The sequence below is a fragment of the Bombus vancouverensis genome, chromosome 3, assembly GCF_051014615.1.
Source record: "Bombus vancouverensis nearcticus chromosome 3, iyBomVanc1_principal, whole genome shotgun sequence".
Taxonomy (NCBI): Eukaryota; Metazoa; Arthropoda; class Insecta; order Hymenoptera; family Apidae; genus Bombus; species Bombus vancouverensis.
The window spans coordinates 17,930,913-19,023,575 of NC_134913.1; the positions used below are offsets into that span (position 1 = coordinate 17,930,913).

A 1,092,663-nucleotide genomic window follows, 5' to 3' on the forward strand; every position below is an offset into this window, starting at 1 on the left:
GTCGATTGCGTTCCTGAGGGACTTCCTGGCGACGGGGAGGCCTGCGGCGGCTCGGCTGTACTGGCGGGCCGGGGCGCATGGCCGCCGCCGCCACCGGTCAGCACCGCCTCCCTCCCGCTCACCTACAACCACAATTTGTCATTTTCACGTTATATTTACTTTCTTCGTATGGTATTATATAAACTGAAATATATTCGGCGTATCTACGCTCTTTTGGGATCCGATCGTGCTATCGGTACGTTAGAACACGGGTACTTGGCCTGATTAAATTTTAATGCCGTAACTACGAAAGTTTCTGGCGAAGAAACAACCCAGTTGACAGGTTAAATGATAAGTTTCAACGTTTCTGTGTTCTTATCTTGCAGATCGTTCGATATTTTACGATACGGCGATAAAAAGCGAAGGGTACAATTTAGCTAAAAATATGTCTCCTCTCTTCGAATTGGAATTTTACGAAAAAGCTACACGAACACGAAGATCGTCAAGGTCGTGGTAGAACTCGAATACGTTCCTCTTTTAGCAATACCAAATTGCACGTACTTTCTACGAGCACACTGCTGTATTAGCACACTGGTGTGAAATGTGACAGGATAGGCTTCACACACGGATTACTTGTACATTTATTGTAACGGATAAATAAAAATCTCGATTAGTTGAATCATCGAACAAGAAAATATATGTACGATGGAGAAAAAATACTCCATCTACACGTTCTATCTTTATCATCTTACTTCTCGATGAACAAATACACGTTGTAAACACGCGATCGGTGAATTGTGCAGCACTCGTGTATTTTTAGCTTATCTCCATAGTATTTTGAAAAATTAACCTAAGCCGCGCAATTAGATACAAGTGCTCGACTTAGAAGTGTCATTTCGACGCTATCTTCCTGACTGAACTGCCACTTATCATCGGTCGCCACTTTATTCGTCTGAGTCATTGCGTGTGCCATCTGCGCGAGGCTAATAATAACTGATATCCCTAAAACGATAGAAACGTTCCTTGATTCCAACGCGTTCACGCCTTCCAATTCGCTCCGATCCTCGTCATATTCCGCCACCGATCGTAGAATTTTCCCAACCGATCGCGAGATCAATCGCTATTAATACCGTTTGTCTTCCTTCGATAACCTCGCTCTTAAATTCTTTGCTAAAAATGAGTCACATCTAACATCAAAGTGTCTGCTGTTTTGCGCATTAAGTTATTATGTCGGAGATCGGATATCAATGATCTCCCGGAAATCTTACGTCAGAAACGCGCAGCACTGCGACTAAAACGTGGCAATTTGCGGTTGACGAAGAGCATCCATGAATGATTCCGCTTTATCGTCAAACGCATCGATCCAACTCATTCGCAATGGTCATACGTCAGCGGACAAGATCTCTGGGCACGCGGAATCGCGTCTGTCCTATTGTTTCACGGGTGTATTCCGAGAGAATGATCTCAAAGAAGTAGCTCGCCAATGTCGTTTTGTTCTTTCTTTTTTCAAACCCTTGTCATACGATTTTTCTTTAGTATAACCATGTTTTTCCCGTGCGACTCTCGTATCTTAAGAAGCTAAACGAAGATACGCGTCTTTCTTATAGACTTCGTCATAAATCACAGGTAACTCGAATACGCAAACATATCGAAGCAACGAAATCCAGAGGAAATTTCTACCAACGTCTCGTTAAAAGAAGATAAACCTCGTGACGAACCTTCAAAATCTATTCACTCGGAGCGACCAGGTCGGAACAGAAGATCTACGTCTCATCGAATGAAACGCTCGACGATCGAAATACGTACACTCGTCAGAATCTATGTACGTGTAGATATATTCGATTATTCCGATACTTGTCAAAACGATAGTTCGTCAGAACATACGTCCACATTGTAACCATAACTTAAGAACCGCTGCGCCGCGAAACGTAACGAGCGTGACAACGACCACGTAACAGGCACGAAGACGTTTAAAAATATTCTCGACGACGAGTGCAATTTTGCAGCTTAATCAATTCCCGGTGAACAATAACGCAGTCGTCTGATGGCGCGGGCCGATTCCGCGTTCGAGCGGTCGAGAAACGCGCGGCGCGGTGCGGCGCGGCGGGGAAAAACACGTGGCCGGGGTCGACAGGGACACACCTGTTGCAATTACGTAACGAGCCACGGACTCTCGTAGGCGAGAGTGTGCCGGCTACACAACGGCCTACAACGAAGCCTCCGTGCGACAACAATAAAGACGTCTTCCCCTGGCGTGATGCATGGTGTCATTCACCAAGCGTACCGTGTAACTTTCGACTCGTTCCACGTTTCTAACTCGGATTTAATTATAGCCGCCGGTGAAAGTACATCGGTGTGTGGATTTATTTAACGGGACGGCAAAGAGAGGCGTCAAAAGGGACGCCTTCGCGGGACGACGTTACCCTGACGGATCGCGGCTGACGAACCCTCTCACACGATGTATCATTATCTGTCACACTGACTGTCGGACAGGATCGCTCTTCTTGTCGCGACAAATCTCGTTTCGCGCTATAGAGCCTCGAAGATATAAAAAATATGATATGAAAAAAGATAGTTTTAGTAGGATAACGAAGACAGATTAGACAGATCTGACGATACGTAATTTTGTCTTTGACGTTTAATCAGTGGTGAAAATCTTCGGGTGAAAATATCGGCGACCTCGCGGAAAATACTTCGGCGACACCCTTTCGCAATAACCGAATCACCCGCTACTTTGCTGCGTCTCTGCATCGAAATCTTCGATAAGTATTTTAGAATATAATTCTAACTTGATATCTAGCGCTAAACATCGTCGATAATAATAAAGATAACCACGTTGGCGACTGTGCAGAAAATACTTCGCAATTCCTCCTGCAGCTCCGTGCCTCGTTCTATACTTTGGCTGGAAATTTTCGACCTCGTTGAATAATCGCTTACACGCATCTCCGAAAGGATACAGCCGGAACGTTGGCTTTCGTCGATGTATCATCCGTTCAAGAGACATACACGCTTTCTCTCTGATGATTTTTATCGTGTATAATGGTTGAAAAGTGCGGATAGGATCGTGACCCCGTCGAGGTTTTTTCAATTAACGATAGGGGACACGGTACGGACGATGAATGTCGTAAAAACGAAGACGATAGTTGGATAGGTACTGGTAGGTACGTGGTTGTGGATAGTTTTCACGAACGACGCGTCAGCATGGTGCTATTTATTTTCAGGTGTTGTTGGAGCATCTCGTTAGCGTGTTTAACACGTACGGATAGGATTCATGGTAATACGCGTTCTCGACGTGCCTCGTGAAATTTTCCAAATTTTCAATCGCTAATTACTGGTATGTTTTTGTCTCCTTCTAAGGTTAAATCTATTCCTAAGAGTTTAAGAAAGAGAAAAAATCATCTACCACTATAGTAGTTTAGCTGATAACGAGCTTTAAGCGAGGATCGTAAAAGATCAACTACAATGTTGCTTTAAATTGTGAAAAACCCTTATGCAGTGATCTATACAGAGATGGAAAGGAAAATTCCAAGAGGAAGCGCGAGTAAATTCTTAGAGATTTTTACTTCGATTGTTTTTATTACAGAAATTTGATTGCTCGATAACCAGAATATGATACAACGTGTACACGGTTCAATGTCCCGAAATAATTGAGGCACCATGATTTCATAAACGACGTCACGCCCATATTTGCTGGCAAAGATCGTATTTCTCTAATTGAGTTGCTCGTCGTATCGTAAAGCGACGATAGGAGAAATCCCACCTAGCTATTAAACTGTCTCGATACATTCAAACCATCGCAAATTTCACACTAAAACCTACAAAACTATCCTTCTTCGTGAACGAACTTCCTTGTTAAACGATAAAATTACGATCGTGTGTGTCTAAAAGTAGATGAAAAAAGCCGTCGTCACGCGAATAGTACGATCGTTCCAGCCAAATTTATTTTCACCTCGAGACCGTTACGTTCCCATAAGCGACCGAAAAAGCAAACACGTTCTTTTTAACGCGGACTTGATACGTAAAGTAAATTCAGTCCGATAAAACTCTAAGAATAGCAACCGGTGGAACCGCATACTTACGTTATTTGTCAATGACGTCGCTTTTCGATTACCTAAGATAACTCGATACGTCTTTCAAACGCTTACTGACACTATCTTTAAATTTGGCCTGATTTTATTGCGCAATATCGTTATCGTTTACTCTCAAATCAACGAGTCTTTCTACAAATAACAATTACCGTGATCCAATTCTAGATATCTAGTTGGCGTTTTTAAACTCGCCGCGTTCTTTCAAATACAGTACGCAAAATCGAAAAGGATCTATTCCAAGTCTTACCGTACATAGCACGAAACGAATAAATCATAACGTCGTCAAGATTTTTATACCGATTCGTCGAGTCTTCGGGTTTTACTCGAGCTTCGAATTTACTTTCCACCCACGAACGAGTTCTTTTTCGAGCGACGATTATATACGATCCATGTGTAAAAAACTAGTTGACATCTTTAAGCCCGACATCCTTCGATAGACATCACGCAAAGCCAAGTATGTAAGATCTATTCTATTTCCATCGTGACACTTCTTCGTCTCTATGTCGCGTCTCGTTAATGGAATCTTGGAATCGCACGGACTGGTCCTCTTTCTAACGCGTTTCCACTACCTTTTGCGCAAAGTTGATCGTAGCTGAAGCGGATCGCGAACGGCCGGAATCGAGGCAGGAAGTCAAATCGGCGTGCTATGGCCGGTGGTATGCGTCAGGCATGCGTTTACGCAACCCAGGGTCAACACTCGCGGTGCATATCGTTTAGATAAACAGTGATAACTCTTCTCTCCGAGCCTGCAGCTCGCTTTTCTGGCCTACACGAACGCGCTATTGATCTTCCACCGTCGGCTAACAGCGTCGATGTTTGATCATGCCGCGTAGGAATCGATTACCAGGTCAAAGATCGAACTTTCCGAAAAAGACTTGGATCGTACGAGCGTTTAATGCGATGATCATCGTGATCGCAAATTACAGTCATATACATATATGCAAATTAATCGTTCGCGACTTTACGTGGAATTGGAATGGTTGCACTCTTTGTAGTAATTCTGTCCACTTTAATTTTGTCAACGTTCGATATAGTCTATCTATACCGACGATAGTATTTAGCGTTAATAAAATGGAAACTGAAATATCATTGTGTTACGGAGGAAATTAATAAAGCAATTTTCTCGTTTAAACCGGTATAGTTCCTATATTTCCTTGTGAATGAGACTCGATCGTTATTCCTTATGACTCACGGTTTAATGCAAGTTCAGCGTCGAGTCCATTGCTAGACGATTTTAAGCGAAGAAACGAAAAAAGAAAGTACTAGAAACGCATCGCGAATCGCAGTAAACGATACGACGTTCGACGCGTGTATATCGAGATATCCTGTGGTGACCAACAAGAGCCACACCCCTGAACAGTTTACAGTAGTAATGTGATATATTATATCGACACGAAACACTCTAATGTATGTACTGTGTGGCTGCGATAATGACAATGCCCACGCGTGCACATCTCGTACAACGTATATGCATATCGTTCTTCAATTACCCCTTGTAACACGATATACTGTAGAGACGAGGCGCGTTAGAACCCGTATTACACGTATCACGTGTGGAAAACAAACTGTTATACAGGCGAGCGTGTTTTGATCGAATCGAGAGCCTCCTCGCTCTTTCGGATTCCCTCAGGCTGCGTATAAAACTGCTCGTGCGTCGTTCTCGCAAGTTCCGACGGATAATCGTTGTAACATCTTGTGGTATTTGTTGCGTTATAAACTTCGATCCGCCATAACACGAATATGCATGTGCAGTACTGTGTGCAGCAACTTTGCGGTGTTGTCTCGTGTACGACGTAGCTTTGACATTCGAAGTGAGTGCGCATAAATAGAATGAACGCCGATACGTAGGCGTAGGATAAATGCGCTTTCCACAGGTATACGTAACGAATTACCGTCACACGTGTTAAATTAATTCTTTCGGCATTGGAAATTTTTGAATTAATTCTCTCCAAAAGAAAAGAGAGAAGAGCGACCATGGTAAAAGCGATAAAACAAATAAGAAAACTTGAGAAGAAATAACGAGACATACCGAAGTAAAAATCGAAGCGAATATCGTTCGTAAAACCGCCGATACAGAACGAAGTAATTTTCAAACGTTGCTAAGTCTATCTTTTTCGAAACAATTCTTCTATTCAATATCGTGTCTAAAAAAAGCTAAAGATGGGAGCACGTGGCTGGCATTCCGAGCACTTAAATAAGCGTATACCTATTATCTCGGCGGCAGCAGGTGTAAATTACGGGAATCTCACGACTTAACTTGGACGCTAGTTTAATTAGTACTTCATAGCGGAATATTAAATACCGGCGCGCGTTAAGATCTTTTCGTCGCTGACACTAATTGACGAGTCTTTCCGTTTCGTGTTAACGCGTCTAGTTCGCGAGCCGATCTCGCCTGCGATCTGCGATAAAGTGTCTCGCGTTAACTTGCGATTTCTGTGCCAATTCGACGCGGATCGAATTCCGCGGATGGTGGCTTTCTGCCTGTAAACGAAAAAACGAACGTTGAAAAGAGAAGGTCGATTATCGTGCGGGCTCGATCGAGGCATCGACGTCCGCGAACTTGATAAACGAGCGATACGCGTCTGTTCGATTAAATACGAACATTAATAGTCAGCCATTTACGCGAGACGAGCCTGTATAAATCAAAAACGACGAGCACACGCGTACGAAAAACATAGATCCGGGGGAAATAAGAAGACCTCTAATTGCTAGGTCTTACCGACTGGCTCTGTTAATTTACTCGCTTCTTCGATTAATTATGCAATCGTGGATGCGATGAAAAACACTGGATTCTCTTCTCTAGGGAGGATGTAACGAATTACACGTGAATCGTGAAATAAATTAATCGACGGAGTATGTTGGAGAGATAAGTCTTGCTAAATGTTACGAGCATCCAGTTTCGCGCGATCTCAGGCCCGCATCCATTTACATACATATTTTCAAGACGCTACTTCTTGTCTCCTAATACCGAATCTATACTCGTTATAGGATAAGACCGACGTTTTCAGAAACTAGATTTACTCTGTAAATCCTCTGTAAAAAAAGAAATACTCTGTAAATCAAAGATTCTTAATCAGTTTATTTATTGCGTCTATAGAATTACAATTTGCTCATTTGTTTCTTGTTAATCCACGCGATGTCAGACCCGCATCCACTTAACGTAGTTTCGAAATGTAATTTCTTGCCTTATAACGCTTATCCTGGTAAGTATACTATATGCTGAAATTAACAAAAATTATTCTTTTTTTTCTTTTTGTTAAAAATCATTGTGTTCTATTTAACGCGTAATAATTTCGCATCTTCAGTCGATAGCGTATAGCCAGTTTTCGTTCCAATTTTACCTACTCGTATTTCGTTTCCAATTTATAAAATCGATCGAATATAATATATTTGCGATTGTTGTATCAGCCGTGAAACTTCGACAGAAACACGTGTATTCTTAAAATAAATCACAAAGGCGAAGAGTCAAGTATATTCAAGACACAGAGAATTATAATCGTGTGGCGCCGAAACAACGACAAAATAATTAACATCGATTTCCGTTCTCGATCGACGGTACGTCGATTACCCGGCCAGCCTGGAAAACTATCGAGCGAAGAATGCGGAAAAGCGATTGGACTACAATCGTTTCAGCAAACACGTAGCGAGCTTGTCGAAGTAAAGGAAACGATATTATGCATTCGCGTTCTTATAAAAGCGAACGTCACCGCAAATAAATTGCCCGGAAAGTCCGACAACCGACTCGATAACGACGGAAATGTTACGTGAGCTTAAAATAGACAGGTTATTTTTAAACGCAAGGTGATTGCGACAAAAAGTCGTCGTATCACATCAGTCGATACGACGTTGAATTAATAATGTTACTTTTTTCCAGACGTTTATACGTGCCACGACCGAGGATCTCGTGGAAGAGGATTCCGTAATCGGGAAACGGCGGATTATACGCGTTAATGAGTTTGCAACTTCGACGATACGGCCCTGTGCACACACGAATAGCAGAAACACGAGGAGCACGGCTACGTAGAAATTTATGTTTCGTTGCTGCTACGTTGCTCCAATAAACCGGCCGATCGTTCTACGAGCTTGTTAAGAAACGACCGCGTCGACTGCAAAATTCTTTGCAACACTTCTTATATCGCGCTTCTTAACGACCTTATTAACTTTTTATCTGGAACAATCAGGTTTATGCTAAGAGATTCTAGAATCTGGAAAATCGCTAGGTGTGAGAGAAGTCGGCGAATATCTTCGTCAGAGTTGTCAACGCGAATGAATTTCAACGAGGATTAACGAGTGTCGCCGCTTCCGCCACGTGAACTTTGTTCCGTGGAAAGTAAGTAAGCACCGCGGATATCTATGGCACGTGGCGATCATGCGGATATCAACGTGTAACCGATGCAGAAACGCCGAGGATCGTTTTAGTCGATGCAAAGAGTTCTTTTTTCTTGCGATCGTATCACGTGCGTTTCAGGAATTTATTAAATTATATGAGAATGTATACACAATCGGATAAACAGTTTTTTATTGTTGTTATTATTATTATTATTATTGTTACCGGCAAAGCAAAAAACGAATTCTTCACGTATTCGCGATTAGGTAAGCACAGAATCACGAAAGTATTCGAACAGCATGTAGACACGTCTTGTGAATATGTATATTATTTGTATTATACAAAACATATTGAAGTTTCATTAGCACTGTTACGAGGTCTGACTATCATCATTATTGATAGAGTATAAAAAATATCTGAAACATTGCATAGAGATTATAACGATATTTAAACGATTAATTATTCATTAAGTTAACGAGCATCGATATTCAATGGGACTATCTTTAACATTTATTATACGTTTAACATGGCTATTAAGTATACAGGGTGGTTGGTAACCGGCGGCACAAGAAGTCGAAAATATAGAATAAAAATTTTTTTTAAATTTTTTTTAAAATCTACAGTGAGATCCGTTATAACGAGACGTGATAAAATGCACGCGTACCGAGCGAAAATTCAAAGTCGATTTTCTCGAAAACAAAGCCTCAAACGAAAAACTTTTATTCTATATTTTCGACTTCTTTTTTCGCGTAGAATCACCCCCTTTCCGCTTGTATCACCAATTACCAACCACCCTGTATATTTGCAGGAAATATCTTTTCATTTTCAATACACATTGTTAGTCCGGTTTCGCATTTCATCGATATAATCACGACAGTCGCGCCTTGTTACGATGCTAATAGAATTGCAAAATCTTTCATTTAACAACAATAACGTATACCTGCACGATTCATGCATATCCGATGAAGAACGTTATCGTATTATTATATCTGCATCTTTATCTGTTTATTTCTATCCGTATGTGCGTGAGAACGATACGTGTCCATTGCAACATGACAAAGTTTGTTCATCTACGAGTCATAAAACTCGGACTATCTTCAAAGAAAGATCGTAAACGATGTCCGCGTGTAATTTTGGAGACAAAGAAGCGATTTGCCGTGGACGATACGTATCCGTGCATCGAAAAGCTGGCACTTGCCCAAACATGCAGCAACGGTCGGAAACAGTCTGCGTTAAAGTCTGTCCCTAACATAATTGAATAGCTGTACACTGTACGCTCAACGATCTATTTACCCTACGAGGAGACACTGCGTAAGAGACTGTGTCTTTGCAGTGTACAAGACTAAACATTAAACTTCTTCCGCACGAAGAACGCGACTATGAATAGCCATCGAGTAACTGGACTCTGTTTATCGCATTCGCGATTACGATTATCTTGACGTTACGGTGACTCACTTTTTATACGATTCCTTCTTGTTTCTGGGAAACGTACTCGAAGTTTGATCGGCTAACTAATACGAATCATCGAACGATTAATTACTACAAATTTTTGCTCTACTTGAAACCGGACGGAAGACTTTACCGAGAAGTCATTTATTTTCCTAATCGACCCTTTTACGCTCGATACTGCGGATATGCAACTTTAATTTTTTCCTACTTTAGTACGTTATTAATTGATAACAGTATTTTTCAAAGGTGTTTATCATTTAAATGTATTTTTATATTCTTCTCCTATTCTTCTAGTAACGCACTTGTATTGGCATATTTCTGCGAAATTTTAACGCAAAAGTATACGTTTCATACATCAAAGCCAAAGCACATGAAATGAAATACAGCGGTCATGGGTTTACGGAGGATTAACAGCTAGTAAAAAAAGATCATTTCTGCGAAAAATATTCGTCCAAACAGCAAGGTTCGAAACGTTTAATGGAGCGCATGGCCGTAAAAAAGAAAAAAAACAGCAGATTCTTGCGAATAACATACGCCACGTGAGAGCTTCGCGCAAGTAGCAGCAGCCAAATAGGACAAATTTATCATCCAATCCTCCTCGTTCTGACGCTAAACGAATCTCGCTATACTCACGAAGCATCCCAAACGTCGATGTAATAACTTTCTTTAGTCGACATAGTCGCATCAACAAATCCACAATTTACAGATTATAAATCGCCACGATTTTACGTCCTCCTTATCGGATGCACGCGCGCTATAAAATAGACGATGGTTCAAAGTAAAATTCAGTTTACATAAAGAGACGAGAATCGAGGAAATCTAGATGGAAATCAAACGGGAAGCAGTCGTAAACATTCACGTGCCGACGAAATAGTTGGCAGACAGCCGCTTGATGGTCTCCTGCTACGCGTATTTTCTTAATTTCACTCGGTCTTCGCGATTTGCCTCTAACGACCCACTCGCGCGGATATTGCGCGGATCGCACGCACGCGGGCGTTTTCGTTTTGGCAAACACTGGCAAACATCCAAAATTACACGCCCGTAATTCCCTCGGTTTAACACGACCCGGAATTACTCGCGTCGTCCACATACTACTTAATGACGTTTATGTACGCGTAATAACCAGAATGTAGATTTTTATAACATTCGTGGAACATTTCAAGACGAAGAAGATGCATAGTGTACAAACGATACGCGAAAATATATTGGTAAGATGTGGTCATTTGGGTCAGCCGAGCTTCGATGTCTTGAGATTCGATCTCGAGCTCATTACGGAAAAATCTGTCGATACCACCTATTGACAAAATCAATCAAAATCAATACCACCTATTGACAAAATCCGCAATCACTTAGTTGCCAACACAATACAACAAATTTTTGTATTGAGCTCGAGATCGAATCTCAAGATATCGAGGCTCGGCTGACCCAAATGACCACATCTTGCCAATATATTTTCGCGTATCGTGTGTACACTATGCATCTTCTTCATCTTGAAATGTTCCACGAATGTTATACAAATCTACATCCTGGTTATTACGCGTACCGATATTACTATTATAATAAGTCAATACCACCTATTGACAAAATCCGCAATCACTTAGTTGCCAACCCAATATATTAGGCGCTACTAAGTTTGTAATATAATAGAGATATAACGAGAAAATCACGTATATAGCTACTTTAAATGCAGTAAAAGAAGGAAAGAAATATTAGCAACGAGAAAATAATTCGATTAACCCTACGGTAGGGTTATTGATTCGTTTAGTTTTCTTGTGATTGAGATTTGCAGCGGTTTCCGGAGGTCGGAGCTAGATGGAACCAATCTAGAGTGAGTTATGTTGTTTAATATCGGCTAATAAAATGTGACTCATCGATAGGCATAAATTAAAACGATGATGTATTGTGTCGAGCTATCAATAGAATTCTTAGTAAGCTGACTTCTTTTTATCTGATATTTAATTGACTGTCTTTAATTAAATTATGAGCGGACAAAATGGTGTAAAAATACATATCTTTAAAAGTAAAACACGTATTTTCAATATTTATACGATACTCGTAGCTGTACAAACAGTGACGTACATACGTAAAGAACGAAAAGCAAGGCGCGCGTGAATTCCAAATACGAAGGGAACTACGATGTAAATATGTCACTTTCTCATACGGCTCAGATAACAGCGGCAGCATGTAACAGTGTCTTGTAATTGGATTAAAACACGTGTACGCGTAAGTCACTGAGAGTCAGATTGACGAATATGATTAAGCACGGACAGCGGTAGTAAGTACATATAATGACGTGGTCGTCATTCCGAATACTTTTTCCCTGATTAATTGCCAGCTGATTTCATCGGACGACGAATAGAATGAAAATGGCTGATGGACAGATCAAGAGCTGAAACGTCTAGCTGATTGACAGTTTGACCGATAATAGAGTACTTGGAATTGACTCTGGTGATAGCTGGAAAAATTGGTGCGAAGTCTATTAATAGACTTCAAATGTTTCAAGCTCTAATAAAAAGACGATAAAAGTGAAATCTGCGAGAATTTTATTTTACATTTAAGAAAAGTTTAAAGAGATCTTAACTGAGAATTTGAATTCCTAATCGTAAGCTTGGAATTTTTATATTTTGCAAAAATTCGTCATAGGTATATCGTACGAAATATAGAATATATCGATAATTAAAAAACTACGAACTTTCCGAACAACCTAATATTTAATTATTTCTACTTAACTGGAAAAGGTACGTGTCTACGGGTTAAAGGATAAGTGAAAGTTGATATTTCGCGAAAAGTCTGCTCAAAGTGAAATTCATGCTCCGGCTATATGTATGTACATAAACATATGTATGTATCGACATACAGTGGAACGAATCGCGAGAAATTTTCATTCATCCGCGATTGTTCGTAAGGTACGTGAGACACGTTCACGGTCTCCTTTGTTATATTATTATAATTTATGGGGATTACAAGGATTTTCCAGGCAACAGTGCTACGAACAAGCACATGTGCTGGGAAATATGATATAGCACCGCAAGCATCGTATCTCAATCTTATCGAGCAGGATGAATTTCACTGCGAAATTAGAGAACCGAACTCTCCTAGTAAAAATAAAAAAAAAAAAAATAAAAAAAAAACAGAAAAAGAAAAGGAAAAATCACCTTGAGTCTGAAATATGGGCAGTTCCGCTTATCTTTCTCGTTCTCCACAAATATATTAAAACTCGTGTTTAAAATCATCGATTGGTCGTTATCAGTGGAATGCAAACGCAAGCTGAGCAAATTCGCGTGTATCGCGTACCGCACGCATCTAAAAATAATTCGCCGTATCAAAAATCCGCGAGATCAAAGAACGGAAAAAGAGCAAAATGAACGAAAACTGAAAAACACAAAATACGAAAACGAAACGCGAAAACTGGCGAAAGCGGCGGCCTTACAGAGGATAATGGTGAACGATCGTGCGCCGGGCATCTTAAATGGAAAGAATGAAACAGCGATGTTATAAAATGGATCGAGCTTGACAGTGTCGTGGCTTTTAATCGTCCAAATAAAAATTCGACAAATCAAAACAGAGATATCGACTTAAAACTCGTTGCTTCTTTGCAGCTGGCTTTTTTACAGGTTAACTTTAACCAATACATTAATTGAGCACTACGGAGAAAAAACAAGATGGTTCACATTTTTTTATTTTTCATACGAGAGCAGTTCTAAAGTCCAATGCCTTGTCAACCAATCACAAATTGCTAAAACTGTTTTTATACGAAATAAATGACTCGTGCAACGAGCAACACGTATTTAAATCATCCTCTCTTATATAAAGCAGCGGATACAGTGACTGTGCCGTGCCAGAATATTAAAATGTAACTACTATGTACTGTAACGTATACCCTTGTATGCCATCAAATGCTAACAAAATTAGGAAGTGAACGCAAATAAACTTATCATATCTTCTCCATGCAGTTTGCATTTATAATCTCTATATCTTATATTCTTTCCAGCAAGAATACGATGCAATTTTATGATCAGCGGAGGCGAAGGAGGCGATCCAATGCCGTTTTCACCGTCACCACACGCTGTTCTTTTTTCTTCTTTTTTTTTTTTTCTTTATTCCTCTTGCCGCCTTAGTAAGATCTCTAACTACTGTTCCTCGTACCGATGCAATGTATCGCGTTACAGCGATCGGCATGTAACTTTATAACACGGTCCGCGAGAGACTATTTCCTTCTTCCAGTCATAGACCGCAATGTTATTACTACCGAGCCCGAGCAAATACACACGATTTCGCAGTTTCCTCGCGGGCCTAACAGAGACGCGATATTTCATCGGGATAGGTAATAGGAAATCGTCGGCTTGTACTCGCGGGGGAAATCGCGTACACGAGCAACGTTTCACTAAATAATTATTCAACAACGTTGTAAATCAGTCGGGACGCGGACACGTATCGTTATGCAGGCGCGAGGAGAGCGCGCGTGCCACCGGTATAAATTGCTATAATTCTGTAAATTCCACCGAGAACCCCTTCCTCTCGCCCTTTCTCTCTCTCTCTCTCCCTCTCTCTCTCTCTTTCTCACTCTCTCTCTCTCGCTTTCCGATTGGCGCGCTTACCTGTCCGTAATTACAAGCTGACGTTTCTACATATAAATTCGTATTCGCTCCGGAATTGGTATCGTTACGATTCCATAGGGTTAACGCCTTCTGCGTGGCTGCAATTACGCGTCTGGAAACCTACCAATCTTCTAACAGGCTTATAGCATCCGTGAAATGGAGCTATCTAATCTACGAGCGAGGCGGTTCGAAGCGAAAGAGAATTTATCGAAGCATGGAGGAGTACGGCAGATCAGAGGAATCTCGTATCGCGATCTACGGACGACTCGTTCGATTATTCCGGGAGCTTGTCGTTTGAATAAGCCTGTAGAATCCGAGCGGGCGGGTGATTCAACCGCTTCTTCTTTTACCATGAATGGCACCGCATTGTTCCGTGCTTCCGTGTAATGCACGCACACGAGTACACACACGCGTACCATACAACCGCGTACGACAGAATTCTGCAGAAGTAGCTATCGTATGTTTTCCCCGCGTACAATGTTCGTGACTGGTTTTATCGCCGCCAGGCCCTTCGTACCTCGTCGCACGAACCTACACGACGCGCGCTAGTTGCGACGATCGCGCGAAAACACGCGTTCCTCGCACGATTTCGCGATTCCATGCCGCGCTTTTCGTTTGTCAACGTCGACCTTAAGAAAGAAAGATTATTTCGGCAACTGGCCAAGTTCGATCACCTTAAATCTCCTGTTGACCGTAACCTTTCGTCTAGAATGGCGCAATTGCCACGCTTACAGTTGCGTTTAACGATTGCCGTAACGACATAACGAGCCTAACATTCGGATTTTTTATCACGTTGCCGGCCACGTGAGTTTCAGCGGTGACCCGCGATATTTGCCCGCGGAAAAACTTGGAAGGGAAAAATGAGTAATGGCTTCGCAAAACTCGAGTCGCAGATATGTAACTTTAATACGATTATTGTAAATAGGGAGATGTAACCGCGGTTGTTCAACGATTTAATCGTTGTTCCGAGAAGCACGTTGCAATACAGGGTGACGCAAAAGTACTATAAAGTAATATGTATAATCGGCAATTTAAAAATTGTATTTTAAGAGGAACTAATAAATCCACAACGCGAAGAGAATCGAATAAGAAATAATTCTACCATAGGCAAATTTCCATAATTCCAAATAATTCTTACGATTAGCTATAATTTTCATAATTTAACTTCTTACTCAAACCTCGAAACTTGCGATCGTTTAATCTCTCTGTTATTTCGTACCATGACCAGAGATTCCACATCAAAGATCAACTCTTACGTTCAAATTAAACGAAATTCACGGCGATTAATTCTAATGAAAGCGACATTTAACGTTGCTTCGGTCTCGTGTCTCCTGCCCTGTTTGCATCTGAATATCAATCGCACTCGTTCCGAGCGAATTAAGCGTGTGTTTGTCGCATTCGCGTACCAATACAGCAGTGCTGGCGGAACTCGCGCGTCGCGGGTTCAAGCGTACTTGGCTGAAAGCTGCACGCGGAGAGAGCGAACGGGTGTGTTTGCGGTTCCATGGCGGACGTGGACCAAGATAACACGTTAAAATAGTACGCCAACAAACGATAACACGCATTTAGAATATCTGTCGCAGTGTCGTTCCTCGCGATATTGAATCGCGCGACTCTCTATAATTGCAACGATTCAAATGGCTAACACCCTTCTTCATCATCGTCTTCGTTCACGTTGAGATACGAGGCGGAAAGTGTAGCGCAGGAAAGAAAAATGTAGAGTACATAGGCGCGCTTGTCTCGGTTACCACGATAATGATAAACTACAACTTTTCATCGACGTTTCAGACGAGGTCGTTTACACGTGTTGCTCGACGTGTTGTTCAGGGAAAAATCACTTCGTTAATCTTACCTAAGCAACATGGCAGAGTAACTTCAGGGAGAAGATCGTCGATACTCGAACGCTATATTGAGAGCATGCTGCTGCCAATCGATACTCTTCGCGCTTTCAGCCTGAACTTCTGACAGCCACCTGCAAGACAATGATAAGACGATCCTTGTTTTATTTGATTTTTTTTTTTTATCTTCATATTGGATTTTCATGGAGTAATCGTTAAATAAGGAGAAAAAAAGAAAAAAATCTGTCGATGAGACCACGATGATTTGGAGTCGATTTTTCGATCGATAACGAGTTACTTCGACAAATTCCTTCTTCCTAAAGTTAATAATATTTGTTACAACAGTCGAGGAATTAGTACGTATTTCATTCGCATAAGATAAATAAGTTATAAAAGATACATATTTAACAGCATTATAAAACGAAGGATTGCATAAATATACATGCACTGAATAACTTATATAGGTAACGATCGGGAAACTCATCACAAGGAAATTATCACAAGAGCCACTATTCAAGTATAACACGCGACGACATACCAACGGGACGACAGATATGTTAATTTCTCAATTATCATTCAATATCGTTCTTAAATTAACCGCAACGTTCTCTACGGCCGCAAAGACTACACGTTACTAAATAGACTTTTGTCGAACCTAATTCCTCGAGTCCCTCGAGTCTCTCGAATGATAAACAAATGGATCTAACATAGAAGTGCCTCACAAAAAGCGAATTCCAATCGAATTCCTCGTCGCATCCTTATCTCCGGCGTGGCTATAAAAAGAAACGTTCAACTTCGACTAAGAGCATTAGTTGTTCATCCATAACTACTACACAACCTACAAATTCCCCTAACTACATATTCTCCGAATGGTCGATCAACAAAGCGCAAAAAGCACGTAGCCAATCGTTCCGGAACTCTCTGTCGGTCGAACGTGGAACGCGTAATTCTGCTTGCGTTCTCGAGTTGGAAAACACACACCTGGCTGGCGCGTGTCACGTTCATTTAAGAGCGGTCATGTTGACGCGGGGCTCGTAAATGTAATCGCGTCAATTAAGGCGACACTTACGGATTTCTAATCGGCTGACCCATACGTGCCGGATTATGTCAGCTGTTGGCACGTCGACGATTTTAATCGATTGATTCACGCAAAAGCGCGCTCACGGCGACACGTTCCTCTCTCCTTTTCATGCCATACTTCTTTCTGCTCTCACCTTTTTTTCTCTCTTTCTCGTCCTTTTTATTCGCTCTTCCTGCCTTTCATATTCCCGTGTTCGTGCGCGATTTATATAACACCGCGAATGAGGATCATGTATTAATTAGAGCGGTAGTAGGCAGCTACGTCGTCACGCGGCCCTCGGAAAAAGCTGCGCTCAATTGCATCTTCGATTTACACGCGGATCAAAGAGGTAATCTGGGAATAAGAACCGTGTCGATAGACTGTGTGTATCGAAGCTGCGCGATAAGCGGGCTCGTCGATATCAGAATTACAAGAACATAGATATGATAATACACGGAGCTTCGATTTAGAGTAGAATTGGAACAGGTTGAGGCGACGGCTAGTTCCACCTTCTACGAGCAGTCAAGCTTCGACAAAAACTGGATCCAGCATCGAACAGTCTCGGAGATGTCTAGAGCTAACAGATCAAGGCCCAACTATGCTTAACGCGGGTCTCCATTGTTCGGGGCCAGGAAGTTGCCTCCTTTGGACCTTTGCCTGCATTCAGACGCACTCATGCTTATTTTCTCAAACAATACCGATCCCTTATTTTAGACAGCTCAACCGGAGCCAGCTCATTGTTGGAATCTATTTCTAGATTCTTTCTTCCTAAGTCCTTAATTCATGATAGAGAAATTAGAACTTAATCGTTCTGTAAGAGAAGAACGAGGATCGTAGTGGCCATGCTTCGATCTCAAAAGGAATCGAGTTTCGACTGAATGAGCATCGCGATGAGTACGGAACACCCACATGGTCTCGTGAAAGGTATAGAACGTAGGTGATTTCACTATTCTGGCACACGATGCGATGCATCGGATAAGGGAGACGAGGCAGAGTCCAGATATAGACCTGCTGTAGGTAATAGTTCGGTAGGTGGTAGTGGTAGCGCGAGCGGTAGGACCGGTAGGTTTGGTTTACTTCAAGTTCGTTGCGGCCAGCCGGTTCGCCACTTTTCTTCTTCGTCTCTTCCTCTTCCTTTTTCCCTCCCGGGCATTTTTCTCCTTTTTTGCCCTCTCCTTCCCTTCTTCTGCTATTTCCTCCTCGTTCATGATCTCCCACCGCTTGGTCGTTGATCTCCCCCTTTCCCTCCTCCTTTTGCTTACTCCAGCATCCCTCTGTCTCCAACTTTCTCGCTCTATTCCATTGGAAGATATTTATTTTAATGCGAAGCTGAGGTGTAACAAAAAGGTATCGGTTAAAATCGGCTCCTTCGGCATCGCGAACGCGATAACATCGACAAACCGCGTAGTTGGCTTCCGTGAAATATTAGAGGTGCCCCAGCCCTGGCTGCTACTACTGCTACTGATAGCCTGTCCTCTTCGTTTCACGAACGCAGAGTGGAACGAAGGGGAGGGACAAGGGGGAGAATTGCTCGTCAGCCGCAGAATGGTGGGAACGGAAAGAAAATCTCGAAGAGCCTCTTTGTAGATACCGACGACTTTGATAGAGGCGTGTCCACGTCGACAACCTACCATTAGGATGAATAAGCATATCTTTATGAGATCTCAACAAACTGCGATCTTCTTCTTCTATTGATTACCTTTTTACTTCTTAAATAACCCACGAATCTTAAGAACAGTTCGCTCTTCCAAAGGGCACGCCATTTTGTCTAATTGACTTCTGACATTATAGTAACTCTGTAGTAGGTCTAATTATAATTTTTACAACATCTTCGAAATATACGCGAACGAAATTTTAAAGTCGTGTTAAAGTGGCTTGAAATAAACACGAGATGAGCCGAGTTTGGAATTGCAGACGATATTCAGGACGATGTCCCGTCAGCTAGAATTAACCAGAAGCACAAGGTTGCATAATGCGTAATAAAAATACACGTTACTGTTACCTTACTTTAATTGCTGCATTATCCTACTACCTTGTAGCGCCAATTTCCATTTTTACTACGCTCACTTTTGTTACCCAATTATTACCAAACATAACCATCAGCGGTTTCATTATACGCCGGCAAAAAGTAAATTGGTTCCACCATGTATCTCCCACGAATAGGAGCACGCGCGCATGCGCCCGCGCAGCCAGAAAAAAGAGCGCAGAAATCAAAGTATATGTAGCATGACTGACATACGTCTCCGGCCGAGTATCAATTGTGAGCGTGTTTCACCGAAGCAATAAGAAACTCTATCTGTCGGAATCTCCATTGCCGAGACAATATCCATTATTATATTACATCATTGCGTAATCGACGTTTACGGTTTTATAGGACTGGCCTCGCGCGCACGCCGCGCGCGTCCAGCAAACTCGAGGAATCGGGGCCGTTCGGAATGTTCCGTGAAAGCTCGGATTCCACCGATCGCACTGGCAGACATACTGGCAGCACCAGAATTTCCCGGTATTCGTGGAAGTTAAATGGTACATACGTACGTGAAAGAGAGAAAAAAGAAGTATGTTTGACGCGCGCACAGCCGATCATTGCGAATTATCCGTCATGATGCAAGACCCGCGTCGTGAAGTTCGAACCATATGCGAAATATCGTTTCTAAAAGCGATTCGCGTCTCGATCTAGTTCTTTCGAACTTCGCGCTCAATTTCGTATCCGCTAATTAGTTAGAGGATCTTCGATTTTTCGCATTCGTTTTTATTAAGAAAGAGAAAGAATGAAGAGGACGATTTCTTCCATAAATTTCTCGTTTGATAGGAAAACCCCTGGGGACGAGGGAATCACGGATTGGGGGTTTTAAGACCGTTTCGCATGGAACTGGTTCTAACGGAGTTTTATGCGGCTCGCAGTGGACCAGTTTTGCGGCCGTCAATGAAGTGCACTGTACACGAGTCGCGAGCGCACTCGAGGCGGCGAAGAGGGGCGGCTGGTGCTGCTGCTGCTGCACGCAGTGCACACAGTCCAGTGTCCAGTGCCGAGAGAACCAGTCATTGGCCGATCGGCCAATCGCGTCACGGACCAAAAGAAGACGACCGCCGGTCGCTCGTTTCGAATGGTTCGCCATGAGTCGATTCGTGCGACGATCTATCTTCTCTCCTCTCTCGCTCTCGTCACTCTTCCTCGTCTTTCCTTATCACGTATGCACCACACACATACACATATACGCACACGCGATTCTCCGTTCTCTCTGTCTCCACTCTCCCCCTCCCCTTCTATCATCCCCTCCTTCTTTTTCTTCTTTTTCTCCGGTCTTGTATCTCGTTCTTTCTTTCATCCGTGTTCCTCTCCTCGTCCGCCTAACTTGCTTCTTTGTCTTTCTTCCTTGCTCGTACGTTGCGTGGCCGCTCTTCTCTTTTCATTGGTCTCTCCTCATTGCAAAGTGCCGTAATATTCTCCTGCCGGAGTTATTTTCGTCGCGCTCACCCAACCAGCTCTCCCGAGGCGGCATTGCACGGGTTGCTCTCTGCGCATTGTCTCGAGGCCCCTGCTGGAGTAACTGGATTTCCAGGCTAGCAAGGCGATCGCTGCCGATACCGCCGATCTTCCCACTTTGCTTTTGTCTCTCCCCTTCTGCTTCTTCTTCCCTAAGCTCAACCTCCACCTTCACGGCGAGTTTTTCTACCCAAGCAAAGAGAAGCGTTCGACGGTACACGTTTGGACGTTTGCCAAACTTATCGAATAATCACTACGATTAATCTCAATTCCTATCACGTTTCGTTTCATTTCAACGATGGAAATTCGTTTTGTTTCAACGACCTTTTAATTTTAATAAATGCGATTCGGTGCGTCATGCGCGTAAACGCAATACCGTAAGCATTTGCATTAATTTAGCATTCGTGATAAATTGTAAATTAAGAAAAAGAATAGGATTTGCATTGTTGTGGCCATTTCAGGAAATCATCTTCACTCGATCAACGAAAAGAGACGCTCAAGGGGTCGAAGCGGTCGAGAGCGGCTCGGTAAACCACAGTGCCGCTTTTAGACTCGTTAAATACATCTGCAGATCGTTAATCGGGACCTGAATGAAAGGAACATCATGATCAGCCGAGACAACCGTGCTCGTAATCTCTCGTGTACACACTGCGGACCCGTACACCGTCCTCGGTAGTGTGTGCTGACCACGCGCGCACGTGTGAGTGCCACTCGTTACTTAATGCTTACTTATGTCGGCGCATTACTCGTTAGTCATTACTCAACCACCCTTATGCCGTACAACACACAGCAGCGCTTTTGATATTCCTCGGATCACGCAAGCCGCTGAACCGAAAATTAAAGACACCGCGCGTCGTTGTAACATTGAAAAGTAACCGTGCTGGCGGAATCGAGAGTATTTATTAATCTCAGCCCATGAATTTTTAGCGTTACGTTTCCAACAATATCGCGGCATTCCATCGGCTGTTTTGCATGACGACTTAATTAGAGAGAACGGTATCAATGGAATTTTCACTCGTAGAAAATCATCGAACGAGCAATTATGGAATTTTTCTCGTATTTTTCCTTTTTTGTTTTGATACGACATTCTAAATATTTTACACAAATCTTAAATCAAGGACTTTTTGCTTAAATTGGATATACATAGACTTACGAAAGTATTCGAACACGCGTAGATATCTTTTACGAATATATATTATTTTGAAATTTCACTAACACTTTGCGATAAATATTTTGTAATTCCTATACGTTTCTTTAGATTGGTTTCAAGCTTGACCAATATAACCTTGGTTTATTAAAAATTCCAAAACGTTTTACATAACACGTATAATGTTTATATAAATATGAAATCTGTCTATGATAAAATGTCCAAATATTTTCGACAGCTTGTGTATTATTTCGTGTAATGCATTGGAAGGATAGCGTCGTATTACGTTATGGATTTCATTCGTGTTTTACATACCTGCGTTACACACAGTGTAAACAAAACGTGCGAACATTAAGTGACTTTAGTGTTGCATAACCAGCCACGACTTCGACTGTGATAACGATAAAATTCCATTTTCATAAAGCTTTCGGTTCACGGGCTACTTTTGCCATCGATAAACTCTTCAAATGAGATACAACGTATCGTCGTGTTCTACAGTGAATAATTAAGTTATACATAGAACGAGATAAGTAGCAACCGATTACATGTAACTTGGAAAGAACATCGAATCCCTCTTATCCCGTCGAATCGGCCAAGGGTTAAAAGTCAAAGAAAAAACGCTGGTATCGCGTAGGAACTGGCTACTCCGAAAGATTCGTAAAAACTGTGCAATCATGACTGCTTAGCTCATTCTACGTTTTATTAATTTCTCCCGAACGGACTGGCACAGGTCAATCGCGTAATTTCAGTGCTCGCGCGAAGCATATAGCGCTAATTACGGCCATTAAGCACGGCGAATACTTAGCTTAACTGATTAATTAGAAAGCACGTTTTTTTTCCACGCTCGAATCGTGGCCGTGCGCACTCGTACGCGCGCTCGACTCGCATACAATAAGATTTCAGTTCAACTAGAAACACGGAATCGGTTCTTTTTTTCATTCTATATGAGATAGAATTATCTATGTCAATCTGTCAGGTTAATCAATATCTCACCGTAGCGATTTCGTTTCGTTCTTTCTTCGTTATAGATCGAGATCTGTTATATGATTGGCGATTACGAGCCAGTTAGAAATTAAACTAATCAACTATAATTTTTAGAAATTTTCAATTCTGCTGTCACGTTAGATATGATTAGGTCGTTATATATATTTGGAATTATGTATAATTCTCGCTAGAAGCTAATCATAGAATTATAGATAAGTTTTATCCCATTTGTAAACAACTCTTATAAATAACGAAATGTTCTTACGAATATCTTGTACTTTCTGTATACACTTTCAGATTTGTTTCAAACTTTACCAATACAGCCAGGATAACCGAGTCTCGCTACAACTTGTTAATTTAAACTTAAATTTAAATTAAAATTAAAAAATGTATAACACTCGTCATATATTCGTACAAAGTTTCTGTAAGTGTTTGAATATTTTCATGAACTACTTATGCCCGTGAGTACAGAGAATAGCAGGATGGAACGAATATCTCCGGTGGATACAAATGCGGTGCGATGATATTAAACTGCTCGCATTAATTGCCATTAGATATATCGGACATCATACATCTGCATCGCGCCACTATCTCGTCTATCGAGATATAAAGGGAGACCAGAAGCTAACGAGAAAGAGAGAGAGAAAGAGAGAGAGAGAGAGAGAGAGAAAGAGAAGGCACGAGTCTGAAGCGTAGCGGTTTCTCTCAAGATTTATTGCCCGTGCTCGCAATTTACGCGCGTGTATCCTGAACTGAAATTATGCAAAACAGTCGCGGCCTGACAAGTGGCATTTTTATCGGAAGACCCATTATAAAATATCGAGTAGGCACGCGGAGCGCACACCAGAGAGCGCAGCGTAACGCACGCAGCGACGAGTTGTTGCTCGCGCTGTTACGCGCCACATGTTGTTTCACGTTTTCGCGTGAACCGTGTCGTTACTTCGTATCACGATGAAGTCGAACGAGTAAAGTTAACCGAGATGGTGAGCTACTTGAATAGAGTTGTAGATAGGATTTTTACAGGTGTCTCGCCGGTTTTAATCCTCCTTCGTTAAGCGCAACTGTTTCTCTTCTGGACTCATTCCCGTCTCCAGTCTCCAGCTACACGTGTCCTATTTTCCTTTCTTCCTTCTCTCTTTAAAGCTCTTCTCTTATTCAATTTGCTTCGCAACATGACCATACACTCATGTACGGACATTGTTATGCAAAAAGTAAAAAGTAATTCGGCGGTAAAAGCGATTTTGCATTAAATGAAATGTAAATGCACGGAACATTAATCAAGCGTAACGACGTTGGAGAACCGAGCGCGGAAAATACTGAACATTTTCAAGGCCCGGTTTCTTTTCGCATAACCGAGTAATTTTATTAAAAAGAAAATAAAGAAGTAAGATTTGTTCGATGTGGAAACGCGTGTAGCAATAAGTTGAGGTTGAGCTAGCAGGGCCACCTGTTTGAGAGGTCTAACAATGTTGCTGCTTAACAGTGGTATAGCGGTCAACAAAGAGGTTAAGCATCGACATTCGGAATAATTAAGTTCATTAAACGTCTCTGCTGGTACGGTCGTTCCACCGAGTCGCTTTTGAACGGCGTACGATGAAAAGCTATTGTTTGGTTGCCGACAACGGCGAGCATCTCTCCTGGACAATATTTATCGTTGCAACCTTTGCTCCGTAGCTTCCAAGCGAATTTTATTTTCTCGAATTACCAGCGTCCACGAAGCTGATCGAACGGGAGAAAACATGACACCGAGATTCTCTCATTTTCGTATTCGTATCATGAATTTATTCCATTTGTTAAAATCGTTTTTTATCCACGCCTAGTAGAACACACACGATCGAACGAGAAAATACGCGCGAATTTACCGACGCAGAAAAGTCGGTAATCGACCTACATATTTTTCGATTCCATATTTCACGGTCCCATTACGGGAACGAGATCGCGTCGATATACATTGTACGTAAGTTGAAGATTTATTGGGGCACAAATTACGTTTCGAGACGCTCGCGATATCGTTTAGGATCGTGTAACATGCACTGTTTACATTTTCATTAACTCCTATAAAATTGTCGTCTAAAACCATGCGCAAACAGCGATAACCAACCGAATGAAATTTTTTGACGTCCGAAAGTACCGACTATGACTCAGCTCGGTCGTAGCGACGCCACGTGTGAATTCGAAAAAATATTAATCTTCCTCGAATCCTCTTCGACGAACGAGAAACAGTCAACAAACCGATGACACCTGCGTTACATACTAAACCAGAACTGATTCAAGAGTAGAAATATATATATGATACACCGCGCACGAAGAAGCGAGCGGGTTGAAACGCGGAAAGCCTCGATGGAAATTTTCCTCTACGTTCTCTCTTATCTGCTCGTTAAGTAAACTGTTAACGGTTAGAATACGGTGGACCCTGGGACGCGATACATCAGACGTTGTCGCTCTAGTATATTTCTCAAGTTCCGTGGCGTCGTCGCAGCCGCAACTTGATTTCGTTTGCTCTTATACGTCAGAGATTCGTGTATCAGAGCCAAGCGACGAAAATACGTTGTTTCGATACGCTGATTACGAGAGAGAAAGAGAGAGAGAGAGGGGAGGGGAAGAGAGAGAGAGAGAGAGAGAGAGAGCAAATACTACATCGAACCCTTCCAATACGAGCACGCGTATACATATATATGTATTCTAAAATTTTTTTTCTGCTGAAGCTTTTTACCGCTATGCGATTAATCAGCATTCCTAAACGTACATATATGTGGTAAATATACACGTATTTGTACACAACAGAACGAAAATACTAGTAGTCAGACTGTACAACGTAATCACGAATCGTTTGCTAGCTCATTTCCTGAACGAACGTTTGACGTAGAAGAGACGCGTCAACACGATGTATACACGTTCCGGAAATACATGACGGGCCCGGGAGCACAAAGAAATTTTAGATTTCCATCACAAGGCGCGTGTCAGCCTTCCATAAAAATTTGTTGTCGCGTTATACACGTCGTCGCAGCAGCCGCGATGCACTTTACCCGCGTCAGGGGGCCTCGCACGCGCTATCACTTCCTCTATGTAGTATTATTCATGAACATATAATACGTATATAATGCTCATGAATAAGAGATTTGACACGCGCCCTTCTTATTGTTAAGTATTCGACCTTTCCGCTGAAGTACAGAGGACTACTAGAAAATGAATCTATTTTATATATATATATATATATACACACACACACACACATATATATATGTATGTACATATCATAATATAATCATCGTTGAACCATCGGTATTGTCATTAAACCATAGTGCTGCCACACGCGCGCGTATAGATCGAGTGACACTCGAGAAATTTTGTCAAAGGAATTTCCTTTGAGCAGCTGGCGCTCATCCAATCGTTTACTCTAGCGAATGCCTGCTAGAAACCGTCCTATTCGCTCGTGTGTACCGCGTATCGCACCACTATTCCCGCCGGTTCCCTCTCGCGATCACGAGAGAGAGAGAAAGCAACGTGTGTACCACATGAGAAAGAGAGGAGACAGGAGTGAGAAGCGAAGAAAGTAAGGAAAGAAGAGGATAAGAGAAAGAAGCTGCGAGTGGGGAGTCTTCACACGGGGCGCACACGGTTCTCTGTTACCTGCGACTCGTGGCCGTGTCCAGCATGGTAATCCAATCCTGCGGATGGGGGGCTACCTCGTCATCCCTGCTGGTCTTTCGTTGACCGATCGCGAAAAGTCGAGGAACTTCACTTAACAGTTATTTCCGTCCTTCGTCAGGCACTACTCGTTGGAAAATAAAATCACTCCACTCGCACGATTGGCCGCGCGGCTCGTCTACGTACGAGAGAACGCGGAAGGACGCCTTTACTGGCGCGAAGACGACGCACTTCTATCCGCCAAGTTTTTCTTTTTCGTCTTTTTTCCTTGCCCTTTTCCCACGGAACGTGGTGTAAATACGTGCACTGCCCGCGGCCAACGAAACGTCGAACACCACACGCTATATCGGTATACGCGCGATCCACGATCCACAACGAAATCACAGATTCGTTTTACGAAGACGAAACGCGCCACCGAGACAGCCAATCGTTATACTCTTACAAACAACCGTACGCAAGCAGAGGCCGCAATATACTGAACGAACACATGATTCCGAAGGGGTCTAGTGTCGCCGTACGGCGTGCAGGTGGCAGCACCGGAGCGGCGCTCCGATCGAGATCGGCAGTACGCCGAATCTTCGAAAAACTCGCCGACAATTTTCGCTTTTCTCATAAAAATTACCGCGAAATCGACGCGAATGTGGGTGAATGAGTGTGATACGTGTCTTGGAATTTTATAGCCTTCGAACGGAAGTCAATGGTACTCGCTCGAGCCACCGGTGTCAAACAACTATCAAGGCCGAGCATGATCCGACTGAACGCGAATTAATGTAAGTGCATGTTTACTATAGCCGATAATTTGTACGTATTTGGAAATCACAACGACCTACTAAATATTAATATCGTTTTCATCGAATTCGTGGGATTCGAATGTGTTCACGTTGTTAGATCTTGGCTACGTTATCGGAACACTTTTTAGGCTAATCAAAGCTCGCTGATTATGGCGGGAGAAAATATTCCCCCTAAATAGATGTCTCTATCGAAAGTGTACTTTTTTGTGCATGTAGAAGGCGCTGTAACTGTCTTAAAATTCTTCGTTTCCATTAATCGAATCTAATCCTTAAAGTTTGAATTATCACTTGTCTTATGATATCATAATTTTTTATTAACGAAAATTGAAATTTCCTCAAAATTTCCATATAAAATTTTTACAACTGTATTTCAATAAAATTATACGTGTATGATCCGTAAGAAACAAGATACGTACTTTATAACTCTAGCGTTGGCAAAAATCGAGCGCCGAGTTTCATCAACGATATCTAGTTAGCAAATAAAATGCCACACCGGGTCAAATGAATTATATCACAGGCGAGTTTAGGTGACGACACGAGGTACAGAGGAGTAGATGTTTCGTCATTAGTTTACAATGAGCTAAGGATATTTTTAGAAAGCCAAAAGTTTGCCGTTATCGCGACCACGCGGTTATCACATTCGTCTTGCTATTCTGCACTTTTATGTATTTATGTGTCTTTCTTTCCTTCCAGTCGTAAAATGCTTTCGAATGAAATAAAACTGATAAATCAAAGATCGCACAAGGAGGGGACTATAATTTACGCACAGCTTTACGACTCGCACAGTTCTTAACCATCTCGAAAATATAATTTCTTTGTTCGAACAAATGCTACGTTTCGAATTAGCATTTCTTTGCTTATGACCATCAGTTTTTTAATAAAATAGCCGTATAAAATTTCGAGGCTCGTGGCGTGCAACAGGTTGCGAGAAATAACGCATCGAAGATGTAGTTTACACTCTAATTGTTTGCAAATCTGTAGTCGGCTGGAAGTAATCTTGTTTATAAGACGAAGTTAAGAGGCCTAGTGGTATTTACTTATTTCCTCCGACACTTTGGTTTCTGGTTACGTACTGTAACCGCGATTGATAGTGAAAGCTGCGCGTTTTATCAGCACGGAATGCATACCTACCATATTTTCTCGCTACTGTAATCGTTCTACCATACGAATTTCCTTTCTTTCCTCTCTTTTCCTTTTTTTTTCTACCAGACAAGGAATGTCAACGTTTTTCAACAGCTAATTGACTGGTCGCAAGTTAATTGCCATAATTTTCTAGTACTTATTATTATGTATCAGTATGCAAAATTTCCAACGAGCGCAAGTGCATACCGTGAACATGCTAACTTACGATTGTTCGTACATTAACGTAGGATGTAATAGCGTAGCGCACGAATGCCTTTATTACGCGCGTACACTGTTAATGCACGTGCTCTGCTGTATGCGCGTAAATACGAACGATAATGCAATGCGTTACGTTGCAGAGAAAGTAGCGTCCGATAAACGAGATATCAAAACATAAAAGTTTCGATAGATAGCTTCTTGTCTCCAATTTAACTAGATTTTCTATCTTTCCCTTTTCCCACTAAATTTATACCAATTGAAAATTCTCTCGTAGAGTTCTCCTGTGTTTATCTAATTTATGGTAATAAATGTTTCTCTGTACGACTTAGTTTGTGTTCGAAGTCGGACTATAGTGGTCAAAGTAAAAGATTCTCGCGCGAAAGATGGTCATGCCTCCTTCTTGAAGCAACAGACCGTCCCCCTATCTCGTTCAATTAATTTCTCGGCCGAGTTCGTTTGTACCTCTCTTCCTCCCGCTATCTTCCTATAAATTTTCCAATGTTGCAGCGTCACTTTCTGCACTCGCGATAAAATTCTTTCCGCCCTGTGCCGCGAGGTAACACGATTTTGGATTTCACCGTTCGGGCCGATCGTTTATGGTCGGTCGGTGGAATTCTTCTTTCAACGAGTGTTTGTCCGATGCGCCTTGTTTTCGCGACGTTTTCAGCCGGAGATCGCACTATTCGGAAAGCAGAAATCTCAATTGAATACAGACCTGTGTACTTGTGTACACAACCACAGTTAGCAACAGTGACGTAGACGACGACGCACAGAAGCGGCGATTGGCTGGTAAAACAGTTGCTATCTTATCTTTTTCCCCGTGAGTGTCAACACTCGCCGCTCGGCGCGTACAATCTAGCGTGCACAGGGAGCGTGTAACTTTTGCGGCCTCCGTCGCCAGCAGCAACATTTTTTTCTCCCACGTTGTCTCAGGCTTATTTCCTGACATTTCATCGCTCTTGTACTTTTAAGTCGCGTTCGAACTGTTCAAGTTAGTCGAGTTCAAGTCGATTAAGTTCAAACAACCTGATTTCAGAAGGATTCTTTTCATGGATAGTAAAAAGGATGCTGTTATGGTCGTTATGAATGTATGTAAAATGTTTATACTAATTATATATACATATATATATATATATATATATTCAAATACATAATTTACGAGCATCTGAATGTGCTTAACTCAGAAATCCATCCGAACATTCACTCTGTTTGGGTTTTTATCGAAAATAGTTAGTTGATCGATGACGTGTGTGAGTCAGTAAGGGAACACGGCTGCCTAATTACAAGTACATTATCAAGGTAAGAACCTGCCCACTATCTGCTCCGCGTTACTTTTCGCGGATTCGTCTCCGTTGTTCCGTTAAACGCGATTCTCGTTTGGGATTAATTCGACGATAATTAAAAAGCAAATTGACGAAAGGTCGTACGTTTTACACGATTATAGACGTTGTCGTGTTTTGATTAAAATATCGAACAATTTGTTAGCGGGAGATGTTCGTCGAGTATACTTTGAAGTATATTAGAAAAGATCGGATATGATTTCTTTTCCCTGTTGTTGAAACGTGAGTTTGTTTTGATCTCGTTGTACCAGTTTCGTTGACTTGTCGGATAATTTCGCGATCATAGGGAAGAGATTTATCGCGGAAAAGGCACGCGAGGCATTCGAGCTGGCTTGGTCGGCGAGTCGCGAATCGTGCCGATGGAAATCAGGTTAAATGACAACGAACGTAGCCTCACGATCGAACGTGTCGAATCGCGACGAGTTTATTTTCAGCTCGGTCTAAGCTTGCGCATATCTTATGTAAAGTAACCGCGTGTGCGTGGACAACAGGTCGTTTGAGCCACAGGTGCGGTACCTTGTAGAAAGATGCAACACGCTACATCGATTGTGAGTAACCCGTTGGCAGGAGAACTTCCATCAAGAAAATGCGATAGATTTCATTCAATAAAATAGTCCGTCCTTCTTCCGCTATAACGAAATTTTATTTAGTGCAAAGTTGTGAAAAGATACGACAACGACGATGGGATAAGTGCCAATCTATAGAAACAAAAGAACGTGGTACAGTAAGGATGCGTATAATGAGAGTTCATTGATTTACCCCATTAGCTATTTTTCGTTTGTGTAATAAATGACGTTGTATAAGAGAAGAGTTGTAGCGGGAGATTCGATCAACGAATATTAATCGGACAGTAAAGTCAAAAATTGTGCTCGAGTAAACGAAGTTCCTACGAACGAAGTTGTTATTTTCCTTCTGACTTCTTCGTTTCGCACCAAAATGGAATTTTATTCTATCGCAAATCTCTCCTCCCCTTCTGTGTCGTTTCTAATCGCGTATGTCTGTACGCGCAACAACGATGATCTAATTGCTGGTAATCGAGCCGCTCCTTTTCATTCGAGAACGACAACGATGAACCGCGTAGATTAGCATTCTCCTATCAAAATTTTTTACCACTCTGAACGTATTGTTCTACGGCGGATGAAGATAATTCCGTGTCTATAAATAGAAACACAGGCTGGCAGAAGGAGAACCTAATAAAAGTACGCTCTACGGAGAGACCGTTCGCGTTCGACCGAGCGTGAAGTCGAAATAATACAGCGTCGCCGACGCGATTAATATTTAAGCGAATGAATACGAGGTTACAGAATAATTTGGAATTATACGTGCGTGGGATTTGCATGAATTTGTACGACGAGCATGGTTCATCGATGTACAAAGGGGCGAAGAGACGAGCTGAAGAGAGGAGGGGGAGGGTACGAGGCAATGAATTCTTTTTCTCTTCTTCGGTTTGCTCGCCTATTAGCAGTAAATGGTTGAAGAGTAATTGTACTCGTCACTTGTGTCCGCCGCTAATGACGGATCATTTTGCAACATCGCTCCGTCCGACAACGTTCAACAACATCTCGTTCTCAGGAGGCAGATACACCATTTGAAAATTGCGGCGCCGCTTGCAACCTGTATAAACAATCGGCCATTACGCACCGTTATACGATAATCGTGCTTGACGTCAAATATTAAATGATTTCGCTGCGTGAATCAGGCTGTTTAAATTGTCCGGCTTGATTGAATGATGGCCGCTCCTCTAAGTTGGCCGACAACCACTTCACCGTAAATAAGATAGTACCCTATTCTGTGTATAAGAGTCGCCTCGTTATACAGGGTGTTCGATTCCTACGTCGTATGTATTATACCAAACGTTCGTCCTTTGGTCTCTTTGGTAAGCTTTGTAAGTATAAGGATCGGCTTGGAGCTCGTTACCGGTAAACGAGAATAGAAATAGCGTTTTGAGGAATACGAAGGTTGAAACGTTGTCGTTTACACGTTTGCCTTCAAGGGGAACACGGGGAAACGACTGGAAGAATTTTCTCCACGAGCTTACTATTCATTTGCTCTATCGGGTTTGCGAAAGACGCCGAATAGTAAATGGCGCAATAAATTCAGAAGTCATTCTAGTATTTGCACGAGCGTTTCACACTTAAGCAGAGAGTGAGAACCGTGGCGTATCGCGATCACGTGTTACGAAGACGCACGTAACGAGACGTGCAAATTAAAGTAACGAAGAGTTTAGTTAGCTGACGAGCCACTAACGGCATTAGTTATAGTTTTCGCGATCGGGAGGCACGACTGATCCTCGAGTTCGACTTGCTCGATATATAAATAAACGTAACAGTACCCATTAGATTATTAAAAAGGAATGGAACGTCGCTGGTATGCATATTCAAACGTACTGGCCTCCCCTATCGTTGTCCCATTCGAGCGGAACTTTCTAACATCAACCTGTTAACTGTAAATCGAAACGAATCTCTATCGACGATGTTCTCCGCGTAAATGAATCACGCGCATGTACGCGAGCGATTAATGTCCCTGAAAGACCGCAACTGGACTTTCATCGGCGCGATCGTTACCGCGCGACTACGAACTTTTCCCTCGCGGTGAAACGCTTCACTGATGCAATTGGTAAACCGCGTGTCGTCGGTTAATTTTATAATCGCGGATGTTACTTGGTTCATTCGTTGTAGTCACAGACGTGGTCGACTTTGATCGATATTTTCCAATTTTTCACGACAAATCCGCGAGCCGCGCAGCGGCAGATAAAACAGCAGCAGATGCAAGAGAACGCGTGCAATCACCGTTTTGCCTTCAATTAATTTCTTCGATGCTAATAATTTAATGGATCTTGGTGCGTTATCGGCGCCGTTTCATCACGCATCGTGCTCGTGCGCCCGCTCGCTCGTACACGCTTCATGCCATTGCACTTACGTGCAACAACCAGATCTCAGTCAATACCGCGAAATTATCTCGAATCACTGTGTGTTTGCTCGATATCCATTGTGTTTATAAGGAAATTCGTGTACTTCGGCTTTGACAACAATCTAAGTACTATCGTCAGACAAACGATTTATTCATGATTTCTTTATTTCAAGAAGAATAATAAACTTACACATGTTGTTCGTACCGTGCTTACGATAGATCGATTCCTTAATTACACGATACGCATTATCGAAAGAACTTGAAGCAGCGAGTCTCTTCGGTCGTTTATGATATATATGTATATATATTATGTATGTATATATTACTCCATAAATAATCGTCTTAAGTACTACGTGCCGGCAGTAAAGAACATAGCTCGCGTTGTTATCGTACGATTTCATCGAATTTCCACTGTCTCGTGGATAACTTCGTGTAGAAACGTTTTTTTTTTTTATTGCAAACGCCGCATGAATATTCGATTGGTCGCGTCGTAAGAACTGAACGGTGCGTAAAATTAAAATAAATTGACTAGAGGACACTTATATAGAATAAAAAGCACGAGCCTTCTTGATTGTCTAAGCTAATGCGTGGAATATACCGTTATGGCGCGTTGATTTCCGTGCACGAGTTACGTATGCTATAAATAATGTATAAATACATCTGTTGGGTATCTCGTTTGTACGTACGGTGTGCTTTGGTACATCGTGTACTGCGAGCCAGGGGGAAATCATATTGGAAAACGAATGGTCGCTCGACGAGTGAACTCGTTAATCGACCAATTGCAGTCTGTGTGTAATCGTTAGGTTAAAATTATCGATTAATAACAACGGAACGTGATTGTCGAATCGTTAGAACCAGAACTTGGCCTAGTTATCGAATACTATGATAAATCGAAGAAAATTCCAATCAATTCCTACCTCCTTATCCTTCGAGTTTCCGCAATTATCGAAGCATCGCGCTGTTCAGCCATTCGAGCTTCGCACGACGACTTTCATTCATCGAAAACAACCATGGTTCCCCATTAAATTAATCGCACCAATCAAACTTTACTCTCACTTGAACTCTTCACCTTAACTCTTCGATCTTTCATCGCTCCCGTCTCTCAACACGAACAATCAAAACTTCGATATACATATAATCGAGCACTGATTCGATCCTCGACGACTAAATCACCTCGATGTTGCGTTGACATCGCGCGCTCCAAACCGACTCGAGATAGGAGCTGCACTCGTGGCCAGGCAGGCAGCTCCTTAATCCAATCGTCCTCCCGGATAATAAATCAGTGGCGTGGTAGCGTCCCATCCGTCTATCTCCTCGTTCGACTGCGCCGCTCGTTTCTGACAATTTAAGATCAGAGTACTGTGCCTCGGGCTGCTGGGCGCGGATCTGCAGGTTGTCTGCGCGATCCCGACCGGCCCAAGCCGAAAGTTCTTGACCCCTGCACGCGGGAAATAAGGCTCGTTACCGATCGTCCAGTTCGATCGTAGCGACGAATTGTTCGCGTCAGATCGATGCCGCGTTAGATCTTTCACGTCGATTTGCGTTTCTTGTTCGCACAATTTCTCCACGCACGGACACGAGTTGCTGGAGGATCTCCAGTTATCCACGCACGAAGGCCTCGTCGAGCAAGACCTTTTCGGCTTGCACGGACTGTTGTCGACGATAGACTCTAGCTGACTGTTCGCTCCAGAACACTTCTGGTTCAGTTGATCCGAGCTGGCAAAGCGTAATCGTTTCGGTGATTCGCTCGAGCACCTCATGAAGGTTGATCTTACGAGAGATTTGTTTTTAAGAGAGCTTCGTGGTATCAGAGGGTTGGAATTGTTTCTGGCGTAACCGTTTCTTCGATTCTCCCGTTCCCTGCTTCGTTCTTCTCGCAGGTTCGGGTCTTCGCCGATCAGCCAGTAGGTTAAACGCTCGCCCTTGCCCTTCATGGAGACCAACCCTCTTTCTACTATTTTGAAACCTCCAACTTGGTCCAGAAGTTCCTTCGTTTCTCTGCTGCAGTGGATTTTTAAAGCTGAAAAGCAGAGGATATCGAACGTGTGATGCAATGATACCAATATTCAGCAATGTGAAGCGTCAAAGTTTACATATATCACAGAAAATTCACGAGATACTAATGTAAGGGTGTCGGGCGAATTATAAACAAGCGGTTGCGGATCATGTGCGTGGTGGGGCTAAGACAAAAGACACGAGGCTAAGACAAAAAGCAAGGGGTTGCCAAGGGACGAAAACGAATTAACTGTCTATCTAATATCTAGTTGTCTTAATTATAATATTGTGATTTGTTAATAATTGTGATTAGTTCACGTTAAACAACCCTCGTTTCCTGTTTAATTAACATCTGTTTGATCCATTTATTGTAAATAAACGTAATAAAGATCCTACATTAATATAACATATTCACTGCAAACCTCGAAGTTGTATTTCTTTTTTCATAAGAATGCGATCGACGTAACAGTAGGGAATATGTAAAATGGAAGAATCATTTCGAAGTCCTAATATCGAGCAGACGCATCAGGAAATTATATCCAAAGCTACGACCTTCTTTCTTTCTCTCTCGATGCAAATTAATAATTACTTACCAGATCCAGTGGATTCCATGCGGCTAGCAGTGTTCACGGTATCACCAAATAGACAATAACGTGGCATTTTTAGGCCGACCACACCGGCGCACACGGGACCTGGGTGAGAAATAAAAGTGGATTAGTTGTATTTGACACGATCTAAAATCGTACATCGATGTTTTCTCACTGAACTAACCGGAATGTATGCCAATTCGTAGTTGCAGCTTATCCAGCGGCCTGTGTCGAATTGTAAATTGTTTTACGGCTTCTAGGAGGCACAAGGACATACTAGCTATTTCTCCTGCGTGTTGAATACCGTTTCGAATTGGTAAACCGCTTACCTGTCGAAAGGAGTATAATTCAGGATCCTGTATCACGTTTAGATACTTTGTTTACTTACCACCATGTAAGCATCACCGATAGTTTCCACTTTGTAGACGTCGTAATTTTCTATCGTCGAATCGAAACAGGTGTACAAATCGTTCAGAAAATCTACCACCTGCGAGTGAAATAAATTCGTTTGAAATTGATATGCTAATATTTACGTTGATATTGATATTTAACGTTGCAAATGTTCCTCAGTACCGGTATAATTATTTTAATATCGATATCATACGATACAAAAATGCAAGTAGTTCGTAAATTTCGAAATATTCCGGTAGAAATTACCTGCAATGGTGTGCTTTCGGCAGACATGGCGGTGAAGCCGACAATGTCGCTGAAGTAAATTGTAACGCTATCGAAGCTTTCAGCTTCAACTTTGTGTCCCCGTTTCAATTGCTCTGCCACGTAACGCGGTAGCATTTCGTACAGCAACGCGTCTGAAAGATAAAATTTCGTGTAATATAATTTGAAGGAAACGTGATAGCGTTTTAATTGAGTGGCATTTTATGGAACGTCGAGCAACCTGTCTTTTTCTTCTCCTCCGTTAATTGGTCCGTTCGTTCGTCGACCAGCGCTTCCAGATTATTCGCGTATTTCTCCATCATGGCCATCATGTTGTCAAATATGTTTGGCTTCCTGAGAAAAGCATATCTTTAAGTTATTCCAACTTTTACTCTCTTTCATTTATTTATCTTGCTTTATTTTAACAATTGGAATTAAATAAAAATACATTTATTTTATCAAGTGAAATTAAAATGGCAAACGCTGGGTATATTCTCACTCGTGCAGATATTTCGCCTTTGTTGCTTTCTAATTTACGCTTATTAATCCTCGCTTATCGATATTAACTTCAAATACTTATATTTCTAGGATCTTTCAGCGATTTAACAAGGATATCGGCGAATTTAAATTTCAGAGAATTTATATTCTCAAGTCACTTAAGTAAATGTAATTATCACGTAGAATCGACTCTTCGCTTTATCGCTATAAAATAAGGGTTAAGATATTCAAACTTACATGCCCTTTCTCAAAGGTCTCAGTTTGTTTCTAACGATCTTGAAGTCTGGTCGAGTCTCAGGATCCTCGGCCCAGCACTCCATCAGACAAGCGCGCACGAAATGGAAACAGTTCTCCAACTGGTTCAACGGTGGTCTGAGATAATTCAAGGAAAACAGAGTAGCTGACAGGGTGAAAACAAAAGCACATAAAATTTAAGTATCTTCTGCCGTCGACAGACCGCGACTATAACGATAATACCTGAACGGTTCTGTATCCGGTTCTCTCGCGATTACTTTCTTCAATATCTCCGAAGGGGTTAATTCCGTGATTCCGAAAGGGCCGTGTCTCCCTTGAAGTTCGTACAACACTATAGCGAAAGAATAAACGTCTCCTCTTTGATAATCTCGCACGACTGGCTCTTGGCTTTTCGTCGATCGTAATAGTTCGGGTGCTCGATATAGCAAACCTGCGGAATTTGAACTTTAATTGTATCGTTATCCAAGACAAATGCGATTCATAAATGAAAGAACTTTGTAAAGAAAGGCCCACGACATAAAATTCATTGAGCAAATTGCAGAAGTTTTACATAGTTCTAGTTGAAGTCAATCTTTTCGAAAATTTGTCCATGTTACCGTAGATATATGTTTGTCCTTGTCATAGATACATCGCGTCTTTTTTCAAAAAATTCATAAATTATCTGTTCGACGAATTACCGTGATACTTCTTCATGACGTCACACGGCTCACACTCGGCGTCCTTCTTGAATTCGTGCAATCCAAAGTCCGCCAGCTTTACAACCCATCGAGAATCCACCAAGCAGTTCGACGTACTCAGCGAACCGTGAAATTTTATGACGGACTCGTGCAGATAGATCATCCCCTGGAAAGCGTACAAGCAGTAGCAAACTTGTGGACGGTGAATTCTATCAAAGGCGACGATTCTGGGATCAATTGCACTCGTCTGGTTGAATACGCGAAATTCTCAGAAGATATAACCCGAAACTCTCGATAACATCGTACGAGTACGAAGTTTCAACGGGTTTTCGCGAGGATAGGGAAAGTTTCAACGATCGATTGGGATTTCGATATGAAAAATTATATTCCACTGTCTCGACTACTTCTCTGTGCGAACCGTCGTAACACAAAACGTTATTCGAAGGTTTCTCGCGACAAAATTTCCTTTCTCGTTGATCCTTTTTGGACAAAAGAGTTTGTCGATTCTCGAACGATACGTACCCTGATTATATCTCCGACTAAGGACGCCATGAACATATTATCCAGCTTCATGTCCTCGTTCTCCAAGATATCCTGTGAGAAAAAAAAAAAGACGAGAAAATTATACCGAGGAATTGCGAACGTTTCGTCTACTTAATTATAAACTGTCCAAGTAATTACCTTGAGACTGCCACGAGCACAATACTCCACGACGATACATATGTTCGGTGGATCGGTACAGGCTCCGATGAAAGCGTTCAAATTATCGTGTCGCAAGTCTCGCATCTAGAGAAACGATCATTAATTTGTACATGGATCGGCATATTGGGTTTCGATGTTCTCGAGGCCACAGGTTAAATAACTTTTGGTCGACTGAATCGTAGTATGTATCCTGTTTATGATCTAATTGAATATATTTAAGATATATATCTGGCATTATAGATTCGTGCACGCGAGACTAATTTTCCAGTATTGACACGAACTATAGTTAAAACCACAAGCTTCTACCGCAGCTCTAACAATATTAGCTCAGTTATTCGAGAAGGTCCTCATCCGCCTAATAAACTAACATTGTTAGCGAAAGTTTACGAGTTACAAGTTTCCAATATTAGGTTGTCCGAAAAGTTTCTTTCGCTTTACAAGAAAGCAATAGATGCACAACATATTTTGTTTTATATTATTTTATTGAATCACGTCTGATCCATTTTGTTCTATTAAGACATTTGACAGATTAGGTTTTAAAGACACTTTTGGGACAACCTGATGTAATCGGTAATGAAACAAGGAGAATTTTGCAAATTAATTTTATAAATTGTAACTAAGAAACGATAAACTTATACGCGATCTACAACTTATAATTTGTCGATTTACCAATCGTTGTTACTGTTGGTTGCTAAATTATCGCACGAGGGCTCGATAACAGACGAACGGACAATTTCTTATCGAACGATCAGAAATCGTTCGATCGAAAGACAGAGTTTGATTGATGTTACGTATACGCTGGATGTCGATCGACCCAGTCAGCCGACCAATAGTTGGCTAATGTAAACGCGATTTAAGCGATCCATTCGAGCTCGTCCTATACTTACCACTTTCAGCTCTTTCTTCATCTCCCGTGTAATTTCGATCGATTTCTTCCGAACTTTCTTTACGGCGAATATCCGCCCCTTATAAACACCAATTTGCGTGTAAATCATCGAGTAACGAAAATCAGCATCTGGGTTCGAGCTGAGAGAAACTTGGCTGGTTCTCACAATAGGCTGCGTCGTTGTCTATCCGGGAAAATTATTTCTCTCGTTAAAAAAAGACGTTGCTAGGTATTGTTTAAACGTTTATTAAAAAAAAAAAACAGAAACTTCACTACATTGTAAGGTATTATAGTTATCTAATCTTACCACGTATGTAATTTTTAATTTATAATAGAATAAGCAGATTGCTAAGATCTCACAGTCGGTCTCATTGTATAAGAAGCGCAAGAGTATTATGCGGGATTTGATAGCGGAATAACGTGGAGCTTCGAAAGTCCCAGGATCAATTGGATCGAGGGAAATGACGGGAATAACAGAGAATTGGTATAAGACGACACAGAGAACGAAGCCAGGCATTTACCTTGGAATTGCATTTGGTAGGCGCCTCATTGGCTCCCGACGACTCGTCTTTCTTCTCTTTGATCTGAATGTCTTTGTAGTTCACCTTCCAGAGTAGGGAATCCAGTTCCTGCTCGTACTTCCAGTTTCTGTATAGCACCAGTAGCACCGCCATGATAATCAACAGAAATCCGCCGGCTATACCGCCCATGATTTCTCCCGTGTGAGCTAAACGATTTGATCGTAAGTGGCCAATCTGTTCCAGATATTTTTCCATTGTTATCGTAACCGATTGTTCTATGCAATATCTCTGTACTTTCAAAGTTCTGCAATTTATAGTTCTATACATAGCTCTACGGTTCCACGTTTCTACAGTTCTATAGTTTTATAGTGTCCACGATATTCTAGTCTATAGTCACGATATTCTGGTCTACGGCGATCTTATCCGTGGCTTCCTTTTCATTATTATTATTGATTCTTTTTTAAATAAACGAACCATCGATTCGATCGTTTCGAATATTCGGGTCAGAGATGCTCGCTCCATTCGATTCTTTTTTAATTGTACTCCCTCGTTCAACGTCTCGTGTTCAGCAGCGTTTAAATCGGTCACGACCGTGCCGACTGTGTTTCGTTGCATAATCCGTAATCGCAGTTACGTGGTCGAGATATGTATTCGATCTCAATTAAAGGAAACGAAAAAGATATCGGCGGGTAGGAAGGGCAAAAGCTGCCCTCCCCCTCCTTCTTCCCTCTCGGACAGATTTACATATGTAAATTTGAAGATCGGACCGGCGAACTTTATGATGTATTTTCGAACGATCGGCCTTAAAGGTACCGGAGAAAGCTGACGAATGGTAATTCGAAGGAGAACCAAGACCCTCTAGCCTGATCGCATTTTCACGAGCTCAAAAGTTTCGATTATCGAAGGGAAACATTATGTCTTACCGCTTGAAACCGAACACGTTGTTCGTTACCTCTTTGCTTTCACTTTATTTCCCTCTTTTTTCTCGATCAAATGTCACGAAAAATTGATTTATCGCTACCGTTGACGAAACCAGAAACGATAAAAAAGATGGTCGTATACGTACAAGTGCATTTTTCACCGTGGTAACCGCAATGAGGCTCGGCGATGGGCGGCCCGTCACCGATCCACGAAATATCCCTTGTCAATCGAAGTTTCTGTAAGTGAAACGTGAATCGATAAACGAAACCAATGGAACGTGGCCGGTAAGAAAAAGGCATGGTTAAAAAATCAGTTAACGTCTTACTGGCAGATTCGTGCCGTTCTCTTTTCCCACAAAGTAAGCTATAGGGTATAAACCGTGTCCCTTTGTCGGTCGATTGTCCAGAGCAATCAGAGTGTAATTGCCTTCAGCGTCTCCGTTTTCGTCCATGTAGACCATGTATCTGTACAGACGATATATCATGCAACAGGCAGGCGTCGTAACGCGCGCTTTACGCGCGCTAAAAGTCCTCGTAAATTGCGCAAAGAAACCCGTGAAGCGTTATTTCCCGTCAATTTTTATATCGTCGTTTCTCTTTCGCTCGTTATTAATTTTGCAGTTCGTTACTCGTCAAACGGTATAACGAAATATTATGCAAGCAATTATTCCACGATATTGGATAGCGGAGATACGAGCATCGATTATTTTAAGAGAGGAGGAAAATTACGAGAATCCGAGAGCAAGGATAGCCGCGTGAAAGCCTTAATTATTTCGTAGTGTCAATTATCATTCTAGACGCTTGCGTCATCGTAATAACCGCCGTCTCTGCTTTATTTGCCTCGTGTACTTTAAACCGTCTTACGCACAGACGTAAATATTTCCACGGTGATTCAGGTGATCTCGTATCCCCTTCTCGAATTCCACGATTAATATCACCACGATCTGTCGGATAAATCGCCGTTACAAATAACAGCTGCTCTAACTTTCCAACTTTATCGAACTCGATTAAATTTTATAGAACGCGCAACGATCAAAATTTTAGTAGAAAATCGATAGAACGTTTTTACTAGGAAGGATCGTAAAATATTTCTGTAAGTTTCGAAAACAATTGGTAACTTTGTTACAAGTAGCGTTCACGAGAATATCGTAGAATCGTCGTAAAATATTTCTTATGGGCGCTATTTACGGCTATGTTTATCGACGCATTCGTATTTCTGCATAACAAATAAATTACTTTACGTCATCTAGAAACAAGATAAACGTCGTTCTAATCTCTAGTTTTATCCTCAAAAGTCGCAGAATCTGCATAATTATTTCTTTGATCGTTAAACGGCTAGGTTTTCGTCGAAACGTGCAAAGAACGACGAATTGCCTCGTTTTCATCTTCGCCCACCCGATTACGATATGCAAACGGTAATCACTTCGTCGAAGATACATCGTCCAAGTACGAGTCGGCCATTTTCGGCGTACTTTTCGCGCCGCGAGATCGTCCCGCCACGAAACTGATTTACATATCGTAAACCGGCGCGATAAACAGCCGATTCCTGATCCACCTCGTCTTTTCTCTTTTTCTTGTACGTACCCCATGGCGCTTCGATAGTGAACGCCGTAAAGAGTCGCCACCATTTCACGGCCGTTTCGAGGGTCTCGATTCTCGTCCAGAGCTTTTAGCAGCGATCTTTCGTACAGATGCACCGCGTCGTACAGATACGCCGTTTCTGGCACGATCTGCCTTATAACACAAACAAACGATTACGTTTAAGAGTGGAAGATGCTTTTCCATTTGCGTCGAATGGCGAAGAAATTGTATAAATGTCATGGATCGATGGGAATTATTTTTATCCGTGGCTTATTGCGTTATGAAAATTATAATACGAGAAAGATGAGGCAGAATTTCATATGTTTCAAGAAGAAAGATAGGAATGTGATATCTTCGGACATAGAAACTAAATAATCGACGTCATGGATTTCATAGTGTTCGACGTCGAATAATAGATCGTGGGTCTTTATGTCTTTATGGAAATTTCAACATATTAGGTTGTCCGAAAATAGACGCACGACGTTTTTTATTTTATATTGTTTTGTCGAATTACGTACCATCCATTTTGTTCTGTTCAGATAAACACCGCGACATTTCACTCACTTGGTTTCACGTTTGTACGAAGGTGCACTGTTGTAAAAAACACGTTTACGAAAGAAAGATACTTTTCGGACAACCTAATAAAACATCGCGGAGAACACGCACGATATGCAACAAATATATAAAATATCGAAAGTATAATGTTCCTTGCAATCCTCGGAGAACGAAACTTTCTATTATCTCAGTTTTATTTGGTTAGTTGCGTCCGTAAAAATTCGAATCTCCATAAATATCCACAATTAGTAACGTCGAGGCGTTTCCATTATCGAAATGACAATTTCTCGAGGTATGTGATTATGATAGTCACCTGAATAATTCCACCCATGTTCGCCAGTGGATTGGTGAAATAAAATGGATGCTTTTGCCTGTACTGATTCACCATTCGTGTAAAATTCTTCGAGTAAATTGGAGCGCTAGCTACCACGCTGAAGTAGCTGCGATACGCTTTCAGGATCGACGAGTTGGTCTTCTTCTGCCATAAACCACGGAAGTACTTGTCCGGTCGTTTCTCGTCGTATTGCTCGATATCGACACCGACCACCCAGTACTCGCCTGCGGCACGAATTCACGCGATATGCTTTTTTTCTCCGCGGACGAGCATTTAATGAGAAATCTATACAGGATCGTTAGAATGACTCGCGTGGAAAATACGGATAGAAAAGAAAAACGTATGAATTCTTTTTCCTCGAAGGTCTGAATCGCTTGCGCGACAAATAAGAATAATTGTATTTTTGAGATGATCAAGCAGGATGGTTTTAGTAAAGCTTCGAAGACGAATATTAGACTACGATCTAATGACACTGCTCTCTAGTATATGTACCTGATTATGTTACAGCGGATTTATACCTTTTTCCAAGAGCTTCCTTTCGTCCAGAGCCATCAGCAGTCCCATGTGTTCATAGTAATTCCCTAGAATCACGTAAACTGGAACAAAAGCGTCGTACTGTCTCAACGATCGAATTTCAGGGATTATTTTCCTTCCTTTACTTGAAATTTTAATGATCCAAGAATTACTTTTTGCCTTCGAGTAATCAACTTTCTCCGTAGCTGCTTTTAATAGCCAAAGCAGGTCAATTTACGACTATTTTTAATAGAAAATTAAATGTATATCGAGTTATCAGGCAATTTACGCGCCGTATCTATTCACCGCGCGAAATTTCTGCAATCGTAACATGCGGGCTACCGTTCGTGTTCCAAATGTGCTCTTACACAAACTCGATGAAAAATCAAACTGCGGGTACTATATTTTAGACGGTACGCCGTTTGTGATTTGAAAAAAAAAGGGAACGTTAAAGATCATTTCACCGTTACGACGATCGTCGCAAAGTAAAAAAGCAGATTTTGTCGAACTTGGATAGGCAACACCATTTTTACGTCCTTTCTTCTCTTACGAATTACTAAGTCGTTTTATACTCACTTCGCGTTTCCCGATATGTTTCACTGACGTGTTTGTGGAACGGATTAGTCATATGCGTGACGTGATATGGTTCTTCCCAACAACGAAGAAAGTTCACTGTCACACCTGCAGAGTCGAACGACGATAGAATCGTCTCCGCGATCGTTGACATCTTGTTAAATTCGAACAGGGTCGAGTTCATGTACATGAACGTCACCTAAACGTTACAAACGAAGCTACAGGGATGTTGCCAATTTATAATTTTCGAGCGTTCCACGTTACTAGCAACAGTATTTCAAGACATAGGAATTCCAAGCCAATATTCTTCGAAATTCTTATGTTCCGTGAAACGCGTAGCGACGATTCCAAACTTTGCTCGATATTCGGACGAATTAAAAAAAGGAAAAAAGAAAAATCGTAACCTATGGTAACTTGGAAGCAAACCTATAGAATCGAGTATAGACTCTAAAATGAAATCTGTTAAAATTTACGGATCGGTCTGACGACTCCTTGCGTCGCGGCTTATTCTACTTACTTTCGTCCAGTTAAATGCCATCAGCACGGAAACGACGGACTTGGAGATTTGCGTATCGGGTGGTCTGGTTCTCGCGAACGTGGGGAATTCCTTTTTGTCGGACGATTCGCGATGAGTACAAAACTGAAACAAAGTTTGCAAATTGATGAACGTAATCGTCGTGATACACCTAATATCGTCTAATATTTCAAACGGAACCACGCGGAAAGATAAATTGCGTGGCTAGTTCCACGTGCGGCAAGCCAGTTTCGAATCTGCATTGAGTTTCTAGGTTGGTCTATTACTAGGTTGGAAAGCGAGGGACACGTAATGCGAGTGATTAGTGTGTCAGCTGGACTCGCAATATAACGGACCAGCGGAAAATCGAACAACAGAGCGAACGAAATCGTATACGTACGATGATTCACGGTTGTCTCGTTTGATACCTGAACTGGATTAATTAATGCTATAGGATATTAAATTTGATAATAACGATAAGGATCGCGAGATCCGATCCAGCTGAAAACGTACGACAAATACAGCACTGTTCAAAGGTAGTTGGATATTTTGTTCTTTATAATCGCTATAGTTACGTGTAATTATTTCTATTCTTAATAAAACTTTTTTCAAACATTTAAAAGCTAGAACTGACACTCACGAAAACTCGCCAATTGTCGAACCTTGACAAACGATAACATTTATAAATGGGATAGTAAAATATAATATTTCTATTTCGTTTAATAGGAAATTAAAATTTATATTCCTTCAGATCCCATAAAAAGGTAGTAAATGTTGCCTCTAGTTAGTAATTCACCATTATTCGATAATTATACTTAACGTTATTACAAATTGACAAAAGTGTTCATATACTTATGAACGTTAATGTACGTTAAACATGTAAAATTGATCGGGATAGATAAAGTCGATTAGTTTCTTTCGTTCGACAATGGGGCGAATTATTAAACGCATTTTTATCGTCGGGTCGATTAATTTCGCGCGAGTTCAATCGAAGGCAGTAGCTCGCGTTAAACGATTCGTGAAACAGCGTTCGTATATTTTTCGACACCGCGTCGCAGCCTCGAGGAGGAAAGTAAGTATTCAATGATCTGGATAATTTGCAGGGAAGACGAATGGTTTCTTTTCTCGATTTCCTCGCCCTGCCAGGACAGTCGCGAGACTAAAAAGAATTTAACGAATCGCCGCCAGAAATAGTTTCATCTTTCTTCCCCTTGGCGCGCTTTATCGTCTCTATCTTCCATCCTCTGTTTTTCTTTTCTGCAAAACTTCATTTCTCCAATCGCAGCTTGGCTATAAAACCCATTAGTCATAGTACGCAAAATATACAAACCCGTAATATACAAAAATACATATGACATTTCTAATATAAATTTCTCGTCGCGTGATATTTAGAGAGTGAGACAAATCTCTATTTACTTTATTCATAGAAGCATGAATTCGCATAAATGGATCGGTACGATGACATTTCGAATGTGAAACTTCTAGTACGATATTCGTATATTATATATCGTATTTTGTCAGCGTAACCTAAACATTTTGCCAAAGACAGTATACGTCCAGAATAAACAAGAATAGTATTATATAGCGTTATATGCTTCTCGTTTTCTCCTTCGAAACCTATCCTTTTTTATCGTCAAGAGGCTGGAGAATATTTCTGGAATAAAATCACTACCCTTCCACAAGAATAACAATGCGAACTCTTGATTTACTGCGATTTAAGCAACCATTACTGTATCTCGTACGATTCGTAATTCTTCCACGTATCGTTCATCGCTTACCTCGTACGAAACGTCAAACAAGTCGATTAAATTCGAATATCGTGCAAAATGTTTGGGGCTAACGAGCCTGGAACCCCGGCAGAAGCAACTGGCGAAATATAGAGATAGATAAAAAAACCGAGCTGACCATTCCGTGGCGCTGAATGGGTTAAACGTGTCGTAATCTCAGCTTCGCACATTCGTATTCCTCGGTGGTCGACGAATAATTTATTTCCTCGGTCGGCCCGCCAGCTGCTGGAAGCTTAAACCGCGCATTGCACCGCCAGATCACGTCGATACAAACGAAAAAACGATCGAACGAAACACTTCGGAGACCGTTCGTGCCATTACATAGGGTCACGGTTCTCGATTTAAATGGAACGCAACGTTCGATAAGCTACAGTCGAAACATATACGGTGGAGTTTCGATTAACCAGATAATAGATCTTGATTAATCGGCATACTGCTTTTACCCGGCATAGAAATCATATCGCACGGTAGATACAATTTTTTTAGTTAGTTCTCGATTTAGTTGGGCTACTACTTGGGGCCAAATTAGAAGATTAATCAACGTCCAACCGTACTTTCGGTATTACAAGCCGTGCAACGTTTGTTTTCGGTCGCGTGCTGCGGTCCTTACGATTGTATCTTTCCACGCGAGTAACTTACGATATTGCGAGAAATATAAGAGATCCGAACGAACCAGAAAGGTTTAATGGAAAGGAAAGACGTTAGGAGTGTCCAAGACTCTCAGTGGTACTTGATCTTGTCGATATACGAAGAAACCGCGATAAAAGTAGCATCGAGCTGAAAGCATGCACACAGCAAACTTGCTACTCGACCAAAGTGCTCCTAAAGCTTAGGGCACGCGTTCCGTTAAAAGAAGAGGAGCCTCGTGTCGAGGGAAGCTTTTCCTAGATTTCTGTTCGACTGCATTCGTACTACGAACTTTTCGTGGCGATACATTCGTCGTTACGCAACCGAGAAAGCATTTCGTACTAAAGAGCACGCGAGCGAGAGCATTCTTCAACGTTTCCATATTCGTTTCCCCTCTTTCTCCAGCTTTTAATTCGTCGCGTTACCAGTTTTGCGGACGATAAGCATATCGAAGAAAGAGGTTGATTCTCTATAGTTTCTCTTATAACAGGGCTTCTCTTTCGTATAAGTAGATTCAGTCGGTAGAGTTCATTTAATCAAACGCGAACTAATATTTCGTTACGAAATTCTATCCTACTTTTTCCATTTGTTAGAAATAATACGAGAAATTTTATCGACGAAAGGAATAACTATTTTTTATTCAATTAGTAAAGTAAATAGAACTATTTAATCAGAAATTAAATAGTTCGTTATTGAATTCTTCATCGTCGGATTACATCGCCGAAGGGTTAATAGAGAACAAAGTGGAAACGTTTCAGTTGACTCACGAACACACAGATTCGCGAGATAGACACGCGCATACACGCACCGGAATTCTTTGTCAAGGCTAAGAAAGAAAGAAAAAGCTACTTACGTAAGATATCATTGGAAGGTTGAACGCCGCCGCCATTCTGCCCTCGTGGATGCAAGTTTCCTGGGGTCCTATGTAAACGCTGATATTCTTCGTCCAGAGATCGGCGGTCATCAGGATGCTGGTCTCCTCTTCGCCATAAGTTTCCGCGACCAGGAAGTCGAGCTTGTGTCCGCGTCGACCGAGCTCACCTGCGTTTACCTACCAACCCAAGCAATATATATATATCCTACATTCTTCTCGTGGAATTAATTAAATTCAATCCCATCCTCGCGGCTCTACTTCTCCGTGTCGTTCAAAGTGAATTCTACTTTCGCGCTAGCTATCTCAGAATTTCCTTCCAGCTAAAAACGAGAAGATTATTCCAAGCTAATTTTCTCGATAAGGCATTCAGGCGTTCGCGACGAAACTTTTTTCTCGAGAAGAGAGATTTGTCTGGATTTTACCAAGAATATGTTGCGATAAGTGGAACAGAGGGATTCCAAAGTTGTATCGTTGTTAATTAGGTACTTCCGTGCTAATTGTGGTCAGTCTGGAAGCATTCGGGGAAAAATATGCGGTTCGGTTACCTCTTCCACGGCGAGCGATATGGCGCCGGATATCCGGTAACCAGGACGCTGATACTCCAAGTCGCCTGGACGTCTTTTCGAACCGGTGATGTAGCCGAGGGTGAATGTCTCGGCGTAGGCGCCCTTATCGAGTAAAATGTGGATCGCCGTTAGTAACAGACAAGCCCTCTCCACGTTTGCCAGTAGCATGCCCAGTTGCCGAACCTTTGCAAATTGATTTCATTTATTTGTCATTACAGTCTTGTACTAATCTGATCCGTTATAATTTCCATCCTGCAACCTTCCTTATGTCTTTGTATAAAATATATAAAGACAAAATTACAGCTCGTTTCGAATTTAATTTATCATAATTTTCGTTCTATTCAATTTTCATGTCTTTTTTTTTCTCTTTAAAGGATGTTGTACGCAATAATCAAAAAACTCTGCCTTTAAAGTGTACCGTTTGCACTTAACGGAAGCGAATCTTTCGTACATGCACTACAAGCGATCGACTGCATCGAGCTTCTGTTTGCAAGTGGTATCCGATAAAAGCACAAGCTCGCCGGCGAAAGATATAGAGAAGGTAATGAACGAATCCAGTAAGCTCGACGGGGTTGCAATAAACACCATCGATCTCCAACGGTGTGCCATACTTCCTCTTCCTACTATTTCGCTTTTCGTTCACCGCTAACTACCTGCTACCAATGTCCTTCTTCCGCCTAAACTATTGTGTTACCGAGCGGTGGACCTCGACACCTTACAAAAGAGATACGTTTCTCGTGATCGATCGAACCGCGTTTCATCGACGTACGAAGGTTTCAAATCGAATTTGACTTCGCCTTTCCGATATTGCAGCATCGAGCACGCCTTTACGATGTTCCCTCGCTCGCCCAATTTTCTTACATTTCCTTCGTTCGACGATCGAAACGCATCAAGCCGTTCTTTGTACAAATATTTCACAAATGAAAACTGCGGAGTATTTCCTATTTCTTATAGGAGAATAAAAAATACTATTCGCCGTATATATATATATAAAACGCTAACGTTAAAACGCTATTTTTTAAGCATAAAATTAGAAAATTAATAAAATTAATTTCTCCTGTGATCTTCAAACGTAATGGAAACGACGTTCTCACGAACAGGAAAACGATGCCTCGCTTGTGATTCAGATGGAGGCAAAGCCGACGTTGTTAATCAATGGCGGTGACTCAACGCATCGCTGTCATTCCTTTCTTTTTCTACACTGTCGTATCGTCGCGACGTACGATCGCGAAATCCTTTCGTCTTCTTCTAAGTACCGACAATCTACTGTCTTACGTAACTGCAACTTGCGAACACATTTAAAATTCTGTCCAACGACCTCGTCGGTTTTTGACGCGTTATTAAAATAGAGCACTCATAATAGATCGAAGCGAGGACCGATGTTCATCGACGCAATTCCTACGTCCACGATGGACATTGAAACGCGACTAAGAGAATGGTAACAAAATTAGAACGCGACTTGTGCACGTCAGCCACACACGGATTTCCTATTAATCCTCATGCCGTTCGACCAGAAAACTTTCGACGAAATTTCAAGTTGAAACACTCGAGAAACAAAATACACCAACGTAGGATTATTTGAGTCATCCGAGCTTCAACGTCTTGGGATTTAATCTCCAACCTGGAAATAGACAGCGAAATAGCCTATAGAAATAAAATAGTGTAGACGAGCTACTGGATTACGATAGTTACAAATTGAGAATATTAACATCGATCGAGGAAACGTAAAAAAGCTATCGAGTTGTCGATGTTTCGCAGCTTACCACGCCATTAATAACGAGTCAACAGCTTGTTTTCGAACGTAGATCGCTTAAAAATCGTTCATAACCGAATTCGGCAAATTGATTAGCTTCGCTCGAATAATCTTGTTTCACCCTGCAAGAAATTGCGAACGAAAATCGATGGCGTTGTACTCTTTCTCCTTCGGGTTCGACTTCGACATGGTGATAAATGCGCCGTAACTTTCAGCTGCCCCAATGGTAATTAACGAGGTGTGCGGGGTTATTAAGCGCACGCGAAAACGGGGGCGGCTAAGAAATTAATTTTCCGCGGGTGGACTGTCACAGTCGGATCGATAATTTCGTACGTGGCAAGGAATAAATCGGTTAAGCGTTTCCATCGGTCGAATATACCTTTTAATGGCTGCCGACAATTAAACAGATAAAAATCTTGACAGGGTATCTCGTTTGGACTCTGGCTATGAAGACTTCGTTCTCTTATCGAGAGATTTATCTCCCAGTCTGGTTGTATTGTTCGTGATTTTTTCTTTTTTTTTTTTTTTTTTTTTAGTCAGCTTAAAAGCAATCGGGCCGCGAAATCGACTTTGACTACCGTTTTTCATTCGATATTTTATATTTCGTTTCATCTGCATGATAAGCGAGAATCAATTAATCACGCGATATCGTTCCATTGAATTCACAGGCTAGTTTTATTAAATTTACTCCGATTGTTTCGGTTCGAATAATTTACGAAATGGTAGATTCAACGGTGTGAAATTTCCAACCAGCGACCCTATTCGCGGCGACGCGAAACGACGAAACACGAGCCGCAAATCTTCCATCGTGTTACATTGACGGAACGTTTACTTACCACCGAGACTCTAATTAACTTTGAAACTGATTCGTACAAATTTCCGTTTGACGCGTTGCAAGGCACGTGGCTCAATTAAGTCGGATACATGACGTCTTACTAAGAATATCTCGGTACTCGTTTACCGCTACCCACGTTCATTTATGCGTCGCGATGCTCCAACGTTACGTGTCCTTAATTAGTAAAGAATTATCGCCCGGTTGCAACTATCGCCAAGGCGAAATCGAATCTGCTGTTGCGACGAATCGTAATCTCTTCATTATATTCCCTTGGTGGCTGGAACAAACGACGGGCATTAAATTCGAGGTAGAAGACGTATCGAGCGTGCCTATACGTTACGCTTGTGTCGTGAGAGACTGGCGTGAATCTTGCGTAGCTGGCTGACTTTTGCGCCTTCTTTTACTCGGTGAATGCTTGTACTTTTTATTTTTCCTCTTCGCTTTATTTCACTCCCTTTTCTTTTTTCTTCTCTTCTTCTTCGTTTTCTTTTTTGTCCTTTCCCTGTTTTCATAATAGCGTTTAAATACACATGTTCTCTTTCTCTCACCGCGCGAAAGAAATCGTGAGAGCCGTATCGAGATGGAGGTCGTAAACAGACGCGATATTAAAAGGCCGCAGAAACAGATTTATGGCGTCGTGAACAATCGTCGATATAGTTACGCTCATGGTGGCGAGCTTCACAGCCAACGCTAAGAGCCGGATCTTTAACACATTCTTAACGAAGCTCGCGTTTTACTCCACCGGCAACAGGTTAATCGTTCCTTTTAACGCGTTTCAAGCCTATCGAACGAGGGTGTGGAAAGAAGCTTCTTTCTTTCAAAATATTTTTCCGCCCTCTACTTCTTCTCCTCTGTTATTTTATTTTTTAACTCTGTTTCCCTCGCTTCCTCTTTAGACCGCTTCTTTTTTTTTTTTTTCTTGGAATATTTCATTCGTAAAATGTATGGAACACGTGAAAATATAATGCAAGAAATGGTAGATTTTTAGAGGCGAGATCAAGGAATTTTGGTGGACGATTGTTCTTTCGAATGCAATTGCGCGAAATGATAGAGGTCGTTTTAACAAGCGACAGGTGCTGGTTCGAAGCGACGGACATGGAAACCTGTACGGGAACTTCGTAATGTGGTATTCACCGCGCGTATTTCCGCTTGTCCCGGATAAATTTCCCGCCCTTATCTCGCGCCGTGCTAAATAAATATTCCACCTAACGCGTGCTTTATCGCGGAAGATCGCGAGTCGTAACGTACGTGCCGTGCAATATCGTCAGAATTATATTCCTTCCGTTCCGTTTCTTTTTCATCGTCTCTGTTCGAACAGCGGATAATAGGCAAATTTTCCGGAAACAGCGGCAACTTCCGTCATTTTCGATAAACTTCGAGGAACGATAACGTACGGATCGAACGAGTATGAGAAACTTTGTGATTCGTGAGCGAAATACCGCGCAAGAATAAGGACGATATTCAATAAAAACATATACGGGCTATGCCGTGTATAAAAATCCATGTGACTGAAAAAAATACTTAGTAGCCAGTTCTTATATTAGGTTGGTGCATATGAAATTTCGTTTCTTTGAAGTTTAAATTTGACGAAAATATCGCGCGTTAAATTCCGTCCTATCTTCAATCACCAACCACATTAAAGTAAACTCGATGTCACGTATAACGTAATTCGAAATCACATAAATTCGATGTTGAGAAGATTTACAGATAATAAAGATATCAAAACCTCATTATCGATGCTAAAAGTGTCGTGAAAGTCGCAGGAAACATAAATTTTCGGCAGGGTGAAGGAGTCCCCTGTTCTACATAAATAATTTTTTAATCGAAAGAAACCGCGATACTTTCTTTTTAAGAATTTTCGGATTCTCCAATCGACTTTACAAATTCGCACCATTGTTCTTCGATCTTCGTTCTCGTTTCTTAATTTTTATTTTAGAACAAATCGTTCGAAATTGTTCAGCTCTGGACGGTTCGAACGATCCAAATTTCCTGCGACTCCGTAACAAATTTTCAGCCTCGAGACCATCGTCATTTTCCTTCGTCAAAGCCAACAGGAAGAGTCACCGTTTTCACATTTGGCATTCGTTTTCATTCGCGATCGCCGGTGAAAAGTTAGAGGAAAGGCGTTTTCGAAATCCGCGGCCGACTCGCCAGCTGACGAAGGTCAGCGAGAGAAAGTAAATGTACCTGGTTGTAGCACGTTTTTATTACTATTTCCTTGAGGAGTCGCGGTATCGAGCGCCTCGGGTATTCTTCGAGCACGTTACAATTCGCCATGGTCTCGCGCCAATGTGCCTTCTACGCGTCTACACGCGTGTGTCCGCTTAAGCTATTACATATGTGGAACACGTTTGTTCATACTGCTGACTATATTTAGAAGTTTCTCGAAAGCGAACGTTACACGGTGAACCGTGCATAAGGAAAAGCCCCGCGAAATCTGGAGTAACGCTCTGGGTGTGTATACGCAAACTGTAAACGTTCGTTCGCGCGTTTATGACGGCGACGCGCGTCGTCGTTTTGTTGACTAGATCAATATTGAGATTTAACGCGTAACAAATACATATTTTGCTCCGACTGTTGCAAAAGATTGCAACGTACCTACGCGATGACATTTCATTTGTAATGAAATATCGCGCGAAATATTACGTCGGTGATTTTTTACTTCTTGAGATTTATCCTATTTTAATGATTCTAAGAGATTAGGTAAAAAGAAATTTAACGAGTCAGCGATGCCAGTGAACGCGTTAAAACGGATATCATGCGATTTCCGTGTGGAATGGAAATTATTTAACGCAGTAGCGAACGCATTGATCGATTAAATCTCGATTATCAACCTCGAAAGGTATGGTCCGATCAAAAGAAATAAACGATACGGGATAGAGGGATCGTAGAAAGAAGAAAAGGAGAAAAATATACGACGAAGGTTAAATCGTAAGGTTCGCGGAGCATGTTGCGTGTCAGGGACCTTGTCATGCTGCAACTCGATGGAATCTGATAAAGTCCATCGAGCGGGATAGGACACTCTCTTTTGTCGGCTCCTTTTTTATAACAATTTTTTACGAGAACAAGCAGCCCAGCTTCTGCGAATGCTATTGGATAGGGACTCGCATGACCCACGGTTGGCCGTGGTTTCATACAACTACGAATGACAAAAGAACGGTCTCATAACCCGTAAAATACGAGAGCAGCCGCGTCCTTTCTCCGCCAATTTGCAAACGATGTATCCTTGAATTCTCCGAATTAATTTCTTCGAATTACCGGAGCAGCGCAAGAAATAGAAACCAAGCGTCGAGAAATACGACTCGGCGGTTGATCGCGTTCGATTCGAAGGTAAAAGTAATCACGAAGAATGATTTGCGACGGGGAATCTCGACTACAGACCGGCAGAAAGTGACTCGATGCGATCATGGGGGCCGACTTTCGAAAAAGGTGATCTCGGTATCTGTGTCACATGGTGTTACATAGAGAATTTTAGGCACGCCTCGATTCGGTTGCGTCAACGGGTTATACGAAGCCACGAGTCTCGAGCTGCCCGATTCAATTTCTATTCGTTCACTGTTCGACGATCATTTTCTAATTAGACGAGCTCGTCAAGTAGGAATGGCGGATGATCGACGCGCGCATAATCGTTGGATAAACTCGACAACCGTCTGACGAATAATTTATGAGACTACATTAATCATACCGTGAGTTACAAGTGTCATCGACGAGTTAAAGATAGCTTTGAAGAGTGTCGCGAGACCATCCTTGCTGCCAGACAACAATAAATCCTGCCGCAGTAAGATCGGCCGTGATGGCGAGATCTAGAGCAAACAGCGAAGGCGTTGCTCGATTGTGTGCAAATCGAAATAGCGGTCGCCGATACGCGAGATACACGCTCTATTTTCGTGTTATTGGACCTTCCGTTTATTTTCGTAGACAGGCTAGGGCAAATCACCGAAACGCTGTTTGTTTCTATTCCGCGTCGAAAAGTCACGCCGAGTGCCACCTCGTGTATTTTCCGAACTTCTTCACGCCCGCTGCTCGCAACTTTCAAAAAACTGCAATCTCTTTTCATCACCTTGGCTGAGTGTATTCCTCTGTACGCGAAATTTTTTATCTCGCGCTATTTGTCTTCCTGCGTTGGTCGTTGACTCGTTGTCGTCCTTTCGTTTACCTTCTCCTCGTTTCGACGATGAACCGACCGATCAGAGACGAGAACGAGGTATCGCCGGTAACTAGACTGAAACTTCTCCGATTTCTGTCCTATGTTTACGCGCGGTATTGCCAAGCACCCACGCGGATACCGTGGATTTAACGCTCGACTTCTCTTTGTTAGATGTTTCCTCGTTTCAATTCTAAAACAATTTATTACTCTGTCAGAGATATGATATGTAATATCTACTCTTGCGCTGTTGCACTTAAACGACGATTTTCAAATTGCCATCGTAACTTCTTCGCGTTGAAACTCGTTTCTATTGTATATTCATAAATCCTAAATTCCGCGTATCGCATAAATTCCAGAATTTGTTCCTATCGAAACTTGTTTCTAGCGTGCCTACTCGTAACAGACCTATCGCACGGCAATGCGATCGTTCTAGCTAGTCGCGAATTTCTTTGCGCGTTCGATACATAGGACAAACGTTTCACAGCACAATTTCACATTTAGCCCGCGTATCGGCACGGGATCTCGGCAAACGAATAATAAGAAAACATCACGAACGTATTTCTCGATATATCCAATGAAAGCAAATTAAAGCGAGTATCACGGTATGTAATTTCCATTAAAATTCGATGTGTCCGAAAATTCGATATCATTCGGACGGATCGAAAGAATTTCGCTCATTAACGATAAAGACGAAAGTATCTCAATTAAAGAGCGAAAACGTTGCGGAATCAAAGCAGGTAGAGCCTTTACTTTGAGAGCACCGCTTCGCACCGGCTCCGGCTAAGCGCCTCGGTTTCTCGGAACGCTTACATCCTCGTAAATATCTGCACGTCGAAGTTGGTTAATACACTTTCGAACGAGTCGGCGGAAAGGGACGCAGGTGACGGTAAGTGGTTTCCTCCGACTTCTGACACCGTTCGCGTTAAAAGGTTCAATCGTTCGCGGTTGTCGACGTTCGATTTTCGAAATTTCGACCGCCCCGTCAGAAACAAGATTGGCTACACACTCACGAGACCCTATTCATGATTTATCGGGCCAAGTTTTCGTCGGCACGTGGCAACACTTGCCCGCCGCCAGTCATTCAGAACTGGCTAGAGTCCTTTCCACGTTGTCCCGATCACCTTTCCCCCCTTTCGATCACCTACCACCGTCCCATTCCAATCGCCTTCTTTTCTATTCTTCTTTTTTCGCCAGCCTACGCTCCTCCGAACATCGCGGACCTTGCCTCTCTATTTTCTCTAACCTGTCTCTGGTATCGTGTTTGTGCGCGTTGTTTTTTGGCCTACTTCAAACGGTACGTAGAAGCTCGACATGGAATTTTAGGGAGTCGCAATGCAAACGAACGTTCGTACGCAGACACGTGTATGCTGATATTTGATAGAGATAGAAATGCGTGAATTAAAAATCGTGGAGACAGATTTTGTAACAATGCGTATACTGATAGAAACGAACGCGTTCTTTATAGACGAACGCGTGCGTTTTAGTATCCAATGCAGATTAAAGTACGCGGATTAACCATTTTCCGAGTACATGTTCTATTAGCGTATTGTTCGAGTGGGTGTTGCGATTTGTCACGCGTTAGAAAAACAGAGGCAATTTCAAGGAGTTGCAGTAGAAACGGACGTCAATTCACAGACACGTATGTATTTCAATATTATGCGAAGATAGTAGCGCGTTGATGAAAAATTGTATCTGCGCACGTTGTATTAGCTCATATATTACAGTTATGACTTTCGAGCGAAAGAAAAAGAAACACTTTGCTACGAAGAAAATCGAACGATACGCCTGTTAGCTTATTTTACATTGATCGAAATGTTTCATTAAAATCTTCGTTATAATCTTCTTCTTTCTCAATGAATTATCACGCTTACCTGTGTCGTCGTATTCCCGTGTAATTATACTTTGTCAGAGACAGACGATTCTCAGCGGAACACCAGAAGTCGTACGGACACGCGAAATTGCATTCCTGGAAAAGAAAGAGCGCGCAATGGACACCAGTGGCACCACGTCGATCGCGATACCGACACCGTGGAAGATAATTAAAGCATTCCAAGCGATGGCGAACTAGAATCTCCGTAATTTAAATTCGTGACTGTCGCGTGGTCCACGTGAGACAGCGTGCAAGAACGCAGCCCGTAATCGTTACGGTGTATCAAAGAAATAAAAAGCACCGGTTACGGCTATTTTCCTATCTATTTCACAGATTCGTTCGCTATATCCCATTGAAGAAGCTTCATGGGAAGAATAACAAACAAACAGACAGGAGGAAAAAAACCAGAAGTTAGGAAAGTAGAGAATGATTTTTCTAAATTACCAAAGATAAGAAACAGCGCAAGGAATGATGTAACGCGCGATGAAATCGTGATGGAAAAAGACACTCGACGGAACGATCGAGAACTATATTTGTCGAAGACGGTAGAGAATTTAAATTAAAACGACCGTCCCGCCGGTACGAAGAGAACGACGTGAGACCGGCGGTCGACAGTGATCGTAGGCGCGCGCGGCCAGACTGACTTCTCTCTGCTCGTCCTCTTTCCCTCGTAGCTCGTACGTCGAGCGTCGTCGCCGTCGGCGTCGTCGTCCCATTCACAGTCCCCGACGCTACTTCGACGCGGTGATATGTTGCCCAGGCGCATGAGCACTAGCCGCGAAAACGATTCGAAAAAGGGGGAGGCGCGCGGAACTCGACCGACTGGACTGTTCCTTTCGATTGCCGGCAATCGTCGTCTTTTTAAGGATCTTTCGCGTTACGTTCGATATCCATTCCCTCGCGATCTCGTCGTTAGGACATCGATCCGGCATTGATATATTTGGATACTGTTTATAGTTATAGTTAATATTCAAGGCTAGAACTTTTTAGAAGTAATCGAAACGAAAAGCATAGAGAAAAACGTGTAACGCAACGAGAGATACAAACTTTAATCAAAAGCTTTTAAAAATCTGACCTATCCGCAGTTGTTCGTTCTAACAACTCTGGTAGTTGTAACTCGAACATACGCGACAAACAACGTTTGCAACTGAAAATTAAATTAAATTCTCTTGGCCCATTGCACAACGCAAAGTCGAGAATCCTAACGCGCCCGAAAGGAGATGAAGATTTAAGACGTTCCATTCGTGCCGATTTTCTGGGAGCGAGCTACCAACCGGATGGAAATAAAAATTCATGTTCCGTCGCGACGATCCGCGAGAGCTCGCTTCTCCGAAATTTTCCCCTCAAATTTCCCCGATCCTCGAAGCCTCGTGGATGACACCGTAGCACCAGGATTTTGTCAACCGCAAATAAAACCATGCCTTATCCGATGGTAGAGGGATTACGGAAGAAAGTCGGCCCATTTTTGGCCACCGTCCGACGTTTGAGAGAACGAGGCAGCATAGAGCGAAAGAGCTGCTCCCTGGTGAAACAGCGCATCGTGTTCCCTTCGAGTATCTAATCCAGCGTCGACGAGTATTCAACCTCGCGTTTGCATCGACGAGGCTGAAACTTTCGACTCTCGTTTCATGCTACGTCCGAAAGTCAACGAGCGCGTACATACGATCTCGTTTTCTGTGTCTGCGTCTATACAAGTTGATCTTCACGCATGTACGTGTCAGTGGATCTATGCATGACAAGAGATTATTAACATCAAGTTATACCGGTGCAAGTGATATTGTCCCGGTTTGACGTCGAACGATATCGACATTCCTGTCGGAATGAATTTATACTCGATGGAGTCTGTTTCTGGTATTATTCCATGCCACGATTATGCGTTTTGTACGAAACGTTTTGAAATTTCATCCGCACTGGAATAGGATCGGACTATCGCGATTATGTCGGTAAAATTTGAAGCCGATTTAAAAATGTATATAGAAGTTGGAAGATCGTAACAATAGGGCGTATCGTTACAAAGCTAACGAAATTTCAAAATGCTTCCTACGATATATACGAGATGCTCCGTGATAAGCGCACAAATATTTCCATGACCCACTGTATCTTCTTGATACGTTCCAGATTCTAGTCTATTCTTTCGTTCTTCTCTAATGCTCTTGAGAAAACGTGGGAACCCAACGCTCCTACCAGGCACAAACAAATCTTCGCGCGCTCAGATTACAGATGAAATATTTGCCAGGCAGCTGTCGTATATTTTAAAACTACAAGAAGTCTAGAGCACCAAAGGCGTGCAAAATATGAAATTATGGTTCATCCGGCTTTACCGTCTTCTTCGCTGCTCCATTAAACATCGCCGATCTTGGGAAAGAAGGGCAAAAAAGTTCGCTGACAGCAACGGCCGAAACTTCGAATTTTTACGCTCCGCAGATAAATCTTGCCGGCCATATTTTTCCACGCGAGAGCGTTCTCCTTTTTGAAAGCGAAGCCGAAAAAGCGCGATTGATCGATGGTGTTCGGTGGATCGGCTCGTGAAATTTTTCAGGTCCTGGTCGATCGAATTCGCCCACGAAATACTCGCTGTCACGTTGATCTCACGCGAAGTTTCGTCGCGATAGATCGACGAGGAAGGGGAGAAAGGAGGCGGAGTACGGTACTGCAGGCGGATAACCCTCTTTTTTCGCATCGTCCACCGATTATGCATTACGCAAGTGCGTAAGAACGCGCGGAACTCGCGCGTGACTTGCTTTGGAGAAAGGTGCTTCTACGTACTCGCGGGGACAAACCGTGCCCCTCGCCGCGAAACACATCGTGAATCCACTTCTTTTTCCAACTGTATTTCTGTCTACTTTCACGTAACACACGGCCCTTGTCCTATCGTAACTAAAATCCGAAATTTCCTGAAAACTCGTAGCTCGTGCGTAGTTCGACCCGAAATCGGACCGGCACCGCGAGTCGAAATTTATCGCCGGTTGAAATTTATCGCGAATGTCTTTCGAAGGCTCGTGGTTCTTTGGCTCCGAGCTCTTTTAAACGCCCGACCGGTGAAATTTACTGTAAGGACCCGTCTCGTTCGTTGCCCCAAGACAAATAATACCTTCTTTCGTAATTAACTTAACAAAGCATCTTTATTTCGCTTGGCCTCGTTCGTTTCTAATTTTTCAACGGTAATGGCCGAAGGAACGGAAGAATGGCAAATGAAAGAGGAAAGGGAGAAAACGATTTCGAATTCAGCCCAGTGACGCGATTAAAATATCGCCAAGCCCAACGGTGAAACGAAGAAAAAGTCAATCATCCGGCGGGCGTGAAAGTTCTTCTCGAGATTAGCCATACGCCCTTTCACGCTCGATCGAGGTAAATCACGCAGTTAGCATGGTAATCGCGTCTCCATCGTCGAGGAACGCGTCGTGAGTAAGACCTCGTGCGCACAACCTCATCCGCGATTTTTCTACCGAGCCAAGCGAGAAGAGGAGCGGCTCGTCCTCGGGATCATTGTCGCGCGACCTAGTTTTCCACACGGTTAATTAAATCTTTTTTTTACCCGGACGGCTCCAATCGAAATCGGGCCACATGGGGTGGGACCGGCCATTAAACGCTCGTTACGCCTCGTTTTCATGCCGATAGCACCGTCGAAAGTGTATAAAAAAGAGCAAATTCCGTGTAATTGCCATCCCCATCTCAGGCAATCGTCGATCTTGTTACACGAACGACAAAGCGACACGACCACCACGACGATCTTTCATCTCCTTCTGCGCTGCTTGTTTGTTTTTCCATCTCATTAAATTGCTTTTTCTTTTCCTCTCGTTTACCCTTTTTCATCGTTCATTTTTATTTTCTTTTTCGATCGAGGTTGCACCTAGTCTACTCACGAACGTCGAGAGGCTTTGAGAGGTTCTATTTGTTTCGATTTTACGATTTTCGTTTCTTTTTGTCTGCTTCATAGGTGTTTCTCTAATGTGTTCGTTTTATTTGTCGAGTTTACAAGATCGTATCGGCAGCGATACAGAATTTAGTTATTTTTACGTTTGCCGAGTTATATAGGTCAAGATACGCCATAAATTTCGTGTATTCTTTTTCTTTTCTTTTTCTTATGGGACGATCACCGTATCGTATTTTAAAATCAATTTATCGATACTCGTTGCACTAAAACTACACGCGACGAATTATCGGGAAAAAAATCTGCGAAATAACCTAGTTATATTTAACGACGAAAGAGAGCAGCAGGTGGAGCGGAGCAAAGTAGCCAGTTAAGAGTGGCAAATTAAAAGACAAGTGAGCCTTCGGGACAAAATTCAACTTTGTGACAAGTATAACGACACAAAGATTCATCGATCATCATACGTGATCGGCTTGTTAAACAAAGCTGCTATCGTAGTCATCGATCTGGTTTCCGTATGTAGAATGAAGTTGTTGTTGATCGAACGAGACGAAGAAGACGACGAAGAAGGAGAGGAAGAAGCAAGAAAGGAACGATCAGCGGTTCAGAAGCGTTCTCACGTAAAAATACTCGCGTTAATTTCATTGCACGCGTTAATACATGCTCCGAAATGGTTCGCTTTCCGATCCTTCGTAATTACACCGATTATCCGTGGTGAGCGTGCATGTCCAGCCATTTTGAACATAAATTACTCGCGATCACCGATACGTCCCTGCATCGGTAGAGAAATAAAAGAAATCGCGATGGAGTACGTGACCATCGAAAGGTTCTGCCCTTTTTACCGATACTTTCTCGACGTTTGCAACTGTTCCCGAGTTGGCTCGGGGCCAACAATCATTTTATTATCGCAGTTTGCACCGCACGGGACTGGCTAACCACGTTGGTCGTTAGTATTTTGTTAGAGGTTTTCCCGGCTTAATAAATTGGATAGCATGGGACAAGTTCGAATTCACGATGTCGTTTCGCCTATTCGTTAGAAAAATGGAGCAACGAGATGGTCGCGACCGAAAATTCCACCGGTCTCGTTGCTCTTCCCTTTGTAACTCGTATAAAACTGGCCGCAATTTAAAAACTACTTTACGAAACAACGTTTTAATTTCGGAATAATAGTTTCCGCTTAACGGTATCAATTTTTATCGCCGCATTAACCCGATAAGAAATTTCTGGCGAAGCGTAATTCTTGCGGTCGTAGCTTTACGACCGTGAAACCACAGACCCATTCAGGTTCTCAGAACCTACGCAATTATGTCTAATTCGCGATACATTCGTCTTATTTTTTCCTTCTTCGAGGATTTATCGGGATACACTGGGAAGTTTGGCGTTGAGCGTTCTTCACGGCAAAGTGGCTCGACTTTGTATGAAATTATCGATGTGGTTAAAGCTGTGAAAGACTATTAAAGGTGCTCGAACGACACCTGTTGCTCCACACCGAGTCTCCAACAGAAATTTCGTCGGGTCCGCTTTTCCATGGATTTCGATGTCGCTGCCAATATTTCACCTGGATAATTGTAACCTGCCCGCGGTCCTCGTAAACGTCGTTTCGTGAGAATTACGCTTGCACGTATATTGATAATAACACCGCTGCCACGTAATAACTTGGCAATACGTTTAATTTTCGCGATACTTGCCCCACCATCTCTTTACCCCGTGTACGTTTTACCTTACGTTTGGATTCTCGTTGTACGTCAAGACACGGATTCCACGAATAAAACGCCTGGAGCTTCGTCGCGATCCTGTATCTTTCGTATCCGTGCTTCGCGTAGTTTCAAAAGTTATTTAATAAGGACCGTTCGACGGCTGATGGCTAGGCGAAACTTCTGCCCGTTTTGCTGTCGACCTTCGCTCACGAACGTCTCTTCTTTATGTTTTCTCACGATGAAAATGCTTCCCCGGGAACGGAAGTCACGGACGAGCTTGATTAAAACTCCTTCCATAGCCTCCTTTTTTTTTCCTTCTAGAAAACGTCTTTTCCTGTTTTTTCATTAGACTCGGACGATATCGAAGCGGTGCGCAATAAGAAATTGAATTCCAGATGGAAACATCGCGATAGATGAGTTTTTCTAGAGCTTCTGGCAATTTGAATTTCTGCTTCTTAAAAAAAAAAAAGAAAAAAATTGAACGAGGATCGAATATTCATATCACTGTAGAGCTTCATTTGTTGGAACGAAACTTCAGAGTCTGACGAAATGAACTCCTGGTGACTGAATCTACTTATATGGACGCGAACTCATTGCGCACGAAGCACCGTGCTAGATGCGTTTTTCCGAACTTTCTACTAATTTAAACTTCTCCTTCTCGACCAAATTTAGACTTATCGTAGATCAATAAGGAAGAATCTCAGATTTCTTAAACTTATTCTCTAATATAATTAGTATCGAGACCGAATAATTTTATGAAATCGACGATGCTACTACTACTACTATGTTACCATGCTACTAATGCTACTATCGCGACATAAAATCCAAGATTCCAATTGTCGTTAATAATTACTCGATGTCAATTAACGGCAAAAACGATCAAAGAGCCACAATGAAAGGATCGAGACGCTTTCTGAGCACAATAGCAAAGTCGACGGCATATTTAATTTCCTGTCGCCGGAAACTCGGCAAAGCAAACAAGGATCGTTTCAGGCTAACTGAACGTCCCACTAATTCAAGCCAAGCGAACGGATAGATTTTGTCCACAAGGGATAGATCGACGCGGAATCGATGAATTCGACGCTGCAATTTAGCCACAGCCCTACCGACTACTGGTAATGCTATTTGCAAACGATGTTTAATTACTGACGAATAAGGATCGATTAGTCTCGACGATATTCAATTCACGAACCGACCAAAACTGTTCGATTAGTCAAAGAACGCGCAGATTAATTAGCTTCTCGCGAGTATCTTGTTTGAAATTGTTAATCCTACGATATTAACGTCTTGTTATTGGTATAATAAACGTTCGTTCGATTGCTGGGAGTTGATACAGACAGCGGAGATTCATTAGAAAAGTTTATATGCCTCTGAGTGAGTACTAATAATATTGGAAATATTTCGAAACTTATTATTAACGTGGATATTCTTGGAACTGTTGGCTATCTATCTATATGCGGTTATTCGTACCTTAGATAGGTACGAGTGGAGCATGTTAGGTGAAAATTAAATAAAAATGAGATACGCAGCGATATTTCTGAAAAATAATGAAATATTGGGCGCTCGTTAGAAAAAAGAAACAACGAAAAAAAGAAGATCGATGTAACAAGGTCTGTTTGATAAATTGATAATAGAAGGACGTTTAAGAGGCGAGAGAAAGATGGCGCCACTAGTTCAACGCCGAGCCACCGAGTTCGCAACGCTTTCCTCATTTTTCTTTATCTATAACGGATTCTAATAAAGAGAAATTTGAAAAATTGCGCTAATTGCAGTATCGTTTATTGCCACAAAGTGTAATACACGATCACGTAGTAAAATTAAAATGCAACGTAAAAGTATCAATTAATTGCAATGATACTTTGTTATCACATCCTCTTCTGTTGGTCGGCTTTTAATTCTCTCGACGACTCGTTCGCGAATCGATCGACAAAGCTCCGGGATTTCATGTCGAATCAGATATGAATAATTAAAACGTATCGCTGTTTCGATCTGGACGAAAAACTTTGTAACACTGGCGACTTAATTTCCTCGGAATTACGTATGGTTCGTTAGCGGCATGCGTTATCTAGCAATTCGAACGATAAATAATCGTCGATCTACGTGTAAACGCGAGATGCCCGCCTCTTTCCTTATCTCGATTCGATCGTTTATCGTTTAATGCACGAACAGAATCGAAATGGGTGCAGTGTGGTGAAAGAGGAGCGCTGGCTGCCGCGGAAAACACGATAAGAGTTAATTTGCATAACGCGATGCACGCTCTTGCGTTATTGGCCAGCGCGACTGTAGAAAATCGATCGAATTCCTTTTCGCGAAACCAGTCAGCGATCGAAAAAGTCGCAACTACTTCGTGCAAGCTATCGGTACATATGTATATTTGTATTCGTTTCAACTGTGCTATTTCAACACGGCAGATATTTGAAAACAGAGGGAAGATAAGCGAAGAAAAGCAAGCGAACGTGTTTGAACGATAAATAACGTTTTCAGGAAATTAGTATTACAGAGACGGTTATTCGGTACGTCTGGTGTAATGAAAAATCATCATTACCCTGTTCTGCCCTACTTCCCTCATCGTGCCATTTCTTCCGTTTCTCTCTGTTCTTTTCAACGTTCGCCGTAACTTCGAAAACTATTCGACAATCGCAAACACGCGGAAATCTAATCTGTCGCGCTCAACGTCTAAATAAAATCGTGTTATTCCAATGGTTAGTCAATTTGTCGCGTAAATCGCAATTCGGTAAAATTGCGAGGAAGCGAATTCTTTAAATTTAAATGGATCAAGATATCGCGAAACGACGATACCATCATCGAGGAGCCTTCTTCTCCATATCGCATGGAAAAGAACGTTAACGTATCGCCGAAGCTTAAACGAAACGCGCGATTAAGAATAAGGGTTGGCGGCTGTGGCAAATTACCAGCACCGAGACGAGACTGGTTAATTAATTATGCATACCTTCTTTTCTTTTGCGACTTGCCGCTCGCATCTCTCGCCGTTCCATCCGTTAACTCACCCCATGACGCCTCCGCGTCCTGGAACAGAGCGGTGCGGCGGGTAATTGGAAATCAATACTCGTATCCAACCCTCGAAACATTCTTGCCTTGACGAAAAAGCGATCGTGACCCCTCTTCAACCACGAAAGAAGCTGCCTCTTGCTCCGACCAGCTGAGTCTCGCCTTACGTACGAGCCCTCATTATCACTTTTTGCAACCGCGATATCCGATTTGGCCTGTTTCGCGCCACCCCCAACCGCGTTTCGCTTCCTCCTGCCGGTTTCTTCCGGGAAATACCAACGGGCTTTTAGGAAGATTCCAAGGAGATAGATGATACCGCGTATAAGTAAGGAAATATAATCTTTTCTTATCGACCTGGTTCTTTAGAGGGGCTTTTGACGATTCGTTCGCCATGAAGATAGGAAGCCATACGATTTCTTCCGAAAGGAATAAAAACTGTTGAAACTCTACATAAAAATGCAGGATTCATTTTTACCCTTCATGATGGAGGTTAACGTTTTCGTAGAAAGGTTACGTTCGATTTTTACGCGATTCGATTTCCTGGATGCGGCCAATATCGTTCGTTTAGTGGCCGTTTTCCTTTCGGGGAGAAAGTTGAATCGGGCCACAGGAAACTTGGCCCCTCGACGGTATCGCCGTGACGGGTTCCCTATTTCTTTACGATCTTCCGTTCTTATTGTGCCCGAAAAGAATTTACGCCGTAAAAAATTAATATGAATAAGTTCCACAGATTTTTAAAAGCTTGAGATCTTTATGGTCCATTACTTTGCCGCTTTTACGAGCTACCTACCCCCTTCACCGTCAATAATGTACCTTTATCGTTCCGGTTTAGGGGACCATTGTACCGTTTCTATACGAGGACCCTTTATCGTAATACTTTTTCAAAATTAATAATCACATTCGCAACGCGATCCATGCCAAGGGATATCGAATTTAAAAGATGATCTTTTTCAATTTTGAATGTAAAATTTCGACCTTCGTTATTCGTTCGGTCCTTTACGAACCATTTATCTTCTTCAACGCGAATCGCGTACTTTTATCGTTCGAGTTTAATGGATCGTTTCTACAGTCTTTGTAGGAAAAAGATCTCTATCTTGATATCTTTCTAAAATTGTCTCGTAATCGTCAATCTAATTCGTAACTCGATTCGCGAGAAGAGAGTGCAAAATTTAAAAGGTTATCTTTTTGAAATTTGCAGCGTCGAATTATAAATTCCATTACCCGTTCGTAACGAAACGACGAAACGCGTGATTTTAAAACGTGAGCGATAAAAAGCCGTGGGTATTCGTCGATACATTCAGTGGAGGAGAAATTCGACGTGGTTCGAATGCACGGCGTGTCGCGTCGCGTCGCGACGTCCTCGATCGAAAGTCGATCCAACTGTCAGAGGCCGGCTTTCCTCTCGTCTAATAGAATGAAAATTATGGCTCGAGGAGTGTCGTCACGTCGCCACGAATCTCCTCTACCTAACGACGCTAGATTACGCAGCAATATGCGTGCACGAAGATGCATTATCGCCGATAGAAACCGCTCGACGCGTTAATCCGTACGTGAATCGCATTCACACCGTTTGCCATATTTGACGCGTATCAATTTGCGTCGTTGCATTGAATTACGAACGACGTAATTTGCGTGCATCATAAGAGGTACATCGACCGATTATCTCGATAATAATGTTACCAAAATATTTGAAATTCCCAGTCTGTATACGTATTATTATCGCTTTTACAGCGCGAACGATTAAGAAAGTTTCTTCGCTTTTTCTGACTTTTATAGTCGAGAAAAAGCTTACGGAGATTGAATGGAAAAGTTTCATGAATTATGGAATATTCCGAATGAATTCCATCCAACGTGTTAAACTAATTTACAGGAATCACACTTTCAATTAGATTATTAATGTGGCAGGAAACTGTTATCGATTATTCCATGGTAATTTATTCAGCGTCAAATAAATTTCATAGCTTTTCAAAGAGGAAAAGCAACATCCTCTTCGCTGCCACGCTTTAAGCACTCAAATACGTGTGAGTTTCGTATATTCGTGTGGGTTTTATCGTTACAGTGCTAGCACGACCACGGTTCTTCGATATTGTCCCTCATCGAATTATGCGCATAAGCTTGAAACTTACCAACCTTCGCCGAACTCGCCGCTCGTTTAATTGCGTTCGAGGCAGCTTGGATTCCCAGTTATTTCATCGAATTACGCGGCGCTGTTCACGCAAACATAAGTTTCACGCGACGCATGCTGCCAGCTTTTCCCAAGCAAAATCCTGTCTTAACGATAATTGGATGGATAACGATGTTAAGTTACTTAGTGTTAATAACGTTTTTCTTTTCCGCGCGAACGAGAAGATACCATTAACAGGTAATTAGAAAATTGCTTTGTGGTTGAAGTTGAGAAGGTTTGTAGGGAAAAGGGTGGATGGTATAGACACCGAGCTCAGATTGAATATATATTTCCTGTTAATCGAAAGCGAAACGACGTTACAACTTTCTCACTCGCAGTATTTAACCCCTTGATTCGCACGAATCTTTTCCTGGTTTATCAACGGAGATATAGCATTAGTTTTACATCAGTTATCAATTTTTATTGTTAGAATCGTTAACGGAAATGCGAGCTAATGAAAATGCAAATTATCGTTAACTGAAGGAAAAATTTTTTTGTCACGACGAAGTTTAATCGAACGAATGTATAATATATTCTTTATGAGGTACGAACTATAAATTTCTTCGTAATTTTCACTTTAACAACGGGTCTCTTTAGTCGTTCGACTCGAAGACCAAGTTCCACGATTTAATAACGAAGCGCGAGGATACTGGCGCGAACTTTCATAGTACCCAGTGACGAAATTTGATGGCCGTCAGTTAGGTGGCTTCGTAATTAAAGTTATTAAAGACTGGAGGTACACACAGAAGCAGGGGTGTGTCATTGGCGCCGGTGGATTTGGAAAGGCGTAATGAGAAACGAGGTCGTCGAACGCGTCGCCCGACGACGAATTTAATTATCAGCGCGAAAATATTTTAATTCGTCTTTCCTGACCGTTACGATATATCGAAATTTTTCAGCCGTGGAAAGAGAATGGATTGAAAATCGTTGCGATTCTACAATGCGATTTCACCACGCACACGCTCGTAATTAAGTTTAAAAGCGTGCTTCGGCTGATTACGCTGCCGATGCTTCGCATGTGATACACACACGACGACAAGCCAATTAATTATAGGTGTCGAAAAAGCGACTCATTTCTGTTGACATTGCCAGACCCTGTTTTTTCGTGTTACTATACGGTACTGATTGAGCGCAAAAATTGGATATTCGCTTCTGAAATATTTCGCTATCACTTTGAGAAAGTATCGCCGATATTAACTGTACAGAGAAGAAAAAATTTTACGTCGGATAGGGTAATCGGATACGACTTGTAATTTGTAGAATTTCGTTCTACGATAGCTTTACAGTATCGAAAATTGTTTAGTTAAATATACGAACGTTTAGCCAGTTATCGACGCAAATAAAGACGCGACAGTGACGAAATCATGACCGTAGGTCAGGTATTTCTTAAAAGCAAGGCGTGGCGAATTTTCATCTTGGAAAGTATTGTACGTTGTCCTCTTGCTCTCTCACCGTCGTTATTCACTGCCCTGGGAATTTTCTCGTCTACTCGGTTGCCTGGCAAATGGACTGGCAAATAGGCTTAAAAGCGAGCGACGCAGTGGGAACAAAGGGATCAACTTCGATATTTCCGCCATTCTCGGCTCATCTGAAGATTCATATCGAGAAACATACTGACTCGCGAAAGTATTCGACACTTACCATAGGAACCTTTCGTGTTCGTGTTATACGAAACATTTTGCAATTTCATTGGCATCCTAACGAGACACGACTGAATCGTGAGATTTAAAAATGTTTCGTACAATACACCTAATATATTTGTTTGTAAAAGGTGACGTCGATTGTTCGAATACCTCGACGTGCCTTCGTTTTTAGCTTCCCTCTTCGGTTGTTGTTTAGCGAAAAAGCTGTTTGAAATTCAACAAATTGAATAAAGCAGGAAGAGAATCGAAAGAATGGCGTCGGACGAAGAAGTTGCTGGTAGTCTCGAATTCAATTATGTCCTTGGTAATCCCAAGAGAAGAAAAGGAAACGTTGCTATCTTCCTTCCGCCGCTAATTGACACTAATTCAATGAAAAAAAATTTCCTTTCGAAGGTTAACCATGCGACACTAAGGGCAGCTAAAAGGGGTGGATCGCTTGGTCGTGTTTTGTCCCTGCTCCATCGATCTTTCTTCGTATCGGCTTCCTGGTTCTAACGTTATTTGAATATCGTAGCTACAGGACAATTGTATTTGCTTCTCAAGGAAACCGAGAATCCTATTGCGTAAAACCGGTGAACTGTATTGGCTTTTACATAAATATAAGTAGCCAAGAAACTGCCAGAGGAATATTGCATCGTTGCGGAAATGCTGCGTCATTCTTTATACCAAAGAGGGAAAAGAGAAGCGAGGCAGGAGAGAAAAAAAAAGGAAGTTCAATGAAAGTGATCAATATTTCTCACCCTATCAGCTCCCGAGGAAGACCTTCGCTGACTCTTCGTCTCTACCCGACGAGATTCTGTTCGCTTCACTGGCTGTGATATTTTGTTTCGCAATTTTTATGTACTTTTTGTTATTTGCTGGTTGTGTATGTAATTTCACAATGTCGTTCCTGCTATCTATCTTTCCAATTTGTTCGTAAAAAAAAATAAAACTGAAGTTGAACGAGGCAAACGTTTATTTTTCTTGTTCGGGATCGAATTAATTCGAGCCAGATATTATGTAACAAGTATTTCATCGTGTCGAAGCAGAGTTGCAGATAATTAAAGTTACCGTTATATGAATCTTCATTCACTGGAAAGCCAATGGTCTTGAGAAGAAAACTTGCCTCGTTTACGCTCAGCCTCTTCCATTCTGTTTCGCTCTATTCAATTTTATTGAGATGCACGTGACTTTTTCGATGATGTTATCTTTCATTCTAAACACGTCTTTGTCATCTCGTTGGAAAGCAAAAGTATCCATCGAAACCGTCGAATTATCCTATTAACATATACGCAGCATTGTATCTTAGTAAGTTACTTTATGATTAATTAAACGATAAGTATCCTTGTTCTCGATCAGATACACTGAAATTTTAGTTTCTATTATGCAGAATGTTTGAAAAATAATTTCTCTGGTCAAAGTAAAGAAGAAACGAATTTTCCAATGAATCGACGAATAAAATGCATCGTGAGTGAGGGAACAAGTAGAACAGATTAAGTCAGGATAAACTTTGTAATTTACATATGGAAGTAAGATTTATCTCACACAGGGAACACACACACATCGAGATATATTTACAATCGTTTATATTAGGTCATTTCCCATTGCTAACCATCGCAGTTACACATTCATTCTTTCATTTTCTTTCTTCGATTTTCCTTTTGAAATATCGAGTCTTATCTTGGTTCTGTGTTTCCATCGATGTAATTAAACACGTATGATCCATTGCTAGATGCTGTACAAGGTACGATTAAATTTATATTAAACTCAACTTAAACTTCGACTCACATAGTTTGGTTATTACGCTTATACGATTAATCGGTCTATGATTCATACAGCGATGTATGTATCTTAATGTACACTTGCGCTGATTCTGATTTTACAAGTACAACATACTTTCGAGTAAATCGAGAAAAGCGACGAAGGTGACATTGAGTGTTATACAATAGAGATTTATCGAGAGTCACGTTCAGAATAAACGTTATAGATTCAGTGAGTCACTCTTTAATTTAAATCAGACGTAATAATCGCTCGCTCCTTCGCACACAATTTACATAGTCGTGACATTCGTTCGATGCGCTATGAAGGTTACACGGTCGTCGATACGAACGGAAGCCGATACAATCTTTCAACGATTTTATCAAAGTTATTAAAAAAGAGTCGCATAACAAAACTAGTCTCTTTTAGGTCGCTAGGTAATTGAAAAATACCAAAATTGGCGTATTTCGTATAAATATCTACGTTAGAGTAACTTCTGTTTGGTATAAAAATGATAAAAATACGCGTGAACCTGTGAATTTTTGAAAGAAGTATCGTGATCTTTCTTTAAAAAAAAAAAAAAAAAAACGAGAAAAAATGTGTTTTAGAAAAAGAACAGAAGAAATTTCAGACATTTACCTTACGCTTACTTTAATCAGTTATACTATACTTTCTGCACCTGACATTAAATGATACGAGAAACCTTGACGGTAAATAAATACTTATTCTCTAAGTTTGTTGCGATTTTTTGTTCGTTGCGCACAACACTGACAGATAACAAGTGACGACGAATAGAATGGAAACATTCCAGACGACTATACGCGTCTAAACATAGATCGTTGAATGGAGCAACCTGACTCGTCTGATGCGAAAAGCACGTTTCAAACGAATCGATCGTTTCAAGAAATCTCGACTCGTCGCGTGTCTGCGGTTCTCCGCAAAAGCTCGCGTTTGTGAACCGACTGCGGTTCACGCCACGGAATTTCGAGCATCCGTGGCACAGCTTCGCCGTGGTGCATTCACATTCCTTCTAGAAAATTCCGAGAGTCGGTCATGGCAGAAACGTGGCTAGAATCCGGGCGAACCGCGAGAACTGGAAAATACCACGGGTTGTACTGTTTCCGCTACCAACCGCGATTCACTGGACCGTGCGATCTGATCGTTCGCGCGTTCGACCGCGAATTAATTATACCCTGGGCCGCATTACGATTAATTGTTTAATTGGCGTGCCCGAAGCGATCGAGTTAGCCCTGGACAAAATTATTCGCGCGGAAGGATCGCGTTTTGTCATGAATTGGTCACGTTTCGCTGCGGTGCAAGTTGTTGTCGCAGTGCGAAAATTGAAGGCCGGAAGTGATAATTAAATTGCGGTCGAGTTAGAGCAAGTTCTCCTCGAATTTCTAACCTGCCTTCGGGTACACAGTTTGTCACGGAATTTTTCTTATTGTTACCGAACATGTTCTATTTCATCGACGATTCACAAAAGACGAGATATTCCGTCGTTTGTGTATTTGCAATAAGTACAAATGGATGCTGCAAAGATGGATGGATTGCAAAGTTAAATCTAAATATCTATTAATCGCGTATATTACGAGGAAAATTGGTATTCGATAGCGAAGCAACTTGGTATCGAAGATCTTTAGACAATTAACCTCCTTATTTTTCCATTTCTTTATGAAAGATATAGAAACACTCGTACGAAGAGGGATTTATCTGCCGTCAATGTTACGAACGAGGATCTTTACTGCCACATAGAATATTTATTTCTGTTTGGTCGGTGGCATCGTAAAATTCGTTCTCGTATCATCGACGAACCAGTATTCCCGATATGGAGCGTGTTTTCTCGGCTGTCGAATAGACTGTATCCGGCTCTGAAGGGTACTTTGTCATACAAAGTAGCTGCGGTTTACTCGTGACCTATAAAAATCGCTGGGAAGAGGAAGAAAGAAAGAGCGGACACGTTCTCGAGCCCGCAAATCCTCAGCTTCTTACGTAAAGCTCGCATTCGAAAATTCAGGTGAAACTGCTCTCCGCCTGCCTCTCGAAGGAAATTCTCATTTGCATTGGCACAGCCCGGTGAGAATATCACAGCGAGGAACTCACCATGCCGAAAACAAATAACGCTCTCGTCGGTTTACCAACTACCCACACCATGGGATAAATAATTTCGAACGCGACAACTTCTTCAATTAGTTGCAGAAGCCGTCTTATCTCTCGCTCGACGATCCGTGCTGCAATTGTTTCGCTTAATAGTTTCCATGAATGCATTCTCCAATTTGGGTTAATTATTCGTGCAAAAAGAGCCACTTATTGTTTCACATGACTCCATTGTTCCTCTTAAACGCAAATACTTTTGGTAAAACCTTCTGTGTGTATAGATATATATATGTTGTTCTATTTCCACAAATAGGTCGAAGACGTAGAATAAAATCTAATCGTCGGAAGCTTCGTTTTCTAGAATCTTCGTTGCGATTTCTGAAACTTTAGAAAATTGTCAATTTCATACGACTAGAAAAATTTGTCAGCGTGGAAATGCTTCGTTGGAAAGTTAGCTAAAGTTCTGTGTCGCTGCTCAAGTTCGAAGAGAATATCGAAACGATCGTAACGAAAATTAATTAAATTCCACGATTATTCAACGCTTTAAACTCGAACAACTATCGCGTATAAATCGTTTGACTCGTTCAAGGTTGCCAATTAATATCAGAAGCAACCTTGTGACACATTTCTTCGTTCGCGTCAGCCAGGTGCTGTTCTCTCGATGCAACCTTGTTCCAAGTTTTATCAGGAACTCGCTTCTTGACGGATGTTCATCGAAGATCGATCGTTCGTCGTGAGAACGAAGCTGGTGTTTTGTAATTCATTAAAACAGTTGTGGATTGATAGCTTCACTCGGCCATTTGCCATCGAGCTTGTACACACCGACACGGATGGAACGAATTCCACGCAGGAAGGTATCTGTTATTCACAGATCGTTACTTCCGTCATTCAAGTGGCACTCGATGCACCGTTACGAGCGCTCAAGCTTCCTTGAAATTTGTTTTCCATCGATTTACTCGAAGAAAAAGCAACTTTTAAAAGGGACCGATAACGAGGCGAGCACATTGTTTCACGGTAAACGAAGTAGAAACAGAACATAGCGTAACCTACTCTTGAAATATTCTTAGCGGATTTTTACGTAAATTCATGTTCTTACGGGTGCGACTATGTACAAAAATTTGCTTCATCCGTCAAATATTATATCGTAATCGAAGATGTTCCATTTAAGGTCACAGGTAGTTCCATTTAAGCTCGGACGAACGTTCTATCGATAGAAGCTTCGATGTTCTAATAAAGATAAATGAAGGGGAAAGATCGCTGCTAAGTGGAAGTTAGGAGCGTGCAGCGCACAATGTTACAACAACATGATCTCGTTACACCAGTAAATCTGACGAGTTTAACAGATCAACGTCACGGTTGATCATTGAATACGCAATGAGCTCGATAATTACCGCGTGTACAACTATCTCGCGACCGTGCGATTAAATTTTCGATTAAACGGTGACGATAGATTTCTGCGAATTGCTCGATCGTTTAAACATTGTTTCAACGCTGTTTCGACATTAACGTTGGCTCAACGTTAGCTCAACTTCGACGTTCCGTCGTCGCCTCTGTTTTATTTCTTGCATCTATCTCGTGGAATGAATTCGATCGAGCGTGGATAAAGTTCGATATATCGTAATAGGCATTATCGTTAACCGATAACAGGTAAAATTCGATTTTCAATTTCCCTTAATTTTCCAACTTGTTTGCGCGGCCACGAAGCCGTCATCGATCCATTCACTCGTCGTTCAAATGCGTGCGATCGAGAATTACAAGGTCGTCGTTGGAAAATTGTCGGAATACCTCGTTGTCGAGTAATAATTGCGCGAAAATTCGCGCCAAAAGATCGTCAACGAACAGAAATTAAAGGGTAGGTCGTCGAACGAAGTCGAATAGGGCGGTTAACGACCCATTAGCGGGTCTTGAGTGCATTTCACGTTAATTAGTTTCTGAATTGGGAAAATGCTGACAAGGAAAGTACGATCGAGTTGCTAGCGCTTGACGCGTTTTTAGAAAATGGCTACATACTTTCGTGGAGAAACGAATGGTCAAAGAAACGAGTCGAGTCGAGTGAACTCGAGATTGCGAATATTTATACGTTTATGAGAAATTTGACGACAAAAATTGAACATTATATGTGAAAATGTAGATAACAAATTTGTGGAAAGCGATCGTCCACGATTTACATCGTTGTTTATCGTGGCACGATCTGTAATTTAAAGTAGATCTTTGTTCGAGGCAGACACTGGCGTTATCGCGCAGTAAAATCGATTTTCACGAGGAATTTTTGGTGAAAACGCGACAGGAACGTACCAGCTCGACCGTTAGAGGTTCGAAGGTAATGTAATATCCGTTGTTTAAAGATTCTCGTTTTCATGGCACGGTGGACGTGTTAACGACATTCCATTTAGAAACTTCCGATGGAACGGAATAACAAGTGGCAAGCAAATTCACGCGAGTGATAACCGGAAGACGAGTCTGATTACCGTAATCAGCATATGTATGTATGATCCGAATCCCATTTACTCGATAATCGAGTTTCGAAAAAAAAAGTCAATAACACTGGATTAATCAAGCGAATCGTTGACATTTTTGTCCTTGTATCTGTGTAACGTTCCTCCTCTCTGTTCTGATTTCAACTTAGTCGTCGAATCGATTTTCGAAACCGGAGAATTCGCTTCTATACGCTGGACAAACTTGGGCTGAAATTTTCTGGCGAATAACTTGGATCTTGAATTTTACGACAAACAGAGACTTTGCGATCCATGGGATCTCTATGTGTTTTCGCATGTAGCTTCTGCTATAACGTTTCCCTCGTTTCACAAGTTAGCGACAGTCCGTACAGTTTGCTGAACACTCGAGCTCACGAAGCGGTCACACGATCTGGTTGCGTAACATAGCCACGACTTCGTATCCTTCCGGTCTCGCTATGTCAACCATTGTTACGAGAAAACCGTAAGCAGAGTACGCTATTTCCATAGGTTTGTCATCGACGATTCGATTTTACGTTCGATTAAATAAATCGACTTCGATTAAAATAAGTCGAAGGAGACTCAGAGCCAAAATAGAATCAAAACAAAGATTATACGATCGAAGTGGTTAGAAATCAATGAAATGGTAATTTGATTCTGAAAGTTCTTCTTTCGAAAGAGAAAAAGAAACACTGTTTTATGTTCGAATCTCTCGCGTTCCTCGTTTGCCATTATCTTCCGACGGAATTTCAGCCAATCGTTGATCAAAGAAGCGAAAACGCGCGGTGAACCGTATGCGAAACAGTGTAGGTGGCGAATTAATCGTCGACGAACCGTATCTATTTGCTCGTCTTCCCATTCGTTGCTCCTTGAACCGTACGAATCGAGACGCGCCACGTGTTTTCCGAATGCGAACGTCGAAGTAAATACGGACCAAAAACAACCACGTGATCTCTTTTCTCTTTATCGTGCCCTCTTTTCGTATCCCTGGAGAATTCTCGGCTAATTTCTCAGAGTTTTCCCAAAGTACGTAGCTTGTAGCCGAAAACGTGATCGAAAAGGAAGATAAATGAAAAAAGTTTAACGGGACAAAACTGAAAAATTCAAACTTATTTATTTGTCTGAGAACTGTTACGAATCGTAAGGGAAAATAATTATTTAAAAATCTACAGTCGCGTGCGCGTTCCTCACTTTTGATCTACGTGACTTTTGAATTTTATGCACCATCAAATTCTCAAATAGCGAAATATAGATGAAACAGTGAAAAGGAGCCATACGGATTTCACGATAAGCATCGTATCTCGAAAATCATCTCGAATCCATCTTGTCGATTCCCATACGAGCATTTATTACTTTTCCGGAAATTTACGAGGCAATTTCATATCGATGAGATATCTAATCGGAAGCGGTGATGATTCTTTGTGATTGATTCACGCGAGAGCAACGGTTCTCTGATCTGGACCAAGTCCTTGATTTCTCAGAAATCGTGTAAGAATATTCCGGAAACGTTTCCTCGCACTTGCTGTTAATCAACGTCGAGAACCTTGGAATATTCCGTTTGACTTCCTTGATTTTCCCTACGACTTTCCTATTTCTGTGGAAAAATTTTGGTTCATAAACAAAGATATCGTCATCAGCCGATATTATCGCGTCATTTGCTCCTGCGTTTCGATTCTACCTGCCAGGAATCAACCGCGTCTTCATTAACCGATGTTCTGATAATCAACGTTCCCCTACATAGAATCGCTTCGAATCCATTGTTTGTTTCAAAATCTCGAATAAGAGGATCGCGGTGAATGAGCATCCTTGTATTCGCGTTACGACCGTCCTCGAGTCTCTGTGAAAGCAATGGTGATCGTAACATCGCGTTTCATTGGTAATGCCGTGGCGTTAAATCCGACGCGTAAAGCTGGAGGATTTTAATTATCGTCGAGAAGGCGAGGATCGTCAACGCCTACGTTCATCTGCCATTCTACAATTTCTGCATTTCAACGCCAACGAATTTCAATCTCGCTGCGATGTACGATAAAACAATTTCAAAAATAAAAAAGAAGAATAACATCCACTCAACCTTCTTCATTTTTAGAAACTAATTAAACGATTTAAAAGCATCGGCGTTAATACGTCCTTAATGCGAAAAGTTTACGATAGAAAGAGCGCGATAATGAGAATAAATAGAAGGAAACTATTCTTTCGCGTTTTCTGACTATTAGCGTTCAGCGTGAACGAGACTTTGTTTTAATCTGTAGTACCGTTCGACTAGCAAATTACGGTCGTTTTCCGTCTCGCTTTTAACCGTATAAAAGCATCGCGATTAAACGTTCCGCCCTCGTAGTATACCGTGTAACGCCGGACATTAAAATTTAAATGTGATTGCAGTTTCGTTTAACGATATTAAATAGGAATTCCGCGGGCCAGCCACCGCTTAACGACCGTAACGACCGACCGGCACCAAAGTTACGCCTCCTTTCGCGTTATTTTAGCGTTCGTAACGTGATAGCGCCGCGACGGAAGCGAACCCATTGGCCGTACTTCTCTTCTCCCTGGTAAGAGGGTTCCTTGTAATGTAATTACCCGTGACCGCTACATACCTTCGATAGCTCCGATGCACGTCATCTCGACGACATGATTCTGGAAAACGCACACTGCCTGGAAATGGTACAACACGGTACAACATTTGTACATTCAAGTTTTTCAAGTCTGTTTATCCGTTATACCAATCTATGAATTTTTCTCTCGTTGTCGCCTTTCCGTGAATCAGCGAAGGGACTTTGGAGTTTTTAAGAAAATTTTCCTACACGAGGGGTGATTCTTTCGCAAATTTCTTTTTTCTCGAGTTCGAGGAACACGTTAAGAGTAGAAAAACACAATTCGATAGCCGCGAATTGAAACTTTGACGATCCTTCGATTTTTCTAATCTCTAGAAAAATCTCTGGTAAGATGACTATTTGCGTCTCCGATTCACGCGATGTAAACTTCTGCCTGTTTCTAATTTCACGAGTAGACTACGTTTAATTATTACGATATATCGCAAATTCTCGTACGGAAAGAGCGAATTCGCGACAACGAGTATTTTACGTAATTTTACGATAAAAACTGCATGCGCCAAAACGATTATTTCGTTTGCCTCCTTCGAAAAATTTAACGAAAACACCTTTTTTTTTTACAATGGTTCTTATTTTTCGAAACTTCCTTGTACTTTCGAGCGATGTACTCGTGTTCCATAGAATTCATTTGTTTGTTCGTAACGAAAGAAATTCCACTTGTCTTACGATGATCGACTTCGTCGTTTAAATTTCAGGAGCAGGGTAAACTCTTTCAGTCGGCGTGCTTAAGTTTCATAAGAAGTTTCTTCGCCCTTCGTTTTGGAGATCCGAAAAGAGACATCGCTCGCGTACACAGAACTATAAATTTAGACGCCCGAGTACTTCGAAAGTGGCGCGTTATTGCTTGCGAACCGAAGTAGCGGTATTTTCCAACCGGATGTCTCCAAAGGACGAACATCTAGAATTCTCTCGAAGAAACAACCTCCGCTATGGTGCATCGTGCCACGAAATCGTTGAAAATTACAAGCATCTCTTGCATTCTGTAAAGAAATTGCTCTAAACATTTACAGCCATTAGTTTTCTTTTTAACGTTATTACTTTTTCTATCTTCGGCAAACTATCATATTCACCTTGCCTTAGTTTATAACAGCGTAACGCAATCATTTTAGAAAAAATGAAATTTCTGTTATTAGAATTCTTTTGCACGATAATTTAACAGATAGTAATTAGACTGCGAATATTCGTGCAAATTTAAGATTTTACAGGTAGAGTTAAAAGAACGAATTTCGAATAAAGATTTGTACCTCTGCGCATCTAAATTTCCACCCGTAAACATCTATATTCTATCGATTAATATCGTTCGTTCGTTCGAAATTCATTCGTTCGTGAGAACCCAGGAAATACGTTCGGTGATACAGTTACGCGTTTCATCTGGAAATCTGTCGAACGACGGTGATACTTGGCGTGGAGAAGTTATAAAAATCAACAGCGGGTAACACGTTCCCTTGAAAAATCGTGTAATACGTGTCGTGTACTGCTTTAGAGGGCTATTAGAAACATTATCGAGCTGATATACGAAGGTATTATCGGGCTTATCGAGCAAGTTATGAGATCAGGATACGGTATTACCACGCCTCGTGTGGAAGGAACCCTGTCGAAGCCACGGCGGCAATAATAAATAAACAGCGTAAAAGAAATGGGAAACTGCGGACATACGTTCGACCGAGGATACTCTCGAAGGATACTAAAGCGAATTCTTCGTGAAAGCGTTTCGTTGTTTTTCTCGCCGTTCTTCCCTACCTAATTTCTAACCCCTGCGACATTAAGCTTGTTATTTTACGACTGACCATTTTGTCATTCGAATACGGTTAGGTAATTCGTAAAGAGTTATCCGTTTTACGCGGCAGAAATGATAAAACGAAACGCGGATGGTACAATCGGCAGAAAGTGTAGCATTTCGGAGAAAATCACCGTGGTTCGCTTGTGATTTATGGGTGGTTCTCGACGGGCAAAGAAACACCGTTGACGTGTCGGTTTCCAGTGGCAGCTATGTTCGTGAAAATAAAAGGCCATAGAGAATCGTACGATAGGACGATATTTACATTCGTACGAGATGTCATGAAATACATTTTTCGGTACGATGAAATTTTCCTCTTTTATTGCCCGATTCACACTCCTTTAGCGTACGCTAATTGCTCATACGCGATTAACGTTAATTCGTCGGCGAGCTTCTCATCTCATTTTCCGAACCGTCCGTTTTCCGAGTAGAACCTAATCGTTCGTCTCTTGCGAAACTGTACTTCATCATATCGAACGTTCCGTGTCTTAGCGATAATAGTAAAAAGCAACGTGGAATAATTCGATTATTTTCTTAAGGAAGTATAGCACCCTGAGACGTCTAAAAACATAAAGTTTAGCGATTTTTCGCATAAATAGTTATGGAACGAAAGACTCAGATTTTTTAGGAATAATATCGATTATAAAGATACGAATATTCCGCTATTTTTTAAATCGTTAGGCTCGCGAAACAGATCCTTTTTTTTATTATTCTATCATAAGGACAAACTGTGCGGCGTCGGACAAACAGAAGTTAGCTAATCTCTCAAAGATTTCGCGTAATGATTTAAGCAGGGAACTTCATCTCGTTATGGACGACGGATTCTAATTGTTACAGATAGGTATTCAACTACTGTAATCCGTTAAGCGCGGCTGTATTTACCTGGATTCTGCAACCTGAATTACCGTTTTGCGTTTACCTGTTGTTTGCTGTACGCTGGAAATTCCGATGATCGCGCGGGAATATTCAGAGGGAGTTGGTAAAATGAGATTATCTTCCGCGGCGTATTGTATGTCCTTTGCAACGGATCGTGTCAAATATTTAGATTTTACTTTGGCGGAAATTAAGATATTTGGTAATTGATCAAGTTAACCTACAGTGTTTAACGAATATCCCGTGCAGTTGACTGTTCGATCAGAGTTCGTATTCCTATCGCAAAATCGATTATGGAACCCGTAGGCAGAAGCGATAGCTTTTTAAGCAAATCTTCGAAAATTCCCAGCTCGTGTTTCCAGTGCTTCCGATATTTAACTTACGCTCTTCGAAGATCCTCGCAGTATCGCGCCGGCTTATATCGTCAAATAAAGACCATCCGTAGTATAAAGTTGCCAATGTTGACTGCAAGAAATTACTATCAGTTGGCGAACTCATGAGAATCGACTACACACTTTTCAATAAGTTCGCCACGGTATATCGTTTAACCTGTTCGTATCGACGATCCGATAATCGACGTTTGTTTGACATTTAATTAAGAAACGGAAATTTCTCACCGCTAGATCGCAATCTCGTTCATCCAACTGTTCTCGCTGGACGAGAACGCCGCGATGTTCTCGTTCGTTCTCGCAATTTCGAGTAAGTATTTTTACAACGACGTTTACGTTGCTCCTATTCATTTTTTAAATGCATCCCCGCTGGGACTATCTAGGAGTAGGTCACATAATGATCCGCACTCGTGCTCGTTTCTTGGCTTTTACGAGCACGTGTGTAGACTGAAATTAACGAGCTGAAACGAACTGTGCTCGCATGTGATACGTTGAAGCTTGTTTCACGACTGGCCCCGTTCGAAACTGTGTGCGTATCTTCGATGTGGCTGTTGTAGCTACTATGCTTTCTAAACAGAATGAGTTTCGTTGTTAGCTTGATCAGATCTTATACTCGAGCTGGTTTCGACGACGAATCTATTCTCTTTTAATAGTTGAACTACGATAGCGTTTCGGTAATTTATTGTTAATTTAAGCGGGAACATGAGGATAATTGGAATAAAGTAAAATTCGATATTGGCTGTAAAATTTAAAAAATTGTAAAATTTCTGAATCGCGAGAAGCGACGAATCGATTCTGTTTCGTCGAGTATACTGGAAATTAGAATACATTGAAATTCAAATTTCAGTGTGATTTTATGAATCTCCCAGTCGGCGAAATTTAGTTTTTCTTGGGTAAAATTTCATCCCTCGCGAGGTAGATACATTCAGAAGAAGAATAACTCGAGGTTCAAAAGCATCGTACTTTTAAATTTGCGAAACAGAATAATTGCGTGCCATAGAACGACGCGTAGTAATGAAAACCTCTTCGCAGTTCAAAAGATATGCTGATTGAAAGGCAAACGTAGGACAATCAGCGCGACTATTCGCTACTTATATCGCTAGTTTATTGAAGACCAACGTTCCTTAAACAGGATTCCATCCTTTCATCGCCATCTCGATTCTTCAACGTGTTACTTGCGAAGGCAGCTTTTGATCTTTATGATCAGCTCTCGAAACTTTATACATTCACGCGTTAACTTTTACTTTACTTTACACAACTTGATAAGTAGAGAAAATTGATAGCGACTGACAATTTTCTTCCTCTTCCCGTCTTTTCTTTTTTATACGACAATTGACGGTCATAACGTCGATTTATTTGTTGCTCGACTTCATTGAACATTTTTCGAATTACTATCGAGTATATAGTGTTGTTGAAATACACGTTTTTGTCTCGAAGGTTCGATCAAGTCGAGCAAAAATCGTGATCCACGAACACAGTGTCCATCATCGGATGACGAAACGATGTTCTCTTCGTATTCTCCTCATCGTGCGCGTATACAAGAATTTTTCAAACTCGAACTACAACGACAGTTTTTTTTTCTTTTTAGTTTTAAGACTAATGAAAGCGGTAAATTCCCATAACTACGCAACACGCTGTCAAACGTTCGCTATTAGTCTCCGTCCACGATGTATTTTTCAATTTGAACGTTCTGAAAGAACGTTTAACTTTCTAAATGATCGACACGTTGTTTTCACAAAGTAAACCGATCCGAAATACAGCGATAAATCACGAAAGTACTCGACGACTTCTTGCGATAGTCCTTGGAACAATTTTATCCCGATCTTCGCCACGATTTCTCTTCCACACAATGTGCGCCTTGTCACGAGTAAGAAAAGAGGGTGAATAAAAATCGAAATAATGGAACGAGGCATCGAGGAAGCAAGAAAACACGAAAGAAAGCTGTTCCAACCGCGAGTCTCCGGGGCAACTTGTTGTTCTTTTCTTCGAGACATGCTGTATCGATCTTTCTCAGCCATAGATCGAATAGACTCGTTCGTAGAGACGTTGAAGCACTATCGTCGTGCTTCTTACCAGGCAGAAACGTGTCGCTGAAATACTCTGTCTTTGGCACGGAAACCATTCGCTTTTTCCTTTCGTTGAACCATTCACGTTAATCGATAAATACATCGATCGACTACGGTATATGTATATAATATGTACAAATTTGACTTGCTTTTCTTCTCGTTTAATTTATTTACCAATGGAATTTCATTAAATTTTATACGATCTCTCGAGCGATGGTATTCTGTAGAGAAATAAGACTCGCCTCTTCAACAGCGATTTTATCAAAGGGTTTCTGTTCTTTGATAGCGCTTCTGTTCCCGCGCTTGGCAAACTCATCGACGATTCGTTTATTCTCCCGGTTGCTGTGCGTGCGTGTAGAGTTAACTAAACGGAATGACCGCGCTCTTGACCCGTTCTCCAAGAGGAGTAATGGCGGCACGTGCGTCACGGGTCAAGCAATGCTCGGCCTCCTTCCTCGGCCGATTTCCAGTAATATTCCAGCCTTTTTGCGGCTATTGTTCGAAACCAGCTACTACAACGAAGGAATTGAACGAGACGACTGTACAGAAATGGGCGTTTACATTCGGTTGACACACGAACGTGATTTTGGAGCAAATCCATCGGTACCAGGATCGCGAGGGAAAGTAGCAAAAATTCGATGAACGATCTTATCGAGTCGCTGTTTCGACGATTCTAACGTCATCTGAAAATTCGTTCCACGACATCGATCTTCTTCGTTCCTTAAAATCAGTTCTCTTCTTGCACGATGATCCTAGGCTCATCTGGTCATCGTGACAAGGAAAAGAAAAAAATAAGAGGCCGTCGTTAGCCCGTCGTTCGCATTTCGTTGAATCGTTATCTTCGTTTTCTTCGTTTATTCTTTACACCTGCGTCAATAATGTCAATTGCGTTCCATTTTTCATCGCGTCTTTCTCTCTCTGCGTTTGATCTCTCGGCTCGTTGCCTATGGTAATATTCGATCGTGACGTCATGGTCACCGTCGTCGTGGAAGTTTTGCTGATCAGTAATCCTCTCTCGGCGTCTTCGTCTTCCAGCTCCATCCTCGATTGACCGGATGTAGCTTGTCGATTCGACTGAAGCCTTTCAGCGTTCGCCTTGTTCCTCCGTGGAAATACACTGTTCTCGATATGCAACGTGGCATTCACGTCCTTCCCAGCGGCGCAAGTGCACGCTTTCAAGAAACTTTTCTTGAAATTGTCGCTGAGGAAAGCGTATAAGATAGGATTCATCGCGCTGTTGCTATAACTGAGGAAGCCAGCCAGTAAGAAACTGGTAATCGTGATCTTGCTCTGACACTGTTTGGGTGGAGTGTAGATCAACGCCACTTGCATGAGCCAGTAGGGCAGCCAGCACAAAACGTACACCGTGATCACCGTCAGCACTAACTTGGTCACTTTACGATGCGATCGTTTCTTCTCCTTGGACTTGTTCTTTGGTCCGACCGTTTGAAGCTTCCTGATTACGAGGAAATAAAAGATCAGAATGAGAATCAGTGGAATGGCGAAGCCTAGGATGAACGTGTACAAAGTAAAGGTAGTGTGGCCTCCGCGATCGTTCGGCCAGTAGATGTTACAGTTGATTCCTTTCTCAGACTCCATCGCGTTGGCGTACAGAAATATAGGGATCATAAAGAGAGCGCTCGTGGCCCAGGCTGTTAGAGAGACCACTTTGGAGATGAATGGCGTACGAATCTTCGGCGAAGATATCGGATGACACACGGCGATGTAACGATCGGCGCTCATGATGAAAAGGAAGATGCTGCTGGTAAACTGATTGATGCTGGTTGTAGTCATATACGCTTTGCACATGATCTTCCCGAAGATCCAGCTACGTAGGCTCATCGTGGTCACCAAGAAAGGTATTCCTATCAAGAAACACTCGTCCGCTATAGCCAGGTTCACGATGTACATGTTGGTCACTGTTTGCATCTTCGAGAACCGTAACACCACGTAAATCACCAGAGTATTTCCGAGAAGACCAACGATGCAGACGATAGAGTAGAGAATCTGATTGACCAGCGAGACGATCGGCAGATCAGCCTCGCAATTCTGGATCATCGACTCCTCCTGATTCATCTTGCGAGCGTAGTCGATCATGCTCGGCGTCGTCTCGTAGCTTATTATCGTGGCGTTCATTTTGCTCCAGCCGTCTTAGATTCTTCGTCCAACGAACGATCCTCGTCCCCTTCGTAAATTTACTTTTTTCTCCAACGATCTTCTCCCGGAGATTATTCACACGACGGCTTTCGATCGATGGTTCAAGAGATCTAACTGCGATTACTCGGCACGAAGAAAGATTACCGAGACAGTCTTTACTTTCTCTTTTTCACGGGATTTGTTCGTCTTTAGGGGAGATACGAATGTATGAACCGCCTTTTAGGAATTAAACGTGTGTTCGTCGTATTCCGTCGAGGATCAGAGGGTAGACGAAGGATCGCTGCGCCGACAACGACGATACGAGAGATGGATCCGACGTCATTCCGTCAGCTGTGAAACGATTGCGCTTCCGGACACCCGATCGCTCGGAAGTCAACGCTGCACGCTCGCCTTCTCCCGTTTCCTCCCGAGCACGCGAGTCTGAAACAAAAGAAAGCACCGTTTTTCAAATTTGATTTCACCATGTTCAGGCGTAAATTAACGCCTCTTCGGATGAATCCGACATTTTTTCTTTATACATGTGGTAACTTATATGGGTCTTAGAGTAAGGACAAGTAATGATGTTTTATTTAGAGTTTAGTTTAGTTTAATAAGCGATGCTCAATACAAAGGAACCGATTACAATTTCGTCGTACGTCTTATTATCATACTCTCCGGCTTCTCTGTTTACATTCTCTGACTTCTCGATTCACACTGCCCATTCTCAAACTGACACACTGCGTCCTCTCAACTAACATTCTGGCCGTTCTAGCATCCCTTTGTCTTTTCCTAGGCCCACCACACGCGTGTTCCGCAGTCGCTCGTTGCCAGGGTCACGTAGGCTTTTTCTACAAAACTATACACTTGAAAAGACCGACGACACATTGATGGACCCGACGGCGCCTCGGCTCTCGCGACGTTGTTCATGGTTAACTCGATGTTTCTTAGGCCCTTTTCCCCGATACTACATACAGATCAAATTGAAATTTGTCTTTAAGCGGTTTCGATACGGACAGCGAGTGAGCTAAGCTATTGAAAACTTTCTGATTGAATTCCTGAGGATTTTTTAGATCTGCAGTACAAAGATTTCGTTGGCAAGGGTTCGACGAGCAGTTTCAACCCCATTATTGGCAACAATAGACTCAATTTGTGTGGTGTATAGCACCAGTTGCTTTCATCAGATGAATCGATGGAGGGTGTATCTCAAAGAGAAGGTGATCGAGAAGTTTGAACCATCTGAAATTCTTATTGCTTTTGTAATACGAGTTTGATCTTACGATTATAAGTTCTAAGTGTTTTCAATAGTTATACCTGATAAAATAATTATAGTCTCTTATATTGTTTATGAACGAGTATAATTTTTTATTTCGGTTGTGAAATTACAGTTGAATTATCGTTGTAGTTGAATTAATCTTCGATAGCTCGCGATATCAAATTCTTCATATTTCATCAATTAAATATGCAATATTATGCACGCTTGCAAACATTAATCGTTTGAATGTTCTACATAATTAATAATAGATAATTAATTAAACATACATCTAAATGTAAATATGTATGAATTTGTAAATAATTATCACTTTTTGTTGCCCTATATTATATATATATATATAACGATCCTTTTACGGTCAAAGCTTCGAAAGCATTCGCAACACGTTTGTTATACAATTGGCACGAAACGTTAAATTAAACAAATGTGCGCAAGTAAACTGCAACACCCAAAACACCGCCGTATTCCATTCTAATTAAATTCCACTCCAATTAAACGGAAACAGACTGCTATATCATATTATACTTAACTCTAGTTCTCCAAGACAGTTCTCTATCCAAACAACCCTAACAGCGCAACTGTTGATTTAGATACTAGAACTTGGTGGAATTTACTTAAACCTCTTGCAACGTTTGAAACACTTAAAACGTCGCTCTGTGTCACTTTAATTAAACAAACTATGACTACACTACGATTGTTGTCGTTCCGCAAACTCTTTGATAGTAGTCGATTCGAAATATTTCACACAGCTCTCGTTCGGATTCTATTTTTGAGTTTGCTTTTCTTCTACTGACCTTGTTTCACAATTTCGTTAATAATTAATTAATTTCGTTGTATTATATGGTAAATCATTCATCGACGTCATAAATTAAGTACTAACCTCTCCAAGATCATTCTCTTTCCAAAATAAACCTAGCAACGCGATTGTTGATCAAATGAAACGTAAATCTTTGGGAACAGGGTAGCTCCGAAAACCGAGAATCCTGTTGACAACTCTGCAACAAGCAGGGAAGGTTAGATTGCGAGGAACATTACGGTGATCCGAGTTGACTCGTGACTTGAGAGTTCAACGTTTCGGGCAACCACAGCTTGTGGCTTTCGCCACGCTGGTAAGCCGAACAAGCGGCTCGAGAAACTCGAGAACTCGACGCGAAACTGTACCGGATGTTCTTCGTTGCCCCAATGTTTAAGGATGATTTTCAATGCAGCGAAAGCGACTACGCACGATCCGTTGGTAAAAGCGTTGAAACACTGGCGTTGATCGCTCTGCACGATCGTTTCGCCAATCCTTCGCTGCTTCCCGAGACTCTGATGCTTTTAGAAGTCGCGAGATTCAGATTTGCAAATTTTTTAGAACGAGGCAGCGACGCAATCAATTTTGACAGATTTCTGCTGGAGAACTCGGAGAACATGTAAGAGCTCATGGTGAAAAATTGCGAAGACTCAGGGTAAGGTGAAGTTCGTTTGATTCAGAAGTTGTTTTTCGATAAAGGTACGAGTGGCTGAGAATCGTAATGGTAAAATTCAATAAAATAACAAGACCGTAGCAAGTCTAACATGCAAAAAACTAACGTTACTTTTCCAGTTGATACTTTCGAATGCTTTACAAGGTTGGCGCGCCTCGATTATCCATCGATTTTATCTGAAATAATTCAATGAAACTGTTAGGGAAGTGATACATTTACACTGTACATGAGAGTGTGTGTGTAAGGGTTAGAGGGCGTCAAGGTCTTAGTGGAGACAAAAGACTGTTGCCAGATGTTAGAAGAATCTAGGATAGTCGGTTGGCGACAAGCGTGCGTGCAAGACGTTCTTCAGAGAGTAATATAGATGTATAACTGTTGTGTGGGAAATATAGTCAATTATTTGTATTCCCAAATCCTCGAATTTCCTTAATAGAAACGATGATCGTCGATGTTTCACATCGGTAGCACGAATTCCTTGCTTTGATTACTCTCGCAAATTAGATCGCACGTCTCGTTTGAAAATCACGATGGTTCGTTCATGAAAGATCGTCATTATCGTTTCGGGCGCGAGTATTATTAGCAGGAAAGTTCGCGTTGTTCATGGAAAAGAGAGAACCTCGTTCTCGTTTAACTCGCTTCGCGTTTTCTCCAGTTTCATTAAACGCGAGTCATTATCGGTATCCAATGGAAAGAGTTATCTGTGTTTTCATCGGGTCGCTGCGTTGAAATATTATTCGTTGGTGGCCTCTTGGACGTAAAGTTCGCCGAAATCCTCGTTAAAGCGTCGAACTACGAGATAATCGGCAGCCAAAAAAGGATCTCCTTCTCGTCCGACTCGATCGTGAAAATGTTCAAGGAGCATTCAGGACGATCGTTCGATTCGTTTTCTATTAAACTCCGTTGAAGTGGAATTAAGTCGACGCGCGATCGCAGCACGGGAAACATATTGTTTTAGAAGCACTCATTAGTCTCTGGTATTAGACGATGCGAAATGAATGGCGATATGACGAACGCTTAAACCGTGAGAAAATTCGCGGTGCGTCGTGTTGCTCCGCAAGCTAATGAGCGCCGATCGATCGCCATTATCGGGCCATCCTTCCTATAGCCTTGCAATTACCCGTAAAACGATCGTCTTAACGTTTCAGCAATTTACTTTCCGCCCCTTTTTACCCTGGCAAATTTATTTCCGCATTGTTTGAACAACGAGTAGAGCAAACGAAGATTAACCGTACGAGTGATCGCTTCACTGATCGAACGTTTTAATTAAACATTCACGACTATCTTTATTATAAAAACATTAAGCGCCATTAAATACAAATACCGTTGTTTAAATTGTAGAAGAAGAAGAAATTGTTGCACACTAAATAGTTTAGTTAGTAATTTTTTATTTCGAGCTAATTCTCTGAAAGATGTATTTTCCTCGGTTGTATGGATCTTCTATTTCTCCAAGTCATTTATCACGAACGATCACGAGCAGACTCTCCAGCGAATAATGACGCTTGTTCTGGCCAGGAAACAAAGTAGCAGTTGCGACAAGATATTATTAGAATATTTGCTTGCAACGTTCCGAATAACCGCGGTACATCAATTTTGGCAGAAATCCAGATCTCAACAGCAACACGTGGAATTTTCGTATTAAACGTCGAATTTCATTCGAACTGCTTTCCAAATGAAACCTCCCTCTTATTGCGATTTTTTCTTCCTCCGTGTTATTCTTCCTCCGTGTTATTCTTCCTTCGTGCTAGAAAATATATCCTCGAGAAAAACACGACGAAACGTCTCATTACGTATACATCGTTTTCGTATTATTACATAGCCTCCTTCTGTCCCTGGGTAATATCGCATAAAAGATGAATAGCATAAGTCCAAGGAGAAACTAATATTCTACATTGTATTCGCTTGCCCCATTCTTTATCAACGTTCTTTATTTTCGCCGAGAAAAAAGAACCACAATTCTGTCCAGTATACAATTAACCATTGTGCACTTGCTACAAAAAGAAGAAAAAAAAAACAAAAAAGAAAAAAAAAAGAATATCACGGTAATAACCTTCTTCCGTGCAGTTGCCGAGTACTTTTAATGAAGTGCATACAGTTGTAGAAACGTATCAACATTTTATCCAATAAACTCGTGGTCCTCGTATTAATTTGATATATTCATCTAGCTACAAAAGACGAAGAAAAAAAGAACAATTAAGCGCAGATTTCCTAACAAACTTTCAACAGACTTACGATAAAACAAACGCTTAACAACACGCCAGCCTATTTGCAAGGTCAGATCTTATTCTGATAAATTTGTCACCGTATTACTGCTCGTCTGGCTTATGAACGACTCATATCACTGATATAGTCTGTGTTTATTCTTGTATAAAATTGAGAGTCGTGCAGCTTACGAATTTAAATATACGTCGATCTACATACAAAAGTGGAACTTCCACTTGACAACGAGCTTCCAAGGTTAAGCTAATTTTTCACTCAAGTTCTCTCTCTCTCTCTCTCTCAAAAAAAAAAAAAAAAAAAAAGAAACGAGAAAAGAGACAAAAAGAAGGAAACGACAGATTTCAAGAGTTTATCTTGAAATATACGTAAGATAGTATAAGATTACATTAACGATGTAAAATGTGCAAAAATATCAAAGACGATATTCGAAACTTTTTCGTTTGGATATTGTTTATATTAAAAGAATTCTCTATACATAATAGAATTACACAGCAGTACGTTAGTCGCGTTAATATCGACTTAAATGATAAATAACTCGCTATCCATAAATATTAAGCTCGTGGCTTGTTATCCGGCAATGTTTGCGAACGGAACAGAGAGTAGAGCGAAAGCATAGATACGATCTCTAATATATGAAGAAACCAGGGGAATTCGTATTTCATGAATTCAGCACGATACAGTGGTATCGATACTTGTTGAGCAAAAGTCGTCCGTTTCGCCACAGAGGCCATTTATTTCAATATCGTTGTCGTAGAACATAGTCCACCGAGTTCGATAATTCTCGTGTGCCAGTGGTTGCAATATCGTAAAGCTTAGTTAGTCTTCGCGTGCAGTTTTGGAAGTGAAAAAAGAAAAACAGTCGGGTCAAATCGACGATGGTTCGTTAATAAACTCGACCTGATTCGTCGGATAAACCATCGATTAAAGGCGGAACAATTTTCGAGTGGAAACGATCGCGCTTGATACTTCAGCGAGGGGAACACGTAGCGAAACTCCATCTATGGACCGTGTAACATCGGTTTACGACCACCGGAGAAGATGTGCTGGTTACATCGGCAGTCGGTTCACACACAGCGTCGATCAATACCTATAGCTTGGAATTAAATTCAGAAATTCACGTAATTTACGTGGAACCAATAATATAGGGTTTCGCTACGTCGAACTGGTATTCTTGGAATTTTGAATTATGTGACAGCTATTGCTAGTTGCTCGACCCTATTTTACATCACAACTACCGACGAATGATGTATGAAACTGGTACCAAGAAATCAAAATGAAATGTGTGTGAGAAAATACATAATGTTACGTAATACAAGAGGAAAACAAGCTTGCACGTGTTTGCACGTTTAACGAGGAATTGTTCAAATTTCTAAATATTCACCCTGGTACTAATCTATAAAATTTCTATCCAAATTTTTCAACTGATCGTTTTCTATTTTTAAGAATAAACACTCCAACCGATCGATTTTCTACTTTTATCAGTGTGATTAGTTAGCTTGAATTTTGTATTTAACTTTAAAAATAGCGGTAGAATCAGGTCTATATTCCGACGTAACCTTAGTAATTCTTAATACGCTGGTTTCTCATTTCGACGATGCTTCTTATGCGAATTTTCATTAATAATCGGATGAACTGACTTTTGAATGTTCAATTATTTAGTCGACACGAACAGAAATGTGGCTGATAAATTATTAAATTTAATTCATATTCCTAGCGTGCTAATCTTTCCCTCCACAGGCAGATGAAATATTACGCCAGATTTCATTCCTACAAAGGATAGATCCGCAAAATTTAGGTACAGTTCTTTCATTCCGATCGTCAAAGGAATTTTCGGATCCGAGTGTAGGTGGGTTTCACGTAGAATATTTAACGAAGCAACCCAAGATCCGTGTGATAAGAGAATTCAAAAAGAGCTCGGCAGACTACGACCTCAAAGTTAAAATGTTGACGACCAACGTCACGAACGCACGTATTAAAGAACCTAAAAAATGTAGGCTCCCCATAAAGTGTTCCAGCACGTACAAAGAACTCCCCCGGTGTTTTACTTATGGTAATCACACTCGCTGGAAATTCTTCGCCATATAATTTATTCCTGCAACTTGTTTCAATTGTTCCAGTCTAAACAATTGAAAATTGTAAACGCAACCTAGAGTTTCTATTCACCTCTATTCGTCCTGATTAATGCGCACTTTTAATTTCTCTCGTTCTATTAATTCTATTACCTCGTGTGATGTACAGCCGTGACCCAAACAAAGACGTATTATTACTCCACCATAATAGCAAGGCCGCGAGTGCTCAGTTGTTACCGTCGTCTACGACGAAACAATGCCTGCATTTCCGTATATGAGGTGAACAGAACCCGTGAATAACGAGGCGACGTAGCACGCGTAAATAAACCATCGCGTCGCCGGTTAAACCGGAAGTAATGACCATTCCCTCTGCAGTCGAACGAGGTAGCGGCGAGTCTCGTAACCGATACAAATGAATCGATTACGCGACCAGCAACGCGAATGCACAAGCTCTGCGAACAAATCGAAGAAGAAATCAAACGAAGATATACGCCAACGTGAAAGATCTGCTTTCCCGCTGGCTTTCAGATTCATTGTTCTCCCTCATCCTCTATTCTGTCTAGCAACTTGGCTTCTCATATAGAAGGCTGTTCTGCGCGCTTTGATCTTCCACTTTGCTTTATTTAAAGTTGGAAACACGGTATTAAACGGGAAATCCTAGGATTCTAATTTAGTCGTATTCTTGGAAGTGGTCGATCGAGTGCAAACGTATTAACTCGTCCTTTGTAAAAGATACGTTTTACGCATGGTCAAAAGTACGCGAACATTCGCTTATTTTTGGTGAAATTCAATGAAATTATGGATAAACTGGAAGTGGAGGAGAATATGGAACATTTGAATATAATTGTAGAATAAAGCGCAAGTTTCACGGGGAAAAGGGTCTCGATGTTAAATTTATCAAGAGAGGATTACGTGTATCAACGTTAAGAGAGGATTTAGATCATACGATGTCATATACATATTTTAATAACGTATACTGTTAATAGGAATCGACTAAAATAGCCAGTTGATACTTGCAAACGTGACATTGCACGCGATAAAAAGAGATATTGTGCAAATTATTTCGGACAGCACGTTGAAAATTCGTGACTTTATGAAAAAAAAAAACCGAGACTCCCGCTACCTAATATAACTCGATGTTTCGCGTGGAAGCAAAAGTGGGAGAGGGTGTTGTGTACGTGAAATCGATAACTCGGCAAGATGGGTGGACGCGTTAAATCGGATGCCCGCGAAAAGAACGAAACTGTAGCAGCGATCGTCGGGAAAAGCAGGCTGCAATGAAATTCGAAATTCGTAACAGTCTACCAGGAAAATTAAATTCCAGCGCGAAGACGCAACATATTGAATGTGCTCGCGTTTAGGATGCTTTAATCGTTACGTTGTAAATCGTAAACCATGAACAACTGTCGCGCCCATTTAACGCTGCGACTCTCTCGATTTTTAATCACACGCTGAACACCGAAGTATAAGAGGTCAATGAATCATTTTTTATCACATTCATCTTCATAATATCGCTCGTAGTATCGTTTTATTTTATGGTATCAAATTTTTGTAGCCATATGGAAGTATTAGGTTACTATGTACGTAACTTCTTCGAGATATAATATTTTCGTTATTGGAGGAACGCGAAATAGGAATCTGGAAAGTTCAACGAATCTCAGAGTCGTAAATCTCACCCACTGGCACAGATTTCTTTGGAGCGGGATTATCGGTTGGCGACGTCGATAATAATCATGTCGAACTCGCGATTACCGTTTCCCATTCACCAAGCCCTTCTCTTATAGTGGCAACTCTCCAAAATGGAAACGTTGTTTTCGTTTCTCGCCCGATATTTGGCCAAGAATCAAATCCAACGATTTCGGTTATCGCTTATTGTTCCTGCTAATTCTTTTTGTTTTCAATAGGCACGCCATTGTCTAGAATTTACATTTACATATTTCGAATCGTTCTCCTCAACCTATAATTCTCATCGATCAATCCTTCCTTCGACGGTTTAGCCCAATTATCACGTTTTATATTACGCCAGGTGTTCCAATATTCACGAACGTGAGAGTATGTGTTGTTAAAAACGGTAGACCTCGAGGAAGAACGAAATTCGAAAAGGCCAATGACTGGAAAACCATTTTCGTTCGGATATTCCTGGCTGGAATAACAGCACCCTCACGGATCGCTTGCTCAATCGGATTATTCGAAATAACCTGGGATATTCTGGCAATTATGTAAAAGTCGATTTCGTCTGCAACGAAGAGCCAGATCCTTGAAATTTGTTAGATTTCTAGAGTACATCGGGAACTCGTGTCGTTTCGTGTTTGATTCTCATCGACGGTCTTCCCGCCAGTCCAGTTCGTGCCACTTTCTTTGGAAATTGTTTTAAATGGTACTATACAAACAGCCGTGATAGTTGGCGGATTAAACGAGAGGTTCTATTAAACGGTTTAATTAATTTTTGCGAGGAGGTTCCATCGTAAAGAATTGGAAAAACGGTTGCGACTTTGAGAGAATCCTTGGTAAATTGAAGAAGGTATGCTGATAGCGCCGAAAAGATGGCGAATGGCAGAGGAAATTGTGAATTTCCGTGTCCGGGTTTTCCATAAGCCGGCCATTTCAAACGATAAGTAGATCAAAGGTCCGCTTTTTCGTAAAATTTCGGATCTACCCCTTTAAGTAGGTTAATCTATTCGGTGAAAAAGTTCAAAAGAAAAGCTCCTTGTGGCCAAAAGAGTTTTACAGCCGATCTGAGATCTTTGAATGTCAGTATACTCGTACGTAACCGTGTTATTAAACTGACTAGATTCAAGGCTTTTATACGATTATGCGAAGTTTAAAGATGCAAACATGCACAGAACGCACGTAATATGCAAAGTGGGTATATGAAGAAATAGCAAATATATGGCGATGCATCTTCTTTTCTAAGAATATACGTCGATCAAGCTGCAAACATTTACGGTGTTTTTCATCGATCGCATTCCTTCCACCTTGGAACGTGACGTCCCTAAAGGGTTAATATCCGTTGGTGACTGATACGATGAAAAGTTGACACTGCAATTCATCATGTACTCGCTCGACGCTTGCGGAACCGAGAATAACATTTTATCAACTTGTGGCAATAAGCCGTGTATTTCAGTAGACCGAGAACCTTGGCTCTAACATACACGCAATTTTCGGTAAAATTACCTACATCTGTCGACTTGTATCTTAGGCGACGAACCACGTTATGCTTCTTTTGGCACAAAAACCTATATGTACTTAGCTACTCCATCATCGTCAACGAGACGGGTTACAGCGGTGTAATGCAAAAGTTTACGATGTTCGTTAATGCACGCAAGAAGCTGCCTCTTTGACACGGCTCGGACGATCGATGGAAAATGCCACAGACGCGATGATTAATGGAACGATGTACATTCGGTTTTATCTGTATGTTCCTAAAGGTCGAACCAAGCTTTTTCGACATCTGTCGAACTTTAATTAAATTAATTCGCGGCCCAGATTCTTCTCGCCTTTTTTACGATAACGTTTTATAAATATCAAACTAAAGAGCCACGATGTTCAAACGGGTAATTTACTTTTTACCTCCCGATGTAAAGTGGAAACTACGTAGTTTATCCGCGTTTCATCGGCAGATACAAAGTTTTTAAACCACTCGTACGAGTTTACAGGCTGGCTTCGTGAAAAACAGGCTTCGTACAGTTTACGACTCCAACTCGCTTTAACAGGCCAGCTCGCGGCACACCGCTCCTGATACTTCCTCATTTTCTTTCATATTTATTTTTGCTTGGAATTAGAGCGCTCGTGGGAAGGAAACGAGGAGAGGGTTTTGGAAAAAATAAAGGTTTTGGTTTGATTTAAGTACCTTAAAGAGTACCACAGTATGTTATTATACTATTATTACAGTTACACAAAGTACAAGATATTTTTGATTTTCTCTTCGGTTCCCTCAATCAAGAAATTCAACATTTCTACATATGTATATATACAATACCTATCTAGAATTCATCGTTTGAAGACGGTCAATAGAAGTTTTTATATTCATCCGAAGATCGCCCTCTGCCAAAGTGGCTCTTTGATACGAACGCATAACCCCAGGTATAAAATCGGTTTCCGACAAAGTTTCCAACAAACTTAGACACTGAATTTATCCAAGCACATACATCAAAGGCATTATAAAGTGGGAGAAAAATGGGGGATCGTTTTGCGAGTGTCTCGAAAGAAACCCGTGCCCTTTTCATTCAACGTTTCCCAATTCCCTTATATATCGAGCTATCTACGACGATCCCTTTACGAAACTACGTTCTCGACGTTTTTATAGACTCGAAGAAATATTCGAAGCCGTAAAGATGACCGACTTGGAATTGGCCAACTTCTTTTCCCGCGGGGTTGACAAACTTTCCGGCCGTGTCTCGAAAATTACCCGCGAGTATCGAACACGCGTTTACATCGAGCGCGCCTGTAGAAACAGCGAAACAATCGTTTCGCGAATGTTGCATCCGCGGGTGTGTCGTGTTTCGTAGAGGTTTCCTTGAAATGGAGAAAATTTGTCAGCAAGCGAAGCATCTCGAAATATTCGTCGGAGTCGTCGCTAAGTTCCATTCGTACCACGACTCTGTATATCTCGCGTATTGTTCGTAACAAGATGATCGTTTCGATATCACTGTGCGACGCGGAGAGTTTCAACGTCACGTACTTGTTCAACTTCGATCGATTCCATCGGGACGATAGCGACTCTTTTCCAGCTGTTTCGAGAATCGCAACGAGAGTTGACGTACGTGTCGCACGGAGATCGACCCACGCGAATATCAACGTGATAACGCTATAATACCGCATTGTGCTTGCAGTCAACTGATTTAAAAGTTCTCCGACGATATCCCGTGAGACGGACCAATTACCGAAACTAGCAGCTTCTGATGGAACTGCTGCTACGTGGACGACAATCTCCTCTGGAGATCTGGACTGCGTCTCATTTGGCCTAACTTCGACTCGTTCCGTGGTAGCAGAGTTGGACGATTTGGTGTTTGAGCGACGATTACTTGGTGGAAGTTCCTCGTAGATCTTTAATGGAACAAACTTTAAGAAAAGAGTGACGAGTATAGGAAAAAAAAAAGAATGGAACTGGGACTGTAAGATAATATTTTGACATCGTGTTCGTATATAAAAATATTATTCAGAAAGAATAATAGAGAGAAACTAACGTAAAAATATACGATCCACGTATATACGACTATCGAGCCATTCAAAGCTTCAAATTCAATATTTACAGAACTGTATTTTTGCGAAATATTTATTTCAATATCTTTTTTAACACGTTAGCTGCCACGCGAATTCTCTATAATTTGTTTAGGAGCTACGTCGAAATATACTACAGCGTAACATTTAATTCTTGCAAAATATTATATTTTATTTGCACACTTCTTTCTCGCAACATTATCTGAATCATTAACATTGTTGACAATTTGGTGGTTCATAAAATGTATCGTATTTAGAAGAAGAATTAGTAACACGAGTCACCCACGACTATCGATGATAATCAACGTGTTAATAACATCGACAAACGTACGTATCGCAAAGAGATAGTATAAATAATCACCAGTCTCGAGATAAATTTTCACATATAATGTCTGTGATTCTAACTTTTCTTTTCGTTTTAATCCATTCATTTTTCACGTATACAGGGTGGTTGGTAACTGGTGGTACAAGCGGAAAGCGGGTGATTCTACGCGAAAAAAGAAGTCGAAAATATGGAATAAAAATTTTTCGTTCGAGGCTTTGTTTTCGAGAAAATCGACTTGAATTTTCGCTCGGTACGCGTGCGGTACGTTATGACGGATCTCACAGTAGATCGTTGTCTCGATGGAAAAATTAAAAAAAGTAAAAATAAAAAAAGTTTTTATTCCATATTTTCGACTTCTTTTTTCGCGTAGAATCACCCCCTTTCCGTTTGTACCACCAGTTACCAACCACCCTGTATATCGTAGATTCGTGGTCACAGACTATGCCACGAAACGTTTAGCAATTAGTACGTGAATGGGTTAATCATTCAGTTTCTAACGTAACGCCAATCAGAGAGATGGAGACGCGGTTTCATCCGACGCTTGGTCGGACAACGTTCGTTCTGAATTTCCTGGAAGCTTTGATGGACATATCGGCGCCCGATTCCATCGATTCGAAATTTCTCACGGGCGCGCCGCCGGCTGTCGCGCGAGCAGTCTTCCTTTGCGGAATTTATGCGACACAGCTTTAGGGCCGTCGTAAACTCGCGACGAAACGACGAATCTCGGTCGAGGGACGATTTGCCGACGCTGAAACGGGGCCGCGATGAAACAACTTCTGGAAACGCGACACGATTCTAGCGTACAATGCCGAGGAGATGATACGAAACGCGATAGAAGAATTTACGAGGAATTGTTCGAGAAGAATGCGTGCATCGACGATGATCGCGGTCTAACGATATCACCGAGACGTTTTATGTTTCCAGACGAAATAACGTTAATTAAAGAAATCGCATGAATCGAATAGTTGGAAAAATATCTTATTCGTGGAATTTAATCGAAACTTCGTAGGATGAAATGGCAGATGAAAGTGGAATATTTTTATTCCAGCAAGAGCCAGGCTAATTCGAGATGACAGTAAGTTTGAAAGTAAGTCTTGCTTCTTTTACTGCGTCTCGTACAATGATATTAATTTGCAGTGTATAACGTTTGTCGACATACACGTGCTCCATTTATAATTTTGTGTATCGATAACACGAAGAGATGTGCATTCACTGCGAATGCAATACGCAAAATGAACAATTGAATAAATGATGAGCAGCAATAATATTAAATTACGATTTGAAGCATAATTCAATAACAAATTAGTCAGTTATAAATTAATTTCCGCGTTATATTGGGAAATAATAATAAAAAAAAAACGTGAGTTAATTCGGCACACGGATAAAGTTTTGTAAAAATTATCTCGTATTGTAAAATTTCTATCTAAATTGATACGGACCCGCTCGTATTTTCTTCGACCCATGAATTTCCTAGTATAACGTTGCTCGAAGAAACATTGATCCCGATATTCGCCACAGACTAGATTTCTTCTAAAATTCTGAACCATTTCGCGCAAGTACTTGTCATTTTTCTCGTGCATAAAGTCGATGTATCCTTAACGGATTTCCTCTGTTAAGAGGATCGTTGGGGAAGTAGAAATTTCACAAAGGACCCTCCGAACAGACGTACGAATTTACGCTTCGCTTGGAAGCATTCCGCTGAGAAGTCACGTTCTAAGAAAGAAAAAGTGCCTGCTCAAAATGCGATGTTTAAAGACGTGTATCGCGTGCTGCGCGGCATTCTCGTTCTAACTTCGCGCCGTTACGTCGGTGGAACTCCTGTGAAATTTTCATGAATCGTTAATGTATTTCACTGTCGCGGCGATAAAGGGGCGATTCGAAACACGAGCCAGATCCCCCCGTTGGAAGACCGAAACACGAGGAATTGCAGTGGTCGCGCGATGCCTTGACACCCTGCGAAGAAACGCGAGCTTTCCGAATGTATAATTCGCACATCGCACGATTTCTCGGGAGAAATTTTCATGTACGAAAAAATGTCTCGAGCTAATTCTTCCAATCTATCAGAAGCATTTGAGATTTAACAGATTTAACGATTTCCCAGAGCCATAATATCTAAGGAACGTTTTTACCAAGTTTTCTTCCTTCGTTTCGTTCTACGAATTCGATCGTTCCATTTTCCGCGATTAACTTCGCTGGAAGAAATACAGCGAGCATCATACGGCAAAAACAGAAAGAGAAATATCGAGACAACGGTAGATCGTTGGTATTTACTCTCTGTCGGAGCGCGTCTAAAATAACAAGTAACATCAGCGACGAATCGTGCAGGCAACATGCGTTTCGTCGCGATACCGTTTGTTCAAACATCGAAATTGGAAATCGCCGACAAGCAAAGTCAGATAAACTCGTGCATTGAAAAACGGTTGCTCGCGAGGCAGCGAATGATTATTTCGAAAAGCGAGCCTCGCGAACGGCAATATCAGCAATGAAACACGAACGATCGAAAGAGCAACGATCGATGGAAAATAGTAACCAAAAAGTTTACTACGCGCCAATAAAAGATCCTCGCGATTGTTCAAGCGGATTCAGCTCGAATTAACCGGTTCTGTGTTGCTGTACTGATAACCAACCAAACGTTTCGCTGCTTCCTGACAGTTTGTATGCTCGTTCACGCGATTTCATGTGATTTTGAGATTATAGGACGAAATACGATTTACGAATTTCAAATAAGTATAGTAGAATTTATATTTATAGACACTTCGTTTATACGAGCAAGATAATTTTCAATTTTAGGTGTGTGTGTGTGTGTGTGTCTATACCTGTGATTTGAAAGCCGAGCTTTTATTATCCGAACTATCTTTTATCGCGCAATAAAATGGAATCTTAGCTATATACGAGAGTGTTTTTATAATTACAATGTGGATTTATTTACGCATATTCGAGCTTTTACGAAGCTATGGAAATGGAATTTTAAAGCAGAGATTTGTTTCGCTTATTAAATATTACGACGAGTATCGGACTTTGGATATTTTGCATTTGTATATTTTTGTATATTACGTGCAATCTGTGCACAACTAAAGTTTCCATAAATCCATATATGTATGTTATATGCATAATCTACTTACGACATTTACATGTACGCAAGCATTTGTTTGTGTAGAATAATTTACCTGTATCGCCTGCTAATTCTATTATTGCCAAAATAATATAGAGATTAATAAGATATCTAAAATTAATGCTACAAATATCAATAATAATGTTCTCAACTTGCACCAAATTTTGTTACTAAACAGTTTGCTAAGACACCGCGATTCAAACCGAATTTTCTCTTAAATTCATGCTTTGTATAAAATATATCGCGTTGTATAAAATACGTGGCTCTAACTTTTGACTAGTATTATATGTGAACACGACACAAAAATAGTTTAACAAAACACACTTTGGTATTCCGAACGCCAGTTGTACGTGGTAGTTAGCAACTCCTACTATGGCAATTATTCGTTCATCGAATCTTGTCCATTGACATGTTCGAGTAAATATTATTGAGATTTGTATAATTTTGTGTGCTAGACTAGATTAGACGCGTAGTAGTGACACACGTATGTGAATACGTGTCTGAATACGTGAGTACGTGAATACGAGTGTATGGAAGTATGTGTGTGCACAGCGTCTCGAAAGACAGATGAATGTGACTGTTTCGTTGGCAGTGTGGTACGGAAGACGGTGAGACAAAGTGCTGAGACGCGTGCAAATGTAAATCGACGAAGATCCTGGAAATCGTTAATTAAATAAATCTAAAACAATTTTAATATGAATTCTAAGAGTAACCTTAGTGTTGCTTTAATTTTATTTCGACAATTAAGATCCACAATTCTCAACAAATATAAAAGAGGATTATAATTGCACAGACAGAATTGATATTCGCACAATTGATCGTAAGATTCGAAGATCGACTGTTGCTCTAATTATTATGAATCTTCTACCAGGTAAATGTTACGTGCTGCTTTTCGAAGAGCGACGGTTTATAACGCTATTACGTAACGAAGGGATTCCTAGCTGGCGTAATCCTCATTTCGTTTGGTTAATTTGCCAGCTAGCTTGGGACGAGTACAATGTTCCGTATCAGACGAATCGGATTAATAATATAGAAGTTTCCATGGTGGCACCTGCATGATTCCAAAATTTTCATACGATCAGTTTCTAAAAATGGTTTTGCAAGAAATTCCTTTTGTTAAAAAGATTGGTGGACTATAAACGTGTTCGATAATCCTTCGCGTTCTTTAAATCGTTTCGTGAAGCGTTTTTCAAAGCAGTGCTTGTCTTCGATAAACCTTGCTAAAAGTGAGATTACATTGAACGAGCTTTTATTCTCTCATTTCCAAATTTTCCCTTTCCATCCGAGTGCATTTCATAAATTAATTATTCCGTTGAATCGTTTAACCAGTTCACCGAGGGCTACCCCTTCTCTCTCTCTCTCTCTCTCTCTCTCTCTCTGTATGCTTCCATCGATCGATAAATCCTGGCCAAGCAAATTATGGATGAATAATTCACACATACATAGGTACGCGCTGATGCCGGTGGCTGTTCGCAAATTACACGACTATTTTTATTTGTCTCGAGTTTTACGGTGCATGGGCAATGGGCATTCTGCGTTATTTAGCAACGCGTTTCGCCCGGGGAATAGAAGAGTTCAATCTCAACGTGCACGATGTATCCAATTGCCGAGATTAAATAACCCGTTAAACAAATTATCGAGAACGTGCGTTTATCTGCAAGGTGTATAAAATACGTACAAAATATATGGAGGATTTTACAAACAAGTATCTTTCCATAAAAGGTGAGGAACGTTTGATTGTATTTTTTACTTATAATCATTTATATATTTCAAAATAGAAATTTCGTCACACCATAGCATAAATAATTGTGAATTTCAAAGAAAATTTAGAAAAGCGATATTCGTAGTCCTACGCTCTTCCATGTATTTTAATTTATGTAGTTGATCAGCATGGCTTCTGAACGACGCCCTGTAGATAGTCGTAGGTATGGAATAATTGCGTGGATTAATCTGACACGATAAAAATTTTGTACTATTTTTCGGCGAGCTTCCACATGCAAATGTTTTGCTTTGGTTCGGGTCGATAATAGATAAAAGTTTCTGTGAGGTGTACGCAGTGCGCACGCGTCCGCCAGGTAATCTGCAACTTAAACAAAACGACAAATGGAAAGTTGACGAGATTGAAAACATACTTTCGTGCCTTTTAGTGTCCGGCAACGTAGGAAAACGCGACGTTTTAGCATTGTAATTAAGCGAGGAAGTCGTCGTATCCGACACATTAATTAAATCGGGAAAAAGCTGTAGCACGGGCAAAAGCTGTTGTGTTAATCACGCCAAGCGAGCGTCGGAACGGAGCGTCGCACGGAAATAAATCTTATTGCGAATCGATACGTCTGTAGAGACATTGGAATTTCTCATTGCGCGTGATTTTTCCTTTGTTACCAACCCGTTTAATCTTTTAATTCGAAACGCTTTAATCGTAGATACGATGAAATCTATTCGGAACCTTTCAATTTGTTTGCTAATCTATTGCGTTGCGAATACTCGCGCGAGTATCTCTCGATAACCTTCAAAATAAAAAAAAAGAGGATGGATCGTGTAATTACGACGATCAGAAAGTAAACTGCGATCGATAAAGTCGATGGATGTTATATTTTCACGAATATGGAGAACAATTTTCGAGAGCGAATACGTCGCGTTTTCCTTATCACCGGAGAGTGGCGAATATTTGAACAGATTTGAACGATCGTGACAAACTATCCGCGAAGCTCTTTAGCTGCGATTTCTCACGAATCATCTCATAATTCATATCGAGATCCTTAGAATGATCGACAGTCGCGAGCGTGGAATAGAAATACATTAGACGCGCATTTCCATTAGGTTACTCGCGAACGAATTTCTTGAGTGTTTTGACGAGATAATCGCTGGTTGGAACAAATCTGCTCGTTTCTTCGAACAAAGTTGTTGAAATTCCTGGTCGAACGTTGAACAACGAAAATGATAAAACGACGCATATTTCGAGAAATTTGTTTTCAGCAGAATAAATACATTTCTAAAGCGAGCAGCTTGTGGAATTTTCAATTTATTAAATTAACAATCTTATTTTTTAATTCCTGAAAATTGTAACATTTACTTTTAACTTTTTACAATTTTCAATCGAATTCCGGTCGAATTTGGCCATATTCGTCAATAAAATTTTCTTTAACCCCTGAATGCCTGAATATTATAAGCCAATAGGTTAAAGATATTTCATAACGTTTGCATCGCAAAGTTTCCAAATGCTATCAATTCTGTAATTCCGTTGGTCGTGTAAGATGGACACCACGTGAAATTCAGATGGTGTGATATATAGATATCCGGTTAAACCTAGCTTGCCTAGTCCAATACAACAAAGCTTGTTACAGCAGGCTTATGTGCGCAACGTTTGGACTGTCTCGAGCTTAGATATCCTGCTAAATTTGTACCTACTGGTCTCTGATTACCTCGCGTGGCTGGGTCTTGGAAAATGATCGTTACTTCCATTCTGATCCTTTTCAATCTCCGCAGCCAAGTCTCCGAGTTTTCGCGAATAAGCTCGAAACCGGCTACCCATTCCGTTAAAGCGAATCGTTGCTTGTTTTCCACGTTACGTGACAAACTGTGAATGAATCATTCGAATGATTCTCGAGCGTTCCTATTGTGTCGCAGCAATTGTGCTGCCATGCAGAGGCGTTGCTCCTTCTGCCGTGTAACGAGCTCTTTGCACGATAAATTTTCCGCTACAGAGTTTACAGACTCGCTTCTTCGCCAATGCGTTGGCCGGATTACGTGGCACTGACAGATAAACCACGCGGGAGCTCGCCGTGCTTCAAGCAAGTTCGATGTTTTCATCGTACGGACATTGGCAAAAGTAATTTCATTTCCCTTGAAAAATGATCCTTCTAAAAATTAATCCAAAAAAAAGGTAAGATCTATTTTTTGTCGTTTTATACGTAACAAACGTTATAAAGTATCAAGTTTATTAACACGTGTCTCCATTCTCGGACCTCGTCCTATTTTATCACTGAACAGATTGCTCATTAAGACATTGCGTTCTCTACGTCGCGCTTCGTAATACGTTTCTCTCCGAAACGCTCTCCCTTCACCAAATACGATACTAGTCCATTCACGTATGTGGTAAGCTTTTCGTATTACCCTGTTTTTTTCTTTTTTTTTTTTTACCCACCTAATAACCCGGATCGCAAAGATAGACAGGTTGGCGGAACGACGTATAACGAGATGATTGATAATCGACGAGACTGACCGATTACTTTGATATTGGCAACAACGTCCAACGATGCGGAGTAGGATTGACGTTAATGCCATGGTTTGTTAGCCGACAAAGCGTCCCTTTAACCGAATCGTCTATCTGAAGCTTCGTGATTGTTCAAATCCTTTGTATCCAACACCGATTGACGACCATCGGTCGCGAATCAACTGCGTCTCAACTAACGCAAATTTAATTTTAATTAGAAACATTACGCAATTCGCAGGAAAGCGTCGATAAAGTTGCAATTACAAACAATTTCGATCGGGGACAAAATCCGCGACTATCGATCGCGTCTATGATTTTATTGAGAAGCGATTACTATTTTTACGATGTTTGTTGCTTTCGTTATTACCTTTCATTCCCACTGTCCACGTAGATTTTTTTTATTATTATTTAATTTTCTACTTTACAATTTGTTCAGCTGCACATTCGGTAGTTTTCGGTTCTCCAGCTTAATCGCTAAATAACATGTGGATGATTAGCTCCAGCGAGATATCATCGTCCACGCAGATGTTCGAAGAAAATGGAAAGTACGAAGCAATTGAATTTTTGTTAATCGATCTTCCTGAATGACGCGTTCAATTTAATCTGGACGCGATTGTTATCGAACTGCTTCGCTTAATTAATTCGAACAAGTCGATTTATAGTATTCCTGAGTTTTTACTCTTGCTCGATTAACCGTGCTCTCGTTACAGACTAATTAACATTTCTGTCCCACGATAGCGAACCTTGCAAAATTGACGGAAAATCCATCATCGAGCATTCACTTCCAATTCTATCTTCAGTGGTTCGTTACTGCACGTTAAACGTTTCCAATAAGCTCTTACAATATCAATATTACTTCTACAATTCCATTAACGACCCTTCACGTACCATTGGTACTACAAATACATATTTCAAACTAAAACTTTTCAACGTATTTAAATTTCCACAACATTCATCGAATTCATCTACCTTTCACTCGTTCTGTTTTCGACTATATGAAATTCGAATTCTACCAATAAAAGAACGGAGATTCGCGTGAAACGAATTCTCGATTCTTCTCGAGATTCGATAAGGTTTTCGTTTCTTTCGTCCTCCAACTGTCATCATTTTTAAACGAATTGAAAGCAGAACTTTCAGTATCCATGAAATCACGGATTTGAAGTCAGAGGATTTTCATTTCTTTTGCTTCGAATCGTTGCAACTTTAAATTCCAGGAACGTGAGACATAGAGCTTTCGGCATTCAGTGAAACCTAGACTCGAGAACTTGTACAACTTTTAGTCCCTTTTCCTTTTAACTGTTGCAATATTCAGTTTTAAGGGACGTTAGGAGCTAAATTTTCGATAAATAACGTATCTCTGTGATCGTGCTCGCAGGTGTTTCCTAGCTTTTATTTCCAACAGTTTCACATTTGAACATTGAAGCCATTGAAAACCGAGCTTGCGGAATTCAATGAATTGTATACCGGAACTCGCAAACTTTTATTCTTTTTTTCCTTTCGCGTCGCCGCATTCAAATTCTGCAGCCTTTAAAACCAGTTTCTCGCAGGATTCGATCATTTTCAAACTCGATGTTACTGCTTTCTACGATATTCCTGAATTTGTGGATTCGCTGCCGAGCAAATAATTCTCATATATATCTTCCGTAGGTTTTATGGGTTTTCGTGATTTATAGAAGTCGATCATATTAGGTCGTCCGGAAAGTTTCCTTCGTTTTATAAGAAAGTAACGGATGCGCAACATTTTTCGTTTTATATTATTTTATCGAATCACGTATGATTCATTTTGTTTTATCGAGATAAAAATCACAACGTTCGACAGATTAGGTTTCATGTTTGTATAAAAATGCGTTGTTGCAAAAGACGTGTTCGAAAGAAAGATACTTTTCGGAAAACTTAATATATTCTTCCTCGTTTTCCACTGTATCTTTCTATTTACCGTTCTTTCGTCGCTTTATCGATATTCTTAAAACGTATTAAATATTAAATACTGACTAAAACGATAGGCGAACTAAAATATAGGATTTTTATCGAAAATCGAAAATGAAAAATGAGAGGCCTTGTACGTATTAGGTTGTCCGAAAAGTTTATTTCGTTTTATAAAGAAATAATAGACGCGCGATGTTTTCTGTTTTATATTAGTTTATTGAATTATGCACGAACATAATAATAGAGATACAACAAAATAGATCATACTTAATTCAATAAAATAATATAAAATAGAAATTGTCCATCTAAGATCACCTTACGAAACGAAAGAAACTTTTCGGACAACCTAATACATTTTTACATTTTCCAGTAGCTTTGAGACATTTTTAATAAACCCTCGATGTTTGATACAGATTGCATTTTAATCAAATTCCTTATGAAAACCAGATTGAAGTCTCGTCAGTAGTCGATTGTATCAAAAATGAAACTCGCATTCGGCTCACGAAAATATCATTCACTTGGACGAAATGCGTCGATGTAGAGCATCGTAGAACTGTTGTAAGAAATCGTCGCTGAGGCTGACGACAATCCGGAATGACAAGAACGAGTGGCGAAGCTCGAGGAATTCTAACTGCTTCGAATCGAGTGGACTAAACTTTCCAAACTAAATTACACGATCGTCGCTCCTTTTTCTGCAGCGCGTGTTACTCGCGAATGCCCCGAGCGAAACGGGTCTTTGAATAAAATCGACGAGAAAATTCGCGTCGCGTATGACGGAGTATAATTGAAGCAAACGTTCGCGACAGAACTGAAATAGAAATTTGATCGTTTCCGTGCAACTCGATTAATCGAATCACTGAAACGAAGTTGACTTGCCAGCGTTGATTTTCAATTCCTGGCCATATTTAGCCGTGGCGTATTTAGAAACGAATACGACATAGACACAATCTCCTTCGAAGCGGTGCTGTTTTTTAAAGAACCGATCAAAAGCTGCACTAATTTACTGTGAAATTTAGGCATAGAGAAATGTGACAATCGTTCAAACTTTACTTCCAGCTTTGTTATTATTTGTGCTACTTTTGTTTGCAAAAATTTATTTGTGAAAAGCGACTGTACACGATTTTTTAAAATATGCGACAAAGGAAGAAATAATTCTGGATATGCGTAATTTTCAACTAATTCTTTGGCTGCTTATATTTCGTCGTGTGCCGCGAATTACACGAAACACGTAAACTTTAACCTTTTGTAGCGCCATACGCATTCCATCAATAATAAATCATTCATTCTTCCAGTATTGAACATTAATCCCTTTAATTGATATTAAAATCGAAGTTATCAGATTAGTCGAATCATCACATTAGTTCGTAGAATGCTCGCATAGATTGATTTGTTCATTCGTGCACGAACGTTGACATTCATTAAATTCCAAATGCCAGAAATCCGACAAAGATAACAAAGCGCATTTTAATCGTCAATGGCATGTAAGCTGTGCGCATCGACCAAATGGTCCAAGTTTTGCGAATATTCACTCGCATACGCGTGTACCAAGTTACGAATAAACTGTCAAATTTTTGCATCACCAACTCGATCCTCCCATCGAGGAAATAGTTGGGCGAGATCGCTAATCGCAACATCGAGAGCCATCCAGATCTATCATCGAAAGCAAAATCACTTGTTTTTACGCAATATCGCAAGTCCGATAGGAGGAAAATTCGAGCTATTTCCTTCGCTCGGAAACAAAAACCAAAAATCGCTGAATCGCTCGATAGTCTGGTGGTTCAGTTACAAAAGTGAAGCTCGTTGCACGGCAATCGCGTTTCCAACTGGAAATTCCGTTCGTCGTAAATCTTGTTATATTTAATCGCGTCACTGCCACTGTATCGATCGAAATCTGCGCAACTTTCAAACGATTACCGCTACGATGGATTAATTTTTCGATCACTGTTTTCAAGGTTGCCCTCCTGCACACGATTCAATTAATATCGTTAGTGAAATTTTACAAGCCACGAGTCAAATTACTAATGCTAATAAATTTCTTCCTATAATAGCAACAGACAAAATGAAACTTTTTCTACCGTAAAAGAAAGAATAATAAATACCAATGAACTTTTCGCCCTGTTCTCTTGGAATCTTGCAGAGAAATCGACGAAACTTTCAACGTTAACACTTCACCCTACGGGGGAATTCGGCAGGACTACAACGATTCAAACTTTCTTTACCTCGTACCTTGTATTTGCAACGAAATTCGAGCGCAACAGCTCCCACCTTGCGTTGATCGACGAATAGGAGAAAAGAAACCGAGGCCAGGAGTTTCCACTTTCGAACTATTCTTCTTCTGGAAAAAACAACGACTCTTCGAATGCTACAACGAGGGAGCTGCGATTATTTTCGGTGAAATTTTTGAAAGCTCGATCGCAGGATATCCGCGTCTCAGCTCCTCGTTTGACAATAGACCGCGATACGCTCCAACTGTGAAATCTTCCAGTTCCGTCAAAGGAGTTGACTATTAGAAGGCAATTCGTACGATACTGGTTGCATGCGATATATACGTTTCCGGGGAGCTTTAATTACGGTACTGCAGGTCGTACAATGTGTGATATTCGAAAGTGGACTTGGAATAATCAGTGTGGAACAGTCTGAGACACGGTTTGCAGGCTTCGAGCGTTCTATTCTGTGTGCTCTAGGTGACCTGACACACTTGTGAATTTTATTTCGCCAACTGTTTGTTCTCCAGGGATACGGTCGATAATAGAGGAAAAAAGGGAAGCTCATGTAATATTTGCGTAGCTGTTTTAAGGTTCAGCCGTGGCTCGATATTTGCTAACGTTTAGCTTGTCTCTTTCTATTCTTGTATTCCATCCTGGATATACTGCGAGTTATCAGGTTTACTCCGTTCATTATTTTCAAAACTGAATTTCTTCTTAACCTGTGAGAAAATATGCTTATTAAAATACTGAAAGAAGAAGGGTCGATCATCACTCACAACCGTTCGTTATTTGTCTACAGAGAAGATTCAGAAAATTGACCTGCAGAAGCACGGAAGATAACTAGGATTATATTAAGAAGAATGGTTGCTGCAACCTCGCTACAGGATTAGATACGAGTTAGTTTGTTAAAATACCGTGGTGCTGAGAATTCGTGTGAGTTTGCCCCGTGAAAGGATCAATCTTTTAAAGCGAACGATAAAAAGACAAGCTTGCTATCCAAAATATCACCGATTTCGCGACATCCGTTATATTTCTCAGACTTTCGTACGTCTCGACGTTACGTTGCTTCCTACGATAAAGATAGCAGCAGTTATCTAAAGAACAGGCGAGGGAATGGAATGAAACTATTAATCAAAGGTAATTTCGTAGACGATCGGCGATGCCGGACGATAATAATCGACGCTGTCGCAAATTCCAGCAGGAAACACGTGAATCTCCGTGGCAGGGCTTGCTTCGTCGTTTCGTACCGATAGAACCGACCTTCGACCTCATTACAACTACATCCGACCGTATTATCTTCACTGGAGCATAAATGAAGTGTACATTAAGGTGAACGAGCAGGCATCGAGCAGGTGTTTGAGATCGCTCTGGTTTGATCTTTCACAAAGGAATTGAATAGATGCGCGAGTTAAGCGACGTATCGATCGATACGCGATCTATTCATACGCGTTCAACCGATTCGTTTCTTTGGCTCGCGTTTCTTTCCATTCGACGTATCTAACCCATTCGTGTGGAATAACGAGCTAGATCGTCGTACATAACCGAGAATGCGACCAAAACTCGTTTACGAGTCGCAATTCTTATTCTTATCAGTAAATCACGGACGTTTATTCGTTTGTGGGAAATGTATTGTGATATTTATCCAAACGAAGTAATTCGAAATGAAATCAAAATAAAAATAGACAGGGTACGATTATAATAGAGAAAAATAATAGACAGGGTACGATTATCCTTTTCAAAGTGTAAATAAATATGTTTGAAGTAATTTTAGCAGCGTTTGAATCGATAGCTACGGTGATTCTCAAAGAATCTTCCACTTTTTATATTAGTAGAATAAATAAAAACTTCGTAATGATTGAATTACACTTCTCGTCAAAGAGACGCGTGTAAAGTTTTTCGTCTGCAACGTATAATATCACAATATTATGAGCTCAGGATATGCGGTTCGTTGAAAATAATTAAAAATATTATGAGGTTTAGTGTGTGGCAAAAAAATTGTTTTATTTTAAGAACAAAATGATAGCACACTCTGTTAATACGTTTAGAAATTGCTGATTTATCAACGAGTAAAGATTACAGTACAATATTATATAAATTTGTAAGTATGTAGGACGCGGAAAAAGATTAAACGAGTCTGAAAAGAAGCAAATTCTTGAACTGAATCAGCAACAGCAAAAATATCGAAAGTAATAAGATGAAGTCGTAAAGACACAATTTCTTCAAAAATGTTGAAGATTATGGCAAAAAGAAACGTACTGGTCGGCCGTCATCGTTATCCGATGGTGATAAGCGAGCAATTTTGAGTGTAACTTCCAACTCGCAGTTAACAACGAAACCAATAATGGAAAAATCTAGCGTTATTGCCAATGTGTCAAATGTTCGTCGAGTTCTACTTGATTGGAAAGTATATTCGATACATGTATGTTTATCGTAGATCTATAGACTATTTTCTTTTTTTCACGAAGTTTCTCAATTAAGTATCATTAAATCTCTTGAAGTTGGAGACGCGGGATACAAAGGGAAGGAGACGAGATAAACGTATTTATATCCCGCAGCGAATGTGAGATAAAATGGCGAAAAGAAAGGTAGATACCTCACTGATAACTCGATTTTCTAGGTTTTTCTCTTTTGGTATGGCTCGACCTCTTGCCTTTTCTCGTCCCCGAAAATGCATCCTGTCACCTACCAAGCGATAATGTATTTTATGATAGGGCTACAGGGAACGTTTTAAATCTGATTGAAACGACAACGCTTTCGTTTAATGCATGCTGGAAACCGAGCTTGCCTGCTGGCATCCTGTGTTCTGAACCTTTTAACTTTATCTTATATCGCAATTCCACATAATCTTGTAAATTTTTGCCTATGTCCTTTCCCGCTTTATCAGAATCTTCTATAAGACGTTCGCGGAAATTTTCTGAAAAATCGTTGTCCCGGAAAATTAGGTTGCATTCGGTGATTCGGTTCTCTCGCGCATTTTACCAAATATTATTTCAACAGTGGCTATTCATTGGAGTATCAGCAGGATTTACGATATCCTAACTTGTCCGGGAAGGGTTGTCCGGAAAAGGAAAGGAAGAATTTCTTTCGAGGGTTGCGCGTGACAGCGGGTTCCGGTTCTTGCGAGGCAGTTCCGTCGGGACAAAAAGCCCATTACTCGTGGACGAATATTTTTGACGCAATAACTTGCTTTCCGCCATCGTGGGCTATTTAGTAAAACTTCACCGTTGGTTACCTTCTTCCGTATAAATTCCACGAAGAAAAATCGATGTTGAACGGTTCTTAGAATTCTGCATGTTCAGTACTTCTGCAAGTTTTTTTTTTTTTTTTTAAGGCGAAATCGAGATTTAACGAATTATTCGAAGAACAGAATTATTATTATTTTCGACGAAATATAATTTTCTCGTTTCGACGTAATTTAGCATACTTTTGCTCGCATGCAACGGAGTGTGAGAATCGAACTCCGAAGTACTTTGATTTTACTCGACCACGTTTAACGAATTGCTCAACCTATCGAAGAGCGCATTTCATTGCCAGGTTAGATCGTCCCTGTCTCAATTAAGCAGCAGTAAATGGTAGAAACTAATTTATAGGCTGACTTGGCGAGAATTGCAGACTTTGATTATCTCGCGGAACGATCGAATCTCCTTTTTCGCCTTAAATTTTACCACGGCATCGGCTACGATCGATTCTAGGATTCGCTCGATAAGATCGCAACACGTTCCTCTAGACAACTGATCAATTTCTCCAAGAGTGGTCCGTTATTGCTGATAAATTTCGTTGTTGTAACGTCATCGAGAATGAGCTCGTCATTCGATATATTTGGAAAATTTCTTCGCTAAATATCTCACGCGTACAACTCATTGCCGACATATGCAACTAAATTTCCATGCTCGTTTCTACGAATCGCTAAATTTCTACGAATCGCTCTACATTCTGCAACGATAATTTAGCACGAACGTTCGTTCGATTCTCAATCTTTCGTCGTCGCGCGAAATCTCACTGCCGCGATATCTCAAAAAATAACTTTTATCTAATCCTGTAGCCAGTTTGCTGCAGACGAGGAATTCTCGTAATCCCGTAGAATCTCAATCGTTCTGCGCCACTCTTCAAATAAAGTTTTCATAAGTTTTCTTCTAGCCAAACGGTGAAAGAATCGCAGGAAATCTTTTGCCATTGGAAGTAACGAATCACGCTTTTTCTAACTTTTCAATCGCGTAGTAAGATAACATCGGTGTTGCGCAAGCTGCCATTGCGAGAAGAAGACAAAGAGTGTTAGAAGAAAAGAAGAGCGTAGCGACGATGACAGCGCTGATAACGATGCAGTGACAAACACGGTACGAAGGATTTTTCGTTTGCCTATGTATCGCTCATCCGTACCGATAACATCTTATTAATATTGCACGACGAGGTTTCCACGATGATTCGTCGACGATGCGTCCTTTTTGAATACGTTATCGATTCGAACTTTCTTCATATTCTAGCGATACACTATGGATATTATAACGGTAATCGGAGGAACTTATAATAAATAATAATAAAAATAATAAAAGGACTTGTAATAATCTCTGATGAATTAAGTACGTGTACTTTCATTCGTAATCTTCTTTCAACCAAATTAACAGCATTTTGTAACTAATTGTAATTCTAATTAGTGTCGATATTCTATGATTGCCATTACTTTCAGGAAGCGAACTTCTGCGATAAAAGGGACGCAAGAAGTATCAGAAATATGGAAGAAATAAAATGAAGGAGAAAGCTTAATAATTAAAGCGTCCTCTCGCAACACGATTTTACTTTTTCGTTTGATTAAATGAGACAACCTGTTCCCGGTTCGATACACGTCGTACGTTGCACATGCACAATGTATTATATCAATAACTACCGTGAAGCGTCGGCAAAGTTGATTACAACAGCTTAACGAAAGCCGTTGATGAGTTTTCCATTTCACGATGGCCTCGACTGCAACGTATCTCTCGGCAAGAATTTTTTAATCCGATATCCGTACACCGTCGAGTATTTTTGTAATTTTCCTTCGTAACGCATCTGTTCTTCTTTCGCGTCTTTGAATAGACGTGTGCTTGTTCGAATGGCATGACGAATTCCGACTGTTTTTCGTGTTCAAGATTGATTATACTCGAACGACGCGTTAGGGAGACAATGTGAAAAATGTCAGGCTGTTAGATATGTACATCAACATGGATGGATGGATGGTTGAACCTAACGGTTGAATTTATTATCGTCAAACTCGAATTTCGAAATCTTCTCCGACGAGAAAATTGTAATAACTCCGTTTTTAAAAATCATCCCTGTTCGTCTGAAAGGAAAAAGTATTTCCGCAATTTTGAAATATGAATATCAAACGCAATTACGACAACCATGATACCTGATGAACTTCGGTGGAGATAACTGCGTCTTTGCGTTCGTTTGTTACGGTATAATGTCCGACAGCTTCGTTCCCTTTCTACTTTCGGAAGCGACATGGTGAATATGCTATGCGATGGAGTATGTCACCATGTCGAGTGTTTCAGAAGCCAACATCGATTCCGCTTTGTGTATAGTTGTCACTTTTGTTATCCAGTTACGAGATTAATATTCAATTCTTAAAAAAATGATCTACCTGCATAAGTTCATTGTTGGAATACAACGATATCAATCGCATGCAGATAAGGTGATTGATCGTACGGATTCTTCCGTTCGTTGCCCAGCGCCATCCCCACTAGCGTGCGTTCGTGAGATGCACCACGGCAGTTAGCACGTGCATGCTTTTTTAAAAAACGCCGGAAGAAACGTGAGGATATGGATGGAACATTCTAGATGGGCACGTCGAGAAGCTACTAGAAGGTTCTGTGCCACATGTGACGCCACACAGACACCCACACAGGTCACACTCATTACTGCATAGAGAGTGGGGCTCTAAACCTTTTCAAGGGCCATGGGTCACTAAGCCAGTTAGTCTGTGAATAACTAGCCAACTGTCTACATTCCAGAACGCACATTTATAATTCGTGTAACAATTGTTTAATAAATATCACATTATATTATTTCAAACACAAACATTGTGTTTTCCACAGATTATTAATCTTAATCCCAAGATTAAATTCTAACATTCATACATCAGAAAACGCGATACAAATAACAATGAGTACGATTCTTCTTTACTCTGATGTAGTACACGTAACTGTATAATATGTCGTCCGATTAATCCTAAAATCATGCTGAATGTGATGAAATGTGCGTTTAATTACAGAGAAAATTTCATATATTACTTGAAATTAAATCCAAAGTATACACTTTCGTTGAATCAAATCGCGATAAACGTTATAAGCGACGCAAGCGATACGGAAGCGATATCTGTGAATGAAAATGCGATCGGTCGAAGTTCGAGCGGATAGACGCAAGCTTAATATAAATAAATGTAAAATATATTCGGAAAATTTCATTGATTTATAAAACAGAGCTAGCGAATAATTCCATTTCGATGCGCTTCGGTGGTTTTAACAGAGGAGAAACGTCGATATTTTATTTAAATAATGCAGGTGAAATCAACCGGTACATATTGTGCAAGGCTTTAGAGTGCAAAAATGAAACTCGATTACGTGGAATTTTCGGGCGAAACAGCGCCAATTCCGAAATTCATCCGCTATCTCGTTAACCAACTGATACGCATACACAAACACACCGACCATATGTTAAAAATATAACGATCTACAGCGGATCAAAAAGTTGGGCGAAAGAAATTCCAACTTAATGAACGTGATCGTCACGCGCGTTTAATAGCAGTCGGTTCGATACGGAATAACAACTGGACCGAGGTCGATTTCTCGCCACATCGGAAATAAACGTGATTCGGTTTTAGGTGGATGAGGAATATTCGTTAACTCGACGATACGCTGTATTACAGATTGCGGTTGTTCTGTGTACTTTTATAATTACCAAGCGAATAATGTCTTCCAATAAACGCTGTTTGATTGGAACTGATCCGTAAAAATGATGTATTACGTTTTACCGTGTTGCGAACGATATGTCGAACAACTCGGTCGAAGGTTTTCTAAAAGCTGAATCTGAATAATGCTTGCAAAATTAACCTTGCTGCGATCCTCGTATTTCCGCGTTTCAAGCTTACTCTCGTTTTAACGAACAAACAGGATTTTCCATGTTTTAAGGAATTGCTAACGTAAAATCGAAACGAAAAATTACTCGTATCGATAACGATAAACGTGGAATTCTACTACGTTTACGTTGTATCGCAAATTTTACGGTAAGATGTAAAATTTAGTAACATTGATATTTGCAGTAAAATAAGATTCAGTCGTGTAACTACCGTGTGGCCATTTTTTCGCTACCGGTGAAGTTATTTTAGGAGCGAGATACTCACGACTGTGTTGCTGTTCGATACGGTGGTCTTGGAAGTAACCGTGTCTCCCCAAGAATACACCGAAACACGCGAGAACCATTTATCTTTCGCGAACACTCGTTGCTGGACGGCTTCTAGAGAACAGGAACAACTGTTGTATGTAATTATTTCGACAGATATGTACGGCTCGGGTATTTGCCCGCATCTACGAAACACGGAGTTACATAATACACGCTAACGTTGAGGAATTTATTAAAGGAAGGATGAAGCGAAAGGTGGAATAAAAAGCGCGAGCGGAAGTTTCGAAGGTTTTCGTCTTCGCGAGGAGCGAATGCGCGAAGCAGGTGCACGATTATCCTGGCTATTCTTCATTTTGAAAATTCGTTGCGATTTCCGGATGAACGCGAGCTTTCGGAAAGTTTCAAGAGCGGAAAGCTGTCTTGAGCGAGTCTTGAAAAACGAGAGAATCTTTAAAATATGAGCGAGATGTTTGAAACGGCGAGATTTTAGGATAAATTGAACGCTCTTAAAATCGCGGAGGGAATTGGATTTATCGGAACGTCCGATTCAAGCACCTCTTTTCTAGTTCTGAAATTCGAACGCGGAATCGGAAGCACGTGAATCTCGCCAGGATTTCAAGGACCAAGAGGCTAAAAGAACCTCTTTAATTATCTTGCTGCTTTTTCGACTTTCGCGTAATCCCCAGAACTACATGGCGATCGAGAGAGAAGAAAAGAAGAAAAAGAACGAAGATCATGCTGGAAGTAGGGCGCTCGTCAGTTTAAAACCTCAATTTAGGTGTCCCCGTTCAAACTGTAATTTCTCCGGTTGAGTAACGCAAAATACTGTTACACGAATGAATTTAGCGTCTCGGTGCGAGCCGATCGTTTGTAATTCGATTTCCACGAATCGACGAATTAAAAGAAGTACGTTGGTTCGTTTTCTGTTTCGTTTCACGGCAGGTAACGTTGAGTTTTCAGGTCAACGGATGGGCTTTTATGACGTTTTACAACCGTGCATAATTTCCACCGTATCGTATATAGAGTCTTGCGATGTTCTTATTTACGAATTAGTCAACGAGCCACGAGCCTGCAGTGGTTTTTATGACGAACGATAAAAGTGACATCGACCGATTCTTGAAACAAGCCGTCTTTCATCACACCACCTTCGCCGAATAATTGACAATAAACCCACTTTTACAGAAGCTTCTTATATCGAGCTCGATAGCTTCGCGTTGGTAACGTTCGTGGCCGGTCACGTGTTCTCTTCTGTGATTAGTCTTCTTTTAACTCGCTCCTCTATTGGAAATTTCCGCCGGAAGTTATACGAAGAAGGAAGGAGTGGGATAATTTTTGTTAATCTCCTTATGAAAGTGATCGATCTTGCAAGTTGGTCGAATATTTACTACCTGCAACGCCTTGTACGATAATTTACTAATTAACAACGTTGGTCGAAATTCTAAAATTTAATTACCAAGAGTAGCAACGAAAAGGCATGAATTCTTGGAAAGGCGGATTCTTAGAACGACTTTTCATAGTCGTCACGTGAAAAGATAGAATTCGATAATGTAAATTGGCCAAAAAAAAAAAAAAAAAATTGCAAATGAAATTTTGTATTAACGCAACGTTGGTCGTAAAGAGTTAAGAGATAAAAGCGTAGAGTTCATAAATATTTCAAGATAGCAATCATGACACTGGTAAAAATTCTTATTCAGTTAAAATATCGCCTGGCTTTTTCTTTTTTAATCGCCAGGATAATGGAAGAATAGAAGGGTTAAATTTCGGGGAACCTCTTCCCTGTTGTAACGAAGCCAGTGTTAAATTGATCGCTTTGTCTTTGCCTGGCGTGAAGACAGCAGGCTAAGAAAAGTCGCTGTTTTTGTTTATCGAAATGGTTACACTTGAAATCTCGCTAATCCATTACGCTTCTCCATTAGTAGCATACCCGATATAACAAAGACTCGCTTCTTTTTAGCCTCTTTCTTGTCAGCCCTCATAAAGGGGATCTCTTTTTACCAACTTCGAGGAAGTTCGAATTCTCTGATGGGCGTTTCGTTCCCAGCAGCCCGATTGAGTTTCATGAAAATGGAAACGTTGTTTATGAAACGTGGTTCTCCATAGGTGTATTTGTTGAGTTGTCAACGGACGCGACAGCCTGTGACGTAATAAGAGGCATCGGTGTTGGTAATTTGACTACCTTCGGTTTAAACGACTCGACGTATCAAAGTTCAAGATAATTCTGCATGTCGATTCTGATCGATATCGTAGAATAATCCTAATTTCTTTGATGCAGCGGTACATTGTCAATTTGTTGGTATCGTTAATCGATAAATCGTTGTAAGGAAAAAAAAGATCTATTCGTAAAAGATCAGTCACGTTGCAGAAGATCGCGAATTCACCCTTTCGTTAAATTCCTTCAGGACATTGTTTCCACTGTGTTCTTACACAATTAACAACGCGCCACTCTTGGAAAGGCACGAAGACGAGATAATTACCAGATTAAATGTACCGTAGCAAGGAGAAAAGTCAGCGAGGCGTGTTGATAAATCGCAGTGATAAATCGCTATTCGCGCAATAGCGCGAGTTCGACTACGATCGCTCGATCGATCGTCTACATCGAGCGTTTCGGCATCCCAGTCGAGGCGTTTCTCGTTTCTTCCGGGAACTCGCGCCGTTTCTCTTTTTCTTTCTCTTCGCGAAACGTTTACCTCGCGAACGCCTACGTCGGATCCACGAGCATTCGAGCGCCAATGATCACGGAAAATCAATTAGAACGTCGGACGTGCAACACCATGACGGATCTAGCTATAATTATTCACAGTCTCGTACATCATCCGATCGATCCGTCAACTTTTTTACGGATGTTCTTTCGACACGGCTGAACCTCGATCGCCCTACCCGATATGCAAATGCGCAGAAATTTAATGGCCGGCGGATGTTTCGTAACTAAATACGAGATTATGAAGCGCTGCTTTTTCGCCAGGCGACTAAGGGAACATTACTCTATGGCGAAGTTTAAATCGCTTAAACAGGAAGCTTAACGAAGAAAGCACGCTCTTTTAAAGCGCGATGCTTCTCTCGCTGAAATTTTTCTCGTTGACAGTGAAAATAGAATATTCTGCAGACTCGTCTAAGATATTCGCCCTAAATACGTGACGTTTCGGAAAGTTTGCGCCAGAAGAAAGGTTCTGCAAGCAGTTGACGAGAATTCCGAATAAACTGTCGAAACAAACGTTAGCCGTGTTATCGTGCGAGAATTGCGCATGACCAATCGTTTCTTTACCATGTAACATCTGCAAGTAGGAAATGCTTCGTTGAATGTCTCGTAACTCTGAAATGAATAACGATATTTAGACCCAGCTTTATTAAGACTTTTTCCGTTTGTTTCGATGAGTACTACGTGTTGTTGAAGTTCGACGCCAACTTGCCAAAACGTCCTTTACAATAGAAGTTGCAACTGAATTCAGAGTTGCCTTCGAGCGACGCAATAATGTGGACCGTTAAAAAGTTCTCAACTTGAAGAGGTCTTGCAGCCAACTTGGAGAGGATCTTCGAGGCATTTACGGTTCCCCGAACTTGTTTGTAATAAATCGCGAATTTTATAGCTTCAATAAGACATCTCTCTGTTCGAGGACGCTTTACATCGGCAATTTCGCGTCCCGTTGTCTCCACAGCTATGATTTCCGGGGTGGCGAGCGGCAGCTTTATATTCCATCAACGTGTCCGCGTGAAAGCAGATTGATATGATTTTTAATCCGTCATTCTCCAGTCGATGTTTGGCGGTAACAAATAAAATGCCAGGAAATTTATAGGAAACACGCGAAACTGTACCGGTTCCATGGGAAAATTCATCGTTATTCGGCGAATTTGGAACGTGTCGCGTTCATAAGTCGGTTAATAAAATTATCGTCACTCGAATCCCTCCGCTCTTCCCGTTGTTCATGTTGTCGCTCAATTATTCTCAATGAAATATTCGCGAGTATCGTTACGTTCCATTAATAATATTTATTTGTTTGCCTGGTCACGGTGTTTGCATGAAAAATGCAATGAATCAGAATTATCGTGTCACGATGTTTAGCGGTCTGTATTTTATATTATACTTCTAATTTAGTGGTTTCGATACACCAGCGTAGAAACAAAGAATACATAGAATATTTTTAGTCCGTTGAATTTCTCTTATTCTTCCTAATGGAAGAATCTCTCGAAAAGAAATAACGCAGAGATCGTATAATGGTTATTTCGTCCTAAGATTCGATAAACTACAACATACCGTAGAAATCCATTTATCCGAACTTGTCGAAGGATAAACGACTTATAACGACTGAAGGAGGGCGGCAACACAAAGTAAGAAACGTACGTTTTTCCGGAAACCAGGTTGAAATAGAGCGCTAATAAATAGATCGAAACCTCGCCGATTCTCTCTACCTATTTTCTGATTCGATCTCTGATTCGAATAAAAATATCCGTGAAAACAGGCGGATTCATGGAGAAAACTTCAGTTAATCAAGCACTAATTAAAAGTTCGTTCCAATGGAAAATTCCACTGTACATTTAATCTCCGTTTTTAATCACCCTGCTCTCTCCTCGCATAGCTCGCTATTCATTTTCCTACTATATTTACGAAAATCCTCTTTACAGGCACGGTTATCAGCATCGAAACTTTCCGTGCAAAATATACAAAGGCTCTAGTTACGTTCTTTTCATCGTGCGATTCACGTTCAGGCTGGATGGGAGCAGATGGCGGTCGCGTAATTGCCATACGCTGATCCAACGTTTTAGACGCGGCACGGTGAACCAATTAGACCTACTCGACACCGATGAAACGCGACACCAGCCAAATAGGGGACTAACGATTGGACAAAGGACGAAAATCGAATAGAACGAACGATAAGTAGGTCGATATCGCTAAGGCGATTAAGGTTCCAATGAAATTTCCATAATATCTTATCGCGTTTCGTCGCTCGTTAAAGCGTTTAATGCGCGTCAATTACATGGCAAGCTTGTTAAACGATTACGCTTTTGTCGGCGCTGGCTTGTCCGATTAAAAGCAACGTGGTTCCGTAAAATTTCGAAAACAGCCGCGAAATGGTTCCAACCCTCGTTGACCCGTATGCTCGTCGAACGGGATAATGAACAATCGCGCGTTCTGTCGTCCACGTCGTTTCACGATCGACTCGTGAAATTTTCGATGTTCTTTCTGTTGAGGTTATTCGATGTGTGAACAGAGAAAAATCGTGGATAAATTGTAAGGCAGAAAATATATTTAAATAGAAGTGTAATTATAAGTAAGAATACAATTTGAGCTGGTGCAGATCCGCACGCTAGCTGTGTTACCCAATAACTGAAAACCCCGAAGCCAACGTCGCCTGTCTACCGTTTATGGTCTGACTTCGTCGCAGTCTCTCGTCTACGCGCTGTCGATGGCTTCAGTGTTTGAGAAAACTAAAAAGACCAGATGTAGAGTTTTCTTAGAAGCGGTGACCACTTCGACACTTTCGATTAGAAAATGGAACGGTTAAGTCGACCTTTGATTTCCGAAAATCGAACGAGAAACGCCCGAGGTCTTTCCCGCGATGGGATCAAGTGATCGAAGAAATACGTGTTGTTCGAGATGAATAAAACATCATCTATCGTTTCGCTTCGTCCAATTTCGTACGAATATTCCGTATAAAAGTTTGCCAATTCGCGAAGAAACGTCTGATAGTGGATCGATCAAGTATTACGGGAAGATATACGAAGGAACGAAGGATATAGCTGTGGAGAAGAAAATTCACGTTAAGAGATGCATTTAGATTTGAAATTAGAAGAATAAAAGATCGAGATTCAACGTCAGAAACATCTGCGACGAAGTTCGATCATCGAGCGTAAAAGTGAGTCGCGCTGGCGTGGAACGTCATCGGTAAATGTACATAGAGGAAAGAGACGACCGATAACGCCACTCGATTGGGAATATTTCACGTGACGAATGATAAGCAGACGGTGGGTATTACGCCAGACAACTATTTCCTCGCGCTGGCATATCGTTTGGAATGATGACCATGTGGCGTGTCAACGCGTTACCGTATAATAAGAGTAATAATTTAACGCCAACGTTCGTGGCCATGTTGGCGTTAAATTATTATTACCGTTGTATATAACAACCATCGTTGCTTCGTTATTTACCGATCGTGAGAATGAAAATCTGTGATCGACGTCGTTTCGATATAATCGACGGATGATCGTTACTTTTAACGTTAACGTATGTGCACACACACGCATTAATAGATCCATATTTAATCCCTACATGTTCGCATTTCTTCGATTTAATTACAGATTTAGCAATATTTTATTTCTTTCTACGAGGGTTTAATCGCTAGAGTGGCAATCAGAGCTACGAACAATAAAGATCATCAAAGTGGTGGAATGTACCAATATATTTATATCAGAAATTCTAAAGTACCTTTGATCATCAAAATTCATTATGAGAGTAAATAAATTTAGTAAATATATATAAATTGCTATCCATATAGGACACGAACTTGGGGGTTAAGGGGTTAAACGACATCAACGCCCGATAATTCCAATTTTACGACTCCATTTTTACACGTTTCTTTCTTTTATTACTCGTTTTATTGCTCTACTCCTTAAACGACTGTCATTGACCCGTTAACTCGCTATGTAGGTTTCTGTGACTTCAATCCCCCTTCCCCTTCCAGCTTTTAGGCTCCGTAATTTGAACTCAGTACGGTTGGACCCTTCTTCAACTTGTCATTATCATACCACAGAATCGTACCAACGTTTGTACACGACCGAAATTTCCATGACGGTTCTCCCAACTTCATTTCCATCCTCGCAAAATGGTCACGCGGATCGCTTTCCACCATCGAACAAATGCCCGATCCGTGACACGCTTTCAACGTACGTTCCAAAGTTTCCCTGTTCGAAAATCACGCGCAAGAAATACGATTTATAGCGTGTAACTCGTCGCTTTCGTCGATTCGCTGATAATTATCAATCGGTAATTTATCGCGAATATTCCAAAATCGATCGTCCATCGGTGTTTATATTGGGTTGGCAACTAAGTGATTGCGAATTTTGTCATTGCCACTTAATGACACAATCCAATAGTACATGGAAATGCTACTGGAATTGGAAGCTCCTAAACAATAAAGAAATAAATGGCACGAACTTATTAGAGCTGGTAGAAGCTTGAAGAGAAATCAGGCCACGAAAATGATAAATAGTATTAGCAGGTAACAGCGTGAGCGCGAACAAAGGGTGGGAAATAACGCGAAATAAATATTGTTCCGTGTCCCAGGGCAAATATAGGCAACCGGAGTGGCAGTCATCGGTTGGTTGTCGGTAATCTAGTCGTGCATGTGTCGCTTGGATCGCTGATATTTGGCGTCTCTGTTGGCGGTCACGGCCACTTGGCCGTGTGCACGTCTCCTCTAACCAGGGATTTAACCTTTGCGGCGTGATACGAATTGCGAAGGGTGGTCGCGCGGAGAAGGGTGGCTCACAGCTGGAAAACTGCCGCCATTCGTGCTCCGTTGAATGCAAATATCAAACTGGCGCGCGCGCGTGATCTCGCTTTCCATCCTTTCCTCTTTCCTCTCTGGTTCTTCCCTTTCTATTTTTTACTCCCCTGCCGGGCATCGTCGAAGCAACAAACATTTTCGCACGTACTTCAGCCAATTAACGGGATCTTTAATTAATCGACGTACACAACGAACGTGTATGCACAGGTTGCACGAAACAGGTAATCGAGTGGTGTGCGATGTTTTTTTTACGTTTTTTTCTCGTGTAATTCTTTTTCACCCTCTTTGGCGTTGTCATCGTTCGTTTTTCAACGCTCCGCTTTGCCGTCAGCCTCGTCACGAAAGTGTCGGACGAAATAATTGAATATAACAGGGTACAGCCATGGTATTAGCCGACGTAAACGAGAATACGCGCGAGCAAAAGCTCGCATAAACAGCGAGAGGTTGTTTCAAAAGGATACAAAGGATCGGGGACACGGGTTTCGAAGGTTGTACGTTTCTATGTTAAGTTTCTAAGTCTACGCCACGGGGCTAGTGAAATTCGATTGAAACGTGGTAATGAAACTAATAGTCGAACACCAGGCACCACCTTTCTACGTGGCCGTCACTCTGACGGCCGCGGTGAAACGTGGCGTAAAGTCGGTCAGCGCCGCATCAAAGTGCGAACACGCCTGGCTTTATCGGCTGACCGTCGACTAATTCCACCTACGACTTTGGCCTTCGGTCTTGCGTTTCCATTGGCCACACCCAGAAAGGACCTGTTGATGTCGATATGCCTGGCCACGCAGTTAGCAGTGGCCGCCTTGTGACTGTCATCGTCACCCGTGAAAATCTTCCATTTGCTCGGTGATTTGCTGCCTTGAACGCGTTCCTCGAGGCGAAAGGTTTCGGTGCTGTTTGCCTGCGTTTGACGTCTCTTGACAGATATTAAATGCGATGTATCTCCGATTGCACCCTCTTTCGCGCGTATATTTATCACGATCGACGATGGCTTTTACTCGTATGTTTTGTATTCGCGGAGGAAGTAGACAAAATTCTATGGAAAACTTTCCTCGAAATCCCTTGCCAATCTATCGACACCTACACGAATTGGTCAGAGTATTCGGTAGAATTTCTGTGAAGAGAATCGACAGAGATATAGAACGATACCACACGTTCTAAATCCGATGTCACGTTTTTTGTCGATAACAAATTCGTTAACTTTCTGCAACGTGCATTGAATAATTGTTGTACGTTTCGCTTTGCACTCCTGTACTTTTACCGTCGAACGTATCAATCTAAACTGCAGGAATCGTTTGCACGAAACGAATATCGATGTCTCACGCCAATCCTCCAGGAAATGTCGCTCGAGATTAAACTGTTCTTCGGCATCTTTCGAAACCTATGGGATTACAGAGGGGCAGAAGAGAGACTCGATTTGTATTCCGGTTGTCGCTTCACCAACTGACGGAATTAATTTCGCCAGGTGTCAATCCCTGCGTGCACATCTGTCCGCAGATCTCTTAAAATCACGTTAGTCGTGCGTGGAAAAGATGCAAAATCTACGAAGATAAAAAGTACGAAAAGAAAAAGTGTAGTACTCGTTTAATTGCGAACTGAAATGTTGAAGCGAGATGCAGAATCTTTTACAAACCGTCTACGAACTCTACAATGCTCCTCGTGGATCGCAAGCTTGTCCCTACTGCCAGACTTTCGGACAAAGAGCTGATGAAAAGTCGATTTGATGAATATTCGAACGAGCTACGTACACGGATACCAAATGGAAACGAAGAATAAATTATTTCCAGGCTGCAGTAGTATTGGTCGTCGTTAGTTCGGCCAGATTTTACGTAAGTAGAGCATCCTACTTCCTTGTTGCTTTATAGCTTCCGCTATGGTACTTCTCCTTCTCGTTCTTCCCACCATATTTGTCTCCAATCGGACATAAAGAAGCGAGAAATGAAACGTGGGGGTTGGAAAAAGGGTCGGACAAACGATAGCGGCAGGAAAGCAAATATGGGCAGCAAAGCACATTTGAAATGACCTTCGTCCGAGTATACTCAAACTTGATTTCTCCATTCTTTCTTTCTCTATTAATCGCGAATTTCATCTCTCAAACGATTTGTGTCACACAGTACTCGTTATTTCCTTTGTTCCAAGATAAACTTCTCTTATAATCGTCTTCGCGCTGGAAAAATATCTGTTGCCTCGTTCAATTTATCGTTTATACGCATTCTTCTAGTTCACGAAAATATTTTTTCTATACGAATATGATCCTGTGATTTTACGAACTAGTAATAAGCGAAACGAAATATCAATTATGCCTTTGTCAAAGTTTTCCCTGACGGAGTGGAACTGACAAATTTGTAGAAACAGGATAGAGGCAGGCATGTTTAATCGTTCCAACACGATTCCACGAGACATCGTTGCCTCCACTCAAAGGACCAGACGTTCTCTGTTCTTCCGGCGGATACATAATTTTCTGTGTCGTGGATTCACGACAAGCCAGCCGCTCTGGGTCACCACCGTTCCGTTTCTCCAGCACGGGTAGCGTTATTTTCGTACATGGACGAGCAAAGTACTTTTCTTACAATGGTGGTACGGCTACGTGACGCCGCCGGCAACGACCTCCTGGAAACTCTGTTATCTGAAAGTGCTGCTGTACCGGCGCATGCTGACAATAAAGCCAGCGTGCGCATTTTCTACCATGGTGTACTGATCGTGACTCCAGGGAGAAATGGAAGACGGGGATCCTACCGCGAGATAATCGACGACAACGCCAGAAAATTACCTCGATTAGCGATTGAACCTCCGCGTAAATGGTATATAGTAATGGTAATAGTTAATTGCGTCGTTGACTAAAGAAATTTCTAAGTGAAAAGGGTCCTCGAGATTCTAGTTTGTTCGATGCTCGTGGGTTGGGATGCGTCGATACTATCGTCGAGGAAGAATGTCAAAGTGTGGTCTATCGATATGAAAGCAGCATGGAGAAATTACACGTAGGAGAGTTCCTGGCACGTGCACTTGTAACTCACTGCATTTTTATTAGCCAATACGCCGAGTATGAAAAGACCTGGAAATCGATTGCACTTATTACCAGGATTGCGAATAAAGAATTATGCTCGACGGTTTGTATCGAATTTCGCGTTGATTTGGTCGCGTGGAAAATGTCACTCGATGTAAAAGAAACAATGACGCGCAGCAGACGCTTGGGAAAATTTGCCGGACACGAGAGGGACGCTTGACGAAGGTTAGCTCGCTCGTCTCTGACGTGAAGTAGAGCCTAGGCTTTTCGAACAGGCCTAAGCGGCCCTTTCTCATCCTCCAGCCCTACAAATTTCGGGTTTTGTCCGAGACGAGAGTAAAGCGACTGAAACAAAGGACGGTCTGATAAGATAGATATCCCGAGGGTATGAGGACAAAGCGTTGCGAGATAAACCGACAGAAGTGTCTTGCTCGTCTCGCGAGGTTAAAGGTACCGTGGCGCGCCACGCTGCCAGAGAAAATTACAAAAATAATTGCTTTATGTACCCGAGACTATGTATCTCGCGCAAATTTTCTTTTCTACCACGTAATTTAATTCTTGCATTCGTCGTCACATTTTTAATCGGGGTGAAGTGATATTTGCACGAGTTTCAATTTCTTCGCCGTGCTTCTCCCGAGTAAACTTATCTCGAAAGCTACGAGCAGTCTTCGAGGACTACTGCACGCTGCCTCGTCATTAAAACAAACTAGTATTCTTTGTGCAACTGGCGGGTTAAAGCTCGCCTGGTTTCGCAATAAAACGGTAAATTAAAATCTCTTTGCGGAATTTCTCCTTTGCAGTTTGTTTCGGCGGCAAAGTTTCGACAAAATTTGCTCCAACGAGTCCCTAGCAGGCACTCGCCTCAGGTACAGGATATTCAAAGGTGTAATGTTGTTCGTTTTACGTAGCGTTGTCCTCTGGTTACTGCGTTTGCGTTTCCATGATTTTAGCGTATTCGTCTGAACGATGACTATAAAAATTCCTAACAGAGAAATATTATACGATTGTCTTGCTCGGTTCGCTCGAAACCAATTTTCAAGAACGATTTCGAAGTTCCGATGTGGGTTCCGGTCGTGAATTGTTCATCAAATTGATTCTTCCTTTATATAGGAACATATAATACTTTGTAATAATATAACGTAATGTTTTCTGCCATACTTTTACGCTATTTTATTTTCCTGATTGATAACGATAACGCGAATTTCTTGACCTAACGTCTATGGCATGGATGAGAAACGATATGAACGTATACGATAGGTCATCGATTCCGAACGAGTCGAACGATCTCCATCTTCTTCAAATTACTCGCTATAAAAGATTTACAAACCATAACGATTCTATTCAAGAGCTTCGGCTCTTTACTGAAAAATTACATATCAAATAGAAAATTTACAAATCACAGTCGTTTCTATACATTAACTTCCAAGGAGAATATCGTACAAATAAATTTATCAGCATGATTCATCGAAGCAATCATCCATCAACCCCGTTTGCATCCTGAAGAATAAAATATTCAAGATTCTTTGCCTGGAAGGCGAACACGTCGAAATTACATCTCATGTTGCATCTTTGCAGTATATTGCCAGTGGCGAGGGACAAGATAGAACGTCTGCTTGGGAGGTAACAAACTTTGAGGAGTTCCTTCTAGATAAAGAAACGTCGGCAGTGGGTGTGTTTGAAAGCGGACGCCGTCATCGATCAAGGGAAACCAGACGACGCGACGAGTAGAAAACGAAGTCCAAGCGCATCTCATTCAGCTCGCGATATTTCTTCCTTTATTTTCCTCCCTTCGATCGTAACAGTCGGCTCGATATCGTAACGGAGAATAATGTCGGATACCGTTATTGCGTTCCCCGTCCACAGAAAAAACTTGGAAATTTTTTAATAATCGCTCCGCAATGCCGACATTTTCATCAAGCCATTTTATCTTCTTTTTCTTTTTTTATCTCTCGACGAAATGTGTTTCCACCTTTCTGCAACCTTTGTATTATTTTGCTCTTCTTAGACCAGGTTTTCGTTCGTACCTCCTCGGCGGTTCGTTATTTTGCTATTTTGAGAGAATAATTTTCTTCTATCTAACACGAACGGAAGAAGTCACGTACGATAAAGATGTGGGAAATTTATGTAGAAATGTGTTGCATGTTATTTTATGGTAATGGTTCATGAAGGTTCAAGGAACGTGCAGTATGAGAAGAGTTTTTAAAAGGATTCTTATGTTGGATCCTCTGTCGCGTGTTGACGTGGCTGAGTGATGGTCGCGAGTATACTTTTATTTGCGTGAGGCAAACCAAAGCGTAAAAAGATGAAAGGGTTAAAAAACGAGCCAAGCTTGTACGAAGAGTTTTGACGTATATTTATCACCATTAACTCGTTATAAGCTGACGCCGCGTTAATGCGATATCTCGTTTGCAATCTTCTCCGATCGATCGATCGACATTATCAAGTTCGATGAACATTTCTTCTTCCTTGTTATTTCTTCCCACAATTTTATGAAATTTCAAAAACTTGATGTACCGTTAACGGATAATAAACGAACGCTCTGTGCTTAACATTATACGTAAAATTAATAAACTTCGTCTGGTAAAAAACCCACTTTCTTAGATTCTTCTTTGCAAGTTCGGCCTTTGTATACAACGAAAGACCCTTCTTAAGGAAACGGGCGAAGAACGGTCTTAAATATCGTTTTATTATTCACCGCGTACTTTTAACTTTCCATCCCTCTCGATGTTGCTCATATTTATTCGGAAAATATCGTTGCCAGCCTCGGCTCACCGCACCCGTGTCCCTTCGCGCCATTAATAAATCATCGTGCATCGTAGAGGGTCACCCTGTCGCTTCCGTATTCTTCTCGACAAGCTGCCTTGGCCTCGTGAACTTGCTGTTAACTGGAAAAAATATCGGTGACTACTCGTCGAACTGATCGCGACACCGAATAAAGCGATGGATCGGGCTTTGGGACGAAAGATAACGCGGTTGGTTTATCATCCGAGAACTCCGTTTCCGTGAGTAGGTCGTGAATTTAGAGATTTGAGCGAGTCGAAGAAAAATGCGAGGTCCAATGAGACGCGATGTTGAGGGATTACTCGGCGATCTCGCCGGTTTCGCAGAAGATTGACTGACCTAGAACGAAGTACGAGGATAACTGTATTATCCGCTAGCGCATCTTGTTTGTCAGTCGACGAAATAATATTTCGTCGTATGTTTCCAAGTTTTTGATGTCGAATTTGCGCTGCGGTAAAGAGCAGATTCTTGAAAAGAACGGAAAACCTGGAGCTTTCAAAGGATAGCGAAGTCTGTGAATTTTTATATCTGTTACGACCGTTCGCGGAGAGACGCGGTCGCGAGGAAAACGCGTCAGCGAGAGGCGTAAATTCTCGCTACGATTCGGTGAATCGACGCCGCGAAGTAGTCGTTCCCCTGTTTCGGTTAAGATAACAGAGGTGGTTGAATGAATATGACACAGTAGTAAGTTATATTTCACCGTTTATTCCAACAACTTACAACGAAGGCAGTTACGCTGGTGCGTATGTACGAGATGAATGAGTGACTGATCTGCGGGTGTGTATCCCCGGTTAAAGGATGTTGACCGTTCGAAGGATGTAAAATCAGTACTCTCTTGGGAGACGATGCTGTCTCGGAGGAAAGCTAAGGATGGGTGTGTCTAGCGCACGGGACCATCGGATTTGTTGGTGACGATTTTAGTCAGGAGAGTGAGGGAATAGGCTTCGTTGTTAATTGGTTAAACGAAGGGTCTTAACCGCCCTCGAGAGAAAGTGGTTAGTGGGAGGAAAGTTGCATCATACGTGAGAAAAACTAACTTTCCCTTGTCCAGTCGTGGTAGACAATAGTCTTTAGAAATTCTTCGGAAATAGACGTTTGTTTGGTTTGAAGGACCTTTACTAGGAAATCTATGAGATTTATGGAAGGTACTTGAGGCTATTGAGGGTACGCAGTGAGTATCCGAAGACATCTGGTTGCCATCTTGCCCGCGGTGTGTGGCCTGGGCTAGGTAGAGTGTTAGGCGACGTAACAATATCCGAGTATCGTTTGTGTTAGTAGCTGGTCAAAACATAAATATGAATGAAGCATAAAGTACTCTACTGTCGTTAACATATTAATGATCTTATTTTAGCTTCGCTTTAGGTCTCGCACATTTAATCTCGAATATATTACCCGACGCTCAATTATTCGCAATATTGAACAAGCGAATACAAACAACGCATAATGTTCCGTAGAAATCATCATGAATGTACCATAAAAGTATTGAAACAACTAACAACGGTCTAGGGTACTTATCAGAAGCATACTTATCCTTATTCAACGACTCTCTTCTCCTTTAAAACACTCGAAAAGGTAATTCACCTCACCCACTGTCCCCGAATAACACACGTTACACCTACGCGCTGGCTGCCCACGTTCTAACTTCTAATTTTCCACAGTCGATAGGCGAGATACAAGGGATTTCGCGGCAAGTTTCGTAAGCGTGAAGGTCTCGGCTCACTCGCGATCCGCTGGAATCTCTCTTAAGTTGTTCTCCGTCACGTAGACGCTCGTATAAACAGGGAGAGATTAAGGGAAACCAGTAACGTTCTGAGATAGACAGAAGAGATTGAGGATAGCGTGGAGGAATTAAGCCAGTACGCTTTAATTTTCAAAGCGAAATTTACGAGACGACCTTATGATCATCGTCGCCATCTTCAGCATCGTTGAGTCATCAGTCGTACTCGCTATTCTCGGCCGCTCATGCTTTTCGGATGATTACATCCGTGACATTAGACGACGCCATTACCATATTGCTGTTCGTTTTTCCGTTCTTGTCGCTCTTGGCTGAATGAAAAGCCGAGTCGAATGTTTTTGCTGTAGAGTTCTAGGAGATCAGACCGAGCAACTTCTTAACTAGAGAAGATTGAAAAATAGTGGCAGACTAAGAGAAGTCACGAAGCGGAAATACGATGGAAATTAGAGAAATTTTTTTTAGGAATCAACGAGTAGTTTACTAAGAATAAGATCTCGATCTTAGCTTGATTTGCCTTAATGAATAAAAAGTAATATCGCGCCACAATGGCAACTGTGCTTCGAGTTTAATAGAAGCTGTAGCTCAGTAGAAAATAAAAGACGATGTCAGTCCAGAGAGAGAGAGAGAGAGATATGTACTTCGTTCTCCGCAGAGACAAAAAATAAAACAGTATTTCTTATTAGATGCCCTAATAGTTTCACTTTGCAGAGTGGTAGATTCTTCTTTTCACCTTTTCTTCATTGACTTTTCACGCTATCTGTGTCAGTTCGCACGCGACAAGCGGGACAAAAGAGGCGAAAAAAAAAAATACTACGCCTGTTTCCATTCGACTCGGGTAGAGTGAATTCCCGAAATAGCATCGCCGTTAAAAATAATTACCCGACGTCGACTCCGTTTTTACGTTCGCGACGTTAAGGATCCTCGAGAAGGTTCAGCCGAGAAAAACCAGCCTCCCTTTCTTTATCGTTCAGAACTGTTGCTCCGAAGAACGAGGGGGCGGATTTATGACACGGGAGAAGCGTAAGAAAATCTAACAGCAAGTGGTGGATCGTTGAAAGTTTAGTGTTTGGAAAAATGGATTTTACAACAAATGCAGTTGAAGACTACACAGGAAGAACATGACAAGTAACGCGATAAATTCCTTACTTTTGCGAGGAAACCGATTCGTTTGACTACCACGAAACTTTGTCCCTTCATCGGCAACTTTTTATAAAACTTACTATCTTTTTTATCTTTGAATCTAACAGCGAATTACGCCATATTAAAATCCATCTGTCATCAAATCCTTTGATCACAGAATATCGCTGATATCGGGAAGTCGAGAAAAGTATATGTACTTACGCTGTATTCTTCCGCGGTCTTCAATTTTAATTTAAACCCGTGGTAAAGATTACTTGTTTGCATCTAGATTGAATCGAACGATTCTACCGACAACGGTGGAAACGAATCGTGTTTGCGATTCTTGGGAAAGTGGGTGGAATCACATAACAGCGAACGACAATTTTTATCATTAATATGCTAGCTGTCAGCGACAAGCTTTCTGTCAAGGTAGTTATCCGGCATGCGTAATCAGCGTGCAAAAAGTTCGATGGTTTCGAGTTTAAGGGTATTCAAATAAAGCACCCACGAGGGGCTTAAAAATTCTTGTATTCGCTCAGGATTTTGCTGCATAATGGATTAGCCTGTAATTTCTGAAGTTGGCTCTTTCTAATTACTTTTAATCTATTTATTTTTAATTACACGTCTAAATGAAAATTTAGATTTGAATGCAATTTACATTCATCGAGATCGATCCTTTCAAATCATCGTGTCTGATTTTATTCAAGTTCCAAACGTTACCAGAATATTTTAGATATTACGAAGCTTTTAGAAATTCGGAATTTGTGCTGTTTGCTAGATTTCGGGACAAAATAAACATTCCACCGAGGATGAAGACAAACGACGCGCAGTTGTTCTGGAAACTGGAGAAGGAGAACCGGATTGTATAATGAGTTTTCCCTGTGCTGATCACTTTTTTCGTTTTTTCAGGAAGTTCGCTTTCCAGTTTTAATCGCGTTACCGAGAAATCCAAATTGCATTGTCTTTGCCACGGAGTAGATAACACAGGCGGAACACGATTTTACTTTTTTCCCTCGCAGAAGTTCTACGGGACGTTGAATACGAAACAGTCTTCTGTAGAAGAACACGTTGTGGAATTACAATGTAACGCTTGAAAGGGAATTCACGTCACTTCCAACTGACTTGGAAAGTAGCTACAATAAAATCGAACGATTATATTTCTCTTTTTATAACTGGAACAGAGAGAAGGTCCCAAGGCAGCGACTAAGAGCAAAACTGTAATTTCGGGAAATATGTAGTTCTATTGATTTTCAGAAGTGACCAAAGACACGATTAATACGCCAAATATTTCATTGTAGTGCAAGAAATATATGCAACGTAAATACTTCTCTTATGCTTACATAGATCAACGAATCTGCTATTTACTCGAAATACTTTCCTCTATGTTGCAAACATCGACTTTGTATTCTTGCGGTGCAGAGGCTTCGATCGAAAAATGAAACTTCGAACATCGATAGGATAATAACAGATGCTTGACGCGTTCAGTGAAAACACAATGGCCCTTGGATTGTAGTGCTTCTCGCGCGATTCGATATCCGTATTTATCGCCTGACGAAAAGCTGACAGTACGAACAAATAGCAGGCAAGCTTTGAAAAATTCGGTTATTCCTTCGATCGAGAGAAAGGCCAATATCTGCCGACGATCGAACGTACGCGACAAAGGATAACATTCGGTCGACCGATTTTCCGGATGTCTATTCTTTATGGCTCGCTAAAAGTTGCGTAAACTGTCAGAGCCATAGCAGTTCGTGTCTGTTGTCGATATGCACGCTATTCTTTACACGTTTCTTTCTCACAAAGTCTAGTTGATGCTGCGTAAATAAAATTATAAAATCTATATTAAGTAATAAAAAATAATTAAAAGTTCGAGAAAGAAAATTCTCTCTATGAACTACGAACTTCAATTTTCTCTCGACTCTTTAAACTTACTCGATATTATAGAAAATTTCATTATCACGGTATCGTAGAAGACTATACATCGCGTTTCAAGAAACTTTACGACGATAAAAAAAGTCCTTGAATCCGTAGAACGTAAATCCTCCATAACGATCTGTGTTTGCAAACTTCGAATTAAATTGCCAAGCAATTATTATCATAAAAAACTTTAAATCGCCTGACATTTTCACTCGCCAGGACCAAAGGATGACAAGTAGTTATGAGATAGGTCATCGAAAAGCATCCAGCGATGCCTATCGATTGTTGTTTCGTGAGACGCCAGTCGATATCCTGATCGTAACCATCGACGAATAGCCGCTTCTCCTTGGCCGTTCTATCCGTCTTGTAATTCATCGAATGTCGTCCGTTTCGCCATTCTGTTTACAGCGGCTGTTTTATTACACGGTTGCGTAACGCTGATAAGTCGAGTAAGTAGCGAACGAGGATCATTCACGGAACGAGCCAAGTCCATATAGTTACACGGCTCGTAAAATACATCGTTGAAATAACGATTTGATTGTTAGAATGGGCAGGCCATGGCGAAGGCTGCTTTCACGCGCTACGTCCTCGTACAGTCTTATACCTGTTCGATCCGATGCATTATCCTCGGATCCGTACTTAAACCACGGCTATCGCCTTTGCACAGATCTACCGATCAAATTACGTAATTTGTATTGCGGGCCACGCAGGTTTGGACATTATTCATTGTGTCCACCTACGCACGCTGTTGGAGGGGTACACAGCGAAGAACACGTCCTCGAAAGCATTCGTTCTACTAATCTGACGTCTACTATCTCGGCGTTTAATACCGGAAACGACCAGAATAGTCAGAAGGATTAATTCGTTATTTTTCATAAAAAATTTTATAACTTTACGAAGATGCGTTATTGCGAACTCGAATGATTTTTGGGAAAGCGTAAGTGCCTGTTGTTTCTGTAGCGGTACATGAGTCATAGGACGATTCGAATCGAGAGTGACTCATGTTGTTGTTTTGCCTCGGAGGATTAACACCGTTTCGATGTACAAGATTTAAAAGTAAACAAACTCCAGACAAAATAATATCGCCGCTACGTGCAACCGTCAACCGGAGTCGAGTTCAAACTTTCCGGTACTCCCCTGATCGGTATAAATAAACGAACACGCTCTCTAGGACAGTTAGTATCGAGCATTCAGTAAGCATTACCTAGTAATACGAGCAGCATTGAGCAAACGACGGTTTACTCTGTACTCTGTACTTGGAACAATTTTAAATTTATTGGACCATCACAAGTATTCACCCGCATCGTCGTTTAAAGTAACACATTGAATCATCCACCATATTCCCTTGTGCTACGAGTAAATATACTTCTTCATGAACTTCACAGTCGGATTCAGCAGTACAGACTTTATATTTTAGTTGTCAGTGGATATAACGTTTAATCATAGACCTGATGAGCGCGCTTTAACAAACTTCGGGCAGAGCTCTTCTCTTTTTTCTTTTTCGAACTATTTTCGAACTATTTCGAATACTACTATTGGTTCGTTCGGGTACGTCTCGTATGTTTGTCTTGGCCAGCATCGATCAGGAGCAGAATTACGAATAGTTGGCGCACTGTTTGCGAGCAAAAGTAGCATTGTGTCCACACACACTGAAACTCGCGAACAGAAACTTACGTTTCCGGTGAATTTTGCACGTTGCTCCAGTTACTCCACTTACTCCAATTTCGTACGTACCCTTAGGAAGATTATTAATTATTAATTTCGGTTTTCTTCGTTCTATCGAGTTAAAACTCAGCACGATCTACGATGCATCGGTTTCTGAAAGAACAGCGCTCGCCATTCTCTGGAAAATTCGCTGCTTGTGAAAATATCTGTACTACGAACAGTTTCGTTTCGCTTCTTATTCGCAAATTTCAGTGTGAACGCGGCATTACGATGTTCGAGTAACTTTCACGGCGGAGCAAGATGAAACACACAGGTTTACAACAGGATCATTGTCGCGCAACTGATTCTTCGAGGGACGATGGAGCGGCTAAAACGCTCGTGAAAACGTAGCGAACACCGCGATCCAATATTTTCCGTCTCATTGTTTTCGACCTCGTCGGATCGCAGAATGTTGATCCAAAGTGGCTGTTCGCTTGATATTTCTTCGGGCGCAATCGAGATCAACCTCGGTGGATCATCGAACAGCTCAGGTATCTCGAGTGGCTCCGAGTGGCCGAATAATAGAGACAGAAGCAGCGGTATGGACTATTCTACTTGAAATCCAGGGAATCGAACAGGAGAGGCAGCTGCAACTACGGCGCGCCGCTAGGAATCGTACTCGAGAGTACGCTGGTTTGACGCTGGAATCACCCAGATTACTCTCTATTGAACTTTGACCTCGTCTACGCGATTCACTCGTAGCTTGGATGAACTACTTCGCGTTCAACTCTGCTCATTAGAAAGGCGTGGTCGACTAACGAGCGAGTATGCGACGATTCAATGAGGAAATTGCGGGAAGCGATTCTTGTTAAACGAAAGTTCGTATTTAAGGGTATCATATTGATAACTTTCGTATTGTAGTTCAACTACGTCTCGGATCTTAGACACATGTCCAGCAGAATTTTACTTAGGACATCTCAGGGACTTAAAAGTCGTTCTGGTTCGATGACATATCCATTGTATTTTCACTTGTAGAAGTTTACTTTTCTTTCTTTCTTTTGAATTTTGTTTTTTCTCTTTTTTGCTTCGTTGCAATTTCTTTTTTGATACCTGTCCAAATGGTGCTTGTTTTATCGTTGCAGCTCTCTTTTCAGTATCCCGACGATTCTTTCTTAAATTCTGGAATTTTTTTCGATATTCTTATATTACTTTTTATTACTCCGGAATTGCTCCTTGCCAAGTTTGATTTCTCCCGTTGCCAGAGGATTCCCCCTAGAAATGAGGAAATTTTTCGAACTTCCAATTTCATTTCGTTATAGAATGCACTCCACGAAGATACCGTTGGATGGAAGTCCCTGGTGTAGTGAATTATTTTCAACTATTATTCAGACAGGATATTGTCCGCGGAAGTGATCGGAATCGGAAGTGAATGTTTAGGAACAACATTGCGGTAATCGGTACCGGAAGAATTTTGGACAAAATGACCGTTAGAGACCACTGATCGGCCACGAAATGGCTGTTATTCGTGACAGATACTCGGTCAGGAGATAATTTGTAACGCGAAGCAATTATTGATAATGTGGACGCTCGTGGAAATGGAAGAAATAGGAATGGAATTAAAATCGTCTACTGAAAATACGCGGTCACCCAACTTTCTGTGAAGGATGCTTAACCTGGAATTGCACCTACCTGTAGACAAGTACTTGCAATAACTTTGCACTTGAGTTGATTATGCTTTAACGAAGCAGATGAAAATACATAACGATGCAACTTGATTGTGTCGTATCTCGCGACGAATTATCATTATTTTATCGTAATTTTTAGTATTAGAAACGTTAAATAGGGGTGTTACATACATAGACTAACATTCGAAGTAAATTTTCTCAAAAATAATGCCTCGTAGTGTTGGAATACAACGATATTAATAGCATACAGATGAGGTGATTGATCGAAAGGATTCTTCCCTTCGTTGCCCAGCGATATCCTCACTAGCGTGCGTTCGTGAGATGTACCACGGCGGATAGCAGGTGAATGCTCTTTCGAGAATTCGGCGGAAGAAGCGTAAGTGTTACGACCGTTCGCGGAGAGACGCGGTCGCGAGGAAAACGCGTCAGCGAGAGGCGTAAATTCTCGCTACGATTCGGTGAATCGACGCCGCGAAGTAGTCGTTCCCCTGTTTCGGTTAAGATAACAGAGGTGGTTAAATGAATATGACACAGTATAGTAAGTTATATTTCACCGTTTATTCCAACAACTTATAACGAAGGCAGTTACGCTGGTGCGTATATACGAGATGAATGAGTGACTGATCTGCGGGTGTGTATCCCCGGTTAAAGGATGTTGACCGTTCGAAGGATGTAAAATCAGTACTCTCTTGGGAGACGATGCTGTCTCGGAGGAAAGCTAAGGATGGGTGTGTCTAGCGCACGGAACCATCGGATTTGTTGGTGACGATTTTAGTCAGGAGAGTGAGGGAATAGGCTTCGTTGTTAATTGGTTAAACGAAGGGTCTTAACCGCCCTCGAGAGAAAGTGGTTAGTGGGAGGAAAGTTGCATCATACGTGAGAAAAACTAACTTTCCCTTGTCCAGCCGTGGTAGACAATAGTCTTTAGAAATTCTTCGGAAATAGACGTTTGTTTGGTTTGAAGGACCTTTACTAGGAAATCTATGAGATTTATGGAAGGTACTTGAGGCTATTGAGGGTACGCAGTGAGTATCCGAAGACATCTAGTTGCCATCTTGCCCGCGGTGTGTGGCCTGGGCTAGGTAGAGTATTACGCGACGTAACAGTAAGGATAGGGATGGAACATTGGGCACGTCGAGAAGCTACTAGAAGGTTCCGTGGCACATGTGACGCCACACAGACATCTACTCGGGTCACACTCATTACTCCATAGAGAGTGGGGGTTCAAAACTTTCTCAAGGGCCATGGGTCACTAAGTCAGTCAGTCTGAGAATAATTAGCCAACTGTCTACATTCCACAACACACTTGCATTTCCTGTAATAATTGTTTAATAAATATCACATAATATTATTTCAACACAAACATTGTGTCTTCCACAGATTATTAATCTTAATTGCGAGATTAAATTCTAACACGTAGAAACAAACTTAGAATTTTTCTTTTTTTCATATAGGATTACCCCTATGTTGATCGTATCACACGGTGTACAAATATACGTCAACGAATAACGATATCTTTAGCATTTCATTCGTGTACAAAGTTCCATTAAATTTTATTTACTACGTGTCTGACCATAAACGGACATTATCTACTTCGCGTAACCGCAGCCAGTCAGTCTGTATTTGGGTTTGCGCGCTATAAATTTATTCTACGCGAAACTTAGTCGTCCATAGAGAAATGAAATTTACTTTATACGAAATTCTAGCATCCGTGCGCAAAGCTAACGTAAGGGTCTGGTTCGAGCGCGGCTGACAATATCGCGACCGTAACTACGTGAAACCGCGTTCGAACGCACGCAAAGTCGCGATGAATTTAAACTCAACTAAGCCTGCTGTCCAATGCGCCGAGATTAAATCATACTCTTGTGATAGATAATGCAATCACGACTAATATGCATCGAATTTGTACGCACACATTTGGCAAACAGTCACGTATGTCTCGAATTAAACGCGACCCTGGGCTGTTCAACCATCGACCGAAATTACTCCGTTTCAAAGCTGCTACAACTGTTTCAGCCACCATTAATTTATGCCGAATTTCAATGCGATCATCAAACACTACTGAAATTACTTTACCCTGATACCATCGAACGAGAAACAACTAAAGCCTCTTTGCTCTAAACTCCGATCTAGTTACTAGTATTTGAACTTCGACTGACATCCGCGCGTGTATGTGAATTTCCACAGTTGAAATAGTAAGACACGCTATTTTCATGCTCTTAGGAAATAACGATAATGTCTTACACAGTACGTACTTTTATGGCGTTTCTATGGAAAATCTTTCGAAATCTACGTTCACGCAACGCATCAAATTTGATCTGTAGATTTTTTCGGGACAGATATTTTTCAAGCTTCTGTCAGGAATTTTGAATTTTTCGATAGAGGATAATGGATGCTTTATAGTCGCCGAACGTACGTAGCATTCATTGGATCTTCGAATACGTAGACGTTGTAAAAGGGGCTGATTCGAACGTCGATGGGATGTTTGCGATAGATGGAAGGAAGTTTTGAAGCGAAATGGATTTGAACGCGTTAACAAGAAGAATGCGCGTTAATATCTAGCTTCGAAAGAACTCATCCGTGTGTGAATCAGTTCGATCGATAGGGACGCTTCTAGACTGTTAACCTTTTTGAACGCGCGTTGAATCGTCAAAATACATATCGGGTTCTACTAATCGATCGCATTGTCTCGAACGTTCAGCGAGATGTCGCTTTTTTCTATTGCTGTGTTCGGTGTGGTTAAGCGGAAAATTTAACGGAAGGGTCCGTGTAACAAGCCATCCCACGTGGGCTATCGCTCTCTTTTTCTTTTCGTTATGCCGTTTTTTTTATTTTCGCGCGAATGCTCGAGAGAAGACCGTAGTCGATTCTTTCTTTGTGCTTCGTTCAATCGTATCATTATTTTTGCTCGTTTTGTCGCCAAACGGACGGACATATGTCGCGTTTTACGAGATACGAAGGAAACGTAGGAGTCTGTGGGGAATAAAAGTCTATATTTTTTCATTTACCTAAAGCACGATATCATAACGCATAAAATGTTTCAATTCCTCCTAGAACGTGGCATATCGGTCTCTTTGTGTAAAGAAACAAACACCAATGGGAATAAAACGGGAAACATAAATATATCTATCGCAGAAAGGTTTTTTTCTCGCGAAAACAACGTCGAAACTATTCATCAGAATTCCAATAAACTTTTATTTTCGTCCCACCGGCGGACATTTACTTCTTCCCTTTGAATTTCCTCCTGTAAGGTTGTACAACCGATGGCAACGATGCGGCTCGACCCTAATTTTTCACATTTTCCTTCGTTAAAGACCGTACAGATTGAGCCGGCCGAGTAATTCGTTCGTTGCTTCATACAGCCCATGAGAACAGATAGGATGATTCTATTGGCCTCGTCGTTGCGAGAAAATTCGAAATTACCATTATACTCGCCGACACGCCTGTAATCTTTTTATTGCGTGTTACACCTCCGAGCACGAACACGATTCTCGACAATTACGGGCGTGAATCGCGAAGATGAAAAGGGAGAAATAGAGCGATCGAACGATTCGCCGGAACCGTTCGTTTTTGCCGTAATGGCGAATGGTTTCGTTCGATGCTACCGCGAATAACGGTGTAATTACATTCAAATGTAACATTAAACATTAACAATTTTCAAACTGTGAATGTTCAGAAGAAACTGTAAAAGATAGATGTATTCGTATTCTTGCACTATTTATTTTTTAAAAAATTCATATACTCTCGTTTCTGTGCGCCACGCTTTTTAGTTAGGACAGTAAATATTTATATTTATATTTTGGAACGCGCTTTCGCCAGATTATTCGAAAAGTTATTCCAAGCGGTGACAGAAGTAATCTGCATTTTCTGTTCCATAAATGAACCGAGGTACTTTGAAGTTGCCTCTGTAACTCGAGAAACAAGCGACGGTAACAAATTAAAATTCACGACGCAAGACCACCTTGTTTTATTCGACGAGCAAGATGAGAAATCGTGACTGCAGCGAAATAATTAATCGTCGCGTCTTACTCTTCTTCGTCTGATCGGTGGATAACTGGTCGCTTTGGGACCGATGTTTCCAGCCGTCGAGAATAATTTAATACGTCAATTTATATAAACTTAATGATCGCCGTCGATGGATGACAAATAAATCCAGGAAGCCAGCTAGGGAACATTTTTGTTCGGGGACGAGGTTATTATCAGCTCTGTCAAGCTGTAACGTGACAGCTGGATTATGCCAGCGAAGACGCGGACAATCGCACGAAATTCTCGTGACCTGTCATGATTATTCCTGTGGCAAGCTATTCGGATAATAGAAGCACAGTTGTACTAAACGTAGTTTAGAAACGTAGTACTAAACGTAGTGTTTAGAAAAGTTTAGAGAAACAGCAAGCGGACAAACTACGTTGGAAATAATCTCGCTAGAAAGACAAAGTCGCGGAGTAAAAAAGACAAAGGGCCATTTGATGGAAGAACTCCGAAATTCGAGACTAAATACAGTTTCAATAATTCCACTCTGCGATAATCTAGTTATGATAGAAGTTTCCAACGTACTATATCCAAGTTTCCTGCATTTACACCTCTAATTCGATAACGAAACACGCAACGCGATTCACGAAAGGAATATTCGTGGCAGAGTTCGGAGAGAAGCTTTACAGATTTGAAAGCGGTCCCCACGGCGTTGCTGGAAACGGAAAATAACCGGGTAATATTCCATCGATGTAGCACGGCGTGCTCGCGCGCTCTTCCTTTCCACCCTTTCTTTCTCTCTCTTTTTTCTCTTTTTTTTTACATTTCCCACGCTTGAAACTATCGGCGAGGATAAAGGCGAATGAAATCCGGCGTTCTATCTGAAAAAGGAAAGGGGAAATATGATTCGTAAGAAGGCGAGATGTTATCTGCCAAGCAGACCGCGTTAACCCTTTTATCGATCGGTCAGCCAACGTCTGCTAACAATGTTTGCTTAACGCCAATTCAACGGCAACGCAGTTCGTTAAGGACATTTGCTCTCCTTTCAATCGTGCGAGCAAATATCTTTTGAACGCAAGCTGCCTGCGTGCACTCTGTTCAAAGAACAGCGCACTGCAAACGTATTTTATCGTTTTCTCTTCTCCTTTTTTATGATTTCACGGCGACACTGCTGCTTTGAACGCGCGCGTTCGTTATACCATGCCGGAATCGCACGCGTTTTATTTGAAACACGAAGCTTTGAGGTTGGGCTACTTGTCTGGAAAATAAATCACGAAACGCGATTCGTTTTACCCTCCGCTAAATGCATTTTCAACCCTTTCATCCATTCGCTTGTACGTAATTTTGTAAACGAACCTGTTTTCAGTAAAATCAGTTTGAAATTTTAATGTTTTGTGTATTTTAATGTAATGTAATGTATTGTGTGTAATGTATCCTTTGCAGAAGCATCAGGCAATATGTACGCATTTCTATTATTTATAACCGACAAGGACGACATTTTCTTAAAGTCTAGAGGAGTATTGGTCGTAGAAGGTTTAATCGCGACCCTTGCAATTCGTTTAACTGCGTCTTTGTTCAATTTGACTGTGTCCAAGAATTTAATCGATTACGTTCATGCTCGAAATTGTTTGTCGAAGAAATGAAATACACTGTAACATTTTTCAGACGATACTCCGTATCGTTCTCGTGATAGAGACCACTATATTCTTCCTGAAGTAACATTTAGTAGAACAGTAAAGTAAACTCGTATATTTCTAGCCAAATTTTCTACCGGACATTAATTTGTCGTAAGATAAGCAACAAGTTCGCCTAATCGGTATAAATTCTACTTCTTTCTTCCATTTTATTTTTCGTACCAGGCAGTATTCAATTAACTGGTTTTTATTACTTAAGCAATTAACCTCGTTTAGCGATGAACGCGAGGGTTGGTTCTCGCAAAAGCGTACGTGAGTAGTTATAGACTATATTTCGTTCTAACACCTTTTTCGTAAGCTGGCGAGTAGAGAACTCGGAGAGAAGCTAATTTTCGCTGTGGGATTTTTCGTTTCCGAAGTGTATTTGGCTACGACTCTAGGAAAACTCTGAGAGCGCGATTAGAAAAAGGGAAAAAAATAATTTCTCTTACATGATATTTTTTCTACTAATTTTTGCGTATATTATACCTTCCTTTCTGAAGTTTCAAATAAAACATACAAAAATCGATATCATATAATTTTGTGGCGCATAAAATGATAATTCGAAAGTGACTTTAATGTTTTGTGAAAGTGTTAACGCTTTGACTGCCGTGCCGAAATCACATGTTTCGCTCAGGACGCCACGGCAGTATTTTTATTATTCAAAGCATATAACGGCAAAATAATAATAAATCGATGATGTAAGACATTCTTTCCCGATGGACCGTTTATCTTATTGGTGACCACCGTGGCTCCTTGGTAACAGTCGAAAGCGACATATTATAACAAGGCTTTGTTTATTTCAACAAACCATTCGCGTTCGTTGTTTCGTCGTAAGCAAAACGTGCAGAGTATATCGTTGAAACGCGTAGAAGATATCAGTAAACGGTATTTGCTGATTCTATATATAATAGTTAGGTATGTTCACACTTCTAACTTCAATTATATGATCATAAAGCAGCATTTACGATTATTTCCTAAGCTGTGTTTATAATAATATTCGTAGATTACTCCACAAAGATATGGATACAAAACACAGTGCACCTTTAGATGCAAGATTTGTTCTCATTTTTTTTTTTTTTATCGATGTTCTAATAAAAATGTTTAATCGTTCAATGGGGCACTTTTTATTTCAAAGTATCTTCTATTTATCGGTTATATTCAAAATGCCCTAACTGTCAATTTTCATTCAATTTTTACAATTGTAAGAAGTTCGACCACTTCGGTCACCAATGACCATTGTGACGTCACAGGAGAAACCGTGACCAACGTGGCAGTCAAAGTGTTAATATACATATGAAAATGACGTTCCTAAGATTCGATTCTTTGTCAGTTCTCCAATATTACCTTTGATCCTGCTACTTTGCAAGTTATTGTAATTTCTTAATATTATCTCCGATATCGCCGACTTAACAATTAAACGTAACACAATTTAAAAATTCTCTATCAAGCGTCGAAGATTCCATCGTTCAGACAAATGACAGAAAATTGCAACTAACAAGCTGTCTAAAACGCCGCAGCAGAATCTCCAGCAGCGTTCGGCCTAGTGGTCGATTAAGTTGGTCGATGAATTCACGGAGTTTCGTCGGTGTTTGTTGCGTAATATGTTCTACGAGCGAGTAACACGCGTACTGAACGCGATCCGAATTTCGCTGTAGGGGGTGGTGCCGTGTAACGCACGGTGAAATCGCGTGAGAGTCAGAAATTCGCATCGTCCATTGCTTTCGGCCTCCAGGCGAATTTGCCCGGCAATTTTACGATCGTGAAAAAGGACTTTAACCATCGCCGGCAATATTACCGTAAAGTAGACCCATTCAATTTACCGGCGGCATCGTGTTAATGCCGGTTGGTTTGTAAATTTCTGGGCAACCACGTTTATTAGCCCCTCGATGCCATGCAACGTCTTGTTTCAACCAGCCGAGGTTAAGGGAATTTCGTTCTAACAGTGAAAACTGGAAACTGATGCACGAAATGGAAATTCGAAGCTGAAAACGTATTTCAAAGTCGAATGAAAATTCGTTTCGAATTGATTTCTGATAATTTGCTATTTTCTTGGATTATGGCTAATGGAAACGTATCTTTCCGGATATTTTTTTTCAAAACTGGTATAACATACTAAAATTTGTAGGCGATCAGTTTTATAAAAAAAAAATGTACTTATAGTTGTTAATTAACAACTGATTAAAGCAAATTGTAGCAGCGTATACCGATGAAAAATTTCGTTAAAATGAATTTGAAATATCAATAATAATTATAATTGTAATCGTGTCCATAAAATCAAGCTCCCGTTAAGGTCTTCAGTTTTTACAACCCTCCTTGGAAAATCGTTCTCAACAGGTTGTCAAGTTATATGGCGACCTATGAATTTTAGAATTACTATCGTGTATATCCAGATGAGAGGCATCAGCAGACAAACGTGAACGAAGGTTGTAGGGCTGGCTCGAATCGAATGCGCGAGTGTGTTTGAAACGTACCCACCCGTCTGATGGCTTTTGTTGGACGAGTTCTATACAATGCCGCGGTAAGTGCATAAGTGAGATAATTTCGATTGTCCGCGTCAGCCGTTGGACACGCTGTAAAAGTCGACTCCTTTCATTCTTCGTTATTCGTCTCCTCGTTTTCTATTTTCCACTGTACCTTCAATCCCTCTACCAACTGCGCGCTCTTTGTGTAATATTCGTTTTTCTCTTTGCTCCTCTCTAGCGTACGCGTTCTCTTTTTCCTGTAATCCTTTCGCGTCCACCCTTTTTCCCCCTTTTTTTCTACATCTATTCACCCTGCTTCTCTTTTTGCTCATCCTTTATCCACTTTGCATACTCGACTCCTCTTTTTCCAACGATTCCAGATTATACGGAATCGTATTTGAAAGGCGAGAAAAGAAGCGACGAGTTTCTGGCCCCGATTCGACCCTAAATGACGACAAGAGTGGAAAAAAGTGATCCAAATTCGATAAATCTGTCTGGCGAGTGGTACGATTTGCACAAGTATATTCTTGGACGTTCTGACAAGCGGTAGGAGGCGAAAAATCGATCCGACCGCGTTCGATTTACATCACAAAAGGGTGTGACCTCCGGTTTCCAGGAGATAAAGAACTGTGCGTGTCAAGTCGTTTAATCCCAGGCTGCGATATTTACCAGAAAAATGCGTTCTTCGATTTTTATAAATATTCCCCGAACCCGGACTACTTTTAATCCTTGGGTTTTCCTTTCCATTTACGTTGAAATAGAACGTTCGTCTCGCAACGTAAATTGCGTGTCTAGAAAGCTCGAATCGGAAACGCGTTGCGTGAATTTAGACAGATTGAGAAGAAGTAGAACGATTGAAAACACGTGTTATCATCGCGAAGAAAGAAGAAGAGCGAGGTCTATTTTTATTTCCATAAATCAACGTAGGCGACGTTCTATCTTGAAGTGTTAGACAGAAGATTAAATACCTCGGGAGAATGAAATGTTATAATCAACCTCATTGTCGCAGACCGATTGCATTCTACTCTTCGACCTTCTCAGAATTGAATTTTCCTTTTGCCTATGGGAAAAATTTTTTTTTCAGCGTACAGTTAATGCTACAAACTTTTTGCTATGTTACGTTCAATTAACGATTCGTTAAAGCACAATATTGCGTTTACCACGTATGCAATACGAAACGTGAAATGGTGAAAACTTTGTCCCAAACGTATCGAATCCAGAAAGACCCAAACACGTATCTTTCCTACGACAACTCAATAGCAAACGCGTTATCAAAAACACATGTCGCCTGCAACATCTCACACTCTATTCCGGTATTACAATTCTCGTCGCGGCAATATACAGACCAGGAAACCAGACGCCATAGGAAATCGATCCGAAATCGATCTTGGATACAAAAGGCGCGAGCGTCACGTCGTTCGTTTGTGACGCTGCGCCATGGCAAAATTTAATATACCTGCTGGAGAGCGAGGCTCGTCCACACTCGAGCGACCTGTTCTTTTCATCAACAAATTCCAAGTAGATTTATCGTGGCTGGAAAGGGTTGGGTAGCGCGAGCAATGGATCCTGACTGGCCCATCCCTTGTGCTACCGACGGTAACCGGTGGCTAATAAGAGAGGGGAGGTTAGAAGATGACGCTGTTGGTATCTTCCGCGTGTGTCCGCGTGGACGCGCGTCCGTTCTGTCGACGAAACGAGAGGAGAGGGAGAACGAAAGCAAGCGGAGAGACGTCGGAGAGCTACCTATGGATACCTATATGCGGGTCATGGCGCATGTCAGGCCCGAGAGGGTGCGGCAGAGAGTGGTACACCTCGAGGACCAAACCGCGCCAGGGCGGATCCGTCTTTTTCTATGCTCGATCGTGTTTTCGCTTGTACTCGACCGCCGCAAATCCTCTGGACGCGAACGTTCTCTTCAGCGGTGGCCGCGTCTCGCTTCAACGTGTACCAGCTCGGCTAAATCTCGCTGTGCTCTCGTTTCCACGCTCGACACACTTTCTTTGTTGCCGGCCGCCGATCCCTGGCAATTCGGCCATCGACGATTTTCCACCTCTCGTTTCCACGCGACTCTAGTTTTTTTCTCTTCTCTTCTCTTCCGCTGCTTTCGCTCTGCAATTTCTACATACACGCGTCCAACTCTCAAACGCTTTGGCCCTTTGCAAAACAGAGAAATTTCCCTCTGTTTCGCCGATCGACTTGCCTTTTTTCTGCAACATCGTATTCCGCTTGCTTCGATCTTCTCGTCTTCGTATCGTTACGCTGAATCGCAGAGAAATCGACGACTTCTATCGAGTGTCCATCGACTTATCGAGTTTAACGTGCTACGTTTTATCTCCGACGTATGGTTCCTCGCTCAATTTCTTCAATTTCCGCTGGATTCTATAGTCATAGTCTTTTTCGGGTGAGAATGGATACGGTTAAGATACAACGTTCTGATAAGGACCGGTTCCTGGTGCATTTTCTAGCAGAAATCCTGGTGTCACAGGTACCCTCATCGGCTTATCCTTCGATTTCATCGACTACGTGGAATCGCTTAGGAAACCAGTATCGCAGGTTTCCTTCTCTTCGGTTCTTCCCCTGTTTTAATTGGCACTTCGCTTTAATTTCTTCTTTAGAGATACGTGTTATTCCTTGCTGAGTTTCTAATCGAGCTCTTCCGCCAATTGCTTTTAATTCCATCCAAGTATTCCTATAGTCAGTTCTTTTAGTTTGGATTTTGATTTTAGAACGGACAGTGAATTCCCTCCGAGTTCCGACCGAAGCTTTTGTGACTCGAATTTCGATTAGTGGCTGCTCGATTTACCACTTACAGTCCTGAGAGAAACAAAGCATCAAATCCCGGTTTATCCGCGATTCGTTGCCAGGGTCACGCGGGAAGCCGACTTGTCGAAGACGCACGGATCCGACCACCCTAATCTCGAAACGCGAGCGAAATTTTTACGTAACGTTCGCGACAAAGTTTTTAAACTTCTCTTATTTAGAGCGATTGGTTTCTTGCTTCAGCAAGACGTTGACAGTAGGAAGTTGTCTTTTACGTCATTCGCGTGATTAAAGCTGCCAAAGTTTTGCCATTATTTGCCAATCTAACAAGGAAAACATCTTTTACATTTCCATTGTCATCTACTGAAACAAACGACGAAATTTACAAAGTGCGATCGACTGTAAGGAGGGAAATGTAACGCCTGAGGGCGCCGTATCGTCAACCTCGCAAGTTCAGCTAAGAAATGTGCAATCAAAGAGCACCTCGCTTGGATATTTCTCCGAAGATCGAACAGAGTTGTATAATAGTTAATGTGGCGAATTCGCAAATGATCTTCCTCGATGAACGAACAGATCGAACAGATGAATTAATATGGTTTCTTTAAGCAGCCGGATCTCTGTGAAATCAAAGGTAAAGGAAGTTTCATTAATGTTAGAAGTTTGACCTCGTTTCCTGCTTGCAGTCGATCTTTTGTTTGATCGAAGCAATCTTCCTGACCGATGCAAATCTACAGGTATATAATCGTAGAACCTTGACTGTTTTAGAGCGAGGCAATTTGCTGGCAATTGTAGATAGAACGACGGTTGATAGCATTCAAATATTCCAGCAATATGTCAATTTCGATGGGCTGCATTATTGGGCGTGTGCAGAACTACAGCGAGACGAAAGATGGCCATTTTGTGCGATTGTTGAAATAATATACGCGTTCGAAGCGAAGACAAATAGAGGCAGCTATACGACAAAGGAATTTCTCGTAAACGAAAAATACGAGGATAAGAATTAGAAGATAAAAGTTCGAAGGATGTAACAACTGTGTTTTTGGTATCGCGAAATCAATCGAGAACGTAACAAAAAACGCTTTTTTTATTTGTACTGTATCGCGAAATAGTGGCGGGTGATGATATTTTCGAATCAATCCGAGTGACGAGAATATTAAATGGCGTTATTCGAATAAAAACGGGCTTCTGTCTATCCGATATATCCAATTTAATATTTGGACAATTCTTTTTGTTCCGCATAAAGCGCGAATATTCTGTCGGTGTTCCATCTATGGCCAGCGGAAAAAAATTTCGACTATTCAATAAAGAAACGACGTACATGAAACCGCGATATCCCCCGAATGAATCTCCAGCTTTTCAAGCGCGAAGGAAACGATTTTACGAACGAAAAGACCACTGGTGATATTAATTCGAACGAAATGCTACCGTTCGGGAAAGTATTACGCTTGTGTGTTCGAGCTTCTGGGTTAATTGCAGTTTCAAATTATCCGAAGCATTTAAGTGACTATTAAAATCTCTGAATCTAAATTTGCCGCTTAACTGTCGTTTAATCATTCGTCGAGTCCGGCAGTAAAAATAATATCCATTTCTGGAATATCGAAGCCAATGAAATTCCAGTGTCAGTTTACTCGCTAGCTTCCTTTCTATAACACAGACCAGCAGTTCAAAAACGTCATTTCCCTAAACAAATCTATGAATAATCCTAAACCTTTAGATTTCTTGCGTTTAAATCAACTCATCCTACCAAAAGAGTTTGATAATTATTTATTTATTTTTATCGCATTTTATTTATTCTAATTATTTATTTTTATTGTTTCTCTCATTCAATGAAATTTATAACAGATCTGCCAACTAGGAACTGTAACTAATTAACCTGTAATTTAATACAGCTCTCAAATATCATTTTAATTGGTCTCTGCCACGCGTATATACATATTCTATATTATAGAATTTCAGTACTTGCATTGTACACTGGAATATATTAATAATCACAAAAGAGAAATATTGAAATTAACGATAGCCATAAAGATAGCATTGATATCTCTCCATATAGCGAAAGTTATTGGTAATAATCAACATGGCTCCATTTCTAGTCGAGCCCCTTGACCCATGACACAGTAGTATCAAGGGCCAAATTTATGGCACCCTCAAGAATTTATCGCCTTTTCTTCCTAAGTTCCATGATAACAGAAAACCGAACGACTATTGCAAAAGCTCGAAGCTTCACGTTCCCTAACGATACTTTGACAACCTATTTTCCTAATGAACAGTTTGCTCGGGAGAAGAAACCTCGTTACGATCGTCTCTTTAATCATAGATCAAGCAAACCTTCACATTCTCTGACAATTCCACAAACAACCTATCTTCCTTATGAAAAAATCGCCAGAGAGAAGAAACTATCTACTTTTTCTATTAGTTTTTTCTACGGACGCAACCAAGCGAACAAACTTTAATTCTCAGACGCGTAACGACATTTATAGGTATAATTATGATATTTCGAACGCGACAGGATCGATCGAAAGTTACGCAACATATGTCGGATCGTTCGACGCATATTTATCTAAGCGTATTCGAGTTCATAGGCGGATCAGAGCTGTTGCTCGAACGAACACGTATCCTGGTCTGTGATCTCGATTTTCACGCGTTATCGTTCGCGTGAGAATGAGAGCAAAGAAACGAAGAGGATGGAAAGTTGTAACGCGAAGGTTCGATGCTTGCCTGGAAAATAGTTAGGAACCTGCTGCCGTTGACGTGAGGTTATTAAACATTGAGCGAGTTATGTAAGACGCGTGACAGCATCCTGACAGCGGACGTACTTCTCACGAGTTTCCGCATATGCATAGTAGTACTCCTGAGGTTTAGTGGAAAGTAACTAACTAGATAAAGTTTTTATACTATTTTTTCGTATTTCTGTTCCTGTGCTGCGAAACCACACACGATGCGATCAAATTGAACCTTACTTGACAATTTGAATATCTCACGACTCTAATTATCACGTTCTGGGATCAATTTTATCTCTCTGGAATTTAGCTTAGTAACTTCAACACGTGACAAATTCGTAATTATTATATGCTAAAATCAATTCTATTTCCGCAATGATACGACCAAAACAGTAGAAAAATAAATAGAAATTTATTTTTGTCGCTCATTAATTAAGTAATTAATTACAACGATTTCATTACTTTGATTATTTTTTGCCACACTTTCGTTATTTCATACTTTTAAGGGTTTCCCGGAGGTTAATTTTCCGGAGATGCGTAAATCCCTGCAATCTGCTTATACGTATAGCAAAAGAGAAGTTAATGAAAGTTCGTAGAATTGAAGTGTAAACTAAGTTTCTAATTTAATCGTTTCCAAGTATTGTAGCAATTAGTCTCATCATCGATTCGTCCCGTTATAACACCATAGATAGAGCTTGATATAGTGTTACGTAATTTATAGATTCTTTTTCCAATCGATCCAAGTCCCGTACATACGCATCACTCTTGGCTAATTGGAAGCAACTATACGTTAAATTTGATGGATATTTACTTAATCGTGACGAAGCATCGACGAAGGGACACGTCCATTCGCCCCTCGGGTTATTCGTCGTCGTATATGCCATGATGTTGAAAATTTCATACATTGTGTTAAGGATGCTTTTATCTGAAAAAACGACGTCCATTTTCGATCGTCCAATTTCGAAACAACGCACTCTCTACGACTATCTCGAACAACGGTATATTTTAATCTCTCTATTCTTAAGATTTATTCTTTCATCTACTCTTCTCTGCTCTACTCAACTTCTCATGAAGTTGAACTATTCGCCCTGGAACAATCGCAGGAATAAGATTATCTGTGCAGTAGAGTTCTAGAGAATAGTGAAACGGTATCTCTGAAATGAATATCTTACAATCGTTTAAGTTGTTTCAGGTATGTCTCACTTGGATAATAATTTCTCGATTTTCAATGCAAACAGCCTAATTAATATCAAAATTAATAGCATACTCGACATTGCAAATTAGCAATAGTTATAAATAGTATCTGAAAATTCCTTCAATTATCAGAATTTCATCTAAAATTCCATTATAATATCCTCTATCCTTTCATTTTCTATTCCCACCGAAAAAAAACTGCTTTAATCAACCTACACGTGAAACATGAAACATATTCTGCGAGCATCGTACTAGCGATAAGAAAAACGAGCGAACAAGCTAATTTTTTCAAGCTAAGGGCAAACACATCTATCATAATGTAACCTGTTTATGCAGTGTTCTCGCGGCAAGCCAGCATCCAGCGACAACGTTGAATCGTGCGGCATTTTACAGAGGTTGATCTACTTCGCAGCGGTGACACGAACCGAACGTGGCCAGTGCATATTTCCCATGGCTTGGGGAAGTTTGTGCCAGTACGCGACAAATATTGGGAGAAAAAATGAAGGAAAAATGGCAACACAGTGGTACTCGAAGCTAGAGTACAATAAAAAATGACCCAGAAAACGATAGGAAAGAAGGGTTAAGCGGAATGACTGAGCATCGTGATGTGAACAACGAACATGCACAAAGTGTATGATGAAAAAACGTATCGAGGTATGGAACAAGGTCAGTCAATTATTTTCCATCTCCGCGTACATTTGTGTCTCGAACGAGGCGTGAAATGTCGCTTTGATAATTTTTCACCCTGTATCGTGCATTCAAAAATGTTTCAACCGTTCGAAAAAATGTCAAACACAACGAAATGTTAACGTGGATTTGTTTCACAAATAGTTTGCTTTGATATTTATTGTAATGTTGAAATTATAACTGTTGGAAAAGTTTAAAGTAGAGCGTAGAGCAAATTGTTTACGTCGAATATGATCAATCTCGTAAACAGTACGCCCTGACATTTTTCATAATGGAATTCTTCGTCATATATCATGCATTTACAAACAATTTATCTACTCGAATAAATGCTAAATGGAGTGAAACGTGTACGTCATATTCATTCAGCCTTGTAAACAATTTGTCTTCATATTTTTACATCACAAGTATATTCGTTATAGACTAAAAATGTAACGTGAACGTTATTTATCGTGGTTGATCTATCCCTCCAATCTGATGCTCTGATATTTCGTAGTAAATGCTAAACTTTCTCGAAAAACGCGCTCGAGCTTTGTAGCGCTGCGCGTTCGAACGATAACACTTTATCGGGTCACGTCAAAAGGAAACGTCGATGGAAGTTTCCAGTGTTGTCTCGGCTTTCCACCTCGGTGGACAGCCCGTCGAAATTTCAGTTTTCGCCGAGTAAATAGAAGTGGAAAACACCGACGTGGCCACGGTACACGTGGAGCCTCAGTCAATACACCCCCTATGGAATGGTCGAGGCTAATAAGAACGGACTGTCTTTTACAAGCTTCTTCCGACGATCAGTTTACGGAAAATGGCAACGTTTTCGCGGTTAATTTTTTAATTTCCTTATCGATCGTCCGATGTTAAAAGAATTCTGAGTTTTCTCGCAAATAAATTCCGGACGACGAAGCAGCGACGTCCAGCGGAATCATCGTGCATGCAACATTTATGTCACGAATGCTCCGAAACGTTCGTTCATAACCATATGAATTATTCAGCTCCGTGTTTCTTTCCTGCCACTGAAGTACAATTTCCGCGCGACGCTGAGCGTCGCATAAATAAACGTGTCACCTCACCGCGTGTCTTCCAGTCTTCGTGCTTCACGATATTATTTTTGAACCGCGGATGGCCGACCAGGCAAAAAAGAATCGATGTCACGGCTCGCGTGAAGCGTCCGTACTCGTGTTCCGTCCCTTCACGCGTTTTACGAGACGGCGGCGTCTGTCAACGACCTGTTGAAGCGGGAACGTTAACTAGCTCGCGAAAAATTATTGGCCCGTCGGGATTCTTCAAAATATACGATTCAACCTCGATCCTTCGAAACGTGATAGCCTCGTGGTCCATCCCCGCGCTCCGAAGTTGCCCGCTAAATTTAAGTTTCCTGACCCGTTCTTAACGTCTTCGACCTTAACATTCGGTCCATTTAACTTCGACGTCGCGTGACTATTAACGATACCGCTATTATCGTCGTTTCTCTTACCTTCTCTGTTCCCTTAAATCCTGTGCGGCAAGATGGATCGAACCATTTGCCACATCGCGTCCTTCGTCGTTGAATCGAAACGGAATGCTTTATGGGGAGCAGAATCACGAAGAGTAGGCGAAGAAAATAGTCCCGGAACTGCCCGAATCTCGTGCTGACAACAGAGTCACGTGCACAAAGGGTAGTTAGGATGGCGTACGACAGCAGCCGAAATTCGTGAGCACTGGAGAATTGGAGCGACGAGTAGAGAGGAGCCGTGTCGTCGCGACGTGTGGACGCGCACTGCTCGAGAGACGCGGACGGCACGGTGTCTGGGCGTCGCGACGACGGCAACGAACACCACCACGACAACCACGACGTCGACGTCGGCGGGTGCTACTAGCGGTCGGTGGTCCAGGGACGTACGGCGGCTGCGCAGGCGCACCAACAATTCTTCAACTCTGCCTGTCCGATTAAATTAAAGCTAGACTTTTCTTTTCTCTTTCTTCTCCTCTGTTCTTTCCTTTTCCCTTCGTTTTCTTCCTCGGCTTGCTCTTCCATAGTTCCTTCTTTCCTGCTCGCCTGGACTTTTCTTCTTCTCTTCCTTCTCCTTCGCCTACCCTCGGTGATTTCCAAAGGTTGCTACCTTCAAACACCTCTTCTCGTCACGCGATGGAGATTACCGGTTTTGGGGTTGCTTCCGGTGACGCCGGGACAATAATCTCAGGGGAACAGTGCTTTCGACGGGGAGTAGTTACCTCGCCTCTTTCCCCGTGATCCCATTGCTTGATCTCTCGGATTTGTCCCCGCGTTAATGATAACGCGTTAATTGTAACGCGCTTTTGGCACGAGAAGAGAGAATAACGGCGAAGTAAATAAATTAGAAGGGCAATGACGAGTTGTAGAGAATATGAGGAAAGTTTCTTTTATTTACACAGATAGCCACGCATCCCGGATCAATTCCCTCGTGTTAAATCAAGAAACATCGCGTCCTGCGTCATATAGATCTGGAAATACTGTGGTAGTTGTCCAGAGAACCTTCTCAAGTATCGAATAACGTGTTGTAAATCTGTTGAACGAGTCAGTGACGTGCTATTAATTTTGAGTAACAGATTTTACTGACTAAGAAGAATGGTTCTCGTTTATTGAAAAACACTGTTGTTTTGAATTACAAGCGAATGTAAGTAGCGGAATATTGACAGTGAGGAAATTCAGAAAATTGCCTATCATTGTGTATTAAATTAAGACGATAATCTTACCTTAAATCTTATCTTAAAATGATTATCAACCTGAAAAGTATCTCTACTCCTATGCACTACACCTGAAGAAAACCAAACTTCTGCAACAACATATCTGTCCTCCATAACACCTATCCGCAATGCCTATCTTGCCAAACGCAGCGCATAAGAGAGCTTCAACGACGATATCCAATGTATCGTTCCTCGCACACTGTTCCAGCTGAAATTCACGAAGCGAAGATTTTTGCAGACGCGAAAGTCGTGCGACACATACCGGACGCTTTTGTCATAAAAATTCGACTCGGTGAACTTGGACGTCTCGACAAGCAGCTTTATCTTCGACCGCCGTTTTACCGACGTCGTTCAGGACGACTTATCGATCCCCTCCGGCAGTGATCGTGAAGAGAGTCAACTTGCAAGAGTGGTATCGCGCGATCACGTGGCCGCAGATAAAGACCATGGATGTGCCGTTGCACGTTGCATTATTCTTATGATTTCCATAAAATCCAGTCAGCACACACACACACACACACACGTGCGATGTTCAAGAAGCAATCGTGGGTTATGAAGAATTGAACCTGAATTATAGAGTACTTTTTCAAAGTAACCCATTGAGAAAATACGCCGTGTTAGACGCAGAAAGAGACACTTTGCATTCGTGAAATTTTTAGTGTTCAGCGAAGTTACGCGAATACCTCGGGAATGCACTTTGCCAAAGTGACGCAGTTTATTGCTAGCTTGAACGTGTTTTGCTTAAAAATACCATATAACGATGTATTGAGGAAATTCTCAGTTACGTGAATAAATAGTTACGTTCGGAAAGTTCTCGGTGACAAAGATTTGCAGTAGATAGTTGAAGAGGAATTCCATTTGAATATGTACTCTTTGGGAAAATCAGAAAAAGTCTTTCGTTTTTATGGCTGTTTATTCAACCCTATGAAGGGGTTGGTTTTAAAAATTTTATATGAAAGGATTAGGATAATTTGCTTCTCGGAGTAATTGTAGGAAATCGACGTAATATTTTACCGATTATTCTTGGCATTAGTTTTAATCCTTCGCTTGCCTGCGAGCGTTTTAACATGCGAAAACATCGGAGGGCAATTCTTTAATGGGAAGTTCAGCAGCTCTTTCAGAGGGAACATCTCGATCAAACTTTTTCAAGATTATCATTCAAGCCTTTTATCATGGAGAAACTTGCAGGATCGCAATTCGTCTTTGTAAACTAAATTTTCTTTAAAATGTAAGACCATTAAAGCGTCGGAATTGAGTTATGAGATCGTTAACTGACTACTTCCTTGGGGGACGTGTGCGGTAGATGTCAATTTCCTGTAAATCTCGGAGAAATATTGCCTGAAGCAACGTCGATACGAGCAACAGTGCTTTTTTAGCACGCATTTTTGTCGGTGAAGCAGCTCGTCGCGTCCAATATCGAGCTGGACTACTGTAAATCTCGTTGCAAAGTCTCGTTGTATTCTTTTCGAGTTTCATCCAGTTACTGAATTCGCGAGTCATAAACGCCGTTTCTTTTTACTTTTCTTAATAAACGTGTTTCCTAAACGAACTTTGTGCGAGAATACCAATCGAGCGTTGATCGTGATATCTCTTTAATAAACTGACACGAAACGAGAGAACCCTGCTAATATCTAGATGTGTAAATATGATTTCCAAGCTCTCCAATCGCTAGGATACGTTCCATTTGTTAATTAGATTTTTACGGTCAAAGTCGCGGACTATTTTTAACGATGACTCCGCGGCTTCGCTATCGATTTATTCGACTTTTTGCGCGTCGAATGTCGAATGTCTCTCCAGGAATAAGGTCATCCCTAAAAGAAGCTTTCGCCGGACGAGAAAAAGAACACGAGGAGGGACTGTCGAAGCGTCAAAACGTTCTGAACTCGCTTCAATGTCGTGTTTTTCTCGCCGTTTATCGAAATAGGGGGAGGACTTATGGATAAGCATCATTCGTGAACATAAGTACGACACGAGTCGTATCGAAAACATTTTACAGTAATATTCGCTTCAATTTACAACGTGCTCAGCAGCGTCTTTATCCCGCTTTTCAGCGTGAACTTTCGCTTACCTCCCATCCATAAGCGCAAACATTCGTCGTTAAAATTTATAATGGCCAATCTCCGGTATCAGTGCTTCTCGAGTAACAGAGATATTAAGATCTGGATCACAATCCTAACGAGTGGTGTGGAGAGACACTAGTTTATTCAAAATTTAGTCCACCCTGCTGAGGTAGGTACAGACGCACGATATCGTGGCGTTGTGATTTCGCAACCGGTGACGCAGGATTATATTTTTAATAATGCGATGCATGCAGACGTAAGATTATACTACTAGCAATATTATATATTACACGAAGGTGCATAATCGCGCAATATTATTATCATACAATCATAAGGATGAATTTTATAAGAGATAGTGCGTACTTAAATTTTGTAAAAGAAAAATTAGAAAAATAGATGTACTCAGTAATAACTAATTTTTAAATGTACGTAATTTGTGTTCTTTTTTTTTATTTTGAAACTATACGGTACAGATTGGTCAAAATTTCATCGCTATCTCGTCGTAGCGTTTATTTTTACAAAAATCAAGTGTTACCTTTGTAACTCTTCTTACAATTTAATTTAGGGGATTGCGAGATCTTTATAGACTGTTTCAATAACTACGTTATATTTTATCTGTTAGTACGCACTCTTGTGCCATATCGATCGTTCGCACCTGGTTTCTAACACCAAGAAATAATCTCTTCTCCAAAAGCTTTTTCAAAAACTCCGATAAATTACCATCTCTCCCCGTAAGAATCCTGGAACACCGTTCAGTTACGTGCGTAGAGGTACTCGCGTGAGAATATGCGGTTGCTTCAGCCAGGGTAATGGGATGAAATTTCCACGAAAGGTTACCCGGACAAGCTGGAAGCCTCCAATCTGGTTGGCTTCCTGCTCGCGCGACGTGCTCTCGTATCAACTCACGGATATGGATGCAATCATCTCGCTCACCACTGTCGAACAATTGGCTGTTTTATCGGGAATCAGGCGAATTTACACGAGAGATCCTTATTGCGTTGTAATTCGTAGAAAGCGATCGAATCGTCTCGGTACTTACGGAAAGCTGCTTACTCGTAAAATCCTCGTTGTGTGGCACGTGGTTTCGCGAAAGGAGGATTAAACTTAAAGGAACGCGGTCTCTAGCAAGGTAAGCGTTTAGATCTTCTCTGTGTGTAACGACGAAGGGAAGCTTTCAACTTGGGACTAACAATTTAGGGAAAGTTCCTTCCACTTTCTAATGCGGAGGCACGTGATATTAACAGGAAGAAGATCGTTAAGGAGCCGGGATCGTCCGAACTTTATGAGCTACATTCTTCATGAGCGACGAGTCCCTGTCAGAATGTTCTTTAGCCGTAAACTTAGTCAATACTCTCCCTAGTTGCTCGTCTCCGGTGCTCGTAATTTTCTTCGCGTGTTCTTGGGGAAATCGAACACCTCGTTACAGGTGACACGGAAAGTTTGCTCGTAAAACGTTTGACACTCCCGAAAGCAACGTGAACAAGTTCTTGGCTGGCTGACTTTGCGGAATTAACTTTGAACACCGCCACAGAAAGTCGCTTTTCGTAAGAGTATTCTCTCTGTTCGTGATTTATCGTTCAAACGGAAGACAACGCTTGCTTGTTACGAGAAAATCGCGAAGTACGTAAAACGTAATCGGGTTGAATTTAAACTTTGATCGAAACGTTTATACGATTCTACTTATCACAATGGTGAAGATCGATGCTAATTGGTTTGCTGCACGGAAACATTCAGCCTTTTGAATTTTCAAATTTACCTTGAGCAGAATCTAGTGAGTGATTCGTGCGATTAAAACGAGTTTAAAATAGAAAATCACATTACGCGTGAATCTTCTAAAATATCCTCTGTTTCGAGAACGACCGCGGAAAAAAGGTAAGCAAGAAATTCGAGGTTACGTAACCGCGACGCACCCTCCCAGCTGCAATTTAGCTATGAATAATTCACCCTCGGAGAATAGAAATAAATCCATCCCCTTACACGGATGGATCCGCGAAGTTAGATCTGCGTCTGAATTTACTCTTGTGTTTTTATCTCGTGGATTATTCACATCCCGAATTACCAAGTTATACGATCAACGCAAATATTTGTACAGTACAGTACTTTCACGGTTAAAATTCCGTGATCATTATTTTTGTTCATTTGTCACTCTTCAACAAGAGAAAGGGGAGAAATATAGAAGGAAAGGTGAAATTTGAACGAGAAGTATGTCCTAGATCGTCTGCCGAAAGATTAATTGAGTAACGAATTAGATTTCATCTATAGACGTTTGTTATTTGCTAGCTTTCTACTTATATCTATGAAATACCGCTTCGATACGCGGAGATTGGGTCCACATTCAAGATTAATAGCCATAGATTGTGGTATCACCGTTTATAAGCGAAAAGGATGGCACCGAAAACATACTCGAGGTCACGAAACACTATAACGTCGAGATTCTTTGAAACAAATTAATTTTCATCGTTTTATTCGGTATAGGACTAATGAATCATTGGGATTAAATTACTACTAGGTGAAACAAAGGGTACAACGTGGTGAGATGAATCGCCAGCTATTCGAGAAAACTAAGGAATAAGAGAAGAAGGGAGAGGAAGACAGAGATAGAAATAAGATGAAAGCTCTACAGCTAATTGTGAACATTCAGTTCGCTAGGTCTTTAATCGTTTTGTTACGAAGAACAAAGAGTATCGGTTAAGAGATATTAAGTCTACAATTTCGTGCAATGGCGCAATTTTCTTTGTATGCGGGTTATTAATAGCGCAACGGTTATGCGTATACATGGCCGTTCGCGGGAGCAAACCGCACGTTCACGCTGCTTTCTATTAACTGGTATTAATCCCAGGTATCTCGTTTGCGTTCAGATTTGTTGTCAAAGGCTGAACAACTAGGCGACGACGCGACGTGCTAAACTGGAAATGCTAAAACGAATTTAATTTCGAACTACGGCATCGTATAGAATCGTACGAGTATACATCAGTTAGCTATCAATTAAATTGAAATTTCAAAGAATATCTGCATTTGTTTTCTAACGAAATATACGCTTAGTACTGTGTAGTTTTATTTAATATAAAAACTGTTTTTTAATGAGCGAACATTTTCTGTTATTACTTGTACAAACCGTGGGATGGAATATGTAAAATTTTGCATATTATAAATATATATACTTTAGAGATGATCAATGTGAAAGGAAAAGAAAGGAGTTGAAAGTTGAAAGAAACGTTTAATTCTACGATTACAAGCTCCAAAGCTTCTCCTTATCTTTTATGATTTTTTTCCTTGTTTCACTCTGAATTTATTGTGTTGGCAATATAGGAACAACGGTCAAGCTCGCACGCAGAAAAATGATTCGTCCATTAACATTTTTAGGTTGATTTTTATTAAAAAATCTGTTAATTAAAGATTATTAATAAAAGATAATCTTTTAATACAAAATAATGTTCTAAAGAAATATACATATTTCTATAAAGACTAATAAGAACAAACGAATTACGCGCGGAATTGTAAACTTGCGCAGTATTCCCTACTGAAATCTCATTGGTGGAATAAATTTGTATCAGCCAATCAGAGTGAAACCGCCAGAAATGTTTCTACCAACCGTCTTCTGCGTGTGCAATTGTTTCAGTTTTTCGAATGTGATGGACGCGATTGCGAAAGTGAATTAAATATAACAATAAAACAGGAAATGAAAGAAAAATATAGAAATATTCTGTTTTGTGATAGTGTTAGAGTGTTCAGTAATAAATTCTGTGAAATGGTATTAAAGATTTAGTCAAAAACGAATAGACATCGCACGTATGTGTCGTCACACATGCATCGTAGTAAAATTGTATGCATCGTACAAATTGTCACGTATCATTTACGAGCTTTTAAGTTGTTAATTCAATGCTACTTATTATGTTTAAGTGAAATTAATTAAATTTATCCTGCGCTGTTCTAGTGTAAAGTGAAATTGAAGTGAATTATTCAACAATAGCAACATAATCTACAATTAACGTTCACGTCAGAAACGCTGTGTTTATGCATTGCAAGAAAAAGGTAATTTTTATAAATCCCGCTCTTTATTTCAAGAGATGTTTAATATATTCACATATTTAACATATTTAATTTTATTTAACATATTTAATTTTATTTGACATATTTACTTTTACTCACAAAAATATTTAATTTAAAATATATAAAAAAGTGTATGAAATTAACTAAGTGATCAGGAAGTCAACGAAAACGAATGTTTAGTGCTTGATACAGATACTAGTCTAGGTTTCATTATTTGTGCATAATTTAATTTAATTGTATTGTTCATCACATGTTCCTCTGACTCATCCATACAGTTAAGTTTTCCAATTGGCACTTGCACTTCTGACAAGCCTTCTGCACAGAGGAATGGTAGATCGTAATTAATAAAAAATATATAGATATATCTTCGAGATACATTAATGATACAAAATCACATACGTAATACTTTAAAGATGTATAGTGATTTTTCTGGACTACAAGAAACAACTTCTGCAACAATAAAGTTTGATACTTGTGGTGTAAAATCTGAGCCAATCTTGAGCATCTAAAAATGAATTTCATGTAAAATTGTGATTAAAAATATAATTACTATTTAAAAAAAATTACCTTAAATGCTATAATATCATTAATTTTTGGTTTTGTTGTCATGACTGGATATGTTTCAAGATCTGTATTCACAAACTCTTTTGATTCTCCCAATGCCATAATTGAAGCTATACTTGCGCTAACATTTGCATTGACTCCATTTACTTCATTGCTTTGATGCTTTGCATTCACCGTGTTCTTTACCCTGTTGTTCTCAAAGGTAGGTGGAGTAGAATTATTAACCATTGATAATAAATTTGTAAGTTCATGAACAGGTGATACAGTAGTATGGACTCCTCTTATCTTTTCTGGACATGTAACTGGATTTTCTAGACAAATTTCGTCATCTATGTTATCAAAACGAATATGTTTACCAAGAGGGACAACTTTAGCATTTATAACATAGGCTTTACTAGATCTGTCTCCTTCGTTTAACAGTAGCTGTTCAGGTTTCGAGCTTTTCCGTCTTCGTGCACGTTTTCTCCTTGCACATGCATAAGGAATTTCTGCATCTGTACCTGTAATACAACATAAACAAATAGAATCTTAATACCGTAAATAAGTAATACTACACTTTTGATTCAACCAAGGTGCTTACATCATTTTACTTACTTTCTTTAGAATTTTGCAATTTGTCTGTTATATCAGTCGGAAATTCCTGTTGCATAGGGCTTGACTTTGCAGCAGGAGAATTTATCGCTGTTGGTCCAATTCGTTTTGAATCTGCAGGACTACTTTCTGGATCTTGTTTACCTGTGTCTATTGGTGAAACTGGGTTGCTGACGGCTAAATGAAGCTGATTTATCAGTTGAGTACTGCTTAGTTGAATATTGCTTAATCGAGTCTTAGGTAAAACCCTGCAACACTTTGACTGAAATGATACATTATTGCAATATCACATACCTTTATTGCAAGAATTCTTACAAAACCGTTTCATTCTCCTTCAAAATCCGTACGTCCTCGTTAGGTGGTAAATATTCAACTTCGTTTAGAAACAAATCAAATGGCTCATTAATGCGGAACAGTACATTAATATGTGTTTTTACATCCTTTATATTTATCATTTTAGTCGAGTCAATAAAAATCCAACAAAAGCGATGCATATCTTTATGGTATTTACACAAATCGAGTTTAATACGGAAATTTGTCCGGTTCATATTTTTTTTAGGTTATGCTTTCACTGTTTAGGTTATGCTTTCACTGTGAAGGTTGCGTATATCATGTACGCATAAATATGTACTCATGTGTATTCAAACGCGTACCGAAAATTATTAAAAAATAAATCAGATGTATATGCACAGTAATAAATTTAGGTTTTTTTATTGCATTTAAGAATATTGCAGAGGTAAAGTAATAATTTAACCGTTATATAAAAATATTGACTATCTATCGATAATTACTCTTACTGTAACGAGTCTTTGAAATTCGTAAAGTCGGTATTTCAGTTCCCATGGAACAAAATTTCAACACAAAATTTCATAAAAAATTTAATTTATCCTGTACTTTATCTATGGTGCAATCAGAAAGATTCTGTAGTACCTAAAATCGTTTAGTACTTTGCTCGTAGCTAGTAAATGTAAATAAAAAATCTTACCAGAAAACTAAGCTTTTATTGTATACGTAAAATACGTAGAAAAGTATATTATATATTATGAAAATTTTAGGGGATAAAATGAACAAAACAAGATTATGTGGAAGTTAAATATGACATCCATCTTTTATTTAATTTCTGTTAACACAATGATATAAAGTCAAGGGCTTAGACTACTTAATAATTTGTTACCACATATTTTTTTCACAACTACGCTAAAAATAGTTACAGTCGTGTTAAGTGCAGTTTGCTCAGAAACTCCATATAACGTAGATTTATTGTACGAGTCGTAAAATTCTTTAGATTTCCGTAGTGTGATGATAAGATTTCATTTATTAAACCGATTGGTCTAACATTAATCTAAGTAACACGAAATAATGCGATTGCACAGGTCAGGCAAATACATGATTTCAGCAAAAGATTTCGTCTATAATAGATAATCTTGGAGCGATTAAATAGCTTTGATCTCGAACTGTTTTGCATTCAAATAAATTATCCTCTTATCGTGATGTGCGATATTTCATAATCGTTGAACGCGTTAAATTACGTGCTGACCCGCGGCTACTTAATTACAATATACCTATGTAAAATTATACCCAATGTGGGTTTCGATTCAACGAGATATCCACATCACAATGCTCTGTTATTTACATAGACTTTCTACATTTACACTAACCTATATGTATTAGTTTTGTATCTGAATAATAGTTCCGAAAACGTGACATTTTTTCACAAACGATAAATTTATGTATCATGCGATAACGCGAAGTAATAAACTTTTGCATCTAATCTTAAAATCAATGATCGTTGCATAGTATTTCCTTTAAAATTTATAGACACCTCTATCTCTGTTACCTAATTACGTAAACAGAAATCGTACACGCTACTTTCTCGTTATTAGCAAGTTTACCAAGTACAACGATACTACTTAAAAAGCTATCTGCAATCGATCAGAATTTGTACGTGGTTGTTCGTTTCACCTGAACATTATTGTACTCACGGTAACTCAGATTCTAGGCAAGGCAATCGTGTACAATAAGTTCACGCTCATCGTAATTGACAAATAAGTCGATATTCCGTTTTTCCAATACGTCTCGTTAGAAGTATCTACATGTCGTAAATAACGAATAGAACGTTTCTTCTAACGCGATATATTCGCAAACTTTTTAATCTATAGATCAAATATGTGTAATATATATATATATATATGTATATGGAAATGGAAATTATATGTATATATATGTATATGGAAATTAACCTCTTTAATTAAACGATATATATGGTATAAAGAACAGCGTAGGCAAGTGCTTGATGTAAGATTAATCGACTAGCCAATAATGCTTTATAAAATATTGTTTGGCCGTTGTACGTGTCCGTAAGTGGGTAATAAGATAGTGAGTGGGCAGTGGGAAACAACCCTGAAATAGGATACCTTTGTAAGATACTTTGATATATTTGTAAAAATGGAATTCTACGGTTTGATAATTCGGAATAATTATGTTAACAACAGCATATATGCCGTTTGGATCAGTTTACATTTCATCGATCAGCAACGTCGAATAAAATCTTTAAAATCATTTTGCATCGAGAAAGAAGAATAAGGATTTTTTTTCTCGATTGCGAATGAGAACCGGGTGTCACAAAGAATAATTATCGCTGTCAGCTCAATCGCAGAGCGTTCCATTGATCTCTTCCTGGTGTTTTCTTCTACCTTGGAACAAGAGCTTCAAATTTTTCGGGACATATCTTCTAATCGGAGGCGAAATAGAGACACATCAAGTACGTTGACTCGCGCTACGCACATCGAATTGTTGAACGATAAACACGGAATAATTGAAACTCGTTTCTTTAAGAAAATTTGCTACCTAAATTTTTCAAGGTCGGACTACGAAAACTATGAACGGTACGATAACCGTACGAGAATTATAAAGCTTCCAATCGAATAGAGGCCATTTCTAAGGAAAGTGTTCTCCATTTTCAACTTGAAATTGTAGGCGGAATCTTCAATTCGGAAACTATGTTATTTTGTTTTAGCTTTCGATAATCTTAACGATATCGAATCCTCAGCCAATGAAAAAGAAGAAATTACCGCTAATGTTGAATTCCCTTGGCCAAACGTTGGCCTTTATCTTCTCGTCTACGACATCTTTAGCCGTGTAATTCTTTCGATCGGCCATTCGACGATCGATCCGAAGCGTGTCGAACGTGCCGTACGGAGACGTCGGAACGTCGAACGGGAAACATCGATCGATCACAGCGAACGGAATCGCTAATAGAATCGTCGCGGCATAGCTTTGCCCTCGCCCTTTCGATTCCCTCACCCTTTCTCTTTTAGATCAGCTTTTGGATCAGTAGCGACGAGAGGCTCTTTACGATAGAATACAGGAATTCCTCTTGGACTCGGAACGTTCACGAATCTGCTGCAAATGCTGTAGCTGCGCCGGCGATGGAACGTGAGCGCTGCTGCTACGGGAATTCAAATGCTGCGGTGGCGGCAATGATTGCCGGCGACGACGTCTCAACGCTGGGCTCAAGTTGTATTTTAGTTTCGCTTGTATCAGTAGTTCCTTAAACACCTGCGAAATGTTCAGGTTCTCCTTGGCGGACACTTCTACGAAGCCGTTCTCCCATTTCATGATCACAAGTTCTCTCGTGCTGTCTGTATCCACCTGGAACAAGCGTGTAAAATAGTTCGAATACAAATTTAATGTTTCATATTCGTATTTTCAAATTCAGATTTCCAAATGCGAATTTTTCAAAATCAGATACAGAAATTGAAATCGTCGAAATCAAATACAGAAATTGAATGTCATAGACGAAAGAACTCTGTCGAATTCTGCTACGATAAAAGTTACCTCTTGTGCCGAGTCGGTCACGTCGACTTTATTGCCAACGACAACAATGGGCACGGCGCCTTTGGTGTTTAGGATCTGTGTTCTCAGAGTCTTCACCTCAAGGAACGTGTTAGCATCGTGAATATCGTAGACGAGAATAAACGCGTCCGCAGACTTGATGGATAGGTCTCTCATAGCCGGAAACTCGTACGAGCCTGAGGTGTCCAGGATGTCGAGCGTCAAATGTATCCCGGAAACATTGAAATCACCGTGATGCATCTCTTCTACCGTTCGCTTGTACTTTGGCGTGAATGTGTTGTAGAGGAACTGGTTAATTATCGCGGATTTGCCAACTTTCGCGGCGCCCATCACCACGATCTTGTGTCGTATGGAACTCTCCACTTGTTTTCCACCGCCGCTGTCTGACTCTGACAGTCTCTCATTTCTGAAATATATTTAGAAATATCCTCGATAGAGTCTAGCAAATTATAAGAAACGTCGAAAAGATTGACACGTAACGTTCTAATGAATTTATTTGTTTTTTCTTCTTTTTTCGCGTAACAGCTATGGTTTGAAAAACAGTTAATAACAGGCCTGTACCTTAGAACGAAACACAGGGGACAAATAAGAGAGCCAACTGCCTCGTCCTTAAGGGGATAACGTCCTGACGAAGAGAATAGTGCTAATGAACATTGAAGATCCTCTTCGCTGTCTCCACGCGTTATTCAATATACGTTTTGTATAGGAGCTGTCTTGAATTTGAGTCGCTATTAGTCCCCGGAATATCTGCTGTGTATAGAGCATGCAAGTGGAGGTGGTGCACCAGTGCTTTTGCATGCACCAGATAACAACTGTTCCTAAGTATCTCCGTAATCATCCACGCTTATTACGAGTAGAAGTCAGACGCGGTTATTACCGAGCGTACAAAGGAGAAGAGCGCGAGCTTCTCTTTTTGCGAAGACTAGCCACAAAATTAAAGCTCGACCTAGCTTAAGAGCGAGTCAAGAGGAGGTCAGGGGATCGAAGAGGAAGTAAGGGAAGCGAAAAGAAGAGGAAAAAGAGCAGAGAAGAATGGTTGATGCTTGGAATTCGTTTCGAGAACGATGGAAAATGCACTTTCACCCGTAAATCGTTTTGTTCTTTCCCATGGGTTCGTGTAATTCTTTCGTTTGTTTCGTATTAGCGGCGATAGTATATTCCGCGAATGCAGGAAGGAAATCAGTCGACGCTTGTAAAAGCAGCGTAGCTTCGTTCTCTGTGAAACAAGAGGAAACAGAGGAGCACGAAGAATACGGATAGAAGTACCTTAGGGGCAAGAAAAGGAAGATTCTCCTTTTCTTGTCGAGGCGAAGGATTTTCGAGCGCGAATAAGACAGATTTCGAGACGCTTGAAAAGTATAAATCTCCTTACCTAATGTTTTTCGTCGTTCCATCTTCTTGGCCCTCTTTCAACGATGACGGTTGTAGACTGAAGCGACGACGAAATTGATGCCGACCTTTCATCATTTGTGCAGAGGTATGCCTATAAAACAGACATCATGAAAACGTTCGATGTACGAAGAAGAAAAGATTTGATAAAGGCTAATTCTCGTAGGCTAACGTTTTAACGATAAAGTATCACTTGCTTATGATTTCGAGGAATTACAAACAAAATATTGCGCCGATCGATAGGAAAGTCACGCGGCGTTCAAAGAAGTCCAAGGTCTGTCGCGTCCAGCGTCGTATCATTCACGCAAAATTATAGTTCTCTCATGGAACGACGAACGCGAAAGTCGCAAGAGTCGTTCGTTATTACGTTACAGATCATCTCTTTTGCATTGTGTATCAACGGAGTTGCTCTCCAAGAAATCTCTTTAAACGCCTCCGACGCGTATAACGGCGTTAAATTTAATTCCATAATTTGCCTTTATCTTTCGTCGGTGACTTTCAAAATTAGTTTACATAATTTATGAGCGCTGGAGACAGTTAACGTTGGGCGACACTCTCTCTACGTTCCACGGCGTATGCATGTGGTTAAAAGTTTCGAACAGCTGGCACAAAGCTAGTCTATAGGAGCAACCGCGACCGATTGATCCACCTACGATAGGCAGATAGATGTTCGCGTCTCTTCTGATAAAGTGGGGCGAGTCACACGTATCAAATATCGTATCGATCGAGCTGGCGACTTTAATCGTGCTACGACAATCCCGATTGAGGAAACCCGCACGAACCAATTCATTATTGGAAATCCGCTAACTTCTTTCGATTTCCATAACCATAATTTCCAGGAGAACCTTCCCAGGAAATTAAAGAAGGACGAGTCACGTTGGTTTAAATGAGAAATTTAAGGAAAGGAACGAATTTTAAGCGGCTCGAAGGAAGCCTTCACGCCTTTATTGGGCAAGGGTGCTCGTCTGTTAACAGGTTTCGAGAGATAGCGTTGGATCTGAACGTCGATTCCGCTAGGATAATTTCCGTCCGAGTGGATCGGTAACTAAATACGATTAGTTTCAGCTGATTCACCCTTTATGCGCGTGATAAGCCGGCATTAAGACACGAAGATCCTTTTAGGACATAGGTTTATGGTGGGCTTATTAATTCGCAACCAGCCAAGAAAATTATTCGCCTTGATTCTCCCGCAGCTTATACGTAACGTTCGTTCAAGGCACTTTCTAATGGAAATTATGAATACGCGGAATTTATACCCGTAGATGTCGTCTTAAGTTGTTCGCCGCATTCGACGCTACTTTCTTACCCCATGGTACTTTATTTAACAACTTTCTCGCGAATCTTTCTTCTTTTTTCTCGATTGTTTTTGCATTGAGAATTCTCCTCCCCAGAAGGAAGCGCGTAATTTGAAATTCTTTCGGAAACTTTCTTATTTCCATATTTAACGAACTACGAAGTTCGGTGGGAACGGATATCGTGAAATGAAAGAACATTCGTTAGCGGTTGTCCAATTTTTCCACTTATATCGCGATTGGTTCCAATCCGAAACGTAGATTGTAAATTTTCTTAACTCTGCTGTGACCTGTTAATCTCTATTTATTTTACAAGCGAAAAGACTTTTAATCTTTTAAAAAGTCGTTTAACGTAAAATTGGAACAAGAGATTACGCATGCCAGTAACAATTCTTGTATATTTTGCTCGAACTGGAGATATTTCTTTACCGTTGGAAGGATGCAATTGGGTTGAAAGAACGTAACTGCGTTAAATGCGCGTTTAACTTTGGATTTCATTCGCGTGAAATCGTTCCATTATTTAAAAAAAAAAAGTCTGAAAGGCATCCATAAGTGACCTTTTGTTCCTCGGCGTAGGTGACATTTTCTGATCTTGTCCAACCGATTCTTTATTCCCTGTGAATAAACACGTGAACTTGCCACTATTTACGTTCACAGTCGCGTAACGCAATTTCCCATCTGGATAAATGATACGCGTGTTTCACGACATAACGTGCCTGTTGTGTATGTATTTGCACGGGGACAAGACTTCGTAGATCGATAGACTGTTACGATAATTGCCAGGCAACCACGTGAAAACCTCGCTGATATCGTCTCCAATTGTTTTGATTGTACTTTTCGAGTTCGGTGCAACACCAGGCGTATTATCAGCGTGATATTGTATTAGGTCGTAATATATCAAATGTTCGTATTATTCTATTATGATGAATATGTTTTTCATCGGAACGAGTTTACCAATGAAAATACTGTGTTGCTGTAATTGACACATATGTGCCATCGAGATGTGTATAATGTTTTTAATACTATGTTTTTAATACTATCGTAGAAAAATATTATTGTGTTAGATATTGTAAAATCTATATATCTGTTTATTGTGAAAATTAATATTGCTAAGGGGAAATAAAAAACTATGTTGGAAATTTAGGACTCAGCGTCTGGAAAACGAACGGTATGTTCGTTAGTAGTAATTCCTTCAAATACAATATTAATATTATCTACGACTTTGGCCACGAAGTAATTAAATTTATATTCGTAAAGGAAAATGAATTAAATTTTGTACGTATCCATTATGTTATTGCAGAGAGAATATCATAAAGCTTCTGGCAGTATTTCGAGTAAAAATACGCAAGAGTATAAATTAACGCTTAATTTTATTCGGTAGATTATATCGCAGACAAATTATCACCGTCTATCGTATAAATACATAAATGTATAAATGATATACAATGATATTCTTAACGTAATCTAGATAAAGAAGACATTTCATATGTTTCCAGTTAATGTATTAAAGACATGAAAACATAGGGATTTTGGCTACCACGAAGAAAATAATATTTTTATCGGGCATTTTACGGCGAGAAAGTATTTTAACATCCCTCTAACGTGCCACGTTGTTTCATACAGGGAATGGCTTTGTTGTTTCGTTAAAAATTGTAATGGGCTATTGCCGTGGTGTGGCTATAGATAAAGATGAGTAATGAACCCGACGTGTTTTAAAGAAAAGTCAAGCTCGAGAAAAACGGACGGTGGAGGGATTTCACGGCGCACTACAGGATCACACTGCTTTGTTTGCAAATGCCGTGCATCCTGTTTTCCTGCAGCCATTATAAATTACGCTTAAAAGTAGCCACTTGTTAAAATTCTTGGCGCGTTAATTTCTGACAGCTCTTTTCTAAATACTATCGCAATCTATCTTGCGGAGCGTATACTTCAGTTTTTATAAACTCGTAAAATATAACAAAAAGGTAATTGAAACTTTTATCGAGAATCTACTTTTAACGTCAATTACTTCGAAAGTGAAAAAGAATAGAATTGATAAGAGTTAAAGGAGATTCGGCCAGTGCTCCGCGCACGTTTTAATCTTCGCGCTTATTGCTTCATAAAGCTTCGACCAGCCGATATCGACGCTTAGTATTGATCAACAATTTCCAGCGATATTACCCTCGTAAACCATCGATCCGCCGGTTTAACTTTTAATCTGGTTGCACGAGAATTTATTTCCATCGATACGAAACATTTCCAAATCTGGCATATCGCAGTGCGTTCGAAGTCGATCGGTATAGTTTCGTTTTGTAGGAAGCGACCTGTCGCGTCAAAATCTGTTTAATTAATTAAGAACCGCGGCTATCGGTAACGCAAATATACGCGTTGCGATTTGTTGTTTAACTGTAGAGAAACGATATCCCTCTCGAGGGAAGGTAGCAGTTATGGTTCTACGAATCTTTAGAACGTTAGCACGAAACGCGCATGATAAACGATACTTAAAACCGTTTCATTTCCGTTTGGCCGAATATTTCACCCCTCGACATTCTTACTCGAATCCAACGTCCTCGTCGTGGAATTAAAATACTGTTTTTCGATAGGATTGTAACTGTCCTTCCGGAGACGAACGAATCCTTTCGTACAGCTGGGAAATTGAACGAACAGAAAGTAGAAATAAGTCACGCGAACGTGAAGTATCCGGACTGATAGCGTTACGTCGTTGTTCGCGTAATCAAATGCATCTCGAAATCCCCGGCTTTTCGAAATAATCCGAGCTAAGTAGATTCAGGCTCTCGTATCTCTTAGACTTCTGTTTTCTTCCATTTGCAACCATAATCCTCGCCTTAGATGCACGGAAAGAGCATGGTAGGAGTCCCGAGCCAGTTTGCACGAGACCCGATTTTAATTTATCGATGAAATACAGTGACGATCGAAACGACGACGCAATTCGGTGCGGGTATCGTTCGAAAATCTATAATTATGCGGAAGCGGGTAATACGTTTCGGATCGATATTCAGATTAACTAGAAAAATGATGCGGGTAGATGTGTCGGTTTATCAAGTGGCATACCACGTCGCGATAAAGTCCTCAACGATTTATTTCCAATTTGACGGACGCATTTCTCCTTTTATCTGACACTCTAACTCCGTGTTTTTTTCGACAAACACGTCCGAGCAAATATATTTGTCCAACGAGTCGATGATGGCGGATAAGCGGAACAGACCTTAAACGCCGTTGTTTCGTCGACCTTCGCGATACATTTTAGTACAGAATCGAGTAAAAGAGGGGAGAGGGCCACAGCTAGGAACAAAAAGCGGAGGATTTGGGCGGCGTGCAACGATCAAATTGACATGCGTCGTCATGGCACGACGCGTCGCTGCTGTGACATTAATTAAATTCAATGACTGCGTTAATGCCAGCGTTAACGGGTCGCTGAAAAAGTCACTTGACTGTTTTCCGATAAAAAACGTCGTGTCGATTTAACGTTGACTTTACGTTGAATCCGACTTGCAACGCGGATAACCCCTCGACTACATGTGTATCTCTGCGTCGGATTGACTTTCCTCGTTAGAACACGGATTTTCTCCCTATATGGGTAGATTTAGTTTCAAACATTATATACGACAGTGAGATAAATGAGCTGAGAATTTTAAAGATAGATAGACAGATAGATTTATCAAACGGAGGAAGAAAATTCATAACGCATATTAATTAAAAAGTTAATATTTTCAAAGTTACGAAGAATGTTTCGTTTCTCGAATTCTTTCAGAAATTTCTGCCGGTGTTCTAACGATATTTTACTTATATTTTCTCTTGAACCTTCTACTAAAATCTTCCAAATGATAATCTTCCAACTTGTATTTTTTTAAGGACTTTTTCCTACGCGTAGCGAATACTATTTTTCTCTGGACTTGAAGAGTTTTTTTTTTATCATACTCTCGTTTTTGTAACTACAAGATGAAAAAGTTTGCCTTTACGCTCGGAGAAAACTCGAGAATATTTTCGCGTGACGCGTCAAATGAATTCTCGAATTTTTCCAGATTCGAATTTGGTATATCAAATCGTCCGAAACGTAGGGAAGAATAAAGTGCTGGAAGTCGTTGAAATTGTATTTCAAGAAGAGTAAATGGCGGGTCGAGCGTTAAGATAGTTCGAAGACGGCTGTACTTTAGAAAGAAGTTTCGAAAGGGAACGTTCCATGGAACGGTTCGACAAACATCCATTCTTCCACGTGGATTCTATTCTATGGTTTTTCCTCTCGCTGCGTGTGATTTACGACGTAGGATCCCCGCGTCGGTTCATGAGAGCAACCAAGGGCTTTCCGTTGTCGAATCATACGAGTAATTTCAATTCCGCTTCAGGGTTCGTACCGATCTGTACAGGTTAATTCCCAGGACCGATTTATCTTTCATTTAGCACACGTTCCTGGAAAGTATTTCCCCAAGTGAACTAAACTTTCAGACCTTTTAAACTTTTTCTCGAGAAGGTTAACTTCCATCAAACAGTAAGAGTAATTAAAGGAGGAAAAAGAAGAACGATCTTTCTGGAAATTTCTCACGACTACATATTTCGTGTTTTATTGTCGAGATTACATCGAATTCTGACGATTATAATTACAGTCAGCTGTAATTATCGTTCGAATCTCATTTGTTTTCGTTCAGTCCGAACGACGTTGAAGTCGGTGACTTCCTTTTCTCGGCGATGGTTCTAATTACGAACTCTTTAACATTTTCGCTGCGACCACAAAGGTCTTAAGAAATTCCTGATGATCCAAGGTTTCTAAGAAGTAAGGCCTCATTACCAACTTTTTGTCAAGAAATGAAAATGCTCCCCATTATACCAAATTGCTTCTCAGTCGAGCGAGTGACCTTTTAATTAAGAAAATTGCGACGCTCCGCATGCATATTCATAATATATTCGTAGCATAAGAATAAGCATTCTGATTGTAACTATATCGATGACTACTTCTCGCGAGAAGATTCTCTCGAACCTCGTACTTCGCGTTTATTATCCGAGTTAAAACGATTCCATCACGACGAGGCGACGTTTTATCCAATGAATATTAACGAGGGAAAGCGTAAACTGCAAATCAAACGCGTTTCCTCTTACAATGATCGAGATATGAAGCGAAGAGAGTACGACGCCTATAGAATCCCTTGTTTAGAGTGTGTTAACGCTTGAGTGGAAATTTGTATGTAACGTAAAAAGGTTTGGCCGTTCACAGGACCGTCTAAAAATCCCACGCCATTTACCGTCATAAAGGTATTTACTGATCGCAGACACACGTAAACACGGTATAAATGGCCCGGCAGCTCTGGCGGAAAATATCTTCACCAACCTTGCTCGACCTCGTGAATTAGACACTACGGAATAATGGCAACAAATTTGCGACAACTTATCGGCTAGCTAAGACTCTTCCCGTGAAGCTACACGATAATCGATACTCGAACGATCGTCTTCGAGCAGTTTTGCACACTCAGGAATGTTAGTCTGTGGTTGCAGTGGATACGTGTTTTGACAAACTATCGTTGACCATACGAAACCAATTGAGTATTTGATTAAGAAAACTGATGAAAATATTCGAAATGGCTGTTATCTGGAATCCCATTATTGCGCAACGTGCATCTAGAGAAATGTAGAAGAGTATGATTTTTGAAAGTTTATTATCATTCATAACGTTATATAACAAGGCTATAAATTATTCTGTGCGAAGGACTGGAAACGAATATTCACGAGGATACGGAGAGGTCGGTTCGATTAATCACAGCGTGTGCGAGGAAAAACACAGAGAGGAAGAGCAAGGGCGGTGAAATTACAAGTTGAACCACGTGGGGTCGAAGAATAACAAGATCCGTCAAGGCATCGGGTGCGCGTTTCCTCGAACGATATTTTCCTCGTGCTGACTTGGCTAGCTTATTCCACGTCCGACGGCGTTCAATTCAAGCATTCGTTCGAAAGTAACTCGTGGAGGAAGCGAGACGATCCTTACGGTGACATATTCTTATATTGGTAACGCGATGTCGAAGAGTGAAGAGAGAATGAGCTCGTCGAGGGCCGAAATAAGGAAAGACGGTAAAGGAGAAACAGAGCGAGAAATAGAGCGAGCAAAGGAGAGGAGAAAGAGAAAGAAATAAAGAAAGAAGGGGGCGTGTGCCTAGAGTTTCTGACTCGACGGGACGCCAAAGTCCTGTCTATGGGGAAAAAGCTAGCAAAACCGAAAGGGAATCGCGCCCCTCTTGCTCGTCGACATTGGCGACGTCGTACTCACCGCCCTTACTCCAACTCGTCTGAACTGGATCGGTGCAATACGACGAAACCCGACAGCATGGAGCCGGCTAGTTCCGACTGACTTCCCGGTCGTTGCTCCACTTTCCTCGTGCACGCATTCACCGCCTCACAACCATTCTACATCCACACACATAGTCGGCTGATTATCGTCCAATACTAGATTCCACCGCGCGCGTACACACACCCTCTTTCTCTCTCCCTCTCTACGTACTACGTATCCGTATGACGCGATGATATGGCGGTATTCGAGTACACGTAACGACGCATCGAAACCTGACCGATTGCTCGTGTTTCATTCTACGCGATCCAGTCAACTTCGGTAACAAAATTCACTCGTCATTCGCCGTCAGTGATCATCCAGAACACTTGCCGTGCGCGTACGAAGGGTGGACGTTTCGAGAGAAACCGGCCAGATCGTGTATGAGTTATGCGCGTTCGTTGCCAACCGTTGGCCAGCTTCCGAAAGCCACGACACGTTGCTTTTCGTTGACCTTAATGTACCGGACAACCGCGATATTAATGGAGCATTCTCCGCGAAGACAACGAGGTTGTTGACTACGGGTCGTACGTACGATGGCTACTATTTTAGTCAACGTCGTCTTCCGGAATACGCGTCAAGGAAAGTTGTTGCGTTTATCGTTCCCATTTCTCAACGAGGTTCAGCTTTATAGATACCATTACAGTCCCTTAACAAAAGTAACTCCTCTCTTCGAGAAAGCCTCTTCGTCCTTTCCTGTGGCCTTGTTTCGTGCGATGTTGAATAAAATACACGCACGACTTATATAAACGTGGCCAGAGCGATACGCGTGTGTCGACCACACCTTTACAAATGTGCGGTCGCGTCGCGTCATTGCTCGCACAATTTTCTCAACAGCGATCGGTGTATGCTCGTAAGTAAACAAACGTGAATGTGAGTCACGCTGTTGACTACACGAATGTATGTATGTGTGCGTTTGTTCGATAGCGGAGACATTTTGGGAGCACTAAACATACTTGGTACGCCTTCCTTCTCTCTTTCTCTCTCTAGACGTCTTCCTCTACAATCTTGACACGCAAGAAATTTACTATTGCCTTTGACTGAACTCGGTCCAACTGGGACGTTCAGGACGTTACTCTGGTTTTGGTCGATGTTTTGGTGTCGCTGACGCCGCCGCCGTCCCTCGTCCCCGCGTCGTCGAACTCAACATTAATGGTACGAACGGTACTTCCTCTTCGCCATTGAGGAGACGCTTCTTCGACAGCGAGGATATTCGCGATGAATTACGAGGCTTTCTCGGTACGAGCATCATCGTCCCGTTGCGTTTATTGGTGATCGTTGCGTTTACGAGCGGCGACGGCAATTTACAACGCGACGTTTGTCATGAGATTCGGGCTGTGGATTGTATCGATGGATCGTAGCCAGATCTGCGCGTGCTTCTTACATATTCTGGAAGTATTCTAACGAGATGGAAAGCAATTGCTCTAGTTTCGTTGGCCTGTTTAGTTAGTCGATGCTGCAGCAAGCCATCTCAGTTCGATGCTAATGACGTCGACGATGGTTTAAAACTACTTTTTGGACGAGTGACATATGTTTCGAGGGAGATTGATAAATATGTTACTTCTGATTGATGGATGAGTCGCTTCTTCTTCTTCTCGAGCATCGATACACTGCCCTCTTATTCCTTTTTGCTAACTTCTTTATCGTTTCAAAACAGAGTTTAATGTTTCAAAAAGACATTCTCGTACGTCATCAAGATCGATTTCTTATCAGGAATTATCTCCAAAACGAAATCTCTGCTCGCACCATTGTGCAGGAACGTTCCTTTCAGAACATTGCGATTTATAAGCGTTAACCCGATGGATAAATCGAACCACCAAAAATTCATCTCCCGCTTGGCACTGACAAATAGCAGAAACGACATGTTTTCTCGATTCTAGGAGAAACGTAGATTCTGTCACGAGATTCGACGCGATGGTAAATACTGTTCTTTCCCATCAACGCCCATAGAAAGGGTTTCTCCTCGAGTGATTCGACGTTCCCTCCAGTCCCGTAAGACAGTTTCGAAGAAACGAAAGATTGTTAGAACAAGTAGGGACATAAAGAAGAAATTCGTTTTCTCTTCGTAACCCTTGAAGATGAGCTTTTGATAGGTTCTCGTACTGTGTTGATTCGTGGTATTGAAATACACAAACTTACGAATACGTGAGATTGGCGAAATTGGTTCAAATTGATGTTTTCCTCGCTTCCTATCGCCAGACATCGCAATTAACTCTTTGTATACTAAGGTGGAAGTCTTCTTGGTATAATATTTTTATCGCACGAATGTTCCTGCCGAGTCTAATGGAAATTCTACCAGAAATCTTCGACCTTATTCGTCACGTTATGAGTCCTACAGTTTCTATTTTTATCTCTTGACATTTAATGGTATACGCATAGTCTCTGGAAAGGAAAATAACAAACGGTAACTGACAATGTACCTAGCCCTTTGGTCTATCTTTAAATATAGATATTGTCTAAATAGTTTTATTAATCTATTACGATACGATGTAAATTTATTATCTAATCATTGAAAACAGTTGTGCATAGAAACGTATCGCTCGGAGGTGATGCGGAACTTCTCTACTTGTTTGCAAACATTTTTATAACTGATCTTTCTCTACGTTCGTTCTCATAGGTTAGAACTATTTAATAACAAGATGCATAGAAAAATTGCTAAAAATATATATCTGACATTTACTCTGTCATTTGCTATTATTTTATTCTGTCGTTTACATATAGCACCTTAAAATACACTAAAGGTTAACGTATAAATATAACATGAATATTGGTTCTTTGATTACCGATTAATTTGGTAAAATCCTAGAAGTGCATCGGCACAGATAAGCAGAGGATTTGTAAAGCAGGCACTTGGATATAAACTAATCCCGATCTTCGAGAGTTTCAAAGAGGTCAGTAGTTCTCATTCTAATCGCGAAGATTCTCTTAATACCACTGTCGCTCCATCGGTATACCTAGACTAGACTATTGGCCTCGTAATACGCTTGAACGCCCGCTTGAATCGCTCTCTCGTGAGCTTGCATCGCCTAGTTTTGCCAAATCTTCCATTTGTATCTTCCGCAACGATCTCGAGGAACTTTTATATTCATGTTAAGTGAAATAGAAAAGTGTCTCTTATCTCGAGTTCGTGATTTATCTCGAGATTCTTGCGCTCATGTGTAATCTTCTTTGAACTGAATTTAAAAGCATCGATTATTCCGCACAAAGTTTTCTTTCTTTTATACAACTTTCTGTCTTAAAAAGGAACTTTTGTCTGTATTGTTTAATCCCGCTGTCTTCTTTCCATCATTTTCGGCCCGATTTAAGTTTGAGTAAAATAAGAAAGAACTGCTTGTTCTCGTTTTAATCCGATACTAAGCATTTCCTTTGAAACGTTTCAGAGCATAAAACGAGAATTCGAGAATTCCTCGACTCGATTTTATTCCAGCTGATCTTTCGTTCAGATACAAGAATCGAAATCCGACCGACTGATGTCGACCACTCGAAATTCTAGGTCTGCCAATAACATTGATTAAATTACAGAGGGAAAAAAGCAGGCTAGAATCCCAGCCATTTCTCCTCTGCCTAGATCCTTTCGATTCCCTCGAGTTTGTCCACGTAATTCCAAAAGTCTCCATCCCATGACGTTCGATACTTACATCAGGAAAATTGTTTCACGAGGTAGAAACACGTGGCTCGCGGTAGAGACGAACGTTTGTTAAACAATATGTCGCATCTGTGTTCCAATGTAGACACAGGAGAACGCACGTGACACTTGTTACCGCGTATTTGGGTTAAGCCGCGATAACGCAGGCGACGCGATGCTCGATAAGTGGTGAAGCAGCTCGCAACGACGCATAAATTTCAAATATCATTACGGGGTTAGTCGAGCGTCTCTTTACATCGACTATGGCCTCTTTCCTTGTGATAAGTCGGGGAAAAAATCGTATCTCATTAAAAAAACACGGCGCCAACCGCTCGTTAAAGGGTATCGACCTGTGAAACTACGAAACAGCATCGTAATATACGCGTCGCTTCCACGAAGGGTTACAATTATAACGATGACGAGCTGTCCACTCACGAGGACAATTACACGTAGTCGAGCGGAATTCGTGATATTTTTCTCGACATTAACCGTAACGTTTATTACAAAATACGTGCTTGTTTCAATTTTGATTCTGAATTTTACTCTTCTATTTTTACAGCTCGTATTCGAAAAGGCTTCGTCGAAGAATAATCGATTTCATTTACGAGTTTCATCGTGAGAAAGTCTACAGATTTGATAAAATTATTTTCTCTTTATCAGATAGCGTTGGCGACATTATTAGGTAATTTAATAATACAGTAAAAAAAGTAATTTCGCAAAGACGCGTCTCAGATTCTATTCAATTTTTCTTCCCACGACTTTTAATATCCGCTTGCTTCGATTAACAATGAAGCAAACTTTAATTCCCTTGTGCAGCTTGAGTACAAGTTCTCGCGATAACATGAATCTTAATGTCTACTTTCCATAATTCATTTCTCCACGGCGCCAGTGCCGGGTTCTGATCGGTCCCGTGCGTTCGACTCTCGCACACAAATCCGATCGATTTCAATTTCCACGTTCGTTTGGTTCGCGGAGACCGTGTCTTGGTCTTGATGCGCAGAGGCGTTACGTCGAATACGAAGAATCGGGGTCAACGAAAGAAGTACGGAAATGCAAACCGAATCGTGAGTTGGGACAGCAATATTCCAGTGGGATAGAGGCGGGATGCGACCAGGGCAAACGATTTCTCGCGACAAAATCCGCTTTCGAGAGTAAACAATGAAGAGATCGTGAGTCGAATGTGAAGTTCGACCGTGACACGAAAATCCTCGGAACTCACGTTTACGAATTTGTATCGTTTACACTTTAAACATTGTTCTGTAGGTTTAACGATTTCATCGAGTCAAGAACTTTGCAATGAAATTAGTTGTCGGAAGCCAACGATATTACTTTATAACTTTTTCGAATATCGTTCGCCAGTTTTCTGATATCGACTCAAAACATGGCAAAGTAGCTTCGAAAATAGGATGACGAAGGAACCGGAAAAAAATTGCCCCCTTATAGTCGGTATTTTGTGGCGAAACAATGTCAGAGAGGAAATAAACCACGATCGAAGATAGAGAGTGGGCTACAAATACAAATGAGGCGGTGAAAGCACCGTGGCGAGAATATCTTTTTAAAGTTCGATGAAGATCGACCGGTGGGTTCGTTTGGGTGGACAGAATGTACGGAGGAAGATAAACCGTGCAATTTTCTGCGACACGCGAAATCCATTGTACGAGAGAGATCGTCGAACGTTCTATTCTTCGCTTAGCGTCTGTAAATTCCTTGCCCGTAGGATGTCTTTTTCTCTTGCCACGCGGAATTTATTCAACGACGTATTCTCTCGAAAAGTCTGACGAATAAGCAGAAAAATTTCGTTCACTGTTACGTCACGATAAACATCCCTCATCGATATTCCAGACAAACGATCGCAGTTCGCGAGAACAAGATTCATCAGCCGTGAATAATATTTCATACAAAAATCGACCGAGTTGAAAGTTTGTTAAAAAATAATTTGCACGAGTTATCGCGCGATCATTCATACGGGTTATAATTGAAAAGTTTTCATAAAAAAATTGATTTTTTAGTCATGTGGAAACAATCCGTTTAACGCACTTGTTCCGTGGGATTAATTCCTAAACGGGCATTAAACTGAACGTAGATCGCTTTCTCTTTTTTTTTTTTTTTTTAATTCGTATTGATAGTCGATTGTGGAGTGTAGCGCTACGAGTTGACGGAGAATTTGGCGGAAATAATATCGGTTTCGATTAAAGATTTCAGTGGATTTCGACGTGCATTTGCGCGATCGGAGATTGAAGCGTTTACTGATCGGGATGAGATTGCGTACAACGAACGCAATTTGTATAGTACAGTTTGTCATCTTCTGCGGGGATGTCTGATCGATTTTGTATTAAACGATGATGTCCCCGTGTAATTTCGTTTATGTGTTCAAATTGTGGCGCGTTTGGCGAATTATGTTTAGTTAGGCCAGTAATGTTATTATCGATTAAACATTCGAGAGGCAAATAATAACTCGTAAGATTGGCAAAAATCGGAGAGATATTTTCAAATATAATAACGTGTTAAAGTGATTACTGAATCGTGCAATTATTTATCGCATTAATGTAATATTCATCGAGTGAAAATAAAGCGAACATAATCAACAACGTATTAAATACGTGTCGCGTTAATTTGCAAATTGCCAGAGTAATAAATTGCTAGGATAAGTAATTCAAACTTCGGCATGTGGAACGGTGGGAAATTCACGGAGCTTCGTTTTAGTGGTTTACTTCCAGCCAAGTACTTCGTGTACCAAATTTTCCTATTAAGACCCGCCGTTTAATATGATTTTATTTTTTCAGAAGGAGAGAAATCTCCGTTACAGTTTCTTCGAATCGCGGACGTTCTTCTCATTTAGAGAGTCTTCTTAGAGGTTTAACGATTTACATGTAGGAGAGTTTACCTTCTAGCGCACCATCGTGGCATTGTACTTTCCGCTACATTATCGCTCGTTTAAATCGGATGGAATCTTGGGAAACTATATAAATTGATTCTGCCGCTGAAGCTTACGCGCTATCGAGTCGAAAGTAATTCAAATTCCAATGTTCATTCGCCAGAAACACGTGTACTTGGTTGTTTAAAACTTAAAGCAGGCTTACAACGAGAATGTAAATACGACGGGGCACCATATCCATTCAAATTTTCGCGGTTTAATACCGCGAAATTGTAAATTGTACTTTGCTCAATGAATATACGCGTTGAAAGCATGAACCAGAACAACGTTATTTATCTGGGCAGCATATTACAGTACGCGCTATCGATTCTTATACATTCGATACAATCTGTTAACCTTTCCCTGCCCCATTCGCGGGTGAAAATGAAATTTTAATCCGACTATCAACCCATCTTCACCAGATATTAAACGTTTCTTTGGAAGCCGGGTAAAATCGAATTTTCCCTACTTATCGATATCTGTGTATCCAGTTACACGTCATCAAAGAGTTATTAATCCCAGCCGATAGACGCCCGATTTATCACGATGCAGCCATTCATCGCGCGAAACAGTAAGCCTCGGATACGAGAACCGTAAAAAAGAGACGAATACCTAGCAAACGTCCAGCCAGTTATTTCACGATACTAAGAAACATTTAATCCTAACGTAGTGTGGCGTGAAATATTTCCCGCTAACAAGATCTTGTAACGCTCTATGACACTACGTTACAGTTTATATGAGCAGGCAGAAATATGTACTTTTGATCCCAAACTTCGCCTACAGCTAAAACGAGCAGATAATTGCCATGCTAGGAAAAACAACAGTTGTACTAAAAAATAGTATTACTTGTATAGTACGTATGCTTCACGCTAGTAAAATACTAGTATCTGTATGTGTATACCTCGGAACGGTAAAAAAGATAGCATTTACACAAAAAGTTAAACAAACACAAATCTCTCCTATCGAATAAAAACGATTACAAGATTCTAAATCCTGTTTCTTCGTTGGATCTTTTGAATTAGTTGTATCGCGAAAAGCCTATTCACAAGGTTAACGTGATTGGTCCCAAAATGGCAACGAAAATTTGACCAATGTGTCTTCTCTACGTCTGAAGTTGGATCGAAGAATAATTGGAAGGTGCGTCAAAAGTATTTTCCCGATTATCGTTCGTTATATCGTTCCATTGGCCGAATAATTCGCGATGCTAAGAGAAGAAGGCGTCGCAAAGCCCGTCGTAAATTCAAAAATCGACGTATTCACGGACGAGTTCCTCGAGCAATCGACGTAAGAGCTTCTCGCGGGACGCAAACCGCTGCCTGATGTTTCCGAAACTTCGCAACGTCGTGGAACTTGCGCTATGTTTTTGCGCCTCGTGGTCGTATTTTACCGATTGTAAAGCTACGATAGAGAAGCTTTCCAGGTTAATTACCTGTTGATTAGCCGTTTCTTCAGGCGGTTTTCTTAGAAAAACTGCGTAATCAAAAACGAATCTAAAAATGTTTCGATGTTTGGCACTCGATTCTTTAAATCGACGTGACCATTTCCATGACCATTTCCATGACCATTTCCACGAATGCTTATAAAACTACGTTTAAAGAGTCTTCATCTCGTTGTTATTCTGTGTGGAAAGATTAAACGGCTAGGAAATGAAAAAAGGCGAGAATCCGTATAACGCGATCATTCTTCACTGACAAAGTTTCAACAGCTGCCGCACGACAAATCGTTCGCTGTCGCGTTGATTCAAAAGCGATTTCTCATTGAGCGAATTTCCGGCTTGAATTTCGTCGTAGCGTTATGGAACGTCGCTAACGTCGCGTGAAAACAGTCGGGCATTTTACGCCGTATCTTTCTACGTGGAAATAGAATCTATTGTTCCATTATGCCGAATGATTTTTTGCACATTTATTTTTTTCCTCGATGTTCGTGCACGAATGATTTATCAGCTCGCGCGTTAATTAAACACAAACTGTCTGGTAATTAAATCGTTGAATCGTTAATTCGTCATATCGTTGTGGAATTTTTTCCTCCTGCCTATAACGTATGACGCGATTAACCGGATATTTTGAGAGATTTAACCGCACGGATTAAGAATGTTATAAAAAAAAAAGAGAAAGAAAAAATGGCATCCTCGGTTTAATCATCGTCCCTATTCGAAGAACGTAGTTACTTAATTGCTTGGACCCGTATTTATGAACCTCCGAGAATGAAGATCATACACCCAGAAAAGAAAGAAGTTGGAAAATTGCGTTGCCATTTCGTGTCACCCAGTGAATTGTAAGGTAGAGATACGATTGATTTATACTTCTAACAAGTTGCGTACTCTCGGGATAGATCGACGCAAGTTTCAATTAAAAAAATTGTTACCGATGAACCTCGCTTATAAGTTGTTACAAAGTCTGCGGCGCGAAAGTGGATCACGCAACACTCGCTGTAATAATAGAAGGTGCGCGGCGCGAAATTAATCTTGTGTCTCCGGCGGTGCTATAATTAAACTAGAGATACATGGTTGGAAAAAGTGGCGCGATTATCGAGCAATTATTATCGCGTCGCACGAAACACCAGCTTCCTGTCTCAACCAGAGTTCATCTCAGTTGGTTTTCTTGCCTTCCCGTTCTATCAAATTGCCTCGTTTAGAGCAACGCTGTCCTCAAGTACAAGTTCTTACGCGATTTCTTTCGATTCACGGCTCGCGTCGTTACGAAGTTACTCAGAGCGGAATCACGCGAGTAGAAGATAGTTGGAGCGGGTATACGCGAGCTCTAGCGGATCAAAGCGGATTGTAGGAGCAAGTCGGGGCGAACTGCAGCTGGCTAGAGGAGGATAATGCGAATCGAATAGCTGAACCAGATAAATGCAAGAGCTACGGGGAACGAAGCCGCGAACCTTATAACGTATTCCTGATGAATCTGCAATCTTGAAACAGCGAAATTTCCGATGCGGAGCACGCTATCTATCCGGTTGAAGTTGTAGAGAAGCAGGCAAACCGGGCGAATCGATGTTCAAAGGAGACAGAATCGAGAACCGCGAGACAGATCAATCTTTTTCGAAGCGGCTCGAAAGCAACGATGCAAGAGTGCGAAGCGAGGATATGAAAACTGAAAGGTGGGAGAATTATCCGACAAACGCGATTTCAATTTCCGAATATCCGACGGCAAGTTTTCAATGCGATTCTACTGAAAATCCATATTTTTACTTCTTTCAAAATATTTGACTCTCTATTCTTCCTACGCTGCAAAAAAATTTCGAACTTCGTCGTTTGTAAAAATACGTGATATTTTCGTGGAAATTGAAAATATTCGACATCGAAATTCGTTCCTCTATATGTATTAGGCTACACGAATAGGTGGTATATCTACTGCTTAGTTGGCGAAATACTAGTCACATCCGTGGCTAACCGCAGGAGAAATTAGATATCTGCCGCAACCATCGTACCATAATTATTTCTCTAACGCGACGGTATCGCTCTAACATGCGACGAGCAAAGGGAGAAAGACATTATTCTTCTTAACGCGAAACCCCTTACTTAGTTCGTATATTTTATGCATTCGCTGAATCGCCGCGCCCGTCCTAAGTAAATTTCTGCGAGTATTCACCGACCAAAATGTTATCCACTCAACGAAAATCTAATTTCTCAGTCGGCCAAAATTCGTTGGTTTTGGTGGCGAACCATCCTTCTCAACTACTTTTCTTTCGTAAAGTACACAGGAATCGATTGATAAACCGTATACCGATCCTAAGTAAATTTTCTCGAGCGGTATCTAATCCGCGATCCAAAGTAAAATTCGATCCGCTATACCGAGGCAACATTCTAATTCTCAATTTGTAATTCGGTCTTTTAAACCGGTTCCAGGTGAATTAACATCGTTTCTTCTTTCAAAAAATTCATAGAGACAAAGGAATTTCGATTAAATCCGTTTTCCAGTCTTTGCAAACGTAAATGTGATATAGAGAATTTATTTTTAATAGAAATGAAAGAACATCTGAAAAAAAAGAAGAAGAAATCGCTGAACAAAGAAATCATTATTTTCAAAAGATTTACAACATAAATGACCAGCTATGTAACTCCTTTCCCCCGTTTAGTGGCTTAATAGAATCATATGCAACGAAACATTCTGAATTATAATGAAATGGGACGACCGGTCGTATGATTTTAACAACTTACGAGTGCATAAATGTTAACTAACTGTAATAGTCGTGGGTGATTATACCAAATAAAGAAACCACATTTCGTATTTCAATAAGTCTCATAAGATCATGAAACTCTTTTCACGCCCACAGAGATCAGAGGTAAATCGATCTGTATGGCCTTCTATCTCCTCCCAAGTCCTATCTTTTCGTCGTCATGTTGCTCCGTGCAATCGATAGCAGTGTCCGCGCGCAGAGTGCACGAAGTTAAACATTATTATCGATAGTGGTCCCCTCATCCCTCGTTTCGTTGCGTCTAGCGTGCAACGTTAATTGGTCGTGCACGTACATCCTGTGGGTTTATGGTTAGAAAGGCGTCCGCTCGCTGTCCTTGCCGAGTCGCTCTCACAACTGTTTCCCGACGACAGCGTCCTCAACGAACCGTGTTTCACGGACTTATTGTTCCCGATTGATGCGACCGAATCGCAATTAATCGTTACTGTTGCGAACAATATTCCACGAATTCGAATTGCATACTGTTGTTATTGTTTAACCACGTTTCGGGTCGCAGTCGAGTAGAATGCGGTTTGCCTGGCGCGAAACTAATTACCTCTCTTTTCATAGTACCTTAGAAATAGTAAGAGAATGTGTACGGAGTTTAAAGTGCTAGAAGTCGTAAGTTAGTGAAAAAGATGTTCGGTTTTTTCTGTTCAGATCTTAAGATCTTGAGGTGTTCTTATTTAAATCCACGGTAGTTCTTTTCACGAAGTTATATAAAAGAAGTTGCTGCGATAAATAATTTAACAGATTCCCTGGTGATAAATGAAGGGTGCAAACTTATCCGAGACCTTTGGGAAGGTATAGAACTCTTGCTAAATATAAAGATATACAGACGTTAATAGAGTTGCTCGTTCTTAATGGCGCACGAGCATGCAAAGGGTGAATGCAATTAGATCCTTCGCAGTGCTCAAATCGAAATATTCGTAGATTTATGTTTATGGGTTTTTGAACGTAAAAATATTACATGATCATAAATCAAAATCATACCATATACAGGGTGGTTGGTAACTGGTGGTACAAGCGAAAAGGGGGTGATTTTTAATTTTCTTTTTTTTTTTTAATTTTTCTATCGAGACAACGATCTACAGTGAGATCCGTTATAACGAGACGCGATAAAGTGCACGCGTACCGAGCGAAAATTCAAAGTCGGTTTTCTCGGAAACAAAGCCTCAAACGAAAAATTTTTATCCTATATTTTCCACTTCTTTTTTCGCGTAGAATCATCCCCTTTCCGCTTGTACCACCAGCTACCAACCACCCTGTACAATATGCTGACATTGTGTGTTATAATAAAGAATATTATATAATCGTATAAATGAGATATTCGCGTGCGTTGTCGTTGCTTACGCGTTTAATTTACACGGCCAGTTATTGACCAATGCTCGAACCTTTATCGTTTGTCACCTTGCCTTGCAGCAAATGCAATTTGCCGAAACGATCATTGTGTAATATCAGCTGGAATGAGCTATGTACCAGAATGATGTTACCTGAACCAAAATCTAACCTCGTTACAATTTGCCGCGATCATTATAGGACATCGTCGCTTCACTCGGATGCAACAGATGTCTCGCGAAAAGCTATGAATATATCACCGGTTAGCTCGATCCAATTAATGCGCTTATCCTGAAAGATTACGTATCGCGTAATTCCTATACCTACGTTGAATAATTGAATATCAAAGTAGTGACACCGAAATGCACAATGACGCACCATGGTGTCATAATCAAAGCTTCAATCTGTCGCACGAATCACATGTAATCTCCTTTGAACATATAATTTACAATTTAGATCTCTGACAATAAGACCAACACGTATGTCTAAATTAAATACTTTATTTCGGGAAATTTATATTACACTCGCGAAGTAATTTCGAGTTCTAAATTTACAATGTATACATGCTCAATATTCAATGAAATGCAAAAATATTCAACAACTTTGGACATCCTCCATAAATGTATTGTGTGTATTATCCGAAACATTCCGAAATTTCATTAATATTGTTACCAAGCCTGGCCATCATGATTATATTGGCAAAGTTTGAAACAAGTCTAACAATGTATATAAAACTCGCAAGACGTTCAGTATAACGACTATGTACAAGTATAACAAGTATAACAATTTTATAAAATATATATTTGCAGTAAATATCAGATTAGTTTCAAACACCGATGTAATCAAGGCAGTCTTGTCTTATTACGCTAATGTAATTTCAAAATGTTTTATACGACACTTAGGACGTGGACAGAAAAGCTTTCTACGGTATCTTCCACGGTGCGTATCTTCAAATTAAATCACTTAATTTGGACACTCTGTATGAACTATGAAGTCGCAGTTAAATATGATGCAGGTCAACTGTCGACACGGTTGCACAGCAATGGTGAATTACACTTGCGAAGGATGCAGTTGGGAGCGAGGAAAGCGTATTCGACACGTTCTCGCGCGTGCTCTTTCGCGGTTTGCGGCTCGTGACACGAGACCTCTTGCCTCTAGCTAGGCCTTGGGACCTATAGCCTGGAGTTATTCAGTCCAGGCGTCGTTACGGGAAACAGAGAATGGGGTAAAATCTACTCGAAACCACCACCGCGGACAAAGAGAGACACCGAGTAGTTGAGCGCATAAGTAGGAACACAATGCGTAGACGAACGTTAAACCGCCAACTAATTAATTTGCGGCGAATAAAAACGAACAACGTTATTCCAGTCACACACTGAATATATCGCGAGAGATGCTGGAAATAGAACAAAATTAGGACGAGCTTTTATAAAACAATGGGAGCGAAATTTTCGTTATTTAACACTGTGCGATCTTTAATTCTATTCGCTGTGGATCCGAGCTGGCATTTTTAGCTTATGTTTATGGTAATGACATGGGTCAAAGCGAATCTGAAAGTTCCAAAGTATTTCATATCGAACACATATCCTGCTGGTCAAATACGTTTGCCATTTCTTGATATTCGGTACAAATTGAATAGTTTCTACTGCTTTTGTCTTCCGACTGTTTTACTATAAATTTGTCAATTCACTCATCCCTGTTGTTCAAATCCGTAGATTCTAAATGAGGTAAAGTTTTTTCAGAATTTCCCATTAAATGCAACTAGCGAATGTGGCAATACCTGTGACCGGCGGAGTATGTGATCAAATATGATAAATGAAAGTTACTTGATGAAAGTCGCAGATCAGCGAATACGTTAATTTTGGTGGAAAGAACGTTAACCATAGACACCGTGAAATCGTGTTGCTACCATTCGCAGGAAAGCTTCAAAGTGTCGTAGAAAAAACATAATTAGAACAAGAAACCCGTGAAACGTATTATCTCGTATCCACCGTGTTCGTCGTCCTCGAGAAACTTGTTTCGAGTTCCGGCCAGGCGATAATAGTCGTCACGATGATTGTACGAAAACTTTCCATGGATTTTTCGGTCGTGTTTTCAGACATGGAACGAATGGACAGTTTCGATATTCTGCCAAACTTCCTGACAGTTAATTATCACGTTCTATCGCGATCACGAGCCACACTTTGGGAAACAAAACAAACAAAATACGACGCTCTCGATCGTCGAGTTCGCTGAAAACAACTACCCAGATTCTAAATTTAATCTTATTTATAGCTCTTACAGCTATTTTCCGCGGGCAATTCTTTTTTTGCAAACGTGAGTTTGGAATTATCCAGCGAATTTGCATGTTAGGCGACTGCTCTCGGGCGCAGAGTTTATATTGTTACGCCGTGCAATTTTATCCGGGAAGAAATGTACATTGTCCAGGAACAACAGGTAGAAATTCCTAAACATTTTCTGCTTATTTGGACGTACGTAATTTATAATCAAAATAGCTTTCTTGGATGTCTAAGAAAATTTTGTAAAACCTTTTTCGAGAACAATATGATTTCATGAGACGTTGTAAGATGGAGCGGTCGTAAAAGAAGCTAAGTAATGGATTTAATAAAGAAAAGTACGTTTCTACCTTGTGTCAATGTTTTCACGCGAAAGTTTATAGCAACACGTGACATGTTTCCCGCATGTTCCACTTTTTGACAAAATCACATTTCGAGATCGCCATTCTTTTGCGATCATAGTTCAATGCCATGTTTATGGAACAACGAAATCAGTCTGAAACCCAAAACGTTGGTAAAAAACGACAATTGATCTTGCCATGGTAAAATGGAAATTGCTTTTAAAGAACCCGTAAATGTGAATCATTTTTCTAGAGACCTTCGATTGATATGAAACCTGACCTAAAATACGGTTCTCGCCCATAAATATTCCCGTTGCTTGCACATCTATCATTCAAAACGAAACGAGGATGCTCGTGAATCTATTGTATGAGATCGAACAACGATGGGCGAAATACGTGTCGTTAAAAGTGGCACGCGTGCGTTCGCGGGGATTCTGCTGGAGTCGCGGTCTGAAAGGACTTTGGTAAATGGCGCAATCTACCGCGCCATTTCCGACACCTGACGGAACAGTTGCACAGATAAAGCCGAAGGGGAACAAGGAAACATCGACGTGGGATATGCCGATAACCTGCTACGTTGTATCGAGATTCGTATGTGTTTCTCCGTGTCGTTTCAGGAGAAGGGGAATGCAAAGTACGAACTACAAACTCACGTTTAATAGGCAAATTACTTTCGGAAAGCTGAGATTTTAATCAAGACTACGATCAAGAGAAAACTCAAAGGAGTTCTTCAGGCAGACTACGTGTGCAATGGGTTTAATAACGATGAAATTTACAGCCGCTTTGTAGGCAATAAATGGAAGTCGGATCGTTATTAAAGCAACTAGAAAGCATAGTGTCTCGCGCTCGCACCTTATCGCGATGGAAGCTGTATCTGTAAATAGAGTTTTCGAGGGACCAATGGGATGTTTACCGACTTTCCCGTCTTACATTAATTTCGTTCCTTGATACACAGAAGCGACAAGCTCTCCTTTATCGTTGTCGTTATTTCGGGAGAATGAATCGAGAGCGTTGCAATGAAAAGAACGAACCGAAATTGAAGCGCTGATGAGATAACCAACCGTTGATGGAAATCCGCCTTCGAGCGGAAAGATATGTACTTCGATACGGGAAACTTTCATTAGGTTTTAATCGAAATTCAGGTTGTCTCAACCACGTCGTTTCAATACGCAGGTGTATCTGTGAAAATCTGCGTAGGAAGATTAGAGGTTACATCGCGTCAAGTGACGTAACGAGAATGCATGATCCACAATATCGGATGCGACAGCGTTAATATCGCATCAGATACACGTAGCTGTTCTCCAACTTGTCTAGCAGTTGCTCCTAATACGAAAGTAATCGAATCAACGAGCCACTGTTTTATGAAAATGTTTCGCGAATAACAGTTTTATAGGAGAATTTTCGTTTCCCTGTTGCCAGAACCTGACGTTGCCAGGTCTATGGAAGTTTCATTAAGATTCGTTAGAGTTTCTGGGCAAACACAATGGTTGCGATTTAATATTCCACGAGGCTTAGGTAATTCACATGTTGCCCAGAGGAGTTTGAGAATGTTCCCAGCACAGACCAGCCGGTCAAAGCACCGGCTGTTTTCACTGACGCCTATGCGGGTACATTGATGTACGTAGTTTGTCGAGCGATGCGATGAATCGGAGAACCTCGTTTCAGCGGAAAGACTATTAAAGGAGCTCGTAGAGCGATGCTATTGAAATCATGACGAAACTTTCGAATGTTTGCAACCTTTTTTCGATCCAACGCTGATACTTCGCAAAACAAATATTTTTTAAGTACTTGAACGATATATTTGAACTAATATTTTAATCTATAGGTATTTTGATGTAAAATCGCGTTTAAAATTCCGACGATAAGCAATCCGAAACATAGGTATGTACCTTACGAATCTTCCGCGTGTCAGGTCACGCACCCTCCCCCATTTCCAACCCCTTTGAAAATTCGTTTCAAACCTTAATCGAACACGATCCGCGTGTTATTCCTTATCTTCCACGAACGCGACAATCACCTTCGAAAATCTCTATGAAAATTCACCGTACGAAGAACTTACCTGGACGCAAGCTTCTGAGAAAAGAAGAAGAGCGCGATGGCTCGGTTAACAGGTGAAAACCGAGTGTAGATACGGAGCGCGGGAAAGCGGCCCCTTTCGGTTGATCCACCGGTAACTCGTGTTCGACGGTGCAGTGATTTGATTCGGCCGGGTGGATGGGTTGCTCGCAACGAGTTCAGGAAGAACGTTCGAGCGGGCGATGATGCGTTCGATAGGTTCGGTCGAAGGAAGCAGGTGAACGTGGATCGTGTCCTAGGTGGACCGACTCGTTGCTAGACGAACACAGCGTTGCGGACGAGCTAGCTCTGTCCGGTACTTCGGCACCGTGCCGGGTACTATCCTCGATGCTTTCAGTCGGCGTCTGCGCTCTTGTAACCTTCCGACCTTCTCTTCCACCTGCACACCCCCACCGAATACCCAGCGTATTTTAGACTGCAGCCGTGCTAGCTGCTTGTGTCGCTTCGTAGCCATCCGCTTCTACTCGTCTCTCTCTCTCTCTCTCTCTCTCTCTTGCTCCCTCTCTCTACCTTTTCCCTCCCCGTGTACCTGACTCCCTACCAAGCGCTAGAGCACCTGATGCTGCACCTGAGGTAGTAGGGTCAATGCTTCCGCTCTCTTATTCGGAAGGGCACCAGTCGGAATAACCTGTGGACCAATCTACGAGCGAGGAGTTGACGTTTCTCCGTGCTGACGGTAATTACCACCGTTCATTCTGTGTTCGGAGAATATTTACTGGAAACTTAACGGTCACACTTGCGGTCGTTGCGTGGATTACATATTTGGCAAAGATTATACCGTGTGTGGAGACGCGCGAATCAAAGGTGAACTATGGGAATATTTGACGAAATACGTGTGTTTAAGTCGTTGAATAATTTGTAAGGTACGTAACGGAGCTACGTTTGTTACTCTTGATATTTCCGACGAAGACCTTTATCCTGATATTTGATAAATGATAATTCTGGGTGTTTCATTATTTCATCTTTCTGGTTGTTTCATTAATCTTTACTTTGTCAACAATTCGCTAATTATTTAGATTATTATTACGGTCGCTTTTAACTTTTCTGTACACACGTAGCACACGGTTTTCAACTGTTAGTTAACGTAATACTACAACGTTGTATCATTTGCTTTAAAACATAAACATGCCCTGGTTTCTCTTCTCTTCTTTTTCCCCTTTGACGATATATGCGTATGTATATCCAGTGACACCCATGCATCCATGAAAACCTTTTCATATTTCGCTATCAAATAACATCATTCAATAAAAATACGCGTTCCGAATTTTTAAATTACGATTCGATCTTTGGAACGTAACGTCTCGAAAGAAATCCTGATCGTCGGAGGTACGGTGTTTATCCTGAATTTAAGGCCAAACCAAATATTACCGTCATTTGCAAATAAACGGTATCGTTTATCGAAAAATCGAGATACCAAAACGTATCGACTTTCTAGCTTTCTTCGAGATATTCCATACCCCGGGGAATTCGTCTAATCTACGTTGCTCGACATGAACTCGTCTCTCATGTCCAGCCTCTAAATAATAAATTCAAAGATTATCTATAAACCGATAGATTTTTTTGTCGTTTATACACCGATGGAAGTTAAGGTGAGCGCCTGCAGTCGCGGCACGAATGAAATTCAACTCGTGTTTCGCTCGTTCGCACGCAGCCGCTACTCCATTTACGTAGACGAACTAATCAAACTTCGGTGGCGAGCGTAAAACGTGTCCATCCTCTTTGCTAAAAGACTCGTAAAACCGAACGATTCTCGCGGATAATTACACGTTCGATTTTTAAAACTTCCGTTTCGTCAAGTTTCTCTTGTTACGGCTGAATTCGAGTTATCGCCAGGTATCCATCGCGTTCTACGTCCGTAGACGAGTTTAGTTACCGTTCCACCCCCATTCTCCGAGCTGACTGGCATCGATGCACCTGAGACAGGGTCAATGTTTGTGCGCGCAACTTCGATGAGATTGGAGTTACTTCGCCGGTATTAGATGAATTCAACAACTAGGCGCAGCTCCAGCGTACGACGTCACGATGGTCATTCAATTTTACCAACTCGTCGAAAGTTTTCCAATTTTACGTTTGCGGATGGTCGGGATCAACGGGCGTCGTACGGTATTTATACCGAGTAAGCTATGCGTAACTCCATTCTCTTTTTCTGCCTGTTTGTTTTCGAAACTAATGCAGAAAAGGATATATTTTTTCGCCGGCGTATCTCATTTTCTTTCGTCTCTTGTCACTGCCTCTTTCGTGTTTTCCTTTCGACGAGATCGAGCTTCGCGAGTTTATCTTGCAACCCGTGGCTCGGTAGCAGAAAACATGGAAACTCGCGAGAGGGTCGAAAGCTCTCCGGATGTTTCTGACGGATGGATCGTTTGAACAAGCGACGACTGAAATCGAGCTGTCTTGTTTTCTTGAATTGTCCAATGAAAAAGTCGACGTTGACAAGTATCAGAGATCCACTCTGCGGAGGGAGAATGAATTTCTTTCGCGTTTTTAGCCCGTTTCTTACGTGGTCATCCTGACACGCCCGACCGCGTACGCACCTATACTACTTGAATTCACATCTGACAATCTGGCAACAGCGAATCACAATAGTTCTGATTTAAAGAACGACTGTTTACTTTAACGCGATCGAAATGGGCCGATGAATGCTTCAAAGAGCGAAACAATAAATTAAATAAGTTACGACAGTTGATTCTCGATAAAATCTCCGAAATTTTTAACTACATTTTACACCAAATAAATTAATTAAATATCCTAATTATCGATGATAGAATTGTCGTTGTGGACAGATAGGACTAATATTTCTCTTCTCTCGTGAAATATTATCAGAATACACTTCTGTCTGATAAACAGTTAATTATAATGAAATTTCAATTAAACCGTATGCATGATTGGCTTTAGAGGTTACCGCGATACGGAGATATTAATTACGAAATTTATGATACCGTGTCATTTCCAATAGCTCCAAATATTTCCTGCAACATGGTCTTCTCGTTGGCCAGTTAATGGAGAAATAATGTCGATTTCTTTATTAAACATCGCACTTCTTCAAAGCTATTCTCATTGCCATCGCGAATATTTTTACCAATGAAATATTTATTTTGTACTATTCGAAATTTTCTACTATAAATTTTATTCTAGTTAGAAATTCACAACCGGAAAGACATAACAAAATTGCCTGCGGCCGTCAACTTTAGAATTTTCAAATACGAGTAAACATTTACGAACTATGACGAATGAACACATTCGACGAATCCGTTAAAACTTCGTGGCGAGAGTAGAAGCTCGGTTTTTCCAAGCGCAACTTGTAAATAAAAGCCGTGCTATTTCATAGAAAACATCATCCAATATTTGAGACGTTCCGCTACATTTATCTTCCATAGATCTAAAAACACCCACGCGCTTTCTCGCATCGTGTTCACTCTGAAAAACAGGGTCGCGCCGTGTACTTACCACGAAGAGGCTCGCAATGGTGGAGAACAATCGGCTCGCTTCGTTGGAATTAGGACGAAATAAAATTTTGAGCGCGTTCGCCGATCATTCGACCGTCTGTCCAGCTGCACGAAATTCCAGGAAGACGAGAAATTCCTGAATACCTGACCCGACGCAATCTCCACTGAATTTCTCGAAGGCGACGAGAATCGCGCGTCCTTAAAATAATTCAGAGTATTTGGTCGTTCGTCGCGTTGGATCCTTTCGTTTGCGGAAAGGAAACGTGAATAATTCATTTCGTTAGAATTTCGACTAGTTTCTCTTGTTTCTTGGTTCCTGTCGACTAGTCGAGTATCGGCCGCACCCGACCCAAGACGAATCGAAGGAACTTTATTTCCTGCCGCCTAGGGCTTTTATCCTGTGTCGTAATTTCATCATGATTGAGCGGAAAATGTCAAGGTCTACGATATCTGGGAAGAGGAGGGCTAAATGATACGCGGCTAATTTTATGATCGAGGCTTAGGCGATCTATGTTTCATTTAAGGATTATAAGCGGCTTCGAAACGAAGGTCGATCGCGTAGTTTCAGAGTATTAACGTGTAATAGTTATTGGCCTTTTAAGGTGTGTATATATAACCTATCGTTGAGCTTTTGCGAGTACCCATCGGATCTTCGACTTATGATTCCATGAGCTACGAGAGCAGAGGATTTAAAAGCGGGACGGTTTCGAGTGCGTTCGAATGATAGTCGTTAGCTTTAAAAAGCGGGCGTAAAAATGCACGCGAATGCTCGACTTGCTTGTTTTTCGTACATAATCGGGAAAACTGTAAATGACCTTTTGCTCTGGACGAGTGCTTTCTCGTTTCATCTATTTTGCCTCTAACCGCGTGCCAATTTTTAAGTAATCATTCCTTTATTTCTGACTATGCGCGGTAAACGTGTATGGGACACAATGTATCGCACACAGGCTGTATGAATAGTGGATACGTGCTTTTTGTAAGACGTGATCAATGGACCTTGAACTTTTTCCACCGTAACCTGTAGAAGCGTGCTGCACTTTAAGGCACTCGTTATTCATCTGTTCAGCGTGCGTGATGTTTTAGCTCAAAAAAATGTCGTCTTAAACATCCGTGTTGCTTTAGGATACTAGCGGAAATTGACGAGATGTCTATAAGAGTCAGTAAATCTGAAAAATTAACAAATTCGTTATATGCATCAGATTGATCAGGTAATTCCGTAGTAACATTTTATTTCTATTTATATTTATACAATTTCATTTGGAATTTTTCGTAAATTGTAGATTATTGATACGCGTATTTTAGCTGAATATTTATCATATATCAGAGTTTTAATTAAAACAACGAAACATGCCGATCAAGCCACAGTAAAATTCAATTTTTGACGAACATCGAGTCTCGAGCATTCATCTTCGATTTTTATTTTCATCGAATCCCTTTCGTTCGGAGGGTCAAGCTTGAAAATGTTATTCGAGCGATTAATTTCCAAATTTTGTCCAATCTCGTAATGCGGAAGGAACTCGTTGCAGTTTGTTCGTCAGCATGTAGCATAATGCAACTCAACGTTCGGTATGCCTTTCGTCCGGCGGATACGCCGGTGAAATCGACACGCGACAGAATGGAATTTCCAATCTCCTTTCATCTTCGAATGAAATTAAGTCTCAAAAGCGGCGCTTTCGTGCGTTGATCTTGCAAGCTTGTCGATCGAGTCACGTGTACCCATCGTTCTCGAACCTCAACTACTCGCCTCATTCTCGCTAAATATTTCCCATCGACCTGTTAACCGATGCTCGATCAAGTTAAAAGACTAATTTTCACCGCACAAGAGCGACAAAACAGGCTCACGAAAATATTCCAACACTTGTAGACTTTTATGAATAAATTACGCATGTTGTACGACACAGACTGAAATATTATTAGTACCATAATGAGACTCGACTATTATTATTATAATGGCAAAGTTTGAAACAAATCTGAAATTATTCGCATATGTATATAAGAATTACTATAGGATTTTTTTATTTATTTGGAAATATTAGAAATTAGGGTTTTCAATGATTTCGATTCTATATGATAAGTTTATTGATCGATAGATCTATTTACATTGGATTAAACAGGAAACGATTGTTATTTAACGTGAACTAAATACAGTAATGTGCTATAAATAGTGTAAATAGTTAATTCACAGATCACAACTAATAGTTTACAACTCATAACAACTCGGCAACTCGACTCTCGACTCCTCATCACTCGACTGTCAATTCACGATTACTCCACTCGACTTGACTCCTCACAAGTTGACTCTCAACTCACGACTATTTCAACTCCACTCTCACCACTCCACTCTCTACTCACAACTACTCCACTCGACTCTCACCACTCGACTCTCAACTCACGACTACTTCACTCGACTCTCACCACTCGACTCTTCAGATAAAAAAGCTGCCGGTAAAAACTGTCAGGTAAAGACCACCCGTTAAAACTGCCCCTTTTGGCCTAACGGCACTCAAACCTTCTCGCAACATTGTTTATGGTTCACCCGATATTACTTAGATTATTTGTCCACGATACTGCAATACGAAGTATTTTTATCCAATATCTTCTACCGGTTGTACCTGCAAAATGGATTTGAAAGAGGTTTTCGAAGATAAAAGTGATACAATTTTCGTCTGACACACACATTTTTCGATGGTATGGCGAAGTTGCCTGAAAGAAGCACAAGATAGTACAAAATAACGTACAATACATTGTATAATGTAGTTTTAGTTAGAAACATAAAATTTGCCTTTGAATTTCCTTTAGAAAAGCTTTTGGCCAGCCCGATACTTTCGTCTCTTACGCCAGTGTACGATCGGTGGCACGAGCCTACGCTATAATCTTGTCCGCCACATTTTTATACGATTCAAAGACTACAAAGAGAAACGTTCGCTGCGATACAAATTGAACGCAAAATGAACTTAATGCGAGGCCAAGTTGGCCCCACGAGGACACACTTTGATTTCCACCATTCAGCGACTAAATTCTCCGTGAAACAAGCCACGTGGACTCGATTGCCCCGTGTTATTGCCGGTTACGACGACCCCATTCTTTTCTATCGTTATCTAGGAATAGAGATTCTCTTTTACGAAATTGGTCCTTGCCCTACTCGAACGGACAAAAACGAAAGAGGGTGCGTTTATTATACTTATCGTGAAAAATCAGGAAGCTAGACCAGTATTTTCGCCCACTTTATACTTTGCTCAACAGCTGCAGGATATTTATGAGAATTTTTCTCGAAATTCGTTCTCTGTACGCTTTAGATACTTTCGGCAAATCGAGTTAAAATATCAGAGGAAACAAACGGAATGAAAATAACGACAAAGGGCCATCCGAAAAACGTTTCCTGCGACCGGAACGCGATGCACGCTGAATCGGAAAACATGAATAGAGAAAATGTTACCAGCCATTTACACGATTCCACGAACAAAAAGTTGAACGTTCTAACGAGTGATTCGGAATTACCATTCTACCGAAAATACTTGAAGTTTCTACGGAAATTTCTGTTGTCTGACACGCGAGCGCCCGTGAAACGTACGACGCTGAGCTTCGTGTCAAGATCAAAGGCTATACACGAGAACCACGCCACGCGTCGGAATTCCACCCTTATTTTAATCTTTAAAATTTTAGAAATTTTCTAAGCGCAAGAAATTTTAATCTTCAAAAACATCTACCTATATATGGCCAGATGTGAAAAATTTATCGACAAATATGGACTACTTCTGTTACCACAAATCGTTTCTAAATCGCTATGTGATGGTTATACGAAGGATTATTTAACGCTCATGGGACTACTGGTGATAATAAAAAACGAAATCGTGTCGGTTTGCTCGTTTCACTCGAACCTATTAATTCCCGTTTAGTTTTCGATAAAGGAACAGCGTTCTAGCTGAATCGCGTGAGTGAAGCTCTTTTGATCGCTGATGAAAATCGAGGATTTTAAAACGTTAAATTTTTCGTTTCTACAGACGTAGAAAAGTAGATATTACTCCGCTTCGTATTTCTATGCAAAGTACAGGTGAATTGTTTTTGACGTAGAGAAACTTTCACGCCTGTCGAAAATGGTAAATTCGAAAGTGCGAGAGAAGCACAATCGAATGATATATTATAGTTTGCACGATCGAACGTTTCAAAAAAATATGATCGTAAAAGGTCAGCCGCGAATGCCAATCACACACGTATCAAAACAAAAATCCATTGGTGAAATTTATTGGTCGAAAGTTTTACTCGTTCGGAGACACGTTTTCAATTGTAGCAATAGAAAGCCCTCGTCCTCGTTTAAACTCATCCGGACTCATACGCTCGGTCGACGTACAATGGCGGCCAAGTACTTTGACCTGAACTTACAGCTTTAAGTCGGGCTTTCGTTGGCTCCTTGTAATGGTGTAACGATCCCCGGATTTTCTTGCCAACTCGGAGGAAACGTGACTCTGATAAACGTGTCTCCCAATAAAATCTATGACATGAGAAAATCGTTGCAGAGTACGCAAGCGTGTCGTACACGCGTTGTGTAAAACGCGGAGGGTCTTCGTTTCTCGTAACGCTCCACCAATGGAATTACACTGTCATTCATCTTTCGCGTGAATTCTGTGGACGCGCGGATCCTCGGCTGATATTTACGTTTGAGCAAAGTGGAAAATGGGAACGGATCGTCGAAGTTCGATAAGAATCTAAAACTTTATTTTTCTAATTAGCAAAGTAGAGTTTGGAGGGTGCGTTTTATAAAATCCTAAAATTTAATAAGCAATTACCTTCGAAAAAATGAAAGATTCAAAGTTTATAGCAGGAGCAACATAAATTTCTGGCTCATAATTTATATAACTCGTGATTATGTTTTGTGCCTGACTACCTTGATTAGCAAAATGAAGTCGTATAACAACGATAAATTTTGAAATTGCTTCTCGAGATTATTGCGCAATGGTCATGTGATAAAACTGTTATTGCATCGAGCATCTCGCCGCTTTATGAACTACCACTTTGATCAGGATAACATTCGTGTATCGTTGAACTGCGGTGATTTACGTTCTACAGTGAATACAGTGTAGCAGCGTTTGAATATCATTGATAATGGCGTTTTCCTATTCATAGTCGGAATAGCATTAACGGTTTTATTGCGATCCTGATAGTACTTCATAATATTCTGTATACGATCAGAACTAAACCTGTCGCGTATTATTTCAAAACGTAATCAAAGATCGATTCAATCTATGGAACGTACATAGGGTGATTATATCTAGAATTTCGTTATATTATTGAAGCGCAGGATACAGTTTCAGAATCGCAAATTCTGAACAAAATCGAAGTTAAAAGAGGTTATCGTATAGGTGCACCAATCTTCATTTTTCAGTTTCCTCGTCTCACTGCCTCGACGTTCATTCGAGAACCTTGCGCCGCTTCGATAAAGCAGTTCCGGACGCTTTAAATATTTGACGAGCTTGCGTGTGTTCGTCGCGTTTCTATGTAATCTCGTCTTGTTCAGTCCGGTGCTATCGATGAAATGTTTGAAAGGGAAGCGTGGTATTAAAGCCTATTCGCTAAAGGCCGTCTCTGTCGTGAGAAGTAATTTCCGGATGAGCGAGGAACGAAAAGGGAGAAAAGTGATAGAAAAGAGAAGAAGAAGAAAAAAAAGAGGCGAATCTCTTTATATTTCCAGTCCGTTACAGATTTCCCACAGGCAGTTTTACATAAAATCACGACTGTAGGATCTCGGTTTTTAGAATCAGACCGCTTCGTCGTGTTGGATTCACGGAACATAATTATGCGTTTGTATGACGCTTAACTAACTGCACAATAGGGGTGGCGTGATAGCTCGACCTGCGGCCTCGTTCCGTGTTGGTCGTTGCAGCGAACGTTGAAACCTGTTGCAACCGACTGAAACGACCTAATGTTCTCTACTCCCAGTTGAATCCATTTACTTTTCTTCCTTTTTCCTCGATTTTGTTTCGCTTCCACTAAGCGACAGGGAATCAGCTCTTCCTGTCCTACTCGGTCTACGATTTATTTCCCGATTCTGTTGTGATCTCTTCCTTTATATCGCTCTAATCGTACAATATTTTTCTTCCCTGTTGTGGGGTACGATAAACTCTGAGATAATACAGAATATTCCTTGCGTAAATATAGATATTATCGATTAACCAGGCAATATTACACGTGATTTAATAACGACACAACAGTATAACATTGTTTGCATGTTTACTGACATTTATCTGTCTAATATAATATAATATAAAATTAATACAATTTAGAATTAATAAATTAATTATTAGAATTAATAAATACAACTGATGTCTACTAACAGACTAGAATATAATGTTAAACGTATAACATAAGGTGAAACGATTATTGACAGCGGTCGTTATTAAGCAATTATTAAACCAGTTAATTAACATTACTCCGACACGGTATTAGTATCCGTCAAACTACACAACTTCCTTGAACAGCCTATTGTATCGTGTCGGTGAACCAGCGAATTTACTTCAATAACAGGATCCTAAGGCTTTGTGTTCCTGTCAGAGAAGCGTGTGACGCGATCGCTGTGTTCGAAATATCCGGAAAGTTGAAAATCGACGAAGAATACAAGAGGAAAAATTTGCCACGGCAGGAAAACAGAATCGACGGACAGAAACGAAAACAAACGTCGCATCGATTTGATCGTGTTGTCAGTCATCCTAACTTGGAAGTCGTAGGAACCGCGCGTCGAGCACGAAACGGGAGTGCGACTGATTCGATAACTTCCTGGAACATTGTCGGGACACCTCCGTTCCTCGCTGAGCTGTCCTTATTAGGGTCGCTCACCGAGCACAAAGGCTTCGTTGAAAAGTTTTCCGCGGGAATCGAAGGAACGTCCGGAGAAATTTCTCAGAAGTAAGCCGATTTTCCGTAACGCTCTTAAGGATGTAACACTCTCCCCTTGAGTGTAACTCAACGAAAATATCATTAGAGGATCACGAAGTCGATTGATGAAACTATTTTAATTGAGCTTGCTGTGATTAACGCGTCCTCTTGAAAATTTGCGTGGATTTGAATCATCCTCTTTGAGACGGAGGTTAATATTTTTGTTTACTTTGTAATTCGTTTAAAGCGTAAATTCGTTGGTGGTGAAAAGCTGAAACGATAGAAACTATACTATTCCCGTTTCGAATATAAAAATTTCACGGTCTATTCCTTCGTAATGAAGACGATTAACGAATAACGAAATTAGGAAAAGTTGAAGCGGCGTACGAGCCGATTGGTAATTAGTGAAATTCGCAATCAGAATTATTGTCAAACTGGACATTCGTGTGGTAATAGAATTCGACGTGATGCACAGACTTAAAATTGATCCTGATTGTATACATGTCACAAACCAGATTGAATATCATGATGGCACAACTCCCGGCTCTCTACTCCCAATCGAATATCCTCGTTTGCCGTGTCAATCCCACTTTGTTTACTTGATTGTCAGGGCATAATAATTAGACAAAGGTAAAAGTAACGAAGTTCGGATGTTAATAGTTGGTTAAATGTGCCTCATGAACTAAACTACAGCCTTTCCTAGTAGTAATCGATCAAATTATATCTTTCGTTTCATTTCGAAAAACAATATTTACACGAAATTATCTCAAGACACGAGTTACATTAGTGGCATTTCCTTTTTATTTTGTGTTGGAATACAACGATATTAATCGCATACAGATGAGGCGATTGATCGAGCGGATTCTTCCCTTCGTTGACCAGCGATATCCCCACTAGCGTACGTTCGTGAGATGTACCGCAGCGGCTGGCGCGTGCATGCTCTTTCGAAAATTCGGTGGAGGAAGCGTAAGGATATGGATGGAACATTGGGCACGTCGAGAAGCTACTAGAAGGTTCCGTGGCACATGTGACGCCACACAGACATCTACTCGGGTCACACTCATTACTGCATAGAGAGTGGGGGTTCAAAACCTTTCCAAGGGCCATGGGTCACTAAGTCAGTCAGTCTGAGAATAACTAGCCAACTGTCTACATTCCACAACACACTTATATTTCCTGTAATAATTGTTTAATAAATATCACATAATATTATTTCAACACAAACGTTGTGTCTTCCACAGATTATTAATCTTAATTCCGAGATTAAATTCTAATATTTTGCCATCGATTAAAATATTTTGTTAAGGAGAATAAGCTCGAATAACCTTGAGTTCGCACGTACCGACCCCAGATCATCCTTATTTTAATATTCTTCCAACGTTACATATTTAGCTTGAACCGACCTGGCCTGTCCGTATGTACCTTATCGCGCACGTATTTGCTAGAGCCGTACAACAAGTTTGTTTGTTTTTCGAACCCGGTTCGAAATGAAATTTCCTCGGCCAGCTACCGTGCTCTCCTCATAAAATCTCGTTAATTTTCATGTCATCGTGTGAGGGAAAAAATGTCACCCCTATGAACGATACGCTAATGGCGCTAGCGGAAGTAATCCGGCATTAATTTTCTTCCTCGTGAACATCTGTCCTTTTCTACCTTCGATGGCAACCGTTAAATAAGGTTACGCAATAAATTCTCCACTGACTCTTCTTCTGTATTTGTCGTTTATACGTGCAGGATAAGATCGTAAATTTAATTGAATTTTCGTCAGCTCGTGATGAAATTCGACGCTCATATTTTTGTTTTTCCTTTTCCTTTCCTTCTTCCTTCGCGAAATGTTTTATGAATTTTTCTGAAAGCGAGAATCGCTGGCGTTCTTGTTTACACGAAATGCATTATTCTCTTGTACGGGATTACGCTAACGCGTTGTCGGCATAATACGTTATAAAACCGGCGACATTGCTCGCCTTTGCACCACGTGGGTATTAAGTAACGGCAAATGCACGCTCGAAGCATAGTTGATGCAATTACAATGAAACAACACCGTATCATAAAATATCTGTGCATCTGGTGGCTGATGATGGAAGCTACGAAAGTATTAGAAGAAGCGTGAGAACGACAAAATTCGCGAATGCTCGACAGACGAAGCGTTCGGATTTTCTCGTATAATTGAGGGTCCTTCGAAACTGGTGAACACGTTCGAATTCTCGTAATTAAACGTTGCTCGTGACACATGTTCTAAACACTTTTGCGCGCAAATATTGATTTAATATTATTCTGTTTTGGCGAGTAAGAGACACGTACGATGTACGTGTCCGAAATGTCCGATGAAATTTTCGTTAGGACGATGCTGGTCGATTTTCGACCAATATAAAACAAGGGATGAAATTCATTTACATTTAGCGCGGTTACAACATAGGGTTGTTTAAAGCGCAGATCCCGGAAATAGGTCGTCGTCAAATCGAATCTATTCGCGAGTCGAACTAATGAAGCGTGTCGAGACGTACTTAGCGGAAATTCAGCGGAAAGAACACTTGGCATCGATGAAAGTTCGAAGAGAGAAAATGCTTTTCGTCTTACGTCCACGTGTCGAACCAACCTGTATTCAAATAGACGGAGAAACGATTTAATAAAATCGAAAGCGGGGGAAGATATAATGCGAGAACTGGAGCGTGAAAAGCTCGTTTTAAACTCGCTGGAAAACAACCATAAATATGCGACTCGACCGTGGTTCGCACGAGCATCGAAAAAGTAAGCTTCGTTTCCACTCGCGGAATATCCTGGGCATGCAGGCAAAATAAGAATCCTCACGGTTAAGATTTGCATTCGATGCCGCGGCCTAATTATTCAATTTCACGTCGATTTGGAAAACAGCTTCAGAAATTTCTTACATCGGATTCGAATGTACTAATTTTCTCAGTTGAATTCTTATCCTCGTAATGTAAATACGGCCAGCTGTAAATTTCCAGGATTTCGTGATCTCGATCGAGAAAAGAGAAGATAAGGACATTAATTCAAAATGCAAATGATCCATTGTTTTCTAGAAATTCCATTTAGTATAGTAGCATCTATAAAATAAATAAACGCGACAAGCTTCTGTTGAATGGAGAAGATTACGTGCCCTTTGAAAAGTGACCCGAGATCCAACACCCTTCCTTCCCTCTCTTTAAAATTGCTTGGCTACTAAAGAATGAAAGTTCTCTCGGCTTGGCTATTACCCTGTGCAAGTTTTCAAGAAGCTTCAGCTTCGAGCCAGCAAAAGACCGCGTTCCCGATCGATTATTACATAATACTATGGTCATTAATTCTTAGCATCGATAGTCCTCGATTACATAACTCAACGTGATCGTAAACAGATTGTTTACCACGTTCCATGTCGAAACTCAAGTATAGAGCTCGCTGGAGTACGCTAATTAAATTTAATTCAACGATAGGCAGATTACTCACGTGACGCAAGTGTATTCGGTCGATTGGTTCGGAGGGAAGGGTAAAGTCCTGCTCTAGAAGTTTTCATGGCAAGTTTGCGGGATCCACGGAATCCACAGTCGAGAGAGGAAGGATTATTGCTTAGATTTACGGAGACAGTCACGGATTTACGGCGCCTGCTCGGAATTTCCATCTGGTCTTCCGGCAAATTATCCCTCGATCAAGGTTCGATGCACCGTTGTTCCTGGTTTCCTACCTGGAAATATTGATAAACAAACGCTCCTGCATAAGCTGAGCGTTAATTAATTGCGCAACGAACGATAGTAATCGGTTAATTCCTCGGCTAGCGTTTATTAACAACGCTGATCATCGAGCATACTGAACTCGATGCGCCGTTAAAACGGTGGTACGCTGCTCGATTTAGACTATAAAGTTATTTGTAGTTCGAATAAACACTATTTTAGTTGACTCTATATTGATTCAGCGTGTCTGAATAATAGTCGATATTCTAAGTTAACAAGGACTGATTCCAAAAACGCCAAAGATCTTGAATATAAACGAATAATTATTTTCTAAATTATTTATTTGAAATTCTTCGTCTTGTTATTACACCGCCAAAGGGTTAATCCAATTCTCCCTTCGATGCACTGCTATCCGGCATACCTTTTCGTTTTAAATTCTTTTCAGCAAAGTACAAAAGTAATTGGACCGAGGGTAATCGCAAAGACAGCGTAGCATGACACGTTGTTACGGATACTGTCATGATCTCGTTAGAAATTCATGATTTTGTTTGTTCGATTGCATACACATATAACGAGGCGAACAATAGACATACTGCAAGCGTATGCATGAGTTTTTCACACGACAAATACATATGCATGCAGTCGTTCCAATGTGTCCACACGACGTGTCGCCCCGGGTAGATTTGGAGATTGATTCGCGAGGTTATAAATATCGAAGTTTGAATAACGCATTCGCTATTTTAATTCAACTACTGGCTCGTTCCACCAATTTCGAGGACCATAGCTTTACGAGGATTCGTTTGCGGTGTTTTTTTTCATTAACGGATCAGTCAAACGACACCTACAAAGTGGACGAAATATTAGGTTGTCCGAAAAATTTCTTTCGTTTTATGACGAAATAATAGACGCGCAACGTTTTTTCTTTTATATTATTTCGTCGAATTACGTACGACCCATTTTCTTCTGTCGAGATAAACACCGTGACGTTTCACAGGCTCGGTTTCACGTTTGTACGAAGGTGTATCGTTGTAAAAAACACGTTTACGAAAGAAAGACACTTTTTCGTCAATCTAATATTTATCTCGAAGAACGCATTGCTGTGTAGTAGGAAAAATTTCGCTTTCCTCCTACTTCGAACTTCATCTCGATAATACAAATTCGTCGTATGCTTTTATTAAAAAATGGTGTAGAATAATTATACTTAATGATCGAGAGCCGGTATCTGTTCGATTTTACATCATTCTCAAGAATTTCATACCTCAAGCTTTAATTCGCTATTCGCTATTAATCATTAGCGACACCGTTGAAGACGTTGCTTCATTAATTATAAAACCATAGAACGTTCTTTTCATTTTACGACAGACTGTGACGACGAAGATCTCTTTTACTACCAGTTCATCGGTCACCGTGATAATGAATCTTTCTTCTTTCGCTGGGGGGAGGGGGTAGAAATAACGCAGGTAAAGAGATATCGTTATTGCGCAAACAAATTACTCGAACGTTGGATTTATTACGGGACCCATTCTTTTGGATCATCGCACTCGAATTAATTTTCCTCGAGAGAATAATGCGACCTGTCATTGCCCAAATTAAAGTTTCTCGACCGATTTATTAAACAGGAAGTAGGTAAATTTACAGGTAACGTGGAGGAACAATCACCGTGTTCGACTCACGGGCCGAGAAACTTTCGACGTGCACCGGTTAAGCATACTTCGCGTCAGTCCTTGAGAGAAACTCGGTTTCCTGCACTCTCAACCTTTCGATCCTCGAAACTGCTCGCGAAATCATTCGAGTCTCGTCGTGCAGACGATTTCGAAGCTGTCGTATCGTATTTTCAGACACGATTTCGCCGTTATTCGCGTTTAGACGTTCGTCGTGAATATTTCAGAACGCGTTAAGCTGAAAAGATTCCTCTCGCGTCAAGGATGAATTGTGTCCGTACAATACAATTTGTGTTTACTCGAGTCTTACACTTACGCGTTTGATCAGGCTGATTGTTTCGTTAAAATATCGTTCGAGGTATAATAGAACTGCATTTATTGGATAAATTTTATTTAGTACACGATTAAACGAAGTATCGATCGAATCCACTTATGGATATGAATTCCAATTAGTTAAACGAGAAACACATGCATAATGAAGAGAATGATAGTAGGGAAAATTAGTGGACTCCTGTTACTTTGTTACGTATATTCAGTGACCACTGTTTAAAATGTCATGGCCTATGCTTATCGCGTAAATTCGAAAAGATAGTTGATCCTTACCGATATCAAGAATATTAATTAAATCGAACCTTTTAGAGGAAGAATAAAATAAAATCTTTTAGAATCTTGAATTGAATATTTATATCCAGCATCTCTCTTATTGTATACGTACGAGTATATATTCTACTCATGTTCATAATTAAACCTTGTGTGAATAAAAACGTAGACTGAATTAAAGCGCGATATATCTGAGAATCGATTGAAATTAAATTGATCGAGATGCAAATGATATTCAACCTTCTCAGAGATCTCTTCCATATTTATCAATCAACTTCGTTCCGATGAAACATGTTTCGCAGTCGACAATGATCGTTTAATCTTCCAGCGTATTTACAATTTACAAGTCTTCTACCTAGTCAATTTCGCACTCCCATTTTGTTAATTCCAGAGATTCTCAGATGTTACCGTTTTGTCATTCGAAAAGTTTCTCAATCTTCGTCCATCTTAATAACACTCGAGCCCTCGAACAAGATAATAATCTCCCGGTACAGTAACTACAGTATAAAATATATGAAATACATTCATGGAATACACGTTTTCATTCGCGAATACAAAACAGGAATTTCCTACTACTTTAGTTCGAATTCTGCTAGGAAATGACATTCTAATTTCAACAAAATTTGAAATTATGAAAACTACGAACGGAATTCGTAGCATTACGAATTACCATGTGAATCTTGTATTCGCTTTAATGATAGAACCGACGTAAATATACCGATCGAGAAAGCGAAGATGGAGAAGGAATCTCATTCTTCAAATTTCTCATATCAAAAAGACAAAATCATCCTATTTCTTAAAAAAAACACACCGTGACAACTCTATAGAAATCTTTTGAAAAATTACTAATTGGTTATTTCGACTACTCTGTTGATTTTAACGTTAAGTATTTGCAAGCATCGTGTGCAAATTATTGTCGCTAGCATCAGAGGAATTTTACTCTGCGATCGTGCGATATTTCGCTAGATTCCTGAACATTCGGATTGCACTCGTTGGATTTTTTGACGTGTACTGCATAGGGCAGACTTGGTTGATTAATAATAAACGCATCGCGAGTTGCTACGAGCTGTCAAAACGGCGGACCATTAGCGTGAGACTGGTAAACTGGCAAAGTGACGAACGTGTGTGGCGGTTCGTTGAATTAATAGATGCCGCGATACACGTCAGTCTGTTAATGCAATCTATGTACGAGCTCGTCACACATACTTGCCATTCTCTTGCATGCGCACGTACACACGCGTGTCCATGACAACGCGATAACATTGAAATTTCAATTAAATGGAGACCACGCTGATCTGTTGCAAACATTCGTTCGTTTCATCTTTTACGTAGAGAATATCGAAACATCGCGTTATACATCATCTCGAGTTGTTTCAGCAAAGTCTCTTTTAATCTAGAATATTATTAGAACTTATAAACTCTGTCTAGTTCCTAAAAGTCTTCTTTTCGGACACGAATAGTGCTATTTTGTATTTTAAATACTCGTACTTTAGCGAAGATCGCACGATTGAGGTTAAATCGACGAGGTAGTTACTGGTACAATCTTCTATAAGCGGCGTGCTCGAAGGAAAAGAATATTCGAAAAGCGGTGTCGTTGTAACTTGTAATTTATCGATGCATCGAGGGGCCCGATTAAAGGCAGATTCCGCTCTAAGTACGTCGTAAAGCTTGATATATGTGGACCCGGTGCGGAAACGCGTTCCCGATATTCTACACGAGCTGAGATTTTGCCGAAGAAACGAATATCTCACGATTACTTAGCTCACGCTGCATGCTGTTTGTACTCGGATGAGATACGGACAGGAATTAAAGGCCATCCTCGTTTCACGACTCGCTCGAAATGGTATCTACGTAGACACGATCTCGTCACCAGAATATAGAGAAATATTCATTTGAGAACCGACCGCTTGGTATTCCGAAGGAACAGATAACGTTATATTTCGAATTTCCATTCGTTCTACGATCGCGAGATAAAGAGGAATCGTTGAATGTAATGAAAATATTCTTCAGGGTATGCGAACTTCTCATAAGGAAAATTCTACTTCCTTATTGGTTCTTTAATTTCACTACATAAATGCACAATTAACGTGTATTTCAATTTTCAAATATTTATATTCTCAAGTATTCGAATACATGATATTTGATTGTTTCGATGTATCGAGTTTCGCAGAACGCGAATCAACCGTAGGCACAGCCTAAGCGTAAAGAACGTATCGAGATAGAAACGAATGTTCAATGTAGGATAAAAACCCAACTAATAGACAGAATGGATCCTATGCGTAAATAAGGGAGAATATAACATCTACGGTACGAATCATTTCTCAGAAATCTCGTAAATACGTGTAACATGGACCACGGTTGGAAACGTGTTGGTGGTTCAAATGTAGGTAAGCGTCGATCCCCTGTCGCGAGGAAAGGAACGGGAAAGAATGGGTCCTGAAAGCTTTTTTCAATTGAGTGATCCACCACCCATGGCTTCCACGTTGAATCACGTGGCGTGCTCATTGATTTCGCGGAGAAACACTTTCAAAGAGAAACTTCCTCTTGGGAAGAATCGAACTTACAAAGTAACCTTTTCATCGGAGACTCGCCAGCCACGTTTCCGCGCAGCACTGAAACTCGTGAAATTCGAATTAACGAAGGCTAATTGATATACATTAATTTGGTGTCGTTGCAAAAACGACGAATACCAGATTCGAGGCTCGTTAAGCGGTGTTCACAGCTACGTAAATCAGAATTATCGCAAATCGACGGTCGGTTCAATGCGCAATTAATCATCAGCAACGCCGATATCAACGCGAAATTTCGCAAGCACGCCCCACCCAGCTGGCGGCTACAATCAACACGATTCAGTCGACGAGAATTTACTGGACGCCAAGGACAGAAATTCGTCGGAAACCGCGACGTTTCGTCAGCCACGAAGAGGATACAATTTTATTCCGTGTGCGCTCATTCTCGAGCTTCGCATCTTACGAGATTGCTTGCTCGAGAACGAATCGATCCGATAGACCCGACGTTAACCCGATATTTTGGAAACGACGTTCGCAACTTTGAACGTACGCGAACGTGATAGCTAGATTTTTCAGTTAATTCGAACTATTTTCTGCTGCCATACCGGCAACCTTCAAAGAACGTGCTTTAACGGCGTCTGTCAGCGGGCGTTAATGCGTTCTAACGATGGTCGTAGTGACACGGAAAGCGTAACTCGTTCGATGGGATTTCACGATAGCATCGCGTAAAAGTCCTGTTGCTTACCGTGCACATATATCTGCGTGTATTTTATACATCGACGACAAACGTCACGCGTAAGTAGTAATTTTCAGAAGCTTTCCCCTATGACGTGAATATCGTCGACGTCGTCGTGACGAGAGTCGAAACAAGGATACCCTTTTCTATCGGAATATTTCACTTCGCTACGAGATCTGATCACGTTTAAGCGCAAGGAATGTACAAGAGGAACACGATACGAAGAAAGTGTAGATGAAGTTTGGAACCTTTCGCTGAAATTTAAACGTGGAAATTTAGCGTGGAAAAGATATTCGCGAAAAGAATAGCAGATCCAGCGTGAAAATTATAGGGAAATTATTTAACATGGAGTACGACATGGATTCGAGTCGACACGTACTTTTACATTATTTATATTTTGTCGATTGTAGTACGTGAATTATATATCACAAAAATCTTCATTTTATTTCTTGGATATAACTTACATTTCATATGTCAAAAAGCAAGACAATTATTTGTTAGCATACGGCATTGTGCGGAACGAAAACCGGATCCGAAGTGAACGCGTTGACACGCTAATACTTTTCGCCTTCTGTATTTCTCGTAAAATGCGTAAGATGCAAATTGCTTAGATTATTCTAAGTGGTAATTTTAGCTTGGATGTAGGAACATTGGTGTAGGAAACATTTTTCGGCAAGCGAACTTTTGTATTCTCTGGATCTTCCATAGATGAACGACTCACGGAATCTCTCGTTGGTTCTTTTCAGAATTTTTAGAGCATGTTGCAGCCAAATGGCACAACCCACTCTTCCATTCTTTGGCCAGGTGATTTTAAATTTTGTTTCCTCGTATCACTCGACTCGTGTGAAATTCGTGAAATTCTCTTCGAATTTCGTAGAACAAACGATCGAACGATTTGAAAGATCGCCCAAGATCGTGTAACGTTTCTCTTCGAGTCTTAATTTCGAAAAATCAATTTCATCGGAGATCCAATCGTTCTACGACTACGTGACACAAATCGGACGAGAGGAGTTGCAGAAATCATATAAAATTTCAATTCTTATTCAGATAGAACACAGATATAACTTTTTCTAGAAAGAAAATATAAAAGTATAAAAAGAAGTATACTTGTTTGTCCAGCTTTCACGAATTCCTTTTCTCTTTCTCTCTCATCTTGCGTAAATACATAGAGTGTTGATCGATTAATCGTTTCCTAGATAACTTGGATCAACGATCAGATTCTGCAGAAAATCAAAATACGCTTTAATTTAATACCTTAGAAATTGAATCTCGCGATTTGTTTGGGAACGTCATGGCTGAGATACGAGATTTTGGATAACGTATACGAAGGATATACGATGTCAACAAATTCTCTTGCAGGGAAATAGCTTCCCTGCCATAAATTAGCCTCTGTGCTCGTTAACCCGAAGCACAATGCCCCGAGACAGTGAACACCACCAGAGCGCGCTTTCTCTTCGAATAAATTCGAAGTTTCGTCGTAACGGACTGCTTGAGCAACTCGTTTAAAAGAAACCCCTTTCCTATCTACGCCAGTTTGATTACCACAACAATACGGAAGTTCTTTTTCGGCTAGGAACGAGCCAAGTTAATCACGACACCGATACCACGAAACTTGGACTCAATCGATCTTCACCGCACTCAGCGAGAAAACACTTACGAATTCTCTTCGTAATCGTGCCGCGAACCAGCAACAATGGTCGCAGAATCTTTAACCATCCCCGTACAATGCCTCTCAGAATGTTTCGTTTAAATAAACGATCGTTATCGATTCGATGGATTGTCAGGATCGAAACAACTGTAATTAGGTCACCGTGTGGTATTACAATCATAGACGCAACGTCGTATGCTCGTTCCGCTAATTAGATTCTCCATCATCTACGTGACGATGACGGTCTATTACAACGAACGACGTCTTCAAGCTTCGAAATAATCAACGATTTCGAAATAATAAATTGACGCGCGAATAAAATTATTTCCCAACGAGAATTAATTAGAAAGTTGGAAAGTAATCGAAAAGTGTAATTGTTTTGAAATTGCCGCGTCCACCAAACGCGATTGGAAAGTTTCTGTTAACACGTCGAAACGAACACGGAAGGTCCTTAATCGATTATTCGCTCGCATGACCGCAGTTCTGGAAACGTTTCACAATGGTTGTTTCTCGTTGTTAGACGACTCGTGATAAGTAGGAATTTCGAGAGACGCCAGGATAGAGACGAATCGAAAAAGCATTTAATCACGGTGTTCGCGTATCGAAATGGACGTGCTTCTTTCGCGGTGAAACCATTGAAAGATGGATGTTGCAATCGCGTGTTTCGTACCGGACCGAATCAAATTATCTCGAAATAGGATCGTAGCTGAATTACGGGACTACGTAATCCGCGGTGGGTCAGGGTGCTGGACTTGGACTGAAATCGCGGTCTCCTCGGTGGTCAGGTACGCCATGTCGTGTTCCTCGTCGTTAACGCCTTTGTTAACGAGCTGGAGGATTTTATTTCACTGCCGTGGAAATTCTTCTCTTTATTTTCCCACCTTCCTTCGGATCTTTTCTCGTTCCCCGAGGTTTTCTCTTTCTCTCTTCCGTTTCCTTCGTCTTAATCGCTTAGCAGGTCGATTAATTAACCGCGTAAGAAATAATTAAAAGATAAGAAAAGGAACGGAGAAAAAGTATGGCGGTGGCTCGCGACGCAGATAAATCGCAACTGAATGCTTCGCTAATGAATTACAACGTCGCTTTATATTTTTTTCTAATTAATGGACGCCATCTATTAAGCGCCGGAACATCGATGAATTGCTTTGTTTCGCCGCCCTTCGCTCCTCATCGTTCTGTGTTACGCGCCCTTGGCTTCTCCCCTCTTTTCGATTCGCTACGAATGGCCCTCCACGGTTATTGTTCAGGTGAGAAATTGAAACGAACAAACGGTAGCGCCGGAGGTCGTTCGAAACGATACTCGTGGTTACCACTTAATTCATTGTACCCGAGCTCGTTTCGTGTTCAAAGTCGGCTGCACAACGAATCGACGTTCGCAGTCTCTCAGAAAAGTATTTGGATAGTTACTATAGAAAACTTTGATCGGTATATTTCATATATGTAACGTGGTCGTATTTTCATTCTATGAACATTCATGCTATGTTTACGTCGACGTTTATTTGTCAAATATATTTGTGATCATTGCGTATGTTTTCAATGAATATCTAATTGTCTGGTTTCAAAATGCACGAGTGCAGTCAAAATAGCTGTGTCTCGTTACAGCGCTAATAAAATTTTCAAATGCTTCATACGGCACACATAATATATTCATGTAAGGTTTTTTACATATATCAAAATATTTTACGCGATCCAGCAAGAAAAAGTTATAATTCGTCGGTTTCATTCTTAGACAAAATAGACGCTTGTTGGATTTTATTGAATTTTTATTAAAAACAATGCTTCGTCGTTTTATTCGTCGCTTTCCGATTTGCTCCGTCGCTCGAGCAGAATGAGCAAAAACGATAGGATAAGGAAGCTTGCGTTAAGTCGTATTAAACGCAGCTCGTATTTTTCGACTATTATTCCGCGTCACTCTTCATAATCGTAATTTACGAGCAGCTCGGAGTTTAAGTAACCATGGAAATATGGCCTTTCCACGGTTTCTATCTCGTAATCCGACACATGGACCTTCTAACCAATCTGCATGGACGGCATCTCACCCATAAGGATAAAAAATCACAGTGGTTCGTGAAATAAACGGATCCAAGTCAGACCGTAGATCTCCAAGGGAAAGGTGCCCGAAATCGATCCACGCTCGAAGCTTCGTCCGCAAAATAGCCGCAACGATTTGTCGTGGCGATTGCTCGGAATAAATTTCCCAAGCGATCGCGACGCTTTTCGAAATTTATCTCCGCCACTGCATAGATTTATTTGCGAAAGAAGGGCGGCGTGCACACGCCGCTACCGCCAACGAAAACGTTGCGTCACGCAGCTAAATAATCCCACCGGCGGACCAAACAAATAATTCTATCTTGCGAAACTTGTCCGCTCGAATGGGACTCGTTCAACGCTACCGATGCGAACTTACGTATTTATTGCTATTAGCAGTAAAACGTAATAACCACCCGGCAAGAAACCGTCGCTCGAGTGATCGCTGAAGAGATGAGACGAAGAATTCGCGGCTGAAGGAAGGTATTTATCGAAGAATTCGTTATTCGTCGTGAAAAACCAAGGAAAGTCCGGTCGAAGAATGCGAGTTCTCCGTGGCTCCTTTCACGCAGCTTCGTCCTTGGATGAGAACGCAGGATTCTCGCGGGATGCTCGCGTATCGTAAGCCAGCTTCGACGAATCCGCCTTTCGTATCTCGTTCTTGCTCGTCCCGTTTCTGCAGATCATCTCGTTGGAAGTGGCTGGTACGCTGATTACTTCTGTCAGTTGCATCGCTGTGGCGAATCGCAACGCCTGAAAGCAGAATCGAGAGATCGTCAGCGCTCTGCGAAACTTGCAAAGCTATTCAGCGGTATGCACACAAGGGACTCACGTGTGTTCAATCGTGTTTCGTTGATGAGATCAAGCTATTGACGTACGCCGCGTGAAACAGTGTTGGTTGAACAAAGAGAAGGGAGTGCAAACGGGTCGGTGCACGCGCGTAGGGCAAAGGGTGTCGACTACAATGGTCGTTGAATCGCTCGGGAGTCAGAACCTTCCTTCGCGGTTTCACGCCCAAGAGAATGTTTGAATTGCCAAGCGTAAATTAGGGGATGACGAGAGTTTGACGCGTTCAGTGTTCTTTTTTGTTGGTTTTTTCAACTTTTTAATTTTTCTTATCTAATTGCTATTATTACTCTTAAAGAAAGCAATATCTTCTAGCCTTGTAAAGTGTTAAACGAGAAACGAGGAAGATGGAAAAATGCGAGTAAAAGTTAGTGCTACGTAAAACAATTACGAAGAGAATTCGATAACTTTACAAGGTTCTTAGGATAATTCTTTTGTGAGAGACGGAAAGTTACAACCTTCGCAGACTCGCAAAGGATCTGATGCAATTAGTTTCTTGGGCCGATATAAACGCGTTCGAGGTGAATTCATTAAAAAATTGTATTTTTCGCAATTTCCTCAAGGCACCACTTAACTACAGAAAAATCCGCGCAACTACCACCATTTCCAATCCTCGTAAATTACGAATCCGGACTACGAGTAGATAACGTTGTTTTATGTTATCAACTAACCTTGTTCCAATTTAGACAGACTTTCTGCGCACCGTTCAGCCCCGCTATTTGTTGCTTATTTTTATCTCTTCGTTTTTCACCGTTTCCGTTTAACCATCCGATAAAACTTTCCTTAGTCGATGTTTCCGCGTTCAAGTCGTTTAACCACGTTCTCTATGTAAATCGGCCACGAATATTAAATACAACTCGTTCTAACAATGAATTCCTTACACGTCGAAAAAATACATCGCAAATACAATTGTATTAGGTTGTCCGAAAAATTTCTTTCCTCTTATAAGGAAATAATAGACGCACAATGTTTTCTGTTTTGTATTAGTTTACTGAATTATGCACGAATATAACAAGAGAAATAGAACGAAATGGATCATACCTAATTTAATAAAATAATATAATACAGATATTATTGTTCATCTATTATCACCTTATGAAAGGAAAGAAACTTTTCGAACAACTTGATAGTATTTTGAACGAATAAACGACCACGTATATTCTAATTTTTATCTGCTATGTTCGGCTGCAAAAAATTATGGTTGGGCGATCTTGTGTAAAATCGCTGTATCCCATTGAAACGCTTTGGTCGATGTGAATTCAGCGATGTGATTCAGTGGACAATTAAAAGTAATTTCAAATCGAAAAGTTATCAGAAAGGTTTCGCTATCCTGTATAGCAAGTTTTTATGAATAGGTTGAATAGGATTGAACGTTCGTACTTTCTACCTATCTCGCATTTAAATATACATATTAATGTTTTTATCGAAAGAGCTACGCCATTTCTACTGATCAAAGCCGAACTTCTCTGTTTAGTCGCTAAATTTGATATTTATTTGAAAGTAGTATTTTCTCAAGTAATATTTTACTAAAGTTTATCCCAAAATAACCAGCAACCACACCATTTAACAGAATATATCGGTAGTTGAAAGTGCTATAAATTTTTCGGACAACCCAACACAACGACCAAAAGTTCGATCTCGTGGAAATACAATGTACCACATAGAAAAAGCACAGCGGGAATAGAAATTGCATCCATCGTGGTGAATTTTTGACCCGCTGAAAACCAATTTCTAGAGTAGGTAAGTAAACCACGAACATAAAACAGGAAAATAGAATCGAAAGTATGTGCAAGTAACGCGAATCGTTCGAACCGATAAAACATACGCGCTTTTAACGAAGCGCAACTCGAAAATGCTGAACGAACAAACGCGATTTCGCGATGTACAACTCAAGTGCAATTTGTTACAATGTCTACGAGTTTTAGATACGCGATCGTCGAACGATGCAGCTTCGTCGTCGAACTTGAAAAGCGATTCGCACGTGGCCGATTCCTGGACAATTCGATTAGTTTCTGCGCCATCAGTCGCGCTACAGCCACCCACGTGACTTATTACAAGATTAAAAGTAGCCGAAGGGCGAAAAAACTTGTCCAATTGCGAGGTTGTCTGTCGCTCGCGCAAACAGGACCCTCTAATTCGCCGCCATCCCGCTTTTTCCGCACTCTCGAAACGACATTTATTTCCGAACTTCATCCCCATTCAATTACGCGTTTCATCCTAGTCGTTTACGGAGAGTTTCGTCGCGCTCGCTTTCCACGAAAATTGAACGGAAATTCGCCAGTGGACATTCGGCTACAATTCGTTGCTACGTCCTCGTTAAGAACGTCGAGGACGTGTATATTGCATTGTTGACGACAACGTTATATGAGACTTTAGGCGAAATGAAATTACAAAGAGCGAAAAAAAGAAAAATAATGGCACACGATTAAAACGAAGAAGATTCAGGAGAAATCCATTTTTAACAAATGCCTATTTACTATTCTACTTTTAAGAAGAAATTCATCTTTTAGGAATTAACAGTCAGTATAAATACTCTGGTGACCAAAGGTTTTGCGACCGCCTGTAAATTATAAAATTCCGCGCAACTTAAATTTCGCGAAATAAGATATTTTTTATCAGAACTTTGTTACTTCGACAAGGAACAGTAAAAAATTGTTTAAATTGAAAAAGTATCGCTCTCTAAAGTACGAGCAGTGAATGAAGTTTTTGGTTCGACGGGAGTTCGACTAAGTTTAAGCGTAGCGGAATAAAGACAGCCATTGTAGAGAATCGCTCGAGTTTGATGGTTTAGGAACAAGTGCCAAACTTCTGTCTCGAAAGACAAACGACCGGGAGAAAATATCACACCAATGCTTGAAATCATTTCGGCGAAAAATCGAATAATCATACACTCGTTCGATTCACTCAATTACTCTAGTCTTTTCGCCTAATTCAGAACTATCGAGCCAATCTTTTCGACTCATTGGCGTGCATAATCGTTTACCAGGTGGTGCGAACTATTGTGGCCTTATATTCTTATTAATTCAATTGTTTCGTTAATTGTACCTTTCTCTAAATTTTTACGCTCCACAGAATATTAATATGCCAAAGGATGAAAACGTAATCTCCAGTTTTCTCATCCCGTTCTATCAAAAGTTAACAATGAGTTTGGCAAAAGTTTGCTACGAAAATTCTATGGAAAGTAAGAAGATGAACAAAGAACGCTTGTGTAGTCAATTCTCGAGTTCACCGTAAAATTTGCCCCAGTATTCGGCATTCGCCGAGACTGCTGTAAACATTTAACGAAGCCATTGGCAGTTGTCCAATTCCGCGGAAGTTGACTTTCGTTGGCTGAATACGATTGCCGTGCGGTTATAACTTAAAAGTCATTACCTTTCGTCTGTCCCTGTGGGCAGAATACAGGATCCAGATAATGTAGCACACCATTATTATGGCCGGTATGCTGACACCAGCTATGGTGGACGCTTCCCGTAAGAGTGCATGATGCACAGCGAGTAGCATGATTGCCAGCACAGCTCCACCGGCGACGTATCTTCCGGTCCGACGCCGTTCCTCCTATCGACAAATAGCAAATATTCAGACGATGTTATAATTAGACTGCGAATTTTTATGGGAACTCATATTTTTATGAAAATAACTAAGAAAATGAAACCTAAGCGAAAACTTGTTTCAGCTGCTAAGAATTTGTAATATAACGAGCGTTGTACTTTGAATATTTCACGTATCTCTACATTTTGTATGCTTTCTATGTATATCTGCAAACCTTTCATAAATTCATAAAAATCCACTGACTATTTATGATTCTTCCCACGACTGTAGGTATACGTCATATTTAAATAGCGATCGCTCGAACACCTGCTACAACGAAACGTTAAGATATTACTGGACTATGGTTATTTACAATAAACGAATAAGCCCGACCTGGCCTTATTATATAAGATATAATAATATTCATAATGTGTACATTAATACTAATTAACCATAATGTGTACAATATGGTTCGGTATTATATGTCAATATTAGAAGACAATTCTTTCTGCTTGAGATTCTGTGATGGATAAGATTCTTGTAACCGACGTTTTGCTGCACTTTGTCCAAAGATTTCTTCATTAGCTTTTCGCGTGTCCCGCATGAAACTTTCGCGATGGTTCGTTTAGAAACGATGTAAAATGGATGGTGATAAGATCGGTAACAGGAGGATGTACATGAACGATGCAATAGAAAGATTATGGTGCAGATTCTAAAGGAAAGATAGTGGCTTTGATGTTGACAGTAAATCTATGAATGCTGATTGATGAAATGGGAACAGTAACGCGCTTGAAAGCAGAGTAAGTAAGTCTCTGGAAACGGAGTTGTAAAGAGAACTGGTCTCTTAAAACAAAATCGTATTAAAGTAGTATTGTCCAATTAACGAGCTCGCTGTTACTGACGCAACCGGTAAATTTTTCATGCATTTTAATAAACAGATTTAGGAAAACAAGCATAATGGTAAGCAGTGAGGTTGAAACAATTGGCTAAACCAAGAATATTTCTGACAAAAAAGGTATATTGGTGAAGATGATGTTATTCATTAAAGTAAAACTGTTCCATCTCTTGGTAAGAAGTATAATTCAAAAAGTTCATGATCCGAACAAAGACTTTCTAAATTCGGTTCTATATCGAGAGATATAGTCATATTTCCATGGCAATAAACGTATTAATGTACAACACGCAGAATTAAAAAATGCATAGATGAAGAAAGGTACGTAAGCGGCAAACGTAAAGTAAAGATTTTCTTCGGGAACTGCATGGAAGAATCCCTGATGCGCTTGATTCTCAAGATTCAACGAGGTCAGAGGATGGTTCTACGAATAGAATAGGAGAAAACCACGAGTACTGGAATTCGGACAGTCCGTATTAAATTTTGGATAACGACGGCTAGCGGAAGTGACAGCTCCATTTCCATTCGTGCGACGCCGATGCAATTTGACCTGTCGCGCAGCTACTTTGCATTCGGTGCGCAAATGCGTCCATCCGCACCATCACTGATATCCTGACGCGTTTTCCTATTATTATCGTATTCAAATCGAAATATCGCCGGATATACACAGTCGGCACGCTCCGTCGCTGATCTATTTTGCCGTAAGTCGCGCGCAAGCGGAGGCGTGCCTCGTAGATACGCGAACGGTCGTATCACATGCACCACCGATTCTGAAATGTGTTTTGAGGATCGAATTCCCGACCATTCTTCCCATCGTTTTATTCGTTGAATATTTATTCGTTGTACGAAGTATACTGTAACATGCGATACTTTTCGGCATAGTTTCTCTTTAATAATTTAATCTGGTTTGAAGAAACTGTTCTTTAGATGAAAAAAGAAAAAACGAAGAGGAATCTAAATTCGATATCACTCGGCTCGCTTATCATTAAATCTTTGCGTAAGATGGACTCGATGCACGAAATATCTCTAGTAACGTTCAAAGACAAAATTGCGCGCTATTTCACTTTGGATTTTCGTATTCACTTCTTAACTGAATGAACTCTGCATGGATTTTTCTTTTCTTTTTTTTTTTTTTTTTTGATAGTTCAGCTTGGTTAGAAGAATCGTTTCTGTGAACGAAAACAAGCGATATAATATAAGACGGCCTATGTTGCCAATATTTATTGGTTTAATCGTAACATTTAGAGATATGGAAGTGACGACGTCGGTCCTAATAGAAGCTACAGCTGGTGCGAAAAAGCAGCGAAAGAAATTATTATAAATAAATTTTTAAATAGAAAGAGTTAAGCAGGGAAATGGATAACGCGTTAATATCTGTAACTGCGTAATAAAAAATATTACATTTATACTTAACAAGTTTCCAAATTGGGTAGAAAATACCATAGGGACACGGTTTCCTATTTCATCGCAGCGTATGACCCGCTTCCGTACGACTCGTGTTATGCAAAAGCGAAGGATTAACGTTAACGATGCGACTATTCCTGTATTTTTATTTGCGAGAAGCATTCTACATGGAGCAACATGCGGAGGACAGAGAAACCAAAGCTTTACGGACTAAAAAATATTGCCACGGTTAAAATATTACGTTCTAAGAGCTTCGTTCGTGAAATTACGTTCGTGCGATATTCGCGTCTGCGGTGAGGCGTGCACTGCGTCGTTCTTCTGTAACGTACAAGTACGAATTGACTAATTTTTCATTCACGAGCGAATGTTTCAAAAAAAAAAAAAAAAAAAGTTCGTCTTATAAAATTCACATTCATAGCGTAACGTTACGAGAACCAGATGGCTGTCTAGCGAGGGAGATCTGCGTTCGAGGTTGCAGAGAAGTTTACACGGATCGTTGGAAAAGCCGAAGGGATCGAAGTAGGACGCATGGGACTGGAACAAAAGTCGAATGGAACTGTACTAAATTTCGAATAGCGAAGTTGCGGGAAAAGGTTCGTGCCCAAACACCTTTTACGAAACCTTTTCCCTCAACTCTGCTCTTTCGAAATCACCATCCCGCTAATAATCGTTTGAAAATATCGTAACTAACCGAGGTTGCAACAGTATCGAGGGTGTCCCTTGAAGAGGACTCGTTCGATCTGAGAGGCATGGTCCTGACAATGACATAAATCAGCTTCACCGACAGATTTAAATAATCCTCAGGGATAGGAAGGCCCCGGTGGATTCGAACTTTATTCTTTCACGAACATAGATCATCGATACTCCCTCTTCGCGATTCAATCTCCCGGTCGTTCTTCTCGATTCAAGCGACGACATGAATCATTGCCAGCCGAAGGACACCTTGCAGCACGACCAACACTCTCCTGCCGTGCATTTTATTATACACGGTATTTCACTTGTCTGGTATTGCAACTGGTTTCGTTTTCTTTTCTCTCTCTCTCTCTCTCTCTCTCTATCTCTCCCTCTCTCTCTCTCTCTCTCCCTTCGGTCGACAATCGTCGAAAATTTTTACGACGGTAGATACGCCTGAGGAGATGCCAAGAATTTCGCAGCGAAATTTACGGACATACCCGCCGTTAAATTAAACGTCGCGTATTTACGGCCGCTGTGGTTTAATTAGAAAGATTACGACGGTTGTAGTTTAATTAAAAAGATTACGACGAAGGGGAAGAACGCGAGTCATCGTGGAAAGTCTTCAAGTCTTTCGTCTCGATTCATCCGACATTCATACGCTGACAGATGTAATCACTTTGAAACAACAGACTGGACTAGCAGAAATCACCACTGTTGACTTCTTGGGTCAGGTCATCCCTTCAGCTTGGTCGCACCACGAAAGAAATGGCTGTATCACGATTTACAGCGACTACTTGGACCACGTTGGTCCCTTTGGTATAAAAGAAAGGATGGAAACAAAAGAGAAGAGTAACAAGGGTCTACAGTGGTTCACCAAGTTCACGATAGACGATCACGACGGACATCTCGCGTGCACTGGAAGCCGTGCGTCGATCCTCGCGTCGAACGGGATCGATGGTTGGTCGAACTGGCGCGAGAGAGCTTGGAAAATGAGAACGAAGAGGCGTTCGAAGGAAGATGTATCGGGAGAACAGTGCCAGCCGCCCATTTACAACGTTGCCCGGCACAATATAAGCCAGGCAAGCTAGCTAGCATAATAAACGAATAACACGATGGACCAACACACCCACGTACATAGACGTTCCTCTCTCAAACATGGCGCGTTGCGTTGCTCGCGGAACCGATCGACGATAGAAGATAACTGTCTTTGCCAAAATTTTCTCTGGTGCTTTGCGAACGTGCAGGTCGAATACCTTTGGTAAAATTGCTATACGAAACAGTTTGACGTTGCAGAAAATGAGCTTTGTACGTGTATCGTGTCCTAAATTGACGAGCGTTGCGATGAACTGTCAGATACTCGTCTTTCAATTCGTTTTTACATTTTATATGTATTAATGTACGCTAACACGTTGAAACGCGGCGAAGCTGACGGCAAACCGTGTTACGTTGAAATCGAATTAGCCTTGTTCCCGTGGTCCGTGAGAGAGTTTCGAACGGAATGTTGACTCCCGAGCATCTGATTGGAGATGCTCGTGAAATTGAATGCTACCCGCGCAAACCGTTCTATCGCAAATTCTGTTCCACGAATCTCCGATACTACTCAGTGCAACTATTATAGATAGCTTTGATTAAAGACAAGAACGTCTTTAATCAAACGTGTCTTTAATCTTACGTGTCACGATATTCGATATTAAATATCCCTAATTTTTACATTCTCCGTGTTTATACGCCACAATGTTCGATATTTGATATCTGAAATTGTTTTTCGTTTTCTAATGTGTGACGTCGTTCAGAATTATTCGAACGAGTTCGATAATCGATGCACATTGGCTTGAACGATTTAAACTTAAAACGCGTGCAATTCCTACACTATGTTTGTAGTGTACTGTACGCGTGCTATGTTCCAGTAAGATATAAACTACCGGAGGAGAACACGATGAATCATATCTTCCATTTTTATACAAGTCTGCAGTTTTACGAATACGATGCACGCCGTGTATCGACCATAGTCGTGTTTCTATTCAAATTTCGAACGACCAAGAATTGGAAAATGGTAGGAATTAATGATAACGAAGAATTCTTGCTTAATTTTTATTATATCGGAGGTGAAGTAAATTATGAGAAGTTTGTCCTCGCAATAATTACGAACTCAATTTTTACAAAGTCAATTTTTAAACGAGAAAGAATCGGGAAATGGTACAAATTGAAGCGATCGTAAGCCGGCCATTTCGTTAGATCGTCGTCTTCTGAAATACCCGTCGTTACGTGTGGTTATCGTGGCGGAGTTCGTACGAACGTTCTAATGAAGAAATAAAATGGCTGTATTCAGAAGGGCCCACGAAATATCTCGCGATCAAATAAACGACTCATCGTGTGCCGTTTCATCTGAACATGGCAATAAGCCCGCACGATATTCGATCAGTTTTTTCCATCTAGCACGGCCTTACGACATTGTCTCCGGGATGACAATTACGCGATTCTGTTTCCGTGTATTCTTACCTTTTTCCCGGTTGGAAGTGTTGAAGAAAAAACCTCGACATCTTTATTTGTTTATTCCGTGACCTGGAAATCGCTATTACGCAAAAAATAGAATTTAGTGAAACAAAAATATTCTAAATAAGGAGAGGTGCATATTATTGTGCTCTTAAATATAAATTATGTTTTGGGTTACAAGGTCTAGGAACAAAGGAACTAATAAATAAATTTCTATTTACGTTCCTTGTAAGCTTTAGCCAAAGCTATAAGCTTAACTTTTTTGGTAATGTCCTTTTGTTATAAATATACATGGTGATTGGTAACTGGTGGTACAAGCGGAAGGGGGATGATTCTACGCGAAAAAAGAAGTCGAAGACATATAATAAAAATTTTTTTTTTTAATTTGTTTCTTTTTTAAATTTTTCCATCGAAACAACGATCTACAGTGAGATCCGTTATAACGTACCGCACGCGTACCGAGCGAAAATTCAAAGTCGATTTTCTCGAAAACAAAGCCTCGAACGAAAAATTTTTATTCTATATTTTCGACTTCTTTTTTCGCGTAGAATTACCCCCTTTCCGCTTGTACCACCAGTTACCAACCACCCTGTATAAACGTGCTCCCTATCGATTCTATTGTATGTAACACTAAGAGAAAAAGAATCTGGATCAGCATAAACTTATACATTATACTTATACTTATAGCTTTATTTATTTCAATATATTTTTCTATTACAAATTCATCCATTCGTTCTTCTATCGATCAACCTCAACAGGAAGAATGTCTCGCTGTGTATCCTTTACGACATCGGGAAAACCCTTAGCGACACGTAACGCGTCAATTCTGTGCCAGGCATACAGATCGTTTATCTTAAAGGGAACAGTCCCGCGTAGTATTCGAGCCACGTCGAGTTCATTTTTTAATCGTACGAGCAACCGTGTCGTTTAACAGGACAAATCGCGGCTCAGCCTTTCTCTCTTTATGCACAATCGAACGACTAAACGAAAAATCCACGTTACATAAGCGACGTCTAACAAAGAACAGATCGGCGACCTTAATAGAAAACCAAGTTGACCAACGAAGATTGATACGACGACTGAAAAAGTTTTCGGATGTTCCGCCCCTTCTGTCTTTTCTCTGTTTGTCCGCAATTTTCAACTTCTTCGGTTGTTTTGCTTTCTCGCTTCGTATACTATGACCTAGTTGGTGACGTACAAATTCAAGATCGCAGATAGCCAAGTGTTCGGTGTTATCTGTTGTCGTGCTTCTCCGCGGATATTTTTCGAGGCTAAAAGAGAATAACAGCAACGTACATGGCGCAACGAGAATTAGCGAGAGTAGATTAGAGAGCTTGGAAACAGTTTCAACTGGAAGGTTTACGATTCGAGCGATGTAGGCTACGTGGATTTTGGAAATATTTCTTCCTCTTCTTCGTCGAGATTTTTCATGGACGTGGCCGGCTGGAAATTCGCGTAGTACGCGTCGAAACACGATGCTTTCTTTCCGAGTGTGCGCGAGTCACACGGCTCGAAAATCTGATTCATCGATAGGCAAAAGATCGGAGGTACGTCTATAATAAGATTCTAGTGCAACTCGGACTGATGCGAATTCATTGAGCATCGCGCGCCCACGCGACCCGTTTTCAATCTTTGTGTCTCTGTTCTGCAAGAGAAGTCCCGAAAGAAAACGCTGATATTTTAATAATTCCTTTGTTATTCCATCATCTTCGCGATGCTCGAGGCAAGAAACATTGCTGAAACTACCGAGGAACGAGTAGCGAAGAAACTTTTAATTGCCAGCTACAACCGTGCCTTCCACGGCAAGTAAAAATCCATCTCAAAGCCCGATTCTTTCTTCGAATTATCTATTTTCGACAAAACTGTCGTTAAAACTGGGTTGAAGCTATTTCAGCGAACCTAACCACCGTGTTCAACGAATTACGTGCATCGTCAAGATCAGTCCCCGAATAAACGACGATTCACGAGTGTCAATGTATCGTCGGAATACGTTTTCAATTATCGACTAATCTCGGTGGATCTAAACGTGCCGATGAACAAAATTAATGAGCGGTACAAATTGTGGAACGAATTTTGACCAAAGTCATCTTACTTAATTGTAGAATGAAAAAGTTGAAACCGTTGAGAAACAAAGGAAGGAAATATAGAGTATCGATTGTTCTTGTTTTATCTTCCAAGAGATTTCTATGCATGTGGATTGGAAAAAAGGGATGAAAATAACTATCCCAAGAAACGAATCACTAATTGGTAAACCTAAACTCCGGTTACGTTCTTCTCCCGGAGGATGTAGATAGGCAATCGTCGGTTCGATTCATTTCCATTTACGTTCGGTTGGACGTCGCCAAGAATACATGAATATCAAGTGGTTTTCTATGCGATAATTGATTCCCAGCAACTACCAGGTTTTTCAGATTCTACAAACACGAGGAAAGAGATGAACTGGAACAGCAATTGCGAGGTAAAATTACTTGTATCCGTTGACTTTCAGTCGTTTGGATGAAAGCACGTGGGCGATTCGAGATTCCTCGCTAACATATCGCTCGTGTACGGCCAGTTAACACGCCGTGATAAACTGTCGTCGATTAATCGAAGTTTAACAACTCGTCTTAAAAAATAGCGTTAGAGAGAGGTCGTGTACTCTGTTGATTGTAACTCGTTTCTTTCTTCCAAGACTTTTGAATCATTCCAGCGTTGTTCGAGAATAATGATTGGCGAATCGTGTTTATCTTGAAGCGATAATTCGCGAGGGATACGCGAGGAGGAAGCGGGTATGCGCATGTTTTTTGTCAGTCGTCGCCTCGTAAAACGGACGTGGCTGGTGAAATTACGATATAAGCCGGATGTTCCGGTAAACGACGCCCCGATATTCCCTGAGTCACGAGGCTTCTCGAGGGATCATCGAGGGAAATACAATTTTCGAAAGTAAATCGTTTCGTTCGACGAAATAAAAATTTCACGTGGTTGTAGTTTTATTTGCTAGTGTATGTTTATATTTAGTACGCTTATGTGTATATTCGTTTGGAATCGATGGTGGCTTTTCAGCGTATATACGTTAGAAACATTTGTTTAATGCGCGTATATTCGTTTGCACAGGGTATCCTGCCCCTGGTTCGTATGTAAACGACAGGAAGTTTACTTTGATCGTGGAGAGGCAATACAGAGTGCGCCACCTTACCAGTAAGTAAATGTGCCGATAATTTTAATATAAAAATTTATTGTTTAATTAAATTAACATGTCCCTGTTAAAAGGAAAAGCCGAAGTTGAAACATTTTATCGATGGAAGTTTAATGTAAATAATTAATCCAAGTCTAAGGTTTCGCGCAGTACTCTGCATTATCTCTTGTAGATACGTGTAATCGTCATAAACGAGACACAAAACTTTTCATGTCCCACGTTTTGGAGATTATCCGAGTTTCTTATTATTTTCGTGTCCAATACGATGTTATTTATTCGTTACAGTATTGCTTTCAACTAGAACTAAAGTCTCCTGTGTAATTATAAATAAAGTATAGAACGGGATATCCTCTAACCGCAACGAAGTATAGAATTTTATATTTTTACAATAACTCAAAAAACATTGCACACTATGAAAATAATAAAATATCGTACACCCATTACGTAGATTACACGTGTACAATACATACTGCCAAAATGATACATTACTGTACAATAACAGTTCCTTTTTTTTCAATTAGTTTCGACCAAAATTTAAATGTCATATATCTTACATGAAATAATTATCAATTTAATTATTTACGGTATTTTACGAAATTTCTGTAATTTGTATTTAATATACGACAGAAGTCCGTTTGTTTGAACCTGTCGTGCGACAAATGCTTATATCTCTACTATTTACGATTTCTCGTTCAGATTCATATTCAGATAAATGAATTCAATGACCAGAACTTAAAAATTTATTTAATCGAGCACTAATTAAAATTTCGTTTTAACCAAGCGGATTCAATCAAAATCGTCGCAACGCGTTGTTATAAATTGTAGAGGGCGCGAGAAACACTGATCTTTTTCGAGGTCGGTATTTCAGAGCACGAGATACGAAGTTCCATGATACGATCAAATCTATCCTGTATTTAATTCGTGATCATGATTTTAATTTGGAAATATGTATGAAATATAATTTGAGCAACCGTTTTACCTTATTTATATCATATGCGGTGATTTCAATTTAATATAGAGGAAGAATAGTGGTAACAACATTAGTAGTGGTTAGAATTAGAACTAAAATCTATGAAACTATGAATATGTCATGGAACAGAATACTTGTCTTGTTATTGTAAACAAAATATAGAATTCTGTATGTACGTTTTTGTATGCTCGTTTGTCTTTATTGGAAAATCCTTGATCGAAACGATGATTGTAAACATACCAGAAGTTAGTCACTTAATTTCTAGTAAATAACGTTTCTAAATTCAAATTTGAATTATCGAATCTAAATTCATACTGTACCGTTGTGCTATCTGGTGGTGGACACGAGAACACAATACTGCCACTCGATCGATGTAAGTCTACGATTCTCAAATTTTCTTTACTGACATACACTCTTTCAATTATTTCTTTATTACAATTAAATTGATCGTTATCATAGTATATCCAGTAGTTTGAGATGCACATCGACTATCTAATTTTGCACAATAGGCCAGATTATCAGGTGTTAATGAACCTACACGCATAGTTTAAAAATATAGTTATTGAAACTTAAAGGAAGAAAATCCGCGACGAACTAAACGAATCGGAACAAAACGATAAATTGAAACTGGTTCTCGAACGTCTCCCTTTATATTTCTTCCATCAACTTGCATTCGACTCCTATCCCAATGAAATGACTGTTGTTAATCCCTTTTTCTTTGGATTTTCTTTTCTTCGTATTGACAAGAAAATCGAAACCACATTCCACCTGTAAATTCTAAGATTCTCTTCGATCTTTTTCCCCCTTTTCTCGTGAAGAGTCGTTTAATAGATTCCAAGCGCGCTTGCGATCGCGATATTCCTCGAACAATGATTATCCAGGCGTAGGAAAAAGCGTATTCGTCCCCATCAGGATCGTACTTGCGTAAACCTTCAATTAAGATATCTGGTCGAGTGCTCGAAAATCGACGACCCAACGAAAACTCGATATCCTTGAAGTCGCGTACCACGGTCGACGTATCGTTATCCTGCCCGTTAACGACGATAATTATTTTCTTTGCTCGACTTTTGTCTCCCTCTCGTCCACATATACGAGAAACTGATCCGTCTAGATCAAAGGTCATCCAGATCAAAGTTGCAGTGGCGTTACTGTTCGTTGATCAACGCTCCACTCTATGTTTCCCTTCGAAACTTCCCTTCCCTTGGTTCAGTGATCTTAGGAAAAGTTGAAAACTAAGTTTACCCGATGTATAATAATCGCGATGGCTTCTCGTCGACAATCTCGATGCCCTTGTACAACTGAACTAATATTATCAATGAAATTTTATAAGTTATAAGTTACAAGTTGTCAGCTATAATCAGCATATCTTTGTCGCGAATCGGTAACAAGTTCGATAACAATGATAAAGTAAAGTTCTGCGAGCAAACTTTACGATTTACAAGGCAGCTAATTGTGCAATTCTAATATTTTAGAACCGTCTATAACATCAGTACATCTTGCTATTTGTCAATTTATTGATATCGTAGGTTGGTAGTATTATCTGCAAACTAAATAGTCGAGGAAATTCCTGAAAAAATAGTTTATAGCATATATATCGTTCACTGCATTTTCTAGCCATGTCATGGTAATTATCCATTGATATATTCGACGATAAGATAATTCAATTTCGCTAAAAAATAAAATCGTTTCCACAGTAATAAAATAATAGTACATAAGCACGATCTAAAAATTAACGTGCGTGAAATGTCGACGTAATAGTATCATAAAATTTCAAAGCAACTACCGAGCATGAACTTGGAAAATCAAGCGGTGTACAAGCATACACGAAGCGCGCATAATTTAAAGCGTCTCAGATCTCGGTGTTTCGATTTATTTCCGCGCGAAAGACGATGCCTTTCAAAGAATATCGGCAATCTTTCGGTGGCAGCTTACGGTTCGTATGTGGGTCACGACTCGAACATCACGATGCAGACTCGAAGGAATGCGAGGGAAAATACACGAGAACGAATCTCGTAATTTTTTATGGGTTGTACGAGCTAGTTTACCGGCAACCGGATGGATACGCGTTGACAGTTTCGAGTACACTTGGAGCGTGTACACGCCGAAACGAAGAGCGGATGCGACAGCTCGTATCGTTCAGCCGATGGTGTGGCTATTTCCACGTGGACGCGTGGAACGAGGGTCGAAGAAGGAGGAACGCGGAAAAGGGGGAAGAACGAAAACGGGAAGGCGTGCAAATTCACGTCGAGTCGCCGTCCGCGCGATAATATTTCAGCAGGAGCGCGTAGAAGACGGGACGGAAAGATTGATGATCGCTGTTGGACCAATCCGCGTAACATGCGTCACTATCTGTTCGCTAGATTTGGCCAAGTTATTAACTTGGAATCGAATTAACGGTGACAGATGTTTTCTCTCGGGATTGCACGCGTTCTACCCATTCGTTCTCTTCTAATTATCAGTTTCCTTTTACTTTACCTAAAACGAACATAGGAGTTGAAACGTTTGCAGCGATAAACTGGCAGCTTCGATATTTAAAAGGAGCGAAGGAAAGAGGTATAGATTTCGTATTTGAAAAATAAAATAGTCGTGAATTTATAGTGCCTTTGAAAAAAAACCGATTAGTTTCGAATCGGTTCGTTCGGAAACGAAGAGAACGAGAATTTCTTCTTACCGGAGAAGCCCTCTTCGATTCGCCGATTTCGATTGAAATTGAGAAAAACACGGATAGATCGGAATTTAGAAGTTTTGGTTGCATTTTTGCTTTTTTAACTACGTTAATTTTCTACGATATTTTTTCAAATAACGTAATATCAAACTCGCAACTACGGTAATCCGGATTTCGCTGAGCGAGAATTAATTCATACGACAGTAGTTCACATTTAGATAACTGGATTCGGCCGGTGGTAATTAATTCGATAGGATCGTTTGTTACGATTTCGTTGCAATAAATAAATATTTCCATGACTGTTAAAGAAGAAGCGCTGTGTACAATTTCCCGAAAATTTCGTTATCGCTACCATCCCAGGTTCCAAGCGTAAGAAGAGACACCCTGGTGTCCAGGAAACATAGCAGGAACCTGTGAACGTCACGCGATCTTAATTAACAATGTACTCCAATTTGCTAGTTAGAGAGACAGCATCGAACGGTTGCTGGCGGGTGGTGCAAATTTATGGGTCCTGTCTGGCTGCAACTTCAAAAGCCAGCTCCCCCGGTATAAATCAGTGAGAAACCAAAAGAGGGGGTTAGAACTTGAAAGGAACGAACTTGCCGGAGCAACGAAGATGTACGACTGTCATTGTTTCGGCATTTTCGTGACGTTTTGTTGAATGGATGCTGCCGGTCTGAATGAAGGTTAATCCGCATTCATAATCGGCCACGCAACGCGCGCGCGCCCGTGCACACGCACCATCTTAAGGTACCGTCCCCCATTCACCCGTTAATTCTCTCTTTCTTCTGGCTTCTGATACCTGAATGCAACCGGAAGCCCTTTCACGCGTCCTGATTTCGTAATCTGAATCAGAGCATGACCCTCCCTCTCTCTCTCTCTCTCTCTCTCTCTCTCTCTCTCTCTCGCGAGGGCCTCTCATCTTTTTCAATCTTCGTCTCTCGCTTCTCGATTCGCCAGCTGAAACACGCATCTTTGGCGACGAGACGATCCTTCGTTGAATTCTGTCAGGACACCAGGACCAGGGAGATCGAGAGACAAACGGAGATCGAGGGATTTCCAGGCTCCCTCGGATTATTCCGTGGGGTGTGTCGATCGAATATTCCTACAGCTTGTATACAGTTTAAGCGGTTCCATTATTCGGACGCGTATTATCCGGATGTATCGCTGGTCGAACATTCTGTTATTCGAACGCATTTTCTTGTACGCCATTGTGGCCTGTGTAAGCTTCGAGTGGAAACGCTCCGCGTGCATCTGTTTATAGGACGAATGCGGAGATCTGAATCTGCTGGCATAAACGCGCGTATATGCAGTAAGTGCGTATTTCTGAGAGAATAGTTTCGCTGTTAAAATTCCATCTCCGTTTTCTCTGTACTTCTAACGACATACTCCGAAATCTACTGTTTGAATATTTCCCAGAGTCAAAGGCACGATTCTTTAAGAACATCGTAAGCGTTCGTTCTTCTCTCGAGATGGAAACATCTCAGGCTAAAGTTTAAATATAACTCGCAACGAAAATCTCGTTGGAAATATCGACGATTGTACGGAGCCTCGGTCGATTAGCAACGATGGAATCGATCGAGCTACCCGATGTCAGAATTTTCGAGCCTCTACCCGATGCAGAATTCCATTAGCGTGCGTTGCACTCGTAACTACCGATCGTTCCCATTGAAAGTTCTCTTCTCGGAAATCCGAAGCGATCGCGAATCGTGTGCCAAAACACGCGATTCAGCACTCGATGTCCAAGAGACGCGGTGTACTTCCCTCTCGGTTTACGTTTTCAGAATTTGCAAGGATGAACGTTCGTTTCTCGGATCGCTGCACTCAGCAGCCGCGTAAACACTGGTTCGTGCTGCAGCTGCAGCTCGCGATCCTTTCGCCGTAACCTCGTGTTACCGTATCGCGTACACACCTTTGTCTTCAACTTCGACGCAAGAAACGTGACACGAAGACACCTCGCGAAGTTTCAACTCGTGAAATTCCAACCATTTAACCTCCATTCAGAAGCAACGTGAATTCTATTTGGAATTTAGATGTCCTCGTTAAACCGTTCTAATTATACCGAGAAGATCGATATCCGATTTTAGGCTCCTTCGACAAACACAGGAAACGTTCGTCAATAAACAGTTATCGCGCAGTCGTTGCATACTCTCGTCAGACTTTAAAATAACTCCGGCCCGCCACGTCTACGTATAATAAAGCTATGAATTCGCATAATCGTCTTGGTTGTCCCGCGGAAAACGACAACCGACGTCGCTTGCTCGACTCTTTCTTTACAGACTTCAATTAGAAGGTAACGCGTTATTTTCACGATAAACAGCACTATCGTCGTTATTATTCACGACGTCGCGATTCATCGATTCGACGATGTAATATTACGTGGTCGAGGATATTGCAACGGGCACCGGTGATGATATAACGGTGACTGGTCGTGATTCGCCTTCGTAAGGATTAATCGAAGCTGCAGCAGGCGGTGTAAAGCTTGAAATCGAATAAGACAACGTTTGTCGCATCGTACGTTTTACGTGCGCGAATACACGATCGGAAGTATGAAAGAAAAATGGAAATACAGTGGAGGTATGCCACGTGGAAGAAATATCACAACGAACAGTTTTTATCAGTAAAGTCAACAGGCTGAGAGAAACGAAAGCAGATGATTTTTCTCATAACTTATTACATGTAAAGTTGGAAAACAAATATCAATTCTACGAAAATATAAAAATAGGGCGACTGTTTTAAATCGCAGTGAAATCATGATGTTTGGAAGTTGGAATTTTCGAACACATTCGATGTTTATTTATCCCGACGTCAATGTTGTTTTCTTACACCTCGGTGATTAGTGGAGTCGGAACGCGTTACGAGAGTTCGCCGATTAATTAAAGGAACTTTACGAGAGTACATAGTTATCGAGGTTAGCCAACCGCGGACAAATCTCTGTTGATCCGTTGGCGATACGAACGGTATCGGTCACGATGCACGTGGTGTAAATAGATAATAAAAGCAGGGGAAAAGTATCCGGGGTAGGCGACTGACCGGCGTCGAGTACGAGTGTAGCCTGCGCTGTTTATCTTCTGTCAACTGCCGATAGGAAAGCTTGCGTTGCGCTCCAAAGTCTCGTCGTGCTAACCCGAAAGCGGACTGAGTCACTTTTCACTCACGATCAGCGTTTGATGCTGCTTTTACGTTTATCGAAGATCCGTTTTTTCTAAGCTTTTTAAGTTGCAGCAAATAACAGAGAAGTTCCCTAATCGAGTCGTAAAACATCAGTTAACAGGGGAACGAAGATAAAAGAAACGAAGCGTATATGTTTGACTTACGGAAGAGTTTGTATTAATTCTTTCACTTTAAATAATCGTGTATTAGTTAAGGAATATTCTGTTTGTAGCTCGTTTCTACTTAACACTAGAACTACCACACGTCAGTCAAAATAACTGGTTCTACAATTTTATAAATGTGTCAACCCTCGTTTAGGGATAATGATCCCAGTAAAAATATATTACCAATAAAAATGTATTGCGTAACATGGAATTCCTTCTGTAAGCAAGTAATAAATCAATAAATATAAAAATATTCTATTATTACGTATTTTTTAAGGACCAGTCATTTCATTGGTTTTGGTAGAAATAGCTTCGTGTTGACTATCGGTAGTTCTAGTGTTAATATATAGATTCAAGAAGGTACTTGAACACCTACAGGCACCTTTTATGAATATGTTACGTGTGTAATTAAAATTTTGTTAGCAGCGTCACGAGGAGAAGTAAATTTTAGTTTTGTAAATTAGGATCTTAAAATTTTAAATTAGTAAATTCAAAGTTTAGAATGCAATTTCAAATGGTCAGAATAGTTGGATTTTGTTAAACGTTTCAAGTCATTCCTAATCTGGATTCTTTTTATATCTGAAGCACGCTGTCAAAATACGAGCGCATCTACAGATTACGAAAGAATTCATGTAACATAATTGACAAGTACAAAAAATCTGTAACGTATCGAAGAGAAAGACGAGAGATACCGTCGCGTGTCACGTCGCTGGGCCCAGAGGCGGTATCGTCGTGTTGGCGTTGCATCAGGCCCTGAAGCAGTCGTCGCTATCTCATCCGACGCCCACCACGATTATTTCCTCTCTCCCACGTGTCAATTAGTATTCCCTGAGATTTTTCGTTATTTCTTTCTTATTTCTTTTCTACAAAATTCACTGCCTGTATTTGCCGAGACAAACGACCATGGGCGTGGATACGTTGGACATTCGCTGTATTGCTTAAAACGGTCGTTAAAGAAAATTATGCATCGAGAAGGTTAAAACGAGAATCCGTAGAACTGTTTCAATTATTCGAGGCAATTAGATACTCGGAGAAAGAGAGAGAGAGAGAGTCTTAGTCTGAAATTGTCGGGGCCAGTTAGCTGTTTGCTGATTAAACGTCGTGGCAAAAATGGCCACGTTTATTGTCACTCGGCAAACACGCGGGTGTCGTCGAGGCAAACATAAACCAAGGGTGTTAGTCATCGTAGGAAAAGCCACGGGATTTCGTGGGTAGCGAAACTGGCAATAAGCGGAACGCACCCTGCTGTTTTCGCCGGTCACTGATTCCGAAACTCAGTCGGATATCGGATTTCCTACAGATCATCGAAGAAGTTGCGACTACCGGAGCCCTGGTAATCCTTCGTTAAACAACGGATATTTTGTTTAAAGAGCAAGCGAACCGAGCATGATAATTAATCGGTGGACGTTACGGTTATTTTCGCTACTGCCGCAGCTAAGACGTCGTTCAATATTTGCGTTCCAGGACGCCGCTTAACAGTTCATCTTAACCTCGCGTTGCAGGAGTTTTTCGTAAAAAGTTTCTCTATTATACGCGTGATAAGAAAGCCATTATGCAAATCGGTCTAAAATAAGCGGGGTGCCTGAAGAACCGCATTAACTCAGCCGGCTTAAAAACGAGCTTTCGGTTAAATAAAAGCGACGTCGATGGATGATAGAAGCATCATAAACTAGCCTTAATTATCTTCGTAAATAAATCTCGTATCTATCGGGAGGAAATTTAGCAGAACAAAAGACCTTGCAGCGATCGATCGATCGATCGTTAAAAATAATTCTTCGGTTAAATAGTTGGAGCGTTATTCGTTAATAAAGCAACTTTGTTTTTACAATCACGTAAGCAAGTTCCGAGCAACATACCTAAACGCAAGATTACTTATAGAGCTAGTTCTTCTTCCTTCTCCTTCGTTGCTCGTCAAATTGTAAATTCACAGCGTTGAAATTCGTATACTGTATCTCCTGGAGCATCCAGCGAAGCTTCGTCGTTATTCCCCGGGGCAGTGGAAGCCTTCCCTCTTGACACGGGACGTTTCGACCACGCGAAAGAAGCGTACCAGACGAATTTCTCGTCGGGAAACGCGTAGCCATCTGTTTCTGTGCGATCGACGCGCGGCCAACCGAGGGGTAAACATCCCCACGAGGCCTTCCAGTAACCCCCGTGGCTCGCAACATTACGCGTGCCCCAAGAATCGTTCATCCCACGGAATTGCAAGAGTAATCCCCGGCCGGTGGCGTTTGCCATTTACATAAAAATAATTAAACGGCTCGTTGTACGTTCGCCAACCCTCAACTTCCGAGCATCCACGTTCGAAGCTCGTAGGGCTCGTAAGGATCGCGTGATCGAACCATGCAAATCCACTGTTCCGAGACTTTTATAAAATTGTAATGTATGTAGATGTCGGTGTGCCAGCTTTCGGCATTTCGCCGTCATGAATTTTAACCACGACGATCGTCGTCTAACTCGACGGATCATCCTTCTCGAGAACGACTCGCGTTACCCGATTTCGTTGATCGACCATGGTATTAAGAAATTGCGCGTCCCGCTAATCTATCTATGTGCTCTTTGTTCTCGGTATTTTAATCGATGTCTCCTCCGATGCAAGAAGTTTCGTCCCATTAATAATTCATATTACGCGAACGATGCATCTCTGTCATCGTATCGAGAATACGATCGATTCGCTCCCCAAGCAACGCCACGAAAGAGACCCGTGTACGACGTTTTATTCTGTCTCATCCGGTCCAGTCGTCATTACCCCCGAAGTCCTATTACCGAGGCTCGATCGGGATCCCTCGAACCACGTCATCGAGATGAAAGGGAAAAAAATATCAAGGAGACCGTTGCTAGTCTGTGGGACTCGTGGCAGCTTCCCCACGTCGCGACCGAACCGTGTGACTCTTTGTCAAAAAACAAGTGGAAGAAGGGATCGTCGTCATCGTCGTAGAGGCTGTAGGGGACTTTGGCTGTCATCGTGAACGTACGGAAACGACGAAAGCAGACAGAAAGGGACAGTGAAAGGTAGAACGAGATGGAAGAGAAGTTTGGGCCGGGAGAAAGGCGGACGAATCGAGAGTCAGGAAGGATGCTGCTTGCACCCTGCATAAACACGTGTTACGCGGTAGAGACGCGTGAAAGCATCCATCAGGACCAGCATGGTGCACCGCGAGCATGGTAGGCAGCTGCCGAGCTCCGTTCTACCGTGTCGAAGCTCGTTTCGCTGGCTGGGCAAGCTGCTGGTGAATTCGACGTGGCCCACGATACGAGGGTGGAAGCGTTCACGACGGGACGAACGCCGCGAGGGTTGCCACCAAGACGAGGGACAAAAGAGATAGGAGAGAGAGAGAAAGAGAGAGAGAGAGGAGCGAAGGAGTATTCCGGCGGATAACGTTGGATCGCGTTAGACGAACTCGATTGGGGTGCCTACGCAGCCGGAACCGAACGGAGGATGGAAAGCTCTCCGTCAACCCTTGACAGCCATTTCTTTTCTCTCCAACCCCCGACCCGACAATTTTGATCGATATCTTTAATTTTTACTCGACGACTCACGACTTCCAGCAACTTCGATTTTTGTTACTTCATAGATCGGTGAGAAGAGATAATAACAGCTAGATCGAAAGATTTCAATCCATAACTGGTATAATTATCATAAACGTAACTTCGAGAAGTTTCGAAAAGTTTCTTTCGTTTTATAAGGAAATAATAGACGCACAATGTTTTTTTGTTTTATATTAGTTTATCGAATTATGCAGGAACGTAATAATAGAAATAGAACGAAATGGATCACACCTAATTCAATAAAATAATATAATACAGAAATTGTTGTTCATCCATTATCACCTTATGAAACGAAAGAAACTTTTCGGACAACCTAATATAATATTTCCTCTTTCGTGATATAGGAAAGAAACTTTCATTTTTCCTCTTTTATTGTTAATTTTTATCTGTTACCGTAAATCTCGGAATACCAATTAAAACTAAACAATCTGACCCGAGAGTGCAAATTGTTTCAATTGTCCGTTACCCAATGGCAGCGGTTAAACGTTAAAGAAGGATAACAATTACGAAAGAAACGATTGTTCGAGAGATGTCGGATTTCTGCGTGTGGTAAACGAACGTGCGTTTACATTCACATTTTACGATGTCTTTCGTTCAAGAAAATCGCAGCCATGGATTTCCACGTGCTCCATTCTGCCCGCTGCCGACTCCTTTGTCGACTGGTTAAATTTTCATATTTCTATGCATCTTGTAACGAGCCGAAACGCTAACTTCATTCTCCGTGCCTGCGTACCTTCTTGCCGGCAGACATGCCAGAAAAACGATGCTATTAATATTAACGCGACTCGCAGCAGGATCCGATGTTGCGAAAGTTTCGAAGTTTCCCTGACAGTGAGGAGTGCGAACCGTTTTGTTGTAAAATTCTGGCAAATTTCGTGCTTGATTTTCCGGATTAAACTCCTACCTGATAGCGATCTACTACTACACTTTGAGACACTTCCTTCGATTCTAGAAAACTTCAAAGGCTGTTCATAAATTTCTTCCTCTTTCGATTTAATGATAAAAGTCTTCGAAAAGTCTTCTCGAGGATTCTTAATACTGTATACGTATTACACGGATAAGATCACCGACGAAGCGCTGTTTCAAGGCTCTTTAAAGTAACTATCGATCAGCTTAAATCTGTTGCAAGTACCATTTGTATTGGAACAGATTTCCAAGGTTCGATGCAGACAAGATAATAATCACACAAAACGATATCGAGAGATTTATATTTCCTTCTTCGAATGTTAAAACTTCTGTTTTTCGATTCGTAAATGTACGTTGAATTTGATTCCATCGCTAAAACTAACCATCGTTGAAACTAACAATATTCGCGAAAGATCGTCGAGTATTTTAACGATGCTTGGCGCGAGAATATCTGCCGGATATTTGGGAAAATTTTAAGGCTTGGCGCATCTGATAATCCGGTATCTGAGAATCGCGCACCGAGCAGGGGTGCATTGTGCGCAACGTACACGAGGGTGTATTAAGTGCGCGTCCCTATATAGCTCATTCAACGCAATCACGATCGTAGATAAGACCTGTCACGATCTCGCGACGGGGAACTCCACGGCCGTTCGTTTTCCTCCGTTCATTATACAAACGCGATGGTTTACGTCCGGAACTCGCTTAGCGTCTGTTCCGTCTTCGCCATGGACGATCAACAACGAAGACGACGATAGAAGGTACTCGTCGTCGGTGTGATTCATCGTGATATCTGCGATTTATCTTGCGCGAGAAGCTTGCCCGAACATACTCGGCGTCTACAACTTGATCGACATATTTAATGCGACGATGGAACATCGGAGAATAACAAATGGTCCATTACTCGAGCAAATATTTTTATATTCCAACATAGAGGATCTAAGAAATTTCATTAAAAATGTCGACGAGATTATCAAGGAAATTGAATCAACGTAAACATAACGAAATGTTGGCGTGGATGAAAGGAAGTAGAAATTTTGTATGATTTTCGTCTTTTACAAAACGATCGATTAATTTGCCACCCGTTGATAATTCGTCGATTCCTCGTTTTTTTAACGCTGTAAGCTTACGTAAACGAAATTCTTTCGGTAAGATCCGATTCCGCGAAGCAAATGATATTTCGGTCGCCGAATGTTTTCGCCATTTTCACGCTATTGCACGTGGCCCGCGCGAATATCACCCAATGAAATATCCATTTCCGGAAACTTGTCGGCTCAGGAAGCCTGGCAAATGTTCCAGAAATTACAGCCCTTTGGCTTCGTAAATTCGACCATGATCGAGTAGCTAGCCGATATTGTTTCTATGGTACACATTCATTTCAAAAATAGATAAACAGACGTTGAATTTCAACGAACGAGCTACTTGTTTCTAGCCGAAAAATGAAATTACGGAGTACGGTGAACTCGTAACGATGTCGAAAGAGACCGGGCGCCAAGTTTCACGCGCGTGATAATACGATCGAATGACGGGGCAGTCTCGAAGGACAATCGTACAAGCCTGTCGAGCGTCGAAACGCAATTCATCATGCAGCTCGCCCCTGAAGAATAGGAGGGGAATGGCAAAGAGATTGAACGCGGAAGAGAGGGAGGGAACGCGGAAAAAGGGAAAAGCAGAAAAAGATAGCAGGAGGAGAACGGGGGAAAGAGAAAGAGGAAGAAGAAGGGACGAAGAGAGGCGATAGAAAGAGAGAAGAAGGAAGAAAAATAAAGGAAGAAAAACGGCCGCAGGCCCTGTAGGTACCCTTGCACGCACTCGACGCATCAATCTTCTTTGCCAACAATGTTCGCGTAAATTACCCTCATCGATATCAAAGTGACGAGGGTGGTAGGCGGCGTCGCTGTTCCCAGCTATGGTGCTGGCGGAAGAGACCAGCCCTTATCTCGCGCCAGTCAGAAAATTGAGTTTACAAAGATTCCATCGTCGAGCAGAAGGCTCTTACGTGTCCCTTTCCTCCGCCCCGTTCACGAATTCGCGCTTCGGAATTTTACTCCGGTTTAAGGGATTTTCGTATCTTTCGGAATGTATCGCAGGTGGAAATGATATAGCAAGTTTGTAAGTTATATCGTTAAGTAGAATCATCTATTAATCTAAGTTAGAGTCACTCGCAGGCAGCTGTGTTTCTTCAAGTTTATTTCTACCTTCGTTAACAGTTCAACGATAATACGAGTTAGAAATTATAGTCGTTATAGTCGTTCTGGTGTATAAAGAGATGACCTTTTTCAGATACGCTACGAAAGAATTTATATCCTCCGAAACGCCTCAAATTGGTTGTTTCGATCTTGGAAGTTGGAAAACGTTAATTACCGATCAATAGGAGTTGAATGAAAACCATGAAGACACTGTCACGTCAAGTAATTTATTACTATTTCGAGAAGCTTTACTATCGCAGAACGAAATTGTTCGTTAATAGACAATTTATATTCGACAATTTCGACAGGAAATTGTCTATAAAATCGGCATAGACGAAAATCTATCTACATGGGAAAACGATGAAAGGAGATTTCGTTGCTGCGTAGCTAGGATTGAGGTTTCTGCTTTACGATCCTCGTTTCTACAGGTCATCATACGTTGCTAAGGCCTAACGGCCTGTTGCAGTCCAACCGCGTATACCTGCGTCAATTATTGGCCGTTTAGAAATTCCACGGTTGTCTGCCTGGTGAAACCGATCCGCTTGATGTCGTGAAGCCTATGAATCGCAATTAGTCGATCCTTTTCGGAGTAACCTTTAACTCGGACCTTTTGTTCGTCCCTTTGAAACCCAAGCTGCTTTGCACGTCGGGATCCGCATTGCCAGTGCTTTACAAAACTCGACTCGCGTGTTCGTGTTCGCTTTAAATTCCACTTACTACGTGGTCGAAGCTCGTACCTGCCACTTTTCCTGTGGAATTTGTGATTTTCATATGGAAGGGTCGTTGCTGGGTAGAAATTACCTTCGATAATGGCAACAGCCACCGAAGCTGGGAAAAATCGCTAAAAACATGCGAGGCAATTGCGGAAAACAGGAAGCGGGCGCATGGTATCACGGAAAGACTGTACGCGAGCTGACCGACGAGCGCATAGAGCGTACAGACAGCGCAATCGGCCCATAAATTTCCAGTGATACCATGCATCGGTGGTAGCGGCCTAGCTCGAGCGTGCTTCCGATATGCACGGTCGGCTCTGGTCCGAAGCACCGCCTTAAATTCCCCTCAGACGCCTCTAAACAAGACCAAGAAGACGAAAGGGAGAACGTTGAACGTAGCTCTGCAGGAAGAGATTAGAGCGCACGAAAGTTTCGCGGTGCCGTGGCGTCCACGATACTCGGTTTAATGTACCGTTATGATCTTTATGGGGAGCGTTTATAGGCCATTACGATTGAGTTTTCACACCGAAACGGTGTTCCGTAGTCGTGCAATATTTTTTCTCCTCCCGGCACACCGTTGATAACTCGATCTCGCGAGACAGTTGCGCGCTCGCAATTATCGATGAGACGGCCGATTCGAAGTGGATCGTTTCACGTCAAATCGATGCTCGCGAACGATATTAAGGGGAAGAAAGAGAACGAAGAGGCACTCGTTAATAGTAGTTGCCCTCTTTCCAGCACGCCAGGACGTTTCCACTTTTAATCGCGCCTGCGTATATCTTCCACTTTCACCGGACTGTCCTCGGCGACTCTGCGTAATGAAAATCTCCAGCTAACAGGATCATCAGCGACGAATTAAGCGAATTTGCAGTAATCGCAAAGGCGGTCGCCACTCCGGCCAGGATCTTTAATTAACGAAGCTTATTTTAATCATCCCCGATCAACCGTGAAACCCTCCTCTGGCTACGTAATAATCGCGTTCGTTGGAAAAACTTCCGTCCAGCCCTTCCTTCTTTGGTCACGCCGCGATAAATTTTACTGCGTCTAGTATCACGTCGTGCAACAAAATTAATCGGCGCAAAAGCCAGGGGACGGTATTTTTCCGAAAATTATATCGGCGCCGATATTAAAACGATATCATCTTTAATTTTCGCGGAAGAACGTCTCGTGGTAGTTAATCGTAGGATGATAAAGACGAAGAAAATTGCTACTAGAAAAAGCATTTATCGAGAGTGTACGCGATTAAGCTGACGTTTCGTGCAATTAAACAGAACGCTTAATATAGATGGCCTCGGATAAATGCAGAAAATCTGGCAGTTTCGTGTAAACTCTGGAGGCCGCCGAACGATTATCTCAGGATGGTAAACGACTAGCTGTTCTTTCGACAAGAAGCGTGTTAATTTTCCCCGGTTGCTCCCTGTTTCGAGATCACTATGATCGACGACGGTTACTCCCATGGGTCCTCGTATTTATGGGGCTCGAGATTAGCTCGCGAGACCCCGGCGTAACCTTTACGACGAGGAAGAGTCTTTTACGACATTGCGACGTAATCGAACGACGTTATCATCGAGCCTGCCGCATGAGTAACTTTATTGCCTCGCGTTTACCCTTTTTTTCCACAACGTTCCTCCTACGTGTTTTGCATTCTTATTCTAGCTTATATAATGCCGGAATATAACAGGCGATTCTCTCAGCCGAAACGAATGCGAGAATTTGTTTATGGCAGCGCGAAGTTTTTTGAAAGCAAAGGGGAAGAATGAAAATCACGCGTGTCGTTTAAAGACCATTTTTACCACAACGTGCGAGTACTTTGCGTAATTCGTGTATTAGCGGAAGTTCGACGAATCCATGGCGCCACATAAACCACCGTAATCATCATCGTCGACGCTTCACCCGAGACTCCAAAATATTTGGCTCGGCGCCGCGACCAACCGCGTTACGTATCTTTCCCGCTACGTTTCATTGTTCCATCGTTCAATTAGTAAAACAAAACCGCGTTTGGCGATCGCTTTTACGATTTATAATAAACCAAATGGAGAAGGGGTGGGCGAGAGTCGATGAGGGTGGGGGACGATGCATTATCGTGCAACCCGGAGCGCATTATTTTCGCGATAGGATCGTCGGCGCAGCCTCGATTCCCTTAATGAGTAACGGTCGATCGAACAATGATTTCGCCGGATTTCGAAATCGTCCGAGAGAACAACGTTGCGTTGGATCAAACCGTCTGGCCCGTACCCTTCACCCGACCAACCTAGACGACCACCGGCAACACACGGGGGTAGATAAAATCTGTATTACGTTTAGGGACGTTGCTGGGCGTGCGTGCACCCCCTTGCAAACCTATTAACGTGCGTGCACGCGTTGCATCGCGACCCATACCCGAGACAGAGACAGAGATAGGAGATGGAGCGAGATCGTTTCTGGATCCACGTGATTTACGCGTGCCGGCGCTGCTCCGAATTCCAAAGCTTCCTATTAACTGGGTGCAGCGCGCGGAATCGCGGCGGCGCGGTGGTACGCTCCGCTTCGTGCGTTCCTACGAAATTTGAAAAACGATTTTATCGGCTAGTCCCGATTGCAGTCGTATTCGAGCGGCGCTCGCGCGATATTTCAACCGCCATGGGACAGCCGCTTAATTGCGGCATACATCTCCGCCCTTAATTTCGCTATTAGCTTCGCATTAAGGCGAAAAACCAAAAAGAAACGGTGCGAGCCGTTAGTCCGACGACAAACAACTCACCTCTTCCTACCCTTCGTTCCTCTCCACCCCTTTGCGCCTTGTTCCAAGGTTTTTCCGTGGGTCGCGCTACTCGGCGTACCAAACGTTAAGGACACTTTAATTGACAAAATTTCGCAGACACACCGCCGCCACCGGCACCGCGACATAAATTTCCAATTTTCGTCACGCAGAAATGGCGAAGAAGTTTAATTGGCGCCGTCCGAAACTTTTAAAGCGTTTCCGCTTGTCGGCTCGGAACAGCGTCTTGTTCGTTCCTTAAAGGGGGTAAAAAGGAGTCTTCCGAGCGGTTTTTACCGTGAAAGCTTCCACTCTGGATGGAACCCGTCTTTCGAATCAATTTTCGACAGTGTTACACCCTGGAAACTCTTGGAAGACTGGTATTTGCATCACCATCGACCATTAACCAAATTGGCCGCGTCATGCCAGTATTCGAAAAAACCCTCTACCATACTGTTTTTGTATACGCTGTGTATTCCTTAATTACGAAATACTTTGGCGTTGCTGCTTCAAAGTATCTCGTTTGTTAAGAGGTTCTTCTTGATATGGACTCGAGGAGAATCGATGAAACGGCTGGATTCGAGGGAATAGACGGTAACGAGATCGAAAGAGTGTTCACAGAACACCGTCTGCTGGCCGATCTGGCTTCGTTGAACGGGATCGAGCGGTACACTGTTAATCTCGCGCGAATATAACGCGACCATAAATTACCCAAACGAGCGGCTGAGCCACTACGTGGAAAGTGTGCTGCCCGGCAGCGGATCTTCGTAGGCAGCCTCGGAGGATAGTTTATGGACTTGATCTTGCGTACTGTTACCTTGATTCTCGGTCATTATCATCGTCGACCTGCACGCGATCAGAACTCACCACCGATACATCGCCGCGGTTCAGGATGTTTGCGCGCTGAAAATACATAGGCAGAGATGGTAATTTCGCGATACCACGTCCGCCACGATAGTACCATATTTATTTTGTCAATAATAATGAACGCAAGGGCGGTGCTGTGTATTTTCTCACAGATTCCGTTCGAGCATTGTATCTTCCCGGAAGCGGCGCGCGGCCGCCTTCCAGATCTGGACGAGCGATTCTCGCTGGATTCTCGGCTCGTTTAACCTGCCTATTACCGTGCGAAATTTCCCGATTCTCGCGGTTATCTAATACATACGTAATTTTTAATCAAACCACCGAAGCCGGTCTCATCGAGAACATCGGTCGATGCGTTTGTATGTTTCCATCGTACGGAATCTCTCGAACCCATCGTAAAGCAACTCTCGTCTTCGGCACTAAAGCTAATTCCTTTGAAAACGAATCCACGCTGATGCATTTCACGCTACATATCTCAAGTAACATAACTCAAACAAACTTTTGGGGAAAAGCCAAGAGATAGGAAGGTTACGGAAATATTATTTAATTAAACGGACAGTGTTGGCGAAAAGAAGAAAATTCTAGGAAGCGATAATTTAATTAACAACAAGGGATTTCGTTATTTTGCTCGATGTGTAATTTAATTCCTTTATATAAACGTAAGAGACGGAAGTATAAAAATGAGAAAAAGACGATCCTAAGCAGGAACCAGAAACGCGGGTGGCTTCCCAAGGAGGAACAGAAGGACTCACGCAAGATACCGTTGCACTTCCGGGAAGGAAGTGTGGTGGGAGCGAGCACGTGGTCGCGCCAACTCACCCCACGGTAGTCGAGGAGCTTCGTCGCGAAGAAAGAAGAAGGTTAGATGGTTGAATAAGGGCGGGAGTGGCGGGAGGCTGCGCGCGCAACCACAGGCCACGCTGCCGCCGGTGGGTCGAGAGTGAGCCGCGTGGTCGGCCCGCTTCAGTAACTCCGATACCTTCGAGCGAGCGAGTCACGTCCGATTTCGAACCCGACTGTCTACAGAGACGCGCCAAAACTTCTCTTACTCCGAGTATTTCGCGCTTATTTTCGTCCACGCTATTAAATTCTGTAGGCGTATCGCTATCGAAAGGATGCAAAAACACGCTTGCCTTTCCCTCCCATCTTACCGAATAAATTGATCGTTTAGTGAACATCGAACATTTGGTGTACGCTGTTTATAAACACGATAGTCGCACGATCCAAACAAACGACTTCGAACTCTCGTGTATTCTACGCCGAATATGCGGTCGAATATTCTTGGCGAAGAGTGAGTGAATTTCGTAAATCCCATCGGATGTTTGATATATTCGCGAAACTTTGACAACGGTGACTTGTGCAATTCTCCAAACATCGAGCTTACGAAACGACTGTCGAACGACTGAAACTTCCGTGTAATGTTCGTCTGATTTTATTCTTCGACTCTACTCGTCTGTTCGTCGTTTTACTTTTTACGAATGATTTTCGCTATGAAGGCGATTTATTACCTTACGATTCTCTGGACCATCGCAATCCCGGTGTTGTGCGAACCCGTGAACGTGCCTATGAAACCGAGATTGAACATTCTCAAGTGTTGTCGACACAACGAGGAACTGGTGAAAGAATCTGACAACGAGACAGACATGAGGACTCGTTGCAGACCGACCAAAAACGAATGGAAACCTATTATCTATTCGCCTTCCAAGGCAAATATGTTGGAGAAACTGCCCATGGAATGGGACATCGTCGAGGGAAGGAGGCCCGTTTGCGATCAGAATTCTGCGTTGATCTACGTACCCTACCGAATCACCAATCCGTTCGTGCTCATGGACGATGGCATCGCGCTCATCAACATTCACACGAACGAAAGATACGAGCCGAGCGAGTATTGCGCCGATTCGAACGCTCTTCTAATTTGCATGAAGAATAAAACGGAAGGAAACCACGCGGCCGCCACAATGAGACCACGTATTAGAAAATGCTGCGGAGAAAACGCGACTTTCTACGAAGAAGAGTAAGTTTTGGAATTTGGGTGTCTTGAGGCGTTGCGTTAGGTTTTGTTGACGTTCCTTTGATTCGCGCCATAGCTATTGCTTTGATAACAAAGGTAATAAGACACGTCGAGGATAATTGGATTATCCAGTGATATTAGCGTTCTGTTTACGAATAGGTACGCTGCACAACTACGGAGAAAAACGATATTTCCAAGTATCGGTTCATAACATGTTGACATAAACTTTTACGGTTTTAGCTATTAACGTTTCGAACTGTGATATTTTATGATATACTCGCATTGGGTTTTTTATTTGCGTTTATTGCGTTTTGTCTGGAAACAGCAAATATATAATTAAATCCTTTTAACGGAACATTATAGTTTACCGCAATTTCTGAAATAGCATAAGTAGTTCCATCTAACATGGAATTTTATATTTCCATATGTCTCATTGGCAGTCTACAACAGGCTTTCTAAACGTCACTTTGATACGTGATATACCATTAGTCTGTAAGAGGTTAAAGGTACAAGGAAACTCGTTTTAGAAACTCTTTTGTAGCTAGTGTCTGTTTCCATAGTTTGTCGGTATAAAATACGTTTGGCTGTTTGATAAACTCGTGATGTTTTTGTCGGAAATTTCTATCAAATAATTAAACGCGCGAACAAATACTGCTGCGAACAGAGTTAATATTTATGTACATATATTTACAGCCACATAAAGCCACTGATAGAGTTCGTATATACATGCACCGAACGGAAAAACAAGAAGGTAAATTAAATTTTATGCGGCTTAATATACAAACGAACCGCATAATTTAGACAAGTTAGAGACGATCGATATTCCTCGCAGACAAATATCCCGGTGATTTGTATTCTAGAGGCAAGCTCGGAGTCGAGAGGAACGCCGGCAAGCTTCGCGAATAACTGTAATCGTTCGGTCGGTTACACGAAATTTATTGGTTTACCCATGCCGGTGTATTTTTATTGAGAGGCGCCAGTTGTCGTTTGACGCGGTCCCTCCGGAAAAAAAAAAAAAGAATAAATGTTCGAAAAGTTGCGCGAGGCTTCCCTCGGAAATGCGGTGTTTGCGATGCAAGCGTGACGCTCGAGTAAACAAAAAATGCCGGGTTTCGTTTTAATCGCGCTTTCAATCGTTCAAGCTTGGGCGTTCCGTGGACTTTGTTAGAATTCTATGTGGCCAGCCGGCGCGTTTCCTAGATAAATTCTTGCGATACGAACGATATATGCATTTTTCTTTCTCTTCTTTATCCACTCGTGCTAGCGGTTGTGGTTTTCTCTGTCGCTTTGCTTCTATTCGTCCACGTCGAACTTACTTAGTGTAAGATGTCTTCGAAAACCCTAAATATTAGTTCTATGAACTGAGGTTCCCTCGAGACTCAGCGTTATCGGTGGTTTATTGGTTCTCGACGTGAATCTCTTAAACTTGATAGTGAAAGTCTTGTACATCTTAAGTATCTAACATCAAGAATTCAAGAAACGCAACGTAGAAATGTTGAGCGTAAAAGAACAATTATTTCCTAAATAAGCATGGCGAATAATTTTTCAATTTATCACACCGTCGAAGGATCAACTGTCCTGGATAAAAGACAGATTTTACGCGAATGAGAAATATGCCGTTTCAAAACAATTTGCAATCCAACGTTACTCGCTTTTTCTTGCTCAATCCTTCACTCGATAAAAACACAGAATATAGGTATATAGTATTTCTGAATCATCGCTCTTTAATATCCAACTTGTATACAATCGCTACCTAATCCTTTCACCTCAATTTCATCTTACTTAAACGTTTCTACAACACCATTAATCTTACATCACCAACGTATCCAGTCTTTCGTTTCTTCCATTATATTTCTAACGTTAATTTATCAACATCGATGCTTTCGAAACAAAGCGGAGTTCATTGAAAATTTCCATTACAGACAAACGTGCGTTCTTTCGGAGGAAGCCGCGAATCCGACGCCTTTGCTGCCAAATGCCTCTGCCACTGCTGAAATCGTGCCTGGCTTTCCATCTTGTCGTCGTTCCGATAATCTTACGATTTTGGGCGACGCTAAGGATGCCCTGTTGTTGCCAGATGGCGGCTTTGAAATCGGCGGCGTCACGTTACCCACTGATCAGTTTTGTGTTGAGAGGATCAAGGAACTGAACCACGTGTCCAAGATCTTCGCGTGTTCCGAGCACGGATCGCAAAGGTGAGTTTGATATATAAATTAATCGTAAAATTAAGGAAGTAAGAAAGTTGTTATCTGGAGGCTTCTCTTATATTTTTTTTTTTTAATTATGTTTCCTGATCTAAATCCTTTTGCATAATTGATTTTGATATTGTTAGTGACATTTTGCAAGTTATAAGTTAAATTATGTTTCTTTTTTTTCCCTACTACTATGTGAAAGAGAAATCCTAACTGTTCCGATTTTTGATACATACCTGATAAGAATTGAAAAAACGAATATAACCTTAAATATCCCATATATTTTTATACGTTGTTACGAGCCATATACCGAGCTCTAAAACGGGAAAAAATAGTCCGCTATAAAAAAAAATTCGCTGCCCTGCAACGTTGGAAACTTCAGACATCCTGCTTACGTAACCATACGCACCGATCTTTTACTATTTTTCCACTCGTTTCTCGGACTGGCATTAGGATTTCCTCTCGTTAGCGTCGTTTCTTCGCGTGCCTCCTCAAACGAGCGCAACGAGCGTTCTACTCGACGGACCGCGTTTCTTCGTTAAACAAAATTAAAGTAATGAACGAAACCGCGACTGTAACGCGACTGTCTCTGAATTTCTTCGGCCAAATAAAAGCGAACGAAAATGCAGGTTTCCAGTGAAATCGGTGAATATTATCAGAAACGTATAGATCTTGCGACTCGCAGCCGTAAAGCACGGGCTCGACGCTTTTTCACTCGTTCTTGTAATTTATTTTTAATCGATCGACAATCGGTCGATTCACGCTTTTCAAGAGGGCAAGCTGGATCAAAGCGCGTCCTACTTGGAGGTTCGAAGCACGAATCGACTTTTTGTCCGGTCCGAGTATCGGCTGTCTCGATCTGGATTTATCGTACGGCTTAATTGCATCCTCGATGGTCGAGGTTCGGTGCTGGCCGCTTCTCTCCGCTTCGACAACACGAGAAAAAGTCGGTTTCTTCACTTTCACTTCTCTCACCAAGAATTTCTAGGTCACGTTCGTGCGATCGCGATGCGCCGCATCATCCGTGAACACATTTCCGTACGAGGTGTATCGTGCTACTTGAAACGATGGCTCGTATCGATGACAAGATGAATTTCAGATTCCATATTTCGTTGCTATATGAAACACGAACTTGACGTATTCGTGTAATTTTTTACGATAGAAAAATATGCGTATATGTAACGTGAAACATCTTACACGTCGTAGCTTGAATTCATCATGATCGATGGTCGAAAAGGACTTTTTTTTTTATCAAGTTTCACGTTATCAATTCTTTTTATAATAGTTACATCGTCGAAATTGTATCGTTGAACTTTCTATTCGAAAACGACTGTAATAGAACGCTCGACACAAGAGTCTCGGAAATTGCACTCGGAAAACGTGTGGACGCGTACGCTTGTCGCGTGCAATTTGCAAAACAACGCTCGAAACTCAATTAACGGGACCGTTTACATGTGGTCGCGCGGAGGGCAGCTCTTTCACAAGCAAAACCCGGCCTCTGCGTAACGTTTTATTTCGAATAGAAGGTGGTCGATGTTTATTTACACAATGATCGTGATTATTCGTAGAAAAACCCCTGTCTTAGGTGGACCGACGAAAGAAAGCGAATACCTACGCGTAGAAAGCGCTACGCATCGTACATATGCCACGCATAATGAGCGTGAACGTTCGTGGTGCATGACTACACGCGCTGATTAGTTAGAAAACAGCCATATGCTTTTTTTCCTGTCCGCTGTCGGAGACACGGTTCTCCAACAGAGAAGCGATGAACGACGTGACTAAGCCCGAGATACCCTCACGAAACTCGGAGAAACGATTTCACCGGCGAGACTTTCACTGGCGAGGCTGGAGAGAATGGAGCGTCGATTTGCGTCGAAATTCGAGTATCGAGACACGAATGCGCGTTTCGTGGAACGAACAGGATGTTCCTGGAATCGAAACTGTCGACAGAGTGTCACAGAAGCGATCGGTGCTTGTAATGGCAAACAGTGTCTGTTGCAACGTAACGCAATAAAATCACTCGATCCTGTATATCGCGTGAAAAAGACGCAATAGCCCCTGCAATAGACCGAAGCTTTGAATCAACGACTAATTACGCGAATTTTTAACAATAAGATAATTCACCGTTGACCGAAAATTTAACTTCTAACAGTCTCGAAATGTTTCGAGGAAAGATCCGCGATCTTGAATTGCAGTCACGTAGATCAGACTCGCGTTGTTCGAGGATCAACGAGATTCTAATTTCGCGATATCGGAAGAAATTGAAACAGATTCATAAAGAGGCACGCAGAGAATAAAAAACGAATGCTTTTCTTGGTAAACTTTCAGGCCCATAATGCAGGCAGCCGACATCAGATTCACCTTGTACCCTGTGGGCTTCATCATTAGCGCGGTATTCCTGGCAGCCACGTTGGCCGCCGGTTGGTTGCTGCCAGCCTCTCATCACGTTCTGCACTGGCGTTGCCAGACTTATCATGTCACCTGCCTGATGCTCGGTGATCTCCTCATGGCCATCATTCAGCTCGCCAGTGACTCCCTGCACGGCGTATTCTGCAAGGTGGTCGGTGAGTCATTGCGCTTTATGTTTATCCCGTCCTTTTACATATATCGCATTGCAATCTTGCACGATTAGAACATCGCAATTAATCGATCGTTTCCCGGATAATTTAGATCAAGCGTTACGTATTGTATGGAACCAAAAATATCCTGATACGTACTTACGAAGAGGAGTGTATTTCTTAAACGAAAGGTTACAGTTAGAACGACAAAAATTAGGGAAAATTACAGTATACTTTATTACGAGAAGATACACTATGTTTTCTATTCGGTTTGACACTATATAAAAGCATCGTGCAAATCTTTGGATACTCGATTCTTGAGATCCCCCTAGAATCAAAGACCCCGGAGCCACCGTTGTTAATCATTCGAGGTTCGATCATGCGGAACATGCGATTTCTCGCGAAATTAATCAACGACCAGCTTGTCGAACCGACGTTACCAGTAGAACGCGTTCCGCGGCTCGTTTTGATCTCTCCCTGCGTAGCGAATTTTTGCTCGTTTCACAGGGAACAATCGGCGGTGCTCACTCGTAACGCGCGCCAGCTATGCGAGCAAATATACACCGATGGAATTCGAATCGGCCAGGGCGAAGCTTTATTTGCTGTGCGCCATCCCACCAACTCCAGGCTAATTATTCGGATAATCGTGCTAATCCCTCGGCAAAGCTTCGCTTCTCCGTTTCGCTCGTTTCGATCGCGAGAATCGATTACAGCGTACACCTGCGAGCTATCCAACGGATGGTCTCGTCTGTGTCCACGAGTAACAGCGACTCTCATTTGCATCTCCGCTCGTTTCCGGCATTATCGCTTTGTAGTCGGCCTTTTTCGCATCTCTCTCTCTTTCTCTCTCTTTCCCCTCTACGTCCCTCGTCGCGGCCAGATTTAACCCGACCCATTCCGCGGGGTAATTATGTTGCGACCAGGGAAACCGGTGAATTTGCATCGAGCGTATTTCTTTCCGCGCGCAACGCGCGATCCCTTTGCGCGCCGGATCCACCAAGTCTCGCGGCTATTTCCGTTCCCCAGCCACCGGTAAATTTTCACCATAGGATCGCTCGTCCGTTTGACAGAGTACGGCGATTGCGCCCTTTGCGTCCTTTCACCTGATACCGCTCCGCTTCGCGTTCATCGATCGATCAATGGTCTTTGGACTTTTTTGCGCTTTCTACCGTGATATATTCTTTGGTAAATATATTCTTAAACAACGGATAAGAGAGCGAAGGATCTCTCTTGTTCGTGTAGACTCGTGTGCGTCCAAGTAACACGGAAAGAGGAGAAAGTAGGACATCGGCTGACCTACAATCGGACTCTCCACGGGTTGCTCTTCTTGCTCTTTTTCTTCCTTTTTCTTTTCGTCCCTTCTTCCACCAAAGTTTTCCTTCCCTAAGGTCTTATCGCCCTGTTCTCGAACCTTTTACGGACGAAGTTTATTGTATTGACACAGTTTGGTGATGAATTTGTTTGGTTGGCTAGAAGCAACTGGGCGCAACGTGTTGTAGGTTTGTTGGGGGAGACTAATGGTCCGAGTGACGACAGCGATTGTTTAGGAGATTACGCTTCCTAATAATGACATCACGGGTAATTTTTGTTTTCCGGGTTTTTACGCTTCTGATTTCGTTATGGCACGTTTTAAGCGAGATCGTGGAATTAGTTGGAAGTTCACTTTTGTTCGAAATACTTGGTCTGCCTTGTGCGAGGAGATTGCATAAGCGTGTCACGTTATACTTCCTCAGACATCTTACGCGTGGAGAGATAAAATGAGCAAACAGACGCATTTTCAAGGAGAGTCGAACTCGATGGAAGCCAATCTACTGTTCTATTTCTTACAATTACAACCGCTAACACGACGAGCCTCTCAGAATTCAAACTCATTTACTCCGCTGTACGTTAATTTTTCAATTTCTCGTTACTCGATCGCGCATTTTAAACTTTGTTTCATGGATAACGTATCTGTATTTGAATATGTGAGTCTCTCGGAGCTCTACTTTACGGTAATTCCTTCCTTTCATTGCATAGGTACACGATCCACATCTAGTTTCGAGGAAACGATTTATTTACTTCCGTAGGTTCGTTCGTCGTAAGATACGACACAAATAACAGTAAATTCTAAGGTAAGTTCGAAAAGCAACGATCGTATTTTTGTATTTTTCAACTTGCGGAATCGATGGAACGTGGCTTCGCGACTTCTTAACGGTTCGTGTGTACGCATATCGTCTAAAAGAAGAAGGAAGACGTCAGCTGTTATGACGCAACAAACAAATATAAAAGTACGCGGTCGATTAATTTTACTGAAATTTACAACCGTCACGATTACATATCGCTAAATTCGTGTTCCGTCATCTGGCTAAATTATTACTGTTCGACTTTCTGAAACGTAACTGGCATAGTTCCATAAATGCACAGGAATAATCGTAAATCGCAAAGTGAACGTTATAAAAATATTTTGCAATATCCTCGTCCCTTTTTACTTCTTAATTTATGGATCGGTATGTAGTTTCTATGAGCTTATATCTAAGAGATACCAAGAACTACGAACAAAAAAAAGACTAGACACGGTATTGGAATCGAACAGTTGCACAAGCAATCGAAAATTCAGCTGACTCGTCGGCGATCGAGCCGGGAAAACGAATTGGATTCGACTCTGTACTCATTTCATCGTGGCGGAAGTATTAAAATTCATGAGCGTTTTTAATTCGATTAGTTCGGTCGTCTTTCAGGAACCGACTACGACGGCGGCAACAGTAGCCGGTTAAAAATTCAACTCGATTATGTTCGCTCGGTGAAATCTAGTTTCCCCGAACTGTTAACTTCTTCTCCCTGAGGCCTCTCGCAGTGCTTCGCGGCCGGAATAATTTGCAGCCGGGGAAATCTCATCGGTTCTTAAACCGTGGATCGTGCTCGGACTTCTGTTTCCAAATCGATCGGTGATTCCGTTTAGAATCAGCTACATACACGCTATGTCCAGTTCGTCGAAAGCTATTAGCGAAACCGACGTATTTGAGAAAGCACCAGGACCACCGGTTCTACTGTTGACTCGATCGAAAGTTGGAATTTATTTTTCCATTGCCTCAAGTTCGCGGAAGCCCTCCGTTTCCTGTTACCTGTTTTCTCGCTGAAAATTCTACGCACTACTCCGCTGCTCGTTTTATACTGGCCGATACAATATTTGCGTAACGGAAACCTTGAAGGATGATCGGATCGATAAAAAATAAATTTTTACTCGTCACTGGAGATCGTTGTGTGTTTATCCTGGTACGTGCGGTTTCTTCAGGTAGCCACCACGTTCGAGTTCCACGATATCTTCGATTACGCGCCGCGCAAGCGGCGTACAATTTTACGCTAGCGTGACGCCACTTCGATCAACCAAAGAATTTCCCCGCGACGTTTAACACGTTCCGTGCCAGACCGATGTTTGGTTACTCTTTCGTTCGATCACGTTGCTACGATTAATAGTTTTGCCTATGCCTTACAATTGTTTTTTGTACTTCAAATAACACGATTATAAAGAAAAGGCTGTATCGTTTAAGATGTGTTAAACGTCAAGGCAATAAATTTAATTTTTATGGAATTGTTTCAACAAACACACGGTTGAACATTTACTCTGCCAAAATTCCAAATGATTCGAATGGAAAGTTGAGCGTGCGGCGTATACACACGGAACGCGTTAACGGTATCGCGATTGTCTCCCATCTTTTCTCGTTGTTCTCGTGCCGTAGGAAAATGTCAATGCGGAGACGTTATTGTTTCGTAGAACTAGATTGTTACGTATCGATGGCCTTGCAACGTCACGGCATCGAAAAACGGGTTAAACGCTCATTGCCGCAATTACGGGACTTTTTCAGCGTTTTAGACGACAGTCGGCCGGTGCCGGTATGCGGTCAAAGCGATTACACGGACGGGTTATGCCGTTTTTTTTTCGTTGAGGTTGCATTGCGATTTACGAACGCGTGGCGTAACGCGCGTATGCTCTGACGCGCGTGTGTTGCGTGCAAGGTTTACGCTGGTCGGTTCTTCGATCCTGTTAGATGGAAATAGGAGGCATCGCGTGGAACAGGTTGATCGCCATAGGTGTCCGTGATGTTACAGTAGCTTCCAGGACTTTATTCCTGATTTATAACGCTGTTGGGATTTGGAATGTTTCAAAGTCGTTACAATTTTAACTTAAAAAATATCTTTCTATTTTTTTTCCTTTCTTTTTTTTTTTTGTATCGCAGTTGATAAATGAAAATGATTTTCTGTGCTGTTTATACAACCTCGTTCAGATTAATCAAGTTGTATGTTTGCATCCAAGTAAATTGAAATTCAAGTACTTCTCAAGCAAGTAGTATCGTAGCTTCGCTAACGCGAAACTGCTATTTTCACTTAAAGTACACTTATTCTTCCAAGTTTCAAGCGAAGCTCAGATTCTCTCGACGGTTCTTTGACTTTAAAAGAACAGGAGTTCCTTCCCAAGTAACTTGAAGTTATTTCCAGTTTCATATCTGGTAATATCGGTTTACCAAATGGTAACCAAGTCGACTGTCTCTATTTTCTTCATACTTGATGTACGTAATATTTTTATTATATTTACGCTCTATAGTTAATGTCTCACATACTTAATCGCTGCCTTCAACGTTATTTTCCATTGTGTTATTATTATTATTTATTAGTATTATTATTATTATTATTTATTATTATTATTATTATTATTATTTATTAGTATTATTTTCCACTTACAACTCCTACGTATCTTTCAGCACATTCAGGTCGTTCAGTGAATTTTATCCGCAACTGAACCAAAGGCGTTTATACTCAACTTTACGTACAAATTTCCTCCTCGTAAAAGGAGTTAATTCGGTTGATACACCCGGTATATAAGGGAATGCCTTCATCTCGTAACGCTTTAATTGCGCTCGTTCGCAAGTATCCACGTTCCCGTGGCTCGACTCTCTCCGCAATGGCTCGTAGCTCGATTCACTTTTAATTACTTTCGACCTTGCAAATATCTGTCGTGTCTGGAGCCGGATGACTTCATGGAAACTCTCTTCTTCCGGCGCGTATCATCGAGGCGTGACTTGACCTTCGCCAACGATCCGTGTTGCGTTGTATTGTAGTTCTTTTCTATTCACTTACGTATCTAACTTCGATATGCGTGGAATAATTGCGCGTTGCGTGTCGTCCTTTCTCGTTCCACGACGCCCAAGAAAACTACGCGATCCTGCGTCTTCGTTGCTTTTCTTTCCAGAAAGAGTCATCGTGAAGGTAAGAAACGTTACTCGACTTGTTGATCTTTCTCGTGTTACCTTATTTCCTAAGAAAACACCGCGACCCGACATCGTTTCGCCGTGACTTTGGCCGAGAGGCAGCGTACACCCTTTTATGGGGAACCCTCGTCGATAGCGTATTCCGAGCGACAAACTGGAGGAGATTGAGAACGCTACGCCGGTTTCCATTCCTGCCTTTCGATCAGTTCCATATTTTGCTGTGATGTGTGTGCAAGCTTCGAACCAATAGCGTATTGTGAATAGCAGGACGATCGGAGTGCCGAAACGGGCAGTTTGTAATTTTTCATTGAAATCTTGTGAATTCGATACGTAGATGCAGCGGAGTATTTTTCGAAATTTGAATGATTTTAAAGTACAGCTCTGGCTAGAAGCTTGGAGTCGCGTTATCTATTCTGTGGAATTTTAGAATAAATTAGATTGGAATTTTATTTCCTTAGGAAACAAATAGAACATCCGTTGAATGTATATTGGCTTGGCTACTAAGCGATTGCGAATTTCGTCATTGGATGGTAATTGCAAAATGAATGAAATGTAAGACCAGTGCCAAAAAGTTCAAGATAGAAACTACACGAAACAAATACGTGTTGCAAATATTTTTCCATGTACACAACCGGCTAAGAATTTGGAATCATTTTCTCAAACGTATCTACATCGAACGAAGACTATCGATCTATTGGGTTGGCAACTAAGTGATCGCGGATTTTGTCATTAGGTGGTAATGCCGGTAATTCCTGTTAAGTTTGCCACCCAATATATAGAGAAAGGACAATTTGTTCGAATTTCTTGGAAGAATTAATAAAATACCGTTGAAGAAGTTAAAGGCGAATTATTGGGTTGACAACTAAGTGATTATGGATTTTGTCACTAGGTGGTAATGTCGGTAATTCCTGTTAAATTTGCCACCCAATATATAGAGAAAGGACAATTTGTTCGAATTTCTTGGGAGAATTAATAAAATACCGTTGAAGAAATTAAAGGTGAATTATTGGGTTGGCAACTAAGTGATCGCGGATTTTGTCACTAGGTAGGAATGGTAATCATTAACATTCAATACCATGCAATCGCTTAGTTGTCAACCCAAGTGATCAGTCTTCGTTCGATGTGGATACGTTTGAGAAAATGATTCCAAATTTTTAGCCGGTTGTGTACATAGAAAAATATTTGCAACGTGTATTTGTATAGTTTCTATCTTGAACTTTTTGGTACTAGTCTTACACTTCACCCATCTGTACTTGTAGACGTGAATTTCTTAAGAACGATGCGTTCCAACGAATATGAAATTGGTTTCAGTCGTTATTTCCTCGTTCTATTTGTCTTTGTTAGAAGATTCAACTTTATTTTCTAGTAATTTCGATCGTGGTCATTTTCAAAGTCTCCTCCTTCGTCGAATGGACCTACTTTCGTTTCATATACGTTGCAGGGATTCGTCGAAAGTTTGGTTCAGCTCAGTTCTCCGATGCAAGTTCTCATTTACGAAAGGGTTCCCTGTTCCGTGATTCTCTGGACCGTCGAGTAAGCCTAAAAAAAACGTACAGCAGCCTGGTGGGTGTCTTTCCTTTTTTTTCTTTTTCTTTTTTTTTTTTTTAACCAACACGTCCGCCGAGAAGACGACCTATAATCTCTTTTCGTGCAAAGGGAGAAAGTCACCCTTGTCGTGACGCCAGCGATATCCCGGAATTAATGACGGTAAAAAGCACGCTTCCCCGACGAAAAGTCACGGATTTTTGTCCGTACGTCGCCACCCATATTTGTTCTCCAGTTCGTTCCGAGACCGTTCGATATTTCATTTCGCTATTTATACGTTCCAGATGATGACTTCTTGCAAACTCTTTTTACGTCTTGGTTTTTCCCAGAATTCTCGCGTTTAGAAGGAACGCCAGTGGTAGAATCGTCTTAATGTTATTCGAAGAAATCAAGTTACCTTTTACGTAATCGAGCCAAGTAGAAAGAAGCAAATAGAAATCTTTCACTGTCACGAAAAGATATCGATGCAAAGTCGTAATATTCCCTTGCTCCCTGCGTAATAATTTCGATAATTCGATACGTGGTTCTGTGGCCGTATTGTACCTTCTGCCATCAACAACGAATCGTTTCATAACTATAACTGCTTTACCGAAATCATAGCAGCCTAAACGGCACGCAAAAACGACATTGTTTCCAAGAATTAATTTCGACCGTCCGGATCTTTTTACAGCTACAATTTTAATTCCAAGAGAACCGTCGAACCTCCCTGTTTCATCTATTTCTTTTAGCCCGTGATTATGGTTAATTGAAAGATTAGATACACCGGCAGTGTAGCGACACTCGAGGAAATCCGTTATCGTAGGTCGCTTTCTTTCGATGTCAAGTTCGTTTCTCCTCGGGTTGATTAATGACACGGTTAATTAGCCTAAAATAGCGTGGCACGAGCGAACGCAACGGATTCCGTGTTCCCTGACGACAACGCTCTTTTTCATTCAAACGCGTTGGCTCGCTATGCTCAGTCTGTACAGTGTACAACACGGTTGGCGTTCGCTTATCGTTGCTTGTTCCCTCTTTGTGGGGTAGCAGAGGGAAACCCTTTCCGTGTTCGCTTGCCTCGAACACTGGTTACGTTTCAAAGTCGCCAGGGAGAGATAATCGAAGTAATTGTTTCGCTGGAGATTTATAGGGTAAGATGCGTGAAGATTGGTGTCAAGAGCAAGGGGTAGATAATTGTTGGTATAACGACAAAGCCAAATTACCCTGTGGGGAGGCCAGAATTTACTGTTAATCAGAATCGATAGGCCGCGAAGTTTTAGCTATTTATAGAAAATTGAAATACGCAAAAATATACAAAATGTCCAAAGGTAGAATACTTATTATAATATTTAGAGAGTGGAACAAGTTTCTCGACGTGTTCCATTTCTTTCCAGCCCCGGTTATAAAGATATAAATTCCTATAAAAAGACACGCTCAGCGATGCGAAACTTCTTGAACGTGACGAACAATTTTCTCAAATATAATCAGAGTTTCGATTAATACATCTCCATCGTCATTTTTCAGATAGACTGTGTATTTCAAACGTACAGTTGCATAAGAAATTGCATAGTAATTCTTGAAACTTCCAACCCCATCCCCCTTTCATATAAAGCGTAGGATTATGATTTTTAAATTGCCCTGCATTCGAGCTCCGCGTGAGTCGTAGGCAGAGGAATGGGCTATCCGTCTTCTAGGCCGGAAATTACACAGTCCTTAAGAAGTTGCGAAACTCGGTTGTTCCGATTGCTTAAGAAACTTTTCTCCCTGTGAATATTGCTTTCCCCGAGAGAACGCGAACTTTCGATTCGCTGGTTTTAATACACTTTTTACGAGTCCACGGAAAATTGTCACGCTTTCGCGATTTTATTATCTGCGTATACACGGTGTACGCTCCGTTTGTTCGACAACGCGAAATCAGAAGCACGAGCAGAGTTTACAGAAGACTGAAACATAGAGGAAACAAGATCTGGACGACGCGAGATCACACGTTATAAAACGAATAATTCGTAATATTTATTCGTTCGTCATACGGTCAGTGAACGCTGGTAATTTGAAGCAATTTTAAGAAAATCCCGAAGTTTGGAACTTCGGTGATAAAGTTAGGGTAATTTGGTGCGTATATCGGAGAACAAGTTAGAACGTAGAGAGAAGAAAGAATTGCTCAGTTTCGTGAAAGAGAAATAAACGAGACTATTTCTTTATGCCAGCAGCTATCATATTTTGGCTCGAGCATGGCACTCGGCATAGAATGTAACGTTACAGTCCTTGGTTCTGCCAAGCCATATGCATCGGTACGACCAAGATATCGTTTTAAACGGAGGAAAGAAATATTCGTTGTTTAATAGAACAGTATACGAGATATAAAGTTTCAGTAGATTATTACGACTAATACGGAATAAGTCGATGTACACGTCACTCGATCTGTCCAACGAATAAATGTCTTTTTATAACAAACGATAAATTGTAATTCCTATTCGAAAAGCTCATGTGTAGACACTGACATAATGTGTTTTATATTGGTCAATTAACGAATATTTGTTCCTATGGAATAACGCGTAAAATACGCTTGTCTGGCCACGAATGATCGTTTCTATTGACGTAAGCTAAAATTCTATTAAAATTCTTCCTCCAATTTAATTCAATTACAAAAAGAAGTTTCGATAAAGAGCGTTCAACTGTTCTAATCCTGTCAACGTCCAATCGTTGTTCTCTTCGTCGTTCTTTAGCACCCCATAAAAAACTAGATCGTAAATTCTTGTCTTGCCAGTTTATTACGTACTTCTGCCACCTCTCTATGAGTTCCACTTATCCAATTAGCCATTCGCCGTACAGTCAGATCCTCGACCAGGGTTTACAACGACACCTGGAAAAATAGCTCGTAAAAGGTGTATGCAACGACGAAAAGCTGACGAGAAGGATTTTCTCGAAAGTCCTCGACGGTTCCGCGCGCGGCGCGGCATTTTATCCGGCGGCAAATCGCGGCGTGCCATTTTTATGTTTGCAAGCCCCGGCGGCGCGGAGGGTGGAAAAGGGTGATTAAAGAGCGCCGTGGCGCTCTCGCAAGAAACAAGCCCGCGAGCAAAAAAGTAGCGAATCGTATGTCATACGTGGGCGGGGTGCGAGAATCGCGCAGAGGGTGGCGCAATTGGAAACACATGGGCGCGCTGGCGTTTCCTTTTTTCCCTGTTTTCCTCCTTTTTCTTCCTTCCTTTCTCCCGCTATTTCACCGTTACGCGGTCGTTCCTGCCAGCGGAATCGAGATTTTTACGTAATACCCCCGTGTTGGTACGCTTTGGATTTCGTCTACAAAGGGATTTTTCCTTAGCCTTTGACTCGTGCAAAGTCAGAATTCAGCCGACGCGACGTCTCGGTGTTTTCGAGTTTCTTTTGAGATAATTTAATGCAACGACGGCTGTTACTAAACTCTTTTTATTAAAAAATATACCATCGTTACGAAGCAGGTAGTGCATATTTTTTAATTCGATGTAACGCGATACGATTGACGCTAGATTTTGTAAATCCCTTAATTTTAGTATTAAGGTAGACGATTAGTAAATGGCGGGTATTTATGCATTTATCGGAAATCGAAACGAATTAACATAAATTTAAATAAATGCACGATCTATGGAAAATTTCGCAGGCGAAAAAGAGTAGCGTATTTTTTGTAATGCCTCGAGGCTGATCACATTCTGTTTCTTTGATTATGATCGTAGGAATATTTTGTATTGAGATTCAACGTCTAACAGCTTACGTCCAATTCTTTAGAAAGCAAAATACCAACTACAATAAAATTACAAAATTTACGTTTCATATTTCTCGTATATCGTCGAAGTTTATCAACACCGAAATGAAAAATTCACGCCGATTCCCGGAAAAATTTCATCGCGGATCAAGCAGCAGCTCGTAAAACTTGTCGCGAACGCGTTAAGCGAGATACAGCCTGTCAGTTCGATAACTTCAATAAACATCTCACGTGCGATTCGATTTGCTCTAGACGTCTCTCATCCTGCTTCCGCCTTCTGAATTCCTCGAATCAACAGTCGACGCTAGCTTTTCATCCTTCCAAGCCCTCGTCGTTTCTTAGTCAATCCAGGAAGCAGCGTTGAATATTTCTGGATAACGTGATGGCCTTTATCGAGGAAGACACCGCGATTGTCTGGCACGGATAGTCGCGGTGCCTCTTTGGATTGCGAACGTCGGCGGTTGGGACACGACGATTGCCAAATAATTGACCAATTTAAGGTTACGTGACTGGGACGTGTCTCGTCGAGGCGAGACGTAATGTGACGAAGCAGGGGAAAAAGTCGAGGGGAGAGAGTACCCTGGTCGTGGTCCCCTGGCGCCATCATCTCTCTCTTTCTCTCTTCGTGTCGTCCCTTCGTATGCTCGTCTCTCCCTCTTTCCTGGCTCCTCGATTCGGCTTCGCTCGGCCGATTCTTGTCGACAAGCAGATTACGTTTCTGTCGCACAGTAAATATGATCGATAGGTTTCGTTCGGACCACCGTGAAAGGATTGCGAAACGGAGGCGTTCGAATCGCGCCTTTGCTCTGCTGAACGATTGTATCGAAAATAGTCGCGGACTTGATCGAAACAGCGTGGAAGAGCGAGTAGAAAGATTGCCAGGCGTTTCATAGCGTCGGATGGACCGTACGATTTTTGTTATTTGTTTGTTGCGCGTATATGGGAGGATTGATAGAGCCAAACGTTTTCCTTTCGAGTCTCAGATTTATGGATTTTGATACAAAGATAAGGAATAGTGGCCGGTCGAGGAATAAATTAGGAGTTAGAAAAAATAAAATGGAGGTTTTAAGTTTCATCTGGTACTCACTCGAACATGGTGACATTAATTACACGTGTGCAATGTTTTACAATATATTTAGAGCTCCGTGAAAATTGTTTCTTATACAGTTTTATAGGAAATGGTACTTCGGGTAGAAAAAAATGTACGGATTATTGTCCAAAATTATCAAAAATCTTTTCGATAAATATTATGTCTTGTGGAATGTGTCGAAGTACGAAGCAAAGGGAAACATCCCATGGTGAAAAATTCGCGATACCATAGAGTGTAGAGCGTAACCAAATTGATATAACAAATGCAGGTCGGAAGCGGCGCGGAACGGTTTTCAGACAGATCGTCTCCCGGCATTGGTTCGAGGGCTCGTTGTAAATATGATAGATGGAGCTCGTTCATTTGCTCGTAAGGACTGGAAAATATGTTACGCGGCCGACTGTAGGCAGAGACAGGGAGATCTCGATATGAAATATTGGTCGGGCTTCCATCGGCATGGAAATTTCATCTGTGACGGAGCCGGCGATCATAAATCTGGGTAAACAGCGTGCAGAGACGAAGAAATTTCTTTTTTTGTCTCTCTCCCTTTCTTTTCTGTCCCTGAAGCGTGTTCGAATGCACCGCGAGAGGGTGAAACTTGGAACCAGGCGCGCGTCCACGTCCAGAGAGCAAAATACGATCCCTCTCTTTCCCTCTCTTTCTCCTCTCTTCTCCTCTTTGTTTCCCTGTACCTCGGCCGAGCTTTCGTTCCAGCTCCCAGCTAGAGCTTTGTTCCATGGTGCATAAAAGCGAACCTCGGAGTCCGGAACTGTGCGAAATCCGCGATAAATAAACCGTCCTCCTATGCGAGCGATACGGTTCACGCGTAGGACAATTTACTTTTTACGGCAGACGCGGAGAAGCTGCAATCCCCCCGGAAAAAAGGGCTTTGAGATTCCTCGGGACAATTGGCCCGTAGAGGTTCTGCCGGTTGCGGACGATCGTCCACAGAGACGCGATAAGTCGCACTGGACACGTGAAACGAGAATCGAGAGAGCGCTAGAACGTTAAATATTTTTTTTCTTTTTTTTTTTTTGATACGAGGGTTGATTAACCCCGTAACAGTGGTAGGGTATACGTATCTGGAACCTTTGAAGTATGTTTTCGAAAGCAGGCAATTTTGCCTGGGATAATCAGGTTTCGCGGGAATATGGGCGAAGAGCGAAAAATGTTTTTTCTGGGAATGAAGTTTGTTAGGGCTGGTTCCTAAAATGTACGTGTGTGCCCTTTGAAGGGTGGTTCTTGAAAAAATATTTCCAAGAGGTAATCAAGGGCTCGCGTTATAATATTCAAACATTCGGGGAGCGTGTTTATGCTAAGAGAATATTAACGCGTAAAATCTGTCCGATATAATTTATGTATTAACAACGAAAAACGTGATTTTTCGTAATGTAGGCGAACGTTTCAGAAACACTCACGGAGAAAAAGGAACAGCGGTTAAGAGGTGGCTCTTCCCTCGATCAAGAAGATGTTACTCGGAGCTCGAGGGAGGGAAAACTGTCAGGGGATAAAGAAATCGCTCTCTGATTACGTTTCGCCCATTCCGCACACACGCGGACCCGTTGGAAATCCCAAAGGGAAGCTCCTTTTTCCGTGTCCCGGAAGGTGTCTGCAGCTGGTGGATCTGAAAAGTCGCGGTTGCTCTCGAACCACCCTCTTTAATGCCGCCACTTTATCGCGAGGACGGCTCTCTTTTAAAGTTTCTCGAATTTACGCTGCTCCGGTTGCTGCTCCGCGTTCACCTGACTACCCTCGCTGCTCTGCAAAATCCCACTTCCTTTTTTTCTTACGACGATAAATACACTCCAGCGGTCGATGATTTAGCGAAACGCATCAAGGAAAATATCGCGTCGTAGATCGTGGCTTGTAAGAGCTTTTCGCGATACGTTAGCGCGCAACAAAAATAAATAACACCGCGATTTCGCGAAAAGCCGGGGCAATCAGTTTCCTCGTGGAGCTTTTCCAGCCCAAGGGAGAGAGAATCCCGTTAGAAAAGTAACCACCAGCCAACGAGGAAGGGTGAGAGGCGACGCGCTCCTCGAGCTTCGCGTTGGTCGCGGCGAAGAATTATTTCCGTCGGTTTCAACGGCTCCTAACCTCGTTACTAGATGAAAAGGATGCTTCCCCCGCGTCTACTCGCGACGATGCATACCAGAGTGTCGGCGAAAGTCACATGGAAAACCGCGAGCCCGCGATCGAGCACACTTTTTCCACTGGCGGGGGCACGATATTCAACGAGTATGGCTCCAGAGGGATGAGACTCTCCGAGAAAATGTAGTTACACGCCCTATTCCACACGGTTTACCCCTAGACGCGTCCCCTTGCGGTTCTGTGTGTGCCGCGACACACCGAGCCACATTGGCCGACGTTTGGTTAGAACGTGAGTTTTATCTCAACGAGTAATTTTGTTATTCGTTTCTGCAGAAAAGAAACGTCTTTCCACCGATTTGACAAACGATGTATTTTTTGTCATTCTATTCATTTTTGTCATTCTACGGATATTCTCCGATTAGTGGCGATTGTTCGTCTCGCAAGGACGTTGACTCGACTGCGACGCTTCCTTCGAAATAACAATTTCTAGTATTTGTTCAGGAGGGCCACGATTTCAACAACAGGAAAACGGTACGTTTCCTGGGGTTTCCGAAAACAGTCGCATTCAGAAAATCTTGACCTGGCTCCTATACTATGTTAGTTCTTGGATATAGTAATAGTATAGCAATACTAGCATAGTACTAGTATAGTACTATGGTAATATAGATATAGTAATTTGTATCGTTCGTTCCAAGGAAACACGTTCCTGACAGGTAAACAAGGCCTTTTTAAAAGTTTGCTAACTTCTTCGAGCTTCGCTGGTGTTCTTCCGATCGAGCGAGATTGTTTGTTTCGCAAAAATCTTGCCTCGACCAGGAGAAAACAAATGCTTCTTTCGTCCGTTCGGAACGCAACAAGGGAGCAGAGAGAACAATTGGCCGGGGGTGGGGTAAAAACACGGAGCGCAAATTGAAAGCAAGAGGACGGGAGGAGTAGCGAAAACGAGAATGGATGCCCTCTTCCGATTGCCCGGCTCGTTCCTGAGCGACTCTGGCGTCGCGATGCTGCCTCCACTCGTTGTTTTACCGTCGCTTTCTGGGAAACTCAGCGGCGAGACTGTTTCCTTCCGGAAAATGGACGCGTTCCAAGCGGCCAAACTGCCGTGTATACGCGATCTTCGTGTTTTCTGGACCCATGGCTCGCGACCCATTCCACCACAGCATATTCGTAAGTCGAAAAGTCGGTAGAAAGAGGAGCGCGATGATCTTTCACGGTTTTCCGCTTGAATTCGCCGCGACGTCTCGGTTGACCGAAGCAGACTGGCTGACTCCAGCAGACAAAAGATCGATTTATTGTAAAAATCCTCTGTTTTTGAGCGTCTTCGATTTTCATTCTTATTGTTCCGAAGTTGTACGCTTCTTCAGCAACTGGTTTGTCATTTCTTTACTAGTTTATCGGGATAACTGCTGGGAAATACATTTCCAATTGTGCAGTTAATATATGTCTACTACAGGTCTTCTTTTAACGAAAAGAGGATAAGCTCGTTGCAATGATTTACCGCGAAAGTGTTGGTAAGGCCAGAAGAAGATTATTATTTTTAATCTTCCCGGGAGAAATAATCATTTATTTACAATAACGTCCACTGAAACCCATCTTGGCATCGTGTTTGTATGGACGAGAAATTAAACGGACACATAACGTGCTAGCATCCCTCGAGATAATAATTGGTCCTACCTTTTCCTATGTTCCAAATGAAATATACGTACAATCCCTGATTCGATCATCTCGTGGAATATTTCAATTCACTAGCGACACGAAGATTTTTGGTCGAAGCAAACGCAGCTTAACCTGCAGCAAGGAAAGCTGTCTTTTAAAAAAATAATCGCCAAATATTTGCCCCGCTGTGCCAAGCACCGGCAGTTCATCACGAAGCTCCGGGATTAGACAATGCACGGAGTATCATCAGAACGGTACCCTCTTGCTTCGTCGTCGTTCATCCTCCAGTTTTTCCTGCTCGCCAGGCCTACGTTCATCCGGCCGTAGCTCGCGGCGTATCTTCTTTGTCTGTCGACCTACTGTTTCAAATCCCGAATCTGCCTGTTTTTCGACGGACGTGAAAGCCCGATGAGTAGCGAAAAGCCGGATGTAACTCGCTTCACGTCGAGATTTCCGCGTGTCTTGCTCAATTTTTTAACATCCTCTTCGACAACGAGCTCCTAACCTTCTCGTACTCTCTTTTCTATCCTGTTGCGATTTTTCTTCGTACTCATATCACCGTTAACCGATCGATGGGTTCTATGTTTAGAAAACGTCTGAGACCTTTATCCCTTTTCTCAGGAACGAATAATAGCGTTCCCTGAAAGAGGTAACGTTCATTGTTCCTGGAACGACGAAATTATGGTTGTTAACACACCGAGACAACGAGACTTTTTAAAGATTTTTGCTACATGATGTCTCTGGGCTTCTTGGCGCTCGCAATCGACCAGAGGACAAGCGTAACGATGATTATGGGAATACGGCCAGCACCGGTGCATGCATATATCTCTGGAGTCGCGATAATAACGATAGTAGTAATAAATTGTCGTTGGCTGCGACAGCTCCGACCATATTCATGATTATGACTATAATAAATTGGTGGACGACCGCTCGGAGGACCGATCGCTTATTATTATTAGAGCGAATATAACAGCTTCACCGTCGATTATGCCCTGCCTACTCCCTCTCCCTTAAGTGAATTAACAGAGACCAGCGTGTTATACGTAGCTGGTCCGACCATTTACTTGCTGACGATCATTTTATAACCTAAAATTAAACAAATCCCTTCAGAGTTTGCATTATTCATCCTGCCGGGTAATTTCAATATTCGTAATAGCAATTATTACCGTATTAAAAAAATCGAGGAAATTCATTTCCCTCTTGATCCACCCCTCCGACGACTTTCGGTCTCCGTTATTTTATTTTCAACGAATCAAGCAACCGTCTACCTTTTATCACCGCGATAAAACTTCTTTCATCCACCGCGAAGGAAACGCGTTAACGTCATTAGAATTAGCGAGGACGAAGGCGTTCAAGAGGATTTTCCCCACGGTAGTCTCGATGAAATATTTTTCGGTGCAGCGTGGCGCGCGTCCGATTAAATTCGCGCGGCCGCGTCGCGCAATAATTCACGAGGACCGAGCGCAGTCGGAGCCTTTTCCCCGTTTTTCCGGTCCCCCTTTTTTGGCAACGTTTTTAAGGTTCCATGCGCGGCTAATAGGAAAAGATTGTGTCTCGCTAGGGTGACCGCGCGACGCACCCCAACCTCGTGCTTCTCGCGCTCGATTTATCATCGTGACGTGTACTCTGTGCTGGCTGCCGCGTCTCCCTTTCTCCGTTTTAGGGTGGTTTCCTCTGGATCCTCTTATTCCCCCCGATCTACTAGCTCTACATTGCAGCCCCCGATCCCGTGAAATTAAGGCGAATCGCGGAGTTTCGTATTTCGGCGACCTCGTACGCGATTAACTTTCTTCGATAGTCCTCAACCCTCGATAAATCCTCCGCGATTGGTGGGAGATTCTCCCGAGGGTTCTGATCGATAACATGTTACTTCCTCGCCGAGGCTTTTTCAAATTTTGTTGATGTAAGCGATTACAATTTCTTTTTATCGGCGAAGAAAGGAAATTAATAATTGAAATATGGGGCTCACGTTATTTTTGCAAAAGTTTGTGCTTTCTTTTTTTTTACTAAGTATATGAAATCTTTAGCACAAATAACGCGTGTTATAAATAATATATTTATCCATTTATATATCCATCTTTTGCTAAAGAAAGATCTATTTCCGAGAGAAACTTGCCACTAAGAAAAGGCGCGAACTCGCAAACTCGCAGCTTCAAATACCTCGGTGAAGTTTAGCGATGCTAAACAAATGAGCCGTCTTCGAGAGCTAAAGAAAGAATTAACATAACATTAACAATTTTCTGTCATTCGATCGGAATCCCTTGGAATTATCTCGGGTTGCCGAGTGGGACGATGAAATTCGAGTTGGACGAAATTCGGCGCGTTGCGGTGGCCGTCGAGCGATCCGTGTGTTCCCCTCGAGTGGGCGGGAAATTCGAAATAAAAGGAGCGCAGAGACCGCGACCAAGCCGGCTGCCGGACCTTCGGAAATTTATTCACCGCGACCAGGCGAAGTTAGCAGAGAAATGGAGAGGGGGAACCGGTCGTGAACGGTCGATGGTCTCGCGGCGGGTTGCCCTATGCGAAACACTCTGGCCACCGTGATCCGACTGTATTCCGTTTCGATAACATATTCAGTCGAGAGCGAAAACTGGCTCGCGAACATCTTCGTGTTTCTGTCTCCTTCGATCTTCCATAACCCAGTCCTACCTCAGTTTCTCGTCTCGGTCCCAGTAGGTTGTTGCTCGCAGGATATCCAACGAAATGGGACAGGTTTTACGTAGAATTTGTGCGATCGATCAAACCCGGATCTATCTTGGAAGAGATGCGTCCGTACGTGGATGAAGAGCTACGAATAAGGAAATTGGAAAATTTGTTAAAGAAATAAGTACAGCTACATATAGAAGCTTTCATAAAGCATATCTTCCGTAATAAGACAGTTGAAGGAGTCGATGAAATAAAGATACAGCTCCATTTTCTAGTAATTTGAGCGAACTAAGAAAAATCAATGAAAATTGAATTACTTTTTGAAACGTGCTGTGAATTTCATAGTCGACTATTATTAGTATATAGTAATAAACTTTTGAAGACACGACTGACAAGTGAAAGAAAGGAATGTTTGCCGGTACAGCGACGCAAAGTTGTAATTGATAAAAATCAGCTGTGCATTCAATTTCTAAGAATTTCCGCGCCTCTGCGGTATCGTGTAAGAATCTTGGATAAAAGTTGTTCGAACGCGCGATACTCCGAAGCGCGAGTATATACCTACCATCCTCGTATCGGATACACGAGGACAGAAAATTGCGAGTACGGTCGCACAATACACGGAGTATTTCATCATCGAGTCCCGTTTCTCGTTACGTCGGAACTACTCGGAAGCGAAGCGGTTCCTTTCAACAGCGCCGGCAGCAGCAACCTGATTTCATTGTAGCGGCCAGTGGAAAGGCAAGAGCGCCAGATAGAGAAAGTTTCTCCCTGTTCACCGAAAAATTTACCGAGAGAGACGGGCTCTTCTTCCGCTCAACTCTCTCTCTCTCTCTCTCTCTCTCTGTCTCGCGCGCGCGCGCTCGCGTGCTTCTCTCTCGTGAAAAGCCACCTTTATTCGACGTAGAGAAGTCGCGTGCTAGCAGCTTCTCACCGTTGAAAAGCGCGTCGAGATTTTTCTTAGCGTAGGATCTTCTCCCTGGTTCACGCTCGTTCTTCCTTTTTCCGATGTCCGTCACACGGATAACTCTACGAGTTTTCCCTCCTTCCTGCCTTCCTTCCTTCCTTCCTTCCTTCCTTCCTTCTTCTCCTTCTTCGCCTTCGTCGTTTCAGTCGTCCTCCATGAATTTCCTCTCTCTTCGCCCACCCACCCCTCCGTCTCAGCTTTATTTACGTGTTTTCGGACCGAGTACAAGTGTCCCCGACTTAGCGTGGCAAGTTCGCCGGCAGTTTACAACGAGAATCATTGCTCCCTTGCCCGATCCCGTGGGTGTGTCTAGGCCTGCGTCGAAAGTAATGGAATCGCGGCGGATTTTTCTCCCGTTTTCCAGGAAGAAAGGAAGAGGATCCTTTCTTCGCCTCGCGGTGGAAAAAAAAGGGACGTTGGCTCGGCAGCCTCTTTGGAGTCGCGGATTCTTTCATTCGTAGAGAGTGCTGCTTTGAGCCATCGGCTTTTCGCTGAGTTCACTGGAATGCGGCTAGAAGTTGTTCCATTCGAATATTCTTTGGTTTAGATCCGAGGGTTGCACAGGATTTTAGCTCGTTGGAGAGTTTACGACCAACAGCTGGTTAGAGATTTAGATACTTGGAGAGATGCGTTCTGTAAACTAAAGATCCTAATTCTAGTCGAGAGAGAGAAAGAGAGAGAGAGAGTCCCATGTTATATACAGTAACTCACGAAAGTGTTCTAATACATGTAAAACTTTTCATGAATATACTATGTTTGTTATACGAAACGTTTCGAGATTTCTCTAAAAACAACAAGTTTCTTTCGACTTACGAGAATAAACCAAAGATTTCAGACGAACAGCCTCCATTCGATTAGAATATCACACGAAACGGATGTATCTCCATTATGCAAGAGGGAAATGTCAATTTACGTGAAGTCGAGAAATCTATGTTTCTATCCTGAACAATGATATAAAGGGAAACCGAGTGATCGAGGGGTCGTTTCGCGTTGGAGTTCAGTGGAGCATAGTAATTAAAATTGATGCTCAACACGACTGAAAGAGAGAGAGAGAGAGAGAGAGAGACAGACAGACGTATGAAATATGGGAAAGGATGGGTCACTAGCCGCCAAATTTCAAGTCGGGACACGGGCCAAAGGTGGAAATCGCGCGTCGGCCTCGAGGAAATTGAAACCCATAAAACATAATGGTGAGCGACATTCAGAAGGATTTACGGGCATCGCCATTTCCCATGACCACCTCATTATTTCTCAGTCGTGTCATTTCGCATTCGTGGAACTAGCTACGTGCTTGGAATGTCTCGGACGTTGTCGACGACATACGATCGTCGTACGCGAAGAACAGAGCTCATGCCAGGTGTTGCTGGCCCACCATAGACTCACTGTTCCATGGCTACCTATAGTGGATATAGTGCCATATGGTCGTACTCAGGGCTGTATCGATGTCATCGGAATCCCGATCCTACAAACTGTTAACACGTGTTTCCTTCCATTTTCACTCGAGTGACGAAATAATGGTAGAGCTCTAACGGTTGACTCTGACCGTGATTTACAGTACTGCAGCTGGAATTTATTACGAGATCGTGTTACGAATGATTCTAGACGGTTGGAGGAAGCTCTTCGTGCTCCAATTAGCTTTTATTGTTCGTCTTATTTACGAATTAACAGTAGATCTATCGATGACTAAAATACAAAAATTCTATTAAAAGAATCTTTTTTCAACCGTATGAATCGGAAACTAGAGAGAAGCGATCGTCTTACTCATATTTGTTACAATTTATCTTGGAATAAAGAATTGCCTGTACGATTTGTTTGCGACAAGTTCGTGAAAGTAAGTCAGTTACTGTTCCGCAAACACAATACTTGTGTATCAGAATGTAATTTAACAATTTTTTAAATACAATGAACTAGTTGCTTTAACTACTCTGGTAATTTATGCGAAAACACCAGTATACTTAAAATCTCGACAAAACGATCCCAGATTTTCTTTGTTAACTATCGACAGCAACACGCTTTTAATGCGAACCCATGCAGAATTGCGATTCTTGCACCGTCGAACGATGCGTATCCTACGTTGATTTGCATAGAAGCTCACCGGACGAGTCGTCGTCGCGCCATTGTTTCCTCGATCGATCGATCAAGCGAATACACCGCAGAAGGAGCGCGCGTACTTTCAAAAGGAACGCGAGGAGTCGCGTATTTACGACCCGATCCACCGCGTAATGGCTCTCTGCGTGCGCTGGAAATCCGTGAAACGCGAAAACAGACGCGTTTCGCCGGTGGTCAAAGGATGCTGTGGACTCAACGATGCAGAGGAAGGGAAGGGGGAAATAAAGGCGCGACCTTCTACACGCGGGAGGTTAATCGCCGTGGCGAAAGTACACGCCTGTGTGTTGCCCTGTGGTGCACTTATCTTCAGTCGAGAGTCACCTTCAGAGACGTGCATTATACACACCGTGTACAACGCACAGGCACGCGAAAGTATTCGAACTTTTGTAGACACTTTTTATCCTATGTTATGCGAAATATTTTAAAATTTCATTAGCACTGTTATGGAAATATAATATGTAGCAATAATATGTAGAAAATGTACTTGTAACATATAGAAATGACAGGACATTCAGTACAAGTATAGATTTCTCAGAAATGAGAAAAGTATTCGAGCAGTCAGTTATCTACTATATCGGTATAACGAGTCTCTGTGTTTAGCGGGACCATCTTCGACACTCGTGTATTTAACTCCTGGGAGTTAACATACGGCGTGTAGTAATTTTTTCATCTAAAAAAAAAGCTGGAAATTTCAAAACGTTTTATGGAATAGGTACATACGATATGGACATAAAACTTTTTCGTGAGAAATGTTCAAACACTTTTGCGAACCGATGTGTATCTATGTGTTCGACTCCACTTGACGCTTACGTGAGCTGACCGACATACAAAGGAGCACAGCGGTGCTCAACTCAAACGATAGCATTTGAAAATTGGTTGAAATGTCACGAATGGATGGACACACGTAGAAAGTGCGTGACTGAAACTTCGTCACGGTAGCGGAGCTGCTGTCGCATTGTCGGAGATACAATTGGTGTCATTATGTCTATCTCGAAGACACGAAAACAGTGGCTCTCCTGTTCAATGCCATTCCATTCCTCTATGAATGAATATTCTCTTGAGATTCTAATTTTCTCCTTGGCTCGTTTCTTTCGATCAAAGAGCCACTCGCAGCAGATTTATTCTTGTGAATTACCAAGTCGAGCGACAGAGATTTCTCGCTGTTCCTTTCAACCGCGTTTATGTAGACACGCTTGTTTAAAATATCTTTCGCGGCGTAATAGCGAGCTACATTTTCATTTAAAAAGAAAAAACAAAAAACCAAAGAACTTATATTGTAAAGTGATGGTACGAACAATCGGAAACGACCTCTTCGGCAGCGGTGTTCCGAGAACGATCGCGTTGAGGGCTCTTCAAACGTATCGCGTTCGAGTCTTTTCGTCGGCGTTTCGCACGGGGAGCGAGCATAAAAAAAAAGAAGAAATGACGAACCGCACAGAATCACCCCCTCGGTCGCGTTACGGTTAGCCGATAAATTGGTGCCGCTTCTGAAGCACTTTCGAGTGGCGCGTTCCGCGAATCGCTATATAAAAACGAGCGAAATTGCGTTTGCACGCTATTTTCGGTAGCCGATAATGCCGGAACGCGGTTTGATCGCGTAAAACGGGTAGCCAGAAGGGGTCTGCTTCGGCCTGTGTTTTTCGATCGTCTGTAATTCGTCGATTTTTTCCCTACGCGCGTGCTATTGACGGCTCCTGCGAACAATGCGACGAGTAAAGTGGCTAATACGCGAGAAAAAACGCTGCTTTCGCCCTTTTCTCCTCCCTGACAAATCTGTTAGTTAAAGACCGTGGAATGAAAGAGCGTGATCGCAGGACGAGAAAGAAAAAGAGTATTCGTTAGGGAATAAATCATGAAAATGTACGAAACCGCGGAAAGGAGACGAAGGATCTAAATGGACGAAGGTCGTGAAGAATGTCGTGTCGCTGGTCGTGATAACGAAACGAATTAAATGTTGCCGCTGTGAGCAACGAATTTTTTTGATAAATTCCATGGGACGATAAAATCGTCGGTCTTGTCCTGCCGGTCTCTGGTCCTCCTCGAATTCCTGCGCATAATTCCACGACGGAGCGAGGTCGACGGGTAGCGCTGGGATTGCGCGGATTCCTCGCGTAACTGGCTCCGATCGAACCGAAGGAGATATTTTAATAATCGTGCTCCAATTAAACATCTTGGCGACCGTGTACCATCCGCTTTATTGATTTCAAGCTACACACACTGATTATCCGTGTTCTCGTCGTGTTTCGATCTCTTAATTCTCATGTTAATTTCAACGTGGCTAATTGAGTACCCATTCCTCTATTAACATTTCAATCGTTTTCTAACGATAATACCACGACACTCCTTCGAATCTTCATTCGTCGAATACTTTTATGCAAAAGTTTAAAATATCGAATCCTTACATTTACTTAGATACATGCTGGATAACCGTAGTAAGCTTTTTAGTACCTACTAGTAGAGCTTTTTAGTACCTACGTAAAGATTCAACGCGTCTTACGAGATATTCTTACGAGAAATATACCACACAAAATTTTATTGAAAACGATCGAAATATACGAGGAACGGATGTAACAGTGGTAGAGGAATTCAGTAAGCATCGAAGATTTAGAATAGAAAATAATAGATTGTGCATTAAAGCGGTAGTCGAAGTGGATGAAATACCGTCTTATTCGCACGAGTGCCAGCGATTGTTGGAATTCGGTGTTCCTCCTACACCGATTCGACCGCCCTTGAGTGTTGTTACAAGTGATTGGAACGCACCAAAGTTGCTTCGTTCTATCGTAGAATGGAGTAGTTAGTAAATTTAGTCTATCACTGTCTGGAGGGTAGTTACAGTCTGCGGAAGCTGCTAAAATTATCCAGTGCACTTAGCAAACGCTCGAAAAAGAGAAACTGTCGGGAGATTCGGCCATTTGACACTGGAAAGATACAACATCTGCTTATCCGGATCTCGAATTTAAAACTGCTGCGTTTTATCCTCGTTCCGCGTAATATGGTTTCGTTCAATCCAGTTCAAACTGCGACCTATTTTCTCGCGTCTAAGAATATCACGGTGACGCTGCAGTTGATCTTTGCAAATCATAGAACACTAACGTGAAAGATCTTTATTCGCCGGTGTATTTGCTCTCTGTACCTTCTCTTTGTATAATTACACCTACGAAACTCCCGAACCCCATCAGCATTTTATCGACCGAATCAAATCCATTCATTTTGCAATCCTGTTCCTTTCATCCGACGATCTAAGACCATCCCACTTCGTGATCCGCTCCCCTCTCTTCTCAATTAATCCCATGGAGATCGTGCTTGAGATCTGACAGATACATGCGAACTCTTTTTATAAATATCTTCGAATAGATATATCGTAGAGTCGACGAAGAATAGCAGCTATACGTTACATTAAATCTGTATATCTTCATTATATAGATATAAATATATAGATATACCGTTGGTTAAAAAAATACTTGACTATGTTAGCAGAGAGGAGGAAATAACACGAAATCTATTTTCAACAAGCATTTATTATTTTACTTCACCGTGATGGACTAATCCTTTGAAAATTTCAAAACTGAATATGAAATATTCAGCTGGCCGAATATTTTTACGACCAGCCGTATATTATATTTATTTCTGTATATTTCCGTGGACGGGAGAAATTTTTATATTTTCAGCATACTAACATTATCCGTGATAAATGTTACAGATATTTTGTACATTCGTCAACGAACTATCATCGATTGTTTATTCTTTATTTTCTCCCGAAATTCTCTATAAATATATACAATGTGTCGATACTGACAATTTGAAGCTACTCGTTCTATTATTTTTCCAAGAATCAACAGTTTGAAATTGAACACCTTTCGCGCTTAATAAACGATAGCTGTTTTGCTAAACTTAACGGAAGATTTTCGATCTGAAGCGGTCGACTCTCAAGAAAATAATAAAACCAATAGAAATTATCCTTATCGATACACGTATGGTATATATCCTTTTCCAACTTCTATCGCGATCTCAGATGCGTCTTCCAAAAGCACTGCCACCAGAAAGTACAGTCAGCATCCTTCCACGTACGTGCAGCAAAGATCAATCCTTTCACGCTACAAATCTCGTGACTCGCTAGAATCTCGCGTTTCCTCCGACCCATCCTGACAATTACTCGCGTCTCGCCACCGTTCGTCAGATATACGTGGCGGGATAATACGAAGAAAGCGTAACCGCGGTGACATTGCATTAGCGGAGAATACGGAGTAGTCCCTGGAGTAAGGTTAGCGAAGGCAGCGTGGCAATCGCGGTCGTTATTCAGCGGCTACGGAACGATCGCGTTACACGATCGCCGGACTAATAGCGCGAACTGGAACGCGCAACAAAGACTCGCTGGCCGAGCTCAGGCAAGAGGGAACTCCGGTTCTCGATAAGTAGAGCATGAAGCATAAGTAAGTGAACGGACTGTAGCCAATGTGCAGCGGGGAAAAATGAATCGTTGCGGCCTCGCAACGGGCCGTGCACACGCGAAAATACAGGATCGTGGCTTGCGCGCTTCGTGCTTCTGTATACTCGTGTGCCTGTTTAGCCACTTCCGCCGGAAAGCGGGAACGCGCAGCAGCTGGTCGATTGTTCACCGAAGAAGAAGTAAGGTTTCGATCGAACGAATCGTTGCGCCGTACTTCGAACCATTTTGTTCGAATCTCTTCGACAGGAATTTATGGTGATATTGTTCCTTGATGAAAGTGGACCACCTGGGAAAGCGGAACTTTGGGGTTGGGGAAGTCGGAATCGTAGAGGAGTTTGGGGAGAACGAGCTTCTTTGACGACTGGGTCGCCGTCCTTTGGTATATCGAAATGTCGAACAACTGCAGGAATTTCTGCGACGAACGAACCTTTCAACGTTACAGATCGCAAGAGGTATTCGAAATATTGCAGCGATAACAATAGGCATCTCTTCTTTGTTTTAACAAAATTTCCCTATTGTATCGATATTTGTTAGATGTAGCAGTTTATACGTTTCTTACTATGTGTTATCAGTATTAAAGGCACAAAACAAGGCTCTTGAAATAACACGATAATTTTTGTAACACAATGCGGAAGAATTCTCCTAAGTAGGTTGAAAATATTACCACCTTCGCTACTCATTTTAACCTAACGTGGTATCTCGGATCATTTAAAAGAACATTGCTTTCGAAATAGACGGACGGTCGTCGTTTTTGTATCTTTTAACCTCGTATTACGGAACCTCGTATTGGTAGAGACATAGAGGATAATAAAATTTAATATCGACGATTGCCTGTTTTTCGAATGCGACGGGAACTAATCGACGCCCGCTAACAAGGTCACGACACGCTCTCCTACGTACAATAAATCAGAGAAAATGAACGTAGCTCCGACGATTGCGTCACCCTCGCACCATCGGGCGCTTGTTCGCGTCATTTGTCAGTTATTAAAATACAAAATTAGAGCGGGAGAGGTACACGCGCGCGTGTTGAAAGAGACGAGCCGAGATCGGCGGCGCGCGTTCACGCGGATTAAAAGCCGCGGAATCGATAATGCGGCCACGTTGCTGGCGGTATGCTCGCGCGGCGTCCTTTGACGCGATTTAACGTCATACAGATACCTTTTTAATACTAGCGTCGCATGAATAAAATCTCTGGGATGGTTATACGGCCCAGCGGGGATTAAAGCCGGCAAAAAATCAAATGAACGGGCTGCATATTCGCTTTGACATCGGGGCGAGCGCCAGCTCGCGTACCACCGTTCTAGTTCACTAACCCGCCCGTTTGTTGCATTAATCTAGCGCATTGGCTATCGAAGATCTGCTCGATGCGCCCTTTTCAACCGGCGATGCCATATCGATACCATTTACTCGCTGAAAAGATACCGCGGTTTTCTTCTTCTTCGTCGTAGAACGAATCCGTTACGTTTGCTGGCGAACCGGATTGCTCGTCGTTCAATGGCGGAATGCGGTCTTCGGGATGTGCTTCTTCATCCTCGTGGACGACGAGCGGATGATGACCTGGTTTCCGGTGTCGTAGTCGATGGAACGACTGGTCAATCATGCGTAGATTATGCACAAAAGATGGTGGATGGTGATTCGAAGTAAAAGTAGAGAAAATTGAAGAATATTTCGTAGGGTAGACGTTAGTGACAATTTAGGATGACATGGATACACGAACAACCATTCAGTTTGAAAGAAGTATAACAATTGGCTGGATATTTCGGATTTAGTTATTAGGGAAATCACGGCAGAAGAATTAACGATGGAAGCCTGCTCGGCATGCTCGCATCGTACGGAAGCGACGAGTGAATCACAGACCGTCGGTTCGGTTTTTTGCCTGGCTGGTTCATTGGCATTCAGCGACGCTGTCGCTCTCGAAAATTAATATCGAGTCGCGCCGATCGAGGGTTCTCCATTAGCAGTCGGCCGGTCTGCCACTAGAGAACCAGAAGAACCTCGAAAGGTGCTTCATCCGGCTCCTAATTGACTCGCGTCATTCGAGAAATTTCCGGTCGAACGAAACGTATCGCCGTTAAACGTCAACTATCAAGAGGAAATTAAGCGCGTCACAGAATGTTTCGAGATACATATTCCCCACCCTTGTCCATCTTCGAGAATCTCTTGGACTAATTGCACACTGTCGTTATGCGAGTTTCTTGCGCCGAGTGAAGAGCGTTTTTTCCCAGACACTCGATAACAGAAGTATATAATATGTATTCAACCGGTCTCGTCGCTCCACGAGATTCATATACTTGGATCGTGAAGCAATGCTCGATAAACGACGATGGGAAGAGGAAAAATGAACAGAGGGAAGGAAAGAGAGTAGCGAGGAAAACCGTTTCGAAGACACCGGTTAGGCGTTTCGGTTTGACGACGCCCGGGATGCATTAAAATAATAAGCAGTCGCATTAAAGTGATTACGGCGCGAAGCGCCGGCGACCGCAGAAGGCGGAAGTTGAAGTGTCTTCGTTTAAAAGGATCCGCGACGGTGTTGGTGGTCGGTCTGTCGAGTCGCGTCGCTTTCGTCGCCATTGTTTTTCTTGCCGTTCTTTTAACGAGCTCAACGAGCCACCGCGACGTTTTCGCGAGAGAGTTAGAACAGAAAGACAGAGAATGGCCGTGCCTCGCTACGTCCCGATGAACCAGCGCAATTCGTCGTTCCTCGTTGAAATTCCTCTACCTTTTTCTATCTCGTGGGACGCCACGCTTCCCGTCTACCTGCGAGAACTCGTCGTCCACCTCTTTCTTCCTCTTCTCTCCTCGTCGTGGTCTCCTTTTTCCACCGCTCTTCCGGCCAAACTCGTGGGCTTTCGCTCAGGCTTTGCCTCGACCTTACCCTTTGTATTTTCCAACTAAAGTTTAAGACGAGTTTAAGACCTGGGCTAGCTGCTCTCCTCGAGGGAAGTTCGGATAGTCGACGCTGCAAGTCGGTAGTTTCTCGAGACGTTCCTCGGACAAGCCGTCGGTCGAATTGCGGGCAAAAGAGAATCACGGAGGAGGAATTCGATTTTCATTCTCGAATTTCATTGCTACGCTCTCGTGTAACGGTGTCGACGTAGTTCGAGGGTCAAGGACATATTTTGCATCGAAAACGGCGGATATTCGAATCCAAACACATGTCGAACACACCTTCGTAAAACAGATGGTCCGCAGACTTTCGAACGGGAAGGGCTGGCGTGCACGCAAGCAAAACTGGAACGAGAGAAACGCGCTGGCACTGATTTGGCAGCTGTCGAACACGTTCGCCGCTCGTCCAGCTGCCGCGTTAATTTTCCCCGCCACCCTCGCGCTGCGGGGCTGCAATTACGTCTGCCTCGGTCCACGAGCAAACTAATCGGTATACAATCTGGAAAGCGAATTTACAAGGACTCACTGGGAACTTTGGAGGACCTGGCCGGATAATTGGAATGTCGGTTATACGGTCTCGGAGGATCGTTGCTTTTAACGATACTTCATTTCCTTCTTTATCTGTTTCTATGCAAAAATAAATTATCGTCTCGTCTCGAATCATTTCTGTTTGCTTTCCCTAAGCATTGAAACTTTTAATTTCCATTTCACGCGAATTAAATAGTTGCTTCTTGTATACTCGTTTTACATTTCCAAGACGTAGATAGAGAAATCTCGACGAGAGACGAATCCTCGCGTCGACAAGATAGAAGATCGAAGAAGAAGAAGGATAAATATCGAATCTTCCTGGAAGGATCGCAAATTTGCCGAAATGCTTTACTCCGATCCATTCGAGTCTACTCAAATTTCCTCGGAACGACCAGTCGATCGTGCACGGTCGCCTGAGCCCCGAGAATCGCAGGCGAAAGTAGTTTCAACCCTGCGAAGGGTGCGTTTATCGTCGCGCGGAATCCTCACGCGACGAGCCAAGGAGTTTATTCGATATTCCGTACGCGAACCAACCAGTCGGTCCTCCCTCGCTTTCTCACGAATCGGCTGGCTTGGCTTCTTCACCCCTTTACCTCCTGCCCGCGTTATCCGAACCGCCCCGATCGGTCGGTCGCGCGCACAGATCCTCACGACCCTGACTCGAATTTTTTATTAAATCCTTGCCACTTGATAATGGCGGCTTCTCGTGTGTATCGAGATGAAATGCAATTTTCATCGGCCGCGATTCGCAAACCCCTCGAGCGCCTACGAGGGTTTATTTAGCCCCACCTCCCACCCCTTCCAATTGGATGCTCACCGTTCTCTCTCCTACCAGCTTCTCCCTTTCATTTCTCTCTCTCTCTCTCTCTCTCTTTATATATACCTTGCTCTCCTACTCTGTCTACGAGCCAGAAACAAAATTATTTCGTTTCTTTCGCGCATTTCCCGTTTCTTTCTGTGTGCACAGGTGTATCCTGTGCCAGCGTTTGCACGGAACGATATAATAACTCGTTGGTTCGCGGGATCTTTTGAGCCGAAACGCGCACCCTGCTCGCCGGTTAATTAATGCGCCGTATTAAAGGCGAGCAAGCGAATCTTGTGAAATCTCGTTTGGTTTATTAGCCCGTGGTACGTAAGTAGTCTTGTATCTAAAGAGTGGTAGTCTAGTAAAAATGTCGGACGAGTCTGCCGGAGGTATTCGGCCGACTTTGAAGTCCCGGTGACCGCCGATCGAAAAGCAATTTAACCGAGAGCGTGACCAGGGAAATTGGTACCTTCGCGAGGGAAACGCAAGGAAAATTACACGGCCGATTTCTACCAGCATAGTCCGAAGGCGTTCACACCAGACGATTACACGCTTTTGCAACTTTCTCTGTATCAAATAGCTACATTCTACCCGTCATGCGGAGGTTAATCCGTCGAGACATTAAAATCCATTCCTCGTGGCGAATACGAAACTTCATCGATTCCCTGTAATAAGCGGCTGTAACTAGCACGTTGCGTATCACGGAAAGGAAAATGCATGGCCTCCGACTGCCGAGTGCAACGTCGAAGCACGCTCCTAATGCACAGCTCATTTCATAGCTGTATCGTTTCAATGTTTGCACAGAAACACGTGCATATATTTCTTCTTTCGTGCTTTCCACTCTTTCCAATTCCACAAATTAATTAAACTTGTCCTATACCGCACGGTTATATAAAATGGTGAAAACGAAGATTTATAGCGGCAGTGCATCACAGCGATGGAAATTTTATAACGAGCGAATTTCCACCACGTGGAATTGTTTTTTAAAATGCTTGATCGCTTAATTCTTCGTTCTTAATCTCTTTCAGCTTCTAAATTCTTGAGCATTCTTAAACGCAATGTCATTTGTCAATGAGAATTCTTAAGTTAATTTGAGACGATTCCGCTTAACGTTCGATGCTTCCTCTTCCCGTAAAAGGTGATACTTCTAACCAATTAGTTTTCGTATTACGATTTTGCAAAGGATTGCGCAGGATGATTCTACATGGGAAAATTAATACTGTAACTCGTGGAGTTAAATCGTAGGCGATATTAATCTGCGCGACTTTCATCGTCAGACAATTGCCTCGAAACGCGAAACACCTTCGCATTTTCATAAACTACACGGAGATGGTCCGCAACAAAAATGATCGCCGCTGCGTGCGATCAGACGATAGATGTATTTTTAAGGGTTTATCATTGACGAAATAACAGGATGGTGGAGGAACACGGCAATTCCAGGGAGGGCAGACCAGCCATCCACGGTCGCACGAATTCGACCACGATCCTCCGTTGTGTACATCGCGCGGCTCTCACCTTGATTACTCACCTGGGGTTCAGGGCAGCAGGTATGCATACCCGCATGTTTGCTCGAATAATTGGGAGGCTATACGTGTACCCCGGTATAACCCCCCAGCGTAGCGCGATCCGATCGAAATTCAATCTACCTCTCGGCGAACCGATCGCTTCGATAAAGATCTGCGCCGCCTATTTGTAACTCGCGATCGAAATCGTTTTGCGATCGCGTGCCGAATTCTGTTAACGTTATCGTTGCTATTCGATTTCATGAGAATTTTTTTTTTCTCTTTGCATCCTTTGCTTGCTTCGTGCCTTTTCGAGGTTTCCATTTGCGAACGCGACGGTGAAATTAGGGTGAAATTACTTCGCGATGTAATGACAGGGATGGAGTCGTGGAAAAACATCTCTTTAATAGGAATTCGTCGATTTCGTTGATCTATGGATGGCTCACCTGTTTCGATGCATCTTTGTTTGCACGAGCTACCATTTTTTTTTCAAACCGTGGAAATTTTCTTGTATTTCTAATTTTCACAAAGAACATAACCTAACAAACACGAAGATGGTACCCCGCTGGGGGTAGCCACCCACATGATAATCAAACAGCCAAAAAATTCTGCCAAATGTCCAAATCGGACAAATTGTGAATGTAAACAACTAAAAAAAAAAAAAAAAAAAAATTTCCAATTTGTATAATGGGCTCCTGTAAAATATCTACTGCTGTGATATATTTTAAGGTAGTTTTATAGTTATGACCATAAGAAGATATAAATTTTGTTTATATTTATTTATTTATTTAAATTTTACAATTTGTCCAGTAAGACATTTGGTAAAATATCATAGTTTAGTGGTATAATAATATAACACGTGGGTGGCTACCTCCAGCGGGCTACCATCTTCGTGTTTATTAGGTTATATCCTTTGTAAGATCTGTTGGGTGTTTCCTTTTTAGTCTTCTTTCTATGCTTGATGTGTTGCATAAGAAGATATGGCTGGGTAAAACAACATGTAGTTTATTTGCGATTTTTAGTGTGCAAACTGTTACACACTATCTCGCTGCTTGGTTCTTAATGGATTAAAAATTGCTCGAGTATCAAGGGATATTAAGTGCCGAACATTTTTTCAGAAATCTTTGCAGTTAAATAGAGAACGAACAAAATACATATTTAATCCTTGTCCGACGATTTCCGTAGGCGGCCGGTGGTTTACGGGATGCTCGACAATAAAGATCCTGTTTCACGCACGAAGACATAAAGTATCCGTGACTTTAATGTGTTTTCGAGCGAGGTAATAGCCCGACGGATGCAACCTCGAGTTCGTAGTCGCGTTAATCGATTAACCTCGAATTCAGTTTACTTCATTGAAGGCACAATTTAACGTTATAAAGCTGCAACGAAAAATATTTACTAATAAAAAATCACGATGCACGCGTAGCTTCCAAATACGAATTTATTCGATCTTGGTGAATGGGTTGAAAGTGCAAAATATTGGCATCGTAAATAACTACATACGCAAAATTCTTCGTGCACCTTATAATAAAAGAGCTATTTTTACAGAAATAAATATCTTTACTGTGAAAAATTGTTATTGTCGCATCAAGCAATAATAAAGCTACTTCGTAACAAATTTTCTTATTTTACAAAACTGCTCGAACCGTTATAAAGAGAATAACTTGTACTGTTTTATTTGCCTAGTTTATAGATTATGTCAATAATTTACGAGGGCCCTGCATTTCTTTTTCAAGTAGCTATCATTTGGTCCACTTAATATCTAGTACATTAACTAAATCAATATTCTTCGATATCTAGATTCTACGCATACAAATATATCTCGACGAAGTTTCCCAAAGTTTGTAAAGCTTCTTTCGCGAATTATAATCCCTGTTAAAGAGTAAATTGAATCACGACCACGGAATACCATCGTTCGTTCAAAAAGTTCATCGTTCACGGTAAAAAGCGAACAATTTTCAATCGCCGTTGATGAAAATTGTTTTCGGACTGCGCGAAGCGACTAGCCAGCGTGCTGGCTATTGCATCTCGATCGCGCGCGCCAGTTAATGAGCAAAGTTCCGAATTAATATCAGGTCCCCGTTGAAATTCGTAGTGGACGAGGCGTCGGGGAGCCTAGCAGTAGACGACAAAGTGACGGACGATCATTGCGGCGTAATTAATGACCGAGTCGCGTTGCGCGCGACGCTAATTTCGATCGCTGTCATAATTAAATAGGCGCGTGTACGGGTGACAATGTCTCCGACAGACAGATACACGAGAGTGGAACCAACTGGCGAAACTGTAATTTCGCGGCGAGACTAATAATCGATTCGCAAAAGCGGCCGCGCAAAGCTGGCCGGAAAATATTTCGAATAACGGGGACGTTGGAAAATTTCGATTAATTCTAAAAGAGGATTCGTTTCGATGCGCGCGCGCAAATATGTAACGCATACGTATATTGCGTGCTGGAAAGGGTCGACAGAGATGCTCGCCGCCACCAGTTTACGGAGTGAAAATCAGCGACATCGAGGGCCATGGATTTCGCTCCTTTCCAGTGAACTCGTAAAAGAGTTTTAAAACTCGAGCGACGATGATACGAACGGGGCGAGGATTGGTTTTCGCGGTAAAGCCCTGCAGAGAAACGCATTCGCGATCCTGTCTCTCTCTCTCTCTCTCTCTCTCTCTCTCTCTCTCTCTCGCTACTTGGTCTTAGACGCCGAGTAGTTAGAAAAGGAAGCAAAAGAAACAGAAGAGGAAGGAGCGCTTCTGAAGAGACTCTCCTCGAGCGTATCTTTTCTCGGTATTACGACCGCTTATTTTCTTCCGTTCGCGCCCTTACTTTTTCCTTCTTCTTCTCTTCCTTTTCACTCAACGTCTCGCACCATTTTCTCCTTCTCTGTCTATCTTCCTCTTGAGAAAATATCTCGCTGCAAGAAGATAGAAGAAGAGCCGCTCGAATGCGGAACACGCTCGAGAGAATGGCTCAATTCCCGGTGGTAAATTAATTTCCGCCGATGAAGAGAAGAAAATTAAAATTTCCTCGGCGAGTGTGTTTTCTCGTTTCTCGCAACCAACGACCACGAGTGGCTACCCTAGTCGAGGATAATCGTTACGACGCAATTTCGCTGCGGGTTAATCGAACCCTCCCACCTGCTCTACCTCTTGGATCGTCTTGATTCTCGAACGATTCACGAGGAAATTCCGCGCGGTCCACACAACGGAACAGAGAACGAATTGTGTAAAGCGTAACGAGAGAGAGAGAGAGAGAGAGAGAGAGAGAGAGAGAGAGAGAGAGAGAGAGAGTAGTAGATCGGAAGAAGAGGAAGGAAATGGCGTTTCTGTAAACGCGTTTCATGAGATATCGTCGGAAACGAGGGAGCGTGGCCGACAATTTAGTCGCGATAATACGAAACGACGATCGGTTTCGGGGGTGGACCGCGAACGTTTTGAACTTTCCGTGTAGGCTGTGTAAACACGTGGACGTGACGCGTGCACCACCATTTCCAATGTACACGAGCATTGTGCGTGCATCGGAAGCGGCTTTTCAGCCGTTGCCAAAAGCCGAACAATGCCAAAGAAACGGCGGCTGTGCACTGGTACGTGCCAGTCGATCCTGCATACAGGGTGCTCCAGAACAACTTTGTATCTGTTAATGCAACGCTATTTAAGACGTCGATCTTCCAATATCTTCACCGATTACGATCATTCCGATCATTAAATTAATCGTTATTAAAAATATCGTTTATAACGACTTCGTGTCCGACTAATAAAGTCGAATATTTGAATACAATCGAACTTGCCATTCTATTAACTCACGCCTCACTCACGTTTTACTGTTGTTAACGCATTGCGGATAGGTCGCGATAGTCTTCTATGTTCCGTAGCCACGTCGTGCAATCCAGTCACGCCTCCACTCACGTCCAAAACTTGGCGTACCTTCCGGCAACTCATTCACTCAGTCGAAACTGGCACTCTACGCTGCGAACAATTATCCCAACTACCTACAAGCTATCGGTTCATTCGCGCCGAACGCTCGCTTGCCGTGACTCGAGAAAAATGTGAAAAATCTCGAGTTCAACGAGCCAATGGGTCAGAATCGGATCGTTCGGGATCATGGAAAAAAGTCTGCCATTAGAAGGTGCCATTTCAGAGTGAAGAATCGATTACGTGCAGGAAACGCGTCGTTTATCGAACACCCTGTGCGGTTCGGGCAAAAAATACGCCGCCAGAGAGAGATTCCGTATATGTACGCGATAGAATCTATGTTCTCTCTTTCTCACTTTGCGACGTCTGCCATACGAGGCCGGCAGTAAACCGTGCAAAACCAAACGCTGTTCTACCAATAGCTGCATACCAAAGCGACTCCGCAAAAATGCGAGACGCGAAATCGATCGGCTCGGTATAAAAATACAACCGAGTTTTCGCCGGGGGTAGCTTTTTCGGCTGTTCAAAGGAAAACCACCGACAGACTAGTAATTTTGGAGTATTTCCATGGCACGTGTGTACATAGCTCCTACTTCCTCGTTTATTATTCTTCGTACTCTTTTCAGACCATTCACATAGATCTTGGCGTTTTCGGACAGCGTAAAATATCCTCTGTTGTACGAAAAGGATGCTCGTATTAGTATAGGAAGAATAGTGTAATGATTGGTCAGTGACTTTAGAATAGGTACGTGCAATCGTAGATGGAATGTGTAAACGCATGAGTAATAGTTTACCGAACACGAGCAAGAAGTCTTTTAGACTTCTGCGTGCGTCTTATTCATGAACGTAGATATACGATAACCTCGTTTATTATTTTCCGGTCATTTGATAGCACGTCGTAGAATTACGTTCCACGTTCCCTTGATTCAACATCGATTATTTCATTGCAAAATTATTTATAACTGATTCGCGCAAAATAAGGAATTCGATTCGTGCTTGAATCTCAGTTTCTCTCTTTTCTTTTTTTTTTTTTTGCTGTTCAATTTTTGCAAACGTCATTCCGTACAATAACCATAAAGATTTTCTATTTAAAAACATTCTTGAAGGTCTTAATTAATTAACGATCTCAATTTTTTATTTGATCGTTCCATGTATCCTGTCCATAATATATGGATTCAAAATAAACGCAACGCGAATAAGTTAGTTCCCCGTAATTTCTATTAAGATACAAGTACGATTGATTCTTAAACACGAAAAATAACGCCTCGGAATTTATCTATCGCGATTATTGATGGAGCATACAAACACGAATCACACTGAGATTCACTGTATCCATATTTACACAGTTCCTAACAGAACCTTACAACAAAGAGGTGATTATTTCCAGACGCGAGCGGAACGTTATATTGCAGAAAATAACGCGCGATGGAAGATTAAAAAACACGTGGATAAAGTCGAGCGGTATCATGGATAACGTATCGTGGATATTTTTCAGCCGGCCCGTGCTCCACACAAGCAAGCATCGAGTTAAAGCTCGTTCGAGTTTTGACGAATGACAGGACTCGCGAAATTCGAGCGTTCGCGTTGTCAGGGCTGACTCGTCGCGCGTGTTACCCCGCGAATAAAACAAATCAGCAAGGATCGTGGCTCGAGCGATAGATGGCCGCTGCTATTCAACGTCACTCTTGTTAATTATAGCGGCCAATTAACCGCGGTTTTCACCGTCCTCTCGCTCTGCCGCACGCGTCCATCAGCAACAAAGCTAATCTCGCAGTTTGTCGTGCGCTAAGGTCTATCCGGATCGCTTGTATTCCAATCGACACATACATTTTTCAACTGTATCGATGTGAACGAAACTCGAAAACCGACGCGATGCGGTCTTTCAATTAATCGTGCCATTCGCGCTCCATTTCGTATAACGGTGCGCGCCGATTCCACGATTCGCCACTCTGCGATCGATTAATTGTTTGCTTTCCATTTTTATACTCAGTTATGCGAACAATGGCAATCGACAGAAAGCAAAAAATGTGAACGAAGTGCTTGAATAACGCCGAACGTTAATATTCCGCAAGATAGAGATCAAACGAATAGCCCAAATTAAACAGTTTCGAGCGATTCGTATCGCTAATACTAGGATCTTTCATCTTTTATATTTCACAGCGCACGACGATAATCGTGGAAACTTTTATTCGATTTCTTTCCATCTGTGGAAAAGTAGAAACGAAGGAAAGGCTATACAGATACATTTTTAAATACAATTTTTAATGAAAAAGATGTGATTATATGTATTGCACTTCAGTTACCAATCGATTACATAGTAAAAATTAAATTTGACTCTTCAAGCAAAAAATAAAAAGTTTTGCGTCTACATTTTCACGCACGGAAGTTTAATTTTGCGAAGTAATAAAAATAGAAACGTATCATCCATCGGTAAGCTGAGAAAGCCAATTTAGTTGGAATTTCGAGCTCTTATATTAAACGAGGTTCGATCAATGAACAGAAAGAGTTGGAATCTGAACGAGATACGGTAGACGGAGTTGAGTCGAGGATGATTTCGGATACTCTCACGTCCATCAGGACGTGAAGCGAACAGGCTGCCGGCCGAGCAATTGGCTGGCGCCGCGTTGTAACGGAGTTTCGGGCGTCGCGCGTGTCAAGGCGCATCCGCATGTCGGTCGCATCCTTTGGCACGCGTAAATGCACAACGCGGTGCACATGCAGCTAACACACGTGACACGTTTCATCGACAGATAATCGATACTCGGCTAAGCATCGATGATTCCTGTCATTAGGCCGGCCAAGCCTTCGATCAGAAATTTCCCGCAATTTGCCAGCACCGCTTTCCTTCGTGTAATTAATTTCTCTCGCGTCGTTAAACTATTTACCTTTTTGTATTCTGTAAAATGCGTTTTTGCGTTAATGAAAAAGAACTACCGGTAGAAAGCGTAGTTTCTAGTCTCGAAGATTATATTTCATCTTCCAAACGCGATTTCCCTGAGAGGAGGTCACGATGTCGAGCGACAAAAAAAAAAAAAAAAGAAAAAAAGAGAAACTCTGTATTCGTTTTCCAATATACATATTGCGCGGTTGATTATGCTGGGATAAATTGATTCTCGAGTCAGTCATCCTGTTTTCTTTAAATCAAAATTACCATCTAGTAGAAATAATATAAGAACAATATCGAATTAGTTTATCTAACTTTTATGCGGTATATTTATATGTTAAATTACGAACAAACTTTTTATCGTAAAAAGTATAAACAAACCAGCATACGCGAAAGGGACAAATTGTAATTGTTGTAGCACTCTGGTTTTATATGAAATAAAAACTATTCGTCCTAGTATTCGTTTGTTATAACATGCGCTACTATTTGCATCGTTATTCCGGCAGAAAACAGTCCACGGTTAGTTCAACTTGAACAATGCCCAGTCCAGCGCACCCACGCTGGGTACAAATCGTCATAATCATCGCAGAATTCGACCTCATATATCAAGGAGCCCTTAACAAGCTGTCAGAAACTAATTGCACCGGATCTCCAGAATTCTTTCTTCCCCGTGGAAAATCTATTCCCAATAGTAAAACCCACGTTCCCTAATTATCCCACAGAGAGCCAGGAAAAAAGAGAAGGAACCCGGTTCCAAGCAGAAACTCGAAGCCAGAAGTCTGGAACATCTGCTAGGAAATCGAACGATTTCGAAAATTGAATCAAACCAAAGCGGAAATTGCGTAATCGCGCGAGTTCCCGAGGGAAACAGGGAGAGTGTGGCCGGACAGGACTGCGGACGAATATACACAGCCTCTGGACGAAAAGCTCCATCGGGAACGTCCGATCTGTTCTCCTACCCTCTCGTCGCTCTTCTGGCTGGCAGAACCGGATTCGGTTTGCATTCGAAGCGTGTCCTCCGCACGAACGCGACTCGAATTCGCCGATAGGACGCGCGTTCGAGCGTCGGAACGCGTCGTTGGAGGACGAAGAGGACCATCGGACCTCTTTCCGGGATTGAAACGTCGCGGTTATTAGAAATCGTTGGTCGCTGAATAGCGAACTCCTTGTTTGCTTAGGACTTCGCTGACATTATGGGTATCCACTGCCGGTCACGAGTATCGGGACAGCTATTCGTGACACTTATTGAAAAAGTCGAACATATTTTACTTTGTTCAGTATTTGATACTTGTTTCATATCGAAACCGAAGAAAGTTTAAGTTTGGTCGTTTTCTTTGTGTCATCGTTAATTTAAAGTACTTGTTCGTTATTTCATAGCAGATTGTGTGTATTATATCATAATGTTACTTAAAAGACGAACACGTAGAACTTCGAATGTTACGACGTATTTCAAAAAATGTAAAAGTACTAGATAGGAGATTTGAATTAGGCGGGTCATGTTTCCTTAAAATTCAAAGATGGAGCGATTTATTACGATAATACAGGTTGCCTCGTAGATTGATTAGGATAATGCATGGATCGAGATTCACGTCATTATATTTCCATAGAAGAATTTTCTATCGGCTCGTAAAAAGCTGGCTGTGACAGTAGCATCAATGTCAGTAATAACGTTCGAGCAGAGCCTCTTAGCGTGTATATCCCGGCCCAATCACGGCAAGGAAAACACAGCTTTATAAATACCGACAAAACGACATTTCCCTTTTTCCGTTCTGTTCCACGATTTTAACGAGTCGAATCAGCGTGTGCTCCGAGCGACGGTAGGCCGACGTACGCGGGAGTTTTTCACGAGTCCGTCGGTTTAATAGCCCCGCTGTGTACTGCGTACTCGAGCAACATTGGAAAGCGGCTTAACCCTCGAGGACCCTCGACTAGGTACGATCGACCGGCGTTCGACGTGTGCGCGGCCGCACACGCGTGCCACCACGTGGATCAGGAATACGTTACGTTACGGCTTCGTAAACGCGCGTACGTATAACGTACAGAGGGCGAGTCTAAAGTCTAAAGCCTCTCTCGTGTCTCTGCTCGTCTCGTTCTTCTTCTCTCCGTTATCTCTCCCTCTCTCTCTCTTTGTCTCTCTCTTTCACGAGGGACTCTGGAGTGGCTACAGAATTCCTAAGGCGGGCGAGCGTTATTATATCGCGACGCAACAAAAATTCGAACTTCGCCCCGCTTTCTGGCCGCTTGCCAGAACGACAATCTTCGGGGCTGGTCTCGTCCCTCCGCGTAAGCCGTTGTGCAATCGTGCGTGCTCCGCGATACATATTTTCCCTGGCAACCCTTTGTCTCCTGACTTTTTCCACCGTTTTTCTCCTGTTCCAAATCCCCCATCCCCATTAATCGTTCCTCTCTACGTTTTCATCTCGCGTCAGAGATTTCTCTGCCTGTACTCCTCCGCGTGTCACCTACGCGTTGCAGCTTCCTTCTCCAACCAAGTGCCCCTGTCTTGTTCTCGATCGTTCGCCTGACTGGTCGAAAAATCCCTGGCCTCGCTAATTCCGTACAGCCACGACTCGTTTATTTTCGCTTTACAACGGACCGATCGTCGTTCTTAATTTACGAGACGACAGGCCGTACGTCTGGACCGTAGGTCATCGTACCCTTTATTTCCCGAATAAAACGGGCGATCCGCGAAATTTTTCGCCGATTTATGCGACCATTATCTCCGGCCTATCGAGTCTCCAAGCCTTTGATGATTCGTGGCAGACGTCCGTTCCCTGGCACCGCTTCTTTGTCTCGATCTGCCGTCGACTCGACGTTTGGGAAAGAAAAATAGCTGGGCGAAAGAAGAGAAAGGGCGAAGCGCTCGGTGAAGAGCCGTTCGGGTAACAAGCAACCGGAAACGATGTTTCCTCGCGAGAAGATACAACGCGATACACGCGATTTCCAGGCTCCCCTGGTTGCCAGGTTTCCTCGTAACGCTTTCCATATTCTTCTGTGCACGAGGCTTCTCGTATTTTTGGAAGCTTCTCGTCCATTATTCAACGCGGTGTACGACGCGCAGAAGCGATCCTGGAGACACAGGGCCCTTTCGTACAAACTGCGCCACAGAGAAAGGAAACCGAGGAAAGAAAGACGAAAAACGGCCGAAGAACCCGCTAATTGACGTCCCACGAGAGACCACGTTGTTACTCTTTGGCAACAAACGATGGAGAAGCGAGAGAAAAGCGTTCCTGGCCCAGCCTAGCCGCCGAGGTTCGTTCGTTAATTATCCGGGCGCAAAAAGGAGGCCCGGTGTGTTGTAGTTTCGAGCGGAAAAAGGAGGAAGCGTCGAAGTTGCTCTCGACGAGCGGGAAATTAATTAGGCGGGGAAAGGGGTGGAGGCTGGTTTTCAGCGACGTTGGAAGAAGAAGCCGCTTATTCTCCAGGTAATTCGTCACGTGGACGTTTAGACTGCTAGCAGAGGGTCGAAGGAGAGACAACTATGAAGGTTCTGGCTGACGAGCTCCTCCAGGAACTCCGACGACGTCATCCGTCGGCAATTTCAGCTACACTCGAGACACAGACGTACACACAATCTATGGTGGCCCGTGTTCTGCTAGCGTCGCTCTGGTGGTTTCGCCGAGCAACCATAAGTGGAGATCTCGAGTGGAGTACAGAGTGTATACCGTGTTTCTCCGTCGTTCGACCGATTTCTAGTCCCGTTCTCTTCTTTGCTATATTCTACACGCTGACGCTGGTCCTCGCTGGATTCCATTTGATTGGCTCGTTACGTCTAAATATAACGGAATTTCGTCGGCACGGATCGCTGATTGCCTCCTCGAGAATCATGCGTCGATTAGAGTCGCGATGAGTGGCGTGACGAATCTGTTCGAAGAAAAGTTGCCGTGATTTTCGAGGCTAATCGGAAGCAGTCGAGACACGCGACGGTCCTCGTTGGTCGCTGGTTGTGTAGTTGGCATCTCGAGTCGCCTGGTAGCTCGTTTGCATATTGCTCGTCCACTTATGGCTCAGGAACAATGGGAAAGTTGAAATTTATTAGCCGGAGTTCGCATTGTCCGGATTACCAGGGTGCAGACCGGCAGACTTTCAGATGGACGCTTAATCCTCTCTCTCTCCGTTCTCCTGCAAATGTTTCCCACTGGTTTTCGTTAATCTCGATTAGAAATTATTTCTTTCTTTTTTGCGTATAACAAAATGTCTGGTATCTTTGTAGTAATTTGTCGCTACGAAACGACACGATTTGCTTCTTCGTCGAACACGCTGTGTTTGTTGGAATAACAAGGATACACCTGTAGGATATTGTTCGACCAGACAACGCGTCGATTATATCGGAGTCCATATCGTGCTCCCAACTTTACAGTTCCAAACGTATACCATCTGCGAGAGTGGAAAATAATCATTGATTACTCGTGTTTTCCTTGATAACAGAGAGATGGCCGCGGTATAATTTACAAGCTCGTCGAAGTTTCTTTTAAATAGCACGAACAATCGAGTTACGAAATATCGTTGTTGTTTTTGGCAACGAGAAAGTGGCCATTCCTGTTGAGTAGATGATTTACAACTATTGTACGACAATGTGACGATTACGTCAAGTACTTACATCGGACTGTAGCATTATTCACCAGTCGTGTAGACACTTACTCGCTCTTTGTGGAAGCACGTAAGACGGATAAATTATGCTCGGTGGATGGTCTCTTCGACGACGATTGTGTCGTGGATTCGCATTGGGCGGTCTCGAGTGCGGCTTGTGTTCCGCGGAAACCACGCGAAGGGGTAGTCCGTGTGTATTTATACACCCGGTACGCTGATTCACCGTGCTTTTCATTAGAACTCCGTCTCCGTCGCGTAAACCTGCGTCGGCCGAAAGTGGCCAGAATATGGGCCACCTCCGCGGTTCTCAACGCCATCGGCCAGTATCCTCGTGACCTCGATTAAATTCGATCTGGCGTGAACGATAAAACGCGGGATTTGTAAGACGAGGTTTATTAAGATTTTCTTTGGTGCAAGTTAAAGCAAAAGTTAAGTTGGAATTAATTAAGGTAGAATCGTATTACGATGACACCCAGTGGAGTTACGGTAACGTCATGCGAATGTCAGTTATCGGTGGATTTCTATTTGTTGTTAAATTTTGTCAACAGTGTCGAAACTAAAATTTAATGCTTTACGATATTTCATCGACATCCGAAATTATCGAATAACCAATTACAGTATTTAGGGGCTAGAGACACACTTGTGAAATTTTATTAGTATGAAACGTCAAATTATAAATTGGAAATTTGAAAGATTCGAGGGTTCTTCGGTGTCAGGAAGTCGCGTGCCACACCACGAAATAAATGCCAGCCACTTGTAAATTAGAACAATTCGGGGCGGGCAAATGCAGGAACGATGTAACCGTAGGTTTGTTTTCTTTGGACTTGCATCGAAGGGGCCGCGTGTGCACGGTATACACTGCGTAATGCATTCTTTCAGCGAATCACATTACCCGGCACACCTTCCTCCAAACAATAAACTCTCCGCTTATTTATCTCAATTTCACCATACGCTTGCATCGAGATTGGAAACTCCGATTCGTTAATCGATGCAACAAGAAAAAAATCAAAAACCTCGCCAGACGTGACCGCGTTTTGTCAAACGAGCTCGCAGTTATCGAGATAGACCTTTTCCCCCGAGCATGGTGCCGGTGAAACGCGTTGTAAATTTCCTGCGCAGCTTCGATAGCGAACGATTATAGTCACGATACTTTTTCTCTCTTGCCCATCTTTTATTTTTTCGTTTCGCGTTTCACACTCCATAGGTTGCTGCGCGTTGCTGGCCTCTCGCATTCGTATTTCACGCGGGATTTATACTAGCAATCCATTTCGGAATCTAATATTCGTCGCATCAGTTTTATCGCGGGCTTGATTAAATTGGTTTACAGGCATGCGCAGGTGCGTTGTTTGTCGGCGGTGCGCGACAGTGGCCCGTTTGTAAACGGGTCGAAGCGGAAGTGAAATGGAAAGAATCGCTTCGAATGGGCCGGTACACGAGTCAACGATAATTATTAATATTGTAGCGGATATATCGTTGTCGGCGTCGGATTTCCGCGAATAACCAACTTCGTCTACCTTCCCCTCCTCCCTCGTTCCTCTTTTTCTCTCGTTTTACCTCGACTTCTGTTTCTTCTTCCACCGTCCAGTAACTTGGATTCGCAAAATTTGAAACGTCTAAATGTTTAGACCGATTCATTTCCTGAAATCATTAATCTCCGCATTTCCGTTACATAAATTTTTCCCGGGTCGCGTTCCACCCTCCCCTAGTAGCTAGGCGTTCCGTTTATTTATTCACGTTAATCGTTTACACGGCCGGCGTATCGTATCTCCTCGTCGCGAAATGATTTTCGACGTCGAGGGCTGCGTGGCACCAATTAATTCCAGCCGGAATTATGGATGTAAAGTACGCACCGGCGAAACGCTGCTCGGTTCTCGAAATAACGCGAACGTTGCCGTAAAATCCCTGAACACTCTTTCCCTCTCTTTCTCTCTTTCTCTCTCTCTCTCATCCTGCCCGCGACCGATAACTCGTAAAAATGGTCGATCGTAATTCCATGGGAAAAGCGTACGACTTTTATTAATCCTGGCGAATTTATCCGTTTACTTACGCCTGTAATACGCCAAGACGACCGAGTATTTTTGTTTCTCTTGTCAAAGCCGCTCTCGATCCTCGAACCCGTTCCTTTTTGCCTGGGTGGTCGAGCGAATTTTTCGAAAACCCCGTGTCAATATGTCAACATCGTGTGATTAGAATATCCGTTGTGTTAGCGTTAGAGACAAATTGGGTCGACTTATCGATTAGAAGAGCTTTAATCTCTTATCGACGTTTTCTCAAGGTTTCATTCATACTTTGTGGGAATTAGAATTCGATCGATATTTCTACGATTAGGAAATACATCCATCCGTACGTAGAAGTTCGCGAATAGTTCGACAAAGTTCAGTAGAACGATTCTGCTATCAGGTTACTTTGCTGACCCTAATCGATTTGCAGAATTAACAAATTTGAAAAACGAACGTGTAATTCCGCTCCAGGTGGCCTGGTGGTTCATAGATTTTGCAAGGAAATGACATCGTCGTTCGTGGAAAAATAGGTCTCTCCTGTCTTCCTGTAACTGGGACAAAGACTGTGTATCTGTTGAGGGATTTTAGGTAACTAGATATTAGTGTTTATAACGATCCTCGGGCTAGCCGATCACGTACTGCGGAGACGCGTCGGCATCTGGTAAACATTCTGCCCGGAGAATAGGACCTGCGTGTGGCGAGCTACGGGACAGAAACCGTTGGAATGTTTATTGTCACGGGTCGCTACAAATCTTTCTTTTAAGGAGAGCTATAGGGTTACTCAATGCCTTTGTTAGATGGAGAGTTCGTCCCGTTGACCGCGGCTACGTTCGGCGACTAATTGTCGCCTTGAGCCCAAGCTCATTGTCACAAGTCTCAAACAAATACAATTGGGTAGAATGACGGCAAATCGTTTAATTACAATGTTTTTATGGATTTTCCCGAGGTTTCAGAGGGAAGGCACCGGTGTCCTCTTATCTCCGACATACTAATATCATATAGTCGTTATTAATGCGTAAATAATAGGGAAAAAAGAAGAGACTTGCGTTTTATCGATCGGAAAGAATACTTTTATCCTCATCTCTGTAAGTATACATTACCTTAATTAAACTCTAACACGGTTCAGTGGACGGACTACTTCACTTTTTCGACAAAAGTTTAGGTAGTTGGTGTTCGGGGAATCAAGTTGGTCCTGGTACGCGTCCACAGTGGCTGCGCGTGTCGTTCTTTTCGGGCTTAATATTTCAACTGACCGATAGAGGGTCCCCGAGGGCCTGTCGCTAACTTTCATAACTCATCGCCGCGTACCAACCCTTTCCGGGGGAACGAGAGCAAGCGAGACAACACGGCACGGCGCGGCGCGGCGCGGCGAAGGGTTGCGACGCGAGGCGCGTTGAATCAAACTCTAATCCCATCTAAATCGGGACTACGCGATAAATCCAGTATGATTTAATTACGAGTCGTCGCGGTGCTATTCCCAAGTATTTAATTTAATCACCGATGTTAATGCACCGACATTAATCTCCGAAGTTGTTGCTGTCGGCTCACCCTGTCCATTCAGCCACGCTGAGGTTCTAATGAATTTCTTCCGTCGAAGACGCCAGACCACCGATAAGTTTCGCGGCTAAATTGACCGGGAATGAAGTTAACCGTTTGAGAACGGTACGCGCTTCTTGTGGTATTCGTGACCAGCACGCGGGACTCGACTAATTCCGTGTTTGGACTCGGAGGATCGTTGAAACACAGATCGTAGAGATTGCCGGGGGCCAGGTCTGTAGAATCGGTAATTTGCCACGCTGGCAAGAAACAGATGTTGAATGGGCGATTCGTGATTAGAAGGCAGATCGGGCAGTCGATGGACTTTATCTAAGGACTTGATCGAATTCCTACGGGTAGATGGAATTAGTGAATGAACGCTCGCAACGAGACTGTAATTTAAATCTAAGAAACGTACGACTTTTATACTAAAATAACGTTCATTATTGTAATACGGAATCGCGTTAACAGTAGCGGCAGTAGTCATTATAACTTAGATTTTGTAGTAGAAGGGGATAAGAGATAATGGATAAAATCTATTAAATAAGGAATCAACCGTTACTTCTTTCGAGCGTGTAATCGTAACCCATCGACATCGTGGCAACGATCCATCAGGCTCTCAACAAGATCGAGGAATCCATGGAAGAAGAAAAATAAAAATTTGGAATCGTTTATAGATATCGCTTATTTCAGTCGAATTGAAACACAAACAGATGGTATAATTTCCCTTACACGTACGGTACTCGTGAATCGGTAGGTAGGCTAGAATTATGCAACGATTAAAAAATGATAAGGCGAAGCGTTAAGAAGGAAATCGCAGTAAGCGGGCTCATCCGAGACATAATTCAACCCTATGATTCTGGTCGTCTGAATAACCAAGAGCAATCAACCACGGGGAGATCATAAATCAAGCAGCGATTCTACGAGCAGCAGTCGGGTAGTCTTAAGCTGCATTATTCATGCAGCGTGCAGAAACAAACTTCGGGCCAAGTTTCACGTTCAGAAGCTCGATCCGACAGATCAAACAGCATCACGCGAGCAACCCTTTCTCCGCATTAGCCTCCGCGAATCTCGCTAATGTCTCGAAACGAAAACGTTTCTGCTTGGAACTGAATCGAAGCGCCAGCGAGGTAGTGGCTAGAAATCGATAGTGTTTACAACGATTCAAGGGGTGCGTGCATCGCATCCCCTGGCAATTAGACGATCGCGCGAACGAAGAAAAGGATAAACGACGGGTCAAGGCGGCGCAATCTAATTCCAACCCCCCATGCAAATCGAGGCTCTTAACTAGCTGACGTTTCAACCCTTGACACTCGCCCTCGCGGCGCCATGGGGTCGTAACGCAGCAACCGGCCCGGTTCCTTCGGTTCTCCTGACTTAAATTAACCCTCGACCGCTTTCCAAGCCCTCTTTCTCTCTCACGTCACTCGTTATTTCCCCGTTTCCTGGTCCCGGTGTTGCCTGCCGCTGCGCCCAGGGTCGATTTCAACGACCGGCGCCAAATTACTCGCCACGATAATGGAAGACATTGCAACAGCCGAGTGAATGTCGATGGTGGCAATTTTTCGAAATTTTATCGCGCTTCTGTTAGCTCGCTAGCTAATTAGACTGTGGATATTTATGCACCTATGGGAAATTTAAATGGGCGAAGCTGTACAGAATGCAGCATAATATCCACAAAAAAAAAAAAGTATAAAATATCCAACATAGAATAGTTGTTGTAATATATCTAGTAAAAATAATCTTCTACGTAGATACAATTTGCGTAGTTGCATTTATAAAGGTATACATTTGCATGAACATCCTTATTCGAACCATAATTAGTAAAACGAGGAAAGTGTTTACGTAGATCGCTTCGTAGATAAATTTTACGTTCGACCTGGAAAACATTGGATCCGAAAAATTTCATTCAGTGGATACGAATGGAAACCGTGTCAGGCTGTTAATCAGAGCCTGACGAAGCAGCGGCGTCACGGTGCTCGCAAACAGCGATTCAATCGGATTCCTCTCTGGGAGGTGTTCAACAATCCCATTCGGAAATGCGAAGTTGCCGCGAAGAAAGGAAAAGCTCGATCGCGTCCTGGGTCGCGGTGCAACTGCATTACCATATCAAAGGGGTCTCGCGATATCGCGAAACTCTCGAGCACTCTCGATCCAACTATCGCGCCGTTTCTTCCGAGCGTTGTCACTTTCCTCTCTGTTCTCCTTCCCCTTTCCCCGTCCTAATTCCGACAAAGAAACTTGCACGATTGCTTGGAGGCGGGAATCGCTCGTCGTCCTTGTCGATCGAAATGGGAAACAGGAATGGAAACGTGGAACAAACAGCGAGACGCGGTCTGCTCTCTGTCCAAACGGCGAAACAGTCGCCGTAAATTTCGAAAGAAGAGCGAAAAGGATGGCGCGGCGTCGGCACCGGTTGGGCACGGTTTCGGGTTAAGCCGACCGGACCCACGCGCGCCAGGGTGTGTCGTTGCCTGTTCACGAATAAATGTCGTCGGAGTTGTAATTGCAACGAGGCGTAATTAGTTTTGGAAATTTAATTATTTCCGGGCGGGGCGGGCGATAAACGCCGCCGGCGGAAGCCTTTCGACGAAGAATTATCGGAGGACTTTCCCACGTAGCAGCCGTTAATCCTGCTTCGAGCAACCTCGAACCAATGGAAAATCGTCGAGTTTCGAAACCTCCGCACCTCGACGCGCTTTCATCTCGCCCCGCTGCCTCTCCTCGGCTTTTCTACATCGCGTAATCCGTCGACAAGCGTCATTCGTTGCTTTGTTAATCAACCTCGAACGCCTTAGGACACGTCTAATTTGCGGGCTGGCGGCGAGCCGCGTAGACGAATGCGTGCGTACAGTTTTACAGAGAATCGATTTCCAGTCGGTGAAGAAATTGCCAACGAAAGTCGGGGGAATACGCGATGAGGCTATTACTCGTGTTTAAGAAAATTGCCTTTAAACGTCGTATTATCGCATGAATTCTTCAGACGGTTTTAATTTATCCTACATAGGTACAACGTGCGGCTTAATGTACTTTAAGCGTCGAGAAGAGTTCTCCTGAACGACACGAGAAAAAAGATAATATTGCTAACGTCGCTTGTTAGATTATGGTTCTTCGACGCTCTTGTGACACGATGAAGTCTCTAAATCATGCAGAAACGTATGTGCGTACACTTCGTCCAGAACAGTGTTTGCATGGCTCGTAAAAAGGTCAGTTTGTTTGCACCATACGATGTATTTATTTTTTAACACGTAGGACAAGAATGAAACGTAATCGCTAAATGCGCAGTAAAATTTTCCAGCGCTTTATTGCAATAGAAGTAACCTTTTGTGCGAGCCAAGGTATATTTAAAAAGATCTGTTCCGTCTGTTATCGAAATTAATTCTCCCGCGCGTTAAACGCTGACTCTTCCATATACGAACCTACAAAGTTCGTGCTCACGTAAGCGAAACCAATTGTTCAAGGCCATCCTTGAAGGTGTTCGCTCTCGTAACATCGATTTCTCACATTTTTACGCCGAACGGAACGATCTCGCGTTAACGCGTGTTAATTGCCCCTGCCACCGTACAGTTATTCACGTACTTGCACATGAGAAAAAAGAGAAAAGATCGCAATCGTAAATATTCGCGATCGACGGTGCATAACGGGTGAATGCAAATCGCGAAGCGGTTACAAAACTTTCTCATGCGTCACCGGCATTCCTTGAACACACGTTTCCGCGCTTTGTCGGTGTGACATGTGTACAGAGCGAGATACATAACAGTGGTCCGACGCGAGCAAATATACCGTTAGTATTGCGAACGGGACTATTGCTTTTCTTCTACGGACTTGTGTTTCCATTCGAGATGATGAAGCATATTCGAACGATTCTTTCCTACATCCTGTCAAGATATGCAAGAGACGTTGATAAAAGAGGTAGCGAAATACGTGAATTTATCGAAAAATTTAAGGCACGCTACTGGCAACAATCAGAGGATCGTTCTGCGTGTTACTGCGATTTCTGTACCTGTTCCCTGCGTCTGCATTTCTTCCTGGTGACTGTCTTAAAGTCGATATATCGATAATACGTCAATCGCGGATTTATACAGAACTTTCTCGCTTCTCAATATCTCAGTAACATCTCGTATCCACGCGTATCATAAAATCGACGATTTCATTTCTCCTTCGAACTTAACAAATTTCATAAAGGATCAAAGAATACGATTGGATGGAAAGACGCAGCAAGGTTACTATAATAGAAGCTTTCAAGAAGCTGCAATGGCTCTGGTTATCTTTAATTGTTTTCAACCATGCCTTCAAGTGGTCACGTAGTATAATACGATTTATCGAGACGCGAAAGATGTTGGAAATGGTAGAAAGCAAGGTATAAATGCACGAAAGAACGTTTTTACGATACTTTTTGTATATTCATAGCGTACGAACTGATTGCTTTGCACAGCGGCCGACTGTCGCGTTACAACCTCCGTTTATTGGAAAACACCGGTGAACCAATATTGATCCTGCGAATAGTGGAAAACAGTCGATGTAACGTGCGTAACAATACCGTGATACGATTAAATATGTACCTACGGCAATTCAATTCTATTAATTTAGACGTGCAAGCAGCCCCGTATTTGTCCAACCATTCTCCCCTGATCAGCCTATTACATCGAACAAACAAGCGCGCCAACCTTTTTGTCCACGCCGTACATATTATGTAAACCCGCGTCGATCGAGTTTTCGGATATTCATGCACGGCTCGTGGCTACGTTTTACAAACGGACCAACCTCGACGTCTTTCGAATGCGCCTTAACCTTTAGTGGGAACAAACTGTAAAGTTTCTTTGCTCGCCACCGACTATTCTTTTGACGAAGGGTGACAGGCCACCCTACTCTTCGTAAGCGAAGGGTGTGCTCCGATCGAAAGGATCCCCATGCGCGTGTGTTTTCTGTAGACGCGTGGTTCGCGATTGCGTTTTCAGAAATTAATGGCCAGCCGCGGTCTGAATTTCCACGCTCGTTGTATCCGCTGCCGCGATCTCTAAGAACGAATGCGCACGACAGCTTGAAAAATTTATCCAGTCCAACCGGTGTTAGCCCGGTGTGCGCTAAACCGTTCCCAGTCAACCGGCCGTCTTTTCAAACGGATCTTTACAAAAGCTGTCTTTCTCCCCCGAAGCTTTGTCTGAGGCCCCCCGACATACCATAGACTGGAACCTCTCTCCGCCCCTTTCCCGTTCATGAATCTTTGAGAGTTCATCGCGGAACCTGGGAATCAGCTCTGTCTTCTTTTGTTTCGACGGTTTTGGCGTTCCGTCAGCTGGGAACAGGCGTCGGAAGGACGGAAGAGCGATCAATGAGATCTTTTGTACTTATACCGGACTCGTTGATTAGAGAGATCTCCGTGGATCCTGAGAATTTGTAGGTGGCACGATTTTAAATATGGCAATTTCGAATGTCATTCATGGAGATGTAAATTTCTGATCGTAAAAGAATTTAAACGGTAAGATTATAGAGGGAAAAGCGATTATCAACGCGTTAATTATAACTTTGTCCACTGAAATACATAGTCACGGGAGGCCAAGCGTGGTCAATTAATCAGAGTGATTAAGTTTCAACGAATTGATTGCTATTATGTGACTGCAGCTCGTTCTATAGCGAATAAAATTACGCTGAATCAGGAATACAAAAACTGTATTTGCATTTTCTTATTTCCACGATGGCGGAACATCAACGAGTCGATCAATTTTCTTTTTACATCTCGTGTCCATTAAATTCCCCGTCCATTATCCGTGGGAAAAATAATTCTCTCAGGAGCGAGAAAAGCAACAGCTTTAAGCTCCTTACCCATTGGTAAAGAGGTTTGTAACGAAGTCCATTTTTCTCGTTCTGTTTCAGCAATCATGGCGCATTTCTTTTTCCTGGCTGCGTTCTTCTGGCTGAACACGATGTGCTTCAACATCTGGTGGACGTTCAGGTGAGTCTTGCTCCCTTTTGTCTGATCAGCTATAGGGTGCAAAGAAAGAAGATGGGTATAGATCTGTGGCGGAAGATTTCGCCGCGTGTGTACTCTTCCGTGCGACTGCTCTCGAATCAAACGACTGTACCGCGTTAAGATTTATTTGATCGAACCTTCTTCCTATTTTTTCTTTTTTAATTTTTCTCCGCTCGAAAAGCTCCTGGTTTTTACACACGCCACGCAAACGTTTCAGATATACTTTTTAAAAATGAAATACACGAACAGCCGTCACGTAGCAATTAAGCGTCCGTTTGGTGGACGAGTCCCGTGAACAGGGTGATGAGGTAAAAATTATGAAAATTCGCGAAGCGTAATTGGCAGAGAATTTCAGAAGCGAAACGAGGTTGGTAACGGGAATGTCGAGGCCCCTGTCCCGAAGAGAGAGAGAGAGTAACTCTGGTGGTTTGTGCGTACGCCGTTAATTAACACCGGGTTGCAGGTTATCGACCTGGCCGAGTTTCGCGTTAGCCGCGTTGCCTCGTGTCGCATCTTCGATCAGAAGGCCACCACTCGTTACCTCGCAATTATGCAATTGCCACGTAATTACACAATCTATAGCGCGCTCTTGGCAAATAATTCATCGCGTTCGCGGCGAAATCCCTCGTCAATCTATCGAACAGTGAGAATTATTCCATTACAAAGCTATATGCTTGATAACGAACTCAGTTTCTGGAGCCGTTACTTTTTTCTCGTGACTATACTGAAGCAAATTCTCGCGGGAAATAATCGTTACGCGATATTAGTCCGAACGTTCGATGAACCGTAACTTTGTACGTTCTCATAGCCTCTTCGTCCAATATGCGTTGCATTAAACAACGCTAATGTCGCCTATCGAATTATCATAATTCATTATTATCCGGTAATAACGGTCTCTAACAGACTATGGAACTCGCGGTTGACCTTTACCCGCGAGAAACGGATAGAACGCGCGCAGCACCTGCGAGAAATTACGTCTGGCGGTATGTTTCGCGGTGAGAACGCGTTACAGCGAACGTGAACGCGGGTGCAAACGTTGAGGTGGTTAGAACGATGATCTCCACCGGAGTAACAGCAGAAGATCGTTAGTGGCCGGATCACGTTTGACTCGAAGGATCGAAAGGGGACGAAGCAGGCCGTCGCGTCGTCGCGGTGAGAGATGGGATCAAGATCACTCGGTCGACTGGTTAATGCGATGCAACACGGTCGCTATAACGGGCCGTCCATCTCTTCTTCTTCTTCTTTTTCTTCTTCCTCTTCTTCTTCTTCTTGTTCGTCGATTTTGTCAATTTTTTTTCTTCCGATACTGCCGAGTGGCTCATTTCTCACCTTTTTCTCTCGACAGCCTTCAACTTCTTTTGTCTCTTCGTTCGTCTTCCGAGTCTTGCTGCTCGTGTGCCATTGTTTCTCTCCGTTTTTATCTCTCCTTTGGTTTTTCTTTCTCTCTTGTTGAGTTGTAACATGTAAGATATTTCGCTTCACTAGCGAGATCTGTTCGATCGATCGCGTATTTCTCGATCAGGTTTCGGCGATATCGTTTACTAATTTTGCAAAATCCTCGAGGTCTTTCGCAATAATTAAAAATGATTCGGTTTTGAAGAATTATGTAGCCGATCGTTATTTAAACGTTCGCGGATTTACAGCTTAAAAAATGCGGAGCTTCAAAATGTCAGTTTTAAAGTTTCAACGATTCGAAGATTAAGAAATTCGAGAGTTTAAATTCGGAGAGTCTTTTATTTCATTTGTAATTTACGTTAATAGCTACATTTCACTACGGGCTTATCTCCGATCTACCATCGCGGTGTTACACGGTACACTGCATTCGCGAAACGATTCAAAAAATAGCTGCTCCGACTGGATGCATCCGCATCAATGACTCCGACTTTTCTCTGTTTCCCGAGCGTTGTACTTTTATCAGCGATTTTCGCGTGGGATGCACACGGCCGAAACGTGTCAGCGACACGTGCGCAACCCGTTGTATCCACTTGTTGAAGTGTCACCGACACGTTGCGTTCACGCTAGCTGCTCAGCTCCGTGATTTTCCAGCCGGAAAATTAGCCCGGTGTCATTTACCGCTGTGCAGCCGCGTTTAGCGCGATGCATCCTGTCGGATAACTCGTTTCATCCACAGTTTTCCTCCCGCTGCAAGGTCATTGCTTTCATGCCGCCACTTGCTTGCTTCGTTTAGGTTTCACAAAGATTCGAAAGGAGCTTTTCACAGAAGAAACAGTGACGCAACCTGGAAATAACTTATCGAATTTAATTAGCAGTATTATGAGAGTCTTCATAATTGGACGCATTGAGCAACGCCGGCAAAAGGTACGACTCTAGGCTGCTTGGAGAACGATTACGTCACTGACTAGTCTATAGACTGGTACCTCTTATAGATTGGCCATCGACTGAATTTCTTTGTTTCTCAACTCATTACCCCCTGAGTGGTTTAAGTCCATTAATCCTTACGTAGGCAATCAAGCGTATAAGGAAATCTCAGGTTTTGGTATTTTAAATCGGTGCATAAATTTCAACGTAGAGACATTCACGGAATAACGGTCTAACATAGTTTTTAATATTTTAATAATATAAATGCAGATACGAATCTAACTGTTCGTATTATAGAACTGGGTTAGATTGGAACAGACTGGCTCAATAGTCTTTGGTCTTGGTGTTGTCTTTGATATCGATTACGTTTGAATTTCGTTATTTCTCAACTTACTACAAGCTGTTTAAACTGTCGCATATGTTTCGCTGCGGAAATATCCAAAGAATGGGAATTCGAAGTTTTATCCTTCTGAGAGATACAGTTGGTGCATTCGGTGATAAGGAAATAGCAAGTACAATTAAGTACAATGTACAAGCGCGATAACCCCGAGCGAATAGACGATTCCATCGCGTGGAAATTTATGCGCTTAATTGCTGACTGAGATAGCTGGTTTGATGCGTCTGAATACGCTTGCTTCTTACACCAAAGGTGAGCTCCTCGAACTTGCTCCTTACGACTAGTCGCACGTACGCCTATTTTCCGAGAAATTCTTCAATTACCTAACATCTAGCAGCTTCCCACGGTCAGTGCAGTCGTTGCACATAGACGTTCATGTAAGAGAACATATACGAAGTCTTCTAACAGGGTTGACCTCGTCGCTCGCAATTCCTTGCTACCGCCGATGCTTCTGCTGTTGCTGGTTGCGCTCTCGACTCTCGGCGGTGCGTGCACTCAACGAGAGAGCGTTCCTTCTCTAAACGAATTTGCATTCTAGAAACGAACTGGTTCGTCGAAAGATTCGCCTGCGAGAATCAATGAGAGTGTCCTTTTATGCTTGTTCGCGAGCTTCTCGGAGATTTGGCGAATTTTCAGGAGAAAAATTTCTCCAGGAAGAAAGCCAGAAAATTTTTCGTTGCGAAAATTCTTCGCTGCGTCCACGTTGGTTTCTCTTCTCAAGGTAGAAATCAAAGAGATTTCTGAAAGAAGCTTTTCTAATCGGTTTCGATCGCTTCGAGAGTTTGGTCACGAAGATCGAAAATATCCTTCGAAGACTTAATGGAATTCGGTCGAGCGAAAAAGCAAAGACTCGTCTATGAACTGGAGCTACGGCACGATCGGTCATTGTCAGCAACGAAGAAACGCCTAATCTCGATGCCTGCCTGCGAAACAATGCAACGACCAGGCCGCAGGCACAGGACAGAACGGAGAACAAAGGCGGAATGTGTCGTCTGAGGCTCGTGGTCAAGTGTATTAGCCTGTGACGGTGTAAGTACGCGTTCGTGTCGGTCGTTAAGGTCTCCACTGTTCTCGAAGAGTGGCTCATTAACTTCGTTTATCTCGTCCCCGATAGCTGCATCGTGGACTCCACTTCTTTGGCTACACAAGATCGTACTCCCCCGCTGCCAAGTTAATAGCATCCACAAAATTCTAGATAGCGAGGAAATTCCTAACAAAATTTGCACGTCGAACGATTTTCGTTTCTATATTTCCTTCGACGATCTTTTCTTTTTCGTTCTTTAGATGCTTTTAGATTGGAATTCATACAAGAGCTTTGATATCAAAATTTATACACATAGCAAGTACAGGTTAACCCCGAATAAGAATTAATTCCACTCCCGCTCAGAGATCAAATAACTGTTCTAAGATTTTCAAGTAGAAATATAGAAATAGGAATAATTTTCGAAACCCCTTTGAGATTTGTGATAACTGTGCGATCGAATTCCCTAGAGTATATTAATCGAATATATCGAATTAGTCCGACAATAGTCTCTCGAATCACAGAAACTAGAACGTTCTGTTCTAAGCATTAGAGCGTCTTACGTTTTATATGATAAGATCGGCCCGATACAAAGTCTGGTATACTTCGAAGTTAATATTGCTCGAGGCAATGGAGATCTATATGCATAGATTCATCTTGCGCTAGGTCAAAGATCCGGAGCGTAGTAGTCGGAGCAGATGGTGAATTGATAGAAACGAGCGGAATCTGTAATCGGCGAAGTGTTCGTTGCCAAGATTCGTTTTCATAACGAGAAAGTTTACTTGCGTCGGGCGTGTAACACCGTCGCCCGAAGGCGATACCGGCAGAGTTGGCAAGCATGGCGGCGAAAAAGTACGAGGAAAAGGGAGTTTCGGAGACGCTTCGGGGACGTGATCAAGAACACCGGCCGGTCTGTCGTGGCGCGCATCCCAACGAAGCTTGATTAAGGTCCCTTCTGTTCTCGAACACAGTAGCTCATTAATTCCGTTATCTCATTTTCTGCAGTCACCGGATCTCTTGACCAGTGGATCGAATCAATTGCCCTCGTGTCATCCCCCTCTGTCGAGGGTCTGAAAAATCCCAAGAAATTTTCATAATATCGTCCGAGAAAGGCTCGAGTCTGTGCTTCGGTAGCGACAGAGAAGCGATCTAGTCGGTCGGTTATAAATAGATTAATTCTCGTTCATCGACAATTTGTTAGGGCGTCAAGTTGATGCCAACAGGAGCGTGACCTACATCCACGCGATGTTGGCTGTACCATGTTTCTAGATGAATTTCGTAACGAACATGTAAGTACGTTCAACCTATATTATGATCAGATTTCGTATCAACTCGTTGTTTGTACTTACGTCTTTCTTAAGCGTCGTTTTAAAATCAATCTTTGTCGCGTATCGTTCTTGGTAGCTATCCTCCAACTGTTTCCAACAGACTGTCTTTTATTGTACGAACCTTCGTCAAATCGATGACGAAGTTGATCTTTGCTACTTCGGAATTTTTGTAAATATCTAAACTTCAGAGATCTAATACGTCGCTTAGCGATTGTTCCGTGTTTTTCAAAGTCCGCGTACCAAAAATTCTCTCTTCGTACGACGAGGTTAACCCCTACAGTCATCGTTCGTGAAAAGGGATTACTCACACCTAGAAAGAAGCTAACTTTCCTGCTTAAAAAGTTCTACAAATCCAATGCAATCGTTTTCCTGAATTGTTCAAACTCTCCGTTTCGAAAATTGTCAGCTCGTTCGGCGAACCGTTTAGGTCAATTCCCTGGGACGTCCGATTAAGTTAATTGAATTAAACGGTCTCCGCGGCTCCCTTTGCGTCCTCACCGGAAGCGCTGCTCGAAACGCCCTCTTCTTTCGTTCGTCCACGTAACACCCACGAACACTACGGATTACCAGAGGATCTTGAAGAGACTTCCAGTTCGATGGCTTTTCAGCGGAAGAGCAGATTCTACAGCCGCGAGCAAATTAGTTTAACCCGGCGAGTAGGTTCGTAGTCTTCCCGGTCCCGATTCGGCAAACTTCTTCGAGGGTTCCTCAGTTCCTCGAGACTGTGGACGTGACGGCAACAAGATATCTCGCTGACCGTCACGTTTGCGGTTGTCCCTGTCGGTTTACCTTGTAGCTCTCTCTCTCTCTCTCTCTCTCTCTCTTTCTCTTTCTCTTGCATCTGCCTACGAGAAGAGAAGAGAAGCTTCGTGGCCGTCTTGGAAGCGACGCAAAGTCGTTGATCCAGCGAGTCGAGTTCTCCGAGCAAGTTTCGTATACATACTCCGCTGGTTCGACCACCGGACCGGTCCATTTCCCCTGCTCTGTTGACACTTCTCGACTCGACCGAGTTCAAATATTGCTCCGGACCAGCCGGCGCGGCGGACCGTGTCGAGGACAGCGTCCACGTGGTTCCCGAACGGAGCTCGGTTTTGTCTGTGGGTTGCTTTGAAGCGTAGTATTCTGTAGTACGAAATGAAAGATCATCGGCCAACAGATACGTGTTTTACTTTATTCCATCTTCTTCGAATGAGGTAAGACGCTTCTGGATAATATAGTAGGATTAAGCGAACATTTATTTTCACCAACTTTGATCCTCTTCCGTGCCAGTATTCCTGCGCGTAGCAGGTTAACCGAAACGTGGAGTTTAATTGCCAATCGCGTTAAACATCAGACAACGCTACCATTTAATCTAAATTCAGAAATTAACGGCAACGCAACCAAAACGAACCAAAGAAAAACGTAACGGGGTAAATATTTTGGTTAATATTTATTTGGGTATCTGGAAAATGTAGGGAAATATAGGAATTGAAGGAGGTTTCAGGATCCTCCGGTAAAGATATCGAAGTTATGGTTATAAATAATTAGATTGTATCACATTAACGTATTTTGTTTTGGTACCATTATTAAATGAAATTAGATTTCTGCGAGTTTATTCTGTGGCAGATGCTTCGAGTAATCGGAAAAAGTATTTCGGAAAAACGATATAATCTCGAACTTACATGACCAGCGGTACAAGGAAAGTTTGAGAATTTTGTATTTCATTTATTTAGATCACGGTCGTTTATTTGAAATATCACAATCGGAAGTAGCAAAAGATTAAAGAAAAGCGACGATATAAAAGTGATTGAAAAATTCCTCTTACCATTGACGCGTCTATCGAAAGAGCATGATTCGATCGATGTGGAATAAAATTAAAAGTAGGTGAACCAGGTATAAACCGAGGATCTACGGGGACTCGCGGTGAAAGTGTTTATAATCCATCAGCGTAGCCGGGACCGCGCCTATTTCTGTTCGCCATGGCGATCGTACTAATCCCCGTGGAAAAATTTTCTTGGCACGGACCACGGGATTCGACGGAATCGCGATCGCCAGCCTCGATGGAGTATATTCGAACCGACACCGAGGTATCCGGCAGTTCGTCGAAGATCTTAAATAAAACAGGAACAATTTGCGAAGCTTAAGACACGGTCGAAATAATTTTCTATGAATTTATCGCTATTCTTCACCCTTTCTGAACTTCAGAGGATGAAACGAACCTCGCAGAAGCAAAAGGTAAAGCGTGAAAGCTCTATGAAGCGAAAATCAAGTCGACTCGGCGAAACTGTCTCGAAACGAAGTTACAATTCGAGGAGCGGAAAGGAAGAAGCAATCGGTGATGTCTGATTGGAGCCCAATCTAAATATAATCTCTCGTTTGATACACAGTAGCCGTGGGTAATAGCATTACCGCAGATTACTCGTTACGGGAGCAATCTAGCGACGAAGCTCGAGGAAAATCGAAAGTGTAGCGGATTCGCAGGAAATCGGAGGAAAAGATAATCGAAACGTCGAAGGCGTAACCGGACGTCCGTCGCAACGACTTTGACGGCAACGTTGTTTCTTTGCTATTTCCATCTGTCTTGACTCCCTTTCTCTCTCTCTTTCTCTATTTCCTTGCCTGTCTCTTGTGGCAGGGATCAGCGAGCTCGCGAGGTTAACGACTTGGTCCGTTGCTTCTTCTTTTCCTTCGTCCATGGCACTACGCTCGTTACGCGTTAGATAATGCATGCAAATTGCATTAAGTCAACGTGACTACCGGTTCTCGGGCACGGACGATGTAACGTCGCGTCGTCCAGCTCTATCTTTTTCTGGCTCTACCCTCCTAGTCAACGACCTGTCCATGTAAAGATAGGACGAATCGTCAGCGCGTTTACCGTTGCAGTTTCCAGGCCAATCTATTACGCCGACTGTCAGCCAGCTCTGAGTGTATTATAGATGTTCCGTGAGCCGGCCAGTGAATCACTCGAGACGTTCAGAAACATCGAAGACGAGATGCAGCGGTGGCACCCTTTGAACGGAGACTCTCGTTCCGACTCGTTCGCGTGTCGCGAGTCGTATTCGTTGCTCGCAGTTTCGTCGAATCTTGGCTCGCTCTGTTGGTCGTGCGGCTTCTTTGCTCGTCGTGCTTCCTCCTCGTCTCCGTGGTCCTTTCACGAGGTCTCGGCGTGCAATGGACGCGCGGGCTCTCCTCTCTCTACAGGCTTAATTACTTCGGAGGCAGAGATACCCAGTGTTGGTAGTCAGCTAGTCTTGCTTGAGACTGTAGACGGGAGTTCTCGTTTTAATGTACGGCAATTAGGAATGCCTGGAGCGCGGTGTAGATAAATTGCCAAGTATTAGCGGGTAAATTGCTACATTTCGTTATTGCCGCGTAATAATGATAATCTGCGATAATTGACATTCGCCGGTGGATGAGTTATCCTGCGTCGATGCGTTTACGCCAGTTCTCCAATTATTTCCTCTAATTAAATCGCGAGCAGATAGAGCAACGGTAGGGTTGGTACATCGCGTGTCGATCAGAGGAGGAAATTACGTTGGAAATAAGAATAGTCGAAAGTGGAGATTAACCCTTTGAAGCAGCGTCCTGAAACTGATGGTGAATTATCCTCAAGTGGTACTCTACTCTGGTACTCTACAAACTACTTTCAACAGTTTTTCGTAATTTAAGTACATTTACTATTATTACTAGATATTCTGCGAGAAGTTTGACGATGAGCAAAAACAGATAAGACGTCCACAATATACAGCTTGTGATATCCGAAAGATATCACCGCGTACGTTCTATTTTGCATAGACGTTTCCAATCTGTTTACAACCGACAACGTATCTACACGGAAATATTTTTATTAAATCATCACACAATGTCCAAAGTGAAAAGAACCGCGTAAAATACAAAGTTTCAACTTCAATTCGACGTAAAATTGCAAATAATTAAACTTCGATTTCTGTAATTACTGCGATGCTGGTAAGAAGACTAGCGTAAGAAACGCAGGTTTGTTTATCGGCCGAAAGTGTCTCGTACGCAAATAAAACAATGTAGCAAAGGAAAGTTAAGTAGACGCGAAAGAACGGTTCTTCGCTGTATTAATATGCACTTTGATTGTCTCCATTTGCGTTCGTACGGTGCGCCCAGCAAAATCTACGTTCGTAACTCTGGTGTTTTCTGGTGGAACTCGACGACCTATTCGTTGTTACGCACGGCTATTAACTGGCAGCCGTGTGCTCGGAATTACTCGAGTGAATCACGCACGCCAGTCCGGATGTCGATGAAACCGGCTTCCTTTAGCCCACGTTACGTCTGTACCGATCGTGCGGATTATTCTATCGATGGAATTTCAATCCCCGCCGTGTTAATACGCTCGACGATACGATCTTTGTAGCCAGGGTTATTTGCATTTTACCTGACCCTCGATCCGCCACTTATAGATCTTTAATAGCCACCGTGGGCGTCGATTAAAAATACTCGCACGATGCTAAAAAGAGCTGCCACGTTGTCGAAATAGACGGACGATGATCCACGATTAGCGGCGAAAAAACAGCTTTAGGTGTTTCGAATGGTTGCTTGTTCGAGAATGATGCAGGAGATTGGTCTCTAATCCGTCAATTCATTGCTCGTTTGAAGCATCTTCAATAATCTCAACGAATAAAAAGGGTAGTTTGGAGATCGTAGATAGAATTAGAACTAGTAGATCAAGATAATAGGTTTTTCTGATCCATACAAGGTACGATAGAAAAATAATGAAACTAAATCTATCATACTCTTATCTACTGTACGGATATGTATCAAGAACTACAAGTATCTGCTAACAAGAATTTTGACAAACGAAGAAATGTTAAATTCGTGTTATATTCGTGTCCAGAATTAAAATTGAAATTGAAAATTCAACATCAAAATAGTGTTCAAAGTATTTTAAACGCATGTATGAATCTCAGAAACACTGTATCAAGTATCTCGGAGATTATTTCAAAACTGTCGTCTTGTCCATTAAATGTCTTACTTCTTGTTAGCCTTGTTACTTTCTTATCTCACCATACATCGAGACAGTCTACGGTCAGAAATCGACTGCCTAAATTAGGAATATTATTCAAACGCAAAAGTTTCACGACGAAAAGCGGTAAGACCTATCATGAAAGAACTGGAGACGGCCAAACCAATTACTTTGAAACTTCCATCTGTCCAAACGCGGCGCAACGCCTTTAATTGACACGGCGTCACGCACGGTACTCTCCTCACGAGGATCTGGTAACCATCGGCTGCTAACCACATCCCGTATGAACGAAAAAAGCACCGTAAAAAACCCCCATCCCCTGAACAACCCCAGCTTAACTTAACCCAGACCCGGATCTGTTAGGCAGATACGGTTCTCCCTCAAACAGAATCTTTATTTGACCGAGTCGTAGATATCAGGCTGGCGACTGCAAACGTCGTTTATAGATAAGAGAAATTACCAAACGGCCAAAGAAATTGCTTAGGGCCAACACAGAGTTGTTGTATCGCGTACGTCGTGGTTGTTAACACCGTTCGAGTAAATCATGAATGGTCGTTAGGATTTGGACTATGGTTCCCTAGAGAGTAAGCTTCGAATTTCTCGGGGAGCAGTGCCAAGGAATTGCGCCCAAGTTCGACCATCCCCTAGACCTTTCTCTCTCTCTCTTCCTCTGACCTTTGGATATACGCGATACATCTTTGTTCTTGCTCGAGGACTACGTAATACTAGACGTTCATCCGTATTTTTGGTCGCCAAGATTTCTTGCTGGGTACACGTTGCTGGCATTTTTATTGACCGTCGTTGAGTCTCGTTTGGACCTGCTTGTACGTGTTTTAACTCGACGCTAGAATTTTATTAACCCGTTATTGCGCCACTCGTTCTCCCGAAACTGGTTTCACATCACCTTTACCGGCGAATAAAATGTACAATTTGTGTCAAAGAAATGTAGGAGTGTGTGAGAGGTGTATCGAAAAATATATAAGCGAAAAGGTATGCTTGAGTGAAAAAGAGGGTCATTCCAATTCTCAAATATATATCGTTGTAAATGTAAGAAATTCTTCAGAAAAATTACGATAATTTTAATTACACTCTGCCAGTTTCAGCGTTACAGCTGACGGGCTTGTGGAATGATCGTTTCATCGGTACGCTAACACGTGCAAATACATTCGTAAAAGTTTCCTTCTTACCTGTCTTCGGTCAGATTGCGTGCTCCTAACAATTTAACTTCTGCTTTCTCCAAGCGGACTTAATGAGACGTCTCTATCGTACCTGAATCTTAAAACGCTCTTTACAAGCGAGCGTTTTATATCGTCGAGAAAGGACATCTGCTAGCCATTCCGTTACTTCGTTCCATTCGAATCCATACAACTTTCGCGAATGTCATCGGTTAATACAATAATCTGCGAATAGAACTTCTACGTATGCTCGACCGCATGTAATCAAAGGATTAAACCCCTGTTAGCACACTTCCATTTGGCATCCGATTAGCCGGCTTTCCCCTGATATCGCTTTATATCTAATACGTATGCGTACAGGCAAACCAGGAACAATAGTATCGAAAGTAGTACCACCGTGTGAACTCGTAACTCGTGACCGCGTCGTTGTCGTTTTAACAGAGTGACTAAGTGTTAATACGTTTAGACGATCGTGGCTTCTCGTACGCCGTTAATCTCCAATTCCTCCCTTCGTTTCGTTTGCATACGTCGACCTACGGCTAATTAACTGTTCACGGTTACACAGTTTCGCCATTTCGGTATTGAAGCCGACCGAATGGCCGTCCTAAATTTCTCCTCGTTATCTCTTTCGCGCTGTTCACATCGTTATCCCTGGTCGATCTGGACGAGGATGGCCCCCGACTCGCTCGTGCATGGTGGCGAGACTCTCTCGTTACACGCATGATTTGCGCGCGAAGTGAACACGCGTAGGAGAGGATCAGTGAGGAGTTGCATATCCTTTGCATCAACCTTCGTCGAGTTTTTCTAGTCCTCGAAACGGTGTCTCGACAAGGGTTCGACAGCGATGTACTTACGCGGAATTCCTCCAGTCGTTTCTTTGCCGATGTCGAGAAAATGAAGTGAAAATTTAACGAAGATGTAATGAATCAAAGGGTATCGTGTTTGCAAGTTACAAAATTTACACGAGACATAGGCAAAATTGTAGTTCAACTTGATCGTGAATCATTGTACACTACGGGCTAAGAGATTCGAATCATTACGACTTATATATCAGAGTATTATCATCTACATGTATTTTATAGCGTTCATCGAAAATTGCAATCATCTCGGTCGTTTAGACACTTTTGGATAATACTTAAATACGTTACAATTATTGCATCACTGTGTTAGTAAAATATAAATATTCATATCGCTCACTGTTTTTCAAGTAAAATAACAATTTTGTATCTTTCGTCTTCTGATTCAGAGAATGCCCCCAAAAAATGGTCACAGTCATCTTGCCCGCCAAAGTATTAATACCAAAATTTGTAAAATTGCAATGCTGTAAAACAAAGTGAGAAGGATTTAGAAACTAAGGAAAATGATCCCTAACTTCTGAAAGGTCGAACGAACTAAATGAAAATTGCGGTAAGACCGGTTCAGAGAGACTTAACCTTTAGTTGCCTGGAATAAATCGCGAAAGATCGCGAGATAATCGGACTAATTATTGTTTCATATCCGGCAATTTCGAGCACGCTGTGCGTGAAATGAATCAGGTCTGAGGTCTGGTTCGATAAATCAGTACGGGGACGAGTTTCGGTGATGGGGGAAAAGATAGGCGAGCAGATCAAGACTCGTCCTACACGCCACCGTACCGCGAAAGAGGCCAGTCGATGGAATTACGAGAGTCCTTCGTTTATAAGTCTCTGTCTGTGACAGTGAACTCTTGGAGCGTGACATTGTCACGGATCGTGTTGCACGATACGCTCATCTTCCGTAACCGTGGCTCGTGATTGCGCACTTAGCCAGTCAGCCGAGGCTGAATTTCAACCGGTGCGAAACGCTTCGCGATACCGCTACCAGTTTTCTACGATTGGCCATTAGATGGTTTTCACGGAACTTGATTGAAACTGATTGCAGAGTCGTTGCACGATCGGCTTTACTAATGACGTTTCTTCTGGTATTAGATACTTGGAGATATAGAGACATCGTCGCCATATATCGATCGAGCGCCGAAGATTACGCGTTAGAAGTTGCTAAACGAAGTCTGCTCCAATTGCTACAATTTCTTTCCGTTTTGATTTAGGATTTAACTTTCTATTAATTTCACGCATAAATCTTTATTAATAAGAAATTAAACTTTCTTATAAATGCTACGTTACATGCCTTTATCGACTAGGAATCAAAAACCGTATCGCAAATTCATATTACAAAACAAGAAATTGAAGAACCTACGTAATAATAAATTTATCAGGAAGAAAGTAGGAGAACGTTGGTCTTAACGTTAACACACTTCTTCAATTAAGCTTTCACTTAATTTTACTTGCTAACACAACAGTTACTCGAATATGCATTCCCCTTTGGTAACCCTCACATTTTTCACGTACCGCGGTTCTTGTGTCGAAACTATTCGCACTCGCGAAACTTCAGAAACCGTGGACGATCCTTTGACAAGATTTTGGAAACAGGTCAAGCGACTCTCGGCCGGCACAAACGCGAATCTCCTCCAGGCTCGTAGGCTCGTTTCTTACCGGTCGCAAACTCGGTAACACGGTAACGCGAGGGCACGAGGAAGCAGAAAGTGGGATGAAAGAGCGGCAAAACGGTGGGAGAAGAGAGGGGCATGTCGATGACCCCGGCCTCAGGCTGCACCTGCATCACCTGCGGCCAGAGGCAACCCGTCGACGGAACTCTGACGATCGTCGCCGTTCGACCGTGCGGTGAACTTGATCTTAACCGTGAAAAAAGTTGCCCGGCCATCTGTGCCACGGAGAGGAGGAATTTCAAGTGGCGAAGCGAGCGCGTGGAGCTGCGAAGGACACGCGATCGCATCGAAGAGCAGAATGCAACGCGGAATTCACGGATTTAAGCCAAGCGTTTCCTCCTTCGTGCGTAAACATCGCCACCCATATCTTCGTCCGTACTTTCGATATGGCTCATTAACTGCTTGCTCTCTGGCATTCTAAGAATTATTTACCATACGTGGTTTACGAATTGATTACTTCCGGTGATTTCTGTGTGGTACTTGGATACTATGGAAAATTACAGGCTAAGTTATGACTGGTAATTTGTTGGCATTTTTGTAAATAGATCTCGGCATCGTGGGTAAGCTATTTCGCGACCATTCTGTACTGGATATTTCGTGAAATTTACATTATGTTATACATAATTGGTAAATTGTTGGAACTCTTGCGAATGCATCGTGGGATAGAGAGTAAAGTGCAGATATGAATTATGACATTTTTTTTTATACCATGGGAGGTTTCGTACTTCAGATTCAGGAATTAATGCATCATTCTATAGACGAAGAAGTAGACGATTAATAGAGTCCTCGAGCTCTCCAGCGAATGCTATAGACGTTCTCTCAAAGATGATTAATGCCATGCGGTGGTAGGCCATTTAAAATACCATATATACAATCTGTCGATACGTAGGTAGATGAATAGTGCAGAAAATCACTATGCAGAGTAGCGAAGGAGGTAGAGTATTCTGGTGTGTATAAGATCGAGGCCGAGTTACCACTAAATTAACACGTTCACAGTCCCGTGACCCATACGCGCCTCTCGGAAATCAAACTGATCAAGTGCATCGAGGTTAATATCGTGTACTCTAGCACTAAAATGAAGACATTTCCGAGAAACAGGGTCGATCAATTTGCTTTCATTCGCAATCAAAAATCATATACTCTTTTCACATAAAAAACACGAATATTCTGCTTTCGTTTCTCTTTCGATAAGCTTCGTAGAATACATGTGCATCGTACAACATGTTTTTCGAAATATTATCGAATATACGTGATATTATACGATACCTGATATTATATGTATCTTTGGTTACCATTAGGTGATTATTATATCGCAATGGACAGAATTCATTCTTCTAGTACAACCATCCAACTGCCTTACTTTCCCATATTAAATATAACAAAACAAATTTATCACACCATTGATAGACAATGTAACCCCATCGAGGCACGTGTATCATTTTTCTGAATGTATAAGAAACAAGAGCTGAATATGTGTTATCGAACACGTGTTGAGAAACACGGTGTGAATAGAAAGATAAAGTCTCTGCCTCTGAATAATAAAAGTTTCCACTTCTGTTCCACTTACACCTCCATATTTTATATTCTTTTATATTCTACATCTCATTTATTCCAGCGGATGAAAGCGGCCAGCAGTTCCTCCGGTTGATATTGCGTCGTTTCCTGTTCGGGGTAACGGTAACACCGTACACAATTCTCGTGGTGCAACCTGTGCCTAAGCACGCAGATCTTATCGAGGCGAACGAGTCGTGCACAAACGCTCTCGTTCCGATCTCAGCCCGATTTTCATTGTTCTCCGCGAAAAGTGCGCGTAGCCAGAAGCTACGCAGCGAGAACGCTTGCTGCTACTTTTCGTACCGTTACGCCACGTGCTCTCGAAACTTCGATAAAGCACCGGTAACGCGAGCATCATTGTCTCCTTCCTGGGACCAGGCGCGAGACAGGAACGTGGAAAACCACTTCGTGACCGTGGAACAGAGATCCCGTTGCAAATCAAATACAAAACTCTCGTACGGAAGACACGGAGAACAAGTACGAACGTAGTGTCTTTGCTTGCCGTTCATATAATAAGTTTTATGAAATAAAGATTCAAATATCTATTGAACTAGTTGTTCGAGACTCACTTTTGACCGTGTTTCTAACCTTCTCTCTTGGTGCTGCAGTGTCGCGGACGGATCGTCTTACATGACCGTCGATATACAGGGTGGTTGGAAATTGGTGGTACAGGCGGAAAGGGGGTGATTCCAGGCGAAAAAAAGAAGTCGAAAATATATGAATCGAGGTGGTAATTTCAGGCGAGGCACTGTAGGAAAATAGAACGAATCTATATTACGGCCCAGCGCTATACTAATAACATCGTATATGCAATTGGTAGCATTTTGAATTCAACGAAAGTGTTCGTACGCTCAGCGTGATAGTCGAAAAAGAAAGCATAGCACTCACGCGATGGTGGGCACGTTTACGAGGGAACCAGTAGCTTTACGGGAAGTGGCGTAGAAATAGCGCTCTACCTAATTGTTCGTCTAGTAGAACTCGGGATTATTGCGATCTCGCCTTCGTTCCCTGTGTCCACGTAGAGTCCACGAATTTCCTCGTGGAAATGGGCAAAGGTGGTTACCGCGTTCCACGAGCCGCAACCACCACCGGACGATCCTCTCGATTTGTTTACGCACTTCGTTAATTAACCTCGATAATTGGGTACGTGCCAGGCATGCGTTACCGTGTCGATCGCTTCCGTTCTTTCCTATAAAAGAGATATTCAAACGAGTGGTAACTTTTCTCAGGTTCTCGCTAAAAAAAAAAAGCTATCTCGATAGCTTTTAAAATTCAGTGAATTCCATCTCTATTGATTTTCTAGAAATTTAACAAAATTCAGCTTCCAAATATTATCTTTCTTGTGTCAAAATCACGCGTCCTTTAGTTATTACCTTGCAAATCACGAATGAGCAGTTCTCGTTATTTCGATAAGAAAGTGAGCTGGATGCTCTTCTCTTTTCCTTCTTCTTTTCTTACTTTGAACATACTTTGAATTTCCACAACTTATCGAATCTATAAGAAGGACATTATCGCCCCATATAATATAATCCACTAAAAATTCTTGTATCTTCAAACCTCGAGAACGAGACGTTCCAAGAACAGAAACTTCGTTTCGCGTCATAAAAATGCATCCCACCTGCCAACAGTACTACGCTCGTACGTTCCTCGTATCCTCTACCTTTCAGCCACTCTCGTTCAACCCTCATTTCCAACGAAGAACACCGAATTCCTGTGAAATTGTACTAAAAGCCATTTGACGGCCCGTGCATATTCCATACACGTAAATGCACTTCGTATGCAAGTATCGTGCGAGATGCAGCGGCCCCGTGGGCTTCTTTATTTCGAAAATTCCACATTCCTCGGCCGGAATAATAGCTGGCTGTCGTTCCGACGATTCATCCGCGAGCAATCTCGCGTTCGTCGCGTCGTGACACCCGCGCACGAGCCGATGAAACGACGCGAAGAATGCCTCTTTCTCTCCGGAGTCCATCCAACGTTTTAATAAACCCACGCCGGTCTTACCCCTTGGTGAACGTCCTTTGACCTCGTCTCTGTTTTCTATGGGAAACACGAAGTCACGAAAGGGACGACGGAAGCTCTTCCGTGGAGAAAACGTCCCAGTCCAGAGCGCTGTGAGAATCGATCAAAGGATAAGATTGAACGTTAATTGGCGACAGGAGACACGAACCGTCCGGACTGATTGCTGTAATCGCTGACCCATTGTCGTTCTTTATTAAATTAAAGGGAGTAGAACGATACGTAGTCGACAGTGATTCTCAGAACGATATTAGTTTCGTATCAAACTGGCCTCTTCGAGTTTAATTCGATTTTTCGGGTTCTGATTCCGTTTGATTAAACATATTGGTTAAGTGGCTATTGCTGTCCTCGTCGGTTCTTCGAAGTTTTAATTTATAAATTCACTAATATTATTAACTTGGAAATTATTTTTCAAAAAAGTCCTGATATTGCTTGCGTTTTTATTATTAACGCGTACGATTCGTTATGAGAATAACGAACATTGTGTCGATTATATTATCGTTTAGAAGTCGTTTAATATTCGTCGAATATCGATGTCGTTTAAATAAACGCGAACGATGGTGCGTTTAAAATTAACGAATGCGTCAAGTATCAGTAACGAGAAATATTTGGAATTTCTTGTCAATATACTATCTCGATAACTGATCATTGACCATTGAGTAACTCATGGCCAGTTGCCAAGACATTGGTATATATGAAATTGGAGAAAGAGATCCAAGTGGAATCAGTTGACAGAGCAATCTCTTAGCCGGAATATACGATTTGATTTCTAGTGTCGCTAAACCTTTTTCCCCTGGCGGAATCACGGTTTCTCGTTAGACACGACACGTTTTCGGAGAGAGGAGAGGAATACGCGTCGTCGCGTCTCCCCGCGGATCATGGTTGCCAGCTCGCGCGAACTCTCCAACGAAATAATTGAATAATTCAGGCAGAGTCGCGTAGTGCGCCAGTTTGCGAAGTGTCAGGCTCAGCTCGTGGCCACGCACACGGATATTCCGGTCGTATAACCGGCTGTTTCGGTGTCGCTTTTCGCGTCCGCTTGATACCGAAACCTTTCTTCCTACCAGCCAACGAATGGGACAGGTTTTCGTGCTAAAAGGACACCCGATACGTGGAAGCTTGTTTAAGAGGACACTTAATACCCTGTACAGATGGTGGCCGGAATTTCGGGGCTGTTCTTTTCAATTCTTCTCTTTTTTTTAACCCTCCTCCGTACTATATTCCATTGGTCGGAGTTCCACGAACTCTCTCTCTCTCTATATATATACCAGTTTGTTTCCACGTATGTTGATTTTCGGTCGTAAAAAAGTGATTAACGTTGTTTAAAGACTCGTAGCATACCGGTCGTTATTAATTCCCGGTTTACCTCTCTTCCTCTCTTCTATACGCGTTCGTCTAACTATCATTTACGTTCTAATAAGCTCCTAATTAAATACGCGATAATCAATGTGCATTTCTTTTACGATCGCGAAAGTAACGCGCAGTAAAAACATTGAGAAGAAAGAACCATTCTGTAGGAACGCAGACAATTTCTTTCGACCATAGGGGGATTCGTCGGAGGATAATAAATGATCGTTGGACGTGGAAACCGTTTGAAGAATCGATTCGATAAGGATCGCGAAGCGGATAGGAGAGGACGACGTCAGGCTGCCAATTAGACCGGCGAGTGCAAATCCCTTCGTTAACCGGCTATAGAGCGAATATAAACGCGGTGTACGGTTCGCGATGATAAAATTTGAATTGTCACGGTATCCGGTGCGGTTCTCTATCGCCTGTATTAATTTACAGAGCTGAATCGGAGAAGTGCTCACGACGGCAGAATCGTTGAACGATCGCGACGCGTTCGTGATTACGGGCGAGAAACGACGACGATCCACGAGTTGTTGAATCCACGAAGCCGTGTGGCACTTATCAAAGAGGAGGGTGGTCCTCCCGGAGGATGTGTCACTCGCGGCACCACTCAAATCAGATTTTCTTCGCTTAACGCCCTGTCAGTTCTCGCTTTGCAAGCGCGTTGCTCGCTTCAGGAATCACGTCGGCGTCCGTCAGGCCGGTTTATTGCATTTCCAGCGGGTTTCGTCTCGTTTTCACGGTTTGTTTCGCCCTTCATTTCCCGGCAGCCGCCTCGTCGCGCGAGTACCCCACCAAAGACGAGATAGAACGCCGACGACGTTTCTTCGGCGTCTCTGCCTCCGCGAAGACGCCGTTCTTGCAGCTTCTGACACTTTTCGTCGGGTCGCGTCACCCTTGTATCTTTTCTTCGCGCGTGTCTCCCCCTTCTGTCTCTCTTCTTTCTTATCTTCTCCTCTCCGTCCTTCCTTCCTTCCTTCCGCCGCGTCAACTTCGATACAAAGAATTCCTCTCCTTTAACCCGTCAAACACTCAACCCTCGTTCCATATTCAGCCGGCAATCGGATGAATCCGCGGCGGTAGAAAATTTATAAGCGCTCGAAAGGTGTATCGTAGAAACGCGCGTATCGTCATCCGATCATATGGAACAAGAAACGCCGAAGACAATCGAGTACGAGCTATAGAAATGAAATACCGTTACTGTATCTGAATTTCATCGTGGATACTCGATTCTACCAAGATAATACCGGAGAATCGATCAAATTTTAACTTTCCATGGAAAGGACGTAGATATAAAAATGGTGCCATTCTCGTCGCTTTCAAATACGTTTCGATACGAATTCTTCTCTTCGGTGTTCCCTCTATTCAACGCGAGAGAATAGCTCCTCATCGAGCTCACTTGATCGAATCGAGCACGAAAGAAAATAGAATCAGTCGTTAACGTCGGGTGACGAAAAAACGCTGCAGTTATTTTTATTCCGTGGAATACATTTTGCTTCTGAAATACAGCGTCTTCCCTCGCTCTTTTTCCATACCACGAACCGAGTACATTCGTTTCACGATCTCTCGAGTATCCGTCTGTTCACGAGCGCGTCTTTTACGAATCGAATCAGCCTGCCTGTGTACGCACGCCGAGCGAACGATCCGCTTTTCCGTGGCCACGAAACTCGCGGCGCCAACGAAACGCGTCTCCGACTGTGTCTCTGTACGCGCGAGTAACCGTATGAAATTCTCGCGCGGCCGAGCTTAGGACGCCCGGCTCGCCAACCGCTTTGCTTTATTTCCCTTTCTTGTCGTTCTGTAATCGAATCTCGAGCGTGCCGTTTCTCCCGTTTGCTCCTTGGAAACAATTGAAATATTTTATTTTAGAAATTTGTTCATCCTCGTCGATGAAAGGTTCTTTGATCTTTGATTTTATTAATTTCTCGAACGAGAGAAACGAGTCCTATATCCTTGCGTTCAAACGGAACTTCGTAGGAAAGAAGATTCTCCATCGTCCTAAATTACGAAATTGAAATTTTATTTCGTCCCGTGCCAATGGAGACTCTAATCATTAATCAAATTTCCCTGCGTTAAGATCCAATACGGAAATTTCGGATTGAAAAAGTAGAGAGCGGCAGTGAAAGCGGAGACGAGTTCTCGTTTATTTCGAATTAGAGGGGGGTGCTGTCCCCGCAAGGTCCTTCTTGCGATATGAATGAAGCTCAAAGGCGTTGTTCGAGGATCTCGCGAGGGGCCGGGCCCTTTCGGGGCTCGTCGAGCAAACATGCGGGATTATTAAACCGTCTACGCGCGCCGGAGACGTTTCATCTTTGATTGGCCCGGACGTAATGGGAATTCCCGGTCGATCCCAAGTTTACTAAGGGTGATACTATTCGCCTCGACTTCCGACCGTCTATATACACCGTGGCTCGGTTTCGTGCAGAGTTTCTCTCTCCATCTCTCTCTCGCATGCATAGTATACAGTGTCACCATTGCTCTGTATGCTTCGTTGTATTCGAAACCAATGTCGGTTTTAATCGTGTGATTTGAAAGGCTGCGAGCGTGTACAGAAGAGCGCCCACTGACGGAAAATTAGGGTCGCTCGTGTAACTAACCTTTTTCTTCTTAGGGTATAAATCAATTTCCATAAGGAGATCCGGGGCGAGGATCGAAACCTTTTGAAATTCACCTACGCTTTACATTCCCAAAAGTTAGCGCGACGATTAGCGTAGATTAATTTTCGCCATGCTCCAGTTAATTGATCGCGAGCCGCGAAACAAGCAACCCTCCGACCACTCGTCACAACCACGAACACAAACTTTCCAAACAACTGCTCTCTCGTACCCGAACAAAGTAACTTCCTTCTACAAACTAACCGGGTGGTAGGCTGGCTAAAAAAATAAACCGTAACCAGCATCCGATTAGCCGGAGACCGATTAAAGCGACCGCAATTATCAAGAGTTTGATCCGGGCATTCGGTGTTTGCTTGCACCTCCTGCCCCTCTTCCACTGGCAAATTATCTCGCTGGAATTCGTAATTGACCCAGTGAACGGCCAATAAATCGATAACAGTAGAGTGAAGCTGCGCGGCGGTTCGCCTCTGGAATTCCAATCGTGTGTTCTCTTCTCTCGCTGTCTTAAAGGGGTGGTTTTTCCGCAAGCACGCGCGTATGTAAATCTTCGTGGCTTCCGTGTAGAGGACGGTGGCGAGCCGATATACTCGTTTGTCCTTGTTGTTGAAACAGCTCGCTAGTTTTGGAAGCTGTTCCCAATGGGGGCACCAAAGGAAATCTCGCTACAGAGACGGCAGTACTATACGAGGAGCGAAGAGGAATGTCGAGCGCCGCGGGGGTCGACCGTTTTGCCAGCCAGATTTATGTAGCAAATATTTGCAAGGCGAGCCACCTTCTGTCCCCTTCTTCTAATGGATTGGACGACTCTTGTCTGCCGTTCCCCGTGACTCGTCGTTTTTCGCGACACCGACCCGTCTACCGATAGGTAGGCACTCCAATTCCCTTGAAAGCATCCGTTGTTCTTTTCGTCGGCTCGACCTCCTTCGCCCGTGGCCCGCGATGATTTACGACGAACCGTCTCCCAGGCCGCTGGTCCACCATGTCCGACGCGAAACAAGGTGTTTCGAATGAGACCTGTCTGCGGATTTGGACTGCACTTGAACAGGTGTCTGAGTGACGACTGCTAGGGGAGATTTGATATGTAGGATATGTTTGACATGTATCCAGTATGTAAATAGCCGGCCCGGGGCTTTGAAAAGCTTCCAGGGATAATCGTATGAAAACCTGGAGTAAGGGTTCGTAGCACATTTTCAGAAAAGTCGAACGAACATTGAACGTATGGTTCTAGAATTACCTAGGATTGATCTTCCATCTTTAAACTATAGCGAAGCGGGTGAGTTCTTTGTTATCTACTCAATTTAGAAAACCTCATTGAGCAATAGCTCTCGATCTCAAAGGATCATACCGAGTAACAGATTTCAGGAACATTTGCATTATCTAAACTTATCATAATTCTTATGTTCCACCGTTTCAAAACTCATATACAGATCTGCGTACCTACTGATAATTTGTATTGCGGCAAGCTTCGACTTCCGACTGTCTGTTTCTTAAAAATGCATCCCTCGTCCCGGAATAACGGAGTCAAATCACGTTGCATAATTAAAATTTAATTTCCACGTTCCACTGTTCCAACGTAGTCCACTATCCAAATAGACTTAGCGGAAATAAACGAACGAATAAATAATTCGGCTCGACTCGAAGAAAATCGTCCCCTTGATGAGGGAAACACGGGAAAGAGCTAACGAATCCTCACGAAATCAATTAGCAGGCCGTCAGGTATTCGATAACGGGCAGGGAATCGAACAAGAGCAATTAAGTTGGAAATTAATTTAACCTCGGCGGAGCATCGACGCGGCTCGTCCCTGATTCGCGCGCAATTAGCCGACCGTTTTGTAGTTGTTAACAACCGAGGTATCGTTTAGGCAACTCGTGCTGCGTGTATCGTGCAGAGCGAGCTCGCTCGCCGGAAATTGAAGGTCGGCCCTCGTCGTCTACCGTCCCAGACGGGACGGAGGAACGAGGAAGAGGGAAGTCGTGAAAGAGAACTTTGAGGGGAGACGAATGATTTTCTTTCCTCCCCCCCCCCACGCCTTTTCTTCGTTTCCTTTTCTGTTTCTTCTACTGCTTCGTTTTTTGTTACGGCTCTAGCCACGCACAATGGCCCATTGAGTTGTTTGGCGTGTAAATTTGGTGCCGGAATTGCTTTCTGTTAAATCGAATTTCGAACATGTATACGTGGTGTCTCGTAATATGTAGGATCCACTTCAGCAACTGATCGTACGTTGATCTGAAAACTATGACAACAGTTCGTACAAACGCGCGTCTTCTTAACGTTCCGTTAAAAATAAGAGAAGCATACTCTGAAAACGTTGGTAAAACGTAAAAAGAAGGTAGGGATAACGAGGAAACAAGGAACGAGACGAGGAGAAATAATTCTTCGTCGTAAAAAGCGTGACCAGTAAAAAGTAACCAGACATTAACAGAGGAATAAGGTGTCGTAAACGGGGAAAGAAGAGAGGAGTGTACGACGCAAAAATGAAAAGTCCACAGATAGACGAAACTAAACGAGACGATACGAAGAAAGGAAGACACGGAGATGGGAGGAAAAACGAAATGAAAGTGTGGCTACGGGAAGGAGGGAAGAGGTAAAAAGGTTTCTCTAGCGAGGAAGAGAGAAAAGAAGAAAGAAAAGAGGGGCGCGCTTGTGCCTGGCAGTACATCGAGGAAGAGGGTCGGGATAAATGAGTTAAGTTAGAGCGACGGAAAGGGACCAACCTCTGCCAGGCGCCGTGTCCGTTCCGATTGCCCTGCCCGTGGACGGAAGAGGAAGACGGCGAAACGAATCACGGAACAATAATGCTTAGAGCAGCGCGCCTTGTCCCGGCCACGATTAAAGTATTTCCCTCTTTACACCAAGGATAAAGTAAGGCGTGCCTTTTTCTCCTCGGCTTGCCGGTAATTCGATTTTGAAAATGAAAAGACTCGACACCGGAGCCAAGGCACTAGCACCGAATCAGACCTAAGCGCAGCGATATTTCATTCGGTCCTTTCACCGATATCTTCCTGGCTAAATCTTGTTTTGCGAATTTGTATCTTTTAACGGAGAAAGGCCCGCTCTCTTTTTCACCGAGCTACTCCATGTACATTTTCTCTTATTTTTCTTCTCTCTAGCTTCGACCTTGGCTGTAGAAATTAAATAATCCTCCCTCCGCCTGCCGACCGGATCAAAGAACGCGTTTAACCGTAGGAAAAGACGCGCTACTCAGAGGCTGACTACGTAATTCCTGGATAAGTAGGCCTGCAAGAGGAAACGTTTCGTAGCAATTTCTTACTTACGATCGTTTCACGAGGCTGCTGTGTTGCATCGAGCTTTCTTCGGAACAAGTATCGAGCAACGAGTATTCGTGAAACAAGGCGAGAGGACTTCTTCTTCCTTTCTATGCAAAACGTAGCAGCGCGAGCCTGTAAAAACGTGTCAGTTACAAGGGAAGAAGTTGCTAGGGACAAGTGACAGCCGGTGGCTTCCGGGGTCGCCGGAAATCTGACTTTAAAATGAAGACGTTTTCAGTTCGTGGCTCGCAACGGAATCGCGAACGAACGCGACATTTTTCGGTGGCTCGTCCCTCGAATAATACGATTCAGAAGCGGCAGCATCAGGCAGTTTCGCCTGACGCATATTGTTTCACGTCGACGCGTTATAAAACCGGAAGGAAATTGCCTTCTCCGGAATCTCTATTCTCTTCCTCTTCTCTCGACGCCTCTTCGTCAAGGACCCCGTTTCTTTTTCGCCTTCTAATCCAATTTCCAGCGAAAACTTTTCCACGACCAACCTTCCAATTCCTTCGGACGCTTCTATACGCACAACATTCCTCGCATGCCTTTGGATTCGCATTCTTCATCGCCACCTCGGTCACGCATTCCGCTTGGTCGACCAATTAATTGCCCGTCCTCTCGTGACTCGCTGACAAGCGAGAAAAAATTCTATTTATCCTCGTTTCCAGTTCGCCTGCAGTCCGTTTTCGACGCGGTTAATGGATCACGAGAATCGTTTGTTTTTTCCTGGGTTAATGTATTCTGTGTAACTCTATGGGCTAATGGCCGTGATTTTCCGTTGAGGGGAATTATTTTTCTTAGGGAACTTCGTTTGAAAGGAACGGTGTGCGACCTGGATCTTCGTAAATGCACGCTAGAAGTAAAGTTAGGAACTAAGCCAAGTGCAATCGAGCTTCAGTATCGCCTAAACTTAGTGCAGATGAGGTAATCTTTGTCCAGCGCGATGTCTCGGGCAAACACAGATTTAGCTAAAATCAGTATTATTTCTGGCCATCGTTTCAGTGAGATCCGCTGTATCCAAGTTCAACGTGACATAGGTCTAGAACGGTAGTAGGTTAAATATCGAGCTGTTTGGATACTACCTATACAGCTTATATTTGGAATATAATGGAATATCATAATCGGAGCTGTACATGGGCCATGTATAGCGCTATTTGGTTAAGCAGCTTCCGTAAACCCAGAGGCGTTTATCGAATTTAGGGTACCTTAACTTGCGAACTATACCCTAATGTCGATGTAATTCAACTCGTATTGTTATTTAAAGTTGTTGAGAATTGTGGATCTTAATTGCCGAAATAAATGTAAAGGAACGCTAAGGTTACACTTGGAATTCATATTAAAATAGTTTTAGATTTATTTAATAAACGATTTCCAGGATCTTCGTCGATACACATTTGCACGCGTCTCGGCACTTTCTTTGTCTCACCATCTTCCATATCAGACTGCCAACGGAACAGTTACATTCATCTGTTTTTCGAGACACCGCGCGCACACATACTTCCACACACTCATACTCACACATGTGTGTCGCTACTACGCGGCCAATCTAGTCTAGCACACAAAATTGTACATATCTTAGTAAAAGTTTAAACAAATCGTAGTTGTACTATCATCTACTTCTACAAATATAATACACTGATATCAATGCTCAATAAATTATCGTATAAGAGAGTTCTAGAAAAATAATTGAAGCAAAAGTATCGAAACTAGCGTCTCAAGTTTAACTGAAACGTTTAGGAATCCAAATCTTTGAGTTTAACGCAGCTCAGACTTCATCCAACTCCCCTCTCCCCTCCCACCTTTCTATCGTTCATGGAAGAAACTCTCCAGCTGTAATTAAACTCGTTTCATTGTAATCGAATCGATGATTAACACAGGCGGCGTTGTCAGTGGCTTCCCCCTTTCGAAACTCTCGAAAAGTGTAACCGGTAGCTTCAACTTCACCCCTGTCCGCTTCCGCACTTGGGTACGGAGCCGTGACTCACCGTGAAAGGGATACGTTCGCACGTGTGCACGCGCATTTTAATTCGAGCCCGTTGTCGGGGCAGAGCGTTATTACGCGTGCGAGCCAACACCTCTCTCTGGCAAGGTACGATACGCAAAAGTGCGTGGAAGATTGGAGTCCTGGAATAGGAAAAGGGGGGAAAGAGGAACGGAGAACGTGACGATGGCTCGGTCTCACGCGACGCGGGAACGCGGTCGAGAGAAACTTATGAAAAGTTCCCTAACGAACTCATCCAGGACGTGCAACCGCGTAGGCAGCGTTTTCTCGTCGCCAGCTGGCAACGTTTAATACACCGTGGTCCAGAAGCAGCGGGTAATTACCGAGGGTAATTGCAAATAAAACTTCTTCCTCTGGATAGAGAAACTCGATACGCATATTGAATAGCCGCTAATTATTCCGAAACTTTTTCGAAACCTTGATGATGCTGCGTTTTTTTTTTTTTTTTTTTGAACATACTTTTAGTTGTTTATCGCGTGTAAAATTTTTGAAGTAATAATCGGTGGTGAAGAGAGTCGAGTGGAAATGGAATTAAGTAATTGAATAAGTTTAATAACGGAGCATTTAAAAATTAGCTTCTTTTTGTTCGTAGTCTTGGAAACGGGAGGTAATTACGGAGAACTGAGTGAATTTAATATAGCGTATGAACAAGCTTCGCTAGTTGCTTCCGCTTGAAAATGTTATATATCGGCCGTATTCGTTTCATAAGTAACGTCGTGCTTATGTATGTAACTCTAAAAAAGTGATGTACGGCACGAAGCAATCATTCGTATTGTAAATAGAGCTTTCAAAGTTTATTGCACGTTACGTCACGACGATTCGAATAGGATTGACATTTCGCGATTAAGATTGCAGCCGACAGAATGCCGTGAAATCTCGCGTTCCGTGTAAATATTAATGTAAAGCAGTAATAGCGTGCGCCATCTCTATATTGCGATCGATCGATTGCACAACGGGGCAAACATCGGTGTGCAAACATAGACTTTCAGCACGTGTACAGACCGGGTATTAATCCCATAATGGAAAGACATGTAATTAATCTGGTGACTGCGGTTGTTCGTGCGCGGAATGAAATAAGGCGAAAACAACATCCAGTTGTCAAAACGATTTACGAAACAATGACTTTGATAACGAATTATCAATCTCTTCCGAAAGATGCCAGAGAACTTTTTGCTGTCCTTGAAAAATACAAACGTGGATGAGAAATTTATGAATTCTTTGATAATTCAATGGAATAAACAGCAACGTTATCGCGATCGGCGCAGAGTGAGCGACAACCAGGAAAAATTATCTTCCATCATTGGATATCGATGAGCGAGTGGGTGTCGGTAGCGCGAGGAAAAAGTTGCACGCGTCTCGCTTCCAAGATCGATCACTGTCTAATCTATCTCGAGAAGATTCGCGTCTGCCGTTGATAACTCTCTCTTCTTCAATTTTATATTGCTACTCGACGATCGTTTAACTCCACTGTCAAGGAAGGAAAAAAGAAAAAGAAAAGAGGGACGGTCCTTCTATTAAACTTCCTTCATCTTGTGAATTCTGGACGAACGAACGCTAACCTCGAAATGTACATCGTCGTTTTCCACGTTAAATATTAGTATTGAATTCTAAGCCGGAAACTGGAGTCGAATCCCAGCGTTGATGGAGTAAACGCGCGGAAATCGGCCAACCAAAATGGAGAACGCGATTTCAATCTCGATCCCCTTCAGTCGTGTACCTTGCCTGCTGAAAATTTCCGTCAAGATTAAAATTATATTTACACGGTGCGAGAAAGACGACGAGGCACGCGATCGATTTTCGTAGAACGTGCGACTTTTCCCTGTCCTGTGTACACACCAGCTCCCGGCCGCGTTGTGACGAGTCGTCAACGTTATCTGACAGAGAGATCCGACCGCCTAGAAAACCGTTCGAATCGAGTATCAGGAGTTTGCGTTCAAAGTGCCTGTCCCTTCCTTTTAAGAACCTCCGAATCCTGCAGAGGATCTCGAAGGGTCCATAAATCATGCGTTTTAGGTCCCGAGGGTCTGGCAATTAGACCTGACCCGCCTTATCCGTTCGACCCATCGTCGTCGTCTTTCCGATTTAATCCTCGTGTTCTGGAAACTTTCGGATTTCGAGCAACCTAGATCCCGTTTCGTAAAATTGGAAACGCTATCGATTCCTCGAAACGACTTCATCGATAGAATTTATCGTTAAACCACGTAACTTGGCACACCTCCAGCGTGCAATTTATCACGTCGAGCGTCGTGTCGCTTGAATATAAATGATACGTTGCTCAAAGTAGATCGCGCCATTTAGAAAGTATTCATCCGACAATAGAAATAGAAATCTGCCTATCGTATAGAACAGGCAAGCGAGAAGCATACACCAAACTCCAGTTTCCACGAATTCATTTCGCTGCTCTTTCTAAGCTCCAAACGATCATCCACGATTCGACGATCCACGAACGTGACAAATATCCGAAACCCTGAAACCACCGTACACAAACATTGTACGTACGTATTGCAACGCCCTTCGCAACGATTTCCAGCGTGTAGATTTGCCAGAGGCATCTCGAAAGAAGCCTGGAGAGCTGTAACCCCGTGTGCAGCGGAAACGCGGCGGTTGCGCGGCAGAAAACAACGATTAAGCGAGCGTATCGGATCCTTTTGATGTGGGATAAACAAACAGCGAAGGCAGCTCTATCGACGCAACATATTGGGCTGGGGCTAATAAACAGAGAGACGGAGCCGGCTTCCTTCCTTTCGAGCCGGCCACGTACGGATTAATTAAACGTTATGCGACCAGAGGATCGATCGATCCTGCGACATTAATCGAATTCCGTGGGTGTACCACGGCCTAGCACCAGGTGCCCCTCGCTTACAATGCCATAACCTGCACGTCAGGCCTGTATTCGCAAATGTCGCGGGGGGAGGCAAGTTGCCTCGTGTCGTTAACCCCTTAACCGGCACGCCGAACGACCGAATGAGACTCGAAGCTGCGTTGATACCTGCGATCGCCTCGACGGAATGCAGCAGATACGTACGTGCATCGCGAGGAGAAGGCTGGATGAAAGGTCGCGGGTTAACTGGCTCCTTGGTCGTTGGAAACGCTTACACTCTCGTCGCGTTTCATGGTGTATGACTTTTGCTCGTTTCTACGATTCCAGCACGTGGCCACGATGTTCAGACGATATCTCTCGTTGGCAGAGTCTTCTTTTTACGTTCGGTGGGTAGATCGAGTATTAAAGATGTGCTGGAATATGGGAATACAGGCACGAAGCTGAAGGAGAATAATAATGGGACAAATGGAACGATCGATGATTATTGTAAAAGTTTATTTATCGTTTAAACACGTTAAAACGTATAAAGTTTTACGTACAACGGCTACGACAAATATTTACTAACCATTGTATTTATTATAGAATGTTATACATATTAATTGGTTCAAAGGTTTAACGCTGAGGTTGAGAATTGGTATTCTTGGAAAGTTCGAATAGGTTAATTAGAAAAACTATCGACCTACGAATGAACGATTTTGGAATGCTGAATTAGTTAAGGTTAGTAACCCGTGTTCCGCCTGTAGAATTCCCTCGGATAAGCGCACTGGATCTGTAACGTAGTTACCTTGGTGCCGATCTTCCGTACACTATTCGATAGGATATCCGGAATTTATTCACCCACGGTAAGCGTACTCCGTTCGCTACATATTCACGAGTACCCTAATTCCCGAAAGTGGAACAAGATCAGCCACCGACGTTCAAAAATGTACGACCTTTCGTAAATAATCGCGGTTGTCGAAAAGTCTCCGATCAGTCAGTTCGTTCGCCCCGGTTCGGTCCATTAATTAAAAATTATCCGGAATCGTAATTAGCTCGGCACGGAGCGAATCGATCGAGGAAATGCAGTGAATTAATTAAAACGGCGCACACGAAACACAGGCGACTGATCGCTGCTCGTACCACCGTAAACGTATATAATATATGATCCGTGGCCTATTCGACCGATCCAAATTATCTTTCGCTCGTTTCGCGAACGGATTAGAGCCCTTTTCAAGCTCGACGTCTTCGACGAGTCGGCCGTTGCTGGACCTCTCTCTGGGCGCCAGGTAATTATCCGTTCTCCCTTTTTCCGCTTCGTTCCCTTTCCCACCCCGCACGACGTCGCCGTCTTCCGGCTTTTCATCGCAGATTCCCTCCACCTGCCTCGATGTACCGTAAAAACTCATGACTCACCGATAGATTTTCCCGCTCGATGAAACGTTATCGCTCGGTGAGCCGGCGTCTTAACGGATCGCGGAAACGATCGTTGAAGAAAAAAAAAGAAAAAAGAAAGAGAACAAAAAGAGAGACACGATGGTGAGATGGAAGGGTGCGCGGGAAGGTGGTGAGGCGATAGACCATGGAAAAAATGTACCACGTTGAAACTGAGAGATTTATTGACTTAGGAGGCACTTTGACATGTTTCTAGAAAGGTTGGGGTTTGCTTTGAATTCCTCTTCTTATTTTTTTAGCATAGCATTTTTAGCATAAGATTATGAGATATCACGACTCATTATCAGACATGGAGTCTGGAACAGCGAGCAGGACCGAACTTGGCCAAGCCAAAATTCTGATCAGAGTCTTTTGGTCGTTGAGCTCGAGCTATTCTAATTGAGCTATTCAGGTTGTCGACGGATTCCTCTCCCTCGGCCTAATATTCCAAGTGGCCGCCTACAAGTTAGTTGGCTTGCCTCTTGAACAAGTCTGTTTCCTGATCCCTAAATGGAAATAATGCTGTATTAAACTCAGCTTTCTCCAAACTTTGATGAATAGAAACGGACGCGTTGTTTGTTCAGAGTTAACGTTACCGCTGCTACCATTATAGGAAGAATAAAATGCAGGAAATTGAAAGAACTTGCTAACCGGCATCTACCTGTGATCAAGCTAGATCGAATTAAGTAAAATCAGGTCACTGTATTCCGACCTAAAGTTAATATCGCTAATATAGATTACTCGTAGAATAAAATAAAAGAAAGTGAAAGAGCTTACTGCCAACGGTATCTGCCATGTTCTATTCTCTGTCTTTCAATTTCGAAGAGTTTTCACCCCATTGCTATAAATATCAATGTTGAGCATCGTATCCCTAATTACACCGCACCGATGAACAAGGGAATAAGCAATAAACCCGACAAAGCCTGGCCAGGTTAAATTAACCTCGATATTGGAGGTTTTTCGTTGGTATCGCGTAATACAAGTAGAAATTCCTGGACGAGTTACATCGAAGACCACAGGTGGCCAGGCTGCAAATATTCGCGGAGGTTGTACAAAGAGAGCAGGGTCGTATTATAATTACGGCGTAATAAGTGCCGTGACACGTAATGAGTCTTTTGACGAGGCGGTAACTACAATTATCCGCGCGAACATCAAAGCGGAGCAAGCGGAGAGCCGCTTTTCGGGTTAATGTCCATTTCGCGCGGACATTTGCCGCTGCAATTTGACGCCAACTGTCCTGCCGGAAGTGGATTCGGAAACCGCGTCCGGAGAACAGTTAGCCAAGTACCGTTCGCGTAACGCAGTTCACGGAACTTTCGAGACGGGCTTTCGAGAGAGGAGAAGCGTCGCGACGACCGTGTACCTTCTCCTTCTCGTCGTCGTCGTTACGCTTCAACGACTCTCGTAAGTATCGAAATCGCGTTTAATCGATCCGTCGCAGGTAACGATAACGGTCGAACGATTGTTCACGAGCGACAAAATCACGTTTAATCGATGTGTCGCGAGCAGCGGGACGCGAACGCTCGAACGATTCTTCGAAGCGTCGAAATCGCACGCCTATCGATCCTTGTCCCACAGATTTATCGTCTCTCTCGCGCCGCTGAACTGACTGCCCGATGCCAATCGAACGCCACTTATGGCCCCACGTTTTTTTCCACCTGAAAGTATTAATCGCTCTTTGAGTTATACTTTGCACACTTGCAGTTTCCATTCTAGCGGTGAAACTTGTTCATTCTGGTTTGTAAAAGTTTAGCGCGTAGTTAGATCGCGAACGTTTATGCATTGGTGGAAAATTTCAGGATGCAAAGATATATGGAACGCGTATGATATGAAAAATTATACGAAATATCTAAAGTTATCTTTATAAAAATTTACAAACCTCTACTTCGTAAAATGAATCTACGCAAAGATCCGCGATCTACCGATAATTGGCAAACTATCTCAAGGTAAAATTTTCACTACCGGATTTTACAAGATACATTTAGTACTATTTTTCCCACTTTAATCGTAGAAGCTATTTTAAGGAAAATTCTGCGCTCCAAGTATTTATTCCGAGAAAACCATCGTTAAAGAGCAAACAACTTAAAACTTCCACGAACCTAATTCCATCGCCAAATGCACCAGTAAAGGGGCGCGAGACTTAAATTATGATACGATGAATTTCTCTAGTTCCAAATCCTGACAATCCACTTAGCTTAACGTTCGTCTTTTACGATCGACCAGAGGATCGATGTTCAAACAGTGTCAAATTAACGAGGAAAATTACCGTCGCGGTTCACAGATGTCCAGACTGATATATCGTTCGCCGCTTTGGAAACAAGGCGTCTCGACACTCTCGACAGGCGAATTCGTCGCGACGTGCGTGCACACGCTTCCGGGTGTCGGCGAAATGGAAACCGCGGCCAATTGCTTAATTGCAGCCATGATGTGTCGTGTAATCAGGATGCCGTCGTTTAATACATTTACAGTGCACCTACGCTAATTCGTCGACCGGCTACTCGTCACGCGCACTTTTTAGTTACTTTCGTCTTTACGTGGAAGAAAGAACAGAGAAAGAGAGCAATGTGCACGCTACTTCGTGTAACTCTCGGAAATTTCTAGCAGAGATTTCGCGACACGCTTCCGACTTCATTCTAAATAGCATGTCAATAGAATTAGACGATATTCGATGGCACAGATACGGTGGATCGTTAACCGGTGACAAAAATCGAACTGTACGTATTAGGTTGTCCGAAAAGTGTCTTTCTTTTATACGTATTTTACAACGACGCATCTTTGTACAAACATGAAACCTAATCTGTCGAACGTTGTGATCTATATCTTGATAAAACAAAATGGATCATGCGTAATTCGATAAAATAATATAAAATTGCATTATTTCCTTATAAAACGAAAGAAACTTTTCAGGCGACTTAATATTTCATAGAAGTATCTTGGATTACAGGCTGTCGAATGATTTGGAAATTGACGTATCTATCAGATTTGTTTACGTAGCAAGTAGCAAGTTGCGTATTTCAAGAATCACTTTCCGATTTATGTGTTATTCGTAACTTTTTAAGTTCGAAATTAACATCATATGTATATTGCCGCCGTGTGTACGTTTCAAGCTACCGTTTCTGTTCTCGAAACACGTAAACTTTAACACCTGTGCAATTCTATAATCTCGCTATGTACACGATGAAAATCTCACACTCGTGCTTCCGTTTCTTTCGTTTCTTCGATCGAATTCTTGCTACCGCGCTATCTTCTTAAATAACCGAAACCGTAGCCAAGTGTTCGAATTCCGTTCTTAAGCCTGTCTCATAACAACGACCACTCAACGTCGAGAGATCTCAGAGCGTCGGGGTATAGAAGCGCAGCCAGAAGCATCGTTCCACCATCGAGAACTCGCAACAAGTTCAGCCCACAACATTTAAAACGAGAGTTTACGATTCGATGTAGAACGAAGCTCTTCCAATTCCTCGGCCTTTGTCTCCTTTAAAACAGAGACAACTGCGAGAGGTCATAAAGTCACGACGGTGTTAGAGAATTCTTGGGAAGCGGAACGAGGCAGACAGTAGGGAGTCTACGATCTTTTCTCAAAGCGCGGATTTATTTCTGGAAGTCCGACGTCCCAAGAATCGACGTGTACGCGTATTCTTAGATCGTGTTGCCGCAGTCGTTTCTCTCGCGTTCGACTACTTGAAAAAAGCTCGTTTCCTAGAACGAGCTGGAACGCGGGACTACTTCTGCCGGAAACCGCGTAATCACGCCAGGTAGGACTGGTTGGCGGGAGGATCAAAGGGAAAACAGGACAGAAACGAGCGGTACGATGACGCTTGTACGTGCCGTGGACCGATTAGCAAACCTGGCGGGATTAATCGATCGGCTATTTTGCCATTTCCGGCGACATTGCCTACCGTCAGCGGCAATTTGCCAAAATCAGAATGCCACGTCGAGCGATCGACGCGACCAATTCGCCGCTAATGGATTTATGATTTCGATCGTCCGGCAACCGGAATACGGTTACATCGTCACTTTGGTCTATCCGTTTCTACGCTCTTCTGTGTTTACGACGCAGCAAGATGAAGCGAAAGCATCGAGCGAAGATTCGTTTGATAGGAATAATATCATTGATTAATCGTAGCAGTTTCGTTTGAAAAGCAATTTTAATTGAAAATACGAAAACCTTATAGACCTGTACCGTAGAGAATTGTTACGGGTATATCGCGTCTGTTGTACGAAACTTACTAAGATTTCACGAGCGCTGTAATTAACGGTGTAAGTAGAGTCTGGAACAAATCCAGAAATGTATATAGAAACTCACTGTAAACATAGATTTTGCAGAAACCACCTGCTAGAAAAGTGTTAATGGGGGCCATTTGCGGTGCAGCACGAGAGATACTCACGAATTTCACATTTTAAACATCATACATAACTCAACGATTAACATCCATTTTCTGTAGATAGTAGAAAGGGCGCGCTTCGTTGTATATAACAGCAGAAATACGAGAAATCTCGGGGATAAAGAGACGATTTTCTTCTACACCATTCACTCTGAATTCTTCGTTGCTCCGTTACACCGTGAAAGTGTCAGAAACAGGAAATTTTAGCGGCTGAAAGACATTGAACGCTGCGAAATGCCAACGTCTCTTTCCACGCGATCCTTTATAATTTCTCAACAAAGAATCCTCCATTCGGACGATAGATTTCAGATTTAATTCTCGGTGACTCGTCCCGGAGGAATCGCGACCCTTTACGGTCGGGTAGAGCCGCGCCATTAAGAGATAACCGGAGAAGAGTAAGATCGCCGATGGCGTGGAATTGCACGGCGGATAGGTTACTTAGTTCCGTTGGCACGTGCCGTAACTTCCTGTCGCGGCCAGTCCGAGGAAAACGAGCCAATAGCTTGCCGGTGACAGATGGAACGGCTAGGAGTCAGGACCAATTGGCCGACATCGGAAATCGGAGATTTCTCTCTTGGTTGCCATCTCCTGTACCAAAAAAGACTTCGATAACGCGTCGACGCGACACAAAAGGGGCTGGCTACCGGCGTGAGTTAGTCGGGAAAATCGGAAAGGGGAGGATACGCTGACGATACCGGTCCCCGACTGACACTTTCTATCCGTGGAAAAACACAAAACAGAAGGGGGACAATCGCGTTAACAATGTGTAATGGACGTTGTTGCGTGTCCCTGGGCAATAGACCCGGCAGGTATAAACGCGTCGCGTGTATGCACGTTCCACTAGCGTATTTTTTAAATGCTTCATTGACGCAGCAGTGTTGGTAGAACGGTACTTGGTCGACTGGATTTTCTGAAATTGGCGAAGAATATACGGCAACAAGGGTTTGTTCGTTCGTTAATTAAAATATACCGGTTTGTTAAATATATCGTAAGAAAGCACGAAAAACATAATACGACTCGTGACAGACGTTTTACTCCAAACAAGCGTGATAACGAACGTTTTAACCGTTGTACACGAACATGCTAATAAATAATAAATAATAAAAATAAATAATAAATTCACAGTGTATGGCGAACAATTTTTTGAAAGCCACATGCAGATCGTTAGAGCTGAAACGATTAAATCGAATTCATTCTGGCAAACTCAACTAGTTTTCCCTTTTGTTCGAGAAATTTCCATTGATGTATGAATATTCGAAAATCAATTATCACACGCTTTACCACACAAGTGATATAAATTGCACGCATGAATCGAAGGATATTAAAGGACGCGGTCGTCAAAATAAAACAGAACGACAAAATCTTTCACCAGCTTCTCGAGAACTTAACGAGCGATCGAAAGCCGAACAGACGGAAGAGACTGAAGTCTTCGCGATCCGCCCACCTGATCTCGGTATCTCGTGGTTTATTTACACAAACCAAAGTCTCGTCGCGCGACCGAAGAACCAACGTGGATGTCAAAATTATGCGAACGCGTACGAAACACGCGTAGACAGACCGCGCGACACGCCCACGGGCTTTTGAATTTGCGCGAAAATTACGCAATTCGCATGCGGGCCTCGCGGAAGTGGCTGGTGGAATTGCGGCATCTCTTCGACGCTTCGCGATCGATCTTCGCGCTGGCTGATGGTTACGGTCACGAAACGTCTACGATGCAGAAGATTGCTCTTGTTAATGTCTTGCTCGTGGTTAGATCCGCCTTTCGATCGTTCTTAGTGTAGCGACTAATTGCTGCTAACTCTCGCCTAATCTGTTTGCAATGGTTGCCTTAGAAAAGAGGGATAGACCATTCGAAGTACCATAATTAAGGCTAAAGCTGGAAAGAACGAAAATGCCGATGCATAAAGATTGGAATTAGAGACGATAACGGTAACTACGTACGTGGCAAGATCTCCAACATGCAAAGTGTAAATTGCAGCCACAGCTCTGAGCCGTATCGATTCGTTTCACGTCCCCCCTTTTGTTTCCCACTATTTCTCCGCCATTTAAAATTCGCCTCTGTATTGTTTTTCGATTTACACAACTCGCACCCGCAACGGTGTGTCGTCGTCGGCGAGCGGTGTAAAGCGAACGCCGCATAAACTGTTGCTGGCTACGTGGTCGGCGCATTTTTATTCGATACAGGCCCAGAGATTTATCGCTAGGCGAACAATCGGTTCGCGATCGATACGCCACGAACCGGTCGAACGCGTCATCGATTGAACGCGACTGAACGGAGTTGGCTAGAAAAAACAGACGTAAAAAACAAAAAGCGGAAAAGATAGTAGAAACGAGGGGAAAAACGAGCGTGAAAACGAAACAGAAGTGAAATTCCCACTCTCTATGGCTTTCTCGTCGCCATTTCACTCGGTCAAGAGTACCTAGTGCCCATAGCGCGCAATCGTAACCGGCTAGCAGCTCTCTGAACCGTAACGCGATACGTTTACGAAACCTTCTGGCTTTCTTCTTCGTTATATCGTTTATTTTCTTGCGAACTTGGACGCGACGCAACGCGTGTTGTCTGTTCGCGAATCGCGTGTACCAATAGCAGTCGTAAGATGTACGGTGTCGTCCGCTGCGATCCCCGTATCGTGTTCCATAAAACGATGAGTCGAACGGATCGATTTTCTCGCGGACGACGTCTGGCTTAAATTACGCGCCTCTGCTTACGCACATACTTTCGCACGTGTTTGATAACTCATGTGTGCGGAAAACTAGTACTTGTCGCCACTGTATGGTAGATTGGAAGTGATCGTGAATTTTCTAGAAATTTATCTGATAATACTAAAGATGCTGATGTGGATAAGAGAATGAAGTTATTTCCAATTGGAAAACGTTGTCCAGCTTTCGTATATTATACGAAAGAATTATTTCTATTGAAACGAAGCGATAAAAATAAGCTTCTATGTTAACATAACTTTATTATCGCTTCGTACCTCACGGAATAAATATGTTATGTTTTTTTTTTATTTAAATGTATCGTCTTCATCTTCTAAGGTGTACGAAGATATCTGTAACCAACACAAGATTTGATAAGATCTATTACTTAATAAGAAATTGTTTAGTATCGTGCAATGCAAAATCTGCATTAAAGCCAGCCGAGCACGAATCGAACGTCGTAAGTCTATTTGATGTAACGTGCCCCTTTATTCGCATTACCCGTATTGTATTCCCAATTAAGAATTCGCTCGGTTTATTTCCCGTTAGTCGACAAAGATAAGGATATTAACCTTATGGCTGAGTCAGACGGGATAGCTGTTTCTCAGTTATGAATAATACACAGGTTCCCATCAGTGACATTGTTAACGCGAACTTTTACGAAAATATTCTACAGCAGATCTCGGTTCGTATAAATCTATCGAAGGACAAGCAACCCACACATAATGAGAGTTATATCCTCTTCGTTCTCTCCGCTAGTTATGATTTTCCGTTCACGCGATAGGAGTTGAGACTCGTATAAGTAGATTGTGTCGGTAAGAGCTCATTTAATCAGACACTAACTAAAATTCCGCTGAGACAAATGGAATTCATATCGATAGAATTTTACTAACTTCAAAGGATTCTCAAATTCCACTTGCATACCCCGAAGTTACTCGATGCCAACTTTTACTTCGCAAAGATCGATGTCAGTACGGTTCTCCGTCTCATAAATGACACATTTAACAACCTCCTGGACAGGCGACCCTCGTTTCACGCCAAATCGACCAATTCACATTTTACCTAAACGAGAAAGAGTACGTTGCTCTTCGAAGAAAGATACAGACGCTCGTCCGATCTTTACGAAATTGTCTTTTCTTACAAAAGGAAAATTCTCCTTCGTAGGCAAAGGTTTCGCTAGCAAAAGCAGGCGAGGACGCGCGAGCGTAAGAGTGCGAGGAACGTGCTGATGGAAGGTGCGAGGCCGTTTATGGCGAAAGTCGCCGTGCTTGGCCAGGACCAGTCGACGTGGAGAACGCGTTTTTCCGTTCGATCGAGGGATCGTGATTCACGGCGCGACTGCTCGCCGCCTGATTAGATAAGGAAACTGGCCGACGAGGACGCCTAAGGGCGCGGCAAAGGGAGCATTTATATCGCGAATATTTACGGACCCCGTGCCGCGATCACCGATAAAGCTCTCTTTCTCGTGAGGCTACAGGATAAGATCGATCGTCGGTGCAGCACGGCGGGTACCTAATCATCGACTGCGGTGAGGCGATTACGTGCGTGGTGCCAGTTTCTGGAGTTTGATTCGCAGGCTGTGCATGTGTTTGCGGCGGTTTGTGGTAGAGCATAATTACAAGATAAGTCGGTTTTGTTTATTCGAGGCAGGTAATTTGTTTATTCTACGAAAAAATCCATATTTGTTAGGAAGATTTAATATAATTGACGTTCGGTTACAATGCGGGGTAGAGTTTTAATATTAAAAACGCGAGACTGGTTTTCCTGCCTTGACAGGATACTTTATCGTCGATAATTTCAGATATCAGTGTACGATCTTCTAAAATTTTGGACGCATTCTTTATTTCGAACTGTTTTCTTCGCTTTTCATCGCGGTGTATGTCGGTTTTGATAATGCGTGAAATGCCCGTTTGAAGGCTTCGGATTTTTCACTTAAATGTAGCAAGAATAGTTCGCATAAAATCGAATGGCCATTTATATTCTTTCGTCCGTTTGAAAATAGGTCGAATCGCGTACATGTGCTATCCGACGATTCTGCTTGAATTCCACTTTTCTTCTTTCTCGAGACCCTTATTTGACGGATGCGATGTCATAAAATAATATTTTAGAACGTTTGACTGTCCGTTTTACAAGTGACATTTAAAGTTATATTTGCCAGCTTTGAGAGGTTTCCGTGGCAACCACATGACAAATAGCTATCACGGATATAATTGCTTCCCGCGAGAACGTATTGATTTCTCCGTCATCGGATGCTCAGAAGGGGACGAAACCGCGTAAGGACACCACCCGTGGACTCTGCCGATCTAGATAGACCAGTTGGTCAGATTATCTAACCAGAAGACGGAAAATCCGGATTCGAATCTCATTGCACCAATCCATCGTCCCGCTTCACCCCCGTGTATCAACCTCGTCTTATCTATTTCCCCGAAGAAAACTTGGAAAAACATCCCCTACAAGTCAACCCATGTTAATCCTCGTCCAATTTAATCTTCGATCAGTGTTTTTACGCCTCGAGATTCGCGGAAAAGACTTTAACGGGACTCGGAGGAACAAGTTCGATATTATCCACGTTGGAGGTAAATAGTTGGAATAATTGCGCGACGATCGGCGCATTTGGCGAAGAAATGATCGCCGGTCGTATTTCTTGTCGCGGAACGATGCACATCGGGTCGTCGACACGCCGAGAGAAAACATTGCACCGAGTAGTGGCTGGAGAATCGCAATTGGCAAGCCAACGTCGAGAGAGAGAGAGAGAGAGAGAGAGAGAAGCCCGTAGGACAGCGTTGCTTGATTATGGTCTTCGCGTGGGTCGTGGTTCTTTCGCGATGCCGCTGGTTGTTCGGTCCTGCCATCGCTCGAGAATAATGCCCGACACGAATGACGGCCGCAATGACGACGATGATTGCGACCATCAGCAGGACCTTCGTATCCCAGCAAAACGGTGTCTTGATTGTCGGTCAAAGCATCCGCGTCGGTGAGACACGAACGTGGGCGCCATTTCCTGCCGTACTTGCTTGTACTTACTTGTACTTGCTCACTCGACCAGTTTTAGCGTTTCTGTCTTTCATCCGTTTCCGTTGAAACAGGGAATATAACGGGTATTAGTCGCGATGATTTTGTTTTCGACGACTGACCGATAGAGGTAATATCTGGATATTAATTGATTGTTTAATTGGTACGAGAGAAAAAAGCTGGATTATACTTGAATATATGTATATGATTACCGAGGGATTGGGTTAATAAACGTTATAATCAACGGGTTTTTCTTATTCAAAGGATCCTCTTAATTATAGACATTGTGGGGAAGTACCTGGCAATTTAATTTTATAGCTGTGTACATATCGTTGACTCGCAATCATCTTACCCGAAGCACTTAGGAGATACGCTGATAAAGTGAAAAATTACACGGTAAAATGTTCTGACTTTGTATGAAACAAGTTAATATATTCCCCTGAAAACGGAACTCTGAAAACATCGCGATAGAGTAGACAAATCCCGTTCTCTTCTAACGACGATGTTAAAAACGCAGTTTCTAGTATCGTTACGAGTATGTCGATTAAAAAAAGGAAACAAAAGGGGGAGAAAAAGACGCGCAACAGTAAGAGAAGCGTCCTTGTAAATAAATCGTCCGACAATTTTCACAAACCGAGACCAACGACGCGTCTGGACCACCGAATTTATCCCATTTTGGCGAATAATCGTATGACGATTAACGCGTCGAAAGTCAGGGTGGAAGAAAAGGCGTGCTTCGTTGAGAGCAGGCCGTGATCGTGTCGGGAAAACACGCGACGCGTCTGGCGACCACGCGGGGACACCTTTTTCTCGGAGGAGGAGGATCTGGCCATCTGCCGCCAGCTTTGGGAACGGAGAGAGGCGCGGCGCGGCGCGGCGTGCAGAAATGCGGGTTACTGATTTGAATATCGGAAGAGAGAGACAGAGGGTGGTCGACGGAGGACGACCACGGCTTTAATTAAAACCGCTGTTTCGCTCGAAGTGCCGCTACGTGTCGTGTCTAAATGAAAATCGAAATATCGTCGAGCGCGTCGAGACTCGCCGTTATGACCGTCTCTCTTTTCTCTATCCGGCCTACGTTTGTTTTCTCTCGTCGTAGACGAGGCCACCCCCTTTTCTGTCCTCCTGCACCACCCTCGCCCAGCCACCTCAAACCCTCGTGTCAAAATCGACCTGGCAGATCGGTCCTGATGGAGCCAACCGAGTTATTCGTCATTCGTGAAATTGGAAAGCTCTCTACAAGCGGATATTGGATCAGAGAGAGCGGACTGATTTCGGTCGATCGGCGACAACAGCAGGAGTTTGTACGGGACTTATATTAGACGAACATCCAGAGACGTTCATCGTGGCGTTGTTGTAATGCGCTGGGTTGATTGAGCTGCATCGATGTTTGGTAGGGTGTTCCGTTTCTAATTTCCCTGCTTGCAAATTTCCCTGCTTCGATGGGAGTTTCGTGAATTAGAATTTCCTGGAAACGGGTACACCCTGTTTAGAGGAGAGTGCTCCCAAATAAAAATTCTTTGCAGTCTTATTAAAACGAACTTTACACCAGCAGAAATTCGCCGTGCTCCAATAGCGCACGATAGAAATTAAAATATCTTTTCATCGAAGGATCGATCGTTCCGAATGTGCGTAAGATTGTCTCAAATAAACGAGCCATGTGGAATAAAAATTCGCAACAATTCGTACAAAGTTATCGTGAAAGCCCGGAATAAAGTCATACGAATCTCAATAACGTCGGAAGAAACGAGACGGACGACGATAGATTACAGAAACTCCGTGCGATTGCTCTGCTCCGCTTCGAAGAATCAGTCAACGTTCGATAAAGCCAGAAACTATGCAGCCCCTGCCGAGTGTCTCTCCAAGCGCGTTTCTCTTGCGGTAGTTTACGGTTCGTGGTGAAAAGAATTATACGACTGGTTGAACCGGCGGCTTCTTCTCGCCAGCCGGAATATTCATAGAGGACTTAATTACGGCCGAACGAGCCCGCTCGTTCTCTGGTAAGGAAGAGAAAACGTCGGGAACGAGAAGAAGAGAGACTAACAGGTACCGAGTCTCGGAGAGGAAGAAGGGACTAATCGGCCGCGAATTCGCGGAACGAAAAGGCAGAACGATCATGGAGAAATTTATTGACCGTCGTTAATCGCACGGAGCACGATCGAGGCGGGGCTGAAAAATTCGAAGACATCGGTCTGCCGACCGTTATTGACTTCTTCCGTGAATTCTCGCGTACGTCATACTTTCCCAAGAAACATCTTACTGCGTCTACCTCCTTCTGCAACTAACGTCTAATTTACTTGCTCCTTCGTGCTCAACGAAACCGTCAATTTTTAATCGCGACGAAGTTTCACGCATCTCGCTACGGCGCCAAGTTTCGCTCGAAAACAATCGAACCATACGCACCACCGAGTCGATGTTTACTCGTTGCTCGTCGAGGAGAAATTCGGTTGCTCAGCAAGTTGCATCGGTTCGTTCTTTTCGCAGCACAAAACTCGATGAAAAATATTTTGGAAGCGAACGCTGTAAGCAAACAATAATCCCAGCGAGCGAGCGTTGCATCGAGGCCGCCCACGCGATAGATTCATCATCCTAGTTATTCGTTCAGCTCACGTGTCGGCCACATGTTCATTCTCCTATTTCTTCCTTCCTGTTTCCTTTCTTCTGCGGCAGAGACGAAGCTCGTGGGGGCTCGAGCGACGAGCTTTCCAACACGACCAAAAACAGCCTGATGGGACCTCGTTCCTCTTCGATAAATGATCGCGCGCTTCTTCAGCGATTTTCATCCAGCCCAACGAACAGCTTCTCCCCCGTTCTATCCTTCTCTTTGTCTCTCCTCTCGCCAAAAGAATCCTTGATAAATGATGGTGGCTAGCCACCGTGCACTTTCCCCCTTGGTCGATCCGATCTGCGCGAGGCACCGGTTTTACTGCCCTTTGCAAGTAAATTAGTACTCGACTCCGTTTATCGATCGTTCTCTCTCTCCTTACGCCGCTTCTAGCGTGCAGGTGTCGAAACGATTGATTTTCTTCCGTTCGTTCGATTAACGAGATCCGTCACAGACAGATAAATTATCGTTTACATTCACGAAAGCAGAGCAACGATGAGATATTGCGCTTGCAGAGAAAGTAGCAGAGATATCGCGTGGATCGGATTTTTAATGGACGCCCTTCGAACGAGTTCAACGGCCTGCAACTCCGAAGGTCGTTCTAGGTTGTACAGCAGACGGAGTTCTGCAGGTGTTATATATAGGGCTCCATTTAGATCTTCGAAAAGCTACCTCGCTACCAAATGGACTGTAGAGTGGATTTAAAGTTCGTTCAGGCTGCAAGTTCCTCGCGAGGTCCAAGGTTAATCCCTTCGAATGCACGAGCCTCGTTTTTACGCATAATCTCGAGATTATCAACTTTGAACCTGAAGAAGGTGTACTCGATCCCAGTTACTACTGTACGGCGAGAATTGTTCGATACGTCGTCCTCTAAACTTTCGCTCGTGCGTATCTCGTACACAGTCGAATTTACCTTCGCGTAAAGCCTCGTAGACCAATTAATCATACGGTTTAATACGATTTCTCCCGATTCCTGGAACATCGAACGCAATGCCAGTGTCGCGGCTTCCGTGAATTCCGTGTTATCTGCGCGAAACGGAAATAGGGTGAGGCATTTCGTCGTGTCGGCGTTCGGTTAAGAATAACCAACGAAGAAAAACCGAATACAGACGAGCCAATCGGCCGATCGAGTTTCGAAAGCTACCGGGTGCAGCCACGTAGAGAAGATTTTTCTGCCAAATCCAGACATCGAGTTCCATTCTCCTCTTGTTTCGTCTATCTTGGTCTCTCGTTCGATGCTCGCCTTTTCCCCTGGATTCCGCGTTCCTCTGCTCACCCAGCGAGAAGATTCCGTGGGATTTGAAAAAGAAAACGTGCATACGATTCAGGCTCTGATCTTGAGGGAAGACGGCTCTCGGAGATGGAGAATTTGCCCAACCATTCTAGGATCTGTCAATTGGAAACTATTCCAAATTAATTGGCCGCTCTTCCTTCATCTTTCTGTCGCGTCTTCCAGTCGTGGAAAATCGCGTTATAGATAAAGCGTTCCTTCTTCCAGCTGAGAGCAAAGCTGCCTCGCTTTTCATTATTTCGCAGACGACACGTAACGAGTCGCGAGTTTCCATGAATACGAAGAGGCGGCGAAAAAATGGGCGATCGCACGAGCGAACGGAAAAGGGTGCGGACCGTTGGCAAGAATGGTTTCTTTGTTGATAGTCGCGGGTGACCGAACTTCCGTCACCGGGGGAAGAAGAGACTTCCCTTCTTCTCCCTTCGAGAGGGTCTTTCAGTGGGGCGCGCAACGCGCCGTATCATAATAGGGGGCCGCATGAATGCGTAACGAGGCGGTTCGCGAGCCGGTTCGATTTCGCACGGAATAATTCCCATCGATAAATAATTCTCTCAACGCCGTCGGGTCTCTTCGAGGCGTCTTTTCCAACCGTGGCCAGTATGCTACGTCGATGAGACGAAGCGACGAGAAGAGACGAAAGGAGAAAGGGAACTTGGCCTTTGGGAGAAGTCGTCGCTTAAGCCGGATTCAGGCCTAATGGGCCGAGCAGCAGTTATATCACCGTCGAACGAGCGCGACCAGCACCAAGCTTTCATCCATATCAGACGTTTCGCTAATGGCAGCCGAACTACGCCGCGAGTCTTGCATCTGCGAAACGCAGCTGGACGTTAATCTCGTTTCCCGGTGTGCCGGGGATCTCTTCCTTTCTCGGCGACCGATTAGACCAAACGGGGTCGTCTCTCCCCAACCCACCACCCCCCTTTTTTTACCGTGAGACCACCGTGCTCGAATTCCGCATGGAATCTCATCATCGTATCCCGCGATACCATCGACCGTCTCTAAAATCCTATCGTAAAACGAGGCTTAAGCGTACCCTCGTGGATTTGCATTCTCAGTTCTTAACCTGTTCAACGGGACGACTGAAATCTGTTGGTCGGAAAGAAAAGAGATTTTCGTATTGATTGTAATTCGCGTTTGGTAACGTTTGAAATTGGAAATGATTCTGCGTAAAACGAAGATGTAAAAAGTAATTGAAGACACGGGAAGAACGTGATACACATCTTCCATTTTTTACAGGAAAGCAACCTTTTAAGATTCATTTGCGTCTATGTGTATCTGATATTAGAGCTAAACGTTAGTTGATCCTCTTGAAAATTTTCAAAGCATCGACTGACAAAATATTACAGTAACATAGATGTTAAAACATCGCGTGTCTTAATAATTACGTACACCTTTGTTTCCCATGCAACTTGGCTAATTTATTATTTAAAATTCAATTATGTTATATTAAAATTCTCCTATCCATTCGACAAGTAGAAATAGAATCAGAAAATCAACAAAAATCTACTTATCATGTTTTTATCCTGTAATCTTCATCTTTCTGAATGCGAATAAGAACAACGTTGATTACGCGACGTGCAGATCTTCTGTGTATATCCTATTACGTTCACGAGTCAAAAAATGTCAATGTCCATCATGCACGATGCTCGGGCAGATAGAAACGCGTTTGTAGCGATAGATCGCAAGAAACGGGCAGGAAGAGTGATTTGCACGCGAGTTTTTTATCGGTAGATCCATTATGGCACATTTGTCAGCGCGCGAACGGCACCCTTGTGCGTGTCATGCGCCACAATACAAGGTAAAACGGGTGGAAACGCAACGAGACACAACGAACTGTGCATGGACAGCGTGTTGTTATCGTTCGATTTCATTTATCGCGCGGTTAATGCGTTTCTTGCGAACGAGATCTCGCGATGTCTCTGCGAACGCACCGAATACATCGCACCCTTTGTGCGACGAGCGTCTGCTACATACTTTGCCAGTCGATCAGAAGGTTGTTTGTAATCGGTTCAATGGCTCGCGCTGTACTCGCCGTGCGTCTGCCTCGCGATGAATTAATCTGCAGGTTTTTCGCGCGTGCGTTTCGTTCTTTGTGGCTCGATGTTCTTTCTTATTATCGGCCAACTGTTCGATGTACATATTTCCTTTCAAGTTGCCAGACCAGATAAATCTACGATATCATAATGAATACCCTGTGATTTTCATTCTTACGGCCAGACTGTACAATGTTCGTTGCATTTATGTGGCAAATTTACTTGAATATTAACGATACGTAAATGTTGCCATAATAATAACGATTAATTTCTCCTTCAAATAACGTGGCAACCTGACGTCGCGTATGTATCTATGTTACTGAAATATACAGGGTGGTTGGTAACTGGTGGTACAAGCGGAAAGGGGATGATTCTACGCGAAAAAAGAAGTTGAAAATATAGAATAAAAATTTTTCGTTCGAGGCTTTGTTTTCGAGAAAATCGACTTTGAATTTTTGCTCGGTACGCGTGCGCTTTATCGCGTCTCGTTATAACGGATCTCACTGTGGATCGTTGTCTCGATGGAAAAATTAAAAAAAAATTTTTATTCTATATTTTCGACTTCTTTTTTCGCGTAGAATCACCCCCTTTCCGCTTGTACCACCAGTTACCAACCACCCTGTATATTAGTATTATTTACATTTTCACGAGCACAGCTAAAGAGATAGAACTTAAATGGATATACTTGTGGCAAACATCCATTGGAAGATGCTAGATTTCCGAACGGATCGTCACGAAGCGTCAACATTTTTCGAACGAGGTTACGAAGCCGAAGAATCGCGTACATCTCTCGCCACTTTATGATTCCATCGTCGTTTGCCGACGGGTGGCTCCGGCGGACGAGACAATCCGGTGCTCCAGTCGAAGGCGCCAGCAACGAGAGCCGCAAAAAGGCTTGGAAAGCCGCGAAGTGTACGGTGCACGAGCCTCGAACTCCCGGTGTCGCTTTTATCGCTCGTAAAGCTAGAATTCTCGCGGTCGTGCCAGCTTCTATAAACTCTCCAACTTGGATGCACGTTCGCTGCCGCAACTCCTCGCAAGCGCATGGTCCTATCTCGACGTTTCTTCTCGAACCTTGCTAACTCGAGAGGAACGTTAACGCATCTGGTCCTCTCAAGTTAGATCTTACCACGAGTATAGAAAGAACTGTGGAAAGTTGTGAGTTTGTAGAACGAGGCAACAGGAGAAGCTGCACGCTTGTTTCTCATGCGAACGTGTGCGGAAGCGTGCAATAAAAGAGATAAAGGCAGTAAACACGACGCAGTAAACGGTATGCGGAGAAGATTGTTTGCAGATAGCGGCTGTTAAACGTACAAGGTGTTGGATGGAAAACTTACAAGGGACGAATACGTCTTAAGAGCAAATTGTATTTTTTATTCTCACGAGCTATTCGATTTTATGGCGCATAATTGGCTGTAATTATTTAGGAGAATCGTTGAATGAAAGATTTGAAATGAAAAAGTTGTTTCAGAGTCATTTCTGGGTCGCGCGGAAGTTGTTCGCAAGTAGCGGTCGTAAAAGCGAATCGTTGAAAGAAACCCTTTGCCTGTAACCCGAAACTCTTATTTCCGCCGATTCGAGTGGCAGCGACGCCACCAGCAAAAACATGTCTCGCGTGAGTCAAACGTGTATCAACGAGCGGCGTGCATTAATTAGACAAGGATCTTAAAGACCGAAGCTGGGTCTTTTGAAACTCGTCGTCTTAAACATGGTCCGCTTTTTTTCGCCACTTTCATAAGCGACGCGACGTTGTGCGATTGATTCTGGCACGTGCTTCGTGTATTTGGCTCCTGTACACATTTTGTTGGGGCAACAGATCGCAGATAAGATTTCTTTCGATAAAAGACAATTTTACAACTTTTCTTTCCTCTTCAAAGAATAATTTCCTTTGAAAATAGATTATGGATCGACGTGTCTCGCATGTAGGCACCGTAAAACTTTTTCATTGAAACGACAGATTCTATACGATATTCTTTTCAAAGACAAAATCTCGCAATACTGTTTCTTTCTTTCCGGGAATAATATCTTTTTGCAAACGCTAGATTATACATATATCGAATAAAACGCAACATCTAAGGGGTACATACCAGACAGAAGAGAGCAATTACACCCTCGATTGAGCCATTCCAGGTCGAACTAAACGTCGATCGACCGTCGACGATTTTCCGTGCCGAAAACTTGGTGTTCGAGCTTAACTGTCGGTGAAAATCGGCTTCCGGTCTATCAATGGCACGCGTGCATTTCGGTTTTGTGGGTGAACATGGCGGACTAATGGCCATTTATCGACGCTATCGCCTCGGTAAATGGTGTCGAAGGGCTGAATGCCGCTTCCGTACACAGTCCGACGTCAAAGAGCTTCCTTCGACGTCGTCCGATTCGGACTACGTCAGTCTTGCGGATTTGCGGTTTCGGCCCATCGTCGCTTGGCCAGAATTCGATTGACAGTTTTCCGAGTATCGATCCGATTGCATAGTTTCGGTTTAGACGAGAATTCGTCGGTGGACTATTCGGTTTCGAAGAAAATCGGGATTTTGGTTTCGGCTTTGCTTTCTGTCGTTCATTGTAAATTGAAAGTTATAAATGTTAAATGTGATATTTATACGCTTAACATACGATATATAGCTGTTCAATGTTAAATAGACTACGTGGTTAATGTAAATATAGAGACTAGGTTCGATGGATTTTGAGTCACGTGGTTTCCATACAATGCGTGACGCGGTTAATGGCCTGTCCAGACGTGATGCGCTTTTATTAATTGTTATTCATTTCATGCATAGGTCCTAATAGTATATTAAATTAAACGAATTAATATATTCGCAAAGCACCTCTATAAATTCCAATAGCGTTAAAAGATCATGATAATCACGAAGGCTAGAGTCGATACGTGAATTGAAAGCTCAGATCTCGATTACTTGGTCTTCGTTTCAATTCAATTTGTAGACATATGACTCTTCTTACCAATAACGAAAATTTTATCTTCATTCTAATCGTTGTATGAGAAAACATGAATTTATTAACGAATAATTTGGAAAATAATGGTGAAACGATTTCTACAATGCTTGTTCGCATATCAATTCTGTTGCCTCAAGTAGAATTAGTAGACGATCGTGAACAATGCGAAATCATTGGATGTACCACTCGGAACATGTGCAGCCAATAAAAAGACGTTATTTCGGAAGATGCACGTCGAAGCGAGGATTATCCTGATAAATTCGCGGCGTTATTAAAGTGAACGATTCGTCCTGAGGATTTGGAAGATGGAGAGGATTCGGATCATGGGCTGGCAGATATGACGTACGGACTTTGCGCGACGACGCTCAGCTTTCGGTACGAAAATCGCGCAGCGACAGAGGACGAAGGGGGACCGTTCTTTGCCGAGACGCCGTGAGAAATGTAGCATGCGAAACGAATGCGCGATACTCGGGATAAATGATCGTAAAAAATTTCCACAGCTTCGTGGATATTTATCTGGCAGGACCGTCATCTAGATATCTAGGGGATTCGAAGTTTCCGAGTGTAACGATTCTTCCGTGTCGTTCAATCTCCGAGAAAAATCTCCCGTCTGCTACCACTCTGTCAACTCGGAAATTTGTTTCCATCCGATGCAAACGTTTGCCCGGAAATCGAACATGTCCCTCTTAAACATCGAATTTTCTTTGTCCCAGTTGGTTCTCGATTTTATCTTCGATCTTTCTCCAAGTTTCTTCTGCCTATGACATTTTAATTCGTCCTACATTACGGTCGAATTTACAAACGACGTGACTAAATTTACAGCTGTCAGTCGAGTGTAAGATACGCTTATTGTGAAAATGACTCGAAGAATTCAATCAATTTTTATAGCAAGAAATCTGAGAATCTAGAAAACCACCACCACAACCACCATGTGACCCGTTCCAACTCTCTGTTTGCCTGTTTCCTTCCGGTATAAACTTTAATGTCGCTGCAATTTCTCCTGGCGACCACTCTCGTAGACTTCCCTACAGTTCCGCGTTTTGCCCTTCATTTGCAGATAACCACTCGTGGAACCACCAAACAATCGAGAGCACCCCCTCGAGTGCGTTCCACTATTCATTTTCTTCCTTCCTTTCTTCCTGTCTGCTTGGTTACCCTTCAGCCAGCTCCTTTTACGCGTGACAACGTTTAAACAGCTAACACCTGGAAAGGATTCGCGACGGTAGAAAACGAAAGACAGGAGAACAGCAAGAGAGAAGGAGGGGCAAGAAGAACAGCGAGACGAGCCGAACCGTCTCGAGAGAAGCTTTGAAAAAAGAAAAAGGGGTGTCTGGGGTCGAAAGCGTGAGTCTCACCCTCTTCTTCTGGAATTATATCGAGGCGCGTGAGGGGTGACGCGACAGACTCCCGCCGACGACGAACGTTGTCCTTTTGCGCTCGCGAATGAAAGCTGATTTCCGCTTCCTTTTTTCTCTCTCCCCTTGATCCGAGTCTTTGACTCTCGGTCATGAATGAACGAGGAGAAAAAGAAAGGAGAAACGGAAATTAATTAACGACGAGAGAGCGTGTGGATTATCGGCACGAACACGGTTTCCGTTTACGAGTTTGTTGCTCAGGTTTGGCTGGTTGTTCGCCGTATTACGAACGGTGTATTTCAAAATATTAAGTTTCTCCATGCGCGGACATTATTGTTTTCCTTGTTTGCCGGCGGTGTGCACGCATTGTGAGTCCACGTGCACGTTACCGTCCGAGGAAATTTGATTTATAACGACGCCGCTTTATTGAAAACTGCGGCGGGGACGCGCGCGACACAATAAATATCGTCGACGGCATTGTGGGGATTAATTAAATCCGCGGGTTGTTTATATGCGCAGCGAGAACTGTTAATGAATTAATTGAAATATCTGCCCGTGAACCGAGATAATCCGACAATTATCGGATACCCGTTCGATTTCCATTATATGGCAAAAAATACACCGTATTACCCGGAACTGTGAAAAAGAGGACCAAAAAAAAGTGGGTGGTCCATTTCGTTGGAACGTCGTAAACGCGGATGTTTTTCCCCCTTCGTATCCGAACCAGCAAAAATCGTCGCACTGTGATCGATTCCTCTCGAATCTTTCCACGAGAAAATGACACCGAATCGATTCTCACCCTCGTCGTAGTTACAGGGGATGACATTTCGGTTTCTCGTCCCTTTAGTCAAACGACATCCAATACCGAGTAATCATCGTGGCTGATTTTTCCCCAATATAGCGCACCCTACCTTGAGGAGAACTTGTCTGCGAGCTTTTTTCTAAACCGCTAAGTGGATCAATATTGTCGCGGCGGGTGTTTTGAATATCCAACCCTCCGGCCAGTTTTAGGCGAGGTGACGTTTCGTCATCCAGGATGGAGTGTGTCGCAAGAACGAGTCACTCTTCGTTACCCCTCGACGGGGCTACATCTCGAAGAGCGGCATGCCTCGATAGCTTGTCCTCTTCGTAACCCTCCTGTTTGTTTTCCTTCTGGTCCCTTCTGTTTTTCCTCCATTAGCGACTTCACCACCCTCTCGTCTACGTACGTGCGACCCGTGTCCTCTTCCCTTTGCCACGTCTTTCCCGTCTGCTCTGTTGTCGTTCGGTTATCCGCGTCAACAAACACCTGACAACTTCTCACTACTATCTCAACGAAATGACTCGCGTCCTTGCTCGCCCTCGTCTTCGTGACACTTCTTGCAAACCCTCTGTGCAACGACCACACCGCGTTATCACCATCCGCACCATCTCACCGTACTTTTTTCCGATTTTTCTATCTTTCGTTCAACCAGAGACCAACGTACCGTGTAAACTAATTCACTTCTCTATCCGTTCCCGTGTTTTTAAAGCGGTCGAACGTCTATCAAGCCTCAAGGCCGGCAGTTGTTCCTCGAGAACTGCTCCATACCTACGTCAATCTTTCCACCTCCGGTGGTTTCCCGTCGATTATGCAACGGCATTCCTCGAACCAGTTACGTCAAGGACGCGCATTCCTCTCGGGCGCACGCTTCGGTTGCTTCTCGGGACACGATACGATCTGACCAATCGATCGTGCTTATTCTTATGGTCGAACGGCGCTACGATTAAGAGGATCGTGACGATTTTAATTGGCAACTGAATTTTAGACGCGTTCAAGAATCACTTTGAAGAATGAAATTAAGAAGGGAGTACGTACTTGAGTATGTTGGAGCAAAGGATATACCAAAGGAGAAGTTTCTGCAGGAAATTTCGTAGTCATCGAACGTTCCTCTCGTTCACGGCTAATGAAAGTTCTCGCGATGGTCGAGTTCCGGCACGCCTCCTACCTTTTCTTTGCAACAGCTGCAAAGGACGAAGGCAAAGTTACCACGGGAAAAGGAGCTGCAAGACTGTTCGTGTGGCACGCGAGACTCGATAACGACACGTGAACTCTCAGCCGTAGCTGTTTCGACCCTGATAGACCGATAACACGTACGGTGGCCGCGCACCGTGGCCACAACTCGACTTTATCGAGGCAATGAAAAGATTCTGACACTTTCAATTTCCAGCGTGTCTACCACGCAGAGTGACTAACCTAGATCTAACCTCGACCTAGCGTAACGTTTGCTTTAGGACGTGTTATAAATCGCTGCTCTTCTTTCTGATATCGATGCTTTTAGTGAAAATAACTAAATTCTACGAACGAGTGGGATTCATCAAGGATACGGGAGACGATGTTTTGAATGGTAATTTGATTGTTTTAAAAACATCGAAAATTTCGCTTAAATAAACGAAGATAGAACATAAACAAACAAACGTGGGATGTAAACGTACAAAATCGTGCGACTATATCCTAGTTCTAGTCGCGCGAGGAAACCTTGTAATATCTGGCTTATAATAATTCACCAAGTCTTTAAATATATTAATTTCTCAGAAAGAAACTCGACCTGTGTCTTTCGATTTTCTATTATAAAATAAAGAATAAACGTAAATGGCTGGAATAAAAATGCACGAGGTAAAAACTGTATAAGTATGAAAACAACGTACCCTACGATTTAGTTTCCATAACAACCTGTTAACTTACCCCAAACAAGTAACTCACATACATAGCTCACCGAAGGATACCGTGAAGGTACTTTTTATTCTTTCCTCGAAACACGATAAATTTCATATGAGGTTGAATATGACCTACAGTAAAGTAGTTGAAGATACCAAGAAAAAAAACTTGCCCGCTACAGTGTTTCCCATGGTCTAGGCCGATTCCATCGGGAAACTTCAGAAGAATTCCGTGTGAGAGGGCCACGTGTGCCGCATGAATTATTTCCCCAGGCTTTTCCATCGTCTACAGCGAATAACCCTTTCGCTCTCTAATTGCCGTAATCGCTTCGGCGACGTAACGGCGGTATATTGAAAATTCTGCGCGAGCCAGACGTCATTACCCTCTCGGTTTTCTATGTTCCTATCTGTTCGTCTTGAATTACTCCACGGAATTGCGTTAAGCCATCGCGGAAAGGGGTGAAAACGGAGTTGAACAGGGGTCGTGGAGGACAGTTAGAACCGTGTTACAGGGGGTGAAAGTGGCGAACCCCAGGTCGTTATCTTGCTCGTCCGTAATCGATGTCTAATTCCGAAAGTACGATATTGATTATGCAGAAACCGAGAAACGTCAGAGCAAATGCCGATGTAGTTGCGCAGCCTTTGGACTTTGTATCGGAATTTATATTCTCATCGACGTTACCTCGACGACGAGTGAGCCAGGTCACTCTGTAATTGTCGCGATCGTCGGTTATTGCGTCTAATTAACGTCCGTTCGTTCGTTAGCTGCTCTTTTCTCGAGCCGCTCTTCGCCTCTCTTTGCGCCGCTTTAACGTCGTCCTTCTGCCGGTCTACTTGTTTTTCAAGCGTGGCCTCTGTCGTTGAGAGGTTAAAAACACGATGATCACCAACCGACAGATCGAGGCAATGCAACTTTTGAAATGTATAAATGTTAGCGATAGTCGAAAGCGATTTAAGAAAATGACCTATCGTTTGCCATCGATAATATCGCTATCGGGATCATGAACGGTTAATTGGATGATCGATGAATCTCGAACTACCGGTTCTCGTGAAACCGATCTTCGAATGTGCATCTGATCAACTGAGATATAATATATTGGGGTTTGCTGCAACGAGTTTAATTGGTTCTAGGATCTCGTCAAGCAAATTTACCGTTATTTAATTAAGATAATACCGTCATCTTTTTCTTGTTTGTTTTTACGCATTGTATACAGGATCGTTGGTAACTGGTGGTACAAGCGGAAAGGGGGTGATTCTACGCAAAAAAGGAAGTCGAAAATATAGAATAAAAATTTTTCGTTTGAGGCTTTGTTTTCGAGAAAATCGACTTTGAATTTTCGCTCGGTACGCGTGCGGTACGTTATAACGGATCTCGCTGTAGATCGTTGTCTCGATGGAAAAATTAAAAAAAAATTAAAAAAAGAAATTTGTATTCTATATTTTCGACTTCTCTTTTCGCGTAGATTCACCCCCTTTCCGCTTGTACCACCAGTTACCAACCACCCTGTATATCAAACCACGAACAAAGTCTAATATCTTAAGAAAGAAAGACCAGTTCATTCAAAATTATTAATTAACAGATATCGATAGAATTGTTCTCGCTAATAATTAACATTTTTCGTAGCTTTTGAATTTTCAAAGGTCAAACATTTTTGTCTACATTCCAAATTATAGATCGTAGATCACGTCCAGTTGATCTTTAGATCGACTTATCAAGACACAAGAAGTTCAAGCGCGAAAATTTTCTTTGTGCGGTGTTTCCGGTCTGGATAAAATTCACAATCGATCTAACGCATATATATCGTGATCGTTGTACCCGATTTTATCGATGGTACTTGTTCGCCCTAACATCATATGCTATAATTCATTACTAACACGCGTGCAATCGCGTTGCAGGCTAATTAGCGACAATAAGAACATATATTCGTGATAATTAATCGTTGCTTCAGCATGAAATCGGTGACGACGATAAATCAAGGGACACGAGCAAATGGCCATGGTTATAGGGATCGACAGGTCTGGTCGATGCTGGAGAATCGATCGTCCTGGGATAAACGAGCAAATACAACCGTCTCGGATAGATAAATTGACAGGGTAGCAGCGGGAGCTGCCGCAGTTCGGAAGTGAGAAATTCTCGCGGGTCGATGACACCAACTTCTCTCGCACTTAACCGCGTCTCCCGAAACTTTTCAATAAAGCGGGTCTCGGCTTTCCATACGTTCCGCCGGGGGACGAACTTTTGGGGCACTATCGTTCCTACGCAACATTTGCCGGATTCCCCGCGTGACACCCCTCCGAATGTCGCGGATTATCATTCTTGATCTTCTTTCCGAGAACTTTCCCCTTCTGGCTGTTCCGCGTGCGGTTTCGTTGAAAATCATCCGGGAATAAAATTGGTTTATCCACCGGGGATACAGTTTCGTGGACAAACCAATTTTATCCCCGTTTAGCCGGTTTGAAGCGAAGCAATTATTATCGTACCACGACGATATGTACTATCTTCTGTCGCTAAAAAATCATGATTCGAAATTGAGGAATAAACGACTTCTCGACACTTGTGGCTGTTTCGCTGGTTATAAAGATCATTCGAGGTCGCTCGTATGTAATTAAAAGCTCGTCCGAGATCGTTCGATATCGATCCAGAGAACAATTACGTCCGTTTGAAGAAAAACAGTATAATAAATTGTATTTTCGAGATTGCGTGCGTGCAAGGTGCACAAAAATTGCCAAGATATCTGTCCCTTAACCATAAGAAGCAGCGCGGTATGACGTAAAGAAGTCGTCTAACTTTTTCTACAGAAACTGTGACTTTTTCCCGCGTTTACGCGTACCGCGGCCAAGATAAATAATATCTTGCTCGTACATCGTGACTCCGCGTAACGACCTCGCTTCTTCCCGTTCCGTATTCTCCGCGAACCATGGCGTGATACCGTCTGCCAAGCGGGCCTTTACCTCTAACTGCCACCGCCGCTAATTGCCGTCCGTATAATTACCATATCGGACAGATAAATATAGGGCTAGCACGTTCGTGGCCTCGGAGACAGTCGGCGACGTTTAGGTCGGCCGCGTATAAAGTCGACGGCGTGCGCTCCGCAGATACACAAGAACTCGCGACAACCGGTAGACAAAAACAGCAAGAAACCGAGACGTTGGTTTGTAATTCTACGAAATTCTTTTATTTCGTGACTTTTATTCCGCGGAGATAAAGCTGTCGTTCGCTGGTGAATGGACGAGCAAGTGGGTTTCGACGAGAGATTTGAATGGCGCAAAGTGGCGTGACGACTGCCGCTTCGAATACAGAAAACATTTTTGTCTCCCTATTCGTGCGAATATTGGACGTTCTACCGTATTTGTATTCGCTGTACGCGTTCGTCGTCGTCAATGATCTCTCTCTCTCTCTCTCTCTCTCTCTCTCTCTCTCGGATACTTTTAATAACTTCAAGCCGTCGACGGTTTAACTACAGCCACAAGGCAAGGCGATTCGTGTACAAAGGCTTAATGGCTCCGCGGCCCTTTACGACTGGCCTTCCCCTTTTTTTCCGTTCGCAAATACCGAACGATAAATAGTCACAGTGACAGGATACAATTAAAAGAAGCTATTCCGACGAGTCCTTTGTCAGGATTAAGCCGATTCGCTCCACCATTCTCCTTCTCCGTGTCTCGTGTGCTCGCGCTGCGATAATAGAATACGTATATTTCATCGAGAGCAACGCAGAGAGAGAAAAGGAGAGAGAAGCCGTTCGTCCGGTTCGAATGGGAACCCTTCTCCGGCGAATCCATTATTACAAAAATAACCTTTATCTCTTCCGTGCTCCGACAATGGGTTATACTTTCGAGAGCACGAAGAAGAGCTGCGCAATAATCCTCTTTGTCAGAGAAGATGTCGTCGTTCGCAAATTGCCTGCATCGTGTATGAAGACACCGATGTGTAACCTATACTTTTCAACCCCATCCATATCCGGAAACACAGCGACAACCGTAAAAATATTTATCATGCGAGTTTTAGGGGTACAATCGAAGGAAAGAGTGAAAAAGAAACGATGCTATATACGTGTATCCCTACGAGCAGGGTAACAGCTCCCTAATTTTCTCGACAGCAATATTTAATGCGTTTTCCCTCGGCGTCCCTGGCAGCAGTTCGCTCCATTTCGTTCCATTTTCAGCGGGACACGACCGCCGGCCAGGGGTGGAAAATTATCGTGGCGCCGCACAGACATCGAAGCGAGACGCGAAAACCCACCCTCTTCTTCCTATGCGGCAAACTTTCTCTTCCGACCGGACGAGAGGCAACTAATCGCGCGCAACGACCGCGGTGACGGCTAATTAGCGTTCTCGGAAATGAGCCGTGCCACCAGGAATTAATATCTCCAGTTTTCTCTCACCTCTTCGTCGTCCTTTCGCGACGAGACATCGAATCGCGTGGCGTCACTCTTCCTACTCTTATTTCACAAGGTGCGACACGACGCCCGTGTTACTATACTATAATCGAGTCGACGATTAAGGAAATAATCGTAAAAGTAATTAGCGAAATAATACGATTGCATCTCGCTGCATGGTGTACACGACCGCGAGCGAAACTTACGACAATCGACTGGTAGTCTATACCACGTTACATTAACGAGCTCGTGTAATCAAGTCGGCTCCGTATATCCAGTGGAGAAAGCCAATCGAGAATCGAGAGGTAAAATAACGCATAATCGAATGGACGCGTTTCAAGCAGCGCAGTCCGACTGGCACCACCGGTGCGTCTCGCTTGTCCCAGCTCGTTTTATTTGAATTTTCACTTTTTGACAATAGAGCCACGTCGTTACGCCCGACATTTGCCATATCCGTAGTAACGTCGGTTCAGATAGGGTGCGATTTACGAGTAACAACCCCTGGTGCTAAAGCGCCGTGTTGGGTCAACCCCTTCCAATTCACTGTACAGGGGGTTTGTTGTTATAGCGACGTTAAACTAGCCAGACAATGACGGAGTCTCGTCGTTTCCATAGTCATTGCTCGTGATATCGGGGTCGCGCGTCCGAATTTAATTATTTTCAAGTCTCGTTAATAAGCCCTCGCGCCGATAAATTTGCAAGTGACCCTGTTATTCCGTGGTTCCACTAATAATTGGGCTTCCCTTCGCTGTAACTGTGTCCCCGTTTCTAGGTTTAACGCAAGCACAAACACGTATTTTCTGTGTTATTTTTAACGTGGTGAATTTAACAAAAATATGTCTCCTGTTTTTAAGTTTACCTCGGAGTTTACCGTCATTTATATCACCTTCCGACGTGAATCATCTTATTACGTGTTAGATCATTTGTTTCTTGGGAATTGAAAGTACATTCTTATGTAATGAAATTAGGAAATTAGATCGTTTTGATTATATCACGTCTTTGCTGTAATGAAAAATAGCGAGATCGGTTTAACTTCCGGGAGGCTCATTTACTGCTCGTATATCTTATAACTTGTTTATATAAAATTTAGCGCTTCCGTCCTGTTTCAGGTTTTTCATTAGACTCGACGTGATTTCCGTTATGTTTCATAACTCTTCGGGACACGAAGATCGACTCTTCGTTCGAATCCACAAAAAGCCAAAGCAGAAACACGTTTACCGTTCGTTATTTCCGTGGGAAAAGATTAACCGACGCCTAATAGGAGAAGGCAGGTCATTGAACAAGCGAGCGTTAAAAATTGAAAATCTTAATGGATCAGTTAATCGTTTCACGATCGAGTCCTTTTCCCTTCTATGAGTCGCGTGTCGTCATTCGTCACAGTCGATTATATCGTCGTTCTCGCGATGAATTCGTTGACTATATCCGAACGAGAAGAACGGAAGACACAGCCAGACGTGCAAACGATAGTCATTCTCGGACCACGACGTCCTACGCTACCAGCCGACATCCTTTTTATTGCGCGTCTCATCATTCTGTCGACTTTCATTTTTCCCTGGAATTTTGCCAGCCCTTTTGCCAGTGCTCTCTGCTCCTTATTGCATTTCATTTCGTAGACTTTTCGACTGGCTCCGCGGTGGCTGCAAAATTTCTAGCCTGTGCAAACTCTTGACCCAACATCGGTTGGTATTATAGGTGGAAGCGATATAGCGAAGTCGCAAAGTAAAACGTTGAGTAGGAGCAGCGATTGATCTAGTTGCTGCTATCCCACAGGCATTTGCATTAATTTTTTGACACGAATTTCTATCATCGTTGATCGAGTCATAATATTAGGTTGTCCGAAAAAAAGTGTCTTTCTTTCGCAAACGTGCTTTTTACAACAGTACGCCTTCATCTCAACAGAACAAAATGGACCGCACGTAATTCGACAAAATGATATAAAACGAAAAACATTGTACGTCTATTATTTCTTTATAAAACGAAAGAAACTTTTCGGACAACCTAATACTTATAGTCAACAGTATGTACGTGGCTAAACCTATTATACCTTCGATATGTAGCTAAATATGTTGTACATAGTTAATTAGAATCTAATGATATGTCGAAAATAAATCGGTATGTGTATGTAATCATGTTTCTGTCTCGACACAAGCAGATATCAATATTATCAAAAATATTTGGCTTCGGTAATTGAGAAAACGAAATATCTGTGTTGGAATACAACGATATTACACACATAGGCACAAATAATCTTATACAGATACATACACAGGCATTTGAACAGGACACTTACACAGGTCATACTCACTACTGTTTAGAGAGTGGGGTTGAAGATCTTTTAAGGGACCATGGGTCACTACGTACAGCCAGTGTGAGAGTGACTGGCCAACTGTCAACGATCCATAAATTCTTTACCTGCACACTTTCTTAATTATGTCATATCACTCACTTATATTTTAAATAATTTGGTTCTGTAATTCTGTTTAATAAATATCACCTAGTATTATTTCAACATTAAATTCTAACAATCTGAATCATTTCAACTGGTTTGGCAATTGATGTGGTGTTGCGTATATGACGCAGTGCTCAAATTATTTATTTCGGTCCCTAAAACCTGTAAGCTCTAGCCACTGACCGATTTTACCTCGCTATATCGCTTCTATACCGCGTATAAAAGTGCAGCTTGTAATTGTTAACTGCTTAGGAGGCAGTTTAACGAACGAAACAGCGTAACGGCGATCTATCGAAGTTGAACGTACCAGAGAAACACAGGGAGGTCTGTGTAGATTGCATAATAACATTCAGGAACGTACACACACGCATCGGAGATGCTAATGGTCGGGAAACTTTGCTAGCAAACTCGGGACGAAACTAGCGCGAAACTAGCGCGATTTGCTCTGCAGCAAGCCCTTTCGAAAAAAGGTCTCGGTGCCTGCATTCGATAGCCAGGAATGCGGACTATGCATTAATTGCATCTAAGGTAATTGTTTCGGCCATCACCCCATCGAACAGTGTGCCGGTAGTTTTTCACCCTTCTGCTCCGTCGATTGCTCCGTTTACCTCTCTAGAGGCTTGTTTGTGCTCGTTGAAACGTATGTAGATTACCTTTCTCGAGGCCCTTTGTCGAACGAGTGCCCGTTCCGACGATAAATCTATTTCGATGACAGTTTTTCTGCTGAAGGATAGAGTGCAATACACTTCGAGATCTGAACGTGTATTTCGTTCTATCGGTGCTACGAAATTGCATTCGAACTGCAATTGTCTTTTTTTTATCATGTGTTGGAGATCGAAGATATCTGCGACCTGTAGTGTTCTAGTCATGGAAGTACTATAGCGAGGTCGTAAATTAAAGTGCCATGTCCCGATAACCATTGTTTTAGGAATATAGAAGCTTTTAGAATGCTCTGTAAAAGTTATTTCCATTTAATTAAAGCATCGTATAGTGTATAACAATTATAGTATGTAACAAAATATTTTTTTACGGTTAATCATCGTGAAACGAAACGCAATAACTTCGCAGCGAACTTTCGTAGCGTTCTATTTTAATAAAAATTACCTTTCTATAGAATGTACGAAGATTTTCATGAATGACTACATCGATATTAATTCCTGACTAATTTTTGTAATCTCGCTATATTTTCTCTATAAGTTCATCTTCCGTGCCAAATGGGCAGACAAAGAAGCGATCATCATGCCCGCGTCCATTTTTCACTACTGATTACGCAAAACGCGAGACCATCCGTCTCCCGAAATAGCGTTCCGTGAAACTTTAACTTCCGCCGATTCTAATGGAACTCCTCTCTTCTTTTCTCCTTCCACGCGAAACTGTAGCGCGGGATTGCCGGAGTGTTTTATTGTTCGCGTTCCGTTTAAGTGCACAGGACGATCTCGTGTTTCGTGGCTTGTGCTCGCCCCCACTGACCATTCTTTTTTCTTCTTCTTGCAGAGACCTGAGACCAGCGAGCTTGGAGAAAGGCCAAGAGACCCTCCGACTACGCGTATACGCCTGCTACGCTTGGGGTGGCCCCCTTCTAGTCGCCGGTTTGGCCGCCCTTCTCGATCATCTTCCGCCTCAACCTCAATACACGTTCCTCAGGCCCCGTTTCGGCGACAAACAGTGCTGGTTCTACGGTAAGTTCCCATTCGCTTTCATTGCTATGAAAAAAGGAACTCCTCGAGAGATCCTTGAAATATCTCTCAGTTAGAGAAAGTTTGTCCTCGTCAAAGCAGTGGTTGAAACTTTGACTTTAATGAAAGCTCTGGTAGGATTTCTGCCTTTCTAACTGTTCAAAGAGGACACAACCGGATAAACAGAATGATCTAAAAGTGTGGAAGTTAATGTTGGACATGCGGGTAATAAACAGAAAGTATTTGCGAATGTTATTCGTATCGTTATTCGTATAATTTATGTATCTTTGCTTTCTTATACGCGAAATCAACGTAGCGATATTTTAAAGAAACGTCTGCCTGAAGAATCGAAAATAAACCGGATGCAATCTTTTATAAACCGAAGAATCTAAGAAAAGATTAACTGGCAGAAAATAGAAAGCGTTGACGGGACGATGCAGTCTGCTTCGTGTTATTCGAAAAATCAAAATTAGCGATTCAGCGTATACTCCGAGTATATCAAAATATATTGTATCATAATATTTAATTTTTGCAAAATATTACACTGTATCTTTCGCCTAAGTCGTTGGAAATTTTCTAGTCGATGAAGTACATCTTATTTTAATCGTTCTAAGAAATTCAGTAACGCGTGGTATAATAATATAATAATATTGCTTACCGAACGATACGGATTCGCGATCGACGTTACAATTAACGGCGTAATAACTCGGAACATCGTGTGGTCGAAGGAATTTCGCGAGGAAACGAGATCACGTCGAATAACATTTCTGTGGGGCCAATGAGACGAGGTTTCCTCGCGATGATAATTAATCCGGTGCTGTACGAAAGCCGCAAATTAATTCGATCGCGTCACACACGACTTATCAGTGAATTAATTTCCGTCGATGCCACGAGCGTGGCCCTCGTTGGATGATTCCTCTGTCTCTCTCGTGTTCTGTTGTTCTCGAACGACAGTCGGTGCCGGACTTGCTGACATTAGTAACGGATCAGTAGCACAGACGGTAATGGAGCCTATTATCGAAAGTAATACAGGCTGGGAGGAGGACGGTTAACACGTAATTCCCTGTGATCCGATTATTCCGCTAATTAATAGGACTGGTCAGTCGTGTTCCGGGGCGCTGATTAAATCGGTTTCGTTAATCGATGGATCGATCGGCCGGCCGCGTATTAATTGCTAATCAAGCACCGTTTGCGGCGTTCCTTCGGTCGCTGCTCGTGAAAAAGTCGATTCATCCCGGAATCTGTCGTCTATGGAATTTCGAATTAATCGATAGATGAAAATTTAGCGAATTTAGTGAATTTTAATTGTACATTCGTGAATTACAGGGACACTTAGTAACGTTAAACGTAGGCTATCGTTAAACACGATTTTAACAAAAACCTTCCAGATATATATAAAATATAAATAATATATTATAAGTATAATTTAGCTATTTTTTTATAATACAGCGGTTTGACCGACTAACTCGGGACTAAATTATATCTATGTACTTTCTTGCTTCCGAACCTTCGTTAAATCCACCGCGATCGAAAGATCTGCGGACAATAGGCTCCTGGTGTCACGAGCGAAGGAAAATTCGAAGGAAACACACGGTGGTTAATAGGTGAGTATTCCGCTAAGTGGATTAGCAGAATATCTCGTTAGGTCGTGTACCCACGATTTTCCGTTTCTCTCGCCCCAACGATTCCTGTTACGTATGCGCAAGCATCGTAATCAGTTGAGATAAGAAACAATGGCACGCGCGCTATCAGGATTCCTTGCGTGGCAGGCACAGGAATACTTCGCTAAGAGGATTACATAGCTCCCGAAAGATTGTATTTAAGTATGACGTAGGGTAGCTGAATAAGAAGATCGATACCCCAAAGTACGTTTAATACCTCGAATCCCTAATAATAACCCCGGTGCAACCCCTGCGGCGCGGCACGGCGTGGCAACTGAACCACCAGCTGATTCCTAGGTACGCATGTACCCGCGGAATAGAGATTATAAGGAGGTGAACCACGCGACGATGTGTCATGTCTTTATTCATAGCACGGATTTACCACCGTTGCACGTTATTTAACGAGCATCCCCTGTAATCCACATTTACCGCAACCGATAATCCAAAGAGCATACTCTATCTTTCTACGTCTCCTAGGACGATACATGTGAAATATCGTTTCTCTAAAGTTTCAATGTATTTGGGGTTTGGATAATGCCGTTCATTAAGTCTCGTCCTATCTGCAAACTGACCGACTCCATTTTCCGTAAATTTTTCAATTTCATTACGTAAATACCTATATAATATCTCTATAATACGTTATATAAATTAATAATAGATTTTCAAAAGAATAAGTCACACTCCCATAAATTCATTCGTCGCAAGGAGATGACATAAACGTTGGCAATGACGTCTTAATCTATATCTGATTAAAAGATTTATTCGAAGAAACATTTCATATGCATCAACCTAATGTGTCTCTCTGTCTGTCTGTCTGTCTGTCTGTCTCTGTCTCTCTCTCTCTCTCTCTCTGTATATATCTCTGTATGTATGTACACCTCCTCGTACAAGCCGCTGGAAACTCTCTGGCCGCGTAAACACTCGTTTCAAACAGTGCAACTACGTTGCGTATTAATTTTCCGTGGCCGCGATATTTATCGACGCCGACCGGAGGAGAACACCCCCGGTGATTAATATTTAGCTTTTATATCCTTTGACAAATATAAACGTCGCTATACGCAGACCGGTTGTGTATTTTCGTTTCGGTTTCCGGGTGGGTCGCGCGACTGGTTTTCACCCTGTGCTTCCCTTCCCGTTCTCTCATTTTCGACTAGCTTACTTTACATTTCTATCGATCGTCCGCAAACGATTTCATCGCTTGGTAGCTATATAACTTTTGAACTTGCAACGAAGAGAAAGGAATTTTAATTAGACCGAACCTTGATTCGTTTCAACAAAGTGCATCGTGAAATGAGATTCTTGCGACCACCACGCTATAGTATGAAGGACCAAGGGTCATGGTGTTCATCAGTCCATTGCTATTTTCCATAAAACAGTCGTATTTGTCCGGACTCGATGATCTCTATCTTGTCTATTTACTTTCTTTTTGGTTGATCATCGTTAGTCTCGGAACTAAACTTGGTTGATCTTCAGTGGAAGAAATTGAAACTCGCGAAACCAAGTATCAAAGATGATAGCGAACGTTTTTTATAAATAAGTACAAAACACGTTCGCCTGGCGTTCAAGTACCAGCAAGATAATATTGGATTTACCATCAGGAGCTCATTGGAGCACCAATATTCAGGACTTCGACATTGTGTAACGCTGCGGGAACCACAGAGCCATTGAGAAACACAATCAGTCATCAAGCAACGCCCATTCAAGACGCCCTCAGGTCGGAACGCTTGATGCTATTTGTAAATATACGGAGCTTGTTGAGCCACTCTAGAGTTAAACATCGTCACGAGTGAGTCTCTTCTCGAACAATCTCCCGCAACATTAATTGCATCGCGAGCGGAAGATGCCTCCCGTTTACGTGTCTCTGGCGCAATAACTCTGCTGCCTTCTCCATCAGCCATGGAGTACCACCTGAAATATCCGAGCAAAATCCAAATCCAAGTATCGAGAGTGCTTGTTAGGTGGATGGAAGATGAGCAAGTTCTATCACATATATATGTACGAACCTCTCATCGAAAGTCAAATCGATCAACTCCGCTTTTCCTAAGTTTCTCGATTTTACTGTCCAAGTACATGATTAATGTTCAAATTCTCGAAACTTCGACTTCTCGAAACGATGAGTCTATTTCGCTAAGTCTATGATTAATGGTTACAGTGGATATATTTTTCGATGAACAAACATTATGCTACGTGCGCACTATGTAACACAGAGGAAAGATTCGTTCGTCCGTATCGAACCATAAGAAAAACGATCGAAAGCAGGTTCTCGTCGAGATGTTTGCTCTCTCACGTCGCACAGAGAGTACAATGGCGCGTCTTCGTGTCACGTAATCGCATTGGGACGAACATCAGGGAAGGGGAGTGAAAGAGTAAAAGGAAGGCGCTTCTCAAACGTGTCAATTCACTGGCCAGGCAGCGTTTCCTCTCTTTTTCGCGCAAATAAAGCTAAACTGGACAAAGGAGGGCGTATAGCCTGGAAGCGCGTAGGAAATAGAGTCGTAGCCGCGCGCTGCTAAATCAGGATAATGGTGCCCCATGGGAAGCTGCATCGTACTATCGCGAGTTGTTACGTTCTGACACAATGCTTTTGCACTGGTGGGACTAGATGAGGGGTTCAGAGGGACAAGCAGAGGTTGTTCTGCAACGGACGTTACCCTGCGTTCCATCGTGTTTCAACCCTTCCCTCTATCTCTCTCGACCCAGTGGCTGCTGTATCCATCCACTTTGCGGTCCTCCTCGTAGACCTTTGTTTCTCTCGTTCCGCTTTTTCTGCGGCTTCTTGCGGTCTACCCATGGAATCGAATTCAATGTTTTTACGCGATCGATCGATCGGTATCTAAATCTTTGCCGCGTTGTTCGTGGTTTATGGTTAATACAGAATGGTTACATTTGCGGTAACAGTGGCTACGCTCGAGCATTCTTTTTGTATTTGTAAATAGCTTGGATTTAATATATATTATATCTCTCCTGGTATATAGCGAGGTTGTAAATTAAACGACAGCGATATCGAATAATATCTTGGGCTGTGCAATAAAAAAAATGCGACTCGTGACTAATTGTTTCAATATTCTATATTCTACATGTTCTATAATATTCTACAAAAAGAAAAAAATACATTGCAAGATTTTCTAATAGAAATTTCTTTGTACAGCTCTCGTTAAAGTTTCCGACTCTCGCCTTCTTATATTCCTAGCAAACGTCCTGATATTCAAAAAGTGATGATTTCACCCATGATTGACTTTACAGCTTCTCCGTATCGTACTTCGAACTACAAGAACGACTGCGATATTTCAAAAATAAATTGCAGCTTACTCACCAGAGATATTCTAATAGACCGGCGTGTAAACGTTCTAACTTGACAGCAGCGAATCTTAAAAGTTTCCCCTTTCACTTTCCCGAATGCTCCTTCCTATTTGATCGCCCGGCGCTTTTTCCTCTCACCTTCTACCCTCGCATTCTTTCCGCTCTCGTCTTACACCCTTCGCGTCTCCGCTTTCTCCTACACACTTTCTGTTTCACGTCTCCCTCCATTTACTCTATTTCTACGGTGCCCTCGTACTTCATCCCCCACCCTCTGTGTCACTTGGGCACAGCCCATAACAACGTGGGCCGAGACGATGGGGACGAGAGATAAACCTGGCGCCAGCCAGTTCAACCCCTTTGAACGCGCGGAACTGTTGGAACTTCTACGACCCCTTTTCAACCCCCTTCCTGTGTACCTCAGGCGCGTAGATCACCGACAGGTTATACCGGTGAACGTCAGTGAATGATCGATTATACGCGTTTGTTCTTACGTCGTGCGCATAAACAGACTAACTTCCTCCAGAGAAAGGATGCGTGTCCCTATCAGCCGCGATTTAAATTCCTAATTAATCGAGAGATCGAGTAACACTTTACGTCATCCGTCCTTGCTTTCTAACTTTCTAGACAAAAGAGAGAATGTAAAGTTGCAAAGACGTGTACTGATCGGAGAACATATTTGCGATCAGCGCTCGCGCGATTTTCCTAAACTTTATGATTTGATGGTAACTTTGATGATTTATGGTAAGATTTGTTTGTCGCACAATCGTGATAGTCGAGTCCACGAATTTTTACGAATTAACGGGAAATTTAAAGACACGAGAATTCACAGAATTTTATAATATGCAAAGATATAAAATACTCGTTATATTTTCAGTAGACAATGTGATTCTGTATTTATAAAAATATAAAAGTCCACGGTATATTTGTAACGGTGCACTATGGCAGAATGATTCGTACAATACATTCATAAAATTTGTCGCACTTTTGACGTATTCGTCGGAAATCCGGTTCATCCAAATACGCGTCCATTGTAACCATAATCCAACACGTGAAACAAGCAAGAAACCGATGAATAGTGGAAGTGTCCCTAAGGGATGGGAGAGAAAAGGCTTCCCATGAGAAGGAGACGGTCGTGCAAAGAGGCTGAATAAACGGGAACATAAGAAAACTCATTTACCAGCACATCGAACAGAGATGGTTCAAAAGCCAGACTGGTATTCGAGCCTCCCCTTCACAAGGCCTGGTGCACTGGCATTCTGGCGTTCCGGTGTTCTGGCGCGCCCCATAACAACGTAGGCCGAAACGATGGGGTAGAGAGATAAATCTGGTGCCAGCCAGTCCCAACCCCAGCGTGCGAAACCAGCAGAACTCTCTGTTTCCCCTCTCTCTAAGCCTATACTAACTACCGTCCGCGGCCCACTAAACTGCACGCCTAAACGCACACGACCAAGTATTTAAGTAGCCTCGAAGCGAGCCCCTCCTTCGCGTTCATACGCATTATTACTGCACCTGCATACTGTTGATTCCTCCCCTGCTCGCCTCTTAGCTGCTTTTATCGGCGAACAAAAAATGTTCTACTTCAGTGTTGCGTTATATCGTTGCTGTTCTATTAGCTGCTTTGAAATCGCAATTTCTGCGTATACTCGTAAGCAGAGAATCGCATCGTATGGCGGAAGCTCTCTATGGAAAATAGGGGTAACTGTGGTAGCTACCGACGGAAGACGATTGTAGGGAAAGTAGAGGGACCGTGTGTGGGGTTGAAAAGGCTGAAAAGTGATGTTTGTTAGTTATGGGAAATCAACGGTTTTGCTTAACCTCTCGCGGGTTTGATAGTATTTGATATTTTATTTAAATTGGCTTGTATTCGGTAAATTCATTTTTAAAAATATATCCGTAATACAGACGAATTTTCATATTTTTAGAACCAGTAACGTATCTACCTTGATATATATCTACTAAGATTCATTTATGACACACAAGACCACGATTCACGCGTAAAAGGAATGGAGTAGAATAGAACGTTAAATTTAGTTCGATGTAGGAATATTTCATCACATACGTAGAATAATAATGTAGGAAAGTAAATAGCGAGCTTAGGGGTAATTATGAAGGAAAAAATTCTCAGACCTTCCAGAATAAGTAAAAAATAACGTTTATCCGGAGTTTTGAGCCGAAAATTAGTCGAGTCCTGTTTAAGGAGAACTTAGCACGTTCTCAGTTCTGCAAAGCGAGTAACCCTGAAAAATAGTAAAAAAATAGAGTGGAAGTGCGGGCAAGGAGAGCTCGAGACACGTTTCGGTGGCAGCGGCTCGGCGGAATATTCAACTAACGTTCGCATACATTAGAATGGTAAATCTCTGGGCTATCCTCCGTATCTATGCAATCTCATGCCCCTGGAAGTTCGGCACAGGCTGGAATAGCGTACACCAAAACGATAGGATTAGAGAGATAACCTGTCCAACTCGACCGTGCGAAACCAGCGAAACGCCACCCCTATCTCTGGTCCCACTAATACACTCGCCCTTACGCGCATGCGACTATCGCGTGAGAGAACACTAACGTGCACTGTCCCGACGATATTTATTATCGCTCTGTTAGAGCCGCAAACTCTTATTGAAAGATACTCTCGACTGAAGAGACTTACCATGGGATTTACGTGTGGAAGTGGTATTGCTTGGATCAGAGTTTAATTAAGGGTATTGCCATTTGGAAGAGACATTTTTGGACCACATGTACGTAGGATAAAATATCGTTAGATAATTGTAAAATTGTCGATTGGTCGTGTTTGATCACATAATTTTTTTAGACTTTTATTAATACTATTTTAGCGCACGATTAACTCAAAAAAAGGGGAACGAATAGTAATTTATTGGAAATCTTTATGGAATTTGATAATCGTAGATCGATGGACATCAATTTTTTTAAGTATCTATGATCGTGTTTAGTCGTACAATTTCATTAATTGGAATGTAGATTTCTGTTATTGCCATCTTTTTACAGAACGAATTTAGTCTTCGAAGAACGTCATGGATAAAATTGTATCCCCTGTGAATTTTAAATAAACTCAAGGATCTAACAAAATCGAGTCATCTGTCTCTTAAAATAACTCTTCTTCTAGTCTTTCCTAGTGTATAACTATAGAAATACGTGTTTTATCTTTTCACGAACCTTACAACAGACGTTTAAGCTTAAGAAATTGTTCAACGATAACAAAACGTGAGCACAGGAAATCCAACGACGCAGTCACGGACAGAAGACCAAAGAAATTCCTGTTCCGTGAGACAACGTTCGCGTAAAATTGGAAGGAAAACAGGATGCGGCAAAGCTAACGAACAAAGAACGTTAAACGTCGTAGAACGAGTTGGTAGCTGGAAATAAAACGAATCGAATGGGTGTAATGCGATTAATAAGCGCGATCGATCTCGTGGACGATTAAACGAATCAACGTGGATCGTTTAGCTGGTAATAACAGCGCGAATAATGAGCGAGGAAAAAAATCCTTTGTGTGTTCGCCGCGTCGACAGAGCGGAAGAGGAGGTGGTAGCTCGATGGGAAATCCTATTCGGAAAGATTGATAACGACCCACATTCGCGATGAACGCGTTAATAACCGAAAACCGATCGGATGCGCTTCGACGATACGAGAAAGCCTCGCGAATGATGGAATTAAAAAAGGATATCGAGGCTCGTGCGAATTATCGGATTTGCTCAGCCGATCGGTTGCTCATCGCGTGTCGAGAGCACGCCTCGTTACGCTTTTTAACTGGAATCAAGAGGTCGATCGACAGTAATCTACACGGTTTGAGCAAGAAACGCGAGCAATCTTTAGATCGATATCGGCTAATTAAAGCAAATCGTCGTTACGCTTAAATCGTTACTTGGTAAATCCAATCTCTAAGAACCGAAATCTTTCAGTTGTCAAGATTTCATCGACTTTTTCAAATAAGAACAGTAAAAAAGAAAGGAAACCGCTCGAAGGAACGTTGATATAAGGATTAATTTTATCTCAATTTTAGAGAACCAATTCGAATAAAGACAAATAGCAGTTAAAATCTCTGTAGCTTTAGACATTTTTTTTTTTTTTTTTTTTGGATCACAAAAATTCGAGTTAACAAGTCTCAGTTGCACGTAGTTTGTAGGAGCGTGAAACGAGTGGAGCTGCGAATTCGAAGAACGAATCGATCGAAAGGGGATACGCGATTAGAACACACCAACTACGAGGGTGACTTGGCAGAAGAAAATTAACGAATGCTAAAGAGCCGTGGCAAGTGTTTTGCTGTAAGCCCCTGGTCCGATCCCCCCGCGATCCTACTTTATTTATCACGCACTCCCGCTTTATTGGCCCCGAGCAATGAATCGGGAGTATCGGGGTTGAAAGGAATTTCCTTATTGTCTTTTTCGAGGGACGCAAGCTCGATCTGTCTTGAGGAAGGAAGAGTTCGGTCTTGAGAATCTATGATTGCTTTAGGAATGCCAATGAATCCTTCGATCCCGGGGGCTAATGGCTCTTCTTGCTAATGCGAAAAGTGTCGTCTAATTTATTTACTTCTTAAGCTAAGATTTGCGGGGTTTAGTCATTAATACACCGTGGATGTTTATTACACGTATCTGAGTAAAGAAATGGAATCTATGCGATGATTTGTTTCACTCTGGATATTTTGAATATTTTTGCATATTAGATGCAATGTATATTCGTCATAGCATTTAATCCAACAGTTTCATATGGCTACAAGCATTTCATATTACAGAGATAAAATATAGAAAAATAAGGGTTGTATAGAGATACTTTTCGCAGCCACCGTATATGCCGTAAATTTTGTTCACATTTAAATATCCCATAGATACATAAATATTCGTAGCCGAGTGACGGAGCGTGTTGGATCTTCAAAACGTGTGTTATCTTCACGGTTGTATGTACCATTTCGGTTACTTTTAAATCTTTTAAACTCCATTCTCACAGTTGCTCGCCTGACTCATCAATTCCTAGACTCGGACAGAATTTCGATAAAAATCGTATTTCTAATCGAGTTGATGTCGAAAGCCGCTGGAAAGTTGAACGAGCGAGGCAGCCAGTAAAATGTATAAAAAGAAGCAAAATATCCTAACGCGTGTAAATGAAACTGCTCCAAGTACCGGGAGTCAAAGGGTTACACAAATTCGTTTTTATTTGCGCTTGGAAAATTCGCGGAGCCATCGGTTTTTCAGGACGGGTCGACGTGGAAATTTGTTGGCAGCGGATTCGCGGGATCGTTGCTCGCCGACACGCTGATACAAGCTCGCGCAATCACTTTCGATTATCTGAAAAACCGTCGGTGATTAAAATGACGCCAACGATAAATCTCTGACTCTCTGTTGGAGGAAGAAAAAAAGTTGATTCTGGAAGCTTTGAATGCAAATCGGGGGCGAAGAGTCACGGTGCTCATGCGGTATCCTCGACTAATTATATTTGACAACGATTTGTGCTTGCGAGTTTCGCGCGTTTTTCAAATTCCTCCGGCGTTGATTTACGCGCGGTCGATTCCCGTCGCCTGGCGCATACATCGTAATTGATAAAGCGAGGAAAGCTTGTTGTTACGCCGAAACGGTCGACCGTAAATCCCGTCCCCGATGATCCGGAAAAACAGCAACGATTACAATGACGCCCCGCAATAAATCCTTGTCGGCGCCTCTAAGAGGAGCGATAGCATTATCCAGCCATTCCGATGAGAGTTATCTTGTTCGACTGGAATTTTTGACGTTAATTCTGATCAAGATAGCGGCTTGCCGTCTTCGCGACTATTTTCGTCTTCGATAATTTTCGAGCTAATTATAGGGTCGCCATTACCGGCTAATTTTGAGCGCTGTAGAGATATAGTGATTTATGAAAGTATCCGGACATTTATCGTCGAACATTTTTCACGAATATATTTCGAATATTTAACGGGCGAAACAATTTTTCCTCTGTGACATGATTTTATTAACAAAGTTTGGAAGAGAATCGAAAATGTCTGTGCTATGTATTAAAATGTACGTTGTCACGGTATATCCAATCTCATTTTTCATATTCACATTTTTATCAAACATATTTCTTTGTTAACTTCGAAGCTTGTTCACGATTTTTTTTTCTTCTTTTTTATTCGACGATTCCACGATAAGAATTTTTTACCGGGCGGACACAACAATAACGATAATCGTTAAGCGTATTAAACTGTTGGTACCCCGAACACTCGACACGCGCTGAATATTCATTAACGATTTGTTTCTCGTTACGCCGCTGATCTATCATAATCCCGATTTGCATAGCGTGAAAAATCTGTTTGTCGTGTTCCCGCACGCGATCAGCCGAAAAACCAGCCCCTATTAAAAGGATAAATCAACGACAGAGCGAAAGGGAGAGGAAGAGGGAGGAGGTAGGAAGGGACAAAGAGAGAGAGAGAGAGAGAGAGGGAGAAGGAGCAAAAGAGACTGTACGAGAGGGTGGAGTGAGAGCGTGAGATGATAGAAGGTGACACACGGCGCATGCAATTGATCTCGCGAAGCGTTTTCGACGCCGAACTAATCGGGTTTGACCGCCGCGCTTCTGTAAAGTATCGAACGCGGCACGCGTCGACATAATTCACTTATGTTTGTTATGGGTTGCCATGGAGTGAGATATAACCTAGCCGAAACAGCTATTGTTGGCGACCCGCCAAAACCCAGCAAATATAGACGCCCGTTTGCTCTCTGTACCCCCTAAGATTCGTAACTCGTTCATTACTCTCCGCGATTGTTCCTTTTGTTTTCCAACCGGGCTTCCCTCTTTCCCCTCTTCCTTCTCCATTTGCTACCAGCTTTGCGACCTCGTCCGCTGCCTTCTGTTTACGGACCGCTGGCAAAAATAAACTTGGCTACCTGCTTACCGGTAATTTAATTGGATTATCAAAGTTGTTAATAGAAACGTGTCTCTGGTTCTGGCTTTAGCCGTATAATTGAAAAGATATTTTTTTCAAGGACACTTTAGAAGTTGCAAATTTTACGTTATACACGAGCAATTCGATTAACTTCTCGTTTTATGGTTTCTTTCGTATGCAGTTGAATAAAATCAAGCCAACGATATACGAAATACTAATATGGGAAGTTTATTCACAAAACTAAGCTGTCTTTTGCTATAAATATTCGGATAAAATACATCTCCGTTTCATTAGAGCGCCATATTAATATGTACGTTTGTATTCAGTAATTGTCGGTCCGAATAATCGAAACCGATGTCGAAATTCAAAAACTACGCTCTGTTGCGAGTAGAATCTACTTTTCGTCGAAACTACGATCCATATGAGTAACGCGATTCGATGCTACGAGACAAGAAACTCCAGAATGCAGCCACCTCCTTCCCAAAAGGCACGGATACATAAACTTGGTTTCTCTAGAGCCAACAAATCCCATTTACTCAACTCGCCTCTGTCCACTCCATGCCGCCACGTCTTCAAAATGACTTGGGCCCAGAACCGACCAAAGTTTGAACAAAAACGCGCGGATTTCTCCTCCGCAGCAAACAAAATCCATTTAGAGTTGCGAGCAAAGACGATAACGGATATTCCTTTCCATCCTTAACGTCCAAGCCATGTAATCGCGATAGAAAAAGTTTCGCGAAGAGACCGGATCTCCCTCGATAGAAGAAGCGAGGAGAACACCCTGGGAAAAGTTGTTGAATTTTGGCCAGGGTCCGCCTGCACGGACGCTGAATTTTGAGTTGAACCGATGAGCCAGTGAACCGAGATGAAAAAGGCAAAAAGGAAAAGCGAGACGACGAAGAGAGGCCGCGAAGGAGCGGCGTAACGCGTCCGATCCGACCGCGTTCGTTTAATATTCCGGCGCGCATCCGCGCGGAGTGCCGGTCCAGACGCAAGCTGCCTCGGTTATCCGGTCGAAACTCGGCGTTCCAAAAGTTTCGTGACAGCCTCTCGTTGAGTTTCGCTACGAACCTTCCCGTCCGGTCTGCTCGCGAAATTTCGCGGCGCGCCACTTGCAACCGGATCGGGCCTGATCGATGCGACCATACCAACGACTTCGTTAACTTGTACGAGATTGGGTTACATGGAGGAATAATGGGGTTGTCGGGAGGAGAGAGAAGAATTGGCAGGAGAAGCTGCTAGGGTTGAAAGAGATTGAGGAAGTAGAAGGGTGGATCTTTGGTATCGTCCCTATTATGTAGCTCTTGGATATCTTATTGTTAGCGAGACTACATGCAAGAACAAATTGTTGGAATCGGGTTGAAGAACAGACGCCGATTATACGCGGTGATTTTCTTGCTAGGGACCTTGGAAGAAGAAGTCGCTGGTCGGATATTGTTGTAATAATCGCTTGCGTAATGAATGTGCGATTCGTAATCCGTCTTGAAGTTGATCAGCCTGACTTCTCGGTGAAATTTTTTCGAGTCAACGTGTACCTTGTTCCGACAATTATCGAGTTATTCATGAAAGACGAGTAAGATATTTTTAAACGATGCCAGTAACAATAGGTACTTGCCGTTGGTTGCATGGAGGAATAAAAACTTGCGGAATTGCTTCGACGATGGTTACTACAGTATATGGCTGTTGGAAACAAACCACGAAAATATTGGAAAACAACAACGTATTGTACGTGTACAATATTCCGGCCGCACTATGCGAAAGTTACTGAGAAATTACGCACGCGGGGGATGAAAAGTGTCGTTCCAGGCTAGAACTTGGGTGCGGCGAATAAATTTGTAAGGGTGTATTAACCGCGCCGGAGGAAGATGAAATTAACGTTGTAACAAGATTCTACGAACTCGAGAAGTAACTTACCATCGCTTAAATTAATATCATTGCCATTCATAACACGATATTCTTATAGAGAATAAAGTACGAAAGATCCAGCCGCGTATATTTTTCATAGTATCGTACAAACTGAATCATGTACCCTAAAATTCCTAATAAAGGATCTAAATCTCTTCCTTGCTGAATTTTCAATATATTACATCGTTGATTTAACTAGAATTAGAAGATTTCCCATGGACGACTTAGCGAATCTTTTCTTCAAAAATCGTTTATCTTTCCCAATAACCATTTTCTTTAAACAACCTGTGCAGGCTTCTGGACTATTTAATTTCGTACCTGCGTCTCGTGATCCTTGTGAAATATATCCTCGTAATTTCTACATGGCATATTTTCAGATTTATTTCACAGTTGTCGATAATAAATATAATCGTGATAGTCGAGTCTCGTAACAATTAATGAAATTTCATATTATTTCGTATACCGTACATAATACATTCATAAGAAGCGTTCACAAATGTTCGAACACGTCCGTGTGGGCCTTCCGTCCAATTTTCAATCTCCTTAAAATTCCTATGCAACAGAGGAAGGCGCGATTCAGCGTGAAATAGCGATCGATCCAAGAGCAGGTTTATTTATACTCGCGTGTCGTTGACAGTCACGAAATCCTCGGGATGGTCTTTCACTCCACGCCATGTCGACTGGATTAACGTTTGGCAACTGGGTCAGCTGCAGCCTCGATATCAACCGGCTCTCCATCTTTTTCGCTCGCTCCGTGGCGTATGCATCGCCATCCATGAAAGTTGCGGCATAAGGATTTTATTTATGAGTTTGTTTGCGGACGAGCGCGACCCTCTCGCCGATAAGTGGCTATGGGGCCCTCGCTGGGAGCGTGCTTCTGGCAGATTGCGCTCGTGGTTATGGGGATGCACGGAGGGAGAGACAGAGAGACAGAGAGAAAGAGAGAGAGAGAGAGGGAAAGAGCGGAGAGACCGCTTAGCGCAGAGGGAATTGGCCCGATAACGGGTCCGAGGCTTGTATGGTTCTTTATTTACCATAAAATTCGACCGGTGCTCGCCAAGCGGAATGGATTTCGCGACCGCGGCTAAAATTTTATTACCGTCGGCATGACAAACCGCCCAATTACTAACTACCGATACGTTAATAGAGCCATTTTTTTCTGGTATAAAAAAAGAGGAGAAAAAAGAGCAACCGCGATCCGCATACGAACTAACAAAAAAAAAAAAAGAAGAAAAAAGCTGTATTCTTTATTCGATCAGCGACGCACTGTCCATCGACTGACCGCAACGGACGGCGGCGGAAAGGGGATGAAACACGGGGACATTTTTGTTCGCGTTCGTCCGCACGAGCTCGATAAAAGCGCAACGATCTCGGAATGAAAGAGCGTTTAGCGCTCGAATCGGTCGCCGTACCGTACCGAAAACGCGGTTGATGATCGGGAAAATCGAGCTACGCCAGTGTTTCGTCGGAACCGCAAGTTTTTCTGTTTCATCCGTGTAACGTGACGCATCGCAACGTTTTCCGCACTTTTATCCAACCAACGTGAAACGGACCAAGAAAAAAAGAAAAGGGGAAAGAAAGAAGGACGAAACCTTCCACCCTAGTGGTTATGGCAACTTGCACGATTTCGATAAGGGCTGCAATTACTTATCGACCCGGTAATTGTCCGGCTAGATTACAACTATCAAGGAAAAAGGCCCCTGTTCCTCGACCCTCGCCGCGAGGGTACACGCGCATGAAAATATTGCGCAAGATGAACGGAGAGGAAAAAGTGAGAGAGAGAAAAGCCGAACGCAACGTGTACGTGTACCGACGTATCAATTTACTCGGAAACTAGTTATCCGCGCTTCCCTGTGCGCGTATACTTACCAGATTGGCTGGTAGGAGGAACGTAGAGCATGGTATTCACGAAAACCAGCCCCGAGACCAGACGCATTACATTCGAACGAACGTATTCATATTCATAGGTGTTCCCGCGAATTCCCGGGATTTCGCGATCTTACCAACGGATCCAGACACGCACCCTCTCTCCCGTCTCCCTGTGAACGCCGAGCCGTTTCGATAAGTACCGGCTCACGTGATTTACCGTAATTTCGGCACGCGGAGGATCGTGTCTCGCGTGTTCGCGCGCCAATACCTTACTTTACTTTTATTACCGATCCACCGGCTTCCCTTCCGGCTGCTTTCCCTCTGTTGTGTTTCACAAAAAATTAGAATAGCTTGTCGGCCGATTAAATCGTTGCTTGCGAGAAAATTGAGGAACAGAGCCCGCTTTCGTGACCTTTCGGCAATTGTTAGGGCTGAAATTGCACGGCTTTTAGAGACGATTTCGGATAGTTAAGAAGCGAGGCAAGTACCTGCAATTTTTGATATTTCCTTTTACAAGGAAACTCGGTAGAGAAAGGAATAATCGCGAATCTTCTTGTTGAGAGCGTAGTATATAGGATGGGCTTGGGTGGATTAAATTTTTGTCGATAAAATGAAAATGCTACAATGAAAGCAGATACGGCTAAGTTCCTCCTGACATACCACGCTATAGTTTCACTTTAGAGTTTATTAAGGAGAAACAAAGAAACTCGAATTAAAAGATATTGTTAGACAAACAGAAATGAGATTACTAAAAGAGAAAATATAACGCGGACGAACGTGTTTGTTATTGGAAAGAAACACAAGTGAAAATCAAGAATAATCAAATTGTTCTGGAAAACAGTTTGAACGAAGGAATGACAACTGGGTGCAGAACGGTAATCCAGTTGGAATCTCGTTGGTTTTCGTACGATAAAGTCGATTTTCGAGATCGGTTCGAATAACGAGCGAACAGCGTAACGAAGCAATAGAAATTGCAGAGAATAATGACACACGAGCCATGGCGGAAGCGTAACCACGAGAAATATCCGAAAACCCGGGCTGCTCGTAATCGGATCTTGAAAAGGGAAACAAATGGATCCAATTAACGACATCCAAACGTGGAATATTGAAAATATCGGACGAAGTAATTAAAATACACATGGTCCGCCGGGTCCTTTTAACAAATTGATTCCGACGTTACCATGCATATACGTAGACCGGCTCGCGAATGTATTTGAACATTTACTGTAAAATCTTTCTGTAGATGTATCGTATGTGCTATACAAAATATTTTGAAATTTCATTAGCATTGTAATGGAACACAATTACCATGGTTAAGTGGGAAAAATTTGTAGTATATCCAAAAATGTATGTAGAGAATAGTAAAAAATTAATTACAAACGTACTCTACCCAGAGATAAAAAAATATTTGAGCGAACGAATCAATTTGTACCAATGTGTATCAATAATCTGTGATGCGCGTATCTATTTAGTGAAACCATCTTCATCTTCTAATTATATTAGGTTGTCCGATAAGTTTCTTTCGTTTCATAAGATGATAATAGATGAACAACAATTCCTGTTTTATATTATTTTATTGAATTAGACACGATCCATTTCGTTCTATTTCTATTATTATGTTCGTGCATAATTCAATGAACTAATATAAAACAAAAGACATTGTGCGTCTATTATTTCCTTATACAACGCAAGAAACTTTTCGGACAACCTAATACATATGTTTAAGACGACGATCTGTATCAAATATAATATTTTCGTGAAACGTATGTTCACAGTAATCGTCTTGTTACTTTTATGTGCATTTCCAAACTTGTTCTAAATTTTCCAAAAATTTTGCATTATCTATGTTGTATGTATTCTACAATAAATGTTCGAATAATTTTACGAAACACTATATACATACAATGAACATATGTATGCGTCAAAATTGAATCTTTTGACAACAACGTATCATCGTTGAAGATAATCGTAGTGTAACGATGTCGTGAAAATAAATGAAGGAAGGTTACGTCGTTCTCGTGTAGGCGCGCGGAATTAAGTATGACGACGCGCTCATTTCTTTTGAGCATCTTTTCCAACGCTTTAAGACGATAGGAAAACAAACTGTTGCTGTCAGCAAGGCCCGACTCTGCGATTTGTACCGGCCTCTATGAATTATCGATCTATTTGCAGCACCCACTGATATTTTTACCGCATCTTATTTTCATCCCCCTGTCCTTGCACGTACTCCCCCAGAAACGATTTTTCTTCCTATCATTCGGACCGTTAAATTAACCACAAGCACAACATTGAAAACATTGGCGAACATTCGATACGTATTTCCCACTAATTCTCCATTCTTTGTTCTAAACATCTTGTCTGCCGAAGATTTATATTACCGACACAAAAATCTGGAAACACTTCTTCGATCATTTCTTTGTTATTAAATTAACGCTACAACTATTAATAATAATATTCTTTATTTTGATACAATCGTTGGCAACAGGATATTCTAGGATAGCAAAATTCCAAAGCGATCTTTCTCATTTATACGGATTCTGTAGAATTTTATACATTCCGTAGATTTCCATGGATTCTGTGAATTTTTCTAGCGATTCGAAATTTTTCACCATACCACTGTATGTACCTATGTATCGGGAAATTCTATAATACGAGAAATTTGATCGAAAAATTGTTCAACGTAGACGTGGAAAAAATGAAGGAGACGAAATCTGCGTACGGCGCGTTTGTCTCCTTTTAATTCGTCTCATTTAGAAACGCAGATAAAGCTGTCAGGTCGGCGCAAAAATAGAACTTACGTAACAAAGACGGTGGAAATTGGTCGATTCGTGACCAGCGATTCCGCGAATAGAGAGGCGAGAATCAGAAGGAGGTCGGAATTCGTGAAATCGCGGGCATCGTCAGTCGTCGCCGGATTTATTTGTCTGTCATCGATTATCGAATGGTATTGGACGTGTTGTTATTCCTATGCTGCCACGTTATTCAGGAACTCGTCCTCTAATTCCTTTACTATTCGCGTACGAAGGATCTTCGATGAAATTTCCTCTTTCTGTGTTCTCGCCTACCAACTTCCTCTTCTCCTATTTCTTTTTATTTTCGAAGAAATCCGTCCTTGGACTCCTGCCTCGAATTAGCTACATGTTTCTAGTTAATTTTACACGCTAATAACATCTGGTGGATATCTTTCGCGCAAACATATACAATTTTTCAATGTTGATCGATTTCGAACAGTATTCGCGTTGTAGTTGAAATACCGTGCTAGATTCGAGTTAATAAATACTTCTCGACCAACTAATCAAAAGAAACATAGAACGAGAACACATCGCTCGTTATTTAAAGATACAAGAAAAGAAATAAGAGTGATTTATGAACAACTATAAGTGCTGAAAAAAATCTTGTCGCCATTTGCGACAGGTTTCAAGTTCGCTGAACGATACATTGGATGCAAGATATCCGCTAGATCTTAAGTCTATCAGTTTGAAACGCGTTTCACGTCCGTTGATAAGCCGTTCGAAATGTAACGAGCAGATCACGACAAGCCAGCCATATAATCATTCACCCGATGCGACATTTCGCGTAATAAGTTTAATCGCTAATGCTAGCTGGCGGTCAGTATTCCACGACTTCCGGTTAACGAGTAACTAAAGCGCTCGTTTCTTACGATCCTCCGCGTTCGATGAATCGAAACGCGTACACAGACCACGTTCCAATCGGACGTCGTAAAGATAAACCGATTCGCCATTCAAGCGATCCGAACGTTTATTATTGAACACGCAGGCGGACTCGAAGCGAACATCCAGATATTTAGAACGTTTCCAGGTCCGACTTCTTCTTCGACACTCCAGCTGCTTGCATTAACAATGACGCGGTGAATGGTAGATGGAAACATCTATTGTTCTTTTCGTATGACTATCGTCATTTCCGAAGAATAATATTTTTATCTATTTTCCACATTTTCGCTGAGGTATATTTTTTCCTATTTGAAGAATAATTGAGCGATAAATCGTAGTACGATAATTTAATTATATACAATTTAAAATATTCTTCCAGTTTTTAAATATCCTTGTAAATAGAGTGGGACATCGTCATTTCCGAAGAATAATATTTTTATCTATTTTCCACATTTTCGCTGAGGTATAATAATATTTTGTCCTATTTGAAGAGTAATCGAGCGATAAATCGTAGTACGATAATTTAATTATATACAATTTAAAATATTCTTCCAGTTTTTAAATATCCTTGCAAATAGAGTGGGACATTATTTTGAATTGTTTGAAGGGACATTACTCTGAAAAATACCGCAGAGGAAAAAATATTCGACGATATCTGAATTAATATTCGATCGGAGATGTGGTTTCTTCGTGCTTATTTAACAATGCACGTGGTATATATATTTTCTTAATATTTCAGAAAATTTCCTTAAATACTGAACACTAAAAATTTATTCCACAGGTGACATGGAAATCTTGGCGTACTTCTTCGGTCCCATTGGCTTCCTACTCGCAGTGAACCTGTTATTCTTCGCAGCGACTGCTCGCGAGCTAACTTGTGGTCTATGGAAGGGCGAATTCGTGAAGAGCACCACAGAACGGTAAGCGAATTCATTCAGTTCGACCGAACGACTTGGAAAATCGAGGAGCACGGCTCACCGCGTCTGACTGTCCCCCCGAATCTGCCAGCTCTAAATTAAGTTCCGATCTGGTTTACGCGTTACTTCCCGGATACTCGCCAGTCTTGCACACGTCGGATATGACTGTTCAAACCGTATATCCCTGAAAGAAAAAGAAATATTTACCTTAAAAAGTTCCCGAGCGAATCGACGAGTCGAATCCGTAAACGTATTCTGTGCTTCGCGAACGGCCACGCGGTCTTCGTTTCGCGTAAATATTTGACCAATTTCTTCCAGGAACGTGTGCCATTGGTACCGCTCGACGATCTTTTCGCAGAACGATCGAGAAGAAGAAAAATCGACGATCCACGCGTACAAATCGAACTTTCGTCACGTTGCGTGCAACATTTTACTTTCGTTAGTTCCGTGGGTACACGCAAGACGCGGTTTACGCTACGTCCGGGTTATTTTCAGAATCTTGCAAGCGTTACACCGTAGCTACGTTTACGGAAGATGTAGATCTAGCGCTAAGCCTAAAACGCTAAAAGTTTGCCAGTTACTTTAGATCGGAGATAGAGAGAAACCTCTTTCTGACCTGAGTATTATCTACAGTTCGATCTTGCCCACGCTATCGCCGCACTTTACACCCATACCATCTGGTAACCGAGTTCTCAGATAAACGGAAATTACCAGGAAACGTTTGGAGGCGCGCGTCCTTGCTAATCACCGCGAGATGCAACCGCGTCTCATTTCCTCGGGAAGTTAAGAGGGAAACGATTACGCGTCTCGGTGGTAAACTTTGAAGGAGTTCAAGTCGGCGATACAGCCGAGTTAAAGAAGTCCTGGTTTGTTTGTTCGAGAGTGAGACGAGCGATACACAACGATTAAGAGGAACAGGCGGCGCGCAAACGCGTAACGATCTTCCTGCTCTTGTTTTATCGCTGCCGGCGAACGATGCTTTATTTCGGCGCGAAGGAAAACGCTCGAGGCCGATGATAAATATCAAGGATAACCGGTTTGTTGCATTCGGTTCACACGGAATCCATAGATAATCGAGATCAGCGAACGCTCAACCTCGGGATGTTTGCTTAAATTAAGATACTCTTCGAATCTTGTCGCTCCCTGCCCCGCTCCCCGTCCCTTCGTCCTTTTCTTTCGTGGTTTAACGAGCAATTATCTCGAGACGAAGGAACGGAGAAAGTGAATCGCGTCTCCTTTTGAAATCTGGCGAGGCCGTTTCGCCTGGGAAGTGGGGATTTACGAGCGCTTCCGTGTCGATCGGAATTCCAAGGAAATAAACGAGGGTGATTCGTAGCTGCTTCAGTGGGAAACAACGAGTCTTCTTCGATGAAATCGTATTTATCAATAAGAAAAGGGAGATTGGAATAAATAGAGAATCTGAGCCCTCTTACACGATTCGACTAATATTATTTCTGAGATTTTACAAGTCACGTGACGCGAACGCTATATAATAAACTGTTTGGCAGAATGGTTAACGAAACAAACGAAGACCCACGCAGGTGAATTTTACATATTACAAAATCAGTTGGCTTATCGTCTTATATTTCTTTCTCTGAATTTTCTAGTTGTAAAAAGACACGAGTACGCTGATATTGTTAGTTGAATTATCGTGCAAGAAGGGCTTGGTCTACCAAACTTTACGAGAAGTAATCCCTCGCGTTGCAATATTAACCTACTCTGATACATATAAGTTTCCTGGATCGAAGGTGGAATCGTATGATAGAGGGATTGACCATTGTTTTCTATCCTTTGTATCCTTCAAGCAACGCCAAAGACATATAAGGAATATTCAAATTAGCTGGTAACCGGCTGACGAATGAAAAAAATAGCGAGCTCTTGGAAAATTACGAATAGCGAAAAAATGGACGGAGAAAACGAGAAAACGAACATGAAAGAATCTCTATTCACCATTATGACCAGCGTGTGTTCCGGTCCCTCTGTATCGGCGGAAAGAGAACGGGCGAAAGTGAGGGAAGAGGAGGCTCGGCCGAAAGAGAATCGCAAATTGAGATCGTCAATATCAATTTCGACGGGACGAGGGAGCAAAGGTGGTTCGAAGGGACGGCGTGCGAATGGAAAATAACGATTCGATGCCTGATATCTGTCGGCGCGGCCGTGATAAAATAAATTCTCCTTTGAGCCCCGGTTGCTCTGTAAAAAAGCTACCGGCTGCCAGGCATAAATATCCGAAAAAAATGCGATTCGTCAAACGACGCTCGTCGCCCGATGCCAAGGATCGATGGGGAAACGTGATATTTTCACATCCGGTTGGACGTATCCCTCAAAGAATTTACTGTTTATCCGACCCATTCGTCTTCGGGGAGCATTCTTCGAGTTTTCCAAAGTCTCGATAGTTCCTACAGCTTTGTCTTTGTTATTGTGCCGTGAAAATGATGATCGAAATAGACGTTGCGTCGTTGAGTCGATCGACTTCGCTACAGACCGATCCTCAAGTGGAAATTCCTCTTATAATTCCGCTAATATACGTTTGATATCTCAATATGCTTTTAAATCAAAGTAATCAGATGAAAACTAACACTGTGTCACGTGCAAAATATTGTATTCGTTGATCTTTCAATCGAAGAACAAACAAGAGAGTTGAAGCTGAAATTAGAAACTCGAATGGAAAGCATAACGCGTGTTACAAGCGTAAGTTGATTAAAATAGCGTGGAAAGTAAAGACGAAGGTTGTTTTTCGGTGGAAGAGATGACTAAACCGGTGGTTTATGCCGCTAAAGGTGATTGATTTTGTTTAAAGGATTTTTCGAAACAATACGGTTGTCGAGGGATCTCGATTTCAATGAAATCTCGTTGAAAAGTTGATTCATGGTGCGTTAATTCGCAATATTTTTCATGCAACTTTCAGCGAGCTGTTATTTTGACGGATCGCTCGGATGCTTATTCGATTTATCGCAAATATTTGCAATTCTTCAAGGTGCCACGAAGAAATGAAACGTAAAAATACGTAGGTTGGATGAAAGAATACTCGTTAAACGAGTTGATGTTGTTCGAACGAGTCACGAATGTACAGGATGCAATAGAAGACGAGAACGAACAAGATCACTTTTAGAAAAAGAAAATAAATACGTAAAAATAGAAACTCTTCTGATCTCTGTCAAGGTTGATGCACGGGTCTACGTTAACTAAACTTCTTTTACTTCACTCCCTACAGTACGCTTCGAAAATATTTGATCGGATATCGATAATGAAAATAAGAAACTCGTATAAAAATGACGTTTTACGAGACATCTTTGAATAGCAAGTTCCAATAAAAATGTCCGATTTTGGAATGCGCATAAAAACCATTAAAAAAGCTATGTTTCGCTTGCTATAACGTAAAATATTCGAATAATTTGCGTTTAATCGAATAAAACGAAGAATTTAAACGCTTAATAAACAAGCGAAGATAGCAGCAAATAATTTATAAATAAATAATTTATCGTTTCGAAAATATCTCGTTATAATACATTATCGTTCAGCGCTTGAGAAAATAAAAGATCACAGAAATTAAAAAAATCACAGAAAATCGATGTTCAGACGAAATCATTCATTCACGTAGCGACCAATGAATGACGCGCCGGTCGTGAGCTCTCTGCTCGCGATTTAAAAGTTCAGCGTCGCTGCCAAAATAAACGCGTCGCAAATAAAACCTCGTCGGTGTATCATAGCGTTCAAAGGAGACAGAAGAAGAAGAAAAGGACTTACTTTTGAATTATGTTCCGAGCAGAAACGACATGGTTGCCGGTCGAAACGTAAACGTGATAAAACACGCGCTGTAACCGTCAGCTGGATGATGCGGGTAGATGCAGTCCTTACGATTGCATCGTTCTCGTTTCTTCTCCATTTTCAACCTCCCACTGTTCCGACATCGTCTCTTTTCTGCTGGAAAATCTTCGTGGATCGTAAAGTGGATACCTGTGTATTCGCCAGCTTTTAGAGATTCCGGATAGATCTCGCGGAAGCAATGGAAAATATGCTGGTCGACGAGCTTTAGCCGTGTTCGCGACTAATGTAAATTCTTACAAACGTAATAGATAAATTTATTTTATAGCCAGTATTTCGTTTGATGTTCCTTTTTTCACCCTTCGTATTGTCGTTTCTCTTCTTCCGTTCGACCCTGATGAGTCATTTCCGAGAAAATCACATCTCTTTGTCACAAACGTCGCTCTATCTTTTCCGTTAAAAGTTCTTCGAAGACACAGAGAGTTCGAAATAAATCTTGATCGCACCAAGATCGTGTTTGATCTATCGAGACAGACTGCAATAAACGGAAACTCGAACGACTCTACTCCGGCCAGTGGTGTTTCCTATGCAGCTGCAAAGTTTCTCATAAATTGCAATCGTAATACCTAACACTTTGAACATTTCTTCCTTTCTTTTTTTCATTATTTCACGCTGATTATATAAAGAACATCCATATAATAATAACGTCCAGACGAAATGGTCCTCATTAAACATGTTCCGCGTTACGAGTGTAACGAGCGATCGAAGCATGCATCGGTGTGTCGTTTCCAGATCTTTTTTTCTTCCTCTTTCTTTCTCCCTTCTTCTTTTTCTATCTTTTTCTTCTTTTTTTTTTTTTATTAGATGCCGTCGATATTTTCAGTCTCAGACAGACGCTAACAATCCATATTCACCCCTCTGTCTCGTTACGTCAATTAACACGTAGCTGGATCCGCGATCCTACTTTCTTTCCAAACGCGGCGAGTGGCATTAATTTGAAGCGTCGAACAAAAATACGAATGGCTGTCTGCTTCAAATGACTCTACTTCGCCCTTCCTCCGCCTCGATTCGATGGAAACCCACCCTTCTCAATTTCGTGCTCGATCTTTCAAACTGTTCATCGACTCGTTTCTCCACAAATTTTCTAGCAACGACGTAGAACGGAGGATGCAATCCTCGAGTGAGATGGCGTTGGTAGAAGTAGACCGAAATGCGGCCTTCTACGTTAAAATATACCCCGAACTTACACCAAACCGTAGAATACGATACGTGGTATTAAAAATATTTCTGCTTGTATTTCTGTGCCTAAAATCAAGTGTGGTGAATATGCTGAAAATATACTAAAATTATTCTGGACGGTAATTTTTACAATGTACCTCTTAATATTTTTATCGAAAAGTGTGACGAATATACTAAAAATACACTAAAATTATTCTGAACGGTAATTTTTACAATGTACCTCTTAATATTTTTATCGGCAAGTGTGACGAATATACTGAAAATACACTAAAATTATTCTGGACGGTAATTTTTACAATATACCTCTTAATATTTTTATCGGCAAGTGTGACGAATATACTGAAAATACACTAAAATTATTCTGAACGGTAATTTTTACAATGTACCTCTTAATATTTTTATCGGCATACTTTTATCTTCTAACGAAGTGTTTTTCTTTTTTACCAGGCTCTACGTTTCATTTTCACAGTATCTAATAATCGAAACGTACCAAGTGCGCGTTATTCTGTAAAATTACTCAATGCATCAGTCGTCATGATGCTGCACATATAGCAAGTAGTAGATCAAAACAAAAGATGATAAAACATCAAAGATAGTCTGTTTGACTTGATCACGATCCAAGTGCAGTAAACGAACACTATTGATAAACAGAAATGGTGAAATCTTAAAAGAGGAATAAGGGGTATATAAAATTTGACCATTATCCGTAGCTGTCCTTGCTTCTTGCTCGTCGTTTGGCATACAAAGCCGATTCGACGGGGCTTTGATCGGTCAAGTACGTTCTTAAAAATCTTCTCTTTCATGTTCTCCTCGCCTTTCAAGCGTTCATCGTGTACCGTGGTTCTTGGGTGCAGCTGTTCCCGCACAGGTGATCGACCGTTTGTTTGCATTCCGCTGTTCGATGGGCCTTCATGCTTATCACGCGCCTCCACGTTTCCCACCACGGTGAAAGGTTCATCCTGCACGCGCGAGTTCACCTTCTGCATTCGTGGACGCGTGTCTAATTTGCTTTCTTCGCATATCATTACGGCTGTAGAGATTTTTCATGCGCCGATCGTTCCGCGAATTCGTTGTTTGGATTGAAACCATCGGCCCGCGGTGCACGCCGATGAATTTTTCAGTAGTCTCCGCACGATAAAATTTTCATCCGAATAATAATCGACGAACCGGTACTACCCGTACATACTCGTATAACGGTGGATCGATAATAAAAGCCTTGCATCATTGATGACGAAATCCCGACGATATTTCCATCAGTCTGCGTTCGTACCCATGTCACGTCTTGTTGACTATTGTTCCAATTTGAAAGACAAATAATTCTACACGTGGCAACATCAGATTTGTTGCTCGACTTGTTAGACGTCTGTGCTATCCAAGACGTGGAGATTCATTGGATCGTAGACTCGAAAAAATCGGATACACGAAGAATTAAAAATTAAGACAAAGGCTTCGGAAATTCTTGGCTACAGCACGCTATTGGGCAATTAAGGATCTGTATAAAAAATTTGAAATATCAAAAAAACAAGGACGCGTTAGAAATTGTCTACTATAATTTATTGTGGAAAATTAAATAATAATTATAAGCTTTAGATTTGTTACCATACTTGTCAGATATCTGGTATGTTTTTATATTGAGATGGAATATAGTAAAAAGAGCGACTTTAAAAGAGCTCTGTATAGAGTAGACCATCGGTTACAAATAGTTAATTGATTTCAAATAAGATGTAGTAAAATCTAATCGACAGCCGGTGCATTAAGATTATGTTTCTGCCTTTGATGGTTTTATTTCCACTGAGCATTAAACCGTAATTATCATAATACATATGCGTAACATGGTCGCGTGGCATCTCGTAATAGCTGGATGCAAGAATCTTCTATTTTCGAGGCGCCGCCTAATTGTTACGAGCGGGGAATATGCAAACATCTCGCGGCTTGCAACCGGTGGTGGTTCAAAAATAACGCGGCGATCAACGAAAGAGCGGAGAGGTAAGCAAAGCGGAAAAGCGGCGAGTAGAGTTGGCGTTCTCGCGTGGAAACGGCTGAGTCGACCTGATTCGAACTTACTTGCATGGGCCAGTTTCGCACATGGCAACCTGCTAAATGTGGCATCGGGAGGGATCGATTATAAAAGTCGAATCTGCGAGGCGAATTTCGTATCAAAATTTTTAAGTTTTCGTTGGATTATAGACTCGACAAAATCGGATACGCCAAGAATTACTAACTAAAATAAAGGCTTCGGAAATTCTTGGCTACAGCACGCTATAGAAATTTGTGCAATTAAGGATCTGTATAAAATATTTGAAATATCAAAAAAAAAGAACGCGTTAGAAATTGTCTACTGCAACAAAAAATACAGATTTTATCGACGTTCAATTATACGTCGTAAGTTGGAAAACATTGCGACAGCGATAATAAAGATTGGGCAACCACGAAAGTACTAAAATGGGGAATGGCAGGAGGGAAAGAGGACTCCGTGGCCTTTATAACGCTATAATTTCGCGACACAACACCGTAACGGGCTGCGAATACTCAGCCGGAACGAATTAATAATGCTTTGACTTCGACCACAATGCGATGCATACATTACTCGTGGCGGCGCAACGTGTCACGCTGAACAAACGGATACGTTTGCGGCCTGATTTATGTTCATCGTAATTGAACGTAGCGCTAATTGAATCGGGTCGCTTTTTGTCGCCGGAAATTCGTCGCGGTACCTGTGGCGTCGCGGCTGAACGATATCCCCGTAACACGAATAAAACAGCATCTTTACGAAACATGAAAAATAACGTTCCTATATGCTGCGCGTATAACGAGAAAGATAAATGTGCAGAGAATTTTCTTAAACCAACGTGTATCTCCATAGATCTCTGAATCACTGCCTTGTCATTCCTCGTTCTTTGAATTCAAGGCACAATAACCGCCATAAATCAAGCAGGCCAGACCCAAAAAATTCCTTTCACGCGCAACTGATAATAAATGCTTAAGATTCTCCGAGCAATGTGTCAACTACGCGAACCCGTATTCCCTCGGATGATCGCTTTAACCAATTCAATTATCCAAACCATCGACGAGTCTCCCTAAATTCTAATCGACCTTGTGGATTCTTTTTCTCTTAACCCCAGTGTGGGCAAGTGTCGGGTAGACATTTCTATATTTCTTTTAACAACTTAATTGATTTCTAGCGATGGTAACATAAAATCGCTTCAGAGCCGAAGAAAGTGCAAACGTTTGAAATATCGAAGCTTGGAATTTGTTTCGTGAAATTCTGTTCATGAAGATACGAGTTTGTAAAAAAATCCGACATCTAATAGGCAATCTCGACCGGAGTCCCCTATAGAGTTTCTAATGCGACTTCTTCGAGCACTCGATCATCTTCAAACTAAATACTCATTTCCTAGCTCTGACGAGGATCTAATGTTTCTGTTTCAGAGCCGCACTGGGCCGTGTGTGCATGAAGCTGGTGGTCGTGATGGGCGTCACCTGGGTAGCCGACGTGGTCTCGTGGGCAGTCGGTGGTCCTCAATACATCTGGTACTTCACCGACTTGATAAACGCGTTCCAGGGCGTGCTGATCTTCGCGGTAGTTGGCTGCCAGCCCCAGGTCCGCGCCGCCTTGAAAAGGATCTGCAACAGGAATCCGAGGACCAACGCTGGAAGGCAGGGAAACGGACTGAGCACCACCAGTCACGGAATGCCCAGCATGGGCGACAGCGTCATTCAGAATCCGAGCACGAAGACCGCTCCGCTGGAAACCATCTGCTAAGCGACTTCTCTGACCTGCCGCTTCCGACAGTCGAGCTTCTCTGACGGCGTGCTTGCTCTGTTTAGTCCGTTGGAACCGTCGCTGTCGGTCAGTTTAGAGTTACTCGACTCTCAAGCAGAGAGATCGAGACAGGATTCAGTGGACGGGAAGTCGAAAGCGTGTGTTGGAAAGAGGCAGATTCACGAATCTCGTGAAACACGTAAAACAGACGCGGAAGTCCACGAAGCGGAAGAACACTGTATACGAAGCGACCAGCGTGAAAAGCATCGCATTGATGGATCACTACCAAGAAGCAGCATTCTCTTTTCTCTGTTCATAGTTCGTGCGATTCTTAATACGAACGCCGTTGATACTTAATAATACGATCGTCTTCGAAGAAGACAGAGAAAAGCTTCTATATCTACTATCCGTTCCCGATTCGCGTTGCAGGGTCGACGACCTCGAGGCCGTGAACTTGAAATAACCGGACTTCCCCGTTCCGGATGACTTTGTGACTCGACGAGTGCCGTTTCACGAGCATTGCCCGTATACAAGTAGGCCCGTCCAAGTAGGACTCGACTCGCGTCAAAAATCCTCGTCTACTGAGAAAAGAGGTCGTCGACCTTGGGAGAAGTACAGTCGCCAAGAACGCGTTTGCTCGCCGCTCGTGTCCCTGCGGACTAAACGCGGGGAAAGCGGTAGAACGCGCGAGCTGTCACTTTGAATGGTTGATTGTCTCGACAGGGAACACAATGGAGAACAGAGAAAACAACGCGAAGCGACAAATATTCATAGAGACACCCGTCCTGGTTCGAGTCCCCTCTCGAGAGAAAAGCGCGTTCCCAACGACTCTCGGTCCAGCTTTCACTCGCGTCGAATTTCCTGTTATCGTTGCAATTTGTAATTCGCGCCACTCTCTGCATTCATCCGTCTTTTCATCTCTCTAACGATGATTCGAAGCGAGAGTTGCGTTGTTCGTTGTCACCGATCGCTCAGAGATTCGTCGTCGAATCAACCAGGCCGTCGTTAACGCGCGTAGGAGCAACCAGTCACTGTCCATCGATTATACTCTGAGCGAAGTTAACGAGATGATGTGTGGCCGATACGAGACACGCTATTTCGGTATTAACAAACGGCGCCGGACGAGGTCGATTACGAGGGAATTTTTCGCGCGACAGTAAATACGATCATCGATATTAATACATGGTCGCTCGTTTTGCTCGTTTTTAAACGTCTGACGTTCTGCTATTCGCGATCACGCGTCGATTCTACAAATAAATGACACATCGGGACCACGAAAATTTCCCAATAAACGAACGACGTGTGTGACGTGTTCGATCGATGAAATCGCAACGACCTTGACCTGTGTTCGCGAGCACGCGTCAGGTGAATCCGGAACTTTCTTCGCGGCACGTCCTTCGTTATTCATCGAGCGTGCTTAAGGCCACGAGCGATCCCTCTTCAATTTCCTTCGGCATAAATTTGCATCAACCGACTACAATCGTGGCTACCATTAACGCGTTGCATTAGGAGTCTTGTAGCGTAGTCTCGTCGACGTCAGTCGAGCATCATTTTCTTGAAATACATTCAACGTCTCCTTATTCCACTTCTTTCATACGACTGCCGGATCATCGATGACTTACATTTATCGATCCACGGCGTTAATGGCGTTCTTTCGATCATGCTATCTCGACAATGGACCGCGAAAAACACAGAGGGGCTCGAAGAAAAGCAACAACACTGCCAAAATCAATTTCAATGACAAAACTCGAAGCAATTTTTCGCCTCATGTTGCAGTAATTTTGATGAGATTTTACAATATCGCTAGTTTGATCGTAAACACAACGAAGCATCGTTCGCACATCTCCGTTAGGATAAACCATATTCTTTTTGATACTTTTAATACCGTGAAAATGATTTTACACAGGTGATGCGATAGGGACAATGTAAGTCGATCTAAAAAGCAATCAGTTCAATTGAAGTTGAATCGAACGAGGAGAGTGTTTTTTTTTTATACAGGTGAGTCACGCTTTCACGAAGTCATACGTAGGTAGGTCAGGGCATAATGGACGACAACTCGTGACAATACACACTAGGAATTCAATGCCTTCTGAAATGCCTTCCAAACGTGGTGTTCAACGTGCCGAATTGTATACAATGGGAAACCAGACGGAGACCAGATGAAGTCTCCCGTCTCTTTCGGTTCTCGCATCGCGTGCGACCGTGCGAGATTACCATTTCTCCAAGCGATTTCCGGCGTAACTTCCGATGACATTCCACGACAGATTCATTCACCTTGCAGCGATGAATTAATCACAATTACGCGTCAGTGTGCGATAAAATCACGACAAGCGATGAATATTGATATTCTTGATTTTTTATCAGTTCGCAAAACTATTTCTTTACGGTAGAGTCTTTTTCTCTTCTTTTTTTTGTCATCAGTTCAATTCCAAATCAAGTGCTGAGTCGTTGCGAATGTCATGGGAAATCGCTGAATGCGATAACACGCACCGCATAAAAACCGTCTCACGTCTGCGTAGAATTAGTACCTCGCACTCGAGTTTGCTATTCTTTAGACCACACGTTCGCGCGAGTAACTCTGAACGCGCGAGCGGGAGTAAAGTAATCATTGTCATTGTTTCTTCAGGTGCATCCAAGAGACTGAGCCATGTACCCCTCCGCTCATGTTAATCGGAAACTATCTGAATTCTCTGCGAAGATACTCCACTACTGTTTTCTAAACAGATCTTCCTCCCTGAAATGGTACCAAAGCTTACGCGTAGACTCAATTTCTCAACAACGTTTAAATCGAAAGCTTCTCCTTTTAGAAAAACCTTATGAGAGTTTATATGATCTTCGTAGAGTGACAGATCGTTTCTAAAATCATATTAGTTCCTTTTCTTCTTGTATGAATGAGAGTGGAGCGCAAAGTCGTCAAAGTTTCGTCGATAAATATTACGTGTTCGAAAACGGAAATTCTTGATCTTTCGTTTCTCGTAAATAATGAAACTCGTAATTGTTCGATTCCTTGTCGACATTGTTGTCCATGCGGCGTGCGTGTCGTGCCTGCGTGTACGTAATTGCGTGACAATGCGAGCGTGTGAATGGTACTGTGTAATTAGCGTATTAACGAACAGTAACTTCGTTATAAATCCCTTGCTATGTATAATCGCGGCCGAACAATGCGTAACGAGCCGGCGACAGTCGTAGCAGCTTTTCCGTTTCGTCCGCTCGTAATTCATCGCGATGTGGACTAAACCATCGCGTTTATTTTGCATCTGGCTCGATGACGCGAGTTCAAGGATCAATTAATCTCGCTGGTGATCGAGTCTGCGACAAATCGACGATCGTCAAGCTCGTACGCATCGATCGTTCCCCGTCATTGCATCTCCTTGTAGATAAACATTTTCTCGTCATTATGTTACTTGTAATTATACGGTAAGCGCATATAAGTTATTCGTGTCCGTCGTACGCGACCAGCTACAAGATTTAAGAATAATACAAGCCACTTTGAGAAATTGTTGCTGGTCGTAAGGATGGATCTCGATGTACATTAATTCAACATTCAGTGTAGTCGACGATAATTCGTTAGGTAGTTAGGGTAATCGATGAGCAAAGAGGAGCAGCGTAGCCTTAAAACTAATTTATTCGGAGTAGTCGTTGTTGACGTATGAACAATAAGAGAAACGTAACATTTAGTATACACGTACATACACGTAAACGTATAAACATACACGAAAACTTGCCAGTATAGAGAATTAGAATTAAGAAGGGAACACGTGAATCACAGCGAGAGCACGATGGAGATCGTGGCAAGAGAAAAAGAAAAAGAATGGCTCTGGCGATCGTTCCGGGGGGAAAATACCCGCGATCGGCCAACGCGTTTAAACGGTTATTGAGGACCGCGTGCCTTCGCGTAATTTACGTGCGTGCATTCGCAGCGCGGAAAATCCAATGTTGAATTTAACATGGAGAACGTTCCCAACCGCGGTGAAACGCGCTTGGTATGACAACCGTGGTCATTGGGATAGATTAGAAAGTCATTGATTTGGAATTTTATAGAAAATGCATTGTCCAAAATTGAACAATTAACACTAATTTAAAGTTATTGATAATCGATTCGACATTGGATTCTTCGCGAGGTAGGAAATTTCGTAAATTTGGCCAAAATAGTTCTTCACTTTTTGTATATTTTTTACCGTGATAGATGAAGAATGAAACGAAGGATTGTTGTGCGGAAACTGTTATATCGAGAAGAAGAAGGTTGATTCTTCGGAGACACGGAGGCTATTATAGGGAGACAATAGTATTAACTCGTCGTGCGATTTAGAGGACGAGTTTGTGGCGAGCTCGTATTGGCTCGATTAACCATGTAGAGAGAGAACAGCCGGATTACCATGGTAGAGAAATTTATAATTACAACGACCCTGTACTACGGCCGATCGTACACCATTCCTGTACAATGTATCGTAACAGTATTTACTATTGCACTAATGGTAATAAAGAATAACTGTTAGTACATGTTTTGTTGCTGTTTGAAACATCGATTTATTGTCCAGTAGATTTATTTTCTAATCCTTATATATCCTCAAATTATTCTACTTTCTTAATTTGTTTTAGCTCCTTGTAGACAAATATAGGGACATCGTGAAATTTCTACGACATATAGATGTCAAAGTAGCCCTCATCTTCTCGATCTTAAAAAGCAATAAATTTCATTTAGTTCGTTATAAAATTTGAAGTAATGCGAGGGTACGTCGCGCGTGCCTTCAGCGAATAAATTGATTACGCGAGTAATCTCGTAACGACGTTTACCCTGGGTATGCTTCATCAATTCGGTAGTGAGAAGTTTGAAGCTGGACGAACCCCTCTTAATTCAATCAGGCAAACTTCCCTGCTATGGACTCTGACATTAGTTGCGCCAGCCGAAATGGAAACTTCGACCGCATTGTAAGTTAGAGACAATTACTCTAGTCTTATTAAACGAGCGTATTTCACAAGTAGCCGCAATTGAGTTTCGTCTCTTCCGCGTAAATTCTCACTACGGGATTCGTATGCGAACCAACCGATACTGACACGCGAGGTATTAATAATTTCGTAGTGTTTCGAAATTCGAGTAAACACGGAGTTTCGATAATTCTTGTCAAACAAGTGTAAGCAAGTTTCTATTTAAGGAAGATTGATGGTTGCTGGCACGATACATCCGGTGGTTAAACAGGAGGGCAACAACCTTCCATTTGTTCTACTCTTAAGACGAACGTTTAAGGCTGATAGTTGAGTGACATCTTAAGAATTGGGGTCCGTCTTCGAGTCTGAATAGACTCCAACTTTGTTTAGTTCCAGACGTGCATGCAAACGATTTTCAATGGGTTTTTTGTTGTTGATATGCACACATTAAATAAACATACGTAAAGTATATGATTTGATCGGCTATTTATTTTAGTTGATTCGCTATCAAAGTTGATTTGTTATTAAAGTTGACTTCCTAGCTCTATTCTGTACATTTTCCTGCATATTTTTCCGTATATAATTTATTAAACGAAAAATAGCAGGTGGAGTGACTCCTTGAATACGACTGGCTGCAGCGATCTATGCAGAAAAAATAATAAGGATAATGACTGTGAAAATTATGAAGATTTATTTCTACACTTACTGTATATGGTTGAAACTCAGAGAGTTTTTCTCTTTCCTCCAGAGATAAACTTAATTGAGGTCTATATCGGAACACATTCAGTCATTAGTAAAGATAACTGCACTTAATAGATATCGCAATTTATATTTCAGATAATTAACTTACGAGCTATAGTCTATGGATGGCGGGATAAGCATCTGTTCGTTTTTGCGAATTTCACTGATTTCTTTCTCCATTATCTTTAAGGAATCTGCATACAATGCTTCTATCTATAAGATTAAATAGATGGTCATAATAAAAGATGATAAGCCGTACTGATTTAAAAATATCACTTGGAACAAAATATCGCTACCTTTAATCTTCTTGAAATAATTGGATCATCTGCGAGATGTCCAAAGCGATCAGGAAATGCTTTGATAAATTTATCAACGTCATAAAACTGCATCATATCAAAACCAGATCTTAAATTAGGATTCTTAGAAGCTGGAACACCCAGTAATTGACACCACTTTGCATTGCAATGAATTTCATTTTTAAACAACTCTATATTTTCTGTTAGTTTGGATAAAATTTCTTCTGTTTTTATCATTCTTTCCTCTGATACGCAACCACTTTCATACCCCTTTTTGGTAAGCCTTTGATCTGCATTATCTGGTCGTAGACTTAATCGAAATTCTGCACGACTGGTGAACATTCTATATGGTTCATTTGTACCAAGTGTAGTAAGATCATCAATGAGTACACCGATATAACCTTCTGTTCGACTTATTATCAATGGCTTTTTATTAAGAACCTAGTAAATAGATTATTCAACGAAATAAAACAATGAATTTCTTCGTTATTAACTTAAAAAGTTCATAATAAAAAATGGGTGATAGAGACCTTGGCCGCAGCATTAACACCTGCTATAATTCCTTGTGCAGCTGCTTCTTCGTAACCAGTTGTACCATTTATTTGCCCAGCAAGAAATAGCCCTGGAATCCTTTTGGTCTCTAACGTAACATGTAATTCTTTTGGGTCAATATAATCATACTCAACTCCATAACCTGGTCTCACTGCGCATAAGATTACAACGTTATATTAATATATTTAAAAACATGGAATGTCAGAATATACATATGTATATCATAAAGGGAACAGATTTACCCATTTTCGCATTTTCTAATCCTGGAATACATTTAATAAGTTCTTCTTGTTTCTCTGCTGGAAGTGTACATGATAATCCTGAGGGGTACATTATGGGTGAATCTAAACCTTCAGGTTCCAGCCAAATTTGGTGTTCATGTGTATTAAACCTAAGAACTTTGCTTTCTATACTTGGACAATACCGTGGTCCTGTTATCTCCTCTGTAACGTGTAAATTACAATGCATGTTGTCTTTTACAATTTTTGAGACAGCTTCGTTTGTATATGTTAGATAACAATTTATTTGTTGTTCTACAGGTAACCAGACAGTATTATTCATGAATGAAAATGGCATTGATACTTTGTCTGGTTTATGTACATCACATTTGGAAAAATCGATAGTAGATTTTTCTAACCGCGGTGGTGTACCTAGAAAAATATTTTAAAACATGAGAACATTTAGAGCCTGTAAAGAAAGTATATAAAACATGATTATGACAATTACCAGTTTTTAATCTTCCCATTCTAAATCCAATTGTTTCTAACGTGTTAGCTAATCCAATGCTGGGTTCATCACCGAATCTACCAGCAGGTCTTTTTTCTAACCCAATATTAATTTGACCTTTTAGAAAAGTACCTGTTGTTATGACGACTGTATCACTGTATAGTTTTGTCCCATCCCCTGAAACACGATTTTCATAAATATTTTATTTGTTTAAAAATTAATAACATACATATATCCAATTTAAAAGAATAAGCATACTAAGAATTATTCCATGACAACTTGGAGAATCTCCATGTACAATTAAATCTTCCACAGAGGATTCATATATTTGTAAACCAGGCGTATTGAAAAGCTCCTTCTGTATGTGCTTTTTATATAAGACACGATCAATTTGAGCTCTATATCCCCATACAGCTGGCCCTTTAGAACTATTTAGGATTTTATAATTAATTCCAGAGATATCACAGATACGGCAACAAACACCATCTAAAGCATCTATTTCTCTCATAAGGTTTCCTTTTCCAATTCCACCAAAGGATGGATTACATGACATTTCTCCTATGAAAGTATTGTCATAATTTTTATTCAATAATCTTTAATATTAAAAAAGAAACAAAAGTGATACCTATTGTGCTTTTCTTATGAGTAACTAATAATGTTTTTGCACCCATCCTAGCAGCTGCTGCACAAGCTTCTGTTCCAGCATGACCACCACCAATAACAATGACATCAAATTTATATTGATGATTGTTTGATGAAAGATTTCTTAATAATTGAAGAAAACCTCGTCTACAATTTCTGACTAATGGAGGCAATCTGATCTTGTTATACTTCATTGTATTATCAAAGTATTCTAGGATGAAAAAAATGAGCATTTTAATAAACATGTACTAAATGATTTATTGTAATAATTATAAATATATAATATGTGTAAAAAATATACTCATATAATGATTTTAAAAGGCAAATACATAGAGATCTATATAATACCAATAATACATATAAATCTATATAGAAAGCAAATATAGGAAATGAACTTTTCTTAAGATATAAAAAATTCATTATTTTCTAATTTCATAAATAAAAAATTATATGTAAGAGCATCTCTAAGTTTTGGTAATATTAACTTTTCGCATATAGTTTCTTTATTCGTAAAGTTCATATTCATATATTTCAAATTATTTATAAACTCTATAACGAAGTTAAAACAATTCATCGAGATTTCATCATAATTTTCAGATTTCCATTTCGAGTCTTTTAACATTATTTTTAATGTTTCATTCCAATGACTGTCCCAAGATGAAGGGATTACATTTATCGCAATGCAATTTGTCCATCTTGAACAATCATTTAGTATTAAACCCTCTTTGTCGTATTCAAAAACAAGGCCATTCATGTTAGTTATTCCTATATGCAAATCATTTACGATATGATAATCAGTTAAAAAATTGCCATTAGCTGGCCTAACAACTATAGAATTTGGTTCACACGCTGCATTTTTATATGGATATGGAACAAGAAAGGGCATTATTTTATATTCTGTAATACATAATTGACAAATTGGGCATATTTCTGGAACAGCTTTACAGAATATGCTTTTTGAACAACAATGACGAAAACACAATATTTTTGAGTCACAAGCCATAATTTTTAACTAATATCAATAATATAGTTTTGTTTCAAATGATGACATTGTATACAAGATGTTAGGTTATATCGCACAATTTAGTGACGAATGAAGTTATCTAGAGAAACACAGTCAAAATCCTGCTCTCTAATCTCATTTTTTACGCATGCGATAAGGGCTACAAATGAAATACACAATTTTAAATAAAAAAAAGGATAATGCAAATTATATTTGTAACAGAATAGTATGATTTCGAGAAAGCACATTACCTGTTATAATTTACTACATTTAACTGTGAAAATATCTTTATATCATTAATATACATATATTCAACTTTAATTTATTTGTTTATATGTATATCTATATTTTTACGGATTTCTCAACAAATACTTCCTCCACATCAATAAGATAAAAGCTAGAAGATCACCATTAACCGTTTATTACATATCTCAGCATATACTATACCGCCGACGAGGTACAATATGGGTCAGAATCATATAAAAAAAAACTGTGGTCTGGACCACGATCATATAAGCAGATTTCATAACTAGGCTAAACCGTTCAAAAATTGAGTCGTGTCTAGTCGTGAAAAATTAAAATCAAAGGTCAATAAAGGCAGAGACAACAAGATCTGTGCTATTTTTACACAATGGCGTTACACGACGAATCCTAATCTCTCGATTGAAGTACTCTACTGCGGAGAAATTAACGAACATCCTTCGATCACTAAGAGTCTTATCTCCTCCATTAGAGTTTCAGATCTGTGTATACGATCGTGTGATGAGAACCTTCTTATCTTCCATGTTGATTTTTCACAACTAATTACGACTCAATTTTTGGACGGTTACCCCTAGGCTTCGGCTATATGAGTGTCGAGACTTACAATCCTATTCTTAGTCAATGTTATCGTGGTGCCGTTTGTTCCTTCCATCGTGAGTCGAATCTCAGTCGACAAGTCGAGAGACAACCGGGTCCAGGCTACTCCTACACGATGGCGTTAGTCAATCAACCCTCGTTTGATTAGAGCGCCTTACTGCGGATAAATTGAACAACATTTGCCGCTGCCTAAGAGCCTCATCTTTTCCACGAGAGTAACTAGACTTGTATACGACCGTAGTTCTGTCTTATACGTGCCTATAGCACAGACAAAGCTTTGCACCTCATTGGTGCCTATACTTTATTTGTAACTTTATGGTAATGTCATATTAGAAGTTAGTTTTAATTCCAATCGCTGGAGGTACCGTAATCTCATTCTGCGCTGTTTCGGTAACGTTGGAAATGACACTAAAATGGTAAATGGACTCTAGTGACCCCGAAACCGTGAACAAAAAGATACGTTGGGTAATAGGTCTATTTTGCACTTTGTTGGTGCTAATAGATCTATTCTATACCTGATCGGTGACTGTATACTCGTCTATATACAAAGCAGTTTATCTATTATCAACTAGTCATAATTGTAAAGTAAATGTTGTACTTTATCCATTGCAGGTAATAATTAATTAAAGAATTATTTTACATACAGTGATAAATACATATTCATATATATTGTTGTACTCCTATATCATGATTAGGCATCTCGAAAACAGATATCTCTTATTTAAAATATATGGATTTCATTCACAAGAGTGTTTTAGATTTTATCTAAATCCATATATGATATAGTGATTTAATAGTTTCATATACACATATAAACACATAAAAATTTGTGTAGTCCTCTTTTATTAATCGGAAACATTTTTATCTCAGCGCTCATTTTCACTTGCAATTTCGGATCAATGATACAGTCTGGGACTCGAAATACCACCAATATTACTCTTGACTAGCGCGTTCCCGCCCTTCCCCCACCATTTAGTTCAGGCGCGTGCCGCGCAGCGCGATAGCGCTGCTATAGTAGCAGCTGATCTATGGTACGGTGTGGAGCAGTCGTGTTCGTACCGCGTTTCGTAGTGTGTTCGTACCGGTACGGTTATACGACGTTTATGTTCGACTCTCGGTTTCGTCGCAGTGATTATCGTGTACCGTACTCGTGACAAGTGACTGTACCAAATCTGGTATTCCGACCGATTCTTTTGCTGACACATTGCGAAACGGTGAAAGGCAGAAGAGGACGAGCAGGAGAGGACAACGAGACGAAGGACGAGTAAGGAGCATCAGTCACAACGCGTTTACCAGGAAAGATCGGTGAGTTTTAATTCCACTTTGTTTGACATATACGAACATAACTGTGCGCAAAAATACATCGCGGATAGTCGGAAAGATGGCTACAATCGTGACACGTGCTTTGAAATTGCTCTTGAGGACCATCGTACAAGGCGCACACGTGAGACTTGCGTACCCTTTCGAGGTGACTGACACCTGATGCGTCAATGACCATACCACGCGTATGAGTCGCGTGTATCTCGCTTCTCTGTTTCGTGATTCCGATTCCGTTTGAATCTAATAGAACCATATTTACGAATGCTTCCTATGAATACAGTATGACTCTTGTACGAAACAAAAGACATCGGCATGCTTTTCGCGATTACCATGTCGCCAAGCGGACCGGAGATAGGTTATGTCACAGATGCCAGCCAGCATTTTTTTAACCGTGGGATTCACGGGAGTGGTGAGTCTCATAGTCTCACGATAGATAATTCTAATACGTATATACGTGTGTGTGTGCTTGATGCAATGCATCTTAGGTCATCGATGCATTATTCAGTGACGCGTCGTGGTCTTTGTCAAATTTATCCATTATCGAAATTTACTCTGTTTTCATGTTTAACGTCAGTTCAGGGTCACGCACCTACCGAATAGACCAACGTGTACACAGATTATAAACTCGCAGCTTCCGCATTAATCATTCTTTTTATACCGAATAATGCATAATCGTAGCAGAAATCATATATTTCATATTACATATCGTATTTCTTATAAACATAAGTGTCGAAAGAGAAGTTGTAACGATCTTATTTTACTACTGGAGTACTTTTGCACGATAATTTATTAACTAATAATATCGGTGATTTGACAAGTTACAAAATTCTTCTTTATAATTTTACAACCTTATGTCAAGTAAGATAATCAAGAGTTATTCTTACATAATAATTTACCAATTGATAACGTAAGGGAATTTGTTAGCGTTCATAATTTGTAACTTGTTAAATTTAGCTGATACGAGTACAATCGTATAAGACGTAGAATCAACCTAGGAGACGCATGTATCGATTTTTTGTCAGACATTCCATTCTCTGTTCATTCGATAACATCCTTACACTGTTCCGTTAACTCCCAAGTCGATCGTCGCAGGCTGGTACATAATATTTACTGCTAGAACGCCGATGAAAATAGCCGCTAGATATTTCGCTGCTACGAGTGGCGTTCAGCTGTAGACGAATTATCCTTGTGATGCGATTTCACCGAGGAGAGGGCGTCATTAGCATCCGGTTCGAATGCATTGTGATATTTACCGAATTCTCGCTTTGTTCACCTTAACGCGTTACGAAACTGCATTCCGTGAACTTTAGCCCTTGGAAGAGTAGGTCTACGTTTACGTGTATTATTCAATCAGATTGTACACCGGTAATTTCTATATATAGTATATTTATGTTCTACTAATATGTTAAAATCTATTTTCGTTCATACGGATCCGAGGAAACCCGCGAGATTAAATGAATTTTGTTATCACGTAGAGTAAAAATATATATATATATATTTTTTTTTTCGTTTCGTGGCGAAGGTTAATGTACTATCACTATATCTTTCAAAATTTTCATCTATTTATTCTTTTTATTTTATATCGAGTTGAATGATAAGATTGTTGGTATTTCACCAGTATATATATATATCAAAAAATGTTATAAAAATACAACGTAATATATTCTTCGCTAAGTTCAATATCTTTTAACAATCTTAATCTTTTTTTTTTATTTTAATATCTTTCGATTAACTATTTTTTATAATACGGTGGAACAATGTCGCCTTGTTTTGTATTCTCTGTCGTTGATGTTTAATAATGACACGAGGGGGAGAAGGAGAGTATCGATCAAAATAAACATAAAACTGCTTATGAAAACGAAAAAGTGGAAGAAGGAAAAAGAAACACGTAAAACTATAAAAACGCGTGTACGTGTGTTACACCGAGGAAATCTACAATTATTTCCAACGACGAATTTTGCTGCAGGGCCGCACGCGTGCGCTCGTGCACACGCTTCACCGGCGAAACTTTATGGAAATTTCGGAGCGGTTACGCTCGCCCCCGAGTGCTTCGTTTAAATTTCATTATCTCGAACACCGGCTAAATGACACGTCTCTCGTTCCCAGCGACGACACCAAAACTTACCTCGTCCCCGTTGGAAACGAATTAGGTGATAACAATTGTCGTTCGAGTGTTCGTTATTGCTTGCTATTCGTATCCACAAGGTATAAATAAAGGGTAGAACAAGAGAAAATTACATTTTATTTTTACCTCTTATCTTGTTTATAATTTTCCGTATATTATTTTCCATTTCGTTATCGTATTATTAGATTATTCATCGTTATCGTTTATTAATCTTGTTTATAATTTTCCGTATATTCTTTTCCATTTCGTTATCATATTATTAGATTATTCATCGTTATCGTTTACTAATAGCAACAACTGCAGGATAACAATAGGAAGTGAAGTAGGAATACGTGGAAGGATGTAAAATTTCATTTTTACCTCTATTTTACGTTGGAATTATTTCTCGTTATTTTTCATTAATTGTATCAACAAGACGTTCTCACGATACATGGACAAACATAACGTTCAATTGCTATCTTTAATTTTTCCACAAATTTTCCATATTTCCTGCTATTTTATTCGACCATTTGTTCATCATTGGCCTGCGTAAAATTTCGTTGATAACGTAGACATTTTTGTTTCTCTTCTTTTTAAATAATTGATTTAATTGAGCCGGCTAGGAAGGTTTCTACGTAAATGGTTATATTGTAAATAATGGTAACGCGAGCGCGCTTTTTGAATCATCAACGCCGTACCCGAATGTGTACAATGGACCGGTTTCCGATATTTGAACGCGATACACCTTCCGCGGTCGACGAGCTTTGTCCATAAATCAGGAAGTGCACGCGAGTACACAGCGCGGATGGTTACACCCTCTCGTAATGCGCTCGTACACGCTTGAAAAATCATAGGCGGCTTTAATGTTTTTCGAGGGGACCGACATGGTTATCGCAACACCGGTTGCGTAACTTTGCATTTTATTGAATGTTCTTCGTTACATGACAAACTGAAAACTGAAAAATGTAGCGAGATGTAACGTGGCAATTCGAGTATTTATATACGAATATTTCTCCACTATATTATCTAAACGTTTACTGAACAAATTCGCTTGAAAATCGAGTTTCTCGTTAAATATAGATACATACAGTCATTTAACGTGTAATAATATTTGACAAAAGTAATAATTGACAAAGAAACAATCTATGTATTCGAAACTCTGCGTACATTTGCTAATATTATTTGTACTTTAACGTAGCGTTAGAACGTTCGTAACACACGGGTATCTGGTTGCTTTATAGCGCTTTGTGTGCTTTGTACATCTACCAAACGAATAAAGTCTACTATAGCGTCCACGTACATCGCTAACGATATTTGAACGTGATGTCGACTGGTGTTTGGTAAAATTCCATCGAAATTCGACATAAATCGTCGACCATGATCGTTACGGATAGTCGTATGTGTGTTTTTCTTTTTTATACTCATTGCTCTTAAAAATCATAGTTCGTTCAGATCTTCTAAGATGTTGCGCGATACACGTAAATAGTGACTTGTTAACGAGCGTTCTTTTGGTCGTTTCCTTCGTGTTATAAACATATTCCCGGCTATTTAATTCTCAAAGATTGTAAGTGCTGTACAAATTACACGTCATAGTATTTTTACAAGTTTCCACTATATAAAACACGTCATTAAGCATCAGGAATATTACGGATAATGCAAGAATGTCGTTTAATACTTACGTCACACTTGTTTACATTCAATCCTAAAGAGATAAAACGCAGAATGTTGATCAGTCTAGCAGTATTCCGTTCGGTCAGGGTTTCTAATGGAAAACCCGTCCAGCACTTTCGCGTCGCAGATTAATCGACTATGAAACGGCGAAACTGGTTCTCGGTTCATCGTGTAATTCCAAGCACGCGTAACACGGCCGCGCGAAACTTGAATCGCGGCCGTAAAAACGCTCTCTTATTAAAGATTGCGTTCGACGTTTCGTTTCATTCATCCGGCACACGCACTTCTTGTTATTCGACCGTCGTTTCTAGCTGTCAAATTGTTATGGAGTCACGCGGTAGAAACTTTCCTTTTCTGACTACGGTATCGCGTTATATCCATGGCTTTATATAAATGGCATATCGATATAAAAGGGTATTTGCTCGTCCATATTATTACCAAGTACGTATATTATGCGATTCGTTCAATTTATTAGTACGCCGTAGCGAAAAATATCCGTGTTTCCATAGTCGAGCAATTATATTCAATTTGTTGAATCAACCGTAGGTTCATCGTCGACTTAGATTATCCGATTTGAATTTGAAAATGAATATGTGGCGAAACGAGAATGCCAAATATGTCGAAGTACCTGTCACGTAAACTTAAGGGTTGGTTGATGAAATAAAATAGCTGAGTCGTAACACAACTATTAATTTTGTTTTAATTAAGCTTTATTATGAATTCAGCAATCACAACGGAATACACACTGAATTAACACAAATCACAATTCACTCCAACCACGTTATGTGAAACTTAGTTACGATGATACGTTAAGTACGCGACTGTTATAAGGGTAGAGATCGGTAAAGATACGTTGACTATTTTAAGGATACGGAATAAGTGAGTCTTACTGACGATACCGTGTCTGAGGAAGGTAGGGGTGGGTGTGTCTAAGGACACGGGACTATCGGATTTGTTGATGACAATTTTGGTTAAGGAAGCGAGGGCAATAGACACCGTCTCCGATTGGATAATAAGACGGCTGGTGGACCAGGAAGGGTTTTAGCCGCCCTCCTGAGAAAGTTGCTAACGGAACATACCAGATGTGAGGAAAATCAAGTTTCCATGTTAACACGTGGTAGACGATAAACGTAAAAGGAAATCCAAGACAAGAGATACTCGCTTGGTCCGAAGGACCTTAACTATGAAAATTCCAAGACCCCTGGTAGGTACTTAAGACTACCGAGGATACGCGCCAAGGATGTGCAGACATCTAGGTGCCATCCTGTCCGCGGTGTGTGGCCTGGTCTCTGATGTGAATTGGCGTTACATACCGATCGCTGTTGTCATAACCGGGTTCGCTTAAAAGATCGCGGTTAAAAGGTAAAAAGCTAGAAAAATGTACCGAATGTCCAGCTGGACAAATTGTAAAGTACAAATTAAATAATAATAACAAAGAAGAAAAAGGTAGAAAGCGAAGTAAAGGCGGCGAAGGGGAAGAAAAGGGAAATCGTTTTTGCTTTTGGATAGAACGTTCGTGAAAGAAGTGGCATGAAAACGCGAGGATTAACGGCGCGCGCATTCGCGGGAGAAATTTCTTGCCGTTTACCTTCCCACGAGTGTATTTTTGCGCACGCGAATCAAACGCAAGCTTTTCCCCGCGGGCGACCTCGTTTAATAGTTCCGACGATTCGCTAACGAGGTTAACAACGAGCCGCTTGTTTCGCGTCGGAAATAGAGTTGCCCCATTTGAGCCTATGTCTTTCCGAACGCACTCGCCAAGTTCCTGTTCGTCGATTCTATCGATCATCGTCTTACAACGATAAAGAAAGCGACTAACAATTCGTATTTGAAAGACGAAATATGAAATCAGGCAAATAGAAAAATTATACAGTGTCTGACACCTATGTAAAAGGGTTAAGTTTTCGAGAATTTCTTTCGACTGTTTTATTTCTACTATAGGATTTATTTATTCAGAAATATTAGAAATTAGGGTTTCCCACGATTACAATCCTAAATGATAAATTTATCGATAGATGGATCTATTTTCAATAAACAGGAAACGATGGTTATTTAACATGAACTAAATACAGTAATGTGCTATAACTAAGACAACTAAATAGATAATTCACAGCTCACAACTAATAGTTTACAACTCGTAACAACTTGGCAACTCGACTCTCGGCTCCTCACAACTCGACTCTCAATTTACGACTGTCTGTTAATTCGTCCTTTTCCCTTAAGCATCCCTTTGTCATTTCTCATAGCCCCGCCACGTATGTGTTCCGTAATAGTCCACGGTTATGGTTACGTAGGCCTTCTTCCGCTTAACTATTCGACTGAAGGACCAAGGACACATTGAGGTTTCCAGAACCTTTTTTAGCCTGCCGACACTTGGGTTTTCTCGCAACATTGTTTATGGTTCACCCGATATTTCTTACGCAATCTGTCCACGATACTAAGCTACTGCGTGAAAATTACCATTCGTTTCGTTCTATTTTATCCTCAACTACGATCTTTTTCCCTTTCGAATAGATCTGTGGCGGCACTCGACGACGCAACTTTCCGCCGGCTTCGCTACACAAAGCGCTATACCATCAAAGCGTAAGGCCGACGTGCCTAATGTATCATCGTTATCCTTACGGTCCTTCCGAATATTCGGAAGAATGCATACGCGGCAATGGTCGTGGACGTCTACAAACGCGTGCGTAGTGGTGATATCGAGGAGCAACAAAAGAAAAGAATCTATCCAAAGATTCATTTGGTTTTGAACAGCGAAGTGCGAAGGGTGTAGTGTAACAGCGAAGCAAACATAGTCGAAAATCGTGGATCGTTGATTGTTGGCTATTGGTTATTAAATAAACTATATTGTTGAACATCGAGAGTATTTCTTGGGCACTTACCCGCTAAACCACCTCAGATGCAATTACAAATGGATAGAAAATAAGAAAACGAAAACTGCAATTATCCGATCTAGACTCCAAGGATTATTTTAAAACGCATTACGAGAACAAAGATGAGTGGTATCTGTGTCAATCCGATCGCATCGAGATTCTCCAAGCGTCTTTTCACTTGTCTATTATCCAGTCAGCATTGTGCTTGATCGAACGCGATGAAGTTTTAACGCGCTTCGTTCCAACTTATCGGTCGAACTTATTATTCGCGCGGGAACACAGAATAGAATTAAAAAGGGGGCGAAAGCGGATTCAGCCACTCGAACACGGTATTGTTTCAGAAAGATCGGTATAAGCCCGTACTACACGAAGCGAGTGTTTGATTGGGTCCTGGAACGGTTCCGTGTAATCGGGACAGCGATAATTTTAATTGAAATTTCGATAGTCGGATGAACATTCCGGGATTGAAAAGGCAATTAAGATCGAATCGACGATATATCGAGCCGGGTGACGCAGGTTCGTAATCGAACTCGGTTTTGCCACCCCGCGTTCGATCTTTTGGTTGTTCCTGCGAACGATTTGGAAAATTGAACGGCGATATTCGGATCCAGTTCGTTCGATACCGTCGTTAATCACGGAAAATGGTTTTTGCCAGCTTGGTTAACGATCCTCGCCTTTCCATTCATCCGGATAGCATCGAATCGTTGCGTCGATCGAAAACAGAGAACTGTTAAAGAACAATGAGTTGACGCGTGCACACCGTGTGCCTTCTTGTGTAATTGAAGTAACATCGTTAGTGAAACTTTGGTCACAAGCTGCAATTTATTAATATTAATAAATTCCTCTTGCATTAGATTAGCCTCCTTAGTTGAATTATCTTATTTAGCATCTTTCCATTTTTCGAGATACGTCGGAACATCCGAAGCTTACTGTGTCTTGTTTCTCGTACGTGAAGCCGTATCGAGCACAGGTTGTTGAACGAGGAAAAACAAAGGTTACGTAAAGAATATAATGAAACTTCAGTCTTCTTCAGCGTTGAAATAGTACATAGAATATTTTCGCTAAGAAGAGTATAGCAACAGATTTTGATAATAAAACGAATCAAATTTTCGAAGTAAATTTTACGCGTCAGAAGTTATCTCATTGTTAGTCTGAAGATGTTTTTACATTCGTGGTACGTTTGCGTGAAATAATACGTAAAAATGTATAAAGTATCCAACTTGTAATACTCATTACGATATTTACTGGGTAGAACAAATCTCCGTTTACATTCCATCTTTCCACTTGCTTCAATAGAAATATCAAATCCTATGAATACTCGTAATATATTCTATCTGAATTATCCTATTGCGATTAAACTGGAAAATTTGCGAAAGGGAATTCTACGATCTACAACTTGTAACTTAGCGCTTCGTTGATATTATTAGTTGATAAATAATAGTAGCCCGAAATGGTTCCAGGAAGAGGAATCTGTCTTTTCTTTTAATTTACGCCATTTACACAAAACGCGAAAGTGGAGTAAGCAACCGTGTAAGGAATAATGGAACGAACGTTCCGTGCCGGGAATTTCGCGATGTAGAGTAATGAATAGAGTCGTTGTATAATAAATACATAAAGGAAGAGCGCATCAAGCCGTCAGCTAATAAAACGAGTAAACAATAAATTGACTTAATAGCGCGTCATGTAGCGGGAAACTGGAACAGAAGTCTGTCGGACACGTACGAGCCACGTGAACTTTGTCTTCTCTTTCTTACTAACATTTCATTAATATCGTTGTTATTTATTGTCGTTGTTAGTTGAAGATTCCGGTGGAACATTCGTAGAGTCGCGTTTCTTTTCCAGAAGTTAGATAAATACACAAAAAGCGGCACATGTATATAAAATTCATACTTTGTTGGAGTTTTTTAAGAAAATATCAAAGAAGTTTTTCTAGTAAAGGAACTCAAACGATGGGGCTTGTAGAATTCTGTATTAAATTATGCTAATGAAATAAAAATTCATTAGAGACTACTCTCAGAAGCGTACAGTCTACAGTCGAAGGTTCAGTTGACCTACAGTTTCTTCGAATTTTTAAAATTCTACCATTCTTATACCAATTTCTTTTTCTAAACTCCTCGTTTAATATCGGCCATTACTTATCCTTTTTTCTTTCTAATAAACTAATAAATTGTGTATTTTATAAACGTTCCATGAATAGGAGAACGTTTTTTGACTCGGTCGAATTAATGTACATGCGTGCACCGGTTTTTCCATTAAGTTTACGACGAGAAAGGAACGGAAGTCTTTGGTCGCCGGTTTAAATGCTATACTTTAGAATATTGCGTTTCGCGGCCTATAATACCCTGGCCACACGGTGCATTATTAGCTTTTAAAATGCCCTACACGAAGCAAAAGATATTGAATCGTTACGCTTTGCCAGGAAAATATCTCTAAGCCAGCGGATTTTAGCGAAGAATTTGCAGCAAACATAAAAAAAATTTTCCAAGTAGAAACATCCATATTGTTTCGTATTATAAATTTATATATATCTTATCATTATAGTTTAAAGATTAACTTATTCACGACACGATACTCTATTATACGCAGCTTTGATAATTATCGATTATAAGGAATACGATCATTGCGATTCGATTGTGTAATTTATAATTTTACAATTAAAATACATCGTGTGAAAAATAAACAAGTTACGTTTAAACGGTAACGTACGTATTTTAATTCGCGAAGATTGTCGAGCAGGTGGTTGGTTTGAGTTTAGAGATAGTAAAGAACAGAGGCTCGTTTAAAAGATGATATTCGCGTTTTCTTGACGTTTCCCATAAACACCGGAAAAACACCTGCCTCTCTGTGGACCCGGGTCGTTTAAATATCTGGTCGTCTCACCTTTCTTCTCGCGTAAATACCGTGTCGCTGTACCGTGGTTCCATAAACAATGTTGACTGCGCGAAACACAGAATCTTATCGCGTAAAAGTACAAGTTTCGTCCGCTTTGTTTGTCGTTCCGCCATGTAAATTTAATATATCTCGTTTAAACGTCTGCGTTTGTTCCATGTAGCTTATTACGTGAAATGAAATAATCGTTCAAACTAATTTTGCTTATTTTTTTTTTTTTGAGATAGAAATTACCTGTTATCCTTCCTCTTTTCTAATCAGATCGTTGATTAAATGAATCGTCCTTGTTTCTAGCACGTTTATGGTATAAAGATGTTTAAATTGGATATTTATTGCGATCGTTGCAATATTTCAATGGTTGATCGGTAGAGCATGGTAGTTGGCTCATTGAATTCACGGTGGAAGCCCGCGAGGCGTTCTTTAAGGCGTGGTTCTGATAAATTTCAGCCGCACCAACTTCATCTTTGTCGATAACTTGGAATTTCAGAAGCTCGGCTGCCTGTTGTCGAAAACGATAACGCGAGATGAACTTTCATAGAGCCTCGCTTCCTTCCGGCTACGATTTTTGCTTGTTTTCACGACAATTGAATTGATTTTGTAAATTATTTGTTTATAGAAATCATGGTCGTAGCTTCTTCTCGCGTTACTCGCATATCTCATCTTCTTTTCTTAGAATTTTACATCGATCGCGAACTAATTCGAACGTTATAGTTGAAACGTCAAGCGTTACATTTTTAGATGATGATAAAATCAAAGATTAGAAAAATAGTAAATCCTTTTCGTAAATCAACGAACATATTGCTCGTAAGTGTAAAAATTACATGTTTAATCGTTGCCAAACGTCTGAAATTTTGTACAATACGATGTAATATAATTTCAATAATTTTAATAAATAAAATAACACTTTCTCGTATATTCCTTCGTACAAGCTAACGCATTACTGACACTCGCATGAAACGAACACACGACAGGGTTTGCCCGTTTGCATCGAACCCTAATAATTCTAAACACTCATCATCGCACGTACACAATGTTCAGCACACAGCCTCCTCTACACCAAACATTATGCTCGTTCTCGACTACTCAACAGCTCAAACACGATCCATGGATCGAGCAGTATGACGCTCAAACACAAGACGATGCGACGTAGAGACGTTCCATGCGCGATGGTGAATGATCGCGCGACCTAAGCCAAGCGAGCTTATCCGCATCATTCACCGTGTGAGACACGTGTTTGCGAAGGTTCTTTGTCGTTGCAGGCACATTTGCAGAGCGCGGCCGTCTGAATAATAGCTCAAACAGAGTGCAAGAGGGATTAGGAAGCGGCCACAGGGATAATCCTGGGCGAGGCGTTCGTGCAGCCCGAAACGAACGCGAGTTTCGAAACGGAAAACGGGGTAATTGGATCATGGTCCCTTTTCACGGCAGTCCGACTTTTAACTCGATTTGTTCCCGCGGCCGTTTATTCGTCCACGCGTCACATCGGGACACGGAGCCGCATGGAATTCGAACACGCGAACAGAGACCGCGTGTTTAGGATCTTTGATCTTCGTGTTATAGCGCAGTTGATTTTTCTCGTTTAACACGTGCGTTATTGTATCTCTGGAATCAGCGTATGTTTTAATCTAGATAGGCATTTATTTTCGCCGATAACGTTCGTTTCGATACGTTCGTGTTCGTTGTGATTTTTATTTTTCTATATAGTTTTGTCGGAACCACGTGTGCATAGTAGCGAAAGTGTTAAATGCGTGTTTAATGCAGAAAGTATGGAATAGTTGGGTATCTATTTCGATGTGTTTATGAATCGAAGCGTTGTAATAGCTAGAATCTTGAGAACGTTGTCAGAGTCAATTATATAGCAAATAAATTAACATACGGTTGCTAATAAGTGTATTAGATATAAGTAGATATATTTGATATGTACAGGTTGAGATTGTCTCTAGTCTAGAACCTGTGTTTATTGTCGTTCGTTTATGAATTCTCCTTGAACTCTGTACTTTCTCCTTTCATTCTTCACTTTCTCCCTGAACAAGTCGCTTAAATATGTCAAAACGAGGTTCCTTGTCGATCAAGCAAATTTTCAGTAGCAATTCGAAGTATCCATTCGTCGTAAGTTCTAAACGCGACTATCTTCTGTCATTCAGTTTGTGATATATTACGTGAATTTTTGTTGCAACTAACGGTACCTCAACAGTCAACATCCACGTCCAAAGTAAACGATTCATGCGCTGAAATTGGATCTACAAACGAGACCATAATTAGTGTGCGTTTGGGTACCTCTCGCAATGTTCCATATTTTTAAAAACGAAACATATCTACGTGCGATGTTATATTTTCATTAAAACGTTGTACCTCGAGTTTATAAAGTTCAAAGATCCCAAAGATAACTTTCAAACAGAAATTCTAAAAACAAAGACTTATCGAAATGGACACGTAGAAAATTCCAGGATCGCTGCTATTTATTTTCCTCTAAAATTTTCCTGTGTTTCAATCCTGCGACCATAAACCGTTCTGTTCCAGACTGGCCACTTAAAAGAACTATAAAGTTCACGTTGGAATCTTTAACTGTTAATTGCTCTATTAAATTATCGACGCGTTCTCTTCGAGACTTCGCTTCGCGCGCTATAGTCTTACATCTTTTAGAGTGGTTCCATAAAATATGGAAGAGAGTCGTTCGGCTAACGTAAAACGTTTACTGGTTCGATACAGAGTCGTGCCGAATGGCACGATCATTCGTGATCGAACGCGACCGTTTCGACGAGAAGTACCACCGCATCGAGCTTCGTGACGCGTAGAAAAGTGCCACTTCTGAACTGCATCCGTGGCCTCCAGGCCGGAAATGGCCTTCTGATTCGAACGTCCAGTCCCGGGACTCGATGTTCTCGCGTAGTTGCTGTCCTCGATTTACTTGTGCGGAATTTTATTGCGCTCCTACGTGGCTTGGACGAGGAACCTCTGATCGTGATTTGAATACTATGTAACCGTGTCGACTTGCTGATTTTTCAGGTTCCAGAGAATATTTGTAGGTTTTTTAAGCTTTTACAATATCGCGATGCAAGTTTGTTAGGACTTTCTTTTCTTCTTTCTTATCGTGATTTCTTTTTCTGCGCGTGACTCTATGTTTGTCAGAAACGGCTGTCTGTTTTTTACTACCGAAGAGAAAAAGAGCGATCGTGTGAGTCGAACGTAACCCGGTTATATCCTGATTTGTATTTTCGCCAGTTCTTTCTAACTCGGTAAGACACGATCTTGCGTTAACGCGATAGTTCACTTTCAATTAGTTCTCATTCATTACGTTACTTAATTCTGTTGTCTCTATCGTAGCTAGTAAAAAGAGACTCCAACGATGTACTTTATATCGTTCCATCCCTGTTTCTCCCTTCTCTTTGATCCTACAACTTTGTAAAGTTTAAAGAACTTAAAGTATTTATTGCATCGTGATAAACTTCCTTTCTCTTAATCATGACGATCTCTTCGGTTAAAGTATAAAAAGAAGGAATCCAGAAAACTTCATTTTAAAGCAATTAAACGTTTCCTCGCAGTCAACAATTTCTTTCTATCGACTTGAAGAAAAGAAAAAAAGGAAAAGAAGGAAATCGAATCGAGTAGAATTCAGTTTAAACACACCTACCCCGAGAAATCGAAACTCCAACGCAGGTTCGATTTCCGTGTAGCAGACGTGCCGGGTCGTTGCACGTCCCAGAGACAGGTAGTTTCAGCCTTTAGTCTGGCTAAAATCGCGAAATTGTCCCGAATATCCCTAAATTCCGCACGAATCGTCTCGTAGCCATTCAGACGAAACGATTCGCCGTACCTGGTGTGCTGGAGCGCGGGAGGGAAAGGGACACCGAAACTGGAAATTTCCCAAAGTACACGGCGACAAAGTGGCCGTAACTGTGCGCGCCAGCTAGTTCAGAAACACACGTCGCGCGATACAAACATGGAGCGTTCGCAACACACGCACGAACGCCAGGGCGAAAGAACGGCTTCTGGTTCGCACGGTGCTACACCACTTTTACCTCTTCCACCTCTCTCCTCTACTTCCGTTCGCCACCTCGTCGGTTCTCTCTCCACTCGCAGCTTCCCTATTCGCGAGCCAGGCGCCAGTTTCCAACGACGATGTTTCGCTTTTACGTTTCTCCCCTCTAACAACGACGAGTTGCACTTTCCCTCTCGCCTCGCGTTCCCCGCCCTTCCTTCTGCCTATTCCCGTGCACTCTTCGACGAACGTTTTGCCTTCGTTTCGCCAACTCCTCCGATCTCTTTTCTCTTGCCTCCGCATCCTCCTCTTTCTCGTGCCACGAGAAATCCCTCGGGGGATGATTTTGATTCTAAAGAGAGAGAAAGAGAGGGAGAGAGATGGAAATAGCATTTGGAAGCGCACAAAGTTGAACTTTGTTGGGATTTTTGTTTTTTTAATTGGTTAATCTCTTAATGAAATCATAATCTCTTTGTGAAAATGCACAAGCCTGAGCGAAACAGTCAATCAACCGTCACTTTGTACTAATAAACGATTGTTGAGAATTATGGATCGTAATCGCCGAAATAAATACGTAGGAACATTTACATTACACGTAGAGATGATAATAAAATAATTTTGTATTTATTTAATATGTGATTTACAAGATGTTCATAGATACCCGTTACACGCGTTTCAGCGCTCTTCTAGTCTCGTCGTTTCTTCCACCGTATGGAACAGTGACATTCTGTCGTTCTACGAGACGCTGCGCACGCGCATACTCACACTCGTATATGTGTATCATTGCTACACGCTTGATCCGGTGTAACACACAAAATTACATATATTAGGTTGTCCGAAAAGTTTCTTTCGTTTTATGAGGAAATAATAGACGCACAACGTTTTCCTGTTTTATATTATTTCGTCGAATTACGTACGATCCATTTTGTTCTGTTGAGATAAACACCGTGACATTTCACACACTTGGTTTCACGTTTGTACGAAGGTGCACTGTTGTAAAAAAACACGTTTGCGAAAGAAAGACACTTTCCGGACAACCTAATATTTCAATAACGATCATATTTTTTCGTATTTACAAAAACATTCATTTTTTCTACTATCTTGCGTTTTTTTACACTCGATGACTTTTCTCCTCGCGTCGCTGCCATTTAAATCAAAGGCTGTGTGTAATGGGGTTGGGTGGGATCGTATTTCGACGATACATCGGCGTATTCGAATAGGCTTTTTAGTCGTAAATCTTTGTATCTTGCCGGCCATATGACTTGGGCTTGGCTGTGTTCTTGACACGCGCGCTTTGTAATGGTACAACACACATACTGGTGTTTGCGAACAGTTTGCGTTCGTTGACGGCACTGACGTTTTCGTGAGGTTGTATATCAAAGGTTGTAGTTTGTGTTCTGCTCTCAGTTCGTGTCGCTGTATAGTCTGCACACGATGATATTTTGGCTTATGATCAATATACCTGTCGTTCGCGAATAGTTTTCGTCTTAATCCATTAAATGTATCAAGGACAAAGCAACAATTTATATTTTAACAATTTATAATGTTGTAAAGAATTTCTTTGGATTTCGTAAAACTATAGAATCTAGGCGGGAGGAATGGTATCTAAAAAAATTCCCCTTCGCAGCCGTAACATTGAAACCAGAATTGCATGATGTAAATTAACATTACGTTTATCCTTAATGGGTTAATAATACTCGCATTTTTCCATAACACCACGATTCTAAAAATTTCACGCGCACGACGGACATTCTTATCACGTACAACCAAATCTTCGTGTCTCACCGCAATTCTTGTTCTACTTACGCAGTCCTCGCATCTCTCCTCGCTCGCTACCGATACTTTAACATAAACATTTATCCGATTCTCAATTATTCACACGAATTCTCATGTAATATAGCTATCTCAGAGCTCCAAGAGACGAGCACAATATCGTAGAAGCACACGATGCGATTGTACTGGTTCAAACGTACTTGTACGAATAAATGTTGAAGAGGAAGAATAACAAGAAAACAGACTAAGAGAGTCGTGGTTCTCGTATTTCTCGTGTATTTTTATCGAGGTACTCCTTACTCTTCTCATTCGTCCACGTCGATATTTACGAACGTGTAGTGATGGAAGTTGGGAAGCAAGAAAGGGAAATCACGAAGTGTCCCGCGTGTAAACGAACGTGTCAGTGTCGACAGTAGGGAAAAACATCGAATCGAATGGAGAACGGAGTTGCATATGACAGTGCATTTGTACGTGTGTATTTTCTCATAGATATAAGAATTTAAATATTAATCTTGTTTGGATTTGATCCGTGTAGTCTGTTTAATTTTCATCAGAGTTCGCTTCTCATAGAAATTTAGTTCTCCTAGGAATTTGCTTCTTATTGGAATTTACTTCTCACCAAGTTTTGGTTCTTATCAGGATTTTTTGGTTCTCTGCAAATTTTAATTTTTGTTAGGATTCAACTCTCTGAAAACTTTGCTTTACGTCGGGATTTCTTTTTCGCCTGAATTTCTTTCTCGCGGGAATTCCAGCCTCTTCGAATGTTGGTTCTCATCGAAACCGAAAAAATATATGATACAGTAAGTAAGTTTGCATGTCCAAGTATTCGATGACGTCATTTTATCCCACATGCTATCGTATATAAAAATTTCAAGAGCTCTGAGATCTTCTAATCGCGCATGGAATTCTTTTTCCTTCTTATGTACGAGGTATGCGTAAAAAGCTATGTCTGTATGTGTCCTTCTTTCATCGTCTATTTCCGGTTTTCTCGCATGTTTTTGCTTCCTTAATCCCGGAAAATGCATATCATTGTACGAGCATGATTGACCATAACTTACGATTATCGAGGGTCCGCAAGTTACTTTATCATCGGGCAATTAGTTAATTAATATGGTGGCAAAGAACCGTGTCGAATAAGTACTCTTGTATCCGTTGGCTTTCTACCGAAAGCTTCATCTTGTACGAGCGAAAAGGGGATCGACTAATTGACACGGTGTGGCAAGGGAAAAGGCTGGAACGCTTTGGCCCGGCGCGTTTTATCGCGTTTGATCGAAACATTAATGGCTTCTCTGCTAAAGGAGAGATTGGTTAATTGATACGGTAACGGGGCAATTAGTCGCTCATTGTTATGTTTTATCGCATTTTCACGCAGGCTCGATCGAACCGTTTTAATGCAAACAAAAGATAGGTAATCAGCTTTCCGCGAGACTATTCGATTTTACGACCGCAGAGATCCATTATATTTTAATATTCCACTTGCATCTTTGTGTGACTTCCAGAGCAAAATTTTAACCTACGATATAGAAAAAAACAAGGAGAGAAAAAAATTGTAAATGAATAAAAGCATACGGAGGAAAAGAGAGAGAGAGATTTCAATCGATGGATGTCGACCCGATCGCGATGTTCTTTGTTATCGACACGACGTGTTACTATATAACTAAAAACCGAAAAAAAGAAAGGAAAAAGAAAAAAGAAAAAAAAAGCGGACATGTGCAGAAATAACCCGTTGCTTGATATTTGTATGGAATGGTGAATTTTTCGTTTCTACAGCGACCGATATGAACCATCGCCTGTGATATCGATAGCCACCTTCACGAGGTACAAGCTGTACACGTATACACCTGTTCATAGGTATCAGGATCTTTTTTGGACAAAAGCAAGATGAACTCGACGAATCGTTGGGAAATTACTAAACTTTATTTGCAACATTAGACTATGAAGAACTCGTATATTCACTATCGCAACATAAATCTTACGAATTATATCGCTGTCTGTAGATACACGATTCCACGAGTCGGATTTAGATTTTAATATTTTAATATCAAGTCTGACGTTCTAAGTAATGTCTGTACATGTCCTAATACCTGAGAACGGAAGTGTAAGTTGCGCACGCGACAAGAGGCCAAGTAGAACAAGACGAAAAAGAAAAAAGAGAAAAATGGCAAAAGAATTAATGAAAAAAAATCGAGTTGGAACACGTCCAATTTTTGCGATCCTTCCCTGTCGCGTATCCCGATTCCCTTTGTCCGATACAATGGAGCGGTCGCTTTGTGCGCGCTGCGTAATTTCGGCTCTCGCCTATTAGCCAGCCAACGAAGAAATAATTTACCACGTGGATTCTCCGTTGAGAGAACGTCACGTCTCGTCCTACCACTCCGCTAACTCGAACGTCCTCTTTGCCTCGCTTATTCTATTCTTTTTTCTTGCTTTTCGTGCACGTCCAATCACGTTCGTTCCTTCGTTTCACTGTCTCACCTCTTCAGTTTTTCGCTTCTGCACGATGTTTTCTGGTCGACGAGGGATATAGTCTGATATCTGTATTACAACATAGAAGAAGTTGGTCCTGTTGATCTAACTATTGCAGACACGTGGAACGCTTTCAGACATTTAGGTCAGGACGAAACTGGAAACGTGCAATTATATATCGGATGATTCTCCAGGGCCACTGTAGCCTACTAGTCGGTAACGCGAAACGATCCTTAACTGGATGTCACCGGATTACGGCGAGCAAAACGGAAGCTTTACAAGGCGCCTGGGAGCAATACGATGTAACGCTTATTATGCGCTACCTCGTCGTTTCGAGTTAAGGAGGAAACGTAGCCCGGGTATTTGGGCTGCACTCGCCACGGAAATATGTTAATGGCTGTACAGAGTTTAAAGTTGCATCTTCAGTTTCGCATGATCCCGTTGTGAAATGCTTTTCCTTTTGTTATTTAACAATGTGGCTCGTTTTGTCGTTGGAAATGAAAGTCGCTCGTTTGTTGTTCGCTTTTAATTCCTTTGTCCATTGTACAGAGAATTTTATTTCTTTACCGTGCTGTTTTTCATTCGCTGAATTTTCCCTCAGCGTCCGATATTTTCAATACGTATAGATTTATTTTATTTAATTTTCCTGCCGATTTATGCTCCTTCGTGAAAATTCGATATTTTTTATTTCTTTTTTACTCTCAACGAGTTACGTAACTGGCAGAGTCGCAGCAAACTCGATTTCCCTATGCACATCGATATAAAGGAGGAAGCCATGCATCACCATATCTCATGTATTATCTGGGCATACGTTACACGAAGGAAATCGACTTGCACGCCTGTCTTACCAAATTGAAGCTGCTTCGCTGGCTGGCTACGTCAAGTACAGACAGCAGCGACATACATCACGATATTGGCCATGAATCCGTGTTAGATGCACCTGGATTCCAACGAACTGATAAGAAATCCATTCTTTCTTGCGTCTCAAACTTTCATTCTCTTTTTCAGAACTAATAGTATTTGAAGTAAACTTGGAAGTAGTTTTTCAATTTGCAGTGTCTCGATCTTCTATATATACGTTCTTAGGTAGTTACGATTCGCTATTAGCGACGAAAAATCTGTTCAAGAGCTCCAGGATAACGTTGCAAAGACCTCAGACTTAGCTAGACAATAAAAATCACGCTTCACGTGATATTTTATTAACCGACTACGTAACACTTACTCTTTGTTTTTAAAGCCGATTAGATCATTCGTTAGTTCGCTTATATCGAGGATGAAAGTGGTCCACGCGATGAAAGGAGGCGGTTTCCGTCCGAGGAAAGTCATTTTTTTCCTCTCAAAGGAGCTTCACGAAAATTACTGTCGGCTTCGTGGAGCCTCGACTTTATTTACTCGTATACCTTGCAGCTTACCTTCCCATTTTGAAGAAATTCTAGACTCGAAGGAATTTCAAAGAGGCGTTCTGCCTCTAACGACAAGCCTCTTCCACGTACTAGCTGCATTTAGCGTTTGTCGAGCCAAACAAGAACCGATTTTAACCAGGAAAGAACACGTTTAGTATCCTGCTTTCATTTTTAAACTATTCGTTTAATTCTCTTCACACCGTGTTAATCTCTTAACCAGACCGTCTCAAATTTTAGTCGCAAATATAATGAAACGACAGATGAAAAAAATCGAAGGTCCATAATTAAAGTTAAATTGATATAACCAAGGAATTGAGAATCTGAAGATAATCGGTGAACAGTTTATAAATCATTTCGCGTTACGTGTCATGAAACACTCGTTCGTAGTACGTTTATTCCTCTGAAAGCTGTGTGAGTATAGAAAATAGAAATCTTTTACATCGAAGATAAAATGGAGAGAGTAGGATACAAACTTGAGAGTAGCGAGAAAGAAATCTCCCACTTGGAATCGATTCGCGTTCTTGATTCTCGGTACATGCGTCACGGGACCGCGTTTACTCGAGAAATTCCAGCTACGTTGCGAAGATGCGGTACTCGGTGACCGTAAACTTGATAATAAAGTCGCGGGACGATGATCGCGTGGCCGAATATACACGTTAAAGAGGCCACGAACTCGCGAGAATAAGAATTCTTATTTTTATTCCGATATCTTTTACTTAATGAAAGGGAATACAAAATACCAGTATAAAATAGAACAAAACGATAATTAGATATGTTAAAACAATAAGAGGATAATGCAACACACCGCTACACGACGAAATATAATTCAAAGACTATTATTCAGGATCTAATTCAGGCACAGTTCTTTCACATAATGTATCCTAACATCCGTTCATTCTTCCCTTTTTTATTTTATAATTCTTTTCATTATCTTCAGGAAATGATCTCGAATTCTTCGCTCGAAATTTAGTCATACATAGTAAATAATCATCCAAAATTCCCATCCTTTCAAACGCGTTTACAAGTTCTTGAATATCGTGTCTCTTTGACTATAGAGAGAGGCAATTTGCGATTTAAACGTTGGATTCGACAAATCGAACAGGACACATAGCTGCAGCAATAATTCGATTTCCCTTGTTCACTCGTATGATCCTGTCTGATCCAGCGTCGATTGACGATGCTTTGACGGACGTTCAACGTTCTACAAAGATTAATCCAATGGGTTTCATGGGACTACCCTTTTGAGGATTCGAAGATCGAATAACTTGCGGCTGGTATCAAGGTTTTTTTCATTCGTGATTTTCGATGTAACTGACCGGTGATGAAGGACACGGAAAGATCGAAAGGTAATCTTTTTCCAATCGATCTCGCGTGGAAATGGAGAGAAATTTTGGTTTTCGAAATGGATGTGCGTGGGAAATTGCGAATGTGAATCGAGCGTCAACGTGATTGCTTTTTCCAAAAGTAACTTTCGTAGTTTATAGCCGCGAGTAATGCAAACATTTTCGAATGAAATTGAATGGATGATTCTTTTGAAAATAATAATACAGAGTGGCAGAGCGGCAAAGAAAATTATTTTGAAATTTCATTTCAGTTATTCAATATTGAGGCGATCGATAATAAAAATGTTATTGAAATTATTATTTAAATAGTCGTTGAATTAATGACGAATTTACATTTATATAACAGGAGATTTTCCGAAAATAACGCACATGTCGCGGAAGAGAAAATTATTTCGAAATTTCATTTCACATATTTAATAATCGTGATGATTATTGCAGTTTAAACGGTTGTTGAATTATTAATTCGAATTTACGTTCGTATAACACGAGCGCTTCTGAAAGGAGAATACATGTTGACACGTCTAACGAAACCGAGCATTTTTCCAGCATAACGAAATCTCTCACTAAACTAACGCGTCCGCGTAGAAAGTAGCTCGTCAGTTGACGTAACGCTTTTGAGCAAGCTGCCGAGAACAAATTCGCACAATGAAACTCTTTGAACTTCTGGATATGCAATACAGCTACTGAATTCGCGTTTCCTCCTCGACGACTGTCGTTATTTTCATGTCTTTTAGGGCTTCGATAAGCTCGTACTCCCGTCACGAACAAGCGAATTTCCATGATACTAAGAGCTTTGAAAGTCGTGTATTTGACACCCGAGTTATTCGCATTGCGAACAATTTTTTAGTCCATCATAATGTAGGATCTTTACTACAATTAGTTTATTTACAATAAATGGATTAAACAGATGTTGGTTAAACAGAAAACGATGGTTGTTTAACGTGAGTTACTCACAATAACGTATTATAATTAAGACAACTAGATAATTAATTTGCAACTCTCGTCACCACGGATTCAACGCTCTCTCGACAACGCAATTTGCACTCTCTAACGTCTCACGTCGCAATGACTGTTAATTCGTTTATCGTCCCTTAGCAACCTTTTGTCTTAGCCTCGTGTCTTTTGTTTTAGCCCCACCACGCACATGTTCCCCAACAGCTTGTTCATAATTTGCCCGACACCCCCAGGAGGTCTCCCGTCCACGATACTACAATAATTATCTTATTTTGATCATTATAAAAAGTTTAGTAACGCAGGTCACCGATGACCACCGTGACAATTGTTCTAAATACTTTTGTAATCCCTTGCACCTAAATATTACGACACATTCATAAAAAATTGCTACAATTAGTTCGAATCCTTTCGTGTGTCCGCGTATTTGTCTCTCCCGTATCAAACGAAAATGTGTCCAACTTCAATCATTCCGAAAATTTTATCGAGTTGTCTCTAAAAAAAATTCTACTGTGTCTCGAATAACTTCATAACGCTGGCAAATGTATAAAATCGCCGGGCGGCAATAGCGTGGAAATTTCTAAGAGATCGCTCGGTTGGATCCCAGCTACGGAAGCTCCCTGGCAACGGGTCGCGTTCGAAGGGAAGCAACAGTTGCAGGAGCGAGACGGTTCACGCGAATCCGCGCAAAGTGGCTCCGTGGAAAAGCATCCGCGTGTAGATCGACCGCTTTTGCGTTCGAGGTCGAGCCGAGAGGGATGGCTCGGGGACGGATGGCTCGAATCCATTCAACCCCGTAAATTATAAACGCGTACTCTTAAGCAGAGTACGCCGAAAATTCCTAACATTTTACGCGCTGATGTTTGTGCATGCGCATCTTTTAATGGAACGTCGCCAGCGATACGTCACAGGCGATTTATTTGTCAATTGGGTCGTTTAGTTGGTTCTGCAATTCATGGCCAGGATTCGTCGTAGGCTGTAAGAAGGTCGTTTTTTGATATTCGTAGTAGTTTTAACACGTGTTTGTCCATTACAGTGATTTTAATTGGATTTCGGTTTAACACATCGTTGACTGTGTATCGTGGAATATATTTTACCTCAGTTTTCGCATATTATTGAGAAATATGTCAAATTAAATAAAATGTAAAACATCGGTTCGAACGATTCCCGCCCTCGACGTTTAACAAAGTGAAATCGTCGATTTACGGTTCGCGTCAACAATGTGTTAATATAATTTTAACTTAACAAAAAACAGAAGCAAAAGCCATTTCATTGTTTTATCATGATTTATCCGATTTCATTTATGAATACGAACGATTTCATTTGTGAGCTTTTTAACCTTATGTTAATCGTATTGATAATTTACGGTGTTTTCTATAAATTGAATTTGCTTGGAAATTTTAAATGCCTAATCGGTTTGGTATTTCAATTTCCGGAATCGATAGGAGAGTGCTTAGATACGAGTGTTCAAATATTTTGGGAAATGAATATACGTGATTCGCAAACAAGCTATTCGCCAAAAATGGTTGAACGAAGCAATTTGCGGATGCTAATTGAATGTGACTCAAAGTGATGAAAAATGATAAAAAATATTTTTTAGATTCAATTTTAAACGATAAATAAATTGCTGTGCAAGCAAGCGGATATATCTTTAAATATTACTTTCTACGTTTTCGCACTATTTGGTTAGAAATATGATCTCACAGGAGTAAATTAAATACATCGTTTTCTTTCAGAGAATTAATTGTAAGATTTCTTTTACGTATCCCTCCTCCTGTTTCTTTCTCTTTTACAAATGGAAAAAGTAGACAAATTTTAAACGCTACAGTTTCGTTTAAAAGGTTCATTGTAAAATGTCTTTACGTATCATAATAGGGAATTCCGCTATTAAAACCGAAACGATCCCGGCCGAGTTGCGCGTTGTAACTGAAAACAAATAAAAAGCTGGCTCCATGGCGCGGTGTAACGAGCGCTTAACACGATGCAGATCATCGGAATGAAATAAGAGCAACAGCGCCGTGAGACGCAATCGTTCGAACGGCTGATAAAAAGGCCCGATGTAACTGGGACGATATGATAAAAAGCGGACTGGCAAATGAGCCGGGGATAATTCGACGCCGTTTTTAATTACTTGAGCGCGACATGGATTATTAGTACATCGCTGGGAGAGATAGTTTCTCGTGGTTAGACTTCCTCGTATTAACACTTTGACTGCTTAGAACGCCATGGGAGTATTTTTATTATTTAAAGCATATAATGGCAAAATAATAATAAATCGATGATGTAAGACGACATTCTTCTCCAATGGACCGTTTATCTTATTGGTGGTCACGGGTGACCACTGTGGCGCCTTGGTAACAGTTGATAGCGGCATATTATAACAAGGCTTTGTTTATTTCAACAAACCATTCGCGTTCGCTGTTTCGTCGTAAGCAAAACGTGCAGAATATATCGTTGAAACGTGTAGAAGATATTAGTAAACAGCATTTGCTGATTCTATATATAAGAGTTAGGTATGTTCACACTTCTAACTTCAATTATATGATCATAAAGCAGCATTTACGATTATTTTCTAAGCTGTGTTTATAATAATATTCGTAGATTACCCTTCAAAGATATGAGTGCAAACACTGTGCACCGCTAGATGCAAGATTTGTTCTCATTTTTTTTTATCGATGTTCTAATAAAAATGTTTAATCGTTCAATGAGGCACTTTTTATTTCAAAGTATCTTCTATTTATCGGTTATAACTGTTAATTTTCGTACAATTTTTACGATTGTAAAAAGTTCAAGCGCTCCGGTCACCAATGACCAACGTGGCAGTCAAAGAACCACTAACTGGTGTGTTGCGAGTATTTTAAAAAGTTCATCAAGTCACGAGTATAATCGATAATTTGGAATCAGAAACGTAGTTACCATTGTAACGGCGGTTACTAATGTTGGAGGCTGAAACTATGCGGAGCGCGACGTCTCTCGTGACATATGCATTGACCTAAAATCCTGTGAATTGGAGAGAGTTGAAGACAATCTTCGTTCCATATTTATCATCAGCCACAGCTTTTATAATCGAGTTGTCAAAGGTGCGTGAACACATAATCGTATCACGAGTGGCAAGATCACGTTCGAGAATCCCTGTTGGCAACATGTAACACCTCTGTCGCGTGTGTAAGCGCTGCACTGGTACAAAGGCAAACGGGACATCGATTACAAACTGTTCATTTCATGTGTATGTACTGCTGAAATTCGCACCCCTTGACGCACTATTATAAATTCGATACGGCAGATCTGACGCATTACAGGCCTGATTAATGATGCAACGCGTTGTTTCTAACGTTACAGATTACGCGATAAAATAAGATCGTAACATTAGCAAGCATTATGACGTGAAATTTATTTCCAATCATTTTTTCCCATAGATATATCGAGTATCAATCTTCGAACTTAGTTTTAAATTGATGTTTCTTGCGGTTACTTAGTTTTCAAATTGCAAATAAAAATTTAATCAGATCGAATTTATCTTGGAATTAAATGCGCTATAACAGAGGTCGGAATTGAACTAATTGTAAAATTGTATCGTGAAAGTAACCTGCAAATCAAACATACTGCATATGATAACGTCCACGTCTCGATACTTTTATTCGTTAGCACTGGATTGAAAGAAAAGCATCGATATCGAACAAAGCCAAGAGCACTCCAAACGAGAAACAAAAGTGCGTGGCGGAACAAAGCTCATCGGCGCAAAACCTGGCAACAAACAAATCGAATCGAATCAACAATTCGATTGCAGTGTCGTACTCGAAGTTCAGTTTATCGAGTAGCTTTCGGAGCAAGCGTATCGTCGGCCAAAGAAAATTTGCAAACAGCTCAACCTTTTATGTTCCTTTGTCAACGCGATATCACAGTCAAGCGGATTCTTCATCGCGTAAGCGTAAGTAACGTTTGTTTCGTTCGTTTCTGCGGAACTGCAACGAAAGCTGCAGCTGGGATTAATCTTGGAACTGAAATTCAATTCGATCCCAAGAGGGCGAGAGAATTATTTATCGGAGCGATCCGATCTCCTACCCTTCGTTACAAATCGCGTGGCGGCACGCGAACTGACGTTACAATTAGCGGCGTTCCGTGAAACTGGGATCGATGGTGCAATTACGCGTAACAGGCTCGGTAGTTCGCCCCCGATCGGCTTTGCCTTCGCGCCGTGTAAATCTTGGAAAAGTCTCGTTTTCTATCAATTGATAATTCGACCTTTTTCAGTTACTTGACAAGGTTCGTGTGGAACATCAATTCGTAGAATTAATAGCGTAGCGTGTAAAATTCGAGCGCGATAAAATTTAACAAAGTAAGATCAGGGTACCGATATCTCGTTCCATTCTTTCAGTTTTAGCATGTAAAGTAGATTCATTTGCATCAAATTTAATAGATTCTTATCATACAGATTTAATTTAATAGAAATTTCTTTAGTCGTGTTCGGAAAGTGATGGATTTAACAATACACGTAGATCAATCGTAAATTTAAGATAGAGACATATATATATAGTAATAAAGAAAATTATCGGAAACGGGTAATTTTGAACTCAATCGTATTTTTCATTATCGATGAATTTCTTACGATATCTCTGTTTAAAGATTATTTTACTCGTTTCGACAAGAACAGAACGAAAATAGAAAAATTCGGAGACAATAGCTGGGTTGAATCGAGAATTTCGATCACCTGCTAACACCAAATCCATTGAAATTCATAAATAAACGACCATCTCTGATAAAATCGAGCATATTCTAGCCTCGGGTGGTCTGGAGGGTGCAACGACAGCTGAATATCGCCGCATCGACGAGTCATCCGTGTGTTCCATTAATTTAATTCACCGATGCCTGGTAATTCATCAAGAGTACGCATCGACGAGCGTTGTATCTTGAGTGGACATCGACGTTTCACGTCGATTCGCGGTGCAATTGGGACAATGTGTGCGTAATATCGTGTCCACCGATGGAAATCGCGGTGGTAACGCCAGCACGAACAAATGGAAGGACAAATCAGGCTATTTCCACGATCGTTTCTGGTCGAAACTCTGCGATTCAGAAATTAAGATCGCATCGGTCGTCGAGAGACAAATCCGCTTCCGGGGACACGTCGTTTGCAATTCGATTTGCGTCGACTAGTTCCAAACAATTCGGACAATTACGATCTATTAATTTAGCCCCAACTATTCCGCTCGGATTAACTAAACGTATTTCCAGCAACACGTGGAATAATTCATGGATCTATGAATTACCGGTAGGTTAACAGACGACGTCTGGATTCTCGCCAGCCATTATCACCAAGTTAATGAAATTGTTTAGCGAGTTTAGTTGTGTAGAAAAACCCTCTGTCCGTTCCCGGTGGTTCAGTTTGAAACTTTACGAATTAGAGAGATTGGTCGAAGCTACACGGAATCTTCAGATCTCCTTGAGTCTGTTTCTTTGAGTCTATCGTTTCATGGTTCGTTGAAGTAGGACACTGATTAGATATTTGCCATCGCTGTTCCAGTGCAAATAAAAGATAACAGACTTGGATGGGTTGTTTCAAGATTTCGGTCATGAGGTCGTATGTTGGTCCCCTATGTTAGCGTCCTTTCTAGTATAGAATAGTATCTTTTGTAAAAACAACGTAGATAACGCGTAACGGCTACACTATATTCTAATCTTACTTTGTTAAATTTGACCAAACTATGATTGTATGTTATCGATGCTACATTTTCAGACTGGTTCAAAGTTTTATTCATATAATTAACACAATCGCGTCTTATTAAAACGTTAATGAAATTTCAAACTGTTTTACATAAATCACGCGATATACACATAAAAGTTTTCTATCGTATTCCATTCGAACATATTTAAACAACGAGTACATGTACTTTTAAAGACGACTTCTTTAGTCGTTATACTTGTTATACTCGTTATACTCGTAAACAAGTTGCTGTCTTAAGTGGCTAAATGGAGCAATGAACGAGCCCTACACGAGACCGAGGCTCTGCGGCGACGATGCAACCGCCATAAACACTCATCATTTGCGCATTTGAAAAGACTAGAGTGTTTATGAAACGCATACAGACTCCTCGTCTCGCAGCCACTGATGGCCAAATAACGATGCCGAAACGCGATGATGTTTTGTGATGGACGCGTAGAGAAGGAACAAATTCGCAATGAACGCGGTGGTGGAACGATCGCGAGGGGAGAAGGAAATTTACAGTAGCCGGCTCGGTAACAGCGTACTGCGTCGTTGTTCATTGTTTCATTGAAGGTCGTTAACCATCGTTAGCGGTCGTTCGTCCGCTTGTCGACGTTGGTTTGCGGACCGCCACAGAGGCCGCGAAACACGCGGCAAAATCGTTCCTCCGCGGGAACCACGACTCGCTATCGCCTCCACGAACGCTTAACGATCGTTATTCTCGCAAAAATTATGGTAATTCGCGAGACGATGTTCCGCCAAGATGCGTGGGATTTGTTCATTCACAGTTTGAACGTTAGATTAAATTAGAATTTCATCTTTTACAAGAGAGCAGCGTCAAAATTCAATTTGAAATTTCCGTGAAAATTTATGAACTGGTTTTATCTTAACCACTTCGGTAATTAACATGCAGATCATTAATAAACATTAATAATAATAATAATAAAGAGAATTCTCAAAACTGAAAGATTTCAAAACTAAACGCACTTTTGTCGGTGTAACGCTATTCTCCTTTTTATCGCGTTGTCTTGATTGCTCTTCATTCAACTGAACGTTTGAATGTACTCGAGTGTATCTAATATAACGCTCCAATATTTAATATTATAAATAGAACCTTATCAAAGCGACACTTGTTACGTATCGCACTCGACAAGACCGCCAAGGATAGTCACTCGTTACATACATTAAGTCTCATTGTATTTACATAATAAAATTGCCAGACACTATCAACTCGAATCATCTACAACCAATTCTCCTGTGATATCTTCAACATACAGATACCCTGTTATCATTATCGTTCTCCTGGCATTAGAAGTCTGAAGAAAATTTGCATCTTACACGTTATAAGGATTCTGTTGTATTTTGATTTTCGATATAATTTACTATCTTTTATATATTCCGCGCTTATGACGAATAAAATATTTCAAAGAAAATATGTTAACGAAAGAATTTCGGCATTTTCCACCGAATCATTGAAAATTAGTCATCCGACCCTGATCTTACAATCGTCCTATCTTCTAATTAAATTAACCACACGATATCGGTACGGTCCGAAAGGAGACACCTTATCGCGGCTACACCTCCGCTACCCTTGCTCCTCTCGCCCTATATCAACGTCCAACCCCTGCTGTTGCTAATGACTATTCAAGCCGACCTAGACTCGTGCTCCAGCTCCTAGCGGCCGATAATGACAGAGGCGGGCGACCGATGTGTAGCCTCGTTTGCAGACATCTCTCGTTCGGGACTTAGAATCACCGCTTGGCAAATTGGCCTGCGAACACGTTGCTCTCGCTGGAAACACCGCACGACTCTGTAATTTCGCGGTTCGAGGGCGGTTCCGCGGTAACAGCCGTTGGAACGGATGACAGGCGGTGGAAAAGACGAGAGCAGATTGACAGTATCGTTCACCGCAACTCGCTCGAGACGAGCAAGTTTAATAAGATGATACGTACATAAGAAACCAGGCACGTGCTTGAACTTCTTCGGCTCGTGGCACGTGCTTGAACTTCTAAACAGATGTTACTACGTGTAGATTTTTTTCGATCGAGAAACTTTTTAACGAACCTCTTAGACGATATGTTGATCAACTGCTTAAATTAGAACGTAAAGAAAAACGACAATTATAAATACCGATTTTCACTCTCAGATCTGCCGTGAAAAGCGAACTGGAATGTTCAAACAACTGGTTGACTTTTCCAACGTACACGACGGTTTATTTATCGTCAGTGGGGCGTGGTGCTGCGCTGGTTGCTGCGCAGGGTGGTTTTTGTGCGTAATTCTTACGGAGAATTACAGTGCCAGCCGGTGGTCACCAGGGACGGAATTAGGGATGATTTGTTTGCAGGAGAGAATAATCGCGCGGCTAGACGTACGTTCAGATTTTCACTGGGTGAAATTACCTTGCGGTTTGCGGCGAATCTCGTTTCGATATTTAAGTGGATAATAATTTACCATTTCAAGATCAGGCGTCTTTTGAAATGCGATAAAAGTGTCTTCCGTAGTAACTATTAATAATATTGTAGAAACACGATAGCGCGAATAATATTAAATTTCATATCATTTAACTTTACTTTCGTTTATTTGATACTATGAATATATAGGAATAGTACGTGCCTGTATTTTTTATAACTATGTACGTAACAATTTTAAAGTAAACTTCTCGGTATTAAACCAGAACCGTATGCTTTCCCACGAGTATAACTCTACGCTCTATCTTAATATTATGACACAAGGGATCAAGATCAATTTTCCCCAAAATAAATACCATTTACACTTAGCTGATAACTCGTTCAACTACGACGCGTAACGCAGAGCGTCGAAGGGCTAAAAATTGCTATTTTCGAAGCTAACATCGATACACAACGCATCTACCGTCTAATCTAAAATGCCGTACACGTTTAAAAGATTCTTTCATGCAGCACGAAACCGCGAGGAATTTTATGGCACAAAAGGATGCTCGTCCACGTATATACAGCCTAAAGCGACGTTCGTCAAAGTATACGAGACCACGCGTCTCGCAAAGTTGCCCGAGGATGGGTGGCATTTTGCGGCACGAAATTGCACGTGACACGGGAAGAAAATCTCCCATCCCCTTGCTCCAGCTTAGCTAGAAGTTGCCCGGGTAACATCCGTCCCATCTACAAGCACGTATCTCCCTATCGCGTGGGATTAATATCGCACGGTCGTCTTGTCGAGCTGAACGTGTCTCCCAAGGAGACAGAAATAGAAGAGTCGGAGAGCAGTGACGGGTCAGCAGGTGGCGGAATATCGTCCCGTGAACGGGTCTCGTCGATCGACGTTCAAAGACTCGGGTCGTATGCATAGCCAGCCAAATTCGGTTTGTCTATCCCCCCGGACACGAGGCGTCGACCAGACCATCCAGATATCCGAAGTGAATCCCGACGAACGATCCTGGCACAGCTCCAACCGTTTCCGGTGAAGGGTTGCTGCCCCTCCTACCTTCTGAATACTTCACCATTCGGTTTCATTTTCATTATCATTTCTAACTGCCAACACGCAGGATATCCTGAGATTTGCCGCTGTTATCGATCATCGCGATAAAAATAGCGTGTTTTTATCTGGACGAGGAAATTGGACGATGAAGATCCGTTATGGTCTGGTGGAAATCGTTAATCCTTTTTTCACTCGGGAATTACTGAAACATACGTTTGTGTTAGCTCGGTAATTAAGAAACGAGCGCTGCAAATAAAGGACGGTTAGTTTATTCATATTTATATTTGTATTTGCTATGGTTGAACAATTTTAAGTTTTATAATATATACATCGATGTATTCATATTTAGATGGTATGATATTTTTAAATGTGATATATTTGAAACTGTTTTCCGAATGATTAATCGGAAGATTAATTATGGAAAGATATTCGTCTATTTCAAGTCGCGTGCAAAAAGTTAAACACGTGGATGACCAATGGTGTTTGCGTCCACCGGGATGATTACTATTTACTGTTTGATTGGGAGGAAACACGGTTGTTCGTTGTCCCGTGTTATTTCGGCGAAATGGGACATTTATACGAAGGTAATGTGAATTGACGATAATGGTCTTTACTATATATTGCGATCGGAGGCACGATACGAAACTATTATCAAATGTCTTTTGGGCTTATTTTCTATCGCAGGAAAGCTTATTCGAGTCTGGTAGCCTGGCAGGTTAAATATATAAAAGCACGAGTGCTAGTCAAAGAGCATTAGTGACAGGAACGTTATCGAACTTTGCTGCTGATTATGAATGCAGAAACGACGTTTTATAAATGTATCTATAAGTTGTGGCAAAAAATATTTTGTGGAATAATATTAATGAGATTAAAATATTTTTTAAATTGTAAAAAATGTCCTAATAGTCTTTTGTATTTGTATCGAGTAACGCATTAGAAACTATGTGATTGGGACAAGATTTTGTAAAATATCGAAGTTGATTAATAAATAACGAAAAGTTAGCGACAACAGGTAACAAGGCGTCTACCGTTTAACAATCTACTAATGATAATTAATTTCTTCCAAACTTGATTGCAAACTTTCCAGACTTAGCTCAATTAAATTAAACCCCAATACTCTTTATAATTCCATTTAATATTCAAAGGGGACATTATCGAATTTTTCGGGAATGGGTAGGGCAGCGATGGGTCGCTTCGTTTAAAGTTCTCACGAAACTCGGCTGGCATTATCCTTTTAGAAACGAATCGGTCGATTCGATGAAGCGAAATGGGACCAGAAACGAGACCGAAAGTCAGAAGAGGTTAGCTACTTGGGCGATCCTTTTGATTCGGTGAAAGGCTTCTGCTAGTATCTTCAAAGAGCTCCTCTGGCAGAAATACAGCCGCCGGACCGTAAAAACAGAGAAAAGGGGAGGCTGTTACTCGCTTTTAATTTCGCCTGGCGTAAAAGCCGCCATCTCTAACATCGATGCACGCTGCGTAAGGCTTTTTCCCCTTTTGTGGTTTAGACTATAGAACATTGGATGTCTCGAGATTTCTGCCTGTTCATTCCGTCGAATCGTCTCCACGAACGGGCCCTTCTTTTCCTCTTTTTCACATAGAACGATTAAACGAGTCGTTGCTTTTCATTCGCCACACGCGTGTTAGGAGAACCGTTAGGCTTTTAATCTTTCGTCTTGTTGACTGTTGATTATGTGGCAGGTAGAAAGTGCAAGTTTCAATCTTGCGAGGTAAATGGTAGGTTCGGTATCCTAGAGTACGTCAAGTAGCATTGGATGCAATTTAGTATGCTTGATTATTTAAGCTGTGCTTGCATTATCTAATTTTTGTATAATGACGTTAACGGCGTTGTCTCTGTGTCAGTATCTCCGCGTATCTGCGCAGTTAACGTTTCCAGTGCTGATTAAGACAACCATGGCCTCGATTAGAATTGTATTGTTCAATTAGTATTGTTCACTCGTATTTAGAAATTGTTGTAAGTGGTATAAAACTTGAAGAACAGTGGTTCACTTTCCTACTATAGAAAATTGTATGTATTCTATTATATGTGTTATATAAAACATTTCGAAGCTACTGTCGATGTATTGGGACACGACTGCGATGGTATAACGCGCTTAATATATTCGTAAAAGATTTCAACGATCTTAGACACTCTCGCTAGCCACTGTACCAATTCAACAGTAAAGAGGTTAAACATCGATCAATCGCGACTTACTTACATGTTTCAGCTTTGAAACGTGAAACGGCCGTCGTACATTGGCCCGATTCATCGAACGAGTCTCTTTGTCGTCTCATTGAAAATCTATCAAAGCTTCGCCACTCAAAGCTGGTCCGAACTGCTCAGGGAATCGAGTTGGCCGTGTATCGTTTATTACGAAACGACGCTGTTTGATGCGGCGATTCGCGTGACAGAGGCATGCATAATGCGACATCGTATCGGACGACGAATGGCGGTGACTCGGTTGGAGGCAGTAATCGCGTCAAGAGCGTCGTGTTTTATGCGCGGTGACAGAAACGGGATGGCGGGCCGTGTTGGCGACGAATCGAACCGCGTGAGATAGGATTACTGTACGGTTCGTCGGCTCCGAACACCCGGATGCGGAAGCTGCAGCAACGCCGCGTGTCACCGTAATCTATGTTCCGTCGAACTTAATCTGGTCCCGCGTGGAAAATCGACAAGACCAACGCGCAGCCTCTCTCCCTCCCTCCCTCCCTCTCTCTCTCTCTCTGGTCCGTATACGAGAAACCGGAAGCGTAACCCGCCTCCGAGAATCTATTTACTTTGCGCGTCATTAAACTTCCACGTTACGAAAAGTTGGATTGCGTGAATGATCGATAGCTTCTTCAGGTGCCAGCATGAAATGTAACAAAGTTCTGTACGTGCATTAGGCCTTCGAATGACAGCACTGATTAATGCGGTGACACTTTAGACTCGCGTGTACGATTACATATCCCCGTGCAACCCTGTACTTAGAACGCATCATTGATTCTACAACCCCGTATTTTGTTTAATGATTAATAGCGATGGGATTGAGTTCAGTTTGTAAATTTTTGTTCCTTAGTATTGCAAGTATTTGCAGTACTAAGTAGTAAGTTTTGTAGTGTTGCAGTATTTATGCAAACTTCTACTTGTACGAAGATAGTTGAAAAATGGAATTTAGATAGAAAATTTTTACTCGCCAAATATTTCAGCGACTACGATGCTTCGGACATATTATATCCACCTTCGAATTTCCCGTAAATGCATAAAAGTTTTACTTGAGCCTATCGCAATGCTTACAATACCATCGTCAGAGTATTTATTTATCGAGATGAAACGAAGGATTCTGGCGGTAGGGACATTTCCATAATCGATCCAAGAAAATGCGGGGTGTCTAACCGACCTTGAACAAACATCTATTCATTTCCTTCGATCCGAATGTTCTTACCCTCGCGAACTAACGAGACTTCCAGGGGTGACTACTGGTCAAGCATAGGGCGGCATTAACCCCGAGTAAGCCGCAAAAAAAGAAACTTTCCTTGTACCAGCTGAGTGGCAACCGTTTCTATGAACGTTCCGCACCCTGTTCGCTACATATCGATTCGTCTCTCGGACAAAATTGAATTACGCTCCTACGGAAAAGAAAACGAGGCGAGAGAAAGCGTAGAAAGAAGAAAAGGTAAGAGCGGAACGAGTTTCTGAAGGGGAAAGAGAAATATAGAGATAGAATATCGAGAGAAATGAAGCAGCTGAAACGGGAAAAGAAACAAAATGGGAAGCGTGGCTTACTCACGGAATTTGCCGCGTTAACAGCCAGATCCTGTAATATCGTCGACACCGGGATTCCAATTAGCCTCTTTATCGATTTCCTAATCGAGATCTAACCTTCTGATTTCCTCTTCTTTCGACGAAGAAAAGAATTTGCCAAGGAAACATATTATCCGTTGATAAAGTTTGCTCTTTTTAGCTCATTTGCATCGCGGGCTGATGTGAAAAATCTTACTCGTTGATTTTTGAAGATTAGTTCGTCCAAGTGCATGACACTTGCCAAAGTATCAACGTCGTCACTGTCAGAAATTACTATTATATTAGGTCGTCCGGAAAGTGTCTTTCTTTTACAGACGCTACTTTTACAAAGATGCTTCTTTATACAAACTTGAAACCTAATCTCTGAACTCTTGAAAACTAATCTCTGTAATCTTTATTTTGATAGAACAAAATAGATCATACGTAATTCGATAAAATAATACAAAAGGGAAAATGTTGTGCATCCATTGTTTCCTTATAAAATGAAAGAAACTTTTCGGACGACCTAATATTTTTAATGATCGAACCGTGAAAAATACGGGCGTCGAGCAATTGCATCTGCGTATTTTCAAATCTCTCAAAGAATTTTCAAATCGTGATGTTACAAACCATTGGAAGAAAAGTAGCGGAACGTCGTTCTTCGCGTACGTTTTGACGTCTATGGCATCCTTATTTATTACGACGACGACTTCCCGTCGGCCAAGGAAAGTTTACTCTGACATTCTGCGCATTCCATCGATAACCAGCCATGCCACGAAGGAAATTCCTTTCACGTAGTCAAAGGGCGGGAACGCGGCGTCTACACAGGCTGGTTTAAGGCTTTACGTGCACGCCAGATTCGAGGACAGCGATACCCTGGTTATTGTGGGAGATACCTCGATAACAGGGCAGAGGCAATGCCACCAGATCTGCGTCGCTTGCATTCTACTGGTGCCGGCCTAATGACCGGGAACGCCGGAACGGTACATAAAACACGAATTAGCGAACGGTGGTAATGGATCGAGCGAGCTTCCAAACGACGATATATCTTCGTACTTGCAACCAGTCCCTGGAAGATAATTATGTACCGATGTAACTGATCTGTACTGTACAAGATACGAATACCTATGGAAGATCCCGTGAAATTTCGTTAGATTTAGCTTGACATTAATTTATATATAGTGACTCGTGTTGAAATTTTCTTTAGCTCTGTAATCAGGCTTGTTTTAAGCTTTACCAATATAATTATGACGATCGAGTCTCATAACAGCGATAATGAAATTTCAAGATATTTCATATAATACACACGATATATAATACATAAAAGATTTTTGTATTAAGTGACCCACCGTAGATGGTAGGATTCTTTTAATGTGATCGAACGTCACGATGAACATAAACGACGAATGGATAGATAGCTTTTGTAGATAAAATTGGTTATTCTGATGATCCTGGAGACATTGTTAGATCAACGAAACGAACAGGTGTTATTCGTTGATAAAATCGTTGCGAGTCACTTTATAAAATAAGAATTCCTGGCGTGATCGATTGAAAGATTCTAACATCTAGATAACTAACAAAGATAACTAACTATCAAAGATAACTAACATCTCCGTGTTAACTAACATAACTAGTCGATTAACCGAATTTCCAGCCAGGCGTTGATTGCGATACGATCACAGTTATCCTCTAATTACTCGAAGCTTGTCGGTAGTTCGACGTTCGACGCTAGTATCACGACGCGAACCTTAATCTGGGATCCGCTGTCAGACACCAATCGCTCGATGCGATTGTCGCGTCATTTCATAAGCTCTCCACTACACTCTCTGCTGGCCTATCGCTCGCTCCACGAGCTTCACCCGTCAGTACGCGAATACGTACGTTTGTACATTGTGTAAAACAACATTCCCCTCCATTGTTCCCTGGCCGAACCAAGCCGATCCTCTTCGCAATCTGCCAGTTTTCCGCGCTGTTTGCGAATTTCAGATTTTCGAAATATCTCTGCTCGCACAAATATTCCGCTTCAACCGACAAATCGTCAGCGATCGATTTGCCGGATTTTGTCGACTTCCGTGCATCGATCAAGGGCTTCGTGGATAGTCTGTCGTTCGTATTTCGTGCGAATAATCGTACGTTCATTTTCATTCAGTCGCATTAATCAAACATAGTTTGCAGTTTACCCGCGCGTATTCTCGCGATTAGCTGCCGTTGGACGAGTTTGCTCGTATTCATATAAGATTACCCGCGTTAATTTTCATTTCGCCGCACTGGTATCGCGTTAATTCGTCAGATTCACCCTCCGACTGATTCGTTGGTTTTCGTTTAATTAATTCGTAATAACTTCTGATTAACCTATGTTTATTCATTCGCGTTTAATTTCTGCTGTGTACACGCGTACCTGTAATATGTATAATATATGCAGGATGTTAGGAAAAATACACCGAAGACTTTGCGAGCCTATAGTTTTCGCCAAGAGGAATACGATGTAGGACCTAAGATCAACTCATTTCATTTCATTAAAAACACAGAAGTGGTCCTACCAAAAAAATTTTTTTTGAATACGAAGGGTATTTTCATCCTGTCTGCCCACCAGAGATTCAATCGAAATATCGTTTTACGTTATAGTAAAATAAAATTTTAATACAACATCGGTAGAATCGACTCTAAGAGCGATACTTGTTAAAGGTTTTGTACTACTCTTTTTAGAAACACTTGAAGATCTTCAATTTTTACAATACCTTGTATATCTTCGTATGCGTACCATTATCTTAATTCCGGGCCGATTTCGATACGCTGGATCCGCGGACGTAATTTATCTTCTCCGTTGTCTATTTTCTATCACGAATCCGAAAGCTCCGACAAGAATATTTCTCACTTGATTTACCGCCCCCTGGACGTTCTGTTCCGCACGCGATCCGACACGGTACCGCGTAAATTTCGCTTTATCTGTATGCGCGTTTCTGATTTTCAAAAGCGAGGAACACCACGCGGTGATCTCCCAGGAGTTCTTCCAGTTCCGCCAGCAAAACCTGAATTTACGAAGCTTGTTCCTCGTTGTTTCATTTGCTCACGAAAATTCTCACTCTTCTCTTCTATGTTTACATCCACGTTCTGTACAGAATGTCCAGTAACTGCTGGTACAACCGAGGGAAGAGTGACTCCGCGTGAAAAAAATAGATGAAAAATAAAGTTTTTGCGTATGAAGCTACGATTTTGAGAAAAACCATCTTCAAAATCAGGCTGATATATATCTACTAACAGTAAATTTCGATTTGACACGCTTTTGCTCATGACATTTTATCGAATTAACTGTTGTACCATCTACCAGTTAGTTACCAGGCACCGTGTACATGCTCTGCTCGTGTATCTTCTGTTTCAACGTTTCAAACATCTCCAATCTCGCTAACATAAAAAAAGAAGAAAAAAGAAGACGAAAACGTCGTAATTTCTAGTAAAAGCCATCGAATATATCACCGGGAGGTTCGTTCATCCTGAAATGCATCTACCTAAAGGTTGTTAACAGAATCCTGTGGATCCATCAGAAAATTTGGTTGGTTTTTCGACGAATACCATGTCCCGAGTTTTCGTTCGAGCGTAACCAGATGAGGTTACCTGTCTCGTCCATCTGATATTCGCGTGGAATTCTCGAAAGTGTAAAGACGAGAGCGGAGATGTGTCTCTGTCGTTTTAACGAGTAACGCTCGAGTGGTTGCGAAAGCATTCAAAACGGCTGACCGCTGTAACAACGTTCGAGGTTATTTCAGGATGGTGACCGGCAAGAACGTGTGCTCCCAGCTCGAATTTTCTTCAAAGAATTGGACCGTTGCTGCTTCGAAAATCCCCGGCTCTCTGCCACTGTTTCTCTTTCCATGGTTATAGCAGGACAGAACGTGCGCTGTTTAAACGCGAGACTCGTAGTATTGGCGTTCCAGTTCGACGTTCCCAGCGAATTCGTCAAATCCTCGTTTTTTCACCATCGCTTCGTTCTGTTTCCTTTCTCTCGGTTGTCCATGGCTTTTGCTACGTCATGGAAATTTTTCCTTGGAAATTCACAGAAATAATGGTATTTATTTAACCCCGTTGCACCTGCGGTATTGCTTCGGCTTCGCGAAATACGGCGTTTCCTTTAGTATCGTAATATGTATGAAGCAAGGTTCTTGTCAAAATCGAGACGTTAGTCTGTGTGGGAACGTGGTCCAAGAATACAAATCTAAATTAACAAGTTTGCAGTTCTGTGACCTTAGTGGATGGTCAGTGAAACCACACGTATGCTGGGCCACCTGTGGGTCGCATGTTCTATAGTTGAGCTAATCTGCCAGAAGACATTTATCTATCAATTCTTATACGAATAATAGAATTATTCGATTAAACGTAATAATTGATTTAAACATATCAATACCTCTTATAGATGCTTTTTATAAATCTGAAGAACATATCCTGGGAAATTAAAGCTATATAATCAAAATATCAAAGTATTAATTGTACAGTTAATTATTTATCGTGTTTGAAACCCTACTGAAATATTTCTAATTAATTGTTCATTTAATAGCGATCAAATAATTATATGGTTATTCGTGCATTTTACGCAATTCTTATTCATATTTACATAAATAACACAAATATTTTTGTACAAACATAGTTGGATATACGTAACTATACAGTTAGGGTGTATGAAGACGTAATACGTCTACATCTTGTACCGGGAACAACTTGAAGTTCAACCATTTTACTTCTCAAACTTCACAACTCAATTAACCGTTACAGTTTCATCCGAACGTTATAATTTCACTTTCGCGTGAGAAATCCACGAAACGAGCAAGTTCGTCTCGCAACAGAGGTATCGATGATTAATCGGTCTTTACGGAGAAGAAATAAATGGTCGATGAACCGTTGCGATGATAAACAGCGAACATCGTTAACGCGAACGATCGCGTGGATTCCTCCGATGGTAGAGTGTCATCGAGCTCGATGAACGTCGATTATTCAAGTCGAGCTTGTAAACGATGCTGTCTTTCCATTAGGTTGACATCTAGCGCAGCGAATGTTACATCACCGGCAGCGACCTTCTGTCACCATGGTCGAAATAACAAGGTTAATTAGTCCACGGGGAAGTTCTACTCGAAATCCTTCTATTAACGTCGTCACCTGCGAATCCTATTATCGTTGGGCGCCTGCTCCACCGGCATTCCGCAATTCGGCTGTCCCTCGTTTCTGTATCCCCCACGAATCGGCGACAATTAGTTCACTTACCGTCGAAATATTCAGCCGCTTCCGGTTCTGTCGGGTCGTCGAACTTGGCCGAGCGGTCACGTCGCGTCAACGGAGGCGCGTGTAAATTCGGTAACGAATTTAATTAGCGTTCCGCTTCGATGCGTTTTCACGCTGCCAACGAATCTCCTTCCAAATCGGCATTTTTCCACGTCGCGCAGGAATCACACGTTTAATTAATATCTTAACTAACATTTCGCTTTATTATTCTTGCATTGGCTGCTTGAGGGTTTCGTTGCTTATTGTAACAGTAACAGACGACACAATATCGAAGTATCGTACGCGTAGTTCGTGGTTACGGAACTAAATAGAATCTTTCAAAATTTTTAACACGATTTATCTTTCTAGTAAAATTGTGAGTTTTGAACGAATTCCATATACTAGCAAGGTTTAGTGATTACCGGGCTCTTATACAGGGTGGTTGGTAACTGGTGGTACAAGCGGAAAGGGGGTGATTCTACGCGAAAAAAGAAGTCAGAAATATAGAATAAAAATTTATTTTTTAATTTTTTTTTTTAATTTTTCCATCGAGACAACGACCTACAGTGAGATCCATTATGACGTACCGCACGCGTACCGAGCGGAAATTCAAAGTCGATTTTCTCGAAAACAAAGTCTCAAACGAAAAATTTTTATTCTATATTTTCGACTTCTTTTTTCGCGTAGAATCACCCCCTTTCCGCTTGTACCACCAGTTACCAACCACCCTGTATACTTAACAACAATAATTTGTATATCTCGCCTCGCAAGAGCTTGTGCTTTATATTTTCATTATTTTACCAAGCGTCTTCAATATCCTTGTCTTTAAATCGTAAAATACTGCTCGATAATGACTACGCAAATGTTATGGACAGGCCTCACACATTTTCGACAACGTAGATCAATATGTCTGTCTATGGCAGAACGATCTACCGTTTACGAGGGAATTCTGTGACGGATTTGCGTCTCTAACACAGTGTAGTAATTAATTGATCGTTACATATTACATGATCGTGCGCGTGTTTAAGAATAGTTTGTCATATAGCGTGGCAGTTGGACGAGTTTGATGGCCAGGCCTTATACTTAATAATCTCTCTTATCTTAGAAATTGAAACTGAGATTAGGCCCTTAACTAAACTTTAGTATGAATGCAATCTTTATGCGAGCTGTAACTAACTAAATGCAACTCGATGTTATATGGCAAGGCATTAGGTTGATCATAAAAGGAAAGGAACGAAGTGTTCGATTAAAGTCACGACAATGTCAATCTTCGTATCGACTATAGCCATTGTTTCAACGAACAGGTTGATAAGACCGAGATTCCTTAAGGTCCTCGAACCGGAAGATCGAGGTACAGAACACGTTCGATTGGCGGAGGGCCTGGTCTAACGTGCACACGCGATAACGAGGTTAATTAGCCCACGACGCCTGTCGGCGGTTCGTCCTGCTGCTGAATAATTTATCGACCTGTGGCAGGCACGTGTGTACACGTAAGTCTGTTGGCTTCGAAACCGGCTGACGTCGCTACCAATGCGACCGCGCGCACGCGCAAACTTTCGTCCTCTCTTTATATCCGTGGAAAATTGTTCCTCCTAATTAATTAGCTCCGGCCACCTTACGCGTTCTCCGATAAACTTATTAACGTTGAACCGAAGAGTTGCCAGCTTTCGCTCCGTGTATTCGCGTGTTACCCCCTTCATTTTGGCGAAATTGTTCGACTTTGTCGAGAACTCCGATGAATTGTTCAGTCGGAGGTAAGCAGTAGCAATCCCGAGTGGTATATAATTTAAACGACGTTCGTCGAATCGTACGAAATTCTTCGCAGATGTTTCGAGGAATCGACGTTGTGTTAATTGTGTAAAATGCACGACTAGAGAGTAGCGAACAGCAGGGTTGGCAGAATATTTGCGCAGTTCTCCGCCATTTACCGAAACTTGGAAATTCTCAGTATTCATATCGACGAGGGTAAGATGAATCGAATCCCATCGAACCTCGGATAAAGACTTCTCGAAGTCTGGTCGATGGAGGAAGATCTCGTTGCAAAGAGGCAAACGTCGCTGTTCGAAACTTTTGACCAACCGAGACACGTCGAGCGCAGAGAATTTGCTCTTACTCAGCCATTTGCTTCTTCTTGCTGGCTCCATTTAAATGGGAACAACGACGGAATTTTTGACTTTGAAACTCAGTCGGCCTGTCCTCGTCGTAATCGACGTTGATGTTTAATTTCCAAGTGACACCAGAAATGGATTTTCCTCGTTCGTATCAATTATTTCGGCGAGGCCCGCGTTACACGGCTATCGATTTCCCGTCGACCCTCTCTTGTACCGAAACGAACGAGATTTAACGGTGCTAAGGCTGAAAATTAAATTACCCTGGTACTAAAATATCTCTGTGAAGCTTCTACGAGTCGGCTAGAAGCTCGCGTCACCGACCTACCTGAATTACGCTTGTCTCGTTGCGCTGGGATAAACACCACTTTTCGCGAGCTTTATCTCCGCGAGTGCGACGAGGGCCACTCTCGCGCACCTACGCTAACTTATACTCGTTCTCCATGGATATGAGCGAAATACGCGAAAATTTGTTTATGAAAGCTGAATTTCGTGTTAAGATTCTGGCTAAATTCTTTGTAGTTTTCAATTCAATCGATTAGTGATAGCACCGAATAATTGTCAGAAGTTGTTGATCAGAGTGTAGCTCTGTATTTGTGGATTTTATATGTTAATAAAATTCCTGCAAAAACTTTTACAGCAGTGTATTTTATACGGTAGATGCTGAGTTCTTTCAGAAATTATTTATCTCAACGATATAGTGAAATTACACTTTGGATGGAAATTTTTAGCAACCAATATATGTAATTGTACATACGATATACATACATACATACATATGTAATATCAAATAAAAGGGGGTATAGGCTTAGTCTATCATATATTCCATTTCCAGTTTTCTCGGGATGGTATAAGTTGTAAATTTAAGGTATAAACTAAGAATCGTAAGAGCGCTGGGGAAGAGAGAAAGAGAGAGAGAGAGAGAGGGAGAGTGTGTAAGAGTGTATGCCTTGGTGACGTCAAAGCTAAATGAGTAAAGGGTGTGGTAGAAGGGTGCGAGGGTTGAGGGTCAGCATTTTTTTGACCTGGGAAGACAGAAGTTGTGAGCCGAGTGTTAGAATAGAACGTACGAAGATATTGTAGTCAGTTTTTGCATTGGGTATTGCTTGTTAAAATAAAATTAAATTTCTCTTCAAATAGAACATCCTTTTTTGTCCTTACTCTAGACTATTTAGATACTACACATATATACATACGACTGGAATCTTCTTGTAAAGTTCCGAATAGCTCGTGAATATTTCAAGGAAGAAAATCACTCGGTACTCAGAAAGAGTGATAAGGTAGAACCGATGTTATGTTTAATATCGTTGATAAGAATGAATTGCAATGATGACATAGGAATTCAAAACCAAAATTGATATCGCGTGTGGAAGATTAACGAAGCGTTGCACAAGCCCTGTTCCTTTGAATGCAAAGTAGATAAAAGCATCGCGACACATCGGTGAAGATGCTAAAACGGACGACAGTGTGCACATCTAACCGAAGAGCGCGATGAAAATCCATTTGCCAAATTACTCGAAACCACCAGTTTGTGAACTTAAATTCCTTAAATGCTTCCGAATCTCATTCTTTACAGTCCTTGCGATATTCGTGCGAATTCTGTACTCCGAATATCTTTTAACGCACTCTATGTATTTTTACATTTTATAATTTGATGCATTTTTCCATCTTTAATCGTAACATTACATTTCATCTTATCGATTTACCTTATAAAATGTGCTCGAACGAACGCAGAGAAATCTGAGATCCACTTACGAATAATCGAATCCTACGAGAAACAAAACTTTGATATCCTGATTCGACAGTTAGACGTGCAATTGTAAAGTGCTGTATTCCATCTATCCTACGTAAAAGATAAGAGTTTGCGCAAAGAAAGTTAAACGATTCTGGTGTATATGAAACATCTCGTTGTTCAAACGTCTCATCTCCAGTAATAACACGCGAAGGGAAAATGTAAGCTCCTGTTTGGCAAACAAAGGAATCTAACTCTGTAAACAGGTTGAAGATACGCAATGGTATAATGCTATGACATTTTTCTGGTTACCTGGTTTGTACGAGGAATCTGTCTGGCTTGGTACGTTCAAGCAATGCTGAAAATGAAAAAGGAAGAATCGTCGTAGCACGCGGATCTCGTCCAGCTTGTGGCTGGGAATACAGAGGGACGAATAAAACGAGAAAACGACCAAACCACCGGGGTTATTGTCTATTGTCTTGGTAGAATTCTGCGGGAGATTTTTGCCAGGCATTTCGTATTTTGACTCGTCGGTCGTCCCTGTTTACGTGACCATGGCAGAGAAGATCATTCTAATTGACCAGTCGAGAGTCGAGGCAGAATTTTACGTTTACCTGCTCGTTGCCCGTTATCCCGCGTCGTTTACCGAGATCAGTCAAATATTTTTGAACCCTTGGTTCTGCATGTTGTAGTATCGCAAAATGCAAATGAGGCTTGTAATTAAAGAAGGAAAATGGTGTTTATCAGAATAACACGGGAATAATTGGATATTTTATGAGAAAATATCTATAATACGTTGTTCACAATATCTACATATAGCGTGGAACTACGTTCATCCGAACACAGGTTGAATTCTATTATTTCAAACGAAACAACTTTCTCGTACAAAATTGTAAGAAAATATTATTCGCTACGCAATAACAAAGTTCTCGTGGAGAAGAGCTAAAGCAGACATTTGCAAATACCGCCAGGCCTATCTCCGTATAACAAACGTAAACGTACATTGCATCTCGCTATCTGTTCCCCGGTTTGATTCTTCCTAGCGAGACAATGAACATCGATCGAAATACGTTATCGGTTAATTGTTCGTCTCGCAGATGCGGGAATGCTGACTCGTTGCAGGCAACGTTCTCGTTTTCGAGTCGACTCGATTGCCGTCGTTCCGCATAACGCGAGGCTGAATCGTAGCACGATCGAAGGTAGAAACGTTGTCGGCGACACGATTATATCATCGTAGACCATCAACCGGGCGCGGATCGAATAATAATCCGGAAATTCACTGCCGCGTTCGTGTGGCAGGTCCGTGCGATTCCGTCTCGATATTCGTCTCGTTATTGCTGTATATCTCTGTCGGATCGTGCTACGAGGCATCCTCGTGATCCGTAGAAATGGAACGACGCGCAATGATCCATCGAAGAATACCATACGGATAGCTTTATTCAACGATTTTCTATCTATTCTTGCAGAGGGAAATCTCGACACGGAGAAAAGGTGGCAGCTGCTCTGTCCGAGGCGAGGATCGTGTTTGTACTGGCGTCCACGAAACGTGAGTGTTACACGTTTTCTTTTTAAACGATTGGTTACAATCGTCGTATCGGTTATTCGTAGTTTGCGGACGTTTATGCAAATTTATATTCTTCCGCGTATGATTGAACAAATGGTGTCTACATATATACATAGTTGTTTTACTTATTACGTGTTTTAACGAACGCTATAGTTTGAATATTTTATATATCTGCATGTTGTATACACGCGCTGTGCATTCTTGGACCTTCAAATTATCCAAAAATGTATAAAAATCCGTGGTCTATTTGTTAGCGACTCGCACGAGTTGTTCGTCGTTTGGTATAGATCTCCAGGTGTTTTTATAAGATACGTATCTTTATTGCTGAAGAAAGTTTTTAGTTGTGACGTTTCCGCGAACAGGACTTAAACGTGCCGTATATTTCTACTTTTCCGTGCGACTTTAGTTTCAAGCGACTCTCGGAGGAGAGAGTAGCAGTTCGTAGAATTCAGGATTTTTATTTTAGCCAAAATGAGACAAGATAGAGGGAGAGAGGGAGGAGGGTGGATCGTTGAAGCAAATACGTGTTTTCGGTGTGTATTCGTTAAAATTGGATATGTACATGTGATATTACACGAGCACCGCGAATCAACATTTCCTCGCGAAGGATGACATGGAAAATAAAATGAAAAAAGGATAGAGGAATCAAGAGAGAAAAAGGAAACAAATTGAAGTTCTTTTTTTTTGCCTGGTCGAGAGGTAGAAAGGGGTAGTTTTTAACGCGTTCCGCAAACTGCCACGAAAAGTGACGTACGTGTATACGTGCGTGTACAGTGCAGTTCGTTGATGAGCAACAAAAAAAATCTTAAACATTGTTACACCGGTATGTTGACCCCGTCGTTCTGGTCCAACCATTTTGTTTTTCGTGCAAAAACAGAAATATTGGGGATGGGGTATTCACTTATTTATCATGAAAGTAGAATAGAAGAAAAGCAAAAAATTCGGCGAAAAATTAGGCTGCCACGTACCTGTGACATGTCCCATTCGATTGTTTAAATTTCCTAAACATTGCTTTTTAGCAAATATTTTTAAACGTAAATTATCTCTTTTGTGATTTTAATTTTTCCAGCTTCGCGTGTTACACGTAAATATATCTTTCCTGAGATTTCATAAAGCACGACGCTTTAATACAATGTTACAACTTAATATTAAATTAATTTACTTATCGTAGAACTAGAACCGATGAAAACGAGAAACAGAATAGAAAATTATCAACTTTAGAATGATAAAAGAAAGTAGTCGATAGTATTTAAACTCTTTAATCCGGTCGTTAATTCGAGACCGCGATGGTATTGAAACGTTCCCTAAGCGGGGAGCAAGTTTCCTAAGCCGTTCTAAGCGATCCAATTGTGTTACTTTAATCGAACTGAAGAACTCGATTCCGAGTAGTACTTAGGTCGGTACAGTTGCTAGAAACGCATTACTTGGAAAGGGATCCTCTCCCGGCTGGCAAACACTCCTGGGGCTTGGTTGTTCGCAATAAACTGGCACTTTGGTCCGGCAACCGCCGTCACTCCGCTTCAGAAACTCGAACCGTATTTCTCTTCGTTCTGCTCCACGGATAAACCCGAATAAAAATATAAATTGGAATAAAGATATCGAATAAATCGCGAGAATTTTTCTCTAACAGAGATTTTTCATCGACACGGTCTTTTTATTATCGCCACTGACAGTTATTTTTCGGTGGATTTTTATATTGGAATATTTTTAATCGATCTAAGAATCTACGTGATTTATTGCTTACAAAAAATAAGTTTCTTCGTTATGACGCACGAACAAAGACTTGCACTTAAAAATATCGAAATTACGAAAGACGCAGATTAACGCGGAATGAAGGAAACACAGGGAAAAGGCGAACAAACGAGAGGCAAAAGGAAAGTAGTGTGACAGCTGGCCTGAAACGAGTTGTAGGAACTCTGCAACAGAAAAGCGAGAGCTGAAGTACCTCTTTTGAGGTTGGCCTCGCTTCCCCATTGCCAAAGGGTTGCACGTACGAGGCTCGAAAGAGGTCGCACAGAGAGACGCGTCACAAGCTCGCAAACGGTGATTCGTCAAAGACAAATCATCACGAACCGTGCACGGGGTAGAAGCTAAGGAGAAGCGGCGAAATTCGGCCAGTCGTTTGATGTTAGCGGCATCTCAGCGCGTCTACAAAACTGGCGTGACTGATAAGCGAAGCTAACGCGAATTTTAACGCGTTGCCTGAAATTGAAGCGGCTGTCGATCACCGGAAAGCGTTTCGCGCCTCTCGTACGGGTGACGGCCAGCACATGGCTGGTCTGGGTTAGGTAATCGAGAGCCATTCGAGCGACAGCACTCGCCGATCGACGGGTTCCCTCGTGATTGACGATTTCGTTAAATCTCCGGCCCGATTGCTTGCTTACCTTTTGCATTTTTATTACGAGTCTGCTAGAACGTTTGAGCTTCGATTTCACGATAGTATAGAAAATACCGTTCGTGTAATACCACGACATAAAGGTAGTCGGATAAAAAATAACAATCTTTTTTCATTAGTCGTGAATAATAGCTGACCTATTTTAATCGACGTGTATTCGTACACTCGAGGACTAGAAAGATAACATAAATATGATTGGAATAATTAGTAACACCCGATGCATTCGTACATCGATATATTTCTAGCGTAAAATAAAATCGTTTATAGCTTGAGAGAAACAAGCCAAAAACTATCAGTATTTTCGTACATCGATATTTTTCATCGTTTTGATATCTGCGATCGTCCGATTATTACGAGAAAAATTGTTCCCATTCTCATCGTTATCACGACGAAAGTATCTCGACATGGTAGATAGTGTGAACGGCGGAGAATAAAGTAAAAATAGTGAAATAAATCAGAGAAGAGCTCTTTGATTCATTTGACGGTTCTAACCGCGCGCTAACAGGGCTGATCGTTAAGGGAGCTGCCTTCGTCGTTTCATTAGCGTCGACCCGGTATACATCTTAATTAATGGCCGTGTTCGCATGTGCACGCACCACAGGCGTTAATTACGCGTTATCACGGTTAATTGCTTCTTAAACCTTTTCGAGTGGCGGCTCTCTTGCCAAAGAGCGAAGGAAGAGGAAGATAGAATAGAAAGAGCGTTTTATCGCTGAAAGCCTCCACTTCCGGTTTGAGTTCAAACGCCGTGAGATCGCGATTAAGCCGTTTCTCGCGTACTCGCTTTCGAACGAAACGATCGTTGGACATTTTGACGCCTTTTGCACGCGAACGATTTCGCACGCGTAAATGAACGTACAAAGAGAAACTTTGTTCAGCGAATATCGTATAATCGATGAATCTCTGGCGAGCAAAATTATTTGTGTGCGTGTCTCTCTTTCTCTCTCTCTCTCTCTCTCTCTCTCCTCTCCCTCCCGATGGTAGCGAGTGTAACGCAATTTCGGGATACAATTGCCAGTTTCGAGCACCTGGATTAATGCCGAGTGTTTAACGGATATTGATCGTGTCGAGTCGTCGAGTGAATGGAGATATCGTTAAAGAGCTACCGTTCGTTGTTACAGTCTAGCGGAATTTATCGTGGAAAATTCAGTCGACCAGTCCGGATAGAGGATTCGTTACAGTTTCGAGTATCTACATCGTTTAATCGCTACTTACATCGATTTCCAGAATTAATTTGCGTTGTACTCGCGTTGCCTGGCTTTTACTTTCACTTCCAATTGTTCCGTAATAACTTCGATTCGTATGTAAGAAGTTGCAAATTGTTGGCTCAAAGAGCTCCTAACGATAGTTTGTATCTTTACAAAGGTATTATATCATTAAACAGCGCATTCAGTGTCGCCCGTTGTTTTGCTACTTACAAAGTAACTTGGTAATAATTTCTTGAAAGAAACTTGTCCCTGTTAACAAGCTGTTGCTCGAAGTAGATTCTTACAGACTTCTGCAACAATCAGTCGTTTTGTCGCGAATAAAAAGTGTTTCGTAAAAATGACAATATTCGTCCGACGTTCTTTCTGTTGGTCTAATTCGTTCCAGATTAATTATTCATACGTATTCGTCATTTCCATTCATTTACGTTATATGGAATGCTTCGCTATTTTGCATAAAGAATTCTGACTCGTTGTTTTACGAGATTTTACTACGAAACTCATTACCTTTTACAGACCGCAGCGGAGAATGCCAAAGAAACTGGTAAATATGTATTAGCATACAGTGGGATATCCGCGTTGCGTGGATCGGCAGGAAATTTACATCACGCGGATCTTGCTCGTATGTCGTAATGATTCGCGAACGAAGTGCGACGCGGACACAGGTATCGGATTAAAAATGTATAAAGACTCACACACGTGCTTCAGACACGCTAATGAAAATAGTACCGGCGCATTAACACGCTGACCAGAATCAAATATGTTCGTTAATGTCCGAAGCAGCGTGAATTAGTACCACTAATTACACGCTAACGAGACAGAAGTGAGAAAGGACTGCATGTGGCTGGACGTGAACGCGTATAATTACACAATTTATTTTGTTTGTGTAATTCTAACATGCTGGAGTATCGATTGTCGTTTGCGCGACGAATGATCCAATTTCTTTTTCACGTTATGCTGACGTATTTTTCCAGGAAATATTAGATATCACTTTATATCTCTATCGCTAGAATTGACGATATGTGAACGTAATCTCGTAGAATATTTAGAATAACTGACGATAGAGTGACCGACAATGAGTTTCGAGTATTTAATCGGTATAAAATTGAATGCAATTTGACAAAAATGCGAAGAAATATGTCGTACCGATGTTTGCGTAATTTGTCTGAAGCGAGTGGAAGAGATTGTAAAATAGAGGAAAAGAGAACGTGCAAATGTAAATTGTACGAGTATTCAAGATGCATTTACGCGGTAAACATTGAATCGAATTGAGAGTGAAAGTTATTTTACGTTGTCGAGTTGTAGTATCGTACTGAACTGTATATTTAGGAATTATTTTATTCTACTCCTGCATTTTGATAGTTACATCGTTAACGAATAAAAAATTCCCACAAAAAAAAAAAAAAGGAAAAAAAGAAACGGATCAGATATCCTAAACTATTCGCTAGAAACTTTCCACCACTCTAACGCAAGATCCATTCGTGTCAAAGCAAATTACGACATCTCGACTTGGAATCCTCGGTCGGGTTCTCCTGGTGCACGCGTTACCTCAAACGCGGCGGTAGATCCAAGGATTCAACCTCAATTTCCTCGATCGTTTAACAGCGCTGCTTATCTAACTCGGTGCTGTTCCCTGTTATTGCGATCATTACGCGGACATGGAATTCAATATCCTTATCGGTTGGCGTCGCATCGTTGCATTCGGTTCTCTCGACGAAGCGACGTTATTTCGACTTGCAGAGGATACGACGTGGCTCGATGGTCAGACGTGGCGGAAGAGGGTGGCTCGAGAGACAGAGCGAGGGTGATGAAAATCAGGCGGTGAAATAGAAAGGGAAAAGCGTGCGCGTGGCCGTGAGCCTCGGCTTGGTTTAGGCGAAATTGCTTTTGACCGGGTCTCTCTGCTCGCATGTCGCGAAAAGGAGTCCCTTTAGCCCCCGGTAACAAGATTTTACGGGACGTGTGTGCACACCAGGCTCTTTTCATCGAACTGTCCCCCGTGTGTGTGCACGCATCCCGACCAGAAAGCGCGTGGGCCGTTCGCACCAGCATTCGAATGAACGACACATCGTTGTGCAGGAACTGTCAGCGGTTTAACCGAATTTCAACGCTGGTGAAGACGTAGGCGCGAATTCGAGCGTTAATGACTCGAAAACTCCTCTTCGTCTACGTTTCTCTCTTTCTCTCTTTCTCTCTCTCTCTCTCTCTCTCTCTCTCTCTCTATTTACGAGCAGTGCGGGCGAAATTCGCAATGGGTGTTTAGTGGACGGGACGTTTCCTGAATGTGGAACGAGGAAGCCTGGTTCTCGAGATTGTTTGATGAGATTTCGTTTGTGCGAGTCGGGCGTGTACAGTGTACACATGAGATCTTTTTATAGAGTTATCTTGCTGTGTTACGCATGATTCTCTAAGGAAAAGTCACGCGCTTGCAACAGTTTGCAAACGTCTTTGCAAATCTATGCCGAATTCGACGCTCTATTTTCTACGATCATTCGAAAATGTAAAGACAGCTAAACAACAGGACAATAGACCGTAAATTCAATCAATATCGAAAGACTCAGTGGCTCGCTCTTCTATCTTCTGCAACATCTATGGAGTAACACCGCTAAAACACGTCTTAGATATTTAACGAACAAAATATTTGCCCACTCTCGATTCAAGCTACGTCTTTCTCGAGATTGTCTCGCAAGATCTTGTTCAGGCTACTTTGCCATGGATTAAGCACGAGTATAATTTCTCCGCTAATAGCTCACGTGAGCTCGAAACCGTAGGGGATATGTCTCGATATCGTAGTTGGAATCGGCGTTCTCCGAGTCTAATCTACTCTATTGCCTCTATGCTTTTAATGAATCAATTTTGATAAAGAGGAGAGAAACGTCGAACAATTTATCTATCGAGATATTCCAAGGATGATTAAGTATAAAGACGATCCTCGCGTATAGAACCAATCTATGGTCGTAAGTAGAATACGTTGCGTGGTTCGAGTAGCCAGACTCGTAGAACGAACATTGCATATTTGAATCTCGAACCACTCAGCTGCTTTCGTTCGCGCTGTGTTCTTCTACATTTATTTATCTCAAGAGCAACGATCGTTGAATATATCCGAGTATACAAGAATTTTCTAGTATAATCTTTACAAATGTCGAGTCAGCACGATATATATCGCCGGTGATTACGTTTGCGTAACCCCGTATTACGTGATATTCGCACAGGCATGCAGTTTGCGGCAGGTGCATCCGGATCCGGGGATAAACAGTGCGTTGTAACCCATGTGTATATAGTGTACACGCGTCCACCTATGTATATACGCGCATAATATGATCGGTAATAAGCTTATTAAATTGTTGCCGCGTAATACGAAATAATTCTACTGCGCATGAAAATTTCCTCGATTCCATGGAACGCTTTTTCAGTTGATTTGTAGAGTAGCAAGAAGCATCTCCGGTGGACGACACTAATTAAACGTCGATGCAACTTACAAGGAGCCGCGGACACTTTGCGAGACACTTAATTAAATCCGATGCTCGCCATTTAAGGTGCGCAGATTCTTTTAATTGAGGAAGCGTGCCGATTCGCGGAACTCGCACGGCCCATTTTCACCAGCCGATCTTTCATCATTTTTCCTGAATGCTGACTTTTTGCTATCACTGAAATACGAGTCTTTCAACGCGCAACATCAGTTTCATTATCTACATTTTCGTATGTTAAGAGATAAATTTCGTACAAAGCTATTTATATTTTGTCGAATGTAGTTAGGCAACGAAACCGAGAGACCAATAAAAGGTGGAATTGATTAGTTTGTGCGAACTGGGATCCACGTCACGCGCGGTGAACGCGTGGAAGTTAATTTAAATTTAATTAGAATTTTGAATATATCGGGATGAATTTTGGATGTATTGGGATAAATTTTGGAAGTTTGTAAAAAGACACGGATAATCTCGACTGTCGGTGGAGGAAACAATCGCACGAGTGCACAAATTGAACAAAATTAAAACGTATCGTGTGTTTGCGAGACGGCGGCGCTACCGGGTGTTGAAGACATCGTTACGAAACGCAATTAAATTCAAAACATTCGGCGGTCAGACGACATTCAATTAACGAATTTTAATTGCCACATCGTTATCGCGAAAGCAACTTCGAATTGCGGAGAGGCCGCGATTCAGTCGTGTTTTATGTTCCGCGGATTTTTCTCGATAACCGATAGCCCACAGTGTGGTTAACGTTGTTTCGCCACCGTGGCTCTTTGATTTACTTACGCCGGTGATCCGTTAAACCAAACAGCTGTTTGCATATTTATATTCGATTAGTGCCACTAGCGAAGAACTGTCCGTACGTAAAAAAAAACTTACAAAAAATCCTCTGTTTATTCGTAAAAACAAGTTCGAATAAGCGATTCATGAACGATAAACCCGTAAAAAAGCTAACAACCCCAGCAAATAAATCATCGTTGCGAGTAAAACCGCGTAATTGAAAATTTCAACAACTACAGTCCGCGTATCGCTCGTGTATTCAAATTGAAAAATTGAAAAATTTGCCACGCGAAAGTTTCGATATCATATCAATCCCCTCCCCCTTGGCGTCGTGGTAAACGTCGAGTCGTAATTTCATCGGCCAATTTTCCAACTGTAGCGGCCCATTTCCGCGAGAACGATCGTCGATCTCGAACGAAAGCGCGTTCATAATCGCGCAACGCGTTTGTGCGATCGCCGAAACAGATTCACTCGCTTAATATAATCGCACCGATACACGCGTCGCTCGTTATCGTCCTAGCGTTTTCGTCGCCGCGTTCCCGTAAATTGTGATTACGTCGGGCAAACCGATCCTAACGAATCGACCGATATCCTGAATTATCGTCCTTTAGGTCGGACATCGCGCGCGCCAATGCGAGACCATCGCGTGCCAACCTTTTCTGCCCTCGTTTTCCAGCAGCGCGGAAAATATTCTGCTGGTAATTCGATTGCAGAGATGCCGTGACTCAAGGTGAAACTAGTGTACGGACTCTGTCAAGCATGCTTTGCTTTTACAATTTGCGATTCGTGGCGATCGAGTGCGAATTTTGAAATTTTGCAAATTTCTACTCGGGTGGAAAGAATTTTGGAAAGAGAATTGTCGGCTGCTTTCGAATAAGTGCGTTACGTGAAAGAAGGAAAGAGATCAAATAGAATATGTTAACTATGCGGAGAGAGGTTCCCTGCGTAAGATCTCTAGCATCAATTACGCGAAATATTTCGGTTATTTATCGCTAGAACGATGAAAATCTTTAAGGAATTTTAGCGATGCTTTGTTATTAAACGATACGCGATCCTCGACGAGGCGAATCTTGTGAACGCGACAGAAAAACGAGGATCACCGGAATGTTCTACCTGTCATACTTACACCGTATATACGCGCGTTATCTCTTCTCAGCCTTACTCTCGTACTGAGACTCGGTTGATGCCAACTGCTGGGAGATCCAATGCGGTGGTGCCCACCGTAACTAGAAATCTTTGCTTAAATCGATCGATCGTAAATTAATCTGTTTCAGTTTCCATGACAATTCGTTAGTAATGAGGCAGCTCTATTTTTCTATAATTTCGATAAACCACCAGGAAACAAGATCAAAATCATTGAAACTTATCGATAACGAACAATAAACAATTTTATCTCAACAATTTCGAACGATCTCGAAAAACATGGAACAGAGAATCGGATAATTCTTCCTGTTCTGATGTCGTGCACGAACAGGAATTTCCAGGAAGAAACTCTATTTCATTTCGTATTCGTATCGGGGATCGCCTGCTAAAAACGAGCAGCGCGCGTTTTGGAGCGGTGACAGGCAGATTCGATTTTCATACGGTAGTCGCCAGTCACCGAAGTGAACGAAGGTGAACGAGCTGCAATTAGCACTGACAATTATCCAAGAACCTGCGTCGTTATCTGATCTGCTACGATCGATCAACCTGGCAAACGGAAAAGAGCGGACGCTGGCTATCGGAAACCGCCTGGTATGTTCACGGTGTCGCGTACGAGGAGCGCGTCGCAACGTAGGAGGACCGAGGGCTGTCATTAGCGTAGTTTTTCGTGGGAAAAGTCGAGGTTGGGAAACGCTGCATACGACTCGGACGTATCTAACGGCTGACCCGAATTCCGGCGAGAGTCCACGGACTCGTAGGTGGAAAACGAGACGGTGCACGCGAGGATGCAACGTTTCGCGCATAATAATTACGTACGCAACGTTTAACAGCCTTCTTTCTCCGATACTCGCTACGAGGAAAATTAGAAAACGCCGATCGACTTCTTTCTTCGCTGACTTTGACGCGCCTTTTCCCTTACTGGTTCGCTTGCTTAGGATTTTTTAAGTTAACGGTACATTCTTCGCGCGGTTCGTCAATTACTTCGATAGTTGGCGAATTTTGACGAGCGACAGTGACTGGTTATCTCAAACGGCGTAGTAATTTAGGAAATAAACTCTATTTAGTAAATATCTGAAAATATTTGTAGCTTACTAGAGCGACGATAATCTTTGCAAAACATCAGTCGTATTCGCTTCCTACGTTATGATAGTCTTAAGTAGCTACCTGTCGCTATATTGTAAACGTTCAAACAAATCCAATTTCAAAGCAATTAGTTACCAGTCTGTATAATACATATATGTACATATTGTACAGAACATACACACGTTGGTAACCATTCATTTCTCTATCTTCCTCTTTAAACAAATCCATTTGCAAACGAACGTTCCTAAGAAACCAGCCCTTAAATGCATCTCGATAAGACGTTATATCGTTCAAAATACAAGATGTCTATCTATCAAGAAGCTATACTGGAAGTAACGCACGCATGACGATAATCGAGAATCCAGTGGCATCCAATCCTTGCTAGATCCCCTGGTACACGTACCTCTATTAACCTTAATCAGCCTGGCGAGCAACTCGAAGCATCCAGCATGAAATCCAAGCTTACGCAGTCACAAAGCCGCGAATAGGTTAAGACACCGAGCTCCCCTTATCTCCTTCGTTCTCCTCCGTATCTTAGTTTCCACGACCAACACTCGGCCGTTTTGAATTCTCCAGCGGTGATTTTGCAACTCGTCCACGTGGCCACCTGTGTTCTCGCAGTTTCATCTTCTTCCGTGGGAAAACGCGTACGCGGGTTTCGTATGCGCGACATCGCGAGACGATCTACGGATTAATCGAGCAACGGAATTACCGTGCACGCGACAAGAGAATACGATGCCCGCAGCGTGCGTTTAGAAGCGTGCAGCGGATGATCCGCATTCCACCTGTCTTACAATGAACCCGACCGGGAAGTCGAGTTGACTGATGCGCTCGAGAATGCGTCCCCCGATGCGGAATGATTTATGCACTTGCACACCTCGCGTTGATTACACCTTTCCCCGGGTCTTGCACGATCCTACAATGCCGTTGCTCCGCAGTCTCTGTGCTCTTTCGATTTCTCGCTGGCTATGAAACGAGCTGAAAGCTCGCTGTTGTGCATCGAGTACGCGCTGATCGCAAAGTTTGATTCTAAAATGCGATTTTAATTGCTGCGCAGATTGATATTGCTTTTTATACAATTGCTTCTTCGTGGTAATTAGCTCAAGTGTGAGATTTGATTCGGTCGATGATGATGACTAGATAGCGGACTTTATGAACGTATTTTTACGAATGTAGTAGCCGCTTCTCGTGTAATTATTTCTTCGTGGCAATGAGTTTCAGCTTTCGATCGCTTAATCTTTTCGAAGGCGATAGCATTTTATGCAAATTCATATTTTTATGAATGGATTTTATTAAAAATAGTAGATGTATTAAGACTTTTAAATTGAGACTTTGTATCGTTTCTCGAATGTTTTGTATTCACGCGCGTATTACGTACGTTCTTTGTCGTTAAATTTCTCGTAAACGCGTCTGATATCGTTAATCCACCGATCCCACATCAAGTATGCTATTCAATACCTGCACAAAACAGCTAATGATACAGGTGCATTAGCCATTCTTTTCTCCAATATAGAACGAGAACAATTCTGATTCTGAAGATCGGTTTTACGATAACGCTCTGACTTAAAACAGATTAAAGAGAAAGAATTCACAGATAAGATCGATGCCTAAGTAATTTAATTCGCAACTATTTAAGAGAGACGGTTCGTAGATTAGAGATCTTTCGTCTTTCTACTTGCATTACGATGACGCGCAGACTTTCACTGATGCTGCTTCGTACAGAAGAATATAACTACGATTGCTTTCTTCTAGAATGTGTTACGCGCGATTGCGGCTTCGTTAGCAGAATATATCGAATTCTCCAACAAACCTTAACAAACTAACGGAAACCTTGACAACAGTAAAAACGTTATACGTCTCACGATGACTTGTGTTTCCGTGGTTATGATTGCACGGTAAAGAGGAAAATCCACAAGATCCCAGCGGGGATTCGTTTCAAAGCACAGCGCAATTTCTCGCGAGTGTAACACGAGAATCAAGCGCTGACGAATTCCTCGACCTCGTCCGAAATTGCATCCCACGCGATACTTCTTATCAAAGGGAACTCGACGCTTGCCTCAGGATTCTAGTTAACCGCACGATTGATATAATTATCTCACTGTCGTCCGTTGCTGTTCTCTGTTATCGTTTCAGCTTGGTAAATCCCATCAGCTTATCGAGATTCACAAAGTTTCGATAGATAATAGATAGGTGCAAGAGATTTGATTGATTCTATCAAGTTCTTGCAGGTATACGATCTTGCTCATAAATCACACGACGCTTGTTAATTCTAAACACACGCTTTGACCAAATAGATCTGCGATAGGATTTTCCAAATATAGTACGATCTAATTTTGCTATAATACACACGGTATATATAGATATCGATTTCACGTTATAATTATAATTTCGTAGTTGAGTTACGTAGCTTGTCAATATTATTATTAAACGAGGACCTAATCTAAATTTATCGAAAATCTTTTCAAATTTTCACTTGCAAAATAATCTTCAAAATTTAGACAGGCGCGCGTTCCAAGACTGCGTACGCAGTTAGGAACTCGTATTTATGTAGGTGTCATTCGTTGATTGAGGGAAATTTCATCGGCTCTCTGCAGCACGAAATCTACCCCATCGATGAAAATCGAAGGCTAACCAGACAAGCTCGAGGAACGAAGCTTAAATGGTAATTTCCCAGATCAGCGTAAATTGCTCATTGTCCGAGTGGAAGAGGCTTCGAGCCCGTGTGCAAGGTATCTCGCGTGTATTGTCGAACTTGCGCGCACGAAATGAACTTCGATCGTAGATCTCACGTGTTTACGAAGTACTTACAAGACGTCATAACGTAGACAACCACGGACCTGTACATCGTGCATGCATAAACGTATGCAACGTCAATTCTCTGCCAGTTAAACGAGATAATACGTTTATGGTAACCCATTGCTCCGTTGAATCTCCATTGAAACATAAACGTTACACAACGAGCTGCCAGTTTGGCCTTGTCTCGCACTTAGACGAAACGCCTCATTACTGCGATCTTTTTCGACGTCACAGACAAGGCCCATTCGCAAGTTACATGGATGCTTCAGCGATAATAAATTGTCACGAACATGATTCAAGGAAAATCTACTAGGCAAAACTACCGGTGCGATATTATACAATGTGCGATACAATTAACCCCTTGACCTACAACTACGGCCATAGCCCGTAGTACGGTGATCGGACCAAACGTAAATGTTACGGACATAGCCCGTCGTAGATGATCGGACCAAATGTAAATATTATGGGCATAGCCCGTAGTATGATGATCGGGCCAAATATAATATACAGGGTGGTTGGTAACTGGTGGTACAAGCGGAAAGAGGGTGATTGTACGCGAAAAAAGAAGTCGAAAATATAGAATAAAAATTTTTTTTTAATTTTTCCAACGAGACAACGATCTACAGTGAGATCCGTTATAACGAGAAGCGATAAAGTGCGAAAATTCAAGTACCGAGCGAAAATTCAAAATCGATTTTCTCGAAAACAAAGCCTCGAACGAAAAATTTTTATTCTATATTTTCGACTTCTTTTTTCGCGCAGAATCACCCTCTTGTACCACCAGTTACCAACCACCCTGTATAATAGCTTGTTTACGTTTTCGGCCAAAATTCTCGAACGTAAATCGTAGATCGTAGAGATTAATACGTATTGTTGACTACGCTTCGTTCGTTTGTTTATATTCTCCATTTGTTTGTTTACTCCCCCTTTCTCTCTCTGATTTATTTACAATCTCCGTTTGTTTGTCTACAATTACTGGTTGTTTGCTTAAATACACAATAATTTGTCTATATTTGCGTTGAACATAAGATTGTAAGGTAAAAGAGATCGTTGACATCCACCGTAGTAGCATAAACTTTTCGGAAAGTTCTCGACAACGTGGAAAAGTTCACGGTGCACCTTCTATGTAACGATCCTCTCTAACCGCTCTAACTCGATCTCATTCCTTGAAAGCAGTGGCTTTTGCCAATTTTCCAATGCACGCGTACTCGCTATTTAGTCGAACGCGCGAACAATGCATCGACAAAGGTCGATCACCCCCGTTCGAGACGATCCACGGTAATACAGCCTGCTCTATATCCGACTGACACGCGCACTGTCACGAAAGTACATCGCTGCACCGATCTATTATGGACGTTAATTGGTAATTATCAGGCACATCCATCGAGATGCGGTTGATGCTCCCGCGTTCTCAAAAATCACAATTTCCTCTCAGAAATCTCACGACCAACTCCCTACTTCTTCTTAAATTTCCAAGTTGCGCAAAATTATAGTAATTTGTTCTTTACTCATTGAGAACTAACGTTGCGATAATTCTTTTTTTTCTTTCCTCTTTTTTTTGTCGTCATTTTGCATTATCAAATTCAGCGTTTTTAACGTTGCAATTACGAAAGGGAAAATTCCAAGGATTCGCTTGAAATTTCTTTCTTGTCACCTAGATTTTATGAAACATTACAAGTTTGGTCTGTAATATCCGTATCTTGTCTGCGTCATACTTTTTATCTTGTCGAATGGTTTACTCCGCGTATGCATGATAAATAGACTCTTGTTCGTTCGATTTGTTCGTTCTGTAATTATTCCGGACGATTAAACGGTAACGTCGAGACGTTAGAACGCTTACAGGAGACTACTCGGCCTCTTAAAGTGTCAGCCAGTGTCAGGACAGTAAACTGAACGCTACAAACTCAAGCGCATCCTTTACACGGCCAATAGACCGGCTAATTAACAACGTTAACCATAATCATGGCTCTCGCTGGAATTTCTTGTTACGAACGAACTTCCACGAATGTAGTTTCTATACAGTAATCACTGTTGCATTTAACTCGACTAATTTTGAGGGATGACGGAAGGTTAATTGGAAGTATATAAATTGCAGCGAGACAGCATGACGGGAATAGATTGCATTGTCTCTGATTTGATTAATCGGAGGAGGAAAATTAGGGTGGCAATCTCGTTGCAATAATTTATACATCACCCTCGAGTATTTTTCAAACCAAATTTTCTGTCTCGGTGTTGTTTCTAAAACTCAAATTTCCAAGTTGGTAACGATCGGCTGCTTAGTTATTTGATTTTAACATAGATCACAGTGACGGAACGCCATGAATCAATTCTATGGCGAGTGATTTGATTAATCGGAAAAAGTTATGCCAGAAACCTAGAAATATTAATTGAAAAACCTGGTCAGAATAATTCGCTACATTACACTCAGATATTCTTAATATCCTGTGTTCTAAATCAGTATCATCGCTTTGGAACCTAAAATTTGCAAATTTTACGCTCAGCTATTTAGCTAACATAATGTAACCATAGTGATTTCGATACTTGTTAAAGTTTCATATGTCAACGGTCGCCTAACACAACCACGACCCAACAGCTCGATACTCGTACAACCCTTTCAGTTGCCGCATCGATAGAGCTTATATCCGATAAGCTTATCGATAAACACGATAACTTGGTTACACGGTGTACATCGAATGAATTAACGTCAACTGAGAGGAAAGTGGCTATGGTGTATGGTGTGCGCGAAAACTGGATCCACGCGAAAATCACGAAAGTTCGTTGTGGTTGAAATCGGATAACGAAGAATCGGTATTAGATCGTTGGAATTACGCAACGCGCTGATCCAAGTCGTTAAATAATATGTAGTACTCGTATTAATAGGAAACACAAGTGTTAATTTTCACGCACGATGACGGTAATAACAGACGGAAAGTGGATCGATAACAGATGACCCGTAAACGGAACATCAGCCACTCCTCGATAATGCAACTTCTGTTCTGAAAAATATGCGTGCACGTAATTGACTCGCTTTTCGAGATGGTAATAAATTCTATATATTATTGTATGAATTGTTTCATTGTCATTGTTTCATGAAAGTCCTTTCTGTTGAAACTTTTAATAATTGGAATAATTCATTTGAAATAAAGTACACTGCGACTGAAGTTATTAAAGTTAGAAAAATACTGTTTATATCTTACCGTTGAAAGCGTATTAATTTAGCTGACGGTACGTAACGTTAAAATTAGCAATGAAAAATTAATCGCTGTTAATTAATTAATAGTTGTGAAACAATTAAAAGAATTAAAATGTATTAATGTATTTATTGGTGTTTGTAAACGAAGAACCTAACAATAAGAATTCTTGAAGAACTATAACACGTGTAGCCAATTAATCTTGTTTAACGTGGCTCGGTTCGGTAGTGTCGCTTCGGTTGGCTTCGACCAGCCCATTCTTTAACTGCGTTCTTTCACGTCTCTTTAACTTCCCGTTAGCTCGCCATGCAATCGCATCATCGCACGTTAACACATACGTTCTGGGTAATAATTCACAGCAGTTACGAACTCGCCTCTTGGAAACCTTCTTTTAATTCATCTTTCCAATAGCTGTCGAACGCGTCACCTATTCGTAGCATCTATAACTAATACTTTCTCTCTTACAACGTGGCAAAGAGGAAATATAAATTTTCCAAGTCGACTATTATAACATAGAAAGTAAGCAAGAGAACAAGAATCCAATTTACGCAATTTACATTATTCCGGCATTCCGTTAACATCATTTACAATCTCATTATTGACAATTACGATATATCGCTACTTTCTATAACATTTTACGCGAGTACACTTTACGCAATTCTTCTGGCCGTGGAAATAGAGCATTTTCTTCTTAAGACAGACATTTAATTCCTAAGATGGAAAAAATAAAGAAGATTGGTATCTTCTTCTATAAGTGTTCGAGATAATTTCGAGGGAATTAATTCGTTCATCGACAATTTCGCAACGTCACCATTTTCTACAATTTTTTTATACAAATACTCTTCCTACAATTCTTCACACAATCGAAACGCAGAAAATTTCCCAATTGCAACGAGTATTGCCAACGCTCTTCTGTTAATGGTCGAATTAATTTTGGGGGAACAGACCGATTCGTCGATGAAACGATATCCAGCTCGTTCGACGACTCATTACGATCCATTTGGCTTCGTTTTTATCAACAACTCTCTCTCTCTCTCCCCCTCTCTCTTTGCCCCTGCTTCTCTCTCTGTATTATTTACGAAGATTTCACTCGTTGAATTTCGCGGGTCATCGTTTAATCCTGTCGCGCGAGCCGTGGCTAATCGAGAATGCGAAATCCAATCAGCGTTGCAAAGCGGCTGAAAATTAGTTCTGGCTGAATATCGAGGAGCCAGGATCTTTAACGTGCTACCGACATTGTGTATCGGAGAATACAATGAGTTTGGCCTTTGTTCGGCATCCTGGCGTTTACGAGGACCGAACCTCGTTCTCGCATGCTCGAAATTATGAAGTCTGTTACATTGAAATGAAGCACACGAACGGGTAAACTTTATTCTACCGAAACGAAAACCTTGTTTTACAAAAACGAAAGCTTTATTCTACATTTTCCACCTGCTTTTTCATACAATGTAATCTCTCACTTCTAGCGATCGTACCATGACTGCTGAGACATTCTGTATATAGAGAGTGAGATGTTACAAAGTGAGGCTGTTACATCCTGTCGAGATACGATATGACGTGGAACTTTGGAAAGCTTGGAATTAGACAAACATTGTGTTAGAGTATCGAGTGTTTGACATATTGGCGTTAGTCGAGCTAGGTCAGTTTATTTTGTCGTCTACTTGTCATTCGATCGGTCGTGGGTCATGAAAATTTCATCGTTCGCTCTCGCACGACTGGCTAGTTCCATACAAAAGTTGAGAAATAATTTAATGAGAGTCATTCGTTCGTTGTTACACGCCAAATAAATGGAAAACGTCCGATTGTTTGCTGGACGAAATGCCTGATTTAAAAAAAAAAAAAAAGCGAAAAAAGCTGTTTCATCGCGTCCAGTTCTGTTCGAGGCTCAATCGGTCGTAATGAAGGCTTTTTAGCGGCTGAATGCGACCGCGCAAAAATATCAGTTAATGGATCGTTTCGAGTGTCTAGCGGATTTTATTTCAGCGAATTTTATTTCAGCCACCAGGAAATTATTAATTTTACTCGGGCGGCGAGAGGCGACGCGCGTTACGCCGATAAAAGGCAACGGAAGAAAAGCGAGTCGATGCACCTGGATCCCGTTTCTTTTTCCTCTTCCTTTTCTTTTCTTTAGCGAGAATATTACCTGCGAACCGTCGTTGTTCTTCGTTTTCATTCACGTCGATCGGGTCACAGTGCGCTTCCACGCATAAAATGCAGCTTCTTTCGATCCTGCTCCACGGTTTCGTATAAATACTAATTACCACGTGTAAAACACTGCAACTCAGATCAGAGAAATTTAATTATATAATCGGACATACCCACTGTGAATTCCGTAAACGAGATCGCAAGATACCAAAGTTTCTTTAATACGTTAATAATTGTGTAATACTATATTTTTCTATAATCTCATTGCAGCTATTAGGTTGTCCGGAAAATGTCTTTTTCCCCCAAACGTGTTTTTTTTTATAGCAAGACACCTTCGTACAAACGTGAAACCAAGTGTGTGAAATGTCGCGATGTTTATCTCAACAGAACAAAATGAATCGTACGTGATTCGACAAAATAATATAAAACAAAAAAACGTTTTGCGTCTATTATTTCCTCATAAAACGAAAGTAACTTTTCGGACAACCTAGTGCTATAGCTCTTGGTCATCGAATTAGAAGCAATTAAAATTTGAAAAACTACATTTACCAAGTTTTTTAATTGGACGATGTTGTCATAAACAGTTAATGGAAATTTTGAAAGTTCATCCTTTGTCTACTACATGTATACGGGATTGTAAATTATTCTGGCCGGGATTATTTTAGGAAAAGTTATGTCTGCCTATTTAGACAGAGAGTGTCAGAGGCGTATTGTGCCGCGGCGTCGCTGAAAGTCGAGAATTATGCGGCCGAACTATCCCTGTCTCGCTGAACCATCGACGCTGGAACAATGACTCCTGTTTGTCGATATTTCAAGGTAGTCGAATGCAAGCGAACGACAGACTTGGAAGAGAGGCGGTCGCGCGACCTGTGGATGAAATTCGGGTTTCGTGTACCGGCACGTTCCGTTCCATTCGTTTCCCGATCGTGATTTATCGTGCCTGATCCCATGATGTACGTTTCTTCCACTAAAAATCTTCCTTTGCTCGCTTAGAACCCAGCTAACGCTTGTCGATCCTGCGACAACGCCTTGATAAAGGATTGCTTGAAAGTAGAGAGGAAGTAAGGAATAATGGAAATAACGAAGTTTCAGGGCTGAAAGAAAATTTCTGAGAAATTATATTTCCCGTGGAATACTCCAGAAACTCTGGACACACTTCGTTTCTAGAAATTTATTGATTCACCGATTGTTAACACCAAGCTATTTCTACCAAAATCAATCAAAATGACTGGTCCTTAAAGAAATATGTAATAATAAAATATTTTTATGTTGGAATTTAATCTTGGAATTAAGATTAATAATCCGTGGAAGACACAATGTTTGTGTTGAAATAATATAATGTGATATTTATTAAACAATTATTACAGGAATTATAAGTGTGTGTTCTGGAATGTAGACAGTTGGCTAGTTATTCACGGACTGACTGGCTTAGTGACCCATGGCCCTTGAAAAGGTTTAGAACCCCACTCTCTATGCAGTAATGAGTGTGACCTGTGCGGATGTCTGTGTGGCGTCACATATGCCACAGAACCTCCTAGTAGCTTCTCGACATGCCCATCGAGAATATTCCAACCATATCCTTACGCTTCTTCCGTCGAATTCTCGAAAGAACATGCACGTGCTAGCCGCAGCGGTACATCTAACGAACGCACGCTAGTGGGGATATCGCTGGGCAACGAAGGAAAGAATCCGTTCGATCAATCACCTCATCTGTATGCGATTAATATCGTTGTATTCCAACATTTTATATTTATTGATTTATGATCTTCCTACAGAAGGAGTTCCATGTTACGTAATAGATTTTTTGGTATTATTAATCCATCTGGGGCTACAGTCCCTAAACGAGGGTTGACACATTTATAAAATTGTAGAACCAGTCATTTTGACTGGTGTGGTAGTTCTAGTGTTAAACTTAACCACCAAATCGCTGTATGAAATTCGACTCAGGACTTATCAAACCCTATCCAGGATTTTATTCGATCTTCAAGATAGAATGAAACAGTTTGCACTCCGCATTTTGCTATCTTCTAAGCAAAGTTATATTGTATAAACTGTTACAGAACGATGGCTAAATATTTATATGGAACGAAGAAAAACAAAGATGATAGGAAGAAAGTAACGAAGCCCTAGCTTTTTCGTTTCGATACGACGCCTGATACGTTTGTACCGTTTCACATTTTTTACATTTTCGTGTCACTGTCAAGCCCTGGGACACCGTGTATATTCGAAACGTTCGAATCGCATTTATAAAATTTGACGCGTAAAATGTAATACAATTAATCGTTGCCAAAATTTGAACGATATTCCGTGGAAAATAAGGGAATAAAATAAGGGAAAAATCAATATCGCATTATCCAATGCTTTCAATGTTTTCCCTTCATCCTCTAATTGTATAATATTTCGAGCTGACGTTCATATCGAATTTCACGTCGGAAAACCAGTCATCGACCTCGACGTCGCGTTCGAGATACACACACAAAGGCTACTCGAGGTTAACTATCGACGGAGAAAGGGTAATAGGGCCGCGCAAGGTCTGTCGATATTTCGACTCGGTCCCGTGCACACTGAACGACAACGTTTGACATTTGACGGAGGATCCATCACCTGCCGTACCCTATGATACTAGTCGGATTTTATGCACTACCGCGTATTCCCCTGTTTCACCTGTTTCCTGGATGCGTTGTAATCGTAGGCGCGTCGCGACGGCTCCAGCCGCTCCATGATCGATGGTATTTATAACGACAGAGTTACGCCAAGCGTTAAACGACCAACCGCGTCCTTTTGCTTTCGTGCGAAATCCTCGATCTTCTGTTTCGAAGACAGCGAGATTCTGCTCGAGTTATAGCTTCTTGTAGAACGACTCTTCAAATGGAACTTGTGTCTATATTTAACGCTGCTACTACTCACCTGTAATGCAAGATGCGTACGAAATTGGTTTTATAAATCATCAGGATAGCGAAAAGAGTTGGTATAATCGACGCAGAATTTTATTTGAAAATTGATCTTCTCTTATCTAATATCAGAATCGAATATCAGAGAAAACCGCAGTTAATCCACAGTTTCAAATAAATACGATAAATCTGATTTTCTGCATTCGTTATCACACGCTTGCATATATCTACCTTTAAAAACCTCAACGTTTGCACCGTTCATATTATTTTACAGAACATCAATCGAGGTCCATCAACGATTCCCAAACCACGGAGACCGCTTGACGGTCAATTTAATCACCAAAAACTGTTGTCATCGAGCCGATCGCTCGAATCGAACATCGAACCGTGCGCTGCGGGTTTCATCAGCTTCCCAATATGTGGCTGGTTAACCGCGACGTTCGTATTTCAAAAGTGGCTGGACAGGCTGCAGTTACATACACGGCGGTGCGATTACGCTCTCATTACGCTGATTTTCAGCGTCGAGAGACAAAAGGCCGTTCGCGCCAGCTCCAGCTTCCGAGCCTCGTAATTTTCACTTTCCACGGCCTCTACGCCGCCACATTCCGCCACATATCACTATACGGGATGAAGGTGCAAATGAAGAGAAAGAGATTTTGGCTGAAAATTCTTGGCAAAAAGAGCCGGCTGAAATTCAGTCCGATACTCGACGAGCTTCCTTTCCTCGTTCTTTTTTATTCACGAGAGATCAGCGTGGTAATTCGCAGTATTAATATTTCTCTTTCTTTATTCTCCTTTCGAATACACTGAACGACATATCGTATTTGTCGTTACTTCAGTTGCTTACAATCGCGATTGTTCTTTTCACAGAGAAATGCGGATATTGTTCGAACGTTTGATTCGTGTCGAGTGCTTTGCAAATAATTTCTATAAACAGCCATGCTGAATGTTAAATAAAGAAAAAGAAAGAAAGAAAAAAAAAAGAAGCAACCGACGCGAAGTCTAATGGAATTAGAAATCCGGGTCAAGCTCTCTTCACCTTATTCCTGTAGCCTAAATTTGAATACCTTCTATGTGCAGGGTATTTCCGTTTCCTTGGTTCGAATTTCTTTAGCGAAATAGTTACGACTCGGTTGGAAGTATACATATACTTCGAAAGTACCGTACAAGAGTTATGGCATTGCTAGTTTCCTGTAAAAGTCGGTCGCGGTCGTCTTTCATCTCTTAATACTTGACGAATTTCCGTGAAAAGTTTAAGACTCGAGTGGAATTCATCTTGTTTGGTCGACAGGCGCGAGGTAACTTCATTCTGTCATTTTTCTTTCGCGTTAGTTTATCTGTTCGGAAGTTTTCCTTTTTCGAGAGATCATTCGATATTTCCAAAAATACTTCCGTGTAAATCTAGAAAGTATCTATGAAACAGTGAACCAACTATCGTTTCCAGTGAAACTGCTCTTCCATTTCAGCGTATTATCTTCTTTTACGAAACCATCGGAAGAAATCTATTTCTTACGTCAATAATCGATAAAAAAAAGACATAATCTCATAACTCAAGAACATTTTGTTCCTGAATGGATGAAATATATCTATACCGTTCTTTAAAGTTACACATCGAGCCAATCTGTTCGAATTTGAAGAGCATCTCAGCCTTTTTTGGACTATCTCGTCGATAGAAGCTCTCTCTCTCTCTTTTTCTTTCTTTCTTTCTTTCTTTCTTTCTTCACCTGCATTTCCCTCGACGATGGTACTAGGTGGTTTACGACACCTTATGCCTTCCCTATAGCGTTGCGTATAATGCTTTCGATTCTTGGGATACCGTAAAAACACACGAAGAATATCTTTCTCGGGGAACAAAGAAAGAGCCAGGCGGGAGAAATACTCCGGAAATGCTTCGACGTCTGCTACACGACTCACGAACAACCATCTCATTGCCCCTGTAAAGTAGCAGTTTTAGGTTTCCCCGAGAGAGCTCTTTCTGTCGCGTTGAACCTCCGCCAATTGAACTACGCATCGTACCGCGGTTCTTTGCTCTAAGTGCACTCTATGTCCGAGTTGCTTCTTCAAGTTACGTTCTTTCTTAAACGAGCAGAAGAATGGTCAACCTTTACAATTATTCTGATTTATGGAAGATCGTGGAAGCCGTAGAGATCGTAAGACACTCATTTAAGTTTCAATAAATTTCAGCTGCTCGTAGAGGAAGCTGCTACAAGTTTTCTTGTTACGACGAGACGTTACGGTGGATTTGCTCCTTTTCGGCACTTCGTATTTCAACTATGTCGTGATGTTGAAATATTAAAAGAGTCTCTAGCGCGAATTATCGTCAAAGAAGAAGAAATTTGTTCGACGTTAAATAAACGCAATTATTAAGATACAAAACTCGTGGTACCTGGTGAACGAAGAAAATGGATTTCTTCGGTGATTTTGAAATATCGAATTTGTCTGTTAATTGTTACCTGTGTGTTATGACAAAGAATCGTCAAAGTGTTCCAAAATTCTAACGAATAAGATCGAAAACACGATTTGGCAGGATTCTCATCGAAGCGAAGTTCGCGTCGACTGCGAATAGAACTTGATGCAAAACTAGTTTAACCATTACGAAGCAACTCGTTGCCCGTAGAAGGAAACTTAGTCGCACATATTTCCCAGAATAACTCTAATTATAGTTGCGGCAAACTTAGATAGGGAAGAGTGCCAATTACTTTTCATCAGGTTTTACCTGCGCCATGTTTGGAGACAAAAAGCGGTATATCATTTTAAACAATGCTGCGAGCGCGATGCATCGTGAAGCAGGATGTCTATGCGCCTGCTTGTTTCACATTGAAACGAAAGAAAATTCTGATACCGGCGTTCGTTTCCTTTTCCTCGGACAAAACGATAAATCACCGGACAAGTTTTCTTGCCACCTGGCTCTCCGGTTGCTGTGATTTCTTTCGATTAATCAAACACGTACATCCGACATACGGATTACCATTAATTTCAACCGTTTCAACGAAACGTTCCGTGACATTCGTCGAATTAATCTTCGTTTTAACGAGAAAAACTTTCCACATCGAGTCCTCCACTATCGTCTAACTTTTTCCGTCGTCTTTTCCTTGAGAATCCTCTAGGCACCCTTCGCGAAAGTGCAAACACGCGTGGCAAGAAAACTCGGTGAAAAATTCACCAAGATTATCAAACGCACAAAAGGTATTGAAATATTTTCATAGAAACTGTTGCACGAGAACTCGATCTCGAAAATATCGAAACATCGAATTCCACTCGATTTCTGTCCATTAACCGACGATTTATTTTACTCGTTCGATCTACCGCGAACATTTCCAAAACGTATGACAAGCGAGAAATAAATCGGGCGCGTGGGAAACCTGTGCAGCTTTCATGGTGGCGATTAAATGAACGCGATTGTACGACCATTAGGGGAGAGAACACGGTTCAAAGACCAGTTTTCGAGTGACGGGTTTGCTGCTTATTCTTTGACCGTGACCGTTTCCAGTCGCTGCTTTCCACGCGGCTCCGCGAGACGCGAGGAGCTTCGTCGCGGCGCTTCCAATTCTCTTCGACTGATTGTCGTTTCATTTATCTTGCAGCGTTATCACGGCGAAACTTTGTCGTGCGACAGGACGGAGACGGAGCACATTTTCGTCGCGCAGCGTGAAAATCCTCGAATTTAGAGCGGTTTAGACGTTGCAAATTATTTGGCGAACGCCGGTCAATTGATTAATGGCGAATTTGGAAGTGGAAAACGGATGTGTTTTGTGAAACTGAAGCTTGATCGTGCACGTGTTCGTAACTTTTTTTTAGAGCGTTGATGCGATCGAGATTTGTTTCAGTTTCGAGGAACCTCTCGCTTCTTTTCGATATAAGTGTTTCTTCTTTCTCAAATAAATCTTTAGTCGCTGTATCGTTTAAATTTCAAGGCAATTTCAACATGATATAACAGATTTATAAAAATGATCTATTCGTGTCGAATCAATTTCTTAAAATATCGTTCGCGTGGTAGGAGACACACCCTACGAAATGATTTCTCTTTAGACAGAAAGCACACGGAGAAAGAGTACGGATTAGAGTACACTGTACAACAGAGTACAGTTAACAAAAACATCGAGTTACTCTCGCGAGGGTAAAACGCAACAGTACTAAAAGGGATTTGTACGGAGTTTGGAGTTTGAGAAAATGCTGCAATAATACAAATTGGTCGTTTTCAAGCTGGGAATATCTCGTTGCGTTCAGGAACAAAGGTTTCATTCTGAATTTCACGTGTCTTAAATTAATCCCTTTGCTAAATTTGGCAAATACATACGCGGAATGTTACTGCAGGCCTCTCGAGTAAATCACTGGATCCTCACGAGCCCGTAAAATCACAATTAATTTAAAGTTAGCTTCGTGGCTTGACCACCTGCACATCACTGTTACGTTAATTTCGCAGATGAAATTCAGAATTTCGTCGTCACTTTTGTGACTCGTGTGGATACGGTGCATCGAACTTGGTCGCGTATCATTGTCAGACTGCAGGTATTTAAATAAATTCGTATTTATAAAAACGAAAACATTGTTCGAAATAAAAGACGCGACTTATCCTTGTTCCATTTTATGGCCATTTTATACAGGGTGGTTGGTAACTGGTGGTACAAGCGAAAAGGGGATGATTCTACGCGAAAAAAGAAGTCGAAAATATAGAATAAAAAATTTTTTTTTTTTTCATTTTTCCATCGAGACAACGATCCGCACGCGTACCGAGCGAAAATTCAAAGTCGATTTTCTCGAAAACAAAGCCTCGAACGAAAGATTTTTATTCTATATTTTCCACTTCTTTTTTCGCACAGAATCACCCCCTTGTACCACCAGTTACCAACCACCCTGTATATTACGTATTTATCTTATTGGTAAATATGATCTTTTATTTTATTTGGTATACCATTTATTTTATATTTCCTCTCATGGTATTAAACGACTATTGCTAAAGACCACTAGACATGCGATAAACGAGGAAGAAAGTCTCTCGGCGTAAAGGTTAACGAAATGGCAAGGAACTTTGTAAGAGGGTCTCGGCAAAAAGGATCATGGATTCTAGTAATCTTGCCTGGTTCTAAGTTTAAAAGAAACTACCCGCTAGTGTCTACTATTCCTCTGTTTCCAAATATACATTAAATTAAGTTCCGGTCCTTTCTCTGCGAACGATTTACCGGACCTTGTTAATCTTCTTGGAAACGTTCCACTAAAACGATATGTCGTTTAACGAGAAGCGTTTAACCGAATTTATATCGCGTATTCGATAAATTCTTGCTACGTAATTCCATGAAACGGCTAGCAGAGATTATTAACGGGAAAATTGCCGTGAATTTAGTAATTGCAAAACAAGATGTTTAAAATACATGTTTTCATGAGTTTGCTAATTCTTGTGTTAATATGTTCATATAATTCATCGTTGATAAAATCATCATTATCTGTGTTACATTTATGCTAACAAATAATTCACGTATCTCTCGCGAGACGTGTCTCTCCATTTCGAAACTTTGCATATTACTTTTGCCTTACAGAAGCTCTCACATTTTTTCGTACTCGGATTCATTTTTTAATGGACAATTTATTTTTTTAAATTCTTATACAATTCTATAGATTCTAATCGCTTTTCGATTAATTGACATATTTTCTTCAAATATTCGGTACATTTACATATCTTTGAATTGAAAGAATAATTCCTATTTCGACATCATAATCATCGATGTTATTCAATTTATAGAAATTTATTTTTATAGTCGTCAAGTAGATCGCAGTTCTCCTTCCAAGTCGACATTACACGAATATTGTCAAAAAACGTGTCTACTCAAATCCAAACACGCACTACGATCCTATTAAATACAATGTATTGTACAAGGAACATTGTCGAATCCGTATCGCATGCAATTTTTTTCGTGATTGGCTATGTTGTAAAAATACACGTCGATATAAATTTAACACGCACGCTGTAAACAAGCACACGAAATGCCAAATTACTCTTCGTTATTAACAAACAAGCGATATATTATCTCGAACAAGATTCACCGAGTATTCACAAGATACGATTCTCGCGTTCCACAAAGTCGTGAAAACGTCATTTCCTTTGCTTTATCGCGTCATCACGCTATGTTTCATAATTTCACAGCGTCGCGAAACTCTTGCTCGTAGGATTTTCAGTAACACGAAATCCCGGATAGCATGCATAACATGCATCTCATACCCGAACGACTCGAAATACGTGTCATTAAATTATTCTAGGTTGCCGGTGAGGCTAACCATCGTAGGGTACATGCAGGAAATTAAAAGGAGATCCGAAGTTCGGGTAGCAACACAGAAGATAGAGAGACACGTGCTGCTATGGCACATTTGGTATTCTTCCGACAGACGGTCGGGTACCTAGGGATGGCAGCTTTTAAAGTAGTCCAACCCCTGTTGGTTTCATCCGTGTTGTAAGAAGTCGAGAGGAAGTTTCCGACCGGAGGAGGATCCGAGGAATCCGCGCTTTCCTCGCACGACCATAACTTCTGTCTCTCTGGTGTATGAAACCCCGAACGAAAATAGCGATCTTCGAGAATCTGGCGAAATTTATTTAGTCCTTATTTTGAGTACGCTGCATAGATTTTCTGAGAAATGAATTTTTCCCGAAGAAAAACGAGAATACGAGATAGTATGCGACGTTCTGTACTGTACGTTATCGTTCGAGCGATACGTCTATTACGTTATTTCTCTTCTACCGTAAGAGTTGAGTAAGGGTTCCTTGATATTACGTAAGATTTACGAATATTGTATCATTGTTTACGAATCGTACGCACGTTTTTCAATGATTGGAGCAATTCACTTTTCCAGTCGTTCATCTTGAGAATTGTGGATCTTAATCGACGAAATAAAAGTAAAGCAACACTAAGGTTACGCTTAGAATTCATATTATAATAGTTTTAGATTTATTTAATAAACGATTTCCAGCATCGTCGTCGATATACATTTGCACGCGTCTCAGCGTTTTCTTTGTCTCGCCATCTTCCATACCACACCGCCAATGGAACAGTTACATTCGTCTGTTTTTCGAGACGCTGTGTACACACATACTTCCATACACTCGTATTTGCATACGTGTGTCACTACTACGCGGCTAATGTAGTCTAGCCCATAAAATTATACACATCTCAATAGTTCATAACGATTTGAAAATTATTGTCAGCAACTTTTACGGAAAGTAATAAATTAGCAGTTCTATTTTAACCTGCAAACCAACGGTATGTATCAAGGGAGATTTGTTAAAAAAATGCACATATTTTGGTGGAAGTGGAACTCGTTGGAGTAGCTCGATAACCGCGAGGAAAAGTAGTCGTCGCGAACCTATGCGGATCGAAAGTTTCCGCGACAGGCAGGCGCATCGGTGTAATTTCATTCAGTCGATTCAATGATTCGTAAACAATGATACGGCTTTATCGCGCACGCCGACGTCCACAATGAATACATTATGCATGACGGGAACAGAATTGCCCACGATCCTATTGTTCCGCGACGAAACAGGGGCGCTAAGACCGCGTGCAAGCAACTTTTGTCATCGAAAACGCATCCTCCCGTTAACCCACCTTTTCTCTACCTTCCTCCGCGATGTTACACAATGAAAAAGAAAGAAAAAAAAAAACACAGGAAGAAAAATATCCTGCTTTTTTTTCTCCTTGAAGATTTATCGCGAAACTGTGGTAGCTGGCGAATGGTCATTTTTTAAAACGACGCTTCTTTCATTCGTGGAAATATCGAGGGAGATATTTTAAAATGTCGAAAGGTCTCACCTTCCAATTTTTAGTAGAAATTGCTGGAAGGAGTGACGTCAGTGCGTTCAGTGTCCTACCTGAGGCAGGACGGTTCGAATCAATGGAAAGTAATTCGCGTCTCAGTGACACGGCCATGAAGAAAAGTCAGGCGTAAATCAGCGACCCGATGGAAATGGGTTAAATCCGCATCGATAGCGTCCTCCAGCGGAAAAGAGAGTCGATAGAAAAAAGGTACAAAAGCTTGCTCTAGTTCGTTTGGTTTTTATTATCCCGTAGAATCCTCTTCTTTTTGTCACCGTCTGTCGTCATTGTTCTTTAATTTTCTAAAGCGACAGGCAACCTTTTGTTTGGCCATTCTTTATCCAAGTTTTTACACATTTCGAGAAAACTAAGAATCGCTAAGAATCATTAAGATTCCATTAACGTGATTAGAGGACGGTTCCCGATAGAAAGAATATCCGATAGCTTTCTGCTGTTTTCCTTTTCCCGGTGTCTCCTAATATTCCTTTTATCTTGCTTAAAACATTTTACGTTCTGACTCGTAGCCTTTCGATCTTTCGTCTTATCTCGAAAATCTTGGAAAGTTTCCTCAGGGAACGACTTACCAATCGTTTCGAAAGACGGTCGCAGGAATCGTCGTTTCCGCGTCAGAATATCCGTATTACAGAAGATTTCATTGATTTTATATGACGGGATCTGTGCTTCGCAGACGATAGAAAGAAAACACATCCGGCCTTGTTTCTCGGCTCGTTGTTCCTCTTTACACTCCAATTCTCCGCAAATCCCGCTCCTGATTCTTCCCTTCCTTGTCTCTCGTCGCGTTGCTCTTCTTCAAAAAAACGATCAAAATTGCGAGCTTTCACGCGCTCGAAACCGAGCTCGCTCGCTTCGTCCTTCACGGCGAACATTGAAAAGAGAAAGAGCGTGAAATCTTCGCCATGATTCGAACTTTTTCCTCTTCGACCTTCCCCTTGATCTTCTCCTCGCGCGAATAAAACGTCGAAACCTTGGAAAGCGGCGCTGATCCGTGCATTCACCGGCACCATTCGTGCGACTTCCAATCGCTGACAGGGGAGTTCCGTGCGGATCATCGAGTCTTCTCTCGACTACGATCCATCGACAGCTGGTTTCGCCGTAAAAGGCCCGAATCACCAGCGTCGGATGCACTCGTCAGGAACGTGCTTTCGTATTCTACGCTTTTACGCGTTCCATAGCCCCCATTTCGCGCGTACACTATGGCAAATGACAAGGGGAACCGGCAGAGATAACCAGCTCGAGAGTATAGCGGGAGAACGAACATCGAGGGGAGAGCTTGAAGAAGGGGTTATTAACCGGTAGAACGTCGGCTCACGGGTCATACAGAGACACGTCTCTGTTCGCTAAAAATATTCTTTTGCGAATAGACGCCGGTCGAAGGGAAGAACGCCGCAGCTGACGACCGCCGAAACGAGATTATTTTCGCGACTTTGCAAGTACCGTGATGTCTTTCGTTTTACCGCTTTCTTGAGTACAATTTCAACACGGTCATCAGTCAGTGGTGTTCGCGCAGAGTGTTCTATTTAAATCAGCACGCTCGGATATCTTTGAAATTGTTGATGCTACTGGGAAATGTTCCAAATGAAAGTTAGGAGGGACGCGTTATGTGAGACGAGTCAAGATACGCTTGTAACGAAATCATATATTTTTTAATATATCGCTCGATTTAGCGTGCGATTCAGTTTTCATAAAGAACATCCGAAGCTACGCTTTTAAATAGTAGCTGAGGTACTGATATCTTTTTAAACTTGGTATTCAAGAAGTACAAGTACGTCCAGTTTGAAATACGTACACCTCGGTATAGTTTCTAGCTGCTGATAGAGAACGAAATATTTCAAGTTCATCGCGAAAGTAGAGGAAGAACGAGATGGTAAAGATTTTCTATTATGATATCGCGACGATTTAATTACGGATAGGACAATATTTGCTAGAATATCCATCGGTGGGCAGTGAAATATAACGTGACGGACGAGGAGGCAACGTTCGTGGATAGTGACAAGATTGATTGCGCGCGTTAACTCATAAGCGGTGTTATTGTAATTAACATGGACGACGGTAGGCCGGCAACGGTAGAGATGCATCGAACGCGGTAATTAATTTTCGTAGTCGGGTATCGCGAGATTCACGCGCATCCCTCGATCGAGCCTCAGCCAGGGTAGTTTCCTCTGCAAATAGTGCTTCGCCGATGAATAAGTTTGCGTCGTTAATACCGAGACAACTCGCTGCCACCTCCTATCAAGTTTTCCTAGCGAACAATCTCGACGAGTTTACGCTAACAGCTAATAGTCGAAAGATTTACCGAGTCTTCTCGAACGTTCGTTCCACCGACCCAACGTGTTTCTTCGGAATTGCCACTACCCTAGCCGTTTCAGTCCCAAGCAGCAGCTGAATCGCGCTGTTTCGATTTTGTGTCGAAAAGTCCCGGTACATTCGAACGCTACGGACGACTGACGGTATTTTGTATTTCGTTGTTATCTTCTCAATAATTTTTATTGAACAAAACCTGAAATATTTGTAAACTAATAATACGCATATGTAATAATTGCCGCTTGATTCGTTTCGTGGTTGAATTTAACGTAATTTTATATATCAAGGATTGTCGATAACTGGAAGCTTGGTATCTCTCTTTTTATGTTGCTCATCGAAAGACTGAAAGTCACTGAAATTAAATTATGAAAATATTTTAAAGACTTCTATTCGATACACTAAAATACATCTTGTTAAAATAAGATACTTTTGAACGGAGGTGGAGGCACGTGAAAAGAACGTATATCGATTTGTACTGGCAAACAGAAGTTACCTTGACTTTCGTTCGATTCCCGTTGGAACTTGTTCCGAACGAGGCGAGATCGATAAAACCGATCATTGGAAATGGCCAAGACCGAGCTAAACCGATCGAGACTAATCAATTGGCCGGAAATGGTCCTAATGTAAACCCGACCATCGCCTCTTGGACAAACACGAGATATTCCGAGTGTCTGGTGGCAGAGAACCTGTCATTTGTCCTCGGCCGATCGATCGCTTCGAGGAGGGATTGTGCCAGGCTTCGATTGTCTCCTGAAAAATTAATTAACTCGCCGTAGAACCTGTTTAGCCCAAATGGAATTTCAAAGTTTGATCATCAAATATGTATACATATACATATATTGAACATTTTCCTCGCAAATAGATTTGTGAAAAAAAAGAAAGAAAGAGAAATAGGAATTTTACTATTCTACCAAATAAATAATAATAGAAATATTCCGAATAACAAAATGTAAAAATAAAAGGCTAAACTTTGTTACTTTTTACACGCAGGACGATGGTTCGAATAAATGTTCATTTATTCGTCGAGGAAAATTCAACAATGTCCAGCACGGTAGAATTCCAAGCTCCTAAAATCCAAATATTATATTTACGCCATCGTTGAAAATGTTTCCTTTGGCTTTTAGCGGGAAGCTAGAAAACGCTAATACGCGGAGACACTAATATCGGCCGCGATGCTCGGCTTATTTCCACAGTCCATTCGCGGTGTCCGGAGGAAATAACTCAGACTTTTTTCGGTAGCTCGAACACGCTCGTTCCGCAAGTTCTTCGTTTTTTCGCGGACGATTTTCGAGGAATTAAAGCGACGGCGTTCTCGGCCACGTGTCGGCGAAAGTTTTAAACGGTCGACACAAGCCGCCTTCTCGTGAAACGCGCTCTCGCGGGCCAATTAAATTTTGCTGCCTCCCTTGGGCCGAATAAAAGAAGTCTTCCCCTTGTGCGTTTTCCTTCCCTACAAAGCTCGGATTTTCTACGAAATTCCACGTTTTACCATACAATTCTTCTTTACGATGCTTAAATGTACTGAACGTTCGATGCATTAACCCGCTCGCTAAACTTCTCCTTACCGATAACGTAACGTGGCTTTTCCACAAAAGTTTGAACCGAAACAATTCATCCTTCTAACATTGTTATTTCTATTGCATTTTCCTTTCTTCTGGAATAAATGAAACGTAGCGGCGCATGAGTTACAGGACATTTCAAATTATGTTGTTGTTTTGCCTCGGAGTATCAAGATCGTTAGATTACAAGTAACGCAAGAACAAATAAACTCCGAGCAAAACAATGTCGCCGCTACGTGCAACCGTCGAATGAAGACGAGTTTGAATTTTCCGACTCTCCGCCGACCAGTATAAATAAACAGACGCGATCGCGTGCGACACAGTATCGAGCAGTATCGACGAGCTATCTAAGAGTTATCGACGAGTATCTAGCGAGCATCTATCAAGTATTAATTAGCAATCTTTACGATTTATACACTGTACGAGCGACTTAGCGAATATAGCCTGTTTACTAACTTATTATTTTTTAAATATATTCCACGGTTTCAACAACAAGCAATAACATTTAATAAATCTCACGACCAAACATCCGCTATACAAATCCTCTCCACAGAAATTAACGCGTGATATCGTGATAAAAGTAATTGTTGCGTCGTTAATTTGATCGATCCAGTGCTTTCTTTCCCGTAACAGTTATAATCGACGCGTTTCAGGATATTTTATAACAATTTTAAAGGTTCTTCTTCACATACACGACACGTAACATGAATATGAATCGCGTCCTCGCTAAACTTTCGCAGAACTTTTTCCCCGCTTGTTTTACATGTTTGAATAATATTTGCAAAAATATACAACACTGGGTCAATTACACGAGTTCGCGCGAGTCTCTTTGTAAATGTTGCAATTAAATTGTCACGCTTTGAATCGTTTCGCCTCGAGTTAAATTGGACTCGGATCCCTCGTGTGAATCGCAGCCCATTTAGCGCTAAACCGTTGCTCGTGGCTATTTCGATGGCTGAGTTTCTTGGTCAAGGTCGACGAGTCTAGGTTCCGAAATAATTAAGAATACCTCGTGACTACTCTTTTCGCGTTAAGTCTCTGTTATTAAAAGAAAGAGAAAAAGAGACAAATATAGCGTGCCGTTAAAAAAGAAAGTCACATAAATACACAAAACTATAAAAGAGAAACATAAAAAAAGACCGTGTGTCTTATTTTTCAACGGTAACAAACGACCAGTTATATGTTTTCAGACAAATCGTAGTAACAAAAATCCTATTTTATCCTGGCCGCGGCAAGCATAGAAATTCGCGGCAGCAAAAATGGAGAAAAACTCAGTCGCTGTCGCGTGCACAACTTCCATCAAAGCCCTGTTACAGCATCGAAAACTGGGAAACAATCCACCCTCGTGTTCCCTCGATATTTCGTTGTCAGAATAAAGCGTGGGATGTTTACGCCAGAAAACTGCTGCAACTACAGCCCAGCGAGAGATCGACATCGCGATGAAGCTCACGCAGCCTCTGCTTATCGAGTCATTTTTCGCCCACGGAATTCCCGATGCGCCCACGTACAACCACCGTAAGATGCATAAACTTTCCAAATTGCGTCTCCCTATTAATACAGGCGGCATGTATTCGAGCACATTTGCGACCGCAGCCAACGCTACGCCGTGCTTTGATCACTCGCTTTCGTAACTCCCTGCCCCGCAAACGCCGGCGAAGTGCATTAACCGGATGAAACGGAATTTCCGAGTGTTACGTCGCGGTCCGCCCGCAACCGCCGTGTCCTTATCGCGAAAGTAACAACCTGAAATCGCGAAATATTTCAACCTTACGAATCTGCGTCTGACGTTTTTCCGTACGCTTTTGGCTAATATTACAAGAAGATGTGCTGTTTTACGTATCAAAACGATGGAACCTGGTTCTTCGAAGATTCGGTAATCTCGGATCTTTGAACGATAGAAGAATAGGATCGATGAGTAACCAGAAATACGTACAAGGAAATAAATAAACGCGTACTGGACGCTAGTAGTTGACACATATTGGATTGGCAACTAAGTGATTGCGGATTTTGTCGATACCACCTAATGACAAAATCTGCGATCACTTAGTTGCCAACCCAATATAACGCTAGCGTCGCGTCATCGATCGCTGTGACGTTCAGTTGATCGAAAACTTTGAAATTGTATCGTAGATTGTACGATTAATAGAAAACTAAAGTTTGCACGTTTCGAGCGAAATATTTGAGACATTTTTGAGCGAACAAAGAAGAATTTTTCCAGGGGAAAGCGTAGTATGTCCTAATCTAACAGCTACAGAGTAATTTTTGTCTGGTATGACCAAATATGTCGTATCACGTAGCTTTTGTAAAAGATTGATAAAATAGTGTTCAGCGTGCGAGGTATAAATCTTCTTTTCGAGGATTTAATTTACGACCGTGCTATATTGTTTTCACGTAGTATATACATGCGTAGTTGGGATCTGACGATCCGAGATTGGCATGATTTAAAAATAACAGGCACGGGAAAACAACGCGGTGTCCTATGAAAGCATCGATGCCGGTGGTAGATTATTTTTAACGGGTTAGAAGGTTTTGTTGCTTCACGGTCTATCAATATTCTATGTGTAATCGCTGGATAACGGAAGCTGTATACGATAGGAAAAACGTAGCGATAAAAATTCAACGACACGAATTTATAAAATGGGAATGCCCTTCCACCTTTTTTACTTGCATTTTAGCTCGATATAAACGATTATCGACGCGTCAAATTATTTCCTATCAATCGTATGTTTTGATACATTTTCCACAAACTGCTGGAAAAGCGGCGACAGACAGTGAATCGTGTCTAAAATATATACGAATGTATATAAAGACGTATATACGATATAATTCGCATTAGTTGAAACGTTGACCACATTTACAAAAACTATTCTTCGACACTAACGCAATATTAGGATCAACCAATTAAAGAATAGATTTTTGGAGATCTGGTGTACGTCCAATGATCGTGAAAAATTGGTACTCGCGCAATGAAACATAACGTCGAAGCGACAGTAAAAATTGATTTATGGCATTTACCTAGAAAGTTAGGAATAGCATAAATCTGGTTATTTTGCAGACATACTGTGTCTTTTGATGACCACGGTAGCTATAATTTCACGGTTGTGCATTTTATCGTAGACTTACCGAATACAGAGAACATTGAATGTAAAATGGGAGTTGGCCGCGGACGCGGAACCATCGGAAACGAATAAAGTTACTCGAAGAATTTTCCGCCTCTGCTGACTTCACCGAGAAAGTAACAACATCACTGCAGGAAGTTAGTCCGATTTTTCGATGGAAATGTTTAAACGGGATAATAAATATCTCTGGGCAACTACGTGACCCGTCTTCAGAACGAGCAGTCCGGTCCATCCTTTCAACCAATCTTGTCACCCACTTCGTTCTCTTTCTTTTGTCCTTGCGCTCTTTCTTCCGTTTTCGTGCCAGCCACTTCCTTCCCTTCCTCGCCTCCTTTTTTTCTCTTTTCTCCTTTTTTTTTTCTTTTTTCAACTAACCAGTGGCGCACGTTTTCTTCGACCACCCTCACCCCGTTCGTCGTTTGAATTTTAATCCTGTCCCTGGAACGTTCAATTGTCGAACGTCACGAGACTTTCTTCGCGGTTTCTCACGGCGAGTGTTTCTGTTTCGCCAAGCTGGGACCTGTTCCGATTCGAAGCGCGAACTTTAAAACGCTTGCCAGAGTTTCCATTTTCGATTACTTTTCGTGAGTTTTTTCAAGCCGATCCAGTTAACGCTCGACAACTTTATTATCGTTCCTCGTTCGCGAGATTCATCAGAGTAATTGTTACAGTTTGAAGAGAAAACACCGTATATTTCGTAATTTCTCGAGGGGAAGGAATTAAATTAACCGTCACACTCCACGAAGCACTCTCCTTTGGTGGCTGTTCTGACTTAACCTCCCTTCAGCTTTCCAAACTTCTGTCGTACCTTTTTCTTTCTCGCCGTATAGCTCGCGCTTTTTCTCCCTGATCCTTTTGTCATCCTCCTCGTCTCCTCGCCTAGAATAACGAGGAGAATGTTAATCCGAAAATTGCCGATCTCGACACCTTCTTTCGCTTCTTCTCTCGCTTCTCTCTTTCTCACCGCGTCAGCTTTATTTCTCACGCGCGGACACAGGATCGTGAATATTTTGCCCGACCGATTGAATATGGAATTTCCTCCGTTGCGCTGAATATTCGATTGGATTCCGCGTAACTCACCTGATATCCCCCTTTGTTCACGCTTTTTATAATGACGACGGCCTTTTCCCTGCCGACGTTCGCGAAACAACGAATCCAATTATGCTTGTTCTTTGATCTTTTCCCAGTGACGTCATTCCACCCTCCTCCGCCCCTCTGTTTCCCGTATTACGCGTTCACTACTTTATGATTCGTTTGTGTTTTACGTTTTTATTGTATTATGTTATGTTCCTTTCGTTGTTCGTATTTCTTTCCCTCTTTTTACGCTTGACGTTCTCCAAAGCTCGTACAAGGACGGTATACATTTCATCTTATTTTCCGAGTTAATTTATATTAATTCATATTGCGTTCATTTTCGTCTGCTGAAACCGCCACGAGTCGTTTAATTACATTGGACATTCTTTTATTCGGGAATTTATTTTTCAAAGTTTCCGTAATAATCGTTAATTTATTTAATTTGCGTTCGCGTTTGATTAAAGTATTTGTTTAGTCGCGAAAAATCGCAGAACATTCGTTCGATCGTAATCGCAGAGACGAACTAGAATCTTCAAAAATATGAAACGCCAAATGTCTGCTTGGTATTTCGAAAAGATAATTCTTCGTTACATTTGTTCTGCTGCAAATTTACACCGAGTTTCGACGCACGAAAAAGTTAATAATCGTTAATTTCAAGTTTCTTGTACTTCTCCTACGGCAGTCTTTTCCTACCTCACGATTTATTTCTGAATTTTCCCGGCGTCTCTCATCTTGATTTACACTTTTATTCTTCTTCCTAAATGTTTGTCCACCGAACATTACCATAGCTCGCAACAGTTGCATAAGAAAAATAATCGGCTCTTTCTTCTGGCCTGCTGTTTCCTTATTCTCTTCGAAACTACTTTAGCAGTATTTTCGCCAGCCCCTTTCCACCGTTTCGTAGTTCCATCATCGTAAAGCTCGACGCGAACGAAAAATTACTTCAACGCTGTATTACCTGCTGCCTCTGTTTCGTTGGCTTCTTCTATTCTTTACATCGGCTTTCTTTCTTCTTGCAACGCTGATCAAGCCTTCTAAGAAATATTCCGCATCTTCCGCCTTTCTCTTGCACCGTTACGTTTCGAGTTAATTCCAACCCTTATCTTTTAATTGCGCACGTCGTACGATGAATCTTAATTACCTCGGCCAACTATTTAATCGGTCGATTCTCCTTGATCCTCGGAGCCTAGCCAAGAGCTTCGTAGCCTCTTCTCGTTATTCCTTTTCATTACGAAAATTGCCAACACACCGCTCCTCCAACTATTTCGAATCTACATTCAGCTTTCGTTAAACACAAGATGTATTAAGTTGTCCGAAAAGTTTCTTTCGTTTTATAAGGAAATAATAGACGCACAATGTTTTTTTGTTTTATATTAGTTTATCGAATTATACACGAACGTAATAATAGAAATAGAACGAAATGGATCATATCTGATTCGTTAAAATAATATAAAACAGAAATTGTCGTTCGTCTATTATCAAACTTATGAAACGAAAGAAACTTTTCGGACAACCTAACAAGTTGGTGAAAAAGCACTAACTCTTTGAGTTATTCTATTTATTTCGAAGATTGCAACACGTCTAATGATGGTTAAACGGTATGAAGAAACGTTGATTAATTTAATCTAAATTATCGATATATTTTAATAGTTGTAGATATATTTCGGTTAAATACAAGTGAAAATAAAAGATAATAATATCTTCCTGTGGCATTAATAAATTTTTGTCCGACCCCGAGGGATTAGTTTACCCTGTTGTTACTCTGCGCTGGATCTAAGCTTCGATATATTTAACATTTTGAAGGCACAAAGCGGATATTAGTCTAAAAGCAGATACTTTGTTGCACGTGAGCCGCACTGATTAAAGCCCCGGTCCACCTTGCAACTTCTTGCAACCATCTGTGCATTTTATTCCTACGTTCTACGTTATCCTACGCAAACCACACGAGATATTCCCTTTTCGAACTTGTGTTCTCGAAAGCGGACAGCTTTTACAAAGCCAATGCACCTCGAGGAAACGGAAAATATTCTCTACACACAGAACCGCTAGTCTCTGCCTCTTTTATCCATGTCCTCGAGAAAAACACCATCGTGCTTCTCTCCTCCCAGCGTTCTCTGCATCCCTCGCTTCTTGTTTGCTCCCTTTTTCCCTTGAAATCTTATTGTTTCTTCGCCAAGTCCCCTACTCGAAGGCTAAACCCGGTGCTAGTCGAAGAAAGGCACTTGTGGCGCTCCCATTCTTCACGATTCTCCTCCTTTATTGTCTTTCTCTCGGTACTCGTCCACGGAATCGAATGAATCGAGCACGGTCCCCTTCTCGTCCCTTCGCTATCATGATTAATTAAAGCATTTTTCCTTTCTCCGTTGTGCTACGTCGGCCCTGAATACGTTTAGCATCTCTCCGCCAACTTCGCTTTGCTATTTCAACCTGTTTTTTCTTTTGCGAAGCTATCGAACGATCATCGATATTCGCTGCATCGATTGGATACCCGCTACGAGTTTTTACATTCTACGTCAGAGACTCTTCCCTGACTTTCGTTTTCTAAATATCACTCGAAACTTGGTTCGACCTTTTCAGATTCCACGTTGAATTCGACTTAACATTCGATCATAATTCTTCTCAGTTTTATGTAAAACATCGTGAACGTTGTTACATCGCTACAGCATAATAGAAATTTCTCAACGTATCAGGTTGTCCGGAAAGTGTCTTTCTTTTACAGACACGTGTTTTACAACGACGCATCTTTGTACGAACATTTTTTTTTTTATTAAAATTTACAATCAATTCTCGCACTGAGAATTTTCAGTAATTTTTTCTGGCGTGGCGCAGTGACATGGCTAATTATTTATAGTAAGTTAATACTTATTATAGATAAGTATAATTTATAAGTAAGTATTATAAATAAGTAAATATTACTTGATTTAAATAACTAATCGAATCTAGCGTTTAGGTCTAGCGGGTAGTGTCTCTTCAGCCTGCGGATCTGGTCCGACGTATCAAGTAGTCCAGTAATTAGGGAGTTTCGATGTTTGTTGACTCTTTCGCTACATCTGTCGCTACATTTTGCTATTTCCTCTTTGACTGTTGATATCTTGAGGTCGCGATATATTAGTTCGTTGGTGACATACCAGGGTGCATTTATAATGGATTTTGGCGTTTTAGATTGGAAGCGTTGAACTATTTCAATGTTGGAATTACTTACGAACATGAAACCCAATCTGTCGAACGTTGTGATCTTTAGTTCGATAGAACAGAATGGATCGTGCGTAATTCGACAAAATAATATAAAACGGAAAATATTGTGCATCCATTATTTCCTTGTAAAACGAAAGAAACTTTCCGGACGACCTAATAGATGCTTTGCTGGTTTTGAAGATATCAAAATATTTCTTTATTAGATATTTCCTATTTTTAATATATAAAAATATATAAATTATATAAACATAAAATAATTAAATATTTATTTCCACTACCCAGCCACCCATTCTTGTTCCCAACTTTGTACGCAACTGTAATAACTCGGATCGTAAATAGTTGAACAGCCGCTAATCGATCTTCGTAGTTAAGGGATTAACTCAATTTTCAACGTCTTGACTGATTCAATATTTAACACAAACGCTACTTAAGCTTCGAGCAGATGAAGCGTCGATCGTTCACGCGAACGATACACTGTCAGTTTCGAGCTGACTCGCCATTCATCATCGGTGTGCCAAGCATCGCTGAAGCAACACGTTTCAAAGGACCTCGAGGAATACGAATGGAAAAGAGACGCTGCAGGCGTGCAATCAGCGGTTCTCAACCTAGATATAACCAAGAGACCGATGGACGGTGAAGCGTTTTGGGCGATCCTTTGTACTCTCTTAATCATCGTCTCTTGTTTCTTTGACTCGTCTAGCCTCCGGGCTTCTCCGTTCCACTTCTCTTAAATTTCCACCATAGAACAATAGATCGTGTCCGAAAGTTGTTCAGAGAACAAACCCTTTCGGAAGAGAAATTTTCGTACGAAATAACTTTCGCACGATACGAAGGAACACAACGTTAGGGTTCGTCGTTATGTTCGGCTTCCTTCCTCTTCTAGAGGAGAACAGAGAAATAAATGTTATCTCTGAAAAGCAGCAGTTGTCCTGACCATGATGTAAGCGATCAAGACCCTAACAAAAAGAAAGAGAAACTGTTGTACGAAAGACAACAATGGCGTGGCAGAAGTCATCGAAAGAAAGTGTCCGAGGAGAATATCTAGATCGTCGTAATCTCAGCCTTGTGCAACTCGACACGGCTAACTAGGAACGCGTGGAGGGTTGGTGGCAGGGTCCCGCGGTTGTTCTCGGAAGTAAACGGCCGAAGCTTGTTTGCGTTGATCGTTATCGTTATCGTTAGTTAGCCGAGGGTTATTTCGTAACACCAGCTCGAAATGAACGGCACTCGCAATCGGCCTCGAAGATTTTAGTCGTCCGTCGACTGTAAGCCAGTTTTACCCACCGCTGTGTATTTTAATTACCGCAATTACCTATTTCTTGTTCCCACGTTCTAACGAGATTAGTTCGAGTTCAGCAAATGAGAGATTAAACGCGCGAAACGAGGAAAAAAAAGCGAATAAAATACGATAGACGATGTATAATATCTTGCGATTATCAAAGCTAGCGTTCTCTCGCAGAGTCTTTAATAAAAATTTAAAAATTTTTAATCGCGTTACACTCGCGACACTGAACGGTAGTTTATATGCTAATTATTGCCGCAAAACGAGAAGATAAAGGAAAGGAAAGCCTGTATGAGCGAGATCGTATAACACAGGGAACGCGATAAAACGATTTCAGCGCGCATCTAAAGACTGTCGAAGAGGCTACGAAGCGTGATAACAGAACGACACGAATTTCAAAAGTGGCGGAGAAGTTGAAGGGATTTGCGAATGGCCGGAGGGTGCATCGAGTCGGATCCTTAAAAACGCGATATCTCGCGCGAAGAGGCCCTTATCGGTTCGCTAGAAACTCTGTGAAAGAAGATCGATCACCTGGAAATAATGGAGCCGGGCTGTTTGGCCGCGTCCATTGTTTATGGCCCACTCCCGTTTCCAACTTTTTCCCAGAAAATTCGAGCGCTGAATCATTCACAGGATCGGTTATCCGACTCACCCTCTTTCGAAAGGTAATTTCGGAGAAGCAGGGACCTTTCACGGAATTACTTATCGAGTCTGTCAGCGGTAATTGGAGCCTTTTTTTAAATCTCTCGGCAAATAACGAGCACTTTAATTGTATCGAATTTTATCGAACTACGGGAAGGTTCTTAACGAAGAGTTAGAAGAGAAACTGTTCTTCTCGCGACATTTCAGATATCAAATAAAGTCTTGAAATTGTATAAAATCATTCCAACGATACGATATTTCACGATGGTTCACGGTGCGTATCGTTTTAAAGAAATGCAAGGGAAAAATATCGAAAGTCGGACACGAGTGAAACGAACGAACCCGATAGCTGCTTACCCCGCGAGCCGAGAGAATTAAAGGAATTACAAATGACGATTCGAATTAAAGGCGAGTCGATTCGCTTTAAGGGCGCCGCGAGAGATGCAACTTTCAATTTGTTGTTTTTCTTCCGTCGAGATAAAAGCTGATCGACTAGCTGACAGACGCTCGCTCTTTTATCGCTCGTTAATTACGTTTCCATCGCGAATAATTCCGTTGTACTCGCGTTCGATTATAATTCCGTTTGTACTTGAATCGCTGGACCACCTGAACGAAAAGACACGAAGAGGAATAAAGGAATAAAGGGGGATAAAAGGAGGATAGAGGGTGTATTACAGCCCCGGGGAAATCAGTAAGACACCGCCACGAATACTTGGCAACTTTTTCAGAAAACTTTTTATTCCGCTCGAGGAAAAGAGTAGAACGAACATGTAAAGTCCCTATGCCTTTCCATCTCGGGTATTTCTCTTTTGTCTTCTCTCCACTCCTAAACCGTCCCTCTTCTACCCCCTTCCTGTTCTCCGTTTTTCTTTTATGCGCTCGGAGAAAATGAAAAAGTAAAGGATTATTTCCGGCAACCCTGGTAGCGATCTCCCTGGTGCGCCATTTGTTCGGCCATTATTTCGTTACGCTCGTAAATCCATCGGCGATTCGGATGCAACGCAATTGATCGTACGAATTTTGCATGCGTTGCATCGTTGTACGCAAAAAAAAAAAAAAAAAAAAAAGAAACGAAAAGAATGAAAAATCTATCGATTCGAGGAAAAGGAGCGGAGACAACGCGAGCGGACAAGAATTGAAACTGTGAGAAATGTCTCTCGAGGAAAGTTGATAGCGTCCGGTTCAAAGTGGTTCGAAGTTTGTCTTCGACTTCCGTCTTCCTTATCGCGGCCGCTTTGGAAAAATGTGGCTGAAAAAGGGGTGAAGTCTTTGAAAGAAAACGAAACCCGACAGAAACTTTCTCAATTCGCTAAGTGGCCGGGAAGCGAGCGACTACTTTTTCAATGACCGCGAGTTTTCACGATTAATTAAAGGCAGAATTTCGACTTTCCGTCACTCGATGAGAAGACAGAAAGTAGCTTCTGTCGAAATAATGGAAAAATAAAGGCGAGCAATCTTCTGTTCCGTTAACGAGCTTCGTTGTAAAATCCCTTTTGGCCCGCTACAATTTCCTCCCGTTGAAGAGAAAAAAAAAGGTCATCCTCGACGAGATTGTCCCGCGAAATCGTCTTACTTCGGGTTCAAAGAGCTGCGAATATTCCGCGGTTGAATCCTCGGCCGATGTAACTTTCGACCCTTTTTTCCCCTTGTGCGAGTGTCTTTAACCGCTCCGCATTCGCATTGTTTTTTTTCACGGCCCTTGAAGAAAGGTCAGCGAATTGCAAAGGGTCGCAGAATGTTCAGGGACCTAAGCGAAGAGGGGTATCTTTCATCCTCAGATAGGGAGGGGTCTTCGAGGCTTGGAGCGTACTCGAGGAATCTCACAATGGCGATTAAGTAGGTGCGCACTCAGACGTCCCTCACCCTTCATGGAAAAACTCCCCCGCGGTCTTTGCGCGCCGTTCTTCGATTCAACCGTTCCCTCTTCCTTCGCCAACCCTCTCTGGCTTCGCGAATGTGAAACCGAGCCCCTGTCGCCGCTCTGAATTCGTTGAAGCTTGAAAACAGCGAAACCGCATCACTTTAATTTCATGTCTTTTTGTGCAAATTCGCTTAGAATTTCTATAGAATTTTGAAACTGAAGATGGTGAATGGCAATACACGCCACACACACACACAAAGATGTACAAATAATATTTAGACAATTTATCGTTCGTTAGGAAATACGAACGAAGATTAAGATCGAGTATCTGGATAGCGAAATCGTTGAAAGAAAAATCCGCTTCGAAAGGTCTAAAGTAAAAATGGCTGTTCTAAAAGCATCGAATTAATTTTCTCGTCTAATGTATAGGAACGTACGGAGAAAACTATTTTAACGAAAGCAATTTATATACTACGATTGACAGCACTTTCGAACTAACACGCTTTCGACACCATCTCGAGAAACGCGTATTTTCGATACATCTTCCTCGACCAGAACGTCTCGTCAATCATGATATCTGTGCTGGAAAAACAAGTAGCAATATTTTCCAAATAGTTCTCTATGCTGTCGCAACAGACGGATCAGACAGTCGTCTGACTAAAACTTTCGTCTAATTAAAATCGTAAATCAGACAGGTTAACGTGGCAGTTTCGTCGATAGCGAGTTAAGCTTCCGCTTCGATTGCCTTGTCGCGCGAGATAGACTGTTCCACGGGTTATCTGAACTTCCGAGACACTCAAGTTCCTCGTAACAAAGCTTTCGAACGCTTGTCGAGCAAATCCGACGTCAAGGCGTCTTCGAATTTCAATCGTCGATACTTTCGGTCCAACGATCTGCCTCCGCGCTTTCCATCGAATCTCCCACGTGCACGACGATAATTTGAAATCCTTTTGTCTCGAGAAATAAGGAATATTAGATATTCATTAAAGTTGCAATTACGAAAGAGCGATTAAGTTTATGTTAGATTCATAATCCGCACGTGATTCCTCTGTTACTTTTTAGGTCAGGATATCGATACGCGTGTTTTGTTATTTCATTCGCCGCTAGGAAAGTTTTCGATTCTTGAGAATTAATCGAACATTCGGAATTTTCTCCGTGTTGTAGTAACAACAGTCGACGTATTACAAGTAAAATCTCGAATTGCACGATTCCAGGTGATTAATCTGGTTAAACATGGACTAATTTCATCTGGTGGCCATTTTAAACATAGTCTTTCGAAAAAAGATATTTATCGAGGAAACTGTTCCTTTAAACTCGCTCCTAAATATAAATAATTTTTTAACGGTTAGATGTGAAAAAGTGTTTATTAAAAAAAAATTCTTCCACTTGAAACGAACGCACGAACGCATTAATACGTCAAACAACATTACGTTAGCACGTAATCGAAAGATAAAGAGACCAGCAGTTTAACGTCTTTCATTGCTAAAATTCTCTCTTTCAAACGCAAAATCATGGCGGAAACGGTTGCTCCGCATGTCTCGAGCTCGCTTGGGAAATCTCCCTGGACCAGGAGTCTCTGGCGCATAATTAGAATGTCAACGAGCTAACATGGTATACGGGACGAAGCTTAGCTACCCCAGAGCTGCTGTCCTCCAGCCGGTTTCTTCCAACCGCTACGACGAAGAGAACCACGATATCCGGATTCGCGTTGCCGCTGGCCAGGCAAAAGAAAATACCGCGTGCTCCAAGAAAAGCTTTCTACGATTCTACCAGTGAATCGTTTGTCGTTTTGTAATGTAACGTCGAATAGAGGAACAAGCAATTTCGCAATTAAAATATATTTCGACAAAACTAAACAAAGAATAGTATCGAGCGATAGAATACGCATAACGATTGTCCTGTCGCGACTAAAAATTTCAAATGGAACTATTTGACCGATCTTTTGGAAGCCAACGACATGGAAACGAGGGAAGTGAACACAGAAAGAATAGAAAATTCACTTCTCGAAAGTATACCGCGGGAGACGGATGGTCGTGTGTACAAGTTTCGATTCTTGTTTCGAGCGAAACGGTAAAAGTTGGAACGCGCGATAGAACTTTCAATGGAAATATTTCTAGTCATTTTCTATCGAGTGTAGAAGCGATATATCGATGAAATAGAAAATCGAACGACGTACGTAGCTTCTATGAGATGTGAGAAGAATTCCGGAAGGATCGTGCTTTATCGTGGAAATATTTCATCACGTTCGCCTGCGCAACGGGAGACAGAATCGCATAAGTAAGAAAAGTTAAAGGAACGAGGGATTTCGCTTGTAAAATTTCTGCTACTACAGGTAAATCGAATAGTAATAGTCATCTAGGTGGATGCAATAAAAAATAACGACTCGATCGGTCGTTTAGATCGCACGCGTGCTTCATGAACGAAGACTCTCAGGGGTGTTAAAGAAACGTGCGAACTTTACAAAAGGCGGCACCGGTTTCCCACGCGTGTTGCGCAACTTCAATGGAGTTTCAAGGCAGTTTCAATGTACCCTCGGTCCTGTGTAATTTCCCTGTAATTTCGAGATGGTATCAACCGTGGTTTGGTAGCCACTCGATATACCTCATTGTAGTTTCATGTAGGTCAATGGGGGGACCATCTCGAAATTTGAGACTGCGAGTTCCGAACGTGCACTGACCTTAATCAATTTCCGACTTCCGATTAATGGATCGGATTATCGTAATTCTTCGTAATAGGGAAAATGTTGTTCAGAATTCTATTAACGTTCTCGTCTGCCTTCGCCGATCCTTCCTACACAATTACGCTTTTCGCGGAAAATGCTAACAGGATTGCCTTGCATAATAATTTATCAACTAATGATATCGGTAAGCTATTAATCGCAGCACGCGAATTCTACAATTTTACGCCAAATAGGATAATCGACTGATTTGTAATTTGTAAAATTTATTCCTAGAATTACGTCCGTTTCATTGTGTAATTTTCCATCTGTAACTTGTAAGTTACTAATGTTTAATAAATTATATTTATTCCCGTGGTTGATCAAGCGTTGATCGTTCGGAATTTGTCGACGTTTGCACCTGATGTACCGACTGATAAATTTCCAAATGCGTTCACAACGAAATGCGTACTTGTAGCTGAGACGATGAAGCTGGTCGCCGATGGACGACGACTGTGTAACAGCGACGATTCCACCAGGTCAAGTCGGCACTGCGAAGTACCGAGAATCGTTAACTTCTGCATCCAACATCTGGATTCCAGACGACCCTTTAGAATGTGACTTTACGATACCTGCAAACGTAAAACCGAACAAACGACCGGTCTTTAGCAAATGAACTTTCGCTAAAAGCCGCACGTGAGCTGCGGGATCGATCCGCTAAAACGAATCAAGAAATAACGAATTGGAAATGCAGGAGTCTTCATTCGCTGTATCGCAAAGTCATGTCATTTCCTTTTACAGCAACTGATAATATCGGTTCGATTCTGCAAGAGGGACCATGGTGTACGTAATAGACAAGACAAAGATGGATTTTCGTTTTAGAAATGTTATTTAGTCAAAGAAGTACCTTGTAACTTTATCAAACTTGCGACACTAATTAATTGAAAATTTTAATCTTGTTTGAAAAGGCACCGGATTAATTTACGCGTCTAATACTTTTTCGTGTCGTTTCAGTTTAAAAGTAGGTACTGTACATGATTAAGATCATCGAATCACCTTCTATAGAAATACTTTTATCCTCTTATAGACGGTCGAGACTAATTAGTAACAGCTGTAATCTGACTTTCTCACTGACGCGCACAGCTGTGAGTGGCACGTAGCTTCTCGTCTGCTGTTTATCCTGATCGATATTAAATTTCCGCTCTCTCTCTCTCTCTCTCTTTCTATATATATATTTCTTTTCTGCTTACTTGCTACTTAGAACAGTTTTTAAGAGTTACTTTCGTGTAACCGTTTTCTAAAAATCTCGTAAACTTGGCTCGTTGCGATTTGCTTTAAGCTCGTTAATTAATTAGCTCGTTTCATTAGAGAGGAAGGAGAGTAATCACGATATCGTAAGCGAATTAGGAAACGTTTAGTCGAAGGAACGTAGAAACACTTTGGATCCAAGACGCGTAGTTATTTATTTATGTACGTAACGAAATTAAGAAATGAATAAAAAGCAAACTCTCTTTGCGTTATATATCGTTTTATTGCGATTTCTTCGGTACTAATTTTACGCTGCAGTGTAGTGTTAATAAAGACGATGGAAAATTCGATGTCAGGCTTCTTCGTAACGAGAGTCCCAACAGCGTAAAAAGAGCTTCGTTCGCAAGTGTGTTATCTCAAATTTCCTGGAGAGCATGGCGCAGTAGATTTCGCCCTCTGGTATTGTTTGTCTGTCTCGATATTGTGGCAGTTGCGAAAACAAACTGCATCACTGGTTGCCGCCACGCTTTCGTTTCGAGTTACTGGCCGAAGGCAGTGCGCGCGGACTTCAACCGGGGCGGAAGACAATATTCTCAGAGACAAACGACCCCGAGTAATAATCGTCCGAATCGAACCTTGTCCGTAGCGTACTTCTTGTTTTTCTTTCTTCTTCTGCTTCCCTAACGCGCGAAGAAACGTCGGAGAGTTGGAAATAACGGGCCTGTAGTTTCTCGAAGAAAACAAACAGTTTGTTCTAGATTCGTTTTGTATATAATTCGGACTACTTTTGAACGAGGGATATTACGTTTTGTTGTACGTGAAGATTATTAACCACTCGCGCTAGAAAGACGTGGCACGCTTTTGTTCTAAAATCGCCAGCGACGTGTGTACCACGTCGATAGGCATTCGGCGCAGAAATAAAAATGACGTGACTGCACGTCGGCTAACAGTCAGATCGTTCGTTCGTCGAGCTACAGTTCCAGAGTGCACGGTGTTACGTCGCGTGAGATAATCCGTACGCCATCCCTCGTTGTCTGGCCGCCAAAGGTCCACGTAACGTTATTCAGACCCTCGATAAACCCGAGGACCCACCATAAAGCTTGATCTTTTTAACGTAATCTTTTTAATTTAATCTTTTTAACTCGAAGGACCAAATGTTTCGACCGTTCGCGGAGAGACGCGAGCGCGAGGAAGCGCGCCAACGGCAGTCGTAAATTCCCGTTACGATTCGAATAATCGACGCCACGAACAGATCGATCACCTATTTCGATTAGGGTAACAGGGGTGGTTCGATGAGTCAAAACACAGTCGCCTACTCGAAAAGAGTCTTAAGTCTCGGTCTAACTCTCAGTTTCGGTCTTAGTTCAATCTTTATTTACTTGCGTTGAGGTTATTCGGTGTGTAAACAGAGAAACTCGTGGATAAATTGTAAGGTAGAAAATATATTTAAATAGAAGTGTAATTATAAGTAAGAATACAATTTGAGCTGGTGCAGATCCGCACGCTAGCTGTGTTACCCAATAACTGAAAACCCCGAAGCCAACGTCGCCTGTCTACTGTTTATGGTCTGTCTTCGCAGCAGTCTTTTGTCTATACGCTGTCGATGGCTTCAGTGCTTGAGGAAACTAAAAAGACCAGATGTAGAGTTTTCTTAGAACTGGTGGTCACTTCAACAACTTGTATCTCGTAGTTTGGCGGTCGACATACTCACTATTGTATTGTATATTAAAGTTATTGAATTGTTGGAAATATATAATATTACAACCTGTTAAAATCAACGTTATACTCATTGAACCACACCTATTATCCCAATCGAAATAGGGGATGGATCTGTTCGTGGCGTCGATTATTCGAATCGTACCGGGAATTTACGACTTTCGTTGACGCGCTTCCTCGCGATCGCGAAACACACGGTGTCACATAGAGTCATCGATATCTTGGAAATATTTCAGAATGTGAGTATTTATTCGTATCCCTGTAAAATTCTTTATGTAAGAGCCTACCAACGCGCTGAGGCGCTGCTTAAAAGATCGCACTCGCAGACACGGCGAGACGTGTTGTATTGTAGCGCACGGCACGCGCAACCGCGATTTTATTGGTAGCGCGAGTGGTTAAAAGAATGGTTCTAATTTTATCGATCTGCTAATCGTTTGATTGTAGAGTACTCGATTCTATTCCATCCAATATTCGGTGCATCAAATCTGTTATCTACATCAATCAACGGATGCTTTCAGGAAACCAGCACGTTCCATCAAATACCCAAAGATAGATGAAATAACAAAGACCAAGAATCAATATGTTCCTACGATCGAATATCGCCATCTCCATATTCGCAGTTCTATCTCGATCGAATACCATAGATGAATATCATCTTCTACGAATATGAATCTTCTTGTTCCCTCTTCCATTCACGAAGAACCGCATTTGGAAACCCGTTTAAACGCCCAATCTCTGTGGGCTGAACGAAAACGCGCAGGGCAATAGTCGAGGATAAAAGAAATGCGACATAGAAACAACGCGGTCGAGATTCACGATAATAGAAACGATCGGCGTCGTGATGGAAATGCAAATATCGCGTTTGTCGTTGGCGAGCACACGAAAGATCAAACGATCTTTCTCATTCGCTTTCCACTGCAAAGGATCCAGCCGTACGGCTCGATCTATTATTCGCTTGCTGCCGGCTTCAACCTCTCAATTACCTTTCTGGCGTTTCTGGGCCGATCCACCTCGACATTTGACGAAGCTGTTCGTGGTTAATTGCTCGCCGAACGCCGTGGAAAATTCTCGCTAGCCTATGGATCCATATAGAGGAAGCTTAATGTCGTTGGAACGTGTCGAAATTTGACCCGGGTGATTTGGGTGAACATTTTTAGGCTACAGGATTGTAAGAAGCTAGAATAATTGGAAACTATACGAAGCTAAAGAGAGCCAGCCACGTATGCATATACTTACGTACTGGTATAAACAAATCTTCAGCCATAATTTACATATATAGAGTTACATGTGTGGTTTTTTCTTCGCGATACGAATGTATACGTTCGGGGATTTGATAAAACTGAAGAGACGGCTAAGAGATGCAGATAGCCAGGAAAAGGGTGGAGTAATTACACGGTCGAGACGAACGATAGTCGGGAAACTTTGTCCACGATGTCCATCTAAAGGACGACTGGAAACTGGGAACTAGATAGAGGTAGTTTGCTCGCAGGCAGTCGCGACCGCCAAATTCATGAGGTTTATTTATCGCGGCTCGAGTTGCCGACCGGGCAACCTGAGTTACACGCTTTAATTTACAGAGACTCGCGACGAGACAACGCGTTTTTGCCTCCTCGACTTTGATATCTGACCCCTACGAGCTGCCCCTTTATATTATCCATTCTCCTCTAATAATATTTCCACTTCCTTTCTGGAGCACGTCGTTAAACTTCGATCGATCGAATGTTTGCCGGTCTTGTTGCGATATTTTAAGAAAAGAGTCTTGAAATTTAAAAAAACTGAAAGCAGACATCATGCGTATCGGTAAGACTATTTTCGTATTTCATTCACACTGTGAAGATATACTTAATGTTAGAAAAATATAACCCGGTAGAAAACGTTCGAGAGAACACAGCAGACCCAATCGTCATACAGTAACCTTCTCTCGATAACTAAACCAACGAGCCACGTTAACAAGCGTGATCCATTGAAAGGCAAAAGCGAGAAGCCGGAGAAGCGACGTCGACTCACGTAGAATTTCTTGAAGTGAACGGTAGCCTATTAAGCGGTCGTCATTGATCGAGGGCAGCCACTTCCGGTGCACGAGAGCATCTCGATTCTCTATCTTCTGCAAGCCTCTAGCACACCCTTGCCACCTCTCTCTCTCTCTCTCTCTCTCTCTCTCACTTTCTTGTTCTCTTTCCCTGTCTTCCTGCTGGTGTGGCTCTCATTATGCAGAAAGCACACTGTGAAACTGGACACAGTGCAGGGAAATATACCTGCAGGCGGCTTTTGGCGCTCGAGTTTGCCGACTATAGAACCGGAAATTTCAACGACCTCTTTCACAACGACCTACCCCAAGAGAAAGGCGGTCGTTGCTCGACTCACCGAGTATTCAGACGTAGACGAACGTATACGTGCCGCGCCCCGAGGTATGGAGCAATCCGCGAACCTCTGCATGATTCACCGGAAATCGTCTGCCGGTCTATGTTCCCGTTCCCGTTCTCATTCCCTCGATATCGGCTGTCAATCCCTGTTCAACCTCTCTTCCAGCCTTTCGTTTAGCGCTCGATCGAACTTCCTTTTTTTCGTGGATAAAAGTGCATTACTTCTCTTATTCTTCCTCTATGTTTCACTTTCTTCAAAGGGACGAATCGAATGGGCGCTGTGTAGAAATTTCGTATGTTTATGTTTATTGCGTTTTCTCGTATGTTTATGTTTATCGCGTGTTCTCGTACGTTTATGTTTATCGCGTGTTCTCGTACGTTTATGTTTATTGCGTTTTCTCGTATGTTTACATTTAGAAACTGTACATAGAGATAATATAAATTTTTCCTGTTAACATTGAGAATATCAGAAATATCGGGCAGGGTAACTTGCATTTTACGTATATTCGGAAACATCGAGATCGACGGTTTTAAGGTTTAGTCTATTAACACGTCATTGAGTGGTCACGAGTGAACCCGTGTTTTCATGTATAACGTTCAGTCGTTTGATTTTGCATAAAATAGGCGGTGGCACGCGTTGCGTTTTGCATAAAATAACCGATCAACAGTGTGTTAATACATTTAGAAATTTCGAATAGGGGTAATTCAGGATTTATTCGTCGATATACCTATGTATATAGAAATTTCACATACGAGTAGAGACGATAACTAAATATAACTGTAGAACTGTTACAAAATCGACGAAGCTTTCTTTACACGAAACTATTTCTCTCCGTTTAAGAAATAAACAACAGGTGAAATGAAATTCGCGAGAAAGATAGACTCGCGTGTCGTTTCGATTTTCTTTCTAGATCAATTTCTTGGAATGATTGTATCGGACTGAATACTCGGTGGAGAAGACTTCCGCGCAACTAGTCACGGGTCAGTCGCGTAGAAAATCGTGGTAATTCCGTCGGTATTTACGCGTCGTTATTGCCACGGCCGAACACGAGTTCCTAGCTAACGATGACTGGAGAACCTCATGGAAGCCCAGTATTGTGTCAGAGCTATGCTATTTGCAAATCTGCTAACGTTATTTGCCTATCTTTTAAATCGTCTCGATGTTGATTTATCGCGTTGAACTCGCTCCACCGCGATCTTTCTGACTCAGCCGTTCAGTGTAAATCGATTGTTGCTTTAGACGTAACCGAGCTCTTTCACTTCCCATAAATTTTCTCTTATTTCTCGAAATTTCCCCAAGGGAAGGTATGCCCACTCATGCTTCGAGTTGTTACTTTGCTGTATACAGAGCTTTTTAGGCGTTCTGATCGACTTTTGCATAATCCTGCGGTGCACGATGTTACGTAAACAAACGTCGTCCGTAGATTTGTTTAAAAGTATATAGGAAAAAAATATGAAGGTTAATGCGTGCCTCACTGAACTTTTATGCTGTATGAAAAGACATATAAGTGTCAATTTTATAATAAAAGGTCAATTACCAATGGTTCTGGGCAAAGGAAGAATCCTTACGCTTATTTAAATCGATAATACTAAAACAACCTAGCTGAAAAACTTAGAACATCTTGTATAATGTGAAGAAGAATATAGGAAAGTAAAAGATATCGACTTGCCCCGGTCAACTTATCCAAGTCTATTTAACCGTAAACCGACCCGCTGACTCACAACTCTAAACTTTATGTTTCCTCGGGATACCAGGAAAGTTTTACGTCTGTTTAGAGTGGGAGATCTCATCGATCGGATTTGCCAAGAAATCAGACGATAAAACTATCGCGATTCGGTGACGATATAATCAAAGACGTGACCAATTCCTGCCCGCGACAACGAGCCTGGATCCAACGTCCTTTCGTCGAAAGGTTTTATCGCGCTGCCCTTAAACCTTTTACGATTGTACGCGATAGCGAAGCATCGAGTGGATTCTAACTCCTGGATCTCTTTCTTCCTCGACTGCAAAGCTTCTTAACGTCGATCTCGCGATGCTAATTTCCGAATCGGTTCGTGGAATTAGCGATAGTTAGTCTTAAGCCGAATTTACTCGGCCTCGGGAAAGTATTCAAACACTTGTAGGAATCGTTGCATCGTTACGGGACTATCGCGATATCACGTAATACAAACGTAAACGTTTTCTATGGTACGTTGAGATAGTTTCGCCAGCTACAGCTGCATCTTCGCTGTTAAATCTCTTTCCTCCTTTCTTCGTTCTCCGACTGTAAACTATCTTAACGTGAGTCTGGCGATGTTAATTTATGGATCATAACCGGCCACCTCTGAAGCAGCTATGAATTATGGATCGAATTAGAGCAGACCTCGTAAAGCGGTTTAGCACTGGCATCAATCCGGAGAGGACTAAAAAGATCTTTCATCGGGTTTACGAGCTCGCGACCACACGTGCTGCTCTTCGCACCTCTCTTGTTGGAGAATAAAATGGACGTATAGCGTACAGCGGTGGTACGTGGTTTGCATTCGAGTCGCCGAGATTCCTCTTCGCCGCGAACGTCTTGAGCCGCGAACGTTTGAACATCGTCCGTGGGAAACGAGATTATAACGAGTATTCGCATTTACCGTAACGACGCGACGGGCCGACTTAGAACGACCCTTTATCCGGTTAAATTGCATTAATTCAACGAGGGTACAGCAATTTTGAGTCTGAGACCAGATCTTCGCAAACTCTTGTCACGTGCCACTTTCTTGCCTTGCTAATCCGCCTACAAAAGCTTCCGAACTAATCAAATTTTTACCAGTTTCTCGTCATTTTCCTAGTTTATGTTGTTTATATGGCAAGTATTCTTTTTTGGGAAACCTTTGTACATTTTATTGACCGCTAGCGGTTCAACAGCATACGCACGTCCGACCGGCAGCCCAGGCGCAGATTCTCCCTGGCGCCGGCTCTCTTTCGGTTTAGACTCTCCAATACCATTCTTTTCGTTCATCGCGAACGGTAAGTTTTTCAAGTTGCTATAAAACTGTGGGAGCTTACAAGGCAACGCAACTGACGCAACTGAGCAAGGTACCTTAGTATTAAATAACAAATTACCGCTCAAATAATGAGAAAGATCGTCGACGACAAAAGGCCAATTAATCGGCTATCGGTGGGTAAAGTGTTAAGAGAACGTGTGTTTGCGACTATATTTTCTATGTTAAAAAAAGAAGAAACGATTGTGAATCGATGTTGTACGATTCGTAACGAGGTCTCGGGATCCTCGTCTCCATATTTCGAACGGTTGCTTTAACTCTTGAAACACGCACACGTTAATACCTGACATATTTCATAACGTCATTCATGTACAATCTCCTGTCCCAACGGTACTGTAATGAATCATTGGCATTTGTTTGTTTTACACGGAGACTCAAAGCAGTTTACACTTGACCCAAATTATAAGAAATGTTTATAAATAGAGGCGGATCGATAGTACTTGAGCTTGGTGGAAAGTGGGCCAAGTTGCTGGTGTAAATTGACGTTGATTACAAACTGTAATTTCGAGCCTCTTCGTCCCTCCTTCAAATACACGAGCACGAATGAAAATCTGATCCTTTGTTCCGTCATTTTTGTCTCCGGATCGCTCTCTTGTTTCTCGCGACGGATTTCTTCCCGCTGTTCCACTTGCAAAAATTAACGCTGCTTGCCCGAAAAAAATTACCCGCTAATATACTACGATGTTATAATAATCCACTTTCTTTCTAATTTCAGCTGCTCGAAGTAGGAAATTTGAGATAAAAATGTCGGTCAATTGTTTTTACAACAAAAGTATATTTCCATTGCAAGAGCCATCCGGGCTTATAAGTTCCACGATAAATTGCTATTTTTCTTTCTTCATTTTCCCCTAATCAAGATAACATACCGCGAAAGAAGTAGCTTGGGGAACAAAAGCCCGTCTTTCGTTCGCTACTTTGTTACTGCTCGTTATTTCGAAGATCCTTTGGTTGGCCGCGGAGTTTTGTTGCGCTCGTCGACGTCTCGACAGTTTATTAGCGGCGGGCTGCGGTAAAGCTTTCGATCGAGACCTCGAACACTGGCTTTTTTCAACCCGAACAACTTTCCAAGAAAATTTCCCGTGTAATTAAAAAATGCGATGCACACTTTCTGTAAGAACATCCTCCGATAATTTCTCCTCTATTTTACAAGAAGTAATTTAACGCATTTCACGAATTCTATATTACATCCAGACTATATATTTAATATCTAATTTAAGAGAATAATCACGGCAAATTTTCTCGTACAAATAAACGAAACAAAGATACAGACTAGACGTGGATTGATACTTGGATTACGAGGGCTTTGACGATCTTCTCGCAGAGATGAAAAGTCCTGACGCACGAAGTTCGTAAAGGAAATCGATAGTACGAGTCGCCGTATGGTCAGACACCGATCAATGTGCGTCGCTATCATAGAATTGTTACTTGCTTTTCGAGGATTTCGACAATATTCTCGCAGAAACGAAGGAGACAGAGACACGAGATTTTTCAGGTAATCAAGTAGCACGAGTCACTGCATTATCAGACACGAGCGGATGACGACGATACGAGTCACCGGTAATTCCGACTTTCTCCCATGAAAATTTCATACCTTCCTGTGTATTTCCATCAGAAATCCCAGCATTCGGATCTCCTTTCCTCCCTCCTGCTCGTAGCAAAAGAGCCTGTTTAATATTCAGAAGTACGATCTCAAACAATTTTTCCCAGACGTTTGTTCCAAATATTTGTTCGAATCTTTTCTTCCGTTTAATCACTGTGTACTTATCACGTTCGTTCTTATCCTGGGAGCACACGATCCACAGCTAACCACGATGATCTATAGCACTCGAAAGAAGTTGGTCAACTTGGCGGATCGTCGTCGTCGTTCCGTATATCCCGTCGAACTGTGCGCGATATTAATCACCAACGATGGTCGAGAGACTTGGAAAAACTTGTCACACTCCTTTCCCTTTCCCGCGCGATATCGGCTACGTTGCACGCTGATCTTTCGGATGTATCGTCGCATTCGAGGCGAGCATGGAGTGCAAGAAGAGGACGCGTATGAATAAATTCAAGGCGACGAGGGCTCTCGAGGTCAGCCCGCGAGGGCTTATCAAGCAACCGCTATCGAGCTTATCATCTTTTATTCAGAACAAGATCTCGCGATACGGTGACGAGGATCATAGGCTGCGGTAGATATCCATACAGTTCGCAGAGCCGACTATCCAACGGATAAATGAAACTGTGCGTTTGTTAACGTTAAATATCCTTAATAAATATATAACGCCTACGATAAATATACAACGTTCACAAATGTGTTCGAACACTTGCAGAAATATTTTACGAATTCGTATAACGTATTATACGCGTCGTGTGTGTGTGTGTATATTTTGTGCTGTAGATTTTCGCATCGGTTTCGAATTTTCCCAATATAATCACGATGGTCGTGTCTCGTTACAGTGCCAGCGAAACTTCAAATAACAAACTTCGTATAACAAGCATAGTATATTCGTAAAAGGTTTTCATTTTCGCGAGCAACTGTATAGGCTGTCCTCGATCTCGAAAGCGTATGGTCGAGGGCGTAAATCGAACGATCCGCGTCACGCTCGTATCAAGCACGGTGGAGGATGTCCTTAAAGGTCGTACTTGAACAGCAGCTCCTTGCTGCTCGAAATAAGATTAACCTTCCCGTTCCCTGGAGTTTCAGTTTTCCGCTAGACCTGCCCTGTTTCCGCCAGAAGCGCCGCCGCATACGTAAATTTCATGAAGCCGAAGCAAAGAGAGAAAAATAAGGAAAAGAAGAGAGAAGACAGGGGGAACGTTCGCTGGAAGTCAATAGGTTCTCCGCTCACGAGCTTGTTTCACGTCTTTCGTCCTGTGTACGAGCAGATTTTTGAACCGAGACGAGTGGAAGGAACTGAGTGGACTGGTGGGATCGTTAGACGCGAGACTCGAACTCGAGAAACTCGGGTAGCTTCTGGGATATTGGAATTATTCTCACGTTGTTGTCACTCGATTCTTCTTCACATCGGTGGAGTTACTCTGCTGGAAAGCGAACGGGATTTCGATGGACGGGAAATTGATTGTATCTCGGCGGTTGTTGTTGCTTTCTTTTTGCGCTTCGTCCATCGATCGAAGAGATTACTCTGCTCGTCTTTTAACGATATATCGCGAGAAAAGTGTGAAAATTAGAGCGAAAATTTATACGGGTAACAGGCCCGAATCTTTGTAATTGCTTTGTTACAGTGAATTTTTGCGTTGAATTGTCAGTTTGCGAACAAGAAAGGATTTTAAGAACGCAAGAGTCGAAGGATCGACAGAGTCGTTGAAGAATTCAGATAGGCGAAATTCGAAAGAGTTTACAACGAGGAGACAAGGAGACAATGGGAAAACGTGTCTGCGATTCAACACCCCTACAAAATATTATCTCTCGTTATAAACGTAATACACGAATTTAGATTTCCACCTTCGATATTTCTATACGATTTACTATAATCCATGAATCTCTCTTTCGATGAACCGTAGTCGGTATTATATCGCGCGAATAGCGTGAAAGAGAAGAAACTGAAACTGAATATTCCTCGCAGAGCTGTAAGAGCGCGGAAAATTCATGAACAAACACGCTATCTTTCACTGGCGGCAAGGATGAATAGAGCGAAGGTAGCACGGATGGAAAACGGAATATAAAAGTCGCCATCAATAAGGATATCGCGTGGAAAACGGTTCGTCGACGGTGATGGAATAATAGCGACTATCTGTCCAGAATCGCGAGTGAAAATTCTGAGAGGCGGAGAGGGTTGCAGTCGCGGTTTTATTGGATCGTTTGTTTCGCTGGCGAGAAGGAAACGAATAAGACGGGGCAGAGAAAGAGAGAGAAAGAGAGAGAAGAGAAACTGTGTGGATGTGTGTGCGTAAAATAGCGTGGCTACATCGACTCGAACAGAAGCTTACCCATTTTCCTGTTGAAATTTGCATGTTTCCGCAAAGCATCGAAACAAGAAGCTCGTGTTGCCAGATCGGAAGATCAGGTGGTTGTTCTCGTGTCGTGTATTTACTTGCTCGGAACAAAATGAGGGAGAAGGCAGATTCTGGGCAAGAATAGTATTTTTTATTTAACGCGTTCTTCGTAAACGATGTACGGTAATATACTTAAACGCTTCGTGATCTATTTTGCCACGAGACATTAGCAGGTTAAACGATCAAAAATAAAGAACGATCCTTCTCACGAATTTCAACCACATTTTCATGGATAAAATTTCAGTGAACCGAAAACCTATTCAAAGTCACAGCGATCCGATCGTATTCTCTTAAACGAGGACCGAATGATACAGAAAACTCTGTCGAAAACGCATCGCGAGTCTTGGTGGAGCAGCGAGAGATGGAAATCTACGCCGCGACAAAGCATCCCATTGCACGCTACGATCTTAAAATCCGACGGAATCCGTTCAGTCTGTTCCATCAGCAGCGAAGAAAAATTCCATTGTTCGCGAGAATCTGCCCCCACCCGATGCTCTTTCTTTCCGTCCATTTGCCAAGCGTTTGCATATTCCATTCGGATTTGCCGGGAGTCGGAAGCGAGACGCGATCGTTGTCCCGCGCAAGACGTATTTTATTCCCATCGGTCCGGAAATCGACACCGCAGCGTTCGTGTTCCAGGTGCAACGCTGCTTTCCTAAACTCAATCACGATGTCCCGAAACGAAAGGATTATTGGCATTCGGTTCGCCTCGAGAAGCTGGAAAAAGGATCCGTCCGCGTGGAGAATGGAATCTCAAAGGTGCCGGATTATTGGCTATCGCGAGGGCCGACCATCGCGACGATTCCGAAGAAATCCGGCTGAATAGAATATTGACTATCTTTTGTCACGTTATTTGGGACAGTACGTGTCGGTTTCCAGTTAAGGAGTCTGACTTTTTACACTATTTTTGTTCATTTTTTTAAGATTCTCTTTCGAAAGTTTATTTATTCAGTTGTTTGTTTGTGTTTTCGTCCACCCATTTGCTGGTTCGCTCGTTCGTCGCTCGCTCGTTTATTCGTTTTATTTGTTTACCTGTTTATTAGCCTCGGGAAAAGGACTTTAACCGTAAAAGGATACGCGAAATACACAGTGGCTATGAAAAGTATTTGCCCACTAGCGCATTTATCGTTGCGTTTACGTAGCAGTTAATTAGATCAAACCATAATAAATTTCGTATTGTATTCTACCCCTCCCACGTACGACTCGAACGATGAATACCAAGAGAAACAATTGATTTACAGGCTTTGACGTCTCAGTTCAGTTTAGCGCGTCTCGATTTACAGAATGTCGTTCCAGTTCGTTTGGAGTGGAAAATAGGTCGAACAGCTCTCTAAATCGATTACTCCATTCATCGTAGGAGGCGCGAACGCTTTGATTCCAAACTCGGCTGCCGGTCGTTTCCATAGCGAGGGAAAAAAAATCGATAGACAACGACCATCTTTCTTTCGAGTCTGACACACGTCAGCCCGCACATCGATCGTCACCGACGGAGGAACGAGTGTCAATAATTCTTTGTTCGTCAAGGACCACAGAGGAATTCGTGTCCCGCCCTCGATTCGGCCTCGACCGACCACTCGATTCCATAGATCACCATCGTCAATCGTTTTTTATCCTCGATTTATAGCCTAACGAAACCTGTTAACCTAACGAAATGGTACTAACGACAAGAATTTTTGATTATTACGCGAAGAGCGACACATCTCGTTCGTTTCATTGATCCTGCTACAATTGATACTAACGATAACGTAGGTACCGTAAAATTATCGAGAACTTTTTTTACGAGAAATCGAAAAATCTACGATAACAAGTTGCCCTCTTTTCGAGCCACGTTTAACATTCGACGAGAAATAGGCGAAGATGTATATCATCTGTCCAAGTTTCTCGAATCTCTACTATTTCAAGAAACTCCGGAAAACCATTATTCTAGAAGAGAGAAAGAAGTGGAAAGCACCGTTTCTTACCAACTATTTCTACGCACAGTTCGGGAAAACGTTCCAAAGCGCTGTTTCTTCCCGGCTATCTCCACGGCCCTACGCACAGTTCCTTTTTCTTAAATCTTCCCCGACCCCGTACTTTGCATAAGTATCATCCCGATAAGGAGTGATAAATTGCATCCAGCTTCGTTATTTCGAGGACCATAAAGAACAGAGAGATACCTACTACGTAGAACATTATCTTCAACAAAGAATCTTCCCTCGAAAGTATGAGTCGAAATGAATGCAGAAGATATCTTTGTTGAGAACACCCTGGGACTCTTAGACGATCTACGGTTACAATGTATTTTTTTAAACGAATGACCCAATAGAGAATAGCGTATGATGCGTACCTTTCGATTTACCAATCTTTTCATTCTCCTCGTTGCTACCATTGACAACGTAAGGCAACATAGAAGATCAGAAGATTGTGGCGACACTCGACAACAAAATACCGCCACTCGACGCTAACTTCTACCGAACGACGGTAGCGCAGTGATTAGCTCCTTAGGTTACGAACCTATTTTTCTTCCACGCATTTAAATTAGAAGAAAAATAGCAGCACCCCAGCAACGACATTTACAGCCAACGCAACAGTTATCACGGACACAACTACACCTCAAGATGAAACGAAGAACAACCACCGGTTCTTCGTTAACGTTCTCATCGTATTAGCGGCAGGAGCAGAAGCACACTTCTCGAAATACGAAACTCGACAGTCGTGTACTATGTTTTCGTCTTGGAATCGTCACATGTACGCCTCTACACCGTCGAAAATAATCCTGATTGTAGGGAAGGAAGCGCATCAAGGGAACAGAGAGGAGACTAAAAGGGCCGTCGTAGCAACAGAAAAATGGTTTGAAGATTCAACGCCTGTTCTCCTCGGGCAACGCCTGGCCAGCCACTTGCCAGAGGCACCCGACCAAATTAGAGATTCTAGGTTGGATTAGAGATGACTGGAATCCGCACCGAATTCTCGCCACACTTCCTTCCACTCGCTTCCACTTTTCCCTTTTCGCTTTTCTCTTTCCTAACCAAGCCAACAAAAAGACGTATCCACGGGGATCGAGTTTGCTATTACCGTGTCATCCGGATTTGTTCGCCGATGCAGATCCCTCGAAGGAAACAACACGTTGCTTGGGTCGGATTAGAAGAGTTTCTTTCGTTGTTTCGGGATTACTAGTTGGACAGGATCCGCGTACAAAGAACGATATATTGTTTTCTAGTTCATTTATCGTACGGAACTCTTTTCACTCGATACTTTCGCACAACTTCGAGTTATTTTCTTCTCCTTCGAGAGAGTTTCTTTTCTCGTCGTTGAAGATTTTAACGTCTGTGTCGTTTTATATAAAAAAATTCCAACATTATAATATTTAATATTACGTAACTTACCATGGCAGGTTTGTCAATTGAAATTTCATTTATGAATGTCATATAAATCGTTATAATCATCTTTCGTTACATAGTTATAGGTGAAATTACGTAAACGCGGATGATATTTTGAAACTGCGGATGAATAAGTCTAAAGCTTCGTTGAAATCCAATTATAATCAGTATCTAAAAATTGTAACTAATTAATTTTCTAAAGCAACTGCAAACCCAGATCTGAAAGGTGTTAGCTGAAACGTGGATCAGCACTTCTAGCGGGAGATCAAGTCATTTCTTCTAAATTAACTGGCTCAACTCGGAAGAAGATTAATCGAACGTAAACGAGTATTCAATTAAATGCAAATGTACAATTTCTCCGTGTCGCCTCGCATCGATTCGCAATTTCAGGCGTAAGTTTATTTCAATTAGATGGAAAAGAGAAACAGGTGACCTGGTAATCGCGTTATCCCCAAGCGAGTCTTTGCCTGAAAAACACATGCCAGCCTTTCTTTCGCCAAGGAACGCGTAAAACAATTTCCACTGTGATTAACGCATAATTGTTTCCCGATATATCGGCTTGTAACGATCCGATGAAATTCCTCGCGACATTCTTGCCAATTTCTTATCGTATATTCTTTTCTTGTCGCCTATCGCAGGAAATATCTCGCAATTTTTATACATATTTTCAGCTTGGTTTCAGATTTTATCGACGAATAACGAAATAATTCGAATAATAATAATAATAATAATAATTCGAAACGTTTGAAAAAAGAAAAAAATAACATCGTTCATAGGGTGGTAAATAATTTTCTTTTAACGACGTGACGCGAACCAACTTCCGCTGTCTGTGGCATCCGCGAAACAACACGGTCGATTACCATCGAGAAACGTTACCGATACCATTCAATTCACTCGGAATAATCGCGTTGGAAAACACGAGGCTTCGCACGCTGAGCACGTCTCGCGTGGAACAGTGATTTCGACCATCGAGATCGTGATTAAATTCCGCGATCGAGGCTAACACAGGGGTGAAACACCGGAGGACCGTGATCGTTGGAAAAGTCACGCATCGAGGAACGCGACGAAACTGCCATGTGAATTAACAAACCGGCGAAAAGCGACGCGTTTATAAAACTATCGTGATAGAAGAGGTCTCGAGTGATGGCGTGATCGAATTCGCGATAACGTGGAAACACAATGCACCGCGGATTATGGGAGAGCATAACGGCCTCTGATGGCCAGCTGCAATTAATCGATGCTCTTTGAAGCTCTCCTATAGCTGCCTACTAGTCAAAGAGTAGGGAAAATCGGGCTTGTTGAAAGCACGAATTGATCGATTGGTAATTGGATAGGATTTGTTATCTATAGGGAAGCCGGGGATGAAAAAGTTGGGGAAAAGTAGAGGAGAACAGATGGAATGGAAGAAAGGAGGGCAGATTTTCAGAGAATTATCGTCCAAGTTTGTAAAGCTTTTCTTGGTTACGGCAACGTGTTACGAAGGGTTGAAAAGAATCGTAAAGAATCATGGAAGATTACAAATGTTAAGAAGCGTTGCAAGGAGTATTATTTGAGAACACGTGGCAAGCTACGAAAGAAGAATCATTTCATGATCGAAAAATCTTCGCATAAATGGTTGTTAATTAATCGATAATTAAGAAACAGAGACTGATCGATAATTGGTCGCGACTATCCTCGCGTGTAATCTAAAGGCAACGCAAAACTTGTGGGAAAAGTGGCTTTTAACCGTGCAAAAAAATTCATTACTGCTAGTAATGTATAGTTTGTGTAATTCCGTTGACCATATTAATTCTACTGTATAAAAGGCTCTTAAACCGGCAGTGACTACATACACACATACACACTCGTATTTCCCACGTTCTCTCACAGTTACAAGTTCCATTTACGTGTCCATGAAACCACGACACGATACAAAGAATAAAATATCCTTCTACTATCTAAGTTACTTGCTTTCAGTGGTGGCGAGGGAATGGACAAAGGATCCTGATAAAAGGTAAATTGGGGATGAGAAAAGCGATGTGGGGACGATGGTATTCGCGACTGTAACGATATTTCGGGCACAAAATGTTGGATGCCGTAGCATGTATCCCGAGGGGAAGACGTCGAGTCACGAAGCTAATTAACGGAAACCGTAGTATGTACATTCGCGCAAACATATCCTTGGAAATCCATCCGTCCCGTTCCCGTAACCGTAGGCGTGCCCAACCACCGTCTCTTTCTAGTCTCAAGCGTCGCGACGCGATCTGCCGCGCGATACTAAACTCGCACTAATTGAATCGTACCGGTGCAAAGCCAGCGTGCCTCCTAATAAGAGCTGCAAATACATTAGCATCCAATCTCGATGGGAACTGGAGGCCTGGTCCGGATTATAATTCGTGAGATTCTACGTTGAAATTCCGTACGATGGTTGTTGCTTGCTATCGTATCGATTCGTCGGCGAATCGCGAAAGGAACGTTGCTTCTTTGTTCAGGTAGCTTTTCACCGTATCTCGATGATCATACTTTTGGGGAATGTTTCGGTTAATGTTATTAAGATATGTATAATTTTGTATGCTAAACTAGATTGGCCGCGTAGTAATAACACACGTATGTGAATATGAGTGTGTGGAAGTAGGTGTGTGTACGGTGTCTCGAAAAACAGATGAATGTAACTGTTCCGTTGGCAGTGTGGTATGGAAGATGGTGAGACAAAGAGAGTGCTGAGACGCGTGCAAATGTATATCGACGAAGATCCTGGAAATCGCATTAAAATAGTTTTAGATTTATTTAATAAACGACTTCTAGGTGTAACCTTAGTGTCCCTTTATAGTCGATTTTGTCAGCGTCGCAGAGCGTGTCAAGCCGCGGCTGTCTAACCGCGAAAATTTTGTAATCTTTTGGTTGCAAAACTTAGTTACGTATCTTTCTCCGCAAAGTCTGTAGTAATTCTATTCGGGGACAAATCGCTTTAAACATCTCTTCCCTTCGAAACGACATTAAAATCAGAAAATCAGCAAGAACGTACTTGTCGTGTTTATTCTCTTAGGATCTTCATATCCATGCAATAAAGATTACCATCTCTCTGGTGTTTGAGATTGCAGAGTTTCGACTAAGAGGATTATACTGTCCTGGGAATGGGGTGTTATTTTGTAATTATATGGAAGTGAGTTCTTCAGAATTTATAGTTTGTAGCAGAATTTGTGGTTTGAAGTGAACTTTAATATGCATAAAAAATACAATTACAAGGAAACTCTGAAATTGAAAAAGGAAATATGCGACGATATTCAAGGAAATAAAAGGGCAGATAAAAAGGAGGATAAAATAGCGCAATTTCCGCGATATTGGTAATGAAAAAAAGGTAGGAGGAGGAATTCAAATCGAAAAGCCAGAAAGTCCATAAAAATAAAACAGTCATACTGAATTTAATTAAAGTGTAAACGAAAACTCGCGTTCCAATTAGATTATCTCTATTATCTTCCAATAACCATCCCACTGTCTAAAATACTTCCTGTGAATACGAATTCAAATTACAGTTAGTCCACATCACTGCCTCTCTCTCTCTCTCTCTCTCTCTCTCTATTCTCTAAATTTGCAAACTTCAAATAAAAGAGATCGCGTCAGAAGCAGCACCACCTTCAATTTGATCCAAATGCAAGCGCAAACTCGCGTTCCAATTAGATCGTCTTTACTATCTTCTGAATTTTTCTTTCGATACTTGAAAACTCGCTGTAACTACGAATTCAGCCCGCTACAGGCCATTGCTTTCCCAATCTATCCTCTCAATAATCACAAACCAATCATTTTTTCCCGATAAGAAAGAAAAATCCCTCTCTTGCCACGGAACAACCTCCATCGTGATTCGAAGAAGGCACACCATCCTCGTCGTTATCGGTAACGAGATTCCTCCGGAACGATTGCCGAACAAGGGTCCCGGGCTTGTTACTTTGGAGAAGTCATCGAGAGGGAGACAGTCGAAGACGAAAAGACGACGATGAACGCGCGTCCACCGGTCGCTCTCGAACGTTATCGCTTTCCAATAACACCGGACACAGGCGTTGCTCTGCATTAACAATTCAATTCCATATTTCCCTGGAGCCGACACGACTGGTGCTACCGGACTCCCGTCTCCCCAGGGAAATACGTTGTTAGTTAATGTGGCCAGATCCAGACCACGTGGATCCCAAAGCAACGCCCGTTGTTCTCATTATTGGTTCGTGATCCCATCACGAGACTCGTAATGCAACGGACGTGTTTCCGAATCCCGTTACGTCTCGGACGTGACGCGCTCTCGCAAACCAGTACAGGAGATGTACTCCTCGTACCCCCTACCAGACAGTTTTACCGTTTCCTACCGTTTTATCACCAACCTCCGATAGCACGAACGTTTGTCCAGGATACGTCAAACGAAGCAGGCAAATCCTCGCGCTTCGTCCGAATGACGAAAAACGGAGAAAACGATTAAAAGTAACGATCTTCGAATTCTTTTTCTTTCGTTGATGTTACGCCACGAGGCTCACCATACGACGCGATCGCGTCTCTCCGCGAACGGTCGTAACAATTGGAAATGATCCTACAACGCGAAGAACGTGTACGCGCGTATAGGACAATGAAAAGGTTAAAATAATGCGATCGATGTTGGTGGTGGTTTTCAACCAAAACGCAATATGATCTTCTAAAATCAATGTTCGTTTCAGATCGGATCAAATCCGAGAGAATATTTATAATATTATTATCCTTAATTTTTCCAATGCAAATGTATGTACATGTGTAGCTGGTCGCAGCGATTGCGTTACTCGTGTTAAAATTAAATATCTAGTTTCCTATGCACAGAGGGAAGAAGAGAGATAAATAGATAGATAGAGAGAGAGAAAGAGAGAGAGAGAATATAAAGCAGCCCAGGAGCATATCGGTATCAGCTCGTTGCAGATCCATTAATATCCGGACAACGCAGAGCGTTTTACGATGCAAATGTTGAAACACGCTGACTCGGTGTAATCTGTAAGCTTCAGCTCGACAAGGTAGACAAGGACGTAAAAACACCACCGAGGACGCATATTAATATCGTTCGAAATTTACCAGCGTTTCAATTTTCGGCCGATATAAGCGGCGCATGGAGATCCCGCGTAGACGAGATCTTTTATTCTTAAAAACGTCTCGCAACAGTCGGTTACATCGCTGCTTGGCGCTGATAAAGGAAACCGTCAGCTACGCTCTCCATTTTCCAAGCAATTTTTTAAGGATTAGCAGACAGATTATTAAGTCGGTTTCATGGATAAAGATACAAATTCGATCGATGCGAACGAACACGTGGAATACCATTTTCTCTTCGCTACATTCCACGATTTCTTTGATATCAGACTTCAATGCGCATTCTTCTTCCAGTTTTACTAAATAGAAGGTATTTAGTATAATATTCCAAGCTTTTATCTCGAGTCTTGGAATATTTTTTGTGTCTCAAGGAATTGAAAGCAATTCCTATACTGTTGGCTGTTTCGTTCGAGAGCAATCTCGAAATAAGATCTCCGAGGATAATAACTAGTAATCGATATTTTAAAGTCACGATTGTCCTAGTTCCTTTCTTTATCTCGAAACCAATACCAGCTTTTTAATTTCACGTAATATTTTCCGCAATTGGCTGATAAAACGCAAATTCTTTCGTGCACGACGCACATTCGTTAAATTAAAAATGCACGAGGATGGAAATCGCAATGGTGCGAATTAACGCTTTGAAAATCTCAATGAATTAGTTACGGATTTTTAACTCGTGAAAATATCGCTCGGTTAATTTCATAATTAATTAAATCGCAACAAATTTTCACCACAGAAAAAATATACGAATCACTTCGGCACCTCTTTTTTCCCAAATATATCATCGATATCCTTGGTGAAACTGCATCTCAACTAATAACTCGCAATCTCGCGACAAAAACTGAACGTTAAGGTTCACCAAGAAGATCGCTCCATCAAATATATTACGGAGATCCGAAATCATATTCGAGATAGTACTCCGCCGACCAATTATCGGTAATCGATTGATCGAGTGGCCACTATGTTACGTGCAACTGCTACACTTAGCGTCGATATATCTTGTAATCAACCAGTTAACGGTCATCTATGCATTAATCTGCGTTAAGTTATAACGTGCTTGTACCTCACCTTGTCTTTTTACACGGAGATCCTATCTTTGTCCTTTTCTCTCCGATGTAATCAATAACGTAACTTATTTCTCGTATCATGACATAATACTATCAAATTTACTAAAAATTCCCTTCGGAGAATGTAGGACAGAATGACGCTTTAAAGAAACATTTAAAGAAACTATTTTAGTAGAATGTAATTGAAAGCTGAAAGAAGTTGTTAAAGCGCAAATCTTTGGTCTTTTAACACATTGTTGACCTGCAATTTTACTGAGAATTTATCTTGCGTCACCGGTTATTTCGTAATTGGATGTGGAAGTAAAACAGTATAAATAAACTTTAATAAATTTTATTTATTATTCAACTTTTAATATTTCTTTTTCGTACGATAAACTGTGTAACACTCACCTACGTGTAATGGCACACAACAGTTCTCGCAAATATATATTTTCGCTGCGTTTTCCTTTTGAAGAACATACTCTATGCACTATGCTGACCAACAATTGCACTATATTGCACTATATTATTTGTTAGTTATTTATTCTGAAATGAATTAAACAGGTGTTGGTTAAAGAGGAAACGATGGTTATTTAACGTGAACGAAGTACAATAACGTACTATAATTAAGACAGCTAAATAGTTAATTTGCAACTTGTTAATGTTACGATAAACGATTTTTTTATGTGGCAACTTAAAAGGGTCTTAGAGTAAGGACAAGTAATGATGTTTTATTTGAAGTTAAGTTTAGTTTAACAAGCAATACTCAATACAAAAAACTCATTACAATATCGTTGTACGTCTTATTATCATACTCGGCTCTCAACTTCCCGACTCTCCGGCTTCTCCACTCACACTCTGCAGCTTCTCCACTCACATTCTGGCCGTTCTAGCATCCCTTTGTCTTTTCTTAGGCCCACCACGCGCGTGTTCCGCTCGTTGCCAGGGTCACGTAGGCCTTTTCTACAAAACTATACAATTTGTTGGAATACAACGATATTAATCGCATACAGATGAGGTGATTGATCGAACGGATTCTTCCCTTCGTTGCCCAGCCATGTCCCCACTAGCGTGCGTTCGTGAGATGTACCGCGGCGGCTGGCGCGTGCATGCTCTTCCGAGAATTCGGCGGAAGAAGCGTAAAGATATGGATGGAACATTGGGCACGTCGAGAAGCTACTAAAAGGTTCCGTGGCACATGTGACGCCACACAGACATCTACTCAGGTCACACTTTTTACTGCATAGAGAGTGGAAGCTTAGCTAATCGAGGTAGCAAGGCACTGGGTGCCTTGCGCGATGGTTGGGCGTAATCCCAACCCTTATGGCCCTAGGGGTGCCCGGGTTCTGTGTGGCGATAAGTAGACGCCGAGGAAAGCAGCCGTTAACGAAGTCTGACAATACTTGCATAGAGAGTGGGGTTCAAAACCTTTTCAAGAGCCATGGGTCACTAAGTCAGTCAGTCTGAGAATAACTAACCAACTGTCTACATTCCACAACACTCACTTATATTTCCTGTAATAATTGTTTAATAAATATCACATTATATTGTTTCAACACAAACATTGTGTCTTCCACGGATTATCAATCTTAATTCCGAGATTAAATTCTAACACAATTGAAAGACCGGCGGCGCCTCGGCTCTCGCGACATTGTTCATGGTTAACTCGATGTTTCTTAGGCCCTTTTCCACGATACTACATTTGTAATATTACGGGGTGCGTGTGAAAACTAAATAGGAATACGATTTTGGTAACGTGGAATCGATCGACGTCGTACTGAATTTAAAAATTGCTCGCTCAGAAAAAATGAAAACCGTAACATGTTCCCAGGATAAATAAAGTAAAAGTTATGCCACCGTGGAACGAAAGTAATCGCGACTCGTTAAAACTTCCATCGTGAAAGAACACCGTCTCAGACGTCTGTGTTTCTGTTGGTCTCGTCGACAGCTTGCACCAACAGGCAGATGAAACGTTCGGAGACAATGATACGAGAGACCGCAATCCCTTGTGCTGGAATCATAGCGACGCTGAACACGATTTCCCCCGAGCACGTGTCAGTGAAATAAGGCGACAGACGCGAAGCTTGTCGCTTTCGCCGCCGACGAAGTACATTCTACTTTAAACGTGTGGTACAGATCGCGCATCATTGAATGCCATTATTATTCGCGTGCGACGACACGACAGAAGCACGAATTGCGGAGCTCTTGAAGCTTTCGTGCTCTAATTATCGTCGAAAGGCAGCCTTTTGTACAAATCCATCGAAATCTTGTATCATAAATCTTTTATCGAGATTCCTACGATGCTGGGATTGCGTCTTTGCGATGTTAACAGATTATAATCGCACCATATCGAGAGAAATAAGAATTCATTTTGAAACGTAAGTCACGAGAGTTTATTTTGCTAAAAAGTTTTGCTCAGTATCAATGAAACGAATAAATTTTGCCCATGCAACGAAAGTTGATCGTCGTACTCGAAGTATAGAAGTTGTCTCGAAGGAATGAAAAATCACTCGTCGACTTGGAACGATACGTCTTGCAAAAATGTAATTTCTAAAATTTCTCCAAAAAATTACGAATCCATCATTCCCACTCTAATATTACCAACATTATTAATGTCGCTCATCCTTCCATATTACTCGATCGAGGTAGATCTAACTTTAGCAACACTCAGCTTAGTTTAGAAACTGTGCCAGCGAATTCGAAGCACGCTCGGCAAATCTCGAAACGTGTCGATATACAGCATTTATCGAGGATGCGAATGCGATAGTAAACGCGCGCGAAAACCGTTTACGTGTTCCTTACGGCGCGTTATCGTACCGAAACGATCTTCCTACGTTCGTTAGCTGAAATTCGAAGAAACGAAAGATCGAGGAAAATAGCGTGGTCTGCCAAAATTTCGCTCGAGACAGCATCATCGCGTGTATTTTATTCGTGTATGCACGTACCATGGACGTTATCGCGCGCTTTTCAGCATCGCACGGTCTGTACGGAATATTCTGACTCGCTATAACCGTACACCATGCTCAGTCGCGCGCAAATAGCTTTTAGGAAAGCCACTCTTATATAGTAGAAGGCGAGGCAACGTTAATGATACCTGCTCGCATGCAAATCCTTTTCTAGACTGAGAAGTAATTAAATCGGCAACTTTACGCGGCAATATACGCGAGGAAAATTGCCGTGGATCAGAGACCAGGAAGAAAAGTGTCTGTTCCGTCTTAACACAAAAGAATCCGCGTGATCTTAGTCGGCGAAACTTATAGCATCACGATCACAAAGGAAGGAAAATTTTTCTCCTCTCTCGATGGCCGAAGACGTGTTATATACTCGGTGTTCCCGAAGAGTAATTTAGAAATATGCAATTGGCCGCGAAAATATTTCAGCGTTTATTATAGAAAACTTTTAACCTATATACTGCGTGTGTTATTAGGTTGTCCGGAAAGTGTCTTTCTTTCGCAAACGTGTTTTTTTACAACAGTGCACCTTCGTACAAACGTGAAAGCGAGTCTGTGAAATGTCACGGTGTTTATCTCGACAGAACAAAATGGATCGTACGTAATTCGACAAAATAATATAAAAGAACAAACGTTGTGCGTCTATTATTTCCTCATAAAACGAAAGAAACTTTTCGGACAATCTAATATATAAGACACTGCGAAGTTTCATATTATAACAAGACACGACGAGTAACGACACGTTCCCGTAACGTGTGTTATGTTCGTGAGATACAATTATTCACACACATCGGCTCGTGCCAAAGTAGAAGGAACAGGAAGTCTGATTCTTGTTCGCTTTACGAAGCGCAACTAGAATTTAACGCGAGATCCTTCTCAAATGAAAGAGCGATTGAGAAACGTAACGACGAAAGTTTAAAAAGTTGGGCAAAGAGCTTCGAGCAGCTTCTCCTTTTCAGGAAGACCGTAATCGTCCCCTTTGTCAGTCTAATTTATTCCGTATGAAGCAGCAATCTCTCATAACTGCAGTCCAAGCTGTATCCTGCCACTGTTTTGCGCTCTTTACGATTCGCCGCTCGTCGCTGGACGAATTTCTATTTTTCCCCTGAGAAAAATCTTCCCTCCCATGGATGTACGACTAGACGTCGGATGATCTACTAAATTTCTCTACTGTTGGTTCTGCATTCTCGTAGATGCTTGGCCAAAACGATTTCGACCCTCACGGGAAATTATATCCAAGGATGGCAGAAAAACCTATGACAATTCGTTCGATTCGTCCAAGAAATTCCAAGTTTCTTTGTTCAATCTCGTTGCTGTTGTTTGCGACGATATTGGCTTTGTATAATTGACGGATTGAAAATCATAAATTAAGATTTCGAGTATTTGAAACATCAGGAATATCTTGCTCAGCTTTCTAAGTAATTATACATTTATTTTCTGATACGTTTGAAAGAAAAATCAGTAACGTTATATCTAAAACAAGAAGATAGAAATAATATAGGGTGGAGTAAGGAAAAGTAGGACGAATGCTTTTTGTAGGGATTTGTAAAGAAAGGTCGAGGAACGCGTTGAAAGCGACGCATTCATCTAGGAAATACGAGAGAACCGCGAATATTCGCAACGGCGTATATCTCGATTTGTCTGCAGTGTCGATTCGAAATACGCTGAGCGTGCAACATTAGTCGATCGAGGCTAAAATTCCATTTGTGGAAGAACGGGAAACGGAGCAGCGCGTAATTACTCGAATCAGAATCAGACGGATCTCAGAGTAACGAGGAAAGACAGCCGGGGATGCATTCGAAATCCAGGCTCGCGAATCAGCTTGTTACTTCTCTCAGAAACGCGCGTGTTAGGTTTCAAATGAACGAAATACAGCCGTCTCGATTTATGTACGTGAAAATCGATCAATTTGCTCGATAACTTCGGGTCGCGGATACAAATTTTGTAAAATATCCAATTCGTTTTTCAATTTTTATCGAAATATCGTACGTGGACATTGGAAAGTTAATTTCGACGTTAGACGACGACAGAACGTTATAAAGTAACATTTGGTCGATTGTGAGCAACAATAGCGTGATAAGAGGTAGCATGAAGGAGAGAAAAGTTTGTCGCCGAAGGAAAGAAGATAACTGACGTAGACAGATGGAGGATAAAGTTGATTGATTACGTTATTTTCGATTTTGTAATGCGTTGAAACGTTGCTCGCGTCGAGGATAATGAATATTGATGATGACACGCGTCCAACGAATAGCGATGCGTCAATTGTGTCAAAATTATAATTGTGTTTCTGTTTCATCGAACATATATATCTCACCGATAATTACAAATGTATCCTATGAATTTTAACGCTATTGTATTACTACGCCTATATCTGCACCCAAATTTTATATATATATATATATGTAGAGAGAGAGACAGACAGAGAGTAGATAAAATCATACACCTTTTCTCTGGTGTTTGATCTCTCTCCCTCTCTCTAAGCAAATTATTTATTATAAAACAGGGAACAATGGTTAATTAACACGAACTAAATACAGTGATGTGACACAACTTATACAACTTAAATGAATGATTCACAATTCAACTCACAACTTGCATTTAACAACTCGTCCTACAACACTTCTCGACTCTGCACTATTATCAACGCTCCTTTTACCTTTCTCTTTTTACCTGGCGTACATCGGCGTTTTCTCCAGGGCTTTTCCTCCGACAATACATATATGTATTAATTTTTCTTAGTTGATACTTCATATGAAACTATCGTCTTAAAAATGACACGAGAAATATCCGAATCTAATTACGATTGTTGCCAGATTATTAGCTCTTAACGACGATTAATAGCGCTCACGAGAATAACACGAGAACGTTGTTTTCTGTTTCAGATCACGAGGTACGCGAACGATTTGCTTTACGCCGAACGAGCGCGTGAAGCTCCAGATTTGTTATTCAATCTTCCTGGGCATTCGTTAAATTGGCCCAGGTGCTTCTCGAGGGGCTATAAAAATGGTAAAACACTTCTGGAGAAACATAAATTCCCATTTTACGCGTCTGACCGAGCCGACCAGGCCGAGTTCACCGCGCGCCAACTTATTCCCCATTCTTCTTAATCCGATTAAAAAATGCTTTACCCGAATTAAAGTAACATAAATTGCAGCGGAGTGGTTCCTTTAACAAGTTTATTTCTCCAAAGCGAAGATGTACAGTAAGACATAAAGAGAATTTGCGCTTCTATAAAACAATTTTATAAAACTTCCGTCTATTCTACAGATATATGTTTTTTCATATTCTATGGGGAAAAATATCACGATTTTATTTTACGCTCGGCTCTGTAATTAAATAATACCGCAGAAATTATAGGAACGAGCGAGAATTATTTCCTGAAGAGGGAAAATCCCCGGAGCACTTGTTGAGTCATTTCGCGTCATAATTGCCCGCGCTAGATCTCGAACAAAATTTCCACGCGGCCATTTTCGAATAACCCACCACTTATGAATACCGAGCCGCGCAACTTTTTTAATAATAATACACCGCTAAAATCTCAAACAAATTGCAATTTTCTGTACGTTCTGCGTTTAATACGAACGCTAAAAAAATACCATTTCTGGGGGAGGGGGGGAGATCTTCTCGAATTCGAGTATACAGGGTGATTCACAGAAAGGAGAACACCTAAAACATACACATTTTATTTATGCTTTACCGTTGCACGAAAAATCTTCTCAGGGTAACGTTGTATCTTAAAAAACGCGTGTAATGAGAGGAAAACTTTCTATACAGTATAGACTCTATTATCATCTTAAATAAGAATCGAAGCTGCATTTGAAAAAATAGGTCGCTGCTTTTTCTCTCCATTATTCCGTATAAGATTACGAGACATCCATCGAAGTTGCGTTCCTCCTTTCGTCCTACTTCGTGAATCCACGTTATCATTCGCCGATCCACTCGCCACTATATTAATATTCATCGTTGGTGATTTATTCCGCGCGAGAGACGAGTGGCCAATCGGTGGCCACGAACAGGGAGAGTAGGTGCAAGAGAGAATTGCGCGCAAAAAGGGGTTAAACGGGCTCGTCAATGGTTTGCGCCTTCGGCCTAGTTTCCGGATTACCACCGAGGTCACGGAGGTTCATCCTTCCTGAAGAACTATCGAGGTAACGCTGAATTTCGAAAGAGACTAATTGAAATTCCTGCGCAAGATTCCGCAAGAGGGTGAAACTGCAGGTCTCTCGAGTCGTCGCAGCTCTATCTTTGAAGTTTCTTAGTTTTACTTTTTGGTAGTCTTAATGCGAGATGCTTGAAAGGAGATGGTCTACTTTCCGCCATGATCGATACCGTGAAGTATTTCTTCTCGAAAAAGTGCCATTTTTTTGTCTGATTACTTTTCAGCTAACGTTCGCAGAATTTTAATTCAGAGCTGGATAGATAGGCGTCTTCTTACGATTGTAAAGAGATTATTTCGGAGATTGAGAGCGTTTACGTCCCATTTTTTACAGATTTAAACGGCAAAGAACCTACTCTCTCTCTCTTTCTCTCTCTCTCTCTCTCTATAATACCTAAATTCGCAAGATTACAAATTCAAGAGTTTGCCGCAATAAGAAAGTAATTCAAATTCTTCACGTAATGTTACACATTCTGGAAGAAAGGAAACGACTCGAAAGACGATTTCAAAGAATTAAAGCGAACGATAATGGCCAAGAGACGAGGGAATCTCTAATTACAAACAGAGATGGGAGGAAATGAAAAATTCAGTTCGATCCTGGCCACAGGCAGACCTGGGGTACAGGTTCTTCCTTCCGTGTAATCTCGACGCGCGCGTTTATCGCATGTATAAGAAGATAATGAGCCACGAGTACAATGAAACAACGGAGAAAGAAAGCGGCAGAATAATTTAGTAATTGCGCGGCCAGCGAGCGTGTAAAAGGTTTCATCGTACGGTTAATGCTTTAGCGAGGAATATTCCTCAGCTCTCTTAGTGTCCCTTTTAATGTTACGTCGTAAATGAAGGGCAGCACGGACGATATTGGAGCGTATTTCTGGTGTTACTCGAAGAATCGCGAATTATTACGATAAAGACGGTGTAACCATCGACGTGTATAACGATGTAATCATCGACTCTCGAAATATGGATACGTAAAAAAAAAGGTACCGCCATAAATTCTCTACAAAGCAGTGGTAATCGGAGAAGTTAAAGCGCGTAGAACGAAATTGCCGCCCGCTTCGCAATTTTTTACGTGACCTTTTCTAGCCGCGTACGTCGCGTCATGTTTTCAGGTTAAAAAAAAACTTGTTCGTTCAAACAGAATTAAAGGAAGAAAGAGACACGATAAAAACGTTACCATCGAAAATGTAAATAAAAATGCTACTACATGCGAACAAATAAAATCGCGAATACCGTTAAAAACGCCAGTCCAATCGACGCAATCTCTTCATTTCGCAGTTTCGCGTAATTCCAAGCGATTCTTCGATGGACGTGTCGTTCGCGCGCAAATTCGGGGACATTAAGTGCGCCGCCACATTTGTATCGCTTTAATATCCGGTAGTTGTCGTGATTCTTTCGTATCGGGGTTTACGTTTGAACGCGCTACTCCTCTCCCCACGATAAACGAAATTGGCCCCGATTTGAGAGCGAAAAGATTAAAATAGCAAACTATTGAGCGAGTAGCGGCAAGAGCCGAACAACGATTTTATCAGCGACAATTTATTTATTGTTACATTCTCTCTTCCGTTTGACGCGCGCACCTACAATCGACACGAGATTGCTTTTCGCCGAATCGCGATATCGATAATGATAACGCGTTTCACCGGTCAACGTAATCGTTGGAAAAGCACGGCCGACGCCATTGTTGCTTACCAGTTTCATTATAACGCGCCGTAATCCGGAATTTTCCACGTGCGCGGCCTCGTTTTATTTATCACTCGCTTTTGTGCTTAAATCGCTTTAACGAACCTCCCCCTGATAATATCCTTTCGGCTCATCGGACAGAGGTTACCAAGTTAATTCGCAAATAACGAGGAAATTTGCTGGCCTTTCCGAGACGCGATGCGTGAAAAATTCATACGAAACGCCATTTCAAATTTACATGCGTCTCGCGCGAACTCGAAGCTCCTGCGCGAAAAGTTTACGTTAAACTTCATTGGACATTTAATACTCTCAATTTTTCATAGTTAAAGCTGCAATTTAATTTCTTCAAACGCAGCATGTTCTTGCGCGTATCCGACTTGTCCAAAGAGCAGTGAAATTGCCAAAGTATTCATCGATGGAAGATCATTGGTCCTTCATTTTCTTCGAAGTAGCTAAGAATTATCGATAGTGAAAAGACAACTACATTTCTGGAAATATATTTCTGTAGTCGTTTTGTAACAGCTGTTTGCACAGCAGTTGCGATATTCTGGTTGAAATCTCAAAAAGACAGTAGAATTAATACGTAACATTTACACCGTCTAGAAAGATATAATTAATACAAATTTCCTTATTTTCCAGATAGATCGTGTGTATATGTCATATCCTTAAAAACCACCTTGAACGCGTCCTTTTACGCTACTTGATTACTCCCTGAAATATCGAAAAATATTCGTAAGACTCGCATCGATGTCTATCGGCACAGGTCGTTGCATAAAATTTTTATCGCCAGCTAGATTCATAGGCTAGCCACGAAATCGTGGTTCAATTTCACGCTGGAATAAGTAATCCTGCGTCGCGAAGAGTTAACGGGCCACCCCGTCCCTTCCGAGGCTTTTGATAACGTGGCTTAGGGTCGATAGCGTGGAGAATTTAAACGGATTTTACCTTAATTCTCGGTGAATTTCCACGGTATTCGACGGTCGATTAGCGCGTGTATGGCTGGTCCAGATATAGAACTATTCGCTTGGCGAATTATGGAAAGTTCCACGACTACTACATCGCTGATGATGCACTTTAACTTTACGGAACAATTCACAAAAACCTTTTCTTCGTCTCGATTCCTCTGCTGCAAGCAGAAGAAAGGGAAAAGATTGCATCGGTAAACTAGACCAGACCACGACGAAGCATCTGAAAAGGAATTCTCCCACGTATTTACATACGCCATGACAAACGTACCGATAAAGTATCACAGAACAGCGATTCGAAAAAAGGAAACCGATAGATGACCTGTCTAGAGTCTCCTCGAATCATAGAAGGATACAAAGAAAAACCTTCGAACAGGAATTCGTATGTGGACTGGTAAAAGGAAGGACTAAGAGGGAGGACGAGAACTTATTTCCATAGCCATAAGCCGACACGGTAGAAGGTACTTGAACGAAATAGTTTGGAGATTCAAAGAGAATACGCGAAAAAGAACGCGAGATACACTGCGTGCTGGACTAAGATGGATCACCTCTGTTTCCCTGTATTTTTATCTCAGCCGCGTTCACAGTTTTATCTTCTTCCAATGAGAAACTATTTCACGCCGGTAATTCCCCGGATGGATAGATGATGCGCTAAAAAGATTCGCGGGGTGCAACGAGCCGATAAGAAGCGGCGCCTTCGCGCAATTTGATACATTCTTTTCCTGCCGACAGAGAATTCCATTTGGGGATACGGTTTACCAGACGAAGACCCAGACACTTTGTCCGTCTCCGTTTTCCGGGGAACATTTTTATGAAACGGCGAATCGGTGATCCGTTGAAGACGAAGGTCTTGTCGGAAAGAAGCGTACCCTCTTCCGCGAATGCGTTTCCGGGTGATCTTTATTGGAGAAGCTACGATGAAAGATGGATGAATTTGAAACGCCAGAGGCTGCACTAAAGAGGGAACACTCGTTCCCAAGGAAGCTTAGCTACGTTACTTCGCTTGTTACGGTTCAATTTACCTTTCTTACTCTGCGTCGAGAGCTCCGCGCTACTTTCAGACAGATATTTGTCATTGAGTGCATCCCGGATCTTCTCTGCTCCAGTATAAGAACCGATCTTCTTTCCCGTCTGTAATTTTCTCCCTTTTTATAAAGAAGCTTCCCGCTGAAGGGAATTAATTTTAATTAGCTACAATCTTGAATAATTCTGCTTTGGTAGAGTGGCCACGTTTTAACTTATGCAAACGCGTGTCGTTTACGACGTATATACATTCTCTATCTCTCATATCATTTTTTTTATCTTTACGGTTGCTTGCAGCGGTCAATTTTTCGCAACAGATAGAATAGAACCGTGCAGCACAGACGTTTCAGTTTCGGTAGAGCAATTAGCGTCTTCGGAGCATCTAACAAGAATCGTCAAATTATACTTTTCATACGTATCTTCTTCCTCAGTAGTGTAGTATCGTGGACAGATTGCCTGAGAAATATCGGGTGAATCATAAGCAATGTTGCGAGAAAGCCTAAGTACCGACAGACCGAAAGGGTCTGAGGTCCCGGAGCATCCCAGCTGGACGTCAGGTGGTCTATCGTGGGGTTTTGGAGGTGGGGGTATGTCTATGAGTATTTCCCGCGTATGAAAAAAAGAAAAAGCTGAAAGGGTCTGGGAACTTCGATGGGTTGAACGGCCCATCAATGTATCGTCGATCCTTCAGTCGAATAGTTACACGGAAAAAAGGCCTACGGTACCATAACAGCGGACTATTACGGAACACGTACGTGGTGGGGCTACGAGAAAAGACAAAGGGATGCTTAACACTAGAACTATCTCATCAGTCGAATTGACGGGTTTTACAATTTTATTTTAAAATTCCTACTTCGTGTTATATTTTTTTCCGCGATAATGTAATGACTTTAGTAACGATAACTAAAAGAATAATATGATGAATTTCATTTTGTTGTTTATGTATTCAAAGTCAAAATAATTTTGTATCAAGGCTACTTATACCAATGCCAGTCAAAGTGTAAAAAGGTCCTGCAATCTGTTTATCGAAGCCCAATTAACCAATTTCCTCGTTTTGTACAACCTTCCACGCGTTTTCAAAATTTTTACCGCGTATCATTCGGTATGATGATATCAGTCATCCGGAAAATTCCGGATCGATCGCTAGATGCCAACACGAGAAATACCACACCAGACAAAATGACTGATTCTACAATTTTATAAATGCGTCAACCCTCGTTTAAGGGTCATGGTGCCAGATGGATTAATAATACCAAAAATGTACTCTACATAACATGGAATTCCTTCTGTAAGAAAGTAATAAATCAATAAATATAAAAATATTCTACTATTATGTATTTTTTAAAAACCAATCTTTTTGGTAGAAATAGCTTCGTGTTAACTATCGGTAGTTCTAGTGTTAAGGGAGAAAGACGAATTAACAAGCAATCGTGAGAAGTCATTGTTGTCAGTGTCACGTAAAATTCGTAATAAAAAAAACAGGAGCTGAGCAATAGCTTAACTTGACTGTCCTTTTACATTTTTATATGCTTTTATTCACAAAAGTGATCGAGTATAATATTACAATGAAGTAGCGAAGTTACAAAGTATTCAAATAGTTGTTCAAATCACGACTAAGACTGTACCCAAGACTAGTCTCGTGGTCGAATGCTCGCACTTTTTATATGTTGAGTGTGTAGGAGTTGAGGGACAAGGAGAGGATCTTGAGTGCCCTACGTAATGGGGAAAATTTGGTGTTGGGCCGTGTACAAAAGTAAGGTCAAAATCTAAAGGCTCATTGTCAGGTAGTGTGGAATGGCGTGGATTTGGATGTGTCACATCAGCGTTGTCGCTGAGGAGGATTGTCCGCGTGAAGAAGAGCGTTAGAACCGCGGCGACGGAAGTGAGCGACGAATGATGACTGCGTGCATGTAGACTGACAAAGCGCGTCATACTTGATTTTGTGTTGGCATGAACGATATTGAAACAAATCATACCGTTACCAAACCTACTAGCACTATAATTTTTTCCCACGATAGTCTCTCCGTTTTCGAAGAGAATTATTCGTGCGATGAGATTACATTTAATCAATTACGTAACTAAATGATTCTTCTTTAGCAGAGTAAAGCTATCCAACAGAGGCGTTTTAATTTCACGAAAGATATCTTGGATACGTCTAATGGATATCGATCAGATTGGTGTTTATTTTTCTTCAAACCGCCCTATCGGAAGGCTGATCAGCCGACGCGGCTACAATTTCGATGGAATCGCTAACTTCGTTAATTTCTCTAATCGACTTCGTAACTTGCCAACTTTCTAAATTCATACTCTAGCGATGATCGGTATCGATAGTATTCCAAGGTGGTTTTCGGCACGTTATCCGCGAAGACTTGCCGCGCACGAGTAAAGACGAGCCTGTTAGTCGTCTAAATTATTCGAATTCATTCGCGCGCAGTCCACGGAAAAGAGTCGACCGCGTAGTAATTGAATCGAATTAAGCGCGAATTCGTAGCTAAGCCGAAGGAACGAGTAATATTCTCCGCGTATCTTGCAGGGTATTCGGGAAATACGATAACCTCGTTGACGGGGACGGTTACTGGGAATTGCGCGTTCCGTAGTTCAATACACTTTAATAATCCTCCGGTTTTCTAACGAAGATTGCGTTCGACGCGGTTTCCTGTAATTCCCAGCGAATCTAATTGTAGTTTGGTCCATACGCTGAAAAGCTTGAATAATCGCTTCTCTGCGATTTCATTTGGAACTCGCGAGAAGCGAACTCGATACTTTCTGTATCAAAAGATGCGAACTTTATTACGTGATACATTTTCGGTATCTTTTCTAATTCTCTTCGCTTCTCGACGGTGAAAGAAACCGAGGTAGTTTTTCGGCTATCGAAATGAAAGCGGGTTACGTCGGTGTTGGTAACAAAAACTTTCCTGATACGAGCAGCGAAATAGGCAGGCGGTTGAAAAAAATCGACCAGCTCTCCGATTCGAAAGGAACGGGAAATTCCTATCGACGGAGCTGTTTGATCAACCGCTACGATCGAACGGGCCGAGCTACGAGAGTAGAACAACAACCCCGGAAAAAAAGAATGAAACGGAGAATAGGAGAAAAAAAGACAGGAGAAAGGAAGGAAAAGAATGGACCAATTGCTTGCACTTAAAACGATCGGACCAACTTGTTCCCGACAGGCAGAAGTTGCTCGCGTGCCGTTGAAAAATATTTGAAAGTTACTCTTTCGCTCTGATCCAGCTCGCCAGAGAACCGAGTACCGAGGTGAATGAATATACGAGCGGTGAAAATACGTCGAAAAGTTTGCCTCGTTTCGTCGGATATCCACGCTACCGTGACGATCGATTCATCCCCCGTGGATGACCATCCTGTAAACGGAATTAATCGGACCGGCAACTGATCCCCGAGTGGTTCGGCAAAAAACCGAAATACGCTAATTATCGACTCGAAGACTCGTCCGGTGTAACGAGTTTCCTATTTTCCAAAATTCTCTTTGTAGTTATAACGATCTTTTTCCACGCGACAGAGTAAATATCTTTAGAGATTTGTAATGGTAGGATGGTTGCAACATTAGGATGATTAAACTGACCAGTGCGCAGTTTTTATAAATTTTCAGAGACGCATTTTACAGGCATTTCATTTTTCCCTCGTTTTTACGTCTTTGTTAAGAATTTTATATTTTATATTTTACTTGGAATTTCATGATTAATGTTATGCTTTAATTCGGCGTTTAATTACGCTTAAAATATTTCGAAAAATTGATTTATACTCGACACAAAGGATACACTGCTCTGTTTAAAAAAAAGAAAAGAAAAGACCTATTTACGTTCTACCGATAACTGTATTTATGAAAAAAATAGGTGAAGTCATAGAAAGACCTATACTTCCCGATACCGTTCATTATTTCCAACATTTTCTAGCCCGTTCCCGCCTATGCAACATTTAGTTGAATAATATGTTGAAATTGCACGAGGTAATGGAGAGGTTGTTTCCGAGAGTTTATTATTATCACCTGTACGAGTAACATAATACATTATTGTCTGGGGATTAAGTTGCAAAACAGCAGTTTCTCGGTACAGATTCTTCCTCTGCAACACAAAACCTTGAATATTACGATCCAACTATAGAACAATGTTCGCGTGTTTCGTTATCGCTCTTAAATTAAATTAAACGTAATATACATCGCGTGGTATTAAGTAGCAGCTTGAAAATTCTCCTAAAACGACGCGCCTCGAGATAGGTAAAACGTGTATTAAAAGGTGCAAACGGTTTGGTAACGAAGATTAAAAGAAGGAAGCTGTCCAAGTGGCGCGAGTCAGAAAGTAGCGGTTAATTGGAACAAACCGGAGGCCTCTCAAAAAATCGACGTTTTACACGTCGAGATATCTCGAACATGGTCGGAATTCAGAGGGGAAAATGCAGATATCCCGGGATTTTCTTTCTTTTCTTTTTTTTTTCTTTTTCTCTTTTTTTACCCTTTTCCTGTGACTGAACTGTGATTTCAGCACGCGCGAAAAGGGAGACGAGGGGAACCGTGAAGCCAAAGTAATGGATCCAGTCACAATGTAAAACCGATGTGACCGACCGCACGGACCGAGTATAAAAAATTTCATTTCTCGGGCTGGTTAGGTTGAAGATTGAATGAAATCTGGGCGCGGAGGTTGCAGACTGGTGGAAAAAGTCGTTGCAGCTGTAGCCGCAAAAGGCAAGAGGGATACACGACGACCGCGACGGCTTGCATACTCGAGTGGGAAACATAAAGAGGGGGGAAATAATTCTCGCGGGTCGTCGACCAGGAAAAATATTTACGGCTCGAGTATTCCACCGACGGGCTGTAAATTTTTTGGCAAGGAGTGCTTTACTTTCTGTACTCCATCCCCAATCTTCTCTCTCCCTCTCTCTCTCTCTCTCTCTCCCTCTTCCTCTCTCTCTCTCTTTCTCATCTTCCAACAAGATTCCCCGTTCTCTCACACCGAGAAACGCTCTGTTTCTCTTTTTAATGTATCGTCGAATGGCCGACACGAGCCTCTGCAAGTTGCACGCCGACCTTAAATTGAGCGTTTTACGAACTACGAAACTCGACGACATCGTGACAGCCAGTGGGAAATACGGTATCGAACGAAAACAGTCTCGAAACGCTCCCTGAAACATTTGGCTCCGCGCCTTGCGAACACATTCCGCCGAGATTAGGAGGCTGAAATATATCGGCTGGAAAGTTTGCAAGGGTCGACAAAGAGAATCAAGTTTAACAAAAACATTTCATCATCTAGTCGAGGAATATGTATAGAGGCCAGACATATGTACAGTGACAATGTTCTACAGTCGATCTACATTTTTTTATATCAGCTGCCATGCTAATTTACTTTATCGATGAACCATATGAGAGTATGATATCAACTATCTCATACTCTCGTTACAAATTTTCACTGTTAAACACAATGTTAATTATTTAACCCTAGAATATTACCATGGAGTATTGTTTCTCCGCTCGTTTTTATTTTAGCCATCTCTGAGCAGTGTTAACACTTTACTGACCGCTTGCGGTTCAACAGCATACGCACGCCCGACCGGCAGCTCAGACGCAGATTCTCCCTGGCGCCGGCTCTGTTTCGGTTCAGACTCTCCAATACCATCCTTTTCGTTCATCGCGAACGATAAATTTTTCAAATTGATATAAAACTGTGGGAGCGTACAAAGCAACTCAACTGACGCAACTGAGCAAGGTACCTTAGTATTAAATAACAAATTACTGCTCAAATAATGAGAAAGATTGTCGGCGACAAAAAATCGATTAATAGGCTATCGGTCGGTAAGCATCCGTAAGAAAAAGCCGATTAATAGGCTATCGAACGATAAAGTGTTAATGTTATAAGATGAAATTACTTCCAATCTTCAAATTTAATGTCGATGCTCGAGCAATTACATAATAGCCGTGATTAACGAATTTCTATTCTATTCTAAACATCACGTAACTGGAAACGTCTTAAAACTTTACGATTACCATCGAATCAATCTCGTATTGCCTCATGAATTTTTAGCTACGTTCGGTATGCAGTGTTCTCCCTCCGTGGAGAACATCGAGAATATCACGTGCCTGTGAAATTCTATTTCTTAGTTCATACCTAATTCACGATTTCCTCCTGGCCTGGAATAAGACAGAGAGGAGGATCGTGTTCTACCAACTTGCTTGCACTATCTGTTTGATCCCTTTATTACGACGAAAATGCAGATCACGGCGGAGACTCGCGTGTCCCGATGCATCGACCCTCTCAGTTTTTCCGAGTTATACCAAGAGATTCTCTACCAACAGTTCCGCCGATATCGCGGCAATTTTTATGATTCAATGGTCGAAACGGACGCAGAATAAAATTTCGTTCCCTACTGGTTGGCCAGTTGCAGAACTACGATACCGAACTTTCTGTCCGCCGTGTGAAATTATTATTCTCCTATGATGTCCCTCGCCAATCTCCATTCCACGTTTTTGCCAGCGTTAAAAGAGAAAGGAAATTGGCGTAAAAATGAAATCAGTATCGTATTTTTGTTCATGGAACACGAATGATTTTATTGTATATAAATATTGGAAAATGAGGACTTGTAAAAAATCACCAAAAAGATGAAATAAAAAGTAGACGAAAATAAAAAGGAACAAACGTAAATACGATCAACAAATACGATCTTTAAACTGTCACGATTCTAAACTCTTTCTGATAAAAACGTATCGTGATAACGTTGTTCGATGTCGTCTTGAAGATTTCAGCATCCCTCGAATACCAATAATAGCGAGAATATTCGGGAAGAAGGTGAAAGGTGCGAAAGGAGAAAGGAGTAACGCCGAAGGGGTAGTTAGAGCCGCGTAAAGAGTTTCAGATAAGCTGAAAGTAAGAATTTTATAAAACCAACGATGTTGAATTTTTTCGCATTGTCGACGGCTCGTAATCTTCGTCGAAACTCGGAGAATAATAATAGCAGTACCACGGATTTGGAACAACGGGGACGAAAGAAACGAGAAAACTCCAGCCAGTGGCGGAGATTTTATTAAATCCTCCGCGATGAAATATACAGAGAATATGTAAATACGGTTTCTGGGTTGGACGAATGAATAACTCGTAGTAACAGACGTTTAACTATTTCGCTCTTGTTTCGTGACTACCATAAACATCTTCTCAACGTTTCTTTCTATATAACATCAACTTATACATCTTACGATCCTCATTTGTCAAACAAGTAACACCACGAAGAAGCCGTGCGTGGAAAAGTTGATCGTCTCCTCCGCATCCAGATTTCATTGTCAAGTAAAGGAAAATAAAAAGTTTACAACGCAGCTCGTGGTTTCATCTTATCGATGCTCTTTTTTACGATTTATACGCTATATAATTCTACAATTTTCTGTACAACGTTCAACGAAATAAAAGTTACTTTAAAGAAAGCAGCTTTCTAAAAATTAAGAATTTAGGATCTTCGTGATTCGGTCCTATGTTATTTAAGACTATGCAAAGTTCCCAAATATGGGTCGTATACAGTAGAACTTACAATGAAACCCCATTTATCTAAAGTCACCAGGGGATAAACACTTCGTATAACTAAAGTTCTCATAATAGGAGTACGCTAATTTTCCTCGCTAGATATTATTTATCGTCCACGTAATAGAAGTTCGTGTCCACGTAAACAGAGAGTCAACCGACGAGAGCTCGAGTAGTCAGACTATTAACAAAAATAAGTAGATTCAATCGGCCGGAGATCAAGGCATATCATCACAGGCATTCATTAAAATAAGTAGATTCAGTTGGCAGGGCTCCAGATAATCAGACGTTAACTAAAATAAGTAGATTTGATCAGATGATCGATTAATTAGGACCCGATTCCTGATCACACACGATCAACATATATGTCTGCGCAATATCGAACATGTTGAGGTTTTATCTCGGAATAGAGAGAGCAAACGCGTGGATGAATGTATTATAGAGATCCTTTATTCAGAAATGTTAGAAATTAGGATTTCCAGTGGTTTCTATCCCATGTGATAACGCGTCGCGTTCGTCGCCGGTGTTGTAGCTTTCGCGGTACTAAGAAAACAAAACACTACAAACGACGTAGAGCTTTTCTTGAAGCGAGACTCGCTTCAACAGAACACACGAGAATTCCTGTACAATCCTGGAAAAACTTAACTATAATACCGAGGAAACGTGCGAGTAGATAATAATTTCTTTTGAACGCAACTCGCACCCGGAAGCCTGCAAGAACCGATACTCCTTCCTGTAACTCGATTTCATCATAGAAAGATGAAGATAGATAGAGAAAAGTGGTGGAAGGCTCGGAGCGATCGAAACTCGTACGATATTCCAATGTTCACCTAGTTGGATTCTCGCTTCAGCGACGAAGCATAATTACAGCGCTCAGTTTTATCACGATCTAGGGATCGATGATGAAACACGGTAGTCACGGGGAGAGATCGGTTTTTCGTTCGAGTTGGCCGGCGATCATGGATATCCATAGCGAAGACGAACAGCTTCGAGCGACGATTTAACGCGCGAAAAACGCTTCGATCGCGAAGGATTCGAGACGAAGTCTCGCGAACCAAGAAAATCTCGTTCCTTTCACGGACACCACACGGTCTCACAGTGTGTCTCGAATTTCTCTCGAAGTTGTACGTGTTCGCGATGGATCAAACGCATGTACCTGATTCGTATCAAATTCGTGCCTATATAAATACGAACGACACGCGGTTCCTCGTGATCCATACTTTTATTCCCTGTGCTCTCTCACTATACGGAAGTATATTCTATGACGTTCCTTGGAGATCGTCGACACGTGACGCGCGTCCCCAACGAGGTGTGATGTTCCCCATTCCATGGAAATTCTCGTATTGAACTTTATCGAGAAATTAATCGAAGATGGTAAGAGAGCTTCTTTTAACGGGAATATGAGAGATAGTCAATGGCTCGTTTAAATACGAGATATCGAGCAAAAGTTTGTAATTGCCAAGCGTTAAAAGATGCTAGTTATCGTGTTACCATAGAAATTCATAATTTCGAGCTTGCAAAATTTTGAAACCACTGCATGTCGCACAGTTAATGATCGAAGATTAAGAAAAGGAGTCACCTTAGAATTCTATTATCTTGGAAAATTCTTGAAAACTATCGGCTTAACTTTATTGGAACGGACACTAACTTTTGCACGTTAATAATTTTCCTATGCAAGGAGAAAAGTGATTTCGAATTTTTTTTCATCGATAACGTAGTCCATAGACTTTGAGTCGCGAAGCCTTCTTACAACGTTCTAGAACTTCCTAAGTTCTACGTTATCAAACGAGTAAGGTTTACTCGTGCTTAAGGAGTAACGAAAGTTTTATCGAGAAAATTCCGTATTTCATAGCTAATAGATGTTGCGCAAGAAATTGATGAGCAAGAAACGGAGGTACTAAACGCACGATAAATTTGTTCCATATATCGAAATTTCTTGGAAGAAACCAGGGAACGTATATAGAGCAAGGGATATTTACGTATGTACGTGTACACGTGTGTCTTTATGCTTTCCCATTCTGCGACCGTTATCGATACTCGTCTGGAATTGTTCTCGAATTGCTCTCCCGTAACGTGTATTTCCAGAGTGGAACACATCAAAGGGATCTCGCGCACAAAAGACGAACGAGAGGAAGAAAAACGGACGGAAAAATACTGCACACCCAAAAAGTGATTTCCGAAACTGGAACAATGGAAAACTTGGTACCTCTACCGTTCGAACTTTTAAATAGCCTTTACAGTGAAAAATTTCGAACGAAACGTTAATTCTTTAAATAAAATAAAATGCCACTACTATTCGAAAAGAAGTAAGAAAATTTCTGAAGAAATCATCGAACTACAGCGTCGACGACAATAAGACTTTTCAGAGTTATCGTTATTACTCTGCTATTAAATATTCAATGAATAAAGAGCCATCTGTAATCTAACATTCCTAAACGTTCCTAGAATATTTAGGAACGATTGGAACGCCAAAATTAGACGCCCCAATTGCTCACCAGGGAGAGAATCGCTCACTACGTTTAATTTTAGGACTTTCATAAACGCGCGCGCCCTCGATATCCGCTTTCGAAGTGAACAACTTCTTGCGTGGCAAGCAGGAATCCCTGATACGGTTGAATTTTATTTCTTTGTTTCTTCTGCTGGAAATCGTAACCTTTCTTTGGTAATCTCGCGATTATTCGGCCGATCGAAGATGAAATGCGACCGAGCCAAGCGTTCTGTCGTTGATTAATTGTATCACGTTCAGAAAGAGGGTTAAGAAAAAGCTGGAGGAAGATAGAAAACCAGCAGAAACTATTCGTTCCTTCTCCGACCATGTGGTTTTTTTGCTATTTCCAGAACGAATGTCGAAAGGATATTAGGAGCGTAGAAGGACATCGAGACCGAATCCTTCTCGTTTTCTTTTTATCGTCCCGAGTGGAAGAAAAATTAAAGTCGAGCTTGCCGCCATCACCCTAGAGATCCAACTCTTATGAAATTTTTACCACCCCCAATCCGGATACTGAATTTTCCGCACACGGAATTATAAATTGCCAGGATATTGAATGAGCCCTTGAAAATGGTACGCTCGCGGGTTCCTTGCCGAAATGTTACGACTTCTGCTGTTTCTGGAAAACCCGGTAGATCAGGGTCGACGAATTAAAAAGAATCTACGAGAGAAATATAAAAAAAGGAAGAACACGGAAAATTTAGTATGAGACGCGGAGTTATCGGAAGTGCGCGGATAATTTAGTTAAAATTCTATCCTCGATTAACGTTTTGTTACACTCTCGGCGCGTAATTAAAACACCTTCGCGGAACTGGCTAATAAAAAGCGAGAAATACCCTCGTATTTCCTGATTAACGAACCATATTCATGCAGAGGAGAAAAGAAAGAAACAAGCAAAGAGAAGAATGAAATTGTAAATTCGGAATGAAATACCGGATAATGTTGAAGATTCGTTGTGACGCGGATATCGCAAAGGGAAAGCAAGATAAATGTAATTATGTAATAGCTCGATCTATAAAATGAACAAAATACAATTTTTTCCAACGAAGTAAGCGATTTATGATTTTGATCGTAATGCATAAACCAGATGATTCTAATTTTTTTTACCGTTCTAGGAATCTAAAAAATCTGGAAAAATTCTAGTATACCTGCTATAATATTTCTACTATTCCCTTCATAAAAATAAAAATTCTGTTTATTGAGAGAAGTTCAAACGAAATTGTTGAAATTATTGGCAATCCACCGCTTTGCCTACAAAGGGTTAAAACGTACAAATTCCACGATTCCACCGATACGGTACGTAATTTCAATTCGGAATCGCGTTCGATGAATAAACAGGAAGAGGGAGAGCCATTTTTCACGAAACGTCGATGAAAACGATGACACACAGGATTCTAGGTGCACGCGAGGTTCGCTGGCGTACAGGCGGAAACGGCAAAAACAATAGACCGTCTCGAGCACGCGGCAGGATTTATGCCAGGCCTCCGTTGAAAATTTCGACCCCTTCGCCAGATATTAACACTTGTCATGTGCACTCTGCAGCGCTGGCAAGGAAACATAGCCGTTTGGCCGCTTTCGACTTTGACGGAGCTCGTACGATCCGTTAGATGTTCCACGGAACTGGATTTCGTCCCTGCTGGACACGAAACCGTTTCAACGATCATTTCACCGTTCATTCTACGCGATATTAGTTCTCTCTTGAAATCATACACGCCAATTAAAATTAGCGAATAACGTAAACCTTTTATTTGAATCTCGCGTATGAAACTTCCGCGGTTTAATCTTGCTACGCTTTTAAATTGGTTTCCGCTGTTTTTCAGCGGATATTTGTACAAATTCAAATTATCTCGCGCTGGAAATAAAATTCATTCGAAACACAGATACGTAATATTTGTAGTTTGCTAGCGCTATTTCTTTAACGTTTCGGCGAAAGGTTTTGTCGGAAGAATACCTAACCGCTACAGGTGTCACGAAACGAAAACGGTGATAATCCTGTTTGTTCGGAGTAAGCGGTGACAGGATATTGTTCACGAACACAAGTCCATTCTAATTGCCGTGGCTTTGTCCGAAATCGCGGGTCCGCGAGTCAAGCTTCGTTAATTAGTTAGCATTCGATCGATCTCGCGTATACCGGGCGGCAAATACTCTGCGTTAAAACATTGTTTACTTGGTACAATAATGCGCCGCGGTAAACGCCACAGCGAAATGATATTTGGCTGTGTTTGCACGATTGTTGATGTTCGTTGGTTGATTAAACCGTTACACGCAGATCAATTTCGAATACGCGTCTGGAGGATGCGTTAACGATTGGATATGAGGTTTCCTGACCACAAATTCGTATCTTAAAATCGTTCGTTATCCTTTCAACCGAATCATCTACTCTATTAAACGGACTTTCGAATTTTTCGCTGATGATCGAAGCAATTTACGACTAGGATTTATCAATAGCTAGGGCAAATAATTATTTATAACATACGAACGAATATTCGACCGCACGTGCAATTTGTAGCGCGAAATTTCGTTCGATAAATTCATCGAAGTTACGTAAAATGGACGTGGCCCTGTTTTCCTGTTCAATTTTCTAATAACTTTTTATCGCGCCTGATGTGTTTTCCACGCAAAACATTGTTCGAGCGTCAAATAGCGGAAGCATCGCATCGCCGGCACACGAAATACGCGTATGCATTATGCAGCGAGCTTGTAAAAGCGCTTGCATGCTCTGGGATTAAACTGAAACTGGCTGAATTAAAAGCAAAACCCATCATCGCGTACCTTGCAACCGTCCCAGGACCGTGACGCTCTAGCGCAAAGCAAAGCAGGTTTGCCCCATATCGCAATCAATTTAAAATGCAAATATTGTGCGATTACTATAATTTTAACGAGACGCTTTTTCATAAAGAATCCCTTACGTTGACTATCGTACTTTAGACCCTAGAATTTGTTCATCTATCGTTCACAATATCTTCGTAATTTATTTATTACGCTCGACTTTTACGACACGTTACAATAACTCGTTCAATTCTTCCTGCCAAATAGAAATTAGTTCTGCGCTTTTGCAATCTACGTAATATTCTCTGGAAATATTCTATCGAAAATTTTGTCTGCACCGAATTCAATAACCAGAGGCTCTAAAACAATCGAAGTCGCTTTTTGTGTCCCTTTTCAAAGCGTGCAGATCGAAAAGAACGAAACACGTAGAATTTTCCGATAAAAATTCGTTTTTAAAGTTTCGCATTGTAACGAGTTCTGACAAGCTTGCGTCAGACAGGTTTTTTCGTTCGCTTCACGATCTCTTGCTAGAAGAGTCCGGTTAAGGACAGACAATTTTTTGCTTTGTTCATCGGGCAGAGCGACGAGGGTACACGATGTTCGACTCGACTTTCAACGAGGATCAGCTCCGCGCGTACATCGTTATTATCGTAGTTAAGTGTAATTAGCGTTAATTGAACGAGAAGAGTGTCCTAGCCGAGCCGGAGCGTACGGCCGCTTAACGACCAATTAAATCTCTTCCCAAGAATCGCATCGGCGATTTCGCTGTCGTTGTCATTCCGCATCTTCCAACAGGACGAATTTTCCCCGGCCAAATTTCGTGCTAATAGATCGCATGTCTATTACGTCCTCCGAATGTCGCCTTTTTTATCATGTTTCCGCTAACTCCGCGTCCGAATATCTACAATTTCTGGCCAATGTTCCACCTTGTCTGCCTTTCGTCTCTTCAATCTACTTGAATTTAACGGAAACTTTGTTGTTGCAATTTTCCACTTTTTAACGCGATTATCTCCGAGTTCTCTGGCTTCGAACAAAAGGTTGAAATTGTATTTTCCACCCTTCTCTCTTTTTAAATCTGGCTTTGTCTCGAGATAGCGTTATTTCCACGATATATCGAGGCTAACGTTTAACGCGAGCGTCGCAACGACGAGACCCGAGATTGTAGATCGTCGTAGAAACAGAAATGCCGAGTTTACGCGTCGGTTATACACAGCCGGCACTTCCATCAAAGAGATTCATTCGGGTTCCGACCTCTCCGACTAAATCCTTGCATCGACTTGTCTTAGGTGTTGCTGGCAATGGTCGTCGACACAAAAGCCCGGCAAATTCGCGTACACGCGAACCTCGATGGTCGAGCCGCCGTCCTTCTGCACTGTCCTGTTTCGCTTTTACATTCGTCTCTGCCTGTAATTCGAACGAACAATAAACCGTGCATCCCTGATACACCTGAACAGCACTGTGTAACGTTGTCACTTTGACCACGTCGTTCGAAATGCTTCTCTACGGTTTCAACGTGCAAACGAAGTGTATCGCGTTTGTAAAACTGCACGTTCGAGAGTATGAAACGAATATAGAATTCAGATTTTCTCGTTTTATAAATTTCATAAATTTCTCTTAATTTTCTAGACGATCGAATAAAAATCTTGTAGGCGAATCTGTGATCTTTCTTTCGTCCATCGTCCTGCCTTTCTCAGTTGGCAAACGAAACGTTGCAAACGCTTGAATCTCCGCGTTTTCCCCCACACAAACTTTTAAAAAGACGCGCGACGTTCTACAGAGCGTTTCGCTCTCGATCACAGTTCCGCTCCATTCGATAGAGAAAGTCAAATTGGCCTTAGGCTATTGACTTTGTTAAATTAAATGCACGCAAATTCTTACCACGAGCGATTCAAATATTTGCTTGTTAAGTTCGTCTTGTCGTATCGACCGTCGAAAGATCTGTTTTAATTCATTTCAGAAATTTCGATTGACTCTGAACAACGTCTACGTTGCAACGAGCGACGCGAAGGAAGGGTAAAGACGGACGCGAACACGAAATTTAAAGGGCACGTCGCAGTCTGCCAGCTACTTTGTTAATAAGCTCAACAGGTGTGACTGGCTCTCGAAGGCGGCGAAGAATCGAGCAAGATGGTCGGGGGAACGATGCGCGAACGTTCGTTGAAAAATAAGGGAAACTCGTTCTTGAACTAATTGTTGGCCGAGATAGTCCTCCTTTAAGCAGAATTCTCCCCGAAACAGTTCATACCGACTGCTATTATATCGAGTGCTACCAAGCGTTCAGAATTCAGCCGTTCTATCCAACGTGTTTACGTGCAATCTTCTCGAAGAAATAGCGTATCTTGCGAAACTCTTGCGGAAGTCCCGTGAAATCGTAGAAAATTGCAATTTTCGGGAAGCATGGATCGCCTCGTGTTTTTCTATAGTTCTTCTATTTCTTCAATCTCCTTGTATATATAGCGATATGAGGCAAAGGTGTGTGGTATGGTATCGTGAAATGGACAAACGTACGATGCACGATGATCGATCGACTGCGCACTTGCACACTCACGAGGACTGGTTTGTCGAGCTCGCGGTTTTCCGCTCGACTCGTCGTAACAACCGTACGAAGCAACTTTTACGATTCGTCTAGTCGATGGTCTGCCACTGATCGGCTTCGCGGATGATGAAACACGCTTAAAGTGAGCCTGTTCGCGGCTGCCTTCCTATTAGGTTGGCAACTAAGTGATTGCGGATTTTGTCATTACCACCTAATGACACTTAGTTGCCACCCCAATAGATTATAGTTGTATCATTAACTGTCGAAGGTTGGGATAATTGAGCGCCTCGGAAATCAAACTCTGCTTTTTGCATATTTCTCAATTTCATTATTTCGATACACAAGCAGTATCGAACTTCTCCAAGTATTTCCTTTCAGCTGGCGAGTATCGTGGAAATTAGAAAATCGACGAAAATCGACTCGTCGTGTTTCCTTCGTGTGGCGCTCCAGTAAATATAAAGCTAAAATAGTGGAGTACGGTGATCCGATTCCCATCAGATAGATGTGGCAACGAGTTTGAGAGAATTTTCAGAAGCGTCGGAATTCTGTATATTATAGAGGAAGATTATAGAGGTTTGCAGAAGTAAGGTGAAACTCGGGCATCGCTCGTTTACCTTCCCTATCTCGTGAACTATTAAAAGCGAAGGAAAGCTCTTGCGCTTTTCGTTGCCTTCTTGCAAAGTAACTCGCATACGAAAGATGCGTGAAACGTTACCGCGCTCGCGATGCCAACTTGCGACGAGATTAATTTGTTTGTTGATGCTAATGCATATTTAATTCTGGCCAGGGAGAGGTTGCAGCTACTCAAAGTATACTAGCGATAAATTACATTTGTGACAAAATTCACGACAGAATCGAGAACTAGAAGTTTCGGATGGTCCTTTAATATCCCAGCGTCGTCTTTTATATTATTTATCAATGTTGTTTACTGCGCGCATGTACGTAGAGAAAATTTGCTATACAGCGTGAATAATAATCTTGAATGTATAAAAAGTGTTAAGAACAGTCCTATCAAATATCCAGACTTATCGATATAACGGATAATTTACTTTTGTAATATCTGCAAAATATACAGGGTGGTTGGTAACTGGTGTTACAAGCGGAAAGGGGGCGATTCTACGCGAAAAAGGAAGTCGAAAATATAGAACAAAAATTCTTTGTTTTTAATTTTGCATCGAGACAACGATCTACAGTACCGAGCGAAAATTCAAAGTCGATTTTCTCGAAAACAAAGCCTCGAACGAAAAATTTGTATTTATATTTTCGACTTCTTTTTTCGCGTAGAATCACCCCCTTTCCGCTCGTACCACCAGTTACCAACCACCCTGTATATTTTCGTCTGCTCCAAACTTTAGCGATACGATGGTGATAATCGGGTCTCGCCACAGCGTCGATAAAATTTCCCAGTTTTACGCAAAATATAACACGCGTAATATATTCATAAAAACTTCCTACGAGCGATCTGAGGTATATCTCACGTACGAAGAATATTTCCTTGGAGAAAATCTCAAAGGCAGGATCCAACAAATTTCTCCCCTACACGAAGCTCTTTCACGCAGCTTTCGTTCCCTTCGAATTGAATTGCCTGCGTTAGCCCAATGAAACAGGCCATTTCCTCGACTTATTTATTCATTTGGTCGGACGACTCGAGGTTCCAGGCCAAAAACGTACAGTTGCCTACGGCACCGGGAGTAATAAAGCTCCTCGGGGGTTCGTTCGTCGGCGTTACGACACACGACACACCAGCGTCGGCGAACCGCAAAAACCGTGCCATTAGTACACAGCCAAGACGAAACCGAAACGAAAGCCGGACGTTTGCACCAGCTCATGCAAATCATCGTTTGAATTATTCATTAACGACTCGCCCCGCCGCTCTCGCCTTTCCCAAGGACTATTCCTTAAAATGTGCACCCTTATTTCGACAGTTTTGCTACCGGAGAATCGATACGACGGGAAACAGAGGTTTCGCAGCCTTTCAACATTGTGCACTTTACTATGGCCAAACCAGGTCGCAGATGTTAATTCGGGAATGATGGAGCTACGCTCGTATTTGACTACTTGATTAGTAACAGCTAGGGATCGTAGGTCGAATCTGGTACTCGTCTCAGAGAGAGAGGAAGATGTTTGAAGTTACCGGGTCCTTCCATTTTCTCTTCTTGCGAATCCTGCTAATGGACTGGCTTGTTTAACGCCGTTTAATATTCGGGTCGTTAAGACGGTTTATTAGGGGTTACGTATTCTGAATTTGCATTTGCTGGACCTGCTGTTTGTAGGAGAAATATCGAGGAATAAGATACGTCCAATTCTAAGTTGAGTCGCCGTAGTATCGTTTGTTTGTAGAGGAAAATTCAATTTTATTGTAATTCTCCGTTGAAAGGCGTTTCCTGTATAACAGTTGGCTAAATGTTTGCCTCTCTGTTAAGGGTTAGTTACTGCGAATTTCTGTTCAGTTGTGACCTAGATAGAAGGAATATCAAGGAATAAGAGACAGACATTTTTAAGCTGAATAATCGTAACATCGTACGTCCAAACAGGCAACTTCGATTCTATAATAACTCGAAGCTAAAGGTCTTTTCTTTTCTTTTTTTTCTGTAGGACAGTTAGCTAAGCGTTTGTCTCGTTATTAAATATAAACGATATATCTTTCTTGACGCGTCTGACACTCGCTCCGTTCTATAAGTTCGTGTCGTTGTCACTCAAAGGAGATTGCCGGGCGACTGCTTCCTACCGTTAATTTTACACGACAGTTTAAGTGGAGAGAACGACGTAGCTCCAGTTTTACGGTGGAAAATCGTTCTCTCTCTTCTTTCTTTCTTTTTTTTTTTAAGTAGCTCGATTTTTATGGTTCCAGCAAAATCGAGCGTCGTTACTTACGGACATAAGTTTTAAAGACGACGTCGCGTCGGTCAAATACGCTTCTATATTCTTAGCAAAGATATGGACGAGCGTTGTACGAGAAAGAGAAATTCTCTTCTCTTTCCCCTTTCTTTAACCATCGATCGCCGAAATCGATACATTTAGATCTACGAAAGATGATCGATTCAACTGCCGCTAACGCCTATAGTTTTATCAATTTATTTCTTAAACTAACGCTTCTATGATATCTTGGTGTCACCGTATCGCCATCGTCAGAACCCATCGGTTTTACGCTTCTTCTCGCGCCTTCCTTTACGACTATCGATTACCCTCCCAGCAGAGAATGCCACCATGTCAGTTGCCATCGTACTGCGATTTTTTATCGACCATTGTAAAATATATTCACCGACGCGGAAGAAATTGTCGTACGATCGAAAGATGCTTTTGCAAAGACATTTCGAATTAATACCGCGTCGTAAAATAATGAGTTTTACGATTTAGAATGGTTGTTTAATGTGGAGATCCTCGTCGTCTTCGTTTCTGCTCTTCGTTTTTGATCCTTTCACAGCATAATGAAATAACGAAGAGTTCAGAACGAATGATGTCTATTATATCCGACAACGATCGAAGATACTCGGCGATGATCGAAGGATTTCCTCTGAAAGTCGAGAACGACAGGAATCTCTTTGAGGCGCGAAATTGCAGGTTTTTCGATGCGTTAAAGCTGGAACGCGCAAAGGTGAACAGACGAAGGAGAAGTCGGAACGCAAAGGAAGGAGTATGGCAACGTTACGAATATAGAACACGGGGTAATATAACCAGAAGTGTGCGGGGGTTAGTTGCTCGCAACTTGCTAAGCAACGGTCCTTTTTGCTCGAGTCATGGCAAAAGTTCTTAATTAAATTCACCAGGTACCCGGCGGGCGTAAGCGAAGGGGAAAAAATAGAAGTTCCCGAGGAAAAACTGCCAGGCTGCGAATCGAGGGTCCCCGCGAGGAGCGGCCAAGTATCTTCCAAGATCCTGTTCCCTTGCAAGGCGAAGGGCCGGTGACTGACTCTCCGTTCTCGCATGAATAAACAATGAATTACGGGACCGGTATCGTGTCAGTCGTTGAACGTCGTTTCACGGACATTTCGGAAATTGCTCGAACCACGAGGCATTAATAACGCTTACTCCTCTTTGCTTGTCCACGCGCGCTCTACCATCCGCGGCACTGCGATAAAACAGAGACCACACGCGCCGTTGCGTGCGTTTCGCGATTATAATTAATTGGTTTCACCGTGATTTCATAGTTGCGGATAACATTGCTTTCGTCAAATTGGTTTTCTCTGCCCCGCTGCCGGCCACCCAACGAAAAATGACTGTAGTTTTGCTCGTTATTGCTTCCGGAAATTGAACGTTATTCTACGAGCTTTCGCGGTTCGAATAGAATTTTTTAAAAAAGGAAAATTGCTACCGAAAAATAAATACAGCGTGTACGATGCACAAACGACAAGAGAACAACGTACAGTGGCCGGTGAAATTTTCGAATTCGTTTCGAATTTTATCAATATGATTACGATAATCGTGTTTGGCTACGGTGCTAGTAAAGTTTCAAGATGTTTTGCGTAACATGCATATTGCACGTATCTATTCGTAGAAGGTTTCTACGCAAGAAAAGGCATAAAGGCAAGTTTATCGGGTTGTAAAATAAGCAGGAAGCAGATAACGGAGCATCACCGCAGAAGCTCGGTGTATCGTAGGAGAAAACGTCTAAAAGCACTTCTTTGAAAGTAACGTAGAAGTACAGCGGGGATCAACTAGGCAGAATCCCTATTTATGGCAACTATTTCGACATACGTGCACCGGATATTCGTTTCGAACCGAGTGTCGCCGGTTCTCCATAAAACATTGAAATCTCCACGATAAACGGGAAATCGATAAAAGGCGCAGCAAACCTCGGAACGATAGATCGAGCTTATTTTGTCAAATAAAGGAGTAGCTTAATAACGAGACTTGGAACGGTGCCCTTTGGATCTTTCTCGGCTTGACAAATTCCCCTTCCTTCGCGGATATTCTCCAGCAACATCTTTATTGCGGCTTCAGAGCCTCCTTATTCGTGCGCGCCGCGATAAACTCCGAAATTTTACTTCGGAGAGAGCGACTACGTTATTTCAAAGAGTATAAGAGCATAGACTCGGGGTTATCGTTCTGTACAAGCATTAAAGAGCATCGATCTTTCGACGAACGATATTTTAACACGTTCGCTATCAGCGTTACGTATATCTGCGTATTGATTCTGTTAGATTAATTTCGTCTTTTTGCAAGAATGGTTTTGCAAGATGGTTTAATTAATTTTTAATGAGAACGAAACAACGTGTTAAAAAAAAGTGGAGCCGTAAATAAGTAGGGGAACGAGACAATGAACAACGTGCTAAAAGCAATATTTCGATGTGAAATAAAAATGACTCCGACGAAACAAATATTTTAGTAGCAGCGCGTGTGTTAATTGGCCATAAAATCCAGCGACAGATAATCCCGTTACAAGTTGAGAACTTAATAGATCCGGAATTGTTGTCTCGTTGGTGTTCAGAGGAATATCGCGTTGATATTTTCTCTCCAATTACGCAAATATCACGGAGATTTAAGCATCGGTTGAGCTCGAATGGAAACGCGGCATCCAGGGATTCGAGCTAAACGCGAAAGAGGGTGAAACCAATTCTCACGGACTATTCTACGCGAGGTTAGACAATGATAATTAAATTGTTGATGCACAATAGAGATCAGGTGTAATTCCGATGAAATTTCGGAATTTCGAATGAAATTTATAGCGAGATAATTTCGGGAATTACAAGAGCACGTGTACCATTTCTAAGGAATATTCATCCCCTTTAACATTTCTCGCTTGTCGACGCAAACAGGAATTATTTAAAATGTACAATTATTTAGAGAATATTATACATTGATTGAAATAACGAATTAATGAATTTAGCGATCGCTAGCTGCGTTATTTGCTTGCTGTATCGATATCAAAATTTACATCGACTTAATAAAATTTATTAAATATCGTCATATGTTTATTAAAATTTATTTGAAAGTTACGGCAAAAGGCACGAATACGAACAATACAGTGTTTTCGGTGTTGAACGTAAAATTAATTTAAATTTCACCGATTTAATTACTTGGCTATCGTATTATTGTAAATATATAATAAATAAACAATCGCGCGACAAGAGGATTTTGCTTTAAATCATGAAATTTTAATTATCTTTCAAATAAAGCTGTTCCATTCATTCTGAAAATCAGACTTGCGTATTCGTTTCGATAATTCATTGATACAATATTAAGCTACGATTATCTGCTTTTTGTTTTACGTATTCAAGTATTTTTATACCGTAATTTATATCATTATATGTGTATGTTTACATTATTCCGTACAATTGTATCGAAATTTACATTGCTTAACACAGTTTGTTAATATTTCGATCGTTGTATTTATTGAAGTTTATTTTGAAAGAACAAACGTGGACAATGCAATGCTCTCGAATACGTTATTTACCTACAAATTTCGTCCTTTTATGGATCTTTGACAAATATAGCACTGCATCGTTTTATTTAATATCGAACATGTGAACAGAATTTAATTTTATATCGCAAAATCAAATGAAATTAGTTCGTTCTTGTATATAGTATTGCATTAATACAAAATAAAAACCTCAAGCTGTTTGTAATATGATCGAGTATGCTACAATTTTAAGGCAGTAAATATAAAACACATTTCAACGTTCCTAAGACGCGTTTCAAGTCACACACCGAAGAATACATTTTTCCACTTTGTCGCTTAACTATCGATCACGTAAAAACACAAAAAAAGCGAAAATAAACGCGAAAGCGAACGAAAGCGGAAAGATGGTATGATAAAAATTTATGTCACCCGGTATTCGTAGCTGTCCCCATCGGTCCCTGTTTACTCGTGGAACTTTTCCATCTGTGTGTTACGAGTAAATCTCGTTGAGACAGCCGGATAAGTGCGAGGATGCGCGGTAAAGGCCACCAATGAACGACGCCAGTCTCGGTCCGATCGTGCACTGGAAAACGCAGTAAATCCTCGGTGACGTCACGGATTAGGCATACAGCTTATCCGATTCCCCAACCGGACGGATTTGCGCCAGAAAGTTTTCAACCCCCTGAAGAATCCGCGCGACGGTTTTCTCTTAAACCTCGTACCTGCTTCTCGCTCTCTGATTTCTCTTCCTCGACTTCACACAGCATCGCGCTCGAAATCATCGAACTGGGTTCTTTTCTTGCGAAAAGAAGTTCGTAAATATTCCCATTCGCAAGTACTTGGACACCTCTTCGTAAACCATCGATTTCGTACGAAACGTGACAATTAATCTAAGGCACCAGGGAAACGATCGATCGATCAGAATTTTATTCCTGTTAAATTTACCATCCAATGTACGTAGAAAGGACAATTTGTTCAAATCTCTTGGAAGAATTAATAAAATACCGTTGAAGAAATTAAAGGTGAATTATTGGGTTGGCAATTGAGTGATCGCGGATTTTGTCATACCACCTAATGAAAAAATCCGCAATCATTTAGTTGCCAACCCAATAGATAGAGAACTCGAGATCTGGAAATCTGTCGGGGGTGTACGTGTTTCAAAAGGATTCCCGTAAACTCTCGTGCAAAGTATTTTGTCGAACGATATCTTTCCGCGGCATGATACACGGTGTTGAATATATCCGTGCTCGTTTACACGATGAAATCGAAAACACCCTTACTCACTTTCGCTCGCGTGTGATTTATCGAATCCATCGGTATCGAAGGTAAGCACAAGTGGAACGCATCCATCGTATCCGAAACGACGCGAGAATTCTTGGATTTCTTCTTCGTGGAACACATGAGAATAAGAAAAGTGGAAAACGATACGAAACCAGAGAGAACTCGCTAGGCCAATAAAAGCGTGTGGGAGTAACACGAACGGAAGAAAAGGGTTCGAATTGCAACCGAATTCTCTGGCAGACTTCCCACGAGTTGAAAAGAATATCCAAATATTTCGTTCGTGTCTCAAGTTCGAAAAAGCTTGCCCACGCTACCAAGGATATAACGGTAGAATTTCGTTCTACATTACGAGTCTACACGAACTTTCGGAAAAATCACGCGAAATTCTACCGAAGTTGTCTTCTGATTTCTCCACATATGTACACTTACTTATATACAACGACAGTATTTCTACATCGTTGCTTTCTATTATAACATTTACGTACCGAATAATCAATTGTATACAATTTTGCTACTTTTCTATCATCGTCTATTCGCCTAATCATTTAGCATAATCGTTCCATCGTATAAATATAAAATACAGAACGTCGTAAAAAGTTGCTTCATTGATATATAAGATGCTGTGTAAATATGTATTTGTCCATCGTGTATTTGTCTACACGATAAGAAATATTTAAAGCGACGGTTTCCACGTTAATATCTGCCACGAGAATTATTTATATCCGGCCAGTAAATATACGTCTTCTTCATTGTCCGTCGATGCAACAATATCATAAAGTCAGTTGGCTGGTCCAAAAAGCCGGCTGACCCAATACGAGCTCGTTCCACTGTTTGCTCTCGTGTCTGTTTCGCAGCCACCGTTCTCCACAGGCCTCTGATATATTGCCTGCATATACGAGTTGCTTTTCCGTTTCCCGATTCGGCAGGAAATGAATCGTCCTCAATTAAACCGGCAGCCCGATGGATCTTCATAAGCCCTAAATGTTTAACTGACGATTAATCGATGCTCGTTGAACGAGTCGTCCGTTCGATCGAACCTCTTGACCGTTCGTTCTAAATTTTCAATAGAACCGACTTTCCACGTATCGAATAAAAGATCTTTTGGTCTTTTTCCAGTCGATCTAACAACCACGCGACATCTAACAACCATCGAGCCAAGCAAGTAGCGCACCACGGAAATCGCTTATAAGCAATCGATGCATACGGCAAATCGGTCGCTGTAACCGACTCGCTCTGTCCCTAAATTAAAATCCTTCTAACCGACAACTCCGATGCTTTTTGGCATGAACGTTCCTCGTAAATTCCAAAGCGCGTCAATTTTATTCTATGTAGTACAGTGTATACCAACGAAACCGTATATGCCTGTCTACTTAATCGTTTCGTCGATTCACCGGCAGTTGCTTCGAGAAAATGTCAATCGATGCGCCGCGAAATTGCGCAAAACTTCGTTCGTTTTCGTTCGTTGTTACAACTTTGGCAGGAATTTGCAGTTTGGTGAATCGTTTCGGAACGTTATTCTACATTTTGAAGGGTTAAAACGCTTAGAGGTGGAAAGAAAGGTGTGTTCTTTTAATACTTGAATCACCAAAATCATCAAAATGAGCAACTCGTAATTTTTTGATAGGTTCCATAGTTTCCATAGATCGTTTTACAGTGCTTCAGTTTTGAGAATTCGAATGACGCTATTGTAAAATATATCAACGAATTTGTAGAACTTCATACTTTAATCGTCGCATTTTTAACGCAAACGAAGGAATGTTCTTTGCTGAACCTGAAAGTAAACGTTCGATGATTTTCAAGGCAGCGCGCATAATTTCACGCCGCTGGCTTTCGGGCAAATAGTCTAGCCAGAATTTCGCAAACTTTCGTCGATCGAGGACAACGTGCAACGTCCTACGGTCTCGAAATTCGAAAAGCTCACGTGTACCGAATGCTTACGTGACTACAGTTCCCTGAGACTCGTCTCACAATATCGGTTAGTTAATGCACGCGTACAACATCCACGATTAGTTCAATTATTCTGACAAATAGACTTTTGACGTTTAATGAAACGACAACGATGGAATTTCTTACAGACAAGTAGTTGGCGAAATATCGAACATCCAATTAATATATTCGATACTCGACGAGATAGTCGGTCGAAATAAAACGTGCAGTTTCAACGGCACCTTTGAGTTTTAAATTACTGCCGTTGGTTCGTTCCTCTAATTAAGTTACACTCGACTCGATGCGGTATTTAATACGATATTGGAAATGAAATATTCGAAATTTCATAAAACCGAAAGAAAGGCCTTTATAATTTCGTTCAATTCGTTTGTAGAAAACAATATCTCCAGACACGATGGCCCACGAACGTATTTGAACGCTTACAGAAACTTTTTCTGTGTATATCATGTATGTTGTACGAAACATTTTGAAATTTCATCAGCAACGACTATCGTGATTATATTGGCGACATTTGAAAACAATCTAAAAATGTATATAAAAGTTACGATACATTTATTGCAAACATAATTTTCCTAGAGATCGTTATTAATTATATTAATAAACCACAATATTTATCGAGGCCATATTCGATACTAATTATATAATTAATTATAATTTAACACCGTTTTTCATATTGTATATCATTTTTTCATTTATTGCTAAACGCGTGTTTTCAATAAAAATCTTCTACCTATACACATTTTTGGTTTCAAATTTTCATATCATCGCATTAATCGTGTGTCACTGCAGTGTTAATGAAATTTCAGAAAGTTTCATATAACGTGTGTATTCGTACAAATTTTCTCTGATAATTGTTCGAATACTTTCGTGGAACGTTTGAATATTTGCAAAACACTGACGTTCCAGATAAAACTATGGATCGAACAAGAATTGATACGTCGTATTATGGCAGAAACGAATTTCGTCGAGCATTGTCGAGAACAGCAGCGTCGAAAAAAGACTGACGTTGAACGACACGTGGAAAATTCGTCGTAGGATTCAGTTGCTGCCCGTGTTTTCAACGATTTTGATAACTCGATACGGTGAAAACGACGTTCGAATATCACAAACGACTGACGGATGTTCTAATTACTCGCTGCTTCGTACAACGTCCCCTGTTTTCTTTTTCCTGTTCCCTACCTTTTTTCTCGCTCTTTTCCTTCCTTTTTATTTTATTCGAAACAATCGGATCGACAGGATGGTACAAAGCGACGCGCTGCGTCAAACCTCGGCAGGACGAAAGGGAACACGCGCTGCTGGCCTAGAACGATACGAGAAAAAGAAAATCGACAGCCGATATTTGCGGCACGCTGTATTGAAAAATTGAGCCGGTCTCAGTCCAGCTAACACGCTCTCGCCCTATTCTATTTCCCTATGCGTTGAGATAATCCTTACACTTTGCGGATATTTCGGCAGCAGTCAAGATAAGTATTATTATTATTATTATTATCGTGATTATATTTGCGACCAAACCGAATACTCGTTCGCGAAGATCGATTTTAGTTTTATTCGTAAGAAGGTAAATCAAGAGCCCTTGCGATTTAATCGCGTCTTTAATAAACTTATTAATATATCGGGCTACCTTTATTTATCATATGAAATGGCAAATTAAATTGTATTTCGTCGTAACTTTTTCGATCGAATTTGATTCGAAATTTTAATCTCCATCTTGGTCGATTGGTCGTTTGCAATTCGAGCCGAAAAATAATCCACTAAAACATTGATCGCGGCCAAAAGAGCTTTGTTGCTCGATTCCGGAACTTTTCTCCCGATATTTATTCATCTCTTCATAAGTCACGGTGCGTACGTAAAATCAGAGTTTTTTCCAACCGAACGCAAATTGTACTCTCAATCCAACCATGCATTCGCTTTAATGTTCTTAACGCATACGTTTCACTCACTCGCACAACCATTATAATCGTCTATCGTTATACACAGTTCGGGAAAAAGAGTCGAACTAGCCATTTTTGTGATTCGAGATTCCATACCGCAGTTCTCTTCTGGGATTCAATTACGTTAAAATGCCACTTCAACCGAATTTTATTCGATGTTCATTCGACACACTGTTGTCCATCCAGGCGGATTCAAAATCAGGAGTTTGTTCTGTAATTGTCGAAGCACTTTGTCAAAATTTATATAAGAACCGTGTACATTTTAGTTTTCTCGCTTGATCTTGTGTTCGGTTCAACGTGATAAAGATTGATGTAACGATAAATCTAAGAGAGAATATTTGCAAAAAATATTCTCGAAACGCTCTTGTTGCTTTGTTAAATCGTGTACGATTTTTCTGTATTTCCTGGTAATCTTTTTTTAGATGTCAAACTCGTATTAGTATTGTAGGAATCCTTATTTTTGAAAGAGCGAAAAACTGAAACCATAAAACGCTACCAATACTAAATGAAGCTGCCACTCAAGAACTAACAGGAGCCTGCAACATCCACGCGATATATTCTACCACCCGTACATTCTCCTTTTCTTCTATTTTATTCGTTTCATCCAACAAATATTTCGGCTCGAAAAATTAAAAATCGACGTGCGAGATTGATGCTTATCCCCGTTCAAATAACAAAGCGGATCAAAATTGACGAGCGGCAGTGTTTTGTACGTTAAGCGGTGCTCGATCTCGTCGACGTTTAAAAGAATCACAGTACTTGAAAACTTTTAATAGGCAATCGTATAAAAAAAAGCACCGACCTTCAAGCTGTCACTCTCCCATTCTTCGAGACCTTTTAAACGAGTTCCAAGTTTTTCATAGCAATTTCCATTTTTCTTTTTTTTCTTTGCAACGATGGCTCGTCGATCTCGCGTATTTCAAAAGCGTATTTCTGGGGTGTATTTCATGAAATTTCATCGGAGGAGAAGGAAAGAGCATGACAGTCGAGAAGATCGGTCCATCTCCGAAAATGTAAATGGGATGAGACCCGCTTGAAATTGATACAAACGTCGTTAGCCGCGTCGCTTTGAGCGAGAGTCACCCTTCTTTCTGCTTTTTAGATCGTGCTTTAACCTTTTGAAAATATAAAACGTACTCGTGACCTGCTATTTTTTATCTCGTTTTCCGTTTCTCCTCTCTTTCCCCTTCTTTCCTCTTTTCTTTCTCCCTTTTTTTTCTCACTTTTTGCAACGCGCGAGTCAAAAGCTACATCAGCTACATCAAATGACCTCGACGAAGAGTAATAAGGCTTCGGAAACGTTTTATTTTTTTGGGCGATTCACGGTGAAAACACGGACTACGTAAATTACTATCTCCCTCCTTTCTTTCCTGCAAGATTTGCTCTTGCGAATTTCATAGTGTAAATTACGTCCAGGATATTTTGATGAACGTCAGTCGAATAATCGCGAGTACGAATCAGCTCGCTCTGAATGCGAGAAAATCTAAAAAAAAGAAAAAAAAGAAGGCGAATAAAAGACTAGGGACGTGTTCAAAAGAATTGTATTTCAACGGATCCGTTGTTATCGCTGGCAAGAGAATGAATATGCGCTTCAATCAATTATTCGTACGAAGATTGATCGGCATTTTTACAAATTAAGTTTACGTCGGAACAGGAATTCAGAGCAGGAAAGTTTCGTCATTAACGGTATAATAAATGACAAGACTTTTTAGCATTTTTAGTCAGTGATCTGAAAGAGGAAAGAAAAAAGATCTTTCGATCGTTAAAAGCCGCAACTGCTGACGCGATCGTCAGCTCTGGCGCATGTATTAATCACGAAGAACGATCGTTAGCCTTGGAATTTGCATAATTTCAAATACCCGCTCGGGAAACGATCGATTTTCCACCGTCGAGCCTTAATGCACCATTGGAATGTGCTGAATACCAATTTTGTACAGCGTCGCTCTATGAAACGTGCCTTATACACCTCGCATAGAAAATAGAAGTTAAGTACGTAAATGAAATACGTATCAAGGCTCGTCGAACGTCGAAAGCGAATGAAATTTCTACGACGAATCGTATAAAACAAGCTCGATTCCTCGCACGCAGAGACGGCGTGTTTGAAACGCGATTTTTACAGCTGCGACACATAGCGGGACAAACAACAGAATATTTAATCGAGGCTTCGAATTTGCGATCGCAATTGCATTTCATTAACGGGAAACGCTGTAATTTTATTTCGTCTCGTTCTCCTGATTTATCCTGCGACTTTAATACCTGGTTTCCATGGGGATTTCCCGACGACCGATTTCATTATTGCTCGTTAATGACATTACACAACCGTTTTTAACTTCCATCGAATCACTAAAAAATCCTGGGAATTCGCATAATTTCGCACGGCGACCGTCGTCCAATCGATTCCGTGCTGATGAACTTCAACGTGCTCGCGTGATACCGGCAAACAATCGCGCGACATTAATTTTTCCGTGTCCAAAATTTCGCTCCATCGATTTTTCAGTGGTTCCTCCTTCAAATGGAAGAAAGAATCGTATTTGTTATAGCACTTTCGTAACGATCGACTAAACCAATGTATATTAAATTTCCTTTCGTGTAGCAGTACTTTCGTATGATTAACAAAAATGTAATACCGTGAAAATGAAACGTAGAATCTGAGGAAAAAGCGTGTGAGTGGAAAATAGGGCAAATACTGGGAATACTTTTTATAGATAGCAACCACTGTAAATGATTAAGAGCGAGTGGTGGGCGAAAAAGCAGACAATATTTGGCTAAAGAATCGTATATACAGGGTGGTTGGTAACTGGTGGTACAAGCGGAAAGGGGGTAATTCTACGCGAAAAAAGAAGTCGAAAATATAGAATAACAATTTTTCGTTCGAGGCTTTGTTTTCGAAAAAATCGACTTTGAATTTTCTCTCGGTACGCGTGCACTTTATCTGTAGATAATAGGTGTTTCACTGTAGATCGTTGTCTCGATGGAAAAATTAAAAAAAAGAAAGAAATTAAAAAAGAAAACCACTAGTTACCAACCACCCTGTATATAAATTATGACGTTAATACAACATCGTAGAACTAATACGAAAGCTTGTAATTTAAATCCCACTTACTCGAAACCGCGATTCCTCCGCGTATTTCGCCTCGCATTACGAATTCTCTAGCGGCAAGAGAGCTATTACACCGTAAAGGGTGGGAGTAATTGAAACGAAAGATACAGGGTCACTGTATTCGAAATGGATTTCGATTCCCTGGGTGGCAGGCGATTCTCGCGATACGTAGCCCAAGTGTGACAAAGAAGGAGACGTGAGTTGTAATTCTTAAAGAAAATCATCGAACGAAGCGAATGCTTGGAGCAAGCAACTTAGATAACGAATAATAGAATCACCACGAGAAGAAGATACATTCTTCTCGTTCAGGATATTAGAAACGTGCGTGGATTGCAAACGGACAGGTCAATGACAAGAACCGGAAATAGGTACGGATGCCCGATAGCCTAGTGGAGTTTCTCCGGGCTTGAAGTGGACAGAGACGGGAAAAAAAGGAGATTTAACGGTCGAAGGAACTCGAACGGCCAAATGGAACAGGGGTGGAGACTGTGTAGGGGTTGAAAACCACCCCCTGTTCGTTCTGGGTTTCGAAATTGAACGCGCAAGTCTGCTTGACCGTACAGAACACCGCATCGCGACACGGAGAAATAGGGAATAACCATCCGTTTTATACCGGTGCGATCGCGTGAAATCAATTTTATGCCGGACTGGGACTGGACCGTTGATTGACATTTGGATAAAAACAAAATGCCGGAGATGCTTGATTTTCAATCGACGTTTCCATCGGCGAATAGCAATTTTGTTTTTTCATAAGAGAAATAAATGGGTTTCAAGGGAAATTTACAAATTCCATGTTGATAATTTGTAATTTGTAAAATCTCTCTCCTAACGTTAGTTCGATCGTGCAAGACGATGCAGGGCTGTAAATTTGAACAGCGCGATTAAACGGTAAATCGTGGATAGAAAGTAAGATAATTATTTAAGATGCGATATAAAATATTTCTACATGCGCTGTTGAGCCCGGAATGTGAACGTTTTCGATATAAATTACCCAAGCAGGAGATGTGAAAAATTGAGGACAGATAACATCAATGTTCGTACGTGACTAAAATAAACCGCTCGCGCCATATTCGAACACCTGCAATTTTAACACCGTCGCTGGAAACTGGATCGACGATAAATTCATATAATCCGTATATAAACATATTTTTGTCACTGTCCCTCGCATCTAGCACGTTTTTGTCGACTCGTATCGACGCTTATTCCTTCGTAGATGAATACCCTCGTTCGCTCGTCTCGGCGGTTTCCCTGGTAATTTTAATTGCACGCTTCGAAACAAATATTGACCGGGAAAAAATAATCCTCGAGGTTGGTAAATAAACGCGATTGTCGTTTTTATCGGTATTTCACTCACCTCCGATCGCATCTACATGAAACTTACATTCGTTACGAATAATCTCGTATCGTTCCCATGGCACCTGGTAATTCCTATTTGCCTACCCTTTGCCAACAGCATTTCGTAAATAAGTAAATAAATCAGAACAGCGCAAATGAATAGATTGAGAAAGATGAACAAATAAATCAAACAAGAGAAATGTACACAATAAGAGTACTGTAATACTTTGATCTAGTGTGTGTTGCATAAAGCGAACCGCCTCAATCCTTTAATAAATCTTATCTTCGAAAAGCGATTCCAAAGGTCCAGCACCTCGTATACCGGATTACAGAGGAATAAAAAGTACTCTTTCCTACAGGATTTTATTCTCCATACTTTCAAGGGAGAAATTGATATATCTGTTCTCCTGCTATCCCTCGAATATATCCGAAACCGACAGCTTCTCGCGAACAAACGAGATTCTACCTTTGCCTCTGATCCTTTCATAAACGTCTCAAACAACGTTCACACAACTTACGTAACAGTCTCAAAAATGGCACGTATTTTCTACGCTTGGCTACGGCGTACAGCGACAATTTCGTTTCACTCGCGGAAGATAGTGTTTGCCGCCGCGTTTCCCCAACATCCATATATTTGTCAAGGGTCAATCTTTATTATCCGTAAAACACTCTGTCAGCTATATTATAGTTATTCATTCTTAACTTGCCCTTCAATTTCTATGTCTATCACTTTTTTTCTCTTCTGCACGTAATATACATATCATTTTCTCTCGCGTTATCTTTCTCATAGCATTTTCGCGTTATCTTTCTTACGTGCGATGCTTCGTATCTTTATGAAAAAGCATATATAGTAAATACAACGAAACGTAATTCACATTTTCGCCCCTTCTACGGTGCGCTATGCTCGTCTGTGTTACCGTGGAAAAGAGGTCGGCTTGCGCGCTGACCTCGTAAAAGCTATGAAACCAGAACCATCTTAATAATGATAAAAATAATAATAATCGTAATCGCGACGGAAGACAATAATCCGTGGTGAGCTTAAGGCGCAACGAAATTGTCGGCAATAAAAGCTTAGCACTCCATCGATGCTGCTCGTTCTCTGTGGTTAAGCTCGACAAAGTCGAGTTTGGTCGGCTACGTTTCAGCCCTCTGGCCGCCGCCACGGAACAGACGAGTCTGCCTCCGGGAAAGGAACCGGAATATGGACGAAAAGAGGAGAGCGAATAGAGTGGAAACCCGGTTATCCCGTTGGAATTCCAATTTGTTGGGCGCGCCGCGTGTATTTTCGCGCGGGGGGAAAGAAACCAGCCGTAGGCGAGGAGATGAAGCGTATTGTCCGGCGGATGAGTTCGGCAAAGACAGAAAAACGGGACAGGGAATCGCCTCTTTGAATCCACGGCATCGTCGAATCTGTCGCATCGTTTACGTTCGATGGCTATTATCGCGTTTATCCGTCGATGCTGTGGTCGTGCGCGACATACTTTTATGTTTCTGAGGATAGCGTTATTTTTGTATCAAACACGCTAGATTTTACGAATACGTAATAGTTTTTTATTATATTACACTTTTTTGTTCTAGAAAAGTTTTACTGCGACGCAATTAACGTTACGAAGCGATTTATGTTTAACTCTAAATTTCAATTTTCACGACGATTTTTCCGTAGATTTAATATTCGTATTCATGAAAGGTTCGTTATTCAAAGTTCCATACATGACTGATTATATTTCATTGACGATTTACAACAATAAGGCCTCCGATGATCGTATACTGCGTAACGTGTCAATAACAAGCGAAGCATCGCACAGCCGTGTGGCAAATACTACCCGTAGAGAATTTGAAAGCTCGCAATGCAAGTAACTTGTAATTTTACGTTAATCACGGTATTGTGCAAGCTCGTTTACGTATTACCATGTATAATTGCTTTCGTTGAACGCTTCGTTCTACCGAATTACTAACTGAATCAGATTATCATGCTAGGTAACGGCTGGCAAAGCGATCGACACCGAATTCACTAACCTGAATAATCCGCTTTCTAATGGGATCCTTCTCCTCTGTGAACGAAATAAAACATCGATAATACATCGATGGGAAAATATTTTCAATCTTTATCTTTCGTTATGCTATTAACAAAAATCACAGGACGTTCGCACTTATCTACAAGGTGGTCCAAAGATACGACAACATTTTTTTATGAAAGGAGGAACAAAAGTGAAGCCACGTTTCACGGTGATGTAGAAAAATGGCAGAGATGGAGCGAGTGCGGCCGCTGTAACTGATGCAAATGACCCGCTTGCACGACAAAAAGATAGACGAACAATGTCATTCGTGTCAGCTCTTCTGCTGTTGTACGTCACTTTCACGTACTGGCGTATTATCGTTTCAGTCCTAGCGACGATAGATATCGCGACCTGTTCGACCACCGTTAACAACATTGTAAATTTCTACGCGGAATGACAGATGGAAAGAAAAAGAATTTTGTTGAAATATGTCAGAAAAATTATAGACCGGGTACAGAATACCGACTGCACTGGCTGTTACTAGATTTCGTTACGATATTAATGAAACTTGAAAACATTTCGTATAGTATATTCACAAGAGACTCGTAGTATTCGGTTAGATTCGCGAGCCTGTGTATATTCGCGTTACGAGAAGTCTTTCGAGTTTCGTAAACGAGAAAGATAAGACGTTTTATCTCTTCCTTTCCCAATGAAGATTTCGCACGAACAGAGTTTTAAAAAGTCTCTCGCGTAAAAGTATCGCTAACGAGAATTTTCTTTCCTTCGACTCGATCCTCCTCTTTCTCGCCACTCTTTTCTCTGCCAAGCAAGTAAGTAAGTAGCAGTCCTCGAATCTTCTCTGAGATTCGCATAATCAAACGTTCAGTCAGCGAGATGCATCCGGTATGAGGAGGACTTTCATTTTGCCCGATATGTCATCCAAAGAACAAGAAGGAAAAAGAACAAGAGACGTTTGAAAGGTTGACGAGGTGAAAACGAGGGCGATGCTCCCGTTTTCGGCAAGCTGACGGTTCACGCGCAAAAAGATGCGTGTCACTGGATCAGACTTTGTTCTTATTGTCCTACGTCTTCCCCGGTGCTATTTGTTCTTCCTTTTAGAGCTTAATACGTACACGGACTGTGATAGGCAAGTTTTCTGGTACGACGTCCCGTTGGTACTTCGGCCCTTTTCTTTTTTCCTTTCTTTTCTCGTCTCGTTGAAAGTTTACCTGGAAGATTAATACTAAATCTACACAGTTTTCTCTGCGAGTTGCCTGAATCGGTGGTTTCGTCGTTTTACTTGGGGAAATTATCTGTTTCAGAAGAAACGAGGTTGGAAAGCTCATTGAGAAAAGAAGGTTCGGAGAGTCGAGCATTTGGCAGCGGAGTTGAAAACTGAAAGGCGACAAAGTTTCGCCACTAAGTTGGAAACTTTGAAACTGATATAAATGGCCGGTCGGTCACTCGGGCTAAGCGGTTTGCAATTTACTCGCGAAAAGTTCTTCCCCCCGTTTGCGGTAATAAACCGAATCGATTAGAGCTTCGCACAGGATGCAATATCGTTGAATGAAATCGCTGCTATATCGCGATGGGAATGGCTATCTCTCTCTTCCGACCGAATTTCCATTTCACAGAGACAACCTGTCTTGTCCATCGAGGCTCGGTTTTCGAATTCCGTTTGATATCGCTGGCAAAATTCTAATAACAGAAGATATTCCTCCTTGCGCGGTAAATTAAAACACGAAGTAGCGATACAATTAGAAGCGGCACTGCAGACAATTTTGCTACGAAGATTGAAAGACGACAGTATAACGCTGCTCTAATCAGACCCTTGATAAAAAAAGAAAAAAAGAAAGACAATAGAAAGTTACTAAAAAGAAACTTGGTTCGTTCGAACAAAGTTGTGTAAAGGCGTTGAAAGAAGAAAAGCAGCAATAAAGAAACAGCTTGGAAACAATCTAGCGAGAATTTCAGAGTAAAAATGAAAATAACATAAGCGTACTAGAAAAAAAATTCCACTGAAATAAAGACGATGTAGGAATAAAAAACACCAGAAGTACAATATACGTAAAGAACAGGCACCATAAAGAAGATAGAAAATATCACGTTAGGAAAAGAAAGAAAGTTCTTCTAAGTAAAAATATGATGTCTGTAAAGATCAACAGGCTTCATAATTTCTAGGATATCCTAAATGGACTACGCGAAACTTGGAGCTGACGGCTTTAAGCGAAGCACAGTCGAATTACAGAATCGTTAATGTGAAAGTATGATAATACACGAGCTGTAGACGATGCCTGATGAATGTTTCGTACAAAAGAATTTGACTCGCAAAAATTCGAAACGCAACAGCCGTTAAACTTTTCAAGAGTGAACAATCCAAACAGCTTGATGAATAAAAAAGGCAATTTCCATGTTATACGGTCGGGTGGATTTTTATGTCGAACATTTCCACGTAAGCTTTTTAATTACACGTTTTTTCGACGCGTTATCGCTACGATGAGTGTTTCTCTGAAAGGTATTTACCGTTCGTTGGAATTGAAAAAAAGTGGATCGTTTACACCCCCACCATTTTACAGATCAAATACGTAGTCGAACGGTGTTTCGACGATGCACGGTTTGTCGACGAAATTTTAATCGAACCATACATTTCCGTTGGTAATTTCGAACAAAGTTACGGCCGATCGCGCATATCGTGTCATCCTTCCTCTTTCCAAAAACCGAAAAATATATTCCCCCCAAAAAAAACAACGACGAAAAAATCGGCAGTACATCGCAACTAAAATAGCAGATTCGCGACATACCACCAACGGCGTATAAGCAACCCTGTGCTCCGTTATTTATCCAGCGAGTATTTCAAAACTGTCTCGCGTTTAATTTACCGTCTCGCATTGATCAAAACTGTCTGCCGTGTTTTGACAAAAAAAAAAAAAAAATAATGCAAATGCTACAAAACAGAAGGGCGAAACGAGCGTACGAGGGAAATATAAACGCGTCATAAAGTTGCAGCCTGATCTCGCGCGAAAAACGGGTGGTTCACGCTTCTCATCGTGCCTACCCCTTTTTTCTTTCTCGTTGACTGGAACGGGGTTTTATTCCGACCGGGGATGGCTGCCTCTAAATTAGATTCGAGAAAAGTATTTAACTTTCGATCAGATGCGGCTTCTCGATTGGCGTAGCAGAAACAAAAGGGTCCCGAGAGCCAGCTAGTTTCGACCATTTGTTTCAATTACATAACATGCTCGAGACATTCGCGCGTGATTTGCTGTTCCGCAACGCCATTTACTGGTCATCGCTGAATTATGGTTTCCCAACAGCCCCATATATATCCTATCAGATCCCTATAGGCTCGTTTTCCAGATACGATTACAGTTTTAAAACAAATTCGACAGTTATCGTAATCCTCGCCGATCCGGTTGGGGTAAAAATGCACGTTGCGTGGGATGTGTTTCACGCGCGGTTTCAACAACGGAAATCCGATTGCGTCGAACAATCGAACGCTATGCTTTTTTCTTTCACAGAAAAACGAACAGATCAGGATTTCGCGCGCGAACCCATCCCATTACCGATTATCGTAAAGCTGCTAATTGAATGTTATATTCAATATATCCGCGAATTTGTGCATACCGATATTCCGTTTTATTTCTGGTATTGTAGCAACTTGAGTTCGACGCTTTTATGGAGTGGCTCGCGAAAGTATTTGAACATTTATCAAATCTTTTATTCATATGTTGCGAATGTTTTATAAAACATTTTATGAGAAATTTCATTAGTGTTGTAACGAGACTGATCGAAAGATTATGAAAAATATTGTTTAATGTGAATTTGTTTGACGTTTCTGTGCAATGAGATAGAAATACGTGGTACGATGTCATCGTAGGAATATAATGTATTTGATATTCAAATCTTGCGCACTGCGAATAACATCCAGCATTCCTATTTATACAATTAATTTGCACATCATAGACGCGATGCTCATGAGATACCTCGTACAGTGCAGAATCGAATTAATATAAAGTTCGTTTCATTTAATACGATATAATTGCATTTAACAGTAATTACAATTTAATCTATAAATCTAAATCCTTAATATTTTACCATTCAGTTTGCACATACTGCATTGCATACTAAATAACTAAATGAATATAACCGAAATAACATTCTTCAAAATATTCTTCAACTATATCTATCTATACATTGTTACATATATATTTCGGTTCTTCAAACCGATATTCCAGTTGATCTTTGGCAGTATCTATTTATTGTTAATAGTATCTAACTCTGCTGCATTCGTCGAAACGGTATCATTCTCGCTAAATATGGTTCCATTATCTAATATTGAAAGCAGTCGTCCCAGCGGCAAATCGACGCGAAACGGGATCAAATGAAAAGTGCTAATTAAGCGGTATCGGCGCTGAGCACCGAAACAGCATTTTTAGATTATCCGTTCTCCGTGACGTCCATTTGCCATAATCATTACAAACGCGATCAAACGCAAAGCAACGAGGCTGAGCTGCGCGTTATCCGCGTCCCTGTTCCCAGACTACAGTTTTTCCCGATGCACGCGTATTAAAGACGAGGCATCGGCGGAGCGGTGAAATAGGGTGAATCCGTCGTCAGATGAACGACACACGGCGATGCATATTGCGACTGGTAATATACGCGCATCGGCCTCGTTTCTACCTGAAAGCGCACTGCTGTTTGCACGGCCGCTGCATTATACGTGTGAGTGCACACGGACTTCGGCGATTAATTAGATTGCTGCTAACGCGGTGCATCAACGAATTGTACACAATCAGAGAGAGAGAGAGAGAGAGAGAGAGAATCTGATCCGCACCTTCATTCCTGTACGTTGTCTCTGTACTTTTTGCCCCCGATGCCGATTTTCAGCTACTTTCCTCGATCGTCTACAAACGCGCATAATACATTCATATACATTCTCGTTCATAAATATGGAATATTTATATAACACCAGGTGTATCTTGCCGATAATTTAGTAATTGAAATTAATGAAATTTTAAAACACGAATTAAAACCGACTCGATTGATATTTATTTATCTTTATTAATTTTTAACTCTGTAATTATAGAAGAATGTGGATAAAGGATTGCCCAGTTAACGGTATTTTTGCACGCTAATTTCAAACACTCGATACTTTCACGCATCTATAACGCTGAAAACTCAAAATCTCACCTTGAATTATTCACCCCCGAATTATTCACCCTCGAATACAATATATCACGTTTCAGATTACTTTCAAATAAAATTCTTTTCCGATTTTCACGACCATCCTAATGTTTTCCCGTTTTCCTTTTTATCTATTGTGATATTCTTGTTGAACCGTTCCCGTGCGCTCGAGTTCGACTTTAACGCGAGTTGTACCGTCTGTTTCCACAAAATTCTCCGCAACTCCTATTTCCACGGGCTCTGAACTTCGATTACCGTCTCAAGATGTTCCCCTTTGTTTCTGTATTTCGATTTCTATTAGTATTACGTCTCTGCACCTGTCTTCCGGCGGCAACCGTTCTCTCGCGCGTTGCGCATTTCGAATTCCATTTCTCTGTCCCGTTCCTTCTGTTTCCGCAATTCTCGGCACCGATGCCGGAATCTCAATTCCCGGGCCGAGAATGGTAAAGGAAACATATTAACGCGGACGATGTAATTACTGTGACTTTTCGAGCGCCCTCTTTGCTCCGCGAATCTACGATCAGCTCGTTTCTTTGAAGGGAAATATCTCTTCGTGGCGTCTCTTCGTTACTTTGAAAATTCGTGAAAGCTCATATCCCTCGTGTATTTGTTCGAAATTCATCTCGTTTATTCACAGAATTTATGCATTTGCGCCAACGTTACCTTTCGCTTGGTACAGATCAAATTTTCATTCGTTGATACGTAATCCGAAACGTTGATACACCGTAAATAGAATAAAAACATTCTTACGACAAAAAGTCGATGGCAGATGCAAGAACAATACAGTAATATGCAATTATTGGGGAGGGATCGCTATCGTAACATTTTCCTCCATAATTCATCGGTAACTATTGGTCCGAACGAAATACGATTAAACACGAGGAAAATCAGAGTATTACGATTGAGAGAACAATTAAGGTGACAAAGGATTAGTCGATGAAAGCAATTAAGGATTCTCCTCGCCCAGAAACGGCCAAAAACCTACTTCCATCGAATTTAATCCGCGAATGTTTCTCGGGAGTTCTTTGTTTCGTAGAAAAAGGACGAAGAATGGAAAGAAAGAGTAATTTCAAGTAAAATCTGTGTCACGCGACGTGCTTAGCGTTAAATCAGACGATTGCATAGTTGTTTGAAAGGTTGGCGAACGAAACGTCGTCGTGTCTTGCGAAATAGGTATTACGATTCTAACGCTATTAATTAAAGGGACGATACAACGCTGATAAGAAAGGAACTCGTAATTATTCGCAAGCTGACGCTTTAATAAACTTATGCTCGCGGCCTGTAATCATAATTAGTCAAAGCACAGCTACGTGTTTCTTGCAACAGGCGCGTGTAGCACGGCATTTAAGTTCAACACAATTCGCAAGTAGGTAACTCGTGCGCACGTGTGTCAACATCTCGTTTCCGCTTTTCCATGGGTATTTAAAAATTTGCTAACTCTCGCTGCAAGTTTCTGCAATTTCCACTATCCAGAGATTCTCAGATAAAATTCTCTTGATGTACCAGGTTCGATAAGATAGGATTATCCGTGTCGCAAGGATATTTGAGTCGAGCTAAGTAATTTCCCTTGTAATTCTGCAAATTCGGTTATGAATTTTGTAATGCTTCTTGGTTAGATCTAAAGTACACAGAATTTTCTCATTCTCCTGTTATTATATTAAAGACTAATGGTGTCCCGTGATATACTAATAGTATCTCAAGTTTGATTATTCTATACAAAGTTCAAAATTGAATCTTGAAACGTTCGAGCTAAGTTGGATAATTCTACTATATCGTTAAACTCGAAATTCAACGACAAAGGATCGAATCAATGATATACTTGGTGAAAAAGATGCCTCTCTGGTTAAGCGTAGAATTTGAACGCGTATCGCTTTGAAGGTTTTCGAGTAAGGGAATCGATAGATATGATTTCCTTGGAAACGAGACAGGCTCCCTGATGGAATCGATTCGTTCTCGTTAGCGGCGGTTAAACGACCGTCGATTGGAATATCGGCTTAAAGTTGCTCAGTACCAAACTTCTTTCATTAAACTTGCGAGAATTCACATCCGCTCGTTCAACCCTGTAAGGAAATCCTTTCGGATCACACAAAGCGACAAGGAAGTTCGAAAATTCGCCCCAAACCGCGACAAATTTAAATAGCGAGGCAAACGAGCCGTATCATTATCCGGTCGTCGCTGGCCCTTCTGGTGACATTATAAATTTGAACGCGACCAAAGGCCACGAGAGACCGATGGAATCCAATTACGAACCTGCTAACGAAATTATTGCAAGAGGGATTAACGCCACAAACGTGTGCCAAGGTGTGAACTCTTCGTGTAAACGTTTCTCATGGAGAAGTCGCCAGAATCGTCGACGCGGTGGCAAGTGTTATTTTTTTTACTCGACGTCGCGTCTTACGCTCTTTTATCCGGCAACCATGTACACGTTTTCTTTCGCTTGCAAACTGTTATGGCTGAAATCGAAGCTTTAGCCGAAGTATAAAGTTGTTGGCTGCGAGCCCAAGCTCCTTTTAGGCGGCTCGTAACACGACTGAATTATACCAACTCTACCTCTGGCTCTCGAGAGAGACGCGTCATCTCTTGCGACTTAGTTTCTCCAATCGCGACTCACGCCACGATTCACCGAGGTTAACGTGTTCCGTGACGCGTCGGTTATCGATGCCACATGTCGAAGCTTATGTTTAAACTTACGTTTTATGGAAAAATAAAATCACCACATACCTTTTGATTCCTAATGTATTTTAACGAATTTCCTTCCACATACTTTGCGGATAGAACTGATTTTCTCATTTTGAATACTTCACTTTTTCTTTTCCGCTCTTTTCCACCTTTTCTAAGCAACAATTTTCGGCAAAATTTATTTAGGTAATACATTTCTATGTATTAACGATTAACGCTACGTGTCATCCGTATCGTCATCGCTAGCTGCACGAGTGTATAAGATAAAGACAATAAGACAGATTACATTAAGAAAATTATAATTTTATAAAGTAAAGACAGTCGTGTATATTTTATAGATCAAGCCCTTTGTTTGCAATATAATAACTTTTTAAATTCTGTAACCATTAGACAATATAATTCATCCAACAAGTATAACGAGCATGCTATACACGTCACAAAATCTTCTAGAGAATGATAACGTGCTTTTCTAGAGAAAATAGAACAGGTCCAAGTAATTATATTTTATGCTTCGTGGTCTCGGACACTCGATCCAGTTTTTTCTTCGTTCAACGGTTTATTCCATCGGAATATCGGATCAACGATCCGCGGCATCGAAGTTCTTTCATTAAACTTGAGAGGATTCAGTCGCCTCCGTAGATCCCCCGAGGGAATAACGCGTCGAAGGATCGATAAAGTTACCGGTACCGAGACAAAGAACGGTTTATGGCGCGCATAATTTCCAACCCTCGATCCTCTCTCTTCGGTCAAGCCTCGATTTCTCACGAAATCGCATGCACATCGCGAACTTTGCCGCTTATCCGTGACACGCGAATTTTTCCTTCTGTCCGACACGCGTTCCCCGAGCTATCTCAACTTTTTGCGTATCCTGCCACATGTAGCATAGTATTCGCATCTGCGATCATTCGTAGCGTTCGTGCGATCGCTTTGACGCGAAATTGGTCGACGAAATTTGGAACGATTCCAATTTGAAACGACCAAGCTGAAAGGAAATTCGTAGGGGAAAGTAATGAGAATTCGAAGCGAGTATATGGAAAATACAGAGGCTCGCAAAATTCGAATATTTAACGCGAGAAATTTTTACAAATGCGTTACGTACGTCGTACGAAACTTTTTGCAATTTTCAACGATTATATTAGTAAGATTTGAAAACAATCACTTTCTTGGGACAGAGAACGACGTAATTTTGAAGTAAGAACGCGGTGCAATTAATGGAAACAGCAAACGGAACTTCGATGGTAGATATTTCTAATAATCACACAACGATTGATTATATTTTTGCTCGAGTGGGCTCGCATCGTGCAGTTCCACGATAGCTAGAATTTTCGCAAAAAGCTGGTTCGCATAAAGTGGTTCCAATTGAAAATTACTGCGTGCTGCTCGCGACTATTGCGTTATCGATAATCAGAAATCGGTTCTATCCGTCATTTCCGAGAAGGAAGAAGAACCGGTGAAAAATCTCGGTCAGGCGGAAAATGAATTTATCTTCGTTATACATCTATGAAAACGAATAGGATTTACATTATCGAATCAGCCTAGAAAATTACGATTAACGATGCGACATTGATATAAACGCAAATGCTGCATGGAAGAGTACAAAGCTCAGTTTAATTAACAATAGCACGACTGGTCCATAGGAGGACAATCGGAACTCGCACAGTGGACTCTGTGGAGTGTGCAAAAGCGTGCAATCATAAAGGCAACGACCAATAGGGGCGTGTAACACGGGGAGAAATGCAGTTGTCGTTCAACGCCAGGGCGAAAAGCAACAATATGTCTAAGTGCCAACAGCCAAACGCTATCGTAAACATCGATCTGCCAACGTCCAGCGGTTCCCCTCCTGATATCAATTTTCCACCAACGAGTCGCTGTCGTAGACAAATGTCGAATTTAAGAAACCTACCAAAACGAACAGCCTCCATATGGGTCGCATTTATGCAAAAGTTACATATATACTGGAGGACGCTTTGCAGAGTATGTAAAGAAATTAATCAAACCAATACTCTTCGTGTTAAAAACTATTGATCGATAATAATCAGGTAAATACGAAGGTTTAGAAATGTGACTATTGAAGAAAGAAGATGAAATTGATTCGTCTTCCCTTCATTAACGGTTAGGAATACCAGGATTTTTCTTTTCTCGTGTTTGTCTTATAGATATCTACACTTGCATAAAGACACTTGCTAAAGAAATTATACAGAGACGATAAGCGACGATAGTGACGTCACTTGAAAGGTAAAGTAGACATCGAAGGAGGGAAGACAAGAATTGATAATGTAATCAGCCTCATTTTTTGGCGCAGTTATTTCAACGAATTCAGCGGCGAGTACCACGTGGGAATACGCCTCACGTTCATGGATATTAAAGGCGGCATAAATATGAAAGTAAGAAACGAGGGCCAGCCTCAATTGCGTTTCTACGAACGATGAAAAGGGGGAAAAAATTTGAGTGGTCGCCGGAACGAATGCAACAACATAACGGAGCGAGCCCTTAGGCAACCAGGACTTGAACTTTCACCATGCTCCTACTAATTGAACGCTCTACCGGTAGCGAATTGCAAACAAAGAAACGTTTAAATTAAGACTAACAGGCAAAAGCTTTTACAACGACCATTGATATGGCATGTTAATCGAATAATGTTGTCAAATAGAAACGCTCGTATCATTTGTAATTCAAATATTAAAGGAGATTTTCGTTTACTATGAAAGTATTAAACAAAAAGCTTTGGCTCTACAGACACAAGACGGTGCTGATAACTTTTCTGTACTTTTTACTTTAGAGATCAATGATCGATCAATGTGGCTCGTGAATGATACATATATCAATAAGCGAAACTAACTTACGTAAGATACAAATTTGTACGAATTTCCACGCATAAGTACACACGCTGACACACAAATATAGACGTGTATTTTGTAGAAAAAAATGCAACGTAAAACTATAATTAATCGTGCAGTAGAGTAAATAAATTATAAAGCGTAATGGTCGATTACGGCGTCGCAAAATTCGCAGAAAATTCAGAAATTCAAATTTTGAAACTCGAGCGAAATCTTAATATCGTGATTCACGAAAACAACTGAAAAATCTTTGTATACTATCAGTGCAAACGGTTGGTGACAGAAGTGTACCTATTTGAAGAGGGTTTATTACTCGTCTCGATTCAATTCCACGGACAATAGAGAACCACGCGTCGCAATGAAAGGCGTCCAATCCAGAAAACAATTGGTGTTGGTACAAGGAAACGAAGTGATGTTTTATTTGGGAGTGAGCGAGGAAAACTGGCGAGATTGAAGGTACAGCACGGCAGCGTTAGATTGGAAGGTAGCACAGAGCTAGCAATATGTGGCGATTGTCCTCATCTTTCATCGCGCGAGGAATGGTGGACCTCCAGAGTGAGAGAGGTCAAAGGCGAGGCGCGAAATGGAAAGCTCTCCTTGAAAGCTGTCGCCGGAAAATAGATACAGGTCGCTTATATACGACCCAGTTCCTCTTCCGTTTTCATCCCCCTTTTCTTTTTGATCCTTTGCCCGTTCTCTCCCTCTCTCTCTCTCTCTCTCTCTCTTTCTCGTTATTTCGTCCTCTTTTCCTCTCTTTGGTCGTAGACCACGTTTCGCGAATCACCGGTTGACCATCCGCCCCGATATGGGTCTTTCAAACTCCTATTTACTCTCTCAGTTTTTTCCTCTCTGAATGTTGCCTGGAATCACGCGAAACTGCATCGCGAAATAAAAACGTATCGACCAGTCTCCAAAGAATTGTTTCCCCTCGGGAGTTCCTTCTTCATAGCTCGTTCCAATTTCATTACTTATACATTACCTCGGGCTTATATCAAATAAACGCGACCACCTAACTTCCTAACGAAATTTGCAAGCTTATCTTCTGCAAGTATTGGAAACTCTTTAAGCACACAATACGATGTTATTAACAAGTTGCTCGTCGACAAGCACCACCGCTTGCAGGATCCTCCATCGAAAATTCTATTCTATCGTGGCCCTGTTTCTTCTTCTTCTTTTTTTGCTAGCTCGATCGATTCAGCACCGATGATTACGATGCTCACGCACAATGAAACACAGGCGAGGACGGTTCCTATTTCTCCTGTATTTTTTTCTCATTTCTTTGGCTGTAAAATCTAAATGGACTTTGGTCACGGGCTATTCGATAATCCACGAGATTTATCGTATTAATGCATCGCTGATTTCTAAGTAGAAGCAACGAAGATCTCTGGCACCGTTAATAAATTATATCAAACAAAGCCGCGAAACGGAAGAGGAGCAGCTAAATCAAAAACGCTCGAGGAACCGCTCAAAGGCTCAAACTCAGCCGATGGCAGCGAGCCATCGAAATGAAAATTATGACGGCACGAACGAGCTTCCGCCTCTTCCGAGATAAATATTAGTCGGAAAACGTGGCTACAATTTCCTCCAGCGGATTATTCGTCTTCGTGTATGATTTATACAAAGTAATCGTGGCAATTAAAATTTGTCATTCCGATTGAATTTATATCGAGACCCGCCATCGTTACCTAATCAAATTATTACAAGTACAGCATTCGTCGTAATATTCGGTAAATAAAAGAAATGCTTAGATTCCATTTCTTAGAATTCCGTTTCTAGTCGTATTCGTAAAAATATCATAAGTATCCACGATCTATCGATCGCCTTAAACACCGTACTCGATTCCGCTATAAACTTCGCCGCTGTTACCTAATCAAATTTTCTCTTTGGTTGAACAGGTGCAATGAGCTAATGGCGTAACCGGGAACACGAGGCCCCGAAACCTTGGCCTCGAGTAGCCCGCCGTGACCACCACACCGATCCAGACGATCGCATCGGCGCTCACTAACGTGCCGCCCAAAACACGTCCAAGTACGTGCACGCGAGTGACGTGGTCGTCGTTCGAAACGACGACATGTCGTTCTTGCTTAGTCGAGGCGGCCGAAAGGGGCCCATCATCTGCTTCGTCGGCCTTCTTCTGGTCTTCGCTCTTTATCAGCTAGGCATCATCTGCGGCTCCATGAAGTACGTGCCCACAGCGATGATGGTCGCCAAAGAGGTAAGTCTGTTCGCATTTTATATCCGTTAATTAGGTCATCGTTACAACGAATACGTGTTGTATCGAACTGTTGTTCTCGCCATAGCCTACAAAATAGATGAAAACTTGACGAATCGGATCGTTGGAATTGAATTATTTTAAAGGGAACCCCTCGAACAAACAGCATTCGAAAACTTTTCTGGAAATTTCTCCACCACGCATGAAGTTATTATCGTATTGACGATTTACGAGCGTGCCTCGACTACGGAGCCAGTAATTACGAATTAGTTTTATCCCAGTTTTCGCGAAATTGTCGTGCAAACAGTGGGTACGTGCCGCAGTCGGAGCCAGAACAATCGTCGGTGCCTGAACGCCTAGACAAACGCGTGTTTCCGCCAACTTTGTCTCCCCGTATGTGTTGCTACGATGAACGAAATGCCAGAATTACATGTTTTATCGAACAGTAAGGATCAACTGACCATGGTGTGAAGAAATTTTATGTGGGAAACTCGGTGGAAAACGAGGTGGGATTTAATGATATTTGTATACTTCACAGTTGGATGCGAGAGATGAAAGGGCTGTTTATCTATGAGCATGAAATATTACGGGTTCTCGTAAACCAGTTTTTCCCATTTTCTCCGTGCAGAGTTACGTTATTAAATAATAAACGACTCTAGTCGGAAATGAAAATAGTTTTGCAATTTAAAGGTTTGATTAAAAGTCCTCGTACGTGGTGTGTAACGTTTTAAATTTATGTACGATTGATTTAACTTTAAATATAGCTTACGATGAATTCTATATATTTCCACTGCTGATGTTTTACGAGATCTTTAAGTTAGACTGAAACTCGATCATAAATTTGAAATGATCTTCGGGCGGCCTTAATGTCATTGACGCGATCTCCACGATCATCTCGTTACCTTCGAATGAATTTAAGGGTCAATAACGCAACCTACGAGACCTTCGAATTCACTTCTACCATCTCACCTTCCATTCTCGTCATTATGTTCGCATCGTCTTATATCATCGTATTCCCCAATCCAGTATATACAAATCTGCCGTGTTGAATCTAATTTGAATAAAAAATACTCACGCTACGAGTATAATCCTGCGAAATTTTCGATGATTTAATAACAATAGATCAGTCTCGTCGCGCAAAGGGAAAACGGTCGTAATCCAATAGAAATTATTGCGTAGCTAATAGTCTAAAGAAACGAACTTCCAGTACGACCGCTGAGGCATGAAGTGGGTCGTAGGTCGTTTTACAGTGTTTCTACGAGTTCCCCGAGAAGATTTTCAATGGAGATCCGGGTTGGAATTAGGCGAGACGCAATTATAGCATCGTCAGTCGGATTTTATCGTGCGAATTAACCGCGTCCCAGTTGTTCCTTTCCTTATACCCGGTCGTTGTCTAGGCCCGTCTTCAACGCTGCAGAAATTAAATTTCCTCCAACTTTTTGTTTTACCACCCGAAAATTCCTCTCTAATTCAACAAGAATGCAATGCTCGTACATAAAATTCTTTATATCCGCCTGGCAGAAACTTTATTCGTTTTGCGATTCTTCCATCCCCCCACTGAGAAACCGCTTTAACTCGTCGATGTTTTACCAAGCGATTCCTTCCATTCAACGTGCGTAATTCAACGTTCGAGTAAGACAGTAAAGGCTCGCGCGATTTTCACGCCATTTTCTCACAAGAGGACCGTGTTTACCTCGTCGCACGGATGTCCGGTAAAATCAAGGAACTTTTAATCGAATTTTCAACGGTGGCGCATTATGAAAGCAATTAATTAACAGGGGCAAGGGTCAGGATGATGAGATAGGAGAGAAAATCGATCGAACGACGAACAACGATGGAACAACGAACGCTCCTGGCCTCTATAGGCTTCATAGAATTCGAAAGAAAAACAGAAGACATACACACGGTGCATTCTAATACGTGATTCTTGCGAAATTCCAGGTCAGTTGCCACTGCTTTGACAACCGTAGCACGCGTCTCTATGCATAGATTACGAGGGAAGTCGGAACGCAACGGGCGCTATGAACTCATATTGTGGGTTCCGAGAGGACAGAAATTTCCTTGGAACTTCGTTTATGCCGTGGAAAGTTTGAAATTGGATTTTTGTTCGTCGAAATTAGTCGCGACGAGAAATACGTCAACCGACGTTACTTCGCGCCGTCATTCTCCATTTTCGTCGAAGTAAAAAAGGCGAAAAAGAAACCGAGAACTAGCAAGAAAATTGCGGCTTAGCCTCCGATGTGGGTTTATCCGACTAATTACTCTGTCATAATCGCGAACTCCTGCCTTTTAACCGATCTTTCGCTGAGCAGAATGAATCGATTAATCGAGTCCTATTATCGGCGTGAAAGTTTTCCCTCTCCAATAATCGATGAGACACGTCTCGAAGACGCGTTTGACTTAATAAACGATTAGCATAAGCTGCCCTCTTCGTGGGGAAATTTTTTACGCCTTGATTTACATGTAGTCAGTGGCTCGTGAAAGTATTTGGACATTTAGCATAAAAATCTTTCGTGTGTATATCGTGTGCGTTATATAAAACATTTTGAAATTCTATCGGCACTGTTACGGGACACAACTGTCGCGGTTATATTAACCAAATTTGAAATCAGCCTGGAAATTTATATCATAATGGTTACAAAAATATATTTAATAAGAAATTTACACGAATAGCCATCTTAAATATACTGCGAACGTTAAAGATGGTGGACCTGCTGAATATCGAGGCTTCTTAGTAGATGGTATTTCTAATAATTCATCCTTTCTCGACAGGTGAATAAAAAAATCATTATTTCAAAATCTACCTCTCGAGAGATATCAAAGAGTTGTTGAAATTAAATTATAAGATAATATTTCCATTTTGCTGGTTTCGTTCTTCCTACGGGTCCTTTACTTATTAAATTTTCTCTGCAAGAGAAAAGAACGCACCATCAGAGAAAATAATAGAGGACGAAGCAAAGAAGAGGAATAGAACGAAGCAAGAAATTATCCTTTGGGTTGCGCAGAGAGGAGCGGAAGTAAATCAAATTTTGAAAACGTGCGATAACCAACGATAACGCAGCGATAAGAGGAAACTTTCTAAAGCTCAGACACTCGATCCGCTGGTTGTACGACACAGATGCGAAAAATCGCTTGACGACGAGAACAGCGCAGAATGTTCGCCGATTGATCGTACTCGCTAATTGTTTCGTTAGCAAACGAAAGAATGAACGAAAATAAAACCGAAGCGGCGAAACTTTTTCTCGTCGAGACTGTTATAACGAGAAACAAAGAGATTCCCGTTAAAGGATGCACTGTAATATTAAATCCTGTAGATAATGTATCAGAAGCACGAACTTTAAAGGGAACTCGACAGCGTGTGCTTGATCCGACCGGCAAACAGCTTGGTCTAGTGAAAATGGCAAAGGAAATGTTGCGTCTTTCTAACGACCAGATGCACTTTCCTTACCAGGGCTTTATTACTTTCACATTTCTCCTTCAAATAAAAAAAAATCGACGTTCCATTATCTTACCGAGGAAAATATGTGCCCTTTTCTAATATTTTCATGAAAATAAAATAGCTGGTACCCCTTGAAATAATTAAGAGAATCTTATCATAAACAATTCTATCGTATCGATCAAGTGAATTTCAATACATCGATGAATAAATATATTGAAACAGTAATTCCATTTCTAACTTGCTATTTGAAAGCTCAAGGGAAGAACGAGTAATATCTACCTATAAAAGAGCGTTCCACTAGCAACGGAAATATTATCATTGATTTTACTAACGTCAAAGAAGATCCTCGAACTGATAGTTTCGAGCAATTTAATTAAATCGTCCGCCGACATGTGTACAGCACGACCGCATTTCCGGCACAGATCATATAGAAACGGGGCTATTCGTGTTAAAAAAAAAAAAAAAAGAGAAAAACGTTAGAACGCTTCTGCTGATTCGTGTATCCAGCGTTAAACGTGTCGCTCGTGGAAGAAAAGGGGGTGGAAGGCGTGTCCCCGTGAAGAGACGAAATCGCGGTTGTTCGCCTCGAAACTTTCCGCCAACGCGTTCGACCTTTCTACCTTTTTGCGAGAGTTTTCAGAGCACGCGCGTCGCGACGTCGACCAACCAGAGAGGATGGGAAAGACAAAAGAGAACGAGAGACGCAAGAAGATGCAACATGCGTGAATACGTGCACGCTCGAAGCAGCGAGCATAGTTGTATTCGTAGGTTCCTGGCGGGAAACGCGCGCCGACGGAAGAGAAACGAATTTCTGTCAGACTCACCACCCTCCGCGCAACATAAATCGCGTCGGTTGAGCTTCACGCGTACTTTTCCTCCGTGTGCTTCGATGCTAAAAGCAAAAGAGAATAGGAAGGCCGGCTGACGGCAGGCCGAACAGCGAAGCCACCACTGTTACCCGAGAAATGCTAATTGCGAAATGTAGTTTTTTCTTTCTTCTCATTTCTATTTTTTTTTTTTTTTTTTTTTGCTTCTCCGTTTTTCCCGTTGTTCTTTTTCTTTCTTCTCTCCCTTTTTTTGTTTTCAACGTCGACCTCTGACAACGATGTCTGGCGCGCGAGAAAAAAATCGTAACGCGAGCCAGCCTAACAACACCCCTTTGTTCAAAACAAGAGCTTATTTTACAGGGGTAGATGAGGGATCGCGATGGAATCATCCATCTATCTTAACCTTCTGCGATCCACCACGGCAACGTTCCTTCCCTGTTCTGTTCAGCCTTCGTGATCTTCTTTTATTTATATCTATTTCTCGTATCCTTTTATTATTTAGAATAGGAACATCATCCAGGTGTCTGCTTTTTCTTTATTACCAAATCCAAATCTAACCAAAACGAAACCTAAATCGACATTACATTTACTCACAACGCGATTACACGCAGAGTGTTAAAAATATAATTCGAAAACTAAGTGGCGGCTATACGTATACGGAAAAATTACTCGGTACGTTGATCTTGACAGTTTATTTCAGGCTCGTTAAAATCGGTCGAGGTGTCTCCTATTGTAAATAAGTGTTACTTCTTTTTTTCTCGTTTTTCATTTAATACTCGGTACTATTGCACAGCTTGTATGCATATTATCATTTATTGTTTTTCTCGGCCGTTTGGACAGATTTATTTACGCGATCGTAACCAATGTTACAACGCGATCGCAGCTGTGATACACGCGAGTTGCGGGTCGTAACATCAATTGTTCCAACGATTGTTCATTTGCATGCCGGTGTAATTTTAATCGCGCAGCTAATTAAACCGACGATCGCTAAATTTTGCCGCGCGTTGCACGTCAGCCCCGACATCCAGCCGTATTTTCAAAAGTACAAAAGTCGCTAGACACTCGAACGACCGTGTGCAAAGTGTATTTTTCATCGCCTCGAAAACCACCGACGCTACCCTTTGAATTTCAAAATGCGGACACCGCTTTCACCTCTGAAAGATACGACCGTGTTTCCAATTAACCCGCAATTAATTATTTTTATCGCGGAGTGCCGCGATCGATACAATAATTAAGCCAATATAACTACCAATTAGAACGTTAATTGCTAGTTTTTATTAGAACCTGGTTGCCGCCTAAAGCATAAATTCTACGGGCAGCGTTTCAGACGCCAGTTTATTCGACCTTTTCAAATAAAAGCACGGGAAGATACAGAATGCCGGGCAAGAAACGACGTAAGTTATTTGTTGTAGCGCACGAAGGCGAAAAAAATATACATTGAAATTCGTATTCTTTGCGAGATCTAGTTGGAGCACCTAAAATACACGCGCACCGAGAAGTTTCAAGCATGTCAAAAGAAATAAGACTCGCTTAAATAAAACATTCTTAATTAATTGAATTAATTATTTACATTAATTAAATCGTTCTTAAAAATAATGTACGAAAAAGTTTGTCTAATCCAAAACGCCAAGTATCTCTAGCTACGCCTTTAATTAGTATTAAATTCGGTTAATTTTGAAAAGAAGAGTCACGTGTAGATAATGCGTGATAAAATTATACCTAGTAATTTAATTTCAATTTGTACGCCACATAAATGAAGAGTAACGGACATAACATTTATTAATAATCATGCAAAATAGATGGACGATTCGATCAAACGATAAAGTTCTTCGTATAATGTTCGCTTAATCGAGTCCGAGCTAGTTGGAATATTATCCTATTTCGCATTGATTGCGGCTAATTAAATCCTATAAAATGTGCTGTTAATTTTACCGTTCGTCAAAAGAGGCTATCGTGAAATTTATCGCGAGTCATTAACGTGGTCGCTTTACCGAGAACGAAATTTACCTTGTGAAAACATTTTGATAAACTATCGATCTGCGTCTCTCCGATCGCGAAATTTAGGTGCAACGCAAACATAAACAGCGTAGAAATTGCCGCTAAACATAGATCGAAGTCACTCTCTCCCTTAGATATAGCACAATGTATGATGTAATTTTTAAGTTTGTAATATCCACAGGTCTAAGTAAAGAAAGATACTCGAAGATAAGAAAATAAACGAGAAAAGATCGAACTTGAGAAAAGTACAAACTTCGTAATAGCAGGCGAGTCGTTTGAACTTTTTCCACGATCGAATCGTCATCATTTCGGAAAAGAAGTGACGATTCCTCCGTACAAAATTTAAAGCGTATCGATCCTAGTTCGAGGCTTACGAAGTATCATCTTCGTAAAGTTCGTTCGTTAGGCGATATTGTAGGACAAGGGAGAAACTCCTTCGTTGCCGAGGTTTAATCAGGCTCGCATAATTTTAGAAGAAATCGTTCGACAAACTGCATACATGCACATGGCTAGCAGAAACTTCTCGATCATTCACCGAGCAACTACTATCGTCTTCGCTAACCAACACCAAACCAAACAAGAAATTATCGTCTATCTTTATCGCTGTTATACGGGAATCTATGTTTTATCAACGCTTTCTAAAAATATGAAACCGAATTTTCCTGCATGAACGAGTAAACTTTTTCTGCGCAAAGTTACTGGACCTTAAATATCGGATTTTACGTGTTCTGCTCTTAAAATAACCATCTCTGCTTTAATCCTCTGTTTTAATTATAATCCCGTTGTAAAATAAGGAGAAAAACAGTTCTGGTCGTGTATTTCGATGGACGTAAAAATTGAAATAATTAATTCACGATCCTCGCTGATGAATCGGTTATTAAATATAAATATTAACGACGGGTATATTTTTCAGAAATACGTGGTGGGCCCGTTCGATCACAAGAGATACGCGTACGATCGCTACATGCCGCTAATTTTTATCGGTGGCGTGCCACGATCTGGCACTACCTTGGTACGCGCCATGCTCGATGCACATCCCGATGTCAGGTGAGTTCCATACACCGGACAAATCGCCAATTATCGGCGGATACGACCGACGTTGAGTGTTCTTGGTCAACATTATCGTCAAAAATCAATCCATCGTTCGAGTATTTTATACACGGATAATTTTTCATCGACAGGTGCGGACAGGAGACACGGGTGATACCAAGAATCTTGCAGATGAGGATGCACTGGCTGAAATCTGAAAGGGAAAATCTGCGTCTTTCGGAAGCGGGCATTTCGAAAGAAGTGAGTATTTTTAGTAGCTTAGATCATTTTATGCAAGCGATTCGTCTATACGGTTGATCAAAATAGAGTCTTTTGAACGACTCATTCGATATTAAAATCAAATAAAAAGAGAAAAATTGATAATACGAAGTGATTGGAGCGACGTATTGAATTTTAAAATTATTCCTCGGTAAAATATGAAAAGTTTGACATGTTCTTCTCCTGTGATTTTCGTGTCTAATTAACGATATTAATGAGAAAATAATCGATTGTTTAGGTAATGGACAGTGCTATAGCAGCATTCTGCCTGGAGATAATAGCACGACACGCGGAGCCGGCACCGCGGTTATGCAACAAGGATCCCCTCACTCTGAAGATGGGCTCGTACATTCTCGATCTCTTCCCAAATGCCAAGTTTATCTTCATGATCCGCGACGGTCGTGCCACCGTGCATTCCATTATCTCGAGAAAGGTATGGCCCGATCGAAGGCTTCGACCTCCGCCCTGTCGGCCATTTCGGCTGATGTATGCAAATTTATCCCACTTCATTCGCGAATATTAAAATGAGACGTACTCGTCGGTACAAGCGAGAGCGAAAAAAGAGGACGAACAGGAATTTACGTATTTCTTTTATGCAAAACAGAATGAATCGAAACGAGATGTAATGGCAGCATGTAAAATCATGCAAATCCAAAAGCAACTCGTCGTAATCTTGTAATCGAGTGGATCGTTGATTTTATGCGCAGTTGATCGAATATTACCTTATCGTTTCGAACGAGACGAAGGACGTATATCCCTTTTCGAATAACTATACAGATCGATGGTTGTTCTACGTAACTATAACTATATAGAGAACGATTTGTCTTTCAGGTGACTATAACAGGATTCGATCTGTCCTCGTATCGACAGTCGTTGATCAAATGGAACCACGCGATATCTATAATGTACGGCCAATGTAAAGAAATTGGCTCGGACAAGTGTTTGATGGTTCCGTACGAACAACTGGTGCTACATCCGCGTGAATGGATGAAGAAGATTCTCAAATTTTTGGACGTTCCTTGGAACGAGTCTGTGATGCATCACGAGGAATTCATTAACAAACCAGGCGGCGTGCCATTGAGCAAGTAAGCATATACGTATGTACATAATTGGTTCGATGAAAAATTAGGGTTTAATAAGAGACGAGACCTCTGTTGAAATGATAAATGCAAGATACGAAAATGAAGAAGCGGTCGGGGACTAAAATCTATCGTATTTTTGGAATGTAGAGTGGAAAGGTCGTCGGACCAGATCATAAAGCCGGTCAATCTGGAGGCACTGACCAAGTGGGTAGGCCACATTCCGGATGATGTGGTCAGAGAGATGCCTGACATCGCGCCGATGCTTTCTGTGCTCGGCTATGATCCTTATGCTAATCCGCCGGTGTACGGAGCACCGGACAGGCTGGTTAGCGAAAACACCAGACGGTATGTAACCAGATAATCGGGCAACTTTTAATTATATCATTTCCATCGGTAAATTCTTGACCAGACATCGTTTTCTTTTCAGGGTGCTAGCAAACGGTGAAGTATGGGCAGCCAGGGCACGCCAGTTCTCTCTAGAGAAGCTGATTGAGCTGAGCAAAGAGGACGAGGCTACCAACGCCCCAAACGCGTGACCTCGGACACATCTTTCCCTAGGCACGCGAATCTCGAACCCGTACAATTTCTGTAACGTCTAACGACGGTCTTGGGAGAGCCAGTAACGGATAATACTACCGGAAAAACGCCAGATGAGTGCGGTCTTTTTCATGCGAAGTTGTTTCTCTAGATCAGAGCCACGCTCGGACGTCTTGTCAAGAGAATATATTCGAGGACAGTGAATTGTAACCTGGCGAACGAAAGGGACGCAAGGATCCGTCTAGTTTAAGGTTCACTCTCGATTATATGTACATGTTCAATCTCGGCCCATAAACACGGAGTTATAGATTGCTGTGCAATTTTTCGCATACGCGAACGTGATTATTCTCTCTGTACAATATATGTTAACCGGTAGATATTCATCTTCGATTCGTACCGAACGCGTAACGATCTCGTTACTTTCCGTGATTCAGTACTATTCTTTTTCGACGAATTAGATGAATTTTCTGCGATACATGATTGCACAGTGCGGAATACAAGCGTACTGAATCAAGCAAAGTGCAAACGGGAGAAGAAAATGCCATGCTAGAGTTTCTAATTGTTTCGGTATTGTTTGTTCTTTTTTATTATCATGAATGATATAAATCTCGCCGAGTATGTGCTATGTTGAAACTGTTTCTGTACGATTTCGTCTGATGGCCAGTGACAAGAACCTATGTATGCTATGGAGCTTCTATGTAAAAAGTGTACAAGGTGAACGTGCTGAATGTCCTGGAAAGGAAGCGAAAGTATTGTATCGATGCGAACAGGAAAATCTCTGTACAATATTTTGTATTGTGATAGAAATGATTTCTATGACGTTCTACATACAAACAAAATACGCGTTTTCGTATGTAATACTTATTTCTTAATGAGACATGAACTTTGATCGATCACGAGATAAAGGAAACTTTTGTGTTCCCTTCCTTCTCTGCTTTTTGTTAACCTTTTCTCTACATTCATACATTAACGAAAATCCGAGCTGGTAAACTGGCGAGAACTTTATCTTTCTATCGTATTCATTGTATTATGTATATTAGCGTGATCGTGATTCGATTAATTGCAAGAAAATTATATTTATATGCTAACGAAACGTGAAAAAGTGTACCGAATTAACAATTGCAAAGAAAAAGGGTGTCGAAGAAGCTATTCCCTGAATTTATGATTTCGTTATTGACTGTCAATAATGATGCGCAGCGAATGTTGCTGCAAGAGCTACTACGATTGTAAGAGGACCGAATAATGTTCTTGATTGTTGTATCAACCGGCACTTGATACAAATGCAACAACTTCGATGTGGCATTATGTCATTCGTGTCAACCGTGTTACTGTCTATCGAATTATACAATTAAATTATTTTAATATTACAAAACCTGCAGCTATTCCTTTCCCTCCTTCGAGCACGAAATTTCAATGGAAGAAAGTAAGTATGAATGTTACATACCAAACTGAGAAACTCGAATAATTTTGATTTTACAAACTTGGAGCTAGATTGTACACATAAAACATGCTAAAAAGAAAATAACAAAACAAAAACAATTTGTCACATGATCGTTGACGCAGCTGAAAGGGGACACAAATTTTGAAATTTTAAAATCAATGATGCCAACTCTAATAAACTTAAAATAAATTACACTGTTAACTGATGGAACATAAAATTACATTTTTGCAATAGATATTTATTTTATTCCATATTTAATCGGAATAACACGTACTGTTTAGTAATTCATACAATATTTTAGTAGTTCATTTTATTTTGTATTATAACTTTGTTCAGACTGTAATGAGAACGAACATTGTACTTGTTTAAAACCGCTACAAAAGAGTTGTGAACTATCTCATAAATATATTAATGTACTATATTTAATTTAAAAAAGACATACGACATACTATTTAATTGTTGACATTCGTCTACATAAATTAAATTCTTTTTAAAATTTTAACCATAATTATAGAAATACTGATATTGACTTGAGTAGTAAAATTGGGCGCGAGATCTTCCACATAAGTAACTGTGGTATTAATATCTTACCATTTAAAAATTTTAACAAAAAATTTAAATAGAAATTTAAATGAAATATTAAATATTGTTTTATTGGGCGTAAAATAACACGTCTCTTCAAAATTAGCGATCCTTCTAAAATCTATTTGTGAAAGCAATCTAACCTATCATCACGACTATTAAAAACTGGTAATACCTAAACCTTAACATAATTTGTCCAGTATAATTTTTTAATAAATAAATAATGAAGCTTTCGAGTTGTTTTAGTTATAAAATGTGTAATGTGTAAACATAAGTCTCTGACATATAAACATTTTATTTTTTCATTGAATATCTATTTGTCAAATAAAAATCGTATCAGATTCAAAGAGACAGTGAAAGACAGTATTTAAAAATGACGAGTCAAGGGAGCCAAATTGTAAATATAAATGTCTATTTTATTGTATCAAATGAATATAATTCTGAAGATGATTGTGGTGAAGATATGTGTCATGCATACAATGTTAGTAAATTCATTTTTACATAAATAATAACTTTTAAGCAACAGTAAAAACAATGTAATGAATTGATCTTTTAGAAATGTTGTGAAAATGATTTACACCCAATATGGATCAGTGAAAAAGATTGTAATAAAATGAAACCTAACAAAACTGATGTCTTTGTAATGGAAAAATTCGAAGGAGATACATTTAATAAATTAAGAACATTTAAATGTTCGTAAGTAGGAGCTTAATTACTGATATAATTAGTAATAGTTTAATGATACTTTGATTTTTTTTTAATAGTAGATAATGTTATTTTACTTCTACAGCATAATTGGACCAAAATGTTTATTAGTTTGTTTTAACAATGGAGAACCAATTCCAGAAGGGACAAGCCCAGTGTATACAACAACAATGAGAGGTCTATGTGTATGTGCTTCTGGTTTATCTTCAGAAGAAAAGGTATACCCATTAACTGTTTCTACGCACAACAAAGAGGAAATTATCAAAAAATCTTATTATTACAGGAACATGTACAAAAATTAGTAGAATATATGGGAGGAATTTTTACAAAACAGTTACGTAGTCGTGTAACACATCTTGTAACATCATCTGTCATGTCTGCTAAATATGAGGTAAGTAAATTTATATCGGTAAAATTATATAGATATTCTTATCATAATGTTTATTTCTTTTTAATAGACAGCAATAGATATGAAAATACCAATAGTTACAAAAGAATGGATTGAAGCAATCTGGGAAATGAATTTAAAGGATTTTGTTACACCACATGACAAAATGTTTGATAAATATAAAGCTTCTGTGTTTCTTAACTTAGTTGTAACATCAACAAATCTTCCAAAACGTCAGAAGGAAGAAATTAAACGTTTAATTAACACTAATGGAGGAGTAAGATATATAACTTTTTAAATTTTTATTTTCTTTTTTACCTAACTATTGTCTTATATTATTATTCTCTTTCTAGATATTTATGGGTCCTTTGGATGGCGCAAAAGTGAAAGTTGTACTTGCACCTGAAAATAGTCCAATAAGTGAGAAGCTTAAATATGCAAAAAAAGCAAATATTGCTTGTTTAACACCAAATTGGGTATATGAAAGTATAAACATTGGCTATGCTTTGCCTTTTAAAGACTATCTAATTAAGACACTAAAAGCATGTTCCACTCCAGAAAAGTTCAACGGTAAAAATATTTCTTTAATGTTATAAATCTATAGATTAGTAACTGATATTACAATTTTTTTAATGCACAGTATGTGAAAGTTTTAATTGTTCTACGATAAGTTCCATAACATGTGACACACAGCAAGGCAATTATATAGATGAAACCTCAGTAACAACAATGAGCAATGTTTCTACCCTCGATACTTTATATAACAACGTTTCTACTGGTTAGTATTATAAAATGCACGAAAGTGTCTTATAACAAGGATAAATTGTATTCTAAATTTATTTAAATTTCTCAGTTTCTACAACTACTACAGTCTTGGATAGACTTACATTTAGTGAAGCTAAAGCGGCTGGTCCGTTTCTAGATGGTTGCAATGTGCGTAAATTACATAAAAAATTTGTCATGTTCTATAATATTGTCCCATGATATTTCTCTAATCAATTCTTGTTTTTCTCTTTAGATTTACCTAGCTGGATTCGCTTCTAATCAACGGGATAAACTTAACAAAATATTAAACGTAGGTAGTGCAACGCGACTTGATGATATATCTGACGCTCTAACACACGTTATCGTCGGGGACGAAAACAGAGCAGCTAGTGAACTAAAACTACTGAAATCGAAAAGATTATGGTATAATGTTAATTTAATGTCTATAAATATCTATTTAGAATTCTGTAATTTAATACCATGGATATTTGATATAGTCCATACATATTGACACTGGAATGGTTGGAAGAAAGTGTCAAATTAAAACGGCCCGCGCCAGAAGAAAATTTTTTATGTGGACAAAAAAATACTGTAGTTCAAAAAGTTACAGAACCAGCGTCACCATTAAGTAAGAAGGTAAATACATAAAAAATATAGTATATAAGTATTTGACGTGTGCATGTATTTTTGCAGAATTTACAAATGCTACAAAAACCGAAGAAAGTTTCTATACCGTCTTTTGACATAGACCGAAAATTGGCGATGTTAGAAAAAGAGAAAGAATCATCCGATCTACTTCAACATTATCTTCAAGATACAGCTGGTAATATCTGTAAATAATTGGTTATATTGTTATAAAGGAAATGAATATATATCTTATTTATTATCAGATGCAACAAATGATAAAACAATGCAAGAATTTTTAAAGCCCGATACACTTGTTTCGGGAGAAGATAATGTTAAAACCTTGGTAGATGATCATGAAAGTAAAAAAAAATGCTTAAAAGAATCTATAACACTCGCAGCAGATGATACTGCAGTACCGATTAATCAAACATCTACTATGAATGATAGACTATTTGAAGGTAATGCACTAGTAGAATATGTATAGCAATGAGCTAAAATAATGCTAAAGTATACATATAGGTTTGACATTTGTCGTAACTGGCTTCAACGAGGAAGATAATTTTGTAGTTGAAACTATAATGGCAATGAATGGAAAAGTAGTTTCAAGTACATTCGCTGGTATTCCAGATTATGGTGTAGTACCAAAATGTGGCGCACCTTTAAAACATACAGTGAATGAAATCGTTACCGATTTGTTTATTGTAAGTTTAAGCTTTTTATTTCGATTTTTATATTTTGATATATCTTTTAATATTAATATTTTTTTGTAGGAAGATTGTGTAAATCAGGAACAAATAGTTGAAATTATGTATTATCATAAACCTCTATCTATAAAAAAGCATTCTACCCCATTATCAGACTGTGTTATTACAATGAGCACATATGTTGGAGTAGAACGAACGTATCTTATAACATTAGCTGCGGAATTGGGTGCCATGTATTATTCTTATCATACACCTTAAAGATAACTAAACTGAATCAAGTATTAAAGCATTGTTAATTTTAGGTGTCAAGATATTTTCGTTCGTAAAACTAATCTTGAAAAAAATATATGTAGAAGCACCCATTTGGTTTGTCCGACACCCGAAGGAAACAAATATAACGCTGCAGTGAAGTGGAAATTACCAGCTGTTACTGCAGAATGGTTAAAAGCCTGTGCAGTTCAATCGAAACGGGTTGACGAAACACCGTTTCTTGTAGGAGAAACCATAGGTACACAAATATTTAACACATCCATATTAAATATGTATACACAAATTTTTTTAATATTAATCCCTCCTCCAAGCTCCTGAAAGACCAACTGAAACTAACGAAACAGACGCAAGTTCACTTAAAGTGAACTCAAATCAAATGGATCTACCAACTGAACCAGCAGCTAGGAACATTATTACTCCAAAACGACATTTATCAAATTTACAAGTATATATATAGTTTTACATATTTCTTTTATTATTAATTTGCGATTTATTAGTAAAAATATATATTATAGAATCAAGATGGCAGTTCCGGCGATAAACCGTTAATAAATAAAAGACTCAGTTTACTTATGAACAAAACTCCTCAATCACAGTTTCATATGTCTACGCCAGAAACAACATCTAGTCAAGTATCCAGACCCAATTCTTCACCAGACACAAGAAAAGATTGGGCAAAATGGGTTGATAATTTTCCAGAGTCAAAAATAGAAGAACCTCCTTTAAAAAAAAGGGCACTTAGTACAGTTAGTATTTGTTTTAAGCTTAATTATGTGCATAATGCATAAATATCTAATAGATATTAACATAGTTGAATTCATAGCCTCTTTCAGAACTTAAAAGACAGTTATGGCAGAAACTAAAAAGTGAGACTTGTGATCCAGAGGTAGCATGCTTTATTTATATATAATATATATATATATATATGTATGTATATTGATATATATATTAATAAATATTATAACATTACAGCGGAATAATGCAGATGAGACATTATCTCGTAACGACGATCAAGCGTCAAAAGAAGCACCGGAAGAAGCAAAAGATGATAGCAGAATAACCGCTACTACTCCCATTAGGAAAAAATTAGAATTCACAGATGAAAATAATGCACTGCCAAATAATGAGATTAATATGTAAGTTAATACATAAATGTGTTTCGCAATTTATGTATAAAATTCTTTATAGACCTTTCATAGGATTTTGTTTTTTATAGGCAAATTGCACAACTGGATCAAGTACTTCAAAGAGCATCAAGTACTCCGGAGAATAGGTATTCTCTTTCCGGAGAGAATGCAGACACATATAGCGCTGAATGTTCCGATCCTATACAAAAATGTACGTACATTTATATCTATTTGTTAATATCTAATTATTTAATATATATTCTTTGTTATAGTTATTGTAAAAGATTCTCAACCTGTCGATGCTATTGTATGGGAAGATCCCAGCCACTCAAAACGGGTAGGTTCTTTTCATAAATCGATTCTATTTTGAATATTTGATATCAATTAACCGTAATTATAAACGTTGCTCTATACTAAGTTTATAACGCATGGAGAACAAAATGAAAGTATCGCACACGAAGGACATACTATAAACAATGATGAAGAAGAATCCTTAGAAGAAGAAATTGAACCAGTAAAAAAGAAACCAAAATTCATGCTATCAGGCATGAAGGTATATTAATTGTTATATCTATGCATTATACATATTCAATACGTATATGCATGCATAATATTTTATATTTATCTCAATAGGATAGAATATCATATGAAAAAGTGATAAGAGATCTCGACGGTGACGTATCATCGGATGCTTGTTTTGATATAAGTGCAACACATTTGCTTTGTATTAGACCATCAAGGAATGAAAAAATGCTTGGAAGTATAGCATCAGGAAAATGGGTTCTACATTGCATGTATTTGCGGGACTCTGAACAAGAAGGGAAATTCCTTGATGTTAGTATTGATTCTCTTGATCGTTATCATATTTTACCTATATTTTATGTTTACGAGTAGTCTTTTACTTCACTCCAATTGCTTATTGGCAGGAAGAAAAATATGAATGGGGGAATCCAAAAAGTAAAGGCATTATACCGGATCCTAATGACAAAATTGAAGAAACAATCGCAGCAGCCGCGTATAGATGGAGGCTTAGATTATTAAAAGAACCGAATAGGCCGTTTCACAATATGGTTGCTTTGTTATTAGCTTCTGGGGACAAATACGATCAGTTTAAAAGATTAATCGAAGCTGGAGGTGGGAAAGTTGTCCAAGCACGGTAAGTTTGTTTTTTTATTAAACTCATATTATTTATATATTATTTGTTACATGTTATATATGTTATATATAATATTACATATTATAGTTTACATGTTATTTGTTCTAGACCACCATACGATACAAGTCCAACTGGAAAGAAGATTACTCATTGTTTCGTGAATCCTAAACAAGCCAGTCAACCGATCGACTGGGCAATGTTGGCCAGTAAAGGTATTCTCTGCTTTATGCCACAATATTTAAGCGATCATCTTACTGCACAAACCCCATTAAATCCACGAGAATGTGTAATTGACGAATTTAAGAAGTATTTAACATTATTACCGAAATAAAACGTTAACAAATAACGCCTCCAAAAGATTTTGTATAATAGTATTTACAAATGTATATCTGTATATAGAAAAAATACATATGTCATATTTTATTAAATAGATTCTTTATTCCTTTATGACGTTCCCTTTTGTTCCTTTTTATGGAAGTATAAGAAGAAGAAGAAGAAAAGATATATTTTTCAATAATGCGATAGATTCCTTATAGTTTTGTAAAATTTAACCTAAAGTCTTCCGTTACTGTCAAGAAAACATTACGAACATCAATGCCATCTTTGTTGCATGTGGGATCTAATGAAATTTCGTAATCTTTAAGTATCGCAATTAAAGCCATACTACTTTGCAATAGACCGAGTCGTACTCCTACAATGAATATGTCATTAAAGTGTAGAAGTTAACAATATTATATTAATTTTACAAGAATATTTTATGTTAAATAATGTTAAATAAATATTTACCGACGCAAACTCTTGGTCCATCGCCAAAAGGCATGTACGTGCATTGTTTGATATTATCTTTATTTTCGTCGCTAAATCTGTCAGGATCAAAATGCTGTGGATTTGAAAAATATCTTGGGTCACGGTGGAGACCCGTTAAAGCCACATAGACGGGTGTACCTTTTTCTATAACTGTCTCAGTTCCTGGAATCTAAAAAATCTATCATTTAGAACGTTATATGACCAATGAAATATTCGACTACAGCGTGTAAGAGATCTTTAACGGTACAAAAAATAAGACTCTTTTTGTCTTATCTTATAAGATAATAATATGAACTCATATATTATAAAAGAAGAACAAAAGAATAACATCTCTGTTATTGTGGCTATATATAATATTTTTTTCATTTTTGAAACTTATAAAAGACTCGAATAAAATACAAAATTTTGATAACAATCGAATTAAAGGAAAATATGATCTTCATAAAAATTTTTACGAGGAAAATAATCCGTGTTGTTTGCTAAGAATTGCATGTCCTTCGATCTTGTTTGCAATGGTAAGTAAACAGTTATTCGTTTCCTTATTTGTTACATAATAACTAAAACAGTTAGATAATAACTAAACACACGCTCGCAAGAAAAAGATACTCTTCATATTTTAATATTCGAAATATCCGAAGAAAATATTTCGTTGAACAAGTTTATAACGAATCATTATTCTAATTTGTCGATTTACCTTGTAGTCTTTCACACAAATACGGTCAATAAGTGGAGCTGGAGGATAAATTCGTAGAGTTTCCGAAATAACTTGATTCAGATATTTCATACTCTGGAAGGCCTCGTAAGTCATTCCATGTTCCTTCAATTTCTCGTGAATTTCTTCTCGCGTTCGTTTCTGAATCTCCGGATGTTTAGCAAGTTCGTAAAGCGTGAAGCATATAGTTGTTACGCTTGATTCACGACCAGCAACGAAAAAGATTGCTGCTTGACTCACTAATTCATCGCCCTCAAGCTCTAAAGATAAATCATTATTTTTTTAGACAAATTACACGCATAAGAGAGCTAATCAATGGTTATGATTAAATATCTAGCTCTTACTCAAATCATTTTTATTTTTCAAATCTATTAAAGAATCGATCAAGTCCCCTCGCTTAGCTTTGGTCATATTTCTGGTATCCATAGAATTCCAAAATATTTTACGGAAGTAATTTGTAGACGATCCTAGCATTTGACCGGCAATCCACTTCGAAAATTGTGGAAAGAAGAACATAACGCTAAATTGGATAGCACGAAGAAACGTTATTCGAGTGCCTTCTTGAGCTTTTACGAAAAAGAAAAGAAGAAACGCAATAAATGTGAGATCGTTCCAACTTGCAAGAAAACAATAAAATAAAATAATACACAGCATCGAAAAACATTTGACAAATACCTTTTTCAAAGAATTGTACCGTTTCAGGATCGAACGAATTTACTTTAATTCCAAAAGCGACGGAAGATATAATGTCAGTCGTATATCTCAAGGCAATATCCCTTACGAAAATAGTTTTCGTTTTCGCGTCATGTGAAAATTGCTGTTCTAAGTATTTGATCATTGAACCAGCGGTTTCGCCGATCAAATGAAAAAGTTTCTTCATTTTCCCGCTGCTGAACACCGGCGATATTTTTGTCCTAACAAGAGTACACGTTCGTCAATAAATTCTTTTACCACGCTCATAAACATTATTTCGATAAACGTTTTAAAAATTAGAAACCTCATTTGTCTCCATTCCGGATTGTGCATCGTGAAGAGATTACTGCTTCCTATTTTATCGCGAATTGATTGAGCCGTGAAATAACGATCCGGGAAATAATCAAAGTCCTTGATTAAAATCTGTTTAATTAATTCCGCATTTCTCAATAACAAGAACGGTTTGTGGAAAATGTAAATTCCAAGAACATCGTCGTTGTCTGAAGCTTCACTGTGTAGATCACCGATCACAATGGACGGAGATTTTTTAAATTGCATCACATCTTTTACGTTACCAAAGAACCAGTGGGCAGGTAGGGTAGGAACACCTCGTCTTTGCCAGTAGGTACGTCTATACTTTACGTATAAAAGCAGGAGCGTCACAAGGGTGGCGATCGTAAGAAAAATATTGAGAAAGCAGGAGTTTAGTATTGCCATCTTTTGATGACATTCTTCCAGCTACTTTGAAATGATACTGATGGAGTCTGGTTATCCGCACTTATATAAGATTGGTCATCAGTTGAGTTATCTATAGGTGATACTTGAAATTATTTTATAAAATTGTAGGAATAATGCATAGTTTTCTAATTATATATTGAGCATATATAAATTCTTTTATATATTCTTTCTTGTAAAATGAGATAAAAATATTTATTATAGTAAATAATCATAATAATAAGAGTTTATTTATTTACTTTAGTATTGAACACTTCATGTTTTCGTTAGAACATAAGCTGTATCAATGACGTTTATAATAAAACAATGACTGTGCATTTTAAATATATGCATTCATCATGCAGTTAGAAGATAAAACGTATTAGCCAGCCAAATTAACATTTTTTTAGGAACAAATTGATATCGAGGATTTTCTCGTAAAAAAGGTTGAAGATGTTTATTATGATATTAAATAATCATAAAGGTAAAAATTTATTTATTTATATCATTATACAATGCTTTATATGTATGACAACATAAGCTCTATCGATGACCTTTAGCAGTGTTTATCGAAGAATGACTATGCATTTTGTATACATTCCATTTATCTGCTATAATCAGTGAACAAGATATGTCACATAACTGGATAATAGTCGGATAATAGTGCAGACCATTCGGAATTAACATTTTTCCAAAAACAAATTAATGGTAGAAATATTTCGTATGATATGACTCGGAACGATATTGAAAACAAAATAAGCGACATTTAATAAGCTCCTCCGGAGCCCCGTGAACAAAATATCAATTGAACGAGAAAAACACGAATTCTTTTTACGTTTTGCTTTGTATCTTATAAACTATTGATCGTACGTGGAAAGTTCCGATAGAGATAGTTGCAGTTAATAAAATTATCTGTAAAGTGAGACCTATTACGTTACGATAAGTCCAATTGTTAGGTCGCAAATTAATAAAAAGCGCAAAGAAATCCATTTTTAGTAGGAAATGACCACAGACACCTCCACGCACCGTTTCTAACTGGACCGCGCGAAAACGGTAACTAATGGAACAAATCGCATTATCTCGGCAATTATAAAATAAGCTCGAGTGTAGTTAGAATAACAAAGGCTCAGTTATATGTTCATATAATTAACGCATATAATTAACGTTCGTATAAAGAAGGAACGGATAAACGAAGTTCCACTGTACACGATCAAAATTATCAAATGGATGTAAAAATGTGTCTGTTTATATATATGGGTGTCCGGCTATAGGTATAAAAAGATTTAAGGGGTGATTCTTGAAGTTAAAATAAGATGAAAATCAGAAATAAAAAAATTGTTTTCAGCTTTGTTTTTTAGTTACTGTCAATTAAAAGGCCACCGAAATACCCCTGTACGCGTGCAAACCTCCTTACACGAGCGAAGTAAGTCAACCAGAGCAGCGGGATGCACAGCAATACTCAATGGAACATGGGCAGCAGAGCTTACCTGGTACAAGTCATAGAGAAGATTGTGGCATTCCGGATGTAAAATATCCTGCAGGACATTTCGTAAGAAAAATCGTAGATTGAACATTAAATGTATCTACTCATAAAAATCCATAAGATAATCCGAGGTATTTCGGCTGATTTTTAATTATCAATAACTAAAAAGCAAAGCCAAAAATGCCAATAATTTTCTTCTTATCCTTGATTTTTATCTTATTTTAAGTTCAAGAATCACCTCTTAAATTTTTTACACCTGTAGCTGAACTCTCTATATACAGCGTAGCCCACGAACTCTGTCCACCTGAAATATGTTTGTTGTTTCAAACAATACGCGAAAATATTTCTAGCAGAAGATACGGGATTTAAAGGAATACATAACATGGTAATAACGGTTTCTTGACAAGTTATTTGACAAGATTTCGTTGGAATACACAAAATTCCTTATGATAGATTTATTTTAGCGTCTATGATACACGAATTATACATATTTATATATATTATTAGTACAATCTTACACAATTCGGTAAAGATTCTAGTATAAACATCGTATCATCGAATGAATTTTTAATTCCTACAGGTAACTATAGATACATATACAGTCGTAGCTTCGTAGTACTCTTTTCCATTCGTGTGTATCAACAAATTAAACATATTTCTCGAAGCTGAATCGCCTCTTCTTATTTCTTACAGAGTCAAGAAAAATACATCTTAACATATGATCAGGATTATCGTAGAGATATCTTGAATTTCATGATTGACTTCTATAAATTACTTGCTCCTCTCGGGATGACATATTAAGATTAACTCATATACACCATATTATTTAAACAGAATTGCATTGCTTAATATAAATTAGTACATCAATACCTTCGCAAAACATTCAAATCGCATGGACTTACATTTCAATGAAATTAAAAAATTAAGCTGTGTACTTGTATTGCCTTGCCACTTCTGTTGCTGTTTGCAATTTCATAACCTTTTCCGAATTTTTATGAGCACTTAAAACAATGTCATAATACCATATCGCAATTTCTCAAAACTTAGTAGCGCACAAAGTTTTTCTCTTGATGTTATATACAAATTCGACTAGCAAATTTTGAAAGGCGATAGTAGAAATATCAGTTTTCGTAGATAGAATTGAAATACAAAAGAAAGAAAACCTTCTAGTAATATAAACGTAAAGATGTAAGAAGATAAAAGATCACATCATCAATTATAACATCAAATTAATTGTAGTTAAATTACTTGCAATATTTTTTGGAATGTCATCATTTGTTTTTTATTCCACAAATAAAAGCTTTATTTCGACTAACGTAAGTAGAAAAATTTGTAACATCTAATAAATTTGAACGTATGTAATGAAACATATTCACTTCGGTTGAGTATCTGGTTGAGTTTGTGATTGCTGTTGTTGTTGTTGCTGTACCTGCTGGGGATGAATGGGATGTGCAAGAGTTTGCAATTTAACTTGACTAGGACCAGGACTACCTCTTGCAGCTGTAACGACAGGTTTACCCTGAGCAGGTGCAGCTTGGCGCAATTGAGCACTACTTGCAGTCATAACTTGGATCGTCTGTTTCAAAGCAGCGGATGCGACTGGAATTACTCTCGTCTGCAACGGAGACTTTGCTAAAACTACTTGTCCAGGTTGAGAAACTGCTTGTCCTGTAGAAACCTGAAGTCACATTTTATTTTAAAAGAATGTAAAAGAAACGAACGATATCAACAAAATCGGCATCTGAGGTATATAACATACATGTGTAAATTGTTGCATCGCTGATGGTTGAACGTGTTTCATAACTTGTTGAATCTGCTGCACGGTCATAGTCGCAGGCAATGATTTCTGTTGTACAATCAGTTGAGTCTGAACACCAGTTTTCGCAGCGACTTGCGTTAGTTGTGCAACTTTCTGCGCTGGCAATTTTCTTTGAGTGATGATTTGTGGATGCAGAGCGAGCTGACGAATTTGTTGAGGTGTTGCTGTACGTACACTGGCAACGTTTGCAGTTTTTACTAAGGTAGCAACTGGAGTTCCACTAGCTGATGTTCCAGCTTGTACCTGCAAACCTGCCTGAGCAAATATTTGGGCCGGAGTAAGTCCAGTCTGTGCAGGTACCTGTACTTGAGCCACAGCTTTTGCTTGTTGTTGCAAAGCCTGCCGTTTTATTAAAGCAGCCATTTCTGTCTCTGATACTGTACGAGCTACCGTCTGTTTTCCAACAGTTGCTTGTGCAACAGTACCAGCAGTTATATTCTGCTTCATCAACGTAGCCCTTTGTTGCGCAGCGGCAGCTGAAACGGCTACCGATACCTTTTGACCATTTGCAGCAGCCTGTGCTTGCAATACCTTTAGTTGCTGCTGTCGCAACAGAACTTGCTGTTGTCGGTAATATTGTAATTGCGCCGCAGTTAACGTTTTAGTACCCGGAGCTGTCGCCACGGTAACCCCAATACCTTTCTGCGTAGCCGCGGGTGAACTTTGTGCAGCGGATACTAAACTCGCTGTTGCAATTCTTTGAGCGGCTTGAAGATTACCGACACTGACAACGGTTGGCGTTGCCCGTGCATCTTGCATATTTAACGTTCCTCCTGGTCGGGCTTTAACTGTCGACGTAGCAACTGTCGTACCACCCGTAGTAACACTACTAATTGTGGTAATAGGTTTCATTGTAGTTAACCCTGTTGTGACGGTGGTCGCAACTTGCGTTAGTTGATGCACTTGAGGACTTGAGGTATTTGAAATATTTTGTTGAGCTTGTTGTTGCTGTTGCAGTTTGATTTGCTGCTGCTGCTGCTGAACTTGTTGCTGCTGTTGTTGCTGCTGCTGCTGCTGCTGTTGCTGTTGCTGTAATATGCGAGCGGCTACTTGTTGCTGTTGCTCTGCTGATAAAACCTGGATACAAAATATTGAATTATGCCATTAAATGTTTAAAAATTTCGATAATTAAAAGACATTACGCCTTATTATACTAACAGCATGTTTCAGTTTCTCCTTTGCGATCCTATCGGCGCGTCGCGTTGCAACTTCTATAGGAGCTAATGGGTTATCATATTGGATACCACATTCAGCTAAAACTGCAGCGTTGGTAGGATTTTTCATTAATGGGTTAACGAGCAATGGTTTAACAGTAGGCGTTCTCTTATTCGAAACAGATTTAATGGTGTCAAATCTCTGACAGCACATTAATGTAAACGAATGATTTTTATCCTGATTATATAACTGAGACGTTTTCATTGGCCTGTTTGTTTTACTTTGTTGCTAAAAGAAGACGATTAAAAAATGATAACTATTTTCCAACAAATATCTCTCGTCAAATGTAGAATAAAAGTATCTCGATATACCTCGGAAACCTGAGGCATTTTGTAAACCCCTTTCTGTTTCTTTTGTTTCTTCGGCGTAGTATCATAAAGTAACTTTCCCTCTTCTCTTGGTACTATTACTGATTCGTATCTGCTTCTACATTGTTTAGGAGATCTATATATTCGAGAAGTATTATTAACTATATCCGCAACCAAATCCCAATTGGGAGTATGACCAGGAGATAAAATCATCAAATTCAACGGCAGTCCTTGATAAACCTGAATTGCTTGCAGAAGGGCCCAATCCTCGTGTATCATCCAATCTAAAACATGTTCTTGGTCCGCGGAAGACTTTGACATATGCGACGGTTTTATACCAGGCAGTGGAATTGGTGGTCGAACTATACGATATTTATGTAGTTTCATATCGCGACGTATTTTCATAAGCGCTGGTGAAGGTCGATCGAATAAGGATCTCGGTGCATAAACAGATTCTTCCTTGTGTCGCATTTTAACCGTTCGCCGTCCTACATAGAAGATAAACAATTTAATATACAATTAAAAAAACAATATCAACTGTATATGTACATAAAGAAAGTACCATAGATAGATTTCTTATAAATATATAAACTACTTACCATCGCGATCAGTAATTCCAGCTTCAATCCTACTTCTTTTTTGTTCCTTTTTAATGTATATTGGAGGTAATTGTGCCTCTGACATAGGAGTATTTTCATAAAGGAATCCCAAGGAATAGTCGATGTAAACATCATTATCTGTTGTAGGAGGTGTAGGAGGGCACCACATCTAATCATTAAAATAAATTTTACATAGATTAAACTGAAAATACAAATAAATAATAAATGAAAATAGAAATAAAATTTCTATACTAACCGGCATTTGCTCCATATTGTCGTCCGATAACCATATCTGCAAGACATTAAAAAGTACGTCTATGAGATTCGAAAGTTATAAATAAAAAATCTGCTTCAACAAGATTTAAAAGAAAGATTACGAAGAACGAGCGTCGTGTACGAAGCACTCACTTTTTAAACATGACGAATAATTTGAAGAAAAAATGATTTCTTCTTCGTTTTTATATATGTCTTCATATGTCTTCTATTAAATGCAATCGAAAAAATGCTAGAATGCTTGAATAACTGAGTAATTTTGGAAGATCAAGGAAATGAATAGGAAATATACATACATTTTGCTCGTTCAAAGGCTCATTTTTCTACTCAAGAAATTCATTATTTCAATCCCGCGTAGATATTAAATATTGTACAAGACGCTCATTAATGTGCCTGCTTATACCTTGGCTGACTCCAAGTTTGGAATGGCAAAGGCAGTGTTTTGGTGCCATTTTTCAAATAATTATTTGGAGCTTTCTACTGCATGCTATTATCTAATATTTGCAAAAAAAATTCTTTTCTTTAATGTGCGGTCATGATAGCCTTGCCACACCAAAACATCGCGAGAATACAAGATCATTACTTTCAATGATCTCAGTATATATAACCAAGCACACTGAGCAAAATTTGACACCAAAACGGAACTGAACCTTTGATCGAACAGACTTGGATCCGCACCAAGAAATAAGAAAACACATGATCTTCATAGCAAGGAATATTTTGTTTATTTCCTTCCTCGGACTCACTCGATCATACAAAATACAGGCACGCAACTTAAATATTACAGTAGGGCATACCATTAAACGAAGAATCTCTTAAGTCTAATATGTAATCAGGTCACGACCTTGCAAAGTATGTAGAGTGCAAGGCGTTAATGAGAACAAAGTACGTCGCATTCACAGAATTATTTCTGCTTTTTACTTTTGACTCGATTGTTTATTTCTTTTTATTTAAGAAATCAAACGCTACAAAATCGTCGCAAAGGCGAGACTTTCGCAACGTACTAATGAGCTAAGCTGTAATGAATCTTTTTTTCCTCTATATATCCTATTATAATACAATCGAATGCCTTGCCTTATTTCTTTTATCATTTTCTTTCGTTCGTTTTTATCACCAAGTATAAATTACAATGTCAATTAAAGACACTTGAATTCTTTACAGGAAAGTACAATTTACAATGCTAAAAATGTTACACGTATGTACTTAGTACAATAAAAGAAACATCTCTCACTTATCTTTACTTTTGTGATTATATACAAGAATCATGTGAAAATTAAGAAACAATTAGAACTTGGTTTCTTTTATGCGCACGCCGCTCCAGGTAGTAGTTCAAGACAATGTTAATGTCTAAATTATGAGAAATATTTATACAAACACGCTGCTAAATGTTACAGCGATAAAGTTTTAGCGGGACTCAAGATATAGTACCGCTACTGAATTTTTCCAATTGAGTTGTTTGCGAAGAAGGAGGAGGAGGAGTAAGCTGAGTACGAATCGACTTTTTCATTGGCGGTATCTGCTCTTCGTCATCTGGAGCGTCAGCTATTTGTGATTCATTCGTTTTTCCACTTATCAATGGCTTTGCAAACGATGACAGTCGTGTTCGTTTAATTTTCCTTCTTAATTTCTTTGATCCATCTGATGAATCGTAATTAGAGTCGTTGTCCAAATCGACCAATGCTATCACTGTTGATTGTATCGGAACCTTATCAGTTTTAAGTTTAGAATTCAATGACGTATTTTTGTTCAATGTCGGTGATTTTCCTGCCTTATTGGAACTGGTATAAGTACTTGCTACATTGGAAAATACATTAGAGGAAACGCGATCTCGAGAACCAGTATCCAATCCAGAATCACACCACCCATCTACTTTACAATTCGGAGTAACATCTGAAATCCTAAGAACGCAATTTTTCCCTGACGAATCAGATGCAGAATTTGAATTAGAATCGGCGTTTTTTTTATTATTTTTCGTATCAGAGGAATTGCAATTAGATGTTTTTGCATGAACGGAACTAGAAGCTTTACTGGTATGATTACTTCGTGTATCCAAAGTAAGAATAGCAACGACTTTAGCAGTTCTTTGTGGTTTCTCGTTAATTTCATTAAAGGAGGATAGGGTTGAATCATCTTGTTTGGGGAAGGTTTCTGATACAACCGCGTTACCATTTGAATCTGTGTTCAACGTTTCTGTTTTTCCAGACAATGATGAAACGGCAGAAGAAGACTCCTCTTCCTGTGATTTTGAATCAGAAGACGAATCTATCTTCCGAATGTGCTTATTCCCTTTGTTCGACACATGATTAGGACCCTTTGCCGAATTTAGCGTAAAATTCAATCCAGATCGAGTAACTCTCGATCCTTGTTCAGAAGTAGGAACAGGTGTATCCGGTCGTCGTCTCGGTGTACTTGTATTCGTACTTGTAGATTCACTATTTCTTTTACATCTAGTTGAAATAGAACTAGTACAATCTTTCGAATCGGATGTTGGTTTCATAGGTGGTATTGAACTGCTTCTTCGAAACACAGTTGGATTCAAAACACCATTATCCAAAGTCTTTGACCTACGCGTCATGGGTTTCTCATATGACGATGTATTTTGTTCTTCGTTTCTTAGTGATGAACTCAAATTTGACATAGACCTCGTCGCTAATCGTGGGGAAGATCTAAAGCATTCAGGCAAAGGAGTGTCTGGTCGTTTTTTTTGCAATGATTTTGTGGAATTTGAATTCGGTGGAGGTGTTAAAGAACGAATTGCACTTGACCTTGTAATCCTAGAATGTTCTACCGTCGGTCGAGGTGTGTCGGGCCTTCGAATCTGTGTTACTTTGCTAGTTTCTTTTCGATGAGTATTCGAATTCGAATTTGAATTTGAAATTTCGCTTCCTTGACTTTCACATGTATCACTACATAATATCAAATTTTTATTTTCAGTAGTTTCTACGCTAATGTTTACTTTCGCGCTTCTTGTAGTCACTCCGTAAGATATCGTATCTGGTTTACGAAATTTAATCTTATTCTCTGCATTAAATTCAGATCCACTTGATTCATTCGAGCCTAAAGTATCAAAGGAAAAGGTATTGTCACTGTTTTGTGTCGATGAGATCGACTGAACTTTTGTATCATCTTCATCGCGCACACATTCATCTAATTTAGTATAGTTTTCTTCTTGTTTGCTGCTACTAGGTTCTTGACTAGAGCTTGATTCTATCACAGAAATGGATTCATTATCATTGACAGACTTATTTGTTGTATCTGAATTTGAAGTACTTTCATCGTATTGTTTATTATTTGTTGAAGTTTCTTTCATATCCATGTCTTCTTTCATTTCGATAGGACTCTGCGCTCTTGTATCATTTTTTACACTATACTCGTCATTAGAAATATTTATATCTTGGAGCTCGTCTAGAGATTTATTTTTTAATACCTTCGATTCTGCGTTAGAGATAAGTAGTTCTCCTTTTAATCCCGTATCTGATTCATCAATGGCAGATGAAGTTATCTTACTCTTAGAAACAGTATCACTTACTAATTTCTTTATTGTAGATTCATCATTCTCATCTGTATCTTGAACGACTATTTTATTTTTTAAAGGAGCAATCAATGAATCTTCCGATATATTAATTTCTTCATCTATCTCCAAAGTCATTGAACTTTTCAAGCATTTTGAATCAGAAATTCTTTTTACCATGTTCAATTCCATTACAACTGAACGAGGACTACTATTCTGTGAGATCAGATCAACGTTAGAATATTCGGAATCGTCATTACAACTTGCAGTACCTTCTAAATTACTAGATTGCGCCATTGCTGTGGGCATTAACTTTGTAATATATATTGAAGATGTGGTATTCTCTGTTAACTGTTGTGCTGCTTCACCACCGTCTTTGTTATCAATTATACCTTCTTCTAAATCTTTACTCTGTTCTGACATGCCCGATGAATTACCTGATTGAGAACACGTTTCTATTTCTAACGAATCTAAAGCTATGGTGGCATTAGATTCGTCTATGACAGTTTTATCGCAGTTCGATTTTGGCGAAGTTGCAATGGTGCAATGATTTACAATCACTTTACAATTTTCGATGCTTTCAGATCGCTTTTCATCAGTAGGCAGAATTGTACTTTTTTCAGCATCTGTATGTTTTAAATCAGCTGTTACCACTTCTTTCTCATTCACAGTATGATCTCCTTCATTGGGATTATTCGAAATGTTGGTATTATTTAACTTTTTCGGACTTGAAGAAACTGGTGGCAAAGGTAAAATGAAATTTTCTTCTGCTTTCATCCTCATTTCAAGCTCACGTTGTTTGCGCAAATTGCTGGCTCTACCTCGGCATTTCGGTTTTATACCAGGCAAGATAGGACTTACGTCCAATGTCCACAAATTAATTTTAACATTTCCCCTTGATCTCGTCCGTGGACTGTTCAGATCAAAATGATTTTGACTAAATGATTTATTAGAACGGTTCTTACGTTTGGGATATCCGCCCTTTTCAGAATCATTTTGATCGTGTGCCTCTTCCTCCTCCTCATCCTCGTCGCCTTGACTTTGACTTTCCGTATGACTCGACTCTTCGTCAAGGCTATCTTCTACCACATCTTCTTGTGACTCTGATTCTGATTCTGTAGTAGTCTCAGTTTCACTTTCCGATTCTTGAGCACTTTTACTAATATTCTTACGCGAATTCCTCCTCCTATTTGGTGGGAGTTTCTTATTGACTAATTTCTTAGAATTACTAGCACTATTAACCTGATTTTGCGCATCCTCGCGTCCAAACGTCAAAGGCTTCTCATCGTCATCTGCTAATCGCATTCTCCTTTCTTCCTCCTCGCGCAATGCTCGTAGCCGATCCAACTCCCATTCTTTCTTCTGTTCTTCGAGTTCACGTTCGGCTGCTGCAAGTTGTGCCGCAGAAAACGCACCCTCTGATTCCTCGACAAACTTCATCGCGTAACGTTCTATAGGTGTTAACTATGTACAAAAACACAAACATTTTTATCGATATACATGCTAAGATTTGAATAAAATATTATAAAAATGGATAAAAACGTTATTTTACCTGAGATACTAAATTTTGTACTTCAAGCTCAGCCTTGCTAACTTGCATGTCATCTCTGTCCGCGTCATCCAAGGGTATATTTTCGTCAAATTCTGCTAAATCAGCAACAGCCTCTGCTTTAGCGGTCTTTGCGGCTTGGACATCAAGATCCTCTTCAGCAGCAGCAAGAGCGCTTTCAAGCGCACCCATCGCTACTTTATCCTCTAAAGTTTGACCTTGGTTATCCTTTTGCAAGAACTTCTCTCGATCTCTATTTTGTTCCAATACTTCGGCCATTCGAGTCGTTGCATCATTCTCCGATTGATCGATGTTAAACAGATCTTGAATCGTAGACTGTAAAGATAATTACAATCATAAAATATTATGTTTTAGAGCATATTTCTTCGTTAAAATTTTTCAAAATACTTACACTTTTGAAATAAGCAGTTGTGAAATTACCACCCTCGATAGCTAAATCTCCAAGTAGTCTCTTCTGATTAGCTTTTTTCAGAATATTTTCTTCTACGGTTTTTTCACTTACTAACCTAAAACATGTGAAGAATAATTAAATATATTCATAAATATAATATACGTATATATATATATATTATTATTATATATGTCGGGTTAAAATCGGAATTTTGGGCGCGTGACAACTCTTCGCGTGAACTAGCCATCGTTTCACAAAGCCAAGATATGTACACGTATATACAAGACTATCACTAAGCTTAACAAATAATTAAGTCTAATGAATGATAAATTTGATGAACAATGAAGTTAATGAATAATATGATTTACGAATAATGAATTTATGTACACTATTAACAATGTTTTTGTTCAATTCAAACGAATCCACGGCCAACGAGATAACTCTTTACTAAGCGTAAAAAAATAATCTTAGGCGCAAAATACGATTGACGAGAAATGTTCGATGTGTCACTCTCCAAGGCAATCGCACGAATGCCAGCCTCGTCTGCAATTCGATACGCACTCGTTAGAAGCATCGAGAAGTTCCGAACGCCGTTGCTAGGCAGTTTCTGCCTGGAGTTTGGTTATTGATACAATGTATGTCCCATCGTCTCGGCACCTCCGAGGTAACCTCACACGTGGCTAGGCCCGCTCAAGAGGCCGCCTGCCACCACAATCACACTTCTCGGAAAACCCATACAACCACTCCAGACCTCCGTTAGGCAAAACGCTTATCTCGTGACCGTGGCTACGTTCAGTGACCAATTGTCACCTTGAACCCAATCTCGCTATCACAAATTTTAAACAATTACAGCTATAATAAAATCTAGGCTAATGTACTAGAGGATGTTCCCAAAATTTCCAAGGAAAGGCTTCGGCTTTCCTTTCATCTCCGACATATATATATAATATATTATATGTATATGTATATATTTTTTTATATATACCTGTAGATATGTACATCACGTGTTTGACCTATTCTATGACACCTGTCTTGTGCTTGGGCATCCATCGTAGGATTCCAATCACTATCATAAAATATAACAGTGTCTGCTCCTGTAAGATTCACACCTACACCTCCAGATCTCGTCGATAAAATGAAACAAAATATTCGTTTGTCTCCATTAAATCTTTCCATCAAAACCTACAGTTCCCCATAAAATAAACCATGTTAGAGAACAATAAAAGAAATAATGACATAATAATTTACAGTAAATAATTATTACCTGCCGCTGATCTACTTTAGTAGTACCATCCAAACGTAAATATATGTGTCCATGAAAATTAAGAAAAGCTTCTAATACATCTAACATTCTGGTCATTTGTGTAAAAATTAAAACTCTATGGTTCTCAGATTTAAGCTTTCTAAGAAGTTGATGTAAAGATTGCAATTTTCCACAGTCATACTGTATCAATCTGGGATCTGGGAACTGCGTCATCATTGCACTAGCTACTGGATGGAACAATGCCAATTTTGGCGATAGTTGACGTTGTAACTCCATTTGTATACGTCGTTGAGCGAACAATTTATGTGGAGGAGGATGAGAAACGTGAAAACGTGGCGTAGGGGCGCACACAGCAGGAACATGTACAACAAACCTAGCATATATTATATTGCGTCAAGAATAATTAAATAACTTCAATAAATTACTAAACACTGAACTCTCTTTTTTTATCAATATACAATACCTCTCAAAAACTTCCTTCAGCTCCTCAACAATTTGTTCTGTACTTTTGATCGCCTCCGCAAGTGCTTCTGTGCGAGAAAAAAACTGCCTTCGTGTACGTGCATTATCTTTAGCAGTTGCACAGTGAACCCAACCATTATGCCACCGACATGCCGTAGATGGTTTACCAATTCTTAATGCCATAAACAAATCTTCTCCATATAGAGGACATGCGGCACATCGCCTTTCATTAGTATTTGCAAGTAGACGAAGTTTAGCTTGTCTTCTTTGTTTCCGTTCTTCTTCTAATTGTGGCTATAAAGAGATATTATATTTTAAATTTTCTAAACCTTTAAATCCTTCGAATATTTACAACCTTATTCGATTAAGATAATTACCAAATAAAATTCGGATTTTGGACGTTCTTTGATTTGTGCCTTTTCTGATTCTTTTTGTGCGTGTCTAGTAACAATACCACAACGGTTTGATTGTTGTTGAGATTGTCCATTGCCAGCGGGAGACTGTGCAGTGACATTAGGAGAGGCAGTAACATTAAGAGGCGGCACCCTCATAACGGGTCTTCCACTTGTTCCGCTTGTAGTTGTCACCACTCCTCCTATAACTTTGTTTACTGTAGTTGCCGAGGTAGATAGGCCCATTAAAGATTTTGGTAAAACTTTCAAACGTGGTACACATGGAGTCATTACTGGAAATGAAACTGTAAATATAAACAATGTTAATCATTCGTATACAAATTTAAATAAGATCTGAAAAATATATCAATTTACTAGGATAGAAATATTGCCTATTAATCCTTCGCGGACTACCGCCGAATATATGCGTTCTGCGTAAGCCATCAATTTGACCGAGGAAGTCATATATCCGTTTGGCGAAAACAACTGATAGAGCCGAACGACTCATATATATGTGTCATTTTATTTATCCTGTGGAGAATCTGTGCATGTACATATGTTAGAATTTGACACCTATGAACGAAAAGCGCGTCTAAAGCAGAAATGTGCGCTGGCAATTTTAAATGACTATCGCGGCAGCAGCTCGGCCCAACGGCACGGCAGACTTCGAACCGTCCCGTCCGCAAAGGGTTAACATACGGAATATTGTAATCATGCATTTTTGTATTATTCTTTAACATTCATCTAAATGCATACAAATGACATGAAAAAGGATATATGTATATGGTGCACATTTTTTGAACACAGAACATAAATGAAATCAGTGGGATATGAGCACTCTTAGGACAAACCTGTGTTAGTGTTTTGTTGATTTGAAGTCAGAATGATATGTCTACCAATAGATGTTTGAACCACTTGTGCAAGATTAGGCATTGCTATTCTTTGGACGGAATCACCTTGTTTAACTGCAACTGTTTGTGTTGCTAGCCGTTGCAGTCCATCTATAATATTTGCATTCCCTACTGTAATCCTCTGTGCACTCGTTGCTGCTGTAGTTGGTGTCACTGTTGTACTTTGTGGGTTATGTGCTAGTGTTCCAACAGGAATTGCTATTTTCGAAGCAAACACAACAAATGTTTTACACAAACTGTGATTCACAAATGTTAGATTGTAATTAAATGTAAGTTTTGTTAATGTGCTCTCGGTTCTAGAATGCTTATAACATGGGAAACTATAAACAAGCTGGCCCGAGATCAATTGCTCTAGCACCATTGCAAGAATGATTACACAGCGATAAGTTTGAGTGCAACCACTGATCGATGATGCACAAGGATTTCAGGTTTTGGATATAAATATACGTAGTAAAGGTGTAAAAACACACGAGAGAAAACCCTCACCTTTTACACTACCCTGATGTTGAACTAATTGTACGGAATATCCTTGCAACTGTTGGCCACCTGCTACTTTTAGTGTGACACCTATGAATTTATAAAAACAGAGAAAATTAATTGCAAAAATTGGAAAAATCCAAAATATGAAATGTCTATAAATCTTATAATCATTCTTACCTTGCCCTGGAGTACTTTGATTATTTGCTGTTTTTATTAAAGGAGATGTTCCAACTTTTGGAGTAGGCAATATTCCAGTCAAATTCTTTAATTTTGTTTGCGTCTGCCGCGGTACGGATGACGGTTTAACTTGATTAGATAATCTAACATTAATTTTAATCTTTCCAGGTGGACATCTTGGAGACGGATCTGGTTGTGTGTCTATTTCTTCTATAAGCTTGCGTGGTGTTTGCAATCGTCTGACTCTATGCGCCACAAACGCAGTAAGACTTAACTCCAAATCACATAATAAAAGATTAATACTAGATAGATCGATATGCTAGAAAGTAAAAAATAAATATATTATACTTTCCTCTAAACTTCTAAGAGCATAATTAGTATTAGAAAAAATTAAATTATATATTTTACCTTAAATGGATCATAATCAAGAGCACTCCATACTAACGAAGCTGTGACATATTCAATAGCTTCCATTTGAAATGGTGATACAGTAGGTCTAACTTCAAATAAATTTGGGTGGTTGCATACCTTCCGTAATTGCATTAATACATTAATCACACTTAACAGATTGCCACTGGCGAGGGTCTCCTTTGTTCTTCATGAAAAACAATTATAAATATATATATATATATATTCATATTACATAAATCTTTGTGATATAAAAAAAAGTGACAAAATATGTAATACTTACTTTGCTCTGGACATAAAATCATCGTATAGGTATCGCTGACGTTTTGACAAACGGCACATAACGACGTGCTCATACTTTTTGGGTAATTGTTTTTCTACTTCTGTTTTTAATCTTCGTAATAAAAAAGGCCGCAAAACCTACAAACAATATAATTGCTATATAAATAACATATAACAAAGATACACAAATTTAGAGGAAAAGATTGATACAATGAAAGTTGTAAGTGTTTCTCTAGACAGGATTCGTATGTCAAATCAATACTTTACGACACGCGAGTTTTAATAGAGAATTTTTTTAATATCTCGCTATTTATATAAAACAGACATGCGATACGTAATCATCATATATCCGTGTCGGTAGCGAATAATTGCATATGTGAAACAAAGTATATAAAAATAAATTACGTACAGACCTTATGCAGACGACGAATAATATTTTCATTGTATTCACTATTTCCTTCTATCATTCCAGTAACAGGATTACTAAACCATTCTTTAAATTCTCTATGTGACTGGAATACATTCGGCATTAAAAAATGCATCAATGACCATAATTCCATTAAGTTATTCTGTAGAGGTGTACCAGTAAGCAATAATCGTCTGTAATAATAAGGATTTTTATATATAAGTTCTTCATATAATTTAAAGTAATATATTTATAAATTATATTATCCAAATAGATATTTACCGTTGGGTTTGAAAATTCAATAGTAATTGCCATCTCTGTGATTTGAAATTTTTTATATTTTGAGCTTCGTCCAATATAAGATATTTCCACTTTTTCCTTCTAAAGCTTTGATGATCCTGTATAACCAGTTTATATGATGTTATGCAAATATGAAAAGCGTTAGGTTTAGTCCAACCTAAAAATAAATAAAATATTACAAATATTGCTATTTTCAATTATATTTCTTCAGAGATAAACTAATACCTGTTCTTTTTTGTTTCCTTTCTTTTTGCGTTCCGTAGTAAGTCAAAATCTTAAATCCTGGACACCATTTCTTACATTCCATTTCCCAGTTAAGCATCACAGATGTTGGTACTATTATGAGATGAGGACCCCAATTTCCTTTTTCGCATGCCAAATGCGCAAGTAAAGCAATCGTTTGTATGGTTTTACCCAAACCCATTTCATCTGCTAAAATACCATTTAATTTCCTGTCGTACATTGTAACAAGCCAGTCTAAGCCTATATGTTGATATTCTCGAAGGGGATGTTTCAGAAGAAATGGAATTTTCGTAACAACCTAAAATTATATCAGTTTCGTTAAACAATCATACATAACTTTATTTTAATTCGTATAACTGGTAAAATTTGTCATGATAATTCTCTAAAATAAATCGATGAATCAATTTACTTGTTAAAAGAAAATCACTTATGCTTTAGCCTTCGTAAATGGTCATGTGCAAAATATTGTTACACAACCTTGGATGAAAGGCTGAATAATTGATATACCCACAATGGAAATACAAAAATATTTCAATGACACATACACTGGTGGTAAGTAAAGTATTTCCTTTAGGTTGGATACTTTCTGCCAATGCCGCAACGTTATCCATTTCATCGCGAGCATTTGAATGGTCCATCTCTGCAGTCTGTAAAAGGCAGATTGACCAGTGCAATTATTTTTTTGTATACAAAATTCCTATATGAGTGTTACGCCGCGCGACTCTCTGCCTGGCCCAGGTCACACACCGCGGGCCAGACGGACACCAGAGGTCCGCTCGTCCGCACGGCGTACCCTCATTATCCTTAAGCACCGTCCATAAATCATAGATTTACGAGAAAAGGTCCTTTAAACAAAACAAACATCTGGTCCCGAGGAGTTTCTAAACACTATTGTCTACCACGGCAGGACAAGGGAAAGTTGTTTTTTGTCACGTACGCGGCAACTTTTCCCCCGTTAATCACTTTCTCTCGAGGGCAATTAAGACCCTTCGTTTGAGCAATTAAAAACGAAGGCTAATCCCTCGCTCTCCTAAATAACATCGGCTCCAACAAATCCGATGGTCCCGTGCGCTGGGGGGACCGATCCTTAGCCTTCCACCGAGACATCATCGTCTCCCAGGGACAGTGTTTTTGCAACCTTCGAACGAGCAGCATCCTTCGAGCTGGCTCTCTACCAATCTCGTCTATACGCACCAGTGTAACTATCCTCGTTATAAGTTGTGGAATAAACGGTGAAATATAACTTACTACTTTGTCAGATTCAATCAACCACCTCTGTTATCCTACCCGAAACAGGGGAACGACTACTTCGCGGCGTCGATTCACCGAATCGTAGCGAGAATTTACGCCTCTCGCTGACGCGTTTTCCTCGCGACCGCGTCTCTCCGCGATCGGTCGTAACATTTGGTCCTTCGAGCCGGATCATCAGTGGCAGTGGATAGTTTTGTCACCCATCCGGTCGAAACATTTGGTCCTTCGAGCCGGATTCAGTGACAAGTGAAAAGTGTGGACACGTAACCGGTCGAATCATTCGATCCTCAAAGCCGCATCACGCGTCAAGTGAAAAGCGCACACCAGTGACACCCACTAGCATACAGTGCCACGTGAATCCAACATAACCAGCAGCGGAAGCGTTACCCCCCAACGAGGTCAGTAACGTCAAGGATCGTCACCCTTGAAGAGATAAAATTCAGTGGTTAAAACGCAACCACGCAACCTCCTGCCGCAACTGGACAATCTTCAACAGAAGTAAGTTAGAACCATTCCACTCGCACTTATCCAACGAACAATGGCGACCGGAAATGCAGCGAAAATTACATCCTTGCATCGGAGACGAGGCTTTCAAATCGGTCGATTCACCTCTGTGTCGAAACGACTCGATGAATACGAAAAATCTACACAACCGATTAAGGCCCAATTAACGGCCTATATGACAATGCTCGACGACGCATGGAAACAATATCGATTGTTACAAGAGGAATTAGAAGATCTAGGCGAGATAGACGACGCGCGCGTTTCCGAAGTAACCGACACATATGACGATCTTCTAGTCCGAATACACACCCTCATGGATGATACACCAGCATCGCCGTCGAAATCACAAGGCCCCGAGTCGTCTAATGTCGCCGAGCCGACATCGCTTAAACTGCCGGAGATTCGAATACCCACATTTGATGGTACGCTCGAGAATTGGCAGTCATTTTACGATTCCTTCTCGTCAACGATAGATCAAAACGAACAACTAACACCAGTCCAAAAATTCTATCACCTCCGATCAGCCTTGACTGGGAGGGCCGCGCGAAGTATACAATCGCTAGCCATCACCGAGTCAAACTATGCCATCGCTGTTGACGTACTCAAGGAAAAATTCGACTGCCACCGTCAAATCTGCATGCGCCACCTCGACTTGCTTTTGGACTATCCAAAAATAGTTAAAGAGACACCCGAAGCCATAGATGACTTTCTCGAGACGTTCAAGATAAATATCCAAGCGTTAGAGAACCTCGGTGACCCAATCACATCCGACACCGTTCTTCTCAAATTACTTACATCAAAGTTACCCCCAGCCATCATTCGCAAATGGCAATGCACCTTACCAGACAAGAAGTTACCGTCATACAAGCACCTAATAGACTTCTTGCAAACACGAACAAACGGCGATCAAACGAACGCTCCAACACCAATGGGAGAAGGGGGTACCTACCAACACACTCGTCACCGACCAAACGCACGACATGAACGAACACACATTACAGATTGGATGTGGATGTGTCCGACCTGCAAAGGATCTCACGAACTCAGATATTGCAAGGTTTTTAAGGCCAAATCGGCTACAAAACGCCTCGAAGTTGTAAAGCGGGCATCGCTCTGTATAAATTGCTTAGGCAGAGGCCATTCACTCACTCAATGCACATCCGGTTCATGTCACATGTGCGGGCAACGCCATCACACAAATTTACACCGAGCGCTCACTCAGGTCAGTCCACGGATTTCAAGCGATCGGGCCTCAAGCGATCGGTATTCAAGCGGTGGGTCAACGAGCGGTCGGTCAACGAGCGGTCGGTCAACGAGCGATCGGTCAACGAGCGGTCGGTCGTCTGGAGATCGATCGTCGGGCGGTCGTTCGCCGCACAACCGATCCTCTAAGGGACGATCTCCACCTGGATCATCACAACAGCACTTTACACATCGATCGAGACGCACAACCGAATTTTCGCGGAGATCTACCCAGTCGACTCCAAAAGACCGAGCATCTCATCCTCCTCATGAATCTCGAGCATCGTGGAACAAAGGCACCGACCGAAGCTCATCGCCCAAACACCAATCGAAGACGAGGAAGAACTAAATAACCAAACCTGCGCATTCCTAGCCGCTCTACGCCGATTCAGCTCTCGGCGAGGATACTGCGCGAAAGTCATCACAGACAACGGCACCAACTCCGTCAAGGCTAACAGGGAGTTGCTGGAAATTCGGACCCCATGGCAGTCCGACGAACCCAAGAGAAGGGGCACAAGTTTTCTCGACGACCAGCAGATACAAGGTCTCCATCCCGTATCACCCAATCCGAGTTATCTCCCTATCCTCATTCCCGGTCACTTCCCAATAGGTGACTCACTAACGAGTTTACGGGAGCGTGATTTCAGGCCAGCTTTACCATGCCGGCATCCAGTTGGCAGCGTATCCACCCGATCAAGCACCACTTCAGAAGCTGAGGGAATCATAAGGAACGCTACCGTGCACACGGCAAGCCACGGTCACGACATCCAACGGTCATTCTCCACCGAGGGTCATTACTAAGAGAATGCGATTCGAGCTGGTCATCGGGGGGAATCCAGCCTCCCAGGCAACCTCAAACCGCCGCACCGCGCTTGATGACTCTTCACCAAGCAGCACCGACGTTCCCTTCGACGATACCTCCTGGGCCGAGGTGTTTAACGACACTTCCAGAAACAAGATTTACGACACTTCTTGGGTCGTGAATTTCACCTGGAAATCGCTCGGCATCGGCGAGGAAGACGGCGATCCAGACTACAAAGGGGACAACGTGCCATCCAGGCAACGGGCCTTCGACCGTATCTTCGAAGTCACCCTGGCAACAACGACCTCATCCAGACTACCACAAGTCATACGGCAACGAGCATCTTGGAACGACGTGCCACGCAGCGCGCCCTACCAACGAGCCAATCCGATCACGCAGAATAAGGACAATCAGCAATCAACAAGGAGTCGGGCGGCTGCTCCAATTAACTCCACCTTTAATGAAATTTTGATCGGTACCCTCTCAACGGGGGGAGGATGTTACGCCGCGCGACTCTCTGCCTGGCCCAGGTCACACACCGCGGGCCAGACGGACACCAGAGGTCCGCTTGTCCGCACGGCGTACCCTCATTATCCTTAAGCACCGTCCATAAATCATAGATTTACGAGAAAAGGTCCTTTAAACAAAACAAACATCTGGTCCCGAGGAGTTTCTAAACACTATTGTCTACCACGGCAGGACAAGGGAAAGTTGTTTTTTGTCACGTACGCGGCAACTTTTCCCCCGTTAATCACTTTCTCTCGAGGGCAATTAAGACCCTTCGTTTGAGCAATTAAAAACGAAGGCTAATCCCTCGCTCTCCTAAATAACATCGGCTCCAACAAATCCGATGGTCCCGTGCGCTGGGGGGACCGCCGATCCTTAGCCTTCCACCGAGACATCATCGTCTCCCAGGGACAGTGTTTTTGCAACCTTCGAACGAGCAGCATCCTTCGAGCTGGCTCTCTACCAATCTCGTCTATACGCACCAGTGTAACTATCCTCGTTATAAGTTGTGGAATAAACGGTGAAATATAACTTACTACTGTGTCAGATTCAATCAACCACCTCTGTTATCCTACCCGAAACAGGGGAACGACTACTTCGCGGCGTCGATTCACCGAATCGTAGCGAGAATTTACGCCTCTCGCTGACGCGTTTTCCTCGCGACCGCGTCTCTCCGCGATCGGTCGTAACAATGAGTAATAATGAAAACACCATCTTACCTTATCATTTGATGATTTTTCCATGGATACATCTTCTAAAAGAGATTTAAGTCCAATATCGGCTTCATTATCAGTTTGTGTTTGAGACTCTTCCTCATCAACTTCGTTGTCACTCTCTTCACTTTCACTTTCGTTACTCGTAGATTCTTCGTCATTTTCCTGAGCTTCTTCTTTTATGCTTTCTTTATCTGACTCTACACAAATAAATACATGTATATACGTATTATAAATTTTCATGTTTATTGGATTATTGTAACAAATGTTAATTTTCAGACAAATGCCTCAAGTCACATCAGTAACAGGAATTAAGAATGAAAACCATTTCTTAAACCATCAGGATCGGTAGAATATCATCATCAATGAACAAATATAATATGGCGAAAATTAACTTAAATAATATTGACCTGGAATAGGTTCTTGTTCAACATCTATTGGCACATCCGACATGTTACCATATTTGGCCATAAGTTCATCAATAGACATTTCATTTTCAGCCTAAAAGTATTAAACTTTTATAGAGAAAATCCATAAGTCCTCCATAATAGCTAGAAGAGTATATACATACTTTAAGATCGTCTAATTCTTGTTTATAATCCGCATTTTCTTCCAGTTTTTCTTGTTCCATAATAGTCTCTTCCTCATCGGAAGATTCATCCGATGCGGCAACAAAATCCATATCACCATCTGTTGTCTTTTCACTCTCCTATTAATAAATACATATAACAAATTTTGTCTTACAGTAAGAAATAGTGTCATTAAAACCCTTGGTCTAAAAATATTTTACATACTTCCTCTACTCCTTTTGATGCAGGTGATAAACTTTTATTTCTATTTTCCAAGTAATCAGGTGGTAGCTCTTTAAGGAGATCTTCTAGGGGTAGCTCTGATTCTTTTTTCAGCAGTTCAACTTCTTCTTTATGGTTTGTCACAGATTTCAATTCTTCTTCTGCTTTTGCTATGGTTTCTTCATCATCATCTGAGCTTTGGTTTGGTTGAAAATCCTCTATATTAAGAAGATTAAAACTATTAACATAACTGAAATACGATGAGCTTAGGAAAATGTATTTTACATACCATCAGAATGAGATTTGCCAGGTGGTACTGGGGAAGAAATACGCGAACTATTCATGGAGGCTGGCACACTTTGAGGACCATCAGTTTTATTAAGTCCTTCAGTTAACCATGTAGAATATTTCTCTGTTTGACCCACAATAAAATTTAAGTGTTGATCTAGTGCCTGCTTCCTTTTCTCTTCAAGCCTTGTCTGTTGTTTATATTCCACTAACTTGAAAACAAAATATAAACATGAAATATACATTCAATCTTATAAATAGTTTGTGTTATATAAAAATATATGTCCAGCATCAATTCTTTGATTATACCGTAATAATAAATACAATCATACACAATGAGCAGACTTTGCTGTTCCCACAACGAGCACACAGTTTCAATTGAAATACATTGAAATTGTCGGCTTAATAGTGTGGGGTAAAATCTTTATTATTATAGTTTACAATTCTAACTCCTTTTCTTGTTACTTACTTTTTCCACATTTGTCCAGAAGGTTTTGATTTCTTTAGCAATAAAACTAGCAATTTTCTTTAACCTAAGCTCTTGTGATTTTTCAGCTTTTTGTGCTTGAATTGCTTTCTCTTGGAAATATTTCTGTACCATACGCGCACACTTTTTCGCTGCAGCTTTTTTCCACTTTCGTTCTTGAGCAAAGTCAGCAGCTAACCAAACCATCTCTTCTAACAAATAGTCCCAGTGAGCCTTTGTACGAGGTGGTTCTTGTACTTTAGGCAACCTTCTTTCTGACCATAATCCTTCCCGCTGTAATTCCGCAATCCTTTGCATAACGTATGCTTCCTACAAACATTTTACGTATCAAATTATACCAATTTGTAGTTATCACAATAATTCATTAAGTGTTGCATAATTGCATAGAAATTACTTTACCTGTTTTGCCTTCTCTACAATTTGTTCTTGGTTATTTGTGATATCACATGACGTAGCCGCATTAGAGGCAGGTAACTTAACAAGTTTAACAATGGGCTGAGTAGGTATAGTAGGCGCAGAAGATGTTTTTGTAACAGTAGTAACAGTAGCTGTAGTGGTGGTAGCTCCAGTAAAAGTAAGGGTAGGAGTAGTCATTGTAGTAATAGTTGTTGTAATAGATGTAGCTATTGTAGATTTATCTATCACTGGACTTGTAACAGTTGTTGTCACAGGTTTTGGTGAACCTGGAACTATTGGTGCATTACCTGTAATAGTAATAAAATAATTTAATACATGAAGAAATCTATTTAGAGAAAATTAGGAGTATGTATACATGTATCAACAGCGCCCTTAGGCTGAAAAGCATATTGCTAAACAACCTTACTTATGCTGTGAATTAATATTTCCACTAAGAGTGAACTGATCCAAAATGTGTAACTTGAATCAGCCGTCTACTGTGGAATACTCTACAATATCAAAAATAATATACTATCATAATACATAAATGATTAACATAAACACAGCTGTAAGTTTTTTTCAAAGGTATAAATCACTAAATGAAAATGAACTATGAATTTAATATGATTGGATTAGAAGATAAAATAAAAAAAATTACATCTAATATGAAAGAAAATGGCCTATTGCATTTTTTTTAATGAAAATCGTTGCTCTTAATACTTTAAGGAATATACAATATTATTTGAGTACAAAAAGTAGCCATATCATGTTTCACTCACCATATCATGTTTATTTAATGAAACCTATAATAAACTGTTTCACTAATAATGCAAAGTAATATCTAGTGATATTTTCTCAATTAAGTGAAATTTTTTTTAGATATATTGAAAATAAGTTTACAGAATTCAATAAAGATTATTTTTTAAAAAAGTAAGGAGTCTAAACATCAAACGATAAGCCTGCAGTAATCACCTATAATGAGCGTGGGTGCTAGAGTAGAAGAAGTAGGTGGAGGGTGAGCGGTGACTGGTGAAGACTGAATTGCTGCTCTGAAGGCAAACACCATGCCATGGCGGCCCCCTTGAGGCCTACCTGGTACATGTCCTATTATGCAAAGTAATTACATATTTGGTTGTTGTAAAATATATACTAAAACTCCTAATTGATTTTCCACATTCTCAAAAAACTACTTATTAATAATGAGAAACTAGTATAAGTACCTAAATACAGAACATATTCTAAAATATGTTTATAGTTTTTGTGCAAGGTTAATACATTACACATGAATTGAAATTATCTTTTACTCTATAATATTTATACTTTTTTGAAAATAATGGTGTGCCTTTTAATATTCTAGTGAAAATGATTAGTGTTAAATGTAAAACATCTTATTAGGAAGTAAGATTGCTATAATATAATTTAAATTATCAAATCAGTTACAACTATATTCACAATGACAATATGATTACCTTGTTGATTAAGTTGAGCTACTGCAGCAGGCAATGTCGTGGACACCGCAACTGGAGCAGCATTCATTCCAGAAATTTTTACTTCTGTACACTGATTCACAGGAACTATTGTAGAAACAGTTGTTGCAGTTGGTGTTAATGGAATTTCTGATATTGCTGGCAGTGGAGCTGTTAAATCTTCATCATCATCTGGATCTAATCTATTTTGCTGTAAAAAATGCAAATATTGGGGTGTTGGAGGTTTCTTCTTCCATGATTGAAAATCCATCATATTGCCTCCAGCATGAAGAAAGAATAATTCTGATGCATTTTCTGCATATCTCTCTCTTATTGCACGCATCCTTTTCATTTTATGTTCCATAATTCTTCTTCTATAACCCATTGCATCATCAGCAAGCATAGTATGTTTTTCAGTAGAATCTGTTAATTTCAACTTTTTTCTTGCAGGTGGTGAATGCATAGAAGCTTGCGAGGTTGGTGCAACAAACATATTTCCAATAGAAGTTCGAACAAGTTTTGGAGATGTTGCTAAAACAACTTTAGGTGAACCCTGACGAGTAGGAGATGTAAGAGGTGAACTGCTTGCACCTGCAACTCCCATGCTACCTGCACGTGGTGGTGTACCACTGATATTAACAATTCTTGTAACTCCAACTTGTTGAATGTTTGTATTTGTTGTTGCATTACTTGGTATAACCTGCAATCATATAAAAAACAAAAAATCATTAAATTTTTATTATACAGCATTTATTATATATAAAATTTCATAAAAAATTATGTATAAAAAAAGTTACAAAAATTAGAATACACTAAAAAATATGCACCTGTGTAAGGCCAGGGACCTGTGAAGTAATAACAAATTGCTGTCCAGCGCCTGTAGTAAGGACATTAAGTCCTTGGGCAGTAGCAAGAACTTGTTGTAAATTAACAGTCTGTTGCGGTGCACTTCCATTGCTACCCCCATTATTTCCTCCACCCCCATTGAGGGGTGGTAAAATAGGTGCAGTCTGCTTATCACTCATTACACATTACACTATAATATAAAGTAATAAGAAATGTTATTAATAACTTTGTCATTTGCAATCGAAAAATAAAGGAATGAAACCATTTATCATTTGTAGCAAAAAAAAAATGATACATAAGAATAAAATATTGATAATATTTAAAGAAATATAAATGTATACAAGCACATTACATTGAAACTGAAAAACATACTTCAATAGATAAATATAAACATATATTGTTACCAATAAATGTTAAATTGGTATATTCTTACTCAAAATCCAGATTTTTGTGTAATTCTATCTATACCTTTATCTATCAAACCAACAATACAAATTTAAATAATTTCTAATTATATTAAAAAAAATATATAAAACAAATATTTTTTATACTTTATAATAAAAGTAACTTTACTAAATGTGTTTGTTATTCTGATAAGTATCTTAGTAATAATGTATCAAGCATTAAATATTTTAATCTTTGTACCTTACATTTATCAAGCAAGCTTTTTTTTAAAACCTATATGTTTGTATTCAGAACAAATTAATAAAAAACAAACAAATAGGGAAAAGAAAACAAACATGAGCAAATTAAAAATTGAAAAGATATGAAAATAAATTGAAATTGTGCTTCTTTGTAATAAATTGAACATTTATGTAACAATTACATATCTATTTTGCAATAAAAAAATAAATATATGAAATTGATAATAAGAGAAAAAGATGTATAAGAAACAACAAACTAAAGCTTCACAAATTACTAACAGTTTATTTTTCAATTATTTAAAATGTATATAAGTAATTTATTATTTAATTGTAGATCAAATATGTACATTTCAAGCTTATTCTAAGTAAAGTAATCTCAATAGTTCAAAATGAGAACGTTAATTGATTTGTGAAAAAAGCGCCGAAATCAAAATTTCTCCGTTGATCCAACTGATACACCACATTGGAATTTGTAAAACATGCGTATTGCGCAGAAGAAAAAACACCCTCAAAAATACGGCATCATGAGTAATAAGAACATATCTACAATCAACCGAATAGTGAAATGAACGATGTCATTTAGAATATCAAAAGATTGCAACGAATACGCAAACGTCCAATATATCAAGCATTCAGGGCGTTCAAGTCTTTTTATTAGAAAAATGTCAATTTATCTTAATGTAATAACGACAATCATCACACCGGTCTATCAGTTAAGCTTTTTAAGAGTGGAAACAGCTTTTCTGGTCTTTTAAAGTGTATCGCTTTCCAAATAATACATTTTTCACAATTGCGTCAGTGGAGCCTCGCGGCGATACAAAGGAAATTTTTCGTCCGCCATGTTGGCGTTGGTCTGATAGGAGGGCGGACTTACCATACTGTAATCACAAAATTCTGCAACGTAGGTGAGCCATCCACAAAAATAATTGTTACACCCGTGATCGACAAGCATTAAATTGTAATTAGGTACTTCACGTAATGTACAGTGCATGAGCTATATCTAATATTTTACAGAACATTTTCGCTCGACTCGCTCAAGGACGCACACACTTCTAAACATGGCGACGGCTCCCGACAAATTTCGACCGCGACCAGATCTTGAGCTGCTCGCTACTTCACGTTTACACAAGCCACGGAGAGATGCCGCTCCAACTGGGCGCTGAATCTACGATTGGCCGAATACAACCGGATACTTGGCAACGTGGCAGTATCAGACGTTCCCGATTGGTTAGTAGTAAAAATATTAAAAGGGCTCGTTTTCCGACTAACAAATCAAATCAGCAACTATTATTTCTAAGTGTAAAACATGCATTCTTTACAATCTATCACTATATGGATTACAATATGCATGAAACCTATTAATAAAAAGATACTACATGTTATTACTTGTTGATAAGGATTGAAGATATATAAAAGCTTTATCGTATTTGGTAAAACAGTTTTATCTGATTATCTGTAAAATAATCAAATTTCTTAAAAATGATCACAAAGCGGGCGCTCTTATGATGTTAAAAATATAGAAATTAAAAGATCTTGTAACAGTAAATTATTATTATTATCCTTCGGTAATAATTTTATACTATTGTATAGTAACCGACAAATATAGACATACATTACATGTAGTATTACATCACTTTACATTCCTGGCATCGTATAGAAAGCCGTTATCCAAATGTTTCGCTTTAATTTATAATGCAAACAAATTGTTGAATAATATCACGAAACTACAAATCTTTTAAAACATTTTCTCTTTTACTTACAGCTACGCACCACGTGATTCGTGCATTATCTGTATATAGTATTTTGATAATTAAGTATTATATTTTTTCTTATTGTTTCTTGCTTTGATCATTATAGTTATTTATAAGGGAAAATGCCATACATATTATTAAAATACTTGTAAAAATATTTATGAATTTCATATTTTTAATTGATAATATATTTATTCAATGGTAATGTTTTCTATTTTAAATATACACAATTACTGAAGTATTATTAACACGGTGTATTTATTAGAATAATAAATTTTAATCAAGTTTCATACTAAGCGCCGCATTATATACACTTAAATATACCACATGCTACTTATAACCATTATAATGTAACTACTATTAATAATACATGTAAGAGGAAGTACAGTTAAAAAAGAAGAAAATTGTACTTACTTTTTCGTTAATTCCTTCTGTGATTTTCTGTATCCGTGAATGTGCACATTTTCTACCCAAAATCGAAAAAATATATATCTATATGCTGAACACATGCGCAACTTCTCGTGATACAACGTATGCTAAACACATTTTCAAATGCAATGACACAGCCTCGATAAGTCTTCTCACAGAAAACCATAATTATATCTACGATAGATTCTATGTGAATCGTAATCGAATAATAAATGAAATTTTGTATACTTCAAGTTTGTGACACGTTTTTCTGACTCTACTCGACTCTAGTATGCTCAACGAGATGTCCACGTGCGATACGGTACGTACAATCGTAAGAATGACGCTGAGGTCATTTCGGTACTCGGCGCATCATCTTTTGATTGCCTCTGTTACATTTACATTGATCTACGTAGTACGGGAGATAATGATTTAAAATTTTTACCTAAAATTAATAACGAAAGATAGCAAATTTATTAAATTATTTTAGAACGATTATAGATTTTTATACGAATATTTTCAAATTCGATTATGATTAATCATATATATCATGCAAATTGAAAAGTAGGGTTACAATATAAATAATAATCCTAACTTTCCGGAAGTTTGTAAGTTTCAGTTTCAATTAATTTAAAAGGAAAATTACAAAAAAAGATTATAATACAAAAGTAGGAAGTCTAAAGTATGATGTATAGAACTAGCGAATAGCGACAATAACGACTAAAGTACTGATTATCTTAAATATGACAAAACTAAGTGCGGCCATAAATTCAAAATTATCAAGCTCTGTGATAGAACAATTAGAACGTCAACACATTTGTACTATTATACAATTTGTAGATGAAGATCCTGAAAGATTGGCACATTTTACAGGATTATCGTTCAAGGTATATATACAAGATTATTTATAAAAAAAATAATCGTAATAAATATTTCTGAATTAAATTTACTAATAAATAATAATTTTTATAAAATGTTAATTTTAAGGTTAAATTTACAGGACATAATTGAAATTAAGCAAAATATTTTAAAAAGGTTTGGAGGTATGATTAGAAATGCACTTGATTTATTTGAAATGGAACAGAATGATATAATTCCTACTAATTTATCAAGGTATATAAGTATGTTAAATACAAATGGCATTAATTGAGAAATTGATATTGAATTTGATTGATTAGTTTAGACAATCTATTAAAGGGTGGTTTGTATTATGGTCAAATTTATGAAATATGTGGTGTATCTTCAAGTGGCAAATCACAATTATGCTTTGCAATTGCAACTAACATTGCATTGAAGACTAATAATATTGTACGGTACATTGATACAAAAAGGGATTTTTGTGGTTCAAGAATAGAACAAATTTTATTAAAACAGGATTTTAGTAAACAGGTATATATAAATATAAAAATATAATTATGATTTAAAATGCCAGTAAAACACATTTTTATTTCAATTTTAGGTTATAGATGAAACTATGGAACGTATCAAAGTATGCTGTGTATACAGTATACATCAGTTGTTTAAAGTTTTATGCTTGTTAACAGTTAGTTTGAAAGAAGAAGGTGGAGAGTGTCGTACTAGGATTATAATCATTGATTCTTTACCAGGAATAATTTTTAAATTTTGTAAAGATAGAAAAATAACAGTTGCTTTAAATCAGCTAGCAAATATGTGTCACTATATTGCAAAAGAATTTCGTTTGTCAATTATTATTGTTAATTTGATTACTCAGTGGGATGTTGTCAGTGAAGAAGGACCTAGCACAAGTTCAAATGAAAATTATAGTGTAACTCCTACTTTAGGAAAATATTGGTTACATATTCCTAATACAAGACTGTTATTGGAAAAAATTGAACTTGGAAAGAGAAAAATTTCAATTTGGAACAGTTGCCAATTGGAAGCAAACCTTACATGCACGTTAACTATAAATGATTCTGGTATTTCATGTCCATAAATACATCATGTACATCTATAATTAAATATAAGTTTATTATTACTTTGATTTACAAGGATCTTGTAAATAATATAAATAAATATATATACATATATTTTGTATGCTACATAAACTGTTTGCTAAATTATCAATAAGTATGGAACTCATGTTATTCGTAATATATGAAAAATATGTATAAATAAAATAAATTAATTCTATTTTGGCATTTAACCATTAGAATTTTAATATCGATTAATGCGGTAAAACTAATCTGACAGAATATAAAATATAGAATAGACTCGCGTAGTAAACTTTACGTTTACCGCTAATTTCAAAACTACAAGAACGTCGTCAATAACTTCCGGTGACGTTAGATTTCCAGCGTTGCCATATTTTGTGAATGTGGACAGAAGCACAACTGTTTATAATGGTTATATTAGATTAGTGTTTGTTAGAGAATATTGTTAATTAATTGCTAAGAACCATGGCTTCCTTAGTTGCGGATTATGGAACTTCCTCGAGTTCAGAAAGTAGTGGCGATGATATTTCAGACGGTGCCGATAACACGTAAGCTTTTACCCTCATGAACCTGTTTCCCTATTGTTTGTTTTCTCCCTTCCTTCGTATAACCCTTCATAATCTCATAAATTTTGACTCCTAAAACAAATTACATATTATTATGTCATTACATTCTTAACACTGTATTTTGTGTAAATGTATGTTTATTTTTCGTGAAATATATGACTTTATATATTTTCGTCTGAATTGGCGAAATGAAAATTAGAGAAAGTATGTTCACTTCTTAAATTTTACGTTCTACAATATTAATGTGGTATTTTTTTTTTCTTTTCTTTTGCATTAATAATTTTTTAATGTCACGTTTCGATATTAATAAACTAAATGCATAACGATATTCTGCATTTTTTATAGATTAATGTTATTTTTATATTTATATTAATATAAGCATATTAAATCACAGTTAGTAGTTACACATCAGATTGAATTTGTTCTTTGTAATCTGATATTGCCTAACCCTTAGTTTTAAGGAAGAGGAAGAAGAGGATGACGAAGAAGAAGAACATAATGAAAATAATGAAATATGTAAAACAGCTTCCAAAGAGAAACTTCCATTACCAACTCCAGACTTTAATGGTATACCCACGATGAAAACTTCGGTCTTCTCAAATCCATTTGTTGAAGCAGAAAAAGCAAAGAGTGCAATTCTTGAGAAACATGTGAAAATGACGCCGACTCTTGATGATACAAAAATGATAAATGGCAGAAAGATTTGTTGGAACTATAGGAAAGGTAGATGCCGATTTGGTCATAATTGTACCTTTGCACACGATTCAGATTTACATCGTACAGCAGCTGAGTTAGAAGCAATTAGAACACCACAGGAAACAGTTATTTGTCAGACTCAGTATAATGGCCAAGTTCCCATCAATGACGATGATGAGATAGATCAAGAAAATAATCAAATGAATAGACGCAAGAAAAGGCCAGGATTAAGTCAATCTTTAGTACCAAGCAAAAAAGTCTTAAAAATGTACAAAGCACAACAAGCTAAAGCTATTAGTAGATAAATGTAACTGTGTCAAGCATACGAATGATGTTAACATTTAATTAGATGCTCTGAAATGGGAGTAACTTATGATTCATATGCTTTATAACTCAAATGAATTTATACAAGTGAAATTGATTATAAATTGTATAAAAAATGATAATCAAAAAACATGAAATGGTTTATAAGCGAAAAACAGTATAAAAGATTAATAATTTCTTTACATATGAACAAAGGAAAAAAAATAAAACAAATATATGCTTCCAGTAAAATTTTACAAAAAAGATATGACACATGCAGATAATGCCTATTTCTAAATGAATTAAAAGTTTCAGGATGATTTAAATACTACTTAATATTTATAAAAAGAAGCGTTTGTTATGTATATAAAGAATATAGAGTTTAATTGTATAATTAATACTTCCAGGGACCTGTATAAGTGGATCATAATTCATTGTCTTGCATGCAAATAGTTTTATAAATATATTTCTATTTATACTTGGTATTCTTAACTTGCCCATGAAAAAATGATGAAACATGTCTTCTTACTACTTACATTTTGTTATGTAATTTAATTACCTATATGTCTCTCTTTCATTAGAAAGAGGCAGCTATTTGAAAGTTTTCCTGTATCAGAATTCTGAAATATTTACAAGTAACTATAAATAGTTATTCTACCTAGATTGAGATTAGATAGATACAAAATATCACTGCAGCTTTACTAAAAATTTTTTTAGATCCTGTTTAATGTACAGAGCAAAAATTATCTATATGAAAGCGATGTATGTAAAGAAAGGATTACGCGAGTTGTGTACAATATTGTTAATACTTTTTCTTGATAAACTATTTAATCTAGTATCTACCTTAGATACTAATAACACAATATTATAACAATGGTATACCAAAAAAAGAAAAAAACTATAATTACGCTTCCATTATGCATTACTTTTTATATAATGTTATAAGATGTAAAATAAGGCTTTATAATTCTACATGGAACAATGAAACGTTAAATATTTGGTTTCATCGATGTAACGTCACGTAGCTCCCTTTTCACATGATTTATCTGTGTCAGTATTTTTACTAATTTTTTTACTGTGTATTATAACACACTGTGTGTGTATACTGTCTACTTCCTATATACATAATTCGTATTTCATTAAACTTCAGCAATATATTAAATACGAAAAAAATTAATTTATTAAACCAGAAAATGAATGTGAAGTCCGAAAATGCCTATATGTCGGAGAATGTAACACAAACACAGGTTTACGACTTTCCTTCTTTATTTTATATAGCAATAAGTTTATGAAAGGAAATTTTTCGAAAGAGCAATAAATTACAATGACCAAGATATTACTAGTTTTTATCCTTCTCCTAGCTGTACCATATGAAAATCGGTATAAGTTTCAATCTGCAAAATAAAATGATAATAAATTACTTGGCTTATACGAATAATTTGAAAGAATGAAAAAGAGAAGGGGTATATCAAAATGGGTAAAAAATGATAGGCACATGACATTTTATTAGACAATCATGGGTACAATATATGAATTCAGACCAATTATATATGGCATAAGTGCATTGATAACTGATTATTGCATCTTTCATTGAAAATATATATTTATATATCATTTTTTTCACTTCTGTGACTGAACATCTCACAGGCACTTTGTCTCTAAATAATAGTAAAGTTTGTGACAAATGTTTTTATGTAAAATATATATATATATATATGTATATGTATATATATATATATATATATATATATATATATATATCTTATAACATATTTTATGTTCATTAAGTTATGTTCAATGAGAAAACAATGTTTGCTGATAAATTAAATAATAAAATGAACGTTCTTCATAAGGGACTACAATATAGAAATCGATATTTTTATTTAACCCAACAACATTTCCAATAAATTAATTAATCATACTTTTCATAGTTACTCAACGATATTATTCATCTAAAGACAAGTCAAATATTAGATTTATGTCAGTATTTTACAAGACACCACTAATGATTAATTTATTTGTAAAATTTATGTCTATAGCAGGGACCAAAGTTTTCCGTCTACAGTACTATCCATAAATTTAAAGTTGTTCACATTAGTGCAGAGCGTTACTTTTCTATTGAGATAATGTTAAATATTTCTAAAGGAAAGTATACTTCATACAGATCGTTTGTTCTTGAATAATTACATAGCTCCATACGTGTTTTGTATGCTATGTATTACATGTGTTTTGTATCACAATTATTCATAGTAATATTCTTAAATAAAGAGTTACTACGGTACTCTAGATAAAACACACAACGAAGCAAGGAGATGAAAAGTGAAATGGAGTGATTTAGATGTAAAAATGCTTGGTATATTAATCGACATCATTTGTTAAACAAATTGGTAAAAAATAAGTTACAGTCGAATTATTAAGTACATTTCGCATTGGTACCTTCAAAGTGTGCACGCAAGATTAATTAAAAAATAGGTATTATAGTTTGTAAGTTTCGTATCGTTTGTCATTTTCGTATTGCCTAGGAAATTTTAGATCGAGATAGCAGCTGTCAGTGTCAATAAAATATTTTGTTTCTTTTTAGAATTGTGTTATTTGTCCCTTATCATTGCCTAATGTATTTATACCGTCGTGTTTTCACATCGTTTCGAAACCTGCTCTCATTACACCTCTTCGTACTTTTTCGTTTTAAGGATCGTCATTTAGTGTTTCGTAGGACTACCGCATTCTTGACTATTGCTTTTTATACTATTTTGTTCGGCAAATTTCACGATACCATTCGTAACACCGTAGACACCATTCTGTACGCCATTTACAACTTTATCTACACTATTTATAACAACGTCCACACCATTGACTCTACAACGATCAAGTCCATTTACTGTTTTTTTAACCGATGTATCTTTCGCTTCCGAAGAGCAAGTACTTTTTGTTTCTGTTGATCCAGATTCCGTTAAGCCTGCAAGAGCGTAATCTGTGCAATTTAAAAGAAACTGATCAAACAAGAAAGACAATCAAAGACAGATCTACGCGAAAAAGAGTGTATCAAACGACTTTCTCGATATATCTTTTTCATTAAAGAAATACGCGTAATTTATTAGTTACGGATGTCTGTATAATTTAATGGCAAACGATATTCGATACGTACCTTGCAAATTATGGCAGAATTTATTCGTATTGTTCCATTCTTCTCTTAGACTGAGATTGAACATACTGTAATCCGGGTTTCCAGTGACCTCTTTTTCGATTGTCAGGAACTGTGGTAATATGTTCTTAAGCTCGTCTCCGGACAATGCTGTGTACGTTTCAAGCAGCATCAATCCCCGACACCTGTAATCATATTAGACACATTTATCTATATATATAATAAATTATTTCGTTACACGATTGCGCGTGATTTCTTAACTCTCACCTTGGATGAGCGGGTTCTCTGTATATATCTAATTGGAAATACTGATTGTTGATGAGGAAACATCGTCGACGCTTGAAGATGGTGAAATGCGAGTCATCGCGTTGAGCGAGCATATTCAAATAATCTCGATGAGTCAATTGTGTTTTTACTTCGATCACTTGGCCGCACATTTTTGGACGTCGAATTGTATGAATGTAAGACCAGTGACCTATCAACGTAAATTTATACGTGATTACGCGTTATCGATACAGACGTGTTGGCATTGTAAATCTCAAATAGTAACTGTCTCGCGAACCTTTTTGCCCGCGTTTACGCAGACGAGCCTGCATCTTCGGATTGTTACTTTGGAGGTAGTTATGGACGACATCAAAGTCCTGGAACGGCGGGAACCCAGAGTCCGCCGGTAAAGGACCTTTGACAAGGAACTTGACTTTTCTGCTACTTGCTCTCAATCTGTCTCCGGTATCGATACCCAGCTTCTGGCACACGCATTCGATCATACGACAGAGTTTCGTTTCGAAGTCCTGCGAATTGTCTATCACATCGAAGTAAGGATGCCCAACCCAGGCGGCCGCCGCTTTATAATCGAGTTCTCTGGCTACCACGACGCCTTCCGAACGACACGCGTGATCTTCCGTCGAGTAGAATTCCTCGGCGCCGTTTGCTGCCGAGACCATATGGATGATCTGATTGTACCTATTGTCTCGCAGCTCCACGTTGTTCCATCCGTTCGAAGCCATCATCAATTCCCATTTATCTTTCGATATAACTAAATTAAAGAAGAGAAAGATCTGGTTTAACTTTGATTCGTAAAGGACCAGAGGAAAAGATAGGCAGCATAGTTATTAATATCGCTCACATGCAGAGGCATCCATGGCACCACGATCACAGATAATAAGACAATTTCGCGAACAGCTGTCACCCAGCTGGAAGAACGTATTCTCTATCTGTATCATCGTGCGCAGAAGATTCTCTTGAAATTTGAACGCTGAAACAGAATAACATAAATCACGTACAATTTTAGATCGGTCAATGCGAAACAAGTTATAGTTTCTTGTTTCTACGAGTCAACTTTTACACGCTACCTGGCTGATCGGTAACTACGCAACAATTACTTTTTCCGTCTTTGCAACTGTTTACGTAATCGCAAGCCATGAATTAATTGAACGTAGGAATTTATTAACACATTTGCACAATTGCATTGATAAGCGATAATGATCGTGTATTTTTCTCAACGAATGATCATATGCGTAACGATATGCTACTACGAGCGTAACACGGTGATTAATTTAAATTTCTTCGAAGTAGCGTGCTCGTTAACTTCTATAGGTATTTCAAGTCCTCTCGTTTCGACGTCGTTCAAAGAAAAAAAAAAAAAAAAAGAGAGAGAAAAAAAAAGGTAAATATCAAGCACGAGGTTGATGCTATATTTTACGTGAAAATTATCTTAATAGTTCGCGTAATAATCAACGCGCTACTAACTAAAGCGATTAGGATCGATCGTATCCAAGAACAAATCACAGCCTTATCTAATCGAGGTCAACTGCCAAGAGCTTCGATACACGATTCTTTCAAATAACTAAAATCGCGTTATCGCGAGAGCCGATAAATCAAGTGCAATTAATAGTAGCTCGAAAAGTTTTGCAATTGTCGAAATAGGAAATACGAGGATCGAAGTTGGCTCCCTTAACAACATCTTTCGAGCATCTCTTTCCTTTCCTTTTCTTTTTTTTTTTCTTTCTTTTTGTACAGACGATACTCCAGATCTGTTTATGTACGCGTCTCACAGTGTTTTATCTACATGTATATTTCTAGGTTTCTCGCATCTTGACCCAAAGTCAAGTTGGCCCAGCTGATATCTGGTACGGTGCACGTATTCTTTTGCAACGAAATCCACCACAGACAAACAAGTTTCGCATTAGTCGTTGCTTGCACGCATCTGCCAGAGATGCGACGCATCGTTTTAGACGGGCCAGACGGGCCAACCGGCTGCTATTACTGCGTGTATGCGTGTGTGAGTTCTTGTCACGATAGGTTCTCGTTATCGAAACGGTGAGAAAAACTCCAATTAACGGAATGATCGTCCGCAGGCTTTGACGGTGTTCGATAATCGTTCGAAACGATTGGCGTTTTCGATTATCAAGCCGTAACCAGATTCAGCATTTCCCAGTATCAGCGTCGTGAACGCGTCTTCGTCTCGACGCGCGCGGTTCCACGAGCATAAAACAATCGCGACTAATGGTCCGTGGGACGTCTTTATGATTTAACGGATGAACGACGACGAATATCGTGGATATCGTGCGTGCAATTAATAGCATCGAACGTCTGCATACGTTTATTAGCAACGGGCTATTACGCTCCCGAAAGTTAATAGAATTAGCAAGGAGAGCCGACAAGTACATACGAGGTTGATCTTTTATCACGGAGGAACGTACTTTCTTAAATTCTTCTTTCGATGTATAAGTACATCGATTAAAAACGCTCGAGCAAGGTTTCTGTACACGTACACGAATATGATCCAAGTATACAGGACGAACGAAAGTAAAAGTTCGGAAGGAAATGCTGGACGGTGTATGCGATGAGAATGCTCATACCTAATTTACCAAGAGTGGCACAATGACACGACTCGATCGGTCGTACAGGCGGATTTCTAGCAGCAGGGATCGACACGAATCGCTCTAGCAAGGCGACCGGACGGCGAGCCTCTTTTACTTTCGACAACGTTAAACAGCGTACAGAGATTACCGCTTCCGAGAAGTAAATACAATTATCGGGTACCAATGATCGCGTTGTTCCTGTAACTACATACGGTGCATAGAATTACAGACATTACACGAACACGAGCAACAGAATTCGATAAAACGAGAAAAGTGGGTTACCGACAACGGAGAAATACCGAGAAACGAATGTCGAACGAACGTCTTTAGGATGGTTCGGCGTGTAATCTCTGTATTTGCCAGCTTTTTCGTTACGTTCGTGGTGAAAATAAAAGATAGGCAAACTTTTTTTCGTCTGTGTCGCTTTTAAAAACGGGGGCACTTTCTAAAACTCACCCTCACCAGAGTCAACTTCCAAGATCTCCGGCCACCTTGCTTCGCCTTTGTCCGACCTGTTCCTGTAATGTCGCTGCGAGGACTTCGTAATCGAAGGACGCGACCCGGATCCCTTTGCTAGAACCAACCGACCTTGAAGACACTTCCAGTTCGATAAGCCTCTGTTGTCGTGTATTCTCCCCCTCCCCCACCTTCTAGCCGCTTTTCCTTTTTCTCATGCACGGTTTAATTAAATCGTGCCAGGACGATCCATAGTTACGCGTTATCCGCGATCTTCCACCTGTCCCTCCGCATTGAAATTGCTCGACATTTTGCACGCAAACTCGTCTCCACGCGATACCGAGCGTTGCGATTCCCCTTGCAATTAGTTTCTTTTAAGAAAATTTCTCTAAATACACGAGCGACGTTACCAGTTGCTTTTGTATTTGCGAAACTTTCGTTACAAACGTATAGTTCGTCAACGTTCGATCTTCTACGCTATAGCCTGGTTCGAGTTGGTCGTCACGTGCTTGAACTTTGAGCGAAAGAGCCAATTTCTCGCAAGCACGATTCTGTGTAATAAATCACGGTTAAGCTTTCGAAGGATAAAATAGCTGGTCGAGGGTTGAAATCGAGGAGCGAGATTTACTCGGTTCTGCGCGTCGACAAATACGACGAAAGGCAATTGCTGCGTCGACAGACACGTGGGCTCGATAAAAAACACTGGAAATGTATCGCACGCCAGTGGATAATGTTTCCATGCGTTGGCGAAAAAAGAACGAAGGATACGAGCGGTACCAGGCGCTTTCGATTTCAGCTTTCCAACGACGAAAGAAGGAAGACATTCCAATTACGATTTTTAACAAGCTGCGCGAAATTCAACGCATTCTCAACAACGCAGTAATCATTCGCGAAGGTTTCTATCAAAGGAATTGCACGATCGAAAATCGAGCAACATCTGCATCATTTATGTTTAATAATCGCGTCGGATAGAATGTTCTTTCTTTTTTTTTTCTTTTTTTCTTAAATAAAGAGAAGGGATTTAGCCGTCAGTTAACGAAATTTTTAATGTAATTTTCTCAAGTACGACGCAGATAGAAAAATCTACATAACTGAATATACATTAACTATTTCACGATGCGTCAACACTCTTTTACTGATCGCGCAAATTCATTCGGCTCGCGCCAGCTTGAGATATCTTGTCATAACCAGAAGACTTGTTAATTGTAACCGGTTGTTATTAATTCTTGGGTGCAGCTCGACATTGAAACAATTACTGCCGCTCCACTAAATTCACAGCAAAAAGACGAAAAAAATGTTTTGCGTTGTTTGCGTATATGAACTTGTACGACGCGATAGCGTATCGATATTTCATAAGCTACATTTTTGTCGTTTCATTTGCATACCCAATTACACTTCATTACCGCGAACTGTTTAAGGCTTAAGTGTTTCTGGTCGGAACCGGAAAGCGTTAACGCGTTCGTGTCTTATCAACCATATCCTATCTGGCGTACGAAACTTCGTAGGAAAACGAAAGATGAAATTTTGTGTAAGAACAGACACGGAAGAAGTTGATCGATCAACGAACGGTGCGGTTCTTTGACGACTAAATTATTTTTTGTGAACATCGTGCATGAAAAAACGTTGCGTTTCGAGCGTATACTTAAATCGTTTGAAACTGTGGCTCGTTTCATCGCTTTTCCGCTACGCTCGTTTAATCATCTTGACGAGCCGACGAGTTCGCAACGACATTCGACGCGCCTCTTTGAAACATAATTTCATTTCCACATCAACTTTGATCCGCGAGAGGTTTGACGTTTCAAAAGCTAACGGGAAGCGATGTCTTTGGAGGTCCTTTTCTTGACCTTTCTTCCGACTCTCGTTTTCATTCGAGTCTTTGACTTTTCGCGGAATATGTTAAACCTACTAATCGGTCGATGTTGCGTTAACGCAACGTTTCGTTTGTAGCTTGCTTTCAATCGGTTTACTATTCCACCTTTATCGGTTTAAAATTCCACTTTTTAACATCGTAACCGTGAAAGATTCCAAAGATTTCCTCCATCCTACAGTTTCGTGAAATTTAAAGAAATTGTAACGCTTATAACATTGCGATAAACTACTGCTCGATCCATAACGGATCATAGAAGAGACAAAGCTCGTAACGAATTCTTTATTCCCATCATCTTTAACATATCTTGTCAGTTATCGTCTCTGACAAATATGTTTTGTGCCCTACCGTTTGCTGCAATAACGTACGATACAAGGAGGACTGTTTTGGAAAAGGGGTGAAAAAAAGGGGAAGAAAGAAGCCGAGGCGATTGGCCAGACGCGAACTCATAATATGTAAAAGCAAATTGGCGTTAAGCCAGAGAACGGTGCGCGTACCCTAACTACGATAGAGGGGAACTGACAATCGAGTGGACAGCGTCGAATATGAATTTATTAATAACCGGTGCTCGGTATAACGAACTTCTTACGAAGTGTCTGATACATCGGAGAATATATGGAACGCACTTCGTCACAATCGACCTACATTAACCAATGAACGTTGGTTCTATCGCGCGTATCGATACCAGCGAATAATGATAAACTGTAATGACTTCAATTACGGCCTACCACGCTCATTTACACCATTTCCCTTTGTTATATTTCACGTACGGATAAACAAAAAAATGCATCAATTATCATTCTTTGCTCGATAGCGTAAATGCGATATAAGCGTAAGAAGAAATCGTGCTTGACGATGGCAACGAAAATCGACAAGCATTATAAGTACAATTCGATGAATCTATTTAAAGAAGAAGCCAAAAGGAGGATATAGTCGTATGAAGCCCGATTTGTATCGGTGTTTCAATGCCACGGATCAAACCCGACAAATACAATTACATAAAAGCACGTAAGACAGGCTGAAGCAAACACATGCTTCACATGAAACAAAAATTTTAAAGAGCTTTAGTACTTGGTACTTGGTACTTTAGTACTTGGTACTTAGTACTTGGTACCTTAGTGCTTTAGTACTTGGTACTTGGTACTTTAGAGCTTTAGTACTTGGTACTTTAGTACTTGATGCTTTAGTACTTGGTGCTTTAGCACTTGGTACCTTAGTGCTTGGTACTTTAGTACTTAGTGCTTTAGTGTTTTAGTACTTGGTACTTAGTGTTTAGTGTTAGTGTTAATAGCACGAGACTTAAAGGACAGTGTTGTCTCTGTTACAAAAACACGCACGTTTCATGTTAATTGGTGAAGTAACTTTACATGCGAGAACGAAACACGATGCACGGGGAGAATTGGAGCAGTTTGGAATGCAAATTTCTAAGTGGTGTTTGCATCGAGAACTTGGCGTTGGTCGTTGGATCGCCAGGTACATAGTTACCATCCGGCGACTCTTTCGCATCGAAAAACCTGTTGGAAGCTTCGAAGACGATGGAACTGGTATTTCAATTTCATATAGGATGAAGCAACGAATCTGGCAAGAAATAGCGGATGATACGTAACGACTGGTACGTTTTACAAGAAAATACATAGGAAGACGTGTTAAATAAATAGCAGTAACGAGAAATCACGAATTTCAGGCTAGGCACGTTGCCTTTGACAAAACTCTGATCCCAATTTTCCGTTACGTAATTCTTTTCGGGTGGTATATTATTATCTCATGGTTAATCTCGTAGGGTGTGCAAATAGAATGGAAAATATGTATAGATCGATGTGACACCTGGTTGGATCAGTTGGTCGCTTTAATCGATACGTGAACGAGCATTTTGAATTAATAATTGATAATTATAGCTTAATTTACGTGGGATTTACGTGGAAGATGAGAAACGCATAGCTGTGGATTGCGCTACAAGATGACGAGTTGCGGACGAATAAAATGGTTGGGACAAAGGTAAAGCGAGAAAGGTGAAAGAAATATTACCGTGGTATCTTTTGCGTTATTTTAAGGCAAATGTGCTCCACTATCGCGATACTCGGGTGTATACAGCTGTCTGGTACAATTCCACGCAAAAAGCTTTAAAAAATCTTTTTGTGGTAATTCTTTAGGATAATTGTAGCCTACAAAACCGTCGCGATAATATAATCGTGTGTATTACGTAACGAAAAGCGACTTAGCAGTTCTGCTTGCAAGAAAACGTCCTATCGTAATCCAGCTATCAACCATTTATCAGAAACATATAAATGCTTTTTTGTAATTAGGTATGAACGATTAATCGCATAACAAGTAGGCTCGCACAAGGAGGCACCTAACTGACCTATCGAAGAAAAGTTCACTATCCAGAATGGAACAGGGATGCTTTGTCATTGAAATAATTATAGAAAGCCCACGTTTCAAAGAAGACTTTGTATTCATGGCCGCTCCATAGAAGACTCTTTTAAATACGTACTTATATTTTGTCAAGCAGTCGAGATAACGATGTTTATAATATAATCAATAATTAGATAATTAACGATATACTTCTTAATGATATACTGTTTTATGTTGATAAACTTCCTCGTCAGGTCAACGACAAATATTTTCGATTCTAACAAAGTACACACATATGTATCGTACATAAATCTCGAAAGATCTCGACTATTTTCTCGTCGTCTTTGAACGTTTCTCGGCGGAAATCAATTATTTTTGTTTTCTTTTTCTTTTATTCTTGTTATTTCTCTCTACTTAGTTACCCATTGAATAACGAGCGAGTTCAGAACACAAGGATCGTGTCGTGAAAAACACGGTCTGCATCTCGTGACTCGATCGCGTTTGCCACTTTGCGAGAATCTTGGCAAGTCGCCGATTTTGATTTTACGCAATCAGCGAACGTTATACATTGGCCATTCTTCTTTGGCCCATCCGCAACCAACTGTATGAATTGTTCTGTTTTTAATGTACGCGAAATCCTTTGCTTTTTTAAAGGTTTCCCCTCACGGCTCTAAAACTAAATCATTTTCTACGTCGTTTCACTCGCTTCGACGTTTCGGCGAAGTATTTGACAGAAACTCGATGATGGAACACCGAGTGACGTAGACTGACGTAACGTTGCGTAATTCGACGTGAAACAGCCTCACGTTGGCAAAAAATTGCAATTTCGATCTTTGACGATCATCGACTGCTACGAACGTTTGTTCGGTTGCAAATACGCTTTGTTACCGAATCGTCGGTCTTCTTAACGAACGATACTGCGAAAAAACAGTGTTCAAGGTAATCCGATCTGATTTTCTCGTAACCGGTCACGTATTTTGACAAACACGATCCGATGAGTAACCATAGGCTTCGTAATAATAATCACAAATATATTTTGCAAAAGATCAGAATTATCAGCTTTTTTTTATATATGTCGTAAAAAAATACACGCGCTTTTATCTGTTTCCGGTCCTGTATTTGAACAAATATCGTTGATAAACACCAAGAGACTTCGTAATGTTGATTTCGTTTCGACGTTTTTCAAAAGTTCGTTCTTTCCCCGTAAATCGTACCAGCGCTCTTATCGTTTCGCGCCATTTCCATCTCTGTCACATTTTGCGCGGTAAAAACGCGGTTGTGTTTTAAACGGATAGATTTGACGGGATTTACGTAGCACGCGACTTAAGGCCAGCACCGACGAGCCAGGTAATTTGAGATTGTCATTGAACATGGATGGCTTCTTCGGACCTAATGGAAAGTTTCGTCGATGACAGTCGACGCATACGCAATGATATCAATACTTAAGCGGCAGCAAGGGGTAAAACGAGAGGGCATGAGAGGTACTCGTGCAGACCAGCGATCGATACCGCCATGACATTGTGTCTCTCCGCGTATCCGCTCTACCATAATCGCAAGATAACCGCGTTCAAAATCCGCCACGAACTTCCATCTTCGTCGTAAATTCAGATTTATTAACTCCAAGACGTTTTACAAATAAGACAGTTCGTTAGTCGATGTTTTAGACTTTCCCGTACAAGCTGTACAATGTTTCAGCGAAGAAATAAATCGGGGAAAATATTAGGATCTCCGCGATTCGTTATTCTGCTTTTGAGTTTGATTCATTCTAGATACGGTTAAAGTTTCGTAAGGCGATTCACGGATATACCGGGCTTCTATGTTGTTTCGCGAAGGCCAGAACGCGCAGATGTAATAAAAGCGGCCAAGTATAAATTTTGTAGCCGGGTAACGTTTCCTTTCTCGTGGAAGCCTCGTAAACGCCTTGTTGCAAGTACTTTTTTATCAGCACCGTAAACTCAGACCGAGTCTTGCGAAGTTGCGGATACCAACAAGAGGTCATAGATAAATGCATAGTAGATAAAACGCGAATCTAAAATACGGTAGCTCGGAATACGCGGATACGCGTGTTCAAAACGAGACTAAAGCTAGAGGTCGTTAGAAAAGGAAAAGTTGAAGTGAACTTACCCTCTTCGGCGTTCAGGTCTGAAAACTTTATGCCGCCGCTGAAATGGAAAAAGCAGACGAGAAATGAAACAGTTGTTAAATTAAAGTTAGAGAAGTGGAGAGAATTTTGGAGAATTCTGTTCGTTCATCGGCCAGAATTTTTCCTCCCTATTAGATATATAGTACAGTCGATGTTACTCCGTCACGAGTGTTGTTTTTCTAAAGAGTCGTGTACCGGCATGCCAATGTCTCGGCCAGAATAGAATTGTGCGCGACGCGTATATTCGTTGAACTGTTTCTGTAATGTATACGTAGCGTTCTTTCGAATCGATTGATTTTACCGTTGATGAATCATCGTTTGTCACGATCGGAGTTTATAGCAACTTCCATCGACTGCCGTTCCGATCGTTGACAAAGGATCTAGAAGCACGTTAAACACCTATTGTATATTCTTTCGTGACGAATAGGATCGTGAATCTTTCTTACGCTGTCGCGATTATTACGTTTATTAGTACGGTTATGTGGAACGCCTTAATTAATCAATAATTCTATGACTGGGCAGTGGAAGGTAACGAAGTAAGTTCTCAACGAAAGCTTGGGCTTACGAATTAAAGCGATTCCTTGCGCATGGAAAGCCTATCCATTTCCATCAATATCCAAGGACGTTAAAAGAACGCAATTTCGCGAGTTCTTTTATCCTAAGAGATCGAGGGAAACGAGGAGAGACCGGATGGTTTCCCAAGCAGATCGAATCGGCTTCGGATTCGTATCGAAAACTTTCGTTCTTCGGTTACGTTCGTTCCCTTTCTCTGCGACTATAAATTTGTTATCGTGTAATTGCATACCTGAGCAGCACGGTCGCTGTCTCGGGAACACGGAACACCTGAAAAAGAAGACAACCAGCGCTCTATCGAATCCACATCGTAAGGTGATGATAACCCCAAAATCAGTTCGCATATTCGATTCATTCTCTTTTTCTCATAATTCGCTTTTTTTCATACCGTTTATCTCAATGGAATACGATTTAGCTCTTATTGCTAGCGTTGCTACGTGGGCGAGTAATCTCGATGGAGTAGAAAATCTTTATTAACAAATTTTACAAGACGAAAGAGTTATGTATGTAAAAACATGTACACGGCGATCCCTTTGTGCGTTGTTAGATATATATGTCGGAGATGAAGGACATCGGGACCTTTCTTTAGAATGTTCGGAAAAACCAAATACTCCAATTCGGATGTTTACGACAACGACGTTTAAACGATAAACGAAGAAATAGCTATGCAGGTACTTAAGGTTTATGACGATGGGTTTGGGCTCGAAGTGACGTAATGAGTCACCGAACGTACCTACGGTCACGGGAGGGACGTGTAATAACGGAAGTAAAAAATAGTTGTGCAGCTCTCCTCAAAAACAGAGAATGCCCCAAGGAGTGGAAAAAGGACTATATAAGGTCAGTTTCATTTGAATTACGAGTTAGTTAGTTAGTTAGTCGTTGGGCGAATTGCTGATTGAGTTATCGAGAGAGTTATCCGAATCGTGTATTACGATGGTACTCGTCATCCCGTGGACCGTGGGTACGTTCGGTGGCTCATTATGTCACCTCAGAGCCCAAACCCATCGTTATAAACCTTAAGTACCCGCATAAATATTTCTTCGTTTATCGTTTAAACGTCGTTGTCGTAAACATCTGGATTGGGGTATTGTGTTTTTCCGAAAATTCTAAAGAAAGGTCCCGATGTCCTTTCATCTCCGACGTATATACAAGTTTCATTGAACGAACCGGCTAACGCGAGAAGATTAAACCAAGTAAACTTTATGTCCTGGACGATCCGAAGAAACAAAATTAGATAAATGGATTTGCTTGACGGATTTGTATAACTCAGTTTGGCTATATATGTGTGTGTACATATATATAGACTTTAATTAATCAAAAGCTACTGAACTGTTTGGGGTGTTTTATTCAGACCGAATCATCGGTCAAAGAGATAGGCTCACGTAGAAGGAGAACTCATGGGATCCTTTTTTCACAGGGTTGTTATAAACCCCTTTGTTATACGTAAAGCGGAATGAAAAACAGAGCGAAACATGCCTACCTTCCAACCCATGTTCTCGAAGAACGTGCATAGCCGTGCCTGTCCGGTTGTTTTACCACCACAAGGTCCTGAAACACAAAAGGGGAAAAATTCTTTAGCCACCTCGCTCGTTTCTTTATCTCTCGGCCGAGAATCCCGATCTCGGCTACTTTTGCGTCTCGTTATTATTCGTGAGACGAAGATCAGACGAACGACATTAAAGAAATTATGCGATATTAACCATTTTCATTTCGATAGATAACGGCATATCGATAAAAATAAATGGAAAAAGTAGGACTTAAAGCACAAAACTTCTACCTTCTTAGATTAAACTATCGTACTTGGAACACTATTCTAAAGAAAATTCTATTTTATTCGCTCACTTTAAAGTAATATGTCGCAAAGGTCACGAAAATGAAAATTAAAAATGTTACCAAAAGTTGGCCCGACTTTGAGAGACGAACAAATGCGGAAGGAAGGAAAGAAGAAAAACTGCCTGCTCGAAGATAAAATTACTTTTATTACAAACAATTATAATAAATTAACGACATAAATTAGAAAAAATGAATGATAATACCAGTGAAATCATAAGTGTGACTAATTACTCCTCCAAAATAGGATTAGTACTATCGCTTGCTTTGATCATAATACATACCGCATTGATATGTGTGATCTGTCGATCAATCTTCGCAGTGATATTAGAGGCTGATGTCGCTTGTGTGTCATCCATAATGCTGACCGCGTGTATGAAATGAAAACAAGAATGTGAGAATGAGAATGAAAACTCCTGAATCGGACTAGTCGACAGATCATACATAACGGTATTTAGCATAATCTAACAATACGATAGTAAAACTCCAATCTTAGATTCGCTATCAATTTTCAGCTGAAAGATACAAGAACATGATCATGTACCTTTACATGCTTTAAAACTACTATGAAGTCAAACGAGACAATGTTATCTTTGAAACACTAGCCGCGTTGTGTTTTAAGACGTTGCCAGATTATAAATATTTATTTTAGACTATCTCGTTGGTCATGGTATGAAAGAAATAGTATTCGCTCGTTACAGTTGTTATGAAAATTATTATTGCTTCAATCACTTTTTTAAATCTTCTGATTTTTTTGATGACAAAATTATCATGAATGTGATCTGTAATTACCCATTATTATGATTTCATCAGTATTACCGTTAATTTTTCTTGTTTACTATCCATCATCAATTTATTATAACTTATTTCTATATAACAAAGATAATTAATTTTGAATAGACGGTCCTGTCATTTCTTTTCACTCAATCTTTTCCTTTTTGTTCTTCCTCCTTTGTTGATCTCTCAAGGTCAGACCAGCTTTTAGCAGTATTTTTAATTTGCATTTTTCGTGACTTTTCGACATACAATTTCGATCTATATAAAAAGACCCTGCGTGATTTTATCATCAATTGAATAGCCTGACAGATTAGGTTTAAAAAGTCAAGTATTTTAGATAAGAAAACTATTTATTTTAAATAAATAAGATTTACTATTTCGAGTTATTATTGCGTTTAGGATAGCACATAGCATTTCGTTATTTATTAGACACGCGATAAATTCAACATTAAGATTCGTCTGTTTTATGACACCGACTTTCCGTATGTTTGAGCATATTTATCGCTGTTGCTCCGAGCAGTGTTGGCGAATGAAACGATCCGCGGAGATTAAAAGACGCTCCCCGAGATATGAGATATGATGCATTCGAGATACATTAATGCACCTCAAGTGCATGCAATCGACGAATACTCCGCGTGCAATTGGCTGGCCGTGCGCTCATTGACTCGTAATTGGTTCAAATTGTCACTAATACGATAAATATGACTGATGATGACATCATAACGCGATACATAAGAATGTTTGATGTCCGTTCTTTGGATTTGTGTTCATTGGCCAAACGCTGTCGGTAAAAAAGTTCGAAAATGTGCGGGTAACACACTGGTCATTGAATGAATTCTACGAATATTTAATTTACTTTAAAATATGGGAAATATCCAAAATTGTACGTGTAACGATATATCGGAGTGTTTTATTATGGACGTAAATGTAAAATTACGATTATGTGCTCGAGTAAATCGATAATCATTGATTATGATTTATTCATAAAAATGTTATCTCGCAGAAACATATCTTTTATTGCTACTGTGTATAACATTCGTGTAATTCCTGATAAAATAATTGCACGCTGAACACTCATCGACGGCTGACATCGTGGATATAAGAAAATGTCGTTTACAATTACAAACAATTGTAAAGACTAATCGTGTTTATATACCAGCGCAAAACGTTTGATTCAAGACTATCGAACCAGATGAAGGAGCCGATCATTGATCATCGTGATCTTTTATTTACGAAGGCTAATAATTCTAGAATAGTCGCTCTATTTCTGACATCAAGTTTTCTCTGTTCAATTAGTCCTTGTTTTAAGTTACATAAAAAGGAAAAATAAAAAGTAAGTTGCTGATGTATATATACATATAATGTACAATGTGTTTGAAAAACCATTCAATATGCATATGGTATATAAGACACACCATACTTAGTAAAAAACCTTGGTAAACGTACGTCGAAAATTCAGCCATTTCTAAGATATAAAGATTTTCTATCTAGCATTATAATTGACTTACTACTGACTTTCCGACATTTACATTTGGCATCTTCTTCTTGATAGAGTCGCGAAATATGGAATGGTTTTTTCTGAACACCCTGTATAGTCAATGTATATATATGTGGATTTTTATAGAAGTCGTAATTCGACCCTGTATTTTATTTACAAATGTAGAAGTACATAGCACAAACGGGAAAATAAGTTTTTATGCATCATATATTGCTCCGATGCTATGTAAATAATTCGAGATATATGTTTTCGACGAATTAAATATAGCCGGATCAAGTTTGTTTTGTCAACGTTTTTGAAGTAATAGCCGTATTCTATTAAATACAATATTTCGGGTTATTTTATTTCATTTGCTTTGTCTATTCTAAAATCAATTTCAAGTTATCAAATGTGTGTTTTAAGATATTCGTGAAACAGCAGGAAATTTCAAACTGGGTTTGTATAGCTGTCCTTGCGATTAAGTTTGTACGGACTACAAAAAAGGGGATGACTTTCAAAGCACGCAAATTCAATTCGAAATAATGTAATTTCCTTCGTATACCATAGGAATTCAATCAATATTTTCACACCACGGATAAACTCGCAAAGCATTCTACGTGAAACGTGATTGTCACAGCAACGAAACAATGGAAACGAACCACTTTGCGTTTGTTTGTACGTAATAAAAGTTCAGAAATAAATTTCTATAAGTAAAAACTATAGAATCAACGAAAGGATTATAAGGTAGTCAAAACACGTGGTTTCCGCAGACACACGCACAGCTCGCCTTTTTCGTAGATATCTTTGTCGAGATAAATATATTATTCGTTTGAAAATATATGAAAGTATCTATTCAAACGAACGAATGTTTTCGAAACGAAATTACGACGCACGGAATGCATGACAATGAATTGTTTGCTCTAAAGAAAAAAGCCGCTTACCTCCAGTGAGCACCACTTTATACAGACGTTTTTGTTCCATGTTTCAATGAATATTTTTAGAGGTTTTTTTCGCTGATCAAGTCCACGAGGTGTTTCGAGTCGACGTCGATGGACGGATCTTCGTCTGGCACGTGAACGGTGTCTACGGTTACAACGAATACTACATGAAAACTTCACCGTATATTTCGATATATCTCGAAGTTAAATACGTTGGAGACATGGGAATAAAGTGATGATATCTCGACGCAGAAAGATAGCAAACTGCTACTCGAGGAAGCAGACGTCCGCCTTAAAATGAAGCGATTCACGAGTTTGGTTAATCGGGTTATGCTATTCCCTCTGCGTTACAGTCATGCGCGACACGGAAACGTACGAATCTACGACCGCTGCTCACGAAACTACCCGAATAACACTGCACGTTTGTCGCCTTGCTCTATCAGCCGATCACCAATGAATGTTAACTTAAAATTTCGTATTTCGTAAAAATGTTTCCGTCAAAATTGTTTTTCTCCTTTCCTAATCAATATAAGAAAAAAAAATTGAGGAAGATTTTTGAAATTTTAATATCGAATAATTTACGTGATCGAACCGTATTCGTTGACTACATTTAGGTACGTCAGTTATGCTTATAGAAGATGCAATTTTTAACACCTTCAAAGAACGTAATACATTCCCGGACAAAATTATAGCATATGTGTGTTATCTTCTGAGAGGGCAACAAAATAGGCTACTATACGTGTTGCCTCAAACTCGATGTTAACATCTGGCAAAATTGCTCACGTACCAGGTATATCTGCAAACGTTCAGTGTTCGCTGTGTTCTTTAGAAGTGTAAATTTACTTAATTATTGAAAACGAAGCAAGTACCTGCGTTAATAAAACCTTTATGTCAAGGACAGCGATTAACATTCATAAAAGAACGTATTCACTGAAAGGCGTAATGGAGAAGTATTTTATTTACTGATGAAAAAATGTTTGTTATGGACGATCTAGATGAATCTTCGTTTTATTATCATGATTGACGAAAAGAAAAAATGGTGAAAAAGCGATGACAAATGGAGATAGTAGTGATGATGTTCTAAGTCGGAATTGAGTATAAAGGCAAAACCGATTTATGATTCGTTGAAGGGAAAATAAATGTTCAAAAACATATAAATTTAATCTTAACGTATTCAACGAATTACCAAAGGAAATTTATTTTTCAGTGTAGCTATGCTACCGTTCATCAAACTAAAGTTGTAGAAACATTCTCTACGAGAAAATACGACATGACCTTCGCCATGGTTTGCACGTTCCTTAGTTTATATACATATATATAATTGAAAATTATCGAAGAAAACTCATACGTGCTGTATGCAAGAATGGAAGTCAATACGATAATATTTTACAATTAAAAGAATCTACTAAAGTAAAATGGGATAATTTATTCTAGAATACCATCCAAAAACTATACAAATTCTTATCATGGTTGGTCAAAATTATAGAGAACAAAAGCGTTTATAGTCATTATTAATTTTATATTAATTATGATGTCAGTTTTCTTGTTAGGCTAAATATACGTATAGATTTTCTTAATTTGCTATCATTTTCTCCACATATACTGAATGTTGGTAATAACAACTTTATTTAATAACAGATTCCTTTTTTATTATGTACTATATTTCCACTTTGGTGCTGTGATACATATGAGTCTCTGATACATATGAATATTCGCTACATTTAAAAAAGTCTTAAATTGTCTTCGAGAAATTAAGGATAGCACACATGTGTTATCATTTTCTCCGGAACTGTATGTAATGCCTTTTTAAAGGATTTTGCGCGCTAAATTTAATTTCGGTAATGTAATAGAAAGAAATGGTAGAAGCAGTTCATATAGCACCTCTTTATCTTTCCATCGATCGTTACCTGTACAATGGCTATAAATTACAACGACCCTTTTTTAAGCGTACAATAAAATTTTCCACTTGTTTTCGTAACGAAATTAATTTACAATATCTTCCTTGGCAATACGCCATTTAATAAATCAATCACAATGTACGTCTGTAAAATATATTTTATTTTCGCTTCGATGGGTATTGCGTATTTTTGTTAGTTCGAATACAACCAAAAGATACAAACATTAATTTATATATCTAGCTAGTTTAACTCTAATATTTAGAAATATAGTCTTACGTATTTGATCTCATCGACATAATAATTTTGAATTCTTTTTTTTTTATCTTCTCGCGTCTGTTCATATCATTAATAGAACAATTGAGATATTAAGAAATGTTGTCAGTCTATCGATATTCTATGAGCAGACGTAATAATACTTAAGTAGTATATATCTTATCGTTGACGTTTTGCGATCATCGTGAACGCGTGTACACGCATTTAAAGGCACGAAAACAAACACGCGTACTATAAGATACTTTCACTGTCATTATTAATAAGATAAAGGCAACAAGTGGAATTAACATCCAGACCGTCAAATGAGATCTTAATTGCTTCGTTAATGTACCAATTTAGATTTCAATGTAGTCTTTGCACAGCTGTCTGAAAACCCTTACTTCGTTTGGTAATTTCGTTTAATATGAAGTCGTAGAGTATGATACTTCAACTATATGCGATGTTTATAACGATATAATTTTTACAAAGTGTTTTGTTACATTGCTTTTCCAGATACACTTGTGCATTGTCAACCACCTGTTACATATGTAATTACAACATTTACAATTTCATATTATAGGGAAAAGATTCTTTTTACACAAACTTTTTGATCATAAAATTCGTAAGCATTTTCAGTACATTAGTTATAATATAAAGGGTGTGTGAAGAGAAATAAACAGGATTAAGGGTATCAGCTTGACTGTATTCAATTTCCTATTTACAATCTATCTTTGCTAATACGTTCGCCTATGGCGCGCGTCTCCTTAAATTTAGATAAATAGCACCGAGAATTGAACAATATAAGAAGAGAAACAACTTTGTGTCTACTTAAATGTAATTCGTGTGATTTTTCGCATGCCGATACGATCCACTCATATGGAAGGTCAATAAGAATTTTTTTTTTTACTGTATTGTAATTATTGACGTATCGCATACAAATATGAATGCATTTAGCTTATCTAATTTTAAGGCAAGAGTTACTTTGCGTTTCATACAAATTCACGCGAAATTTATCCTTCTCTTTACCATCATTTGTTCCCCGAGTTCTCTTTCAATAGTCATGCCTACTAATAATAATTAGATGCATTCTGCACTGCGTACTTAAAGTAACTTTTAAGCTATTTTGTACTCCGAAATTGGTACGCAAATACATCGTCTGTTTGATATGGAGTTCTGCTTCAGAGAAACTGCAAATGCAGAGAAAGGCAACATCCTATATGGTATTGTTTTCTGCCGAAAGAGAAGCAATATTTTAGTTTTTTTTTTTTATTGGAAGTGAAGAATCTTCTGTATAAAGTCATTTCAATTTGCTAAAGAAATTTTCTCGTTTCTTTATCTTAAATGTTCGATGATATTCGATCACTAACATCTCTTCGAAATTGTTAAGATACTTCTTTTCTATGCAGATTTCATAGTCCAAGTATAATTTACTTAACGCATAAATGAGAATCAATACAATGAGAATTTTGGTATTAGACTTTGAATTCAACTGCCATTCATAATGTTGAAACTTAGCTTGCAATGTCACTAAAATGTTACTAAACAGTATAAGTTATATCGTTACTGATTTCTGTTAATCTGTTATTCATATCCGCAGGCCAGCTTATATTTATTAAAAAAATAATAATCTGTAATATGATACAGATAATAAATAGATATTGTGTAATTAATATTCTTATCAATAATATCATTGTAAAAAGGCTGTCGTTTGCAATGGAGCACTTTCTGCTATTCAATTTCCCTGAATAGAAGTAGTGAATAAAATTATTTCGATTATGTCGTATAAAAATTAGATTTAGGAATCGTTTCTTCGCCGAACTAAATAAAACTGTGTTATCTGAAAGAGTAAACTTATATTGCCTAAAGATTTGTGTATTATTTGTACTGTTGATCTGTATGTGAATGTATAAAATTTGCTTCTAACCGTTGTAGATTACATTAATTCATATAATTTGTCTCTGCAAAACAATAATCGTTTATTATAAACAGAAGGAAAATTTTATCTACTAAATAATATGTGACAAACGACAATTATATTAATATATTACGGTACTATTGTGGTATTACATAAATTTATTTTTCGACATATTGAACTGAATAACTATCGTAGCTAAAGTGAGATAACATTTTTTCGATGTCTTTGTTTACATGTCCTTATTCTTCCCTTTTCACTTCAAGATATACGTATATTATATGAATTATTGCTTATATATATATTTATATATACATACAATGATGTAGTGAATTTTATTGACAGACGTTTTATAGTGCAAATAAAGAAAAAACAGCATAGTTTTTTAACAAGGTGTGTGTATGCATAGTTCGAGATGAAAATTTATATGCTGTATTATAGGCATATCTGCTGTGAATGTTATATAACAACTAAATTAATGAGCATATTTACCAGCAACCTTGTATAGCATGCAATACAATTCTTTGTTCGCTATGAGAACCTGCTTTATTAAAAGTTCAAGTAAAAAACAGGAAAAGAATAATTCAATTCGACGAGGTAAATAATAATAAAATAAAATAAGATGTATACTATAAAAAATAATTTAGAAACATGATTTGAAAATATGATTCTGCAATTGTTTCCATAAATAAAGCTTTGTATAAAAAATTGTACTTACAATTTCTAGATCCACAAACTTAGAATTCTTATAATAATAACTGAATAAGATTTGGAAGGAACAAAAAGATTTTAAAAGTATTATATATATCTTTCGTTATATCAAGTGTATTAAAGCATTTGATAAAGATAAAACTTTAGAGTGCAGATTCTATTTATCATAACAAGAAAAAGAATTTATATAAACATATTTCCTGAAATGCTTCTTTCCAGAAATAGAATTTGATTTAGTTCTAGTATATTTCAATCTAATACGTTTTAAACAGCTACATATTTTGAAATTCTTTTGACATTAGTATTCATTTCTGAATATATGTTTATAAGAACTTTTCTTCTATTTTTAGTATGCATAATGCATAATTTCATTCAATACGTAAAATATTGCACGATATAAGTAAATTTGAAGAAAGTGATCCATTGATAATATTTGTCGTATTAATTGCCCAACACACTATGTACCTTTTTTTATAAAAATATCGTAAATAAATTATGGCAATAATGATCAACAATTACAATATTCATGCAATAAGTAACTGGTAACAATGGTCGGAGTGGTAACGCTTTGAATGTGTAGCAAATATCAAAAGAGTTTCTTAAATATTATGCATCATACCAATCAATTCTTTGCACAAATTTTAGGGGTATACCCATGTGAAGCAATTCATCCTGTGACTTGTGCCTTAAGTCTGGATAGTAATGAATTAATGCTTGCCAACATATTTCTGATAATTTAGGAATTGTTAACCAAACAGAATGAACTGCATCTGTCCTTACAACCTGCAATAAGATTTTTCACGAAAATGTAGGAAACTGTATATATTAAAGTAAAAAGATAAGAAAGCTATAACAACCTTATTATTTTCCTTAACGATACCACCAAATGTATACATGCGTCCTTCCGGAGTAAGAGCTGCAGAATGAAAATACACAGGACATGGAAGTATACATTTCCTTAAACATGTCCATTGTAACAGATTTAAATCTAATCTCCAAACATCAGAGAAGACATGATCTCCATTATATCCTCCAGAGATTACTACTGATGTGACACCTGTTTTTTCATTTGTATATTGCACAGATCCATGACAACGTCTAGGTTCTGGCACTGTATTATCATCGTTATCACCATATGTGTTTAATATTATCCATTTATTTGTTTCTAGGTCAAAAGCAGGAATTTCCTAAACGTAATTTGTATTTAAAAAATTTTAATGCAAGTATTTAAAACTTATTTTGGACGATTATATTAAAATTTACATACCGAAAAACCAAATGCTTCTGTAGCTGTTCCTCCTCCCAAAACATATATAAGTTTCCCATCAAAAGCTAATTCGTGTCTATATCGTCCTGTAGGTTCACTCTGATCTCTTCCAGAACATATATAAACAGTCTCCCAAATACCAGCCCTAAGATCAAATCTATGAATATCACAAGTATATTCGTATCCTGTAGTACCACCGACAGTATATAAATATGACCCATGACATATTAAAGCTTGTCCATATTGGGGTTCAGGTAGATCTCCTTTTGCAGGAACTATGCACATTCTACCATTATTAACATTACACACATACAGATGATTGCTACAACTATGACCAAATGGTACACCAGTTCCACCATAAACCATCAAGGCATTGCCCCTTAAAATCACTGCATTCGATGCCAACTCATTGGGCATATTATTTTGACCTGGTAAGCGTTTCCATTGTTGTGTAACAAGATTGAACTTCCAGACTTCTTTGAAGAGTGGTTTACTAGAGATCCATGTCTGATCATTTTGCATATCAGGATCAGTATCAGGGATACAGGGATTAAACCCTCCATAAGAATATAAATTCTTATGATCACAGACTATTCTATGTCCACTTCTAGCTTTTGGACGTTCTATACTCTGTGCTTCGTGCTTTATGAACACAAATGGTTTAAATGTATACATGTTTGTCAATTAATTGACAAACTGATATTAATTCCCCAAAAAGTAGTTAAAAGTACGAGTTGTTCTCGTCACAGGTTTTCTACAGAATCCAAAAAAAGATGTTTAAAAAGAACCATGTGTAACATTTATACATATCGTTCTCTGTCTATCTAAACGAATTACTTGTCGCGTTAAGGTTTATATGTTAAAATAAACGTCGTGCTACTTTGAATAAACATGTGAGCATTGTTTCGATGTTCATAAGAAATTTTTAACATAGACATTTTGCACGAACTCTGCAATACATCTGGTGTACTTTTCTCACATCGGTGAACATGGCGTAACGCAATAAAATTCTCCGCTGATTTTCTGAACGATCGTTTAGTCAACAGATATCGAATATTCTACTCTAATACAATTTTTATATTTCACTTTTAAACCACCTTTTTTTAACTGTGCACATACAGCTGTAAACTTATGCTTCATTTAAAACAGCAAACTTGTTCTTTTACGCCTATGCAGTAATACAACTGCGACTGCGCGGAGCTGATCAGCTGACTGATTATATTCAATCGTATTCAGCTAACAGCTTATTGTGAAAATTAGTCTCATTTTATGCAAATAGTGAAATACTATATAAAATTGAACTACATATTTCATAAATCCTATTTAGCGTACAAATTATTTATTGAAATCTCAGATAAGTAGGTATTAAGTTCCAGTGCTGACCTTATATGGCTCTTACAGCACTTCCCACAAAATGTTATAGTTCACGACAATTTTATCATTTTATTTATAATAGAAAAGTTTGCTTTATACTTTACACAAGTTTAATGAATTAAAAAGAAGCGTATCCCACATTTTCCGTTTATTTGTAATTTTAAATTTATGTCGCCAACGAACTGCACGAACAACTTTTGTGCCATCTACTTGCTATATTCGTAAACAAGTACGAATTCTATTAACAATCGGTAAATATTCGCAATTTTTTGATACAAAATGTATGTAAGCGAATAAAATGATTAATTTGATTTATTTAGTTTATACGATTTCATTTTTTAGAAAACTTTCCAAACGTCGTTTTGTTTCATTCTCTCCTACATTTTGTCGTATCTGAAAAAAATAAACTTAATAATTTATCATTCTTCGATATTATTATTATTTTTTTTATATATATAAAGGAATATATTTGAATACTAACCTCTGCAAGCAAAGGGCCAGTCAACTTATCCGGAACTACAATGTTATCCTCTATTTCTTCTTCATCTGTGGTATTCCAGTTTGAAAATACCGTACCTTGTGTCAAGACTTTAATGCTATTGCGCGAAAGGACCGGAGCAATTAGCGCAGCAAGAGGTACGCTCTCATCGATTAGACCTACATAAAAATCGAGAAATAAATTATAGATATCACAAGTTCTACGATATTAATTTAAACCGGATAAGACCTTGATTATTAATTCTCTTGGTCTTGAGAGAGGCACACATCTGTCCTACTAAGATTCTCTGAGTGTTCGTCATTCTTCGCAATATTACATGATTTGCGTCTAAATGGCCGAGATCCTGGGCACTCTTCCAAGACTGCAACCACATGGAATAGGAAAAATATTTGTTATCAGATCTCTTCCTTTTGAATATTTCAGAGTTCGAAATGCCGTTGCAATCATTTTTTCTCTCTTTGCCCTTTTTCTCTACGGAGACCTTACTTTGGAATTCGAAGTACGTTTGGCGAGAACATTTCCTGAAACTCTCGGTTGGTCGGCCGCTTTTATCTTCGATGTTTTCCTCAGGCTGTTTCCACACTTTGTCTCCGAGAGTTGCATAACATTATCTTCTTTCGACTTGTTATGTGCGAACGCATCTTTGCTGCAATCTTTACTCTTATTCCAGTTGGGATGATTTTTCAGCTTTGTTATGTTCGCACCTCTTTTCTTTCCAATTTTTCCTCTATTTGGATTCGAAGATGTCGTACCGGTATTTCTACTTGGTTCGGATTTCTTTCTTGTATTATCGAGAAAAATGTTATTTCGTATCTCGGTAATCAGAGCATCCAGAGATGGAAGTGACGGCATTTCTAGAGTCAACGCGATTATCTCCTTTTCTAGAATTCCTTCGAATCGAAGATCTATCTCATTCGCCATTGTCGCTACTGAAACTACGAAACTTTCTGGGGACGAGACCAACGATTGACCCAACAGATATTGTATAAAATTTTGTATTTCTGGACGTGATAACATCTTATTTATCTCTCCCATATCTCTCGCAGTATCGATTATTTTCTTTGATTTTTCAGGATTCACACGTTCAAGAACTCCAAACACCGTCTGCACCAACGCTTGCAGCTGATAATTCACAAGAATCGGTACGATTTGATATTCTTTGTTTCTAAGTTCGATGCATTTAACAGGTGCGTTCAGATAAATACATTTTCTATATTTTTTAATTGTCATCTCTGGATTTAATGTGGCCGAGACGAGAGAATTCGCGGATTGTCGACTGCCAAACATGCTGTGAAAAGGAGATTTGGTGCTAGAAGTTTTCGAAGATGCTTCTTTCATCGCTCTAGTACTAGATTTTATAGCAATAAGATCTTTAGGCATGGCATCGTGATTCTTTCTCCGTCTCGGCTTTAACATGGTAATTTCACGATTGATTTTAAACGTGGATCCAATTGTAGACCTTCTCGAGGGACTATACGATTTCGCAATCCAATTTCTAGTCGATAAGTTCGTGGTTGTTCTACTGGAAAGATCGTCATCGTCATCGAGACGAAAAGACAAACTATTCTCATCCAATTTGTTCAATTCTGTATTAGGTCCAGCGTGTCTTCTCCTGACTATACCTTCGGCTAGAGCTTGTTTAATCCGCAGCTCATGCGAGGCTCCAAGCAAAGAGTAGACGTGAGGTGAAATCGCGGGCATCTTATCAATCCCCTGTAACATTATTCTCTGCGTGTGTTTAGCATTGGACGACAAAGCTCTCTCAAAATCAGCGTCGTTCTTCATATACTGCTTATATTTCTCCTCGAACTCGTAAATCGCCTGATCATCCAAAATCTTCTTCCGTGGATCTTCGTGGAGCTTCGTGTCTGATGAGATTACCTGAGTGTCCACCACGTAACAGGGTATGACGTTGTTCCATGCGCCAGAAAAGTGTTTGTTCTTAGCTTCAAAGATTCACAAATAGATAAGTAGGTATGATTCATAAATGCTTGTTCTTAGCTTTAAGGATACAAATTCACAGAATTATCGAATAAGCGTTTTTTGATCTCATTCGTAGAAAATTATACCTTTTTCCATTAAAGGTGTAACGGGTCTGATGGTGGTGTCGTCGTTGCCTTTCCATTTCGTACTGTGAGCGGACAGTAGATGGAGACAAAGAATTTTATCAGGATCTACCTCGCCTCTGGTGAATACTATCGAACGCACGAACTCGTAGGAATCTTTCGACGCCTGCTCCTGTTCTATCGTCTGGCCACCTTTTTTTATGGCGCCCGTGCAATGGTAGCAAAAGCCGGGATTATGAGTTTCGTACATGCGCACATTAATAGCCTGCGCGTCAATTACTGTGCTCGCAATTAGATCGGAAGATCAAACGATGAACCGCGTGTCCGCCGATCGTACGTGTCGCGTAATTGTCAGAATACACGGTGCCGATCTTTGATCTAGAGAAATCTAATCTCTAGTCGAATCGTGAAACGTTGCAATCGAAATCCTGCAATTAACGTTATTTCAAGCACTGTATAGACTCACGAAGGTATTCGAACACTTGCACGTTCAGAAATATATTCTGAATATGTGATTTACATGATACAATTATCATGATGAAATCTGAAACGAATACTTTCGTCAGCTCTAGAGACAGTGTAACATAAAATCATCTATTAGAAACGAAAAGAAAACCGTGCGCATCCTTGGTAAGCGTTTATATACGCATTTTCCGAGAGATCTTACGTTCGATCCAAAGGAGGGCTGCCGTGTTTCCAGGTTCTTGTGACGCGATCGAAACCGATGCCTCGCAGTCTCTAACATCCTCAAATCCGACTTCTCCACCTTCTCAAGTTTCGCAACTTCTTGCGCCAACCTTTGACGGCTAATCTCGTTCTGCTTAGCAAGCTTGTCTTGCAGCGTTGCATTGGATTTCATGGTCGTCGCGCTTATGATTTTCGTGGTAGTCGAGAAATTTTGTACGTCGGATAAATTGGTGGTAGGGATGCGAGAGAAAAGTCAAGGATGAAACGGTCCTGCTTTCCTTCCGCTTTGCTCGATTGTGCAGAAACGTGAATGTAAACGCGCTTCACTTCATATTGGATAATTCTTCTATTTAGTCGTTCCTGAGATTTCCCCTGACTTTCGACCAATTAGGCTTGGAATTCTAATAATAAGATTAATTGAGATAACGATACTTCTTATTTTTATACTTTGTCCTGGGAATTACTTCTTCTAGCACCAGAGACACAGAAATCATCGTTACTATGCGTGATCTTTGTTTTAGATTGAATTCATTGCACGCTAGCGTATAATTTATACATTTAAAGAGACGATAATATACCGGGGGTTTAAATATTTAGTTAATTGCGAATCAGCCTATTACGTAACGCGTTAGAACGATTGGCACGACTAGACCTACACAGAAATGAGCTTCCTTATAGGCTTTTGTTATTTATAGGCTAAAGAATTTATTTACCACGAACAAGAATATATAGCAATGGCGACTGTGCATCGTTTGAGCTACTACGATCGCAACAAGCGTAAATACGCTCTAATCGTGCCAATTGTAATCGATTGCTTTTCTTTGATTTCTCTCGTCAATGACAATCGTGAAGATCGCCGAGTATTCCAATCTTTAATATCATTGAGCATCCAAGTACGTCACAATAGCAATGGCACATGGTGTATTCGAAAATTATTCTTCAGTCCTACGTCCTATTACAGACATACGTCAATTTCTACAGATCATCGAATTCGATTTGCCCTCGAGCGTGTTGATCGATCGCTTCATAAATATTACAAGGTACGAGTTTCGTAATCGATATGCGCATTATCGATCGTTACATCGACCTTCAAGAATTACTGACTTTCGAAAATTTCATTGCTCGTATCTTCGTAGATACGATAAACTAATTAAGAGAAAATATGTCGTCTGGAATTTGGGAATTCGTTAAAACAAAATTATCTTTCATATGTGCAAGCTGTATCAAAACTCATACAATCGAATATCTACGGATGTCAAATATGCAATTATGTACAAAACATTTAAATGGAAGTACAGTATTTTAGTAGTATTTCTCTAGTATAGACAATAACAAGTTCGATAATAATGTACACATATTTTACAAACTACGCGTTATCTGATCATCTTATTTAACTTACAAAAGTTAAATTGATTATAATGTCTAAAACATATAGTAAATCTTCATTTAGACTATATCTCTTCAATTATATTCATAACAATATTAATTTCCATAATCATTTGATTTTAATCCAATAATCCGTTATTTCATTTCAATGTACTAATCGATAATAAGAATCTCAATTCTTTACGTTTCTATCGATTAGAAAACTTCGATATAAGAATAATATAGAAAAGGAATTTGAAAATGCAAAACAACGACATCGTCGATTGGCTGATAAACAATGCCCTGTAATTGGTGGAGTGCCTCTAATATGGTAGCTTTGATTGGTCTAACGGTTGGTTAGATTGGTTGAGATTGATCGCGCGCGCATCGGTTACATCAGTGTTTGATCGCGGAGCGTGCGCGCGGGTTACTGGTTTTGAAATGCGTTTTGTTTACGCGGATTTGTTCAGTAGGGTAGAAGCGAAGACACGACGAGAGTGACGAGAAGGCACGACGGTTAGGAAGGCCGGCAGTGTGACGGGCCGCGTGGTAGGAGGTTGCTGCGATTCAATTTCAGTCGAAGCGCGCCAGGCAGACCGAGCGCCAGCAAGAACCGGCTGCTCTCTTTTCCGCACCTCGTGCTTTGCTTTTCGAATACCATCGAATCTCCTGGTGCACGCGCGCACCATACTGTGTCTCTCTTCGTCTCGTTCCACCACGGTGTATATACGTATGTGAGCCTAGGATGCATGTGTGTACGTAGTCAGTATGAGAGATGTTGGGTTGTAAACGTAAAGGTGTGTGTGCACGCGACCGAGAGCGGCCCTCCAGCATCCGAGCAAGTGTTTACGTCGTGCGTGTAATCCACTGCGGACAACCGTTGGTCTAAAACCAGTATAACCCTTGTGCGTTTTTGAACGCGTTCGAAAAAACCGATACGTCAACGACCCAGGTTCATTTGGAGGAGCGACGAGACTGCCGGGAGTGATCTTTGGCTTCGATCGAGTCATATCGAATCGAGTCGAATCGAATTGAAAGTCGTAGTCGATCAAATCGAATCCGCAAAGTCCGTTAACAACAACTGTTCGAACAGAACGAGCGTTCGTGTTGACGATTTCACATGGACGACGCGCGTGCAAGATATCTTTGAAAATAAATAGGCAAACGGTGGATTGACTCGTTAGTGTTTATGATTCGCGAAGGATGCGTTTGTTGACGCTGGGAGGAGACACGGTAAACGAAAGTTTCAGTCCAGGGACATGGACGATCGAAAGATTCCTACGTATTGTAAGCGCAGTTCTCGATCGTATACTGTAGTAAAGAGTTTTGACGACTCGCAGATAGACTTTCTTCGAGTTATGATCGTGTAATCTGTGCGGCCACGTGACACACGAGATGCGACCGTTTGCCTCCATGAGAACACGGGGATAAGGAAGGAGGATACACGTCTCTCAGGATGGAATTCGGAGGCTACAAAGGTACCGGTCCCCGTGTTAGGGTGCGACGACGCGCGGAATTAGGTAGACGGCTCACCAGGAGGCTATCTCTGGTCGCGAAAATGCCAGCTGCCATTCTTAGCAAAGCGAATCCACCTGAACCAAGGCCAGTCGAGATCACGGCGATCGCGCCTGACAAGACACACCTCACCGTGAGTAAATTCTATTTTAATCTATTTATTTATTTACCGTTAAAAATGGAAGCTCTCGCTAGTGTGCAAGAAGTTGCAGCTGAGTTTATTAAACGTCAAATCGATCAACTCTACTTTTCGCAAATTCCTCGTGCTTATTGGTTACGCGATTAATTTTCGATTCTCAAAAAATAAATGATTTATTTTTATAAGTTTCTCTATCGTAAGAAGATGGCACAGACAAAAACGATAAATTCTATAATGGAACTTTTAAGAACAGTGTTCGTAACATCGCCATCTTTTTGTTATTTTCAATTTATGAAGTTGATCAATATGGATTCCGGACAACTCGATTAATCATAGTTTAACCGTTATAAGAGAAGAAAGCATAAAATAGATTTCTCCCATTGGTGGCACGAGGAACGAAAAAGCACATTTTTTTTCTCTTATTCGAAATATCTCGTCGTTTTAGCTTCGCGATTACGAATTCGAAGTTGAATATACGTTGGTTGTTGGTATTTGGCTTGCGAGTCACACGCGTCGATCCATTCGGTGCGATATTTTAGCGAAGAGTTCGTGAACGATCGGATCGATTCGACTGTATCGCGTTGAGACCCGATTGTTTCGAACTGTGTCGCGTATCTCCGCCGTAACATCGTGGAAAAGCTCGAACCTATATTCGAGCAACGCGGATTCCGTGGTAGAAATCGAAACTCTCCGTGTAGCTTAGGGTTTGAACGATTAATGTACCAACACGTACACCATGCACCAACTACAAGGTGGCGTACATTCTATACAGGAGTAAAAGGCGTTACCTTCGGTATTTAAGCGGTCTATAGAAACGCTGCACGTCATTCTCTCGCGTGTTCGTACACGTTTGCTCTTGCCTCTTTCTCTTTGTGTGTAAATTGTACATACCCTTTCGATAACTTTTGTTGCTACAATATACAGTCGGCGAGTAACGTTTATTACAGAACTTAATATATACGACATATACGATACGCTTAATTATTTCCGGAAGAATTAACGAATGTTTGGATTCTGGTTCGATCGTGTATTTACAACATTCCGATTAATAGAGCCTACAGGCTGTAGGAAGTAAGATACGACGGTGTAGCGATAAATGGCTGGAATTTTGTTTCGTTAATGGGACATTGTTATCCTCTTTACTTCTTGGAACCGACTTTGTTGAGTGAGTCTTTGGTTCCCTTGTACAATTAAAGCAACGTTATTAGTGAATTTTGCCCTAGTGTTATCTATCTAACGTAAATAAATGCGTTATTACGTATTTGTACCTCGTTTACGCTCGGTTTATGGTCGGTTAACGATGAATTGCTATATATATATAAAGCAGCAACCTTTGATTCACAACCGCTTTTCCCTCCATTCTTTGACAGTCTGGCTCGTAACAAAGATCGCAATCTTTACATGCTTCTTCGAATAATCATCGTTTCCTCTTTTCTATTTTGTATCGCGGTTCTCTATCATATAGGATGAGAAATATTCTCAGCTTCCGAATAATCTTTAATATATGTATAGTGTATGGTTGTTTGCACGTGCGTACGTCGAGCTCGCGAAAAGAAAAGTGAAGGCGTCGTTATATACGTATGCACGATGGCGTTCCTTGAACTCCGCCGACTTCTACACGTAATCGTCGTAAGAAAGAAAGTGCGCAACGTGATCGATAGCAGCACTTTCTACCGGTGAACAAAATGCACTTTGTCCCCGTTCGAGCTTTTACGAGCGGTTCGCGTTCGCGATGTATCGATCTCGCGATCGATCACGATATCGGAAGTTGTGCTCGACAGAACGCGTGGGTGGAAACAAATAGGTACGAACCGCGCGTATCAGTGATATCATTTTTTAACGCGTTACACGTACGACACGTAACGTGTCAAAGGCCTGACATTCTCTTGATTACGGAAAATGCGTGTATAAAGTTATCAAATCGAACACAGATGAATTTCACCGTGTTTTATACAAATTTTATCTAGGAATTTTCTTTTCGTTTAATACATTTGCTTTACGATGTTAATTTTGGATATTCTAGTTGTTAATGTGTTCATCTTTTTCTCCTGCAATTTTTTTTTAATATATTTCCCATTTTCAGATATATTTTTCGAACTCTATTCTTTTGCTTTCCTATCAATTCACACGTATAGCTGTAGCAAACAATTTCTACAAACTTTCGCGACACACTTTAGCGATAATTTGCATTTCGGAATAAAATATGACGAAAGATCTACATGTCCTCGTACTTTTGAACGGGGGTGTATCTATACCGTGTATATCTATGTTGCTCACGACATAATGCAGTTCCAACTACCGATTGCGAACTAGATACCGATCGTTTAGACCGGAATGATAATTTTTCAATTTTTACCTGGACATACGTATAGCTGATTGCACAAAGTAGTCGCACGTGCACGCGTAACATGTAGCCACGGTTGCATCGTGCGGATAACTGTTATTTCAAACGAGCTTTCGTGCCGTTTACCTATAAACAGAAAACCCTGATTAAATGCTAATACGGCGTAGACAAGTGTTTTCACCGTTGATCGAACGATCTCGCGTCTTTAGACGCGTTTCCTGGGATTTACGACGTAATCGCCGGATAATTTGTAGTCCTGATCCCTACGGAAGAAATAACTCTTTCCGTTGTCTCGTTAAACCGTCCACATAACGCTCTCCTCTCTACGATCCTCTTTTCATACATTTACAATCTTTCTCTTTTTCTTTCTTTTCTTTTTTCGTTTCCCTTTTATCGTCCAAAGATTTACACGTCGTTGCGTTCTTCGCCAAACGAACGTTGCAATTAAATCGTCGTTTTACAATACTATAGCAGGCTCGGCTGTTCGATTTCAATGGTCATCGCGTTATATAAGAGCGACGCGATTGCGAGTGTTAGAAAACCTTTCGAAAGAAAAACGACTTTCGTCGAATGGTTCGTCGGTGACAAGAAAATCGTATCGGACCAGCGATAAATAATTTCGCTCCTTCGTGATCTTTTCGCTCGTTCATGGCCACCATCGCGTATCATGAAATATTGCTACGATAGACGGCCGTTGTTCGCGCCGTGCTAGCTGATTACTTTGGGAAATTGTATGGTAATTTATTATATAAATCGAACGAGACCGGGTATAATCGCTCAGGAAAGGAGACTGATTGAATCAGCACCATTTCCCATTATACAGATGTAGATTTTATGCATCGCTTTCTCCGTGCAACTTCGTACGATTACCTTGTCGAATCAGAAATAATTAGCGGCCAAACATCCGGGGATTAGATGACTTTCCACGTTAGTCAGGGTAGAAACTCGTGTCCGTTATTCTAGAAAGATATGGCAGGATTGCACGTGAGAATGATTTTTCTTGGATCGTAAACTCTAAGAGCTTTCGGAGCACGATTCCAGTACAAATAGAAGGACCTTTAACGTGTTAACAGAAATTTTACGATCTTCTCACATTTTTCTTAAATTTAAGATACTTTTTAACAGTAGCGATTAACGATTCTATGGAATTTAATCGAAAGAAAACGGGGATAGTGGAGAAGATTTTTGGAAAAATCGTCGTAAGACGAGACGATGAATCGAACAAATCGCTTTGTAAGATTTCGCTGCGTTCGAACTGTAATATCTCTTAGAAAGTTTCTTTCTTTTTACGTTTATATAGAAAAAAAAGTAAAGGAAAGTTTCATAACAATTTAACTACGTGACTAGAAAATGCACCAATATATTTACTCAGCCAGCGAACGAACCGCTATTAAAGCAAGACCTTGAATTCTCCACCTTAACAACTTCTTTCAAACATTGTCGACTATAATCCTGCTCCAATTATACTTCGTAAGATGAACCGGTCTATAAACGAAAGCAAAGTACTTTGTACATACGATCGAGCATCGAACGAGTCACTTTCTTCGACCAATTACAGTTACTACGCCATAAAATGTCTCATGACACCGAATTTATGGCCGATGGTATGTACACCGGTCACCGGTGGCATCACGAACCTCGTTTAGCTCGATCGACACGTGAGCACCCGTTTAAAGGTCACTGACACTCGGTGTAGCGCGAAATTCACTTTCGACTTCGAAGATCGAGGGACCAAGGCGACGATCGATCGCGGCGCTGACGAAACCAACGCGGTTCTTCTAACGAAACGGAGAAAGTGGCGCTCGAATTGGCCGCATATCCTCGCGTTTAACATAGAACGCGTTGAAAATAGCCAGCGCACGATCGTTCGTGGTCGATTCCTGCTAATTACGCGCCTTCTCGTTCATCAATTCCCGCATTCTAACAGCCACGAATAGGAAACAGACGAAAGTACTTTTGCTTTATCTCGTCGGTATATCGCTCTGATTGCCCTTGTCCGTAGCATTTTTACCATGGATAGTATCAATCATGGTGACTAATCCAACGTTGCTTGCGTTCGATCGGATCGTAATTTCTATCGCGAGAAAATGTTAATTTTGTATCGCGTAGAATAGAACTCAATTTGCTGGAATTTATCGGTGGTGAAACGATTGATATAATAGGGATTCGTTGATTCTCCTCGCCAAGATTTCTCAGATAAGCGGATTTAATTAGTAGGTGTTCGTTCGATCGAGCATTACGCGATTAAAATTTCGTTGCAATAAATCAAGTTTTACCGTATCGTAGACTCGATGGCGAGAGTAGCGGATCGCATTTTCTTTTCTAGGCGAAACTAGTTGGGAAATTCGGTTCGGGCGAAAGACTTTAGCGCTTGAGTAACTTCCGCACCGCGTGTAACTCGCACAAAGTAAAAGTGGGAAAAAACGACATCTACGTTGTCGTGGTTCCGCGAATTCGAGGATTTTCCGAATAAGAGGCTGGTTTAACCTGTAACCACAGGCGTGGAAGTGTCGTTACGTTTAGCACGGATGCGTGGCCACAAATATGTACCATCGTGTCAATGTATCAGCTAACGTTCCACGAATATTTCTCACGACCCAAAAAATTCCAATTCTAAACATTGACATACAGCTTTACGCACGATCCAATTGACCCGTAAACGGAGAATCTACCGAACGAACGAAAGTATTCTCGAATTAGATTCCAATCGCTATAAATCTCGTTTGATTAACCGTTTATCCCGTCGTTGAATCGATTCCATTTAGCCGCTCTCGATTCCATCCTCGTCGAACACCTATCAATTATTATCGTCTTGAATGCACAACAGATTTCCTTTGCCGTGCATGCGCGTCTTGTTCTCATTGTAGGCTATAGTATGAGTCAACGTCAGTCAGAGACAAAGAACACCGGCGCTGAGTATCGTTTTGCTACGGTAGAAACGTCTGTTGTTTCTGGCGTTGAATGCAATTTCCGGTATTCCTATTGAACCTGGTCTATTTTCATACACTGCTCCGGTTTAATCTGTGCAGAGAATACGATATTTTTTTTTTATTTGGATGAATTTTACAATCAATTCTCGTTGAGAATTTTCTGGCGTGGTACTACGTCGCGTTTAATAAATGTTTATCGCGTGTTTGGTTCTAATTGAATCTAGCGAGAACACGATATTAACGCGAATAACGTAACGAGGATTTAGGTGAAAATACACGGTGCGCCAAATAAGTAGGCGACCGAGACAAATAAAATCGATTAGCGCGTAGATAAGCGATAGGTTTGACTAAACTCTAGAAAGATATTTAAAATGGGCCACGCTCTTTCCTATTTCCGTTTTACCTGCTGCGTTTTACTTTCTCTGATATACGCTTGTCATGCGGTTTGATTTGCGTATGTAACCGAGAATTCCGAAAGTTGTACATCTGCGGCTGATTGTTCCGAACGTCGGAGGCTAGCGATCACAGTGTCGTAATTAAGCGGACTCGAGTGGATTCATTCGTGAGATTGCGAATTTTAGATCTCATTCTGCTCTGATTGTCAGAGTCACGCAGCCGTACACTCGCTAATAATGTGACAGTCGGAACGCAGCCACGATAAACAGTCCAGTATTTTATCACGCTTGACCGCGACAAAGAACAGAGAACACTCGTATCTGCTTGAAAAAATAATTTCAGAACGATGATCTGTCGTTAAGATTAAGAAAGCGAACGACATCTGTCCATGCGTTTTTTAATATCCTTTGGTTCTTTGCGATTCAAATTATATCGAACGTCTCGTTACGACTAACTTATTATCCGATAAGTTCGATTCAAAGGCTATTCGTAATTGAATAAATGAAACATCGACGCGAAAAAATCAATTTTACGTATTAAGAGTAAGAGAAATAAAATATGACCGCAAACAGATAATTCTGGTCGATCGTATCGTGTTTGGCAAATTGGGCCCCGATATTTCTAGAACTAGACTCAACACCGTTTATCTAGTCGTCGCTTCACTCTAAAGTTTCTATCTGTGTTTCCTAGACTAAAACGCCTCGCAGGTATCGCAAAGCTGAAAAAGTACCAAAGGTACACAAATTGGGATAAACAGGCTCGATGAGAGCGTCGATAAGGATTAGTGGAACCTACCGAAATTCTTGAACGTGACAGGAACTCTAAGAGAAACGCTGTAAAAATTCTCGCTTGTATTTCCAAGGATTTGCAGCGAAACGTTTACGAGAGTCAATCGAGCCGGTACCTTTTAACGTTTAATAGCTTTTAGGGTTCCATTCTCCTGTGTATTCTCTCGCATAGCGATATATCTTTGCACTTTAAGATGTTTCCCCGCCTATCGTTCCGGAACCTATTTCGTTTCCGACACGATAATAATCTTTGACCGTTGTTTAATATCTTAAACCGTGGTCGAGTTAGAATCGCATAGAATAATTACTTAGACGGATTAACGAAGGAAAGTTGGAGCAGCTTTCCGCCTTGGTCGACTAAAAAGTCGGTGGAGCCAGTGGCTTGCGTGGTTGATAAGTTGGTATGCGTAACGCGCGAGACAGATAAAATAGCGGCGCGTTAAAGCGCGATGCTCACGTGCAGTCGCCGAGGAGAAAAGTAGGTTGCATGTGACGAGCAGCCGGGCCGATTCGAGAGAACGCTCGTCTGAATGAACTGAAAACCGCTGGATGCCGCGTCTACGGAATTTTCAGGAAGTGATTCACGTTTCTGAAGCCCGCGGGGAGCTTTCACTGGCCACTTACGTCACCTTCGAGCGAAGTGACGAGCACGTTACCGATCGAAATTATTGCCAACGCGACCACGCTAAACGCGTTCCATCGAATAATTACGAGTCGACGAATTCCATCGCGTTGTAGAATTGCTTTTTTCGAAGTATCGACGAGATATTAGCTTCGTTGCTTAATTACAGATCGGTAGCCTCTGAGATCATTTGCCAGCTCCACGTACTTATTACGTTAGCGTGCTACATAGAAATTGACGTAATACGAATATCAGTATCGAATCGAAGTCTAATTATTATCATTCGTCAGGCGATACACGTATACTTGTTTAGCGAAATTGTTCGCTATGGAAGATATTCGAACGTTGCAGCTTTCGACATTCCCCGCTGAATCGCGTTAATGAAGTAGAAATTTATTCGTCCGAAAGACGACTAGTCTGTAATTAAGGGTCAAAGTTCCTACACGGTGAGTGGAAAAACTCCTATGAACACGTTTTTCAGCGTATGACCGGCAACAAGAATAGTTTGCTTTTGCCATTTGCATGCGGATAAAGCATGCATTGGAGTGTTGTTGTGAAACTGGTCATCGACGTACGCGGGCAACTTGAAAGCTACGAACCAAAGCATAGAACGTTGCTTAGTTTTTGTCATAAATAATCATTCGCGTATAAATGTTTAGCATCCTCGCAAATTATCCTTAATGCGGCTGCTTGTGCAACGCGAATATTATTCAATTTAAACTAGTTTTTTCCCGGCGTGACTCTCGTTCCATTTAAATGACACATTGCGCGTTTCTTTATTTACCCGAGGCGGACTTGGCTACAAAGTATTTGCGCAACCGTGTAATTTTGGCTGCATAATCTCTCGACAAATTATCATCATGGGTAAATTAACTTGACTATACGACACGAGCGCTTGAACAATGGACGAAACGATAAGATTATTTCAAAGTTATCCATCTGTGTAAAGAAAGTCGATTCATCGTGAGACACGGGACTTGAACGTAACAAGGTGCGTATAGAAACGAGGAAGAAGGCGAATAATTTCGAGCGACGATGTATCAAGTATTTGTCGTTTCGTCGTTTGATCGCTTCGTCTTAAGAGCAAAGCTCAAAGCGCTACTACTATTTCGAAAGGGAAATTGAGTTACGCGTAATTCGATAAAGGAAGTTCTTCGTGGAAACGGATACTCCTATTCAGTGGAAGTTGTAAACGGCGAATGAATGACGTCAACGTGACCGATATAGTTAAAACGACTTACAGTACCTTGCGGTTATGGCGTTGCGTAACCCTCGACTAAGGTGGATTAACTGGCGTAAGGTTTCGTCGGATTTCTCGAATTCCTTTGACATCGGATGTCTCCGAAGACAAAATAATCTACGATTAAAGTAGTCGCGATTAGCGTGTTAATCGTCCATCGAGAAACAGTAGCCGCGTACTTATCCAGTCGTGCAGAATACGCGATAAGCAAGAAAATATAAACTCGACGTAATTCCTGGGAATATGAACGAACGAAGATTTCAAAACAAAATTACGTAATCGGAATTGGGCTATTCTATCTTCTCCTTCGCTGTTATATTTTCTTAAGGACACTCGTAGAAAGCGAGATCGAACTTGCAAACGACGAGGGAATTATCGAAGCCTTTGACTATTATTATCTATTGACATAAATTAACATAAATAAAGAATTCATATATTCAGCGTTAGCTTGCACGAGTTCTGACTCGGTTAATCATTCGCTTCGTGATTTAAACGATTTTATAAGAAACCAGAAAATACCCTTACGAATATACTTAGGAACAGGCGTGTACGTTACGTAAGAAAGTACACGCGTCACGCCAGTGACCTTGCTCCGTGTGAACTATTTTAATTAGAGTTGAAGCGATTTCAGTGCCGTATTAACAGGATAATTTCCATACCGAAGCACGAACGAACGACAATGTTTGTGCTCAATCGGTGGCTTGATCTAAGTGCTGCATCGTTTCGCAATGTCGTTGCAGTCTACGAATTCCTTCCTTTCTGTTATCGGAGTAACGATATTCCCAGGCGTCCAGTAATCGATCGTAGTATCTTTCGACCTCGAAGAATTTGAAATACAAATAAGAATCCTTGGTAGGGAATAGTTTCTCAAAGTTATCAGCTTGACTGAGCTCGTCCTCGTAGCGGATCAGCTGCCTCAGGTCGTCCCTCGTCAAATTCTGCAAGATTCCATCCAGGTACTCGTCGCGGGTCTGCATCGCGTTGATTTCGTTCTGTTTCGTTTTCTCATGAAGGTTCAAGGCCGTGCTGTACAATCTGTAATTATGGCCGATCGAGTCGTACTTTTTATTGCAAACACCGTTGCTCGAAATTTGCTCGTTCTTGGGGATTTGGTAGCCAGCCACGTTTAACACGTCCTTCACCAGAGGGCCCTGCAAAATAATAAAAATCGTAGCCACACGATGCTATTAATCGCTGCTTATGACACGCGTGACTCAATCGACTTGACCATAAATAATTTATCGCGTGTCTCGCGCGGTTTTCGTGCATCATTGCGGAGGAATTCGAAAGTTCGAAATTAACTGGCGACAAGTGCGAAGAAACCACGCTACCAGCCACGAGCGTTAGGATACCCTTTGATTACGCTCATTTTCAAAACTATGATATATACGCTGTTTTATTTTGTTAAAGCTCGTATTGACAATTGTTTCGCATATTTCAAGAAGCGTCCGATGACTTATGGACAAAAGCGTGCATGTAGTATGCGATCGCGTTTAGATATAATTATCCGCGAGTCTAACTCCTCCATTGTGGGAAAATTGGTACCGCGATGGTAGACGTTAATTTCCAGTTAGCCGGCGAACATCCATTTAAATCATAAGTACCTTAATAGCGATATCGAGTGGCGAGTCTGTCTGCAGCGACGGTAGAATGTTCACTTCGAGTAACCACGGTCTTAAACCCTCGTCGAGAAGTACGTCGAACCCGTACAATTCGTAACAGGTGTAACTGGAGACCAAACTCTGTAAAATAGTCGCGTTCATGCTCGATTCCACGGATATGAAAGTCTTAACGATGATATCCTTGATCCGGGACCATAGGTCAGCGACGTCCACCCTTTCCTGCCTCAGATACGACCATAAACTCGCGAAGGACCATTTGTGTCCTTTGAACGAATTCACTCCATCGTTTACCACGTACGCTGGATTTTGTTTGTTCACGCTGCTGTTGGTTAGGTGCATGTATTTGTCGCTTAGATTTGCTCCACGAACGTATCTACATATTTACTATTGCTTTAACAGAGTATAGGATAAAGTAGAATTATTTAAGCGAACTGGGATACTTGGATCAAACTATAATTCGCTTGTGAATCATTTTTGAACGATCCACGTTTGAAAATGATTGATTATTTGTTACAGATCGATGCTGGTTTAAAGCTAATGTAATTAAAGCCGAGTATCTCGTAATATGTAAATTTGATTGTTCCAAGTAAAGCGGTAAATTAAATTTTAAGACGTCGAAGTTTAATCGATTCGAATAAATCTACTTCTCGCTGTTCGCAACGCTTATGTAAATCACGAAACGAAATCAGGTTCTGATCATTATCGTGAAAATCGATGAAATATCGAGTAAGTTAGGGTCGTCGAATTACCTGACCGAGGCGAAACGAACCAAGCCCTCTTTGTAGACATAAATTCTCATCGGGTTAATGCTTGTTAGGAGAACGTAAATTCGCAGATCGAATTTCAAGCCGTTAATGAGTTTCGGTCTGGTGATGTATCGTTGAATGATTACCGAATGCCACTTTGGTATCTCCCACCATTGATTAACAATCTTGATACCCTGGCCACGACCCGCTGACGGCGGTTTAATTATCCACGTGGTACCCATACCGTGTCTGCTCCACATGCTTTCGAATTTCTGTATCTCCTTCGGCAGTACGTACGTTCTTGGCATAAAGTTATATTCCTGAGGGCCGAACTTTCGCGACATTCTATTCAAGTGCGTCCATAACAGGTCCTTGTTGCCTATATTTTCAGATCCTGGTATGTTGTTCATCTGATTTTTAACATAAATTTCATTGGAATCGAGTAAATTATATCGGAAATTTTAGTTCCACTTTTCTAATATTAGCTATCTTTCAATTCGTCGTTATAATGGCTGTTAAAGAACTCTGAACATAACGATTCGACTATTTCGCTAGAATTACGTATTTATATATTTACTACGAACTATATATAGATGTTTCTTTTCCTCCAAAAATCTTCTCACTTAATTCGTACCTTTTGAAAGCTTTTCATACGTTGATACCTCGCCGTGTCTTTACTGGATAAGTTCCAAACGCCAGACCAGTCAGTTCCTTTATTCACCACTTGATATCCAGAACTGATTAAAATTTTGATTAAAACCCTAGGCATAGATGTGGTAAATTTCCATTTAAGAAGTCGAGCAAAATCCTTCGGCAGTTTTTTGGGTATATGATCGTGACTTTGGAAAAGAACGTAGGGCGAGACACGAGGGAAAAGGCTCGCCCTCAACGGCAGTGGCGAAACATTCTCGGTAGCCTTATCTCCATCGGCCCGTTTATCGAAAACAACCGGTTGAGCCGCATTTTTCAGAACAATGCTCTTGTTCTTCGCTAATTTCGCCGATTGATGTCGTATAACGTCCACAGATTTAGCTTGATTGTTACGTAAGAAGGCAGATCGATGATCGGTCGATTTCGCCTTCGAACGAAGGAAAACTATCTCCGTGAGTTTTTCGTACGTCAACCATTCTTCGTCGGAGTCTGGATTAAGGTTAATCATGCAGCCATTGGAGGTACTGGTGGCCGCGCATCGACTCGACGAGCCTTCGAATTTCCGTGGTTTAGGATGGCCAAGGTCAGCCTGCATCGTGTTATCGGTATACTCGTAAATTTTGCGTTCATTATCGTTCAATGTGTATGTCTGCACTGGGAATTTTAATAGAACTCCATAATCGAACGTTCGTTAGATCGGTGCGGGTTGAAGTTGTTCGTGAAACTCGTTTCGGTTCGCACGCTCGATACTCGATAAATTTGTGAAACACGCCGACGCGACGAATCGTGTTATAAAACCGTGGAACCCTGATACGGCAAAGCGTGGCCAAAAAATCCGTTCACCTAACGTCGAGGAGACGCGTCTCCGATTCGAACCACGCTCTCCACTCTCTTTCTCCTTCGCGATTAGACGTACGGAACGAAAAAGCGGGGGTGTCCATTAAGTCAGTTTCTGTTGGTCTCTTTCCTATCACCGCGTCGCGAACAATGCCGCGATTGATTCGACGGCTTTCCGCATTTGCGTGCCAGCCACGCGTTTATCTTGCTCGGCAGAGCGCTCGCACGCGGTAAACACGCGGCTGCACAAACAGGGGTTGGTTTATGCGCGTAACGCGCGCCACATGCACTGCAAACGCACGTGCTTCTCACTGGATTAATCGCTGCAGGGCAGTCGTCTCTAATGGCACGCATCTTAAACGAAATGTTTCATAATTTCATCGAAATTCAATGTTCCAAGGAAACTTCAAATTTCGTTCCTGCTGAAAGAAAATTGCGAGCTGCGAATTTTTAGTTTTAGTTTCTTAACGTTAGCAGCTACGTTTGAGTGGACAATTACGATTGATCGCAAAGTTACAAAATAAATCCAAATTTCGTAATAATTCGACTATGCGACTAGGAAGGACATGCGAACGTTTGTTCCAACTAGTCTGACTAACCAATGCTTTGAAACTATCCGAGGAAAAGGACTAATCCTACGGAGGAAGAAGAGAAGCAAAAAGACGAAAGAGCCAGGGAGGGTCCTAGATAGATCGGCAAATACGCCTATCGTTCTCCATAGTTCTCCCATCCGGACTCTAATGGCGATGCTGCTCGATGCTAATTTGATTCCCGTGTAGCGCAATCACGGACCTGATTGTCGATGTTACGCGCATCACGCGCATTCCTGCGTGCACGTTAGTTGTGTTTTCCATCTTGCACGATTAATTGTTCGCGGCTGCGATGCGTGGCCGTTGCTTGGCTACTTTCGATCGGTCGGCGAGGAATGCGAGCCTCGTGTGTCTCTAATCTGCGCGCAGTCACACAATACCCGGGACAAACGCGAGCGGGCTGCTAGTGCTCTAGCTACGGAGTGTAATACTCGCGCGATGCCAGATATAACGCGCATTTACATACTGAGCAGCGGCGCGCGCGATCCACGATCGCGAAAACAGCTCGTCTCGGTCTTCCGGCATCGGGAACGCTCACTTTCCTCGTGACTCTCCGCTTTCGGCTTCCCGGTTCGTGTGTTCGAGCTCCGCGAGTAGAAATATCAGAAAATACTTGATTTAAGGAGATCTAAGCTTGTACGTTTCTGATCTAACCGCGCAGCGTTGGATCTTGGGAAACGTATATAATGCATCGATGTTAGATATCGCGTGGATTTACATGGCAGGATGAACGATCTTCCGAGCTATCCTTCCGGCACTCTCCGATCTTTCTCGTTTCATGGTTTCCATAGTTAGTAAAGCGATACTTGGTGTATCGATGCGACGAACTTTCTGCACGGTAAACGATGCGAATTATTAGCCTTCCCTTTAGACGTAGGATCTGTGGATTCGGCTAAGTGGAATATACAAGTGGCTACAAAAAGTATTGGATATATATCTTTATATTTTTTTTTATTTTAGTTATGATCACAATGTTTCGCGTTAATCTCACTGGCACTACGATGCCACGGTAACTTTTACACGGCTCTTGATGGATGGTCTACTTTTTGCTGAATCACGTTGCACTCTTTATACAGCGTCCGTAGATAAACATATCTTTTCATACTACGCGAGTAAACCGGGTCGTTTATATCCAGGCCTAGTTCTTTCGCTATTCTAGGCTTTTAAAAGAGCTGAAAACACTCTTTCCGAGATACTTCGCCGTGTCTCTACCAGTCATCGTGCAACTCTTTCCAATCGTAGTTTCGTTGGACGTTTGAAATTTTTCCAGCAACGATAAAAGTTTAGAGGAAAAGCAGATTCGAGTATGAAATTTCGCTGGAATCTTCGAGTCGTCGAACCGAGGTTGTCCTAGTTTGCCAAAGTTAAAAAGCTTCGCGCGCCTATCGTATACTTTTGTCAGCCACTTTTCGCTTATTCACGATACTTTGATACAAGTTTGCTTAATTTATATATCATCGACGTGTCCGTGCTTGTTCAAATCGTTCATGCCACTATGCAAACACTCAGGTTCGTATTCGTTTCGCGTGCATACGGTGTTATACTTTTAGCGCGATTCCGAAATAAGATCCAAAGTAAAAGGGATACACCGCCATTTGTTTTCTTTCGAAACGATCCCAGAGACTCGTACCGTTAGCAGTCGACCAGGTCCACCGTAAATCACGAGCCTCGCGATACGTTTTTTATCGTTCGGCTTGAATTGGGGAACGAATCGGAAACGGTACCCATAGAGGTGTCTCATTGTTCTTCCCAGCACTTTTTTCTTCCCTCTTTCTCCTGGTTTTGTTTCAGCACCGTATTAGGGTATATATATCTATATATATATCGATTCTGGCTGTTTTACGCCCGATATACGCCCCGCGTTGATAAAATGATAAATCACGCAGTGATACACGCGTTCTCCTACACTCTCACGGTTCACGCGACGAATATAATACGCCGTGAATTCCATACAGAGATATTTTCGGTAGAAATCTGTCGTATTAACTCTGCTGTTATTGATCGTAGCGTTTCGTTTTTCGAGAATGCAAATTTAGAAAATTTTCGAAGAATAAATTGCTTCGAGATACGTAGTTACGTCGTTTTCTCGGATGATCGAGAAAATCTGTAGTCGACGGGATATTAGTTTCGCACATATACCGATGTTATTGCGAAACCGAACTTTGTGTCAGTAACACGGATACTGTTGTTCAGTTGGATAAAATCGTTTGCAGGTTATTTATGTTCCTCGCGTCTCTCGAATCTTCCACAGTTTCATTCGAATCGAAGTACTCCTTGATCGTTTATTTCTTTTATCACAGGTACGTCCTGAAACCGGGTAAATTAAGTGTAAAGTAAAAAAGAACGTATTTCTGTTACCGATTTCTCGTCAAACATAATTTCCTCGCCACGACCCAAAGAACGGATTGGGCTGCGAAAGGGCTAACGAAAAATGTCTTACGTTTCAAAAATATGCGAAGGAAGAGCCTGGTAAAGCAGCGTTTATCGTAACTCTGCCACGTTCTTCCATTTTATGCAAATAAAAATATATAATCTTGGAGATCTGTTTCACGAAGATTCCCAAGCATCTTGTAAAAGGGAGAAGTTGCACGGCGAGAAAAATGGCGAAAAAGGAGGCCGCGGTTTTCTAAGGGCGCTCGAAGCGGTTAATGAAGAGGCCGCGTTGCGAAACTCGAGTGCGCGAAGGATGGGAACAGAAAAACGCGACAGATAAGAATGGAAGAGGCGCGAAAGATGTAGAAGCCTTGGAGGTGTCGTTGAGATCGCGGACGCGCGTTCAAAGCGTTTGCACGACACCATTCGAAGAGCTTCGTGCGAGAAAACGCGGCAATCCGAGACGTCCGTATCCCCGATGTATCTCTGGTTGCATTGTTTGGATGACGGGCAAACGTCCTTCGGTTCGTGAGTTCATGCGAGAAGATTCTGCACGCGTGTACTGGCTACGCTTATCGGTGCGTCGAGTACATTAGGAATTTCGCAACCAGTCGACGATCGGTATACGCGCGTGCTTTCCTGTCAGGAATGGACCTCTTGCGAATCGTCGTTTCATTCGTTGAATCTTCGCGCGAAAAGATCTTTAATCTCCGATTTATAATTAAAAATCGATCGGCTTTATTCGAGTAAAACGTACGACAAACGGAATCTCAGGCGGCAAACTGGTTCTTCTATTAGGTTTCTATTTGCGTATAGGTATTTTGATTATTACAAGGCTGAAAATACTATTAGATTAATTTAGATAATGGATGAAATTGAAAAAAAGAAGAAGACGAACGAACGTTATGATTCAGCATCGTTTGCCTGTTCTTGATCGATACGCAAACTACAAGCCAATTGCCTCGTAACTGGGAAAGTTGCATAAAAGTCGGATTAATCGATGGCTAATATTTTTTGCGTGCTGTTTATCGGTCCAGAGAGATCCATTGACTGTGAGAAAAATATTATCTTATTGAAAAACGAGATCACCGTAATTAATCACTTCCGGATATTTCTCGTCAATTTCTTTCGATATCCAACTTCTCGTTTAACCGTATCTTCCTCACTTGTATCAAACACATACCATTAATCATCGACTATCGAACACGTTGCAAACTTTCCGACCAAGCCAATATAAAAAAGAAAACGCGTCTTAGAAAGTACCAGCTGGTTTATTATTCGCGTATTGTCGATTCTTTTGCCTCTCCTTCTCGTCGAAAGGTTGCGTTCATTAATACAGTGCGATTGTTGTCTACGCCAATTAGACGCTCGACCGCATCGTCTTCATTGATTCATTTGTCTCACGTCCGATTCGGTTCAACGTACCGCGTGAATCTCTTCGCATCTACATATTTTTCCTACGTTTTCCTCCTTCCCCTTCTCACGAGGATTTAAGTCGCTCCGTTTCGAACACTTCCATAAGCAGAAGGGAATTCCAGCCGTTGTTCGCTATTCTCGTAATTTTGCAGTGCATCCACGGCTACATTCTGTACTCACGATGCATTAGCGATGTCGCAATGCCGACATACGTATATGCCGCAGTCCGCCTCTCTCCCCGAAACAGAGTTAAAATCTCGAAAGCGCAACCGAACGGCCGACGACAGATTCACAGACAGAGTTCTACTTCTTTTTGGAAACTCTGTCCTTCCACGCTTTATTCCAAGTTCTTTATCTTTGCAGAAACTATTCACTGTACCGCGTTCTGCACTCCTGGTGCATTCGTGATTTTGCAACTCGCTCGCATACACGCACGCACGTACGTACTACGAACGGTCGATCCGCGCTGGCACAGAAACAATCGCGACTACGTTCGAACGACGAACACGCTCCAAAGACTGTCCCACGCTTCCAGAGAAGATAATCCTTCGAAAATCGTCGAGCATTAGAAAAAGAAGAAGGATAAAAGATAAAGGAAAAGCGTTATTAACGAGTAATCGTGTAATCATTTGGGACGTTGCGCTATCGGTTTCTGTATTATTACCATTATAGACGTCTGATCGTGACGGTCATTAACTGGCGATGGTCATTAACTCGCGATGGTTCTCGCGTTTAGCCTCGTTCACACTTGCGAGGAACTACAAATTTCACGACTAAAGATCGCAAGGCAACAGTTTCTTTCTCTCGATAAAGCAACGTTACAGCTCGTACATCGAAGTAATTTTCAATTTTACTGGAACGTTCGTCTCCATCTGTCTCGTTTAACAAACGTGGTATAATTTGGTCGTTGTTCGCTACGGTCTCGACGAAACTCGTTCGAGAGGCGAGAACAGACGAGAAATTAAACACTCTGCGAGCGTTTAGAAGCTACTCGAAGGAACTCGTTATCGAAGAAGACCAACGGTTTCTCATGGAATAGATGGCAGAAAGTTTACTCGAATCGTTTCTTTCTTAGCTTTCGATCTGCGAATTCTTCGAAACAGCCAAACAGCACGCTCTTTCCAACTGCGTCAAGAAATCAACGCGATTTCAAAAGGCAAACGAATAGCAGCGTTTCCTGGCAGACACGTCGAAACGAGAACGTCTGGCGGAAAAAAAAGAAAAATACGAACCACGTCGACCGACGCTGTCTTTTTCTCCGGAGAAGACGCATAGAGCACGCATTCGAAACGATGATTCGATTTTTCCATTGATCGCGAACGTTAACGAAGAAAATAACCGGGCACGTAACGATCGCGTGAATTATTATTATCGAGACGTCGATGCGGTCGATTTATCATCGACATCGTGTTTCGATAGCCGCCCTCGGGCAGGTGAGAGCATAATTTCCAATGCACCGGTCGGAACGGTGCGAGAGCTCGCTCTATTCGTTGACCTCGTTTCCGTCGAACCTTTGCATCGTTGAAATTGTTTAGCAAAGACAAACGAACCATTGCGGATTTATTTAGCCGGACGAAAGCTCATAGATATGCATCGAGGAATCGAGGGTCTCTCGCGTAGGCGAATATTTTGTTAACGCAATTTAACGAGGATCGTGATCGTTGAACGACGTTTCGCATACAGTGACCCTTTCTTAATAAAACTGTTTCGACACCGATCCGTTACGAAACCGTATTCAGCTATGAGATTCGGTGTATATTTTTTTCATCTTGAAAGTACAGACAAGGAAGGAAAGAAAGACACGCGATTATCTCTTTCAAGATATACGCTTGAACTTCATTTATCGATAAATCAAAGTATTAGTTAACATCTGATTAGTCGAACTCCTACCGACCGAATCTAATTATCAGAATGTAAATTTCTATTATGCGAACGAAACATAATAGATAGTGGCAGGTGGATTCTCCTAATATACGAACTCTGGTCGGATAAACCGTTCGTCCTCGGAACAGTTTAGAAGAACAGAGTCGCAGTATGTTAGTAGCAGGATGCGCGTTGTACAAACGAAGTGCCGAATCGTAGTATTGAATTTTAAAACCGCTTGTTTGCGAAAAAATAGGAAATGCAAGGTATCGTCTGCGAGCGGAATCGCGTGTAACGTTGCCTGGTATTTGTACAAATGGAATTCGATCGCGTTGATAAATAAGACATCAGTGCGAAAGCATAAATATTCAACAGGCTTTTTTCTAAACACGCTCGATGGAGGAGGATGAATTCCACCAATCGTGTTTCACTTTGAATTAATCCATTTATGAAAGACTCGCGACCGTCGCTTCGTTAGCTCTTTCTCGTTGATTCAACGATTTATTATCGGCGACGTACTATTTATGTGGAATCCCAATGAATACGCGTTACGGTTGTCTTTTATGCTCAACTTCTTCGCGATCCTACGGTACCGACAATGAAATATCGCGATCGTATTTTATTTTCCATTTTTTTTTCCGGTTCAATTAAAAATAATTCCACCGCGGCCCGAGAATACTAGAAGGTACGACGATATATTCCTCTGTCTGACTTTCAGGTAATGACCACGCGAAACGACCTAATATGTAAATTCCACGGAACGTGATTCGTATGCGCTTCGCGCGGAACTCGAGGCGTGGCGAACATTTAATAATTTACTTCCCGGTGAACAGATGCATTTATCGTAACGGACACCGATCCGTAGATCGTGTTGCATGTTTATCACCTACTGCACTAAAAAAAAGAAAAAAAAAGAAAAGAACATCGTAATAGCGATTAAACGGTGTTAAACGGTCTATCGAGTTCTTTGTTGCACGAACAAACGAATTATATCGTTATTTATTCGTTTCGTGTGCGTGATTCCCTTGTATCGCTGTACACTGAATCACACAAGTACTCGTGCGATCGATATATTTTTACGATTAGAAGCTTACAATTAGACATATTGCAAGGTGCATTAAAATTGAGAAAATGTCTGGCTTTTGCAATTTATCATTGGTTGGTACCAATCGTTCCATTATTTATTGCGCATAAAAGCATAGTTGCTCAATACGAGCGTATAAATAAGAGATACGTCACGCAGGCTTTACGAAAGTTTTCGAATGAAATTTTGGGAAGAAAGAGCGTAGCACGGTACCAGAGGCACTCGCCATCGTCGCTATAGCAATGATCCGCATATGGACATCTTTTGCATCGACTTACAATCGAGAAAAGACAACGGATTTGAGAAAGCGATACTCTCTAAAGACGGTAACCTGTATTCGGCACGATGAGGTTATATTCGAATACGAAAATTTCCGCTCGATTTCACATTCGGTGGAAAATAAGAATACTATGGATTCTAAGAAATGACAAACGTTGTCTGCAGGGAACGAAGAAGGTCGGCCGAAGATATTTTCGGTGTTTGACCGCCGAAAAAGATCGAATAGGTGTTGAAAATAACCACGCGCATCGTAGCGATGTTAAAGCGAATATTTACACGAAGAAACGATCCAAGGAAAAACTGTATCGGTGTAATGTTGCGTTCGTATGGTGGAACATGTGGTCTATGAATGGTGTCTCGATCGATCGATCGATCGATCGATCGATGGCATCGAAGAACACACAGGAGGCAGTTAGGAACGCGGTCGGCACCGATTTGTCCAAGCAGTTGTCAATCTCTCTCCATGTTGAGAGATACGAGCGCGTCAAAGGCAAGAAACACGTCAAGGCCATCGCCATTGGTATAGTGGAACGAATACCAGTACTGGAGCAACTGGAAGACGGATCGAATACGGTTCAAAGCAGATGCCAACCGCGAGCGCACGTTATCCGCTCCGAGTCTCGAGAAGCTGGCAACTTTTCTTGCGGTTTCGTGGTACACCGGTCGGTGTCTATTTCCGATACGTTACGTAGGTCGCATTTAAAAAGCGCTAACTTTCAAAATGGCGTATCCAGGTGGCATTGGTTCACGAAATCGGTCGAGGTGTACGCGTTGTCACGGGAAAATTGCCAGTCGATCCTCGTGCACTGCTTTAAACGATCACTTTGATCGTTCACCGCGGTTCCGTTAACCCACGACAGGCGATTACGATGTGATCGACGATTGTTTGATATTCTACGGATAATCGATCGATTCGATCTTGCTTCGATCTTGCTACCGATACCGCGTTAATATCCATCGATACCAGCGTACGAATTTCCATCTTATACTCGTAACACGCGTGACTCGTTCGGAAGTCACATTGATTCGTAAACTGCGAAGCAGAAAAAAGCGACGATGTTACAAACATCTTTCTATACAACGTGAAACTTGCTGTTATTTACGTCGCCTTCTTGCGATAAACAAACTCGCGGAAATAGGTCATTTGCTTTTCGAAAATCAAACGTTGATCGTTTAAGTTTCTCTACGAAATTGGGAAAAGATGGACTTGATCGTCGTTTGGCTGGCGTATCATATCGGTCGAATCAATTGTTCGTTAGTCGTCGTTCGCGACACGTTGATTCCGCAGATGAAGCGGTAGAAATTCCTCGTTCTTCTCGAGTACGTCTCAATATTCTCGGACGACGAGTTCGCAACCGTGGTTGCGAGAGATCGGTAATAGCGTCGGTATTGTTTACGCTTGATCGATCAAAAAATCGGTGAGAATTTTTCCATAATCGCACCGTTCGTGCAGGATCGTCTCTTATCTCGCGTGTGAAATTACACGTGAGAATGAATTTCCCTGGAATTCCATCGTATCTTCGACAAGCGAGATCGCGGTTCGAAACAGCTGGAGATTCTCGTTTTTGGATCTGCGTCAGGGTCGATGAAGAGAGGCATAGAAAAGCGTGTAGGCACGTGTGCAGCTTTCACGTATCTGTTGATGTCAGGAAGGTCTCACGCCGTCAAGGTCTCTCGAGGCAAACTGCAACCGCATTATGCAGTCGTTGTAGACATTTTTATGCAAATCCATTTAGTAGTGTGTCGTGCCATCCGTTCCACTAATCGAACGCCGATGCATCGTGTTGGTCGCTCGCGCAGAAAATCACGCTGTGTCCGCTTTATCGGCTCCATCTTCTAAATTTACCACGCGTTACGTAATCTATACGTGTTTAGTTTCATGCGTGTCTTTCATAAACCTTTCCTGCATCGTTTCAGACGTACGTCTGTACACCGTGTGATTTGTATCCAACCAGTTGAAACGTGCGTCAATCTTCCGAGAAACCATCGATCGCCTCGAATGTTCTTTCTAATTCTAGCTTAGATCCGTAGAAACAGAGTTGGACTCACGGTCCAGTGTTACCGCGAAAAATCCGTCGAAACTTTTTGGATAAACCGAGGAAGCATCGGGAAGGTTCGTCGTCTTCTTTTCCTTTGCTTACCTACCAAGGACTCGGAAGGTTTCATCGGACGTTATGCGGTTGCACGAGACGTTTTTATGCAAATGCGACTGGCATTGTGCGTGGAATCATCGTCGGTTTGGTCGCTCGTCAATGGAGTCGAGATAAAGCGGCTTTCCTACTCGTCAGACGTTTTAATCGACTCCACCGGTAATTTATGGTTCAAGCTGACGAAGCTGTTCGTGAATCGTATACGTAATACGCATTGACTAGAATCGCCGTAGGAGAAATTAATTTTCAGTCGTGTTTATCGAACACAAATCGATATCCTCTCCGGTCGATTCTTTTCTTTTTCTCTTATCGTTTATTTTACTCTTCGACCGTGCGCCTCGAGGAGCCTTCCTCGTCGAAATCATAAATCCAAGCGGAGCGGTAGTTATCTTCGCGCTATTGCGTATAATTAGCGTTGACTTATTAACTCCACGATTTCCCATTATCCACTGGTATACCAGGCACGTTTCTCCTATTACAAGCTTGCAGATTCGTGTCCGACTATACAGATCTGTTTTCACGTTCGTGGGAAATCGTTCGGTCTAACCGATGACGAACCTACATCCAGATATTTGCGAGTTTTTCTTTTTCGCGTACGCTGCTCGTGTAATTGGGTTTTCGGAATTGAAATACGCGTAATCTTGCGTAATCGTGTTCGCCGCAGGAATGATAAAATTATCGTCGTGTATCGGCACGTATTAATTTCTTCGTGACGAAGATCGAGAATCGAATCTGTGTTCCGATTGGATGGAACGATGCGCGTGCGTCCCTGACCAAAGCGATCTTGCATATTAGTTAATATACACACGTATATCGGCTCGTGCGCACAATATATCGACTGTTCGCTAATATGGTTACACCGTGCATACCTTCGATCATATCGATACGCATATTCATCGACGCGACCAAGCTGTCCAACTTTCGTCCTTGTCATCGCGAACCAAGAAGGTATACGGCGTTGGAATTCGAAGTTAGATCGTTCAGACGCTATTTCACGTCGATAACACAACAAGCGATAATCGCTCGAGAGTCAAAGAGATTTCACACGCTGGTAAGAAATCGAGGAAATCTTGCGATTCAGCTTGGTTCGCTGGTAATAACTTCTTCGGCGTAGTAACACGTGCACGGTCGGAAAGAAGTAGAAATTTTATAAACGTAGTATTATTTACTTTCGTGCGTTTTACGTATTACACGCACGACTCGAAGTTTCACTCAACCCGATATTTCTATTCGATCGAAACGAATAGAAGTCGTTTCGATCTCGCTTTATCGTTCGAGACGGCGATAAGGACAGAAAATGAACGGTTGCTTTGCAATTAGAAGCAAATTAATTTTTGAGATCTTGATACGACGCATCTACCCGCAGCTCGTATCTTTCTACAGGTAAATACAGTGCTGATGTAGCTTCTCCTCGTGCCGGAGTGCGAGCCAGATTGTAATAATAACATAATAATAGTGGATCAAGCGTTCGTGTAACCTTTGTTATCGATCTACGAGCGATCGCGGTTCAAGTTGAGTGAGTAATTGCTACGGGCATTTGCTTATCCCCGGTCTACGTATTAAGTCGGCCATAGTACACGGCGTGGCGCGAAGTAATACGATAATATCCGCCAAAGAACTTGGAATGTCGAATAGTATCGATGGAGGAAAGCCGTGGATCGATTATCGGTGCTTACGAAAATAGAGCTGCGGTTATTCGCCTGTGCACAATTCATCGAGATGGACGATAATCTGCGAGAAAACTTTGTATTCGATCGAAACGCCACAGATTTATATCTTCGACGATCTAATGGAGTGGCTCGTGAGAGAAACTGAACGCGCATTACAAAAAATGAATCAGACGCTAGTGAAATTTCAAAGTGTTTACGCGACGTAAATTGCGCCCTTTGTTCTATCAATTTTGTAATTTACGCAGCAACTTGACAATATATGAACGAAAAGAGAAGAAGAAAGAAACGTAGAAACGGAAGCGGAATGGAGATTGCGTTTGATCGCGGTTCGGTCCACGCGAGGAAACAAAAATGGCATCGACGCAGTGGTTCGTGTCGAGCTACGATTTATCGCCTCGCGTGCGTTGTCACCCCGTTCTACGTTATATCACTCGGTCGTAAAGCCCTCTAGTTCTCGTTCACCCGATAACCTTTCGAGAAATTCCTTCCCTTCGCTCCACGTGACAGCCGTACGCATATTCCGCGCGCGATACGCTCGCGGACTTGCGTCCAATTCGAGACAAATTTCCAGATTAAAATTCTCTGTTAGGACGCGCGACTCGTTACCAAAGTTGGAGATCGTCGCGAACCATCTTTCGTTCGTGCGACTGCTATCGTTAATAGTGGCGATTGGAAGCCAAATCGTACGTTGGAAAGAATTTTTGAAGCTGAGATAGAATGAATCATCGATGAAGAAATTGAAAGGTAAAAAGAGTCGGGAATCGACAATTTCTTAGTGGAACTCGGACGCGTTAGTAAAGACTTTAATTAAGAAGGGACTTTATCGAATTTGTCGAGAAGCTTTCGTTCGTCTGATTCGCGGTTTATCCGTCCGGATCAACAGACCGAATCGTACTCGCTAATAAAGTATAATTGACACGTCGACGTTACGCTATACAAGATTGTCGCATTAATTACGCGATACGGTTTTCGCTGCAAAGTTATGCGCAAATGTAAGTACCTCTTCTTATCGATTAGTCGTCGAGCGTACGGGCCTCGCGACGCTATAAGCGTAATAAATGCACCGACGATCGTTCGTCCGGGTCGCGAACTAACTATAGCCAGCGTAATTGCTAATTACTAATTAGACCAGCGAGACCTGTATTACGACAGTGTGACAATAATTTCTAATCCACTTGCAAACCAGTTTTCAGTAATTGCGTCTAAAGATATATCGTTGCAAGATTCTCCAGTAATATTGTCTTATATCTTACAAGACTTTCCTCTTTCCATCTCGAACGATTTATAGAAAGGAGGAGCTTATCGATGCGATTTATGACGCAATTTATCGAACATCTAATAATATCGGACGACAAATGAACTTGTGGAATATGCCATTTGTTCTTGGCGATCGAACGTTAATCGTGTTCTTATGTAACGAGATGATAAGTCGACGAAAAGCGCAGTTGTTCGATTTCGCTTCCGAGAGACTCGATCGATAAGAACGAACTTTTCTCAAAGTCGGACGGAATTCAAATCTAAAATCTTGAAAGAATCGCAGTTGAGCGCGGCAGTGTACGTATGTGTACAAAGATAGTCGTAACGAGCGGTAACGTAGGTAACCAGGATGCACATCGGTTAATCGACACGCACTGAGTGATTTTCCCCTTTCATATCGCACCACTCTTAATGAATTCGTCTTTTTTTATACTTTGATCGCCGACTCGGTACCACGTTCCATTCTTGGGAACTTGGAACCCCTCGCCAATCGCGTTCGTACTTACTGTACTGTAGGCGTTGCCAATCTGCGAGAAAGAATAATCAACGAGGAGAATATCGTGTGTAGAAGATTAAGAAAAAATCCGACAAAACGCGATCGATTCTCACCACTGCTGATCGAGTCCCGAGGACCAAAAGATATCCGTGTCCTTGATGAACCACGCTTCGGTAGGAGGATATCCCAAATATTTTCTATTTTCTCACTTTTCCTTACCGAACGTTTGACAAAACGTATTAGCCATCCATCGTCTATTCTCTCATAAGCGCATTCGTCTTGCGAGACAATATCACCTTAGATACATCTTTAAGGATCTCCTTTCACCGTGGCAAAAAGAGGCGCATAATAGGATGAGTAACGACAGGAGACCAGCCGGTCGTGATCGTTGCGAAAACTTGTAGGCTCGACGTGCCAGCCAAAGATTTATTAAGCTGCATACTATAAGCGCGTGCCGCTCGATGGCCACCACCTTTTTTTCCTTGCAATTCGCTCGATGAACGTTATTTCCATGGAATTGTGTTGAACATCTACCACGCCTTGTTTAGCTCGTTTTATGAATTACGGCGTCTCTGTGTCGCTATATAAAGCCTCTTGTCTCCTTTATAGCGTGTACTTACTTACGTACGTTGTACGTTTCGTCGTATCCCCCGAAGAATTATAACATCGTGCACGGAATTTCTCACGTGGCGCACGCGACTTTCGTTCGCGCTCGCCTTTCAGCCGTACCGTTATCGAAACGAAGCGGTTAACCGTTTGCAACCTGCTATCTTCTATGGAAATGATACAGTGACAAGACGCGATGGACGATAGAAAATGCACGGAGATAATGGCATCGACTGCAGGTCAATTCGAAGATGCAATCCTTGTTAAAAGTTTAAAGTCCCCCAGGCGGAAGACCCGTTAGCAAAATGGATTCGTACGTTCCCTTCTCTGGGTTTTCTCTTCGCGATATATTCGTTTTGCCGTGCGATACATTCGAGAAAGTAATCAGAATCGACCCAGCCTTAGCGCGAACGGGCTAATTCGTCGTTTCCCAGAAGTTCGACCGATTTTCGAGATCGTGCCAGATTCCGATCATCGAATCCACCATATCCGTTTCCTGGATAGAAGTATCCGGTACTAGAAACGCACCTACGTCGCCGAAAGTTCAAACGGAATTTCTCTTTTTCGCTTTGCAAAATATGGCGAGGAAGGACCCACGCGTTTTTCATTTTTAATGCCGATGACTTCACTCGCAAGCACGAAGACATTAGGCGAGCGAATGTAACTCGAATTCGATTCCGCAAAGGCGTTGACATCCTTTCGATATCCTCGTAGATCGCGAGCACGTTTTCGGATTCGATCGATGTGGAAAAAGTAGGCGGACGAGGCATCGAGGAAGGCGAGCCGAGCCAAACGCCGATGCTAATTGCAATTTCCTTCGTTTCGGTCGCCATCGCTGGCTCGTCGTGCGACAGCAATGGCGTTCCTTAAATTGTAATACAATACCGTGTTATGTATCGCTGATCGCGCCCGAAAACTGCACAATCGATTAACATCGAATTCGACGTGACGTAAATTTCGTCTTTCGCATAAAGTGCGCCAGCAACGGCCGTACATGCCGCCTCTCGTTACGTAGAAAGGTCATCAATTAAAATATTACGAAGCTGTACCAGTTGTTGAGCGGCGTTCGGAGTCACACGCGGACATTCTATGCGAACGAATCAAGGTATACTGGTATTGATTAAAAAATGTACGAAATATCCAGGTAATCGTTGAGATATCGAAAGGCGACCTTGCGGTATTAATTACGGCTCGACCGTGGACGACGTTCGTCTTGAGGTCAGACATAACGGACACTTTCTTCAAAATTGTCGTCGCCGTGAGTCAGCTCGACGATTACTCGATTACCGTGGACGAGCGATAACGCTGCGAGTTACAGCTTGTCAATGAAAACGTGATCGAAAAAGGTTATCGTCGGATATGTTTCGTGTAAACGTTCGTTGAAACGTTTCTACGTTGACATCTAAATTTAGAGGGAGAGAGCCATTTTAAAGCTGACGAGGTCAAAACGTGGTCGATATCGGCACAAAATTACGATAACTATGCTAATTCGCGGTTAACGTGGTGACGCATCGGGGAACAGCAAACGCTCAACAAGTGGGTGTCTCTACTTTCACCATTATCGTAACGGTATACCCCTGTATTCTAATTCCTCTGCGTGTCACCAGTCTGTTGGCCGCGTGTATCGAGTTCTCTCGCGTATTATATTATATTTTCCTTACGATGTGCGCCTGCACGTTCGTTTTCTATTTAGAAATGTAGCTTGCTCGTAATATCCTTGTCGTAGTACGTATCATTACGTACGTATTATCCGCTTTATCACCATGCACGTCGCTTGCCATGTATACGTAGAAAATATCAAATTTGTGAAAACGACCGAATCGAACCACGCGGCCCTCGTTGTTCGCAGAACGAAACGCACAATTTTCAAGAACAGTTTCGACGAGTAACTTGCAAGTATCGTGAACGGGTAACGGTGAAATAGAATCGAAAGTATATACACGATTATCGTTAATTATAAAACAATCCAGAATCGTGCATACATCTGCATCGTGTATGAATAGTTTCTCTCTTGTGAAACGTTGTTAGGCCATCCGAATGCCAGGTTTATCGTCTAAATACCAGCTCATTTTTCCCTCTCGTCGAATACTTCGCGAATGCATCAGATATTCATCGTTGGCAATCACGCGTTCCTCGATGAAACCGAGCCTCTCCGAAGTCAAACGGAAACTCCTTTTTGTAAATTTCTCGATCCCATTGGCCAGCTATATAATTAACGCGAAATTTTTGATAAGACACGCAACTTATCTCTACGGTAATTTATGTAACCGCGCGTAGCTGTAAATTAATAACGATATAATTGAACCATAGGAATTCGAAGGAAGGATATTCCAAAAGAATGTTTACAACATCGTCGCTTGTCCTATTTCTTACTTTTAATCTATGGAATTGCGTGGCTCGTAAACGGTTCAACGTCGACCGTCTGATTAATCGTACACGATGTTTATTCTGTTGATCGTGCGAGCGCGGCATTGTCCGGAAATGCACCGGTCTGTACCGGGTCGTGATAAAAATTGGAACGGTTTTGTGGAGTGAAAAATTGAAAATCGCCAAAGCGAGACCGAACGTTCGATCGTTTCACCTTTCCAGCGAATCTCTCTGCCCGTCGTCGTGAACGATTTGGCAAGAGGCAGCAACGAGGCTCGCAGTCACGGAATACCGAGCGAATACTCGATCGAATTTTCGTGGAAACGTTTAGCATTTTCGCGAGACTGACGGTTGTGCAAACGCGGCTGTCGTTATTCCGAAATTTCCATCGAGTTCTCCCGATCTGGTTTTATGACTCTAGGATCGCGTTCGTTTGCGAAATCGCGTTGTGCTCCGTTTGTTTCGGTAAGAAGGCGATCGTGAAAGTATAGTACGCGGGCCAAGATGCAAGGAGGCCAGAAATTATCCTGCCACAAGTCATATTAACGTTATTTCTTGATCTTCCTCGAAATTTCTTAAATCGTCGCCTCGTTCACCGAAACATTTACGATTTTCTGCTCGCCTAACCGTATCGTGGATCGTGCGCCGCCATCTGTCTTTTTTTTTCTTTTATATATCGCAAGCGAGAATTTGCAAAAATAGTACTCACGCGTTTTACGTTTATAAGAAATTTCACGATTAGACGATCTACAGTCGTAGGCTTCTCTCTCGCGTGTTTGCGCATTCGAGCAACGATTCGATCTAGTGCACGCATGTCGCTGCAGAAACGATTAATTATCGTTACGCGTTCGTCAAGCAACGTCTTCGGGCCTGACAGGCTTTCCCGATGCGATCCCCGACTCGACCGAGGGCGAATTAATTCCCAAGCCGTACGGATCCGCGCACACTTGCGAATTGTCGCTCGTGTGATTTGTAGGATAGTGGTTTCGACCCAGGCGACACAGTTTTATTAGTTCCGGAACATCGAATCGTTTGATTGCAAGTTAATTCTTAACTATCGATAGGCTGTTGGTCTCTAGGAGCAGCGTGGTCCTCGTTTCGCTGCTACGATTTGATCGACAGTTTTAGAAACTCTGGTAGTTGGGCACCTTCGATGATGAAAGAAACTGTCGAACGAAATTAGTCGAAACTGTTTTGTAAAAAATAGCCAGTGGTTAAAAATTATTCGACGATTGGGATTAGAATCTCAATTATCGCGGTTCTATGTCGCGTACTTCAAAAGAGCGAGATTGAAATGCGTGTGCTTGGTCGTGTGTACGGTCGAATCAAACTTGATAAAACTTTGAGAGTCTACAGAACCGTTTGGTAACGCGTTCGTCGTAAGCAAAGATTCCAATACCATTTTCGGAACGCGTCTCTTTGTATACGTATCGCGAAAGAGAATAGCGCACCTATACAGATTAGTCATCGAGTGAATTTCAATCGAGCCAGTCGGTTAAGTCACTGCCACGAAACAGATGCAGTCGGTCGATGTGACCGCTGAAACAATTAATCGAGGAACAGCAGAGATAATTAAAAATGCGTGTATCGCGCGAACGTGCGTTGCTTTCTTGCACTGTAAGCCTCGCCGTAGATCATCGAACCTCGCGAAATTACAACAAGAAGAGTGACGAAACCACGTAGAAAACGTTTTTAGCATTATTTCCTGCAGCGTCCCTCGTCCGCCAGAGAAACCGGATATTCATTCACGCAGAACGATAGAACGAGTTTCGATAGATCGGAACAGAACGTGCGATTTTCCAATTTCGAAAAGATCCAGGAACTGACCTTGCCGGCCGAACTAAAAAACCACGCGGATTCCGTGTCAGTGGGTTAACCGTGCGAGCTACGCGAACGCTCGGTTTCTACGCTTCGCCGTGTTCTTTTTAACGTTTAGAAAATTGCTGCTTATCGATCACGGATTAACGAACACGACGAATCGATTATGCCAAACGATTATCCGCCAGTATACCGTTCTTTTCTGCAAGGCCGCGGTGCAAATGCTAAATCTCGAACCATAAACACGCAAAATTTATCGCCCATTCAAGGATCCGCGCACGGTGTAAATCGCCGAAGTGACACCGAGGTGTGAAAACTTTCGTAGCTTCCCCGACCGTTTACCTGTTAACATCAGGAAGTTGACTTGCCACGGATAAAAAAGACAAGATTGGCGCGGTGGCTTACAAAAGTATTCTGACGCTTGAAAATTTATCGCGAGCCACTGTATATTTCGTAAATTCGTATATTACGAACCTTCTCGGCAAGGATCGACGCGACTCGTTATCTAAGATCGTAACTAATCTCAACATCCGTGAGTTATCCTTGAATTCGCCCGTGGATCGATCGCACACGATAATATCTGCAAATAGGCGTGTACTTGGTAAACGAACGATCATAACGTCGTTGCCGAGAAACGATTATTCGGTAGATTAACATCAAGGTTCTCGCGTTTTTAAACAAAATGCAAGACGAACGCGTTTACATTGTACTTGCAACGAGTTCAATAGCGCGCGTGTAATTTCGATCGATCGTTGAACGATCGTCCGATAAATCACGGGACAAACGAAAAAAGAGAAATGGAAGGAAAGGAAGAACGGAAGCGAGAGCAAAGAGCGAACAGAATCTAATGCATTATCGCGAGCCAAATGCGCCTCGCTCGCGCAGATTCTGACCGTTAAGCCGTCTGACACGCGCGCAACCACCCACGCGAATCGTCCTTCCCGACAGCTCGTTTATCTCGCCTTTTTCGCTCTGAAGATCACCCTGCTGACCTAGAGAACCGAGTGGGTGTATCCTTCTTTTTCCCTGCCATCGTTATTCCAGCGACAATTAATGCAGTCTGCTGGCAGGTATCACCTTGACTTGGCGCGAGTCAGCAGAGTTATGGTAGCTTTTTTCTGCAGGGACGCGTTTCGAATCGAAATCGCCTCCTCTCGGGTCTCGACTTTTTGCAGCGTCGAATTTCGATAGCTTGGGAGACGGAGACAGAGACAGAGAGAGAGAGAGAGAGAGAGAGGGAGGGAGAGAGAGAGAGAACGTGGGTCGAGAGCGATTAGCAAGGTCCTCGGTGCCTCTACGACGAAATTCCACCGTCGGCTGTCGAGTAACGTTGACTAAAATTAGAAAGTATCATCGAGGAGTACTTGTACCGCGAAAAATCTATTTTCGAATGTATATATTGGGTAATGCAGCGCGCAATACGTTACGAAGTGACGGTTCCAGGAAATTTACTTTCGACGATGGGAGATCAGTGGCCCCTCATTGGGTCATGCAAATTTAGACCGAGTGAACGTCTATTCTCGAATGCGTAGCCCAGGCCGAGAGAGAGAAAGAGAGAGAGAGAGAGAGGATCTATCCTGTGTGCCTCTCTACCACGACAATAGGGCTGAATTAGCACCACTTTGCGCTCTTTGAACAACCAAACAAGTGGCTCCACTAGCTGAATCTCGAAAAAAATCCATCCATTTCTCTCGGAATTGGTTTATCAACAACTGCCTTGGAATAGAAAGGGCTCGAGCAGACGATGCACAAAGACAGAAATTGTCGCGGAATATCGCTCATCGTGTCGTGAATTCGGGTACTGTAGTCTCGTGTACTCGGTTGCTCCAACAGGCTTAGTCAGACTGTAACAATGTCCTGTTTTCGAGGAGTGGAGAATTAAACTGACTGAACAATTACGTCAAACTGGTGCATATTTTTATCCTAATTTTCTAATTTTTCCTTTTCTACATCGTATTCGTACGTCGTCCTGCGACGTAGAACGTACGTACGATGTATTATGAAATAATTCCTTCGCGAAGATTCGAATTGTCGGTCTGACTAAGAAAAAAGAGAAGAAAATGGTCGTAAATTCAAGTTGACGCGTAGCAGATGTCAGTGGTACCAGAATTATACGTTGAAATCGTTGTCATAAAGATAATCGCCTCCTCCACGTCGGTATTGTTCGCGCTATTAATCTCACGGCTATCGTTAACGCAGCGAAGAAACAGAAGAACGCGATATTAAGGCGAAGATGAACGAAGCTCGTTGTTGCGAGAAACATGTGCGTTCCGAAAGCAGGTCATCCGCCTCTAGCTCGATTTTACTATTTTCGACCGCTGCATTGCCACTTCTGAGACGAGCCAATTATTCGGCCGGGGATCTAGAGGATCTAGGATAGCCGGTCGCGCGTTTTCCACGAAACCAAGTTCGTATTTCTCTACTTTGCTTTGTACGGGAGACTCTTAACGGCTTCATTGTGAACAGCATAAAGCGTAAACAGTCATTAGAAGCTTTAACCTCGAGAGTCAACTAGCGGAAATACCGGTGAATCTGCGTTTCCTGTCATAGCTTTCTACGCAGGAAGGAGCGCTCATTGTCGTTTCGTTATGACGAATTTCGGCGAATATCTTCTCGCCGAAAGATTAAAACGATAGCGACTGTTCAACCTTTATGATCTTCTCGCAGCGATCTGCTGGCTGATGGAAAAGTTCTTGCGTCATCTCTTTATTGCTCTTCTCGAATGATTCATGTACGCTGCTTCTTTCGAAGCAACTTGCGTCCGAAAGCTTGTCCGAGAGTCTGTGAAAACTCGAACGTTCTACGATCCGAGGTCTACGTTTGAATCGAGTTTGGCTTAGTTTTCACTCGTATAAGTTTGAGTCGCGTATCCTTTCGTTCCTAAAGCAACCTGTACGATAAAACGTACGAAAACTTTCGAAACGTGGAATATTCCGAGACATAAATTCTACCGATCGTAGTTGGTGTTTGTCGTTTGATGCATAGAAGCGCAAGTTCATCGGAATTCTCTCGCGGAATCGTTTCAGCTGGAACGATAGTTTTCAAGCAGCGATGTATAATGCATCGCGCGCATCCCGCCCGATCCGCGCGCTGAATCGCGATTTTTCATTTAACACCCGTGTTCTCACGAATCGACGACGCGACAAACAGCCTCTTCGTGTTCTCCAAGCGTTCATTTGTCGTCGTGGCAGACCGATTCGATTCTCGTAGCGAAAGGAATGAGAGTGGCTGTTGGTGCTGCAGCGGTTCGACGAATTGGTTCGGCCGTTCTAGCATGGGCGAGGCCTAGAACGCGCGTGCACCAACACATTTCTCACTCTCTTTAAGCGTGTTGACTGCATTCACACGCTTTTTTGCCTGCACACAAACCGGTAGCTTAAAGCCCATACTGGTCACATGTGTCTACATACTGCGGCGCACACTTGTACCGGGTGTTTGTCAAGAAAATATTCGTTTGTTCTTGAACTAGATTCAGAGTAGAAAATTGGTACGATTATTAACGATAGATTTATTCGCTTGCGTAGAGGAATTTTGCCGTTTAATTTCCTCGCCAGCGGTTTGTATCGATAGAGCGGAGGTAATTTATTTATGTATGATAATTTACTTTTTTGCGTTGAAAGCGTTTAATTTTGACACGGAAGTACACGATGAAAGGAGATACGAAAGAAAGAAGAGCGGTGGAAAAATAAACGATGAGATACTTTCCCTCGTTAGCTAACGAAGTGTAAACGAGAATTTCTTTTCTTCGGTCCATTATCGATGATTTTTGTTAAAAGACGCGAATTTTTATTTTTTCATTGCGAATATTTGATTTCGGTGGAGGGTCGACGATATCAAAGATACAAATTTTCTCCATTTAGCTAATTTAGTGGAAAAGAACGGAACTCGGCAATGGTTCGACCGAATGTGTTTTCGTCCTACCCCCAGTGAGCGACGCGCGTCAGTGGTGGGACGATCTACCTGGGTGTCGCTACCCTCTTTGCAATTTTTGTCGAACGGAATTATACGAAATGTTCGCAATTTTATATTCACCTGGGAAGTTTTTAGCATCCGTACGTATATTATCGATTTTTTGCCAATTTTATCGCGCGATTATTTATGCTTTACGGTCGAACGATTTATTTGAATCCATCGAGAGAAAACAGTTTATGTAACAGCAGTTCCTTGATTCTTTCTACTAGCTGTAATTTTTCAGTCAGGCGGATTCAAACGATCGTAGTACGGTTTATTTATTTAATTAAACGCCAAGTAATTTTACTGTACGATTTTACTGTAGCGTATGTGTACTAAATATTATTCCATCGTATTATAAATTGCGATCAAACTGTCGTCGAGTAAGTTCGATACAACTATTCGGTCGATCTTCGATTTACAATGTAAATTCTTTAATTAGATACGATTAAATACGTATGAGACCGAGTCTGAAATTCTTTAGGCTTAGGCGATCTATTCAAAGCAAGTGTATCTCTCTGTGTACTACGCAAGTACTTACATTCTTCTCCGTGCCACCACTGTGTCGAGCTATATATACTTGGTATGGCCTTCGTTCTCTCAGTCGCATGACAATCATACCTCTCGATCCATTATTGGCAGCCGTTATTGGGTAACAATGTTTTGACTAGAGCGTACGTTCGATACGTTCGACGATATAAATTTCAATAAAATAAATATCATTGATAAAATTAACGACACGCAAAACCGTTTTTGATCTTCAATTATTGAAACAATTGGTCGGTTCATTTGTTAAGAGCAGATCCCTCCCCCCAGTCGAACAACTCTTATAAAACAATTCCAGACACGCGCACAGCCCTCGATCATCCGTCGCGGCCACTTTCTTCCAACTGGAGCTCCTCCTATCCGGTAATTGACCAATGATGTAATTCTTCGAATTGAAAAAATTAGCCTCGTTGCCGCGTGCCTCGAAAATCTTTTCCAGACCAAGAACCGTCGTTTAAGATAGATTGTTTCATTATATAGTTGCAAATAGCGCTCACTTTAAATAGATATGTCTGAGTCAATTCTGATTCATGCAGATATCTCGAGATTATTACATTTCAGGTTATATTTATTCCTTCTTTTCCTTTTTTTTTTCTTTTTTTTAAAGTAAATTTAGTTTTCAATAAACCGCGGATATTTGCGCGAATCTATACGTCTATGAACGAGAAATAAGTAGAAAGTTTCACTCGTTAAATGTTAAAAAGGTACGCCCTGCTTTCCATATTTTATATAATTTCGAATCTTGTTAATTAAAAAGGCGCGTTTGAATTTTCCACGATGGCATAAAAATCCGCGAATGGTATGTAAAATTCGCTAGAACTTCTCGCTTTATCGCTATAAAACGAAATAAAAAGGTCGATATTCGTGAACTGCGGATTATCTCTCGCTATTACTAGTCGACGATGACACAATCCGTGCGAATTCTTACGTCACGTTATCGAGCAGGAACTGTATCACGGAAATTCCAATCGAGTTTAAAGTGGCAATCGTATCGTGATTAATGGTTTTTCTATACGTCTTAAGCTGGCGATACTTCTCGTTCAAACGCGGGAGAAATTAATCGGCGCGTTGCATCGACCGGCTCCTCCTGCTCGTGGCCACTCGAAATAGTCCGCTCTCTTCCGCCTCGACAGAATGGTCTGGCTTGTGATCGATGTAACGACGCTCATTGTCCCGTAATGAGTCTGGGAGGGACAGGATGCTCGTGTACGCGTATTCTCAACAGATACATGCACGAATCGATGTATGAAACGTACAGTTCGATAGACGCGAAACTTCTGAATCCTATTAAGCGGAGAAACTTTGATCGACTCGTATCGATATTTCCCATTTATTACTTTGCAAGTGGCGTTTAGATATTATTATTCTACGCACTAGATACGTACGTATTATCGTTCGGTTTAAATGATCGGAAACATTGTATTTCTCGAATGAATTTAGCTTCCACAGGGGCGAAAAGATTTTTCAATCGACTCTTCTTTCTTATTGCTAAGAAATAAAATATTTGATACTCGACTATAAGTCGCAGCGTTCTACGATGGTCCATTCGATGGCGTGAAAAATATGTATAAAAATTTGTCAAGCTAATAGATTTATACGGTGACCCAATATTTCTGAAATTAAACACTCGTAAATACATAGTGGACGTTTAGTAAAATTATGGTAACGAAGGTATGCAGAAAAAGAAAGTGTATTATCATCTTGTAGTATCGACGCATCGTTCTTCGAGCACGACCAGTCTCCTCTCATCTGCCTCTCTCTCTCTCTCTCTCTCTCGTCCATTGGAACGACTCGCCTTGCGATCGAATACTGATTCGGATTCGATCGCGGACGACTCGTGGGACAGAGAAATATGGTCTATCGGTATTGGTAATGGGTTCAGTAACAGGTTCGACCGCGTTGAACATGACAAAGAGGCGTTTGCTTTTGTGAGTCGTGCTCGTTTAAACGAAGGACGGATGATAAAGCGGAATCCGATTAAGCTTAATGGAGAGGGATTTAATCAAAAGACGGAGAAGATGGGGAGGGGGTAGAGAAGGAGTCGCGGATATTCAGGATGAAGAATGAAAGTTTGCGAGGCAATTAGAGGCAATTTCCGGTCGGCAGGGGCTCGAGTGATTCGCGCGGTGGAAACATTCGCGATCCTTGGTCGTTTTTCTCTCGAACACCGTTCACGAAGCATACGAAGAGACAAAGAAAGAGATAGAATAAGAAGAGAAGAGGGAGGAAGAGAGAGAGAGAGAGAGAGTAAGAGAGGCAGAAGCAGAGGCAGAGGCAGACTGTTTCTGTTTGAACCCTTTGCTCGAACGACTTGTAATTTTGTTGCTGTCCGGTCGGCGAGTGATACATTAAAAAAAGCAGCAGGCTCGATCGTTAGCCTAATATTAACATCCATAAAGTGCAATCGCGTGTAGCGCGAGACGCGCGAGCCCTCGTACGTCTGGTTCGTATCAAATGTTTAATTACAATATAAAGCGGCGAGCGAGCGGTTGCGGTTGCCGGTGCTGCAAGGCATTTACTTTTGGCCGAATAAGGCCGGTTTTAAAAGCCGTTGCAACGGGGGATGCGCGCTGTGTACTCGTATTTCGCGCCAATTTATAATCTTGCTCGCTCCGATGTCTTCGTATCGCAGCGGCGGAAAGAGGACAGGGAAACGTTGCGAGGCGAAACACGAAGGCTGCGAGAGAATCGAAAAGAAGCGAAGGCGGAGGGTGGCGAAAACGAAGGAAACGAAGCGGAGGCCGTTCGCGATCGAACGGGTACAAAACGCCAGATGGAAGGGAGAAAACGGAGAGAGACAGACCGGTATAATTACGCAATTTAGATTCAGTTTTACGATTCCGGTTTGACTTTATTAAAAGCGAGAGTGGGCGTATACGCGAATTCGCCCTTTCTCCGATCGAGAGTAATATCAGTACCTCGCCGGTCGTGAAAAAACTTGGTCACAGAGATAACGCGCTTCTCGTTTAAACGAGAAGTTGGTATATACGTCTCGAACGGGCATCGCTCTTATACCCGCGATGAGCTGATGAGAATCGTCCTGGATATAAAAGGGACTCGTAACGCGAGCCGCGAACGCGTATCTTCGACCATTCCTTTTCTTTAATCGCGTTTTCATCTACCGATCTATTAACCGAGAAAACACGCTCGTGGATGGTCGCGGAACTCGCAGATTTTCTTTTTCTCTCGTTTCTCTCTCTCTCGCTTCGAACGTTCTACCGTGAAAGAAGCTCGATCTTATCGCCGGACATTATCCCGCTACGTATCGTCGTTTAAATGTATCATAATTTGCAAAGGAAACGGCTTACGCGATAGAAAGAAACGGTGTGACGACTTTGTGCGTTCGATGATCGTTAAGAGCGTGGTTACGCGTATACTTGCGCGTAACTCTGCTTGAGCGGAAAGTCGCGAGGAACGTTCGACTTGGACAAAACGAACGCACCGAATTCCTGAACGAGGCGCGCGCGAGCCACGTTACACCGGAAAAAGAATTCGCAATATGATTAACGGTACGCTCGGCGTGGAGCTCATCGACTACCGGATTCTTCCCAATCATACCGATCGTATCGTCGATCCTGGGTGATCGCACGCTCCGCACCGGATCATCCGACTCTGCCTGATTCCCTTGAACCGTCGATTATTCGGTCGAGAAGAAAGAATCTCGCTCGCGTCGCTTGCCCCGCGTCTACCGATTGCTCTCCTCTTCCGAGCCATTCCGAGAACGACGATTAGAAAAGATCGGCGTCGGGTGTAAGCTTGGCTGTTGTAAACCGAGATTAAATTGCATTGTCCGACCCGTTACTGTGCCAGCGATAATTGCCACGCCGGCGTAAGGTTACCAACGAGGTCGCGGGTTAAGCACAGTGGGCAACCACGAACTCGTGCAACACATTACAATTTTCGTTTGCCTGGCCCCGACGAATCGATACTCTCGCGGTTACCATCGTCCGGCTATATGACTCGATTTAAACTTCGATTAAACTTGTTGGCTTTGTTGGAATTCATCGAAGGCGTGGATCGAAGCGAAAACGTATGGGTCGATGGAATATAGTTGTACTTTACAAAAGCCACGTGGTTATTACCCACTACCAGACTCCGGCTGCACGATTCTTTGGATTATTGGATATCCCAGTCAATCCGATAATTTCCTTTCATCGATCATCGAGCTTTTAATTTCCGGACAATTCGCAGAATTTCCGACGGTCCATGCGGTTGAAATTTGTCTTCCAAGGTTTTCCAGCGCCAAACAATTTTCACGGTTTCCACTTTTACGCGTACAACGTGTGAAAGATATTTGGACGTATTGGAACCTCGTCACGAAATTTCCAGTCGTTTACGATTTGTCGATCTACTGTTTGTATTCTATCGATCCATCGATATCGTCGAAACAGATATATACGATGGTATCTGTGAATCGCGCGCGTTTCCATTAAATATAAATTACGATACGAGACGCGTAAATCGATACCGAAAGCTAGGATTCTTGTCGCGACTGTTTATCGTTGCTACACGTTTATCGACCATCTGCCACGTCTGATTGCAGCTACCTGGTGCGTCTCCCGGAGCTATTTCGTCCGTGGTTGCTCCCGTGCTGTTGAAGTATCGGGTCTGCAGGCCTCGATTGTTGCTCGCTGGCTCCAGAGCGGAGATCGATCCAGCCGCCGATGTTGCCCTGTTGCACGGAGAAGTTTTGCTGATCGAGGACTCCGCGAGACAGTACGATCCGATAGGAGGTGAGTTTCCACCGCTTCGATCCGACTTTATTCGCCGAAGAAGTCGGTTGCTCTCTACGCTATCACCGTTATTGACGCGTATGTCGATAGCTGCTACGCTCTGACCGGTGAATCAGTGACGCGATCGTCGGTTTTTTGTTTCTTCGTGTTACAGATACGGACAGACGATACAGAGCTACGGAGAAGCTTCTTCATGCCGAGGAGGAGTACCACGAAGCTCTGTGCAGCGCGAAGGAGCTGTACGCAAGGCCGCTGGCGCGAAACTATCCCGAATTTCACGATGTTATCTTTCAGCCGCTCGCGGATCTCTCGGTGGTCACTTCCGAACATTGTCAAAGGGTGAGTGCGATTTAAAGAATTTTGAATTGAAGTCGCGAACGTCCTTGGAGAACAATACGCGCCAGTTTTCTACACGAATGGTAGAGCTCTTCTTATCGACCGCTTTCTGACCTAATCGCAAGGCTGACTGAAGCTCTCGGTTGAGAGATGGCGGCACTCGAATCGAGCCACGTTGTTCAAGTTCGCGCGGCACCTGTTACTTCGACCACGTTGTGCCTTTCTCCTGGCGTGTCGCAATTACGCTTCGCTCTTCGATCCGCGCAACCTTTCGCGAAAGGCAATTCCTCACGATGGCGGATGCGACGATTTTTCGCGTTAAACGCGTATCTCTTCTTTGCATTATTTTTCGTCTAAAAAAATAAAAAAAAGAAAAAGGAAACCCCATGCCTTCGAGCCTACTTGTGGAGGATTTAGATTGCACGTTGCGCACGAACGTTTCTTTCTCGTCGTTTTTGCATCTTTTATACTCCGATATCGATTATTCTTTCAACGGTGAAAAGAGCTCTTAACGTTGGAAGAAGGTCGAAAGAACCTTTTCCCCTGGAAGAAACTTTCCAACGGAGAAATACGATTCGATCGAAATTGAGCGAAAAACGCGCGACTATCGATCTCGCGATTGCCTCGGTGTTCGCTCGATACAATACGAATACAGTACGAAAGATCTGGACACTTGCTCGAAATTCCACTCGAACGGCCCTCGTTAGAATTCAATGTCCGGTTAGTTAGCTCCGCAAGCCTGGTGCGTTTCTTATACAACAATGTAAACACCTACCGAGAGTAGCCAGGAGGCAGAACTCACAGCTTACTTTGGCGCGCAGACCAGTCTCTCTCTGGATCGGTCGTAAGAAAGCGTAGAGAGATGATCGTTGGTCGGGCGGGCAAGGTGTTTTCACTAAAAACACCGTGGAAAATATGGTGGTCAGACAGAGCGGATACTGATAAGGCGATGGTGCCCGGGGCTCGACGAACGTTGGCTACTCTGGATGCAACGGTGGACGTGTTTTCTTAGGGCTGACAATAAAGAGGATGGCTGTCCTTCGGATGTAAACACAAAGCCACGCCGGCGGAGCTGGTTAACGAGTCGGGATGAGCGATGACGGTGGTTAGCATCCTCATAAATATTGACTTTTACAAGACGCAGCGAGAGTTCGCGAGGATGCAACGGCGTCGTAAAGTGAAAAAGCCTCTCTTCGCGCCGGCGAAAGATCGTTCCGCGGGATTCGAGCGAAACCGACTCGCCGAGGAAACGCCTACCTTCTTTATTCCGCGCGCTGAGACGCCGATGGTCATCGATAACGAAGTTCTCGCGCAAAAACCGTGCAAATATACGCTCCGTTCTCGATGCATCTCGCACCGAGACCGAGACACCGATCTTTTTCGCGCCAAATGATTATTACGATCGACGCGTGGATTAATTATAGCAGACACGTACAGGCTCTCTTTCGAGTTCCATCGTTCGGTCGTTGCGAAAGATATTTTCCAGAACGCCTTTGGTTATGGAATATCGCTCGATCTGATTCCAACTTGTGCAACGTGATCACGTACAGGGTGTCCAGGGAAAAGCGAAAGATACGATACAAGCAGTACGCAACGCGAGCGACACGATCGGAAACGAAACGTCTACGATGGAGTAGGAATGATCGTTAAACCAGCGAATAGATTTACGTTCGCGGAAACGACGTTTCGTCGTTCGAACCTGTAATTTGTCAGTCGGGAAGTTTCCTCCTAGGACACCCTGTATTAATTTTTCGTTTTGCTTTTCGTCGCTGCCCTCGAACAATGCACGTCGAAGATAATTTGAAATTTACGTTAAATTTATGACAAGACGATAGCTATTTACGGATTTCCTTTTATATTCTCTCTCGGAATGATTCATCCGAGCGATTTGACTCGATCCATCGATGGAATCTGACGCTTTGTCATAGAGTTACAGGAAAGGAAAGACGGTGTTTGCGAACGTCAGCCATCCTACGTACGTATACGAAACTGGTCGAGGTTGATCCGAGATCGTCAGGATGACGCAAAACCTCGCGCAGGACCGAAGGTTAATTAATGAAAACGCTTCGAATGGCAGGCACTTTCTGAAGCTGCGCACGAACCCGGCAGTTCTCTTCCCTGCACCCTTTTTATTCCGGGCTTGTTGTCGCCGGTCGGCTGTTGGCGCGATCTCCGCTGCCACAGAGCAATTTCACTTTGGAAGCACCTTGGGGCCAGAGCGCGGGCAATTAGAAGCAATCGCGCACCTGGAAGGCGAGGGAGACTCGTTCCATCTCTCTTCCTCTTCCTCGTACACGCTCTCCTCTTCTTTCTCCGTTTTTCTCTCTTCAGAGAGAACGCCAAGGGACTCGGCGAACAAGGAGGGACTTATTCTCGTACGTTTATTTGCTCCAAGGATTCTTCGAGTTCTGGTGGCGTCCTGTGGCTAGCGATGGGCGTTCGAATCTCAGCCTCGAGGTTTTTCAAGACCACGGAATACGAGGATCGCGAAAGAAAAACACCGTACGTACATTTCTAACGTCACTTCGTGATTAAACCGATGTGAAATATCTACAAACGAAAAGAATTCGTTAGATACGCGAAGATATCGACAAAGTTTCGTAGAAGCTGAAGGTATAACCGTCGAGACAAACGATATTCGAACGTGTTCGATGCTGTGACGTTACGACGAAGGATATTGTCAAAATTTCGAAGAGACGAAGAAAACGCTCGTTCGTTTCCAAAAGCAAATATCGAGACAACCTAGCGAATGTTGAAACGACTTACGATGCTCTTCCGTGGCTTCGTACGTATACAGGTTCGAAGCGTCTCAAACCTTGTCGCTATCCGTGATCCAGCCTCTTCTGACCGTTTGCTTCCCTGACAAACCTCGGAGGATTCCACGAAAAGTATCGTCCCTAACGACTGATCCCTCGTTCGTCCTCTTCTGTACCGTTTCATCGTCATCCAGAGCAGCGTCTCTCCTTCGGCAATTGAGCGTAGAATTTCGAGAAGGACGGATGTAAAGTCTGGCGCGATCTTTTTGGTCCAATCTCGCTCTCTTACTCTTTTGCTTTCTTCCTTCTTTCTCCGTTTCTCTGCGACGTTCTCTACTCGCTACGACCGTAAATTACGTTTTTGCGGCAGAGCAACGCGCCACGGTAACCGCGGTCATGGCGGCGGCTCAAGAGTAGCTGCGTCGCGATGCGCACGTGCACCTGCGCTCGTTGCCCCGGCCACTGCCAATGCGACAACCAACGCCCTGCTATCTTTTATTTCTACCCTTTCCCCGTATCCGCCGTTCTTCCTTCTCGTTTACCAATCTGCTTGTTTACGGAAGAGGATACAACGATCGATTAATCACCCGTAATCGTATCGAACGTTGTCTTCGCAACCGGCTTTCTCGATCTTACAAAGCGGAAAGTAATACACGTGAAAAATGAAAAATTGCGGGGCAACTTTGAGAAAATAATCGCAGGATCTCGCAGGATCGATTCTCATTCTCATTAGGAATAAAAAATAAGATTCGGTCGAGCAGAGCGAAGGCGAGAATCGAAGAAGCGAGGAAGAAAGTGGAGATTTATTTGGTCTACTTCGGCCGTAAGAGTAAAACACGGAATGGAGCAGAAATGAAATTACTCGTGCGTGAATCTGGTGGACATGCGCGATAATAAATGACGGACGAAGATCGTTTTTGGTCATATCGTGCCGATCATCGTTACCCGTGTCCGTATTCGTCGCGGTAATATTCATGCAGCTGCAGGTCAACGTTTTTTTGCGAGAATGTGAAAGCACCGTCCGAAGCCGACGATCTCGCGAATATCGCCTTTCTTGCGACTCGTTCTTTCCAAAAGATCGCGACGAGAGTTCGCTGAATTTTCTGCAACGCGATCGTCCGTCTGGCCTTCGTTCGTCTGTCGCGCGATGCCTTCTTCGACGGAGGACCTTGGGTCGCTTTAATAAAATCCGTGCAAACGAAACGTTACGCTTACAACGGCCAAAACACCGTTCGTTACCGATCCTCCGTGACCGAATTCCACGATTCTTCGGCTAATTCCTCCACCCATAGATGTTAATCAGACCGTGTAAACGTACTTACAGATTGAGTTTCGGCCAACGATCCTGCTACACTCGCCGATAATCAACGTGCTTGGCTGAAAAGTAAATGTACATGGAGCCGTTTCTTTACGCTCAATGCCGGTCGGCTAATGAGTAAGTAGCAGTTCGAGTCTGCGGTTAACAGTCCTTCTCTAATCTCAAGACGAAGCAGCACGAGCCGGATATTGTTCGTAATCCAGTTTGATGGTTATGGATGTTAATTACACCGTAGATGCCGTAATCGTGCCACGGATGAAGAAGAAAAACACGAGCTGATATGTACATTGTCGGAGAAAAAGGAAAAATTTATCGTTGCGAGTTACGACGAGTCCTCTCCACCATCCTGTACCATGGAACCGACGCTCTTATTGAAATTTGACGTGTTACGCCAGTATCGACGAGTACCGGTACTTTGCGACGTTAACGAGCTTGGTAACGAAAGAGACGAAACTTTGCAAGAAAATGTTACGAATTACGAGTTATCGCGTTATCCCGGATGACGAGAATACAACTCGTAATTCGTCTGTTTACCAATATCGCCGGTTCGGTAAATTATTGCGCGAGATAGCTGTAGTAGAAAATTGAAAAGGTGGCGCGTTGCGCATTCCGAACGCAAAGGATGGAAAAGGTGAAACAGACGAGAAGGAAGTTAGAAGAATGCTGGAAAATTAATTAGCCGGTGTGCAATCATCCGGCAGCGTATACATTATCGCAGAGAAACGAAAGAGTTCTCGGATACCGACGCTTAAGTCGAGTTCCTCTTTACCACCTCGCTCATCGACCAATGAAGCAGTCCGTAATAGCGGACGAGCTCTGGCAGACGTAATTTTATTCGCATTAGTGCATCGTCTGGCCATTCCATCGTCCTCTTTCCTTCGTAGGCTCTTTTCGTTCTGTCTCTCTTCGTTTTCCTGACTCGCGGAAAAAGAGGAGACGCGGGTAGAAAGTAGAGCAACAGCGAGGGAAAAAAAATGTGCCGCGCGGCGTGCAGCACACGCGGGTTAACGAGAAAAAAAAAAAGGAGAGACGATCGTGTCGCAGGAAAGTGGATGAACGTGGTGGTATTTTGTTGGGAAAGTGGACTCTGTTGGGATAGCGGATCGCCGAGAACGGTTTCGATTTCATCGGCAAGGGTCTCTTATTTTTCTGAGACGGGGGTGGGGCGGACACGGTCCAGTTTAATTCTCGCACGACGCGCCTTTACCTCGACGTCCACTTGCCACATTTTTCTAGCCGCTTTCCATTCTCGGTTCGAGAATATATCGCGATCCATCGTATATTTTGTTCGTTCGTGAGAAAAATACAAATTTATTGGCAACTACGATGTTTCTCCTGGATCTATCCGCATCGTCGTTGCATTAATGATTTTTACGGTTATCGTTCTGCGTGCATTATATATATGTATGTATTTTATTAAGCCTTAAACGACGGAGATCGAGTGAAAGTTTAAAAAATGTGTCAGAAACGATCCAGCCTGCACCGAGTGAGCGTTAATTTCTTGCGAATTCGTATTATCGTACGCGAGAGTCTTGTCAATGTTTCACTCAGCGAAGAAGAAAGAGAAGTTTGCTCGGAAAGTTTTTAAACTTTACGAAAGAAGTAGCGATCGCTTGCTCTATCGATCGCTTTGCTAAATAGCCATTCGTCACGAATGTTCAACCAACTTGGCAACTTTAATACGCGCGATTTCAACCTTTCCATCCACGTCTTCCGGGAACCTGTCTTCTCCGACAAAGAAATTCCACGGTCGGATTATGTGTAACGCTCGTCCGTGTGATGACGCGCGAGCTTTTAACGCGAGGATAAGAGGGAAGAAGGAGGGTTCGAACGAGGAATCGAAAGAAAGGACGAGTGGAAGAAATAAAAAGTTCGTCGACGTGGAGGGGGCTTGATCACCTCCGGGCTTCGCCTTTCGGCAGCGACATTTATTTCCGAGCCACCTCTCGGGGGCGTCGAGTAGCCGTTGAATGAGAAACGCGATAGTAGCAGGAAATGATAAATACAGGGACGCGGAATTTCGATGGTTTTGATCGCGTTGCTAATGGGACCAGTTCTGCTTGTCGATCTCTAATTTCTTCTCACCTTGTGTCGAATATCTTTTGTTCGTGTCTTTGGTCCCAAAAAGCTACCCAAATTAATAACGTAGTTTCGCAGATGCAAATTAATCGTTGTCGGTGTATCTGAATTTTAAAAACTAAATTCACCCAAGCCAGTCTCTTCTTTTCTTTTTGCTGCGGCGATCCATTCGATTTTCGCGACGATCGAAAAGACTGGACAGTTATTATAAATTCTTCGGCCGTGTTGCGTGTGCGATGGAAGATGGTTTTCGAAATGGAAATCGAGAGAAAGAATACGAGGACAATGCTCTCGTGTCGTGCTGGTGGATGCATCGATCAAACCGATACTTCCCGACACCCTAGAAAATCGCAAATCGCTCTCACCGCGGCACGGCTTTTATCTCGGACGGGAGAAAGTGCGTTGTGCGGTGCACGCAGGTTGGTTCGTCGTGTGCGTGAACCCAGGACACGTTCCTTCGTAGCCTCCGTTCGTAAAACGGTTTCGCCTTCGCGTGTCACGTTGTTTCGTGGTCGCAGATTCAACGTCCGAGAGTCGCACGATGCAAAGACGTATTGCGTCAAACTTTGGCATTTCGGAAGAATAAGTTCGTTAACGAGTTGCATCGTTAGCTTTTGCCAATCGAACAAACGGTTGGCTTGCGTAACCAAGCCGAGAGAAATTAAGCATCGCGATCCCAGTCACTCGTTAATCGATTGCTCGGAGAATAAAGGTGTGACCAGTGGGAGTTAGGATCGTAGTCGGTCCGAATCGACGTTGATCGTGACGGATCGATAAATTTTCATTGGTATCCATGCCGTCCTGCAAGTCGTAATAATCCTCGTTGGAATTCCAGTTGTTCCCCCTTTTCACGGTGTTACGTATCATAGTAGAATCGGTATCGCGAGAGAAACGTACGCCGTTCTAACTTGCGATGCAGTTCGCGTATGAAAAAATTGATCCGTGCCAAATAATATACACGTTAAACGTACGTCAGGAATTCGCTTCCGCTTCGATGATTTTATTCCTCCGTTCGACCCATACGTTTCTTTACGACGTCGAAACGATGATCGAAGAGGAACATCAAAGGTAATAATAACGTATCTTGGATAACCATCGGTTGAGTGTACGCAGCAGTTAGCAGTAGGAAAGAGAAAGAAGGTTTTTCAAGCGCGAATCTGCTTTCTCTGCACAATCGACGCGCGGTCAACGCTCTCGTTAGCAACGAAGACGAACGCGTATGTAGGGGCCTTGTTAACCCGGCGATAAAAGAATAAAGAGATTTACGCGCGGCCCACGTGGCTAGCTCCGCCTCTGGTTCAGCTTCCTGCAGCCGAAATTGTCGTTCACGCACCGGTAAGATTCACGCGTGCGAATGGCTTCGATCGCGTGAAACGCGTTCCTCGTCGTGACGGTTACGCCGACAAACCGGCCGCGTGACAGAAGTGGAACGTATTCTCGAAAAATCGCGGGTAAAACAGAACGGCTCGTCGTAAATCGTCGGTCTCCGGTCGCTCCTTTTTGCCGGTTTGTCATTAATTTGCGACGATTTGAGAAAACTGGGACAACGCGAAACGAGTTGCACGCGTGGCTCTTTCGAGTCTTCCAACTCGCGTCAGTGTCAATAAACGAAGAGCAACAAAAGCCGAGCCGTTGGAGCACGTGACTCGGAAAAACGCGATCGAACGATTTACTCGATCGAAACTAGAACAGCTTTAAACGTTCTCTCTTACGCTTTCGTTCGACGGGACGACAAACGCGTATCTGATGCGTCTCATTTCAACGAAGAAGCTGGCGAGCTCGGTCGATCACGAACGTAACGTTAAACAGGATGCAATGGCGTATCGATTATCGAGTATAATCGTGGATCGAGTATGTATAGTTCGCGCGTGCGAGAACGTTGCCAATGATAAGAAACAAGAAGCGTCGCGATAAAGGCAGGTGATGATCAGCGGCGATCTAAAAATTCCGTGTAACCTAATTATAAACCCACGATGCTTTCGTCGTTCCCCTATATTGATATATCTGGAAGAAAAAACCTGTTTGTGATTTAAATGCAACGAGGCGTGTAATTATTTAGAAGAGCCGGGGCGAAAATGCGATTCAGTTGTACCGGATGAAAAAGCTGATTTACATAAGCGAAATAGAAAAGCGTATTGACATCGTGGTTGGATGGATGCGACAAGAAGAAGCATGGAGCAGGTAACTTGGTGCCACTCCGCAGGTGCATATCCCGTTTATCGATCTTCGATCTCGGCTCACGGGGTAAAAAATCTTTATAGAGAGACCGTCCGGACGACTATAAAATAATAATGGGTGGTTGAAACGCCCACGCGTAGTCCCTAATAACACGTGGTCTGGCCTGTTTTTTTGGGAACGCCCTCCGGAGTACTCATCCTCGAGAGCTCGTCCTGGATGGATAATGCAGGCTCGAGGGGACGATCGCGGTCGCGCGACGTGTAATTAAAACCGCCTCCAAGAGGATGCGCGTCTCCGCGCACGATTCGCTCGAGCGAGGCAGCGGAAAGGAGAGAGGGACCAGCGAAAAATTGGACACTCCGGAGACTCTGTAATATTCACCAGGTCCTCGAGATAATCGGTGATCGGCTACGATCGTCTATCGCTGTTCCACGAACCTAGATATCGAGGAATCCCCTCGTCCTCTTCGTCTCCGTCTCGCGACTGCCTGTGCATCGTAATCTGACGCGGTGATGAACCACGGTAGCCGAGACAACGTCGTTCGACTTCGTTCCCCGTTGTAACGTTGGAAAATAAAGTCGAATGTTGACGGGGAGAGAGGTTTAACGAGGAGGTTGCCGGCTATTTTTTCCATTTTTCTTTCTCTTTATTAGTTTCTAAACCGATTTATAAAGTCTCTCTAGCCGGTAGAGCGCCTCATGAATACGAATCATTTATAATCAATCTAGGATTGGGTTTTCGAGAATAACGCTCGGAAATGAATGGGTCACGGCGTATGCTCGGCCTCGCCGGCGCGTATAATGCGTTGCATAAATGCATGGGCGCATGCACTGCGTGTGCGCTTAACATAGATACGTATCTGACAATAAGAAACACATCGACACGCCGACGCACCGTCACGCCGCGCCGTCGCCGACGTGACAATGCAACCGACAACCATACGATGCCCCTTACAACCACACGCATCCCTTTTTTCAATTTACTCGGGCGGCAGCCGTCATCCCGCTGACGTTGCACCCTCTGCTCCAATCCCATACGTCCTTATCGAAACTTTAACTTAACGAATGATACCGCGAAAATTCATCCTCCGCGTTCGAATACATCGACGTATCGCACATCGGTACCCGTTCGTTTCCAATCTTGTTCGGCGTTCGTTCGTTTATCTCGACGCGGTTTATCACCGATCGTAAGTACCGATCGAAGAGTCCATCGAAGATTTTTCTTCGTAACGCGATAACAGCAACCGCGTTGGATCACTCCCTCGGACGAATTCTAAGATTTCGGGAATTAATCGAGAAACGTTTCTAAAAGACCAAGCGATTTCGAACACCCGCGCGCCACATAAACGGGCTCGTCACCCCATTTTAGATGCCTTATCGCGTATCTTATGACTCAGCGGGTCATCATCGTAGGCTGCCTTTTTAAGGTACGGATAACAGAAGGTTGATGACCGTTTCCTAAACTGGTAGTCGGACGCTTCTCTCGTTCATTTGCTCCGGAACACGTGCCAGAGATGCACGAAACTACGTGCGTTTATCCAATTGTAATACATACTTCCGAAAATCTGTGATAAACGCGGATAAAGTCGGATAAAGGTTTCTCGATCGTTGGACGACGATGGTCTACGCAAAACGTAGCAATTAAAGCGCAAGAAATTGCTCGTTAACGAACCTGCGCACAGAGGCCAGCAATTTTATTATGATTACACGGTGTCCATGATAGATACGTATTCGTAGCTCGCAGGCAATTAACCGTGTATCATCGATAATCGCTTGTCCTGGCACAGCGTGATCCGAAAAGAAGTCGAAACTATACGATAAATATTTTTATTCGATGTAACGTCGGTTGGTTGAAAAAAGAAATGCAAATACCGTGCCCACGGGTACCACCTGTCCGTCGGTCTTTATTTACGCAACTTTCTCTCGATTTTACGGCCTCGCTGAAATTAACCATTAACGCGCCGATTAACATAAGGTCGATACTGTTGCTGTACAAGCGTCTTGCCACTTTACACGCCGCGCGGACCAGTCGTTTTCCCTTTACCTACTGTAATGGAAACGTAAGTGGATTCTCTCGTGACAATGTTACTCGTTAAAGAGTTAAGTGGGTGTCGGTCGTACCTGTACAAAGTCCTCGCATCTACCTGGTTGATCGGTTCATCGAGCTTCGAGCAACGAGTCGCCGTTGCTAGAAAGTGGTTTCGAAGGAAATATGAAAGTCGAAGCGTTCGTTTAAAAAAAGTAGTCTGTCTGCGCGTAAAAGTCAGATTACGGACGTTTACGTATTTTCGAAATTTTTCAATCGATTTAGAAATTTGTCAGAAAAATTTTATATTCCGACAACGAGATCGATAGGCATCCGGATATTTTGTTTTTGTTTTTTTTTTTGTTTTTCCTTTATTCGAAGAGAATTTCATCCTCGTTTCACTCGCGCTGTAACGTGATAATAGAAAGAACCTTAAGGACTATCGAGCTTATTCACGCGCTGATCGAGCATAATGCCGCGTTATAATTCAACGAAACAAGCTGGTTTCGAGGACGTGATTTAGCCTCTGAACCATCGAACCACCGCCCAGACCGAAGTAGTAAATTTGAAAAATGTCTTCACCTTCTCCTCTCTGTATTTTTATTCGATCGTCATTTCTTTCGAAAGATCGTAAAAGCAACGGGTTCCTCGATTCCGTTCGACATCCAATTGTACGTGGTCCGGATACTCGCCTTAATTTTTTGTTCGCCGCCTAATTCGTATTTTGCTACGAGAAAGCAACGCCGGTTTCGTTTTTCTTCTCGGATATCGTTTCTTCGTCGTACGAAAAAGATCAATTGTCCGCTAAGGCTATCGAGCGCAGGATGTAAAGAGGAGTATAAAAAAGTAATCAAATGATCGGTTGAAACTCGCCCGTTGTATAAAACTGGCGTATGGCGCCCCTCGAGCTCCACTCATTCGGGCATTATACATCATGTATTATACATGGTCCGCCGTATCTCTTCCCATCCCTTCCTCGTATCTTGGTCATTGTATTTTAAGAGCCAATTCTACCATGGCCGTTTTGCTTTCTTTCAGATCCGCACAGCGCTGGAGAATTGGGATGGCGGTACCTTCAAATCGGGTGAGTGTACGCTTTCGTCTTTCGTCAGATTTTCTTTAGATACTCGAACCGTAATACGATAGCGAAAGAACGCGAAGATTGCAAAGAGAAATGTAAATCGCGATAGGTCGTGGTGTCTTTCACGAGGAAGTTTATGGCGAGACCAAGTCGGATAATGGAGTCGGGGAGAGGACGTTAAAAAAGCCGAAGGATTCGATGGTAAATCATTGCCGATGCGCGAGTGTCTGTTCCGTGATGGCGAAGACCCCACCTGACGAAGAACGGTAGAAAAGAGAGAAAAAGATAGGAATCCTGGAACGGAAATAAGTTTCGTAGGGAAGGTAGCGAGATGATGTATCGCTGAATCGAATCACTTCGAAGAAGATTTTGGACGCGAGGTTCTCGTTCACGGTTATTCCATCATCGCGGATAAATTTTGCATGCCTTTCCAGTGCGTCTCGTATAATTATTCTTTCTCTCTCTCTCTCTCTCTCTTTCTCTCGCTCGCTCTCTTATGTTTTGTATCGTCGATCATCCTCTTAAAATGGGTCAACGAGCTCACGATTTAGTCTCTCTCGGGACGATCGGAACGAGCCGAGAGAGAATTTATCGAATTCGTCAAGCACAGTGGGTATACCGACTTCGATACGGTATCTAATTGCCTCGTTCGGTGTGTCCACCAGGTGACTTATTCCCTGGCTCGTTTTGGAATTCTTACTGGGAATACCTGGAGAGTTACGGCGAGGCCAGGAGGATTCTGGACGAGCTGAGAGCATCCGAGGACCCCCTACTGCACTTTCTTAGTCTTAGGCAAGCCGCGGCCAGGCATTCCCCATCCTCGTTACTTCTTCTACCGGTAAGTTATTAATAGCTACATGAAATAGAGACACGATGTTTGCTTGTAAGCGATCGAATTATCCCGGCGATTAAGTCGAGCCAGCTCGAGAGAAACAACACCTCGAGCAAACGTACGAGAATATAGATCCGTTGAAACACACCGATAGGTCGACGCGAATATCGATAGGATCCTCGGCTCGACGATGAAATATACGGTAGTTAGTTAGCTCGACCAGCTACACGGTTTTCACTTTTTAGCACGCTAATCTATAAGGCGTTAAAGTATCCGCCGTTTCGCGTTATGCGTACAGCAACCAGTGGAAATATTCGAACGCTTACCATAGAAAACTTTAAACTTTTATCGTCCATACTTTACGCGTTATAAAAAACATTTCGAAATCTCGTTAGCGCTATAATCGCACTCGACTGTCGCGATCCAGTATATCGATAACGTAGGAAAGAAACCTGAAAATACGTACGAACGATCGAACAAATAAATAAGCAATTCGTAAAAGGTGTCTACAAGTACCGAAGCAGATACTTTCGCGAGCCACTGTACAGTGTTACGAGCACGTTGCTGATATATGTCGAGAATATCTCGAGCGAATTCTGTCGTGGATACGTGCGTAATTAATCGCGCGCTCGTTAATTCTAATTACGCTCGTTCGTGGCGAAAAGGAACCGGCGTTTTTCCAGCCGGAGCGCCTTTGACGAATTACGTCGAGGGCGTTTTCTCGCGTCCGAGAAATCGACCATGGTAATTGACCTTAACGATCTCGAAGCAATAACGAGACCTCCCCCTGTCTTTTTACCGCTTGTCGAAGAACGACGAGAGATCGTGGTCGTGTTCGCGCACAGTGAAAGTTCTATCACGCGGCTGGTGACGCAACGGTGTACAAGAACATCATCTTCGGTTAACCTTTCGAGTTCCTGCCGCGTCTGCAGACAGACGAAGCTGTCGATGTTCCCGATCGGATCATCTAACGATCGACGACAACGTGCACACGTACGTGTGTATCATCGTTCCGATAACTTTCGTTTCGATGATCGAACACGTGACATCGTGCTGGTTAGGTTTACACCAGCACAGTCGCACCATTCACGAGATCCAAGTTTTGGGTCAGTCGGTTTAGGAATTTTATACGTACGATTCGCGTGTATTTGGCGCAACGACCAAAGAAGAAGAAAATATCGTACATCGAACAAACTTCTTACCTCTTGATATATTATTATATTCCGGAACGCGCACTCCTTAACCCACGCAATACGCGATTTCGCCGTGTATCATTAACCTGTCAAACAGTCTGTTGTCAAAAGTAGCCGACGAGCTAATTTAGCGAATTACCAGTGAAAATCGCTCGATCTGTGTCAAATATCCGAACCAAATATACCGACCGAACAAATAACTCTGACTTACCCTATATCAAGGTACGTACGTGTATCGCAGGAATAATTACAAGAAAGAATATGGGTTTTAGCCTGGCGGCGCGTCCATCGTTTTGTGCGTGAATCGTCTTAAGAAAGATCGAAAGTGACGCGCGTAAGTTAGCCAGCGTCGATCCGGGGCTGATTACAAAATCGAAAAAATGGCAAAGTACCCCGGACGGGGTATCAGTGTGCGGGACCGCGGCATGTGTGAGATGAGCTATGTGACAGCTTATAACGGGTGTAATGATCGGACGCTTCGAACGGCGTCTCTCGGTACGATGGAATCGACCTCGACTTTAACGCCCGCTGAAATATAGACTCGAGGCTTGTAAGTCACGCAGCTACCCGAGTATCTTCGCGTATACCTAATGCTCGTAGCACGACGATCAGGCCTCTCGGTAAATGTGGTTTTGTCGTGAATACTTAACGAGCAACATCGTTTCTCCCTAATATCGCCATTGCCGGTATCGCTCGTTACTTTTGAAATTCGCACCGTCCAACCAACTTTTCTCCAGTAAGGTAAGTACCTGGATGCTCGGCGACCGCTTGATGGGAGAAAAATTCATTAGATCGCCGAGCACGATTCTCAGATATCATCTATCCTATCGTCTGGTTGCGTTAACGTTGATGCATTCGCATCGATCATTCCGATTTTCCATGCTTTCCCTCGCGCCGGAGTATCCACGTAATTGAAACTTTTCCCCGGAGCATAGCGGATTAATCGCGTTATTCGCTATGAAATTTCACCTGCCCATCGAAGCACCTGTAGCCACCGCGGCTAGTACCCTGCCTACGCTAAATGTCCGGGTAGATTATGCGATGCCTTGTCACACGTGGGTGTCCCTGGCACTCCGGTACTCGTTCGTATCAGCTCCCCGGGCCGCGTCACCTTCGTTCCCGTTTTGCTTTGCTCGCTCGATCCACCGGTTGCAAATCCGAACTTACACTTTGCTCCATCCGTACACGTGTCTTACCGCCTACCGCGTTACAGAAACCACCCTTCGATATCTCACAACACGCTCGTCTATACCGCGAGTTTCTTCCATCGTGAAATCTTTTTCGGCTATTTATAGCTGTAAACCAGATTGTTTCGCGAATTTCGTATTAAGTATTCTATAGGATACGACGTAACACCGTAAATAACGTGCTCGAGCGTAAGTACAAGGCGTATATAAAGTGGCAATTGTTATTACGCGAACGAGAAATTACAAAGAGCGAACAAAATATAGTCAAGTTTCGTCACTCGCAAAATTACTCTTACGCGTTAAAAAGAAATCGGTAAACTTCCGTCACATTCTGTTCCTTGGCGAGTCGAAGCGAACGAAATTCTAGGCGACGTAGAAAATGCTTGGACTCGCGAATCGAGAGAAAGCTACACGGTGTTGTTTGCTTGGTACGCACCTGCGTTCGGATATACGCGGCCGAGCAAGCGCTCATTGTTTCTCTCTTCTACCTTGGCGTGTTGCAGAACGACGAGTGATTTACGAGGTGCACTCGTCGTACGCCGGTAATATGTGCTTTGCCCGAAGGGGCAGCGAGATAATTTTGTGAAAGGTGAAGCCTCCGGGACGCGTACAAATACTTTACGATCTAATTGATTCGGTTAGGTATATTGTCTCTTTCCGTCGGAGCTTTCTAAAGATGCGCGCATCTTAGAGATATATAGCCATCACCGTTGTTCGCGCGGACCGTTGCACAAGTCGCGGAAATAGTTAGGAGTATTAAAGCGAGGAATCATCGTGTAGGCAATTAAAAGCGTAAAATACTAACGGTTTCCCCTAGCTGGTGGATTATAGCCGTACGCAGCAGACGGAGCGATGCTTCGCGGATGATAAACGATCTTTCGCTCTCATCGATGGTCTCGGCGTAAAATTCTGACGTTAGTCGATGCTTCTCGAACTGTGGAAATATACTCGATGTATTATCGCGGCAAACGAATATGAGCGGCTGCATGATCTCTCTTACGTCGTAAGAATATAAAGAATCTCTGATTTTTCACTCGACGATATCTCGAGAATTCTCGAGGATTCTTATCGGTGATAGTTCGAATCGCGCGCGAGTCTGAAACGAAGATGGTACTATTGGTTGGATCTTTCATTCCGAGTTAATGGAACCCATTCGAGCTAACAAGGAGATACGAATATTCGATTAATGGAATTACCCCCTTTGCGCGTTCAAACGGGGATTAGGAAGATTGTCAGTTTATCGCGATATTTAACGTAATTTCTTTTTTCCTATCTTTTTTTCTTTCTGCCTCTTGAATTATTTAATATTCCCGATAGTTTCGCGGTATAACGACGATACGCTTGGACGATGACAACGATGCTAATATGGTCGATCAGGTAACCGAACGATGATAATTGACAGCCTTGTGCGAAGAGATTTACACAAAGTTGCTTGTACACAGCGCGATGGGAGTAGCAATCTGGCAAGTTGGACGAGCCAGGGTCTTTTTTTTTTCTTCCGTTCAAGCGTGGATGAAAGACGATTTGATGGGCGATAAACGCGATAATATAAGGGACAGTATGGCGGACCGTTTAAAGACGAGCAGGCGCGACGCGATACTCGGAAAAACGAGCAAATCGGGCCCGGTTGCGACCGTAGAGAATTTACTTTGCTATAAATTGTGTCACTCGCCACGACGCGACGCCGGTGTCCGTATGGAAAATAAAACGCCGTCAGGTAAATTAATTAAACTCGGCGGATCGTCGTCGCGTGGTTTAAAAACCGAGAATCCGAAGAAGCGATTCGTACGGAGTAGGAATTTATCCCATCTTCGAGTCGGATGAAAGAAACAATCCAAGCTGCTGGCGAACTCTTGTTTCATGCAAACGCGGCCGTGTTTGTCTCCTGAATAAGTGCGCATTCCTCTCGGTGCCGCGCATGTTCCAACGATTTTGCTCGATGATAATTAAAAAACACAACCGGTAACCTGTTTCCTGAAAGCGTCGAAGCGCGTTCACTCGTGACTTCCTCCGTCAACGACGTACGTCCTGCGTACGTCCCGGCCTAAGGGGACGCTGTTAGACTTCTACGAGTGGAAACTGCTTACGCAGGTACGAGCACGAAGGGACAATGTTTCTCTCGGCGCGCCCTCGACGACGGTCACGTAACGCAAGAAGAAAAGGAAGAACTAGAAGAAGGTTATTAGCGATCGATCCGAGCTTCGACGTCTGGATAACAAATTGTTGCCGGACCAGTTTCTCGAATTCGAAGAATCGTCGCCAAGTTGTAGGAAAAAGATGAGAAGAAGATGGGACGAGGTGGAAGACGAGGCAGAGGAAGACCTACAGTGACGCGCACTTGCAAGGTCTCCCCGTTTCAGGCCGCGCATTCCGCTTATTCTTTGGAATTATTATCAAGGTCAGAGCACGGTATCGCTCCTCGGGCTTAACCATAGCCGACAGGGATCTCGCGATGCTTGCGATTCGTCGATCCGAACGAATCGGCGAACAATGCGATCGATCGCGTTTCCCGGGGATATAATTCGGCCGAGTGCGACGAGCAATTTTCGGCGAAAGCACGCGCGATGACCTTTACGCGTATCGCTAGAGGGTAAACACGGTGCAGAAGTAACTTGAAAAGAAATTGTACGCGGACGCGTTTCTCCATCGTAGGTGCGTAAATCGCCAGGGAACCTATCGGCGCATTGCTATAAATAATGCAACGAAAGCTATTAGTCATAGCTGGTGATCGCGCAACAAGGGTCACCGAAGAACTCGGTCTAATCGATTCGCCATAAAATCGCGTCGCGCGGTTCGGTAAGATTCGCTGTTAGCGGCGTTGATCCGTTCTCCGCGAGTAGGACGATGCTTCAAATCGACTCGCGTGTCGAAGAGATCGGATTGGCCTTAGAAAAGTTAGAGGCTGGCGTGTCTTTGACACCTCACTTTTTCACTTTCGTACTTTCCATTTCTTCAGGGGCAAAAAATGACGAAATAGTTAACGGATAATTGAACCGTCCGCTGGGAGAACTGGCCGAGTCTATCGAGCGTGACATCTGTCTTAGAAAAAGCAACAAACATTACTTACATAGGCTTCGCGTGTATGCATAGAGAAGAGCAGCGCATAATCGACGGCATTATTTTCTCACAAATGGAGTAATTACGCGGTATGCGTCGACCGGATAATAATAACATTATTCGTACGAGGAATAATCACGGGATAGAAGTGGCTCGTGCAACAAGGGACACGTAAGTGTTTCCCTTCGACCGGCCAAGTCGGGCGCGCGTAAATTTTAACGCTAACGATTACCATAAACGCGAAGCTGGCCTAGGACGACCTCGAAAACGTTCGAATAATTGACGGCAGGCCGGCAATTAGTCGAGAATGGTTATCCGCAATTACCGTTCGGCCAAGAATAATAGACTACGCTAAGGGAGTCGAAACGAATCCCGGGACACGGCGAGACGAAAGTGGCACGAGAAAAAACCGTGTAACGAGCCATTGTCGGTGGAAAACGCTGATTGGGCAACCTACACGCGTGCACGGAGAATTTTCGCCGGCATTAATTTTACGACGGATAAGTGTGCGCGTATATAGCCACGCCAGTCGAGAGGAATCGGGCATAAACAATTACGATGGACCTTTACGCAACCCCGAATTATTGGAATAATTGCCACGTTCGTGGTAGTTAAACGACGCTTATTGCGCCTTGCTTGCATTCCACTGGTCTCGGGCTTACGGTACGCTGGTAAACCAAGCCCACTGTGCGTTACATTCTATTGACATGCCCGACAACGATTGTACGGTACGTTCTACGCGCCAACTATCCTACGCTTGGTATCTTGGTATTTCTCGGCAAGCGCGAGAATTATGGGCGAAATGGCAGACATTTTGAAAAATTACTACCGTGCTTGTAGGTGGCAATTTATAAAGGAAAATTTACTCATTACACATACATATACGTATTATCCTTAAAAAAAAAAAACTGGTATCTTTCAAACAGAGTCGCTGCATTTTCAGCAGTGACTTTGCATTCGCGAAAAACGTTTAACGTCTACTTGTCGACTCGATGTTTTTATCTAAAAAGTTAGCGAAACGAAGGTAAAAGCAAAAGTGGAAACGTATTTTCATCTCGCAACGTACAAATTCTCCGACTATTTTTATTATTCGAAACGAGAAACGCTAGAGAGCAGCGAGGGATGGAAAAATCAGACAAGAAATGTGTACTTTTCGTTATAGAAGAATCGTTAGAAACGTTGTTCGCAATATTTCCGCGAGTATCGGAGAGGATAAATCGTCGATAATCGCCGGTGATAAGCTGCAATTCTCCGACTTATCCGCGTATCTTGATTGGTCGGCTTTCCCCTTGAGGGACGTGAGCCCGTCCGCGCATCCCTTGCACGGAAATTTATCGACGATTACTTGAAAAGCGATAATGGACGTTCCACAGAGCGAAGGAAAGTTGCTTTATCGGCTGGCTAACGAAACTAAATCGATCGCAGCTGACGATTATCGTCGCGATGTTAATTTATCGCCGACCGTTGGACGCGTCGCGAGTCGGCCCAGCGTTTAACCATCGTTTCGTAATTCGAACGACAGTTTAATTATTAATAATTGGACGTCTCTCTGGTCCCGATATTTCCAACTATGATCTTACGATGGAATCATCCTCGATGACTGGACTCGCGTCTATAGGAAAAGAACAATGGGTTGTTTAAGCGATCGTGATTTTTCGAGAGGTTGCTCCTCTCCACATACCTGGCGGACAGGTTGATTTCTCGTTAGAATCGAGGCTAATTGCTCCGTTATGCAATGCTCGCGGAGAGAGATCGTTTGATTTATCAATTCTTGCGACACCTTTGTCTTTTGTTGCTCGGGTTTTTGTCGCCGCCACGTTTCCCATACATCGTCGAATGATTGATTTTAACGAGCTGTCCATTGTTGAAACGAAAATTAACCTTTATCTATGTAATTGCTGTACTATAGACATACACCGTACATCTGTGCTAATTTCCTTCGAACACCGATCACACGAGAATATTTATCGTCGATGATTTACCTATCAGTAAGTAGATATTTAGTATCTACGCCGTGGACGCGCGTTCGTTTGCCAATTTCGTCATCGGAATTAATTAAACATCGGGTTTGCGCAATTCTCGCGTCGTCTATCAAGATCCTATCTACTTTCGAATTTCATTTCCTTCCAGCCTCCGGCGCTTCCGCTCCAACTGGTTAATTAATCGCAATTACGGCCAGTGAAATCGAGCTGTAGTTCGGCCAGTATCGCTTTTACTATAATTCGATGTTTCTCTTTCTTCCTCGCTTGTCTCCGCCGACCGGTTAATTGCATTTACACTGATTTATGTCCGTTTCGCGTTCCACACCTGAATTGTAATTTCTTCTATTCAATTACGATCAGCTTCGCGACCCATCCATCGATTCCGACCAACGTTTTCTTCTCTTCCCCGTGAACGACGTCGATATTAAAAACTATAGCGATCGTATCATCCTTTTCGAGTAATCCTGATTCATCGGCCGATGACGAAGGTTGCTCAACGGGTTCTTCCAACGTTAAGGATCCTCGTTGGCGAATCTCGCGAACCGTTCTATCTCATTTTTTCAGATCGTGAACGTATCGCTCCTTCGGCTATTAATTTAACGCTTCGATAACAGAGGTTAAGAAAACCAAAAGAGGCCGTAAGAAAGACGTCGAACGTCGAAGGTAAAGATTCCGTTACAGAGCGATACCGCGATAATGGCAATTATTCTCAGTTGTGGCCCCTGCGGGTCGACGTTGCTCGTGGGCGATTACACGGCCCACGAATGTCAGAGATAGAGAGAAAGAGAGAGAGAGAGACAGAGCGATATCGCTTATATTTAATATTCATTCGGTATAAGCGAGCCACTGTCGTTAAAGCTCGGTCGTCGTAAAGCACTGTACACACTGTGGCGCGCACGTGTATCGCACTCGTCTTTCCTTTATGGTTTAAGGCTGACCAGTACGTACACGCGTAACGTCGTTACTTGCGGCACGTCGTAAGTAACACGTGTAAAGGCGCGTTTGCACGAGCGCGAATCGTCTCGTACAACCTTTTCTGTCTGAATATAAATACTCCACTCGATGTGTGCGCCTGCATGTGTACGCATACGGGCCCGTTACCCTCGCGCCTGTTAAATGCCTCCCGGAATTTCGTGGAACAATAAGTTAAAATAATCATTCGCGGAACCGTGCGAGACCAGAGAACGCTATCTTACGTCCCGGCGCGTCTCGGATTAATCGCCACGAAGGTTTCGCGGACGTTGGCCAACATAATTCTCGTTAAATCCGAAAGAAACGGGTGGAACGGTGTTGATTTCGCGCAGCAATTCCATGCCGACGATACCAGCTGCGACAGTCCGCTTACCAAAACGTACACGCGTTACCCGATTATCGGGATTATTTTATTCTATCTTTTTCCGTTTACCGACAGGCTGCAATCTTGTTGCTTTGAAATTATAGCAATGAAAAGCTAAGGTTTATTTAGGTAACCACCGAAGAAAGTATAAAGCAAACAGCTGGATAAAGTTGTTTGAAAAGCTACCGGAACGCGAGATTTAGCGCCGCTCCCGGAACGTTATCGTCGCGTCGTATATTTCGGGTAGGAATGCGTCGCTCGCTGGAGGAAGGGAACAAGAAGTTGGACGTCGTTACGCAACGGTAGGAAACTCTGGCATGTTACGAAAGGGGTGACGGAGGCACGAGGTGATGCATCGATAATCACTTTAGCGGGGAGGATAACCGAGAAGCGTCGCGTTTCGATGAGAAATATTCCCGTGCAACGTTACGTCGCATTCCGATACGACGTTCGATGAAGATACACGATGTACACGAGGACCCGCGATCCTTTTAGTAAAATTCAAAGATGTACGCGTAGACGCGAGGCAGTAGGGGCCGGATGTCACGCATACATTGCGTGCGACGCAAGCACGGGGGAATTGCTGCAGCATCGGGACGCCTTCTGGAATAATAAGCCATAGCCGGGACGTACTCGTCCTGCTCGAGGACGGCTATCGACCGTAAAGGATCAAGCAAGAATGCAAATATTTCTCTGTATCCGCTTCTCATCGACTCGTTAAACGCGAGGATAATAAGCGGTTCGCGAATGTCGGTTCACGGGAAATACAGAGGCGAAACGAAAGTTTCAGTCCGACTCTTTCTCCGAATTTCTCACTCGACAAGATATTTCCATCTGTGCGAAGCGTCTTTCCGCTTCTCTGCATCGACTCGATTCTATCAATCGAGCATTCAGCCAACGGCGAATGTCGGATCAGCCGGTCGAAACCCTTTCAGTGGATCGCATAAAAACGATCGTTTCATTAGGATAGAATTATCGAGTAAGAACAGGCTGAGGTCATTAACGTGGCGCGCTGTACCTGTTTGCCGTTTATGAGGCGAGTTATAGTCGAACACGTGTTGCTCCTGCCGCGGAGGAAAGGCCGCCGTCGGGGGAGGAAATGAAAGTTACTTATTATCGAGAGGACGGGTTCGAAAGGTGGATATAATCGCGGTAGGTTGGCGGCAGAGATGAACGTTCGGCCGGATATCGGCTGGAAACACCTCCATGGGAAATGCCGCTCGGCTGCAGTTCGCCTCGAGCCACGCGTTTTCACGTGTACTTACCGATGTTCGATCCTTCGCGATCTAATCTTCTACCACTTAGAAATTTATCCGTTGGTTACGTGGTTTCCGGTCGGTGAAAAAGGAAGCGTCTTAGGAAAAATGGCGAAACGGGAAAAGCTGGTTAAATTGATGTTCGGCTTGTCCCGACATCATTGACCCGGTCATTGATAGAGTATCAAGGGAACGTTGATGCAAGATCGCGAGCCCGGCGTGTAATTATCATTAATTATGCGGAGGAAATGCGAGAGCGAAGGTTGCTTCCGTGGATAGTAATTTGTTAGTATTATTAATCGCGTGGATGGAACGACCGCCGTCCCGGTGTACGATTGAATCGAAGCCATGAATCGAAAATCGAGAGACACCTATGCGCGATGCATGGCTGGCGTAATTACAAAAAGGACGCCACGATCCTCATGAATAAAACATCGAACTGCTCGCAACGCCAGGCACGCGCTGAATTATTGAGAAAACATGCCGTTTGATCTCTCTGGGGCGTGATCTATGCAACGATCGAACGATCGAATGGAACTCTACCCGGCAGGACTTTGAACTCCGGTGATACGGAGCGAACGGCGCGTTCTCTACAATTTTTCTATCGCCAATCGTTTTCGAGTTTATCTCCGTGAGACGTTTAATCGTGTTTTCTTTCTCTCGCGACGTAGAACAGAAGAGAGATCGTGACCGATCGCTTCTATCTCGCGTAGTCACGTTCCAGGCAGGTTACAAAATTTCGTCGTCGAACGATGAGAAGGAATTCGCGCGTGCCGCTCGAGCGCGCCTCCAACTTCGCAACGACGCAAGAAACATCTGCCTCGAAAGCCGTCGATATAAATCTCGGCTAGCTTTTCCACAGTCGTATTCCGTATATTCCGACCGTTATGTAAATATTTCAGCGAAGATTCGCGCGCGAAACGTACCTACGTCGCGTATTCTCTTTGAAGCGCATCGAGAAAAATACTTTTCCCCCGACCGATGATGGCGCGTACTCGCGCGACACGCCGATGCGCGTGCATAGAATCGGCAAACGATCGATGTGTGCGCGTTTCGCGTACACGTACACGCATACCATGGTAGGGTCACGCGCCTGTGTGCACTTTCACCGTCGTGCACGGCGGAACTGCAAAGTAGCCTACATGCAGGGCGTTAAACTCGGCTCGCGGCGGTTTGATCCGCGACCGAGAATCGAGATATCGATCCGTTGCAACAGCAGCGAATTCCTTCGACACAGAGGACAGCCTGCACGCGTTCCAGTCGAGTTCCATGTCTGAGTATAGCCTTTTCGACCGGCATCGTCCGAGATCGGTTGCATCATCCACGTGTCCAGCTTTATGCCGCGATTAACGAACCTGCGTGAAATCTTTTTCCATCGGTTCACCGATTTTTCGAGACTACGAGCGAGTATCTGCTCGGCTCTGGCACAACGCAACTCCGTTTTGTCTTATCCGGAGCAGGCGGGTTCGCGCGAACAGGTCGTTCGAACGCTTTATCGGGGATGAAACGACGAACGACGCACGGCAAACTTTAGCCAACTTCGATACAAAGTAATCGTTTATTTAACTGGAACAACGGTCGGTAGTTGTTCGCGTGGTACAACCTTCATTAAAGTTCGACGGATGGTGTGATTAAAACGTCGCTCGCATAAACGATACTCGCAGGAACAAAGTTCTACCGTAAGCATGATCGACGTGGAATTTGCAACATTCCGTTGGTTATTCTACAATTTCGCTGTAATAGGCGAGGTATTCATCCGACGAAAGTATTCGACACCGTTGAAATTGATCGGATATTTACGCCGTGTCGGCTGGTTTGCCAAGTTACCAGCGAACATCATCGTCGGACACGCGGTTCCTTTGTAACCATCGACGATCCTATGGAAAAATCTTAATCCACCGTAATTTCGCCGCGACTTTACGTACCGAGAGAACATACTCTACGTGCCTGGCGAGATTCGAAGTCTCGTTCCGGAGAATAACTTCCGGTATCTTTCGTGCAACACGGGATCCTCTCACCTTCGAACAATTTCATATTCCGTGTTGCGCGCGTTCGAGAGAGTTGCGCCGCGATTCGACCAATCGAACCGACGAACTATATCGTCGGATACTCGGAGATCGGTGAGCAATACGTGTCCGCGTTTATTTCTTATATAATACGTGGCCGGTTTCTCTTTGGCGTTACGAGGAATTTTGTAAAAGAGGAAGAACGAGGAAAGCGACTCGTTTTTCACGTAATGCCTGTATCGAGGCTCGGACAAGAGTATCGGATTACCAAGTTAAACGACGAGTGGACGTTGATTATTTTATATGAAATTGCAGCCGCATCCGATCAATTTGATCGCGATACATTGTCCGGTTAGCGTTTTGCTTAATTCGCTGATGAAACAATCCGATCTTTGCGCGAAAGTTTGCAGCGTGGAAAGAAAGTATTTTAATATCGAAAATTACTTTGATCGATCATTGATACCGCCGTAGGTTCCATCATCTTTCTTTCACGCTATTCTTTGTTCGCTATATTCCATACAAACCTGTAACGTACAAGGTATGCATGAAATATTCGTTTTGGACACGCCTGCTCGTTTCGGATCACCGTTCTTCCTATTTAAATTCTATTTATCTCAGATATCGCAAAAAAAATTTAATTTTCTACCGCCATACGCCTGTTGACTCTAAATATTCGTAATTATCGCGACTATCAAATATTCGTCGAGAGAGAAAGGGAGAAATGTTCCTCGTTTCGATAACTCTCTCACACACACACACACACACATACACGCGAAGGAACACTCGAGAACGAATCGAAATCTCGACTTGGAAGAGAGCATTGTTCGTAAGTGTATCCAACAGGAAAAGAAACGGAGACCGCGCGTGATAAATTGATCGATGCGCGTCTTCTCTCTAGAATCGCTTTCGAACCGATCACCGGGATACTCGTTAAAGATTTACGAAGACAAACAATCGATACAATAATTTATATAGCTTCATTGAACGCGGCGCGGCTCTTTCTCTTTTCCCGGCCGGACAAATCGTTCGTCCGCGATTCGAAGCGTACGCGTTCGCGTGCGGTAATAAAATTTCGTGCGGAATTTATTTATCGATTCGCCGCGTTTAACCGCATCGGCGAGGCCAGATGTATTCTCTTTGTCGGTGTTGGCCGGGTATATATCTCCGCGAGCAGAGCGAGCAGACCGTGCAACGCGTACCTTAGAAGGTAGACGCACGATAACCGGCCGTCCCTTATCTCGCGCGGTTCTAAGCGCGATCCGGCCGTCCGCGGTACGCGTTTCAACGTATTTAAGGCTTAATCCAATTTCCCGAACCCCTCGAGATCGCAACGCTTCCCGCGAATGGATCGTTTCGTCGTGTTGACGTTTACGAGCACCGCGGTCTAATCGCTTTTACGACTTCAAGGTCCGCCACGAGTCTCCGATCGAGACGAACCGTGCAACGTCCGTGCGATTTAGCAGCCGTGTTATTCGGTAGGATTATTATGTTTTTAATGGTGCTACACACGAGCCTGCGATTTCGTTATTAGAAACATAAAAGCGCCGAGTTGCAGCGAAATTGCTACGTCATGAAATAAAAGTAAAAGCTTCCGATACGAGTTAGAATCCATAGGTGGATGATGGAGGAATTCGTGAGAAATTTTCAACCATCTTCGACGATTTTAACCATCGTAACGCGAAGATTGTACGGATACGCGATCGACAAAGGTCAACGAAGGCAAAGTATATTTCGAGTAAATGAAACGACCATAGACGACCAATATTGGATGGAATACGCGATACACGTATATTTTGAAGAATCGACGCCGTGTTTAAACCTCGTGACAAAGAATTTTTCCAAAGACAGGTACTCGTCGTTGATAAAAAGTGTCGTGCTTTTATCTCCATTGAAACGAATATACGTCGCGGAATGGAAGATTTTCGAGACTTTCGGTCGATACTCGCCGATGTAACGTTTGCGTCATAAATTCGTAACAACCTTCGTTCCGTTTATCACTGGCAATTTCACTTTTGCTCGGTCGATCTATAAATACGTATAGAGTGGCACGCAGGCCGCGAGACCGGGAGATTTCGATGCGTGGAAGCCGCAGAACCGCGCGTATTTGTTCAGCTGGGCCCGCGTATCCACCGCGTCCACGTAGCTGCGAATTTTTTGCGAAAACGCATTCTCGTCAGGGCGTCGGCCTAACGGGCCGAGAAACCGGACACCGGAAGTCATCCAGAGGAATTTTAGGCACGTAAACCGCGTGTCTTCTGCTTCTGTTCCCAGCTTCCTTATCTTCGCTTCGCGAATGTCGTGCTTGCGACTACTTGGCCGATGAAAATCAAGACCAAGCTTCGTCCAAGTGGACGCCTGTCGAAGATAATCGAAAATGTAGTTTCGATGGCGAATTTCGTAACGGCGGATGCGTGCGGAATATAAATATGCGTGTTCGCTTGTCCGTGAGCGTACGTCGAGTAAAAGGGAAAGCCGAACAGAGAGAAACGAGAGGAGACCGTTCCTTTTTTTTCTTCGTTCGATCCAATTATTTGGCTGGCTGGATCGTTATTAATGTAATAACGTCGGGAACAACGAAATTGTGCAGTCGGTGGTCATCGAGGACAGGAGAAAGAGAAAGAAAGGAAGGGCGGTTCGACGTAGTGAAATCTCGCCGCGTTTTTTGATCGGTCGTGCACGGTACGCTTGGCCACCCAATGCGTGTCCTACAAAAGGCAAGATCGAAACGACAGTGAGAGGAAGTGGATGCCTCTGGACCACGATATTACCGCTCGAATATCTCTTCGAGGTGTCTTTATCGCGGTTATTCAACAGCACCTGGATTTCGTATATCATCGGACTGCGATCGAGAGGTTCGTAAAACCGTTCAACGTGGTAATCGTTTAAATTTGCCGGAGCGGCGTTGGATAAGAAAGAGCGCGTAAGTATTAAATAGCCGGTTTGGCGCGAGCAACGCGTCGGTAAAGTAAAATTGTTTCGAGTCAAGTACGCTTCGCGTGTTCTCCGACCGCGCTTAGATTCGGCTCTTATTCAGCCAACTTCGATCTATTTTCCCGGGGTTGGCCACGGATAGACCGAGAAACCTGTTCGTCGATCCAGGAATTCTAACGAAGAGTATCGGAGTAGAATCGTTCCGAGGAAATTAGAGGGCGAGACAGAGACCGAGACAAGAAGGTACGGAAGATTTAGTGGATATGGAAATACCTGTTACTCGAATCATCGAGCCTGGAATATTTAACGCAACGTTAACGAGATATTAGAAATCGTCGGCGTCGTAAAGCAGGATACGGTCGTGGCATATATCGTCGTTGTACGATTATTGCATCGAAAGTGGGAAATATCGTTTGAAACTCGTAGCGATGAATACACGGCCCTCGCAATCGTGATTTCGCCGCAACCACGCCACGAGGTTTCCCAGATTGGCATCGACTGTTTCTAGCGGTACCAAAACGACTCCGTTACCGCAATTTCTTTCGGATCCTGTCGGTAGATAGCGCCTAGATTGTTATTAAAAATATCAGAAATCTCACGGCGCACGCAACACACCTTCTCGAAACCCTCGCGTTACCTAGCTTCACGTGCCAACTCGGTACTTGTAAAGGCGTGTATGTTCGTCAGCCGACTGTACGAGATGTTCATAAATATCTTATAACCGCTCTATGAATTTCCCGCGAATGCCGCTTGTAACAAGCTCGCGAACAGTTTTCGAAACCTACAAACACGTTACACGCGCGATACGCTGTATCACACCGTGTTCCCGAGAATTTTTCCATACACGTTTCAAAGAAATACGTTTCGCGAACATCTTTGAAGATATTACTCGGCCGGATGAGAGACAACGAATTATTCGCAAACACCAGCTGCGACGCAACGTTCGCAAACGTAGCGCGTAGAATTCCTATTTGCACGTTATCGCTGGCGTTTCTTATCGTTGCTCGATTCGATCGTTTACAGAGTTTTATAGTCGTTCGGGTAAACAATGCTCGCTTTTCAACCTTGCCTCTATCGTTTTCACGTAAATCAGACATTCTAACGAATTGCCTGTATTATCCGCGAGATAATTCCTAGGAGAAAGCCGATCGATAAAACGTTGAAAAACGTAGGTAATACGATCGCGTCGATTTACTGTCCGGTCTAATAAGAGTTCGTTAACGCGTCATCGACGTGTTTCGTTCTGTTTTCTCGTGTTTAACTAATTTTAGCGTGACGAGACGAACAGGTTATCGTGGAGAGGACGCACGAGTCAAGCTCGTGAACGAACCTTTTTTTTCTCCTCTTTGAACTAAGAAGCGTACGAAGGAATACGCGAGTAAACGATATCGATATCACGCGTCATTGTTTCTACGCAAAAGCAACGAATTTCAGATCCACGTAGTTAATTATTCCGAACGAGCCATTAACGACGTCGTTATCGTTTGTGGACACTCTACTTAATGAGATTTCCTGCGAGTTTCTCCTATCGACGATCAAGGATATGGCTGTTGTAAAATGAGCTTCGCCCTTGGTTTACGACTTTTCCAAGACGTCGTAGCGTCTGCGTTTCGCAGTTTCGATCGTACATAAATTAGAGAGGGAAAGACTCGAATTGGTATCTTGTAAGTAAATACGCGTTGCCAGTAATCGCTCATAGATTCATCGTCGTATCGCGAACCCGTCGATTCTTTCTCTCGTTTGTCTTTTCTATCATCCCCCTTGACTTTCCTTTCTTTCTCGTTTTTCTTTCTTTTTCTTTTTTCGTCAAAGCGCGCTTCACGGTTCCACTTCCGTTCATTTTTCATCGACGAATCGACGACACAACGCATTGAGGAAGGTCCCTAACCGGTCTCGCGATTCTCGTATACACGGAGAAAGAAGGAGGGGGACAGGTTGGCACGTATGCAGCGCGTTGAGCGTTTCACAAAGCGGAGCTTTCACCGATGGAAAGCTAGCCGACGGCCAAGGTGGCCGAGCACCTTGACGATCGCGCTACGTACAGTGGGTCACAAAAATTCGTGCAGCCTTTAAATGGGCTTTTAGTTCGCGTAAGGTCGTTGAAAGTGGGTCGTGCGCGCGGTAGTGCTCGATGTAATTGAGAAAATGAGCAGATTTATGTTCGCCACGCCGCACAGCCCGGCGCTCGTTACGTTTTACAGCGAAACTAATCTACTTTGTCGATCGTGATTTATGTAACGTCGAACTCCGTTAATTGGTTCATTCAGCTTTTCGTTCTACGAACGACTGTTCACCGTCGATCTGGCTCGATAGACACGGATGCGTTTCATCGCGCGACGTGATCGAAACGGAACGACGAAAGGCGTTAAAGCGAAATATATGACGCGAAAATGTGGTAGGATGCGTGGTAGATCGAATTCTTAGCGCGCGACCTCTGTAAGGTCGAATAGACGACCTTCGCACGAAAGTGTCACCTAAAACGTTTACCTGTACGCTCACCTGCGACTTGGCTCGCCGCGTAACAGGTATACGAGGAAACGCGCGATAAAATACGTGCGAAATCTCGACAACCGCCTTCCTGGAAACCGCGTAACCAGTCGTGCAATTTTCTCCCGAGCAGGTTGCTCGCGTGTATTTAACTGAAACTCTGGAAATATCGCAATTCCAATTGCTACTTTAGATTTTCTTTCATTATGGCTCGAGTAGTTAAACGATCGACGATTTAATATCCTACTTTCCGACTTTCCTATTTTTACGTTTTAAGTTCCTACAGCGTTTTCAATCTCTAAGTCCATAATTTTCACGTTTGCGGTTTCTTCCTTTGCAATTTCCAAGTCCGCAGTTTCTATATTTTCTACCGTCCACCAACTAATTCCGTTTCTCGTCTCCTAAAGCTGCCAACGAAGTTTCCAACTTTGGTTGCCTATCGTTCCTTCGGCGAAGTACCGCGTACCACGTCTGCTCGGTTCCAGCTGGAACAAACGAGCGAGTACGCTTTTCTGCGATCACGTCCGAAGACGGTGGTACGCGGCACCGGCAAATCATAGCTCTCGGTATACACGGACGTGGCCGAACACGCGGCAACGCACTTATTCACGCACCATCGGGACGTTTGCATACTCGTAACCGGTGTTCTCTCGGCGGCGCTCGTAACGCAGATTGAATTCCTGTTGAACCGCCTTGGATAAGGGTAACGACGGGCACAATCGCCACTATGCCGTAATATCGAGCTATCGCGGCTCCTCGTTCAGCCTCGTGATCGGCCACTCTCTGACGTCACTCGTAAGTCCTTTAGGGGAAACAGACTTCCGCGATACCGGCTCTTCTTGCTATGGCAGTAATGGTTTCCATGGATCGAGACGGTGACGATGATCGTTCTTTCGTTTAAACAGCGATAGACCACGTAAATTGTGTACCGTTTAATGGTAGGATAACTTTTCTGATCTTTATTACTCTGGTCTTTGTTTCTTCGACAGGAAAAGATACAGCGCACGTTGTTTCAAAGACGCGACTGAATCGATAGCAGCGAAGAGACTCGATGCGATTTTGGTTGATTTTCAGTTGGCTTTTGCCGGTTTGCTGGAATTTACTGGAACGCGCAGCTCTCTTGTCGCCACGTTCCCTTCGATTTCTAACGTACACTGTAATTTGCGTGGAAAAGTACGCCTATAAATAGGTTTTCGTTTGAGAAGGAATCGCACATTGCCGTTCACCGCTGAAACATATCCAGTAGAGAAGCGATAAATTATTCGCATTATCAACGTACTTCGATATCCGTGTACTCGATATCTGCCTTTTAACTGCCTTAACAATAAGTGGCATCGGTCAAGCGTTCGAGATATTGATCCGTAAACTGGTCGAATCGAAAGAATTAGATGCTTCTACACGAAGAACAAAAGGGGTCTTGTAAAGGGCGCAATTTAATCGGTCGGCAAGCCACGGCTTTTTACGTCGGCTAGGATCTGACGTTACGTGTCACGGTTTTCTGATTGTATTAAACTCATCCTACGAGAATCTCAGCCAGCAGAGTCGTTCAGCGCCGTGAAAAGAGACTGCGTTCCATCGATACGACGTTGAGTCGCATCGAGTCGAGTCGTCGGTGTTAGAACACGGTGTCTAAATAGCATCGAGAACGCAGCCTCGATGCGCGCCGTAAAGATCGGATCAACGGGAGAAGGATGGAAAGATAAAGAGAATGAAAAGGATCGAAGAGTAAGGCAACGAAGAGGAAAGCAAGGGAGGAAAGAAAGGAGGTAAGAAAGAGGAGAGAACGAGAGGAACGCCGTCGCGATGGAACAGAATCTGTGAGAATGTCCTTCGAGAAGTTCGCCCACGTTCGTTTTTGCTTCCGAAAAGCGAGTTCTCCGTGCGTTCGTGGAACAAAGTGGCACCGTGCGCGAAGGGGTGAGGGAGAGGGCTCGAGCGACCGGTACGTGAGTCAGTCCAAAGGAACCTGGTGTAAGGTACCGGCAGGAGGATTCTTCTTCTGCAGGACGTTGCACCGATGCTCCTCGAAAGATGTCTCTCGATCTTCTCGGCCCGAATTAGGAGACGCGTCGAAACTAGCGATCGCTGCTTTCTCCGTCTTTTTCCAACGCTTCTTTTCCTCCGCGTAACCAAAGTCCCACGCGAATTACAGACTCGTCGAGAGAACGATAGGTTTTGTAGGTTGGCTTTTTACACGTTAGCGCGCGTGTTTTCAAATTGCTGGTAGAAACGCGAAGGAGCAAGTCAACGCCCGTTAAACCGCGAAATAGAAAAGGAAGCGCGATGAATTCACGAATTACAGATGGAGAATTTAGAAATTTCGCGTTCCAACTGAGGAGAGTCTACAAATCTGCTGGTAAAGTGAGTCGATCGTTTCAGCAGAGGCAACGAGATACGAGACACAGAAACGGCTCTAAATACAAAGTATCGGTGATCGACCGCGGCTCGAGTCCTCTAATGATTGAAACGGGCGACTCGCGTCATTTATCCCACACCAGATGCGCGGCAACGTTCCGCAGTTTGTACCAACAATATTGCAATGGACATTTCCATAAAGGACTTTACGGACCCTTTACTATACCAATTTGCGGTACCGTTAACCAGGATCATTACCCCGAACGAGCGGGTTCGTATACGCGGCACGCTTGTGTTCCGAAGAGCGTTTTTCCGCGCTTTAAAGGCTCGCGCGCAATGCGGAAATGCTCGCTCGAGGGCGGTTTGCGCGTCGTTAGCACACTTTTGCGGAATAGGCTCGGCTCGAGGGGCATCCCGCGGATTTCTCGAAGCTCCTGAACCGGCCAAATGCGTCGAAAACGATCTTACTGCCATACCTTTCGTGCCACTTCCGACGTATCAACGCTGCTTGATTGCGCGCGGTCCAACGTAACCGAACGATATCGTTGCCGTTCCCTTATGCAAAATAACGTTAACGCTGTGTAAATGTCGATCGTTGGGTCACGGTTGTGTAATTCGGAGCGTTCAGCGTATTGCTACACGCGTCGTTGCGTAACGCGACGCACTTTCTCGAGCGACGCAACGTCGTCTCGGCGTAAAGCTGTGCATCCTCCCTGAAGCTACTCGAGCTACTTTTTCCTCCGTTATCGTCGCTGAAATATTACGACAGATGGTTAAATCGCGTTGTGAAGCGGTCGAAAAAGAGAGCATAACCAACCTGTGACGTTTTCAAGAAACGTGGTACCTCGGCTAAAAGTTCCACGTTGCTGAAGACCAGAAGATACGGCTTAACTCGTCCACGAAGCGGAATCCATCGATCATTGTCGTAATTTTTCTCCTCGTGAATGGTACGGCTGTACAATTTTCTAAGCAAAACGCGTCTGACAGGAAGCGGAAAATCGTCTATATACTCGCGACGTAGGCAGTAGCCAGGGGCTTGTTTTCGAGGAGCACGTGCACGCCGGTAGCCGCGACTCTTAGACGTAGACTCGGTGGTAGCGAGATCAGCGGGCAGCGGGTGATAATGAAATCTAAATTGCAAATTATGACGGGACATAACTCGCGCTCGTTATCCTCCGCGTTACGCGCCATTGTCGCACGCACTCTCTCTTTTCCCTGGCGGATTTTCATTCGGCTCGAGCCAGCTAACTCGCAACTCGGTGGCATGCGGATACCTCGCGCGCCCATCTTTAATACCCATTCGAATCTCCCCGTCTACGCACGAAACGACCGATGCAATATGCCGTGGACCGTTAAGTGGCGCGACCTTACTGGGTCCGATGAAAAAAAGGAACGTACGAAAGCCAACGTTGGAGCATTGTCGGGATCCGCGTGCGATGCGCACGTTCCGCGAACGGGGCTTCGCAGGAAACGAGGAACCACGCGTGTTCCAAACACGCGGAAACGTTGCCACGGCTCGTGATTCTTCTTCTCTTCGAGGTTGATTCGCCTTTCCTGGAAAATTGCCCGATCGGAATCGCTGAGTGATTATTTGGAAGCGAGATCGAGCTTCTTCGAGTACCCTTTCGGGATGGAATCGCTCGTCTCTTACAACCCGGTGAAGCAGCGCAATTAAAGATTTATATCGCAAGAGGGCCCTCTTGCACGATAATTTATCAATACTATCGGCGAAGTGGTGTTTCTGGTCTATGACGCGCATAAGCAACGTTGTACCTTAACGTTTCGTCAACTAATTATACGATAAATTTATTGGAACGCCACGGCTGAAAAACACGACAAGTCGTATCTCTGATCTTCCGTAGACGAGCAATTACGAAATTCAGTGGGTTAACGACCAATTCGGCGTGAAAAGTATCTTTGCGCGAGTGATTGGTAAAGCTGTAAACGATTCGCGCAAGCACTTGTGTCGTATATAATTTTACAATGTTTCGTAGAATGGGACGATCGACCGCCTCGTAACGTACGAAATTTTATTAGCAAAGTCGCGTTACCGATAGACAAGAAAATTTATTAACGCTGGTAAATTGCAACTTGTAAAATTTATTAGTTCGATCGTGCGAGAGAATCAGGGTGTAAAGGGGAATTGATTCATCGAAGGGATGGGAATAAGTTAAACGAAGCCGTGCACAGAGCGCGAGGCATCAGGCACGCGGAAACGTTGCGTGAGGTCGCGGAATCCTGGCAGAGGGATCGTCTTCCGACGGAAGAATCGTCAATGAGATAATGGGGCGGGTTGCGAAACATAAATTAAGATATTATCGCCTCGGTGTCTAAGAGTACGACTGCTGGGGTGATTGTATTTATTACGACCGTTGCGTTAAATCTTTCCCACAATTACATAAATAACGAAACGCGCTCCGATCGCGTTATAAAAATGCGACCAGAATTTACGAGATGCTGAAAAGAAAAAAAACACCGGCTATGCTTCGTGCGGATGGTTTCAAAGTCGAAGTTAAGCTTCCATAAGCTGGCTGGTAGTTTAAGGTGCGCCCGAAAAAAAGAATTCAACATAGTAGCACGCGGAAACGTTGCGTGAGGTCAAGACTCCTCCTGGCCCTGGAACAGGAGGACGAGCCGTTTCCTGGCCACCCGTGGAAGATAGCCTTGGCGTGGCCAAGGTCTGAAAGATAACTCGCCGACGTCATAACAACGGACCCGTACAAGGTCTGGAATCCATTTAATTCGACGCCTGGTTAAAGCTTACTCACGGAACGAGTCGACAGTTCCCGCGCGACACGCGAGACTTTCATTATTCGTGATTTACGAGAACATAACGCCGTCGTTAAATCCCGCCAAGCTGAACTAATTTCTGGCGAAAAGGTAGTAGCCTGTTATTAAAGGAAATTAATTAACCATGTTTACTGATTCATAGAACTTTACCACTGGTTCCTTGAATAGTTAGTTACAGACGAATCCTATGGTTCGTAGGATCGATTAAACGTCGTTTTACACGAATCGGATAACATTTCGTTGTTAGGTGTCGACGTATAAAATATAAACTGATTCGTCGTAGAGCTTTGCGACGATATCTTTGAATAATTACGAACGAATATCGCGGTTCGTAGGGTTAATCAATCAGCGTTTCGTACGAGTCGGACGAATCCTTGAAAGGAACCGAGATATAGGGTGACGCGTAGATACGTAGAAAGATATAATTTTCCATCGATTTCTCGTCGATTTCTCGTCGATTTCTCGTCGATTCTCTGCTACATAGTAGAACCGTATAAAACACGAGGCTAAACAAGGGGCAATCGCGCCTCGTTGCTCGAATTGGAAGATCAAGCTTCACCGAAGCCGGCGAATTCCACGCCCATTGTCCAGCCATTTATTAATACCTCTCCATCATTGACCTCTCCATTAACCCGTTTACGCAAGCATAACCGCGTGGTCTGCACACGATAGCCAATGCTCTCGAGCCTTTAGATCGCGAGTTATTAAACCGGTCTTTGCGGATCGTTATCGTTGCTCGATCGATGGAATGGAGTATTTCCTGGCGGGACTCCGTGGCCGTGTGCATTCGCGACTTTCACGAAGAAACGATCTCGTTCGCGGTCTTAACTCTCGATCGCATAGCTTGTTAAACGGGACGACTTGAAAACCGAGCGCCGAATGCGCGACGGGCACACGCGTCGCGAGTAGTGAAACGTTGTAAATCACTATTTTCTCTCTCCCTCTTTCTTTCTCTCTCTCTCTCTCTCTCTCTCTTTCTCTCTCTGTACTATTTCGAATAACTACGATTCTTGCGTGGCCGATTTTTTCCAATCTGCCGCGCCTACCAACGCGTCTATCTTATCTAAACCCAAACCTAAACCGTTCCGTTCATTCCAAATTCTTTCGCAATTTCCTCTCCTCTCTCTTTTTCCTCTGGAATTTCGCGGAAGTTAGGCGAAGTTTCTGCAATGGTTACTTTGCCGAATGCTTTTGCCTGCGATTCATATCGATTATCTTCGATGTCTAAACGTTCGGCTCGCATATTTCCGTATTAGTCATGCGCGGATTAACTATGCAAAAACAGGGACTTTTAATGCACACGAGCCAGTCGATAGGCAACTATAAGCCCGTAAGTTTCAGTGTTCTGTGTAATATATGTACATGTTCTGATTCTTATTGCAGTAGAATTCCATTTATCTCACCTAGGAAAGAAACAAATAATTCATACACCTAAGGTTCGTATAGCGTATTGCCTAATTTATTTCCATCGTACAAATTTCACGCTGCTGTTAACCGATCGACGATCGAATTCGTTTTATAACATCCTCTATCTTACACTCCTTGACCCAGTTGATCCAACTCGTTGCAGAGATTTCACGTTTGCTTGTTCAAACTATAGCTGGTACTATCGGCTGGTTCAACCTTGCATTCGAGTGACACCGCACGAACCCTGCCGGTCGTACGCATAAATTTCTCAAATCGTCATCCTTGACGTATATCACCGAGTTTAGAACTGTACGAAGCATACAGGCGTATATACGCATGGATTAAACGCGAATGGTTGCTTAAGCTCGCGCTTCAATGTCAGGGGAAATCGCTGTTCGACCACTTCCTGCGGCACGTTCACTTCCGTCTCGCTCAGGCTCTCTCGCGACTGATAATCTCCGAAGGCAGGTCGTACTGAAACGGCGGGCCGTGGTCGTTAATTTCTTGCCGGAGTGAAACCGGCACGGAGTGCGCAGCACCGGAGATCAAAGGATAATATTTCTCACACTGGCCGACAGTATAATCGGCACGCAATGTTTCCCTTCTCGTGCACGTACACGAGAGAGCACGTTCTCTCCCAATAAGAGAGGAGAGAGAGAGAAAGAGAGAAAGAGAGAGAGATGAAGTTAACTCTTGGATTTTACCAATCGGTCCACGGCGTGGTGCACGTGTGCATTCGCGATTCGTGAAAATCGACGACACGAGCGAACGCGCGACGTACTTTGCCAAGACTCGCTTTCGCGTTCGCAAGTCGCTTAGGATTGCACACCGGAAGGGAAACGACCTGTCGATCGAGGTATCGTTTTCGTGATTCGCTACGGGGTGACGATCAGTCACGGTAGATCGACCGACGATTTTTCTCTTGCTGCAGAAAATTCAATTCGATCGGTCCTCTCGGCTATGACGCGGTGAAACGCGAGGCGGATCGAATCCGATGCAAATGTCGCGGCCAAAGTTTCGATTATGAACCGTATCCTGGACGCTGCTTGCGCGCAAAGCGTTCGCGTGTGCTCGGTTCGTTGAGTTCGAGATCGTTTTGCGCGGCGCTGAAGAACTTTCCGCGTTCCGAAAGGACGTTGCGTTGGTCGGAGGGTCGAAAAAATGGCTGGCTGAAAAAACTTACCGCGATTTCTTCCTGATAACATGGATTTATTACGCGGAGGATCTCCGTGGCCACGCAGTTTTGGCATTCCAGTTTTAGCGCTGAGAAACTCGACCGAGGAACATGACTCGGTTTTCTGGATGTATACGATGCATTTTAATCGTGAGCCTCATTGTCGGCTGTCCGTACGTGCCAATACCTTTTGTAGCCGCTGTAGTACACGAGGGAGGAAGCATTACGTAAACTTACGCGTGTAGGATTTATTTTTCGGATTATGACTGGTGGAAGAGGAATGCGCCCAGCGACCTGATCTAATCGGATATTTATGGCGCTTTGACGTTATCTTCGATTCTAGGCGGGCACTACGTGTTTCTTCTAGCGGCGTGCTCCAGATTCGCTCTCGTGAGTGTGCAACGTAGAAACGTGGAGGAGGCGCGATGGAACACGAAACTACGAACAATAGGCAGACACGTGGCACGTTTCAGTCGCACGTACTAGCAAACTCGTACCGAATATCCTGAATCTCGTACTTTTACTTCGCAATGACGGGCATAAATCGAGGCCTACGAAAGCGAGAAAAAGAATGTGAAAAAAAAAGTCAGCCACGACCGCAGACTGACGCGATTCCACGATAGCTGGGATTTATTCAGCCTTTGCACCTGTCGCAGTCTTGAAATTTAAGCCTTCAGCGACAAGAAGCGCGATCCTACGAACGAAGATTCCGTACGTCAAGAAACTTGGACGAATTTTTCCTTCTCGCTTTCTTGTTCCTTTCTTGCCGCTACTTTATTCCTCCTTTCGCCGGTAAACTAACCGAGGACGTCTGCAAGAGTAATCACCGAGATTTTGGACGAGACACGATTAATTATTTCATACGTGCAAGGATATATTCAACAGGTAGCCGAGTAGGATAACGCGTACTTCTAGTTACACGCCTCTTACGTTTTATCGCATAGGTGAATCGCGATGTAGGACGAGCAGACTTCCGCGAGACGAGTCGAGAGGAGACTCGACACGACTCGACTCGACTCGACGAGACAAGACGAGAGACGATGAAGACGAGAGATGAGCGAGAAGAAACTAACGCGACTAACCGCACACGTTTCGAGCTGCATCATGGATCACGCGCTCGTTACAGAGGGACGAATCTGAATCGGTTTGCCTCGCGTAACTCAGATTCTCACGGATACCGTTGCCACAAGATAAGGACACGGAACGGAGAATGAACCTGGTATCGGACGATTCGCGCTAATTACGCGGCCACGTAATAATTACCGAGTGGGCCTCTGACACGATTAATCAACTTTCCAGTATCACCGTATATAGACGCGAGAGTAATTGAACTTTTGACGGGATCGTACTCTAATGATATCGTTCAAGCAAGAAAGAGGCACGTTGCGTTCGTTCTTGATTCGCGTCAGGCTTCGTTGTCCTTGAAAGCGACGAAGAATCACGAGCGTGCCTCTTTGCTTGATTACCGGGTAGGGTAGATCGCGATGCGTCAAAGCTCGATGAAAATCATCGGGAGTCTGGACGCGCGATTAACCCTGCGTCCATCGATTAAAAGCCGGGATCGGTCGGTGTCCCTTTGCCGCTTATCGAGCTCTCATTTTCGCCTCTCTCGTGCTTTCAACCGGCGAGTCTTCGTGGAAGCTGGCGTTCCACGACATCCCGGCAACTTCTCGCCATGTTCCGCACGACTACTCCCCATTTATCGCGTCCGACATGCAAGAATATCACCGCGAAGCAACCGAGAACCAGTCATCGTGCCATTAATTAGCCGGTTGACGCCTAGAAACAGGAATTCATTCCGGGGTCAGGCATTATCAATTCGTTTTATCGTTACCGAGACCGTTACGGCGGGACACGTTCCGCCGGTTGCAAATAGAGTACGATGCACCCTGCGGCGCATCCAGCCTCTGTACATCTCTGATATCGAATCCTTCGAAATCTTGTAAAATCAATCGGTACTTCGTTATTTATCTCGTTCGTAATCCGTTACGATCTTCTACGATCCAGCGGAATAAATACCGCGTGTTTCTTTAGCGATTGCCGCGTAACAACAACCACATATACGGTCGACGTTTAGATTTCCGATCGTTGGACGAAACGATGATAAAGGGCTCCGTGGGAAAGAAAAGTGAAATATAAGAGAAAATTAGGCATGGAAAACGTACGGAAGAACCTTTTATCGGCGCTCGGTTCGGTTGGTTCGGTTTCCCCAGTCAGGTACGAACGACGTGTAAGGCCCAACGGGGAATAAGTCCCGATCGCCATGGTAACCGGTGACTCGGTCTCGCGTCTCGTCGTCGTGGATCGTGCAACTTCGATCCGGTTCGTTCGAGTTCGTCCGTACTCGGGCATTTTCGTAAGAGCGAGGCCAACCGGTCGGCAGACGCAGTCTCCGCGCGACCAGTTCGATTCCGCACGTAGCCAGTGATCGGTGCTCGTGGCGTGTATGTTTCGCGTCGCGTTTACGTTCAGTCTCCGTCTCGAACGTATCTCGTGTTTTGTTGTCACGTTTCGGTAACACGGTTGTGCGTTCTTTCGCGTCTCGTTCCGATCGTTGGAACATAGTACGAGGGAAGGCCGTCTAGCGAACGGCGAGTAACACTGGAAACCGCGAACCCTATAGGAAAGAAACGGTGCACGTAGACTACCGCTTTAAACGCGGACCGTGTTTGCGAGAGAGCGCTGCACGCCCGAAGGCAAATACCTGTGCCTGGTTTCAAGTCGATCCGGCCCTCTGACACGTCGCTTCCCCGTAGGCCACTACTTTTCTGCTCGATCGGTGAAACGTGCTGTAGAACACAGGTACCTGAAACGGTATCTGTCTGCGTTCAATTCGCGTACGCACGGAAAAACAAGCGTGCAACGTCTCGCGTAGGATCAACCAAGATCCAGACTGAGAGAAAAAGAAAGAAAGAGAGAGAGAGAGAGAGAGAGACAGGCAGACAAGTTACATACACGAGCTCTTGAACCTATCTACCTGCGGCGCAATAAAAATCGTGTGATAGTAAACAGTGACCGGTTTTTTCTATCGCGTCTTATCTTACGTTTTCGTTTCTTCCACTGCTCTATCCACGCGTTACAGTTTCAAGTGAACCACGGTGTTTTGCTCCGTTCCTACCGGCATCGTCCATCGACAAACAGAAAGCTGTGTATTGGCACGCGAGGCACGAGTGTATACACTCGGTGTGCACCGTGTATCCGTTCCGGGAACCACCTGTGGATTTCGCGCGAACCACCGAGTGACAGAGAGTGTTGTATACTTTTCTCCCCGTGGAAGAACACGAATCGTGTGCTGGCATGAGCTGAACCACGTTATCGAAGGACGAGGCGCGCACAGCTCGATACCACGATGTCCAAGTCGGAGTGAAGTATCGTTGATCGTTACGTCGGTGTTAAAGCAGGTCGAATGATGACCATGTTCGGCACCCTCGTCCAGAGGCTCACCTCGCCGGTGACCTCACCGACGAGTCCTCGACGTCGTTTTAAATCTCCGTCGCGTTGGGAGGTGCAGAGCGATCCGGAGGATGATCCGGCCGCGCCAGTCCGCAAATCCAGGGCGAAGCATCTGCTGGACAAGCGCAAGAGCAAGAGCAGGGCGCGAGCTTTGAACGTGCATTCGGAGCAAGTGCAGATGTGCAACTCCGGATGGCACGACGCCGCGTTTCCGCCGCTTCGGGGTACCAAGAGCCTCGGCAGGCTCGATGGCATGAAAGAGGTGAGTCCCATTATTCCCTTCGAATATTTTCGCCAAGCTGATACGTACATTTTATGGGATTACGATACCTGGAATTCTCGAGCGGCGTTGTTCGTTGCGTAATGTAATTAAGCAAGGTAACGTCGAAATTCCTTCGATGCGTCATCATCGAGACAATTCGCGTTGTTCGATGGAATTTCTTTAATTTAATCGGTCATAGGAACGTACATTTAGCGATTAATCCCTTGTTTTATAATATCAGATTCGTGACGTTCGTGGATTTTAGGGACAGAATTAGGCGAAGACGGATTCTACGATATTTCTAATCGTTTCTAGATCGATATTTAAAATATCGAAGATGTTTAAACGCCGTTTAAAAGGACTAGGAATTCGTTACTGTGAACGGTTCAACGCAATGAACCAAGCGAACAAAATTACGCGCTTTACGTACGCTATGTTTACACGAATATCGCTTAAGCGAGCAGAGAAATCACGAAACAAAAGATAAATAAACAACGTGCAAGCATCTCTTGTAACGATTAGAAGTACGAATGGAGGTGTTCTAGTAGAGTAACTAGCAGGAATTTCTGTCTCGCGTTATTCCACGAATTCGAGAACGATAGTAAACACAGAACAGTCGAACGACGGTAGACGTAAGTGGTTTGTAAGCCGCGTCTGATGTTTTTATCACCGATAACGCTCTACAGCTCTACGACTTTAATCGAAAACAGGTTTCACCGTTTTCCATGCCGAAACTGGAACAGAAACCGTGACCTGTCTCGCGGCTCGTGGAAAATTGGGATATTAGGTTGCGGCTGGAATCGATTAGTCGGAGTGGCGGGGCCCGTGCGTTGTTTCTCGCCGATAGTTTTTAATTAAATACGATTGGAAACCTGACGATGTACGTGCCGCAACCTGATTACATAATTGCATCGCAACGTAATACCAGTTTTTAAACGGCTGTTTTTACTATGGTCTCGTGTTCCCGTACTAGCGAGTTTCGCGTAATCCGCGCGCGTGGTTATGTAGGCAAGCGTTAATGACTTTTTATTTCGCCGCGCGTCGAAACGTTGCGGCCATTACTTCCTCGTATTCGTGGCACGCTCGTTCCATCGCGTAACCGGAACACCGGATAGCTCGAAGAAAAAAGAAAAAGAATTCACCGAGCGAGCGGAATTTCTCGCTTGCCTCGTGTGTTTACTTCGCGTTGAAACGGATCGACTTGTAAGTTGACTCGCGATTATCGGCTATTTTCAACCGCGGATGTTTTCATCCTTCTCTACCTGTAATATGGATTTCTAGCTATTTCAAATATCGACGTGCATACGTATATTCGGAATTACGAGGGGATTGTTCGAACTGGTTTAAGTTATCTGAACGCGTTCTCCGGCTTCCACGGTGGAACCGATCAAGAAGGTAATCGATCTCGCTTCTCGTCTTCCTTCGGTGTTTCAATTTGAAGCACGATTGGGAATGTGTCGCTCCGATTGCTTTCCAACGGGCTTACATCTCGTTCGACCACAATTTCCGCTGCATTACGCAAAATGGGCTGTATCGTGGTAATTAAAGAAAGGAAAGAAAGCTGGTGGTAGCTAAAATTGCGAAGATCGGGTCGAGATAGCCAAGGGTAGGCCCATAGGATGTATATCTGTAAGAGAAGAAATTTGTTAAAATTTACCTGAGAATGTCCTGTTATCCGTGCCATCTCATCGATGTAATTCGTTTGTCCTCCGAGAAAAAGTGGAGTTTCCATATTCTTTGGTTTCTGAGAAGCTTCATTGATCGAATACTTCCAAAAATTCTTCTCGACGTGCATCTGTCCGATGGTACAGGAATGCAACTACGAAATAACGAAAATTGCGCGCATCTCGCGGGTTCGTTGCGCGTGTTTCCTGGCCGGTGATGAAAAAGCGTACTTCGAACTGCAGCGCAGAAAAAGGATGATCGTAAAATCGGCAGCTTTCACCGAGCGTAATGCAATAGCGTGGCTCGTTCGTAACTTGAGCAAATTGTGCTCTCTCCGTAAAGCGGCGAGCAGTGGGTCGCGAAATTGTGGGTAGAAGGAACGGCGGTGCACGCGGACGGGGCGGGTTCGGTGCGCATAGCGGCCATTAAATGTCGTCCGCGGTGGTGCGGCGCGATTCGTAATTCGACGAAATTGCACGGTTTTAACGACTCGGTATTTGAACGACGAAGGCCCACCGACAAGCTTTTGTGCGTTTCTCTGGCCGGCGCCACACACGTGCACTCGCGTCTATATAGGATGCGTGTGCAACGGGGGGTATTAAGCCGGCCAGTAAAAGCGGACGTTGCCAAATGTTCGTAATTCGAGCGACTCTTAACTCTTAACGACGACAAGACTTTCGTCGTTCTTTCCCCTTCTCCAAGCCGGGTTGCAGCGTAGCTAACCTTCGTCAACTTGGTGTTCCCCGAGCAGACATTCCCCTTTTTTCTTTTCGCCCGCTGTTTCGCGAGGGTACGCGAAGTGCCATTAATTTCGCACGGAAAAAGAAAGAAGATGGATCTCGTCGAACGCGTTAGCGCTATGTAACTCCTGGTGGTACGCGCGCAGCCCTTAACGACTACCTCGCTCCCCTTTAGTCGAACGCGAGAGGAGACGAGAGAAGGCAGCGGAGCTCTTGTCGAGCAGCAACGACTCTTGCAATCGCGGCAGATAGGGATCTGCCTGGGCGCATCTAGTTAAATCGCTGAGCTCGCAGGGCTCCGGTTCTCTCTCTCTCTCTCTCTCTCGCTCTCTCTCGCTCTCCGCGAGACACAAGGAAGTCCCAGGCCGCCTCTCTCGATCAGATAACATCGACGATCGGACGTGATGGAGCACGGTAGCCGAATATCCTCAACATCGGCTCGCGTGAACGTTTGGTCGATTTTTTCTTCGCGCGCCTCCGCAGCATCCACACCCAGGGGTCCTTGAACGCGGCAAGGCCTTGAACCACCTTCCAACATTAGCCAGACGGTATTTATCCCATCGAATAAACGAAATACACTGGCACTTACGTTCGATACTTGTGAATCGGTCGAATGGTTGGAAAGAAGTTGGATAAAAAATTTGAAGAGAATTCGCCGATTCGGCGATCTTAATGTCATCGATAGTTGTTGCGAATATTACGTTTAAGAGTACGAAAGAGACTGAGTACGTAGCTGTGCTGCGATCGAGTGTAAGATTTTGGTCGTTAGAAACCGGTGCCGGGGTAGACCGACTGAAATTCCTCGTTGATTGGAAAGCAACCTTGCGAGGAAGCTCGTTGGCCCGGAGGCTTAGCACGAACCGCGCGCATTCCGAAACTCTGAATCAAACCTCGTTTTCGTTCGCCATACCGGCGTAGAACGGCGTACCCGTGAGCGATCGTTACCGCAACAACCTGTATCTGGCGTTCAGAAAAACTTTGAAAATTCGTAAACTCTCTTTCGTCGATCCTCCCTTTCGCGTCCAAAGATTAAACGAAATTACCAGCTTGACCGATGCGTTTTCTTCGAAAGATTTACGCGCGAGATCGCCTAAACGCGAAACGAATGACGAGAGGAGCCATCAATTTCGAATATATCACAGCCAAAAGGGATTAGCGGAACACGCGGCGGGTTTCGGCTCGCGTTTTTATTTGCCAAAAATCCGCGTTGCTTTTTGTCCAATGGAACGAGCCAGTTCGCCGCGGGTGTCCCTGCCATTGTTCGGACGAATTCGAAAAGACGAGGCAGAGAACATGCTAATTGTGAATATGAAAATCCCGACGGGGGTGTTTGGTCATCGGTTTCGTTCTTTACGAGAGATACCAAGGATCGTCTCTCTCGAGAGAGAGAGCACCGCTCTGTAATCTTCGCCTTTTTCTGCATCCCTTAACGTCCACAGGGCCAAAGGAGTTACGACACGCTGCACCATTCCCGAGGGCCAGCAGATTTCGTAGAAAAACGAGTCTTGTTGATGGCAAAAAAGACGAGAGGTCTCTCGAAACGTTTTGACCGTGACATTCTTTGATCGTCGTTGCTCGTTCCTTCCACCTGTCCTTGATCCTTCCTAGAAGATGCTAGATTCTCTCGTTGAGAACGTTGTTTAGATGTAAATGCCCGATTGAGAAAGAGGAGGGGAAACAAGCTAATAAAATACTCACGAATATATACGAACCGGAGGTGTCCGGAACGCGCGAGCAGGAAGCTTTTAACGCGCTCGATCGTTATCCTAATTACTTGGACTTTTTTCTGCAATTAACTCTCCTACTCCTGGCCCCTCCGAAGATCTTTGCGATATCTCGTGAGATAGTTCGAACAAACCGATTCACCGAATGCCCTTTTTTCTTTACGCGATTCTTCGAAATCGTTCGCGTCTTGGCGCGCCAGCGATTTTTCGCACGGCGCTTCCCCTCGCCTCTGTTCCTTCTTGTTTGCAGTTTGATCGATGAAACGCCGCCGTAGCGCGACTCAGACGCGCATGAATAATTAAACGAGCCGTGACATTAGTTGCGTTATCAGAGTGTAAACACGTCGAGGAAAACGTGCGGTGGTTTGGCGAAACAACGCGCAACGATACTCGAATCTTGCTCTTTGGCACATTTCGATGGAAGCTTCTCGGAAGCGGATTAAAACGTCGCTAGTTGCTCGTAATTTACACGGCCAGGTGGAAAAATAACGATGAAAACTGAGCGATACGAGGCTGTAATTAGCGAGCCATTAAGTGGAAGTGTATGTAGAAAATGTAAATCGATGGTGGATTCACGCTTTTCAACCGTGTCGTTCTTTCTCAGGCTCTCTCCCGCCAGGCTTTTCATTTCGTTGTTTTCAGTTTTTCTCAACTTCCACTCTCGCGGTCGTAACAGCGCGTGGCGAATGAAATATCAAAGCGATGAATCGTCTCGTTACACCTGGCTATTAGGGCGTGCGCGAATTCACTGGCCCAAAACTATCGTTCGTTCACGGCCAGATCGTTTCGTTAACGAAGGTAATCGCATCTCGTCGCTAAGACGACACGCCTTACACCGAGGAAAAAGAAACCGGAGAATGTTTTCGCGGTTGCCACTCGCTGCTGTCTAATGTTGCCCGAGCGGGATCGTTACCTCTCAGGGAAATATAGCCGCGTTAATGATCGCAATTAGATTCGAGACAATTCCCTTCTTTCACTGTAATTCCTCTCTCTTCCCTGCTCTTTCTCCCGCTCTGTCTCGTTAAAAGCGCTGAACACGGCCGAGGAAGCGTGGTGAATTCGTTTGTTTTGTTCCCGATGCGATCCAGTTATTCGCGGTAATTAATATAGTTACCGGTTACCGAACGTTGCTTTATATTTATATACCATACGCCCGTTCGTTAACTTTGTTTCTCCTTGCAGTTCATTTTTCTCTTCTTTTCTCTCGGAATGTTTAAACAGCTTAACAGTTTCGTTAGAAAATGAGCCACGGTGCAATCGTGATATACGTACGTACGTACGTACACAGGTAGAAAACGAAAACGGCTTTAGGACTATCTCGCTGGGAATCCACGAGAAATGTCGTCGTTCCGATCGTAGCTAGATTTAGCGCGTTCGATAAGAACACGGCGTTTTCTCCTTTTCTTCGTTTACGGGACTTCATGGACGACAGACGGTTAATCGGGCACGCGTTTCAACTTCGCTCGATAATATCGTTCCTATAACAAAGATCTTCGTTCACGATCGGAGCCTAACTTTCGTTTTATCCATCGACCGTAAAATTAAGCAAAACAGACGGTGCTGGACAAAAATATTTCCTCGTTTCGTTTCGTAGAATGTCACGAAACGAGTAGTCGGAACGAAATTAAAAATGAAAAAGAGCTCTTGTATTGGGTTGGCAACCAAGTGATTGCGGATTTTGTCATTAGATGGTATTGACAAAATCTGCAATCACTTGGTTGCCAACCCAATAGAAGAATTCCTTCTTTCTGTGACCATGAACGAAGAAGACTTGTATTTATATTCTGCAATATCCAAGTTTATCGAACTTTCTCTGCAATTCTCGGTTCATAGACCACGGAATAACGCGATATCGATCCAAGCAGGGCGTTTCGATGGTAATTGGCCGACACAGGCCGTTAGAAAACGCAACATCATAGAGCATTCTTTCATTATGGAATCAGATTGTATCTTGTCGAGGCGTGCTCCCATAATTCAATTCTCCGGTCTCACACGAGTTTCGTGCGAAACTCTTCGCCTCGCAATCGCGACGCATTTTCCTCGATATGCTTCGCGATGCACGATGCGAGATGATGATATCGAGGATGGCGCATGAATGAAAGAAAGATACCATGGCTCGATGGTATATCGCGTCGCTTAGGCTTCTTCGAAGCGATCGCGAGTAATCGATCGAGCATAGAAAGGTTGCCACGAATATCCTCATCGATGACGTAAAGTTCGATCTCGTGCGCTAAAACTCGATGCTAAAACTTGACGAATAAACGACACTACGTAATATTCTCGTGAATATGATATTGCCTAGGAATAATATTAGCATTTATTATAAATACTGTAATTAGACGGCGGATGTTTGTGGAAATTCGGAAGAAATAAAATTGAAATAAAAATTTGTTCGATATTCTGTACACGTTTCCGTATTGTACGAACTCTGTATGTACGTTCTTTTCACGGCTGTTTTCGCGTCTACAGTGACGAACGATATTTTTTAGAGCATAAAAGATGTAACTAAAGGAATACAAAGGTCTGAGTCCGCGATAAATTTAACGTTACGATGTTCCTTCTAAGAAAGAATTTTTAAATTTTCCGTGGTGTGATTTTTCATCGATTAACGTTAATTTAATCGTCGATTACCGATAATCGCTAATTGGCTGGTGTAAAGGAATGTACCAACGCTGGTCGAAGGACGCGCGTTCTTGTTGAACGAGTCATTCGCCAGATGCTTTCACCTAAATGGAGGGAACAATGAACGTGGAAGGGTCAGTAACTGCGTAACGAAAAGGCGGAAAAGGGGCGCGAGTCACCGTTGTACGCTGGCCGGCTGTAATGCAGTGAAAACGAGGTCTTAACGACCTCGACATTAAGTCGCCTCGTCGTGTCTCCTTTTCGCTCTTCCTCTTTGCTCGTTGTTCTAGTCATGATTGTCGGCCCGATGTCAGAGATCCTCGACCCGAAGAACGCGAGGTTCAGGTTAAAAGGAGAATTAACGTCGCGCCACGGACAAAGTGGCTGAAAACGAGCTTTATAGTAGCCTAAAAGACACGATTAAAACGGACGAAGGAATAATCGAGGGAAATCGAGATTGCGTGCCGTTTTTTTTTATAGCGGTGACTCTATTAACCTCTTAGCCTAGTGATTCTTTTAAAAATCGAACCGCTTTCTATCGTTACGTTTTTACTCTTACGCGACATCGCACAAAATCTCTGATAATTAAGGATTATACGATTATTGCTTTTTACAGGCATCCGATCGATTAGTCGTAACCTCGCTTGAATCTCATAAGACGAACGATTTAAAGGGATTGCGTTTGCGAGAAATGAAATGCTCGACCTGTTCGATGGTACCTCTTACTTTTTTCGTCTTTGCTCGATACGATTGCGCTTAATCAGCGTCGACGAAACATCTTTCATCGAGCCTGAATCTCGTAGATGCTCGATATCGAACGTTTATCGCCAGAAATTTGCGTATATATCTTAATTAACGCTTCGTACGGACGTCTGGCGATGCAGAACCGCATTCCTCTGGACTCTCGTGCCGGATTAATTGCTACTGCCGACGAAATATTATTTTCGGCCGGTGAACGCGACGTTCGACATGCATGCTCGGCAAAATTACAACCCGTGAGCGTTCACGTTCGAAGTATCCGAGGTACCGTTACCGAGTTAACCAACGTAGCGCACGAAATGTTCGAATGACGGCTTCTCCGCTCCATGGTATCGTTCTTGGAGCTTCTCTAATCGCATCGCAGGGGACCATTGTTTCGTAGTTCCAAGAAAAATTCGAAAGAGAACGGAAGAAGGAACGATGCCCTGGCGTTTAGATCGCGATTCGTTGGCGGACACGTCCCTCGTGCGCTCGGGTACGTCCACGACATTTGTACGTGCGCTATCTCTCGAGTCAGCGCGATTAAATCATCGACCAGTGAAAATCGTCGATCGTAGCTCTACGTTCGGTTGTCGCGAGCAGAACGAGTTCCGATACGAGACGGCTTATTCATCGGCTTGTTATTCGCGGTATCGATTTTACCGCATACCTAGGCTGTCTATTATTGTTCCGGGGCTCGACCACCTCAACCTCTCTGTTTATTAATTATGCCGATTATACAAGGCTTATCTATATTTTACATCCTCGCTTGCGTACTTACGCGGCCGTCTCGCGGTGTCTAATCACATTCTAATCGCGTTTAACAGATCGGCATTCCGTATTTCGTATCTCGGCATTTACGATGCTTTACAGCCAATCGAATAGCTTAACCCCCGTGAACTATCCGTTCCATTCGTTATCCTCTGAGAGGCATAGAGAGAGAGAGAGACAGACAGAGAGAGAGAGAGAGAGAGAGACTCGTAGGCTGTCTCGTACCACTCGGAAAGCAACGACCAGTACTAGGAAGATCGATTTTTTCCTAACTAAACGAAGCTGCAGTCGAATTACGTTTTGAGAAACGCGATCGATGGCCACACGGATCGAATGCAGATACTTTGGTGAAGATGCGCGCGGAACGCGGGAGGGACCGAACGATCGCACCGTTAAAAAGACCGATGGACGATGCCGATTAAAGAGTCCTGCTGGATCCCAGGTGTGGCTGGTTTACGCGAACACGATTTTAGACCCGTTGTACTTTATTGGCTATTAGTTTGATTTGCGGTAAGTGGCTCGTTACGCAATGAACGCCATCGATTTCTGCCGCGGGTGCACGGTTCCATTGCCGTACCTCGAACTCGATAAAATCGATCGGTATCTCGAACGCGGTACGGCTGCCCAAGAGCGTATTAGCACCGATCTAGTTGCTCCACGTACCACCCCACGGTCTTTACGATCTTCGATCGCGATCCTCGATCGCACCGCGGGACATGCTTAATTCGAATTACGCTAATTGACGAGATACGACCATCGTATGTACATTGCTCTCTCTCTCTCTCTCTGTTTCTCTCTTTCTCTGTCTCTCCGCCGTTATACATAATACATGCAGAATGGTGCGCACCGGAAACGGAGAATGAAGTCTTCGTTGGCTCTAATTCGATCGAGCGGATTAGATGGCGAAGCGGTTGCTACGCATGGCCTTCGGCTGACTCGCGTTAATCCGCGTTATATTTTCGTTCTTTATTGCACGCGATGCTAACTGCCAGGATGGGATACTCGAGGAACGACGCACATACCTACGCGTCGCTTGTCGAGGCATCGTAAATATTTGATATCACGATCGAGAGAATTTCCTGGAGGACAAGAACTACAAATTTCAAGTTTTTCTCGACTTCGGAACTTCCGGCGGATTATCGTGAATTTTTTTAACGACAGAAACCTAGATGATTGACACAGCCGTTCTTTGAAATGTCATTAAGCTACTCGATCCTCGACATTAGGTATTTTATCGTGAGAAAACGTTTCGCCTTAACTCTTAAATCTCGCTCTTGCTATTTCGGTCGGGCGAAATGTTTCTCACGATTTCTTCCGATTGCGTTTCCACCTAGTGTCGGAATACCGTGTTTCGGAAATTTTGGAAATTTCGCTAAACAATTTTGCGTGGGTTTGGTGACGCGATGTGGAATCGGTGGCGCGTCGAACAGGCGTTTGGTGTAGACAGGGACCTTGTTCCACGCAGAATACGGCCCTCGGGAATGCCGAAGGTTCCGGTTCTGATTCATTGTCGCGTCATATATCTAGACGCCGGTGCCTCCGTCTCTGTTGCGTGGGTTGGCACGCACGCAGACGCGTGCAACTTGACCGGAGAGATACATATTTGCCGGCTGAACGCGGCAGAAAGAGAAAGCCGAACGGTGGAGCTTAACGCGAAAAAGAGAAAGAGCCAGGACACGAAGTAAGGGAGACTCGGAGAGCCGGCAAAGAGAAGTAACGAGCATGCCTATCCGCGCCATTCATATTTCCTGGAACACAAGCCTCCTCCGTGCCCAGCCGCGGCCCATTTCATTTAACGCGTTACGACCGATACGTTATCGTCCCTCTTGCGTCCGCCCTTTTTCGCTTTTCTTTTTATCATCTTCGCAGTTACTCCCATAACGATACGTTCGGAAGACAGATGGTTGTTGTCTCTTTCCCAATACTCGGAGCATCTCTTTCGCCAGCCTTTTCTTCTTATTAGCGATTTTTTTAGGTCCCTTTTATCGATCTTTCGTTGTCAGTATTTTAGCTCTCTTTGCGTTCGTTCGTTCACGGAGAGACGAGTTCGCGGCAGATCGCGTCAACGAGAGTCGTAAATTCTCGTTACGATTCGATAATCCACGCCACGAATTGGTCGATCCCCTATTTAGGATAATAGAGATGGTTGACTGATCATAACACTGAAGCAACAGGTTACAATGTATGTAATTTATTCCAACAACTTTGTAGATATTATTGAGAATTTTGGATCTTAATAGCCGAAATAATGGTACAGGAACACTAAATTTACACTTAGAATTTATATTAGAATAGTTATATGTTTATTTGATAAACGATTTCAAAGATATTCATCGATACACACTTGTACGCCTCTCAGCACTCTCTTTCATATTCGACTGTTAATCCCTTAACCTACAACTACGCGCATAGCCCGTAGTACGATGATCGAGCCAAACGTAAATCGGCCCAAAATTCTCGAACGTAAATCGTAGGTTTAGGGGTTAACCGACTGAACAGTTTACATTCATTTGTTTTCTAGACGCCGCGCACATACTTCCACGCACTGATATTCACATACAAGTATTACTACTACGCATCTGACCTAGTCTAGCACATAAAGTTATACATATCTCAATAGATATAAATAGTTACGCGACGTGCGTTCAGACGTATTCTCAGAGACGCGTGGATAGTAAGTTACAACCGATGACTGATCAATGAACGAAAACCAGTCGGAACACTGGCCGATCAACGGAGGAAAAACCAGTGAAGAGATGTTGACTGATCCAAAGATCCAAAGACAAACCAGTGAAGTTCGGTGACGATACTGTCGCAGAGGAAAACTATCGCTGAGTGTTGGTCGCTCCACCACCGGTCGCTTGCAGGTGCAAATGACCGTTGAATATGGGAAAAACACGACCTTCCGATTTTTTGCCCGATGAAACGATAACAATAACGATATTTTATAACAATGAAGGGCCTTACGGTAAATACAAATGCTGAGTTTTATAACAGTTCCTTAGGATCATTGCGGTCCGACTAATTATATTTGCACAGCTAATAATCGCCTCGATCGAGGGATGGATTATGATTTATGTAAAGAATAATCGGACGCAACATTTTGAGTTCGTAGTGTAGTATCGTGGACGAGGGGCCTAGAGGGTTGTCGTGCGAATTGTAAACAAGCGATTGTCGAGCCTGTGCATGATGGGGCTTAGACAAAAGATATCAGACAAAAGACAAAGGGTTGCTAAGAGACGTAAACGAATTAGCAGTAGTATGAGTCGAGAAGCCAGAGAGTGCGGATTGCTTTGTCGAGATAGTGTTGTTAGCGTTGTTGAGAGAGAGTTGGATCTGTGTTGACGAGAGTCGTTAATTAATTATAAGACGTTGCTACGATTAGTTCATGTTAAATAACCATTGTTTTCTGTTTAATCCATTTGTTATTAATTAACTAATTATTATTAACAGCTTACGATACTACAGTAGTATATTTATCAAATACACTGGGATATCTTGTATCACGTCAATGTACAGTGTAAAATGTAGATCGGAGTTCGTGAAACAGGAATTGTACCGTACATCGTATCGATTTGATTGTTCTCCAATTGAAATCGTTCGAACGATGTCGATAAACTTTTTCAGTCGTTCGAATACAGTTGCGCGCTACTAGTATGGAAGAAAGAAATGGAGGATGTATCCTTGATGGAATTGGACGACGTAGTCCGATGACGAGTCACACAGCGATGTCTCTCCATGCAGCTGCATCTTTTTCGTTTTTCCGGTGAGCGTATGCTCATTTGTGGCACACCCTGCTCGCGTCGTATTACAAGCGTCGTTCCAACCACATGTCGAAATCGGCCGTAGACGATTCCCCGCCATTGTTTGCAAACACCTACGAGCAAGCCAGGTATTTTCCTTTCGCGTTCGACCGCGACGCTTACACGCGTCTTCTAGGCGCGTTCAATCTTCGCTCGGTGAGCCAGATGATCCGATCATTAGGGAGTCGAGAGGCGTCTCGATCGACCAAACGATAATCCGTCAGTCTACGCTCGTCTTGGCCTTTACCGAGCTCGATGAATCGAGCCGAGCCTATCGTAATTTTAAGACACCGTCTGCCGTGGAATTATTTCGCGGAGAATCAGTAAAGAGTATAAAAGACGCGTGATTAATTGTACGCTTTAATTAATCTCGTTGGCTCCGATCCTGCTACATGTATTGCGTGGTCCGTGTAAAGATTTCTTTTTAGCACGAGATGGGAAAGGATTTCGAAAGATTTGACTCAATATCATTGTAAATTACATTTTATCGTGTCGTTGCGCGTTTATACGTCTTTGTGGAATTTCTCAGCAATTTCCAAGGTTTCACTCGCTTCTCACAGTAACCTCACGAACTCGCTACAAAGATACTCCTTTCGACTATTACAAATTCACAGATTTCGTTCCGTAATGCCACGTCGTTCGATCCATTTTTAACAGCGACTCGTCCACTCGCAAAACTACGAAAACACGCGAGTCAGAATGCGAAACGAGCAACCGACGATCAAAATTCTCAGCCGTAGCTCGCTCGTGATCTTCTTACGTGACTGGCGAAAGCAACGAATGGATTTCGGTTTCACCTTCCGAAAAACGCTTCTCCGCTTCTTTCGAAACGCTTTTCGACGCTCGGTTCGGACAACGAGATCGAAAAATGGATTCGATCGATTCGGTTTCCGACAGGCTCGAACATCACCCACGTATCTTCCGCTATCTTTTGCGACGACGAGCAAGTACCACAAGCGTATACGTTGCAGTATACGCGTGCGCAAACGTGTTGCACGAGCGAGTCGCATAGCAGCACGCTGCACCCACCCGCTGGCTCCGAGTACCGATCGATGATCCATCGATCGCGCGAACGATCCACCGCGGGTAGTCCCCGGGCAATATCACCGAGAACGAGATTTATCTCCGGACATGCTCTCTCGGTCAGCATCCGTGTACACGTCGCCGTTGTCGGCGCTTGTACGTACACGATGCCGGGTGTGTGCACACCATAGGCCTCTGTAGGCGAATAGGAGATCAGCGTGCCTCTTCTTCTTCGTATTTGCCGATCGTCCCAATTGTAACGTCCAGGGTTACGATGTTTGTCGAGTTGATTTCGATATTCGGTGTATCCTACGTCGATCGCGAAGTATGGACGAAGTAACGGCATATGCACGCTAACTCACGAAAGTGCTTGAACGCTTCTAGAAACTTCACGTGGGTATACTACGCGCGTTATGGTATACGTAACTCATCGACAGCATCGCGATTATATTAAATTAAATTTTGCATTAAAATTTAAATTAAATTAGAAGTTGCGAGATAGCTGCTTCGAACATTGCACCGAGTACTTGAGCAGTCGATTGTTCGTTTATTGAGAAACCGGAACGTTTAACGAGATCATCTTTGGCACCAATTATATGGAATTATATGCGTTACAATATTGCGATATTCGCGTTACGTTACGGTGCTAATGCAATTTCAAATCTTATCACGAATATTATCGTTCTAAATATATCGCAGCTCTGTGTGTCGTTATGTGTTTTTCTATGATTCTATTTATGATAGAAGGTTCGTTCCATTCGCTAGAGCTGCGAGCTGAATTACGCCTTTCTTCTTTCCCTTTGCTTTCGTCTCGCTAAATCTATAGGCTCTTAAACTGATTCGTATGAAATATGCGCTTTTGTGCACACGAGCTCTCTTGATCGCGATCTCTCGTTCGTATTCCTTCGCTTTGATACGTGTCAGATAAACGTGCACGCACTCCAGCGCCTCTTGCCCGCCATAGAATAGGAGAGGTATGATTTAAGTGCTCCCCGACGTGCACCGTTATACGCCACTATGCCATCGTTCTACGCGAATTCTACTCCAGACTCGATATTTTTTTGCTGAAATCTCTTTCGCTTTTTCTAATCGCCGCTTCTTATCTCCTCTTTCATGGGCTACTACTCTTCGCGAATTCGCTGCGAGCTTCTCGTAGATCGCTTTCTATTTTAGAAATTTCTATCGTAATATCTTTGAAAAAGTGAAAAGATGCTAATATAAAGCAGTTCCTACGTTACGATAAGAGTACAGTTAAATATATTAGAAGCGTAAGAATGCAACGCGACGTAATGCAACAAAATACGCCTAACGAAACTACCGTTTAAAACTTGACTAAAAGATTAAAAAAAAAAGAGCGACCATGTTGCAAATACCATTTTTGAAATTTACCTTGTAATTAATTTAATTTACCTTGTAATTAATTGTTAATCGCCAACTTAAGCAATGAGATTGAGAAATTGAGAAACAGCGGAGTCGGTCGATTTGGCGTCCGACTCAATTATGAATTACAACTCCATCACCTGCTACAGACAATTGTCCAAATATACCTACTCTACCGTTGGTAAACTCGCCATAGTTTGCCTGGTTCGGGGAAGATTTAGTCGACAGGTGCGAAGATCGCGCGACCAAGCCAATAAAGCGGACTTGGAGAGTGCTCCTCGGGAGGACGAGTCGTCCCGTAACTCCATTACTTATACATTCGTGCGGCTGGCTCGGCGAGTCGCCGCGTTCTCTCTCTACCCCATAATCTACGGCGCACAATGTCGTCTGATTATGGCCGGGCCGATATGTCGTTGATTCGGCCGGGTCAAACCTACGCGCGTTATTCAAATATTAAGCCAGAGCTCGCACACGTACGTATGTCCCTTTAGCCCCGGTGGACGCTTGTATTCTGCCCATTACAAAAACGAGCAGCGGGAGTCGAACGCGAGATCGAGAATTCGCTGAACTCCGACTCGCTGGGTCGATGAACTCTCTTTAGAAAAAGTTCTTCCAGCTTTGCGAACGCGATAACGCGCGAGTTTTCCTTGATTCGGTATTTCACCATCCGCGAACAGTCCGTACCTTTTGCGCTTTCCGCGAAACTTCACTCGTAAATTTCTTCGAAGCGAAATTTGCTTTTCGCGACGAATCTTCGAAATAATCCATCTTCCGATCGAAAAACCGATTCTACGATATAACCGAGACTTTGCTGAGCGTTTTATAGATCTTTGTTGAAGGTGTAAAACGGCGATCTTCCTTCTTTCTATCCGTTAACGCTTGTAATTTTGTAAAGTACCGTTAGAACCACGTCGCTATTTATTATGGATGGAGTATAGAACGTTGACAGATACGACGGCGAATCGATCGAAGCAACGAGCAGAAGAACGAGCATCTGGTTGTTAGTTTAACGGGGGAAGACACTCGAGGTCGGTTCGCAGGAATTCTCGCGAGTACGAATCCCCGGTAAATTTGCATCACAATGCCAAATCAAGTTGGCTCGGAGGGGAAAGGATGGTGGAACACGTGGTCCAGGGTCGAGATGTTCCGCGAAAGAGGCTTGGCCCCTACGAGGACGCGTACATACTTAAGTACTCTCGATACGATGGTACACGCGCGAACGATTCACGACAGGGTTGTGTTCCCTCTGCTTCTGTCTCTCCTTTAGGGTACTTCTTTCTCTCCTGCACCTTAAAATTTGCAAAGAATCTTCCCAGATGACGTACGTTTACAGCATCTCCTAGCACCTTCTTTTCTTCGGTCGTGATTTATGCATCTCTCGCGACAGTCGCAACGATCTTTAGAAGATCTTTGCCATCTTTTCGTATCTTCTTCGCTATTTAGAGGACGAAAGAAGATAAAACTCGCATAAAGGAGTCGATTTGATCGATTTAAAGATCGAAGATAGATTTTACGCTTTGCCCCTGATTGCACCCGATGACGGTTTCGACGCGTCATCGCTCGATTTTCTAGGCCAAGTCAATTTTCATGTTCGTTTCGGGCGTCGTTTCCATTGATCGCGTTTAGATATCGAACGACGCGACCTGGTTCCGCGCGCATGACCAACCAGACGACCTATTAAACGCGATTCGATACCGATTTCATTCGGAAACGCCTTGTCCTTGGACGAGAATTTCACGATATATCCACCGTTTGCGCAATTCCGCCGCACCTTCGTTTTTTTTTTTTTCTTTAATATCAATTTGCACCTGTGACTCGTAGCTGTCTCTCGGAAAGGAGTCGCGAGAAGTCAGGTTGCAGCACGTGCACGATATCTTAACGCAACGCTGTCGTTCACGGTACAGGCAAGGTAGGCGATCTGGAAGAGATCCGTTCTCGCGTTTCCGCCATGCATGATCAGTCAGGCGAAATGGTGTATATAACCTCCAATGACGTTCGAGTTTACGTGCAATTACTTCCGATTGAAAATGGTTCTTTTTTTCTTTTGCAATCACGTCGGTCGATTAACCTTTGTTGGATCGTTCAAGGGAGATTTATTTCTCTATACGTGAGCTCGCTATATAATTACCATGGGAATAAAAGAAACTTTTTTCACGATAGCGCTGTATAAAGAATATCAACCTTGTTCCGATTGCCTAATAAAGATTTATGTACTTACGTTTATTTTCCTGAGTTTACTCACACCGTCGAACGAAGGGAGGTATTTTTCTGATTATTATTGTCTTCTGATCGTTCATTGCAAAGAATTAACCCAACTTCTATTAATCACCAATGATTCGTTTTTCTATAACCGAGTTAAACCATACTATTCTCTACGAATGAAAGAAGCTTCTCTCTACGATCGTAATGGACACCGTGATGGACTGTGACCATACGATTAAACATACGTTTGATTCCTGTGAAATAAATGCAGCCATTTTCCACGCACGTGCTCGCTAAAGAACGAATCCTCGTTCGATTAACCACCGAACACGTTTATTATGTAAAACGTAAGCTGGCAGGAACAGAGTGGAAGAAGTGGCTGGATCTCGAAACGTATGCGAATCCACGGTCTCCCTTATTCCCATGCGCGCACGAGAGAAATCCTCGGCTGGAACCCTCTCTTCCTCGAGAGTCCCTAATACGTTTTTATATCATAAGGGTCGTGCTCGGTATGTTTCCCGATTTGTATGGCGGACGGCTGGAAAGCAGCCCGCAGCAGCTGTCGCTTGCTAGAACGCGTGACGAGACACGTCGACCCGTGTGACGGACGTTAAAAAATGGGGGCTCATTGTGCATCTCTGACGCCGTGAATCTGTTCTCGCATCGATTTCACGGGGTCCTCTCTGTCCCCATTTTCTCTCCTCCTGTCTCTTTCTCTCTCTCTCTGTCTTTCGAACTTTGGGTGAACTTTTGGAAGAGGAAGAATAAAAGAAATATAAAAGCAAGCGCCAGTGAAACAGTGAGTCGTTCGTTTTTTCATTAAGACGTCGCGCTCGTTGCACGTTCACTCACTTGACGCGTTCTTCGTTTCGACTCGCTCTCGAGGACCACCCTCGTTCTCCGTGTACAACGCATCAACGGGGTAATTAGTCTTGGGCCGTGACGTAATGCTGCGTTGTTTCTATGCAGGGAACCAGGTCGATGGAATTTTCACCTTTGACTCGCCAAGGTGAGCGTTAAACGTGAAATTATTACGAAACGTTAGCGAGTTTCTTAAGAGACTGAAGTTGTAATTATCGGTCTGTGGACGTCTATGATTTAATGAAAAATTTCGAGGCGCGAATACATCGGGATTTACGTAATTAATTATACAGAGAATTTTAGTAACACGGGATTAATCGACCGCGTATCGAATCGTAAAATTGTTTTCCTGTAAAAAATGGTACGGAAATGCGGCTCGTCGCGTGTTTCAGCTGTAGTCTTCGAACGAAGTATCGCGTCAAAGTTCTTAATGGTTTAAAACCACGAACGATTTTTCACTCTCGATCAACGAGAAAAACTAGATTAATACTTAGGTCGGTACTCTGGATAAAGGTTCGACGCTTATACCGGCTGATACGGCGCTTTCCCTTTCATATTCGACGAAGAACGCGTGTTCCTTTTTATCTCGGCGATTCCACGAAATTTACGGAGCATAACGAGGAGGTGGCGAGGCAGTTTGGTGGCTCGCAAGGGAACGTTCCAACAAAAGCAAGCCCGAAGAAGCAAGGGGAAGAGAGAATGAAACAGAGAGGGAAAAAGAGAGAGAGAGAGAGAGAGAGAAGTGGAGCGAGAAAGAGAAAAGGTAAAGGGAGAACGAACCGGAAGGAGGCATCCAACAGGATGCGAGCACGTCCTTTCGGCATTGTGTACAGCACCGGAACTGTGGGAAAACTTCCACACTAGCGAAGTTAGTCTCGCGTTAACATACGAGTCGCGAGGTTTTATAAATATTTCATCGCGGCGGACGCGAAAATTGCGATGCAGCGATTCGAGCCGGTCGCGTTCCGGATGCTAATTAATTAGTCCAACGGAGGACTAAGTCTCTCTCGATGTGCTGGTCGTTTCTTCTCTTTCGCCCTTCGTTCCTTTAAAACGTTGTTTGCTGCTGTATATATACAGGGTGTCTCAGGGTTTAACGACTCAACTTTGTCAATGTATTCCAGTATTCTATTCTAACACTTTATTTTAACACACGTACCATTTCCCTCGATACGAAATTGACAGCGGCGAAGAATTTAATTTACCTCGTCTCATCGAAGGAATATTCGTCTCGACGAAACTCTTCGTATCTTGCACCACCGTCGTCACCGAACGTATCAATGTTTTTACTCGACGTAGTCTTCTTTTTTGAAATTATCGACACACAGGAGTCCACTGAGTCGCGAATCGAAATCGATAGTACGCTTTCCTTCCTATTTTCGTGTTTTTCTTCTCGTAACTTTCTACGATGATAAAACTTTGAACAACCTACGTTTATATAACGTGTGTTTCGCTTGCATATAGCCATAGAACACGCTGACAAAATTTATCCGCTTAACCTTGGGACACTCTGTATACGTGGATATATGTGCGCGCGCGCTTGTGGATGAAAATAATCTTGGATCGCGCAATACGTCGACTTAATTGCGCGATTAAACGTTCTCGATAGGATCGCGAAGCCTTTGAGAACGTCGAATAGCCGCGCTGTGGAACGTGTTCCCGCGCGCCACGCGAGCGTCGTCCGATCCATCGATCGTGCCCATACGAAATTCGATTTTCGACCGCGTTCGCTGCCGTGCGTTATCGTGGAAACGCGCGAGCAAAACTTTCGCTTGCAAAACAAGCTGTGACGTTGCGCCGACACGCTCGAGGAAGCACCTATTGCGCGAACACGACAATGCTCCTACCCATTGCTAACTATCCTGCGAAACGATCCTCTTTCCCTTCCTCGAAAATACGCGGTGTCCCACATTTTTCACACTCCGCTAGCGTGTTCCATTAAGCGTAATAAAAATAAATATTATCGCGTTTCAATATTACTTTTGACGAACTTGGAACGAAACTACGGAATACAGGACACCCTGTACATTCATAGCCAAAGTTGCTTTCCCGTTCGTTTTGCACCGTGTTGCGTCTTGAATTATAACGGAAGAGTCATGCAGACTGAGAAAAACGTAGGAATAGAAATGGCGAAACTTAGACGCGACGCGCGATAATGTTTGTCGGTTGATGGTGTTGGTGTAGAAGCTCGCGCCTTCCTGGATTTACGTGACATCCGTTCGAAGAAGTTTATGCCTACGCATCTCTCGAGGTTATTGATCTTCGCCATAAATCATGACGCCTAGTTTGCATCGAACAAATTCATTGGATTAGAAGGTTCGCTCGGTGTTAATTAGCTTAGGCTGCTGTGACGCGGCTGTCGCCGATATCCTGTCATCTCGCATCGTTTCGCGAGTCCGTTATGAGAAACCTTGACGCGCTGGAACCGGGGTGGGATGAAAAAAAGGACAGCCAACCGAGAAGAGACTCCTGGGCGAGTCTCTCATTCTGCCTTCTCTCGGATCTCCGATGGATCGAGTCGATTTCTTAACTCCAAAAGAGTCGAGGTTCGATACTCCGGTTAGATACGTGACCAACGTACACACGTCGACATTTATCGATTTCCACGCGAGATCGCGAGAGGGAAAGACGTTGATCGAAGCCTTTAGATACTCCCTTGCCTTTCGAGCTACCGAGTCTATATCTCTCTTTCTAAGGCGTGCGTGCGTACAAACTGTCGGCCACGGAAAAAAGGAAAGATTCTCGCGGATCTAACCTGTTCCATCGACGAACCGAGAGGCAGACGAATCGGTTTCGATCCGCGTTTCTTCTTTTTTTCTTTCTATCCCTCTTCTCTCTCCGATCGATGCTACTTTCCTCCCTGCCAATGAAATATCTCGCCGTGCTCCCCGAGACGTTTCCACGAATTTCTTTTCCGCGAACAGGTGAAACCGAAGGTAGATCTGAAAAGGGAACGAATTTCCAAGGGAGAGAAATAGCCGCGTCGTAGTCGCATTTATTCAGTAGAATCTTCCAGCGACGAAGAGAAGATATACGATTACGTACGGTGAATCCCTTCCGTGGATCGTTGTATGTAAGTACAGAAAGTGGAAGCGATACGGCGAGATCGTAAAATCAGTTCGTGGTCGAAGTTTACAATTTTTATTTGACCGTTTCGTTCGAACAATCGCCATTTCGTTAAAAAAAAAAGGAGAGAAAAAAGAAAGAGAGAAAAGAAGAAAAAGGAAGAGGAAAGAAGATTGGAATATATTGAACAACGATGAAAAACGCTAGAGTAGCTGCTACGTACTCTTTTGCTTTCGCGGGGAAAGACAAATAGGTGCGTAAGAAAGAGGATAGTTTTCAATTGAAGAAGCCGTTGCAATGCAGAGATAGTACCAACGTTTAAATTGCATGTATTCAAAGAGAAAGAATCCCATAGGTTTCGCATTCAAAGGCACGAAAGGATATTACCGCGAATAGTAATCGACTACTTCGTTTAACGATCTCGCTATATCGCTCTCACCTACTGTACTCAGCTCACGTTTCATTCGATACGCTGGCCGAAGGTTTGCTCGAGGTCTCGGTCAGGGTTTCGACGCATCGATCCGCTTTTAAAGGGAATATCGACATCGAAGACTGGTCACAGAGCTGATGTACAATATACGATGCGAGATATACCGAAAGACGAAAGGCGAAACGTGTCTCGTTCACGTTTTACCGGTAATGCTCCTGTCCGGGTCCAGACACCGGCACCAGGCACGAAGAAATATTTCGATGCTCGCGTCACGGAGTACCGTTAGCGCGGGGTGATCGGTGATTTTTCGTGAATTTCGGGACTCCTGCGGGGCCGAGGTGAGTGGAAAATTTCGCGCCCAGGTCACGGCATCGCGATGGCATGCGCCCGTTTCGCGTTCCAGACTCGCAGACCGCGGTCCGAAAGAAACGAGTCCGACCACGTACCGCTGCTTCTCCATTTCTCGTTAATTAGTCCTCGGGTGCCCTCGCGAACCCTATTGCCAACGTGAGCGGACGCTCAATTATTTCGTCATTGTGTTGATTGGCCGAGCTCGTTCTTCGAGTCCTCGCGCCACCTCCTTTCGAGTAACCTAACCTTAGAAAGAGATGCTAATTAGTGGCCTGATTCAACGAAGAGCTATATAGCCGGCCTGTGTTCCATTTGTCTCTTTGGGATATCGTTCGTCTGCCGACGATGTTGGCTTTATTTTAAATATCGTCGCGAAAGTAACTACGAAAGTTTGCTTTCCCTAAGCAGATATAATAATTAATAGCTTCCACAGCTTCGATCAAGGAATACGAACGCGTAGCTCGATCTCCGAAGAAGCTACATCTAGAAACTAGGACGATATCGTCGAGTCGAGATGTAATCGTCACTGGACCTAAGCCGCGAAAACTCGGAATTCTTGTTTTCGCTTTCACCGAAATTCACGATGCTTGGAACATCGAAGAGTTTTGAGTTTGCCACGAATCCACGATCGCAGCGTGTTTCGGTTCGGTTCTTAAACAAAAACCAATCATATTTTATCGACGCAGCAAATCACCGATTCCCCGAAGGAACGCGTTACGAGGATCGATCTTCTGGCTCGTCGACGAATCGGACAGTATGGTCAAAAATGTATCACGGCCCGTTGAAGAGTCGGCGAGATTATAACCGCGCGATTCCCAGCAGGAGCTCCATTTCGTTTTTCTTCTGTTTCCGCTCCAGATACAGACAACCAGGCCGTATAACTCGCTTGCGCCGATTATGGCAGGACGGGCTTTTGCGCGAGGCTCGTTACGCGCGTCTCTTGCACTCGCTCGCTCGAAAACCCGCCTTTATCATCGTACACAGTTCGTGGCCAACGGTGGCACCTATTTCGAACTTCGCTTCCGCACTAGAAAACGCAATCTGTCGCTCAGTCCGTTCGCGCTTAGTCGTCGTCGGTCGAGAGCTTCGACAGCCACGCTGTGGGCTTTGAGCACATGGCCGAAGTCCGTCTTTCAGTTTCCGCCGACGTTGTCACGAATTTCCGTTACACGATAAGATTCTGAACGAATGCACGAGGAAGAAAGTGAAGATTGCGGAGAGGAGGGAAGCGAATGGTCCGTTCAGGTTCGACCAAAATAAATATCGTTTCAACATAAACGACCAAAATTTTCTACGAGAAATTCTTTCCTCTGGCAACGTAATCCTGTAACGATCATGCTTATGTCGCGTTCATACGCGATAAGATCATCCGATCGATCGATCAGCGAGATTTTACCAAAGTAAATTTGAGTAATTTGTATCGCACGATACGAGCATTGTCTTTCGTCTCTGTTACCGTGAAAGTACGCGTCGTACGCGGTTCAAAATACAGAAAACAGTATAAGGAACGATATGCACAAAATATGAATTTGGAAAGAGAAGGTTTACGTATCCTTGAGGCGGTAAATTTAAAAGAAATGCGAGCATTACAGCGTTTAAAAAGCCAACAACCATAGCACGAGAGTACACGCATACAATAAAATTCACGAACATCCTTTCTTCAACGTCCTATGGAGAGAATTATAGGGACGAGGGGTGGGAAATATTTGAAAAGGGATTCTCATTAATTCCGGGAAGGACCGCCAGTTGACGGGGCGTCGCGCGGGGAAAGGGTTCGCGTTACGGACGTAATAATGCAGGGGAAAAAAATGTGGAATTACCGTAGTCGCTGTTGTGCTGCGGTAACACGAGATCCCCACGGAAATCTTGATACACCTACGTCCGTGTAAAACGTATTTCGCGACGCGCTATTTACATAACGCAGTTACGTACCATGGATTGGTATTGTACATCCGCCATCCAGGTCTCCGGTGCGTGTATATTGCGTGTGATTCGCGCGCGCCGAGACGATCGTGCCGCGTTCGAACACGTGTCCAACACGGCGAGCGTCTTCTTCGTCCGCTCGTCCTCTTTACCCAGATGAATATCGCGTTCCAAGGACATTTAATTGAATCGTTGCCGTGACGCTCTTATCTAACGAGCCAATGCACCCTCGCCTTTCTCCGAATCTTCCTTCGATCTTTCGATGTACAGAGTAAAGTAGGGTCATTCGATTCGGATAAGCTGCAACATCTTAAAACTCCATCTTACAATTTGCATAGGATAACGAAACTCGATGCGTATTACAAACACGCGATTAATATAAAGTATCGCGCACGTACTTTACGCTCAAGAGGAAACGTTAAAAAGAGAAAACGATTCGAATGCTGACCTTACCCTATTTCTGACGTCCATCCTCGTGAATACTTACGTCAGAGAGCCTCGCTACTCTCTTTATACTACTAGCGTACGCGTTTATTTTCATACGGCTTGATCGTTTAGAAAGGAAATAAATCGTCAACGAACGTTGCTCTCGTTGCATCGATGCCACACTGTGGGTATCTTCGCTAAAATTAACGTTGCGCTAGCTACGCCAGGTGCCGACTATATCGAACCAGGTTATTCTAGACTCAATACTATTTTTAAAACTTGCTGCTAGAACAATATTCGATGCGCTAAGAGATTCTCTGTTACGTCGATCCTTTCTTCGCTCGCCAGTTGCCCTTTTCTCCACCCTCGTTCGCTGTCGCGATATAATTCTATTTCTGGATACGAAATCGTCTTCTAATACGAACCTTAAGGCAATAATAAGCGCTCTTATTCGCACGATCGTACTAAAATTCCCTTTGCCGTTTCCTCTCGGACGAGTTCTTTGCAATTGTGCGTATACGTATTTACGTAATCATCGACAGTTGCGACTTCCCCTCGTTTCACCCTTGCCCCAGGCACTCCATATTTCTGCGCGAGATTTTCCGGATGTCCCTTCCGCTCACACGCGTTCCACCTTGTCTATTTTAACTCCTTCCCTCGAGTTTTCACACCCCACGCCACCCATCCGTACACCTGTTGCAACTTCGCGAGTTCCTTGCTCCTCTTCCACGTCAGACACTTCGCTATATCAATGACGTTGTTGCAGTCACCTGCCATAATTCTACGTGTCTATACAAAGAGATATTTTATCGTTGTATGAGAAGAATTACCACGTACCAGCAGTAGTATCGAATCGAAAAGAGGACAGATCTGTAAAACAGAGTGGCACAGTTGCGTAACCTGGTTACAAATCGTCGTATCGCGTGCGTGTTCGCGCAGTCGCTCATCCCAGCGTTTTCTTTTGTCCGTACCTCGTTGACCGAGGTCCTTTTTTCCCCGCATTCGCGTGCAACCGCTAAGAACTTCGATCAAATCCGTCCCCAGGAACCGTTCACCGCGGGAGAAAAGTTGCTCGAGGAAAGCATACGCGAGCACCGGCGACTGCATCAACCGCAGCGTGTATGAAAAGTAGCGTGTAGAATCCGTCGTTTATAGTCGCCCGTTCGCCAGACCTTGTCGAATCGATTGGACTCGCGGACGTTCCCGAGGAACCTAATGACTGGCAGCGACTCACGAGTATTTCTCTCGACGTTGTCGCCCAGGCTTCTTCGCTTCTACCGGTCTCTATTTTTATTTGACGCTGTATAATAATCTCCATAATCGGTCTTGTAAACGCAAAAATTAAGCCACGTTCGAAGCATAAATGCCAACGAAAGATTCCACCAATTCTCGTTTTCGTTCGACACTAGACCCCATAGTACGTTTCTGGTTAGTGGCGGATCTGACGTCGATCGACTCAACGAACGATCGAATATGTACACGTACGTGGATCCTTACGGGCGTACGAATCGCGATTCTTCGACGTTCGCAGCGTGTTCGGACGAAAAAACGATTCTATCGCTCTGCATCTTCGTTTCGCACTGATCTCCAGCGTCGCTCGTTTAAAGTTTAAACGCAAGAGTTGGGCGCCGTTCGAAGCGACTTGCAACGTAAGAACGCTAATGCTTTCACCGTGGACGATCATTGGCATGGAGGATCGCGATGCAGTTAACGGACGATGGCGACCGTCGAGACATCGAGCGTTCTTCTCCGCGGCGTCGTATGTAACTCGCGGTCTGCCCGCTCGTTTTCCCTCTTCTTTCCTTCCTCGTTCGAGGGCCCGTTACACCGTTATATTCTACGTGATCCCATCGCGTCCAGCTGTCGGACAGCTGTGCAGGTGCGCGACGCGATGCGACGCGTCAGGACTCTTCCACTGCGAATCAAACTGATTCCGCATATACGCATTCTAGAAACTTGACGAAAAGAAGAGTGGAACGAAACGTAGCGCGATACGAAAAGCTTCCATCCGGGATTCTCTGCCCACCGGATCTTTCCGTCTTTCGCCTTTTCGCCGTGCATCGATCCTCGAGTAGAAAAGCCTCTTCTTCTCGTCTCTTGGTCCGTGGCCGTGTGCCGCGAACGCCGCCACCGCAGTACGACTCCGCTTGCGCGCACTTTATTCACGTCGCGCACGAGCAACGATCCGGAGAGAGCATCTTTTCTCCGCTCTTTGTCTCTGTCACCAGTTGCCGCACGCGATGCGTCTACACCCGATCGATGACCGATCAAAGATCGGCGAATGCCCGCAGCGATAGATCTCGCGTCGTAGTTCCATCCTTCGATGCTACACGGTCGAGGTCTCGAGAGCTTTCAACGTGCACGATTCATGCGAGAAGAATCCTCAGAATGCTTAGAAAGAGGCGGTGCATAGTTAAAGGCATGTTGCAGCTGGGGCTTCCAATTTGCGTGTCGCGACCCCTAAGGAGATTGCGAAATGTTTTCCGCGAATTACGTATTTTTGGTAGCCGCGGTTATTTTCAGTCGAAGATTCTTAGCATCGATCGAGTATCAATCGAGATCCGAAGGGACTGCTGCGATAAGGAGGCAGCGCCGTTTCTCGGTAACTCGAGTGGAACTGGTTTGGAGGCCAGAAATTTTCTATGTTTTTTAAACGGCAGGAATAAAAGTATGAAGTATATCCGGCGTAAAGTATTTGCAATCGAACATAACGTCTATTCGCGTCGGTTAATGCAAGTAGTTTAGAACCCTGTCGATGGGCCTGGATCGAGGCTAAATATAGCGTGTCGATAAAAATGATGGGTAGAAAGCGAGCGAGCGAGCTCGGGGTGGATAAAGTAAATAAGCCGGAAGAGGGAGAACAGCGAACGAATCGAATTTGATATTCAAATGACGTCATTCTAGGGCGTTCGTCTCGGTTAAGAGCTCGCGTAACTCGTATTCGCGAACGCTAGCCAATCGGTTATCGATCTCTCGATAAGCGCAGCGAGCTAGCGCAACGCGATCGCGTTCCTCGACCAAGCAGAGGCAGCATCGTTGCGCGTGATCTACCTACACCGTGCCAGCGAATTTATGAGTACAAGCAGATTAAGACCACGAACCGAGCTTTCGAGCTAACTGACCTTGACGGTCGCGAATACCTCGCGATTATACATCGATCGCGCATGCTTTCTTTACGATCGAAGAATCCTGAAACGATCATCGAGAAAGACGTATACGTTTTCGTTCGTTTTTCTCTTCCGATCTCTGAAAGAAATCGTTTGCCATTGGTTTCGGGTTATTAGGCAACGTAACGTTTCATTCGTAAACGAAGAATCTCAAAAGGAGAAGTTTTGAAACGTGTTTGGTAAAAATCGCGCGCGTTTCTTCCTCCGCGTTTTCGTTTTCGATTCGTTGGAACGAAAGGATTCTCGAAAGGAAACCGTTTCGGATCGTTTGGGATTGGTACGCGACCCTATCGAATCCTGGACATCGGATCGCGATAAATCTGCTTTATTCCTTTGGCCTGGATGCAGCTCCCCCTCCTCTGTCTTTCTCTGTTCGGTTCGCACCTATTTCCAGTTCTCGCGCTATATCCGTCCTCTTGCCATTGAGGATAAGACTTTTTCTTCGTTGTCCTGGCCTGGCTGTTTGCCTGGCCGGTTCCGGCTGCCTGCTCTCGCTGCCGGTTCTCTGAATGACCGTACTGCCTCTCCGCTGCTCTACGCTGAATCTTCTTTCTCGCTCTTCCTACTATCTCGCTGTCTTTTTCCTTTTGCCTGCGCGTTCGCGCACACCACCTATACGTTCACGCTTCGACGCGAAAAGTAACGCGTTCGCGTTGCCGTATGGAAGTTGGCGCATACACGGAGAAGAAACTTCCTCGCCAACCTTGATCCTTGGATGTCCGTCGAACTCTCGCACCTGGTCTCACGACCTACACTCGACGAATCCCTTCTGCGAGGTAGCAATCCGTATCACCATCTATAGGTATCGTCTTGCGGAAATAAATCGAGATCTCTCGACAGCCACGATCCTTTTCTTCTTCAAATTGCACTTGAGGCAAGCGTGCCTCGTATTCGTAGCGAAATTACGTTTATACGGACTCTATTTATATTTGGACGAAATTTTGCTTAGCGTCAGATCGAACGAACTCTCGTCGATCGAATGTATTTCTTACTTGAATCTATCCGAACGCGAACTCCTATTACACGAACGAAAAAGTTATAACGGCGCGGTGAACAAGCGCTTGTACTTTCTTTTATCGTAACATTTTTTTGCAAACAGATCGACGATCGCGCTTTCCGTTATTCGCCACTCGTCGTCTGACGTGACATTCCTAGTTTTATAATTCTATAGTTTGAACGTAGCCGGCAAATAAGCAAACCCGCCACTCCAAACCAAACTCTGTGTCCAGGGGTTAAAAGCGAATTTTATCTCGCGATATAGTCGCGCTACTTTGGACTAAATTTTGGTATCCTTGGAGCAACCCGCGTTGCATCACGCCGAAAGAATTCCTTGAATCGAAGCAGCGCAGCCACAAAGGGCTGCTGGCCTTAGCTTTCGTCCCGCGGACGCGTTCAACTTTTCGAATTCTCCACACTCGCGCGGGCACGTTCCGATGAATCATTCCGATACGTTTCTCCGGTCTCATGGTTGCAGCCCTGTCAGACCACCGGACGCGATCATTGTACGCCGCTTTGTTCGCGATCTCGTTCGTTACCATTTCACCAAGGCTCTGGTCGCGCCTATCTATTACGTCTCGCAGATTGGCCGCGAATTTTTCCCCTCCGCTAAATTGTTTTCAGTCCCTCGAATCATCCGTCTTCGTCCAGCGACCGGCTCGATTTTATTCCGGTCGAAACAAATCTACTCTATCTGCCTGGCGAGATTCGATCAGCTGCGTTGCCTGTAAATTATCTACGAGAGGCTCGTACACGCGCGTGCATGCCTCACCTAGCCACGAAATGACGTGGTTTTGCGGTTAATTGGCGCGGAAATCTATATCGATCGGGTACCGTTCGTTCGCGTAATTCGAGAGAATTGCCATGTCGGTTTTCACGATTGCAGATGCTGCTGTCATTGTCATACGATATCGTACCGTTGAAGGACCGAATTACGTCGAGAGAAAGTGATCCTATTATACCACTCGATCCAATCAGATCTACGTTCTTCGCGTTAGACATCCCGTAGCGACGATAACGTACGGTACGTTACCTTATCCACCGCTACCGTATCGATCGACCAGCGAAAATCGAGATCTCACGCTCGACTGTGGAATCCCGCGGCATTTCGCAAAGACCAGTATATCGGGAACAGGTCCGTGACACGGTCCCTCTTCTATACACTTTCTTTTTCTATCCACTTCCTTTCCTCGTTTTATTCTCTCTATCGCGGCGTTTCTGTGCCCTCGCGGGACGAAGGAGACGCGTGTGTCCAGCGAACGTGCATTCAGTTCGCACATGCACGCACGCACGCACGCACGCACGCACGCACTCACACGTCCGCCGCGTAACGCACAGGACGGCCTTCGCGGCGAATAATTATGTAGAGGATTTTTCAGTTGCTTGTACTCTCTCTCTCTCTCTCTCTCACACACACACACACACACACACACACACACACACACTCTTTTTCTTTTGCCCGTGTGTACGTTAGTTCCACTCGCTCGTTCTTTTCGATTCGTCCCTCTTCGAGGTTCTCTTTCTAGAAAGAGTGGTACGTCCCCCTCGCTTCCTTCTCGTAGCCCCTGCACGCAGTCTACCCGTCTCGTTCCCTCGAACTCGAGTTCGAAACGGCAATGCGGTGAACTGGTCCCGCAGGCTTCCAAGGAAGACTCGTCCCGCACGGTCGATCGTCACCCAGAGTTCGTTCCCCGTTCAGCGACGGATCTGTCCCCGGGACTGGTCCAGAACAGGAACAGGTCGCTCCGGATGTCGACCGTGGACGAGCTTAGATCCAATCTAAACGCGACGTTTCGTATAAGCATCGCCTAGACGTTTCGAATTCGTTCGTTTAAGCGCGATACTCAGGTGTGAAATTTGTCGTCCAAGGTATCTCACGTGTGCTCCATTACCGGCTGTTTGTGAATTTGGTTGACGGTTCTTTCTTACTTCAACTCCGTTCGCGCGAAAACACGAGTGGAACTCGGGCAAAGCACTGACAAAAGTCGACGCATCTATCGCGCATCGATAGAAACTCGATCGATCTGATAAAGAAGAGAAAATGTCGCAGCTGGAGAGTGCGTTTCTCACAGCGGGAATTGCGTGTGCTCCGGAATTCGCGAGGCGGAGAATCGATCGCCTCGGGGGAGAAAAATCGTGGTATTAACGTAGAAAAACCGCGGTAATCTCGTGACCATTCACTGGCCATTTTTCCCGGATCCCGGTTCCATCCCTCGCAATAACTCATCGCTAATGTCGCTCGTCGCTTGTACCTGGCGAACTGGTTTCGATTGAATACCAACCGAGCTCTCGGTCTGCGCTCTCTCTAACGATTAGAGAGATCGCGTGTCCCTTTCCTTTCTCTCCTTCTTCAACCTCCATTAATTCCGTTTCCATCCACCGGAGCTTTCCACCTTGTGGCCCCCCACCAATGCGGTAGTTTTCTTTTCTGGCTGTTGGTCGCGCTGGTCGCGCGCGACGAGTCGCGCTCTTACATATAAATATTGCATGATCGAGTAAAATAATTCTACTCGAGCATTTCCATCTACGCTTTTCCTTCTTCTCTCTTCCTCTCCTCGGCTGTCTCTTTCTCTTGCCAGAGTTTTATCTCGTTGGTTGCTGGAGCGCGGCGGATAATTGGACGGGATGCAGTAGGACGGAATGCTGGTGCATTTGTCTACGGTACCAGCCGCGAATACATCTCTTATCCCCTTCCTCTGCTTCCTCTCGCGCATTCTCTCTCTCTCTCTCTCTCTCTCTCTCTTTCTCTGCAGCGTGTACCGATGCGCAAATTAAGGGCGATTCCGCTCGGACGGAATCGCCATTTCGCATGAAACGACTGCTTCTTCTTCTTCTTCTTTCTTCTTCGTCGTTCACCTTCCGCTCTTCCTCTTCTTGCTTCTTCTTCTTCTTCTTGTCTCTACTTCTTCCATGTTCGTTTTCTTCGTCCGCCACCGGCTTCGCCCGTGTACGCCGCAGCGCTGCATTCTCCTCGTAAACGATCGAGCAAAGTTTATTAAAATGCGGTGTAATTGCGCGGCATAAATATTGACTCTACTTTCAGAGCTTTATTTTAAACCGCGTCTTAGGATTTTCTACGCGCTCTCAACCCGTTCCGCGTGGTTTCTTGTCGTTCGCTAGCGAACGCTAGCCCGCGAGGCAAATTCGCATCGAAGATTTGCCTTCTGCGCGTCAGAACCTCTTCCTGTCTCTCCGGTTCTCTCTGCTCGGAGAATGCGAAACAGCTTACACGTCGGTGAAAAAAATCACGGTGATCGATAGGAATCAACCGAACGATTAGTCTTGATTAGACGTTCGAGACTGTGATCGCATATGCGTAGCTGTATAGGAGGAAAAGCAAGAACAAATCGGCCGGTCTGCGGATACCTACGTATTTGCCCCAAGTCTATGATCTGTCACGGTTATGTTACACGTTCTATCAAGCAACTTGCGAAGTAGAGTTTCGTGAAAGAACCTGTTTCAATGAAATTGGTCGTGCGTACTATGAAGCATCTAGAGTTTAGGATGTAAAGCTTTATGGAGCAACCTTCTCTATAAAAAAAAAGAAAAAACATCAGAAAGACGCCACGGTGGTCATTGGTGACCGGGGCGTTGAACTTCTTACAATTGTAAAAATTGATTGAAAATTGACAGTTAGGGAATTTTGAATATAACCGATAAATAGAAGATACTTTGAAATGAAAAGGTGCCCCATTGAACGATTAAACATTTTTATCAGAACATCGATAAAAAAAGAAAAAAATGAGAACAAATCTTGCATCTAACGTGTGAGTTTGGCGTGGCAGTCAAAGTGTTCAGAAATAATTAAATCCATCGAGAGGGATCGTCAAATTCGTGCGGCGTTACGAGTGTTCTGAAAACGTTAGACACGAGCAGAGAATAATTCGTGGTTCGTAGAAACAACAGGCAACAAGTTCCTGATGCGCGATTAGCAGGTGCACCGACGGGTGCAAACCTTTTCGGTAGCTCGGGGCAACCAAAGAGAAATTCATACCTATTCTTTCTTTGAAGAGTGCTGTCTAACGGGTGCCAGGCAATCAATCTGTTCAGCCGATGAAAACCACACTGTGCAAAAAACCATGGTAAAAAAGACACTTGGCGAATAAATTACGCGGATCCACTTAACTAGACTTAATAGAATCCGAAGCGAAAGAAACGGAAAAGGAAAAAGAATAGATTAGATTCGACCAGATTGGACGTTGATGCGAGAGCCATTAGGGAATGCACGCGGATACAAGGGTCGGACGCATTCCCACGGATCGTCGACAGAGGTACCCCACGTCCTAAAGTCAAATTTTCGACCCTTCCGAGCCCGTTACGCGAGATTTGCGGCGCCTTGAAGTCTTCTTTCGGTCGGTTGCTTTTACCGACGTTTTACCGTCATAGATTTTTTCCCTTTGTTCTTCCGCTCAGAGTAGCACACCAGCTCCTGAACTCCTCTAGTCTTCGTGTCCCTTCGTCCTTTTCTCGTTCATTTTCCCTTCGATTCTCTTTCCTCTCTCTCTCTCGCTCTTTGGTAGAACCAGCCGCCCTACGGTCTCTCTTTTTACTTCGTTCGGTTGTTGTCTACGTTTCTCGGTGCCGACGAAGCTTCGTGGCACGCGATCGCCGTAGCCAGGAAGAGATCGACTCGAGTGTCTCGTCGAAGCAACCACGTCCACGAAATACACCGCAGTCCCGTAACTACATATTTCGACACTGTCAAATTATCGCGAATACGGTACAGTGATATAATTTTGATGTAATTTTTCCTGTTGATCCTACCTCGAGCAACCGTGTACAGTTAATATTATTGGGTTGGCAACTAAGTGATAGCGGATTTTGTCATTAGGTGGTATCGACAAAATCCGCAATCACTTAGTTGCCAACCCAATAGATATCGACAAGCACGATAGTTAAGGTTAATCTTTTTGGCGTAGTAAGTTCGCTTCTCTCCTCCTGTTCCGTAAGAAATTTTCTTTCTTTTTTTACTCGCTTCCTTTCTTCCTGCGTTTCTTTACTTTACCGTTTGTTTCGTCCATCGATGTGGTTGTCGTCGTTAAGTATTATCGACGATTAGTACCTTGAAGCTTTCTCACGTGTGCAAACACACAGATTTGCTTTTCGACGACCGATTGGAGCCAGCCCTGGGAAAACATCGCCGTGTGTTTTCGCTCAGCCCCTGGCCAATTCAAACATTGCCAACCGGGTTCCGTTCGGACAGCTTCCTCTTCGGTTAAACGGTTGCGGGCTCCGAGCGAAGAGGTTTTTTTTTTCTTCGGACAGTCGATAGTGTAAGGGTTTGGCTGATTATGTAACGGGTAAGAGCATTGTATGCTGGCGTCTAATACTCTATAGAATCTAAACTTTAAATGCAATTTAACCGCAAAGAGCCGCAAAGATAATACAATGCCAAGTATCGATAGCCGAATGCACGTGTCTCGTACGGAATATTTTTATATTTTAAATTGCCATAATTTAATTATACAGGGTGGTTGGTAACTGGTGGTACAAGCGGAAAGCAGGGTGATTCTACGCGAAAAAAGAAGTCGAAAATATAGAATAACAATTTTTCGTTCGAGGCTTTGTTTCCGAGAAAATCGACTTTGAATTTTCGCTCGGTACGCGTGCACTTTATCGCGTCTCGTTATAACGGATCTCAATGTAGATCGTTGTCTCGATGGAAAAATAAGAAAAAAAATTTTTTTAATGTTTATTCTATATTTTCGACTTCTTTTTTCGCGTAGAATCACCCCCTTTCCGTTTGCACCACCAGTTACCAACCACCCTGTATACTTTAATATATTAAAGTTTCTATATCATCGTGTACACGCTTTAAACTAGCTTATTCGAATTTTGTATTAATTCTTCGTGCCCTTTTTTCTGTTGCAGGTAAGCAAAGACGCACAGTTAATCGATCTACTAATCGTGAGTAACTGTAAAGAAAAACTAGTTTATACCGGGAAGAAAAAGGCTCGATTTTCTGAACGTCGTAGGGTTTACAGTTGTCTAGGTGCATTAAGAATATTCCTCCGCATCGTTCGACACGGATAAAGGGTTGCTCGCATCGGGGATTATTCTCGTGACGTAATCTCTGCCCAATAGAGGGAGAGGGCCTTTCCGTTTCATTTTCGTGCGCTTTTTTCTAGGAAAGTAATATCATCGCCCCATTCATCAATGGGATACGGTTTTTTCCTCTTCTCGAAGAGCCTGCACCCGACTTACCTCGTTTTTTGTACGAAAACCGAGATTCCTCGAAATAGGCCACCCATATTCCTATAATCAAGATTAACAAATTTTCTATGGTCACCTGTAGGGTAGAATTACGAAACTAAGTTTTGAAAAACGCGTTATTAATCGGATCCAATGAAATAATTTCACATATTCAGAAATTTGTATGTTTCGACACGGCAAATTTTGAACGGAAATTCGCGTTTCAAGTTACTTCGTTGGGGATGTCGTTAATTCGGTACGCGTCTCCTCTCACGTTGATATTTAAGTCAATCCAGCTTACTATGTCGCAAGCGACGCATTTTTAACATTTTAATTTATCGATTAATCGATCCTCCTTTTCAATTACGTTCGATATTTGTTTCAAGAACACTCGCGAGAACGTATGAAATTTGTACGACCAATGCTCGTCTTCTGGTCTCGTAGGTACAATTTGATCTCTTCTGTAAAGCGTTGGTGCCGAGTTACTTCGTAAGAATCGGTGCTAACGTACGTACTAGCAATTTCTCTGTCGCGAATTTTTCCGGGAAACGTTCCAGTTTTCTCCAAGAATTTCCTCCGTCCAATCTCGTACGATCACGACGCTGACTTTCCTTTCCCTTCGATCCCGTCGAGTTTCAATTATCCCCGGAACGGCCTCGTTTCGCGTTCACCGGCTGTCGTGGCCTACTCAGGCTCTCGTGATCCTCGCTATTGTGACTCCGGGGTCGGAGGTTGGGTCATCGTGGAAGGTCGTGAACAAGCGACAGCATAGATCCGCGGAAATGTGTGCCAGCAGTTGGCGCGGGCTTCGACGATACCTGATTGCCTGGGTCAAGGTCACTGCTTCCTACCGAACCGTATTCTCGTCCTACGTATTTTCTCTCACACGCGTGCACTCGTATTTGCTCGTGCGCCAGTCTTTTTGCCCTTACCTCGTTACCGAAGCTAACGTTCCTAGACTTTGAGATTCCTTTAAAATTGCGTGGCTAACTCTTCGCACGGCATCCAACGAAACGCGTTCCGTTACACCGTCGTGGCAAATGCAACGTTCGGATCGAACCGTATAAAGTTTACCTTAAAATTCTATATACCATTAGCTTCGAAACCGCTGGAGGATTCTGTTAGAGGACGCCGATTGCTAAGAGTCTCTGTCCATTAGATCTGAAAGTTTGGCGAAGCTCTGTATTTGGAGAGACCGTTGCTGAAGATTGCATTCATAAGGGGAAGAAAAATTAACACAGGTAGCTGGAGACACGAATAAAGCGTACGTGGTGCTGTAATAGGCGAAGCTGGTCGCAACACGCGGCTCCCTTTTCCGGTGTCGTGACTCCATCGATTTATTCGTCCGTCCGTGTGTTTAAGGGAACCTATCAGCGTTGGAATTAGAATTTCATCCCGTGACCGTCGCTCGATGGGTCGAATTAAAGGAAAACGCGGAATCGAGCTACCTCTGCTGATCGTTAGCCAACATCTCGTATGAAACGCGAGATACTCGGTGTTGTATCGCGCTCGATGAAAAAGGAAGCGCATCCAACTTCCTGCTGAATCGCCGTTAATCCTACTTGCCGGTCAATCTCTTTTTTCAACTCGACTGCCGTCCAGAGTTGGAATTATGGAATCACACGGAAATGTACTTCGTGACTCTAACGATTTATTCGCATGAGCTCGTGCAGCCATCAATCCGAAGGGAAATCATACGCGTGCGCCTCGCGTACACGCCTATGAAACGTGCTCGCGATGCCTGCGCGTTTATATTTTTTTTTTTTATACGGCTTAAGCAGGTCACACTCGCGGTCAGCATCCAGCATTGTTGTCAAGATCACGATCTCCCAGCTAACTGGACGATCGATAATTGCTCCGGCGGTGGAATTTCGCGGCGTTCTCTGGATGGGTGCGCCGGTGATCGATCGAACAGAATTCCATTCTCGGTGCACCTTGCCACAGCAGACTCTCGGCCACAGTAGAGTTTTCCTAACGACTGGAACGTGGATTTTATCTGCATAATTATCGAGAGCGGTACGTAACTGGTCAAAAGTTTGGAACCACTACGCGTTACGATAAAAATAGATTATAAATATTAAATAACGATTAATAACGAAATTTATTAAAATTTCTATGCAACATCGGTTGCACAACGAAGGGTTGACGAAGCAAAATCTCTGCCAAACCCAATTACCTAGCATACTCCTCCGTCTTCAAAAAACCTTAACCTAATCGAGGGCTCGCTATTCGTAACGATACGCTTTGGAAGAAACAGATAATCGAAATGTCCAGTTTCACGCTGAGGGTCGGTAATGGGTCTCCAAGGTGACATCTATCATTCTCAAATAGGTTAATTCAATTCTCCATCTGGCCAGCCGCTAATGCGGTCTGAACCTAGTAACTCTTTGGCATCCAGGGAGTCGATTTCACCAGTTTTTCTTTCGAACCTGCGCTTCCACTTCTCGACTGCTACTTATTTTCTTCTTTGGTCATTCCCAACGATATCTGCTCGATGTTCCGTGGCGAGAAGGGGGTTCGCGACCGATACACGTTGTCGGAGGATGCAGAGACGAAGGCAGAAGCACCGGCGGCTACCGTGAAACTCGTAACGCGAGCTTCTTCTTCCTCGAGCTATTGTTCGAGCCAGGCCGGAGCTAATCGACTGAGACCGATACCGTGATATTCCCGTAAATGATGCCGAGGAATCTGGCCGCGGTTTCAACGTTTTATCCGTGTAGCTGCAGGCAGGTCGATGTTAAACGCGCCGCCGCGATTCCGCGTAAAATCCCAGATCAATTAAAGTTCACGTTGCTATTGGCCGCGCTGCTTCCGCGGTTACACGCTCCTCGTCAATTTCGCCTTGGATAACCTCGTCGATTACGTTCTGCTGACTGAAATAATTGTTCTTTCCGTGTTACACGTTTCGTTCGTTTTATTCGTAGCTTTCGTTTCTCGTAGCTCGTCTTATTACGCGCGATGTGGCCTGAATCTTAATTTTGACCTGGGCCAACTCGAACGAGCTCGAGCTTTCCCTTTGACATTTCGATACTTCTCCACCTTTAAGAGGAAAATTAAGAGGAAAAATCTCGAAAATTTGAGAAAATAAGAAGCTCGACCTTGGCTCCGGCTAACTCGCACGATCTTCGTATTCTCCTCGCTACTGCGACAGCGACAGCGCGATCTTCGTACGACGTTCAGCTTCCAAAGGATATTTTTCTTACAACACTCTTCGTCCCATTCTGTGTATGAGTTTAATCTTAACCTAGGATAACTCCGATGAACTCGATCCTCTTCGCTTTGTTCTTTCCGATTTGAAAAGAGTTTCCGATCATTTTTCCGTCTGGGACGATCGGTCCTAGCTACCAGTTTCTTCTGGATATTTCGGTTTTTTCGCGAGTCCTTCGTAGCACGTTGTTTCGAACCATCGTTAGTCGCCCTCGAATGATCTCGGCAATTGCCAGGACCGTTCTCTGTGCCAATCTCTCTCGGAAACGCTTTCGTACTAGCAGAGACGCAGCGTTCCGTGCCACGATCGTCCCATTAGCCGACGATTCCGGCAATGCGCCGGACGACGAACCGCGATGAACGACCTTCCGAAGGCCCTTCTCGCGTTTACCTCGGTTAATCCAACTGCATCTCTTAAAACTAACTTCCTTGCACCTAGTTAGTTACATCACGGTTCTCCCCTACGATTGCATTAATTTTATCGGTGACATATTACGAGTGCCAAGATACAAGCTCTTAGTAGATATAAAAGAATTCTATTGCACAATGAGTAAAGTATAAATCGTTCGATCATTCCGTCTGACTTAACATCGTGAAATTGTAAAGGAGAAACGCATCGAATACGCTAACGAATAATATCGACTGTTCGTTTAATTCGAATTCGTTTGAAAACTACCCAAAATAACCCAAGTCGGAGCTGCACGTTTTCTGTCACATTCCTGTCGGACTCTTTTAAAAGCTCCATAAAAATTACGGCGGCGGACCATAAAAAAGGCAGTTATTTTATAAACGAAGCATTCACGGTTGCTTCGTCGCCGCAATTAATAGCCAGCGCGTGAAATTGCTCTTCGACGTAATTTACGTTTGGCGAGAAAATGGGAACGACGATGGAAGAATCGAGCTGGAAAGGTGGAAACTCGATCGAAGGTTCTATCGTTCCTGGATTCGATCGTGTAGGTTAGGTTCAAGAAACCTGACTCTCGATCTTGCCTTATCCACTCGTTTCATTTAACGCGAACAGTTACGTGTGATTGTTTCCTGCAGATGATTGGGCCCGTCTCTTGCCGATGCTCGCTCGTACACACGAGCTACGATTATTATCCGCGTTTCTTGCGGTATCGGGACGTGCATAGAGCTGTGTGCTTCGAGAAACCAGCCGCTTAACTGGTAAAAAATTGATAACAGGTTGAGAGTATCATCTGATACGCAACGCAGTTTCTTGCCATTGGTACGTTGCTTATCTATGCACCCTGTCGAGCCTCGAGTCGATTCATTCACTCTCTATGATCCCCTCGAGATTTCTCCTAAAAGCAAACGCGCCGTTTCTTCCTCCGCGTCGATGCTACTTTACGACGATCTCGCTTCTGTCTTTCGAAAAATATGGTAAACTCGTTCACGCATCTGGTTCATCTTATCTTTCGTCGACGTGGGTGGATACGCCGGACAGATATATTTCTTTTACAATTTGTACAGCGAACGTGGGTGGCAGGACACGCGAACATGCGGTTGCAATTTTACTTGGACCCCGAAAATTGATATTTAACCGTGACCTGACCCAAGTTATCGATCGAGTCTCAGCAAGACGTAACCGAGACCTAATCACGGTAATACTATACCTAACCTACATCCGAACGATTCTCGCGTATCCGCAAACTTCTTTTTATCCTTAGCCAATCGAAGAAACTCTCCGCTCCACGGACCTTTGAAAGGTATGCTTTTCTTCCCGTAGAATAGAGACATCGATCGGATTATACCACGATCGATGTGAAAGAGTCGACTCGTTTCGTGCGAGGATCGATCCTTCGACAATTTACATAGAACGTACGAGTTACGCGTTCGTGAGAGACTTCAACGCGCAAACATATTAGTACAAGTGTACAAAATATTCCAAGTAAAATATTTATTCTAATACTCGCAGCGTTAAGTTCTGCTTTCCAGTCAAGTACCTTTCGTCCTGTTAGTAAAGAAGGTAGTTCGAGACCGACAAACTCATTCGACGATAGTGCTAACAGATCTTGTATGACTGTGGCTCGAGATAAACTGTCTCAGGGATTTAACCGTTGTCCAGCCTCCTTTATACGGCCAATAGTAGAGAACCTTAACACATGTTAATTTTAACGAACAACACCGATCAGGATATAGTAAGTAGTCTGTCGGACGCGTGTAGAAGTCACGAGGCCGCTGCATTGCCGGCGTTCACGCGTGCTTTCGTTAAAGCCGCACCAGGAAGAGATGGCTCGTTACGCCGCCTCGTATTCGTCCTCGTCTCCTCGTCGTTTATTTCGACCGGAGGCGCAACAATGGCAGAGAGAGAGAGAGAGAGAGAGAGAGAGACCGGTGAAGAAGGAGCGCGAGCCGAGACTCTCCGGCAGAGAAAGTTTATTACCAGCCCGCAGAAGTCGCCTGTGCTCGTCGATTCCCTCTCCCTTTACACCATTAGCGTCTGTGAAAGGTAGCGGCTCTCGCAGGTGCCACGAATCCGCAGCCTGCTCTCGTCGAAAGTGCACCCGCACAGGTGGAATGGTCGCCGTGGATCGTCTCGATTCGAGATCGTCGATACCTCGCGGTGTATAGCGTATGTCGCACGGTCCACGATCTCGTAATCCATGAACCCAGAAAAACGAATCGAGTTATCGGATTTTTTACGTATATTCGTTTTTTTCATCCACGAACCCTCTATATCTCGATAAGTCGTTCGTTCGACGTGACCGGAGGATTGCTACGTGATATTTTCGGAACGCGCGTACAAAACTGCTAAGGAAATTTACGAACGTGCTTCCAAGTATCCGATTAACTGTCTCAAGGTTCCAAGTATTATGTACTAAGTGCGTGTTTAAAGATTAGGAAAATTTGAGATTTTAAAGTGGAGAAGATTATTTTGGAAAGTCACGGCGTAACAACGTAATCGGAGAAAGGACAAGGCGACTAAACCTACTAGGAGGCAATCCGTAGGCGCCACCTTATCGAGTTCATAAAATGTATCGCGTAACCTAACGTCGACAGGAAGGCGACGAGAAACCGATCGTTGCGGTTTTTTCACTCTAAAGATCCCCTGATAAAATGCTATCGGATGTATAAAAATTCCAGTTTCGTGGGCACGTTTTCACGCGAACCCCATGCATATTTCTTACGAGACGAGGGACACGTTGTTTCAAGGGATATATCCAGAAGCAAGAGAAAAAGGAATCGGATTTCCATGGTTTCCAAGAAAAATCTTTCGTTCTGGACCCTCATTTTTCTTCATCCTGGTCGTGTCGTACCGTTACCAATTATTATCGTCGATCGTGGAGAAATGAGCCTCGGTCGTTCCTTGGAACCGCCACGATTATCTCTGAGTCCGACCGACATAAACCACACCTTGCCTCAGAAAAGAGGATGAATAATCGGCGAGGAGAGCCGCGGTGCGGATAAAATCGCGTCTTTCGAGCGAACCGGCCTCCACCGGATGCCAACGAAACTGTCGTGCAAAGGGAACAGCCACCGAGTTCTCTCTCCTTTGGTCCCTTTGAATCGCTCGATGCGTGATCGACGTACAAAGACAGCCGTCGACGTTAAATCCAATCTGTATGGGCCGCGACGGTTAATCGACAGAGTTTACGTTTTTCTCTATTGGCAGACAGGTTCGAGTTTTCGACGGTCGGACGAGGAGGGTGAAGCGAGATGCGACAGGAAGTTGGATGAACTCGTAGGTCGAAGGAAATTCTTGCAACGAGACACGCTAACCCGCATCCTGTTCTCGTGTCCACCGCACAATGGCCTCGCGTGAAAAACTTTCTGGCAGATTGCGAGACTTTAAATAAACTGGAATTTTTCCTCCAACGATATAGAAATCTATTTTATCGCGTATACGCCAGACTCTCCGCAAGGCAAGTCGATCGATTCCGCTTTTTCTACGTTCCTTGATATCGTTACTCAGCTTTCCGATTAACGTCCAACTTCACCGAACACGGATAATTTACTTTCACGGTACGCTCGTCGTGAAACGATGCGATAAATAATAGTAAGTTTCAAGATGGATTTTCTAATATATTTGAAAAAAACTATATCTTTCTGCGTACGGTCGTTAAACGTTCCTGATCGATAAATGACACGTTTTTCGCGTAAATTATCGCCGAATAGTTAGACGCGGAGGACACTCGTGTATCAAAGACACGGGCGAACGAAGGGCCACAAATTACCTCCATTAGCGTGGCAAATTTACGAGAAAGCGTGCCCTTGATTTTTCCTCCTCGAGCAGGTTCTAGACTGGACAACGGACAGGCACGAGGAGGCAGAGGGGAGAGAAAAGGCCACTCTGAATCGCCCACACAATGTACTTACTCACCTAGCGGAACCGCTGCCGGTGAATTGCGATGGAGAGATCCGACAGGGAAACAAAACCGCGCGGTCTTTGCCACCGGTCAGTACCGGTACGACCACTGATTTTTACTCGCACGTCCTCGATTCGGACTTGCGTCGTTCGCGCTAACAAACACACGGAAGAAAGGTTCGATGAAAACGCGTTTGGTAGCAGACTTCGTCGAACGCGACGTACTGTAAGTCGAATTTCGAGTGGCACGCGTTTGGCCTCGATTTCGACGACGACGTCGTTAAACTCGCGCGGTCTAGTTTAACTACGCTGGCGCGTGAATCGAGACTGGTCAAGGGTACAGATGACTTTCACTGATTCGGCATCGAAGGATGCTCGGAAGGTGAATCGAGGCCGTGTTTAAATCCCCCGCTGCTGCCCTACCTACTGAGGCCTCTCTTTCCTCGAAGATTCCGCTTGGTAATTCGCAAGGTGATTCCATCCGCGGCTTTCTCTCTCGTCTCAGTTTCCTCCTTTTGCACGAAGAAAGGAATAACTTCCTCGAAAGATAACACCCACGTGATCTCGAACTTTGATCTCGATTGTTCCGCTACACGTGTTTCCAAGCAACGACGTACGAACCACTAGTCTCGCAAGCTTTAAACTTTTACGATTTACGTAGGGAATTGTCGTCTTCCAGCTTCGACGAGTCGACGTTCGAACTCGCGAACTTCCGCCAATTTCGATCGCGAGTCGAACTCGCAAACCTGTAAACTCGAAGCTCACGTCAACGACGACGACGACGACGACGCTTCGATATCTTCCAACTTTGGACGATCGCTGTCTTGGAAATATCGTGTAGAAAATAGGAAATAGAAGCCTAAGCGACGATCGAAGATCGTAAATTGCCCTACAAAGACAAAACCAATCGCAGACACGGAGGAAAGAACTGGTCGAACGGCAAGATAGAAAACAGTGACCAGCGTGGCGATAAGTCGCGCAGGGTGTAGGCCAGGAACGGTACGCGTCGAGTTGTATGTAGGTTAGAAGGTGGGTGGACCCTGCGTCGTCTGTTTGTTCATTTTACGTGTAGCACGTAGCGCGTGTACGTGCTCGTAGAAGCGGATTGTGTTGGAGAAGGTATGAACAGGCGGACAGGCAGCGTGTTCGAACCGTGTCTCGTGGCTCGGATAGCGTTCTCTCTAGCGTCGGCATGATCGTAACGGCGTGTTCTCGACGATCGAAGCCTGGCGATTAATCGAACCGAATCATCGATCTATACCGGCTGCCAGCCGATACGCTTTGCCCGGTCGATACGCTGTTGGCTAGATCGATGATGCCTCGCATTACAGTTAACGTAACAAGCCCACGCCACTGCAACATAATTGCAGCTAATAGAATTTCGAAGAGATCGCGACTCGCCAACTGCGTTAAACGCTTTCGCCAATTTCCATTCACGTGTTAATTCTGGGTTAAAATTGGAGAAATTTTTCAGCAAAGTTTCTCGAGTTTCAGCGTTGTTTTTGCAACAACGTTTATTGAAATATTCATCGTACGAAGGATCACGTGGGAACAGCGTAACAAATCGTGGTTTGCTCGATTTACTAATTTCGATGCTAATTCGTAACAAAATTAATCGTAGGTTTAAATCTTCTAAACATCGCTAGACGCTAAATCTACCGAGTCTTGTCGAAAGATGTGACTAACGTTGCGACGACATTCAGAGAGAAACTTTGGTCGAACGCAATTATCGCAGTGCTACGTCCATCGACGACCTTTCGTCCCTCCGCTCAGAAATTAATTCGAGCGCGTGCGTTACGGCCTCGAAAGGAACGCGGAGTATCGAGAAGTCAATCTCGCAAAAAGCCGATGATATGATTAAACTGGGAAGGAAAAACGCGGCTGGAAAGGCCCGCGCTAATGATACCGCCCGAAGGAGTCCGACCATTCGATCGAACCTTCAGGTTACTTCGACTTGACCGTGTCGCGCGAATACATACGTAACGTATGTACTCTGGCGAGTTGCATATGCAAGTTGCGCGACACGATGAATGAAAAAGCTGCGCTGGTCGTTGATCCTGGCGCGAGCAACCAGCAAGCAACAGATACACACGATGCCAAGCAACTGGCCGCTTCTCGTTATACCGTGGCATTGTGATCGTTTTAATGGGGCGTCGTTAGGCAACGCGAATAAGCCAGCGGATAAAAAGCATCTGGATAGAGCTCAGCGTAATTTCAACGACCGTATACACCTCGGTTCGGTTTACGACGGGTGATCGTCTGTTCGCCAACGTCATTAATTCTATCGGTAATTGACCAGCAGAGTTATGTGATAATTTGCCGCGAGAGTTAACTGGAAAATTTTTGCCCAATTTTTTCATATTTCTTCTCTATATTCTTCCCTTAGATATCTATATATCTTTTTGCCTGTTTCTTTCGTCCGACGAACGTATATAGGCAGTGACTCACGAAGCTATTTGAACGTTTACCGTGGAAAATTCTTACGAATACGTTACGCGTGTAAAACATTTTGAAATTTCAGTAGCGTCGTTACGATCGTATCGATAAAATTTGAAAGAAATTGGAGAATGTACGCGTAAGTTACCGTAGAAGCAATTGTCCAATCAACGGGATCAGTTTGATCTTTAACCGATCGAAACGATCGAGATTGCAACTTCTTGTCAAACGGATAGCCGTTATCAAAGACGGTGCAGCGTGCACAGCAACGTTCTGTCGTCGCTGCCTATAGCTTCTCACAGATGAGAAGCGAGGCGGTCACCTCCCTCGTGGAATGCGCGGTCAGTACCCCTTCTCGCTGTTAAACGCACACGCGTAAACCTGCGTACACGCGCGCACGATCGTGCAGCTCCTCTGCTTCCGTACATCATCGTTCCTAGCTGTTGGCTCGCGCGAATCGCCATAGAAATTTCAACGAACAGTTTATTCGATCCTAAGTACTTGTCTCCGTGTATTCTATGGATCTCGGCGGTGCTTTAGGTATAACAGTATACGAGCAGAGTCAGAGATTAGGTAATTCGAAGACAGATTAATCTGAATCTAGTAATAGCGTGTTTCCCGAGATACATATTAGAATGGCAAGTTTACGACCAGGAAGTTGCAGCTGCCCTCCAAACGAGCACTATCGACTACTTGGCTGCTTTAAATCCTCTCGATTTCTCCATTCGTTCCACGCAAACGGAACTCGTACGAAACGATACGCGCGATCATTTGCGTACGCGTAATGGGATAATTACGCGCGTAGATTGTTCGTACTCGAGGCACGATCCAGGACGAACCACTATTAGACCGTCGTGCTCCATTTCAGCTTCGTTCTGTTCGTTCGATTGCTCAGCCAGAGCAATATCTCCGATGGATACACGAAAATGTATACGACTCGTGCAAAAGCGTCAGCGTATTTTGGCAACTGTTTCTCACGAACGAAAGTTTTTAAATTCGCCACTGTCTTCGGTCTTGTCCACTTCGCACTCTTCGCTCATCGACGCTTTCGAAAATAACAAGAATCCGATTTTGAGAATCGCGCAAACTGCTCTTCCGTGTCGATCAGCGACGAGACGATAAGCAAAGGCCAGCGCGAGAAAGCCCGAAGATAAGAATACTCGCGACGAAGCGTCCGTATCGCGTTTTGGCCAGACACGTGTTTCGTTTTTACAATTACAAAGCCGGTGACACCTGTACGACTCGTGTTCCTCGTATCTGCACAGATAAAGCTTCTTTCGGGAAGGAATACGACGGAGTTACGAGCACGGTTAACGCTCGTAACGGCGCGAAGCTCTGCAAATCGACTCGAAACCAATTCTTATTCGCCAGTACCTCGAGAGATTCAAGAAGTTTCTTCTCGAACGAAACGCTCCGTGTTCAGTCAGGGTGTTCGATCTTTCTTTCTTTTTCAAAGATCCAGTTGGGTCCTGTGAAACCGAAGAGAAACGAAGACAGCCACGATACACGATGCTCACATTGTAAAACTGCAGCTGCACCGATTCCTTTAAGTGCAGCCAGAGTGCCGCGGACGCATTTTACGAGGGAATTGGAGATCAGGCCCCGACTGGCTCTTGGTTTTCTGCCTCGCTGCCTCGGACGGCCGTAATATGCAGAAGCCCGCGGGGATTCTTCCGTTTTCTCTGCCGCTGCCGACTCCGCAGCTTGGATTTATTTTATTTCTATTTAATGCGGCCCGCACTCGTATCGCCCCGTAATCATAATGTCCACGAACGTATGGTCGAAAGTAGCGCGTACCCCGCGAGTACTCTCAATAAACCGCGTAATACGAATTCCCCATCGGTATAACCGATGCTGATTAAAAGGCTCTCGACTATCGGATACGGACGGAGAACAGAGCAAGCTACGCGTTCTTCCTCCCTTATTCGAAAAATAGATCTTCGGTAATCTTCTGGCAATTTTCTGGCTGCGGTTTTTCTCCGAAAGCGAATCAATTTGAATAGCATTTGCTTCTTTCGATCTTGTTTCTTCGGCACTGACGAAATTACCTATGAGCTTCTGCGCTTGTTACACGGCGCCAGTTAATCCTTAACTGTAACGTTTAAGGGAGTAACTCGCAACGACTTTCGTTCTCTATCGACGAAAAGACGCTTCGAGTCGTTGGCGCAGGATAATACGCGAGTTACGCTCGCGAAAGCCGAAACGCCTAATGCATTGGTCGCGATTCTTTCCATATTTATTTCGTTAACGCTGTAAGATCCAGCTGTTGAATATAACTTTCGACAGTGTCAATCGACAAAATACGCAAACGCGAAGTAAAATGTACTACGGATAAATCGGGATCTTCCATCGAGAGATCGATCGCGCCTCGACTCCGCATCGATCGCACCCGGCGAATGTTCGTTGCATCAGACTCTGAACAGAAATACAAAAGGTGTTGGCGATTTTCGCAATTTTTCGCCCAGCCACGCGAATAGAGTGCCCGGTGAGAAACGTTGCCAGAGGTTTTATGATTGCACTGGCTCGAGAGGCTGTCTCGTCTCTCTTTTTCCTTTGCTGGTGCTGTACCAAACCGTTTACTCCTGTATATTTGCGTTCAGCTGTGTTCGTGGTTGTTCATCCGTATGTATCGAGCAACAACAAAAGCGCGAAACGCGTATACTCGTATCTGGAGTCGTTGCACCGGAACCGCGCTGATTTTCTCTGCTCGATCATCCAACGATGAATACGCTTCGAGTGTAACACGAACGCGAATCGCGTGCTCCATCTTCGGATATGTAGATGAAAAAAGGACGGACGCGTGAGCGTGACGCGTCGGGAATTTCTTTCTCCTTATCCTCGAGTCCGCGCATCGAGCAAAAACCCCGAGGACGAGAATCGTAATGGATGGAGCCGCAAGAAACTTCGATCGCGGATTCGATCCTCGTGTACTACATTCGTTTTCCACGTTAGACACGCGCTCGATCGTTCCATGGGCCGTTTCTAAGCTTCAGCTGTTGAAGAGTTTGATCGCTAATTGCTGGTTGATGATTAATTGAGAGAAACTGCTAGTATACTTTCTATGATTTATTTCTTATTTGTTTATTCACCGGTCTAACTCCATTTACGTCAGGTTCTTAGTAAAAGGAGAAAAGATATCAAAAAGAAACAAGATGAATGTCGAAATGATAACAAGAGAGGTGGACATTGGTTTCGTATTAAGATATAAATAAAAATATACACGTGGGATAGTGTGACGTCAGGGAAGGACGTGGCGTGAGGGGTAATCGTTTATTAACGTTGTCAAGATATGTTAATGTTGTCAAGGAGCGTTGCGAGCGTTACCAAGGTACGTTAAGGGAAAAATGAGCATGGAAAATGCTGTCAGAGTTGAATTTAGTCGTGGTCGTATGAAGTACGTTGTGTTGTTGTGTCGTAGAATTAGTGAGAAAAGTATTATATTCGATTTCGTGTGAGTGCAACGATATTGTATTTATCATACTGTTTTCTATCAATTTATAATATAACATTCCTACATATATACAGATAATTGAATGATGCAATTGCAATGGTTGATGGTAATTTTTTGTCGAAGATGCGGTTGTGTATAGCAATCGAAATGGTAGCTTTGGAAATGAATTTTCGAAAATCGAAGCATTCCTCTTGCATATTCAACGAGTCGAGGAAACTCCATACCAAAGTCGAAGTATCTTGAAAGTTTTGCAAATTGAGATACTCGAATCGAAAGTTTAAACGTTCTGGAAGTTTGACGAACGAAGAGTGTTCCGTTGCAAAGCCAAAGGAATACAGAAAACTCCTCTCGCGTTGAGAAGAGCGAACGAAAGTGTGATTTCGCGAAGAGTTGGAGTATTTTCGGAGTAGGCCGAGCGAAGGAGACTTCTGACAAATTCAACAACTGCGCGAAAATCTCGAAGAGAACCTCAAATATCCCGAAGCTTCGAAAATGGACAACCGTTGCGCGGTATGCGTCCAGTTTCTTAGAAGAGACAACGAAAAGGCGACAGAGGTCGAGTGTCCAGTGGCGAACACAGACACGTCCATCCCGTTTCTTGGTACACATACCGCTCCTAGGGTTACTACGGCCCACTCTGTTTTTCCATTTGGCCAACGTTACGCTCGCTTTTGTTCCTAGCTCCGTTATCTTCGCCCACCCACTACGCCCGGGCACAGGTGCGCCAGCTGAGAAGATAACCGAGCGTCTTCGAGTTTCCTCGCGTCTTATCTAAGCGATTAACCAACTGCATGAGAATGGATAAGACAAGGTGGTGATCGTGCCGACTCTGAGACTGGCAAAGAAAAAAGTTCTATAATTTTCTTCGATCTAAGAACTTCTTCGATCTAGGTAGATACGCGATAGGTCACAGTCGGACTCCTCAACACTTTCACACAATAATCGCACGTCGTACTGCTTTTCCAAACTATGCGTATTTTGGCTGAGCGATGCCTTACGGTGCGCTGACCACGTCGTTAAATCGATATTCGAAATATACGGAAAGAAAAAACTTCTCCGAGTCGAAGAACCGAGTGGTTTGGAAAAGTATCGTAAGCCGAATTTATATTAGGTTGTCCGAAAAGTGTCTTTCTCTCGCAAACGTGTTTTTTACAACAGTACACCTTCGTACAAACGCGAAGCCAAGTCTGTGAAATGTCGCGGTGCTTGTCTGGTTTAGAACAAAATGGATCGTACGTAACTCGGCAAAATAATATAAAACAAAAAACGTGGCGCGTCTATTATTTCCTCGTAAAACGAAAGAAACTTTTCGGACAACCTGATATATTTTCACGCGCAGATCGTCGAAATTTTAAGTTATTTAGGATCGCCAAGGAGAAGAATTAAGGACCGGCGAGTATCGAACGTCGGCGCATTGCGATCGCGTTCCGGGCAACCGCGCGCGTTTCCGAAACAAATTACGCCGCCGACGAAGGAAGCTATCGTCCGAAGTACAAAGCCTGGATATCGGGTTTTTGCGGTTATTATTTGCCTGGAAGAATTCAAAAAATGAACCGCAGAGGGCCGAGAAGGGGGAAGCAAACAGGAAGAGAAATGGGTGTTGGTGAAATGGTGTAGCTTGGCCAGCTGGTAGCCAGAGAGAAGAGCGAGCAGAAACGGCGAAGAAAAACGGCTGGTTAAGGACGAAGAAGAGGCGGAAGAGTCTCGCAGAAAGGTAAACTGCAGAAGAAATTCGCGGTTGAAGTAGCGTGTAGTAACGGCCAAGCAGAGAACCAAAGGTAGAAAAAAGCTGAAGCTTCTCGGTCTCGACGCCGATGCTTCTATCGATATTGAGATGATAAACTCGTCTCGCTGGAACGTTGCGTTTGCTAGCTTAATAGATGCAAAATGGACGCGAAGCGAGCAGATAAGTCGTTGGCACGTCATCTTGACGAGATTAACGTCGCAACTATCGACGATTCAAGTGGAAAGGTTGTACCAAAGAAGTTGAAACGAAGGGTGACTAGATCGAGTCACGATGGATGAATCCGAACCTGTTGGAGAAACTGATCTACGATTTTTCGATCGATCACGTCGTTTAATCGAGCACTAATGAACATTTCGTCCCCGTGAGTGAAATTCTATCGATTGATCGAGACATTGATCCTTTTCCATGAAAATCCTGAGAAATGGATCGCTGTAAATGCGCAAAATGTGTTACGTCCGGTGATTCTTTGCGTAACCCGGAATCCATCCCTCGATCGAGGCGGCCACAGCAGTGCAAATATACTGTTGTTGCTTATATTGTTGGAATGAAGTGTAAATTATAACCTGTTAGCTCGGCGTTATAATCAATTCAACTACCTCTATTATGCTAACCGAAATAGGGGATCGAGCAGTTCGTGGCGCCGATTGTATAATCGTAACGGGAATTTACGACTCTCCGCGAACGGTCGAGCAAAATGAAAAATTTCAAAGTATTGGGTGGTTCGAAAAGTTTCTTTCGTTTTATAAGCAAATAATAGACGCACAATGTCTTTTGTTTTATATTAGTTTATCGAATTATGCGCGAACGTAATAATAGAAATAGAACGAAATGGACGATACCTAATTCAATAAAACAATATAAAACAAAAATCGTTGTTCATCTATTATCGCCTTATGAAACGAAAGAAACTTCTCGGACAACCTGATAATTAAAACGATAAGTTATAAAACTTGCAGTTATTCTAGTAATAACATCGATGAAAAATTGATGGACCTTTTGCCCGAAGGTAAAGGAGCAAGTTGGTTTCTTATTAGCACTGGAATTTCAGTGACTTTGTTCGTGTTCTCCAAGGAATCGGTGGCCGACGAGTAGAATTAGATTTACACAGCCTGGCAGTTCGATGTTCGTAGGTTACGGAAGAAAGGATTGTGGTCGGAAGACGCAGATAAGATCGATTTATTAGTCCATTACCATAATTACCGTTAAATGCGGTACACGAACAATTTCACGCGATCCAGCGATGGAGCTCATGTTCTATCGGAACGATTAAAAGAGAGAAGAGAGGTTTCACCGAAGCGTTATCCCGCCACACCTTCGGATGCACGGTTTCGCACTTAATAGAAACGGCAGCGATCTGAATATCCTGTTTAATTAATCGCCGACAGCGTCCTGACTAATATACCTGATTAAGGTAAACTCCATTCAACGGCAATCGGCGATTGCAAGGGGAACGTGCATCGTTAAATCATCGAGCACGCCACCTCTGGCTTCTCTCTTCGCCTTATAAATAGATTTCTTTGCGTCGCCATCTATAATTGGAGTTACCGATCTCGGATCCTATCGGAGATCGCTCGTGGACTTTGGAGAAACTACGCGTCCCATTGACGCAGACTTCTCTCCTTTAAAACTTCTACAGACTGTTCTCGTCTGAATCGGATCACCTTAATTAGTTATATAAGTTAGCATCGACGAGTACAGGCTGATTCAGAGGTAATTTACCACGAAGTATTCGAGACTCGTACAAGAAGATCGATGAGGAAACGTGTACACGCTTTGACGCTTCTAACTCGCTCGTGTCACAGCTATCGTACGTACATATCGATCTTTGATTCTTACGACGAAGCAGAAGTATTACGTTGATTATCCGATGAAGCTGTAATATAGATATGCCGGTAAAAATAAAGCTAATTGCCGACTACTGAAACACTTGGTCTCGCGTGTTACTTGACATCACAATTACGACGTCTAATATCCATAAATATGCCGCAAGGCCACGCAGTAGCGGTCTTAATCCTTAAATTATCAGTCGAGAGACCAGAGTATCGAGCTACTCAGCCGAAGTACTCGATAGCAGGCGTAATTGCGATATTAAACGTACATCGGGCTCGATCGGGCGGAGGAAAAGCTGGTTAGCCAGGACTCATCACGATGCGGCAATTATATAGCGATCGCGAAGTCGCGTGATACACGACGCGACGTATCGTCGGTTGTCCCGCGACTTTATGATACGCGACAAGGTTGGCGGCGGCACGTCGATTCTCTACGGTGTTCCCGATGTTCGGCCTCGAAGGAACGAGCTGCCAATAGACGTCTGTCAGTCGAAGGGACGCGGAGGTTTTTGCCGGCGCAACGAGGAAGCACGTTCGCCGCGCGGAAAGATTGCAACGAGGGGAAAAACCGGCGAAAGAGGCTCGCGCGTTGTTTTGCAGTTGCACGAACACAGCACGCTCGATCGCTCGTGCGCGTCTCCCGAGGACCACGTCGCGCCGTGACTCCTCATCCTGCCATTTTGTCCGTTCGACACCTTGCGGCTAAATCACTCGCAAATACGTACAGCTTGTACATTTATCTTAATATTTTAGGGGTACAGGATGGACGAGAAGCGTTGCTTTTTCATTTGTAGGACATTGTGTACGAGAACCGATAGCACGAACAACGGGCACGTCGTTAACAACCAGTCGATCAGTTTGTTATCGAATATAAATCGTTTGAAAATTGCTCGCACTCAAATTTGGCAAATTACAAGACAAATTGCTTTTATACAGCTTGACCCAGATATTTCTTAACTTCTTGACGATCGTCTTAATCGTCTCTGGCGTTGGAAAAATTACTACGATCTCGTGGAAAATAAGAGCTAAGAAAACTGTATCTCGTGAATTAGCAGTAATTAAACAGAAATGTATACGGTAGAGATTTCTGCTTGCTGGAAAAAGAGAAGCGTGGCACAGTAGACCTTATTGAGACGCGGAACGCACCCACACACGCCGAACCGATACAAAACGATTCTTTATGCTCCCCGATACCGATGTCAGCGGGCCACGATGCGCTTTGTAAATGTTGAAGAGCCGTACTTGTCCCCTCTCTCTCTCTCTCTCTCTCTCTCTTTCATTTCTTTGATCGAGAGAAACGTTTCTGAGGAATTCTACGAGGACAGTGAGGTTCTTTCTTCGCTGCGTGGAAACGAGGGGAATCGGTCGTGCACGCCTACAAGTTTTGCGGATCGATGGAACGCAAAAAGCCAGCGGGAAACAGGCAGAGGACGAAAAATTGAATAATCAAGCCCGTGTCCGAGTGCCGAGTGGAAGACTCATTACCATAAATACCTCGCACCGGTGGAAGACACTCGCATAAATTTGAATCGCGTCCCCTAAGGAACGTCCTTTTATTTTTTTACTGCGCCTCGAGTATCGAAATTTTTCGACTCGGCTTAATCGATATATCCGAGGACCAACGATGGATTCTGAGTCGTTCGAACGGACATCTTCTCGATTACAGCGAGGTTCCACGTAGACGCGTGACCAGAAATCTTGGATAAATTCGTCGGTGATTTGACGACTTTGATCGGAATTACGCGACGATGTACAGCGAGTAATAAGGTTTGCGCCCCTCGGAAGCGAAATCGAGCGACTCTATTTTTTGTAAATTTCTCCATTTCTTTACACGGACACGTAGTTAACATTCAACTCTTAAGAAACAAATTATTTGTAACAGCGTCGCTTTTCGAAATTTGTCAGTTTGCGGAGTTGATCGATGCGATCGCCAAGTCGTTCATTTATGCAAACTTGCCGCGTGCGTGACCACGTGGGTCGGTCGATCTAAATTTACTCCTTTCCGATATAATTAAGCGCGAAAAAGAAAAAGAAAAAATCGACATGTCACGAAGTTTATAGAAACTTGGGACGCCTGCAGCTATTTTCTCTCTGCCCTATTGACCAACGTTGTCTCACAACAGACAAATCCAAAGACATTGAGAAAACCACTCTGCTCGCCGTACGCGTCGATATCATTCAAGCAAACACTCTTACGTTCACGGAAACACGAAGATCTTGTAACTAAAACAATATTTGTGGAGATAATATTCCGACTCCTCCTCTTTCTACGATATCTCTGACGCGCGACTAGTACGCACGAGATGTGTTTCGCCACGTTCATCGTGCACCCATGCAGTTTGCTTTCGAACGACGACAAACGCTTTTATCACGCTGCGACTGCGTCAGATTTTATTAGTCGTGGGATTAGAGAGACTCGTTTCGAGCAATCAAAAGCGCCGACTTGTGCGCCCATGTCTCTTTCGAGAACTCACACAGTCGTAAAACTGCGCTCTGAATGACGTTTTCAGGGTGGTATAACCGACGAAATTTTAACATCCTTGTACGCGATCTGCTTCAGCTATGCTTCTCGAACGACTTTTTTTTTCTTAACTGCTCACCCTATACGCTGTCATAATGGAGTAGGATATCTGGCGAGATTCCTCGGGATAAAGCACTCAGAGTACTAATTCTAAAACGATTACGTTTCTGGGATGCATTCCGACTTTATACGTGGATCGACGTTAAGGCCTTAGGACGGATTCTTTCGAATATCGAGGATCTCTCCAAGGATTCTAAAGTATTCGTGGCATGAGCCCGAAGCGAATTACGAACGATGATCTTCGAATTTGGAAATTCCCACCTGAAAGTCGAATATTCGTGTTCGAATACTTGAATCAGTTAATTCGGATCTAACGATTCGAACGGAACGTAGCGCGAGATAAAATTTGAATAAAACGTACGTCGCAAAAGAACAGCGTAGAATAACCTCCCCTCGAATCCGATCCTCGGATCTTCTACCTGCGTCTTCCCCCGTCAAAGTGTCGTACCCTCTCGATCCGCCAGCTTACGATCCAGATGACTGAAAAATTTGTTCGCGTGTAATCCGACGATCTCTGCCCTTTTTTTCTCGATAATAGCAGGTAATGTCGGAGGTAAGCGGCTGATCCGGGGCTGTCCGCTTAATTAAGACATCCAGCGTGGAATGTATCATGGAAGAAACGAAGAAAGGTCTAATAACGGTGCATCGAGGTCGTTCATTTGCAAAAACATTTCTTATTTAGCGTCTGAAATTACGACTTTGCATTATTTCAAAACCTAGCCGTTGCCACCTAACCTGGAAACTCGAAATCAATCAAAAAGCTGGAGAGTACGGCTGGAGGAAGGATCGTAAGATGCCTAGGAGAGGCCTGGAAGACCGTGCTACACGTTCCCAGTGCGTCATGGCGCGCGATAACTCTTCGTTCTGTCGGGACATGTTAATTCACAGTTGCGTAGACCGAGTCGTGATGGTCGAGGAGCCAGAAAATAATTAACTGCGAGGCCCCGAGTTCTTAAGGCGAAGCCTCGGGCGTTTTTCGACGACGATATCCGCGGCGATGGGCAGCGACTCGCGCGTCCACGCTGCCCACCGATCGTCTATGATAAATCCACGAATTAACCCAAGCCGCGCAGCTTATCTATCATACCGTGCACAGGCATTATGCAACAGCCTGTGCCGGCTCATTTTTCTTCCTCCGCCAAGTTTCTCCGTAAGACCGAAGAGAAAGGAAGACGGAAAGCCCGAGACGGCTCGAGCCTCCTTCTTATTCCCATTGCTATTACGATTATCATCGTCGTTATTATTGACACTACCGTCATTAAACGTTGTTATTGAAACATGCGCACGGTCTAAGAAGCGAAAACTATTGTTCCACGTACGGCGATAAAATGTCGGGGAGACTTTAGCTGTCCTAAATGGCGAAGAGCCGGCGCATAATCGCGCGTTCCATTGGTTGCGGGTGCAGACGAGAGAGGTATCGGACGGCTCGAGAAACAATCGGCCCGTAATCACGGCCTCGAAGGTGATAAATCGACTCGCGAGACCGTGGAACGCCGACGATCGCGAGCCAGCCTCATAAATTTGCTCGACGATAAGTCGAACCGCGATAATGGAACAGGCGCGTTTGTCAGGAGAGACAGTCACCGGTCCTGAAACCCTTCTGACGGGTAATTTCGGATCATTTCGAAGGTATACGAGCGAAACGTAGTTACATTCGCGTTCCTAAGTATTGGAATGCCTGTTGATCGAGTATAAATTATATAAGCGGTAATTGGCAAATAGTACTTGGTATAAAACGTAATATTCTCGTGATACGTGGCGATACGTAGGACTAAACGTAACTACGAAATAAATTAAATAATAAATACATTGACCAGTAATAGGAATATCGAGATTGACCAAGGAAGCGGTTAACCGATGCCGCGGTCATAAACGAGAAGAACGTTTAATTTTATGACGCGTAGTTAATCATCGAAAGCATGTTCTCTTATTGTCTATAATTATAAATGAGAGGTTAGATTATAACGACACGTTAATGGTACCACAACTAAATCCTAATGCTTCTGAATTGAGGGTATGGGTCTAATGGTGGATAAGTAACGACGACGTATTAAAGTTCCTCTGTTTCTTCTCTTTCTTATAGCACGGATATCTCGGTCGGTCCGTGTTTCGATGATTTTAACGGGTGGTTTGTTACTGGAAACGACGAATCTTCGAAACGTGAGATCCGCGTCCACTGACAGGGCCAGGACGTTTACCTTTCGACCTCTTTCCACCACTCGATTCACCGAAGAGGATCTAAATCGGGTCTCTATAGATCTGCCCTCCTCTCGGCTTTCTATCGGCATGATGAAGCCCCGGTGCAAGGTAGGAGGAACGACGATGATTTCTCTGACCAAAAGAAAAAAAATGCGATTCTGCCGCTTCTCCTCGACGTGACAAGGAAGAAAACAAGTTTCACCCTAACAGATGTCTCACAGCAACTTCGCTCGATTATCCATCTTTGCATTCTGTCGCTAGAAACTTTGCGATTTCACCACCGATACTTTCAACGCAACTGTATACGTGTACATCGTTGAAGAAACTTCGCGAGTCGAAGGGAGATCGAGCAAACTTTAAGCGTTTTCCATAAAGCATCTTTTAGCGTTATCGGTTCGTTAGCGCGCTGTTTATCGTTGCACGACGAAATCGCTAATTTACAAACAATTGAAATTCATCACGCGCAACGATTCCCTTGCGTTCTTAAAGAAAGCGACCGTGTACGCAGAATCTTCTCATGCACGTATTTTCTTCATCCCCCAGTGCCGCGCGTCGGCCGTAAATAAATCCGCAATGGGTTACCTCTCGAACCCTTTTATTTCGGCCGTCTATAAATCTCACGATCCATCGTTACCCGGTCACGTATGCCGAGAACGAAAGGGGGGAACGAAATCGGGATTGCCAAGGGTCGATTTTAATTCGAACAACGATGTACGCCATCTCTATGACGATGATTCTACGACGACTATTGCTCGCGTGGTTGGTTCGTTTTCGAAGGTTCGAAGGGATCAGAGGCGTGGACATCCGCGCGTCACAAAATCGCCACACACGGTGGGACACGCGTTCGACCGTTCGGGCTTAACTCACCCTACCGAAACTCCGATTTTCGTAGCTTGGGTGTTTCGTGCTTCGAGGCCCAACTCGTGCTCCTTTTCTTCTCGAGCCGAGATCCTTATCGTCAGAAACCGAACGTCGGAGACCGAGGCGAGCGTCGTGACCAAAATCACGTAGGCACTGGCTCGGTTCGTTTTTCTTCCCTCGTGGAAAAGCTGTCCCGCATCGTGACTCGGATAACGTTGCTCTGTCTGTCGAACGGACCGCTGGAAAGCTTTATCGTAAGCAGATTAGCTGCGTACTTTCTATATAAGAGACGAGTAGTCGACAACCGATGAAACAGCTCACGAACCGTTAGTCCTTTCGAGATCGTGTTTTCTTTTCCCCTCTTGGAACTCTTCAATCTTCCAATTAGGGCAAAAGAAAGGGCCTGTAATTTGATTGTGACGCAAGCGATTCGTATAATATATCGATTTACAGTGTTCGAAGCGAGAAGTCTGTTGGGAATTTAATGGATCGGCGAGTTACTCGCTTAGCCGGTATCTTCTTTAAAATGCAACAGATTCGGCTAAAGAGATTTAGCACTGCTACTGTCGAAATGATATTCGCTTGTGTAAAATTGCCAGCTATAAATACGTACGTCTTTTTCCACGAGTAACGATCAAAGTCTCCCTTCGCGAAGCTTTTTTTCGGATATACGCACCGGTCCGCCGAGAAAGCGAGAGCGGATGAAAAACGAAGAAGAATTTCAAGTGTCACAGAAACTGAGTCGCAGGAGGGTTTGCGTATTTCACCGTTGTTTACGAGTCACTTTGGAATGGAAGGAGAAAGGAGGGAAGCTTTTAAGCACGGCTCCGGGCAGACAATTTTTCGACTGACTTTTTTATCGTGCCGTTCGAAAGCACAACCGCGAAGAAACGCGGTAGTGTCGCGGGAGGAAACTATAAAAATTGTCGTAAAAGTCGCGCGGTCCTCGAGGTCGGTCAAGAGGGCCGGGAGGTCCTTAGGGACGTGGATTTTATTCCATTGGAAGGCGAAGTGTATTTATATTATACTCTGCGTCAACAGGCGATCCTTTCACGCGTGTTGCGTCACGCGAAAGAATTTGACGAAAGAGAAGATAAATAAATTGGAAAGGATCGATGGTCGAGGAAAGAAGGATCGCAGTAAAGTAAATGACAAAGGTATTCTTTCAGAATCCTGCGCGTGATAGGAAAGTACGACAGGATCGATTATTTAATAAACAGATCGATGGCAAAGAACTAAAAATCATGGGAAGGAACGACGAAAACGTTTTTCGCTTATTTATACAATTGAGAATTTAGCACGAGGCCACTACGCGTGACAGGAAGATGCAGTGCAACCATAAAATACAAATAGGACGGTGAATTGTACGGAAAAGTACGTGAAGAGTAATACAACGAGAGGCTTTAAATGGTCAGGATAATTAAATCATGCCCAGGAGGTCACTACAAGGGCGTCAGAGGACGGTTAGGGTCTTACAACTAAACAACTAACCTGCACGTGTTGCCTAAATGGCGAGAAAATCGTCGACTTTCCCTGGCGTCGTCTTACGCTTTGTCGCTTTCCTGCAACTAAATAGCAGGTGGCGGCGTGTTTCGGACCACCCTCCAGGCGTTCTCGTCTTTCTCTTCTCTTTTTTGCAAACGATTCGCAAAACGAAGGGCAGTTTTCTACGTAAAATTATTGTTACAACTACGGCGAGTGTGGGAACGACGAAAATGAAATTACCATTCCTCGGCAGAAAGTTGATGGATTAACGATATTAATCGGAAGAAATAATAGCGCGGAGAAAAATATTCCACCAACCTCTGGAATTCCCATTTACAGTCAGGATATTAAAAACGGAATTCGATAACGCGAATCGATCGAACAAAATTGCGAATGGAATGTTGCGTTGATACGACGTTAGATCAGTCGGTAGATTAATATCACGCAGATCTGTTTCTTTTATACGAAGCAAGCTTTATACAGGGTGGTTGGTAACTGGTGGTACAAGCGGAAAGGGGGCGATTCTACGCGAAAAAAGAAGTGGAAAATATAGAATAACAATTTTTCGTTCGAGGCTTTGTTTCCGAGAAAATCGGCTTTGAATTTTCGCTCGGTACGCGTGCACTTTATCACGTCTCGTTATAACGGATCTCACTGTAGATCGTTGTCTCGATGGAAAAATTAAAAGAAAAAATTTTTTATTCTATATTTTCTATTTCTTTTTTTATCTCTTTTATTTCTTTTTTTTTATTGTATATTTGAAAATACTCGAACAACACGGAGACTTTGTCGAACCGAGACGGATGTAACGATGCGCGTCCATCAACGCATTTGCATGCATCGGCACGTGATTGACCCAAAGAATCGACGCGGCGCTAATTACATCGCCGCATAAACGTAAGCACGTAAGCACGCATTTAACGGTGATTCACGGATTAACGTGCATTCCGTTACATGGGCTGGCGAGGAACGTGAAAAATTCAAAGAGAGACTGGAATCGCTAGCTCGATGTCCGATCAGGCGAACGTCCATTTTACGCGTACTCCGTAATTATTCGTTTAGAAATCCAGCAATTTCCTCACACCATATAACCGTTGCAGTACTTGTATAATATTAGAAGACACGGAAAGAGCTCGTCTCGCGTGTTCTCACATTTGTTTCCAGCGATCAAACGGTTCTGGCGTGGGAGGCCTCCTAAGTCAGAGTGGTTGATGTTCGACTAACATCATCATCGCTATTAATATTACTTACGGGGAGGTCGCTATTGTCATTTCCGTCTTATCCTCGTCGATTTTACATCAAGTGTAGCAGAGTATTTCTTAACGCGCTTAACCAATGTTCAGTCCGTAAAAAGAACGAGAAAAATCGATAAAAGTCTCGTTCGCGAGATATATCGTCCATTATTTATAATTATATGGCGAGTTTTGTGTTGTAATAATAACTGTTGATCCTATTCCGTGGTTTATTTGAAATCCGGTATCTACGAAATATACCAACATTTACTAGAAACGACGAAATACCTCGATGAAAAATCAAGCGAGCGTTTCGTCGAATTGGAAGAATATCAGGTTTCGAAGTGTCTTCGAATGTGCATTGTCACGCAAGGGGATGAGATACAAAATAGCAGAACGCAAGATTTGCTACGTCTCGTTAATTCTTTCTATACGTTGAATCACTTCGTCTACTTGTATGTTTGTATATTTTCGGAAACGGTTAGACACAACCATCTTTGACGAGCGCGTCAAATCAACGTCGAAGATAAGTCGAAAGGTTTGTGCGCGTTTATTTCCAAAGACGTTCGATTTCCGAATTGTGTCCATGTCAGTTCCTCGCTATAGGCGGTACCTTTCGGTATCTTGGGTAACGAAAATAGCCACGTCTTTTCGGAGTTCAAAGTTGAGAAGGAAAAAGAGGGTCCACACAACCTCGATGTCGATTCGTCCAATCGGAGGCCAACTAGGCATCCCTACCCTTAGACTCGAGTGTTCGAAGCAGATGTCGCGTAACCGATGCGTCTAAAACTCAGTGTGATTCTGACTAACGTCGCGATAACTGCTTGATAAATCTTGGAACGCGCGTTAAACGTTTACTTTTTCTTGTTCTATCGTTTTTCCTTTTGTTTCTGTTTTTCTTTTTTAATACTTTCTATTCTTCTGCTTCTTTCGCCGTGCTTTTGCGATTCCTCGTCCCTTGAGTTTCCGTGAGTTTTTCATGTTACACGCGAGGAGCACAGCCACGCGGCGTCAGCGAGAATGTGCATCACGTTTGGAACAGTTAAGGTGATTATTTAGAAGTAGATCTTATCGTTTTTACCGTTCGCTATGTTTTATGTTCTCTAGGAAGAAGGGAATGACTATGAATTTCATTTATTAAAATTTCAAGTAATTGCATTATACAATGATGTAGTGATTTTTGTTAGATTCGTGACGAAGCACGTGGCACGGAAATCAAGTTTCACGGATCTTCGTGTTCGATATTTCCTGTTCGGAATAACAAATTTGTTTCATGAATAAACAGAATTCTTATTCGTTCGGCTGATTTTTATCGAGAGGTAGATTCTCTAACGCGTGGCATAATCGTTCAATTTCACAGACCCCCGTTCAAAGTTCTTCCTTTGCAACGATGCGACTATTTCTCGAATAAAAAATTCTTTCCTACGAATCTTTATCTACGAGTTTATCGAAAGCTCGTGGAACTCTGTTCGTTCCTTCACAGAACCTCTTTTATCTTCTTCAAACGTTCGTTGATAGACAAATATACCAAACTCGCTCCAAAGCTTCAAAGACAACAAGAATCTAATCTCAACATTTTTTCTTTTCTTTCTTTTTTTACTCTACACGCTACAATAATACGAAGTAGAAAAGAATTTGCATCGTAACGCAGTTTCTCCTCGAGCTATCGATTAACCATTGTTTTCTTCTCTGTTTCAGGTAAGTTCCTATGACATGCTCGACGTGGCAGCGGTGAGTAACGTGTCTCGAAAGCCGTAGCAACGCGAGCAACTTGCAACGGACAGAAAAGCAGAAGAATCGGAAAAATGGAGCGCGTAACGGTTGGGTCGCTACGAATTCACGGTGCAAGGTGCATCGCATTGCTACGTCATGCGAGCTGGCTCTCCCCTAATCGCTCGGCCGAGCAAAGAATGGATTCTTGATTGCGCGTGGATTGCCCAGGCAATGGAATGTAGAACGATAGAGAGCCGAGGATACAGTAGGTGGATGATTCTGAAGCTTTTTCGTTTGTTAATTCGATAATTCGATTAACGTTTGATCGAGGGGTTCGATGACAAAGTAGCTCTAATCTTGGCTAAGAACGAGACGAGTATAGAAAGCGTTAAAATAACGTCGATATTTATAACCAAACGATATTGATACTCTTTTTCTCCGAACCCTTCGCTTTGACATCCGATCAATCTAAAAAAACACATAGTATCTGGTAAGACAAAAATATCAGGTTTCTCAATAGAGAGAACGTATTATTAGAAAAGAGAGAAAAGTGTCTGTGTTGTACTAGTATAACAAATATTTAAAGTCTTGAAATTAAACACAAAGTAACTGGTTTTTCTTGGAGTCAGACTACAAGATAGAGCGATAAAGCGGCCAGTTTACCGCGCGGCCGATTTGCAAATCTGGCTTTCGCGGCTCGACTACCGAGCTCCCTTTAATGGAGCATTAAGCTCGAAGCAGATGCTCGTACGTTCGGTCGTGGCTCATTAACGAGACGATTCGCGGACAAAATACGCTTGGTTGGAATCGAGCGTTAAGGAGTATTATTTACGCGAGCAATTAGTCTAGCTTGCGAATTTCGCGTTCAAGCGGAGAAATTTTCGCGTTCGTTCGGAGAAAGTGTATATACGGTCGTTAATTAGCGTCTAGGTATTGTTGGATTAGCTCCACGCTTAAACCACTGACGATTCTTTCGATATCTCGTGGATTTAATTTGAAAAATATATAATCGTCGCAGAAGGTTTTCGTACATCATGTAAAAAAAAAAATATTTTTTTTTTCTGATAAAATATTACAAAATTTCGCTACAGCAGCCGCTTTATTATTGTTTTGAACGTTAAGAGAAAAGATATTGTGTCGTAGAATGTTTGATTTCGGCAATAGCCGCCAGTTTGCGAGGCAGGACGAGGATTTTTACGCGTGACTATAAATAAATTACGAAAGGAAAAGGCCGATCGTACAAATACAAGAAACGTGACAAAGAATATCAAAGCGTAAATATCGATACTTTTATCTGGGTCGATTTGCGTAACGAAGGAACTTGCAAGATAATTCGATCGGCAAACCCCTATTGTTCCGATATCGTAGAATAAACGGGCTCATTATCGTAGGGACGAGCATTCATTCCGATATCCGAGAGGCACATAAATCTGCCTTGATGGACGAATATAAAGACAGCTCTTATATCCACGGTCAGTCTTTTTCAAGTAGCAGCAACTTCGAGAAGACTCGTACAACCCGACACAAAATCCCCATTAATCCTCGATCTTTTCGTCTTAAAACTCTCGGTATCGAATAGATTCGTTGTAAGTATCGAGTGACGTGGATCTCTTTGGTGAACCAAGGCAACGTGAAAAAGATTTAAAAACCAGAGAGAACTTTGGAAGAATATCAGGTGGTCGTTAAGGCGAAGAGCTGACTTGCGCCGCTGTGATTCTCACACGTCCATTTAGATGAGGGTTAGGTTCGAGTTAGGTCAAAGGATAGCTGCTATACGTTAAGGTAGAGCTTCCTCCTCCTGCAACAAGATTAATATCAGTGTTTTTCATATATCGTATTTATTCTATTAGTGGGTTATTACAACTTGCATATTTCTTTTCTTCGCTGTCGCGCTTCGTTCGACGAATCTGTTGCGAGTCGCTTGACTGTCTTAAACGATCAGAGGAAAATGCGAGAGAAGGGTTGGAAAAGACGCGAGACAGGCGGTGAAAGATTTCAAAGCGGCGTGTACGGTCGATCGACGCAGGACTCTCTCGGGCTTCGCGATAATTGCCAGTGCCGTGCAATTGCACGGACACGCGAGAAGCTAGCGTTGCACCACCCTAAGCTTTGTAGGGAGAGATAAAGTTTTGAAAAGTGCACGCGTTGCTCGGCTCATAAATCAGGAATCGTCGGACGTGCAGAGATGATCGTCCGGTATCTCGCGAGTCCAACCACCGCGCACCAGTGGACGTCGTATTCCCTCCCTCTGTGGTATGGAAATCGAAATTGTGCCCAGCCTTTCCTTTCTCTCTCTCTCTCTCTCTCTCTCTCTCTCTCTCTCTGTCTTCTCTTCCTTTCTTCTTCTCTTTACCCCTTTCTTCTCCGTGGCCAGGATGCAATTATGCGCGCGAGCCCCCTTTCAACAGAAATGAATCTGCGATTTTTACGAGCGCGACCCGATAGTATTGATTAATGGGAGCGTGGTTCATAAATTTCGCCGCGATATATCGGTCAGCAGCGGAGCGGACGATGATTGATTTTTCGAGACGGCATTGATTTAAATTGAAACCCAGGAGCGAGATGGTCGCGACGACGTCGCAATTACTGGAATTTTCCCTAAGGAAACACAGACGATAGCGTTAGGATAAGGTAGGATTATTTTTGGGTGAGAAAAACATTTGAGTTATACCGACTCGAACAGTCCTACCGTATAATCGTTCGAGTAATTTTCTCAGTTTTCGTATTTTCTCTTCTCGAGTCTAGTGTACACGATATTTTCTCATTCTCCCGTTATAACGTTAAAAACTAAGAAAGTCACGTGATGTATAACAGATTCGATGATTCTATGCAAAGTTGAAGATCGAATCGTAAAACGACGAACCTTAGCTGCCTCGAATAACCATACCTCGCTATATTCGTCATAACAGAAACAAGCATGTTCTTTCGCGCTTTTCAACGATCTTCCTTTCGTTTACGCCGTATACATATCCGTTCCTCGAGAGAGGATTTTTCAGCCAGTCTACGAACAGCGAGGAAAAGAGAGAGAGAGCGAGCAAGAGACCGGTCCTCATAAATTTTACGATATTGGCGCGGTCGAGATACGATCGATTGAAATTAATTCCGACGCCTGGCACCGCGAGCCCGTTGAAACGCGAGATTACGCGCGCGAGACCGAGAGCAGACACGGGGGCTGGTGCGTGTAGGAGCGTGCGAAGCCAATCACCGGCCGCCGGGAAAAATGTAATTCGAAGCGTTCAAAATAGATACAATCTTGAAAACTGCGTGAGGCCGAGCCGTTCATAAATCAGAAGTCGCCTGGTCACGCGGCAGATGATACCACTGGTGCTGCCTCCCTCCTGTCTGCGTACACCCTATCTATAGAAATTGTGTTTGCGTAATTACGATCTCGCGGTTAACGATGCGCATGAATAAGACGCTTGTGAATTTACGAGCGCATATTTCAGCAGGACCGCGGACGAGCGCGGAATATTTTACGGACCTGTCGATTGGTGAAAGCGAGAGAATCCCGTTGGACGTGGAATCGCTGAGTGATATCGATTCGATATTAAGATCTAACGTTGAACAAGTTGGTGTGTTTACGACCGAAGAGTATTTTTTATCCTGCTACATCTCGTTTCATAGTAAATATCGTTTTGTAATGGAAGATTTAAAACGCGAATGCAAAACGGTTACACCTTGACTTATTGAGTTGGCAACTAGGTGATCGCGGATTTTGTCATTCGGTGATATTGACGAAATTCGCAATCACTTAGTTGCCAACCCAATGAATTGTTTCACCTAATTATATGTCGGAGAGGGAAGGACAGCGGGACTTTCCGTCGGGAATGCTGGGAAAAATCTCCCATCACCATAGTCAAGATTTTAATGTTTAAGCCATAAAAATAAGGAAAACAACTTTTAACGTTCCAACCTGGCGTTACGACGATGGGTTCAGGTTTAAGGTGACGTAACGGGTCACCAGACGTAGCCACGGTCACGGGAGGGCCGCGTACCTGACAGAGGTACGGAGTGATTTTATGACTCTCCTTAAAAACAAGGATTGACCCGAGAAGCGGGGACAGGAGTATATAAGGGTAGGTTCATCTGGATTCAGGGAGTTTTTAGTTAGTTAGTCGTTGAGCGAATCGCCGAGTAAGTCACGCTGATACTGGTCATCCCGTGGACCGTGGATTCGTTATCGAACCTGGATTCGTTGTCACCATCATCTCGGACATCCTATTGCCGTTACTCAGAGCCTCTTGTAGTGCCCGCATCCGCACAGATAAACACTAACCACATCCGCGACGGTAAAGTAAGTAAAGGTTCATAGAACGCCCCAAAGCGCCAACCTGACTCCGACATATATATGTCGGAGATGAAAGGACATCGGGGCCTCCCTTTTGTAACGTTGGGGGAAAACCCCAATACCCTAGTCCAGGCTTTTACTTAAGTAATAATGCTAAGAAATAGTTGTAATGTTCTAATCCGATTATGGGTGCTCAAGGTTTATGACGATGGGTTTCGGCTCGAATTGACATAACGGGTCACTGAACGTAACGACGGTCACGAGAGAGACGCGTGCCTAATAGAAGTGTGGAATAATTATATAGCTTCCCTTAAAAACAAAGATTGACCCGAGAGGTGGGGAGAGGACTATATAAGGGCAACTGCCCTTCCGGTTCCACGTGTACTGTTTGGAGTATATCGAGGGCAGTACTACTTGCACGTTGAGTGACACCAGGATCGTGCATCGCATCGCATTCGTTGGCCGTGGATTCGTTATCGAACCTGAGGCCACCGTCATTCGTGTCTAATCACCGCGGTTACTCGACAACTTTGTAATACCTACGATTGTGATAATAAACGTTAGCGCTATTGTATTACAACCATGGCTAATCCTAGCGAAAGTTCGTTAAACGCCCCTAACCCTGTTCTTGACGTGAACTCGACATATATAAACGTTATTTCTCTTTGACAATGCGATGATATATGTTGAAACAATCGGTCGTTCAATTTTCTTTACATTTTCGAAACCTTATCAATGAAAATATACTATGCATTTGAATAATCCCGGTTTACGTAGGGTAATTGATATAACTATAATATACCAAGAACTGCACCGAGGTCCCGGGAAGTAAAAATTCGATTTGTAATTCGCAGAAACAAAGAAAATACGAAGGATGGTTTGAATAGGTTTCGATGGATGGTACGCGCTAGTGTGGCCGAAACCGCTGATCATACGAACGGGATAATTGGTCGCGAATAACTGGCTGCGATTCCAAGATAAATCGGTGGCAACGGAGGGTGCATCGAAAGCTGCAACATCACGCGTTTCGACATAGCAATCATTCGCTCGAGTCGCAATTATCCCGATAATTGCGCGTCCGCACGGAGATTAATATTGCCCTCTGCTAACCGCCCTGTGATTGATAAATGTCGTTGGATCGCCGTGATTAGCCAGCTTTTTAACGCTTTTAATTCGCCCGGCTAATCGCTTAAGATACGAACGGACAAGCTGCCCTTTTAATCGACCGTGAATCCACTCGTAAAATATATTCGACTCGATCGTAATGCATTTTATCGCGACGCGCGTCTCGTCGCGATCGATTATCATCGAGTGCAAGGACGAACATCTCCGAATGTTCCGAGAACGGACGAGCTTTTAAAATCTACGCAAGGTAGCTATAAACCGATAGACGAACGTACAATGGGAAATATTTGCACATTTGTCGCAGTTACATGTTGCGCATGGATCTGTTAGAAACTAGACCGACCAACTCCGTTTTTTATGCGGTTATCAATTTTACTTTATTCGGTTACATGATTAATATTCAACGTGTCAGAAAGAAATCTCAGATAACATAGCTCGTTTATGCATTTTTAATATTTGGTTTGAGCTCTACCAATAGATAAACTTTACCAACGATTATCCAGTTTCATTGCAGTGCTGAAATTTAAAAATGTACAACTGTACGTGTATGTATATACAGGGTGATTGGTAACTGGTGGTACCAGCGGAAAGGGGGTAATTCTACGCGAAAAAAGAAGTCGAAAATATAGAATAAAAATTTTTCGTTCGAGGCTTTCTTTTCGAGAAAATCGACTTTGAATTTTCGCTCGGTACGCGTGCACTTTATCGCATCTCGTTATAACGGATCTCACTATAGATCGTTGTCTCGATGGAAAAATTAAAAAAAAAATTTTTTTTCTATATTTTCGACTTCTTTTTTCGCGTAGAATCACCCCCTTTCCGCTTGTACCATCAGTTACCAACCACCCTGTATATTCGTGACAGATCCACATCCAGCGTTCGAATACTTGCGTAAGCAACAATGGCTTTTCGGAATAAATGAACGCGAATACGAGCACGATGACTAATGGAAGTGCCGTTCATAAATTTCCAGACGCTGAGTAAACGAGTAGGGCCGTCGAGGATTTAGAAGGGGGCGGTTGATTCAGGCTGTAACGACGAACCAACCTCCTCAACTCGACAATAGGCCCGATTTCCTCGTCAGACGTTATAAATGATTTTTCTCGTTAATCGCGTTTACCTTACGAACGAAGATTATCTTCTTACGACGCGTCATTCAACGTCAAGAAAGTACGTTTATAGGTAGTTCCATAGAGGTATAGTACCTACGTATACAAGGGGAGACCGACAATGCAATCTCGACGAGATCGTCGATGTTTAAGAAACGATTTTCCAATTTATTCACGAGAAGAGCGAGTTCAAAGAAGGCTCTGGTACTCGCGGTCACGTGTTCGAGATCCAAGAAATCGATAGCCGCGTGTCGCCTTTGTGCGTGATGGTAGGAAGAGTGCATTCTAATTACTCGATCCATCGCGTCCCCACGACGCCCGGAAACCACGTGTACTGTCGCTTCCGTCGCCATCAAACGTTTATTCTTCCCTTCTTCTAGCGACTGTCTCTTGAATCTCAATTTCGAAGTATAGTTGAAAGTTCTGTGCTACGAAAATCCTAGTCATTTCGAATATGATTCGATACTTAGAACGTTTGAAAAACTTTACCAAAGTCTCGAATCGTGCGTCTTGATAGATCTTGAGCCTTTGAAGTTTCGATAAGTCTTGAAATACTCCATTGCTATCTAATTTCTTCGTATCTTGTATAAGATATCGAAGGTAGAGTATAACGCGAGATATCGAGTTTCCATGACTGATCGGAACTTTAGAGGGTCAAGATCGATCAAGATTCAATGTTTATCGAGTCCCTCGAAGGTTTTGCAAGTACGGAATCGGTTCCAAGTTGTCGGATTTAATTATTTATCGACAAACGACGCGGCGATAATGCAGCGCGAAAGAGAATGTAGCATCGCGTTGGAACAATAACGTGCTCGTTCAAGTTACTGTTCTTTATCTGATAATCATGCTGTATCAGTTAGGTTGGCTAAGATCTGTACAATCTAAAATATTGTAACTTTAAAAACAGATTTCCTATGAAACGTTCAAACGTTAAAAAGATTCGACGATTTCTTATCGAATATTTGAATCTTGAAGAGTTTCGCAGATCGTATTGGTTTACTTGTCTTTTATCGAACTTATTATACGAGTTACAAAGCAAGAAACGAACTAAAGCTATTCGAGGTGTTTCGAGGAATATCGCTAATCGCGCGAACAGGCGAATCGTTTATGCAAATAAACACGACAATTACGAGAAGAGGAGAAGGAGGTGACAAAGGAGAAGCAGGAGGAGGTAGAAATAGAAAGGGGAAGGTCGCACAAAGTCGGTTGACTTTTCCCAAAACGAGGTAATTCATTTGTGCTTAACCATCGTTCTTCCACGATCAATTTCAGACGCCTTGCCAATGGACCTGCAGCCCTTATAGCTCGTTAATTAATTACCGGTAAGCAGCGGCTTGCTCTCTGTTCGACCAGTTTCGGACAGGAGGTCCCCTGTACCCTCGGTTTGTAATTTTCGATGTTACGATCAGCGCTTTCGACGATTTACTGCGTTCCCGGTAGCTCGAACCGGGACGATAAATATTCTGTAAATTACCGTTGCCTCCGATGTTCCGCGATGCGATACCGCAGCTAGTCGCTCAGTCACGCGGCTGTCTCGTTAGCATGCAAAGCAGTTCGATAACATCCAGAAATTGGGAAAAACGAGTCTTTCGTTAAACGAACATCTCTATACTTTGAATATCGAATGTTAGATCGATTGAAAATCAGTCTTTGATACGATGTACGCTGTTACTCGTGATCGTCCTTCGGTTATCCGGCAATCTAATTCCGCGTTGCACTTTCTACGCGAGAATATTTTTCTAATTTACTGATTTGTTCTCCAACCTATACACTTTTGCATGTTATGTCCTGACGATTAAAATATTCTATCTTAGTAACTTCGAGATTTGGCAAAAACACGCAAATAAAATCTGACGTCCCGATCAATTTAACGTTGAAATAATTAGAAACGTTGTTTCAAAGATATGCAATGCACGCTGAAGATGTTTTGAAAAGTGTAATATCTTTCCTAGAAAGGGAGATAATCGTAGTTTCGTTAAAAACGATAATTTTACCAGCTTATTTTAACAGCCCTGCCGGTTCGAGGAAGAGGCCGAGTTCGAAAATCCTGCTACACCAGGATTTTCTCAGCCGAAGCAACGTCGTTATGTAAGCCAGAGCATCTTCTAATTAACCGAATCAATGGTATTTCGTAGACAAACGCGCGCCAGATAAACGTTATCGTTATGCGCGCAACTAGATAATATTTTTATTCCAGCGAGCTCTTGCAACCGGCTATATATAAAACGGCAGCCTCTCTTTCTGCAAGAACTTTGCACCATGCGGCAGGGGCACTAGGGGATTCGGTGCACTGGTTTTATCGAATCGCCTCCATAAGAGAACATACGAGATCTCTGGTTTTCGTGTGAAGTAACTGTTCAGCGAGCGTTTATTTCTCTTCCGCTTTCGATTATTCTATGGATCATCTTGTATTCAAGACAAAATACATTCTTCGATATAGAAGGACGGGGCTAGCATATTTTGGGAAAAATTTCATTTCAAAATCATCATTAAAGTTTGTATATTTAAAAGCACGAACAATGTGCGAAGAACGTGGCAATTTCATTTACGAATCGACGAATAATCGAATATGAATCGGCAATACTTTTCCTGGATTTTCACGACCACCTATTTAAACATCGCGACTATTTCCGATGCAGTACGCAGTCCCAGTCGTAATTAATTAAACACTGTTCTGGTGTGGATATTTCCGAATGTGTAATATCTCCACGCAAAGATAACATGTAAATGCGAGTGAATCGAATCATGACAGAATAGAATACAAAGTAAACTCGATCGCATATCGGAGAGAAAGTAGGCGTAATTGCACGTTCTCGATGACGAAGGGTAACGAGGCTCGTTGAAACGTTGAGCGACAGAGTTGACATTAAAATCGTCGTATCGCAAACACAAAAATATTCATAAGGTAATGAAAAATTAGCGGAATCCGGTTCGCCCTGACATAGTTCTTTCCACTTAGAAACTCGTTCGTCATTCGTTAGGAATTGATTACCGAACGATCACGGTTCACCGGCCGACACCTGATTAGCCTGCGCGATCTAGGCCGCGTAGATAAGCTAACGAGCCTTAATAGGACTGACTTTTCTTGCGTAAAATATCCTTGAAACGTTTAGAAATATCTAGATAAACGAATTTTCCAAATTCTCGAACGAATCACGCGGAAGTCGGTAGGCAGTTAATCCGGAAGAAGTTAATCTAAAATGTAATTCTGCTGGCGTAGTCGTAGCATGCGATCGAACTTCGCTCGTATACGCCTCTAATTATCTCGTTAGACGCTAACGAGAATTTATCGTAAAAATCTGACAGGCAAGGCCGGTTCGGATACACAAGTAACGCTTTGTGTCGCGTTTACGCTAGAAAGAAGACGAAGAGGCAAGACGAAGAAGAAGCGCGGTGCCGTAGTCGCGCGAAATCCCACGTGGCTGGAAAAAAAGGATCGAACGCCAGGGAGTCCCGTTGATGAAACGGCTAATTAATTTTAGTGGCCCCGTGCATACACGGCAAGCTCGCGAGCACGCACACAGAGGGAGGAAAGAGCGTAACTAACGCTCGCGCTCGTACACCAGCAGCCCTCGTCTATACTTGGCCCCCGAGTTGGCTATGCCGAGAGGCGAACAGTTTCCCAAAGGTCCTCGAGTGCATCGTATCACGCGCTTCTTTCCTCTCTTTCTGACTTCGTCGATCCACCGTTCCATTCCAATCCGTCTATTTATCTTGCGCCAACTTTATGCTACACCGATACCAGCTAGCCAGCGAACCCGTCGAACAGAACACTCTTTCATTCCATCGTTCGATGCTACGCAGACGGGATCGCGCGCTGACACGCCGGAAGTGCTCTTCTACACGGCCTTTGATAAAGCGACGAGACCACGGTGGCGTGTAGTGTGTGTTGCGTGTTTGCATATGCGTCGATTATTCTATAATATAAGACTATAATATAGGACTTATAATACAGGACCGTAATACAGGAAGTTTCATCGTGGATTCTTAATATCCTCGAAGAGTTTTTCCCCTCGTTACCTTTACGTGGTTACCATGCTCGATAGGGTGAGAAGTGAGAAGTGAGAAGTGAGAAGTGATGTGGTTCAAATATTACAAGGGATACTACGACGTGCGCAAGCTGGAGCTAGAGCTGGTGAGTCGACGACCTGATCTTTCGCTTGGAATTTCCATTTAATCGTACAGTTTGCCAACCATCCCGTAGTCCTCGAGTGTCGAGGCTTTCCCTCCGTGCAACAACGGTAATCGAAGACGGTGGAAATATTCGAGGGAGACGCGTCGTAACGCGATTGAAATTCCACGCGGACCTTCAACTGCTAAACGTAGCCGTCCCATTACCGTGTTTATCGAAATTGTTTTTTCGAATTCCTCGACGACCACGCCGCTACCGTGCAGTCCAGCCGTGTATCTTGATCTCCTCGGTCGCTGGCTCGCGATAACGAGCGCGTAGAAGACAGTGGACACGGCCCTCGTCAACGGAGACGAGGACGCGTCTTCTGTTCGTTTTCCAACAGAGCGTGAAACCAGCGACCGCTTTTATCCTGCGAACGCGAACCTCTCGCCGTGGAAAACCGTTTTCTGCGCTCCTTTTCACCGCTGCTACGTAAAAAATTCAACCAGATTCCAAGTCGACTAGAATTGTATTTGCTCGATGGAAAAACATCGCAAACGACAACGGATAGATTTTCTATATAGACACGAGAGTCTCGAGACGAACGAGTGTTTTGCACACGGGAACGTCGCAATCGCGAAACGTTCGATAAGGAGGAAGAGACCGTTCGAGTCTCGTGAATGACGTGCACTGTCTTGTTCTTTGCCGGCGCGTGCAAAGACAGTCTCCTTCTTCTTGGACTTCTTCCAGTCGTTCGGTTATTTCGATGCATCTCTTCGTCGGTTTCTCCTCCTCCTCCTCCTCCTCCTCCTCCTCCTCCTCCTCCTCCTCCTCCTCCTCCTCCGCCCCTCCTTCTTCTTCTTCTTCTTCGTCGTCTTCCTCCCTTCGTGTTCGTCGTCGTCACTGACGTGTGTTCGTTTCACGACGTCCCACTTGTAGCGTTCACCCCGATGCGTTTCTATTTTGGCGCCGGTTCCGACCTGTCCTTCCCCTTACCCGCTGCTTCTCGTCGAGTATCCAGGGTATCCGGTTTCGAAATCAAAAAAACACACCCCCTCGACTCCGGGAAAGACGATAATACGAGCCGGACGAAGAGAACCGACGACAGGTGGCGAAATTATCGTCGCCACCCTGAACCGCGAAAAACGAGCAACACTGTCATCCATCCAGAGGCTCGTTGAAAAATGTGACTCGTTGTAACGTTTCTCTCTGGCCATTTTTCGTTCCGTTTCATCGCTTTTTCATACCCGCGAAAAGAATATTCTTTACACCGTGTGTTAAACGTATTTTTGAGTCTTTGGTACAGAGAGACGAGCCCCATGGCTTTGCCATTCGGGTTATTAGGTGCTTCTTGCCGCTAAATATAATGTTTCCAGTTCTGTTTCTACGTATCTCAAGAATTTATGCTTCTGTCCGTTAGCGCGTTTAATATTTCTTTCGATTCTTAGCAGGATTTAATAAGCACAGAAATATCTCAATAAATTCCGCGAGTAGATTATCCGATTCGGTGGTTTAATAAACAGAGAAGACGCCGACAGAAGCACACGAAATATTTGTCCCTCTGCCAGACAATTGAGAGTCGATCGTGCGACGTGACCGATATTCCCCAAATACGCTGTTAATTTATCGATCGACCTACTCTATTAACGCTAGTATTATTTATTCATTTATTATACGATAACGCGATAAGTCAAGTCGTTATCATACGATAACATAAATCAAAATCTGAGTGCATCGACACGGATCGAAGGATTAACAAGATACAGTAAATTTCATAACAAATATTTGATCATAAAAGAAAATAATGCGGAAGAATATATCAGATAAAAGAGGGTTTCTTCAAACCGTAATAGCCAAAAACAGATAATAGTTGATCTGGGATCTTATAAGAAGGGTTCTAAGGGTATGACCGCCATAAACGCGGCCAATTGAATACAGAAAATTTAACAAACAATTTCCAAATGACCCATTGTTTAGACAGTTGTGGCATTGTTACATGCGATTTTATTATCCAGGATATTAGTATCCAAGATATTAGTTCGTTAAAAGTACTGAATATTTATCAGGCTGATAAATATTGTCTCTTCCATCTCTTTGTATTCTTAATTGTCTCTTGACAATACTTTCGTGTTTGGGAAATTAACACAGGAAATATTCTGTGGGAAAGGTTTCATTCTTTTATAATAAATGTGTGCAGCTGTGTTCATAGTGTTTGCCGAAAGGTACTGTTAAATTCCACTTAAAATCGTTCTATGCTTTGTAGTAAAATTCAAGAGAAACGTAAACGTGCAAGGGTGTGCGAAAATATATAAAATATTTAAAGTATTCGTATCGTAATATTTAAAATTGATATTAATATGAATATTAGTATGAAACAAATTTTTACTTAAAATCCATTACCTTAGTTATAATCGTAAAAATGCCTAGTTTGATAATGACTATATCTTTGACCATCAACGATCGATACAAAGATGAATTGCAAACGTAGAGTAAAATTGTTTCGAATGTCTCGAGCGATCGATAAGATTGCATTCTCGAGCGATCAACGTTATTGGCTTGTCCCTATTATTCCCGCCAAGTGCCAACAACATTATTCAACCGTTTTGAAAGCCGAGCAGAATAGATAAGCTCTCAGCAGTTTGAAGATCTCTACGTCACCGAGATAAAGAGTGAAAGGAAATCCAACTGTAAACGCTAATGACTTAGGGGTAGGTTTACTTTCTTTACCGACCACCAGAGTGTCACCTCCGATAATCGGTACCTCGCAACCCCGGCTGTCAGTCGTGAGCCAGTCGATCTTCGAAGCATCGATCCTGTTGGTTGCATTCGAAGCCGGTCTTAATACCTTAACGATACACGCGTGTGATTTGAACGTGACTCTGTTTTCGCGATATACGATCCAACGAACAATTTATTTTTAACTAGTTAGGGTAGTATTATTTAACTAGCATTTGCTATAAAAGTGAATATTACAACGAATTTTCAAATTATTATTATTGCAAACGTGCTTCAACTATATTTTGAATTTTATTTTTGTGACATATTCGGACAAGTTGGAATTTTTGTGATAGCGAAAGTTGTATATCATTGTATTAAGCTTTCGTAAATATTATCAGGAGAAGAATGTTCTAAACTATATCTTAAAATTAACTGTGTTAATCATGTGTCTGGCGAAGACGTCGAAGTGTTTTTCGTGGATTTCAAGGATCTTATTAAGAAGTTGCAGCAAGAATCGGAACAAGGTAAGAAAAGCTGTATGAGAAACGTGTAGTCGCACACATTGCAGAGAAATTTCTTCCAATTACGTCCGAGTCTCGGTGATGTATTTATAAGCGATTCAGTTGGTAGACCACGCACGATTATAGAATCGGCCTATGCATATTCCCGTGTCGGTGCACAAATATAAAGTGGGCGATTTGGCGCCTGGTCAAGAGACAGTCTGCGAATGTCCGAGAGGGATATTCTCGATTCCGTGAAACGATGGGAAAGAAGAAGACGGCGTATGGTGGAAACGAGACAGGCAAATAGGCGCGTTTGAAGTTATTTTGAAAACTGGGCTGGTGCATTGACCGTATGCTGACTGCAATCCTCGCGCACAGTCTGCCGGCTGTCTTGTCGCGCGTTTTCCGGGAATCGCCACCTTCCACCTGATACACCTTTCATCGTCCGTTTATTGTTATCGTTATGCTGTTTAGAATATCTATGTTTTTTCATCGCGATCCTATTTGATAGAATCCTAAATCTTCGTTACTCCGTGAACTACGTAGACGTGAAATTATTGTGCAGACTTCGTCGTTAACGCTTCGTTTCACTTTTGCACCGTCACATTTAACAAATATTTCATATCTCGCGATGTACTCGTTTAATATACAACGAGGTATAAAGCCATGGTAAAAGTTCATTTTTCATGAAACGCGAAGAGTGAGTCGTTAACATCTTTTTTTTTTTATTTTCACTTTGAATTTTGAATTTGATTCTATCCGAGATTTATTAAAAGATAGAGAAAATTTGGGGCACGCCGCTAGACGTATTAGGACTAAAGAAAATAGTCGACTCCATTACTCGAAAGACGAATCCGTGGGTTCCATTAAGAATATTCGATACACAGCTGATACGCGTAACCGCGTCGTTTCCTTTAACTTCTGGCAGATAGAGGAAGTGCATCGGCATCCGTATATGCGTTTAGTGGACATTCCTACGATGACTAAGGGCCATTCTCCTTAGTCGGACGTCAACAAGGTCGTTGTCACGACCCTTCGCGCGCTTTATAGGATCCCTCTTAAGGATGTCAAAAGTATGCTCGTTAAAGGCGCCAGTCACTCGGTGCGCCGCGATTCTCTCTGTACGTGTCTACACTCTCGCGTGTTTCTCTTGACGCGTTATGCAGCTGTCGGCGCGTCCTATACGTCGTAAACGTCCCCTAATGCGAGAATCCATGACCAGGGTGCACGAGATCAATGAGTATACAAAGCGTTAAAAGCAAAACAGTTTTTCTTCGAAGACTCTACGTTCTTCCTCTTTATTGTAAATTCTCCTTTAGGAAGATAACTTCATTTGGAGACGCCACTTTTAGGAGACAAAAAATTAAATTGAACGATTATTAGATTCGATCGTGGACCGCGAGATTTTAAAATTTTGAATTTATGTAAGTTTGGTTATATTTCCAGAGAACGCAGTATAACTTTTCCGTAAAAAATTTCACAACGATTTGTCTTACGAAATACTCAATTGTCCTGGCAATCTCTTCCTATGGCGATTAATTAAATAGCACTGAATTTAATTATTGAAAGGATTGAACCAAAGAGCGTCTGGCGAATTACGGTTTTGCTAGTAAACCGTCGACGCGTACCGCGAATCCTAATCAAAATACAGTTATCGTTTACTCAGCGAAACGTGAATTTCCAAGATGACATCAAGACTACCACCAACTAAGTAGCATCTCTCGACACGATTTCATCACGAACGGTTAACGATCCGCGCGAAACTCGATCCGATTAGAGGCGCGTCGCGTCAGGTCGGTTATTGCGGTCGTCTATTTCCTTCCTCGCGACTAATTTCCACGTAGACCACGGCCGAAGCAGTTTCGTTTATCAAGTCCGCACCTGTTCGTGACGAATGAGGAATCATTCTCGGAGCCGCGAACTAACAACAGGAAGAGCTCTCTCGAGCAGAGAGCAGAAGAAGAAGGCGGCGGAGGAACCGAAGTAATAAAGAAGTAAGAGGAAGGAGAGTGGATAGAGAGGCGGACCAGCTAGAGATAGAAGTTGGTCTCTATCTTGCTGCGTGTGTGCATTTCCTGGTAAGGGTCTTGGCGGTCTTCAAAGCCCTCGCGTCGCCGAGAGTAGTCAGAAGCGGTGCTCGTTTCTTGAAATAGGAAGAGCGTGACGTGGAGCGCAAGAATTTCCGCGTCTCTTCTATCCGCTCGTTCTTTCGCGGCATTCGCCCGACGACGAATCCACGTCGAATACCAAATTTTTGTCTCTCCATCCAGGAGGTCGTCTCGGTCTTTGTCGTTCCAGTGTTCGTCGTCAGGGCAGTCTATACGAAAGAAGAAGTTGTTCGATTCGAGGGCTGCCGCTATTACGCGTAATTTTGCACCTGTGTACGAAACGCGAAACGGCAAGCTGGTCGATATTTTCGTTAAAATACGACCTTGCTACATGGTCGAACGCGTTCGCGAAGAAAATTTGCATAAAGCGTTCTCTCGGTGTTGCTACGTTCCAAAGAGAAGAGAACCTTCCGAGAGGAAGAAAAAGGCGAGGACGAACGCGGGGGACCTTTAAATTTCGGTCCAATTTCGCGCGGCCCGGACTGGTTTTGAACAGCTCTTCCCTCTTGGCCTTCTCCGAGACGAGTGTTGCACGCGCGAATAATTTGCGCGAGCCCGAACGAGAATTAAATCGTACGTTACACTATAATTATATATTGTATCGTTGCTACCTGCTGCGGGCTACGAGCCGATTTACGATCTCGAACGGGTGCAAAAAGGTGCCGCGACTCTACCAACGATCCGCTCCGCGATCTATTTTTACAGCAACGATTCTATCGAGACCTTAGCCTCTTTGTTTCTCCCGGACATTGTTCAGATTTTTTATTCCTGATTTTAAACTCCCCGTTATTTATTAGACCCGAGCTTGAGAGAAACTGAAACGAGAAAAGAAGAGGAAAAAAATCACAAAATGAGAAATATCTCGCGTCTGCCTGTAATCGCTCCGTTTTAGCTCTTATCTTATGCACGAACATCGACCTCTGTCGAGTATCGCGTGCTCGATAAAGGCTAATTTTTTCTCACGAACGAACGACAATCGGTGCTCCAAAACCAATGTTTCTCTCGACAGCTATCGTTATCGTTCGAGAGGCCCGAACTCGAAACTGATCGTTCGCAAACTCCTCGTTTAGCGCCTTCCACTTGACCAGTTCGTTCGTAGAGACGTGCAACCAAATGGAATAGCATCAAAGTTCAATTGTTTCCTCGCGTAAAGTTTTGTCAATCTGCGGCAGTGTCCCACGCGCATTTCCCAAATTCAGGACGCCAGCAAAACCCAATAATTGGACGATCGTAAAAAGATAAGCAAAAGATCTGGACGAAAGGCAAAATTAAGTTAGATAAGCTTTGATTTTGCCTCGATAGCGTTATCGGTGGATGGGGGCGCGTGCACGCACCTTAATCTACGTTCGAAGCTCCCTTCCCTTGGACGAGATCCATGACGATGGTAATGGTCCCTCGTGGTCGATGCTGGTGGTGGTTAACTACCATGTTTCAAGGACACCCACCTCTCCCTCCTCCCCTGTTCCTGTCGTCGTTCAGTTCGCTATCGCAGATCTGCACCGTGAAACTTCTGACTTTACTCCGACCAATCTCGCTGCGCTTCCTCTCTTTTTTTTTCTCTCCCCTCATGATCGTGATTTTTTGTTGTTGTTGCTGCTTCTCGTCGATTTTCGCCCCGTCCCTCTCGTCGATACCTTCGACGTTGCGTTAATTGCACGATTTTTCTTCCATGGAAAGTGAGCACAGCTCGTAAGAAGCGTGAAAAATGCCAGGGGTACACAATACCCGACGATTAAAACACCATTTTTACTGTTTCAACTGCGCATCGAATTTAACGGCGACGCTACGATGTTCGAGTCTTTGGAGCGAACACGCGATGGACAGAAATTCGTAAACACAGCTATTTACGAGGTTACGGAGAAGTTGCTTTTTCTCTTTTCTTTCAGCGGACCAGTCGCTCAATGAATATCTCGCGAGTAAAAGCTATGAATCTTTCGAGGAACTTTCCACGCGATTTCGGTTTCCGAACGAATCAACGACCGCGTCGCTGCCACGAATTACAACTCGAACGCGCTCGAATTTCCACGCGAGAGAGTAATCGTGGGCGGTGTGGTCGGACGCCTGCCAGGAGAAGCGCAATTATCGGTCCCATCTCTTTCACGGAATGACGTCAAAGACTTTCGATGTCGCTGTAGGGAATTTACTCGGTAGGTTTCGAAATTTCTGCTCGTCTTCGATATCGACAGATCCTCCTCGATCACCTTGGGATATCGTGGTTGTAGCTGTCGACTATGATCTCTAGAAATTCCACGGTTCCCGATGCACGGACCGTATGCAGTGAGTTTGTTTCTTTCTCCAGTTCTTCTCTATCTCTTACGGCAGTGCCATTGTAGTGGAAAACGAGTCGTGGCACTCCCATTCACCAAATTCCTTTCATCGGCACCGATTCTCCTTGTCCGACGACACAACTTCTCGATTCTTTTTTTCTCCCCGCTCAGTTGTCAAGTTAGATTACTTTTTACGGAGGGATCGAACGCATCCCCTTTGTTTCTTAAACTTCCCCGGTATTTTTCCTTTCTTACGACATAACCTCTGACCTTTTCTAGTTTACTACGATCAAAAAAAAAAAAAAAAAAAGAAAGAAACTTTCAGAAAAATGTACGCAACGCCAAATCGGACAGACGGAACTTTTACCAGAACGTTTATCACGAGTCGATGTTTACAAGAGTAGTCTTGTTGTCTCCATTGTCGGTCGATCGATACCCGGCTCGGTATGGAGTATGGAACGACTGGAAGAGAAAGCACGCGACGCTCGTGCCTCGACAATGTTATCGTTGTTACGCCGTTAACGTACGGGCCGTCTGTCTTCAACCCGTTAACCTACAACCTGTGTGCGGTACCCTGCGATCGGACTAGCGAACGCGACACGCTACGACTTTCGTTGTTCGAGGTCGAAAAATCGGTTACAGACCTGGCCAACGCGATTAGAAGAAACGCACGCGTGCCAACTTCTCGTGGTCGCGTATGAAACGCGCTAGGTCGCACGACTTCCACCGCCGTCTACCGACCGAACGGCTAACGGTATACGTTGTGCCTAATAAGACTCTTCTACCTGTCAGGGATTAAAGCCTGGATCTCTCTGGTCAGGTAGACGGCTCACGATCGATCGTACATCGTTCAACAAATTGTAACGTTCGACGCGTTTCTCCAGAATGGAATGGAATGGAAGTCGAAGTGAAATCGTTCGCCTCGGTGTCTAACTCGACGGTTGTAGATCTGAAAAGAAGTCTTGGAAGACGAACGTGAGTGGTGGTGATCGATTATATTGTTAGTTAGAAACCAGGACGACAGGGTTGAACGTTTGTAGTTGAATCGCTAGGATCGTGGTACGGCACGAAGCTTCTAGGCATGACAGAGGCTCGGTCAGCCTCTCCGCTATCGGAATTCCGTCATCGAGGTGAACGGAATGAGATTCCTTGGTCGTGGTTCGAATACCTTTGCCAGTTGTTATTACGAAGTGCCGCTAAATAGTAAAGGTGTGTACGTGTAAACGCAGAGGCGTAGAATCGCGGTCTTTCGCGTTTTCTCGTCTTTCGCTAGAAATTCAATCGTTTCCTGGTTCTTCAGCTGTTGTCCAGTTACCTTGGTATCGAAATTACGCTCGTTTTATCCGTTTTCTTTGCTCGTTACAAAGGCATAGGAAATAAGTTTTCGGCGAAACAGCGAGAAAGAACCGTACGGCAAGCGAAAGACCGCTGATTTCTGCTTGGAACTTTCATCATAACCCGTCGACGAAAGTATGCAATTACGTGTCACAATCCCGCTGCGCGGAGAAAGTACCGTACAAAGCAAGATTCGAGAGAGAAAGAGAGAGAGAGAGAGAGAGACTTAAGAACGGCCCTACGCCACTGATCGCGAGTTAGCGTACGCGACAAAGGTGGAATCTAAGCCAAGGCTTGGCACTGCCTTCGCTCGACCGCTTCGAGTATTACTATTATACGCCGCGAACTGTATCCGTACACGCTGTGCTCTACCATCGCGTGCGCTTAATGAATGAACATCGTGCACCGGTGAATTTTTACGCGACCACCTGCTTCCATTACTGGAATCGCTTCATTTCGACCCAAGTAACCATCTTTCCCCTCTTACGTGCATCGTCCTTATATTTTACGCTTTGGAATGTTGTTCGATATTTTTATAAGAAGCTCGACTGTTCCATACGTTTCTGTGGTTACGGATTTGCGATCGTGGTCTTTTACCCAGATTAGCAAAGGGTATAATAAATAAATACGATGAGATCGTCTCTCCGTGGCTATTGTTTCTCTTGGACCACGACCAGATTTTAGATTCCTCTTATCCACCCACGCACTATCCGACAGATTTCGAGACAGCGTACTCTTCGAAACACCCGACGAGATCGATAAAATATTTTGCGATCGGTGGAAAGCTACAGCGATTGATACGAACGGATGATATTTGCCACGATACGTGGAAATTGAGGAGAAATCGACTTTTTCCGAATGTCTCGTAGACTGGAGAAATGTTGGCAAGAAAACTCGTGGACTTTGAAACGGACGAGAAGATTCGATCGTACAGCCGCGTTCTGTATCGTCGTTGAACCCTTTCAAAGAAGATTCCTCTGTTCCTGTAAAGCGTCACACGCGAATGGCGAAAGGCGAATGTGGGCAGAGGAGCGTGTCGTGGCTTCGTCGAGGAATTATCGTTGCTCGCGGATAGTCGAGGTTTCGTAATCCGGCTCTCGGTAGTCGGCGTGTATATCGTCGTGTTCCTCGTCCGTTAGGCTCGTTTCAATGGATCGGTGACCGGAGGAACAGGTTCACCGTGCGCGTCACGGCTACGACCGAACTTTCTTTCGAAGAAATCGATGGGACACCCTCCGGGATATTTGCCTTGGGTGCACACGAACTTTATGGTGACGCGTTTGACAAAATATCGAATATTTTTCGACGACATAAAAGGACATATGTTGTTTGGTAAAAATACTTTCGTCTTTTTAATTAGCACGTATAACGCACACGTATTCCGTATGTAGCTATATAAATAATTTTTACGACCGGTACAACGTAAACGCGTGTATAAAGTTTCGTGAAAGATGCAGTTATCGATATCGTGTAACAATAACTATATATATATATTGGATTCGTGGTACAACTTGAACGAAACGTAACTTCGAAATATATTACGACGAAACGAGATAAATTAAAAAAATCTTTTTCGAAGAAGATCGAAGGATAAAAATTCGACGACCGCAAGAGGATTAACGCAGCCTCGGATAAGATCGAATCGGTCGAACATCTCCGCGAGATCTTCGGCTTTATTTTCGCGTTATTACATATTCTTGACGGGGCCAGCTGGATCGCGGCGGAATTATCGTCCATGGTAGATATACGGTGTTTCGTAATCCCTTCGGTAGTCGACGTATATCCTCGCGTTTCTTGCAACGTGCCTCTTGTACGTGCTCGTTTATGCACGCCTATATATCGTACGTAATGCACGTTGCATTCCTCGACATTCGTACGCGCGTTATGCATTCCGCGTGGATTTGACCTCGATGCCGTGTTATTAATGCCCATTACGTTATATAAACGAACCGCCGTGATCGGCCAGCCGTGCGTACAAGCGAGAAACGAGCGAAGAAGGAAGCAAAGGATAAAAGGATATACCCGTGAAACCAACGAGGAACGAACGGAACGTTTTCTTGGAGTAGAATCGCTCGCCGAGAGAGCCTTTTATTGATCGACCCAGCGATCGGTGTTTCCAATGGCGGACAGAAGGAAGATTTGTTTCTGTTGATATCGATTCTCTCGGATGTAAATCTAACCGTGGTCGCCGCGTAAATCACCGCCACAGGAAGCGGATTTTGTAACTTTTTCCAGACAGGTGTTCTACGTTGCGTCAGCCTCCCAGCAATTTGTTCCGTGTGCGTATGTAGTACCCGTCCACGCTCTCCGTTCTCGTAACATCGGGATGCTGGATGGAAAAAGTTATTCAAGCCTGCGTCGAGCCTTCGGGGCCACGTTGACTTCCATTCGCCGTTCGCGATTGCCGCAATCGCTAAAAAAAATTGTGACGTCGCTGAGCTCGATTCTCTTCTACAGGCAGCTTCGTAACGAATATACCAAGTATCGTACAGAGATTGGAAAGAAGGCAAGTGAAAGATTCCGGTTCGATTAGTCGTAACGGAATATATTCGTCTCATTCTCGTACGAATTTTCGCCTGCAGCGTATTATCGGTCACAGTAGTCAGGTTCTATTAATCGAGCAGTACGAGTAAAGTAGCCGTCTTGTTCCTGTATCATCTCGCTGGTCTTATTCGCAGCTCTACGTATCATTCGCGTCGCACTTAGCTCTGCTCCGTCGCGTTCGTTTCACGATGCGATATAGAAAAGTGGTCGGTATAAAAGCCAAAAGAAAGGGAAGAAAACGCAGATAAGATCGCGACGATAAATAACGCTACAAAGAGGTTACCAGTTCAGAGAACACTCGTAGGGAGCGAGAAAGCTAGGAACCATCACATGATTGAACCGTTGAACCGTTTCATGGAAGGGATCTCTATTAACCAGCAAACTCGTTATCTCCCCGAAGAAAACACGATAACAATCGAACCTGGCTAGCTCATAGAAACGTTGACCCGTGAAATTCGCAGGGAAAGAAGCAGTTCTCCGTTACCCAGTCATCCTCTTGATTCTCGTTCACGATTCTTATCCCGACGTCGCGTTAATCAGAACCCGCTGGTGGACCTCGAGAGGTCAGCCGAGTGGTCGATCGAGAGTCATCCGGGCTGGAATCGCGTTCTGGACGGCGCAAAGGCGTAAACAGTCCGTCGAGAAATAGCTCGAACGCTCGGAATCGCGAGGTCGTCGATTGGAGCATGGTATAACGGTAGATACGTTTAAGTACGCTTCCAGATAGATGACCAAGAGGTATATATACCATATCCGTGCGTATTCCAGGCACCGGTTGATGTATGCATTCGTGGACGTATCGCCGAGGAGCCGAGGCAAAAAGGCCGTCACCGCGGATCCCCGCGACCTTTCTCTTCCATTCACCGCGTTCGAACAATTTCCAGCCGCGGGCACGTTCTCGCTGACTAATTAAATGATTGATCACCCCGACGGGCAAATTATCGTGCCGGCCGGCCGACAAATTAACCGCCGCCAGCCCTCTTCTGCCCGATCGCTTTTTCTCCTCTTTGTACAGCGCGACACAAAAGCAACGGGCTCCCTAGGTTTCGTCACTCGAGAAGAATCGCTGGGAACGGTTAAAGGATTCTACCGTGTATCGTGCGGTTGCTGTCGCCGTTCTTCACGATGAACCGACTACAATAGTTGGAAATTTTATATATCAGTTATTTTTATCGCGTTTCCGTACTTGCGTACGTGAGTATTACACGAGTATTAACTTTTGTTCTCGACAGGTTTTATCGTGTCGTTGATTATCATATTTTTGGCATACGTATACAGAGTGTTAATAAAAGACGATTGTTCGAAAGCAAGACGACGAACAAAGTTTTACACGCGTAGAGATATTTGGGTTACGTCATCGAGAATTTTATTTTGCGCTAGAAGTATCTGCACGCACGCAATCCTCTTTGCAGTTTGGAAGATCACACGTCGACCCGACGTGGATAGAAACGGCGGTCTCGCGATAAACGTACAGTAGACGCGTCGATTGTGCAAAGCATCGGGAATAATACGCGGAATCGGATTTCTACGCCCGGAGCCAGAAAGCTCGATTTACGAGCGCACACACGACTTGTCGAGCCGCAACTTCTCTCGAATAGAAAAGTACACGTACTTCTTGGGTCTCCTTTTTTCCCCCGATGCGTGCTTACTATGCTAATTAGCAATAATTTAACCGGTCGGCGCTTGTAGCGCCGTCGAAATCCTCTCCGGAACGAAATGTACGTTCCTTACCTCACCAATTTTTTTTCCTCTCTTTCACACGTCGCTTTCTTTGCTCTCGCGAGTCCCCAGGACATACATGTCGCTCCTTTGTGCCGCTGATTAATATGCGAAGGCATCCTGAGGCTCGTCCAGCTGCATTAACAAGCAGCCTCTTGTGCATGGTCAGGACACCTACCCCTCGAAAAGCCACCCTGCAAGAAGAAACCTTCCTACGGTTTCCCTAGAATAGCTCTTTCTTTCTTTCTTCTACGGCCTATCCAGCAGAAGTTCCTTTGTACCGAAGAGCACTCGAGCTCGGTGAAGTATTTATTTCGCTGATCTCGAGGCGCGATTGGGATGGAACTCTTTGTTGCCCCTGGAACGAATCATACGAACCGTGGCATCGAGGATTTCGGTGGTTCTGACGACGGCTGTTTCTTCTCTTTTATTTGGAAGACACGGAGGATTCTCGAATATATGGGGATTAGTCGAAAAAAGAAAGAAACGGAGTATAAAATGTTTCATCGTGAAAGCTGCTGGTATTAGTATTCAACGTCTGGAATTCGAACGTACATATTTCAGACGTGTCACGGAATATCTCGTTTCCGTGTGTTTCTTAGCGATGTACTAGACGCTGTCTGTAGAAGGTTGAAAAAAGAATTCAATTAGGCTGTTAGCGAATCGGTAACAACCTCTGAGAAAAATGTCTGGGAACTGGAGTGCGTCACGTGGAGTTCGATGTGTTTTAACGCGAACGACTTGTATATTCGATCGATCGAGTTGTTTCGACATTGGTCGAGCAAAAAGGCCAGTTGATTCGATCGAACGAAGAATATCGTGTACAGAAAGCGATTCGAAGCTTTCGTACGTTCGTACGAATGTTTTGCGACTATGTGTCGTTGCTTGTAGAGGAAATAGAAGAAAATAAGTACGTATGACTCGGTCTCGTGATACGTGGGCCAGCTCGTGACTCGATAACGATTATCGATCGTCGATCGAGCGTACAACGCCGCGTTCCATGTTCCAGCTATTCCTAAGAATATAATCGATGTGGCGCGGTGAAAGTGTGCGAAAACGGGCCCAGAAACGGTGCCGGTGTAAGAATGCCGCGTAAAAGTACGTGTCGTTGGAACAATGACGATGGGAAACGGAACGAAAGAAAACGAGTAAAGAAGAGAAGAGAGAGGATATTGGATGTGGCCTCGTGGTCGATGATACGCATCGAAGAATGCCAATAGCGTCAAACTGTAAAAATTACTCCGTGAAAGAGAAATTTTCCGACTCCCGTAAAGCACGTCGAACACGGCAATTATCGCGAACCTAACTAGCGTCGGTAAAACGAGAATGAAGAAAAGGAACTATGATTAGAACGAATTCCATCGTGACCCTGATTATCAAGCGCTATTACAATCCTGGGAAGAGTGGATTTTTAAATGATAAAGGGAAAATATTCGGATAATTTTTAATATTAGTAATTACGAAGATTTTTGTTGATTATGGTTTGTTGCGATATCGCGGAGAAATACTTTGTGGATTATAGAAAATTCTTGAAACCTAAGGAATTTTTAAAAAATAAATTTACTACGAATTTATCATAAATTTCTTAAATGTATTGGATCTATTAAAAGATTAATTGATAATTTTGTAGAATTTTTAACAAATTTCTATCCTGGCTAAATTTATTAAATATCCATATGTATTAAATGTATTAAAAAAAAAAAAAAAAAAAAAATTCGCCACAGAAAATTCTTTCCACGATCGCCGAAATATTCCTCCGCAACATCCTAGCTAATTCGATTAGCAGATTAAAGCGAAGGCCTTCCATCGAAGGAAAAACAAACTTTCGATGACACAGAACGCCCAATCGTTCTCTACGGGTCGGCCCACTCGAGAAAACTTTCCATCTCGATAAAAAACGATAAAAACATGATGGCGAAAAAAAAAAACGTATTCGGCCACGCGTTCTACACGTCTGCTGGTACTCGTCACGCGAGAAGGCGCATAGATAAGAAAAGCGGTGACATACGAGGTACAGTCTCTACTCAGGTGGAAGCGATTACTTCCGGTGGTCCGATGATTCATTGCACGCGAAAGATGTATCACGGGGCGAGATGTGTTGCGCGCGAAATCTCGCTCCGTTCTTGTAGTCAGTCTGGCAGCTCTGAGGCGAGCAACCGGTCCTCGTCACGCCTTCCCTCTCGACGTCCGCAGCTGTCCCGTATATTTTCTTTCGTGGCGTGTTGTCGCGTGTCGTTGTCAGAAACGTATTTCACGATCGACGTTCGTAGATCGAGATGTTCATCAAGTACGTGGACGTGTTCATGGACGAGGGTTACATGTCCGACTCGTCGAATGTAGGTATACCAAACGTGAGAAGAATTTGTTGCGATCGAATGAATCGAAGCAATTGCGAGTTTGAAACACCGTTTGAGATCGTATAGCAGTTTCCACGATACGGCGAGGCTCTAAATTAATCAAACGATGCAGCATCTACGAATGGGAATCTGAAATCTGTAAAGAGTTCGCTACCTAAGTATTATCTAAACTACTTATGTACCTTATTAAGAAGTAATCAACTCGGGCGCACAGTTACCGCAAACCATTCGCTGGCAGCCAGCTGTAATTTCAAGTTAAACGTCTTTCACTGAAGTTCGAGAGGAAAGATCGCTAACCGCGTATTCTTCGCAGGTGTTTGTAATTTAGTTCAATTTTCGCGGCTAACCTTGTCTTCTCTAAGTTGTTTTGCGTTACGAACCGCCTCTTGCTCGATCGTCTATCGCGAATAGAGCCCATTCTTTGATCACCTAGCCGTCTCTATTGCTCGCTTTTTGTTAAATCGCCCATATAACTAACTATCCGACTATTCGATCGCTGCGTATGTTTACGGAGGTTGCGTTACGATTCCAACTGATTTATCGAATACAGACGTTCGTTTTATAATTATATCGCTGGGAGAAAATAGTCGTCGTTTCACGTATTTTCTTCCAACGCTAAAGCACAATTGACAGAATTCCAAGACATCGAGGAATTTCCACGTTTCGTAAGTAATTCTCTGCCAACGACGAAACTTCGTTCAGCGACTTCAAACGTGACGTAGACTCGACCGACTTCACTATCTCGTTGTATCACAGAGGCTACTATAGAATACACGTGTTGGCTTATGATAATATCGAAGTGATTGCACAATCCTCGACGATCGATCATCGAATAATCGACGACATAGTGAAATTTGGGTTCGTTAGCGGCTCGTCTTAAGCCTCTGCCTTCTGTGGGATTAACCGCGATTTGACCGGCTTTCAGTAGATTCGTATTACCTCGTTTGTACATGGACCATGGATACCAAATCCGATTCCTGGTTCGATCACGCAGCGGAACACGGACGTAGAAGTGGTACGTACACTTTCGTTACGAAAGCCGGTTCTGTGTGGGTGGTACGCACCGCGGTGGTCGCATTTTAATTGAAAATTTCGAAGCACGTGTGGGTGCGGATAATAAACGGAGCAATGTAAAAACGTCGGCGTACTTACCCTTGACGAATCGACTAGTCAGGGAAAATTGCAATTCACCACGATATTTCTGTCGATGTCTCGCGTGTACACCCCCGCTCCCGATTCTTAGAATAATTATTTATTTCACGAAAGACGAAAGTAAACTTATGTTTCAACGATCGACTATCGTTTCATCAAGTTCTATATTTTATTTTCATGCTAACAAATTTCTGCAGTCGTATAAAATTTGAAGTTCACGATCGACGTGAAATCATCGAAGTCGCGTTAAAAATAAAAATGAGCTAAGACTCACGAGCGTACATAGTTCGAGAATGAAATAGTTTTGCAATAATATGACGTTGGCACGGGTCTACAGCTTGGGCCAATCCGTGGGCGGTTATCGTAAACAGTAACGGAAATTCGAACAGCTGATGCGAACAGCTCGTGCCTCATAGCAATTAAGCAATGAATCAACCGATCGCGTGGTCGCGAGTCGGTAGAAGTTCGTTCCAGCGAGCAGAGTTAGCTCGAACGAAACGGCACGACGTGATTGAACGGTGACTCGCCATGAATTTACATAACTCGCTTCGATGTATCGCGGACGACGATTATCCGGATCGTCGCGATTGAAAAAGTTCGCGTCGATTCTTTGCCGCGGCAGCATTTCGCGTTACGACTCACCGAACGATATCACTGAGTAACTTGGTGCGTCGATCGCTGGGGAAAACGAACACACTCCCTGTTTCCCAACAGTTTCCTTTTCCTGCTTTCACAATCTTACCATTAGAACTTCACATTATCGTAATTGTGGCGAAGTAGAGGAATTTCGCAGAGTGTTGCGCAAAATTCATCGATTTACTGTGGTGCGATCACTCGAGCCTGGTTTCTCGAGAGCGTGCGAGAATTGGTAATGCAAAGGAATAATTTTCTGGATATTTTAATTTTTTTTTTTTTTAATTTTCTAATACGTCATTAAGAATATCGTCGTTAAATATGCAAAGTACCTTCAGGAAAGAACAGAAATACTCGATATTGTTTTGTTATTCGGTAATTTCCAATAGGTCAGGCTTCTTTCCAATAGACAATGGTCCTCGTCGATAAAACATCAAAAATATGTCGAATACAATATCGATCGATATTTTTGTCATTTTTAAGAGAACAAGCTACGTACTGCATTCACAATCCTGGTATAAATAAAATATATTAGAATTTTAGCGAATCTATGATACGATCTAGAATGCAAAGAGAAACAATTTACTGAGATAATCTAACGAGAAAACGCTTTTTAAATGTTGCAGGTCCAGAGGCTGGCCGAATACGAGAGGTACCTAGGCCAGGAGGCAAGAAACCTAGTGGAGAACGGAAACGGAAGCGTCGGCAGTGGCGCCGTTCTTCAACGTGGTCAGCTCGAGGGCGATCTTCACCGTATCCAGGAACTCTTTCCTGGTGACAATCTTCGGCTGCACGAACGAGATGTCCTTACCACGGTACTTGTCTGTTTCTTCGCGCTTTACTAACATATACATTCGCGCATAAAACTTTTTCCTTCGTCATCGCGATTACCCAACGTAGAGAAAATCAGTAAAAAAAGCGTAAAAAATTTGTTGCTTAAAAAATGTAACAGTTATGGGAGAAGTAGGAAAGAACGTTATCGTACGATGCGTTTCAACGATTCTCACGAGCACCCCACAGCATATTTCCTGGCACTCGTGAAAAACACTGGCGCGTCCAACACGCGTGATGTTTCCCACGGATCTCACAAGCCACTCCACAGAATCTTTTTCTATGCCATTTTCACGTATGATGGATGTGACGTATCGTGAAAAAACAGCGTTGCTAGTTTAGTTGCTAGGATTAACTAGGAAGCGCGTTGTACTTTTTGACCCGGAAATATGCATACTTAATCCATAAAACTGGTCCAGCTCCGCTGCAAATTATATTCATCGTCGAAATTCTCCATTCTAAACGGTAACTAACGTACTACTCGACTTTACAATTCGTATTTCGTGAATCAACGGATCCAACAGCTATTTTATGCTTCAGACGCTTCGCTTTGCAATTCTTCGTTTCTCAGATTGGACGACAGATGATATATAAATCTTTGAAGCTAATGGTAAACGCCGAGTCTTCAGCTTTGTCTTTAGATCGTGACTCGATACTTCGTATTGCCGATCTCGAGTAGATTGTTTTCTTCTTCTTCTCCTTCGAATTCCTTTTTGATCATACGCAATGATTAAAGTACGCAAGTCGGTGATACAGATTTTCATTCGTATCTACGAATGACAACACTGTTTGCCGCGGTGCGGCGTGTCATCGTCCCACGTGTATCGCAGTCTAATTTGCATACTGGGCGTAAAGAGTACGTATTGTCAAGAGCAGGGATTACGGGGCATCTAGTGAGATCACGGTTCCACTGCACTGGTCGCATAGGTGGACGCGTGCTCGAGTTTCTCAATGCTGCTCTGCACATTCGTGCGCATATTCCTGAGAACGATGATAGAACGCTTTCACGAATCACGTAGAATCATTTGGAGTCATCGGTATGTTTACCTGGATTTCCACGGCATTTATTAACATACGATAATTCGATGCAACGCAACAACCAAGCAGTAGCATTAGTAGAGAACCGATAGTTTCAGAAACGACTGCGAGTTACGACCTAGTCGAGAGAACGGAATACGAGGAGCATCGATTTCGTAAGGCAGAAGAAGGCCAAGAAGGAACGACGAGGGACACAAATCTGGCTCTCGACGCCGTCAAAGCGAAATATGTTAATCAGTCTGCCCTGTGGTCGTTTGTAATTTCGTGTGTCGTCTTCTTGCTATATTTGGTAGGGTTATTTGTCAGGCGTAACCGTTCATCCGTCTCTGCGCGTCTTGACATCAGCGGAAGTCACGGGAAAAGCAACTGGTATCCGCTGGAATCTCTCGACTGGAACTGCGTCGCAATACATCTAGTAAACGGTCGTTTAATTTTGCTATTAAACGGCTTCGATATAAATCGGTATTTTCCACTGTTTTCCAGTAGCTTCGTTGAATGTGAACTAGCCTTTGCTGAAAATTTCGAACGGGTTCCTTGCTGAAAATTTCGAACGGGTTCCTCGCTGAAAATTTCGAACGGGTTCCTCGCTGAAAATTTCGAACGGGTTCCTCGCTGAAAATTTCGAACGGGTTCCTCGCTGAAAATTTCGAACGGGTTCCTCGCTGAAAATTTCGAACGGGTTCCTTGCTGAAAATTTCGAACGGGTTCCTTGCTGAAAATTTCGAACGGGTTCCTTGCTGAAAATCTCGAACGGGTTCCTTGCTGAAAATTTCGAACGGGTTCCTTGCTGAAAAAACGGTGCTTCACTCTCGGTGAATAGAGAGCCGGTGAAATAATGCTGTTCAGTCATCCGAATGTTAATGCGGCTTGGCACGTTGGCGTTCGGTTATTAGCCGCCTGCTGCGAGGATGATAATAATTTATGTCCTAGATTCGAGCATCAAAATTAGTCGTTACTTTGTGACCCTTTAACACGGTAACTGGACAGAAGAGCGCCCCTTCCAATGGATAATTTAATGCTAATCCCTTGTCAACTATGCTCGATACCGCGTCGATATTTTCCATTTCCAATGTCGATTCCCTGCGTGATATTTCGTGCAACAAATATAACGGCGATCCAAAAGCATCGGTTAGGTCGAATCGGAGGAATTTTGTTTTGCTTCTCAGTGGTATGGTACTGCCCTTGTTCAAATATAGCAGAGTTTGTTATTGATTTCGTTATACGGCAACGCGGTCTGTTTCGTTTCAGAAAATGAAGAGTCTGATCCGCAAGAGGAACGGCGGGAACCCTGGAAGGCTGACGAGAGTGCTGTCGCAGAAATCTCTAAACGTGTCCAACAACTCACCAACTCCGAAATCTCCGCCGAGGACTTTCCTCTTGGAGACTCCGGTACAATTCACCACGGTGAGTGATCATAATAGTAATTCGAACATTACGTTTAAGTTCACCGTAATAATACAGTCTCTTTTCCGTATTTACAGGGTGTACAATCCCAGGACAGACACCTTTTTCTCTTCTCCGACCTATTGCTCATAGCAAAGGCACGAAGCGGCGGTAACTTTAAGCTGAAACAATCCGTAAGAATGAGCGAGCTATGGCTAACTGCCGGGCACATAGAGGATGTGGCCGAAACGAGCAAATCTCAGGAAACGAGCTTCGTCCTCGGCTGGCCCACTACGAACGTCGTCGCAACTTTTATGTACGTGCCTGCCGATGCTTTACACGTGCCTTATCCACGCTGTTGGTATCTCGTTCTCTTGTGTTATTGCACCCTTTTCACGTTTCTTTACACCCTACCTGGACTCGTAATGACGTCGCGACTCCGCGTCGCTTCGAGGTTCCAGCCAGAATTCTTTTAGTGGCGCAATAAACTCGCAAACGAGAAACCGCTCGAGGGTGGCGGCAAAGAGATATATCGTTCGATTAACCGTCGAGGTGTCGGCTTTATCGCGACATCGCGCATCACACAAACGTTTATTCGTTTCTTTCAGGACTGCTGCAGCGAGGGATCTCTGGTGGGGACGTTTGACCGAACTCGTACGAGAGGAGAGTATGAAGGAGCCGCCCGACACGAACATTCAAGTCGTGTATCACGACAGTGACACGAACACGGAATACGTAAGTACTGCATACTGCTCTCCGTCGTTGCGCGCAATATACAGTCGCATACGCGTATTCAAAGCCGAACGAGAGGCAGATACACGCGGTCACGCCTTCACGGTCCATTCTTTGCACATCGTAGCGCTCCAAGAGAGACCGTAGTTCGATCGCTTGACCTTCCTGGAGGCATTCTTCTTTCAGATGCCCCTTTTATATCATTGACGTCAACGCTGGAGTGGATCGGTTCTACTAAAAAGACCCTCCTTCTATCTCGCGGCCTTTGTACGACGTGTTCGCTCCTCCGGTCGAGGTTCATTATCGACCAGCGCGTCGTATTTAAATACACGCGCCGCTCGACACCTCTATTAGAGAACACGCGAGCGCCTATCGTTTGCCAGAAGCTGCGGTCAACGTGAACGCATACTCTCGCGTAACCCCTAATAACTATAATCGCGTGTACCAGCACGTATTCTCTTTACCGTATGTCTGTGTTGCGCGCGATTACGATTCTCTCCGAGCAATCCTGTTATTCGTGTTGCGAGCTACATCCGCGTCCCATCTTGGTATTTGCAGTGTAAGACGATTATGGTGGGATCCGAGATGACAGCGGCAGCCTGTGTGAATCTGGCCACGCGTCTCTTGGATCTGCAAGGACCTTTTCAGCTGTGGGCCAGAACGTCTGCCGACGAGGCGCCGTATCCTCTGATAGGACACGAGAGGCCTTTCGCCGTCAAACTGTCGAATTTAAGACACACGCTGTCCGCGGAGGAAGGTTTCGATCTGGAGCATTGCAACAAAAGTGGACACGATACGTGCCACTTTATACTCAGGCCGGTACCAAAATCGCCGGTAAAGAAGAACAAGTCCAAGATCACTGGGTTATTGAGGAGATCCCTTTCGTTGAACCCGAGTTTGTTTGGAGTCAATTTATCGAGGCTCGACGAAAATGGATTGCCCAAACCTGTGTTAGTAATGCTCCAACAATTATTCGCCAAGGGACCATTCACGCAAGGAATCTTCAGAAAATCGGCGAATGTTAGAATCGTTCGAGAACTACGAGACCAGATCGAGTCTACTGGAGATCCCAGTTGTTTGGAAGATGCTCCAATTATAGCCGTGGCAGCTCTCCTTAAAGACTTTCTGAGATCCTTACCGGACCCTTTGCTAACTTCCCACCTGTTTCCCCTCTGGATGGATAGCCTGGACACACCAAATCCTGTTCAAACTATTAAAAAGTAAGCGAAGAAACGGTTTTACAGTAACGAGAAATTCTTTTTGTTTGTGCGATATTTAACGAACAATGGTGATTTCAGTATTTTAGATAGATTGCCCAAAGCGAATTACACTCTGCTATCGCATCTGATCTGCGTTCTACACCATGTGGCACGGCGGTCGAAGCACAATCTCATGTGTGCCAGTAATCTGGGCGTGTGTTGTGGACCAAGCTTACTCTGGTCGCCAAATCCGTCGGTGAATCAGAGCAGGGCGATCCCTACACTGACGGAGATGTTGATTCGTCATTGTGAAGTCCTGTTTGGGGAGGGCGTCACGCAGCTCTTTGGGGAGGAACGCAGCGACAGTGGAGCCGAAGAAAGCACCGATAGCCTTCACTGTGAGCACTTTGCTTTATCTTTCTTCTTCTTCTCCTTCTTCTTCTTCTTCGTCTTTTTCTTTAATTCTTCTTTCTTTTTTTACTCTGTGAATCAGAAGCGAAGCATGCATCTGTTCGTTTGGTATTCAGTTTATGTAAGTGTTCAGTCCACTGAGGAATTTCTCTCGTTGCAGCAGGTGGGCTTTCTCTGGACAGCCTGGACCTGACGGAACCACCGCGTAAAGACCACATGTCTCTTTCAAGAGATTCTGGTCTGACCCTGTCGGATTGTCAGCTGTTCATCCCAGAGTCTCCGGTGGGATCCGAGGACTCTGCCGCGAATGCCTCGTCATCCAGCTTCGACAAGTCTCTGACCAAAGAGGACAAGTCTACCAGCAAGTCGTATATCCGTGTCTACGGTGGATGGGAAGAGCGAATGAACGGCTACGCGGCAAATAATCATCACACGAGCGCCGTTGAGCATAATTTCAGGGAGGAGAAGAGCGGCATCGGTTACCCTAATCCGAATTTTCAGAGACAAGATTGGCTGAGGGCTCAACTGAAGAGAACGCCAAGAACAAAGTTGGACGAGCACGATCATCGTAAAGACAGGTTCGATGAGAAGGATATCTACGGTAGGGAGTATCTGAGACAAGATTCCATGAAGGAGAACATGGAGAATTGCAAGGACATCTACAGGAGTTCGCAACTGGACATAACGCGGGATCTTCGGACGGAATACGAAAGAGCTACGCAACAGGACATCTGTACGGAACGGGTCTCCATTCATAATTCGGAGCAGGATCTGTCGGGAGACACGACGTTGACCAGTGACAGATACGAATTCAAGAAGGAACGGTTCAACGAGTTCAAAAAGGTCAAGTCGGAAATGTATGTTAATCGCGAGTCACCAGTCTCTCAGAACGGTAGCTACCATTCGGGAAGCGATCTGTACGAGTTCAAAAAGGTGAAGAGCGAGATATACGTGAACAAAGAAACGACGCGTACGGAGAGATACGAATCTGAGAGTAGCATCTATGGGAATAGGGACAGAACGAGCGAGATATACGATTCGAGAGAGAGGAGTGATTTGTACTCGTTCAAGCAAGCCGAGGCGATCGATTTGTACGGTGACGAAGACGACGAAGAAGAGAGAACGTGGCCGGATACACCACCACCACTACCACCGAGGTTGAGGCATCTGCCACCGGTACACATGAATCTGGAGGACAGACACAAAGTGGCGGGTAGGTCAAGGTCTTTACCACCGCCTCCTCCTTATCGTCCGCCTCCTCAACCTCGTGCCTCGGTTACCACCAGGCACCTAGGATATGGAAGATCCGTCGTCGATGACGAGAGTTATGTTTAATATGAAACGCTATTCGAATTAGGAGCTATTAGAATCGCTCTCGCGTGTATGTTTGTGTGTACGTGTGTGGTGTACGTATGATGCGTCTGTGTGTATGTTGGCATTTCGGGAGAATCAAAGAACCGAAAAAGTCGCAGGTCGAGATCATGGATACATGTTGGCTCGTGTATCCATGCGATCTCGTTACGGCTGAAACTAGTCCAAACTGGAACGCACGTACGATATCGGAAAGAATAGCGATATGTATAATATTGAATTGTATGCTCACCGAGGAATGAAGAATTATACAGAGTTGCTTAGTGTTTGTTTCGTCAAAATGTAAAACAGATCGGAAAAGTTAAAGTAATTACGTTTAAAGATATATTCGTAAGTCACAAAATGCTATCGGTTATCGACGATTCTTAGCGATAGAACTTGACTGTTATACAGTGATTCAGGGTGCTTCCACGAACCTTCATAGGTTTCCCCTTTTCTTTTAAATTAGTTATTCATATAGAGACACTTATTATTAAGTATAGATTGTAGCGGACAAGACTTGCGTCGAGATGATATTATTCGTAATTTCTTTTCTTACGCGAAGAATTTTTGTAAAAATGGAGAAGAATAAAATATATATATATATATATACATATATATATATAATGTGTAAAGTACTATGCGAAAAAAAAAGCAATCTGTGCGATATTCAAATGCGAACTGCCGTTTAGAGAGGGAGAATCAGGCGTCAATATCTACGGAACGAATCCCGATAATAAAATGCAAATTTTATTGCAACTACGTCAGAAAAGGCAGAGCGAGGTTCGTTTCCATTCGTCGTCCTAACATCATCTTTTTAAATACGTTCACATAGCTAAGCGCACATCTCTGTATTGATATGTTCCGCAATTTCGAGATTGTCCGACGTTCGCAAACTCGCGCAACAAGAAAACAGCATTGACTGCCCCCCCCTATCGCGTTTCCTCTTGTGTTCTTTGTATAATAGATTCACGTTTCCTTCTTGTCTCCCAACAAGAAATTGATTCATTGCGGAATAAACATGACAGTTAAATAATTCTTCCTCTCTTTCTCTCTCTCTCTCTGTTTATTATAATTATACCATTTTGTCTTCTATCTTTTTTTTAAACTTAGAACATATAAATCGTAGTGTTTCGTGTACGCGAATAAAAGAGCGATTATCTTAAACTATAAGATACACGCGAAAGTTGAACGTAGCTGTTCGCGCGATCCAAATCTTTCGCTCTTCTCTGTATATATTAATGTATACTGTAATCTTTTATATTGCTAAACGTATATGATATACCCTATGCAATGCCCGTAAGGTATGTATACTTATCTAAATTATACGACATGCTATGAGAAGTAAATATATTTCGTATTTTATACAGTTGCGTGTGGTTCAACTCTGTTCAATATTCATTTCTCGCATCCTGCTGATACCCTGGCGAGCGGCCGCAAGAATTTCAGTGATCGGTACTGAAAATCATCGCGGACGATCGTGTTTTTTACTTCCGCGCGAGTATCACCTGAATATGCGTTTCTTGTTCTGATCAAATCTTTCAAATAAATGGGGTTATATTCGTATACAGCATTTATCTGTAAAATGCGTTCACCATGTTTATGGATTACGAGGAATTCGCTAGCCTTCAATTAGACAAGCCTGTGCCTGATCTGAGAGTACGTAATATCACGCGTGAACGCGATTTTCTATGAACGATCGACTCATACTCTAAATGTACGTTCCTAGAATGAAGAGCAATTAAAGAAGCACAGTTTAGATCCTAATTTGGAAAAAAGGCCTATAGACAGAGCGCTTCATCTTTTGGCGTAAGTGGAACTTAAATATACATATGATAATAAACCCGACTCGATAACGAGTCACTTTCGCCGAAAATGAAAACCGCGTCTTCCGTATTACCAGGACACACCTCTTTACAGAGAAGCGGCATATCCTTGGGGCATGGTTAATAATAGTAATTTTGCGCATAGCGCTTCGACAAATCACTGTACAAAACCTTGAATTAAACCACGTAATCCCGTATGATTATCGTATCAAGGCTGCCACAGCATCATTAATTAATTTTATAAAATCTAGATAGTGGTCTATAGCAGAAGCACAGGTTGCACTTGCCGTACAGATGATACACATCGATGTTGTTACTTGGTTCAATCTCAGAGTAATATTTATTTCAGTTATAAAACGATAATAAATCTGTTAAATAATACATATTACGTGACAGTAGATAAAAATGTTTATATTTGGATCTCGACGATATGATCGAATTATACAAGTAATTCGTGTCATACTCGTTGCGTAACGAGCTATAAAAAAATATCGCTGTTTTAAGCAGTGTTCTTTTTTAGAAACGCGAAACCGACGTACCTTAAAGCGAGATGCATCATCGCATGGGAATCGCAAAATAACTACATCGGATTGTCGATTACACAACATCGACTTACGATCAACGCATCCCGGTCTATTGTATTACGCGTTACGCGCAACGCAGCATTACGTGTTTTTCATTAGTGGCGTACGTAGGCCGCATTCGGTCGGTTCCGGCAGAACTCGGTCTTGCTCGCTGTCTCGTAGGACAAGTCACATATAATCGATACCTTGGAGTCAGAGCCCAGTTTAGTTGTCATCTACGTTCGGTCGTGTTGTTTTTATTGCGTCAAGTGCGTCATGAGAGTGCGTACGCGTGTATCGTCGTCCACGTAAAGAAATTAGTATATCGGTCCTCGCTGCTTTCTCGTGCGATCGTTGAATAAAATGCGCTTTGAAAATGTTGCAAGAGGAAGCTCTGTACAAGAGCACATCTCCACGGTAAGTGGCCGAAATAGAGAATGGTTTTTTAGCTAGTGAATCTTACTCGCAGTTGTCGCGCCCGTCTTCTCTCATTCTCACGACTGTTTCTCTTTCGTTCGAACCCATGCATGGTTTCTAAAAATAACGCAGCGTCGTTCAAGGAGTATACTGTCCTGTCGTCTAAGCGTTGCTAATTATAGTCCTTTAAAGACACTCGGAAGAAATGACATTCTACGAGTAACTGATAAACAGTTAGCTAAAGACTTCGTTCGAAGTAATAAGATTTCAAGGTGTAGGTTGTTCGAAGATTTGACAGTATTATCGATTGTCTTTTTTTTCCTCTTTGCATAACGATGTCGTAATAACGAGTGTTTTGTTGTAACAATGAGGATTTACGATGAAATAAAAACCTTAAGAATCGTGCACGTTGTACCAGTGAAAACATTGTCACATGCTTCAAAAGGATATGTTATGTAAAGATTCCTGTCCTTGGAGGTTGCATGCATTTAAAAAAAATAACGCGAGAATGACGGGATTGTTTTTATAAATTTAACGATTCCAGAAAATATTATACTTCCTAAATATATTGTTATCATGGTAATTTATATCGTAGTTAATATATTTGTAATAATAAATAATATTAATGTTTAAAAATGTGTTGTTTTCTACATTATCTATCTTCGTTAATACAGCTGTCGTTTTTGCGTTATTTGCTGTTATATCCATAATTATTGCAGGAAAGGCGATGAAATTCAAAAACTCAATTTTATACAAACATTACCAAGCCTCTTAGCCACAGACTCAGAATCATGTATAACACGCGTGATACCAAAAGTGCAGCAGTCACTGGCTACAGCATCCACGGAATTCCATATTGCAGCTTCAACAACATTCAAAACGATTCTAGAGCAGAAACTTGTGAACCATAATGTCTTCAGTCGAACATTCCTTCAAAGTATCTTAGATTCCCTTGAAAAGCGTGATCCAGGTAAAGAAATTTTGTTCACTCTTGTACAACTAGGGTTGCTAGTTAAACCTATATCGACAGTTTCATGCATTTGGTATTATTCCATGTAACTAAACATGTATATATGTACATTTAAAGTTATCTGTCATGCATGGCTGGAGACCTTACTGGATGTGATAGAGTTACTGCCGGTAGAAGTCATAAGAAAGCAGGTTTGTATAGATGATCTTAGAAATTGATATTCAGACAACTTTGTCATTTAGAAGGGCAAATGTATTGTAATTTTTGTAGCACATATGCAACCTTACAATATGATTATGGTAGATTGGTAATTAGGTTGATTTATTTTATGTTACTTGGTTACCTGGCATTAGACTAAGCATCAAGTACTCTATCAAAACTCATATGTTGCAAAGAGATGCTATGTATTTAACATAGCCTTAACGATACAAATATTTTTTGAAACTTGAACATACTCAAATATAGTAACTAACATCATCCGGATGATAATAGAAATAAAATTATACAGATTCTGCCATTGACTGTAAGCAAAGGGCAATTGTCACAACCTATCCACTCCAGGATAATATGCAGCAAGATATTAGGAAAGATTTGTACAAGATTTGAATCTGCTCTGTGAGTATGTTTCATCTTATCAAAATCTAATATTTTTGTTATCGAGGGTATCAACTTTTAAACGCTATATTCTTGAGTGACAGATTAAACGTACAGAAATTGAATAGTATGCAACATATGCCAAAAGACAACTTTTTCTCAATAAAGTCATTAAATAAGTATACGTATTGAAATTGTTGTCAGGATACAGAAGGAAGTTCTACCAATGGTACACTCCCTCTGTCAGGATGTAAATAGTGAAGTACGAGCTAGTATCTGCTTGCAGCTACGTTTTGTTGCTGAAGGCCTTGGTGCTGAGTCTGTAAAATCTGCTTTGCTACCATCTTTCGTAGAATTAGCAAGTGATGAAGAAAGCAATGTAAGATGCGCCTCTGTACAAACAATAGCGTATTTGCTACCTCATCTTCAGGAAGGTATGCTTAATGACTAGTTGTGCATCATAAGCATTCCAAGATTTTTGTAGTAAAATATGTTTCGATTAATTTTTGGACGCGAGTTTTTTTAAGAACGCGACGCAACGTAGTTATAATTATTTACAGATACAATAAAAACTACCATAGTGCCACTTGTTAAGAAATTATGTGAAAATACACAATCTGTACAGTCAGACGATAACGTGATATGCGTCATTGCCCAAGAATTTGGAAAAATTGTACTCGGCCTAGAAAGTAAGATCTCTTATGAATTTAAATTTTACTTTCACGATCGCAATGAATTGATGTACAATTGATATTTCAGCATGCTTATTACCTACGGAAAAAACATGGTTCGTAAAATATTTTCAACAACTTGCACAAATGGGTATTGTCTTAATGAAAAAAGAATCCAAGCCTCATCTTCCATTTGTAAGTGTGTACGAATATGATATAGACTCTGATAAAATCGAATGTGTTTTATAATGAAGTTTCTCCATAAATTTACACCTTTCTAGATGAATATTAATTTTGACGAAGATGAAAAATATGTAGAATGCAGAAGGTGTTGCGCGTTTAATTTGCCAGCAATGTTCATCTTTGTATCAAATTCCGTGGATGACACAGATGCATTACTTCTTACATTCACTGCATTGGCGAGTGATCACTATTATTTGGTTCGGAGAACTGTAGCGTGTGGAATCCATGAAGTGAGACTTTTTTGATTGGAATATGAAATTGGGATGTATGACTTTTTAGTAACAATCATAATTTACCATGCAGGTGGCCAAGGTGTTAGGTCCAAAAAGTGGACGGATAAAAACAGATCTAATAAAATTATTGAAAGATAACTCTGAAGAAGTTTTACAAGGTTTAATTCCTCATATAGGATTAACGCTTGATTGCTTGGCTGAAAGTCAAATTATTGGAGTAGATAAAATGGTTCGTATGCGTTTTCTATAATTAGACATTTTCTAAATATATTTGCTCTATTTCTATTAATCTGTTTGTCGACTGCAGGATTCCACTGTTATGGAAATTGGTAGAGCTCTATTGAAATGTGAGTCGGAAATAGCAGCTACACATAATTGGAGATTAGTGTCTTCAATGCATTCACAACTTGAGATATTGCCTAAATACTTCCCAAGTGACTTTATATATTCATATTTTGTGCCAATGGCCTTTTTTAGAATATTACACGCTGTAAGTTTTAAAATTACTCGTGTTTCGTTTTTAACCAAAATATATGACATAATCAAATTTCAATACTATTTTTAACTTGCAGAGGCCAATACCCGTTCGACTCTCCGCAGGAACTCTATATCTTTTCCTTTTACGTTATAACATGAAACCTATGCAAAGGGTAGAACTTCGTAGCAAATTGTATTCAGATTTAGCTAGTAATCCGAATTGTTATGTGAGAATGATGTTCGTTCGTATGATGATAGAGGCTTTGGAAATCTTTTCTTCTGCATATTTCAAGGAACATTTTTTTACTGCTTTATTGAACTTGGCAGAAGATCCCGTAGCTAACATAAGAATGAAAGTAATTTCTCTGTTGCCTCAGTTAAAAAATATGCTGCGGATGCCGGCCGATAAAAAATTATTAACTTTGTTAGAATCAACTATAACGCATTTAATAAATAGCGAAAAGGATAGAGATGTACTAGCCGAGTTGTCATCCGTTATAAAAAAATTGGATGATATATCGCTTAAATACGAAGGTCGAGCTGTAAGTAATATTCAGTATAATTCACTTTTATTGTTAGCGAATTATGTTTGTACAAAATACTTTGTTTCAGGCATCTGGAGCAGTTTCAAAACAGGGCACTGAAGATATTAGAAAGTTAGAGGAAGAGAAAAGATTATCAGGAATGGCAAATGGGAAATCTCCAGGCGGAGGTGCTACAATAAAGAAAGGTACGCGAGGATAAATTTCCATAATTATAGCAATTCTTATTACTTACGGATTGAATATTTGGAATCCTGTAATTGTAGGGGGGTGGCGTCATGCGACTGCCGATTCCTCGTCAAAAACGATGTAAGTTATACTTTATAATTTGAACGTCTAATGATTTTCCTATGAAATTTTGAACTAATTTATTCTGTTCTTTTTGTCCAGGCCGCAAACATCATCGAAAGGTAAATATTCGCTTTCGTTACCACCGATTAAACATAAAATATTATTCAGAACAATGATTAAAATTAATAATATTTATTACAGATAGCATAGGCTCACCTCGCCAATCAAGCGACGGATCAAAAGCGAGGTACATAAATTACATATCTACTTATTCCTCGCATATACAAATAAAACTAACTTTAATTTTAAGCATGATGCTAACGTCTAATATAACACTAATATTCGAGAATAGAAGAGATAGATTTTTTAGAACCGATGAAAAAGTAGAGTTAAATCTCACTATCTTTCTTAGTTTACTAACGATATCATGCAAAACCTAATATCAAATTCTGCATGCTTTGCATCTAACAGAATTCAACTAACACATCCTTGGGAAAGAATAGGGCATACCAACTCAAACATTAGTACAACCCATACTAACTTTGACAATGGATCGTGCAGTGATTATCTAATGCAAAAGGCTCAGCAGAGTCGATCGAAATTAGCATTGCCATTTATATTGTGGCCGGAAACGTGCGAATGCGACTATGCGGAAGAATACGCTTTCCATTCTTGTCCCTCGTCCGATTACGCGAGGTCTGTCTTCTTGGCGATCATGAGAGAGAATCGGCGAAGATCGCAGCAAAATTTCCTACTAACCCGAGACTATGCCCGCGAGTTTTCCACTAACATTGCCAGCAAGGACACTGCCACTGTAAGAACGCTTGCAGCTCACTATAACTCTTGTTGGCCTTGTAGCTCTATGCCGGAGATACCGGTAATGCTGTCGGATGACGAATTCCTGGTAGACGCTGGTATCAGGATACCGGTACAGTTCTCTCAAAGCACCTCTAAGATACCGCATCTGCAAGATTCCATGTTTGGCAAGAGAAGAACTTCGTTCAACGTGAATCATGCTCGGCCTACCAGTATGAATTTCGACAAGGGAAAGCCTAAGAGAAACTCTTCCGTTGAATACGAAGATTGCATGAAACGAAGAACGAATGCCGATCAGTCAGACGATGTCAGAACTTCCATCGATTGCGAGGACGGATTGAGACTGGTAAAAGAAAATCAACAGCTGGGTAAGAAGGATCCTGTATACGTTGGCCCTTTGATGAGATCTAGATTTGGATTCGGTGTGAATCAGGAGAGAACGATGGACGACAAGATGAAACGACGAAATTCGTTAATAATGGATAAAGACAAGCCGAAGATTGTGCAGTCAAAGTGCACGTTGGACAGAACTAAAAGGAACTCGGCCAATTTCGACAAGGGAAAGCCCAAGAGAAATCTCTCCGCCGAGTACGAGGATGGTATAAAACGGAGAACCAACGGAACTAATCAAGCGAAAGGTATAAGATTACGATCGATCGATTACGAGGATGGTTTGAGTCTAGTGAAGGAGAATCAACAGCTCGACAAGAAGGATCCATTATATCTTGGGCCTCTGATGAGATCTAGGTTCGGGTTCAGCGTAAATCAGGATAGGTCGATGGACGATAAAATGAAACGGCGGAACTCACTGATAATGGATAAAGACAAGCCTAAAATCATACAGTCAAAGTGTATGCTGGACAGGACTAAACGACACTCTGCGAATTTTAGTTTAAAGATGCTGGATACGAAAGAGACTAAGCCTATCTTGAAGGCTCAGCATAGCTTAGACGTGGCCGACTATACATCTTCGGAACGTTTAAGCCGGGCTCTGAGACGATATTCGACCTTAGACGTGAATCATAATCAGGGACATAGTAAAATACCCTTAAGAAATTTTGTACGTCGTAGTAGAACCGCACCAGCTACCAGGGCTTCCAGCCCCGTAGGTTCGCAATTAAGGTACGAGGAGATCGACAAGCTGTGCCGAAAGTTCGAGGAGTACCAATTGTATTAGTGTAATTACACAGAACGCATTTAAGATATCGAGAAATTAAAATCTCCATGTAAAAGGAGGGGGGAGGGCGGGGGGGAAGAAGATAACTGTATGTGCTGGTTCGCATATTATAATTGCAAACATGTGTGTCGGAAAGATAGAAAGTTTCGTGGGATACTTTTTATTTTGTGCATTTTGATCTTTTAGAAAATCTGAAGTTCACAAAGTCTACGTTTTCCTTTAACGAAATAACGGCGTATTTAGAAACTGTTACGAGGTTGTCTCGACTAGTTTCGTTTCGTCCGTAGTTGACAATCGTTTTTTTTTTCCACACGGCCTTGTACATTTCTCACTTTTTATTAACGAGTTTAACGATGAATTTTTCTATTCGTGTGCAATTGGTAAAAGGTAAAGAGGCCAAGGGATAGAACTCTTGCGATATCTCATTTATTACCATTAACGCGTGCTTTACACAAGATAGTTTTTTAGTTAGTTTATCTTGTCCAAAGTATTTCCATGTTAAATTATAGAAGAAAAAGTTTATCTTTCGATATATCGTTTGGAAAGAATTCATCGCGTGTTTTAGCGTTTGTACAAGTTTGTACAAGACACGCATGCTTGAGTTGGAAGACTGTTTTATTAGACGATGCCGTATCGCAGTTCGTAAGAGTAAAAAATAAGACTATTTTGCACTTTAATTTTATAGCTGCATATCTAATACGTATTGCTCTATCAAAGTTTACTCGCTAATTGAATATATTCTAATAGATTATTGCATTTAGGAAACTATACAAAAGAGTTAACGAAAGATAGAGTTTAATTATCTTAGTAGCCAATTGTAGGTCTAGTCTTGAATAGTTATAAAAAGCAGCTCTCGTTTTCCAACGTCCGTGAAATGGCGTTTTTTAAACGTTCGATACGATTTTTATATTTCGCTTTTTTTCCGTTATCGTTATCTTCCTTTCAACGAATTCATTTAACGAAGGTAGATAAGTTTTTACTAGGATCTTTTACCGCAATTTTTATGACCTTTATTGATATAGCATGAATTTACAGAGAACCAGCTTGGTACAGTATACATAGATGCGCGTATGTATTATACGTTATTTGTAACAGACAGCGTTATACTAATTTAATCGTTTTCCATTGTTGTATCGCGTTGCGTAGAGACCGTTGTATACTAGTTATCGTAATTTTCGATTTATTTACAAACATCGACACGAACGATTAATTTTTATTCGAAGAAGGAGTGAACTGACGAGAAACGAAAAAAGAAAAAACAAAAACAAAAAAACAAAATCTTTTTGAGCGCAACTTTAGGGACTCTCGATTCCCCGATTCCCTCTAAACACGTTGAACGATTATAATTATTCTCTTATATAGCGGACTGGAGTTACTGTTGTGTCTTAAAACGAGAAATATCTACGAAAATATCATACAGTCTTACAGAGAAAAATCACGCATATATTAATATATATATATGTATATAGACTGACCAAGACAATTTAGCGAATGTCTAATTAATAAAGTAGCATCGAGGGAGGGAAGAGAAGTTAATAAATTTATCATGGAACGGAATAACGACAAGAGGTGTACAACTGTACAGCATAGGAAGGGCACGTATAATATCTTCGCAGAATATTTTCATTGAGCTTTTAATAAATGTATTTTGGGATGAAGGACGAAAAGAATTGAAATGAAGGATAATAAGACGCTTCGAAGCCAAAGATGTTATCTAAACGATACGATTAAGTATCAACGTACAAACCCTTAAAGGCATTATGTACTTGTATCATGTACATATACTATGTAAGCTTGACAGTGCAAGTGCCATTGAATAGACGCTGGAGACTTCAACGCCTGAAAAGAGGGTGACCGTACCGTCGAACGATGAATTTACGGTGAAACTTGGAAAAATAACGCCCAAAATACATGTATCGTGCAACTAATACGATATTCACGTCCGATATTTAATATCACGGTCTCGATACGTTGCTCGAATAAAGAAAGATTATAGTAGTTACATAGTAGACTTATATAAAAATATTGTTCAAGAATCGAGGCATCGACTAATTCTTCTTATACGTATTAATAACTCGTTCGTTACGCTCGACGCTTGTCCGTTTAGTTTCGACCTCTCGTCATCTTTCGTTCGTTTCTCCGATCGTATTTCCGAGGATAACAACTCGATTTTATATAGAACGTTTTTGAATAATCGCTAGTCAATCCGTTTATCGCGAGACTCGCCTGTATAGCAGTTAATCGTTATTTGATTTTACCGTCGATTTTACGAGCAGGATGATATAGTTTTTGTTTCTTCTACAAGCTACCGAACATCGAGAATAGATCACACTCTTTACGCTTAGGGACTAGAAAGAGACGCAATTTACCGATCGATTGTTGCCGCGTAACGATATTAATTATTTTGTTATAATTGTAAGATCGTACGGCTACCGACTTATATATGTATAATAACATAGCGAAGCATGTTGTATTATTTTTATAGGAAACTTTAGGGTAGCGTCAGCCGTACGATTTCGCGAGGTCTAATGACAAACACGGATCCGATGATACTCGTATCTATCGAGTACAGACATTTCTCGATAGAAATTTCTATCCTTCTACGACGCGTTGAGTTTATAGAAAGAGCGTGTGTGTGTGTGTGCGTGCGTGTTTCGCATAATCGTACGGTTGTTGGTTAACCATGCGACGAAAAAAAAAACTTCTTTTTTATAGGAAATCTTAGAATATACTATATATATATATACACACACGCTAAGTATACATGATTTAAGAAAAATTGAACAAATTGTTAAATGTGCAACTATAGGATCAGCCGTAGCGCGGGGAGGCGCAGTTTGAAGAAAAGCAAGCGAAAGTAGAAAACGAAGAAGGTATACTCGGGCATGTTTAGAAGGATAGCTAGGAAAACGCAGGGAGAAAGTAAAGTTTCTCGAACGTCGAATTTTCGCCAAGAAATAATCGCTTAAAATGCTGCTCCTTATTTTTGTACAGATCTCTTACCGTGTACGTTAATATTAACTTTTGTGCCAGAAAGTAAAAAAAAAAAAATACGCAGTATATTATATATAAGAAGTACACACACTCGTGCTACGCTCGTTTTACGTAATTGTTATCTTACGTATTCGTTTCTTTATATACGTAGAGGGAAAGGATAAAAAAAAAAAAAGAAAAGGGAAGAAATGGGAAAGAAAGAGACGAGCGCTTTTATCGCTGACACTGTTATATATATTATACATATTGTTACGTATATCGCGTACGTAAACGTCGTAAATCGAGAATACTCTCGAGAGATAGAATCTTTTCGATCCTGGATAAACGTCGGTCGTCGACCGTATTAAAAAACGAACAACGGCGTGGTGATTATCGAACGAAAAAGAAAGAAAGAAGAGAAGCACGTCGTGCGTCAATTGAATTTATCGCGTTAGAAACTGTTAGGGAAAAAAGAGATCGAACGCTATGGCCTGCGTGTTTCTTTCGGGAAGGAGTAATCTGTGATGACAAACAAAAAAAATAAAGTAACATAAAATAAAGATACATATTTAAACGCGAGAACAAAGAGGAAACAAATAAATAACGCGAAGAGTCGTTCACGTCGCGCATGATGAACGATGAAATTCGTCGAACGATATTTTTATTACTCGTAACTGCTCCCGTAAAGAATAAGGAATGTTACAAACAGAGAGAAGTGTATTTTTGTGAGGTATACCTGTAAGAAACAAAACAAAAATCTAGTTAAATGTGAAGAGACTAAAGAACAACGCGATCGTAGATTATATTGGCTCTGTCGATATTATACATCTGTTTTAATATACGTTACGAACAATAAATCGAACCTTTTTTGTTACACAACCCGTCTCTCTTAACGATCTTATCGCCCGATAATTTGTTCCCTGTAAAAAATGAAAGAATAGGGAGAAGGAGAAGTAAACGGAGAATTTCTTTTTAATCTCTTTATTTCTTCTACTTTCTTAATAAATCAGTGACTCGAGTCGCTACAAACTGTGTATGAGTTCCTTTTATAATTTACTTACGAAATACGTAATAATGAATTTTTTTTTCCTTTTTTTTTTCTTCGATCACCCTCGCTCATTCACACGCACCCGCTTACCTTGATTATAAAAAACTTCGAAAAAGATAAATCGATCGGAAATTTCCATTCACCGTTCGATAGAATGCGTTCTAAACGTTCGATTATGGCCCGGTACGTAAGCTCCCGTCGCTTTATCGTTTCGTTTGCTCTTTTCCCCTTTAATCCGTCGAATTCATCGTCGCGCCTTTAAACGCGTCGATGTTTACGCTATAATAATGAGGATTTCGAAAATAAACGCGGCATTTATGTATATTAAATATTTTCTCGAGATTCTCGACAACAAACACCTTCCATCCCACAATTGTAAAATACCATCTTTCCATTCTATATATTTTCCTCTTCTAATTCGTAGAACTCTTTCAGGGGGGAGGGGGAGAGTAGAACTTAAACACACTGTCGAAGGACGATTTCTCGCGATTGGCTTTATATAAAATTTTCTCTATTTCTCTGAACGATATCTTCGCTTAAAACGAGGATCGTTCTTTCGAATCCTTTGTAGTACATTCGAACAGTCCGAACTGAATATTTTCTTTCGTTTTATGTCGAGAACGGATTGTCAAAGTAAACGGATTCCGATCTGTTCATTTTTCTTTTCTCTCCTTCTCTCGGTGCTCTTGCAATGTATGCCCTTATCGCCTAGTGGAATTCAACCATTCCCCTTTCCGACTCTTTCACGTAAGTACACATCTATCGCCTTAACGCGTGCCATTTTAAGGTTATAAATAATAGCTGAATAAAGATGGCACGGTATTCATCACATGCGAATCGTTTACGCGGAACCAGCTCGCTTGGAATGACTCGCGTGCAACCAACGTGTTACTTCTTTCGTTATATCTATAGCGTTCTTTCATTTGCACACGATCATCGTCCGTCTGATCAGCAGACTGTCTGCGGCAGAAGTATGTACAGGAGACTTCGTGACTCGATGCTATCGGTCTCGTCGAAATAGCCCTCGCATTCTTGCGTTTAACGTTTTCTCTTTTCTTTACCTGGCACACGGAGACGGTTGGATCGCACGCGTAAAGCTGCTCAAAACGAATAAGAAGGAAAGCAGCGTATTTAAATCGAGTATCGTGTAGATAGATTACAAATCGAAGATGAATATTTTATTGAGAATCTCGTCGAATGATAACTGGTCGAGTAATTTTCTAATTAATCGAGACAGCGTAAATAATTGTTGTTCGTATTGCATATTCTATGCAATTACAATAGAGAGTTGTATTTTTCTAACGTTAAAAAATCAAGTTCGAACAAAGTGAGACAAAATTTGCCATTGTAATTTCACGTTAGCCATTTTCGTCAAACATCAAAGATCTGTCTTCGTTTGCAAAATTGAATGTAAGATCGAGATATACAAATTCGAGAATCACAGTAGAGTTATAACAAACTTTTTCTAACCTTCTTGGTACTGTCGAAAGTACGACCATGAATCATCCAACCAGAGATCGTATACTCGAAATATAAGGATGTTCCTTAAGAATGTACTTTAAGAAGCAAACAGCCATTAGCAGTTCGTCGAACTGAAATATCCTTTTATCGGTGGCTCGACGATATCGCAGAAGAAGAAACGAGAACGCGTTAAGTAAGAATCGAAGAGCGTAGGAAGACGCAGCGCGTCCCTCTCGATTGCACTTCCCCCATTTTTACCCGTAATTACTACGATCGCGTGCAATCGAGAATACTTTCGAGTCGACTCGGTAGCATCGACGACCACGAGGAACGGATTGCTTATGTATCTGTGTTCGCGTGTACGTACAAATGATTCGCGATTAGTTTCTTCTCTCGAAAACCGTTCGCGAAACCATTGCACACACATTAAAAAAAAAGACAGATTTAAATTCACACGGAGAGAACAAATATCGCCAGTCTGTCTGTCTCTCTTCTTACCTTTTTGGTTTTGTCTCTCTGACGTTCGTATGCTATAATATCTCTGTGTGTACGTGTGTCTTTGTTTGTATACATGTGTATATATGTGTACGCGCGGTAAAGCGTTTCAGATTGCTCGTATCGCATAAATAATCCCTGACGACGACAATACGGACCGCTCGCGGTTCTGCCGCCATTAAATCTCTTTCTCTCTTTGTTTCTCGCGAACCAATTATTCCATCGTTGAACGTGCGATTACACGAAGCGGCATTGTCACGCGCGAGCGAAATCAATCGAAACGCGTTAATGGTTACCGAAGACGATCTCAGCGCATTTCGTCACGCTAGATAGATATCTCTCAATCTGCTCTCGAGCCGTTCCATTCTCTTCTTTCTGTATATTATCTCGTATATACATTAAGTAAAAGTCGTGCCTCATCTTCTCGAGCGGCGATTCTCTCGGATCACAAAATAAAGAAACCTTACGCTAATGCCACACACCGACTATATGTACAGAAATTATAAACAGAGCATATATAATATATATATATGTATGTATTATATATATTATATATAATACCCTCGAAAAACGTTACTCACTATTCGTGATCAATAATATCGTTAGTAAATTCTTAGATATGGTTGTTCGAGGCTCGAAGGCTGGCACGCGTCTTCACGACTTCCAGCAATTCCTCGTCATCTCGTCTCAAGCTCGTTCGAATGCCTGGAGGGATCGTGTTTTTTCTAGAGCGTGTCAGAGAGTATCGAACACGTTGTATGGCAACGTGCGAGAAACTCGATTTGATTATTCTTCTGCGTTCATCGTACTTTTCGGATTGATCCTTCGTTGACTAGAAGCTACTTGTTAGCATTTAAGAAGTCTTATTATAAATGCAATCGTTACTATAGCTTTGTAATTACACGATACGATTCGATTTTTGTACGTTGCGATCGAATATTTTTCTAAAAATGGAATGATAAAGAAGAAGAGACGATTCAATTGACGATTTGGTCGCTCGAATAATGAGCCCCTTCCGTACAATGGAGCGCGTGCTCAGCCTTCAACCTGTCCGCGATAGTCCCTTTTACAGTAAAAATATATTATCGCTACGATAGTACTTAACTTTGACTAGCATGTATTCATAGAACCGATTCCCAATTCTTACGCCACCACGTAGAATCGATAATAGCGATCACGTTAAACGGTACACTCTCGTCGAGACGTTTCATTTTTTGATCGCTTCGAAACTCGTTCTTTTCGGTTGGGAATCATCGGATGCAACGTATAATAGAGTCGCGTAATAAATCCGTGGACGCACTCTCGTCACGCATCTCTATTATTCCTTTTAATATTATACAATATTTACTGGAAAATCGTGGGGTACAATGTCAGCTTGTATCTTAAAGATTATACCTTTTCTCGACGTTACGTTCTAACAACTTCCTCCGGGTCTCTACGACCCTCGCGAGAGAAATATAAAGGTCGATCGATTTAACTCTACGTTCGAATAATCTTGACATTTTAATAATATTCGTACGATTCTTGCTCGACAAGCATCCTTCGTGCCGTGTTCTATAAATCATTCGTATGGAGAATACGAGTTTCTCGTAATGTAATTAAGCATATGAAATTCGGACAGCTTGGACAGAGCAGAGCGGCTTGGTACCTGCTAAATTTGCCAAGCACGACAAATGTCTAACCTTATTCTTGCGTTTCCGTATTTTTCTTTTCTTTCGCGTTTACGTCTCGCCATATCTACGATATTATAGAAGACACAGACACAGGTTCGATGCACGGAATGCAGAGTAGAAAATAAAAGGGAGAGAAGAGTCTCCCTGATTAAACATGGTTAATCGGAAAATGGCGCTCGAAGGGAGCCGCACACGTGAACAAAAAATGATATATAAATCTAGCTTCTTTAGATATTTCCTACGATTTAATCACACAGCAACTATTATTTCATTCTTCTCTCTTTTCTTTTTTTTCATTCAGTCTTGTGATTAATACTACTTTAATACTTTTACAATTCGTTATAAAGTCAACTGTAAGTATATAATTCTTTATACATAATCGCTCTCTGTGCGAAACAGCCTTTAGAGCTAGTTGCTCGTGGCTCGTTTCGCTTCGGATCCTTACAAAAAACCGCGGCGTGATAAAAAGGACAAGCGTGGCATTGCTACAGCGATAGTTGCGATTGCTCTGATAGAAAAAAGTAAAAGAAGGTTAGACCAGAACATAACCTCGAAAAATCATCGACGGACGTAGTAGTGTTAGAGAGTTATTACAATTTATCGTATATTACAAATTCTGTTCCGGCTCGATGAAAACAATTCCTTGAGTGTTGGAGAGGGGCGACGGGGGTGGGAATACAAGCTATATTGTCGTTGAATCATGATTCCCGGTTAACTTTACATTGTTCAATGAACCTCTAATACGCATGATAAATCCACGTTACCGTTGATCTTTTTGATTCTGAATACTGATTTGATTATCCACTCCGCGGAGCGTAACATGTACATGAAACAGAGAATAATCCGCTTTAATATATTTCAATTGCGAAAACACTCGATATCGATTCTTTCATTTCTCTCTCTCTCTCTCTCTTTCTCTCTTTTCTTTCTTTTCATTCTTAATGGCCATATAACTCCTAGCATTTCTATTATTGCGTTCAGTATCACTGCATTGCATAATATCAATATCGACCAGCCCGACCAGCGCGTTCCAAAACTCGATTATCCTCGGTGCAAGATTCTATTAACGATCGCGTAACCTTGCGCGCGTTTCTTTGTTTTATTTCTCTTTTTTATTGCTTTTTATGCGCGATTTCGACATAAGCAAGAAAAATTGCATGCCATGAAAAAATGTTCAATTACAGCTCGCGCATATATAATTAATTTTTCCCTTTTTTGTTAATGACGATCAAAAGAAAGTTCGAAGCCGTGCAGACGTAAAATAGGCCTAACTAGTTCGATTTCCCTTCGATACGTCGTACTAGCTCCCTCGCTCAATCGTCTACGATATACTTTTATTATCAAAAAGATCCTGCACCGTTGAAGTAAAAATAAATATTCTTCGTTTCTTTTTTTTTCTTCTTTTTGTCGCTTTTTTTTCGTAAAGAATTCCATAGACATATACGTTCTTCGCGCATACGAAACGACATAGATATATCTTAAGTACGAATAAAAAATATCTTAAGTACGTTCGCTACTATTACGAATAAAAAATGAGAAGAGAAATATAATATTGCAATTATGATTCTAAGAACTAATTCGTTGCGTAGATCTACGTAAATCTAGTAGGAAAATCATATGAAATCGAATGTACATGAATGTATAAAAATGGGAACGTATTACGACAAGAATGATTACGAATAAAAATGTCTGCCCATGAACCATTAAAATGTTCAATAAAAATAATTCGAGTTTTATATCAGTTCGCGTATCCTTAGGACTTATTTAAATCTTGTTTATAATCTATACATAGTGCCATCTTTGATTGCCCAGAGACTACGATATCCACCATATAAATCTCGTTCAAAAGAAGACCATTTCACGGCTATATAAATGTTATCTTAAGCCTTTAGAAAATAACTAGTAAAGATTTGAAAACCCTGTGAACGCTATGCAACTGACTACTTTCATTGCATTTTCTTTTCTTTCTTCCTCTCCATCTGCTTTATCTTTTGGTTGTATATTTTAGAATGTAAATCGATGGTATCGCGTTAACCAGTATAAACACAGAATGCATTGATTGCAATCCTCTGGTTTAACCGCTTTACAATACCCTATATAGAAGTATACTCATATAAAATAAAACATATCCAAAAAACGATATACTCATATAAAGTATACGATGCACACATTTGTTTTTATCCTAGGGCAGGATTCTTACTATACAAACTATTACAGTTTCTTATTGAGCATATTTTAGAAATTGTTTGAGTCGTTGTAGGAAGTATTTCAATTGTATATTGACTTCATTTCGACTATACGCTAGAACCTAGATTCTCTTACGAAAACTCCCCTCTGTTAGGTTCTTTTTGATTGTGCGGGTTCGCTTTGTAAGAAGACATTATCATAAAAAGACATAAAGAACGCAGAAAGATAACCGTCCTGAATAAATTCCTTACTATGATTCCTGAACCTTGGACCACTGGAAGATGATATCCTCGTTCTTCCCGGTTTAACGAAATGCACCTTTCGTACCGTGTGCAGCTTCGAAAAGCGTTAATGGTCAGTTACTAGATACCCGCGTATAGTGTAAACAGTCACGATGCCCCGATTATAATTTCTACCATGAATACTCTTACTGGTTTTGTTTGGAATTCCTAGGAACTTCAAGTTTTCCGCTCTCTTGCCAAACAGTGTTGCTATGTTCAAGCTTCCTGTAAAAAGAATAAAAAAATAAGCATAAATTATTAACAAAGAGTTAGCGTAATCGTAATGCAACAATTCCGTTAATCATTCTACTCACATCGGGAAACAAAAAGTGTTCACGAGTAGGTTGTGGCTGTTCAAAGGGAGAGCTACTCATGTATCCAGGCGAAGGGGACTCGCTTTTCTCAAGCACCGGGGTAATATTCGCGTAATTGGCGGATGGCGTCGTCAACGTTCTTCCTTGCTCAACAAGAATACTTCTGTCAATCTTGTAATACTCTTTCCCGCTGCGAGGACGAAGCGTCGTTGCCACTGCTCTGCCACCCAGTCTGCAAAAAGCCGAGTAAAAGACTGAGCATTCATCTTCTCTTCTTAATGACCTCTTCTACGCTTGGTCGGTGTTTCTTCGCTAGAGGGCGAAGAAGCTCTAAGAAAACGTAACAATTACATTCTCTCCACGAGTACCTTACCTCAGACTGTCTGGCGTATCGGATGACGAGTGGGACGACAACGACAGTGTCTCGATGTAGTCGGACATATCGGATGTACCGCTGCTTGTGCTTCGCGAGTCGATATAAGGAGCATTAGACACTTCCCCTGGACTATTGAATCCTTTCGTGGCCTTAGGTAAACACGTGGGAATATCGGCTTCCGCTGAAGAGGATTTTGTAGGAATCTTAATCTTTTGAAACTGAAACGACAACTCTCGAAGCGGATCGCTGGACTTGGATTTCCTTGGTAGGCTGCTGTGATAACACGTAGGCGGTGGACTCTTCCTATAAACTGACAACACGTTTTGCTTTCTCGCCGACGTCGATGGGGTCAATGACAATTCGAACTCGACAAATTCCGCCGTTCTGTGACTAAGAGATCCCGTAGAAACGCCTGAGTCGTTGCTACTGGAAGAGTCTCTATTGTGACCGGTCTTGGATGGAACGGAGGAGGAGCGTCGAATTTTTATGAATGACGGCTGAGGTGAGGTTATCGATATCTGCCCGCTATCTTGATTTATCTTGACTTCTGAGTTAACGCACGGGGAATGGGTCTCTCCTCTAACCAGGGAAGCTTTGTCCGCTTCGCTGGAACATTTGTGAATGGTCAACGTCGATGGGAACGTATGATTCTCATCGTCCAAATAGTGAGCAGATTCCGCAGAGTAAGATCGTTTTCTCAACAATAGACCAATGTTCCCGTTGGATTCTGTTCCGCTATTTCCCTCCAGGTAACGGCGTCTAAGGTACGGACTAGACAACATCGCCGAACCTGGAACGCGAAATTCAGAATCGGATCTCTTTTTCCCTCCCTCGCTTAACGCGGAACCTGATAACGCAGGGTTACTCGAGCTCTTTATACCGCTACAAATTCTCGACAAAATCTCCTTTGAACAAGCATTGTGCGCTGGCTGCATCGGTAGGTATCCAGAGAACGGTTTCTTTGGTGTTTGCTTTTCGAGATCCATGACTAAATAATCGTTCTCTCGGTCCTTAACGTGGCCACATTTCTGGCATATCTTGGACGAATCTTCTGTGGGCGGTTCAGATGTCTCGTCCTTAATTTGATTGGAAAACTTCTCAATTTCCTCCTGTGAAATTCCACTCTTTGCTAAAAGATCTTTGCTGTTTTCATAGTGTTCGAGAGATTGGGTAAAGTCTATGTTCGCGTAATTCGTTTGTTTGGACTCAGGTTGCGTGTCGATAACAGGCTCGACGTTCTCGTAATTGTTTGTTCTATTCTCTGGGCATTCGCAATTGTCTTTGTTCTTGTCTTCGTCGTTCTCCGACTTCTCCGACTTTTTCGGCCGTTTCGCCGTCGCGTAAATCGCGATCTCCCCGCTCGCGTTCACAACAGGCATCTTACCTTCTCCAGAAAGTTTCACGGGATGTACGGCAACACCGGTTGGTTCAATTCCTGCTCCGCGTCTGCAGTACGGCAATACAAAACCAGCCCAACTCATCATGTTTTGGCAGGGACATCCCGAAGATCTGGGAGATTGAACGGTGAGTTTAGCCGGACAACCACATTGTTGTAACACCACAGCTTGAGGCGCCTGTGGCGTATCGTAATTAGGATAAGTTTTTGGCAGTGCTAGACATTCTTTAATTTTCCTTGGCGTGTCGTAATACTGATCCGGTTGGGAACTTTGTTCTAACAGCATATGATGGCCCAAGATCGTTTTGGGTACGTCGTAATTCTCGTAAGGACCAGCAGCCGCGGTTGCATTTCGTACAACCAGCTGCTGCTTGCTACGCGAGTGCACGCAAACTTGTTCGTTTGGCAAGGGCATAGGAGGTTTCTTAACCTTCTTCGTGGCAGTGTTTTGGGACGGTTTCGGAGGTCTCGGTGGCAGTGCGCTAGGACTTGGCGACACGCGATGAACGCTCGTTTGTTGTTGCGAGCTCTTTGAATTTTGCGAGCAGTGACATTCCATCTGCTGTGAACTGGAATAGTCACTGTCGTGGCTGCTACTACTGTACGAGGATAACGATAACCGATCGAGCGTACGTGGCTGTAGATGGCAACCAAAATTATTCATCGTTCCTGCTGGACTGCCTATACTGCTTGCTCCAGTCGTGGTGGCTAAAGTCGACGATTTGGATACAGTTCCTAGCTTGCTGATACAGCTAGCGCATCTCTCGAGAGCGGATGTTCCTTGACGAGTAAGAGAACAGCTGCGCCATTCCCCTGGCTGATCGGTCAATTCCGACACGGAGACAGTGTCTCTGCTACTGTAATCCCTGTCGAGCTCTGTTTGTTGCCTACTCTCAGTGGACGACCAATAGGGGGAGCTCTCGTTCTTGCAGCTGTCGCACTGCTCTTCATATGTGGACGAGTAAATAGCCGAGGGGAAAAAATCGCTGGCCCTCGTTTCCGATCGAGAGAACTGACGACGCGGGCTCTCCTGCGTTATCTGTTCTCTGCTAACCGGTCGTTTTTTGGTCAGCTTCCCCTCTGCCGCTAATTGCAGCATCTTCACGATATCTTCTCCTTGATCCGTTATCAGCACGTGGAGACCTTCTCCTCGGCCGCATCTCGAACCACCCTCGAAGCAGAATCGTCCTTCGACCACGCCATATCGTCGGAGATGCGCGATTTCCCAAATACCGACTAATCTGGGAGGTATGCCGACGGTGATGCAAAAACGGCGATCTTGAATGTGTAAATGTGCTGGTCCATTTGTGAGCTTCGCTTTCGATGGAACCGTGGAGATCAGTATCAGGAACTGCTGATCTGTGGGAGTAAAATAAATATTGTGTTAGATCGTGAATTTTTAATTGCTGATTTTTTAAAGTAATTTTTTCTTCTTTCTTTTTATTTTTGAAGATGCATACCTTCGCCCAAGTTGTTCGAGATTTTCACTTGCCATTGTATCAATCGTTCTCTAGTGTCGAAAGCCAGAACAACGGTCACGTCTTGGCATATTATAGCTATAGTATTGGATTCCTTGTCAAGAGTGAAACCACTCTCCACGCCGAGAAAATGTTGCAAACTTAATGAAGCTTTCGTTTGACCTTGCTTATATCGATCCTTGCTATCTCCGTAAAGTTGTAAATGAAGACAATCTACAAAGGAGTATAAGGTTTTCTAAACAACGTGCATTGTTTGAAATATGCAAACGGTCGAAGACTTTTTAATGAAAAATTTCTTTAACGAGTACTTTTTATCGAAGATCGTTCGAACGAAATGTGTCAACGAAACTTCACACGCTAACTGACGAGCACAACATGCTATTAATACAGTTATACAGACGTAGAAACGCACTAAATCCATTCTGAGACCCTTCTATGTACTTTTAACTAATTCTGCCCAAAGAAAATTTATGAGGTACTGCTGTCCCTAAGTTTTAAAATATCCTCGAGTTACTAGGGTCAGGTATTAATGGTTATTGCCAGAAGCAAAGCTCTTCTTGGAAATTTTTTTGTTTCTCCAGCTAGTCAATCTATAACAGATGTGCCAGCTGCCACCCTTGGACAGAATCAGAGGGAGAGATTCTTTATGCTGATAACAAGTAAGGAAATTCTTTCAGGAGATATGATTAGGAATGTGGTAGGAAATAGAATTGGCATTGCTTTTTAGGGCCAGTTTGCAACATCTGGCATTCCCTTGTTCCTTGTAGCTCAAACATTATCATTTTTTTATCAGCATTGATAAGATTAAAGGGACTCATTCTTATGGTGCACAAGAATGATTCATTGTGAGGAATGCACAGATGTTATATAAAAAGGGAAGTGTTTTCATCTTTGACACCAAGAACAGAGATATGTGCTATAAAATATCCAACACTTCCTGTCTACTATCTACAGTTGATTTCTCATGTTTTATGTTAGTGATAATATCTTATATTTCTGTAGGTGACATAAAAGGCAAAGTGATTTCTTATCAAGTATACTCCTTAATTGTAAAAAATGAAAATGTAGTCCATTAAAAGAATATAAAAAACACATTTTTACCTGCAACCGGTGACAACTTCCTCATGACACACCATCTTGATTTCCACTGTAATGCAACAAACAATTTTGAATAACTCAATACAGACATAATTGCTTTATTAAATTGATATCATTTGATACAGTGTCGACAAACATGACTAGTAATCATATGCATAAATATCATATATTAGTATGCTACATGTTTGCATAGACTTATTATGCAGGGAAACATATACATATGTAATACACATTTGCCTGAATCTATTCAGACCCTCCGTACCCCTGTGATAAAAATAAAAGAGTTTCCTACCCTTTCTCATCTGAATGATTTCTTTGATGCCCCAATGTAAATAAAAGAAAATGAGCTAGCATTTTATGGCTTTGTGGCTCTTCATTTCTTTCACATTAAATACTTCCTTAAGCCTTCAACAAACTACTTAAAAGTTGTAATGTTCATTGAAATCACATCAGGATACCTCAATTTGACTTCTTGCCCATGACAAATAAACTTCACCATTGTACTTAAATTTCAATGGGCATAAAGAAATAAATATTTGATACTAACACAGGCTCATTGAAACATTCAAGTTTTCAATTACTACATGAAGCATGGCTGCTAATTAGTATTTAACTATGTAGAAAAAGTTTTAATTGAATGTATAAAATTATAAACTTTTTTATAACATAATTTTTAACATATTACTACAATTTATGGTGTGTGTTCACAGGAGAGGCAAAATTTAACCACATTTTAGTTGAATTCTGACTTTCATATTTTTCATTGATTCAATGAATGCTTATACATATACACCTTACATGCAATGTATATACGTATATATAACTGTTTGCCGAGCGCGTTAGCGCAAGATCCTTACATCATTATATAATTTTTTTTATTGAAACCGTACCGTACTCAAGTGACTTTGGAATAATTAAACATGAACGTGAGTTTGCTTTGAATTATGATCTATCAGAGCGGAGCATCGTTAAATTTCTTCGCGAGGATATGAACGACCATCGTGTAATATTACATTACACAGATTTGTGAGATAAATTAAACCATGTTATTTTAACGAATATTGAATTAAGCGATTATTCTGCTGATATTAATTGGATACCTCGATGGTAAATGAAGGAAAGATAAGTGTTTGAGAAAAAATTCGAACGAAAGTACTTACCTTTTTGCCGTCACGAAATTTGACGTTTCCCTCGATAATACAATTGTTATCCACCATTGTAGAAGGCCGCTACTACCGCACTGCTTTTAGGTGCTTTTCTCATCACTATATGAAAGCATTCCGTTTACTTAACGCTGCATACTGAGACACTATGGAACACCTTGGAACACCATGAACAACAATGCTTCCCGGCGCACGTTTTCCTTTTTTGCTCACTGAACAACAATGACAATTCTCGTTTACGAATCACGCGGCAAAATCCATACTCCGCACCGACGGCACCGAGCATCCATCTTGACAATCTTGACTTGCTGCGTGCACTGCTGCGGTCCTGCTCCCTTTCGAAACCGTATTCTGCACATTATCCATTCCCCTGCACTTTGGTCCAGTGGCGTAGCATCTACGTTTTTTACTTCGATAAACTTTCTTCGCAAGCGCCGCTGGAATCGATGGGTACCGTTTACAACAGCAGGCGCACGCCGCTCTCGCGCTAACGATTCGAATTCTCTACAGAAAACTGAATTTAAAGAATTAAAAGTTCACGTACTATTTTCTATTCATTATGTTATTTCGACATAAACTTGTAAGCTTTCGCAAACGATGGTCCATTTATATATTATGTATATCATACTTCATGATGTACTGAATTTTCATTAGTAAAAGAAATTAATTAAGAAGGTGAATTCGCGAACTTTTGTGATTATGTCTTCCGAATTAATTCCACAACGTTCTCCCTACATGCCTTTTAACCTACGAAATGCATATATAAAGATCTACAAATTCTATTCAACAGTTCGAAGCAATAACTGTAATAATAATTAATTTCTCATAAATTACATTCGAAACTTGGATAAAAATTATAGTAATTGAAAGTGTAAACTTTGAAATACATGTGTTTAGAATGTAAATTGATCTAATCAATCTGCAAAAGTTAAAATCAAATTACACTTAATGTAATTTGGTTTTCTTTCTACTAACAGGTAAAACATCGGAAATGTAGAAGAAGAATAGACACATACAAGGAGAACTTTTAAACAACAACTAGATTATAGATACAAGTTTTTTCAATCAAAGATGAGTAGAGAGAATGCCGATTTAATGTTTAAAAAGTCAGCCGAAAAGTGCGAACAAACAGTAAGGACCTCTAGTGACCAACGCTCGAACTATACGTACATTTCCTCGATAGTGCTTTTGGTGGGAGAAACATGTGTATGTACGCTAAGAGTAGAAATGTGTCTCGTACCGACGATCTGAAAGATAAGGGCGGAAAAACATAAAAATTGCTTATAAGTTTAATGAAATATCGGAAATAAATTGCGTTTCTTTGCAATAATTACAGAAACAACAATAATAATATCAAGAGCAGTCAGCAATAACTAACAGCCACCACTAGCAACCAGCAGCAACCAGTTTGTTAGAAATAATTATACGATGTAATAAAAACTAAGATTATTTATTGCAAGATAATTATATAAAATGTGTTTAGAAAGGGTTTCAATAAACCAAAGTAGTTTAACAGCATTTCACGATCCTTTTATTTATCCGTTTCTCTAACCATTTCCACAAAAAAATTAAACGAGAAATTCAAATAGAAATAGCATAAAAAGATCGCAAAACAGCTTTCGAAAGTTCTGAGAAGTGACATCAAATTCCAAGAATTATTGAAATCGTGTCATCTTCTATGTTGTAAGTTTACACTAATTATGCAATTTTACAATGAGTTCATAATTTTCTGTATATAATTTGTGTAATTGCGTAATTTTCAAATGATTTAATTCCGTTCCTCGATCGATGAAGGTGAAACTATTCTTCACATACGAAAATGATGGTCAAAAACTTATAGATGCTCATGATACGACTCACCGTTTTACCGCTCATTTTCGAATCGCCATACCGAAGAAAGAAATATGCGAATAGTTCGGTTATTTGACCGTCAGGAGGGGTAATTCGTAAAATATGTTTTTGGTTGAATTTCCCTCATGGTCATGAGAGTTCTCTCTACTCATCTCTGATTCGATTATCACGTTAGGACACGACACGACGCACTAATCGTGGTGATACTATCGTGTTACAACGTGTCTACGTGAAAGCTAACCTATATCAATATTTTAACGTTTTTGCTATGGGTACTCCAATATTAACAAAACAACAACAGAAACAGTCATTGTCAGCGAAGAAAGGATCAGTCAAAGGATTACGAAATGTTTTAGCGCAACCACAAGATAGTTATTGGTAAGTGTAAAGTCTACAATTCATATATAATTCTAATTAATAATTTCATTTTAAAGATACCATACTAAAAATATTTATATTTGCATTATATATATATTTTTAGGCCAGTTGTTGATGAAGGAAAGTGTCCATTGTTGGAAGATGTTTTAAACAAGTAGGTTTTAAAAAATTGTAAAACATAGAAAATATTGGTATAAATTAATGCTTTTATAATTCATATTTATAGATTAATGCCATCTATAAAACGTCCGTCTAAATTAGTTCCATGGTCACAACTTAGACATATGAAGAAAGAAGAACGTATAAAAGCCAAAAAGGAAGCGCTTCTAAAACAAGAGAATATTCCTAATTCAGAATTAATGTAAATATTCTTAACTATATTGTTACATACTTCTCTGATTCACATATACTTTTAAAACTTACATTTTTAGAAATTCTGTGGTCTTGGGCATAAATAATATCACAAGATCTTTGGAAAAAAACAATGTCTGTTGTATTCTAATGGATGCGAACATTTCACCGCCGCTTTTAATAAAGCATGTTATTTATATGGCACAAAATAAGAAAATACCAGTATTATTATTGCCTAAATTGAAAACTGTAACATTAAACACCATAGGATTTGCATCTGCTGCGTGTGCCTTGAAGGTATAATTATTTAAATACATAAATGACATTTTGCTGATATTATTTTATTTTTATTATTTTGATTTCAGAATGTCGTGATGGATAATACAGATCATCATTTTCATCCTTTGTATACAACAATATGTGATATTTTTAAGGATGTACCTTTACCAAAAAATAGGCTCCAATTATTCAAAGATATTGAAACATTAGAACAGATTACATCAGATAAAGAAAACAAAATGAGCGTTGAGAGTGAATCTCTAGTCTCCTCGGAGCCAATTAAACATACAGTATCTACAAATGTATATATGTATAGATCTTCACACAAAGAAAGGGCATTTGTTCCACCTAGCACAACAGAAAGTTCCACAAATGAGCCCATTGTGAAAAAAGAAGAACAAGATAATTTTATTTCTTTAGCTAATTATGATTCTGGTGAATTCGATACAAGTATAAAGAAACATACGAGATATATTAATATTCATGAAGATCAGCATCCGACAAAACGAAAAAAGTTTCCAAGAGTTAATAATGCATCTGCAAATGTTAAATATTTACCTTTAAAAGTCAAACGCTTACAGGGTAACGTTAATCGTGCAAAAGCGGCGAAAGTTTCCAAATATAAAAAATAATGTCGCATCATAGTAGTATCATATACTTCATGAATGTCACTAGAGAATTTCTTATCTTACATGTTAATAAATATCGAATATACAAATACACTTTTTATTTTATTAAATAAATAGTCCTTACATCATATATATACATATATGAATACATATATATATATATGTATACATAAATATATAGAAATAACAAAACTCTGTTTTTTATACATATAAATACATTATATACAAAAACTATATTTTCATATAACTAATTTATATATATATAGCAACTTTTATTTTTTAGTTCTTATAACATAAGTGTTTTTACTGATTCATTCCTTTAAATACAAATAAACATATTATTATACATAGTATATAAGGTCTGATTATTTGTTAAGATAAGTCAGTCTTTCGTATATGTTGTGTCCACATAAAAACATGCAGTATAGCATGTCGTTGATTTGCATATAAATATCGTATATATGGAGTTTTATAAAATATTAAAATTGAAGATACAATATTGATTTCACATGTATATATTTAATGCCTAAGTAATTGTAGTATCATACAGGCAATGTAGAATTTACCGAAGATTTGAACATTCTCGTAAAAAACATTAGGCCTTTAGTTCCTCCTGGTATATGACTTATCAGGAATGATAACATAGCTATTAATTGCAAAACAGCACAGAGTACCGTTAGTGGAGTAGATTGTAAATGCAGAGCGCAGTAAAGCGTTCCTACTAAAGTTACAAAGTAGGATATACTGAAACACCTTCTTTCAGCGCTGAATAATGACTTTAGGTAACTTAATGGACCAAAAAGGAAGCAAAAGCTATAAAAATTAATTTAATATAAATCTTATTTTATTCCCGACAGTGGCGTCCGTATTTATCAACTTACCTTGAGAGGAAGAAAGTACTTCCTAATGTATACAGAAGTGCAAATTTTCTTGCTTTAAGGAGCAAAACTGGGATATAAATCGCCGACAAACAGAAACAAAGTAAACCCATAGAAAAGCATGCAACAAATGCTACTAGCCTTTGTACTCTTGTCTGTTGAGGAAAGATGGAATTTGTTAACTTTTTTATGTAGACTTTTTAAGAATATTTAGAGGGTTAGGTTATACTAAAACGTATATACAAACCATGCTAGGACAACATTCCTTTTGTGTTCCTTGGATCCAACCCGCTTCTTGTTTATCATCTTCGTTTCGACCGAACCATTTTCCAATATTCGCTTTCGGTATCGTCACCGAAGGTACGGTAATTTTGAATTGTTTTTCATTTTTACTGCTAAGAAGATATTCGTTTAGTTCTTTGTTGAGATCGGCCATTTTGACACGTCGCCATACTTTATATTTATACGTTTATATACACAAAGTACAATAGGCAATAATTCCATTTTGAAAGATATCTTTACTTCATAGTATCCTTCAAATACTAATCTGGGAACATGACATATTCGTTATCTTCATCGTACTCTGGCAAGCAAGAAGTGCACTGTGTAAACCACATATGTTATGTATACATATCACAAGTGTGAAGTTCAAATGTACCGCACATGCACTTTATGTATATGCCGATAAAATAGATTTCATCTTATCTAATTACATTTTAATCGGCAAGAGAATCGTAGGGAGAATGATAGCAAAAATGATTACATCCGTGATGAGTTTTCAAACTTACATTTATTTAAACAAATCAACATTGACCTCATATTTACGGGTTGTATACTGCATTTGTTGCACAGGTAATGCATCACTCTATTACGCAAGAACTATGTGTCCTGCAACGCGTGGTATCATTTTGGGATTATTTGACAAAAAATCAAATACATCGGGGACGGGGGAGACTAAGTATCGACAGTACTCTAATTGGGACTAGAGAAATTTGACTAGAAAAAAAAAATGAGCGGTCGATCTTGCTCGCTTAATAGTAGTAGTAATAATAATGATAATAAATAGCAATAGTAATAAATAATATTCAATAATAATGATCGCAGTCATAGAGCTAATAATATTCGCAATGATGATAATACTTCTCGGAGACATAATAAACATGATGATGATAATAATAATAATAATAATAATAATAAATACATCAGCAATAATAAAAAGCACAACGTAACAATAATCGGGGACATAAGTAACAAATCGATCACATTCGAATACAGTACACACTACGAACCGTAATTCTTTTTTAACAGGTTCATCATTTTGCATTTTTTTTTTTGTCATTTAATGATTTTATCGCTATATACGTACTGATCACGGTCACTCGATCTCTCGATTATACGATACATAGAATGAGACTGCTAATTATTCAACACGAAGGCTCCTAAAATCATTCTCATACCGCGAAACGAATCTTTTTTGTCGGGATTAAAGTACTTATTAGTTACATCGCTGGGTATGTAATGTACGTGTTGTATACGTGAAGACCTATATTTTGTATGAAACATATGTATAATATCTATCTATCTATATATATATATATATATATACACAGATAAACTTATGTTGCATACTCAACATACCGATCTTCATATGTCATCATATGTATATGTTTTCTCACCTTCATGCGTGATTCACTGTGTGGAACGTGTGAATGTGTGTACGTGTCTGGGTGTATCGTATTTATATGTATGTAATACCCGCGTGTTTTTCATTAACTATAATATTTTGGCTTTGTCTGTCCTTTTAATTTGTTTTTTTCTTTCTCCTTTTTAACGCTAATGGCAGCACAGATACAATATTATTCTTCTTTTTTTTTTTCTTTGTTTTACATCGTATAGCATCTTAACGTGCCCGAGTCTTTTCTTCTTATAGAAATAACTTGTTATGAATCACTTTGTAACGGGCGTTTAGCGGCTCCCCTGCGCACGGAAACCGCTAAAATTGCCGCCATCCGAATAATAATTACGCAATTAATACATTACGCTATGTATACATTTATACAGTACGCAATGAATACGTCGGAATTAATTACTGTATGCACTACGAAGGAAAGAACCTATATATGTATATGTATACGTGTGTACTTCGAGAAGAAACGAATCGCTATGCAGCGCGTTATTATAGTACGTTTAATATAAGTGGCGTGGCTCCTTCCTGTTTCCCTTCTTTTGTCCCTTTTCTACTTTCTCCTTCCTCTCTTCCCTTTTTCCCTTCTTTTCTTTCGAACTTATCCTATTCGGCGAACTGATCGCGTCTCATCGTTTCCTTCGTCTTTTTTCATCTCGCGAAAACAATCGTCTAGAATGACGATCCACGTGGAATTTCAAACGCAAAAAGGAACACCTTCGTGTATACGATGCTCTGGTATCCGATGAAAAACGCATCGTGACCCTTCTCGACGTCACGTATCTATACGCTTCGTTCTAAAGGCGACCACGCGAATCAGATTCGCGTGTGATCTCGAGAAAGCTCGATCGGGAAAGGATCCTGCTCGCTATATAAATAGTATATCATATTCGTGTGCAGCTACGAACGATCGTCGAGTTTTAAACAATAAATGCAACAACAGCCTTTGTCTCGTAAAAGTACATATTCGTAATTTATCAGCTATCGTTAATCGGCTACAACATCGGCGTCCTTAAATATACGTAGCGAGAGAATAAGAAAGTAATCGAAACAAGAGACAGGGCTCGTACGTCTAAAATGATCATAGTCTTCTGGGAATAGCTCACATAAGTACACATATGCGTTTGTATGTACATGACTGTGTTCGTGTATGTATACGTGTATATGTTTATGCGTGTATGCGTAAATATCTGTGTGTATGTGTTGAGTCATTAAAAACCCTTGGAGCCTTCGAGGGGGAATGTAAAGTGAAGCGTTCAAAAAAGAGCGCGTCTCTATCCGCTAACGATTTACGCTAGAATAATCCTTAACTTCTGAACGAAGAAAATGGTGTGTCACGGTTTCTCGAGATCAAACGAATCCTTCGTGAGTCGACGAAAGAAAGACAGATTGCTAGCCACGGATAACTGCCAACTAATTAAATATATCATCGATCAAATGCAACTAATGGCGTATAATTATCTGCAGACTGCCCCCCCACCCCCTTAAACGGTACTTACAAATACCTAAGTGAGAATTTCTCGTACGCTATGCAACGGTAAAATCAGGCGCGCAGTACTTTAGACATTGTTTAATCTCCCATTTTCTCTTTTTTTTTTTTTTTTAATTTTCTTATACTGTTGTATCTGTCGTAGATTTTTTGTATTTTTCTATTTTTTTTTCAATTTGTTTAGTTTGTTCGATCTCGTCTTAAAACACCCGCAGTTCCATAGAAAAAGTTTACGAGCACGAGATCGCGCGTAACACGTAGAAGAAAAAAGGGAATTATATTCGTCTAACTCTTTAGCTTTTTTTACTTTTCTTTTAAATCTTTTTTCTCTTCTTTTATTTTTGTTCCGTTCTTTTATTCCTCGCGCGATTCTTGCGCAAGCAAAGTCGTTGACATTTAATCCTTTTCCGTTAAATATTTTTTTTGTTTCTTTAAATTTATCATACTTTCGCTCTCTCACTTTCTCTCGATCACTTTCTCTCCTTTTCTCTTACTTCACACTTTTTTTTTCATTCTTTAGAAAATAATTTTTATCTCTGTGAGTTTTCTTTGTGTTTCAGTACGCTTTTCTTTTTGTAATTTTTTTTTTTTTTTTTTTTTTGTAGCGATAGCGTCAAGTGCCACACGAGTAAAGCCCGATACGAACGAGCGACGATTTCTTCCCGCGATATCACTGCGACCCTACGTCTGCTTGGTTATCGTTAATTGGGAAAACAAAGAAAGACGTATGATTGTAGCGATATCGCGCTGATAAAAGACGCTCGTCTGCATCGGGACTTAGAAACCGATCCGGAAGTTCCGATTTCTATTCGTGCGATTAGTTAGAATTAAAGTGTCCGTCGCGAAACTCTAATCTTTCTCTTCTTTTCTCTTATTTAGCTTACTTCACACCCCCGCGACGTAAAATCACCTCCACGTTGCTTGCAACAGGTTCATACAACGAGACGACATCGAGAAACCGCGAGGAAAATGAATGATCGAACAAAAAATTCGAGTCCGAAGTCTTTGGGAGGAAGTCCCGAGTTACTACAAAAATTCTTTTTTTCTTTAACAGAATACGTCTTCTCTCTTTACCTCTTTTTCTTTTTGTTCTCTTCTTTTGGCATACACGATATAATACGATCACGCGCATTATGCAACTGTGCTGTTGGATACTCTGGTACTCGTAATTTAGAATTATAGTTATTATACATTATTAAAAATATGTACAAAATCTGTGTGTACGCGTGGTGTATGTGTTCATGTATGTCAGATGCATGAAAATGTTCAGCTCTGTTCATAGCAGCTAACATAGGTGTTACTTTGAAAGATTGATCAACAAAGTAACACACGTGTTAAACGCTTCAAGTCGATAAAATGCTCGTTTCTGTGTTCTTGTATTTATGTTCGTGTAAATATACGTGACACGTTGTTCGAAGCACTGATTAATCGGTATAGCACAGACCGATGAATGATCGGGGACACATTGAAATCGAAATACAAAATGGACTTTCGATCGAGGCTTCCTCCGTATCGTCAGAAAAACGTCTGAATCTCCTTGGAATAATATCAAAAATCTAAAACGATCGAGTATCGCGGCTAAAGAAGCCGGCAAGAGACCGACGAACGTGTGTACAGAGAGCATATGCGTTTTACAATATGTATACAGTACTCGAAAATCCTCGACGAGCCGCGAGCTTCGTCGATTCCACGGTTACCAGTCAATGGAAAAAGATTCGCTACTGAAAAAACATCCCGTAGTCATTAATAAGTACGTGCAGCCGTCGATAACGTGGATTAGTTGCGTTTTTGTTTCGCTTAATCTTAGTACCCCATCCTTAAGTGGCTATTCAATGAACTGTAAATATAATCCTAATTAATATTGCACGCGCCGGCACATAGGGGCTGCTAAATGTCGTTTAGCTCAGCTGTCAAACAGCGGCCCCCTTTCTTCATTTCTTTTTTACTTTACTTCATGTATGAACTTAATTATGCGTATTATGCATTCGCGAATCGATCCATCCGAGACCCTGAGGGATCCACTATTTTCACTATACGACGACGAGTCGTTGACGCGATTTTTAATATTATTCGCGAAAACAGAAAGGAATATGTAACAAAGGTGTCCTTCTCGTCGAGTCCCGACGACTCACCGAACGAACTTTTATACTCTCGTCTCGTTCTTGCTACGAGACCGATTTATACTCGTATAACCCTCACAGTGCACTTTAATCGTATCGCTCGTTTCGTTTCGTTTCGTCTTCCTTTCCATTCGATTATCCTACGATCCTTTTCTCGTATTCCATCTGCCTGCTCTTTCATCAGCAACACGCAAACCGCATAGTTTTTGTAACTCGCCTTTCCATTCTCCTTTGTATTCGATATTAATATCAACTATACTTAAACATCTAAGCTCGTATTATTATCGTTATGTCGGATGTACCATTTAATCGAATATTACGTTCGACCGTTAACGCGTCGAGCTGTACTTTTCGGTGCTCAGTGTTGCTGAAAAAGTTCAGTATTATTGAGCCGAAAAATCATTCTTCGTTTATCAGAAGAGCGCTCACACGAGGGCTACCATGATTTCTGGTTTGTTCGTTTTGAGTATTTCCAAGCGTTGTGACGCGAACTTGGTTTGATTAGTCCTTGACTTGACCCCTCGCCTCGACCTTTGTGTATCCGCTCAGTTTTTAACGTCTCTTTTTTACTTTTTTCTTGTTTTTTCTTTTTTATAGAAAGAATCGTTGACTCTTCAACTACTACTACTTCAACCGTTTTCTTTCGGTATATGCTCGAAATAATCGATTCGTAGTCTTCGTTTCGTAGGCCAACGATGTGGAATTGCGCCAGCGTGGATAGCCGTCACGAGATTCTCGTTCTCACGTCATCTTTATCCTCTCGTTCTTTCGTTCCTCTTCAATGGTAACTATACATCGTTTATGGTGTTCGTAAATTTCTTCCTCACCTTGTTCGTTCGCTCTCATGAATCCACGGTCTCAGTACGATTCCTAGCTACTCATCCATCACGCGTCGACGATGAGTGAAGCAGAAGCAGCAATTGAACAAAGTGTGTATGGCTCAGAGACGGAAATAACCTTGTCATCGCAGTTGCACGCAAATTTCTCTTTAACGTTCTCTTTTTTCTACACCGGTACAAAATATCTAAGCGGGCTAACTATGAGAAACGCCACCCCTCCTTCCCATCGTATAGACGAAAGGGAGGGACGAAATTAATTATAAAATACCTTCGCTTCGATTTCGAGTACCGTCAACCGTTTCTACCGTCCCCACTTAAACCGTCGTCACGTATTCCCGCAACTCGGTCGTTTCAGCTAACCTGTCGTTAGTAAACCACGGGTCCTCGTATTGGGGCACCTCCTCGCTGCGAGCTCTATTAGGAGCACGTGCCCGTTCACGAGCACGCATTCGGGGCACCTCCTCGCTTAACGATCTCTTGGTAATCCCCATCGTCACGGGAACCTCTAACAAAGCTTTCGATCTCATCAACTGCGGCCTCTGACGGCCCTTTGCTTCCTCGCTAGCCGCGCGAACGATCACAGTAGGCGGTATCAATCTGTCCTCGCTCTGATGACTACTCTCTGATCTAGCCCTTAGAGCCTTTTTCTTCGACAAGCCACGACTCTTTACGATACTCTTCCTGTGAACAGGCTGCGGAGAGTACTGTTGTTGTTGCGATCTCTGTCTCTTCACGGGAGTGACAGGAACCTGAGGAGACCAAATTGGCGGAGACAGATCTACCGGAGACTGTATCCTTTTAGGCGGAGTTCTTTCTGGAGATTCGTCCTTCCAGCCGCCTTGATAGATAGGAAACGCGGAGACTTGGTTAAGAATTCTCCATCGAAAGTCCTCGTCGTCGCTTCTACAGGGAGTCGCCTCTGGAGGTGGATGATGCGTAGGCGTTACGTTGTGGAAGGGCGACCAGGACTTGGGTTCTTCCGGCTCTTGAACCGCGAAACTACCGCCACCACCCTCCGTCGGTGAACCGTCGTAAGGAGTCCACTTGATCTCGCTGATGTGCTTCGGCTCCCGTTTTTTAATCCCGACCGTCGGCAGAGGAGAAGCGTCCTCGTACGGAGCCCACTTCGCGTTCGTGATCGTGATCTCTGGAGAGATCAACCTTCGAACGATTCTGTTATCCAGCTTGGACATCTGTCGAGGATCCGGCTCTGGCGACATGCTCCTTCGAATACTGTACTTTGGCCGTTCCTTCAAGCTCTTGCTCTTGAACCCTTCCGTGGAGTCCTGACTCCTCCATTTCGAGTCCTTCTTCTCGACGGGCAGAGAGAAGTGCGGTTTCATCGCCCATCTGGATCGAATCTTTTTCCCTTCGTCGGGGCTACTCACTTTCTCCTTCACGCCCCATTTTTTCGATGTTTGGCTGTCGACTCTCGCGTGAGATCTTTCCAGCTTCGGTCTCTCCCTGACCCTCTCGGTCTTCACTAGCCTTGTATCTTCGCTGGCGTGTTTCTTCAGTTCCGGCCTCTCCACCGCTAGCTGCACAACCCGCTCTTCCTTACGTTCCACCGTCAACGACGTAGAATGGTACAGTTTCTTTTCCGGCTCCTGTATCGTCGGTTTCTCCGGTTCAGGCGGTTCCTTGGGTTCCGACGGCGGTGAAGGTGCCAAGATCTTCGACTTTGGACAAGTGCACCTTGGCTTTGGATTCGGCAACACCTCCGGAACTTGAAGCCACCTGGCTTCCCTGGCCATTCTGGTGTCGTCGCTGCTGTGCTTTCTCAGATCGTGCATCGGCGTTTGCAAGTAATCCGGCTTGACCGACCATTTGTCCGTCTCCGCGCTATGATGCTTTCTGAGATCACCTCGCTGGATATCGTGCGATTTCTTGTCCTCCGGTGTCAGGCTATGGCAGCTGCATCTCGTCTTCTTGGCCAGATCCAGATCGGTGCTGGACGTGTGTAGAGCCCATCGAAACTCGGTTCCTTCGCTGGTGCGCTTCTTCAGGTCCCAGATCGCGTCGTCCGGCGAGAGGAAGCTACCGTCGGTCCATCTAGAATCGATGCTACGGTACTTGCGTAGATCAGTACGATCCCTATCGGTTACCGCGTCGACCGACGTGTCACAGCTGCATGTCCTCTGGGACGTTGGCGTTCTCTGGGACTCGAGAGGCGCTGGCTCGATCGCGTCCAGATCCTCGATGGTATAGTAAATCTCTTCGCGTCGCCTCTGACCACAGGACGGACATCGTCCGCTTGGCTCTCCATCGTCGCGGCTAGATCGATGATGATGGTGATGCTGATGAGGCTGTCGATGCAACGTCGAGGTCGAGGTCGATGCTGTGGGGTCAAGCTGCGGGGGCAGCTCCTCGTCGTCGCGACGGCCGTCGTCAGAGCGTCGTGACGTCGCAGCCGTGCCTGTCGATGCGCACCAGCAAGTGTGTGTAGCTCCGTCAAGCCGCCTTGGTGGGTACCGCGACTCCGGAGACGACGAGGCTCCGCTCGAGGCCAGTACCAGGCAGACTACCTCGATCACCAGCTCCACAGGCCTGTTTCATTTATTTCGCACTCGGTTAAACGAAACGTAATTAAAATTTATAGTATAATTTTAATTCTAACGCGATCGAGCACCTAGAGAGCACGCATGCGTGTTAAAAAGCGGGCTAATAATATAAATTATAACAAACCTTTAGCTCAGTGAAGACCTCCGTGAAGAATCCTGGTTCGCTGTTAATCCGCAGCATCTCGGAGCTCAGCCGATTGACGATCAACAGGCATCTATCCCAGAACTTGTCTTTGCTGTCCTCGATGAGGAACGGTTTCAAGGGATAGCTGATCTCGTTTCCCATGTAGCTGTAGCTCAAATACAGACACGTTAATACCGTCGCCTGAAGTTCCCTCTCGGACGCTTCGTCTCCGTCGACCAGCTCTCTCACCAGCATATAAATGAACACAACGTTGGCGGGATTAATGAATGCGACATCCTGTTGAAAAACATTCTATATTAATACCAACTTTAGACATTCAACCATGTTGTTTCATATATATAGCTCGCCACTTTTTTTTTAACCAATAATGAATATCGTAACGCGTAATGTACACCTACATATCAACACTAACTTAAACCTGTCTTTTCTCATATATACATCTTCCTTTATATTTGTATTTAACCTAGCCAATAAATATCGCCCATACGTTAAATACGTATTGTCGCTATTTTCCTCAGCTTCGACGTAAAAAGATCAACGTCCAGGCGAGTTATCGTAAGCAACGACCAAGGAAAATAACAAGGTAAAATCGAATTTCTACGAATATAGAGGGCTAGACGGACATTCGATGCATGTCTGGTGCAGGGGAGCGCACGTATTGTTGTTCCGCCGGCGCAGCCCCGTGCATCCAGGTGAAGCGAGGTGCTTCTTCTTGCCAGGCAGACGATACTCGTCCACCGGTAGAAAGGGATGATTCACGCTCGGTGTCGCATTACGTGCCGCGCTTACGAAATTGCAATCGGCATTGTCGCACTCAACACTCCGGCTACGGTCGATACTTCGATTGCAAAGGGTCTTCCTCTCATCGTGACCTCCACGGGGAAACGACGTTTCGCGGTTTCCACGAAGACCCGTCGCTGCACTCTCCGATTTGTTTGCCGTTGTTAAACGGAATACTTCTGCCTCGGTGCACTTTGTATTTTAGCGGAGCTCTCGTATCTCTCTTTTCGGTGATATATGTAGGTTTTAGGAAGTACGTGTTTCTTATTTAGTTAGATAGAGCGTAACTAGGAAGTGGAGAAGGACAAAGTATGTTCTGCGTGGTAAGTTTGATTTTCAGGGTTCGAAGATTCATCTACGGTCAGTTGTGGAAGTTTTTGTACATGAGAAGACTGTTTTGATGAAAATAAAATTTCATCAAATTTTATCGCAAAATTTTCCTAACGTCGATTGCATTACCCAGTATTCTTTTGAATTTAGATAGCCATCTTTCGAAAACTGGCTAATGACAACGTAAAAATTTGGTATATTCAATTACACCCCGATAAAGAGAAAATTGACGTTATTTTAAAAGATATCGGTGTATAGACTCTGTACGATTCAAATTGTAGGCAATCAATTCCTCGTCAGACGTAAGGCAATTTACGTAAACGAAGTTGTTAATATCGCATATTACGATCTACACATCTATTCCTGTTCTTAGCGTGTTAAATATTAGCGATCGCGGCTCGAATCGTCCACTTTTGTCAGCTGTCCTTTACCAAAGGCGTTCTCCTTGCTCTAGAAACCGAGTCCTCCGAGTCATTAGCGAATTAGGACGCGGCGCGTAGGTCGGCTTGGTTCCAGAGTGCACAAGCCAAAGTGCATTGGTTTGTCGAGTGCGCTTAAACCACTGGTATATAACTTCTTCGTTAGCTTCGTATTCGTTTTACGCTTAACACGCAGTTATCTCGCGTATACGTGTGGCTTGTAAATACCTATGTTTACACAAACATCCGTCAAAACACACCCATATTCCACAGGTAAGCGGTAGTGACTAAATCACACGCGTTTAACGTTTCATCGATACGTTCTTTGCGTCAATATTATCGCTGTAATACGCAAGTATAGTTGATATATTATACAAAAGCTATAAGAAAGCTAAACTTAGATCGTCACAATCGTTGTCACGAATACCACGACAGCGTTGAAATATTCAGAGAGAAAGATATTAATTAGATAAGTGTCTCTTTAATGTCGTACAAACCCGTTTCAAAATCAATCGAATTCCGGTACTTTTTGCGTGCTTGATCTAAGTATCTATCGTACATACAGGTATACACAAAGCGTTACAGTAATTGTAGTATTATCGAGAAGAAAATGATACTACGCGAAAAAATAAGTCGGTAGAAACGATTACTGGAACGCTCTGTACACACATGTATATTTATCTACCATACACCTACACATACGTCGTCGATTTCATATTCAAAGCGGAGCGAGTCTTTGACCCTTGAAGCAATCTCTAGCCCCACTCTCGTAGTTCTCCAATTACAACGACTGCTTTGTGATAATTAAAACGTACGGTGGTGATCATAGGCGAGGCGGTTCTTTCGATCGGCGAGGGTTCAACGGCGTATAGGGAGGTGGTTTCATGCACATATGGATGCACCGGCAGTGAGACCCCGCGGTGACCTGACAGGATCGATGCTCCCGATACTACGCGTTTCCTCTTGGGTAGCAGCGATTTTGCCAGCGCGTTGTCGCCCAGCCGGTTGTTGCACCACCGCCATCGTCGCCTTCTCGTTAAGCGCGTTAAACGCGTGCGTTACGCGGTACAAAGCGTCGGTACACGGCTCAATGCCAACGAACAACTCTGACGTGTCACGATACTCGGAGACGTCGGTGCTTCTACTAGATACATACGCCCCCCACCCACCCTTTCGCAAGTATTACAATATTTACTGATCACTCGTGCAAAACGCGATAATATAACGAATGTGAGCAATATTACGAAGAAAACGATTGATCGGTCAGAGTTAGGATAAGGTTCAGAATGCAGAGAAGAAGTTTGCAAAGGTCTTAAATTCTTTTTGGGGTACGTTTTATTTTCTGTAAGTGTCTTAATACTTATAAAGGGAACTGTACGTAGTCGTATGTCGCGGTAGATGAAAAGCACTCTCTCTTAATGATTTTCTTAACGATAGAAAATCCACGGAGCGGAAGATTGCTTCGGAGGCTATAGAAAGCACGAATGTTTGCTCGAATCGTAACAGGTGGATCCAGGAAGTGTGCCACGAGTGATAGCCGTAACTATCGTAACAGAATCCGAAGCTTTGCGGTCGCGTTAACGATATTGTGGCGCACGTTACAAAGGAGGAAAAGAAGAAGATCCGAGCGAACGGTGAAAAGAAAGCAAAGAACTAGAGGAAAGTAGCCCGCAAAAGGAAGGAAAGGAAACCCATCGATATTTAGCGAAAAGGAAGGAGGTTTACCGCGCCAACTTGTAAAAAAAGGAGGAAAAAGGCCAGCTAAGTTACAAAACATCGCGCTTCGACGTATTAATAGCCCGGCTATTTCCGTTTTTCAGGACAGATAATAACTTTCGATATTAATTGGCAGCCTGTATCGGAGCTGAACACGGGGAGAACACGATGGCACGGCAAAGGAGGCGCGATTTATTTTTAAAATAAAGACCTCACCGAGCCATGTACTCGATACGTATCCGTGGAGTTTCCGCGTGTCTTGGTCGGTTCACAGAGCTCACCTGCTCGGGTATAACGTGGCTCTGTGGCAAAGCCTTCGAGGGTAGAAAAACGGCGATACAGAGCCGACGGAGCACACGACCCGCCTGGTATATTCGTTCCCTCGGTCGATATTCCCTTGGGGTGAGCGGCCTGCATCCATACACGGACCTCTGCAACCGCGTTTTTCATCAGCTTATCGAAGATTCAACGGTTCTAATTGAATTTTCGAGACTCTGTACATACGAGACTGTGACGGATCTTTAATTCGACTGACCAGAACCCGACCAGGTACACGCTTTTAACTCCAATCAACTCGAGGTCGCACTCATCCGCACGAAAGTGTCTCTTTGATGTTACAACGTACTCGAGCCATCACTCTCTTCGGTATAATTGAATTCGATACCGCCTCTGGAGAGTATTTGGACAGCGAATATCAGGTAACACTCGTTCAGCTGTCGGACGAGTTTTGAAAACTCAGGAATCGGTCTTCTTTCGTTCGTCCTTTATTTTTTAATTTCTTACGACTCAAGTAAATACTTATAATAAATACTTAGCGAACGATCATATATTATGTTTTTAAATTTATCTTGGAATTTCCTACATCTTGTGTCAAGTTTTTGCGATAAATGGACGTATGGAAGTAAGTCGTTTATTTTTCGAGAATAAAATGTAGAGTCGATTTGGCTTCTGAGAAGCTTCACATATGATCGCGATCGTGCACGCGTTGCATACGGAAAGATAATCCAAGGATAATTAAGCACGTGGGCGCGTGATGGACGAGCGATTACCTATCGTGATACCGTGGAATCCGGAATCGGTTTATTTGGCTTCCTGTTGACAAAGAATAAGATAGGCTATCTTACACGTGCGCTTTCCCTTTGTCGTCACAACCCGACCACATCGTGAACACGAAAAACGATTGCACCGGCATATGGTTTCCCTTTAACGAGATTCTCCGCAATGACGTTCAAGCTTCCTCTATTTACCGTCTAGACAAAGTGGATTAACGTTCTAACTTAAACGATCTACGTGTTGCTCCTGCTTCGGTATTTCGCGATCGTCACACTTGCTCTCGAGTCACGTGCTTTTTCTCAACGAACAAACACGTCGGCGAAAGTGGATTAAATCGAAATTAAATCGGCGTTGATCGGTCGAGATCGGAATCTATCTTGTTAGAATGGCGATCGAACCTTTTCGAAAAATCGAACGACCAAGCCGCGGTTTGAAAGTTTGGCAACGTTTTCGCTGAACGAAGATTATGCGACTCGACACGGGAACGCTGTTGCAACAAATAAAACAAACTCGGTTACCTAACCACGAGACATGGAATATTCCGATCGTAAGCTTCGAAAGTTCGTTGTTAAGTAGAATTACGAATAAGTTTTATATAATCCTTTTGGAAGGACGATATTAGCGTAGTTAGCGTACGTTTCGAGAGTCATCGTGAAATAGTCATTTTGACGGAACAAAAGCTAAGTGAACATAATTGTATTGGTGATAATTTGTTTCCTTTTACGCTGTTCGTCATTCTGTGTTCCGTGAAAACATCAATTTTACCATTGATCGTGTCAAGTGTGCGAAATCTGTCGACGCCCTCGCTGTGAGTGTGTTTCTAGGGCGGACTGCATGTGTCACCCTTGACTGATTAGATTTGAGCACGTGCACGATCGATTTGCGGTTCTTCGTCGCCGAGTAGAAACCTCAGAGTGAAAAGAGCGTGCTTTCGCATTATGTTATTTCTACATGACGTACACAAAGTAACGCCGAGAAAAATCCAGATATCACTGCCTCGTTAAAAAATGAAATAACAACTGTAAAATCGAAAAGTACAAATATCAACTACCGCTATTTTCCAATAATTGGCGAGCTTTTGCTTTTTTTTTTTTGCTCTGTTTCGTACGAGCAGTGCAACTTCTCAGGAAGTATATATTTCGCCATTACAGTCGTCGCTTCGATGACCGTCGTTGTTATGCGCGCCACTTAACGTCGAATTAAGTGGCATCTGGAAGGAAAAGTGGCAGAAAGCACGATGGAAAATTATTCAGGGCATCTGATTGCCCTACTTGCGTCAAAGTCACCACGAATCACGACTAATTAAGTATGCAACGATCGTCCTTGTGAAACGCCCGATTTCTGAACTTTCCTGACAAGAATGGGCGGGAGTAACATCTTCGTTGAGTTTTAAATTATTTTCAGAGAAAGTGGCAAAGTAAGCTTTTCCCATTCCCTTCTTTAAATATTTTCTCCATACTACGAACCGTTTACCTGACGTTCGTTTACGTATAAATAAAAATATATTTAGGGCAAACATTTTTTATAGACGAACGATTTTCCAGCCCTAACGGATAAAAGAAATTTTCGTCCGATATTTAATAATAGTAGCGATTCGGTTTCGCAGCGAGGAATCGATAAAGGCAACTTTTACGTAACACTAGCTGGGCTTTCGATAATTCGATGCAGCTACGATCCGTCCAACATCCAGCAATAAGCTTACTTCACCCTGTTCTACTCCAACTACGAAACTTCTCTGTTCGAGTTGGGGTTCACCCTTAACGAGCAACTTTCAACGACACCCGAAATCTACACACCGACTACTTTATCAAGGAAGCTGTGAACTTCTTCGACATTTCTTGCTGCAGACATTTCCTCCCCAAAAATCCTAGTTTCCGAAAGTAGGGTAACGTAGTTGCATCGTGTCGATAAACCTATGGTACGCTGGCAAACGGCTGACGAAAGCTGCAATTTTTTTAAGTAATCCCCTTTCCCTTGGCTGGAAGCTTCTTCTTTCGAGGGTAAGAAGCTCTGGGGTTCGGAGAAGAGGTCGTCTCCCCGTTGCAATTAAAACCGAAGGGTGAACGTCCCTAGCGAGGTCCCCCGCATATTTCCACACGGCGCTGGTTAAGGGGTGGTTCTGCAACGTTGCCGCTCCACGCACGTGACCCTCCACCCCCACCCTGGCACGCAGTTTCCCCGATGCTGCACATTGCTGCACACATTTTTTTACCGCGGCGCCTTAACCACCCTCTTCGATGCCCCCTCCCCCTATCGATTCGCGACCGTTCTTTATAATTAACCGCGCGGCGTTCCAATTTCTGGCCGAGAAAAAAAAAGCACATATATACGCGCTGTACGCGTAGTACGAGCGAATTAGTGCCGCATGGGAGATGAACTAGGGAATGGAGAAAAGCGTCGAGCCTAGCTATAAAAGGATTTTAGTCAGTTTATTATAGAGAGCCCGCGGAGGAAAGTAGGTGACTGAAAAAGGGTGGATGATAACGTAACGGCCGAGTATCGCGCTAAAAATAATTATTCCGCTGATAATTCTGGTGGATTTTACGTAGTGTGTGATGTCACGTAGGCAGGTTCGCGATATCAAACGTGGAGGAAAAGCGGCCAGGAAATTGAATACTCGTAGCAGGGACTGACGCGAGTGCTTAACGTTCGAGTAAGGGCTAGTAGGATTTGGGGTTGAAAAACAGGGTAACGACGATCGCTAGAGAGATTCTTCGACAGCGAAAGCTGCGGCTCTGTGTATATTTACCTACGCTGTACACTCGTTCGAACGAATAAACACACGCACGTGGATGGGCTCCATGCTACCCTTATTACGAATCGACGTGTGCGTGACTGCACGTTTATATCGATGCTACTTTCCCTCCCGAACGTCTACCATCGTGGAATACCGCATACTCGTGACTTTTGCACAGATAGCTCCTCGATAGATGCTGAAAGGGGATTGCTTTCTGCGTTTCTTCGCAAGAATTCTAGGAACGAAGCTTGGCGTAGTTTTTCATTGGCTTTCGCTGACGTTTCGAACGATGACGCGCGAAATTAAAAAAACATAGATCAGGTTGTAGATATTCACGAGTTTATAGAAGATTTATGGATGCAAAAATGCACGAGCTAAGACAATAAATCAAATTTTTGTATATATATGTTTGTATATATGCAAATTACCATGTACAGTACGCTTAATGCATTATGATCAGAAAAAGGGAAATAAAAGAGATAATTTCTCGATCGTTGTTGGCGCGACGTTTCAGGGATGAATCTAAAGATCGATGTTAACAATTCGACGCAAAACGCGCGGCCGCGTGCCGATGGAAATGTCGCATTTCGATCGAACCTTCGAAACTGGATTAGCGCCACGACCATATCAATATTCCAGTCGAATCTCTCCTGTTCCCAATATAGATAGTTCAACTTTAGAAGACTCGAGCTATTCCTCCACCATTCCTCTTCTTCTCTGTCGATGTTCGACTTACAGCGATAAAAGAATTGACGCATCGTTGCACGATAGAAGGATGTCATAGCGGAGCATTTAGGATAAAGTCGTTAACGGAGGATTTTTTGAATGGAAAGATAAACTGAACCCTCGTTGCATTCGTTTCGAGGGGCAGACTTTATCGGCAGCGTGCGCCATAAACGCGACGAACTTATCAACGTAGGAAATCGTTCGGTATCGTATAGTCTCACATGATAGAATATTTAAAAATCAAAGTTTCTCGTATTCGTATTCGCAAGGATGGAAAATTTGCTAATTGAAAATTCTGATTAAGGAACTGTCAGGTTCGAATAACCGGTTAAGATCTGGAGAATTTCGAAACTCGTAAGCAATAAAATATGAGCATGAAGTTTTTTCTGAAAAAGACAAATAGGTTGCACGAACGGTGGATAGAGCAAGAAAGCGTGGAAGTATTATATGTTTTTACGTGATCGGTGATAATTATCCGATTCGCGTGAACGTGATGACATTGTGCTTAAGATAGCAGGGACGCGAACGTCACCGATGACGAAGGAGTCGCTTGTCAATGGGTGAGTAAATATCGTTTTCGTGGGCAGATTGACGATGGTTTTCCGCAAAACCTAATGCAACGTTGCGTGATAGCTCGTAAGCTGGATAATCGATAATGACCTTCGTAGCTGCGAAAGAAAAAGGACAGTGGAAGGAATCGTGGTTTACAACGAGATACGTCGCACAAAGGAATATGTTGATTCTGGAAAAACATCAGCTTGTAGAAAGCAGGTTAGATATCGGAGAACGTTCGTGTCGATTCCGTGGGCGAAAATAAAACGATAAATTCGCGGTAGTCTTGAATTCAAGGTATTGTTTAATTCTACGCTAGTACTTGACCCAATTTGTTATTAGCAGCTATTATGTTTCATTCTCTCCGAGATTTTATTGTAGAAACCAGAAACAATCGAGGCAGCTTCTATATCGCTAATCATTTTTTCATTCCTTCGCCCACGATTCATCGTGCGACAACCACATATTCCAATGACAAAAGAGTCGGTGTTCCTTTCGCTTTCAACGTCTTGCGCGTTGATCGACTTTGCAACAATACATCGAAAATGGAATTCTCGTCTATTCAGAGTGTCTGAAGCGACACGCGATAATGGTATGTCCGACAAACTAGACACGAAAATCAACTTCGTTCTACGTCCAGAGTACTCGCTTTCCTACACATACGCGAACGTTTGTTAACGAGCAGAGATACGTCAAAGTTATTGCTGAAAACCTGAAAGCCAAACGAATGAGTAATCTAACCTGTTACAAGTTCATAACATTTGCATAAGCCGCGATATTAGCATAGAAGCGTGATTTGGCGGTAAAATCGAAACGAATTCGAAGGGAAATCGCGAGCAGTTCGCTCGATCGATCCTGTACCTCGAATGCGTGTCCCACGTTGTACGTGTGCAACGAACAGTTCATTGCGCCGCCAAGTACCATATGGATCTGTCTAAATGGAAGCTGGTGTTTCGTTGAGGGAAAAAGTTGAATTCCCTTCGTGGCATATTGTGACTAACCTGCGGCCTCGGCGGCTCTCATTACGGAGCCACGTATTCCCGTGGGTCATCGCGTATGCATGCACCCTGTGGAGCATTTCGAACGATGGAAGGAGCTTTAGAGTTTCGATAGGAAAAGAGTCGAGGGTGCTCTCACTGTTCAGACGCGTGGCGAATCTCGTATCGCCTAAATGGCAAAACGACACTTTCGTTCGCCTCTCTTTTTCGCCACGCTTCCCCAATATGCATCGAGTCGGCGTGAGACGGATGTCGAGGAGGATTTGGCTGAGCTGCAGGGCAAATATCTCGCGCGACCAAAAGTTTGTTCTCGATCATCGAGGCTGATCAAACCTTTCGTCTCTCGCGCTTCTCGTCAGCCGCTAATGGCGACGATAATATGATACCGAACGGCTGAATCGCCTGGTGTCTCGCTTAATTCACTCGTTATAAATGATATTCCAACGATGAACTTTAACGAGGTTGTACCTAGGACGGTCGATGGGATAAACACTGATTATCGCGTTATCGTTAATTGGTTGGCTTTCGTTATCGAGCGTGACCGCGTTGCTTGCCTGCAAACTAATTCTCATATCGATAAAAGTTTCTAACGATAAGTTTTTAAGGTGGAATCGAAGGAATATGAGGACCAAAAGGATATAGTTAGGTAGAATTATTCGAGTCATCTAAGTCTCGGTCATCTTAAAATTCAATCTTAAACTTTGCAGAGAACGATGAAATTTGTCGTGTAATCGAAGTAAGTCTACCTTGCCGCATCGTTGATATAACGTTAAAGTTATTTCAATGACTCACCTGCCAGCCTTGAAGCAGTAGGCTTCTATCGACGGTCCTCAGCCACATGACAGCGTCGCCGGCCTGGAAGTCTCTTAAACGAGTGCATTTCCTGTGAAGGAAGACGCCGAGGCATTTGAGCAATTCCGAAGTCGAGGCTTGAATCACGGTTTTCCTTGGCTTCGGGGGTAAAGGCTTCTGTACGAGCTTCTCGCACGTCGGGTTGTGCGTGGTATGATTGTTGTTCGACGCCGGTGGTTTCGTCTGCTCCAAGGGAATAGGAGATTAATCTTCGTAAAAGTACTCGCGGGAGAGGATTTATCTTTCATAGAGAGAGAGAGAGAGAGAGAGGGAGAGTAGCGGATTTCACAGCGTGGCTAGCGATAAATAATTCCTTATCGATAGGGGAGTCTCGACTTCCGCTTTCAACTGAAATTCTTGAAGAGTTAGAACGATGAAAGTTGAACACGCCTCTGAATAAGCAATGTTGCGTTTGGAGAAATTTTTCGCGAAGGGAAGGAAGAAGTACGCGTGTGTACCTGTGCAATAGACGAAGGGAAACATCGACGCGATCGATATAGTTTCGATCGTATCTAGGGTCAAAGCACCTTCGACGTTCTTCGCACGAGACTGCCAAGTCAGTTTCGAGGCTGATTCGCGGACATTTGCACGAAAATGGGCCACTTTTACCGCAATCGCCACGCAAACTATGCCGTATGGCGTAAACTATGCAACGGCGTTTCTTTCTTCCTATCGTTTGGAAAATTTTAAGCTCTCGATATGATTGACGGGTGCCATGCCATTGGCTTTTCGTTCGTTTTGACGTTTCGCGAACATTGGCGCAAAAGCGCAACTCATAACACGACTGTCTCGCGAAAAACCAAAAGCATGGCATTTATAAAATTATAGTTCAAAATATAGTACGAATATTTGGTACCATCGATATTTTTTGCGAATTTGATATCGATAAATTAATTAAGTAGGAAACGGCCGCAAATATTCTGTATCTTTGGTAAAAACTAAGAAAACAAAAAAGAACGAGGCTCACCTGAGGCGTCTGTATGTTCTTATTCTTATCGACGATGGGTATGTTATCGAGCGGCTGCCTAAAGCCGATATTCTTGTTCTTATTGTCGAGCTTCTTCTTGTTGTTGTTCGACGTGCTGAACCGTTTCCACGAAAGCGCGTTTATAAACAAAGAATGCTTCTTCAAGTTCTTCTCGAGCGCGTTCTTCTCCGAAATAATTCTCGCATTGTCGTTGTTATTCAAATTGATATTATTGTTTTGCAACGAGTTATTGTTCGTAGGCGGATGGTTCGTGGGCGGCGCCGGCGCCACTGTAGCGACGCCACTCTTGTTCTCCCGATTCTTCGCATTGTTCAACTGCTCGTAATTGAAATTGTTCAACGTGAAGTCAGCGGGATGTTGATGTCCCGTTGGCGGATAAACGGAACCGCGTCTGTCACGCGGACTGAACGACAACACCGTACCCATGCTGCTGGGTCGGTTCTCTTGTTGTTGTTGTTGTTGTTGATGTTGTTGTTGCTGTTGTTGTTGCGACGGTGCCTGTGGCTGTTGCTGCGTCTGCGTCGCCTGATGACTGGGATTCTGACCCTGTCGACTTACGTTTTGAGTCGGATGTCCAGGATTTTGGCCCGGATTGGTCGTCTGCTGTCCTGGGTTCTGGGTGTGATGGCCTGGGTTCTGATTCTGGTGGTCCGGGTTTTGACTCGGATGGCCTGGGTTTTGACTCTGGTGGCCTGGGTTTTGACTCTGGTGGCCGGGGTTCTGGCTCTGGTGGCCGGGATTCGAAGTCTGGTGACCCGGGTTTTGACTGTGTTGTTCCGTTTTCTGAAACTGTTGAGCAGGATTCTGATGAGCGGGGTTTTGAGTCGAGTGATCCGGATTGTGCGGCTGCTGTTCCGGACTCTGTGTCTGTTGTCCAGGATTCTGGGTCTGATGACCCGAATTCTCAGCGTCCGCGTTCAGCTCCTGGGTCTGATGACCCGAATCTTGTGTTTGCTGAGACGTAGTGGGCGGAGGTCTCGGTGGTCTCAATGTTGTAACGCGGTGCGGGGGTGGCGGGGGGATTCGAGGAACCGAGGATTCCCTCGAGGGTCCCGTCAACGGGGTGGCATCCCCTGGCTCGATGGCCTCCTCCACGACGGGACCCACCACCTCGCTCAGCCGACCTCCCAGCCTGCTGACTTCTACCTGCGACGTGAACGACCCTGTCTCCTCCTTTACCTGCACTTCCTATCGAACTTCTCGCCTCTGTTTTCGTCGCCTTCTCCCCTCTTCCCGTCGTCTGTCTCGTCAGCTACCGTTAACGCGATCGCGTATTTTCTCCTCCGCGAGAAAACCGTGAAGAACGTCGTACGACCAACCGCGATCGATAAACCAACAAGTCCACCAAGAAATATCGTACAGTCGGCGCACACTCTTTTCTCGATCGTTTCGTTGGTCGTTTCGTTCGCGAAAACTTCCCTCCTCGAGCTGCTTGTCACGAGGGAAAATGTCGTCGCTGCGTGGAGAAGATGTCGGTCGACGTGCAAAATGGCGAGCGATCGATGCCTCACCGCCCTCCGCCTTTCGGAGGGAGGATCAATCGGGTGAATGAAAACACAGAAGCGACACACCGAATTACCTCACCAGATATGTTACTCCGTTCTCCCTCTTCGTCTGATCCGAGGGGGACGCGTACACCCCTTTTTCTGGCAACTCTCTTCCCTTTCACGATCCTTCCCAACTTCCGTGCCGTTCACCAGCACACTCGCTGCACTCTCGCCGCACTCTCGGTTACCACTTTCCAGCCGTTGCTTCCACGCGGTTCTCGTGGATCCGATTTCGTAGATTGGCTCGAATCTCCCTTGCCGATAGATCGATACCAGCCAATAACGAATCATCCACGAGAACGTTCACTCCGCCGTTCACTCTCGGACCAGCCGAACGCTTCTTTGTTTACCACCCTGTTTTCTCCAACCTCTCGGCTAACCAGAGAAAATCCACCGTTCGTTAAGAGCTTCCTCTTAATCCCAGATTGCCTTGTCTCTCTTCTAGTTTCTTCTTCGATCGGACGAACGTTTAACGACGCAATTCACGCTTCCCAACGGCGAATGTCGAACACTTTGACGGCTCACGCGACACGACCTGTCACTGTTGACAACGCGCGAGGGCTGCGTGTATGTTGACAGAGCTAGTGGGGAACCAGTGGCGCGGCGAGCTCCGATTCGTGTCTGCTGGCTGCCGTGTTCGCCGACGTCGCCGTCACCGTCCTCGTCCTCGTCCTCGTCCTCGTCCTCGTCGTTGTCGTCGTTCGGTCCTCTCGTTCGTTCGTTCGTTTGTTCGTTCGTTCGTTCGTCCGTTCGTCCACCGCCAGACTTTCTACGACCAACCAACACGTAGCACGCCCCATCCCTGTTATCGGTGCGCGCGCAGTCGTTCGATAAACGCGCTACGTCGATTTCACGGGGGTGGAAAGACAGAGACAGAGATAAGGAGATTAAGGAACACGGAGAAGGAAAGAGAGAACACACGGAACGGCAAGGGATCCCCGAACAGAAGGGTGAAGTACGGACCACGAAGGTGAAACGAAGAGAGGCTAGCCACGCCGCATACGCCCAAACATTTCTTTCGTTTCCTTCGACGCCGCGACGCCCGCTTCTCCACCTCCAGCTTACTTGCGAATTTACGAATAACCGCCCCTCACCTTCTCACCCCGCGGCCCTTACGCGAATGTTTGGCCGGAAGCGACCGCGGGACCTGAACGTAGGTCGAGATTCTACCTCGCGGAGAACAGCCATTGCCGAGTGGGGGTTGCTTCCCGCTATGCGGTTTTCGACTCGGCGAGCAATTTTATACCTATACCCTTTCATGCCTTTTTAACTCTTTGCCTCCTCTCTACGCTCTCCTTTCATGGGGTTTTCCAAGTGTTTCGATACGAACGCGTCGATGCTTTTTTAAGAGCGGATTAGATTGATCGTAATGATCGATGAGAACGATTTTGTACTTGCTACAAGTGCTACGAACTACGAGTATATATATATATATTTTTCTATCGAAGATTCGCGCGAGATTCACGAAGAAGAAGGAGATCTAAGAAATTTATAAAGAGAAAATTCTGTTTTCTTAGCATAACGGTCAATATGCCTTAACTATTAAGAATTTTCTACAACCATTCGCTAAACATTCGTCAAAAACAAATGTTTTTCGAAGCAGCGTAATCGATTCTCAGGATCGTGTGGCAGTTAATAAACCCAGTAGGACACTTTGGAGATTCGCGTTCGTGTATCACAAGTAAATCTTTCATCGTTGCAAAATATAGATTATTATACGTCATGGTTCGCGAAGGTAACGTAGATTCCTCAAAGCCTTTGAGAAAGGTCATGACACCTTTTCTACCTGCAACATTTTATTACGTTTTCTGTTCATCTATCGGATATGTAGCCGCGTTGCGGCCTCTCAACTAGTCGACGATCGGTTAAATCGCAGTAATTCGGTTGGGGTCACGAACCTTGGATGATATTAGCGCTCAAGGTGGAGGATAGATTAATCTCTTAGGTACGACGCGCCACTATAGTGGCTTTCGCGGATGTCATCTTGTGTTACGACTTTGTTGTGAGTCACTTTACTGACTCATTTGCTCACTGTTCAAACTATATAATCTTTTTCATTTGTTTTGCTTCACAACATTTTATAACAGTGTCAACAATATACAGTCAGAATATATAGTCTTTGTTTTTGATACGCCATTATCAGGTATCAATCGTTGCTTTTCGTTAAAACAAATATACCATTGTTAGATGCTCTTTTTAACATGCCAATGCGTATCCTTATAATTTTGTAGAATCTTCAATCTGAAAATATCGCTCCAAAATAGAAAACTAAGAAAAATTTGAAAGACACTATCGCGCTATGAGCGTGAAAATTGTGACGTGAGTCTATGTGTGGGGCCGTCCTTTAAAATATATCACGCTCAATTGTATTATTAATTATTAAAGTAAATTATTAAATTTAAAGTATACGTATCATATTTTGAAGAAAAATTATAATTTAGTTATCAAACTTTGAACTTCGTTCCAATGTGTTTGCTTATCGCAATGCTGTATCGTTTACGTGTAATTCGTGTGAAACTCTGCAGTAGAGAGAAACATCCTCGCGCAAAATACAGCCGCACCTAAGAGGTTAAAGAGTTTTACTATGATTGTGATTTTGTACGTCTATTTGAAGAGTCGCAGTATGATTATAATTTGTACGTCGTTTTTATTTTGAAGTCCCTTTTGAAGAGTGTCAACGCTAGAACTACCACACCAGTCACATTGACTGGTTTTACAAATTTATTTTAAAATTCCTACTTCGTGTTATATCTTTTCCCTTCAATGGTGTAATGACTTTCGCAACGATAACTAAAAGAATAATATAACGAATTTTATTTTGTTTTTTATGTATTCAAATTCAAAATAATTTTATATCAAGGCTACTTATACCAATGCCAGTCAAAGTGACTGGCGCTTGTCAAAGTGTAGAAGGGTCCTGCAATCTGTTTATCCAACTCCAATTAACCAGTTTCCTCGTTTTCTACAACTTCCCACGCGTTTTTAAAACTTTTACCGCGCATCATTCGATACGATGATATCAGTTATCAAAAAAATTCCGGATCGATCGTTAGATCGCTAGATGCTAACATCAGAAATACCACACCAGTCAAAATGACTGGTTCGACGATTTTATAAATGTGTCAACTCTCGTTTAGGGATCATGGTCGCGGATGGATTAATAATACTAATAATAAATACAATAATATTAGTAAGAAAGTAATAAATCAATAAATATAAAAATATTATATTATTACGTATTTTTTTAAAGACCAGTCATTTTGACAGGTTTTGATAGAAAGTTAGCTTCGTGTAGTTCCAGTGTTGTGATTCTTATATGATTGGATCTATTTTATTCTCGAAGCTCCTGGTGTTTATACTTTAGGTGTTTATACTTTTAGTCGACGTTTTTCCATGAGGTGAGAATCTATGTCTGTTCAATAATGTTCAATAATATGATGGTCGAAATGTCGTGAGCGTCTCGTGAATTGTGCCTCGTGTGCGTACCGTGTTGAGGGTACATAGCGTAACGTCCTGTTAGCGATATTGTCCGGTGGTCTACTGTCGAAGTTTATGACACATTGTTTGCCATTGAGCGGACACGTCGAGCGCTTAAGATTTATAAGTTAAAGGTTGCAAACTTTGTAAGATGCATCGTGAGAAATTCAATCGTTGATATTCAGAAAGCTGAAAAGCAATCTTTCAAAAATAACAAATACGTTGTCCGTATCGTAAACTTGAGATAAGCTTACAAGCTTATATACTCAACAACTTGCCTCGTATATCTATCGCATTTGATTATGGGGCTATCGAGCTTGCAGCAACCTTTCCTTATTTTTGCATTGTCAAACATTCTCTGTAAATCATCAATGTATATATATTTAAGAAACGATATATATATATATATATATATATATATATATTTTCTACGAAGCGATGATTCACGTTGACTTGATAATTTCACGAACTTAGTTAGCTTTGAAATAGGAAAACTCCACTGTTCCAAGAATTGTACACAGAAGCACGATATCAATGTTGTTCCGTACTTGCAAATTGAACTACTCGAAAGATAAATAGAGACGAAACCTACACAGAGGCAACGTGTCTTCATTGTTACTTAACGTTCATCGTCGCTTTCGAAACGTGACTAGACAACATTTATCTCGATAAGACACCCAACGTATGAACCTTTTCCATTTTACTTCCATTGCTCGACCTACCGAGCACATTCCATAAAAGCTGATCGAACATCCCACCGGACACCACCTATTTTCATCTCTAAAACTACCTTCGAATCACGAAATTTTCCACTCGAAATGCAATTTCTTTCATTCGGGGGAATTCGCTTCGTTTCCTACTAATTGCGTGCCTTTGGTTAATCCTCTCTAATGAGTATTTTCAAAGAAGTCTTTCGCGTCGTAATGTTGCCAGAAGGGCAATTGTTAACACCTAAAAATAAGAGTAAATTGTACGCTTTACGGTAATATAGCAATAAATCACAGTAATTCATAGTAACACTTATATATAGCAATAATTAGTATATACAATTTAAATTTCTAAAAGCAAACCACTGCAAACCTACAAAGTTTCCACGAAAAGTTATGAATTTTGATTATTACAATTTCTCGGTAGGGAGGATCGTACCTTTGGCGACCGTTTGGAGGATTATCCCGAAACAAGATCGGGAACGTGTTACAGATATGATTATCGTCGGTACCGTGGACTAAGTTTGCCAGGCGAGGGTGAAAAAAAAAAAAGAGAACGAGAAGAAACGATCGGGGGCAGTTTCATCGATTAACCACGCGCTAATTAACGTTTCACTTAACAACCAGGTGAATGGAGTCTAACGACACGATGGAAAGATCCAGAATCTTGTTCTGCGGTGTTCAACGCGAGAACAAAGAGACAGCTGCAACGATGAAATATAAAATGGAAAAATGTCGAGAAATCGATGAAACGTTTACGGACCTCGCCTGATAAATGCATCGCGTTCTTGACCGGTCATCGAGGAGACGCGAGAGAAGGGAAGAAGCGTCGCTTATTAAAAGATGAATCCACACGCCGCCAGCAAAGCGTATTGATCTACCCTATGCGCGAATTTAAAGGCTTCCTCGATTGCGAAAATTATTTTAGTTTCTCCCGTAACGTTTCCCCTTCCAACGATTCGCAATTCGCTCGAATAAACGATTAATCATGCCCGATTGCTTCGCTCGTCAATTTTCGGCGGTTTTATTTCGACCAGCTGCGAATGTTCTTCGAGTTCCACTTTCCTTCTAAACGAGAACTACGTACACGGATGAGAAACTGTTACAAGGTTCCTGGTCGTTGAGACTCCGCGAGAGAAATTTCACAGTTACTTTCCGCGATTCTGTGCAAGCCGCGAACGAGTGACCCGGTCGAAGCGTTAAAGATGCACGCGCGTCTTGGAGCGAATAGTTTCGCGGCGCAGACTCGTCCCGCTAATTTACCAGCACGCGTTCATCATTCAGGCGTCCAGGAAGTTTTCCAGCGATATTAAAGCAAGCATGTCGTTCCACATATTAAACACGTTCCGCCGGCGACCGTTCGTAGACTATTGCCCGAGCAGCGAAACGAAGGAACGTCGACTTTTATAACTGCCATAAAATTGCGATTTTCAAAGTTCAAATCTTCCGAACTAATATAAAAGAAACTGGCGAAAAGAAAAAGAAGCATAACCGGAGATCTCTGTAAAAATTGTATTAAGAGGTATTCCGAAATGATTAAAGTTCTATTTAAAGTATGCAAATACAGCGCATTATTAAATACGTTTCCGGAGGAATATTCAAACAGGTTGAAACGAGGAACGCTTGATCCACGGTGAAGAGCCGCTCGAGGCGCGACCGTAAGGAATAGAAGAACTCGTGCGAGGTCTCGAGCAGAAGGTAAACAGGTCGGCGTGGAAATGGAATCACCGAGATCTCTCGGCTTTAAAGGATTTCCCAGGCTGCCTGACCCGAATGGATCCTCCGAGGCTTCCTCGGTCGCGCCGGATTTCTGGATACATATATTCTATTAATATCGGAAGGTCGATGTATTTCTCGTACCGAGGTGAGAGAAACGTCGTTCGATTCGCCACACGTCCTGATGGGATCTGTCTAGGTTCGAAGAATTCTAAGAAGCTCGCGCGATCGCGTACGTTACGTGTATCTAATCTAAACTTACATTGAAATATAATTTCGCAGAAAAGAGGAGAATACGTTCCGTGTAAATAATCCGTCTAACTCTATCCTTTCCATAACTCACGATAATGAACCTGAAATATTATGTAAATTGCGCTGTCTAACCATTCGCATTAATCCAAGTTTCGCTCCCTTGCTTGGACCTGGAACCAACCGGCTGAATTATTCAAACGCACGATCGTCTAATTGAATTTTCCCTTACGTTACGTCATACTAACGAGCAGAAGAATCGTGTAGCTCGAACGCACGTCAGGTTCGCGGGCGTTCTCCGATTCGTCAACAAAATATTCGTCGGTAATCACTCGAGGACGAAACACGAGTTGGTTGCGTGCCAGCGAGTAGTAAAGACAGCCACGGCTCAGACACGATACGAAGAACCCTCCAATTAATTAAGCGGCGTACACATCTACCGTTGGTAGTTTTGGTAAAAAAAAAAAAAAAAAAAAAAAAGAAAGAGAGACGAAATGGAAAATGTAGCTGTTTCTTGCGTACTTTAACAAGCAGCCAACGCGACGAGAAGCGGGATGGCCATGCAAACGGAACAAACACGAGTTATCCATTAATTCGGGGTGGTAATTGCGGTCTTAAAATCCCGGCTGGCTCGCGCCAAAAACTACCACGACGATCGAACAAAAAGAAACGCGAAAAGGAACAACATGCATAGTGCTTGGCGATATTTGCCGAGCGTGAAATTGCTTCTGGCTAGGACAACAAAGAAAAATGAATTTTAAACTCCAGCTTTACGAGTTCTATTCTTCCTTCGAAGAAATCAATTTCTGTTTATTAGGGGGATACCCAGCTAATAGTAATTACCATGTTTTTATCTTCGTTTTATACAAACGTTCTGGCAATCGCTCGTAGCAACGAAATTACAAACGTTTATATCAATCGATAGTTTTATAAATACGACAAAGCTCACTGAAACCTGTATACAGATTTGTTTCGTCTATTAATTACGTTCTTCATATTCTTACGTATTTATGCATTTTGTACTTTTAAATTTCCATTAAATGTACAAATATTTGTAAGCTACGAGTGATCGCTACGCTGTATACATGGCGATACCTTTGACTCATAAAACGACCGTAATTATCGCCAAGTATGTTTCTTCGTCACGTACTTTACCCTTGTCGTAGAATCTTCTTACAACGATTTTCATTGCTTTCTTTGGCCAGCAAAGTAAACTGGATGAGAGAGGCTTTGCTTCCATAAATAAATACGTAGAAATGGGTCACGAAGTGGCCTACAATTAATCGCAAACAAAAATAGGAAAAATGTAGAGAGAAAATAGTAATAAAAGGAAAAAAAAACAGCGTGATACAGGTCCAAGAAAAAGGTAGATGCCAGGCTGGGGTAAATCGACTGGAGGGGTGGGTGGTGTCTAGCCGCTGTAGTCAACCGGCCGCATAAAAGGGCTGCTAACGAAGCTCTGATTGCAGGCCGAGCGGTTTCGATTGGACCGTGATAAAAAGTCAGCGTGCAAGGTGTCCGAGCATAGGGCGGCTGCTGTAAAAGCGTACTAAAAATATAATGCTTGCTCGCGTCGCGTTGGCGTGAAACCGCGTTTTGTTCACGCGGTGTGTCTATCGATGTGACCCCGATACAAGTACGCAGCTCTAGAAAAAAAACACAAGCCCGCTTTTATTGTTCGCAATAAACTGGCAACGCCCGACGAGGGTATAATCTCCATGTTCCTCGTTGTCGCCAGAACGTCCGTATTTCATAGATACGAGGACGAATCGCGTTTAAAATTACATTCGCTTAGAAAAATTCTAAGATATTCGTTTCTTCTTTGTTTCTCTGCGAAACACGAATAGGGGGAATCGTTTTGTCATCGATCGGAGTTTCTAGCGAGATGGTTCGTTGAAATGCGTTTTATCTTAGAGCGATCTATAAAAAAAAAAAAAAGGATGCAACGCAGAGTAGCTATTTATAAACCAGGGTACATAGACGTTCCATTTTCCCGGTGGCTTTCAAAGAAGCGCAGTCCCAAGGATACCGTATGCTTCACTACCTAAGGAAAACGTGTCACCTGCTGTTGAAAGTGCTCTGTGACAATTATTGACTCTGATAGCGACTACCGTATTTCTAGAGGTTAACAGGGGGGGGATGGACTATTCGAAGATGTTGATACACATCGTCGTAAAAACTGGACAGACCAGAGGAACGACTAATAAATAGTGGAGGAGGAAAGTTGGAAGTGAGCGAGCGAAAATTTCCTCCGCGGAATCTCGGAGAATATAGAGCGAGGATTGGCCTATTATTTCTCGAGACTTGTCACGAGAACTGGAAGAACTTTCTTCTTATTAAACCTCTGGGAACCCTTCCCCGGCAATAGTATCGCGGCGATGTCTCGTGTTCGTAAATCTACGCATTTTAACCAGCTGTTAACGCAATTCTGAATTATATTTTTCATCTGGAAGTCAGCTTATTTCGCTCGGGCAGAATCGAGCCTACGAAACCTCTACGATCTCATCTACGACGGTAAAATAATTTGTCGTTGTTTTCTTAAGAAGATCCGATGAAAATGTCGAGGAAGGGTTACACAGTTGTAAAAAGCAAGCAGCGGTGAGTTAATTCGTTCTTTGGGGATAGCTTATGGAGGATACGTCCGCGAAACAGCTGACTCGGTGCAAAACTACCAGCTAGCAGTCCAGACAGACAGAACGAAGAACATCATCCCCTTTAGAAGGGCTCCAGACAGACGAACCCTCCAGGCAACAGCCCTCTGTTCCCTCCCCGACAGCGACGACCGTCCCATCGCCATAGCAACCCCTTGGATTCAGCAGCCAACCTAACCAACCGATTTGCCCACACTCCCGGTCCCCTGTTCGTTGTTCGAACATTTACATCAAACACGACGTTTCTTTCTTTCATTTTTTTACGCACTCGAAATCAGGCAATCCTTTGTTTCTTCGTTGCGATACGCTCGCGTGTGCGAGCGGAGTGGCTGCGCATCGGCGATTTCAATTTACCTTTCATTTTTACGATTGGGTAAATGTTACGGTTCGTCGCGTGTACCGTTGTAATTGGAAAGTTTCTGTTTCGCGGGGATTGCCGGATCAATTGCGAAGAAAAGCTTAGACACCCTTTGTTGCCTCGTATCAAAGATCACGATGTAGCTCGTGAATCATCGTCGGCGATGCTATACCGTTTTTCGTTGTCTTTGCTCCGTTTGTTTAACGTTTTCTGTGCTTTCTCTCTCCCGAGTTATCATTTCTTCTTCTTCTTCGACTTTAAGGAGAGAAAAGTTACTTAGAATAAGTAACTTGGAAAAGTCTACCTCGTAGACGTAGTTTCTCCAAGCATAAAATCACGTCGCGAATAAAAGATTCTGCCTATTCGCCTGCCATTACAGAAACCACCGCTTCGAGGATAAGTCATGGCGTTCTCTGCGTGAAGTCGCGGGATAGCTCAGCGGGCCGAATGATGGCCGCAATTTCTGAAATTGCCGCTACTTTTTTTTTCGCTTCTCGTGTCTTCTGCTTCAATTGCTTACGTCACGAAGCTGTTCTTTCTTCCACCTTCTTAAGACCACCGAACGCCATCGAACCTGCGTCAGTCGCGTATCGTAATTCATTCCTTTTTCGTCGAAAGCCAACGACAAACGCCACAAACAACGAAAGCCACTCGTCGGATAAAAGATTCGTGCGAAAGGAAAAATGTTGTTCCCTGTAACGACGAAAGCTCTTCCATTATTAAGCGCGTTCACGGTGTCGATCGTCGCTCAAGATACAAAGACTACGGTGTTTCCGTTCGCCGGAAATGGCTCCGTCCTGGAATCACCGAGCAGAGAGGAATCCGCGCTTCGACCGGATATGACGCGTTCTTCCGAGCTTCTCGCGCGTCCTCCCACTCTACCTGTACCTGTCAATAATTATCTCCTCGGTAACGTTTCGCGTGTTTCTTTAATCAATTATCGTGACGAGGACGTGGATAGATATTGGAAAATGCTAACGTTGTTACGCTTTTCAGCGCCGCAGAGAACGTTTATTCATCACAGGGGCGAAAACGTGCCGCCTTACGTGTACGATAATCCACATTTCAGCTACCCAGTAGCGCACTCGATCGATTACCCGCTTGGACCATCTTCGAAGCAGCTCGTAATCGTCAGCTTCATCGGTTTACTGTTGCTGTTCGCGGTTATTCAGAACACGATCGTGAACGCGAAGCGCAGAGACATTTTGACGGACGTGCTGTCTGCCAGGAAGAAAAGAGAGCTGTATGCTGCGTACAATTTCGATTCAGTGGTAAGGATTCGACGCGTAAACATTCCGTGGTTCGTTCTGTAATAAAGATATTCTTTATATCGACGATAATTCGATGCGAACTTTCTTATAGCTTTATAACGAGATGGTAGTTGAAAGTTTTAACGATCAGATTTCTTTATCTTACTCGCTATGTTGGTCTCAGACAGCGGAACAGGAAGACGTTCTCGAAGAAGACGCTAGGGTACGATGTATACAGAGAACCGTGTGCTTGGAGAATCGGAAGCTCTCGAAAGCGTTCGGCGCTACCGGCAAGATACTCGCCAAGTACTTAACGTGAGTTCCAGAACACGACGATATTGCTTCGCGGCCAGTTTCCAGCGCGACGCGGCGTAGAAATTTAATATTCAGAGTGTCGTCACGCGAACGAACGCGAGTCGTGGTATCCGGACCGGGAGAACTTCGACGTATCCCACTCTTATTTCTCGAAATGCCATTTGCACGCCGTAGGAATATCGACACGTTGAATACCACGGCGGTTTTACAAGGTTTGGCCAGGGCGTCACGATGAATTTTTTATTATGCGATACATATAATATATGAAATATTACCTACAAGAGATATGTTGCGGTGTATAATCATCGTTTTAATGAGTTTATCTTACGCAGTTTCGCTCGATTCACTTATTTTTTGCGATTATGAATTATCTCATATAGCTTGTTCGCATTGCTAAATAATTGTTCCGTATCGTTACGTCCTGGGACCTGCCATAAACTATAATCCATCCCTGAGTCATACTTACTCGAACCCGCGACATTGTTCGCTAAGTTAAAAGCGGGTCTTCCCATGATCGACAGCCACTGCTTGGGGTTGTACATACTAAATTTATATTTCATGTATAAATAAAACTATTTTTATATGTTTTATACTGAATTCACGCCATTCTAATAACGACGGTAATAATAAAAAATGTATAGCTACTGTATACCAATCTTGATACACCGATGGCGTTCAGCGTGTTAAAGATGCTTCTCACTTTCCTGTCTTGGCAAGGAATACCGCGGTTGTGGATATTTCGCGAGGAAGAGGAAGTCGATTCAGATTGTTCGTGTGCTTTCAGACGAAGCGTGGAGAAATCTTTGAAATCGTCTTCTGGCTGGTTCCGATTGGTACGGGATGCCGGGGAGGCAGGAGTTCGCGGTGAGGAGTGCGAGGTGCTTTACAGAGGCTGCGACGAAGAAGTTTCCTCAGGATCGTAGAGAAACACGCGATCAACTAAAACACAATCAGAATATGTACGTTGCATGTAGAAATAAAACATACGATAGTAAGAAGAAGAAGAGGGATGCGTTTTATTTTTTATTCGCAGCTTTCCTGATACCGCGTACAGTTGGCGGATTATCCAAGGGATACAGTGACTGTAATCTATGTTACTGTGTCATCTTTTGTGTCATATAAACTTTGTACGGATACGTGGAAAGTGGTCAATTTTATTGAAATAGTTACAGTTTACAATTATTAAACGAGAAATATATTATTAAACAAAATGTAAATACTTCCTACGGATTAACGATGAAATATATTTATGTATATGCTAAATGAGATATAGAAATGAACAGTTAAATAAATTAATAAAACGGTTAAATAAACAATGATTCAGAACGTTTTTTTTACTAATTATACGATTAAAATTAAATACCTCGAGCGACTTTTGATCAAATTTATTATTATTTATTATATCTTGATAGAAAAAAATTTAGTGTTGGATAGTAAAGAGATTAGGATGAAAGATTTATCAAAATATTTCTTCCCTTCCTTTGTTTCTTAACTTGTCCTCTTCTTAGAGATATACAAATTTATCCTATTCATTAAAATATCGTAATACCGGAGAAAATCCTTGGGAATAATCCCGATGTACTACAGGTGGGAAGCAATAAAAGTGTTGACAGACAGGGAAAATTTGGAAATTTCAATGGGCCCTATACTTGTGGCCTCTCATGACTCAAAGTAATTAAAGAAGGTGTACGTGATCATAATTCACCTCCTTCCCTGTGCTAGAAATGCCAAAATCGTGGTATAAAAGACAACTGTTAGTCAGTTGAAAGCACAGTGGAACTAAGACCTCCGCCATGACTTGAGTAGCGAGACAGTTGCGAGTGAGTAGTGAGGAAGTTGCGAGTAGTTACAGGTGAATCGTAAGTTGTAATAATCAAAGTTCGCGTAAGGTAACCGTTGCTTCCTGCTTAAATTCCAATAAATAACTCTGCAGACATCACTAACCAGAGAAGGTGAAAGTTTCTACAAATTTTCGGTACTGGTCAAGATTGAACAAAACAGGAAACGAAACATTCGGCAGAACTGTTCGTGAGCGTGAGTTCGTGATAGTGAACTGAAACGAAGTCGAAGCATCTTCCACGACGAGCGAGTAACAAAACCCGGATAACACCATCGCCGATGTCGAAGACAGGTGCATTGCTAACCATAAGCTAACGTGATTCGAAACAATGAAATCGAAAGACGAACCTATGCGACGAAGATTAAAAACAATTGGTGAAAAGAAAGAATTGAAAGAGCGCCTAAGAGCTGCCATCGCTTTGGAGATGTTGCACGGCGAAGACAAAGAAAACGAGGAAGAAGAAGTGCGCGAAGTGTCCAAAACACGCGTAGGAGTCGACAGTAGCACGTTTTAACATTTAGAAACGTCACAAAGTTCATGAGCACGTTCAGTGGTGTCGACAACGTCAATGTGCAAAGCTGGTTGTTGGATTTTGAGGAGATGTGCGACCTTTGCTATTGAACCGATGTGCAGCGCGTAATATACGCGAAGAGGCTTTTACGTGCTTCGGCAAAATTGTCGTTCCACTTCGAAAGGTGTTGTAAAAGTTGAAAAACGACGAAGAAAATGCTGAGTACCGAATTTGAGTAAAGAGTGGATGCGTACAAGGTGCATAAAGACTTGTGTCGAGCCAAAAAGAAAACCGAGACATACCAGGAGTATGTCTACGAAATGTTCGACATAGTGAACCGAGTGAGTCATACAAAATCCGTAATAAAATACATCATCGACGGAATTCGTGACGAACAAAGTTAAAAGAGAAGCTTGCCCTGTACGAAGCCACGAAAGAAAATGCGAAGACGAAAGCCAAACGGGTTGAAGAAAGATCGAAGAGGACGAGTCGGATCGAGAGGATCGAGAGGTACCAAATGTTTCGATTGCCTGGAGTACGGACACATCCCATCGAAGTCCAACAACCTGAGTAAGTCACCTTTAACTTACACCATAGTAGTGTAGTGTGTAGCGATTGTTACACACGAAACGTTGTAGAGATGTTAAGTTCAGAGACTGCAAGTTTAATGCTAATGCGCGCTAATTGCGTAAGAAACCCATCCCCCGGTCGAGAAACTGTTACAAAATTAAGGATTTATATTTTACCGTTAAGGCACTTCGTTGCTTGAAAACATCCTCCAAGTCGAGAAGTTCCTTAGGTTTACTGTTCGATCCGATGGGAAAAGCGAACATTTCCACCCGCGAGCGACCGTTGGCGAGGCAACCAACACCCCATCGCTAGTTCAGTATAAATATCGCCTTAACAAACATAATTGGACTTGCTACTAACTATTCTATCAGTCAACATCTTGACTTAAACACCGTGGAAGTAAACGTGAAGGAAGTAGACGTTTCTACTCGTAAGATAGACAGCAAAGATTGTAACAGACTGCCAGAGGTGTTTAAAGTAGCTGTAGAAGTAGAAGCTCTCCCCGGAGAGCGCGGGGTGGCCACGAAGGTCGTCTCCACAGAAAAACAAAAAATGAATTTAATTCAGCAAGATGAGCAAACATCCTCGGCCATAATTCTCGAAGATACCGAGCGTGGATATGGAGTGTCAAAATTACATCGATTCCAACGCGTTGAGTTTGTTGGACAACGCTGAATCTCCGTGCAAGGATAGTGCAAGGAGAAATTGTTAGATCTTTGAACAAGATCTCGAAGATGGACGCAAATGAAGTGGCAGGCGAATGGAAGCAGTTGCGAATCGATGCCCTGATGAAGAATGGCAAGAAGGCGAGTTGTAAGGAGAGAACGAAAAGAATGAAATTCCCTCGCAGTTGCTTCATTTCCAAGTGCAGCGGAAGGCGAGCACAAAGGTGGGTTCGAAGTCGTGGGTCATTGATAAAGACAGGGATGCGAGTAGCGGATAAGTAAAAAAGCAGACGGTATTAATGACTTTTAATTTTAATTACAATATGCTGTGTTGTGTTTTTTTTGTTCTTTATCTGCTACAAACATCGACATCTAGCCTGAACTATTTTAGATAGCAGTCCGTTCTCTATACACGCTCCATTTATACTCACTCCCTCTCTCTTTCTCTCTAATATCGTTCGCCCTCGTCGTCGGAATTATAAAAAAATATCAAATCACGAACAGAATGGAGACAAACGGCCGCACGTACTACACTCCTTTTTGTTTTGTCTGTTACACATATTCTTTCTTTATGTTTGCTCGTTCGTTCGTCATTTTTTTTTCTTACCACCCACCCTTTCGATCTATCTAACTGTCACGATCATTGTTTTCCCCAGTCCTTGCGCGTCACTAATTATACAGTAACGGTATTCCATTATTATCGTTATATAACATTAAGGCATTACATATTTATAAATTCTTCGCGTTCACTCGCCACTATACAGCAATACCATGTTAAACTCGTAAACTTATGCTTAAATAGACGTGAGATCGCTCGTTGCAATAGTTCAGGCTTCAAAGGAAAAAAAAAAGAACACATGAGAAAAGAACATTATGTGAAACAGGCTTGTAAATCGGGCCGGAAATGGTCTTCGTACGTATCGCGTTCTTTCGCCTTTTCCACGCAACCAACTTCGTTTTAGTCGTGTTTATTTCGATATTTATGAGACTCGGATAAATTTTTTGATTGGCCATTAAAATTGTTTTTTTTTTTCGCCAACGTACAAATAGAAGGGGAAAGGAACGAATATTCCGTCGAAGACCATCCGGTGCCAGATGCGCGCTCATTCCTTGTTCCGGCTTTCTTTCATTCATTCACACTCACACACCCTTCAGTTTACGCGCTTCTTTCACACTCATTCTCGGCCGAAAGTACACGCACACGCGTACATACACACATACACAGCATCTTATTTTGTCGGCTATCACTTACACGCACGCAGCTTAAATGTCCTGCTAATTATCGTATCGTCAATAAATTAGACATATTTGTCGAGGCAACGTAGTTTGCACAGGCAGGCAGCAGGCAGTTGACGAAAAATATTTCGAAACACCCACGCTTTTCGTATTTTTTTTTTTTCTGTATTTTCCTCTGTCTCGTAGTTCTCAAACATCCTCCGCTACGACAGCGGAAATGAATAGAACGTTACCGCGTTTCCATTATCGATCGTGAAGATATTCCATTGGACGATCGATCGATCGAGCTATCAGTTTTTCGTGCAAATTATTGATAATTATTTTGTTCGTTCTTGAATTCGATCATCTGAGTTGATAAAACATCAACGGAAGTCCTATTTGTGAATTGAACGGGTACAGTTTAACGCATACTAAAAGGAAAATTATTCCATTGGGTCATTGGATCGATCGATCAATCCTTATGTCGAAGCGCATATAGATAAAATAATTTCGACCAATGCATTTTCATTTTAAAACGAACTGTATTAATTAAGTAAAAAGAGAAAATTGAATCAACCTGGCGGAGGGTATCGTCTAATATGCATAACCATGCATAAGGACAAAAATGTCGAAATACGAAGACTACTAAAATTTAGAACGTAGAAAAAAGAAATTAATGTAAAATACGCTTATCGATAAAAGAAATAAGTAAAAAAAAAAGCAAGAAGAAAACGCGTTGCAATAGAACAAGAACACGCACCGGTATAAAAACACGTTTCTTCGCTTTTTATTTTGCTTTATTCTGTATAATTCATAATCTTTCGTTAAATCTACGATGCGATTTAAATAATAGGAAGTCTCTGTGATTTATCCCGAAAGCATCGTCGCTCGAACGCGAAATACGAAAAAAAAAAAAAAAAAAAGAAAAGAAACTAAAAATGAGTAGTAAATCGTAAGCGTAAAGCGACGTGCCGAAGAGAACTTACCTACCCGTTTTTCAATCTAATGCTTGTCGATCGATCGATCGCATTAAGTAGATCGTTTCTCCTACCGTACAAAAACTGAATCCACAATTATGCCGACTACCACGATATAATTGATTAATCAATTAAACTATCGAGCCGATACAATAATAATATTAATATTAATCATTAATCAATAATATATACAACATTCTTGCTAAACGCTATTACCTTCTTTTTTGACCTGTCTCTAGCTTGGAGCGTGACACGCGCATAAAGAGAAAACGAAATCATCCGTTGGTTTATATAGAAAATAGTTGGTAAAGAATAGGTACAACACGAAGTCAGAGTAGAGTATTACTCCTGGGAAAAAAGAAAATATTCTCTCTGCGCGTGTGTGAATCTTTCCTTTTCCTCTCTCTCTCTCTCTCTCTCTCTCTGTCTCTCTTTGCGTTGTCGACGACTCCTTTTTTGACTCTTCTCTTCTATATGTGGTTTACCTTATACAATTTCATTTGTTTTGCTCGCTATTTGTGTGCTCTGTTTACTTCCATCCGGAGACATTTGTTTCACGCATATGAGACAACACGCACGACGTCCACGCCGTGCTCGAGAGAACCATCTTCTTATCTATTTTCTTTCATCTCTTTTATTCTTACAAACGAGGTTGAGGTTTTCGACGAGCGGTGTGTATTTCCGGCCACGCCGCGCTCCAGAGAACCGTCCTCTTATCTATTTTCTTTCATCTCTTTTATTCTTACAAACGTGGCAGAAGTTTTCGACGAACAGTGTGTATTTCCGGCCACGCCGTACTCGAGACAACTGTCCTGTTATTTATCTTTTTTTCATCCCCTTATTCTTACAAACGAGACGCAGGTTTTCTCGTTCACGACAAAGACGTCAAGTCACTATGATCTTGGTAAATTCTTCTACCGCTGCGCGATCGTACAACACGCGACACACACGGTGTGCGATCTTGCACTAGCTATAATTTCGAATGTTCGTGACGAGCATTCACTTTTCTTTCCTTTTCTTCCTTCGTCACGAATCTTTTAAATTTTTTTTTTTCATTTTTCTTGATGCGTTTTCCGTAGCTCGACGAGTGATCTCGACCGAGCGGAAAATCGAGCAAAGATAGTAAGGGTGAACGTTGCTCTAACAGACAGTGGTTTGGGTGTGCGTATTGAGGACCGCAAGATCACGACGCAGTGGCTGCCGATTGCGAGATCGTGCGCGTCATTGAAACCTTCAGTTGGCGATATATCGATGAACTCGGTGGGTCGTTAAACAAATGTGGCCATGATCTATGGTATAAAAGTTTTCACTCGTTAGAAGAAAAAGAATGGCAGTCCTTTTCTTCTGAAAGGTGTAACTGTATGTCCGGCCAGACAATCTGGAAGACGCGTTCTTGTAAAGCGAGTTCCATGAAGGAATTCGCTTTCGACGGGAATGAACAACAATGCGTGGTATCAGCAAGAAATCTTATTTCGTTTGTGAAAAGTATAAAGAAAATGTAAAGAAATCTAAAGAATTTAAAAGAAATATAAAGAAATGAAATAAACAGAAGAAAATGGTATCTTCGTGATCAAAAAGAGAAAAGTGTTTTCATCGACAGTTTTGCCTTTGCGTTTTCTTTTTTTTTCATACGAGAGGATCCTGCTTATATTTTCTTATCTTTCCTTTTTTTTCTTTTCTTTTCTTTTCTCGCATTCGGTTCGTCCTTACGGTCTTTGATACAATCACTACCCACAATACATTCATTGTCGTACCGATAGATATTATTATTATTATTGTTATCATTATTATAATTATATCCTATGTACAAATCGACATCGCCGATAAACGGCACATTATGATTAAACTTAAGCGACAAACGTAAGATTAAACGTAAGATTAGAGTTACTAGGGACCAGTCATAATTTGTCATGCTAATAGTATAGGTAGCAACACGCCCGATAGAATTTTTTACTATCATCGCAATTCATTCATGGCCGTCATCGTCATCGTGATTATATTTTCAGGATCGTCGGCATGATTTGCATTGTATCATAAACATAACATTCACACACTAGTGCCGCAGCAGTTCTTTTTCTCTCTTTTTCACTCTCCCAGTCAGTTTTAATTCGTGTTTGGAATATATTCAGCCGTAATATGACCGTGTTCGTTCGCTCGCCCTAAACGTTTAACTACGTACACCTAATCTTCTTCGTTCTCTTCTTGCCTCTTTTTTTTACTTCGATTAACTTAATCGCGGTAAGTTACTGCTGTCTATCGCTTTTCTCTTCATCCAGTTTCGTTAAAACATCTTCAAATGATCGATGTTCGTATAACGCTATAAATTTTTATGGCTCCTTTGTTCGTAGAGTTCCGCTCAAACGTCATTTAGTGATAATTTCTAACTGTGATACGTATGCTTTCTTTAAGGGCTTTTTCTAACTAAACGAACAACAAAATAAGATGAAATACACAGAACAATCAGAGGCGTGTTACTCATTAAATCGCATATATATATATATATATATATATATATATATATATATATATATATGCATATATATATATATATATTTCTTAAAATTCTCTTTTGTTTTTCTCGTGTCCATCCACGAACCATGTACACCACTATATTTTATTAGACTTAGCATGCTTAGAAAATATTTGAAAAATGAGTCTATTGGAAGGTGGCTGTTCAATCGACTGGCATCTTCGTCACTATACACACATTTTCTTTTTCGATAGCCGTGTGAGCAACAACTGTCCGCATAGTGACATCTACTTGAAGTTTCGTCGATTTTTTCTTCGCTCAAGTTGTGAAGCAAATGTATGTTTCTATCCCATTGTCTTCTCGTTTTCTATTAGCGCAGTGTGCCCGGACTAGAACAAGCCCGCTACCCATTGTTGACTAATAACCGAAACGTTATCCGTATCAGCCTTTAGACTCGACTAAACGTTTTACTGGCCAACTGTGTGAAGAACTATTTTCCTTGTGCTCATTTTTTTCTATTGATTTTTCCACCTGACCGAGCCACACGTGTATGTATTCTCATCCTCACACTCAGGTCCTCGATTTCTCACCTTGCATCTTCTTCGTCAGACGCAGAACGTTCTAGTAACGCGACAACTTAAAGGACTACAAAAAAAAAAAAAGAAAAGAAAAAGAAAATAAAGTGAAAAAATAACAGCGTCGAGCGATGTGCTCGGAAAGCTATTCAACTGCATCGTACGTCACTTTTTCATTATTAACAATTAATAAAGACTCCTTCACGATTTTAATCATATCGACGTTAACACAAGACAACAATATTATCTAAATAATTCGCTAGACCTGATACGGTTCGCGTATGTGTCCCGTCTGCGCGTCCGATTTTTCTTTTTTTTTTTTTTCATGTAGCTTCGTCCGATTGTATGCGGGAACGACAACGACGATAACGATCAGATTAACAACGACTATGACAACGACAATGATGAACGTATGATAATGGTGACAAATATCATGCCAACGATGATGATGAGGATGACGTAGACGTAGACGTAGACGTAGACGAAGACGAAGACGACGACGATGACGACGACGACGACGACGACGACGACGACGACGACGACGTACGCGACCACGTTGATCGTGCTCGTCTCGACTTATCCTTACATGGATACAAACACCATGGATCGTACAAGCGGCTTATGGGCTGGTGCGTTCGGTGGCTTGCGACGGGGTAGCGGGCGTTCCCCTGTGCGTCGTGGTGGCAATGATTCAATAGGGCGGTGGTGTTCACAGTCGTAATCGTGGTGGTAGTGGTTTCGGAGCTAGCACTCGGTAGTTACCTCCTGTCACGATACAGGAGATAAGTCTTCACCGCTAACGGCAAGCTCAGCGCATTCACTTTCTCGTCTATCTTATCCTTGCCGATTCGTTTTCGAATCACTCTTCGACAAAGATCCATCAAAGGCAATGGTTCAGCTGAAACAATTACGAATTACATTATTACTTCGTTAATTTTAAACATACATATAAGATATTATTTGAACGTTTAATGATTCTATCGTTACTTACGATCAAGTCCACCGATGTACTTCATCGTGATCTCACAGTGTCCCCATACAGCGGATACAATAGGATGCAGCTTTTTGCCTTTAAGGCCTTTGAATGCGATTCCAAGGTATTGACCATCCACAACGAAAGCTAACGTACCTTCGTCCATGTCCAAGACCACTGAAAAAGACATTTTTATCAGTACGTGTTACAAAAGGTATTGGTGTTTCGTGAAATTATAACGTTACTTACCGAGGAATTTGTCAGGAACAATGAACGTTTCGTCGGGTTTAAGTAGAGCCGGGTACGTGACACCGGCATTGTTCTTCGAGTCGTGCAAAAGCTTGTTTCTACCGAGATCCCAACCCCAACTTTGTTCGTTATTGCCAACCAGGCTCTGGTATCCGACGCTGTGAAGAGGTGCCTCTGCCGTCGCGACGCCCACTACGGCGTGCGTGCCTCTTTGCCTCGTGCTCCAGAACAGTTCCCAGACATGCATACCTTTCGTGTATCCTACCCTCCCCCTTATGCAATCTGTGCTTTGAGCCACTGGATGTCGGTGAAACGTTAATTTGTCATCGTCCTGAAACAGAAATCATTCACCAATAACACATACAGTACAATTACACGTAATAAATCTGTAGAAAGATACTATATTATAATTTACCTATATTTTTGTATACTTTTAATATTTTATCGTACAACTCGATGTTTTGTATAAACAGTATATGAAATTGTTAAATAAAATCGTTACCGTAAAATAGAATTGACTTAAACGATTTTTAGCCCTCTTTGTCTCTTAAGTAGCGAATATTAGTCCCCGATACTTGGAAAAATACGCGGTTGAAGCGTATAGCTTGCTTATCAGTGTAGAGACGTAGAAGGAAACTTTAGAAACGTAATACAAACGGAATAATGGATATATTTAAAAAAAAAACAACGCGTCAAACTAAACTTACAAACAGTAAAGAACGAAGGGATTTTGAAAGAACGGGAAAACGAAAGATTGTAGCGAGTACTCCAAGTTCACCGTGTGCATTCTTGAGATATATACCTTGACGAATATGTTGAGGCTACGGTCGTTGGCGTTCCAGCTATGATGAATCTGCGTCTCCCGCGAGGCGGGTGGCATGTCGAGCAGGACATCGAGCCGCGGTGGCCTCGCAAAGTGTTGCGCCAGCTCTCTTGGTACCACGGGTTTGTACGCTACGACGCCGCCACCGCCGACGCCAACTCCACCAACAGATCCAGCTGCAGCCTCACGTGTCACGCTTTTCACACCGCCTGAAAAAATAAAAATAAAAAGATCAGTTAGTCGTTCATTTCGTATCATATTCTATTCTATAATACCTTGACACTTAACGCGATTCTAATCCCGTAGAGGATTTCATTTCACATTCGAATCGCCTGTTAACGCTTAGCCAATCGATCTGTAAAGTATATCGCTGCGTGATCGAACGGGAAGATCTTCCTTTTTGACTTATAGAACGCGTTTTTGTTTTCTTCTTGTTATTATTTTTGTTTGTCACTAGTTATTGTTTACTTGGAATTGTTTCCAATTAACTGGTTATAAAGTACAGTATATAATAAAATACATCAATCTAGTGGTGTCAAAATTAATTAAAAAGTAACACTATCATTTATGACTAGATAAAGTTATAATCGAACGGTATGTAGCGGCACATAAGTCCATTTAAGACTATTAAGACTATTCAAATCATGTTGTTGTTTTGCCTCGGAGCATCAAGATCGCTAGGTTACGAGTAATGTAACAACAAATAGACTCCGGGCAAAACAATGTCGCCGCTACAAGCAACCGTCGAATGAAGACGAATTTGAATTTTTCCATTATCCCCTGACTAGTTAAGTACACGGATGCGATCGCGAGCGACAGCACATATCGAGTATCTAACGATATCTAGAGTATTTTCGAGTATCTTACGAGCGTCTATCGAGTCACGCGACGAGCATTCTACGAGTATTTATTCCGCTATCTTATTTTGCGATTTATACTTCGTACTAACGATTCGCGTATACGGCTGTATATTAATTTATTATTTTAAAGATATTCGACGGTTACAACAACGAGCAATCTCGTCATTAAACCTCACGTACCAACGTCCTCTTCATATAAACATCTACAGATACCACATGGTAAGAAAATATTAAAATTTATGAATTTATGAATTTTTAATTTCACGTTTAAGTCGTCTTATTTATCTTTAAATCATCTTTAAAACGTTTGTAATTGTGCCTATATTTTTGCTATACTTTTAATATATACTTTTATTTTAATGTTTTGCATAAACAATACATGAAATCGTTAAATAAAATCATTACCGAGAAATATAATTTGTTTTTTAAGTAGTGGATATTAGTCCTCGATACTTGGAAAAATGCGCGATCGACAAGTTGGCTTGTCCGAACGCGGTGCAACCGTACAACTCGGTGTGGCGCGCGCGTTTAGCTAAGCGTTAAAAGGCAGAATGTCGTACGATCATCGATCAGCCGGATACGTCGAACGAAAAGAAGATCGTCACTGAAATTCCACGCGGGCTAAATTTCCACGGGGTCGTTAATAATTCAGGGCGCGTCCGTGGGATTCTCGTGGCGCGGTATTCCGCAGATACCTGTGCTGCCAGCACCGGGTAGATTTGCCGAGGAACGGGGGAAAAAAGACTGGAAGAAAAATAATGAAGGGACCCCGTCCGGCGGGATCAGCAGACCTCGCTCAAGGTTTTTCGAAAGTTCGCCCTCTCTTTCCCGCGTTTGGTCTCTAGCCTCGAGAGAACGATATCCTTGGATGCTGGTTTATTTGCTCTGGCAGCTGTTCCCTAGCTGGTGCGCGCGTTCGAGGGTTCTGAAACGAGGGTTCTGGAAAGGAGCGCGAGAATTTCAAAGGGTCTACACGTCCGTCTTGCTTCCACTTGTGGCCAAAAAGCCGAGGGGTACTGATAGAAAGGCCCTTTCACGAACTTGCGTGTATCCGGCTCCAGACGACCTTTCGGCTCTCTTTCTCTTCTTCGAGGTTCGGCGCGTTCGTCGCGTACATCTCCTTTTTGTCTTTTTTTCGTTGTTGCCCCGAGACAACGAGACACCCTGGACCTGGCTACTGCTGAGTTTTTCCCCCCACTACACGAGATACCAACAGTAGCCCTCGCCGTGTCACACAGCTCACTGCCATGTATACTTGCCTCGTAAATTTCACGGGTGCAGCTGAGCTGCGAATTGGCTGCGGTCGAGGGCGACAAATTTCCCGAAAAGACAAGCGCGGCCAGGCTCGGGCGGACGCAGCGAGAGAGGGTCGTTGCACGATCGCGCCACCGAGACATAGAATGAATCTCCGGAAGCGAGCAAATGGCCAGTGTAAATCATGACAGAGGGACGCGCGATGGCAAGCTCTACACGATCTATGGAATTGATTCATGGCGACAAACGGTCTCCGTGAGATTTTTCTTTTAACGGTCCGGCCATCCTTTTAATCAGAATCGGAAATTTAATTGGCTAATTATCTAGGATATTTATACCAGCTGGATAATTACAGAGTTGTGGTTCGTAGTAGCGCATAGTTCGTGTTTCGTAATGTAGGTTTTATTGGCAAAGCTCCCGCGAACGAATTGAAATTTACATTTTGGACATCTTTACGATCGGGATATAAAGAGAATGCTTGGATGTTTGATAAAAAGAAAAAAAAAAAAAAAAGGAGGAGAACCGTTCGAATGCTAACTTTCAACGAGTTAAGTTTAATCAGCAAACTTTTTGTTTCGCGGTATTAAAAATTTATCAAACGACTGTGTGCTGCTGTGTTGAACTCTCCTCTCAGCTTGGTATTTTATACACACCGGGCTTCGCCAGAGGATAGAATCTCGGTCTCGAGGACCTGTTCGAGCTTCTACCTGAGAGCAGGTAGGTAAAATCGAGAGCGGTCAAAGGCCTTGACCCTGGACGAAGTCCGACGAGGTGAATCAACCTCTTAGACTCGGTCTCGACGCTGTATTGCATCATATAACGCTGCTGCGTTGGAAAGCTACTAAACCTACTAAACATATGTACTACGTATCTTCAAACAATAATAGGTACCTAAACTATCTGCTTGTCCCAGATAATCTGAACTTTACGATATTACTCTACTCCATATGCTATTTTAATCAACGAACGAGCCTTTCGGAAATTAAACCGATGCAACTCGCCTTTCCGTAATTTCATAATCTCGTTATATAAGTACACGATTTAATCTTCAATTTTCAAGAAACGAACAACTTACTTTCACGAGTTAGAGAAGATGAATAATGGTAAATTCTAAAGTAAATTAATAAAAAAAAAAACAAACAAACAAACAATTCTTACACGATCATCGAACTTTTTACATGTTTCGATTTATGCGGTTGACGAATGCAGCATCCGAAAATGTAGCTCAAACTCAACTCCTATGTATACTACGATACTACACGAACCCACCTACAAGCTATACGAAAGAGTTATTTAACCCTAATCTCTCGATGTATCATCCAACCAAAGTTACCTTCGACGCGTGAACCGGTTCTCGACGCCCACGCTCGATCCCTCTCACCCACCCAGAACTCTCGCGACGATCGCAGACACCCGAAATCATCGTGGTTCTTACTGATCGTATATTTCGATCGTGGTTCGAAGAAAGGTGTGTTCCTAACCTGAAATCTTTTGGCCCATGTTTACGGCCCGATAGGGGGACCGATGGTGATGCCGGTGCTGAAGACGATGTTCGAGGCACTGTTTTCCAAGGGGTAGTTTGTGCCTGAGGTGCCAGGCGACGCCAGTGATGGTAGTGGCGTCCGCCGTGGTGGTCGTGGTGACGTGGTCGTGATTACGATGATGATGGTGATGATGATGGTAGCGGTGGTGGTAACGGCTGATGGTCGGTGGCGTAGCAGGTACCGCGCCACCGTCTATTCCTCCGCCGCGACCTCCGCCTCCTCCAACGCCTCCTCCGCCGCCTCCGCCGCCGCCTCCTCCGCCTCCGCCGCCGCCCCTACCGGGGCTACCGCCCCCGCCGCCCCCGCGGCCGCTGCCTCCGTTACCTAGACCGCCTCCGGTACCGCCAGTCGCACTGTTTGCGCGGCCACCGCCCCCGCTCACGCAACGATTCGCTTTGTACCTGCAACGCGAACACAGTGGAAAAACCTGATTAGTTAATTGTCCTCTCATCAACGCGACTTCAGGGGACACACTAGGGGGTTGATTTCTCACTGGGAAACCACTATCACGCGACTACTAATCCTTAGAGTGTTTATCACTCTCCTTGCTCGTTCGTTTTCTGCTCTTTCGCGATGGTCTGAATTTCTCTTTCTATTGAGAGTCATGTTTTGTCGTTAAAGTTTCGCGCAGTCGAACTAACGAACGATTTTGTAGCAACGTTGCGCTATATCAAGTTTCATTTGGAGTGGATTTTATATCGTGTTAGATTGGTATACCGTTTTGTGGGAGATAAAGCGCGGTGTAGCGCAAGAACGCATAAACTATCAAGATCGTATGCTCGTTGATAGATATTGCAAGTACAGATCGAATTGAAGCCCGCTAGAACGATTAAATTGCACGTTGTATCGCGATATTTATTACCGTGGTGATCATGTCGAATAATATCCTAATAAATTCGTTGCATATCGTATTCGCGGTCGTTCAGTTGCGTAGCTCGTCGCCTTGTTCGATATCGCGCATAAATCGCACCGCGAAAACGAGACGTCGTCCCGAAACGGAGGAAACGCTGCCCGGCACAGCTTGTACCTTGTCTCGTACGTTTTCCGCGACGCACGTTCGACGGGGACAATATCGCGACACGCAACACACCGGCACCGAGCAATGGATTACAGGAGCTTCCAGCTTGCGGATTTTCGTGTCACCGCAGCCCACCGGGGTTTTACGAACCGAACGGAGAGGAGGATTTTAAGCTCGCTGATCCTTCGACCAGCGGAAAATCGTCGCTTTCGATCGGACGTCGATTAAACAAATTTCTCGTTTCCGATATCTCTTTTCCATCTGCTACGGTAATCGTGTGTCTACGTATGCGTTAAGGCAAATGCGTTAAGATCATTTCTCAAATTAAATCACGACGCCGTTGTCGCGATAAAAACTAGTTGCTCGTCGATATCTCGATTTCGTCGAATTAATCGTCGTCCGCGATTACGTTGACCAAAGAGTCAAGATAAAAGAGTGGCTCGATGTAAATTTCGAGGTCTGTGGAAGGCCGTGGCTGGCTGATAACGAACGCTGGCGAGGAATTACGTTTCATCGCGGAGCTAGCCGGAAAGGCAGCGATTTCGAGAAGCGAGTCTCGCCAGGCTCGATGTTCCATTAAATGCCGTTGTAATTCCATTCGTTCTGGAAATCCACTTAAATCAGTGTGGAGAAACGCGTCGACCTATCGTGGATTAACGATCGTTTCGATTAAAGGTTAACCATCGACTGGACCGTTGCGATTAACGCGAGATTAACGTTCTAAGAGGAAAGGTGTGTAAGCTCACTTCGAGTTGATCTCGAATCGTCGACATTGCGTATTCTCGAGTTCCAATCCGACAGACCGGACGGCGCGTCTTTCGGCGCAATGATGGTCGTGCTTTTTCTCGCGACTCTTAACCAGTTGCATGTTCGAAGTGACAGGACGTGAGAAACAAGCGACGAGAGAACGAGCCACGATTCAGAAAACGAACAGAGACAAAACACGGCTGTAGCGCCACGAGGTCGTTCCAATTTTTCCTATTCCATTATTTCGTCTGGATCTTGGTTTGGTCGTATCCGTGAACCAAGACACGCTTCCGGCCACGGATACCGGACACTGACATCCTGAATCCGGCTCTGACTTGCTTCCCGAGATTATTACACACGCTGAAAGAAATCTACGCGGGAAATCCACCGAAAGATACAGACGAACGAATATTTTATAATCATCGGGTAAACAAACAGGGTTTTCGATGATTTTCTAACAAATTTCATTAAACGGTACTTGGCCTCGTCGCGAATCGAACAGCGCTCTATCTCTCGACGCCAGAGTTGTTCGTTAGGAGTTGTGGAACGAGTTTACGCGTGCAGAAATTGCATCGAACACCTAATTTCCAGGAGCGGAAATTCTCTTTCTCAGACGATGCATCCTTGCGAGTCTGTGGAGGAGTTCAAGGTTCCTTGAGAACCGTGCCATTGTCCGAAACGTCATTCCGCATATTACTATCGAAGAAAAACTCGACTGGCTTTCGCAACTACCCAAATATCGCAACGATGCCCTCGTTATAACGCGCTCCCGCTTTTAGATCGTTCGGAAATCCCTTGAATTTCAAACGCTCGATATTAATCGAAACTAGCGCGTTTCCACGCTGCTGCAAGAGCTAGAAAGTCGATTCAGTTTTGAAAGAAATTTTGCTCGCGTGTTACGTTCAAGGCGAGCACCTGATCGTCGTTTCCTCTTTGAACGATTGCGAAACGCGGACAATTAATCATCGACGGGTCGAAGAAACTGGTAGTTAGGACCGCGCGAAACAGGAGACGCGGTCGAAGAAGCTCGAGTTTAATTTGCTTCACGGCGGAGCCGTGAACCGAACGAGACGCCCTTCGTTCTCCTCGAGTCGTCATGGTCGTTGCTGACGTGAGCTCATTGGGGTCCGTTAACGGCGTTCGCCTCCGTCAGCCACGCCGGCTAATCGCGAACAATATTACGACTGTCCGGAACAGGAGAAAGTAGCCGAGTAATCGGCCAGCGTGTACGTTGCGTCAGCGTCGTTCATCGGCCAACTTAAAGCGTTCGCTTCGTCACGCTCGCTCGAGCCGGGCTACTTTCGCGCCTTGTGAAAAGGCGGCGGAGAACCGGCTTGCAACCGGCGTATCCGCGGAACTGATTCGCGTAGATTCTATCAACGAGATATTTTGTTTACAGATGAAATCCAGAAGAAGATATGGTACTTGTTTTGATGTTTAGTCTGGTTCTTTTTTTAATTTCAAGCAAATTCATCGTAAATGAATGGTCTTCGCCATTGTCGAAAGGCGAAAACTAAAACTAGCAAAAACGATTTGACGCATCATAGCGGAATTTTGTTTATACGAATTACATCTATACATGTACATTTGAATGAAATTGTACTTAGTGTCCGAAGTGATTGAATCTACTTATCCGAGTGTGAACTTATACGAATCGTTTCCATCGTTACAGACGAACGAAACTCTGTACTGCACCTCCTTTCTCTAAAGAATAATTGATTTCTTTGAAAAAATAATGGACGTAGACTGCGAATATGCCGTGATCTGGACACGTTAAATCGTATCGATAGGAAATAAGTCTGCCAGAATTTTCAAGCAAAACTGTCTGACAAATATGAAATACGAGCGTCGACGAATCGAATCGAACAAACCGTTATCGCGTAGATAATTAAACTCAAAGATTCGCGGGTCGTGTAAAAGATTTAAATCCCCGTGAACAATAAATGGAAGAATTAAACACCTGCTTCAATTCCAACGGAAACCGTTCTCTACCCTGAAACCAAAGTCTGTGGAAAATCGAGTCTCCGACGAAACGAACTCCGGATTTGCCGAGAATATCGAGCACGGTGAGTCGCGTACATTCAAGAATGATTTTCTCGGAGTGAGTGTACCGAATGGCATTCGATTTCGAGATTCGAGAGGAAACACGAGAGCATCGGTCGTTGGAGCAGGCTGGAGGCTGCCGACCGACGGCGGTATTGATCCGCGGGGATCACCTCTGCCCCACCTCTCTCACCCTCTCTTTCTCTCTCACTCTCGACACGGGTCCAACCCCCAAATCTACTACCATCCCCCTCGAGCTCCCTCAGCCTCTCTGGACCCCTCTAACATCGACAACTACCATCGAGAGGGGAAGAGCGAGAGTACGAGGGTGCGAGGGAGAGAGAGAGAAAGAGAGAGAGAGAGACAGACAGAGGGTAAACCACCCCTCAGCTGCAAAATAGACCGACAAAAATGCTCGGGAAAAAATCCGGCGGGCGTCGCAGATCCCTTCAGTTTTACGTCTCGAAGCCTGAAATGAGACACGTTTCACCTGTTTTCACCGGATTAACAGGTTTTTACGACCTGCTCCTATAGACAAGTGTGCTTCGATTAGGTGAACAAAAAGGTGGGATTCGGTGAACCTGCATGAAATTTCTGTAAAATACGAAATATATAAATTACGAAAAGACGTTTCGAGCCGATAGTTATCGAAGAACTATATTTACGGTAGAGTCATTTTTTCTCGCGTTTGATCGATCAACGGACTGACTGTCGATCGATTTGTCCGAAACCACGGAAACCTCTGTTGCGATACTTGCGTCTTTCGATCGCGATAAATCTCTTTTAGAACTCGTGCTATAATCACAGATCCATAAGTCAGCTGTATCGACTAAGCAAAAGGGGTAGAAACAAATTTCTCCTTATAGCATTAGGGAGCGTCACGCGACGAGTATTAAGTGTAATAGGAACGGTTAAAGGCGTCTACCGCGCGGGGTTACGGAGCTTTCCAGCGAGCTTTCCGCAAGTGGATAAGGCGGTTATCGGCGTGGAAACGCACGACTCAGATCGATCAAACACGAACGAGAGAGAAGAGCCACGGACACGGCTAGTCGCGCACGGCACTGCCAGCCATCGACGAGCCGGTTGCCAACCGGTACTGAACGTCGGCCAGCAAGATGTCAATTGCGCTCAATGATAGTGAAACGACGCCGCGTTACGCGTCGTTATTCTCGGCCGACGTGTCGAGAGCCTTGCGAGCTCTCGCGACACGTGTACAATCTCAATAACGTTCGTTTCCTGACAAACGATAAACAGACATTTCTCTCTTTACAAGGCGATACAAAAATCGTTTGATCTTTTACGCCTTCATTTTTTTCAAAGAAGATAATTCGAATAAGAAAAAAAGTTGACACGTTAAGGAATTTATCAATGCGACAAGTACTTCAACGACTCTTTAAATCTGATTGAATAAGTAAGATCCAGATGAAAGAAACGGTGACTAAAAATATTAAACGAATACTTGAAACTTTCTTTCACTGCGATAATGTTAAGACAAAAGATTTTGTTCGCGTATATTAATTAAAAAATTTACGAACGTAACGTTGGCATTTTTATCGTCCTCTGTTTCTTGCGTCATCATACTCGCGATATTTCGTTAGTTAACGTTGGTAATTGCATTTACTTCCATTTAGAAAGGTGAAGAGGATTTATCGGACAGATCAATCCACTAATGTGCTCTCCAGGGAAGCTCCTAATCCTCTTAATTGGTGTATTTAAAACGTGGCAATTAGCGAGTCGAATTTAACCGAACTAAATAGTAGGTCAGAACTCGAATGCAGACATTTCGCCGTATCGGAGTTGCTATTTCATTCGCGCGAATCAAAACTGTTCTTTATGATAGTAGAAACGATTCTCTGCTACGAACACGCGTCTCCCAACTACGGTTTTCTCGATAACGATCGCGCCAATGAAAATTATCTCACCATCTTGCGCAATGCACATAACGTCCGTATGTTAGAAATTCCAACGAAAGAAAGGGTTCACGAAGCGGAGTGTCGGGCGAAGTTCGGTGTCGCGGGAACGGCATATTTGCATGAGAAAAGGAAGAATCGACACGGCCGGTTTCTCCGCGACAGTTCGCGTTAACTAGCGAGCAAAATAACGGCTGTTTCACGCGCGTTGCAACTTAGTCGGTTGGCTTAGAAGCGGAACAGCTGACGGCTAGAGGCTGGCCAGGTCAACACCTGTTCACCAGCTGCCTCGACAAAGCCCTTCTCTTCCAGATAAAGACCACTGGCCGAACGTTTTCCGCGCGGAACTCTTTTGTCGGGCACCACGAATCGTTCTTTTTCTCTGGTCTTCACGGCGGACCGCGACCTTTTAAGGATTTCGCCCGTCTGGAACCACACCCTCCTACCCGAGGAGCGCCGAAACAATGCCTTCTCCCGGCTTGATCGCGACTCTTTGCATTAAGATCGAGACGGTTATCGCTTTATTCCGATCTGCGTGAGCCGTGCGATCATCGTGGCTCCCCCAGAACGAAAGGGCTGACGCAACCGCGTGCTTCGTCAGACGTACAAAGAGAAGTATGACTTAGGGAATTAGAGAATATATTTGGCTGTTCTATTGTTCGCCACGGATTGTGAGAATCGAAGAGGCAGACTGAACAGAAATTACCATCTGCTCGAGAGCGCTGCGATCCGATTGAAATAGTCCATCACGTTCTGTTAAGATCGTAATAACTGTTAAAATCACGAGAATTGTGGTTCCAGTAGAGTTAACGCGTAAAGCGCGGACTACCGTCGTCTCCGTATCGAAGTTACGTTGCAAGCCGAGTCAAAGTAGTACCAGACATTCCCATCGGACACGCCGTCCGACCGACTAGTTCCGAACAAGTCTACTTAACTTCTCACCGATTTCCCACGATAGCCGAAGCAAATATATGCCCAAGATTACTCGAAAACGAATCTACTCTCAGCAGGAAATTGAGCCACGTCGATCTGGTTTCTCTGGTTGCAACGGACGCTCCACCATAGATCGTTCGATTTCGATTCATTCGCGAGTGCCACGCCCCGACAGCGAGTTCAAAGACAATGGACCGATCTTCGCGTCTTGATCGAAGTCAAATATCAGGGCGGCCGTTAGCGGCTCTCAGCTGCTCTCGCGCCTGATTCTTTCGAACGAGGCGGCTCGTCGAGATCATTCCCTTGCTCTTCGAGTCGCACCCGGGGGCCCCGAGTCCTCGTGGCGCTTTCTTTTTTTTTGGCTCGTTTCAATTACCCCGCCACCTCTTTTGTCTCGGCATCGCGAGTGCCTCGTACGTTTTCACAACGCCGATCCATCAAGAGAGAAACGACTTCTCGACAGCATTCCCTCGAAAGGAACCAGCAGCGTAGGCTTTTTGTTCGATCGGCTTCCACGAAACGCGAAGACGAAATCTGGCTGCGGAGAGTCGTCGACTCTTTTCGAGAGTCGTTTCTCCGTTTAAGACTTTGTTTTTAGGCACTTACGGACACTCCAGACTTTCTTTCTTCTCGACTGACTCAGAGAATCGGCGCCTAGTGCACTCTCGCTTTTCGACGCTTAAATCGGCGCGACTGTTCGCGCTCGCGAAAGTGAGATCATCAGCGGTGTCGCCACGCGTTGCAAATGCATTTAAGGATGGGTTACGCGGGTCAACTTCTCGCTTACGCTGCACACGCATCGAGCGCACGTGCAGAGACGATCAGACGCGATCGTTGAAAGATATTTTTAAGCCCTGTCGCGAAGACGATCGCGTTTCTCCACCTTCGAGAATTTCCTTTTCCCACTTAGAAGCTATATTTGCAGATTCGCTTGACTTTTCTACCTAAAACGTTTCAGAGGTATACTCAAAGAGCTATTATTCGCAGATTTCTCCTACGTGAGTTTTCCTGTTCGGAACATATAATCGTATCATAGAACAGGTATGGCAACTTGTCGCTAGAATTTTTAAGAAAAGAAATATCCCGACACGTTTGCTCATTATCCTTCGGGGACGGATAAAAAGAGAAGTCATCGCATTTACATGTTGCACGTGCAGGACTCGCGGATCGTGTTACGGATAAACGAGTCTCGCTGCACGACAAACGATGGCAACAGGAAGGAGGTACAGGTGCAATCGAGACTCTATCTGAATGTACCAGCCAGTTGGTTGATCGAAACGACCGATCGAAGCAATTTTTTTATGTATATAAGTATTAGGAAATGTCTGCAAGTGGAACATTGTAATAACGAGTGGACAGTTGTTGCTAACAACCAGCATGGAATTCTACGTATGAAAACAGCGAGACAACCAGTCGTGCGTTTTTCTTTCGCCGCTTATTCAATCGCATGCAAATGCGGCGCAATCTCTTTAGGGAATCATCGAGTGAACGAGGCCGTAGTATCTCTTGCCAGCTCATATGAGCCGTATTTACTTAGTTGCCAGCCCAAAAAATTCCTATTTTCCTGAACTTTGCCCAATCGATGATAAATTGGTTTCTAAACAGATATTCCTCTCGTTTAGCAAATACTCGGCGACTATACTCGACGTATTACGAATTTTTACGTATCTTCGTACGTCTTTATGTATTTTATATACATTTATCGATTGGGTTGGCAACTAAGGAATGCGGCTTTTGTTATTAGTTGGTATCGACAAAATCGACGTCTCCTCAGTTCCCCAGCCCACGTGAGCCACACTCACTTAGTAGCCAGCCCGTATGAGCCGCATTTCCTTAGTTGCCAACCGAATAAAATTTGTATTGGAAGTATGCTAAATCTCGCGGAACACCTGGCTCACGCGTGAAAGACATTAAGTCGCTCTATTAAGCTACTTCCGAGTTTAACTCGTTAAAAAAATCTTTACTGTACGATCTAAATGGAAAGCCAATAATCAATTCTTTCATATTTCCGACAAATTTAAAAAAAATATCTTAGCAATGAGAAATTAGTATAAAAGCAGTTAGAAACTGGCAAAGAGCGATTAAAAATTAAGAAAAAAATGCTGCTTGTTACGTTTGTAGATAGATCCAATAATTTAAGGCATTTAAAAAACAAAAAAAAAAAAAAAAAAAAATTGAAATAAGAAACGATCAAAGACACGCTTAAATAGACAAGCAATTGTATGCTAACAGTTAACACTTTCATCGTTACAGATCGTCGCAACGTCAATTAAAGAAATAAAACGAGTAAGTTTAATTTTTAGTTATCGATAGAGGCGTTGTCTTCGTTCGACGACGAACAGGTGCTCGGAACGGCGAGACTGAGAATAGGGGCGAGATTTCCTCAAGGACTGCGCCACGTCGTCGAAGGAAAAACGAAAGGCAGACGAAGAGCTCGGTTCGTTTCTCCGCTCGCGGATTTTCTCGCGAGCTGCCGACGACGAGCGCGCACGCTTTTTCACCGAGGGACTGGTTCGCGAAGAAGGTATCCTTGGCGGAGGATATTCGCGCGAAGCTTTTCTCGTTCCAGATGACTTTTTCATCGACCGACTGGAAATTAAGTTCGAAGACGAATCGAGAAATCGCTGGTGGCAACGCGTATCCAATCTCTGGCGCACGATTTTACGAGGAAAATTCTACAGCCGAGTATTCCACGAAAATACTTCAACGAGTTAATTTAACACGACGCGTCTCCGAAGATTCTGTAGAGTTGCACGAGCGAGAGAAGACGACGTAAAGAAGATTAAATCTCTTTCAGTAGTGTCAATGACAAATCAGTTTTCCACGTTCGCTTGTTAACATATTTACCAGGAACGTGATTCGTCGTTGCGTAAGAAAAACCGTTCTTTCAATGAGTTTCTTTAAACACACGAGTCGCATGGTCGTAACCAAGCTAATACTTGATAGGTAGAACGAAAAAGTGTTATTATTTCTAAATATATCTATCTGTAAAAACTGTTTACGCGCGTTTCCTCTACGAGCTATTTCTTGCCAACAGCCAAGCAATTTTCTTATTCGATAAAATACCGAGAAACAGAATTACCATACTGCTCGTGACCCAGGTACCGAGAACGCTCGAAAACGAGAACCCAATAGACGACGAACGGGGCCATTGGTTGGAAACGCGACCGGTTTCCCCGGTGGAACGGAAGGCAAAGTTCACGGTAAGAAACTATCCTTTGCTTAGGCAACGTTCTTTTTGCCGACAACTGTGACGGCCAGACGAGCCCGTAACGAGGCGGGATCACGCGACGCGAGAGCTAATCGTCTAGTGACTAGTGGTTGGTGGAGCGATACACGCTTCTTGTTGAACACGTGAAACAGAGAATGGAAGAGGGAGGGCGCCATTGCGGAAGTAGGAAAAGAAATTGAATAAATTGCTCGTGTTACGTAGTACCTCCTTGTGTTCTATGGAAAATTAACCCTTCAGAGCCTGATACAGGCAGATACACAAGCGGCCTATTCTATTATAGTTGCTCGAATAGAATTCTAGGGATGGCAAAGGCAATATTATAAGTAGAAAATGGTAAAAGAGTTACACGGTATAGAAATTTTCTACTGTAAAGTCGTCGTAGTGGTAAAAATTTATCGACAAAGGAAATTTTACAACGAAAATTGTTTGATACACTCGTGTTTCTCGTTCGGACGATCGTTTGCGTCGATGATCCTATAAAGGCTGCGCATTACAAAACAGTTCTCTTGGCTGAGAAACACGGTTCACTACCAAGAAGTGCCTAATTTATTCAAACTGATTACGTAAATTGAAGGATCCATAAATTTCAATTCATATATCTCGCTTTATGAAATCAATTTATATAACTGTAATTTATATCAATTTCGAAGCTCGCGTTTTCTTATGCTCGCGTTCCCAGTCGTTTCTTTCCCAATCGTTTCGAGAAGCATTTTGCCTCTTACTCAACCGCCTCGCATCTGCATCATTCTACCTTTGTATTTCTCTTGAAAGCAAACCTCGAAACGTTATCTCGCTAGATTCTTCTCCGAACGCCGCAGGAGAAATAGGAAGAAAGCGAGCGAGGTGAAAGGCTCTCGCTTTTCAAGACCAACGAACCGGGCGGCGTGTTATCACGGCTTATCGAGAAGCAACCGCAACCTATCGAAGGCAAGCGTTCGCGTTTATCTTCGTTTGGCGCCTGGTCGTTTGATCGTGGAGCAACAAGCATCGGCCCGGTTCAACGACCCGATTTCTGTGATCTTGCGTGGCCTTGCAAGACAGGCCGGATGTTGGTAGAGCGGCAGCAGCCTCCAGAGAAGGAGAGGAACTCGTGGAACGAGTCACGAGCAACCTATGAAAGGTTCGAGGTCGCGTACATCCGTGGGTCAGCCACTGTACGCCACCGTTTCGAATTTAGACCGGCAATTTTTGGATCCACCGCAACTGTTTCCACCCTGGACTCGATCGGTGAGTAAGTGGAAAACGTGAGTCAAACGTGGCTGGCAGAAATGAGTCATGGGACTCTCCAACGTAGTTCCAGCCTCGGTAATTTCTCTACGTAATCGGTATCTATCGATCGTGGCCTGAAATAATCTCGCTGAATAAGGATTTTCAGCCGAGATTCGCTTACGAATAGGATACGAGATTTAAGGAAGAAGGGCTGAAGGTAGTCGCGACGTTAGCACGACGGGGTTAGCAGACTGCTCGCGCACACGCGAAGAAAAGCGAAGGGGCACGGGCAGACAATGAACAATCGTACATTGTTACGAGTTATAGCATTGTTACTCCACCATGGCCGGGCCCCGTGTTCACATAATTAGGCTGTAAACGTTTCGAGACAATCACCATTGTTTTCTTTCTCTCTCTGTCTCTCTCTCTCTCTCTCTCTCTGTCTCTACCTTCTTGGATTAAGGTGCCTCTGCCACCCCCACCACGTTATGCGCGCGATAACCACGTCGAGATGCTTGGCCGAGATCAGGGTGATCGTTAAAACGAGAACTCCATATCGTTATTGGGAATTCCTATCTTTCTTCGGAATTGTACTACCTCAGACCGATCGATCGGTCTTGATTATCGATTTAGATTTGAATTTGTATTTGAAAGTCGAAAGGTACAATCTTTTATGTTATGGACGGTACGTCGGTATGGACTCAGGGGTGCTGTTCTTGAATTCATGCGAACAAGATCGGGCATCGAGAGATCGTGGATAAGAGGGGAGAAGGACCTTCTCTTCTCACCGTTCTCCGACGTCTACCGACGTATATCTCTTCCCACGGGCGTGTCCCTTTGGAATTTGTTTTTCGATGAGATTATCACGGGCTGTATCGTGTCCCCTATCGACGAGGAATGGAAATAAGGGAGAGATCTGTTGCGAGAGTGCCAGATAGACCAACGAATCTTCGACGATTCCCAGAGAACCTAGCCCACCACGATTCTCATTGAAACATCGGATACTCCTCGTTTAACGAACCAACAACGGTTTATTAAGCAAGAAATTCCGCCTGGATTATCAGGAAACTGTCGACCATCGCAATTAACCGAGGATTAAGATATTCCAGTACGCGGAGCCTTTAACGAACGTGCAAACATGCGTTAAAAAGACTGGAAGGAATCTGCAAAGGTAGAATATAGCTGGCACATGCTACCTTTGAAAAGCAGCTATCGCGGAAAGAGCGAGGAAGAGTGCGACGAAACGAAGGAAACAGAGGGCAAGTCTATGGAGGTGGAAGGTGAGAGGCGACCAAGAGATAATTTATTGTTATTCTCGGTGCATTCGATGACGTTACACATTCCCCAAGATGGCTGCTTGCCTCGAAGGGGAAAGAGACGGGGGACAGGCAGAAAGAGAATGAGAAGCGATGGTGAGACGGAGAAGAAACTAGCTGTTGGTAGCCGTGACCTTGTCTGGTACCCGACCCCACCGTGTGCCTTGGCTTCCACACACATCCTTACCACCCCACTACGAAGCGAGCGGAGAACGCACCAGAGAGGAGAGCCATCGAGGTAGGGAGAGGAACGAGCGGATGGATAGAGGAGGTGGTAAGGTAGCCAAGAAGGTGGCCGCGAAGGTAACCGCGCGACGACCAAGCAGGACGAGGAGGAGGTGGAACGCGCGTTCCTCCACCGATTGTTACCTAATTTAACGAGCAGAAACTAGCAGCACGTGTCCGTGATAGCCAAAAGCTCGTTAGCACCTTCGTCCTTGTTCAACCGTGACCGAGACACGGCATTTTTCCTTCCTCGTTCTACGTGTGTTGTGAAAATTAAAACAAGTTTTGTCCGGACCTCCTTCATTTTGAATGGCTGCGTATGAAATATGAATTTTTTATCGGTACGATTGTCTCTGCGACAACGATGAATATTCGGTGAAACAAAAACATGCTCTATACGGCGAGAACGTAACGCGTGACTCAAAAATACGACATACGCGTCAGTAGGTACTGTGCGACACTCGGTGAATTGAAAAATTAAGAAGCTTAGAATTGAATTTTCCTTCGGCTAAATATCTCGACGAAAGGATCTAGAAATTAGAGAGAATAACTGAAAATCTCGGAGAAGATTCGCGTTAGAAGGGGAAGTTAGATTCTCGGAATGCAACCGGAAGTTACGAACGAAGAATTTATGACGCGACAAAAAAAATGGCAATCACCGGAAACGCGTTTGTGGCAATTATATACGTAAAAACATATCGGCAACTCGTCGATTTCCTCTGTTGCTTCTATTTCTATCCAATCGGCTGGTTTATACGTGACTAGGCTGTGTGGAGCGATAACGCGTGAAACGTGAATGCCGAGCTTTTAGCATGTCGATCGTGTCGGTTGGAATTTTTGGAAGGCCTTGAGATATCTTGACTTTACCTGGCTCCGGCTGAACAAAGACGATCTTTCTTTGAATGACCGTGATAATCGTGCGGTCAACAGAACGTTAACGCGGAACAGATGTTCTTAGAAACGAGATAATTCTAAGCCACCAAACATCGTCCTGCTGTGACGTGGAGAAATTTGTTTGAAGATAGTTTCGCAACTCTGACCGTTGGAAAGCAGAGGAAGAGCGTAGGTGGAATCCAAGTTACGAAACTTGCCGAGAAAGATGCCGCTCGTCAAACGTTTTAATCTTCGTTTACTCTGGCTTTAACGAATCTCTTACTGTTGACGATCCGTTAAAACCCGCTCCGAAGTATCGTCGAGTTTCCCCGAAAAGAAATTCGACGACACTGTGAAACAAAAAAAAAAAAAAAAAAGAACAGAAGGGAAAAAAGACGGAATAAAGAGAACGGGATCAGGGGTATCGATATAGCGGTCGTTCGTTGCTGAATGCAACCTCGTCGAAGACAGAGAGAAGCTTCTTCCGGCGGATGTGCAGCGGCGACGTGTCGTCGATACATCCTGCTACCAGGACAACAATAGCAAGCACCCTCCTCTTCCTGGTTGTATGTGCCAATTATGCCACGTTGCACATGGAGACAGGGGTTAACGCTTGTACTTTTCTTATCGAACCTTTGGCAGACGCCTCTCGAATGTCTCTTCCGATTCCTCGTAGTCGATTTCCAAATTAAGAACTCTCGTGTAACCAAAGATAGAGCGAAGAAACGATTGAAGCGTTAACAAAAGGTTGGAGTTGCGAGGAGGCGTGCCAATTTGCCCGTCGAATACCACGAGAACGTGTTCGAATCACACGGCGAAGCTTCGAACTCGACCAATCGAGGTCAAGATCGAGAAATTAAGATCGATCGGTTCTCGACGAGGTTCATCGACCGATCGAACTCCTCCAAGCTCGCATCCGAGGACCAAACGTACTTACGTACTTGGTGGAAAGAACCGCGTGCAGAATCGTGATTCGCGAAACACCATCGAGGAGAGTAAGTGGTACCAACGGCTGCGTCGGGCGTATTATTAGCATCGTGTAAACGTGTCTGTTGGCCGTGAAACCAGTGAAAGTATTCCATGGACGAGGCACACGTATACGAGAGACGCATACAGCGAGGAGCCTCGCGGCTTTATCACGAACACGAACGCCGCGTTCTACGTGTTTTCTCCTCTCTCTACACCGCTCTCTATGTGGTGAAATTCTTTCGAGGCGGCCACCACAGGCGCGGCCAGATCTGGGCCTTTGTCCTCTTTGTCTGGAACCTGCAGCATATCTGGACCCTTCTGCCACAGCCTCAACGGACCAAACGAGCCTTATTCTCCTTCTTCTTTGCACAGTCTGACGGTCAACGAGACACGAGCCTGCATAAGCCAGTTATTCTGAAGTTATTCTCTACTCTTCGTTCGTTCCTCGTGCCAGTCTTCTGGATTGTTTTCAATTTACCAAGTCGATTCGACGATACTTTACAAGTTCTCTGAAGTTGCAACAGGATTCGCCGTCTTCGAAGAAACGACCAGTTCTTCTCCGACTGATTAACGTCGTTGATATTCATCGATTTGGCGGAATATATATGACGTAAGATACCGTTAATTTTTCGGTCATATGATTTAAATACGTCTCTCCTGCGAAACGGCTTTCGACGTCACTAGCATTCCCTAGGAGTGAGTCAAGACGATCATCGATTGCAATAAACGCGACCTGCCGCCATCGAGCTTCTTATGGTAGTATGATCTTTCGTCCGTGGAGAGGAGGATGAAAATTACGAGATCGCGGTGTCCTCGTTTTCTAGTTTCCCTTTCGAATCTTATTGTTTCGCGAGCGCGGTGTACTTGCGAACTAGCCTGACAACGATATAGGAAGATAATTTTCAACGATTGGTCGCGACTAATTTACAACTTCTACGACGATCAGACGACTCATCTAAACCGATAGCTTTGTTGTCGTAGCACAGAATGCAAATATGCGAACAAATCGCGAGAAGCGAGATCGAATCGAACGAATCTATCGAGAATCGAATTACCGCGATTCGATATGAAATTTCAGCAGGCAAAAGTGGAGAGCGGCGATCGAAACGAATTCAGATGCCCGATCGTTCGAGCATTTTGTCGACAACGTGTCGAAACCACGCGCGAGTTCTCCTTTCACTAATTGTAAAGGAGCCGAGGACCGCGAATATGTGACTGAAATTTGCGAAACCGCGCCGCTCCAAGCTTTTGCGAAAGCGTCCGCGGAGGGCCTCGGTGAAAGAGAAGCCTTCGACCGAGAATTCAAAAAGGAAACCTGTCGATCGAAGCGTTGCGCGATGCGTTACGAAAAACACGCTGGAGCGGGTTCGAGCCAAGGATCCTCGGGAGGGAGGTAGAGAAAGAGCGAAGAAACGCTGAAACGACTAGAAACAGGCTGTTTGCCATCGAATTAACCAGTTATCGTCCAACCAGCTAAACACGCTCCGCGTTACGTGCCCAGGCGGATCATCTTCTGCCGTAATTTCAAGTTGCATCCGACGACGATTCGCGGTCTCGTTTAAACAGACGTTGCGCGAATAGGCTTTTTGCGAGGATGGCGAAACAGAAAATCGCCTGGTCTCTCGGGACCAACCTTTGCACAGCGTGGAAAGGGAAAGCAGAGCGTTAGTCGGCTGGCAAATTACGAATATCGGCTCACGACGCGACCCATCGATCGCGATCTAGTCGGAGAGATCGGTAACGGAGCGAGGCGAAGCGGAAAGGTCGCTGGATGCAAATTCGTTAAAAGATAGGCATCGTCCTGCTCTCGTAACAGTGAGCCAGAAAAACGATTTCACAACGAGGGGGCCCCTCCGCGTCGATTTTTCATCTCTGCTCGCGTCCGTTTCTCGTTTCGAGACGGTCGTCCCGTTTCTTCGTGGTAAAAAGAGAAGAAAAAAAAACCACAGGGACGAGGTTGGAGAGGGACGAAGAAGGCGGGATAAACAACGACTGCCAGCCCGCATACCGCGTACGGGACCATTGTGAACCAGACTTTCGGGTTCGACGATAAATAAAAACGAATCATAAAAGGCAACGGCGAGAGGGACGTAGACAGAGACGACGAAATGGCCCGTGCACAGCCACGGCTTCAACCTTCCACCGGCAACAAAGGGGTCTGGCTCTCTTTGTGATCGAAACATTTTCTAATGCACCGACCAGCCGTTCGAATATTTCAGCCTGATTAACAAGTTTCGCCCGTGTACCCGGAATGTGGGAACCAATTAATCCCTCGACGGTTCTCAGCCGCGTACGAAATTTATACTCTCGTCGAACGAATCGCGTTACGCTCACTGCGATTCCTTTAACGTAATCTTTAGACGGTTTTTTTTTACAGTTTTTCCAAGATATTAACCAAATAGATAAAACATATAAAACGATAAAGAAGAAGATACGACGAACCGAAGAGCACTCTGCCTCCTCCTCTCGTCGATCGCAAAAGGCGTCTCAGAAAATGGAATTCTTTTCTTTCGCGTCGTCGCACGACCCTTTTCATCGGAAGACCGTCTTCTCTCGGATCAGCGTTCACTGCCGTCCAAGCTGAACAACGTTTCCCAAGCACGCGCAGGAGAAAAGAAAAAGGTGGATCAGTGACGAAACGCGTTCCTGATAAGTTCTGAAGCCAACACACACGTCTACCATCTCCCTTTCCCGTTCGCACGTAGGTTACAAGTCTCTTCGATTCTTCTCCTTCTCGCGCGTCTTTCACTGGCGAAATCTCTTCTTTCTCCGTGGATCTGACCAGCAGCAGAGATCTCTCTGCCCACGTCGCGGCTCGTCTCAAAGGCTCTCCTTTCTGGAAATCCGTGCGTCTTTGCCTTTTACAAAGAGACGAGCTTCCAATCCCACGACCTTCGCGCGAGCTACGTTCCTGCGTGTATACACGCCGCTCGCCGCATATGTACCTCCTCTTCTGCTCTCGTGTACACAAAAGTCCGCGTTCCGGCGCTGTTCGCACGGAAAATGTCAATTTGCCAAGCGAACGATCCGCTTGCGCAATACGCGCGGACGTGGCTATCGACGTTCGCCTCCCAGACTTCCTCCGTTTATTTTTCCATCGCTTGCCGGGATACGAGAACGAATTTAAGAACGCTGCCGGATTTAATGTCCAGAGCACAATCGGATCAGTTCGGAAATCGAGGTCTTTCGTAGGTTATTCTCGTTTCGTTCGAACGGAAACTCGGATCGCTCGAAATACGTCGTAGAATTTATGATCAAAATTGTAGCTACTCGCATTTTTCTACCGTTTAATCCGCACCTGGCGCGACGTCATCGCTTTATCACGTAGATAAAATTGTTTAGAAATCCATGAAACAAGTATCGTAGATTAAACAGACACCGACAACGGTTATTGTCATTTTATCTGAATTACGAGCTAAATTAATTCAACGATATTGGTTCGAGCGAAACAGAAGTTGGATTGGTTCGCGTCGAGTTTGAAGCATTTTTCTCGCAAGGAACTTCGACGATATCGATCGGAATCAAACCGGAGCACATCAAGTTTGTATGACTTTTCGAGCAAACAACGTTGAACGCATTCCGAATCTTTTTACTAGATTCGCTTTTAGCCGAAACATCGGGGTCAGCTTTTCGAAATTCTTCGGTGTACATGTCCCCAACATCGAAAGGCACGTGCCCTTTCTCCGTTACGAATCTTTCCAAAAACATCGACCGGGTCAACGCGCAGGGCCGCTCTCTACCAATCAGCCAGCCACTTTGGTACCGCTTGGTCTTTCTGCATCGGAGATAGAAAGTCAAAGTTGTCTCTGGCGAGTGAAAAATTCAGTCGGCTGAAAGAGGAGAGCCGTTTCGCTCGCAACGGAGCTGGCCTCGCCAAGGAAAAATGCAGGCGGCAAATTACACGAGTCGATACGCGTTTTATCGGGCCGTGTATCGCGTGTGCTCGATAAAGCCGCTTACACCGAGGGCTCTGACCGATACCGGCTTCTACTACGTAGCTCTCGCCACGAAATCGTACAAAGGCCTTTGTAGTCGGTCGCCAGTCGGAGCGCAACAGCTTCGTTTCAAGGCGTTATCACGCGAACCATTTTCAGGAACTGCTCTCCGCTATACGCTTCTCCTGTCGATCGTAATAAAGAAAAGGAAGGAAAATAAGACAGGAATTACATCGAAATCGTTCTCCTTCTACGCGATCGTGCCCTTAATTGCCGTGGTAGACATATTAATTCTCGGGAGAGACGGCAGTACCAAAGATACGATGGAAACCTAATTAAAATCGTTTCGTGGAACGGGAAACAGGGAGGAAATAAAAATAATGGAAGAATCCTGGGACACGGGCAGAACGGGCATTGTTAGAAACGCAAGAACCGCGGTTCTAATGCAACACAATCGTATAGGTACTGTTACGAGGTTACGAGTAAATCAGTATGCAGATAAAGAGATGTAGAAACGAAGTATGAGAAGATTCGAAGATAACGTAAACGAAGGTGTTTTCTCGGAGGTGGCCACGGTAATTGTTTCTGTGCAATTGTTATCCGCAATTGTCTACGCGAATCTTAACGTAACGAATCTTCCGCACGCGATGTCTATATTTGAAATTAGCAATTGTTTCGCGATTGGACGTTAGATTTTTTTCAATTCGAGCGATTTACAAAAGTAAGAAAAATAATACGGCCCTGTCGTGCCGCGGTACGGGCTCGACGGGCCCGTGTAATTCGTAAAAGTGTTGTAATAATCGAGCGCGCGCACGGCAGAAGGTGTGTGGCAACGCGAGTCGCGCGAGTTTCACAAATGGGTCAGTCGCCAGCACTGGTAGCAGCGGCACGCCGCCGTTCCAGGCCGTTTCGTATACGTTTGGAAATATATTTATCGTCGCTTACGAAAAAGCCTCTCCCTCGGCGAGCTGCCGCTCCCCCACTGCCCTTTTCACTCTCTTCCTTCGCGCGACCGCGTACGCGTGCTGAATTTTTTAACCACGCGCTCTCCTCCTCGTTTTTCTCGCTTTTGGTCAGCTGAAAATCATGTGTACGTATGAATTCGAATAACCTGTGTATCTTATATTTATATCTCAGCATCGACTACGGATATTATTCTCTAATGACGCTAGCGGGTTTCCTCTTTTCTCCGTAGATATACAGATAACGAACGGTTCTTTTATATCTTCCTATTATCTTTGCTAGTGTACGACACACGTTGATGATTTTCTCTATATCTTCTCTATCGCTGAGAGAAACGAAACTTTCTTTATTCCTAATTAAATATTCAGTTATAAATCTCACGCACTGTGTGATTTATTTCCAATGAAATATTCACTTATGATTTAATCATCGAAACTGCCGGAGAACAAATAGTTTATATAATTGGAGTTCGTATAACAGCACCTCATTGATTTTCCCCACTGCCTATAATTTTCCGCTCGTACAATAAGAGTACGCACGGTACAATAGATTCAGGTGGGCTCATTTAGTCGGGCGCAGACTATAATTTCGTTCAAACGAATGAAATTCATACGAACGGAATCCTACTGTGATTGGATTAACCTCGTTCCTTGCATATTGAACGTTACGTGCAGTTAAAAGCAAAAAGGTGTAACAAATAAGAGAACGATGAGTCGCTGTATAAAGAAAGAGACTGAAATCGAGTTACAGATCTCAAACAAAGTTGCAAGTCAGGAGCCAAGCAAACACGGAGCCAAGCAGGGAGCCGTATCGCGCATTAATCGACTTCCTCTGCGGGCATCGCGAACTTGCACGGTGAGGAGCGGTTATTCAAAGGAGCGGCGTCGATATTCCCGTTTCGAGTCGGCTACGACGCAGATACTCGGATTTTATCAGGCATCTGGTGCGCACTGGGTCACCGAGAGAAGACGAAGAAGCCGGCGGCGAGGGACGACCGATCTGAAATCGGTCTAGAGGCGAGCAAAACGAACCGCGCGAGCCGAGCGTGTCGATTTATCGCTTGCTACGCGCGGCTCGTTCAACGGCGTCACGATTGTATTTAAATTCGTCGGCAATTGCCGCCATTTGTTTCGGACCGGAAGACCGTTTCGGCGCCAATGGATCGATAAATTTCGCGGCCTCGAAAGTGGGAACGTGCCAAGACAAACGTTGCGTAAAGCTCGTTCGGGGAGGAAAGTCTTGGTGGAACGCAGACGCGCATCATCGTCATCGCTTCTTTCTGGCCTTAGAAGAACGAATTGAAAGTGAGAAAGAGAGAAGTGAGAAGCGAGCGCGGGAGAGCGAAAGAGAGAGAGAGAAATAAAAAGGAAGAAAGGCATCTGGTGGCTGGTTGTAGAGGCTCGTTCTCGAGCCTCTAAACGACGGACGTCGAGGGTCCAAGCTTCCAATTAGAGCTCGTTAGGAATGCGTTTCGAGGTCCCTCATTGGCCGTAAAAGCTTGCAAGATAACGCTCGTGCCGGCCGCGTCTTTCGCGCGTCTCGCAAACGAGCCAAACACCGCGGCGAAAATGCTTCTCGAGTGTCCTCGAGAGGTAGCGCGCGGATCGTTCAGCGATTCGCGGTGAGCCGCGAAAGCGCTAAACGTTTCAGGTTTCTCAAACGTTCAGCGTGTTCGTACAGTTGCAACACGTTCGACGGAAAATATCATCCGGCGAGCGAACGTTAGGTGAAAATTTTGTCTATTTGTCGAGCGAGTTGAACGTCAAGGTGCGCATGTTAGGAGGTATCAAAGCGTTCTCCGTGGTCGGGAAATCCTTGGGAAAAGCCCAAAAAGCATGGTTGCGGATGCCAGGACGTTAATTAAATTAGCCTCTCGTCGGTAGACGCCTCGGTCCTCCGAGTGGTGGGCAATTAACGCAGCCCCGAGGACGAGGGGCTGACTTTAATTAACCGGCGACTGGCTGAGAGCATAAAGAACGTTCCCTTTCCTCTCCTCTGTCACTCTCTCGCTCTCTCTTCTACGATGTAGGATATTGTGTCAGCTATTACGTCACTAATAACGCGGCAGGCGTTGCGCGGACGTTCTATCTCACGTGGGTTTATACGTAGAGTAATTCGTGAGGCGCCTTCAATAATTCGTAAGACGACTCCCTTTCTCTAAAACGTTCCCTTGTTCCCCTTCGACGCGACCACTCGACGATGACGACGATTGCGACACAACTAAGTTCGATATTTTGTTCGATTCGGTTGGTTTGCTCGACGAGCAAATGCGTACGCACCACGGTCTTTGGTAAATAATTAGCTTCGTTCAAGGCCGAGCCAGCGGTAACAGGGTTCTCCACTTTACTGCGGCTCAACAAATGTGTTTGCGTTTTGCGAAATCTTTTGTCTCTCGCGTCCGAGCAGCGTTTCCGTTCCTGCGACGTCCTCTTCGACAGAGTTCTCCGAACGAATACTGAAATTGCATAATGGATTTCGATGATCCAGTCGTGTTTCTGTCGTGAACATGGCAGGCACCGCTGTCGATCCGTTGGCGCTCCTCGAGAGGTTTGGAGAAGAGTTTGGCGGAGCGAGCTTACAAACGGCAGAAGAGCGAGTAATTGAGAGGGCACAAAAACTGCACGAACGAGGTTGGCCAAGAGGAAGGGAGTGGCGGGGGAAAAAAGAAGATTCGCAAAGAGCGCAGAAAGAGGAAGAAGCCAGGGGGGAGGAGAGAGTTGCAAAAAGAGGGTTAAAAGATGGTGGACGAGGAGGTTAAGAGAAATAGAGAGAAAGGAGGAAGAGAGCGTGGTTCGTGCACGTTAATTAAAAGTGCTGCAAAGGAAGTCGCCAACTAAGGGCGAGGCTGAATGAAAACAGCTGCTACTCGATGACGACACGGTCTAAGAGCGCGCTCGGCTTCGACTAAGCCAGCTCGACGCTAGCGACGCCGTTAGCGCCTCTATTTTCGCGCATAAATATAAACCGACGCCCACTCGAAAACCGTATCATCCATTCGTTCGTTTCTCTTTTTCTTCACAACCGCCCCTTTGTCGTTCCATTTCTCTCTTCTCTGTATTTTGTCTTGATTTCCTACCGTTCGATGAAAATCACCGAAAGATCGAGGTTAGCCTTCACGTTCCAATTGTTCCGAATGCATGTTTATAAACACGTAATCTTTTCTTGGATCTAGCTTTGGATTTGGAAGTTGAAAATAGGTGACGTCACGATGTGTTTCTGGTTGCGGTAGAACGAAATCGAGAGATTATTTAAAATTAAACCCGCCGCATTGTCAGCGAAACTCGTATTTTTACCGCAGTATGTTCGTAGCTGACAGTTAAATAAATAGTTCAGCTCGAAATGTCAAACGCCATCAAGATGGACAGTCGGAGAACGAATCGCGTCGAAGCTGTACTGAATAGAATATAGAGCACTCGAAATTGAACTTTTCAAAGACTAAACTCACAGCTGTCATCGAAAACTCTATCCTCGTGACGTCGGAATGCTTAACCTAGACGTTCGATTACGTATCGCTTTCTACTCTTTTATCGTCAACAAACTATAGAATGCCTACATCGCCTACAGAAAATTCCCTTAAAGCAAACTCTCTTATCCATAGCAGGCTGAATTAAATCTGGTGATTTCGATTCGTAATGTAAATTTGCAATAAATCGTGCGATAGACTGAAAACCAAAGATCTCAATGTCCGAAACTCTTTTGCCAGAAAAGCAAACGACGATCAAACGGAGCTACTTCTGTCATTGCCAATAGAACTCGTTTAGTTAATCTCGTCGCAACTTCGTGGCTCGCGATTCGAATTCGAATTCAGCGTGGCATGTTTTTGAAAAGAAAAAAAGAGGAGCAAGAGCACTTGTTTCATCGACGAAGCAATCCCCCGGTGCTTTAGAAACGGCAGAATTAACGACGTCTCGTCGAGGAGACGTCGAGGAGAGAGAGAGAGAGAGAGAGAGAGTCGAGAGAAAGAGAGCAACGTCGAAAAGGAAATGCTTCCCTTTCGGGTGTTCTGTTACCAAAGAGCAGTGCCAGCCACACAACACGTGGTGTGTAAGGCACACGCTACTCTGCCTCCGGCTTGGGTGTGTATTTCGAGACGAACCTGCCTGTCTTCAACATGGTCTTCGCGAAGCACGCACATGCATCCACCAGCAGGAAAGTCCTAGTAATGGTAGACCCTCTGCTGTAGACAAGGGATTGTGTAACATTTTCGGTGTGACAGACTGTTCGTTGATCGAAGAAAGAGACAGGTGAATCGTGACGAAATTGGAGTACTCCGAGGGAATAAAGAAGCGAAATCGAAGTCTACACCGATTGATCAACTTTCATGGACGGAAGATTTTGAGGTGTTCACGAAGAATTTGATAGACTCGAACGTTACTTTGAACTTTTTACGATCCTATTCCGATAGACATAAAGATTCTTAATGCCTGAGAAAAATGTTTGGTATAAGATTGAAACAAGAGATTACACGTACAAATAAGATTTTTTTAAGAAGCTTTTTGTAGATTCGCGTGGAATAACGAACGCCATTATCACGAAGAATTCCTATAAAACGTAAATTTTATCGACGAAAACAAGATTTGAAAGTCAATAAGCAATCAAGAGCTACGCCAACCTTTATACCTTTCTAAAGCGACATTTTGCAAAAATGCTCCAAAAATAGCACTAGACTGCACGTGTTCCATGTCGTTGGAGTAGAAACAGGTGCCTGCAGGTGTATTCCCGGGAAGGATCGTAAAAAGGGAAACGACTCCTTAAAGAAGAGAACGTAACGACCGTCGATCTATATTACACGAAATTTTCAAGACGACTAGCTACTACACGAGAAGTTCGGTGTATACACAGACGCGCATGTGCATACACGCGCATATACAGAGTTTAGAAACAAAGAACGTCTTGCTGTACCTAGTACTAGTCTGGTCTTTAGAATATATCCCAACTATACCGAGCAACCTGGAACCGAGTAGCCGTTTCTGCCAGTCGAAGCTTCTTCGAGGAAATGGATCTGTTGGCTGGTCGCGCTATGCCAGTCACGCCTGTACTTCGAACACCATTGTCCTGTCCGGCAGACTCGCCGAATATTACCGTTCTTGAGCGAGTATTATCATATTCAGGAAGTTCTCTGACTGAATACGAAGTGACTCCCCGTTTGATATCGAGAGTTCTGCGAATTTTCCCCTTCCGAGGAGTGCGAGTATTCAGTGTGACGACCAGTAACTGTCTTCTAACTCCGATTTTCACACACGTGTCTTCCATCTTATCTTTTTAATTTAATAACCAGTCATACGCGTGAATTATGCATCGAATACAACGAAAGCAAGATTTCTTGCGTCAAAGTTTGATTTTAACTTACACCTTTTATCTTCAGATTGCGCGATCGTGTATTGTCAGAAGTAAATCGTGTACATGATATATTTCAATGTTTCGTCATAGGCGAAATGGTGAAACGGTAAATAGCAGGAGAAAGAAAATTACGAAGCATAAGGCGATCGGTTGAGTTATGCATTTTGAAGTTCAGTTATTTCCGCGACTTCTCGTAGGAATTTTTTAACCGCAGACATACAGCAAGAGGCGGGGCAAGATCCTTTCATTCGCTAACGTTCGTTCCAACTATCTAGCAGCCAACCATTCACTCCTCTTTGGAAAAAGTCGCCCTTCTTCAACGCGTCTGCGGGAAATTTATCGCGCGTACAACGGAACGAATCATCGATTTCTTTGTCAGAGCGTCGCTCCAAAAAATCGCTAAAAAATCTACCCTCGCAACGACAAAAGCCTGCGCTCCAGTCACAGGGATTTCCCTCGTCGATATCGCTCGTAAATTTCCAGATGGATCGAGTTCATCGCGCAAAACTCCGCGTCGGTCCCCGACGTATTTATTAATTAACAAAACGTGTCACTGTCGCTTCCGTATTGTCTTAATAAATTTCTTCCTGTGATCTAATTAATCCAGCTATATAGGTCGTTAACAGTCTCGTTCTCCTTCATCTTAATATCTTACACGGCTGCTGCCATCTACATCCTAAAACGCATATTTTCTCCCCTCTTCCTTCGTGACAACCGTAAACCTTTCTAGCAAGACAAATTCTAAGGAGAGGAAGATAATTAAGAGGAAAAAAAAAACGAAAGAAAGAGTAAAGTGACACAGGGCCAACGCAATCGAAATGCAGAATTCAAAAATTCCTATACAAACTTTCGTTATTATGTATCTCTCGTTCTTTATAAATCATCCGTCATTACCACTACGCATCCTTTATTCATCGTGAAAATCTAAGATCGCGTTAGTCGATCTATACATCACATACTCTTCCACCGATTCAAACTGTCTTCCTGTAATTATTAAACGCTCGTACATCTTTACATAATTCAAATTATACTAACACGAAGTATCGTTTGAACCAGTTCTACCAAGGTACCAAAGCGGTCGTGTTCATGGTGGACGTTCGAACGTAGTTGAAACGTTACAGCTCGTTAACATGCGAGGTCTTCTGAGCGTGTTATTCCGTGGCTTGTTCCTCGTATACTCCCTCCACCGTGGGCACATGGTCCTGACGTTTATCGGACGCGTCGCGAACTCACCACTGTTATGTCGTTAAACAACGAGCAGCTGTTCCACGATCCAGAGCCGCTTAACGGGCACCGTCCGGTCCGCGAGAATCCCGACGGTAAAGCTTCTTCCCGGCTTTGGTTATCCCGATACGTTAACCATATAGCGTTATTCGCGGGAGCGAAACCTCTTTTTCGTCGTCCTTCGACAGCGCGACATTGTCGGTATTGATCGAACCGTTACGCAACGAACTTGTCGGGAATTAAAGGGAATAATGAATGAGAGAAAGGAGAATCGAGCCGCGACCACGTTCGACGCGAATAATCACTTGTATTGAACGTGCAACGGTTTCAATTACTTACATTCGATCAGACATGAGGATACCACGTTACAAGAGAATTCACTGCCGGTTGCAATCGTTTACAACTCGCTTCCTTTTTTTCTAGAATAACATTAATGAAGAGACGTCGAATCTCGATGTCACTTAGTAAGATTAACGTTTAATTTCTAACTGATATTTGGAGATGTATACGAAGAAAATAACGTATTTCGCGTTTTCTACGGAACTCTCATCGGGAATCACTGATCACTGCTACTATGCAAGATGCACCGTTTTCAGCTCGCTTCGTGTAAGTTGGAACTTCACTATTTGATATATATACTGGATCTATATATATATACACACACATGCACACACACATGTATATATATATATATAGAATCTTTCTCTCATTTAGAGAAATCGTAAACTAACCTCCAAATTCAATAAGGTTTAGAGATGCTGACGAAGAATTATTCTATATATATGGAACATATCGTTATCGAATAGAGTCTGCAAATGTTTCAGGAAACGTCAGTCTTGAAGAGCACAAGAAGAGCGTAACACTAACGACTACTAAAATTCAAATCGAGTCACGCTTCGAATGGACGGTTACCGCGAACCGCGCTTCCGCGAAATCTTTCACGGTGTGATGAATCCACGGTAGTTTGGTCGGACGAGAGCTCGATTCCCACGGGCGAGTGGTGGCGTGTCACAAGCGACGGTTGTGTCGTTGTGTGAGACAGGCACACAGCCTTTTATTTTTCTCGTATATCGGCTTATCAAATCGGTTGACTTAATATATATGCAACGCGCCGAGACGGCTGGGCAAACAACACTGACCTCGAGACACAAGCACGAATGACGTCGCGCATTGAATTTTTTTTTCTCCTCGAACTGAGGCCGACGGTTCGATCCACGCAAACATATTCTGTACACGTAGGACACATCTGTGATTCGACAGGAACCACGAAGAAACGAGATTCGAACAAGAGACTCACTTGAAGAGATAGGTAAAACACTGCACGAGTATCCGTTTCGTAGAAGCCGTCACACTGATTGCAAACGAACGAACTGAATATCCGTTGATGTATAGAGACGTCCATCTATACACGTCCAAATCTTCCTACACTACACTCCAGAGTAGAGAAACGCCAATGAATTTCAGGCCGAGCAACCTGAAATCGGGTTTCCAAGTCCGATGAGAATACGATCTCGTGGGAATCGAGAAACACAGCGCTAGGAACGATTTGGAGCAGAAACAGGGCTATAGAAGAGTGACTTAGGGACTTACGTTCGGCGAGCCTTGAGCGCCCAATCCATATCTCGCGCGACGTTTTCGGTGAGTTTTACGATACACCTCGTGTTTGCTTTCGTGGCGTTTTTATCCCGGATGTAACCAAAATATTGCACACTCCGCACACGCACAACAGCACACAGCGTTTTTATCTTTCTTGGCCGTGTTTCACCACTGGTCCGACCCGCTACGCAACGAGCGGCTTGCGCGCGCATGTAACATATAACACACTGGGTCTCTTGTCTGTGCGGGGGAGAAAAAAATCGGGAACTGAAAGGGAGGGAAAAAGAGAGAAAAAGGGAAGAAAGAGTCGAGGCGAACGAAAAACCACGCCGAATCGACGCACAAGGGTAAACGAGTGCACCGATCTACGACACACACTTGGCAACGATCCAACGAAGACTGAGCCCGTCGACTCTAGACGACTGCGACGCGCATGGAGCGCCGCCCAATGGAGGGGCAGAAAGAGGCGGTGGATGCATTCGCGTACCGACCGCTTCCAGCGCCCCGAGACCAATGACGTGCCGAACGCGCAGTGGCGTATAACCCGAAATTCGTTGCTTCCATTACCACGATAAAAACTATATGATATATCACCAATTAGAACCAACTGGATTTATCGCAGTACATCGTAATGCACTTACATATAAAACCTATCATATTATATTTCCATATTGTATTTATGAAACATAACTGACATCCAACTGATAACTCATGTATATTTTTCAACCTACTCCAAAGTGCTTTCTATCGTTTAATTTTTCAATATTTTTAACTTTTCTACATTTTAGTCTATTCCGGTAGATTATTTCCTCGAATCAGACGCTTTAGCAGGGTGGCGCGCGTAATCCCGTGGATTTCAAATCGAGCTTCAATATCATCCTCGGCTCCCTACGCCAGTGCCTAAGCCTACCCAGTGCTGAAACGTTTACCCGGGGGGACTGTACTATGGGGAAGGAGGAGAGAAAATACGCACTCACGTGTGTGTGTGTGTATGTGTGCGTGCGTGCGTGTGCATGTGTGTGTGTGAGAGAGAGAGAGAGAGAGAGAGGCAACAGTCGAAGGGATACGGAGGTTCTCCCTTGTGCAGTGGGGTTTCGCGGACCGCTCCCTGAACCCAGACGGTCGGACGTCGAATTAACCCCAGAAAAATGTGTACGTGCCCGCGCACTATCGATGTACAAGGAACATCGCCAAGTGTCGGTCACAACTTGCTTGCTAGTTTTATTTTAGAAAATTGCCGATGATTTTTCGAAGCGGCTGTGCGCGTGTTGCGAAACAGCCATACACACAGCATAAGAACTCTGCCTTTTTTAAGCGAGATAAACACGAAAGGAGGGTTGCGTATCCGTGGTCGACAGACAGGCATCTCGCAGGCACCCATACATACGGACATTTTACGAAATTGCGCAAACCGTGCGTACACCGAGCTCGTACGCGACTCCGTGTCGTATTTTAACAGCGCAAAATAGGCGCGTTGGCAAAAGCGGTTTTCGTAATGGTGGAACAGCTTACCGAGCAATCGATAGCAGCGGAGATTCATTAAAGATACTTGGCGTACAGAGGCTTTCACGCAGCATGAAGGATCGGTCCCTACAGCCTCCTCTCACTTTGGATCTGATATTAGACGCACACGCTAGGGTCTCGCGCATCCCTCCGGTACCAGCTGTTCCGATGTTGAGTCAGTCTGACGAATATGCCTCTGCCGCCGCGATGTGCCCATTACCATCTCCCAAATTCGGTGAAACCGTCTTCAAACGTTTTTAATACAGCAACCTTTTTCGATCCATTAACTTTCGACGTAATGCTGCGATTACGATTCACGCGTGTTCTGACGAACGAGATATCTGCAGATCGAGATGCATACGCTCGTAACAATTTATATACGTGTGACGAAATGATTGAAAACTCTCGCTGCTTCCACCATCGTGTGCTCGAAACACTCACAGTCAGTCACAGTTGCCTAAATGTGCGCGTGGATGGAACACAGGTTTTTGTCTGGTGAGTGGATAGATAAAAAAAAGGACTAATGGAGAGTGGGTCGAAAGAATGCAAAAAGATGCGAACGAATTACATCCGTTTCCTTTTCCGATCTATCGAAAGACCGGTCACTGCGTTTCTCTGTTGAGACGCAGATCGGTGCGCCTGTTTTCAGGAAGTACGATGTAATAATAGCTACGTCATAAAGTCGCGGCGAATTTCTCTCCCTTTCTCTGGTGGAAACGTAGGGGGGCCTCGACAGACAACGCTGTTCCCGCGACGAAAGAGAAGAGTGGTCGGCCACGATTTCTACGGAATAAACGATACGCGGATTCCGAGCGGACGTTCCATGCCGCGTATAAGGACGCGAGAGGGAATCTGGAGAGGTTCAAGGCCAATCTGGCGAGAAGGGCTATTTTTCGGAGATCCGAGGTACAACCAGGTAAAAGGAAGTCGTACAAGCGGAGGACCAAACGGAATGACAAATGCGCCGGTGGACGGTGAAGGGAAAGGTGAAAGGAGCGTCGAGGACGGGGAGAGGGTCTCCAGATAGTTGTCTACGTGGAACAGAATTCAGGTGTGCCTAACCACGAGATTGATATCGACGGGTTTTATTCTCGTAGAAAAATCCTAGGTAGCGTTGAATTGAACGCTTCGACTGGACAACCACTGCCTTCTCCACCTTCTCGTCCGTTCAAGGAATTTCTTTTGACTCTGATTAGCTTTTTTCCACGTTCCTTTCTTTTTTCTTTTTCCTCTCGGTTGGAGGGAGAAAAATTGCGCGTTGTTACTTCGATCCAGCGCGGTATTACACACGCGTTTCCCTTTCGAATCCGAGAATACGCCCGAGCGGAATAACGAACCGGGGAAAATTTCGAGCTGTGGGGGGAAAAACGAAGAAACCAGTTATGTACGCGGTCGATGGACGCCTGATAGATCGATGGCGTACAAATCCGTAGGGCCGGACATAAAAGCGCGTAATCCGAAACAAAACGAAGGAACAAAAAAATGTTCGCGGCGCGGTGAACAACCCATCCGATCATCCTGCGCGCTCGACGACGGATTAAATGGCGGTGGTCCCCGGTTCAAGGACACCGAACGCCAGAGCAAACGATAAAATCTCGGTGAAATTAAAATCGTAATACCGCGAGATCGTCCGAACGAGTGTGCTGTATACGAGAGAAAAACGGGAGGAACGAAAGACAAAAAAGATGGAGAGAAAAAAAAAACAGAAAAAGTCGCAGAGATTTTAATCCCTGGCCATTGAGACGAGCGGGATAATTACGGCGTAATATCGTGCAAAATAATAGCATGAAAAGCGCGGGATAATTAAATTCCCCTCGAAACTCGAGTACCGCAACCGGCTGCACCACGAGATCGTTCGAAAAGCTTCGAGTGCATTTCCACGGCGCGGCGCACGGTGCATCCCCTTTAAACTTTTGTCCAACCAGACGCATACTCCCGTGAATTGTGTATAAATTTTATGGAATATCCGAGCGAATTTTCGAGGTCAATAAATCCGTGTAAATGGCCATCCACCATGTATTATTTACAGCGAGATATCCGCTCCATTCGAGCCTCGTCCGAAAACGTAACGCGTTAAGCTTCGCATTCCATGAAACATATGAAAAGGCCTCCGGTCGTGAAAAGTTTGTCCTCGGGGACGATAGCCGTCCCCAAAACCGATGTCATAAATTGGAGTCTAAATAGGATTCTGTGCGAACATATGGGAAAAGACTGTCGCAGATCGGTTGAGACTGTCTGTATATTCGGCCAGGTATTTAACTTGCAGGCAAATTCGACAAAGAAGGGGAGAGACCCGTTTGCCTCTCACCTGAATACACCTCTGATCTGAGATTCTAAGCAGATTTGAATGTTGCGCTGACATCAACCTGCCCACGACGTTCTGTCTGTTTGAATGGTATGGGAACTTCGGAGAATAACTTTCGAGTCTAGAACTTCCTAAAAATCTAGTCTAAACGCGAGAATAACGAAACAACGATCGTATTGACTGAAAACTTTGACCCTTGCGTTTCTAAGGGATATCGCAGAGGGGAGACTAGATTCCAGGGGTTAACAAGATAAGGGAACGTTTATTTTGTTAACAGCTCGTCCCTCGGAGGCAAAGGGCTGTCGAGAGCAGACTAGGGTTAAACTTTCAGACGAATCGAAGGTTCCGTGCGTGATCGGACGAAGTTACGCGTTTCCGAGAACAAAGGAGATCCTCAACGTTTGCAAAGAAACAAGAAAGAAGAGAAGCGGATAGGATACTGCGAAAGAACGACGAACGACAGGAAGGCAGCGTGCTCGAGAAGGGGCTCCCACCCGCCTTCAACTGTATAACTTTTGAAAATTTCTGCTCGAAAACTCCAGGCCAGAACCGCTTTGATCGTTCATCAAGTTCGACGCCGATGCGACGAGAGCACCGGACGGGAGAGAATGCGCCGGTGGAGGCCGGGTCGGAGTCGCGGAATTTTGAGGCGAGCGTAGATTGCCGGAACGAGCGGCTCGCCAGAAGAAAAAGGCGAACACGGAGGAGAAGGAAGAAGAGGAAGGTCATCCGTGGAACTTCGTTGCCAACTCGAGCGACACACCGCCGCATTGTATGCAGATCGCGCGCCTGTAATTACAAATAGGCGAGCCGATGCCGATCTTTTTCTATACTTCGAACGTGTTCTTTCTTTGTTTCACTTTTGGAAATTTGGAAAATTCCATCAGAGAATTCATCACCAGAAACGCACTCACGCCGCTGCGCCTAAGTTTGTCACTATCGCAATTATCTGTCTGAAGGAATCGACGAACGGTTCGCAGCTATTTGCATTCTTCGCTGAAACGGAGATTGCGGAGGGCGAGGGCAAACGGGAGTTAACAATTACGCTGCGGGTTCGATCCACTAATCTTCCGATAATGCGAACCTAATCGCAGCCTCTTGTTATCCTCTCAAAGGATTAACTGTACGGTATAGAGCAAGGATTATAGGGATTTATTCGATCGGTTACGAATTTCCAAAAAATAGTTCGCAACCCAATATTTGGCTGTGTATACTGGATCGTTGAAATTTAATGGCGCCGCGTCGTAAATTCGTTCGAAGGAGGAGCTCGAAGAGTCTGCCGTAAGAACGTCCGATGGTTCACCGCGCAACCTGTCTCCTGTCTCGCCTATCCAAAAACATTTGCTTCCTTCTATGTCGCGTTTCCGTCAACTATTTTCAATTCGAACGCCGCCTGCATCTGGCCGGCCCTGGTAAACGATACTCGCATCCGCCCGCCGGCCGCGCCGTCACGAACCTTCCTCTCCCTCTGGGAAACACGAGTCGTTGCTCCGTTCCTTTCATCCCCGCTCGTTTCATTCGAAGGTAAAAAACCAAGGGCGAGATGTACCGTTAGAAAGCAGACACGTCCCATACCACCTGCGTGAAACGCACGTACTTACACGTTCTTCGAGTACGTATGTACGTTGGAATCGCGTAAAAAACTCGGTCGAACGAGAATGTCTATAAGATTGTCTATAAAGACCGCATGCTGAAAAGCGGAGAACACCACGGTTTGTCCTGCGATCGAAGTTTACGCTCGATTCCGACGAGGGATTCGAACCTCTCCGAGTGTCGAACTCGAAACGCTGGCTCGTTGGCGAGAGACGGTTCTCCTCTGCTGAACTTTGTTTCCACGTCGAGTCGAGGAGAGGAAGGACACGCGAGTTGGCCGGAATGACGGGTCTTTGTGCTCGGTCGGTCGGGTCCAGTCCTCTCTCGACGAGAGAGGCTATCTCTGGTCGGGTCCAGGAGGAACCGGGAGGAAGCGTAGACGGAGAAGGTGAGCGCGAGCTGAACCATCCGAGAGAAAGAAGGAGAAAGGGAGGCGGTTGATGGAAGGAGGAAAGAAAGAGAGGGAAGAGGCTCGGATGTGAAGTGAATGTCAGCTCGAAGGTCGGCTTTTGTCAGGCCCAGCCGGAGGAGGAACGGAGAAGAAGCGAGAAGAAACGCGCCTCCGCCTCTCTCTTTAGCCGCTTCTTTCTTCGTGTTTCGATTCGCTCGCTCCCTCGCTCGTATTCGCGATGGCGATCTCGTCGGTGTACGATGCCAGCCACCTAGATCCATTTATACATCGCGCGCATTGCCTGGGCCTGGTCACGATAGATAGCGCACTGACGGGACAATGACCACGGACGAGAGACGGCCGAGGTGTGGTTGATGCGTGCGGGCAACGCTTCGTCTAACGCCGGAACGAGAAACGCCACTCCGAAGGCTGCTGCCCTGCGCAAATCACCTACGAGTTATGCGCTCGCGGGGAACCTCGCATACCGAGCCAACATACCTTTACCCTGCTTTTATCAGCGTGCCACGCTGCCACGACCGTATTACACGATATCACATCGATATAAAGTCAACGACTTTCGATCGAACGACTTGTCCTTTAAAAACTTTCCTATATCCTCGAGAAAAATATCACGCAGTAGCTGCGATATAGACACTCGACATACTTATCGACTGCAAACAGAACGCGAAAAGACCAACGCTCTTTAAGCCTCATCCAGCGTCGCCCATCTGGCTCGCGGATCAAGTGAAAACAGCCAGCGACTGGCTTCATTTACAAACGATAGAATCGTAAACCTTGCTGATAAATAGCTCGCGAACGAGACAATGGCTGCGCCAGCAGCACGAACTGCGGTCGACGCCGATGTTGCCGGCGGACAGAGACGCCACGATGGATGCACCGGCTAGTCCGACGAGGATCCACACTTCGGTGCATCGAGAATCAAGCTGAAGAGAGAACGAGAGAGGGAGGAAGAGAAAGGGTTGACGTGCCGAAGTTGGTGCACGATGGGTACGCGTGTGCAACAGAGACAAATGAGGGTTGCGGTAGAGCGAGGGAAGGAAGAGGGAGAAGGACGACATTGACCATAGGGAGAATGCAGCACGAGACACGCACAGCCCCGGGATGCACTCTCGGCTCGTGCACACGTGCGGAAGGGGCAAACGCGCGCTGGTGCAACGGTGCATCGATGCAGCCGCGTATATAGACACGGGCGAAAATCTTCGGCCGAGGCTGCGTCGACGTATTAATTATTGCCGTGTCGCGTGTGTACCGCAGAGAGAGGTTGCACGGCTCTCTTCGTGCGTGCATCAGGGACGACGAGCTATTCCGGGCACCGGAATCTGAATACGCGATCGCCCGCTGCTCTTGCATGGGATTCGAGCGAAACACGGGACATATACAGTTTGACGACTTTGATTTAGCCAAGTCGAGCGGCGAGTGTGCGCGCCTCGAAATCCGCTGAATGGCTACGTTTCGCTGATTCCGACTGCTTCTCTGGTTTCAGCCTGCCGGATGGTTTCGATCGTTTCACGGATATTATCGTGTTTGTTTGTTATAATTATTTCAGGTAAGACAAGAGGTAGCTACCATGGAAGATGCGTTTCATTTTTCTGGAAAAGAGGAAGTTGGTCCCGAATCCACGTTATCATCCTCCGGGGTTGGTTACGGTTTTTCCGAGGCAACAAACTTTCGTGGATGCTACCGAGTGGAAAAGATGCGGGAACCGAGCGGTGGGGTTGGCCTGGCGGTATCGATCTTCGTTCCTTCGCTAACAAAAAGACGAAAGAAAAGTGGAACAAAAGTGGCAGTCTGAAATGGCGGCTTTTTCGTGAAAAGCATCATCTCCTTTTCACGAAGAACAGGCAGACGTCTCGTGCCAGGGCGTCGATACCTGGACGATCGAAAAATCAGGAGGTGTACGATGCACGAACGGGACGAACGAGGGAAAAAGGGGGTAAAACAGGGGAGAGGAAAAAAGGAGGACAAAAAGGAGAGGACGAGCGCAATCGAGCTGTGCACAGTGAACGCTTCCCGTGATGTTTCACCGAAGGCGACGGAGCCTCTAATTTTAATAATTGGATATAGCCTTCCTCTCCTCGTGCCAGAGGCGTATCTTTCAGCAGAACCGACGTGTATAGCTACGTACAGTCGCACCTGCCCTTTACCTTTCTTCTTCCCTTTCAGTTCCACTCACCTCGGTTAGATGCTATACCTGCTCACCGCGAGTACACTCCTGGCAAAAATTTCTCAGATAGTTCATATCCTGAGAACTAGTGTTTACAATAATTTCCCTCGTACCTTTTCCAACTCGTTTTGTTTCGTTTCAACCGAAACAGAGTGTACACCGAGCCATTACGATATCTTACATCGTGCGATCGTTTTTACTCCGTCCAAACAAATTGCCAAGTTTCTGCGTATCCTAGACGGAAGATTCGAACGAACTGTCCGAACAGAATCGAATTAAATTCGATTTAAAATCGCCATTTTAATTCGAACCTCGAGCAATTTATCGCGATCTATATCTCCGACTATCATCGGACGAGTTACATCGAGAACCGCAAGAAGACGCGTTCGCCGATGTCCGTCATCGGCCACCAAGGTTAACTCGTTCGTCCGTAATGTTTTTATCGAAACCGTCCACTACGAAGGAACGTTTCTCGAAGCGATGACAAGCGAGCGGACGCACGAACGATGAGAATCGCGACGACAATGGTAACGACAGTCGTTCATCGAGACGGTGCGTCGCGTGTCTACAGGCAATTCGATCATTTCTCGCCGGTCGACGCTAATTTTTGCACGTTTCCTCTCGCGATACGTCCCGATAACGTATACTCGCTTCCTTCCCGTGGCCTCTGCAAACGGAACGGAACGAAACGAATAAAGTACAAGACTTGTTGGTGGGACTCTTTCGATATACGAATCGATCCACCATGCAGGTACAGGAAGGTCGTCTTTTTCAGGTAAGAGGTCGTTAGCCATTGAGAAAGCTTCAACGACCATCGACTTCCGTTTGAGGATTCACATGGTACTCTTTGTGTTGATCTCTTCGTAAAAAACCAGAACGCTCGCGTGGAAGAGAAGAGCAATACGGGGAGAAAAAAAGAAAAGAAGAAAAAAGAAATACGCGAGCAAGAGAGCATTGACGAACACGAGGGAACCTTTCTAATTGTCGTAGCTTCTCAACACACGATATTATTCGCGTCGCGTTCCTTTTCCATCTCCGCGAACGTTTTCCAACGAAAACTAGCAAAGCCTCCTTCAATTACCAATAGAACAAGGGGTTAAGAGCTGATTTCTGGTTGATTCCAAGTTCTCTAGGTTGTTGGATCAAATCGTGAAACTTCATTACTGACTGACACAGGAGTTGCGATTGCAACCGGAGATCGAGGTTGCAACACTTCCATTTAAACCCCGCAACAGCTTCTGTGCACCTTGGGAAGCTCGAGAATGCGCTCTCTGTCTCTGATTTCAGTGATTTCTCTTCGGTACTCTGGGGATAATGGATGGCTTCGGACAGCTGATTCTTCGGCCGAGTCTGATGACGCTGGTAAAACTTATCAGCTGGTGGAAAACATACACGGCGACCGCACCTCTTCCGAACCATCTCCGTATTACGTAGTGGGAATCTTTGCGCCGCCATTAAACAATTCTTAAACCGGAGAGAAGATTAAGAGAAATCTCGCGGAATAATTTTACAACTAATAATATTAGCGGATTGACTAATTACAAGATGTAGATTATAAACTTGCGGTTTTACAATTTTACTCGAAAATTACATTCGAACTCGATAATTGTCTTTTCTTAAAGACGAATTATCAATTCCGTATAGATTTTCTACCGCACAGACAAACACAGAGGTTTCGTAGCACAAAACGAGGAGCTGACGATCGCCGGGATTATTTTTCCTCGCGATCGACGTCTCGTATTCTCATCCGTTTCCTCTTTGCTTCGCTATCGTTCGTTTCGTGCAATTTGCGCGCCGCTTTTTGTTTCACGTGCGCGTCCGAGAGCACCGGAGGTGATCCCAGGAAACGTGATTCTCGAAGAAATCGCTCGATTTGCCCGGACAACGCGGCTCGGGTTGCCTGGTCAGGCAATTCGGAGTTTCCACGTTTTACGAGGAATTCGGAAATTCCCCTGTTTTTCTTTATGTGAAACTCGTGACGAGCACCTTCTGGCGCTGACCATTCGGCATTTTATTTTCCAGCAACTCCACAGGAATATGTATTTCGATATTTCCAGTGTCCTTTACTCTACTTTTTTCTAACACATTTGTGTCCTTGAAAAGCGTAAGATTTTTCTCGCTCCTTATTCTCTACCACCACGTTACTTCTTCGTCACTGATTTTCTTCTGTCCTTAAGAAAACATACAATTTTTCTATATACGCGCCATTGAATATTTAAGAAATATCGCTTTGCTCCTTTCGGAATTGGTTCGTTCAAGTTTGCAAGAAGGATCGTTTTTCCATTACTTGGTAAAGGCGGAAATTTTTCCGAATGGTTTTTCGAGAAAAAGATATAATGCACTAAAATCTGAGAACACTCTTACCGAAAGTAAATACATTTATCCTTCAACAGCAATGCCAGTTATTGCCAATAATTGTGTAAAATACAATGTTGCATCCAGGCAACGCTCACGAACAAAGAAAGCTCTTAAATTTAGCGAAGTCTCGTATCTTCGGGATCGTAGATGCCTCCTCGTCGGTATGTTAAAAGGAAGAAAGCGAGTGTACGTCGTTCTAAGTAACGGATACACTCATTCGTTATCCTAATTGGAACGTCTGGCTGGTACACGAAGAGAAAGGGATGATTAGGAAAAAGAAAGGACAAACGGGACGAGCGACAAGGAAGGTAATTCTCTTTCGGTGGATCCATGGACCAGGATGACACCTGCGATATCGCGAACAAAGATGACGAAAGAAGTGTTGGCGTGAACAGAAGCAGTCGTTTCACTATTCATGGTGAATGTGCGAGAGCGACAGTCTCCTACGCGTTTCGTCTGGATGAAAAAGTGAAATTCGCGCTAATCTGCCACCTGTACTCATGCCATAGCAGATGCAATTACGATTATTATCCCAGCCAGCGTCGCAACGCTGATGAAGTTTTCTATTAGCCATGGTCGGATTTACATGTTCTCTTCCTTCTTCGGAATAATCTAAGTATCTGCATCTCTCTTCCAACAACGACAAAAAAAAAAAAAAGAAAAAAAAGGACAACGTTCAATCGTCGAACAAATTTTTTAACTCCGATAAGATCGAAACGATTAATATGAAAATTATTTCGAGTTTGAAGCTTTGAATTCTCCGTAGGTGAGATATTATTTCGATTTTCATATATGGAACACCTGAACCTAGAAAATGTTTCGAAACGGTAGACGAACGTTTGTGAAAACCGTGGCGACGTGAAAAAGCCTTCCTTCGATGTACGTGGTGCACTTGATCCGAAAAGCGAAAAAGTGTCCTAGATGGTTTTCGTGCTTGTTCTAGAAAACGTGGCGGCGGTACATATAGAGAGGCGTTTTCGAGATGACTCTTGTCGTCGACAGGAAACGCAGCTGGTCCTCCGAGGGATTGGCCAGCTGTTGATGGAAGGTTTAGGTATGTCGAGCGTCGATCCACTGCCGTGAGAAAAGGACGGGCCGGGCAGTCGAGTGACTTGCTCCGTGAAGCCGAGGTCGACGAGGAAGACCTTCAGGGACGTGGAACTGGCTCCTTCCTTTCATCGAGAGACGGCCACAACCTTCCTGCGAGCCGCTGCTTTCGATTCGAAGCCGCGTGCGCCTCCTCGGCCAACTTGAAAGTCATTTTCGAAAAAATTCTCCGTGTCTTCGAACGATGTCTGTGTCATTGACCCAAACAGTGTAGAAAATACGCTTACATCGAATAAATAGACGTATGTACGTGTACGTATATACGTATGTGACGTATGTACGAAAACTGAGAGAACTATAAAGTTTGAGAGAACAAAGATCAATTGAATATATTATTATTATTATTATTATTATTATCATGGATGAGTAAGAGAGAGGGAGATAGAGAGATAGAGAGAGAGAGAGAGAGAGAAAGAGAGAGAGAGAGAGAGAGATTCTATTTGACGGTTCAATTGAAGCATTTACAGCGATGAAACGAATTATATGAGCGAGCTGGTGGCCGTTTAGAAGATCCCAATCAACTAGCTCGAACAGGCAACATCCGGTGCACGCGCGACCTAGCAACAACGTGCTCTGGGGCACGGGGCGAAGCGAGAGCAGAATTTGAAAGAAACACGTTTCATTCAGCGGCTAGCCTGAATAATTCCCATTCACGGTGGCTTCGGTTCCCCGTCTGTGCAGTTTCTATTTCGTCCGGCCGCGATTCTACCGACTTCTTTCAGCCGTTCCTCTTTGTTCATCGCCTATCCATAGAATCCGCGTGTATCTCTCCTCGCGTGCAAAACAACCGTCGCCGTGAAAGAAACCCGCCTAAAGAAACTTCCATTCGACGATAACCTCCGAATTTTATCTTTCACCATATCCATTGCCAGTATGTAATCGTCGTATCCATTAATCGATAGGCTAACGATCACGACACGATCGTAGTACCAGCGAAAGGTAAATCTAGGAACGATTTGCGCAGTCCCCTGTCTCCAATTGCCTTCATTCAGTATCATTTCATACGAGAAAGTATAGCTGTACTAGCTGTCGCTCCTTTCACAACGTCACTCAGATGTTTAATAAATATTCGAACCTGTGCGGTGTCCGCCGGCTCGATTTCAATTAACACGCTCGCTAGCGGCAATTAAGCGGTCGATTCGTAATTTCGCGGACAGCTCGACGCGGCTCGCTCTCCGGTAATTTCCACTTATTAAGTATTCTATGAGAGTTCGTAACGGCAGTACCTTAGACATGGCGGAGCTCCCTTGCTCGCGATTACCGCACACCTGTCGGCAATTGCGTCTACCGGTAGAGGTTTACTTATGTAAATATCCGGTGAACGCAGGCAGCCGCGAGACAAATGTCCGGATCGGCCGATACCCGCTGTTCTATTCCACGCTCGTCTGTCATCTATGTTTGTTTATTTATTCATCTTTAATTTCGCGGGAAAGAAAAATCCCCTCAGCGAAAAAAAGAAAGATACGACGCCGAAGGTACAGTGGCGATTAAGAGGAAGAAGCTGAGATATAAAACTACGAGTTAAGAGAAGCTATAAAATCTGTCTTAAGGATCGTCAGAAACATTTCAATCTTGTAATGGACGAAGCTTGTGGAAAAAGAAGCAAATATGGTAGTCGTATCGCGGGACCACGTCGCTCGGTGTTCAAAAGCAAGTAATTTCGCATTCTTCTGGAAGGTATACCTATATCTTCGGTTCTTTATATTGAGATATGTATAATTTTGTGTGCTAGACTAGTAGTGACACACAAAAACAGATGAATGTAACTGTTCCATTGGCAGTGTGGTATGGACGAGACAAAGAAAATGCCGAGACGCGTGCAACTGTGTATCGACGAAGATCCTGGAAATCGTTTATCAAATAAATCTAAAACCATTTTAATATGAATTCTAAGCGTAACCTTAGTGTTCCTTTACTATTATTTCGGCAATCAAGATCCACAATTCTCCACACTTTAACCATTCGTTCGGAACACTCGAACCGTGGACGATGTAATTTCTGGATGTTATCAGGAAAAAGATTATACAGAGATTAATTAGCTTAAGATGGACGATGCTATCGCTGTGTTTGTTTTTTGACAGAAGTCGACACGGGATCGAGCTACCATTGCAATCGTCGCGCACCTGTCGCCTATTACGTTCACCGGGACGGTTTGTTTATGTAAACGTATCGTTAGAGGAGAGAAAGGAGTGGCACGGTAGACGAGGAGAGGGCTGAGTCGCGAGAAAATCCACGGTAATTCCCTTTCTTACGCGAATACCGGCCTACCGCGATTTGTTCTCGGCTGGTCGCAGCGATACGATTACAAGTAGCCGCTTACCGGCGTCCATAAATCTCAGCGTCCGATGTGAAGGCGTTAAACGCTTCGATCTCGACTGTAAGGCGACCTTAATACCCGTGGCTCGCGCGATCGAAACCGCCCCTACCACCATCGCGATGGAACGGTATTGGGAACGGTGTTCACAGAGACGAGGAACGATGTTTTCTTCGGTTCGCTCGTTGAGTAACAACCGGGAACGAACGTTCAGTCGCGTGAAAATTATAGAAAGCGGAAGCCGAGGAAAACGATATTACGTGCGCGGAACCAGGGTACTCCGTTGTATCTTTAACGCTTTGCCGACCTGTTCCGGCGATGCGATTCCCAAACGCACGCGTATCGACTATGAGAACTCGTCGAACGATCTTGGTATTCGGTGGCTTTCGTAAACGTCGTTTCATTTCATCAAAATGTTTCATGAATTAGAAATTTTACTATGGGCAAGAAATTCGTACACGGGTCACGGTGCAAATACAATTTCACGATCGTAATAATTGTGATTTACTCGTATTTAAAGCTTTATGTAAGCTACTACACATTCACGCAATGTGAACGATTTTCTCTGTATATGTATCTGTACATACTATACGTAGCTACGTATGTACAGGGAATTTCGTAATAAAACGCAAACAATCTCAGGTATTTCACGAAGTAACATGATTCTCGTATTTCAAAGAATAGCTGAATCAGCGACCTATAAGGACAAAATGTAGTAGAAGGAAAAAGACACACACAGCGGAGGGATGATTCAGTACACACGAGCTCGAAGGAAAACGCAAACAGATCTTCGTTTTTCCAACGAGGAAAAGAAGATAGAGGTTGGTGAGGAAGGTGAAAAGATAGGAAGACGAAGGAACCAGCGGGCTACCGTGATAGATCGACGATATATGGCGTCAGAAAGCGCAAACGGATCGAGACGACCGGCTGGAAATCATGACGCTCCATTGTTGCGCCCACGAACAGACCCTTTTCAGGTTGTTGCCGCTCGCTAACAGTAGGTTACGAGCGTAGGACCGTGTGGAGACGATTGGAAACATCTGTCCGGACAGCGAGAGAACGTTGCCCCGAGGGAAAAAACGCACCTACGCTTTCAGCTTTTCGGATCGGGTCGTCGGATCGCGTAAGAGACACGTACCTGACGCAGCTGCGATTTCGATAGACTTTTTCAAACGCACGCTGCACCTTGTGCACACATGCGGACATACCTTCTTCTCCACAGGACACACATTGTCGTTTTATAAAGAGTAAATCTACGCTATACTAAGAAGAAAATAGAAAGGAATATGTGAATTTCGAAATCTTCCGCCCCCTTCTTTATTATATTCCTTTAGAATTTAGAAGATGAAACTTTGGACCATCAAAATCCACGGGATACCAATAGCAATTTTCTTAACTCTGGAATACTATATTTCTCACGCGTTTTCTTTCCGTTATTTCGAGGAACGATATCTCTTTGTGATATACGTTTTTTCATGATTTTATAGCATAGAAAAACTAAGATTTATAAGATTTGCAAGGACTCGTTTGAAACGGCTGTTGCATACGATTATATTCTTCAACCCCACCTGAACGATAATTCCATTCGTATTCGTGATTAGCAATGTCGATTACTTCTGTACAGGTATAGTACTGCGAGATTAACATCGTGACAGAGGTAAACGACGCATCTATCGCAACAATCCTACGATCGTGGATGATGGAATATGATGACTTGCATCCGAACACGCGTGCTCGATGTTGAAGTATGTATAAGGCAATTAGAAGGTCGAGAGAGAAAGAGAGATAAGTAGGGAAGAAGAGAGAGAGAGAGAGAGAGAGAGAGAGAGAGAGAGAGAGAGAGAAGCCCAAGTCCGTCCGGATTCGGGCACGGCGGTCGAGAAGTCAAGAGGCGAGATCGGAAAACGGGACGCTCACCTTTAAAGTTCCTTCGAGAGAGAAAAGTTCATCGAACCTGCGGGGCGGGCAGACGCATTAAAGACTGGCTTACGCGGGTGCAGCGACAGCAGCGACGCTTTTGCACGTTCGAGGGCTCCGAGGTGAAAAAGCGCGTTAAGCGAAAGGGTCGGCGAAGTGTTATTGAAAAAAACACGGCGGACTTTAACAAAGAGTTTCGTTCACAGCCACGTCGAGGGTTAGGAGAAAAAAAAACCGAAGGATCGCCCCTCGCAGCCACGGAGACGAGTGTCTCGCTCGCCGCACGCTAGAAACCGAGAGGAAAAAGGAGAAATTGGAAAATTCTACCCTTCTTTCCCTTCCTTCTTTTTGCTTTGTGGTCTGCAGAGTGACTAAATAAACGACCATTTCGTCGACGACAAGGAGGTTAAATGCACTTGGGTAATTATCGCGTCGCCGAGTATACGGTTACAAGGATTAATCGATTAATTGGCTCGTTCGCTAATAACGCTTGTTCTTTGTTGGCCTTTACCAACCTCCGCAGAACGTACGATCTTGATTAATTTGTTACCTCGATCGTATGGAATACGATTAACTCCTCGTTAGCTACTTGTTGGACCGTCTATACAGGTTACTCGTTCTTTTCGATCGAAGAGTACGCGTAACGTATAAATATTCGCTCTATTCTGCCGGCTACCTGCTTTTCTTTTCCCGATTTCATCGAAAGAAGACATCACCGTAAATTAATTCCCATCCACCCACGCGTCCGTAAGCGTTAGACAGCAGGCGTTTAATCAATTTCTCTGCAGGCACGGATAATATCTCGCGAAGCATAGGTCAGTTTCCTCAGTGGACCATCTAGCGGCAAGAAGCGGTGGAAAGTGCGAGGGAAGGCACGAAGCTCGCAGCAAGACACGGTCCGGGGCCGTAACCGCAAGCGGCACCACCGTCCCCTGGCCAGCGATTCGCTCGTTGAACCGCGCACGAAAGCGATTTCTCTGGAAACCGCAGCGAACAGGAGGGAGCTGTGACCGGGGAAGCGTGAGCGAGCGGGTTCGAGTTCGATCGAAAGGTCTGAAAGCGCGCAGGAGATCGACGTCCGCTCGTTTGCGTGCGCTCTACTCCTTTTCATAGGTCAACTGCTCGTAAATCATCGGCGAACGCTGAAACTCCGGGCGTCGTTTTAACGATCGTTTAATTACGTGTCAATTAATAGACGACGACATGCTCTTATGCGTTTACTCGAACGGCGTTTGATTCGTTCCGTCTAGAGGCCCGCGAAAAGTCACGGTCGCCAGTCACATACGAAGCGTCTTCCTCTTGAAGATCACGGCGATTCGACGAATGCTTGAAACGATCGTCTCACAATCGTCGAGGAAGAGCGCGTCTCAGCATTTGCAATTTAATCGATTCGATGTCCAATGTTTCTACGACTGGACCATGTAGTTTTCATGTACGTCATTCGCGTAGTGTTCGTACACGTACCTTACGCATCGGAATAGTTTCTGACTCGCAACGAGTAATTCTTTTTCTATTCCTTTCTGTATAGGTCACACGCGAGTAAATGGAAGCAGCTGCAAGATCCTCTCTCTCTCTCTCTTTCTCTCTTTTCTGTGAAACAGCAACGTGTTAATTACAAACACGAGGAAGGTCAAACTACCGACTCTTCCATTACGAACAAAGATCTTGCATCAGCTAGAACGAAACTCGTATACATTTCACATTTTCGAAATCAGCCGACAGCCATACGAAATTCTAAAAAACGAAAAAGAAATCTCCTACGTCGTTGTAAACTCCTACGAACAACCCACAAGATCAACGTCCCATGGAAGCAAACAGCAAGACGATTTTCACTGGAAAGAGAACGCGTTTCCGGCCAAACTTCGACCGGAGGAGAATGTCGGCGCGGCTGGTCGCCGGTTTCGCAAGCGGCTCGCGAGCGGAGATAAGCCGAGTCGCGTGCCAATCGCTTCCGCGTTTTGTACCGTTATTAAGCGACTACATCGGAGAAACTCACGGTACGTTGTGTACGCGAGCTTTAACCATAGGCTATCGGCCCCTGGCCGTCTCGGCTCATAATTCCTTCTCCCTTTGACACGAAGCTGAATTTAGTTGTCCCGCGACACGCCTCGGCCATCCACGCGCCCCTTTTGCAATCTGACTGGCGGATTTATTTCTGTCTGCCCGACGCGTGCGATTGGCCAGGAACGCGGTGTACCATCGTGTCGCGGAATTCGCGTGCTCTTCGAAGATTCTTTCTCCACCAAGCAACAACATTGTTGCTTTGCTCGTTTCTTCCGGGAGGATAAACGGACTTTGTGGGAATAATTGTTACCACTGCGAATAAAGCTTTTTACGAGGGCATAAACTTGATAGAAAGATATACGTTAGATATACGCTGCTGTGCAGGAGACTGGAATTCTGAAAATTGGAAAAACGAACAGCCATTTTACGACGCGAACACGCCCGTGCGGGATTACACGAAATTAATGATCCCTGAAAAACACGGCGAGAGGCTAATCGTGTCAGCAACAGATCGTCAACCCCGTGACCTCGAGATCTCCCTTTACCTGCTTATTTGAACTCGTCGCACGACTAACAGGGTGTATTCGAAGTTTATATATCAGGGGCTCACGAATTTTTCCCATTATCCGTTACGTTACCTTCGCGTAGTACGAGTTTACGTTGAAATAAGTAGAGTCGATCCACACGGAACATTAATCAAAATGGAACATCGAGAACGACGGTGGACTAACTGCGATATTCGACGAATCGAGTAACTCGTTGTTTAAAATAAACGCGAGGATAAAATATTCTATGCGACGAAAAATAAATTAATGCTATAAATTTAGATGGAGGAAAGACGCGGCTCGATTCACTTTTACCCTGAATGTCTGAAACATCGTTCCGCTATGTCTATCTATTTCACTGTCACGCCTCTCTCACGACCACCTAACTCGCCGTGAGATCGTAACACACTGCTCCGTGGCGACGTATTTCCGCGAAATTGCCACCAATTGTTTATCGCGGCGCGAGCTAGAAGCGTGGCGATCGTGAACGCTGTACAAGGGACGTGGTAGGGTTGGTGGAGCGGTGGTGGCACGTGAAAAATGTCGCGCGGACAGCACTTTCACTCGCCGCCGTTCGCGAGGCGAAAAGAAGTGTCGAAAAAAATCCACGCGCCAGGGAAACTGGGGCGTGTGCGTATAATCGATCAGGAATTATCAATCGCAATCTCCTTGGAATCAACCTTGCTTTCGTTGCTCGCATTCCGAGCCACGAGTGGGCACGCTTGCCCTGTCCTATACACGCAACGCAACGCGTTACTGAACCAGATAATAAGTAACGCGCGACCAAGTTTGCGTTGCATCCATTTTCGTTCTACGTTTTCGTAACGAACGAATTTTCGTTTGGCGTGCGCGTGAGAGAAGCTAATGGAGTGATATGACAATGGAATCACAGCGTATCGTCCTTTTACCGCGAGAAGAAACTCGTTACGTTTCCATGTTTACGAGGGGAAAAGTAATTTACAGCTTAATAAGGATTTACAAGTGCCGGGTAAACGTTAATCCACGACCGCGTTAGAAAGGTGGAATGGTCGGCTGATACTGGAAAACCGAGCGACACGCGCACGTTGTTCGTAATATCAAGGAGAAAGGACTGGCTCTGTTCAAGAGCCTTGAAGTTTGATGGAAAAGGCAGATTAACCCGACTGACAAATTGATCGGCCCACGATATCCTGTGGTGGTACGAAAAGACCCAGTCACCCACGCGAATTAAGAAACACACCGTGTACGCTCGATTCTCTGTAGTTTCGCAAAGGGAAATCACGTTTCTACCAGCAGTTTCCACTGAAACTTCGCACCTTTCGCGTCTTCTTCTTTCCCCGCGTCGTCGGTCGTTTCACGCGAAAACTAACTCACGTAGAAAACGAACGGATGAAAACGGCGGAGAAAATGGGAGAGAAGAAGGGTCCGGCTGCCGGAAGGATAAAATTGAATTCGCTGCTAGACTTTCGGCAAGTGGAGAGTTTACAAGGTTCCTCGACCCCGTTTCACGGTTTGTTCGTCGCAATGTCTGGGGACGGTACGCCGCGAAAAAATAAAGAAGACGATATAGTACACGAGCAGGAAGCGTTCTCGAAGCGAGAGCACGAGTGGTCGCCGGCGATCTCGAGGAAGAGAGTCCTTAACGAGCAACGAAAGCCTTCGAACGGTCTGAAGTGGCGGTCGGTGCGGCGATGAAATTACATAAACGGGCCGGTTCGATGGTCCTCGTGAAATGGCTCGCGTCGTTTCAGCCTGCTTTATGCGCAATCGAGCGTCAGAAAAAAAATGCCACCGCGCTTATTATTCCCTTCGAGCGGCCTGGGGGACATTAGCGAAATTTACAATCCCGCTATTTCGTTCGTGCGAGAGAGGCAGAGGGAAAGATCGTCGGTGGCGACCTCGATGCCAGTCGCGAAACGACCAACGACGACCGATGCTTGAGAATCGTGTATAAAGAAGAAAGAAAGAAGCAGAAGAAGAGAGAGAGAGAAAAAAAAAATAAGAGATCGAATGAAAATTGGCCGAGAATCGATCGCAATCGATGACATTTAACGTGACATTTGACTTAACCACCTAACTGCGAAATTTCGCTCCTTCGAGGGATCATTGCGGATCAAAGATCAATCTACTTTTCTCTGCCACGGTATTCATTAGCTCCGTTCCGTTGCCCGCACCAGAAGAACCAGATCGCAATTGGAAATTCAATTTCTCTTTCGATTCGCCTGTTACTCGAGCGAATTAAACGGAGAAAGGATGATCGTCTAAGAAAAGAATGTGATCGTCTCTCGGGTTCGTTCTTTGCTCGAGAAATAGCAGGCTCCCAGTTTCGATTTCAAATTCCAAAGAATTCACAATGTTCCCGTTAACGTAACGCTGTACGACTTTGTGTACGACTTTCGATCGAAATTGGCTAAAGTTTCCGTAACCTACACGGTAAGTATCCACGTAAGTGTAACGTAGCTGGAATAGCACGGTTTAGTGCGTTTATTAGAAACGGGCGGCCCACGCTGGCCGTCGGTGCGTTCGCACGCAGGCTACCTGACAAAGTATGTACGTTGTGCGTGCGTGCATTTGCGGGCACCCACACGTGGCCGAGTGCACGTGCAACTTCTGCGTCGCTCTGAAATTAATAATGGAGCGAGGATATACGCGGTCTGCGCACGGTCACACCGCGAGACCAGCCACCGTCCCGTTCTACCGGCTGAGCGCGGCGAAAACCAGCCACACAACGTCTGTTTTCGATCGTCGATGCGATATGCTTGGATCCTGATTATTCCTTTCTATCGTTGCAGATTGTTAGAAATCTTTCGCCTGAAATTTTCTTCGTTGAAAAATGACTGCACAGACCCTCGATGATAACTCACTGTAGTCGTCAAATACTACCGACAAACGTTTAATTAAACAGACGCTTGGCAATTCGGTCTGCTTAAAATTCCACTCGATGGCCTCGGTTACTATGAAACGTTCTAACCAGAAATTAACCTCTACTTTTTAATTAAGCGTCTCTCTTGCCCCGTAAAGTCTCCGTCCCTCCTCCTTCTTTCTTTCGCATAATAAAATAGCCAAGCTCGGCGATACCTCGCAAAGGCGTAAATAAATAACGATGATCCTTATGGTCATGTGACGCGCCGACAGAGAAGCGGGCGAGTAAATAAAAAGAAAAATTATTAATACAAGCACGGGTGAGGCCGCCTTTAAGAGTTCCTAATTGCATCGCGACTTCAAAGTCTCGTCGAAGAGCCGAGCCACCGGAGAACTCGCGATACTCCCGCTAGCCTCGGGCATTCTAATTAAAAATTATGACCCGTTTAACGCGAGGGCGTGTGGAGAACCTCGACGAGTTATTCGAGCGGTTTTCGCGATCGGATAATACGACAGCTCCGCTTTCTTCGTCCACTTGTCCAAATGGTGCACCGCGATCACGCAAAGATTCGCGAGTTAAATTTCGTCTTCCTCGATTGAAACGAAGCTACGGTGTCAAAGTTAGCCGTTCGCGAATCTTCGAACTTCGATCGAGTTCTCCGTAACCTCATCGTCGACGCGTCTTCGGAAAACATGGATTTCACCCCTTGATGCCCGCAACTGTATTTATTGCCTTGTCAGAAGTTGGCTCCGCTCCACCGTGTGGACTCATCGAAACTGGAGAGAATGGAGATTGGTTGTCTGTCGTTCGAGGCTACAAAAAAGAAGATGCTGGTTGGAATGTCAGAGGCGAGTCAGTTATAAGAAGTTTACGAGGGATACGTGGTGAAACTAGACATAAAAGTTGCTGGATCTGCTGCGATCGTGTAAACACGGTAGGTTATGGGGCGAGACGATGTTCCGTTGCATGAACTACGACTTCTTAATACAATAATTTATTTTATTCTATCCAAATGAATATGATAATAAACAGAAAATTCAATATGATATATCGTATTTAATTTATTCCGTTTTACGTTACCCCGTTATTTCTACGAGTGTGTTATAGGAATATTATCAGGTAATACTAGTTTTTAGAGGCGCAAGACAAATTCAGAAAGCAAGAATTACGTATTAACGAATAAATAACATTTTTTTTTTTTTTCAAACTCTGTTTGAGAGGCGCTCGAGCTGCAGGCGATTTATCGATCGAGCGTGTGCTCGACGAGGTTTCCCTCGCGGGGTTAGAAAAACACGTGTACGAACCACGGAAAAATAGGAGCAAAAATGAGGAATCCATATGCATCTGCGTTTTTTCTCCGACACTATTTCGTCCCTGAATGCCGTAGGTAGTACACTCGAGAGAAGCAGGCCCGTGTCAAGTGTCTGGAGGTGGCTCGGTCGCGACTGTGCTTTGACATTCGCTCGTCGAAACGTAGTCGATGAAAAAAGTGGACTGGGGCAGAAAACCCGGGGAAAACCGTGCACAGGTGGTTCGCGGCGTACCTATGTACGTGCGCTCGACGGATTTACACGGTGAACGGAGAAAAACTCTGCGTAAATACGAGAACGATCACCGATACGACTCCCTTCGTGTTTCAACCTCTCTCGGTATTTACATTTCATCGGGATTACTCGCGGAAGACTAACAACGCGGCTCTATTATTTATACGTACGTACGATAGAATTGAAGAAATACAAGAGCAGGAGTTATCAGGTCGGAATAAGAATTCTACCGAGCTCGTTTCTTAATATCATTGAACGTAATTCCGTGCTGTTTTCGAGTTCTCGAGAGCTTCTTCAAACCGGCATAACGAATTAGTCGAGGTCAAGAACGAAGCGGCTGCTGCGTCTATTGCGACGAACAGGGCAGTTCCTCCAGGCATAAATATCAATGAGAACTTTCATAAATATTAACGGAACGTCGAACAAACTGGCTGGCCTACTATCAACGTCGCGCTCGCTTCGGCGCCCGGCCGATCACAAAGGGTTAAATTGTACACGTCTATCGCGATTGCGGCTCGGGCAACGTTTCCAGATCGTTCGGTCGTCGGCCAACCTACCTCTGTCCAGGTAGCGCGTTTTGTTCGTAAAACAAATTTCAACCAGCCGCCAGGAAACGGTTAACGACGGGTCCGCACTACAGAGATCGATCTATCCTCTAAAGCTCGCTTACCTGAAACAGACAAACGATCGTTGTTCGTGAACAATTCCTAGTGTAACGACATTCGAACAACTTGAATTACGTTTGTAATCTAACAATAGGAATACATTACAGGTACGTGCAGTACGACGTAGATGTAACGTTTTTGCGGTCATTGTCATCGTAGTTACCTAACATTCTCCAGTTATAATTCGTATATAACCAAAATGCTTTGTTCGATACCCGACAAGCGTACAAGTAAGCTAAGCGAAGCTTCGACATCTCGAACGATCGACTGAATTTCGACGTAAAAATATCCAAAGAACAGGCACCCAGGGTATTTTTATCGTAAAATAAAAAATTACTACGACGAACGGGAACCGCGAAGTCTTATCGTTATGTTGGAAACCCGCGCGACTTCAAGGCGCAGCATGGTTGCACCGAGGTATCCAAGCGATAGAAATCGCACGCGATCGCGGTGTTTACCCAAAGGAAGGAAGCCGTACGGGGCCTGTGAGTCATTTACCCGGAGGATCGTGCTCGCGTATTTACATGCGAGCGCGACAATAAGGCGGGATATGAAAGGTGTTCCAAATGCAGCAGGCACAGGAGCACGACAGACACAAAGGAAAAAGACGTTCTCCTGTGAACGGATTCGTGCTTCGAGGCACACAGGTGACACGGTATACTGGGTGGCGGTTTAATACCTATTAACAGTCGCATTTCACGTGAAATTATATAACATGTCACAACACGAACTTTACGTTTTTCCTTTTATCGTAACTCACGCAAGCGTGTTACGCTGTTCTTTGCTCATTCTTTTAATTTCGCTTTGCAAGCTGATTTGAAAAGTTGGCGCAAAGTTAACGATCTAGCAGATCCTACCGTGTATCGTGTTCGAGTTTATTTCGTGGGAAGATTCGTTATTCCCATCGAGAAAGTAATAAATAAATATTAACGATACGGTATTAAAGAATAAAACACCCGATATAGTACGCGTCGTGTCTCGAGCAACCACGGCAAGAACGATCGTCCTCCTTTTAACAGCGTGCTCCTTTTTAATTTCTCTACCCTTTTGTCGACGCGAAACTTTTGCATTTGAACGAGCGTCGTTGAACGGCTAGACGTGGACGAAGAGCGGTGCTCGTAGAAAAACAGGTTTTTCCGAAACGGCAGACGAGACGAGGGCATCGTACAATGGGACTACGCTAGGTTTGTCCCATTCATTATTTTGCAATTGCAATTCCGCCACGATAACACGAGCCTCTCTGACCTGTTCCTCTAGACAGCAACAGAGCTTCGCGTCGCATCGTTCGCCTCTCGAACGAACCGATTACCTCTCATGCTCGAGGGAAAAGCAACAACCGGAGAACACTTTTGTATATATTTGTCGTTAAATAACTTCTCTACCGTTCTTCTCTCCGTTCTAACAGACTTTGCTACCTGTCGTTCCAATACGCATGCCGAAAGTTTCAGCCGGTCTAAACGCCCTCGTTAAAGTTTCGACTAAAAGCGGACAAAAACGAACAAGCCGAATTGATTTCTATCGCAACGTTGCAGGATATATTATAGGCCAGGTTGTTGGAAGCAAGATTTACGAACGGTCGGAAGAAGGTGCAGCAGGCTGAATCTTTTTCTTCGCTTTTCCGTTTCGACGAAACTCGGTGTGGCTCAGCAGGAGACGACTACGAGGATCGACCTCGTAACACGGATTTCGATCATCCCATCGGCACGGCCAACGTTTCGACGATCGCCGTGCGGGGAATACACCACCGTCTTTATGCAAATCGACGACGGTGCCGATACGACCGCGAACGCGAGAGAAATCGCGATACAGGGTGAGCAAGAGAGAGAAAGAAAAGAAGAGAAGGTACATCGCGAAGGTCGGTGGAACGCGACAGAGATCGAGCTGCATAAATACACGTAGGTCGAACCAGTTGGCGTCTAGACGAACGCGCGTGTTCTAGAAACAAACACCTCAAAGTTATTCCGGACGATCTCGCAAAGGTTAAGGCCTCGAGTTCGATAGCCCCGTCGTTCGAGTCCATCCGGAGTCCGGAGACACTGGCCGAATCGATTCGTTCTTCTCTTTTCTCTCTTTTCAGTTTCTTAGCTTCTGCTGTCGATGGTCTTCCCGACGAGTGAAGGGAACATCGTTGAACGATTGTAAATACGCGCAGAAACGACGACGTAACGCGTTTCTAAAATTAAAGAGACGATACCAGCCACGGCGTTTCGATCGCGGTGAGTGGACGTAAAAGTCTCCATGGACTTTTTATCCCGCTTCGATCAAACGTTCAAGGATTTTGATGCGTGCTGCTTTTAAAGAAGCGATTCTTCGCAATTTCTTAATCGTTCTATCGAACGTGTCGCAATCCTTCCTGGCCTAACTTTGCTTTACGTCGATACGTCTTTTACTCTTAGATCGGACGTTGAACGTTGAACCAGTTGTACGGTTTATATCTTTATACGGAATAAATTTATGCCGAATCTCCGATATATCGTATACTTGGCCTATCCTCTGTTATCCAAGCAGAGTTGCTTGAAACTGGCCGAATTTAAGACGAGTGCACACAGTGTTCGTGTCGTAATCGTTTGTCGGACGAGAAAAGAAAATCCTTTTTCTATTCGATCTCGTTTCAAGCGTCGAAGGAGAATACGATTCGAGAGTGGAGCGAAGAATAATCGATCGAAAGCATCAGCCTTCGGTTACATCCGTTGCGAAGCATTTTCCACGAGAAAAATCCATTCTACGGTTGACTCACGCAACTCGGCCGCCGTTTCCATTTCGCAGGAGGTTCGCGTGAAACGAGACAAGGCTAGCGAACGTCCTTAGCGGCAGGAATCGCAGGTTTCGATCGCGGATTCATCGATTGCTCTTTCGATCGCGATCCTTTCGTTCGGTCTACGGTACACGAACGAACGCAGCATACGTACGTTTACGTGGAAATTTCACGGTAACCGGTGCCCACGCGCGAAACGCTCTTAGTCGCAGTCGTCACGGGCCATTAAAGATAGAAAAACCGGCGTTACATCGGCGCTAGCAAATCGTTAGCCCCCGTTCGTCGACGCGACCTCGCCTCCGTTTTGTCGCCTCGACGAATCGATTCGCGTTCACGGACCGCCGAGCAAATCTCGAATTTGCGGTGAAAATTTCGCTAGCGAACCTCGAATGCTTTCCGTGCATTGCTCGGGCGTTTCACGCGTTCCCCGAGCTCCAAATTCGCTCTGGTTTGCATGGTGGTTTGCATGGTGGTGTATTATTAAACCGAATTAGACGAGCCTCTTAGAAACCAGAGCGATCGACTTCGTATTTCGTACATTTGTACATTTCATTGCAAACCTTCGATTCTCAACACGCGATTTACTTCCACGAGTCCATTTACCATAAACAGACTTAATTACATATTCCGTAATTGCCATCGGATTCCGCGATACTTCGGAAGTCGAGTTAAAGATAACGCACAACACGAAACGCTAACAAAGTTTCGTAGAAGCTGTAAACGTTAACGGCGGAATTACGTGCGTCCAACGCACGTATCCGCGTCAGAAGCGATCTTAAACCCGAATCACACGTATGCGTCGGACGCATTTGTACCGTTACGACGTAGGAATATGCTTTTGCTTTCGCAAACGTGTCATGTCATTCGGGTTTAACAGTGCTTCTCGCGTGGACGCGTGTGTTGGACGCACATAGGAAATGCTGTCTGTAGACAAACGATATCTCGCAGATTCAAATATTTTAATATCGCGACGAGCGATGTTTGAAAATGTTGAGACGGTTAACAACGACGTAGAGAATCTGTTTTCCAGCGAAAAGTAAGAAATGCGACGTATCGCGATCTTCTCCTCCAGCTTTCAACTTGAAAACACGATAATCGATTCGATGCGAAAAGACGTTGCGCGTATCTCCGGTGCTCTTTGTTCACGATCGGATTCCATACGAAGCGACAGAAATCGCGGCTGGATATTTCCACGCAAGAGCCGGTGTACGACGGTCCGAACGTTTCACCTTTAATCGAATTAAACGCGAGACGTTTGTGCCGGCGGTCGGCTATATTTAAACCAAATGTACGAATTGGTACGCGCCGTGGCTGCACGCAATTTACAGGCGCGTTTTCGCGCGCGCGTTGCGTCCCGCTATCGCACGGCGAACACTTACAGGCGTTTACAAACGCTCGAGACATGCACGCGTCCTTGTGTCGTTAACACGATTAGAAGTTGCCTAACGGCGGCGTGTGAGCGTGCCTATATTATCCAGCGACGCCAAGTAAGTCTCTCCGTGCGCTCTCTTGCAAAATCGTCAAGTCCACCTCCGTAAAAAGCGCGACACCGCGCGAAAACACTCGCGACAGGTATCTCTCTCCTTCGGCTGCCAGTCGAGTCGCGTTCGAGAGAGGCGAGATCGACGCCGACGTCACCGCTCTCGTGATCGAGCTCCCGTGTGGCCTTCGACATGTCGTAGCTGTGCGAACGCTCGATTTCGGCCACCCAGGTAAAACGCAGAAACGTTCAGAATTTTGTAATCGAGTTTGCGAGCCGAGCAACTCGATAATCGAACTTGCAACTCGCGTCCACAGGCGAGTGGTTTCGCTATCTGCGTAGTTGGTTCGCTATTTTCACTGCTATTCTACTTGTACCACGAAATTGGCATGCAATGCTATTGCAAATACTGCTTCGAAGGAAAACGTGATCGTAAAGTCGGTGGTTGTGGCGGCATTCGAGTAGCCGATTACACAGGGTGACTATTCCGCTGGTTAACTCAAAGTCAATGCAGCAGCGACAGCTATGCGCGATCTGTCTTCGAAGGCTAATATCCCTGCATTAAGAGACAAAAAGCTACGCGTGTTTACATGTAGGCAGAACGAAAACGAGAGTACGTGATTGATGACGCTGCCTTACAGTTGACTAACGAGAGGATCGTCTTATGTACGTAGGTAGCGCTTATCTTAACCCGCAAGAGTCAAACGTACGCAGCTGAATGTACGCAGGTGATTCGAGCCGAACAGGAAGAATAAACCAGAGGCCTTGTATCCCGACGATAAATAACAAGCCACCGCGTAACCGGTACTCGTGCCAGATTTTGCACGGTACATTGGCAAATTTTACGAGAACTCCGGAATACTTGACCTCCGAACACGCATCGCTCGCACGTGTTCCCGCTGTTGAAACAGAAATTCAATTGTGTTTCAAATTTAGTCGAAGCTCGCTTCGACGAAACTGTTCGTTCTGGCACGTACTTAACCTTTCTAACACGATTTCCAGTAATTCCCACATCCCCCCATAACCGAGGACAGGGTTAACCTAACTGACTCAAGGATAGCAGAGACCTCGTTGTTGCTCGACTTTCAAACGTCACACGTCGATCGATCGCCTCTAGTACTCTCATCCTTCATCCAGTCCGGTTTCTATAGAAATCAGACAGTTAACGAAACATTTATCTCTGGTTGTCAATTTCTGATTCTTCCGGGTCGCGTTACGCAATACGAATGTAAATATAAGTCGGCGAAGAAACGAGGATTGCGCGGAGATACGGCCTCGGGAAACTCAACTTGGGAGAGAGAGACAGTTTCGCGACGGCAGAAAAGTGGTCGGAAAAGCGTGAGAATATTTATAGCATTGACTCATTACGGAGTGACGGATCGTGGTGTCGCGCGCGAGTTGCAAGTGCGCCAGCCAATGAATGAGCCACGGTGCAAGGACGCCGTCGACTAGCAACGAATCGAACGTGCTCCAGACTCTCCGCTCTCTTTCCATCTGTTGCCTTTTTTCCAGCGCCGTTAATGACAAATTAAGGTGATCGCCACCTCTTACTCGCGACCCATATCGCAGCCATTTGTACTTGCGTCTCTTCGCCGAAACGATTTCGTTTCCAATTAAAATTATTCCATACCTTGGCTCTGATATCTGATCGACGAGATTATCGCCAGATTAGTTTTCGTTTTAACGAATTTCGACGATTTCTTATTACGTACTAAGTGGAGATCCGATATACACAACTGTATCGATCGCAACGCCACAGTGATCCGAAGATGCGTCGCAGATGACGAGTGTCAGAAGATCAGCAAAGAGGTCAGCTGTTTATGCTAAAATATCGGATTGCGAGAAAGAACTGACTTCGATAAGCTACGAGGAGATCGAGCGTCACGTGGAGATTTTACCGTACCAATGATGCGCGCATCTTTTACGTAGAAATCTATCACAAAGAGAATTGTCAAAGAACCGTGAATCATCGAGGAATCGTTCCAAAGTCACTGCAGTGTCATAGACTTCTTGGAATTATTGAAAAGCGGCGTATCTTTATTTATTCATCGACGAATACGTAATTTCACGGAATCCGCGATTAACCACGATTTATATTTTCTACGGATCCTTCGATCAAGAGGAAATGGCGTCGTTTCGCGTTCTCGAGGAAAAGTCAGGATTTCTCTGGACACGTTCGCTGGATATGAAACGATCCTACGGTCGATCGCCCACGAAACGTTCCTTCATGGTAAACACAGAAAATGTATACACGTTTGCGACTGGTCGGTTGAGTCGTATGCGGCGTGACATGGTTGGCGGTTTGGTATTTAGGAAAGGCCAATCGACCAATGTCACAACACTCACAACCCGTTTGAAAGGCGCTAGAATCAATAAGACACAGGTGATCGGGCCGCGATCTCCCGTTTCTCCGTCGATCTCTCGGATCAACGGCGACAAAGGTTGACGATTGCACGCTACGAGTCAACTTATAGTCCCGCGATCAAGGACCGTTATAAATACCGATCGAGCCGAGCTTCGACTCGTGGAAAATTAACAGAGAAACGTTGCATCCACGGAGAACGCGCGATTCCACGTATTCTAGCTTTAATTGCTCTTCACGGTCGATCGTACTGTTTCGATTCGAAAATTGGCTAGAACGTTGGTCGAGTTTCCAAACACGGTAATTAATGGATTACTTGGGCTCGTATTTTCTATCGAGTTAATAGCCACATAACCGTTAGATCTAGAAGTTTAACGTATCTTAATCTTCGTGCTTTGCGAAATACGCACGGCTCGCTCTGGCATGTTAAAAACGGGCAAAAGAATTCTTTCGTTCCAATAAATATTCGTTATCCGCGAAACAGGTTCTCCGCGAATTAAGCCGTGATTCGTGAATAAACATCGAACGACGATCTTTTTCCCTGGCACCGCGTTAGGAGTTAACCTCCGTGCAAGTAAATTCCCTCTCAATCATCTCGGAATTATCTTCCACGATTAAAGAAAAACGCAGAGTACGCGTCTATTATTCGCGATTTCCTCGAAGACACAATGGCCGGCGTCGATTCATCCGGAGGTGACTCGCGTCGATGGTCACGAGTGAAAGCTGGCCAGCGCGTAACTGACCTCGGCCATTCGTGATCAATGGGTTATCGTTAATTAGCGAGCCTGCTGTGATAATCTGCAGAACTAATTCAACGATATGGAAAGGCTGCGGAGAGTGGAGAAGTGGCTCGCTTTGCGAGAAGAAGACAGTCAACCGAGTTTCCCATGGACACGCTCGATTCAACCCTGTTCCGAGTTTACCCCGTACAGCGTCGTGAAACGGTTTCAAAACCGGACGGTTTTTCGATGGAACCGGTCGAACCGGTTCTCGTTTGGGTGCCCACAGGAAAGCTCTCGAAGCCTGCTCGTAAATCCGCTACACCCTTGAAATGGCAAAAGACTACTTTTGTTTCGACGAGGCTACGTCTATTCGCAGAGGAACGAAGAAAGGGAATGCGCACTCTGGACGCAGGTAACTTCGTGCTTGGGCCAAGGATCAGGGTGGAAATTCCTTTCGCTGTCCCGCGGATAGCCTCGTAAAGTATTTCATAACGCATAGCGTGGAAATCTTACGAAGAACGTTGCAAGTCGTTGCAAGGAAACTCGAGAATTTCACTGGTGAAACGGTGTACGGCGAAGAGACGCTCGAAGACGCGTTGACAAAAGCGAATGACTCCGACGAGAAGAAAGTAAAGATACGTATGGGGATGAATTTACAAAGGGACAGAACGACACGAAGGGACTTAGCCAGTTGTCGTAGCGTCGAGTTTCTTTTCCATAGCAGATGCTCGATGCGGTTAGATCGAATACCACGTGGATGAATCACGGTAACCTAAGTTATCGAGGCGATTTTCGTTGCTCGAGTAAGGTACAAAGTGATTATCAGAATATACGAGTTTGTGAATCGTTTTCGAGGTACGTGAATCTTTTTCGAACGGTAAACGCGTTACGGCTGCCTGTGCGAGAGTCACAGCGTCGAAGGAAATCGCACGACACCAGAAAGCCTTTGTGACAACCGCGTGGAGTTGTATAACGCCTGAAATAAACTGGGACACCGTAGAAATTGTAGAGTGGTGCGACGCGTGGGCGCCGGAAACAATTTTCTAGCCAGTGCCTCTGGACTAGTGCCAATGACGTCTCTCTTTTCTCTGCTTCCGATCGGAAGCGGTTACTTTTCGTTTCGCAACGAAGCGGCCACTCGATTACGCTTCCCTCGATTAGAGAGTCGACGAAACCTTCGAGCGAAAAGAAGAGAAAAAGAGAGGAGGAGGAAGAGACGAGGCGCGGGTCGATCGTTTTCATCCCTGTGTGGCGCGCGCGGCCGCCTCCTCCTCGTCATAGACATTGTTATTCCACTCCATATTGCTCTTCGGGTTTAATAACGCTTCTAGCACCCTTGTCCCGATTTTCCTGCTTTCTCGATACACCGACGACAAAGATTAATTAATCCGCGCCAAAGAGCCAGCCGGGTGTCGTCTCTCTTCCTCTCTCTGGATCGCGTCTGCCAAGTAGTTGGTCGAGTACTTTTCTTTCACCCATCCTTTTCACGATTCCTTCCCTGATTGATCGTATCGCTTTACAACGACCTGAAACGAATTCCCAAAGCGAAGCTTCGAAAGCAGAGTTTCGTTTTCGACGGAACCAACTTTCAAACCAACTTTCCTCTCCGCGCCCGTTCTCCCTTTCGAGCATTCGCTCGAGTCGAAAAGCGTTTCGATCCTCTCGTTCGTACTCGAGTTATTTCGCTTTCGAAACACGCGCGCACAGTGGCTCCGACAAATCTTCGGTTTATTTAATGCATTATTAATGGGACGTGCAAGCCGTTCACCATCTGCATCGCGACACCGCGGGAGGCGAGTCGGCTCGCGTGTCTTACATAACGGTGGCGAGAAGACCTTTACGGGGATTTCCCTTAAAGGGGCTAAGCGGAGGCAAAGGACATGGCGGTAAACGAGAAGGTCGCTATTAAAGGGACAGTTTAACCACGAGGTTAGAAGGGTCTGCGTGGAATGACCCTGGCATTGTCCGTTGCCTGGTAAAAGGGATTCTCTCTCTTTCTCTCTTCGTCCATCCAACTTTTCCCAGGACAATCGTCCTTAGATTCTCCCCGTAGTCCTTTCGACGAACTTCGTTTCAACTTCGTTCCTCTACCGTTTCCTCCCTTTGGTTTCTCTTCTCTTCTCTTTCCCTACGTTTCGTCTCTTTCCCAACTAATCTTCTCCGAGGGAATCGAGTTGGTTCGCCAATAGCTACGGTTCAGCGCAACACACGAATGGCGTTCGATCGGCAAAGATTCTAGCGACGAGGAAGAAAACGCGAGACTAGGCGAATCGAAGGATCTTAGTTTTAGAGCGAGTGCGAACGAAGCCAGTGGCGGGACGATTGTTTCGAGCGTGAAAGGAAATGACGAGGAGACACGAGACCGAGTAGAAGAATAGTTCGCAGGAAGGAATTTTCTTCTCGTTCCTATTGTGAATCCACGTTCGGAAACCTTAGCATTCTAAGCGTCTCTCCGTTTCACGGAGCGTGCTTTTGTTTAATAATAAGTTCCACGTCCTATTACCGCTTCCTGAAATTATTATCATACTATTAGCTCGATTACCATATCACTTTTCAGCCAGCTGGTTATTGTTCGATGTTTTATCTGCGCGTTTCATTGAGCAGGAACGTGAAAGTCGAGCGAAAAAAGATGGCGTTCGTCGAGGTCGATATTACATCGATCGCGTCATCGGGGAATAACGTTCGACGAGATCGGTGGCAAATCGATGCGATACAAGTTCGTACGCCGTACGGTTCGGCAACTCGCGCGCCGCTTGTTTACGCGGTTCGCCGATTTTTGCTCGGCTGCTTCGTTACCGGCCGTTTATCTTCCGTGAAAAAATCCTTGGAGCAGGCCGATCCTTTCGCTTCCTAACTAGGACGTCACGGGGAAAGAATCGGCTGGCATTCCTGTACAGTGCCGTGGAGACCGTAAATACGTCGCGACTAATTATCGGTTAATCGGCGTGAGTGCGAACGCGAACGCGAAAGAGAGACAGGAACGGCGTATCGGAGGACGGGAGAGAGGGAGAAAAAAGAACGGGGGAAAAAAAGAAGGGAATCGTAGAAACGAGGCGTCGTCGAGAGCGAGAAATTCTAGCGGGGAATAAAAAACGGGAAACTATCGAAAGAAGGTCTGCACGCACGCGGCGGTAACAATTATCCAATGCATCGGGGCGCGCGTTTTTGTCGGTTCGATGGTTAACAAAAATCGTTGCCATATTATGTAGACACACATAGCCGCGTGAACACGCAGGAAGCCGGGCAAGTGGCAAACAGGTTTTTCTCGTTCGCTTCGTCGCGCTATCTCACGACCGCGTGTCCGATTCAATTAGCGACCGTACAATTAACGGTAGAGATATCGAATCGCGCGTCAAGTTAAACGATCCCCCGTTGCTCCCTCGTTGCTCCCTCGTTGCATCGATCGTGGATGCTGCAAACTATCAATGACGACTTTGCAACGATTCATTTGTATTACGATCTACGTTAAAACACACGCAGCTTTATTATATAGCGAGGTGTTCTAAACGTAGAATAGGGTCGCCATGCTTACACGTAATAATACAACATCGATTCGTGTCACCGTCATAGTAACCGGTTATATATATTTGGCGAATTCTATTGATACTTCCCTGCCATTTATTTATCGCCCAAGAAATCCACCGACCTGAACTATCGAAATCGTCATGGAAATTTTTCCTTACGCAATCGATCGATTTAGCTCGTCGAAGCAAACGTCGTTAAGAGCCCTTTCGAAGAACCTTGGCATTTGACGTTAGACGTTTTGGGGGGATTTTAGCGAGTCGGTTGGAGGTCGATCGGACAGCGGCAGAACTCGTGATCTATTCGCGTGGTCACCGGATCCTCCTTCACTGATCAATCGTCGAACTCGACCCGTTAGGACCGCTTTCTAATGGCGCCGGATCGGCCAGACACGCCGCGCCATTGCAAATTCTCAACCGATTCGAATTGAGAAACCACAGACGGGAACTTTCTCTCGTGTAAACATCCAGCTAATGCGACTCGACTAATATTACGACTATTATATACAAAAAGTCAACAAGTAATACGCTTTATTCCAAAACGCAGCTACTTTACAATCTAAAGATCCAACGTCTTCGTCGTACGTAATTGCAAACGAATCGAGAATGCCGTGTCTACTAAATCCGTTGCAAATTCCACGGAAGGATATTCCAATTTCTCGAACGGTATTACTTTAATCGTTCGAACCAATCTGTTACGCCATGCGACTTACCATAGGTCATATTCTTAACTGTCTATAATGTCGCAGACGGATCGTCGCGTCTGCCCGGCAAACAAACATTGTAGTGGCAAGCGCATGGTTCATTAAGCAGGGCGACTTCCAGAAACGTCGACTCGTGGCCGTTATTTTACCTCGCGTAAAAGAATGTGGCGTGATCCGAACGTAGTGGGGGTCGCCTTCCAGAAAAAAACGAAAAAAATCGAAAGGCGTTCAGAACTTTTCGAGAAGTTCGCATTACTTATCAACCAAAACGCAGTTACATTTTTTTTTGTTCCATTTATGTCTTTCTAGTTAATAAGTTGTTGAAATAAACATTACTTTAATAGTGTTAATTTTGTGGAATTTCATTGAACTACTCTTACTATCATAATCGAAATAAGGGAATCGATCAGTTCGTGGCGTCGATTATTTAATCGTAACGGGAACTTACAACTCTCGTTGACGTGCTATCTCGCGATCGCGTCTCTCCGCGAACGGTCGAAACACAATCATAACGCGTAATACGAATTCGCGTAATCAAATATTTTATTTTCATACGAGAGGAAGATTTAGTATCAAACGGAAACACATATTATCGAGTAAAGATTCTCTGAATTTTTATGATCTTTCTTCCGAGGGAGCATCCGCAAATTTTCTATTACTCGACGTTCGTACAATGGATCGTTGTATTAATCGGACAATTGTATTTTTGACGGAGGAAAAACTTAGAAAATCAGACAGAACGGATGAATGAAAGTAAGAAAGCTTCGTGCCGTATATCACGATCGGACAGTTTTATATCGAATGAAAAGAAGCGTGGGGCAGGGATCGGTGTAAGTGTGCCACGAGTAAGGTAATAAAATAAGCTCGGTGAAAGATAGAAAGGGAACGTGGGTGTGCGCTTAATCAAGTATTAATCAAGCAAGGAGTAAACGAACGGCGACCAATCTCCGTCGCATTGTCGGTTAATAGAGACATCGATACAGCCGGATAATTTCGAGCGTTGCCGATCCGAGGAAAAAATCGCGAGAAAATTGCTAACCTCGGCGATCGTCGCTTTTATCTCGATGTTTCATCGGCGGTATCGCTGGTTGGTTCGTTATTCATCGGAGACAGTCACCGGGCCGTGACCAAGAAAAAACTGGGGACATCTGCTTCCCCGATTAAAATCCTGCCAAGTCTCATGCAGTGCTGTGAAAATAAAACGCGTAGGACGTATCCAATCCTTTCAGCTACGACTCCTCCTATATATTTCGTAAAATTATTCACCAACATTCGGTATGCGTTTCATGAAGTCCCACGTATGTACGAGTCGAAAGGGTTAATTTTATTTCGTCTTATTTTTTCTTTTACGCTTATTCTCTTTCTCCATATTAACTCGATACGTTATATCATCGAATGCAACCAACAGCTTCTAAACAAGACGAGTTCGCTTTCTACACGCTGTTGATCCCCTCCGAATGATTTACGCCATCGGCACGTCGAAGACCTCCATAGACAAGACTCTCTATTCCACTTTGGCTTAGAAGCCTTTCAGACAAGCTGCGGAGGGTTTTCACACCTTCTTGCGAGCAAATTTATAGTAATCCGCTGTCCGTTACATGCATCGACCGATATACTCTTCCCAACCTACCAAAATTCCCTACACACACACGCACACGCTCGTTCATCATCCTCGCTTAGCATCCAACGATATAAAACGACGCGCCTCGATTTACGTAAGATTCTGCATTTTCTGTTTGACCTGTTCCCAATTTACCCACGACTGATGCAAAGCAATCGCTCCGAGCCGAGTGTCGCGCAACAATACCGCGAAACGGCTGGAAGGGCGAGCGAGAGGAAAGAAATGGGAGCGTGGGTGCGTAAAATCGAGCAGAGATCGGGCGAGAACGAAGCGGATTCGCGGGGGAAACCTTGCGAATGTTACATCATCAAGGCTACCCTGGGCGATGGTTGTGCGCGTTAGACACATCCACGATGTTTATTCGCGTAATCGCGGTTTCGCAGCGCGTGGGTGCGCTCGCGAGAGAAAACAGCGACACGTCGATCGTGTTCCTTCTGTGCGAGCTTTCGGTGGCAAGCCATGCGTGACCGGTGCCTCGACCTCGTAATTAATTCGCCAACCAGACCCTCGTGCCCTTGATACCAGCCCCGATACAGCGAAAATCCAGCCAAGCACGGCTCCTTCTCCTCGCAAGAAACTAGCTCAATTATATCTCGGCTCTCCTAAACGGTTTGTCGTCCAGGTGGTCGACGGATCGCTTACCGCCGAGGAAAAATTCCTAATGCAACGAGATCGCGTCTTGAGATTCGTGTTAACAAGAATATTTTCCGTTGGTGGTTAACACGACTGCTGCAACTTTATATGCCTTGAACACCGCATTACACTGCGAAGCCGCTACTTCAGCACGATACATTGCTATGTGTAGTTGTAATGTAGGGTAGGTTAGTTTCCTTTATACTTGTGTCTTCTTTTACGTGTACACGTACGTAATTTATGCTTATTATACACCGCTGACATTTCATCGCATTTTTTAATAAAACTTACTACGTTTATTCCATGAAATAGTCCAAGTACTTCACGGTACATTCCATATGTCACCTTGTCACTGTGTTTTTCAAACTGTTACGAATTTTAGGAATACGATCGTTTCTTTAATTCAAAAGCTTCGGTCGATACGCAGAACTGACGATTATCGTTAAAATATTTGCCAATGTCGGTGCCTGTTATAAGGACGAGTGTCTTTTTCTGTTTCGTTACGATTAATCGAATCGATTACTCGAATTTTCCCATTTTTTTTTTAGTATTTTTCCGAAGAAAGAACTTTCCGTTTCGTCACCGAAGATCGTTTAACGAGACGCGACTGAATTAACTCGTGACAAGCTGCAGGAAACTGGTTCCAAGATGAGATCGCGACAAATCGCCAGATTGGAATTACAAATAGCCTCGAGAAGTATCTTTGAAGCTCTACGTTGCTTCACGGATCAAGATCAAGGACTTGCAACGTACATCTATGGGGCCAGGATTCGAATCCTTATGAAATCAACGGTCGATCTTCGGGACGGTGATCTTTCACGCTCGACCGAATTTTTACCCTGGCTACGTAACTACATAACGCATAAACAAGAATTCCTTTTGCACGAAGGTGTAGGAAGCCAAGGCAGGCAAAGGTGGAGACCGACAAAAATTGGTGAAGAGAGAAAAAGCTTCCCGGAGAGAGAAAGGAGTGGAGAGAAGGAAAAGAGAAAGGAAGAGACGAAGGAGGTGGTGGACACGTCTTATGCATAATTCATACGGCTGCCTTCCATGTATATTTTCGTGTTTAAATATTTGAATACCTTGTTCGCTGTAATACCGAGAGAGCGGGTTAGGAAAATATTCCGTCGCTTATTCACCGAGCTTCTTCTTCGCGAGGCTCGAGCACCGATCCGGACGAGGATTCCTTCGACTTCCTTCGATTCCATTCCAGTCCCTGCAACCTGGAAGCTGGCTGCTTGCCTTCCTTCCTTCTCCTCCTCCTCCTCTTTATCTTTGTCAAAAAAAAGATTTCATCGTGGCCGCGATATTTTCCCCGAGTTATTTCGCGTCGTTACGGTGTTTTTGTCGGGCGACAAAGCGACGGAACGAAAGGTGAGCGTTTACCGGGGACCGATTCAACGTCGTTCGGAAAAAAGGAAACGAAAGAGAAGCGGCGAGGTTCGCGTCCTCGAGTGACACGAGGTTTCGTCAACCTACCGTCGATTATTTCTACGCTTGTACGCAATTGTTCATTGTTCAGCGAATAATAAGGTCGATTAGGCCTGTGCGTCATTCTCACTATGAGAACTCGCGTGTCCCCGACGCGCTCGCCGCTTTATTCTTTCGCCCCGCTATCGTTGCCAACCTCTCGCGCTAACGCTTCTATGCCATCGGGATTTTCCAACGCGCGTGATTGCTATGTGTTTGCAGATACTTTGAAAATTACCGTTTCGTGCCTGTTAATTGTTACCTTAGTTGTTAATCTCGTTTTCCTTTTCTTTCTCATTGCGAAACGACATTCGTGAAACATTCGAGTACGATTCCAATACGACTCGAGCATTGATCGCAAGATAGAACACCGACGGAGCAACGTACCTTACCGGGAAATACGGTCAATGGATTGGCAACCCTTAGGGGATATACAGGAAGGCTCGCGTTTTCCTTGCGGAACAATCCTGGCGAGGTCGGCCAGAATGTTCGGAGCGTTACAAGAGAACGGCGTTATACGGCTCCCATGGCAGATTCTCTCTTTCTTTCTCTTCTTGTGTATCTACGAATTGACGAGATTCCTTTCACAGACTACGAAGGGGACGGGACAGAATCGAGGAGAGGAGAGGATAAAAAAAAAAAAAAAGGGGGACAGTTATGGAGGAAGAGAGAGGAGAAGAAAAGGGACGAGCGAAGAGCACGATGTGCTGGCTAGGGTCGGGTAATGGAAGGGACGGAGAACAATGTCGTGTCATCGAGCAAATCGTACAATACTGCTTCGACTAGGACGTAAACTATCACGGGCCACGACCAAATTTCGCCAGAATTCAGCGAAATATTCGTATTTACGACAGTTCTATCTTCTGTCAACCGTAGAAATTTTATACGCGGCTCGGGAATAACTGCTGCTGATATAGATATACGGGAACCAACCGAAAAAATTCTCCGTTTCCTTTCCTTTCTGCCAATTTATCTATCTATTTGCGAAGTTTCCTATTTATCGTAGATCCTTTTGTAGACAACAGATAGCACGCAGGAGAAAGAGCGTATCAAATACGAACCGACCAAATCGTATAATACGAACGAAGAATTTAGAAAAGACGTCACAGGCAGATCGATGAATGTTATTCGTTCGAGTAACGGGATAATTGCAATTAACTTGAACGATGACATTTTGGCTTTTTGTCCGGTTATCCTGCTTCATGAAAGATATATACGTCGAGAAAAGAGACTTCTACTCGGCCAAGGACGCAACCGTAACTTTTAATTAACGCTGATCGGTAATTCGCATCGGTAATTGGTCGACAGGTAACAATGACAGCGACGATGAGGAACATGGTCGTGAAACGGGACCGCGATAAGGGAACATGACTAATTACATGGGTTTAATGAAGGGTCCCGACCGCGATAACGAATGGAATACCCTGGACAGCCACGTGGCGCGTGTTATCTCACCAACGAAGAACGAACCTCTCTCCTTGCAATTACTCCTCAGGCGTCTTTTCCAAAGGAAAATTATCTTTCGAAAAGTTTTACCGGATAATACACCTTTTGCTATCGGTGTAATTCAGCTAAATCCCTTTTTCCTCAAACTTTGTTTCTAACGATAGGCCTGGGACTCGTACTACAGAAACGAACCACTCGGATTTCCTTCCCTTTCTTCGTATCGCAAAAATTTCCGAGGAAAACGTTCCGAGAAGAAAAAGGAACGGTACGTTTCGGACGAGTTTCGAAAACCAGTAACGAAAAGTAGCGACAGTTTGCGATTCGAGGGACGAGTGGAGATCTATGGCGATCGGGTTAGGAACGGGTTAGTACACGGGGCGTCAAAAAGTCGCGTACGTTATTTGCTCGGCAAACGATGGCCGCGCTTCGCTGTTAGGTGTAAACGAATTTACGATCGCGGGTTTTTGCACGTCCATCCTCGCACTGATGACTACAAATTGCGAAAAAATCGGAAACCTATAACGCGCGTGTACGCGTAACGCGAGAACACCATCTCTTTGTATTTTCACGGATCCTCGGCCGCTCGTTTGTTCTCGCGAATTAATCAAACAAAACGTTGTTGGTTCGCAAAGGAACGTAAAAATTTCTCAGCCGGTCGTGAGAGAGTATCGGCTCGGTTAAACGAGCTTTGAAAAAACCTGTAACGACCGCGCCAGCCCCCCTCGATGAGAAAGAAGCGGACGAGCCACAGGGAAAAAAGGACGAGACCTAACCCGAAAGTACTTTTCCGGCAACGTATACGCGTACAACGCGAGGCGTATGTGCGCGTAAAGTTCCAGCACACACGCGTTTATTTATACGCTTGCCACCGCTAAGTGAACGGGTTACCTGCCTGCAAACACGTACCTGAACAAACCACCGACGGTGCAACGGATTAATGCCTTTTCAGATGCTCGCTAGCATCGAAGATTACCCGTAAAACCTGCCTTTCCTTTCGACCTTCCTTCCCCTTCCCCTTTTTGCTTTTTTTTTCTCTCTTCCATCTTTCGGTTGGTTTTCATTCCACGCTCGTTGATTTTCGACAGACGCGCACAGCGCCTCGTTACCGCAACTCGAGCTTTCACTCTTTTTTGCGCTTTACTCCCTGGCACGTTCGTTCAAAGATTCTTTCGGATTTTCAAAGGGTAGTAGATGCTTTCCATGGAATTATTGCTCGCGTCTGATAAATGACGATTGCTTTCTGGACAAGCAAATACACACGCGTATTTATAGCGAAATCGGAAATGCGGATAAACAATCAGAAATGTCAACAAACAAATCTGAAATCTAAACACCGGAATCTGAAATGTTTAACAAATTCGGTATAGAAACGTAAACAAACAGCAGACGCGAACAAACAAACAACGTACAGAAAGATATACAGAATAACAATATATTTTCGATGTTTTAAGCATATCGTAAGAACATACATGTTAAAACTATGAAATAGTCGAATATCTGTCTTCTAATATATCGCGAAATAAATGCATCGCCCTTTGCATCGTTCGTATCCGAACGAACATCCCAAATGAAAAGTACCACCGATGCAAACAGAGACGAGACAGGTTAATGCACCTTTCGAACGAGAGCCGTGCAACTTTTTCGGTGCAGAGGAACAAGAATTTCGCTGCATCGCGATTCGGAGCTGGTTAAATGGAATTGCAAATTCTCTTCACTGAGAGACTTCTCTCTTCGCAAAATAACCAATCATCGAACTGGATCGATTTTTTAAATTCGTTCAAACGTTTCGACCGTAAACGGTACAACGTACAATAACGTCGGGCATATAAATGTGACACACGATTTCCTATCGTTCTCTCCGCGAGAACTGTTCGAACAGCAAACCACACGTCCAGGTGAACCGCGCGCGATGGCTCGACAGACCATCTGGCCGACGCGACGATTGTCCCCCCCCCCCCCAGCGATGTTATTAATTCGTTACAGCCGCAGCAATTTGTCGGAACGCAGTCGATAACGGGGGACGAAGTTATCACGAACGGCGAAATAGGATCAATTTGTTCCGCGAAAGTGAAAACTGGCCGCCGCTATAACCGCTCGATCCAACAATTTCCAACTTGTTCCCAAAAACTGATTTTGAACACTGTCAGGTTATGGTTGTAGCGAATGCTCTGGCAAACTGTCCTTCCGATAAGCGAAACATCTGAGAATCGAAACGCGTACGAGCACACTCGCAAAAGTCTATACACGTACACACGAGGGGACCACAGAGAAAGAACGCGATAAGCAATTTTAAGATTCAACGCGCGATCAATCTGTTCCATATTACATCACGGTATCAAAACTGCCTTTCTCGATTGATCGTAAAATGAATGCAAATAATATGCATCCTGCATATCGCTATCGGCCGTCTCAAAAATGTCGTCATATCCTATATCGTATACAAAATTCCACAGTGACACGTATCACCTACTTTTAGCAGACCTAAATCTAGGAAACTTTTCCTCTCCCAACTTTTTTAGCCATTCGCTGACATCGAAGTCAACAAGTCAGCAAATATGGACTTGTCACGCTCTTTCTCCTACGCTTTTTCACGGAATCCACGAAACACCTATTCTTTCGACTTTATTCGGCCGAGCTCTGATACATGTGCCATCCGCAACAAGGGACAGATAGAGGGTAAAAAAAAAAAGAAAAAAAAAGAGAGAAAATAGAATTGAAAGAGAAAAATCACCCTCTGCACGATCTATCGATGTCACGCCGGTCGAGATTCAACGGCGCAACACGACCACCATAGAACACACGAATAATTACGATCAATGGGATTAATTAGAGCAGCGAGAGAGGGTCGGTCGAATTTGAGCGGGTTTGGAGTTTGGACAGACTGTCGGCGGATTCGAGGCAAAGGAAATCAATGGCGGATTACGATGGGGCGCGCGCGAGACAGAGGGTGTTGGTTGGCAGCGTTCGCTAAAACGGGGTGGCGGGACGTTGAAGGGGGCCAGCTTTCAGCTAGCACTTTCTGCGGATGCCCCCTCGCGCGCGCCGATCGTTGCCAAGGGACATTTTCGACGCGATCGACAATCCCGGACTTCACACACATATACACGCACACACACACACACACACACACACACTCTCTCTCTTTCTCTCTCTGAGCGGTCGTTTGCATAGGCGTAACGCGCCAACGAAAAAACAGACGGACGCGTTGCACCACCATATGGCGGCAACCGAGACTTCCTGCCTGAAATTGAAATACGCGCAACAACTACTCGTTGTACTCGTTGCATGTACGTTTATTTGAGCGTGATTAACTCGATCCTCTTCGAGCGTTACTAGACGATACGACTTTTCGTGCGTTGGTTGGAAATTCTGGAGAGTCATCAAATGGGTCGTAACTGAAGAAAATTACGAGTAATATACCTTTTTACGTTTAATCTCCCTGAACGCGTAACCCCGAAAACGCGATTCATCGACTTTCTATGATATCCGAGGTCTTAAATTTACTAGCGTTGGTTATAAGTATGGCTGTAGGATACACGAGACTCCAATCAGTCTCGTTGTTAACGAGCTTCTCAATTCCATTATCCAATTACATAATTGCCACTTAACACATTTCAAAAATAGATTCAAGGAGGATAGGATAAACAATATGAAATTCGTTGTAACGAAAAAGGTAACGAAAATGTCTGCCATCGTCATTTTCCTCTACCAATCCAATTACGGAGTTAAACTGCTTGGTTTCGGAACGACTCCGATATGAATTGTACGATGCGGTGGTACTAATAAATATCCCAGTTCGAACATACCGCGTGTAACTCCTTCGCGAACGCGTTAAAGCGTAAACCAAGATATATAGATCCCTATCGCACGGAGTACCACGAGAATCAATCGCAACGTATACCAAGTTGAGTCTGGTCCTGATTTTATTCGGTTTTAAAGTACGCGCCAGTCAGCAGGGTGATGAACCAGCCTTTTTCGCCCAACGTGTCTCCCTATCGCATCCTCATGCCCCTCTCTCTTTTTATTCTGTGCATGCGTCCGTCGTATTGTCTCGCACCGACAAACGTTACTACCCTTCCTCGCGACGATTCTTTCGGTGCCCTGCACACACCCACGCGAGGATCGATACAAAGCGTTGGTTATCGTGCCGATACTGGTCCGACCGTCTAGCATCGCCGAAAAAGCTTTGACGAAACCGCGGCAGCGGGGTGGCTCGGCCCCTTTTTTACAACAATCATTCAGCGGGACGCCGCTCGCGGAGGAAAGGATAACGAGCGAACCGCCGAGAGAAAGTATGCCGGCTCGCAATTAGACGTAGTACTACGCGTCCGAATAGGGCTCACCCCTCTGGAAAGGGAGCGTTCCTCGTGAAAGAGCGCACTCTCATTTTTTTCCTCTTTTCTTTTCTTTCTTTTTCGCTTCTCGTACTCTTCACGGCCCGTTTTGCGTTTTAAATATTTCGGAGCCGACGCGTCGACGACCGTACGCTTCCCTCTCTGTCGAACACGAACGCGAACATCGATGCTGTCGCACTCTCGTTTTGCTTTTCACTCGCGATCAAATTGATGTGTTGCTTTTCATCGGATTTTTGCTTTCGTTCCTTCTCCTCTCTCTCTCTCTCTATCTCTCTCTCTATCTCCCTCTCTGCTTTTTGTCGGCCGTTTTGTAGACTCGTTTCGCGACTACGAATCGAGGGTGGAGCCGCCTTTTCGAATACACGCGATACGCTAAATACGCTAAGTGGAGAACACGTGTCCTGCATCTGTCGAAAGCTATTTCGGCGAAACCGCCCACCGAGACGCGATTCGTCCGCCACGGATTCTTCCTGTTCGATCCAAACGCCGTCTTTCTTAATCCTCTTTTGGGATCGCCGGAATCGAGGTACTACAACATGTTTCGGAAGGGGGAATAGAAAGATTTATGAAACGATCCGTGAGAAAAGAGAAAGGCGTACGAGGCAAAACGGCGAATTGCGTTGAAAGTTTTGGTTCGACTCTTTTAATATTAGCCATGTGTGTTGAAATCGAGAATTATGCGGTAGTTCTTTTACAGAATGAAAACAAATTTCTTAATAATTCAGTCGTTTCACTGGAAAATGTACGCAGCAAGCACCGCGACTTATAGCTCAACGACTTTCTACACCCTCCTATTAATTTTCGTATCGTTAAAATACTCGGTGGTTCGAGCAAGGAAAAAAAAAGCAATTAAAGTCCATAACAAAAGCTGGAGGACCAGATATCGACTGGCGTACGGCAGAAACAACGGGTTGTCGCAGTGGTTATCGGTTCTTTATTCCGATACAGACTAGCCGTGACCACCGCGGTCAACGATGCGTTCAAAGTCGGACGGTGAATCGACGCGGACGATCGATACGCGCGCATCGTCCAATAGGATTGGCTAACGAGCCGCTATTTGCTTACGGGGGCTATCCGTGACTTTGCCGCGTGGAAATACCCACGACTTTTCATCAAATCGCGAAGGGTTTTAAATTTTCACGATTTCAGGGGCTCCTACTTTTGGTACGCGAGCTCGATGGAAGCCGGCTCCGAAATATCCAATAAGGAAACGGTGAATTTTTCACACGACTTCCGTGCCGTGCAAATTAATTAACGATTCCGCTTTCAACCGCTTCGATGAATTATGCCGATAGCCGGAAGAGGCGCTGCCCTTCTGCTTCCAAATCTCGATTAACCGCGGTTTCGTCGGTCTGCTGTATTTGCAACGTCGTTAAACAGATCCGTAAGAAAGTATTCGTGTATATTTTACCTTTATCAAACAGAGGCTCTATGAAACGTTGGATTATTTTCCATTCGATCGTGTTTCCTCTTTGTCGAAAATGTGAAAAAATTACGAAGGTAGAAACTTTACACGATCGTTTATTGCGAGTGTTTGAATTTCAAGTGCTCGAGATTAGCGCGCGAAAGAAACGTGTACAGACAGCCGAGGTTTGACGTTGACGCGACCGAACGCGTTCTAAGAATTTCTGTAGTGTTTGTTTGAAGTGAGTAAAAAATATTGGAAAATAAAGAACGTGAACATGCGCGGCTATATATTTTTATGGCAGCCTTCGATAACAGTCAGCGAGCTGTGTTTCATCGTCTCGGTTTCGTGTTTCAATTGGCTGCGAATATTTTTCTTAAGACGTTCAAAGTTCTTTTGCCTATGAAAGAGAGAAGAGTAGCGAGATTAATTATAATAAACGACGTTCCACAGAAGCTCGTAATTATCGAAGATGAATTACACCCGTCGAGAGAATATTGGTGGACGTAATTTTCCAAGAAGCGGGAATAATGGAAACACGGATAGCAAAGCAACCAAAGGAGATTACCTGTCCGATGAGCGTATCACGGATCAGGGCCAACCGAATGTTCAAAATTCAACGTCACGGCTGATGCTTGTTACCCCTGTTCTACAGTCACACGATACATCGCTGTGTCGAGGTGCACGATTTCAACGATAGCCCGTTGTTCGCAACAGCCAAGGATGAACCCCTTGCTCGCGTGGATATTAATCCTGTTACATGGTGGCGGTGGTTCCACGTAGATTACGAGTCCGGCTCGAATGTAACATTCACGGTATTACCGAAACACATCGTAAACGGAGTAATACGAGATCGTAATTTCACCATAATCGATCATCCCATGCAGCAAACCCAAGTAACTCGTATTGCGTTTCAACGATTTCATTAAATTCAAGATAAGATAAGAAAATGCCGATTTCGTTATTATACTCGTTATCGTTGTTGGTGGCGATTTTATTTCGTTTGCTCGTACAAATTTGGGAAAAAACAAAGACGACGTAGCTCGAAAGGCAAGGTGCGCGAGTCTGCCCGGTCGTTTACCAAGGGTTGATGCACCCTCACGCTGAGAACGGTGTCGCTGGCGGGCATGGAACGAACCGAAAGTGCTTCAGATCTCGCTAAACGAAGCAGAAAATCGAGCTTACGGTTGAAGCTGGTCGATGTCCGAGAGAACATATCCGCGCTCCTAGTCTCCAATTTTCGTCTTGCGTTCTTTGCCGCTTAATTGTGCTCGTTTAATTGGCCGTGAGAATTTTTCACGCCCTCCTCGGATACGTTTACGAACTCTATAAACATTGTCCGTGGAAACGTTAGAATTTTGCTTATCGACGTCCAAAGGCGTTGATAATTTCGTCTCTGTGTTAAACTCGCTAAAATCAACGTACCAAATATCAACCGATCTACGGTTGCTAAGAGGGAAGGCTCGCGAAATTACGTCGTTGCCGGCCGATGAAAAATGCAATCGACTCTTCTTTGCCTTCGAGAGTTCCGCCCGCGGAAACTTGGGAGACTTCGTTAGGGCGGCGACGCCTTACAGAGGAACCAAAGAGAGAGGGTGGTGGATTCAGCCGCAGGTTCCCAAGAAACTTTCCACCCCACGATTTTCTCTCTCTCTCCCTCCCTCCCTCTCTGTCTCTCTCTCTAGAGGCGAATATTCGCGCGAAATAATTGAAACGGAATGCTTAATTTTCGTCTGTCGACGGAGTGCTCGAAGTTCTTCGCGGAGCCCGCCGAAAAATCGCGCTCGAGAGAGTCTTCTCACTGGTAGCTCGACGAAAATTTCCGTCGAATTCCGATCGTTGTTCGAATCCAGGCACTGTGAATTCAATTGTACTCGCCTCATCTTTACCAACTTTTTCGCCAACTCCGTTCCTCCTCTGCAAATATTCGCTGTAAATTCGAGAATGCAAACGGTTCGGTGCACGGATACCGTCTGTCTGCCTTTCGAAGCACGTCGACGAAATTCCAATTTCGACGTTGCCAACGCCTACTGTTACCGACTAGACCTACGGCCCTCGTCTCTGTCTTTTTAGTCGCGAAGGATAATCGCGAAGTAGTCGAAGCGAACGAACGGAGGAAAGAAGGAGCGTGGAACGAGCAAAGTACGATCGAGTGATTCCGGGTTTCACGGAACGAGCTGTGTGTCCTGGTAATTATCCTGTCGTTAATTATGATCGTTGCCCCGCGACGCCGTGTGTTTTTTATCGGCCATATGGAGGCCCCGCGCGACCACGAGCCGCTTAATTGTTTCCGTTTTTCCTCTCTATCCCGGCGTTTCGAGCCGAGCGACACGGATATTACTAGTATTTTTTACCGGAGAAACGAATAGGGCTGCGGTCTCGAGCCACGAGATCGTGTAATTTTTACGCAGGCGTGTGTCTACGGAGGCGATGCAAAATGCCGTGTTTTACCATTGTTCAGCTTTAAGCTAACGAAATTCCAATTACTTCCAATCGTAGAAAATAACAACCGTAGAGTTCCAATTTCACCAACTGAAAATTACCGTTTCTCGTAGAATTTCATTTTTTCAAGTTCTCTACCTCGAATATAGAGAATACTCACGGTAGAGCTCTATCTATCTAAACTCGTCGAAAAACAAACAGCTCGTATAGCTAAAGTTCATGCGACGGATATTTACGAATTTTTTTATCTTTCGTACACAACGGGAGTTCACGTCAGGGTGTAAGGTTTCGTGTCGATAAGTAGAGTTCAAATAAATAGAGATCCGTACGTTACGTATTCAAAGTACCGATCAAGGTAGCCTTATCGAGTTCGTTCTTCCCCTTTCCTAGCCATCTTATCCGACACTTTGCACGCGACAGTGTTTCCTCGGACGAAAAAAAAAAAAAAAAGAAAAAAACAAAACGGAAACCCTGTCCGGCCGGAAACTTGGGCAGCACGCCACCACTAGTAGATTGTGGTGGAGCACGGAGGGGCGCAGATGTCGAAAACAGCTGGTCTCGTGGACAGAAGTGTACACGCGTGACGTCATCGGCAAGTAAACGACTGCTAGCAAACGCGACACGCCTCTCGGAGATGCATAGATTGAACCTATTTCGTGGCCCTCTCACCCTCGTGCTACCACCGCCTCCCACTCTAGCTATCCCCCTTTCGCTACGAGCGCTGCCTTTGTCTGGGAGTTAACGCGGCCGGGGCCAAAGGATTTCGCGATCGCGAATCGAAAAGGGATCATCCGTGCGGAAAGAGGCCTCGAGCCTAGCCGATCAATTGATATCGCGCACCGATTAATTGGCTGCAACCCCTCTATCCACGAAATTTACCCCCCCCCCCACCCCACTCGCGATTCAATCGAACTCGCGGTGTTTACACATTGCGAATTTTAACGCGTCGTTAAAACTACGAGCTATCAGCCGGTCCAATTAACGCGACGCGGCGATATTTCGCGGGACACCGCGACGCTGGACTGGCGGAATCGTTTCAATCGGAGATGACATTTGTATTCGAAGATTCGTAATATAGAGTCGTTCGTACTATTATAATGAAATTCTTGCGAAATTTTTTCTTTAGCGCGCGATTCCTAGAATGCTGACGATTCGGATAACGAGCTTTCCTGCAGACGATATTGTTAAACCGCGCGAAGAGATGAACAGTCGAGTCACGTACTTACGAATAAGGAGCCGTGCCGCGAATACCGAGTCCCGGCTTACCTGAAACAAACAAGAGAAACGTTTATTAATTGTCCGTTTGAAATTGCAACGGCGCAAACGGCCACGTTCGAAACGTCCGTTGTACGATGCAAGCGGAGGCAAAATCGCGGAACAACGAGGCACTCGAGCGCGATCGAACACGATCGAACGATTCGAGATGAGTTCGAGAGGCTGCACGAGTTCGCTCCTTTCGAGTCGAACATATGTATGCCACGTTAACCGGAACACGTGCGAGCAACGTTGCGGTTTCACGAGGACGGAGTCCTCCGGTTCAACTCGTTTTTGTCCAACGACCACGACGCGACGCCGGCTTTTTCTGATAGATACACGGCAGAGATCGAGTTTCCTGGGAATCGAGGGAAAAAGCCTGGTGAAATGCCAACGAGACGACGACGCCGATCGCGACAATCCATCGATAAACGTCGGCTCTTTAAGCGACGCGGCCGAGCATCGATTAAAATCAGTTCGACGGTTATTAACGGTCGGATGGACAGCGCAACAAAAGTATTGGTAATAAACGATTCGGACTAGATGCAGGCGAATCTCTGACGCGTACAGCGATTAGCGCTCGCTGAGTTCTGATTATAAAATTGATTTCCCGATTACGGCTTATCAATGACCCCGACGCGGTAACAACGAGCGCGTTAATATCTTTTCCAGGTAGATTATCGTAGCTCCGGGCTCGAATTTGTAAATGGAAATTCGTAGAATCGTAAAATAAGGCAGGATCAGGGTGGCAGAAAGGAGAGCGGAAAAATGGCAGGCGACACTCTGGCAACCATTCTCGACGACATTTTATCTTCGACGTTTGACATTTCGAGAGTATTAAATTCCCTCGGTTTGCACGCCCACGCCCTTGTACGCGCCCGGCGAGGGGGAACGTTCTCAACATGGCGCCGCTCGCGAAAAAGACCCGCTTCCCTCTCTCTCTCTCTCTCTCTCTCTTTCCCTTTTCTTTTCCTTTTTACCCGTTCCCCCGGCTCCGCTTCTAACGAACTATTGTCCTACAGTACCGTGACCGCGTTTCTTCGGGAATGGATTCCTTCACGCTTCTTCTTTTCTCTTCTCTCTTTTCCTACGGCTTTTTTCCACTCCTCCGTTTCGCAATCTGCCAGCGGACGCGGTCAGCCGCTCAACCTACCGTGCAAAGTAAATTATGCAAGCACATTTTCGTGCAGCGGACAGAAGAAGTACGTTGAAAAGCCGGACAGTTCGATCCGCAGACCATTTGCACGATGTCGCGACGCGAAAACCTCTGCGCGACGTCCCTAGTCGAGTCGTCGATTAACACATCGTTGACGGTACGCTGTGAAATAAATTTTACCGCAGTTGGCGCATATTTTTCAGAAATGCGAAGAAGATATTTATAAACTGAAAACCGTCGTCGATTCGCGTCTCTCGTCAGCAATGTGTTAAACGAATATGATCTGCCTATTCGAGAAGGCAACGCGATCGTCCTTAGCCAGCTACCGAAAGCGTTAGCCGAGTTATCGTATAAATTCTAACCAGAATTTCTTGGAATCTACGTATTTCAAGTTCTCTGAGAAGAGAAGGTACACCGTGGTTTAACGGCTCGTCGATTATCGCCTCTCAGCTTCCAGCAATTTATTTTTAATGACGATCAACGGTAATTATAAGCGGCTGTACCTTACGATAAAACGATAAATCGTGTTCGTATCTTTGCAAGAAGAAAACGATGTTCGATTGATTTTACCAGGAGAAACGTGCCGATACGTGCGAACTACCTTCTACGGTCACGTCTGCTTTTTCAGATACGAGCCGTACCAAAGAACATATCGTGTATTTACATATTTGAAAACATTAGTATCCACAGAGAGTTTCTACAGAGATGTCGACTAACACCTCACGACTTACTAATTCAACAAGACGAGCCGCGTAATTGCCAAGTTGTACAAAATGATATAAACTCGGAACGACGTGCGAACGAGTAGCAAAGTGTTAACACCACGGAGGGATGACGAAACGTCGCTCATCGGCGAGGTTCCGCGACCGTAAACGTTTATTACTTATTAGCCGGCGACTTATTAGCGACGGGCATTGTTCGACACGCGTATCCATTTCGAGACAAATGCCAAGGTGAGTAGCGTGAACGCGCGATTATGATTGTTGCAACTCCTCTCTCGCGGCGGTAATTAATATGCGACCGTTCGGGGTGACTCGCGCTCGCGCTCGCGCTCGTGAGCGCCAACGTCGTCGCCGGGAATTAACTTCCTAATTAACGAGCGAGCTTCGGTACTCGCGCCATGGTATCGGCGCGCAGGCGTTAAAACGAACGAAGATATACGGGCGAGCGTTTTGCGCGCTGGCGAGCGTAATTAGAAAGTAAAGATCATAAATTTTTTAATTGTCACACGATGCGTACCGACCGGATTTAATCGACCGTCCGCCAAGCTCCAAGCTCGTCCCGAGATTTACAACCTCGCCCGTTCTGCGTTTCGTTGCACCACGACCGGCCAATCCGCGAATTCTATTCGATTTTGTCGATAATTTATGATTTCGGAAATCGCGCGGAAAATTCTCCTTTGCTTTGACACAAACCGAGACTGGCTTTACGAGCAACGTGTGGTATAATGTACTTGTATTTATTTATATTTAAGCTCGCAATAGGAACGAATGACGGCATAATGATCATCGTACGAGTTACATAAATAGCACGAAGGTACAAGTACATTAGATTTGAAAAATGGAAATGTTGGAGACAGACGAATTTACGCAGCGGTATATAGAAAGGCATTTACAAAAAATCGACTTCATCCCTTTCACGAAGATATCTTTTTCGACGATCGGTAAAAATTAGAATCTGCTATAATTCCAAAGTGACCAAATGACAAAAGATAAATTGTTGCACTAATAAGTTTAAGAAAAGCATCTGAATTCATTACGTTAAGATTATGCGAAGAAAATCAGCAAATCGATCGGCAAAGTCGAGATCGCAAAGTTCGAAGCCTGATTACTAGGAATAAGTTTCGCATGCGGATATCCAGGGACTGGTTTACGATCAAAGGCACTCTGCACGACATCGAATTAGAAGAAAATTCGAAGGTGATAAGCAGCGGTCATAACAGAAGATGCGTCGCGATCGAACAGTGTGATCGCGTGGAAACGAAATTTACGATCGCGCCACGGTACATTGCGCGGCGGTAATCTTCTGGAGACAAATCTCTACGTTTTCTTGCTCTATTTCCAGCGGGCTGCGTCCGCGGCAACACTCGTCCCAAGGATAGAGAACCGGTTTCCACGTTCTTAGACGGGACGAACCTCTTTCGATCTCGCGTTCGCGCATCGTCGATTATCATATTAAATGGACCGGAGTGTTTGCGGTCATTGGGTTGAGACCGTAGAACGTGACCATTTCCATTTGCTTCCATTCTCCGCAATCTTCTCCGTTTTTGCACGTTTCGTATTTACTTAAAAACTAAATGGATTACTTTTACGCTTCTCTTTACGTCGAATCACAGACACTTCGTAAAGAGACTGTTGCGATAAAAAGAGAAACGAGGAGAGAAAAATAGCTTCCAAATATGTACGCTTAATTTGGCGAAATTGAATACAGTGGGAACTTGTCGCCGATTCCCTTTAATCCATCCAAAATTGTAAATTGGACGAAGAGCGGCGCGTTTCTCGGTTAGTCGCGGCCCATTATTGCATAAAATTCATACGCAAAGCTTTTCGATTCGCGACGCGGACAATTTGCAAACACGCGGCTCGCAACGCATCGTTGGACAACGCACTTGCCGTTGTTTGCATTTGGACCGTTGCCGGCAAACATTAATTAAGTTAATCAAATATTAAAGAATAAATAACGACGGTTATTAATAGATACGCGCTCCAGCTGTGACGCGCCGTACGTTCCAAATGAAAATTTCCTTTCTCCAAAGGTCCGTGGGTTATTAAATTCTCCGCGAAATCGCATCGAGCTCTTCGATATCGTCGGGGTATTTCTTATTCCATGCTGGCCTTCGTCTTTTCTTTCGCAAATGCCAAATTTGGTCGATGAGAAATTCGAAAGGCGCTACGTAACGGCGAGCACGTAAACGATGATACCTCGTCAAGTTCCTTTTACGAATGAACGAAAATTTCCAAACACCGAATACATATATTATAGTTAGCGTAATAATACCGCAAGGATACGAATAGTGGAAGCCACGATTTCGCCATGTCATAAAATGGGTCGCTAGTGTCGTTATTACACACAGGAGGATTTCAACGATCCTGAGAAAGGGACGTGTGTCCCTTTGGATCTCGTAATGTTTTTTTTTTTCTCCCGAGGAATACGTCGATATTGCCTCGACCTCGTCTTGCCGCGTCCTCGACGATCCTTTCAATGCCTCCAACGATCAATCTCCGGCGTCGTCTGAATTAAAACGATCCCATTGTCTCTCGAAGGTTATTTTGCAATCGGGTATTTCACGCACAGCGATAGAGCTCGAAGCGATCGTTGAAAAGCGGCGGAGTCGACTCGCTGAATCGTATTTTCCACGAGATGCTTAAAAAAAAAAAAAAAAAAATCGGCGGATTAAAAAATGCCACTCGACCGATGAAATATCTGCAGCAAAGTAGGAGTAGGCTAAGAGGTCGTTCGCCAAAGCTATCTCGTTGAAATCGGTTAAGTGGCTGAGTTCCTCCGGCCCATAAAGCGAATCGCTAGAAATATGTATTCGTCATTATCATAAGCCACTGGGAATAAAAGAGGGCTCGCGATAACGAACCAACGACTTCCTACCTTTCCTGCAGACTCGTTTCTGTCGGCCAAGAATTTCCCAAGTATGATAGAGCCACCTATATAGGTATACCCTGTGGTCGACTGTTTATCAATGCGATTATATCCTTTTCGGGGATGTGACGGAATGGCCAATAAACGGCCCTGATAAACTACTATCAAGCTAATGAGGGTATCGTGCTCTTTAAGCGAAAGGCGCGATAAGATTCAACGCAGGTAAAGCGTTTGCCCGAGTAATTACAAGGTCCCGGCGAGTAAAAGATCCCGCGGATTCGTCTGACCTTCGGACGTTCAGGTAATTTTGTTCGAATACGTGAAAACCAAGTCTCGAAACGTCGTTGCCAACCAACCATTTTTTTTACCCTAACGCAGGCAACCGGCTACTAATTTCTATATTTTGCGTAACAATTTTACTTTCGAGTGAAAATATTTTAAGTATTATATTATATCAAGCGGAGTTTTACAACGATCGAATCCTCCATTCTTCGAATACCTTTCGGTCGAAATTTATCGCTAACATTTTCGTACGTCGAACGTGCAAATTTATTTACGGCCTTTTCGGATAACCACTACACGTTGGTTGTCTACGCCAGGGTTAAACGTACCAAGTTGCCTTCGTACCGATCCAATTCCAGTTTCATGTTTTCGGAATGTTTGTATCGATCTAATCATCAAATTAGCTTCGAGAGCGAGTGAAAAGACGCGGCGGCAAAGCGCGTCAATCACGGAAACGATTCCATCTGACACAAGGCGTGGCAAATGACGAACAATCACGAATAATTCCGGCGTGTTTCCAGATTTCCAAACACGCGGAGAGAGAATCGGCGTTTATCCGTGGTTACCATTCTTCGTCGCACCCATTGTCGATAATTCGATCGGTAGTGGTGTACTAACGGTGGCCGATTCGCCGATCCCATGCAGCGACGCGTACGTTAGCCGTTCTGGAGAATCCAGTCAGATTTGAATGATAATCGGACGGATACGATTGATTTATGAATACAGGAATGGTCGGTGCTTACTAGACGAGATTAATCTTCATTACACGACATTATCCCGTCTGGCTGCATCGAGCATCGAGGGGCGCGCGGAGAGACCCGCTTCGCTGTAGGTAAACTTGTCCACGATGACGGACCGCTGACCTTTATCCGCTTTCGAACGAATCGTTCTTGCCTTGTGTTTCACCTGTGATTTCGGAATTGAAACCATAAAAAAAGGGGGGAAAAAAGAAACAGAAAAGCGACAAGCCTAATAGAATCCGAACGACGGAAGTTTTAACGATGCTGGTAGAATTTCAGAATTCATCTTTTAACGGATAAATTCATCGGGCTTTTATTTCGCCAAATGTCCACGATAACGAGAGGCGTTTCCCGCTCGATAATGAAACCCCCGTGATGCACGCGCGCCCACACCTTTCGCGTCGCGCTCGATTAACGGTCGTAAAAAGTAACTGTTACTTTTGCTAAAGTGCCTGTAACGAACGAGTCTTTGTTCGGAGATGCGCTCAATTGCTTGGCTCTGTTCGTTCCTAGAGAAACAGGCTATTACCGGTGTACAATTTGGAACAAAGTAGCAATGCGATACCTGGATACGATAGTTCTACCTGTTATTAATCGATGATCCTATTTTCTCCAGCTAACCTTTCCAACTTTCGTTCGCCAGATACGATCGCATATTTGTTATTGAATCACGCGGTTTCGATAGCTCGTTAGCGTGACTGTTATACGCGGCGAAAATCCTCCGACTACGTAAACCAACGATTCCCATTCACGACGGACGCGCGCCAAGACGTAATCTACGATCGATCGATCGATTAATCGTGCCAACTAAACAACGAGCGAAACATCCTCGGAATACGCCGCGGTAATTGTCCGCCTTGGAAATTTCTTTCCCGATTCCGTGTATTACTCGAAAGATGCGCCGGCGATAGCTTATCTTCGGCGAGCTATGTCGTCCTTTGCGCGGTAGCGGACGCGTCTTCCCAGGTTTCTCTTCTACTGTACGCTATACGGGCCGACTGAAATCGTCCCAGATCCACGTTGCCCTTCGACCTCCACCTACTGGTAATATTCACGGTGAGTCACGTCGCGACGAGATTCGCCGAGGATATCTGGTTTGAGTTTCGAGACCAACGCGGATCAGAGGGGACCAACTCGAAGCGACGAGGCACACGGACCAACAGGAAACGTGCCTTCCGAAGCGATCCGCGCGATCAGCTCCTCTTTCGCTCGCTTTAGAGTTTCTCCTTCGACCATCCGAGTTTAGAAGCGACTAATGGAACAACCACGAGTGATACGGTTCTTGGATGGAAAAATCCGTCAACGACGTTTCTTCACCGCGTATCTCGATGAATACAGATCGAACGAATATACCGGATTTCGTATATAACGTAACTGGTTCATGCTCGATAATAGCGTTCATATGCTTAAATAATTCATACAACGTCCCGTGAACGTTGCAAGCAAGGAGGCAACGTTCGCTAGAGCTCGCGGCAGAATCGAAGCAAATGCCTTCAACTGGCCCGTATAACGAAGTTATTGACCGGGTTGACCTCGAGACCGCCGGTCATCCGTTTCATATTTCTTTCATGGCTGCTTTAATACGAGCCTGGCGGACAGTGTCGAACGCCAGCCAACACTCCAGGGAGCGTGCTTGAAAGGAAGAAGGGAAAAAAAAAGGAAACGGAGCCAGACCGAGCCTCTTCTTCGACCACCAGTCGATTCGTCGAGAGGAAGCGGCGCTGGTGCGAACGTTTACGCGCTTGCTTCCACCGAGAGTGTACGGAGGACAAGACGGTGATCCTGCGAAACCGAGATTCCGTGGCAAATCTCGAAGAAGGATCGAGGTCGAGTCGATCGTTCAGCCCTTCGTGGCCGGATTGCCCTTATCGGGTAATTACGAACGAATACAGTGAAAAAGGGGAGGCGAGGAAGGGAGGGGCAGGTACGATAAAGGTGATACCGCGGCGAAAGGAATAACCGCGCGGCATCTGCCCTAGGAAGGTTAAACAGCTGGGCAGAAAGAGGTGAGGCGAAGAATCAGGGATAAAGGGCGAAGGCAGAGAGAAAACGGGATGGGTGGAGAAGCGATGGAGGGGGTAAATAAAGACGGAAGGACGAAGAGAAGAGAAGAGAAGAAGAGTCTAGGCCCGACGGTTCGTAGCCCGAAGTACGGATAAAGAAAGAAATATGGCGTTGAATCGAGGGGGAGAACGAGACCGCGAGTGCTCGAAAGGGAGGGACAAAGCAGAACGCAGGAGAGGTAGAAAAGGGAGGAAGGGAGACGAGTGGAGGGCTGCATGGAAAGGGGCGATAAAGGCATGGAAAAGGAGCTGGCAACGCTGCTCGGTCGATAGAAGAGTGGAACCTGCGATATGCGGCAACGTTGCGACCCGTCTGCTTTAATACAGTGACTCTCATTGCCTCGTCCTCCGTGGAGATTTCGAATCTTCAGCTTGAAAGCAAGCACAGCTGCAACGATGACCCTAAGATCCGTCCGAATGGTCGTAAAAAGAGTATCGTGGAAATGAAAGTAGAAAAAACGATGATGTCGCTTCATGGATGAGTAGTAGACATTCTTGCGGTTGGTTGAGAACCCTTGATCGGTGTGCAGCCGTGCAGGTTGCTCGACGCCGCGTAGTTTTGACTAAAAAATTCTTGTTCCCAATTTTTGTTCCGAGTTGGAGGTTTTTTCGCGATACACGGTCGGCCGAAGAGTCACGTAGTCGTATCGACGTATCGACCGATCGATTTACTCGTTTCGTGCATTCCCCACGAACATCTGTTCGTTGTCAACCCTTGTGCAGAAGGCCAATATTGCGATAAAACATTAATTTACTGGAAACCACCGGTGTAGATCGAAGAAACGCTTTTTTCTATAGATTCCGTACAACGTAACAAATGGAAGACGTTATGGCCATAGAGTCGAAGCAAGGCCCTAATCCCCGGGACAACAGCCGATGCCGATTTTGCTCGCCGCAAAGAGAGGATGCAGCCGATGCTCGAAACAAGCGTGTGCGATCGAGATTATAATTTATCGGAGGAAAGTTATAATTGGAGCAACGACGGGAAAAGATGACAAGCGCGGCTCCACGTTGGTCCCGCTGCTTGCAGGTTCTTTGAAGAAGGCTCGTTTTACCTACTGCTCCGCTATTCCGTTTCGCACGAGCGCAGCCAACACGCGACTAAATCACACGTGACGTAAATTGGTACGACGCACGCTTTGATCGACGAACGGCCGCGAACCGCGTCATGGAGCACGTGCATAGGAGATTTTGTTTGGTAATTTAATCTTGCCCGTATCCCGCGATCGATGGAAATTAACGTGTAAATAAATCCGTGGATACGGCGCGGACACGGGCGGGGGGCGGAAGCGCGCGTCGCGTGTGGGCGGTCGGACGTAATACAAATACATCGCGAATCGCGCGTGAAATTCCCTATTGATGCTCCGAGATATTTTCATCTCGCCGACCGTTCTATTTTCATCCGATGGAAGATCGGTTATGCATGCGCGGCGAATGGATTTCATTGTTCTTACGATAGAACGTTGGCAACGCCGAAACACGCAATGGAGAACAGATTCTCTGTAACCAGGGTGTGCAAACCATTATTTAATGGTGGATTTCGAGTCGGATCGAAAATCGAGCAATTGCCTCGATTACCTTCTACCGACGATTCCACCGACGTTGTCAACAATGAACAAACGAGTCGTTGATGGTAAATAATCGTTTCCTCGGGAATACGAGATTCTTGAACAGGCAAGGGGCGAGCACGAGGCGAGCGTGCACAGGAAACACGTAATTCCAAATAAGTTCCGCAGGTGCAGAAGACTGTAACGCGTAAAAACACGAGTCGTTGCGAGGCTTCGTTCCTCTGTGTAGCGTATACGAACGATAAGCGAAGACACGAAACTGCCTCGATGAATTTCCTTTACACACTGATATAACCTAAAAAGAGGACCTGTATATCTTTAACATAATTGCCTTCTTCTCGATGGAATCGCTTTTACATCGCGCAAAACAGAAGTAGTAACGTAATCTCGCTTTTTACGGAATAGCTTCGTACTCGGTTTTTTCTATGTCATCTTATTGACGTAGCGCGAACGCCGCATTATCGCCAGGCCATTCAACTTGCTTGTCATGGTTTAAATAAAATCTCGCACGGCGTTGTTCCTCGCGTCAACGGTCTTTTATTCGCGAGAATTATCGATCGTTCGATATCCCACGAAAATCCTGAGATTTTCACCGTTCGACACGTCGCGCCAACCACGAACTTCGTCGTTCTCTAAAAGTCACCTTTCGTTTCCAAAAACCTTCGACTCGCGTATGGTCTGACGTTTCTGTTCTTCCAGTTGATTCGTCACGGTTATCGAAGAAATCTCGCAACTTTGCGACACCTGGCAAATTTTCACCGTTTCTTCTATCAATTTCTATTTCAGAAATCCTAAAGTATCTCACTGATATCGATATCGATTGGTAGAAGACGAGAGCAAACAGGAAATGCACGACAGATTGGGGAAAATTTGCGCGGTTGAACGAGAATTATTCACGGTCGTCTCGGGGGCAGCGATATTTCAGTGTCGCGAACGGGTCGTCGCACCTTCGGTCTTGTAAGTAACGGTACGCGTAATCGAAAATAACTTGGTGACGTCACGGATGCCAGTGATAAAACGTAATGACACGGACGAGCAACCTTTCGCCGCTCGACAAGGATCGATCCGTGCAAAAGGCTGCGATACACCGTTCGATCTCTCGCGAGATCGCTAGAATCGGCACTTACTCAAAGTCAACGTCGATACGCGCGCGATCGCGTGGAAAAAAGAAGAGGCACAACACCTGCGCACAATTTATAGGAATCTCCTCGCGGCAGCGTCGCTTTTAAGCGCGGCAAACAGCTCCGCGGATATCGCCGGCATCATTCTCACGCTGCCGCGATAGTTTCTGTAATATTTTATGTTTTATCCGAGAATGGAATCTGCGGAATGATCCGCGCCGAGTGACAGATGGGTCGATCCTCGAAGCTCGAGGACGCCAGAAACAACGATAACCCGGCTGTTTCGCGATAACGATGGATAACGATGCGCGTGAAAGAAGATGCAAGTACGATTGTTCCGTGATCGTCGCGAGTGAAAATATTTCGCTTCGTTTGTTCGCGTTTATCTGGTCGTGCTTTGTTTTCCATTTTCAAATTTTCAAAGGTTTACGCTTTCCACAGTTTCAATTTTCTATCTTCACCTGTAGCGTATAAAGCTCGGCGAGTGAGATTCGAGTTTATCTTGACGGCCCGCTTCGTTCGTTCAGCTGCAAACTTCGCGGAATTAGGACGACATCGAACGTCCTGTGTCCCGTGCCAAACGCCTCGAGCTTCGAACGTCCAAACGCGGTCGGATGTTCCGTGGAAATCTTCCTTCTTTTTCGGAGTATTCTCAAAAACTAGCTGGATTCGATAGTCTGGAGGATCGATGAAGCAGAAACGAGTGCACTCGAGGAAGAAGAGGGATTCCAGCGAGATACGAACGACCGTTTCGTTCGATGAATTCCGTTCCAACGATCGAATCTTTCCCAACAACGTGTAACATTTTTTAGACGATTGGAAATCGTCTTCGAAGAGGGATGCATCTACCGTTCGATTATTAACATTCTCTTTTCGCTCACTGACGGTGAGCAGCAGGGAATCGGAAAATCATTTACCTTACGTAACCTTTCAGTGAATTTCTAATTAGAAGATAATGGCGCTAATGTTTCTGAGAAAGGTTGAGCGAAAGAAACTTGCTGGATATGTATAGAATCCCGATCAAGCCACGGGTTTATTAATGCCACGCGATTACGACACTCGATAACTCTCGCGTTTTCTTTTCTACGATATTTGCACAGCTGGTTACAACTACGTCGAAGCAATAATTACGTCGATAACAAAGCAGCGTATGAAATTCGATCGCCGAATTACCAAACACCCTTTGGATTCTCCGTTTCGCGCGACTCTTACCGCGCGCGATTTCTCTGTCTGATCGTGACAAACCTGTTCCACTGTGTACAACTACTAGTTAGCAGGTCAATTCCCTTGTTTCCTCGTGTGTACCTCGAAGGATCTTCTACCTGCGGTTACGCGGAAAATTGAAACCAAAGCCGGCTGACTAAAGTAGATTGAATAATTCAAAGAAAGAAAAGAAAAGTTCTATAAGGCGAGTCGAGGTACTGCGATTCATCCCCCTTAGCAGGAAGCGTAATAAGGGTGAAACTGGCCACGATGAAGGAAAGGTCGTCTCTCATACGTCGCGATATCGGGCTAGTTTTTCTCTCTGTCCCTTTTATTCGCCGTTTATCCAGATAAAGTGTCGTTCGGTTGAAGAGGGCGATAACGAGCACGTACGTACTCGTCGGCAGCATGTACGACACGGAACGAAGGAGGGATCGATAACGGCCGCCGCTTTCGTGAACGTTGCAATTTCAGCAGCGACGATAGCGGCGCGCAACCCCTTCCGTGGCACACGAAGGTGTCCCTGAAAAATTAGAATTTCCTCCGCCACCGACCGTGCCGGCCTCGCGAACCCTGCAACCACCCTAGAAAATTACGCTCCCGTAGAATAACCGTGCCCTCATGAATCTTCCCGTAGGACTCGCCGTAATGGCCCAGCTTGCTTAGATCCCGAGATAAAAATGTATTTAATCGAGACGAATCCTCGCATAAATCACCCACTCGTGATACAGAGTTCGCTGCATTTCTATGGACACCTACGAACGACTTTTGAAAGTTCCACGGTCAGAATCACGTAAAAACTACGGTGTATTTCGTATAATTATTTTCGCAAAATTCCAAAGAGATATAACACTCGTGGCATTGATTTTCAACGTAAAAGTTGGAAAAATATCCTCCGATAAAAAATGGGAGAAGTGGTGAGTTTGACTTTTACAGGAGAATCGGTGAATGAGACGTCGTGGTTTTTCAAGAAGATTTCACGCGGCACGAATCGCGGTAACGGTGGAAGAAATATGGGGATCGGGCGGTTTTATCAGGGGAATTCATCGAGCCCGGTGCTTTTCTTCGGAGCTGACCGCGGGACGGATGTAAAAACTTAAAAAGCATCGCTGATAGGTCGTCGGAGCTTCGGGGAGCTTTTAAGCCACGACCAGTTGCCAACTCAGCTGCTGCAAATGGTTTACCGTGAACGGTCAGCGAAATCCTTCGCATTTGCTTTTTCCACCTTTTTCCTTTCGGGATTTTCGCAGAAATCCTTTCGCAAATTCCTTCACGGAAAAACGAAGGATGCGCAAGATTTTTGAAACTACGAAAATGTTACCTGCTTCTTTATTTCAACTTTTTAAATACAACTCTATTCGAACTTTTAAAACACAAAGCTCTAAGGATCTTTTTATCAAGTTAAATACACTCTTGATCAAAGTTTGACAACGTTTATCACCTTCAATCGTATTTCCCCTTTAAAACACATTACAGAAATTCAATTTTTCTACTCGAAATCGAACGTAATACAAAATATTATCGAAATATGTACGCAATGTTCGTTCCTCGATCAGATTTCTACAACTGCGATCGAGCAGATTCGAACAGAGACGTACTTTATTTCGTTAAAGATTGCTTCTAAAAAATCTTGGTTATATTCATTTCCTAGCGCGTCAAGGGGAAAAAAAGGAAGAATCGCCTACGCGCGAAGAGCAGCACGTGACCGACATCAATATTCGCGCGTAGTTTCGGAAACGCGTTAAGCAGGAATATTATTTTGCGCGTGCAAGACCGCCGAGACAAACGGCTCGATTAATATTCCGGTCAGCTCGCGGCGCAAAGGACAGTCGGGAAAGGATCACTCCACTTTTCAAGTCCGGTTGGAAAGAAACTGTTGGCCGCACGGAGTTCAGTGTCCGGAGCAGCGGGAGGTCGAGGAACGAACGCGAAGAAATCTGTCGACGCCGGCGAACGCAGCAGGCGTCGTCGACTTAGTTTTTTGGTTTAGAACGCAGCGACATCGCCGCATGGGAGCATCGAATTTTCCTGCCAGACTCCTCAAGCTTTAACGAAGCTGGCTTATTCGTATTTCGTTTCTAACGTTCTATAAATAAATGCGAAGTTGGCCAACGTGTTCACGAGATCGTGGAAAATCATCCTAAATTTCACTTGGTCGCAATATCTTTGAACTGCTTCTGGTATGACACACGACAGGCAAGGGAACTGTTGTTTCGCAAACGTTCGAAGAAACAAGCAAACGAACGAACGCGAGGCTACATAAAACGCAAATGGGTCGAAAAGACCGGCGGATCACGAGGTTACGGCACACAACGAGCGGGATATAAGCAACGGATCGAGTCCAACGCCAACTCCACTGTGTGCTAATCAGCAGCTTTTCTCTGCCATTGTGTCAACACCTGTTTGGTATCAAATTTCGAGGTGACGACGAAATGTTTCGACGTCGCTGTCAAAAACCGACAAGGGTGTGACCAGGAGGAGACTAAGGGGGTTGAACGACAATCTGGCGTCGCGTCTCGCGAGGGGTTTAACAGTGCACAAGGGAGCAAAGGTAAATTTCTATGTAATCGAATTGCGTCTGCTTCGAAGTTTACGTCTACGCGTTTCTGCTTTCTTCTATCGGAGCTAATGATCGAGGATAGGCGTTTAATTGGAGAACGGAAAAATTGAAGAGGCGAACGTGGCAAAGAATTCGCGGAGGGAAAAGGAGAAGGCAAGCTAATAACGAGAGAAGATCGAGGTTGATGGATAAAAAGTAAAAAGCATGCCGACGAAACTGCATCTCGCCTTCACCTAGCTGCCTAGCCAATCAGAAACGACCTTCGTTGGTTTTGCTCTTCCGTCGGTGGCACGAGTATCGATCCTTTTTCTTTCGACGAAACCAACAAAAAAGCGGGTGAAACGTTGAAAAGTTTCCCGATACCGAATTACAATCTCACAGTGCAGTCCGTCGCGGCGTGAAAATGATCGAGAAAATCTGGCGTGTCACTCGACGTTCCAAGCTGCACCGTTCCATAGTCTACGGTGAATCAGAGTTAGCCTTTCGTGAAACTATCGTTGCCCCGTAAAAGTTATCTTCGAAACCGAAATATCATCGAGCGAAGCACAGCGGGCGCTCGGTCGAAATCTAATCTCGTAACTCGTTTAGACGTTAGAAGCGAGTCCTAATCGCGGAAATCAAATATCAAAGGGTACAGAGCACGCTCTGATCAGAACAACGGAACACGTAGACGTTCTGACGCGATAATTTCCGCGATATTCAAGGTGTCCGGTAGACAACAGCGCAGGCACGTATCCCCGAAACTAATCAGGGCTCACCTTGTTTCCATACCAGATACCGTAGGAAGATCGCCTCGCTGCGAGCTACTACAAGCGTATGGAAAAGGATAGCTGGACGCCGCGAAGAACGGGACAGGATGTCTTCGAGGCGTAGCCGTTGCTTGAAAGTGTCGGCGACGACGCTGTCGATGGCGACGCTGATAACGATGTTGTCGGTGATGCTGATGATGATGCTGTAGCGGGACCTGGATCCTGTGGATCGTCGTGCTGGGTACCCTCCAGCAGAGAACATACGGGACCGCGTAATCAGGTTTCACCTGTACCACGGGCAGCAGGCGGTACTCGACTCCACGTGGATGAAACGACACCGATCGACCGTTATCCTCGCTCGATCCGTGCGCCAGGAGGCGTGCCTCTCCACGGAGGACAGCGTTGTAGTCGCGACAGCCAAGGTCACGGGGTAACATGTCACGAGGACATCCCTATCAACCAGGAACTACCGTCCCCTGGTGCGTCTCGTCATGCCGAATCGGGATACGTCTGTCTATTCTCCCAAGATCGAAGCTGTCCGATCGTTCTTCGACCGCGCAACACCCCGTGTGGCCGTGTGTTACCTTCTCAACGAGCCGCGGATTCTTTCACTCGCGATCCTAATTTCCTCGAGTCACTCCTTACATACGACTCCGCTAGTTCGAGTTCTCGTAGCCAAAAAACCAACTACACTTTGGTATCGTTCGACGATCCTATCATCGAAACCCAAACGATGTCTCGTCCAAGCAACTCTTCGAGAACACCCGATCAGGGAACAGCGTCGCAATCTCGCGAATGCAACCGGCGCTCGACCACAGTCGTCAAGAGGAACATAGAACGAAGCATGGTGGGCCGACGAGAATCGGTCGGAATCGTCGCGAGTCCAAGCGGTTCGAGAGGGCGTCGAGATGGCCGGCGACACTCCCTTCGCGGCACGACACGCCGACCTTACATCGACTTGTGCGCGAGCGGCGCGGAAGCGGGCGAGACCGAACGAACGAACCCAACGAACGAACGGACGTGGAACGAAAGCCGGGAGAGGAAGGAACGCAGCCCCCTAGGAGGATCCGCGCCACGCCGCGCCGCGCCACGAATTTCAAACGGCGCTGCGCGCGCGCACCTTGTCGCGCGCTTCGTGCCGCACGGTCGGCCGAGACTGTGTGTAAAAACAACCGAACTGGACACTGTCGTCTTCGCGTCGCACGTTCCTTCGTCACGCTCCAGATCACCGAATCGCGCGTCCAACCAACTGTCTCACGCTCGCGCGTAATTGCCTCGTTCTCTGCAATTTTTTATGAAGCAAACGTCCAGACTTCCGAATAGGAATTACGCGTAATTTCAATCGATTCGTCGTGATTCATATGGAAACGAGGTATCGATTCGCGAACGCATCGAGCACGATATGCTCTGACAAGCGTATAGCCTGAATTCCCGCGTACTTTTCCAACGATCGAAAAGATTCGAAAGAGCGTGTTTGACAAGTGTAATATTTTATTAAAAATCAACGAGCATATTTAGAGATACTTCGAGCAACGTTTTTCAGCGTGATAGATATATTTCAGATATATCGTGCGTTGTCCCTCCTTTTATTTCCGGTACATACGCGGCATTTTCTCCTTGGATACTTTCGTTTTTCAGCGCCGACAATTTCTTCTAAAATAAAATATGCTGTCGCATATTCCCGGACAATCTTCCGGCAAGAGGACCGTGAGAGACGGCATGGCACTTATCCCAGAACCTCGATCACAGACACGCATCTGGCAAACTTCTCAATATGATTCTTTATGTCGACTAAATTTCTTAAAAGTCGGACGAACCTTCCGAGCGATCAATATTATTTACTTGATTTAAAACACATTCGTAACATTTTGTTTATAGCACCCATTGTCTTTTTTTTACTGTTTTATTTAACGGTAGTTGACGCTTTTTGTAGGATTCCGCATGAAGTATGTAAGACGCGAATTAGCGTCACCCGTCCTCAATGCGTTAACAGAAATAACACTAATCAAGATCCAATTACTCGAGATTAACTTTCCAATTTATTGACAAGTTGAAACATTTCTAACGGAGAAAGTTACTCGCCCGTTAATCGTATAAAAAGTTGCTATCTCCGAGTTAGAGTCTGTGTAAAGCTTCTGTTTCACAGTGACCGATACGAAGCGGTTGATATTCTTACAAGATCGGTTTTCATTCTCTGACACAGTGGTATATATTTTTATACATGAACGGTATTCCCTGGTAGGGTATACTCGTATCAGGCCATCCGCTCCGTGCAAAGTTCCGGAAACCACTGACGATTCTTTGCATTCGATCGATATCCTGTACGTCGGTAGAGACCGACCACCTTTTCAATCTTCCGCCGCGATGCACGCTGGCTTTCGCGTATCCACACGCACAAACATCTTTTTTATCTTTGAAGCTTCCATTAATTAGGTTTACGACATAAGTAAAAGTCATAAGTAATAAGTAAAGGAATCATTTTCTTCCGATTTTCATTACTCTTTACTCTCTTGGCTGCCGCTACGTTAATTCTAATTTTTTCAAGAAGACAATTTTCCACGCGTTTCTCGATCGAGTGGAGAGTAGGTTTCTGGTCAATGAAATTCGTGGCAATTTTCGTTGGACGATCGTCGACACGCAATTAAGCGGTTCGATTGGCGGCAACGAGGCTGCTAATGAGCTGAAGTCGACCGAGGAATTTTTCAATCGTGCGATTCCGCGTTATCTCGATACGACGGTGCACCTGCTGGCTGTCCGGTCTGAAAATTTCATCGAAGGGTCGGAGAAAAGGGTGAACGGTCGCGTGGGTCGTTTACACCTGTCCCCCTCTTGGCCTCTTTTGCGGCCTGCTACCTGTACAGGTGCCGGCTAATACCGTCACGAATCAGTGACCATCGTGACTGGTTGGTAACGAGACGATTTACGAGCTTGTCGATGAATTGAGTCGTCGTGCCTTGACATCGTAAGACACACGACGAGTGAACGGCAGACTTTGGTAGATGAAGAGAAAAATACGAGGAAAAAATTGACGAGTGTACGCGATACGGTAAAAGGGAATTGGGTCACTATATCCAGGCTTTTGTTTGAGTTCTCGGTCTCGGAAGGAGGAGAGACAGTATAGGGGCGGTGGAAAGTCGAGCAAAGGAGAAGGGTAAGCGTCCTTAAGAGGATGTCTCGAGGCGACCTTCGTCGAAATCGATCGATCGCCTTGTTCATCAAGCATCGACAATCTCCCGGCTCGTTTATTACTGACAACAGGCTATCGCGCGATGCTTCATCGGCGCATAATCGCCCGTTACATCGGCGACTAATTGGTAACGAGAAGATCGCGTCGAATAGATAGCGCGTTCCTGATTGTCTCGACTCTAAGGTAGCTTTCCAACGCGTGAAAGAGATAGATAGATGATAGATAGATAGATGAATAGATAGATAGAGGAGAGAGACAGAGAGAGAGAGAGAGAGGACGCGAAAGGGATGCAGAGTACGCGGGCAATTTTCAATTACCTTCGCGGTAAAATCGCGGACCTGGCAACCGCTAATTATCGACAGCGTTTCTGCCGGTCGATAAATAAATTTCCACGCTTAGCCTCGTTAATGCGTCGTGTCTTCCTTCTTTATAGATAGGACGCGCGTTTCTCTCGATCGCTTAGAGATCCTGGATAAAACGCTATCGCCGCGAAGACGTATTAATTTCGAGTCAATCGATGATCTCCGTTCTGCAAGCTGTAATAACGTAGTTTTATACATCGGACAGCGTCGGCAGCGAAACGATGCCGATGCGATCGATCGATCGTTATCGGCCAAAGATGAAATCTAGAGCGTGAAAAAGAAAATGACGAAGGCTGTGACGCAAACGGTAAGGCGATTAGACACCGATCTGTAATTATTCAACCGGTGAGAGCCACTGGTTAAATATCGATGCGTTGGATAACGCGAAGCGATAGGATCAAACAGCCGGCTTCTATGCACCGGCTAGAAGCGTACGCCAGAATTCTATGGTAACGACGGTAATGCGATAATGTTTCATGCTCGTGTATAACCCGGTGAGCACGGTATATAGTGGACGAGGTAGCTCGTGCATCGGTGGCCGTATTTTCCTCGTCGATATTCAGGTGAATCGAAAGAATCGAGACGTATCATCGGACAAAACCTCGAGATTTCTTTCTTTGTCGCAAAACGGGGTTAAAAGTACGGCTGCGTGTAATTATATTACCGCGGTGAATGATAGCGTAAAGGCTGTCATCGTGTAGCAGGCGGTGTTCGGTGTCACGGGTCCTTCACCCTCGACGACGATCAACCTCGTGCGTAGAATAATGGCATCCCTCGTTCTACCCTCTCTCTGCGAAGCAATTCTTTTTTATTCGTTCATCGACAAATTACAGAGAATACAATCTCCAATACCGACATCCTTCAAATTCAGATTTAGACGGAGACGGTGAGCAAGATCGAGGGAAAGGAAAAGGAAGGGAAACGATCGTGGTACAGCTGCTACGGTCGAACGATCGTTCGTGCAAAGTCGAGGCGTGCAGCAACGCGCGAACGCGAACAACAAAGAACGGGGTGCAGAGATCTGCATGCCCAACGCCGCGCCGCGCCGATACGTGATATCCTTACGAACAGGCTTCTGTTCTTGTCCGACACTGGAAAGCATGCATCCGGACGTGGTAAAACCCGCGAACAAGCAGGCATACACGCGGCCCAACGAATACGAAAGCACGCGCGTCGTCGACAATTTCGACGAATCTCGCGTCCACCCGTACATCTTAAACTCCTCGAGTCGCCTCTCCATGGATTCGTTTTGTCGTGAGACGCGGCAGGTGTTCTAATTCTTGGCTAGTTGCACCGTCTGCCGGTAGCGAGATCCGCTATCGAGTGAAACACGCGCCCTCCCGTGTCAGGGCTGAACCCATTAGAACACACCTTCGTATACATCCTGGAAAATTCTTTACCTTGTAGGTTTACGGCGCAAATATCGCTGCCTTGTGTATTCGTCAACGCTATCGTTGCAACCGTTAAAACGATCTACGATTCGAACACAAATACGACGACGAGACACGGATACCATCGAACGATATAGTTGGAAAAGAGAAGAGAAAAAAAGAAACGAGACAGAGTAGAAAGTTTGGAATCGAGGGTGCGTTCGACGCCGGCCCTGGGCGTCGCACACACCACCGCCTCTCTGTCCCCGTTCTCCTTCGCCCAAGGGCGGCTAGGTTCGTCGAAACTACCCTCGCGCGACCATTGGTGCCCAGGCTCGCATGCGCGCCGCTCCAAACCGCTCCTATCGATCCGCCGACGCGTTTCCTCCAAAGCCTCGCCCCGCGCCACTCCTTGCCGTCTTTCTCTCACCATCACCCTTTCTCGCGCTCCTTTTTTCCTCGTCACACCTCATCCCCTTTCCGCAAGGACACTCGCACGCAAGATCCAGCAAGATACGAAGCCGGATCTCCGCGGCTGCTGTTCCTCGTTGTCCATCGTCGTTGCCGCGCCATCGCCACCGGCTCTCTTTTTATACCACCATACACCTTTTCGCTTATTGTTTTTAACTGCACGGCTGAATCGCTTTTAGAACTCGAGAAGAATGTTTCTAGGCTCGTGTAGAAGTTACTCGAGTATTCCCTGTCCGGAAATCTGATACACGAGGGAAGATTTCCGAAGAGAAACACACGAGTCTCGTCGGTTCTCTCGTTGGTGGTTGTCGATGCTCGAAGAGATATTGGTTGTCGAAGTATTTTCGATTCATCGGGGACTACGACGGTCGCCCACGCGCTTCGACGTGGTTTCTAATAATCAAGAAGTTATCCGCGAAGACGTGGTAAAATGTCAACGAGAAGTAGACGGGTAGGCAGAATCGATTGCAGGAAATATCGTTTCTCGTTACACGGAGCACGATCGGGACACCGTGTTTCGTAACGAACATTTTGCGTGGACGATTATTCGTCTCGAGCAATTCCACGACGTCTCCTCGGATCAACGTTTAACGATCGATCGATCATTTTATGGTGCTGCAGGAGAAACGCGAAACACCACTGGTGGAAGAAGAAAATTGGCCGTAATTACGGCTGCAATATCGATATCACCGGACGTCGAACAAAGGGGGTGGTTGCGAGACAAAGAAAAGAACGCGAAAGAAATCGCGTTTCTCCTTTGAATCTCGCGAGGTACTCGAGCTTTTTCAAGTCCATCCAAGGCGTTCTCCTCTCTTTCGCTTAAACTGTCCGTCATTAAAGACAAATGAAATCACAATTTCCTCGGGGAGTCTTTCACCCTTTCCGCCGCGATGGCCGAACTCTTCTGTAATTATTTCTGCTCCGCGAAGATCTAATTTCCACGGGCGGTAATATCGATTAAAGTCGAGCTCGCGCGAGTACCCGCCGAGTAAACCAACTTGCAGGAAAGAAAATCCTGGCAGCTCTGTTTCTCTCCATCCCGATGTCTTCCCGTCTTTCTAACGTGCCCCAGTGTTTTTCCTCGAATATTTCGAAAGCTCAAGATGGAAGCGCGAACGACGATCTCAATTCCATGGAAACGATACGATGGCTCGTTTCTCTCCAGCGGACCACCTCTGCTTCGTGGATACTCCCCTTCCTCTCTGCTAATTTTCGTTCGTCTTTTCGCATGCAAATTGCGGTTGAAACATCACCGACAGCCGCCGCTAATTTCGGATGCCGTTCGACGAAAGATTTATGAAAAGAGGCTGAACCGACGCATACTTGAGATATACTCGCGATACGATTCTCTCGCGCTTGTTCCTTTTCGTTTCGAGAATTCCCTTTACTCCAAACTTGCCTAACACGTATCTGCGCGAAGTAGTTGGGAGGAAAGTTGCGCGACCTACTAACCTTTCGATGCCTCGATCTCCTAAACCTATACTTCAACTTTGATACTCGACAAAATGTAAAGTCCATCGTCGAAACTCTTTACCATTATGACAAGGAGAGGAAACGAGCTTACAGAGACTATTAAACGAAAAAAAAAAAAAGAAAAGAGAAACTTTCATCGATGCAAAGAACCTTCGTTCGAAGTTTTGCCACGGGTCAGGGTTAAACAGGCGTAAATCGCGTAACGATTTCAACCAGAAAAACGTAATACCGACGAGAGAGACCCGCGGTCTCGCTTGCTGCGTTACGATACGGATATTCGGAGAAGGCTCGAGTGGAAGTCAGAGAATCAAAGGGCTCGTCCTCTGGTCGAGAGGTAAGAAATGGTTTTTTCCATCTGCAGAGAAGGGAGAAAAGCAAGAAGAGAAAGCCGAAGAATATACACGAGAGAACGAAGGAGGACAAGCCCGGGTAACGCGGTGGATTGAATATTTAAGAGGCACTCCATTCGCGCGGAAAATCGAACGCTGTTCCTCCATTAAGGGGGCAAGCTATACCAGAAGAAAAATAACGAGACCGAGAAAGGAATTCGTGCGGGGTTTCCGCTATTTTCTCCTTTTCTGTCCCGCGTATTCACCCTCTTGTATTTCGAATCGTTCGGTCGGCGATAAGGACAAACAATTTTTGCTCGCCCATTCCTGTCCGCCAAAAATAGAAACAACGAGTCGTCGTGTTTTCCCTTTTTTTTTTTTCATTCGTAAAACTCACGATGTTTGGCGAAACGGAATCAAAAAGCAAAAAGAATCGATATACCGGGCGACGCAAGTTATAAACAGACGGGAAAACGGAATATCTAACGAGAGGAATAACGATACATCGGGAACGGCAAGTTATGACGGAATTAATTCGATTTGCTGGCAGAAAATGTCGGTGTACGTTTGACGGAGGTTTCGAACTGCTACGTCGAGCCGAGCCGTCACTGTATGCGCTCGTTCTTGCTCGAGAAGTTGTTCGAAAGAGGGAAACTCCGTGGAACAGGGTTACGAAAATATTGATTCAACGTATGGCACGGGAAAGGATTTAGGGAAAATACATATTGTACCAAGAGGTTGAATCGGCATACACCTTCCTGCAGGATCATGGGATAAAACAATAAACCTGGATGCGTCGTTAACACGAGCAACTTTGTTTAAATCCTGGTTAACCTACTAACTTTTTAGCAACTTCAACGTCGCTGAATCGATGTTCGTTGACCCAGAAGTTCGTACAACGTAGGCATCGCCCTGTACAACGCGCATTTATGACGATTAATCATTCTAAAATCGTGTAACAATCTCGAAATCCGGTTGAACCGGTTAGAGGCATGACGGTGCAAACGTCGGACGAGGCCTTCCTCGGCCGAAAATAAGCCACGGGGATGAAAAGGTGGTGGGCGAGACGTTGCACAAAGCGTTGACTAGGGTGAGGAGAGTAGCTCGACGCAAAGTAGCTCAGTCTCTCTCGTAATCTGGCGGCTGCCTCGATATTCTCCCTTCTCTCTATCCGCCCTCCGCGTCCAACCATTGTTTCCACGTTCGCTCTTCCTTTTTCCTTTGCCTTTGCCCTCTTTTTCTTTTTCTCTACACTTCCTCGCCCTCCGGACAAGAACCGCGTCATTTTTCAAAGTGACGGATGGTCGGAACCGCGTACTTCGCGATGGGCGAGTCCGACTACTCGCGATAACACCCTTTGAAATTCTATCCGGAGCGCAAGAATAATTATCTTTAAAACCTTCGAAACAATCCGATCGACTCGAACTTTCATCAGTCTCCTAATTCCATCGGAAAAGTAGCAACACGACTGATATTCCCGTATTTGTCGAGCTGTGAAGTTCACGTGACTTCTGAACGTCTCGATCGTGGCAAAGAGATTCGAAGTGTACAATGATATCAAGCATGTTTATCGAAGGTGGCGCTAGCTTTTAACCATTCTCTGTCCGATATGGAAAAAAGAAAAAAGAAAACACTAGCGACACGCAGGCTTAAAGACTGCACGAGGGAAACATGGAAACCGAGAAGAGACTTTTGGTAGAACTCAGCCCACGAAATTCGAAACGATCAACCCTCAGTCATCTCGTTGGTGAGTGGTTTCTACCTAACGAGGAAGAGCGATCCCTCTTGCGCTGGTTTCTACGCGCGATGACTCGTCGCATTCTCCTATCAGCTGAATAAATAGGGGCGTCTAAAACGTTCCGAACAACGCGCTTCTTCCGCGTTGTCCTTGCTTTATCCACTCTCGTCCCGATCGATGCGCGACGAGGGTGCACACGCAAAAACCCGAGCGATTCCGCTCATTAATACAAATGGCGGATCGTGGAAGGAAGCGAAACGGAAGGACAGGGTGGATCGCCGGAAAGAGAACTGAGAATGCCACGGAGAAGAGAGGAGAGAAAGTTGACGAGGGCGAGCGACGTAGCATTCGCAACGAACGCAACCGTGGCTGCGTTCTTCAGCCATCGATCGCGCGTATCGCACGCTACTCACGTGCGACGAGCGAAACACGCACGCGTAAAAATCGACCAGCAACCCGATGCTTTTCTCTGTTTCGCTGTTCGAACGACGAGGGAGCGAACGCCGCGCAGTTCGTTAAGTATCGCGCACTTTGATCCGCGCGTTTTTTTCGTTATTACCGCTGCAAGGGTCGCTAATTCGCGACCCTACCGAACCTGGCAATATCCTTAATTGGCTGGCGAGGTCTTTTCAGCATCGCGGCATTTTTTATTTTTCCTCTTCAAAGTCCTTCGACCGTGTTTCTCGTGGATCGACGAAAAATAACAGGAAAGAAAGTAGCTGAACGCGAGGAGAAACTTGCTGGAAATATAGAAAGTATGGTGCGAAGTGCGACAGTTTATAGTTGGAAGTAGCGCGGTCGTAGTAGCTTCTGTTATGGAATATTCCTACGATAAAATCGAAACAGTTATTTCTGGTTTTTCTGTTTACCTGGAGCAAACACGTACGAATAAGACGGCGATTCCCGCAGAAGTCGAAGGATAATCTTTCCAGACATCGACCCCGCGATCTGCCGTTCCGCTCGCGAAACCGTTAGATCCTCCGTTTGGTCATGCGGTGACGTGTCACGCGCTGCGGCGGAAGATAATTCCGACAGCATCTTCGATAATGGTCTTTTCTCGTTGCACCGTGTCACAGGTGATCAACGGTGCGACCGTGCGAGATGGCCGGTCGATTCTTTAGAATCGACGAAAGTCGACCGCGGAAGACCGACTCTGCACCGATGGGAAAAGACACGCGGGCAAGCGTCGAGGAAAAACGCGACGCTGGAGAAAATTAATTCCGACAACGATTCCCGCGAGCTGCGACGGAAAAAAACTTCCTTTTGAATTTCTTAGTCCGACAGTGACTTCCAACTTTATCGTTCTCGCGGGTCCAGTTAATCGACGCTTGGCGACCGAAGCCAGTTTCTCTTTCCGTTCGATCGGACTAATTAAATGGAACGTAATAAAGCGGAGAGAGAGAGAGAGAGAGAGGGAGAGAGAGAGAAAAGAGTATCTGCTTCGAAGCGGACACTTTGACGAAGTTACTACCGGAACGGAGGAAGAAAGCTAAGAGGACGACGCTCTGAGCGAGATCTAGCGAGGAACGAGCAAGATTGAAATTAGATCGGAGCTCGGTGCGCACACGGTTTCTCTTTTAGCTCGTTTCGCCTCCGAGGCTCGTCTTAATCGACGTGTTCCGAGGGGGAAGGCGACTTTTCGCCGCGAACGCCGCGCCCGCCAGCGCCTCGAATAAGCTAATCCGGCGTAATGAGGTAAGAATAAGAAGGCGGTGGTGGCAGGGTTACCGGAAGAAGCGAGAAGACTCGGATAAAAGCACCTCCCTTATCTATCGCGAGCGAGAGAACAAGATGAGGGGAGATAGGTAGGTCGCTTCGAGGAAACTTTCCAAGAGATTTCTTATCAAAATGTAAATCCACCGACCAACCTCTCTGATTTTCTCCTATCTTCTCTTCTGCCGCTTCGGTCTCTGTTCCCTCTTCCTTCCGCGACTAGAAAAGCAAGAAAAGAAGCTTCTTCCTTGCCCCGTAGTTCGCGTTTCTTCCACTTCTGTTTTCCAAAGAGTCATCCTTGTTCTTCGACGGATTCGCATCGAGACAAGTGGAATCGTAACTTTTAATAAAACGATTCGTCGGAATTTCCAGCATAGGAATCGGCCAATATTTTTACGATCGAACGATTGGAAGCCGGTATTTGGACGATGGCTACGCGATCGAGCTTCAACGTTGGCGAAACGATTCAAAAGCGAATGGAACGGTGTAAACGCGCGGGGTTCGTTGTATGCAAAAGAGCGGACGGTTGAAAGGCTAATATAAATCGCGGCGACGAGGTATCGACGGGCATGCGAACTAATGACCATTTACAATTTTACAACGTGCCATTTACAATTTAGATGAAGATCCATTGTCTGCACAACCCTTCTTCCGCCGGTTATGAAAAAGCCAAAGCACCCTCGGCAAAAACCACCCTCCACTGGCATGGTGAGCTTCTCTTTCTCTTTTTCTCTCTGTTTCCCTCTGTTCGTCCCCTGCCGTCTATCTCCGCCGCTTTCCACCCCAACCCGTCAGCTGTGATACTTTCATTTCGTGCATTCAGCAATTTCGCGCGAGCCCGTCCAATCTAGCCGGCCTAAGGCCTAGTTTCCGGGGATGTTCGCTGCTACAATCCGTTTCAAAAGTTCTGCGTTCGTTTATTTCTGTCCGAGTACGCGGATACTATCCTCGGATAGATCCTCGGACATTTTTATAGCGCGATTATCGTATATTTCATTCTTTTTTCATTATTGAGATATGTATAATTTTGTGTACTAGACTAGATTGGCCGCGTAGTAGCGACACACGTATGCGAATATGAGCGTGTGGAAGCACGTGTGTGCACGACGTTTCGAAAAACAGACGAATGTAACTGTTCCATTGGCAGTGTGATACGGAAGATGGTGAGACAAAGAAAGTGTCGACGAAGATCCTGGAAATCGTTTATTAAACAAATCTAAGACTATTTTCATATGAATTCTGAGTGTAACCTTAGCGTTCCTTTACTTTTATTTCGACAATTTAGATCCACAATTCTCAACATTTATAGCATCGAATTTGCTAAATTATACATTCAATTTATCATACCTAGACTCGATTAATCAACACTTTCACTGCCACGCGGAGATCACATGTTTCGCTCAGTACGGCACGGGAGTATTTTAACCCTTAGAGTGCTATGGACGCATATATGCGTCTGACGAAAGCTATTGGTGTGGACTAAGGACACATATATGCGTTTTCTGTAAGTGTTCGGCATGGACTAAGGACGCATACACGCGTTTGTCAATTTTTCCGAACACCTACGCAGAAGTAATGCCATTACGTTTGTGCGAGATAAATATAAATGCATTGCTTATATATAATGCATACTATTTTATATCAAAAATCTACCGCTTCGAAAGAAAAATTTAGCGAATTTCATTTAGCGTCGATAAGAGACATTTTACGAGGATATTTCCAACGTAGAAGCATGGTAGGAGGAGGAAAGAGAAAGTCCGAGGATTTGCCATTTTATTTAATCGATAAGCATTTTCCGTCAAAATGCCCTAACCGTGCCGGCACAACGCGATTATCGAGAAGAACATGCGTCGTTCGTGTGAAAAATAAGAGAAGGAGCGACACGCGATACGAATGCAGAAAATGCGATGTCGGATTACGTATCGATAATTGTTTTCAAATTTTTCACGCGCAACTGAATTATTAACTTGTCCTATATTTACTAAATTTAGTTTTCTAGTCTATTACCCAAATTCTAGTTTATTGTAAATTTCAACTTTTATGATAAATAATTAATACTAAAAAATAACGCTCTCGAATCGTTTAATCTCGTGCAAAGGAATTACTATAACTTATTACGATTTGCGCTTTGAATAGTCGATGGACAGAGTTCAGTCTAGCGAAAAGGTACTCCGTCCACAGGGCATAGGCCGCGAGTATTCGGCACTCTAAGGGTTAAATAAATCTAAAGCTACTTTAATATGAATTCTAAGTGTAACCTTGGTGTTCCTTTACTTTTATTTCGGCAATTAAGATCCACAATTCTCAACAATCGCACGTTCGGTCGTATCCACGTATATCCCATTACGTTTCAACGATGTCGGAAAAATTGCAACAATTCTCTAACAGAGTTTCTTTCTAAAAAAATTACCTTGGCATGTATATTATATTATGAGCCCTGGAAAGGGTCGAGACATTTGAGTAAAGATTCGACGAAATACGCTCTCGAGCACTGGATCTAGTTTCGTTAATTTCGTATATTTCGTCGCAAGCAAAACGTCTAGAATATATCGTTGAAAAGTGTAGAAGATATTAGTAAACGGTATTTGCTAGTTCCATATATAACAATAAGGTATGTTCACACTTCTAACTTCAATTATATGATCATAAAGCAGCATTTGCGATTAGTTTCTAAGGTGTGTTTATAATAATATTCGTAGATTCCCCCTCAAAGATTTGGACGCAAACACAGTGCACCGTTAGATGCAAGATTTCTTCTCATTTCTTTTATCGATGTTCTAATAAAAATGTTTAATCGTTCAACGGGACACTTTTTGTTTCAAAGTATCTTCTATTTATCGGTTATATTCAAAATGCCCTAACTGTCAATTTTCATACAATTTTTACACCTGTAAAAAGTTCAAACGATCATCAATGACCACCGTGGCGTCACAGGAGAAACCGTGGTCGGTCATATGCGACCAACGTGGCAGTCAAAATGTTAATACGTAAATGAAGCAGCAAATACAACAGATACAATTACATACAATACAAGGATGGTAATTACTGCAAATTCATCGTTACATAGACCATTCAAATCTGGTAAAAATTTACTATTCTTCGTATAGAAACTCTACCGTAGGTGTACGAAATCTGGCATCCACGATGATCGACCGGTTAATTAAAAAAGAACGTGGGAGTTATTCCCGACGTGCTGTCGATACATGCTACATGCGACGTGGATAACCGACGTCCCGCAGGATATCCCTTTTCCACGATTTGCTCCGACCGACACGTTCGCCGACGAGCTTCGATCGGTATCCGCTGAAATCTAAGATTCCGGACACGCGTGGTTGGAATACCCTAGCGCCTAAAACCGAGCGGCCATCGTCGGATCGACGTGGAATACCGCGTTTTCCACTCGTCGAGCCAGTTATCAGGTCGTAAATGGAAGTGCGATCGATTCTATCATCGAGCCAAGATTCGAATTCAAATCGAGTCTCGGATATCTTTCCCGAAACCTTAAGCTTTCTCGTTGAAAATTTCGTGAACCGCATTTTCCAGCAAAACGAAAACTCTCTGAACTTTGTTGGAACGCGAACGACGAACCTGCTGTTAAATGGTCGATGCGTCGAAATGTTTGCCGACGAAAAGATCGTTGGCGGTGACGAGCGATCGAAGCCGAGCGTCGACGCGCCACGCGTTATCTCGTGCGTGGCGTTACAATTAATAATGCATGCGATACACAGCGGTCGACCGGCTGCGTACGAAGAGACAGGCAAGCGGTAAATTTGTACCTGTGCCGATCGTCGAAGAAGGTGATTCATCGCCAACTTGCCGTGGATGATGAATGAAAATGTGCATGCAGTTAAGCGAAATATACGCAGCACGTATGTTCATTCGGACGCATGGTGAACGAACTCCGCAAGAGGTTATCAAAAGAATCGATACTTTGTCGAGCTTCGTCCAGCATTGTTTCATTGATATGTTGTACGCGATTAACTTTTATTATTTCGTTTACGTTCTAATAATTATTAGGAAGGTTTCTTTCGTTTTATAGGGAAAGAATGCATGCACAACATTTTCCTCGTTTTATACTATTGAGGTGGATAGGTCGTGGTGATAGTGCTACTGTCGGTGTATAGGTGTCGCCGAGATACTGCCGCTTTTCTTCTCATTTAGATGCAGTGGAAGAAAAATCGGACTACGGGTGCCGGGATTTGAACCCGGGTCCCGAACCTTCGTAACCAAAGGCGCTAGCCACTGTTTTGTTCATTTAGCCCAAGATACAGTTTTAGATACATATTCACAATAAACGATGAATTTTTGTAATGATATGTTAGGCAAAGGTACGGATACGCGGCGGTACGACGTAGCCGTGCTGTATTATGTGTCGGCGCTTTACATTTGTATAATACAATTTTTGGGTTTAAGCCGCTGGAGAGCGGAGCCTTTTTATGAATTTTTTTTATTTTTTTCTGTCCTGAAAACTTGGTAGCAAAACAGGACGCTTCGGTAGTCTGCTTTTTGGGTGCTGTGTAAGCGCTAGCCACTGCTCTGCCGTCGTCCGGTCGTAGTTGGCTGTCGAGTGCCGCTACGTTATTTTATCGAATTACGTACGATCCATGTTGTTCCATCAAACTAAAGATCAAGACGTTCGACAGATTAGGTTTCGCGTTTGTACAAAGATGCGTCGTTGTAAAAGACGTGTCCGTAAAAGAAAGACGCTTTCCGGACAATCAAATGTCACGCTCGTGTCTGATCGTAGTCTTCTTCTCCTTCGGGGAAAGCAGTGGTTTCGGAGCGTCTGACAAACCGAAGGACACGGTATCGTAGAAAACGAGTCAAATGAAATTCAAATTGATCAACCGACAACGCATTAACGGATAACCATAACGCGTATTCCGTCAGCTTAATCAGCTAATTGAAACTAGGAATAACGGTGACAAGCCGATCTGCTGGCGTTCGAATGACCGCGATACATGAAAAATTCAATCACGAGACGCATTTGCTAATGATTCTGGTGCGCTGCACACCCGTCGCATTCTCGTTTTTTCAATTAGCTGATTGAAACGTAACGCGTAAACGCGGGCTCAAGTAACCAGCGAACGTTCCCTGAAAAATTCATCAAAACCGACCGTTCTATCTCCCCGCGTTCCCTTCCAATTCCCGTCTCTTCTTCTACCGTATATCCAACGCGTTCTTTAACCTATCTCGTCCAATCGAAACCGATACGGCATCGAAGAAGAACGCGAGGTTGTTGCCTGCGACTAAATTTGCAGAAACGCGACGTCTAGCGAATTACCGCGACGTACCACGGCCGATTTTCCATAGTTTCGGCGGAAAGATAATTGCGCGTACGCGGTCCCTCGAGTGTACGAGTTCGCGTGACGCGCGTGGATTCGTCTGGAAACGACGATTACGGCCAGAATGCCTGTTACCAGCGCGGATAACTCTGGGCCACTCGCGTGCCACGTTCGAAGGGAGGCCAGCTTTCGCGAAAAAAATGCAAATCGTCCGTGTAACTCGCGGCGAACGTTATCGTGCGATTCTTTTTTCCCTCGAAACTTACACAGTCTTCTTTCTTGTACGACAGAAAGTTGTTCGAGTTTCTTTCGCTCGCAGGGGAAAGAAGTTTGGACGTTGCGTGGCGGATATTAAATACGACGGTGCATGTTCGACGGCAGGGAAATACGATTGGCGGGCCTCCAAATCGTCCGATCGTTTCGTGGGTGCTGGTTTTTTGGAATCGCGCCCACGCGCTCGCGATGGCCGTACTAAAAATTGACGGAGTCGAAGAGGGCGATTAAAGCGAAAAGAGGACGACGACGCGTTTCGTACTTGGCGAAAAGGGACGATAGCTAGGAAAAGTGGTCGGAAAGAGTGAAAACGAGGAGAAAGATGGGCAAAACGACGAAGAGACGAGGAACTATGAGATGAAAACGAAAGAAAGACCGAAAGACCGGAGCTTTGTTCCACGAAGGAGCCACGTTTGCGAGCGGTGGTCTGCGAAAACGAGAAGCAGAAGGGAGAGGAGGCCCCGACGAAAGGATACATCCAGCCTTGGAGCGAAAAAACGTAACGGTCATTCGCCCGCAAGGTGAAGAAAAGTTGGCCGTAGCCAGCCACTGACCGGAGCCAAGGAGACGCTCCGAGCGATCGCCGATTCCTGTCCGCTCGGACGAGCCTCTCGAGACCGGTCTTCTTCTCTCTCTCGTATCCCCTGTCCTCCATCCTTCCCTCTCTCTTTCTCGACCTCTTCGTTTTTCTTTTCTACTCTTTACGTTCCGCTGCCCCCTCCTGACGGACCGGTCCCGGAAAATTACCGAGAACGATCTTTCGAACGGAAATTTCTCGGTTTACGTTAACGTTTACGTTAACAGTTTATCCTACGCAGCATCGTGTCAGTTTGTTACAACAATCTGTGTTTCCTAGATTGCATCGATCTTTAACTAATAATTGCGCTATCTATAACCTGGACGAGAGGGTCGTTGTTATCGCTAGTTTTTAAAGTTAGTTAAACGATGCTTTAACTCGCGCAAAGGTTATAAACGAGTGGCAAATAGACGGTACAAAAGAAACGCTCTGACCGAACGTGTTATTGGAATCGAAGAAGTCGATCAAAGTTACTCGTAACGAAAACGCGAACGTCCGTGAGTGTCGTTGTGGCTTTAGAATACGTATGTTGTACACGCCGGTACAAAGGACGTACAGTATGTACGTCGTTTCTTCTCGTACTCGCTCTATACATTGGATATTATACCGGAGTACCCTCGGTACCCGTATTTTCCCTTTGATAGCTCTACTCGGCAACCTCGGCAACACCTTCCACGAGTTTACGATCCACGCACCAGCTCCATATACCTCAACCGAGAATTTTCCATGTCACTGGTTCGCTAACTAACCGATTGACCGGTCCTACCCCAACAAATACGGCAGAACGAATCGAGTACCAGTCGATGTATGAAGCAAGAGAACACAGAAAGAAAGGAACGACCGAGCGTATCGTTCGATCTCTCGATGCATCGATTCGCGAAATCCAACACCGCGCGGCTCCACGCGCTGTCAGTAGCGTCCCAGAGAAATAAATCTCGCGATTTGTGGACACACCGCAACCATCTCTCCGGTCGAATCGAGACTGGATTTAAAGGAAAGGAGCCCCGCAACGGCTTGGTGGAGGCGCGGCGTTTCGATTTATCGGCACGCGAAACCGTGCTCGCTTTCTTTCGCGTAGTTACGCGATCGACGACATTTGTTCGCGTCATTGGTTTCGTTGTAGCCGGTTATCGAGTCTTAATATTCCGTGGCCGCGATCGTTTATCAGTCGCGGTAAGACGACGTTCCCACGCAGATTCCACCGATTTGGCGACGGATTTAAAGGGCGACAACGGTAATGCAACGATTCTACCGCAGATTTTTTTCCATTTCTAGGGATAATCACGTAAAATTGCGGAGAAAACGCGTAATATACAGAAAAATATAATACTCGTTCTATTACTAGGTTGTCCGGAAAGTGTCTTTCTTTCGCAAACGCGTTTTTTACAACAATGCACCTTCGTACAAACGTGAAACCAGGTCTGTGAAATGTCGCGGTGTTTATCTCGTTTAGAACAAAACGAATCGTACGTGATTCGACAAAATAATATAAAACAAAGAAACGTTGTGCGTTTGTTATTTTCTCATAAAACGAAAGAATCTTTCCGGACAACCTAATATTTCATCGGTGAAACAGGTTTTTATCTAAATTTCATTTTTCCTATTATGTTCATAGAGATACGAATTTGGGTAAATATACGCAGTCTAATAACACATATGTTATAACAGAATATTCCTATTCAGATATGTATAATTTTGTGTGCTAGACTAGATTGGCCGCGTAATAGTGGCACGCGTATGTGAATATGAGTGTCGAGAAGCGGATGAACGTGACTGTTCCGTTGGCAGTGTGGCATGGACGATGGTAAGACAAAGAGAGTGCGTTTTCTGTAAGTGTCCGGCATGGACTAAGGACGCATACACGCGTTTGTCAATTTTTCCGAACACCTACGCAAAAGTAATGCCATTACGTTTGTGCGAGATAAATATAAATGCATTGCTTATATATAATGCATATATTTTATATCAAAAATCTACCGCTTCGAAAGAAAAATTTAGCGAATTTCATTTAGCGTCGATAAGAGACATTTTACGAGGATATTTCCAACGTAGAAGCATGGTAGGAGGAGGAAAGGGAAAGTCCGAGGATTTGCCATTTTATTTAATCGATAGGCATTTTCCGTCAAAATGCCCTAACCGTGTCGGCACAACGCGATTATCGAGAAGAACATGCGTCGTTCGTGTGAAAAATAAGAGAAGGAGCGACACGCGATACGAATGCAGAAAATGCGATGTCGGATTACGTATCGATAATTGTTTTCAAATTTTTCACGCGCAACTGAATTATTAACTTGTCCTATATTTACTAAATTTAGTTTTCTAGTCTATTACCCAAATTCTAGTTTATTGTAAATTTCAACTTTTATGATAAATAATTAATACTAAAAAATAACGCTCTCGAATCGTTTAATCTCGTGCAAAGGAATTACTATAACTTATTACGATTTGCGCTTTGAATAGTCGATCGACAGAGTTCAGTCTAGCGAAAAAGTACTTCGTCCACAGGGCATAGGCCGCGAGTATTCGGCACTCTAAGGGTTAAATAAATCTAAAGCTACTTTAATGTGAATTCTAAGTGTAACCTTGGTGTTCCTTTACTTTTATTTCGGCAATTAAGATCCACAATTCTCAACAATCGCACGTTCGGTCGTATCCACGTATATCCCATTACGTTTCAACGATGTCGGAAAAATTGCAACAATTCTCTAACAGAGTTTCTTTCTAAAAAATTACCTTGGCATGTATATTATATTACGACCCCTGGAAAGGGTCGAGACATTTGAGTAAAGATTCGACGAAATACGCTCTCGAGCACTGGATCTAGTTTCGTTAATTCTCCGTTTCTCGAAGATAAGGCCATGTTTTATTGCTGTTGCACCGAGATTCTTCGCTTATCTGTCCGCGAAGAATGTCGTTCTCCGCTCGAAGCTTCTTCGTTACGCTCGTTAAACTTGCTTCGGATACAAGTTGTTGTAAAATCTTTGCAGTATAGCCACGGTGAACGAGGCGATAAATATTCGATGGATCTCGCGAGTTAGATAGAATTGATTTAGAGAAACGATCTCGACGACAGATTGCCGGAGAAACGGTCGAAATGAAATTGATTGGACGTGGCACAGGGTGAGTTCGCGGCACCTTGTCGCTATAAATTTCGACTGGTTCGTGGCACGAATATTCATGCCCATTCGTTACCACGCGCAGGTTCCTGCGAAAGTCCAGAGATCCCGTGCCCAACGAAATAGTCGTCGAAAGGTCATGGTCAATGGATTTTCGCGAATCCACCAGCGTCTTATCAACCGCCACGATGTACGTTGTCTTCAAAATTTTACCACGGTTACAATCCGAATCTTCGAAATCGAAATAAACGTATTCGTAAAAACAATTGATACGTATCTGTTACGTTCGTCTGGTCTAGAAATAGACAAAGTCGCAGAAATCTATTTATTTATTGTTCGATCGATGTTGACGTTGTCGCATCGACGTCGGAAAATATATTTTGAATAAAACGAACGATCGTTACAAAGGATACGTTCGGTGTTTGCAGCGATATACTTCTGCGAGCGTTATTTGCGTCATTGAGAAATCTGCATCGTCGTTAATTTGTTTACGCGACGAGAGATTGCCTTCCGATTGCTTTCGTAAAATGGATACGAGTTCCTGAATAGCCTCGTTCGTAATAAAAAAAAAAAAGAAAAAGATGTGATACGATATAACGGAAAAATAAGAGGTACGTCGGATAAATAACGTGGACGGAATAACGTAGACTGTAAACGTCAGGAGGAGTGTCGTTGGCGAAAGAGTAGCGCGGAAGTAGTTCCTCGGCAGGTTCCAGGAAATGAAAAATGCCGTGGCATTATTTCGTCAAGTTGCGCGTGGGAAAAATGTCAAGGATACCGTGCGCGGAATTTTCATAACGGGGCGCCTACGAATCAGCGCGTGGCAAACGAAATAGAAATTCCTCTGTTCTCGATTCTCTCTGTAATTAACCGCAGCAACGTCGATCGAAGCGAACGCGCGGATCTTGTATTTTCGCCGGCGTGGCAAGGATGCTTTAACTTAGAACAGAGGGAAAGAAGAAAAGAGAGAAAGAGAAAAAATGGGACGAAACGGAGAGGAAAAACGGAACGGCAAAAAGGAGGTCACGAGAGCGGCGAGGAGCGCCGTTCTCCGATATTTTCGTTGCATCGAGCGTGGTTGGCGAATTTTCGCGCGATCCACCGGAACTAACTGGAAAACCATCGTTTCTGGTATTACCGTGGCTTACGGTGAAAACGTAAACGTGGACACAACCGTAACGCGTAACCGCTTCTGTTCGAGACAGCTGCGCTTCTCTCGCGCTGAAATCTCAAGCCACGCGATAATCTATGGCAAATGGATTCGTGGCTTATCTGGAACGTTATCGTACGGGTATCGTCTCTGCTTAAAACGTTGCACGTTAAAGCGGAAGACGGAAGCAACGACGAAAGATCGATAACAGTAAAGTCGTTGTCAGTCACCGGTGTTCCCGCGTACTAATTTCGCTGTCCATTTTGCGTCACGAATCGATGATCGTAACACGCGCCACGGGGAGCTCGTGCGAGCCACGATCGGTCGTTGGAGCGGAGCTGCCGATTTTTTTCCTCACCACGTGGCCACCCTCCGCTATCTGCGTCCCCTGGTTCGCAGCTTTATGTAACGGGGCTGCTTGTAATCGAGTCGCGCGCTCGTCGACTCGCTCAGCAATAATTTCGGGATTTAATACACAGCTGAGCGTCACATGGCACGCTCGCTGCGCGGAGATCGACGAAGAAAGAAAGAGGCGGACCCCTTTCGGGGACGAAGGGGAAGGGGCAGCGACGGCGTAGCGAGCGAAACGGAATCGTCGACGAGGAGGGTGACGAGGGAACGAGCTCCCCCAGGACGAACTTGCCCCCTGGATTGGCTCGTGCGCAACCCTATCGCCCTCTTTTCCTAGTCCGCTCCGGAGGGTATCGATAATTTAACGCGTTTAATTCAGCCGCGTTCGCAGCTTAGAAATTTATGTCGCTGAATTACAATGTTGCTCCGCAACGTTTGCCTCTGCGTGCCGTGGCGGATCGCTTAATACGTATCTTTGCGAACGGACACGGCCTGAAAAGGTAGTCGTCGTACGCTTTGAAAGGAAATCGTATTTTTAAATCGATCCTGCCTAAACGAAACTGTACGCTGGAACTTGCGAGGTAATTTAACGCAAGTTGTTCACTTGGTCGGTGCCAAAACATTGATTCAGGAAATTCGAGTTTGCTGGTTCCGGTTCTGACCACGGCTTCTCAGAGCCACGTACCGGAAATGCGATCTAACGTGCAGCGTAGTTACTAGCTGAAAAGGTCAGGCGAGCGCCTGCGTGAACGACGCTGACGGAAACGCGGATCGAGGGCTGGCAAAACTGAAAGCACGAGTAACGCGAAAGTCGATAACGGACGTGTGCGATCGTCGCGACAGGATTTGGTGGCGCCATCGGAGTACGAATAGCAGAGTTCCTCACTTCCTGTTACTGCGTCGGTAAGGCAGTCGTTTCCGAAAATATTTTTCTGCGATAACGCGAGTATTGGCCAAACGGAGTGACGCGTATCCGGGCACAAAACCTACTTTCCACTTTGAAATATTTTTACGACGTTTGCGACCGAACGAAAACGGTAAGAAAGTTTTAGGAAAGAAGAAAGCGTACAAACGCTAAAAAAATGATCGTAAGGGACAGATTATTTAGCGGCTGCTATATAAGTGGAAAATTCAAGGTGATCAGTGCAATAACATGTATCGAATCGATTGGTAAAACGAAAATGCAATTGCCTTCGTTCGTAAGTACATTTATTTGTATGCCTTGTAAAAAAAAAAAGAAAAAAAAAGAAAAAGAAGTCGATGAATAGTTCGTTGCTGATAACTCCGACATCTACGTTACCTTCTCACGAGGAAGAATTCCTCGCAATCCCTTTCTGTCTGGCTCTAGGTTAAATATCCATGGAAATGGACCCTTACCTGAAACAAAACGCACGAAAGATAGGCATCAAATGGTATAACCATATTACATACTATAAAAATAACGATCGCACGGTCTGTAGGTCGGCGTTGATTAAGTTTAAAAGGTTCCATATCCCGAGCAGAGAATTTGATAACAGGCGTCGATAAAAGAGGATTCTGTCCGTAGGCAATAAAGTCGAAAACGGACAAAACATTTTACAATCACGTACATACGCCGCGGAGATAACAATATTTTCCACTCGTTTAAATCAAACAGATGCGCCTTTAACTCGCGTTAACTGCTGTTTGGCCAATATCCAAAGCTCTTCAAATCGAATCACTGAAATCTCTAGGAATACTCGTTCGTTCGACGGTTTTCCAAGATATTCCTTGATAATTAAACTTAATTCAACGTAAAAGATATAACCCGATAGAAGTATCCGATTTCCCCTACTAGGAAATTAATCTCTCGAAGGCGAAATAACTGTTTAAACGCGATCGTTCCTTCTTCAGCTCGAACGAATGACTAATCGCACTCGTTGATCCGAACTCCACCCAGCTGCCTCGAAATTTACGATACACTTCCGTTTGGTTAATCTTATCAATCAGCGATCGATTGCCCCTCGCGTATTATTAATAGTATACCGTTGTATAACGCTACAGGCTACGTATCCTTAACCTATACTCTCCGATCATCGATCATTGCAATTATTTTACAGATAGTTACAAAACGATAGAATGCGGAACGAACTACCAACGACATCTAATAATTCGCTCCTAAAACTTCGCTCGTAAGACGATATCCTTTCGTCTATGAACGCGTACTTCTTACTTGTAGCAATAAGGTTCTCGTTAAGCTGCATTTACGACCATCTAACGTTATACACGTGCGGTTATTCGAATCGCGATGAACGAAAGCGTGTTCCGCGAACATGGAAATACCAGGGCGGAAGCGGGGAGAGGGAAAAGAGGTGGATATGCGAAACGAGGGAATTCTGGCCTCGGTGAATACGAATCCCCCATTTTCCACAGACGTTCGAAGACTCGGCGAGGGCCGGCTTCGATCACGTAGCCGAAACGCCAACCACGACGCCTGTTAACGCGTTCGAGCAGTTTGCAAATTGCGCGCCACGTAATTACAGTCTCCGACAGACGCATACGAAGAAAGGGCAGTCGTTGTCGGGTCTCGACAGTCTATCGAAGGGATTTCGACGAGCTCGATATTACACCACGTCGACGACATCGGCACAGATACTTCCTTACGAACGCGATAATCAATTTTTGTACTAAGAGATAATTAACTCGAAGGAAGGGCGATTAATTCCGGAGTGCGACGACGGCCGATGGAAATTTTCGAAAATCTGTGTGGGCAGACGAGACGAGGATCGTTTATCATTTAGAAGACCTCAAACTGCGCTCCGACAAAAATAGTAATAAACGAATCGGGAAACCGAACGTAGATCTCCCTCTGCTGTTCCCCTTCGATTAAAGGGGGCTTCCTCCTCCGCCTACGGTTTCCAGACGAGGGATTCACCCTCGTTTTTGCGTTTAGTTACCGCGGCCGCTTTGAATTTTATGCGCGATCGAGAGTGACAGATTTCCACGACTGGCAGACCTGTTGAGACCGTTACCCGTTCAGAGAAAGAGGACAGAGCACCGTTCGATCGTCGAATCGGGTTTATACGAATTCGAATCCGGTAATCCGATCGGATGACTTTTCCCTCGAAAAAATATAGAGAATCAGAATGTCGATAAAACGTCGCTATCCACAGGGTTAACAATGGAGGAAGATTGGACAAAGTGGGCCGGGAAGAGGAAGAGGAGCGTATCGCTCGTAAATTCTGCTCGATCGTCTACGCGTCGTTTCGTTTTTTCGTATATTCGCCCGAGCGAATGCGTGTTACTCGCTTTTGCAAAGTTGGCTTGCTCCGATATGCAAACGATCCGCACGCGACTCAAAAAAGAATCAACGACGATCAAAAGGAAATAATCGTATCGGCTGTTTCGGATGATCTTCGTATAACTGAAAATGATAAGCGCGGTGGTGGCATGCTGCGGGACATTTATCCTTAATACGCGTTAATGTTGCGATTAATATTGTATCGACGTTCGCTCTCGGGCGTCGATAAATTTTATCGGGGATGAAACATCTAGTGTGCACGGCAATTCCGTGGAATTTCCATTTCTGACGGTCCTTCCCCAACCGAGCCCTAATTACAGATGCAATCAGTCAGCATACATGCACACGCGTACGCACACTCGCTCGAGTCGTTGCGTCACACGCGTGTATCGACGTTGATTGCGACAGGTAACCGAGAGAGCTGGTGTTGGCCAGTTGCGACGCCACTGGCCGGAAATCGAACGACGTTTTACACCGTAGCGGCCAGAACATGGCATCCGCGCGCCACGTAAGAAGCCCCATCGGTCCGAACCACACTTCCGATTGGCATTGCGCCGCCATTTCCTGCAGATGGGATACATCGGTTGAGTTATTCAAGTCGCCCGGATCAATTTGCCCCTCTTCCATCGAATCCTTCCCATTTTCCTGGCTATTTTAGAGGCCACTTTCGTGTCTGCGTTACGTCCGTTTCCCTTTCTTTTTCTGTCATCCCGGTCGCGAGAAAAAGGATCGCTCGATAGGATCGCTGGAATGGAATTCGAACGACGATCCATCGTGACTAAGACGTTCGGCCAACCGAGGAATTTCCGCCGACCGACCGACGCTCTTCGTTACTCGCCGTTCTATTACATTATTCCTACGAGTTATACGATTATCACACGGAAAGCAAAGAGGATTACATTAACTCCCTGTTTGCACTAAGGTAACGCAGTGACGTTGATAGGTACTACAAAATTTATCGTTACACGAACTGCATTGTCTATTAAAGCATAATGCACCCAAGAGAGGCGAAGTTTGTTCAGTCGAGTAGCAGCGGTAAGTTCGCATTCAACTTCGTCCTACCAATTACAGCGTCCAGCAAGTCCCGCTCACCCCCCCGCGACTATTGATTCCCATTTACCAATTGATTCCGATCGTTCCAGTTTCCCCGGGAGCACGCGTTAAGCTCGTGTCTTCCTTTAAACGTTTTTTACCGCCGCCTGTCGTGCCGCAATTTATGGCGTTTCGCGTTCAGTTACACTCGCCGGACTCGATTACACCGTCCTTCTATCAACGCGTAAAATCCCGATTACCGTCGAAGGTGGAAGAAAGACGAGGTTCTCGCACGAACAACAGATCGAATTATCAGCGGACAAACGCGACTCAACGACCGCAGTTGGCTCGATGATAGGAATTCTTTGGCGAAGCTCGTCTGCGATGTTAGACGATCAACGCGCAATTAAATATCGAAGAGAAAAACAAAGGAGCGTTTAATAAAATTAACCTCTACGCGATACCTGTCACGCGCACACCCATATAAATCGATGTAGAAGTATCTGGCTTAAAGCGGACAGAATAATTCTAGAAGAATACCACACGACACAAACACAGGTGCAGGGAATTTTTTCGACGTACAACTGTGAGACGCGCGACGCGACAGAAGAAGAAATGGGAAAGGACGAAGCGTTGCTGGCATGTTTCATCCCAGGATGTTGATGGAGGAATCCAGGACGAAAGAGGACGTTACGAAACCGAGAGAGCGGCAGACAGCAGGTAATCGGCCGTTGAAAACGCAATTTGTGGACGAGAGAAAGAGGCAACAGAAGCGACAAAAAGAGACAGTTCGAGATTCCCCGGATTGATAGGGTCGCTTCTTTTCTTCTCTTCTTCCTCTTCCTTCGCCAAGATTCCTGCTGCAGCTGGCGGTGGCGAAGTAATTTCCAGCCAAATATTACGTACGTTTACGAGTAAAACAACTTCAGAATTCAAAAAATCGATAGAATAGCGAAAGGACTATGTTACGTCGGGCGACCCTCTACCTAGACCAGGCCATACACCGCGGGCCAGACGGGAACCAGATATCCGCTTATCCTTGCTGCGTACCTTCGATAGTCTTAAGGACCCGTCGTAAATCCCAGTAATTTGCCAGCTAAGATCCTTCAGACCCAACAAATATCTTTTTTCCGAATCATTTTTTACAGACTATCGTCTACTACGGCTTGACAAGGGAAAGTTAGTTTTTCTCACGTACGATGCTTCCTACTAGCAACTTTCTATCGAGGGCGGCTAAGACCCTTCCTAGTCCACCAAACCTTCGTTTATCCAATCAGAAGCAACGTATACTGCCCTCACTTTCCTGACCAAAAATGTCATGAACAAATTCGATGGTCCCGTGCGCTAGACACACCCATCGCTAGCTTTCCTCCGACACAGCATCGTCACCCAACTTTACTTCTTCCACACCGCTAGAAGGGTCAACTTACAACGTCGAAGTCTAACGTCTAAATCTAACGTCTAAGTCCAAGCACGAACATTCACTTCCTCTATTAAGTATCCTCTAATGTTACGTCCACTAACATACTAAATTCCACTATAGGAGCCTTGCTCTATTGTGCATCTATCTTATCTTCGTGCGACAAAGTGTCATCTAGGAATTATATCTATTCAACAGTGTAACTTAAGTGTTGGAAATAAAAACCGTACAATTCAGTGAATCACAGTGTTATACTAACTGAATCACCCCTATTATCTTAACGGAAATCAGGAAATCGATCAACTCGTGGTGTCGATTATTACAATCGTAACGGGAATTTACGACTCCCGTTGACGTCTCTCCTCGCGATTGGTCGAAAATACAGATTATAACGACGAAAGAAAGCATCTACGAACGAGATCGAACGGTTTTCGAGTGGCTGGCCAGAGCGACGAGATAAAAATTACAGAACTTGTCGACCGATAAGTCGCATAAGATTGCAAGTGGCGGAAGTCTGGAATCGAGGATAGATAGGATCGCGATGAGTCGGCGTAGCGTGAGCGAAAAAAGTTGCCAGATTGTGGCACGAAAACAGGATATCCGATGATTACGTGAGAACGTTCTGCCATCGCGACCTTCAGGGCCGTTCGTTCTTCTCTGCCATTTGACCTGCGCTTCCTCTTCGTTCGTGATTCAGCCACCTCGATCTACGCGCTACGATACATTTTCCGCGAGTGTCGTTTCGTTCAAGGCCCGACAATTTAATGTCATTAATGTCCGTCACGTGGACGAGGGAGAAACAAGAAACGGGGCCTTGACAGTGACGTTTGACAAAGGAAACGTAAAAATGTGGATACGAGAGTAAAACTTGTTCTCCTTCGAGAGAAAAGCTGATGCGTTTTACGCACCGACAAGGAAGAAAGGACGCGTTCGCCAAACAGCAGGCCGAATAATATTTAACTTGCATCGATAGGAAGCGTTTGTATTCTTTGTTCGTCGGCTGGCGGAGCTATCGTTTCAAAGGAAAATAGGAATTTTCCGGTGGGAACAAGGGGGCGCGCGAGCGCGTTCTACCAACGTGCTACAGAGGAAACAATGGGAATCGTTCGGCTTTGTCGAGGCCAACTTTGTTTCGTAAGTTCTCGTTGTAAACGGAGGTAGCAAATCGAAAAAAGGGAATTTCGCAACGTGGCCGGTGGGCGGAAGCAGAAAGAATTCTCTGTCGTGCCGTTTCATGGCGCAAACGGTTTCGACAAGTTCTGCGTCAAAAACAACCCCGGAACAACGCGGTCTCAGCCAACTTCCTCGTTTCCCAAGCATTCGCGGAACAAGGTATACACGGAATAGATTCGTTAAAGATCTTTCGACGAAAGTTTGAACGTCGAATTCTTTTTGTTAAGTAAATTCAGCCATTTTTTCCCCCTCGGCCTCTTCCTTTCCTATTCGAAAGAGAATATAGGTGGAAATTGTACGGAGGCAGAAATATCGCGCCGGGAGTCGATAAGTCGACAAATCAAAGCCGGAGAGTAAAGAGAAGAGAAGTAACAATGCGCAAAGGATCATCCGTCTCCGTCGAACAGCCATGTCACTCGTGATTTCATACAACAAACGTCAGAAGGAAATATGGGAAGGGTGCGAGAACCCGATCGAATTCCTGCACAGGAAGCACCGAGGAATTGCCGCGAATCGCAGTCTCGCGTGGTTGTTCGCGCGAATCTTGGGCCGTCAATCTTGCCAGCCGATCGATAGACACATACTCGAGAGCGTTAATCACGTATAAATCTATACAGCTGTTGCGCAATCGATCGTTTTTACGACGTTCTCCGTTCGCGAGTTTCTGCTCGATTCCTTTCGCGTGAAAAATTGAAAAGTCCATCAAAAATAGAGATGGAAACGGGAAAGGCAGACTATCTAGAATCTCCCAATATTCGCCCGTGACTGTTACCAATCTATATAACCGTTCTGCCAACGTCTTACTATCAAACACCGACGTCTTTATATCTCAATTTGTCAATTTCAAGCATTTCGCAAGCATCGAATCGCGTTCCAGGAAAGAATAGAGCGACGACTACGAGATACGAATCGACAACGTACACCTGAGGCGTATTTAAAACCAGCCACGAGCGTGCTTCTTTTCCTCGAACGCGAGGAAATTGCGATCGTTGAGAGATCGCGTAACCTCCGAAGCGAGGTCGTTACGTTGACCAACCGTTTGGGTTCGATGGTGTTCGACGCTTCATCAATGAGTTCATGATGCAAACGCGCGCGGAACCCGGACAGCGCCGATCATTTATTTCGCAGTGTCCACGATGAAAACAGGCACCGCGAGATCGACAACCGGCTGACACAGTGCGGTGTTTGCTGCTGCCTGTCCAACCACGGGTTATTTAATCGAAAGAATTATCGTGTTCGAACGGCGTATCGGTAAACACGCGACTGGACACGAAGAGGATAAATTCGAGAGCCGGAGAATACGAGAGGATGTACCTTTTCACGGTTGTATTTAAATAAAGTAATCGTTACCGCGCTTCGCAGGAAATTACAGTCGACTCGATGTAATATCGAATTGCGTGGATTTTAATATTTCAACCGATGGTTTAAGCAACGAAATAGAAAAGAACAGAAGCGTAGATCGAGGCACGATTGCGTTATCATCGGTTAACGGGATGGAGATCAGAACGAAACGAAATAAATGACTTTTTCCTCGTTCCTCGAAACCCCGTAATATTTTCATTTATCATAATTCTTGTCTTTCGATTTGACGTGGCTTTCGGCTTACGTCATACATATTTACATGCATATTCTAAAATCTTATGCCACTAATTGCTTAATTCAATACATTTTATTACTACTATCTTCGAGTGCTGTTCTAATATATCATATATTATATTGTCTAATTAAATGCACCTACATCACGAAATCACGTAATATATGGTCAGAACGGAGACGAGACCTCGACCGGTTATGATATCGGAGACCATTTATTGTTTGCGTTTCTGGCACGATGTCTGTTCTCTGATACGCTGCCCCTGCCGCTTCTACCCGGAACGATGTTTAATTTATTATTCTTTTAGCGTAAATGTACGGGCAGACAGTCTTGCGAAGTGTGTCGGACGAACGGATGGCTTAAATTTATCTATGGTTTTTAAAGGCTGAATATGTGCCGCTACAGCGACGATATACAGTATCGTTCGTTCAGAGCTTCCAATAATCCTGGCAAAGCCCCGAGAGGATTTGTCCAATATTTCAGCCTGGATGGCAGAAGATAATAGAGACGTTAGGTTCGAGCACGAACCGCTGCGAACCAGACCGAGTAAAGTTAATTAAATTCTCTGATCTGACAATAACCGTTCTTTGATCAAGATTTTTCCGCGCGATTATCCTAATCGTTCGTGAACTTCGTCGCAAAGTAGTCGCTCGAATTTTTTTCTGTCACGCTGAAATTCCTGTGTGCCCGTTCTATTTTTTCCTATTCCGGTGAATGGTAGTTGGTGTTTTCGAGAGAAAAAACGATCGCGATACGAAACTACGTAAACATGTGTACGTAATTACCGTTGCACGCTCGACCGTGCACAGTCATTGTCTGACTCGGAACGAACAACTCTCCTTGAAACTAATGTTACTTCGATGCGCATTTGGCGCTATTTGTCTCGTGACTATGTTTACGGCTACGTGTTAATGAATAAATGGCGCCGAGTTTACGGTTTGATAAAAGTCACTTAACGAACGACGGCAAACTTCTAATAACGATGTTTAAAAACTTATCGTTCGACAGATAGAGAATTGTTCGAAAAAGTACGTCAATGCAAATTACTTGTGTTATATCGAGTATTACATTATATCGCGCAATGTTGCTTACCGACACAATGTCGCTTATGACACTGGAAAAATCCAGTTCCAACGAACAGTGATTACAGAAATGCTACGTAAAGTGCGAAATATTCGCCAGGGGAAAAAGGAAAGAAAAAGAACATTCGAACGTCTCTCTTCGCTACGACGCTGTTATTTCAACTAACTGTACGACTATTTAAAACGATCTCTCGGGCCGCGATTCTTTCTTCTCAATTAAGCGAAGTATAAAAAAAAAAAGAAAAAAAAAAAGGAAGGAAGGAAGGAAGAAGGCAAAATGAACCCCTCTGCCGGAACAATAGCAATCTTCGAGCACTTGAAGCGAGAGCGAAGTTTCGCGGAATTTTCTCTCCGGTTTTCCCTGCAGTCGCGATGGGCTGGCGCGCGTTAGACATCGAAACAGCCGCTTCAACCGCGCACTGCTCCAAGAAGTTAAACAGTTTGCCTTGGATGGTACTGCCAACACGATTATTATCCTATTACACCCGCGCAAATACGCGAATTGCGTAACTGCGCGCCGCGTGTAACTGGTACACGTACATACGTAGGCATTTACACGTTGATTTTTCCTTCCCGTTCCCGGTACAGCCTCTTACCGCGTGCGTATATACGCGCAGATGTACGTGCAAATGTACGTATGTATAAACGTTGGTACAAGTGTACGCGCGTTGACGATGGCGCTCGCTAGAGTAGGCTCGTCTACGATTACGAGATTAATTAATGAGTCGGCGTGTCGCGCGTTACAATCACGGTCGGGCTTGTAATCGCGGTGACATAACCGCGTCGATTCGACCCGTCGCGTCGCCTCGATAATTAATCGACGGAGGAAATTACACGCGCGCGCGAAACGTGAATGTCAAGCGACGATGCCGGCCGATTAAGAGTACAATCCCATCGAAACCAGATATCCAGATTATGACGCGGTTCCGACGCGTTGTTAGCTCAACGATCGAATCGTTAACGAGGTCTCGATACGTCGGAATTATTCTACTCGCCGTGTATCGATGGAAAAGCGCGCGATAAAGCGCGCAATAAAGCGTGCCAATAAAGCTTCGTTGTAACAGCGAAAGAAACAACGTCCGATAGACGCGATGATAGACGATGATGGAGAGGATGAGGCGATAAAGCGTCGTCCGGAAAAGAGGTCGTGTCGCGTTTCTTCGTTCAAGTTCGTTCGGCTTTGTTGCCACGGTTGACGTCAAAGACGCGCGCACGCGGATCCGTGTGCAAGCGGAGATCCGGCATTTGCCCGCCACTTCGTGACGAGAAAGCTGGAATTTGAATTTTCATTGGCTCGGCTCGCGCGTTCTCTCTTTCTCTTACGTCGCACAGAAAGGGTTTAGAAACAAGCTCGAACGACATTCTTTCTCTCCCCCTGCTGGGAGCTTGACATCGACGTGGAAAACCGATAAAACGGAGCAAACACACTCATCGCTACGCTCATCGTTACGCGATGATTAATTGCCGCGTTCGAAAAGTAATAAAATTGCCAGCCAATAATTCACCGACGCTCCATTTGTTTCATCGCCTTTTCCTCTCTGATATTTCATTTGCCAACAATGCGTTTCCCAGCGTTATTCGTCCAAGGTACAAGGTATCTTTCTTGCATAATAGCACGCGTGCTCTTTCGCTTCATCGTGGAATCGTTCGATTTAAAGACAATGATGTTTCCAAGTTCTCCTCTTTAATCGCTACGCCGCTTGAAAATCCATCGTGATTTGCATACCCGCTCGTGGGATCTCGCCGTTCTCTCTTTACACCGCGAAAAGGAGCAGCAGGTTGCGCTGGCAGACTTCTCTGTTCGCCGAAGACACTGGGTCGGAGTAACAACGAGGGCCGTGTGAATATTTATACGCGATTCACGGAGAGTCGTATTCGGTTCGCGCGTATGCCCGATGCCGCATGCTGCACGCTCGTGAATTTGTCCGAGTGTAACATTCCACGTCACCCGGCCACAAATCCAGTCGGTTGCGTTTAATCCGTTGATTTAAGGAAGAATCTCGCTCGGATCGCGCAGGTTCTCGGGAATTCCGTAAACGTCCCTTCGGACCGACGAACGACCAAGAAACCAGACGACGAAGGTGTTTGATCGTTATTAAATTTCAGCCTGCGCGGCCCACCGTTATGAAATTTCCACGAACGTTATTTTCTCATCAGCAAAATAAATATTTCCTTAGCTCGTCGGGACAAGGGAACATTGTCGCGAGCAAACTTTCCTTGGTCGAACCGCTCGCTAGACGAAACAATGCCAGAGCAAATATTCCGAATTCTGATCTCATATAAATATTTATAGATCAATTTACGGGAGAGATGGAGAAGTGGAGCGAAGTCATGCTGCGTTCGATGTTTGCGACGTAATTATCATAATTACGCTAAAGTATTTGATACGTAAGAGGGTGTGGAATAAAAGGAACAAGACCGTCTTCCTGTAAACTTATGGCTCTCGCGCGAGCAGTCGGATACGGCTTGCATTCTGCTCCTTTCTTCCTCCGAGTAGCTCGATCTCTTTTTTGTCCGGACTTTAACAGCCATGAAAATTGCTTCGCATGCAAATGGAACGATGGCCGACGTATCTATGAGCGGAACATTAAAGCAGCAGGGTCGAAGCGAAAAACTTTAGGCGCATCTCTGGCTCTCGGTTTATTTCCTTGCGTCGTTATTAGACTGATCGACCGGCGCGCAGCCGCCATCGCGCACTAAAAGAAACAGCTATCTGGGACTTCGTGAAATTTACGAGGCACGAGATTCTCTACGGCACCGTTCGAAACACGGCAGACGTATCCTGTGCAAACGCGAACGCAATAAAATCGGCCAGTAGCCGGGCTACCGCTCGAATCGCTCGTTCGAGCAAGATACTTACATCGATTCCCAGAGGCGACCTCGTGTGCCTTCGACTCGGAATTTCCACGACAGAAATTGCATAATTATCGCGGCGACTACTCTCGTTTGCCCGTTGGGACCTGCCCGATCGTCAGGAAACCGTTGTACCGCCATCCTGGCAAAAACCATTGCCAGGAACATCCACGACACTGTGTAAAGTAAAATCGAGGCGAACGAGCACCCAGAAATCCGGTTTCTATCGTTCACGTAACAAGCGCGCGCAAAGTATTATAATATAATCGGCGACGAACGATCGTTAGCGAATAATAAAAGCGGAGAAGGTGATCGCGCGGCGAATTTGTCATGGTAACCTTTGTACGTATTCAATTTCCCTTAATTAATATTTTTACCAAAAATAACGCGTCAAGAGAGAATAGTAAATTAGATTGGACCGCGTTCGTTCGCCAGGTTTTGTAAGTTGAGATGAATACAGCAGCGCAAACGTTCGGATAAACGAACCTTTCCGTTCACCGATGAAAACGTATTAAATCCGTGGAAAAGTTCCGTCGTTTGTCTTCCACCTTTGTAGGAGAACGTTCGTTGAATCTATTTCTGTCCTGCCGGCCTGGGGCGCGAAACGGATAGTGTTTGAGTTAGCCCATTGATACTTCGTTGAGTGTTCGGCACTGACACATCGGTGGTGAAAATATACGCGTGATATTGAATTTTTCATGAGTCTCTGAGGGAAGATAAAGTTTTGAAAAGGGTGTATACAACCGAAATAGTTCGCTCGTTTTGAAAACTGCAGAAGGATTCGCGACACCTAATGAGATTCCGTGCTCCTGTCACGAATATATGCTGCTATTGTCCATAAAAATTTGAACGATAAAAAACGTTACATACGTAATACATTCTAACCGTATATGTGAATAATATTAATGGGTAGCTATTCTAACTGGAGATATTTACGTACGTCGCAGCGATAAATCTAGATGCATTGCCAACAAATTAAAACTTCGTCATATCGCTGGATAATATAGGGAACGATAAATTTTCCGAAAGATCCTCTATATTATGGAAAATGATTTCCTGGATCAGATAGGCTCGCGTATTTCAGCGGTCGCCAGATGCCTGCAAAGTTAAGAAATAATCATTTTTCTCGGCGATCGCGAAGGTATCGAGCGACTGTGATTTACGAGGCCTATCATCCGTTTACGAGGTCGGACTAATATCGACGAGGTTCTCATTCGATGGGGGTAATTTTCCAGACGGTTCGAAACGGGCGCATTCATCTTTTCTTCGGCGGCCAACCGCTCGTGAACGACCGCAGACGCAGCGACCGCGATTACACAAACCTACATTCACCTGAAATATTGCATGTAACACGACCTTGATGAGGTAGCCGTGCCATTCATGCCACGTACAAAGACATGCCTCGACTTGGGCCGTGCCAAAACCGACGATGCCAAGTTCCCTGCCATTTATCGCCACCCACTCGTTCAAATTGTTCGCTCAAATTTCCCCCAACGTCACATACAACTCGAAGTCATTAGCAATTTGACGGTAACAACTTTGAATATTTCAGATCGCTAAACTTCCATTATTCGTCACGCGGATTTCCAACGTTTCATCTTTGCTTTTTAGCCGTTTTTCTACTCGTAACTCATATTACGACGAGACTTGCTCGTTTAACGCCTAGACAGCTTAATTAAGCCGTGACCCAATTGATAATCAAGACCTTCATCAGCTTTAAAAGCTTTTTAAAAAGGAGTCGTTTCATTCGCAAACGAAAGGGTAGGTACGTAGTGTGACGTTATGAAATATGCAACCTGACGGAATGAATATAATAAAGGCAGATATAACGAACGTTGGAAATGATCGACGAAGCACCGAATCCAGCACCGATTGATCCAGGTCCCTGCTGTAATTAGTCTCGTCTCCGATGCGCGTTATCACGGCGAGGTTTCATGAATATCCTGCACTCGAAAACACGCCGGAAACTGAACGGTCGGTGAAAAGCCGTGCGGGACAGGGGAACGCTTTCATTAAAGTCGTGACAAACACAACGTCCCATCGGTGTCGCTGCCCGAAACGTAGTAGACACTTTGAAATAATAACGAGACCAAGTAGTTCGTATAAACCGCGCGGAGCGATAACCTTTGTGCGCGAAATTGCGCGAATAAAGCGCGCGTGTTTCGTTAACGAGAAACGCTTTTGCGAATGGGAGGTGGCTCGAGTTTCAGCAAGTGGAAAACCGAGCTTCTACCGTCCTCGTGGTACGAACGTTGCCAGTAAAGTGTTCCTTTTCACGGTGAGACAGAGAGAGAGCGAGAGACAGAGAGAGAGAGAGAGAATGAGATCGATTTCATCCGGCTCCAAAAACGATACCGATCATGTTCATCCTCGTCTTCTGTCCCCTGCTCTTTCCTTCGAGGAAAGAAGACAACGCTTGCGAGCACGAAACTCTTCCAGACTATTGGCAGCGCTCGTTGCTTGTAGAGTGCATTTTATTTCGATAATGCGATTCGACGAAACGATGTCTTTCACAGAAAGATACATTCCCCGATGGAAAATTAGCCGTGTGCCACGTGATCGCAAATTTCCTGCTCACCGCGGAAAGCACCTTAATCCTGGACGGTGGAACGTGGTTGTCAGCGCGGGAAAGGGACGGCGCGTCGAGCGTGCCACCGCACGAATTACGTGGATTCATTTCGACGAATCCTGCAATGTTTGGCCGGCGGTTTTTGCGAACAGGCCAAGCGTAATCCAGGCATCGGAGAGGACAAGCCGCGAGGAGAATTGGTCCGCGACGACTGGATCGCTGGTTGGCTTGGAAACCATCCGTAAGGATCGCGCGTTGATACATCTGCACACCGTTGGTAAACTGGGCTACGCGATATCGATTCCGAGTCGACCCGGTCGAGACAGAGTGGTCGTATGCGCGACTTTATATACGAGGGATACGACGTCGGCGGCGATGGCAGCAGTCGCTGCATCGAGCACATGCATAAATACAAGCAAGGATACGGCTACACGACAGGCCGATTAAAAGTGGCTAATTTGATGGAAAAACTCGTCAGAGCGAGCACAAAAGCAAACGACGTAGAAAATCGCGCAGGGGAGGAACAGCAGCCCGGGAAATACGGGGCATTTAAAATACGGGTAATAAGGAGAGACGTCGAGGGCTGGGTTTCGCCGTGCGTTTCTCCGCGGTGCACCAGTCGCGAACGATGCCGGCACGAATAATTGCCAGAGAAAAAATTCAACAGTCCGTTGGTAGAATCATAGCACAGTTTCATTGAAAAGTTCGTGAACTTTCCACCGTTCGGGTGCGCGTTTCGCGAAAGTGTTCGAGAGGTACATTTTTCTTTCCTTTCTTCCTCTCGTCTTCTCTCTTTTAGCGGCGCAGAGAAAAATAAAATGGAGAAGCAGCGATGCAAATTATCAATTAGAGACGGCAGTTTAACAACCGTACACACGATGTATCACGCTGTGACGTATCCGTCCCCTGACGTTCGCCAACGTCGAAATTTTCCCCCGGCAAATTTAGACCGCATTATTCGATAATTAAGCCCTAGAACGATAGCCATTTAACCGGTCGATTAGCAAGCGGAGTAATTATACAACTTTCATGCAGATCGGTCAGCTAATTACTATAAAATCATCGATTCAGACAGAAATTCCCTTTAGGTCGATACGTTACCTACCCACGTACAAGCTTCTCGTACATAATCGACCCGCAAGCTATCCTTTTCCTCTTTTTTCTTCTTCGGAGGAGCGACTGGCGGCTTCCCCTTTCGCTGTGTAAATACATCGAAAGCCTCCTATATGACACAATCGAAGTAACAGGCGTCGATTACGTCAAAGTGAAACCGGCTCTTTCGTTGTATAATACGCGGACGAATTTAACCACGGCCAAGTCGCAACATCGAACAGGAAGCCACGCGCGCGCCAGCCTAACCGAACGCGAATCGTGGCTTTCACTATCCTTGGCAATTGTTCGCATTAGATGGTACCTCTGGTCGCCTAACTCGCTCGACTTAACCGACCGTGAACATCCTCATGGACCTTGAATACGAATTGTACGCGTGCAACGATTGGCTTCTCGCTGGCAGTGGTGAAACGTCATCATCGATTCGCCGATCGGACTTTGCCTCGGCCACCTTCAAGGTTCTACTAATTGTATCGTTCAATTGATCTATGCTGAGGCAACGTTTGGCTAACGATCGGACCGAGAAGCACTTTCCCTGGGAAATTCGGAACGTCCTTCTCGCTCGACGATTCAAAGTTCACGCGAAGAGAATGTACAGTCGTACATGTAATTTGGGACGTAGTCCATAAGTTTTATCACTAATGGAGGCATCGAATCGATCGATTTCGAAATAAGTCGCGTCTGTCGAAGATACACTCGATACGAGGATATTCGCGGTGAGCGGTTGGAAATTTTAATCCTGTTTATTCGCTGACAATTAACACGGATCCTGTGCGAATCGAGTCGCTAAGAGAGAACGCGTTTGAGTTTCACGATCGACGGAGGAAGACCGTCTTTTTTGATTGTATCTCATGTCGAATCCGCCAAAGTTGCATCCTTTTCTCGTTGCAGCGCGAAGAGACGAAGACGGTTGTCCTTGGTTTTTCGTCTTGCTGGATTAGATATCAACGCATCGGGTTATTTGTTTCGATTTCGAGGGATATTTCGACGCGAACTTGGCCTATATCGAAACGAAGTACTCTCGTTGAGAAATACCGCAACGGATATTGCTGGATCGCGTCGCGGGAATAATAAAAAGATACGTGACATAGTCGTTGAAAAGAAAAAACCGTGTCGAGAATATCAACCCGTAACGAGGAAAGGTAACCTTCGTAATCGAGAGCCGCTCAAATGTTGCAAGTGTAACGAGCAGCGAGATTTCATATCGCTTCGATGTCTAATTGCAAAACGTTTCGTGGGAATCGAAAACGTGTCGACAGCCTTCGACGAAAAATCCATCGACAGGATTTTATTTCGACGAAAAGATGAAACAACGGTCTTCCAAGATGAACGATGCAAGCGACGAATTTAATAAACACTCGATACGTATCTGACACGACGGATACTCTAAACTGGAAGTTTTTCAGAATACTTCTAACGCAACGGCTTAACGAATTTCAAATTTTCGAGATTTCCTTCGTTCCCGATGAGTCGATTCGGTCCTCCCTTGGCCGTTGTTGAAATGAAACGTGTTGTACGATTTTTACGAAATATAGTAGTTTTTCCTTTACTAAGCGAGTAATTTTCTTTCAAACAAAACGACTGATCTTGATAACCATCGACGCTCGAAAGGCAAAGAGGAGACACGAGGGAACGGAGTCAGAGGAAAGCGTGTAATACTCAGCTCCTTCAGAACCATTATGAGAAAAAATTCAATTTTCGACGTGGAAGAATCCGAGGAAGTTGTTGGTTCGATAGAGGACGTCGAAGATGATCAACGTGGTATTTATTGAATTTCGAGGATGAAAAATGCAAGCAACCAAGGGATGGGTAAAAAGAAGCAGGTGAACGATACCGGCCGGTGGCAACGGCCGAGCAATCGCCTTCTTCCCGCTCTCTCGTTCACGTTCTTATGCCGTTCGTCCAATTTGGTCGTGAAAAGGGTGTAAGAAAAACGAAGACACGGAAGACACAAAGGGAAGATAGCAGGAATGCCCTTCCATGAAGCACCCTCTGCAAACACAACCAAGCAAATGGACTGCTCGAGGCGCTGTTCCCTCCACGATCCACGAAGAACGCGTTCCATCGCGGCCATCGCGCGACAAAGTAGCCGACGAACTGTTCTCGAGTATTGTTCCGTGTTTTCCGGACGAGTTGGCTACAGAATGGCTCGTCGTTCCCTAGAATCGGGCGTCCATGTCATTTTCCCTGATTCTTCGTTTGCCTTTCGCACGACTATTTCTTTTTGGCTACTTCTGAGTATTCTCGAAGCGATAGCGACCGCGTTCGTGGATCGTTAAACAGCAACAAGGCGATCGCGTCGTCGTATCGTTAAGCGGACACTCGATCGAAGGAAAACGAATTTCGAGATGTAATTCACAAAGAAGCGACAAGGACGAGACGACTTCGAGCCATAAAATTTTTGATACAAGCTTCCGGTAGACGGTCGGTGGATTCATCGGCATACATCGCGAAATAACAGGGCAGCTCGTTGGAACGCGCCAACCATGAATTTTAGCTAATTAAAATACGCGATGCCGATATCGAAGCGGCGGCGGTGTTCGAAAAATGCATTAACGGTAAAGTAAACGGATAATCCGGGGAAACAAGGGGAGCGGAGTGGAACGTTATCGCGATTGTCGCGGCGCGCAACAATTGAATTAACGAGGAGATTAATTGCAAATAATAACGTTATAAAGCGGGTCCGTGAACATTCCACTTGGGCAAATGGTGCGGCCGTTGCGCCCCGATAACACGGGCCGCGTTATTGCTACGTTTTTCATCGGTGGAGCGCGCAGCATAGAGCAACGTGGACCGGAAGAGGGCAGGGGGCGTTTATTTCTCTCTACTTTGCGAGCTTATATTTTTTACGGCTCTTCCACGAGAGAGGGTGAAAAGGCTTCTCATCAAGGCCAGGCCAGTGCACACGCCGTGGCTCCTCCCAGAGTTTTCAAGGTACGCGGCACGACAAAGAAAAGCTCGTTTCGTAAAAAGCAACCGCGACTGGAAATTCAAGAAAAATCTCGAGTGTCCGTGAAATTTTCTGCGAGCGCGACTTCCAAAAAGGAAAGACGTTAACAACGCTCTATCTTCCAAGGACGGTGGCCGGATAAAATGCAAATTTATCGTAATTCTACCGCCGTAAACATTATGAGAAGTCGAGCGACGCTATAAACTGACTGCTAATCGAAATACATTACGCTCTTTCTGTTATTTTTCACCGCACCGAAATCTTTTCATCGCGCTTCCTGCTCATAAGAGTAGACCTTGCTCGATCTTTTTTCCTTTCCGTCCTCGGTCTCTCCTTTCCCCCCGACCGTTGGATTGGAAAACAGATTTGGAACTCGCAACGGTCGCATGCGATCGTCAACTTCATTCGAATGACGAGCCTATGTATATCTGATGAGCCGCGAATAAACTGGAACGAGCACGCTATTCTATCGAAGCCAAGAATTCATGCACCAAGGGATTAAGTAAGTACAAGTTTTCAGGTTAAGCCGGAGCGCTGGGATTAGTCAGGTAACTACAACGCCGGTTTCCTAGCTCGCGACCATTTCGTCGATACACGTGTACGTACAGCCAAGTTCTCTTCAAACATTTGTTCCGGCTTGGAGAAGCATTTGCTCAGGATTTCCAAACTCGAGACGGCCGCCGCCGTCCTTTCATAAACGCTACCGTTTGCGGAAACAAAGGTCCAACGAATATTTTCAAATGCAACACCACCGATGAAAATCCGCGGACTTCATAGACCTCTTCGTCGACAAGATTTTTCCTTTATTCGCACATCCACCTTTTCTATCGTTGGCCAGAAATAAGAATTCGAATACTGTCGCGATTCGAAAGAAAGAGGAAACGCTATCCTTTCTTGTTCCTTTATCAATTCTGTCGCTTCCGGTGTCCCATACACCTTAAATAGCGCCCACGCCAACGTTCTACGAGGACAGAGTCGGTGATTCATCAGCCGTTACTATGCCACAATAGACCTTTTTTTTGGTGCAAAAATAGCGCTCTAGTGAAACGCATACGAAGGAAGTTTCACTACAAAAGTCCGCTCCATGCGCGAATAATAAATGTAAAACAAAACAAAAAAAAAAAAAAAGATAAAAATAAAATGTGTAAACAAATTTTCGTTGCATTAAAATTCAAATTGAAAAATTTCATCCTTGCGTTTATTTAATTCTCATTCGTGTTTCTTCCGTTAATTTCACCCGGAAACATTTTAAACTTTCTTCGCGTCGTCGTAGCTATTCCTTCTACATATTTCAATCCTAATGTTAGCCGGTGCTATTTCTTTCAATTCAACGTATTCTTGGCAATATATCCATTTATGGGTCAAATCGTGGCGTCCTCTATATATAAAGGATGAGCCGCGGAAATAAAAGTTTCATGGTCCGTGACGTTCCATCTTGCGCGCGTATTTATTTGCCATAAAGAATGAAATATCGGGTATGCACGAGCGAACCGTTTGCGGCGTAAATTTTAACATTCACAGAGCTTCTTGCCGAGAGTCAAAACAACCGAGAGCGACAGCATTTTTCTTTTCTATTTCGCGAACTTGAAACGATTAACGATATCGATCCGTAGAAAAATTGACAAAAAGGCATCAGGCCGATGGAAATGTTTCGTTGTCCGATTTCTCGTTGCTCCGTGCCACTTGGAGCGGATTCTTTGACAAATCTGAAACTAAGTTCCGATTAAATCTGCGAAGCGAACGTTCGATGGGACCGACGACGCGTAAACGCGAAGCGCTTTATTAAAATGGAAGAATCGAGGATGGCAGAACGGCTCGGCAAGAAATTAATATCGCTCGGTTCGTAACTTTGACAAACAACTCGAACACTGTTTATCTTCGTTATTGTTTCACGGCGACATTTTCGACTACGTATAACGTTCATCGAACAACGAATCAATTTTTTACGTTCGCATAACGTAAATTTGTATAATCACTCGCAGCCTAACGATAAATATTTAGCATAGAAGAATTAGGAAAGTTTGCAGGCATCATTAACCGATCGATGTTTGTATCGACGCTATTCCAACTTTGACTCAGAACGTTCGCGCAAACGTTCTTTTTCTATTGCTTATGTACGTCGCCAGCAATGAAATAAAACCGAGTGAAAATCAGACAGGAAATAAAGAATAGGTCTGGTTGTCATAGCACGGAAAGCATAAATCTTCCAAGAACGACCAACAGATCTCGGAACAACCGATTTATTCAAATTAGACGGCACGAGTTCCGATTCACACAAGGAAAACGGTTACACGCGTGAACGATCGCCCGGAGACAGTGAGATACAAAACGATGGAAGTCTACAAACGAGACACAAATTTCTAAGGAACGCGGATATTTCGTAGCGAACGTGTAATAATATGGATCCCGGAAAGAAATAATTTCGTACGCGTGCTGAAAAAAAAGAAGAAAACAGCGACAAACGAGGTAATAAAAATCGACCTTGACGAAACGAAAGCTGGAAACAAACAGTCACGTCGGACAGTTGTGCAGTCATGAATAAATCGAGAGAAACCATAGACAAATAAGCGTATTCGAAAGAGATGACACGAGACAGCAGAAACATCACGCGATTTTTCGATCAAAGATACGTCGACGTAAAACACGAAGCGAATCGATGTAAAAGCGCTTTCGCTATCGACGATCATCATCCTCGTGCAAGGGTCATAGGAAAATCACTTTTCAAAAATATTACCTCGCCTTGTCGAACGAAGTAGCTTTCGCTCCACTCTGAGCTTCATCGCCATCGTTAACTACAGAGGACAGTCTTTCCGCGGAAGGAAACACCGGAGACAGCATTACATTTTCTATCAAATACTTCTCTGCTATTCCGCGAGCTATCGGATAACAGACAGTCGAAAGCTACAGGCCAGAGGTAAATACGTGTCATACATAATTTCAGATTCCCAGCGGCGTACGTACGTTGCTGGCCTCGGCTGAAAACCTTCCCGTAAACCGATCGGAGACGGGTGGAACGCGCGTTTTAGCTCGCAGCGACGAGGGAGCGAAGAAGCGGAGCGTGGGTGGGATCGGAAAGACGGAAGCAAGCGAGGAAGGTAGGAGACATAAAAAAAGAAGAAATAACAGGAAGGGAAAAACGAGAAGGGGTGCCGTAGGGGGTGGATGGAATTGAGAGAGAGAGAGAGAGAGAGAGAGAGAGAGAGGGAGAAAAAGAGAAATAAAGAGATAGAGATAGAGGGAGAGAAAGAGAGAGAGAGAGAGAGAGAGAGAGAGGAGGAGGAGGAGGAGGAAAGAAGCGGGGAAGGTTTTCCTCGAGCGCGTAACGACGTAAATAAAGGCGGTAAATCCGATCGAGAGCAATCCCTCGAGCGAAGGTGTGTACCAACAGGCGTGCATCGCAAACGAAGCGACGTATAGACGTGCGCGTGCATCGCCTCGCAACCAGAGAGAAGATGCAACGGAGCCGTGGCAGAGGCCAAGGATAGAATTTTCGAAGCGAACTCGCGAATCATCTACGTGCTACGAACACAGATGCGAATCTTTGTTAGTGCAAAGCAACCACACTCGGAACACACTATCGCGTACACAGACGATGAACTCGCGTTCTGTATGCGTCAACGTGCACACAAGAATGAATATAATCATGCTGTTTTACGCGACGACGGTAGCGACGGCACAACCGACATACGAGCGCCTACGAATACCCGGTGAGAGCGAGGTACGAGCACGTAGACCGCGTCCAACAGGGAACGCACGCACGAATTCCTGCAGCAGAAATTAGTATAATTATCGTCACCGGGTGAAGCTAGAATTCCGCGCTTCTTACCTTGCTTCGCAAGGGGAATTTAACGAACATTCTTCTTTTATCCGTAACGAACTTACAAGCAAGTATTTACATCTGCTATTTCTCATTTACGCTTTCACCGAAATAAAACTTACCGCTTTCTTCCTATGAGAGATATATTTTCAGAGAGATATATCGATTTGCCAGAATACGCGTAGATCGTGGAGAAACAAACGATCGGAAATCGTGACACGATACGACGAAAGAAAATAGCACGGATCCCGATTGCCTTTGCCGAGAGTCGTCTAAACGCTCAATGGCAAATATCCAAAGCAGTCTTTTATCTATTTTAGCGTAATACCAGTGAAGTATATCCAGCGTATGCGCGCGTATACGGAAGATAATATCGCACATACAACAAAGTAGCTTCAACGTCCTTCCTCCATTTATAAGGATTTCCATTCCCGAGGCTGCAGGATTTGCGATTTGATTTCCTTAAAAGGAGTAGCTAGCGAGTACTTGGCGAACTTGGCGTTTTCGACCAATCGGATGTTCGAATTGACCGATCGTCGAAGGAATTCTACGTTATTGATATTCACCGTGACCTCGGGGTGGTTTCTTCACTTTCCTATGGATAACGCCTTTTCCCTCTTTGAACGGTACGGCGGATTACTTAATCCCGAGGACCAGCTGCTCACGCTCTCTCGTCACGTCCCTTCAAACGCTGACGCAACCGGTCGCGTTTACACTGATCCGCGTCGTAATCCGATCGGTGAAATTGTTTCGTTCATAACCAAGCAACCGTGAATCATCTTTGCTACTCTATCATTCGGCGATCGATAGCTCGTTGTTTCGGAAATTTTCGCCTTTGTCGCCGGAACTCCCGTAAAACTACGACGGACCACCGAAGTGGTCAACTTTCCTCCAGGGAAAACTTTGAGACAACCGATTGACCCTGTACGCCCGAACAATAATGCAAAGAAAAACAGTGTCTTCCACGTCGTGGCTAACGACAACGAGAAGTACGGTGTTTCTTCGTATTAATGAACGTTATGACTTTAATGAGTCACATTGGTAAGTACGCACGCAAACGCACCACATGATCGCCGTACCTATTACGCTTATGTAAACAGCGTATTGTACGTATGCAAAGAGCGTATTATATTTATATGCCGGTAGCCGCGGTTCGTTATGTAAAAGGGGCATTGTGTTAATGTAAATCGCTCAGGAATCACCGCTCAGACGATTCGGGAATCGAATTAACAGGCGTAAATGATCGTCGAGAGTTAGTTACGACGTAAGTCGTAAGGGAACGATCCGAGTACGTATATAAAACTATCGATTGGACGATAGGGAAATTAAAAAAAAAAGGAGCTACTTCTTTGGAAATGTGCCTTTGCAAGCGACCCGTGCAACACTCGGTAACGCGAGAGCGTTTTATTTATAAATTGACCGTTGTCGATGTTAAAAACTACCGGCTATGTGATACGACGCTTCCGGTAATAGAGAAGTAGCAGAGGTCATCTAATACGAAGCTAAAGTAGTAAATTGCAGTAGCAGTTCGGTGCATGGCGCTCGATGCAGCATGAAGGTAATTCAGTCGCGATATTACAGTTAGTACGACAACACGATTTACAAGTCGGTGCAAACAATTCTATTTCAGGGATAAGTGGCTCTCCAGCGTGGTAACAGCGTATTCATGATCCATGCCGGTATGCAATCGGTATGAAATTGTGAGCTGTTCTGCGAAGAAACGCGACACGCTTTTCCGTTCGTTATTATCGCGAGATATCGATGACATTGCCACCGAAGCATCAAGTATCACAGACATCCACCTATCCTTCCAATCGAAATACGGTTCTTTTTAATTACTTTCTCGAAGATCTAGAGACGCTCCAACTCCAAGTTGCCTCGTTTTGAAATTCGGTGAACCGCGAAAATCAGCGAATATTCTACAACGAGGCTATTTTTATCGAAATAACACATCTTTTTATAGTTGATAAAACTTGCGAAACGGTTGTCGTTACTTTGTACCTTAAATAAACAAACATGATATTGCACGAGTATAGAACGTACAGAAACTTACCTGAACGACTGTAGGAGGCACTGAGCGAAGTACTATGGTAGGTGAAAATATACGCTGATCTGTCTTTGTGCGAATCTCAAATTTCATTAAGAAAGAATACCTAATTAGCAAGGATGCCGAAGCAGTGCTCCGAGATCTTCCGGCTCATGCGCGCACCGCGGTCAGAGCGGAACGTTGTTCGTTAAGTTAGAGAATATTCGTGTGACGGGGCATCGACAATCTACGGCGCAAACGGCCAATTTATTCTTCCTGCTCAGGTTGAAAATAGCAAGAACGTTAAACGTTCGATCCGGTCAGACGGTAATAGAGCGTTAAATTCGGGACGATCGAGAGCAAAGAATATTCGACGATTTTATCGGTGATAGAAAATCGTCGATATATCGTGGATGAAATTTAAAAGTAGCAGCTACTTCCGGTCAGAGGGTAGCTAACGCAATATCTGCTTTCACAAGAAGGATTTATCGCGTAAGGTACCGATGCTTTCAGAGCGGACGCGTCGTGAAGCTCCATAATCGATTTTCTTTCCCCTCTCTTCTGATATCAGCCTCTAGCTTAATGGAACTGGCAAAACGCTTCTCTCTTCTCGGTAACCGAATTACCCGAAAAATGGCCAAGGATCGCGTACATGGTTCTTGGCCGTTTGGGAACGAATCGCTAGAAAGATGAAAGAACCTAAGAGACGAGATAAAAAGAGAGAGGACGAGAAAGACGAGGAAAATAAAGGAAAAAAGAAAAAGATGATGCGACTCGATCATGGAAATTACGTGAAATTACGTAAAATTACACGGAAAGGAACGAAACCTGTTCACCGGGGTTGAAAGAAATTGCGGAAACGATAGATTTCGGCTGTCGAAAAACGCCAATCCCACGATCATTCGCGTCGCCGCGACTGTTATAAACGTGTGCGGATGGATCCACTTATTTTTCACCGAAAGGGAAAAAACCATCGACGTTTCCCATCGACAACGACGAATCACCGGACGGCACGTTGTAAACCTGCCACACTACCGCGTTTCTGTTTCTTCTATTTCGCGTTAGCGCGCAATCTGTCCCGATAAAGTGTAAATTGGAAAACTCATGGTCGTCGTCGATCACCGGGAGCATTGTCGTGCACCATCTCTAAAATAACAGAAATGAAAAAAATAGAAAGAGAGAGAGAGAGAGAGAGAAAGAAAGAACAGGCAAAGAGAGAAAAAGACGTGCATTAGGTCGAACGTTAGAGGAACACCGACGTGTCGCCGATCGATTACCAACGCCATCGCGAATACGACGTGGTAATTTTTGCGTTTCAACGATCGTCTACGGAGGAAACAAACCATCGAGAATCGACGATCGGCCATTATCGTTTCATATTTTACGACCACCCCCGATCTAACCGCTATTCGTATTCCGGTCGCGAGGTAGACTTTCGAAAAATATAACGGGTGTTCCGGATCGGCGAGCGACTTCATCGCCGCCGCCACGACGGTCGAATACCAAAGAGGAGGTTCCCGGCCCGCTGTCTCGGCTGAATAAATTTCAATTTCAACTGAAATAGGGAGAGAAGGGAGGAGAGAGAGAGAGAGAGAGAGAGAGCGTGGCGCGCGACGTCGATGCGACAGCGACACGGTAAAGAGAACGAGTTCGAAGTGTTGGTGCATTTACGTAAGCCGCGTGTACCACTTCGTCTACGAATAATGCAATTAACTTGTTCTACAGATAGCGTAATTCAATTTCTGGAAAGGCACCCCGCCTCTACAGGTGAAATTAATTGTTCGTGGCGCGAAGGAGAAAGGGCTAAGCCTGCCGCGGTCGGGAGAAGGCGGAATCCGAGCGAGTATTCCGAGCAATAGCGAACCTTCTCCAAGGGGTGGAAGATTCTTACAGAGCTCGATATTCCAGATAACATCGCCGCGGCTAATTGCAAAGTACCGTCGCCAAGATCTCCTAGCAATTAATTATCTCGACAAGTGGCCAATTAAATAGGTAAGACAAATCGTCGACGTTCGGTACGACGTAACACATTCTCGCTATCCAACCGACCTAGATCGGTGCTTAAAAAAAATCATTCGTGAAATCGGGAACCTGGCGAGAGGTTAGACAGTTTTGCCGCTATTTCACGAAGTCGCAAATTTTAGAGTAAGTTTAGTTACGGCTAACCTCGTGACTTTATCTCACGGTAACGTTTAGTAGATCCTCCGCGAAAAGAAAGAGAGGGCGCAGCAGAAATTTCCAAGAAAACACGCTTGAAGATGGATCTTCCTATATTGCAAACGAAGGAAATATTGCAACGTAGAACGAGTATCGCGGACCCGACGATGCGCAATACAAAAGCAACGGCGTCAATTAATTCAAAGCTGACCGAGCTCGAAAAGCATCGAATCTTCGAGCAAATTGTATCGTGTGTAAACTGGGATACGGGCTAGCTGTTTTCAACGGTAGGATGGCGTGTTTCTGGTGACATCCGATTAACCAACGTCGAGCCGGGGTAGCTTCCGTTATTGCGGACGAGTTGCCTCGGCCCTCGTGAGTGTACGATCCTACGTGGCTAAACAGGTGACTCGTGTACACAACGCCGCTTTAGGGAAACGTACCCTATGAACCCGATGGTTCTCGAATCAGATTACGACCATCCTGTTAAGTTCTACCCATCACCTAATCGAGCACCAGCCACACAGTGCCCCTTTTTATCTGCAGGTGGCCTCTGCACTCGTTTGCATTTCAACGAAACGCGGCTTCTACTACTTGTGCTTACAAATGTTGCGATTTCCACGAAGCAAACGGCCAAAACAAAGCAAAAGTCGATTATCGATCGAAACGACGCGTGACGTTCCTAAAGGGATCGACCAACTGTCTTTAAATAGCTTCTCTGTGTCTGTGAAATCAATTTCTTACAACACAAAATAAATCAGGACAATTCGTAAAACGAACGACGCTAAAATTGTAGAGTTTTCACTTAGGAGGCCGGAAGAAATTAGTCCAACACTGTCGGCGGCGTGTTATAAATTCAGGCGATTCTGCCAGGACGCATCAAGAAGCGCGACATAGTCAACGCCAGGTGAATTCATTCTATAGTTTCTGTTCGAATTTCGTCGTTCCTCGAGCTTCTTCCGTTGAAACGACAGAGAACAAACGAGAATCGACAGACTCAGATATTTAAAATGTTTCGCGAAACGCCTAATTTGCTCGGACAATCGAATTAGCATCGACGTTCGTTATAAGTTACAGGCGAGCTGGCTGCATTTCCCTGGGAGGCACAGCGCAGGATGAAACAGCGAGTATTATGAAGCAACTGGACGAACACAGTTTTCAGGTTAGCAATGCGCGCACAATATTCCACGTTCGAACTCGTATATCGCTACCGAACGTGAAAGGGGTCAGGCTAATGGTTCGCGGCGAGATGCAATAATCTATGCGATTCCCGTGGCGGGCCGCGCTGCTGCATCTACGTGTACGTTGCGCTCAAACGTGTACACGGTGTCTGGTCGTAACGGTTACCGTGAAATTCAATCCCCTTCCGGGTTGGTTCGACAGGGAAAAACTGTTCACAGTAAAAAATTACAGCGAGATAAAATTGATACGGGGATCGTTCACCGAACGCCCGGTTATCTCCGATGATTAAAGTCCTAAAACCACTCTATCCTCGTCGAATTTATGCTCTCGATGCTAACGTTGCGATCGTTAAACGTGAATAAGGGAATATCGCGTACCAGGAAGTATCAGTGCAAGCGACAACCTTATCTTTCCTAATGAAAGTGTCGCTACCGATGATAAAAGCTCCCTGGGGGATGCTTCCGGCGTTAGCTCGCGTACGCTTCTCCCTGGTAATAATATAAGAAGCTATCTGCTTAGGAGTACGCGCGTGAAATCTCCTGGATACATACGTTCGCTCTCCACTATCTGCAATATGTATAATGCGAGCATTGGATGATTTACAAACTATGTGTACGAACGTGGTTGCAACTGTATACCCTCCTCTCTCCCCTTTAGATTTCTCCGATCCTCCACTTCGATCTTCCTCGCTACAGTTCCTCATTATCGTCGAACAACGATGTACAACAGCTAGCTACTCGACGTTCTACGAGCCTGGCCATTTCCGCCTAAAAGCGATATCGCTAATAGAATGGACGATCGGGCGTGTTCAAACCTGCTGGAAATTAGACGCACGATCGCGTTTACTCGGTGCCTTCTCGAAAAACGCGGCGATTCCCAGCGTCGAAGAAAGAACGCGCGCACTCGAGTCTAGAGTGGCTTTCATTTTACCTCTTTCTACGATTTCGAAGTAGGAACAATTTTCTTTCTTTTTGTAATTCGGCGATAAATATTTCGCGGCTCGAAGGAATTCTTCGTGCGATGAATGGCTCTCGAACGCAGCCTCGAGAGCTCGGCTTTCTCCGAAATTAGCACGATCAATTCCGCTCTTGAAAATTAATTGCCTCGCATGTCAAGAGGCTCGGTTGATTTAATCTCTCGGCTACGAACCCCGTGATCGACCGAGGACTCCACACTCGCTCGTTTTGTTCGCGATTTTCCTTTATCCTCCGCCGATCGTACGTGAATTTTCCATCGATCTCGCCTCTGTCTTCTAGCCAGAAGACAGCGCGCGTATAGGATACACGAGGAGTCAGTGGATCGCAAACTCCACGAAGAAGGCCATATTCTTTCTCTAGTCTTCGAGAAAATAAAGGAAACGACGAAACGAGCGAGAATACGGTAGGCGAGTAGACGGTCGGCGTATAAAAGTTTTATAAGATTGTCACCGAGTTGGCGAAATGATTTGGGAGTTCACGAGCTTGCCTCTCCTCTAAGGAAGACGAGCAGTGTGTATTACGAGGTGGCGCATACACAAGGACCGAGCTCGTAACCTCCTTCGTCGAGAGTTTAACAGGCCCTGGCTACGAGCTGAAATGCGGCCTTTCCACTTTACCGAACGGCAATAAAGCATCAGATACAACCGGCCGCAAGAGGAGAAACTCCCTTTCGCGTTCCTTACTTCCTCCACCTCGAACCTAGACTCTCGTCCCGCCGTACGAACGGACAGAGTTAAAACGTTTGTTGCTCGTGATTAATGGTAGCACGCGCTACGGTCGTTAGAACTTCTTTTCAACGTTTCCCTCTGCCTCTTTTCCTTTTTTCGTTAACGCTTCTGCGATCGGGTATATACGCGGGCAATTTCGCCGAGTTTCACGCTCCTTTTACCGTTACAAGGTAACGCGGGTTCCATCCGCCCCTCACCGGATGACACAACTTCGATTTTACGCGTTTAAATAATGCAGCTCGGCGCGTTACTCTGCGCGCTGTACAGTGATACTTATTGGGAACGTTCCCTCGGCTCCCTAACGTCGAGTCATTATTGCACGCGATAAAATATCGGATGCGGCAGGAAGCTGGTCGTTCCCTTCTTCGTTCTAGATAATCGTAGTTCACGGACGAGGAAAACGAACGACCGTTTTATGTCGCTGCCTAGCTAGCTGCACGCGTTCCAAAATATATGGCGACTAGCAACTTCTAACACGTTTTCGCCTGAGAATACGCGATTTACGCGTACAATTTGTCTCTTGTCGCGAAATATTCCTCTCGTTCTTCAAGTGTTAGGACGCGTGTCAGCGTTAGCTCGTACAATTTTTCACGGAAAATCAAATAGTATCGGCCCCTTGACGACTGAATTCGAAATCACGAGTCTCTATCTTTCCATAGCCGTCAACCTGCGTTTCAATCTTGTTGCGGTGTTCGCCAATTATGCCGTAACTGAGAGCACCGGCGCGAGTTTTGTAGCCACAAATTAATATCGAGATTCCGGTGGCTGACTGATAACCGGCTGGTTCGGGATATGTTATCGTTACCGGATATCATAATGCACGCGTTACATACAGGCACCGACGACATTTCGTAACAGTCGTAACAAGATATCAGAACGGTCTATTTGCTTGGTCGTTGGCTGCGAAGCTCACAGGGGACACAACGAATCGAGCCAGCGGAATGTTTCCCGCCGCAGTTTCCGCGATAAGACGAAGGCCACACATTCGTTCGCGGATCGTTTGTAGCGATCGATCGAACGGTATCGACGGGCAAGACAGGCTGAGCGAAATCCATTCAATTTTTCACGAGGTTTCTCGATGACGTTTGATGCGTCTAATTTATTCAGAAGGCGTCGCGTGCTGCGCGCGGAGCGGAAACGTCGTGCCGAGAGAAGAAACGCGGGAAGAGAAAAGGAGAGGAAAGAGAGAATAGAATAGAATAGAAGGCGTGAGTTGACGAAACGAGACGCCGTTAACGCTCGACAGTGTGCTAAGACTGATTTAATGGCGGCACGTAAAAACAAAGAGCACTATTAAAAACGAGTTCTGAATGCGAGCCAACGAGAAGCGCGGAAACCGCTGGTATTTTCAACTCGCGAAGAAAACGTACGGGAAGAGAAAAAGAAATTAGTCGTTTCGCTGGACAAAACAAATTGTAAATATATAAATATACGCGTGCGTGTACAGGTATAGATGTATAGAGAACACGTAGGCGTTGCCAGGTTACTCCTACTGGCATCGGTGTTAATAACGAAGCAATTCATTAGAGTTTACCTCTGGCCGTTCCATGAATTTACCAATAAATTCTCATTACTACTCCGCGAGCTGCGAGCCAGCTCTGTAAGTACGTCACTGAGCGCGAAACGAGCAAACATAAAACTCACGAGAAAACCGTTTGGCCGATCTCGTAACACGGGATGCAAAAATAAAACAAGGATTGCGGGTGGGGGAGGGGAAAGTTGTACGTTGCATTGTCGATATCCATCCCTTACGTAAGCCTCGAGAAGAAGGACGAGTACGGAAGTAACGAGAAAAGAACGCAGCCTCGAGGTCTTCCCGGAACATTTTTACGAGACTAACTACGTATTTTCGTTTCGCCTTCGCCGACTCTTTGACCATTTGGCTCTCGATTCGCGACGTCTCGCGAACGCTGAGAATGATTCTCGTAGATTTTGACACAGAGACAGACAAGATGACGGATGAGAGACCGCAGGATGTTTCTAAGCGCAAAGTCAGACGCTAAACGATTCGCGGGATGAAAGGAAAAGTTGTCCAGAGGAAACTGCAGGGAAGTCGGGCGAGATAATTTTCTAAAAGAATTCCTTTGTGCTACTGGTGAAACACGGGTGAAACGACGTTTTCCGAGAGAGAAGACGAACCGTAAAAAACGCGGCCCGTAAACTCCATAATTATTCACGAAAATGGGAAAAAACAGCCACGGCGAAATTGCCTGAAATTCCGAGTGTCGGGGAAAGGTTTCTCCCCGAGGAAAATTTTGCATAAGATTAGCTCGAACGACGCGAATATAGGATAGAAAAGCAAAGGCGAAGGGTTCAGCCGGTTCTCACGCGGGTCACGAGGTCCACGGTGTGAAAGCATATTTATTCGATCCATTAGCATCGATTCGCAGGCCAAACTGCAAATTGAATAACTTCAAAGTCACACAAGCCACGTTGTATTAAACGCTGGCGTGTATCGAAAGTACCTCTATATCGATCGACCCTGTTTTTCCGTGACAGGGAAAATTAAACGTCAATGCACGTCGACGGACATTTTTTTTGAGGTGAGGGGGGGGGGGTTGAGGTACCGAGAACTCGTGGTCGGTAACGTTTACGAACCTATCGTTGCGCTGCATTAATTCCAGCTCGTCGAGTTCCCTTTTAATCCTCTCGAAAACATTTAACCAGTAGTGGCGGCAACATCAAAAGTCACATCCACCGATCACGTAGCACAGACCACTTACCAAGCACGACAAGCTGCCTTTCTAGACAATTATTATCGCGAGGGGACAGACGTCCTTGGATTCTGACACGTTGTCTTCCTGAGAAGTTCCGCGATGGCACGCACGGCTCCTTCCGTCTCGAAGGAAGTTTTCTTCTCGAATCACAGGCCAACTAAACAACTTCGTACTCGGTATTGTTCACACGCGACCGATCAAAGAGCCGTATATCACGATACAACGATAGACAGAGAGCAACGAAGAAGAACGAGGAAACTGCACGCACGCATCACAACATGTGATTCTTCTTCGTCGTCGAGCGAACGAACGTGTCAGCGAACCAACGAAACGATAGAACGACTCAATTGCTTTTTTTATTTGCCTGTTACACTTTCGCAAGTTACCCACGTGACAGCGAATCCACCTTGACCACGAAACAAGGTGCCGATACGAGGCACGAAGCAGCAAGCAACACCGTGAACTGAATTCGGTGGTAGCCGAAGCTACACTCGGGGCACGATTGACTCGCAGGCAGGCGCCGCCTGAGGCGCCTCCACCATCCGCAATGTGGAAACTTCCTCGTGGGCTCGTTACGTCAAGCATCCTTGTTTATCTACAGGATTTCTCCTGCCTTTACCTCCCTGGTTTCTGCCACTGTCGTATGTCACCGAATCGCGAACGACATCGAACTGTCGTGATATTCCTCGTGCTACGATCCAACATCCACAAAAAAAAAAAAAGAAAAAAACGTGACTCTTCGTGGAAATAACTTCGATACACTGTTCGTTTCGAACCAACGTGTGTGTGTGATCCCTGATACGTTCGCGGCAAAAGGTGCGATAAAAGTGCATTTAGAAAAATGCACGTATGATTCAACTTTGGAAAAAAGGACGACCACCCGAAGCAAACGTTCGTAGAAACGATTTTAGTCGTGATTCTACTTTATCGCAAAATATTTGTTTTTTTTCAGGAAACCGAACCAAATGCGCGAATTCGATTTACCGTAACGGCAAGTATCGGATTCTCCTTAATAGCGTTATCGACGGAAACGTAGAACGAAGACAACATTTTTTCCCCCCTGCTTTCTAAGACGCCGGTGTGCTCGAAGGTAGAAGGGAAACTTGCCCCTTGGGATCGATCGATTGCCAATAGGTGTTTGTCGATACAAATTCAATATCCTCGCGCGCGCACCCCGTCCGCATACACTCTCACCTCCGTACCAGGGCACTCTATCGACGGTGCAGCTATTTTGGGAACAAAGGTGGGAGAGTCTATGCACGCTTGCATTTTCGAGCAGTTTCTTGAACGGCCGGTCTGTCTACCTAACCGATTCGCGAGCCACGCGCATCAGAAATATGAAAGTCGCTAATGTTATTGGGTCATCCGGTTCGGCCGGCTCATTTGTCGACATAAACTCGTCGAAACGATCTTGTACACGCGCCTGCTCCTCAACCGAATAGTCGATGAATCTGATAAAACAAAGTTTCTCTTGAAACGAACGTTTCCGCCAACGTTGCTGTAAATTTTCCCGTTCGAAATAACGACAGATAGGATATCGTATCGACGTCTCTCGTCGAACAGAGACTTTGCATCGCTAACCGCTGTCGATACTCGCGAGCACACGCGGACAATAAAGTTCGAACGCCAATCGACGATAGTTGATCCCAAAACGGAAACCGCGTAAATCACTCAGCGATGAAAAGAGAACGAGACGCAAGAACGAAGAACGAAGAATTTACACGCAGCTACTGCAAACTCGGGACTAGAGAATCCCTGTTCGATAAAAGTTAATTTTCTTGCAGGAAAAATGAACGGATTCCGCAGTAGAACGAGCGAAAACTGTCCGTTCGTTGAACATGTTGGAAACAGCGAGAGCGTGGAAGGAAATGTTCGCAAAGCGCTTACTTCGCAGTCGATTTTGACGAAGGTCGGAGCCACGTTAAGAACAATCAGCCAGTAGAATATTGCTTAGGAACAAGTGACTCGTACCTCGAGCAGCCAATATGTATTCCAGGTGCATACAACGACCGAAGGTTCTTGGCCCTTGCGTGCACCGTTAAGTCAGGCGAACCGACCAGTTTCGAAGCCGTGCAGTCACACCTGAAGCCATCTAGCCATCAGTGACGGATTCGATTAATTTAATCGGACGAACGAACGCGGATACAAACGTGTGCTAGATTTTTTCTTCGCATATGCAAATCGTACGACGTAAAGTTCTTTTTTATCGATTCAAAGGTTATCTATACGTGGCACAATCTTTCGGAAAGGCCGTTAAAATTTAACTACGTTCGACGTCAATCGTTTTCAACGTGATTCGTAGTTTGAAGAGCATGAAATTATTATTTATTTAAAGAATGCATCATATATGACCCTAACTCCAAGCAACTCGGTCTAAATTAAAGCATATTCAGCGCGACTAAAATATTGCGAGCCCAAAGCGCAGGAGATCGATACATATTTTCCATATCATTTTAATGTTTTAAGAATCGTCTATTCGCGAGACTCGAACACGAAACAACGATTAAGCGTGACATTTATGCCACGAAATGCATATCGACTCCCTTGCAGACGAGGCCGATCGTCGATTCTCTGGCCAGGCTGCGAACAACGATCTTTTTTCTCCGACAAGTCGTGGTTCTCTGGGTGAAACCCGCGCAAAACAAATGCCAAGTTTTAAAGCCGCAGGTGCGTGCGGACGTGGCATTTATTAAATGATTATTTGCGCTGGACGCAACAAACGTTATTTATACTGGACACGTCAAATGTCAGAGAGGAAAGAGAAACGTTACGAAACGCTGGTCCACGGCTTAAACCGGCGCGACGTTCACCATCACGTTCACGCGTATTCTCGGCGACATAACGCGATATTCGCGTGAAATTTTTGTAGCTTCGGGTCACGTTTCGTCAGACGTTTCGTTCCTGTTTCGACGACCGTACGTACGGTCACTGGTACAAGGCGATTCGCTAGACTAGAGAGTCACGACGAGTTTTCTTTTCTCTCTTTGCGTCACGGTGCGGCACGTCGCGAGAAGACATTACGAAACGAGGATGCGCGCTGCTCGAAAATCGTACGGCGCACCTGTGTAAAGAGAGAGAGAGAGAAAGAGAGAGAGACCCGTTCAAGAGTCGACTTCATTAACGTAAACGCTGTTCCGTTCCCTGGCGGTGGGTTTCACGCATCGAATTTAAAGACATTTTGCTAATGAGCGACAGAAAAATAGCCCAAGATAGTAACCGACGTGACACGATCGCGCATTAATTTCTATCTGGTCGGGAAAACGTGATTAATCGGAATAATTTTTCAACTTCCAGCGAATATTACGAGAATATTCCACAAATATTCGTACGGTCCGCGTTCCTTCGTTTCTCTGGAGCGTGCACGCGTATCCCGGCAGGAGAATCTAATAATTTTCCCGCGATTTCAGAGCACGCGGACGACCGACCTAACGGGGCCAATTTTCTCCGGGAAATACGATAAAAAGTTACGGGTAATATCGCGTGACATTGTTGCTAATGGGACGACGACGAAAGGTACATGACAGCCAAGGTCTCCGGGCAATGAAAATTAATGTCGCATTCACCGAGATGACTACTACGCGGCTATTACTGGCTCGTGCACGGCTTCGTTACGATCGTGAGATCGCCACCAGCCACCGTTCGATATAATACATATACCGAAATCGATGGACCCTTCAACTTTGACTTTTATGCCTTCTAGCGTCGATGAACATTTATGATCGAGAGTTCGTGAAATAGCTACCACTCGTAAAGCTTTCTGCCGTTTCTGATTTTTTTTTTTTTTTCGCTTTTCCGATTTTTCGCCAGAATCGACAGTCGGCCAGTAAAAAATGTACGAAAACGCGCGGAAAGATATATTCGCGACAGCTGCAATCGAAATCGAATTCCTGGCCGATGTACGAGTTTTCTGTGTCTGATTTACCGGACATTTGTCGATGACGCGTAAAACAAACAGCCGCGTATTGATGGAAAGCGAACCGGCTAACTCTGTTACGCGCTTATCGCCAACATGCCGCGAGAACTAGCACGTTGTGAACACACTTTCGGCGATTTGTTATACAAATTTTACTGTTCCCGGTTCTGGCAACCTTTTCCGTCAACGCATAAATACTATTAACACCCTGGGGACCGGCTGCTTCGACTAGCATATAACTTGAATTCCCGGCTGTTTTTGGAGCGATTGAAAATGATTCAAGGCGACCGATATCACGTCTAATATATCGATAACGATTTCCTATTATTCAAGCGTGTAATGTAAAGACACTTTTGTAACATTTCGTTTATATCACCCATTGCTTTTTTTTCTTTTTACTGTTTTATTTAACGGTAGTTAACATTTTTACAGGGTACCGCGTGAAATACGAAAGACGCGAATTCGCGTCTCGATTGGCCAGAGTGTTAAAACCGATTTAAGTTTACAGAATTTCGGTGATCGTGCTCGTCGCGAATGCCGTGCCGGAATATTAATGGACGTTTATTCTAATTACGTTCGCAGCGAGGATGAATCGGCCCGTTAATGACGAAGGATCGATTCGATCGACTGATCGATGGCGCTCCATCAGCCGACAAAATTGACGCGGTAACGCGCAGTTTGCTTTCATTTCGTCGCTTTAACGAACAAATACTTGGCCAGAATCTAATTGCAGCGGATTCGGTCGACGCGACGCGCCAATCCGTCCCATCGTTTATCATTTCGGCATCGAGAAACACGCGAATTGAGCCGTTTCCGCGGTTAAAGTCTTTCCATGCGATTCCACTGATTAATTTCGATTTAACCTTTTCCACGAGCTTCCCCATATTTTTAAGTCCGTGTATCGTGATCCGTGAATTATCGTTCAACGACCAAACAAAAACGAAAATAAGAGCCTCGTATAAAACTGACCTCTAACACGATCGATTTATCGATCTTTCGATTCAACCGATTGAGAAAAGGATAGAGAAAGCTTCCAAGAAGTCTCGAAGCTTCGTAGACCGTAGAGTATTTCGGTAGAAGCTCCGTAGCTAAGGTAAACGAACCGTGAAGTGTCTTTGGAGCTCGTGTAACGAAACGCAGTGACAGACTATGTACTTTCAGACTCAGACACGCGTGCACATGACAAACAAGTGACTCTTAAACATTTTTTTTAAAGCCTCGAGTCGAACGACCATCCGAGACTCGCGCTATCGACGATCCAGCGTGCTTTTCTATCGAATCTCCTTTCTCTGCTTTTTATTGCTAAGAGGTATCTCGTAACTTTGTACGCTGTAATGGAAAACCTTCTTGCCTCTATCCACCACGCCTTAATACAAGAAAGCGATAAACTAAAAAAATTATTGCTCGAGAAATTAACACGAGGACACGGTGAGGAACAATGGCAGATCGTTGTGCAATATTCCTCTTATTGTCACGGTTATTCGTGTAAAGAGCTCCACATAAAATCGCTGAATTGCGGTTTGCATAAAAGCCGATTTATTCGCTACGGCGCGTGTTAATGTAGTAAACGAAACCTGGTCAAGGCGAACTGACTTTACATATCGATTAATTTCCGTTATTAGCACATCTTCGGTAATCCAGTAGTTTTACCTTTTTTTTACGGATTCGTCGTGTACGACTTCGCTCGTTCCGTTAGTTTTCCCTTGTTTATACAACTTTATTTATTTAATTATCGTTCCTTTATACATCCGGCTTATTTATCTTTCTCATTGATTAAGATTATTGCAATTTTTTTGTAATAACTAATCTCAATGTTATTAAAATATAGGTATACATTAATTATAAAATCGCCTGCTACGATCTGACATCAACGAATTCCTATCATGTACTATTACGCTGCTTTTTCAACGTACTTTTCGTTATACATTAATTAATATATAATAAGTAACTGCTTACATCTAACATTTTTTGCGATTTTAATATTGAAAGACCGCCAAATTAATCGATAAGCCTCGTACAACTTTTTTAATGTTACGCTTTATATTCCAAAAAATGAATGACGTCATACTATAAAATTCAGTGGTCCGTGACTCGGCCTTTTCGATTTCAAAGGGTTGCATAATTACGCGGACACGTGTCCTTCGTAAAATTTGTCGCGCAATATACGAGAATTTGAAATCAATATTAGTTTAAATTGCGTGCGTGCGGAGGTACGAGGACTGACATAGCGTAGCAACTTGTGCATAGAAGAACTCGTATCTAAATCGACGTTGCATCAGCGTGCAGTTGGTGGCGTCGTTTATGAAAACGACAATATTAATAATACCGTCGATAACAAGCGACATTCCGAGAAAATAATTCCTCCGCGAATTTACATTGCACAGCCGCCAGCTCGATAAACTCTCTAATAATACGCTTCCACGCGAGGATGGGACGCGAGATTCTTCCACTGCAATCATCTCGCGTGAATATTTCATCCAGAATTAGTCGAAGGAGGGAGCACGAATAGCTTCGGTCGCCTACCGTGCCTCTAACTAAGAATTTTCTTTTATCGCACAGAAATTGCGACGAAAGTCGATCTCTTTTTCTCGATATCGCTTCGATCGCGAACGAACAAACAACGGAGGATCGTTGTTACTTGAAACGTTGCCTTCCGCCTCGTCGGTCAGGATCTCTTTTAATGAGCGAAATATTTTTCTCGACACGGACGGAGCCATCCTAAGAAAGAATCGCGGCGAAAAAACGCGTCGTTTCTTTCGCGGCTATCTCTTCGAGAGTTCTTTCGGGCGAAGATTTCCAATTGGAGGCGAAAAGGGACAAAGGATCCTCTCATTTCTCAAGTTGAAATTCCCGGGCTCAAATTGTCTCGTGGCTAAGAGTCCGGCCAGGTTAACAACGCTGGCCCCTATCTCGGCGAACAACGTTCGATAAAGCACGGTGACACAATAGTCGCGGTAAAAAAAATACGTTGGATAGGAATCGGACACTCCTGCGGTCGATAACATTGTGCTGCCGAGCCGAGACATTGATGCTGACAAGTTTCTTTCCCAACGTGCTCTGTCCCGCCCTCGATAAAGCCCCTGTTTCTCTCTTCGTTCTGTTCTATACGCGGCATCGAAAGCAATGCGGGCGGCCAATGTGGCGATACGTAAACGCGGCACGTGTGACATTTCGACATGCACACGCCACTACGCGACATGCTGCAACGTTAAATAAATAAACGTGTATGTTAGCTTTCTTATGATTTTATACGAGACAGTGGTCCAAATGGAACGCTAATGGATCTCCGGGTTTTCGTTCGCCCGCCTCTGCTCGCCATTGTCAACTGCGACGTCGCGTCGGCCGATTTCATCGTTGGATATCGGAAGTACGTTCGACCACGGTGTTTGTCTTGAGACTAACGCGCGTCGCAAAGATAGAAAGGAAAATAACTTTGAACTAGATACCAAGGGATATAACTTTTAACAGTAAGGGATATCTTCCATTCGATATGATTCGTTACGGAGACCGTAAAGACACATTTACAATTCGTTATAACAAATTTCTATAACCACCATCTGCGATCCATCCGAGGTAAGCAAGAATTAAAGCTACGTAACGAGGCTGGCGTATGCACGATATTCGGTCGTGCAACGCGAAGCGTCTACCTTCGAGTCGACTAACGAACATTACATCACGTCACTTCGCCAGTTGCTACATATTTCGAGATTTAATTAAGAAGACGGTAGTCTCGACGATTGCGCGTATTTCATAAAGTTTCCGCAGCTACTAACGATACCGAAAACGTCGTCGTTATAAGCTAATTATCCGATCGACGACGGAAGAATCATCCGACAGCGCCAGACGTTTTCGCGAAGAATCTCTTCGTTGATAATTCGATGTTTTATTAGCCTGAAAAACGGAAACGCGTCTGTATCGTGAGAATTTCTGTCGACGATACGTTACACGTATTCCGGTTAGCTATTCTCTGACGAATGGAAAATGCGCGCGTACGTATCGAAGAATCGCATGTAGCTGCATCGCGCGTCACAGATATTCTAATGGCAACAGTGTCGCTTGCCAAGCGACGTTCCTTTTTTCCATTTGCGCTTCGCCTCTATCCGATGCTATCCTGAATTTTCCCTCTCGTCGTGAGGAAGCGGAGAGCAGCGCGATAGGCGTGAAAAAGTCTGGGTGCTCGCGACGCGTTATTGCGCTCGTTAAGCTCGTGAACGCGCATCGTTTTGTAACGGGCCGCGCCTCTTTAATCGCGCGTTTATATTCCTCGCAGTGACACCGGGGCGGGATTAAAAAATTACGGGGCCGTAAAGCAAGTCGGTATAGAGGCGGTGCTACTACCTATATACGTATATAACTAAATCGCAGTGACATTTCAGCGGAACGGTACGATATGAAAAGCCACGAATAACGAAGGCGCACGAATAACGTCCGGCCGATAGTCGTATCAAATGAAACGTTCCTTCCTTTTCTTCCTATTTTTCCTTTCTTTAGCTCTTTTCTTTGCCTAGATGCACAGGGGTCACCAAAGAAACTTCCCTATGAATATTTCATGCGCATAGTCGTACGTTTATGTCTGTATATATGTACCCAGTCATTTCATAATATTGTTCAGACTGAGGTCGCTGGGAATAAAAGGACCGTAGCATAAGAGGGAGAAAAAGAGGGAGAAAGAGAGAGAGAGAGAGAGAGAGAGAGAAAAACACGCCCTGCACACCGACTCAATCGCGACTCAGAAATCCAACTCGTTGTCTGGAAACATCGTTGCCGAACAAATTAGCGATACAAGCTCGTTGCTAACGACAGCAATGGAAACTGTTTGTCCACGTTTTCTCCCGGTTATGTCATACAGACACGATTTACAGCCTCTGCCAATACCTTTGCACTCGCTGTTACTACTATCGTTTTCTTTCACTTGCGTAATACCAGATACACGTATGTTGGTCAAGGCAATTGGGTTAAAACATCGATGACGAACACGAATCTCGTGAATTTTCGCTTGTGAAAGCGATCCGAACGGTTGGCCAGTAACGCCGCTCTAAAGATCGTTCCATCGATCATTCGCAGAAACTTATAAAAGGCGAATTAGAAAACGAAAAATTATCCTACGGATCCTCGAGAAAAATATTCGTAAACTCTGCTCGCTGCGAAAGACAAACCGAAAAGACAAGATTTCGAGAGGAAAAAAGAAAGGAGAGACGAGAAAAACTACAACGACGTTAACGTGCACGTAGATAAAACGCGATTCGAGAGGCGGTATTCGATAAGCGTGGAAACGAAGCGGCCTCTCGTCGACGTTTCCGATCAATCGACGGTGAAACAACTCCGGCGAAATTACGGCGCCATCGAAAACGCATTTAACACCGGTTCACCGAAACTCGTTCGCGCTCGGCCGGATCGCCGTCCGCGCCGCGTCGGTCGACGGACGCACGCCGTTTTCGTGCCGTGCGGCGTTCCGTGGACCGATCGTATACATTGTACAACGTACACCATCACCTACGCTTTACACGCTCAGCTGGCGCTTGCTGGAGCGCGCGCGCGCGCGTCACTACCACTCAACGAGAAATGCATTTGCCCGTAGAAGGAGACGCCATTTTCAGTGGCGCGGCCTTTGTACAAAGTGCTACTCGTTTTCCGCTGTCGCTTCTACTCTCGACTCGTCTCTACATAGAAAATAGAGTTTACGATACACGCGTACACACGCCCCATGCACCATTTTCCCATGGTACAGTCTGATTCTTACAAAGCAGTCCTTACGCGTTTGTTCGTGAAACCCCGGTATACGTGGAAACGTTTCTCTTGTAACACGATGTAGCTCGATGTTTTCTCCTTTCTTTACAAAGAATTTTTATTCCGTGTGTTTAACGAAGTTTGAATTGCTTCGAGTTATGATACCTTGCGATATACCTATGTCCGGTACTGCCGCTTTTAAATTTATCTTTCACGCGGTTAAAGTTAGCATTCGATAACGTGAAACGTTAAAGTTGGCTGCTATCTTTTCCATTGAAACTACAACCGTGGATTTGATCGATAATCACGGTCGTTGCGCTAAAATCAGCCTGTACGTAGCAGCTCTAGAATTGAAATTCTTATCGTTCCAGCAAATATTTTTAGCCGACACCTGCACAGACTGCGTCGTCGACGCGTAATTAAATTACAATTCCTGTGTTCCCCGCGAAAAATTAGTACCAATTCGTTCGAAAGATCGAAAAACGCGATTAAATTTATTCGACGCGCGAACAACGACCTTTCTCTAAACGGAACTAAGTAACGACTGACGACTCCTAGAATCTTTGAAACGGGTAATTCTCCTATTTTCAGCGAGAACATCCGAGTAATAGTTCGTTTCTCTGGTGTCGTCCTCGTTAAGTAGAAACGGACGAGTGCGAGCGAGCGTACGTCCGTGCTTTTCGCAACGAAACTCGACAGACCGAAGCAGAAGCGAAGCGAAGGTTTATCGCTTTATCGTCGCCTCGTGAAATGTAATGACACATGAGAAATCCTGACGCTGAATTCCCTTCCACCGTAGATAGTAGATCTTAAGACGAAGAGTAGCTACACAGTGCCAACAAGATCGATACGATTCCATCCGAAGAAACGGCATCTTACGAAATTCTATCCTGTTTTCTTGCTCGTCCCGTTCTCGTTTTTTCCCCCCGAAGAGTACGTTATCCGAAATTCGAGAAGCAAACGAAAACTACCACGAGAGGAAGCTGCGTAATTTCTATATGTAAGACGCCGAGGCTTCGATCTGGCGAAAAGTTTGACACAGTTCGACAGCAGGTTTGGTCGAGGAAATTTCGAGCGCACGAATTCCGAATTGACGGGGCATCTTCCAACTTTTGAATTTCAGGGACGTCGATACGCGTCTAAGACATGTGACGAAGTTTCCTTCGAAGTTCACGTTCGATTCTTATCGACTCCGCGACACAGAACAGCGACGAAGCCGTTGACCCGATTGCTTTCATCGAACTAATACCAAAGACAGAGACACACGTGGCCACGTTTACACGCGTCCCTTCTCCGATAGTCAGAGAACAGATGACAGCGTCTGGTGTGGGTGGCTACTGAAACACCCATTGTCGGACCAGATTCCCAGTGACAACCGAAAGATGAATTAATCCGAGTACCAACGAAATATAGCAGGGAAGAAGGCCAATATCGCTAGAGATTAATACGAAAAAGTAATATCTTCGTGTTCGCTTGGTATTTAAGGAAGTTCGTATATCGTATCGTGTTAAAAGAATTATCGTATAATTTGAATTATTTCATTTTGTCTTCTGGGAACTGGAAACATGTAATAAGAAATATACGGACGAACGCGTTTAATAAATTTCAATTCGATAAATAGATTTAAGATGGATTGTTTTCGTTAAAACAAAAAGGTAGTTTATATTACAACACTGTCCGTTAACAAGCTGCATATCGGAATTGCGTGTTTAGCTAGAAAATCCGTTTAGCGGTTCGCTATTGGATTACCGCTCTATACCGATTCGCTAACTGGAAAACCTGATGCAATTACGTATCTGAATTGCCTGGTTTTTGCCTGGAACCGCGCTCGACACCGCCTCTCGGTTCCAGCAGGCATAAAATTTCCAACGACTGGTGGAACGTCGGAAGCAGGAGCCTCGCGTCGACACCGAGGGATGAAAATAACGAAGCTCGAGGAAGTCGAGCTACTTTGTTTACAGCAACGCTGGAGGAGCGCGCGTCTTTCACGTTCAAAGTTTCCAGAAAGCAGCGAGCGGGCAGAAGTTGCAGAAGGTTCTGAGAGACTCGTAAACGGACGCGGCGAAGCTTATGAGTTTTAAATCGCGAGTTATAACGCGTGGCGAAGAGCTGCTTAGCTTTTCGGCCGGGGATCCACTCGGCTGCTTTGACCCGAGTAACGTTACATCGCCTATTCCAAACGACGTTAGCCGAGTTCTCGCGAGTCGGAGAGACTCTTCCGGCGGTACAAGCACAATCTAGTTTACCCCGTTACCCTGGCTAAATTAGAAAAAGTAACCTGACGCGCTCGAGCCGCGCAACACCGCAACCGCCGTTCCGCGTTACCATCGAATCTCGTTAAAATAACTTTTCGCATTATCACGACCGCATGTGTTTGCCCGCGAAACCGAGTCATCGGTTACCTTCAACTACGATCTCGTGTTTTCGAAAACGAGAGCACCGTTTTCTTTCAGCTTCGTACTCGGACATTGTGTAATCTCCGACATTTATGTGTTTATACTTGCATCGTTATACGTGTAAACTTTCTCGACCCCGTTTCTAACTTCTTCGCATATGTAAGCGAGATATCTGCTTCTTGATACGTACGAACGAACGTCGGTTCGTTTAACAAGATAAAGAAAAAAAAAAAAAAAATAGGGGAATTTGTATTTTTAAATGCACAGAGATGGTGGCTAAAATTAACGGGTAGGTAACTATACATATGCAACTGTTTTTGGAAGCTGATCCGTTACAGCATTCGGTCAGTGTAGCGTATGCTGAAATACTGTATTTATTTATCCAAATATGTTACCGAGCCACAGTATCGTATAACTTCAAATTAATTTATTTCACTTTGGTAGATCGCGTATGTCGTTCGACGAACAAACTTTTGTTTGATAAAAGCAATGAAGATCGTAATATTGAGGAACAGGCAGAATCACGATCGCCGTAACATCTGCTTTTGTTATAACATCCTGATTTTCTTGGGAAAAATTGTTCCCTTGGTAATAACGTAAAGCTTCGAATGCTTGCAGTGCTCATAAGTTAGGCCTTCCTCCATACTGTGACGTGAGCCAGCCGGCCCCAACGATTTTTACGATTGCGACGCTTAGGCGGAAAACACTATACTCGGCGCGTTCTAGCATCCTGAATAAAACGTGACGTTTCAGAGCGCGTTTATACGTACGAAAGTTCATAGAGTAAACGAACAAAGAAGAACCAAAGAACCAATCGTTCTACGATATAAAAAGAGCTTAACAAGAGACTTTTATTTGACAAGAATATAATCGTTTGAAAAAATAGTTACGTTCGGCACACGTAGACACACGCGTGCACAAACGGGAGAGAAACAAAAGATCGGTCGACCGGTTCTGTATAATAAATCCAAGCCCGCAGCAGGAAGCCATGAATCAGGAAGTGCAACGATTATTGGAACAAGACACGCGGCTGCTACACCGCTGATTAACGTGAAATCGTCGTATAAGAGAGCCAAGCGACTGGCTATACAGAAGGTAATAATACGATTACCGATCGTCGTTACACGCGAGCCGTCAATTCTGCCCCGTGAAAGGCTAGAAACCGTGTACGACCACATTAAATGCGTAAAACCATCGCGGGACTATAGGGACACATCCGCGATTCCATTGGACGGAATAGTACGACAGAAAAGAAGAACAACGTAACGTCGTGGTAACGGTTGTTTACAATCGGACATCGGTAGATAGCAAGTTCTTACGAAAGCCGATTACAAGCCGGACACACAGTGTTTCTCGGTTATTGCAGGTTAATCGCTTAAACACAGCCAAGGTTGGCGTAATATTGACGATAACGCGGAGTACGGCACCGACGTGCGGTCTCTTTTTTCCTCGTTACACGTACGTGATGTTTCAAGATCGCTTTCATAATTGAAACCGTTCCGTGTAAATTGGAAAATGATCGTCCAGTCCCATCCCGTGGCCCGTTTCACCGGCCAACGTTATCTCGTTCGGCGAGAAATGCCCACGGTGAAATTGATATTTGATTGCTTTCCTGCATTGTGAACAGTTTCCCTCGTTGTCCCTTTCCGGCTAAAATTTTAACGCGAGCGGCCACGGTTCTGTTCGAATACGAAACTCTAGAAACACTGTGGAGAAATATCGTAAAGTTTTTGCCCTGTATCGGTCACCAAAAAAAAAGCCGGCATCGTTTCTTCGAACGAGCGTAAAGCAAGCGGGAATTTTACGGGCGACAGCTGAACGCCGAAAAACCACCGAAACCGCTCGCATACCGAAGCTAGAAATTACATACTTACTGCTCGTAATGAGATTATCGCGAGCAGTTGTAGGGATTTCGAACGAAAAACGCACGAAACGAGATAGAAGCGAAGACAAGGTACAGCGGATGCGTAAACAATGCACCCGATCGTACATCCGATAGCGAATTCGCGAACGACTTTATCGATCGATTCGTACCGATGTGACATGGTTTTAAATTCGTGGTGGCCACGCTCGTGTGCACACAACTTGGAAGCCGAGACGATTAACCCAAAGATCAAAGATGCACCGTGTGAAATTCGACGAATACCGTATCGCTACCGAATATACGCAGCAGGACGATTAGCGTTACTACATCGATAGAATTGGATGTACATACGTCGAACGTGCGTGGCGATCGGTATTTTCAAACGGTCGGAATCGTTACCGCTTCCAGACGGCAAACTGTCCATGGAATGGCGTATCTTTAACGAGCGCATCCGTATTGAAACGTGTCGGTGTTTCGCGAGATACACGCGGTAGATGCGTAAAAAAAAGTCAGCTGATCGGTCGCGATACGATAAGGTGTCAGATAGGGAGCCATTATCGCGAGAAATCTTTCCACGGTAACAATTGAAACAACGCAATAGCGTTCTATTCGAGGACGGACCAGACGTGGTCGTTTCTGCTCAAGAGGACGACCAGGAAGAATACGAAAATGAAAAGAGGAACTAACCTTGATCGTCGGGCCAGTTTCGGGCGCGCGCTCCCGCGACTCGTCCCTCCACCTTTGCTTTTGTTTTCTTCGTTTTCACTGCGATTACGAGTTAAAGTCCCGGGATGAATCAACGCACGACGAATTCCTCTGTCTTTTGCACCACGAAAATCCGTGTGTTCGGGACCTTTACCGTCCTTGTCCGTACACGGATATCTATCTTTTTCTCGCTCGTGCACCGCAACACACGGAAAATGGCAGCCCTACTGCACTCGAGCAACGCTTGCCAACCCGCGCACTAACACCACCGTAAAAACGTTCGGAAAATGTTGCGTTTGCGGTGTCCTTCGGTTGCGAACGTTTCTACGCCGTGGCTCGATAAACGACTCGCTTAGTGATATGACGAAATATCCACGTACGACGGACAGATTCGCGAGGAAACTTTGGAAATACGGCTACCGATGAAACGGTTCCTTGTTTACGACGCGACTCCGCGTACGATCTGCCGTGGATGCGCGCGTCTCGTTGGCATCCCTGCTCGACGGCTGATACTCGATTCACTCGCAACTTCGCCACAAGATGACAGAATCAGTCCGCGTTTTTAGTCATTCCTCGCTACCAATATCGTCGACCTTGCGAATAAATCAACAAAATTCTTTTAACCGCTATAATTATGACATACTACTCTATATAAAATACTAACGAAGATCTCACTTCGGTTATCTCATTTTCATGTAATTGGCTATTTTAGAACGAAGTTGTAAGAGAAATAATTATTTGAGACCGAACGATGGTTACTTTTGGTATATCGATAAAAATTCAGTTACCTCGAGAGATATGTTTCTGGCAGATGAAACGTGGCATAAATTTATATTTTTAGAGGACTAAAAAATCAATTTTGATTTATCAGTCATAACGTTAGATAACATCCTAAAGTAGAATTTCTCTCTTGAAGCGATTTATTTTAAGTATAATTTGTAGCTAAGAAAAGTAGGTGGAAAAGTAGTCAGAATAAATCAGTAGGTATAATTTTAAGAAATTATTAGAACACTTTAAATCAGATTACTTTATATTTCCTTTTCAAATTATGTAACTTTCTATTTGATTTCAAATGTAGTCAACAGACTGCGGCAATCTTATTCCGTTGGTAGGTAACGTTGGAAGTGATACGCCGACGGTAAGATACGTTCCTGTGGTAACTGTGGTAACGGTTTGTTTGTACCGATAGTACATAATTATTGTAAGTCGATACATAGTGTCGCGATATATACGTATCTCTAATAATTTAGAGAATGTTGCATCAAACGAATATTATAAAAAAGAGTCTGACATTGTAAATCCCAGAAAGTCAGGAGTGAAGTTGCTGTAGAATCATAACATCACATTATCGTGAATACGTTAGATGTAGATTACGAAATCAAACACCGTTCATACGATTATCATCGACAAAGTTCCATTGTTATATAATTCTTTTAATGGCAGTGAGACTCTGGTTTAAAATTCTGCGCGCAGATAACGGCAAACGTCGTTGTTCGACCGACGCAAATACAAATGGAACGTCAAACTAGTCTATACTACGACAGCATAGTATAGTAATGTAATTGCTTTATTTGTAAACACAGCAAAACAAATAAAATGTTCGTCAGTCGTGTTTACGTATCGAGAGGTAACTCGACGGAATCATTAACCTCGTAACTTAAATGTACGCAATACATAGTAGGAACGTTTCGAACGATCGAAGCTGGACAACATGGAAAAGAACATTGAAAAGAACATGGAAAAGAACATGGAACGGAATAATTGTGCTTTTTCCATAAATGGCAACCGTCGTTTTACTCGCTAAGGACACTCGGTTTCGTTCATTCGAGCGTAATAAATTCGTTTATCGTTTCATCTGCGCGAACGGTGCAGAAGGCGACTAGAAGATACGAAAGCAACGGGGGTTGATGGGAAAAGGGGGTTAACTCGATGGCGTGGCGAACGAAGCGGTGGCGGCGATGGTGGTGGTCGGCGATGGTCATTTGTGGGAGCTGAACTGACTTCTTGGGGGGACGAAATGTCTCTTGCGATCCCAACACGAGATACCGGACACGCTACACCCTTTCGAGGCGCTCTCTTACCACCCACTCCGAGCCGGAGTGATGTCCACCACACGACACGCCACACAGCGACGGGAGACATCGAGATTGTCTTCGGAGGAGGGTGTATAAAAGAACCCACGAACGTATTTTTGCCTCGGTCGCGGAAAGAATTGCCCTGACACGCACGGCTTGGCCTGGCCTGTCTCTCACGAAGAGGAATACTGCCGAACTACTCGTAAATAACGTCGTGTTTAACATCGTTCTTTATGGTATCGCACGGTACGATTTATACCGGCGACCAAGCTGATAAATTTCGAGCACATCGAAACGAACCACGAATACCGAAAGCGTACGACCATTGACCGCTGCTAATTGTACAAGTGACAAAGCTAATTGCATCGGGAATTAACAGGCTCTATCATTTGCTGCGCTACATTTTTCATTAAAAACTATAGGTGAGAATAAATTAAAGGCGCGAGTCGCGTTACCAAGAATATCCATTAGTGTCGATTGTTAAAACAATTACAATATCTTATGAAAATCACGGTGAACGCGAGAAGATTGTTCGTGCATGCACGGGTACACGTCAGTTCTTAATAACATCGTGTCCCCGCGTACGCTTTCCTTCCGACCGTCGATCTATCCTCACCCTTGAGTCGTGTTAATACCTTCGTTTTTCATCCTTCTCCGTACAACACATGGACAATCTCGTGTTTCATCACTGATTATGGATTATGGAATAACAATGAATGGAAATTCGAGGTGCCGCGCAGGAAGCACGGTGTGACGTGGTTTACCTTTGAGCGACATGTTTACAAGTCTGGCTTTCTCTCTCCCATTCCTCCTCCTCTCTCTCTCTCTCTCTCTCTCTCCTCTCTCTCTCGATTCCCGTCTTATATACCAGAAATTAATTTTGCTCTAGATCTGATCTACGTAAAATGAAGTTGTTCGGATCGTAACAATTACGAATTTCATAGGTCCCTGTCTTTCCAACAAATTGTGAACCGGGTAGCACCGACGTCTAACCGGGAAAAGTAAAAGGTGAAAACTATAAAACAATCGGCGACGAGATCGGTCGGATAGGGGAACGCCACGCGATTCGACGATAGAAAAGATCAAAGAATCCACTCGTGTTTGTCCCCTCGACGAATCCGACATATTTTGTGGAGAAGAAAGAGCATGGTACATCGCAAGTCCCACGTGTATTCGCATAAAGAACAGGAAGACCATATACTGGTCGCGAGAGGTATGATAAGCCGTGCACATACTTGACGTGAGTACTTCCAGTACCCACGATACTTACGTGAGTACCGTGTGGGGCAACCGGTATCAACGCTGCGAGACACGGCAACGCAGCTCCTGGACATGCCACCGAGATCAGTAACCAGATATCGTCCGCTCGTATTTATGGCTACCGAGATTTCACATTATTAGGGCTATTTACCGTTTTCGCCCTATAATATCGTGGTCTATGGCCACCTCGAGAGGGTGGAGAAACCACCTTGAATCATGGATCGTGAATTTCAGGGACGTCATCAGCTACTCGAAGGTAGAACGACTTACCGATCCTTGGTAATCGAATCGGTAGATACCTCGTTGCTTTTTGCATCTTTGATTCATTGCCGGCCACGATAGAGTCATTTTTGACTATGTTTCACGCGTAACGCGCGATAACCGTATCAAATTTATCGGCGGGGTGGTTTCTTAAGTGGACGCTCGTATTTAGGTTTAATTAGGAACGCTAACACCATAATTTCCGTTCCCTCTGTCGGAAATGATCACGCGTTCGCGCCCATGTTCGCTTCGCTGTCACCTTTATCACGCTCGAGACGATACAGTACCGTGAGCACTCCCATTACGCGCAATTATCCATCATAAATCGTAGATACGTCGGTTTAATCAAAGGGTGTCTCCCGAATGGGCGGAGAAGACCCGCCGTAAAAGATCTTTATTCCAACGATGATACTCGTTCAAACATATTAGCGAATAATAGCTTCGTTTACCTTGGTGGCCGATTAACCCGCAGCGAGAAGTCGAGCAAAGGTAGCATCCCTAGTCGTTGCCTTCGGTGACGTATCTTGAAAGTATTCCTCATTGCTCGTAACAGAGCGTTGTCACTGTCTGGAACAAAAGTTTCCGATTACGTTTCATCTTTCTGAAGCAACTTGCTGCTCGTAATAGCTGCAAAATAGAAATGCAAGATTTATCACTTGTACGCAAAATTAGCATAACCGTTACTGGTTTATAAATAGTCAAGATACGTTTAACCTCGCGCCGTGCGCGGCTACAATTTGGATCACTAGCGGTCGAGTGAGCGTAAAATTAAATTGGCTACAACCTGACTAGAGCTTTCGTGTAAATCAGTCACCGATAGGTTCGTCGTTAGCTGTTCGCGCGCGTTCCAACAGATAAGCCGCATTTACCGCGTTTTATCTTAGCCGTAGCCATCTATCTTACGACGCTATCACCGTTTCCGATAACGTTAATCATGGAAAGGTCGAGACACGATCGTCCTCTACGAAGAAACTCGAACAACCATCTATCTCCTAGCGAGCCGCGTTATCGTCAACGTTAACATTCGTTTTCCCGAATGCATTGTCCTGCGATCCAGTTGGGGCAGACTCCTCATTCGTCTCCCATTCAGAATGCCGGGTCCCGACGTTTCCGAATCTCCGACGCGGACCATTGTACTCGGCCCTTTGCGTTGCTCTCTCCACCTCTTTCCTTCTTCCTCTTTTCCTATCTCTCCCCTGTAGCGCGGCTCGTCTCTCCCTCTCCTCGGTGGTCGATCTCTCTTTCCATACTCGAAGTCCTCTCGTCCAGAGGTAATGTGGTGCCTCGAGGAGTACCGAAGGGGTGGTGGTGGATCGAGGGAGGCGAACAGGCCGAGCGCTCTCGTAGATGGAGTTTTTAGGGGTGGCGACATGGAATCCGGGAATTCGTGTCTCGCGGGGTAGTCTCGGTAGGAGCTCTATCGATTCTCAACGAGACACACCATCCTCCGCTGTATCTTGCCCATTTCATACCCGTGGAACTCGTTTACGCAAAACCACTCGGTTCGGTCCACAAAAGGAAAGTTTCACTATTACGTCGTGGCAACGCGATAAGGAGGGATACGACGAGGACGTAAAGTTCGAAGCTTTCGACCGGTCGAACGTGACCGAGTTCGGAATTGCCCTCATAAGTTGCAAATAGCGGTGGCCCTTTTTGTCCTCTCGATACGGGGACGTCTTCGTGCTTTTACGAAACTCATTAGATAGGGAAAAATTGCACACGGCCACGGCTAAAGAATGCTTTTAATGCCCTAGCGACTTTGAAAAACGTTCCATGGAGAATATTTGATGTTAAAGAGCCGTGCACCTAATAGACGTCCGCAACAGGATCCCCATCGGTGACGAAAATGGCGAGAAAAAGTAGGAGTAAAGCTGACGGAGCCGCAGCCGAGGGAAGTGCACGTAACCGATAACCGATAAATCTCGCGATAACGCAGCATATTAGGGAGGTGAGCGCCGCAAACTCTGACGTGCACCCGTATACTTACGACCCTTCGATTCTAATCCAACCTTCTCACCGGTAACCCAAATTACGCGTCGATAAACTAGGTCATGTAGGCTTCATTCATTCTTTCGTAGTCGTACTACCGTCGCTCTTTCGCCAATTTTTTTTACTATAATTATCGCTCGATCCGTATCACGACAGCGTGAAAGGAAAACGACTCAAACGTTTCACGTTCGATGATTTTTCGTTCATTTTTCATATACTCTAACGTTAACGTTTCGTCGCACGAAAGCAGTGCTCGATTTCAATGTAGCTGGAAAGCAGATGGCAAAGAACGATACGATAGAAACACGAAACTCGAGACAAAAGGAAGGTGAAGGCGTACCACAATATCGTAGCCATAAATCCATCGGGAGTTGATCAGCCGACACTCTGGAACCAGTGCACGTACCTCTGGTATATCCACGGCATGATCAGGAAGGGTCGCCATCTTGAGGGTTTCCTTCCTCCGCCCACAGGGGTGATTCTTTATTGTTTCAATAAGCACAGCACAAGTCCGGTCTTATTAGCGAAATAAACCTCTTTTAACGGCATTGCCGTGCCCCCTTCTGTCTTCTTCTCCCCTTCGCTCCGACTCTTCCGTTCCTTTTCTTTTCCGGAGACCAACGCCAGAGAGTAAAAGCTGACCCTGTCGAGGAAGGTAAAGCTGTGGCTCCCGCCGGAAAGAGGAGACGAAAGAGATCCGTGGAAGATGAGAGAAACGGAAAGTGGCCAAAGGATACTCGAAGGAGTTCTCTTTCAGAGGAGTCGAAAGGGAGAATCGATAGGTTTTTCCGCGGGTTCCCATGGAGACCGCGAAGCGAATCGGACTATACACACGATAAGCGACGAAGACGTGGAAAGAGCATCGTATCGCCACCGTGGTAACCACCCTTCCATCCCCATGTAGTACCTCTTCTCTTCTCTGCCAGGGTTTTAAGAGAAATTCTACCACCGGCCTTTAACCTGTTTCCTTTCTATTTTACCGCGATTCGAACCGGTATATTCCTTCATCGCCATATAGCTTCGGTGTTAAGTATTTATATTTTTTCTTTTAGATACACGTCCGTCCATATAAGCTCAGCGACCGTTCAACGGTCCATTTTCCTTCTCGATATTCGCCCCTTTTACTTTCTGCACGCTGTATATCGGTATCTCCGATATAAGCGGCACTAGGTAGAAAACGCGCGTCCAACATCGTCAGGTCGGCCATCTTGCTGGATCGTTTCTCATCTTTTACGAGGCTCGACACCGCCGTTCTGCCGCCGTCTCGTGTCGTTTCGGCTCCTGCGAGGAACAATTGAATGTCGCCGAGTTTATTTTCGGAAGCCTTAATTTAATTCCCGTCCTGTCGAGGGAGAGTCGTCGAAGAAAAAGGATAGGAACGACGTTGGGGGGCGGAGAGGAGTAGGAACGGAACGAACGGCCGCGGTTAAGAGGCGGATCTTTTGTTTCTCGCCGCTCTCCTGCTCGAGATGGTCTTTTTAAGTCACGTCGACTTCTCGAGAGAGGCCCGGTTTATGTCCGCTACGACGATCGATTGTTTAGATCACTACGCGCAGCGCACGTTTGCTTTTACCTTTCAACCGTTTGCAATATGCAAGTTGCGAGCGTTCGTTCCTGATACGGCGAATGGCCTTAAAGTCCAAACGATAATTTTAACCCAACTTCCATTTGGCAATTCTCTCTTCCTGCCGAATATCTCCAAGTTCAAAGTACTAAGAGCCTCGAACGTTACGAAATACCATATGCGACACCTCGACCGATACTTGTACAGAGATCAAACGGTCGTCGGCTCAAAGATGAAATTCGTTACGAACGAGCTCGGCAGCGGCAGCGACACAGAGAGAAGGTACTCGAGAGAAATTATCTCGCGATGCGTACCAGGTAGCACAGGTAGGTTCGTAGTACAGGCAAAGAAACGTGTCTGTAGAGACGATATTCCGCGGTACGTAGGTATCCGTACAGGTGTATAAGTGCGTGGTAGCTTTGCCAGGAGTCAGTGACACCTCTCGCATCGTCGGTGGCGGCGGCTGTGGTTTCTGGTAGCCATGGTAACCACCTCCTGCTCCCCCGCCTCATCATCCACCTTTTCCACCTCCTGAGGGGCCTCCACCACCACCTCCGGCCCCCACCAACCATGAAACAGCGCCTCCACCTACGCTACGCTCTTCTCTGTCTCTCCCTTCCTCTTCCCCAACCCGTTTCCTCTTCCAATTATCACACTATCTCGCTCGGTCTCACCCTTCTTGGATGTCACTGTGTTCTCTTGAACTCCGCGAGGTTCACGGTAAAATGAGAGAAACTGAGAGGAGTGGAACGAAAGACGCGAAGGCCAGAGAAGGTAGAACGTACAAGTGGCCACTGTTGCCAAGCCTGTCTGTTTCTTCCCTCCGCTCTTCTCGCTTCTCTCTTCTCTCTTTTCTCGCTGACTCTCTGTCGCGGTCTTCCCTCGTCGACGCTGGATACACGCAAGCTGCGCGCCGTCGGCGTGGGTGCAGCCGCTGTGTATGAATAGATGCGGCAGCGTGTTACTGGCGTCGCAAATGAACGCTGCCAGTGCATTCTCCGTTTCTCGTTCTCTCTCCTCTTCCGCCAGCCGGTCTCTGCCTTCCTCCTCGTAAATGTCTTTACTCTCCCCCTCGCTTCGTTCCGGTCGCGGTGCACGTATCGCTTCTCTCTGCGTGTCTGCCATAATGGCGTTGGCCCGTCACAGACGCCAGTTATAGCCAGATCTACGACGGGATGTATGACTAACGCCTCCTTCTATTCTCGGAGACGAACTCGATCGTCCGAGCCGCGCGACCGAGAGGAAACGTCATTGCAAATAACGCGACTATCTTTGCTAAGGAAAATTATCGCCGCGCGTTACGTTTCTTTTCTTCAGCCGAACGATCGCAGGATCTCCCATCCGAATCTTCAACGCGATCCCTGCAACTTCGTCCTTGTTAGCTTCTTAATATAGAAATTGTTAGCTCCATTCGTTGCGACTTTGGTTCTCATATCTACGGACATACGTACACGTGGATACACGTCCACCATTTTGGATAACGCAGCTCCGACTATACACGCAACGAGAGAGACGATGATCGTGGTAGACGCGCAAACGCGAGGATGAGCAGAGATGCTCTCGGTGCCGGCCCAATCAGAAACGGAGGATGCTCCCCTTGGCCCAATGGGGCTTCTGGAATAGCTGCGAGGCTCGTGCACACACGCACGAACTGAATGTCCTGAAGAGCCGAGGGACAGACGAGCTTTGGAACACGCAGGACGGTTGCGATGAGCGAGGGAGGCATCACTACGAGTGGGAAGATCAACAACCAATGGGGAGTCTTCTTGTCGGAGATAACGATGGGTAGAGTTATAGCAGCGAGGGGCCGTGAACAGACTAGAGAGAGGCAAACGAGAAGCGAAACAGAGTGGGAGAAGATAGCGAGCAACTTTTGCGCCAATCGTGCTGCCACGTTTGCAACACGGAACAAGCCACGCCATCGAGGATTCTTTGATTTCCATATGTATATGCATAGATAAGATCGCGTATCGCGATAGATAATAAGAGAACGAGTCACTCTTGTAGGTGGAACGCGGGAGGGGAACACGTTGCAAGGAAGAAGTCATAAACCTTGATGAAATGCAGCAACGATAAGTCGTAAAGCTAATGAGACTAATACATCAAAACTGTCCAACTGATATTCCAGTGATATATGAGCAAACCGCAAATACCCTAGTGCATCGGTCCAAGTATGTTCCGAAGAATGTTAAATATAAACATGGCGAAAACACGTCGCCAGCATCGATCAATCATCTCACGCGGGAAGGACTCTATCCGGCTTTATCGAGTCGCGATAAAAATTACGAGTAATTACAAAGCGAAGAAGCAATGCGAGGCATTTGTTCTGTGGCAGAGTTTTAAAATACGTAGCACGAGCGAGCGTGTTAACTCGGAAACTAAACGTCGCGGCGGTGGTCCCTCTCTTTCTTATCGCAAGAGCGAATGCACAACAGAATTTCCAGAAGTAATTGGGAATACGCTCGATTACGAGACTTCCGGTGCAAAGATGAAAGGATCGTTTGATCCAGACACGCGGCAGCTACACATTTAGTAAAACGCGTGGACTCGTGGAAGGCTCCAGTTGTCGATGCGTTTTCCCAGACTCGCAACACACAAGCCGAGTTGCAGAGAGAACAGTTCTCATTCCCTCTGTCTCCCTCCTATTTCCGTCAACTACATCGTCGTCGTCGTCGTCGTGGTCGTCGTCGTCGTCGTCGTCGTCGTCGTCGTCTCTCGGAGCGTAGAGTAGTATTGAGGATGAGGTGGGATGGAAGACGAGGTGCGCGCGGCTCCTCCTCGGAGGATCAATAGAGACAGGGAGACGAGACCTCTTTCCCTCCCCTCCGTGCCTCCTCCCGGTTCTCTCTCGTCTCTGCTCTCATCCCGCCATAGCAGCACCCTCGAGAACAACCCCTCCCGCTCTCTGCAGCGTCTCAACATCCCGGTATCCTCCGCCTCTTCCCTTGCTTTGGTGAACTTCCTCCACTCTGCCATCGCGCTATGTCGATGCCGAGGGCCGTGCGATAAAAGAGGATAACGCGAAAAAATGGAGGATGAGTAGTAAAAAATGCGAACTCTGCGATACGAGCTTCGTCTCGAGCTAGAAAACGCATAGAAGGTTGTTAAGCGCAGAAATATCGTTTACCATCTGCGGAGTGTCCATTATCATCTTCGGTTCCTAAATAACGAGGAAGCAATGGAGTGAAATTTTATCGCGAAAATAATCGGCAATTCTACGATACGTACACGTGTATATGTGTGCCCCTGAAAGTGAGTTGAATTCGCTTCGAAGGACTTTAATATTCTGCAAGTTGAAGCGGTACTCTCTTCGCAATTGGAACAGGAAAAAAGACGCAATAAGATGGAAAAAGAGGAAGGGAAGGGAAAATAAAACGTTGCCGCTTACAGAAGGCTTCATACAGTCTAAGAAAAAATGGGAAGGAGTAGGCTTAATGTTACGCGGCCGGGATGCAAGGAGTTCCGTCGGTGGTCCGACTATGTGGGTGGGTCGGACAGAGATGGGGAAGGGTAGAGGGGATGAAGAAGGACAGGGTGGAGAAAGGCAGGAGTCGCGGAGGCTTGTGGGTAATGTTGCGTGATGAGACGCCTCGCGGATTCATCGAGGAGAGGAGAAGAGAAAAGGAAAAAGGGAAAAAGAGAAGGAAGAGAAGAGAAAGAAAGAGAAATGCAGAAGCTGGCTCTGCTCTAATTCTAAAGAGCACTCTCGGCGGACTCTCCCCCGCTTTTTCTCGTTCCCTTTCTCCATCTTTTTGTCTTTCTCTCTTTTTCAATCCTGCGAAACGGGCTCTGCAGCGCGACGAAAATCCAGCAGGCCACCACCGGTAGTCGTGTCATGGGGATGAAAAACGCATTTTCTTCGTCCTTTCTTCTCCTTTCTTCCCGTTCCCTCCTGCCCCGAGCTTCTCTCACGCTGACGAGTCCTCGTTTTTTCCTTCCTTCTATCGTTTAGACGCCGATGGAGCCACAGGGAAAATGATTCCACGCGATTTCGAGGTACCGTTGTTTGACGAGCTTTTAATGCCTGTGCTCCGCGTCCTACGCCACCGAACGTATATTACCACAAAAAAAACTTTATGGAGGTGAAAAACCCTGCATTTGATTCTTAGTTATCGTACCAAGGGAACTCATGACCGGCATGACTACGGAACACGATGTAGCAAGTTCTTTACCGATTGAAATCCTTAATCGATTCTCCAATCATACGTACGATATATGCACTATGTAAAAATATTAGACCATCCAAGTACTCACGGCGTTGCTTTTTGCCACAATATCTTTTTAGACTGTTTCTACGTGTTACGTTCTATTTACGATGTTTCCTAATTCACAAATGTTTGGTAAATGCCACGACAAACGAAGCGCCGGCTAAATGTTATGAAACAAGAATCGTGTATAGGAAAGGAAAGGAAAACGAGTCAGGAAAAAAACAGCAAAAATTAATTTTTTGAAATACTGAAAAAGGGATGGCAGAAAATACGAAATGAGTTTGTTAAAAAATTATACAACGGTACGTGTTTCCCAAGGAACTCTTGCTGCTGGCGGAACCAAGAGAAATGCACGCGAAATATTTATGGTATATTTTAATTACTAATTCATAGATCAAATATATACAATTGATGAACTGATCGCTGAAGTTAAAATAATACAGAATATCCTCATATCCGTGCATGAAATAAACAATTCGTTTCGTAGACGCTTCAAGACTTTCGCATGCAACTATATCTATTCTTGTCAGAAAATCAAGAATTAGATTACAGATATATTTGTCTAATGACAAACCGACGATGAGACGAGAGAGTAAAAGCAAGAATCGCAAAACGAGGAATTATAGGTGTTTGCCCCCACCAGCAGCTTGTTGGTGCCTTTCAACTGGAGAGGGCAGGATCCAGAGGGTTGGGCAGTCTACCTCGGCTGTGATTAATTTGAATCAGCAAATGCCTTCGAGGGTTTACACTGACTGAACTGAAGGCACTGCCATGCCGATAATATGCTACGGTCGAGAAGCTGAATCGAAAGAGAAGGAGCAAGACGGACGAAACGGTGAACGAGGGAGGATATACCAAGAGAAGGGAATTCTATGGATATGTTCACAAGGGAAGGAAACATCCCCTACACAAACCGCAACGAAAAGCCAACGGCAGCCACGAAACAACCCCCTGCTGCCTCTCCACCGGGACGATGCATGTACACAAGAAAAGAGAGGGAGAGTAGGGAGCAGAGGGAGGAAGAGGCAGGATGTACAGGAAGGGAGAGAAAGACCGAAGAGGGTGGAAACCACGGAGGTGAAGACAGAACGGAACCAGAACCGCGGCAGGTTGGAGACCGTCTTAAATCACTTCTCTCTTTCTCTCTCCTTATCAAATTCTGCTTCCAACCACCACCAGTTTCCAAATAGCAACCCTTAGGATTACGCCAACGACAGACCAACTTTGGTGCACAGAATATGGTTATAATCCTGAATTATTTTAGCTTCCCGCACCATCCTGAAAAGATGGTTGTTAAACAGCGTAACTGTTTTACATAAATTTTTCAAAACATAGAGGGTTTCTTTCACGGGATTTCGAAGCTTAATGGTCAAAAAGATTTTACGACCACATCGGGGCACGTTGAGACGCGTATGATAATGACTTCATGGTCGGTAGGAATCTTATTATGGAAACAGAAACAGTGAAATTCGAGAGGTTCCGTTTTATTGACCAACGTGGACCGTCTTTGTGGAACAAGGCCGGTCATTGATGAATTTATCGTTTCAAAGGTAGTTACGCGGAAATGAGAGCACACAATTGAGAATTTGAAGCGATCGATTCTCTCCGCGAGACCGACGGCACGTATTAACAGGGAGTATTTACGCAAAATTCTAGAGTGCTAACCCCCGTTGTTAATCGACGGACCGAAAAGGGGAAAAAACAAGGAAAATCTAGTGAAACACAACGAGAACCGGTGTACGGAGAAATTTCTCTCGCTGGCGAAGAAAAAGAATCGGAAACATATTAACGATGACGACTGGGGCTCGCGTTAAACTGGAACGTGAAGCAAGGTTTGACACGAAATTCTTTTTTCTTTTCTTCGCGAGCTTCGAAAGTTCCGCCAGGGCAGCAGTTAACAAATTTAAAAAGATGAAATCAACCCGTCCTGTAAACAATCGTTTTCAAAACGATTACTTCAATTTTATACTCTGCTACAATTTTCTCCATCCTATGAATAAAAATCGGCTTTAGAATCGACCACGAAACAATATCTCACATGCGATCGTTGAAGCAATACGGAAGATGACTTAATTTGTCAAGTATCCTCGCCTTCTCTTTCAAGAACTCGCATTTCGTTTCCATGCCATGTGATAACAGGCGCCACGATCCACGGTGTCGAAGAAACGACATAAACAGGAAACTCAATATGACAAATACGGGGGTAAACATTCGGAGGAAGTAATAAACGAGCATGGATTCGTCCCTGGCGGAGCAAGGGTGTCGGTAGACCCAGTGCGCCTCGAATGTACCCCCCCTTGGGCTTCCAATTACTCGCGTTTAGTTGCGTTTTTCCGCTCGAATGCCCTCTCTATGATACACTCGCACACTCGACCCGCGCTTGGCTTTTAGTTACCCAAACCCACTTACTAACACGCACGCTCGCTCGCGTACACCTGATCCGCTTGTACGTGTGTGTCTGTATTGGCGCGGTTCGAGCTCCTACACACTGAAAGACGACTACGCAAACGTCTGTACGAGCCCGGTAATATTACAAGGGGTAACGATTGACTGGGTGCCACGCCAAGGATTACCAATCAAATTCTCACTACAAAGCTCACTCGAGCCTCGACTAACCTTTAAATAGCGACGCGATAACTTTCTTGTCAATGAGAATGCCGGGTAATCGATAGACGATTCTCGATCGCGACGATAACAATTTCTTAATTTTATGAAGGACGAATCAATCCTTTATACGAGTCGGGAAATCGATATCGATTCTATGATTCGGAACAGACTTTAGCCGATGTATTGAAACACGTATAAAGAATAGGATGTAAATGTAAATATAAACATATGAATAAGGTAAAAACGAAGGATGTAAATAAACGTAAGAAATATAGACCGCGGATGCCAATTGAGGCGCACGGTTCTTGTTGAAAAAGAGATAGAGACATTTACTCCCTCCGTAGAAAAGGAAATAGAGATCCGTTATTTACTTCTATCTGTTTTTTAACGAAGCCTATTTTCTCAACGCGGTATATGCGGTCTACCTTTTACGCCTACGGAATGACATAACCTCACATTTATGCCAGTCATTGTTCGATACTGTGTTAATGATGTACTAATTGCGAGACTTGTTTGATGCAATATGGTGCGAATTTGCGAATGAAAAAGTGCGTTCAAAAGTGACAAAGTAAATTTGATATATTATGAAGTTGCTCACCTTCTGTTGAAAGATCGTCGAACACGGATATACTCTGTTCAGTGAAATTGTCTTCGTCTTAAGGTATTGTACTCTCGCAATACGTTATATATGAAGAAAGATTGTATACCACTCATGAAAACTTTAAAATTATACAAGTCAAACACGGTACATTGCTTACTATCCATTATAACAAAGAATTATCACGTGAATGTCACAAAAGACCGAGAAGACAAAACTTTATACGAGTAGGATACTACGTCTGTCAATTATTATACCATTTTCATTATGATTCGTTTACTACTTTTTATGTTTAACTATAACTATATTAACAAACTTGAGTATTAATAATATAACATCAAATAATTTAAATATTTCCGCCTGTGAATTTCTTAATATTTAATTTTGATGTTGAGTCACGTCCATGTTACGCGGTAAACCAGTTGAAAGTCATCTGCGCGTTTCACGACATTGTCAAAGCGTCGTTTGAAATGTAGCATCTTAATTATATATATAGTGAAAAATAATAATCATTGTGTGATAAGTGTTGTGATAATCATAGGTTCTAGAGCAATCTGCACGCGAAGATGCCAATGTAGTAAGAAAAGAAAGCAAGCATTCACGAATCTATAAGGAGGCTGTATGGTGAACTGCAATCGCGTCGCGCGAGGTAAGGTTATGGCATTTTAGACAACACAATTATCGTATCTTTTTTGCGTCCTCAAAAAGTGTTAGATGCTACGTCCTGTCGACGTACGATCCAAGACAAATCCACTTCCGTCTCTGTTCGCCCATTGCGTTAACCAGCAGATGTAAGTTGAATCGTCTGTAGAAATCGATGACACGGTAGCATATGCTGATTCTACGAGCTATCGATCAAAGATTTGGGACGCGGTCGTTAAAATAAATCTTTGGTTGGCCACGGCTAGATAGAGCACGTCGTGTGTCTGGTATGTGATACGATAAAAATAATGTCCGGGCAATAAATACATAATTCTCGTTGCCATCCAGCCACGTAATAATATAATAACGAAATATATTGTCTTGACCTGAAACGTAGAAGTCACGCCATGTTTCTCTGTCCACCTTATTGAACGCGCATAATTTGTGCGGCGAAATAACTGAAAACGTTGTACCATAATGCCATGCGGGACCTGAAAGGGAAGGTAGTTAGGTCGAGCGATTTGTCGTCAAGTGACGAAGCTCGTGAATACCTGACATACTTATCGCTCGAAATTTTCGTTTGGGACAATGTCGAAAATACCGAGATTTTCGGCGCTGATATCGAGATACGAATTCTGAATCCAAAGGGAGATTCCGATTCAACGCGAAATACGTTTTGCTTTACATCGATAAGCTATCGCTTCCATCACCCTTGTTTAGTCGGAATAGT

At 42.6% G+C, this 1,092,663-nt stretch overlaps 25 protein-coding genes, 3 long non-coding RNA genes and 1 other non-coding gene across 65 annotated transcripts in view; 11 read left to right on the forward strand and 18 right to left on the reverse strand.

Annotated features, from left to right (window-relative positions):
• The window catches only part of LOC117154132 (receptor-type guanylate cyclase Gyc76C-like), a 100,512-nt gene extending 42,657 nt beyond the window's left edge, over positions 1-57,855 (reverse strand). For 2 of the 9 annotated variants that reach the window (XM_033328829.2, XM_076617061.1), the window contains exons 1-3: positions 26,585-27,082; positions 16,294-16,413; positions 1-122 (exon numbers count right to left, since the gene is read on the reverse strand). The exon at positions 1-122 is cut by the window's left edge and continues 314 nt beyond it. In XM_033328829.2, coding sequence (XP_033184720.1) covers positions 1-79 — 79 coding nt within the window. In that variant the 5' untranslated portion in view covers positions 80-122; positions 16,294-16,413; positions 26,585-27,082. Of the gene's footprint in view, positions 123-7,126; positions 7,287-16,293; positions 16,414-26,584; positions 35,005-35,572; positions 35,672-35,750; positions 35,896-35,954; positions 36,054-36,223; positions 36,376-36,461; positions 36,575-36,955; positions 37,091-37,195; positions 37,404-37,650; positions 37,817-38,172; positions 38,245-38,331; positions 38,437-39,239; positions 39,423-39,759; positions 39,966-40,825; positions 40,917-41,005; positions 41,145-42,263; positions 42,410-43,128; positions 43,374-43,667; positions 43,746-44,238; positions 44,435-44,752; positions 44,876-48,016; positions 48,215-48,582; positions 48,787-57,209; positions 57,305-57,652 lie in introns of those variants that run through there. The other 7 variants (XR_013057936.1, XR_013057935.1, XR_013057933.1 and 4 more) reach the window with 7 other exon arrangements.
• A 24,504-nt stretch (positions 57,856-82,359) lies between these two features.
• Positions 82,360-155,761, reverse strand: LOC117154126 (somatostatin receptor type 2). The gene is made up of 2 exons (XM_033328822.2): positions 155,440-155,761; positions 82,360-86,167 (listed from the first exon to the last, which is right to left on the reverse strand). The coding sequence occupies exon 2, from the start codon at positions 85,724-85,726 to the stop codon at positions 84,452-84,454; it is 1,275 nt and encodes a 424-aa protein (XP_033184713.1). The 5' UTR covers positions 85,727-86,167; positions 155,440-155,761; the 3' UTR covers positions 82,360-84,451.
• Positions 155,762-162,824: 7,063 nt separating this feature from the next.
• Positions 162,825-164,676, reverse strand: LOC117154155 (uncharacterized). Of its 2 annotated transcripts, XM_033328874.2 has the most exons (6): positions 164,249-164,673; positions 163,937-164,181; positions 163,738-163,842; positions 163,346-163,653; positions 163,178-163,283; positions 162,825-163,093 (listed from the first exon to the last, which is right to left on the reverse strand). In XM_033328874.2, the coding sequence occupies exons 1-6, from the start codon at positions 164,479-164,481 to the stop codon at positions 162,930-162,932; spliced, it is 1,161 nt and encodes a 386-aa protein (XP_033184765.1). In that variant the 5' UTR covers positions 164,482-164,673; the 3' UTR covers positions 162,825-162,929. The 2 variants fall into 2 exon arrangements, with proteins under 2 accessions (XP_033184765.1, XP_033184764.1); XM_033328873.2 differs by having other exon boundaries at positions 163,346-163,842; positions 164,249-164,676.
• A 335-nt stretch (positions 164,677-165,011) lies between these two features.
• On the reverse strand, positions 165,012-193,926 carry LOC117154044 (ras-related protein Rap-1). Of its 3 annotated transcripts, none has more exons than XM_033328674.2 (4): positions 193,509-193,926; positions 169,161-169,271; positions 167,771-168,194; positions 165,012-167,584 (listed from the first exon to the last, which is right to left on the reverse strand). In XM_033328674.2, exons 2-4 carry the CDS (start codon positions 169,253-169,255, stop codon positions 167,285-167,287), a joined length of 819 nt encoding a protein of 272 aa, XP_033184565.1. In that variant the 5' UTR covers positions 169,256-169,271; positions 193,509-193,926; the 3' UTR covers positions 165,012-167,284. The 3 variants fall into 3 exon arrangements, with proteins under 3 accessions (XP_033184565.1, XP_076473309.1, XP_033184566.1); XM_076617194.1 differs by lacking the exon at positions 193,509-193,926 and adding an exon at positions 177,415-177,555; XM_033328675.2 differs by lacking the exon at positions 193,509-193,926 and adding an exon at positions 176,720-177,555.
• A 19,075-nt stretch (positions 193,927-213,001) lies between these two features.
• On the reverse strand, positions 213,002-225,145 carry LOC117154157 (uncharacterized). Its single transcript, XM_033328876.2, has 3 exons — positions 224,048-225,145; positions 220,905-221,087; positions 213,002-217,439 (listed from the first exon to the last, which is right to left on the reverse strand). The coding sequence occupies exons 1-3, from the start codon at positions 224,105-224,107 to the stop codon at positions 217,251-217,253; spliced, it is 432 nt and encodes a 143-aa protein (XP_033184767.1). The 5' UTR covers positions 224,108-225,145; the 3' UTR covers positions 213,002-217,250.
• A 23,418-nt stretch (positions 225,146-248,563) lies between these two features.
• Positions 248,564-402,221, forward strand: mthl1 (adhesion G-protein coupled receptor methuselah-like 1). The gene is made up of 7 exons (XM_033328306.2): positions 248,564-249,620; positions 251,540-251,812; positions 254,138-254,373; positions 306,385-306,463; positions 368,584-368,768; positions 388,821-388,959; positions 397,390-402,221. Exons 1-7 carry the CDS (start codon positions 249,085-249,087, stop codon positions 397,721-397,723), a joined length of 1,782 nt encoding a protein of 593 aa, XP_033184197.1. The 5' UTR covers positions 248,564-249,084; the 3' UTR covers positions 397,724-402,221.
• An 897-nt stretch (positions 402,222-403,118) lies between these two features.
• Positions 403,119-407,601, reverse strand: LOC117153855 (5-taurinomethyluridine-[tRNA] synthase subunit MTO1, mitochondrial). Of its 3 annotated transcripts, none has more exons than XM_033328305.2 (10): positions 407,475-407,601; positions 405,590-405,817; positions 405,223-405,522; positions 404,965-405,141; positions 404,481-404,888; positions 404,217-404,389; positions 403,687-404,127; positions 403,500-403,603; positions 403,356-403,416; positions 403,119-403,291 (listed from the first exon to the last, which is right to left on the reverse strand). In XM_033328305.2, exons 2-10 carry the CDS (start codon positions 405,798-405,800, stop codon positions 403,157-403,159), a joined length of 2,010 nt encoding a protein of 669 aa, XP_033184196.2. In that variant the 5' UTR covers positions 405,801-405,817; positions 407,475-407,601; the 3' UTR covers positions 403,119-403,156. The 3 variants fall into 3 exon arrangements, with proteins under 3 accessions (XP_033184196.2, XP_076484118.1, XP_076484120.1); XM_076628003.1 differs by lacking the exon at positions 407,475-407,601 and adding an exon at positions 406,861-407,413; XM_076628005.1 differs by lacking the exon at positions 407,475-407,601 and adding an exon at positions 407,380-407,405.
• Positions 407,602-408,484: 883 nt separating this feature from the next.
• Positions 408,485-589,731, forward strand: Tpst (tyrosylprotein sulfotransferase). Its single transcript, XM_033328479.2, has 9 exons — positions 408,485-408,772; positions 453,713-453,792; positions 578,852-579,171; positions 586,346-586,479; positions 586,614-586,722; positions 586,979-587,173; positions 587,572-587,825; positions 587,970-588,167; positions 588,250-589,731. The coding sequence occupies exons 3-9, from the start codon at positions 579,028-579,030 to the stop codon at positions 588,356-588,358; spliced, it is 1,143 nt and encodes a 380-aa protein (XP_033184370.1). The 5' UTR covers positions 408,485-408,772; positions 453,713-453,792; positions 578,852-579,027; the 3' UTR covers positions 588,359-589,731.
• A 590-nt stretch (positions 589,732-590,321) lies between these two features.
• mus101 (mutagen-sensitive 101) lies at positions 590,322-596,552 on the forward strand. Of its 2 annotated transcripts, XM_076617029.1 has the most exons (26): positions 590,322-590,550; positions 590,629-590,863; positions 590,939-591,078; positions 591,173-591,305; positions 591,371-591,478; positions 591,546-591,752; positions 591,829-592,045; positions 592,116-592,253; positions 592,329-592,408; positions 592,494-592,663; positions 592,738-592,876; positions 592,934-593,063; positions 593,131-593,325; positions 593,387-593,568; positions 593,638-593,804; positions 593,874-594,079; positions 594,153-594,286; positions 594,357-594,587; positions 594,665-594,727; positions 594,814-594,977; positions 595,058-595,179; positions 595,241-595,305; positions 595,387-595,521; positions 595,602-595,802; positions 595,895-596,124; positions 596,233-596,552. In XM_076617029.1, exons 2-26 carry the CDS (start codon positions 590,756-590,758, stop codon positions 596,453-596,455), a joined length of 3,888 nt encoding a protein of 1,295 aa, XP_076473144.1. In that variant the 5' UTR covers positions 590,322-590,550; positions 590,629-590,755; the 3' UTR covers positions 596,456-596,552. The 2 variants fall into 2 exon arrangements, with proteins under 2 accessions (XP_076473144.1, XP_033184374.1); XM_033328483.2 differs by having other exon boundaries at positions 590,322-590,863.
• Positions 596,130-599,099, reverse strand: LOC117153950 (cytochrome P450 6k1). Its single transcript, XM_033328484.2, has 6 exons — positions 598,641-599,099; positions 598,319-598,557; positions 597,988-598,209; positions 597,626-597,903; positions 596,911-597,100; positions 596,130-596,815 (listed from the first exon to the last, which is right to left on the reverse strand). Exons 1-6 carry the CDS (start codon positions 599,051-599,053, stop codon positions 596,655-596,657), a joined length of 1,503 nt encoding a protein of 500 aa, XP_033184375.2. The 5' UTR covers positions 599,054-599,099; the 3' UTR covers positions 596,130-596,654.
• A 1,874-nt stretch (positions 599,100-600,973) lies between these two features.
• On the reverse strand, positions 600,974-627,787 carry dom (domino helicase). 6 transcript variants are annotated; one of them, XM_033328656.2, is made up of 33 exons: positions 626,356-626,528; positions 624,819-625,027; positions 623,995-624,691; positions 623,498-623,629; positions 622,529-622,833; positions 622,112-622,438; positions 621,644-621,854; positions 621,358-621,572; positions 621,135-621,272; positions 620,974-621,064; positions 620,570-620,763; positions 616,090-616,191; positions 615,527-615,842; positions 615,284-615,458; positions 615,009-615,195; positions 614,597-614,733; positions 614,314-614,500; positions 613,906-614,224; positions 613,735-613,815; positions 613,189-613,446; positions 612,323-612,642; positions 611,947-612,239; positions 611,484-611,856; positions 611,205-611,401; positions 610,220-610,334; positions 609,811-610,143; positions 609,501-609,722; positions 604,731-604,766; positions 604,475-604,643; positions 603,879-604,363; positions 603,511-603,795; positions 602,293-603,429; positions 600,974-602,211 (listed from the first exon to the last, which is right to left on the reverse strand). In XM_033328656.2, exons 2-33 carry the CDS (start codon positions 625,014-625,016, stop codon positions 601,906-601,908), a joined length of 8,541 nt encoding a protein of 2,846 aa, XP_033184547.2. In that variant the 5' UTR covers positions 625,017-625,027; positions 626,356-626,528; the 3' UTR covers positions 600,974-601,905. The 6 variants fall into 6 exon arrangements, with proteins under 6 accessions (XP_033184547.2, XP_033184542.2, XP_033184543.2 ...); XM_033328651.2 differs by lacking the exons at positions 600,974-602,211; positions 602,293-603,429; positions 603,511-603,795; ... (2 more) ...; positions 604,731-604,766; positions 626,356-626,528 and adding an exon at positions 627,647-627,787 and having other exon boundaries at positions 605,450-609,722; XM_033328652.2 differs by lacking the exons at positions 600,974-602,211; positions 602,293-603,429; positions 603,511-603,795; ... (1 more) ...; positions 604,475-604,643; positions 604,731-604,766 and having other exon boundaries at positions 605,450-609,722; positions 613,294-613,446; positions 626,356-626,519.
• LOC117154367 (small nucleolar RNA snoR639/H1) lies at positions 621,925-622,059 on the reverse strand. Its single transcript, XR_004463758.1, has one exon. It is a non-coding gene; the product is annotated as a small nucleolar RNA snoR639/H1 (small nucleolar RNA).
• On the forward strand, positions 626,031-627,502 carry LOC117154040 (uncharacterized). Its single transcript, XR_004463708.2, has 3 exons — positions 626,031-626,386; positions 626,496-626,708; positions 627,244-627,502. It is a non-coding gene; the product is annotated as an uncharacterized LOC117154040 (long non-coding RNA).
• Positions 627,788-627,882: 95 nt separating the features above from the next.
• Rad51D (Rad51 recombinase D) lies at positions 627,883-629,804 on the forward strand. Of its 2 annotated transcripts, XM_076617160.1 has the most exons (5): positions 627,883-627,962; positions 628,246-628,527; positions 628,628-628,753; positions 628,819-629,029; positions 629,100-629,804. In XM_076617160.1, the coding sequence occupies exons 2-5, from the start codon at positions 628,481-628,483 to the stop codon at positions 629,592-629,594; spliced, it is 879 nt and encodes a 292-aa protein (XP_076473275.1). In that variant the 5' UTR covers positions 627,883-627,962; positions 628,246-628,480; the 3' UTR covers positions 629,595-629,804. The 2 variants fall into 2 exon arrangements, with proteins under 2 accessions (XP_076473275.1, XP_033184558.1); XM_033328667.2 differs by lacking the exon at positions 627,883-627,962 and having other exon boundaries at positions 628,221-628,527; positions 628,641-628,753.
• On the reverse strand, positions 629,611-649,892 carry Ttd14 (TRPL translocation defect 14). 9 transcript variants are annotated; one of them, XM_033328663.2, is made up of 10 exons: positions 649,580-649,892; positions 646,035-646,102; positions 644,787-644,824; positions 643,963-644,000; positions 637,620-637,736; positions 635,426-635,554; positions 634,862-635,335; positions 634,567-634,774; positions 634,303-634,484; positions 629,611-630,230 (listed from the first exon to the last, which is right to left on the reverse strand). In XM_033328663.2, the coding sequence occupies exons 1-10, from the start codon at positions 649,617-649,619 to the stop codon at positions 630,121-630,123; spliced, it is 1,404 nt and encodes a 467-aa protein (XP_033184554.1). In that variant the 5' UTR covers positions 649,620-649,892; the 3' UTR covers positions 629,611-630,120. The 9 variants fall into 9 exon arrangements, with proteins under 9 accessions (XP_033184554.1, XP_033184555.1, XP_033184552.1 ...); XM_033328664.2 differs by lacking the exon at positions 629,611-630,230 and adding an exon at positions 632,406-632,551 and having other exon boundaries at positions 649,580-649,890; XM_033328661.2 differs by lacking the exon at positions 629,611-630,230 and adding an exon at positions 632,643-634,113.
• Positions 630,002-632,491, forward strand: LOC117154039 (uncharacterized). The gene is made up of 2 exons (XM_033328668.2): positions 630,002-630,140; positions 630,613-632,491. Exons 1-2 carry the CDS (start codon positions 630,058-630,060, stop codon positions 631,157-631,159), a joined length of 630 nt encoding a protein of 209 aa, XP_033184559.1. The 5' UTR covers positions 630,002-630,057; the 3' UTR covers positions 631,160-632,491.
• LOC117154041 (uncharacterized) lies at positions 640,738-641,999 on the forward strand. The gene is made up of 3 exons (XR_013057969.1): positions 640,738-641,098; positions 641,171-641,481; positions 641,790-641,999. It is a non-coding gene; the product is annotated as an uncharacterized LOC117154041 (long non-coding RNA).
• Positions 649,893-652,408: 2,516 nt separating the features above from the next.
• slim (scruin like at the midline) lies at positions 652,409-656,771 on the reverse strand. Of its 2 annotated transcripts, XM_076617159.1 has the most exons (4): positions 655,617-656,771; positions 655,207-655,536; positions 654,969-655,132; positions 652,409-652,956 (listed from the first exon to the last, which is right to left on the reverse strand). In XM_076617159.1, coding segments are annotated over exons 1-4 (1,170 nt in total). In that variant the 5' UTR covers positions 656,292-656,771; the 3' UTR covers positions 652,409-652,955. The 2 variants fall into 2 exon arrangements, with proteins under 2 accessions (XP_076473274.1, XP_033184557.1); XM_033328666.2 differs by having other exon boundaries at positions 652,409-655,132; positions 655,617-656,770.
• A 203-nt stretch (positions 656,772-656,974) lies between these two features.
• LOC117154035 (uncharacterized) lies at positions 656,975-659,966 on the reverse strand. Its single transcript, XM_033328657.2, has 5 exons — positions 659,559-659,966; positions 657,976-659,435; positions 657,718-657,850; positions 657,472-657,647; positions 656,975-657,383 (listed from the first exon to the last, which is right to left on the reverse strand). Exons 1-5 carry the CDS (start codon positions 659,803-659,805, stop codon positions 657,312-657,314), a joined length of 2,088 nt encoding a protein of 695 aa, XP_033184548.1. The 5' UTR covers positions 659,806-659,966; the 3' UTR covers positions 656,975-657,311.
• Positions 659,967-662,065: 2,099 nt separating this feature from the next.
• On the forward strand, positions 662,066-841,545 carry LOC117153844 (uncharacterized). Of its 4 annotated transcripts, none has more exons than XM_033328294.2 (12): positions 662,066-663,255; positions 702,447-702,636; positions 702,791-702,975; positions 714,367-714,412; positions 715,075-715,247; positions 833,843-834,031; positions 836,334-836,489; positions 836,567-836,784; positions 837,077-837,203; positions 837,759-838,420; positions 838,499-838,797; positions 838,974-841,545. In XM_033328294.2, the coding sequence occupies exons 1-12, from the start codon at positions 663,064-663,066 to the stop codon at positions 840,143-840,145; spliced, it is 3,609 nt and encodes a 1,202-aa protein (XP_033184185.2). In that variant the 5' UTR covers positions 662,066-663,063; the 3' UTR covers positions 840,146-841,545. The 4 variants fall into 4 exon arrangements, with proteins under 4 accessions (XP_033184185.2, XP_033184184.2, XP_033184186.2 ...); XM_033328293.2 differs by having other exon boundaries at positions 662,067-663,255; positions 838,971-841,545; XM_033328295.2 differs by lacking the exons at positions 662,066-663,255; positions 702,447-702,636; positions 702,791-702,975; positions 714,367-714,412; positions 715,075-715,247 and adding an exon at positions 742,808-744,117 and having other exon boundaries at positions 838,971-841,545.
• LOC117153846 (tubulin monoglutamylase TTLL4) lies at positions 672,220-675,211 on the reverse strand. The gene is made up of 4 exons (XM_033328298.2): positions 674,584-675,211; positions 673,953-674,359; positions 673,186-673,576; positions 672,220-672,732 (listed from the first exon to the last, which is right to left on the reverse strand). The coding sequence occupies exons 1-4, from the start codon at positions 675,193-675,195 to the stop codon at positions 672,271-672,273; spliced, it is 1,872 nt and encodes a 623-aa protein (XP_033184189.1). The 5' UTR covers positions 675,196-675,211; the 3' UTR covers positions 672,220-672,270.
• On the reverse strand, positions 814,119-816,551 carry LOC143302488 (uncharacterized). The gene is made up of 2 exons (XR_013058052.1): positions 815,790-816,551; positions 814,119-815,686 (listed from the first exon to the last, which is right to left on the reverse strand). It is a non-coding gene; the product is annotated as an uncharacterized LOC143302488 (long non-coding RNA).
• An 848-nt stretch (positions 841,546-842,393) lies between the features above and the next one.
• LOC117153842 (serine/threonine-protein phosphatase 4 regulatory subunit 4) lies at positions 842,394-852,832 on the forward strand. 3 transcript variants are annotated; one of them, XM_033328289.2, is made up of 16 exons: positions 842,394-842,966; positions 843,686-843,936; positions 844,054-844,127; positions 844,445-844,551; positions 844,735-844,964; positions 845,091-845,219; positions 845,290-845,396; positions 845,483-845,674; positions 845,748-845,906; positions 845,985-846,167; positions 846,250-846,696; positions 846,767-846,884; positions 846,963-847,005; positions 847,087-847,106; positions 847,189-847,234; positions 847,459-852,832. In XM_033328289.2, exons 1-16 carry the CDS (start codon positions 842,926-842,928, stop codon positions 848,978-848,980), a joined length of 3,669 nt encoding a protein of 1,222 aa, XP_033184180.1. In that variant the 5' UTR covers positions 842,394-842,925; the 3' UTR covers positions 848,981-852,832. The 3 variants fall into 3 exon arrangements, with proteins under 3 accessions (XP_033184180.1, XP_033184181.1, XP_076473449.1); XM_033328290.2 differs by having other exon boundaries at positions 842,417-842,966; positions 847,846-852,832; XM_076617334.1 differs by lacking the exons at positions 842,394-842,966; positions 843,686-843,936; positions 844,054-844,127 and having other exon boundaries at positions 844,442-844,555.
• A 3,425-nt stretch (positions 852,833-856,257) lies between these two features.
• Positions 856,258-865,296, reverse strand: LOC117153845 (uncharacterized). Its single transcript, XM_033328296.2, has 6 exons — positions 864,921-865,296; positions 863,764-863,809; positions 862,645-862,875; positions 859,786-862,543; positions 859,413-859,644; positions 856,258-859,323 (listed from the first exon to the last, which is right to left on the reverse strand). Exons 1-6 carry the CDS (start codon positions 864,975-864,977, stop codon positions 859,315-859,317), a joined length of 3,333 nt encoding a protein of 1,110 aa, XP_033184187.1. The 5' UTR covers positions 864,978-865,296; the 3' UTR covers positions 856,258-859,314.
• Positions 865,297-866,916: 1,620 nt separating this feature from the next.
• On the forward strand, positions 866,917-868,504 carry LOC117153848 (uncharacterized). The gene is made up of 5 exons (XM_033328300.2): positions 866,917-867,152; positions 867,256-867,306; positions 867,379-867,513; positions 867,584-867,800; positions 867,869-868,504. The coding sequence occupies exons 1-5, from the start codon at positions 867,043-867,045 to the stop codon at positions 868,412-868,414; spliced, it is 1,059 nt and encodes a 352-aa protein (XP_033184191.1). The 5' UTR covers positions 866,917-867,042; the 3' UTR covers positions 868,415-868,504.
• LOC117153849 (uncharacterized) lies at positions 867,829-869,911 on the reverse strand. Its single transcript, XM_033328301.2, has 3 exons — positions 869,537-869,911; positions 869,293-869,444; positions 867,829-869,224 (listed from the first exon to the last, which is right to left on the reverse strand). Exons 1-3 carry the CDS (start codon positions 869,723-869,725, stop codon positions 868,954-868,956), a joined length of 612 nt encoding a protein of 203 aa, XP_033184192.2. The 5' UTR covers positions 869,726-869,911; the 3' UTR covers positions 867,829-868,953.
• Positions 869,912-870,059: 148 nt separating this feature from the next.
• On the reverse strand, positions 870,060-892,962 carry LOC117153847 (Cdk5 activator-like protein). Its single transcript, XM_076617024.1, has 6 exons — positions 892,927-892,962; positions 889,757-890,424; positions 889,258-889,681; positions 888,231-888,473; positions 878,114-878,403; positions 870,060-877,968 (listed from the first exon to the last, which is right to left on the reverse strand). The coding sequence occupies exons 1-6, from the start codon at positions 892,960-892,962 to the stop codon at positions 875,736-875,738; spliced, it is 3,894 nt and encodes a 1,297-aa protein (XP_076473139.1). The 3' UTR covers positions 870,060-875,735.
• A 7,645-nt stretch (positions 892,963-900,607) lies between these two features.
• Positions 900,608-902,483, forward strand: LOC117153931 (uncharacterized). Its single transcript, XM_033328449.2, has 4 exons — positions 900,608-900,892; positions 900,980-901,254; positions 901,418-901,548; positions 902,333-902,483. The coding sequence occupies exons 1-4, from the start codon at positions 900,667-900,669 to the stop codon at positions 902,469-902,471; spliced, it is 771 nt and encodes a 256-aa protein (XP_033184340.1). The 5' UTR covers positions 900,608-900,666; the 3' UTR covers positions 902,472-902,483.
• A 2,945-nt stretch (positions 902,484-905,428) lies between these two features.
• On the reverse strand, positions 905,429-1,062,037 carry LOC117154319 (protein gustavus). Of its 3 annotated transcripts, none has more exons than XM_033329225.2 (6): positions 1,062,006-1,062,037; positions 916,012-916,475; positions 912,396-912,625; positions 911,594-911,924; positions 911,363-911,521; positions 905,429-911,269 (listed from the first exon to the last, which is right to left on the reverse strand). In XM_033329225.2, the coding sequence occupies exons 1-6, from the start codon at positions 1,062,020-1,062,022 to the stop codon at positions 911,130-911,132; spliced, it is 1,341 nt and encodes a 446-aa protein (XP_033185116.1). In that variant the 5' UTR covers positions 1,062,023-1,062,037; the 3' UTR covers positions 905,429-911,129. The 3 variants fall into 3 exon arrangements, with proteins under 3 accessions (XP_033185116.1, XP_033185112.1, XP_033185113.1); XM_033329221.2 differs by lacking the exon at positions 1,062,006-1,062,037 and adding an exon at positions 1,008,093-1,008,685; XM_033329222.2 differs by lacking the exon at positions 1,062,006-1,062,037 and adding an exon at positions 943,602-944,018.
• Positions 1,062,038-1,092,663: the final 30,626 nt, after the last annotated feature.

Excerpts from the sequence above, each read along its gene's own strand:
- LOC117154155 (XM_033328873.2), bottom strand. The coding sequence starts at position 164,481 with ATGAACCGGACAAATTTCCGTATTAAACTCGATTTGTGTAAATACCAT. Across the intron at positions 164,182-164,248 it reads AAGGAGAATGAAACGGTTTT|GGTTTTACCTAAGACTCGAT; the intron begins GTAAGAATTCTT and ends AAAGTGTTGCAG. Across the intron at positions 163,094-163,177 it reads ATACATCTTTAAAGTATTAC|AAGGCTTGTCAGAAGTGCAA; the intron begins GTATGTGATTTT and ends TCCTCTGTGCAG.
- LOC117153846 (XM_033328298.2), bottom strand. The coding sequence starts at position 675,195 with ATGCAGGCTGACCTTGGCCATCCTAAACCACGGAAATTCGAAGGCTCG. Across the intron at positions 674,360-674,583 it reads GTATGAAAAGCTTTCAAAAG|ATGAACAACATACCAGGATC; the intron begins GTACGAATTAAG and ends GTTAAAAATCAG. Across the intron at positions 673,577-673,952 it reads GTTCGTTTCGCCTCGGTCAG|ATACGTTCGTGGAGCAAATC; the intron begins GTAATTCGACGA and ends GTAAATATGTAG.
- LOC117154157 (XM_033328876.2), bottom strand. The coding sequence starts at position 224,107 with ATGCCTCTCAGATCGAACGAGTCCTCTTCAAGGGACACCCTCGATACT. Across the intron at positions 221,088-224,047 it reads TCGATACTGTTGCAACCTCG|GAGGAACGGCGTCGGACCGG; the intron begins GTTAGTTACGAT and ends ATTTGTCGATAG. Across the intron at positions 217,440-220,904 it reads CCCACAGGGACAGACGAAAG|GCGTTGCGATTCGCCACAGC; the intron begins GTAATGACTTTT and ends TTCTGCTTTCAG.
- LOC117153950 (XM_033328484.2), bottom strand. The coding sequence starts at position 599,053 with ATGGCAATACTAAACTCCTGCTTTCTCAATATTTTTCTTACGATCGCC. Across the intron at positions 597,904-597,987 it reads GAAAAATAAAAATGATTTGA|AGCTTGAGGGCGATGAATTA; the intron begins GTAAGAGCTAGA and ends ATTTATCTTTAG. Across the intron at positions 597,101-597,625 it reads TTTGTGTGAAAGACTACAAG|ATTCCAGGAACTGAGACAGT; the intron begins GTAAATCGACAA and ends TAGATTTTTTAG.
- Ttd14 (XM_033328658.2), bottom strand. The coding sequence starts at position 649,619 with ATGGAACAAAAACGTCTGTATAAAGTGGTGCTCACTGGAG. Across the intron at positions 635,555-637,619 it reads GGAAGTTGACTCTGGTGAGG|CGTTCAAATTTCAAGAGAAT; the intron begins GTGAGTTTTAGA and ends ATTCTGTTTCAG. Across the intron at positions 634,485-634,566 it reads AGAGAACCCGCTCATCCAAG|GTGTCGGGGATTGATGCTGC; the intron begins GTGAGAGTTAAG and ends ATATGATTACAG.
- LOC117153931 (XM_033328449.2), top strand. The coding sequence starts at position 900,667 with ATGTTGTTCCCTGTAACGACGAAAGCTCTTCCATTATTAAGCGCGTTC. Across the intron at positions 901,255-901,417 it reads CGTACAATTTCGATTCAGTG|ACAGCGGAACAGGAAGACGT; the intron begins GTAAGGATTCGA and ends TGTTGGTCTCAG. Across the intron at positions 901,549-902,332 it reads ATACTCGCCAAGTACTTAAC|ACGAAGCGTGGAGAAATCTT; the intron begins GTGAGTTCCAGA and ends GTGTGCTTTCAG.
- mus101 (XM_033328483.2), top strand. The coding sequence starts at position 590,756 with ATGACGAGTCAAGGGAGCCAAATTGTAAATATAAATGTCTATTTTATT. Across the intron at positions 591,479-591,545 it reads TCATGTCTGCTAAATATGAG|ACAGCAATAGATATGAAAAT; the intron begins GTAAGTAAATTT and ends TCTTTTTAATAG. Across the intron at positions 594,080-594,152 it reads TCTTGTAGGAGAAACCATAG|CTCCTGAAAGACCAACTGAA; the intron begins GTACACAAATAT and ends CCCTCCTCCAAG.
- LOC117153855 (XM_033328305.2), bottom strand. The coding sequence starts at position 405,800 with ATGAAGTATAACAAGATCAGATTGCCTCCATTAGTCAGAAATTGTAGA. Across the intron at positions 404,128-404,216 it reads GTGTTAATGCTGCGGCCAAG|GTTCTTAATAAAAAGCCATT; the intron begins GTCTCTATCACC and ends TCTATTTACTAG. Across the intron at positions 403,292-403,355 it reads CTGAGTTTCAACCATATACA|ATCGCTGCAGCCAGTCGTAT; the intron begins GTAAGTGTAGAA and ends TTTTCTGCATAG.
- LOC117153847 (XM_076617024.1), bottom strand. The coding sequence starts at position 892,962 with ATGGCGTATCAAAAACAAAGACTATATATTCTGACT. Across the intron at positions 890,425-892,926 it reads AAAGACTATATATTCTGACT|GTAGAAGTCAGCAGGCTGGG; the intron begins GTATATTGTTGA and ends TTCACGTCGCAG. Across the intron at positions 878,404-888,230 it reads TACTGCTTCAAGGCTGGCAG|GATGTCGCATTCATTAATCC; the intron begins GTGAGTCATTGA and ends GTTTTTCAACAG.
- dom (XM_033328651.2), bottom strand. The coding sequence starts at position 625,016 with ATGAGTGATAAGCAGACTGCACCTATTTTACCACCCCTCAATGGGGGT. Across the intron at positions 621,065-621,134 it reads AAGAATTAGACGATCTTAAA|GCTGAAAATGAAATGTCTAT; the intron begins GTATGTATATAC and ends TAATACTTTTAG. Across the intron at positions 615,843-616,089 it reads ATACTTTACTTACCACCAGT|GTTGTTACGAAAATTCCATT; the intron begins GTATGTGTCATT and ends ATATAATTTTAG.
- LOC117153848 (XM_033328300.2), top strand. The coding sequence starts at position 867,043 with ATGGGTACTCCAATATTAACAAAACAACAACAGAAACAGTCATTGTCA. Across the intron at positions 867,153-867,255 it reads CAACCACAAGATAGTTATTG|GCCAGTTGTTGATGAAGGAA; the intron begins GTAAGTGTAAAG and ends ATATATTTTTAG. Across the intron at positions 867,514-867,583 it reads ATTCCTAATTCAGAATTAAT|AAATTCTGTGGTCTTGGGCA; the intron begins GTAAATATTCTT and ends TTACATTTTTAG.
- LOC117153849 (XM_033328301.2), bottom strand. The coding sequence starts at position 869,725 with ATGGCCGATCTCAACAAAGAACTAAACGAATATCTTCTTAGCAGTAAA. Across the intron at positions 869,445-869,536 it reads AGGAATGTTGTCCTAGCATG|ACAAGAGTACAAAGGCTAGT; the intron begins GTTTGTATATAC and ends TTTCCTCAACAG. Across the intron at positions 869,225-869,292 it reads AGTACTTTCTTCCTCTCAAG|CTTTTGCTTCCTTTTTGGTC; the intron begins GTAAGTTGATAA and ends TAATTTTTATAG.
- LOC117153845 (XM_033328296.2), bottom strand. The coding sequence starts at position 864,977 with ATGGTGGATAACAATTGTATTATCGAGGGAAACGTCAAATTTCGTGAC. Across the intron at positions 863,810-864,920 it reads AATTTCGTGACGGCAAAAAG|TGGAAATCAAGATGGTGTGT; the intron begins GTAAGTACTTTC and ends GTTGCATTACAG. Across the intron at positions 862,544-862,644 it reads CTCGAACAACTTGGGCGAAG|ATCAGCAGTTCCTGATACTG; the intron begins GTATGCATCTTC and ends TTACTCCCACAG.
- LOC117154044 (XM_033328674.2), bottom strand. The coding sequence starts at position 169,255 with ATGATGAAAGGTCGGCATCAATTTCGTCGTCGCTTCAGTCTACAACCG. Across the intron at positions 168,195-169,160 it reads GGAACGACGAAAAACATTAG|AAATGAGAGACTGTCAGAGT; the intron begins GTAAGGAGATTT and ends AATATATTTCAG. Across the intron at positions 167,585-167,770 it reads TGACCGACTCGGCACAAGAG|GTGGATACAGACAGCACGAG; the intron begins GTAACTTTTATC and ends CGCTTGTTCCAG.
- LOC117154035 (XM_033328657.2), bottom strand. The coding sequence starts at position 659,805 with ATGTACGAAACTCATAATCCCGGCTTTTGCTACCATTGCACGGGCGCC. Across the intron at positions 659,436-659,558 it reads TACACCTTTAATGGAAAAAG|CTAAGAACAAACACTTTTCT; the intron begins GTATAATTTTCT and ends GAATCTTTGAAG. Across the intron at positions 657,851-657,975 it reads AACGTACTTCGAATTCCAAA|TCTTGGAAGAGTGCCCAGGA; the intron begins GTAAGGTCTCCG and ends ATGTGGTTGCAG.
- mthl1 (XM_033328306.2), top strand. The coding sequence starts at position 249,085 with ATGATTTTCGCTATGAAGGCGATTTATTACCTTACGATTCTCTGGACC. Across the intron at positions 254,374-306,384 it reads CGTATTCTGCAAGGTGGTCG|CAATCATGGCGCATTTCTTT; the intron begins GTGAGTCATTGC and ends GTTCTGTTTCAG. Across the intron at positions 306,464-368,583 it reads AACATCTGGTGGACGTTCAG|AGACCTGAGACCAGCGAGCT; the intron begins GTGAGTCTTGCT and ends TTCTTCTTGCAG.
- slim (XM_033328666.2), bottom strand. The coding sequence starts at position 656,291 with ATGTATACATTTAAACCATTTGTGTTCATAAAGCACGAAGCACAGAGT. Across the intron at positions 655,537-655,616 it reads CAGAAGCATTTGGTTTTTCG|GAAATTCCTGCTTTTGACCT; the intron begins GTATGTAAATTT and ends AATTACGTTTAG. Across the intron at positions 655,133-655,206 it reads TCGTTAAGGAAAATAATAAG|GTTGTAAGGACAGATGCAGT; the intron begins GTTGTTATAGCT and ends ATCTTATTGCAG.
- LOC117154039 (XM_033328668.2), top strand. The coding sequence starts at position 630,058 with ATGGCTTCCTTAGTTGCGGATTATGGAACTTCCTCGAGTTCAGAAAGT. Across the intron at positions 630,141-630,612 it reads TCAGACGGTGCCGATAACAC|TTTTAAGGAAGAGGAAGAAG; the intron begins GTAAGCTTTTAC and ends CCTAACCCTTAG.
- LOC117153844 (XM_033328293.2), top strand. The coding sequence starts at position 663,064 with ATGGAATTCGGAGGCTACAAAGGTACCGGTCCCCGTGTTAGGGTGCGA. Across the intron at positions 702,637-702,790 it reads ACAGTACGATCCGATAGGAG|ATACGGACAGACGATACAGA; the intron begins GTGAGTTTCCAC and ends TTCGTGTTACAG. Across the intron at positions 714,413-715,074 it reads TGGCGGTACCTTCAAATCGG|GTGACTTATTCCCTGGCTCG; the intron begins GTGAGTGTACGC and ends TGTGTCCACCAG.
- Tpst (XM_033328479.2), top strand. The coding sequence starts at position 579,028 with ATGTCGTTCTTGCTTAGTCGAGGCGGCCGAAAGGGGCCCATCATCTGC. Across the intron at positions 586,723-586,978 it reads AAGCGGGCATTTCGAAAGAA|GTAATGGACAGTGCTATAGC; the intron begins GTGAGTATTTTT and ends TCGATTGTTTAG. Across the intron at positions 587,826-587,969 it reads GGCGGCGTGCCATTGAGCAA|AGTGGAAAGGTCGTCGGACC; the intron begins GTAAGCATATAC and ends TTTGGAATGTAG.
- LOC117154319 (XM_033329221.2), bottom strand. The coding sequence starts at position 1,008,520 with ATGTTACCCCGTGACCTTGGCTGTCGCGACTACAACGCTGTCCTCCGT. Across the intron at positions 912,626-916,011 it reads CATGGGCCAAAAGATTTCAG|GCGGTGTGAAAAGCGTGACA; the intron begins GTTAGGAACACA and ends TTATTTTTTCAG. Across the intron at positions 911,270-911,362 it reads GTACATCGGTGGACTTGATC|CTGAACCATTGCCTTTGATG; the intron begins GTAAGTAACGAT and ends TAATTGTTTCAG.
- Rad51D (XM_033328667.2), top strand. The coding sequence starts at position 628,384 with ATGACAAAACTAAGTGCGGCCATAAATTCAAAATTATCAAGCTCTGTG. Across the intron at positions 628,528-628,640 it reads TTACAGGATTATCGTTCAAG|GACATAATTGAAATTAAGCA; the intron begins GTATATATACAA and ends TTAAATTTACAG. Across the intron at positions 628,754-628,818 it reads ATTCCTACTAATTTATCAAG|TTTAGACAATCTATTAAAGG; the intron begins GTATATAAGTAT and ends TTGATTGATTAG.
- LOC117153842 (XM_033328289.2), top strand. The coding sequence starts at position 842,926 with ATGTTGCAAGAGGAAGCTCTGTACAAGAGCACATCTCCACG. Across the intron at positions 842,967-843,685 it reads TACAAGAGCACATCTCCACG|GAAAGGCGATGAAATTCAAA; the intron begins GTAAGTGGCCGA and ends TAATTATTGCAG. Across the intron at positions 846,697-846,766 it reads TTAAATACGAAGGTCGAGCT|GCATCTGGAGCAGTTTCAAA; the intron begins GTAAGTAATATT and ends ACTTTGTTTCAG.
- LOC117154126 (XM_033328822.2), bottom strand. The coding sequence starts at position 85,726 with ATGAACGCCACGATAATAAGCTACGAGACGACGCCGAGCATGATCGAC.